Source organism: Lissotriton helveticus, chromosome 6 (assembly GCF_964261635.1).
Source record: "Lissotriton helveticus chromosome 6, aLisHel1.1, whole genome shotgun sequence".
NCBI classification, from domain to species: Eukaryota; Metazoa; Chordata; class Amphibia; order Caudata; family Salamandridae; genus Lissotriton; species Lissotriton helveticus.
In genome coordinates this window covers 491,204,858-492,358,290 of record NC_136067.1, presented here as the reverse complement: position 1 = coordinate 492,358,290, position 1,153,433 = coordinate 491,204,858, and the positions used below count along the sequence as shown (strand labels likewise).

Here is a 1,153,433-nt window from a genome sequence, read left to right as displayed (position 1 = left end):
GAGTAAATAGGTAGTCCCATTCGACAGAGTAGAAGGCCTTTGTGGCGTCTAAGAAGACCGTGCCAGTTGTGGGTCGACATTCTGCAAAATAGAAAAAAGTGTTCTGAGATTGTGGTAAGTCGCCCCACCGGGGATAATTCCGGCCTGGTCCGGCAAGACTCATTTCTCCATTCGGCGACTGAGGCGGTTGGCCAGTATTTTGACAAGAATTTTCTCCTCTGTATTGATGAGGGAGAGGAGCCGGTAGGAATCACAGCGGTCTGCAGGTTTGCAGGGTTTCAGAAAAGAGGTAATAAGTGCCTCTCTCATCGAGCCTGGAAGGATTTGTAGCTCCTGGGCCTCAATGTAAACTTCGTTCAACACTGGAAGTAATTGATCGAGGTATGTCATGTAAAAGTCTATGGGGAGCCCATCTGAGCTCAGAGCTTTCCCTGATTTCATCGGCATAATAGCTGCTCGAAGCTCATCATTTTCGAATGGTGCTGCTAAGAATTCCCTCTGATTGTCCCCTAGCCAACCTAGTGAAACATCTTCAAGATAATGAGAGACATCAGGGGGTTCAGTTTTACGAGTGCTGTAGAGGTCTGTGTATAATTCAGTGAACGTGTGCAAGACTGCAATATTATCTATGTGGCGTAACTCTGCACCATCTACCACATCTAAGACGTAATTAGAAAAGTGGGGCAGTCAAACTTCCGTCATCAGTGTCCTGCCGTCCCCCTCCCCATAGCGACAGGCAGTGAAGTACTTGCCCAGAAATCTTGCTTCCAGCTCAGCCGTGGTGGTATACTCAGTGAGCTTGTCCAGAAGTGTGGCACTCTGGGCTCCTGATGCCCCACACCACAGACCCTTTTCTAATTGCCTCAACTCACTTTCGCTTTGTCACAAGTTTGGCTGGATATCTCTGAGAACTCCGAAGCTTTTCAACATGCATTAACCACAAATTGTGAATTTAATACCTCCCAGATCGTGCGCAAGTGTGTGATCGAACCTTTATTTCCCATAAAAAATCAGCAATCTCCTCCCCAAGCTCTGCCTTGACGGTATCCAAAAGCCCCTCAGGCATAAGCCTCCAGCATCGTGGAGTGGCAATCAGGTTAGGGGGCTTGGTTGTCATACATACTGGGGCATGATCTGACTAAGTTCTGGCCATATGCACTGCCGAGATGATCCAAGGAACAACCCCACAGGAAACAATCCAGTAATCTAGCCGCAACCAGAAAGAGTGTGCTGTTGTGTAATAGGTGCCTTCTCTCTCACCCAGGTGCACAAGGCGCCACACATCTATGAGCCCATGGTCTGGAAGCAGCCGAGAAAGTGTATCCTGACTTTTAGTGTAATGATGTGGGAGGGGATTGGACCTATCGGCTGAGGGGCATAGGGTAGTGTTAAAATCTCACCCCCGGTGACATGGGTGGATCCCACCTTGATAATTTGTCCCCAGAGGGTGGCAAAGTAATCTGGATTATCAGTGTTTGGCCCGTAACAGCAAACAAGCGTAATCAACTGCGTGTCTAGTGTACCCAAGAGCATGCAGCTCCTGCATGAAGGGTCAACGAACGTGCCGCCTAAAATGAAGGGTGTGTTCTTTTTAACTAAGATCAAGGTAGCCCGTGAGTATGAAGAATAGGAGGAAAACATTCGGTAGGAGGCCCATTTGGTCCCAAAGCAAGAAGGACGGCGAGGGTCGGTGTGTGTCTCCTGAAGCATTGCAAAATGTGTTTTGTGCCTATCAAGGTATGTACGGATTTGCGTACGTTTGTGTGGATCACCCTGGCCTCTAATGTTCCAGGTGAGTAATTTTATTCGTAACTGATGCATCACATAGATAACATTAAAATTCAACAATCCCCAACAACCCCCACCCACCCACAGCAGCACCACAATCGTGCTGGTAGTGTATTGCCCACCCGAGATTAAAAAAACCCTTGTCATTACAATCCAGTTCAAGTAAGTACAACAAAACGTTAAAGAACAGAGGGGATTGCCCATATGGGAGTGTCGCTTGTGAGACACGGAAAAACCTCCCTGCTCTCTAAAACTGCCAGGCAGTTCCCCAATGGTATGGGAGAATAGAGGGGGGAGAAGGAAGGGTGCTTGGCATAGTCCAGTACAAAAATAGCTGCCTCATGTATAAAGCCCGCCGCTCCACGACACAGAGCTTTAATGGTGCATGTATCACTTATGTGACCATGACAACCTGTTTTTTCTTTTTGTTCTTTTCTTTTTATGTTTTTATCTGGGATCAAAAATCGCCAAAAAGGAGCGTAGTATTCATCACGCCACAAACAGGCTAAGGGGTACTCATCATCTCTGGACGTATGCAACAGCAAGTGATTCGAAGTATAAGAGTTACTGTGATTGAAGATCCAGAGTGTGATGTTTATCTGGGGGGTCAGTCTGTAGCAGGAGATGTCGATCTGGAGGCAAGGTAATCAGAGGCCCCACGTAGAGAACGCCGGTTGATGGACTTGAGGAAGTCCTCCGCCTGTTGCGGGTTCGGTGAAAATGGAATGTTTGCCTTGATATGTGACCCGCAGGCGTGCTGGGTACATGAGAGCATATTCAATTTGCGCCATCCGAAGTTTCCGCTTCACCATCAGGTATTTGTGCCATGCTTCCTGTACAGCAACGGTGAAGTCAGGATGGATGGTAAATACATTCCCATCATATTGCAGCGATTTGTTCTCACAGGCCATTTTAAGAGCCAAGTCCCGGTCTCTGTAATTGAGGAGACGGGCCACAATGGGAGGAAGTGCGCTGCCTGGAGGGGGTTTGGGACCTAAAGAGCGGTGTGCTCTCTCCACGATGAGCTGCGAGGAGCAGGCTTCCTCACCGAGAATAACCTTCTGGAGCCGCTCAACGAAGTCCTACAACTGGTGTTGGTGCTCTCAGGAATACCTATTATGCGAATGTTATTATGACGGCTGCGTGCTTTGAGATCTTCATTCTTAGCAGCAATAATTTTAAGAAGTTTATCCACCTGTTGCTGCAGCTGGGATGTTGTATCTTCGTTATCTGATATGCGACACCCGGCCTCTTTGATCTGCTCGTCGTGTTTATCCACCTTCTGGATCAAGAAATCTAAGCGACTATTCTTGGAGTCAATTTTCCTGGAAAGATCGGTAAGGCTATGCTACATAGCAAGCAGTAAGGTTTTGACCTCATCTCCTGGGGTAGAGGGTTGCGCCTGCGATGATTCACCACTGAGATGGTTAGAGACATCAGAGTTGGAATGTGTAGCTACTTTCTTGCCATCAAAGACAAGTTTAGGCTGGTGGCTATCTGGTTTCCAGATCGTAGCTGGAGGAGATAACAAGATGTGACACAACACTGATAGCAGCAAAAGATCTCTCCAACAGTAGCCCCTTTGGTCACAGGGTGCGAGGAGGGGTGATTGGCAAAAGACAAGAAGTAATCAGAGAAGGTTGCTGACCTCTCTGTTGCTAGTAGGTAGAAGTATTAGAGAATGCATAGCAGTGGAGAAAGACGAAAGCAGATGGCGAGTGAGGAGATAGCTCAGGATACGGGAACTAATGCCTACAGCGAGGCAAAGCCAATGGACTGTGACGCAGGGATTAGGCGACTTGATTCAATATACCCTGCTCCAAGGGGGCATGGAGGCTGCCAAGTCGTCGCAGCGTAGAGGTCAGACGAACCCCGCCAGCAACAAGGAATGGCAGAGGTAGAGGACAGGCCACCTTAGGGTCATCTATATGGCAAATTGTAGCTCCTTGGTTCATCCCCCTGTGGTAAAGATAGTGTGCCCTCGGCCAGTAGTATCTGTTATGGTGTCCACCAGCAACCACTGGGCCGGGCTGCTGCATGCCTGCGGGTATCCAGCGCTGTGTCGTGTGGGTCAAGTGTAGGCCCAGATCTAATTTGAGCGTAAACCGCAGCGCGACTCAGTGCAGAGGGTACCTCACAGCTTGCTAGTGCACTTTTATTCTGCTCATTTGTGGGTCGCGTTACTACTCCCAGTGCAGCAGAGAAAGTCGGGCCACAGCTAAGGATCGATGCGGGGTGCGAGGGCGGAGCACCCGTAGCCCACCGCTGCTACAATGGCGATGCACCTCCAGGGCCTTGGGTCGTATAGGCAAAGATCTGATGTAATGTGTTGATTTTTTGGAAGCGAAGGCGCCCCTGCCCCCAAACTCCACAGTTCTGCGGAAGGTAAGTCTCCGGGGGTAGCATGTATATGGAGAGGAGTCTGTCACTAGATTTGCAGCGCAGCCCTTGGGTCTATAGGAACCCCTCGCAGTTGGCCGGCACAGTCCCAAAGGGGCACGTCGTCCTTGGGGATGGCGCTTGTGTACCTCAGCTAATGCTGGCAGGCCGATGGCATTGTGCTGCACTCACCGCATCTCTGGGGTGGCCTCAATATCCGGTCTCTGCCTACGTCCGATATCGCCTTCGGAGGTGCTGCAGGTGGTCGTTGGGGGGGAGCAACCACTGGGGTCAGCCAGCCGCCGCCCGCCGAGCGACGCAGCCCAGCACCATGTGGGAGCAGCAGCCGTGCAAGACTCCAGATGCAATACTGCTTTCTCTTCGCCCAAAGCTCAATGAGGCACCAGAGTCTCTTGTTGAGGTCTGTGAGCTCCGATTTTACATGGGGATGTTTGGAGGGTTATTGCAGGATTATGCGGCCAAGCAGCCAGAGCCTCACAGGTGTGCGACCATCTTGGTTGTGCGCCACCTAGCGCCCGGGGCTCAACATATTGAATAATCTGGGGGCATCATAGAATCTAGAGACACACCACAAGTAAATGATCAGAAGTCAGAGTAGAATAGTGGCAGGAAGATCATCTGACAGTAGTCAGACATAAAGGAGTAGAACCAGCCCAAGGGTATAGGGGCCATATTATCAAGTAAGGGCGATACATTATCGCCGTTTTTATCGGCAGGAAACTGTAGCTAAAGCGGCAATAATGGGCTTGATAATATGCCCGTGTGAATTTCCATAGAAGCCCAGGTTAACACCAGAACCTGGGCTTATATGGGAATTCACAAGGGCATATTATCAAGCCCATTATCGCCGCTTTAGCGGCCGTTTCCTGCCGATAAAAGCGGCGATAATGTATTGCCCTTTCTTGATAATATGGCCCTAGGTTCCCAAACTCTGATAGGCAAGCAATTAATACAATGTGTTCACATTGCTGACATGTCCAAAAAGAAATTTCAGTGGCATCACCAACATAAGGTGTCCATTTTGGATCATTCAAAACTGACTTGCGAAGGATCTACATTTTCAGATAAGGGTAGAAAACGATCTGAAAAGTATTCAGATAACATGACAGCTTCAGGAAACCACCAAATTGAAGAGGTAACCATGGTTTTCTAAAATCTTAGCTGGAACTGATGAAAGGGAAATGGGACACAGATGAGTGGGAGAAGTCAGATTCAAGAATGTTTTTTTGCAACAAGGAGTTTTCACTTTTGAGTAAGAGAAGAGCACCATCAGATGATAAGACTAGATTGATCATCTGTAAAAAGAAGGTGTCAATACTGGGCCAAACAAAAATGCATGTTTACAGAACAGAGATCTAGAAGAGATTCACTTACCAAACTACAGATCAGACAGCTAATTTAATCAACAATTGTAGGGGCAAAACTGAAAAAAGCACAAGAGTCTGGTGAAGTCCGGTAAAGTATAGGTGTCAATAGAAAGCCACATATACTGATATTTAGTAGGAGGACCTCGTGGAGTTTCGCTCCACAGAATTCCCCAAAAACCTTTCAAGATTCAGCGGAAGACTGCGAATGGGCAGAAGAATGCTCGTCCACCCATTTGCGCTGCTTTTTAAAGGCAGTAGCACATTCCACGTGGAAAAATCAGCGCAAACTGCACCACTTAGTCCGCATGGGCACGGCCATTTTATTTTTACTGCTTTCTGTTCTCTGCATGGTGCTGGGCCTGATTTTTATATCCATTTAAAATCTATTCCAGTCCTTCCCATATCACTCATCCACCCCTCATTTACCTTTGTTTTTATCGGTGTGTATCTGTGTATTTTACGTTTATGTCTTTTCTTTTTACTTTTTCTGTGATTTTTAATACTTTTTTTGTTTTCCCTTTCTACTCCCTTTAGTTCTACCTTTTTGCTTCTTATTCTTACTCCTTACTTTTTCCATCCCAGCGTCATGTGAGAGGAGCAGCTGAACAGCAAGGTAGTGCCAGTGCTGCTGCTACAAGCCGCACACCTTGTGATCACCTGTGCCACCAAGAGGTGCTTCCTGCCCTATTACTTTTGAGGGGGAGGTAGGGCACTTGTATTTTATATGCAGCACATTCTCTCCTCCATGTTGGCAGCAGGCCGCATGCCTGAGAGGACTTACGCTGTGTGGGAGCATCGGCTACTGTGGGGGAGAATGCGCTGGTGTGTGCTGGAGCACTGAGGTTCAGCACACCATGCAACAGCTGATGCAACACTGGGCCGACCTGCTGGACATAGAACAGGACCTGCTCGGCCTGCCACATGTCAAGGTTGCGGGGCTCAGTGAATAGTTGTTTATTTTTTATGTTCCAAAATGCAAATATTTTTGTTTCTCAAGTAGCATGCTGCTCACACTCAGAGGTAAGGTAAGTTTATGTTTCGAATATTCTATGATCCAGCTTCAGCTAGCCAGGTGTTCGTACTGCTTGAAATCTTTTTGGTGTTTTACTATGCAGTGCTGCCTTTTAGGGCAGCCTGTTTTTCTAATATGCTTATCAAAGTGTATACCAGTTAGTTATGCAATATGTAGAAAGGTACCCCCTAGGATTCATTTATAGGTCAAGGAGCAAAAGGGAAAAGACAGCAGTGTAGATAAAAAAAAATCCAATGTGACTTGTATTCTTTCTTTGTTAGCTAAATAGAGCTCTATGGGCTGCCCATTACAGGAATTATCAATTCATGCAGATGATCATATTGTTATTTTATAAAATTTTTTAGACTTATTCATATTTTCTACATTTATCTTAATTATACAAAAGTTTAAAACATCTTACTGAACCCACAAGAAATTCATTAATGTAAACATACAATAGTTACACTTTTAAATACCTGTGACGATTAATCTAATGCAATGTTAAAATTTGCGAATGAAACATATATGTTGAAAAATTTAGTGTACCCACTAGAAAGACCACATTAACATTCTAACCTCACATGCAACAACACACTAATTCTCTCTCATCACATACATGAGCTCCCCTGCCACAATTACAAACACCGATGGTAATCACGGAGAGGACACTTCAAAAGATATCCGTAATCGTATTGTAAGATGGTATTTCACATCAACCCAGTCACTACATGGTTCAGTGGAGTTTTTAATTTATATCCACCTTCACAAGGACCACATGTATTTCAATGTGGAACCATTGTAAGTTTACATTAATGAATTTCTTGTGGTTTCAATAACATGTTTTTAACTTTTATTTAATTAAAATAAATTGAGAAAACATGAAAAAGTCTAACAATATAAGAAAATTACAAATAATAATATGATAATGTGCATGATTTGATAATTCCAGTAATGGGCAGCAGGGTTACTCAGAAGGAATATCCATTATAGGCAACTAGATTGAAAGAAAACACAGAGTTAGTGGGTTATATTTATATCAACACTTTACAAAGACTGAGACCACACTGCCTCCATGACTCAAAGACCTGATATTATATAAGAACGAGCAATAGTAATTTCTCCTGAGTAATGGGGAGCGAGTATTTAATTAAAACTAAACTTACGAAACTCTTTGAGTCAGGATTGGCTAGGGTTATGCAAGGCCTGACTAATGATGTTGATGAATGATATTATATATCTAAATTATGGATCCCTTTTATGTGTGAATAGGTAACTGGGGCTGGTGTTAGCTATTACGCAATCCTGCTGTAAGTCGGTGTCAATTTCACCACATCTGCCTCACCGAGCGTGTGATCTATTTATATTGTAAATTATGTCACACCTCAATAAATTACACAGCCGGGGGAAGAGGTACCCCCTCTAAAGGGGTTGATGAAAGGATGGGAAAGGGTAGTTGGGGAAAGGTGTGACAAATACACCCACGACCCCACAACAATATTGATCAGGGCGTTGAGCAGCACATCATCATCATCATCATCATCAAATCTGTTGTGGAAGAAAATGAAGGAATGACAGTTCAACTACATGCATTGCAAACAGTCCATCAGCCCCAGAGACCCAAATTATTATATAGCTAACTGTTCTGTCATCTAGGTTTGAAAAAGTAAAATTAAAAGAAAAATGATACTGAATATAAACACCATTTCGGCGGTGCATCTGCAGTCTTCTCTGAATGTCTGTCTTGGAGGTCTGGCTAAACCAGTCTCATAGGGTAAGCAGGAGCGTTATGGAGCGTTCACCTTTTGTGCAGGAGAAGAGAAGGCCTGCAGATTGTAAAACAGAAACAATATTATAGATTCAAGGAAAAGGACAAAAGGTAAGCTTCATGAGGAGTGTACCAAGACTCAGAGCAAGAGCATAGCCAGTTGCAATCTTTAATTATGACTCAAGTGTGATTAACTGAAAAATGAAAGCAATTTTACAACCAATCAAAGTCAAGTAGCTGGATCTCTTGTTCTGATAAATCTCAGAAGTGTCATCATAACATTTAGCTGAGCATGTGCATCATGTGATGATGTGACATCACATGCCTGTCTCCAGTTACAACAGGCCTGCAACCACAACCACATAATAGAGGAGTTTCACATTTGAGCCAGCACACACACTCAGCAGCATTTCTCAAATCAACACACCTCTCTCCAGTCCTCAGAGCTGAGTAGGCTTCTTACACTCATCATCGTGTTGGTTTCCCTTTGATGTCGATAACTTTCCCACTTCTGACTGCTGAGGTAGACCTGCCTTTCCATTCCCTTGGCTTCGAGTATTGAATCAATCTGACTCCGTCCTGACCGAAATGAGAGAGATAGATCTTTAGTGCACTGCTATGGATGAACAAGAAGAGAAAAATAATTTTAGTATTTTGTGTAGATTTCTGTTTGCTAACTAAAGTGACTGGTCTGGTCTCTGAAGAACAAGGAGGAAGGAGTGAACCCTGAAAGTAAATCATACTTAGTGTGAAAGGACAAATCACCTTCAGGAAAAATGATCATCCATCAGGCCCCAAACATTTCAAATTACCAAAATAAAGTTTACAAATTAGTTGAACAACCTCCTTCCCTGTCATCAATCATCACTCACAATCTCTCAAGTATATATTACTCATTGGTCCAATAGTTACCTGTTCCAATCCAAGCATGGCGGTACACAATTGTGCCTCCTCTTTGATGCAAACAACACATAGCCAGTCTCGTAAATCAAATGATCTTTACTGGAGCTGCCCTGCTAGGGGATGAAAAAAAGAAGGATAGGCATGGGACGGAAGCAGGCATTGTTTCCAATGTCCTTGAAGGGAATGGGGAGGCCCTTTCACTGCATGCTGGTCCAACTCCAATCCAGCCGTACATGTGTCTAAAATGGTTGGGGTTGCATAAGTCTTACACAAACAAAATATATAACGTTCCTCTAGCTATATCCCTATTTGGCAATAAATAATAAAAAAGTTTTATGGTGGCCTGCTCAGTCAGAGAAGTAGAGCTTGTCCTCAAACTCAGGTTGTTCACCCAGAAGTTGGTCTGCTAACACATTTGAGTCGGGCCTATCATCCTCCTCCTCCTGGGTTAATTCTGAATCAGTATAATTATGTGGTATGAAAGTTAGTTCATTTTGATCATGGTCAATTTCTCTACATTTTGAGGCAAGAGACTGTTTCTTCCCAATGTGACAACTTGGCCAACTGCACTGAACATACGCTCAGCAGACACACTGGCTACAGGTCAAGTCAAATATTTTGCTGACAGCCTACTGATCTCTGGCCATTGGCACATTTCCCTATACCAATAGGCCAATGGGTTTTGATCCTCGTACACCTCTTTTGGTTTATACGGATAGTCCTAGAACATACTCTGAATGGTCATTGTTACAGCCACTTGCTCGATCTCTTTTGTCTTCACCTCTGCACTAGAATAAACCCTGACACTTGAAACCAAGCCAATGTAGAGGATGGGTCCGATTCTTCTGTTCCTGTTGCTGTTTTTGCTGGTGTTGGTTGCTGTGAGACAACAGCACTGTCCTCTCTGGAAGTTTAAGGCTGCACCCCAAAACGTCTGCCCTGTACTCTAATTCCTAGTCATCCTTCTTCCAGGTCTCTCGCTTGGTCAACAATCCATGCCTTAATGAAAGATCCATTTCTGAAAAAGGAATTAAGGTGGGAAGTATTTTTTTGTACAGTGGTTGAAGTATTGTACCACAGATGTACTCTTTGGATGACATGATGTCTCTCTGCAGCCCTGGATTAACAGCCAAGCGAAGGACTAATCTCTAAACCCAGCCATTTGCTTCTCCATTGCTGTTCACACCTGTGAAACTTTGCAGCACCTTTGTAACTAGTCCAGTAGCAGATGCAAAAATGGGATAACTTGGCTCATCACACTGTCCTCCTTGCTGACTTCCTGTGTGAAAACCTCAAAAGGAAGTAGCTTCTGTATCGGCATTTGACTGGGCACAAACTGTCCACCTCCATGGTCATGCTTTTCCCAGTTGCATCCCCTTCTCTTTGAATGAGATGACATAGTCATTGATCAGTTTGTACTGCTCAAACAAACGTTGCAACAAGTAGTAGACTGAGTTCCAGCTTGTTGGGATCTCCTGTATGAGTGCTCTAACTGGTACTCTATTAGCACGCTCAATGATCCTCATCTGGTTCCAGGCTTTAAAAAAATGGCTGAAATGAGTGCAGATTCTTCTGCAGGTTGTCAGTATGTTGCTGACTATGTCTTCTTTTTTTAAGAAAGTCATGCACAATCAAGGTTGATGTAATGCGCCAAACACAGGGACCTTAAATAGACACCATCTGCCAGGGCCTTAACTATATTACTGCCATTGTCTGTGAAAACAAATCCAAGTTTGAGATCCCTGGGTTGAAGCCATTCAAACCGTTTGCTGTCAAAGTCCTCCAAGATGTTTGTTGCTGTATAGGATTTCTCCATGGCGTACATGACTACTGTTGCATGCCGCTGAACAGCCTTAAAAGTTCTTTCAACTACCAAAATGATCGGAGCTGATTTGCCTCTCTCATTGCCACCATCGCCTGCAGCAAAATAAATTTAAGGTGTGCCTCCCAGCAGTTTGCATGATTTTTTTTATTGGGTTTTTTCGTGCTCCAGTACCATAGTGTGAACTAGGCTTATCCCAGTGAACACACACATGGCAAATTGGACATATTGCAATATTATCCTCCCGCTTGATAATTGTAAAGAAGTCCCAAACTGGAGAGAAGAACTTTTTCAGTGGCTGACTGGTGCCACTGCCAATGCCCAAAGTGGTAGATGGTGGTAGAGGTGATGGTACCAGTGCCACAACCCTCAGAGCAGGTTGAATAGGAGGGTTAATGTTGGTGTCCTCTGATCCAGCTTCCATGATAATTCCTGGCTCGTCCTACTCATCACCTTCCAAAATTGTCAAGCTTTTAGAAAATTTCTTGTTCCCTTGCCTCTCCGGGTGTGTCTCAGACTCAGCCGGGGTCCAATCCATGTCCAGATCATCAGAAGGGGGCTTAGAGTAGATGGTGCCGTCTGCTTCCTTTTTCTTGTTGGAGATCTGGAAGCCAATGTTCTAGAAGAGGTACATTTTGCTCATCAGAAAGCTCAACCTCCTGTTCTGCTCCTACTTCAGGAGTTTACTATTGCTGGCTGTGGCTCCTGTTGTCCACTTTGCACAGTTTCCTGCGGCGATTGGGTACTGGTTTGCGGCTGAGACAAATCTAATTTAGACTCACCGCTCATCACCATGATTGTAGTGGCTGTCTCCTTGAGAGACGTGGTCTTGGGCTTAGGTTGGGGTGGTGCCAGTAATGCAGGAGTGCTGCTCCCGGTTTACTCCCCGGAATCCAGTACAGAAAGCACACATCTCCTAAAAAAGGTTTGAGGTGGCATGTCAGTGGTGGAAATCTGCTTCTTCTTCTCCTCTGCACGTGACCACTTTCGTGGCAGCACCTTTCCTTGGGGCCATCTTGAAGCTGTCAGTTGGCAATAGCACTTAGCTGCAGAAGTGGAAGAGGCTGAAGGATTCATATTATGTGCTGTGGTCACGTCACTTTGCACAGGCATTCTGTCTAGCAGTACAGTGAGCCATGTCTCTTGTACACCTAAAAGCAAACAAGCAAGAAAAATTGGGTAAAAGGTGGCATTTTTGCAGGTTGAATTATTTATAGCACAGACAACATAATTTAGTGTGGTAACTAAAGTTATTATCCTAAATAATTAATAGTATGGTGTATCAATTCCATGGTCAAACCACATTGCCATAGCATGATATTTCATTTTCAATTAAAATAACAACATACAGATGTGACTGTTTGCTTTATGTGCGTCTAAGGGAGACACCTGTGGCAGTCAGGGAGGTGCAGGGGAAAATGGTATAATCCTTAAACAGTGAATGCTGGTGTGCACCTATGGCAGGCAAAGGGATCCAGGGGAAAATAGAATCAACCTTAAAAATGAATTCCGGTGGGTGTGTGCACCTATGGCAGGCAGAGTTCCAGGGAAAAATTGAATAATACTTAAAAAATATATTCTGGTGTGCGGCTGTGCACATATGGGGGTCCAGAAGAAAATAATTAACGGCAATCCTTAAAAAATGGAATGATCACTAAGGAGGTCTTGCCCTCCAACTGTAATCTGAAACTAAGATGGGATGTGGTAAAATGTGAAGAGGGGAAAATTAACAGCATTAGGGAGCTAGTCACAGCAGAAACCGACAGCCTCTCAGCGGTGGAATCGGCAGATCCCCATTTTTCAGGGCCTAACTTGCTAGCCCAGTACAAAAACCTAACTGTTAAAATAGGAAAGTATTTTCTTAAAACCACCCAGGGGCCCACTCGAGTGGATCTCAGACCCCCGAAGGCTAATCCATGGTACACAGTGAACTGTAGAGAAAAGAGAAAGGCTATTGCACTGGCCATAAAATCGAAAGACCCTACAGCAGTGAGATTAGCTAGAAAGGAGTACCGCAGCACCATAACCTTAGCCAAGAAAAATTGGGAGGAGGAGCATTGGCAACAGCTCAAGGTCGCTGCCTGTGGAAAGAACTCAACTGTTTTTTGGAAATTAATCAATGTCTTAGATCGCAGGGGAGTTGACCCTATTTTAAACCATATTAATGAACAGCAACGGTATGCCCATTTCTTAAAACTGTATTGTGAGGATGGTGCCGAAGCTCCCTCAATACCACCATCCGTGGGTAATCAGAGTAACCCTAGATCGGATTTGGAAGAGTATGGCGGATTCATTTCCCTCTGCGAGAAGTTAGAGATGCCATCTTAAAAATTCTTCCAGGTAAGGCAGCCGGTCCAGACGGTCTGCCTGGGGACCTATTATTACACGATCCCAAAATTTGGGCTGATTATGTAGCATGTTTAATGAACCTAATCCAGCAAGGCCACCCCGTCCCGGAATCATGGAAAGGGGCGGAGGTGATCACGATACACAAAAAAGGTGATAGAGAGGACCCTGCCAACTACAGACCAATCAGTTTAATTGACACCATTCAAAAGGTAGTTGGCTGGGTCATTATAAATCGAGTAGAGACTTGGCTTATGGACGATGGTATTCTAACCCACTTCCAGGCCGGGTTTAGGCGGAATGTTGGGGCAGTGGATCAGGTCTTCCGGTTTTGTGCGGTCTATTGGAAGTCAGTATTAATTACCAAGGGCAGCCTTTACTTGGCTTTCATAGACCTGAAAACTGTGTTTGATGTTATTCCACGCGCCAAATTATGGGAGGTTCTATTGGCCTTGGGGTTTCCTAGTTATTTGCTGCAATTTGTTATCAAGCTCCATGAGAATAACTATGCAAGGATACGGTGAGGGAGTCAGGGCCAATTGACAGGGAGGGTACCAGTTAACAGAGGGGTGCGGCAGGGATATGTGATAGCCCGACACTGTTCTCCCTCTTTATAAATGGGGTGGTGGACCATTTGAGGGAGGACCCTGCGGATGCCCCAGTCCTCGCCGGGGAGAAAACCCCCACACTCCTCTTTGCGGACGATACCCTCTTGATGTCCAAGACCCCCCAGGGTCTCCAAAAACTGCTTGACTGTTTTTCCCTCTTCTGTAAAGATCGTGGGCTAACAGTAAATACTTCGAAAACAACGTTAATGGTTTTATCCACACATAGAAAGGTTAGGAAGGCTTATCTTACATTGTATGGGTCCCCTCTAGAGGTTGTGAGTGAATTTGACTAACTTGGGGTAAGGTTGTCCAACAATATGAGCTGGGATTCCCATATAACAAAGATGGTATTAAATCTCAAAAGGATCTCCGGAGCTATATTAAAGAACCAGCGTCTTTCCATTAGCAGACCGGTGGCCCCTGCGTTGGCAGTCTACGAAGGGAAGGCTTTAGCTTCGGCAGTCTACAGCTCCGAACTATGGGGTGCCGAAAACACCAAGACCCTAGCTACTGCGGAGAACAAGTTCATTAGGGACTTAGTCTCACTCCCAGTTTCAACCCCCTTGACACCACTATTTTTTGATATGGGTAAAAAAACAATTACAGATAAAATCCAACTAAGGCCGCTGTTATACTGGGTGCGCCTTAGAATGACACAAGAACTAGCACAATACGCTCGAGTGTTGGACTAGTTAATCTCCCTAAATGTCACAAATAAAATAAAGTGGTTAAATAACCTCAAAACGCTGGCAATATCCATAGGTTTGGGAGAGTTCTGGGTCTCACAATGCCCCCCGCCAAACAAGTTGTCAAAAAACTTTATTGGGATTGGGTTGAGGCTAAGGTCAACTCTAACTCAAACCAGGGAACCCTGAAGTCCAACTTTTTGGATCATAAACCTTCAAGGAAGCTAGAACCTTTCCTGGATTTTATCCAATTACCTAGAGATAGAACTTTGTTTTTGAAATTACGACATGGTACCCTGCCCCTTAAAAAATTCATGGAAGGGTGGAAGACCAAGGGAGGGCATGACTTGAACTGCCCTGGCTGCCCATGTCCAGAGGAAACCCTCGGCCACTTTATGTTTGCATGTACAGCCTATAAGCATGTTAGAGCTAAATGGTTGAAACCAGTATGCAGGGAATTAGGAGTGAAGGATCACAGATCAGCCCTGCGTATTATTACAACCAACACTGTTTCCATGTTTATTATTTGTGGGGTCGCCAAATATCTAGCGGGTGCCTGGCTAATTCGCTCAAGGTTGACGGGCAATGTACAACTCTTTTTATAGAAAGAATGTATTGTTTTTAACTTTGTTTTTACCCTTGTTCTGGATGGAATTGTAGTACTATTGGATGGATTGTTTTATGTATTTTTTTAAATGTTTGTACTTTTATGATATATATCTATCGAATAAAGTATTACAACAACAAGTTAAAAGACAGGAATAAACAAATAAAAAAAGACATTAAACAATGGATACTGGTACGCGGCAGGTGCCTATGGCAGGCAAAGGGTAGATGGAGTGAACATGTAAAAAAATGTTATTAAACAGTTGTTCTACATTTAAAAAAATAAATCAACAAAATTATGAAAAATTTATAAATAAATAAATACATAAAACAGATAAATAAAAAAGTAATTGCTGGTGTACTTGGTACTATGAAACACCCATTGGGAGGCAATGAGGTGCAAGGGAAAAACAAAAAAAATGCATATAATATGAAATACTACTCATATATACAAATACTGCAATGATACTCAAGCATATTAAACTGGTTTCAAGGGAAAGTAAAAAATAAATGAACAAAAACTAAAAGGAATCTCCAAATGGCTTTGAAAACTGGAAAAGGATTTACACAGTGGAAGGCTGCACAAAATGCAACCGGCCTCATGGTCAACCAACAACAAGAAGCAAGGAGGCATTTCTACAACAAAGAGCACATGAAGGCCTATAGCAAAAGCACATTGGCTAGCTATACAAAATGGCCAATTGCCACAAGGTGAAACAACAACAGCAAGCAAAGAGGCATGGCTACAACAAAGAACACATGCAGGCCTATGGCAAAGACACACTGGCTACACAAAATAGTCACAACCCACATGGTAAAACAACAACAGCAAGCAAGGCGGCATGGCCACCACAAAAAGCACATGCAGGCCTATGGACACTGACTACACCAAATGGCCCATGGTTACATGGTATTGAGAACAAAGACAAATGGTGGCCAATGGCAAACACACACACACTGGCCAGACAAAGCAGGCATGTCAATACTGAAAAAAACAGTACCATTAATTCTGCAATAACAAAAACGAAAATTAAGTGAGTTATAAACATTTTCCAATTACACACATCCTCCCAAAGCATGAAATATTGCCCCACCAGAATGCACATTTTGCAACAAAAAAAATGTGAATACAAACCAATCCCACATTTTTTATTTAATCTAATGCCACCCCTGCCCTAAATGATGTTTGAAAACAACATATACCACAGACACAGTTTATTCATGTACCCATTGCTAGTACTTGGGCCTATTGGCTGGATGGCCCATGGACAGACTAGAACACATTGTAAAATAAAGGAAAACTGCAAATTTAAAAAAACATGGAGAAAATGTACAGAGCTGTGCAAACGTTTTCCCTTAAAAAAGATTAAAAATGAAATGCACAAAAATATCTAGGGCCCTACTGAAATTCTAGGCCACCCTCCGCAATAACATTTAAAAATTGAAGAAAAATACTAATAAATACTGGTGCATGCCTTCTATCAAACAAACAACACCCTTATACAAAAGTTTTTAAACTTACTTGTGATAATACAAAATCAGAGGCAGACAAAGAGATAAATCTTTCCACATCGAAACCCAAATAATAAGTGACCAGGAAATTGTCAAAGCACTGAGAGGAGCCTGCTGGACAGGAAGTTGAAGTCTCTGGGGCACTTCCTTCTTGTTCAAATAAAACAAAATATTCTCGCACATAAAAACAACCTTTTGAGTAGAATATTAAGTCAAAAACTTCTTTTAGATGCTTACCGAGTAGAGCATCTGTTTGAGATGCAGCACGCCGCTCACACTCACCAGCGTCACCAAGGCCGACATTTAAAACACAAACATTCTCATAACTTGTAGGTGTGCAGAAAGTAATTTAATACTTTGAGCTGAAGGAACAATGGACCACTAGCATTTCTGCTGCAAATAGGTAATATATGGGCTGAGAGATAGCTTTAAAGGGGTGAGCTAATGAATTATGGTGCAATAGATCTCAAAAACACAACTGACATCATCAAATAAAGCAAAGTTACCACCGGAGGTGGCCTGGATAGGAGCGGTATCCAAATGGGGGGCGGCAGGGGAAGAGACCCTGAGAGAGGAGGAGGTAAAAGGTACACGCAAACACCCAATCTCAATGAAATGGGCACATCTTCTTATACAATTTAAGTTAGAGACATCCGGGGAGGACACCCCAGAGCAGACACAACTCCCGCCCTGCAGCCCCACTCGTAGCCCCGACCCATGACCCCCTCCCATCAATGATTGAATAGGGAAACTGCGGCGCAGCGAGTGACGATCCCCACTAGGGTGGCGACCTGTCAGAACCGGGAGCCCAATATATTCCCCCCTCTCCCTCTCTCTCCCCCTCTTCAGGGAATACGCACCAGCCCCCGCTGCCTGATGACCACTCTACATGCTGCTAGCATAGACTGATCGACCTTGTCCGCCGCGCTTCCACCCCCCCCCCCCAATACCTGCCCCCCCTTCTATTCCCTGGTTGATTTAATTTTGAGGGAGGTGGAGAACCGGGCCTTATGGGCCAAGCGGCGCAGGGCACGCCTAATATCTCCGGGTTCACCTGCCTTGTCGAACAGAGACACGAGACACTCTGTTGGGCGTAGAAAATCAGATTTATTATCTGCAGCCAAGTACAGTTGTCCTAGATGTTACAGAAGGTAGATTCTCAGGAGACTGCCACTTAATTCCGTGGCGCACAATCTTTTATAGGACATATGTTTACAATGCCCACTCCCAAAACATACAAAACTGACAAATAGGAATAGTTTGAAAACAAGCTATCGAATGTCTAAAACACACCCTCCTTTCAGACCCCGTGTGCTCTCCTCCTCTCAAGTTAATCAACACTAGTGCCCGTAATTCAACTTTCAAGTGGTATAACATGTTTGAATGCTTCAAAGGACAGTTTATGTAACAAGAGAATACACGAAGAGAATAGCGAAGGCCAGTCAAATAAGATAAAGTCAGGAAGAATAGTGAGAGCCAAACAGTCAGTCGAGACAGGGATCAATCAGCCTAGACCTGGTTTAGTGGACTTGGCCAGACCCTGACATCGGTTTCGTAAACAAGGGCAGGGGGTTTACTTGACACCAGAGACACGTAGGCAGCAGAAAATACAAAAAAACACTGTGTTCGCCGTGCTGCCTGAGTGAGGCAACACAAAATGGCGGCTAAGCACAAAATGGCGGCTAGATACGAAGCGGAGTCAAAAACTACGTAACCTCAGACCCTCCTTTTGCCATACTCAGGCAAAGCACAAAAGGACTCATGTTAGTCTGAGTCGATGTCAATGGTCAAGAGGTCATTGAGTTGTTGCTGTAACATCATTCTAATATTCTCTGTTTTCTGTGACACTGGTTTTGGAATGCATACAGTGGCACAAAGTCCACAGATGGCTGGGCCACACTGTAAACAGAGGCAACAAGAAAAGATGATCGCTAGAATTGAATTGAAAGTAAACTTATAAACGCGCAACTTTGCCCGAAGGCATCAAGGCGCCTACAAAGAAAATCAGAAAAAAAGAAGAAAAAAAGGCTAAACCCAAAGCTAAGGATATGCTCTGCCAAAGAGCCAAGTTTTTAGAGCCTTTCTAAAAGAAGGCATTGAAGGTAGGATCCTGATCTCCAGGGGAACTATATTCCACCATCTTGGAGCAAGATTGGAGAAAGCTCTGCCTCCCCATTTAGCTCTACGCACCAGAGGTACAGTAAGGAGCAATTTCGACGCGGAGCGAAGGTTCCTCTCAGGAGAGTACAACGAGAGGAGATTTTTTATACCTCCAGTCTCCTTCTTGTTTAAGGCGCCATACGCCAGGCATAACACTTTGAATGAGATCCTGGCATCAATGGGGAGCCAGTGCAGAGATTTCCTGGCAGCGGTCGCAGACGACCTCTTCGGAAGATCCAGGACAAACTTCGCCGCAGCATTTTGCACCGATTGGAGACCTCGCAACAGACCTTTATTGGCCCCTGCATATAAAGCATTGCAATAGTCGAGCCTAGATGTTATCAAAGCTACGACCGTCTGTTTTCGAGCTTGCACAGATAGATAGTATTTGATTTTGCGCAAGATTGCAATGATGCCCCAGCAGGTGGAGATGGTCCGCCTTACTTGAAGAGCCATGTCAAGGGAGGGATCGATCATGACCCCCAGATTTCGAGCTGCCCGCGTTGGAGCCGGACAGGCCCCCAGAGATTCAGGCCACCATTCCGCCGTCCTTCTCGCCGAATACGAGGATCTCTGTCTTTTCGCCATTTAGCCGCAGTGAATTATTAATCATCCAGAGGGCGACTGCCTCCATACCAAGTCTGAACTTGGAGGCAGAGGAGCTGACAGACTTGGCGAGAGACATTAAGATCTGCGTGTCATCGGCGTAAGACACTACCTCCATCCCAAAAGATCTAATAAGCCTGGCCAAGGGGGTCACATAGATATTAAACAGGGTTGGACTTAACGCCGACCCCTGTGGGACCCCCCAATTCAGTGGCAGGGATGGAGATAGGAACTCTCCCAGCTTCACTCTCTGTTCCCTCCGGTCCAGGAAAGAGGACAACAGGCTTAACGCCTGCCCCTCCACCCCTATCTCCCTCAGACGAGATGTTAGAACGAGGGGAGACAGGGTGTCAAAAGCAGCTGTGAGATCCAGAAGGATCAGCAACGTACTTCCGCCCCTATCAACCGTGGTGCGGATGTTATCAAGCACCACGGTAAGGGCGGATTCCGTGCTATGACCCCTCCGGAAGCCATGCTGCGAGTGATCGAGAAGACCGGCGGCATCCAGAAAGGAAGAAAGGTGCTGGTGTAGATGGATTTCCAGCATCTTGGCTGGGGCTGGGAGCAGCGAAATGGGGCGGACATTTTTCAACACTTCTGGGTCCAATGCCGGCTTCTTCAAGAGCGGTTTTACAACTGCTTTCTTCCATTGGGAAGGGAAAATACCCTCGCTTAAAGCCTTATTCATTATTTGAAGTAGCGGGGGCAGGAGGGTCTCCTTGCATTGTTTAAGGATGTGAAGAGGGCAGGGATCCAGGGGTGAGCCAGATTTGGTCTTAATCAAAAGGACTTCTAGTTCCTGTAAGGTCAGTGGAGTAAAACTAGATAGCGAGATCGAACTTGCATGTCCAACTGATTCAATACAAAGGGAGATCTGAGGTGCGAGAGGGGCAGATGGAGATACAGAGATCCTTTGGAGCTCAAGAGTCGCAACAATATCGTCAATTTTATCCTGAAAGAATTCAGCTATGTTATCACAGAGCTGCTGTGAATTAGTAACAGGATCAGGGGTCTTCAAAGTGATTAAAGAGTCAACGATGTTGAAAAGCTCTTTCGGTGAAGTGAGAGCCCCAGTGAGATTTGAAAAATATTCTTGTTTAATTCTAATAAGCTCCATTCTGTATTCCCTCAGGAGATTTTTATGAGATTCTCTATCCTGCATGTTCCCACTAGATCTCCAGCACCGTTCTCGCCTTCTACAGGCTTGTCTTAGTAGCCTTAGAGATTCAACATACCAGGGGGCCGAAGGCCTTTTTCTAGCACTGTAGCGCAAAGAGAGAGGTGCGAGCACATCCAGCGCTGCGGAGGTAACATCTTCGAACCTCTGCACCGCGGAGTCGATATCCTCAACTCTTGGAATTAGAAGGGTAGAAGTTAAAGGTGCCAAAGAGTCATTGGTCACCTTCCTCAGATTCCTCTTAAGTTCCATTTTGCTGGGGCCCGTTGGTATATTATTAATAGGGGTCATCTCCAATAACAGTGGGACGGCGAAATGATCTGACCAGGAAAGCAGCAAGGGTGCTTCCACTGACAGCCGTCTATCATTTGTAAAAACTCTGTCCAAGGTATGGCCTGCCTGGTGAGTGGCACCCTTGACTAGTTGCTGCAAACCACAGGCAGATAAAGTATCTAGGAGGCATTTGGTGTCATTTACCTTGAGATTTTCCAAGTGGAAATTCATGTCTCCCAGAACTGTAACTGACTCGGATCCAAAGTATGGTTCCAGAATATTGAGCAATTGATGAGTGAAATCCACTCTGGGCCCTGGGGGTCTATATATAAGCACCCCCTTGAACGGGATAGAATGAGGTGCATTGATGGTAAAGTGCATAGCCTCGATAACCTCACCCGGAACAGATAAAGGCATCGTATGACACGAATAAGAGTCCTTATGCAGGATACCAAGCCCTCCACCGACACGTCCCACTCTATCCAGCCTGACCAAGGTATAACCATCTGGGACCGCTTCCACGAGATCCGGCCCGAGGATTCTTTGGCACAAGTTTCCGTTATAAAGACCCAGGAGGGTTTTTTTACCTCAACAACATCTTTAAACGAAACATTATTCCTGATCAGCGATCTAGCGTTAATCAGATACCCAAGCTCTCTGGTAGTATCTAGGGAATGGTCCGCCAGTGGGGTTGGGTTGGAATATCTGCATGGGGGCCCGGCATCAATACAATGTAACCTCCAGCATCCACAGATGGAGGACGATCGTACAGCCTCAGGGGGAAACGTGTAGTGGCAGGGTAGTCGCACTGGTTTCAGATCTAACAATACCTGGAGAGGATACAAGAACCGCCTGGCGTGGCTCCTGGACCCGTTAGACGTCCCCGCGTCCAGCTCGTCCTTGGCGCGGACGGGCGCAGACGGGCTGGACTCTGGCGTGACTCCGGCATTACTGCGGCACACACGCCGTGCGCATGCGCCGTGCGCTAGCATCTCTGCTTTGATATAGGGCTCAGGCTAGTCAACCTGACTGCTGGAGCGCTAACCTGCACTGGCCTCAAGCGTCCCTTTCTGACCCCTAAGATGGCGGCAAGGGTGACGAGGAGCACACAAAAGACCCGCTAAGTCGCGGTGAGGACCCAGTTTAAATGCAAGTATGTGGGCAATAGTTTAAAAGCAAGGTTACTTTAAATAAAAATCAAAGTAAATACAAAAACGGGCATTTAAAATTTTATAGCGCTTTGAGCACAGCGGTAATACGCAGCAAAGAGTAGCCTTATCAAGCCCCGCTCCAAGGAAAGTAAATACTTTCCATCCCTATGTGGACAGTAGTCCCCAAAACCATCCCATCACAGACCAATCTCCAGTGTCCCGAGGAATGGACTCGGAAATGACATGTAGCTTAGAAATGGCTTGGTATACTGTAGGGGCATTATCGGGAACGTAAACGTAGCAACTAGACCCAATTAATTTACAGACTCCTCCTCTATCTGCAAGGACAATATCTAAAACCATTCGGTTTTGTAAAGTCATAAGACGATCCGCCTGAAGTTCAGCTGTCAAATTATTCAATGCTCCAGAAGTCACGTTTATGGTAGCATCGACCACACGGACTAGACATCTGATGTTTCTGCTATTAACTATTGGACCCCAAAAGGGAAGAAACCCTTTCAGAAAATATCCTCCCTCTTGTCCAGCTGTGTCTTCAGAATCAATAACCCTCTACCATATCTCTTTCTGTGATGATCTGCAGGAGTAGTATATGTCGGAGGAAGAAGAAAAGCTATATAACATGTTCCCGAGAAATATGTGGGGAGCCATGTATACGCTCTATCATGGCAAATAAATTATGCACCTTGAGATGGTACCAACGGTGAAGAAACCAAGGGTGTGTAAACGTATGTATGGGAACAATTACTCTTTTCCTGTTTGATTTTAGTGTTCTAGCCATTTATTTGCAAACACAAATTACCTTTATCAGATATAGTCCGAATCGGTGAAGATCTCTGTTTAACCTTGTCAGTGAGGCTAGTGATATAACGAGTCACATTCCACCCATCACATGCTTGCTTCTCATCCTTGGGAATTTTACTTATGTCAGCAATTTTTGCCATGGTTACTATTCCCTTTATCAAAGGACTGTGGCTAAAATCTACTCCACCATTATAGGACCCACCAGGAGGGTTTCGAAGTTGATTCTGGTATGCATTAGAAAACATAGCCAGATAAGCCCAAGCAGAACCTTCATATGAAAATGGGAGAACTAAGTACGGCATCCCTCTCTCTGTATTGTTGGGCATGAGCCCACAGACCCAACAGTCAGTGGTATTGACTACCAATTGATGTTGATGTAACAATTGGATAAATGAATTGTTGAGATATTCCATTCTCCTCATTTGCTCATGGTCTGGGAGTGCATAGAATTTGTGCGGAGAAGTAGTAGTAGAGGTAATCAAAGAGACAGAAGTAGGAGAAGGGGCTGGCTGCATAATGTGTGCAATCCATCCTACACATGCTAATAAACTACATAAACATATTAACATGCATAATGCTACGCCACAACGACTAAATGGTAACTTCTTATCATGGTTTCTTTTCATCATATTAATATCACCCCCTTCCATTTCGTTATCCATTACTCTAAAGGCGTTGCTCACGATAATCTTCCTTAATCACTTGGCTGTGATTGTTAGCCGTCCTATGACACTGCAAGTCCTGTTGACCTAGTCACTATTCAGGTCACAGCCTAAAACTCCTACCGTGACCCTGCAACTAGATGGATGATGGAAAGGAATGTTTTTAATAACAAACAAAATTATAAAACACAAAGTTCAATTGTCCTTAGACAACCTTGGTCGTAGATTGTACCGTGTCTTGCCAGGTATCGTTTGGTCCCTAAACAATGTTTCTGGATCTGATGTATTCAGTCGTAAGTGCGAAGGTACAGCTACCTGCAAAACGTCGTCGTCTTCTTTTTCACAACTTGTCCAGTCCAGGCGTGCACTACTGAATGGTACAAATCTGGGTACTTTCTCACATTCACTATCACCAACACCTTCTCGGACCCACTGGTCATAAGGTAAAGGTAATGGTACCCTTTTACAGTGCACGCCGTGGATCCAGTTTTTCTTCCCAACGACCTTCACTGCTATACGAGTTGTTAGCAAAACTTGTCTCGGCGGCTCCCAACGATGTTCCAGGTTCTTTTTCCTCTGGAAATTTTTCAGGCACACCCACTCCCCAGGTTGGATGGAGTGTCCTGGGTCTGAGGAGGCCTCTGGCAAAGCGTTTTGGACCTGTTGACGAATAACACATAATTTAGTGGTGAGGTCATGCAGATAGTCAACCAACAATGGATACGGAATGTCCGAGTATTTCTTGGGTCGAGGGACTCCCCAAACATTAGCTGGGCGTCCAAAAACAATCTCATATGGGCTAAGTCCCAAACGAGAATGGACTGTCATTCTTGTTGAGTGAAGTGCCAAAGGCAAGGCGTCAGGCCAAGAAAGGCCTGTGCTGGCCTGTATCTTTGCTAATTTAAGCTTGAGAGTGCCATTATAACACTCTACCAAACCAGCTGACTGAGGGTGGTTTGCCGCATGAAATTTCTGTCTAATACCAAGACCCACACACACCTTCTGCATAATTTGGCCTACAAATTCACTCCCATTGTCACTCCAGACAATGCGCGGCAAACCAAACCTCGGGAAAAATTCCTTCAAAAGGACTTTGGCAGTGGACAAAGTAGTATTGTCCTTCAGGGGGTAGGCCTCTATCCATCTGGAAAAGGCCCAAACCACCACCAGGACATACTTGAGGTTGTTAAAACGTTCCATGTGAATGTAATCTATTTGTAATACCTCAAAAGGATACGTAGGGGGAGCAAAATGACCTGCCGGAGTTGGTGTTCCCTTTCCTGGATTGTGCATCAAACAAACAATACAATGCTTCACCACATTTTCTGCACATTTGGGAATACCTTCATTCTGCCTTACTGGACCCAAAAGTTTACATATACCCCTTGCATTGATATGGGCTGGTCCATGCGCCATAGTAACTACAGGTAGTACATACGCGTCTGGTAACAACCACCGCTGATGCTCTGATAATTCCGTCCAACATCCCATCGTGTCCAACATTCCCGTACTCTCTCTCCACCTACTCAATTCTTTCTCAGTTGCTTCCTTCTGAATCATTTTCACGCTTTCTACTGTGTCTTCACACATACCTCCTTCTGCGACCCATCTTGCAGGGCCGGCAACATACATGTGACTTTCAACATCTTTCGCTGTTTCCTTCGCTACTTCATCCGCAAATGAATTCCCTCGACCCACATCATCAGTAATCCTCTTATGCACACTACACTTCACAATCGCTACTTGAACAGGCAAAGCAAGTGATTCAAGAAGGTCAGTTACCAACTGACCATGCTGTATTTTAGTGCCGTGGGAGGTAAAGAATCCTCTTTCCTTCCACAAACGGCCGAAACTATGAGCAACGCCAAAGGCATATTGGCTATCTGTATAAATGGTCACTCTCTTTCCTTTCGCCAACACGCATGCTCTCGTTAATGCAATTAAATCTGCAGCTTGCGCTGAATTCTGTGGAACGCGTGCAGTTTCTACTACTGTATGCAAAGTTCTAACAGCATAGGCTGCTGTTGTCTCGCCATTAGGAAGCTTAAAGCAAGACCCATCTACCCACAGGATTCCATCCGGATTCGCAAGTGGTGTATCTTTTAAATCAATTCGACCTTTAGTTTCTTCTTCTGTACGAAGAAAACAATCATGCTGGTCTTGTACATTTTTCTCATCTAAGACAGGTCACAATGTTGCTGGGTTCAAAACATTACATCTCTTGATATGTATGTGACTAGCTAAAAGCGTCAACTCATATCCAGACAAACGAGCACTCGTTAAATGTTGTGTCTTTGTTCTGTTCAAAAGGGTATCTACTGCATGTGGTACCATAACATTAAGAGGGTGATCTAACACTAGTCCAGCAGATTGACGAATGGAGATCGCCGCTGCTGCTGTTGCTTTGAGGCAACTAGGTAATGCCTTGGCTACTGGATCCAAAGTAGCCAAAAAATAGGCACATGGCCTTTGTTTGTCTACAAATTGTTGTGTCAAAACTGACAATGCACAACCTTCTCTCTCATGAATATAGAGTGTAAAAGGCTTACTATAATCTGGAGTACCCAACACAGGAGCAGAACACAAAGCAGTACGTAAATCAGAAAAACTCTTCTGACATTCATCAGTCCAAGGAAGAGGTTGGGGTGTATCTTTCAGAGTAAGTGCCAACAAATGTTTGGCCAGCAAGGAAAAATTTGGGATCCATTGTCTACAATAAGAGGTAATGCCTAAGAAAGCACGCACCTCTCTTGGTGTGGATGGCACAGACATTCGTGCAATTGCATGGATACGTTCTGGGGTCAATCGCCTTCCCTCCTTTGACAAGAGATGACCTAAATAGGTAACCTCTTGGCAACAATATTGTAACTTAGAAGGTGACACCTTATGGTGTAAATCAGATAAATGTTGCAAAGTAACACAGTCGCATTTTTACAAACATCTTCCGAATCGGCAGCTACTAGCAAATCATCCACATATTGGATAAGAGTAGCACCTGGAGGCAAAGAAAAAGTGTCAAGCTGAGATTTCAAAGCCTGACTATAGATGGAGGGACTCTCACAATAGCCTTGAGGTGCACGTTTAAATCGGAAGCTTCGGCCTCCGAGAGAGAAACCAAAGAGATCCCTACTCTCCTCAGCAATAGGAATGCTAAAGAAAGCATTTTTGAGATCAATAACCGAAAACCAGGCTGCCGAAGCAGGAATCATAGTGAGCAGAGCAGTAATGTCCGGGACAACAGGAAACTGAGGGACAACAATTTTGTTGACCTCTCGAAGATCAATCACAAAACGATACACAGGTGGCTGAGAAGGATCAGTACGTTTAAGAACAGGCAGAACAGGACTATTGCAAACATTTCCTCTGGTCTCTTCGACCACACCCTTCTGAACCAAGTCATAAACAATAGCTAGCAAAGCTCTCTCACCATCATTAGAGATTTTGTATTGAGGAATGCGTGGCAACTTAACATCAGGCTTAACAGTAATCACATAAGGCGGAATTTGAAGCAAACCAACATCCTTCGGACCTGTAGCCCAAAGCGTATCAGGAAGTGAACTCAGTTCAAGTGGCAGCTGGTCTTTAGATACATACATTGGAGAAGTCAATTTATCACCCAAAGTAAGATGTACACCAGAGGGGGAACAATACAATGTAGCATGCAAGCGTTTAAATAAATCCAAACCCAATAAATTCTCTCCGCAACCCGTCGTCAAAAGAAGTGGAGCTTCTAAATCATACGGACCAATGGAAAGAGGCAAAGGACAAGAAATAAGGGTTACTAACTGGGGCGCCAGAGAATCCTACGGAAACATTCGTTAAGCCAGACAAAGGTGCCCCAGGGAGTTTGCAATGCATAATAGAACTTCTCATTGCACCAGTATCCAAAAGAAATGGTTCTGTAACACCCAATGCTACAACATCGACATAAGGTACATTCTGATCCACTGGAACTGATACGACTCCCTTACTTTGTCTGTGGCTGTCCTAGCTAGTGTGGAAATCGGGACTTTCACTCTCTACATAATAATCATCATTGTAATATTGCGCAGACTGAGAATTTTGTTGGTCAAAATAATTCATAGTGTTCTGCGGGGGTAAGGAACGCTGTCCTTGAGGCAACGCACCTCGTCCTCTACCCCTAGGTGCTGACTGAACACCACCACTACCTCGTGGCACTGATTGTCCACCAGTACGTTGTAGTAAAACCGGACAATTAATCTTGAAATGACCTTCCTCTTTACAATAGGCGCATTGATTAGGACCCAACGGAGGTCGCGGAACAAAAGGTGTAGGTTTCTGCAACAATCTTTGAAACTGTGGAGGCTGTTGCGATTGGGGCTGATCAGAACGAGGGGGATAAGCCTGTTGCAAAAGAATCTTCGTTTTCAATTCTTTAGTCTTTTTCTCCGCTTTTTCCTTTTCTTCCTTATCCCTATTCTCATAATACTGAGCAGTAGCTAATATCTGGGAAGTCGATGAAACGGCCCATGAACTCTCTGATTGTTTCAATTTATGCGATAATTCTGGAAGCAAATTAAAGACAAATTTATCTACGAATAATCGCTGTCCACCTTCAGTACTCATATCTTGACCACTATGGTCGATGAAAGTTTCTTCGAAACGAGTAAAGAAATCGGAGACACTTTCATCCGTCTTTTGTTTGCACGCTGCCAACTTATCCCAGTTAACGCGTACAGCAGGCATCATTGTTTTCATAAGAGCTATTATTCTACTGGGTAATTCCGTGATCAAATCATCGGGTTTGGCACCACCTATTTGTCCATCATCTGCGGCTGTTATAGTAGCCCAATTTCCACCTAAAGATTGATCATGGTCTTCTTTACGAATCTTAGCCCATATAGCTTGTGGGACTACATTTCCCATCAGTAAATCAATATCTGCCAAATTCATTATACACGCATCAACAGTCTGGGACAACCCTTTATAATACCCAGCAGGATTCTTACGAGGGTCCGGTAAAGACTGTTTACGCGCCAACACTTCCGATCTTTTCCAAGGATCATGTACCCATATACGCTGAAAATGAGCTGGAATGGCTGGAACATTGCCTGCCTCTGCAACCGCATCTCTCCATATTGGAGGAACTTCTCGCATAGGATATTGTTTCATTTTACGACGAACCGCAGGATCAGGTTCAAGAGAAGTTTGAGAGAAAAAGGAAGACCGAAAAGTAACAAGCTTTTGAACAGCATGCTCTACATCAGGACCCACAATAAGGCCTTTATCAAATTGATCCTGTATCTCGAACAAACCCTGAGGAGGTAAATCCAGATCCATATCTCCCCACCCTTTAATAAGAGTGTTACACATAACGTTAAAGACATACCTCTACGTAGGCGCATTCCATTATAGAAAAGTGTCTAGAATATCACGCACGCTATACTGTGGACCACTCATGATCAAATTACGAGCGAGAGAATCTAGCCTAATCCGCTCTTCCGAACCTGGAATCTGGCTACGAGATTGCCTTCGAGATGAAGCAGGAGAAAAAGAAAGAGGCCCCAGAAAAGGTGACAAAAGACCAGAAACGGTGTCAACTAACCGTTGACGGGCTGTAGGGGAATCCGACACTAGAACAGGAGACAACGTATTCTGTAAAACAGGAGAAGAACTAGTAGCAAAAGAAACTGAAGATGAAGGAAACTGAAGCACAGAAGATTGAGGTACAGAAGTCGGTGGCAAAGGAGGTGGAAGTGGAATCACTGGAAGAGGCAAATGTGCAGGAACCGGAATAACTGGATTAGCAGCAGGTTGTAATGGGGGTGCATTAGCACCTAATACATAAGGTGGAGGTAATGTCAATAGATGGGACATGAAAGGACCTTCGTCAGGACCCTTACTCTTTGAGGAAGTAGGCAACACAGGATAACGTCTATCTATTGCCATACGATGCTGTCTTTCTGAAACTTCAATCATCTGATTAGTCTCATCATTTTTAAACAGTTGGGCAGCCTGTAAAATTGTCATATTTTTCTCCTTCTTATCTTTCTTCATTTGCTTAATTTTTTTCTGTTTGGCTTCCTTACGCCAGAGGCGGAAAGAGTCAAACATTGCGGGACGGGCTTTTCTCTTAAATAAAATTGCTTCCAAATTATTTAATATATCAGGCTCAAAGCTACCATTTTGTGGCCACTGTAGGACACCATCTTTCTTTGTGTATCGGATCCATGTTTCATTAAAAATAATAGGACCAAGACCATGTTTCGAAGAGAGCTCATAAGTGGGAGTTCCAACCGGAGGAATCGGACAAGGATCCTCTAGCCGGGAATCCCTAGAACAACCAAAGCAACAGAATTTCCTAAACTTACTAAATCCAGGCATTTCATAACGAACTGGATTTTTCAAACGTCAAGAGGTTTTTAAGACAATATAGTCACAGCACAAACGTACTTACCCCTCGGCTCGATAAGTGCACTGATCGAATAACAAAAACCAAAACAAAGAGTGGGCGCTACCTACGAATACTTAACTAAATGTTTTCTCACGCCAACAGATGTCCGTCTAACGTCTCGCAATACCAATCATCACCAAAGGGCCAAGGCAGGGCGACAGTCAGGGCAGCAGTTGTCAGCAGACGTCGGAAAGGAGTAGCCACGCTTCAAAAGACCTTCGGTCCACTTCGACATACAGGGGTCGCTCACGTGGTTCGCGAATCCTCCAGAATTTTCTTGCGAAGCTCCTCACGACCCTCGGGCTGAACCACTACCACTGAAGTCGCCCACACGTTGGGCCGCCAATTGGAGAACCGGGCCTTATAAGCCAAGCAGCGCAGGTAACGCCTAATATCTCCGGGTTCACCTGCCTTGTCAAACAGAGACACGAGACACGCTGTTGGGCGTAGAAAATCAGATTTATTAGCTGCAGCCAAGTACAGTTGTCCTAGAAGTTACAGAAGGTAGATTCTCAGGAGACTGCCACTTAATTCCGTGGCGCACAATCTTTTATAGGACATATGTTTACAATGCCCACTCCCAAAACATACAAAACTGACAAATAGGAATAGTTCGAAAACAAGCTATCGAATGTCTAAAACACACCCTCCTTTCAGACCCCATATGCTCTCCTCCCCTCAAGTTAATCAACACTAGTGCCCGTAATTCAATTTGCAGGTGGTAGAACATGTTTGAATGCTTCAAATGACAGTTTATGTAACAAGAGAATACACGAAGAGAATAGCGAAGTCCAGTCAAATAAGATAAAGTCAGGAAGAATAGTGAGAGCCAAACAGTCAGTCGAGACAGGGATCAATCAGCCTAGACATGGATTAGTGGACTCGGCCAGACCCTGACATCGGTTTCGTAAACAAGAGCAGGGGGTTTACTTGACACGAGAGACACGTAGGCAGCTGAAAATACAAAAAAACACTGTGTTCGCCGTGCTGCCTGAGTGAGACAACACAAAATGGCGGCTAAGCACAAAATGGCGGCTAGATATGAAGCGGAGTCAAAAACTACGTAACCTCAGACCCTCCTTTTGCCATACTCAGGCAAAGCACAAAAGGACTCATGTTAGTATGAGTAGATGTCAATGGTCATGAGGTCATTGAGTTGTTGCTGTAACATCATTCTAATATTCTCTGTTTTCTGTGACACTGGTTTTGGAACGCATACAGTGACACAAAGTCCACAGATGGCTGGGCCACACTGTAAACAGAGGCAACAAGAAAAGATGATCGCTAGTACCGCTCCAAGGAAAGTTAATACTTTCCATCCCCATGTGGACAGTAGTCCCCATGACCATCCCATCACAGACCAATCTCCAGTGTCCTGATGAATGGACTCGGAAATGACATGTAGCTTAGAAATGGCTTGGTATACTGTAGGGGCATTATCGGGAACGTAAATGCAGCAACTAGACCCAATTAATTTACAGACTCCTCCTCTATCTGCAAGGACAATATCTAAAACCATTCGGTTTTGTAAAGTCATAAGACGATCCGCCTGAAGTTCAGCTGTCAAATTATTCAATGCTCCAGAAGTCACGTTTTTGGTAGCATCGACCACACGGACTAGACGTCTGATGTTTCTGCTATTAACTATTGTACCCCAGAAGGGAAGAAACCCTTTCAGAAAATCTCCTCCCTCTTGTCCAGCTGTGTCTTCAGAATAATAACCCTTCAACCATATCTCTTTCTGTGATGATCTGCAGGAGCAGTATATGTCGGAGGAAGAAGAAAAGCTACATACCATGTTCCCGAGAAATATGTGGGGAGCCATGTATACGCTCTATCGTGGCAGCTAAAATATGTACCTTGAGATGGTACCAACGGTGAAGAAACCAAGGGTGTGTAAACGTATGTATGGGAACAATTACTCTTTTCCTGTTTGATTTTAGTGTTCTGGCCATTTATTTGCAAACACAAATTACCTTTATGAGGTATAGTCCAAATCGGTGAAGATCTCCGTTTAACCTTGTCAGTGAGGCTAGTGATATAACGAGTCACATTCCACCCATCATATGCTTGCTTCTCATCCTTGGGAATTTTACTAATGTCAGCAATTTTTGCCAATGGTTACTATTCCCTTTATCAAAGGACTGTGGCTAAAATCTACTCCACCATTATGGGACCCATCAGGAGGGTATCGAAGTTGATTCTGGTATGCATTAGAAAACATAGCCAGATAAGCCCAAGCAGAACCTTCATATGAAAATTGGAGAACTAAGTATGGCATCCCTCTCTCTGTATTGTGGGGCATGAGCTCACAGACCCAACAGTCAGTGGTATTGACTATCAATTGATGTTGATGTAACAATTGGATAAATGAATTGTTAAGATACTCCATTCTCCTCATTTGCTCATGGTCTGGGAGTGCATAGAATTTGTGCTGAGAAATAGTAGTAGAGGGAATCAAAGAGACAGAAGTAGAAGAAGGGGCTGGCTGCATAATGTGTACAATCCATCCTACACATGCTAATAAACTACATAAACATATTAACATGCATAATGCTACGCCACAACGACTAAACAGTAACTTCTTATAATGGTTTCTTTTCATCATTTTAATATCACCCCCTTCCATTTCGTTATCCATTACTCTAAAGGCGTTGCTCACGATAATCTTCCTTAATCACTTGGCTGTGATTGTTAGCCGTCCTATGACACTGCAAGTCCTGTTGACCTAGTCACTATTCAGGCCACAGCCTAAGACTCCTACCGTGACCCTGCAACTTGATGGATAATGGAAAGGAATGTTTTTAATGACAAACAAAATTATAAAACACAAAGTTCAATTGTCCTTAGACAACCTTGGTCGTAGGTTGTACCGTGTCTTGCCAGGTATCGTTTGATCCCTAAACAAAGTGTCTGGATCTGATGTATTCAGTCGTAAGTGCGAAGGTACAGCTCCCTGTAAAATGTCGTCGTCTTCTTTTTCACAACTTGTCCAGTCCAGGCGTGCACTACTGAATGGTACAAATCTGGGTACTTTCTCACATTCACTATCACCAACATCTTCTCGGACCCACTGGTCATAAGGTAAAGGTAATGGTACCCTTTTACAGTGCACGCCGTGGACCCAGTTTTTCTTCCCAACGACCTTCACTGCTGTACGAGTTGTTAACAAAACTTGTCTCGGCGGCCCCCAACGATGTTCCAGGTTCTTTTTCCTCTGGAAATTTTTCAGACACACCCAATCCCCAGGTTGGATGGAGTGTCCTGGGTCTGAGGAAGCCTCTGGCAAAGCGTTTTGGACCTGTTGACGAATAACACATAATTTAGTGGTGAGGTCATGCAGATAGTCAACCAACAATGGATACGGAATGTCCGAGTATTTTTTGGGTCGAGGGACTCCCCAAACATTAGCTGGGCATCCAAAAACAATCTCATATGGGCTGAGCCCCAAACGAGAATGGACTGTCGTTCTTGTTGAGAGAAGTGCCAAAGGCAAGGCGTCAGGCCAAGAAAGGCCTGTGCTGGCCTGTATCTTTGCTAATTTAAGCTTGAGAGTGCCATTATAACACTCTACCAAACCCGCTGAATGAGGGTGGTTTGCTGCTTGAAATTTCTGTCTAATACCAAGACCCACACACACCTTCTGTATAATTTGGCCTACGAATTCACTCCCATTGTTACTCCAGACAATGCGCGGCAAACCAAACCTCGGGAAAAATTCCTTCAAAAGGACTTTGCCAGTGGACAAAGTAGTATTGTCCTTCAGGGCGTAGGCCTCTATCCATCTGGAAAAGGCCCAAACCACCACCAGGACATACTTGAGGTTGTTAAAATGTTCCATGTGAATGTAATCTATTTGTAATTGCCTCAAAAGGATCCGTAGGGGGAGCAAAATGACCTGCCGGAGTTGGTGTTCCCTTTCCTGGATTGTGCATCAAACAAACAATACAATGCTTCACCACATTTTCTGCACATTTGGGAATACCTTCATTCTGCCTTACTGGAGCCAAAAGTTTACATTTACCCCTTGGATTGATATGGGCTGGTCCATGCGCCATAGTAACTACAGGTAGTACATACGCGTCTGGTAACAACCACCGCTGATGCTCTGATAATTCCGTCCAATATCCCATCGTGTCCAACATTCCCGTACTCTCTCTCCTCTTACTCAATTCTTTCTCAGCTGCTTCCTTCTGAATCATTTTCACGCTTTCTACTGTGTCTTCACACATACTTCCTTCTGCGACCCATCTTGCAGGGCCGGCAACATACATGTGACTTTCAACATCTTTCGCTGTTTCCTTCGCTACTTCATCCGCAAATGAATTCCCTCGACCCACATCATCAGTAATCCTCTTATGCGCACTGCACTTCACAATCGCTACTTGAACAGGCAAAGCAAGTGATTCAAGAAGGTCAGTTACCAACTAACCATGCTGTATTTTAGTGCCGTGGGAGGTAAAGAATCCTCTTTCCTTCCACAAACGGCCGAAACTATGAGCAACGCCAAAGGCATATTGGCTATCTGTATAAATGGTCACTCTCTTTCCTTTCGCCAACACGCATGCTCTCGTTAATGCAATTAACTCTGCAGCTTGCGCTGAATTCTGTGGAATGCGTGCAGTTTCTACTACTGTATGCAAAGTTCTAACAGCATAGGCTGCTGTCGTCTCGCCATTAGGAAGCATAAAGCAAGACCCATCTACCCACAGGATTCCATCCGGATTCGCAAGTGGTGTATCTTTTAAATCAATTCGACCTTTAGTTTCTTCTTCTGTACGAAGAAAACAATCATGCTGGTCTTGTACATTTTTCTCATCTAAGATAGGTCACAATGTTGCTGGGTTCAAAACATTACATCTCTTAATATGTATGTGACTAGCTAAAAGCGTCAACTCATATCCAGACAAACGAGCACTCGTTAAATGTTGTGTCTTTGTTCTGTTCAAAAGGGTATCTACTGCATGTGGCACCATAACATTAAGAGGGTGATCTAACACTAGTCCAGCAGTTTGACGAATGGAGATCGCCGCTGCTGCTGTTGCTCTGAGGCAACTATGTAATGCCTTGGCTACTGGATCCAAAGTAGCCAAAAAATAGGCACATGGCCTTTGTTTGTCTCCAAATTGTTGTGTCAAAACTGACAATGCACAACCTTCTCTCTCATGAACATAGAGTGTAAAAGGCTTACTATAATCTGGAGTACCCAACACAGGAGCAGAACACAAAGCAGTACGTAAATCAGAAAAACTCTTCTAACATTCATCAGTCCAAGGAAGAGGTTGGGGTGTATCTTTCAGAGTAAGTGCCAACAAAGGTTTGGCCAGCAAGGAAATATTTGGGATCCATTGTCTACAAGAAGAGGTAATGCCTAAGAAAGCACGCACCTCTCTTGGTGTGGATGGCACAGACATTCGTGCAATTGCATGGATACGTTCTGGGGTCAATCGCCTTCCCTCCTTTGACAAGAGATGACCTAAATAGGTAACCTCTTGGCAACAATATTGTAACTTAGAAGGTGACACCTTATGGTGTAAATCAGACAAATGTTGCAGAAGTAACACAGTTGCATTTTTACAAACATCGTCAGAATCGGCAGCTACTAGCAAATCATCCACATATTGGATAAGAGTAGCACCTGGAGGCAAAGAAAAAGTGTCAAGCTGAGATTTCAAAGCCTGACTATAGATGGAGGGACTCTCACAATAGCCTTGAGGTGCATGTTTAAATCGGAAGCTTCGGTCTCCGAGAGAGAAATCAAAGAGATCCCTACTCTCCTCAGCAATAGGAATGCTAAAGAAAGCATTTTTGAGATCAATAACCGAAAACCAGGCTGCCAAAGCAGGAATCATAGTGAGCAGAGCAGTACTGTCCGGGACAACAGGAAACTGAGGGACAACAATTTTGTTGACCTCTCGAAGATCAATCACAAAACGATACACAGGTGGCTGAGAAGGATCAGTACGTTTAAGAACAGGCAGAACAGGACTATTGCAAACATTTCCTCTGGTCTCTTCGACCACACCCTTCTGAACCAAGTCATAAACAATAGCTAGCAAAGCTCTCTCACCATCATTAGAGATTTTGTATTGAGGAATGCGTGGCAACTTAACATCAGGCTTAACAGTAATCACATAAGGCGGAATTTGAAGCAAACCAACATCATTCGGACCTGTAGCCCAAAGCGTATCAGGAAGTGAACTCAGTTCGAGTGGCAGCTGGTCTTTAGATACATACATCAGAGAAGTCAATTTATCACCCAAAGTAAGATGTACACCAGAGGGAGAACAATACAATGTGGCATGCAAGCGTTTTAATAAATCCAAACCCAATAAATTCTCTCCGCAACCCGTCGTCAAAAGAAGTGGAGCTTCTAAATCATACGGACCAATGGAAAGAGGCAAAGGACAAGAAATAAGGGTTACTAACTGGGGCGCCAGAGAATCCTACGGAAACATTCGTTAAGCCAGACAAAGGTGCCCCAGGGAGTTTGGAATGCATAATAGAACTTCTCATTGCACCAGTATCCAAAAGAAATGGTTCTGTAACACCCAATGCTACAACATCGACATAAGGTCCATTCTGATCCACTGGAACTGATACGACTCCCTTACTTTGTCTATGGCTGTCCTAGCTAGTGTGGAAATCGGGACTTTCACTCTCTACATAATAATCATCATTGTAATATTGCGCAGACTGAGAATTTTGTTGGTCAAAATAATTCATAGTGTTCTGCGGGGGTAAGGAACGCTGTCCTTGAGGCAACGCACCTCGTCCTCTACCCCTAGGTGCTGACTGAACACAACCACTACCTCGTGGCACTGATTGTCCACCAGTACGTTGTAGTAAAACCGGACAATTAATCTTGAAATGACCTTCCTCTTTACAATAGGCGCATTGATTAGGACCCAACGGAGGTCGCGGAACAAAAGGTGTAGGTTTCTGCAACAATCTTTGAAACTGTGGAGGCTGTTGCGATTGGGGCTGATCAGAACGAGGGGGATAAGCCTGTTGCAAAAAAATCTTCGTTTTCAATTCTTTAGTCTTTTTCTCTGCTTTTTCCTTTTCTTCCTTATCCCTATTCTCATAATACTGAGCAGTAGCTAATATCTGGGCAGTCGATGAAACGGCCCATGAACTCTCTGATTGTTTCAATGTATGCGATAATTCTGGAAGCAAATTAAAGACAAATTTATCTACAAATAAACTCTGTCCAACTTCAGTACTCATATCTTGACCACTATGGTCGATGAAAGTTTCTTCGAAACGAGTAAAGAAATCGGGGACACTTTCATCCGTCTTTTGTTTGCACGCTGCCAACTTATCCCAGTTAACGCGTACAGCAGGCATCATTGTTTTCATAAGAGCTATTATTCTACTGGGTAATTCCGTGATCAAATCATCGGGTTTGGCACCACCTATTTGTCCGTCATCTGCGGCTGTTATAGCAGCCCAATTTCCACCTAAAGCTTGATCATGGTCTTCTTTACGAATCTTAGCCCATATAGCTTGTAGAACTACAATTCCCATCAGTAAATCAATATCTGCCAAATTCATGATACACGCATCAACAGTCTTGGACAACTCTTTATAATACCCAGCAGGATTCTTACGAGGGTTCGGTAAAGACTGTTTAAGCGCCAACACTTCCGATCTTTTCCAACAATCATGTACCCATATACGTTGAAAATGAGCTGGAATGGCTGGAACATTGCCTGCCTCTGCAACCGCATCTCTCCATATTGGAGGAACTTCTCGCATAGGATATTGTTTCATTTTACGACGAACCGCAGGATCAGGTTCAAGAGAAGCTTGAGAGAAAAAGGAAGACCGAAAAGTAACAAGCTTTTGAACAGCATGCTCTACATCAGGACCCACAATAAGGCCTTTATCAAATTGATCCTGTATCTCGAACAAACCCTGAGGAGGTAAATCCAGATCCATATCTCCCCACCCTTTAATAAGAGTGTTACACATAACATTAAAGGCATACCTCTGCGTAGGCGCATTCCATTGTAGAAAAGTGTCTAGAATATCACGCACGCTATACTGTGGACCACTCATGATCCAATTACGAGCGAGAGAATCTAGCCTAATCCGCTCTTCCAAACCTGATATCTGGCTACGAGATTGCCTTCGAGATGAAGCAGGAGAAAAAGAAAGAGGCCCCAGAAAAGGTGACAAAAGACCAGAAACGGTGTCAACTAACCGTTGACGGGCTGTAGGGGAATCCGACACTAGAACAGGAGACAACGTATTCTGTAAAACAGGAGAAGAACTAGTAGCAAAAGAAACTGAAGATGAAGGAAACTGAAGCACATAAGATTGGGGTACAGAATTCGGTGGCAAAGGAGGCGGAAGTGGAATCACTGGAAGAGGCAAATGTGCAGGAACCAGAATAACTGGATTAGCAGCAGGTTGTAATGGGGGTGCATTAGCACCTAATGCATAAGGTGGAGGTAATGTCAATAGATGGGACATGAAAGGATCTTCGTCAGGACCCTTACTCTTTGAGGAAGTAGGCAACACAGGATAACGTCTATCTATTGCCATATGATGCTGTCTTTCTGAAACTTCAATCATCTGATTAGTCTCATCATTTTTAAACAGTTGGGCAGCCTGTAAAATTGTCATATTTTGCTCCTTCTTATCTTTCTTCATTTGCTTAATTTCTTTCAGTTTGGCTTCCTTACGCCAGAGGCAGAAAGAGTCAAACATTGTGGGACGGGCTTATTTCTTAAATAAAATCGCTTCCAAATTATTTATTATATCAGGCTCAAAGCTACCATTTTGTGGCCACTGTAGGACACCATCTTTCTTTGTGTATCGGATCCATGTTTCATTAAAAATAATAGGACCAAGACCATGTTTCGAATAGAGCTCATAAGTGGGAGTTCCAACCGGAGGAATCGGACAAGGATCCTCTAGCCAGGAATCCCTAGAACAACCAAAGCAACAGAATTTCCTAAACTTACTAAATCCAGGCATTTCATAACGAACTGGATTTTTCAAACGTCAAGAGGTTTTTAAGACAATATAGTTACAGCACAAACGTACTTACCCCTCGGCTCCGATAAGTGCACTGATCGAATAACAAAAACCAAAACATAGAGTGGGCGCTACCTACGAATACTTAACTAAATGTTTTCTCACGCCAACAGATGTTCGTCTAACGTCTCGCAATACCAATCATCACCAAAGGGCCAAGGCAGGGCGACAGTCAGGGCAGCAGTCGTCAGCAGCCGTCGGAAAGGAGTAGCCACGCTTCAAAAGACCTTCGGTCCACTTCGACATACAGGGGTCGCTCACGTGGTTCGCGAATCCTCCAGAATTTTCTTGCGAAGCTCCTCACGACCCTCGGGCTGAACCACTACCCCTGAAGTCACCCACACGTTGGGCCGCCAATTGGAGAACCGGGCCTTATAAGCCAAGCGGCGCAGGGCACGCCTAATATCTCCGGGTTCACCTGCCTTGTCGAACAGAGACACGAGACACGCTGTTGGGCGTAGAAAATCAGATTAATTAGCTGCAGCCAAGTACAGTTGTCCTAGAAGTTACAGAAGGTAGATTCTCAGGAGACTGCCACTTAATTCCGTGGCGCACAATCTTTTATAGGTCATATGTTTACAATGCCCACTCCCAAAACATACAAAACTGACAAATAGGAATAGTTCGAAAACAAGCTATCAAATGTCTAAAACACACCCTCCTTTCAGACCCCATATGCTCTCCTCCCCTCAAGTTAATCAACACTAGTTCCCGTAATTCAATTTGCAGGTGGTAGAACATGTTTGAATGCTTCAAAGGACAGTTTATGTAACAAGAGAATACACGAAGAGAATAGCGAAGTCCAGTCAAATAAGATAAAGTCAGGAAGAATAGTGAGAGCCAAACAGTCAGTCGAGACAGGGATCAATCAGCCTAGACATGGATTAGTGGACTCGGCCAGACCCTGACATCGGTTTTGTAAACAAGAGCAGGGGGTTTACTTGACACGAGAGACACGTAGGCAGCTGAAAATACAAAAAAACACTGTGTTCGCCGTGCTGCCTGAGTGAGACAACACAAAATGGCGGCTAAGCACAAAATGGCGGCTAGATACGAAGCGGAGTCAAAAACTACGTAACCTCAGCCCCTCCGTTTGCCATACTCAGGCAAAGCACAAAAGGAATCATGTTAGTCTGAGTCGATGTCAATAGTCATGAGGTCATTGAGTTGTTGCTGTAACATCATTCTAATATTCTCTGTTTTCTGTGACACTGGTTTTGGAACGCATACAGTGGCACAAAGTCCACAGATGGCTGGGCCACACTGTAAACAGAGGCAACAAGAAAAGATGATCGCTAGTACCGCTCCAAGGAAAGTTAATACTTTCCATCCCTATGTGGACAGTAGTCCCCAAAACCATCCCATCACAGACCAATCTCCAGTGTCCTGATGAATGGACTCGAAAATGACATGTAGCTTAGAAATGGCTTGGTATACTGTAGGGGCATTATCGGGAACATAAATGCAGCAACTAGACCCAATTAATTTACAGACTCCTCCTGTATCTGCAAGGACAATATCTAAAACCATTCGGTTTTGTAAAGTCATAAGACGATCCGCCTGAAGTTCAGCTGTCAAATTATTCAATGCTCCAGGAGTCACTTTTTGGTAGCATCGACCACACGGACTAGACGTCTGATGTTTCTGCTATTAACTATTGGACCCCAAAAGGGAAGAAACCCTTTCAGAAAATCTCCTCCCTCTTGTCCAGCTGTGTCTTCAGAATCAATAACCCCTCTACCATATCTCTTTCTGTGATGATCTGCAGGAGCAGTATATGTCGGAGGAAGAAGAAAAGCTATATACCATGTTCCCGAGAAATATGTGGGGAGCCATGTATATGCTCTATCGTGGCAGATAAAATATGTACCTTGAGATGGTACCAACGTTGAAGAAACCAAGGGTGTGTAAACGTATGTATGGGAACAATTACTCTTTTCCTGTTTGATTTTAGTGTTCTGGCCATTTATTTGCAAACACAAATTACCTTTATGAGGTATAGTCCAAATCGGTGAAGATCTCTGTTTAACCTTGTCAGTGAGGCTAGTGATATAACGAGTCACATTCCACCCATCATATGCTTGCTTCTCATCCTTGGGAATTTTACTAATGTCAGCAATTTTTGCCATGGTTACTATTCCCTTTATCAAAGGACCCTGGCTAAAATCTACTCCACCATTATAGGACCCACCAGGAGGGTATCGAAGTTGATTCTAGTATGCATTAGAAAACATAGCCAGATAAGCCCAAGCAGAACCTTCATATGAAAATGGGAGAACTAAGTACGGCATCCCTCTCTCTGTATTGTGGGGCATGAGCCCACAGACCCAACAGTCAGTGGTATTGACTACCAATTGATGTTGATGTAACAATTGGATAAATGAATTGTTGAGATACTCCATTCTCCTCATTTGCTCATGGTCTGGGAGTGCATAGAATTTGTGCGGAGAAGTAGTAGTAGAGGGAATCAAAGAGACAGAAGTAGGAGAAGGGGCTGGCTGCATAATGTGTACAATCCATCCTACACATGCTAATAAACTACATAAACACATGAACATGCATAATGCTACGCCACAACGACTAAACAGTAACTTCTTATAATGGTTTCTTTTCATCATTTTAATATCACCCCCTTCCATTTCGTTATCCATTACTCTAAAGGCGTTGCTCACGATAATCTTCCTTAATCACTTGGCTGTGATTGTTAGCCGTCCTATGACACTGCAAGTCCTGTTGACCTAGTCACTATTCAGGCCACAGCCTAAGACTCCTACCGTGACCCTGCAACTTGATGGATAATGGAAAGGAATGTTTTTAATAACAAACAATATTATAAAACACAAAGTTCATTGTCCTTAGACAACCTTGGTCGTAGGTTGTACCGTGTCTTGCCAGGTATCGTTTGGTCCCTAAACAAAGTTTCTGGATCTGATGTATTCAGTCGTAAGTGCGAAGGTACAGCTCCCTGCAAAACGTCGTCGTCTTCTTTTTCACAACTTGTCCAGTCCAGGCGTGCACTACTGAATGGTACAAATCTGGGTACTTTCTCACATTCACTATCACCAACACCTTCTCGGACCCACTGGTCATAAGGTAAAGGTAATGGTACCCTTTTACAGTGCATGCCGTGGACCCAGTTTTTCTTCCCAACGACCTTCACTGCTGTACGAGTTGTTAACAAAACTTGTCTCGGCGGCCCCCAACGATGTTCCAGGTTCTTTTTCCTCTGGAAATTTTTCAGACACACCCAATCCCCAGGTTGGATGGAGTGTCCTGGGTCTGAGGAGGCCTCTGGCAAAGCGTTTTGGACCTGTTGACGAATAACACATAATTTAGTGGTGAGGTCATGCAGATAGTCAACCAACAATGGATACGGAATGTCTGAGTAGTTTTTTGGGTCGAGGGACTCCCCAAACATTAGCTGGGCATCCAAAAACAATCTCATATGGGCTAAGCCCCAAACGAGAATAGACTGTCGTTCTTATTGAGAGAAGTGCCAAAGGCAAGGCGTCAGGCCAAGAAAGGCCTGTGCTGGCCTGTATCTTTGCTAATTTAAGCTTGAGAGTGCCATTATAACACTCTACCAAACCCGCTGACTGAGGGTGGTTTGCCGCATGAAATTTCTATCTAATACCAAGACCCACACACACCTTCTGCATAATTTGGCCTACGTATTCACTCCCATTGTCACTCCAGACAATGCGCGGCAAACCAAACCTCTGGAAAAATTCCTTCAAAAGGACTTTGGCAGTGGACAAAGTAGTATTGTCCTTCAGGGGGTAGGCCTCTATCCATCTGGAAAAAGCCCAAACCACCAACAGGACATACTTGAGGTTGTTAAAATGTTCCATGTGAATGTAATCTATTTGTAATACCTCAAAAGGATACGTAGGGGGAGCAAAATGACCTGCCGGAGTTGGTGTTCCCTTTCCTGGATTGTGCATCAAACAAAAATACAATGCTTCACCACATTTTCTGCACATTTGGGAATACCTTCATTCTGCCTTACTGGAGCCAAAAGTTTACATATACCCCTTGAATTGATATGGGCTGGTCCATGCGCCATAGTAACTACAGGTAGTACATACGCGTCTGGTAACAACCACCACTGATGCTCTGATAATTCTGTCCAACATCCCATCGTGTCCAACATTCCCATACTCTCTCTCCACTTACTCAATTCTTTCTCAGTTGCTTCCTTCTGAATCATTTTCATGCTTTCTACTGTGTCTTCACGCATACTTCCTTCTGCGACCCATCTTGCAGGGCCGGCAACATACATGTGATTTTCAACATCTTTCGCTGTTTCCTTCGCTACTTCACCTGCAAATGAATTCCCTCGACCCACATCATCAGTAATCCTCTTATGCGCACTGCACTTCACAATCGCTACTTGAACAGGCAAAGCAAGTGATTCAAGAAGGTCAGTTACCAACTGACCATGCTGTATTTTAGTGCCGTGGGAGGTAAAGAATCCTCTTCCCTTCCACAAACGGCCGAAACTATGAGCAACGCCAAAGGCATATTGGCTATCTGTATAAATGGTCACTCTCTTTCCTTTCGCCAACACGCATGCTCTCGTTAATGCAATTAACTCTGCAGCTTGCGCTGAATTCTGTGGAATGCGTGCAGTTTCTACTACTGTATGCAAAGTTGTAACAGCATAGGCTGCTGTCGTCTCGCCATTAAGAAGCTTAAAGCAAGACCCATCTACCCACAGGATTCCATCCGGATTCGCAAGTGGTGTATCTTTTAATTCAATTCGACCTTTAGTTTCTTCTTCTGTACGAAGAAAACAATCATGCTGGTCTTGTAAATTTTTCTCATCTAAGACAGGTCACAATGTTGCTGGGTTCAAAACATTACATCTCTTGATATGTATGTGACTAGCTAAAAGCGTCAACTCATATCCAGAAAAACGAGCACTCGTTAAATGTTGTGTCTTTGTTCTGTTCAAAAGGGTATCTACTGCATGTGGCACCATAACATTAAGAGGGTGATCTAACACTAGTCCAGCAGATTGACGAATGGAGATCGCCGCTGCTGCTGTTGCTCTGAGGCAACTAGGTAATGCCTTGGCTACTGGATCCAAAGTAGCCAAAAAATAGGCACATGGCCTTTGTTTGTCTCCAAATTGTTGTGTCAAAACTGACAATGCACAACCTTCTCTCTCATGAACATAGAGTGTAAAAGGCTTACTATAATCTGGAGTACCCAACACAGGAGCAGAACACAAAGCAGTACGTAAATCAGAAAAACTCTACTGACATTCATCAGTCCAAGGAAGAGGTTGGGGTGTATCTTTCAGAGTAAGTGCCAACAAAGGTTTGGCCAGCAAGGAAAAATTTGGGATCCATTGTCTACAATAAAAGGTAATGCCTAAGAAAGCACGCACCTCTCTTGGTGTGGATAGCACAGACATTCGTGCAATTGCATGGATACGTTCTGGGGTCAATCGCCTTCCCTCCTTTGACAAGAGATGACCTAAATAGGTAACCTCTTGACAACAATATTGTAACTTAGAAGGTGACACCTTATGGTGTAAATCAGACAAATGTTGCAGAAGTAACACAGTCGCATTTTTACAAACATCTTCCGAATCGGCAGCTGCTAGCAAATCATCCACATATTGGATAAGAGTAGCACCTAGAGGCAAAGGAAAAGTGTCAAGCTGAGATTTCAAAGCCTGACTATAGATGGAGGGACTCTCACAATAGCCTTGAGGTGCACGTTTAAATCGGAAGCTTCGGCCTCCGAGAGAGAAACCAAAGAGATCCCTACTCTCCTCAGCAATAGGAATGCTAAAGAAAGCATTTTTGAGATCAATAACCGAAAACCAGGCTGCCGAAGCAGGAATCATAGTGAGCAAAGCAGTAATGTCCGGGACAACAGGAAACTGAGGGACAACAATTTTGTTGACCTCTCGAAGATCAATCACAAAACGATACACAGGTGGCTGAGAAGGATCAGTACGTTTAAGAACAGGCAGAACAGGACTATTGCAAACATTTCCTCTGGTCTCTTCGACCACACCCTTCTAAACCAAGTCATAAACAATAGCTAGCAAAGCTCTCTCACCATCATTAGAGATTTTGTATTGAGGAATGCGTGGCAACTTAACCTCAGGCTTAACAGTAATCACATAAGGCGGAATTTAAAGCAAAACAATATCATTCGGACCTGTAGCCCAAAGCGTATCAGGAAGTAAACACAGTTCGAGTGGCAGCTGGTCTTTAGATACATACATCGGAGAAGTCAATTTATTACCCAAAGTGAGATGTACACCAGAGGGGGAACAATACAATGTGGCATGCAAGCGTTTTAATAAATCCAAACCCATTAAATTCTCTCCACAACCCGTCGTCAAAAGAAGTGGAGCTTCAAAATCATATGGACCAATGGAAAGAGGCAAAGGACAAGAAATAGGGTTACTAATTGGGGCGCCAGAGAATCCTACGGAAACATTTGTTAAGCCAGACAAAGTTGCCCCAGGGAGTTTGGAATGCATAATAGAACTTCTCATTGCAGCAGTATCCAAAAGAAATGGTTCTGTAACACCCAATGCTACAACATCGACATAAGGTCCATTCTGATCCACTGGAACTGATACGACTCCCTTACTTTGTCTATGGCTGTCCTAGCTAGTGTGGAAATCGGGACTTTTACTCTCTACATAATAATCATCATTGTAATATTGCGCAGACTGAGAATTTTGTTGGTCAAAATAATTCATAGTGTTCTGCGGGGGTAAGGAACGCTGTCCTTGAGGTAACGCACCTAGTCCTCTACCCCTAGGTGCTGACTGAACACCACCACGACCTTGTGGCACTGATTGTCCACCAGTACGTTGTAGTAAAACCGGACAATTAATCTTGAAATTACCTTCCTCTTTACAATAGGCGCATTGATTGGGACCCAACGGAGGTCGCGGAACAAAAGGTGTAGGTTTCTGAAACAATCTTTGAAACTGTGAAGGCTGTTGCGATTGGGGCTGATCAGAACAAGGGGGATAAGCCTGTTTCAAAAGAATCTTTGTTTTCAATTCTTTATTTTTTTTCTGCGCTTTTTCCTTTTCTTCCTTATCCCTATTCTCATAATACTGAGAAGTAGCTAATATCTGGGCAGTCGATGAAACGGCCCATGAACTCTCTGATTGTTTCAATTTATGCGATAATTCTGGAAGCAAATTAAAGACAAATTTAACTCCAAATAATCGCTGTCCACCTTCAGTACTCATATCTTGACCATTATGGTCGATGAAAGTTTCTTCGAAACGAGTAAAGAAATTGGAGACACTTTCATCCGTCTTTTGTTTACACGCTGCCAACTTATCCCAGTTAACGCGTACAGCAGGAATCATTGTTTTCATAAGAGCTATTATTCTACCGGGTAATTCCGTGATCAAATCATCGGGTTTGGCACCACCTATTTGTCCATCATCTGCGGCTGTTATAGCAGCCCAATTTCCACCTAAAGCTTGATCATGGTCTTCTTTACGAATCTTAGCCCATATAGCTTGTGGGACTACATTTCTCATCAGTAAATCAATATCTGACAAATTCATGATACACTCATCAACAGTCTGGGACAACTCTTTATAATACCCAGCAGGATTCTTACAAGGGTCCGGTAAAGACTGTTTAAGCGCCAACACTTCCAATCTTTTCCAAGGATCATGTACCCGTATACGCTGAAAATGAGCTGGAATGGCTGGAACATTGCCTGCCTCTGCAACCGCATCTCTCCATATTGGAGGAACTTCTCGCATAGGATATTGTTTCATTTTACGACAAACCGCAGGATCAGGTTCAAGAGAAGCTTGAGAAAAAAAGGAAGACCGAAAAGTAACAAGCTTTTGAACAGCATGCTCTACATCAGGACCCACAATAAGTCCTTTATCAAATTGATCCTGTATCTCGAACAAACCCTGAGGAGCTAAATATAGATCCATATCTCCCCTCCCTTTAATAAGAGTGTTACACATAACATTAAAGATATACCTCTGCGTAGGCGCATTCCATTGTAGAAAAGTGTCTAGAATATCACGCACGCTATACTGTGGACCACTCATGATCCAATTACGAGCGAGAGAATCTAGCCTAATCCGCTCTTCCGAACCTGGAATCTGGCTACGAGATTGCCTTCGAGATGAAGCAGGAGAAAAAGAAAGAGGCCCAAGAAAAGGTGACAAAAGACCAGAAACTGTGTCAACTAACCGTTGACGGGCTGTAGGGGAATCCGACACTAGAACAGGAGACAGCGTATTCTGTAAAACAGGAGAAGAACTAGTAGCAAAAGAAACTGAAGATGAAGGAAACTGAAGCACAGAAGATTGGGGGTACAGAAGTCGGTGGCAAAGGAGGCGGAAGTGGAATCACTGGAAGAGGCAAATGTGCAGGAAGCGGAATAACTGGATCAGCAGCAGGTTGTAATGGGGGTGCATTAGCACCTAATACATAAGGTGGAGGTAATGTCAATAGATGGGACATGAAAGGATCTTCGTCAGGACCCTTACTCTTTGAGGAAGTAGGCAACACAGGAAAACATCTATCTATTGCCATACGATGCTGTCTTTCTGAAACTTCAATCATCTGATTAGTTTAATCATTTTTAAACTGTTGGGCAGCCTGTAAAATTGTCATATTTTGCTCCTTCTTATCTTTCTTCATTTGCTTAATTTCTTTCTGTTTGGCTTCCTTACGCCAGAGGCGGAAAGAGTCAAACATTGCGGGCCGGGCTTTTCCCTTAAATAAAATCGCTTCCAAATTATTTAATATAACAGGCTCAAAGCTACCATTTTGTGGCCACTGTAGGACACCATCTTTCTTTGTGTATCGGACCCATGTTTCATTAAAAATATTAGGACTAAGACCATGTTTCGAACAGAGCTCATAAGTGGGAGTTCCAACCGGAGGAATCGGACAAGAATCCTCTAGCCGGGAATCCCTAGAACAACCAAAGCAACAGAATTTCCTAAACTTACTAAATCCAGGCATTTCGTAACGAACTGGATTTTTCAAACGTCAAGAGGTTTTTAAGACAATATAGTCACAGCACAAACGTACTTACCCCTCGGCTTCGATAAGTGCACTGAACGAATAACAAAAACCAAAACAAAGAGTGGGCGCTACCCACGAATACTTAACTAAATGTTTTCTCACGCCAACATATGTCCGTCTAACTTCTCGCAATACCAATCATCACCAAAGGGCCAAGGCAGGGCTACAGTCAGGGCAGCAGTCGTCAGCAGCCGTCGGAAAGGAGTAGCCGCGCTTCAAAAGACCTTCGGTCCACTTCGACATACAGGGGTCGCTCACGTGGTTCGCGAATCCTCCAGAATTTTCTTGCGAAGCTCCTCACAACCCTCGGGCTGAACCACTACCACTGAAGTCACCCACACGTTGGGCCGCAAATTGGAGAACCGGGCCCTATGGGCTAAGCGGCGCAGGGCACGCCTAATATCTCCGGGTTCACCTGCCTTGTCGAACAGAGACACGAGACACTCTGTTGGGCGTAGAAAATCAGTTTTATTAGCAGACCCTGACATCGGTTTCGTAAACAAGGGCAGGGGGTTTACTTGACACGAGAGACACGTAGGCAGCTGAAAATACAAAAAAACACCATGTTCGCCGTGCTGCCTGAGTGAGGCAACACAAATGGCGGCTAAGCACAAAATGGCGGCTAGATACGAAGCGGAGTCAAAAACTACGTAACCTCAGAGGTACCCCCCCTTCCATCGTTAGTAGCCTAGTTTCAGTCGGCAGTTCAAAGCCCGACTCAGTTACACGAGCATAGTACTGCATACATCTATTCAAGGGTACCACACTACCAGTGGGGGTACTAACCTCCCCCATCTCGACTCACTCACCATGTGAGTGACCAGGCCTACCTTAGACCGGCATGTACTGATGGGATGGTTTCCCACAATACACAGGAGACACGGTATAGATCCCTCTCTTTCTCACGCTTGCTGCACTCTACAAACTGGAGTTTGTTTACTGTTGTTGAGCCATGATCGCTGATACTGAGCATTGTTTATGTTTATGCTGATAGACCTGTGATTTGTTATGTTATGAATCATCTGTGAATCATCTGTATCAACTGGGATTGATGACTTCTTGGAAATAAAGAAGATGATATGGATCTGTTACTAATGACATTTGTATGCTCAGGATTAAGACTTACTTTTGCATTATTTTCCTGTGAACTACAGTCCGCAGGAATACTTGGAAGCGAGGGTGGCCGTATCCCCTTTTTCCTTAGAACAACTTATGGACTTATTTGATTGACATGTCACTTTGATGGTAATGCACAGACTCTGACCCAGCCATGCTTCTGTTGTCTCTCTGCAATTACGAGTTAGGCTCTTCGGAATGGGAATTAACGGTGAAGGCCCAGATTTACTGGACGGAATTTCACATTTGATTACCAATTATAGGAGATTTAATTAAGAAACGTAATGCCATCTTTGAGCAGGTGGTAAATTGTTTTTACCACCTGCTTTGAGGAGGTGGTAAATGTCTGCAAGCAGCTCTGGTTGAGCGTGGGGGGCTCAGGGAGGGATTTCGTGGGTGGTGGAGAGAAGGGGAGAATGTTACCTGGGGGGGGATTACAGGCTCTCTTGTTCCTTAGCAGAGTGTCAAGTGGTGCCTAGGAACTGAGTCTTGGCTGCATTGCGACCCTTTAAAATGGTAAAATTGGGTCTGGTGTTCCCACACCTGGGAAATCTATGTACAAGAAATCCAGCCTGCACATAATTGGTCTGAGCAGATTCCAGAGTGAACTTGTAATCGTGTCCTAAATGCAGACCATATTAAGATGCTGGCAGAAAAATATTCTCAAAGTTGAGCAAGATGTTTAATAGTCCATTGATGCGAGTTCTAAAGACAAAAAATAAAGCATCCTGTACTATGTTGCCACCAGTTCACAGACAGGTGCTGATAGGTTTACCTCATAAATACCTTCACAACTCCTCCAGAGATGACACACCCTAAGCCTGCTCAAACAGTTGTGTGGCAAGTGATACACACTCTTAGTGGATGTCCTTGTCATCGAAGCCCAGCCCAGTTAACCATTCGACTGCATGAAGACAGGAACTGGAGGCAAGAAGAGAATGCAAAACAAGATAATGACAGTAGTGATTGAAGCAACTTGGGTGTGCAAAGCACCTATTTGGAATAGAAATCAAACAAAAATATGCAATGGGAGAAACCAAAGAAAGATAACTACATTACAATAAAAAAGCATCTACTGAAAAGTAATGCATGAATAAAACAAAAAGGATGAATAAATGCCCTAGTGAGAGAGTATAACTATGTGCTATGAGTCAAGCCATGCTCTATTTCTCCCTTACTGAAATGTCCCATCCACCCAAAGCAAATGCGAGCTAATTCTCAAAATGTACTACTGCCGACAGGGTGAATACCATTAGCCTTGTCTCCCAAAAGTGTTATCCTTCTTTATGAAAATGTGGATTGCAAAGTTGTGTGCATGCAGAACCTGCAAATCTATATCATTTAATACTGCTACTACAAAACTCCTTCTACTCCTCTTATATGAACCCACCTCGTGCCCCATTCTGCCCCATCCACTCCATTAGTTCAGCAGAACCTTAAACTTACCACTCACATACAAGGAACATTTCTGTACTACACGTAAAGGGTTTAGATATATTATCTAGAATGACAAGAAAATGCTATGTTGCAGAAATGGAATCCTAATAATAGCAGACTCAGAAGGCAATGTGACAAGGAAAAGAACTTTAGATGCGGAGAGTGCTACAGAGTCAACGGGCACCTAACATGAATAAAAACGATACCTGCGAGTTCTCTTTTGTATTTGTATGGATGGATGCCTGTCTCTGCTGCTCAGAACCCTGACCAAGTTATTTGGATCAGAGGGGCATATTAGCAAGAACCTCATTAAAATTATTGCCGTTTTAGCGGCAGGAAACTGCCGCTAAAACGTCGATAATGGGCTTGCTAATATGCGTTATAGAATTCCAATAGAAGCCCAGGTTAGATGTGAAGGACATCTAATCAGGGCTTCTATTGGAATTCTATAACGCATATTAGCAAGACCATTATCGCCGTTTTAGCGGCAGTTTCCAGACGCTAAAACGGAGATAAATTTAATGAGGTTCTTGCTAATATGCCCCAAAGTTCGGTATCAATCCTATTTCTCAACAACTTTACTACCGGAGGAGAAAGGAAATCTGGGTTACCTGTATCATGGGTTTTGTTTTTCTCCTGATCTTTCTAACCATCTGGTCATCAGGAAACAATCCAAGATGTGGACCTGTGTGGGAGGCTCCATAGTTCTTGTCTGTGTGCTCACGTTCCACAGTAGCACTTACCACAGTATATCCAGGTTTACAGATGGCCATAATTGCCACATGAAAAGGGTCAGATGAACTGACAAAACTACACCACAGCAGCCGTAGTAAAACGTTATTATGGTGTGCATGCTCACATTCTGGCTATTAGACCAGCGCACACTTTTGAATCTTCATTTTTGTGTCTACAGTTAGCAGATAAATGTCTACTCTACTCACTAATCACGTACACAACATTGCTCCTTCCTCTATGTAATGACGCTAGTCTTAGGGGCGTATCACAGGTTTGAGCCAAACCCTTGTGAGAACCGCCTGCCGTATAATGAGCTTTTTAGTCACTGCCGGGGATTTCTGTGGCGTTCCCACGGTGGTGTCTATAAAATAGGCACTGCAATGGGAACGTCAAAGGAAGTTCCAGCACGGCATGGACTGAGAAGTCCATGCCGTGCTGGAGCTGTGGGTGCATGCACACTTGCCCCTGTGTGCATCCAGATGGAGTGAGGCACAAGGAAGCTTTTTTCATGGAGGAAAGCCCTCCATGAAATCAGTGGCAGTGAGGAATGTCTTAATATGCTTGGTGAGACTGCGGCAGTCCTGCCAAGCATATTGATGCCTCTTGACCGCCGTGCCACCATCAGGGAATGGGGGTTTCCTGGCAGAGTCAGCAGTCCCAAGGCGGCACGACCAACAAGGTCATAATGTGACAGCCGGAAGACCGCTAGCGCCACCCCACCACCAGTCACAGCCAGACTCGTAATTAGGCCCTTAATGTTAAATTGCTGTGTGATTGAGCTAGCAATCAGCTGTATAGCTCCATTACAATTCCTATGGTATTTATTGGTTTTCGAACCTCTTTGTTGGTAATTTTCAAAATTGATAGTAAAGGGTGATGATATCCTTACACTACTGCTGATGACCATATGTAATGACATCAAGTGGCTCTAAAGACTTTTTCTCAATCAAAAGCGACAATTATCAAAAGATTATTTTTATACATTTATCTTCCAAATTCGTATACGAGTAGTATTGTACTTCTTTTCTCAAAGAAAACATTTTTCAGAATATTCAGTTGAAGCTCATACATCAATACATTTCGGGAGCAATTTGCTTCTTCAAAGGACGATTAACTTATTAACATAGCTAATTGAAATTACAGGAACAGATAAAAGAATATACAAAATTAATTGTCAATATTAACCTTCACTCTATTTGTGCAAATATATATATATATATATATATATATATATATATATATATATATATATATATATATATATATATATATATATATATATATATATATTTCCTTTTTTCACTGAAAAAACCATAGGTTTCAGTCATGTTATAGTTAGGAATTAGCATTTAAAAAACCTTAGAAATTCACTAAAAAAACCATAGGTTTCACACATGTTATAGTTAGCTGGACATTTCACTCATACAAAACCATTGAAATTCCCCCGTTATAGTTAGTTCAGCTAACTATAACTCGCGCGCCCGCAATGCACTGCTGATGACATCACATATTACATCACTCATGACATGGTCAGTGGCATCACTAATGTCATCACTGATGACATCTCAAATGACATCACTGATCACGTTCCGGCTCCTCACCCACGCACACAAGTCTCTCCACGACCTTGGCCCCAAGTACCTCAACGACCGCCTGACCTTCTACACGCCCACCCGCCAGCTACGGTCCACCAGCCTCGCCCTCGCAGCCGTACCACGCATCCGAAGAGCCACCGCCGGAGGAAGTCCTTCTCTTACCTGGCTGCCAAGACTTGGAACTCCCTCCCCATCCACCTTCGGCTGACCCAGGACCATCTCGCCTTCAGGAAACAACTCAAGACCCGGCTGTTCGAGCAGTAGCATACCCCTCCCCCCAAGCGCCTTGAGACCCTCCCGGGTGAGTAGTGCGCTATACAAATGGCATGATTGATTGATTGATTGATCCTTGTGAAAGAGTGGCAGACCTCCTCTCACCCTAATATAACCTTTGATACACACATTCAAAAATAGAAACTACAATTTTCAAAAAAATGGAGATACCAATACCAATTACAGCAACCTATTAGGTAATTCCAACATCTACATACACATCCACTCATTCACCAACAGTTCAATATAGTCACTCATACATGTACTCACTCATCATATGTACTCATACACCTATACATCCTGTTACACACTGATACTCATCCATAGAGTTACTCACACACATACTCACACATGCAAATAAACTATCAAACCTCCATTTACTTGCATATACAGCTATACACACACCACTACACTTACTTCTACAGAAACATACACATACTTACTCTCTTAAACAATCACTTATGGAAACACATACTTATTTATACTAGAACTCTTCCAATCTCTCACCCTCACATGTACTCACTTATATCCATCAATACTCACATATACTAGTTTAAAACATATGTACTTACTCATAAAGACACTATTGAGACAGTTGTTCACTCACTAACACACCCATACACACACTCATCCACCCATACAGTCCTGCACACATGCTGTCTTTAAAACAGATACAAACAGTGAGTCACTCATTTATGCATCTATACGCTAAGTAATATCCCCCACCGAACCATACAGACACTCATACTGATACTCAAAAAACAAACTAATAACCCATATACACACTCATGTAGCTACTCACCAACCCATGCAGCCACTTATACACAAAGTGAGACACTGATACAGATATTTAAATATTAAAACATTACTCGTTAATACATGTATTCGCTAAGATACACTTAATAAGTCAGTATACAATCAATTTGACAAAAAAAACATCCATTTAGACACTTATTTACCCATTTATTCTTCCATCGACCTTTAGATATACATATATAAAAAATATTTATTTTTCAGAAAGACACACATTGTTATGTTATGTTATGTTAGGGGGTGTTTTGTATAGCACTCAGCTACTCCGAGGAGTGTCCCGGTGCTTGTTTTTTTACCTACAGCGGACAGGGCAGGAAGGTGCAGGGCGGGTCTACTGAACAAACAGCCAGGATTTCAGGTCTTTCCTGAAAGCCAGCAAGTTGGTATTCCTGCGAAGGGTGACCGGCAGGGTGTTCCACAGCTGAGTTGCAAGACGCTGAAAAGAATGGCCACCAATCCGAGCTCTTCTTATAACTGGGACCGAGGCGAGAGCCAGCGACTCTGACCTCAAAGATCTGGCAGGCTGATAGAGAGCCAGCCGCTTTTGAATGTATTTGGCCCCGGTCGCATATAGAGCCTTGTGGGTCAGAGTGAGAGCCTTAAAGACTATCCGTTTCCGAATGGGCAGCCAGTGGAGAGTCTGCAAAAGGTCAGAAGCCCTGGCTCGCCAATGAAGACCATAAATGGCCCGCACAGCCGAATTCTGAACCACTTGCAGACGTTGAAGAAGGTACTCAGGCAGACCGAAGTACAGGATGTTGGCATAATCAAGGCGCGACCCAATAAAGGCCTGCACAGTGATTTTCCTATGTGTCACCGAAAGCAAAGGGAGGAATTTGCGGAGCATCTTAAGGAGGCCAAAACACATTCCTACTAAACCAAGAACCTGGGGTTTCATTGACAAAACATTATCGATTTTTACTCCGAAGTTCTTGGCCGTCGTGGAGGAAGCCGCTGGAGGAGACATATTGACAGGCCACCAGGTCTGCCAACTGGGGTCAGACCGACAGCCGAAAAAGAGCACCTCAGATTTGTCCGGGTTACACTTGAGGCTGTTTTGCTGGAACCATTTAAAAACAGCCCCAAGGCAGCCTCTGATGCTCTCCCCGTCAAAATCAGACCCCTTCCCACAGGTGAAGAGGTGCTGGGTGTCGTCGGCATACGACACGATCTGGGCAGCAAATGACTCCGCCAGTGCCGCCAAAGGGGTCATGAAGAAGGTTGAAAAGAGTAGGGCTCAGAATGGAGCCCTGAGGGACTCGGACCTCCAGTGGCGGCACCACAGCAGAACAAGGGGGGGCCCAGACCGGTTGACACCGGCCCGCTAGGAAGGATCTGAACCAGCTAAGCACCGTCGCCCGCAGACCGATCTCACTGAGTCTGATGAGGAGACCCTCATGGGGGACGGTATCAAAGGCCGCTGACAGGTCGAGCATTACCAGCATGGCCTTGCCTCCTACATCCAATACCTCTTTGATTTCTTCCGTAACTTCCAGCAGCGCGGTTTTGGTGCTTAAGTTGGTACGGAAGCCGGGTTGCGTGGAATGAAGCAAATTATGATTTTCAAGGAAATTGGAGAGGGATATATGTACGTGTTTCTCCACGATTTTGGCAAAGGCTGGCAGGAGGGAGATAGGCCTATAATTAGCATTCACTGGATGATGTCATCAGTGATGTCATCAGTGATGTCATTTGAGATGTCATCAGTGATGTCATGAGTGATGTCACTGACCATGTCATGAGTGATGTAATATGTGACGTCATCAGCAGTGCATTGTGGGCGCGTGAGTTATAGTTAGCTGAACTAACTATAACAGGGGAATTTCAATGGTTTTGTATGAGTGAAATGTCCAGCTAACTATAACATGTGTGAAACCTATTGTTTTTTCAGTTAATTTCTAAGGTTTTTTAAATGCTAATTCCTAACTATAACGTGGCTGAAACCTATGGTTTTTTCAGTGAATTTCAAAGGTTTTGTAAATGATTATTGTTAAATGTATTCATTGTTAAATTTCTTTCTTTTTATACTTTTTTCTTAATTTTTTTAATAAATATTCACATTTTTTTAAATTTATATTTCATATTTTAATGTAAAATAATAACAAAACTAAATACACATTTCTTTTATTAATTATTATTTTTTTTCAAATATAAAAATTACATTCTATATAATTATTTTTTTGGGGGGGAGAATCGCACCGTACATGCACGGTAATCTCACCGTCCTTTGTACAGAAAGTCGTACTCAGCGTGTACGCGCGCATACGTCACGAATACGTTTTGACGTTACGCGGCGCATGAGTGCTTCCGTGTGACGTCATCTACGCTTGTAAGACGCACCGTGCACATACCCCACGAAAGTTTTATAATCTTTAAAACGCTATATATATGTATTTATTGTACATTTTAAAGGTAGGCATTATCTGGGATAATCATGAAAATAGTTTTTTTTAACTTTTAATAAGCGTATATTACTTTTTAAAGCAATTACGCACATCGCGACGGCACGTCGTACGTACTCGCTCCATAAGAGCAGTGTAAGCGCAGCGTAAGAGCTCCGTAAGCGCACCGTAAGAGTTCGCACAGTCGTGACTTTAAAAGAAGAGATTTCATTGGTTCATAACACTTCCTACTCCAACTGTTGAAAGACCCCTCCCATTTTGATCATTCTACTTGCAGGAGCAGGAGCAGGATCTTTTCTTGGGAGCTGAAGTCAATTAGAACAATTATCATAAATATGGCTGGTGTTCCTAAAACACCTTCTGACCATTCATCTGATGATAATGAATTTTTGAATGAACCTCCTTAGAAGAAGAGGAAAGTCACTTTTGGGCTTATACTGTATCAAAACCCTGCACCTGTTTGAAGCAGCTGTAAGGATTGACACAGCATTATGAGCATAGGGCCCAAAGAGCATTTATGGAGCTGCAATGCGCTTCCAATGCAAGTCAAGCAATGCACCATCTTCACAGCACAGATACATCACATATCTGTGCCATTTTTGCCTCATAGTGTACTACAGTGTAAATATGATGCATCCATGGTGGTGATGTCACAGTGCACAATAATTGTCATATCTCTGGGGATATACCACTTATTGTACAACTACTAATTACTGTTTTAATGTAGTGAATGCCTTACTACACACTGATCCTTGATTCACTAGAAAACTATACCAAGAGTAACAGAGTGTTTGGTGGAAGTGAAAAGATAAAAACTGCGAAATTCAACATAAATAAGGCAAATATGCAGGTACATAGAACACTATATGCACAGTCTGTAGGGGTTTAAAACACTCTATGCCATAAGGCCCACTTTGCACCATGAATACTTGACTACTCACATAGGCTTTATTTATGAGATTTGCCGTAGAAAAGTGCTTTCTCTTCACTTTTACAACACTGTATAGATAAGTACAGCAATGTCAGAGTGTTTGTTATAAATATAATGATATAGAGTGTGGAATTGAAGGTATAAAAAACAAGTGTGCAGGTGCACAGAAGACTGCATGCATATATGCAAGGAGGACTTAAATTAGTATCCTGGAACATAGCCGGTTTGTCAGCTAAGTTTGATAACCAAGAATGGAGGCAATATATTACAAGGTTCCAGATTATTTGTTTGCAGGAGACTTGGGCAGTAGACTGTAGTCCCTTCTATTTAGCTGGGTATAAACGTTTCTCGGTGCCCGCTCAGAACTCAGGGTCAGGGAGAGCCATGGGAGGACTTTCCATATTTGTTGATTTACACATGGTGGGAGTGTGGACTAACTTAAATTGGACCTCTAATAATATGCAGGCTCTTGGGTTTGCTAGAAATGGGTTGAACACTGATCAATCTGTATAATGCTGCCGTAACTAAGGGAAAAGAATCAATAATCCAAGAAGTAGACAATAACCTAAGTATTGAGTTAGCTAGGAGGAAGGGGGCAGTGGCCCCCTTTGTAGTATTAGCCGGCGATTTTAACTGCCACTTATGCCCGCATTTATTACCCCCAATTAAGATTGGTCTAGCGGCTCGATTGAGGAAGGCCCGCATTTCGAGCATACAAATGAAGGTTTGGAAATAGGCAATGTACTAAAAAGCCATACCCTAGAACACACTATTGATCTGATCACTATTGGTAGGGATGGGGCTGTCACTCCAACCTTTAAAGGTAGGGGATGTAGCTCGTACATAGACTTCATCATGGTATCAAGTTTATTCAAGGACTGGTTAATAAAGGTTGAGATCGAGTGGAACACATTTAGTGACCACAACCCCCTAGTACTCGAGATAAGGAATTTGCCCCCTAGGAAAGTTAGGAGGGGAGAGATGGCAGGCAGTATCGAGAAGGTAACGGACCAGGGAAGACGTCTGAGATGGTCTAAAGGTAATGGGGAGGCCTTCTATAAGACCCTAATGTAAACTGGGAAAGAACCTATTCGGGAGTGTCTAGACCTTTCGGTGGAGGGCCCGTCTCTGGTGAGGGCATTCGAGGAAGTGGCCCACCTGATAGACGGCCTGTTAAAGTCTACCACTCCTGGGAGGGTAAACGCTGTCCCGAGATGGTTCGATAAGGACTGCTCCCAAGCACAGAGGGATTTAAAAATCAGTCTCAAAAGCCATCCCCGGGACAAGATCAGAATTGCACAGTGTAGGAGCGCCTATAAAAAGGCGATTAAAATCAGGAAGACTTCCCTCCAACTCCAAGCCTGGGAAGATTTAAGGGATGCAGCAGAGAGAAGAGATATGACTGCTTTCTGGAAAACAATAAATAAACCTTGTTTCCAGCACAATAACACCCCAGAAATTGGCACTACGATCCTGCCCGAACAATGGTACAACCACTTTAAAGGCTTGCACAATCACTCAGAGGAAAACAATTCTAATACGGGGGGTGGTCAGTGGGTTTCCTCTGTAGAATTTTCTATGGGAGAAATTACAGTGGCCGTCCAGGGTCTAGCACGAAACAAAGCTCCGGGCCCAGATGGCATACCACCGGACCTTTTCCTTAGTAATGTGGAGTTATGGGCTGATAACTCGGCTGTTGCAACTGGCCTACAGCGTTCATGGTCGTCTGCTACAATAGTCCCTATTTTTAAGAAGGGGACCAGGGACAACCCCCAGTGCTACCGACCTATCTCATTGATAGATGTGACGGCCAAAATTCTGGGCAGAGTGATCTTAATGCGCCTTATAGACTGGGCGGAAGATAATCGAATTATTACCAACGTCCAGTACGGATTTAGATCAGGGAGATCAACAACGGACCAGTGTTTGAACCTCTATCTGTTGGTGGCAAAGTACACTATAGCCAGCAACGAAGCGGTATATCTAGGGTTCATGGACCTTACCGCAGCTTTTGACCACGTAAACAGAGAAAAGTTATGGAGAGCATTGCACTGGAACACCTCTGCCCATATGCGGTTTAATCTGGAAGGGGGCACTACAGAATCTTTTCCCTGCAATAGTGGGGTTAGACAGGGATGCATCCTGGCCCCCTTTTTGTTCTCGCTATATATAAATAACTGAGACCAGGCATTATGCAAACTAAAGGTGGATTCCCCAAGAGTAGGTACTCTACCCGTTCCGGTGCTGTTGTACGTGGATGACGCGGTACTGCTAGCCCGTACCCCCAAGGGACTTCAGTGTCTGATAGACGAGTTTGTTAGATTTATGGACACCCTAGATTTATCGGCCAATCTTTCTAAGTCCTTTGTTATGTTGGCTGGTACTAAACCATGCAAGACGTTTTGCTATAAGATAGGTGCACACAATATAGGACAGGTACAAACCTTTACCTATCTTGGCCTGCTATTTGATGGATTTTTAAATTTTAAGACATTAATTGTAGAGCGATGTTCCACATTAGTGGCCGCGACCGGGGCCATAATGAACTATGGGCGGAGGCTGGGGAGGTGGTCACCAGAGCAAATTATGAATCTGTATAGCTCAGTATGTTGCTCTAAAGCGACCTACGGGTCAGAAGTGTGGGGTTTTGTCAACACACAGCAACTACAGGTGGAGGAGAACAAATATTTGAGGAAGGTACTCCAAACCCCAAAAAGTACCTCGGCCCTGATCGTCCATGAGGAACTGGGCAGGCCTTACATTGGAGACCTGGTTAAGGTTAGACCCCTAATGGCCTGGCTGAAGATGTGGACAAATACTGAGGCTGACCTGAGTAGGCAAATTATTAGGGACTGTCTGGGTAGGGACAAGGGAATGAGAATCCCATGGCTAATGTACGTAAAAAAATCCTTTGAAAGAATTGGCTGTGAGGATCTTTTCACAAACCCAGTGGAAATCGTCCCCCAAGACAAATCCCGAGTTAAGCGAATATTCCTGGAGGACGTAGCCTCCCGTAGGGCAGCACTGGAAGGAGGCAAACCCACAGTCTGCGCTCATAGCCTGGTCCAAACAGGGGAGGGCATGGAACCTTATCTCACCCTTATGCCTAATGCCCAGGATAGATTTGTAATCACCCGTTTTAGGCTCAACCTTTTACACCACTTACTGGATGACCCGCCAGGCTTTACTCTAACTGTTGAGCAGAAGGGTGCCTGCGGCTGCGACAATCGGTCTCCGCAGGACACCCTTCATTTTGTATTATTATGTCCATTTTATGTACTACCTAGGCGTAGATTTTTAGTAGGTATTTTAAAACAGGCTAAGTTTAGACAAGCTAAGGTTGCCCTATTATTCTTGCAAAGGGCTAACGACCCCCTTTCGCTGATTTGTGTTATGAATTTTATCAAGGTTACTTTAAGGTTGAGAAACACAAGAGGGTTGTGCTGACTGAATTTCGTGTTCTCTTACTTTATTCTACAGTGGGCATGTGATGTTTATGAACTGTATATGTTATGGTGACTTTTTAATTGTGTAAATATGAACTTTTATGGTATTTTTTAAATACTGAATAAAGGATTATTGACTTGACTTGACTGCATGCATAGTCTATAGGAGTTTTAAACCACTCCATAGCCTAAGGCCTACTTTGCTCTATAATTACTTGGGTACTGACTGTATAATTACACTTCTGCAAAGAGACTGCATGATTGAATTTATAACAGCTTCATTTTTACCACAGCGCATACATAAGGACATTCCAATGAATACCTCAGTACAATACTAAAACAGCAATGACAGACTGTTTGCTGCAAGTGTAAAGAGAGAGACTAGGGAATTGAAGGTATAAAACACAAATTTGCCGGTACATAGAACAGTGCATGCATAGTCAAAAGGGGTTTGAAACAGTCCATACCCTAAGCCCACTTTACCTCATAAACACTTTCATAGACACTTTTGGGCTTATGCTGCATCAAAACCCTGCACCTGCTTGAAGCAAGTGTAAGAATTGACACAGCATAATGAGCATAGGGCCCCAACAGCATTGCTGGAGCTGCATTGCACTTGCAACACAAGTCAAGCAATGTGCCATCTTCACAGCTCAGATACATCAAATATCTGTACCGTTTTTGCCCCATAGTGCAACACATTGTAAATACGGTGCATCCATGGTAGTGATGTTACACTGCACAATAACTGGCATATCTATGGGGATCTACCACTTATTAAACATCTACTGATTAGTGTTTTAATGTAGTGAATACATTACTACACAATGATCAATGAGTCACTATGAAAGTATACAAAGATTGACAGAGTGTTTGGTAGCAGTGTAAGTATAGAGATTGTGGAATTCAACATATAAAAGGCAAATTTGCAGGTGCATAGAACAGTGTGCACATAGTCTATAGGGGTTTAAAGAACTCCTTGCCCTAATTGGGGCTCTGCACTTCCTTTTGTGGAATTTTTTTTGGTGTCTTCAAGTTGCAGAACAAAGCCTTAACCTTGGCCTCGGTGGCCTGCGCACAGCGAAGCCAGGGAATCCTCTTGCAGAGAAGCTGGATGTACAGTATGCATGTCAAGTTAAAATGTGTGTCCATACGTTCATAGTTTATCTTCACTTTTGGTGCACGCCAGAGCTATTCTGCATAGAACCATTAGAGAGACATTCCATGGCTGCTGTCTGAAAATTCAAGGCACGTTCTCTCTGCTTGCTCTCTCAGTTATTGATGGTAGAATATTCATGATGTGTTGTAAGTTAAAACTGTGCACAATTTAGCAAGAGTAAACCCTATTGAAGAACTGCTCTGCGTATGGATCAAGGCTAGGCTTTTCTTGTGTTAGTGGTCTCTACACGGCAGACATCTGCTCTTGCAAAGGGCTCTAGTAAATACCTTTCAGGGTAGAAACCAGTATTTATCTCAACTTCACTTGGGTTTAAGGGAGGGTTTCCTGCTGGAACAAAATTGCAAAACATGCTGGCTACCCCCTCTGTGACCTTGTAGCAACCTTGTAGCAACAGAGAGAGAGGGAGACAGAGAGAGTGGGTGACACAGACGGAGAGAGAGTAAGAGAGAGGTAGAGAGCAAGCAAGAGGAAGGTAAACAGAGAGAGAGACGAAGGGAGACAGAAAGAGACACAGAGAGAGCGAGGGAGAGAGAGAGAGAGAGAGGGAGTTAGAGATAAAGACAGAGACAGACAGACAGAACCAGAGACAAGGACAGGGGCAGAGAGATAGAGGCAGAGACAGACAGAGACAGAGAGACAGAGAGGGAGACAGAGAAAGGAAGACAGGGACAGACAGAGACGAAGATAGATGGTGACAGACAAAGGAAGGGTAACAGACAGAGAGAGGGAGACAGAGAAAGAGGGAAACCGTGGGAGACAAATAGAAAGGGAGAGTTAGGGAAACAGAGGGAGGGAGACAAAGGAAATAAAAGCTATAAAACACAACTTTGCTGGTGCATAGAAGAGTGCATACATAATCTATAGAGCTTTGAAGTAGTCCATGTCCTAAGGCCAACTTTGCACAATGAGTACTTGGATATTACCTGAATAATTATAATTCTACAAGAAGAGTCTGTCAAACTATTTTTTATTTTTATTCATAAATGTATTCCTGTAACATTTCATAGTTTAATAGAGCTTCTAACATCATTTCGTCTGAAATTTCATTTTCTTCATTATAACTTTCAAGTCTTTTCATGTAACTCGATGTCCTCTAAAGCTTCAATAAAATCCTCATCCATTGTTTTATCGAAGACATCACAGCTTATATCTCCAGCAATATTCCCATCTTCATTTTCACAATCAATAAAAGGTACATTTAACTCCTCTATCAAAGTGTTAGAAATTTCAATACTTTCTTCTGCATAGTTCTGCTCTTCTTCTAAAGTGATTTTTTTAAAGGTTGTTGTTCCTTGTAGTAAAACAAAAACACTTTATTTTATCGTTTTTCCTATTACTTAATACAAAACTAGCTTTATCAACTAATTTTCCCATTAAAAAATATTTTAGAAATACCATTGTCAACTACTTTATAAGACCATATTAATAAAATTGCTTATATGATTTTTTAGTTGTAAAATGTTATTACATTTTCAAACCAGTCACTCCTTATCACTATAAGAAAAAACTAAAGCTATAAAATGCAGTACTAAAAAAAGTAGAAAATATCTATTCACCTTACCAGTTCCAAAGTAGTTGATGTGTTGTAGTTAAATGCAAAGAATTCAGGTACACTTAGTATATATTTTATTACATTTATTCAAAAATGTTTAAAATATACAAACCGTCTTTACAAACTTATGTACACCATGGACATTCTCTTACTTCAGCTCTGTAGAAGTACATTCCATCGATCATTTTTGACAGTTACTTATACTTATACTTACCTTCAAAATAATAAATTTAAAAAATAATAAATATTATAAATTTAGCATCTGTAGAAGACAAAAAAATACAGTTACAATTTTTCTTTTACAACACAAAATCATTTGGAAAGCATTTCAGATGCATTTTTGCTGTTCTCAGAATATATTGAAATTCACTAGAAACAGTGAGTTCAATAGTACTCATCACATAACAGCGCGTAAAAAAAAGACAATCAAGAAGATTATCTAAAAAAAAAAAACAACAATCTCAATAAAAATATTCAATGTTTTTTTCTAAGACCAATTTCTTACGTAACTATGAGATATGGTAAACAATCTTGAAAAAACAAAACACCATCATTATTGTTCTTCCATTATAAATAATTTACAACAAAAAGTAATTAAGAGTTTCATCTACTTTTCCCCATGGCCAAATAGTATGTGTGAAATTCTTAGTTTAAAAGTTGTTCAATAGAAACTCTGAGCGTCTGCCTCCCAGCCTTCAGATTCAAAACCACTGACATCTTTTGCCCCGTCTTCCACTGCTCATTCTTCAGTCCAACGTTATTCAACATCTCCATGGCCACCCTTACACAAATGACCCACCAACTCAAACACAACATTATCTTCTACATCAACGACACCCAGCTCATCCTCTTCCTCACCAAGGAGCCACATACCACAAAAAACAACTTCCACGGCACAATTAAGGACGTCACCAAGTGGATAAGGAGTAGCTCTTTAAACATGAATTCACACAACATGAAGATACTCATCCTCAAACTCACCCCCTTAGCTTCAGATAACTCCTGCTGGTCAACTACACTGTGAACAGTACCAACACCTACTGACCATGTACACAACCTATGATTCATATTAAACTCCTCGCTCTACAAATGTAAACAAGTCTACAGAATTTCCCCATAGTGCTATAACACCCTCCACATTCTCCACAACATTTACAAATACATCCTAAAGAAAACAAGAAGAAACAGACTACACTGTGGCAACACACTCTACACAAGAATTACAGCCAAACACCTATAACGACTACAACCAATCCAAAGCACCTCCATGTGATTGATCTTCAATATCCCCTGTTACAGCCACATCACCCACGATATGATACACCTATTCTGCCTCAACATCAACAAGAGGATTACCTTCAAGCTCCTCACCCTGAGTTACAAAATACTCTACAACACCAGATGAATCTACCTTAACAGCAGTAATCGTGAAAGGCCAAATTTTGATCTTAAAATTTTGGCTTTAAAAATATTAGGTAAGAATTTTGTAACTCTTCAGGCAAACGTTGCTTAAAAACTAATTGAGTATCATTACAATGTATCCAACCTTTCAGACATTTTAAGTAAACAGTGTAATGTCCAGATGTTGTAGAAGGTCCATCATGAAAAATAATTGCAACAGCTACAAAAGTTCTTCCTGATATTGAAACTTGACCAGCTACAACAGTTTCTACAACGTTGCGGCATTAAAATAACATACAGTCCATATCTTTGTATAAATAATGTTGATGACATTTCTGATTTACATTGGCTACACTCCATGTTTTGACTAGCACCTCTAACTATATTGTTAAAAGACACTGATTCACAGTCTGGTAAAGTCAAATATATGAATCTTTCAGTGTCTATGTTAGTGCCACATGTAAACAAACAATTTTGACAGTCATGTTCCCATTTGTCAGAAAGGCCAAAAATATGTTCAATATCTATACCTTCATCTTCCAGTACACTAAGCATAAACATTAAAAATTCATGACAATCTTGCTGAATATTCTGTGTAAATTGAGTAGAACCAGAACATATGTCCAAAACATTTTCGAATATCAGAAACACTTTGTATTTTACTTTTATCACTACTACATTTATCATAAACAGAATACAACAATGAAGAGAATCTTTTGTCCCGATTTTCAACAATTTGCTGTTGCAAACTTTCAAAAAATAAAACAACATTAACTACTACATTAGCATAGCAGTTGACACCACAACTATTTTCAAACCGATAACCAACATTCTCTTCAACACTGTCTTTTTTCTTTTTGCTCGCAGGCGCAACTTCATCTTGTTTGTTTTCTTTCTCTACAGTTTCACTACAGATATTCTCAAATCTTCTTTTTCTACCTCCCACACACTTTTCAAATACTGGATATTGACCTAAATTGGGAGCATATTCTCTTCTTAATCTATTATACTCTTTCACACAATTTGTATCTGCACTAACCTTTGTCTCATCAAAATCAATCAAGTACAATCCAGATAAAGTTCTGACTCGGGACAAAGCAACATATGCCATACCCTCTTTAAACACGGTACTTCCAATATTCACTAAAGCACTATCTACACTTAAACCTTGAGATTTATGAATGGTCATCGCATATGCTAAACAAATAGGAAACTGTTTTCTGCGTACATACAAATCTTTTACAGGCAAGAACCGAGATGAACAACGACTAAATTGTTGTATTTCAGCAATTTCATCAAATTTGATCTTCAAAAATTCAAATCCATCTCTATTAACATAATTACCAAAATCAACAATTTTACCCATTGCTCCATTTACTAAACCTTTTTCCACATTCAAATTACGGCGTAAAATCACCCTACAGTTTACACATGCAAACAATTTTTTTTCTAACCCAGCAGTTTTACTTATCGACTTCTCCAAAGAATCCAATTTCCTCTTCAACTTTTCAGTCAAAATAATAGTGATTCCTTCATGCTCTATTTTATCAATAGTTTCTAATTTTATAATTTCTTCATTTTCCAACTTTAACATTTCTTCATTGAATACAGAACATTCACGCAGTGTTAGCATTAAGCAGATTACAGACTTGTTTTTTGCAATTTTCATATATATTTTCTCTGGAACAATATTTTCATTTGTAAACAAATTGGGAAGTAATCGTCTCAGTAAAGCTTGTTTGCCATGTTCTGTCACTTTTTCAATTCTTACATCTTGAAGAATTTTTCCATAATCTGCATCATTTGCCTGACGCATATTTGTAATAAGTTCCTTATACTCCAAATATGACCAAATATTAACATTTCCTATGCTCCCCAAAGACTTTCTGGTATCTTCATGTGCCAGTGTTTTAAACACTGGTTGTCCTTTTACAGGTGTAAGTTGTGGTAGATCTCCAAAAACTATGACATGTTTTCCTCCAAATAATACGTCATAGTCTGTTTTAAGAATTTGCAAACATTAAGGGGCCTATTGGGCCAGCGGCGTTCCCTCCCTCGGAATTAGGATGTGACCGCCACCCTGGCGGTTACATCCCGTATAGTTAACATTGCAGCGGGTGCTGCTTGAAGCAGCACCCGCCGCAATGTTAAATATGCATGTTTTCCCTTTGCATGCACAAAGCGGCAGGCACCGCGCGGTGCCTGCCGCTTTGTACATGCAAAGGCAGGGGGGTACCATAGGTACCCCCCATGTGCACCTCCCACCCCCCATCACCCCTGGGGGCCTGCAACACAAAAGACCACGTGCTTTTCTACGGCAGAAAATCGGCCGTGGAAAAGCATGTTTCCGCATGCATCCTAATATGGCACCATATTAGAGCTTTTCCACCACGGTCGGAAGGCGACCGCGGCGGAAAGGCGGCGGACGGTCTTCCCGTCCGCAGATGACCCCCCTGCCATCCTAATCTGGCGGGGGGTCTTTTCAATCACCGCATTGGTGAATCCGCATCCTCCGGGCCGGCGGTGGCTTCCGCCGGCCCTTAGGATGCGGATTCACCGCAATCCTAATCGGCCCTTTAGTTTGATACCATGCTTACCTCATCAATAATGAGAACTTTCATTTTCTTCAAGACTCTTGCAACTTCAAAACAAGCTTCTCCAGATAGCTTGTAGTATTCTAATTTGTTTTCATGCTCTACTGGTAGCATTAATAAACGATGTAAAGTAACTCCTTTAATATTGTGTGCCGCCAACCCAGTTGGAGCACTGACAACACAAGACAAATACGAGTCAGTTGTTTTGTGTAAATAAGTTGAAATTACTTTAATTAAAAAACTTTTTCCTGTTCCAGCTTGTCCACTTACATACAATCGGATAGGTTGAAATGATGAGCAAGAGCACTCTTTCTTTTCATGAAGTAATCCATGGTCAATCTGTTCTCTCACTTGCTCATATATTTGTTTCTGCTCAACATTTAGTTGTTCTTCCAAATTTCCTAAGTTTCTTACATCTTCTTGTTATGTGTTATGTTATTCTTGCTTGTATAGCACGCGAATCACCGGGGGCATCTCAGCGCTTTTTTCTCAGTCGCAGTCACAAAAGGCATAGCAGGACAACTAGAACTGGTACAAGTGGGCTTTAAGATATTTCCTGAAAGATTGGTAGGAGGGGATGTCTCGAAGGGTCACAGGGAGACTATTCCAATACTTAGGGGCCAGGTGAGAGAAGGCCCTACCCCCTGTCCTACTTCGTTTGAGGCGAGGGACATGCAGAAGATGCCGCGAACTAGACCTCAGTGGGCGGTTGGGCGTGTATTTTTTCAGCTTTAGTTGGAGATACAGTGGTCTGGCGAGCCGTGAAGGTCAGGCAGCAAACTTTAAAAAAGGATCTTTGCTTCACTGGAAGCCAGTGTAGGATTCTCAGTAGAGGCAAAGATGGAGTGCCCGCCGGTTGGTTCAGAACCAGCCTAGCCGCCGCATTCTGAAGAACCTGCAGTTTCCTTATGTGTGTTGCACCTACTTCAGCAAGCAGAGCGTTTCCATAATCCAGCCGGCTAATGATTGTTGCCTGAGTCAGCGTTCTGCGATGTGTCATGGGGATAAAAGGAAGGATCTTCCGTAATAATTTCAATCTATAGAAACACGCCCCGGCTACCGAGGAATTGTGATCTTGCATTGTAAGGGTGTGGTTTAATTTGATGCCCAGATTATTCACACTCTGAGATGGCAAGGGGGGCGAGCCTAGTTGTGCTGGCCACCAATCCAGGGACCAGGATTCCTCGGCTTTACCCAACAGCATGACTTCCGTCTTGCTCTGGTTCAATTGGAGGCAGTTATTGGCCATCCAATTTGCGATCTCCATCATACCAGTGCGAAAACGGAGTCTATCGGCTGCCACGTCTGGCCCGCAGTTGAACACTAGTTGGGTGTCATCGGCGTAAGACACCGTCTCAAACCCCAGGGCTTCCACCACACTCGCCAATGGAGCCAGATAAATATTAAAAAGGGTGGGGCTAAGGCAGGAGCCCTGGGGGACACCCTTGTCCAGCTGAGTTTTTTTTGGATCTATACGGGCCCATGGTGACCGTTTGGTATCTGTCCTGCAAAAAACTCTGCAGCCACTTGAGGGCTAAGCCCTGTATGCCTGCCGCTCTCAACCTCTATGCGAGCTTAACATGGGAGATGGTATCAAAAGCTGCGGAGAGGTCAAGCAGGACCAGGATTGCCGAGCCCCCAGCATCTATGGTCCTCCTTAGGGAGTCTGTTACCATCAGTAAAGCTGTTTCGGTGCTAAAACCCCGCCGAAACCCAGATTGAGAATGGTGCAAGATGGTGTTTGACTCTAGATACCTATTTAATTGCTGGTTTATAAAGCTCTCCAATATTTTCCCCAATAATGGTAGCAGGGAGATGGGGCGATAGTTACCTAAATCCTGAGGGTTTGCCGCGGGCTTTTTGAGTATGGGGCGGACAAAGGCTTCCTTCCAGGATTGTGGGACCACACCTTCCAAAATTGAAAGATTAAAGATCCTTTGAATGGTGGGGGCCACAATGTTAGAGAGCAGTGACATGACCGTAGGGGGGCAGAGATCTGCAGGTGAGCCTGATTTCCCCACCTCCAAGGCTCTTTGTGTCTCCAGGAGGTAGATCGGAGAAAAAGATTCCAGGGAGCAGTCTCGTTGCCCAAGGCGGTGTCCCGGCCTGCGATCCAGTAGTGGGGAACCCTGAGCTTGGGTAGGAAAATTGGCATAGATTTGATCAATTTTCTGTTGAAAAAAGTCAGCCAAGGAGTCACATAACTCTTGGGATTCGATGGGTGACGATTTACAAGCATCCGGGGTAGTGAAGCCCTTTACGATGTCAAAGAGGGCTTTCGAATAATTATCTGCCCTTTCGATCTGACTTACAATAAACTGACATCTAGCTGCCTTGAGATTATGATGATAAATCACCAGTGCAGCTTTAAATGACGCCTTTGACTGTAAAGACTTGTTTCGTCGCCATATTCTTTCCAGCTTCTTACAGGCAGCTTTTTCCTGCTTGAGTTCGGGCGAGTACCATTGGGCTGAGCGACGGCTTCGACTGGGTCTGGTCTGTCTATTTACAGGTAAGATGGTATCTAAAACATGTTCCAGGCCCTCCCTAAAGCCCTTCAGGGCCCTTGATGCATCTTGATCCTTCGGCGGGGGCAACACCAGGTATTCGGCTTCAAAACTCTGTAGCGATAGCTTATTCCACTGGCGCGGGAGGTGTTTCCCCCTCTCCAATGGGTGACCTAAGGGGCTCAGCCAACTAAGGGCCAGCGTGAACTTGATCATCGTGTGGTCTGTCCACGTGAGGGGAGCCGGGGGATCACAGCTAATAGAGTCGATGTTGGTAAAGACTAAGTCCAAGGTGTGACCACCATTGTGTGTAGCTCCCTGGACTCTCTGTGAGAGCCCCAGCTGTTCCAAGTCTGAAAAGAGCTTACTCACTTCCGGAGAGGAGAGTAGCTCACCGTGAAAGTTAAAATCACCCAAGAGTAGGAATTGATTTACAGCAAGGACATGTGTGGCAATCAAGTCCACAAGGCTGTTTACAAAGTCGGTCTTAGGACCCGGGGGCCGGTAAACTAGGGCCCCCGTCCAGCTCTCCGACGGGGAAAAATTAGCTTTAAAAATCCCTACTTCCATACTGTCGTCCATTAGCGTTTTGACCCAAGCAATATTTATATGGCTTTAACAAACAATCGCTATCCCTCCCCCTGATTTCCTCGTCCTGTCTAGATGGATAATTTTATAGTTCTCAGGAATGGCTATATTAATCAAAGGGAAATTGTAAGTGTTCAGCCACGTTTCCGTCAGAAAACAGATTTCTGGCGAATATGAACTGATCATATCCCATATCTCAAAGGAGTGTCCAGCCAAGGAGCGTACATTGCACAAAATGAAGGTGCGCTCTCCCGGAGGAGAGACGGATTCCTTGCCGGTAAGACCCGTCAGGTTAATCTGCATAGCCTCTTGAAACGCGCAGTGTTTGCATGCCACAGGGCCTTCTAGTTGGGGAGGGAAGTGATGAGAACAGTTTAACATGCCACCTCCCGGTTCCCTCGTTGTCTTTCGAATGTTCCACAGATCTGAGGAAGCGTAGACTATCCTAGGGGAAGAATTTTCAGGAGACGGACCAGGGGTTTTGGCCTCAGGGCTCGGACCGGCCCGGTGTCAGGATCCTTCCTAATGAACGGCCAGCAAGAGTTCTCAAAATGAGCCAACAGGACTGGAATCTGGCTCCTTCCTGGTCCAAGGCGTGGAATTCACGGAATTCCAAGATGGCGGGCGAGCAGGACAACTGCCAGCCTAAGCTGCCAGTCTAGTTTCCTGAACATTCTAGAACGGAGTTCAGGTGAGGCGCGAGCTCTATCAGAGCTGCGCACTTCACCAAGAATTCAGCCCGAGGCAGTTAGAGATTTCGAGTTAGAGTAGGAAACGTTTTTAAGGAAAGGTTATTTCCAGATTTCCAGAGCAGTTTAGGGATATATTCTTAGTAGCGACTCAGTACCATAGTTTCCCTGCAGAAATTGCCACGTTGGGGTCTAACAGAAGAATAGAGAAAAGAAACATTCTGAGAGACTTCGTCAAGAGAACGAGTGCCGCTTCAGGAGCAGAGCCAGCTGTCTTCACGTCACAGAAAACGGCTTTCACAGAGCTAAGTGATAATTAATTTAGACAGTATTTTGCAGAAAAAAGAATTGCGCTTTCAGCCTGTGACATTATAATCTAAGAGATAACAGTTGCGTTAGCAGCAGGTGTTTCGAGACACAGCAACAAGAAATTAAACTCGTCCCCCAGAGAAATGTAAATAGTTTGTTAAAAGGCAATTTCGACAATTACTTGAAGTAAATGGAAAGAAAAGGCTTACCTGAATCTAGTGAGGCGAGTAACTTGAGCAGGAAAGCAGCAGTCCGAAAAGAAGAAAGACAAGTACAGATCACATTAAAAGAATAGTGGAATGCAGCATTGATGAGGTATTCACAAGCCAAAATACAACACAAGAGGAAGAATAAAAGACACAGAGTTGCATAGCGTGGTAGGTCTGTAGTCTAGAAAAACACATATTCTAAGAGAAATAATAGAGTGGAATATTAACACAGTCATTTCATTTTAGTGAGTTTGAACACAAGGCAACTCCAGTTAAGAAAACACACAGTAGAAGGAAGAGCTGCAGGTCTATGCAGTCCCATGGGTATGTAGGATTAATTACCAATAGAAGCAGGTAGAACAGAGTTAAGATTTATAGGCTAAAAATATTTGTATGTTTTAGTATTCACAGGAACCTAGTTTGGCTGATAAAGTCAGAGGAGGATTCGCTGGAGTATCGAGGGACCGGACCAGTCTCTTCTGTGCCTTTCTTTTATTATGGTTATTTTCTCCACTTTTCCCCTTCCCTTCTTCTGATTGCTTGGAGTTATGATTTAAATCTGACTCCGACTGATTGGAGAGAGGGAGTTGGAAAGTAAGCATCTTCTGTTCCTGTGCAAGTCGACATAGAAGAAAAGGATTGGAAATTCGTGGAGCCCTGACAGAGTGAAGTGCCCACGTTGTAAATTTGCACCCGAACAGAATGGTTGAGGGGGTTAATTTGCAGACCTTAGGGGCGGTATTGGATGCCATCCAAAAAGAGTTAGTGACAGTTAAGGAAGAGAATCGGGGTTTGAGGCAGGAGGTGATAAATGCCAGAAAGGAAACAGCTGAGTTGGCGCAGAGGATTAGGCAGCCACCTCCAGGAAATAGGGAAACTCCCACCACATCAGCTGGGGATGTCAATAGGTTAACTACACAGGTGATACATTCTTTGTCACCAGTCATTCCCTTAGCTGCACCAGAGAGATTTAGTGGGGACCCACAGAAAGCTCAAGTTTTCATTACGCAATGCTCCCTGCATTTCATGTGTCGTCCTTCTATCTTCCCCGACGCACAATCTAAAGTGGCATTCATCTTGTCTTATTTGAGCGGAGATGCAGCAGCCTGGTCAATGCCCATAGTGACTCGAGATGACCCTCTCCTGCAGAATTATGATGAATTTAAAAAAGAATTCTTGCGCATATTTGATCGAAGGCGAATCTCTCAAGCTGTAGACAATGAGCTATTAGAATTAAAACAGGGGAATCGAGATTTGGTGGCGTATTTGGCCCACTTTAATAAGTTAATAATGGAAACAGATTGGCCGGAAAGCAAAAGAACAGCAATTTTTTATCGAGGCCTGAGGGATGAATTAAAGGACGGGTTGGCGCAGATTCCCAACCGACCCACAGAGATTTCAGCTCTCATAGATTTGGTCCTGGAGTTGGATTTCCGGCAAGGTGAAAGGCGAGGTGAAAGGAAGCGAGAATTTCGAAGCACCGTGCCCCGTTTTGACAGGGCAAGAACAGACGTAGGAAGAGTTGCGGAAGGGTCCAACAACCAAGAACCCATGCAGATAGGGGCAATAAGAGGTCCGCTTACCAAAGAAGAAAAGGAGAAGAGACGAGCCAGTAATTTATGTATGTATTGTGGTTCCGGCGGACATTTTGTGAGGAATTGCCCAAAGAAACCCAAGGGATCGTACAAGCCGAAGGAAAACTAGTTGCACCACCTGTAGAAGGAGTTGTACAGGTGGATGCGAGTCAAAATCCAACTCCACAAGAGCATCAACTGGCCAATACGCTGCAGTCATCCTCCCCGCATCTGATTCAATCCATGACAATTAAATTCCGTCAGGAGGTTAAGAAGGGAGTGACGGTGATGGTGGATTCAGGGGCAACAGGGAACTTTTGCGATCAAAAGTTTGCGGCCAAAATAGGATTGAAGGCAATACTCAAGGAAAAGAGTGAACCAGTTAGAGCCATCGATGGAACGAACCTATCTTCTGGGCCCATAGTGAGTCATACCGAAATGGTGCGGTTGATGAGAGAAGATGGACATCAGGAAGAAATCCAGTTTAATCTAATCGATGCTCCTCAATTCCAGCTAATCTTAGGACTTCCTTGGCTCACAGAGCATAACCCGACCATCGATTGGGCAGCAAGAACTATAGAAATGACTTCGGATTATTGCAAAAATCATTGCTTTGGAGACCAAAAGAAAAAAGATCAAGACAATCCAGCTCAGGCCCTGTGTTCAGCGAATGCAGTCGTGTGCGTAATCAACACACAGTCAATACCATCGCAATATCAAGATTTCGAAGATGTGTTTGATGAGCTGGAAGCTGAACAACTACCTCCCCATAGAGTATACGATTGTAAAATAGACTTTGAACCAGGAGCAAATATGCCATGTAGTCGAGTTTATGCTTTAACTGAGAAGGAGCATAATCATTTAAAGGAATACATTAACAAGTATTTGGCTAACGGATTCATTCGCCCCTCCCAATCTCCGGTATCTTCGCCTTTGTTTTTCGTGCCAAAGAAGGAAGAGGGCGAGTTAAGAACTTGCATAGACTATCGCGCAATCAATCGGATAACCAAGAAAAATAGGTACCCCCTCCCTCTCATCTCAGTTTTGTTGGACCAGGTGAAAGGAGCTCAGATATTCACCAAACTGGATTTGAGGGGGGCCTATCATCTCATTCGAGTAAGAGCCGACGACGAGTGGAAAACCGCCTTTAGAACTCGCTTTGGATTATTCGAATATCAAGTGATGCCTTATGGGTTGTGCAACGCCCCAGCTGCGTTCCAACATTTCATAAACAATGTCCTTAGTGAGTTTATCGATCAATGTGCTATAGTGTATATAGACGAAATCTTGATATACTCCGTCAACACCCAGGAACATCAGAGTCAAGTGAGAAGAATATTACAGAAGTTGAGAGAAAATAAGTTGTTCGTCAAACTAGAGAAGTGTGCCTTTGATGTGACAGAAGTGGAATTCTTGGGGTTTGTCATCTCGCCAGCTGGAATACTCATGGATCAGCGAAAAATTCAGGCCGTCTTGGAGTGGAAGTCTCCGACCAGTGTGAAGGAAGTACAGGCATTTATTGGCTTCGCCAATTTTTATCGAAGATTTATCAGCGAATTCTCTCGGCGAATTCTGCCTCTCACACAATTATTGACAAAGGGAGTAAAATTTCAGTGGACAGCAGATGCAGAGATGGCATTCAAGGCATTGAAGGAAGAATTCACGTCAGCTCCAATTCTTCTTCACGTAGACCCATCAGAACCCTTTTATGTGGAGACAGATGCCTCAGATTTGGCAGTGGGTGGAGTTCTGTCTCAGAGAAAGAAGGAGACAGGTCAATTGCATCCGGTTGCATATCGTTCAAGAAAGTTGTCACCAGCAGAAATCAATTACACAATTACGGAAAAAGAACTGTTGGCGATAAAGGATGCCTTCAAGGAATGGAGACATTATTTGATGGGAGCTCATCATATTGTAACGGTGTACACGGACCATCGAAACTTGAAATTCTTGAAGTCAGCTAGAACACTAACCCCGAGACAGCTTCGTTGGTCATTATACTTTGCCGACTATGACTTTGTCATCACATACAGGCCAGGAGCGCAGAATGGCAAGGCGGACGCCTTGTCCCGAATGGGAACCGGAGAAGAAAAAGATCAAATCAAGACACAAGCCATCATTCCAGATACCAAAATCATAGGCGTTGTTGAAACTCAGAGTGTGAAAGAACAGATATCTCGAGCCTTGTCACCAGCAGAGATGTTGGAGTGGACGCAGCAGGAAGACAATAGAGAAGTAGTAGATGGTCTACCGTATCACTCAGGAGCCTTGTATTTGCCTACTTCAACACTGCAGAACCAAGTCATGAAGGAATGTCATGATCATTTGTTGGCTGGGCACAAGGGAGAACAGAAGACGATGGATTTAGTAAAAAGAAGTTATTGGTGGCCACAAATGAACAAAGACATAGAGAGATATGTGAAAACTTGTGAGATATGTGCGCAGGGGAAGTCAGAACGACAGGCACCTAAAGGGCTTTTACAACCCATACCTACTCCTCCCTATCCTTGGCACACAATCACCTTAGACTTGATAACAGATCTCCCTTCCTGTCAAGGTTTCAATACTATTTTAGTAATAGTCGATGCATACACCAAAATGACACATTTTGTGGCTATGAAAGGAATCCCAACAGCAAAACAGTTAGCAACACATTTCAGTGCTCAGGTTGTGCGGTTGCATGGAATTCCTAAGGTTATTATATCAGACCGAGGAACCCAATTTGTTTCTCATTTCTGGAAAACCTTCATGAAGGCACTTGGAGTAGAGACACGTTTGTCCACCAGTTTCCATCCGGAAACGGATGGACAAACAGAACGAGTGAACCAGGAGGTAGAGCAGTATTTGAGGCTATATACCTTAAAACAGGGCGGGGAATGGTTGGACTATTTGTGGGCTGCTGAGTTCGCTCATAACAACGCCACAAATGTGTCCACAGGTTACTCCCCGTTTTATTTGAATTATGGCAAACATCCAAATGTTACCATGCTAGATGTTTCGCTTCCAGTTCCAGCAGTTCAGGATTTGGTGACACATTTGAGTCAGGTACATAATGCAGCATCAGAAAATCTAGAACAGGCAAAGATTAAGTATAAGAAATATGCAGATAGGAAGAGAAGAGATTCCCCTCACCTAGAGATAGGGGAGGAGGTTTGGTTAAACACCAAGAATTTGCGCTTGAAAGGAAATCGGAAGTTCCAGCCTCGATTCATTGGTCCCTACCCTGTTGAAGCACAAGTTAATCCAGTGACCTATAAACTGACACTACCCACGAAACTCAAGATTCACCCAGTCTTTCATGTTTCTTTTTATTAAAAAAGGCAGTTCCAGGATTAAGACGAGAGAGTGCTCCACCACCAGTTCAGTTAGAAGCTGGAGTGGAATTTGAGGTTAAGGATATTTTAGATTCCAAAAGAGTGAAGAGTAAGCCGTACTATTTGGTGGATTGGAAGGGCTATGGACCAGAGGAACGCTCTTGGGAGTTAGAGTCAGATGTACATGCACCTAGATTAGTAAGACTTTTCCATCAGCGAAACCCAACCAAACCCGGACCGGGAGGGCCTTCCTTGGTGGGGGGTACTGTCAGGATCCTTCCTAATGAACGGCCAGCAAGAGTTCTCAAAATGAGCCAACAGGACTGGAATCTGGCTCCTTCCTGGTCCAAGGCGTGGAATTCACGGAATTCCAAGATGGCGGGCGAGCAGGACAACTGCCAGCCTAAGCTGCCAGTCTAGTTTCCTGAACATTCTAGAACGGAGTTCAGGTGAGGCGCGCGCTCTATCAGAGCTGCGCACTTCACCAAGAATTCAGCCCAAGGCAGTTAGAGATTTCGAGTTAGAGTAGGAAACGTTTTTAAGGAAAGGTTATTTACAGATTTCCAGAGCAGTTTAGGGATATATTCTTAGTAGCGACTCAGTACCATAGTTTCCCTGCAGAAATTGCCACGTTGGGGTCTAACAGAAGAATAGAGAAAAGAAACATTCTGAGAGACTTCGTCAAGAGAACGAGTGCCGCTTCAGGAGCAGAGCCAGCTGTCTTCACGTCACAGAAAACGGCTTTCACAGAGCTAAGTGATATTTAATTTAGACAGTATTTTGCAGAAAAAAGAATTACGCTTTCAGCCTGTGACATTATCATCTAAGAGATAACAGTTGCGTTAGCAGCAGGTGTTTCGAGACACAGCAACAAGAAATTAAACTCGTCCCCCAGAGAAATGTAAATAGTTCGTTAAAAGGCAATTTCGACAATTACTTGAAGTAAATGGAAAGAAAAGGCTTACCTGAATCTAGTGAGGCGAGTAACTTGAGCAGGAAAGCAGCAGTCTGAAAAGAAGAAAGACAAGTACAGATCACATTAAAAGAATAGTGGAATGCAGCATTGATGAGGTATTCACAAGCCAAAATACAACACAAGAGGAAGAATAAAAGACACAGAGTTGCATAGCGTGGTAGGTCTGTAGTCTAGAAAAACACATATTCTAAGAGAAATAATAGAGTGGAATATTAACACAGTCATTTCATTTTAGTGAGTTTGAACACAAGGCAACTCCAGTTAAGAAAACACACAGTAGAAGGAAGAGCTGCAGGTCTATGCAGTCCCATGGGTATGTAGGATTAATTACCAATAGAAGCAGGTAGAACAGAGTTAAGATTTATAGGCTAAAAATATTTGTATGTTTTAGTATTCACAGGAACCTAGTTTGGCTGATAAAGTCAGAGGAGGATTCGCTGGAGTATCGAGGGACCGGACCAGTCTCTTCTGTGCCTTTCTTTTATTATGGTTATTTTCTCCACTTTTCCCCTTCCCTTCTTCTGATTGCTTGGAGTTATGATTTAAATCTGACTCCGACTGATTGGAGAGAGGGAGTTGGAAAGTAAGCATCTTCTGTTCCTGTGCAAGTCGACATAGAAGAAAAGGATTGGAAATTCGTGGAGCCCTGACACCCGGACGGGCACAGACGGGCCCACCTCTGGTGCACCTCCGGCGCGCACATGGCGCGCCCGCTGCTCGCGACCGCTGCGCGGTAGCAAGCCCATATTCTTTTAAGCAGCGGCAGGTCGCGTCACCGATCTAGTCCGCGCCCACCGCGTCCGCCTCCTAGGTGGGCGTAGAGGTTACCTGCGGCCACTCTGCGTGGGAGATGTCAATTCCGCACCTAATCGGCGGAACAGGCAAAGGCTTCCAACGTCTGGTAGGAGTATTTTATTCAGCAAACTACCTCTCAGTCGATGAGCGGCCAACAAAACAGAGAGCAATTAAAAACTGTAGCAGCGTGTGAGACCTGGCTCCCAGCTTTCCGCCTCAGGAGCAGCTAAATTAGTATTTTTAAAATGACACAAGTGCAATGAAGCAGAGTAAAACAGTACAAAGGTTTAAAACCAGCACTACTGCGTCCTAGCTCCCTGCTGAGCCTCAGGAGCAACTAAGAAGCTTGATACATTGTTGTTTCCACTTCTTCCATAGCAGTTGCTGCTTCATTTTGAATAATTGGTTCTCCTAATGGATCCTGACTTAACGGAGCAGAAGTTTGACCGTCTTGAGAACTGTCTCTAGCAATCTCAGCTGCAATTGTAGCTTCTTGTTCAATTTCATCGTTCAACATTTTCACATAATTAGCAAAAACAGGACATTCTATACTATCTTTAGTTGCATTGAAGGAATCTTCATAGCTCTCAAAATCTCCAAGTAATTCTAATTCTGAACGCCATGGCTTGAAAAGTTGCAAAAGAGCTAAATAGTAAAATTCCCTTTTGTCAGGTGTTTCACAACTCAGTTTAGGGTGATTAATCAAATGTCCTTTTCTTTGTTTCACCAGACATCCTTCAGAACCAATCACAGCATATGTACCATTATTGATGTTTTCTGTAATATTCCGTTTAAAAATATAGTTTTGCAACCCTTCATAGAGACAAATGTTCTCCAGATGATGACTTCTGTTTGGATAATATGTATCCAACATATTTGTTTTTACAATATCTGTACTTTCTGGCTCCTTTTCAGCTTAATATTCAATTTATTGTACAGATTTAAGTACTCGGTTTTGTGTTGCAGCAAGACCTAGACTCACCCAAATGATTCTTCTTGATTTGGAGTATAGACTTGCAGATGATAAGCGATCCGAGCATTCATACGCTCCAATTTCTCGATGAGATAACATCTTCAAACTGTAAGTATATCATTTCTTACTTAGACTCTTCTCGTGGGAAATCTCCTCCCACATTTCCTTTAAATCCGTCTTCTCTGATCTTGTTATGTACGATGTTACATATCGAGCAACAGCAATGGAATTGTCTGCAACATATTGAATATCCATGTTAGCATTCCACATGGACAAAATGACTGGGTTGTAGTCATTTATGTATTTTGAGTCTTTATTTCTTCTTAAATTGTAGGTATTTTTAGGAGACTTTCTTGTGATAGTAAGTCGCAAAGATGACATAAAACTGTTCACTCTTCCTTTCGATATTACTGGACGTCGAAATCCAACTTGGCATTTGGTGTAGAATTTGTCCTTGGATTTGTACTTTTGACGACAGTATTTCCCACAACGATGGCTTTGGAATCGTAAGACTTGAAGTTTTAAGTCATTATCCTGTGAACTTTTGGGTATATCACATGTAGCGTATTCTTCAATAAAAGACAACACTGTATCATCTGAGTCTGTTCCAAATTTGGGAGCATCTTTGATCCATATTAGCATGTGTATGTGAGGAGCACCTCTTTCTTGATACTTCTTTCTCCAATAGAAGTCCACAACCTCTCCAAGAGGAGGATTTTTTTTATTGGTGATAAAAGACATCATAGCTTCAAATCTATGATTGAAATACCTGCATACATTAACTAGATCCAAAGAGCCCAATTCTCCAGGTGTCTTGTTTTCAATATTTATTATATTTGGAGTTGCCTCTCGAAGAAATTGAAGTAAATCATCCCAAGCATATTCAGCACAGCTTAGAGTAAGGAACCATGTAGGAGTTCCTAAGTACCTTAGCATACATTTAAGTTCTCCATGACGACAGTGCCAGTACTCATTAGTACCACGCTGACATGCCATGAGATTAATTAGCTGAGATTCCAAAACATTATCTTTCTGGTGTGCTTTATCCATAAATTCCTTTGCCGAAACATTTTGCAGATGTACACCTGTTTACAATATATGGTTTACTGCATATGAAAGTCCAGACAAATCACTCTCAAACAAAAGATGAAACAAATACGGAATACATTGTCGAAATCTTGGATCTTCTGCATAAAATCTTAATGTCCGGTATTCAGATGCAGGAATCTGCACAGGTCGGTCATCATATCGCCCTCCTTTTCCTGTAGGAAACAAATGAGGGAAACAACGAGCTTCCAAGCTTTTTTCCCATACACTAATGGGACTTCCCTTTGCTTCTTTCATTTGGAATAACTCTATAGTATTCCCCATCACTTCTTTGGAATGCAGTGGATGAACACTGTAATGTTCGTATATTTCTTCAGTTCTACACACATCCACTTTTTCAATTTGTCCAAATGGCAAGTCACTATTTTCTTCTACAGTTATTTCTTCGTCACACATAAACACGTCTTTATAATATTGATTATTTTTTATCAGATACAACGTTGCCTTTTTCACTTTCCTAACATCCACTAATTCCTGCCAGATATTCTTACTCTTAGTAGGAACGCCATTAACAAGAATAACTAAAGGTTCATCTTCTACATTTTCTACACCAACTGTTTCAATATTTTTCTTTAAATCTAATGGCAAATTTCCCTGTCTTAGGCTCCATACGAGCAATAGCCTGAAAAGGATGCACACATTGATAGGAATAGACTCATAAGTATTTAAATCCACCAGTTCAGAAGGAATTTTTACCAACTCAAAATTATTATGCACAGCTCTAGCAGGCATTTTATTCTCGTCTAATTTGTTAAAACAATATTTACAGGAGGAGCCTAACCGACAACGATGATGGCCGCCTGATTCCTCGGCTCCGCCGACCCTCTCGCCTTTCTCCCGTTTTCCGCTTTATCCTGTTGCCTATCCTCCTATTGAGTAACGTCGGCGGAACCGGGAGGCGACCCCGGATCTATTGGTGTGTTTTCTTGCTTGATCCCGGCAGTGAGAATACTGGAACGTCTCCGCCTCCTCCAGGCGCTGCGCGGCTGTGGCCGGGTCTTTGTTCTCGGACTGGGGCCGGCCCTGCTCATCATAACAGCCACCATTACCGGTGGATCGGACACGGCGGCGTAGGGCTCGTCCTGCTCCCTGCAACCTGCTTCATCGCTTCACGGGCTCGCGCGCCACCGATGCGGGGAACACATTGTATCGTGTCCTTCACCCGGAGACGTCTTTGCTGGATACTTTGTCTCTCAACGAGCTGGGCTGGGCGCCATCTTACAGCCTGCTCTCCTTTCCTGGGACAGCGGACCCTGGGCTGCTACCGACGACCCTGCTGTCTGCCCACATCACGCTGATACTTTGTGCACATGGAGTGTGCTTCCCCTGTGCCTCGGGCCTGGTTGTGCCATGGCTCGTGTCTGCGCGGTGCCCAGCTGCCTGCGAAGGGTGATGGTGGACGGCTTATGGGACAGTGCTGCATTTGTTCGCCTTGCGTGCAGAAGACTGCTGAATCCTCTCTCCCCGATGCACCAGTGCTGATCGGTGACGTTTTTGGCGCCCTAGTTGCTCTGAGGGCGGCTATGTGTACTGCTGCCCGTGGGTTGGGCGACCGGCTAGATCTGATTTCACCTGCGACACCATTGCTTGATCATGGATGCCTCCGGGGGCAGGACACTCTGCCGCACTCTGCTTCTGCCTTCTGTTGTTCCTCCTCTCGGGCTGCTATCGGCACGCTGAGGGTGCGAGATCCTGCTATTTTTGAGGTGCCGGCTGTACTATCCTTGGGGCGAACTAAAGTTTCCGGAGATGCGATGTGGCTGGAGCCGCGCAGCCGGGCGCCATGTCTAGCTGCCCTTCCTGAGGTCCTGGGCACGACTTGCTTCCCCATCCTGACGCGGCTCCTATTGACTGGGCTTGTCGATTCTGGAGGATTTTTGTTGTGCACTGTTCCTTCTCGTGCCACTGATATCTACATGGCTGTGTATTGGATGGACTTTCCTGGTCGTCCCCCCACTCGGATCTGGATACGTGGCTCGCTCGCCTCCTTCAAGATGTCTACCATGAGGCTGGACTATGTCGCTGCTTCGCATCGCAGGGGGCAGGGTTGAGTGTGCCTCCCATCCTGTCAGGACTGTTCTCACTTGTACTGCTGGGACACTGATGGGCTGCCGGGGATATCGACCATGGGTATTGTATTGGTCGCGGGGTCTGGGATCGGGCGGCCGGAGTGATAAGTGATGGTAGTTTTGAGAATATCCGCTGGCCCTCCTCCGGTCTTCTGTGTATTATGTTTTTTCTTTTTCTTCTCTTCTTCCCTTTTCTGTTCTAAATTTCGGGTTCGGTTTGTGGGCGACAGGCACGTTGCTAGGGGGGGGTAGGCCGTAGCCTCTGCATACGTGCAGGGTGGGGGGTTGGGGGTAGGGATTTTGTTTAAGTTTCAGTTTCTATGGGCCTTATTTCTTTCGTCTTTTCTTGGTTCCTTTTTCTTTTTCTTCCTTTGGGTCAGTCAGGTGCTTCGGGGTAGTGATACCTATTCTCTCCGCTGTTGATACTGTCACTTTCGTGGATTTGGGTGTACTGAGTCCGTGGGGCGGGCGATGGCCAACATGTACTGTTTTATTGTGCAGCTATCCTGATGATTATTATCCTTTGTTGCTTTTAATTTCTCTCCCTCGTTTTGTTGCTAACTCGCTGGCTCGTTGCCTGCCATTTGCTTTCGGTGGATTGAATGCATCTGATCCTTCTTATTTACAAACCTTTTAAAAATTAACCTGATTCCTCCTGTTCCTAGCGGTCCCGTCTTATTTGAGTCACGTCTTGGACACTTATCGTATGGGTTTTCTTTGGGACTGCTGGGTTGATCTATTCTTACTTTTTGTGCTGCTGACTGCTTTCGAGGCCGGCCTGTATGGTTGTGGGCCCGTATTTGTGCGCTTACTATGCACAATAAAGGTTTTAAAAAAAAAAAAAAAAAACAATATTTACAAATACGCTGATCACAACCCAAATCAAAAGTATTCTCTACCAACAAATAAGTTACAAATTCCATCCACTCCTTATTATTTTCCTTTTCACATTTTAAATACACATCAACAGTCCTAGTCTGATTTTTATAATGAGTACGTCGACAACAAATACAAGAATATTTTGGTGTTTCCCCTGAAATCACCTTGAACTTTGTAATTTCTTGCTCAATTTTTTCTGTACTGCAATGTTGTACATTCTCTTCTACATTTCCTTCTACTAACGTATCAATTTCTGCACTCTCTTCTTCTGCATCAAAGTAACTAACCTGAATTTCATCACAAACGTTCTTTACATCTGACACAGATCCATGCAAAAGAGCACTGTTCAACTTCTTTAACATTAGAGCTGGACTTTTTGCATAATACAACGTTCTGACTAATTTCCTCATTTCAGTATGATGTACTGCCAACATCCTGAAATGGTAAAAAACACTTCTACATACTTTTTTAGAAAGACAAGCCAAAGAATGTCCTTGCAAACCAGTATTTTCTCTCACTCTGCAAGGGTCTAATCCTTGCAACATCTTAATCTTTTGTTTAACACTTTTCTTAGTATAGTTACATAAGAAATTGCGTAACAAATCATTAGATTCCTGCCTTACACTACAAATACTACTTCAATTCCAAATGTACACTGGAGCTTTAGGCCTTCTCCCTAATACTTCATCAGCTAACACCTCTTCTACATTTCTAGAAACAATTTTCTCTTTCTCAATAGGACAACCATTTTTAACCTCATAAGCACAACCTGTAGTGTCAACTGCATGCAACAACGCATTACTCTGAAAATAACTCTCCTCATTAAAAAAAGGCTCAGAACTTGAACTATGTTTCCATTCACCCAAAAAACTACAGAAAAATGACTTCCTATAATTACTCTTCTCCGTTTACTTTTAAAACGGACAGGATGGAGTATGAGAAGAAGCGGCTGTATGAACAAAGACAAATTAAAATAAAGAAATAAAGACAAAATATCAGAACAGAGGGAACACTATAGGCAGAGAGAGGCAGACTGTGAGAGAAACAGCGGAGATTATAAAAAAAGGAGCAAGTTTAAATCTTGAATTTTCACAGATGCACAGTGTGATTCTAGACAAAAAAATGTAAACCATACATTTCACCAAAACAAATTTACCATACTAAAACATTTTAGTGGCTAAACACATTCCATGTATATGACCACTACGTTTCAATAGACAATCCTAATTCATTTTGCAAATACATTTCCAATGTGCACCATTATTATTTTCCCAACATTACATCCAAAAATAAAACATAATAGAACAAGAAAGAGGCCCAAAGGGCTTGTAAATCTGCCCAAGAATGTATGCAGCAGTCTATGTATACTGACTGGAGAATTATTAAGAGAGACATATGATGAGAGAGAGAGGAATAAGAGGTCACAGGATACACTATAAAAAGAAGGGGGACTATTAGGAGACAGAAGGAGACAATAAGTACAGAGGGGGACTAAAAGGACAGGAGGGAGTATGAGAAGAAGTGGCACTGTGAAGAAAGACAAATTAGAATAAGGAAGTAAAGGAAAATATCAGAACAGAGGGAACACTATAAGCAGAGACAGGTAGACTATGAGAGAGACAGCAGAGATTATGGAAAAAGGTGCAAGTGTAATTCTCTAATTTACACAGACGCGCAGTGTGATTCTAGACAAAACAAATTTAAACCATACATTTCACCAAAACACATTTACCACACTAAAACATTTTAGTGACTAAACACAATCCATGTATATGACCACTACATATCAGTAGACAATCCTGACTTATTTTGCAAATACATTTCCAATTTGCACCATTATTTTTTTGCCAACATTAAATCCAAAAATGAGACACAATAGAAGAAGAAAGAGTTCCAATGGGCTTGTAAATCTGCGCAACAGTGTATGCAGCAGTCTATGTATACTGACTGGAAAATTATTAAGAAAGAGATATGATGAGAGAAGGAGGATTAAGAGGTCAGAGGAGAAACTATTATTAGGAGACAGAAGGACACAATAAGGACAGAGGGGGACTAAAAGGACAGGAGGGAGTATGAGAAGAAGTGGCACTATGAACAAAGACAAATTAAAATAAGGAAATAAAAGGAAAATATCAGAACAGAGGGAACACTGTAAGCAGAGAGAGGTAGACTGTGAGAGAGACAGCAGAGATTATGGAAAAAGGTGCAAGTGTAATTCTTTAATTTACACAGACGCTCAGTGTGATTCTAGACAAGAAAATGTAAACCATACATTTCACCAAAACACAATTACCACACTAAAACCTTTCAGTGACTAAACACATTCCATGTATATGACCACTACATTTCAGTAGACAATCCTGACTCATTTTGCAAATACATTTCCAATTTGCACCATTATTTTTTTGCCAACATTACATCCAAAAATGAGACACAATAAAACAAGAAAGAGGCCCGAGGGGCTTGTAAATCTGCCCAAGAGTGCATGCAGCAGTCTATGTATACTGACTACAAAATTGTAGATTTAGAACACAAGCCTAATTCTACAGAATCAACACTATTAAATATTCTACAACTAAAAAAGTGACTGCACACATTCTACATTTTTTAGTACTGCACTTTACTGCACAAAGGTGACTACCTAAACACATTAACTAACCAAATGATTTTATCACAATAGTTATCCAAATGCAGACAAACTCAGAATATGGTTCTACAAACTTTACAGGAATAAACACATTACTCTTACTAAAAATAAAATGCAACACATACAGTCCCTTACAAGTAATCAACTCACCTTTCAAACTGATTGGAAGATTAAGAAGAATGCCACTCACACAGCAGATAGCCGTACACAGAATCTCTCTCCTTCAGTGCGTACAGCAGAACCAAACAAATGGCACATTTTCCCTCTCAATTTACACATATATACACATTAATAACAAGTCAAATTCCTTTACACAATAATTCAAAACCAAATACACATTTCCATTGGTTCAACATTTCAAACCTTTCCAACTGACATAACTTTCCACCCTACCCCCAGCAGATCATTTAAAAGTTAACTGTCAACAGAGGTCAAAAGTTATGCACTCTATAAAACACTGCTGCTCAACAAGTTTAGACTATGCATAAGTACTTACATATAAGTACCAATAAATAGAAAAGGAATAATAAGAACCAACCAACATATAAACACATAAACTTGATAGATATTTGTAAAATATATTTTCTTATTTGAATTTTTCTTGCTGAGGTACGCTCACGGGGCGACTTATAGACTTTGCACCATACGCTCCCGCCCTACCATAGCAAACTGCTTTTCATCAGAGAGAGCAGCATGTTAGCTGCTCACTCTGATGAAAAGCAATGCTGGTTCCCCAAGGACTTGGGGAGCCGGCTGGGACCGTGGGGGTATTGGGGCTCCCCCCATGGTCCCCAACGTTGTATTTTAGCCCCAGGGGATGGGGTCCATGGGGATTATAAAAAATGAGTAATAGACGCTATTTTTTTTTAATATAGATTTACCGTACGCGTACCATGCACGTACGTACGACGTACGGTGCAAAGTCTGTAAGTCGTCCCATAAGCGTACCTAAGCAAGAATAATAAAAATATTTTTCACATATTTATGAAGTGTATGTGTTTAGATGTTGGGTGGCTCTAATAAGAGCCCTTGTGTTTATTGGGAGATTTTAGTACCTATAAGTAAGTACCGATGCAGAGTCTTAAGTTCAAGAGGAAGACTCTGTTCCCCTCATCTGTAAAATGTACACCATCTCTTCTGTAGATGCCATCCATATTGAAGCGCAGATTGTTATGGTAAATGGACCCCATTCTATAGTCTCGGAGAAAAGCAGAAACAGATTTATTCACATGTTTCCTAGCTTTCTCTATCTGTGGACAACATTGATTGGACCAGTTCCATTTCTGCCTTTGGCATATGTTAGAATAAACAAAGGCAGTTTGGGGGAAAAGTGACATCAATTCTCCAAAGGTGTCTTTCATAGCATTTCCAGACCTACCCCAGTCAAAGTGCCTAGGTTATTGCCACCACAGTGCACAATTATGAGGTCAGGGTGTTGGAGATGCAAAAAGGATTTCACCAATGGCATCAATTTGTGCCACGTTAACCCTCTCTGTCCAATCCATTTAATGACTACATTTGGTAAACCTAGGTCTTTGTGAATTCCTTTTTGTTGTGCGTACCTTTGGCTCCAGAAAATATAGCTGTGTCCCACAATCCACACTGTAAGCATTTTGAAGAGAGGTCTGGATGCACTCAGATGGTCTCTGTAAATGAAATGGCAGTTTGAAAACTAAGATTTTTCTAAAATGGTGGATTAGATGCAGTTTTGAAAAAAGAAAAGAAATGATTGGTTGTTTGAGAACATTCTACACTGAAACGTAGGGTGCATGTTTCTGTTTTTTAAAAGCCTGTTATTAATTGGTTAAGAAAAAGTGATAGAAAAGAACATTACTGAAGATAAGCTGGTTTATTGAGAAGTCAAGCACACTTGCTGTTTTCATTTGCAACAATGTATGATGAACTTTTCACCTGTGTGCTCAGTTAGGTGTTCCTGAAGTGTTTCTATGGTAACTGGCAGAATGTGGAATGGGGGAAGGGTTGAAAGTTTTGTGAGGTGGAAAGGGTTAAAAAGTTCAAGTAATAGAAAATTGTGTTTCATTTTGATTTAATGTGGGAATACATGTGATTTGTTATTTATTTGTATATGTGTGTAGATTGAGTGTGTAAATTGACAGGAAATGTTTACTGTATGCTATAGGACATCTTGACTCCCTAGGGTTGGTTAGGGAGTTTTATAATGACCTCCAATGTCAACATCTTTTTTTTTGTTGCTTAGGTACGTTTATGGGACAACTTACAGACTTTGCACCGTACGTCGTACGTAAGTGCATGGTACGCGCACAGTAAATATATCGTTAAAAAAAAAATAGCCTCTATGACTAATTTTTTATAATCCCCGGGGACCTCCACCCCAGAGGCTTTTTTTTTTAAAGTAGAGAAAAAAGGCATGTGTGGGGGGGCTCAAGCCCCCACACACGCCCCGGGGACCGCAACCTCCCCGGGGCATTAATATTTAAAACAGGGGGGTCCATGATGGACCCCCAGCCCCGGAGACCGCCACCCCCGAGGCTTTACAATGGTTGGGAGGGGGCAGCGTGACCCCCCTCCTGGAGCCCTCGATGGCCCTGGGGACCGCCCCCCTCCTGCAGTGTCCCGGGGTGCCTACACCCAGGACACTGCTGTTTGCTATGGTAGGGCGGGAGCCTCGCGGCTCCCACCCTACCACAGCAAACTGCTTTCCTATTTGAAAGAGAGAGCAGGAAACCTGCTCTCTCTTTCAAGTAGGAAAGCAGATTGCTTATTGTCAGAGGGAGCAGCATGTAAGCTGCTCTCCCTGACGAAAAGCAATGCCGGCTCCCGAAGGACGTGGGGAGTCAGCTGGGACCGTGGGGGCTTTGGGGCTCCCCCCACGGCCCCCAACGTAATATTTGAGCCCCGGGGGATGGGGTCCCCGGGGATTATAAAAAATTAGTAATAAAGGCTATTTTTTTTTACGGTAGATTGACCGTACTCGTACCATGCACGTACGTGCAACGTACGGTGCAAAGTCTGTAAGTTGTCCGATAAGCGTACCTAAGCAAGAAAAATTCAATTAAAAAATATTTCTCTTTATTAGTACTTATAAGTTAGTACTTATGCATAGTCTAAAGTTATTGAGGAGCAGTGTTTTATAGCGTGGTGAACTTTTGACCTCTGTTGACAGTTGACATTTGCATGATCTGTTGGGGGTAGGGTGGAAAGTTATGTCAGTTGGAAAGGTTTGAAATGTTGAACCAATAGAAATGTGTGTTTGATTTTGAATTATTGTGTGAAGGAATTTGATTTGTTCTTAATGTGTATATATGTGTAAATTGAAAGGGGAAATGTGCCATTTTTGGTTCTGCTGCAAGCACTGAAGCAGAGAGATTCTGTGTAAGACTATCTGCTGTGTGAGTGGTATTCTTCTTAATCTTCCAATCAGTTTGAAAGGTGAGTTGACAACTTGTAAGGGACTCTATGTGGTGCATTTTATTTTTAGTAAGAGTAATGTGTTTATCCTTGTATAGTTTGTAGAATCATATTCTGAGTTTGTCTACATTTGGGTTACTATTGTGATAAAATCATTTGGTAAGTTAATGTGTTTAGTTAGTCATCTTTGTGCAATAAAGTGCAGTACTAAAAAATGTAGAATGTGTGTAGTCACTTTTTTAGTTGTAGAGTAGTTAATAGTGTTGCTTGTTTAGAATTAGCCTTGTGTTCTAAATCTACAATTTTGTAGTCAGTATACATAGACTGCTGCATGCACTCTTGGGCATATTTACAAGCCTCTTGGGCCTCTTTCTTGTTCTATTGTGTCTCCTTTCTGGATGTAATGTTGGCAAAAAAAATAATGGTAATTCGTATGGTTTTAAATTTTTTGTCTAGAATCACACTGAGTGTCTGTGTAAATTAAGGAATTATACTTGCCCCTTTTTCAAAAATCTCTCCTGTCTCTCCTCACAGTCTACCTCTCTCTGCTTATACTGTCCCCTGTGTTGTGATATTTCCCCTCTTTCCTTATTTTCACTTGTCTTTTCTCAAAGTGCTGCTTGTTCTGATAGTTGCTCCTGTCCTCTTAGTCCTGCTCTGTCTTCATTGTCTCCTGTGTCTCCTAATAGTCCTCCTTCTTTTTATACTCCCTCCTCTGACCTCTTAATCCTTCCTTTCTCATCATACCTCCCTGTTAGCAATGCGCTAGTCAATATACATAGACTGCTGCATATACTCTTGGGCACATTTACAAGCCTCTTGGGCCTCTTTCTTGTTGTATTGTGTTTCCTTTTTGGATGTAATTTTGGCAAAAAAATAATGCTGGAAATTGGAAATGTGTTTGTAAAATGAGCCAGGACTGTCCAGTGAAATGTAGGTGTTATATACATGGAATGTGTTCAGTCAGTTAAAAGTTTTATTGTAGTAAATGTATTTTGGGTAAAATGTACGGTTTTAACATTTTTGTCTAGTATCACACTGAGTGTCTGTGTACATTAAGGAATTGTACTTGCTCCTTTTTCAAAAATCTCCCCTACCTCTCCTCACAGTCTACCTCTCTCTGTTTATACTGTTCCCTCTCTTCTGATATTCCCCCTCTTTCCTTATTTTCACTTGTCTTTCCTCATAGTGCTGCTTGTTCTGATTGTCGCTCCAGTCCTCTTAGTCCTGATGTGTCCTCATTGTCTCCTGTGTCTCCTAATAGTCCTCCTTCTTTTTAAACTTCCTCCTCTGACCTCTTAATCCTCCCTGTCTCATCATACCTCCCTGTTAACAATGCGCCAGTCAGTATACATAGACTGTTGCGTACACTCTTGGGCAGATTTACAAGCCTCTTGGGCCTCTTTCTTGTTGTATTGTGTCTCCTTTCTGGATGTAATGTTGGCAAAAAAAATAATGCAGGAAATTGGAAATGTATTTGCAAAATGAGTCAGGATTGTCCAGTGAAATGTAGGTGTTATATACATGGAATGTGTTCAGTCAGTTAAAAGTTTTAGTGTAGTAAATGTGTTTTGGTAAAATGTATGGTTTTACATTTTTTGTCTAGAAGCACACTGAATGTCTGTGTAAATTAAGGAATTATACTTGCCCCTTTTTCAAAAATCTCTCCTGTCTCTCTTCACAGTCTACCTCTCTCTGCTTATACTGTCCCCTGTGTTGTGATATTTCCCCTCTTTCCTTATTTTCACTTGTCTTTCCTCATAGTGCTGCTTGTTCTGATAGTCGCTCCTGTCCTCTTAGTCCTGCTCTGTCTTCATTGTCTCCTGTGTCTCCTAATAGTCCTCCTTCTTTTTATACTCCCTCCTCTGACCTCTTAATCCTTCCTGTCTCGTCATACCTCCCTGTTAGCAATGCGCCAGTCAGTAAACATAGACTGCTGCATATACTCTTGGGCAGATTTACAAGCCTCTTGGGCCTCTTTCTTGTTGTATTGTGTTTCCTTTTTGGATGTAATTTTGGCAAAAAAATAATGCAGGAAATTGGAAATGTATTTGTAAAATGAGTCAGGATTGTCCAGTGAAATGTAGGTGTTATATACATGGAATGTGTTCAGTCAGTTAAAAATTTTAGTGTGCTCGCCGTGTGCCTCACGATGTAGGGCAAAGTCTAATTTGCCCCCCTGCCTCGCATCAAAGCCACCCGCAGCTCCTGTACCGTCGCTCTACCCGCCAATAGTTGCGTCTTCTAAACGTCTGCATCCGCAAACCATCTGGCAGCCGGTAGCAGCTGCGCAGCATAATAATACAGATCAAAGTGTGGGGCCTCTAGGCCTCCCTCCTCATAGGAGCGCACCACTGCATGAAGGGCTACTCTACTACGCAGGTCCGCCCAGAGTAGGGACGTCAGGAGCATATTCAGAGTCCGAAAGACCCTAGGGGGAAGAGGACATAGCGTGTTATGAAGTATATAGAGTGTCCTAGGCAGCATCACCATCTTAGCGACGGCCAGCCGACCCATGAGAGATAATGGCAGGGTGTTCCAGAAGGACACAGAGCACTGCAGGGACTTAATCACCCTATCAATATTGCAGGCCAGTGATTGCGCCTCCGTTGAGGCCACATGGATACCTAAATAGCGAAAACTATCTGTTTCCCATCGCAGCCCGAGCTCCGGCAAATCTTCCCGGGACATCAATGCCAGCCCGGACAACGGATAAATCAGGGACTTGTGTCTATTAAGTCTCAGTCCCGACGCATCTCCGAACCTATCCAGCTGATGGAGCAACACTGGCAGCGCCTCCCTCGGGGCCATCAGATAAAACAAGGCATCATTTGCATGCATGGAGATAATATTGCAAGTGTCTCCCACTCGTATGCCCCACTGCGACAACTCCGAACGGATCTGGACGGCCAAAGGCTCTATAGCCAGGTCAAAGAGTAGTGGCGAGAGGGGACAACCCTGTTGTGTACCCTGTCCCAATTGCCACTCCTCCGAACGCGCTGTTCCCAGTCGTACCCTAGCCCGGGGCGAGTTATATAGGATACGGATCCAGCGGGAAAAGTTGGGGCCCAAACCCATCACTCGGAGGACTTCTTGCAAGTAACCCCTGTCCACTGTATTGAACGCCTTGGCGAGGTCAACGGACACGAGCACCGTCTGTTCTTCTGACCCCTGGACCTCATGTGCAATGTGATTCAAGTGCCGTAGGTTCATAGCGGTGTTACACCCCAGAATAAAGCCGCATTGGTCCGAATGGACCAACTGCGCCATATGCGGTGCCTGCCGGGTGGCCAATAACTTAGTCAAGATTTTCACATCAGTATTGATCATGGTGATTGGACGATATGCGGAAGGGTCGAGTTTGTCCCCCCCCCGGTTTAAGGATCATGCAAATCTCCCCACTGGACATGCTCTGCGGGAGAGACCCGTTCTCAAAGGCCTCGGCAAAGACCTGTACGAGGAGCCGCGACAATGTGTCTCCGAACTCGTGATAAAACTCCGGCGGGAATCCATCACTTCCCGGTGACTTCGCGCTTGGCAGGCAGGCCAGAGCTGCCTGCACCTCACCCAACGTTAGTGTCAGATCCAGGTCCTCCTGGTCCGCTGTGGAGAGGGATGGCAGGGTCAGTCCCTGCAGATAAGGGGAATAAGAAGTCGCGGATATGTCTGGGTCCGCAGTGTATACCTGCTGAAGGTGGGATCTGAGGGCCTCGAGAATAGCACGCTCCGAATGCAGCACGTCCTCATTGGAGTCTCGCAGGGCCACGATACGTTCCGGGGTCTGCTCTTTCCGAAGGATCCATGCCAAAAGCCGCCCCGACTTGTCCCCTTCCCTATGGAGCCGCTGCCTATATTGGCCTACTTTTCCAGTCGGTCCAGAATCTCATGGACCCTACGAAGGGCTGTGTGCTCCTCCTCCCTCTGCAGGTCATCAGAGGACGCCGCGGCTTGGACATTTACTAGTGTGTCCTCTGCCGCCTGCAGATCCTGTAGAAGCTGCTTCTGGACTCCGTGCGTGAGACCCATACAGGCTGCCTTCACCACCGCCTTCAGGGCCTCCCATTTGGTGGCCAGCAACAGGCCCCCCTCCTCCCAATTAAGGTCCACATAGTCCCCGAGGGCCAGCTCTACGTGCGCCTTCCCCACCTGGTCACGGAGGATATCCACCGGAAACCTCCAAGTACGTGGGCGGGAAACCGGGGTTCCCCATCGTACCAGACATGCCACCGGGGAGTGATCGGATAAAAAGCGTGCCTTGTGTTACGTCTATGGATATGTTAATCTCAGCATTAGCAACTAAAACCCTATCAAGGCGACTGTACGTGTTATGAGTGGGGGAAAAACAGGTGTAAACTTGCTGCGTTGGGTTTGTCTGACGCCAAATATCCACGGCCCCTATATTCTCCATGACCTCCTGAAGCTGGGCAGTCATTTGGTGTTTTGTGCCCTCCCGTGGTGGGGACCTACCGAGGACTGGGTCCAGAACACAATTGAAATCCCCCATCCAAAGAAATGGAGCCCCCAAATCGTAAATCAGGACGTCTTGGAGAGCCTGAAAAAAGCCTGGGTCATCCACATTAGGTGCATATGTATTCAAAAGGACAATGTTTCTACCATCTAATTTTGCCCTGAGAAGCAGGTATCTGCCCTGAAGGTCTACTTCTACATACTGGACTGCGAATGGGACCCTAGGCGCCACCCAAATCAACACCCCTCTAGCATATGTAGAAAAAGAGGAGTGGAATACCTGACCCCGCCACTTTTTACCCAGCTTCTGTGCCCCCTCGTCCGTAAGATGGGTCTCCTGAAGACATGCAATTGAGACCCCGTGCCTACGAAGCAAAGAAAGGACTCTATATCTTTTAGTGCAAGTGCCTAGCCCTCTCACATTCCAGCTCATAAACTTGTATCCCATTGTCGATGATGTATCCCGCCTCCCCATATAACGCCACCCTCAGTGTCCCTCCAACCCCGTGCCCGAAGTGTCATACATGTGCTGCCTACAACATTCCCATTCAACAACCCCAGCCCAACCCCCACACCCGCGAGCAATATACTAGCGACAACAAAACCAGCCGATATGCCCTTCCCATGCTGGTGCCAGGACATGCACAGCCTCCCCATCCGCCAAACCTGGCTAAACCTCCCAACAGAGAAAAGAAACAACTTCCCCCACCCCACTCAGCTCCCAGCAAGGCCGCTATCAGGTCATAAATGCAGTACTCAGGCCATTACAATGAAGGATTCCATCGTGTGTCCAAGCCTTCGCTCTCTATTACGCCACCCCAACCGCTGAAACATTTGACTGAATATAGCCTCCCTTTAAATAGTGGCCCCCTTACGGTCCGTCATCAGCCATCCATCAGGCCCAGAGTCCATCAAGGCATGCAGTACCAGTTCCGCTCCTCACGTTAGGGCTTCCGACACCTGCCCCTGTGCCCCAGCCATCTCCGGAATCATAGCACTGGTAGGGGAAATAATATCTGTGGTGGGCTGCAGCGTGTCCGGTACGAGAACTTCTCCCGGAGGGGGAGACTTTGATTTTGTTGGTAAGCAGTCAGACTCCATCAAATCCAGGCGGAGGGCTCCATCCTCCCCCACCGTGACTCGTCGTCCCTCCTCTCCCTCATTCGTGCGGGACCAACGCCGTCGTCTATTGGCACGCCTCCTCTGCGGTCTTGTCCCCCATGTGCTGCGGTTTCCTCCCCGTTCCCCCGGCCGGAGGGCATCCCCCCTAATCTCAAGCCACTCCCAGACTTCCTCCGGGGCTTCGAAGAAGTGCGCCTTTCCCTGGGAAATAACCTTAAGTTTAGCCGGGTAAAGCAGCATATACTGTAGGTGCAACTCCCGTAGTTTTTGTTTAACTGCAGAAAGGACTTCCGCTGCTCCTGGACCAATTGGGTGTAGTCCGGAAAAATTGAGACTTTTGTATTTTCAAACGTGAGATCCGCAGACTCCCTCGCCGCTCCAAGGATGCAGTCTCTATCGCAATAGTTGAGGATCTTGGCAATGAGGTCCCGTGGCAGAGCTCCGGGCCTCGGCGGCGGTACCAACGCTCTATGGGCTCGTTCAATCACGAATACGTCTGACAAAGCTGCAGGACACAATGCAGTTTGAATCCAGTGCTCCAGGAAGCGTTCAGGGTGGCCTGCCTCCGCCCGTTCCGGAATACTCAGTACCTTTATGTTACAGCGACGCGCTCTCCCCTCCGCATCCTCTGCTCTCCGCTCCAGCGCCTCCGTCGTGGCAGTAAGTTAAGAGACTGTTTTTTTGAGGGACGCCACCTTCCCTTGCAATTGGGTGATATTCCCCTCCGCATCTGTAACCTTGTCGGCCACTTTGTGAGGTCAGTTCGTAATAAATTCAGGTCGATGGATACTGTCTCAATTTGACGCTCCAGGGCAGAATGGGACCCCTGGAACGCCTTTAACAGTTCTGCCCAGAAGGTCTCTTCAGGAGCCGGGTCCACCTCATCCTGTCCCGACTGGCGGGTAATCCTCTGCGAGGGGAGTCGCTGCGTAGTATAATGCGTTATGGTGTTGGGCTGTGTAGCCCGGGGAGTTTTGTCTTTACGCATCGTGGACATCAGAAAGAAGTCCCCTCAAGGCTCCCTTAGTGGCAGAGGAAGCCCCACGAGTCCCACCCTACAACCCGTGCAGATGAAGGCGACACACGGACTATTCGCCAGACTCCAACTCACCCACTGACCGCATCAACCCACCACTGCGGTCCTCTCACGTCGCCAAGGCCCTTCTTGGAACGTCCACGAAGACAGCCCGTCTCCCACAACAGCCCCAGCTCCCTCCATAGGAATCAGGTGGCCTCAGGGGACTCCCTCCACGCCGGGGCCCCAGCTGACAGCGGGCCCCGGTCCGTCGCTGCTCGTCCGCCCCCGGGGGCCCCGATGGCAGTGGGCCCTCCTTGTCAGCCTACCCCTGTCTGGCAGGGAGCGGCCGCAGACCCCAGCTCCAAGTCACGGCCACTTCGCCTCAGCCCAGAACGGGCCTCTCTGTCCTCCGAGGCGGCAGCCACAGGCTAATCTCTCCTCCTCGGGGCCCCAGCCAGCAGCGGGCCCCAGTCCGCCGCAGTCGCTCTCCTCGCCGCCGGAGGCCCTGGTGGCAGTGGGCCTCCCAGCCGCCCTCAAATTGCATGTGTAGGCCGCAGACCCCGGCCTCAATTAACGGCGGCCCTGTCTCCAGACCGGCCAGGCCGCTCCCTCCTCAGCAGACCAGGCGGCCGCAGGCTACGCACCCCCCTGCGGGGCCCCAGCTGGCAGTGGGTCCCGGTCCGTCCCTGGCACACCACTCGCTGCGGGAGGCCCCAATGGCAGTGGGCCCTCCCGCGTCAGGATACCACCGTCGCACGGGGGTAGGCATCAGTCCCCGGCCTCGAGTACCTTCGGCCCCACCCCCGAACAGTCCAGGCCGTGTCCTCCGCTTTTCCGCCTGCCAGTAGCCTCAAAGTGGGTCAGGATATAGCCCACTACAGCCCGGGCTCGTGAACACCTTTATTTCCAGCCAATGAGCCCTGTAAGGATCTTTATTTCAGGATCAAAGTGGCGGCCTGCCGGGAGCCGATGGAACTCACGTCCTGTCGGCCATGCTGCTTGGCCTCGCCCTCATACTCCCGATTCTGTCCTGATATTCTACACTTTTTTTATTGTCATTTTCCTCTTATCATTCTCACCCCTGTCTTTATACTCTCTCCTGTTTTCATATTTTTCTCTCTTTTCTTTTACTTCTCCCCATCTCTTCATACTATTCTCTTTTACTTGTATTCTGTTTTGTCCTATACTCCTTCTCTTTGTGTTCGTCTTCTCCTGTCTCTCTTCATATTCTTTTTCTGTTTTCATTTTGTGTTGGCTCTCTTTATACTTCCCATTTCTGTTCATATTATATATAATAGTATATTATAATATAATAGTGTATTTCATATATTTATTTTTGTAAAGTGATATATATTTTTTATAATAGATTGTTTTGATCAACATTGAAAATACGTCATCATGCCTACAAAAACTTGAGAAGGCGAAAGAACGAAAGAAAGCAGTTTATTTAAAGAGAAGTCATCTACAAGATTTACCTGAAGAACAATGTGTTAATAAAAAGAAAAAAAGTCCAGGTAAGAAAACTAAGACTTTTCTGCGTAAATTGTTAAACACTAAGAGTAATGTGCACAAAGAGAAAAATGTTATTATTTCATCTGCAACTAAGAGGAAAGAGCAGAACCATGCAAAATTATCTTCTGAAAAAAACGTGTTCAGCAAAAGGAGGAAAAACCAATATATGGAAATAAGGAAGAAGATGTTCTATAATAGTGTATTCTGTAATTTGACTAAGGTAGTAAAGAATTGGAAAAGAAAATAGGTGTTTTATAAGAAAAAGAAATGTATTGAAAAAGTAGTTGAGGAAGCTTTTGATTTGAAAAAAAACTCTTCGTTTTAGTAATCAATAGAATTTGATCACTAGATAAGCCAATCGATTTAATGAAGGCCAAAAGTAAGTCGAAAAAAATAATGAATATAAGTAATTTTTCTGAGGTTTTTTTGGGTGAATGGAAACATAGTTCAAGTTCTGAGCCTTTTTTTAATGAAGAAAGTTATTTTCAGAGTAATGATTTGTTGCATGCAGTTGACACTACTGGTCGTGCTTATGAGGTTAAAAATGGTTGTCCTCTTGATAAAGAGAAAATTGTTCCTAGAAATGCAGAATAGGTGTTAGCTGATGAAGTTTTAGGGAGACGTCCTATAGCTCCAGTGTACACTTGGAATTGCAGTAGTATTTGTAGTATACGGCAGGAATCTATTGATTTTTACGCAATTTCTTATGTAACTATACTAAGAAAAATGTTAAACAGAAGATTAAGATGTTGCAAGGATTAGACCCTTGCAGAGTGAGAGAAAATTCTGGTTTGCAAGGTCATTCTCTGGCTTGTCTTTCTAACAAAGTATGTAGAAGTGTTTTTCACCATTTCAGGATGTTAGCAGTTCATCATACTCAGATGAGGAAATTAGTCAGAACATTGTATTACGCGAAAAGTCTAGCACTAATGTTAAAAAAGTTAAACAGTGGTCTTTTGGGTGGATCTGTAACAGATGTAACAAATGTTTGTGATGAAATTCAGCTTAGTTACTTTAGTCGTCAGAAAGACAGTGCAGAAACTGAGACATTAATAGAAGAAAATGTGGAAGAAAATGTACAACAGTGTACTCTAGAAAATTTTGAGCAAGAAATTACAAAGTTTGAGGTGGTTTCAGGTGAAAGGCCAAATTATTCTTGTATCTGTTGTCGACGAACTCATTATGAAAATCAGACCAGGACTGTTGATTTGTATTTAAAAAGTGAAATGGAATATAATAATGAGTGGAAGGATTTTGCAACTTATTTGTTGGTAGAGAATTGTTTTGATTTGGGTACTGATCAGCGTATTTGTAAGTATTGTTATAACAAACTAGATGAGAACAAAATGCCTGCTAGAGCTGTGCATAATATTCTTGAGTTGGTAAGTATTCCTTCTGAACTGAAAGATTTAAATACTTATGAGTCTATTCTGATTCAATGTGTGCATCCATTTCAGGCTATTGTTCGTATTGAGCCTAAGACAGGGAAATTGCCTCCTTCAGATTTACAGAGAAGATTAAAGGGAAGAGTTGTATATTTGCCTCTAGATTTAAAGAAAAATATTGAAACAATTGGTGTAGAAAATGTAGAAGATGAACCTTTGGTTATTCTTGTTAATGGCGTTCCTACAAAGAGTAAATAAATCTGGCAAGAATTAGTGGATGTTAGGAAAGTGAAAAAGGCAACGTTGTATCTGGTAAAAAAATAATCAGTACTATAAAAATGTGTATGTTAGAGAAGAAGAAATAAATGTAGAAGAAGATAGTGAGTCACAATCTGGACAAATTGAAAAAGTGGATGTGTCCAGAACTGAAGAAATATATGAACATTACAGTGTTCATCCACTTCATTCTAAAGAAGTTATGGGGAATACTATTGAGTTATTCCAAATGAAAGAAGCAAAGGGAAGTCCCATTAGTGTATGGGAAAAAAGCTTGGAAGCTCGTTGTTTCCCTGAGTTGTTTCCCACAGGAAAAGGAGGACGATATGATGACCGACCAGTGCAGATTCGTGCATCTGAATACCGGACATCAAGATTGTATGCTGAAGATACAAGATTTCGACAATGTATTCCGTATTTGTTTCATCTTTTGTTTGAGAGTGATTTGTCTGGACTTTCTTATGCAGTTAATCATATATTGAAAACAGATGTACATCTTCAAAAAAATTTGGCAAAGGAATTTATGGATAAAGTACACCAGAAAGATAATGTTTTGGAATCTCAGCTAATTAATCTCATGGCATGTCAGCGTGGTACTAATGAGTACTGGTACCGTCGTCATGGAGAACTTAAATGTATGCTAAGGAACTTACGAACTCCTACATGGTTCCTTACTCTAAGCTGTGCTGAATATGCTTGGGATGAATAACTTTAATTTCTTCGAGAGGCAAATCCAAATATACTAAATATTGAATACAAGACACCTGGAGAACTGTGCTCTTTGGATCCAGTTAATGTATGCAGATATTTCAATCATAGATTTGAAGCTATGATGTCTTTTATCACCAATAAAAAAATCCTCCTCTTGGACAGGTTCCGGACTTCTTTTGGAGAAAGGAGTATCAAGCAAGAGGTGCTCCTCACATACATATGCTATTATGGATCAAAGATGCTCCCAAATTTGGAACAGACTCAGATGATACTGTGTTGTCTTTTATTGAAGAGTATGCTACATGTGATGTACCCAAGATAAGGACTTAAGACAACAAGTTTTACGATTCCAAAGCCATCTTGGAGATTCTTGGAGATTTCGAGAGCTATGAAGATTCCTTCAATGCAAGTAAAGATACTATAGAATGTCCTGTTTTTTCGATTTATGTGAAAATGTTGAATAACACAATTGAGCAAGAAGCTACAATTGCAGCTGAGATTGCTAGAGACAGTTCTCAAGACAGTCAAACTTCTGCTCCATTAAGTCAGGATCCATTAGGAGAACCAATTATTCAAAATGAAGCAGCAATTGCTATGGAAGAAGTGGAAACAGCAATGTATCAAGCTCAAGAAGATGTAACAAACTTACGAAACTTGGATGAACAACTAAATGTTGAGCAGAATGAAATATATGAGCAAGTGAGAGAACAAATTAACCATGGATTAGTTCATGAGAAGAAAGAATGCTCTTGCTCATCATTTGAACCTATCCGAATGTACGTGAGTGGACAAGCTGGAACAGGAAAAAGATTTTTAATTAAAGTACTCACAACTTTTCTACTGAAAACAACTGAGTCGCATTTGTCTTGTGTTGTCACTGCTCCAAATGCATTAGCAGCCCACAATATTAAAGGAATTACTTTACATTGTTTATTAATGCTACCAGTAGAGCATGAAAACAAATTGGAGTACCACAAGCTATCTGGAGAAGCTTGTTGTGAAGTTTCAAGAGTCTTGAGGAAAATGAAACTTCTGATTATTGATGAGGTAAGCATGGTATCAAACTTAATGCTTGCCTTTGTGCATTTAAGAATGCAGCAAATTCTTAAAACAGAGTATGACGTAATATTTGGAGGAAAACACGTCATAGTTTTTGGAGATCTACTACAACTTACTCCTGTAAAAGGACAACCAGTGTTTAAAACACTGGCACATGATGATACCAGAAAGTCTTTGGGGAGTATTGGAAATGTTAACATTTGGTCATTTTTTCAATATAAGGAACTTATTACAAATATGCGTCAGGCAAATGATCCAGATTATGGAAATATTCTTCAAGATATAAGAGTTGGAAAAGTGACAGATCATGGCAAACAAGCTTTACAGAGACGATTACTTCCCAATTTGTTTAAAAATGAAAATATTGTTCCTGAGGAAGTATATAGGAGAATTGCAGAAAACAAATCTGTAATCTGCTTAATGCCAACACTGCGTGAATGTTCTATATTCAATGAAGAAATATTAAAGTTGGAAAATGAAGAAATTATAAAGCAATTGATAAAATAGAACATGAAGGAATCACCATTATTTTGACTGAAAAGTTGAAGAGGAAATTGGATTCTTTAGAGAAATCAATAAGTAAAACTGCTGGTTTAGAAAACAATTTGTATGTATGTGTAAACTGTAGGGTAATTTTATGTCGTAATTTGCATGTGGAAAAAGGTTTAGTAAATGGAGCAATGGGTAAAATTGTTGAATTTGTTAATTATGTAAATAGAGATGGGATTGAATTTTTGAAAATCAAATTTGATGAAATTGCTGAAGTATAACAATTTAGTCGTTGTTCAACTCGGTTTTTGCTTGTAAAAGATTTGTATGTACGCAGAAAACAGTTTCCTATTTGTTTGGCATATGCGGTGACTATTCATAAATCTCAAGGTTTAAGTGCAGATAATGCTTTAGTGAATATTGGAAGTACTGTGTTTAAAGAGGGTACGGCATGCATATTGTGTGAAAGAGTATAATAGGTTAAGAAAAAAATATGCACCCTATTTAGGTCCATATCCAGTATTTGAAAAGCGTATGGGAGGTAGAAAAAGAAGATTTGAGAATATCTGTAGTGAAACTGTAGAGAAAGGAAAAAAATAAGATGAAGTTGCACCTGCAAGTAAAAAGAAAAAGGACAGTGTTGAAGAGAATGTTGGTTATCGGTTTGAAAATAGTTGTGGTGTCAACTGCTATGCTAATGTAGTTGTAAATGTTGTTTTTTTCTTGAAAGTTTGCAACAGCAAATTGTTGAAAATCGGGACGAAAGATTCTGTTCATTGTTGTCTTCTGTTTATGAGAAATGTAGTAGTGATAAAAGTAAAATACAAAGTGTTTCTGATATTCAAAATGTTTTGGACATATGTTCTGGTTCTAATCAATTTACGCAGAATATTCAGCAAGATTGTCAGGAATTTTTAATGTTTATGCTTGGATTATTTGAAGATGAAGGTATAGATATTGAACATCTTTTTGGCCTTTCTTATAAATGACTGTGAAAATTGTTTGTTTACATGTACCACTAACATAGACACTGAAAGATTCATATATTAGACTTTATCTTATCAGACTGTGAATCAGTGTCTTTTAACAATCTAGTTAGGGGGGGCGTGGCTTGGATGGCAACGCAGGTGGTTGCCTAAGTTCGAGAGCTCCATGACCACGGGGGAAAGAACGGCGAGAAAAGCGGCGAAAGACCTCGGACTCCCACACAAAGCAGAGCATAGTGTGTGGGAACACACAGAGCAGCAGAAGAAGGAAGCCTGAGTGAACGAAACAACAAATAGAAGGCAGAAAAAGCCAAGATCCCAGAGATCGGGAGAACGAAGGAAGGCAGACCAAGATGGCGGAGCAATAAAAGTAAACAAAACAGCCGCAACGACTTTGGAAACAGACACCAGGCTCGTCCGGCACCAGGGGGAAACGCTGAAGATAAGAGCGAAGGTAGGACGGAGTCTGCAGAGTTCGCGGAGGGCAAACGCAGAGCAGGCGAGAGCAGGCGAGAGCAGGCGAGAGGTCAAACCACGCGAACAAAGGGAAAGGGACACGAAACCGAAAACGAAGCCAAACAAAGGTGGCCATCTTAATCGCCTCACTGCATGAACACACCAACAGAAGCGCAACTGCGAGGGGAAATACACGGGAGCATAGTGCAGTAAAGCGAAGCACTCGCCTGATGGACTAGCACCCGAAAATCAAGAAGCCAGCAGCCACACACTGAGAAGCGAAGCGAGGCAAGGCAAAAGCGCAAGGCAAAGCAGCGGGACAGCCACCTTAAGCAGAGCGGCGAGAACCGGGCAAAAAGAGGCCAAGCCGAGCGCACCAGGCAAGGAAGGCTGTGGAAAACGGAGCGCTGTTTGTTTTTTGCAAGTGCCGACCGCCACTCGAGCAAGCACCAAGGGAACCGCCCACAAAACAGAAAGGCGGCGTCCATCTTAGAACGGGGCAAACAAAACAGTGGCGGCCATCTTAGAGGGGGACAAATCGGCGGCGGCCATCATAGTGGAGGCAGCCCCATCGGCAAGTCAGCAGAGAAAGTGAAACGAGCAATCTCCCCTACCGGATCCCTACCGGACCCAGGCGGCGGCCGCCTAACAGCGGGTCAAGACGACGAAGGGGGCAAGGAACAAGAGGCAAAAACTGGTTCTTGCAAGTGCCAAGCACAGCGCGATCAAGCGCTCAAGCGCACAGAAGCCTCCTGTAAAAATAGCGCGGCAGCCATCTTAGAACGGTCATAGAAGCACCCTGTGGCGGCAGAAACCGATTGAGCGCCACCAGTCTCACGGAGAAACGGCGGAGTGTGCGAAACAAAACGAAACAAACATCAGGAAGGTCCTGAAAAGAGTGAACCCCCCCAACTGCCCCCACCAGACTACCAAAAAAGACTGGCGACGGCCCCACAGAAACATAAGGTGGCAGACACACTAAAAGGGGCTGACTGAGGGCGGGAGTTACCAGCACTTAAGCAGAAAGTGTGGCGGCAAAGTGTGGCGGCAAAGGAAACAACCTGCAGCACATAAGGAGGGAAAGCAGTAGGAAAGGGACAGCAATACAGAAGCCCCAAGAGCCTGTCAAAACGAAGCGATACAGGGAGCAAAAAGGGGACACCGAACACACCTAGAAAGAACACCCCCGCTCAGGGACAGAAGCCCTGGCGTCCGGTAAAACCAGAACAAGGACGATAAGGTGGCCTAGCAGGTTCACTTTCGGGGGCACCACAAAGACTAACAAAGACACGGACAACATAAACAACAGCCCACCTCAAGGAGCACAACAGGCGGACCAGCAGAAGAAGGAAAGGCTGTCCATATACCAAGAAAGAAGAGGCCTAGGTAGGATGACGACCAGTGACAACAAAAAAATTAGGAAAGACCTGGAATCACCAATCAAACTGAAAAACATGCAAAACACGGAGACAGCGATGTACCTGCTCGTCAAAAAAATAACTGAAGCCAATGACTTGGCCAAAGCCACAAAGATCTCCATGGACAATATCCAGCTAGAGCTTACAGCCATACGTGCAGACCAGAACAAAATAGCGAGCAGAGTAGGAGAGACGGAAAGAAGAATCAGTGAAATAGAAGACAAATCAGACACCATGGAAAGAGATGTACGCTACATTTCCAAGATATCTAGCGACATGCAGAGAACGCTCGCAGAACAAGAAGACAAAAACAGGAAAGGGAACATCAGGATCCTAGGAGTACCAGAAGACGAAGAAGAAGAGGCGGGCTCATGCGCAGCACTACTTGAAACACTGATACCCAAGCTGACTGGCCTAAACTTTGAAAGAACCTTCGAGATCGACAAAGCGTACAGGGTCCCAGCCACAAGACAACAGCACATGAAAGGCCCGAGAATGATCACCTGCAAACCACTGAGAACAAACCACACTGACGCCATCTTCGCCTTCGCAAGTAAAGGCCAAAGCCTCAACTGGAAGGGCAAAAAGGTAATCATCACCCAGGACTTCTCAAAGAGCACGGTAGAAACAAGGAAGGGATTCCTGGCACTAAGAGACACCATGAAGAGGGCCAAGATAACGTGCAGCTTTGTAGGACCGGCAAAAATGAAGATATCGGACAGGAAAGGCACACGCTTGTTCGAAGACCCGGCAGAGTTACGTAAATACCTTCAGGAGCCAGATCAGGAGGAGATGGAACAAAAGAGCCCAGGAACAGCAAAGAGAAGAGCCTCATCGGATGGTTCGGAGACAGGAGAAAAGGGAATAGCAGGTCGTCGATAAAAGACTCTGTCATGTCATGTGTCCACAGAGGAACGGATGGACATCTACCTCAAACGAACAACATCTACCTCAATTGGAAAACGACACCTACCTCACGATAAATGGAAAGAAGAACTAAGAGACTACAAGAACGACACCTACCTCATGGAAAACGGTATGAAGGACTAAAGGACTACCGGACAAATATTACAGAACTCTCAGAACATGATCACTGATGGGCTGGCCCAATGATCGGCAAAATATCCTTTTATCAACGCAAAGCACGGAAGGGAGCAGGGGAAGATTTAATGTACCCGGGGGGGCGGAGGGCGGAGAACCGTTGCTGTCGCAATTTACAGTACTTTGACAGGGGGGAGGGGGCTGGGGGGAGGGGGGAGGAGAGGGCTGGGGGGAGGCCATGCAGCACGGACAATCATAGCTTGGTGGGGCTATCTACTCTTTTTCTCTTTCTTTCTTCTACTCACACACACATCCCCATCCCTATCCACACCCCGGGGGGGGGGGCCCAAAGACTGGTGGCGAGCGGCAGGCATACACCGACTACAGAGGCTAAACACAGGACCCACCACAGTTAGCAGCGATCTAACAAAGACACCATGACCACACACGACACTCAGGGCCTAGCGCAGATAGCCGCAGACATTAAGATCGTATCACTTAACGTCAAAGGCCTCAACCACCCCGTCAAGCGACGGAAGACATTAGACTACCTAAACAGACTCAAAGCAGATGTATACATCCTCCAAGAAACCAGAGTGTCCATAGAGGACGCAAACAAGCTTAAGGCAAACTGGATAAGTGAGGTGGTATGCTCACCAGCAGTCAACAAAAAGGGAGGGGTGATCACCATCATCAGCAAGAAAGGGAAATTCAGGATTCAAGACAGCGTAGCAGACACGGAAGGTAGAAGGTTAGTCACATGCATCAAAAGAGGCGAGAAAACCATGCACATAGCAAACATCTACGGGCCGAACGCAACAGACAAAAAGTTCTGGGAGGAGGTAGAAAGCGAACTCAGCAAGATCCCACTGGGAGAACTGCTAATAACGGCAGGAGACATGAACCAGGCGATGGAAAACGCCATAGACAGGCACCCGCACAGGCCTAGCCACGCAACACAAGAACAGAACACACTCAAAAACCTATGCACCAAACTTGCATTATCAGACCAATGGAGACTACAACATCCCAGCGCCAGAGAATACACGTTCTACTCAAACCCTCATAACTCGTACAGCAGAATGGACTATATTCTCATGTCAAACACACACACACACATGACTGACAAAACAGAGATAGGACCCATAACAGTCTCAGACCACGCCCACATCTCCCTCTCCATAAGCGGGAAACACAATGAATCACCAAGCAGGAGATGGCGTCTCAACAGTGACATACTAGAACACCTCGCTAACATCACCGAAATAGAAGAGGCAATTAAAGAATATCTCCAATACAACGACACAGAAGACATAGAGGTAATGACACTATGGGATGCACTTAAAGCCACAATAAGAGGGAAACTCATAAGCATTAAAGCACGAATGAACAGAGGGAGGAACAAAAAAATTAGAGAGCTGGAGGAACAGATAAAGGAGCTAGAAAGCAACCATACTGCAAACATACAGGACAGAAACACACTTACAGCACTCACAAAGAAAAAGTACGAACTCAACAGTATACTAAGCGAAAGGGCCTCCACATGGATCAACAAATACCAATCCATAAACTTATGCTCAGCAAACAAAGCAGGAAGGGCCCTAGCAGGATACTTAAAAGCCAAACAGAGGCAACACTCAGTTGCGGCAATCACCGATACAGACAACATAACGCATACGGCAAACAAACATATCCTCAAAACTTTCAGGAGGTTCTACAAGGACTTATACACCGCAGACACAGCACTGGAGGCAGACGGGGGGGCTAGCCTTCCAGAGAAACTAGATATACCCAGACTAAGCAGCCAGCAAAGTGAGGCGCTAGACCAAAACATAACCAGAGCAGAAGTAGGGATGGCCATAGACTCGCTAAAACACAACAAAGCCCCGGGGCCAGACGGCTTCACAGCGACATTTTACAAAGAATTCCAACCGCTGCTCAAAGACATACTAGTCAGAGTCTTCCAGACATATGCAGAGAAGGGGAGCATGACAGACTCAATGGCGGAAGCAAACATTATTGTCATCCCCAAAGAAGGGAAGGACCCCCAGTTCCCATAAAACTACAGGCCAATCTCCCTAATAAACGTTCATTGCAAAATCTACGCAAAAGTAATGGCAACAAGAATAAATGCATACCTTCCCATTCTCATACACAAAACACAAGTGGGGTACCTGAAAAACAGACTCTCACAAGATAACACCAGACTGCTCTGCCACCTAATAAACCGCACGGCAAACAGCACGGAGAAGGCCGTAATGATCGCACTAGATGCGGAAAAAGCCTTCGATAGAGTCTCGTGGCCATTCCTAGACCAATGTATGCGCAAATTCGGACTAGGAGAAAGATACAGAGGCATGATTATGTCCCTGTACAAAAACCCCCGGGCTCGAGTGGTGGTCAACGCAGCCACATCAGAAACACTCACCCTAGGCAGAGGGACAAGACAAGGATGCCCTCTATCACCGGGGCTATTCCTGCTGGCACTAGAGCCTCTCCTCCACATGATCAGGACAAACCCGCGGATCACAGGGGTGCAAGTAGAGGGTCAAGCCTTCAAACTTGCGGCATACGCGGACGACATCCTGATCACCACAAGCAACCCACAAGAGTCAATAGAGGCACTCGTACAAACAATAGAGGAATACGCACAAGTCTCAGGGTATAAACTTAACAGGGAGAAATCTGAATGCAAACCGATGAACTGCCACACCACCAGAATAGTCCTGGGCACGTCAGGCTTGGCGTGGCAAACAAAACCCCTAAAATATCTGGGCCTTCTCTTCGGGAGGGACCTCAGATCAACCTTAGACCATAACGAGGAGGCGATGCTGAAAAAGATCAAGATGAAGCTAGACACATGGGGCCCCAAATTCGTTAGCTGGTGGGGCAGAATTGAGACAATCATGATGATGATCAACCCTATGATAAACTACTTGCTGTCCATGCTGCCACTTACTCTAACCACTGACTTCCATAAACACATGGACAAAGCCATTAACACGTTCTTTTGGGGAGGGAAAAAGCCAAGAATAAGCCTAGCGAAACTCAGGCTTAAAAGAGAGCAGGGCGGACTGAACCTCACAAACTACAAGGCCTTCCAAACGGCATGCCTTGCCAAGCTGGGACTACACTGGATAGCCCCCAAATGCCAGTATGGCTGGACCTGGAAAGGAGCATTCTAGGAGGTGCAGACCCGATCATGGCGCTCACGGCAAACAGACACCCAGAAGCCAAAAACGCAATACTACGCAATACAAAAACAGCGCTTCTAAGAGTAGACAGGGAACTAGAAGTAAGCATCAGAGGCACCAAATGGGAGTCAATATGGTACAACAGCAAAATCACATACAAAGGCAAGGCGCTAGACAGCAGGGAATGGCTCAGCAGGGGAATCACAACGCCGGCACAACTAGAAGCAGGAAACAATCCACTCACCTACAAGGCACTGCAACAGATAACCAGTCTACCAGACAAGGAATTCTACGAATTCCTAAGAATCAAAGCAGCCATCACCAAAGCAAACCTCTCCAAACTCAAACCCACCATCATACAGCATGCACAGAATCTAAACAAGATAGGCCACCAAACAGCGCAGATCTACAAATGAATCACGCCACGCACCACAACTCTTAATCACAAAACAATAGCCTTCTGGGAAGAGACCATACAGAGACCGCTAAATGAAGAGGAGAGGGCCAGATTATGGACATCGGCGTCCAAAAACAAGATCACACCACAGCTGGCACAAACAAAATACTGGATACTACACAGACTACACTGGACACCTGCGAAACTAGAAACAGTGGGGGCAAGCGGTAGCAGCACCTGCTGTAACTGCCACAAAGCAAGGGGGGATCTAGCCCACATGATATACGAATGTCCCAAAGTTAAAGTATTCTGGAACAAAGTATACAACCTCATAGACACAATCACGGGATGCCAGATACAACGAGGTCTAGCAGGGATTGCCACCAGCTTCCTTGAGACATAGCTTCAATCCAAAGAAGTACGCGATCTAGTCGACGTGCTGTTGACGGCTGCAGTGAAAACCATCCTGGGAAACTGGAGGAACACCAGCAAAGCCACCTTCAAACGCTGGTTCAACTGGGTAACATTCCTTCGAGGGGCAGACAACATTACCGCCAAACACAAGGCGGCAAACCACACAGCCAAAGAGGACATGTGGGAAGCCCTCGATGCCTATCTGAAGCAGTGACCCAGGAAATACCCCCCCCCCCTTCTCTCTTTTCTCTCTTTTCTCTCTCTCTGGCACCACTAGGCCAAAAGTACACATTATAAGAGCAGCCCAAGCAAGACTACTGTATGCTTTTGTATATGTAAAAATGTATTTTCAATAAAAATATTTGAAATAAAAAAAAAAAATCTAGTTAGAGGAGCAAGTCAAAACATGGAGTGTAGCCAATGTAAATCAAAAATGTCATCAACATTACTTATGCAAAGATATGGACAGTATGTAATTTTAATGCTGCAGCGTTGTAGAGCTGATGGAAGAAAATTGGAAACTTTAATTAAAAATGTTGTAGCTACTCAAGTATCAATATCAGGAAGAACCTTTGTAGCTGTTGCAATTATTTTTCATGATGGACCTTCTACAACATCTGGGCATTACACTATTTAAAATGTGTAAAAGGTTGGATACATTGTAATGATAGTCAATTAGTTTTTAAGCAACGTTTGCCTCAAGAGTTACCAAATTCTGACCTAATATTTTTAAAGCCAAATTTTTAAGAACAAAATTTGGCCTTTCAGGATTACTGTTGTTAAGGTAGATTCGTTTGGTGTTGTAGAGTATTTTGTGAGTGATGGTGAGGAGCTTGAAGGTGATTCTGTTGTTGATGTTAAGGCAGTGTAGGAGTATCAGGTCATGAGTGATGTAGCTGCAGCAGGGGACATTGAATATCAGTCAGGTGGAGGTGTTTTGTATTTGTTGTAGTTGTTGTAGGTGTTTGGCTGGAAATTTTCTATAGAGTGTGTTGCCATAGTGTAGTCTGCTGCTAATGAGAGCCTGTGTTACTGTTCTTCTTCTTTTGGTTAGGATCTACTCGTAAATGTTGCGGAGCATGTGGAGGGTGTTATAAAAGTATGAGGAAATGCTGTAGACTTGTTTACACATGTAGAGGGAGGAGTTGAGGATGAATCGTAGGTTGTGTACATGGTCAGTAGGTGTTGGTACTGTTTACAGTGTAGTTGGCCAGCAGGAGTCATCCGAGGTTGAGGGGGTGGGTCTGAGGATGATTACCTCCATGTTGTGCGAGTTCAGGTTTAGAGAAATACTCCTTATCCTGTTGGTGACATCCTTAATTACGTCGTGGACGTTGTTTTTTGTGGTATGTGGCTCCTTGGTGAGGAAGAGGATGACCTCGGTGTCATCGGTATAGGAGATGATGTTGAGGTTGTGATGGCGGGTCACTTGTGTGAGGGTGGTCATGGAGATGTTGAATAGCGTCAGGCTGAGGGATGAGCACTGGGGGACGGTGCAAATGATGTCAGTGGTTTTGGATCAGAAAGCTGGGAGACAGATGCTGAGAGTTATTATTGAACAACTTTTAAACTAAGAATTTCACACATACTATTTGGCCATGGGGAAAGTATGTGAAACCATTAAGGACTTTTTGTTGTAAATTTTGTAAGCATATATTTGTAAGTAACATTATTTATAATGGAAGAAAATCATTGATAGTGTTTTGTTATTTTAAGATTGTTTGACATACCTCATAGTTACGTAAGAAATTGGTCTTAGAAAAAAACATTTCACATATGTTTTATTTCTATTGTTTAGATTGTTATTGAGATTGTTGTTTTTTTTTAAGATAATCTTCTTGATTTGTCTTTTTTTTGCCCGCTGTTATGTGCTGAGTACTATTGAACTCACTGTTTCTAGTGAAATTCAATATATTCTGAGAACAGCAAAAAGGCAAATGAAATGCTTTACAAATTATTTTGTGTTGTAAAAGATGAATTGTAACTGTATTTTTTTTGTCTTCTACAGATGCTAATTTTTTAATAATAATTTTTATTTTATTTATTATTGTGAAGGTAAGTATAAGTAACTGTTAAAAATGAGATGTACTTCTACAGAGCTGGAGTAAGAGAACGTGGATGAACTACATAAGTATGTAAAGATGGTTTGTATCTTTTAAACATATTTGAAGAAAATAGGAATAATATATACTGAGTGTACCTGTATTCTTTGCATTTTACTACAACACATCTACTACTTTGGAACTGGTAAAGTGAAATGATATAATGTATTTTTTTAGTACTGCATTTTATTATAATAGCCTTAGTTTTTTCCTATAGTGATAAGGAGTGACTGGTTTGAAAATGTAAGAAAATGTTATAACTAAAAAGTCATATAAGCAATTTTATTAATATGGTCTTATAAAGTAGTTGAGACTGGTATTTGTAAAATATTTTTTAAAGGGAAAAATAGTTGATAAAGTGTTTATGTTTTTCTACAAGGAACAACAACCTTTCAAAAAATCACTATGGAAAAAGAGCAGAACTATGTAGAAGAAAGTGTTGAAATTTCTAACACTTTGATAGAAGAGTTGAATGTACCTTTTATTGATTGTGAAAATGAAGATGGAAATATTGCTGCAGATATAAGCTTCGATTTCTTTGATAAAACAATGGATGAGGGTTTCAATGAAGCATTAGAGTACATCGAGTTACATGAAATGACTTTTGAAATGTATAATGAAGAAAATGAAATTTCAGATGAAATTGTGTTGGAAGCTCTATTAAATTATGAAATGTTACAGGAATAAATTTATGATTTAAAATTAAAAATGGTTTGAGAGACTCTTCTTGCAGAATTGTAATCTTTCAGGTAGTATCCAAGTACTCATGGTGCAAAGTGGGCCTTAGGACATGGACTGCTTCAAACCTCTATAGATTATGTATGCACTCTTCTATGCACCAGCAAAGTTGTGTTTTATAGCTTTTATTTCCAGGTCTATATCATTTGACTTTCAGCAAACTCTCTGTGATTGCTGATTCAGTATTGTATTGAGCTATTCAGCAGAATGTTCCTATCTATGCACTGTGCTAAAAATGAACCTTTTAAATTCAGTCAGGCACTCTCCTTGGAGAGCTGTAATTATCCAGTCAGTATCCAAATATTCATGGAGGTAAGTAGGCCTCAGGCCACAGCTTCCTAAACTTTTCATGCTGGTGACACACTTTTTGGAGATGTATAATTTTGTGACATAGTAAGATAGTGTAGCGAGCGAGCCCTACTGTTTTTTCAGTGAATTTCCAAGGTTTTTTAAATGCTAATTCCTAACTATAACGAGGCTGAAACCTATGGTGTTTTCAGTGAATATATATATATATATATATATATATATATTACCTACTGGCGGTCGCCAGTAGGTATATATAGTTAGGATTTTTTCTCTATGGGATTTTTGAAAATTCTATGTCTAATAACTTTGGCGTTTGTGGACGGAATTGGCTGAAATTTTCAGCAAAATGGAACATTTTGTTTCTGAGCAGCCACTGGAAATTTGGGGGGAGTTGGTCCATGGGGGGCCGAGAAAAAAGGGGGGTCCCAAAACGTGTTTTTAACATTGAGTTTTCCATAGGGCGGTTAGCCTCACTTTTAGCCCGAACGGCTGAATGGATTTGCACGAAATTTGGCAAAATTGTAGGGACTGGTAGCCCGATGTGCCTTTTGTAGGTCTCAATATATGTGCTGCAGTGGATTTTGAGAAAATAACGTTCAAAAAAAGATATATATCTGTAAGCGCGGACCGGGCAGCGCCCCGGTACGCGTACTTGACGCGTAACGGAACTTCGCGTAGCGAAGTTGATTGGCTCTCCGGTGTCTGTCAACATTCTAAACAGTCCGGAGCGGCCGCCATCTTGTCTCTCGGTAGGATCGAGTGACAAGAGGAGGCCAAAACAAAGGGGGAATTGACCATAAGGGGGCATAGTAGATCCTCCCTGACCCCCTAGGTTTGATGTGGAGGCTTTAAAGGGGCCCCGCGAAGCAAAAAAAAAAAATTTTTTTTTGTTTTTTTTCGTGGTTAGCGCCCGGTACGCGAACCGGGAAGCGTTCTGGGGAGCGTACCACAATGAAAAATGAATGATAGACTTTTCAAATGCTGTATGTTAATTGATTGTTGGTTTTGTTGATTATTTATTTTTTTTTTTTAAGCTTTTTTTATTGTGTTTCATAATTTATTAAACTTTCTAACATTTCATTGTCAGAAATTTCATAATAATCATGGAATATAGATTGTAGTCTCTGAGGTTGTAAAATGTCCTCATTTGCAAGGAGGTTATCTACTGCTTGTACACATTGCAGTAGTTCTTGGTCCCAAGTTTCATCCATAAATTCAATCTCATTTGGATCAATGATTTCTGTGTTGGACTCTGGAAGGACAATTTCAAATGAAATGTTTTGTTCACTTTCCATTTTCCCTGAAATTTGCATAAAAAAAATATATATTAGTAGAGGTAGGGCACTGTTGGGATTAATTTTAGATAGGCAGTTTTTAACAGAGAATTTATCTTTGGGCAGTGTATAGTATCAGAGTGGAAGTAGGAATATAAAAAAGTGTATCTAAATTTATAAGTACTACAGAGGGATAGTATATAACTAACAGAAAAAGTTTGCCATATTAACTTAAAGTGCACAATATACTTCAGTTTTAAAAATAACAACTTACCTTTAAAAAGAAGTTGAAGTTATTAATGAAAATCCTATTGAAATGTACACCAGGAAGTAGTAGTCAAAATGGCTGTGTTTCCTTCTCTTCCTTTATATATATTCGGGTACATAACCAATCAAATGTGAGGTAAAAAAAGTAGAAAATGAAAGTAACATTTTAATTGGTTGTCAATTCCAACATTTCAGATGTGTTTTGTGAAGTAATTTACCTCACGGTATTTAGAGAGGTCTACAGGCTAAATGGCTAAATGGAATTCCAATCAAATTTGTGAAAATGGTAGGGATTGGTATGTAGTATGAGCTAATCTATATTTGGTGAAATTGTCTCCAGTGGCTTTTCTGTGAACTACTTTCCCACCTTTTTTGATGGTGCGCTTCCCAGGGAGCGACCCGGTACGCGAACCGTTGAGCGCCCCGGTTCGCGTACCTTAAGCGTTCCGGGAGTCCACCATTTTGTGTTTCGGTCGAATTAAGATACAAGATGGAGGGCAAATAATGTTCAGAATGGGTAGAAGGGGGCACGGTAGACTTATCTTGACCCCCTAGGTTTTCTGAGGGTGGCTGAGGAGGTTTATATGTGCGAAAAAAAAACATTTTTTTAAAAAATTTCGCGAGGTTAGCTCCCGGTACGCGTACCGGGTAGCGCCCCAGGGAGTGTACTTTGTTGAAAATTAGTGAAAAAAGTTAGAGTAAAATAATAATTGTGAGTGATTAGATGTAGGGTAGCTCTGAGAAGAGCTTTTGGGTTTATGGTACATTTTGGTACTTATAAGTAGGTACCAATGCACATTTTTAAATTCAGAGTGAAAACTCTGTTGCCCTCATCTGAGAAGTGAACTCCATCTCCTCTGTAGATATCTTGCATGTAGTAACGCAAGTTATTGTTGTACAGGGAGCCCATTCCATGGTCTCTCATGTAAGCTGAAACAGATTTGTTTACATGCTTCCTCGACTTCTCAATTTGTGGACAAAATTGGTTTGACCACCTCCATTTCTGTCTTTGGCATATATTTGAATATACCAAGGCAGTCTGAGGAAAAAGTGACATTAATTGCTCAAAGGTGTCCTTTAAAAGCATTTCCAGACCTACACCAGTCAAAGTGCCCAAGTCATTACCTCCACAGTGCACAATTAACAGGTCAGGTTTTGGCAAATGCATAAAGGTTTTCACCAATGGTATCAATTGGTGACATTTTAATCCTCTGTGGCCAAACCACTTAATTTCCACATCTTGTAAATTGAGGTTAGGTAAATTCCTGCTTTCAACGTACCTTTGAGCCCAGTGAATATAACTATGACCAACAATCCAGACAGAAAACATGGTGAGAGAAGGTTCTCCTGCAGTCAGATGAAGTGTGGCAATGAAATGGCAGTTGAAAAAATGAGAGTTTGAAATGAAAAAAACTGTGGAGTTTCTGTGTTCATGAAGTAGTAACAGTGATTGGTGGATTTTGATTGATGAAAACAGAAAGTTAGGGTGTACAGATGTGTTGTTTGAAAGATGTATTTTGAGTGGTCAATAAAAAATCATTAAATGAAAGAAAGCACTGGATATGCATGTGCACTGAGAGTTCAGAGTTCAATTGCAACATTGTTGTGTGAATTTGCAAACACCAGAGTTTCTCCAAGAGGTGGTTGCTATGGAAAATAGGCAGAAAGGGCAGAGGGGGAAGGGTTTTCATTTGAAAAAAAGTGAGGGAAGAGTTTTGATTGGGTGACATGAGAAATATGTGTGAAGAATTACACCATTTCTGTGCTTTTGATAGCTGCAGACTCTGGAGTGCATACCTTTTGCTCTGCTGAAGACAAATTGGTGTGTTTCTTAGACTGTTTTCAAACTCAAAGTATTTGCTAAGGTGAGAAAATATTTCTTTACTTTAGATAGAGAATAGTGTGCTTTAAGGAGAAAATTATGATTTATGTGGCGCAAATTGCTTGTAAATATGCTCTCACATGTGCATGGAAAATTTTGATTTTGAATGTTTGTGTTACATAGCCATGTTAAAAGTGACGCAACCATGCTGAAAAGCCAATCAAAAAATGATTTCATGTGTTTTAATGACATTTTAAGTCATTTTCTGATGTGCAGTGTTTAGAAATTATGATTTGAAAATCGTTTTTGTGGAAAAGGAATTGTTTTTAAATTCATGACAAGGATATAATGGTGTATGGTTCTTTATAAGGCAATTGACTGTCCTTGATGTTATTTTTCTCATTTTAGTGTAAGACCTTTCTCTGTAGCGCAAATTGCTTGTAAATATGCTCTCACATGTGCATGGAAAATTTAGATTTTGAATGTTTGTGTTAAATAGCCATGTTAAAAGTGACCAAACCATGCTGGGAAGGCAATCAAAAAACGCTTTCATGTGTTTTAATGACATTTTAAGTCATTTTCCCATGTGCAGTGTTTAGAAATTATGATTTTAAAATCGTTTTTGGGGAAAAGGAATTGTTTATAAAATCATGACAAGGACATAATGGTGTATGGTTCTTTATAAGGCAATTGACTGTTCCTGATGTTATTTTTCTCATTTTAGTGTAAGACCTTTCTCTGTGGCGCAAATTGCTTGTAAATATGCTCTTACATGTGCATGAAAATTTTAATTATCTATGTTTGTGTTACATAGCCATGATAAAAGTGAACCAACCATGCAGGAAAGCCAATCAAAAAACGCTTTCATGTGTTTCAATGACATTTTAAGTCATTTTCTCATGTGCAGTGTTTTGAAATTATGATTTGAAAATCGTTTTTGGGAAAAAGGAATTGTTTTTAAATTCATGAGAAGGACATAATGGTGTATGGTTCTTTATAAGGCAATTGACTGTCCCTGATGTTATTTTTCCCATTTTAATGTCAGACCTTTCTTTGTGGCGCAAATTGCTTGTAAATATGCTCCCACCTGTACATGGAAAATTTTGATTTTGAATGTTTATGTTACATAGCCATGTTAAAAGTGACCCTACCATGCAGGAAAGCCAATCAAAAAACGCTTTTATGTGTCTTAAGGACAATTTAAGTAATTTTCCCATGTGTAGTGTTTTGAAGTTATGATTTGAAAATCGTTTTTGAGGTAAAGGAATGTTGTTAAAATTTATGTGCGCCATATGCCCCCAAATTTCTTTTTCAGGGTTGCAGCAGGGTGTTCTTGAGACACCCCTGCACCTTTGGAATAAATTCCTAATTTGTGATGAGCAAATTGTTAATCGCAAATTGCACCTTCATTTATATGAGCCTCCTAGCCCATGGAAATGAATGGGTAATTTGCAATTAGCAATTTTCTCAAACAAATTTGGAATGGTAAAGAATCGCTATTTATTCCTTAAATTTCGCTTTTTTGGAAATGCAAAATAGTTATATGATACATATGGCGGTTGATGTCTAACAAGATAAGAAGCTTATGGATACATTTATGATGACTGGTGCAATGAAGTAGAAATCACTTACTTCATTGGTAGGCCTTTACAATAAATTATCTCCTCTGTATTCTTCATCAAGCGTAACTTTAATCTGCAATCCTGAGTAGGCCTCACCTTAAACAAACCTCTGGATAGGCCACATCTTATTGTCATCCTGATTTAATCATTTATAATGCTAGGGACAGATTTATGATAGGTGTATACCTCTTTTGTGCCACTTAGAAAACATTGTCCATGGGGAAATGACTTAAAATGTCATTAAGACACATGAATGTGTTTTTTTAAAACGTTTGCAATTTTTTTGGGTCACTTTCAACATGGCTATGTGTCTGAAACAGTCAAAATCTAAATTTGCAATGCACAGGTGGGAGCATATTTACAAGGAATGTGCTTCATGGGGAAAGGTCTTATAATGTAATATGGGAAAAATGACATTAGAGATACTGAAATGCCTTATAGAGAAGCATACACCATTATGTCCTTGTCATAAATTTGCAAACCATTACTTTTCCCCAAAAACGATTTTCAAATTATATTTTGAAAACACTGCACATGTGGAAATTACTTAAAATGTCAATAATTCAAAATTTGTGATTCCTTAAATGCAATGTATCAAAAAAAAATATGTAAAAAATGATATTAAGGATTTGGAAACTACCACCAACTTCTAGTTTGTGGTAATTTGCGAATTCTTTTCAAAAAGCATTTTTTTTTTAAAAAAAAAAAAGGTCCCATATGACGCCCATACATGCCATTAGGGCATGTAGGTGTGCCATGTGCTCCCAAATTTCTTTTTCAGGGGTGCAGCAGGGTGTTCTTGAGATACCCCTGCACGCTTGAAAAAAATCCTATTTTGTGATGAGCTAATTGCTAATCACAAATTGCAACATTAATTCCTATGAGCCTCCTAGCCTATGGAAATGAATGGGTAATTTGCAATTAGCAATTTGCTCATTGCAAATTAGGAATAGTAAAGAATCGCTATTTATTCCTTAAAATTCGCTATTTATAATATGTAAAATATTTTGATGATACATATGGCAGTTCATCTGTAACAAGATAAGAAGCTTAGGGATAGATTTATGATGAGTGGCGCATCACCAGGGATGTGACAGTCATCCTGCGCCACTGTTCCGCCACCCATGTTGTGCTGCATTTACAATGCGGCGCAGCATGGGGCAAAAACGGCACAGATGCGTGACGCATCTGTGCCGTAAAGGTGGCGCATTGCTGGAGTTGTATCGTAAGTGCGATGCAGCTCCAGCAAGGCTCAGGGGTGCCCCATCTCTACAATGCTGCGTCAAGACCTATGCCAGCTTCAAGCAGGCGCAGGGTTTTGAAGCAGCTTTCTCCTATCTGATTGTAAATGCGGCACACCATGGGTGGTAAAGCAGTGGTGCACATTAACTGGTGCATGCCTGGGGATGTGCCATTTAATATAAATCTGCACTTTAACATTTGAGTATGTGCAGGGGACACAGAGTCGTTGAGGCTTATCCAAGGTTAAGAACAGATGAGTCCTGTTCAGTGAAAAATTAGACATAGGCTTCACCTGCTCAGCATCGCTGGACATGGCTAAATAATAGCTGCAAAATGTTACTCTTGTTAAATAATTTTACTATTATAATCTGTGAGATTTGTCTCTTACTCTGCAACATCTCATTGTTGTTATCTTTCTTTAAAGATAAAGACAACCTCAACATGAGCGACAATCTGCAATCAGTTGATTTTGACCTCATAATTGAACTTGTAATTGAAACATCAGTGGATGTTGATCCATTGGATGATTTAAATCCTGAGGATGAAGAAGAGCGTGATGAGGATGCAGATTTGTCCGAATTATATGATATAGGATGGGAAGCTGACCTGCTTGAGCCTTTGGAATTATAAACATTTATTTTTAAAATTTATAATCAATAAAAAGTAAAAAGGTAAACCGTTTAATTTAAAAATAAAGACACCTTCAAAAACAGGTTATGTGTAGTGTCTTCAATAAAATATTAAAATATGCTCATAAAATTAGATCAGATTCACATATAAAATAGCATAGGTAACATAAATATAAATGTCATTTCTTTTCTGGTATTTCTGTATTGTAAAAATGGCAATGACTAAAAAATCTTCAAATTAAAATGTCAAGTAGTGTGTTATGTTTTTGATCACTATTACTGATTTACTGTTTGATAATAATGTTTAATAACATTTTTTATTATATTTTTCCTCAGATTCAACTGCAGATCATTTCAAGATTTCAATATGCCTACAAAAATAAGAGAGATAAAGGCTGCAAAACGTCAAAGACAGCAGGAGAAAAAAAAAACGCAGCAGTCCTCTAACAAAAAGATTTCTCAAGCCATGAAGAAAGCACCGGGTAAGAGCTCTAAATATTTCATAAGAAATATTTCTAATAAAAAAAATATTAGTACAGAAAATGTTTCAATCCATAACATGAGAAGTAAATCAAATGGAAAGAAAAGGACAAATGAAAATGTTACTGCTAGAGCAAGAGATAAATCTGTGCATGATAGTAGAAGGAAACAACAGTTTAGGGAGATTCGTAAACGAATGTTCCGTAACAGGATAATTGGCAATTTGTTAAAAAATATTAAGAAAGGTCAACAGAAATTAGTTTTTTATAGGAGAAAAAAAAAAGTTGAGAAAGTTATTGATCAGGCATTTGAAATTAAACGTAAGTTATTTATTTTGATAATCAATAGAATTAGGAAGCTAAACAAGGCAATTTTTGATTTCAAAAGAAATAGTAGATGGAAGAGAATAGTTAATCGTAGTAATTTTTGTGAAGTTTTTTCTGGAGAATGGATACATAGTTCAAGCTGTGAGGCATTTTTTAATGAAGAGAGTTATTTCCAGGATAATGATTTGGTGCATGCAGTTGACATCAGTGGTCGTGCTTATGAAGTGAAAGATGGTTGTCCAGTTGAAAAAGAAAAACTTGTGACAACAGAGGCAGAAGAGTTGTTAGGTAATGAGGTTTTAGGAAGACGTGCTAAGGGTCCTGTGTACACCTGGAAGTGTAGTAGTATTTGCAGTGTGCGACAGGATTCCATCAATTTGCTTTGTGATTTTGTACGGACATTTAACAAGAAAAGTTTGAAACAGAAAATAAGGTTGTTGCAAGAACTAGATCCTTGCAGAGTGAGAGAAGTGACAGGTTTGCATGGTCATTCACTGGCTTGTCTTTCCAGGAGAGTATGCCAGAGTGTTTTTCATCATTTCAGGATGCTAGCAGTGCATCATAACAAAGTGAGGAAGTTAGTTAGACTGTTGTATTATGCTAAGAGTCCAGCAATTATGCTGAAACAATTATGCGCTGCTCTTTTGCATGGTTCTGAAATAGATGTGAAGAATATATGTGAAGAAATTGAGTTTTGTTACTTTGGAAGTAAAGAGGAGAATGTTGAAATTGAGCAAGAAGTAGAGGGTCATTTGGAAGATAGTGTACATGTTTCCAGTACAGATAATTTCCAGAGGGAAATTGCGACGTTTGACATGAAATCAAGTGAGAGGCCTAATTTCACTTGTGTGTGTTGTAGACGCACTTATTATAAGAATCAGACTAAGTTAGTGGATTTATATGCAAAAAGTGAAAGGGAAAATAATAGTGAATGGAAGGATTTTGCAACATACTTGATGGTAGAAAATTGTTTTGATTTGGGATTGGATCAACGTGTGTGTACTTATTGTTGTAACAAATTAAAACAAAACCAGATGCCTGCTAGAGCAGTTCATAATAATCTGGAATTGGTTGAGATTCCTTCTGAATTGAAGGACTTAAATACTTATGAATCTATTTTGATTCAAAGTATCCATCCCTTTCAGGCTATTGTAAGAATGGAGCCAAAGACAGGGAAATTGCCTCCATCAGATTTACAGAGAGGATTAAAGGGAAGAGTTGTTTATTTGCCTCTAGATTTCAAGAAAAACATTAACACAATTGGAGTAGAAAAAGTGGAAGAGGAACCTCTGGTTATCTTAGTTAATGGGGTTCCGACAAAGAATAAGAAAATATGGCAAGATTTAGTAGATGTTAGGAAAGTTAAAAAGGCAACATTGTATTTGAAAAAAAATAATAAGTACTATAAGAATGTATATGTTGCAGAAGAGGAAGTAAGTGAGGAAGAGGATAGCTATTTGTGTGCTGGTCAAATTGAGAAAGTAGAACCCTCTACTAGTGAGGAAATATATGAACATTATAGTGTTCATCCTTTGCATTCAAAGGAAGTCATGGGGAATGCTATTGAGTTGTTTCAAATGAAACAAGCCAAAGGGAGTCCCATTAGTGTTTGGGAGGAAAGTTTGGAAGCTCGGTGTTTCCCACAGCTTTTTCCAACAGGTAAGGGAGGAAGATATGATGAGCGACCTCATCAAATTCCTGCTTCTGAATACCGGACTTTGCGATTGTATGCAGGAGATGCTAGGTTTCGACAATGCATTCCTTATTTGTTTCATCTCCTGTTTGAAAGCGATCTGTCTGGACTGTCATATGCAGTGAACCACATCTTGAAAAGTGGTATACACATGCAAAACATCTCGGCAAGTGATTTTATGGATAAAGTGAATGTCCAAGATAGTATTTTGGATTCTCACCTGATTAATCTCATGGCGTGTCAGCGTGGTACTAATGAGTACTGGTACCGTCGTCATGGTGATTTAAAATGTATGCTGAGGAACTTAGGTACTCCCACATGGTTCCTCACTCTGAGTTGTGCCGAGTATGGCTGGGAAGACTTACTTCAATTTCTACGAGAGGCAAATGCTAACGTAGAAAACATCGAATTCAAGACACCCGGAGAACTGTGCTCTTTGGATCCAGTCAATGTATGTAGGTACTTCAATCATAGATTTGAAGCTATGATGTCTTTCATCATGAATAAGAAGAATCCACCTCTTGGAGAGGTGTTGGATTTCTTCTGGAGAAAGGAGTACCAAGCAAGAGGTGCTCCTCATATACATATGTTGCTGTGGATCAAGGATGCACCTAAATTTGGAACGGATCCAGAAGACTCAGTGATGAGTTTCATCCAACAGTATTCTACGTGTGCTGTTCCAAACGCAAAGGAGAAGAAAAGCCTAAGAGAAAAAGTTCTGCGTTTCCAAAGCCATCGATGTGGAAAATACTGCCGTCGTAAATTCCGAAACAAAGACAAGTTCTACACCAAATGTCGTTTCGGCTTTCCACGACCGGTGATTTCTAAAGGAAGAGTAAACAGTTTGATGTCTTCGCTGCGACATAATGTGATGAAGAAATCACCTAAAAACACTTACAATTTGAAGAGGAACGAAGAGTCCAAGTACATCAACGACTACAACCCGGTGATTTTGTCCATGTGGAATGCTAACATGGATATACAGTTTGTGGCTGATAACTGTATGGCTGTGGCTCGGTATGTGACGTCTTACATCACCAAAAAAGAGAAGACAGAATTGAAGGATATGTGGGAGGACATTTCCCATGAAAAGAGCCTCAGCAAGAAGTTGTACAGTTTCAGTCTGAAGATGTTGTCGCATCGAGAAATCGGAGCGTACGAATGTTCTGACCGGTTGTCTTCAGCAAGTCTCTATGCCAAGTCCAGGAGTATCGTTTGGGCGAGTCTTGGTCTTGCTGCAACGCGTAATCGAGTTCTCAAACCTGTGCGGGAAATTGAGTATTTGGCGGAAAAGGAGCCAAACAGTACCGACATTTTGAAGACAAACATGTTGGATACATATTATCCAAATCGAAGCAGTCACCTAGAGAATGTTTGTCTGTATGAGGTTCTGCAAAATTACATGTTCAAGAGGAACATCAAAGAAGATACTGAGAAAGGAGTGTATGCTGTAATAGGAAGTGAGGGATGTCTGGTCAAGCAAAGAAAATGCCACTTGATAAACCATCGAAAATTGAGTGGCGAATCTCCTGAAAAAAAGGAGCTTTTCTATTTAGCACTTTTGCAACTTTTCAAGCCTTGGCGTGCAGAAGAGGAACTGCTTGGAGATTTCCTCTGTTACGAAGACTCTTTCAATGCCGCCAAGGAGACCATAGAATGTCCTGCTTTTCCCAAATATGTAGAAATGTTGAATGCGGAAATTGAGCAGGAAGCAACGATTGCAGCCGAGATTGCCAGAGACAGTTCTCAGGACAGTCAGAGTTCTGCTTCATTGAGTCAGGATCCACTAGGAGGACCTGTTATCGAAAATGAAGCTGCCACTGCTATGAATGAAGTGGAAAGAGCAATGGCACATGCTCAAGAGGATGCGGTTAACTTAGAAGAGTTGGAAAGGCAACTCAACGTTGAGCAGAGGAAAATATATGACGAAGTTACCATGCAAATTGATCATGGATTAAGTCATGATAAGAAAGAGTGCTCATGTACGTCGTTGAAGCCTGTCCGACTGTACGTGAGTGGAGAAGCGGGAACTGGAAAAAGTTTCCTCATTAAAGCAATTTCATGCTATTTGCAGGAAAGGACAGAGTCATCGCTGTCTTGTGTTGTCACTGCTCCAACTGGACTGGCAGCACATAATATTAAAGGGATTACTTTACATCGTTTACTGATGCTGCCAGTGGAGCATGACAACAAATTAGAATATCACAAGCTATCTGGAGATGCTTGTTTTGAAGTTTCAAGAATCTTGAGGAAAATGAAACTTCTTATCATTGACGAAGTAAGCATGGTTTCCAATGTCATGCTTGCCTTTGTGCATTTGAGGATGCAAGAAGTTCTCAAAACAGAGTATGATGTGTTATTTGGTGGCAAACACATCATTGTTTTCGGAGATCTTCTGCAGCTGACACCAGTGAAAGGGCAACCTGTGTTCAAAATGCTCACGCATGAAGATACCAGGAAGTGCCTAGGCAGCATTGGCAACGTCAATATATGGTTAAACTTCAATTATGCTGAACTGCATGAAAATATGCGTCAGGCAAAGGATGAAGTTTACAAGACTATTCTACAAGATGTTAGAATTGGAAAAGTGACCGAGCATGGGAAAGAAGCTTTACATGCACGATTACTGTCAAATTTATATCCAGAACAAGATGTTGTGCCTGAGAATATTTTTCAGAAAATTACTGATAAGAAATCTGGAATATGTTTGATGCCAACTCTTGCAGAATGTGCCAAATTTAACAACAAAATGTTGCATTTAGAAAAGCAAGAGATTGTGAAAGTGGAAGCTATTGATAGAGTAGAGCATATGGGATCAACAATTATTTTGTCTGAGAATCTGAAAACAAAATTGGATTCATTAGAGAAGAGTATATCTAAAACTGCAGGTTTTGAAAAGACTCTGAATGTGTGCTTGAACTGCCGTATAATTTTAAGAAGGAATTTACATGTTGAAAGAGGTCTGGTAAATGGATCAATGGGTAATGTTGTTGATTTTGTGAAATACAGAAATAGAGATGGAATTGAATTTTTAAAAATTAAATTTGATGGCATTGAGGAAGTACAGCTAATTGCTCGTTGTTCTGCTAGATTTTTGCTTGTAAAAGACTTATATGTTCGCCGTAAGCAGTTCCCTGTTTGCTTGGCATATGCGGTGACAATTCATAAATCGCAAGGTTTAAGTGTAGACACTGCATTGGTGAATATTGGCAGTTCTGTGTTCAAGGAGGGTATGGCATATGTGGCATTGTCACGAGTTAGAACTTTATCGGGATTGTACTTGATTGAGTGTGATGTCAGAAACATTTGTGCAGATCTAGATTGTGTTAAGGAATACAATAGGTTAAGAAGAGAGTATGCGCCACATTTGCCTCAGATTCCTTTGTTTGAGAAACGTCTGGTAGGCCGGAAACGAAGAAATGAGAACAATACTGGGGAGGTTGTAGCAAAAAGACAAAAAGTGAATGAACCTAAAATTACAAGCAGAAACAAAGAGGATTCTGTTGAAGATGTTGTTGGTTTTCAGTTTGAAAACAGTTCTGGTGTCAACTGCTATGCTAATGTAGTAATTAATGTTTTGTTTTCTCTAAAAAATGTAAAAGAAGAGATTGTGGTCAATTCTGATCAAAGATTTTGCAGTTTGTTAAATTCTGTGTTAGAGAAATGTACCACTGATAGAAGAAACATAGAAAGTGTGTCTGAAATTAGAAATCTGTTAGATAGATGTTCAGGCCAAACACAATTCTCTCAAAATATTCAGCAAGATTGTCAGGAGTTTTTAATGTATATGCTTGATGTATTACATGCTGAAGGTGTAGATGTAGATCAGCTGTTTGGGCTTTCTTATCAATGGCAGCATGACTGCGAGAACTGTATGGTATCAAGTACTACTAGTGTAGACTCAGAAAGATTTATATATTTAACTTTGCCAGACAGTAAATCAGTCTCCTTTAATAAGCTAGTAAAAGCTGCTAATCACAACATGGAGTGTAGCCAATGTAAATCTGAAATGATGTCCACATTATTTATACGAACATATGGCCAGTACGTCATTTTAATGTTCCAACGATGTAGGCCTGATGGAACAAAATTGACAACTTTAATAAAAAAATTTGTAGCTTCGCAGTTGTCAATATCAGGAAGGACTTTTGTAACTACAGCAATTATAGATCATGACGGACCTTCAATATCATCAGGACATTACACAGCTTATTTAAAGTCTAGAAATGGCTGGTCATTCTGCAATGATTCTGTTTTAATTTTAAAAAAAAAATTGCCGTATGACCTTAAAAACTCTTACCTGGTGTTTTTAAAACCAAAATTTTAGGAAAATAATCTCGGGATATGATCTGTGGAATTTCAAGAAGTTCTAATGGCTCCTACACAATTTGGCCTTGAGGATAAGTGTAGTTCAGAGACATAACTTCTAATCATAGGATTGGACATCATGGAGATGTATGTGCACTATGAATGAGTTCAGAAAAACTGTTTCTTTTCATAAGCTAATTGAAGCAGCCAATCAAAACATGGAGTAGAGGGAATGTAAGTCTGCAATGCTGTCTACTGTTTTACATTGCTTTGTGATTAAAAGTGATGTAGAGAATTAAATAATTGTAGTACTCATAGAGGTAGTGTAAGTCTGCTTCATATTAAGCAGTATCAGTGTCATAGGAAATGTAGAACATGACTGAGCAAGAAGGGGAAGATATTACTATTCCAGGATTGTGAAAATGATCTTCAACATTTTAATTCTGAAAGTTGCGGAAATGCCAAATGATGGGATTGGCTTACAAGAAATCCAAGAGTTATAAATATCTCTGACTAGATTTGGCCTTGTGGAAAATAGTGGTAGAGAGCAAGAAGTCATTTATTGCATGAAACGTGTTTTTAAAAACGATGTAGGTTTTCTTTCAGAAAGTGGCGGGCTGAAAGTAATAACAGCACAAAAGAGTGTAAGCTGTTCATAGGACATCCTTGGACGTCATGGAAAGTAAGTTAACTTTAAGGAGTTCTGAATTTTAATTTCTGATGTTGTATGGGTTTTTTAAACACAATCATTTTGATTGTGTTTTTTTTTCCCCGCTGTTACATGATGAATACCTTCAAGTCACTGTTTTTAGTGAATTTTGATACATTCTGAGAACAGCAAAAATAAACCATTTAACATGTATAATTAATTCTGTACTGTTTGCATTTATGATGTATATGTAGAACTGTGTAGGAGGCATGGAGAAGGTGAGTTTTCTGTAAGTGTTAAATTTATTGTATGCAGTGCTGCACTTCTACGTATTCTTTCATATGCTGGACTACATCTGCACAATGAGATACCTAAGCAAAGGAAACACAAGTGATGTGATTGTGAAATGAGCAAAATAAATTGCACATATTTCAATTACATCACCTGTGTTTCCTATCATTACGAATCACATTGTGCAGATCAAGTTTAGGTCTGTCCAGGGAAACATAGGAGGTTTCTACTTTGTTGAAGAGTGCAGTGGACATGACTCACTTCATTAGTAGACTTTCACAGATATTATCTCCTCTGTACACTTCAACAAGTGTAAATCTCATCTTGAACTCTGAGTAGGCCTCACCTCAAACAAATCTCTGGATAGGAGACATGTTATTGGCATACTGAAGCGACACTTTTCTGAAACAAGAGCAATGCAAAAGATGCACCATGTTTTAAGATAGGCCTCACTTCATCTGCATCAAGATACTGTTAGTTTAAAATGTATATCTTTAGGATTGTGTAGAGGACCTGTAGAAGCAGAAGCTTCTGTCAGTGTCAAAGTTGTTGAAAAACTATTTGTCCTTCAATATTTTCCCTTGTCTTTTGTAATTTTTAAATACATATTTTAAATTTTTTCAAATGTTGGTTCTCTCTTTCACAGATTGAAAGTATAGAAATAAAATGTGATTAATTTAACGGCAATTACAAGGTAAATAGTTGTACTCTTTTCGTTACATTTCTATCACATTCACCTACTATTAGATCCACTGCTTCACTTCTTTAATCCTCAGTTTCCTGCCTTTGCTACTTTCCTCATTCCTTTCTCTATTACCTATTTACTCAACTCCTTCCACTCTTTTTCTCAGTCCCTCTGTTCTCATAGTTCCTCAGTCTTGTTCACTCACTCCATCTCTATTACTCTTAGTGTCTGTGAATTACTTTCCCAACTTTTTTTTTTTTGGACCGCTTCCCGGGAAGTTGCCCGGTTCGCAAACGAGCAGCGTTATGGCAGTCCACCATTTTGTGTTTCGGTCGAATCAAGATACAAGATGGAGGGCAAATAATGTTCAGAATGGGTAGAAGGGGGCACGGTAGATGTATCTTGACCCCCTTGGTTTTCTGAGGGTGGCTGAGGAGGACCATAGTTCTTCACTCTTGTTCACTCTCTCTGTTTCTATTAATGTCACTGTTTATGACTGATCAAAAAAATGTTTTTTAAAAAAGAACAGTAACTATAAGGGAAGGAAATAGACAGTTATGTTAAAAGAAAGACAGCTATAGGGAGTAAACTAAGGATACTGTTACCTACAATCCTCTGCTGTTGATGTTACTGACCATGTCATGAATGATGTAATATGTGACATCATCAGCAGTGGATTGTAGGTAACAGTATCCTTAGTTTACTCCCTAGAGCTGTCTTTCTTTTAACATAACTGTCTGTTTGCTTACCTTATACTTACTGTTCTTTTTTTTTAAAAAAAATTTTTTTGGTTAGCTTCCGGTACGCGTACCGGGTAGCGCTCCGGGAGCGAACTAAGAGAAATAGAGGTTGGCAGAGTTTCAAATATTCTACCAATTTTTTTATAATGGGGAGTTAGTTCTGAAAAGAACTTTTTTTTTTATGTTTTTGTTGTTTTATATTTTTTTTAGTATTTTTTGAACATTTTTTTACTTTTTTTGTATTTTCTGAACGTTTTTAAATTTTTTTTGGTTTTTTTGGGGGGGGGGGAACAAAAACGATCCATTATAAAGGGCTCAACAGGAGCAAAAAAAAAAAAAAGAATTTATTTTTTGGTGCGTTTCGTACAAACATTAATATGATTTTGAATTGCTCGCAAAATCAAAGTGATGCTACTTTCTCTGTAGCAGATGAAAGTGCCACATTCCACGCACACTTGCTTTACGTGCCCAAACAACATTTGGATGTTTGCGATCATCTCCCTCGCCTCTGGTCCCGACACCTCTGGAACCACCGATCTTCTTGCCATTGGGAGGGGATTTTGTTGTTCGTCACGTAGCTGGGCAGCACTATAATTATTTGGGTGCCACCTACTCATATGCCGATGCATAGTATGATTGCCATAACTATATTTTTTATCAGTGCCCCTTGACAATCTATCACCGCATATACGGCAAAACACGTAGCATGCATTCACTTTCTTTTGCCCCTCAGGAATTCTGTAGAATTGCCAGATGTAATTCTCCTTTCGATTGTACCTCCTGGGCTCCTCTGGCAAAAACTCATGCTCTTCCTCCTCTTCCTCCTCTTCCTGTTCTTCCTCTTCTTGCAAAATTACTTCTGCAGGTGGTCCTCTCTTTCTTGGATTTGGTGGAGGTGGTGGGCTAGCACCAGCTGAAGCTACTAATGAAGCCATCTCAAAGTCTCAATAAAGGGTCTTTCTCTCACCAAGATGAAAGTCAGAGTGATGAAAGAAGGAGGGGTTTTCATCATTTGGGAAAAACAAAAGTTCTAAACCAATGAAAAGTGTTCATTTTAGATCACATGACCTTGTATTACATCATTAGGAAACCAAAAGTGAAATGAACCAATGAAAAGTGTTATTACCGAGTCACATGACCTGCTATGTTTACGTTACGCGGTCGGCGCCGCGCCGCGGATCGCTTCCGGTTCGCGTACCGCTGCGCTTCCGGGTACGCGAACGTAGCACGTAATATGACGTATTACGCGAGAACGCGAAACGTCATGCTGACGCGAAGCGTCACGATGTTGTTTTGTAACGCGAGAGGTGCGCAAAAGGAACGTTTACCGGTTCGCGTACCGGGTCGCGCCTCCGGATTGAGCTAACGGGAAGCTAACCGGTACGCGTACTGGGAGCGAAACAAAAAAAAATAAAAAAATAAATTGTATAAAAAACATGTAAAAAATATTTTTCTTTTTAAAGAATAATACATTGTAAAGGTTTTGATATTAGCTATTAAAAAACCAATGAAATTCACTGAAAAAACCATAGGTTATAGACCATATATAGTTAGGAATTAGCATTTACAAAACCTTAAAAATTCACTGACAAAAACCATAGGTTATACACCATATATAGTAAGGAATTAGCATTTAAAAAACCTTATTTTACTCACACAAAACCAATGAAATTCCATATATAGTTAGTTGTACTAACTATATATCACGCACCTGCAATCCACTGCTGATGATGTCACATATTACATCATTCATGACATGGTCAGTGACATCACTGATGACATCACTGATGACATCTCAAATGGCATCACTGATGACATCACTGATGACATCTCAAATGACATCACTGATGACATCACTGATGACATCTCAAATGACATTACTGATGACATCACTGATAAAATCATTCATGTGATAATACGATGAACCTCTTCAGACTCTAATATAACCTTAGATACACTCAGTGTAAACACAGACTCACAGATTGTCACTCATCCATGAAGTTACACACACACCTAGACAGTCATGCAAACAATCAATCACACCTCCATTTCCTTAACTATACAGTTAAACACACCTTACTTATTCAAACATATACTAAAACATATTTACTCACTTATACAATCCTGGATACAAGTTCACAATGATCCATACAGCCACTCACACATTCACTGGCTCTTATGCACAGTTATTTATATATGTCAACTCTCACATGTACTGTATTTTACATATGTACTTAATTTGACATGTAGCACTGAGATATCTATTCACTCACCAATACAGTCATGCACACAGTCAACCGCCCATACAGCTGTTTCCAACATGCACTTTTGAATCCATACATCTATGCACAGAGTCATACACTTCCCAGCCACCCACACACACACTCAGTCTCCCATACAAATGCTTGGGCAACCAATCAATAACCTATATAGTTACTCATATAGCTACTGATCAACACATGCAGCAGTTTACAGAACAACAGACATAATGATGCACAAATCAAGACAGTTTAGTCACTAACCCATGCACTCAGTGAGACACATTTAATCACTCACTCATACATTCAGTCATGCACCTACTAAATCCTTCGTCCAGACACTTATACATCGACTCATTCATAAATATGTAAGACATATTTTAACTTTACAGAAAAATACAGTCACTGGATGTTGTCATCAGTGATGTCATCAGTGATGTCATTTGAGATGTCATCAGTGATGTCATCAGTGATGTCATTTGAGATGTCATCAGTGATGTCATCAGTGATGTCACTGACCATGTCATGAATGATGTAATATGTGACATCATCAGCAGTGGATTGCGGGTGCGTGATATATAGTTAGTACAACTAACTATATATGGAATTTCATTGGTTTTGTGTGAGTAAAATAAGGTTTTTTAAATGCTAATTCCTAACTATATATGGTGTATAACCTATGGTTTTTGTCAGTGAATATATATATATATATATATATATATATATATATATATTACCTACTGGCGGTCGCCAGTATGATGGAAATCAAAAATCCCATCTCAGGGGTTTGCACTAACACCTGATCCTTTAAAGCAGCATGAAAAAATTGGCACAGAATCTGTAATCAAGAGAAACATATTTATTAAATTACAACAAGTGAGGCCATGTCACACAGAAGCCGCAGCACTCTGTATGAGATGGTCTGAGGACTGAAGGCCACAGTATCTCTTATATACCCTCACAGGGGCTAAAAAAGGGCAGTACAAGTGCACATAAGAAGAGTTACACACATAGATGGTCATACAGAAAATGCACAGTCGACAAGTAGGAGGAGCTAACAGTTTTGCCAATGCTAGCAAGCACATCCTGACAGTTACAGAATATTAGCAGCTGCAAGCACAACTGAGCATGTGCAAAGTAGGAGGAAGAGGCTAAATATACCGAGCAGAGAACAGCAAGATAGGACTGAGTACATGGTGAGCACATGGCCATCTAAAATGGCTGCCAAATACAAAATGGATTCCATAAAAAGACAAGATAGTCTCTAAATACAGGATGTCTTCTGCTAATGCTTAATCTAATCGCTGCTAAATTACGACAGACGACCCTTTCAGCATTAGCTGAAGACATTCCCATGATCCAGTAAGAACATAGAAAATATTTGTACATTAATTTCACAATTTATCAATATCCTAATTTATTGCTAGGGGAGCATTTTCCAGTCTAAACATTTCACTAAGGGTATCAGCAGGAATCCAAGAAAAACGGGCATTGGATCATAATAAACATAGACAGTAGGAGAAAGCAATGGCCACTATTATAAACAGAATTATCATTTTTCTTGGCCTAAGCTAAAGCAAATCCTAAAATCATCTAGTAGACATTTTCAGGGCTCCTATGCATTTCAGTGACTATTCATTTTAAATTTCAGAATAGCTAACAGCTCATATCTAATAAAAAACATTTTCCAATTGACTGTTACATTTTCCTTTTATGATGGCTAGAACATCAAGCATATTTGGGACCAGGAGGACCACACAGGGCCATAGGAATTAGGACCAAGAGCTGCAAAGGGCTGCTCTTCAAAAATGGGACAACTAAAGGGATACATTATTAACAAAAAGAGGAAGTCCTTGGGGAAATTGAAGCCGCTGTACAACCAACCAGAGGGGGAGTCTTCTCCCTGTGTCCGTTTGAGCCTCACAGGCAGGCTCTTGTTGTTTCCACGGTGGAACTGCACAACTCGCAACTCAAGAATCACAGTCCAGTTTTAAGGAAAAAAGTCTCTTCTTTCAGGATAGGGCAGTCACCCAACAGGCAAATGCTCTTAGCGATCCTGTCCAGTGTCTCAAACAGTGCACCACTTTTCTTCACTTCAATCTAACAGGCACCAGAGACACAGCACTTGAACCCTAATCTCAAGTCCTTCCCTATCTCCTATATTGCTCTGCTGGCGCACTGCTCATTCGTTGGGGCTACACATTTGCATCCAGTGTACCCAGGTATCTCTTGACCAACAAACAAAGGTGCAAACTTGTATTCACATAGGACCAGAAATCAGAGGCCTTATTCTAGGATCTCTGAAGCAACCCTTGTTTCAGAAGGGGTCACCTCAAGCAAAAGCCTCCTTGCCATTCTGGTCGGTCTGTGACTCTCAGCTGGGCATGATCCACGATTTCTCCTTTCTGATTTGTGACCCCGTCTTTCGCTCAAAACAGTGGCAGGGGTACACACTTAATCACAGGGCTTCCGCCTTCACTGAGGTCCTAGTTGCCAGCAATGCCTGTGCTGGTTACCTTCACTTTGGTTTCAAGCTGCACTGGTGCTGACGCTGACTCCCCAGGCTGAATCTGATGTCCGGGCCCCTCTGGTAGTGGTTTGTACAGCAGCAAATATCTATTGGTGGACAGAACAAATTGTCTTTAGACAAGGCACAGAAACAGTCTATCAACAGAGTGTTAGAAAATACTTCCTAGTCTTGGGATGCCCCATATATTAGCAAGGCACCCAAGAACCACTTCCATCTATCTATGTGAGAGTAAAGAAAAACACAGGCTGGACCTATTGGCAAGTATACAAAAAACAATTCATTGCAGGGGATTTGCAAGCAGGTGGCCTGCAATCTTCAAAGGAGTGGCCATACACCATGGGACTATAGTGATCTAAAACAAAATATTGTCATAGAGTACAAAGACAAAAGGTAGTAGGTAAAACAGCACCTCTAGCCTCTTCAATTGGGGTTCCATGTGAGAGCATACCCTCTACCATCTAAAGGAAAACAGCTACATACAAATTCTGTTTGAATGGATGTCTTCACACATAGTGGCATTGTCTAAGGGGGTAAGCAAACTTTCCTCAATTATTAAGTGCAGGTGTTCCTAAATTCCTTATCTAGAACACCTCAAAAAGAGAAATCACATAATACAGATTATCAGGGACATGTAGACTAATTGTGCGTCAGGTGGACTATACAATACAAAAGCTAATAGCAATGTAGAAACAACAGACAAGAACTAGAGTCCTGGTATTTCTATGATTAGGACACATCTGATCCCACCAAAAATTAAAGCAGCAGGGAAAAAGAACTAAAAACCAAATTAGAATAGGCATTTGAATTTGTCATACTAAATACACGTGAAAGTATCTCCTATTGAGGTAGACAACTGATCTTACTATAATCTATCACTACCCTAACAGTCAGACTAGAAAACATCAGAGTAGGCCTGAAGAAATTTTGAAAACCAGTTTGGTCATACAAAAGGGAATTACACATATTATAGAGGAACCTGATACATCACTGTAGTCTGGAAATGTAAACCTCTAAATGGTGAAAGAAAAACGAAAAAGAAAATAGGACTAGAACACAGCTAAAATCCCCAAAAACTAGGCACAATGTGACATCAATCAGGGGAGAAGCAGCAAAAGAAAAATCCATAGGAAGGACAAAAAATGACTTGGGTGATAATCAAGTTTGTGACATAATGCCAAGAGCATGGGTGATACAAAAAAGTCAAAAATAGTACACATATTATAACTCTACCGCTGGCCACTACACCATCTACGGTAATCTCAGCTAGTGATCCCATTCCTTCCTTTCTCGGGAAAAATGAAACCTGGTTTCCTTTTAAGACAGAACATCATTTAACTAATACTATATAGAAATTAGGTCACCTTGCATAAGAGTCACAGATCTATAATTGCTTCCTTAGGTCCAATCAAGGAAATATAAATGTGAGGCTGCCTTTTCCTTAAGGGAAAAGAGCAGTAACGACTAAAGGTGGCACACTTTGCTGTATATATTATAACCACATAGGCATGCACTTGGTGAAGTGCTGTCTGTTCTTGCTCACAATATAACAATATCATATATCATAATTTAGTATCAGCAAGTTTTACCACTTAACAAGTTTTAACCACTGTTGCTCAAAGGATATACATAGTCATGTCATCCCTTCACAACACAGCAAAACTTACAAAAGCACCAACATGGATCACAAACATACATAATATAGGACATGTCATGCCAAGCCATCAGATATACTTTGCTGTATACCTAAGCACAGAAAAACACAATAGCATGCAACACCATTTCATGCACTTTCTGCACAATAAACACTCCAATAACATAAAAAAAAAACCATTTGGGCCCATTTTAATTTTGTCAGACTTATACCTAAATAACACCTTCTTTTAATCCATCCTCACCCTTTTGACAGCAGATCAAGCAGTCAGTGAAGATCAGCTTGTCAAATATAACTTACTGTGTCGCGTCAGACACACAGGAAAAGCAGGGAAAATTCATGGAAGAAATGCAAAAAACATGAAAATGCACAAATAATTCATTTCAAAGAAGTCATGAAAACACATCTTTGTTTCATCATACAGCCAATACTTCACATATCACGCAAAATCTCAAGTAGAACCACCCAGTTTTTGTAACTGTACAAAATATCTTAAGCAAAAACTCTTTCACAGCCTCTGCGTGTCCCTTACACCAACCCCCCAGTTTAGGCCCTGCTGTTTATAAAAAGCCGTGTCAGGAATGCACTCTTCAAATGTCGACGTGAATGGCTCCTTTGCGTGACGCTTTTCCAAGCAATCATTTCACCATTTGTTGTCACATACTCCTAAGCCCCCACCACACTGACCTAAAGGTCAAAATCTGGCTGGAGCACCAAGCTTTCTTGTAACCTCCCTGTGAAACTGACAAAGACAATAAGTCTCTGCAAGTCTGTGCAATAATCAACCCTATTTAAAAAAGACATTTTAAATATATTACTTCTTTTAGAGAACTACAATTTATTTATTCTCAGAGCCTGTGAATAATTTATGGAACATAACACACCATACCAGCTTCAGAATAAATGTGTGTCACTATCCCATGCAATATTTTATCAACCTTAAATGAATGAATGGCTCAGTAGGCCCCGCTGAAGTCAAAAACTGTCAACCCTGATATTAAACATAAGCCTCTGCGCTGGGCACATTAACTCACTAAGCTATGAAAAAGCAAACGTGCACATTTGTATTATACTTGAATGTATGCATTCACTGAAGCCTAAGGCATTATAAAACTAGTTTAAATGGCAAGAAAGCCTTTTAAAATGGTCTATTTAACTCAATATCGTTTTTGCAATTTGAGGTACTTAAAAATAAATAACCTATAATTGTGTTACATATTAATCATCCTCAAAATGTTCTTTAGAGATTGCAGAAATCGGACTTAGACATATCTCATGTAAATCTTTAAAAAAAAATGACTTCTTACGCCTGCGCCAAGTGAAGGTCCCATACATAAATGTCCTCATTATGCAGTACTGCACAACTTAAATTAAATTATAATGCTAGGAGGTCACAGTATGAGTATTAAGCTTTATGAATATCAAAAAACGATTTTAAAAAGCACTTATTTTTTTTTCAAAATATTTTTTTTATGTCATAATTAAAAAATTACTCTCCATATTTCGTTTTTGTAATAATCCTATATTTAAAACCAAGCTGCATCCCTATTCTAAATCTGCCCCTTGCTTATGTTTTTAGAGCACCTATTCACAAGCCTAAGTACATAAGCTCAATTTTAAATATACGACAACTTCGCGCCACTTTTGTTTGAAAAGGACAAAGATTTTAGGAACAGAGCCATACATGCTAAAAGAGAAGGGAAATCGCAATTAAAATGTATGTCTCTGATTCAAATAATTAACCTTATTTTTGTAAACCTTGCTTTCAAAATAACACTCTGAAATGCAAAGTTGCACGTTTAACTTAAGGAAGAAGTCCTGGCTAAATAAACATGGCCTGCGAAAACAACAGCTGTGTCCTTGACGGCAGGCCCTACCCAGTGTTAAATTTCCTGGAGGCAGCCTTACTAAAAACAGACATTCCAAGCTTTGAAATGCGTGTTTAAGAATACACATTTTAAGTTCAGAAAAACTCACTCCAGCTAAACTGTTTTGTCCGTTAACATCTAATGCGATGTATAGGAGTAAACATGTTATGAGAGTGTCGTCTACAAAAACACACCATTTCATTTTTCTGCTGTAGGCCTTTAATATTCCTAGTGAATAAGAATTTTAAGTTTATCCCTTAAACATTTAACAAGTGTACATGTGCGCTATTCCTTACCCTATAACTTTAAAGAGCAACATATAGTTATGTTAGCACATCACATAGGTCACTCCTGAATTTCTATCGAATTTTTATCCAATATTAATTAATCTAACAGTATGTTGAACAGACTGAAAACATCAAAAATAACCACAAAAATACATATGAGCTCAGTTCAGACATAAACAGAAAGGGGTAAAACAGAAAAGACACACAATACAGCGCGCTTTAGCCATGTTTCGTAAATAGCGACGACGCAATGTACAAGCAAAAGTTACATGAATGGAAAAAACCCACAAACCAGCTAGACATTTAAACACACCTTTTAAACCATGGGTCAACACTAAAGCCAGAAACAAAAGACAGCCCGCAGACTGCATCCAAACCACCTATGTAAATTCCAGTTGTAAGTCATATTTACAAGGAAAAACCCTATTCTCAACAGTATTCTAAAAACTGAAGTAGAAATACTCTCAATTCACTAATTCAGGCTGGCAGAACACCAAAAACCGCTCTGCATATCTTCATACATAAAATTGCAGAGAACAAAGGATCCTCATGTGTATTATGGGCATATTTAAATTCCCTGGGGAAAAATTTCACCAAGGAAGAAATATGTTTTCATACCTAAAACCTATTTTAAGTTTTCCCTCTAGGGGAAGCCGGCTAATTCAATTCATATCTCACTATGGTACCTCTCATAAAACTACACATTTTACATGTGAGTTTGGAACAGGCATGCAAACAAACATAATGCAAAATATGCATTATCATAATCTAAAATGGCACTTAATCATTGCGCCGCTCATAACCATAAATGGAGAAACATCTCCACATTACCTGCCTACATGTGTTGCAACGCATATATCACATAATCCATATCATAAATATGATCGATCATCCATACATATCCATATCCATATCCATAAGCCACAGCAAGCGTATCCTAAAACTGCCTTGCGAGTCACTGGCTACCATAAGCTCACAGTAATTACCATAAAATGGTTCTTACCAAGCACGAGCGTCCAGGTTCTATCTGCCAAGTTTTGAATGACCTAACAGTCTTTTCTTTTAAAATATTCACGCCAGAAATGTTCTCAGTCAGGGGTGCCATCATGTGGAGGATCAAAAACCAGTAAGATCAGAAGTAGACTGGGCTACAGAGACTAAGAACCCCCAGAATTGGTACCTCCTTTAGTAGAATCCTGCCTTGTCTTCCTCAGTAAACTTCTGTCTCCTGACCGCTCCTTCAGATAGTCACCGCTCTGATGAGCCCCAAGTTGGCGCGCCAAATGATGGAAATCAAAAATCCCATCTCAGGGGTTTGCACTAACACCTGATCCTTTAAAGCAGCATGAAAAAATTGGCACAGAATCTGTAATCAAGAGAAACATATTTATTAAATTACAACAAGTGAGGCCATGTCACACAGAAGCCGCAGCACTCTGTATGAGATGGTCTGAGGACTGAAGGCCACAGTATCTCTTATATACCCTCACAGGGGCTAAAAAAGGGCAGTACAAGTGCACATAAGAAGAGTTACACACATAGATGGTCATACAGAAAATGCACAGTCGACAAGTAGGAGGAGCTAACAGTTTTGCCAATGCTAGCAAGCACATCCTGACAGTTACAGAATATTAGCAGCTGCAAGCACAACTGAGCATGTGCAAAGTAGGAGGAAGAGGCTAAATATACCGAGCAGAGAACAGCAAGATAGGACTGAGTACATGGTGAGCACATGGCCATCTAAAATGGCTGCCAAATACAAAATGGATTCCATAAAAAGACAAGATAGTCTCTAAATACAGGATGTCTTCTGCTAATGCTTAATCTAATCGCTGCTAAATTACGACAAGTAGGTATATATAGTTAGGATTTTTTCTCTATGGGATTTTTGAAAATTCTATGTCTAATAACTTTGGCGTTTGTGGACGGAATTGGCTGAAATTTTCAGGAAAATGGAACATTTTGTTTCTGAGCAGCCCCTGAAAATTTGGGGGGGTTTCGTCAAGGGGGGGCTGAGAAAAAAGGGGGGTCCCAAAACGCGTTTTTCCCATGTTAATTTCCATAGGGCGGTTGGCCTCATTTTTAGCTCGAACGGCTGAATGGATTTGCACGAAACTTGGCAAAATTGTAGGGACTGGTAGCCCGATGTGCCTTTGCTAGGTCTCAATATATGTGCTCCAGTGGATTTTGATAAATTAACATTCAAAAAAATATATATATCTGTAACAGCGCTCCGGGTAGCGCTCCGGTTCGCGTACTTGACGCGTAACGGAACTTCGCGAAGCGAAGCTGATTGGCTCTCCGGTGTCTGTCAACATTCTAAACAGTCCGGAGCGGCCGCCATCTTGTCTCTCGGTAGGATCGAGAGACAAGAGGAGGCCAAAACAAAGGGGGAAATGACCATAAGGGGGCATAGTAGATCCTCCCTGACCCACTAGGTTTGATGTGGAGGCTTTAAAAGTGGGGTTTTTTGCGTGGGGTGCGCCCGGTACGCGCACCGGACAGCGGTCCGGGGAGCGTACTATGAGGAAAAAAGAATGATAGACTTTTCAAATATTGTATGTTTAATGATTGTGTGTTTTGTTGTTTTTTTTTGTTTTTTTTATTGATTGTTCGTTTTGTTGTTTTTTTTTTGTTTTTTTTAATTTATTTATTTATTTTGGTTGTACTTCATGAATTAGATATAAAAATTAATAATGTCTCAAACAATTTTTAATTATTAAATAAAAATGTATTGGTCAGAATTTTCATAGTTCAATAAAACTTCCAGCATTACATGATCTGGAATCTCCTCAAACATGCATGTTTCTATGTCTTGTAAGCATTCAATAAATTGTTCATCCAAAGACTGATCCATAAAATCTTCATCTAAAAATTCTTCATTTAAAATCTCCTCAGATGTAATGTCGAAGAAAACATTGATATTTTCGTGCTCCCCTTCCATTTTTTTGCTGTAAATAGCATAAAAAATAACTATATCAGAAGAGTTAGGGCACTGTTGGGTTTAAGTTCAGACAAGTAGTTCTGATTTTTTAACAGTGAAGTTAACTTTGGGTAGTGTATGGTAACAGGCAGCAAGTAGAAATATAAAAAAGTGCCTGTGAAGAAGTGTAAGTAAATTCATAATTATAGCAGAGAAGCCTAAGTCAATCTATAAATATAAAAGAGGAGCCTATCTGTATCTATAACTATAGCAGGGGGACAGTAAATAATTATCAAAAAAGGTTTTTACAAATTAACTTAAAGTGCTCCTTACAAATTATCAACTTACTTTACAGAGAGGTGAAAATGCTCTTGAAATGTACTTCAGGAAGTAGTAGTCAAAATGGCTGTGTTTCTCTCTCTTTCTTTATATATATTCAGGTACATAACCATTCAAATGTCAGGTAAAAAAAGTAGAAAATGAAAGTAACATTTTAATTGGTTGTCAATTCCAACACTTCAGATGTGTTTTGTGAAGTAATTTACCTCAGGGAATTTAGAGAGGTCTGCAGGCTAAATGGTTAAATGGAATTCCAACCAAATTTGTGAAGATGGTAGGGATTGGTATGTAGTATGAGCTAATGTATATTTGGTGAAAGTGTCTCCAGTGGTTTTTCTGTAAATTACTTTCCCACCTTTTTTATGCGATCGCTTCTCACTGCGCGCCCCGGTACGCGAACCGGCAGTGTTACGGGAGTCCTCCATTTTGTGTTTCGGTAGAATTGAGATACAAGATGGAGGGCAAATAATGTTCAGAATGGGTAGAAGGGGGCATGGTAGACGTATCCTGACTCCCTAGGTTTTCTGAGGGTGGCTGAGGAGGCCCATATGTGCGAGAAAAAAAACATTTTTTTTCAATTTTTCGCACGGTTTGCGTCCGGTGCGCGTACCGGGTAGCGATCCGGAAAGCGTAAATTGTGAAAATTAGTAAAAAAAAATTACATTTAAAATTTGTTTATAGTGATCATAGTTAGGGTAGCTCTGAGAAGAGCTTTTGGGTCTGTGGTACATTTAGGTACTTATAAGTAGGTACCAATACATAGTCTTAAATTCAGGATGAAAACTCTGTTCCCCTCATCTGAGAAGTGAACTCCATCTCCTCTGTAGATATCTTGCATGTAGTAACGCAAGTTATTGTTGTAGATGCAGCCCATTCCATGGTCTCTAATGTAAGCTGAAACAGACTTATTTACATGCTTCCTCGATTTCTCAATTTGTGGACAAAATTGGTTCGACCACCTCCATTTCTGTCTTTGGCATATATTTGAATATACCAAGGCAGTTTGAGGAAAAAGTGCCATCAATTGGTCAAAGGTGTCCTTTAAAAGCATTTCCAGACCTACCCCAGTCAAAGTGCCCAAGTCATTTCCTCCACAGTGCACAATTAACAGGTCAGGTTTTGGCAAATGCAAAAAGGTTTTCACCAATGGTATCAATTGGTGACATTTTAATCCTCTGTGGCCAATCCACTTGATTTCCACATTTTGTAAATTGAGGTTAGGTAAATTTCTGTTATCAGCATACATTTGAGCCCAGTAGATGTAACTATGTCCAACAATCCAGACAGAAAACATGGTGAGAGAAGGTTCTGCTGCAGTTAGATGAAGTGTGGGAATGAAATGGCAGTTGAAAAAATAAGAGTTTATAATGAAAAAAACTGTGGAGTTTCTGTGCTAATGATTCAGTAGCAGTGATTGGTGGATTTTGATTGCTGAAAACAGAAAGTTAGGGTGCATGGATGAGTTCTTTGAAAGATGTAATTTGAATGGTGAAGAAAAAATCATTTTATGAAAGATTGCACTGGATACGCAGGTGCACTGAGAGTTCAGAGTTCAATTGAAACATTGTTGTGTGAACTTTCAAACACCAGAGGTCTTTCAGGAGGTGGTTGCTATGGAAAAAAGGCAGAAAGGGCAGAAGGGGGAAGGGTGTTGATTTGAAAAAAGTGAGGGAAGAGTTTTGATTGGGTGACATTAGAGATATGTGTGATGAATTACAGCATTTGTGTGCCATTGTTGGTTGCAATCTCTGGAGTGCATACCCTTTGCTCTTCTGAAGACAAATTGGTGTGTGTCTGAGACTGTTTTCAAACTCAAAAAGTATTTGCTAAGGTGAGAAAAGATTCATTTAATTTAAATAGAGAATAGTATGCTTTAGGGAGAAAATTAAGAAGAAAGTTGTGTATTTAAAATGTTGCTTTGTGTCAAGTGTTTTACAAATAGATTTTGATTCTTTGAGTTACATAGCCATGTTAAAAGTGACGCAAAAATGGTGCAAGGGCCTTAAAAAAACGCTTTCATGTGTCTTAGGGCATTTTAAGTCACTTCCCATGAATATGGTTGAATAATTGTTTTACATGATGGGTTTAAAAACGTTTTTTGAAATCAATTAGGTTTCTTAATATGTACTGCTAGAGTTTCATAGGTTGCTTGGGATATATTAACAAGCAATTGAGGGCCTGATGTAGGTCCGTCGGTAACGGCCGAAAATCGGTATTTTCGGCCGTTACCGACCGGTATTTGAGGTTTGGTATGTAGGGACACATATTTCACAGAATCGGTTTATTTACCGATCGGTAAATTTACCGATTCTGTAAAATACCGAATCGGTATTTCTACCGATTAGGTAAATTTGGTATGTAGGTGAGACTCTTCTGAGTCCCACAAGCCTTACCGATTCGGTATTTTAGCATCAAATTGAATTTGATGTTAAAATACCGATTCAGGTGTGCATGCACATGTGTGCATGCACACCTGTGCCATATGACAGGCAGACCTGCCCTTAGGGCAGGTATGCCTGCCACATGGCCCCTGAACCTTTTTTGGGGGTGCTAGAGGGTGTCAAAGTGACACCCCCTGCACCCTTGTCAAAATCTGTATTTACCGATTCGGTAAATACCGACCGGTAATGCCCCATTCATTCCTATGGGCTTCAAAGCCCATAGGAATGAATGGAGCATTACCGGTCGGTATTTACCGAATCGGTAAATACAGATATTTACCGATTCGGTAAATGGAACATCTGGATGTTCCTACATACCCCCCCTTCTTATTTAGGGATTCTTAATTACCGAATCGGTAAAATTCGGTAATTAAAAATCGATAAATAAGTCCTACCTACATCGGGCCCTCGAGTCCCTTTGATGTTATTTTTCCCATTTTAATTTAAGACATTTCCCCGTGGTGCAAGGTCCTTGTAAATACGCCCCCATGTGTGCTTGGCAAATTTAGATTTTGATTGTTTGAGTTACATAGCCATGTTAAAAGTGATGAAAAAAAGGTGCAAGGGCCTAAAAAAAACGCTTTCTTGAGTGTTAGGGCATTTTAAGTCACTTCCCCATGAATGTAGGTATATAATTGTTTTACATGATAGATTTAAAAACGTTTTTTAAAATCAATTAGGTTTCTTGATATGTACTGCTAGAGTTTCATAGGTTGCTTGGGGCATATTTACCAGGTCCTTGAGTCCCTTTGATGTTATTTTTCCCATTTTAATTTTAGACATTTCCCCGTGGTGCAAGGTCCTTGTAAATACACCCCCATGTGTGCTTGGCTAATTCAAGTACTGATAGGGTGTGCTTCTACATAGGACCTGTGTTGTGTATTCAAATTTAGACCAGAAAATCACATTTATGAGAAGGTCATATTGGTGTCTGCTTCTTCAAATAAATATTGAACTGAGAAGTATTAAACTGAGGCTAAATTTCATCTGCAACCCTGAGTAGTCCTCACCTCAAACAAACCTGTAGATAGTCCACACCTTATCGTCATCTTAAATCAATCATTTAAAGTGTTAGGTGCAGATTTATGATGGCCGTGCGCCTCTTTTGTGCTGCTGTTCCGTCACTTTTATAATGCAGCAGTGATTTACAAGATGTACCATGTTGCAAGATAGGCCTCACTTCATTGGTAGGCCTGCACATGTATTATTTCCTCTATATTCTTCAACAAGCCTAAATTTCATCAGCAACCCTGAGTAGGCCTCACCTCAAACTTTTGTGACGCAGCGGCGGAGCAAAAGATGCGCTATGTTGTGACATATTTACAACTTGAAGCATCAAGGAAGATGTGTCATGCTGTAAAGTCCTGCCCCACATGAAACGTGCGTCAGGTTTCATGTGGGCGTTTTGTTGCAGGGTGGGCAGTCATTTGCATGAAAGCCCTGTAAAACTAACACAGTAAAATTAAGAAGATTTCACTGAGTCACCTTTATGGCATTGCTGAATCAAATCTTTACGCCTGTTTGAAACAGGCATAAGGAGAGATGCACCATGCAATGTGTGGCTTGCCCCTGTGCATTGCAGTAGATATGTCGCGTTTATGACGTGATTCCTGCAATGCACCGTTTTTGTGGAACAGATGCGTGATGCATCTGTGCTGTTTTTGCTCAATGGTGCTCTGCATTGTAAATGCGGTACATCATGGGTGGCAGAGCAGTGGCGCACGTTAACTGGTGCATCCCTGGGGATGCGCCATTTAACATAAATCTGCTCCTTTAAATTTAAGTATTAGCAGGGGACACAGTGTTGGTGAGGTTATCCAAGGTTAAGAAGAGATGAGTCTTGTTCACTGAAAACTTGGACATAGGCCTCACCTCCTCAGCATCGCTGGACATGGTTAAATAATATCTGCAAAATGTTACTCTTGGTAAACAATTTTACTATTATAGTGTCTGAGATTTGTCTCTTACTCTGCAACATCTCATTGTTGTTCTCTTTCTTTAAAGATAACGTGAACATCAATCATGAGTGATAATGAGCAATCTGTTGATCTCGATCTTGTCATTGAAATGTCAGTGGAAGTAGATCCCTTGGATGATTTATATCCTGTGGATGATGAAGTAGTTGATGAGGATGCTGATTTGTCAGAATTGTATGACATAGGGTGGGCATCTGACCTGCTCGAGCCTTTTAACCTATAAAGACTTTTAAAAATAAATTTAAGTTACTCGAAATGAAAAGTAACCATGTAAACCGTTTTATTAAAAATTAAATACAACTTCAAAAACAAATTGTGTGAAGTGTCTTTAATGAAATAGTAAAATATACTAATAAAATTAGTTCAGATTCACATATAAAAGATCACAGGTCAAATGTAGAAGCATTCCATTTCTTTGCAACTATTTGTGAGTTTTAATTTTCATAATGCACTAAAAATTATTGTATGTAGAATTTATAACTAGTATGTTAATTTTTTGACGACTGTTATTGATTTACTGTTTGGTAATAGTGGTTAATAACATTTTTTATTATATTTTACTACAGATTCAACTGCAGATCATTTCGAAATTAGACAATGCCGTCTAAGGATAGAATCCGAAAGGTTACAAAACGTCAAAGACAGCAGATTAGTAAATGCTTGCAGCAGTCCTCTACAATAAAATCTCGTCAAGTCACCAAGAAAGCTCCGGGTAAGAGAACAAAATCATTCCTTAGAAACATTTGTAGAAACAAAAGTATACCTACAGAACAAGTTTTAGTCCAGAAAAAAAGAGCCAATTTAAACGGAAAGGAAAGGCCAAACAAAAATGTTACTGGTAGAGCAGAAGATAACTCTGTGCATGGTAGTAGAAGGAAAAATCAGTTTAGGGACATTCGTAGACGAATGTTCCGCAACAGGATAATTGGTAATTTGTTAAAAAATATTAAGAAAGGTCAACAGAAAGTGGTTTTTTATAAGAGAAAAAAAAAAGTGGAGAAAATTATTGATCAGGCTTTTGAAATTAAGCGAAAGTTATTTATTTTGATAATCAATAGAATTAGGAAACTAAACAAGGTAATTTATGATTTAAAAACAAATAGTAGATGGAAGAGAACAGTTAATCGTAGTCATTTTTTTGAAGTTTTTTCAGGAGAATGGATGCATAGTTCAAGTTCTGAGGCATTTTTTAATGAGGAGAGTTACTTTCAGGATAATGATTTGGTGCATGCAGTTGACACCAGTGGTCGAGCTTATGAGGTGAAAGATGGTAGTCCGGTTGAAAAAGAAAAACTTGTGACAACAGAGGCAGAAGAGGTGTTAGGTAATGAGGTTTTAGGAAGACGTCCTAAGGGACCTGTGTACACCTGGAAGTGTAGTAGTATTTGCAGTGTGCGACAGGATTCCATCAATTTGCTTTGTGATTTTGTACGGACATTTAATAAGAAAAGTTTGAAACAGAAAATGAAGATGTTGCAAGAATTAGATCCTTGCAGAGTGAGGGAAGTGACAGGTTTGCATGGTCATTCACTGGCTTGTCTTTCCAGGAGAGTATGCCTGAGTGTTTTTCATCATTTCAGGATGCTAGCAGTGCATCATAATAAAGTGAGGAAATTAGTTAGAATGTTGTATTATGCTAAGAGTCCAGCAATTATGCTTAAACAAATATGCACTGCTCTTTTGCATGGTTCTGAAGTAGATGTGAAGAATATTTGTGAAGAAATTGAGTTTTGTTACTTTACAAGTAAAGAGGAGAATGTTGAAATTGACCCAGAAGAAGAGGGTAATGTGGAAGATAGTGTACAGGTTTCCAGTATAGATAATTTTCAGAAGGAAATTGCCACGTTTCAGGTGAAATCAAGTGAGAGGCCTAATTTCACTTGTGTGTGTTGTCGACGCACTTATTATAAGAATCAGACTAAGTTAGTGGATTTATATGCGAAAAGTGAAAGGGAAAATAATAGTGAATGGAAGGATTTTGCAACATACTTGATGGTAGAAAATTCTTTTGATTTGGGATTGGATCAACGTGTGTGTACTTATTGTTGTAACAAATTAAATCAAAACCGGATGCCTGCAAGAGCGGTTCATAATAATCTGGAATTGGTTGAGATTCCTTCTGAATTGAAGGATTTAAATACTTATGAATCTATTTTGATTCAAAGTATCCATCCCTTTCAGGCTATTGTACGAATGGAGCCAAAGACAGGGAAATTGCCTCCATCAGATTTACAGAGAGGATTAAAGGGAAGAGTTGTTTATTTGCCTCTAGATTTGAAGAAAAACATTAATACAATTGGAGTAGAGAAATTGGAAGAGGAACCTCTGGTTATCTTAGTTAATGGGGTTCCGACAAAGAGTAAGAAAATATGGCAAGATTTAGTAGATGTTAGGAAAGTCAAAAAGGCAACATTGTATTTGAAGAAAAACAATAAGTACTACAAGAATGTATATGTTGCAGAAGAGGAAGTAAGTGAAGAAGAGGATAGCGATTTGTGTGCTGGTCAAATTGAGAAAGTAGAACCCTTTAAAAATGAAGAAATATATGAACATTATAGTGTTCATCGTTTGAATTCCAAGGAAGTCATGGGGAATGCTATTGAGTTGTTTCAAATGAAACAAGCCAAAGGGAGTCCCATTAGTGTTTGGGAGGAAAGTTTGGAAGCTCGGTGTTTCCCACAGCTATTTCCAACAGGTCAAGGAGGAAGATATGATGAGCGACCTGATCAAATTCCTGCTTCTGAATACCGGACTTTACGATTGTATGCAGAAGATCCTAGGTTTCGTCAATGCATTCCCTATTTGTTTCATCTCCTGTTTGAAAGCGATCTGTCTGGACTGTCATATGCAGTGAACCACATCTTGAAAAGTGGTGTACAGATGCAAAACATCTCGGCAAGTGACTTTATGGATAAAGTCAATGTGCAAGACAGTATTTTGGATTCTCACCTGATTAATCTCATGGCGTGTCAGCGTGGTACTAATGAGTACTGGTACCGTCGTCATGGTGATTTAAAATGTATGCTGAGGAACTTAGGAACTCCCACATGGTTCCTCACTCTCAGCTGTGCCGAGTATGGCTGGGAAGACTTATTTGAATTTCTACAAGAGGCAAATGGAAACATTGAAAATATCGAATTCAAGACACCCGGAGAACTGTGCTCTTTGGATCCACTGAATGTATGCAGGTACTTCAATCATAGATTTGAAGCTATGATGTCTTTCATCATGAACAAGAAAAATCCACCTCTTGGAGAGGTGTTGGATTTCTTCTGGAGGAAGGAGTACCAAGCAAGAGGTGCTCCTCATATACATATGCTGCTGTGGATCAAAGATGCACCCAAATTTGGAACAGATCCAGATGACTTAGTGATGAGTTTCATAGAACAGTATTCTACATGTGCTGTTCCAAAGGCAAAGGAAGACAAAAGCCTAAGAGAACAAGTTTTACGCTTCCAAAGCCATCGTTGCGGAAAGTACTGTCGTCGTAAATTCAGAAACAAGGACAAGTTCCACACCAAATGTCGTTTCGCCTTTCCACGACCGGTGATTTCTAAAGGAAGAGTGAACAGTTTGATGTCTTCGCTGCGACATAATGTAATGAAGAAATCACCCAAAAATACATACAATTTGAAAAGGAACGAAGAGTCCAAGTATATCAACGGCTACAACCCAGTGATTTTGTCCATGTGGAATGCTAACATGGATATACAGTTTGTGGCTGATAACTGTATGGCTGTGGCTCAGTATGTGACATCTTACATCACCAAAAAAGAAAAGACAGAATTGAAGGATATGTGGGAGGACATTTCCCATGAAAAGAGCCTCAGTAAGAAGTTGTACAGTTTCAGTCTGAAGATGTTGTCGCATCGAGAAATCGGAGCTTACGAATGTTCTGACCGGTTGTCTTCAGCAAGTCTCTATGCCAAATCAAGGAGTATCGTTTAGGCGAGTCTTGGTCTTGCTGCAACGCGTAATCGAGTTCTGAAACCTGTACGGGAAATTGAGTATTTGGCGGAAAAGGAGCCAAACAGTACAGATATTTTGAAGACCAACATGTTGGATACATATTATCCAAATAGAAGCAGTCACCTCGAGAATGTTTGTCTGTATGAGGTTCTATAAAATTACATATTCAAGAGGAACATCAAAGAAGATATTGATAAAGGAGTGTTTGCTGTAATTGGAAGTGAGGGATGTCTGGTCAAGCAAAGAAAATGTCAATTGGTAAATCATCGAAAATTGAGTGGTGAATCGCCTGAAAGAAAAGAGTTTTTCTATTTAGCTCTTTTGCAACTTTTCAAGCCTTGGCGTGCAGAAGAGGAACTGCTTGGAGATTTCCTCTCTTACGAAGACTCTTTCAATGCCGCCAAAGAGACCATAGAATGTCCTGTTTTTCCCAAATATCTAGAAATGTTGAATGCGGAAATCGAGCAGGAAGTAACGATTGCAGCCGAGATTGCTAGAGACAGTGCTCAGGACAGTCAGAGTTCTGTTTCATTGAGTCAGGATCCACTAGGAGGACCAGTTATCGAAAATGAAGCTGCCACTGCCATGATTGAAGTGAAAAGAGCCATGGCACATGCTCAGGAGGATGCGGTTAACTTAGAAGACTTGGAAAGACAACTGAACGTTGAGCAGAAGAAAATATATGACGAAGTTACCAACCAAATTGATCATGGATTAAGTCATGAGAAGAAAGAGTGCTCATGTACGTCGTTGAAGCCTGTCCGACTGTACGTGAGTGGAGAAGCGGGAACTGGAAAAAGTTTCCTCATTAAAGCAATTTCATGTTATTTGCAGAAAAGGACTGAGTCATCGCTGTCTTGTGTTGTCACCGCTCCAACTGGACTGGCAGCACATAACATTAAAGGTATTACTTTGCATCGTCTACTGATGCTGCCAGTGGAGCATGATAACAAATTACAATACCACAAGTTATCTGGAGATGCTTGTTGTGAAGTTTCAAGAGTGTTGAGGAAAATGAAACTTCTTATCATTGACGAAGTAAGCATGGTTTCCAATGTCATGCTTGCCTTTGTGCATTTGAGAATGCAAGAAGTTCTCAAAACAGAGTATGATGTGTTATTTGGTGGCAAACACATCATTGTTTTCGGTGATCTTCTGCAGCTGACACCAGTGAAAGGACAACCTGTGTTCAAAATGCTCACGCATGAAGATACCAGGAAGTGCCGAGGGAGCATTGGCAACGTCAATATATGGTTAAACTTCAATTATGCTGAACTGCGTGAAAATATGCGTCAGGCGAAGGATGAAGATTACAAGAATATTCTACAAGATGTTAGAATCGGAAAAGTGACCGAGCATGGGAAAGAAGCTTTACATGCACGATTACTGTCAAATTTGTATCCAGAACAAGACGTTGTGCCTGAGAATATTTTTCGGAAAATTACTGAGAAGAAATCTGGAATATGTTTGATGCCAACTCTTGCAGAATGTGCCATCTTCAACAACAAAATGTTGCATTTAGAAAACCAAGAGATTGTGAAACTGGAAGCTATTGACAGAGTAGAGCATATGGGATCAACAATTATTTTGTCTGAGAATTTGAAATCAAAATTGGATTCATTAGAGAAGACTATATCTAAAACTGCAGGTTTTGAAAAGACTCTGAATGTGTGCTTAAATTGCCGTATAATTTTAAGAAGGAATTTACATGTTGAAAGAGGTCTGGTAAATGGATCAATGGGTAATGTTGTTGATTTTGTGAAATACAGAAATAGAGATGGAATTGAATTTTTAAAAATTAAATTTGATGGCATTGAGGAAGTACAGCTAATTGGTCGTTGCTCTGCTAGGTTTTTGCTTGTAAAAGACTTATATGTTCGCCGTAAGTAGTTTCCTGTTTGCTTGGCATATGCGGTGACAATCCATAAATCGCAAAGTTTAAGTGTAGACAGTGCATTGGTGAATATTGGCAGTTCTGTGTTCAAGGAGGGTATGGCATATGTGGCATTGTCACGAGTCAGAACTTTATCGGGATTGTACTTGATTGAGTGTGATGTCACAAACATTTGTGCGGATCTAGATTGTGTTAAGGAATACAATAGGTTAAGAAGAGAGTATGCGCCACATTTGCCTCAATATCCTTTGTTTGAGAAACGTGTGGTAGGCCGGAAACGAAGAAATGTGACCAATAGTAGGGAGGTTCTAGCAAAAAGACGAAAAGTCGATGAACCTGAAATTATAAGTAGAAAGAAAAAGGATTCTGTTGAAGATGTTGTTGGTTTTCAATTTGAAAATAGTTCTGGTGTCAACTGCTATGCTAATGTAGTGGTTATTGTTGTCTTTTCTCTAGAAACTTTAAAACAACAGATTGTGATCAATTCGGATCAAAGTTTTTGCTGCTTGCTGAATTCTGTGTTAGAGAAATGTAGCACTGATAGAACAAAATTAGAAAGTGTGTCTGAAATTCGAAATCTGTTAGACAAATGTTCAGGTCAAACGCAATTCTCCCAAAATATTCAGCAAGATTGTCAGGAGTTTTTAATGTATATGCTTGATGTATTGCAAGATGAAGGTGTAGATGTAGATCACCTGTTTGGCCTTTCTTATCAATGGCAGCATGACTGCGAGAACTGTAGGGTATCAAGTACTAGTAGTGTAGACTCAGAAAGATTTATATATTTAACTTTGCCAGACAGTAAATCAGTGTCCTTTAATAGGCTAGTAAAATCAGCCGATCACAACATGGAGTGTAGCCAATGTAAGTCAGCAATGCTGTCCACATTATTTATACAAACATATGGCCAGTATGTCATTTTAATGTTCCAACGATGTAGGCCTGATGGAATAAAATTGACAACTTTAATTAAAAATGTTGTGGCTTCGCAGTTGTCAATATCAGGAAGGACTTTTGTAACTGCAGCAATTATATATCATGACGGTCCTTCAACAACATCAGGACATTACACAGCTTATTTAAAGTCTAGAAACGGCTGGTCATTCTGCAATGATTCTGTTTTAACTTTAAAAAAAAAATTGCCTTTTGACCTTAAAAATTCTTACCTGGTGTTTTTAAAACCACATTTTTAGGGAAAGAATCTCGGGATGTGCTCTGAGGAAATTCAAGAGGTTCTAATGGCTCCTACACTATTTGGCCTTGAGGATAAGTGTAGTACAGAGTCAAAAGTTAAATGTGGAAATGTGGAACATGAGTGAGCAAGAAGGGTGAGATATTACGAGTACAGGATTGTGAAAGTGATCTTGAACGTTTTCTTTCTAAAAGTTGCGGAAAAAGAAAATGACAGGATTTGCTTAGAAGAATTCCAAGTGTTATAAATGGCTCTTACACGATTTGGCCTTGAGGAAATGTGCGGTAGAGAGCGAGAAGTCATTTATTGTATGTAACATATTTGTCAAAATGATGGAGCTTTTCTTTCAGAAAGTGGCGGGCAGAATATAATAGCAGCACAACAGAGTATAAGCTGTTCATAGGACATCCTTCGACGTCATGGAAAGTAAGTTACTTTTGAGGAGTTCTGATTTCTGATTGGATATGTTATATGGATTTTTTAAACACAATCATTTTGATTGTGGTTTTTTTCCCCGCTGTTATATGATGAATACCTTCAACTCACTGTTTTTAGTGAAATTTGATACATTCTGAGAACAGCAAAAATAAACCATTTAACATGTATAATATTTCTGTACCTTTTTGTATTTATGATATTCATTTAGAACTGTGTAGGAGATTGTGGTCAATTCTGATCAAAGATTTTGCAGTTTGTTAAATTCTGTGTTAGAGAAATGTAGCACTGATAGAACAAACATAGAAAGTGTGTCTGAAATTCGAAATCTGTTAGACAGATGTTCAGGCCAAACACAATTCTCTCAAAATATTCAGCAAGATTGTCAGGAGTTTTTAATGTATATGCTTGATGTATTGCATGCTGAAGGTGTAGATGTAGATCAGCTGTTTGGGCTTTCTTATCAATGGCAGCATGACTGCGAGAACTGTATGGTATCAAGTACTACTAGTGTAGACTCAGAAAGATTTATATATTTAACTTTGCCAGACAGTAAATCAGTCTCCTTTAATAAGCTAGTAAAAGCAGCTGATCACAACATGGAGTGTAGCCAATGTAAATCTGAAATGATTTCCACATTATTTATACGAACATATGGCCAGTATGTCATTTTAATGTTCCAACGATGTAGGCCTGATGGAACAAAATTGACAACTTTAATAAAAAAAATTGTAGCTTCGCAGTTGTCAATATCAGGAAGGACTTTTGTAACTGCAGCAATTATATATCATGACGGCCCATCAATAACATCAGGACATTACACAGCTTATTTAAAGTCTAGAAATGGCTGGTCATTCTGCAATGATTCTGTTTTAATTTTCACAAAAAAATTGCCGTATGACCTTAAAAACTCTTACCTGGTGTTTTTAAAACCAAAATTTTAGGGAAATAATCTCGGGATGTGCTCTGTGGAATTTCAAGAAGTTCTAATGGCTCCTACACAATTTGGCCTTGAGGATAAGTGTAGTTCAGAGACATAACTTCTAACCATAAGACTGGACGTCATGGAGAAATAAGTGCACTTTGAATGAGTTCAGAAAAACTATTTCTTTTTATAAGCTAATTGAAGCAGCCAATCAAAACATTGAGTAGAGGGAATGTAAGTCTGCAATGCTGTCTACTGTTTTACATTGCTTTGTGATTAAAAGTGATGTAGAGAATTAAATAATTGTAGTACTCATAGAGGTAGTGTAAGTCTGCTTCATAGTAAGCAGTATCAGTGTCATAGGAAATGTAGAACATGACTGAGCAAGAAGGGGAAGATATTACTATTCCAGGATTGTGAAAATGATCTTCAACATTTTAATTCTGAAAGTTGCAGAAATGCCAAATGACGGGATTGGCTTACAAGAAATCCAAGAGTTGTAAATGGCTCTGACAAGATTTGGCCTTGTGGAAACTTGTGGTAGAGAGCAAGAAGTCATTTATTGCATGTAACATGTTTTTAAAAACGATGGAGATTTTCTTTCAGAAAGTGGCGGGCTGAAAGTAATAACAGCACAACAGAGTGTAAGCTGTTCATAGGACATCCTTTGACGTCATGGAAAGTAAGTTAACTTTAAGGAGTTCTGAATTCTGATTTGTTATGTTGTATGGGTTTTTTAAACACAATCATTTTGATTGTGTTTTTTTTTCCCCGCTGTTATATGATGAATACCTTCAAGTCACTGTTTTTAGTGAATTTTGATACATTCTGAGAACAGCAAAAATAAACCATTTAACATGTATAATTAATTCTGTACTGTTTGCATTTATGATGTATATGTAGAACTGTGTAGGAGGCATGGAGAAGGTGAGGCTTCTGTAAGTGTCAAAGTTGTTGCATGCAGTGCTGCACTTCTGCGTATTCTTTCATATGCTGGACTACATCTGCACAATGAGATACCTAAGCAAAGGAAACACAAGTGATGTGATTGTGAAATGAGCAAAATAAATTGCACGTATTTCATTTACATCATCTGTGTTTCCTATCATTACGAATCACATTGTGCAGATCAAGTTTAGGTCTGTCCAGGGAAACATAGGAGGTTTGGACTTTGTTCAAGAGTGCAGTGGACATGACTCACTTCATTGGTAGACCTTCACATGTATTATGTCCTCTATTCTCTTCAACAACTCGAAATTTCATCTGCAACCCTGAGTAGGCCTCACCTCAAACAAACCTCTGGATAGGACACATCTTATTGGCATCCTGAAGCAATCATTTAAAATTTTAGTGTCTTGCGGCACTTTTCTGAGACAACAGCAATGCAAAAGATGCACCATGTTTTAAGATAGGCCTCACTTCATCTGCATCAAGATACTGTTAGTTTAAAATGTATATCTTTAGGACTGTGTAGGGGGCCTGGAGAAGCAGAAGCTTCTGTAAGTGTCAAAGTTGTTGAAAAACTGTTTGTCCTTCAATTTTTTCTCTTGTCTTTTGTAATTTTTAAATACATGTTTTAATATTTTTCAAATGTTTGTTCTCTCTTTCACAGATTGAAAGTATAAAAACAAAAAGTGAGTAATTTAACGACAATTATAAGGTAAATGTTTTGTACTCTTTTCGTTACATTTCTATCACATTTAACTTCTATTAGTTCCACTGCTTCATTTCTTTAACCCTCAGTTTCCTGCCTTTGCTACTTCCCTCATTCCTTTCTCTATTACCTACTTACTCAACTCCTTCCACTTTTTTTCTCAGTCCCTCTCTTCTCATAGTTCCTCACTCTTGTTCACTCACTCCGTCTCTATTACTCTTAGTGTCTTTGACTGATCACTGTATCACTATTTGTTCATAATGCTTTCTCTGTGTAGTTGAAGCACACTAAGGGGCATATTATGAACACAGCCAATAAAATTATTGCTCTTTTTATTGGCAGAAAACTGGTGCAAAAGTGGTTTTAGCGGCAGTTTTCTGCCGCAAAAGCAGCTTTAGCGACACATTTCTGCCAATAAAAGCTGCAAAACTTGTATTGCCTATGTTGATGATATGGCTCTATGTTACTTACATTTCTTTGCTGTTTCAATTAATCTTTTTCTGTTATTTTTTGTTTTCTGTTTTCTATTTTTTCTCTCTGTTATTCCTCATGTTTTAATCTTATTTTGAACATTCACTCACATTCTCCAAGAAACTCTTCTTTGTTAATGTTATACTCTCTTTTTTTTTCTTTCACTTCGTTATCTATTTTGTTTTTCACAATTATACCCTCTTCCGTCTTTTCTTCGGTAAATAGATCTATTAAACAGTATCTCTTCTTTACTCCCTATAGCTGTCTTTCTTTTAACATCACTGTCTGTTTACTTTCCTTATACTTACTCTTTTTTTTTTTTTTTTTTTTTTTTTGGTTAGCTCCCGGTCCGCGTACCGGGAAGCTAACCGGGAAGCGAACCAAAAGAAATAGAGCTTGCCAGAGTGCTAAACATTCTAGCAATTTTTTTTGAAAGGGAAGGTAGTTCTGAAAAGAACTTTTTTTTAAATATTTTTGTTGTTTTATATTTTTTTTTATTTTTTGAACATTTTTTGGTTTTTTTGTATTTTTTGAACGATTTTATATTTTTTTGGGTTTTTTTGGGGGGGGGGAAACAACAAAAAACAGGCATTGAAAAGGGCTCAACAGGAGCAAAAAAAAAATTACTGGGGGCGGTTAGGGCAATTATGATGTTCATAAGCCAGGTTGATAGCATTTATACTCATATTGCCACATGCTATCAACGCACCACAGTGCATACAAGTGTGTTTCATGTGGCCAAAATTCTCTTGTATGTTTGGCACAGTTTCCCGTGCCTCTGCTGGTGTCAATGAAATTGTTGATCTTGATCTGGCCACAGGAGTTGATGTTGGATTTTCCTGCAAATCCCGTATTTCCGCCCGGCTGTAATTGAGTGGATGCTTCCTGGTCATATGCCTATGCATAGTATAGTTCCCATAACTATATTTCTTATCCGTCCCTCTGGATAATTTTTCTTTGCAGATGAGGCAGGTGACATACCTCGCATTCACTTTTTTTTGGCCAGGAGGGATTGAATAAAACTGCCAAATGAAACTGGCTTTCTTATGGGAAACCCGGGGCACCTCTTCCAAGAACTGTGGTTCTTCTCCCTCCTCTTCCTCCATTTCTTCCTCTTCCTCTTCTGTGTTGGTCATGACCTGGGGAGGTGGTCCTCTCTTCCCATGAGGAGGTGGAGGTGGTGGTGGGGGTGCACCAGCTGAAGCAACTACTGAAGCCATTTCTGAAGTAGTAATAAAGGTCTTCCTCTCACAATGATGAAAGTCAGAGTGAGGAAAGAAGGAGGGGTTTTCATCATTTGGGAAAAACAATAGTTCTCAACCAATGAAAAGTGTTATTTTTAGGTCACCTGACCTAGCCTTACATCATTATGAAACCAAAAGTGAAATGAACCAATGAAAAGTTTTATTAACAAGTCACATGACCTCTCACGCTCATGTTACGCGCTGCGGAACGCGCCCCGGTTAGCTTCCGGGTCGCTGCGCTTCGCGCCTCGGTCCGCGCCCCGGGGCACTTCCGGGTGCGCTAACGCGGTACGTCACAAGACGCATTACGCGGCAACGCGATACGTCGCGCTTTCGCGACGCGACGCGGATCGCTTCCGGGGAGCTTTGTTTCGCGCCTCGGTCCGCGCCCCGGAGCACTTCCGGGTGCGCTAACGCGGTACGTCATAAGACGCATTACGCGGCAACGCGATACCGTCACGATGTTGATTTCTTACCGGTTCGCGGACCGGGTCGCGGCATCAATTTGAGCTAACGGAAAGCTTTCCGGTTAGCGGACCGGGAGCAAAACAAAAAAAATATTAAAAAAAAAATATTAATAAACATATAAAATATATTTTTGGATTTAAAGAAGAATACATTTTACAGCTATAGATATTAGCTTTTAAAAAACCAATGAAATTCACTGAAAAAACCATAGGTTATAGACCATATATAGTTAGGAATTAGCATTTACAAAACCTTGAAAATTCACTGAAAAAACCATAGGTTATACACCATATATAGTTAGGAATTAGCATTTAAAAAACCTTATTTTACTCACACAAAACCAATGAAATTCCATATATAGTTAGTTGTACTAACTATATATCGCGCACCCGCAATCCACTGCTGATCATGTCACATATTACATCATTCATGACATGGTCAGTGACATCACTGATGACATCACTGATGACATCTCAAATGACATCACTGATGACATCACTGATGACATCTCAAATGACATCACTGATGACATCTCTGATGACATCTCATTTGACATTACTGATCACATCACTGATGACATCATTCATGTGATAATACGATGAACCTCTTCAGACTCTAATATAACCTTAGATACACTCAGTGTAAACAGACACTCACAGACTGTCACTCATCCATGGAGTTACTTACACACCTAGTCAGTCATGCAAAGAATCAATCACACCTCCATTTTCACAACTATACAGTTATACACACCTTACTTATTGAAACATATACTAACACATATTTACTCTCTTATACAATCCCTGATACAAGATCACAATGAATCATACAGCCACTCACACATTCACTGGCTCTTATGCATAGTTATTTATATATGTCAACTCTCACATGTACTGTGTTGTACATATGTACTTACTTTGACATGTAGCACTGAGATATCCATTCACTCACCAATACACTCATGCACACAGTCAACCGCCCATACAGATGTTTCCACATGCACTTTTGAACCCATACACCTAGTGAATCAACTGCTCACACATCTATGCAGAGAGTCATACATCTCCCAGCCACCCATACACACTCTCAGTCTCCCATACAAATACTTGGGCAACCAATCAATAACCCATATAGTTAATCATATAGCTAATGATTAACACATGCAGCAGTTTACAGAACAACAGACATAATGATGCACAAATTAAGACAGTTTAGTCACTAACCCATGCACTCAGTGAGACACATTTAACCACTCACTCATACAGTCAGTCATGCACCTACTAAATCCTTCATCCAGACACTTATACATCCACTCATTCTTAAATATGTAAGACATATTTTAACTTTACAGAAAAATACAGTCACTGGATGTTGTCATCAGTGATGTCATTTGAGATGTCATCAGTGATGTCATCAGTGATGTCATTTGAGATGTCATCAGTGATGTCACTGACCATGTCATGAATGATGTAATATGTGACATGATCAGCAGTGGATTGCGGGTGCGCGATATATAGTTAGTACAACTAACTATATATGGAATTTCATTGGTTTTGTGTGAGTAAAATAAGGTTTTTTAAATGCTAATTCCTAACTATATATGGTGTATAACCTTTTGTTTTTTTCAGTGAATATATATATATATATATATAAACTCATACTAACTCAGTTGAACCTTTCCTCAATTCCACCAGAAATGTAAATACGTTTTTTGCAAAATATAAATTTCAAATAAGCCTGTCAATAGTCTATCAATCAAATGTTATCGAGGGAAGAGTCTGCATGGATTTTTAGCATGTTAAATTCTTATGTAAAAAGCATCCAAAATGCATTCTGGTCGGTCCTTTATATGACCAGAATGCCAGCTTGAAAATCAAAAACGTGTGCATTTCCATAGCCAGATTCTCTGCTTCTTTCAATCAGAGAGAAAATGAACCCCTTTTTACATTGTCACTCCAATTCTTTTGCGGAATTTTGTTGCTGGTTGTTAGACTCTGCCCACAAGAGCACAGGTGTCCAAACATTTTAAATGCGTCTGCCCTATTTAACTTTCCTATAAGGCAATAACATTTAGTGTAGAAACTACACTCATGGCATGGTAAATTAAATTATGATATATCACATAAAGTACGCCCGGCTCTGTGCGGAAAGAAGGAGATAGAAAGATTGTGTAATATCAGAAGGTGAGAAGTACCTTCAGGAAGAGAACCCTCACTCACCGTAAGATGTCATGCTTTATCATATGGGTTCCCTCCTCACACCGAAGTGTAGGCTACAACTCCCCAAAGGGGAGGACCTCAGGTGTTTTGTTATGTTATGGTATGTTATACTGCATTTATAGCGCACGCGGATACTCTAGAGTGTCCCGGTGCAAAGTGCTAGTAGAAGGAAGCAAGGGAGGCTAAACATACCGGTAATTAATTAAAGAGCAGGGTTTTGAGATGTTTCTAAAACAGTCTGATATTGTGGATGTTGCGCGGTTCCGTCGGAAGGGAATTCCAGGCTTCAGCCGCCTTAAAAGATAAGGAGCTGCCGCCCATGCGAATGAGGCGGAAGCAGGGGATGACTGCCAGACGGTGAACAGCAGAGCGTAAATGTCTAAGTGGAACATAGAAGGTGAAGCGTCTCCTAAGGTAGAGTGGCCCCTCACCGTGTAAAGCTTTTTGCGCCAAAGTAAGAGGTTTAAACTGAACACGGCGGGCCACGGGAAGCCAATGAAGGTCCCGTATATGTTTCTTCATGCTTGACCTTCCTGAGATACTGAGCATAACCCTACCTGCCGCATTCTGTATGGTTTGCAGTCTTCTTAAATGGTAACTGGGCAGGCCAATTTATAAAGCATTGGCATAGTCAATATGTGACAGGATAAGATCATGAGTCACTATTTCCTTAGCTGGCCGGGGCAGCATGGGATAAAACTTTCTGAGGGATTTCAGCATACCAAAGCACACTCCTGCCAGTTTTTTGATCCGCATAGAAAACCTGAGGTCTTCACTGAACCAAACCCCTAAGTTCTTAACAGGGTTGCCGACAGAGTTGGGCGGGGGAGTATTCTGAAAGCCAGATTGCTTCCCTGAAATGCGGGGGAAAGTATCCGTACAGGAGAACCTCTGACTTGTCTTCATTGCACTTCAGCTGCGCCAGTGCGAGCCATTTAAAAGCAGGGGATAGGCAGTCTTTCACTTTGACGGGGTCAGGTAATTTTTCTTCCAGGTGAAGAGGAGCTGGGTATCATCGGCATAAGCTATAATCTTCACTCCCAGCTCCTCTGCTAGATACATCAGGGGTAAGATATATGTTAAAAAGCAGGGGACTCGAAGTAGACCCCTGCCGTACTCCCATAGTCACCTGTCTGGAAGCCGAGAAAAACAGGGGCTGCCATACCTGTTCAGTCCTGTCCTCTAGAAAGGATTTTAGCCACTCCCAGCCGTGGACAGAGATCCCAATACTTGAGAGGCGAACAAGTAATTGGTGATGGAGCACTGTGTCAAAGGCGGCAGATTGGTCCAATAAAATCAGAGCCGCTCTACCGCCTGCATCCAAGCATTCACTTACTGCCTCAGATATTTCATCTAAGGCCGTCTCCATGCTATAGGATGCCCTGAATCCAGATTGAGCTGACTGGAGGGCGCCAGAAGACTCAACAAAGGTGGATAGCTGTTTAAAAACTGCTTTCTCGCATACCTTTGCCATGGCCGGCAGGAGGGATATTGGTCTATAGCTAGCAAGTGGGCTCAAGGAGGGCTTTTTTAAAAGCGGTAGCAGTTTAGCCTGCTTCAATCCAGAGGGACTGTGGCAGTTTGGAGGGATACATTTAATATGGTATTCACCTCAGGGTTAACCATCTCCGCTCCCTCAGCGAGTAGCCTGGCCTGGCACGGGTCTTTCGGAGAACTTGATTTAAGTGATTTAAGAGTCCACAGTGTATCAGGTGGGGCAATAGGTGAAATCTCTGTCAGGAGGGAACCTGGTTGGGCGGAAGGAGAAATGATCGAGCTAACAAACCTAGCTTGCCCGTGCGAATTAGTACCCAGACTGTCCTGGATGGCCTGAATCTTCTCAATAAAAAAACTTGATAACTTCTCACACTATTCAGTGGAGGCAGGAAGGGAAGTAAGTTCAGCGAAGGGCATTAGATAACTCTGTACAATAGCAAAAGTTTCCTTTTTAGACTTGGCGATGCGTTCCATATAGAAGCAACTTTTTGCCTCCCTGATAGCAGCATAGTATACCCGCTGGGCCTTCTTTAGTGCTATTTTGGCCAACAGGCAGTAGGCCAGTCTCCAACTGCGTTTCAATGTTTTACAGGACTGTTTTAATTCCCAAAGCTTACTAGAATGCCAAGGTTTCGAAGGGGTGATTCTTGCTCGTCTGTTCTGATGGGGCGGGGTCAGAAACTCAATTGCCTGAGAGATCCAATTGGTGAAACTCTCCAACGCACTAGACAGATTAGTGGAGGGAGTGGGACGTCTGTCTGACAATACCTTGCAAAATGCAGCTGAATCAATCATACCTTGCAAAATGCAGCCAAATCAATTCTTGGTGATGGTCTGCCTTGAGGAGGTCCCTGAGATAAGGGAAAATGCGCAATGGTCCAGGAGAACTGTATCAAGAAATGATCAGACCAGGACACTTGTAAGGGTTGGGTAATAAATAGAGGAAAATTTGAACATACTGGGTCTAAAATGTGCCCTCCACTATGGGACGGAGAGTTAGTCCATTGAGTGAGTTGCGCCATATCAAGCGAGTCATAGAATTCCCTGGTATCATTAGCCTCTAAACAGTCCAAATGAATATTAAAATCACCGAGAAGCAGGAAGTTTGAAAAGCGGAGGGCCCTAGGGACAATCACCTTATCTAGGTTTTTCAAAAAGGCTTTGGGTGGACCGGGCGGTTTGTACACTGTGCCACCAAGTGTGAAGTGCGGGGATATAGCAATACTCCATCGCTGATGCCCATAGTGTCTTCACGAGTAAACGTCCACGTGTCCCTGAACACTACCGCAATTCCACCACCTTTTCCCTCTTTAAGATCGGCCCTCACTATTTTATATTACCTGGGAATAGCTAACTCAATCGCTGGTGAGGAGAATTCACTCAGCCATGTCTGAGTCACAAATAATATGTCGAGCTGCTCATCTGAGAGGAGCTCAAATATATACGGGGCATGTATAACAAATGAGTCGGAGTTAATTAGCCCTGCCTGTATGAGTTTGCTTTTCCGGGTGTTTGAAGGGAGACCTGCAGGAGGAGTACAGTCGCCCAGCTTGGTATGGAAGCTGAACTTACAGTTCTCACGCCTCCTGTACCAGTTATCAGGGGCCAGCTAGTGTTCTTCACAGACAGCGCATTAGGGGCCAGATGTAGGTAATTCATATTTACCGACTCTTAAGTACCAAATTTTACCGATTCGGTATTTAAGAGTCGGTAAATATGAAGGGGGGAGATGTAGGTATTACAGATTCTGTAAATACCGAATCTTTAAGATTCGGTATTTACCAAATCTGTAAATACCGAATCGGTATTGCCCATTGATTCCTATGGGCCTTGAAGCCCATAGGAATCAATGGGCAATACCGATTCTGTAATTACAGAATCGGTAAATACCGAATTTGGCAAGGGGGCAGGGGGTGTCACTTTGACATCCTCTGGCACCCCAAAAATAGGCATGTGCGCCATGTGGCACACAGACATGCCCTAAGGGCATGTCTGTCTGTCACATGGCTAGGTGTGCATGCACACCTGAATTCGGTATTTTAACACCCAATTGGATTGTGTGTTAAAATACCGAATGTGTAGGGCCTTTGGGACTCAGAAGAGTCCCACCTACATCTGGGAATTACCGAATCGGTAAAAATACCGATTCGGTATTTTACAGAATCGGTAAATTTACCGAATCGGTAAATTTACCGATTCTGTAAAAATATGCCCCTACATACCAATTCTTACATACCGGTCGGTAACGGCCAAAAATACAGATTTTTGGCTGTTACCGACCGACCTACATCTGGCCCTAGATGTTTAAAGCTAACAGGTCAGCTCGGCTATAAACTTGGTGACCACCCGGCAGCTCTGAAGGAGCACAGGTAGCGTTGCTGGAGCTGGCCGCTTCCTGGACGCTGACGGGTGCAGACGGGCTTGCCTGAGGTGCGCCAGCGGCGCGTCTGCGCAGCGAGCATGATTTATGCAGAATATTCCCCCAACGACTAGAGCGCGCCCTCGTCAAAATGGCGGCCTAGTCTGTACAACCGGGATTCCCCGTGATGCATGAAGAGTGGGGGTAAGCGATTGTTTCCAATTCAATTTTAAAAAGTGTGTCAAGCAGCAATCCAAATTAAAATAACAATAACAGCAGAATGGATCATTTTAAAAAGCAAGTAGCAGCACAATATCACGATTAAAATACTTTAGGCAACTAGGGAACGGTACAAGTGGAGGGAACAACATATTAGCACATCCTCGCTCGTATTAGCCTCAAGATGAGCGCTGGAAAGACGTGAATGAGGGGCAGAGTGCAAAAAAGTAGTGATTTAGAATTGTCTTTGTGGGTCCACTAAAACTTTATAGGGTGGCCTCTAGGACAACGTTAAAAACGAGAAGACTAGGGATCAAAACTATACATCCCTAATGTAGGTCAACATTTTTCTGCCATGTATCGGTCCCTAAGCGGCATTTGTCATGACCTTAGTATTAGCAGTCGCTCTGCATAAGTGAAAAAATATTTAAATATATTGACCACCACTGGAACAAGGTGGTCAGATGATCAACAACCCAAGTAACTTCAGAGGGTACGTTGGTTCTGTGGATTTAAATAGAAACAGTCATAACTCCATATTCTGACATTAATGAACTAACATGGACATATTGGGTGTGGGTTACGCTTACCTATTAAATGATGTACCAAAGACCCACTCTCCAAGCTCTGTGTATGTCGCTTTGTGCCCAGCTAAATGAAACAAATCACAGCACAGTTTCTGTATCATATAGACGACTAGACATGTATCTATAAACAATGTACCATCTATAAGTCACCAGGAGACCTCCAGAAATACATTATGATGTCTCCCTCTATTCCGTGTGTATCCCGTTCCATCAGACAATATACTTATTCGAATGGGCCAAGAACAACTTCAGATCCCTGTATAGATCAATCAAACCTTTCATGGTGCCTACAAGCTCTCTCTTGGCTAGGGAGAATATTCTCACTCAAAATGTTGATCCGCCTGAAAATCCTATATCTATTAAAGGCCTTCCACTTCTAAAAACCAAGAGCCTACAATCGGATGATCTTTATTGTAATTTAATAGGGAAGGGGAAAAAAAACCACTCACAAGAATGCTAATTACTCCTTAAGCGTATGTAATTAGCAAATAGAAGTTATTGGTCGCATGGGGGTGTGCACCTTAGAGGGCTCCTTGATGGGGCTATTCAGATGCCCCAAAACATCTAGTAGAATGACTGCAAGGGGAGACTGATAAAATCAGGTGCTTTATTGACCAGAACATGAAGGCCAGACCCTTGAGCGAGATATTATGGATCCCCAAAAAACAGAGATGTAGTAATCTCTACATCTTGCCTGTGATTTACATTAGAATCCTGGGAATACTTAGACTGCTATGAAGGGATTATAGCCCACCCCTTTCCACTGAGCCCAGTGCAGTTGAATATAGACTTTAATCTGGGCCTAGACAGATATCACTTCCAAACCTGGGTAATGCAGGGGTGCTATTGTTTAAGGAATGTCGTACGGTTCAAAACTGTGGGGGACTGTGTCCACTCATACTAAGAAAATATGTTGACCTAGTTCCTGGTAAGCTCACAGTGTTCAATCTGGACCCCTAAACCTTACAGGGTACCTAATGGTCTCTGCAACCTCAGAACATGATAACCTTAATTCCTCCAAGGAAATTGTGAAAACAGATCTACCCTTTCGATGTTAACTCATTCATGCCAAAGGGAGACACAAGAAATACAAGAGTTAGCAATTCAAAGTATTTATTGAAGCAATTGGATTCTTGCGTGCTCAATGATTAGTAGAAGAAGTAGAAAAAAAACAAGCATAGTAACCAGCATTAAAAGAATAGTGAAGGAGATGAATAATGTAACCATTATAATTGTTACATTAATTATATAAATACAAATATTTGAACTTCTACCTAGCACTACCTGTTTTAGAGAGCGTAGGGTGGATGTGATCCTGGCAGATACCTTAAAGTGGACTAACTCCCCATTTACCTGCATGCATGTGTCATCTAGTAGTAAGTCTGGTGTAGACCAGGTCGGCATCCATCTCAGGATAGAGATGAGATTCAGCCGATCATGTCACTCCAGATAAATGCTCCTCTGTCTAACAAAGGCTTGGTGCAGTTAATATAATAAAACTTTACCCTGAGATCTGATCTAGCTGTCAATGTTGGTTCCACCCACCCAGATCTGATACTTGTGTCAGGTTTCTGCTTCCTCTGGGGGCAGATCAGCCCTATTTTGAGGCTGATCTGCCCTGTGTATGTGTGGGGGCAGTCAACCCACTAGCACAAGGGATATGTATATATTTAAGTTTGGTGTGACCCCTTGGATAAGGATTGAATCAATAGGATGGGGCATTGGTTAGTTTTACTTTCGGTTGTTTTTCTGTCCCCCTTCATGACAGATTGGTACTTTGGGTAGTGACATAGTGTATTATAATGTTCATTGTTTTACTTCTTGTCATTTGCGATTGTAATTATTTAGTTCTCCTTTTTATTCTACTTCAAGGCTTTTGCTCTTTTGACTGATGTTTTAGGTTGCTGTTTTGTCACTGGTAGTTATGCAGTTTGTGTAGTTGCACGTATTTGGTGAGAAAACGGTTTTTGAACTATTCACTCTCAATGATTATCATTTCCCTGCATGAATGTGTTTTTGTAAATGGTGTAATAATAGCCGTATGTTAGGTTTCTGTTTTATTGTGTGTGAAAATCTTTTTGCATTTGTACTTGATGTGTATTTCGTTTTCTTGTGAGTAATTTGTGTTGCTTTTTCTTTCTAGCGGGATATTGTTGTTTATGTGGTGTCCCTGCAGAGTAGGCACTGGTAAGTTCAACTGTCTCTGGGAAGTGAATCGTATATTTTTTGAGTATATTGATCTTTGTGATAATGCCAAACTTTGTTTATTACCTATTTTGCACAGTGTTGGTTGTTGACTTGTTTGTAAAGTCTCCTTTCTTACTAAGGATTATGGTTAGCCGCAGGGTGACTGCACAGCAGGTTGTTGGTATGCTCTCAAAGTTATGTTATGTTATGTTATGTTATGTTATGTTATGTTAATGGCATTTGTAATGCGCGCAGCTGCTCCAGCGAAGGAGCGTCCCGGCGCCCGACAAGGAAGCCACACAACATAACGAAAGGACAGATTTATTTAAAAAATTTGAGTTTTAGCAGGGCTATGGAAACAAGAGAGTCTTAACAGCCCTGCAAAAGGAAAGCAGGTCGACAAGGGTCCGGATTTCACGAGGCAAAGCGTTCCACAGAGCGGCTGCCCGCACCTTGAAGGAACGACCCCCAGCTCGAATACGGTTAAAGCGTGAAACTACTGCCAGTTCGTGATCTGAGGAGCGGAGGGAACGGCCAGGGATATAGGGGCGCAAAAGGTTATGCAATATTGGAGCAGAGGGGCCTTTTAAGATCTTAAAGGCCAGACAAAGCACCTTGAAGTGAATCCGCTGCCTGACAGGCAGCCAGTGTAGAGCACGCAAGGTGCAAGAGACCGGGCAGAACCTAGGAAGGCCTACAACTGCTCTGGCTGCTGCGTTTTGCACTCGCTGGAGACGCGTCAGCTCGGCCTGATTTAACCCTATAAAAAGGGAGCTGGCATAGTCTAGCCGAGCCAATATCGTCGCCTGAACCACAAGTTGGCGGGTTGCGGCATCAAAATATTTGAGTGCAGGTCTCAGGTTACGCAGAATGCCAAAGCAGGAAGCCGCCATCCTTTTGGTATGGCCAACAAAACTGAGTAAGGGGTCCAACCACACCCCCAGATTTTTTGTCTCCGAAACCGGAGTGGGGGTGGGACCCAGCTCCGAAGGCCACCAAGTATCTACCCAGGGATCCGTCCGCTTGCCGAAGACCATCACCTCTGTTTTTTTGGCATTCAGTTGGAGACAGTTGGACGTCATCCAACTGGCCACCGCCCGAAGTCCGTCCCTGAATCTTGGGGCCTCCACCTCGGGATCCCCGCTGATCGTGACCACTAGCTTAGTATCATCTGCGTATGAAACCATAGTCAAACCGCAGAGCTTCATAACCTCAGCTAGCGGCCTCACGTAGAGATTGAACAACGTGGGACTCAGCGAGGAACCCTGCGGGACCCCAAGCGACAGAGGATGAAATTTGGACTGGTAGGGCGGGGCGGCCACACAGAAGGACCGATCCGCTAGAAACGAACGGAACCACTGGAGTGCAATGCCAGTCACACCTGCCTCCTCGAGGCGCTGTAGGAGGATCTCATGCGAGACAGTGTCAAAGGCGGCGCTCAGATCTAACAAAACAAGCGCCGCCGTTTGACCTGCATCAAGCACTGCCCTCAGATGCTCGACCATAAATAGGAGAGCTGTCTCCGTACTGTGACCAGCTCGAAAACCGTTCTGTGTATCATCCAGAACGTTGGTACGCGACAGATGGTCAGTGAGGGCGGTGTTAACATGCACCTCCGCGAGTTTGGCTGGCCACGGGAGAAGTGAGATGGGTCGATAGTTCTCCGATTTACTAGGGTCAAGAGATTGTTTCTTCAAAATGGGCATTACTACTGCCTGCTTCCACCTCGAAGGCACCCGGCCAGATGTGAGCGAGATGTTGATCAAATCGCAGACTGGGTGAGAGAGTGTCACATCTCTGGACATTACTGGCTTGAGCGGATCTGCCGGAGACCCGGATTTGACTTGGAGAGCCAGAATCTTAAAAGTCTCCGGGGTAAGACAGGGAAAAGAGTCTAACACCAACTGTCCAGGCACAGTAAGCGGCCCGGCGCCAGCCTGCGCAACAGTAGGGAAGGCTCTGTAGATGGTTTGAACCTTCTCCAGAAAAAAGGCCGCCAACGTTTCACAATGAGCGTTAGAGCGGATGGTGTTGGTAGCGGGCTTTTTTGCTACGAGGTCCTTGAGAGCCTTAAAGATGGTTTTAACCGGATTTAAGCTGTTGCGAAATTCCAGTGCATAAAATGCGGCCCGGGCTCCGCAGACAGCTCGATGATAAACCTTAACAGTAGCCATATAGAAGATTTTTTTGCTCTGATCGTACGCTCTCCGCCAGTCTCTCTCTGCACGTCTGCAGGCACTTTTCAGTGCACGCAGAGTACCATTATACCAGGGGCTGGGATCACGAGGTCCGCATTTACTCTGTATCATTGGGATAAGGGAGTCAAGGGCCCTGGTTACCCATTCGCAGAAATGGTCATAACCTGATTCCACATCCTCCACTAAGCCCAATGGATCTTCCGTAAGAAGGCGGTGAAAGTCTTCCAACTTTAATTTGCTCCAACACCGCCTGGGCACAGCTCGCAGCAAGGACTTAAAAGGAGCCTCTGATAGTGGGCAGTGAATCGTCACCAACGAGTGGTCTGTCCAAGGCATGGGAAGGGAGGGGGCCACCTTTACCCCTGCTAGATTTGAAAAGAAGGGGTCCAGAATATGTCCCCCAACATGGGTGGAATCCGAGACCAGTTGGACCAGTTGAAGGGCCTCAAGATCAGCCCCCAGCCTGGCCACTGAGGGTAGGGCCATGATGTCAAAGTGGAGATTCAAGTCTCCAATGATGGAAAAGTTGGCACACCCTACTGCCAGTGAACTGACAGCCTCAGGGAGAGCCTCTCGGAATGCCACATCGCTGCCCGGCGGACGGTAAATAAGCAACCCTGAGAAAGTAAAATGAGATGTAACCGAAACCTTAAACAGGGCGCTTTCACAGCCCGCGATGTTTTGAACTCTCCAGATACAAGGGTAGCAAGATTTTACAGCGAGCGCTACTCCTCCGCCCCTGGAAGAGCGATTAAGCGAGTAGGTGGAATACTCGGAGGGAAACGCCAAATTAAGGACAGCTGTGTCAGAGTCCTGAAGCCAGGTCTCTGTCATACAGAATATATCAGGAGGTTCGTTACCCATAAGGTCCGCTATGTCCTGATGGTGTTTTACTAACGACCTTACGTTCAAGTTCCAGATGGTAATATGGTCCAGAGGGCTGCTACTGCAAATAGCGGACTTTGCTCCAATAGCCCCCAGTAAGGAGGGTGCTTCAAGCAGCCACCTGCCGCACGCGCACCGATAAGGGCCACACAAGGGGTCGACACGGGCTCCGTCGCAAGACGGCAGACGGTGGCAGATAGACATAAGGGCTTCCCTGGTATAGGAGAGCATCGTGCATAGGTGGCAGAAAACAGAGTACCCGCCGGACCAGCGCGACCGAGCGCGGACGGGCGCAGACGGGCAGGACTCTGGCACGACTCAGGCTAAGCGAGGGCGCCACCGCTGCGCGTTACCGCATGTGCTAGGCGGGGAGCTTTAAATAACAGTCCCTCAGTAGCTCCTGCGCACTAGAGCGCTCGCCGGTAGTCTTCCTCTGCCAATGATTATGAGACTGACTCTCCATCTGAGGCAGAGAAGGGAGTGGACGATTCTGGCTGTGAATGTTCTGTCCGAGAGGAATGATCAGATGATAAAGTCACTCTCAATGCAGATGAAGGGCCTGTTTCAGAGGAGGAAATTGATGCACCAATAGTGCAGAAAAGGGCATCTGGACTTCAGCCTGGGGCTGCAGGGCTTCCCATTGGAAAAGCTGGTCTCTGGGTTGCCCTAGACATGGTGCAGCTGGCGTTTCCTGACTTTACCAGTGTCCCATATAGAAGAGTAGATAATAAAAACTTTTTGCCTATAATTTTTTTTCAGTTGTTTATGAACGATGTATGTTTGGAGGAGATTGTTGAGCAGACTAATTTGTATGCTGAACAGTATTTGAGGAACAACAGTACCAGACTTAAGCCCCACTCTAGAATTACCCAGTGGAATCTCATAAATCTGAAAGAGTTGAAAAAGTTCTTGGTTTTACCTTATTTGATGAGCTTGATAATGACGCCATTGATGTCTTCATATTGTTCTTCTAGTCCCTTGATTGCAACGGCTATATTTCCAACAATCATGAGTCGTCGTCATTACTTGCTTCTGCTTCGGATGCTGCATTTTTTTAATAATGGTTTAGCGTTGTCACAAGATCACCCTGATTGTGACCATTTTTTTAGGATTCAGCTTGTCCTTGATCACTTTTGTAGATTGATTTTCTGAGATCTATGCTCCAGGGAAAGAAGTATCTGTGATGAGTCTTTGGTCTTGTTCATGGGTTGCTTGGAGGTTAGTCGGTAATTCCTAGCAAGAGGACACGTTATGCAATTAAGATGTATATGCTGTGTGACAGAAGGACTGAATATGTCTCTAATTTCAGGGTGTACACAGGTAGGGGTTTCAGGAATGACTCCCCCATCGTTGTCCGTCCACTTTCGAAGTGAGTGAGAAAAGTGTATGGGAACTCGGTAGAGGAATTTTTAACAAAAGTCACAATTTATATGTAAATAACTTCCATACTGGTGTGCAGTTGTTCAGGGAATTGGTCAAAGTGGACACTGTTGCTTACGGCACAATCCGCTCTAGCCGTAAGGGTTTCCCAAAATAACTTGTTTGTTAGAGGTTTGAGCGGGGGCACAGTGCAGTGTGCTGCATAGTGAGGAATTGCTAGCTGTCAAGTTTGCAGACAGGAGAGATGTCTACATGCTGACTACCATCCATTATGAAAATACTTCACTTGTGACTCTTTGGGGTCAGGCTGCTAAAGTGCACAAACCTGTGTGCATTTTAGACTATAATAGGCACATGGGTGGTGTTGACAGAGTAGATCTTCGTAAGGCTTACATTTGGTATAAGAAGTTGGCTATCCATCTTTTCCACTTAAAAGCGTTTAATGCTCTTGGTGTGTTCAAGAATTGTTCTCCTAAGTCAAGGATGACTTTTGTTAAGTTTCAGGAGTTTGTGATAGGCAGCCTTGTTCTCGTAGAACAGTTCCTAGAAAAGATTGCTGATCACATTCCTCCCACGTCCACAAAACACTTTGCCAGTAGGAGATGTAGAGTCTGTTGGCGAAGAGGTGCACGGAAGGAGACTTGTATGTACTGATCTGAGTGTCCTTCTAAACCTGCACTGTGCGTGCCTGCTTATTTTAGAATGTGCCACACACAAAGTAATTTTTGGGAGAATCCATGAAGTCTGTATCTTTTTATATTTTTTTGTTCAGTTTCAAGGTTGGCTTAAGTGCGATGCATTTAGTTTCAAACTTTTGTGTTTGCAGTTTTCTATCTACTTACAATTTGTTTGTGTTTTCTTTCTTGTATAAAAAATAACAAAATGAGATGACGGCGTTTGTGGGCTGGCCCTTGGCTGGTGGTGTGTGTGGACTGGTGCTTGGCACAGTCTACACACAGGTCACCCCATCCTGGATTCCCCAGGATGTCTAGTTTTCGAAAATATACACGTTTTCTAAGTTTCCCCAGGTGCTGCCTGACCTAGTGTCCGAAATCCACAGCTAGGCACATTGCAAAAAATGGGTCAGTTTTCACTAGAAAAATTTGATGTGCCCACTTTGCGTTTTGGGCCATTACCTGTCGCAGGCACTAGGCCTACCCGCATAAGTGAGATCCAATTTTTATTCAGAGACTTGGGGGAATGCTGAGTGGGTGGAGGTTTGTGGCTCCCCACAGATTCCAGAACTTTCCTTCACAGAAATATGACGAAAATGTGTTTTTTTGACAAAGTTTGAGGTTTGCAAGGGATTTTGGGTAACAGAACCTGGTCATGACCAAACAAGTCACCCCATCTTGGATATCCCAGGATGTCTAGTTTTAAAAAATGTTCAGGTTTGCTAGGTTGCCAAGATCTCGACTGAGCTAGGTTTCAAAATCCACAGCTAGGCACATTGCGAAAAAAGGATCAGTTTTAACTGGAAAAATGTGAGGTGCCCAAGGTGCGTTTTGGGCCGTTTCCTGTCACGGGCACTAAGCCTACTCACACAAGTGAGGTACCATTTTTCTAGGGAGACTTGGTGGAATGCTGGGTGTGTGGAAGTTTGTGGCTACCCACAGATCCCAGAATGTTGCATCACAGAAATTTGAGGAAAATTCGTTTTTTTGACAAAGTTAGAGGTTTGCACAGGTTTCTGGGTAGCAGAACCTGGTGAAAGCCACACAGGTCACCCATGCTGAATTCCCCAGGATGTCTAGTTTTAAAAATTATACAGGTTTTCTAGGTGTCCCCAGGTGCCAGCTGAGCTAGGGTCCGAATTCCACATGGAGGCACATTGCGAAAAAAGGGTCTGTTTTCAGTAGAAAAATGTGGTGTGCCCATGTTGCGTTTTGGGCCATTTCCTGTCGCGTACACTAGGCCTACCCACACAAGTGAGGTACCATTTTTATCAAGAGACTTGGGGGAATTCTGGGTCAGTTTTAATTTGTGGCTCCCCGTAGATTCCAGAGCTTTCCATCACAGACATATGAGGAAAATGTGTTTTTGTTTCACAAAGTTTGAGGTTTGCAAGGGCTTCTGTGTAACAGAACCTGGTGAGAGCCACACAAGTGACCCCATACTGGATTTCCCAGGATGTCTAGTTAAAAAAAATGTTTTCTAGGTTTCCCCAGGTGCCGGCGGAGCTAGGGTCCAAAATCCACAGCTAGATACATTGCGAAATAGAGGTCAGTTTTCACTGGAAAAATGTGATGTGCCCACGTTGCATTTTGGGCTGTTTCTTGTCGTGAGCACTAGCCCTGCCCACACAAGTGAGGTACCATTTTTATTAGGAGAATTGGGGGTAAGCTGAGGGGGGGTAGAAGTTTGTGGCTTCCCGCAGATTCCAGAACTTTTCATCACACAAATAAGAGGAAAATGTGTTTTTTGGGTAAAGTTTGAGGTATCCAAGGGATTCTGGACACCATAACCTGGTGATAGCTACACAAGTCACCCCATCTCGGATTGCCCAGGATGTCTAGTATTGAAAAATGTACAAGTTTGATAGGTTTCTTGACGTGCCGGCTGAGTTAGGGTACAAAATCCACAGCTAGGCGCATTGCAAAAAAGGGTCAGTTTTCTTTGGGAAAATGGTTTTCACTGGAAAAATATGATGTGTCCACGATGCGTTTTGAGTCATTTCCTGTCACGGGCACTAAGATTAACCACACAAGTGAGGTACCATGTTTATCAGGAGACTTAGAGGAACACAGAATTGTAGAACACATGTTATTAACAATTGACTTTCTATTCATTACTGCCTTCCAATGTAAGACAATGTGTAAAACAGAAGTCATATTGAAAAATGTCTTCTAGTTCACATGGTAGTATTTCAGAACTGTGCAAATAACTACTGCTTCTAAACTCTATATTTTGTTCCCATTTTGGAAGCAGATAGGCGTCTTTGATATCTATTCTTCACTCTTTATATTTTACCAAATTAATTGCTATAAACCAGGTACACAATGAAAAAAAAAATTTCAAGGCGCAGCTCAGTTATCGACTCTGGGTACCTCGGGTTCTTGTGTCGTGTAGTTCCTACAAAAAGTATACAGGATCTGCGCGTTTAGACAACACACACTGTAGGATTGGTGTCAGACGAACTCTGAGCACCCCCACCTGGTGTGTTGGCCTTTTGTACCAACTAGCTCACAGTGCCACTAGAATCTCCTCTTGCAAAGGAGAGAATAGTTCCTGGCAACCATCGAACATGGCAACCCTGATCCCTCAGGACCGCGAAAACAATATACTACCTTTCACTCAGTCACTCGTGCGTACTTAGGGCCCGATTACGATTGCGGTGAATCCGCATTCTCCGGGCCGGCGGCAGACACCGCCGGCCCGGAGGATGCGGATTCACCGCTGCGGTGGCTACAAAGACCCCCCGACAGATTAGGATGGCGGTAGGATCAGCGGTGGACGGCAGGTCCGTCCGCCGCTGATCCGCGGGGTGTAGCCTGCAATTTGGTGGCGGTGTCTGCAAGACACCGTCAGCCAAATTAGGAAGCATGTGTAAACATGCTTTTCCGCAGCGGTTTTTCCGCCGTGGAAAAGCATGTGGACCTTTGCTTCTGGGGGGCCCTTGTGGGCCCCCAGGGTGAAGGGGGGGTGGGGGTGCACATGGGGGGTACCTATGGTACCCATTTGCATTCACAAAGCGGCAGGCACCGCGCGGTGCCTGCCGCTTTGTGCATGCAAATGCACTGCTTGCATTTTTAACATTGCGGCGGGTGCTGCTTCAAGCAGCACCCGCCGCAATGTTAAACATACAGGATGTGACCGCCAGGGTGGCGGTCACATGCTAATTTGCACGGAGGGACCGCCGCTTCCCCTGCGGACGGTCCCTCCACCTCTGGGGTGGCGGACGGACGCAGGTCCGTCCGCCATCCTAATAGGGCCCTTAGTCTGTCTCAGAGAAATACACAGAATAAACAGGCTGAGCATTTTCAATAAGAATTTATTGAACAGTTGTTATTCTGATGTACAATAGATGAGCTGCAACAACCGTGAGGCAGTATAAGATATAAATGATTAGCAGTACGATAAAGGTAAATGGATGGTATAGTACTACCATCTTACTATAATCATGAATACATACAAATATATAAAAGACATGATAAAAGATGCGTACTCCTATGATGCCACCCTAACTAGATGTACCTAAATGTAACTAGCATGTATGTAGATGTTAAGCCAAGAATCCCACTAAGATTTAGTCACCCCTATTACCTGAAGTGAGAGACTGTGGGACCCCGTCCTGGTCTTAAGTTGGACACCCCGAAAGGGATGTTTTAGACCACTGCAAGCTGGAATATCTGCATGCAGGAACCTCAGTGTCTCTGGTCAGTGTGTTGGCCGGGAAGTCTCATCTCCTCTGTCTTTTCTTAGCAAGATGTGATGCATATATACCCATAGGTCTCCCCAGGGGTCCTACATTACTGTATTACTGTGTTGGCCTAAGGATGACGTTGGGCATGAACTTTGTACATAGATTTTATACAGGAGATGGTAGTCCCTCTGTGCTTCCAAGAATCCTCATGCATAATGTATGAGATTTCGAACTAGGGAAAACCAGAGTTCTGAAAGTAGTGTAATATCTAGGTAAAAGGTCAGTCCCTGTAAACCGTGACAAGTGTAATGTCGGGAGAGAATATAGGTGAAGGATAATGAGATTAACGGGGCCTATATTATGATATGATACCTATATGGAAAATAACACCCACTCCTCTTCCGAATGGACGACATAGTTAAATTAGAAATGTACTTCTAGGCTGACTAGATACCGGTACGCAAATAGTAAAAAACATTAGTTTCTTTGTATGCTTAAAAACAATGTATTAAACATTGAAAAAGGTTCTAAAAAAAATCCTAAAGAGAGGAAAAAAATGGAAATTGATGCTCAAGCTATAGCTCTAACATGTCTGTAGGTATAGTTTGAACTACTACAAGCATTTGAAAGCCATGCATGCTCAAATGTTTTTATATGGAATTCCAATTTTCTGTTTGTTTTCCAAAAAGTCAAATTTTTTCCCAGCACACGACGAGCCAAATGAGTCAAATGTTTATGTGTCCTGGCTGGTAGACACAACATTCTTGTTGCCTGCCTCAGCAGTTGGCGATACCTGTAACACCTCGCATATTATGTCAATTGAGCACAAATGATCTTCTTTACCGTCCACAGCCGGTGCTGGGGCAGCCTGTGCGCCATCCAAGGCCTGGGTGTCAGAGGAGGAGCTAGTGTCCATACCAACAGGAGCAGATACTACCTGTGGTGGCTCTAGAAATGCCGTCAACAACATGGGAATACGCTGGAGACACTGCAGAACAAGGGCCATTATCGGGTCCGGTATATCATCAATGTCCGGTTGCGCACATGATGGGAGTGTCAGACAGAGATCCAACACGCATTCTTCTCCGCAAACAGGCATCGGAGGACAGGTAAGATGCAGTCCATCCAGACTGGTCTAAGTGACAAGAACCAAGAAGCACGTAGATCCCTTAGGCGAGGTGCGCCTAGAAGTTGTACCATGCGATCACTGTATTTTCTCTCCAGGAGTACTCTTTCCATCTCCTTGGTGACTGGGACGTCCATTGTGTAGCTGCTATTAGAAAGAGGATCAGCAGCAGCCCTCCAAATATTCTTCCAAATACGGAGTGTATAACGTTTGGTGTAACTCCGAGGACTGTCTGACAGGTGCCTAATAGTCCAGAACCTATGGTCTTAAATAGGTGGACAATGCCTGTCGTATCAGACATGTTAAAGATACGATTTACCATTTCTGCTAAATTGAAAGGGCAATTTGTACGTATAAGTGCCTGTATCTCTGCCAAATACCTTGCTACTTGAAGATTAAAACTCTCTTGTGCGGAGGTTAAGGGCACGGGTTTCTGTATAAGCATGGCTTTCATTCTGCTCAAAGTATCAAACCATATTAATGAAACATTTAGTGAAGGCCATAACAGTGCCTCCCTGACTGTATGTGTTGGTGGAAACAATACTTGCTTACAGCAAGTAACCCTGAAACTCACAGTTACCAGATATGCGATGCCCGTAAGCATCCCACAGCAACCTTGATCATTCAGCATCAAGTAACTCGCATTTGAAAGAAGCCTGAACACTGGAGTGACCGCGGCAGCTGGGGCACCCTTTAAGTGACAAGATAAGTTTGCTACGGAACCATTACAGGGCCCGTGAAGCATTATATCCTGGCATATAAGTGATTCACCCAAAGTACTCTCGGAGTTTGTACCACTTCGAAACAATTCTTTTTCCCCACTTCGGCATCAAAATCTGTACAGTAATTCCCAAGATTCCTTGATGAATTCCCTACCCATTTCTTCATATCTGCCTGCCTGCATTTGTTCAAGGCAATATTGAAATTGAAAAGTAGTGACTGGAAGAGTTATGTGGCCATGGATTAACCATTCTGTGGATGGTGACTCTGCCACTGTAAAAGACAATCTGTCCAGTTCTTCAATGCGCAGCATTGTATACTTTGCGCCCCTTTGTGCCATTTCTATCTGTTTTTCAGTCAGATTGTATGAGGAAAACAGAGACGTGCTGTTTATGAAACGTCAAGGCATATAGCCTGTGTGCAAAGATTTCAGCGCCCAGTTTAACAACATAATAGAACGCAATTGTGATTGCCCGTGTTGTAATATGGACAAATCTTGTTCTAGTACATCAATAGCAGATGATACAATGTTACCCAGTGAATGTATTCTGAAGGTTAGTATCATTAACCCATTGTCGTCCACTGCTAGAGCTTTCTCTAGGTTTATACGATCTATTTCTCGTAATCTTTCTGCGGCCTCTTGTGATATTTTCCAAATCTCATTGTAGACAGCACAATAGAAACGTTTGTGATGTGGCTTCCTAGGACCTAATAAAAAATCCCATAGGTCCATATCCTCTGAAAGTAAGGATAAGTGTTGTACCACCAGTGTGGGTTTTGAGGTCTTTAGCCAATCAAGGCATATCTTCCCAAAACTATATGATGTCACTACCCCTGGGTGTTGTCTCTGTACATAACGTGGAACTGGCCTATTGATGCTGAATCCTTTAGTTTTACCCAATAATCTATCCTGACAGTTATTGGTGTCTATGGGCCAAATCAACCATCCCTTACAATGGGGGTCTGATCTATTGTATTACATGATATCATCTAGTGTAACCTCTTCTTGCGATGTTATATTACCCTCAGTGTGTGACGGTGTGGGCATCCGGGGTGTATTCAAATCTTTAGTCTTTGCTAATCCACGGCAGGTCATTTGTTGTACTTTTCATTCAAAAACATTATTTGCTGCAGAATAAGGCATGCTCTAAATAGTGCTTCTGTTCCCTGTATCTGTCAATCCCTAGTACCCCAGACCGATTTTAAGTCTACAGTGTCTTTCCATATGTCGAAACCATGTTCAGACAATTGAGCAATAAAGGTATCAGAATAAATCTGTTTGGTGTTTGTTTGAACATATTTTTCCCTGCTGGTGTTGGTGCAACCTTATAATAGTATGAGGCTTGGTCTGATTTGTTAAACCCTATAAATATGGAAACTTTTGTACAAATGTTTTTAAACTGCTTTTCGGCGGTTTGGGCAATGTTCCCATTGGTGGTATGTGAAAACATTGCTGGGATTAGCAGATCTTTGCAGAAAGTGATTACCATAATGTTAATAGCAATACATTGTTTCAAAGTTTGATGTGCCCTCTAACATTTCGTTACTAGAAAAACCAGCAGATTTTTCTAAATCAGACAACATATTATTAACAGTTTCATAATCCCAATCATCGGAAAATGTACTGGAGGTAATGACATCACCTAACAAAATCTTAAATAAATGTGGTCTTTTTAAAAGTTCAGTCTGACTAAATATATTGTAATCAACCTTGTCCCATACTATACCTCAGGTATAGGAACTCTGTAATGTTTACTGATGATTGGTCACTTTTTTCACAATGTGATGATAGATGTAGTTTCAGAATTACATTCACTTTTTGTGCTGCAGAGCTTTCTCGAATATAAGTTTCATTAATATGCATACTAAAGACAGTTACTAGGCCAATCCAGAAAAGAAAGAAAAGTATTCCTGTAGATACCCAGAGTTCCACCCACGGTGATACTAGGTAAGTCTTTTTTAAGAAAGTTCATAAAATCTTTAAGTTGCTGTAGACGAGTTCTTTTTGCTGGCGTCATTTCATGTTCACTTGGATCCAGCGAAAACATGTAAAAGTCAATGAAATAGCCAGATGCAGTTCGATACATTTTCGGTAGTTCCGCAGGTTTTGTGGAAACTGTAGCTTGCTCTTGTTGGGGCATGTTGACGTAGATATCCGTGTTTGGTCGAATTGAAATTTGTCTTTGTGTTGAGTTCTCATTTTGAACTTCAATTTCGAGAGGAACGAGTTACATCGCTTTGTTGCTTAGTCCTTCATTCCCTGTAGGTGACCCTTCAAAGTGGATGAGTCTTTCTGTTTGGACTTCTTGTATAGTTGTGAGAGGAGGGTATCTGTTACTCCAGAGTCCACGTGGCCAGATAGTGTGGTATAATTAGGTCAATTGAGACTAATCTTTTCTCCTTATTACCGGAAAGAGGTGGTAGAAGTACTGTTCTTGTTCCTTCAACGGCCAGGACAGGTACAGGTTTTCTATATAATGCCCCAAATTATTTTCTCTCTGACCTGATCCCGGACTTCGGGGATCCAGACAGGTCTTGCTGGGACACTTTTTACTTCCCCAGTGGCGGTCCTTTTTGTCAGCACATTACTCTGTAGTGCCCTGGATTCATTTAAGCCCTGTAAAACAGCCAAACGTTTATGGATGTCAAAAGGTGTATCATCCATCACTGTGCCTTCACGATCAAGTTCAGGTACCCACATTCTCATCCCAAATAGGACCTCGTAAGGAGTGACCCCCCCCCCCCAGAGAGCTTCTTGGCTGATTATTTTATGCCCTTTGAACTCCATACAGATGTTTTACCCAATTTCCACCCAAGCCTAATACTCTAGCTGTTAAAGACTGCTTTAAGTCCAGTTTTTTTCCTCTCCACAACCAAATTTCCCTTGGGATGGTACTGAGAGGAGTACTGCAATGCTACACCCAAACTTCTCATGGCTTCCTTGTAAGCCCTAGAGCTAAACGCGGGGCCACGGTCAGAATGTAATGTGCCAATTGTGTGTGTCCCTATAAGGACTCGCAAATCTTTTATAACAGTTCGAGCTTCAGCCGAGCTCTGGGGCCACACCCATAGGAACCGGCCGTAGTGGTCCTAATAAACACACACAAGTGGTTTGTCGGATATTAGTAAAGGTGTCTGCGCTGGATGTGTTACGGTGGAGCCTTTCATGTGCTGGCAGATGTCGCATTTCAAGACGTAGTCCTTAGTCTGCTTTCTTAGTCCCGGTCACCAATAGCGTTGGTTCAATAAAGAAACTGTTGCAGAAACTCCTGCATGTGCAGAACCTATACCCTTGTGTGCTGCTAGAATTCATACTAACCTTCGATCCATATTTGGTATTACTCTATCCCCCACTCCAGGAATTTGAGCAAATAGAACATTGTTTGCATCTAACTTGTAGGAGTACTTGAGTGGAAATATTTTCGGTGCTGTTGAGTTATTGCGTGTAGCAATACTGGGAACCAATACTTAACTGTCTATCCTCATTTTTGAACGAGTGAATGCAGCTCCGGAAGCCGTGTGTACAGCCCCCTTTGTGGTTTCGTCAGCTCATGAATGCCCTTCAAAGTGATCGCCATCAATGTGTGTATCACCTGAGCCCTTGGTAGTTAATTTTTCATCTCCACTACCTGTTCCCATAGCATTTTGTGCTTAATTGTGACACCTTTTGCATATTTAAACCCATTCTGTCCCCAGTGATGTAAATATTCATTATATGATTGTACACAGTAAAAGGAATCTCACACGATTAGTGTGGGGAATTCTCGATCCATATTTACCAGTGTCAGAATAAGTGCTTTTAGTTCAGCCAGCTGGGCCGTACAGTTTCCTGGAGACTGTGTTTTTGTGAATTTCAGGAGAAACTTTCCATCCTGCATGCATCCTTTAACAATAGCACATGCAGTGATGTATTAATGTTTGCTCCCTATGGCTGGTTTTGCAGAACCGTTAGTGTAAATTATATATTCATACTGATCTAGAGGCATTATTTCATTAGGTAGAGGATTTTCTTGTTCATATTGCACAAATGTTTGTGCTTTTAGATTTGGGTCGCTCCTGTATTCTACATCTGTTGCAGTGAGAGAATTAGCCCATTGTATCCATCTTGGATGTAAGGCTTTAGAGTTGGGAATGATTGCCTTTGTTGTAGCCTCTAAGGCTGGAACCGGGGTAACTACTATTATACATTTCCCTTGAGCCAGTGATCCTTGTCTGCCTACAGCAGTCTGTACAGCTGTTAGATTTTTTTCAGTTGATGCAAAACGCATCTCAGCATTTGTGTGCAAATGTGATTTGTACGCTATTGGTACTGTCTTACCCTCATTATATGTTAGATAGGTGTATCCAGATTGACCCGCAATTATACGGATCACTAGGATGTGTACATTTACGTGTGTCTGTAAGTATTTTGAAGCTATCATGTCAACTTGTAAGGAAGAAAGAGTATCTGTATGTTCCTGTGCCAACATTCCAACTGAAAAGTCAGGTTTTATCAAATTGTAGAAAGGTTTTACTCTTTCTGCGTACTCTAAAATGTATGTACTGACAAAGATCAGGAATCCCAGGATTGATTATAAAATAATTTATGATTGTGGGGATGGGAGCAGCGCACATTTTTCTAAAAAGTTGGCTGCCAGAATTCATTGAACAGTTTTTATTCTGATGTCCAGAACCAGGCGGCCCGGTTGGTGTATGGCCTCCCACGCTATCACCATTCTACCCCCCTTCTCAGGGAGCTTCACTGGCTTCCCGTAAAAGAACGCTCCCTTTTTAAGACGGGCTGCATGGTCTTCCAGGCCCGTCAGGGCACTGCCCCCGTTTTTATTTCTTCCTTAATAAAACCCTATGTTCCCCCAAGAGAGCTCCGGTCCTCCTCTAAGTCCCTTCTTCAGATCCCCCGCTTCAAACGCAAAAAGTGGGGTGGGGCCAACTTCTCCACCTTGGCCCCAACATTCTGGAACTCCCTCCCTGACCATCTTCGCTCTGCTACTCAGTATCTCTCCTTTCGGAAAGATTTAAAAACCTTCCTTTTTAATCAGGCTTTCCCCGCTTAGCTCTTCACCCCTACCACTCCTGTCTTGACCCTCAGTTGCCAACCCTATTTACTAGCGCCAAGAAACCGCAAGGTGTACGCTGCGCTTTAGAAATGTTTTAAATTAGAAATTAGAAAATAAATGAGCTGTGTTAGAATCCGAGGTCTCTGGTTGGCTCAGGTTCGCACTTGCGACAAGCAGGGGCCTTTTCCTCCAGTCAGGGCAAGGTAACTACTCCTTCGAATAACCCCTGCTCACCCTCTAGGTAGTGTGGTGCGAGCAAACAAGGCTAATCCTCAGGGCGATAGTTAGTTAAGCATTTATGATCACGCACAGTAAACCCACTGACCCACCACAAATGGACACCAGTCGTAAGGTTGTATCAAAAATACATAGACTTTATATAAAAATACTTCAGTTGCAGAATTAACACAAGACCATATAACGTTTAGAGATTCGAGGCCACCAGATTTAAATAGGCAATCAGTCTTTAAATGTTTGTTGTTCAGCAAGGTACGATGACAGGGAAAACAGAACGTTGCGGACCCTGGATCCGATGTGAACTCAAGACGAAGTTCAAGTGTACCTTGCTTGTGGAAGTCCGAGGCTTTCAGGCGCGGCTTGGTGAGGGCGGACCCGGGACTAGGCCGACGGTTCTCCAGAGGATCTCTCCGGCTCGGGCCCCCTCGAGGAGTGAGGTGGTTGAGCAGGACTGTGGAGGGTTGTGGCAATCCGGGATCGATGCAGCTCACGGGGCGAGGCGCCGTTCAGGCCTGCAGGGCATACTACTTCTTACCACGCCAAGTCATACTCGTGGATCTGTGAGGGGCGTCGCGTTCTCGGGCAGACGGGTGCTGCACCAGGCTACCGGTACCAGCGTACGGGAGGCCTTTCTTGAGGTGCGGCACGAGCCTTGGTATGCAGGAGGGCAAAGCGAGACAGTCGGGTACGTTACGACGTACGGACCGTCCGAGGCTATGGAATGCGCTCCGTGCAGATTCCGGCTGGAGAAGATGAGAGGCGCACAACGCGCTCCGTTAGCGGCGAGGTGACAGGAGAGCGGGCGGCCCGGCACTGAAGCGAAGACCGACTCAGGGATGAGCGGGGCTCTCTGCGGCGGGGCGACCAGGTTCCGAGCTGTCACGACCTGGGAGGGGCGAAGGCACCTGAGTCACAACTCCGGCGAGGGAATAAGAACTAAGGCCTAACAGCAGACGGGCACAAGCAGAATAGAACCCAATGGTCCTGGGGTTCCATTCAGGGGGCAAGCTCGCAATCAAGCCCTTGGAGATCGTTTCAGGCACAAGTCTTCAAAGTCCTATCTGGTCCTTTCCTCTCCTTTCTCAGCAAGGCACCACTGCAGGCCAGTCTTACAGGATACAGACTGGTTTCCGTCCTTCAGTTTCTCTTAGTCCTTCTAGTCAGGCAGAGGTTCGTCGTGGTCAAAACTGGATCTGATTTGCAAGGAGCGGAGCTCCTATATTTATACTGAGATTCTTTTGTCTTTGCAGGCCAGGGGGCCTGAGCCTAGTTCAACCCGGTTTTGGAGTACTCTGTTTACAGGAAGCTGCCATCTTCTTTCAGAGTGTAGGGCAGGGATATCAGACGCTCCGCAGGAGGTGGAGCCAGCATTGTGGTGGTGGAGCACAACCCTATCCAGAGTCAAGGACTACTCCGCGCACCCATCCTGGGGTAGGCACCCCATTCACCACCTGGAGCCCCCAACTGTCCCCGGGAATTCCCCAGCCCTGTCACTCACACAAACCCAGACAACAGATACACATCCTTGCAAAGGCAAGCTGAAATAGTTAGGCTCAAGCAAAGGCTAACATTCTAAATGTAGCATTTGCAAACAAAGGATATCAAAATACACCTTACTAAAGGACGTATTTTATTATTCTGAGTTCAGGCATACTAAACTTGACATGCCACCGTGTTCCCTGAGCCTGCCGGGACTATAGCGTGTAATAATTCCGGCAGTTCATCTGGCCTAAGAGAACAGGTAGCCCTTCAACAGTGAAGAACGAAAAGGGCAGTAATTCACTATTAGGACATGCCACACTCTAGGCTTGTCCTGCCTTGTCCTTACAATGCACCCTGCCCGTAGGCCTACCCTAGGGGTGACTGATATGAAGTTAAGGGAAGGTTTAGGGACTGGCAAGCGTGGACACTTGCGCAGTCAGCATGACAGTACAAGACTGTACGCCGGGTCTGCAATGGCGGACCCGAGACACATGTTACGAGGCCGCTTCTGTGGGTGGCGCAACCAGCGCTGCAAGCCCACTAGCGGCATTTCTATCTACAAGCCCCGGCACTCCTCGTGCACGTTACTGGGGACTGACAGTAAACCAAATAAGCCAATCGTGGAAATCAATTATGGATACACTTTACATTGGGAGCACTTGCACTGCGGCACGGGTTGGCCGTGGTGCAGTGCCCTGAGCATTAAATACCAGCAAAACATCTGAGGCACATCAGCAAAAAAATGGAAGGGAGTCTCACGCCAAGGTGCCAAGTCTAACACGTGTCCCCTCCAGCTGAAATGTGGGGAGAACTACCCTTACCCAGGGAGTTCCTCATCACTAAGGCGGAAAAACCTTGACAGACCATCAGCATTGGCGTGGTCTATGCCAGGGCGGTGTTCCACCGTGAAGTCCATACTCTGTAGAGAAATGGAACACCTCAACAGTTTCGGGTTCTCACCCCTCATCTACATCAACCATCTGAGGGGCCTGTGGTCTGTCTGAACTCGGAAGTGAGACCCAAACAAGTAGGGTCTTAGCTTCTTCAGGGCCCAGACCACAGCAAAAGCTTCTCTCTCGATCGCACTCCACCTCTGTTCCCGTGGAAGTAACCTCCGACTGATGAAGGCCACAGGTCGGTCCCAGCCCTCCTCAGTCATCTGTGAAAGGACAGCCCCTATCCCATGCTCTGAAGCATCTGTATACACTAAATCAGGTGCCAGGAGCACGGGCGCTGTGCACATGGCCGTCTTCAGGGTGTCGAACACTTCCTGACAGGTGTCAGTCCAGATCACTTTCCGGGGCTGCTTCTTCGAAGTCAGCTCTGTCAAGGGGGCAACGATGCTGCCATATCCCTTGACAAACCTCCCGCAGTACCCGGTGAGTCCCAGGAAGGCCCTCACCTCCGTTTGGGTCTTGAGGGGTTCCCAAGCCAGGATGGTCTGAATTTTGGGCTAAAGGGGCGCCACCTGGCCGCTCCCAACTTGGTGTCCCAAATACACCACGGAACCCTGCCCGATCTGACACTTGCTTGCCTTGATCGTGAGGCCTGCCTTGCGCAGGGCCGCCAACACTTCCCAAAGGTGTCGCAAGTGCTCTTCCCACGTACCGCTGAACACTGCGATGTCGTCCAGGTAGGCGGCACTGAACGCGTCCAGTCCAACCAACACCTGGTTGACCAACCTCTGGAAGATGGCAGGGCCGTTTTTCATCCCGAATGGCATGACCCGGAATTGGTAATGCCCATCCGGTGTCGAAAACGCTGACCTCTCTTTGGCCCCGTCAGTTAAGGCGATCTGCCAGTATCCAGACGTTAAGTCAAACGTACTGAGAAACCGTGCAGGCCCTAACCGATCGATGAGCTCATCAGCTCTGGGAATGGGGTGCGCGTCGGTCTTCGTGACCGAATTGAGTCCTCGATAGTCCACACAGAATCGTAGTTCGGGTGTGGCTCCCGGTGTCGCAGCCTTCGGGACCAAGACCACTGGGCTGGCCCAAGGACTGCTGGAGGACTCAATCACCCCAAGAGCAAACATCTTGAGACTTCCTCCTTGATGCAGGCTCGTACCCTGTCAGTCACGCGGTAAGCCTTGTGCTTCACCGGCAAACTGTCTCCCGTGTCCAGATCATGGACGCACCACTCTGTGACACCAGGAACCAGGGAGAACAAGTCAGAGAATTGCCCCAGCAGTTGGCGGCAATCACTCTGCTGCTCAGGGGTCAGGGAGGGTGAGAGGTTAACTCCATCCACTGACCCGTCTCGCTCGGAGGCCACCAAGAGGTCCGGAAGAGGCTAGGTCTCCTCCTCCATTCCATCATCGGTTGCCAACAGCATGCCCACTTCGGACCTCTCCAAGTGGGGCTTAAGGCGGTTAACATGTAGGACCCTCAAAGGGTTCCTGGGAGTTTGCAAGTTCACCAGGTAGGTGACAGGACTCTTGCGCTCCACAACCTCGAATGGACCCGTCCACTTATCCTGAAGTGCACAGGGCTCCACTGGGGCCAAGACCCACACCTTTTGTCCAGGCTGAAGCTCCACCAGAGTGGCATTCTGGTCGTAGCACGGCTTCATCTCTTCCTGGCTGGCTTCCAGATTTGCCTCAGCAAGTTGTCTGAATCACCTGGTCTGGTTTCGGAAGGCCAGCATGTAACTATATACATTCTGTGGAGGTTTCCTAAGAGATTGCTCCCAGCCTTCCCTAACCAGACTCAGAGGTCCGCGGACCGGGTGGCCGTACAGAAGCTCGAAGGGACTGAACCCGAGCGACTTCTGAGGCACCTCTCGGTACACAAAGAGTAGACATGGTAAGAGGACGTCCCACTTGCGCCTCATCGGTCCTTCTAGGCCCATAATCATGCCTTTCAGGGTTCGGTTGAATCTTTCAACCAACCCGTTTCCTTGGGGATGGTAAGGGGTGGTGAACTTGTAGGTTACACCACACTCTTGCCAAAGGGACTTCATATATTTCGATATGAAATTGGTACATCTGTCAGACACCACCTCTAGAGGGAATCCTACTCGAGAGACAATTCCCATCAGTGCTCGTCCCACCACGGGGCCATCACTGTCCTCGGAGGGATGGCTTCAGGGTACCGGGTGGCATGGTCCACCAAGACCAGGATGAACCTGTTGCCCATGGCTGCCTTGGGGTCCAGAGGCCCCACAATGTCAATTCCCACTCGTTGGAATGGGGTACTGATGACGGGGAATGGTTGGAGGGGAGCCTTGTACTTCCCTCCACACTTACCACTTGCCTGGCAAGTCTGGCAGGTCCTACAGTGAGCATCTGAGCTCCTGTGCATTTGGGGCCAATAAAAGTGGGTAACAAGCCTGTCATAGGTCTTGTCCATCCCCAAATGTCCTGCTTATGGCACATCGTGAGCCAGCCCCAGTAGGAAGGCTCTGAACTTCTGGGGTACCACCAGCGCACGGGCTGACCCAGGTTCAGCAGCCTTAGGCTCTGAATACAGGAGACCGTTCTCCCAGTAGACCAAGTGTTTTCCGGACTGAATGCCATTGGCCTGGTCTGCAGCCTGCTGCCGCATACCCACGAGAGAAGGGCACTCTTTCTGCTCCTTGCAGAATTCCTCCCTGGAGGGGCCTCCTTCTTGCTGCCAATGGGTCAGCTCAGGCAGGTCCCCCAGTTCGGCGATCTGTTCCCCGGTAGGCTCCAGGGCATCCCCCTCGAGGTCTGCTTCATCCTGGGCCGTGGGAACTTCGGGGGCCGGCTGCCCGCGCCCCCTGCGCCCTCTCTCTAAGGCCGGTTCCTGGGCCTCTCCTTCAGGCTCCAGGACCTCTTCAACACCCCTACAGGCTGCCATGGACCGCGTGGTCACGCACGCCCAGTCGGGTAGACCCACCATCCGTAGATGGGTCGTTTTCTCCACCTTTCCCCAAGGGGAGTTCTCCAAATCGTTCCCTAGCAAACAATCTACAGGCATGGAGGTCCTTACAGCGACTTACAGAGTACCTGAGACCCCCCCACTCGAAGGGAACCTGAGCCATCGGACACTGGCTCTCAGAATTGTCTGCATTGACAGCCCTACAGTAGGCGTGTGGTACGACCTGCTCTGGAGACACCAGGTGCTGCCGGACGGCAGTCACACTGGCTCCTGTATCTCGAAGAGCCTCCGCTTTCTTTCCATTAATGGTCACTACCTGCCCATATTTCTTAGTGTTGCTGGGTAGGTAGTTTTCGGGGACCATTTGACTGTCTCCTAGCGAGACCAAGGTCATCTGGACGAGATCCCCACCCCCTTGGATTGCTATTTCCTCCCCAAAGTTAACAGTGGCTAGTTGCCTGGGGGGAGCACCAGTGGGTACGGGTTTTGCAAATAGGTGACACTTAGGATCAGAGGCAACGTGACCCTGGTCGCCACACCTAAAGTGATGGGCCCTCTGTGAACAGGTTTACCTGTCGGGGCCCCGGTCGGCTTCGGGGGTTGGGGAGGCTGAGAACCTTTCTCTTGGTTCCCTTGGGGATTACTTTGGGGGCCTTTGTAGAACCCTTTCTGTTTTCCCCTGTCCCCCCACTCTTCTGCTGGGGACCCTGCCCACCTTTGGCTGAGTCTTCCCCGAGACCCTTGTGGACCCTGGGGCTGAGCCAGCGGTCCGCTTCCTCAGCAAGCTTCCTCGGGTTGGACAGCTTGCTATCGATCAGGTGCTGGCGTAACTCAGGAAAACAATTAAGCGACAAGTGCTCCCAGGCCATTAAATCAAACAGCCCTTGGTAATCATTCACCTTACTGCCCTTCACCCAACCATCCAGTGCCATGCAGAAAAAGGTCACATACTCCACATACGTACCCCCTTGCTTCTTCACACAATTCCTAAACCGCTGTCGGTACATCTCAGGGGTTAACCCAAATCTGTTCATCAGGGCCTCTCTCATGTGCGGGTAGGAAGTGGATTCTTCAGCGGGGAGATCGAGCAGGGTATCCTGCCCCTCGGTCAGGAACCGTCCCCACAACCCCGCTCCCCAATCCTTCTCAGGGATCCGGCTACCTCGTAGGCCCGAAACCACTGCCCTATGTCATCCCCCTTAAAATACTCCTTAACCACTTCCTTCGGTACGTAGACCCTTGACTCTACCTGTGCTGGCGTTGTGCTGCCACCAGGAGCTGCGTACATCTCTTTCGCTTTCAGCTCCAATTCTTTGATCCGTAGTTCGTGCTCTAGCTGGAGTTTCTTCTCCGCCATCGCCATCTGTCCGTTCAACCTTGCCATCTCTACTTCATGCGCTCTGGTTGCGGCCCTTTCCGCCAGCTCTTCTGACGACAGGCCCCGGGGCACCTCGATAAGACTATCTGGTGGATCCACCACCAGCTGGTTTTCTGGCTCTCTTGACTCCTTCCAGGCTGTCAGTGCCTTGATGGTCTGGGTTTTGTTTTTGCACCCTGCGTGGGCGACTCGGAACTTTACTCAAAAACCTTTCAATTGCTTGGCTTTGTAACTTCCAAGATCTTCCCAGTTAACATCATCGAGTCCAGAGATAACAGAAGGTGCTCTCGCGGGGAGTGAACCAGGCATGGTTTAGCGATACGAGATCTCTTGGAAAGAAAATAAATCTGTGGCTTCGTTATCGGTCTGCTCTCACTACGTGGTGATCAGTAATTCACTGTACATGAATCATAAATGCAAATTCGGAATCCTCACCGCTGCCGACAATGTTAGAATCCGAGGTCTCTGGTTGGCGCAGGTTCGCACTTGCGACAAGCAGGGGCCTCTTCCTCCAGTCAGCGCAAGGGAACTACTCCTTCGAATAACCCCTGCTCACCCTCTAGGTAGTGTGGCGCAAGCAGACAAGGCTAATCCTCAGGGCGATAGTTAGTTAAGCATTATGATCACGCACAGTAAACCCACTGACCCACCACAAATGGACCCCAGTCATAAGGTTGTATCAAAAATACATATACTTTATATAAAAATACTTCAGTTGCAGAATTAACACAAGACCATATAATGTTTAGCTATTCGAGGCCACCAGATTTAAATAGGGAATTAGTCTTTAAATGTTCGTTGTTCAGCAAGGTACGATGACAGGGAAAACAGAACGTTGCGGACCCTGGATCCGATGTGAACTCAAGACGGAGTTCAAGTGTACCTTGCTTGTGGAAGTCCGAGGTGTTTCAGGCGCGGCTTGGTGAGGGCGGACCTGGGACGAGGCCGACGGTTCTCCAGAGGATCTCTCCGGCTCGGGGCCCCCTCGAGGAGCGAGGTGGTTGAGCAGGACTGTGGAGGGTTGTGGCGATCCACGATCGATGCACCTCACGGGGCGAGGCGCCGTTCAGGGCTGCGGGGCGTACTACTTCTTAGCACGCCAAGTCATTCTCGTGGATCTGTGAGGGGCGTTGCGTTCTCGGGCAGACGGGTGCAGCACCAGCGCTACCGGTACCAGCGTAAGTGAGGGCTTTCTTGAGGTGCGGCACGAGCCTTGGTATGCAGGAGGGCAAAGCGAGACAGTCGGGTACGTTACGACGTACGGACCGTCCGATGCTATGGAATGCGCTCCATGCAGATTCCGGCTGGAGAAGATGAGAGGCGCACAACGCGCTCCATTAGCGGCGAGGTGATAGGAGAGCGGGCGACCCGGCACTGAAGCGAAGAGCGACTCAGGGATGAGCGGGGGTCTCTGCGGCGGGGCGACCAGGCTCCGAGCTGTCACGACCTGGGAGGGGCGAAGGCACCCGAGTCACAACTCCGGCGAGAGAATAAGAACTAAGGCCCAACAGCAGACGGGCACAAGCAGAATAGAACTCAATGGTCCTGGGGTTCCGTTCAGGGGGCAGGCTCGCAATCAAGCCCTTAGAGATCGTTTCAGGCACAAGTCTTCAAAGTCCTATCTGGTCCTTTCCTCTTCTTTCTCAGCAGGGCATCACTGCAGGCCAGTCTTACAGGATACAGACCTTCAGCTTCTCTTGGTCCTTCTAGTCAGGCAGAAGTTCGTCGTGGTCAAAACTGGATCTGATTTGCAAGGAGCGGAGCTCCTATATTTATACTGAGATTCTTTTGTCTTTGCAGGCAAGGGGGCCTGAGCCTAGTTCAACCCGGTTTTGGAGTACTCTGTTTACAGGAAGCTGCCGTCTTCTTTCAGAGTGCAGGGCAGGGACATCAGACGCTCCGCAGGTGGTGGAGCCAGCATTGTGGTGGTGGAGCGCAACCCTATCCAGAGTCAAGGACTACTCCGCCCACCCATCCTGGGGTAAGCACCCCATTCACCACCTGGAGCCCCCGACTGTCCCCGGGAATTCCCCAGCCCTGTCACTCACACAAACCCAGACAACAGATACATATCCTTGCAGAGGCGGGCTGAAATAGTTAGGCGAGCAAAGGCTAACTTTCTAAAAGTAGCAATTGCAAACACAGGATATCAAAATACACCTTACTAAAGGACGTATTTAATTATTCTGAGTTCAGGCATACTAAACTTGACATGCCACCGTGTTCCCTGAGCCTGCCGGGACTATAGCGTGTAATAATTCCGACAGCTCATCTGGCCTAAGAGAACAGGTAGCCCTTCAACAGTGAAGAACGAAAAGGGCGGTAATTCACTATTAGGACATGCCACACTCTAGGCTTGTCCTACCTTGTCCTTACAATGCACCCTGCCCGTAGGCCTACCATAGGGGTGACTGATATGAAGTTAAGGGAAGGTTAGGGACTGGCAAGCGTGGACACTTGCGCAGTCAGCATGACAATACGCCGGGTCTGCAATGGCGGACCCGAGACACATGTTACGAGGCCGCTTCTGTGGGTGGCGCAACCAGCGCTGCAAGCCCTCTAGCGGCATTTGTATCTACAAGCCCTGGCACTCCTCGTGCACGTCACTGGGGACTGACAGTAAACCAAATAAGCCAATCGTGGAAATCAATTATGGATACACTTTACATTGGGAGCACTTGCTCTGCGGCACGGGTTTGCCGTGGCGCAGTGCCCTGAGCATCGAATACCAGCAAAACATCTGAGGCACATCAGCAAAAAAATGGAAGGGAGTCTCACGCCAAGGTGCCAGGTCTAACAAGCTGCAACAACTGCTAGCCAGTATAAGATATAAATGATTGGCAGTATACTAAAGATAAATGGATGGTATAGTTCTACCATATTATTATAATCATGAATATATATGAATATATACAACACATGATAAAATATGTGTACTCCTACGATGCCTCCCTAACTAGATGCACCTAAGTGTACCTAGCATGTAGGTAGATGTTAAGCCAAGAATCCCTCTAGGTTACGTAACCCCAAGCTTTTCAAGAATCTCATTAAGGACTATTTTATTGACAATGAAGGGTCGGTGTCTTCCCCCATGTCTCTTTGGGAAGCCTTTAAAACGGTCATTAGGGGCCAGGCACTGTCGCTGATAGCGGGAACAAAAAAGGAAAGGAATAGTGCGGTTGCTGATGCAGAAACTGAGATTGCTCGTTTGGAAGGGGAGCTGGAACAGGAGGTGACACAGGCTAAATTCCATCTTTTGAGCCTCAAGCAGTATGACTATAAAATGCTGGTCACTGACAGTGCTAGGGCTCTCGGTAGGGATCAACAGGGGAGGTTCTACGATCTCGGGGATAAGGCAGGGAAACTTATTGCCTGGTTGGACAAAAAGGACATGGCTGATCATGTAGTCCCAGAACTTTTTACAGATGGGGGAGTCGATTACGGATCCACAGAGTATCGTTGATAGCTTCGCGGCGCATTTTCAAACTGTATATACCTCGGTCTTTTGAACTAGACAGTATCACAGGATGGTAGTGGTGGTTTATACAAGTCGCACCTCAAATTCTACCTGACAGTACAAAATTGTATTCCTTTTTGTTTGAGATATGTAAGAATTACGGTGCCAATCAAGGTATCAAGGACATCCCACTACTAAGGATATCAAGTCATCAGGTAAAAAATGCCTGATGTAAAATGTCTTAAGGATTTGTTGTAACTCGGGACTCTACTGAATATCTTTACGCTATTCGCAATATACTTGTTTGTATCCAGACATATATATCTGATGGCCACTTTATGGTTAATCATGTAATACCAGACAAGCTTATTTATGAAAAAGCATCATAATTATTGTTGCAGAATCAAAAAGAGAACATTAAAGAAATTCAATATATAGTCTTGTTTTGTTTAATATCCTTTCAGTTCCAAACATTCTATGAAATCAATTACATTGAAAATCTGGGCATTATGCCAAGAGTTCAAAGACCAGACTGTGCATAAAGTTTTAGCAGTGCATATAGTACATGAAATGTTGGCAATACATGTGATGTTCACATTAAATTCACAGTTTACTGAATCTTTGAGCACTACAGAGCGACACGAAAGTGACGGCCACGTTGGGAGTCCTAGTCCTAGGACCCTCCAGATCGTGATGGTGGAAAAACAGCCGATGACAGCCGACACGTGTTTCGTTACTTATTATGTAACTTTCTCAAGGCTTTAAAGCAATAAATGGAAAGATGTAGTGCTTAACATACACTAGTTCATAATAGCTTCATTACATAAAGCTATTTTGCGAGTAGTAAAGATATAGAACAACTTGAGAGTCGCATATATATATGTTCCCTTATGGTGCACAGGAAGGAAGAAATGTCATATGGAAAAAAGGGGTGATCCCAAGAGACTAGATACTAGTATGGTGATATTCAAATTACGAGAGTGCTCAGCAAAGGAAAAGAAAGTGTAAGACGTAATCGTAGAGTTGAAAAAAAGGAGAACCTTAAATTCCCAAAGCAAAATTTCCAAGATGTGGAATAGACATGCACACCAAAATTCGTGGGGTGTTACGAGAGAATCAAGTTTATCTACCTCACTCTTGATGTATTGGCATTGTGAGTATATTATGTCACTGTATATTGGCTCTGTGCAATAACAACTGAAAAATACAGAGGAGGCATATTGAGAATATACAGCCAGATTCATCATCGCCATGTTTTGCGAGTCTGTAATAGCGAATAATAAGGAATAAGGAATCGCTATTACAGACTCGCAAAACGGGATTCATGTAGGAATCGCAATATTTATTGCGATTCCTACAGCTTCCTTATTTGCGATTAGCTAATTGCTAATCGCAAATAAGGAATAACTCCCCATTCATTCCTATGGGCCTATAGGCCCATAGGAATGAATGGGAAGACATATGAATGTGCGAATCGCTATTAGCGATTCGCATTTTGATTTTGCGATTTCAAGGGTGCAGGGGTGTCCAAAAGACACCCTGTGGCATCCCTGAAATGTAAATTTAGCCTGATGTTGCACACACACATGTCCAAAGGACATGTGTGTGTGTAACATAACACTTAGAAAAATGCACTAAAGTGCATTTTTCTAAGTTTTCGCTATTTACTACGAAGTCAGACTTCGCGGTAAATAGCGGCCAGAAATAGCGAATTGGCAGATAAAAAATGGTTAATGAATTGCATTTAAGGAATCTCAAATAGAGATTCCTTAAATGCAATTCCTCGCAAATATGCGATTTCGCTATTAGCGATTTTTGCATTTGGGATGATGAATCCCAAATGCAAAAATTGCGCTCGCAAAGGGCCAGATTCTTTGAATCTGGCCCTTTGCGAGCCCATTTTTCAATGATGAATCTAGCTGATAGTTTCATCTTTCATGGTTTTCAGTAGGTATTCTGAGGCTGTGACAGATAAATCCTACAATAATACCTGATAGATTGTAGGTCACTAAGACAGCTATCCTCAGGGTATATAAGATGCGTTGTGTAGTATGGCGTAGTTACATCAAAGCCGTCCAGTGACCTGAAGGCATGATATTAGAGACAAATATTTGACTTGGAATATGACAATAGTTTTTAGAAGGGGAGCAACCCTGTAAAGGACTGCAAAATCCTTCAAAATAATGCCACAAGAGTTAGGTTTGATAACGTCTAAAGGGAAATGGGGCATATACCTTGCGCAATAGTAATTTAGAATCCGCCCCGTGTTTGACTTCTAAACCACCTAGTAGAGGTGATTCATAACAGGAGACTCTCTGTCAAACAAAACACATAATATCATCAAAAAAGGAGCTTGGTGAACTGATGGATGTTATCGGTGTCATTAAATACAAAAAATGTGTTAAAATTAATCTACACGACCATTATAAATCGTAGATATTCAAATGGTGTCGGTTGGCGTGCAACAATTTATGTAGTATAAAGACATTTAAAATGTTGGCGATATAGTCAATAATAGCAAAACGAAGACATAACAAATGTCAGTTTAAGTTTGGTTTGGTCATCAAGTATTTACATATAGCCATATCAGCTTCAAATAAGGTTTGCCATAGATAGGAAAACATGGTTTAGTTATTTACTAAGTCAGATACGATCTAGGCTTTTAAAAAACAAGTCCGTAATCCTACCCGTTCTTCGAGTTCCAAAAAGTAGCGTCTATGGGGCAAGACAGAGAGATGGCAACGTGATATTATACAAAGCTAATCTAAGTCTAGTAACGACAAAAAGTTAAGAAAACGTATTTAGAAAAGGGGGATAACAACATACAGAAAGTAATCTGGTGTGCAGCAAAACAAGGACTATTATATGTCCCTAGAAAACGAATAAAAATAGAGTGAGTATAAGGGAATTTTTGGCTCTCAATAAAAAAGCATTCATTTTCAGTATTCGTGGATCTGAAATGAGTGAATGCTATATCTCACTTACTTGGTACAAGAAGAATAGTATTGGATAGTGTCCGTGGCAATCTGTCGATGTAAGCGGCAGCAGCCATCTTGTGCTCCTTTCTCCCTTTTTATGCAAAGTGATTAGTAAACAGAGAGAGAGGACTGAATCCATTTTTGTTGTGCGCCCGCATTTTGGAACAACAGTGAAAACAGTCTATTTTGTCAACCCCATGGTATTAAATCACCAATAATAATTAGTGGCGAAAATAGGGGGCATAGTACATATTTAAGTATGTCTTGAAATACTATATAGAAAAGAAAGGCAAACCGGCAGTATACGCCAGTGATAAATAATATCCACGATATTTTCAAAAAGATTCTGTAGACGCCAAAAGCATGGAATTTCGCACGAATTGCCATGTATAAAGCCCACCTCCATAGTACTGCTAGTTCTTAAGTAGTGAGATACATTGGAGGTTCGTATGTTATTCTATTTGAATGAGGCCACGGAGTTTGTCGGACAAATAGGATTTTTCATTGACCTTTTTCGATCAGTTTGTGTAATTATGTTTCTTAATGTCCAAGATGTGAGAAAAGTGAAAAAAGAGAAAGAAATAAAGATAGAAAGGGAAAATGTGACAGCTTATAAAATCACAGTTGCATAAAGTTAATGCCATTTTTTAGAAACATTCTTAGTGGGCACCTGACTTGCTATCATGACACAAAGTCTTTGTAAGGTTTATTTTATAGAATACAAATAATTGTAAACATAAGTCAATGATTTTCAGACATTGTTATGCATAACATCAAATACATATTCACATGATTGTATGGTAAGATGTCCTAACCCAACTATTTAATCCTTGAGAAAAACACGTAGTTCTTTGTCATAATTGATCCCCTGTTCTACCGCCCTAAGGCGTATGATCCATTGTGCTTCCAGTTTTCTCAAAGCGTGGGTGCGGTCCCCTCCCCTTGGGTTCTTATATGCCTGCGCTATCCCGTGAAACCTAATGTTTGTGATGGACATGTTAGGATGGGCTTTGTGGAAGTGGACTGTCATTGGGTAGCTGCTATCATTGTTGTGTATTGCACGCACATGTTCTTGTATTCTTTCTTTTAGGCCACGAATGGTGCTACCTATATAGATCAAGTTGCAGGGGCATCTAATGCAGTATACTATGAATTTGGACTCGCAGTTGATAAAGTCCTTGATAAGGTATTTGGTCAAGGTGTTATAGCTAGATTTCTTAATGGCATTTTCAGCCAAAGGGCACATGTTACATTGTGCACATTTGAAGAAGCCTTTTGGTTTGTTAGGTAACCACATACTATTGCTGATTTTCGCTGGATGGTAGCTTGTGCAGAGTACGTCTCTGAGTGTTCTGCTTCTTCTGTGTATTATTTTTGGTCTTTGTGTCAGGTGTTCACTCATTGATCTATCTAGTGTTAGGAGATGCCAGTGTTTGGATATGATTTTATAAATCGCATTGTTCTCGACATGAAAATCCATAATAAGGCCAGGTTTGTTAGCAATATCCTTATTCACATGTTTTGAATGCTTTTTTAGCAAGTTTTGTCTAGGTGTTTTGATGATTCTTTTTCTTGCCTGTGTGAGCATATCAATAGGATAGCCCTTACTGGTAAAGCGTGTTTGTAGATTGTCAAGTTCATGGTGGAAGACATCGTCATCACTGCAGTTTCTGCGTGTGCGTGTCATTTCACCCAGGGGGATCGCTTTGATTTGGGCTTTTGGATGGGCGCTAGTGGCGTGTAAAACAGAGTTACACACTGTCTTCTTTCTGAATAATCTGGACATGACTTTCGGGCCTTTAGTGTAGATTGTAATGTCTAGAAAATCTATCTCCCTTGTATTGAAATTTGATGTAAATCTCAAATTGAAATTGTTATTATTTAGATGTTCAGTTAAGCTCTCAAATTCCAGCTTGCTACCTGCCCAGATGACGAAAATATCGTCAATGTAATGACCCCAGTATACAATGTATGAAGTCCGGTTAGGGGGGCCGTCTGCCCAAAGATGTTTCCGTTCAAATGTACCCATATATAGGTTTGCTATTGATGGCGAAAATTTAGAGCCCATGGCTACTCCCATTGATTGCTGATACCAGGTGCCTTGATGGAGAAAGACATTATTCTCCAAAACAACTTTTGTCATGTCAAGAACCATCTCTGTATGCTCATATAGGGTGGCATCTCTCTGATAGAGTATGTCAGTCAGAGCTTGTAGACCCTGATCCCAGGGAATACTTGTATATAAGGCACACACATCTAGTGTGGCAAAGGAAAGTTCTGCAGTCCATTCTATGTCATCTAGTTTGTTTAAAAGATCCCCAGTATCCCTGAGGTATGAGGGAAGGTTAAGAACAAATGGCTGTAGGAAAATGTCAATATATTCAGATAGATGCTCTGTAGGAGAACCAATTCCCGATAGAATAGGTCTGCCAGGGGGAAATGCTGCTGTCTTGTGAATTTTTGGCAGGATATAGATACATGGTGCTTTAGGTGATGGTGTGTACAAGTATCTCACCTCTCCATCAGAGAGGAGCCCATGTTCCTGCCAGACTCTTAATTTAGATTGTATAGGATCCCTGATTCTTTTCAAGGGATTGGTGGTCAATTTACAGTAAGCTTGTTGGTCCTGTAATTGTCTATCTGTTTCCCTAACGTAGTCATCATCTTTCATCAATACTATATTTCCACCCTTATCGGCTTCCTTTATAATCAATTCTGGGTTTCTCGACAATGCTGTGAGCGCCAAATGTTCTTGTTTAGTAAGGTTGTATCTATTAGGTTTATGGCTGTCTCTAAGTTGGTCCTCCAAAATATATAGATCCTGTGTGACTGCTTTATGAAAAACAACTATCATGTTGTCAGAATGAAGATTAGGAACATAAACAGATTAGTTTGAGCCCGCTGTCTGTGTTCAAATCCGTTACCACCGCTAAGTCTTTAAGTGCATCAGACATAGTCAAAGAATCATCACTTATGGACAATAATACACGCATGTTCTGTACATCACTAATTGACTTATTGCTCAATGGTACAATAGAGTTAACAGGTCTATTAGGAGTCGGATTTTCTTCAAAGAATTTTTTTAATGTTGCTTTTCTCACAAATTTGAATACATCCACATGTATATTGACAAAATCTGTTCTTGTGCTAGAGCAGAAGCCAAGACCTTTAGTTAGAACTTTTTTGTCATTATCAGTAAGCACAACATTCGATAGATTAACAATATTGACATCATTTATACAAATAGCCACATTGTCATTGGTGTTTGGTTCAGTTTTGGAAATCTGACTCAGTTCCTTGCATTGCGGGACACTGATTTAGTGTTCGTAGCCCCTTCTCTGACGCCTGTTCCGCCTCCCACCCCTTCTGGTTTTCTTGGGGCGTCCTGCTTGTACGTATTCCTGGAACCTAGGCGGAAACGATTTATTTCGTCTAAAAAAGACGAAGAAGTGGCCAAATCTGGTTTGGCTACAGAAGTCAAGGGTTCTGCTTCTGTTGTAGTACTGTTGTCACTTTGGACACTGGAGAGATCTGATTCACTAGTAGATGTTGTCATAGTGGGTGGATTAGTTGTCACATTTTTAGCCATTTGTTTTGTCCTAACTTCATCAAATTTCTTTGCAAAGGTAAACACTCTCCCATTTCTATAGTCTGTCTCGTCACGTTTGAACGTCCTAATTTTTTTGTCCTTAATGTATAGCTGGTAGCCACTAAGGATGTCTTTTAGTATTGCATAATTTTTTTGGTTGGTTCAGGCATGTTTAGATTTGTTATCTCCAATTCAAGTTGTGCAATGTCACTTAACAACTTGGTTCTTTTTAGTTTTTTGTGACGGATTAGTAGGTCCATCATTTTGTATGAGGAAGTAAGTATTAATTCCTGCCATTCTTGCAGAAGGTCTGGGTCTAAATCCTCAAAAGAAGGAAATATTATAACCCTTAATCCCCTTGGTATTTGTCGAATGTCCAGATATCTCTTATGGGTGGTCGCGTCCCACCACCTGGACAATTCTTGTTTTTTAAGACGTTCTAATTTGTTGAACTTCTGCTTTAGTCCTTCCTGTTCACTACTTTTTTGTTGTACAGGAGGTTTATTAGTTACTCCAGTGAGTAGTTCAGAAAAGATTTTATCCCTCTCATCATCATAGGTGGCCATCTCAAGCTCAGACTGATGTTCCCAATTGGGAATATCAGTACACAACAGAGTTTAGTTTGTAAGGTCTACTACTGTGGGGTTAGTGTTAGCTTGCAATGCAAAGAACCGAGTGCTGAATGCCACTTGAACAAGACAATATCACAGGATGGTAGTGGTAGTTTATACAAGTTGCACCTCAAATTCAACCTGACAGTACAAAATTGTATTCCTTTTTGTTTGATATACGTAAAAATGACGGTGCCAATCAAGGTATCAAGGACATCCCACTACCAAGGATATCAAGTCATCAGGTAAAAAATACCTAACGTAAAATGTCTTCAGGATTTGTTGTACTTCGGCACTCTACTGAATATCTTTACGCTATTCGCAATATACTTGTTTGTATCCAGACATATATATCTGATGGCCACTTTATGGTTAATCATGTAATACCAGACAAGCTTATTTATGAAAAAGCATCATAATTATTGTTGCAGAATCAAAAAGAGAACATCAAGAAATTCAATATATAGTCTTGTTTTGTTTAATATCCCTTCAGTTTCAAACATTCAATGAAATCAATTACATTGAAAATCTGGGCATTATGCCAAGAGTTCAAAGACCAGACTGTGCATAAAGTATTAACAGTGCATATAGTACATGAAATGTTGGCAATACACGTGATGTTCACATTAAATTCACAGTTTACTGAATCTTTGAGCACTAGAGAGCGACACGAAAGTGACTGCCACGTTGGGAGTCCTAGTCCTAGGACCCTCCAGATCGTGATGGTGGAAAAACAGCCGATGACAGCCGACACGTGTTTCGTTACTTATTATGTAACTTTCTCAAGGCTTTAAAGCAATAAATGGAAAGATGTAGTGCTTAACATACACTAGTTCATAATAGCTTCATTACATAAAGCTATTTTGCGAGTAGTAAAGATATAGAACAACTTGAGAGTCGCATATATATATGTTCCCTTATGGTGCACAGGAAGGAAGAAATGTCATATGGAAAAAAGGGGTGATCCCAAGAGACTAGATACTAGTATGGTGATATTCAAATTACGAGAGTGCTCAGCAAAGGAAAAGAAAGTGTAAGACGTAATCGTAGAGTTGAAAAAAAGGAGAACCTTAAATTCCCAAAGCAAAATTTCCAAGATGTGGAATAGACATGCATACCAAAATTCATGGGGTGTTACGAGAGAATCAAGTTTATCTACCTCACTCTTGATGTATTGGCATTGTGAGTATATTATGTCACTGTATATTGGCTCTGTGCAATAACAACTGAAAAATACAGAGGAGGCATATTGAGAATATACAGCCAGATTCATCATCGCCATGTTTTGCGAGTCTGTAATAGCGAATAATAAGGAATAAGGAATCGCTATTACAGACTCGCAAAACGGGATTCATGTAGGAATCGCAATATTTATTGCGATTCCTACAGCTTCCTTATTTGCGATTAGCTAATTGCTAATCGCAAATAAGGAATAACTCCCCATTCATTCCTATGGGCCTATAGGCCCATAGGAATGAATGGGAAGACATATGAATGTGCGAATCGCTATTAGCGATTCGCATTTTGATTTTGCGATTTCAAGGGTGCAGGGGTGTCCAAAAGACACCCTGTGGCACCCCTGAAATGTAAATTTAGCCTGATGTTGCACACACACATGTCCAAAGGACATGTGTGTGTGTAACATAACACTTAGAAAAATGCACTAAAGTGCATTTTTCTAAGTTTTCGCTATTTACTACGAAGTCAGACTTTGCGGTAAATAGCGGCCAGAAATAGCGAATTGGCAGATAAAAAATGGTTAATGAATTGCATTTAAGGAATCTCAAATAGAGATTCCTTAAATGCAATTCCTCGCAAATATGCGATTTCGCTATTAGCGATTTTTGCATTTGGGATAATGAATCCCAAATGCAAAAATTGCGCTCGCAAAGGGCCAGATTCTTTGAATCTGGCCCTTTGCGAGCCCATTTTTCAATGATGAATCTAGCTGATAGTTTCATCTTTCATGGTTTTCAGTAGGTATTCTGAGGCTGTGACAGATAAATCCTACAATAATACCTGATAGATTGTAGGTCACTAAGACAGCTATCCTCAGGGTATATAAGATGCGTTATGTAGTATGGCGTAGTTACATCAAAGCCGTCCAGTGACCTGAAGGCATGATATTAGAGACAAATATTTGACTTGGAATATGACAATAGTTTTTAGAAGGGGAGCAACCCTGTAAAGGACTGCAAAATCCTTCAAAATAATGCCACAAGAGTTAGGTTTGATAACGTCTAAAGGGAAATGGGGCATATACCTTGTGCAATAGTAATTTAAAATCCGCCCCGTGTTTGACTTCTAAACCACCTAGTAGAGGTGATTCATAACAGGAGACTCTCTGTCAAACAAAGCACATAATATCATCAAAAAAGGAGCTTGGTGAACTGATGGATGTTATCGGTGTCATTAAATACAAAAAATGTGTTAAAATTAATCTACACGACCATTATAAATCGTAGATATTCAAATGGTGTCGGTTGGCGTGCAACGATTTATGTAGTATAAAGACATTTAAAATGTTGGCGATATAGTCAATAATAGCAAAACGAAGACATAAAAAATGTCCGTTTAAGTTTGGTTTGGTCATCAAGTATTTACGTATAGCCATATCAGCTTCAAATAAGGTTTGCCATAGATAGGAAAACATGGATTAGTTATTTACTAAGTCAGATACGATCTAGGCTTTTAAAAAACAAGTCCGTAATCCTACCCGTTCTTCGAGTTCCAAAAAGTAGCGTCTATGGGGCAAGACAGAGAGATGGCAACGTGATATTATACAAAGCTAATCTAAGTCTAGTAACGACAAAAAGTTAAGAAAACGTATTTAGAAAAGGGGGATAACAACATACAGAAAGTAATCTGGTGTGCAGCAAAACAAGGACTATTATATGTCCCTAGAAAACGAATAAAAATAGAGTGAGTATAAGGGAATTTTTGGCTCTCAATAAAAAAGCGTTCATTTTCAGCATTCGTGGATCTGAAATTAGTGAATGAATGCTATATCTCACTTACTTGGTACAAGAAGAATAGTATTGGATAGTGTCCGTGGCAATCTGTCGATGTAAGCGGCGGCAGCCATCTTGTGCTCCTTTCTCCCTTTTTATGCAAAGTGATTAGTAAACAGAGAGAGAGGACTGAATCCATTTTTGTTGTGCGCCCGCATTTTGGAACAACAGTGAAAACAGTCTATTTTGTCAACCCCATGGTATTAAATCACTAATAATAATTAGTGGCGAAAATAGGGGGCATAGTACATATTTAAGTATGTCTTGAAATACTATATAGAAAAGAAAGGCAAACCGGCAGTATACGCCAGTGATAAATAATATCCACGATATTTTCAAAAAGATTCTGTAGACGCCAAAAGCATGGAATTTCGCACGAATCGCCATGTATAAAGCCCACCTCCATAGTACTGCTAGTTCTTAAGTAGTGAGATACATTGGAGGTTCGTATGTTATTCTATTTGAATGAGGCCACGGAGTTTGTCGGACAAATAGGATTTTCCATTGACCTTTTTCGATCAGTTCGTGTAATTATGTTTCTTAATGTCCAAGATGTGAGAAAAGTGAAAAAAGAGAAAGAAATAAAGATAGAAAGGGAAAATGTGACAGCTTATAAAATCACAGTTGCATAAAGTTAATGCCATTTTTTAGAAACATTCTTAGTGGGCACCTGACTTGCTATCATGACACAAAGTCTTTGTAAGGTTTATTTTATAGAATACAAATAATTGTAAACATAAGTCAATCATTTTCAGACATTGTTATGCATAACACCAAATACATATTCACATGATTGTATGGTAAGATGTCCTAACCCAACTATTTAATCCTTGAGAAAAACATGTAGTTCTTTGTCATAATTGATCCCCTGTTCTACCGCCCTAAGGCGTATGATCCATTGTGCTTCCAGTTTTCTCAAAGCGTGGGTGCGGTCCCCTCCCCTTGGGTTCTTATATGCCTGCGCTATCCCGTGAAACCTAATGTTTGTAATGGACATGTTAGGATGGGCTTTGTGGAAGTGGACTGTCATTGGGTAGCTGCTATCATTGTTGCGTATTGCACGCACATGTTCTTGTATTCTTTCTTTTAGGCCACGAATGGTGCTACCTATATAGATCAAGTTGCAGGGGCATCTAATGCAGTATACTATGAATTTGGACTTGCAGTTGATAAAGTCCTTGATAAGGTATTTGGTCAAGGTGTTATAGCTAGATTTCTTAATGCCATTTTCAGCCAAAGGGCACATGTTACATTGTGCACATTTGAAGAAGCCTTTTGGTTTGTTAGGTAACCACATACTATTGCTGATTTTCGCTGGATGGTAGCTTGTGCAGAGTATGTCTCTGAGTGTTCTGCTTCTTCTGTGTATTATTTTTGGTCTTTGTGTCAGGTGTTCACTCATTGATCTATCTAGTGTTAGGAGATGCCAGTGTTTGGATATGATTTTATAAATCGCATTGTTCTCGACATGAAAATCCATAATAAGGCCAGGTTTGTTAGCAATATCCTTATTCACATGTTTTGAATGCTTTTTTAGCAAGTTTTGTCTAGGTGTTTTGATGATTCTTTTTCTTGCCTGTGTGAGCATATCAATAGGATAGCCCCTACTGGTAAAGCGTGTTTGTAGATTGTCAAGTTCATGGTGGAAGACATCGTCATCACTGCAGTTTCTGCGTGTGCGTGTCATTTCACCCAGGGGGATCGCTTTGATTTGGGCTTTTGGATGGGCGCTAGTGGCGTGTAAAACAGAGTTACACACTGTCTTCTTTCTGAATAATCTGGACATGACTTTCGGGCCTTTAGTGTAGATTGTAATGTCTAGAAAATCTATCTCCCTTGTATTGAAATTTGATGTAAATCTCAAATTGAAATTGTTATTATTTAGATGTTCAGTTAAGCTCTCAAATTCCAGCTTGCTACCTGCCCATATGACGAAAATATCGTCAATGTAATGACCCCAGTATACAATGTATGAAGTCCGGTTAGGGGGGCCGTCTGCCCAAAGATGTTTCCGTTCAAATTTACCCATATATAGGTTTGCTATTGATGGCGAAAATGTAGAGCCCATGGCTACTCCCATTGATTGCTGATACCAGGTGCCTTGATGGAGAAAGACATTATTCTCCAAAACAACTTTTGTCATGTCAAGAACCATCTCTGTATGCTCATATAGGGTGGCATCTCTCTGATAGAGTATGTCAGTCAGAGCTTGTAGACCCTGATCCCAGGGAATACTTGTATATAAGGCACACACATCTAGTGTGGCAAAGGAAAGTTCTGCAGTCCATTCTATGTCATCTAGTTTGTTTAAAAGATCCCCAGTATCCCTGAGGTATGAGGGAAGGTTAAGAACAAATGGCTGTAGGAAAATGTCAATATATTCAGATAGATGCTCTGTAGGAGAACCAATTCCCGATAGAATAGGTCTGCCAGGGGGAAATGCTGCTGTCTTGTGAATTTTTGGCAGGATATAGATACATGGTGCTTTAGGTGATGGTGTGTACAAGTATCTCACCTCTCCATCAGAGAGGAGCCCATGTTCCTGCCAGACTCTTAATTTAGATTGTATAGGATCGCTGATTCTTTTCAAGGGATTGGTGGTCAATTTACAGTAAGCTTGTTGGTCCTGTAATTGTCTATCTGTTTCCCTAACGTAGTCATCATCTTTCATCAATACTATATTTCCACCCTTATCGGCTTCCTTTATAATCAATTCTGGGTTTCTCGACAATGCTGTGAGCGCCAAATGTTCTTGTTTAGTAAGGTTGTATCTATAAGGTTTATGGCTGTCTCTAAGTTGGTCCTCCAAAATATATAGATCCTGTGTGACTGCTTTATGAAAAGCAACTATCATGTTGTCAGAATGAAGATTAGGAACATAAACAGATTAGTTTGAGCCCGCTGTCTGTGTTCAAATCCGTTACCACCGCTAAGTCTTTAAGTGTATCAGACATAGTCAAAGAATCATCACTTATGGACAATAATACACGCATGTTCTGTATATCACTAATTGACTTATTGCTCAATGGTACAATAGAGTTAACAGGTGTATTAGGAGTCGGATTTTCTTCAAAGAATTTTTTTAATTTTGCTTTTCTCACAAATTTGAATACATCCACATGTATATTGACAAAATCTGTTCTTGTGGTAGGGCAGAAGCCAAGACCTTTAGTTAGAACTTTTTTGTCATTATCAGTAAGCACAACATTCGATAGATTAACAATATTGACATCATTTATACAAATAACCACATTGTCATTGGTGTTTGGTTCAGTTTTGGAAATCTGACTCAGTTCCTTGCATTGCGGGCCACTGATTTAGTGTTCGTAGCCCCTTCTCTGACGCCTGTTCCGCCTCCCACCCCTTCTGGTTTTCTTGGGGCGTCCTGCTTGTACGTATTCCTGGAACCTAGGCGGAAACGATTTATTTCGTCTAAAAAAGACGAAGAAGTGGCCAAATCTGGTTTGGCTACAGAAGTCAAGGGTTCTGCTTCTGTTGTAGTACTGTTGTCACTTTGGACACTGGAGAGATCTGATTCACTAGTAGATGTTGTCATAGTGGGTGGATTAGTTGTCACATTTTTAGCCATTTGTTTTGTCCTAACTTCATCAAATTTCTTTGCAAAGGTAAACACTCTCCCATTTCTATAGTCTGTCTCGTCACGTTTGAACATCCTCATTTTTTTGTCCTTAATGTATAGCTGGTAGCCACTAAGGATGTCTTTTAGTATTGCATAATTTTTTTGGTTGGTTCAGGCATGTTTAGATTTTTTATCTCCAATTCAAGTTGTGCAATGTCACTTAACAACTTGGTTCTTTTTAGTTTTTTGTGACGGATTAGTAGGTCCATCATTTTGTATGAGGAAGTAAGTATTAATTCCTGCCATTCTTGCAGAAGGTCTGGGCCTAAATCCTCAAAAGAAGGAAATATTATAACCCTTAATCCCCTTGGTATTTGTCGAATGTCCAGATATCTCTTTAGGGTGGTCGCGTCCCACCACCTGGACAATTCTTGTTTTTTAAGACGTTCTAATTTGTTGAACTTCTGCTTTAGGCCTTCCTGTTCACTACTTTTTTGTTGCACAGGAGGTTTATTAGTTACTCCAGTGAGTAGTTCAGAAAAGATTTTATCCCTCTCATCATCATAGGTGGCCATCTCAAGCTCAGACTGATGTTCCCAATTGGGAATATCAGTACACAACAGAGTTTAGTTTGTAAGGTTTACTACTGTGGGGTTAGTGTTAGCTTGCAATGCAAAGAACCGAGTGCTGAATGCCACTTGAACAAGACAATATCACAGGATGGTAGTGGTAGTTTATACAAGTTGCACCTCAAATTCTACCTGACAGTACAAAATTGTATTCCTTTTTGTTTGAGATACGTAAAAATGACGGTGCCAATCAAGGTTTTAAGGACATCCCACTACCAAGGATATCAAGTCATCAGGTAAAAAATACCTAACGTAAAATGTCTTCAGGATTTGTTGTACTTCGGCACTCTACTGAATATCTTTACGCTATTCGCAATATACTTGTTTCTATCCAGACATATATATCTGATGGCCACTTTATGGTTAATCATGTAATACCAGACAAGCTTATTTATGAAAAAGCCTCATAATTATTGTTGCAGAATCAAAAAGAGAACATCAAGAAATTCAATATATAGTCTTGTTTTGTTTAATATCCCTTCAGTTTCAAACATTCAATGAAATCAATTACATTGAAAATCTGGGCATTATGCCAAGAGTTCAAAGACCAGACTGTGCATAAAGTATTAACAGTGCATATAGTACATGAAATTTGGCAATACACGTGATGTTCACATTAAATTCACAGTTTACTGAATCTTTGAGCACTAGAGAGCGACACGAAAGTGACTGCCACGTTGGGAGTCCTAGTCCTAGGAACCTCCAGATCGTGATGGTGGAAAAACAGCCGATGACAGCCGACACGTGTTTCGTTACTTATTATGTAACTTTCTCAAGGCTGTAAAGCAATACATGGAAAGATGTAGTGCTTAACATACACTAGTTCGTAATAGCTTCACTACATAAAGTTATTTTCTGTGTAGTAAAGATATAGAACAACTAGAAAGTCGCATATATAGATGTTACCTTATGGTGCACAGGAAGGAAGAAATGTCATATTGAAAAAGGGGGTGATCCCAAGAGATTAGATACTAGGATGGTGATATTCTATTTAGGAGAGTGCTTAGCAAAAGAAAAGAAAGTGTCAGAATTATTCGTAGAGTTGAAAAAAATTAGAACCTTAAATCCCCAAAGCAAAATTTCCAAGATGTGGAATAGACATGCATACCAAAATTCGTGGGGTGTTACGAGAGAATCAAGTTTATCTACCTCAATCTTGATGTATTGGCGTGGTGAGTACATTTTGTCACTGTATATTGGCTCTGTGCAATAAGAACTAAAAAATACAGAGGAGGCCTATTGAGAATATAGTCTCATCTTTCATGGTTTTCAGTAGGTATTCTGTGGCTGTGACAGATAAATCCTACAATAATAACTGATAGATTGTAGGTCACTAAGACAGCTATCCTCAGGGTATATAAGATGCGTTGTGTAGTATGGCGTAGTTACATCAAAGCCGTCCAGGGACCTGAAGGCATGATATTAGAGACAAATATTTGACAATAGTTTTTAGAAGGAGAGCAACCCTGTAAAGGACTGCAAAATCCTTCAAAATAATGCCACAAGAGTTAGGTTTGATAACGTCTAAAGGGAAATGGGGCGTATACCTTGTGCAATAGTAATTTAGAATCCGCCCCGTGTTTGACTTCTAAACCACCTAGTAGAGGTGATTCATAACAGGAGACTCTCTGTCAAACAAAACACATAATATCATCAAAAAAGGAGCTTGGTGAACTGATGGATTTTATCGGTGTCATTAAATACAAAAAATGTGTTAAAATTACTCTACACGACCATTATAAATCGTAGATATTCAAATGGTGTAGTTTGGCGTGCAACGATTTATGTAGTATAAAGACATTTAACATTTCTGCGATATTGTCAATAATAGCAAAACGAAGACATAAAAAATGTCCGTTTAAGTTTGGTTTAGTCATCAAGAATTTACATATAGCCATATCAGCTTCAAATAACGTTTGCCATAAATAGGAAAACATGGATTAGTTATGTACTAAGTCAGATACGATCTAGGCTTTTAAAAAAGAAGTCCGTAATCCTACCCGTTCTTCGAGTTCCAAAAAGTAGCGTCTATGGGGCAAGACAGAGAGATGGCAACGTGATATTATACAAATGCTAATCTAAGTCTAGTAACGACAAAAAGTTTAAGAAAACGTATTTAGAAAAGGGGGATAACAACTTACATAAAGTAATCTGGTGTGCAGCAAACAAGGACTATGATATGTCCCTAGAAAACTAATAAAAATAGAGTGAGTATAAGGGAATTTTTGGCTCTCAATAAAAAAGCGTTCATTTTCAGCATTCGTGGATCTGAAATTAGTGAATGCTATATCTCACTTACTTGGTACAAGAAGAATAGTATTGGATAGTGTCCGGGGCAATCTTTCGATGTAAACGGCGGCAGCCATCTCGTGTTCCTTTCTCCCTTTTCATACAAAGTGATTAGTAAACAGAGAGAGAGTACTGCATCCATTTTTGTTGTGCGCCCGCATTTTGGAACAACAGTGAAAACAGACTATTTTGTTAACCCCATTGTATTAAATCACTAATAATAATTAGTGGCAAAAATAGGGGGCATAGGACATATTAAAGTATGTCTTGAAATACTATATAGAAAAGAAAGGCAAACCTGCAGTATACGCCAGTGATAAATAATATCCAGGATATTTTCTAAAAAAGGCTGGAGACGGCAAAAGCATGGAATTTTGCATGAATCGCCATGTATAAAGCCCACCTCCATAGTACTGCTAGCTCTTAAGTAGTGAGCTATATTGGAGGTTTGTATGTTATTCTATTTGAATGCGGCCACGGAGTTTGTCGGACAAAAAGGATTTTTCATTGACCTTTTTCGATCAGTTCGTGTAATTATGTTTCTTAATGTCCAAGATGTGAGAAAAGTGAAAAAAGAGAAAGAAAGAAAGATAGAAAGAAATAAAGATAGAAAGGGGAAATGGACAGCTTATAAAATCACAGTTGCATAAAGTTAATGCCATTTTTTAGAAACATTCTTAGTGGGCACCTGACTTGCTATCATGACACAAAGTCTTTGTATGGTTTATTTTTATAGAATACAAATAATTGTAAACATAAGTCAATGATTTTCAGACATTCTTATGCATAACACCAAATACATATTCACATGATTGTATGGTAAGATGTCCTAACCCAACTATTTAATCCTTGAGAAAAACATGTAGTTCTTTCAGGGCCAGACTGGGAACCAAAACCGGCCCTGTCAAAGTGCTTGGCCGGCCCCCACCACCTCCCAGGTGGGGGGTTGGGGGTTTGACCGCGCTGTTTGCCAGGGCCGGTTTTCGGCCGATTTTCTTGCAGGGCCGTTTTTGCAGCAACGCTGTAAAAATGGCCCTGTAACAAAAACGGCCCCCAGGAGCCGAAAGCCGGCCCCCACCCTTGCGGCGCACCGGGGGAATGCCCGGTGCCCGCAACAGCCAGTCCGGGCCTGAGTTCTTTGTCATAATTGATCCCCTGTTCTACCGCCCGAAGGCGTATGATCCATTGTGCTTCCAGTTTTCTCAAAGCGTGGGTGAGGTCCCCTCCCCTTGGGTTCTTATATGCCTGCGCTATCCTGTGAAACCTAATGTTTGTGATGGACATGTTAGGATGGGCTTTGTGGAAGTGGACTGTCATTGGGTAGCTGCTATCATTGTTGCGTATTGCACGCACATATTCTTGTATTCTTTCTTTTAGGGCACGAATGGTGCTACCTATATAGATCAAGTTGCAGGGGCATCTAATGCAGTATACCATGAATTTGGACTCGCAGTTGATAAAGGTATTTGGTCGAGTTGTTATAGCTAAATTATTTAATGCCATTTTCAGCCAAAGGGCACATGTTACATTATGCACATTTGAAGAAGCCTTTTGGTTTCTTAGGTATCCACATACTATTGCTGGTTTTCGCTGGATGGTAGCTTGTGCAGAGTATGTCTCTGAGTGTTCTGCTTCTTCTGTGTATTATTTTTGGTGTTTGTGTCAGGTGTTCACTCAATGATCTATCTAGTGTTAGGAGATGCCAGTGTTTGGATATGATTTTATAAATCGCATTGTTCTCTACATGAAAATCCATAATAAGGCTAGGTTTGTTAGCAATATCCTTATTCACATGTTTTGAATGCTTTTTTAGCAAGTTTTGTCTAGGTGTTTTGATGATTCTTTTTCTTGCCTGTGTGAGCATATCAATAGGATAGCCCCTACTGGTAAAGCGTGTTTGTAGATTGTCAAGTTCATGGTGGAAGACATCATCATCACTGCAGTTTCTGCGTGTGCGTGTCATTTCACCGAGGGGGATCGCTTTGATTTGGGCTTTTGGATGGGCGCTAGTGGCGTGTAAGACAGAGTTACATGCTGTCTTTTTTCTGAATAATCTGGACATGATTTTCGGGCCTTTAGTGTAGATTGTAATGTCTAGAAAATCTATCTCCCTTGTATTGAAATTTGATGTAAATCTCAAATTGAAATTGTTATTATTTAGATGTTCAGTCAAGCTCTCAAATTCCAGCTTGCTACCTGCCCAGATGACGAAAATATCGTCAAGGTAACGATACCTCGGCCTCTGATCATCCGGAGGAGTACTCCCATCTGCTGCTCAGAGACATACAGCTCCCTCGTCTGTCTGGTGAGGACCGTGATTTTATGGACAGTGCCTTAACAACTGATGAAATTGCCCAGGCTGTTCGCTCCCTGAACTCGGGTAAGGCTCTGGGACCAAATGGGCTCCCAATTGAACTTTATAGACTCAGACCCGATAAATTGGCTCTTTACCTTAAAGGTTTGTTTGTTGAGGCCCGTGAGAAAGGGATCTTGCCCAAAGATCAGAGAATTGCGTCGGTGGTGGTGTTCCACAAAGAGGACTAGCTGTGCTTCTTATAGGCCTATTTCTTTGTTGAATGCAGAACCTTAAATTCTTGCCAAGCTTCTCTCTAATAGGTGGTGAAACTGGTTAGCGGACTGATCCACCCAGACCAATCGGGCTTTATCCCCCACAGAAATACAGCCCTGAATTTACGTAGGTTACACGGTGTGATAGCTAGGGCACATACTTTGCATGAGCCAGCTGTAATTGCGTCGCTGGATGCAACCATGACCTTTGATAATGTAGAATGGTCCTATCTGTGGGCGGTCCTGACTAAATTTTGGTTTGGCCCTGATTTTATTAGCTGGCTGCGCCTACTGTACACTGAACCACTCGCCCAAATCGTCGCTAATAACCGGGTCTCAGCTCCCATTGGTCTGGGTCGGGGCACTCGGCAGGGCTGCCCTCTCTCTCCCCTTCTTTTCTCATTGGCCCTGGAGCCTCTGGCGGCTTGATTGCACTGGGAATCATCAATCTGGTGCATTCGGTGGTCCCCTGATTTGGAGGACCGAATTTCCTTGCATACAGATGATATTTAACTGTATTTAACCTCTCCACGTAAGTCCCTCATTGTCGTGTGTGACGTTTTGGCTTTCTTCGGTAAGAACTCCGGGCTTTCCATTAATTGGAGGAAATCTGTGTTATTTGTACTTAAAGTGGAACCCTCGGTCCCTCCGCAAAACTGTCCCATTCAAATCAACGTGGTTGGGTTTAAATATTTGGGAATTTACATTTCACACGACCCATCGATTCGGTATGCGAAAAATCTCCTTCCCCCTTTGCAGAGACTTAGGAGTGACATTGCTAATTGGAGGAAATTCCCACTTTCTTTGTTGGGGCGAGCAGCCCTTTTTAAAATGATGTCTCTGCCTCGTTTCCTTTACGCCCTTCAGAATACCCTAGATGCAGTTCCGTCCGGTTATTTCAGTGACGTGGAAGGGTTGCAGCGTAGTTTGTTATGGGAAGGTAGACCCTGTATTGCTTTAGCTAAGCTGGCGCTCCCCTGGTATGATGGAGGTATTTCTACCAACAACAGAGTAGCATTAGGTCAATGTCTCCAAGAAAAATGAATACAGGGTGTGAAAGAGTTATTAACAGGAGTCGTTCACTGGGCACTCTCAGACCTACTGATAGTGTTCCCATCAGGCAACCGACCTGTACCGCCCTTCATCATTTGGAACAAACATCTTAAGGCTCACTGGAAGTCGCTCAGTGTACGAGCACGCACAATAGTGCTCTAGTCGTTTTTTTGTTCCCCAATGATTGGCTTAGTCAAGGAGTAGGTAACAGGGGTTGCTCACAAGCAGTGCAAAAAAGTGTGAAATTAAACAGATTAATTAGATATAAACGGTGGTGGTGCCATTAAAATAGGGTAAAGGAAGGAAAACAATTTAATAAGGACCTTCCCTTCCCAATATTAAAAACAGTGGAATAAAGGTAGCATCAACAAATAACTACCTTAACAGTTCTTTTGGTCGACATGTTTCTGCAGTGTTTAACTTGGGCCCAGAGGTCACCTACTGCTTCTTCAGGACCTATTCATTCTACTGCTTGTAGTGGAAATTTTACAAGTAAATAAAGTGTAAACAATATCACCTTCTGCTCTCCTGGACTGTAGAAATTCCGAGTTACAGAAAGTAACACACACACCAATATGCAAAAGAGATGGAGAAAGAAAACACATTAAGCTATTTTTTAAAAGCTATTTTTTCTCCAAAACACCACAGCTTTATCAAATAGCTGAGACTTACACCCTCCTAGTAATGTCCATAACCACATATCACTAGTTCGCATCTGCGATTCATGTAAGAGCTGCATGACTTCTGGTCACATACACTCACCTATTGTTAAGGAGAGTAGCGCCTCACCTCACCCGGCATCGGCGCAGGTAGCAAGGAGCCCCGCTCTGTGGGAAATAATACATGGATGAAAGCACGGGTAAAAAGGTCAGAGGAAGCCCCTACAATGCGAGGGCAACCATCGTGTAATTCGCTCTGATCGGCACTTACGAGGAAAATCCTCATCACAGTTTAGAAAAGCTTAAAGATTATTGCTCATTTGCATGGTACAAGCTTTTTTGAAGCGCCCCACACTTTCGATCTCGTAAAAGTTACCAGAACGACTTCAGTTCAATTTGCAGGCGTGCGCCGTCATTAAGTTACCGACAAGCGCGGCATCTGAATGAAAACGCTACACTCGCTGGGCGGTCACCCTTCTCCGGTCACTTACCTGCCCGTCGGTACTCCAGACGTCCTTCTGGGCTGTCTATGGGAGGTCCCGAACGGGCAGGAAGTCCCGCTATTTGCCACTATCGTCTTCCGTGATTCCTCCGTGTGGCGACGTGACGTCATCACAGGGCGTCAAGGAATCATGGGATTTGTAGTTTAAAGCCAGTGTAGTAGTTCAAAAGCCCGCATTAGTGAGAACTCATAGTGCCTGAACCGGAAATTTACAATACAATCCGCTCAGAGAGAAACTAGAGCATCACACTTTAAATTGGACATATCAAATTTTGAAACCCAACCTGAATTCCTCAGGTTAAAAAGAGTTTGGGAAACATTTTAACTCGCGATTTAGGCATAACTGGGTTAATCAGTCAACTACATCATCCTATTCAGGAAATTGACTCTACCAGATGGATCAGTAGATAGTCTCTAGATCTCCCTAAGTACACGCCTTAAATGCCGATTGGATGCAGTGTTATAAATCTCAGAATATTGTTATGATTATGAGACTTTTATAAGACTTTTATAATATTAGCAAGCCGAACACTCCATCAAGGCTCCTGGAGATTTTATAAAGACATCCATGGAATGTCTTCATTCAATCCATCTTTGTCCGTCCCAAGCTTATGCACCCATTTCTGTTCACGTCTGAACAAAAACTTTTTTGTGTCGGTAATATGTGTGGGAATCAGAGGTTGATCTAACACTGTCCAGTGTAGATCCTGCGGAGTGTGCTTTACTTGCAAGAAGTGATTCGTAAGTTTCGTTGACTGCCTGGAACACCGAATTGAACTCTTGTGCTCGGTGATACGTGTCCTCACTTTGCGAGTCGTCATGCCTACATACCTTTTCTGGCAAGGGCATGTGACCAGGTAAATGAGATTAGAGCTATTACACGTGGTAAATCTACGTTGCTCCCATGGGCGGTCTGTACCAATGTCTATGGTTAATGATCTTGTAGTGTTAGGACATACTGAACAGTTGCCGCAGGGATGATGCCCGGTGGCGGCAGGCATGTCCCACAGGGTACCCACTGCTCTTGGTAACTCATCCTTCGGCCGGGTATGCACAAGTCTGTCCTTAAGGTTTTGCCCCCTCTTAAACGCAAACAGAGGGATCTTAATGCCATCTGTCCCCGTGTTAAGAATACTCCAATGTTTTTTCACTATTTGTTGAATACTGTTGGACTGTGTCGTAAAAGTACTCACAAATGTCATGCGTTCTTGTTCAGATTTGGGTGGTAAGATCTCTAGTAACCCCTCACGGTTGTTGTTTGAGGCTCGTTTCTTACATCTCCGAACCAGGTGCCTGGGGTATTCTTTGTGCAGGAGATCTTGTTCCAGATTTCCCGCATGATGTTCAAAGCGCTCTCGTGAGGAACAATTCTTCTGAATCCGCAAAAATTGCCCGAACGGCAAGTTGTCCCTTAAGGATTTAGGGTGACAACTATTGTAATTCAATAGAGAATTACGTGCCATCGGTTTGCGGTAAAGTTCGGACGCCAAACCAGTGGACGTTGAGGTGATAAGTAGGTCCAAAAAGGGCAAATGTGTCCTATTGTATTCAACTGTGAATTTTAGGAACTGATTCCTGCCGTTCAACCATTCATGAAAAGCAGTAAGTTCAGCCTCACTCCCTCTCCATATCACCAGCACATCATCTATATACCGTTTCCACAGACGTAATTTGTCTGTGAACGGATTTGTTTCAGAGAAGATGTGGTCAGATTCAAATTTATGAACATATAGATTCGCCAGGGAAGGGGCAAAAATACTGCCCATGCTGGTCCCACTGATTTGCAGATATAGTGAGTCTTCGTAGCGGAAGAAATTCTCAGTCATTGCCAGCTTCGCCAATGTCATTATCAGCCTTACTGGAGTAATAGAGTCTATTTCTCTCTCTGTAAGAAGTGCTTCCACTACTTCTAGTGTTTCTAGCTGGGGAATCGAGGTGTAAAGACTCTCTACATCAAATGACACCAAGATGTCTGTGTTCTCATTGAAATCGATGTCGGGAAGGAGCCTCAGTACATCATTGGTGTCCTTGAGGTAAGTCGGCATTTCGCTCACCATAGGTTTCAAAAATACGTCCACAAATGTAGACAGTGGTTCTAAAAGCGAACCGATCCCTGAGATAATAGGGCGGCCTGGAGGTGGTCGTTGTGGCTTGTGTATCTTAGGTAGATGGTAAAAATAGGGAACCCTGGGGTTATCAGTACAAAGAAATTGTCCTTCCTTAGCTGTTATCCAGCCCTCACTAAGGGCTTCTTCCACAATACAACGTATCTCTCTAGTCAGTCTCTCAGTAGGGTCTCTTGACAATTTTCGATAGGCTCTGATGTTATTGAGTTGGCGAAGGCACTCTGTCTGATAGGCAACAGCATCCAATAGCACAATTGCCCCGCCTTTGTCCGCCGGTTTGATAAGTTAGTGATTACATCTTGTTCTTTTCTCGAAAGATTGTGGAAAGGTCTATGCTCTTTTTGAAAAAGTTTTTTTAGGTCAGCATCTACCGCTTCCTCAAAAGTAAGTACCTTCACAGGGAGCCCGATGGTTGTAGGGTTAAAAGTGGAGGGTCTGTGAAGACCTGTATTCACCACTCTTGTATTCGTCTCTTCAGGAAACTGTTGGTTCTGGGCGAAAAAGTAATGTAACCTGATTTTTCTATAGAGCTTCCCCATTTCAATCTGGGTGACAAAAGGGTCACTCTTGTTAGTAGAAACAAAACCGAGGCCTTTATTCAGTACCTCTTCTTCCACCTTTGAAAGATGGTAAGAGCTCAGGTTTATCACAGTGTTGGTCCTGTCGACGTCTCCGCCTGTTCTTGGCCGAGAACTTTCCCACTCCTCAGGCCCATTGCTTGGGGGGGAAGGTTCCAACGTACCTGGCCCTGTGGGGCTGTTCGTTGTCGACCTCGTGTCCACCGGCCAGACCCTAAAAAAGGCTGTTGGTTATATGTTTGAAGAGATTGATTTGGATCATAAAGTCCCATCGGTGGGTACTGTGGAAATGGTGGAGGTCCCCAGGGGGACGGTTGCCACCAAGGTGGAGGTACCATCGGCGGCCCATATTGTTGGCCATAACCTCTCCAGTTCCTCCTATTATTACCTCGCCCTCTACCTCTGGATTGTCCTGAGGGACCACCTTGAGTTGACGTGTCCGAATCGCTTGATCCAGTATCTGAACTAGAGGTGCCATAGTTGTAGCCTCCTTTGTGAGTGCTCTTATTAAAAACTGGTGGAGAATAGTCGTCGCTCGTGTATGGATAAATCTTGGTCATGCTGAAGTTTTCCAGATCTTTTTTAAATTTCTCTAACTTAGTAAACAAGATCGAGTCACGAAACTCTTTGCTCGTCTTGTTGCCTTCTTCTTGTTTCTTTGAGAATGCCTTACTTGTTGAGAGGGTGGCCTTAATTTGGCCTTCTAGAGTCTGGATTTCCACGAGAATATTATCCGCTGTCTTTTTTGCTGTCTTTATAATTAAGACCAACCAGTCGCGGGTACATCTCCACGCTATCAGGTACCAGTCTCTCAGAAAATCCTTGTCATCCAGAAACAGGCGTGGGGCATTGTTCACAATAAGCCCTGTTGGCGCACAATTCCCCCGTAGGTATTCTGCCATTATTGTCCCATGTACACAAACTCTAGCCTGGTTCTTTTTCAATACGAGGACTTTTGTCCATCCTTCATCAGTATTTACTGATGTAGTGGGAAGGAGGTCTACAATGCTGGGATTCTCTAACAGAATGCTCTGTATTTCATCCTCATCGAATGCTAGGCCAAAATTGGTTGCCATTGTGCCAAACTTGAAACTATTGGGCGTGGTTCCCCACCGCTGTTGTAATGCCTCTACTCCTAACTAATCTGCCTATGCTATCGAAAACCCATGTAACAAACAAAGAAAACAAGATAATACTTGTATTAGAAAGAAAATATTAAAAGACCCGTAGCCTGAACAGCTACTCTCATAACACTACATACAACAGGGGGGTCTGAGGGAATTTTACCAACCAAAATGCTACAGCCCTCTATCTTAACTTCTACCAACAACAGAGTAGCATTAGGTCAATGTCTCCAAGAAAAATGAATACAGGGTGTGAAAGAGTTATTAACAGGAGTCGTTCACTGGGCACTCTCAGACCTACTGATAGTGTTCCCATCAGGCAACCGACCTGTACCGCCCTTCATCATTTGGGACAAACATCTTAAGGCTCACTGGAAGTCGCTCAGTGTGCGAGCACTAGTCGTTTTTTTGTTCCCCAATGATTGGCTTAGTCAAGGAGTAGGTAACAGGGGTTGCTCACAAGCAGTGCAAAAAAGTGTGAAATTAAACAGATTAATTAGATATAAACGGTGGTGGTGCCATTAAAATAGGGTAAAGGAAGGAAAACAATTTAATAAGGACCTTCCCTTCCCAATATTAAAAACAGTGGAGTAAAGGTAGCATCAACAAATAACTACCTTAACAGTTCTTTTGGTCGACATGTTTCTGCAGTGTTTAACTTGGGCCCAGAGGTCACCTACTGCTTCTTCAGGACCTATTCATTCTACTGCTTGTAGTGGAAATTTTACAAGTAAATAAAGTGTAAACAATATCACCTTCTGCTCTCCTGGACTGTAGAAATTCCGAGTTACAGAAAGTAACACACACACCAATATGCAAAAGAGATGGAGAAAGAAAACACATTAAGCTATTTTTTAAAAGCTATTTTTTCTCCAAAACACCACAGCTTTATCAAATAGCTGAGACTTACACCCTCCTAGTAATGTCCATAACCACATATCACAAGTTCGCATCTGCGATTCATGTAAGAGCTGCGTGACTTCTGGTCACATACACTCACCTATTGTTAAGGAGAGTAGCGCCTCACCTCACCCGGCATCGGCGCAGGTAGCAAGGAGCCCCGCTCTGTGGCAAATAATACATGGATGAAAGCACGGGTAAAAAGGTCAGAGGAAGCCCCTACAATGCGAGGGCAACCATCGTGTAATTCGCTCTGATCGGCACTTACGAGGAAAATCCTCGTCACAGTTTAGAAAAGCTTAAAGATTATTGCTCATTTGCATGGTACAAGCTTTTTTGAAGCGCCCCACACGTTCGATCTCGTAAAAGTTACCAGAACGACTTCAGTTCAATTTGCAGGCGTGCGCCGTCATTAAGTTACCGACAAGCGCGGCATCTGAATGAAAACGCTACACTCGCTGGGCGGTCACCCTTCTCCGGTCACTTACCTGCCCGTCGGTACTCCAGACGTCCTTCTGGGCTGTCTATGGGAGGTCCCGAACGGGCAGGAAGTCCCGCTATTTGCCACTATCGTCTTCCGTGATTCCTCCGTGTGGCGACGTGACGTCATCACAGGGCGTCAAGGAATCATGGGATTTGTAGTTTAAAGCCAGTGTAGTAGTTCAAAAGCCCGCATTAGTGAGAACTCATAGTGCCTGAACCGGAAATTTACAATACTATCCGCTCAGAGAGAAACTAGAGCATCACACTTGAAATTGGACATATCAAATTTTGAAACCCAACCTGAATTCCTCAGGTTAAAAAGAGTTTGGGAAACATTTTAACTCGCGATTTAGGCATAACTGGGTCAATCAGTCAACTACATCATCCTATTCAGGAAATTGACTCTACCAGATGGATCAGTAGATAGTCTCTAGATCTCCCTAAGTACACGCCTTAAATGCCGATTGGATGCAGTGTTATAAATCTCAGAATATTGTTATGATTATGAGACTTTTATAAGACTTTTATAATATTAGCAAGCCGAACACTCCATCAAGGCTCCTGGAGATTTTATAAAGACATCCATGGAATGTCTTCATTCAATCCATCTTTGTCCGTCCCAAGCTTATGCACCCATTTCTGTTCACGTCTGAACAAAAACTTTTTTGTGTCGGTAATATGTGTGGGAATCAGAGGTTGATCTAACACTGTCCAGTGTAGATCCTGCGGAGTGTGCTTTACTTGCAAGAAGTGATTCGTAAGTTTCGTTGACTGCCTGGAACACCGAATTGAACTCTTGTGCTCGGTGATACGTGTCCTCACTTTGCGAGTCGTCATGCCTACATACCTTTTCTGGCAAGGGCATGTGACCAGGTAAATGAGATTAGAGCTATTACACGTGGTGAATCTACGTTGCTCCCATGGGCGGTCTGTACCAATGTCTATGGTTAATGATCTTGTAGTGTTAGGACATACTGAACAGTTGCCGCAGGGATGATGCCCGGTGGCGGCAGGCATGTCCCACAGGGTACCCACTGCTCTTGGTAACTCATCCTTCGGCCGGGTATGCACAAGTTTGTCCTTAAGGTTTTGCCCCCTCTTAAACGCAAACAGAGGGATCTTAATGCCATCTGTCCCCGTGTTAAGAATACTCCAATGTTTTTTCACTATTTGTTGGAATACTGTTGGACTGTGTCGTAAAAGTACTCACAAATGTCATGCGTTCTTGTTCAGATTTGGGTGGTAAGATCTCTAGTAACCCCTCACGGTTGTTGTTTGAGGCTCGTTTCTTACATCTCCGAACCAGGTGCCTGGGGTATTCTTTGTGCAGGAGATCTTGTTCCAGACTTCCCGCATGATGTTCAAAGCGCTCTCGTGAGGAACAATTCTTCTGAATCCGCAAAAATTGCCCGAACCGCAAGTTGTCCTAAGATACACAAGCCACAACGACCACCTCCAGGCCGCCCTATTATCTCAGGGATCGGTTCGCTTTTAGAACCACTGTCTACATTTGTGGACGTATTTTTGAAACCTATGGTGAGCGAAATGCCGACTTACCTCAAGGACACCAATGATGTACTGAGGCTCCTTCCCGACATCCATTTCAATGAGAACACAGACATCTTGGTGTCATTTGATGTAGAGAGTCTTTACACCTCGATTCCCCAGCTAGAAACACTAGAAGTAGTGGAAGCACTTCTTACAGAGAGAGAAATAGACTCTATTACTCCAGTAAGGCTGATAATGACATTGGCGAAGCTGGCAATGACTGAGAATTTCTTCCGCTACGAAGACTCACTATATCTGCAAATCAGTGGGACCAGCATGGGCAGTATTTTTGCCCCTTCCCTGGCGAATCTATATGTTCATAAATTTGAATCTGACCACATCTTCTCTGAAACAAATCCGTTCACAGACAAATTACGTCTGTGGAAACGGTATATAGATGATGTGCTGGTGATATGGAGAGGGAGTGAGGCTGAACTTACTGCTTTTCATGAATGGTTGAACGGCAGGAATAAGTTCCTAAAATTCACCGTTGAATACAATAGGACACATTTGCCCTTTTTGGACCTACTTATCACCTCAACGTCCACTGGTTTGGCGTCCGAACTTTACCGCAAACCGATGGCACGTAATTCTCTATTGAATTACAATAGTTGTCACCCTAAATCCTTAAGGGACAACTTGCCGTTCGGGCAATTTTTGCGGATTCAGAAGAATTGTTCCTCACGAGAGCGCTTTGAACATCATGCGGGAAGTCTGGAACAAGATCTCCTGCACAAAGAATACCCCAGGCACCTGGTTCGGAGATGTAAGAAACGAGCCTCAAACAACAACCGTGAGGGGTTACTAGAGATCTTACCACCCAAATCTGAACAAGAACGCATGACATTTGTGAGTACTTTTACGACACAGTCCAACAGTATTCAACAAATAGTGAAAAAACATTGGAGTATTCTTAACACGGGGACAGATGGCATTAAGATCCCTCTGTTTGCGTTTAAGAGGGGGCAAAACCTTAAGGACAGACTTGTGCATACCCGGCCAAAGGATGAGTTACCAAGAGCAGTGGGTACCCTGTGGGACATGCCTGCCGCCACCGGGCATCATCCCTGCGGCAACTGTTCAGTATGTCCTAACACTACAAGATCATTAACCATAGACATTGGTACAGACCGCCCATGGGAGCAACGTAGATTCACCACGTGTAATAGCTCTAATCTCATTTACCTGGTCACATGCCCTTGCCAGAAAAGGTATGTAGGCATGACGACTCACAAAGTGAGGACACGTATCACAGAGCACAAGAGTTCAATTCGGTGTTCCAGGCAGTCAACGAAACTTACGAATCACTTCTTGAAAGTAAAGCACACTCCGCAGGATCTACACTGGACAGTGTTAGATCAACCTCTGATTCCCACACATATTACCGACACAAAAAAGTTTTTGTTCAGACGTGAACAGAAATGGGTGCATAAGCTTGGGACGGACAAAGATGGATTGAATGAAGACATTCCATGGATGTCTTTATAAAATCTCCAGGAGCCTTGATGGAGTGTTCGGCTTGCTAATATTATAAAAGTCTTATAAAAGTCTCATAATCATAACAATATTCTGAGATTCATAACACTGCATCCAATCGGCATTTAAGGCGTGTACTTAGGGAGATCTAGAGACTATCTACTGATCCATCTGGTAGAGTCAATTTCCTGAATAGGATGATGTAGTTGACTGATTGACCCAGTTATGCCTAAATCGCGAGTTAAAATGTTTCCCAAACTCTTTTTAACCTGAGGAATTCAGGTTGGGTTTCAAAATTTGATATGTCCAATTTAAAGTGTGATGCTCTAGTTTCTCTCTGAGCGGATAGTATTGTAAATTTCCGGTTCAGGCACTATGAGTTCTCACTAATGCGGGCTTTTGAACTACTACACTGGCTTTAAACTACAAATCCCATGATTCCTTGACGCCCTGTGATGACGTCACGTCGCCACACGGAGGAATCACGGAAGACGATAGTGGCAAATAGCGGGACTTCCTGCCCGTTCGGGACCTCCCATAGACAGCCCAGAAGGACGTCTGGAGTACCGACGGGCAGGTAAGTGACCGGAGAAGGGTGACCGCCCAGCGAGTATAGCGTTTTCATTCAGATGCCGCGCTTGTCGGTAACTTAATGACGGCGCACGCCTGCAAATTGAACTGAAGTCGTTCTGGTAACTTTTACGAGATCGAACGTGTGGGGCGCTTCAAAAAAGCTTGTACCATGCAAATGAGCAATAATCTTTAAGCTTTTCTAAACTGTGACGAGGATTTTCCTCGTAAGTGCCGATCAGAGCGAATTGCACGATGGTTGCCCTCGCATTGTAGGGGCTTCCTCTGACCTTTTTACCCGTGCTTTCATCCATGTATTATTTCCCACAGAGCGGGGCTCCTTGCTACCTGCGCCGATGCCGGGTGAGGTGAGGCGCTACTCTCCTTAACAATAGGTGAGTGTATGTGACCAGAAGTCATGCAGCTCTTACATGAATCGCAGATGCGAACTTGTGATATGTGGTTATGGACATTACTAGGAGGGTGTAAGTCTCAGCTATTTGATAAAGCTGTGGTGTTTTGGAGAAAAAATAGCTTTTAAAAAATAGCTTAATGTGTTTTCTTTCTCCATCTCTTTTGCATATTGGTGTGTGTGTTACTTTCTGTAACTCGGAATTTCTACAGTCCAGGAGAGCAGAAGGTGATATTGTTTACACTTTATTTACTTGTAAAATTTCCACTACAAGCAGTAGAATGAATAGGTCCTGAAGAAGCAGTAGGTGACCTCTGGGCCCAAGTTAAACACTGCAGAAACATGTCGACCAAAAGAACTGTTAAGGTAGTTATTTGTTGATGCTACCTTTATTCCACTGTTTTTAATATTGGGAAGGGAAGGTCCTTATTAAATTGTTTTCCTTCCTTTACCCTATTTTAATGGCACCACCACCGTTTATATCTAATTAATCTGTTTAATTTCACACTTTTTTGCACTGCTTGTGAGCAACCCCTGTTACCTACTCCTTGACTAAGCCAATCATTGGGGAACAAAAAAACGACTAGAGCACTATTGTGCGTGCTCGCACACTGAGCGACTTCCAGTGAGCCTTAAGATGTTTGTCCCAAATGATGAAGGGCGGTACTGGTCGGTTGCCTGATGGGAACACTATCAGTAGGTCTGAGAGTGCCCAGTGAACGACTCCTGTTAATAACTCTTTCACACCCTGTATTCATTTTTCTTGGAGACATTGACCTAATGCTACTCTGTTGTTGGTAGAAGTTAAGATAGAGGGCTGTAGCATTTTGGTCGGTAAAATTCCCTCAGACCCCCCTGTTGTATGTAGTGTTATGAGAGTAGCTGTTCAGGCTACGGGTCTTTTAATATTTTCTTTCTAATACAAGTATTATCTTGTTTTCTTTGTTTGTTACATGGGTTTTCGATAGCATAGGCAGATTAGTTAGGAGTAGAGGCATTACAACAGCGGTGGGGAACCACGCCCAGGAGTTTCAAGTTTGGCACAATGGCAACCAATTTTGGCCTAGCATTCGATGAGGATGAAATACAGAGCATTCTGTTAGAGAATCCCAGCATTGTAGACCTCCTTCCCACTACATCAGTAAATACTGATGAAGGATGGACAAAAGTCCTCGTATTGAAAAAGAACCAGGCTAGAGTTTGTGTACATGGGACAATAATGGCAGAATACCTACGGGGGAATTGTGCGCCAACAGGGCTTATTGTGAACAATGCCCCACGCCTGTTTCTGGATGACAAGGATTTTCTGAGAGACTGGTACCTGATAGCGTGGAGATGTACCCGCGACTGGTTGGTCTTAATTATAAAGACAGCAAAAAAGACAGCGGATAATATTCTCGTGGAAATCCAGACTCTAGAAGGCCAAATTAAGGCCACCCTCTCAACAAGTAAGGCATTCTCAAAGAAACAAGAAGAAGGCAACAAGACGAGCAAAGAGTTTCGTGACTCGATCTTGTTTACTAAGTTAGAGAAATTTAAAAAAGATCTGGAAAACTTCAGCATGACCAAGATTTATCCATACACGAGCGACGACTATTCTCCACCAGTTTTTAATAAGAGCACTCACAAAGGAGGCTCAAACTATGGCACCTCTAGTTCAGATACTGGATCAAGCGATTCGGACACGTCAAATCAAGGTGGTCCCTCAGGACAATCCAGAGGTAGAGGGCGAGGTAATAATAGGAGGAACTGGAGAGGTTATGGCCAACAATATGGGCCGCCGATGGTACCTCCACCTTGGTGGCAACCGTCCCCCTGGGGACCTCCACCATTTCCACAGTACCCACCGATGGGACTTTATGATCCAAATCAATCTCTTCAAACATATAACCAACAGCCTTTTTTAGGGTCTGGCCGGAGGACACGGGGGCGACAACGAACAGCCCCACAGGGCCAGGTACGTTGGAACCTTCCCCCCCAAGCAATGGGCCTGAGGAGTGGGAAAGTTCTCGGCCAAGAACAGGCGGAGACGTCGACAGGACCAACACTGTGATAAACCTGAGCTCTTACCATCTTTCAAAGGTGGAAGAAGAGGTACTGAATAAAGGCCTCGGTTTTGTTTCTACTAACAAGAGTGACCCTTTTGTCACCCAGATTGAAATGGGGAAGCTCTATAGAAAAATCAGGTTACATTACTTTTTCGCCCAGAACCAACAGTTTCCTGAAGAGACGAATACAAGAGTGGTGAATACAGGTCTTCACAGACCCTCCACTTTTAACCCTACAACCATCGGGCTCCCTGTGAAGGTACTTACTTTTGAGGAAGCGGTAGATGCTGACCTAAAAAAACTTTTTCAAAAAGAGCATAGACCTTTCCACAATCTTTCGAGAAAAGAACAAGATGTAATCACTAACTTATCGAATAATCAGGCCGTAGTTATCAAACCGGAGGACAAAGGCGGGGCAATTGTGCTATTGGATGCTGTTGCCTATCAGACAGAGTGCCTTCGCCAACTCAATAACATCAGAGCCTATCGAAAATTGTCAAGAGACCCTACTGAGAGACTGACTAAAGAGATACGTTGTATTGTGGAAGAAGCCCTTAGTGAGGGCTGGATAACAGCTAAGGAAGGACAATTTCTTTGTACTGATAACCCCAGGGTTCCCTATTTTTACCATCTACCTAAGATACACAAGCCACAACGACCACCTCCAGGCCGCCCTATTATCTCAGGGATCGGTTCGCTTTTAGAACCACTGTCTACATTTGTGGACGTATTTTTGAAACCTATGGTGAGCGAAATGCCGACTTACCTCAAGGACACCAATGATGTACTGAGGCTCCTTCCCGACATCCATTTCAATGAGAACACAGACATCTTGGTGTCATTTGATGTAGAGAGTCTTTACACCTCGATTCCCCAGCTAGAAACACTAGAAGTAGTGGAAGCACTTCTTACAGAGAGAGAAATAGACTCTATTACACCAGTAAGGCTGATAATGACATTGGCGAAGCTGGCAATGACTGAGAATTTCTTCCGCTACGAAGACTCACTATATCTGCAAATCAGTGGGACCAGCATGGGCAGTATTTTTGCCCCTTCCCTGGCGAATCTATATGTTCATAAATTTGAATCTGACCACATCTTCTCTGAAACAAATCCGTTCACAGACAAATTACGTCTGTGGAAACGGTATATAGATGATGTGCTGGTGATATGGAGAGGGAGTGAGGCTGAACTTACTGCTTTTCATGAATGGTTGAACGGCAGGAATCAGTTCCTAAAATTCACTGTTGAATACAATAGGACACATTTGCCCTTTTTGGACCTACTTATCACCTCAACGTCCACTGGTTTGGCGTCCGAACTTTACCGCAAACCGATGGCACGTAATTCTCTATTGAATTACAATAGTTGTCACCCTAAATCCTTAAGGGACAACTTGCCGTTCGGGCAATTTTTGCGGATTCAGAAGAATTGTTCCTCACGAGAGCGCTTTGAACATCATGCGGGAAGTCTGGAACAAGATCTCCTGCACAAAGAATACCCCAGGCAACTGGTTCGGAGATGTAAGAAACGAGCCTCAAACAACAACCGTGAGGGGTTACTAGAGATCTTACCACCCAAATCTGAACAAGAACGCATGACATTTGTGAGTACTTTTACGACACAGTCCAACAGTATTCAACAAATAGTGAAAAAACATTGGAGTATTCTTAACACGGGGACAGATGGCATTAAGATCCCTCTGTTTGCGTTTAAGAGGGGGCAAAACCTTAAGGACAGACTTGTGCATACCCGGCCGAAGGATGAGTTACCAAGAGCAGTGGGTACCCTGTGGGACATGCCTGCCGCCACCGGGCATCATCCCTGCGGCAACTGTTCAGTATGTCCTAACACTACAAGATCATTAACCATAGACATTGGTACAGACCGCCCATGGGAGCAACGTAGATTCACCACGTGTAATAGCTCTAATCTCATTTACCTGGTCACATGCCCTTGCCAGAAAATGTATGTAGGCATGACGACTCGCAAAGTGAGGACACGTATCACCGAGCACAAGAGTTCAATTCGGTGTTCCAGGCAGTCAACGAAACTTACGAATCACTTCTTGCAAGTAAAGCACACTCCGCAGGATCTACACTGGACAGTGTTAGATCAACCTCTGATTCCCACACATATTACCGACACAAAAAAGTTTTTGTTCAGAAATGGGTGCATAAGCTTGGGACGGACAAAGATGGATTGAATGAAGACATTCCATGGATGTCTTTATAAAATCTCCAGGAGCCTTGATGGAGTGTTCGGCTTGCTAATATTATAAAAGTCTTATAAAAGTCTCATAATCATAACAATATTCTGAGATTTATAACACTGCATCCAATCGGCATTTAAGGCGTGTACTTAGGGAGATCTAGAGACTATCTACTGATCCATCTGGTAGAGTCAATTTCCTGAATAGGATGATGTAGTTGACTGATTGACCCAGTTATGCCTAAATCGCGAGTTAAAATGTTTCCCAAACTCTTTTTAACCTGAGGAATTCAGGTTGGGTTTCAAAATTTGATATGTCCAATTTAAAGTGTGATGCTCTAGTTTCTCTCTGAGCGGATAGTATTGTAAATTTCCGGTTCAGGCACTATGAGTTCTCACTAATGCGGGCTTTTGAACTACTACACTGGCTTTAAACTACAAATCCCATGATTCCTTGACGCCCTGTGATGACGTCACGTCGCCACACGGAGGAATCACGGAAGACGATAGTGGCAAATAGCGGGACTTCCTGCCCGTTCGGGACCTCCCATAGACAGCCCAGAAGGACGTCTGGAGTACCGACGGGCAGGTAAGTGACCGGAGAAGGGTGACCGCCCAGCGAGTGTAGCGTTTTCATTCAGATGCCGCGCTTGTCGGTAACTTAATGACGGCGCACGCCTGCAAATTGAACTGAAGTCGTTCTGGTAACTTTTACGAGATCGAACGTGTGGGGCGCTTCAAAAAAGCTTGTACCATGCAAATGAGCAATAATCTTTAAGCTTTTCTAAACTGTGACGAGGATTTTCCTCGTAAGTGCCGATCAGAGCGAATTACACGATGGTTGCCCTCGCATTGTAGGGGCTTCCTCTGACCTTTTTACCCGTGCTTTCATCCATGTATTATTTCCCACAGAGCGGGGCTCCTTGCTACCTGCGCCGATGCCGGGTGAGGTGAGGCGCTACTCTCCTTAACAATAGGTGAGTGTATGTGACCAGAAGTCATGCAGCTCTTACATGAATCGCAGATGCGAACTTGTGATATGTGGTTATGGACATTACTAGGAGGGTGTAAGTCTCAGCTATTTGATAAAGCTGTGGTGTTTTGGAGAAAAAATAGCTTTTAAAAAATAGCTTAATGTGTTTTCTTTCTCCATCTCTTTTGCATATTGGTGTGTGTGTTACTTTCTGTAACTCGGAATTTCTACAGTCCAGGAGAGCAGAAGGTGATATTGTTTACACTTTATTTACTAGTAAAATTTCCACTACAAGCAGTAGAATGAATAGGTCCTGAAGAAGCAGTAGGTGACCTCTGGGCCCAAGTTAAACACTGCAGAAACATGTCGACCAAAAGAACTGTTAAGGTAGTTATTTGTTGATGCTACCTTTATTCCACTGTTTTTAATATTGGGAAGGGAAGGTCCTTATTAAATTGTTTTCCTTCCTTTACCCTATTTTAATGGCACCACCACCGTTTATATCTAATTAATCTGTTTAATTTCACACTTTTTTGCACTGCTTGTGAGCAACCCCTGTTACCTACTCCTTGACTAAGCCAATCATTGGGGAACAAAAAAACGACTAGAGCACTATTGTGCGTGCTCGCACACTGAGCGACTTCCAGTGAGCCTTAAGATGTTTGTCCCAAATGATGAAGGGCGGTACAGGTCGGTTGCCTGATGGGAACACTATCAGTAGGTTTGAGAGTGCCCAGTGAACGACTCCTGTTAATAACTCTTTCACACCCTGTATTCATTTTTCTTGGAGACATTGACCTAATGCTACTCTGTTGTTGGTAGAAGTTAAGATAGAGGGCTGTAGCATTTTGGTCGGTAAAATTCCCTCAGACCCCCCTGTTGTATGTAGTATGATGGAGGTATTGCCCTCCCGGATATTAAACAATACTATTGGGCCTCTCAGCTAGCCGCGATCAATCATGGGACTTATGGCCCTGCTGCCGATCCGGGCTACGCTATGGATAAGTGGCTCCTTCCTGGAGGCAGTTATAACAGAGCGCTATATTCTAAGTCAATGAGGTTCGACTTGACTGGGCCGACTAAGCATGCTGTGTGGATCTGGCATGACGCAATTAGTTCTTTGGGATGGAGGGACAAACTAACACTAGCTACTCCGCTTTTTGATTCAGAGATGTTGGGTAAGCTTTGGAATTCGAGAAGATTTGATAAGTGGGATTTGATAGGGATCTCCAACATCAAGGACATCTGGGGTAAAGGGAGGATCAAATCCTTTGAGGAGATGCAGGCTGAATTTCAGTTGCAGAACTCTGAGTACTTTCGCTACGCCCAGATTCGGCACTCTCTGAAGACGCAGATCCACCGGAGGCCTCGCCTCTTGAGGATAGAATTTTGGACGGCCACCTCCCCGACAAAACGATTTCCCTGATCTACAAGAAAATAATTAATCACAGGGTGGATCTACTTAAGGAGTTAAGGGAAAAGTGGGTGCGAGACGGCATAGAACTGGATGATGAAGACTGGCAATCTGCTGTGTCCTCTCCAAAGGTGGTTGCCATTCCTGCGTGGCTGCGGCTGGTTCAGCTAAAAATACTACACAGGGTGTATGTCACGGGCCCCCCCTTGTACAGATGGGGCCGTGTGATTCTGGATTGTGCAGAAGGAAGTGTGGTATGGTGGGGACGTTCTTCCATGTCATCTGGGAATGTTGATATATCACAGAATATTGGCAAGGGATTCACAGTGCCATGCACGAGGTCCTGGGGGGGTCTCCTTGCTGCCAGAGGTGAGGAGATGCCTCCTTAACATTTGGGAACCTACGGACCTTAATTCTGCGCAGATGCAGTGGGCCACAATAAGTTTTATGTTAGCAAAAATTAATATTGCCCAGCAGTGGGGATCCGAACAGCCCACCACCCTTGAGAATTAGAAAAACAACTTAGATTGGAGTATGTTTCAGGAGAAGACTGTTTTTGTGGCAAGAGGCCACCCTCGAAAGTCGGCCTTGTAGTATTCTCTTTATATCTATCTTGGATTGGTTCCATGGATGCTAGAATGCTTAGGTGATGAGTATTCCTTTGTATTCAGTTGCTGCCTGGTAGCTGATGGTGAGGGTGTTAAGAATAAACCTTACTTGTTTCAACATCATACTTCTACGTGTATTTACAACTTTTCATTGGCGACGAGGACGGGATGCATTGAAAGGAAAGAGGAAGAACACCCTAACATCAAGCTAAGTAGTTTGACATGCTTGTTGAGCTATTTGTTTTTTTTTGTCTTTCTGGGAAGTTGGATTGAAAAATAAATTTTTATAAATCTACATAAAGAGTTTGGGTATCACGAAATACTTTATTGACATTCTTACTCAATCTGAGCTTCCCCGGCGGCAGTAAATTTAAATGAGGGAAAAAGGGTTTCCCCAGCGGCAGTTGGTTAATTCAGAGGAAGCGTTCTGAAAGAGATACGAAGGATTACATTAAATTAGTAGTGGAAAATAACCACATTCCTTCTCCAGCGGCTGTATAGTGCAAAAGAGAAGTTTGTAATTTAAAATTTCCTTCATATTTCTAAGTTTTACATTTTTAACTGAAATACGACTTCTCCAGCGGCAGTTTAAGGGATCTGGTCGGGAAGGAATGGAAGCGTAGCTGTGAAATTGCAGCGTTATACTAAAGAAGAAAATTGTGTTGAGTTGAAAGCACAAGAGACTTTGTTTTCTGTTACCGTTTTCTCCCTGGGATGAACGGCAAATCTACGGGACGAGCTCCTTCTTCGTCGGCGTTTTTTCAGTGTGATGACGTTGTAGAATGAGGAATGGGAGTTGGCGAAGGGCACGCATGAATCATCGAGAGAACTCGAGCGGCTGTGTGATCTCAAGCGCGAGTTCAAAGGGCACGCATCAGTCATTGTAAGAGCTGGAGCGGCGGTTTCTCTTCGTGCGTAAAAGGAAACTTCATCTTTGAACTGCCTGAACTCTTTTGTGAAATTAAACGTGTGTGCACTTTCATTTGTGTGGCAGTTTTACCGCATAATGTAACGAAGACAAATGGACTTGTTGAACCAAGGAAGAATTTGTGGTGGTAATTCAGAAAAAGGCAAAGGCTATGTTTTATTTTTGTTTTTTTATTACACTTACATTATATGTTTTAGACTTCTTTAAAGCTGAAGATATATGTCTATGTTATGTGTATTAGCGTGTAATATTTAACAACTGACTAAGGAAGATAAGAATTTTATTCTAGTTTAAAGGCATTTAGAAGGGAGAAGTTATTTGAAATTTTTACGTTGCGCATTTAAGTTCTAATCTGTTCAAATTTTAGGAATGCAGGATGTAACAACTCCTCCGTTTTTCTTGAGTGATCCTGGTGAGCCTAGGGTAAAATTGAGTAAATGGAAAAAGATTTTTGCGCATTATGCAAGAGTTTGTGGCGCAAATTTAAGTGCGGAAAGAAAATATTCTTTATTAATGCATTGTCTTGGTGGGGAAGGGCAAGAGGTTCTAGAAAATTTGCCTGCTTTGTCTCATCAGGAACAGAGGGGTTTGGATGAATACGAGGTTTGTTTGTTACAACTGGACTAGCATTATTTACCTCGTGTAAGTACCATAATGGAAAGATATCATTTTGGTTGAAGGGAGCAAGGTAAAGAAGAGTCAGTTGAGGAATATCTAACTGCTTTGAGAAAATTATCTTCTACTTGCAAGTTTGGTCCTGCAAACGAGGAACGTTTGAGGAATCAGCTAGTGTTGAAATGTAGAGAAGATAAAATTAGAGAAGAATTATGGCTCAAGGATGAACCACCTCTTGAGGAAGTTGTAAGTATAGCCAAGAGGGTAGAACACGTGATCAAATGTGTTGATGAATTAAAACATGACAAGGGGAAGTCAGAGGAAAAGGTAGAAAAGTTAGAGGTGAAGGAAAATGTTTCACAGGTTAAGGAGGTGAAAGAAAGCAAGGCCTCGGTAAATGAAAAAAGTAAAGAGGAGGCTTCTTCGTCAGCTGTAACTTGTTATAAATGTGGAAAATCTGGTCATAAGGCGAACTCAAGGTTCTGTCCTGCGATGAGCTTTCGCTGTCATGGGTGTGGGAAAAAGGGTCATTTTGTAAAGTTTTGTAAATCTAAGGAAAAAAAAATTGTAACTAAAGAAATCAAAGAAATTATATGTCAAGTGAAGGATAAAGAAGAAAAGGATTATCCAACTGATTTGGTTAAGATCGAAGGAATTGAACTAGAAATGAAATTTGACTCTTGTGCACGTATAACAATTGTATCTAAAGGGTTTTATGGGAAGTGTTTAAAGGAAAAAAACAAATTAATCAAAATGGATGTATGTGCAGGAGGATATGGTGGTGCACCTATAAGCATGATGGGATATTTCAATGCTACCATTTAATTCAGGGAAAGAATTATTGTTGGGAAGGTTTATGTTTCCAAAGTTGGTGATTGTTTAATTGGGTGGCCACATCAACGTATGTTGGGGGTCATACTTAATCCAAATGCTAATCCTCAGATCCAAATTCAGGAGGTTGTATCAAAAGATAACTCTTTTATGGAGGAGTTTCCCAAACTCTTTCAATCAAATTCAAATTCAAAGATGCTTTATTCGGTTTGTAAAAGAAAATACAACCATATAGCAGCATACATTTAAAAGAAATTTGACACAATACTAAATTAGGCTATCCAAAAGAAATAAAAAGGAATACAATCTTACATAATAGCACTCATAATGGGACATTTTAGCAGTATCAATAGAGCATAGTCATTGGGTCGTACCATTATTGGTTTAAGATTTTAGCAGTCCTACGACCGTTAATTATGTGCAATATGCGATTTAAAGTGCTAAATATTGTCTCTAGATTTAGTAAATGTGCAAATTGGCAATTCTAAAATGCATATGCGAATAGCAGCACATAGTTTGACCAGTAACTAAGACAATAATAAAATACATGTGATAAGCCAACCCTATGGAAAATATAATAGAAGCAGCAGTGAGTCGAACGGACATATGTGTGCAAAATACAAATACGTGATATAGCAGCATCGATTTTAAAGTGCATAATACATTTAGCAGCTAGAGGAACTCATATAATCATTGATTTTCTTGCAGAGATACATTTTAAAATATAAGTAGCCACATAAAAGCATACATCTGGGGACTCTAGATTAAACACTAGCGTCATTGCTGTTTGTAGATGATGCATATTATATTTTAAAAAGATGGGTTTCAAGTAATATTTCCTTAAAAAAGTATAAAAAGTACAAGACAGCATAAAGTGACACGTGCCCTGTTTGGATTTGCCATCACAAGGGCATACACAAGTTCCGGGTTTTTTAGGCTCAGGAAAAGCCACAAGGTGATGCACAATTCCTAGGCGGAGACGGGTTAAAACAAATCGATGAGAAGGAATACTAACTGTTGTGAAATGAGAATGAAAGCCTACATTCATATTATATTGCTGGTAAAAAATGAATGTACTCTGTTTATTATATTTTTCCATCCTGGTCTCTTCTGTATATTTCATAAACGAGACCTTCAGCTCCCGCTTTGTTAAAATGGGGTCCATTATTAATTCATTGTAAATGTCCAATCCATATAAAGTTTTATACCAGTGGTGTATATGCTTCAACCAGGGAATGTTCGAACGGCGATCAAGTTTGATACAGTCTGTTATTATGTCCTGCGTGAACTTGGTTTCCTCTTTTGCCCATATTGAGCGCCACAAGGATAGAGGACGAAGGGCAATTAGATCATTGATGTAGTACATATCTAATTCCTTGTGTATTAGCTCCGTTGAAGCCGTAACTGGAGCACTGATTAATCTTTTTAAAAACACATTCTCCCTCACCTGGATGGATCTGGTACACTGTGCATCATATCCCCATATTCCAGCTCCGTATATAGCTGAGGAGATGCATCTGGCTTTAAAAAGGGTTAACATTTCACGAATTCTGCGATCCCCTAACTTAGCAGCAAATCTAAAAATACAGTTTGTATTCCGGGCCATTTTAAAAAGGACACTATTTTGTTCATTAATCCATTTCCCATTTCCCGAAAAGGTAACTCCTAAATAACAAAAACTATTAACAGATTCTAGTTTCTGTCCTTCTAGGAAAAAGGATTTATTTTTCCTATTGTTCTTACCACAAACCATAGTAACAGTCTTTCCTTTATTAATTTTCAAGTTTCTGTTTTTAGTAAAAATATGGAATTGGTCAATTAATTGTTGTAGTCCATTATGTGTCCTAGAAAGGAGGACCGCGTCATCCGCGTATAAAAGAACGGGGACGGGGTTTCCATTTATAGTTGGTGCATCAGATTTAATCAATTTTAAAAATGTATCCACATGATTAATAAAAAGTGAAAATAGTAAAGGGGCAAGTACGCATCCTTGACGGATGCCTCTCTTCACTTCAAAAAAGGGGGTGCACTCACCATCTGTTCCAAACCTTACTTTGCATGATAAATTACTATACAAGCGAGCTAGCAGATGGATAATTTCAGTAGGGGCGCCCATTGATAGTAATATGGGCCAGAGCAGTGCGTGTTCCACCAGATCGAACGCGGAACTCAAGTCGGCAAAGCATAAAAAAAGGTTACCAGATTTGGCTTTAGTATACTTGCCGACTATGAGTTCCAGGTTCACGCACTGCTCCATTGTTCCCAGTCCCCTACGAAACCCATACTGCACTGGGGACAAAATGTTGTTCTCCTCGACCCAGGCTTCCAACCTCACTAAAAGGACTCGACTAAGGATTTTAACTGTCGAGTCCAAAAGAGAGATTGGACGATAATTCCTTGCCTCTGACCTTGATCCTTTTTTATAAAGGGGTATAATAATTGATTGGCCCCATGTCAGGGGTAGTTTATCTTCCACCGCAGCGTTAAAGTAACGAGTTAGGATTGGGGCCCATAATGTTATTTCATGCTTAAAAAAGTCCATGGGTACCCCATCGGGCCCGGGTGCTTTACCACCCTTACTATTTTTAATTGCATCTGTCACTTCATTTAAGGTTAAAAACAAGTGCATTTTCTTCCAATTAAAACATACCGTAAACCCATCAGATTTAAGATCTGAATTAAAAATCTCAGAAAAATGTGCAATCCATGTAAGACAGCTGACATGGGAACTGACCTCAGGGGTATTTTCATTCTTTAGGAATGGGCCATTAATAGTTTCCCAAAAGAGTTTATGGTTTTTAGTTACAGCGGCCATGTCAAGTTTATTCCAGGCCTCGTCCTGTAGCTCCCTTTTCCTACTTGCCAGGGCCAGTTTATAATTAGTACGTTCTTCTCTGACTCTTTCTTTGTTTCTTGGTTTAGTATTAAGTACACTTTTTAATTTATTCAGGGTCTCGGCACAATGTTTATCAAACCACGCAGTTTTGTTTCTTTTGCCACTTCTGTTTTTTCTTAACAGAGAATTTTCAACTGTGCATGTAATTTTCATAAAATTGGAGAGAACCTCAGGTGCTATCACATTAGGTGCAAGGCAGTATTCAACCTCTCTGGTACATTTACCAAGAATATCCTTTGTAAGTTTATTAGGGTCAATCTTAATCCACTTGATTCTTGTACCATTTGGTCTTTCGGCGGAAATCCCGTGAACTGCTTTGCCTTTCACAACACTTTTTTGACCCCATCCCATTAACTCCACAGAGATGCTATTATGATCACTCACAGGCTGCTCTATTACCCAGACATTTGTGAAAATGGAACCACTGGACACCAAGATGTGATCAATATTAGTATGAGCATCTCTCCCCCTAAAAGTTGGACAAATTTCATTATTGTTGTTTTTGGTACAATCGAGTAATTCCAGATTAAATTTGGCTATTAAATTATTCAGTGCGCTGCCATAGTTACTATGCGGAAAGTGATTGGCATAAATAATGCCACCCTCTTCATAATCCTCGTGGTGACCACATATCCCCTTCCGGGCATATCTGCAGGCTTGGATGTTAAAGTCGCCTGACCACAGAATTACAAAGTTATTCTTGGAGAGAATGATTGCAGCTTCAATAGCGCGTTCGACATCGGGGACAATCATATCACGTTTTGGGCCCACAATATTGTTATAGAAATTTACAACAATTAGATCCCTACCATGACTATGTTTTAAGCGCACAATAGATGCATGCTGACAAACTGTCGAATGCTCCCCAAGAGTAAATTCTGTCAGTTTAGTTGAAACCAAGGTCAGCAGACCTCCCTTAGCTCTACCAGCTTTGGAAGCTACTGCTGCCACATTATAGGAGGTGTAACCCTCAACTTCTATTAGACCAGTATGCCATGTCTCTTGGAGACATATTATGTCATAGCCACATATGATGAAATTATCCCAGAATGGGGTACATAATTTAGAGGCAATTCCGGCTATATTCCAACTATTAAGTACAATAGAATCAACATTATTATTTCCAATACTTTCTAGGTGATTAGACAAGATTGAAACCTCAGATATTCCAGTCGGAGTAACATTGACATTATCATTGGTTACAGTTGGTTCGTTATCTACAACATTGCCTATACACAGCGTGGTATGTGGTGAGGTTAATTGTGGTTCAATTATATTATTTGCACAACTTTCATCACCCAACTCTTTCTCTAAAGGTAATGTAACACCTATAACAGTATTTCCAGACCCCTGTGTCAAAGATGGATTACTCAGTCAGTCGTTCTCCTCAAGTGAGGTGAGCGGCTGGAATCTATTAAAAGTTGGGACCAAGAAGTTATCATACAGGTTAGGTAGTAGGGGGGGGACAAATAGGTACAACATTGGGATATTTAGTGGGGGCCACTCTTGGATGCTGGAAGTTAAGTGTAAAAATTTGTCTTCCTGACTGGTTCCTATAAAAATAGTCAAGTGGGAACAGCGTGATGTAGGATTCGTGATTCGATGGCATCGGTGCATGTAAAATCGAATCTCTCGCCCATTCTGTAGTCCTAAAATTTATAATTATACAGTCCCCATCTACCTCCTTTTTGTTAGGCCCAACCCAACCTACCCTTTGCGTAGTTATGATCTCTTCCGCACCTCGTAATGGAAACCCACAATTTTTCGCCAACCAATACAAGGTCTTATTTTTCAAGGTTTCTTGATTTTCAAATTGGTTAGGCAACAACTTGGGGACATTCGCAAGTATCGCTACAAATGGTCTGCAATTAGGCGGCAAATGTCATGGGTGTGGGAAAAAGGGTCATTTTGTAAAGTTTTGTAAATCTAAGGAAAAAAAAATTGTAACTAAAGAAATCAAAGAAATTATATGTCAAGTGAAGGATAAAGAAGAAAAGGATTATCCAACTGATTTGGTTAAGATCGAAGGAATTGAACTAGAAATGAAATTTGACTCTTGTGCACGTATAACAATTGTATCTAAAGGGTTTTATGGGAAGTGTTTAAAGGAAAAAAACAAATTAATCAAAATGGATGTATGTGCAGGAGGATATGGTGGTGCACCTATAAGCATGATGGGATATTTCAATGCTACCATTGAATTCAGGGAAAGAATTATTGTTGGGAAGGTTTATGTTTCCAAAGTTGGTGATTGTTTAATTGGGTGGCCACATCAACGTATGTTGGGGGTCATACTTAATCCAAATGCTAATCCTCAGATCCAAATTCAGGAGGTTGTATCAAAAGATAACTCTTTTATGGAGGAGTTTCCCAAACTCTTTCAATCTGTTTTGGGTTGTCTTAAAGGCTATAAACATTGTATAAGTTTAAGGAAGGATGCTGTTCCTGTGGTTGCTAAGGTTAGGAGGATTCCAATAGCAATTCAGGAAAAAGTTGAACATGAATTGAAAAAATTACAGGAACAGGATATAATTACTTCTGTTGAGGCAACTGAATGGTTGGCTCCAATTGTTGTCGCCAACAAACCCAATGGCGAAATAAGATTATGTTGTGATTTGAGGTCACTCAATAAGGAAGTTGTAGTGGATAAATTCCCTTTGCCCAATATTGATGAATTGTTATCATCTTTAGGTGATGCTAAGATTTTTACAACGCTTGATTTAACTCAGGCTTATCATCAAATTGAATTGACGCAGGATTCGCAAGATCTTACGGCATTTATCACTCCGATGGGTGCTTTCAAGTATAAGAGGATGCCGTTTGGTTTTGTGTCCGCTGCGTCGGTTTTTCAATGTGTTATGGCATCCATTTTGAAAGGTATAAAAAAAGTTAAATGCTATCAGGATGACTTGTTGATTTATGGTGTGAATCAAGAGGACCATGATAGAATTTTAAGGGCGGTTCTAAAAAGGTTAGAAAATGCTGGTTTGACCTTAAAATTTGAGAAATGTAAATTTTCATTCTCTGAGGTGAATTATTTAGGTCATTCTATATCAGCGGTTGGTATTTCACCTAAGAAAGAGTTGGTTGATACTATTAGAAACCTTGTATCACCAAAGAATAAGGAGGAGGTTGTTTCCTTTCTTGGAATGGTGGAATACTATGGAAAGTTCATCAGAAATTTAGCTAGTAAATCTGGAGGATTAAGAGATCTTTTGGGGAAAAACAAGGAATTTAAGTGGTCGGAAGTATGTCAAAGTGAGTTTGAGGACATCAAGAGGGATTTAGGTGCCGCTCCTGATTTGCAAGCATTTGTTCCTTTTGAAGAGACATTTGTTATCACTGATGCTAGTTCTAAAGGTTTGGGGGCAATTTTAAAACAAAGAAGGAATGGACAAGAGAAGCTTATTGCCTGTGCTTCAAGGAGTTTGAGAGGTGCAGAACTGAACTATTCGGTCATTGAGAAAGAAGCTTTGGCCATATTCTGGGCTTTAAATAAGTTCAGGAATTTTCTGTGGGGTCAGAAGTTTAAAGTTTGTTCTGATCATAAACCTCTAAGGGAGATTTTCATGGTTAAAGGTTTGGATTATGTTTCTTCAAAGATCAGAAGATGGGTGATTGGTCTTCAAGAGTTCTGTTTTGAAATTGACTATATACCTGGTGTGGAGAATGTATCTACAGATTGTCTTTCACGTCTTGTTGATGACTCTCATGAAGTCGTTTATGAGGAAATGGATTGTGAAAGTGAGGTAAATGTTTGTGAAATTACCTCAGGTGTAATACTTGAAGAAGAATGGTTGGAGGAATGCAGTAAAGATTGTGAGATTAATAGTGTAATTGCTTCTGTAACAAGCAATACTGATTTTGAAAAGGTTTTGTCTAAAGTGTGGCATTTGATCAAGAATGAGTTGTCTGTGGAGAATGGTGTTCTTTTAAGGGGCTCTAAGTTAATTCCGCCGAGTTCTTTGAGGAAAAGGTTGATTGAAGAGGCACATCAAGGACATATAGGAATTGTAAAAACAAAGGAAAGGATTCGTTGTTCTTTTTGGTGGCCAGGGATGGATTTGGAGATTGAAAGGGAGGTGAGGGAATGTTTGCATTGTAAAGTAAGTGATAAAATTTTAGTTTCTCGTACTGCTCCCATGATCTGTCGTGATCTACCATGTGGACTTTGGGAGGATATTGCCATTGATATTGTGGGGCCACTTTCAGGTGAGCATCGAACTCCTTATTTGATAGTTGTGATTGATCTCTATTCAAGGTGGGTTGAGATCTCTTCTGTTTCTGAGGTAACCTCTTCATCTGTCATTGATTTTCTAAAGGAAATTTTTAAAAGAGAGGGTTTTCCGAAATCTCTGTTGTCAGATAATGGTCCTCAGTTTTGCTCTAGTATGATGTCTGATTTTTTGTTGTCTTGTGGCATTAAACATAAAAGATCTTCTGTTTATCACCCAGAGACGAATGGAACTGTGGAAAGGTTTAATAGGGTGATAAAGGAGAATATTCAGCTTTCAAGGGTGAATGCGTTAGATTGGAAGGTAGAGTTGCAGAAGTGTATTCTGGTGCATAGGTTTTCACCACAGATGTCTACTATGAAAACTCCATTTGGGGACCGTGGAATAGATACAGGGGTGATATTTGTGTGCCTCCTAGAGCTGCTGTTTTTGATGTACCTTCCTCCCCATAAAGTTTCTGCTACGTATGTTCCCTGGTTTCCTATACCCCCAAAGGTGTTGTATTGACTGTGACATGACTTTACTGTAATGTGTTCTTATATCTAATGCTTTGTTTTAATAAAAAGAATTGTGGGGAAAAAAAGAATCCCTCTAGGATTTAGTCAACCCCATTAACTGAAGTGAGAGGCTGTGGGACCCTGTCCTGGTCTCGAGTTGGACACCCCACAAGGGATGTTTTAGACCACTGTGAGCTGGAGTGTCTGCGTGCAGGAACCTCAGCGTATCTGGTCAGTGTGTCAGCCGGGAAGTTTCGGTCTCCTCTGTCTTATCCTATCAAGATGTGATGCATATATACCCATAGTTCTCCCCTGGGGTCCTACCTCGCTGTATTACTATGTCGGCCTAAGGATGACGTTGGGCATGAACTTTGTACATAGATTTGATATAGAAGATGGTATCCCCGCTGTGCTTCCAAGAATCCTCATGCATAATGTATGAGATTTCAAACTAGGGAAAACCCGCATTCTGAATGCAGTGTAATATCTAGGTAAAAGGTCAGCTCTAAACTGTGACAAATGCAATGTAGGGAGAGATTATAGGTGAAGGGTAATGAGATTACGGGCGCCTATATTATGATACCTATATGGAATATAACACTTAGTGAACCTACAAGTCCTGAATATCACCACAACCAAAAGGGTTCAGCGGACATACCAGTACATTGCTTTAAAAATTCTGCCATACTTAGAAGTTACCAGTGAAAACGTTGGCTTAAATGGGTGTTTTTTTCAACTCAATTTCAATATTCTTTTACTACACTCTTAATTTCTATTGGAACACCTTGACAGATCGACACAAATGACACCTTGCTAAATTCAAAATGTTGTCTACTTTTCAGAAATGTATAGCTTTACGGGATTCATTATTGCTTTCACACCCATTTCTACCACTAACTGGATGGAGGTTGAAAGCACAATAAATAGGAAAAATAGGCTATGTCCCAGTAAAATGCCAAAACTGTGTAGAACATGTTGTTTTCTGACAAAAGTCTGCCTGTTCCTGAAAGCTGGTAAGATGGTGATTTTATCGCCACAAATCGTTTTCTGATACAATTTGCACAGACAAAAACAGACTATTTCTTCTGCAGCACTTTTTCCCCTTTAAAAAAAAAGAAAAGCTGCATTTTGGCTAATTTCTGGGTTCCCTCAAGGGGAATCCACAGACCCTGGGTACCTTTAGAATCCTTAGAGTGAGGAAAACTCAAATTAATCTCATCCTACACGCTCGAAAAGACTCAGCATTTATGAATCTCTGTGTAGGTCTATTCACCTGCATTGTTGTGTTTGCAGGTTGCATGTGTTGGTGCAGAAAAGAGTGAAGTTAACAAGGCACACTGTGTGCCATGCCTGCAACCCACTGTCTGGGGTCTAGGTAAATCACCCCTCTAGCAGGGTGCACCAGCCCCCAGGTGAGGGCATAGTTGCATGAGCACAGTACTCCTATCATGTCTAAGTCCATTCTTAGACATTCTAAGTGCAGTAGAACCATTAAGAGAATATGGTCTGGGAGTTAGTCATTACAAACTTCATAGCTCCATAATGGCTTTACTGTAACCTGGGAAGTTTGTTAGCAAACTTCTCAGCCAGTGTGGAATGTAATGTAAAATGCACTCAGAGAGTATCTCAGAGATGCCCCTTGAAAAAACCACCCGCTTGGTGTGGTTCCTGAATGGATGTGCTATATAAAACTCCACAAAACTAAACAAACAAAAAACTGCTTTGGCCCAAACCCTACTGGCCTGTCCCTACTCTGACCTGACTACAGCAGAATTCCAGGCACGCCCAGCATCCATCAGACCCCAGGGCCTGGCGTATCTGCCCTGCACTCATCTAAAAGACCCTGTCTCCTGTGAGCACTTGATTTTCTCAACAAAGACTCCAAACCAGAACCCGGAACCAGGCGGCTCTGTGGTTCTGCACCACTCTGCATCCGAAGCCCATTGCCCAACACCAGGAGGAGGTCTTCCCAGTGATCCTGACCTGGGATAGGATGATTCCTGACCCACCTCGGGCTTCAAGCTGATGTCCGACCTTAAGGGTCCCCCCCGACCACAACTGGAGCTGGTAAGAGGACCTAACACCAAAAGACACACCTGCACCCAACGCCCCATGGCCTTGGGTGGCCAACCAACAGTGTCCAGGCATCCCACAAGTATCCAACTTACCTCTACTGCTGTTGGTCACCTTCAGGGAAACTCTTTGCCTGAGCTTGCAGACTTTTCTTCAAACCGTAGATCTCCATTGTAAACCACAGGGCTCCCGCGTCTTCTTGGCACTCTACATCCGGCTGCCTCCATGCCACTGGTGGTGCAGTTCCTGTGCTGATTGTTGGCCCCTGCAGTGCTGGTCCTTACTCCAGGAGCTTCACTCTCACACCCGAGTGGCCTGCTCGTAAGCAGCCCCTGACTGAAGGCCCCTTTAGCCCCATTGGCTAACATTGGGCCCCTGCACTCTGCACCCGCCCTCCCTAGTGCCACTGGTGATGCAATTTGAGTGCCTGACTGAACCTTGGGAAACCTTGGTTCTAACCCCCAAAAACTATTTTCTAGGTCATTTGCTTACCTGCAACCGATAACCTTCTTTTTCCCATAGCAACCAATGTTACGAGTTTTTGTTCATAAAATGTTCTGTGTGGAACTGTCTTTTTATATGAAAACGATAGTAACTTTGCTTAAACCAAAATGTGTCTTACTTATCTTTGTATGGTAGGATCCATGGTGTTATAACTAGAGATATCACCCTGAGTAGTCGAAGTAATCCAAAAGTGACAAAAATGTCATCAAAATGAATTTCTATGCATTTTAAACAGTTTGAAAAGCAAATACAAGCCTGTAATGTTTGCAATTCTATTCACAACTGCATTTCCTTGTAAAGTGTTGCATTTGAAAGTACATTTTACCTACCTGTGCCAAGTACTGCTTGGTTCTAGAAATAAAACACAAGTATACCTTTTTTATACTTACCTAATGGGTCTGGATTCTGTGTCTTTCCCCAGCTTTGAGGTGGATCGCCCTAGTTGTTAGGCCACATCCTATCCCCTCTCTGAGTATGTGCATTCAGTCTTGATTGAGTGAATACAATAAATGCTTAACACACGCTCCTGATGAGCCCAGTAAGTAAAACATTTATAAAGCCCAGCAAATGCTGAGGCATCTGGGCTTAAAAGAAACCCCTGCTTCATGTAAGACAGAGGAAATATACTCGTATTTAATTGGGGGGGGGGGGCGGCAGGTTTTGAGCAGCTTCCTGAATGAGGAACAATTGGATTGGAATCTGATCGAAGTAGGCAGTGAATTCCAGATTTGCGCTGCCTGGTAACATAGGGTTCTGCCGCCCAGCCTGTCTCTCCTGACCCTGGGGTCTTTGACAAACCCTGCATTAGTGGATCTTAGGTCCCTCCGTGGGACATACCTGGCAACATATTTTTGGAGGTCATGAGGTCTGCCGCCCATAAAGTGCTTTGTGCACCTGACACATTGCTTTAAACGTAATCCTTTCTTGAACAGGTAGCCAATGGCGTTTACGAATGCTGTTGGATACGGGGTCGAATTTGGAGTTCTTCAGCAGCAACCTAGCTGCCGCATTTTGTAGAGACTGTAACTTCAATAGCTGTTGCTTTAATTAACTGCTCGACCACAGTACTGCAAAGAACGCTGATACTGATTTTCTAATGTAGCCTCTGGTATACTCCTGGGATCTCCTGGACTGCACTCTATACCTTACTTTGTATAGTATATACATATCCAGCCTCCTACAATGCTGTGCCCCCTTGTCTGCATCCCCATGCGGAGGAGGCACAGGGGACCCTGCAGGGCCCCTTTGTTTCCTCTCTACCATGGTGTTCATGGAGTAGGAACCTCCATGACACCGCTGGCGAAGAGGGAACTCGTAATATTCTTGGCGGTACCGCAGCAGTCCCACCAAGCAAATTGTGGCCCCCTGACCACCGCAACACCACCAGGGAACGGCGGTTCCTTGGCGGCTGTGGTGGGGCTATGGCGGTCTGACCACCCTCATAATAGGGCAGTAGGAAGACTGCTGCCTATGCGTCCCCACAAGTCTGGCGTTCCCTGGACCGGCAGACTCGAAATGGCCCCTAAGTGGTACTCATTCTCCAGTTCTCGTTCCAGAATAATAATCAGGATCTTTCTAATCCCAAATTCCTTTTTCAATTCTGCCATTGGCTGTAGAGGAATACATGTAAGTCATATGTATCTTTGCTATGCATTACTCCAGATGTCTTGAGTTTAGGCTTGAAAGCATAAATAAAAAATATTCCAGCTGTGACACAATTACTAGCTCGCATATTTTCAACTCATGTTATTTAGTTTTTGATGCACCAACTGTGCTTACATGCACTTATCTCCCCAAAGCACGCCCCTGCTATAGATGACATGTTACAACATGTATTACAATTTAAGAAGACTTGTTTACTGAGTTATTTAGGAAAAGGGGAGGGTCAGAAGAGTGGCCAATGACTTCCAATGAAAATGGATTAAAAGCAACAAAGCAATATCTTCTTGACATTCATAATTTGTCAAATTCATGTGAATAACATACATGAACGTGGTTACTGTATGCAGTATGTACATTGTTCGTAAGTAGAAGGGAGATGTATTGCGGAATGGCAAAAATGATTACGTTGTATACGTGTATGTAGAATTTAAGATTTGCGCACACTACTAAGTTTCATCGAACATTTTTTAATCTACCCTAAAATATAAGCAGTAAGGTCCCAGCTAATCTCTTTAGTCCGCCCACCTCCATGCACATTAAGCAACTCTTTAATATCATCATTAAATCAAACTGATTTTCGTTAAAAGAAATCCATATTATTGATTATATAGCAATGCTGATGCAGATCCCATTTCTTCAGAAGTGTGATTATTACTGCTACTTAGATTAGTACCGAGAATATGGAGAAAATACACACAATTATCGGCTAAATTAGAAGGAATTACATTATTATGTAGATATAAAATTACGTCTCTCCAGTGTTGTGTGATCTACCCTTTATTCAACAAACAAGTCCACGAATTATTGGCGTAAGAACAATATCCCGAATTAGTATATTCACCGTGATTACATAACATTTAGTAAAGTGAACCACAAAAAAATAGAGTCGTTCCATTGACTGGAGCAAAGCCGCAGGTGATTACATTGCTATTTCATTCTGACAGGTTATTTGCGACCTGTGCGTGATCTGCTGTCTCTGGTACAGCGGGTTCAAGGACAGAGAGACTCCGAGCCTTAATAATGGCTCTAAGTTTACTCGGAGCCTTAATAATGGCTCTGAGTAAACTTGTTAGAAGCTTTGTATCATCAATTCAAATAAATCTAGATTAGGCAAGAAGAATCCTGCCCGTTATGGTTCCATAGTTTTAACAGTGTTTGTTCTCAATGTCAGTGGATCATCCAAAGGCGAATTGTGAACAAAAGCGAGTTTTTGAAGTCTTCATTTTCTTAGCACACACATATACTACACTTTCCCACCATTTGGTTGATTTAGGCAGAGGAGCACAAAGAGATATGTCAGGCAGAAGGATATCTCGAATTATGACGACTGTAGTCAGGGTCAGGCAGGGAACCTAAATCAGCCCTGGCAAATTTGTAGGACCAGCCCCCGCTGGGAGGGGGGAGGGCGGAGGTGGTTAGGGTGCAAGTGTGAAGCACTGCTGCTTTTGCTACAGGGGGCTGATATTTCAAATATATAACAAAAAACATATATAACATATATAACAAAAAATAGCCCCCACCCCTCCAGAATCCTGGGGAAATGCCTGATGCCCCCTACGGCCCGTCCGGCCATGGCTGTAGTCTGCCAGGGAAACGGAGTACATCCCTCCACGGGCCTGGCAGACTCGAGTACACTGTGCCACGGGTTAAATAAACAACTTCATTTGTAAAGTTAGAAAAACAACACAAATGAATAAGCAATATAAACGATATTCCTGGTCTTAGATACAGAACTAAAACAACCATAAATCACATATTTTTTGTGCACAGTTAAGATTACTGTGGCAGAGTTAAAACAATAACGTATGGGTAAGTAGAGAAAGTGGATTATTAGTTGGAGGGATGGTAGTCCACCACAAGTAATAATGTCACGATTCTTGTTAGGTCCAGTAAAGGTTTTAGTAATTTAAACCTGAGCTCTAGCCCTCGTAGCTTTGGTACAGAGCTGACAAACAGACTTAACTTAAGAAAATGTAGAATTCATTTAAAAGTACAAAACAGTTCAAAATACTACTCCAATTTATAAAAATAGAGACCATTTTAATGAACTAAATGACACCAAAATGACAAAATTCCAATAAAGGGAACCAGACATGTGGATTTGTAAAGTTTTAATCAAAATACCACGAAAGCGCCAACCACAGTAATCTGGTTGTGCTTGGCTAATAGGTCTTGTCTCCGAAATTAAAGTCCAAAATTCTCAGCAGGCAAAGGAAGCAGGCTGTGGCTGAGAAGGGCTCTGTTGGAAGAGGTCACTGTAAAGTGGTTAGCTTTTGGCAGAAAAGCTCAGAGAGGGAGAAACTCAAAATTCAAGCCCCTTGCCGGACATATACTTTTTGCGCCTTCTCCTGGTGAGGATTTCTACCTTTGGACTTAGTCACTTTTTTGGAGCTCAGATTACTCCAGTGGAGCAAGGCTGAAAGCTGTCGCCGTACAGGACTCCACAAGGTCAAATACCCTCCCTGAGACATCCCATTGAAATGAATTTGCTGCTGCAAAAAAGCTCCAAGCTTGAGCATTCTGAATCTTTGGTCCAGTGGCAACGCACGTTCATGAGATTGGCTTGGCAGACTTGTCACTGTCCTCCGGAAAATCTTTAGAGTGAGAAAAGTCCCAGGTTTCTTAGGATAACATGTTAGGAGGAGTACACTTTGACAAAGCCCTGGATTCAAGGACCTAAGGAACAGCACTTGGGTGTCAGGACTCACTTCAACAGAGGCAAACAGCAGGGACCAGGGCAGGTAAAGTTGGAACTATTCAGCAGAGAAGTTGTAGGAGAGGCCTTTTGTAGCTTGTTGTATTCCTGTGTCTTAAACAGGAAGTCAACCTTATGACCCTTGGAGTCCACTTCTTTGTTCTGGGTACAAGAGAGCAGACCCAATCCTTCAGGGCTCATTCTCAGGTCTCAGATAACAGATTCAGTCCTCTTCTGATCTTTCTCAGGTCTCGTAGAATTTTCTGCAGGGTACTTGGAATGCTACATTTATGACTGGCCCCAGCTTGGGGGTGGGCTGACTCTTCACATTCCACATTTGCAGTACTTTTTGTGTGCCCTACTGCAAAAAGTCCCACAGTGGCTCGTTCTGCCTAAATCCAAGATGGTGAAACTCTTCTCCCCTTGTTCACAGTCTGTATGCCTACCCAGAGTTGTAGCCAGGGAAATGAGCAACCCCTCCTCTGTGGTTACTTGAAACAAGTTCTGGGGGCGGGACGGGGGCGGAGCTTGCTCGAATCGGCGATGGTCGCTTGATTCCGTGGCTCCGTCGAGCCGGCAATTTATCATTTATTATCCTGTGTACCCTAAGCCGTTAATTTCCTCCACGGCGGCTATGAAGGCTGGTGAGTGGGTCCGCCACCTGATATCCGACTGTGGAGGCTGCCGGAAGCGCGCACAAGTGGATTTCTGGTGGAGCGGGTCGGAGCCAGAGGGGGCCGCGGAGCACCGGCCTTGCGTGTATGGGAAGCCCCGACGACGTGACCGTGCGTGCGGCTGCAGCTGGATGGTGGGTCCGGTGCGGTCGCGACCTTTCCTGAATCCGGAGGTCGGTACCAAGGAGTAACTGATGCCTAGTTGTCCCAGGAAAAAGGGGCCTCGAGAGCAGCTGAGGAGTGGTGGCGTCCCTCTGGTGGCGGTGTACAGATCAGGCCACACGCAGACCTAAGACGGCGGAGGCTATATGGATCGCTACGGGGAGCAGAGGACACTGATCGGGTCAAGGGGCACAGGATCGCCTGAGGGGCAGTGCAGTAGTAGACAGGTTAGACAGGCCGGCTGTGAACGGCGGAGCTGCCCCTTTGCACCACCCACCCCCCCTGTGGAGAGTGACGGTCTGCAGAGGCTGGCTGGCATGCGGTAGGCACCCGGGCTGCTGCGTGGGGCTGACTATCCCCTGGGAACCCTGGAAAGCGCCGCAATTTTAGGATCAACGATGATGCAGGGGGGCATAACGACGAGGCGCCAATCTTAGAGGGGCCATGCAGAGAGAGTTGCGAGCTGTGGCCTGGCTGTGACGACGACGACGCTGAGACAGCGTGGGGACAACTGCCACCTTATACAGCTAAAGTGTGAAGTACGCGCGTTGTCCTGTTTCCCTCAGAGATTTGCTGGGATGGCGCTCTTGAGGGTGTGAGATCTGGGCGACGAACTTTACTCCTGCCTGGTGTTGGTGACATTGGTACCAGTGCTGTCTGTGGGGATACCCGTTGACATCCCTTGACCCCTCCCCCTCCCGGGCTGTGGTTGGAGTCCAGGACAGTTCGACTAGTCTGGTTGTGAGACAGGCAGCTCGTAACATCTGTGCCGTCGCTGAGTGCTTTGGACCGGCACTATGGGGAAGATGGATCGTGGGCAATCAAAGTTGCCCTTCACGCAGACGAGATCTAAATCGCAAGACGGAGGCACTGGGAGTGGGTCTGACCGTGGCGAGACACCGGAAGCAGAGCAAGACTTAAAGGGCATGCTGAAAACTATGCATAAAGGCCTGCAGGACGGCATCACTTCTCTGGGAGTGAAAATTGAGGCCCTAACGTATAGAATGGACAGAATGGCTGAACGGCTGGATAAACATTCTGAGCGACTTGACATGTCGGAGAGAAGGATAACGGAGGTCGAAGAGGCGCAGACGACCATAGACAGTCATCACAAACAACTTGGCAAGGTACTGCAAGTACTCCAAGATAAGACGGAGGATTTAGAGGCACGCTCACGTCGCTGCAACGTACGGATACTGGGTCTGCCGGAGACAGCGCAGACGGGTAGGATGGAGACATTCATTGAACAGATGATTGTTACCCTGCTGGGGGCGGAGGTCTTCTCTAACATGTTCGTTATTGAGAGAGCGCACCGGACATTGGCTCCCCGTCCGAAACCAGGAGCACCACCACCGCCCATCATAGCCAAGTTCCTTAACTATAGGGACAGACATGCGGCCTTGAGGGCTGTCAGGGACAAACAGAAACTGTAATTTGAGGGGTCGGACATTGCACTATTCCCTGACTTCACCGCGAAGGTCCAAGACGCGAGGAAACACTTTGTGCCGATGAAGCGCATACTACGTGAGCAGGGGCTGGATTACGCCATGCTGTATCCGGCTAAATTGAAAGTCACCAGGAATGGACACACTCACTTTTTTACAGAACCCAAGATGCTGCAGAAGGCGATCAAAGATTGGGCAAAGGAGCGGAGGACAACACCGGAGCGAGACCTATTCGACGAAGCAGCGGGGGGCGGACTGGACGACCAAGGATGAGGGCCGTTGTATACAGTACTTGTTCACGAGGTATACAACCTTTACCACGCAATTTTTACAACGACCTACCTTTACCACGCAATTTTTACAACGCAGGATCCATTACAACGAAGTACCATTACAACGCATGTTTTTACAACGCAGATACCTTTACAACGCATACCATTACAACGTAAGTATTGGTAAGTATATAATTTTATTAAAAATATTATAGGTTTGGGTTTTTGGGTAAAGGGGTATTTTTAGGGTTCAGGGCTAGGTTTGGGTTTTTGGGTAAAGGGGTATTTTTAGGGTTCAGGGCTAGGTTTGGGTTTTTGGGTAAAGGGGTATTTTTAGGGTTCAGGGCTAGGTTTGGGTTTTTGGGTAAAGGGGTATTTTTAGGGTTCAGGGCAAGGTTTGGGTTTTTGGGTAAAGGGGTATTTTTAGGGTTCAGGGCTAGGTTTGGGTTTTTGGGTAAAGGGGTATTTTTAGGGTTCAGGGCTAGGTTTGGGTTTTTGGGTAAAGGGGTATTTTTAGGGTTCAGGGCTAGGTTTGGGTTTTTGGGTAAAGGGGTATTTTTAGGGTTCAGGGCTAGGTTTGGGTTTTTGGGTAAAGGGGTATTTTTAGGGTTCAGGGCAAGGTTTGGGTTTTTGGGTAAAGGGGTATTTTTAGGGTTCAGGGCTAGGTTTGGGTTTTTGGGTAAAGGGGTATTTTTAGGGTTCAGGGCTAGTTTTGTGTTTTTGGGTAAAGGGGTATTTTTAGGGTTCAGGGCTAGGTTTGGGTTTTTGGGTAAAGGGGTATTTTTAGGGTTCAGGGCTAGGTTTGGGTTTTTGGGTAAAGGGGTATTTTTAGGGTTCAGGGCAAGGTTTGGGTTTTTGGGTAAAGGGGTATTTTTAGGGTTCAGGGCTAGGTTTGGGTTTTTGGGTAAAGGGGTATTTTTAGGGTTCAGGGCTAGGTTTGGGTTTTTGGGTAAAGGGGTATTTTTAGGGTTCAGGGCAAGGTTTGGGTTTTTGGGTAAGGGGTACAGGGTAAAAATTAAATTAAATTAAATTAAATTAAATTACATTAAATTAATTAAATTAAATTAAATTAAATTATATTAATTGTAATTAATTGACATTAAAAAAAATATTATATACTTACCAATACTTACGTTGTAATGGAATGCGTTGTAAAGGTATCTGTGATGTAAAAACATGCGTTGTAATGGTACTTCGTTGTAATGGATAATGCGTTGTAAAAATTGCGTGGTAAAGGTAGGCGTTGTAAAAGTATGCGTTCTAACGTCATACATCCGTTCACGATGGCTGCAAGGTTTAGGGGACACTTAAGAGCCGGCGGGTGGGCCGTGAAGGGCGGTAAACATTGTGTGATAATTTGAAGTTTTCTTGAATGGTTTGCAGCCACCTCCGCCCGCATGTGGCAACACCCAGCAGGTTATGTCTAGCTTTTTGTTTTGGGGGTGGGGGGGTGGGGAGAGGGGGGTCTACGAGAAGGAAGTTCGCGACCTAGTTGGGAGAGGCCCGCTGTGGGTGGGCACGTTGAGGGCCAGGGGGTGGGGAAGTTTCAGGTTTATGGCCAAAAGGTGTGAGTACAGATTTGTCGTAAGATGTAAAATTTTGCAGATGGTCGCTATGTGCAAGATGATGCCTGATTCAGCTTGCTATGGGTGATGGGCTGGACGTAACTTCTGGTGACACTGGGTTGGGGAACCTGAATGCTTTGACATGGAATGTGAGAGGGCTGAATGACCACAGAAAGCTTCGGAAGGTTCTGAATTACTTGGTCAGACAACAAATTGATTTAGCTTTACTACAGGAAACACACCTCTCTGAGAACAGCTCTAGGTTGCTGGCGAGGGGGTTGAGAAGGCAGATTGATTCACATGGGGTGCTGACATGGGTCAACCCTAAGGCGGATTACACGCTGAGCCCAGTGGCGACCGACCCGGAAGGCAGGTTTGTTATATCTAAACTGGCTGAGAAGGGGCTAGAGTTACTCATAGTTAATGTAAATGGACCAAACTATGACTACCCTGAGTTCTAAGTACATAAAATCTTTATTTGGATAAAAGAAAAATATCCTTAAAAGCATTACAAATTGAATCCACAAATTGGTACATTGTAATTAAAAAACTTCAAAACATATTTTTTCACAGTTGAACAGTAAAAATCTATCGACACCTGTTACTCGAGTTATATTACACCTTAAAAATTAAAACAATTGAGTATTAGACAGCGATAACACTTAGCAAAGAGCAGGGGGAATTGATGTGCAGGCGTTTAACAACTAAGACTCATACTTTTATACTTAAAACTAAAGGCTAAAAATGCAGCTTGGGTTGGGTCGCTGGGCGGGACAGCGCGTGGGATTGCTGCTCCTTACGCCTTTGCTGTAAAGATGCGATAAGCATCCCGAATATATGTTGTAATGGCGATATTCAGAGATATGTTTTCTGGGCACAGAGAGGTGATAATTGCCTGTCTACAGGTCCGAACACCCAACCTGTTCCACTCTACTCTGAGTTTACGTCTACGTTGGGACGTAAGTGCGGGGCATAAGCAAACCACGTGCTCTAGCGTTTCAGTTGTCATGCCGCACCCTCTGCAAGTTAAATCTTCCGTGGCACGCTGCCATGTAGGCAGATCTTTAAAAAAACGCCAAACTCCCAATCTAATGGCCAGAAAACTCCGCTTTAAATGCAATGAGTAAGTACAGGAGAGGTAAGTAGCCGGAGATATGCGCCCATAAGAGTTCATGACAGACCATGCATGACTGCGTCTGTATGTATGTATTGCGACTTATATAGCGCACGTATCACCCGAAGGCATCAAGGCGCTTGCTTAGGGAACCCGTCCTGGTATTCCCCTGTGAGATACCCCGGCAGGGTATCCACAAGGTGAAAGCCAGGCATCCCGCCGCGAGGGGCCGTAGTGGAGATTAAGCAAGCTATTGCCCAGAGTCGCAGAGTGTGACCCCGTGAGTCGAGTAGGCACCGCAGCGAGAATTGTCGAGTCCGTGGAATTTTTTTTTTAGCCCGAGTCCCGCCGAGGCGGGGAATCGAACCCTGGTCCACGGCCGATCTCAGCTTCCGGGTCTGCCGCCTCTAACCACTGAGCCACGCTTCTCCACATGCGGAGTAGCTGCGGAGTAGCTCTTTCTCCATAATAAGTGAGCACATTCTGACGCTCTTTTTGATACATATTTTAAATGCTGTCATGCTGGGGTTGAGAGCCCATAGATCACCCGCCGCCATTTCGCGGATAGAGTCTGTAAAAAGGCGGCCATACGAGCCCCCAGGGTTCTTCTGACTGATCTCCAACCAAACTAGAGACTCTAAAGTACCTATAGCTGCTTTTCTAAGTTTGTGACAAAAGTTTAGATTTGTCCGGTGTTGAAAGCCTCATGATTTAATAAGCCCAGTTCTAGCCTGATCTGGGCAGCAGAGTCAGATTTGGGCAAATGTAGCACTTTTTTGTAAATCTTGGTCACAAGTTGGTTCAGAGTTGTGTTTAGCTTACCCTGAGTTCTATGTGCAACTGGCCAAAATTGTCCTGGAGACTCCAAGTCGTGCTGTGTTGTGAGGCGGGGATTTTAACATGATCAGAAGCCCTGACTTGGATCGCTCTAGTGGCCCAGATAGACGCCCTGCAAAAGATGCTAGGTAATTAGACAGGATACTTATAAGTGAGGACGGGGCGGATGTTGGGCGCAGTCTGCACCCACTGCAGGGAGGGTACACTCATTATTCTGCCTTTCATAATATTCACACGCGACAAGATACGCGAAGCTCTCGGCGGGATGAAGGCGGGCAGTGCGCCAGGCATTGATGGCTTAACAGTCGAGTTCTATAAAACATACTTAGAGCTGTTGCTCCCACACCTCTCTGCGTTACTTACGGACATGATTGATTCTGGGCAGATGCCAAGGTCAATGAGGGAAGCGCTTATAGTTGCCATTCCTAAGCCAGATAATCCTGCTGATGAATGCAGCGCCTACAGACAACTGTCTCTCCTTAATGTCGACACAAAAATATATGCTAAAGTCCTGGCCACTCGTCTGGCTTTATTGACGCCGGATCTAGTTGCCCCGGAACAGGCGGGGTTCGTAGAGGGCATAAACCTTACCTACAATTTGCAGATGGTTTTCGGGGCTGTACAGCACACGAGGCCGGATGCGAAGGCTATGGCCATCTTCTTGGATATGGCGAAGGCCTTCGACTCCGTGGAATGGTCTTTCATGAGAGTGGTACTCCAGAGGCTGGGGCTTGGCCCAATCTTTATACAAATGATCTCGGTGCTGTATTATGGCCCGACTGCTCGTGTCAGGATTGGCAGCAATGTCACTGAACCTATCCCGATTGGAAGGGGTACCGGTCAAGGATGCCCTTTGTCTCCCACACTTTACGCTCTAGTCGCGGAACCTCTGGCGTGTGCTATGCGCGAATACCATGCACATCGTGGTCTCCGCTTTCCCACCTATAAACTAGTAATCACAACGTATGCGGGCGACACACTTCTTTACATCCGGGAACCTGAGGCGAATCTGGCTCCGCTGCTACACGAGGTGGTGCGGTTTGGGGCTCTCTCGGGTTTGACGGTGAATTGGGACAAGTCAATTGCGTTCCCTCTCACTGAAACCACAGAACACTTTGAGATGGAATACCCACTTAGGTGGACCACAGATCCCGTTCGGTATCTGGGTATCCACCTGCACACTGATGCTGCAATGGTATTTCGCGAGAACTATGGCAGGGCTATAGATAGATTAGAAGATTACGGCAATACTGGGGGGAGGTTTTTCATGAGATGATCAGTATCATTCAGGCCGAGATTGTCCCTACTTCGCTTCTAGCATTGTTGGGCTATTCAAAGCCGTTGCCTAGGGCACAGCGCAGGTTGGTTGATTTGGGGCTGCTCTTGGCGAAGAGGCGACTAGCGATGTGTTGGATGAGGGTACCCCTCCCAAAGAAAGAGCAGTGGCTTGGGGTTTAAACATTTTGTTGCACGCAATCGGAACATTACAGCGAACTACTACCCCCAAGAAGTAGGCCCAAGAACTTCTGGGGATTATACTTTGAATACAGAGATCGGCAGCAGATGGAGACCGCAGGGGACACAGAAGAGAGGGACACGGAGGAGGAGGTAGGGGACACGGATGCGGGCTAAATAGGTTCCCCTCCAAGGATACTGCGTACATATAAGGGACATGCAATGCATTACGGGGCTCAACTCTGGCTAGCTGTGTATCAGGATGGCTCAACAAGAGACATGTAGCGCAGGGACACTATCTGTAGGACGGGAAGACACCTTTGGTCTGTATTTGTTTTTTGTTTCTTTGATAAAAAGTGGTTGCATTTAGAAACATCACAAAATATGGAAACAGTAGGCGGATTACAGGGGTATTTGGTTGGAACCCCCGGCGCCGCTGGATGAGGATGGGGGGTTACGATGATGGGGTCATAGAGGCGAAGTCGTACACATTATGTTTTCTACAGACTATAGATTTTCTAGAGAATTGTCCAGACGTTGTGCAGGGGGGGAGGGGGGAGGACAGGAGCTATAGGGGTTGGGGAAGGGGGGCTGGGGGGTGGGGATTATGTATTAAATTGTTTTATGGATCATTGATTATGCTAAGATGTACTTGTGGCAACTCCTCCGGGGTACGGAGTGCTGTGTCTCATATCAGATCTATCAATAAAAAGAGTTTTGAAAAAAAAAAGTGGTTGCATTTCTTTTCCTAGTGTACGATGCAGGCTGATATCAGTTTTGTAAGTAGAAATATTTTATTGATACGCCGCCCGACCTCAGGGTTGTGGGCTGAACGGCTGTGTGTGGTTCTGCGATACGAACTCCCTTCTATTGGAGTTGCCTGCTAGTACACTGATACAAATTGATCTTGTGTTTTTGTATTCACCACAGTAAAATAAAATAAAAAATAAAAAAATAAAGTTCTGGGGACAGTAACCTCTCCACTGGGATTGGAGCCTGCCTAGCTGGGGGAACAAAGAAGGACTGTCCTGGTGTCATCTGACATCTTCATGTAACAGAGGTGACCCCTTTCAAATTAATTAGGTTCCAGGGAACTGCCCAAATGGTCATCCTGCCAGCGGAACAAAAACACTTATCCACACCCAGGTCTTTGTTTCTGATTTGGGAGCAGATTTCACACCTCATTTAGGGCTTAAGCACTTTGAGGGCTGCAAGTGAAGTTAACAAAAAATAGCATCCAGAGGCTTTAGGCAGGGAACATGTAACTTTCTAAAAACACCTTTCCCATAATATTTATTTCAAAACCGACTTCAACAGTGAATTGGGCTTTGTAATTCAAAGAGTAAAAGAATAACATTTCTATATGTTTCCCAACCGAAGATAGCAGTATTACTTTTAATATTTCATCCCAGTATTTCTCTATGGCCAGCATTGCTGCTACGAAAATAGCTTTTGGGAACTGGTCACTGTGTGGGCATGTATAACATAAGATTTCTCCATGCTTAACTTTTAAATACCATGCACCCTGCCTTATTGGCTTTAAGACCTACTTAGTGGTGACTTATTAATATTTAAAAAGTAGGTATAGCCCTGTCAACAGTGGTGTAGATCTAGTGCCACCCAGGACAGCCCCTACGTTTGCTGCACGGGGCAGGTAAGAGCAGGGGTGGCAGCCGAAGCACAACTTTTTTGGGGGGTGGCGGATGACTTGTTCTCGGGGGCGGGAGATGGTGGTAGTCGACAGACATGACTTTCTCCCCTCCATCGCCCCCAAAAAGAGTCCACACGGGCGGATTCCCCCAGCTACACCACTGCCTGTCAAAAGAGTATATTTAACAGCTCAAATTGCAGTTTAAAAGCTACTTTAGCCAGGCACAATGGTAGGCGTGAAGCCATGTTTACAAAGTAAATGTAGTGAAAGGCAAAATAGGTATGTGAGGAAGGACATTCCGACCCGACGCTGGGGACATGTTCATCGTCTCTCAACACAGCAAAACAGACCGGATCCACTAGTAGCGAGAAATCCATTCCACTGTTTTGTGTATTCACAGCGCGGACTCAACGGACACCCGGAAGCAGAAGAATCCGACCCCGGAAGGACTGTCATCGACCCAATGAAAGGAGACGATCAGGGAGAGGGGGGCGGAACAGTCGTCGAGCACGAGGGAACCAGGAAGGACGCCGGAGAGGACGACCGAGGAAGCCGAGCCGTACACGGAGGAAACCACAGAGCCCAAGATCGAAGACGTCGCGGAGGAGGACGTGGATCAGGAGTCGGGGGAGCGGTGGTGCGAGGACTGGTGGAGTCTGCCGGAGGATGCTGGAGAGCGGCCGTAACTCAGGAGAGTTATGGCGGAGCGGGTGAGTGACGGCGTTTGTGGGGAACAAGAGGGTGGTGGGAGGAACGGGGTGGAGGGGAAGAGGGTGGCGGGGCGGAGGAGGATACCGGTACCTTATACCCTAACCCTTGAAGACCTCTCCCTCCTTATTTGATGTTAGGTTGTTTTCTTTATTCCTTACCATGGCCTGTGCTGAAGAATAGCGTGATATCAGGTCTTTGCGTTACCCTGACTTTAACCGGGTTGAACAAACGATAAACAACATACCGAACCCCTATTACTTAACTTTCTTGGCTACTCCTTTTGTTTATCCCCTCCTAATTACCGTATACAGGAAAAAGACTTTGCGTTGTTTTCTCCCTCATACCAACCTATCACGACGGTTATACAAAACACTTTCCGGTGTGGTGAAGGGTACTTTCCTCTCAGAAGTAACAGCGAATATCCTACTGACGGCTCCTTTTCTTTTCCCTCTCTATGAGCCTCCGGGGTGAAGACCAACCTGAAGAGGAGCGGAAACCATTGCCATCTGCGGGACCTTCCAGCTCCACCAACCTTACATCAGAAGAAACAGAAAAAGACTCCCCTGTTGTCTCCCCCCCTGGTGTTACTTCTGACAATAAACAAAGATCTTTTGGAAAATACATACAGCCTCCTCGCCTGTATATCAAGCCTGCTCTCCCACAAGTGGTGTCAGAAGTGGGATTGAAAGGCATCATGGAGGCAGCTCTAGCCCGAATGGCAGAAAACCAGGAACATCTGGGAAAAGTCATGGAACGATTCTTGACCGTGGTAGAAGAAGACCGGGGAAAACTGCAACAAGCTATCACGGGACAAAACCAAACCCATGGTGCGGCCATGGATAAAATTACGGAAGCACTTGGACATCAAAGAGGACCTACTACACTTCCATCGGTGGTGTTGCAACGTTATGGGAGTGGAGAGGATCCTGATTTATTTTCAATAACTTCGAGAGAATGGCCACTGCAGCGTCATGGCCCGCCGATAAATGGGGACAGTACTTGGGACCCCTGCTGTCGGGGGACTTGCAGGCAGCCTATCAAGCTGCCACCATACAAGTAGGTCTTTCATATGGAGACATCAAAAGATGCATTATGGAAAGACTGGGAGTTGATGACGAAACCTATCGCTTAAAGTTGCGCCAGATGAAAGAAGGACCCCAAGAAACTCCCAGGGCCCTGTACTTCCGGGTCAAGGATATGGCTGACCGATGGTTGAAACCGGCAACAACAGATAAGGACGGGATCATGGCTAAGATATATTTAGAACAATACCTTACATCTTTACATCCCCCTATCCAGAAATGGGTTCGACAACAGGCCAACCTGACTTTAGAGACCGCTGTGGAAATCGCCAGCACCTATAACCATGCACAGGAAATGCAAAAAGGGCGAGAAGATTCAACATCCAAACCCGGAGGACCGGGAATACATCGACCTCCCAGACCCCCTTTGATAAAGAAACCAGAGCCTGTGACCATTGTACCAGGAGTACCTTTCAGTCGGCCACCAGTGATGGGTCCCCAATGCTTTCAATGTGGGGGTATAGGACACATTGCTAGGTTCTGCCCACAAAAAGAAGAACCTATGGAAATAGGCATGGCCAGGAATTATTATTGTTCTTCCTCCAAACAAATATCCCCTCCTTACCATTGTACCGTAACAATCAATGGACAACCAGTTACAGCCCTAGCTGACACAGGATGTTTGCACAGCGTGGTTCGACCTCAGGATTTGGGACCCCACTTAGGTCCCGTGAATGGAGCAGTAGCCATTCGATGTGTACATGGTGATACCAAACCCTATCCCACAGCCCAAGTACAGATACAACATCCCCGTGATTCAGGGACCACTCTCACGGTAGGGTTGATACCACGACTGCCGGAACAAGCAATATTGGGAAACGACTATCCAAAATTGTCTGAATTATTAAAGGAGCCTCAATCACAAGAAGATGAGTGGTGGTTACTGTGCCTTTTTCCAAGGACGATGAAAAAGAATGGCCTCCCACAAAAATTAGAAAAAGTAGGAAACAACGACGAATCCAGAAAGAAAAGAACCGACTGGTCTTGCCTGTCATACCCGAAGAGAATCCCTGGGAAACAGACAGAAACTTTCATGCAGCCCAGCGAGAAGATCCAGTTCTTCAAGAAGCTTGGAACAAAGCCTTAGAGGATGAAGACCCTTTACATGTAGGTCCTTATTTCTTCAAGAGAAATGGGTTGTTGTATAGAAAGGGGAATCCTGACCAAAAAGCGCAATTGTTGATCCCAGTGCCCTTTAGAGATAAAGTGTTATATCTTGCACATAGTCATCTATTAGGAGGACACTTTGGGTTGGATAAAACCGAGAAGCAAATCATGGAGAGGTTCTATTGGCCAGGAATATACCAACAGGTAAAAAGGTATTGCAGGGAATGTCCAGTGTGCCAAAGGAATAGCAGGTATCACCCTCCTAGAGTACCCCTACAGCCACTTCCCATTATAGAAGAGCCTTTTAGTAGAATAGGGATGGACATTATTGGGCCTTTGCTCCCTTCTCGCAGCGGGTGTAGATGAGTCCTTGTTTTAGTGGACTACGCCACTCGTTTCCCTGAAGCATTACCTTTGAGACGGCCGGATGCTACTAACATAGCGAAGGCCATGATTACTGTTTTCTCTAGGGTGGGATTCCCAAAAGAAATCTTAACCGACCAGGGCACCCCTTTTGTGTCTAAACTAATGGAACAGGTGTGCACACAATTGGGAGTTAAACAAATCCGTACATTGGCCGATCATCCCCAAACAGATGGGTTGGCCGAAAGATATAACGCCACCATAAAAACCACACTAAAGAAACTTTTAGCCCTGGAATCCCGTAAATAGGAAGACATGTTGCCCATAGCCTTGTTTGGTATTAGGTGCAAAGAGCAAAAAAGCACCGGGTACTCTCCTTTTGAGCTGTTATATGGCCACAAACCCTGTACACTGTTGGAAATGGCCCAAGAGAAATGGGAAGCCGAAGCACATAACACCAAACCTATAACGGAATAAGTATCTAACTTACGAACCCATCTTGGGATTAGAGCTATTGTGCTCAACAATCTAGAGAACGTGCAAATCGCCCAGAAGAATCAATATGATAAGGGGGCTAAAACTAGAACCCTACAAAAAGGAGATCCAGTGTTGTTGATGATGGCCTCCTCATACAACAAGCTATTGGGTCAATGGCAGGGCCCATGTACAGTTATTGAACAAGTAACTCCTGTTACCTACCGCATAGAAACAGACCCAGTCAGACACACCTCTCAAGTATATCACATCAATTTGCTAAAAAAATGGGAGGGTCCCCTGCCGACAGAGGTCCACCTGACAGAGGTACAAACACCTTTGTTTGACCAATGCGTAGACTCCGAGTTACCTTTACCACTCAAGAATAGCCTGTCACAGGTCCTACTACCCATACAGGATATTTCTACGACAGTCCCTGGCAGGACCACACTTATTGAACACGCTATTAAGACTCCTCCAGGGAAACGGGTATGTTTACGACCCTATCGTATCCCAGAGGCTCAAAGGCAAACTATCAGAGAGGAAATCAAAATGATGTTACAATTGCACATCATTGAACCCTCCAGTAGTGAGTGGAACTCGCCATTTGTACCTGTGCCCAAACCAGATGGGTCGGTGCGCTTTTACATCGACTTCAGAGAGGTGAACAAAATATCCGAGTTTGACACATACCCCCTTTCCCGGGTAGATGAGATGGTAGAAAGGATAGGCAGGGCAAAGTACATTAGTACTTTAGATCTCTGTAAAGGTTACTGGCAGATTCCCCTCAGAAAACAGGACAAGGAGAAAACGGCTTTTTCCACACCAGACGGGTTGTATCACTTTAAGGTGTTGCCTTTTGGGTTGCATGGGGCCCCTGCTACATTTCAGAGGGCCATGAACATAGTCTTACAACCCAATGAGCAATATGCTGGAGCTTATATAGATGATATAATCATTTATAGTGACACTTGGGAACAACATCTAAATCATTTATTCCAGGTAATACAAACATTGGGTCAATACGGGCTTAAAATCAATCCCGCAAAGAGCCATCTCGCGGCACAAACAGTTAAATACCTAGGGTATCTGTTAGGAGAGGAGTTATAAGACCACTAGCCTCAAAATTAAACGCCATCTCGCAGATTCCCCTACCTTGCTCAAAAAAAATCTCAGAGCATTTTGGGGTTATTGGGGTATTACCGTCGGTTTTTCCCTAGGTTCTCCCAAACTGCGGTCCCTTTGACTTACTTGTTACAAAAGAATGGGTAAACGGAAGAGAAACTGCGAGACCCGTCCCCTGAAGTCCTTCAGGCCTTTGAAACCTTGAAAAACTCATTGACATCAGACACAGTATTGATTAGTACAGACTATTTCCTCCCGTTCATTTTACAAACTGACGCCTCAGATCAGGGATTGGGAGCTGTGTTATCCCAGGACAAACCACAGGGAGAGAAGCCCATTTTGTACATTAGCCGTAAACTTTTTCCAAGGGAGAAGAACTATGCTACTATAGAAAAAGAGGCTTTAGCCATCAAGTGGGCCATAGACTCCTTGCAATATTATCTGGAGGGTAGAGAATTCACATTGTACACTGATCACGCACCACTGGAGTGGTTGGCCAAAAACAAGGGACATAATGAGAGAGTCCTCCGGTGGTTTCTATCATTACAACCATACCGATTTTAAACCAAACACAGAAAATGAAGAGAGCAAGGGAATGTGGACTATTTATCCAAATTTCCCCAGGAGGTGACCCTTAGTAGAAGGACAGCAAGGGAAAGAGGATGTGAGGAAGGACATACCGACCCAACGCTGGGGACATGTTCATCGTCTCTCGACACAGCAAACAGACCGGATCCACTAGTAGCGAGAAATCCATTCCACTGTTTTGTGTATTCACAGCGTGGACTCAAAGGACACCCGGAAGCAGAAGAATCCGACCCCGGAAGGACTGTCATCGACCCAATGAAAGGAGACGATCAGGGAGAGGGGCGGAACAGTCGTCGAGCACGAGGGAACCAGGAAGGATGCAGGAGAGGACGACCGAGGAAGCCGAGCCGTACCCGGAGTAAACCGCAGAGCCCAGGATCGAATACGTCGCTGAGGAGGACGTGGATCAGGAGTCGGGAGAGCGGTGGTGCGAGGACTGGTGGAGTCCGCCGGAGGATGCTGGAGAGCGGCCATAACTCAGGAGAGTTACGGCGGAGCGGGTGAGTGACAGCGTTTGTGTGGAACAAGAGGGTGGTGGGAGGAATGGGGTGGAGGGGAAGAGGGTGGCAGGGCGGTGGAGGAGGATACCGTTGTCTTATACCCTAACCCTTGAAGACCTCTGCCTCCTTATTTGACGTTAGGTTGTTTTCTTTATTCCTTACCATGGCCTGTGCTAAAGAATAGCGTGATATCAGGTCTTTGCGTTACCCTGACTTTAACCAGGTTGAACAAACGATAAACAACATACCGAACTCCTATTACTTAACTTTCTTGGCTACTCCTTTTGTTTATCCCCTCCTAATTACCGTATACAGGAAAAAGACTTTGCGTTGTTTTCTCCCTCATACCAACCTATCACGACGGTTATACAAAACACTTTCCGGTGTGGTGAAGGGTACTTTCCTCTCAGAAGTAACAGGGAACATCCTACTGACAGCTCCTTTTCTTTTCCCTCTCTATGAGCCTCCGGGGCCCTCCCACAAGGTACTACAGTTCACTTTTGACATTTAACTTACAGGCCTTGGGTCATTTTGTACCATATACTAGGGACTTATCAGTAAGTTGAATATGCCAATTAAGGGTGTACTATTTTCATCATGTTGAAAGGAGGGGCACAGGAACTTTACTGCTGATTACCAGGGGGTTACAGCCAGCAAAAACAAATAAAGGAAAAATATGATGGCAGTAGACCAACAAGAGGATTACCAAGGATAGTTGTAGCACAATTCAGTTTTTAAAATGAGTGAGACACAAGCTGACAAAATGCGGCCATTGGGATGCAAGGTTCTTTAAGGTAAAAACCTTGATGTACTACAGTTCCAAGATAGCCACTACATTCTAGTTCAAATTTGTTCTCATTTCACATGAGCACTTCATCATTATGTGGGTGCCATCTTAGTCTAAGAAAGATACACCAGAAGCTAATCAACTTAGCTTCCATCTTGAATGTTTAGAATGTTGCCTAAATCTGCATTTGATTTTAATGACAAGATATAATATTCTGAAAAACTATATGTATGGAACCATAAATGAGCGTATTGCCTGTGTATTTCTACTTTGATTGGCCCATGTGACAAATCCTCGTCTACTCTGACCACAAGTGATGCATACTGTGCTGAAGTTCCGTACATCATTCTGCTTTCACACAGTGGCATAGGCACCAGACCGAGGCTACCACAAAGACAGGAGGTGTTAGCTGTGTCCATCTTGTCACTCAACATGTGAGAACTGCTGTGTATTCATCGTTAAATTCCACCCATGCCTGGAGTAAAAGGAATAAGACACACTTAAGGGAAGTTGACAATGAGGACTTAAACATTTCTACCCACAGTAAACCAAGTGCAAGAACCTACGACTGAGTTGTGCTTCTCAGTCCCACTAGGCTAACAGTGATATAATATGTTCTTGCATCTTATTCATGCCTCTGCCTCTGCCTCTGCCACAGACACTTGGAGCTGTAGATCCTAGGGTTTCCTGGGTGGGGAGATGATCCTGGACTTGGATGGTGTACTGCTGCCTGAAAAATGCAAGTTGTTTCATTGTTCATTTCCGAGATATCACACCCCCACACTGCCCCCCTAAGATGGCTGTAACTGCTCACCCTGACTTCCCTGAGAGTCATAAATATGTTTAAGCACAGATGTAGATCTCTGCTCAAATTTGTATGAGTTTTGTCCTGAATACTCTAAATTACACCAAGTGTAGTACGGAAGCCACCTTTACCACATATACATTTGTGGGCTTCTCCATTCCCTCACCTTCGAAAGAGCATTTTGAAAAAATTGAGTCAAATAGCACATTTACATTTGCTAAAATGTCACAGGCTATAAAGGTAGATCGGAAGGGAAATACATAATTTCCCAGGTTTTTCAGGATGTTAGTAGGAGTACTCTTTGACACTACCAAGGGTTCCAGGACCTCATAAACTTGTGGGTCAAGTCTCACTCCAGAAGAAGCCACCAGCAGGGTCCGGCCCATCTGAAAGTGGTCAACTTGGCTCTTCGTGAAAGGAATTTTTAGCAGATTGATTTGTTTCTGTACATTTACAGGAGGTCAGCCAACTGAGTCCTGGAGTCTACTTATTTGCCCTGTGTGCAAGTAGGATAAAGTCCAGCCTTTCAGATCTTCTCACAGGTCCCAACAGCAGTTGCAGTCATTCTTCTGTCTCCCACAGGTCGAGCAGTGTTCTGAAGAGGGTTCCCTAACCAATATGGTAAAAGTAACTAGTGCTAAATCTATACACATTTGCAGCACTTCCTGTATGCCCTACTGTAAACAATCTCACAGTTTCTGAAAAAGCAGCTACAAGCGGGGTGCACCAGGTAATTAAGTCCAAGACACTTTTGTGATATCAAACGTCTTTGTTTCAACTTTATTGTTAACTTAAGTTAATAGCACATAAAGCTCAACCAACACATTTCATTCTCACAAGGAGAACTTCATCAGGGCTTAATAACACGAAAACTCAAAACACTTGTGCAGTGTAACTCCAAAGCCCAGGCTCAAGTGCATTTGGCTGGATGCAAGAGGAAATTCCCAGGTCTAAATAAAGCCCAAAAGCAGAGATCCATATCGTTTGAAGAGTGTTCTATCCAAGTCGGCCAATACACTGGAGCCTGGACTTTGCAGTTACACTTCACAAGTGTTTTGATTTTTAGCGTTATTAAGCCCTGTAGCTGTAGCTTGTAGCAGTTTTTTCAGGATCAGGAACACTCAGGTGCAGAGCCATAAGACTGTCATTGAAACTTTTTTTGGGGCTCTCACAGTGTCACTCTCCACCTACATCCAACATGGCAGGACCTTTCATCCCCTGTGCAGAGCTACTGTGCTCACCCTAGAGGTGTGGCAAGGGAAAATACTAATCTCTTCTCTGGGATTACCGAAAACTGGTTCTGGAGACAGCTCCTCTCCCACTGGGATTGGAGGTTGGCTGGATAGGAAGACAAAGATGAGGCAGGCCAGGGGTGGGGTACATCTGCAAGTGACAAGGGTAAGCATCCTTTGAAGATATGCAAGGGTCTTTGTTAGGCTGCCAGGCCATTTTGTCAAAGGAAGGTCTACCTCTCCCCACACCAAAGGCCCTTCGTTCAGCTCTGGGAGCGAGTTCACCCCTCATCAAGAGGCTACTCAGGTCCTGGGTGACAGTTGGAAACTCAAGGAAATGGGCTTCTAAAGGCTTTGGCAGATTAGAGGTAGCCTTTTAAAAGTAGCCTTTGCAGAATATTTAATACAAATCTGATTTTATCAATGAATACGGTTCGTAATAAATATTTTACAAAGTCTAAGAATTAACTTTTTACCTGGTTGCTAGAGAGAGATAACGTTTTAAGTAACTTTAATAATGTATCCCAAAGCTTGCCTATGGAACAGCTAACCCCACTACAGCGAAAATACTTTAAAGGCATAGTCAGGGGGGGCGTTGTCTGCCGTGCTGTGGAATTGCCGCTCTGTGAGTGAGCTCCACCTGCCGGGACGAAATCCTTTAAAATCCTTAAATTGGAGAGCTGCAGAGGCGCCTTCTAATGCCCCTCGGGTGGTGGAGATTCAGGGGACCCTGACACTGGTGCTACTGTGGCTCAAGCTTGTTCCGGGACCGAGTTGTGAGGCCGGCTACTACACCGCTCGCGGTCTGATGATCCTAACCCCCTGCCGCGGCTGGGCTGATCTGGAAATCAAGCCCGCGACTGCTGCCCGGCCCATACCCCAGAGGTGAAGCTGTGGTGACCCTGTTTGCATCGCCCCAGTGAATTCCCTGCAAAGTATTTTCCAACACGCTGATGACTCAGTCTATGAATTACAAGAGCTTGTGGCAAGAAGTCTTTAAGATGTGCTACTTTTCCCCAAAGTAGGTTAATCTTGATAGTGTTTCCTTTACAGTCTCTGAATCCATTCAAGCGCCAATAATTTAAATGTTCATTAAAAGACTGGACATAGTAATATGAATCACACACAATGAGTGTGGGGAATTCCGTATACTCTAGTATAAGATTTAAAGCTTTCAATAAAGCCAGCTGAGCAGTACAATCCCCGAGGGATTGCATAAATGTTTTTTAAGGATTGAATTCTCAACTCCTAATAACACCATGTACTGCTGCACATGCAGCGAGTATCATTGTTTAGTTCCAACAGCGGGCTTGGCTGAACCATCAGTGTATATGATACAATGGGTCAATAATTTACATCGTGGATTTTTGCTAGTTATTCTATGCCTTAATACTGCCCACTTTCTTGTGGCACACCCATGATAAGGCATTTTTGCTGCTAAGCTCCCTTTCTGTCCCTGTGATGGTTTGTTCGCACAGAGTAGTCTGGACTATATCCTCTTTTGCAAACATTATTCTACATTGAGGTCTGTGTACATTTTACCACTTCGGAGGCAGAAAAATTTAAGGGAGTGCAGCGCTGCTATGGAGTTCTTGCAGAAGGTATCTACTGTGAGGTTATGCTACTTGATTGCAATTTTTATACAGCGGGCCATACATTTATGCTCTTCACTTGTCTCATGAAATTGCACTTTCTCTGCTTGTGCCCCATGCCCCTGCTTCAAACACCTTTGACTTCATATGAAAATAGATTTTAATGATTGCGTTTACACATATATGTCTTATTGTATATTGTTTTTATAGATACTGGCCTTCCCGACAATAAATAATGCGAGAATTTCAAGTAAGATTTTTTTGAGAACAACACTTTTCACTCTTGCACTTTATGACATGTTTTTATGTCTTTGACTGCTCATAAAGGGTTAATTATCACAATCTGCAACATAGGGGGCCTATTGAGGTTTTTGATAACTGATGTGTTCTGTAACTAGTGAGCAATATTGTCCTACACTATACTGTTACTCTCCTCTCATTTAGCAAGCCATTCGATGGCTCAAGCTTCTCAGTAGCTTTTATATATGAAGTATTTCATTTTTATCTATACTTTTATGATTTGTATCCCAAATCTAATAAAGGATTAATTGACTGATTGATTCAATCAATCAATCAATCAATCAGTGCATTTCTAGAGCGCGCTACATACCCGTGAGGGTCTCAAGGCGCTGGGGGGGGAGAGGGGCCGCTACTGATCAAAGAGCCAGGTCTTGAGAAGTCTTCTGAAGGCCAGCAGGTCCTGAGTCTGTCGTAGGCTGGTAGGGAGAGCGTTCCAGGTCTTGGCGGCGAGGTAGGAGAAGGATCTGCCGCCGCCAGTGGTTTTCCGGATACGAGGAATTGTGGCGAGGGCGAGGTTGGCTGAACGAAGGCTTCGGGTGGGGATGTGGAAGCTGAGACGGATGTTGAGGTATGTAGGTCCGGTGTTGTGCATTGCTTTGTGTGCGTGGATGAGGAGTTTGAAGGTGATCCTCTTGTTGACGGGGAGCCAGTGCAGGCCTCTCAGGTGGGGTGTGATGTGGCTGCGTCGGGGGATGTCGCGGATCAGACGTGCCGAGGCATTCTGGATTCGTTGTAGTCGTCTCAGGAGCTTGGTTGTTGTTTCTGAGTAGAGGGCGTTCCCGTAGTCGAGTCTGCTGGTGACGAGGGCCTGGGTGACGTTTTTTCTCATGTCGGGAGGGATCCACTTGAAGATCCTACGGTGAATTCGGTGGGTGTTGAAGCAGGATGCAGAGACGGCGTTGACATGCCCGGTCATGGAGAGGGTGGAGTCGAGGATGACCCCCAGGTTGCGTGCGTGGTCTGTGGGTTCCGGGGCAGTGCCTAGCGATGTGGGCCACCAAGAGTCGTCCTGGCTGATGGGGTGGGTCCGAGAATGAGGACCTCCGCCTTGTCTGAATTCAGCTTCAGTCTGCGGTCCTTCATCCAGTCGGCTACGGCCTTCATTCCTCTGTGGAGGTTGGCTTTGGCGGTGTAGGAGATGATGTTGAGGTTGTGTTGACGAGCGACGTGGGTGAGCGGTGACATGTAGATATTGAACAGCGTCGGGCTGAGGGAGGATCCCTGTGGGACGCCGCAGATGATCTCGGTGGTTTTTGAGCAAAAAGATGGGAGGCGGACGCTCTGGGTTCTGCCGGAGAGGAAGGATGTGGTCCAGGCCAGGGCCTTCTCTTGAATTCCGGCGTCATGGAGGCGTGCTGATAGAGTGCGGTGGCAGACTGTGTCAAAGGTTGCTGATAGGTCCAGGAGGATGAGGGCGGCTGTTTCTCCTTTGTCCATTAGGGCCCTAATGTCGTCAGTGGCGGCGATGAGGGCGGTCTCGGTGCTGTGATTGCTGCGAAAACCAGATTGGGAAGGGTCCAGGATGTTGTTGTCTTCGAGGTAGCGGGTTAGCTGTTTGTTGACAATCTTTTCTGTCACTTTCGCCGGGAACGAGAGCAGCGAGATGGGCCGGAAGTTCTTGAGGTCCTTGGGGTCCGCCTTGGGTTTCTTCAGAAGGGCGTTGATCTCGGCGTGCTTCCAGCTTTCTGGGAAGGTTGCTGTCTCGAAGGAGCTGTTGATAGTTTTCCGGAGGTGGGGCGCGATGGTTGTGCTGGCTTTGTTGAAGATGTGGTGCGGGCAGGGGTCGGATGGGGATCCGGAGTGGATGGAGTTCATAGTTTTGATGGTGTCTTCGTCGCTGTCGTTGGACCAGGCGGTCAGGTGGCTGGTGCAGGTAGTGGTCGTGGGGGTGCTGGGCTCGATGGTGGGTGCGGGGGTCTCGGAGTTGAAGCTGTCGTGGATGTCGGTGATCTTGCGGTGAAAGAAGGTGGCCAGGGAGTCACACAGGTCTTGTGATGGTGGGATGTCGTTGGTGTTGGAGCTGGGGTTGGAGAGTTCTTTCACGATGCTGAAGAGCTCTTTGAAGTTGTTTGCGTTGTTGTCAAGGCGGTCCTTGAAGGCGGTCCTCTTGGTGGTCCTGATGAGTTGGTGGTGTTTGCGGGTGGCACTCTTGTGGGTTGTGTGGCTGTTTGGTTTTCGGTCGTGGAGCCATTTCTTTTCCAGCTTCCGACAGGTGCGCTTGGAGGTCCGGAGGTCTTCGGTGAACCAGGCGGCTTTCTTGTTGGTGTGGTTGGTTGCGGAGGTCTTGAGAGGGGCGAGGGTGTTGGCGCAGTTGTTGATACATTGTTTGAGGTTGGTTGCGGTGGTGTCGGGGTCGGTGGGGTCGGCGGGTGGTCTCAGAGCGAGGGTGGTAATCAGTTGGTCCTTGGTGACCTTGCCCCAGAAGCGGTGTGGCAGCTGTTGGGTGCGGTGGTGTGTGGTGGGTTTCCTGAAGGTGAAGTGGATGCATCTGTGGTCGGTCCAGTGGGGTTTGGTGGTGTTGTTGAAGGAGACATGGGGGCTTGTGGAGAAGATGGAGTCCAGCGTGTGTCCAGCGGCATGGGTGGGTGTCGTCACGAGCTGTTTGAGTGCAAAGTTGGCGAGGTTGTCTATCAGGGCGGTGGAGTTGGTGTTGTTGTTATTCTCGAGGTGGAAGTTCAAGTCCCCGAGGAGGATGTAGTCCGTGGAGGCGAGGGCGTGGGTGCTGACGAGGTCGGCGATGGTGTCGCTGAACTGTGATCTTGGTCCGGGTGGTCTGTAGATGAGCGTTCCTCGGAGGGTCGTTTTGGGGTCGGTGTGGATCTGGAAGTGCATGTGTTCGGCGGTGGTGAGGGTGTCGTCGGTGTTGGTCGAGACTCTGAGGGTGTCCTTGTGGATGATGGCGATTCCCCCTCCGACTCCTTTGGTGCGGTCTCTGCGGGAGATCTTGTAGCCCTGTGGGATGGCTATGGCGATGTCTGGTGCTGAGGTGGCGTTCAGCCAGGTGTCCGTGAGGAAGGCGATGTTCGGGGTGGCCCGGTAGCAGGGGTGGTCTCGTCCGGTGTTGAGTTCGTGGAGGGTGCTGGAGTCATAGTGCAGTCTGGCGTTGCATGGGGCGCAGTTGTTGATACATTGTTTGAGGTTGGTTGCGGTGGTGTCGGGGTCGGTGGGGTCGGCGGGTGGTCTCAGAGCGAGGGTGGTAATCAGTTGGTCCTTGGTGACCTTGCCCCAGAAGCGGTGTGGCAGCTGTTGGGTGCGGTGGTGTGTGGTGGGTTTCCTGAAGGTGAAGTGGATGCATCTGTGGTCGGTCCAGTGGGGTTTGGTGGTGTTGTTGAAGGAGACATGGGGGCTTGTGGAGAAGATGGAGTCCAGCGTGTGTCCAGCGGCATGGGTGGGTGTCGTCACGAGCTGTTTGAGTGCAAAGTTGGCGAGGTTGTCTATCAGGGCGGTGGAGTTGGTGTTGTTGTTATTCTCGAGGTGGAAGTTCAAGTCCCCGAGGAGGATGTAGTCCGTGGAGGCGAGGGCGTGGGTGCTGACGAGGTCGGCGATGGTGTCGCTGAACTGTGATCTTGGTCCGGGTGGTCTGTAGATGAGCGTTCCTCGGAGGGTCGTTTTGGGGTCGGTGTGGATCTGGAAGTGCATGTGTTCGGCGGTGGTGAGGGTGTCGTCGGTGTTGGTCGAGACTCTGAGGGTGTCCTTGTGGATGATGGCGATTCCCCCTCCGACTCCTTTGGTGCGGTCTCTGCGGGAGATCTTGTAGCCCTGTGGGATGGCTATGGCGATGTCTGGTGCTGAGGTGGCGTTCAGCCAGGTGTCCGTGAGGAAGGCGATGTTCGGGGTGGCCCGGTAGCAGGGGTGGTCTCGTCCGGTGTTGAGTTCGTGGAGGGTGCTGGAGTCATAGTGCAGTCTGGCGTTGCATGGGGCGCGGTCCAGGCACAGACGGGCGCAGACGGGCTTGCCTTTGGCACGCCAGCTGCGCACCTGCTGCGCGGCCTCCATAAGAGGTTTAGAGGGAGTCAGGAGCAGCTGGGAGGTGGGAGCGGGGTGGCCAATGGGGGACAGGAGGGCAGGGATGCAGCGGTGGGAAAACGGCAGGGGGACACGGAGGGTGGGGGAGAAGAGAGGGGGCACGGGGGCAGAATGGCCAAAGGGGAGCACAGGTAAAGGGCACTGGACCAAAACGAAGGGCACGGGAACAAAAGAAGAACAGGCTCAGAAGTGGTCACAGGTCACAGGCAGAAATGGGCACAAGGGAGCACAGGAAGGGCACTGGAACAACAAAGAGCAGGCTCAGTGGCGATCACAGCTCACAGGGGGCTGCGTGGCGGTGAGGGGAGCGACCTGTGTAAAATCTAAGGTCAAGGGACAAACGATATTTGCCCGGCGGTATCGCCTCTTTAACCCACGAATTATTAATCAATGAAGAGGCAGGCGCTGGAGACGGGAAGGCAGGAAACAAGGTTTATTCTCTCCGGAGGAGAACACATCAGTTCAAACAGCAGGTATCGTTCTGAGGTGCTCTAACCGCATCTCTGAGGCCTGGCCTCTTATACACAGTTAAATGAATTTTATTGCAGGTAACACAGTTTTGTAATGTTTTGAAGTATGAAAGGATATCCTCTGAATCTCCCCTACAGGCCCGTTCCCACACATATTTACAGTTGAAGTCCCCACCCCGGTCACAACAGGTGATGATTATCGCGCAGCTGGGCATTCCGCCGATTCATGGAATGTGGGGGTTTGGTCGGATCTCATAGGGTGAGGGCTTTGATCAACTCGGGGGTCCTTTGATGAGGGAAGCTTTCTACTGTACGGGGAGGGGCAAGGAACAGTATCGGCAGAGCTAGGTGTCGGCCTGGGAACGAGGAAGACAAACGGGCACACAGGAAAAGGGTTTTGTATCAAAAAGGGCCTGGGACCATAAAAGGAAGGAAGGGAGGTGTCGCGCTGGGGGCAGGATGGGGTTCTGAGGCAGAGCTGCGCTGAAGTGGGGTTTATGACCCAAGGCATGTGCGAGCGGGGGTTTGTCAGAGTGCGGGCTTTGTGAGGGAGGAGGGCTATGCCGGGGGCCAGTGGCATGCGAAAAGGGTTGTTCTAATCGAGGCACCTAAAATGGCGGGTGCGCACGACAAAAAGTGTGGCATCAGGGAAAAAGGCAAGATGGCGCAGATAATGTTTACCAGACCGTACTAATTTTCCACAGTCCTCCCTTTAACATATCCAAGACATCTTGCGGGCCTATTTCCAATTCATGTCGACTGTGGTGGTCATAGGAAAAGAAGTAGGTACCCAGGTGAAGGAGTTATAAACATTACATTTTAAAATCTTTCATCTTAGGAGGCGGGTCTATCGATAAACACTCGTTTGCAGGAAAGTCATAGTAATGCAATAACAGACAAAAATGATTCTGTAGTGAGAGCATTGAGTACATTTCATAGCTACTTATAGTCGTTTGGAATGCGAATTGATAGGTCATTACATATGTGAGTTCTGTTCATGTTGGGTTGGAGCATAATTAATACAATGGTGGCTGGGAGAGAAATGAGACGTAGTAGAAACGATAATTAAGGGTGTCAATGTTTGAAGTTAATGAGTTCTCAGCATTCTTTGTCGTCTTTTGTTGGCGCTGTGGAGCACCGGCGGTGGAGCTACGGGTCCAGCTCTATTCTAGGTCCCGCGTTGCAGGGCACGACCTTTTCCTCGCGTTTCTGGTCAAAAAGGTCCTTTTCGCCCTGTGTCCTTTGAGTTGATTGTCAAAAAGGTTCAGATGGAAGAAATGTGCGTGTGAGCAGTCCTTTAGGGTAGGTCGGAGAAAAAGGGGGGATGGAGCAGGGCCAGATCGGGAACAGACTAGGGGGACGGAAAATTTCAGGTAGGCGGACTCATGACCGAGTTTAGAGAGTGGGGACTTTTCGGCATACATTGGACATCGAGCAGGGGCATCAGGTCAGCCCTTTCCTCTTATTTTGTCGAAAACAGTGCCTCGTCCTGCAGCTCCTTACTGTCGCGGTCTTGCCTTGGCCAATGTCGCAGATGTTCCATAGTCTGTAGTCAGGCCACGTGCTCCCACATCCGGTCCTTCTTTCCTCCGACAGTCGTACCCTTAAATGAGTTGGAAAAGACAGTCTTTAGAGAATTGGCAGAGGAAGGTAATCACATAAGTCTATTTCTCTCCCAGCTCCAGATAAATGAGAATACAATGGTGTTTTCTGCCCGGTCATGGTACGAGATCTGGTACCTTTTATTGCATTACAGTTACGTCAGTTCTTCTGACGGAGACCCACCTTCCTTAGTACGAGCCTTACAAAGCTATGCCGTTCTCCTAGGCTTTATATTAAAAAACGCAATGTGCTATCACCATGGTCTGATAGGTATCTTTCTGAGAGATGAACATAGGCTAAACATTTTTCATTCTATCAATGCATCCTGCCTTTTCAGCTAAACATTTTACTTTCAACAGGGTTCATTGCAACGATTTCTTCACTTCGGTCTAATCTTAACTTTGTAAACATCATTCTGGTTCCTACATAGCCTCTTACAACCTGACTACTTAATTAAAAACCGGGGTCTTGTGGAAAACAACTAGGGACATAGAAAACTGTGGTAAGGGCGAAAATCGACCCATCTCTTACAACCGGGGGTGAGGGACAGTTTTAAAACTCTCGTCTGGGGCAGCTGATACGAAACTGGGGGTGTTCTGGGAAGATGGGGGATGTTTCGATCACCTTTACTGTTTGGGTATTGCGACAATTCGGGACGGGGAAGGTCGCGTTATCTGAGGCATCTTTTTATAACACAGGAGCCGCTGACATGTAGTTCCCTTATTTCGGGTCAGATTAGGGAACCTCAGTCGTCTTACCTGTCCTTTCCCTAATGGCCAAATCTCGGTTTCATCAATTTTCAGCAGAAAGGAGAGGTAGTGACACGGCGTCAGGGTGATTTTTATTTAGGATAAATTTTGAGCAAATACTTGTGGTATTTGGGGCCAATTGGTGGTGCACTAGGGGTGGCGGCTTGCCAATTTAGGTGCTAGTCGTTCGGAAGAGCGAGAGAGAGAGAGAGAGAGAGAGAGAGAGAGAGAGAGAGAGAGAGAGAGAGAGAGAGAGAGAGAGAGAGAGAGATGTACAACAACAGGCTAAATAGTACACGTGCGACATGGGGAGTGGCCGTGCATTAAGATAGGCTATTCAGCGCATTATACAACATAAGACATTACGGGTCCGTGTTAGAATTTTGAAAGCATGCAGTTTGGGATGGACGAGCATTAGGCCGGGTACAGGGGACATGCATCGAGTAAAAAGGGCACCTATTGTCGCATTTCTTGTATTCTCGGTCCTTTAACCAGTTAAGTCCACGCGTCAGTCATACACAAACATCATCTCATAGTTTCAGACATACGTGACAGGTGTCCATTCACGCAACACGGATCAAGGGTGATCGCTTTCATCATGTCATACAATTTATTGGCTCTTCTGATACAAGAGCAGTTTGTGGGTGTGTTTAGGTGCCACCAGGCAGTGTTAGTCCGCTTCGTGTATCAGACATGGCGAGGCTTCTGATCTTCACCATACCTTGGTCGTGATTCCGATGTGGCCTGCAGGGGGGGAAAAGGAGGGGAGGGGGACAACATTCGAGCATATCAAAAGCACGGGTACGAAAGTCTTTTACTTACCTCATACTCGTCTTATCTCCTCGGGATAGAATCCCTGGGGTTTTGGTTTCTGGAGTCAAGGGGGGGTGGGGGCAGTGTGTCCTTATAGGCTGTGAGTAGGGAAACGTTAGAGAATCAGAAGCACTTAGTGCGAGGTTTCTAGTTGGTAGGTGTATTTAGCTATCGGGGTCCTTAAACCTCTTTCAACGCTGTGATGTTCTAAGGTTTATCAGTTCTCCGGGCAACTCTGTTCCCTAGTACCTTTGAGTGTCGTATCTTTATAATATTCTATTCATTTACATCGTTTCACTTTACCCATCCTTTATATTCCATCTTTCACACCATTTCGCTTTTACCCATCCCCAGAAGTCGAGGTCTTTCTCCATGCGCGAGTCCCTGAGTCAGTCGCATATTTGACGGCAGAGTGTCGTGTTTCAGATTCGATCCTCCATCCGGGGCTGGGCAACCATCTTCTATTAACCTTAAAGAGAGAGCAGAGTAGGGTGCACAGAAAAGAACTCTCCCGCCGATCCCACATTTTAAATAAAGCATGCAATACCCGTTCATAGTTTCGAAAACCTTTATTTTCACATTCGTTCAGCATGTTGATAGGACAGTGTGATAGGGGTTGGCCGGATACGGCAATGGCTAAAGTGCGTACAGTAGGGGGGGGGCTATTTTGTAGGATTAAAAACATGTTTTAAAAGGTTCATTCATTCATTTGCAGGGAACTAAAAACGTCTATCGAATAGTTGAGGGACCAAGGGGCATTCATTTCATAATTGGAAACACAGTTGGACTAGTTGTAATCAAATTCCTATAGGTATACCATGGGAGTGTATCATAAGCGAGGTTACATGTCAGACATGATAATATCATAATGAATCGTACATTTGAAAAACATTTTTCACGCGGTCCTTTTATATGTTCGTCAAGTGAATCCTCCCTTTTTTTTTTCGTCAAGTGTACAAAGGATCATAACATATCTCGGAACATCGAGTCTTTTTAGCAAAAGAAAACACCACGAGGCGTTCGTAAGTTCCTATTGTTACCGGCGCCATTTTGGGCGGGGCCGGGTTGGTCCGGAAGTAGTATCAAGGAAAAAATGTTTCCTACAACCGGCAGTTGGACCAGAGTCCTTTTCGGCAGTTCGAGAATTCATGCTAACAGAAGGAGTGGCTATGTCATGCTTATTTCGTTAGCGATCAAGGCAGTTGTCCCTCACCGGAAACCTGCAGGGGCCGAGGGCTCCTGGGACTTTTGTAGAATCTTCAAGGCTGTGGGGGTGCTGTCGGAGGTGGGGGCTCGTGCCCCGGTGGGCAAGCGCCCGAGTTACATTGCTGTTCAAAGTTACTCTAGCGGCCGAGGCCCGCCTTCCAGCGGACCCAGACGCCATTTTGAGGCCTGCAGCAGCCCCCCTCGTCGAGTCTGCAAGAGTGGAAGAGACCTTTCTGGGGACAAATAGGGAATGGAACTCCGTGTTGTGGAAGCAGGACGTTCGGCTAGGGCGCAGCTGTGGTGCCCCCACCTGGGGGGCGAGGGAGATTCGTTTGCGTCGTCTCCCTCTCCCGGTGCAATCCATGCCGCTCTCTTTCATGGGCATGCACAATGGTCTCTCCACACCCTGTGCTCCACAAGTCCCATGCCCAGTGCTGCGGAAGTATGGCCACCTGCAGCGCATGTTCGGTGCTGCGCAAGTACTGGGGCGCCACCATGGTATGTTCGGTGCTACGCAGGTATTGGCACCACCGCCTGGCTGGAGGAGTTCGGCGCTGGGCCGGGGGCTGGGAAACCTCCTATCCGTGGAGGTGGGAGAGGCTCGTCTGCGTCGCCTCTCCCTCCCAGCCCGACCTGGACTAATTTTCGCGGAGGTATGTACAAGACATTCCGCCGCCCAGGGTTGTCGCGGCCATTGTTCATGACAGAAGTGGCGCCTGGCGTGTTGCTGCGGCCATTACGGAGGGGAAAAGAAAGAAGTGTCCCGTCCTTCTCTGGGCCGGGCTTCCGGTGGATGTCGGCCGGACGCCCCTGGCTTTGGCCCCATGAACGGGTCCCTTAGGTTATCGGCTGCAGCCGGATCCAGTTGGCCCCGGTCCCTGGCCATTGGTGGCCGGACCGGGAGGACATATGGCGGGACTGCCTGCAACTACCCAGGGCCGCTGCGGCCGGACTCTGCCGGCCCCTGTCTCTCCTCCGGCTCCACCCTATGTTATGATTTCCTGACCGACTGTTGGCAGCAGGACCTGCCTTATATGGGTTGCTGCCGGCTGGGCGTAGCCGTAACCCTGCCCTACTTTGGAAGGTTCCAGAATGGGGGGGGGCGAATGTTCTGCTGACTTTCATTTTCTAGTTTACCGTTCTTGTTTCAAACGTTTTCTGTTGTTAGGGCATGAATAGGTGTTATTATTACGTATTGTTATTTGTTTCTTGTTCGTTATGTTAAATAAAAGTTCAAGTTCATCAATGGCCTACGGATTTCGTTTTCCCACTCCTTTCTTTCCAGGTTGTTCCATGCTAAAGCTTCTGTTAACAGAAGTTTAAGTACCACGGTAACACAGGCAGAGGGATGACGCAGATTCATGCATCACGTACACACAAACTCAGACGGGGAGACAGTACAAATATTATATAAAAAGACCCAAGACAAACATAAAACAGTTATTGGCCATAATTATCTTATTTCTATATGCTGCGCATACCTTTTTTTTGTTAGAGCAATGGGGCAGGCTTTAGTTATATGCCTATAAGGATGCTGAAGAAAGGAGGTAGTAGGTTTTCAGACATTGGCAATATCCCTAGTCCTCTCGGCGAAGGATACTTGTGTAACCCTTTACCTCGAAATACCCTAAACTTTTCCCTACTTGGCTAAACGTAAGGATGCTTGATCATGTGTGTACATTATTCTTTCTGTTTTCTTCGGGGTTTGTCGTCTGTCAATTTAGAGCTACACTGGGTTTTCCCGTCTTATCGTTGTCGGATCTATGAGGACTCGAACATGTCGCTGAAATCGGCTTGGCGAAATCTGTGCCATCGGGCATAATCAAACGTGGTGGTTCTATCTGGCCTGTTCAAGTCAGTCTGATTCATCTTTGTCTCGCGCCTTTTCCCTTTCTGCCGGCCTGTTATTCCTGTCGGTCCTCTGCTCCTATTCACGTTCAGTAGAGTCGGGCATTGGGCTTTCCAGTGCCCGGCATATCTACAAAAAGCACATTGGTTTTGCCCTAAGTCTGGCCGTCCTGTGCGTAGTGTCGGGGGATTACTTTCGGGACGTTGTGTTCTGGGGTCGTCCTGTCGATATGTTCCTTTACCTGCTCTGTCCTCGTCTCTATTCTTTTGTTGTATTGCTTCTTTGCGCCACATACCGAGGCAGTCGAGCATAATAGGCGTTGTCTTATTATCACGAAGGGCTATTTCTAACGTTTCTATTTTATCAAGATCGAAGGATCCTATCAGTGGCCACTGTTTCTCTTGATTTTCTTTGGTATACCTGTGCCACAGTTTACTATAGGCTATGGTAACTAATCCATAGTTTACGAACATGTCTTTATTAGGGGTGCCTTCCAGCGGAGCTAGATGATCCACCTCTAATAAACGGTCCGGGCTGAACCAGCTATCGACCAGTGGGGAGAAGACAGACATGACAGCTCACTACGAGGGACAAAAAGTCAGCACTGCCTATCTTATCACTGCACGCAAAGACTAGACAGAATATTTCTATTCTGCGTTGTTTGCAGGCAGTGAATACCTCATGAACCAACCAATAAAAATAAAAAAACAATTCAGTGGGGAGAATAAGTAGATTCGCAAAAGGTCTGCTTCCTCTACCCTTTCACTATCTGCAAAGGGGAACCTGTTCTTTCCTGTTTGCAGACAGAGAATCTCCAGAAAACAATCCGCGAACAGTAGTTCGGGGTCAAAAACAGTTAATCAGTGTCCGTTAATAAATAATTAATCAGTGGGGGAGAAAGATAGGCACGACGGCTGCGTTTACCTATCCTTCACTGTTTGCAAAGAGAAAGAGCCTACTGTTTCTTCGTGTGCAGACAGTGAATCTCCAAATAGGTCAACAAAGAGTAATACTAGTATTTTCTGAACAATTAAACAATTATTTCGTGATTCGTCGTGTCTACACGACCTTACCCGGACCGTATGGACAGTTTCTTGTCTTCCGAATCCAGCGCCCGATCGTCCTCTTTTCTTTGTATTCCTTGCAGCACTCCTGATGGTTCCCAGTCAGGACCGTAGATCACTCGAGAGAGGTCTGTTCGGAACCAGTGAAGTTCGGATGATCGGCTGCCAGACGAGGGTCTATTGGGCAAGAACTCTCCCGATCGTTGCAGTCGTTCACTCTGTCGTCAGGACCTCTCCCACTGGATCCACGAGTCGCTGATGGGCCCTACGTTGGGCGCCAATTGTAAAATCTAAGGTCAAGGGACAAACGATATTTGCCCGGCGGTATCGCCTCTTTAACCCACGAATTATTAATCAATGAAGAGGCAGGCGCTGGAGACGGGAAGGCAGGAAACAAGGTTTATTCTCTCCGGAGGAGAACACATCAGTTCAAACAGCAGGTATCGTTCTGAGGTGCTCTAACCGCATCTCTGAGGCCTGGCCTCTTATACACAGTTAAATGAATTTTATTGCAGGTAACACAGTTTTGTAATGTTTTGAAGTATGAAAGGACATCCTCTGAATCTCCCCTACAGGCCCGTTCCCACACATATTTACAGTTGAAGTCCCCACCCCGGTCACAACAGGTGATGATTATCGCGCAGCTGGGCATTCCGCCGATTCATGGAATGTGGGGGTTTGGTCGGATCTCATAGGGTGAGGGCTTTGATCAACTCGGGGGTCCTTTGATGAGGGAAGCTTTCTACTGTACGGGGAGGGGCAAGGAACAGTATCGGCAGAGCTAGGTGTCGGCCTGGGAACGAGGAAGACAAACGGGCACACAGGAAAAGGGTTTTGTATCAAAAAGGGCCTGGGACCATAAAAGGAAGGAAGGGAGGTGTCGCGCTGGGGGCAGGATGGGGTTCTGAGGCAGAGCTGCGCTGAAGTGGGGTTTATGACCCAAGGCATGTGCGAGCGGGGGTTTGTCAGAGTGCGGGCTTTGTGAGGGAGGAGGGCTATGCCGGGGGCCAGTGGCATGCGAAAAGGGTTGTTCTAATCGAGGCACCTAAAATGGCGGGTGCGCACGACAAAAAGTGTGGCATCAGGGAAAAAGGCAAGATGGCGCAGATAATGTTTACCAGACCGTACTAATTTTCCACACCTGCCTGGTGACAGGGTCAAAGGTTGCTCTCTCTACCGCTGCGCGGCCTCCATATGAGGGTTAGAGGGAGGGAGGAGCAGCTGGGAGGTGGGAGCGGGGTGGCCAATGGGAGACAGGGGGGCGGGCCGCAGGGACGCAGCGGTGGGAAAACGGCAGGGGGACACGGAGCGCGGGGGAGAAGAGAGGGGGCACGGGGGCAGAACGGGCACAGGGGAGCACAGGTAAAGGGCACTGGACCAAAACGAACGGCACTGGAACAAAATAAGAACATGCTCAGAAGCGGTCACAGGTCACAGGCAGAAACGGGCACAAGGGAGCACAGGAAGGGCACTGGAACAACGAAGAGCAGGCTCAGTGGCGATCACAGCTCACAGGGGGCTGCATGGCGGTGAGGGGAGCGACCTGCCTGGTGACAAGGTCAAAGGTCGCTCTCTCTACCGCTGCACGGCCTCCATATGAGGGTTAGAGGGAGGGAGGAGCAGCTGGGAGGTGGGAGTGGGGTGGCCAATGTGGGACAGGGGGGCGGGGCTACAGGGACGCAGCGGCGGGAAAACGGCAGGGGGACACGGAGGGTGGGGGAGAAGAGAGGGGGCACGGTGGCAGACGGGCACAGGTGAGCACAGGTAAAGGGCACTGGACCAAAACAAAGGGCACTGGAACAAAAGAAGAACAGGCTCAGAAGCGGTCACAGGTCACAGGTCACAGGCAGAAACGAGCACAGGGGGCTGCATGGCGGTGAGGGGAGCGACCTGCCTGGTGACAGGGTCAAAGGTCGCTCATACTGATTAAGAGACAAATTGGAATTGGGCACAGGGTATTCTTGTTCATATTGGAGAAATTCTTGTGTGTGTAAAGTGGGGTCACAGTAATAGTCAACATCAGTAGCTGTTGAGGAGGTGGCCCACTGTATCCATCTTGGATATAAAGTGTTCGCCTTAGGAATACTTGCCTTGGTAATAGCCTCTAAGGCTGGAATGGGAGTACCCACAATTATGCATTTCCACTGACCTGTCTGAACTGCAGTCAATATTTATTCTGTGGATGCAACGCATTTCAGCATTTGAATATAAATGCAATTTATAAGCAATTGGTACAGTATCCCCCTCGTTAAAGATGACATATGCATGTTGTTGAACTGTATTTTAAAATGACCCACATAACTCAATTTTGTGTTGCCATGCTCTCGGCAACCTGGTGAAGAATTGCTTTCCACGTCCCTGTTGAAACTTGCCATACCCTCCCTGCTCCTTGTGGTCGAGCCGATTCCGAGAAGCTGCCTGTGTGCCTCACCCCCCCCAGTTTTACCAGAGACTCAGCCACATCCTATCCATTGTTGGTAACTCAGCCTGTCACGAGCAACTCTTGTGCCCCGTGACCACACCAACTGATCGAGGAAGCACGACACTGTGCCCTGTGACCACACCAAATGATAGAGGAAGCAGGAGGCTGTGCCCCATGCCCACACCAATCGGACAAGAAAGCACGAGGCTGTGTACATTGTGCAATCAGAGACGATGTCCCCTGGCCATGATTGTGCCACATAAAACTGACAAAGCACTTGTCTGATGAGGAACTTGTCAAAATGAGGAACTTTGTATTGTGCAAATGGGGGTGGCTAGCGCTATAAATATGTGTGCGCTGCGGAGTAAAGAAGCAGTCTCGGTAGAATCGTCTTTGTACAATTCTGGGACCCTGTCCTTAGCTCGAGCTAATAAATAACTTAGTTCCCTCCACGGCTAGTTGTCCTGGTCTCTTTGGTAATGTATGATTCAAGCAAGAAGAACCCGTAGATTCTAGGTGTCCCCTGCACCGCTGGCTTTGACTCTCCTAGTGGGGAGGGGGGCTTCAAAAGCCGGTTCTACAATTTGGCACCCAACTTGGGGCGTCTTCGGTGGTTGTCATCGAGCCTGGTGGTTGTGAGAAGTCTGTGATCCAATTCTAAGTTAGGCTCGCCACTACATTGGCTGAAAATTGTCTTTGTGGGCTCGAGGTCTCCGATTGCGTGATTCCTCCCTCCAGCGGGCTACCCGACTGACGCCCCAGTTCTGGTTCCTAGTTTTGGGAGATAGGGACCATTGTGACACCTGCTGTGTGATGGAAGATTAATGGTCAGGTAAGAGTGGGAGTGGCCCACTTCTTTGGTGAATTGTATTTTGGTTTTGGGTATTGTTCGACTTTTGCAAAAGCCGAAGCCAAAGGGTAAGTACAGTTGTATGCTGTAAACATTAGATTTTACCCTTTGATGTTTGGAACCAGGATACACGTCTAGAGATGCCTGGATTAAGTTTCGGAAATGGTGTTGTTGTTATTGTACACAGGACTCCACATTGGATCCGATTCCTCCTTTGGAGACCCCTAATCATGAAGTGTATGCTAAACATGGTGTTGGCCCGATTATGTTTTGCTCACTTTGGCATAAGTATACAAAGGGTAATGCTGAGTTACAATGGCCAATATATGGTAGTTTTGAACCTCCCGTACTAGATAATTTAGAGGAGAAGTTGTTTCAAAGAAAAGCTAGACCTGCGGTGTTTGATTCCTTTCGGGTTTGGCGCAAGGAATCCAAACGGAAAGAAATCAAACTCAAAAAGAGTGAAGCTAAAGTAATGCGTGTGATTCAGAAAGCCCAGGATCATGATAATCTGAGAATAGAAGAGGGTATAATAATATATGATAGATTATATCGAATGCAGGTAGATGGATGTCACATTACAAAGAAGGTTCCCGAAAATGCCCGAGACAAGGAGGATGACCCTCTCATGTCCTCCATGTTGAGCCACCTTATACCCCCGCCATGTATCCGGCCCTTGATCCTGCACAATTGACTCCTGCTACTGCTCCAGTTGTTGCCCCTGCCAATGCCCTGGTTTGTTCGATTCCTCAGCCACTTGTTCCCAACGCCCCGACTGTTCAGGCCACTGTACCAATGCAAGTCCACCCTTCCCTTCCCCTTGTTGCACCTTCCACTGGTCCTTTACCTCTCCAACCTAACATGCCTTCAACCCCCGTTGCAACCAATCCATTTCTTGTTGACAGTCATCCTACACCTCCCCCCAGTACAGGGTTATTAGCGAATGCTTGGTCAGTGGTCCGTGAATATATCCCTTATGTAACTCTGCATAGACCACCCACTCCCAGACGGCGCACTTTGCGCAGACTAATAGGTAATACACAGGAACAACTCGCTATGGGTCACAAAGCTCGTAGGTGGATGGAAAATAACACTATGTACACGGCTCAGGATATATGGATGACAATGGATCAGTGGACACGCATCCAACAGATTGACATTTTTGGTGAAATGTGTGACATACTGATCCAAATGTGGTAGAATTTTGTAGAATCAGGTCCACCCCCAGGTCTGTCTGACCTTCGCCATAAGGTTGAAAAAGGGTACATACAGGGCCCAGCACTATTATGCGATCTAATAACGCTGGTAGCCTACAGAGACTCCTTATCTGGTGTTACGTTAAATAAGGGTTTTCCAATGAGGGAGGTACAGCCTGTTTGGAGAGATCGCGTTGTTGGCATAGATGGCAACTCTGACACACCGACAGGTTTTAGACAAATGTGGGTCCACGTCCCTTGGAAAAGGTCTGACGTCCTCCAACTTAAAAGCCTATTGCCTGACCCGCGTAAAAATCCAGCAGGTTATTACAAGGAATTAACTCAGACACTCCAATCTTGCGTGATGACTTTAGCAGATATAGATATGTTAATGGGACAGGTAGTACCGACTGAAGTATGGTCTAAAATACGCCCTAATAATCAGGCAGAATTTGGCCATACGTGGAAAGAGTTTGAGGAAGCTGACAGGGCTCGAACTGGTGGTGAGAAACCTGATCCCATGATCTTAGCCCTTCCGGTCCAGATACTTACCGCCATGAAAAAGATGTTGACACCTCACCATATTAATTGGGACAGATTAGCTGCTTGCAGGCAAAAGAAAGATGAAAGTGTCTCCGACTTTTTCACACGATTCGAAAGCACATTCACCGACTATAGTGGACAGGACATGACTTCAGAAGGGGGACAGCGACTGTTTGTGGATACATTTGTGTCCAATCTATTACCAGAGCTTGGGACTAAGCTTAAAATGTCAGAAAGTGCATGGCCCATCTCCACCTTGTCTGGCATTATGACAATGACCCAGTACTATGAGAATAGGGAGAATGAAGAGCGAGATAGAATGGATAAAAAGACTAAAGACTTCAAGACAAAGGTCTTACTCCAACAAGCATACCTGACCCCGACCCAAAACAGAGGTGCCCCTAAGTTTCAACGAATAGCTCAGAGACCTGCCCCTGTGACTCCTCGCCCGCCGCTGGGACCCAACCAGTGCACTTATTGTCGCCAGGAGGGTCATTGGCGCGATGAGTGTCCCTTGTTGGCTCAGAACAACTCTGGCCCCTGCTGACTGCTTCACAGGCCAACGTCCCTCGAGAGGACGAGGGCAAGGCGGGCCTAGAACGCAGTTACAGGACAGGCGCCCCCTTATGCAAGAGAATAGATTTGATACTGCTAATTATGAAGACCGCAATTATTTTACTGAGGATTATGAGCCTGAAGAAGAGACGGGGTTCCTGTCCCACTAGGATTGCCAAAGATAAGAGAAGGGTCCCGTGCCTATTCCTGTTGACCAGAAGGGACCGTATGTCCATGTTACAAAACTGGGCTCTACGGAGAAATCTTTGGTCGACACTGGTGCAACCAAAAGTTCTATTCCTAGGTCTAAAGTCCCTGGGACCCCCTTGTCTGGCGCAAATAACATTTCTGTGGGATTTAGCCCCGTTTCACAACCACTGGAACTAACGATAGGACCCTACACAGTTGATTCCCCTTTGGTTTTGACTTCCACATGTGGTGAAAATTTGTTGGGTTTAGATCTGTTAAAAAGAATACATGCCACCATATACTGTTCTCCTGATGGGGTTTACATCACTATGGGTCCCCCTACCACACATCCAGTATATTTAGCCTCCTCTGATCCAATTCCCCAGGAACTTCTGAATGTCCCTCCTGCTCTTTGGGCCCAAGGTGATACTGATGTCGGCCTTTTGTCCATACCCCCCTTTTCTGTTACCCTGAAGGAAAATGCTCGCCCTCCCCGACTTCCCCAATACAAAATACCCAAAGAAGGGGAAAGGGCATTACTCCATATCATTTCTGAACTTGTCGACAAGGGTGTGGTTGAAGAGACAAGAGGAAATGTGTGCAATAGCCCAATTTTGCCTGTCCTAAAACACACTGATCCTTCCAAGCCCCCTGTTTATCGTTTTGTCATTGATTTGCGCGAGATAAACAAAATCGTAGTTCCCCAGTTTCCTGTGGTCCCAGATATCACCACCCTACTTACTATGGTTCCCGCGTCTGCATGTTTTTTCTCTGTCGTCGACTTAAAAAATGCCTTTTTTAGTATACCAGTCGATGAACAGAGTAGGGATCTTTTTGGATTCTCATTAGCAGGACGAAGATTCCGGGTCTGCAGAGCTCCACAAGGATATACAGAGAGCCCTTCCATTTATAGTCAGGCCCTCAAGGGCCAACTTGGTTCCCTGTCCCTACCCCAAGGTACCGCATTACTCCAGTACGTTGATGATTTGCTTATAGTGGCAGACACCGAGGAATTATGTAAAGAAGCCACAATTAAATTGCTCCTGCATCTAGCACAGTTCAATCACAAAGTTTCCCTCTCCAAACTCCAATATTGTCGACATGAGGTGACCTACTTAGGTCATCTCCTGTTGAAGGAGGGACGCCACCTCACCCCTGAATGAATACAAACAATCAGTAAAATGCCCCCACCAAAAACGCAGAAAGAGGCTTGTGCTTTTATTGGTATCACCTCCTACTGCCTCCAGTGGATAAAATCCAGTATTTGAAAAGCGCACAGCTACCCGTAGGCATCCCGGCGCTGGGGCCATAGGGAAGATTAAGTGAGCTATTGCCCAGAGTTACATGGTGCTGGGCAGACCCCTGCCATCGGTGCCAGGGATCGAACCGTGATCCCCAGCATCCGGCGTCAGTCGCCCTGGCCGCTGCACCACACCTCTTCCCACACCTCTACCCAATTTTTCTTTACTCACTAAACCTTTATTGACCCTCACACTTAAAGATGTTCCCCACCCACTCACTTGGACAAATGAGTGCCGGCATGAATTTGAAGAACTGAAAACAGCCTTGTGTTCGGCCCCGGTGCTAGGCACCACTAGTTATCAGAAGCCCTTCACTCTTTTTGTACACAAGCATAATGGTTGTGCATTATCAGTGCTAACACAGTGTTTTGGTGACAGACAACGCCCCTGTGCATATTTTTCTGCAGTTCTAGACCCCCTGGCCCGCGCACTGCCATATCCATTCGCCAATCTGCTGGCCTGGTCCTTGATACTGCACTTACAGTTATGGTTCCTCACGCAGTTGACACTTTATTAAATAGGACAAAAACTTAACATCTTACTAGTGCACGTTTATCCGGATATGAATTGACTCTCTTAGCCAGTCATATCACCATCCGCCACTGCACTACACTAAATCCAGCCACATTGTTACCCTTTGTTGATGGTGACACTAATTCTGATCCGCATGATTGTGTCCTCCGGATGGAGGAAGAGACTAAAGACTGTGTGGATTTGGCTGACACACCCCTCACTGACCCTGATGGTACCCTGTATGTGGATGGTTCTTGCTTCAAACTTCCTGATGGTAGCACAACTGCTGCCTATGCTATCACCACGTTACAAACAGTAGTGGAAAGTGAGAGAATACCTTAACAATCAGCACAGGCCACCGAGTTGGTAGCACTGATAAGAGCGTGTGAACTGAGTACGGGGATGGCCGTCAACATCTACACTGACAGCCAGTACGCCTTTGGCATGGCCCATAATTTTGGGCGACTTTGGGCTGAGAGGGGATTTTTTACTTCACACGGTACTAAAATACAGCATGGTCATCTGGTCATCTGGTCAGCAGGATGTTAGAAGCATTGACTCTTCCTTCAAAGATTGCTGTGGTCAAATGTAGCGCCCTATGTAGCTGGTCCCTCAAACTGGGTACCGGAGAAGGGGATGCATGAGGATACTATTGAGAATGTGAAGGAAATACAGGCAGAGGCGACTAGAGAGGAAAAGGCTCTCTGGGAAGAGCAAACAGGCCTATTAAATGAGAATGGCTGTTGGACGGATCTGTCTGAACAACAGCGATGATTGTTACCCGATGCCTATGTTTTGCCAGTGGTCACTATGGCTTATGGCCCAGCTCACATTAGTGCAAAAGGTATTTACAAATTGCTTGCTCCGGTATCCCACATCCCAAAATATGCTGAGAGGTTAGTCAGGAATTGCATGATTTGTTTGATGCATAACCCGGGAAAAGGCACACCAACACCTGCTGAGAATTTTGCACCCTATCTTACCCCTTCAAAGTGCTCCAAATAGATTACATACAGATAGAAAGATGCAACAATCTCCGATATGTCCTGGTAGTTGTGTGTGCCTTTAGTAAGTGGATCGAGGCCTACCCCCTTAAGGACAACACTGCTATAAGCACTGCTAAAATACTGTTGAAGGAATTTTTCCCCAAATTTGGGATGCCCAGAATTATCTGGAGTGACAACGGAAGCTACTTTACAGGAGAAATAATGAAAAAACGTGTGTGTAGGGATGGGGATCAGACAAAAATTCCATGCCGCCAATCACCCCTAGTCAGCGGGTTTGGTTGAGCGCCACAATGGAACACTGAAATTGAAGATGGCAAAAATCCAGGCTGACACAGGACTATCTTGGCTGGACGCCCTGCCCCTTGCCTTCCTATCAACTAGAGCCACGGCACATTCCCGTACCGGACTATCTCCGTATGAAATAGTGTTTGGTCGGCCAGCAAATGTTTGGGGAGTACCCCGCCCAAAGAAATATTCTGGTATTGAATACCCATTATTGATCGATTACTTACATGAATTGACCACTAACCTACGTCTCATTCATCGTCAGGTACAAGATATCCTGCCACCCAAACCCGAGGGCCCTGGTCACACCATCCAGCCAGGCGACTGGGTCTGCATCCGCAATTTACAGAGAACAAAGAACTTGGAGCCGAGGTGGAAGCCGCCCCAGCAAGTGTTGCTGGCTACCAGGTCTGCAGTGAAGGTGGCAGGAAGAAAAAACTGGGTTCACGGAGTGCACTGCAAGAAGGTGCCTCTACCACTACCATACGACCGATGGGTCAAGGAAGGCCTGGGAGACGATGAATCTGAGAAAGTCCCGTGCTTTGTACCCTTCAGTGACGCCAACCTTGCCTGGGCTTCATTTGAATGAGAGGACGATGACATCCTGCAATCTGCCGTTCCTCTGCATCTGAGGTTGCGGGACACTCCACAGCCAGAGCCTTTGTTTCCTGATCAAACAACGCCCAGGTCCACCCGGTACAACCTCCGACCCAGAAAAAAGGACTAAAGAGACAAAGGTTTCTGCCCTCTGCTTGACATGGTCCGACAAATGGCTGCAGGGCTGTGATACACCGGCGCATTTGACCAGAGCCGGTACAGCGAACCAGAGCGTGCCAATAGGACTGCTGGAATCACTGACCGGTGAAGCAACCACCAATCACAGGCAGCAAGTAGGGAAGACCAAATGAAGCAGACGGTGACCAAAATGAACGCTGAAAGCTTGAAGAGCAAAGAAATGAAAAACAAGAGTACATAAAGACAATACGTGGCCGGTACTCGATCTGTCTACTCGTACTCATGACTATTTCACTGGTACTGGCCTGCCTCGGGTGGGTAATACACACTGCCCTTGCAGCACCTGAGTCTCCTACCTCTACAGAATCACTTCATCAACATGTGTCATTACCCACCCATGAGAAAAACAGAAGGACAGGTTTCTTCAACAACACTTTCATTCAAATGTTACACCAGCACCAGCTTGTGGTGAACACAACAATCTGTTGGGTATGTGGGTTGCTGCCCCATACTGCAAGCACTGGGATGTCCCTGATTCCTGCTCCTTTTTCTCGAGCTGGCTCAGCCTACGGCTGGTAGACTGTGTTCTTTGACGCATTCTATTCAGGTGACACATCCACACGATCCCTGGGGAAGATCCGTAGCAGACAAGCATTCCACCACATCATGGCTGTGGAGTGGCCAAGTATGGATAAAGATTCAGCAGAAAAGAATGAATATGAGAACAATCATGGGTATTTTTATCCATCAAACATCTACAATGGTGGGGGAAAGAAAAGACTGCCACCTCTCAGCGATCTCCCTGTCTACCCACATCCTGGAAAATACTGCATGAAAAGCAATGGAACAGTATGGGTGGGGCAAAGTGAATGCGCCTACACGCTCCAGCTCAATGGTTCGACTCTCCCAGCTCTGGTGCCTCACTGAATACGTACTTTGTGTGTGGGAGCAAGGCCTACACCTGGCTGCCCAAGTCCTGGCACCTGTTACATTGCTTGGTTGCTCCCCCCCACCTACACCGCAGAAGCAACACACCACATCCAGAAGAGAGGTATGATTGACGCTGAAGACACAGCTGGCCAAGAGTTTGGGGACTTTGCTAAGGGGTTCCTCCCCTTTTTGGGCCCCATGGTCAATAGTCGCAGTCTGCGACATCTCACAAGGGTGGTAGAGGCCACCATCAACGCAACTCCCGGTGCCCTCAGTAACATCACTGCGGAACTTCAAGCAGACCGCCTCATGACTTTACAGAACAGAATGGCGCTTGACATAATACTGGCGGACCGTGGGGGAGTCTGCACATTGATCAGAACAAAATGCTGTATATACATATCTGATAATGCGCCAACAGTCTATCAAGCAATACAGACACTGCATAAAATTGCTTCCGACATCCATCAGGATGAGGGTTCATGGTCCCTAACCGGCTGGTTTTGGAGCATGGTATCTCAATGGGGATGGAAGATAATGATTTTCATTGCCATAATTGCAGCCGCATTGTTCTCTTGCTGCCTCTGTGTTCAATGCATGCCCGTGCTATGTGGGCTCTGTGGGACCTCTTTGACACCCAAACAAATGAAATTACACCATCACAATGCCATGATGATGATCGAGAGAGAGGTCCAAGAAATGATGGACATTGACCTAGACGACGATTGATTGTTGGCTCTACATGGCAAAAGGAGGGACTGTTGAACTGTATTTTAAGATGACCCACATGACTCCATTTTGTGTTGCCATACTCTTGGTGAAGAATTGCTTTCCACGTCCCTGTTGAAACTTGCACAACCCTCCCCGCTCCTTGTGGTCGAGCCGATTCCGAGAAGCTGCCTGTGTGCCTCACCCCCTCCAGTTGTGCCAGAGACTCAGCCACATCCTGTCCATTGTTGGTAACTCAGCCTGTCACGAGCAACTCCAGTGCCCCGTGACCACACCAACTGATCAAGGAATCACAAGGCTGTACCCCATGACCACACCAATTGGGCAAGGAAGCAGGAGGCTGTGTACATTGTGCAATCAGAGACAGATGTCCCCTGGCCACGATTGCGACACATAAGACTGACAAAGAACTTGTCTGATGAGGAACTTGTCAAAATGAGGAACATTGTATTGTGCAAATGGGCTTGGCTAGCGCTATAAATATGTGTGCGCTGAGAAGTAAAGCAGAAGTCTCCGTAGAATTGTCTTTGTACCATTCTGGGATCCTGTCCTTAGCTCGAGCTAATAAATAACTTACTTCCCTCCACGGCTGGTTGTCCTGGTCTCTTTGGTAATGTATGATTCAAGCGAGAAGAACCCGTAGATTCTAGGTGTCCCATGCACCGCTGGCTTTGACTCTCCTAGTGGGGAGGGGTCTCCAAAAAGCCGGTTCTACAATGTATAGTCAGCAGACTCCGCAATTATGCATATCACCAACATAGTTGTGTTGACACAAGTGTGTATGTGTCTGAATGCAAGCATGTCAGTTTGCAGTGTTCTCAGAATCTGAGTGAGCTCTGGTGTCCAATGTGTACTGGAAAAGTCAATATGAATGAATTCATTAAACGGTTTAACAGGTTGTGCATAGTCTGGTATGTATCTTCTATCAAATTTAAGATAGCCTAAAAGTGAGAGTAGCTTTTTAATGGTGTTTGGTGATTGTAAGAGGGCACATTTCTCCAAGAAAATGTGTTGCAAGGCTTTTGTCTGCATTAGACAGTTCGCAACCCAAGAATAGGATACTGGGAGAAGCAATTTTTGTTTTTGGGAAATTTAAATTGTTGCCATGTTCAGTTAATCCCAAAACAATGTGACCTACTCTGACTAAGTGTGTGTTTAAGTCATCGTGGTGGGTGCCTCTTGGGATTAGACCTGCGTTGCACGAGGAGAGACAGACTCCTGCTGCCTGTTGCCCAGCTTTTTCCTGCTACCTTTCGCGACACCCGCTCCGCGGGTGCCGCTCATTTGCTTTTTCTGACCCCGTCCTCCCTGGTGTGAGCGGCTCCATAGTCGGGCGAGAGCAAACGCGCTCCCAGGTCGAGCCTTCTAATAAGTGCACAGTGCGTGGAGCCTACCGGGGGACTGCGAGGACCAGCAGCCTCAGCTTCACACAGCTGGTGCCTCTTCCCCCGGCGGCCACGCCCCCAGCCTCCGTGATTATCAGCGCCTGGGTCCACCGGCTGAGTGGGTGCCTCTTGGGATTAGACCTGCGTTGCACGAGGAGAGACAGACTCCTGCTGCCTGTTGCCCAGCTTTTACCTGCTACCTTTCGCGACACCCGCACCGCGGGTGCCGCTCATTTGCTTTTTCTGACCCCGTCCTCCCTGGTGTGAGCGGCTCCATAGTCGGTGGAGAGCAAACGCGCTCCCAGGTCGAGCCTTCTGATAAGTGCACAGTGCGTGGAGCCTACCGGGGGACTGCGAGGACCAGCAGCCTCAGCTTCACACAGCTGGTGCCTCTTCCCCCGGCGGCCACGCCCCCAGCCTCCTTGTACTTAACTGGCCTCAGCTCTACCGCGACGCGGGACGCGCGCGGGACGGAGCACGGGGCGAAGCCCGGGCCAAGGGCGGGCCCGTTTAAGCCCGTTCAAGACTGGGCAAGACTGGACTGGGCCACCATATTAACTTCATCTCCCTCCCCTTTTTATTTTTATTTTTCCTTTTACTAAATTACTGTAATTGTATGTATTTTTAACTTCTTAACGTAGCTGACACGAGTTTGTAGTTAGTACCCCTAATACTGTCTTTGTTGTTACTGAGTACACTGCATAATGTCCCCGAGAAGCACTAGGAATGCTGTAAAAAAACAGGCCCAGGCTGCTGCTCAAGTTATCGGGCCGATAGATCAATTTATAACTAAGGCCAACGAGGCCATTGAGCAGGGCATCATCCTGTTGGATCGGAGAGTTTCTCAGGACCTGCTCATTGCCAGACGCTCTTCTTTGGGCTTACTGGCTACTGCAAAAACTCCCCAGCGTCCTGTAGAGCTTCCCCCCCCCATTGCTAGAACACATACAGTTCCTTGCACAGTGGATCTGTCCGCTTCCCTAGACCTTTCGCAATCACACTTGTTACAGTCATTAGAAAAATCTCCAGCCATTTTTGCAACTCAAACCGATGCTGCCCCACCTCTAACCGCAGAAAGGGGCTTACGGGAAGGTGCAATTCCCAAGAAAAAGAATAGGAGGAAAACCCATAAGCCTGATCATGCTGTCAACTCCCCTCCTACATTATTTCCCAGTATCCCTACTACGTCCCATCCCCCCACGCAGTCCATTGACCTCGTTCAAACTCCAAATCAACAATTACTCCCTTCCTCACTTGTTAACACAACTAACCTCACCACAGATAATTTTAATATTAGCTCTAGTAGCTCTAGTAGCGACGATAGTGAAGGTGATATGGTTGATGAAGGTAATCTAACTACTAATACCCGTAGCAACGATAATTTACTGCTTAGCAAAATCGGTGACTTAATTAGGTTTTATCTAAAACCTATAGAAAAGTCAGTCCAACAGGTTGAACTCCGACTATCCCAACTGTCCCTTGCCCTGAATACAAGTAAAGCTCCCTCCATAGATTCCATCTTAGCACAAGGGAGATCTATTAATCCGAAACCAAAAACAGCTAACTTAGACCCGTCTGCAGTGAACCCCCCTAGAACGATCCAGAAGGTCCCACAGGAACTACTACAAAAACAGCCACTACCAACTACAATTAAGGCCCAAGCTCCACCCAAATTACCTAATCCTTTATCGATCCAGCCGCCAACCAACTCCAAGAAACAGACGTCCACCCAACTAAAACCTCCTCCTGCTTTACCCACCTTGGCCCCTACCCTCCCTAACCACCCTGTTGAATCTAGTACCATTCCGCGAAATAGAAAGAGGAGGACCCATCCTATTCAATTACCGCCTGAGACATCCCCTTACGTAGTCATCATGACAGGCGTCCCGGAACTTTCACCTAACCAGGACGAACCGGTCTGGTCCTTAAAAAATAAAATAATATACTGGTTGTCCAACAATAAACCCTTACCCACTTATCTGGACAATAGAGTCACCACTGTGCGAAGAGTCCCCTGGGTAGGCACTGTGCCTAAAACTATCCAGGGTGATTGCGTCATAGTGAATTTCATGGACCACAACACAGTAGAGCACATTTGCTCTTGGGGAGACCATACAACTTCTGATGGGATAGCCACCCATGGTCTGTCATATTTCTACCCCCCGGCCCCACGACGAAATGCCGGTCCCCCCTGGACCTGGACAAAAGTGGGGAACTGGGGCGGGAATAGAGACCGAGGCCACTGGGCAGGCTACGGATTCAACAATCCAGCCCCCAGTCATTTTGCAGATTGGAGGGCCCACCACTAACTAATAGATATGAATGCCTGGATATGGTTGACTGACCATCAGTCCCCTTCATCAACGACAAAGTCAGTATTATTACCCAATCCCCCCCAATTCCCCCCAGCCTTCCTTCTAATCTTAATACTCTCTTGCCGGATCTACCTCACCATCCAACGATTCCTCTGGTTCAAGATCTTGGCCACGTTCACCCATCCCTCCCTGAAGCGCCTCACATGACACATCAGCATAACTCTTCAACTTCCTGTGATTTACAACCCCCTTCTCCTACCACTCTCCCAACTACCCAGACCGATGACTTATCAATTTCTGCACATCCACATCCACGGAACGCTAACCCCATACTACCAACAGCTTGGGATCTCACAGTCATTTATTGGAATGTGGCGGGCCTTAGATCTAAGATACATCTTCAGTCATGGATTAATGTAATTAACAAACACAATGTAGTTTGTCTCGAGGAAACCTGGGCTATCGACCCTATACACATTCAGGGATACAGAACTTTCCACATCCCTGCTAGTCCGTCCATCCATGGTAGACCAAAGGGTGGCCTAGCTATTTATCTTTCTAATCAAATTTCGTTTACAATGATAAAGGCACCCTTAGCGTCTCCATCTATCCAAATTTTAAAGATAGTCTTCGACAAATGTTCCGTGTATTATTTTATCAATATGTATAATAATCTTTCTCCTGCTGATTGTGCAAAGTCTTTGTCAGAAATCACTTCTTATCTGTATGAACAGAGAGATAAGAATCTGCAGCTGCAATCCTATGTTGTGTGGGGTGGGGACTTTAATACCTATTTGTGCAGCAACTATAAAAAAGGTATCTGTGGGCTCCAAGACGAACATGACTCCCCCATCACCCACTTTACATACTCCAGTACCGGGAGCCTGCTAAACGACTGTCTCTTTTCATTAGAACTTGAGTTTGCGAACAAAACAGTGTGTCCTGCTGTTGAGTTCAAGCCGACCTTTCATGGTAGAGGCTTGTCCACCACCATTGACTATATCCTGTGTTCGCAAATTCTAAAGAACCGTTTAAAACATTTCACAACAGGTACAGATCCTTCAAGTGATCACTATTCTAACAGTATCACTTTTACATTTAATACACTTTCTTTAACTAACAATAAGTCCAGTCTTTTAACCCAACAATCTCTGGCGATGGACAAAATCAACGGCTATACAGTTAAATGGTCAAAGATCAACCCCAAGGAGACCACTGATAAGATTATTCAAAAAATCCTTCCCTTAATATATATTTGTTTAGACGAGACCTCACCTCCTCATATGATTCTTTCTACTTTTGGAAAAATCTTAGAAGCTATTCGGCAGGAGCTTACTCGCCAATTTAAGGCACATGACAAGGATTCGCGGGGATGCTTTGACTCCTGCTGCCGCAAAGCCCTTAGCGCGCTAAAAAGAGCACTCCATAGTCAGGACAGGGACACGGTCCTAATAACCACATTAAGAAGAAACTATAAACAGGCCCTGACAACTCGTAAAAGGGAAATAAAAAACAACCTCTGGGCTCAACTCCACGAGAGCACAAGAAGTAAGGATAGCTCACTATTTTGGCGAACAGTTAAGTCCCCCTTTTTAGTGGACGCTACAGCTGCTCGCCACCTTGATGTGGCTGTACCCGCTGATAAATGGGTCGCTCACTACTCACAGATCTTCGGGGATCCCTCCTCTGTAGCCTCTGTAGCCTTGGCCTCTCGACCCGGTGAGGAGGTCTTTACTACGGAGAATATCTATCCTATCGACCTCCACTTCGATCTCACTGAGGTCACCGCTGCATTGACTTCCTCGAAGACCGGAAAAGCTCCTGGCCCTGACGGAGTCCCACTCGACATCTTCGTGAATAACCTAGATCTATGGTCCCCTATAGTCACTCAAGTTATGTCCGCAGTCGCACAGGCCGGCTTAATTGATTCCTGGTCCACATCTGTTCTCCTACCCATTTTTAAAAAGGGAGAACGCGATAACCCAGCCTGCTACAGACCCATTTCCCTCTTGGACTCGCTGGGCAAGGTCGCCGGGAGGCTAATCCTGGAGCGCCTCCAGGATTGGGCCAAAGAGAATAAGATCATAACCGACCTCCAGTTTGGGTTGCAGGAGGGATTGGGTACTGTAGAACAGGCCCTTAATTTGACACTACTTATGGGTAAATACGCTAGGGCCAAAGGCGGAAATCTCTACCTGGTCTATGTGGACCTAAGTTCCGCATTCGATTGCGTAATCCATTCCAAGTTATGGGAGATTTTGAGCAATCTGGGCGTAGACCCTCCACTCTTGAAATTTCTTCGAGAGCTTTACACGGATGCCAAAGCTTGTGTGAGGTATGGCATTAATGGAGAGTTATCAGATTCATTCAGCATTGCTAAAGGCGTCAGACAGGGGTGCGTCCTCGCTCCATTTTTATTTAATATCTATACAAATTGACTGGAGCAAGCTATGCTGGTAGGCGGCAAAGATCTCCCCTGCATAAACACTCGACCAATCCCAGCACTACTATACGCTGATGACTCTGTTATTCTAGCGAGAACTCCAAACCAGCTCCAACTCCAACTGGATAAGTATTGTCAATATATGCTTTCTCTTGGCTTAAAAGTTAATAAGTCCAAGACTTTTGTTATGCATATTGGCAAGAAAGCTCAGAAATGCAAACCTCTCTATATAGATAACACCAGATTAGAAAAAGCCAGGAAATACCTTTACTTGGGAATCCTTATCGATGATCAAAATTCCTGGAAACCTGCCATCACCAGTAAAAAAATGCAGTTTCAACGCACAAGAGCAGCGTTGACTTCTTTTTCCAGAAAGTTGGGTAAGCCTGCTCCTGCAGAGATACTTAAAATCTTCCAAGCCAAATGCTTAAGTGTGGCCACGTATGGTGCGGGCGTATGGGGACACATTCCTGCTGGAGAGCTCCAAGTTATCGAAAACGATTTTTTGAAATATGTATTAGCTCTCCCCCGAAGTGCTCCTAACTATGGTAGTCATATCGAGCTCGGTTTGGATTATCTATCTGACAACATTAGATCCCAACCGATTCTCCTTTGGCACCGTATATGGACCAAGGAGCAATGCCAACTTTCACGTTCACTAATAACCGACTGTTTGACTTTGACTCATTGGAAAAAGATTCCCTGGTTACTATATATTTTCAATTTCCTGAAAGATTTGAATTGTTTAGCTTTTTTCACCAACCCCTCCTTACTAATGGATATACCTAGAAAGACCTTGAAGAATCTTTGTGCTACCCATTTAAGAGACCTTCGTATGTGCTCAGAAATTGGTAAACAATCAAACATCCAACTAATGGCGATACAATCCTCTCCTGGCATACAACCTTATTTGACTTATTATTTGTCAAATTATGATAGATATATTTTAACAAGATTTCGTTTTGATTCTTTTTATCGTCTTGTCTCGTTCCCAGAGCTCTTAGACTGGCAACGTGGTTTAATTAGATGCCCTTGTGACAACTGTTCCCCCCAGTCTACATTGCACGTAATCCTGTTCTCTAGTTACTATGAGACCCCGCGTAAACGGTGGCTGGTTCCACTTCTTCGCCAATCAGGTCTCAGAAGATGTAGACCTGCTCTTTTGGCTTTACAGTTTTTAGACACTCAATTTGTTGCAAAATGTGTAGCTTGCTACTTAAAGGCATGTCTGAAAATTCGTTCTCAATTAGCGGTTTCTGCATTGTAAATTTTATGTGCAAAATTCTCGTGTATATAGCTTTCTGTTAATCATGGCATCATTGTATTGACGATTCTTTTTAAAGACTAATTTAATATTTTTTCTATGTATCAGTTATCATTGTATTCTTGAAAATTTTTATAAAATTGTTGCAATATTTTTTTTTTTATACTGTACTTTTATGATTGTAAAATCAATCGAAATAAAGTTTCTTTTGACTTTGACTTTGACTTTGAAGTCATCATGGGCGATATGTCATCAACATGGGACAATGCTTCAGAGTCAATTTCATGTAAAACTGATGTTACTCGCGGCAGAGAACAGACCTGGTCTGTTCTTATACACCTGAGGAAGTCAGCAGACTTTTCTCTGGACCACTAAAAGGGTGAACACTGTGAAGTCCCTGCTTTCAGGTGATATGTTTTGGCAGAAAAAATCATTGTAAATGTCCAAAGGGGTTTTGTATTTTTTGTGCACCATGTTGTTCATTAGTGCTGTGCTATGTGAATTTTGAATTGCAAAAATGCGTCTACAACTGTTTAATGTCTGTAGTCTATAGCTAAACTATAGGAATGATCTTGTTTAGCTACCAGAAACAATGGACTGTTTATTGGTGAGATGCAAGGTTCAAGTATGCCTTGATATTCTAGTTGTGTTCGAATTTCCCAAACTGAGCCTTTTGCTCCGTGTTTTATTAGATATAGTGGTTGCACTTGCTGGCTGGGCTGGAAGAAAATGCTACAAGTGTTGGTTAAATAAATGTTACCAGAATATTACTTTAATAGTATGCAGTATGTCGGGGGCGGAGCTTGCCGGCAGCTAATATGGCTGCTTGAACCCAGAGCTCCGCGCAGCACTGCCCATTATCCTCCACAATCCTGCCAAGTGCGATTATAAATACCCCAAATCCACCCCCCCTGAAGCGTGAGCCCACCAGGTCCCCAGTGACCCCAAAATTGCGGCAATTCGGTGTTCCGGTGCCTGGCTGAGACCGTGTGAGGAGCCCCGCAGACTAGGCCAAGAAGCCGCGACCTCCGGTAACAGTGACGCTGGCGTGCCCTTGCGTGCGGCAAGGGTGAGAGCGATTGACCCGACCGCGTGTGGAGGTGCCCCAGCGGCCGCTGTGCCCCTCCGCTGATAACGCCTGGACTGTCAGTGGGGCGTGGGGTGGACACTGAATTAATCGTGGGGATGACCTGCCTCCTAACAGCGCCCTTGAGATCCAATTCAGGGGAGAAAGAACAGCGCCGACTGCGTCACGCTGTGGCGACTCGAGGTGGCGGAGTCCCTGTGGCCTGGGCAGCGGGGGACCGGACTCCGAACATTGGTGGTCTCTGTGGGCGAGCAGGAGCCATCCTACGGGTACGTGGGGAGTACTCCCCCTCCCCCGGGGAAACGATTAAGACTTGCGACGCTGCAGCCCTGTGCACTAGCGGTGGAGCACACGAGACAACAGAGGTGTGGGGGACCCGGGGAAGTGGATTTGGAACCCGACTGCAGCCTTGTCGGAGTGGCACTGGTCCCGGACGGGAGAAGGGTCCCCCTTGAGTGCTTACCACCCTGCTGAGAATTGCCCGAGTGACTGTGCTGGGGCGGCCTTTGCGGGCTGTTGGAGGTGGCTCTCATAGCGCGGAGAGGGAGCATCACGGTGGCTGAGCTTGGCGGCGGAGTGGCCCTAGCGATACCGTCACCCCATCGCTCCTGTATGCTGGACACTTGCTGACGTGCAGCGGCGCTGGGGCAGACGTGTGTGGACCTCCGTGGACAGCCGGCGTTCTTTACAACTTCTCAAGCCGGGACTGCATAGGACCAACACTCTTTACCAGGATCCCCTGGTAACAACTTGGTGCTCTCTCCTGCTGTGGTGCGGCTGCACGGCTGCGACGATGGGGAAGGGGGACAAAACGTAAAGCAGACTCCCATTTGCGCATAGGCGAATACAAACGCAAAGCCCCCCAGTGGAGCACAGAGAGCCTACGCCACCCGTGGACGAGCGGGCGCCTGACAACGACATTAAGAGTATGCTGCGCTCCATGGAACAAAGCCTACAAACCAGCATATCAGCGCTGGGCGCTAAGATGGACGCCATGACCGACAGGATGGACCGGATGGCTGAGCGCCTAGATAAGCATGCTGAGAAACACTACATGGCCGAGAGGAGGATAACAGAAGTCGAGGAGGCGCAGACCGAGTTAGACACGGCGCACAGGAAAATCGAACACCTTATGCATACCCTTCAGGACAAGTCGGAGGACTTGGAAGCGCGCTCGCGATGCTGCAACCTTCGCATAACGGGGCTTCCGGAGACCACGCAAACAGGCAAGATGGAACTCTTCGTGGAAAAGTTACTCACTACACTTCTGGGAGATGGTGTGTTCTCTTCGCTGTTTGTGGTGGAGCGGGCGCATCGGTCCTTGGGCCCACGCCAGAAGCAGGGAGTGCCCCCCCCCCGCTCGATTATAGCTAAGTTGCTTAATTACCGGTATAGGGATACGGCCCTCAGGCTTGCCAGATCACAGGCTTCGCTTCAATTCGAAGGGTCGGCAATATCAATATACCCTGACTTTACGGCGAAGGTACAGGAAGCGTGCAAACACTTCCTCCCCCATAAGAAGAGACTCAGAGAACTAGGACTGGACTACGCCATGCTGTACCCTGCCAAGCTGCGAGTTAACAGGCAGGGTCCCTCACACATATTCACAGACCCGAAAGAACTTATGCAGGCAATGAAGCGATGGTCAAGGGACCAGAGAAACGAAGACGCGGATAAGCCGGCTGACGAGGAGACTAGCCACCTGGATGACCAGGAATGACTGGGTCGCTAATGCAATATGGGGCTCTACCCCTGTGACGTTGTTGGAAAGACTAAGAGCAGTTGCGCACGGATCGCTCGGAAGTGGTCGGTGCCCGGGCACGCTCTTGGACGGAGAAACACTGTAAAGATAAGTAGCGGGGGATGGTGGCGAAACATGGGGGACATTTGGTTGATATACCTGCACTTGCATGTCCACTGAAGCGGACTACGTCAACATATATATTGAACTAAATGTGATTGAGGGGTGCGGAGAGGGATAGCCGTACGATGGGGAAATAGTGTGGACATTATTGGACAGTCTAATGCACTGGTAGGATGCTCTATTTACATTTCCGGCGGTGCATGGCGGGGGGAGGGGGAAAGCACGACATAGTGCCTTGACAACATTGGAAGTCACAGGCTGTTGGTCAACCTCGACCCCCGTGCGCAATGTTCTACTGACGTTCTGCTTGCTAAGTTGAAGGAGTTGGTATTGGGGCGGCGAGGGTGGGAAAGGGATCTGCATGGCCGAGTTGGGGGGGTCAGCTGTGGGAGGGGGGTGGAGGGATGGGGAAGTGTTTGGAGATGTTATGGTTTGCTCTGCCTGATCGCTTTGTTTTCATTGGTCTTTGAAATTGCTACTGTGTTACACTGCATTACCCCATCACTACGATGGCTGACTCAGACAGTATAGCAGCGGATAGGGATGCTGGGACGCTTAATGCATTGACGTGGAATGTGCGGGGTCTGAATGATTATCGGAAACTCAGGAAAGTCCTGCATTATTTACAGCGACATAAAGTGGACCTGGCACTGATACAGGAGACGCATCTTCCGCTCACGAGTAAAATGCTTCTTAGCAGGGGTCTGGCGGGCAACTGCACCGCCGCTGGATTCACAACCCACTCCAGAGGGGTCTTGACTTGGGCTAACCCGAAGTCGAAACTGACACTGTCTTTGCTGAGGGCAGACCCCGAGGGCCGATTTCTAATCACAAGATGTGTGAGTAGGGGACACGATTTAATGGTGGTTAACGTTTATGGTCCCAACTACGATTCCCCAGAATTTTATGCCCTTGCACAGCACTGTCACGCATATTCTACTACACAATTAGTATGGGGAGGCGACTTGAATTTGGTGTTGGACCCAGAGCTAGATAGGTCTACAGGTCCTGCGCGCAGACCTACAGCGGCAGCGTTAAAAATACACTCAGAACTAATTAAACTAGACTTAGTAGACGTGTGGAGAAGTAGGCACACTGCTAGAGGGGGGTTCACGCATTATTCGGCTTTTTATGACATTCACACCAGAATCGACTACTGGTTGGCGTCATCCTCGGTTATGAGACACATAAAATCCTGTGTTGTGCTGCCACGTACCCTCTCAGATCACTCGCCGCTCCTCCTGGTCCTCGAGACGCCTGTGAAGCGGACTCCACCATTCACGTGGCGTTTCCCCCCGCACTCACTACTGGATGAGCACTTTCGGGGTGAAAATCGAACAATTCTTCGACACTAATGTGGGCTCAGTGGAAAGCTTCCAAACAGTGTGGGAAACCCTTAAGGTTTACATCCGAGGTATTGCTATGGCAAAGCACTCGAGTGTCCTCAAGGCTACACGCCAAAGGTTATTACATTTGGAGTCCAGACTAACTGAGCTGGAGAAATCCCAACTGGTGAGCTCCAGTTCCGCGGTGGCGGAAGACATTAAGAACCTCATAGCAGAATACAACGAGGAAGCTGACAGAGAAGTGCAGCACATGGGGAAGTATGCGACGGCCCGGTCGTATGGAGAGGGAGAACGCCCGGGCTCCCACCTGGCCCGATAATGCGTAACTCAAGACGCCCGCAAGTAATATCAGAGCTGGAGGCAACCGATGGTCACCTCCTCACGGAAGAATCAGAGATTGTAGAGGAGTTCAGGAACTATTACTCAGGGATCTACTCTTCACGCACCGTTAACAATGAGGAAGCTATGGATGATTACCTGGGCCATATACAGCTGCCCTTTTTAAAGAGCTCAGACCGGGAATTCTTGATGCAGCCCATACACAGGGATGAGTTGGCGGACGCACTTGCAACCATGCGATCGGCCAGTGCCCCCGGAGCGGACGGGCTCACAGTGGGCTTTTATAAGGCGTTTAAAGATCTATTGATTCCTCATTTATCCACTTTATTCGATGACATTTGTGTGGAGGGACGCATGCCACGGTCTATGCGGGAAGCCCTGATAGTAACTATTCTTAAACCAGTCAAACCAGCAAACGCTTGTAGCTCCTACAGACCGCTGTCTCTCCTAAACGTCGACGCCAAGATCTACGCCAAGGTCTTGGCGACGCGATTGGCGTTACTAGCCCCGGAGCTGGTGGCACCGGAGCAGGCTGGATTCATCCCCGACAGAAATCTCACCTATAATATTCGAACAGTATTAGGGACTATGCAACATGTCAGGCAGGACACCAAGGCCTTGACCGTCTTCCTAGACATGGAAAAAGCCTTCGATTCTGTTGAGTGGCCCTTTATGCTCCGTGTGCTGAGACGCCTGGGACTGGGCGAACCATTTTTACAACTGGTGGGAGCGCTCTATTATCATCCCACTGCCCGGATACGCGTAGGAGACCGGGTCTCTGAGTCCTTTGCGATTGGCAGAGGCACTAGGCAGGGCTGCCCACTTTCGCCACTGCTCTATGCTCTGGTGGCCGAACCGCTGGCATGTGCTCTTCGGGAGTATCATGGCAATGAGGGGGTGAACTTCCCTACGTACAAAATCGTCATATCAACGTACGCGGATGACACCTTGCTTTACGTCCGCGACCCTGAGACGAATCTCACCTCAGTATTACGGGAGGTGGTACGTTACGGCGCTCTTTCTGGTCTCCGAGTTAATTGGCCGAAATCTTTGGCCTTCCCCCTGACTCTGAAGACTACTCAGTTTGATATGGAGTACCCGTTGCATTGGACTACGGAGCCGATCAGGTATTTAGGGATTATGCTCCACTCTGACTCGGAACTCCTAATCCGTGAAAACTATTGAGTTGCGTACAGCAAGCTGGAGGATGACGTAGAAAAGTGGATCAACCTACCACTGTCCTTAATGGGACGTATAGCAATCATGAAGATGGTGATCCTACCTAGATTCTTGTTTCTCTTTAATAACATCCCGATTGTGCTTTCCAAGTCCTTTTTTAATAGCCTGACACAGCTCCCTATTAAACTCGCTTGGAGGGGTAAACAGCCGAGAGTGAAATGGACGACCCTAATACAGCCGTATGAAACGGGGGGATTGAACGCCCCAGACTTGGAAAAATACTTCAGAGTAGCGCAAGCGTCACATATGCACACGTGGATACACGGGAAAGTGGCGATACCACATGTCCGGTTGGAGCGACTATTCGCAGCTCCACTCCCGCTCCCCGCCACGGTGTTTTGCCCGACTGACCGCAGAATTGGCATACTGGACTCAATCAAGTCCACTAACCACGCCTGGAATATACTACTGCGAATGCAACAGGGTGCCTTGTTGTACTCCCCCCTAATGCCCATTGAATGGACACTATGGCTGTCCCCGATAGCGGAAAGAGGAGTGCTCCAGGCTTTACGAAAATTGGGTATCGTTAAGACGGGAGACCTCTTCCTGAACAGAGTAGCGAAAACCTGGGGGCAGGCTGCAGAGGCTCCGGCCGCGGCTACACTAATCACACGTTTTCAATATCTTAGGGTCCGTGACGCCTTGCAGGCTCTCCTGGATCCTGAGCTGGCGGAACCGACAGAAGTGCCGGAACTCACCTACGTTATTAAATCCCCCTCCCCCCGCAAGTTAGTCACAAACTTATATCGGATGAATAGAGAGTGCGACAAGCTATATCATTCCAAGGCTAGGACAGCCTGGCAAAATGACCTCCGCATTGCAATAGACAACGGCATGTGGACATATTGCTGTCAGAACACCAGAAAACTTTCATTGAACGGCAGACATAGACTGATCCATTTCAAATTTCTCCAGCGAGTATATTATACCCCGGAGAGGCTGCATAGGTATGGGCTCCGTAAGTCTGCCGAATGCAAACGCTGCCGTGCTCCAATTGCGGACTACATTCACTTGTCGTGGCGGTGCCCGGGAATCCAGCACTTCTGGGACGGGATATTTACTGCAATGAGCGGGATCCTAGGAATAGAGCTGCCGATCGACCCGGCCCTGACACTCTTAGGTCACTCCAGGGGCCTTCCTATTGCGGTACGGTGACTAACCGATATGGGTATGCTGATGGCTAGGCGAGTTGTAGCAATGTGCTGGATGAGAGGCCCACTGCCGACCACCGCGAGGTGGGAGCGGGACATGCAATATTGCTGCACGCAGACTGAATACTACAGTGAGTTGCTCCCTCCCACGAGTCGCCCAAAGAATTTCTGGAGCCTCTACCGAGATTACCTCAGGGTTAAGGACGCTGAAAACACATTGCCCACGGAGGTCCCGGAAAGACAGGAGAGTTTAAGTGACGAGACCCTTGAACTCGAAACGCCCTGAAGCACTGTGAGGGTAGGACGCTGTGATCTGGCACGAGGAGGTGCAGCGGTTCTGGATAGCGGATGCAGCACGCAGTGGCGGCACAGCAGGAGATACATGGGTCACTATGGGAGTGATGACTGGCCAGCCAGTAGAACAGTTGCAAGATCTAGAGCTTAGACACACACCATACTGCACTTCACCACAGATGTGGGAGGCGAACAGCGGAGCATAGAACCACTTTTTAGATAAGGTAGAGTAGGGGGGGGTTTGGAATAGGGGTAATGGGGTGTTGGGGAATTATGTTTGTTAGGAACCTTATAGACACCATAGCTGTACAGGTGGCGGCTGAGTGACCCTGGGGACGTGTGCAGTGGGGTGCGGATTACACTCCTACCTTCATGGTACAGCGCCTAGTGTGCGGTTAAACTTACACAGATGCCCAAAGGTGCGAACATGATATTGCTTACGGTGCCGCCGGACCCCCGGGTTGTCGGCTAACAGGCTGTGTATCATCGGTGTTGCAAGTGACCTCGCTCCTGTTCCCGCTGCTGGCCTCCGGGTTGTGGCTGCAAGCTGTGTATATCAACTCTGCAAAATAAAGGTTTTTCAAAACAAAAAAACAAAAAATAGTATGCAGTATGTCACCCTCTATTTGGATGTCCAAATCATAGTTTGTCAGAAGGGCTAACCCACTGACATGGTGTTTCAAATTAATTAAATTCATTAGTTGCTCTACAAACCCCAGAAACTCTTGAAGATTCTGGCAAACTATTGTGACCGCTGCTGCACTGTCTAGCAGTGTCAATGCCCTCGTCTTGTTCAGAAGTAACGTTCTCAATAATGTGGCATATTTAGTGGAAATACCTGCCACTTTCATCTTTTTGAATTTGGGTTTTTGTTGTGGAAGTTTCTCTTCCTTTTTACGGTAGAGCATCAGCGGTGACCTGTTGTATCTCTCTGTGTGGCTTTGGCAAACCCACCCATTGCTATTGGCTATTAGCTGCAGCATTCAGAAATACTGGTTTCCTATTGGTGCATTTCTATCAAAGTCCTCCTTTGTGTGTTTAGCTCTCTTTCTTTCAATTTCACTCAGAGAGCATTTTGGTCGACCATCACACAGTACAGCGTGTGATGGCCTCTCTTCCCTCCTCCCACCTGTTTTGTAGTTTTATATAGTGCGAAACCGAACCGAAGGTAATCAGTTAAGGACACATTCATTATTTAAAAGGCATGGGGAGATTAAGCAATTTGCCCAGAATTACAGTACAATCACTTTCGTGCTCAGCCCGACCGTAGCTCTGCAGTGCAGTGCTGCTCACACCCACAGCTGGTTTATTCAGTCACTGGTTTCTCTTATGGCTTCCTTGTCACTTAAATCAGTCAATCAGGAGTTTGTTAAGCGGGACTACTCACCCGTGAGGGTCTCAAGGCGCGGGGGGGGGGGTTAGCAGGCTCCAGTCCATCAAGGGGAAGGTCTGGGGGGCACTTAGCAATTGAAAGTAAGATGAATTTGTGCGATTTCTTCACCATGGTATGCTTTCTGTACAACCTAGGTCGGCCCACAGCGCCCATTGGAGGTGGGAGACCACGTGACTGAGAGGTCCAATGGTACTCTTTACCGGTGCCAAGACCCTGTCATTTTCTGAAATAAATATTGGGAAACAACAAAATACAAAAGGCAACCTACTACAACAATGCTGCAGTCTATTGTGAATACCACTACCAGGGAGTAAGTAGTTTTGCTTATAATGGCACTCAGCCGCAGTACCCCAGCCCGCGCCACTTGTGGAAAGCAAGTACCATCGGCCAGCCTGCAGTACCCCGGTAGCGCCCTGCCCCACCAGAAAGCCAATTACATCAGCAAGAGTTGTATGAGCAGCCCATCCTCATCCCGGACCCACAGGACCAGCACCAGCCCCCGCACCAGCCGGTGCCACAGGCCTCCGTGACCCCGCCACAGCATGCTAGGGGCAGCTCCACGTCCACCACCAAGGTCTCCCACCTCATCCAAGCAGATCTTCCCATTGATGAAGAAGTCTCTTCAGAACCCCAAACCGAAAACCGGCAGCTCCAAATCAGGTAAAGGCAGCTTATCTCTTAGTCATTCCCGCGCGCAAACAAATGGCCAGGGAAGCTTTCTGTACACTTTGAAGAATTGCACTTGCAGTCCCGTAAACAGTCATTCTATTTCCAAAATGCCATGATTGACTATCAAGTGCTGCATAACGAGAGGGTCAGTTTTTACAGGCCTGCACCTCAATGTCATAATCCTAACGGGAAAAACCAACTAATTCACAGATACACATTCAGTTTCACACACATCGTTTTACACACACGCACACATACAGTCCTCACACACACACGCAGGCTCACACACACAAAGTATAACCGCTCTACAGTTTTAAGAATTTTTTTATCAAATTTCAATTGATTTCGAAAAAATACATTTAGAAGTTTCACCACAATTGTAATCAACATGTATCCTGAGTAAATCTGATGAGCAATCACAATATATGTATTAATTTCGTAAAAACAAATGCTTTTCTGGCAGATGCATCAAGCAAAATACCTCCCGGTAAATTAGCGAATCGGTAAAAGAGGCCGATACCGAACGCTAAACCTGAAAATGCAATGCATCAACCCCATATCCTACAAAAATAAAGAATTGCTAAATAATCCCCTCAGAAAATTACCGAATTGCAAATTAGCCAATCGGTAATACCGAGAAAGAAATCAGCCTCCGGAAATACCGAATCGCTATTAAAGAATCGCAACGAAATGCATCAAAACTCGCAAATACCGAAAATGCCCAAAATCGCTATTTTGCATGAGCAAAATAAGGGGAATCACAAACTGGAGGTAAAGTTATTGGAAGGGAGAAAAAAAATTAAAACACAGGTGCAGACAATCAGAAACCCTTTAAATATGCCTCTGGAGACCCTGTATGTCTACCAAAATGGCTGCCCCCTACGTGCTTGCTAGGAGGAGGAGAATCAATGCTCTTGCACAGCGCAGGAGGATGATCCAGGACAGGGTCTTCAGGGTGCGCATCACATTGCTGGGCCAGACAGAGGAACTGATCTACGACAAGTACAGATTGAACCGGACTTTGATCATGCGCCTCATTGCTGAGCTGGAACCACTACTGCAGCACCAGACCAGTAGGACCAACGCCATCCCAGCCTATGTCCAGGTGCGATGCAACCTGCACCTGCTGGCGTCTGGAAGCTTCCAGGGGGTAATAGCAGAAGCTGGAGGCGTGTCGCAAAGCACACTATCCCGCTTCTTCCACAAATTCCTAGATGCCATGCTGACATTCATATTTGGCCACATCACCTTCCCCACAACCCCTCAGCAGTTGAACCGCACCAAACGGGAGTTCTACCAGGTGGCACAATTCCCCCATGTGATAAGATGTGTTGACTGCACGCATGTCCCCATCTGTCCTCCCTCAGCCAACCAACACATCTTCCGCAACCGGAAGTCCTATCATTCAATCAACGTGCAGGTCGTGTGCAATGCCAAGCACATCATAACGGTCATCGTAGCCCAATTCCCCGGAAGCACACACGACGCATACATATTCCGTCACAGTGCCATCCACAGGCGTCTGATCAACGGTAAATTTGGAGAGGGACACCTACTAGGTACATACTAATGCCTCATCAGTAACTCCATCCTCACATGTATAATTGCATTTATGCTGCTAACCCTTTGCTCCCCACCCTGCAGGTGACAGCGCCTACGCCTTGCGTGAGTATCTCCTCACTCCCTACCTCAACCCAGCAACACCTCAGGAGCAGCGCTACAACACAGCACACATCAGCACTAGGAATGTGGTGGAGCGAACCTTTGGCATCCTCAAGAGTCACTTCCGGATACTACACAAGACAGGAGGTGCCTTGCAGAATGACCCAGTGAGCTGCTGCCGGGTCATAGCGGTCTGTGCCATGCTGCACAACATTGCCACAAGAAGGGGGATACCAATAGAGGTGGACGGAGAGGACGACTTACGTGCACAGCAACCCCCAACACCAACAGGCACACGTACCTAACACAGCAGAAGACCAAAGGAGGCGGACATACATCACACGGCATCACTTCTGAGACAGGTAAGAACGAGCCATCACAACATGATCTTGTTTGCAAATTTTTAATGCTCATGAGCAGCTGTCAGGTGCAGATAAATGAGACGCCAACATGACGCAGAATAAAAAAAATATTGGGATACTTGTCCGTTGTCATCACAGGTGTATCATGTGGCAGTATAGTTGGCCCATGGTTACGTCACCATGGCGAGGGAGCCAATGGAACATGGCTATTTGCGCTTGCCACGTACCCCCAGCCTACTGTCTCGTGACTCCTCCACATCGCCGCGATGTGTGTCAGTGGCTGTGGCACTGCGCGCACTGCGCCTCCTCTCGCTGGCCTCCGGCACAGAGATGCTGCTCACGCTTGAAGCAGCCTCACTCCCCTCCTCCCCTCCCAAACTGCTGGCACTGAAAGTCCCAGACTGCAGATGCTCCACTGCAGTGGTCACTCTTTCTAAGGACTAAGCCACATCTCCACAATAATGCCCCAAGTCGACCTGCAGGGACACAGACCTGCGTGAAAGCACAGCTGTGCTGTTGCACAGCTTAGTGATGGCCCTAATGGAGGCATTGGAACGGAGCATGTTCTGCCGATGCCTCCGGCGCTCGCTCTGTTGGCCTGCAATGACAGCACATGTGAGTTCCTGCAGGCACTGTTTAATGTCTCTGTTGCCCTCAGCAACGGCTGAGGTCATCTCACGCACAGCGTCAGTCATGTTGCCAATTTTGTTTGACAATTTGGAAAGGTTAATGTTAATAGCACCCCTGTGTCTCGCCTGCAGGCACTGGACACGCGGCATCAGTGTCTCAACCACTCCGTACCCGTCTGTTGGATCCTCAGATCTCCCTGCAGCTCTACCCAGGGGCCTGGCCCGCTGTCGGACTCGCCCACGTGCTGGTGTTTGGGCGGTCGGAGTAACGGAACGGCTGTCTGCCGTGGAACAATTGTGGCTGCTGGCCTCTGCTCTGTCTCCATCACCTGCAGGGAGGGGAGATTGCGGCTTTGTGTAGGTGTCCGCGCTGGTGGTGGTGGTGTAGTTGTCCGCGCTGGTGGTGGTGGTGTAGTTGTCCGCCGTTGTGGTGGTGGTGGTGTTGGTGGTGATGGTTGTGGCGGTGGTGATGGTGGTGTTGTGGGTTCACGTCCCTGCGGGGTCTCAGCATCGGTCACCACTGGGGTTTCAGAGATGACGAGGCGGCCGCTGTCATCTGAATCAAAGGGTGATGCATCTGTGTGTGAAACAGTGCATTGTTATTATTTTGTCATGATGTATCTGTTTTGCATACTTTCATCTACATTAAGGACATATTTGCACTGACATTTGGCCCAGTGCGGCTGGTTTAATTTCATTCACATCAGGGGTCAGACATTCACTCTTTCATGATATGACTACAACTCCCATAATGCAACACTCTGGTGAGGGGATATGCGTTAGGCACGGCTACATATGCACTGTGTTTGGCCTGGGGGAATGCATCTTACCTTGTTCTCCTGCCGCAGCACCGGAAGTGTCCAATTGGGTGACCCCAACAACAGCTTCAGGCTCAATGGTAGCCTCAACGAGGTCCTCGAGGGCTGTGTTTGGTGTGACGTTCGATGTTCCCCCTGTTACAATGCCAATAGCTTAAACCTGCGTAAATGCAAGACCTGCTCAAGCATTTACGTGGTGTCAATACTACTGCCTAACCTTAAATATTGCTTAAAATATTTGTGGAAACTATGGCATTGCTGCTACTTAATTTCATCCCAACATCAAGGGCAGGGGCAACCCTGTATTCATTTTTAATCTGTATTAGCACTTCAGGCAAAACAGCAATAGCTTAGTGTACCCTGTGTTATGGTATAAATGGCAGCAAAGACTGTGGCCCAGGTGTCACAATCATCTACTGGGGTAACCATACCAAGTGGTAAGCAAATTGTGGGAATTCTATGTTTGTCTTGAAGTCCCCGATGGGTAAACACTGCTTCAAGCTGGTTTGTTTTTTGTACAAGCCAGAACAGAATTTATTCTCATCTGGTTGGAACTTTACCCATAATTGTGTTGATAATAACTGGACTAATTGCAGCAGTGCAGCTTAAACAGCCCTACCTGAAGATGCTGTTATTGTTTGCATAACAAACTGTCTAAAACATCTGTAAAGTCTAACTAGACCTCTGTAAAGAGTACAGAGGTCTGCAGCATTTAATGGTGTTAAATTTGTGTATGGTGTATAGGACTAGCCATGTTTCTCCCTCATTGTGGAGGGGACCCAGCCTTGCATTGTGTATGTGAGAGGGTACCTTGGAACCAATTTTGATAATCTGGATATGTTAACAGCATTCCTGAATCTTCATTATGCCTATATTGGCCTGGTAATGCAGCTGGAGTGTATGGGGGAATGTATTTGTATAGGCATCACCTGCAAAAAAAATAACCCAAGAATAGAATACCTGTGTTTTATATGCTTCATGGTCCTCAACCATCAAGGTAACGTCCTGTAAGAGGAAGTCCTTGTTGTAGCACAAGTGCTGTAACAGTACGGGTGGGCGGTAGGCTCCGCCAGCTGAGTTTGCAAAGTTTTTGGCACACCGCTCTCCACTTGGAATGCGGAGTTCAGCCAAAATTCGGCCTCTGCAATGTAGCAGAGTTGTGATGGTGCCCATCCCTTTCAGCATACTGATTATCACATTCACTTTGGTGTAGAAGAAGGGAGGATACCGGTGCGGAATCAAGTTTGCACATGCGCTTCCAGTTTGAGTGTGCGCAGGGCAATGTGAAGAAGACTGCAGTCAGGTGGTTGAAGACGTGTGGCAGACACGCCCCGTGCCCTACTGGGCCCCGCACAAGCAGGGTACAGCATCCATTCCTGCCTCCACTCCTTAAGGTCCTCTGGGACAGGTCTGGCTGGAGGAGAAAGGTGCCCCAACAGAGGTTGCCCAGGTCCATGCCAGGGGTCTGTGCTTCATGAAGAGGCTCTAAGACGTCGACCACAAGAGAGAGCATCCCCCCGAAAGCACACAAGTCACCACTCCAAGTCAACACTGTGCGGCTCCTCACCCTGCATGTCGAGTGCCACATGGTTGAGAGTCAAGACCGACAACAGGAATGCATCAACTCACTGCCGCATAGGCACACAAGTACTCGCTGCCTCATAGCACCACAAAAAAAGTTACGCTACCTGATTCGCAGTCGCCGCCTCACAGTCCGACAGGTAAGTGAAAATATGAAATTTGCAGGTTCTCTCAAAGCACTACTGAAGACTAGGATGCACTGTCCCAAGGTTTCTTCAGTTAAGTCCAGGTTTTTTCCCTCCCCTAACATTCCAAGATGGCGGCACGTTTGCAAAGCAGCCTTCAAGTTCAATCACGCCACAAAAACTTTTTTGTGGCGTTGACTTGGTGCCTGCGGCTGGGCATGAGTGTGATGACATCTTTCATTCCAGGATGAGAGGCAGAGCTGCGCGACTGTGGGACAAGCCGGAGGGAGTGGATTTCAGCATATGTAGTCGGTGAGTAAATCCATGTGCTGTTGCTGCCGTGGTGGTCCAGGGACCTAGAGGAGTTGTTGTGGTCGCTGGGGCAGTTGAGGCGGGAGGCACTGTTTCCTTGGTGTGCCCAACACCAGCTGGAGGTGCCTATATGACTGCAACCAGCCGTTTCAAGCAGAGTGTGTTTACTTTTTTTCATGTTTAAGTTGGTGCACCCTTTGTGTGAGTGTTGTGATAGGATATGCCTCCCTGGAGGGCCACTGCTGATGATCCTACCATCTTTTTTCTCTGTGCTTTGTGTGCTACCTCACTAATGTGAAGTACAGGTTGATGTGTGATTGTCTGCCCCCGGGGCTTGAATCCATACTGTAGAGCTGGCGCCTTCATTTCCATGACAAAGAATGCAGCCTACAGGACCTTTCTGATTGACCCAGTGGTACTCCGTCTGCATGCAGAACTGCACAGAATTTTTGGGAGTTTTCTGGTAGCTCCGCAGAATTCCGTAGAGTGCAACTCTGCTTGCTCTGCCCAGGGTTATGTAACAGCATGTCTATAATTAACAGGAATAATTTCTGCTAGTGCCATATTTAATTAATGGAATTCAAAGAAAAGAAAGTTCTATAGTGGGGTGATCCTTTTAAAGGTTCAAGCTCCAACAACCTTCAGACAAAACTAGGGTTACCTATTAAGCTGAGGAGGATTAGTCCCTAACACCACAGACGTCTCCGTATAAGGAGAAAAGGAGCCTTGAGCACACACAAGAACTACTCGGCAGACCCACTAATTAAGTACCTGACCTAGAAATAAGTAGGACTGTGTATCTGGACAGCCTAAACGTCAGAATATGAGGACTTAGTTCACATATATCATAAGAACATGTTAGTCCAGTTCCTGGCTAGCTCTCAGTGTCCCATCTGAACCCCTAACCTTACCAGGGTACGGGATGGTATCTTCACCCACGAACATGACCACTCTAATTCCCCAAGTAAATCGTGAAAACAGATACAACCTTTCGTTGTTTACTTTTGCATGCCCAAAGTAAACACTAGGAAGATACAAATTGTCTTTTCAAACATCTATTGAAATGATGGTATAGAAAGCATGAGCTGCAATTAGTGTAGGATAAAATAATGCATTGTAACCAGCATTACAAGAATGGAAAAGAAAAAAAACAGTTCAACTATTATAACAATATTAATTTATTATATGATTGTATAATTATACTTATTTCATACTACCTACACCTAAGAGCAAAGTGGGAGTACCCTCTGCCATTTAGACAGCCTAACCCCCATACCTGTATATGATGTGTCAGAGAGCCGATCTGGTGTAGAGCAGGCTAGGGTCCTTTGCAGGATGACGGTTAGAGTCAGCAGGGCTGCAACTCAGTCACAGTGCACAGGATTCCAGTAAGGTTGTATAATAAAAGCACTGTTCCAATCGCACTATGTCAAATATGCAGCACTGATGTGCTTGTTCAAATCAAATCAAAATTTCTTTATTCGACTGACAGAGGAGCAGTCATAAAAGCACATAATACAGTAATATACAGTTCAATCATAGAAGAGAATTATCTTCCATGACCACATATAAAAAAAGTAATAAGCAATTTTGCGAGAGAAAGACACAATACAGTGGACCCATATATTGTTACTTAATCAAGACGAACTTGAATCTATAGTGTAATTCAGTTTGGAGTCATCCTTCCATGCTTAATCTATACTTCAAGGCTGTTTTTAAAAACTTGCAGATAAAAAAAGTACTGTCTTCATGCAACATTTGAAGATATAGAAGTGCAGGCTTAATTTGTATAAAATTCATCTTTTTAAGCAACGGTTTTAAAAACATATTGCGTGGACTTGAATAATAAGAACATAGAAATAAAAAGTGAGCCAGGTCTTGCGGAGACATGTTGTCGCAGCCGCAAGCTGGCAACACTTGACCTCTATGGGCTCCACTTGGCACAGCTAAGAGTAGATGGTAGAGATCAAATCGAAATCTGCTCAGCAGGAAGCGTTCATATCTGGATATATTCCACGATAAATAAGGTTCAGAAAACACACAGGTCTTTGTTAGTGCGTGGCTCCTTACGCTGGACTTTTTAAACTCAGTTTCTTCCCTGTCGAGTTGTCGTTTCAGATAAAAAGTGTTTTTTACGAAATTGACATCTTGCTTAGTAGTATTCTGGGGTGTTACGTAAAGATCTAATCTGCCCAGATCTTTACAGCAATTTCGAATGTATTTCAGCCAGGGTAACTTGAGTTGTCCTTCCCAAGTAAGGGCTTCAGCTAGGATGTTATGAGTCAATGGAATAGATGTATTTCGCCAACAGCTTAACCAACAGAGCAAAGGATTTACAGCGATTTTATCAGCTAAATATGGGGTGCCCAGTTCCTCATGTACGGAGAAATTTGCGGTACTCTTTGGCAAGCTCATGACCTGTTTCAGAAAGTTATTTTCAAGAGTTACTAGGGTATCAACCGGTAAGAACCCCCACAGTTCACTTCCGTAACTTGCCACCGCAACACTTTTTGCCTGAAAGAGCTTCAATATGGCGGACACTGGAGTGTTACCCAATTTTCGAGCAAAATCCATTATACCAGAGTTGGTCCTCAATATTTCGCCTTTCTTTTTTGTTATGGCAGGGCCCCATCTGAGTTTGTGGTCAAACAGTACTCCCAAATACGAAAAAGTTTTTGTTAGTGGTATGTTTTCCCCATTAAGTGAGAAGGGGTATTGTTTTTTGGGAGTTAATCCAACCGTCATGATAAAAGATTTGGAATTGTTAATATTTAGGCCACGTGAGGACATGAATTGAAAAAAAGAAACCAGTAATTTTTGGAGTCCGAGTGCGGTTCTGGATAAAAGAACGGCGTCGTCCGCGTACAACAGGACCGGTACGCCTGTTTTCCCAATTCGAGGGTAATCCGTGTCTGTTTTTACCAGGTGATCTTCAAGTCCATTTATATATAAATTAAAAAGAAAAGGTGCTAAAATACAGCCCTGTCTGACCCCTCGGTTAACATTAAAATCTCTCGTTACTTTCATGTCTCTTGTAAAACGCACATTTGCACGGGTGTCGTTGTGTAAGTCAGCCAGAAAGTTGATCAAATTATTTTCTACGCCCATATTTTGCAGGACTTCCCATAATTTGCTCCTATCGACACAGTCAAACGCCGAGGAAAGGTCCATAAAGGCCATATACAAAGTTCCCTCTCTTGCTTGGGTGTATTTACCACTTATTAGATATAGATTCAGACACTGTGTAGTTGTTGCATGACCTGGTCGGAATCCATACTGTGCAGGGGTCATTATGTTGTGTTGTTTGGCCCATGCGTTCAGTCTCTTTAGTAGAATCCCACCCACTACCTTCACAACGGAGTTTATCAGGGAGATTGGTCTGTAGCAGGCCGCTTTTGTTCTGTCCCCCTTTTTGTAAACAGGGACGATAGTAGATGCTCCCCAAGATTTAGGAGCCCCCACTTCGACCCCGGCATTGATGACAGATGTGAGAATGGGAGCCCATAAGGTGATATTGGATTTGAATAGGTCAGGTGGAAGACCATCGGGGCCCGGGGCTTTGTTACTGGAGAGACCAAGTATCCCTAGTTCAATTTCTTTAGTTGAAAAGTGTAGCGGGCTGCTCTCAGGGAGATGAAATGGTTCTGAGGACTGTGGGGCTTCGCTCTTGAAGATAGCTCCAAAGTGAGTGATCCATTCATCCTCCGGTATAACTGTACCGAGACTCTCATCATTTGGGTCACCAAAAAGTGGTCTATTTATTATACTCCAGAATTTTGAACTGTTGCCCAAGGTAGAGGGGTCGAGCAAAGATTCCCATGTTTTAGTTTTAATTGACTTTTTGCGTGAGGCAAGGGCATTTTTGTAGTCTGCTCGAAGGGCCTTAATAAGTGCAGAGTCTCTCGGTTTGTTTTTAAGAGCAGCTTTTAATTTGCGGTTTGCAGAAGAACAAGCATGGTCAAACCAGCGGGGGTGTTGAGTAGTAGATCCCTTGGTTGTTACCGTCAATAGTTGTTCTATTCTTTTGGACACTACAGCAAAGGCGGATAAAATAGATTCTGGAGGTGCAGAATTTGTAGCACAGAGCTTAAGTTCATGTTCGCAGTGTAAAGCAACGGCCTCATTCAATTTGTCGCTGTTTACCAGGTTCCATTTTAAGCGGCGGTTATTATTAACCAGCTTAAGTGTCCCAGGGTCCTCAATATTTTTATGGAGCACTGAGGGGCCGCATTGCAGTTCAAGGAGCAAAGGATTGTGATCACTATAAATGCTTTCAAGAATGTCAAAGTTTAAAACCTGTTGGGCAACTCCAGCAGAAAGGAGAATATGATCTATAAAAGACCCTGACTCCGATCCTTTGTAGGTTGGATCTTTGAAGGAAAAGGAGTCGTCTTTTATAGATACTGCCATGGTCAAGTTCATAGTATCCGTTAGAGTATTTAGTTTGGTTCCACGGTGGCAATGTGTGAAGTGGGGACCTGTTCTGAGTCCACAGCCCAGGGATCCCAAAGTGGTTAAGAGAGGATTACCACAAATGTGTGTGTTAAAGTCACCAAGAAGAATTTTGTCCTGTGGTAGTTTTGAGCCAAATTCATTTAGGTAACTTTCCAGTCTGGTAAGGTTACAATCGTTCGAATTTGCGACAGAGTTATAAAAGTTAATTAGGGTTATAGCTTTCTTACCCCTACTAAGAGTCAGTATCTGCATGTTCCTGTTATCCAGCTGCACTTGGTTAATCTTCATTTTAAGAGACAGACTAGTGAATATTGCCAGGCCCCCCTTTGCTCTGCCGCTTGGGGAGGGTGATGCGGGGACGAAAAAACTTTGATATCCCTCAATGAAGGTGTTGTTTTCTATTAGCCATGTTTCTTGGAAGCACAGGATGGTGTAATTTTTAACAAAAACTTCCCACGACGGGTCAATAATTTTTTAGGCCAATCCTGCGACGTTCCAAGACAATATCTTGATTATATTAGGGACATAGTGTACTAAGTTTGAAGCAGGTGTTATAACAGATAGAGAGCACAGATCTAGATTGTCCCTTATCACAGGGTTCGTCCTTGGAGTTGCAGGTGATACATGAGGTTGGCAAACTGTTGGTAAGGGAAAGATGCCTGCCTCGTCCACTAAGAGGGGCTGGGCTTGATTTGCTTTAGGGCTGACTGAGTGTCTTGATTTCGTCGTGAAGATAGTATTGGATGGATTGTCCACTGGGGAATTAGATGTTTTAGGTGGGGTCCTCATATTTTCTACATGGCTGTTTGTTTTCACAGAAAGTGAGACGGGGAACAGGTCAGATGGCAGTCAGTCGACCTCTTCCAGTTGGTCGTGGCTGAGAAGAGCATCGTAACGATTAAATGTAGGAAACCCGTAGTCATTGTATTGTGAGGTGGCATGGTTAAAGGCTCGGTAGTGACCATGCCCATGACGTTCAGCTATTTCTATTGGTTGGTAGTTATGGACTTTATTTCCCCATGAATGAGAATATGGATGTTGGTCTAGGGCCATTGGTGTATCTGGGCGGGGTGGAACAAAGGCCAGCCAGGGTTGATTATTCTGCTGTGTCCTGTAAGATCCTTCTTGGGTATAATTGTAATTTAATTTGTTCCTGTGGGTATCTGAACGGACTGGATAGAAGTAGCTAAGTCCCATGGTTCGAATCAAGCTTTTTGTCCCAGTGGTTCTCCATCCTGCGATAAATTTCGCCGGTCCTAGGTATTTGAAGGTAACCACGATACAGTCACCCTCTGTGGATTTAAAGCGAGTGCCCACCCACTCTACTCTTTTGACCTGTTGGATGGTACCTATTATGTTTGGCGGGAGGGGCCTATGTATAGTAAGCCATTGCGTTACTTTGTTGCTCAGTTCCTCTCGTGTTTCTTCCCTGTTAACAACAATTTTTGGCACCCCAATCATCACTATTGTATAAAGGTTGGACTGTGGTGGCAAGTTAATATGTGTTAGTGAACGTGTTGTAATAGGTCTAGGAGGCTGTGTCCCTGTATCTTTGAGTTGAGTGTTACCTTTGGGAGGGGCCGTACGACTTTTATCCTCGGGTGTGCCTACGTTGGTACTAGTCATGTGACTCTCTGCCGCCCACTCCCTATCGTCCTCATCTATTTGAGTGTTAGGTGTGTTAAGCATAGGTGTGGTTATGTTCACAGTGGTAGTGGAAGCTAATTGTGAATTTGGTGTTTGAACAATTAAAGGTAGGCTCTGAAGTTGAGGATTGTTTGGCTTTCCTGTATTCTTTAAAGTGTTATCTACTTTTTTCAATGTTTTTGAATTTTTCACATTAAGGGTTGATGAAGATGGAACAAAGGTGGTAGGCGTGTTAGTTGTTTTGAGCAATCTGAGGATACTAGAGGATATATCATTTTGTGCCCTCTCAAATTTACTCAGCGCCCTTTCTATGTTATCAATCTGGTGGCTGATGGGTTGTAGAATTGTTTTAATTAAGGCTTCAATCTCTCTCATTGTTGGCAAGATTGCACTACTCTGCTTCTCGATATGCCCTGTTTCCTCATTGACTAGAGAGATACCAGTTTTGGGATTAATATTCCCACATGCATCGTAGACTAGTGGGGAAATTGATATGGGTCCATCCCGCATTATAACAGGGAGTTTCTCTAATCTATTCTTCTGCCACATGTCTTTGAGCGATCGCTTGGGTTTGCCTGATATGTGATGAACTTTCCTTTTAGGAAGTAAGAATCTGGGCTTTTTTCTCTTGGAATTTGAAGGGTTGCTTTGTTTAGATGGTTGGGTTTCAGTTATAGCAGTAGCTAATGGGGCAGTGTCCATGGTGTGAACTTCCAGTGCGGAAGCGAAATCCTTTTCTTGCTGGATGTTATTTGCACTACTAGTTAAAATCATAAGGCTGTTGTCCAGGGTGTTCGCTACTAGATCGATGGAAGATGAATTAGAAGGTTTTTCCTTGATGTGTGATCTTGGTAGTTCTGAAAATGATTGCATTAAAAGGGACTCCTGTGATGAGGCTGTGTCCTCCATATTTGGGTCTTCTGTACTGGTATGTGAGGACAAGTCTGGGAAACATAAGTTAGGCGTCAAAGAGAGCCTCCTCTCAGTATTCTGAATAGCATCCGCCACAACATTAATCGTTTTTTGGAGCATTATATCTATAGCAGTAATAGTGGGCAAAGGTGTACTCACTGTTTTTGATCTGCTGGTTGATCGTGTGGCCATCGGGGTTTTGCAGGTTTTAGTCATCTTTAAGCAGTGTTTACAGCCACTTTCCTCTGAATGTAGCGTAGGATTGACTTATGGCTTCCGTAGGGTGTACTTAGGGGGGTGGCCCGACCCGGCCACTTCGGGCCCCTAGAGGGCCACAGAGGGCCCGCCCTTTGCCCGGGCTTAGCCCGGGCGTCGACCCGCGCGCGTCCCGCTATGCGCATTATGGCCCCAGTTTAAGTAAATTAGGTGTAGGAAAAGGGCGGGGCACTGGGAGGGGGCGCGACTCACGCGGGAAGAGGGAACAGCTGGTGTTACTGACGCTGTCCCTCGCAGTCCCGGGGCCGCGCCTCTCGCCTCCTCTGCGGCCTCGCTCAGGGTCTCAGGCTGATTTAACAAATGAAGGCTGCTCCTGCAGCTCTGGCAAATAGGGCTTTAACAGCGCTGGCAAGTCTGTTCCAACAACAACCTCTATGGCGAGCGGCACCCGCGGAGCGGGGGCCGCGAGAGGTTTTCAACGCCTTGTGGGGGGCGGGGCACTGGGAGGGGGCGCGGCTCACGCGGGAAGAGGGAACAGCTGGTGTTACTGACGCTGTCCCTCGCAGTCCCGGGGCCGCGCCTCTCGCCTCCTCTGCGGCCTCGCTCAGGGTCTCAGGCTGATTTAACAAATGAAGGCTGCTCCTGCAGCTCTGGCAAATAGGGCTTTAACAGCGCTGGCAAGTCTGTTCCAACAACAACCTCTATGGCGAGCGGCACCCTCTGCTTGTTTGTCTGAAAGCTTAGAGCTGTCTCCAACCAGACAGCCAAATGCAAGGGCATCAAGTTTAATGTACTTAGCTTTGGACAGAGTGTACAGGCAACATGATAATAGGCTTACAAGAAATGAATGCAAATCGTATAAAAGGTCACCATTAAAATGGAAACTTAGCTCGAACCCTGTTGTACCTTACAATAAGAGGTATCCATTGAAATATTGATATCCTACTTTAGTTCATACAGGACCCTCCTCTCTGCTGTGGGGTTGTGAGAAAGTGTATTATTAGTTGGGGTATGTAAGAAATGTGTTTTTTGATTGAGGGGTAAAAACCCTTCTCAAGCAACAACCACAATCCTTGTCAAGATGAACCACAAAAGTCATTAAATTAACCTGTGTTTAACCCTCTAGCAGCTTGGCACAAAAGCAGTCAGGCTTAACTTAGAGGCACTATGTTAAGTATTTATGTAGCACACAAGCAGCAAAAAGTGAAAGAACAAGACAAGAGACATCCCACACCAATTTAGAAAAGTAGAGTAAAATTGAATAAATAAAATAAAACAAAAATGATACAAATCCAATTAGTAGAACAAGAGATACTGAATTTTCAAGAAAGTAAAAATTGTACCAAGAAGCAGAAAGAGCTAATGATGGGTGTCTGCTCGTGCTATTCTGGGACAAAGTCACAAGTTCAGGCTGACCATAATGGAGTACGGTCGCATACAGGAACCAGGTTAGTCCAGCTGAAAAAAAAGTTACCAACTCAAAGTCTGGTTCGCAGAGTTCAAAACGTTAGGATTTCACAGGAGGAGCTCATGTCAGTCAAGGATCCAGGACATGGGGAGAGACACACATTTTGAATTAAATGTTAGCACCAAAAAGCGCAAATCACCAACTGTGGGTAATGGGTCACACTTGACCGGAACTTGTAAGACTTAATGCCGACTACGATGGAGCATGGGTCAGATATAAGGCGCAAGCTTTACAATCTCTTTGAAATGGAAGTCAAAAAATCCACAGTGGGGAAAAGTAGCAGGCTGTGTACAAAAAGGGTTCCATGAGGCTGGGTAACCGTCTGACAAAATCCCAGTTAAGACATTGACTTCTGGCGAGATAGTTCAGAGGGGAGATATTCAAAATTTGCACTTAGTCACTCTTTTGGAGCTTGGATTCCTCCAGCAGCACAAGACTGCAGGCTGCAGCGAAACAGGACTCCACGTAGCGGAAAAATTTCAATGCAACGCCCTGCTGAATCTGATTTGCTGATCCGAAAAAGCTCTGAGTGGATGCAACTTGAATCTTTGGCCCAGCGACAATGCACATTTGTCAGTTTGACTTGGCAGGCTGGTCCTCTGTTGCTTTTCCAGGCAGAATATGTTAGTATGTATATCAATGCGCTTATCGATAAAAATTAACTATCGTCCTTATTAATAGAACCACACATCACGAACTTCAGATCTCAACACACGCGTATGTAGTCAGGCAGGCTTTGCAACCTAGGCCCGGGATTACTGATTGATGGGTCACAGGTAGGAAGGTGCATAGCCGGTAGGCAAACACGTGGGCAGGAAACTATTGATCAATCCCGCAGATAGGCACAGCGACATCACACTGGTTAGGGGAGATTGCTCCCAGTAAAGCACACATTTCCCTAGGGGGTACATGTGTTCGAAAAACACCATGAAGTTAGATACCACATGAGTTAGGAACACATTGCCAATCAGGACCTAGCACACATTCACCACTGAGTCTACACAAGGTCAAGACCCACCTGAGGTAACCATGTGACCATTCATTTATGACTCTAAGATAGCAACCAACATTCCTCACCATATATGGAACTCCGCACACTTATATTGCTTGTTGTAGTGCTGCATATAAGACTAACACAAGCCCAGTATAAATGAAGACAGTCCTCAGGCCTCGTGCCTGTAACTGTTCTGCCGGCGGAATTGCTTAATTAAACAAACTGTTCCTGTTATGCCAAACACCTCTTGTCTTCTGCTTTTACTAAGGAATTCGAGCCCGAGCTACATTTTGATGAACCAGCCAAAAGGGATTGCTACTTCGTACCAACTGCAGCTAAATGAAAGTGACCCTACTTGGACAGATTCACATTGCGCAATGATAAAGGTGGGCTGACACCGCCATTAATTGGCCAGTTCTGCTGAATCCGCGGGCTGGAGGTCTGTCCTGAAGCAGCCGTCACAGAGGGTAAGAGATTACATTTGAATCTGAAATGTTGTCTTTTTAAAGCATTTGGCGAATGGCAAACTAGGGAAAAGCGTAAAAAGATAACCTGAGAGCCCTGCCACTGACAGGGTCTGGCGTATTACCTATTTTATATGTCCTAACTGTATCAGTCATAAGGAAGATTCGGATGCGATCACTCAGATGTCACCTTTTTTCGATAGTCAGAACGCTAGGAAATGTGAATATTTACTTATAGCCCTTTATGGCTCCCAGGAAGCTATTTTTGAGATACAGCTATCCTGAATGGGTGGAGTTGGCACCTCAGTCTCATAGTTTTTTATTTAAAAAAGGTTTCTCATTGCTAAACAGGTTTCTCAACACAATTAGTAGCTGAAAGGAGTGAGAGATGTTGGTCGTTTAGACCTGTGGGTGTGACACAGAGTCTACACTTGACCCCAAGCTGTGACACTGAGTGTAAGTCGAACTTTAGAGTAAAATTGGACCCAGAAAACTGGGTGTAGCTTTTGTGGGTCCAAGAGAGGCCAGTGATTCCCAAGTTGCTACTCTTTGGTGTCTGTGACTACCACCTTTGTCTAGGAGCAGATAGTGACAGACTATCCAACTCACATAGGAAAGTGTTCCATGCTAGTCTTCTCTTGCTAGAAAATAAATTACAATGAACATTGCAGTTTTATTTTTGACAAAGTAATTTTTTTCTCTGTTGCTCAATGAGGACTTCATGTCTTCGTAGAAGTTTCTTTATTACCTCTTTTACTCCTTCACCGGAAAGATTTTTGATGTATTTGATAATCTTTTTGTTATCTGTTCTCCCAGTGCATCGATGACACTATCAAACATTTATATCCAGACAGTTCCATCTGTCTCCAATATTCTGCTTTTTAGCAGTGTCAAATGGAGGTGGTGGGTTCAGGAAGCCGGCGGCTGTATAACCATTTGTGGAACCTACTGACATTGAGAGTGGAGTTCTCTCCAGTACTTGCTGGCCTCTGGGTCGTTCCAGACAATTTCAGTTAATGTGACCTCTTTCTTTGTGGCCATGAAAGCCCTTCGATTTTTTCGAGACCTTTGGTGCTGTTGTGAACCTACATCCAGCAGCTTCGGAGGTGTGCAGCTTCAAAGATTGACCACTCTGTACGCACAACCCTTTGCTTCTGCTTGGGTTGCTATGCCTGTGATTTTGAAACGTTGGGATTTACTTCAATTAGAATCTGACTTTCAAGGCATCTTTACGGAACCTCCTATTTTTGCCTGCAAGAGATCTCAGAATTTGAGAGAGTTGCTTTCTAGACCAACTGTAGATGGAGGTATGTATGTATATGTATGTATAAACCATTTTATAGCGCGCTCCGTTACTTGAGAGTATCCTGGCGCGGGTACAGGAGAGGCAGACAGTAAGACAAAAAGAAGGCATCTTAGCTTACACTCTTGAACAGATGTGTTTTCAGGTGTTTTTTGAATTCAGCCACTGTAGGCATAGAGCGCAGATGGAGAGGGAGAGCATTCCAGGCCCGAGCCCCGATCACGGAGATCGATTGGCCACCGAGTCTTGCTCGTTTAAAACGGGGAAGATACAATTTAAACAGAGTGGAGGATCTGAGGGTGCGTACAGGAACATAGCTGGTGAATCTCTTCCTCAGATACAGGGGGCCTTGATCGTGAGAGGCACGAAACGCAAGCACCAGAGATTTAAACAAAATGCGTTGTGCAACAGGAAGCCAATGGAGCGTGCGTAGCTCTGTGCGAACACTCTTCCATCTAGGGATGTTAAATAAAAGACGGACAGCCGCATTCTGGATGATTTGGAGGCGTTTCACCAAATAGGCCGGAATGCCACTAAACAGTGCATTCGCATAATCCAGCCTTGCCAGTATGAGTGCTCTAGCAACCGTCTCCTTAGCATCCCTGGGGAGCAGGGGGAAGAATTTGCGGAGCATTCTCAGAGTGGCAAAGCAGGTGCCTGTAAGTTTCTTAATATGGACCTCGAATCTGAGATCCTCTGTGAACCAGATGCCAAGGTTTTTTGCAGGTCTCCCCATCTCTTTCGGGCTGGGAATGTTAGGAGGCCACAGTGTGTTTTTGCACGAGAGGGGGAAGGAACCATAGAAAAGCACTTCAGATTTTTCCTCGTTGCATTTCAACTGGGCCTGCGTTAGCCAGCGAAATACGGAGGACAAGCACAGATGAACTGCCGACGTATCCAAATTATCGTCCGGCCAAGTGAACAGCAGTTGGGTATCATCTGCATACCCTATGATCTTAGCCCCAAACTGTTCCGCCAAAAAAACCAGGGGGGTAATATAGACATTGAACAGCAAGGGGCTAAGAGTAGACCCCTGCGGAACCCCTGTAAGCAGTGGTTTAGGCTCAGAGGCGTGAGGAGGCATCCAGACCTGCTGAGTCCTGTCAGACAGAAAAGAGGACAGCCAGTCTAAAACAACCCCCCCAATACCAATGGCCGACAGCCGGCGGAGGAGGAGCTCATAGGGGACGGTATCGAACGCGGCAGAGAGGTCCAATAAAATAAGGACCGCTCTGCCACCTCCGTCTAGACAGTCCCGAATTGCCTCGGTCATCTCCACCAACGCCGTCTCAGTGCTATATGCAGCCCTGAAGCCTGATTGAGCGGGGTGGAGGGCATTGGAGGCTTCAACAAAGCTCTCCAGTTGTTGAAGAACAACCTTCTCACAGATTTTCGTGAGTGCCGGTAAAAGGGAGATGGGACGGTAGTTACCGGGAGCCGACGCATCCAGTCCAGGTTTCTTCAGAAGCGGCAGCAGCTTGGCCTGTTTCCAAACTGAAGGCACCTCGCCAGCGGCCAGGGAGAGATTAACTATCTGCGTGATCTCAGCGCTGACTGTTTCCGCCACTTCCGAGAGCACCCGGGCCGGGCACGGATCGGCTGGAGAGCCAGACTTCAGAGACTGGAGAAGAGGGAGAACAGTACACTCCGCAATTTGGGCAAAGTTCATAAGCTGCAGTCCCGGACATGGACATAATGGAGGGCCCAAGTCAGCTGCTAGGTAGTCGGCTGGAAGAGCCGCTAGAAGGTCCTGCTGAATCCTCGCTATTTTAGTAATGAAAAAGGTGGACAGCTCCTCGCACCATTGCGCAGAGGACGGGAGGGGAACAGCAGCAGCAACAGGTGACATAAAACTTTTAACAATAGCAAAGATCTCTCTGCTATTGTTATCCGCCCTGGCGATGCGCCCTGCATAGAAGTTCCCCTTAGCTACCTTAATGGCTGCATAATAGTCTTTCTGGGCGAGCCGTAGAGCGGATTTAGCCTCAGAGCTATATCCACATCTCCACGCTCGTTCTAGTTTTTTACACCCCAATTTCAACTCTCTCAGTTCAGGGGAGAACCAGGGTTGAGAGGGAGAGCGCCTGGCTCTAGACAACGTGGTTTGCTTAGTGGAGGCAGTAGCCGCCTGCCGTACCCACTCATTGAACTCAGAAACTGCAACGTCCAGAAGCGTCTTGAGTTTTGGGCGGGTTCTGGTCAAGGCCTGTCTAAACGCGGGTAGATTAATCTTTTGAGGATGACAGATGGGAGATGGGAAGCTGGGTTCTGACATTTCCCACGTAAACCTGACCAGATCGTGGTCGGACCAGGTTGTCTTTTCAACCGTCACGGACTGGATGGGGAAGTTGGAGCAAACCAAGTCGAGCAAGTGACCACCCGCATGCGTCGGGCCGGTTACCCATTGTTTGAGCTGAGCAAGCTCAAGAATTTCACCAAGCCTGCGGGCTTCAGGGGCATCAGGAACATCCATATGAATATTTAGGTCGCCGACCAGCAAAAATTTGGGGAAGCCTAAAGCCCGCGGCACTATGTATTCTTCTAAGGAGTCCAGAAAGTGATTAGCCTGGCCCGGGGGCCTGTAGATCAAAGATCCACCTAAGGTGAAATGGGGGGAAGTTTTTATAGAAAAATGAAGAACCTCAGCACCAAGTTCCGCAATCGGAGGCTCAGAAGCGAAGCTCCACCCATCCCTAAAAACAACTGCTAATCCACCCCCTCTACCCAGGGGTCGATCTACCCTAGCTATCTTAAAACCCCTGGGGACAGCAAGTTCCACACTGGGAGCGGAAGTACTCGTCATCCACGTCTCCGTGAGGAACAGTACCTCTAACTGGCCATCCACCAGTAGTTCATAAACATCAGCGGCATGCCTCACCGCAGATCTAGCATTGATCAATCCCGCCCTAATGTTGGTGACCGTGGCGTTATTGACTGAAAGTGGGGGAAGGGAGGGTTGGGGGTAAAAGCCACAGTTGGGGCATTTAGCCAGAGCACAGTCTGGAACCGCACGTGGGCAAGGCAAACCCTTAACGGGGGGAGCAAATCTCCAAAGATCGTTGCGCGAGTACTTGTGTTTGTCTAACATGTCTAACAGGTGTGGAACATAAAGGCATGAACCCATGCCACAACTGTTCTCATTGCAATAATACATTGGCTGGCAGTAGCATTACCCATCCGTGGTCAGGCAAACTCATTAAACTACGTTTCACTGATGACTGTAATAGCCAGCACATCATTTATGCAATTCATTGCCCTTGTGGCTTATATTACGTGGGCAAGACCGAAAGGAAACTGCGCACCCACATCAAGGAATACAAACCAAGACCTCAAGTTCACCATTGGCAGCACACTGGCATGAACATCATCACTGTATTGCTCAATTGTGGTTCACAATTCTTGAAGTGGTGAAGTTTCATGTGGACAAGGACATGTCAAGACTACTGTCACAATGTGAAACCTACTGGATACGTTTTCTTGACATCATTACACCAAGGGGTCTTAATGACAGAATTGAATTTTCATGTGTTCTGTAATACATGTAACACACATTTACTTTTCGTTGACTCCAGGTTGGATTACAAACCTGTTTTTTTAATGTTTCTTTATTTTAATGTTTGTTCTCATGCTAATGTTCCCTTTTTGATGGTGTAGGTTCCTTGGTCTCTCTCTTTTGGTCACTGTTGCTACCATTTAAACCTGTTGTTAACAGTATTGTGTGTACATTCTCCTCGAGTTCTTACAGGCTCTTGTTAGTCCATGGGGCTCAGTTTTACTTCAGCATTTTTTGCTAGTGCTGAAAAAAAACTTCCATATTCCGGCTCCAATTATGTGTATTTGGTATATCCATGCATGAAGGCATTTATTAATTATTTTGACCACTCTATTTGTCATTCATCGACTGCACATAAGTTATGTATTTTTTTTGTTTTTGCTACATTTTGTGTGTTATGTCACCCGTAATATGTTCTCAGTGACATGTCATTATCGAGTATTAGTGTTATGTTGACCTTAATACGTTCTCAGTTACATGTCATTACCTTATTTTCATTTTGTTACTATTTGTGTTTTTTTGTTGTGCTGTATAACCGGGTATTGTTCACAGGGCTTCCTTCTCTTAAGGGTTTTTCTCACTGTTTGTTCTATTGTGTCCACCCTGTTCACATCATTATTTCTGGTTCATTCACTAGAACGACTGGCCTGTCCGCTTTACACTTCAGGGTTAAGCTTGCTGCACGTCCACTCATCTGCGCACGCTTGACTTCGTTGATTACACATTTGGTCATTCACTTAAACTGGGAGGCTGTTTGCTCCATTTTTTGGTTCCCTCTATCCTTTAACGCCGCTCGGCTTTGACTTTGCTGGTAAGCTTTCGATTCAATACACAAAGTATTTTCTGGCACACACTTTATGCGCAGCACGAAGTTAGTGTCTGGACCTGCTTCGATTGTACTTCTTAATAGAACGCTTTCTTGTTGGGAGGTACGGATTTTCAGCTGACTTTCACTCGGTTTTTGGAGCTGGTTCAATTTTTTTATATTTACATGCATCGCATGTTAAACTCATTTAAGTATCAGTGGAATTGATAGGGCAGCATTTACCCACCACGTGGAGCCACTTGAGCATGAGTATACATAATACTGCACTTTACAGCATTTTTCTTTTTAATAGTGGCCTTTTTTCCCATTCTGGCAATCAGGGAACTTGGTGCTTTGCACGTGTTTTCACGCCAATTGTTTTTATGGTTTCTTGTTTCCTTTTCTACTAGTATTTGAACTAGCAACTGTCTACACTTTGTTTTGGTTGTTAATGATGAACTTTTTTTTTTTGACAAACAATTATATTGAGTTTTGAATTTGACAACAAACAGCACCATTAAGAGCTACATTGTTCATTGGCAGAATAGGGGGAAAAACACACATCGCAGTGACATCAAGACTACATACAGAAATTAAGAATAATGTATCCACGTGCACCTGAAGACCCCGACCCATTTCCCCCACATGCGATAAAATTTCTCGGGACACCCCCTGGATACGTATAAAGGCCGCTTCTGCGCAGAACACCAATCCATCCCCCGGCGCCAGCGCCCTAGAGTGGGAGGGGCAGTGTCCAGCCAGTGAGCAGCGATATCCCTCTTGGCAACCACCAACACAGTATTGAGGAAGAGCTTCTCAGCCCTGGAGCCGTCCAATCCGTCGGTGACGCCCAGCAGAACACGTATGGGATCAAGGGGCACCTCCCAGCCCAGGACCCCAGTCAGGTCTTGTGTTAACGATTCCCAATACCCCTGAATCGCAGTACATAACCACACCATATGATAAAAGTCAGAGTGGGGGTGGGAGCAGCGGGGGCAGTTAGCATCAGGCCGAAGCCCAGCGTGGTGGAGATGCATGTAAGATAGGCGGCGTGCAGAAAATAGGCTTGGACCAGGTGCAGTCTTGCTGATACTGGGATCGTCCTAGGGGCCATCAGGGCATCCCTCCAATTCTCATCCTCCAGAGCCCCAAGCCAGCCCTCCCACTTCTCTCGGAGCAGGGAAAGGGAGTTAGGGGTATTGTTGGTGAGTGAGCAGTAGATCCGAGAGACTCTACCCTTCCCCAAATCCCCGGTCAGGACTTGCGCCTCGGGCAGGCTATACTAGAGCAGGGACGTGCCATCTGGAAAGTAGGAGTTCAGGGCGTGGCGCAACTGTAAGAACATAAGATTTGAGAGGGACGGAGGGAGTGTCTAGCCTGTAAGTCTTGAAAGGATCGGATATGGGTTCCGCTCCAGAAGTCACCCAACAAGGTTACCCTGATGAGATCCCATTGCCGGAACCCTGACAGGGAGGCAAATTCACGAAGCCTGGTGCCACACCACATGGGAGTGTAGCGAGTCAGCCTGCCTGTCCTTTGAGTATGACGTAACGATGCATGCCAAGCTAGGAATACTACGCGTGTGACCTCAGGGAGAGCTCGAGGAACCGCAGTCCCATAAAGCATCCCCTGGATAGAAGAGAAGCCTCCAAGTGATACACCGGGACAGACCAGCCGCCATTAAACCAGCCGTGGATCGTCAGTAGACGAGTCGCTAAGTAGTAGAGGTTCGTAATTCTGTGACCTCCGTCAAAAGGTGGGATAAAAAAAAATATGTGGTCCATAAAAACAGTAAATTCAATTATCCAAAGGAAAATAACAGCAGACTATTTTTTTATGGCAGAAGACAGGGTTCCTACCCTGCTCTTCGCGGATGACACTCTCCTCTTGTCTAAACCTCTGGCTGGGCTCCAGAAGCTCTCAGATAGATTTAATCTCTTCTGTGAGTCCAGGGGGCTGGTTGTTAACACCTCCAAAACTAAGCTTATGGTGTTTAATCCCTACAGGCCATATAAAGGTAATTTTACACTAAATGGAACAAGCTTAGAGCGAGTCTCAACGTTCAATCAGTCATTTGTTAAGCGCACTACATACCCATGGGGGTCTCAAGGCGCTGGGGGGGGCGCTACTGATCGAACATCCAGGTCTTTAGTGTCCTCCTGAAGGTCAGCAGGTCTGGGTCTGTCGTAGGCTCAGTGGGAGGGTGTTCCATGTCTTGGCGGCGAGGTGGGAGAAGGATCTCCCGCCGGTGGTTGTTCATCGGATGCGCGGGACGTGGTGAGTGAGAGGTCGGCGGAGTGTAGCTGGCGGTTGGGGGTGGCTGGGCCGGTCTTGTGGAGTGCCTTGTGTGCGTGGATGAGGAGCTTGAAGGATATCCTCTTGTTGACGGGGAGCCAGTGCATGTTTCTCAGGTGTGGGGTGATGTGGCTGTTTCGTGGTACTTCGAGAATCAGTCGTGCCGAGGCATTTTGGATGCGTTGTAGTCGATTGATGAGCTTGGTTGGGGCTCCTGCTTAGAGGGCGTTTCCGTAGTCGAGTCTGCTGCTGACGAGGGCCTGGGTGACTGTCTTTCTTGTATCTGTCGGGATCCATCTGTAGATCTTGCTGAGCACGCAGAGGGTGTTGAAGCAGGAGGAGGAGACGGCGTTGACTTGCTTGGTCATTGAGAGCGTTGAGTCAAGGATGATTTCCAGGTTGCGTGCGTGGCCGGGGCTGCCCCCAGTGCTGTTGGCCACCAGGAGTCGTCCCAGGCTGACGGGTTGGAGCCGAGGATGAGGACCTCCGTCTTGTCCGAGTTCAGCTTCAGACAGCTGATCTTCATCCAGTCGGCGACGGCCTTCATTCGTTCATGGAGGTTGGCTTTGGCGGTGATGGGGTCCTTGGTGAGGGAAAGGATCAGTTGAGTGTCGTCGGCGTAGGAGATTATGTTGAGGTCGTGCTGTAGGGCAACGTGTGAAAGCGGGGCCATGTAAATGTTGAACAGTGTTGGGCTGAGGGAGGATCTTTGGGGTACACCGTAGATGATCTCGGAGGCTTCTGAACGGAACGGGGGAGGCGGACGCTCTAGGTTCTGCCGGAGAGGAAGGTGGTGGTCCTTTCCAGAGCCTTGTCTCGGATCCCTGCAGTGTGGAGGCGTGCGCGTAGTGTGCGGTGGCAGACGATGTCGAAGGCGACGGAGAGGTCTAGGAGGATGAGTGCTGCAGTCTCCCTTTTGTCTAGCAGGGTCCTGATGTCGTAGGTGGCGGTGATGAGGGCGTCTCGGTGCTATGGTTGCTGCGGAACCCTGACTGGGAAGGGTACAGGATTCTGTTCTCTTCGAGGTATCGGGTTAGCTGTCTGTTAACGATTTTCTTGATGACCTTGGCCGTGAAGGGGAGCAGGGAGATGGGTCGGAAGTTCTTGTGGTCTCTTGGGTCTGCCTTGGGTTTTTTGAGTAGGGCATTGATCTCGGCGTGTTCCAGCTCTCTGGGAAGGTCGTGGTCTCAAGGGAGAGATTGATGACGTTGCGTAGGTGGGGTGCGTTGGAGCTGCTTGCTTTGTTGAAGACGTGGTGCGGGAATGGGTCTGACGGAGAGCCGGAGTGGATTGTGCTCATGGTCTTGATGGTGTCATCGACGCTCACGCTGGTCCAGGCTAGTAAGGGGACATGGTCAATGGTGTGCGGAGGGTCTGTTATGTTGCTTTCTGTTGGGGCTGTCTGGGTGTTGAAGCTGTCGTGGATGTCTGCTATCTTACGGTGGAAGAAGGTGGAGAAGGGGTCGAACAGGGCTTGCGACGGCAGGATGTCATTGGTGTTGGAGCTGGGGTTAGAGAGTTCCTTCACGATGTTGAAGAGCTCCTTGCTGTCGTGTGCGTTATTGTCGAGGCGGTCTTTGAAGGAGGTCTTCTTGGCAGCCCTGATGAGGTGGTGGTGGTTGCGGATGGCGTCCTTGTGTGCTGCGTGGCTGTCCGGAGTTTGTTCACTGTGCCATTTCTTCTCTAGTTTCCGGCAGGCTTGCTTGGAATTTAGGAGTTCTGCGGTAAACCAGCTGGCCCTCTTGCTGGTGTCTCTTTGGGGGGTTTCTTCAGCAGAGCGAGCATGTTGGCGCAGTCCTCGATCCAGCGTCTGAGGTTGTGGGCAGCGACGTCGGTGTTGGAGGGTTCGGTGGGTGGGCTGAGAACGAGGTTTGCATGTAGTTGGTCTTCGGTGATTTTGCTGGAGTGGCAGCGGGGGATCTGTTGGGTGCGGTGGTGTGTGGTGGGTTTCTGGAAGGTGAAGTGGAGGCAGCGGTGGTCAGTCCAGAGGAGTTCGGTGGTGTGGCTGACGGAGATGTGCGGGCTTGAGGAGAAGACGGGGTCGAGCGTGTGGCTGGCCGGGTGGCAGAGAGACACGGGGGCCGCGAGGGGAGCAGAAGGAAAAACCGGGCAGAGAGTCACGGGGGCAGCGAGGGGAGCAGAAGGGAAACCGGGCAGAGAGACACGGGGGCAGCGAGGGGAACAGAGGGAGACAACAGGCACAGACCACGTACAGGCAGCGGGGGAGACAGACAACAGCAGTCACAGACACAACAATGAAAATGCAGTCCCTACAACGGGAGCAATGAAAGAAAATACAGGCAACACAATGGAGGATAAGCAAATCTACGGCCTACCACTGGCCACCAGGGATGAGGCGCAGGTGGTAGCCTGCGGGTGGAGGAGGGCCTCGAACTTCCTCAGCAGCGGCAGCTGGGGCATGGGCCACACAGGCGGTGCTGTGCGGAGGGGGAGCGACCTACCTGGAAGGGTCAAGGGTCGCTCCCACGTTCGAGTATTTGGGTATTCGGCGAGCTGAGAAAATGCATTGGCGGCATCACATCGATAAAATGCTTCTGAGCCACAAGCGTGTGGTAGGAAAACTACTCAGAGAACATCGCTCCTCGCAGAGCAGACCTGTGGCTCCTGCTCTTACGATCTATGCAGCCAAAGCAGTTAGCTCAGCCCTCTATGGTGCCGAACTATGGGGCTTCGACAATGTGGATGGAATTAGTAGATCTGAGCACAAATTCCTTAGAGATCTAGTGATGCTTCCCAGCAAGGTACCATTAAAACCTTTGATGAGCGACATGGGTAGGCGCTCTTTTAAAGATATAGCCAGGTTACGGCCCCTGTTATTCTGGGCTCGCCTGCGTCGGACCCCTGAGCTTGCTAGCTATGCCTCCGCGCTCATGGAACTGATGGTCCTGGTTGGCAATCAAAGAATTAGCGGGCTCCTTAATCTAAAAAAGTTAGTTTTAGCGCTCGGCTTGAAGGATTTGTGGGAAACCCAAACCCCACCTAGTAAGGCTGATCTTAAAAAGCGCTATTGGGCTTGGGTAGATAAACAAGAGCACAGTAATTCGAGATTTGCCACGAGACAGGGCACTTTATATTCAGTTTAGGGTAGGCACACTCCCGATACGAGAATTAACCTCAAAGTGGAGTGCCCCATATCAGTTAACAGCGGACTGCCCCTGATCTACGGCTCCAACTGAAAGCGTGGCTCATTTTATGTTTGCCTGCCCTGCCTACCAGAAGGCAAGAATGAGATGGCTAAAATCTATCTGTAGTCTACTGGGTACCTACGAACATAGTGTTGCCTTGCGCATTTTGAAAACGGATGCACGGATCCTCCTGGCCTATGGTGTGGCCAAGTACCTTGGCCGTGCATGGATAGTAAGGTTTAATTTTCTACGTGTTACACTCTAAATTAATTATTTTGTTTCTACATTTTTAACTGCTCTGTGCATTTTTTGCACTGTCACTTTATACTCTTTTAACCAAACAAGCTGGAATTGAATGACCTTATGGCTGCACAAAGTTTCTACATGAAATAGTCTGCTGTTATTTTCCTTTGGATATTTGAATTTACTGTTTTTATGGACTGCATATTTTTTAAATTATTCTTTCTATTTTAGATCATGGCTCATCTTATAACTCGTATTTTTATGTTGATTGTATGTATGTTGTTGCTTTTAACATACTTGTTATCGATTAAAGCTACTTATTGACTACTACATTGGGCCAGGGCCAGCCTGGACCATCGACCCCCCAGAAGGAATTTTGTGGCCATGCCATCCATATCCCGGAACCAAGATCTAGCAAAGGAGAGGTGTGTGTTCTGGAGCATGTACAAAAAACGGGGTAGGATCATCATTTTGTATAGGGCGATCCTGCCCAGAGAGTTCAGGGGCAGCGTGCGTCATTTAAGGAGGTCTGCGCGGATCCGCTTAACCAGCAGGGTGACATTGAGCTCCCATGCGAGGTCAGGGAGAAGGGAGATCCAAATCCCCAAGTACTTGAAAGACAGCTGCCGAAGTGGAATTGACGACTGCCACTCGAAGCACTCGCGTGATAGATGTAAGGGGACAAGGACTGACTTGGACGGGTTAAGTCGCAGGCCGGACGCTTCTTCAAAAATGGCCAGTTGCTTGAAGGCAGCGAGGTCCTGATCGGGCAGGGTCAGCCAAGAACAGCAGCACGTAGTCCGCATATAACGCAATTTTATCCTCCTCCGCTAGGCCGGGTCACCTCCAGCCAGTCAGGGAGTGGTCATTGCGGACAAGGCAAGCAAATGGCTCCATAGCTAAAAGGATCGGGGAAAGAGGGCAGCCCTGCCGTGTACCCCGTCCAATGGGGAAGGGGCGGGATAGTGTGCCATTAACAAGGACCTGCGCCCGGGGACGGTGATAAAGGAATCGCACCAGATTGTGAAAAAGAGTGCCAAAGCCCATCTGGTCCAGCACAGCATCCAAGTAGCTCCAGTCGACGGAGTTGAAAGCCTTCTCAAAATCAATAAGGAGAAGGGACAAGTAGGGAGTCAGCAGGTGTTGATTACCAAGGGCAAGGTTAATGCATCGGATACAGTGTCTAGTCCCTCGGAGAGGCATAAAGCCGCATTGGTCAGGGTGGACGATGATGAAATTTGAACAATATTAATTTGTTACCACATCATATAAGATTCATTGCTTTTCAAAATTCGAAAACTATTTGTTTTACATTGTTTTAACATTCGTTAGAGTGACTCCCCCGTAGTGCACCCTATGTCTAGGACAATTCCCTAGGTTTTTCTTCAATTGTGAATAAGGAGGTTTGTGCGGAACCTCCTCTGAAGGTGCACACAGCACGTTTTTACTTTTGTTTCATGTGGTTTACTTTGTTTACTGCTAATACCCAGAAGTGCATCTGGCTGTATCTCTTTGCTATTACACTTTTAGAAAGTAGGCATTTTCTTGTTTAACCATTCTGTGTGCTTCTGCCTGTTTGTGTATTGACTGTCTGGTTTTGGAGTGACAGGGCCTGGGGATGTGCATTCACTATAGACAGACACGGGGATAGGTGTGCCTGGCCCTTCCTGGATTACTCAGAGCTGAGATGAATAGACCTTGGCTGAATTTAGAGGAGTGGGAGGAGATTTCCTTGCACCTGAATAGGGCTTATCTCACTTGCACAATGTTGTCTCCACCCTCTGTGGTCATACTGCACCAGTAAGGGCAGAACAGGTTTGGACTGGGCTCAGAGACCCTTGCACAAAGAGAACAAAGATATTTTGGGGTATATGTATTAGACCTAATACCCCACAACTTTATATCACTTCTGGACTTAAGAGGAACCTTTGCCAAGGAGAAGAGCTGAAGAGCTGTGAGGAGGAGTACTGCCACTCTGCTGTGTGCTGTGGGGGATTGGCCGGCAGTTGCTGTTTCTGCCGAGGGTAGGACAAAGAGTGATACTTAAAAAAAAAAAAAAATAAATAAATTTTTATTGAAAAAGCATAGCATCAAGACACAATTTCCTTTGCACAAGCTTTACAAAGGCAAAGTTAGCATCTAAATCAACAAAACACTTTCAAATACTCAAGAGCACAGTCCATGTCAACAGCCCCAGCAGTTCCTCCGATAAAGAAAAATAAAAGGTATACATGGATTGGATTCATGAGAGAAGCGCCTATTCAAAGGTGGGCCACATCTACTCCTCGTGCCCTGTACATGGCCATGTCAACTGTGGGAGAACCACATAAGTCCCCGCGGTAAGCGTTCCATTTACCTAATTTCTTGTGCCATTTCTTAGGGCACCCTCTAAGTTTGTACACAGTTTTTTCGGTCACCATTGCTTTGTCCATTTCTGCCGTCCATACTACCACCATAGGGCAATCAGGGGACCCCCACTTTATTGCTTGATGAGGAGACAGCCGAGGGCCAGCCACTGACGCTCCAGCTCTTTTAGGTCTGTTGCCCCCCACACATTAAGGAGCCCACCCTTGTGGGTCAAAGGGATCTGTTTACCTAGCACCTCTGCCATTTTCTTACATGCCCTCGTCCAAAAAAGTTGAACAATTGGGCATTCCCACAAGGTATGATAAAAGGTACCCGGGAGTCCGCAGCCCCGTAGACATAAATCATTCGGGCGTCTACCTAGCCGAGCCAATAGAGGACCCGACATGTAAGCCCGATGGAGGATATTGAGTTGGATCAAGCGAAAGCGATGGCTTATGGCCGACTCACGGGGAGACGTAAGTGCCGTACGCCAGTCCTCCTTATCCATAGCTCCAATCTCCCATTCCCATTTCTCCCTTAGAGCCTGAAACGAATCCGGGATGTTATTGCAAAGCTTGCGATACGTGAAGGAGATGGCCTTAGTCAATAGGGGTTCAGATATTAGCCTATCTTCAAGGGGTGACGCCTCCAGGAGGGCTGAGAAGTCTGGTACTGTTGTTTGGGTGGCATGCGATATCTGTAAATACCAGAAAGCCTCTGTGTGTGTGAGTGCGTGTTTCTCCTGAAGTTCAACAAAAGAAAGTAGTCTGCCCCCTCGTAACATGTCCCCTATAGTGGATACGCCGATGGTATCCCACTTATCGAAACCTAGGTGGAAACACAGGGAGCCCAAGGCCTGAGACAACCAGAGGGGAGTAGCCTTGGTAAATTTGTCTGACCAACCCAAGCACTTCGTAGCCCGGTGCCACACGGCAGTCGTCTGGCGCATTGGTCCAATATATCTATTGCGATTCGATTGACCATATAGGGCCCCCAAATATCCCTCTCGACCTGTTTGGTACTTCTCCAGATGGAAGGCCGGATTTGTGGGTGTTCCGTAGATCCAGGAATTGACCGCCACGAGTTGGGACGCCCAATAATACAGGCACATATCAGGCAGGGCTATGCCTCCATCATACCAGCTCTTTGTGAGTTTACGGAGAGCTATACCGGGTGCCTTCCCATCCCAGAGTAATAAGCGCAACTCCCTTTCCAGCGTGGTGAAAAAGGAGTCTTTGATCGGAAACGGGCAGTTCTGAAACGCATACAAGAACCGCGAGAGGGCCAGCATTTTAAACAAAGCTGCCCTACGCGGGAGGGAGAGCGGCAAGGATCTCCAATGGATAATGTCGTCATGTAGCCTCTGCAGCGGGGCTCTGAGATTACGTTCATAAAACAGGTGAGGATCTGGTGTAACTTAGTTCCCCAGATATTGAAAACCTTCAGATGCTTTAGGGATTGAATATCCCCGCGGCAAAACGGGGGGTGGGGGGGTGAAGTGGAAACAGAACTGATTTCAACCAGTTTATCGCAAAACCAGAATATTTCCCGAAGTTGTCGACAACATGAAATAAGTAATGAATAGATTTAGTAGGGGATGCCATGTAAATCAAAATATCATCTGCATATAGCGAAATTTCATCTACGGCTTTGTCGTTCCATGTGAGGGCCCGTATTGAGATGTCAGATCGCACCCAATGGGCTAACGGCTCCAAAGTAAGGGCAAATAGCAGAGGCGACAGAGGACAACCCTACCTAGTACCTCTGTTTAAACAAAAGCTCCAGGAGGTGTGATTATTGACCCGCACTTGCCCTAAAGGTCAGTGTATAGCAGTCTGGCCCATTGCACGAACTTTGGGCCGAAACCAAATCTTTCCAAGACCGCAAAGAGGTAAGGCCACTCTATGGAATCGAATGCCATTGTGGCGTCAAGTAAGAGGATCGCGGCCGCCTCTTGGATATATGGCATTCTACCCATCACGTTATGAACCCGGCGGAGATTAAGAGCTGTATTCCGAGCAGGGAGGAAACCGGATTGGTCGTCATGTATCAACGACGGAAGAACCGTGAGGAGTCTGTTAGCTAGGAGTTTGGCCAAAACATTGGCTTCTGAGTTAATTAACGAGATTGGCCTATATGAGCCGCACTCTGTAGCCGGTTTACCCGGCTTCTGTATAACAGCTATAGAGGCAAGTCGCTGATCCAGTGGCAGGACGCCTCTCTCTCGGCTTTCCTCGAACATTTGCTTCATATTTGGGGTAATGCTCAGGACGGTGGCCTTTAGGAACTCAATAGGGACACCATTGAGACCCATGGCCTTACCGGAATTTATAGCGAAGATAGCAGAGTTAAGTTCATCCACCGAAATTTCCGCTTCTAGCATCTCCCTGTCTTCCTCTGATATAGTGGGCAATTGCATCTCGCCCAGAAGTTGTCGAGAGTCGTCACCAGAATATTGCGCCCTAGCTGTATAAACTAGCTCTAGATGCTCCGCAAACGCATCGGCTACATCTTGAGGATCTGTGACTCGGGTACCATCGGACCGTAGCAACAAGGGGACCCACCGCGATCCCTGATCCCGAAGTTCCAGCCACGCCAGCAATTTACCGGCCCTATCGCCAAGTTCATAAACCCTGTGACGGGTATGGAGAAGTCTAGCCTGTGTCAGTTCCCCCGCCAATGACTTAAACTCCTGCTGCTTCGTTAGAAGCTGGCGAGACGTATCTTCCGATGGAGCAGCATTATGGCCGGTCTCGAGTCGGAGCAGGTCAGTCTCCGCCTGGGGTACCTGGTCGTTGTATTTACGGATGTAGCCAAGTTTGAGAGATAGGGCCCTACCCTTGAGGACAACTTTAAAAGCTTCCCATATGGTTATTGCCGACGATACCGAGCCCACATTGTCGGAAAAATAGAGATTTGTCTGCTCAATAAGGTCGTCTCTGATATCTGGAACCGTCAGGATCCACGGGTTGATAATTATCGGGCCTCGGGCTGCTTGTCTGTGGAATGTGATGTCTACACTTAGGGGAGAGTGGTCAGATATTCCACGAGGAAGACTCCTCACATTTTGAAAGTAACCCATGTTGGCCTCAGGGCAAAACAAATAATCAATACGGGACATACTTTTGTGGGCGTTTGAGTAGTGTGTGTAAAATGGCGTAGTTGGATGATGTCTACGCCAAATATCTTCAAGACCCATCGCGTGAGTAAAGTCGAATAGGTCGGAATGTGTTTTACGGGAATGCTTCGGTGGGTGCCTGTCTAGCTGGTCATTCATCGTAAGATTGAAGTCCACTCTGACCACCAGTGTCCCATGAGGAAGTGCAAGTATGAGCTTACCCAGCGCTTTCAGTGACTCCTTCCCCAATGCCGGTGGGACGTATACGGAAACCACATTCACCTGTCTACCCTCCCAATGAGCCTGAAGGATCGCATATCTCCCCAATGGATCAGCCCACGAGTCGGTGAGTGTTAGGGCAAGGGATTTTTTGACCAGGATCCCTGTCCCCCGGGAGCCAGAGGTGAATCCTGCGTGTACCATCATTTTATATCCTCCACGCTGAAGTGCAAGACAACAGTTCCCCACTAGGTGCGTCTCCTGTAGGAGTACCAGATCAGGGACATGGCGCCTGATGAACTGAAGGACAACGCCTCGCTTCACTTTATTACCCAATCCATTAACATTCCAGGACATTAAAGTCAGTTTACGCTTCTGGTGGCCTGACATGGTGGTTATGAGGGTATTGTCAGAGTGGAGCGGCGGATCGTGCCCCACCCAGTCTCCCAGATACGTTTAGGAGTAACATTTTGAGGGAGCATCTGGAACTGTGCCAATAAAAACTACAATGTGTCTTGTGCAAAATCCAAAAAAGGAAAAGAACTACCAATAAACTACCCCCTTGCTGACCTCCCCTCCCCCTGCAACTCACCCCCCCACCCTGCTTCCCTGCCCGCAGATTTAAAACTATCTACGCTCCAACAAGGCAGCGTGCCTGTCGCCCACCCAACCATGATAGGGGTGCTTGAAGAGCCGGTCCGGCCCTCGCCTTCAAACTGTCATCAAACATACTGAAAACCAATATCCATATCAAAACATTCTAAGAGTGCATCTCAACTTGGAATTGAGCCGACGGCTCAGCTGGTTACATCAATTAAATCAGTACCAAAATAGCAAATACTAGACAATTGAAAGGGAAACATCTGGAGGCAGCCCGCAGCTCGTCTGTAGGGATAGGATCAAAAGGAGTCATCGTATACAATACCCCTCTCAAACAGTACCACAGATGATCAAGGTAGTGAACCCATCCTACTGTTCAGCAGGAGCACTGTCTATCAAGAGATCCTGACTCTCGGGTCGGAAGTCTTGAGGTGAGCGATCACTCGAGTCTCTACGATCTCTTTGGGATCTCCCTGTCTGTCGCCAGCCATCTAGCCACTCCCACACCTCGCCTGGGGACATGACAAACCAGGCCTTACCGTCCGACTCCACACGCAGCTTCGCGGGGAACAGCATGGAGTATTTGATGTGCTTTTCTCTTAAGGCCTTCTTCACCTCCAGGAAACTGCGCCTACGTGCCTGCACCTTCATCGTGAAATCCGGGAAAATTGTTATTCGAGCATTTTCCAGCAACGCCGCCTGAAGGATGGTGTCCCGATCCCTAAAGTTGAAGACCCTCGCAATGATAGGACGGGGAAGGGCCCCAGGTTTTGGTCTCCCCCCTGGGACTCTGTGCGTACGCTCAATTGAAAAATAGCTGGAGATGTTTTTGGGCTGAAGGTGCTTTAATACCAGATCTTTTACAAATAGGTCCACAGCTGGCTCCTCCAGTCTTTCCGGGACACCTAAAATACGGATGTTGTTCCTCCTCGCCCTCCCTTCGTAATCATCCAGGAGGTCACTCATTTGTTGCTGTTGTTTTTGAAGGAGGGCCACTTGCTGCTGGAGAGTAGACGTGTCGTCTATCAGGGCTGCAGTTTTAACTTCCACGTCTTTTACCTTGGTGTCTATTTTACAGAGGTCCGCCCATAATAGGGTAACCTCGATATTCACTGAATCAATGCGAGTCTCAAGGGAAGATCTGACCCCTGCAATTGCCTCCAGCACATCCTCCAGGGTGAGAGCTTTCGGGGCCGGCCCCAGAGATGTAAGTTTCGGATCCGTAGGCGGAACCGCCTCTTTGTTTTTGCCTTTGGAGCCCCAGGAGAGCTTGTTGATCTGCCTCTGGGTGGGCGTCTTAGTCCCTCTATTCGCCGCCATCGAGCTGATGAGCACGTGTCCCACTGCTCAGCCGTGCGGAACAATGAAGAACGTGATGCAGGCAAAATTAGCGACTCCGTGCACCCGTGCCGGCCCCCAGCCACTATTACCGGTTATTGAAGCAGTCTCAAAGTTCCTGCACGCTAAGGGTGGCCAGCCCCTGGGTCCACAACAATAAAAGCTCCTTTGTAAACTCCTGTCCCTTTGATCTCCACACCAAGTCTAGCACTACGGCACTCCAGTGGGGCAGCTAATACGCCAGTCTGTTAAGGGCACCAACCAAGTATGGATCAGAGTCAAGCACAGGGGGGGAGGGAAAGAGAAGGAGGACTCCTCACAACCTACCCCAGAGATGTCGAGAATATCAGGATCCAGGAGTCTTGCCGTGTGAGCTACCGCCGTCAATTAGGTAGTCCAAGCCCACTCCTCCCAATAGTGCAAAGGTCTCGTGGGTGCACTCACCTCTACCTTCAGTTCTCAGCGCATGGGGCAGGAGCACAATATGTCATTAGTAACAGCCCCCACCTGTATCCTTCATTGCGGGCAGCCCGGCTGTTGGTGTCACAAGAGGCCACTAACTCACACCTCCATCAGCGTGTAAATCCACCGCCTCCAGTGCAATATTTATCACCTCGCGCCTCCAATGGGGGGGTGGGGAGGGCTCCGTCTAGCAGTGAGTGGGCCGTGGGTCCAGACCGCGGACAACCAAAGAGAGAGCGCCCCTGATTTGCAGAGGGACCGCCGGATCACATCACTCGGCAGGTCCCTAGGCCCTAAAGCCGGGGTGTAGCGTAGGCGTCTCCCCGGGACCACCGGCCGGTGCCGCGTAGGTTCCGATGAAGCAGCAGGAGGTCTTCACGGGCTGCGATGTCCGTCTCGCAGCTTCGGAGGGTCTCCAGCACCACGCCGATGGAGGCAGGGGGCCCCGTAGTCTGTTCCACCGGGCCAGCACCAGCTCAGCCACTGCGGGGCTCACTCTGCGGTTTGGCGAACCTCGGATGTCGCCGCCATTTTCCCCATTCCGCGGGGGGAGAAGACTTCACTCGGCCTCCTCAGGGTGTCCGCAATTGGCGCACGCCGACAGATGCTCCCCAGATGCGCACCACCGGTTGTTGTATGGGATCCCCACGTCAGAAGGGGATCTCACGGTAATTGAGCGGATCTTCATAGCAGATATTCAGGTGAGGGCCGGGAGCCGCGGAATCAAGCGGCCATGTCCTCCGGCTGCTAGCCACCCCCCATTTTTTTAAATTTTAATTATTAGTTTTTTCCATTAAACCGTGTGGCCCGAGGCCTGTGGTGAGAGTTGGTGTGCTGGGAGGAGTTACGTTCTCTGCAGAGCGGAGCAGAACATGCAAGCAAGCAAGCAGAGCAAGCGTGTCGTGGCTGCCGCATCGCATCGCTGGTTTGCCACTGGTTGCCGCGAGGCCCCAAAGCAGGGCTGTTGGATTGTTGGATTGCTGAAGCGGACCTGAGCAGAGCCGGGGTGCCGTGGTTTCCGCGGTTCCAGCGTCGCTGGCTTCCCGAGGCAGAATTGTTGGATTGCCGGGCTACCAGGGAGCTGGAGGAGGAGTTTCGTCCTCTGCTGTGCGGAGCGGAGTGGAGCAGAGCCGAGGTGCCGTGAGTTACCGCGTTGCTGGTTTGCCACGTCTGCTGGCTTGAATTGCCCTTCTCATCCACCCTCCTGTACCCCAATCCACCTCCAATAGGGGGGAGGCACAATTTGGCATAAATTTGCAATATTTTGTCATAACGTTATTTTCAAGTTTGACACCATCCCAAACCCATGTAAAATTCCTATTGTGGGGGCAAACATTCTGAACATCTAAATACATTTACACATCTTTTGACGTATCGTACGTGCGAGCCAGTGTGATCCTGCGTTGCAGTGTTGCCTTGTTGCTGCCACGTCGATTGACAATCCCCCCCCGCCACAGCTGCCATTACCACCCCCGCTGCTGCGGTCTCTTCCGACTTTTCCCTGACGGCTGCTGCCGCTGACCCTGTGCTTGACTGCCACCGCCACGTTCCTGTATTCCATCATTGCACCTCCCCCACCATTCTATCTTTGCAGCTGGAGGTCTTGGCGGTCTCGGCGGCTTGCGGTGTCTTCAGAGCTCGGAGCTTGGCTTGGCTCGGTGCAGGACTTGGGGCAGACAGGCCTGGGAGGCCCGGAGGTGAGGTGCAGTGGTGAGGAGCTGGGTCTCTGTTCTTTGAGACCTATTTTCTTGGTGTAGCTTGAGGCGGGCAAAGGTGGTGGTGAAAGGCAGCCCTCGAGGTACAAGAGGGGGCAAAGACCATCAAAAAGCAACAAAGGAATAACGGGACCTTTTTTGGGAGGTGTGAGGATCTCTTAACTCTTTAATCCTTAATCATTCTTTAATCTTCACTTACTATGTTGTTAAAAACCCACTGAAGTTACATCAAGGTGCTGGTTAACGATGAGATCAGGGCTCCAACGCGGTGCTCCGCCGAAGATAAAACAGCGTCAGAGACTTGATGCTTCCACTAAAGCGGGGTCACAGTCAAAATCAGACGGGAAAGATGAGGGGGCTATTACATCAAGGGACTGCTTGACTGAATCAGCTGAGCTGAGTGTACCACCCTTATCCCCCGTAGTCCCTGGGAAGATGCAGAAGATTTCCAACGTCGACGTTCAACCGTCAATTAAGAGTTACTTTTTTAAGTACCATACCCAAAAGCAAAATAGAACTCAAATTAAGAAGGATAATGGCAACTCTGGCGTTGATTATAGATCATCTTCATTTACTTCTCTTGTATCGTCACCAGGTTTAAATAGTGCTCAACTGGGGGAAGACCTTGAGCCTAACTCTGCCTCGTCTCTACCAAGGCCCCGCGATGAGCCGGTCTCTCTGGTTTCGAACCTAATTGTTGGACATACATCTCCATTGAAAGACCCTAAAACTATTTTGGGGCAAATTAAGGCGTTGGAAGTGAGTAGCCCTAAGGAAAAGCTTCCAAAGCCGGTTAAAGACTCACAAGACCCAGCGCGTGACCCGTCGGAAAATTTACCAGTGTTCACCGGAAGGTTGCTGGCGCAGGCACAAATTCACTGTCATAATATGGTGGATCAGCAAAATGATCAGTCTACTGATCTAATTGTGGTGGAGAATCAACAAAATTTAGGAACGGTAGAGTCGAACAAAAGATCTATAGAGAGTGGATCTGTTGTCTGCTTGGTAATTGAAATCTCTTCGGGTTCAAATCATGTTAGTGATGTGGCCGTAGAGGCTGATTATAATGTGTTTAAGCCACTTATTAAGGGTGGTGGTGATGATTTAGTATTAAGCCCGATTGATCACGTTTCCCTAACTGGGGAGGCGTGTCCGATCAATCTGGATAAATCCAGTATAATTTTGGAAAATAGCTTTTGTATCAATAAGTCTGTACTGATCCCAGGTGCGGCTAGTAGGAGTAACAATGTTAAGTTGGATATTAATGAGCATTGTAATTCTTTTAACTCTGCAGATCTATCTTTTCTAACAAAGTTTCATGGAAATTTTCAGGTAAAACCAGACAACTTGGAAAATAATGTTAGTAATTCTGAGCATGGAGCATGGGATTGTTTGCTTAATACAATGGATTCTATAACAAAAGCTCTTAATTTCCGCTCTGATAAGTTAGACATTCAGGTAGATATTCTAAACACTCTAGCGACACACGTCATAGGAATTGACGCGAAGCTTCTTCAACTAACTAATTTGTTTTCTAAAGTTCAAGCTGATAAGGAAAATCAGTTAATATCCTGCACGTGTGCTCAATTGATTGATAAAATCTCTGATCTCCCATCAATTGTTGGTTCTATGGTCCATGAAGTAAAACTATTATCCGGTAGGGAAGATGGGAGGAGTGAAGTCTTAAGAAATACTGGAACTATAGAAAAAAATCCTCTGGTCTTTGTACCTTTAGAGACATCACACTCCCCTAAATTGAAGATAAATCGGGAGTCAAATAAGAGCAGCCCAATAGTAACTTTGGCCACTGAAGTAACAGGAGTACCTGAATTTTTAACAAAAAGGGCGAGAAAAAGATTGAGAAAAGCACATAATAAGGCAGCCCGGGACAAAAAAAATATTACCGGGGTAGCAAACAATAGCGGCCCAAACTTGAATTCTGGTCCAGTGGCTCTCTTCCCTATAAAGAGAAGCCAAGCCAATAAAAAGGTTAAGCCATGCAGTAAAGCTGGAAGTGAAGGGCCAAAGGAAGTGCCTATTTTTAATGTGGGGACTAAAATCCAGATACTGCCAATCCGAGAGAAAAGGCAAGTAGGGCAAGATAAGCCAATGCAAGATCCACACTCTTATCAGTTTAATGAAAACTTTTCCCAGAATGAGATTATCCCAGTTCAAGAATTCATAGGGTCCAATAATAATATACACACCTATTCAAAAGAAATAGTGTCCATTTGGTCTAGAGATGATGGAGTAGTCTCAAAAGGAGAGCAATATATGGCCATTGATACAATTGTAAACCCTTCCCTTACCCTTAAGGATCAAATTAGTCAGGGTGCACAGCCCTGTGTACAGGATCAGAAGCTGCCTCATGGAAAATTAGTAAATCCCTCCCCTTTGCATCCTAACAAGAATGATCAGGTTGAGGACCCCAGTATTCTGGCTCAACCCAAACCAGAGCAGCCTGATCGTTTAAATCGCCCGGATAATCCCCTGCTGGTGACCGCTGGGAATATGGATCGATCTGATTCAGGGCCTAGGAGTAATACTGATCGACTCGGTCCAGGGCTTAGGAGTAATATTGACTCCCCCAAACTGCAAGATAATCCCCTGTTGGTGACGGCTGGGAATACGGATCGATCGTATTCAGGGCTTAGGAGTAATACTGATTGATCCAGTCCAGAGCCTAGGAGTAATATTGAATCCCCTAAACTGCAGGTTGAAAATCGAAAAGTGGTTTTCTGCCCCCAATATTCGACCCGCGGTTTACATGATATTCTGAAAAGAGGGAACATTCTGAAATTGCTAAAAGCAACTCCTGATCTTAAGGATGTTGCAACCGAGGACCTGGATTCTGTAGAGTTTAAGTTAGATGGTGGTAATAGGGAGATAACCATCACAACGTGGTTAAAGGATGATATTGTAAAGAAAATATTAGCGAATTCTAACAACTTTGAAAGTTGGGGGATTAAAGTATGGAGACTCCACGGTCTGCAATATCCGACCCCACTAATACCCATAGTGAAGAAGGAGGCCCCAAAACAAACCGATGTTAATCAATTTAGAGTGTTGAAAGGCGCTTCAGGTCCATCTTCAGCCCTAAATAGGCTAGGTGGCATTAAAATCAAAAGCTGTCAGTCAGGTTCACGAGTGTGTGAGTAACTGAAAGGGATGCATGCGGCAGCGGATGATTGAAGTTCGCTCCCGGCTATTCTATCTGGAAAAAGTACAGCAAAGACCGATTGATGTTGGGGTACCTCATACAACGCACCAACAGCAGTTAGAATTTGCTCTTGGAATACAAATGGTTTTAACACTCTTGTAGAAGATGTAAATATTGTAGGTTTTTTAAAATTGTTTGATCTGTTACTTTTGCAAGAAACGTGGAATCGGACCGGTACTCCGCTGAACGGCTATTACGAATATTTGAATGCAGCATGCAGGGACGCTGCATATGGTCGACCTAGTGGGGGACTCTCAATTTATGTTTCTTTAAGTCTTAATGTTGAACACTATGAAATAGACCTTCAAGTTAAATGGATTCAATGTGTAAAATTAATAGCCAGTCAATCGTTGATCATTTTAAATGTTTATTTAAGTTCGGTAAAAAAGGTGCGATCACTTCAACTTATTCAGTTATGGGAAATGGTGAAAGTGTTATATTATGATCATAGGGATGCTCAGATGATTATTTCGGGAGATTTTAACACTCATCTTTTATCGTATAAAAAGCGGGCAACCCATTCAGATCTTTTATCCCAATGGTCTAATTGTGAATTTATTAAATACAATCTAACGGTGTTATATGATAGAGACCACATTCCAACATTTAATAAAGCTGACTGTCTTTCTATAATTGACAATACGATATTGTCAGCTAAACTCTTAGAACAAATCCAAAGTTATGAGGTTGTGCCAAGGATGGAGAGCGACCATAATCCGCAAGTTATTGCGATCAATTTATCCTTTGAGTATTTACCAGAGACTAAAATATTGGGAACGGCCCCGGTTTCTTTTAATTTAAAAAGGTTAATATGGAATGAGAAATCAGAGAACGATATCATTGAATTTCTCTCTCTTCTAATCCTTGATGCGCTGGCCAAATACTCTGATGGAACTCCAATGATTGCCCTATGGCCCACCTTATGCGACTCCCTATTGAATACATTTCCCAATAGGGAACCATCTGGGGGTGTAATTTTGAATCCTAGGAACCCAGGTTGGTTTTCCCATCACTTATTATATTTGAAACGGTCTCTCAACAAAACAATAAGATCAGTGTACAAAAAAGCAAAGGGATCTACCTACTTTTTAATGTCGCTTAAAATCCGAAATCTAAAGAGGGGTTATAAGAATGAAATCTGGAGGGCTAAACAATTGTATTATGAAGAGACTTGGGCCAAACTCCATTTCGCATGTAAGTCTAAGGATTTAAGAAAGTTTTGGAGTATAATTAATAACTTAGAAAATGGAAATCTTAGAAATACAAGCGCCAATATAGATGAATTAAGCTGGATACATTTTTTTAATAATAAATTAACTTCTCGAAACCAACTGGTAGAGAAACTTGAATGTCCTGACCCCAAATGTAAATTGGAGCCAGGTGAACGTGCGCCCCTCTTGGCACAAGGAAAACATCAGGCTCTACGAATATTAACATATGGTCTGTAGACAAAGTTAAAAAAGTTTTATTTAAAATTAGATCAAATGGAGCTCCTGGTCCTAATGGAATGCCGAACGCTATTTTTAAAGCTAAAATTGTGTATTGGCCAGAGTTATTAACGGCCCTCTTCAATGAAATTATTAAGACAGGCTGTATCCCGGATTCATGGAGGGGAAGTATAATACAGCCGATTTACAAAAGTGGGCCCCAGGAGAACCCTGCAAATTATCGATTAATTACCCTCACAGACGTAGATGCTAAAATATTCCCAAGTTGTCTGTTAGAGGAGTTAGAGTCTTGGGCGGAAAGAGAAGAATTGATCCCAATCTTTCAAACAGGATTTAGGAAGGGAGAATCGACTCTTACCAATTTGATTTTATTGTCTTTACTAGGAGAAAGAGCCATATCTAGGAAACAAAAATTGTACATTTGCTTTATTGATTGAAAAGCCGCATTTGATTCTGTACCCAGAAATATTCTTTGCAAAAAGCTAATGAATTGGGGTATATCAGAAACCCTAATAAAAATGATTAAATTATTGTACTCAAATACCTGGGTGCAGGTCAAAATTGGCGACGGTAGACATACTACCCGCCGCCTTGAAACAAATCTTGGCTTAAAACAAGGATGTGTGCTCGCTCCTTGTCTTTTTAATTTATTTATGTCTGATCTCCCAATCCATTTTAATGATGTAAATTCACATTCCCCTTCTGTAATGGGTAAAGAAATCAAATACTTACAGTATGCCGATGATACTATTTTACTTAGCCAAACTATGATAGGACTAAAAAGATTAATACATTCTTTTAATATATATGTAACCCAAAATGGTTTAACAATTAATATAAAAAAACAAAAATATTGTTAATAGGGAAAGGCAAACTTGGAGTAAAGGAATTGAATATCAATGGTTTGTCTGTTGACTGTGTAAAAACTTATAAATATTTGGGAATTACATTTGATGATCGACTATCATTTAGACAGCATTTTAATAATTTAGAGGCTAAAGGTACCTCACTTGCTTTCGCATTTCGTAAATTAAGAGATAAATTAGTATGCCCCAATTATGACCACTTACTTAAAGTCATGAAAGCAAAACTCATCCCCTCCTTGGACTATGGGTCCATTATTTTTAAGGGTAGAGACGTGAAAGTATTGGAGGCCATAGTTGCAAGGACATATAAATCAGTATTTAGGATTCCTAGGCAGATTTCACGTGCCAATTTAAGATTGGAATTTGACTTACGTCAACAGCTCTTGGTGCGTAAAGCTGTATTTGTTAAAACACTATTGGCATTATCTCGAGCCGAGGAGGGCACATTGGCCAATATGTGTTGGAGCGTGATTTCGACAAGCGAATATTCTAGAAGTTGGCAGGATTATTTAGCCGAGTGTCTCCTAAAATTTGAATGTCCCAAATTGGAAGACGAAACAAGGAGTAAAATGGTTTATAAAAAAATAATTAATTTGACCGTTGCCTTGTTGTCAGAAGTGTTGGATAAATATGAGTTGGGAAAAAAAAAAAACTTTTGGTCCATTGCCAATTGCTTCGACAAAATGATGGTCCAACCCTACTTACTTTTTCATCAAAAACCCTTTATTAAGAACAAATGTATGTTATTAAGGTTTGGAATCTATCCAACCAAAGATGGAACCCCCAAATGGAAGTCCAAATGGGCATCAAATATTTGTCGGCTATGTGGGCAATATGATGAAACCTTGCTGCATATGGTAACACTATGCCTAAAAATGATGAAGGAACGGAAAACAATTTTAAAACCTATTTTTATAGAAATGGGACTTAGGACTTGTAGATCGGCATTAATATTTTGCTTAAGTGGTGTCCACGTTCATACAATACACCAATTTGTAAAATGTATGCTTTCTGTGGAAATTAAATTATGTAAGGTTGACACCCAAAGTATATGTTAAATTTGTAACGGCTGTGAAATGAGGATGTTGTTGTTTTTAAGGAAATGATGAATTATTTCTATGGCTCTTTTTAATGTACTGATTGCTTGTTTTTACAGTACTACTTTTTAGATAATGTTCTATTTATTATGTTTATTATTTTTATCAAATGACATACGTGCACTTTATCCCTGATACATGCAAAGCCCTATAGACTGTTTTAAAAATGAAATAATAATTTTAAATTATCCCGAACTGGAAAAAGTTAATTGATTGTGGTCAACTTTATGCATTGTGTCCTGGAATATTTAATCTGGTAATGTGCTGTGTTTGTATTTATTTCAGTTTTTTGTTGTAATGGTTTTAATTAATCAACAAATCAATCAATCAATCAATCAATCAACCATTAAACCATGTTCAATTACAACATTTCAAGAGCATGTCACGGTCGGGTAAATTCACATTTTATGTATACATCATACAAAGGCACGTTTCCCCAAGTCGCAACAATAGTTCTGCCCATTATTTTGCAATTACTTTTGATGTTATCTTGCTCATAATACAGTCTTCTTTCAGAGTCTTTAGGCCAGAAGCCTGCAGGTGTTGGGCTTCTTTCCCACCGCTAATATACAATCCAAGCTTGTATCTAGACACTCCTCATTTTCCCGTAACGTTTGCAACATCTACAGTAGTATCTATAGGATGTGATGTTAAGTATTCTCTAGGGGTTCCAAATATCTTTGGGGCGGAACGTGGGTGGAAGTAGTTCATCATATATATTCAGTTGCTCTTGACAGAATAATAAATCCCGCAACCATTTCTTAATTTAGGTGCTCTCCCTACCCCCATCTGCAGGCAAGTCTGCACTTGGCCATAAGAAAACAAATGGAAATGTAGTTCCGATATCCTCTCTCCATTTGTTCAGTAAGTATATCCCAAAAGAGCTATAACTGGGGAGGGGTCTATCTTTAGTGATGTCATACTTTCCATTGTTCTGAACTCCTGCTGCCAGTATTACCACACCCTAGGGCAGTACCAGCAAGATGCAAAACATCTGCTCCCTCCATCCCACACCTGTCACATATATCACTGTCCCTTTATAAACGTGTACATTCTGGTGGGTGTATAATAAACACGGTGGAGGAATTTACAGTGTATAATACGTAGCAAGCTGCTCGCTGATGTTTGCCCTGTCTGCTTACAACAGTAAGACCATTGCGCATCTAGTCAGCTTGTAACCCAAGTCTTTATCCAATTGTCTCCTCATGGGGCAGGGGCTGTCTCCTTGACTGGTGCCTACACTATGATAAAGTACTGAGATAGCATGCATGGACGTTTCCGACTGTAGTATCAGTGGTAATGGCTGTAGTGATGGGGGCTCTAAGGGGTATGTTTGTGTATTTTCTTTCACTCCCTGCCACAATCTGATATATAAAAAAATCATCCATTGGGGTGGGTGTTACGTTAGGAAACATTTGATCTAATATGCGGAATTTCCCATATAAATATAAGTCTCCCCGACATTCTATATCCTCTTTTTCTTTACGTTTTTTAATGCGGTCTCTTGAAGCACCAGTATGCGAGGATGGTATACCAGTGGGAGCAAGGGAGAATATTTCCCTGGGGTCTGTAGTTTCCTTGCTATATAATGCAATACCTGTACTGTGCTTGCAACTGTTGTAGGTTCTTTCTCCCGAGGTTTAGGGGTACTGAGTATCGCTCCCTCCAGAGGAACAGGGTCTGCAAGCCATTGTTCCACCGCTATCTGTGGCGTGTATTTGGTAGGATGAAACCAGAAGTGTGCGTAGTGGGCCAGCGCGCAGTAGTAATACAACTCCAAATCAGGTATATCGAATCCTCCTTGGGAATAAGGTTTGGTGAGCATGTCCCACTTAATTCTCGGATGCCTGCCTACCCATGTCAGTCTAATCAACTCGGTGAAGAGCATTTAAAAAAAATAACTGCCTGGATGATATGGGATGTTTGTGAATAGATATAGTAGCTTGGATAGTATAACCATTTGTACCAAGGACGTTCTACCCGCCATCGACAGTGGTAACGCTAATCCAAGGCATGAAGCAAGCTGTGATGTGCTTTAAAGTTCTACCATAGTTGAGTCGCATCAACTCCGCAACATCTGATATAATATGAATTACCAGGTACTTTACCTCTGAGCGGCACCATTCTAGCAGGAAATCTAGAGGGAAAGGCCTTGCTGCCGGGGTAAGTGAAAAGATCTGCGACTTCCCCCAATTAATACGATTCCCCACCAATTCCCCAAATTTAAAGAATTCCCGTAAAATGGGATTGAGATTCTGCTGCGGATATCTGAGGTACAGCATAATGTCATCCGCCTAAAAATAGATGAGTATTTGACGCAGTTTGCACCTTAACGCTTCATCTTGATGGTGCTGTCTTAATCTTGCTGCTAGGTGCTCGATTTCTAACGCAAAAAGCAAGCGGGACAACGGGCACCCCTGCCTCGTGCCCCGCGTGATGGTGAAAGGGGGGGAAAGCTGCCCATTGATCAAGTCTTTGGCTGTCGGTTATTAGTAGAGCAGGTTAAACCATGACAAAAATCCCGGTGGCAACCCCATCCTTTGTAATATTCATCCCACATAGTCCGATTCCACTGATTCGAACGCTTTCGTGGCATCTAAAAAGACCGTCACAAGCACCAATTCGGGGTCCACGTTTTGCAGTACAGAGAACAAGGTGCACAAATTACGAGATGTAGCTCTCCATGGGATACACCCAGCTTGATCAGGTAGGACCAGTTTCTCCATCAACAGGCTTGGCCTGTTAGCCAGTATTTTAGCATTTATTTTTGTGTCATTATTAATCAGCGACAGTGGTCTGTATGAATTGCTTTGCTCTGCGGGATTCCCTGGTTTAGGCAATGATGTTATTTGAGCTTCCCTCATTGAAAGAGCAAGAATACAATTTTCTTGGGCCTCTACATAAACCTGTTTCAACATTGGTAGGAGCTGATCAATAAATATTTTGGAAAAGTCGATCTGGAGCCCATCCATACCTGGTGGTTTTCCCGACCTCACTTGCATTATTGCCGTGTGTATCTCATCATCCTGTAGGGGGGCTGCTAAAAATTCCCTTAGTGACTTTCCTAGCCATCCCAGCGCTATTTCATCCAAGTAAATGGTGAGTTCAAGCAGCTGTTTTCGCCCTGTGCAACATAACTTATCATAGTGTGTGGTGAATGCTTTAATGATATCCTCATTATCCCTGCATCTGGTGCCTCCTCCCTCCTCTATTTCTAGCATGTAGTTGGAAAAAAGGGGTTTGAGAATTTCATCCTATAGGGCTTTCCCCGGTCTTTCTCCCTTCCCATATCTGTGTGCCATAAAATATTTGCCTCTGAAGCAGGTCTCTCTTTCTGCGGTGTCTCTATATTCCGTCATCTCTTCCCTAAAGTCATTTTGAGTTTTACCCATCCTATCATCTTGCAGCACCCTTTCCAGTTGCTTCAGCTCTGCTTCGAGCTTATGCAGCGTCTGTTGGATATCGCGTAAAAACTCATGCACTTTTCGCTAACCAGAACCCCCGGATTGTGACCTTAAAGGCCTCCCACACTGTTCCAATACATGCACTGATCCCAGGTTGCGTTGGAAAAAATCATCAATTTCCTGCCCCAGCTCCGCCTGGAAGGCGGCATCCAACAATGTATGTGGCATAAGTCTCCAACTTCTATGCAGCATGCATAGCTCTAGAGAGGATAGGGTCAGCTGAACCGATGAGTGAGCCGAGTATGGACGTGCTAATTGTTTCACCGTGTCCATCCACGGATCCAGTCCTCTAGATAGCACCCAATAATCCAGTTGCGCCCACATCAAGTGCATACTAGTGTAATGTGTGCCTTCACGCTTTTCTGGTTGTATATTTCTCCAAACGTCTGGAAACCCATTAGCTGAGATAATGTTTTGCAGTAGCTTGTGTGTTTTAGTATAGTGGTGAGGAAGGGGGTTAGAGCAATCTCTTTCAGGGTCCAATGCAGTATTAAAATCCTCTCCCCAGAGGATATGTGTGGATTCTAATTCGGCAATACTTCCCCATAGCTCGGCATAAAAGCCAGGGTCATCTATGTTAAGGTCATAACAGCACACAAGCGTAATAGACTCAGCGCCTAATCTACGCCACATAATACTGTATCTTCCTATTTTATCAGATGCTATGCTACCCGGGGTATATGGAGAACCTTTTTTAATTAAGATTGCAGTCCCTCTGGAATAGAAGGAATACAAGGAAAATACCCTGTGTTCTGCTCATTTGATTGCAAATTAAAACGGTTTACGGGGGATCCAAGTTTGTTTCCTGAATCATAGCTGCCTCAATCTGATGCCTGTCCACATATGCTGTGACCTGACGGCCTTCGCGAAGGTTTCCCAGCCCTCTAACATTCCACGATAGCAATTGCAATTTTGGTACTACAGTGCCTTGAGCCATGTTATAAACAAACACATAATCCTTGTCTGCCCACGCCTTCAAGCAATCTTGTCCTGTGCATATTGTATTCACTACTGTGCACACTATTTGGTCCGGAAGAAAGCCCCAAGATCCTAAGAGGCTGAAACATGTTGACCACCAACAATGCAGTAGATTAGTAACTGGATCTGCACACGCACCACCTTGCTTTTAATTTTCCACACCGCCATGTTTTTCTAATCAATGTTCCTGATATGGTGGTGTAGGGAATTTTAACTCACTTCACTAAGAGCACCAACACTCATCTTTTCATCTCTCAACCCTACTGTAATACCAGTTTGTCTACCTCCTGGTGGAAGTCAGCATAACAAACTAAACCCTATGATGATGCTGTCACTGTACTGAAAGATGGAGAATCAAGATATACCGCCTGTGTACATGTATGAGGGTTTTTTAAAGAAGGATCCACAACTGAATAGACTGTGGTTACATGGACAAGTGATCCATTCCCCCCCTATTGATTTTTGTACTAACGATTGGAAGCCGAATGGCCCATTGCTTCTTTTTCCCTCCACCCTGATTGAATTGTACTTAAGCAGTAATCTTCAGTTACCGTGACTGACAGACTGCCTGTCAGTCCATCTTGAACTACAACCACAAATTGTGGCTGTATCTCTATCATTATCAATAAAACAACTAACTCAGAGGAAATGGCAGATAATCCAGGCTTGAGCTACACTGAGGAGGAAGTAAAAGCCATCCTTTCTTGACCTTCCTTATTGCAAGATAAAGAACTGGCACAAAAATTGATGCAAACAAATGAGTGGGAGGAACTGACTGAAACTAAAAAAGAACAGGTAAGAACTGCCATACATGGGATCCTTATGACAGAATATCTGTTGCAAATGCCGCCCCTAGAGGCCTATGGGTACACAATCAATCAATCAATCAATTTACTTATAAAGCGCACTATTTACCCCTGAGGGTCTCATGGCGCTGAGGGGGGTAGGGAGGGTGTTCCAGGTTTTGGCGGTGGGTAGGGAGGGTGTTCCAGGTTTTGGCGGTGGGTAGGGAGGGTGTTCCAGGTTTTGGCGGTGAGGAAGGAAAAGGATCTGCCGCCGGAGGTCGTTCGTTGGATGCGGGGGACAGTGGCGAGGTCGAAGCTGATGGAGCGGAGCTGGTGGGTGGGAGTGCAGAAGCTGAGTCTGCTGTTGAGGTAGGCTGGTCCGGTGTTGTGGAGTGCTTTGTGTGCGTGGGTGAGTAGCTTGAAGGTGATCTTCTTGTCGACGGGGAGCCAGTGTAGATCTCTCAGGTAGGGGGTGATGTGGCTGCGGCGAGGGACGTTGAAGATCAGTCGAGCGGAGGCGTTTTGGATGCGTTGAAGTTGTCACCGGTGTTTGGCCGGGATTCTTGCATAGAGTGCGTTGCCGTAGTCTAGCCTGCTGCTGACGAGGGCCTGAGTCACCGTTCTTCTTGTGTCAGTAGGGATCCACTTGTAGATCCTGCGGAGCATGCGGAGTGTGTTGTAGCAGGAGGAGGAGACAGCGCTGACCTGTTTCGACATGGAGAGGGAGGAGTCGAGGATGATTCCTAGGTTGCATGCGTGGTCGGTGGGTGTCAGTGCTGGTCCCAGCGTGGTCGGCCACCAGGAGTTGTCCCAGGCTGAGGGGGTGGGACCGAGGATGAGGACCTCCGTCTTGTCCGAGTTCAGCTTCAGTCGGCTGCTCCCCATCCATTCGGCAACGGCCTTCATTCCCAGGTGGAGGTTGGTTTTCGGGGTGTGCGGGTCCTTGGTGAGGGAGGGGATGAGCTGGGTGTCGTTGGCGTAGGAGATGATGTTGAGGTTGTGCTGGCGGGCGACATGTGCGAGGGGGGCCATGTAGGCGTTGAACAGCGTCGGGCTGAGGGATGAGCCCTGGGGTACGCCGCAGATGATGTTGTTGGCTTCAGAACGGAAGGGTGGGAGGCGGACGCTCTGGGTTCTGCCAGAGAGGAAGGATGAGGTCCAGTCCAGGGCCTTCTCTTGGATTCCAGCTTCTTGAAGGCAAGACTTTATTGTGCGGTGGCAGACCGTGTCGAAGGCGGCTGACAGGTCCAGGAGGATGAAGGCTGATGTTTCGCTGTTGTCTAGTTGGAGCCTGATGTCATCTGTGGCGGCGATGAGGGCTGTCTCGGTGCTGTGGTTCCTTCGGAATCCAGACTGGGACGGGTCTAGGATGTTGTTGTCCTTGAGGTAGAACAATGCCCCACGTATTTTCCTCCAGGATGCTGCCTTCCGAAAAGATTGGTTTTCAATATCATGGTAGTGCACTAGGGACTACTTGGTATTAATTATTAAATCCGCTACTAGGCTAGCGGAAGCATTAACCATCAAAATACAAGTGAGCGAGGCCAAACTGAAAACGACTGTCCATAAATCAGTATATATGAATAGGTTGGATGAGATCAACCGTGAAATGAACGAGACCAGAAATTATATTACTCAAAATAAAATTCAAAAATTGGGAAAACACCTAAAACGGTTCTCAATGGAAAAGATGCACCCATACTCCAGGGAGGACTACACCGCATCAGACCAACAAGGAGACGACGCGTCAACAGGGGATACCTCCAGCAATAAGACCGACTGAAGCAGTGATGAAGCAACAAACTCATGACGGGGCAGGGGGCAATCCAGACGATACCAACATTGGAGCCCAAACACCTGGCAAACACCAAGGTATTTTGACCAACCACAACCAGGATTTCAACCCAATATACCAGATTTCCATGGGTGGATGAACCCCTACTTCTAGGGACCACAGCCAATGGGACCCATGATGGGACCGAACAACATGCAACAACCGCCATTTTTAGGGAGAGTCTAAAATACCCAGAGAGGGAGGCGGAAAGGAGTCACCTGGAACGAACAGGAGAGACAGGTACACACACGCAGCACGTCCAAGGATCGACCCAGACTCAGCTCAATGAGTCATTGATTGTCAATCTGACCGACATTATCCTCACTGAAGACCAGGAGAGAGTATTAAATAAAGGACTGGGCTTTGTGCCAACAACTACATTAGACACTTTTAGATTATAATGCGAACTGGCTGAGTTCTGTAGGAAGATTAAATTAAAATCTTTCTTTCAGAACAAAGAGAACGAGACCCCGGATAGTGATACCAACTTAAGACCAAAGTCGTCCTTCTACCTACCCAACCATCTGGTACCTGTCCAAATACAAGCGTACAAACCGGCCATTATGAAGGAGGTGGAAAACATCAAAGCCACGGAAAAGAAACCCTACATTAACATTACGAAACCTGAACAAAAAGCAATTGATGACCTTTGCAAAAACGAGAACCTAATTATCAAACCCGCAGACAAAGGGGGAGGAATTGTCCTCCTGAGCAAGCAAGGTTATGACAGACAATGCCGTGATCTTCTCTTGGATGAGAGGTTCTACAAGAAGATATCCACTGACCCTACCAAGAGATTACAACGGACCATTGAACTGATGGTGGATGAAGCTGAGGTCAACCAGTGGATTTCCAAACATGAAGCTGATTTTCTTAAAACAAAAACACAGAGAGTACCATACTTTTTTTCGTTACCGAAGACCCACAAAAACAAGACACTACCTCCTGGACATCCAATAGTCTCAGGGTTAGGGCCTGTATTGGAGCCCTTTTCGCAATTTGCGGATCAATTCCTCAGACCTTTAGTACAGAGAACACCTACATACCTCAAGGATACACAAGATCTACTAAACCACCTGGAAGGACAACACTACAAGGAAGATAGCATGTACCTCGTTGGTCTCGATGTAGAGAGTCTCTATAAGAGCATGCCCCAACAGAAGACTCTGGAAACATTGGAGGATATCCTTTTTTCTGAGCAATGGGATTACAAGACAAGACACCAAGACACTACGTTCTAGAGTGCTGCAGGCTGGCTCTGACAGAAAATTACTTTGAATATGAAGGCACCCTGTATGAACAATGCCAAGGAACATCTATGTAATACACACAAAAGATAACCGGATGGTATCGTAACTAGAATGTGAATATGAATGTGCAAAAACAGGACTAAAAAGGGCATTTGCTTTTTAAAGATGAGAACCCTCACTCACCCTTGAGTGACATGCTTCATCATTGGGTTCCCTCTGGTACACAGTACCCGCAAGGTGCACAGTGTGGGCAACAACTCTCCCTTGGTACACTTTCCCCCTTTCAAGGAGCGTAGCTCTACAATGACTAACCTATTGCAGTTATTATTCTTTTTATTCTAATATAAGACATAAAGTCCGGAGGACCCCGGTGTACACAACTATACACCCTTAGATAAAAAGTCCCACTGTACAAATGTTTATTTTAACGAATCCTTAAAATCACTCCTTTTCACAATGCGGCATAATTAATTAGTGCTGTGACATCAGGCACAATTAAAAATAGAGAATAGCCCAAAAAAATTAAATAATGAGTCTTGAAATACTAACGGCATACCACGTAATATTACCATCTCGGCAGTCTATCTACCATTTTTATTGACTTCCTACAGATAACCGAGAACTCTATTCGGGCCCGCCTCACCCGGGGCACTGCATACAGAGCCAGCACTAGTTGCGACCAAGCTCGGACTAGTGAGTATGAACAACAAGACTATGTGGTCGAAGGAACCCATTTAGTAAGACGCAACTAATCTTTACTTTAATCCAACAGAAGCAGGTCCCCAGAGCTCACTGGGACCCAGAGGAAGAACGGATTAAGGACCATTGAGGTATTTATGGAGAATGTAACTAACAGTTGGCTATTGTCATCGTTTTAGACAAATACTTTTAAGAACGACCATGTCAGTTACTGTATTTGCCGACAGTTTAACATACAGCTATATTATTTCCCCCACTACGATGGAGTTAGTTTCACTCTATTCTAGCCGAAAACGCTAACAACAATTATTTAGAGTGACGAATGATTGATACTGCGCCTTTCAAAAAAACAAGCACTGATAATGGGTTTTCTCTTACCCACTAATTAGCACAAACGTGATTGTTAACTAAACTCTCTTCTAGCTACCTCGATATGAAACGCACAATTGTAGATGACATATTAACATTGTGCATTATGTAGATGCCATACCAACAGTGCAAATTTGCTACTTGAATCTCTGGCACCAATTGTAATGTTTAGTTACGAGCCATATGTGAGTACCCAATGAAACCTTTACCATGATTCAGTACTTTCACGTTAAAACCGATTACATTTAAGCGCCAGGTTTCTCCCCTCTGAGTTAACATTACCAGTGAGCCATTTGTTTACTTTAAAAATCATGCTAAACTATCGCATCCAATGTTGTGCATCGCCATTTTGGGTTTTTATAAAAAAACTTTTTCGGTAATGAAGTAAAACAAACAATTGCATTTTCTATTTTCAGTTACAGGTACCACAGACCTGACTCGACATTTTAGGAGTGGTAAGTTAACCACCATAGTAGCCGCCACAACATGCCGCTACACACTATTTGGTCCTGAAGAAAGCCTCAAGATCCTAAGAGGCTGAAACATGTCGACCACTGTTAGACCTGGCATCATTGGCGTGAGTCTCCCTTCCATTTTGACGGATTGCCTCCTCTGTTTTGATATGTTTTTGCTGGTTTTATGCTTTGGGCACTGTACCACTGCTAATCAGTGCCACAGTGCAAGTGGTCCCTATGTTAAATTGATGTACTAATTGGTTATTTCATGATTGGGTTATTTGATTTATCTACCAAACCCTAGTCCAGTGCACCATGTGTGCCCAGGGCTTGTAAGTCAAATGCTGCTAGTGGGCTTGCAGCACTGGTTGTGCCACCCACAGAAGCAGCTTTTAAAGAGTGGCTCAGGCCTGCCATAGCAAGGCCTATGTGCAGTCTAGCACTGCCATGTCGACTTGGCCAAGTGCACCCACTTTCCAGTCCCTAAACCTTCCCTTTGCTTCATGGTAGACACCCCTATGGTAGGCCCACGGGCAGGGTACATTGTAAGTATAAGGTACAACATGCTCTGATGTGCGTAGCATGTTCTAATAGTGAATTACAGCCATTTTTGTTTTACACTATTGAAGGCTACCTGTTCTCCATAGGTTAGAATGGGCAGGTAGAGTATTACATTCTTATAATCCTAACTGACTCAGGGAACATGGTAGAAATTCCAATTTAGTACTCAGAATAATAAAATACATATTTTAGTAAAGTTGGTGTCAATATTCTCTGTTTGAAAATACCCCTTTAGAAAGTAGGTATTTTCTTGCCTAACTATCCAGGCCGGCTTCTGCTGGGTTTTGTATTCCTTGTCTGGGTTTGTGAGTGACAGGGCTGGGGGATTCCAGGAGACAGGCTGGGGCAGCCCAGTGGTGAATAGAGAGACCCTCATCTAGATGGGAGGGAGGAGTTGCACCTGGGACCTGAATAGAGCTAGGCCTTCCCTCTACAATGCTGGCTCCACCTCCTGTGGCTTGTCTGATGTCTCTGCCCTGCACTGTGAAAAAAGAGAAGGAATCATGTCAACAGAGTGCTCCAGAGCTGTATCTTCCCTCCCCTGTGCTGGCTCCACCGCCTGTGTGGCGGCTGATGTGTCTGCCCTGCACAGTGAAAGGAAGAAGAGAGGCATGTAAACAAAGTGCTTAGGAACTGGTTTGGACTAGGCAGAGGCATCTCTGCCTTCAGAGAACAAAGGATTTTGGGGTATAAATATTGGGACCCTGATCCCAAGAAATTAGATCACTTCTGGACAAGAAACCTTTCTGCCAAGGAGAAGAACCAAGGAAGCTGCAGGAGTTGTACTGCCCCTCTGCCAGTGTGCTGTTTGCTGGGTTGGCCTGCAGTGGTTGCTTCATTGCCTAGGGAAAGGAGAAGGAACTTTGTAAGGACTTTCATCTACAGAATATTCTCCAAGGGCTTGAACTGTGCTTGCCTCCTGCTGAAGTCTCAGGGACAAAAGACTTCACCTCCAGCTCCCCACTGAATTTCCTTGCTGGGAGTCACGTGCCGCTGGGAGCTGGAAGCGCGACGCATCGAAAAGAAGCATGTCGCCGCCGCATCTGAAATCGCCGCACGCCAGAGAAGCGAGCCTTCGCCCCATCTCCCTGGAAGCGTGTGTTCATCGAAGCGGCCTGCTGTCGCATCACCAGAGAAGCGTGACGCCATCGTGAGAGTCGCCATCGCATCCCCAGGGAAGCGCGTCACAGGGCCTATCGCGGCTCCAAAGTACAGAATCGTCGCAAGGCTGCCAGGGCATCATCGCATCGTCATTGCATCGTCATTGCATCGCCTCATCAAGGGCGCCATCTACTCGCATCGTAACCTGATCATCGCATTGCATCCAGGCGCCATCTTGCGCACCGCAACGGGCCTGCAGGCCGGGAATCTACGCATCACCTCTGCACCGGTAAGGCTCACGACGAGTCACCTACTCTGCGCAAGCATTGAGGAAGGACACAACCGTTCCCCCAGGACACGGAACCGACGCATCTCCCCTTTTGTTCACTTTACGTTACGCATCCAGGTACTTTGTTGAGAACTTTGTCGCATTTACCAACAACTTGAACCACGAGACTTTAATAATTTTTTCAGTAATCTTAAGTGTAGTATTGTGGATTTTTGTGGTATGTGGTCTTGTGTTTAAGTCTATATAAAGAATACTTATTTTTATAAAACCTGTGTTGTGTCCATCTGTAGTGTTTTCACTGTATCACTGTGTATATTTACAAATGCTTAACACACTGCCTTTGAGATAAGCCTGTCTGCTCATGCCAAGCTACCAAGGGGGTGAGCAGGGGTTATTAAGGAGTGTAATCCCCTTATCCTGACTTAGAAGTAAGGGTCCCTATTTAGACAAAGGTGAATACCATTGCCAACTAGAGGCCCCCAGATCTAACAACCACCAACAGTGTGGTAGATTAGTAACTGGATCTGCGCACGCACCATTTTGCTCTTAATTTTCCACACCACCATGTTTCTCTAATAAATGTTCCTCATATGGCGGTGTAGGAAATTTTAACTCACTTCACTAAGAGTACCAACACTCATCTTTTCATATCTGGACCCTACTGTAATACCAGTTGGTCTACCTCCTGGTGGATGTCAGCATAACAAACTAAAACCTATGATGATGCTGTCACTGTACTGAAAGGTGGAGAATCAAGATATACCGCCTGACCCCTGTGTACATGTATGAGTTTTTTTTAAAGAAGGATCCACAACTGAATAGACCCTGGTTACACAGGACAAGTGGTCCATTCCCCCCTATTGATTTTTTGTACTAACGCTTGGAAGCCGAATGGACAATGGCTTCTTTTTCCCTCCACCCTGATTAAATTGTGCTGTATTCCTATCATCTGTACATTTCCATGCCTTGACTCATAACTATCAAACATCCCCCATCCCTCCCCCTCCCACATCAGCATCCCCAACTTGGTGGTAGAGCTATTATCCCCCTCCCGACACAGCCCCTTATACGTAACAGAACATTCTCTAAGTCCACAACAGGGAGATAACCCATGGGGGTACATCAGGGGGCTGGCACGATTCCTCCCTTCCCATCCCATGATGGCATCCGCCCGGTGTGCTGCAGGGGAAAAGGTATTGGTATAGGCCAGCCCATCAAGCGATCAGAATCAATCCGCCGTTGGAGATGTGGGCCGTGATCAGTTTTCATTGTTAGAGCGTGGGGTGCCATGTGTTTTGATTTGATTCAGAAATTCGACGACCTGTCGCACATTTGTGAAGAAAAATTGTTTGCTTTGATGCGTGACTCGTAATCTCACTGGATATAGTAGCACATAGTCTATTTGTGCATGTTGAAACTTCTGTTTTGATGGAATAAATTTCAGCCTTGCATCCTGAACCGTGGCTGTAAACTCTGGATGTATGGTGAATTTGTTTCCTTAGAACGTGAGCCGCTTCTTTTCCCAGGCCATTCTTAGAGCCATATCTCTCTCCTGGTAATTGAGCAACTGGGCGATAATAGGGCGGGGTGGACTTCCTGGAGGTGGTCTCTGGCCTAGAGAGTGATGTGCTCTTTCCACTACTAGTTGAGAGGAGAAAAAGTAATTTCCAATCGCCCCTCGTAGAAGCTGTTCAATATATTCATCCATTCCTCTCATGTGAGTGCTTTCTGGTATGCCAATGACACGTATGTTGTTTCATCTACTTCGTGCTTCTAAATCTTCATTTTTATCCGCAATGACTTTCAGGAGCTTGTCCATCTGCGCCACCTGCTTCTGTAGCAATGCCGCGGTATCTTCTGTGCCAGCGATCCACCGCTATGTCTCTTTAAGGCGTTCCTCGTATTTATCCAGCTTGTGTACTATGATCTCCATTCTGGTGTTCATAGAGTCCATCTTGCTTTCGATAGTGGCAAGGCTGCTCCGCATTGCCAGCAATAGCTCTTTAACCTCGTCTCCTGATGTTTGTGATGTCTTTTGCATGTGTTCCGCACTTTCCCGCTCAGTTTCTTCCTACTGGGTTCTGCCCGCTTTCTTCGTTTCAAATGATAGTTTTGTCTGTTTCCCATCGGCTTTGCCCATATTGGTGACCATGCTCATCTTCTCCGTGCGCTTTGTAGAGCAAACAGGATTCTCGCACTCTGCGATAGATCCTCTCATAGCAATGGTATACCTTCCCTGTTGTGTGGCTATACAAGGGCAGCAATGGCGCAGTCGTGTGTTTTTTATTGGCACTTCTGCAATATATTTCTTTTTGTCTCCAAAGTGCTTGCCTGTTACTGCCCACAGTATTTGTGACAGTAGTATGTCTGCAGCTGCTGTCCCGTCAATCCCTTCTCAGAATAGTGTCATCAGGAGCGTGCACCACTACATCAAGGAAAGACGTCTCGCCGAGGTCTGTCTCCCACTGTGATGCTTCACGTCGATAGGGGCCGTGCCTTCAATTTCAATGTTCCCAAAGAATGCAGCCATCTTGACTGTTAGCTGTCCATGCACTTACTTCTCACTTTGGGGCTTGACACACCTAAAGTGCAAGTCCAGTGTTACACCCCTCTCTTAGCGGTGCAGCTCCCGATGCTGTTTTCCAGCCTGAAAGTGGCCTGGGTGCAGGAATCCAAGCCCCTCTTTCTGTACAGTGGCCAAGGCACTGCCGTTCACTGCCACTAACGCACCTGAAGTCGTAACGGTGCCCTGCTGTTCTGCTATCACCACCTGCCATGCTGCAACTCACCGCCTATAGCGGGGGGAAGACCGCACACTCCGGGAGGGTGATCACCGGCACCTCAGCTTTAAAGGCGCCGCTTCTCGTAATCTTCTGCAGGGCAACTTCACCTCCACGTGTGCATCCCTGGCCTGGCTTAAATCGTGTCGCCGCCTCCAGCGCCCACGCTGTGTTCCTTCTTTCCTGCCCTTGAGCTGCAAACACTGTCACTTGCCAGTTTTTTTAAGCTCTGCGCTCCGCCGGGCCAGTGTCTCAGCGGGGTCAGCGTTCTTCCTCTTGGTCCTGATATATTCTTTCGCTTTTGGGACCTCTGGGCAGGATAATGAAACAGATTTATTTACCAAGCTGCAGGAGCCTCACTCCAGTGCAGCCATTACGCTCGTGCGCCACCGAGCGCCCCTAAAAACTGGAACTTTGCTTTGAACCTGCTTGAAGAAGATCTGTAAGGGACTGTGTGTGCTGGCCATCCTGTTCTAAAGTCTCAGAGACACAAATACTTCACCACCAGCTCCCCTGAACTCTGCTGCCAAACGTTCTGACATGCCAGGAAGTGCCTGTTCCAGTTCTGGGCCTCTGGAGGTTGTGCTTGCTGCTGGGAGCTGGAAGAAACCTAAAGAACTGAAGAAATCAACACATATCTCTTCTAGTGGCAGTTTTTCTGACGCAGCACTGATGTGCAAGAAGAATCTCCACGCATCGCCGTGAAGCTGCCGAAACCGATGCAGCGGCTGTCAATACTGCATAAACCGACGCAGCACCGCTCGACACCTCCGCATTGGTCTTCGATGCATCGTGGATTTCCACGCATCGTAACTGTGCAGCAAGTTTTCCCGACTCATCACCTGTGAACCAGAATCGTCTCGGGATTTACGCATCACTTCCCCCTACAGACCGGATTCGATGTGTCACTTCTCCTGCGTGCAGCAGAACTATCACATTGCACATCTCTTTGTTTTTCAACGCTTCCCAACTCTGCGGCTGTCTGGCCTTGTGAATTTTGACACACCTACAGGTACTTTGTGAGAAATCACACATCCATAGATTTCTATGGACCAAGTTGTTTGAAATCTTTCTAAAGTCATTTTCTTATTACATGATTGTTGGACTTTTGTCGTTTTTGGTCTTGTTCAGTTTAGCTAAAGATACTTTATATTTCTAAACTCGTGTGGTGTCCATTTGTGGTGTTATCACTGTATTACTATGTGTTTTGAGTACAGATACTTTACACATTAGCTTTGGGATAAGTCTGTTTGCTCGTGCCAAGCTAGCCAGGGGGTGAGCAGGGGTTATCTAAAATGTGTATCCCTCTTACCCTTACTAGAAGCAAGGGTTCCTATTTGGACAACGGTACCTACCTCTGCCAACTAGAGACCCCCATTTCTAACAACTGAGTTGCCTTTTTTTGCACTATGGCATATGAGAACACCTTCAAATATGTGAGTTCAGATACAGTTTAAATACCTGCATCGGGTGTACTATACCCGCTTCCGCCTCTGGAAGATGGGAGCTATTTAATCCCCCGCATGCCTCAGATGCCAGTCAGATGCCGGATCCTTTTTACACACGGTCTGGGGTTGTACAGTGTTACGTCATTTTTGGTCGGGGGTACTGTCCTGCCTGGGGCGGATACTGGGGTGGGACCTCCCAGAAGATCCACGCCTGACCCTCCTCCACAGTACTGAGGACATACATAGGGGGGAACATCTATAAGAGACATCTTCTTTTTCTGGGACTTACACTGTCTAAGCGTGACATAGTCCTGCAATGGAAGTCTTCTTCTCCCCCTGGGGTGGCGGCCTGGAAATCCGCATTAGATAAATGCATGTCTGCCGAGGTGGCGGTGTTTCAGGCCAGGGGTTGCCCGCAGAAGCACAGGAAAATCTAGACTGCATGGGCCAAGTATCGGGGCATTGATCTTTCTATCATTCCCACGTCCACGAATCAAGATCTCATAGACAGACTCACCATCACATGACTTTCCACTCTTACTCGTGGATTAGTCGGCGCGGAGATGCGATCATATGTATTTATGCCTGTTTAGTCTTTCAAGCGGGGTGGGCGGGGCAGGGATGGGGGGTATTGGGTGGCGGGGGTTGTTGGGTTTGGTGTTTTATTGATTCTCGAAGGATACCCTTGGCAGCAACTTGTATACCTCTGTTCATTGCTAAGTATGAATATGGTTTGTTGGGGGCTCACCCCTTTGGATGGGAAAATTCAACAAAATTTGTTGTAAAAAAAAAAAATGTGAGTTCAGCAGGTCTTCCAGATACACACCTCTTTTGTTTGATTTAAGAGACTAAACTTTTACCCCATGTATAATAACGACCTTGCCCCCAAATTAGAATGCACATAACATCAGACTTTCCTCTTATGTCATTAACAGCATTGTCATTAGGACGGGGGCTTGAATGTTTATCAGTTAATGTTTCACTTGTAGTATATTTTTAAAGCATGATGTTATAGCAGACTGTCAGATACAACAGCACATTTTCCATTAAAATGACCACAACCTTCTCACTGGCATGTAGTTCTACTGATAAAACTATTGTAGAAAGTACGGGTGTAGGCTGTAAATTGTTATCAGAACGATCTTTATTCTTAGGTGTAAGATATCACCCCATCCAGCTCCTTCACCTCCATGTGAATATAACTCCACGTAGGAGAGTACTATACACCTCCCCTTCTTAAAAACAGAACTATATATATTATACACAAATTTGACCAGGCTAAAATTATAATATTGAATATACATTGCCACATAGTATACCAAGGGTCTTCCTTAACACATTTTCACATCAATATGCTTGATCAAGTAAAGTATAATCGCTTGTGAGAAAATGGGGTTCTGTTGCAGTAACCCCGCCACGCACTTTTTTCCTGGTTGTTGATGCAACTTTTACTGTAAAGTACTGGATCCCTGCTATCCAGGTTCCCAGTACCATAGTTCTTTCCCTAAAACTGATCCAAAATTGGCCCTTCAGGCCCCCTGTAAGTCCCTGGTAAAAGATACATGGGTACCTAGGACATTGGGACTGAAGAGGGTCTTCTAGGAACCCCTCACCTAGTCCATGCAGAGTGCCACTGCAGCATGCATGGCCAGGTGCAGACAAAACAACAAAGTCGACATGTCACACTGCCTGTGTGCCATGCCACCTTGCACTGCCCAAGATATAAGCAAGTCACCCCTCTAGCAGGCCTTACCAATCCCTAAGGCAGGGTGCACTATATGACAGGTGTAGGCATATCTGCATGGGCAGATATGCACTTACAGTATTATGGTCTATTCCTTAATATTGTAAGTGACAGGGAACCATTAGAGAGTACATGGGCTGGGAACTTGACAACTTGAGTTCAACAGCACCATGATGGCTTCACTGAACCCAGGAGTGTTTTTGGTTCCAATCAAAACATTTTAATAAATCCACACAGATGCCAGTGTGAGATTTATTAAGCCATGTACTCAGAGGTAACCTCAGGTCTGGTCACTGACTGGCATTAGGCAGCCTGCCACAGACATGTTGCTGGAACCCTGAGTGGAGAGCCTCTGCTCTCTGGGACCAGACACAAAGCACATCCTGGTAGGAGGTATTACATCTCCTCCCTCGGGATGGGCCAGTGCTCGAAGGGGAAACTTCAAAGGCCTGCCGCCTTTGTAATGCGATCCCTAGCTTCTACGGCTAACAGCAGTTAGCAGCCCCCGGTTTACATCCCCACTTTGGGTATGAAAATTTCTACCAACTCCACCCATAAGGTGGGGGAGAAGAGGCGAAGCACATCTTCCAGTCCCAGTCTTCTTGAAGATGTGGAGATTTCTTAAATCAATGCTAGGTCTATGCCCCCTGCCACAGGAGGGTGGCATAATTTAGGGTGTAGTCATCCCAGTTAAGGGGCCCATTGGCCCTACCTGTTATTCCCCGAAAACACCTGTAAAGTTAGTATTTAGGTGGCTCCCCCAGACCTCAAAACTAGATCTGCATTGACGTCCGAAAAAAGAAGACATTCCAGGAACCGACCATGCCGAAAGCATGAAGACCACGACTGCCTTGGCCCCAGCCCTACAGGTCTGCCTCCAGCTTTTACGAGCCTGCAACCAAAAAGGGGACCTGTCTGTTAGCCAGCGACCTCTGAAAACCCTGGGAGAACTTCTGCTTTGGAAAAAGACTCCAAATTCCAGTGGACAGCGGATCTGTTGAGAAGAAATCACCCCCAAGAACTCGTGTCATCTGGTGCCGCAAGTCCTGCCCGCTAAGCACCTGATGGCCACGGCCTGACTCTGAATGGCTCACCTGTCCAGTGAAGTCTCCCCAGCAATCCTGACCTCGAATCGAGTATTGGATGACCCCTCATGACCTCTACGATGGCTCCTGCAGTACGAACCTGAAGGGTGCTGCCAACCACGACCGGCCCAGCAAGAAGAAAACCTACATCTAAAGGCACCCCTGCACCTGCAGCCCCAGGGCTGTGGGGAGCTGGTTCAGCGGTGCCTCTGTGGCCCCCACAATCCCAACTTACCTGTGCTGTTGCTGAGTTTGTACCTCCTCCCTTGAGTTCAACGCCTGCACCCTGTTTTCTCAAAAGAAGAATCTCCATTGAAACGCATTGGGCACCCAACGCTGAAACTGCACCCTGCCCCCGGCTGCCCCTGTGCCGCTGGCAGTGTATGTTTGGTGCTGCTTTGTGGCCCTCCCTTTACTGGTCCGAACCCCTAAAGCTTGGCCCCTGCACTGCCGTACTTACCTGCAAGCAGTGTGGCATCAAGCACCCCAGTCTCCAATGAAACGCATTGGGCCGAACTTCGATTTTGACCTCTGCACCCACCCTTCTCTGTGCCACTGCTGGTGCAATTTTGGTACTCACCTGACCCTTGCCCCTTACTGACCTTTGGTCCTGAAGACTGGAATTGTAAGTCTTGTACTTACTTGTTAAATCGCTTTATTGTTTTCCTCCATAGCATAACATTGAACTGTTCAGAAATTGCACTGTTGACTTTTTAATGTCAAAAGTATTTTTAGTTAAAAAAGTACTTTCCTTATTACGATGATCTTGGTTTTAAATAAAATACAAACAAAGCCTATTTTTATAAAATTGGTGTGGATTCCCTTTTTGAGTTCTGTGTCAGTTATTGGTCATTTGTGTGCAATAAATGTCTTACACTCCTCTGTTAGGCCTAAGGCTGCTCGCCCACACTACCACTACTAGAGCACTTTGGGTTTCCACACTACCACTACTAGAGCACTTTGGGTTTTACATTGAGCCCTGTACACTTTCGAGGAATCCCTGGACTCTGTCCACAGTAAAACCACCTAGTGGCATACCATATGCAGAGCCAGCTTCCATCAACGGTGGTACAACACTTGATCTTGTACCGCTCCACAAACTGTCATCAGTTTCGATGCTCTTCTGCTTAGTGGCACACTTCTCCTGTTTCAAGGCCTCACTTTCTGTGCAATTCATCATTGGGTAAGGCTACAACTCTATTCAAATTCCACACCCTGTGGTCCTCCACCTGGATCTCGTTCCTAAACAGTTTAATCACTCTCACTGGTTTGCTTAACTTCCTTAGAGCCTCTGGAACCCTGCTGGAAAATCTAACCTTCACCCAATCACCAACAATCACTTTAGCCGCACCCTCACGACTGTCAAACCCTTCTTTCATCTTTTGCATCCTCTCCATCACCCTTTCCTTCCAAGCATCAGCCTCCTTTCAATGCCATAATTTTTCATTCTCTTCATCCAACTGGGGCACATAGAATAACTTGGACTCCTTCCTCTAAATAACTCAAAAGGCGTCAGCCAGTGGTGGAACGAAGAGTGATCCTGTACACATCTACCTTGACACTCACTTCATCCTTCTACGATTTGCCACATGCCATTAAAACCTGTATAGTTTCCTTAAGTACTTTATTAAACCTCTCTATTATTCCATTGCACTCTGGATGAAACACTGCAGTATTTTTCTGCACAATACCCCTTTCCATAAGGAAACTTTCCATCTTTCTAAATGGTACCACCATTATCCGTCATGAGAACTACACTTCCCGATCGCCATCTCTGTTCACCTTGAGTAGATATCCATACAGCATATTAAGTAATAATCAATACTTGAGGTGAACTGGACCCAAAATGTCCAAGGTCATTTCCTCCCGCGAACCAGCAGATACATTTCTGGCAATCATGAGCTGGGTCATACACTTCAAAATTTTATCACTTTCAAGCCACTCAGCACACTCACTTACTTTCCTTACCACCATAGATTTCCACACCTGGAACAACAGAAGTCAGCCCGAATGCTCATTTTTGTCTTTGAGATACAGAGAGGACTCTCATGTGTTAACAAAATCACACTATCTCTCAAAATGACTAGAGGAATCAACTTATCAACTCTTAGAAGAAGACCATCTCGGACCTATAACTCATTACCCACCTCCAGTAGCCCTTCAAAACCTGATCATGATTCCCCATCCTTGAACAGCCAGGAGACAGCACTTAATTTAATCACCTGCTGCAACACTTGGTCCTTCTCCAATTCCTCTATCCACACACCTTCTAATATTGCTCCACTGGTAACCTCACACACCTTTAGTTCCTTCTCATATTTTACCACCAAAAGTATCCCCTTTCATGGGTTTGCTAAATTTCCTTTAGGTATGGACACAGTCTCAGACTGATCAAAGATTACATCGAACAATCTTTAGTTCCGCATGTGGTGTATGTAAATTTATGTAAATTAGAACACCACTAACAAGGTGGTAGAGAGGTCACTGGATCAGTCACATCAAATCTGTACAGTACTACAATTTTACTATTTTATCACAGTGCCATGTCGCATGTATAGCAGTTATTATGAAAACACAATTCTGCAATTATAAAGTTTTGTCCAGTGCCATGGCAGCAAAATATGCTTCAAAACTTACCTTACATCTAGCGGTCAAGGTGTGCAAATCACCGCAATAACAGTTGTTTTGCACCAATTATGTGTGCAAACCACCGTATTTCCAGATGTGTGAATTAACATCATATAATGAGACTCGCTTGCGAACCGTCACAGCTCCAACTTTTAAATAGGAAACTGTTCCCAATCATATTCAGCTTTAGGTATGTGAATCACTGTGATGCGACTCGCCAAACAAACTCCCCAAAAACCTTTACAGGTGTGTGTCACCATGGTAACCAGTTGGTGCGTAGCCCGTTGATCCAGTTACACACATACTGCTAAATGCCACACCAATGATGTCGGCTGCACGTTGGATACCGCACGCATCAATACGTTGCATGCAGAGCACACGTCATTAACCCAATTATATGAGGTGGCACTCGTGGAAGACTTCGCCCACACTTCGACTCGCGCCCTCTGGGTCACGCGCAGTGCAGCTTAGCCACTCATGCGCCAGAAAAACGGCACTTCCCAAAAGTGCTAAAGCCCTCCAAACAGCACAGAAATGAAAGGAAAGAACCTTCTACTCACACAGGCTACATTTTCTGGCGCAGGGTGATGAAAATGTTTTCTACCACCTGAGACACAAAGCAATTTCCCTGCAGGCTGTTAAGGTGATCACAGTAGTAAATAAGGTTTTACTGGGTTACTTCCGCATATTGCCAGTGTGGAAAGTACAATTATAAACTAATGGAGTTCTCCCAGACAGCGTCAAAGGACCTGGGAATAAATTCAGTCAAAACACCAATTGGTCCCGACGTTAGAAAAGTTAAGTTCAAACGGTCATAAAACAGATTATTCTGTACACAGAATAATATCACAGAGAGAAGGACCAAAGACAACAATATTTGATTAAAAAATCTTTGTTTACAGAATTTTTATGAACAAGCCATATTCAATAAGTCGTTTTTAGAGAGTAGAAAGTTGTCAAAAGGAAAGTGAAAAGAAAGTGCTCATATGCATTGTGACTGAAAAAAAAGGATAAGAGCGAAATCAGGTAAAGTGAGACGCGCAAGTACTCTAATTTACATATTGTATAGCACTGGTTGGAGTGAATTATTTAGTGGCCGAACCAGTGCTAACTATAAGCCTGTATACAGTGTCAATGAAATATCTTGTTCCTTAGATGACCTATTTTTAGAATTATACCACAATTTCAGAGATGCATCATCCTGAATACTAAGGGAGAGTCAATGAGTTGTATTACAGGCCACAAAAGTAAAATATTGACGTTTTGACCCGTCTTGCGCAATGAGGGTAATTTCTACCTCCGCATGGGGGTCTTCATTAGGACAAAAAGACAAAATAGACAAAGTAAAAAATAAAATTAAAATCTATCTCTCTGGAATACTCCTGTAGTGTAAACTTTAAAGATCAAAAGATCTGAAAACATTGACAACCGTAGTGTAGCCTGGACAGTCCATAATCTATATGTTGTCCAGGTTACAAGGATTCAATCATGTTCAAAGAACCTGTGGGGTGGTCTGCAACATTAATTGTATCTATATTAGAAACTCACCATAATTATTGTATTAAAGCTACATATTGTTGAAAATCATAAAAAAGACTTACCCCTAGAAGGGAGTGAGAGGGACCCCTTGTGTGTTTCCAAAAATTATTATTCCACAACTCAGTGTAGCGCCAAGCAAGATCCAGACTGAGTCAAATTGTAGGGATGAACCAGTGGAAGGCCAAGGTTTGGAAACTCGCTAAACTAAATTTTTCAATGGGCCCATATTCATTTATCCGAATATTTCATTCAAACTCCCTGGTCAATCCACCGGGGGTCAAGTTTTATATTTTACTTAAATTCTGATTAGTTAGTTCTCTGTGAAACATACTAATTTGAAAATAAAACTCAATACCTAACTAATCTTCTCAAATCAACACTCTTTCCTCTGGTTGATGGACCATTAGTTGAGTTAGTTGATGGTAATATTAACAACTATTTAACTAATCTTTAGATCTCAGTGAAATAACCAGACTCGGGGTAAGATTCATAAGCTTTATCTAAAATTTCGCACATAAATTTGAATTTTCATTTCACAGTGCAAACACCATCATTCTTATCATGGGAGAGGAAAAAAAATCATTTGGTAAGAACATTCATTAACGCAGGATTCATTCAACAAATTAGAAATGCAAAAGAGTGGATAGGTGTAGAGATAAAAGGCATATAGATAGAATACATTTGCAAAGAAATATGCAAATTTGAGACAAAATGATAATTACCTAAAGAAATACTGAAAACAACCCCTCTGGCCAAAAGGACTGGTGGGGGTCCCCTGAATAAGGATCAGGAGACAAAGCCTATATGACAGGATCAGGACAGGACAGATACTTACTAGACTTCTCTATAAACCTGATGCATCGGGACGCTTCCCTCTCTTACACTCTCTCTCTCCTCGATGTTCTTTCGGAATCTTCAATCTAATCAGGCTGTCATTTGGATCTGAATCTTCCCAGTCTGCTCTCTCTCTTTTTTCCCAGCAGCTCTCGCCCCTCTCATTCTCTCTCTCTCTCTCTCTCTTTCTCTCTCTCAGCATCGATGTCTCTCTTGCTAACTTAAGTCACTCTAGTTATAGTCTCTATTTCTACATGTCCCACCCTCAAAAGTTGCACATACTGAATATGATTGGACAGAGTAGGGGAGTCGTCGTCACACCATGCTGACATATTCATTTTTATTAATCCTTCTTTGTCTTGCAAACCCTTCCGCTTCAGCTCATTCATAAATGTTATTTCACTTATTTCCCATACATCTATTGTTGCCATTTTAATAAAAAATTTCCAATACAGTTCCACAGACGAGGGATACAAATCTTCTTCTTCTTTCACACGACTTTTGTCCTTGAATCTTCGCAGCCTTTCAGCTTCGCAGTCATCGCGTCACATTGTTACTTCACTGAGCATGCATTGCTTGCTTTTCTTTCGCCGCCATCTTCTCTCAATTACGTGCACTAGTAGGCCCAAATGTACACTATTAATAAAGGAATCATAAACAGATGTTCATTTCTCAAACATTTAGTTTTCACTGTTCACCACTGTTGGACTTGGCCCTTTTTGCAGGGTCATCCTTGAACATTTTGCCTTCCTCCTGTATTTTGTCTGACCTGTTTTCGATGGTTTTATGACTCTGGGCACTTTTTCACTGCTGATGAGTGCTAAAGTGCATATGCTCTCCCTATTATAAATTGATATATGGATTAGTGATTCCATGATTGGTTAGTTTAGTTTACTTGTCAGACCCTGGTACAGTGCCCAGGGCTTGCAAACTAAATGCTGATGGTGGGCTTGCAGCACTGGTTGTGCCACCCACAGAAGCAGCCTGTAAAAGTGTGTCTCAGGTCTGCCATTGCAGAGCCATGTTGACTGGGCAAGTGCACACACTTGCCAGTCCCTAAACCTTCCCTTTTCTGTATATTAGCCACCCGTATGGCAGGACCAAGGGCAGGGTGCATTGTAGGTAAAAGGTAGGACAAGCCCTGATGTGTGTGGAATGTCCTAATAGTGATTTACAGTCATTTTCGTTTTTCACTATTGCAAGGCTACCTGTTCCCCATAGGCCAGAATGGGCAGTTTGATTATTACATCTTATAATCCTAACTGACTCAGGGAACAAGGTACAAAGTTGAGTTTATTATGCCTGAACTCAGAATGATCAAATGCATCTTTTAGTGAAGTTGGTTTTAACATTCTGTGTTTGAAAATACCACTTTTAGAAAGTAAGTATTTTCTTGTCTAACCATCCAAGCCTGCCTCTGCTAGGTTGTGTATTCATTGTCTGGAGTTTGAGTGACAGGGGCTGGGGGATTCCAAGAGACAGGGTGAGTCAGCACAGGGCTGAATAGAGAGATCTGCTTGTAGATGGGAGGGAGGAGTTGCACCTGGGACCTGAATAGGGCTGTACCTTCCCTCCACAATGCTGGTCCCACCTCCTGTGGTGCGTCTGATGTCCCTGGCCTACAGTGTGAAAGGAAAGGACTCTTGTCAACAAAGTGCTCCAGAACTGACCAGAACTGGTTTGGACTAGGCAAAGGCCTCTCTGCCTTCAGAGAACAAAGATAAAATGAGCATAAAAGAGAGGGCCCAGGCCCCAGAACTTTAGATCACTTTTGGGAAACAAGAAGAAACCTTTGCTGAGGAGAGGAACCAGAGAGACTGAGGAGAGACTATCCCTAAGTGTGAGGGATTGGCCTTCAGTGGTTGCCTGACTGCCAAAGAGAGGAGAAAGGACGTTTTGCTACTTTCATTCAACTTGTGAAGTATCTCCAAGGGCTTGAGATAGAGCTTGCCTCCTGCTGAAGTCTCAGAGTCAACAGACTTCACCCACCAGCTCCCTAAGAGTTCTTTGGAAGTGTCTGCAGTTGTGTTGGGCTTTCTGAGGGATTGCGTGTCGCTAGGAGCTGGAAGCGCGACTCACAAAGAAGAAGTGTGTCGCCGCCGCTGCCGCTTCACAACGCGAAATCGCCTCGCATCGCCGGAGGAGAGGATCGACGTCGCACCAGACGCCGCCACATCATCGAGGAAGCGTGTCGCTGCGCTGTCGTCGCATCGCTGGGAAAGCGTGTCGCTACTGCAGCTGTTGCATCGTTGCCGAAGCACCTCGCATCGCCGGAGAAGAGGATTGAAGTCGCATCAGACGCAGCTGCATCACCGGGAAGTGTGTTGCAGGGCCTGTCGCGGCTCAGAAGAATCATTGAGTCGCTGCGTGGCTCTCAGGCGCGCACGCATCATGTCGCATCAGGAAGAAGACGCCTTTTTGTTCATTGCACCGGATCTTCATAGATGTTATGGAGCTTGCAGCTGTGCCCACTAGGGATGGCCACATAGAACCCACCTATAGAGGTAGGGGTTCTGCCTCTACTATTGATTACATTTTTATCACCGCTTGTCTAGTAAATTGTGTGTTAAAAGCGGAGGTATAATTCCTACACTTCAGGGGGCCCACAACCCGATTAATTTGACTCTGAGTCTCACGTCCAGACCAATTTATGACAATGTGCAGGGTGCCAGTGATCTGACCCCCACTACTGACAACCTTAGACTGGTTTGGCGCGGTATAGATAACAAAGTGGTATTTGATAGGATGGTATGATCTTTACCCTGATCTGATTAACACTTGCTTGACGTTCAGAGAATGTAACCCGGAGGTAGTTGGTGCTTTTTCAGAGCTTGTACCGGTATTAAATCCTTGTTGTCTAAGCCCAATAAGAAAACTCACTTAGAATCAGGTTGGTTTAATGCCGACTGCTCCTCAGCTAATAGAGCCCTACGAAGGGCGCTTGCCAATAAACCTAGAGACAGCTCTCTTATTAAAACACTTAGGCTGAGTTATAAGAGAGCTATCGCAATCAGAAAGGAGGAGATTACAAGAGAGCATTGGGATAACCTCGTCCGGGCCAACACTCTAAAAAATGGCAAGGACTTCTGGCTGGCTGTTAAAGGCATGAGGTCTCTGGGAAACTCTATGTCGTCAATCAGTTGCAATATTTCCAGTGAGTCTTGGGAGGCTCACTTCAGCAAGATCTCTGCTGCCCCGGCTCCCCGCTCTGTTATTACAGAGAATATACCAATTACTAGGGTCCCGATTGATTTATCGGAGGTAGAGGAGGCTATTGACCAGAGCCTGGGATGCAAAGCCCCCGGGCCTGATGGTTTGCCTACTGACCATACTAAAAGCAGCCACATTTTTGGGCGCCACTATTACTAAATGTCTTTAATAACTTAACTAATTCCCCTATACACCACACTTGGTCCTCCAGTAATATAGTGCCGTTCAAATCCGAGTTGCTACAGGCCGATCTCCCTGATCGATAATACTTTGAAAATCTTGGGGAGGGTATTGTACAATAAAATTAGGTCATGGGCCGAAGAATATCAGATTTTACATCCGTGTCAGTTGGGGTTTAGGAGTAACATCGGCACTGTGGAACAATGCCTTAACCTCAACTTGATTATTAGCAAATACAATATAGCCAAGAAAACACCTCATGGCATTCATGGACCTAACGTCGGCCTTTGATTTTGTTAAGAGATCTCGGCTGTGGGACACTCTTTTAAATTATGGATTGGAAGAGTCCCTCGTTTCTTTTTTAGCTTATTTGCACAAAGATCTACACGCCCGGGTGCGTATTAGCAGGGATGGTGAGGTTTCCAAAGCCATTGAGGTAGGCAGGGGGGTCAGGCAGGGTTGCGTCCTTGCCCCCCTCCTATTTATTTTATACATTAATGATTTAAATAAGTCTCTGGTAACACTAACTCAGGATGTCCCACTTATCAATGGTAATAAACTCCCTGCATTGTTATATGCCGACGATGCGGTGCTAATGGGGCGTACCCCAAAAGCTCTTCGCATCTTGGTCCGTGGTTTCGTAGAGTTTATGGCAGCCCTGGATCTATGCACGAATTAAAAAAAATCTTTTTTAATGGCGTATGGGTCTAAGAAGTATTTTAACTCATCTATAGTTTTAAATTGTTTACAGAGCACTCGCACTTTCCCATACCCTGGTTTGGTATTTGCATCTAATGAGTTGTGGACTGACCATGTGGCCTATTGTAGGAGGAAGTTCAAAATTCTATTAACACGATACTTGGGCTTCCTAAGCCGAGGAATATAGAGGTGGTGTCTGCAACTGTTAAGATCTTCAGACTCCAATGCATACCAGTTGCAACTTACAGTACTGAAGTCTGGGGGCATACTAACAGTGCTAGCATCCAGGGTGAAGAGAATAGATTTTGTCGTAAAATCCTGGGCGCACCCATCTCATCATCCAAATATGCTAGTCATTGTGAAATAAATCTGCCATACATTGAAGACTACATTAAGGCTCGTCCAAACCTATTTGGGGTGAGAATCTGGAAAAATCCCGCGGCTCAACTCACCAGAGAGATAATTTCAGATTGTCTGAAATACGACAGGGGGATGGATATACCATGGCTGGCTGCGGTTCACAAAAGTTTACTTAGTGTGAACCACGAATCCGTATTCCTAAATCCCTCAGACCTTGTTACCATTAGTAGTAAATCCCTCCAAAGAACCCTCCATGCATCATATAAAAGTGCTAGACTGGTCACAGAGCGTAAAACAAAGTCAGTCGCCAGATATATGCACATTGAGAACGTCTCTCCTGCGGTCTCCAGTTACCTGTTAAAACCATTGGCCGTTGGGAAAGGGGCTTACTCTTCCGGCTGAGGACTGACACTATGAAATTTATGCTCTCATTCCCCGTGGGTTTTATTCCTAATCTTGACCTTCTGCCTTGTCCATGCAGTAACCAACTCAAACAATCGATGCTGCACTTTTTATTTTTCTGCTCTTATTATTTAAATTTCACCAAAAGGTTTTTGATCCCTAATTTTAAAGTTTCACCTGAGATTGATTATAAGGCAGCTTATGGGATGGTCATTGCTCTAAATGATGATGAACTAACCTTTCGGGTTGGCACTTTTTTGAAGGCGACGGTGCGCACCCGTAACTATGCACCCCTGCTGAATTATAGCACTATATTTCATTGTTTTTAACCCGAATTGTCAAATGTTTTAAATCATTTGTTTAATTATTAGATTGTGCACTGTATTACTGGAGGTCCAATTTTTTTTTTTGATAATCAACTTTATTGGCATTTTTAAAACAGGGATAGAAAGGAAAGTTCATTGGTCGCAGCTCAAGAAGTAGCTGGTGTAGCAAGATAAAAACATCATTACATATGGGTATAAGTATATCAGTCCAGTCCGACATCATATTCAGCGTAGTAACAACGAAGACATTGTACATATCTGGGTTCACGATGGAAGCAAGTTAAACCATTTCCCCCATATTTTAGGGCACCCCGAGATTCAAAGAGGGCCTCCTCTTGGGCCCCACACCAGTCAACCCCCCTCCTCCACTCCCCCACCGTGGGGGCAGACTCTCGCAGCCAGTTGCGTGCTATGTCCCGTTTGGCCACCGCCACCGCCGTCCCCAACAGGCGTTTATCTGATCTATTGCCATCTAGGCCATCGAAGATACCCAACAAAAGCCGCAGTGGGTCGTGAGGGACCTCCCAGCCCAGGGCCTGTGAAAGTTCCCTCTCCACCCCCCTCCAAAACCTCGCAAGTCCCGGGCACATCCACACCATATGGTAGAAATCTGCTGGAGAGTGCCCACATCTAGGGCAGTCCAGGGAGGGGCGCAAGCGTGCTCGGAAAAGCCTCTCTGAAGTGAGGTAGGACGTGTGTAGGTAATGTTTGCACCAGCCGCAGCTTGAAGGATGTGGTAAGGGTACGTGGGGCCATCAGGGCGTCCCTCCAATCAGCCTCCTCCAGGGGTCCCATCCAGCCCTCCCAGCGGGTGCGCAGCTGGTCAAGAACCGAGGGGCTATTGTCGACCAGGGCCCGGTAAATTCGGGAGACCCCTCCCCTACCCAGGTCCCCCATCATCACTTGGGCTTCCAGTGGGCTAAACTCTGGAAGGGTGGTTGGCGTGGGGAGGTGTGCATACAGGGCTTGGCGCAGCTGCAAGTACCGGAAGTGCTGAGCGTGAGGAAGGGCGTGCCGCTGCTGTAGGTCGGCAAAAGCTCGCATGTGGTCCCCCAACCAAACGTCCCCGAGCACCGACACCCCAATGAGGTCCCAGCACCGGAGCCCTTCAAGGGATGAGACTTCCCGGAGCCAGTTCCTGTGCCAGAGTGGCGTCTGGCGGGTAAGTTTGCGGTCCCATCCTGTATGGCGTTGGGCAGTGCGCCAAGCCATCAAGACCGCTCTGGTAATTGGGGGGCCATAGTTTGCAGGACAGGGCAGCCGTAAAGGAGCGCTTGGAGCTGAGAAAAGTCGGTCTCTTCTAGTTCCACCCGGTACGCCGGGTTGGGCCAGCCGCCCGCGTACCAGTCGTAGATGACGATCAGCTTGGTGGCGAGGTAGTAGGGGTAAAGGTGAGTCACCCCTAGGCCCCCGTCAAAGGGGGGAATGCGGCTGTGCACGAGGGAGATACGCGACCGTCCACCACTCCAGAGGAACCTGGAGAGGGCTCCGTCCAGCTCCCGGAAACAGGAACGGGGAAGGGGGATGGAGGTATTCTGTAGAATGTATAGGAAACGGAGGAGGACCATCATTTTGAACAGTGCTGTCAGGGTTTTGCGAATTGCTGCCATATCAGGTGTCAAGTCAGCAAGGAGGGCAAAGACTGTTTCCAGACCTCATTGGGTAAATGTCTGGCACCCTTATCATTAGGAGAGATGCACAGTTCAATTGTACATAGTTTTCACATTTAACGCAAGTCTCTCCCTAAGATGGCTGCCGCTGTGGACATTAGAGTAAACTCAAAGCAGCGTCAGGTCTAGTCAGTGAGCCCCGAGCGCAGCTTTGAATCTGCGCACTTCAACTGTTTTGTTTCCTGAGGCGGCCGCTAAATTCCTTGCTCCGTGTCTGTATTCGTGACAGGAGTTTAGGAAGTAGAATAGCGGTTTCTTAGTTAAAGTAAGTTCTAGTGTAGTTAAGGTCTAGTATCGAGGAAGATTAGACTTTAGTGAGTATTTCATTCGTCCCCTCAGTAAGGACGGATTATCTTGACGACAACGGAGATTCAGCATTTCCAGTCAGCCCTTAGTTACAGATACTGAGTTGAAGCCAGAGTTCGTAAGAGGTGGCAAGCACGACGGAGAGTCAAGCCCTTCAGAGAATCCACCACGACGGAGAACACTAGCAGGAGAGCTCGAACATTCCCACGAGTAGTATCATGAAGAAAGTAGTAAGCAAATCTTAAAACTGAAAGTACAAACTTCTTGCTGCAAGTAAGACTAAGCAATCCCTCATTGCGCTTCCCCTAATTTCTCCTTCCCCCCCTTTTCCCTACCTGGTACCTTTTTGCTCGCTTCGGATTGGAAATACAGCCGGCAGCGAAGGCAAGATTTCTTACCAGCAGCTACCAACAGAATCCCTATAAAAGGCTTGCAGGATATTCTCAAGGTAACAGAAACTCCATTAGAGGGGAGGGGGGTAGTCATAGGTAGAGCAATAGTAATGTTGAGTCCTATTCTTTCAGATAAGAGAATCCTGCAGTCTATCTAATCTCCACAAGAAGAGGGGCAATAACTTGGGAAATTCTGGTAGGACAAGTTTGGTTATTACAATAAGAGAGTACAGTCATAAGGTGGGTTGTTGTTTATGTTCTCTCCCATTCTGTGTATTAGGCACCCGTGTACCACAGACGGCAAGACTTTCTACATAGCGCAGTCTGAAGGGGTGACAGAAGATTTCAAGTTGTCTCTTTTCTTATCCACTTCCCCTTTTCCCTTCTGCTGGTTACTTTGCCTGTTAGGCGGGGTCACTGGTGGAGGGGTGATTGGGTACAGCTTCTGGACTGCTCCTGTGAGAGAACTTCAGGCCTTCGTGACAAGTGCACTCCGTCCCAGGGGATTGAGGGGGAGGGATTGCCATTTCTTCAGGTCAGAACGCATTTGGGTTACTAGGGGTGCAACATTCAGGGACCATTCCAGCTCCGGCAATAGAGTCACCCATATCCCCAAGTATTTAACCGAGTGATGTCTAAGAGGGATGGATGACTGCCAGTCAAAGCATTCCCTGGAGGGGTGCAGCGGGATCAGGGTGGACTTTGCCGCGTTAAGCCGGAGGCCGGAGACTTGTTTGAAGTCCAGGAGGATCTGCAGACACCTGGGTCCCGAGGTCGCCGGGTCCGCCAAATATAGGAGCACGTCATCGGCGTAGAGGGCTATCTTGTCGATGTGACTCTCATTCCAGGCCCACCCCTGAACGAGGCGGTAGTGCCGGATGAGCGTCGCCAGGGGCTCCATCGCTAACACAACAGATGTGGAGAAAGGGGGCACCCCTGGCACGTACCTCTACGTATCGGGAATGCCTCTGAGAGCGTCCCATTGATCAGCACTCGGGCCCTGGGGCTCGCATAAAGGACCCCAACATAGCTGTGGAACAGCGGGCCGAAGCCCATCTCCTCCAGCACGTCTTGCAGGTAATCCCAGCCCACCGTATCGAATGCTTTCTCAAAGTCGAGAAAGAGGAGGGCCAGATAGGGCGAGAGGCGGGGGCGATGGGCCAGGGCCAGATGGAGGCGGCGGGTACCTTTGGCCGGCATGTAACCGCATTGGTCCGGAAGGACCAGGTCCTTCAGGAGGGGCTTGAGCCACTGGGCCAGTATGGTGGCGAAGAGCTTGATTTCGGTGTTTATAAGGGAGATAGGGCGGAAATCCACGCAGTTCACGCAGAGCGGATGGGTCTTGGGAATGACCACAATCGTGGCCAGGTCCGACTCGGGGGGAAAGGAACCCCTCTCCAGCACGTGGTGGAAGAGAGTCATCAGGTGGGGGCCAAAGTGTCTCGGAAGGTCGCATAGAACTCCTGAGGGAATCCGTCTGGACCGGGTGTCTTGCCACTGTGCAGCAGAGGGATAGCCTCTAGGACTTCCTCCTGTGTGAAGGGCTTCTCCAGGGCCTCCGAATCCTCTGGGGCAAGGGAGGGTAACCGGGCGCCGGCCCTGCCAAGGAGGGTGTTCAGGAGTGCGTCGGGTGGGTGCGCCGTATAGAGACGGGTGTAGAAGTCGGCTAAGGCTCCTGCTATAGCCCCGGAGGATGTCTGAAGGTTGCCGTCCGGCGTGCGGATCTCTGGGATAACGCGGTGAATCTGAGGGTAGGAGACCAAGTTGTGGAGCAGTTTACCATTTTTGTCCCCCCAGCCGTATATCCGCGCCACAGACGAGCGCCACAGCTGTTGGGCCGAGTCCAACGAGACTTGACGGAGCTCCTCCCGGATCAGCGCCAGCTGCCGGGTGGGGTCACCGAGACCCAGCGCAGCTTGCTCGACTTCAAGCCTGGAAGCCTGGGATTCCAGATCCGCAAGCCGGGCCAGCCGGTCCGCTCGTTCGGCATGTACAAGCCCTCTAGCCACTCCAGGAATCACTGCCTTACCGGCCTCCCATAGGGTCCCTGGCGACGGAACCGAGCCCTCGTTGGCAGTGAAGTAGAGGGTTAGTTCTTGCCTTAAATCGTCCACCGTCGCCTGGTCCTGTAGGAACCAGGCATTGAGGCGCCATACCGCACGCGGACCCCCAGGTGCGGAGCCCATGCAGAGGGAGACGGGGGAGTGGTCCGACAGTCCCCTCGGTAAGATAGTAACTCTAGAGACCAGATGACAATCTGTGGTCGGGAGCAGGAGGAGGTCAATACGGGAGTGGCTGTGGTGAGAGGCCGATGTATGAGTGTATTGTGTCTTGCGCGGGTTCCAGACCCGCCAAGTGTCGCATAGCCCCAAGGCCGAGGCCCAGCCCGATAGGGCCGCCGCAGAGGAGGAGCGGGTCACCGTGGGGGGAACGGTTGAATCTCGCCCCGGTTGCATCACGGCGTTGAAATCACCCCCTATAATTGTGAGGTCGAGCGGGAAGGTGGGAACGATCTGAGTGAGACACCGAAGCGTCGGGGACAGGAGGGCCGGCGGGGCATAGACATTCAGGATATTCAGGGGACAGCCCTCCATCACTAACCGAGACAGCTACGTAGCGCCCTAGTGGGTCATTGTGGGCCTTAAGCAGGGTGAAGGGGAGACCTCTCTGTATCAGTACCGCCACCCCTCGGGAACCTCGTTGGAACCCAGAGTGCCAGACCATCGCGAATCCGTAGCGGGCCAGGAAAGTCCCTAAAAGGTGGGTCTCCTGGAGAAGGAGCACGTCCGCCGAGTGGCGATGCGCCGCTCGAAGGACCGCAGCGCACTTGATGCGGTCGAGGAGACCATTGACGTTCCAGGAGAGGACGTGAAGGGGCCTAGTTAGAGTGGAAGCCATTCGGGGAGGAGGGGGACATGGGAGAGCGCGTAGGTCAGCTGGGGACGCACCTCGAGGGGAAGGTCCTACAGCACCACACCGGGTCAAGGGAGCAGGGCATTTGGAGCGGGCCAGCGGGACGCAGGCGCCCGGGGTGGGGTAGGAGACAGGGGGAGGGGGGCGGCCACCCTCAGTCCGCCCCCGTGGTAGACCGCCGGGACCCAGAGTGGCCAGGAGATCAGTGAGCCAGAGGTGTGTGTCGGACAAGGATGCACCCACAGTCGGATAGCAAGGTAGGGAGCTGCAACCAGCTGCTCATAAGCAGCACCAACAGAGGCCGAGGAGCGGCCGAGCCATGTTAAACCTGAAAGCAGCCCCTAGGCGGCTAAGAACAAAAAACATTTGGGAGACAACGGCCTCCTTCCCCCCAGTACCCCCCAACTCCCCCCACCCCACACTTCAGAACAGGAAGCATCTGTCGCCCTAAAGTAAAACACCCAAAGAACTAACCCTTCACTAGGGGACTGATACTAAACTTAAACGAGTAGTTGGGAGCAGTAGCACTAATCTAGAGCGAACAAAGGAGGACCCCCCTCCATAGTGCCGGATGGATGGCAACAGCAATAACCAGGTACGGTTAAGTGAAGACATGGTGCAGAGAAATAAATGTCCACGGAAGCACAAGGGACAGAAGAGTGCAGGATCAGAAGAGAGAGATGGAGAAGAAAAAAGGTTGGAAACGGAGAAGGGAAGACAAAGGTATGCATTGATTGGATTACAGTTCCTGGAAGGGACCCTCTTTAGGCGATTCGCCCTTCGGGCGTCTGACAGGGCCCGGGCGAGCGTCGCAGGGCAGTCCGGCCGGTCAGGGCGACTGTGAGTAGACAGACCTCAAGGAGCCAGAGCTCAGGCCTCCGTGTCCTGTGGTGAGTCCCGGATTACGGGGCTGCCGGACAAGTCCGAGTCCGATCTGGATTTGCGCAGACTCGTGCCCTAGTTAGGGGGCATGTCAATGGTGACCACCGATGAAGGCCCCGTCGCCGGAGGTGTCCCCTGGTCCGGGGGGAGGTGTCCGCCGTGCGTTACCCCTTGGTGAGCACGAGGCGTCTCGACGCGGGCGACCTCGCCTGCGGGAGCCAGTCCGGCGTCGCCTTGGCTTGGGTCCTTCGTGGGCAGGGCGGAGAGCGGGACCTTAGGTAGGGGAGCGCCTTCGCCCAGGTAGAAGGGGACGCTCCTCCGTGAGCCAGGTCCAGGCTGCCTGCGGGGAATCAAAGAAAAAGGACTTGCCCTGGAAAAGGACCTTGAACCGGGCGGGGAATAGGAGGCCATACCTCAGACCCAGCGCCCTGAGCTTTTGCTTGACTTCGTCGTAGGATCGCCTTTGGGACTGGACCTCCCTCGAGTAGTCCGGGAAGACCATGATTTTGGAATTCTCAAACAGCAGGGGGCCCAGGTCCGTGGCCGCTCCCAGGATGGCGTCCCGATCTCTGAAGTTGAAGATGCGGAGGATGAAGGGTCGGGCGGGGCCCCCGGGGGGAGGCCGGGGCGCCAAGGATCGATGGGCCCGCTCTATAGCGAACCAGGGGGAGAGCTTCTCAGCCGGCATCCAGGATCGGAACCAGGTTTCGAGGAATTCGGCCACCGGGCCCTTCTCCACCCCCTCCGGAAAACCCAGGAGGCGTAGGTTGTTCCTTCGGGCCCGGTTTTCGGCATCATCCACCCGATGGTGAAGATCCGACGTCAGTGTCTGGAGACGGGCCACTTGGGTCTTGAGTCAGGCCAGGTCGTCCTCTGCCGTGGATATGCGGGATTCGGCGATTCGCGCCGTGGCATTTCTGAGGTTTTGACGGATGAGGGCCACATCCACCACCCCAATTTTGGCCTCGACCGATGTTTGGGAGGCGCTAATCGCCGGAGGATCGTTGAGAGGTCCCCGAGGGAGGCGGGGGTTCGGCGCCAGCAGCATGGTCCATTTTGGCAAATTGGTCCATACGCAGCTGGGAGGAGGGGACCGGGGTTTGCGTGGTCTTTCCCCTGACCATGGCCTCACGCGGAGGCGGCGGGACCCGGCAGGTATTCCTCGGTGGGCGGCCTCCGCTTCGCGGCAGTTCAGGGAGTCCCAGGGGGCAGAGACACAATTGCGGAGGCAAGCCTGGACGTCAGGGAGTCTAAGGGGGCAGAGACACAATCGCAGAGGCAAGCCCGGACGGCCGCCGCATAGAACTCCCCCTACAGGCCCCCCGGGCCCCGGCAGGTAGGCGCCGCAGGTCACAGCGGGCCAGGGGGGGATCCCCGAGCCGCCGGCAAGGGCTCTCCTCTTGGCCACCAGGCCCGCCACAGCACCAGCAATCAGTCGGCCACAGGCAGGGGACCGGACGATTCAGCACCTCAGTAGGGCCAGGCAAATGGGTGCGGCAGGGGTCGCCTTCAGTCCCTGTCGCCCAGATAAGCCCCCGCAGGTCTCGCCGACTCCTCGGGGCACCCGGGGCCCGCGCCGCGCTTCTAGGCCAGGCCGGCGGGCACAGCGGCTCCGGGCGGTTTAGCAAGTTCGGTGGGGGCGTCTAGGTGCCGCGTCCCCGTTCGCCCGCTGGAGCCAGAAATTCAGTGGGGATGCGGGGGGGATCGCCGCCGCCGAGGGGGAGCCGGCCGCTGCAGAGATCATCAGGGGGCCGCCATCTTGCCGGCCTCGCGGCAGGGTGAGAGCAGGGCAGCGGAGGCGCTTGCAGACCTCCGGGAGATCCCAAACTACGCCAGGAGGTGCCCAACGGACAGCCAGCGCAGCGGTGCCAGGTGGGTCCAGTGATGTAGGCTGCTGCTGACGGATGCAGGGCGGATGACGGATACGGGGTCCAGAGCACTCTTAGAGTGCGACCGCCATCTTGACGCCCTAGGCCACGCCTCGAGGTCCAATTTTAATCTTAATGGATGCCCCAATTGTTTTTCTGGTTTTGTACTTTTATGGATATGTATTTTTATCCAAATAAAGTTTATATTGATTGATTGATTGATTATTGTGATATCAGTGCTACGTTCATGCAACATCACTTCCTGGGAAGATTCAGGGTCCAAGCTTATACACCACTTTGTGTACTACCATTAAGGTTAAAGGACATATGATGTCAGTTCTGCCACCCCAGGCATTTCAGTGAACTAACATCCATGGATGTTATGCGCTACTAAGAGAACTAAAATTAAAAACATCTCTTTTTCCTCAAGGATAAGTCAGAGGGGTTTTGGGTTGACCACGGCTATTCTTACCCAGCGCGGGGACACACTGGCATTAGTGTAACCATGGCGCTTTACAAGTGGACTTATTATTATTACTAATCAAAAATTAAGTAGTAGTGAGGCACACTGGGTTGAATCCAAAGTTACTGGTTTGTTAATAAATGTAAAGCTTCTTGGGTGCACGCGAGGTATCTCCCTCTGGCCGAAGGGAGAATGGGTACGTGAAGAATAAAGCACTAAGTCAACAATTCATAATGTTTCCAAAACCTTCAGAAGGTTCTCACCCTTAATTTTGACTTTGAATTGTTCATTCACAGGACACACAGTCCCCTGATGAAGGGTCCCCGACCCGAAATGCATTGGGATGGTTTACATAAAGTGTTGAGAAACCAAGAATATGTCTAAATAATGCACAGTCGTATATGAGAAATATCATAACGATGACAAACAAAAGAAATTAAACACATTATTATTTTGGAAACACTATGAATTGGTTGTGGAACTGTATTTAATTTAAAAAAGGTTATCCAATACCTATAACGGAGTGCAACAGAGGGACACTAAGTACTTTGACTTAGTGCTTTATTCTTCTACTAAGAGGACTGTCAGACCTAAAGCATGGAGCATCAGAACCACATGGCACACAGCCTTTCAGTAGGCCAGGACAACAGAAGTGGATTGGCTCGCAGAGGAGCCATTCCACAGCAAGTAATAAAAGGTAGACATACCATTACGATAGCTTTTAAGGTGACCTTTGTTTTTTTCAGCTAATTTAAGTTTTCTCTATTTTAAAATGTCCTCCACTCCAACGCGAGTCAAGTTGAATAACGAAATCTGTCCAAAGTGCACTTCAAAGAGTTTACATACTTATGTACTGTGTGCATTAGTCAGTGGTGCCTCGCTCTGTGGTGCAAGCAGGAAGCATCCAGCAGTGACGACAGGGGGCATTGGTGAATGTCGAAGACTCGCCCTCAAGTTGTTCGCCATGTGACTCGATCCGTCAGAAAATAACGGGCTATGGTAATTAAGGCCGAAGCCTCTTTTTGCTGGGCGCTAAAAGCTGGCCGAGGTGACAACATAAACTGAAAATGACAGTTCTTAATCTTGCACACTCTATTCACTTTCAAGGGCAAAGGCGGGAACGTTAGGTCCCTCTGCGTCGCACTTGTGCTCGCTCAGTTGGCTGCCGTATCTTCCAGCGTTTCCCCTTAAACAGTATTTTTGCTCCATCACGTACAACAGCTTCTAAGGAACGTCACGGCCACCGAGGTAACAAGAGAAGTCTACACCTCGAAATCTAACTCGCCTCGTTAGGCTTTCAGCCTCCCTTCGTTTCCTTCCAGAGTTTCGACCCCCACCGCCTCCACACTGAACACCCCACCTGACCTCAGCCAATCAACTCGAGGGCCAGCACTCACCCCGCGAGTCACGCGGCGACGCTACTGCGCCTCCTATTGGACAAAAGGCAAAGATGGTGGGAGGGGTCCTGCGAGACGATTGACAGGCGCACCGGCAGCTTTTCCTAGCTGCGGCCGGCAACTGCTTGAGAGGAGGAAGAGCTGTATTCAGAAGGGCGGTTATCTGTACACTGCTCTAACGGGACCGCTCCCTCCTCTCCGTCCCTGGGTCGTGCTTTTTTTCTTCTTATTTTTTCTTTACCTCCTGCCGCTCCTCGTGTCTCCTTTCTTTGCTGCTGTCTGGTAAGTGACATATTTATTTTTACTTGAAGGGGGTGTGGAGGACGCGGCCCTGGTGATGCTGAGCATGTGTGTCCCCTCTGCAAAGGATGCCAGTAGCGCCCCGTTGATGGGTGTCAGCCCAGGTCTGGCTCATCTTGCAGCTCTTATCCCAGTTATTTGTGTCCCTGTGTGTTCGAGGCCACATTTCCTCAGTAACAAGTGGGAATCTCCAACCCAAGGGCGTAGACAGTTTAAACCGCATCAAATATTAGCCACCGTATGTGCTGTCTGCACAAGACAAGTATCCTGAGATATTGGGTAATAGTGTTACCCCTCACTTGCCTTGTTGCTACCTACGGTTTACCTTAAAGATATCAGTTCTGAAATCTAATTTTGTCACTTGTTCCCACGCTCCCTGCACTCGCTACTCAGCACTTGCACTTTGACTCCTGAACTGGCTCGTGATGTTATTTGCGGCGATGCAAATAACTTGGTATTCCCATAGCTTGTCCAAATAAGTTGCCGTTAGAATTGACTGCCCCGACTACAGATGTTTGTCCTCTAATTAGATTAGTCTGGCCGTCCGCATGTCACTCAGTCGACTGCAACTGCAGGCCCGGCTCCAGAATTTGGGTTCTGGGTAGGCCAAGAAGAAGAATGGGTAGGCCATAAAGATAAACGGGGTTGTCCAGAGACCCACAGGTGTCTGTGAGCTGGGTCTGTGCATGTTGGATGGTCTTGTACGGTTGTGAGCTGCATACAGTACCTATTACCGGGTTCTGACTGCTAGTTTTGACTGAGCATTTCTAGAAGTTTAAACCTACAGGTTTGATCTCTTATGCTGTCTCTACCTCGCATTCCTTTCTCTCCGTGTCACTCCCTCTCTTCCAACTTCACCCTTCTTTCTCTCCATTTCACTTTGCTGTCCTGCTAACTCCACCCTCTACTTCATCCCACCCCACTCTCTTCTCTCCTTACATCATCCAAACTCTCTCTCCATCTTAGCCACCTGTTTCCGTACGTCCCATCACTTTCTCCACTTCCCTTTAATTTACCTCTCACCTCACCCTCCTCTCTTTCCACCTTGTCATACTTTCTCGCTCTCCTGACCTCGCGATCCTCTCACTGTGGCTCAAGTTACTCTGACAAGAATTCACACTTCTATTCCCACCTCACCCTTCTCTCTCCACCTCACCCTTCTCTCTCCACCTCACCCTTCTCTCTCCACTTAACCCATCTCTCTTTTCCTCACCCTTTTCTCTGTTCCTCGCCCTCCTCTCACTCTTCTCTGTCCAATTTGCCCTCCTCTCTCCCCATCAGTTATCCTTTTGTTCTCACTACCCTCCGTCTTGCCTCCTCCTTATTAACCCAATTACCCTCTCAACTCTCTGCTCCGCCATCACATCTCCCCACCTCACCCTTCTCTCTGTTATAAGTTTAGGACATAAAGAGCACAAGTACAATAATCAGACCTTCTGGAATTATGCAACAGTGGAGGAATAAATTATGCAGAGGGGTTGACTAAATTGTACAGTGTAATGCAGGGTAGTATTACTTCACTATTGTGTCATTTTTTGCACGTTATCCCTCTGTGTATAAATGTTTCTCCCCAGTAGTGACGAGTAAACCTATGTGAAGGGCCTTCCACTGTGCAACACATCACCACAATTTTAGTAACATTTGATCCTTTTATGAGTTTTTTTGTTAAAAATTTCAAATGATGCTGCAGAAGATGGATTATGTAGCTAATGTATCAAATCCATAAATATGTGGAAAATGCGGCTGCATAATCACATAAGTCCAGTGGCCCTGGTTGTAATCAATTTCTGTCTATTTATATGACAAAATGAGAGAATTTGTTGGTAGAGAATAAATGAAGTCACTAGTACCCCAACGTGGAGTATTTTCTTTAAGTTCCTTCTATTTATGTCGGAGAGTTCTGTAGTAAATACTATCTTCACTGTTCCTCTCTGGCTAGACAATACTATTATACTAATGATCATAGAATGCCAAGGAGTCTCTCTAGCTGACTGTACCTTTCTATTCCCTGTTGTGGCAGTTGGTCACCTGAGGCTGAGCTACCAACAGCGAGCTCCTGGTGGGGTTTCTCTCTGTCTACCTACAATCTTAACCTGTCTGTCTAACCTGGAAGGAACCTGCAATAAAGGATCTTAACCTATCAAGTGGACTCTGCAACATTCATTTATTACAAGTTCCACCTTCTGCGAGTACTTCGGGAGAATTAGAGTAGACAGAACAGTGGTAGCACATATTTCCCATGCTTTTCTTTAGACTATAGGCACTTGCACTGCTCCTTCCCATTCTGTATCTGTGTTGTATTAGTGAAACTTCACTTAATAGTAAAAACCTTGCCATTGTCACCATTTTATTGCTTAATATACTGCTGTAAGCAGGGCCACTGGAAATATGTGATTCTGAGGGTAAAGAATCTTCCGCATAATTAGAGATTTGCCTTATTTTTTCACATAATTCATCTGCTGCATACTTTGCTGATGCTAAGAGAAAAAATGTTTCTGGTTCAAACTGATCAAAAGTTAGTAAAACATGTGTTGCTTTGCAGTGGAGACCCTTCGCAGAGGCTGATGGTCAGTCACCTTTCAGTTGCCTATTGCTGCATTTTAGCGTTAAACTGGTACTAACGAGGTGTAACATTTGCCAAGACGGTGTTAACATGTAAAAAGAATGAAGTAATATTACAAAATGTACAACACTACACTGTGTAATTTGCTTTTTCTTGCCACATAATTTAGTCAACCCAACCGCATAATCTGGTTTTCTCAACCACATAAATAATTTCAGTGATCCCAGCTATAAGTAAGGAATTGCATCACAGCAGAAATAAAATAAAACACTACTAAGATGTATCATCTGATTCTAATGGCATTTTGACTTACTTTTCTTGCAATGGCAATATACTTCACACTGTTTCTGACATAAAACTTTTTTCATCTCTTAATTACTGCGTGACTGGAGCTTGCGGTCTCGACACAGTGGAGTTGTTTGAAGTATCCCTTCCGTTTACACATTCACAGTAATAGCAACCATCCCTTGTGACCTCATCCCTGCCCCGCACACTTAAAATAGCCCAAGGCATGGACGTTGTACATTAAAGTTACATAATTAGGGTTTGATTGCTCGGCTGCAGAGCACGTATGATTGTTTCCATCAAGTAAAAGCACAAAACATGTTTTATGCGTGTGAATGGGCCACGGGGCTAACTTGGGAGGGCCTGACCCACCCTTTAGAACCGGGGCTGCTGCAAATAAGATTTTTTTTTATCGACGTCTACATCTCACTCATTATATTTTATGTACTGCTGCGAAAGCACCATTGTCATTTCCTGTCCATCAACTTCAACCCCTTTATTTACTAATATTCGCCCTTTATTTACCACACAATAATAATATACACTCTTGGGCTTTCTTTGTTGGAGTAATGATAAGCAGCAATGCTAAGATGTACTTGTCAAGTTATGAATTACGTTTTTATTTAGTACTTTCGAGCACACAAGTTTATTCGATACTATAATCTTTATCCTGAGTAGTAAAATGGTTTGTCAAAGATCACACAACGTGTGCAAATGGTAATGCTGGAATTAACATGCGATATCCTGGTTCCTCTATGACTAATTTAGCATCCGTCTTTAAAATAAAGTCTAGACTTTCCGTTGTTGTGCTGAAGATTGGGCGTGATATTGCTGGCAAAAGTGCCCCTCCTTTGCCTGTTACCTGTGCTTTGGCCGTGGAGTCACCATTCCTCACTACATGGGGGAGGAGGGGAGTAGACAGGAAGAAAGATGATCAGAGGCGGGGGTACACCCGAGAGCATTCATCCTCTCCACTGTCCTTTTTGCAAGGGACACAGGGTACATGCAGTCTGGTGACTGACATACGGGCTCCTAAGCAGGTTCTTGTTTGATGTTGACTAAGCACACGCATCACAACACAAGCATGTGCCCTGATTACTAACATATGAATGACAAGATCAGATGTTACCTCTCGAATTGTATGTGCTGGTGTCATTATGAAGCAGGGCGTCACCGACACTTTTATTGTGTTTGATTATGTGCAGAGAATATGTTTGTTTGACAGACTTAGGATTTTTTCTGTGTTGTAGCTCTGCATTCTCTTTTTATGCTTACCGAATATTTACCTTTTTTCCATCTTCTCACAGATTTCAATAATGGAGGGCCTGAATAAAGCAATGAACAATTACATAGACGATTTGCTTGGACCAAGAGGTAATCCTTTTTTCAAGCTATATCCTCACCGTTAATGAATAAAATAATTCATTGTTTGGATCATCAGTGCTGACGATTTTAAGTTGAGCTAGTGAATTAAAATTTGCTCACTGGCTATTAATTAAAAGTGAACATTGTAATTCTTAACACACAGACTTTATTCAGCATATTGGACTCGGCTATTTACCAATATACTTATTTTTCAGATTTTGCCTCAGCGCATCCATGTGTAATGTAAACAAACATAAATATAATAACACGTAGCATGAGACTTTCTTTTGAAAGAACGTGTGCATTTGCCAACTCAGCAGGAACAGTCATCATTACTCCTGCTTACTTTAACTCACATTTTACTGAAACAAATCCACACCGAGTCAGTACGTAACCATAGCCCTGCAGTGTGCCTTAAGCACCAGCGGCCCTGGCCCTGTTTTCTTTCTCAACCCGAGACTGCTTCTGAGAGGACTAGAATAATGTGATGCAAAACAGCGCCAGCTCTTCAAACAGTAACATGAAAATTAGGTTAAAGGTACATGCAGTCCCTGGGCCCTTGCAGGAGTCGCGGTTTCCTCTCCAACTCTTCAGTTAATGCTCCTTCAGAACATATGAAACCCATCTCGAAGAAGGTGTTGTGGTGTTTTGTAAGAGAAAGTGAAGTATCAGTCGTCTTTTCACTGTGTATTTGCACATGAATAATGATTAGCATTTTACCTAGCAACAGCATTGTTAAATAAAGATCAGCAGAGTGCTACACACATAAAACGTATGTACTCCAGTGGCTCTTCAAGCCACCAACCCCTCCTTAAAAGCACACGTACCAATTACTGCAGGTTGACATGGTGTCCCCATGTTATATATTGTATACTCTGGCATAACCCTGACATACATTTAGTGGAAGCAGACCTGTATCAATGATCTTTCCAGATTCTGAGACTTTTCGACTTCTCAAAATTTGGCAAAATTTTCTGTGCGGTGCGAGCAGATGTGTTCAGCAGATCAGTGGTCAAAGTCTGCCTGACAGGGACAGAGAAACTTAAAGCAATACTTTGCCGGGATCTTGGTCCAGCACAGACCAGAAGGGGTGGGGAGGGGTGGGTGTGTGTTGCTGGGGTTGGACCACGTTTAATTCTGCTGCTCATAATTCACCATATCTCTACAGATTCTTTTGGAGATGCATGATTGCTGTCTAGTGGGTCAGATTCTGTGCTTTTTCACCCAAAGTTTCAGTGCTTTAAAGCATAACCTTCCACTTCAGCACTAAGGGGCCCATTATGATCGCGGACGGACTTGAGTCCGTCCGCGACCATAGAGGAGGAGGGAACCTCCGCATGGCCTGCGGAGTTCCCTCCTGTCCAATTAGGATGTGACCGCCACCCTGGCGGTCACATCCTCTATTTTTACCATTGCGGAGGGTGCGGCTTCAAGCTGCACCCGCCGCAATGGTAAAAATGCATACATTGCATTTGTATGCAGAAAACGGCAGGCACCGTGCAGTGCCTTCCGATTTCTGCAACAAATGCAGGGGGGTACCATAGGTACCCCCCATGTGCTCCCCCACCCCCCCTTAACCAAGGGGGCCCGCAACGGGCCCCCGCAGTGAAGTTCCACATGCTTTTCCACGGCGGAAAACCCGCCGCGGAAAAGCATTTTTTAAAGCCCATCCTAATATGGCTGGCGGTGTCTGAGAGACACCGCCACCATATTAGAGCTTTTCCGCCGCGGTTGTAAGCCAACCGCGGCGGAAAAGCTGCGGACAGAAACCATGACCCACCAGCCATCCTAATGTGGCGGTGGGTCTTTGGTGGGTCCGCTGCAGTTTTTCCGCATCCTCCGGGCCGGCGGTGGCTTCCGACGGCCCGGAGGATGCGGAAAAAACGTAATCTTAATAGGCTCCTAAATTTGCATAAATAGAAATGCAGTTCATTCGGACATCAAGTGACCATTTATGCTATTCCGGATTGCCTTAAATCAGGTCAGGTTACCCTGATCCTAAAGAAACCAAGTGAGGATCCCACTGACCTTCTTAACTTTCGACCAATCACTAACCTCCCCACCTTGGCAAAACTTTTGGAAAAATGTGTGCTCGCCCAACTTTGTCATCACATTGACCATTTCCAACTCCTGGACCAATGCCAATCTGGTTTCCTCCCAGGTCATAGCACAGAGTCGGCGCTAATACACATCGTGGATGATGCGCTTAGAATGCTGTATCACAGTGAGTCGTACATACTGATCCTTCTCGACCTTTCGTCAGCATTTCACACTGTCAAACATGATCACCTAATTGACCTAGAACACAGGATGGGGCTGTCTGGGCCGGTTTTCAGCTGGTTCTCTTCGTTCCTCAAGAAGAGATCCCAATGTTTCAAGGTGGGCCATTCCTTGTCCCTCCCTGCACCAGTCACCATGGGTGATCCACAAGTTTCAGCATTGTCCCCCATGCTCTTTAAACTGTTCATGGAGCCTCTGATGGAAATTTAAAAATCATCCATCATTCGCTATCATATGTATGCGGATGATACCCAACTATACCTGAAGATCACCTCCCCCGAAGGCATCCAGTCCCTCAAATCAGTCCTGCTGGAAACACAAAGCTGGCTGACACGCAATCACCTGAAGCTTCATGCTCTTAAAACGGAATTCCTACTGATCTCACCCCACAACCAATCCCTCATCATGGAACAATGGTTGACTCAGCTGACTGCTCTTAACTGCAGTCCACACCTCGTGGACTCGGCATCATATCTGGGTATCATTCTAGACAAAAGCCTGAACATGCAGAAGCACATCAGTTCCCCCACCTAAGGAGCGAACTTTCAACTCAGTTTTCTTAGGAAACTCAAACCCTTCCTCCTTGCTCATGACCTCAAGGTTGCAGTACAAGCATTAGTGATCTCAAAGCTTGACTATGGTAGTGCAATACTTTGTGGCCTGCCTAGAGTAAAGACTGCTCCTCTTAGGCCTACCCTCAGTTCCGCTGCTAGGCTTTTAACTGGTACAAAGAAATACTACCACATATCTCCGGACTTGCGGGAACTAATTTGGTTTCCTTATAAAGCTCGGATGTAGTTAAAAATTGCATGCATGTCTCACAAAGCCATCCACTTCAAGACCCCGCTGTACGTGTGCATTTGCAAACTCAGCAGGAGAATTCATCATTACCCCTCCTTACTTAAACTCACATTTTACTGAAACAAATCCACACTGAGTCAGTACGGAACCATAGCCCTGCAGTGTGCCTTAACCACCAGCGGCTCTGGCCCTGTTTTCTTTCTCAACTCGAGACTGCTTCTGAGAGGACTAGAATAATGTGATGCAAAACAGCGCCAGCTCTTCAAATAGTAACATGAAAATTAGGTTAAAGGTACATGCAGTCCCTGGGCACTTGCAGGAGTCGCAGTTTCCTCTCCAGCTCTTCAGTTAATGCTCCTTTCAGAACATATGAAACCCATCTCAAAGAAGGTGTTGTGGTGTTTTGTAAAAGAAAGTGAAGTATCAGTCGTCTTTTCACTGTGTATTTTCACATTAATAATGATTAGAATTTTACCTAGCAACAGCATTGTTAAATAAAGCTCAGCAGAGTACTATACACATAAAACGTATGTACTCCAGTGACTCTTCAAGCCACCAACCCCTCCTTAAAAGCACATGTACCAATTACTGCAGGCTGACATGGTGTCCCCATGTTATGTATTCTATACTCTGGCATAACCCTGACATACATTTAGTGGAAGCAGACATGTAACAATGATCTTTCCAGATTCTGAGACTTTTGAACTTCTTAAAATTTGGTAACATTTTCTGTTTGGGTGCGAGCAGATGTGTTCAGCAGATCAGTGGTCAAAGTCTGACTGGCAGGGACAGGGAAACTTAAAGCAATACTTTACAGGGATCTTGGTCCAGTACAGACCAGAAGGGGCGGGGTGGGTATGTGTTGCTGGGGTTGGACCACGTTTGCTTCTGCTGCTCATAATGCACCATATCTCTACAGATTCTTTTGGAGATGCACGATTGCTGTCTAGTGGGTCAGATTCTGTGCTTTTTAACCCAAAGTGGCAGTGCTTCAAAGCATAACCTTTCACTTCAGCACTAAATTTGCATAAATAGAAATGCAGTTCATTGGGACATCAAGTGACCATTTGTGCTATTCAGGATTGACTTAAATCAGGTCAGGTTACCCCGATCCTAAAGAAACCAAATGAGGATCCCACTAACCTTCTCAACTTTCGACCAATCACTAACATCCCCACCTTGGCAAAACGTTTGGAAAAATGTGTGCTCGCCCAACTTTGTCATCACATTGACCATTTCGAACTCCTGGACCAATGCCAATCTGGTTTCCTCCAAGGTCATAGCACAGAGTCGGCGCTAATACACATCGTGGATGATGCGCTTAGAATGCTGGATCACAGCGAGTCGTGCATACTGATCCTTCTCGACCTTTCGTCAGCATTTCACACTGTCAAACATGATCACCTAATTGACATAGAACACAGGATGGGGCTGTCCAGGCCGGTTTTCAGCTGGTTCTCTTCGTTCCTCAAGAAGAGATCCCAATGTTTCAAGGTGGGCCATTCCTTGTTCCTCCCTGCACCAGTCACCTTGGGTATTCCACAAGGTTCAGCATTGTCCCCATGCTCTTTAACCTGTTCATGGAGCCTCTGACGGAAATTTAAAAATCATCCATCATTTCCTATATTAGGCATGCGGATGAAACCCAACTATACCCGAAGATCACCTCCCCCCGAAGACGTCAAGTCCCTCAACTCAGTCCTGCTGGAAACACAAAGCTGGCTGACACGCAATCACCTGAAGCTTCATGCTCTTAAAACGGAATTCCTACTGATCTCACCCCACAACCAATCCCTCGTCATGGAACAATGGTTGAATCCGCTGACTGCTCTTAACTGCAGTCCACACCTCGTGGACTCTGTATCATCTCTGGGTAGCATTCTAGACAAAAGACTGAACATGCAGAAGCACATCACCAAAGGAGCGAACATTCAATTCAGTTTTCTTAGGAAACTCAAACCCTTCCTCCCTGCTCATCACCTCAAGGTTGCAGTACAAGCATTGGTGATCTCAAAGCTTGACTATGGTAGTGCAACACTTTGTGGCCTGCCTAGAGTGAAGACCGCTCCTCTTAGAGCTACCCTCAGTTCAGTTGCTAGGCTTTTAACTGGTACAAAGAAATACCACCACATATCTCTGGACTTGCGGGAACTGAATTGGCTTCCTTATGAAGCTCGGATACAGTTAAAAATTGCATGCATGGCTCACAAAGCCATCCACTTCAAGACCCTGCTGTAACTTGCGCAGAAACTGGAACTTTCTTGTGGTTCTAGAGCCTCCAGAAGCACCAACACGCTTTAGCTTAAACCTCAAAAAGTCAAGAAAAAAGGACCTGTAACCAAGTCTTCTCTGGGGTGGCTCAGAGGATCTGGAACTCCCTTCCCCCCGAAGTCAGGGTGAACCCTTCTACTGTCTTCTTCAAAAAAGAAGTCAAAGGGCTCCTGATGAAGACATTTCTGCCTTAGCATGGCTCCTGCATCTGATTCGGGGTCCATACCAGTTGTTTCTGGCTCAACCACCTGGTTCACAATTAGGTCGGACAATTCTAGACTGTGATTTTGCCTGTTGGTGTGTCTACTTTTTGTTTGTCAATTTTAGACTTTGATTCTGTCGATTTGTCTATTCTGTTTTGTATGTTTATACCCTTTGTTGCATAATCAGTAAAATACCCTTATGATGCATAATATGTAAAGCGCTCTGATATCCTCGGTGGTCATGTTCGCGCTATATAAAACTTTCAAAATAAATAAATAAAATAAATAAAATACATTTGTAGTGGAATCCCTGCCAGGCACTGTTTCCAAAAAATACTTTCTGTTCCCTGTGTATCTACAAACACTTTTACCCTCTTTCCACACCTTAATGCGCTGTGGTGATTAGGGATGCAAAAGTCAGGAACGCTAAGTGTTTGCAGCTCTGTAGTGCACATCACAGGGGATCGATAAAATTATAAACTTGCATGTGTTGTACATAAGGAGTATGTGCGATGTCTTCAGCATGTGTTCCCCGTTAAGGATTGTATGCATAGGAGGTAGAACATAGAATGTTGTAGATGAAGTGGTCTGAGTCAGTTGCTCCTGAGCTGTTGATGGATGAGGTGTTCTTCAATAAATGTTATTATTACATTATCTTACCATATCTCGTTATCTTACCTGATCCTTTACGAAGTGGACTACCTTTGAAAGCCACAATATCCTCATTTCTTCTTCAGAAAGGTGGAAGGGTGAGCCACTCCAAATTATGTGTATAAATGAAGATTGTCTGGGTTTAACGCCGCACTTACTCTACTTCAAGAATACTATGCAAGATTGTAAAGTAGGACTCTGGAAACCGGCGGTTGTATGAATTATTTATTAGGTACAAGACAACACACCATAAGCTTCTGTCGCCTGGAAGGGAACTCACTCAACTGACCAAACTGTTGTCAACTGTCACTATAGAACACACAGCTGTCAACATTCCAGCTCACACCTAACCAATAGCGCGCAGGGAAACAGCACGCGCAGGGGAGGGTGAGGGAAAGGAAGAAAGGGCTAAGTCCTAACACATCTCCTTCCCTAAAGAACATAAAGTTAAAAACTTACTACAAGTGAAGCTGTAATGAAACTAAAAGAGCTAATCACAAACAAAGTCTTTGTATTTGCTGGGTTTGCCGAGAATGCGGCCAAAGCTACTTGTGCTAGCCCTTGCTTCGCCAGCATCACTGATAGACATACTCCCTGGGTCTATCTGGGGCCATCACCAGAATATAAATAGTTTTTTGTCTCTTTTGATTTGAGATTACACTCCACATCCTCACTCTCCGATTTCTCTTGTTCATTTTCTGTAGTACTTGTGTCCAAATTGTCCTGTGATACAACGGATGCATCTGAGCTAAGATTCTTGTACTCGCCAATAGATTCAAAGAACTCACGGTTAGGCCCATACTGGTATCATAGTTCTCCAATGGTGTATCAGTGCAATTATCCTCCTGCTCAGACTCGTCTTCCTCATATTCCAACCATTTTGAGTTGTGTCCTTCGTTCACGGTTCTTTGTTCCATCCCTTTTTTTCTTTTACTTCTGATCCGTGACACACAGATATTTTAGAAGCGTGCCACACTCTTCCATCACTGAGTAAGGCCGAGTTACAAAAAACTTTAACGACATCTAAAGGTGCCGTAAACCTATTTTCCCCCTTGACAACATGACCACTTTTTTTAATTCTCACTTTGTCTCCAACTTTGATGCTGACCTCTTTGCAGCTTTTGCTTATGTCGTATTTTTCCTTGTATGCTGCTTGTGCTTCTTTGATCCTTTTCCTAATAGTTTCCACAGACCATTCCGTTACTCTCGCCGACTTGAGCCATCCAATATTGTCTTTTGAAATGGGGGTTCTCCCTCTCATAACTTCAAATGGGCTCACTAACGTTTTTTCACTGGGAGTAATTCTGTACCCCCAAATCATTTTGTTCACTTCTTTTCTCCAACATTTACCATTGTTGTTAGCTAATTGGATGGTTCCTTTTATCACCCTATTAAATCTTTCAACAGCTCCATTACCAGCCGGATGATAGACCGAGGTTGTTTTGTGGGTGATGCCATTCCTTTCCACAAACCTTTTAAATGTGTCCGAAGTGAATTGGCTACCATTATCGCTAACAATGGTTTTAGGGATTCCTTCCCTAGTGAATACATCCTCCATGAATGTCATTAGATCACTTGTTTCCACTTTCCTACATACTTTTATTTCTGGCCACTTTGAAAAGTGATCCACTAACACCAGTATATGGCTCATCCTGCCATTTTATTGGTCCAGTTATATCCACACCAACCCTTTCCCATGGCATGTTTGGGCAAGCCAATGGTTGCAGAGGTGGTCGGAGGGTTGTTTGTGTCTTATCCGAATTTTCACATTCGATGCAGTCTCTTACAGCTCTCTATATCGCAGCCTGGCCACCAATACCAACATTTTATTCTTTGTTTGGTTTTGTTTATGCCCAAATGTCCCTCATGGCATATTTTCTTTTAATTCTCTCTCTTAGCATCTTGGGTGGTATAACTTTCCCTTGTCTTAAAATGACGTTGTCTTCCACGGATAGCTCATTTCTCAATTCCCAAAATGTTCTTTATTCAGCTTCTTGACATTTCTTCCTTGGTCAACCCTTTACAATGAGTTCACATACTTTTTGTAATGTCTTGTCCTTAAGACAACCTTGGGTCCACTCATCTTTCAGAATAGTTGGGAATTCCTCGCTGATACTTGCAACACACAATTCTTCTTCCTTTACTTCTTTCTCCACATTTTGTAAAGGCAATCTACTAAGAAAATCTACCACCACGTTTTTAACTCCCGGCAAGTACTGTACTTCTTAGTTGTAATCTAAAAGCCTTATGGATAGGGGTGCCAACCTGGGTGACGCACTGTACAACCCTTTCACAGTTAGCACTTTAGTTAGAGGTTTGTGATCGCATCGCAGAATGATTTTCTTGCCCCAAATGTACTGACGGAAATGTTCAATTCCCCACACACATGCCAGTGCCTCCCGTTCAATTACAGAGTATCTTTCCTCTGTCGCTGTTAATGAACGAGAAGCAAATACCTCCTTACCTGAGCTTTTTATTTGCGTGAGTACAGCTCCAATTCCTTTCCCACTCGCATCAGTGGTGATTGCGAAACCCAGATTACCATCAAATCCTTGTAGGGGTGGTGCCTCGCAAATTTCTTTCTTCAGTCTTTTGAAACTCTTCTCGCACTCTTGTGTCCACTCGAATTTGCTTTTGTTTTTCAAAAGTGTTCTAATATTGTATGTCTTTGCTGAAAAGTCTTTTACAAATTTAGAGTAGGACTCTACCAGACCTAAGAGTGCTCTAAGTTCCTCTTTGTTTACAGGTACAGGTGCGTCTTTACTCTATTTTTACTGAATTTGCATTTTTTGTATTCAGCAGTCATACCACATTTCTCCAATTTCTTTAGTACCTGTAAAAATCTGTTATCATGGTCTGTCTGATCTTTACCCATCACCAAGATGTCATCCTGGAAGATGAGTATGTTCCTGACTCCTTTAAAAAGTTCCTGTATTAGTCTTTGAAATAACGCTGCAGCAGACGCTGAAACACCCAAAAGGCGAGATGAACGTTGTGAGGTGTCTGCTTTCCATATTTAATGGTACCTGATGGTATGCTGCGGCCAGATCAATTGTAGAGAACACACTCATTCCCTTGGTGAGGGACAACATTTTCCCAATTCTAGGGTGGGGGGTATTGGTCTACAACTATATTTTTATTTAGGTCTCGCAAGTCCATGCACAGTCTCAGTTTGCCATTGGTCCTCCTTGCGACCACCAAACGTGTGACCCACTCTGCAGATTCCGTTGGCTCAATAATGTCAGCTTCCAGTAATTTGTTGATCTCTTCCCTAACCTCCTCCCTTAGTGTTAAGGGTATGTGCCTGACTTTATGTAAACAAGGGATGGCATCCTCTTTTAGTTTTATTTTGTGTTGAAAGCCCTTCAACTTACCGATCTTACCATTAAATACACTTGGGAATCTTTCCATAAGGTCTCTATCAAGTAAAGTGTCCTGTTGCATTACAAGAACTGGCTCTGAGCTGTTAGGGTTAAGGGTAATGCTGAGCTTTCCCTGATCTTTCCATCCTAATACAGACGGACCAGTGGCTGCGACATATAATTTGCTGTTCATTTCTCTTTCCTTAAATGTGAAAGTTAGTTCCCTGAAACCGACCAGTTCAATTGGTTCGCCAGTGAAAGTTTTCAATGTTATGTCAGGTTTCTCCCATTTTTTTCCCAATACACTAAGAAATTTATTTTTCCACAGTTCACGGTTAACAATGGTGCACGGAGAACCAGAGTCAGCAATTATCTCAATCTTTACTCCCCCTGTTTCCACCTTGCGCACAGGTTTCTTCTTATTGTTATTATCTTCTTTCTTATTTTCAGTTACTTCTGTTACATTTAGTACACATATTGTATTCAGACTCATCAGAAGAGTTTGTCTCCTCCTCCTTTTCTTCCTGAACATACTTTACATTAGCTTTACCTCTTCTTCTGCAAGCCTTTTGGAAATGTCCAATCAGACCACCTTTGCCACAGTTGTTATTCCTAGCCGGACAATTCCAGTTGTTAGCCAAATGCTTGTTGCTGCTGCAACGATAACATCTTAATTCTTCATATGTTCTCCCTTTACTGCTGGGTCTTTGACTTTCCATTCCTTTGCTCTTGTAATTTGTAACCTTTTTCCTTGTTCCACTTACTTTTGCTACCTCATTTGTTTCATCATTTTTATTTTTGTTTTCATGGATAACTTCCTTTGCACATCGTCCAGTTAGCTCTGCTTTTTTGACAATATCTATAACCTGTTGTAGAAGTTTCCCACCTTTTGCCCACAGAGCATCTTGTATGTTAGGATTTGCAGCACACATGACAATTTGGTCCCTTATGAGATCATCATGCATATTTTCAAATTTGAATGATAGTGCCAAGTTTTTTAATGCAGCCACATAATCATCTATGCTTTCATCCTTACCCTGTTTCCTTCTGTAGATTTTGTATCTATGGACTACAACACACACCGTTGGTTTATAATAACAATCCAAATCCTCCATAGCATCATCATATACATTCCTATCAACCCCATCATGTGTTTTGTTTGTAATGTTATTGTACACCTTTAATCCTCCAGCACCAAGGCAGTGCAATAAAATCTTTTTCTTTTCTTCAGGTTTCATTGGTTCATCCTCCTTCTCAAATGTGGTTATGTAATTGCTAAAATACTCTTTCCACTCTTTCCATTTTATTGCTGGAGCACCAGCATCCTTTATAAATGGTTCTGGTGGTTGCAGATTGTAAGCGTTGCCAGTTGCCATGTTCTCTTGCTACCAACAGTGCCTGCTATAAAGTAGTTGTTAGACCTGACACCTTTTGGCGTGATTCTTCCCCCATATTTTGCCTCTGACTCATGTGTTTTGATGCTGTGCTGGATTTCGTTTTTGCTGATTTAGATGTTTTGGACACTCTGCCACTGCTGATCAGTGTCAGAGTGTAAGTGCTCCTTCTGTAAATTGTGATATTGATTGAGTATACCTAATTGGCATATTTGTATCACCACGAAGTCCCTAGTAGAGGGCACTGTGTGTGCCAGGGCTGGTGATGACAAATGCTACTAGTGGGCCTGCAGCGCAGATTGTGCCACCCACATGAGTAGCTTTAAAATGGTGACTCAGGCCTGCCAGCGCAGAGCCTGTGTGCAGTCAGTGACTGCCATGTCAGCCTGGCCAGTGTCCCCACTGGCTAGGCCTAATCCTTCCCTGTCTGTGCACATCAGTCACCCCTATGGAAGGCTCAAGGTACCCCCCTGGGCAGGGTGCAGTGTATGGATAAGGTAGAGCATGTGCTAGTGCAGGTACTATGCTCTGGTAGTGGGCTGCAGCCATTTTGTGTGCTCACTGCTGTAAGGCTATCTTGCTCCATAGAGTAACATGGAGGGGGGCTGGGCCCATGTGATACCAGCCTATCTCCCCATAGGAACAAGATGGGACATAAGTGAAAGATATCGCTGGACTCAGAATTTAATGACACATCTTTTAGTGAAGGGTGTTTTTGAATCCTGTGTTGGAGAATAGCACTTTTAGAAAGTGGCTGTTCTCTTGTCTAAACCTTTCTGTGTGCCTGGGTTTGTGGAATGTCTGCCTGGTCTGGATGTGACAGGGAGGGGCTGCAGAGCCCCAGAGGAGAGGGTCGGAGCCATCCCGGGGATGAAAGGGCACATCTGCCTGCCTGGGAGGAGGGAGGAAGGAATGCCAGATAAGTGCTGGGCTGCGCCTGCCTACCTCCCCCCACATTAGCTCTCTCCTGGTGGTCAACTGACACCACTGGCCCTGAAGCTGACAGGAAGAAGAAAACCAGAGACACCTCAGTGCTCCGCAACCCCCAGAACTGGTTTGGACTGGACCCAGGGCCTCCATGCACAAAGAACTTCAAAGACATTGGGGGTATAAGGACAGGACCCCTGTCTGCAGAGAGTTAGATTCTGATATTCTGCAACCAAGAAGGAACCTCGGCTGGAAGGAGGACAGCTAGGGAACAAAAGGAAGACTGCCTTGCTGTGTGCTCTAAGGGCTGACCTGTTCTACTGTCTACCTGGAAGCTGAGGAGAAGAAAAGGGACTTTGCTGTGTGCTGTGACCCTGCCTACTTGAAACTGCCAAGACTCTGCTGTGTGCTGTGTCTACAACTGAATCTCCAAGGGCCTGAGAAGAGCTGGCCTCCTGTTGGGAACCCAGGACTAAAGGTTCCTAAAGCTATCCCAGAAAACGGCTGGAAAATCGTGCTGTTGGGACCCGAGACGCGTGGTGCTAAACTGCGGAGCGTGAGGAAGGGATCGGTGTGCTCATCGGCACATTAACCGTGAGGGTTGGAGGCTTGTGGAGCCTCCCCTCGTGAAATCTGCTCCCAGGTGGTGGCAAGGTCGAGAGGGGGGTCTAGTCGGGACCAGCGCCCTTGAAAACCCTTTGCCGCCAAATCACCACCGCGGCCCGGGGCCAGGAAAACCCCCCCGCGACTTGCTCCGAGGTCCAGGAGCTGCCGCGGCGAAGAACGAAGCCGCCGCGACCCCATTGGCTGAGGGAGCCGAGCCCCCTCACTAACGCCGCGACGGGATTGGCCCGCGCGGCGCAGCGTCATCAGCTGTGGTGTGCCGTGATTGGCTGCCTCCGCTGAAGCTGCGGGAGGTGCCGAAGATTTGCCCAAAATCACCGCCGGGACCGGGGAAGAGCTCTGACCCCGCCGAGGGACCTGGAAGCGTCCCGCACCCCTGGCCAGCCGTCCCTCCATCAGGTGAGCTTCACCGCCTCCCCCGCCGCTCGTTGGATTGTCGAGAGCGGGCGGGAGAGAAAAGGGGACCGGCCGGGGCGGGGACGCGTGCAGTCTGCACGGCTGGTGCGCAGTGGTGCGCCTGAGTCCCAGGAAGACGCGAGGCTGCCCCGGGGACGAGAAAGAGTCCCTGGGCCTCGCGAGGGAGTTTAAACAGCGCATGAAGCCCACAGATACAAGTACACGTGGGCCTTGTTTTCTTTGCTCATGTTGAGAGCCTCACAGTTATAAATCAGTGGCCATATTTTCTTAAGAGCTGATTTAAGGGACTAGAGACCATTTTATGATTTGGAACCTGAGACTATTGTTTTGAATGACCAGAACTGCCTATTTACAAGTACCATCCAAGAGAATTACGTGCAACCTTTACGCTAGAAATGCTATGTGTTCTAAAGAAGTGATTATCATGCAACTGCTTCCTTTACATGCTGAAACTAGATAAAGTTATATTTTATATATACTTACCTGTGTGGTCTCAGTTTGTGGTGGATTGGGAATTACTGTTGTGTTAAGTGCAAATGTTATCCACATTGCCTCCGAGTTTAGCCTAGACTGCTCGCGCCATGCTACCTAGAGGGTGAGCAGGGGTTATCTCAGAGGGTTATTCCATCGCCCTGACCGGAACTAGGGGTCCCTACTTGGGCCAAGGTACTTACCTTTGCCAACCAGAGACTCCCGGTTCTAACATTGGTGGCTCGCGGTGGGATTTTGAACTAATAATTGCACTTGACCTGCAGTGATTTCTTGTACATCACTAGTCTAGTTTAGCGGAACAGGTTGCGCAGGATTTTTTTGCTTTTTGGTGAAACCTTTTTAGTTGAAAAAGGGTAGGAGGTACCATGTCTCAGAACGCGCAAAGCATGAACGCAGAAGGGGAAGTGGAATTTGAAATCCAGGAGTTGCTCACCTATAACAAGGGGCAACTGAGAAAATTCTGCAGACAGCTTGAATGCCCAGTAAGGGGCGGCGCAAACAAGGAAGAGCTACGGACAGCTCTGAGGGCCTGGTGGGAGGCCAAACATGGTGACCCAGAAGCTACTATTGAAGAGGGTGGCGCACAGGAGATTGGGTTTTTGCCCAGTGAATTGCCAGTGGCGAAGCCAGCGTCTAGGGCCGGCAGCACCCACTCCAGTAGGATGATTTCTCCAGAGGAGTTGGAGGAGAATCAGAGAGCTAGGGCCCATGAGATTGAGCTTTTGAAGCTCAAAGCGGAAGCCGAAGAGAAGAGACTGCGCCTAGAAGTTGAGAAAGAGGCGCAGGAGAGAGCGGCGCAGGAGAGAAGGCAGGCGCTCGCTCAAGAGGAGAAGAAGCTCCAATTGGCTCATGAGAGGAGCATGAAGGAATTGGATTTCAAATATAAAGAGAGGGGGTCCAGTTCTAATGGTGGCAGCGCACAACCAGTACAGGCGGGTAAGGTATACATACCAAAGGATCTGGTACAGAATTATCAGAGGGGTGAGGATATTTATGCGTGGTTCAGAGCGTATGAACTTGCCTTAAAGATGAATGAGGTGCCTGAGAAGAATTGGGGAGCAGGATTGTGGAAGCATTTTGAGGCCTCTGGGAGGGATGTTTTGGCACCCTTAGAAGCAAAGGATGCTTTGTCCTACTCCGCCATGAAGGAGGCTTTGTGCCTCAGGTATGGGCTCACTGCTGAACAGTACCGCCAGAAGTTTAGGAACTTCAAGAAGCTTGATTCAAGTACTTGGGTGGAGTGTGTGAGTATGTACACGCGTGCACTGGAAGGTTGGATGAAGGGCAGCAAAGTTACTGATTATGTGGGGTTGTGTCACTTGATTAGTAGGGAGCACTTAAGTAGTTTGTGTGTCCCAGAGCTGCGCCAGCATCTTTAGGATAGTAAGTTAACTGATCCCAGTGAGCTTGCTAAAGAGGCGGACCGGTGGACTAGCACCAGGGTCCACAAGGGGGTGGTAAGTACCCCAGCCAAAGGTGGACAGGGTCCCCAGCAGAAGAGTGGGGGGGACACGGGTAATCAAAAGGAGTCTTCTAAAGGGCCCCAAAGTAGTTCCCAAGAGAAGGTGTCTCAACCCCCCAAGTCTAAGAAGTCCTGGCCCCATAAGGGCCCGCAGGACAAGAAGACCCTCACTTGCTATGCATGTAGGGAGGTGGGGCACATTGCTCCAAACTGTCCAAAGAAGAAATCTGCACCCACTGGTGCTCCAGCTCCAGCTCCGGCGATAGCCAGTGTAGCTTTGGGAGGGGATTTGATTTCTAGTGGGGAGGAGGGGTTAGCATTGATGACCCTTGTCTCTCTAGGAGACCAAGAGATGGTCCAGGAAACCTTGCTGCCCCAAAATACTAAGAAATACGGGCAGAAGGTGACCATCAATGGACAGGTGGTGGAGGCTCTGAGAGACACAGGGGCCAGCGTGACATCGGTTAGGTGTCAGTGGGTGTCTGAAGAGCAAATTGTTCCCCAGGTACTCCGGCCTGTGGTGGCAGCTGACAGTTCAGTGCGCTACTGCAGGCTGGCGAAAGTTCCATTTGAATGGGGAGGAGTCTCCGGTATTTTGGAGATTGTTGTAAGTGATGCCTTGCCTGTAGATTGTCTATTAGGTAATGACCTGGAGAGCTCCCCATGGAACGAGGTGGAGCACAGGACTCACTTGGAGATGTTGGGTTTGCCTGCGTGGATCTGTGTGTCCACCCGTGCAATGACAGCAAGAGAGGGCGGTCTAACAGAGCTGGAGCCTGGAACAATGGCCCAGGGACCTGCCAAGAGAGGAAGGGGTAGAGGGTGCGGGAAACCGGCCCCCACTGTTCCCACGGTCCAGGAGGAGGCAGACCCGGAAGGGGATGCCCTGGAACCTACAGGGGAGCAGGTGGCCGAACTAGGGGAATTGCCTGAGCTGTCCCAGTGGCAGCAAGAGGGTGGTCCCTCCAGGGAGGAATTCTGCCAGGCTCAGAAGGAGTGCCCTTCTCTCATTGGCGTGCGGCAGCAGGCTGCAGACCCGGCCGCCGGCCTGGGGTCCAAGGAGCATTTGATCTATTGGGAGGATGACTTACTTTATAGTGAGCCTAAGTTCGCTGAGCCCGGCGCAGCCCGTGTGCTGGTGGTACCGGAGCGCTTCAGGAACTTCCTACTGGGTCTGGCTCATGACGTGCCTCTCGCAGGACATCTGGGGCAAGACAAGGCCTATCACAGGCTTGTCACCCATTTCTACTGGCCCCAGATGAAGACGCACGTCTCTGCCTTTTGTAAGTCTTGTCAGACTTGTCAGGCCAGTGGCAAGAGTGGAGGGAAGCGCGTGGCACCCCTCCAACCCTTTCCCGTGGTGAGCACCCCTTTTGAGCGGGTGGGCATTGACATCGTGGGGCCCCTGGATCACAGGACAGCCCTAGGCAACAGGTTTATCCTGGTCTTGGTGGACCATGCCACTCGGTACCCGGAAGCCCTTCCGCTCAGGACAGTCACCGCCCCAGTGGTGGGCCGTGCCCTGATGGGGATCTTTTCCCGGGTGGGATTTCCGAAGGAGGTCGTTTCGGACCGCGGGACAAACTTCATTTCTAAATATATGAAGTCCCTGTGGAGTGAGTGTGGGGTGACATACAAATTCACCACTCCTTACCACCCTCAAGGAAATGGTTTGGTTGAGAGATTCAACCGCACATTGAAGGGCATGATCATGGGCCTGGAGGAGCCCATGAGGCGGAAATGGGATGTCTTGTTGCCATGCCTGTTGTTTGCCTACAGGGAGGTGCCTCAGAAATCCTTAGGGTTCAGTCCCTTTGAGTTGCTGTATGGCCACCCTGTCAGAGGGCCTCTGGCTCTGGTGAAGGAGGGGTGGGAGAAATCCCGTGGGAAAACCCCTCAGGATGTGTTCAGCTATGTGCTGGCCATCCGCAACCAGACCAAGCGCTTCCGGAAGCTCGCTCAAGAGAACCTGGAGGCTAGCCAGGAGGAAATGAAGAGGTGGTATGACCAGAACACTTCTCTGGTTGAGTTCCAACCTGGTCAGAAGGTGTGGGTGATGGCGCCAGTGGAGCCTTGTGCGCTCCGTGACAAGTGGTCTGGCCCATATGAGGTGGTGGAGCGCAAGAGCGAGGTTACCTATTTGGTTAACCTGAAGACTCCCAGGCAGCCACTGAGAGTGCTACATGTGAACCGCCTCAAACCCCACTTTGAAAGAACTGAAGTGACTATGCTCATGGCTACAGATGTTGGAGGGGAGGAGGATAGTGATCCTCTCCCTGACCTCCTGGCAGTCAAGGAGCAAGATGGGTCAGTGGATGGTGTGGTCCTCTCCCCCACCCTGACCCCAGAACAGCAGGAGGACTGTCGCCAAGTCTTGGGTCAGTTCGCCCCACTGTTCTCCGTGACCCCAGGTGTCACCAAGTGGTGCGTCCACGACGTGGACACTGGAGACAGCATGCCTGTGAAACAGAAGTTTTACAGGGTGGCTGACAAGGTCAGAGCTAGCATCAAGGAAGAAGTTTCCAAGATGTTGGCGCTTGGGGTTATTGAGCCCTCCAGCAGCCCCTGGGCTAGCCCAGTGGTCTTAGTGCCTAAGAAAGCTGCTACCCCCGGTGGCCCCCCAGAACTTCGGTTCTGCGTGGACTACCGTGGGCTCAATGCGGTCACGAAGACTGACGCGCACCCCATCCCCAGAGCTGATGAGCTGGTGGATCGGTTGGGAGCTGCCCAGTACCTGAGTACTTTTGATTTGACTTCAGGGTACTGGCAGATTGCCTTAACTGACGGGGCAAAGGAGAGGTCAGCATTTTCAACGCCAGAAGGACACTTCCAGTTTCGTGTCATGCCCTTTGGGTTGAAAAATGCCCCCGCCACATTTCAGAGATTGGTCAACCAGGTACTGGCAGGGCTGGAGCAATTCAGCGCAGCCTACCTGGATGACATTGCGGTGTTCAGCTCCACTTGGGAGGAACACCTGCAACACCTCACTGAAGTGTTGAAGGCTCTGCAGAAGGCAGGCCTCACTATCAAGGCCAGTAAATGCCAGATAGGGCAGGGATCTGTGGTGTACCTGGGACACCAGGTGGGGAGCGGCAAGGTGGCGCCCCTACAGGCAAAAATTGATACCATTCTGGCTTGGGAACCCCCCAAGACCCAGACTGAGGTGAGAGCCTTTTTGGGTCTCACCGGGTATTACAGACGGTTTGTCAAAGGCTATGGCACCATTGTGGCCCCTTTGACAGAGCTGACATCTAGAAATCAGCCCAGGAAAGTGAATTGGACTGAGGCCTGTCAAATTGCTTTTGACACCCTCAAAACTGCCATGTGCACAGCACCGGTGCTTAAGGCACCTGACTTTTCCAGTGAGTTCATTGTGCAAACTGACGCTTCAGAGCAAGGCGTGGGAGCAGTAATCTCACAGATCAATGATGAGGGAGGAGACCAACCTGTGGCTTTCATTAGCCGGAGGCTAATCCCCAGGGAACAAAAATGGAGTGCCATTGAAAGAGAAGCTTTCGCTGTGGTCTGGGCTCTGAAGAAGCTGAGGCCCTACCTGTTTGGGACTCACTTCCGTGTTCAGACCGACCACAGGCCCCTCAGATGGTTAATGCAGATGAGGGGTGAGAATCCAAAATTGTTGAGGTGGTCCATTTCCCTACAGGGGATGGATTTTACGGTAGAGCACCGCCCTGGTACAGAACACGCCAATGCTGACGGTCTGTCCAGATTCTTCCGCCTTAGTGATGAGGACTCCCAAGAGGTTGGGTAGTTCTCCCCACTTTCAGCTGGAGGGGACACGTGTTAGACCTGACACCTTTTGGCGTGATTCTTCCCCCATATTTTGCCTCTGACTCATGTGTTTTGATGCTGTGCTGGATTTCGTTTTTGCTGATTTAGATGTTTTGGACACTCTGCCACTGCTGATCAGTGTCAGAGTGTAAGTGCTCCTTCTGTAAATTGTGATATTGATTGAGTATACCTAATTGGCATATTTGTATCACCACGAAGTCCCTAGTAGAGGGCACTGTGTGTGCCAGGGCTGGTGATGACAAATGCTACTAGTGGGCCTGCAGCGCAGATTGCGCCACCCACATGAGTAGCTTTAAAATGGTGACTCAGGCCTGCCAGCGCAGAGCCTGTGTGCAGTCAGTGACTGCCATGTCAGCCTGGCCAGTGTCCCCACTGGCTAGGCCTAATCCTTCCCTGTCTGTGCACATCAGTCACCCCTATGGAAGGCTCAAGGTACCCCCCTGGGCAGGGTGCAGTGTATGGATAAGGTAGAGCATGTGCTAGTGCAGGTACTATGCTCTGGTAGTGGGCTGCAGCCATTTTGTGTGCTCACTGCTGTAAGGCTATCTTGCTCCATAGAGTAACATGGAGGGGGGCTGGGCCCATGTGATACCAGCCTATCTCCCCATAGGAACAAGATGGGACATAAGTGAAAGATATCCCTGGACTCAGAATTTAATGACACATCTTTTAGTGAAGGGTGTTTTTGAATCCTGTGTTGGAGAATAGCACTTTTAGAAAGTGGCTGTTCTCTTGTCTAAACCTTTCTGTGTGCCTGGGTTTGTGGAATGTCTGCCTGGTCTGGATGTGACAGGGAGGGGCTGCAGAGCCCCAGAGGAGAGGGTCGGAGCCATCCCGGGGATGAAAGGGCACATCTGCCTGCCTGGGAGGAGGGAGGAAGGAATGCCAGATAAGTGCTGGGCTGCGCCTGCCTACCTCCCCCCACATTAGCTCTCTCCTGGTGGTCAACTGACACCACTGGCCCTGAAGCTGACAGGAAGAAGAAAACCAGAGACACCTCAGTGCTCCGCAACCCCCAGAACTGGTTTAGACTGGACCCAGGGCCTCCATGCACAAAGAACTTCAAAGACATTGGGGGGTATAAGGACAGGACCCCTGTCTGCAGAGTTAGATTCTGAAATTCTGCAACCAAGAAGGAACCTCGGCTGGAAGGAGGACAGCTAGGGAACAAAAGGAAGACTGCCTTGCTGTGTGCTCTAAGGGCTGACCTGTTCTACTGTCTACCTGGAAGCTGAGGAGAAGAAAAGGGACTTTGCTGTGTGCTGTGACCCTGCCTACTTGAAACTGCCAAGACTCTGCTGTGTGCTGTGTCTACAACTGAATCTCCAAGGGCCTGAGAAGAGCTGGCCTCCTGTTGGGAACCCAGGACTAAAGGTTCCTAAAGCTATCCCAGAAAACGGCTGGAAAATCGTGCTGTTGGGACCCGAGACGCGTGGTGCTAAACTGCGGAGCGTGAGGAAGGGATCGGTGTGCTCATCGGCACATTAACCGTGAGGGTTGGAGGCTTGTGGAGCCTCCCCTCGTGAAATCTGCTCCCAGGTGGTGGCAAGGTCGAGAGGGGGGTCTAGTCGGGACCAGCGCCCTTGAAAACCCTTTGCCGCCAAATCACCACCGCGGCCCGGGGCCAGGAAAACCCCCCCGCGACTTGCTCCAAGGTCCAGGAGCTGCCGCGGCGAAGAACGAAGCCGCCGCGACCCCATTGGCTGAGGGAGCCGAGCCCCCTCACTAACGCCGCGACGGGATTGGCCCGCGCGGCGCAGCGTCATCAGCTGTGGTGTGCTGTGATTGGCTGCCTCCGCTGAAGCTGCGGGAGGTGCCGAAGATTTGCCCAAAATCACCGCCGGGACCGGGGAAGAGCTCTGACCCCGCCGAGGGACCTGGAAGCGTCCCGCACCCCTGGCCAGCCGTCCCTCCATCAGGTGAGCTTCACCGCCTCCCCCGCCGCTCGTTGGATTGTCGAGAGCGGGCGGGAGAGGAAAGGGGACCGGCCGGGGCGGGGACGCGTGCAGTCTGCACGGCTGGTGCGCAGTGGTGCGCCTGAGTCCCAGGAAGACGCGAGGCTGCCCCGGGGACGAGAAAGAGTCCCTGGGCCTCGCGAGGGAGTTTAAACAGCGCATGAAGCCCACAGATACAAGTACACGTGGGCCTTGTTTCCTTTGCTCATGTTGAGAGCCTCACAGTTATAAATCAGTGGCCATATTTTCTTAAGAGCTGATTTAAGGGACTAGAGACCATTTTATGATTTGGAACCTGAGACTATTGTTTTGAATGACCAGAACTGCCTATTTACAAGTACCATCCTAGAGAATTACGTGCAACCTTTACGCTAGAAATGCTATGTGTTCTAAAGAAGTGATTATCATGCAACTGCTTCCTTTACATGCTGAAACTAGATAAAGTTATATTTTATATATACTTACCTGTGTGGTCTCAGTTTGTGGTGGATTGGGAATTACTGTTGTGTTAAGTGCAAATGTTATCCACATTGCCTCCGAGTTTAGCCTAGACTGCTCGCGCCATGCTACCTAGAGGGTGAGCAGGGGTTATCTCAGAGGGTTATTCCGTCGCCCTGACCGGAACTAGGGGTCCCTACTTGGGCCAAGGTACTTACCAGTTAGCTCTGCTTTTTTGACAATATCTATAACCTGTTGTAGAAGTTTCCCACCTTTTGCCCACAGAGCATCTTGTATGTTAGGATTTGCAGCACACATGACAATTTGGTCCCTTATGAGATCATCATGCATATTTTCAAATTTGAATGATAGTGCCAAGTTTTTTAATGCAGCCACATAATCATCTATGCTTTCATCCTTACCCTGTTTCCTTCTGTAGATTTTGTATCTATGGACTACAACACACACCGTTGGTTTATAATAACAATCCAAATCCTCCATAGCATCATCATATACATTCCTATCAACCCCATCATGTGTTTTGTTTGTAATGTTATTGTACACCTTTAATCCTCCAGCACCAAGGCAGTGCAATAAAATCTTTTTCTTTTCTTCAGGTTTCATTGGTTCATCCTCCTTCTCAAATGTGGTTATGTAATTGCTAAAATACTCTTTCCACTCTTTCCATTTTATTGCTGGAGCACCAGCATCCTTTATAAATGGTTCTGGTGGTTGCAGATTGTAAGCGTTGCCAGTTGCCATGTTCTCTTGCTACCAACAGTGCCTGCTATAAAGTAGTCCTTACTTAACTAGACTGTTGTATCAATGTTATTTAGTCTTTTTAATGATCATACAGTATTGTGGTGTTACACAGTTCATATATTTATTGTTTCGATGCTTTCACAATTTCTCCGATAAATCTTCGTTTGTATTAATCGTCCATCGTTTGTTTTTATTTTACATTCCACTAAAAAGGCTTCCTTTTCGCGTTGCACGCAAGCTATAAGTGCGAGTACAAAAGAACTAGACCGGTCAATTTCCCCTCTCAAAGTGGCGTCGTAAGCGTCACGTAACGTACCGCGACTGCGCACCACGCCTGAGGAGACTCTTCTCACAGTTCCTCAGGCCGGCTCCTCACGAGGATTCTCTCGTCAAAAGTTGCAGATAATTCATTCCACACATATATTTTCCAAGCGGTTCGCTCACCCCGCCTTTGGAGCTCCTCTCGATGAGTTTTCCTTTTAAGCTGTGCCTCGCATTTGCACTTGAGGCGATCCTCACAATCTCTGCCCACGGAGCCACTTCCACCGGCGATATCTCGACGATTAACCGCTCCGTCACAGTTTCACTTTCCGCACAAGTTCACCAACCTTCTTCCATCAAGCACTTAAGCTTCAGGTTAGTGCTTTCCCTTCACGTACGCTTAAGCAGCACCAGTTTAACATTTCTTCTGATAAACTGCTTGCTCAAAACGCTTAAAGTATACTGCTTCTTTCTCACAGTACTTCCAAGCAACTTGCTTTCAATTTCCCGTATATCTTCTTTTTTTTTTCCACTTCTTACCGGGAAATTTTCTTCTCATGAATGTACTTAAGCTTCCTCTTACGTAGGTTCTTTGGTGTGTTGTCAGTCGTCCTCGTCACCAAATTGTAAAGTAGGACTCTGGAAACCGGCGGTTGTATGAATTATTTATTAGGTGCAAGACAACACACCATAAGCTTATGTCGCCTGGAAGGGAACTCACTCAACTGACCAAACTGTTGTCAACTGTCACTTTAGAACATACAGCTGTCAACATTCCAGCTGACACCTAACCAATAGCGCGCAGGGAAACAGCACGCTTAGGGGAGGGTAAGGGAAAGGAAGAAAGGGCTAAGTCCTAAGTCCTAAGAGAGATTGCACAGGCTGCTTTACACATTTGTACCTGGCTTGAAGGGCAGTTGCATAACACATACATTCTTAGCGGTGCCGTGTAATATTAGAACAGTTTGAATATATTTAATCCGGCTGAAATTCTAACTTGTTGAAACCTGTTCTAGAGAAAATCCTTTAGCCAACATTTTCCTAATTTTTGTTTCAAAATGAATATGAATGACGAATAACAAGTTATTGAATCTACTTGGCCAATGTCTTTTATTTAGGACATGGTTTAGTAGCCTTTTTCAAGACCTATACATTATATGGCACTAACTTATCTTTATAGTTTAATCGACAGAAACACTTTTTTTTTAATGCTCATGTATGGTGAAGTTTCCCCCCTCCCCTCTGTACATCCGTTTTCTCACCTCTACCTGTTGGCCTTTTTCCCCTTTATCTCTCCCTCATTATTCTTGTTTGTCATGCCATTGTATTTTTAGCTAAACATTAGGTTTAAAGAATTTTTATTGGTGCAACACAAATGAACACACATACAAAGTGTATGAGGTATTAGGTCACTGCAGCTAGGGCCACACTCTTGACGTTGCATCTACAAAAGGACAATCCGGCCGCATACCAGTCTGCAGCGACATCTAAGAGCATTTAACGTTGCTATAATAGAACAGGTTTCTCTTGTCGAACTCCCGCCCCCCCCGACCCCAACTCCCGGATCCCACCCCCCTCCTCCCCCCCCTCGTCCAGTGCACTGGTCCATCCCCTGTTGTCCACCTAGGATGCTGTCGGCTGAGGAGATAGATCTTGTGTCTATTCAAGTGGTTGGTTCTGCAGGTGATGTGGGCCGCAGGAGGCGGAGGTATTTGGGACAGGTGAGTTCCCTGAACTCAGTGACCAACAAGTACTGAAACGGCTGCCAGAGATCGTCAAACTGCTCTATGTCCACCGCCACTGTGAGCGATAGTTTTTCCATGCCCAAGATATGCCACAATCGATGGAGCCAGCCCGTGATAGAGGGAAGTGTGGTAGTGCGCCAAAATTGCAAAATGTTTTGAACCGCTGAGCCTAATGCTATGGCTATCTGTCTGCCTCTGCGGGATTTGAGTGGATACATCAGCCTGTTCGGGAGTCCCAATAGGATGTATGCTGGGAAGCGCGGCAGTTCAGTGTCGAAATGGGAGTCTACCTCATCTAGCATTTCCTTCCAATAAGATTCTAACAGTGGGCAGTCCCATAGAATGTGTGTCAGTGTGCCTACTTGCTTGCATCCCCTCCAGCAATCGCCGTCCTTACTCCGGTCCATTTCATGTACCCGTTCTGGCGTATAGTACCAGTATGTAGAGACCTTCGTTAGTGTTTCGTTGAGTCCCATATGATAAGCCGAATGCCTTGCTCTGTAATATATCTGATCCCATTCTTTATGGCTCAATGTCCTGCCCAGCTCCCGTTCCCAATTCTCCCTCCCAGGATTGTAAAAGTGTGAGGAAGGTGGTTGCAATAGCTTATAGAGGTCCGTAACCAATTTCGTATCTGTATTGCGTGTCATGAGCCACCTTTCATACGGGAGTAGCTGCCTGTCAGCCGCGTCCCGCATCTGCGGGTGTAGTCCCCAATGGTGAACCTGCATGAAGCGGAGTCTTTCAGATTCTGGGAGTGAGTATACCTGTCGGAAATGCGGAAAGGGAATGACCCCTTCTGGGCCATACAGATGGCACAGGGCCCGGCACCCGGCCGCTCGCCAGTGGGTAAAGGCGCCCCTCTCCATCCCTGTAGTAAACTCCGGGTTGTCAACAAGTGGCGTAAGCGGGGACGGGAACGTGGTAAGATTGTAAGCGGTGTTGGTGGCATCCCAGACTCGCAGGGGTACCCTGGTGACGAAAGAGGCGTATAAATTCGCAGGGCGATGAGGTCTGCCCAGAAACGGCACCTCCTGCAGGGGGCGGCCCGCCACCGCCTGGTCCTGGAAAAGCCAGTGCTTATCCGATTCCCACTTGCTCCATTCTATGAGATATCGCAACTGAGCCGCTTGGAAATATTTGCGAAGATCCGGGATTCCAAGCCCTCCAGCCTCAGGGGCCAGCATAGAGAGCGTCCTACGCATTCTGGGCTTACTTCCCTGCCAGATAAAACGCGAAAGGTCTGCCTGTGTCTGTTGGATCCACCCCGTGGGTGGTTGAAGTGGTAGAGCCCTGAACAGGTACAGAACCTGGGGCAGGATCGTCATTTTCACCGCCTCTATTCTGCCCAACCAGGAAAGGGTGCTACGATTCCACCTCCCCAGCTCCTCCCGGATCTTTTTGCCCAGCACGGTGTAGTTGGCCGTTAACAATGGCTGGCAAGGTGGGAGCCAGCTGGATCCCCAATAGGGTACCAAATCCGATGACCAGAGCATTGGAAACATGCCTTGCAGGTAGGATCTAGTGGCCGGTGCAAGGGAGACGTCCAGGGCAACCGATTTCCCCATGTTCATTCTAAAGCCTGCGACCGCAGCAAAGGAGTCCAGCTCCTCAATGACGCCGGGAGAGCAGACCGGGGGTCATCCAACGACAATATAATATCGTCCGCGTAGAGGCTTATGGTGTGAGTAAAACCTCCGAACCTAACCCCCGTCACCGCCCGGTTGGTACGTAACCGTTGGGCGAGGGGCTCCATATCGAGGGCGAAGAGTAGGGGGGAAAGCAGACACCCCTGTCTAGTACCCCTCTCAATGTCGAAGCTCCGTGAATTGTACCCATTCACCCGTACCACTGCGGTCGGGAACTTATAGCAATTGAGGATCATAGATCGGAATTTCTCCCCTATACCCACCTTCATTAACACTTGTTCAAGATAGGGCCAGTGGACCCGGTCGAACGCCTTTTCAGCGTCAACCGCTAGCATCATTCTCTCGCCAGGGATTCGGGAGGCTTTCTCTATGAGGTGGACAATTCTTTTGGTATTATCCACCGTCTGGCGTCCAGGGACGAATCCCGCCTGGTATGGGTCTATAAGCCCCGGTAGGTGGGGGGCTAGTCGGGCCGCGAGGATCCCGGTGTGCAGCTTGAGATCGACATTTAAGAGAGATATCGGTCTGTAGGAGCCGCAGAGTGATCGGTCCTTCCCCGGTTTGGGAATGACCATGACAGAGGCCCTCAGAAGGTCAGGCGGGATAGCCCCCGGGGTGGCGAATGAGTTAAATAGGCGGGTGAGTAGTGGTGCCAGTGACACGCAGAATGTTTTATAAAAGAGAGATGTATACCCGTCCGGTCCCGGAGCCTTGCCATGTTTAAGTCTGGCGATGGCGGAGATCACCTCCTCAATCCGAATGTCTCTTTCCATGTGTTCTGCCTGTGGAGGGGTAAGGGACGGAAGGGTGACCGAGGCCAGATATGCCGATGTCGCAGACTCATCCGGAGGATCCCCGGTGTAGAGATCCGCATAAAATCCGTGAAAAGTTTCGGCAATTTGGGTGTCTTCCGTGACCATTGACCCTGTGGGATCAGAGATCTCCTTCACCATCTGACGCTGGTGCGTTACTCGGAGCCTGTTGGCTATTAGTCGGCCACAGCGGTCCCCCTCGTGTAGTAAGCATGGCGCAAACGAAGAGCAGCATACTCCGCTCGGTCCATGTCTAGGGCCGTTAGGAGTTTCCTTGCCTCTTTAAGCTGCTTCCAAATCCGGGGGGCCCCTGTCCGGCGGTGTATCTGCTTGAGCTCGCGGACTCTTCGGGTGAGTTCCTCCCTCTTGTCCTGTCGTTCTTTATTCTCGGCTGAGGAGATGGCCAGAAACTCTCCCCTGAGGACCGCCTTCAGGGCCGCCCACTGTGTTGCCAGGGAGGTATCGGGGTTATCATTGTGTGATAGGTAATCCCGGATCGCATCTTCTATACGCTTAACCACCACCTTCTTATGCAGTAGGGTATCCCGAAGGCGCCAGACTCTGGGAGGGTAGGACACCGGCGGCAGACAGAGCGTGGCGATGACCGGGGCATGATCCGATAAGGATATCACTCCCAGTTCGGATGAGGAGACTAGAGCACGTACCGGGGTCGTGACCAGAAGATGATCTAGCCTCGCGTATGTTTTATGTGCGTGGGAGTAGTAAGAATACCCCGGATCAGCGGGATGCATGGAGCGCCAGAGATCGTGGAGGTCCACTTCCGATAACAGTGCCTTACTCCCGGCTGAGAACTCCCCGACCTGCGGGGAGCGTTGGGCGGATCTATCTAGGGTCGAGTCGAAGACCACGTTGAAGTCTCCCCCCCCACAATAATGTGCCTATCTGGTAAAGCGGTAACGTCTACCATAGCTGATCGTAAGAAGCGGTCTTGCTGGTCATTCGGGCTGTACAGGGACCCAATCGTAAAAGGAACCCCCCGATCCTAAACCGACAGACCAATAGCCTGCCTTTGTGTTCTGCATGTTTGTGAAGGACTTCTCGGCTGAAGTGTCGTGCCACCAGGATTGCTACCCCCGCTGTCTTAGTAGTGCTAGAGGAAAACAATTGTGTCTGGAATTTATGGGAGCGCAGTCTATGAGAGTCGCAGGCCAGCAAGTGGGTCTCCTGAAGAAGACAGATATCTGCGTGGGTGCTCTCGGGGACAGACAACACCGCTCGTCTCTTGTCCGGATTGTTTAGGCCCCTGACATTGAGGGTTACCACCTTAATAGTTGTGGGAGGCATGAGACATAATGGAAGTGAAGGCGTAGAATCTCCCCCTGAGTGGAGCGAGGAGCATAGACGCCGCCGGAATGAGTACAACCTTCATGGTGCACTGGACGACCCACCCTCCCCTCCCAGATCTGTTACCCGGCATAGCACACTGGACGACCCGCGCTCTCCTCCCGGTTCCCCTCCTCCCAACCAGAACTCCCCCCAACCCCTCCCTTCAACCACCCCCCCCCCCCGCAACCCCAACTCGAAATCCCCCCAACTACCCCCCTCCCCTCCATCCCGCCCCTTCAACTGATCCCCAAACCCCATTGTCCAAGTCCAGTCCTCAGCGGACAAGTCTGTGGCAAGTTACTTAAGTGGACGTTCAGCCACTACACACCCATCCAACACCCCCCTCCCCCAGGACCCCCGAACCTGCATTGTTGAGAAAGCTGTGTTGGTCTCCCCCCGGAGTTCTCTCAGGCCGTCAGGACAATATCACTAGATGCCGTGTCTCTGGCCACCTCCTGGACCGCGTTGGCCATTTCCGCTCGGATAGTGGGTGAGTCTGGTCGTGCGGAAGATGCAGAGGATCGCCGTGCAGGGACTGTTTGCCAGCCGTCTCTGGTAGTGCGTCGTTGGCGAGGAGTGGGCGCATCTTCATCCGTCGCGGTGATTCCAAGCACTCCGCAGGTATCCTGGAGAGAGCGAAGTTGATGTAGAGTCCCGTTCTACCTGAAGATGAGGCGGAAAGTATGCGCTCTGTCAATTCTGATAGGGAAATCATCCGGCTCACCCAGTATCTCCCTGAACAGGTCTCTTAGATACCCAGCAACGTCCTCACCTTCTTCTTTAGATGGAATTCCCCGGACCCGGATGTTGTTACGTCTGGACCGGTTCTCGAGGTCCTCATTGTGCGCTTGAAGGTCAAGTTGTTGATCCCTTAATCGTAGCACCTCCTGTTGCAGCTGTGCAATCTCCTCATCCCGAGTGTGTCCAGCTTCCCCCACAGTAGCCACCCTCTCGCCCAGGGTATCGACCTCTCTCCGCACCTCCCTAACCTCTCCGGCCACTTCTTGCTTCAGCGCGTGGAAATCCTCCCTAAGTGAACTGAAGAGAGACTCCAAGAAAGATCTGGTGACTGGAGGTTCCCCCCGTTCGCCCCCTGGGAGCTGCTCGAGGTGCCCGGTGAGTGCTGTCCCTTATCTTGTTTCGTAGGGCCTCTACTCAACATTTCGGGTAATGTCCGCTCTCCTTTCTTACCCCCTCTGTTGCCAGCCGTTCTAAATGCGGGGGTTTCACACCAATTGGCCTACTGCGCAGTTGGGCCACCACGCTGAGCAATACAGTTCCGGGGTCACCACCTGTCCGGTGAGCCGACCTCTTTCGGCGCCCGGGTCCGGCTTAATACTCCCAAGTGTCCCAGTGGTCCGCTCACCTCCGCTTCTGGACCCCTGTGCGCTCCTGGTTCTCAGATGTAGGGAGGCGGATGGCGCCAACCCCCAGGGCTGCCACAGTAAGAGTCCCCCAATGAGCGCACCATCGTCTTCTCAACACGCGCCGGGTTCGCCGTCACTTCGGGCATCTGGTGCTTCATGCGCCTACTACTGGTGGGCAGACCCGTCTCCGGCTCTCGAGTGCTCCCCTTGCCAGCCGCAGTTGTCCCCAGGCCGCTCCCGTCATCAACAGACCCCTAGGTCTCTTGGCCCAGTGGGGACGGTGCGCCGCCACCTCTGACGTCTGTAGTGCTCGAAACCCAGGCTTCAGGCTCTGCTGGGGAGGCGTCTCCACGCTCAGCGTCTATCAGATTTCTCCGCCAGTAATGGTGAGGCTCGGTTCCCCCCCCTGGTTCTCTGCCTCGGCGATCGGCCGTCTCTAGGCCGATTATTGCGGGACCGGGTTTGCCCAGTGCAGTCAATCCGGGCCCGCTGCGTCTGCCTGGAGGTGGACTGTGTGGTGCCCGAGGCCTGTCCGCTCTCTGTAGGCCTCCTCGTCCCGGCTGTGTGCCCCCACCGACACCCCCAGCGAGGTACACCGCCTTCCGGCCGCGTTCTGGGGCCGGGGCCGCACTGCCAGTAGGCCTCGTCCTCGGCCTTGTGCGTGGGATCAACACTGGGGCCTGTGCTTTGTTCAGCCGTTCCTCGCCCTCTGCTGATCGCTCACCACAGAAGCTACCATGTGCAGCGGCAGGGTCACGTTCTCGCTGCAGGGCTATCTGCTCCGCCCCAGGCCTCGATGTACCTCTTTCCGCCAAATCTCGGCCTCACCGCAGCGTCGCCACCACTCTCAGCTGCCCTCTCGGGGTACCGCCACTGTGGGTCAAGTGTCTCCAGATGCGATGGGCGTTCTGTCCGGTGCTCCCGCTCCCCTGACGTCGAGCAGCGGCAGGCAGGGGAAAGTTTGTGTAGCCGGGGGCCCACTGATAGGCCGCGTCCCCGGCCTTGCGTAGTAGCCTGCGCCGAGACCCTCGTTCCGATTCTTCCGCTTTCGGGCACCGGGCGTTCCCACACCGCCGGGTCTCGCTGGAGCCCCGAGAGGGGTTCGCCCTCCACCGCAGGTCGGGCTGCCCCTCTTCAAGACGCCTCCGACTCGTTTCTCTGTCACCGCAACCTTTGCGGGCTTCGGTTCCTGGCCGTCTCACCGTGCCGCCTCTGCCTCCGGCCTCACTCCCGGGGCTCCTCCGCTGCGGCCACGGGAGCTATCAGCACTCCGGACAAGGTTGCTGGATGCTCCTCAACTTCCGACGCAGATCTCCAGCCGCTTTGGGGGGAGATCTGCAGAGGTTGGCGGTTCAGGGGTCCGGGTTCACGGCAGCTCGCGGAGAGTGCGACCGCTCACTCCGCCATCTTGGCCACGCCCCTTTAGCTAAACATTAAACTACCCTCCTTTCAAACTGTAGCTCACTTTCGCCCCTTGTGCTCCGACATCCTCCTTTAACTTAACCCTCAAGATTCTTTTTTCATATTTACTCCTTTTTTGTTTTCTATTTACAACTCCTTATCCACATCTGCCTCCTCTCATTTCTCTAACTCCTTATTTGCCTTTGTCCACATCTCCTAAGCTTCTTTTCTTCCATGGCTCAGCGCTCTCCACTGTTTCTGCTTACCTAGCTGTGGGAGAAAGACAAGAAAGAGTACTGTAGCCATTTTATACATCATGTTTTCCTTGATATGGCTTTTCTTTTAAGTCTATCTTTTCTAGCTCCTCTATTAGGAATTATAATAAGTTTTTTTTCTGTTTGACTTCAGATCTATAGTTTTCTACTAGGTACGGTGCATTTTCTTGACAAAACTCGTCATATTTACGCCCAAAACCTTCATCATGTTACATTGGCCATTTTGTGGTACCAGACCAGTCCTATCCAATTTGTTTTTTCTCTTCAAAATCAAATTCACCCAGAGATCTGTGATGCAAATCTTGGCCATATGACTAAATTACCTAGAGTTTGGGAATTCGTGTATAAAATATACACACATTCGAATTTGTGGAAGCAAACATCCATGTCTCTCTCATTTAGAAATAGGGGTACCCCAGGATCTACATGAGTGCTCGTACTATTCACCAGAATGTGTGTAATGTGAGCAGGGGTGCAACTAGACCTGAACTTCGGGGGATCTAATACACAGAGCAATGGGGCAGGGCTAACACTCCAACAGATGAGGTGGAGCTAACATGCCAAGCAATGGTGCAGGGCCATGTACATTGCCAATCTGATTGCCTTGCGAGCAGACAAATACTAAAAAAAGAAAAATACAAAAGAATTTTAAAGAGGTGGTATAGGAAACAAGCTTTGGCATAGCCAATATGTCTCGCCTTTGCACATAATCAATCTGAAAACTCGGTAGCTGTGCTCTGTACCAGAATCACAACGTACATCCTCGCCATGTAACTCATTTACTGTAATGAGGTGTACAGGTTGTGTTTTCAGAGCCAAAGAGTATTCAGTTGGTCACAGCAAGAGTGCGAATAGAGGGGTGGCGCAGAGTAGAAGACGTGCACAGACGGCTATGTGGTTCGGTCCGCATAACAATTGTTAATCACCCGGCGATCGCGTGTAGTCATTTTTCTGTGTTCAGCCATTCTCTCCCCACCCTGTTGTCATGAAGACACATTCGTAAATCCACCATTTTGCGCCTCATTGCGACAGTCGAAGAGGCATGAGCGGAGCGGAGTGTGCTTACGGCAGCCGTTGCAACCAAAGCCTTTCTATGCAATGTGCTACAGGCTCTACAGTCAAGCACTGTCTGAATGAGTCACACGTGGCACAGGCCTCTGTGCTGCGTAAATGGGATTGTTTCCTACCTATCGGAAAACAGGAGCACAGTGCGGCCGTATTTCCTATTAATACAGTTTGCTCTTGTGCAAAGATAGTGCACATAATAAATGCACTATTTTTTTCTGCTTGTCTGATGTAAAATGGGTAAATTTGGTTTTGCTGATCAAGTGATACATTCAAAGAATTTGCTTCCAAGTAAAAACGGAGTGAAATGCTGTTGCACTATTTTCTTGCAACAAACGCAGTAACTTTTTTCATGCTTGATAAATAGATTTATGTTTGATTTACATCCTGAAATCAAAAAGTAGATATACTGCAGGATAGAGGCAACGTAGACAGTCTTGTTTAGGAGGCGGGGCTTTTGGTCTGGTTGGTGTGGGGGAGAAACAGACACATTGGCGATGGAGCGAGATTAAGCAGCATCGGGGTGGCTGAAGGATTGAGATAATGCTGGGCGCCCGCATTATTTAATTTTTTTTTATTATTAGTTTTTTTCTTTTGAATTTGTTTTGTTCCCTTAGACATGTCATGAATACAAAATAAACATGGAAATATTACTGCTATTATAACTGAAACCTAGGGCAACGCGGATCTGTGAAAAAAAGTAAGAATATAAATGACCATACAGCGGAAAATACAGTAGACAATTATACCAATGATTGTACCATTCGGTAAGATATGCAGTCCTATTAGGCCGTCAAACCTAATTAAGTAGCTACAAAGAAGAGAGCGTATCCCTAAATGCAAATCAGAACATTTTGAAGAGAGTTAACTAATTCATTCTTTTCCTTGATCCATTTCATTGAGAGAGAAAAGCAAAAAAAACCAACAACAAATATTATAGAAAAAAAGGGCAGCAAGAAGATTAAGATATCCCTCCTAGTTATTTTACTCGACTAGGTCCGTGACTGGGGCCCAAATTCGCTGTCCTAGTGCTTTCTTTTTACGACCTTTAAGTTTATAAATTGAAGATTCCATATTAAATGTAGCAAATAGCCTTGCACGCCAATTAGCGAAAGTTGGAGGATCAGCACTGATCCATTGGGAAGTGATACACAAGCGGGCGGTAGCCATAGCTATAAACAGAAAACCTGTCTTGAGTCCAATCCTACTGCCCGCTTCCGTATTATTCCCTACTCCCAAAATGAGAATAGCTGGTGTAATAGCAATTAATGTCCTCAGAGCCTTAGTTACAAATATTTTTATATCAAGTAAAAAAGCAGCAAGTTTTGGACAAGAATAGAACATATTTACAGTGTCCGCTGCCTGGAGATCACATCTATTACATTTCCCTCCCCCTGTTCTTCTCCACTTGGCTACCTTCGCGGGGGTATAGTACAGGTGAAAGATTGACATAAAATGTTGGCTCCTGAGGCTTCCCGTAATCAGAATCTGGCTCGCCAGGAGTAGGGAGTCCTCAATATCAATTGCTTCCACCCAACACTTGCTTGCCCATTTATCTGAATATATTGCTAAATCATCAGGGAACTAGTCAATCAGGATATAATAGTTCTTTCCACGCAGGAGTTCTTTTGGACAGCTTCCACCAAAGGTATCTTTTCAAAATTTGACGACACCAATGCGCATATTTTTCCCCAAGAAGCTCCGAACCTGCAGATATTTAAAAAAATCCGCCCTACAAAGACCGTATTCTTCCTGCAGTTTTGCAAATGTTACAAATCGTCCTTCTCTAAAAAAATCCCCCAGGAAATATATACCTATTATTAGCCCACCCAAAGGCAACTCGATCCTGGAAGATTGACAGCAACATACCTGTGGTTACAAATGGAGTGTATGCATTCAAATTAGAAATCTTAATTTTCCGCCGGATCTGTTTCCACAACTTATAGGCTGCTCTCAGGATCTTAAATTGGCTCTTTTTATAATAGCTAGGTTCGAGAACCGAGACCAAACAGCCCTTAGCTTGGTTCCCCAGCCCCAATTCATAGATGGACGGACTACATGCCTTTGAGATATTAGCCTTAGCCCCAACTAACAGTAGCATAGCAGCCAATAATAAAGCAAAAAAGAGGGATAGCCATACCCCAACGTTGTCTTGGGAGATTCATCCACTTGGCTGCTCGTCTGGGCTTGCGATAGCCCCTGAGAAACCTTTAGCAAATCCTATCTAGCTTTATAAAACCAGAGGAAGCGAGCTCCAGAGGGATGGTCCTAAAAAGATACAAAAATGTGGGTAGGATTGACATCTTAAGAACATTGCTTCGCCCGAAAAGAGAGGTGTAAGTGAGCCAGTCTCCAATTTCTTATTAACAGTTTCAATTATTGGGTTAATATTTAAGTCAGGTATTTTTTCGACCGTAGCTATGATTGTAATACCCAAAGAAGTTGCCTCTGAAACTACTGGGAAGTCCGAGGGGCAGATCATACCTGAACAGAGAATTTGGGTCTTATCCACATTCAGCTTGTATCCCGAAATCCTCGACCTCCCCAATCCCAACCGCTTTAATGAGGGTACTTAGCTCAAGTTTCTTTATATACAAAGCGAAAAGCAGGGGTGAACAGGGGCACCCCTGCCTCGGGCCTCTGCTAATGGTAAAAGGCTTGGAGTCTTGCCCTGAAATCCGAATCACCGCCTCTGGAGATAAATACATTGCCTTGACTGCTTGTATAAAGCCCCGATTCAACCCCTTCCAGCATAGGACAGACCACAGGAACTGCCAGAAGACTCTATTGAACTCTTTCTCGGCATCCAAGAGCGTCCAGCTGTGATCCCGTGGCCTGTGCCCAATTAAGAAGGGCTATTACCCGCCGAACATGATCCGCCGAATCCCTTCCCGGGATGAACCCGTGCTGTCGCAAAGAAACCAGAGGGGTGATTACCTTTCCAAGTCTGGCTGCTAGGATTTCCGAATAGATTTTACTATCAGAATTGATCAATGTTATAGGCCTGTAGGAGGCTGGGCTAGGTTCTGGCTTGTCTTTTTTCTTAGACAATAATAGTTGTCTTCCGCCAAGAATCAGGGATATAATTTTTCCGCAAGCTTGTTCAAATAGGAGCAACATATCTTGCTTGAGTGCTTGACGAAATGTTCTATAAAATTCCAGAGATATACCATCTGGACCTACCGCCTTCCCCATGGCTAGAGAGGTTATTGCAAGGTCTATTTCTTCCCATGTAAGCTGGGCTTCCAATGCCTCATTTTGTTCCTGAGATACCTTCATTGTTTCCATACCATTAAAAAAGTCCCCTTCCAGAGAATCTATCCCTATTGGGGTAGGTACCTCAGCATAAAGTTGACTATAAAAATTCTGGTAAACACTCAGAATTCCTGGCAAGAAATCCTGGACCTGCCCTGTCTGGTCTTTGATTTTGCAAACACGATTAGCTACTTTCCGCTGGTGCAGCCGCTTTGCTAAAACCCTGCATGTGTTCTCCCCAGTTCGTATGACTCGGCCCTCCGCTGCATATAGTTAGCTGCAACCTCCATGCCCAAATTTCGATGAATTTTAGATTTTATAATGACAATACGTTGTTGGCATTCCTCTATATTTATACCCCCTGAATCTTACTCATTAGTTCGTATTCAGCTGACCTTAATTGTTCCACCCAATTTTTGATTTCTTCCTGTACTGATTTTTGACGGGCTATGGAAAAACTCAGGGTTTCCCACGGACACCTTTTAAAAGTATCCCACACGATACCTACTGAGGCTGCATTGCGGTTAAAAGAAAAAAAATCCTAAATCCATTTGGCCATATGAGTACAGTATACCTCATCAAGTAAATGTTTTTTTCAAAGGTCCATGATCTCTGAACTTTTGACATGTCTCAACGTAATCTGTATTGTTATGGGATTGTGATCAGAAATGATTCTCGGAAAGATCTCAATCCTACTTGTCTCAATCAATTGACTGGAAAGAAAAAATAGTCCAGCCAAACTTAGCTTATTGTGGGGGGCTAAATAAAACGTGAATCCAGGATCGGGTGACTTGAGTTTATGCCAACTATCAACTAGCCCATATTCCTTTACCAATCCTCGAAGAGCTTTAAAAACCCTAACTTTCCTATCTTGATATGGAAAATCATCCCATATATCAAACTTACTATCAAAGTGAATATTAAAATCTCTACATAGTATTAAAGGGTGGGGCCATAGGGCAAGTTCAATACTTAAAAAGTTTAGGATATTTGGATCATCTAAGTTAGATCCATAGATTGAGCAGAGTGACATGGGGGTATTATTTACTCTGATTTCAGCAATCGCCCAGCGGCCCAAATTGTCTACTTTGACTTGCTTACATAAACCCACCCCGCACCTGGCTAAGATTGCCACCCCCTTAATTGTTGTACCTTGACAGGTACAAGCCAACACTTCGAGCCCAAGATCCCTCAGCCACCATTGTTCACACCATGGTATATGGCTTTCCTGAAGGCATAGCAAACTAATCTGCATATAGCGGAGTTGTTTGGCTAGCATGCCACGCTTTCTTCTGTTGTTAAGACCACATATGTTACGTGAGCAAATACGTAAGCTACCCATCATACTTGAGGTTTATAAACTCAGGGACGCACATTGCCCAAGAAAATCACAAAGCATTAAACATAATAATAGAACACATTCCTAGCTTCCTTATACAGATAGCAGCATAGATACAGAACCAAAGAGAATAGAACAAAACCCCCCACAACCCTCCCCTCCCACCCCTCTCCAACCCACCCACCTGCACCCCTCCCTTCCACCCACCTCATGAGGCGTAAGGACCATTGTTCCTGTGTGATGAAGAGCTGTCTAAGACCCCCTCTCTCCCAAACTCCCACCCCCCACCTATGAAAGGAAAAAATAAGGGAATCTTAAGATCATAGTCAAGAAAAAAGAAAAAAACAAAGAAAAAAGAGGCTATCTTTAAGCCCTTATAAATCCGCACAAATCATTAATATATACTTAGAAAAGGCATGATACTCCCCCTACCTGTTATATAGTGTATGCAAAAATTATTTAGCTGAAATTTCAGAGAGAATTCTTTTGCCTCCCCCTTAAAAAAAACTTTTAACTTGGCAGGGTTGAGCAGGAACACTTGAGCCCCTTTTTCCTGAAATCTTGGGATTAATTGGCAAAATTGGCATCTCTTCTCAACTGTTACCTGGCAATAATCAGGTCTCACAAAGAAATCACAGCCCTTCCCCCACCCTCTTCCTATCTGGTCTAGCTAGATCATACAGTGCCTCTCTGGCCAAAAAGTTGTTTAGACGGATCAAAATAGCACAAGGTTTTTCAGCAGCTTGACCAGGCTTTTTACGTTGTTTGAAGGGGACCCGGTGGGCCCTTTGAATTTCGATTTTCCAATCCCATTGCTTCAGATCCGCGAATGCTTCGGAAAAAAGTTCACCAACGAACTGGCGAACATCAGTGCCTTCCTTGCCTTCTGGAATACCTAATATCCGTAAATTCTTTCATCTTGACCGATTCTCGAGGTCGGTCAGTTTCCATAATGTATCTGACTTCTGGACTTCCAGAGAGTGGGTTAGGGCCTTTTGTACTACCAGTTCATCCTCCAATGTGGAGATTCTTGCTTCTGCTTTTCCAAATCTAGCGGCAAAGTCAGAGCAGGTCTTAGCCACCCTGCGTATTGAGTTCTGCAATTTACGATAGGCCCCCTGGGTATGTGAGTTTTCCACCCGGGTCTCCTCCCTGTGAGCCAGAATGCTCTGATAGATAGTAGAGAGGGTAATTTCACTGGGCATGGTTTGGTCTAGGCTCCTAAAGTTGTCACCGTCGGTTGCACCATTTCCATCCAATTTAGGAGAGCAAGAGTAGTCTCAAACCATTGAACCTGCTGAGCCTGAAATCTTGTCAAAAACAAGGGTGCCAAGTTCCTTTTTGAGGACAGTTGCGGAGATAGGAGGAGAATTTCCTCCAACCTCTCCCTCCCCCAACTGTAGGCTACTTGCATCACTGTCATCTTCCGCCCAGTCCCCCCCAGGGCTTTCGTCCCTTGAGGATAGAGATGGGTCAGACATGGAGTAGAATTTATCACCCGAGTCCCCCTCTTTTACTGGTCCCAGAGCACAGATTTCCACATCTTGGAGGTCTGAAGGAGGTTTCCTTGCCGTTAATTCTGAGCTAAACGCGTTCAGCGCGCTTTCCAGGCCCTTGCTGGAGGAATCTACATTACCCATAATACATTGTTCTTGCCTTCTAGCAATTTTCCCACCTTCATTTGTTCCTGACTCCAGGGTCATAATTAATCCATCCTGGATTACTTCGTGGGTGACATCTTCAATTTCATAGCACACCCTGCCTCGCCACCCCTTCGATATTGCCTGCAGCAAGATCGCTGGAATCTATCCCAAAAGGATTCACAGTACCTTGATTTAATGCATCACCTGGTAGCCCAAGAGCCCCGGATTCCACCAGTAATGCAGTGGTCGTTGCTTGTGTCAGCGAGGTTTTTCCTCCGATTTCTCCAGTTGCTGCATCTTTGGCGTTTTTGCTTTTCTGGTTGTGTGCTTTGAACATTGAGGAGACTGTTTGCCGAGCACGACCAGAGGTGCCTCCTCGACCCGCTGCCCGATCTGCAGATCCTCCTACTCCCGCTCCCAGCCTAGTAACAGCTGCCCCTGTTACCGACCGGCCTGTCTCGGCGTCCCCATCGATTTTGCCAGGACTTCCAGAACTTGCGGGTGGCCCCCGGGTCTTGGAGCCCCTTGGTCTTGGAGCCCCTTGCTGTCGTCTTTAGGGTCATCGGGGTTATCCGGCAGGACCAGGTCGAAGAAACTGCGGTCCAAAAGAGACGGTTTCCACACACCAAACGTGAAGGCGCCGGCAATTCCAAGTGCCAAAGCAACGAGCGCCATATCATGCCCCAGAGAGCGATAATTCCTTTCCTTCCTCAGCAACACACCGCCTCAAACCGCATACATGGAGGGGGAGAGTGCTGCTTGGGAGAGCACAAAAAGTCAGCTCACTCAGCCGGCGTTGAGGCCGCCATCTTGCCCCAGGGGCGCCCGCGTTAAAGAGAAAGCAGGCACCATGTTGTTATTGAAAGCGGGCGCCTGTGTTACAGTGAAAGCGGGCACCCATGTTAAAGTGAAAGTGGGCGCACATGTTAAGGAGAAAGTGGGCGCCTGTGTTGTTATTAACAGTGGGCACCAATGTGATTGAAAGCGGCCGCCAGGGTTATTGAAAGTGGTCGCCCGTGTTAAGGAGAAAGCGGGCGCCTATGTTGTTAATTTAAATAATCACAAAATAAGATAAACCACAGCCGTGCTGCTAAAAAAACACAAGCGGTCCCAGCTGAAGCAGGGCATGTCTTGCCAGCAGTAAGAGAAACTCAATAAAGAAAATAGTGCTTACAGACTAAATAACACGTACTGTGTAACAACCGAAATAAAAGGGAGAGTCGCCATGGGAGGTTACAAATGAAGACAAGGCGGTTCTAAGGAGGAACTAACAAGCCTATATACAAATCAGAAGCCAGCATTTACGAAGGACAATGACACAAGCCAATGACAAATATGAGCGGGGCTTCAAGTGAATAATCTAATTCTGCAAGTCTTGCAGAGCAGCGCATGTACGATGACTCTAGTCTCAACCTAAAAAAGGAGCACTGATAGACTGGCCTAAGAATGTAGCACTGAAGCACACTCGTTTTCTGGCAGTGTGCACATTTGCTAAGGAAAACATCCATCACTCAAATAGTAATAAAGCCACCAGCAGAAATTGATTTCCCCATTTCCCCATGCAGTATGCGGTCATGGGGAGAGTTAGAATGTGAATGCCACTTGAACAGACAGTAGAGGGCTTACGCAAAAGACCTTTATGTATGTATGTATGTATGTATGTATGTAGAGTCTGTTATTACAATGGCCTAGCAGACTACATCAGCTATGTCCCCTTTAGAAGGTCTAGCAGGGATTATCACTGCGCAAATCTTCAACCCACAGGCTTTGTTTAAAGAAGCAACCAACAACAAAATGCTTGCTTATTACAGTAATCTGGAGGTTCAGTATAACAAAAAAAACTGTGGGCAGCTTTTAACACAATGTAATAAGAATCCACCCTGAAATGCCTAATGTCTTTAACATGTGATTGACACAGTATGTCAGGTCCATAGAAGGGGGGTCCCAGTATACAATGTATTTAGGAAAGGAGACTAAGACAAAATTAATGTACAACAAAAATCCTTACATTTTAGAAGGTACACTGTTGTTTAATCATAGTGTTCCTACAAGTGCAATGCATCATACACACCTATCATCATAAATTCAAAAAACATTGGTGCCCCAAAGAAAGTGAAGGAGAAGCAAGGGAGTGTGTGAAGGAGTTCGTGCAAAGATTCAGGAAGGGTTAAAAAGTGCTAGTCGCAAGATCCAATCTTCAAAAACACCAGACACTGGCTTCGTCCTAGAGCCAGATGAAAATAATATATGTATTTTAAGTGTAAAACAAGACAATGCTTGAGGCGCCTATGTGTCCTCAGAAAGGGCGCAAGCTGGTGCAGGGGTAAGTTGTTGATGTTTACCCATATGTAATGCTAGGTATCCGTGGACCTTGGAGGGGGGTCTTCATCAGGACTGTGGTGGTGTGGTGGTGCAGGGTTACCATGAAAAATAGATGGATGGTTGGGCCAGCTGGCTCCATTCCAGAGAGAACGACAGGATGTGAACCTAGAAGAAGACTTTGTTCACTTTACAAAAGAAGCCGCTGTGTAGGTCAGCCGAATTGTAGACCTAGAAGAATCAGAGGCCACCCTGTTCTACTGGAAGAACCAAACTGAATCCCTGCCAGACGTCGGCATCGACCGTGCCCTCAGAAGTTGGCTGACCTACGCGGCGACTTTATTTGTAAAGTGAACAGGGTGGCCTCTGATTCTTCTAGGTCTACAATTCGGCTGACCTACGCGGCGACTTTATTTGTAAAGTGAACAAAGTCACAATACCTTAACATATGCAGTTTTCAATAAATCATTCAGACCTACTGTTTTTGTAGTACCTCAAGAATAAACTGACCAGACCTATAATTTTTTCCATAATATTTCACAATGAAACAATCAAGCCCATAGCCTTTATCACTGGCTTCTCACCATACACAACTCTGGCCCATTGTATTGAGCATAAATGCACTATCCCACAAAGCAATCATCAGCCACACAGTCATAAAAGTAAAAATATGTACAAAATTAGAAAAGGTAAAACAATATTCTGAGATTCCATGTAAAAATATAACTGAAATTCCTATCTACAGGTTTTAACACTGTGTAAAACAAATCCTCCCATAAGGGCTTATTGGATTTATTATATGGCTTGACAGTAAATACTTTAGGCCTATTGACTGCCTAACATTTCATAATAAACAGATTAGACCTATAGTCTTCAACATAGCTTTCCAATTACCCAATCTATCTGTATTTTAAAGTGTTGTTAACAATTTATCCTCAGGTGTTGTCCACCCCTCTGCTCCCCAAGGTACTGCTTCTCTCTTGCACTGGTGATATCATGCCTCCCAAGGTATGCTGGTCCTCTCTCCTCATTGTACTGATCAGTTACTTTCTCCTCACTATACTACCCACACTTTCTCTCATGGCATACTTCTCTTTGCACTGAGGCCTGCGCCACGGGACTACACCTCCCGACCTGCACTGCGGCTCCAGGTGTTCACTGAGACCTGCGCCACGGAGGAGGGGGGGGGGGTGGTGGGGGGAAGAGAGGTAATACACTTCCCGGCGTGCACAGCGGCTCCAGGCTTGCACTGAGGCCTCCGTCACAGGCCTACTACACCTCCCGGCCTGCTCTGCGGCGCCAGGCCTGCGCCACGGGAAGACTACATTTCCCGACGTGCACAGCTGCTCCAGGCTTGCACTGTGGCCTGCGCAAAGGAAGTACTACACTTCCCGGCGTGCACTGTGGCTCCAGGCCTACACTCCCCGGCCTGCACTGCAGCATAGCTGCCAAGGTTTCAGATTGCTTTGTGTGACATTTTTCTCCTTCTATCCCCTTCACTCCCCCGTGATTCTGTGACATTTTTCTCCTTCTGTGCCCTTCGCTGCCCCCGTGATTCTGTGCCTTTTTCTCCTTCTGTCCCCTTGCTTCTGTCCCGCCGCTGAGTTCCCCCCGACCCCACCCCCCTGACTGCCCATTTGCTTCCCCCGCCTCCCAGCTGCTCCTCCCTCCCACCTACCCATATACAGGCGCGGTGCATCCATTGGGGCGTAGCCCCCCCGCCCGCAGCTCCCTCGGCGTCTCTGAACTTAAGTAAACTGAATCAGTTTACTTTAGTTCAAAGACGCTGAGGGAGAACTGACAATCATGTCAGTAAGCATGACGTCGGACCGCCCACTCCCTTCATCTGAAGGGGGTGGGCGGTGCAGCATCATGTTGACGGACATGATTGTCAGAGTCAGATCAGGGGGCAGGCAACAGGCAGCAGCACAAGTGTGCATGTGTGGGGACAGAGGGCACATTTTTGCTCTGTGCCCACTCATGCGCACTAGTGTCTGCTCTGCTGGCGCATGCCCATTAGGAGAGCGAGGGATGAGCAAAGGCTCAAACCTCGGGCTCCTAATGGGCAGGTGGGCGAGTAGTAACCGTGCCCTAAGCCAATCGTGGCGCTACCAGCAGCGCCAAGATTGGCTGAGAGGGGCTGCTTCTCCACTCAAGTGCCGTTCGTGAAGGCGCCAAGGAGAGCAGAGGTGGCGCCGACCCGGACCGGCTGTGAGGTAAGTTTTTTGTTTTATAATTTAATTTCCCTGCACCCCCCTCTAACTGTAATTTATAGTCCGTGCAGTGTAAATAAGCTTCATCGTCTGGATCAGTGAGTCACTGGTTCTGTGCACTGACTGACTGATGTTTGCACTTTGTCCTTACTGTAGTGATTCATCATCCTGGGGCCGGTTGCTCGACCCCGGTCTGGCAGTACGAGGAGTGGTGCATACAGGGGGAATAATTGAGTCGGGGCCAGGTGGCCAATGGCCCCGTCGGGCGCACAGGCTCCTGCCGGTGTTTGCTTTCGTCGCAGGGTGCAGACACTTACAGTAACCCCGACTCCCTCCCGGCCCTCTGCTGAGTAACTCGTCTTGGCAGCTGCTACGGGGCATGAGTTCCTGATTCCTCTCCTCACACTCGAACAGGCACACAACAGTTCATTCAATGGCCCGCTATGCTTCTTTGTCCACCCCGCCCCCTGAACATGCTGTCCAGGACAGCTTTGCGGCTTCACCCAGTTCAGAGTTACTGCAGGGGTTGTCGTGTTGCATGGTTAAGACATATGATGGCATCGGGTTAGCTGCGGTAAGTGCGGGCCATATACCGTCCCTCTATAACACAGTGGCTCCCATCCAGTGGCTGCCCGTGCGAGGGGCCTTGGGTTGTCCTGCGTGCCTTGGCCTGGACTGTGACGTGCCGGGGTATATATTGTTCAGGTCGAGCTCCCTTGAGCATTACCATGAGGTATTAAATAATTTTGTTTACGCAAAAGCAACGTAGACCTCGGTCATTGCTTGCTTGTGAATTATTGCCCACTTGACACGCTGTTCAGAGCACGGGCCTCGATTTAAAGCTTGCATTTCCTACCGGCCCAGGAGGGGAACATTTGGCCTTCTGCGGCCAAGGGCCGGTGTCCCGTCGTTTTCCACTCCATGTCTGTTGGAGCTCCCCCCTCAGTGACGGATTCAGTAACAAATAGAAGAGAATTGTGGGGACTTCTGTAGGACAGGAATGCAATTCTGAAGCTATGTTCTGTATATCTGTGCTTAACAATCATTGGACGTGATGATGAATACATTTCAGCAGTGCTATGTGCGCATAAAAATTCAATCACTAAAGTCATTTACAAAAGTAAACTATAAAGTCAGTACAAACGTAGAAATCTACTACTGTTTTAAAGGGACGTGATCTCACAAACAGAAAAGTAATCCAAATTAATTGTGCTATTTGGTGCATTTTTGCTGTTAAAGGCTACAACTGAGGGTGAGTTTTTTGCACTTTTGACCTAGACATAAGTAGCCTTTTGAGGTCAGCATAGGTTGAAAAATAATTATAAACTAGCATTCTCCCCCTTCCAAATGATGTACTTTCTTTCTCAAATAATTCTGAAATACAAGCCCCTGATACATAAACGGCTTCCGAGGCGAAATGTTCCCAATCAGTATATGGAATTGAAAGATGTCTTGTCATTGGCAACGAGACATAACCGAATGATTGTGAACAGTTGCCGTACACTTTTTGCTGTGTGCTGTAAAATACGTTTGGAGTGTGATATACAGTGACAGTGAACATACATACAAAGGGAGAATATAGTTTAAAAAAACAAGTTGTGCACCGGAACTCTGTAAAGCACAGTTCTGGAGGTAATTGGTGTTGTCCTGTACAGTGTTCCTGTGGAACTTATTTATAAAGGGTCTACCTTGGGCACAGGTACAACATTCGGAATTCAGGGAACTCTGTGGCACAGTAGTTGCTTTATGACTTGTTTCTGACACCTCATGAGCTGTCTGTGGTACAGGAACACACTGGGGCACAGACATGCTCGCTGGGTGCACAGGGGTCTCCAAAGATGCTGCCTGGGAGCTGTTAGGAGCTTTGAGGGGCAGAGAAGCAGCTACCTGAGGCTTAAGTTCCATGTGCCTATTATGATGGTCGGCCTCGCTCCCAACTCTCGCTCGCCATAGGAACTCAAACTTTTACGCCCCTCCACTTTCAAATGTCACCAGCTGCCCCTGCCCATATATGGCGGCTGCTGCGCTTCCGCGCCGCTGGCGCGCCAAAGACGTGCCTAAGGCAAGCCTGTCTGCGCCTGTCCGTGCCTGGACCGCGCCCAGCGCCAGAACCCCTGGCCCCCGCGCCCGCCACGACGACCACCGCAGCTACGATGCCAGCGCACTGCACGTCTTCAACCCCGGACGGACCCACACCTGCTTCAAGGTCACCCCGAAACGCACACACAGCCCCTTCACCTGCCGGAACTGCAGTTACACAAGCCTCAGAGCCGCCGAACCACCCGCCAAGAAAAACCTCAACCACCTCCGATGCATCCTACTGAACAGCCACTCCGCACGCAAGCACGCCGTTGACCTCTGGGACCTGCTCGACACATCATCCCCGGACGTCGCCTTCCTGACAGAGACCTGGATGAACGACTCCTCTGCACCCAACATCGCCATAGCCATCCCATACGGCTACAAGATCACCCGCAGAGACCGCACCAACGGAGTCGGAGGAGGAATCGCCATCGTACTCAAGAACAGGTCAGGGTCTCGACCAACACCACCGACACTCTCAGCACCGCCGAACACATGCACTTCCAGATCCACACAGACCCCAACACCACCCTCAGAGGTACCCTTATCTACAGACCCCCCGGATCCCGACACCAATTCAGCGACTCCATCGCTGACTTCATCAGCATGCACGCCCTGACCTCCACCGACAACATCCTCCTCGGAGACCTGAACTTTCACCTTGAGAACAACAACGACAGCAACTCCACCACCCTGATCGAAAACCTTGCACTGAGGCAGCTCGTCACAACGCCTACCCATTCGGCCGGCCACACGCTCCACCCTGTCTTCTCCTCAAGCTCCCATGTCTCCTTCAGCCACACCACCGAACTCCTCTGGACCGACCACCGCTGCATCCACTTCACCTTCCAGAAACCCACCACACACCACCGCACCCAACAGATCCCTCGCCGCTGCTGTAGCAAAGTCACCAAAGACCAACTACACGCAAACCTCGCTCTCAGCCCACCCACCGACACCTCCAACATCAACGACGCCACCAGCAAACTCAGACGCTGGCTCAACAACTGCGCCAACACCCTCGCCCCGCTGAAGAAACCCCCCCACAGAAACAACAGCAAGAGAGCTAGCTGGTTCACCCCAGAACTCCTAGCCTCCAAGCGAACCTGCCGGAAACTAGAGAAGAAACGGCACAATGAAAAGACACCGGACAGCCTTGCAGCCCACAAAGACGCCATCCGCAAACACCATAAGTCATAAAGTCATAAGTCATAAAATTTATATAGCGCACTACATACCCAGAGGGTTTCAAGGCGCTTAGGAAGGGGGGGAGGATTATTTGTCAAATATCCACGTTTTAAGCTGCTTTCTGAACGCTAGGTGATTCTGGGTGAGGCGAAGGTAAGCGGGGAGTGAGTTCCATGTCTTGGCAGCCAGGTATGAGAAGGATCTGCCTCCCATGGTGGTCTTGTTGATGCGAGGTACAGTGGCGAAGGCTTGACTGGAAGAACGTAGTTGGCGGGAGGGGGTGTAGAAGGACAGTCGAGAGTTGAGGCAATCTGGTCCGATGTCGTAGAGTGATTTGTGTGCGTGGGTAAGCAGTCGGAAAGTGATCCTCTTATTGACGGGTAGCCAGTGGAGGTCTTTAAGGTGACCAGAGATGTGTTCGTTGCGTGGGATGTCTAATATGAGCCTGGCTGAGGCGTTTTGGATTCGTTGTAGTTTTTTCTGGAGTTTAGCGGTGGTACCTGCGTAGAGGGTGTTTCCGTAGTCCAGTCGGCTCGTGACTAGAGCGTGGGTGACTGTTTTCCTTGTTTCGGTGGGGATCCAGCGAAATGTTTTTCTGAGCATGCGAAGAGTGTTAAAGCAGGAAGAGGATACGGCGCTGACTTGTCTGTTCATTGAGAGTGAAGAATCCAGGATGACGCCCAGGTTCCGTGCGTGGTCTGTCGGGATGGGTGCATTTCCGAGGGCTTCTGGCCACCAGGAGTCGTCCCATGCAGAGGGGGAATTACCTAAGATGAGGACTTCTGTTTTGTCTGAGTTCAGTTTCAGACGGCTTTGTTTCATCCAGTTGGCGACTTCTTTCATTCCTTCGTGTAGGTTAGTTTTGGCGGTGCTGGGGTCCTTGGTGAGAGATAGGATCAGTTGAGTGTCATCCGCGTAAGAGATGATGTTGAGGTTGTGTTGGCGGGCGATGGCCGCGAGGGGGCTCATGTATACGTTGAAGAGGGTGGGACTGAGTGAGGATCCTTGTGGTACGCCGCAGATGATTTCAGAGGCCTCGGACTTGAATGGTGGGAGGCGGACTCTCTGGGTTCTTCCGGTGAGGAACGAGGTGATCCATTCCAGTGCCTTTCCTTGGATTCCGATGTTTCTGAGGCGTTGTAAAAGGGTGCTGTGGCAGACTGTGTCGAAGGCTGCAGAGAGGTCGAGGAGGATGAGGGCGACTGTGTCTCCATTGTCCAGTAGAGTTCGAATGTCGTCTGTTGCTGCGATGAGGGCGGTCTCAGTGCTGTGTTTGGCTCGGAATCCAGATTGTGAGGGGTCGAGGGATTTGTTGGCTTCGAGGAAAGCGGCGAGCTGGTTGTTGACAGCTTTCTCGATGACTTTGGCCGGGAATGGAAGAAGCGAGATGGGGCGGTAGTTTTTGAGTTCGGTGGGGTCTGCTGTTGGTTTTTTCAGAAGGGCGGTGAGTTCAGCGTGTTTCCAGTCTTCTGGGAAGGTAGCGGAGTTGAAGGAGCAGTTGATGACGTCTCGGAGGTGCGGGGCTATGACGGAGTCTGCTTTGTTGAAGATGTGGTGAGGGCATGGGTCTGTGGGGGATCCAGAGTGGATGGAATTCATCAGGCGGATGGTGTCCTCAGTGGAGATTGGGTTCCAGTCGTTAAGGGTGTTAACGGGGGGAAGATGGTCAGCTGATGGTAAGGTGGGTTGGCTTCCGGGTTGGTTGTCAAAGCTGTTGTGGATGTCAGCAATTTTGTTGTGGAAAAAAGAGGCTAGGGAATCGCAGAGGGTTTGAGAGGGGGTGATGTCGTTGGAGTTGGCCGAGGGGTTGGAAAACTCCTTGACGATGTTGAAAAGTTCCTTGCTGTTGTGGGCGTTGTTGTCAAGTCGATCCTTGAATGCTGTTTTCTTGGCTTTTCGGATCAGTTGGTGGTGAGTGCGGGTGGCGCTTTTGAAGGCGTCCTTGGTGCTGGTGGTTGGGTCTTTTTTCCAGGCCTTTTCAAGGGAGCGGCACAGTTTCTTGGACTTCTTGAGGTCATCGTTGAACCATGAGGCCTTCTTGATGGCAAGTTTGTGTTGACGTTTTTTCAGTGGTGCTAAGGTGTCGGCGGTGTTGGATAGCCAAAGGGTGAGGTTGGAGGCGGCTTCGTTGGCGTTAGAAGAGAGGGCTGGGGAGGTTTGAAGGAGCGATGTGGAGATCTGCTCCGTGGTGATTTTGTTCCAGTTTCTTTGTAGAGTTGGTTGGAGGTGGATGATGGGTTTCGGCTTGTTGTAGGTGAAGTGAACGCAGCTGTGGTCAGTCCAGAGGAGATCTGTAGTGTGGCTGAAGGAGACATGATTGCTGGAGGTGAAGATGGGGTCGAGTGTGTGACCTGCGATGTGGGTGGGGGAAGTGACCAGTTGTTTAAGTCCGAGGTTGGCTAGGTTGTCCAGGAGGGTGGCGGTGTTGCGGTCGTTGATTTTTTCAAGGTGGAAGTTGAGGTCTCCCAGAAGGATGTAGTCTTTGGAGGGGAGTGCGTGTGGGGTGATGAAGTCTGTGATGTCTTCACTGAATTTAGCGCGGGGACCTGGTGGTCTGTAGAGGAGGGTGCCTCTGAGAGTGGTCTTGGGGTCGATGTGAATCTGGAAGTTAAGGTGTTCGGAGTTAGCGAGGTTGGCGTCAGAGCTGGTTGAGATGCGGATTGATTTCTTATGGACGATAGCGATTCCACCTCCTGTATGATCGGTGCGGTCCTTGCGTGTGATCTTATAGTCATCAGGGATCGCGATGGCGATGTCAGGGGCGGAGGAAGCGTTCATCCATGTTTCCGTTAGGAAGGCGACGTCAGGAGAGATGGTGTCTAGTAGGTTCCAAAGGTCAATGGTGTGCCTGTGGACCGAGCGGGTGTTGAGAAGGATGCATTCTAGGTGGTTGGGGTCGGGAGTCTGTTGAGTGGTCGTAGCAGAGATGTTGTCGGTGCCGCTAAATTTGCAGGAGAGGCAGGAGAACGGTCCATGGGTGCGTCCAGGAGTGGCTTGGACGCAGTTGGGTGGGCGACCAGGGTTAAGGGTGGCAGCATCGTAGGTAACGCGGGGGGGCTGGGCAGCGCGAGGGGCAGGGGGTCTGGCGCTGGGCGCGGTCCAGGCGCGGACGGGCGTAGACGGGCTTACCTTTACCATCACCTCATCAAGTCTGCCAAGAGGACCTCCTTCAAAGACCGCCTCGACAACAATGCACACAACAGCAAGGAGCTCTTCAACATCGTAAAGGAACTCTCCAACCCCAGCTCCAACACCAACGACATCCCGCCGTCGCATGCCCTGTGCGACTCCCTCGCCACCTGCCTCCACCGCAAGATTGTTGACATCCACGACAGCTTCAACGCCCAGACAGCCCCAACAGACAGCAACACAACCAACCCTCCGCACACCATCGACCACGACCCCCTGCCAGCCTGGGCCAACGTGAACATAGATGACACCATCAAGTCCATGAGCACAATCCACTCCGGCTCATCGTCAGACCCACTCCTGCACCACATCTTCAACAAAGCCAGCAGCTCCATCGCACCCCACCTGTGCAACGTCATCAATCTCTCCTTCGAGACCGCAACCTTCCCAGAGAACTGGAAACACGCTGGGGTCAACGCCCTACTCAAAAAATCCAAGGCGGACCCGCAAGACCTCAAGAACTTCCAGCCCATCTCCCTACTTCTGTTCCCAGCCAAGGTCATTCGAGAAGATCGTCAACAGATAGCTAACCCGATACTTTGAAGAAAACAGCATCCTGGACCCATCCCAGTCAGGGTTCTGCAGCAACCACAGCACCGAGACTGCCCTCATCGCCGCCACCGACGACACCAGGACGCTGCTAGACAACCGTGAGACCGCAGCCCTCATCCTCCTGGACCTCTCCACCGCCTTCGACACAGTCTGCCGCCGCACATTACGCACACACCTCCTCAACGCAGGAATCCGAGACAAGGTCCTTGAATGGACCACCGCCTTCCTCTCCGTCAGAACCCAGAGCGTCCGCCTCCCCCACTCCGATCCGAAGCCTCCAAGATCATCTGCGGCGTACCCCAGGGATCATCCCTCAGCCTGACACTGTTCAACATCTACATGGCCCCGCTCGCACAAGTCGCCCGACAGCACAACGTCGACATAATATCCTACGCCCACGACACTTACCTGATCTTCTCCCTCACTAAGGACCCCCTCACCGCCAAATCCAACCTCCACGAAGGAATGAAGGCCGTGGCCGACTGGATGAAGATCAGCCAACTGAAGCTGAACTCGGAAAAGACGGAGGTCCTCATCCTCGGCTCCAACCCTTCAGCCTGGGATGACTCCTGGTGGCCTACGGCACTGGGAGCAGCCCGACACCCACCGACCACGCACGCAACCTGGGAGTCATCCTCGACTCAACACTCTCCATGACCAAGCAAGTCAATGCAGTCTCCTCCTCCTGCTTCAACAACCTCCGCATGCTCCGCAAGATCTACAGGTGGATCCCGACAGATACAAGAAGAACAGTCACCCAGGCCCTCGTCAGTAGCAGACTCGACTATGGAAACGCCTTCTACGCGGGAGCCCCGGCCAAGCTCATCAAACGACTACAACGCATTCAAAACGCCTCTCCCCGCCTTATCCTCGATGTACCACTCCACAGCCACATCACCCCCCACCTGAGAAACCTGGACTGGCTCCCCGTCAACAAGAGGATTTCCTTCAAGCTCCTCATCCACGCACACAAGGCACTCCACAAGACCGGCCCAGCCTACCTCAACAGACGACTCTTCTTCTACATCCCGAACCGTCAGCTCCGTTCCGCCGACCTCTCCCTCGCCACCGTCCCTCGCATCCGAAGAACAACCACCGGCGGCAGATCCTTCTCCCACCTCGCCGCCAGACCTAGAACACCCTCCCACTGAGCCTACGACAGACCCAAGATCTGCTGACCTTCAGGAGGCTACTCAAGACTTGGCTTTTCGACCAGTAGCGCCCCCCCCTTTTTTTTCCCCCAGCGCCTTAAGACCCCCACGGGTAAGTAGTGCACTCTACAGATTCTTGATTGATTGATTAGTGTGCTGTTTTTTTCTCTCTCTTGCTGCAGACTACTAATTCTAGGAGTTTCCTCTGTTGGGGTGATGCTCTCTTGTTTTCAGAAAGTGCTTTCCTGTCACTCTTACGGTGGAACTCTCTCTTAGGGTGATGCTTTCTATAAAGTGCTATTGCCTGCTCTCTGGCTGGCACATCCACCTCCTCATCAGCGTGGCATTCTCTCCTTTCCAGGTACTATCTTGCCATTCTGAGCACGCTACTACCTATTTGGCTACTCCCTTCTCTGAGGTGGTGTATACTGCTCTGTATTCCCCACTGTCCTGCACGAAAATACACACGTTTGGAGTGCTGTTCCCACTGTAAGTTCTGGTGAATGCCTCCCTGGCACTGCCCCACATATGAAGGCTCTCTCATGGTACTACCTTTCATGGGGTAATGATCCCTCGTGAGAAACCTTCGCAGGTTGCTACTTTCTTAGTTTATTTATTGTGCTTCTGTCTCTTAGGTGCTATTTCCTTCATGTGAAACCCCTCTTTAAGTGCAGAATTTCTTTTTATCTCTTCCCGGTTTATTGGTCATACTTCTAGTACTGCTCTCATTCTGGTGCCATCTCTTAAGCACTGACCCTTTTCTGTGAAACCCCTGTCAGAGTAATGTTCCCTCTACCTTCTCAGATGCTGCAGTCTATGATACTGCCCTCTTCAGGGGTCCATTCTGCCACTACTGCCTCTCAAACTGCTCTCCCTTCAATTGCCTTCCCCTTAAAATACTGCTCCGTCTTTCTCTCAATGTGCTGTTTTTCTCAGGATGCAGTCACATCCCTGAAAATATCCTCTTTAGGTGCAGCTTTCTCTAAGTAGGCAATTCCATAACCAAGAGCCTTCTCAATGCACTATTGTCCCTTTGAGATGCTGATGAAGACTTCATGTGATGCCCTTCTCTGGGCACTGCTGAGGGTTCCAGCCTAGGAAAGTTCTCTCTGTGTGCCCCCACCCTCTCCTACACTATATTTATAGTGCTCTCACCTCTCTGAAAACTGTCGGACTACTACCCTGGCTTCTCCTTCTGGGTGCTGTCTTCTGTCAGGGTACTGCCCCCTTCTTGTAAAAAACCTCTCTAGAAGCAGCTTTCTTTTAGGAGCTTCTTCATCCTAGGAACAGTCCTTAGTGCAAGATAATAAGATTCACACAAAAATATTTAGAAAGCCTACTGCATGAAATTCTGTAGTCCATGCACGTAGCGTCTATCCAACAAAATTGAAAAACAGCATCCCCTATGCAAAGAATCTCCAAAAGAAACACAACTGTAGTGATGTGAATACACTAGAGGGGAAACAGGGGGAGCTCAATGAGAGATTCCGAGCGCGAGGATATAGCAAAAAAGTTTTGGATGTAGCGAAGGAGAAAGCAAATTCGAAAGCGAGATGATGTGTTGTTCAAAACAAGGAAAACTAAGTCAGCTGAAGTAGGTATGGGTTAAATGAGGATAAGAGGATACTCAGTCCGCCACCAGAGACTTAGGTCAAAAGTGACCCATTCATTGGTTAAATTGCACCTTAAAATCCCCAAGTAACATTTAGACAGGCAAAATCTATGCGTAATGAATTAGTAGTAAGTAGCCCAGAAAAAAATCAAGAGGAATCATGGTTGACGGGAAGTCCTGGTTTCCAATGATGCCACAGATGTAAAGCCTGTCGCTATGGGCTGAACACCAGGGAGATTGAGACACCTCTTTTAAATACTCCAACGACTGTTCGTAAAGCCTACAATTGTAGGAGTAATTTTGAAGTTTATGTATTACAATGTGGGAAGCACAATTTGCAAGGTTCAAGTTAGAATATTTGAGCACCTACGAGCCATAGCAATTGAGGACAAGAGCTACCCAGTAGCCTGTCATATCCATGAGATTTATAGGGGCAATGCTCTGGAATTAGTCTATTATGTCATAGATTTAAGTCCAAGGAATTCCAGAGGAGGAAATTGGGAGCGCCAGCTTAGGAGACTGGACTCTCGATATATAGTAATCCTCAACCGTAAAATTCTAAATGGTCTGAATTCGGATAAAGATCTATTTGTTCATCTGTAAACATTTGTCTGTGCTATCTCCAAGGTTTTTTTTAACAGTAGCCATTAGCAGACTGCCAGATATGAAATAATGAAACTTTGCCATGTAGAAACACTTTGAATAGAATTTTTCTACGTTTTTTTTAATTTTCTTGCATATTTAACTTTTTTTAATAATAATTTTCACTATGCTTACTGCCTTGGTAGTATAGACTCTCAAACTTATCCAAGGTTAACTTTGAAGGTAGACTTTTCAATAATATGTTGTTTTTTTATGAATAATGAGGGGTTTTTAGAATTTGCAAATTTGAACTCTTATAGTTTTTCAAAGGCTAAAGTATGTAGTGGATGCCTTTTTAGTGATTATTTGAATAGAATAGGAGGAATTAATACCAAATGATGCATTGCTGATTTACCCACTTGGGGACTGTGACATTGCATATAAGGAAACCGCATGGAATCCTCTCCAATCAACGTACAGAATATGCTGTATAATGGAAAGGTATTTTATGGCTTTTTTTGTGAGAACCTGATCACTTGGGAGTTTATTCGAAAAATTTGGGATTGAAATGTATATGTACAAATACGTTGCAAATTGTTTTAAAAAAAAAAGACCTAATTCTAAAAAGATACAATTGTAACAAAACCCAAACATAAAATGAATTAAGCCAGCTTTTGTACAAATGTTAAAAAGATGAGGTTACTTAAATGGCATGTTTTTATTAATTTATTCATGTATTTATGTGTTGAAGATTTGAGATGCACAAAAGCACTTTATAATTAATGTTTTCTCTCGTCTGAGGAAAGAGAGTTAAGAAAACTTGAGTGTTTCTTTTATGTCCACACCATCGTGCGTGGTAACCATGGCAAATTTAAAATGCAAGTGCAATGCTGTCTCTTGTATGTGAGCAATCCGGATGATTCTGCTGAAACATGTCAGAGCCTTCTGAAAATAAACGTAACAAATCGGATCCCAGCTCTGTCGGTGCCTGTCCTATGTACAGTGGAGCAGGAGTAATAGTGTGTGTGTCTGTGTGCGTGTGCGCGTGCGTGTGTGTGTGTGTGCGCGCGCGCGTGTGTGTGTGTGTATATGTATATGTATATATATATATATATATGTGTATGTATATATATATGTGTGTATGTGTATATATATGTGTATATATGGTATATATAGTTAGGATTGTTTTCCATAGGGAAATCGCAACATTCTATTGGGAATAACTTTGGCGCCGGTTGAGGAATCTTCCTGAAATTTTCCTTAACTTTGCCTCGCGGCGCTCCGCTCCTTCCCTGAAAGTTTGGGGGGGGATTCGTCAAGCGGGGGCCGAGATAAAAGGGGGGTTCCAAAACGTGTTTTCCCCATGTTAATTTCCATAGGGCGGTTGGACTCACTTTTAGCACGAATGGCTGAATGGTTTTCCACCAAACTTGGCAAAATTGTAGGGACTGGTAGCCCGATGTGCCTTTGCTATGTCTCAAGATATGTGCTCCAGTGGTTTTTACGAAAATTAACTTTGAAAAAATATATATTGGGCTACATTGGGCTATATATATGTTAGAGCCCAAATGTAGCCCAATGTAGCCCAATGTAGCCCAAAGATGGCCACCAGAGAAAAAAAAAAACAAATGTAGCCCACATATCAGCCAGATGTAGCCCAACTATAGCCCAATGACAGAATGTCCCAGAGTGTTCTAAAGGACAACTAGAGCGCTAACAGTCTTACCTATGACAAAAGTATGGCACACCTGAAGACATCTTGATTGGAATAAAGTGTTAACACTTAAAACATTTAATTTGCAAAGGAACAAAATGAGGGGGTTCATTTTGCCATAGAAATTATGATTAGTGCTGAAGAAAGAAAAATTAGGGCACATTTTGAGTGACTTCTCAAATCCTCTTATATTTCATTAAAAAAATTCTGATATGCAGTCTCCCAAGATGGCCACCAGAGACAAAAGAGCCCAAATGTAGCCCAAATATAAGCCAGATGTAGCCCAACTATAGCACAATGACAGAATGTCTCAGAGTGTTCTAAAGAACAACTAGAACGCTAACAGTCTTACTTATGACAAAAGTATGGCACACCTGAAGTCATCTTGATTGGAATAAAGTGGTAACACTTAATACATTTAATTTGAAAAGGAACAAAATGAGGGGTTTCATTTTGCCATAGAAATTTTATATTTATATATATTCACTGATAAAAACATAGGTTACACACCAGTTATAGTTAGGAATTAGCATTTAAAAAACCTTTGAAATTCACTGAAAAAACCATAGGTTTCACACCAGTTATAGTTAGCTGGAAATTTTACTCGCATAAAACCATTGAAATTCCCACGTTATAGTTAGTTGGACTCACTATAACTTGCACGTATGCAATGCACTGCTGATGACGTCACATATTACATCACTCATGCATATATTTAAATATTTAAACATTACTCGCTAATATATGTATTCACTAAGATACACTTAATAAGCCAGTTAACCAATCAATTTTTTTTTAAAAAACACTGAAAAAACCATAGGTTTCAGGCCTTATATAGTTAGGAATTAGCATTTAAAAAACCTTTGAAATTCACTGAAAAAACCCTAGGTTTCAGGCCTTATATAGTTAGGAATTAGCATTTAAAAAACCTTTAAAATTCAGTGAAAAAGCCATAGGTTTCAGGCCTTATATAGTTAGGAATCAGCATTTAAAAACCCTTTGAAATTCACTGAAAAAACCATAGGTTTCAGGCCTTATATAGTTAGGAATTAGCATTTAAAAAAAAACTTTGAAATTCACTGAAAAAACCATAGGTTTCAGGAGTTATATAGTTAGGAATTAGTTTTTAAAAAACCTTTGAAATTCACTCAAAAAACTATAAGTTTTAGTGGTGTTATAGTTAGCTGGACATTTTACTCATACAAAACCAATGAAATTGCTCCTATATAGTTAGTTGTACTAACTATATTTCGCGCACCCGCAATCCACTGCTGATGATGTCACATATTAGATCATTCATGACATGGTCAGTGACATCACTGATGACATCTCAAATGCCATCACTGATGACATCACTGATGACATCATCCACGTGACAATCACATACACCTTTTCATACACTATTACAATTTTTCATCACTGTTTGTAAAATACAGAGTATCATATTTAAATCCATTGTCACAGCAATACAAGTATCTAAAAATCCACTCAGTGATTCATAGATGTATACACACATCTAATCATTTAACTATGGATTCACTCATACATGCTGTCAATGAACTATAGAACACTATCAAAAATACTTATACATCTATATCGACATTAAACAACAGCACGCATCCTATTCACATATGAAGTCATCCTACTCACTTATGCAAACAATGGATCATACTTACATATTTACTTAGCAAAACACTTATACAAACACCACTTCTTCTATTCATTTAGATAGTAAGTCATACTTAGTGAATTATAAAATCATTATTACAAGTATACAGTTATCCATACAGTCACTCACACAATCATTGTGTCTTATGTATACTTATTTATATACAACAACTGACACATACTCTGCCTTTTATTTTTCTAGTTTGTTGGACCTGTACCTTTGAGAAATATATTTGCTCATCACCACACCGATAAAGAGATTCCCTCACCCAAACTGTTAGAACATGTAGTTTTAACTTCATATATCTACTGAATCAACTATTCACACATCTTTGGACAGTCACACACGCCCCACCGAACCACACACACTTTCACACTCCCATACAAATACTCAGTTAACTAATCAATAACTAATATAGACTTTCAAATAGCTAGTAACCAACTGTAGAATCAGTTTACACAACAACTGACAAAGTGATACAAATATTCACACAGTTTAGTCACTATCCACTATATTTAGTGAGACATTATAAATTGGTCAAGTAAACAGTCAATTACACTACTACTAAATCCTCCATCCAAATATTTATTTATATATATCCACTCATTCTTCAATGTAAATTGCTATATATATAATGCATATTTAAATAACGAAGCAAACCACATTCACTGGATGATGTCATCAGTGATGTTATTTGAGGTGTCATCAGTGATGTCACTGACCATGTCATGAATGATCTAATATGTGACATCATCAGCAGTGGATTGCGGGTGCGCGAAATATAGTTAGTACAACTAACTATATAGGAGCAATTTCATTGGTTTTGTATGAGTAAAATGTCCAGCTAACTATAACACCACTAAAACTTATAGTTTTTTGAGTGAATTTCAAAGGTTTTTTAAAAACGAATTCCTAACTATATAACTCCTGAAACCTATGGTTTTTTTTCAGTGAATGTGTATATATATATATATATATATATATATATATATATATATATATATATATATATATATATATATATATTACACATACATACACAGAGGTGCATTCAATGTCAGATTTAATCATTTTAAGGAAATATAAGCGAGCATTTACACATGTGCACACACTGTTTACAATAGTCCGCCAGTTTTATCTGTACCTACCCCCTAAATATCACTTTTAGTGATGCCACAGGATATGCCAAATTGGAGCAGAAAATGTCTTTCGTCCCTTGCAAAGTTTTATGGTTGCGGAAGACATTTTCTACTGGAGCCAGTTGGAGGGGGGACGGGGTGTTAGCAAAAAAGATGTAATACCCATTCAGAAAAAGTTGTCCTGAACCTAGCCGGCTCATGTTCCAACCAAGCCAGCATTATGTGCATGTAAAATCAAGTACAGCGATCATCAGGGCTCCATTTGGAAGCTACTGCTCCCTGGAGAGAAATGTTTTGATGTAACTTTTCTTTTTTATATAACGGGAACTTGATAGAAGGTAATGGAACACATGGACACCAGGACATATTCATTTTTTTGTGGGCATGGGGAGATAAAGTTATTTGCCCAGAATCTCACAATGTTGACTCAAACCTGATTCCCCAGTTCCAAAGATGGCAGCTCTAGCATTTTTCATGTGCTTAATGGATACATGTTTTTACTGTATGTAAGAATGTTTTCTAGTCATACATGTATTTACAGATTACATTAGCCCAGGTAATTCTTTTTGTTCAATATGTCCAGGCAGACACGTGCTCAGTCTTGCATAAGTCTGGTTTCATACAATGGAGAGTAATAGGCCTGTGTCTGTCGTAGAACACATTCCAATTACTCCAGGGATCATTAAATCCCTATAGAAACAAGCACTGGGCTCCTTTAAAAACTAGAAATGTCAGGCTCTAAATGTTGGCATTCCAATCGACAATTCGAATATGTGATCCAAATGTATGTATTGAGCCAAAGGTTTGAATTCTGATTGACCAATTCCATTGCCTATTTCCGAATGTGTAAATTGCAATTGAATATCCTGAATTCTGAACGCCTATTTGAGACTTCAAGTCCACAAATGTAAAAATCTCCACATATTTAAATCTATCCAACTATTATTGTTTGTCATTTTCACATTTCAAATTTGCGTACACCTAGTGCACAATTTTATTTGAGGTGAGTTCCTTGGCATTTATTAATGAAAGCTGGCCCGCAAATCCTGGTTGATCCTTGAAACCAGAATTATAAAATGATTAAGTTATTTCACCTCAGAAGGATGGAAGTCTGAGTCGGCTCATATAGCTGCTTATTTAGGAGTGAAAGGTTGAATATAGATGTCTGCGTTGAGTACATGTATCATTCAGGGTACCTTAAATGAAGAAATCATAAACCTTTTCGTTAGCAAATCCCTTTAATTGAAAAACAAAGTTCACATTGGCAGGAACCCGCCAAATGGTCCCGTGCCAGGTGTGCGTGGCTGGCCCAGGACTGCAAGTACCAGAATGCACAGCGTGGAAGAGCTACTCACAACTGACATGGCATGCCTCGAGATTTGAGTGTTGCATGTCTCGGACATTCCTGCACCCAAAGAACTTGGTGACTGGGGTCTGGTACCGATTGGTCTATGACTTAAAGCATCCTGATAAGCGGGAGAAGGGAGATGTCAGACAAAAATTTAAAAAAATGAGCATGGGCAAAGCAGAAATGCTAGTGGTCAACGCCTGACCAACTGGCTTTGATAGTGCTTGTTATTAATATTGCATATATATGAGAGGTGGAGAGACAGTTTATAAAATCAGCTGTAGAGACAGACAAGTACAGACACCCAGCCCTGCGTTCCATGCACAACATACAGGACATACAAAATGCATCAGACGCCAGAGTTGCTATCAGAGGGGAAAGTGTTGTAGCAATGAGCCTATAAAATAGTATCCAGCAGCTCAGACTGATAACCAGATGCCTGTTTTCCATTAGCAACAGGAGCCCACGCAAGTGTCACTTGTGGGAAAATGCGCATTACTGGGGCTACTCCTCCTATTATTCCTTCTGAAATTAATACAATATAAATGCGCCAGATCTGCAAGGATGTACATCCGTCGTCTCCAGGTTGGGTTTGATGATGTAATGTTTACCAGCACTTCATTCGAAAGAAAATAGATATGCTAATCTGCAAAGATTGAGTTGCAGACACGCAGCATCAATCCTTCGATTTGACAGTATTTTAGGGGCTTATGCAGCCTTCGCCTGCCGTGAGTTGTACATCAGAAGGGCTGTCTCAGAACATATGCAGGTGTATTCACTCTTAAGCTTGTTCTAGCACACTGCTCTGCAATATTAAACTGACCTAGGTCAACCATGTCCAGACACCGACGATAAGTTTTGGTAGAATACAACAGATCGAGAGGAGACCGCGCAAGTGCTGTCTAGGCTTAACCTAAAAGCACTACATAAATGACAATTCTCATTAACTACTTGCGAGAAACCGGTCCTTATAGGGGACTGCCAAGTGTTGGTTTGCCCATGTATTTCAGCTTTGTTCTGTCTGTGTAATCCTTTTATGGTTGTCTCTACTTCCTCCTTCCCTAACAGCTTTCTCACATTCAGTGTTTACTTCTCTATTAAGAAAATCACTTAATTTCCCATTGCTTAAAAGTGAACGTGACATTTGTGCTATAACTGGTGCGCTCTATAGAAACAAGGCCCACGTAAACAACGGGACCAATGCTTCTGGAAAACGCTTGAAACATGTACCAGCCCAAATTAGGACTTCAGTTGATTTCTGAATGTAATCATGAGTAAATTACATGGAAAAGAACTGCACATGACAGGAGGTATGGCAACACTAGTCAGAAGATAAATAAGTGTTCGAGGCATATGGACTGCAGATGGTACATTTATGAATAGATCGCCATCTGGTGTTGGGCTCGGATGATTGCACTTGTTTTTCTCTTGGAGAAGTCTTTTGTCGTCACAAGACCGATGACTCCTCCTTTGGGTGCTAGTGCGCATGGGCATCGGCTCCATCCTTAGATTGTTTTTTTCCGCCATCGGGTTCGGATGAGGATCGAAGCGCTCCGGATCGACTTCAAGAAAAAAGCTATATTTCGGCGCGTATTCCCTTTCCAATTCGACGGTATTGTTATCGAGCGCGAGTACATTTCCATTTCGACGCGCTTCGACGTCAACAACAAAATCTCCAACTTCTACGTCGACGAGACCGGGAGGCCTATCTCGACGTAGTCTAGCCTGGAGTCCATGGAAAGGACTCCTTTCAAAATATGTCCAACGTGTGGTGCTAAGTTCCCACACAAGAACCTACACGAGGTGTGCAACCTCTGTTTATCACCTGAACACGAATCCAGGGACTATGAAGCCTGCGCGGCATTCTCCTCCAAGTCGACGATTAGAAACCGTCGAGCCCGAAGACACGAGGCGTTGAGAATGCAGTCAGAGGCAATCCCGGAGCTGTTCGAGGCCCAGCACCCCGAAGAGGAAGAAGAAGATGAGGACGAGTCGGGGTCGGAAGCGGACGAGTCTGACGTCGAAGAAATCGATGTTCATCAAACCGTGAGTGACGACGTCCCTTTACCAAAAAAACGACCCCGTTTGGTGTTAACCCCGCCTTCGAGCCCGGTCAGACAACCGAAAAAAGTTTCCGACGCCCCGCCTTCGGGCTCGGCAACGAAACCGAAACACTCGGCCTCCCACCATGTTGGATCCGAGAAGCGGTCGACCTCGACATCGACACCGAAGCTCCATACCAAGGAAAGCTCGAAGTCGAAACATTCCATGTCGAAACCGAAACATGCTTCCACGTCGAAGACTTCCTCGACACCGAAAATATCGGATTCGAGCGAACTCTCGGTGCCGAAAACACAAACTGACAGTCAGAAGCAAAAGCACCTTTCGGAACCAAAAACTTCGGTACCGACACAGGAGCATCAGACAGATCCAAAACAAAAGACTTTGTTAATTGTTCCGCAAACTGGCAAGGTGGTGACAAAACTGCCTAAAAGAGGAAGAATAAACAGTTTGACGACACAGCTCCTCCTCCTAAAAAGAGAACAATGGGGACGAATACAACTCCTCCCCTCTCTCCACAACCTAAAGACACACCCTCTTCTCCTCTTCCTCACACTCCACGGCCATCTACACCTCAAACAGATGTAGAAAGTGACACAGGGGAGGGGGAACTTCCTCGGGATGATGACGACACTGTCCCAGAAGATGCAGACCCATGGGAAGATTATAACGCAGTGTCAGATAATGATAATGACCCTGAACTGTATCCCTCAAAAGCCTCACCACCTGATGATAATACAGGTTTTGCACAATTAATTAATAGGGCAGCAAAATACCACAAGGTAGACTTACATGCGGAACCTCAATAGAGGATTTCCTTTTACAAACACTACCTGCTGCACAAAGAACATCAGGAACACTACCAATGCTTAAGGGTCTCCTCAATCACACATCAGAAATATTCAAAGACCCTGTGAGGACTAGGGTATTAAACCCAAGAATTGATAAAAAAATATAAGGCAGCCCCAAAGGACCCAATATTTATCAAGGGACAAATACCTTTAGACTCGCTAGTCGTCACAAATGCTCGTAAGAGAGCAAACTCATTAACTACAGGAGAAGCTCCTCCTCCTGACAAAGAGTCCAAGTTAAGATGCCTCTGGCAAAAGAGTTGCATCCCAAGCGGCAAACAGCTGGCGCATAGCTAATACGCAAGCGCTACTTGCACGTTATGATAGAGCTCATTATGATGAGTTAGAAAAACTCATTACACATCTCCCTAAGGAACATCAAAAAAGGGCAGATCAGCTCATACAAGAAGGGAAGATAATAACTAACACTTCCATTAAGTGCGCCTTAGACGCAGCAGACACTACAGCAAGATCCATAAACACCAGTATCATGTTAAGAAGACATGCATGGCTCAGAGTCACTGGGTTCAAACAAGAGGTACAAACATCCTTTTTGAACCAGCCTTTTGATGGGAAAACACTGTTCGGCTCAGGTACAGATGAGGCGTTAGAAAAGATGAAAAAAAGATACAGAAACGGCTAAGTCAATGGGAGCATTGCAACAGCCAACTCAAAGGGGTTCCTTTCGTAGGTCCACCTATAGAGGCGGATCAAAGAATACAGGCACAATCCAGCAATCAACCTCTTTTACACCAACATCACCCAAAGGTAATTCTAGAGGCAGTTACAGAGGTAACAACAACAAAGGTAGAGGTCGTGGAAAGAACAACAACCGCAACTCTCCTACCCCAAAACAGTGACTTCATACAGCCCCCTCAGATCATATAACACCGGTCGGGGGACGCCTATCAAAGTTCCTACCTGTCAGGGAAAACATCACATCAGACAGGTGGGTGAGATAAATTATCCAACATGGTTATTGCCTAGAACTCACAGCTACCCCACCAAACATCCCCCCCAAACAGTGTCCAATGAGTCAAGATCATCTAACATTGTTAAAACAGGAAGTACTATCACTACTACAAAAGCATGCCATAGAGAAAGTTCCACAACATCAACAGGGAACAGGAGTATACTCTCTATACTTCCTAATTCCCAAAAAAGACGGGTTTCTAAGGCCAATACTAGACCTCAGACCACTCAATGCATACATAAATTCGGAACATTTCCACATGGTCACGCTCCAACAAGTACTTCCTTTACTGAAGAAAGGGGACTTTCTTTCTACACTGGATCTAAAAGACGCTTACTTTCATATCCCAATTCACAAAGCCCACAGGAAATACCTCAGGTTTGTTGTAGAAGGACAACATTATCAGTTCAAAGTCCTTCCGTTTGGGGTCACAACAGCACCACGGGTGTTCACAAAATGCCTAGCAGTGGTTGCAGCTCACCTAAGAAGACAACAAATCATGTCTTCCCTTACTTGGACGACTGTCTAATAAAGTCACAAGAAGAATGTCTTCAAAACACACAAAAGACAATTCAGTTGCTGCACCAGCTAGGGTTTACGGTGAACTACACAAAATCCCACCTCCAACCAAACAAGGTTCAACAATATCTAGGGGCTACTATAGACACAGAAACAGCCAAAGTATACCCCAAACCAGTCAGGATTCAAACAATGCTTACATTGATTCAAAGATTTCAACAACAACACTCACTAACAGCGCGAGTGTTCATGCAGCATTTAGGGATGATGTCCTCTTGCATACTGCTAATACCATATGCCGGACTAAAAATGCGTCCGCTGCAAGAATGTTTAGCAACACAGTGGAATCAGGCTCAAGGTCAGATTACAGATCTGGTGTTGGTAGACGACTGCACACATCGCTCTCTGGAGTGGTGGAACACAACAAACATTTCCAAGGGGCGGTCGTTCCTAGAACCAATTCCACAAGTGATACTAACAGCGGATGCATTGCTCACCGGATGGGGAGCGCATATGGAAAAATATACAGTACAGGGAAGATGGAGTGTACAGCAAAAAAGACTGCACATCAATCATCTAGAACTACTAGCAGTGTTTCTAGCATTAACAGCCTTTCAAATGCAGATTCTCAACAAAGCAGTCCTGATCAGAACAGACAACATGACAGCAATGTATTATATTCAAAAACAGGGGGGAACGCACTCTCTCCAACTATCCAGACTAGCGCAGGAAATTTGGAGATGGGCCATTCCTCAAAACATCTATCTGTTAGCCGAACACCTACCAGGAGTTCAAAATCAGATAGCAGACATCTTAAGCAGAGAGTCAGAACAAATACACGAATGGGAACTGCACAACCAAATACTGAAGCCATTCTTCCAAAGATGGGGACAACCAGAGATAGATCTCTTTGCCACTCATCAGAACGCAAAATGCCAAAGCTTCGCATCCAGGTACCCACACCACCTGTCGCAGGGCAATGCATTATGGATAAATTGGTCCCAACAAATTTGCATACGCTTGTCCCCCTCTCCCACTAATTCCATTAGTGGTTCGAAAACTGCAACAACATTCAATGACCATGATACTAGTAGCACCCACGTGGGCACGACAGCCGTGGTTCACCACGCTACTGCAACTCTCACAGGTGCCAAAAATTAAGAATCTTACCCATGCACCTTACACAGAACCATGGAGAAATAATGCACCCAGATCCCAAACAACTGAACCTAGCGATCTGGCTCCTGAGGTCTTAGAATTTGGATACTTAAATTTACCTCCAAACTGTATGGAGATCATTAAGCAAGCGAGACGTCCCACCACCAGAGCATGCTATGCAGCAAAGTGGAAAAGGTTTGCTGTATACAGTAACAGTAAAAACATCAACCCTCTGGACGCATCAACAAAAAATATTATTTGCTACTTACTACACTTACAGCAATGTAACCTTGCTTACACCTCCATTAGAGTACATCTTGCAGCTAAAGCAGCGTACCTGCAAAACAGGCAACATCAATCCCTGTTTAGAGTGCCAGCAATTAAAGCCTACATGGAAGGCCTCAAAAGAGTCATTCCACCAAGACTACCACCTTCCCCGGTCTGGAATCTCAACATAGTACTCACCAGACTAATGGGACCACCTTTCGAACCTATGCATAGGTGTGAAATACAATTCCTTACATGGAAGGTGGCCTTCCTTATAGCCATTACCTCCCTCAGGAGAGTGAGTGAATTACAGGCATTGACAATACAAGCACCATTCCTACAGCTACACCAGAATAAGGTGGTTCTTAGAACAAATCCAAAATTCTTGCCTAAAGTAATTTCAGCATTCCACATCAATCAACCAGTGGAACTACCAGTCTTTTTCCCAAAACCACAGACGGTAGCAGAGAGGGCCCTACATACATTAGATGTCAAAAGGGCAATATTGTATTACATTGAGAGAACACAAACTTTCAGGAAAACCAAACAACTATTTGTAGCGTTTTCCCCAACACATAAGGGCAATCCTATCTCTAAAGCAGGCATTGCCAGGTGGATTGTAAAATGTATACAAATATGTTACATAAAAGCAAAGAGAACATTAACTGTTCCTCCTAGAGCTCATTCTACACGTAACCTAGGGGCATCTATGGCATTCTTAGGAAACATTCCCCTAGATGACATATGCAAAGCAGCAACTTGGTCTACACCACATACCTTCACAAAACATTACTGTGTTGATGTGCAGGCAACACAACAAGCTAGAGTGGGCCAAGCTGTACTAAAAACTTTATTTCAAACTGTTGCAACAGACACTGGTGACCACCGCTAGGGAGGTAACTGCTGTATAATCTATTCATAAATGTACCATCTGCAGCCCATAAGCCTCGAACGGAATATGCTACTTACCAGTATGCATCTGTTCTTGGCATAGACGGCTGCAGAGTGGTACATGCCCTCCCTGCCTCCCAGGAAACCTGTGTCTGTTCCAACACTATCTTATTTAGATACACTTACATGGGCATCTCTTTCTGTATTCTATTATACTACTCCATCTAACCCTACTATGGCAAAACAATCTAAGGATGGAGCCGCTGCCCATGCGCACTAGCACCCAAAGGAGGAGTCATCGGTCTCGTGACGACAAAAGACTTCTCCAAGAGAAAAACAAGTGCAATCATCCGAGCCCAACACCAGATGGCGATCTATTCATAAATGTACCACTCTGCAGCCCTCTATGCCAAGAACAGATGCATACTGGTAAGTAGCATATTCCAACCAAGCAGTCCGATTTCCAGATGAGGCATTAAGAAAGAAAACCAGCAATTTTTGGAGAGAGGATGTGGCGTGACATGGTGAGCTTCGAGCCGTCTGCGTCAGTTCTCCCCATGCAAGCAAATGGGAAAAAAAGTGCAACAGAAATAGACAAACAAGCAATAATACATGTAACAGGGACAGTCTCTAGGGGCAAAAACCACCCACAGGAATGAGGTACAAAGGTGAACAATTAGCCACATAAAGGAAAGGAATTTTGAAAAGCACAAACGGGAACACATGGCAAGCAAGGGGAGTGCTTAAAACCCACAGAGGAGTTAATGCATGTTTCGAAGAGACCGCGCATGCACTGCCTGTGCGAGACCTAAATAAGTATGCTTATCTTCCTTGAAGAGAAGAAAATAGTGCTGGTGCATCTCACCATTTAAATAGTGCTAAGTGCTGTGAATGTGTTTTGAGGGCCATACATTCTGGGCTACTGCAGCAGCAGGAATAGTGGAAAAAGAAACTGGTTCCCAGTATCCCTCACTTTCGCCATTCCTTGACCCAGTGTTGTTTTCCCACTGTCATCATCTTCCCACTCCTTGCACTTGTTGCACAGTGCCCAAATTGAGGTCAAATTTGTCCCCTCAAGGAGAAGTTGTAGCTGGTCATATTCAGCTCAGTCTGAGAAAGACAATGGGAGGGGGGGGGAGGGCTGAAGAACTTTTAGCCCAATGGGCGTTGCATGCTTTAATGCCTAGGGAACCCCTTCAATGGTGTGCTGAGTGAAGACTGCACACATTTCAACATTGTGCCATTGCCTCCTGTCCTCACCGGTGTCCTGGATCTGAACATGCTCTGCTTGTCTCGATACAAGTGACAGTACATTGCCATTTCATTTTCTGTAGAGCTCCTTCCATCACCTTTGTTTAGGTTGTGAGATCGGCATTAGTTTTTAGTTTACATTAGCTTTGGGTCATGTGTCTCCAAAATATTATGAGGCACTTCCTTTTGAGTTTGCTTATCTAGCATCACACAGGTACTTTTCTGTCACTCGTGCTCACAGAATACGTTTGCAAAATGAGTGCGTAAACAGAAAATATTGTCACTGCTAATGCATCATCCGCTAGCAGTTTATCAAACTTAAGCAGACTACTGAGATTTTATGACTAATCTGATTTCCCTTTGCAGATTTAGGAAATTGGAAGTCAATGGACTAAAACCGCACACCACAACACTATTCCACAATTAAATTGTGTGCTTGTCATGGGTTTAGTAAATGTTCAGTTGCTTTGTTTTGTTTGCTAAGTAACAAATAGCATTTTGCTGAGGTTTTTGAATAAAATACAAACTGAGAAGAATGCAATTTTTGTAATCAATGTGTCAATATTAGAACTTCTCAGAAAATGTCACCTGTTCATTGTTTATGATTTTATTCTGCCCTCATGTCAAACACCGGCTGTATGCATTCTTTATTGTGTTTTCAGATCCTAGGGTTAAAGGATGGCTATTTTTGGACAACTACATCCCCACATTTGTCTTCACTGTCTTGTACCTGTTAATCGTTTGGCTCGGACCAAAGTACATGAAGAATAAACAACCAGTTGCTTGCAGGGGCATTCTAGTGGTGTACAATACTGCCCTTACTTTGCTGTCGCTGTACATGTTCTATGAGGTATGAAAAGCATGATTCCTTGAAATTAGTGACTGTATCTTTCTCTCTCTCTCCCAGGCCATTTCTCTTTCTACATCTATTTGTCTAGCTAGGGCCTATAATGGTTGTCCTGATGTACTGAATTATATTACGTATCTCTTGGTGAGGGAAAGAGATGTGTGCAAAACCACCCTGAGCTAACATATTCACTGCTGTTGGAAATAACCCTTATAGGAGGGTCACCAACAGATGTTATGCCTTTCTCCTTCCCTTTTTACTGAATTCGTTTTCTATTGGCTTTGGGATACTGGACACTTTACCAATGATAACCAGTGCTAAAGAGCACGTGCTCTTTCCCTAACAAGTGGTTACATTGGCTTATCCACAATTTGCATATCTTATTTACTTACAATTCCCTAGTAAAGTGCACCACATGTGCCTATGGCCTGTAAATTAAATGCTACTAGTGGCCCTGCAGCATTTAAGTAGCCCTTCAAACATGTCTCAGGCCTGCCATTACAGAGCTTGTATATGCAGCGATGAACTGCCATGTTGACCTAGCAAGCTAATCTTTTTGCCAGGCCCAAACCTTCTTTTGTTAATACATAAAAGTCACCCCTAGGGAAGGCACTGGGCAGCTCAAGGGCAGGGTGCTGCATATTTAAAAAGTAGGACATGTACTTTTAAGTTTTACATGTCCTAGTAGTGAAAAACTCCCAAGTTAGTTTTTCACTACTGCAAGGACTAACTCTTCCATAGGATTACACATGTTTTAAATATAATTCCCCATTGTGAAGAGATGGACTTTTCAAGTTTGGTGTCTCTGGGCTCGCAATTTAAAACCAACATTTATGATGAAGTCGGATTTTAAATTGCAGTTCTGAAAATGCCACTTTTAGAAAGTTGACTTTTTCTTAATTTAGCCATTTTGTGCCTGCTGTCTGTTTCTGAATACATGTCTGGGGTGGGTGACTGCTGGGCTTTGTGCATTCCTTCTAGAAAGCGACGCACAAAGGGTGCTTAGATGTGAATTAATTGGCCATCCACATCCTGATGGGCCATCCTGGGCAGGATGGGAGGGAGAGCTGGGCACCGCCTCACACTACACCTTAATATGCTGTGTCCTGTCCCCACACACAGGCCTGCACACCTCCCTGTATTGAGTCTGGAGCCAGTGTAGGTACTTTGTGCACTTCACAGGCCTTTCTTTAAAGCCTCCCCACTTCAGAGGCACAACTGGGTATATGTACTGGCCCTCTGACACCACCACTTCAGTACATTTTTGGACCTGTGAAGAATCTACCAGGAAGAAGAATTGCTGTACTGCTGAAGGACTGCCATGCTGCTTGAGTCCAGCTGCTTTGTTGGACTCCTGCCTTGTTGTGCTGTCCTCCTGCCTTGCTCTGCTGCCCTCCTGCCTACTGTTCCCCTGCCTGGGTGAGAAGGACTCGACCTACATCACTTGAACCCAGAGTTACTCTACGGGCTTGCTACCTTGCCTACTGATCTGAAGTGTCAGGGACATAAAAGACTTCCAACTTACCTGCATCTGCACCTGGACTCTACCATATGTGAGTCTGCCCTGCCAAGTGGTGCCTTCCCAGTCCTGGACCCTTGGAAGTGAGGCCTAAGGTGCTTCTTCAGCCAACCCACGCATCCTCATCCGAACCGACGCATCTTTGCCTTTGCGGGGATCAGAACTTGCGCAACTTCGCCTTTGTGTGGATAGAAACTGGCGCATCCTCATCCTTGCGTGGATCGGACCTGCCGCATCACTTTCAGAACCTGCGCATCACTCGCAGAATCAACGCATCCTGTGCTACAGGAGTACAGCCGATGCATCACATTCAGTATGAGAGATTCCCCTCTGAACCGATGCATCAACGACTTTGCTTGGAGAAAACTATGCATGTCTTTTGGTTGCGAGATCAGCACCGACGCATCGCCTCGGCCACGCCCTGCATCTTCCTCGACGTTGACTCAAACCAGGCTCAAGGTACTTTTGTTAAGCGGGCCTTAGTGGCCCTTGCTCCATCGCGGTCTGCCTGAAATTTTGACTTTAATCCGTTCCAGCCCGACCAGATTTCTCCAATAGATGCTTATTTCATCTAAGTGCTATTTTACTGTTCATTCTTTAAAAATTCTTATCTCAAGGTCTACTTATTGGATTTATGTCACTGTGATCTTGTTTTATTTATTAATTTAAGCTCCCTTTTTCTAACCTGGTGTCTAATTTTTTTGTGGTGTGTTTTGACTGTTTGACTGTTTGAAGTGTTGCACAAATACAAAGGTTAATTTAGGGTTTGCTTTACACTTACCCTGACTAGAATTGAGGTTGCTTCCTGACTTGGGCTCATACCCAGTCAACTAACAACCCAATTTCCAAAATTGGTTATTAGCGGTGGGTATGAGACTTGTGCTTGTGCAGTGCCAAACGGTGACTTGATATACGCTACTATTCCATATCTAAAACCATTACTAGTTTTAACTTCTTCTGTTTTTTCTCAGTTGGTTATCTTTCTAAATTTGACTCCTGCTTCATCTTCGAGCTCTTGGAACTCTTGGAGTCTGAGGAGGAGGACCCCTTTGCAGCTCTAGGACTAGAGAATGTAGAACCCTAGTTATGCCTGGACACTCCACCACTGCCACCAATATTAGAAATTGGGTTGGCTCTGAGGCCCCAGCTGACAGTGCAAGGCTCTACCTAAGCACATTACAGTAACATCACACATCCCTGTTGCTCAGTAGCAACACTCCCACACACGTACATATGCACCCCAACACCTTCACTCCGTATATTTTCAAAATCCACAACACAGACAGCCATGCACACAAGTGATACAAAGCCAATACACAGAGCAAACGTTTTCCAAGATATACTGTGTATTGACCTCCACAGAAGTGACATGTGAAAAAGGAGATGCTCAGAATGCATCAGTATTCAACCTCACTTTCACTCACTTGCTCAAGTCATCGTGTCACCTGGGAGACCTCACGTCTTCAGGGTATACAGAAGACTTAATCATACTTCACTTCCGCAGGTGTACTTCCCCCATATGCCACCCTTCAGGTTCTAACTTCACCTAGTGGTACTTTGCTTCCACGGCGTACACCACAGTCATACCCATACTTTGATTATACAAGTACACTACTGACATACTCATATTACACTTTGTAGGATACTCCCGAGGCATACCCAGACTTCATTTACATACCCATATTACACTTACACAGTGTATTGCGCAATCTTCTCCATTCACCTTTCCGTAAATGCACATTTCAATTTCTATCTCAAATATATGTCAACATAGTATGATTTGGTGACAGAAGAATAGTGGGAACAACTCCAAACATTAGCTTTTGTATTAAGGTGATAAAAATTACACCTTACTTGCCAAACATCTGATGGTGTACAGCACTACTATGCCGCTCTGCATCAAAATAGTTAGCACGCGCATTAATAGACAATGGTTATTATTTTTGCAGAACAGTGTAACAACAATACCCACCACTACTGGTCCTTCCACTGTTCTCATCCATTAAATTCCTTAGTTTTTCTGGTATTCCTTAACCCTTTTCCTGTTTTGAAAACATGCTTTACTTAAATACCAATATCCTCATTACAGTCAGTTTCAGTGGTGTCTTCATAATACCCTATGACTCTCAAAGTGATCGATACACAGGACATCATAAACTAGAACAGTGATGACTCTCCTTTGTTTTTTTATCTGCTGTTCAGAAAGAAGGGTATATTGCCGACCAAACACATTTATTTTCCAGTTTCAAGCCAGAACAAGGTTTGACTCCACAGATGAGGCCTTCTTGTGATAAATCACATCAAGCCCTGAACACATAGACATTGTTCTTAGGTGATGTCTTTGCATGTCAGCTTGTTAGAGTAGCAATTGCACAAGAGTCAGTCAGTGGGCACATGTATATTAATGACAACTACACCATTTTGCTTAGGAATAATGCATGCACTCAAAATATGACTCCTCACCTAAAGACCTTGCACTCAAACATTGCGTAATACTTTTGCCACATTCTTTGTATTTTGAGCATTCTCAACACATAGCAGCTCCACACCACTTATGCTACGACAGTTGATATTGTCTCACCCAGTCCTTGCCCCTCTGTCTGATCAAGGACCAGCAGCACTGATGAGAGAGGAAAACTTGCTTCTGTTCAGCTTGACACTTACGAACATGCCTCCTCCCTGTCTACTCATTCTAAACCAACGCCAACCATTCGCCAACCTCAAACCCCAGCGGAACTCCACCCCCCTTCACACCATAGAGCCCCCAAGCACCCACTACCACTATCCCGAAGACACCACCGCCCTCGCTAGCAATCTCTCCACCTCTCAGATGAAGACACCCTACCTCTCGTCCTCTCCTACAATTCTACACTTGACACCCCAAGCCTGATAGACCTCACTGAAGAGGAAATCCTTGCCATCCTCCCTGACTACAACTGTACCCCAGCTACCCTTTGTCCTCTAGACATGAGTAACGAACATGCCATCAATATGGTCACTATCAACCCCAACAGATCGACTACCCTCTGCAACAGAAGTGTAGTCAAAAGCAACCTAGCACCAGTTCTCCTGTCCGCTCTGTCCCCCAACACTCCCGCCGATCCCTCTCTATCTGGTCTCCTAATCAATTGCCGATCGGCCTTTAAGTACGCCACCGATATTGCTGATCTCATCCTGCACAAAAACTTTGACTTAGTAATTCTAACAGATTCCTGGCTCAGTGATTCCTCATCTCTGTGCCTGGACCTCTTAGTCCCTCCCAACTACAACATTGTAAGACTGGACAGGCAATCTAACAAAAAAGGAGGAGGCATCACATACATCTACTGCTCTAACCTCCTTGTCACTGAACTTCTGGAGGATTCCACCAACTCCTGTGAATACCTCGCCCTTTCCAATTGCAGAAACTCCACCCAACTGTGCAACTTGCACATCTTTTACCACCCCCCATGCACGAACGACTCCTTTACCGGCCACCTTATGGAACTCATTACAGCTAAGACCTCATCCAGCTCTAAAGATATTTTCCTTGGTGATTTCAACCTGCACTAGAACAACCCCAAGGATCCTCATGTCAACACCATCAAAGACCTCTTGGCCGATCAAGCCCTGAGCCAAGCCTGCTCACCCCCAACCCATTCGAAAGTGGCCATCCTTGACTGGATCATCTCTAAGGAATCAACAGTCAAGCTTATCTCTATAGACCCTTGCAACTGATCTGACCACCACGCCATCGCCTTCCTACTACCTGGCACCCGCAAGTCAAGGGCAACGCAACTAGTGATTCCTAAACGCTGGGTCAGAGACACTAAAACTCTGAACCACAGGGAATTGGAGGTTCGCTGCAAATCAGACCCCACCCCTCACATATCACAACGGTCAGTGACCTCAACGATCACTACTCTACAACTATATCGAACATTCTGGATGACTTAGCCCCACTAAAACTAAAGAGAACCCAAATCAAAGACAGGAACCCCTGGTTCACTGGATCCCTCAACAATGAGAACAGAGCCCTCCGACAATCCAAAAGACTCTGGAGGCAGCACCCCTCTGTAGCACATCTAAAAATTCTCCACCAGGCCAGAAATGCCTACAACCGGAACATCATCAACTCAAAAAAAGAAATCTTCAGATACGAATTGGGGAACGCCAAGAACAGACCCAGCAAGCTCTTCAAACTGGTCAAACACCAATTAAAATAAACTGACCAAAACCACGAAAGAAACCCCCAAGTCTTTAAAATCATCCGAGGAATTCCCCACCTTCTTCGCTGACAAAGCCACAGCCTTCGGAAATTAATTTAGTGCTGCCACACCCTCTCTAGTCCTTCCAAACCTGCCTCCTCCTCCGGTGCTTCCCCCACTGACTTCACCTAAAAATCAAGCAATCTGGACCGATTTCAAACTCTTTAACGAAGACTCTGTTGCAAAAATCCTATCAACGTTAAACCTGATCAACCATTTTAATGACACTCCCCCCCCCCCCCCCCCCAACTGCCTAGAGGCTGCCGCCCAGTCTAGTATTCCTAGCTGGATCGCAATAATTAACGCCTCTCTGCAGCAGAGATCCAATCCTGACTCTCTCAAAGCCAGCCAAGTCTTCCCCATTTTGGAAAAGCAGTTGCTTGATCCAGCCTCCCACGACTACTTCAGACCTATCTCCAACATACCCCTCTTAGCTAAAGTGTTGGAGAAATGTGTACAACAGCAACTAAGTCAACACATCAACAACTTCCACCTACTTGATGACTTCCAATCTGGATTTAGACCGGGGCACATCACCGAAACAACCATGCTCCACATCTTTGACGATGCCATTCAAGCCTTTGACCAAGTGAAAACCTGCCTCCAAATCCTTCTAGACCGATCTTCGGCCTTCGACAAGGTCAACCATGTAAAACTACTCGAACGCCTCAATCTCAGAATGGTATTGGGTGGCTCCATTCTTGAATGGTTCAGATCCTTCCTTCAAAACCGATCACAAAGCATCCTAATCAATGGCAACCTATCGGCTCCCGCTCCGGTCATGGTTGGAGTCCCTCAAGGATCAACCCTGTCCCCTACCCTCTTCAACCTCTACCTTGAACCTCTTGCCAAAGTCCTACGCTCAGCGAATATCTCCTACCATATGTATGCGGACGACATTCAGATCTACATCAAAACCTCATCCCTCGAGGAGATTCTCTCCCTGAACAAGGCCCTGAAAGAGACTGTCCAATGGCTCGCCTCCAATCAACTCAAACTCAACACAAAGAAGACATAATTTCTCCAAATTTACCCCCCAAAAACCAATCCCGAGATGCAGACATGGATTAAGGCTATCACAACCTTAGATTGCCCACCGACCATCTGGGAATTACCCTGGACAGAAATTTGAACATGCGGGACAACATCAACGTGATGGGCAAATCAGCCAGATTCCACCTGGGCTACCTCAGGAAACTGAAGCCCTTCCTCAACACTGTCGTCCTAAAAATGGCAGTCCAAGCTCTTGTCATCTCCAGACTGGAATACGGCTGGCCTACCCTCTCTGGTTTACCTAAGGTCTCCCTGGCACCTCTAAAAGCCTGCCTCAACACTGCGGCCAGACTTCTTACCAACTCAAGAAAATTCGACCACATTTCTCCACACCTGAAAGCTTTTGACCTGGCTTCCTTTTGAGGCTAGAATACAGCTTAAACTGGCATGCATCACACACAAGGCCTTATACTCAAACTCCCCTGCTTATCTTGCACAGAAATTGGTGGTATCCAGAGGAATCAGAAACTCCCATTTCAACCTGCACGCTGCACGCTTCCGGAAAAGTAAAACCGCCCCAAGAATATGGAACTCTCTCCCACGCCCCATCAGAAGAATGCCTTCTCCGGCATGCTTCAAGAAGGAGGCCAAAACCGTCCTTATGGGTAAATTCCTCAGTTAAATGTTGCCCTCTACCAGCACAGAGACCCTGATCAACTCCTGACTAGTGCCTCCCCTCGGATTACCTAGTCACCGCTCCAAGAAACCTGGGGACTTGTTCTCGAGTAACTATAATATGCAAACTGTACATACGTGTCCGCTATCCTTTATATATCCTGCACCCTGCCCCTCTTTATCTTTTGTATAGTATCGGGATTCCAAGCGTATTGTACAGTGTTATGATTCCTATAAAGCGCTCTGATACCCTAACGGGTCAAGTTTGCGCTCTATAAAACACAAAATAAAATAAAGACTTTCTACAAGTCCTCCCCCTACAGCACCCTTCCTCTTGCTGCTTGACTATTCTTTGGCAGGAGATCCATAGTTCTTTCCTGCAGTATGGAAAGACCCTGGTGTTGTGTACATATAACAACATGCTCCTCTCCTCATTTTACCATTGTGGGGTACCCAATGAGTTTTGATGTAAAGTAGACCTGTGTTATGAGAATCCTGACAAGTGCTCTACAGTGATTGTGTATGGTACTCATCAATAGAGCGCATGATTCTGATGAGTGACAAAGGTGCACTGAATAATGGTATTCATCTTGGCATGGGTGCCTACCGACCACATGACTAGGCTACTGAACTTCAAATGCCTTCTGGAAGCTGATTATAGTAGTGAAGTGCAGACTTTTTTTACTAGAACCACAGTGAAGTGATTGCTTACTGGATTGTCCTGCTGAAGTAATGTATTTGATGGACAGAATGCAGAACAATTTCATACATTCACCCCAGTACAGAGATCTGGACCTAGATCCATTGTTTGTTTTGGTAAACATCACTTACAACGAAACTTTTACAACACACTACCATTACAACGCGGTCATTACAACGCAAACTATTACAACGCATTGCTCTGGGGGGCGCTCTAGGATAGGGAATAGGTTAATTTACTATCCAATAACCTTCCCTAGTGTCCACGGGGACTGGAGTTGGAATAGTAAATTAAACTATTCACTATCCAGCACCCAAAAGCGCTATGCGTTGTAATGGTATGCGATGTAAAAACCGCGTTGTAAAGGCAGGCGTTGTAATAGCCTGCGTTGTAACGTCATACATCCTTTGTTTTGCTCACCATGCTATTCCTGTTTGAACCCAGCCATATGCAAATCAGTCTTGACCCAGTGCCCAATGAGAACAGTCCAGCCCGAACAGCCAGGCCAGGTCTTCCCTGGACTGGAAACAAGCATCCTAGGGCCGTTTATGGGTGTTTCACCGCTCATCAGCCAGGATAGCTAGACTCCAGTGGCATGGAGAGCACGGAACCCACATCTGAGCATACCCGTCCCTCTCTGGGTGACAAAAATTGCAAAAAAAACAATTGATGGGCAGAATGCAGAACAATGCAGAACAATGTCATACCCCAGTACAGAGATTTGGACCTAAATCTATAGTTTTATTTTGCCCACCATGCCATTCCAGTTTGAACCCAGCCATATGCAAATCTGTCTTGAGCCTGGCTGATGAAGGGTGATGCCCTGAAACCAGTCCCAAGATGCTTGTTTCCGGTCCAGGGAGGACCTAGCGTAGTAGTTCGGGCTGGACTGTTCCCATAAAGAACAGTTTCAAGACTGATTTGCATATGGCTGGGTCCAAACTGGGGTGGTGTGGTGAGCAAAATAATTATGGATTAAACCCAGATCCCTGTGCCTCGGGGTGAATAATTGCATTTTCTAGCATTCCGTCCATCAACTCTTTCATTTGCATATGTCACCCTAAGTAGGAAGGGTATGTCCAGACGTGGGTCCCGCGCTCACTACACCACTGGATTCAAGCTATCCTGGCTGATGAACGGTGTTGCCCTGAAACCATTCCCAGGATGCTTGTTTCCAGTCCAGGGAGGTCCAGGCTTGGCAGTTCGTGCTGGACAGTTACCATATGGAACAGGGTCAAGACTGATTTGCATATCGCTGGATCCAAACTGGGGTGGTGTGGTGAGCAAAAAAATTATGGATTAAACACAGATCATTGTGACTGGCGGTGACTGTTTGTATTGTCCAGCATCCCGTCCATCAATTGTTTCTTTTGCCTATGTCGCCCTAAGTGGGAAGGGTATTCCCAGATGTGGGTCCCGTGTTCACTACACCTCTGGATTCAATTTAGCCTGGCTGACAAAGGTTGATTCCCTGAAACTGGTCCCAGGATGCTTGTTTCCGGACCAGGGAGGACCTGTCTTGGCAGTTTGGGCTGGACTATTCCCATAAGGATTTGCATATGACTGGGTCCAAACTCGGGTGGTGTGGTGAGCAAAAGAATGATGGATTAAACCCAGATCCTTGTGACTGGGGGTGAATGTTTGCATTGTCCAGCATTCAGTGCATCAAATGTTTCTTTTGCATATGTCACCCTAATTGGGAAGTGTTAGATTTGGGGGTCTCTAGTTGGAAGAGGTATGTACCTTTGACCAAATAGGGACCCTTGCGTCAGGGTAAGGGGGTACACTCCCAAAATAACCCCTGCTCACCCCCTTGGTAGCTTGGCACAAGCAGGCAGACTTATCTCAGACGCAGTGTGCAAAGCATTTGTGAACACATACAATAACCCAGTGACAACACTACAGATGGACACCACACAAGGTATATAAATAAGTATTTTTATATAGACTTAACACAAGACCACAAACTACAAAAATCCACAATACTGAACTTTAGAATGGTCGAATTATCTTAGTTCTCTTTAGATGTAAAATGCGACACTTTAAGTTCAATGTACCTTTGGTTGCATAACTCTATACAATGAAAGTGTTGCAGGGAAAGTGATGCATCGGTTCCTTACACGCAAGAACGGTGATGCGTCGGGTCCCTACTGCTGTATAGGGATGCGTCGGTTCTTCTCGGCGTGGGGAGGTAATGCGTCGGTTTCTTACTGCACTTCTGTGGCGATGCAACCAGCAGCGCATGATGCAATGAAGATCCGGTGCAATGAAACACAAATGGTGTCTTCTTCTTGATGCGACAACGATGCGTGCACGCCCGACGGCCGTGCGGCGACTCAACGATTCTCCTGAGTCGCGACAGGCCCTGCGACACGCTTCTCTGGTGATGCGACGGCATCTGCTGCGACGGCGACACTCTGCTCCGGTGATGCGATGCGCTTTGGGTGATGCTATGGCGACAGCGGTGGCCCGCTTCTCCAGTGATGCGACGACATCGACGGCGACACTCTTCTCCGGTGATGCAACGACAACGTCTACTGCGGCGACACGCTTCTTCGTCTTGAGTCACGCTCCCAGCGACACACAGTCTCTCAGAAGCCCAGCTCAACAGCAGGCACTTCAATTCCCAGCAAGGGAAGGCAGTGGAGCTGGTTGGTGAAGTTTGTTGTCCCTGAGACTTCAGCAGGAGGCAAGCTCTATCTCAAGCCCTTGAGATCCTTAACAAGTTGATTTGAAAGTAGCACACAGTCCTTTCTCCTTTCTTTGGAAGTCAGGCAACCACTGCAGGTCAATCCCCCAAACAGCACTCAGCGTAGGGATCGTCTCCTCCTCAGTTTCCTCTCCTCATCAAAGGTTCTTGTTTCCAAAAAGTGATCTAAAGTTCTTTGGTCTGGGCCCCAATATTTATACTAGTAAATCCTTTGTGCTCTGAAGGCAGAGGGTCCTATACCCAGTCTAAACCAGTTCTGTGCAGTCCTGGAGCACTTTCTTGACAAGACTCCTTCTTTCCTTTGACAGTGTGGGCCAGGGACATCAGACGCACCACAGGAGGTGGAGCCAGCGTTGTGGAAGGCAGGCACAGCCCTATTCAGGTCCCAGGTGCAACTCCTCCCACCCATCTACATGCAGATAACTCTAGTCAGCCCTGTGCTGACTCACCCTGTCTCCTGGAATCTTCCAGCCCCTGTCACTCAAACTCCAGACAAGTAATACACAACCTAGAAGAGGCAGGCTTGGATAGTTAGGCAAGAAAATACCCACTTTCTAAAAGTGGTATTTTCAAACACAGAATGTCAAAACCAACTTCACTAAAAAATGTAATTTACCATTCTGAATTCAGGCATACTAAACTCGAATTTCTACCTTGTTCCCTGAGTCAGTTAGGATTATAAGATGCTATAATCAAACTGCCCATTCTGGCCTATGGACAACATGCAGCCTTGCAATAGTGAAAAACAAAAATGGCTGTAATTCAAAATTAGGACATGCCACACACACATGGGCATGTCCTACCTTTTACCTACAATGCACCCCGCCCTTGAGCCTACCATATGGGTGGCTAATATGCAGAAAAGGGAAGGTTTAGGGACTGGTAAGTGGGTGCACTTGCCCAGCCAACATGGCAGTACCAGACTGCACACAGGCTCTGCAATAGCAGACTTGAGACACACTTTACAGGCTGCTTATGTGGGTGGCACCACCAGTGAGGCAAGCCCACCAGCACACTCAGTGCACTGTACTAAGGTCTGACAAGTAAACCAAGCCAGCCAATCATGGAGTTACTAATCCATATATCAATTTACCATAGGGAGCACTTGCACTGTGGCACTGAATAGCAGTGGCACAGTGCCCAAAGTATCTATAACCAGCAAAAACACATGAGGCAACAGCAAAAAATGGATGGGAGACCCCCTCCAGCAGTGCCAGGTCTAACAGGAAGGGTATACCCAGAAGTGGGTCCCATGTTCACTACACCACTGGATTCAAGATAGCCTGGCTGACGAAGGGTGATGCCCTGAAACAGGTCCCAGGATGCTTGTTTCCAGTCCAGGGAGGACCTGGCTTGGCAGTTCGGGCTGGACTGTTCCAATAAGGAACATTGTCAAGACTGATTTGAATGTGACTGGGTCCAAACTGGGGTGGTGTGGTGAGCAAAAGAATGATGGATTAAACCAAGATCCTTGTGACAGGGGGTGAATGTTTGCATTGTCCTGCATTCCGTCCATCAATTGTTTATTTTGCATATGACACCCTAAGTGGGAAGGGTATACCCAGACGTGGGTCCCTTGCTCACCACACCACTAGGTTCAAGCTAGCCTGGCTGACGAAAGGTGATGCCCTGAAACCGGTCCCAGGATACTTGTTTCCGTTCTAGGGAGCACCTGGCTTGGCAGTTAGAGCTGGACTGTTCCCATAAGGAACAGGGTCAAGACTGATTTGTATATGGCTGGGTCTGAACTGGGGTGGTGTGGTGAGTAAAAGAATGATGGATTAAACTCAGTTTCTTGTGACTTGAGGTGAATATTTGCATTGTGCTGCACACCGTCCATCAATTGTTTCTTTTACCTATGTCGCCCTAAGTTGGAAGGGTATGCCCAGACATGCGTCCCGTGCTCACTACACCACTGGAGTCAAGCTAGCCTGGCTGATGAAAGGTGACGCCCTGAAACCGGTCCCAGGATGCTTGTGTCTGGCCCAGGGAGAATCTTGCTTGGCAGTTCGGACTGGACTGTTCCCATAAGGAACAGGGTCAAGATTAAGTTGAATATGGTTAGGTCCAAACTGGGGTGGTGTGGTGAGGAAAGAATGATGGATTAAACCCAGATCATTGTGACTGGGGTTGAATGTTTGCCTTGTCCAGTATTCCGTCCATTAATTGTTTCTTTTGCATATGTTGTCCTAAGTGGGAAGGGTTTGCCCAGACGTGGGTCCCGTGTTCACTACACCACTGGAGTCAAGCTAGCCTGGCTGAGGAAGGGTGACGCCTTGAAACAGGTCCCAGGATGCTTGTGTCTGGCCAAGGGAGGATCTTGCTTGGCAGTTCGGGCTGGACTGTTCCCATAAGGAACAGGGTCCAGATTAATTTGAATATGGCTGGGTCCAAACTGGGGTGGTGTGGTGAGGAAAGAATGATGGATTAAACCCAGATCATTTTGACTGGGGGTGAATGTTTGCATTGTCCAGTATTCTGTCCATCAATTGTTACTTTTTCCACTTAGGGCAACATATGCAAAAGAATGCCCAGACGTGGGTCCCGTGCTTACTACACCACTGGATTCAAGTTAGTCTGGCTGATGAAGGATGATGCCCTGAAACCTGTCCCAGGATGCTTGCTTCTGGCCCAGGGAGGACCTTACTTGGCAGTTCGGGCTGGATTGTTTCCTTAAGGAACAAGGTCAAGACTGATATGCATATGGCTGGGTCCAAACTGGGGTGGTGTGGTGAGCTAAAGAATGATGGATTAAACCAAGATCCTTGTGACAGGGGGTGAATGTTTGCATTGTCCTGCATTCCGTCCATCAATTGTTTCTTTTGCTGCTGAATTAATGTATCACGATTAAGACTCTTGGCTTACCCTGATTGTATATTGTGTGTATGCCAGTTCTTAGGTATGAGGTGTGAGATTCCCTTATTTTTGCCTGCCCCATCTACCCCCGGATTTATATCACCCCTTAAAGTTGTGGGGTGCTCCATAGTGTTTACTGCTAGCTAGTGCTCGTGTCTCCTATTCTCTCCGACAGATCCCCAGTCTATCCAGCATTGCTCCTCTGATTTGCACCTCCCTTTAGAATTAATTGTGAAACTAAGTGCATCTGTTTGACTTTGTATACACACAATGAATGAAGCAGCAATGCCAGCAGCTTAAACACGCGAAAGTGCGAGACCTATTGCATTACAAATGCTTTTTTTTTGGTAGGCATGGGGTGATTTAGTGATTTGCCCAGATTCACAGGAAGCTGAGCCAACGTCAAAGCTCGAACCTGGTTCCCCAGCTCCAAAGTCTGCAGCAAATTCTCTGAATCTCTCATTTCAAACAACTCTCTCTGATTATTTTTATCCAGATTTATATAGCGCGAACTCAACCCTTAGGTATCGGATCGCTTTACATGAGCACCAGCTAGCTCCGGGTCCAGTTTGCGCTATATCATTTTATGTTCGAGGCATGTGGGCTGCTGAATTCATATCTGTGCATAGATCGCCGCCTAGTGTTGGGTCCGGATGATTGCACTTTGTTGTCCTGGAAGAGTCTTCGAAGTATCACGAGGTAGGTGACTCCTCCCCTGGACTACAGTGCGCATTGGCATCCTTTCCATGCTCAGATTGTTTTTTTTCCGCCATTGGGTTCGGATGCAAACTCCTATACTCCAACTCGAAATCGAAACAAAACTTTTCTAAAGGCCTTCGACTACGTCGGTATTGTTAAGTTCGGTACCTCTCTTCTCTATACAACCTTCCATCTCGAATCGGTCGTCGACGCGGGCCGTTGGGCCTTTTCGACGCCACTTGAGCCGACCGTCGATGGAAAGAAGGCCTTTCAAAAGGTGCCCCCAATGCAACTCATACTTCCCCCATACTGATAAACACTCAGTATGCAACAGGTGCCTTTCCCCAGACCATAGGGAAGAGACCTGCCCGGCCTGCTCCCAGTTCCGATCGAAAAAAACTATACGGATCCGAAGGGCCGCTAGGCAAGAAATGCAGCGACAGGCACCGGAACCCGACAACATCTTCGATGATGACCAGGATCTACCGGACGCTCAACACTCGGACCTAGAGATCGTCACAGTCGAGGACTACTCCGACTCTGACGACGAACTACCGTCGGGCCAAATCGTGAGTACACTGCCCCCGACACCAATTGACCCCTCGCCAAAGGCTCCGGTCGAGGCATCGCCAACAGGCCTTAGCCAAGATCAAAAAAGACTTTCGACAGCCCCGCCTTCCGGCTCGGCTCCGAAACCGAAACCTTCAGAAACCCCAGGGCCTAGTACCATCGCCCGAAGAAGGTTCCAGAGCCAAAAAAGGTCACCGACCCAAAGGGCGTCGATCCAAAAAAGGCCGCACAGGCAAAGACTGTCGAGCCAAAAAAGACTGTCGACCCCGCAAAGGCCGCTCAACCAAAAGCCGTCGACCCCAGAAGATCGGTCGACCCGAACAAGGGCACGCAACCAAAGGGCGTCGAACCGAGGAAGGTCGCCGACCCGACCAAGCCTGCGGTTCCGAAAACCGTCGACCCGGCATCCGGTGCCTTACCGAAGCCATCGAGGCCGGACAAACCTGTCGACCCAAAAGTAACCGCTCCGAAGGCACCGGTCGAGCCGAAGAAGAACGTCGATCCGGTGAAAGATTCACACCCAAAAAAGCCTACGGAGCACAAACAACGTGTCGACCCAAAACAACGAGTCGAGCCCAAATCAGGGCCCGAGCCGAAAAAATCAAGCAAAACACCAAAGGTCGTCAACAAACCTGCCTCTGTCGACCCGAAAAGGCCCAAGCCTAAGCCCAGGACTGTAGAGGAAGAACTATTCCACCCAGATCCATCCGAGGACCAAGCAAAGATTTACATTAACGCAGACACTGGTAAAGTTACCATCCTGCATAGGAAAAAGACACCTTTGGACTTTGCACCTGATTCACATATCCCACTCAAGAAAAAGGACTTTGGCACTTCTCCCACTAGGCCCTCACTCCTTTTTCAACCTATCATGCCCTCCACACCACTTGCACCTACCTCACCTTCTAACCACGATGACGATCAATCAATCAATCAATCAAAGCATTTATATAGCGCACTACTCACCCGGAGGGTCTCAAGGCTCTGGGGGGAGGGGGTCCGCTAGTGCTCGAACAGCCAGGTCTTGAGCTGCTTCCTGAAGGCGAGGTGGTCTTGGGTCAGGCGGAGGTGGGTCGGAAGGGAGTTCCAAGTCTTGGCTGCCAGGTAGGAGAAGGACCTTCCTCCCGTGGTGGCTCTTCGGATGCGGGGGACGGCGGCGAGGGCGTGGCTAGTCGATCGAAGCTGGCGATTGGGAGCGTAGAAGTTGAGGCGGCTGTTGAGGTATCCTGGGCCTTGGTTGTGTAGGGCTTTGTGTGCGTGGGTGAGGAGCCGGAAGGTGATTCTCTTGTTGACCGGGAGCCAGTGCAGGTCTTTCAGGTGTCCGGAGATGTGTCTGCGGCGGGGGATGTCCAGGATGAGTCGTGCTGAGGTGTTCTGGATCCGCTGGAGTCTCTTCTGGAGTTTGGCGGTGGTTCCGGCGTAGAGGGAGTTGCCGTAGTCCAGACGGCTGGTGACGAGGGCCTGGGTGACCGTCTTCCTGGTCTCGGTGGGGATCCATCGGAAGATCTTACGTAGCATGCGCAGGATGTTGAAGCACGACGAGGAGACGGTGTTGACTTGTCTGGTCATGGAGAGGGAGGAGTCCAGGATGAAGCCCAGGTTGCGTGCGTGGTCCGTGGGTTTGGGTGCGCTGCCCAGGGCGGGGGGCCACCAGGAGTTGTCCCAGGCGGAGGGTGATGATCCCAGGATGAGGACTTCCGTCTTGTCCGAGTTGAGTTTCAGGCGGCTGTTCGACATCCATTTGGCTACGTCTGTCATCCCTTCGTGCAGGTTGGCTCTGGCGGTGGCGGGGTCGTTGGTGAGGGAGAGGATCAGCTGGGTGTCGTCGGCGTAGGAGATGATGTTGAGGTTGTGCTGGCGTGCGATGGCTGCGAGGGGGCTCATGTAGACGTTGAAGAGTGTTGGGCTGAGCGAGGAGCCTTGAGGAACGCCGCAGATGACTTTGGTGGCCTCCGATCTGAACGGGGGGAGGCGGACTCTCTGTGTCCTTCCGGCGAGGAAGGAGATGATCCACTCCAGTGCCTTCTCCTGGATTCCGACGTTGCTCAGGCGCTGTACTAGGGTACGGTGGCAGACAGTGTCGAAGGCCGCGGAGAGGTCCAGGAGGATGAGGGCCGCTGTTTCTCCGTTGTCGAGCAGGGCTCGGATGTCGTCGGTGGCTGCGATCAGGGCGGTCTCGGTGCTGTGGTTGGCCCGGAAGCCAGACTGCGAGAGGTCGAGGGAACCGTTCGTCTCGAGGAAGGCGGCCAGTTGCTTGTTGACGGTCTTCTCGATGACGATGACAATGAGGGGGACACAGGGTATGAACCACAGCCCCTATATGACTTTCCTCAGGATCCAGATCAACAGGAACCCTGGGAGGAGCCAACAGACCCTTATGATACACATCCTATCCCTGATGTGCCCACTTACCCTACGAACCCATCACCCACTGATGACACAGTAGTATTTAACCAACTCATAGACAGGGCAGCACAGTTCCACAACGTGGACATGCACAGTGACCCTGTAGAAGAGGACTTCCTCTTTGACACCTTCACTACTGCAGAGAAGAGTGTCAAAACACTTCCAATGTTAAAGGGCGTTCTAAAACATGCACCTGACATATTCAAGGACACAGCCAGGGCACGGTAATCAATCCCAGAATAGAAAAAAAGTATAGACAGGCTCCTACAGACCCCACATATATCAAGGGTCAGCTGCTACTAGACTCCCTAGTGGTTGCTAACGTACGAAAAAGAGCCAACTCCCAGACTACAGGGGAAGCACCTCCCCCTGATAAGGAGTCCAAAATCCTAGAGGCTTCGGGCAAAAGGGTAGCGGCACAGGCATCCAATTCTTGGAGAATCGCTAACACACAGGCACTACTGGCTCGTTACGATAGAGCACATTACGATCAGCTCGAAAGCCTTATGCAACATTTGCCCGAGCCGTTTAAAGCACAAGCAAACGATCTCATCCAGGAGGGAAAGTTCATCTCCAACGCCTCCATTAAATGTGCACTGGACGCTGCAGACACCGCAGCTAGGTCCATTAATACTAGTGTCCTCCTCCGCAGACATGCATGGCTGAGGGTTTCCGGCTTCAAGAATGAAGTCCAGTCCACCATTCTAAACCAACCAGTTAACCCAGACTTTTTATTTGGTCCTGCGGTAGACACCATCTTGGACAAAATGAAAAAGGACACAAAAACAGCAAAATCCATGGGTGCACTGCAATTTCTGCAACATAGGGGCTCCTTTCGGCTCTCCTCATACAGAGCAAATACACGAGGAAATGCTTCCCAAACATCTACCTCCTACAAAAAGAACACTAACAGGGGTGGTTACGGAGGTAACAACCCTAAGGGAAGGGGGCGGGGAGGCAATAACACCAGAGCCTCCGCCTCCGCCTCCACAAAACAGTGACTTCCTTACGCTGCCTCCAGAACACTTAACACCAGTCGGAGGCAGACTACAACAGTTCCTACCTGTCTGGCACACTATCACCACAGACAGGTGAGTGAGAGAAATTATCCAGTCTGGTTATTGCCTAGAACTGACTTCTACGCCACCAAACATACCACCCAGACATCGTCCATAGAACACATCACCCTACTTCAACAGGAGGTCAAAAGCATGCTGGAGAAGGGGGCCATAGAGCCAGTCCCTTTCCACCAGCAAGGGACAGGAGTATACTCCCTATACTTCCTTATCCCCAAAAAGGACGGTTCCCTCAGACCAATACTGGACCTCAGACCCCTAAATCAATACATACTGTCGGAGCACTTCCATATGATCACACTACAACAAGTGCTCCCGTTGCTACAACAAGGAGACTTCCTAGCAACGCTGGACCTCAAGGATGCGTACTTCCACATACCCATCCATCCAGCCCACAGAAAATACCTCAGGTTCACAATAGAAGGGCAACACTACCAATTCAAGGTTTTGCTTTTCGGGGTTACCACGGCTCCAAGAGTCTTTACGAAATGCTTAGCCACAGTAGCAGCGCATCTCAGAAGGCAACACGTCCATGTGTACCCTTATCTGGACAATTGCCTAATACAAGCAAAGTCGTACCAAGAGTGTGCAACACACACGTCCCAAACTATCCAGTTGTTGCACAGCCTAGGCTTTTCAGTCAACCACACAAAATCGCATCTGCAACCTTCCCACGTACAGCAATACCTGGGAGCCACTATCAATACCTCAGTGGCAAAGGCATATCCAAACACAGCACAAATAGCCAGCATGCAGACACTCATTCGCAAATTCCAGCCAGAACACTCCCTGCCAGCTCAAGTCTTCATGCAGCTCAAAGGCATGATGGCCTCCTGCATATTCATTGTCCCCCATGCCAGACTTCAGATGCGCCCATTACAGGAATGCCTAGCAAGGCAATGGAACCAGGCTCGTGGACAACTAAAAGACCTAGTGTTGGTGGACAGTCGCGCTCACAACTCCCTGCAGTGGTGGAACCCACAAATCCTTTCCAAAGGGCGACTGTTCCAAGAGCCAGTTCCACAACTAGTACTAACAGCGGACGCATCACTGACAGGCTGGGGAGCCCATCTCCTCCAATACACGGTACAAGGGCTCTGGACAACTAAACAGAAAAAATGGCATATCAACCAACTAGAGTTGCTAGCGATATTCCTAGCCCTAAAAGCCTTTCAAAAATACGTGTACAACAAGACGGTGTTGATCCGGACGGACAACATGACCGCAATGTACTATATCCAAAAACAGGGGGGGACGCACTCTCCACAGCTGTCCCAGCTGGCGCAGAGCATATGGAAGTGGGCGATCCCAAAAAACATCTTTCTCCTAGCAGAACACCTTCCAGGGAAGGACAATCAGATTGCCGACCTGCTCAGCAGGCACAGCCAACAAATACACGAATGGGAGATTCACCCCCAGGTTCTCCAGCCATTCTTCGAGGAATGAGGTCACCCAGAGGTAGACCTGTTTGCCACAAAAGAAAACTCCAAATGCCAGTACTTTGCCGCCAGGTTCCCACATCCGCAGTCACTGGGCAATGCGATATGGATGAACTGGTCAGGCAGATTTGCGTACGCTTTTCCCCCAGCACCGCTGATTCCGCTGGTGGCACGGAAACTGCGGCAACACTCGCTCACCCTAATCCTAGTTGCTCCCACATGGGCGAGACAACCATGGTACACAACGTTCCTAGAACTTTCAGTAGTTCCTCATCAAAGACTGTGCCTAGGACCCCATCTTCTGACTCAGAACCATGGAGAAATGACACCCAGATCCCAATCAGATGAACCTAGCGATCTGGTTCCTGAGGTCCCAGAGTTCGGATACCTTAACTTGCCCCTAGACTGCATGAACATCATTCGGGAAGCAAGGAAACCTACCACGCGCGCGTGCTATGCAGCCAAATGGGAAAGATTTGTTATTTACTGCAACAATAACCAAATCAACCCATTAGACGCTTCCATACAAAACATTATGTACTACCTGTTGCATTTACAAAGATGTAGCTTAGCATACTCTTCCATAAGACTACACCTCGCTTCTATAGCAGCGTACCTTCAGAACAGGCAACACCTTTCACTCTTCAGAGTACCAGCTATTAAAGCATTTATGGAGGGCTTAAAAATAGTGATCCCTCCAAGACACCCTCCTTCCCCAGTCTGGAATCTAAATATAGTGCTTACGAGACTCATGGGACCCCCTTTCAAACCCCTACACTCATGCGAATTGCAATTCCTAATGTGGAAAGTCGCATTCTTAGTTGCCATCACCTCACTCAGAAGAGTGAGCGAATTGCAAGCACTGACAATCGAAGAGCCATTCATGCAGGTACATACTAACAGGGTAGTTCTTCGAACAAACCCTAAATTCATGCCTAAAATCGTATCCAACTTCCATATTAATCAAGCAATTGAACTGCCAGTATTCTTTCAGAATCCACAATCAGTAGCTGAAAGAGCCCTGCATACGCTAGATGTCCGGAGAGCTCTACTATACTATGTGGACAGAACTAAATCATTTAGGAAGACAAAACAACTGTTCGTTGCTTTTGCACCACAACACAAGGGAAATCCTATTTCAAAGTCAGGAATAGCCAGATGGATAGTTAAGTGCATTCAAATATGGTATCTAAAAGCTAAACACACTTTAACAGTCCCCCCTAGAGCACACTCTACACGGAAAATGGGGGCGTCCATGGCTTTCCTAGGAAATATTCCCCTCTAAGACATCTGTAAGGCAGCCACATGGTCCACCATACACACTTTCACTAAACACTACTATGTAGACGTGCAAGCAAAACAGCAAGCTGCTGTAGGCCAGGCTGTCCTCAAAACTCTTTTCCAAACTGCTGCAGCTGGCACAGGTGGCCACCGCTAGAGGAGATACTGCTATTCAGTCTATGCACAGATATGAATTCAGCAGCCCACATGCCTCAAACGGAATATGCTACTTACCAGTATGCATCTGTTCTTGGCATGTAGGGCTGCTGACATTCATATCACCCGCCCTCCTCCCCGGCGACTGTCGCAGCTGCAGCATTATCTCTAGCATGGACATCTCTTACTTTCCTATCTCCACCTCTGCCACAATGGCGAAAAACAATCTGAGCATGGAAAGGATGCCCATGCGCACTGTAGTCCAGGGGAGGAGTCACCTACCTCGTGATACTTCGAAGACTCTTCCAGGACAACAAAGTGCAATCATCCGGACCCAACACTAGGCAGCGATCTATGCACAGATATGAATGTCAGCAGCCCTACATGCCAAGAAAAGATGCATACTAGTAAGTAGCATATTCCTTTTTTTTAAAACAGGAGTATTAGCTTTGTCACGGGTTGTAAATTACATTACATAAATAAGAAACAACTATGAATTTGTCGTATATCATTTTGAAAATGTTTCAGTTCTAGTTCGTGAGGTTGTGGCGTAAGTCTAGAACTGCTAAATTTGAGCTCAAGAGAGCAGGATCAAGCCTGACGTTGTCTCAACAGCCAGTGATTCAAAATATGAATATGTCATTGTGTCATGTACCTGGTGCTCATTTTAAGCGCTCCACCTTTGCGCTACATAAAACTTAAAAACGAGTTTCTTTGAAGTTGCACCAAAAACAGTCACGGATTGTACTTTTGCAGTTAAGTTATCTATTGGCAGGCTTGCACCAAAAACAGTGGCAGATTGTACTTTTGCAGAGTTAAGTTATCTGTAGGCAGGCTTACAGATAATGGTGACACCCTAGCACTGACTCGAGGACACACACAGGGACAAACAAAACACAGGCAAGACAAAGTGTCCCTGCAAAAAAGACACAATATTTGCTGACAAAGCTACAGTGCACACAAACATATGTGATGCCTCACACATGTAACCTGTAAGCACACAAACATGCAGGACACACAGCGATGTCCCCATGCACACCGAATACCCTTATTGCAAACCACAATGAAGGTTCATCTCAGCACCCTTTCTTCATATGCTCACCTCCACTCACGTCTCAGCACACTCTTTGCTTGAGGTTGCCTCCACCTCTTTCACTTCTGTTCCAAGAAAGCCTCGGACATTGGCAAATAAAGAACTGGATAAGAGGAGTGAGGGGGTCTACAGAGGGGCCTCTCTAGCAACGGACTGCCAGAACTGCACAGGAGATATTCGCCCATTGCCAGGTTTCTAGTGGTGCTCGTAGGAGTTCGAGGGGGGAGGAAGCACAGTGCAACAGGAGGCATCCTATGAAACTACGACAGACAAAAAAGTTGCACTTCCCTGCATTAATGTATAATGACAGCGTGTGCTGCTAATGCGTTGCAGGGGGTGCTGGCGTTCAAATGTACCTGCCTGTTTTTTTGCTGTGGCAGCTTGTGTGTGGAAGCAGGTGGGGGATGCACACAAAGGGTTGGTCGGACACTACCACGCCCCTTAAGATTTGTACGCCTTTTAAAAAAATGTAATAATGCTCCTTTTGGTTTTTTTAAACTATCTTTATTTGGTTTTACAGCAAGCATATATTTTGCCTCCCCCCTCCCCCCTCTAGGACAGGCAAGATTAATATAAAATTAGAAGGTAAAAAGAGAAGGAAGAGATATTTTTGTAAAAGAAAGAGAAAAGGAAAACTAAGAAATTATACTCTTCAATTAAGGTATACATAATTATTTAAACATATAATTCAATTCTAAAGATACAACAGTTTTTTCTGATATATAAGCTGTGATGTTACTAAGTGCTATTTTGGCGTTGAGACCATTCCCTTAAAGGCAGCCAGATTTTGAGCCCCTTTATCCGTCGGTTCCTGCCTTTTGTCTTGTAAATAGCCATCTCTAAGTTAAATATGGCTAGCAGCCTTGAAAACCATTGTTGGAATGATGGGGCAATGAGGTCAAGCCAGGCAGAGGCTATGCAGATTCTTAGAACAACCATTACTATAAAAATTAATTCGCGCCCGCTTATTGGATTAGTGAGATTCGTTACACCCAAAATGACTGTTTCATTGGGGAGGGTAATTACTGCATTTAAAACCAGTGATAAAAAGCGTTCAATACTTGATTTCAAAGAGGTTAAACATGCACAAGCAGAAAATATATGTATACAGTCAGCACTTGGTAAATTACACCTAAAACAACATGTGCCTCTCCCACTTGGCTATTTTGTCCGGAGTATAGTACATGAAAAAACATATCTTGTAAAATTGAGTCTGTAATTTTGTTGACATTAGAACGGACTGTGAAAGGCCAAATGCAAGTTTAAATTCTTCTGATGTAATATTAAGGTTATTCTGCCACTTTTGCGTAATTTTCTGTAGATCATCCGCAAAGTGAGACAATAAGACAGCATCCAGCCTGATTTTTTTCCGAGGTTTACTTAATATATTAGCAATGTCTATTTCACAAGATAATGTGTTTCCCCTGTTATGTTGTAGTATAAAGTCTCGAATTTGGAGGTACTTGAAAAAGTCTCTCCATTCCAAGTGAAACTTTTCTCGTAAATCCTCAAAAGAGTATAACCCTTCCAAGGAGAACATACATCCTATGTGGGTGATTCCCGCAGCCTTCCATCTGTTCATGCATACCCCACTAAATATTTCAGGTAAGACAGCGTTATTTTGAAGAGGGGAGTAGAAAGATATACGTCCTATACCAAGTAGTTTTCTCACAGCTTTCCATACTTTGAAAGATCCCCAGAGTGTTTTTAACCTGACTTTTTTATGGTAGCTGTCAAAAAGATGTCTCCATAGATAGCCTGTACTTTTGTGACCCAAGATTAGTTGGTAAATAGACGGGCAGCTGTTGCCCATTGATGTTTCTATCCCATCGAGATGAAGGAGCTCTTGACTGTATAACAAGACTGTTGCCCAGTAATATACCCTTAAGTTCGGGAGGGCGAGTCCTCCTTTTTCTTTTGGGAGCGTCAAAGATTTATAAGCGCGGCGGGGCTGGGTGTAGGACCAGAGAAACTTGAGAAGGTGCGCTCCATTGTTTTAAACCATTGGTCTGAGATTTCCAAATTTATAGCTCTGAACATGTACAGGATTTTTGGGAAATAAACCATTTTTAGCGCGTTTACCCGACCGATCAACGATAGGTGTAAGTTATTGATACGGCGGAGGTCTTTTTGCATTGTATCTACTAAGGGCTTCAGGTTTAAGTCCACTAGGTTTTCTAATTTGGATGTGATAGTTACCCCAAGATAAGTAGCTTTATCTGTTACCCGAGGGTCTCTCAGATCACACTTGCTATTTAATACGATTTGTGTCTTCCCTTGGTTCAATGCATATCCTGCGACTTTCTCAAAAGTTTTTGCCTCTGTTTCAATAATGGACATGGCCGAATTTGGATCAGCGGTCACTATGGCGATGTCGTCGGCATAGGCTAGTGTTTTTGTTAGATATCCTTGTGTTGAAATGGGGGCTATGTCCCCATTGCTTTCCAATCGTCGGATAAAGGGATCTATGTAGATTGCGAATAGCAACAGGGAACAGGGGCATCCCTGCCTAGTGCCTCTTGTGATTATCAGTTCTTTGGAGAGGTTACCGTTAACCATAACCGAGGCACGGGGGTTAATATACAATTTCTGGACAGCCCCTATGAACCCTTGTTTAAATCCCGCCTGGGACATTGCCTGCCACAAGAAAGGCCTGGAGACCCTATCAAATGCCTTCTCGGCGTCGAGAAGTACTAGCGCCATAGGGTCTCCTGCCACCTCAGTGTTGTCGAACAGGCTGATTACTCGCCGGGTGTGATTTGTGGTTTCCCTCCCGGGAACAAAGCCGTGCTGGGATTCAGATATGATTTTATGGATAATAGGTGAGATGCGGTTAGCTAATAATTTAGAGTACATTTTTGAGTCAACATTTATTAAGGTGATAGGGCGATATGACCCCATCAGATCCGTCAGTTTTTGATTTTTGGGAAAGATGACAATTTTCGCCCTGGACCATGAAATGGGGGGCTGCCCTCCTCTAAATATGTGTATACACAGATCTAATAATATATTTTTAAGTTGGTCCAGGAATACTGTATAAAATTCCAGTGGAATAGCGTCTAGCCCAGCTGCTTTCCCCCGGGGGAGATCCTTCACAGTTTTTATGACTTCGTCTATATTAGGGGCTGCCTCCAAGTTTCCTTGATCAGCTGAATTAAGTTTGTTAAAAGTATCCATTTCCAAATATTCATTAATCTTTCCTGGTTCTACTTCACCTTCTTCTTTATATAGTACACTATAAAAGCGCCAAAATGCCTCTCTGATCTTTTCAGGGTCGGTTATCCTGCCCTCTGCTGGGTCCTGTATCTCCCTTATGACATTCTGAGATGTCTGTTGTCTCATCCAAATAGCCAGCTGGTGGCCGACTAGCTCATTAATTTCATATACCTTTTCACGGTGGGCAGTAGCTTTTTGAACCGCTTTGGTAGTATAAATATTTGTTATTGCCGCTTTGGCAATTGCCACCTGGTTTTGAACATTAGTTATTTCTTCTATAGTAGAAGAGCCTCTTGTTACATTTATCAGGTTTTCCTCAGCCCCCTTTAGAGTTTCTTGTAGTACATTTAGTGACTCTCTCGCTTTCTTATTAGATCTTGGAGAATATTGGATTGTTTCTCCCCTAATTCCTGCTTTCAAGGCATCCCACACATAGTCTACTGTTGTGCTCCCATTGTTATCTTCCAGAAAATTGGCAATCCAGTTTCTCATGTGTTTACAATATTCAGTCTCAAGTAGCAACGATCTCTCGAAAGTCCATTTCTTTGTCCCTGGTGTGCTAGGGCTAAATCTACTGAGTATAACAGAGGATTATGATCTGAGAGTACCCGGGTTCATTTTTTTAAAACTGATGTGGATCTTAATGAATTTGAAATTCAAAAGTAATCTAGCCTTGCACGTGTATGGTGTGGGTTTGAGAAGAATGTGTATCCTGGGTCATTGGGGTTGGGGTTGGATGATTGCCATCCATCCACAAGTCCATGTGTAAGACATAGCTGCTTAAAGGCCCTGAATACTTTTGGTTTCCGACCACGGTACTGCCAGTCATTCCCAGCTGACCAATCATGAGAGAGATTTATGTTGAAGTCTCCACAGATTATTAGTGGTAGAGGCCAGTGAGTAAGTTCATTTGATACCTGATGTATAGCTGAGTGGTCATCAGTATTATTCCCATAAATAGAGTAGATGGTTATTGGCTGGGATTTTCCAGGTTTATATTCTGTGAGCACCCATCTCCCGTATTTGTCCCGTTTAGTTCTAGTAAAGTTATTCCCTACAACTGCACCTTTAGCCAGAATTGCTACCCCTCTTACCCGAGCACCCTGTGTGGTGGCACCTATCACATTGTAGCCCAATAATTTTAGCATATGCCATTGAGAGCCCTCAATATGGGTCTCTTGAAGGCAAACTATATTAGCACCTATAGATTGTAAGCCAACTGTTACCAGTTGCCTTTTTTTCACATCGTTTAATCCACATACATTTAGTGACAACATTTTTAACACCCCCATTTTATCATTCTATGTGTCTCTATGTATCTTTTCGAAGAGAAGGCCGTAGAATGGCTAGAAGTTTCCTTTTTTTTAAGAGCAGAAGAGATATGCCTGACCTGGCCCTGGTTCCCCCGCCCACCACCCCCGCCACCACCCCCGCCACCTATGAAGGTTACCTGGCTCAGGTCGAGCCAGGGGTGTGACATCCGGCGTGCAGGACCCGGTGAGCCCACCTGGGCCCCCCCGAACTATTCAAATATCCGGTTAGACATGAATTGACAAAGTAATACTCATAAGAGAAAAAAAGGGAAAGAGAGAAAAAGAAAGAAAGGAAAGAAGGAAAGTGGTCTATAAGTGAATCTCTAAGCTTTGAGTAGCCATTATTTTTGTCCAGAGATTTCATCTAAGTAGGTTTTAGCCTGTATCTCAGACACAAAGCTACGAGTATGCCCTTTGTGCACAATTTTCAATCTTGCAGGGTTTTGAAGAAAAACCGTTGCACCCAGCTTCTGGAAAGGATCAAAGAGTTGCCGCAGGCGCCATCTTCACTCCACTGTAGCGTTTGCAAAGTCTGGCCTGGTGAAGACTGATATACCATCCAAGGTTCTTTTGCTGGTAGGTCTAGCAAGGTCATAGAAAGCTTGTCGAAGCAGGAAATTCCCAAAGAACACTAGAATTGCTCTAGGATGTTGTTGAGTAGCTGCGTTACGATTTTTAATCATCAGAGGAAACCGATGGGCTCTTTGAATTTCCCTGCCCAGATCCCAAGCTTGCAGTTCAGGAAAAGCTTTTTGCAGGAAAGTGATCATGAATTTCCTCGGATCCTCTTTCTCGATGCCCTCGGGTATTCCTAGGAAGCGAAGATTGTTTCGTCGCTGACGATTTTCCTGCTCTTCTAGCTTCCACATGATGTCCTTGACCGCGGCTTCATGTTCCTCAGTTTTGGTTTGAAGTGAAGTAACATCTTTCTCCAACTGCTCCGTTCTGTCCTCGACTGCTGTCATTCTATCAGCGATCTCCGCGCAGGTCTTGCCAACTTTCCTGACCGCCCCTTGAAGTTTTTTGGCAGCCAGACGGGATCTGCGGTTATCAGATTTGGCCTCTGCTTGAAAGTTTTTGATGGATTGTAGGATGTCGACCAGACTAGGCTCTTTTGGCCTCTCCCCGAGTGGTTCTTTTGTCTCAACTTCCACACTTATGATAGTTTGATTTCCCCCAGATGCATTTATGGAGTCGGGACAAAACAAAAGTGGAGGTGTCCCGTTGTAATCCCATTTTAGCTCAGGGATGCTCTCTTTATCCGATGAAATGTGTACATTTCTGTGGCAGTCTCTGTCTTTCTTTTTCTGGAGTTTTTTGGAGAGAGGCTGATGTTTCTGTGAGTCAGGGTTGGCGCTATTATACCAATTGCCGCCCTCCTCCTCACTAGACAAGGAAATGCTAACATCAGACATTAATGATTCATCTGTGAGAGAATAGTACAAATCTACATTGTCTGGGGTGTTAGGTATGTCCTCCTGCGGCCCTTTAGCCAACAGTCCTTGTATAGGATCCATTCCTTCAGCGCCCAACAAGCGGCCTGGAGATGACGGAAGAGAGGGACCGGCAATATTGCTCTCAGAGTCGAGAAGAGATGGTAAATCCTGCTCATTCACTGGATCCTCGGGTAGTACCCCCTCCTCGGTTAATGCCGTGTGACTTGCATTATTTTTAAACGGGTCAGTCAGTGCCCCAAAGCTGGCTGTTATCAGAGGTTGACCTACATCTGTATCTTTTTTTCTATCAGTTTCCTTTTCTGTGTGGCCCGGGCCCTCTTTGCCGCTATAACTATTCCCGGTGTTAGAGTCAATTAGAGGTCTTAATGTGCCATCTTTTCTCCCCATTACTTTTTCGATGGCCTTGTTCTCAACTGGCTGTGATGTTTCTGATTTTGGTGCCTTCTGTCGGGTAAGTGCTGAAGCAGAGCCCTGCTGCGCGCTAATGGTTATACTACAGTTGCCTTTCGGCTTAGTAACGCGGTTTCCCTTACCCGACATGTCGTCTTCCTCTTCGGTGATGTAGACGGCAACTTGCGTGGCACTCCTCTTCTCCTGGGCTCTAGCCGGTTTACTTTTTGCGCAGCTGCTGTAAAGCGATCTCCTCGTGGTCGGTTTCTGTGCGTGTCTGTACTTTGCAGCGCTTCCACTGAGTGATCCGCTGAGTGATGCGCTGCTCGGACGAACAGCCGAGGGCTTTCCCAGGTCGAACGCGATCCAGGATACCAGAGCGTGAAAGAGCTCTCTGATGCGTGATCGTAGAGAGAAATCCCGGCTGTCTGACCAGCGTGTGCAGGTGAGTGATAAGGACAGCTGCCTTTTCTGCTGGGAGCCAGGCATACCGTTTTTTCCAAGCTTTGATCGGTTTTCCTACTCGTTTGCCATCTGCTCTTTCTCTCCCGTGTTTCCGACGTCTTTCATGCCATTACTCTTTGTCATATAGTTACTGCTTACCTATATACCGTGTTAAGTTAGCATGAGCGTATTAAATGTTTAAACGCCATTTTTCCTTTTTGCTGCTTTTGCACACAACACATAATTGTTGTTTTAGCTTTCAGCCTAGAAGAGCGTTGTGATTTACATGAGAATAATATGTTATTGCTCTGATATCAGCTTTGCTTGGTAAACTATGTCTGTACAGTGAGTGCTGAAGCTTCAAGGATAACTCGACACAGTATTGTTGTGAGGTCTGATCTTCGCACCTTCATAGACATAACATAAGTGCAGCTCCTGCCAAATTCTGGCTTTAGGCGCGTTTTATATTGCTTTGCTTGGAGCACACTACACACACTTGATGCGGTTCGCATGCAGAGAGCTGGTGGAAAATGATGTGATCCCTTCACACTAGGATCTTGAGGTATGGGGCCGCCCTGCTAAAACCCAAAGAGACCTTCTTAGATATTAATATAATATGCTAGTTAGTTAGGGAGGGTGAGAATTAGGTGTTGTTAACCCTTATTCATTACAGCATTTTAGCATGCTGTCACCTTTTGCTTTCTATGGACTAGTAACTATGCTGATAACTTTGCTTCTGATAATATGTTTCCTTGTATTATCTAAGATACTGCGTTTGAGAAAACGGCATTAGTAAATAAATCTTTCAAATGTGCACGTGTCCTCATTTACTCCACGTTCTGGTATGAAATGATTGTATAACGAAAGAGTGCTCATGTGTTCCACGTGACCTGAGGTATTGTAAGTTCTTGTTCTGGTTTGTCTAAACATTGGGAGTTTGTTATAACCAATGAGACACTGTAGCTAGCTCGGTAAGGGGATTTTGGGTACTGAGGTGAGTTTTGGGCCACCCTAATTCACTGAGGTTCCAAATCTCTATGCACAGTTCTGTAGGAGAACGGAATCCCTGCTACATGGCGCCCGATCGTTGGTGGTCTTATATCATGACACTCGAGTAGTATATCATTCAATCCTTAACCCCTTCACTGTCGTTTCCGGAAAACGGTGGTGTTGGACAAAACCTACCTATTTTTGAAATACGTCTTTTCAAGCTTGAATCTTTCTAAAACGGTTTCCTTGAATTACTACCCAGTTGTGCTACAAAGTTTACTTTGTTTTTCTACGTTCCTGTGCTGTCATGGCCCAGCCAGTGGACATTCCGCAGCATAGTCGCATTGCGGTGCGCAATCATTTGCTGACTTATAATGTACCCGCGGAAGGCTTGGCTGTGATATTGGTGGTGAGTGCGGAAGCTGCTTACCCGTACGAACTCTTTTATTCGTGGGTGACGTTTCCGGGTGTTTACGCTAATTCTGGTGTGTTCCACACTTACACTCCCTCACCTGTGCCGGCTGAATATACTCCGTACAGGGCTCAGGAGGTACCTATTGATACTTGGCAGCATCGCGTTTGGTTTGGTGGCGCCCTCCCCCATTCTTTAACAGCTCCGAGGTTAGGTCCTTTGTCCATTGCAGGCGCTAATTGGCCTGTTTTGGCTGGATTTACTCCTCACCGTCAACACGGCAATTGTACTCTTGCTGAAATATGTAGACCCCATGTAGTCTCTATTGCCGTGAATCGAGCTTTAGTGCAATACATAGCCCGTAATCTTCTGGGTGGGCCCCCGGGGGGTGCGGCGCTTCCGGCCGGACAGGGCGGTTTGAAGCTCAGTCCCGTGATGGTCAATGCTGTAATGGGCAAGCGTCCCCAGGAAAAGGATGATTTTCCTTTCTGGCTTGCCGAGAAGTTTGACCAGCTGGAAGCAGTATTTCCTAATACGACTCCTGGTGAAAAACACAGGATTCTGACACTTAGTTTGCCAAAAGATTTGGCCCCTGAACTCGGTGACTGTGAAACCTGGGGTAGAACATTTGCGGCGGTCTATGCAAGGTGTTACGGCACTCCGTCAATGGCTGTCCTGCCTACAGTCCTTAAACGTGTTCAGGATGATCACGGACCAGAGGCTGCAGTTGAATTGGGTAGGCGCCTGTGTGGCACCTTTGATGTGGTTTGCAATCTCATTCTTGCTAATGTCAAGGGGGATGCAGTGAGCTTTCAGGTGGCTAATGCTTTGGCGGCGATTCCCGATGCCGAGAAACCCCGACAGTTAGCGAGGATTATTGTGGCGGCTTATAAGACCGTGGGTCGCAATAGTAGGGGTCTCTTGCCTTTTTCTGTTAAAGAGAAAAAGCAATCCCAAGGGCAGACTTCAGAAACAGAAGTTCAGCCCAAGTCCAAGAAACAAAATTGGCCTAAAAAACAGAAACAGGGTAAGCAACAGCAACAACAGAAGACACAAGAATCTCGTCCAGCGTCTCCGATGCCTGCGCAAACAGAACGTTTTTATGACTTGCGCGATCGCGCTACGATTAAATCACCTGATTGATTTCAGGTTTCTGATCAACGCTCTCCTCGTTCCTTTCAGGACTCATCGGCCCCGAAGACCGGTGTTGGAGGAGGCGGAAGGGGTAGGGGTGGTCTGCAAAGACGTGACCAGCCCCGCCAGACAGACGGTACGGGAAAGCAGCACGGCTCAACGCCGAAGAGACCGCAGTTTGCCAAAAATAAAGTCGCGGCTTTAACAGCTCATCGATATGCCACAGATAGTGAGAACGCGGCTTCGGAATCTGACATGGGCTCTGTGGACAGCGCGGCGGAGATTACCATTGTGAGAGAGGCCCTGCGTCCACTACTGAAGGTGACAGTGACTGATATTTATGTTGTGATAGAAACAGCCGATACAAGAGTTGCTCCCCCTGATAGACTATATGATATTGTCCTGTTAATCGAAGGTGACATACAACGTACCATAAAAGGGTTATTTTGGGAAAATCTTTCATCTATGTATGACATTTTGTTTTCGGAGGCTAACTGGCCTCCACCTTTTGTGCTCGCAGCACCGCGAGGGGAGGAGGTAATCCTCCCGAGTTTCGCGAACACAGTCTCGAAAGAGGATGCACTGCATTTTGCAGAAGAGTGGGCTAAGGCTCTAGCGCCGGCTCTGTACCGCAACCAATGTGGTTGGGATAAATTGTCCCCATGCCACGAGATTCCTTTACGGTCTCAGCCACAGCCTCAACCTCAATATCCCATACAGTGTGAAGCCAAGGCTTCCGTCGAGGCAATCCTTGAACAATTGGAATATCAGGGAGTAATTGAAACATGTGTGTCACCGATGAATAACCCTCTTTTTACTGTGACCAAGCCTGACGGTTCATATCGTTTGGTATTGGATTACCGGCATTTAAACTCGCATTGCCGTAACTGTGCAGTACAGAATACTCACGGCTCTGCCCTAGTGGATAGTCTTGTGCGTAAGCGTTTTAAGACCACGCTTGACATTTCCAACGGTTTTTATGCCCATCGTTTGGATGGTCTAAGTTCCCAATGGACCTCCTTTACTTGCGGCGGTGTCCAAAAACAATTTCGGCGTTTGCCTATGGGCTATAAGAATAGCCCTGGGATTTTTACCGCCCGCATAGTCTCTCTTTTGGAGAGAATCGACCCAGATGCATGCTCGTATGTGGATGACATATATCTCACAGACGACGAAATTTGGGAGCATCTGTGTCGAGTAAACAGCATAATTTGTAACTTTGCAGACATGGGTTACAAATGTAACTTTGCGAAATCGCACATTGCGGTGTTCACAGTGTTGTTCCTGGGCTATGAGCTCAACAACGAAGGCAGAGGTTTGACTCCTCACTTCCTGGAGAAATGCGCACAGTTGCGCGCTCTGACAACACTGAAAAAATTACAGTCTTTGCTGGGTTTCTTAAATTTCGGCAGAACTTACATTCCCGAATATGCCCAGCGTATCACGCCTTTGTATGCTTTGATACAACCAACTTTTTCCAAATCATGCTGGCTGCCTGAGCACTCAGCCATCTTGCAATCCTTGCAGGCTGATCTGCTTGCTTCTAAATTCTTACTGACTCGTGATAACCACACTAACCTGGTGATAAGAATCATTCCTGGGACGGTGGGTTTCACGTACCTCACATTCAATGAAGGAGACACAGTACCCATTGCTTACAAGTCACACTTGTACACTTCGGCTGAAATGCGGTTTTCCACTGTGGAGAAAGTTTTGACCGCAGTACAGATGGCGATTCTTAAGGAACGTGCTCTGTCACAGGGAAAACGCATGTTGGTTGTTACCCCCTGCCCTCATTTGGAGGCAGTTACAAAAGCCAGTGTACCGAATTCTAAAGCTTTGCACCCTGGGTGGATTCAATGGGCTGATCCTTGACGTCCACGGATGTCACGTTTATTTTTGATGCCTCATTACGGTCGCAGGAGTACTTGCAGTATGAATTCGTTCATCCTGCTCCTCTATGTATGCGACCTTTGGAGGACTTCCATTGCATCATTTACACTGATGGTTCGGCGCAGGTTGCGCATGGATCTAAACACGCCTACGTTTCCGCATGCGCTATTGTAGTCGGTGCCATGGTGAACGATGAGTTCAAGTCCAGAGTAGTGCACACGCAGACTCTAGGGGACTGCACCGCACAATTGGCAGAGCTTCGTGCTCTTTTACTCGCGTTGGAGTACGCTGATCCTAGTGTGACTAATCTTATTGTGAGTGATTCGTTTTACTGCGTCATCTTACAATGAAAACTTGTTCTTTTGGATTCAGAATGACGTTCGTGATTCCAAGGGTAGCACAATAACACATAAAATGATCTGGGTTCGAGTGGCTGAGCTCAAAGCGCAGTTGCCACTCGTGTTTGTGATTCATACTCTCGGCCATCAGCGTGTAGGAGTTCACGCTGTTGGTAACTCGCTTGCTGATGAAGCGGCGAAATCAGCGGTATCTACATATTTAGTTGCAGCAGTTACATGGTCCAAAAGTAGGATTGATGATGACATCTTGGCGGCTGTTGCTGCCACTGAGAAGGGAGGTAAACATCCAACGGGGTTCCCTTCGAAGTACAAATACCACTTAAGTCCCGAAAAGGTTCCTTTTGTGACAATTCCTGAAGTTGGAGAACGTTTGATTCCCAACTCGGATCGCAGAGCTAGCTTGATTACAGCGGCGCATGAAGGTGTGGCGTCTGCGCATGCGGGCGTCTCGGCCACTGTAGCTCAATTGCAACAACGTTTCTGGTGGCGGGGACTGTACAAACAGGCGCGAGACTATGTCCTTCAATGTGACATTTGCCAGCAGATTAAACCTTCGACTGCTGCGAGTCCGCCACAGACACAGTTGTAGATATCTAATAAACCGCTAGGTTGTGTTTATTTAGATCACTGCAGTCCTTTTTCCTCTGATACTGCATATAAGTACATCTTAATAGCAGTTGATTCATGCACACGCTTTGTGTGGGTATGGCCCCATCGCAGCGCTGATTCACGGACTGTCATAAGAGATTTGCGTGTCTTTGTAGGGATTTTTGCCTGTGGTACCTTCCATTCGGATCAGGGTCCGGCTTTCGCCTCTAAGGCGTATAAGGATGCCATGACTTTGATGGGGGTCCAAGTCAAGTTTTCGTCACCCTACAGACCTGAGGGTAATAGTGTAGTGGAGCGAATGAACCGTGACTTAAAGCAATCTTTGACAGTTCGAGTTATAAGCACTGGCAGAAATTGGCTGGCCCACCTCAATGGCGTGCAGCGTGCTCTTAATAATTTCCCTAGAAGGTCTCTGGGTGGGCGGACCCCATGCGAAATGCTCTTTGGCATCAAGATGTTCGTCCCTGACCTTGATGGTCTAGACTGCGTGGCTCGCGCCACAACCTTTGACGTAGAGGAACATTGCAATGTTTTACAGGATCTACAAAAGACCAGAGACAGTCTTGCAAAAGAACATTTGCCCTCCACATCGGATGATGCGTTGCAGATCCCGGTAGTTGGCTGGCTACCCCAAGTTGGAGAACTGGTTCGAGAGAAGATCGATAACAAGAAAGAATTTGGTCCTTCCTACCGAGCTCCGGTTCCAGTCCTTGGAGTGAAGGGCACAAGAACAGTCATTTTACCACCGCTTCCAGGTCGTAAGGAAAACAGGTTTATCTCCATTGACAATGTCAAGATACAGAGAGTGGCCGATTCTTCTTAGTATGACACCGGCAGTTTCCTGTCCATCCATTGTGAGAAATTCTGTTTTGGCCACTGCTTCTAATACTGAACCAGAAGTGGCCATCGAGTTGCCTGCAATTTCCAGTCCTTTATTGAGTACTTTGCCTGGTACAGACCATGATGAAATTGATTATACTTACCCCACTGACTTATCTATGCCTGATCTGCAGACACGTTTGGCCACAGAATCCAGATTTTCTTTTGACTCTGTTTCCAGTGCCTCAAAGAAGCCCTCATGGTTTGCAGTTTATGCCACTTTGTTTAAAAAACATTTTTTGATTCCCCCTTGGACATATATTTGGCTGGTGCTTTTTTCAATTGACCTTTTTATGTCAATTGGTTTTGTGTTTTATTTTTTCCGACTTGTTAATGGACACTATGTCGAGGAAAGAACATGCATTCGACATCTCAATGGAACTTTGGCCTCCCTTTCCTCGTCGCATTCTGCACACAGACTGAAGAGAGACTTAACATTTGTTAACATCACTGCTTGACCTGTCCTTGATGGGATTGTGTGGGATGCTGTTAGATTTCAGATCCATGGCCCTACTGAGGTTGTAATTTCCCTAATGTGCTTAGAGTTAACATGGGGGATGTAGTGAAACAATACATACGTTCTGATGATTGGGATGTTCAGGCCGTAGAGACTTTGTTTTCTGATTTGAAATACTATGCTGCCTTTGATGCTGAGGATTTGTACTTAGAATCTGCTAATTATGGTGATTTGTTTTGCTTTCAACATTTTGGCAATCACTTCTTACATAAAACCACTTCCAGAAGGAATACTGTAAATTATACGCAATGGGAGCATTGCCCAGCTCCTATACAAGGCAGTTCGAGTACTTTTGTGAAAAAGTACACTTATTTCACCGACTTCAATCAGTCTAATCCCGAGTCCTTATATTTTAGAATGACACAGAAGCCAATGTCCAAGGTTAGACTTACCGTTACCAAATTATTGTACTCGAAGTCCTTTCTTGATCAGCTGGCTGTTGGCGGCTACGAATTGTGGAATGAAACTATTGACCTTAAATCTGTTTGGGGTTCTAAAAGCTGGCAGGTACAAGGCATGCCTCATCCCAAATCATATGTTGTTTTTAAATTCTTCTATTTCACAGACAACATGCTTTGGATTGGCTACTTCTAAAAAATTTAAATACACCTACCATCCCTGAGTTAGAAGAATATTCTGGCTGGAGTAATTTTACTCAGTTTTCCATTAGGGAATTGCAGACCTTATTGCATAATTCTTCCTTTAACATATCCAGTATGGATCCAAAAGGTTGGCTGATGTGGCACAGGAGTCCTGATTCATGCCAGCATCGTTTTCTGGGTTTATCTGATGGCTTTACACAGGTCAGACCTGATCCACGTTTTGAAACTGACCATTCTGTCACGACTTATTCGGTGGGTAAATTATGTCAAAATTGGCTGAAACATTCTACCTTGACTGCGGTTAAACTGCATCTTTCCAAGCTGAATGATGATGTAGACCTAAATGATTTCATAAAAGGCCCGGCTAGTGGTAGATCAAAAAGATGGATATATGCGATTTACAATGAAATATGGAAGACATCACAGATTGAGGCGGCGACACGCCTTAGAGCTATTGATCAAGCTAATCTAGAAAAAGTGCTTGCAGTGGTAGATAATAGTATTAACATGCTTTCTTCCCGCATTTACACGTTAGATAATATTGTGTCCTCTGTGGTGGGTATTGTACAGGATGAAGTGTCTGTGTTGTATCATGGTCAAAATCAGTTGCGTTCTATTATACAATTTGCGTGGACCCTGCAGACGCTGAAGGCTGGCAAGGTGCCATGGACCTACATGAATGTGTCCTCCCTCTTTGCCCCTTTTAATTTGACTGACAAGCAGCGCTTGCTTTCCATGCGTGATGCGTCTTTTTCCATGTTACATATTGAAAGGTTGGAATCCTTACCTTTCTCTGTGGCAGAAGCCACTGCTGCGACGTGGCTTATCTACGGATTAATAACGTTACCATTTGCTTTATATAAATTTACAAATTGTATGCGATATGTTGCTATAGGTCGCTTTGAACCATTGGGTAATGCTTTTCTACATGAAGTTTGGTCCCTCCCATTTACTTATAGATGTTTAAAAGACGGACAAGAAGTGTATCTGAATGGGGACAGAGACACCAGATCACTCTTTAATGTGTAGACACATTCAATTGCACGGTTCTTGCAACCAGAAACGGCCTAATTTAGCCTGTGTTTTGAAAGGCACACCAGTTCCCGCAATCATCCCCACTTTTACATTACTGCCAAATGGCAGTTATTTACTTTTGAAAAATGAGGATTGTTGTGGGTTCATTAAAGGTGACTGTATCTGAACGTGTAGTTTGCTGCATCTGGCCGCGCATCCCAACCTTGACGGCAGAGTTCAATGGCATGAGTAGAATAAGAGCTCTTTTGTCCCAAAAAGAAATGGCCTAGTTCGGCTCGGGAAACATTTGTGCTTCACATAGCGAACACCCGCACAGAGGTTCAGGCCCTTTTAAATACTGATTTGCCGTTGCATTTCAGCGAGCTGATTCATTCAATCTTTAATGCGTCCTCCACGACTAGGCTCGCGCACTTTTTTAAGATAGTTAGCAGTGGTCTCGTGACTTCATTTGAAAAAATATTTGGGGTCATTCCTGCTTTCTTCCATTCTATTTTTTCAAGTCTGTTTGGTGGATTCCCGGTTTTGCTGGCACTGGCGGCAGGCGTTCTGGTGATTTTTTGCTTTATTAAAAATGGATACCCTTCCTGTGCTAGACGCCGCACAGCCCCTCCTGGCACTGTTTCGCAACAGGATGCTTGAATACTATGGCACACTGCCGCTTGCGACTTTAAGCACAGCATTTGGATTATCGTTTCGCTTTTCCTATTTTACATGTGTCCAGCCTGTGTTTCATTGCCTGAGCTGCGATTTCGACTGGGCCCTTGATTTGTGTCTCGCAAGACGGTGTCTCCTGACTTCGATTTTAATCATCTAATGGGTCCCGTAGTGACTCACGAGTTGGTTTATTCTGGCGAAAGGATTATGGCCTTGGCAGCGTTGCATGGCCTAATGGGTGATTGGAACATACTCGCAGCAGCGCAAGATTTCTTGGCACAGAGCGTTCTTGAGAACCCACCGAGTTGTCCTCTGATGGTGATAGAGGCTCCGGTATTGAAAGAGCACGTTTGTTCTTTCCCGCTATTGAATTGGATGGCTGAACTGTTTTCGGATGATGACAGTGACTTTATGTTGGAGGCTGTTGCTGCATATTTTGCGTATTCAGTCTTGTCTTAAAGACTTTCAGGTTTTTGATGATAACCCATTTTTTTCCTTACAAAATTTTTGGGCGGATTGTGTATACATTTTTCATCGCCCAGGCCTATCGACTTGAGTGAAAGTGAACACTGGATCGGCAAGTTTTTTTTTTTTTTTTTTTTTAAATTGACTTAAGAGAAATATTTTTCGACAATTTTTAAATTTTGACATGGATCATCGTTCTTGAACTCTGCTTTCATGATATGCCACTTGCCTTATCTTATCTTATCCGTGCTCGGATCATGGGGGGGTGTCATATAGTTACTGCTTACCTATATACCGTGTTAAGTTAGCATGAGCTTATTAAATGTTTAAACGCCATTTTTCCTTTTTGCTGCTTTTGCACCCGACACATAATTGTTGTTTTAGCTTTCAGCCTAGAAGAGCGTTGTGATTTACATTAGAATAATATGTTATTGCTCTGATATCAGCTTTGCTTGGTAAACTATGTCTGTACAGTGAGTGCTGAAGCTTCAAGGATAACTCGACACAGTATTGTTGTGAGGTCTGATCTTCGCACCTTCATAGACCTAACATAAGTGCAGCTCCTGCCAAATTCTGGCATTAGGCGCGTTTTATATTGCTTTGCTTGGAGCACACGACACACACTTGATGCGGTTTGCATGCAGAGAGCTGGTGGAAAATGATGTGATCCCTTCACACTAGGATCTTGAGGTATGGGGCCGCCCTGCTAAAACCAAAAGAGACCTTCTTAGATATTAATATAATATGCTAGTTAGGGAGGGTGAGAATTAGGTGTTGTTAACTCTTATTCATTACAGCATTTTAGCATGCTGTCACCTTTTGCTTTCTATGGACTAGTAACTATGCTGATAACTTTGCTTCTGATAATATGTTTCCTTGTATTATCTAAGATACTGCGTTTGAGAAAACGGCATTAGTAAATAAATCTTTCAAATGTGCACGTGTCCTCATTTACTCCACGTTCTGGTTTGAAATGATTGTATAACGAAAGAGTGCTCATGTGTTCCACGTGACCTGAGGTATTGTAAGTTCATGTTCTGGTTTGTCTAAACATTGGGAGTTTGTTATAACCAATGAGACACTGTAGCTAGCTCGGTAAGGGGATTTTGGGTACTGAGGTGAGTTTTGGGCCACCCTAATTCACTGAGGTTCCAAATCTCTATGCACAGTTCTGTAGGAGAACGGAATCCCTGCTACATCTTAGTTAAAGCAGGATTTTTCGGGGGGAGCTCGGCGGAGCTCCGCCAGGGAGATGTCAGTCGGACGCCATCTTCCTTCAGGAATCCGCCTCATTTTCTCAGTGCTCAATAATGCTCCTTTTTTGTAGCGCTTCTTACTGCACTGCTCATGTTTTTTAAGTTCTACATTTCCAACATGCCCTTGTCCTCCATAGCAGTACTCCTGAGCTAGTATACATGAAGCGCAAAGGCTTCTGTGTGGGAGAATCGTCTGAAAAGGATATGCTTCACCAAACACAGGAATGCAAAACACGCATGTTTCCGAGACGCACACACAGGCAGGTCATCCAGTCCAGTACGTTTTTAGTTTCCATTTGGGCGTGTTTATGGGCTTGCAGAAGTGTCGGCGAGCCTCAGCTCAGAAGCATGTGATGTTTTTTTTTTGTCTTTCTAACCGAAAGACAAGCGCCGTACTGAAAGAAAGCGCAGCGCCCGTGTTTATAAAACCAATGCGCATGGCGGCCCCTGAAGCGGCCGCTATGGTATTAAATAAGTAGTCCCCAGACAAACACATGAACACCTACAGTGTAAGAAAACTGTAGTTGATCAGTGCTGCTGGACTGAAAACGTAAGTGATGATTCAGAGTATCAACCAATCAGAACCCAGTTAACAAGAACAATGGAGGACGGAACAAATGGCAACCAGCAGGCGGGATAACTCTCCGAATAGGGATTCCTACAGGTCTTGCAGACAGCGCATGCGCGCTTCCTAGGCTCGACCTAAAAATGACATGAGAAATGCTTGGCCAAGACTCTGTAACTGATATATGAAGTATGAAAGATGGTATAGGAAAGATGGGCTACCTTCCTAACCTTCACATCCTGTGCATTGTCCTACTGGAGAGAGAAGAGACCCGCATTTGCTGGAGTGTTATCTCATAGCTAACAGACAAAATAATAGATTTGACATTTGCAAGGCATGCTTTTGGCTTTGTCAAAGTGTGTTTGTGTCCTGGGGTGAGTGCAGAGAACAGCATTTGATAAGTAAATGCAACAGAAAATAAAAGAATACTTTATTTTGTAGCTTCCCTTTTACAGGTTCTTGTGTCAGTTCCTTGTCTTAGTGCTAGCAGACTACTTGCTGAGTGTACTATAGTCTCTCATGCATTCCATTGGAGGTGGAAGGACACACCCAAGCAGCCAGTCGAAAGTAGACTGAAAATCTCCATTGGGCTAATCCGAGATGTAATTTTCAATGCCTCAGGCCAAGGGCTGAAGGTTACAGATAAAAATAATCCAATAGCAGAAAGTGACTGACCCATATCCCTTTTAAATAAGTATTGAATACAGTATGTTTGACATAAGTGGCACAAGTGCCACAAACGTCAAACATAATTGGCTTGTTTCCCTGGAACTGAATCATTTATCTATCTCTGCACCAGGAATGTTCCCAAAATAGATTACATACATGGCTACAACATTGGGATTAGCCCTATAATTCCATTCTGAGTTAAGTGCATGTTGGCATAAGGCACATGCAATTTAAAAAGTAACATAGCTACACATTAATAGGAATTGTTGATGCCATACAATTTCTTGAAGTTCATGAGGCTATTACCTTAATAATAATAAAAGTTCATACATTTTATATAATGCCAACTGCTTGGGCATCATATTTATTGGGATTGATAACTTGTGGGGGCGCAGAAACTTTTACCTGCAGCTGCGGGTGGCCGGGCTTGGCTCCGCTGAGCGCTGTTGGCCGGGCTTGGCTCCGCCATTCCTCTTTTCCTTGCGGTGGGTGCTCCCGGCCGGGCTTGGCTCCGCCGGGGGTTCTGACAAACTACAACCCCCAGCAGCCCCATCGCGGCAAGGACGCCGCCGCCCTCACAACCAGGGAGCGCCGGAAGGCGCATAAAGGAGAACACGCCTCCTCGTCCCGCGGGACGCGCGCGGGCGTGCGCCGGGCTAAGCCCGGGCAAAGGGCGGGCCCTCTGTGGCCCTCTGTGGCCCTCAGGGGACCGAAGGAGACTGGACTGGGCCTGGACCCTTATATTTCCCTTTCGGACCAATCTCGCGCCTGGAGCGTGTAAGACATCTGATTAACTTTTAATTTTGTGTTTTATAGGTTGTTTTAGTATAGAGTGCTTAGATTGAAGGGTACCTGTCTGCAAGTATTAGTTCCATTTATATTTACAATGTCAAAACCCAAAAATGACAAGGTGCCGGTGGGCCCTGCTACTCTTGATAATTTCCTGGTTAGGAAAGTAAGCCAGATAAATAACAACAGACGTGCATCATTGGGGAAAAGGACTGTGGTAGGGGAAACGTCACTGGAAAACTCCCCTATCAGTTTGTTACAAGGATGTGCAATTAACTCGACTGATGTCATTTCCATTGACCCTCCAGTGTCCATCTTAGTTAATGTGGAGGCTCATTCTGACCCTCAGGTGCTGTCATGTCCTGATACTAGTTCTGATACTATTGTGTTACATGAGCCCCAACCAGAAACCAGGGCCATAAGAACTTGTAGAACACTGTCTCAAAAGGTAAATGGGAAGCAAGATAAGTCACAAAAAAAAAGGGATGGTAAGGCTATTTTTAGCCCTGTAATACCAACCCCTTTTGTTTTTACGGGCACTAATAATGATGGTAATGATAATGGTGTAAGCATAACCCCTGATTTTTTAGCTTCGCTTATAAAAAATCTAGAAGCTTCTTTGACAACTAAATTGGAGGAGCTTATTAAACCATTAACGAGTAAGATAGATAACCTAGCAAAGGAAGTGACAAGGCTGGGTGGTCTGCTATCAGCAAAGAATAGTGTTACATCTAGTGGAAGTGTACACTCTGGGAGGAAAGGTAAAGAACCTGCCGATATCAACGACATATGTAATAAGGCAAGGGAGATGCTGCTGTTGCAGTAGCCACTGGTTCTGAAACCCCTACTCGTCCAGACATCCCTGTGGCAGCGGCTCCTTTGATACCATCTACAAAGCAAATAAACAGTAGAGCGCCCAGACCCCCGAGGTACAATCGATATCTTAATTTACCACCAGATTGTGCTCCGTTTGTGGCTGTATTAACTAATGTGCCCCCCTGCGGGACACATCCAGCATCTCCTTTTGATGAATCCCAATCCTCTTTGAAAAATAAGACTGTGTCTTGGCTTAACAAAAATTGTGGGTTCCCTGTGTCATACTCGGAACAAATTATGACAGTAAGACGTGTAAATTGGGTAGGGCCATCTAAAAAGACTGGGATAGGGGACTGTATAGTCGTAAATTTTAAACACCCCCAGCACGTGGCAACTATCCTTTTGAGAGCTTCTGCATTGGTATATAACACGAATAGTATTTGTGTACGTCCCTTGGGTTATTTTTATGCGCATCTGTGTAAACCTACATCACAACAGAATTTAACCAGGCGGGGGCTTGAACCTTATACTCCTGTGCAGGAGTCTCAGTTTTTCTATAATGTTACTAATTCTTGTGGGTCAGGTGGGCCCATTAGAACCCATAACAGGAGTCCAAGTAACGGCCATTATCATTATGGGTCGAATGTAAATACACAGAATAGATTCGAAATGTTATCCGGTCTTGAGCAGTGTGACTGACTGGGGGCACCTGCGGCTCAGATTACTAGGGCTTCAGGTGAAACTACAAATTCTTTGAATCCGGTGGGTAGAACTTCAGGAATCCTTGTTGTCTCCTGGAATATTGCTGGTCTTGCGGCCAAAATGTCTGATGTAAACTGGGTTACTTACATCAAGCAGTTTTCTATCATTTGTCTCCAAGAGACCTGGGAGCTGGGCTGTAATCTGTTTTTAGAAGGGTATAGGGCCTTCTTTGTGCCGGCCTTGCCTTCAGTGCGGGGAAGGCCCAAGGGGGGTCTTGCAGTCTTTGTCTCCATACTGATACCGTGTGAAGTACGGAGATTGGAAGCTCAGCACACAGGGGTCATGGGACTAATTCTATCTGGTGGTAATGTTCTTGTGGGACTGGTGAATTTTTACAATGCTGCTCTTGATAGTGCAGGTCCGAAACATATCCATGTTCTTAATTCCTTTGTCTCTAATTTTATGGAAAAAGTGGGCCATAACCTCATGATTTTGGGGGATTTTAATCTGCATTCATGTGTCGATCCATTGCACAAGTGTTTACCAGAAATGATCTGTCCGCGTGCAGATTGTCTGCATATGGAGCACACCTTAGAGGGGGAAATGTGTAATGATTTAATGAATGACCTTGACCTCTCTTTGGCTATGTCTTTAAAGGACCCTTCATACTGTTTTGATATCCCTACTTTTAAGGGACATGGTAGGGGTACCTTCATTGACCATATACTTGTCTCGAGGACTATGCAAACTTTTTTAGATTCTTTTTGTATCCTCCCTAGTGAATTTAGTGACCATAATCCTGTTACAATCTGTCTGAACTGTCCATGGGGGAAATTTTGTCCTAAAAATACTGTCCAAGGAAGTCTGGGCACAACAGATGGGAGGAGGCGGTTAAAATGGTCAATTGACTCTGCGGATGCACTCTATAAAAACATCTCTGAAGGGTGTGCAGAGGACATTGACGTTTGTATTAACGGGGGAGGTGAACCTAAATTGGTTCTAGAGGCTTATCAAAACATAGCGGAGAAGGTGTCAGCGTTCCTATCTGTTCCTAATAAAACCCACACAAAAGTAGGACCGAGATGGTTTAGCCATGATTGCACTGTAGCTGCTCGCAAGCTGAGGCTTGCTTTGTCAGCTTCCCCGAGGGATCGGGAGGTTGTAAAACTTTGTAGAAAGGAATATAAGGCTATTACTATCTCCCGTAAGGAGCTACTGAAGAAAGAGGCGTGGGAGGAATTGCTTGACCCCTCTACTTTGAATAGCAGCACCAAATTCTGGGCTTTGGTTAAGAAACCTTTCTTGACCGAGGACCCTGGTGACGGAATTGCTTGCTGTATAACCAAAGAGGAATGGGAAGGCCACTTTAAAAGTTTATATTATTCTGAAAATGCTGGATCTATGACTGATGCCCCCTGTGACAGGGTTAGCCCTATTATCTTTTACGAAAGTGAGGTTTTGGCAGCCATAATGGGCCTCACTGCTAATAAAGCGCCAGGGCCTGACGGAATACCCCCTGATCTTTACAAGTCTGATCCAGCTTTTTGGGCTCCCATTCTGGTCGCCGTATTTAATGCTGCGGCCACTGTGGGTTGTCCAGAATCTTGGGGACTATCAACTATAGTCCCTGTATTCAAGAAGGGAGATAGGGGAAGTGCACTTTGCTATCGACCCATATCCCTAATTGATTCAATGGTTAAGATCATGGGGAGAGTTATACTTCAACGCCTAATAAGTTGGTCGAATGAGAACCACATTTTGACAATCTCTCAATATGGCTTCTGTGAGGGGCGCTCAACCATAACGCAGTGTCTCAATCTGTTCCTTATTCTGAATAAATATACTGTCGTTCAGAAGGGAGCAATTCATCTTGCCTTCATGGATCTCTCCTCAGCCTTTGACTGCGTTAACAGGGGGAGGCTGTGGAGGACCATGAAGGACAAGGGAATAGATGGGGGTATTGTGGAGTTCCTTGCAGATCTGCATAATGAAACATGAGCCAACGTGAGGTATTCTTCGACTGGGGAAACCACGGGTTGTTTTCCAATTAATAAAGGTGTACGTCAGGGGTGCATTATGGCCCCTTTCCTTTTTAATTTTTATATAAATGACTTGGAGGCTGAATTACAGGAGATAAAATCTGATTGTCCTAGGGCGGGTGCGAGGGGTATTCCTCTGCTTTTATATGCCGATGATGCGGTCTTAATTTCACGAACAGAATTAGGTCTTCAGGCACTTTTGAATGGTTTTAATAAATTTATGTCTGATAGGGACCTCACGGTCAACAATTCAAAATCTTTTATAATGCATGTTGGCCGTCAACCTAAGAAGAAGTTCAATTTTAAACTGAATGATGTTCCGATACCCATCACCCAGTCGTTTTCCTACCTGGGTGTTTTATTTGATACGAAGATGTGCTGGGCCCCACATTTGGCCAAGAAGAAGGGGAAAATGTCCAGGGTAAATGCTTCTATCTTCAACTTTGCCTCTAAATTGGGGAAAAAGCCAATTGTGGCTATGATGAAACTATATAACGCTAAATCCATAGCCACTGCAGTATACGGAAGCGAGATATGGGGCTACACAAACGATGACCAACTTCAAATAGTTGAAAATAAATTTTTAAAGCGTCTGTTGTGTGTCCCTGGGAGCACACCGAATTTAGCTGCTCATGAAGAACTTGGCTGTTTGCATTTATCGGGCATTGTTGGACTGAAACCGTTGTGCTGGGTAAAACTATGGTTAAGTGATGCAATCCCTCTGACCCACCTGATAGTGGAGGATCTCTTATCGCTTGACCACGCAATGCGTGTACCCTGGCTTAAATATTTGAAGTCCCAATTTTTGAAGCTTGGCCGCCTGAACCTGTTTGATAACCCGGGGGATATAGTTAAGGGTGATGTTGCTGCAATTAAGAGAGCTTTTTTCATGAACCGTAATGCTGTAAGAGATGAAGTAGAGCTCTTGAAACCTAATGTTAGAATGTATATTATGTTGAGTACTTGTAATTCAATGGAATTGTATCTAACATGCTCCTTCTCCACCCATGAAAAATTTTTGCTGACCCGTTTCAGGTTTAACATCTTTCATCAGCTTTTAATTAGACCCAAGTCGGACATTTTTAAGAAACCTGCAGCTCCCTGTGGCTGCGACGGGAAGTCTCCACAGGATATGCTGCATTTTATATTTTTATGTACATTTTATGAATATCCCCGAAAGCGGTATCTGGTTACTCTTTTAAAGAAATTAAATTTTAACCAAATTAGACCCGCCCTTATGTACTTACAGTTGCTGCATCCTGACAGTGTCCTCCAGGTGTTAGAATTTTTAAAAATGACCATGAGACTAAGAAATTGTTTGGATGAGTAAATGTGCATTAATTGCAGTTTATGGCACTATCGCACTTTATTTCGTATATTTCGTATATTCTGTATATGGACCTTGCTTGCATTTTTTTATTCTGATTCTGTCAATGCACTCTTTTTTATGATACATTTGAGTTGTATGTAATTTAAGATTGACTTTGTGATCACTGTGATGTTTTATTATGAATTGTCTATTGTGTGTACTTTTATGGATTGCAATATATCCGAAATAAAGTCAATTTGAATTTGAACAGAAAATAAAAGAATACTTTATTTTGTAGCTTCCCTTTTTCAGGTTCTTGTGTCAGTTCCTTGTCTTAGTGCTAGCAGACTACTTGCTGAGTGTACTATAGTCTCTCATGCATTCCATTGGAGGTGGAAGGACACACCCAAGCAGCCAGTCGAAAGTAGACTGAAAATCTCCATTGGGCTAATCCGAGATGTAATTTTCAATGCCTCAGGCCAAGGGCTGAAGGTTACAGATAAAAATAATCCAATAGCAGAAAGTGACTGACCCATATCCCTTTTAAATAAGTATTGAATACAGTATGTTTGACATAAGTGGCACAAGTGCCACAAACGTCAAACATAATTGGCTTGTTTCCCTGGAACTGAATCATTTATCTATCTCTGCACCAGGAATGTTCCCAAAATAGATTACATACATGGCTACAACATTGGGATTAGCCCTATAATTCCATTCTGAGTTAAGTGCATGTTGGCATAAGGCACATGCAATTTAAAAAGTAACATAGCTACACATTAATAGGAATTGTTGATGCCATACAATTTCTTGAAGTTCATGAGGCTATTACCTTAATAATAATAAAAGTTCATACATTTTATATAATGCCAACTGCTTGGGCATCATATTTATTGGGATTGATAACTTGTGATTTCTGCACTATACATTCAACCCACCCGTATCTCCAATAATAACTGTAGACTGCTTGACTTTGCTACTCCCTGAATGTCAAAACCTAAAAAGAATGTACTTCGCAGTTCAGTTTGCTCTCAGGAGCTCCTGGTTCTACGTGTTTCTAACTACAGTAGCAAAACTGGCATCCTAATGTTTATTTAGAATACTGTGGATGTCACATACTCATTGTGTTTGCATATATAAAATAGTCTGTACATTTTATTCATGGAGTACCTCATGCTGTGTTTCGAGAGGCCCGAGTAAAGAGTCATCCTCTTCTGAAGGTTCTATGTTCTTTAGCTCCAGTAATGGCTGCAAGTGGCCAGTTACTAGTGACAATGTAATTGTTTGCACTTTGTGCTCCTCTACGTTTTGTCATAAACTAAATTGTACTCAATACTTTTTCTACCTTCATCTGCTCCTTGGCTATCTCACGACAGCACTGTTCCATTAAGGTCCTTACTGATAGACTCTTGGACCCTTGTATGCATCTTTCACAAGTGCCTCAACACAGTCTGATCCATCATTCGACTAAACTGTGAGTCATACATTGTAATAATAATAATAACATAATATAAACATTTTAATAATAATATTACCTAAGTGTGAGTGATGTCAATGTCAAAAACAAAGGTGAGCTACAAATTATGTAAAGAACCGAAGATTAAAAAATAATAAAAAAGTACTTTTACAGTTTGGATCTCTTTCAAAGACGAGGCTCAGAGCACTTGGCAGCAAAAAGTACTTGTGCTTTTGAACAAGCTCATGTTTATCTTTTGTTCTTGTTCTGCAAGCACAGAGCATGCAGGACATAGTCACAGCACTTTAACGTAGCGCAAATATGGGAGTGTGTTTCAATAATAGTCCACAGGCTGTATTTGTGCACATGTAACTACAGGGAAAGTCTAAAACAAATACAAACTTTGCAGTGGACTACTTCACACAGAAATGCAACACACAGTAGAAGAAGGAATCTGGAGAACTTATGAATGACACCACAACCCCCCCATCTTTATGCAGCGGAAGAGCACTTGATTGTAGGTTATGTGAATTTAATGTTATGTGAATTTGTTGAGCGCAGCTCATCACATGCGAAGGTATCCAGGCTCTGAGTAGGGCAGGCCTGAGGGGGGAGGAGGAGATCATGCCTGTGTTGAGAGGACATGGGCTGGGATTGCGATGTAGAGAGCGCTTCCTTGATCAATTCTACGTGTGATAAGAGCCTGGGTGACTGCTCTTCTGGTGTTCAATGGGATCCAGTTGAAAATCTTGCTTAGCATTCACGGGATTTGGAAGCACGATGAGTAGAAGACGTTGATCTGCAGGGGTGTGGAATTTAATAAAATATCTACTTGTCCATGGGACAGGTATCTTCATAAATCTACTTGTCCTGTAACAAAATCTACTTGCCCCTTTGGTGCCATGTGGTGCAGTGACAAATAATTGCAGCAATCTCATTTTATAAGAGCTCTGATAATAGCCTCTCTGTTTATACCAGGGTTCATATTATAAAAGGGTTTGAATACTAGCAATTTCTTTATTTTGACACAGTTCTGCAGAACTACATACTGGGGCTAGAGGTAGTGGTAAGCAATGGCTCCAAGGTTGAAATGCCTTTTTGAGTCTGTGCAAACCTACTAACTTGTACGTTTTAGTGGTTTTTACGAGCTCTTCTCTTCTCCAATCTTTTCCCTCATTGACAAAGTTTAGAAATGTACCTACCGACAATGGCAGAGAAAATTTCTTCCTGGGCTGGGAAAAATGTGGTTGGAGGAGAAGTGAACTTGTAAACGCTCAACAGATTTTTGCAGGAGCCAAACTATGCATTCATATTTGGTAGTGCTAAAATGCAGTTCACAATTATTTTCCAGGAGTACGATTTCCTGGCCTTCATGTGAATACATGAAAGCTGTAAATCTGCAATTGTGCAAGAAAATATACCACGGGTGAACTTTCGTGACTTTCTTTAAGAATTGAGGTCCTAATTAGGTCTGGTGTTAAGCAAGACCGCTGCTATTTTGAAAATTCAATCTATCAATTGGCTTCACCGTGAGGGACGGAATTCTGCTCTTTTACAAGCAGCATATTGAAACACATATTAGTTTTGTTCAATGCCAGAAAATACTGTGGCAATGTGTGCTTTGAGACCAAAAAATATTTTTCCAATAGTTGTTGTAATAGTTAGGACCCAGCAGCTCCAGCAACAATAAGGTTTTACATAAACCATGTAAAAACAAGACACTCATTGACAAACCAAAAGGTTGACCAGCAAAGTCAGACCTTTTGCCGTTGCCAGTGCTTGCTTATTTTCATATTTCCCATACTCTTGTTGAAACTGGTTACAATAATTTTACATTATGAATATTTTTTGTAACTAGCATGCATCCACACATTTTAATAAATGATGCTTCACATAAATGATACCTAAAATTTCACAGTAGCAAAACATAGGGAAGGGTTTTAGAGGTGGCTTGAGCCGGTTACTGTCTTAATTAAGAAGGAGTGTTTCTACAGAGGGTACCTTTGTGATTTCTGCCGTAAAGAACATAGCATCAGTGCACTTTCACATTGTTTTACTCTCTCTCCTGAGAAGTTTACACTGTTAGCTGTTCCTGGCTTTAGTAGTTTCCAGCGGTACCTTCTCCATGTATTCACTTGCTCTGCATGTGATTTCTTTCCAGCAGAAAAAAAACTGTCTTCCTAGTGGTAAAAGTCTCAGCAATGTGCTTTGATGTAACTAATGTTCAACCCAATTGCAAGGTGTAGCTGTTGTAGAGAATCCGAAGCTCCAGAAGAGAAAACAAATATAACACAAAGGACTGACTCATGGGTCTCTGCAAATATTTGGACCCAGAAAACAATACATCTTATTGAAGTCAAGGAGCGGGAAGCCCCATCAATCTATCCATCCCAAACAGTAGGAGTAGGATTTCTTTAGACCAGTTTATCCTAAGGTCTCAACATCTTTCGCTTTCCTGTGTCAATTGTAAAGGTGCCTATTTGTATACATTGCATATACACATACGCTCCGTCTACCCATAGTAGCTCCTCTAACTAGTCACCTCTGCCAGTACATTGTAGGTAACCATTCCATATTTTGCCTAGTACCAGCACACCATTCACCTAGCTCTTGAGGAAATGTGGCTCAAATATAATCGGCCAAACGAGGGCACTGAACCTCCAACCTTGACTCACTTTCAGTAAACCTCATTGTGTTATCCTGGGCAAGTGTTTTATTTACTTGGTCTTCCGTTTCTTAATCTACTAACATTTGTGGTACTTGGATAAAGGTTAACCCGTTTTAAACACTACCTAAAACAAGTGTATCTTGCTAAACGGCACAGGAGCACTGGGTTTAACCAAAACTTAAATAGTTTTTGCAGCAGTGATGAAGAGTTTTCAATGCATAATTATTGCTGTAAATTAGATAAAGGTGCAGCATATTGGGAAACTCTCGGTTGCTTCATGGATGAGTTTGACGGTACATTCTCAATCAATGAGAACTGAGCTAACCCTTTTGTAGCCCCTTTGTAAGCCTCAAGTCACCTATCTTATTGCAGATTTGGTCTTGTGCCGTGGCACTTGAAGAGATCACCCTCTATTTAGCACCCCAAGTTTCATTAAAGCCATGCTTGGCAGTGCACAGAAAAGTATATAAATTCCCTCAGTTCAAAGACAAGGCTTTGGTAACATCAGGTGATTGAAATTAAGATTTACATTGAGTGTCTTTCGTACACACATCACAGCACAAGTCGGGGTGGAAGAGGGTGGACTGAGTCCCCTCACTAATCAGAGGGGACACGGTTGTGTTTTGCCCAAGGCAGAAAGAAGCTCAGGTATGTCCCTTTTACAACTGTATGAACACCCATGCACTTACCTAGCATTTTCATTACTGTTTCCAATCGCTTGTGTTAACTTACAATGTGGATCATGGTATTTGTGTCACTAGACAGCATCTTCCTTCTCCTCCAGAGGAGCCCATGATGGAGGAACTGTCCACCTCTGAGACATTAATTTCGTAACAATGTTGGGAGTGTGGTGTTTTGCAGTTTTATGGTGTTACGAATTACAGCATGATCGAAACAGAGCATCTGACAATTTGCTCTGTACAAAATATATATGAAACACCTTTTATGTACTCACTAAAAACTGCCGTTTTTTACAGTAACTAAGAAGGGTTTCTAAAAATGTCACTTTGCGTACCCCTTTGTGTTTGGAAAAACAAATGATTTAAAAGAAGTAAAAACGAATATAAAACCTAGTTCAGCATTTCACTGCATAATTATATTTGTTGTTTATGTAATGCACTTATACAATCAGGGGACCATTTCGGAGGGCTGACAAAGCCTAACAATATAAAAAAAAAATTATGCAAAATGATGCATTTTTAATGCATCGCACAAGATTGTAACATTACTTGCTGTGACATCAGTTTGTGTGATGTCTCTGTCCATCGCCTATGCTAAATAGTCCGGGGGGTTCTGTTTTCTTTTCCCCTCTTCGCATTCCTGATGTCAGTGAAGATACAAATGCAGAGCACCTGGTGGTCTAGGAACAAAGAGCTGGCAAGCAGCACTGCCCCCACCAAATACACCTGAGGCACGAGGGGCCAAGTGAAAGGACAGAAATGGGGGTGGGCCAGAGGCCCATATGAAAGCGAAAGTCCCGTGGGTAAAGTAAGGAGCTTTAATGTAGCCCTTGATAAGATAAGACATGAGAATCCAAGGGCTGTCTCAGAGGGGGTGAGAAGGGCAGGAGCAGGCACCGGATGAGACATAGGGTGCATGAAGGAAGGGAAGGAGCTCGAGCTGCTTGAGAAGGGCAAGCAGGACACTATCCTGTAGGCCCAGGAGGCGAGAGTGATAAGGGATATTGGGGCAGTATGAGGCCCCAGGGTGGAACAAAGAATAAAAGACAGAGTAGTGGCCTAGAAGCAGATAAACCAGCCTCTTGCATGTCAGTGCTGTAGGTGTTCTGGAGCTGCTGAAGCGCGATCTTTACTTTGTGCTCGAAGTGAATGAAAGGACGATGGGAGGGCCGAAAGCCACACACGAGCCTCGAGGAGCACGTACAATGCCTTTTACCTGGCAATGTTGTGGGTGTGCCACATGGAGCTGCAACTACGAGTTCCATTCTAACGTTGGTCTTCTGTCCCGGGCAAATGAAAGCGCAGGCCCCAGCTTTTGCACAGACCCTTTCACTGCTAATTAACTGCTTAAAGCCCAGCCCTGACTAGGAGCCACTAACAGAAAGGAAAGGTGTACTAGTGGGGCCAGATAAGCCCCCCTCTCATCCCAAGCCAGTCGTGACTGTACTGCATGCCCACAGTGCAATCACAGGCCACTACACTTCAGCACGTAGTGGCACGTACTTCATTCAGATTTATTGACTGGCATTGAGCTGTGTATCGGATTACAGTAAGTCTTTGTCGGCTTGTCCTTGGGACAAAATAAACATTAAAACTTCTTGCCCTTGAGAGAAATCTTGATGTCTCGGGCGTCGGGAGATACGAATTCCCCACCCCTGATCTGTCTGCTTATGGAGAGGATGGTGCCCATGATGATCCCGAGGTTCTTGGCATGGTTAGCCAGGGTTGGGAAGGGTTCCAAGTTTGGAGAGCCACCAAGAGGCGCCCCAGGGGGAGTGGTTGTTGCCGAAGATAACGACTTTGGTTTTGTCTGTGTTGAGCTGGAGGCAGTTGTTTTTTATCCATGCAGTGACGCTTCTCCTGCATTTGGCGAACTTTGCTTTAGTGGGGCTGGTTGAGTCAGTAAGGGAGGGTGTGAGCTGTGTGTCGTAGGCGTATGATACTATGCTGATGCCTTGGGCTCTGATGAGGTCTGTGTGGGGCGTCATGTAGACGTTGAAGAGCGTATGACTGAGCTACGACCCTTGAGGGGACTCCGCAGATTCATTTTTGTGGTTCTGAGGTGTGGTGAGGGTTTAGGGGGTGAAGCCTACCTCTTTGAGTTTTGTCCGTGAGAAAGGAGATATCTACTTGAGGGTCAGTCTACAGATACACACATGCTGAAGTTTTCTGGTGAGTGACTTGTGGGAGATGGTATCGAAAGTTGCGGTGGATAAGTGCGGCAATTTCTCCTTGATCGAGGATGCTTTTGATGTCATTGGTGGCTGCAATAAGAGCTGACTCAGTGATGTGGTTGGTTTGAAAGACTGATTGAAAGCTGTTAGGAGTTGATGGACTTCTAGGAGTTCTGTGAGTTGGGTATTCATGGCTTACTCAATGACTTAAGCTGGAAAAGGCTGGAGCGAGATGGGTCTGTAGCTGCTAAGGGTGTTTTGGTCCGCTGTTGGTTTCTTCAGTAGGGCGTTGACTTCTTCATTTTTCCAGCAAGATGGGGAAGTGGCAGTGGTTATGGAGGTGTTGATGATAGCAGTGAGTCCAGGGTAGATGATGGTTCTTTCAAGGTTGTATACGTAGTGCAGGGGTCTGAGGGGCTGCTTATTGGATTGTATTTATATGGGTGATAGTTCTTCTTAGTGAGTATCTAAGGGGATGAAGGATAACACACTAATTGAATTGTTTGAATTGCATAAGTACAAAGTGAATGAAATAAAGGCCAGCGTGTGCCGAATACCTTCAGATATGGACTTTACAGTGAATGTGTCTCCTTAGATACTCACTAAGGGGAACTTAAATTGCTACAAATCAAGACGAATTTGATACAAGCCACCAAGGTAAGTCACACGCTGAATAGCTGCTTGTTCCGATTTTTCTCTTCTCTGTATTAAACCCATGAGTTCATGGGTGGTTTGTTATTCCTCCTCTATGCTTCACTCTAAAGAGGTAGGCCATGTGATTTAACAAAAAGCATTTTTAATGCCAATTTTTAAATGCCAAACTTTTGCACAACTTTAAAATCCCACTTTTATCCCCTAGATACCAACCATCAAAGTGGTTTCTCTACCCAAAAACAGTTTGCAGTAAGTCCATGTACTACCGCTCTCGTTCACAAAGTCACTTCTTGGACATTGCTATACGGTGAGTGTGCTCCCTACCATGGAGCTCACTATGCATACATTAGTCATGATTGGTTTCAATCCACTATTGACCCCTATTCTTTATCCCACAGCCTTGAATTTGTATCTACCTTCTAACACTCACCCTGTCGTGGGTGTTGTTAGTTTGAATTGGAATTGGTGAGTCGGTCAAGCCATATGGCCAGATTATTAATTAAATATTCACTTATCTCAGTGGTGGAGCACAAGTGAAGCATATATGATTTATTCACACCCCCACCACAGGATGTCTTGTTTTGTTATCTATTCGTCCTGAGGAAGACCCGCGTGAAGCTTACCTAGTTGCGCACAGTATAGGGTCGAAACGTCGACATTTACTCTAGTCTATGTCCACCAGGTCTCCAGGCCCTGAGAATTTAAAAGCCTATTTAAGGGTCACCAGAGACCATGTGTTAAAAATTGAAAAGGACAAACATCATTTCAGTCTCTTTGTATACTGTGTATATAATTGTATGTCTTTTATCACATATGTATAATTTCACTTAGTCACGTATATCACCTTGTTGCACTTCATTCATTTTTTTACATGTTATTGATGTCATTTGATGATTATTGAATTTGACGGCCTTACATGATTCAAAGAGTAAATAACTACTTTACAAAAAAACATTTTCTTTTATGAGTGTTCCATCTTGCAGTCTATAAAGAAATGTATTAGACTATTTTTTGTATGATGAATACAGCATAGGTTCCAAGCAGTTCTACCTGACAGAACCAATTGTAGTTTATCGTATGCATGCATGTTTTTTTGCACAGCTCAAGCTTTGGGGCTCAACCTACATAGCATAATTCTCCATAAATTGGAATAAAATTAATTAAGCCCCCGAAAAGCTACAAATGTTTCCCTATTTAACAACACATTGCTCAATACTTAAAGTCTCCTGGCCCTCTTCTTACTGCCGCATGGTAGCAAGTAATGAACTGTTATGCAAAGTTGGTAGGATCCATTTATAAAGTGAAGGGATGTGCGCATTAACATTGCAAGATTTGGGGAGATGTTGAAACCATTATAATTTGGTCTCTGGATAATGTGATGTGACATGTTGTATTGTTCTTTTGGATGAATTAATTTCATTGTGACTGCACTGTTTACTATCCTCATATTATGAAAACAATACAATTTGGTTATAAAATAAATCTTCTTGGTCTCCTTTGTAGCTTTTACATGGCTCCACTTGGGTTCAATATCTACACTACCAATCAGATGCCATAGATACTTATTCAATTTCAACAATAATACTTTAGCTTGTAGAGTTCTTAACACATTATGCAAATTTTGATCATGTTCTTCCACTGTCTTTTCGGAAACTAGGATATTGTCTTAAAATACTACCGCCCCTTGTACAACTTCAAATGGTTCCTTCATTAGGTGCTGAAACATAGATGCCGCACTGGCCAACCCAAACGGCATGCTAAAATAACTAAATATACTGCTTGAGCCACAAAAGTTCTAAGATACTTAGAGTCTTCTTCATGTGCCACCTGATGGTACACAGTTGCCAGAGCTAGGACTGACAAGACAGTTGCGCTAACAAGTGACAATGCTGTTTCGTGCAATATAGATGAAGTGTGGCTGTCTATTCACATGGAATCGTTTAAGCTGCATAAGTCAATGCATACCCCTAATTCCCTAGATATGGTCCTAGATATCACCACAGGTGATGCGCATGGAGAGGATTCCCTGGGCTCAATGATGCCCTTCCTGCAGATGTCAGTGAGAAGATGTTTGAGTTTATCTCTATATTTAATTGCAGACAGGAATTGCATCACCTTTCAAAATTCAGTTAAATCATTTCAGTTCTCCTCTGCCTTGTTGAAAACAGACCCATAGTTGCTTTTCAATACAATCATGAACTCATCAACACTCTGCTTATCATCGGTCCGTGAATCACTATTCACATTCTCCACAATGTGCCCCTGAGGATCCGCTCTGGAATAAAGCTTGATCCGCACCTCTTCTTAGAATGGCCATCCCAACAACAATTGTCTACGGTCAGCCACATGCACTTTGCTCCTAGTACAACTTCAACCAAAATCTAAATCCTTCCAAAAGTACGCCAACCGATCCATTATATGTAGCTCCCCGACATTCATCAGGAGAGTTTAGCCATCCCCACTCCACATTTTGTAAACAAACCTACCTCCCAAGAATAGTATACCAAGCACATGAAACCTTCAAAGACTGTGACTGGTTTACCATCAGTGCATATTTCAGAAACTGTATGACATCTTCCTTGCACTGGGGTCACCTACACTTAGAATGAGATTGGAATCCTGTTCAAAATCACCCTCATCTTCATTTTCCACTACTAGATTCACCTTCCTTGAACCCATTGTTTAACAAATTCCAGCAAAATGTCCTTCTTTATTGCATTTGGAAAACATGTTTTATACAAAGGAGGACACGTTTTATTTATTTTCTTTTTTTTTCTTTTCAACAATACTGAAGATATTTTATTGTCAAGAAATAGAATCTATTTTATGGAGGAGCCAGGCATAGCCTCCCTATTTGAAAACAGTATAATTATATTGGTTAGGAAGTACTCTGGTCTCACTAACTTGTCCAGTAAAAAATGAAATTCCAGAATGGTACCATTCACTGCAGTTATTCACCTTTTTACTTCACTAAAACCTTTTTTTTTTATTTAAAAAAAAAAATCTTTTTATTGAAAAATTGAACAAGGCATCAACAACATACAAAGGTGCGTGGACAGTACCAGGGTCGTGGAATATATCAGTAGACTTGACATTAGAGAATATCTTAGAGGGGCAGGGGGCGGGAAACACAGCAGGTACATCATCAACATGAAAGCAATCCAAATCCACAGTGGGTCAGGGGGAAAGCGGAACATCAAGGGCTACTGTCACTGGCGGCACACAGATATCCCCTCTATATCGATTCCACGGATCCCAAACTTTATGCCATTTTCGGGGGCGACCTCGGGCCAGATACACGGAGAGGACACGTTTTTGAGTTTCTCAAATGAAATTCTCTTCCACATATGTAACATTATGGTACTCCATTCCTGCTCTCTTCCTTGATGTTGACAAACTTCTTAAACCGGTCATCACTATTCTTCCCAGAATAAACATTCCCATTTAATACCCCCTTAATCTCCGATTCGAAAAGTACATAGTATTTAATCATCTTTGCTGTCATTGGCAGCAATTGATCACATTGGCAGTAACTCACTAACAGTCCTGAACATTTTAAAATATTTGTTTTCATGAAAATGTTATTGCATAAAACCTACCCAGAGTTTTTGTGCTCAAAGTCACAGCTAATGCCCTTAAAGTAAATAGATACCTCTCTGTAGTTTCCCCCGAACCCTGCTTCCAGAAGTAAAATGTATACCTCTCCATATTTGTGCTTGTTTTCTTCTCCTAGTGTAATTTTGTCTGTTTGGAAGCATAATGTTTGTCATCAATGTTCCCTGGCCTATCAAAAAGGGTACTTTTTAAAATGATTATATTCCAAACCCATGAAGGCAGTGTTTCAAATGTGAAAACGTCTGTTCACCAGTGCATCCTTTATCCTCCAGTATCTCCACGTAATCTTGCCATAGCTCTTAATTTACTGGTGGTTCTCCTGGCAGTAATAGGAGAGGAGGAGGTGGAAAAATTCTAGACATTGTACATTAATTAAGAAAGCAAACTAAAATACATAAAGTAGTCAGCATTGTCTTTCCAGGCTCACTGGAGATCTAAAACAATAAATGTGGTCCCTATCGTCAAGGCTATATTCTTACTTTGACTTGTGAAGAAAAGTGCAGGCATGGCAAAATGGAATAAACCACGCACTAGAGAAGTCAAATACTCAATCAAAATTCTTTATTCAGCACAAGTAATGGTACCATAAAAGATCATAAAATAGATCACCAATAAATATAACATTTAAAAGCAATACAAATTAAAACAGTCAAATCATTCCTAAAAATATGTTACGAAGCAATTAATTTCTTAAGATGTATATCACTCCAAATATAAAGTGCAGTACTAAAGCATACAAATGGATACTCAACTGCAAATATTTGACATGCCGCAGTTTTAAAACCTCTGATATTTTGTGCAAGAAAAATAGGTTTTAAGTAACATTTCCTCAAACCTACATAAACACTGCAGAATAAGATAAAGTGCTGCATGCTTTGTGTCGATATACCATCACAGGGACAGGGGGTCATAATTGTTGGACATTTATTCATATCTGGAAAGGCAACCAGGTGATGAACAGCGCGCAACCGCAATCTGGTTAGGACAAAGCGGTGTTGCCCATTGGTTACCCAGATAAGATATGATTGGCTACCGTATGGTAGATCACTCGATAAATATGTCAAATCTGTTTACTTCCTGGATTCTTCCTGCATACTTCGCTCCAGACTATAATTCTCAAAGGAGACCTTGATTACACTCTTCTCAATGAAGAGGCTATCTTCAGGGTGCCTCAGAACAGATAAATCAACAATAATAGAGAAGTCCACTTCGAACACAGAACTGTATTACAATAGTTTCAAGTAAAAAAAGATTTCTGGAAGTTATAGTAACCCAGATTTCCTCACATGAAACATTCTTTCAAATCGGCTCTTCCTGGATATGTAAGCAATCGTCAGCAAATGAATGATGCCCGATACACCACTTTCTACTTCTAGAATGGCGGCATGCAGCCTAATGCCAGCCTAATGAACAAATGGTTCCCTCATTAGGTGTAGCAGTGCATGCATTATTCTATATGTGATAGAGTTCGCACATGCGCTTTCAGGACACCATATTGCGTGCCAGCAGCAGCTAACAAAAAAGTAGGTAAAAAAATGTCATGGCTTTGCTGGGCAATATTGCACTGTTCCCATGCAGCAACAGTACTTTAGATTTTCCTCAAAATAATCCCATTAAATGTGTCAATTTCAATGCACTTCACATTGATGGTGCTCCCATGCAACTACTTCACCATGTTCTCTCCAGTGTTGGGAGGCACAAAGAAAAGTAAGCTGAGAAAATGCCTCCTACTATATATTTCAGGTAAAGAGGTTTGTTACAGGAACAAGGAACACTATTCAAAGTCTATTTTATTTGCCCCCGAACAAACTTGTCTTCGGTGTTCTCTATTTGCACTGGTAATTAAAACTCTGTAAGTAGTGATATATGTTATTGAATCAACTAAAAATAAAATGCAAAGGGGGCGTGGCTTGGATGGCAGAGCCGACGGCTGCCTGATCAGGTCTCTGTGTCTAATACGGAGATGGCATGCTTAGATTCCAGAGTTCATGGGACCGACTATAGACCAAAACCTCAGGCTTTGGTTCCTGATAGAGCGCTGCTCCAGTGGGGGCCATCGATGATTGATGTAAGGCGCTGGATGAAGCATAATCACCACCTGTACCATCACCATCCGAAGTAACACCACAAACCAAAATGGCGAATGACGGGAAACATTAGCAGCCAACATAGTAGGCACAGAAACAAACCGGATTGCCCTCCTGAGCACCCGTTTCATGAGGATTTGAACGGCCTCACCTTTCGATAAGGTATAAAAACCTTGATCTTTGACTAATGCTGCCTGACCCTAAGATGGCGGCTGATTGATGAGTAAGGGAGCGTTTTACCTTCCCCTGCGGAGCAGAGCTGCAAAATGTTGGCAATTTGGGCAATTATTATTAAGGCTGTGTCCGTTGGCTATAAGGAGTGCTTCTGCACAAGAACTATCTCATCAGCACAGCGATCTTCCTTTGAGCGAGCCTTACCCTAAGATGGCGCCTGTGACTTCATTTTCGGCACATTCAATCAGCACTATAGCCATCTGACATTGCGGCAAGGTAGAGTTCATTTCAACCCTTCTTTGTTACACCAAGCCGGGGGGCACTCTGACGACACTATCAGCCTTTTATCAGCTTGTCCCGCAATGTGCCGGTGCCCTTTTCAACTTTCATGGAGCTCATCTTTTAATGAGCTGCATGTCCCCCGGGCGCTGGTGTTGGTCTGTTGGATGGCTTGTTTTTTCAGACATGTCACAATGTTTCTGCTGGATGGGGCAGGTTTCCACACCTCAGCTTGTTTCTCCGGGACTGAAGTGGCTTTCGGGTCAGGGTGGCAGAGAGAGCCATTATCGCTTGTTTAAGAGGGGCATAAAGGGATGCTAGGCTTGAAACTAGGGAATTATAGAGCAAGTGACCGTTGCTTCGCTCAGGATAGGCAGGCGTGGGTAACATTGGCAGCAGCCAGCTTTGTGCAGCATTTCCTCGTAGAGTAGGCATTTTTTTAAGGATGTAGCAGGCCCCATACTAGACTTTAAGGCTACAATCACATAGGCATATGTCTACAGTGCCCAAAAAAAACCACAAAAAAAAAACTTAATTCGGGAGGGTTTGAGCACTGCTGCTGTGGGTCAGTCCTTGCTTTAAAAAGTTGGAAGCGTTATGACTATTGCAGCCCTATTGGGACTGCTTTTTCACAGTGTCATATGACGGCACACACCAATACACAGCATGTTTGGCACTTATATATACAGGCTTCTTGGTTAAGAGCCACAGGCTCATCTTCTATGGGGGAGTCAGAGATCGGAAGGGCCATTTCAAGCAGCATGTGTACCTTTTAGGTTAAAACATCGTCCCTCAGCATAACCGGGTTGTGCTCCAGTACAGCTAGGCATCATCAGTCATAACCCTTAGTCGGATGGGGATTGGAGTCTGTTCAGTCTGTCGTGTATTTCTATAGGTTCTGAATCGATCCCCCTATTCCTGACCCTATTCTGGTTAAACTTACTAGCTAGTTAACTAACAGTCAGCCCATGAGGCAAGAAATCCCCCATGATGCAGATACCGTTATCTGACGCAGTCACACTACGGCACAGGAACGTGTTATCTGATTAGGTCATAACGCTTGAGATCTAATTAGACAAGCGACATTCCTCCAGCCCCTGATAAGGCATACGACGTTCTCATAACAAATCAAACCTATGACAACCTGGATAATCCGTGCGGCCATTGTTTTGATTTCACAGAGAACTCTAGTAAAGAATGTGCTAACGAGCAAGTCGTATGACATCTTTATTGACGTACCTATGTCCATCCTTACGTCAATCCCGGCACCTTTAAGGTATAAATATTGCCGACCTTGCCCTATGCAAACACACGCGTGGTGACAAGACGGAGCAGCCATACTTGCCGAAGCAGAGAGCAGAAGCAGACCCCGCAGGCAGCAGCCCCGCCTTCCTGACGCGCTGAGAGACGCGCTGCTATCTCAAGCCGAGAGACCCAGCACCGGCGCTTCCGGGTAGCCCTCGCAGGCAGCCTGGAATATCGAGAGCAGAGAAAGAGATACCATTCCTCATTCATCCTAAATTCCAGGTACAGAACTGAATAACCCCTCCTAGAGAATTCTTTAGTTATTCACTTGGCAAAAACAAACTTAACTTAAACTGTAACTTTCTATTCCCGCCCACGCATTAGACTTAGGTCAGGTACACGGGGTAGGCGTATTTAGAAACACCAGTTGAGTGCGTTTAGTCAAATGTATATGTGTATGTAAATATATTTTAATCATTTTAAAACATCATATGGCTCAGAAACCATATCAATGTTTTTACAGTATTATTTTGTACTATTGCTTTTAACGTATGCACTTTACTTAACTATAAGTATTGCAATAATATCGATCCATTTCTCTTGTACGAGAAAAGAGACTGATCAATAAATAACATCTTTTATTGAACACGCCCGTCTCTTCCTTTTCTCTACATTCTGATGAGACTAAGAATGCACGTACTGACTGAGTAAAATAATTGCCTTGTGCTCACACGACTCTTGAGATTGACTCTTGATTAGGGGAGAGCAAAGTTGTCATGTTCTATGGTTGTCAGAAACTAAATCCCTTCTTGTCTAATCAGGGGAGTTAATCCTTCCTTGAACATTCGAGAAAGTTTCTAGCGAACTCTGAGCTTAGCTGGCAAACCCAAAAATTAAGTCTAGCATCGACAGTAGTAGACCTAGTTAACGTCTGGCCTAGGCCTTTACTGCTGTAGGTACTATTCCAATGCGCAGAGCCTATTGGGAAAATAGGAGCTACACTACATGGCGCCCAACGTGTTTGGAAAGGGCGATAAAACTAACGTAAGACATTTAGAGTAACTCAGTCGTGCTTTCTCACTCAGACCCCTTTTCCCAAATACTCCAAAGACGTCTGGAGTGGGTGAAAGGTTATAATATCCTCCAAAACCTCGCAGGAGGGAACTCCTATGTATGGTTCTTGGTCTAGTCAACGTTGAAGGATAAAACAGTCCCAAAATATTGTGCATCTAATCTCTGTTTCCATAAAGAAACCTGATCTGCAAATAAACATAATACCATCCTGTCAGCAAAATGGACAGCGATGAAGAACGAGAGGTTACTAGATTAGCTACTGAAATAGCAGATGCTGATGCTACCATGCAAGCAGCAGACGCGGATATAATACTCATTCCGGTCGCCAAAAGGAGATCTATAACCTTAAAACTTATAGAAAATGGACTGACACCTAGAGGTGGCACAGTCATATTCGTAATCGAGGCACACGAATATCGGCAGACAGAGGTATACTATACATGGATACATTTTCCAGCAGCTAATACTATAACAAAGTACTTCCACTATTACAAAGTAGAGGAACCTCCTAATGAGTACACTCCTTTCGAGGAAGTGGAAGTACCACTCAAATTCCAAGAGCATTTGCTCTTATTTGATGGCGCCCTAAAACATAATAATCACATTACAAGGCTCGGTCCTTTAGGAAGACCAGGAGCAACGTGGCCGGTCTTAGCCGGATACACACCATATCCAGACATCGAAAGAATGCCTGCAGCAGAGCTGTTAATACAGCTAAAACAACTACTAAAAATTCACAGACAATTAGTTCAGTATGTAATGCGGACTTCAACAATTCAGCCAGCGATTAAACTTCCACAGCTGACCCCTCACCAGGGGAACACAAATAAAATTACACCACAGAACATCCAATCCTGCCTAGGTAAAGTTCCAGCTAAACGGGAACAGATACCATTCTGGTTGGCACAGAAAATTACCCAAATAGAGGCGGTGTTTCCTGACACCACCCCATTAGAAAAACACAGAATTCTGACTATATGTCTCCCAATGGGAATCGCACCACACATTGAGGACTGTGACACTTGGGGTACAGTCTTTGCTTCCATCTACACAAAAACGCACGGTGTTCCATCCATTTCGGTAATACCAGATGTGCTAAAACAAATTCAAGATGAATATGGTCCAGAACCTGCTTTAACTCTTGGTATGAAATTACTAAAAGACTTCAAGCAGGTCTCGGCTATATTACTAGCCAACATAAAGGGTGAAGCAGCAAACGTGGCGATCCGCCAGAGGTTAAAAGAGACAGATATAGCAGACCAACCAGCTGAAATTGCCAGAATCATAGAAAAATCCTATGAAGAACTAGGCAGAGATAGTCTAGGTGGAATACCAGTAAAACCGCAACTGACTACAAGTCCAGAAAAAATGTTTTTTAATAATAATAATAATTCACCAAAAAAGAACTGGGATGGAAACAAACAATCCAATCCAAAAGAAAAGAAATTCCAGTCCAGAGGAAGGTCTCCTAGGCGAAGAGAGAAATCTCCAAACCCGAGACAAAGGTCACCTCAGAGTGAACCCTCTGGGAATAGATATAACCTTAGAAATAGGGATAATATTAAAAAACCTGATAGATATCAAGACATTGATACACGTCCCTCTCAATCTTTTCAGAATTCCTCGCAGAAATCGGAAAGAAGAGGACGATCAGAAGAGCACGCCAAGTCCAAAGACAAGGAACCTGCTCAACTGAAAAAGAAATCACAATTTCCAAAAAAGAAGGTAGCCAGTATCAAGGTAGTTAACAATGCCGAGAATACTGAGGACACAACTGAAAAACGGAGAATGGGCTCAGACAATGCTAGACAGCGCAGCAGAGGTGAGCATAGCTCGCAAAGTCCTTATGGATCATCTGGAGACAGTGGACACGAATGAATACCTTCAAGTGGAAACTGCAGATACCAGAGTTAGCAAGCCCCACAAAATATACGAGATAACATTACGTATAGAGGGAGATAAGACTAGGAAAATAAGGGGACTATTTTGGGATAACCTATCCAAAGGCTATGACATCCTTCTAGCTGAAAAAGACTGGCCACCAGAGTTTGTCAGGGAGTGCCCTCATGGCGAAGAAGTAATTATGCCTGCCTTCTCGAATCAAATACCGATTCATAAAAAATATACACTTGCTAGAAAGTGGGCAGTGGCCTTAGCACCTGCTTTATATAAAAATCATGTAGGATGGGATGAGGATTCTCCTCCTCACAAAATCCAGTTAAAATCACAACCTACTGCACAAAGGCAGTACCCAATTAAGCAAGAAGCTAAAAAACAAGTAAATGAAATACTAGATCAGCTAGAATACCAGGGGGTGATTGAAACTTGCACCTCACAAATGAACAATCCTTTGTTTCCGGTCTCCAAACCAGACAACTCATATCGTCTAGTTTTGGATTACCGACACCTTAACACATGTTGCAAAACCTTTGCAGTGCAAAACTCACACAGTGCTGCACTAATGAATAACATAGTGCGCAAAAAATACAAAACAACCTTGGACATCTCCAATGGATTCTTTTGTCAACACATAGCACCAGAGAGCAGATATTTAACTGCATTCTCAGTAAATGGCACTCAAAAACAATTCTGTCGGTTAGCCCAGGGGTACAAGAACAGCCCGGGGGTATTCTCAGCGAGAGTAACAGAATTACTACAACTATATGATGATGAAGCATTATCTTATGTCGATGACATTTACTTAACAGATGATGACTTGGAGACTCACTTGAAAAGAGTGAACACCATAATACTTGGTTTCGCTGCAGAGGGTTACAAATTCAACTTCAAAAAGTCCAGAATTGCCCATCTGACGGTCCTATTCTTAGGATATGAGTTATCAAGTGAAGGCAAAAGCCTGGCAGACAATTTCCTAGAGAAATGTGCCGTAATCCAAGCTCCTAAAACACTAAAAAACCTACAGTCAATCCTAGGCTTCCTAAATTTCGGAAGAACATATATTGCAAATTACGCAGAAAGGGTCAAACCCCTTTATGATCTAATTAAACCAGACTTTAAAAGATCCAGTTGGACTCAAGCACACACAGAAATTTTGAGATCCTTACAGACAGACATGCTAATTAAAACAAAATTAGAAACCCGTGATAATACACGCAACCTTGTGATCCGAGTCATCCCAGGGAGATGCGGATTCACATACCTAACCTCTAATGAGGGAGATAAGGTACCAATTGCATTTAAATCGCACTTGTACACTAAGGCTGAAATGAAATTTAGCCCAACGGAAAAAATTCTTACAGCAACACAGACAGCTATAGCAAAAGAACGAGCCCTGGCACAAGGTAAACGAATAATAATCGTGACACCAATACCAGCCTTAGAGGCGGTAACAAAGGCAAGCATTCCAAATGCGAAAGCACTCCATCCGAGATGGATACAATGGGCTAACTCTCTTGCTGCAACAGACGTGGTGTACGAATTTGATCCTTACTTAAAAACACAAGAATTTCTACAATATGAATTCGAATGTCCTCTGCCAACCGAAATTCTGCCTCTAGACCAATACGGCTGTATAATATATACAGACGGATCAGCACAACCCGCAGTAGGGGGTAAACAAGCTTACAGTGCTGCGTGCGCGATTGTTAAAGGTCGTTGGCACGAAGGGAAATTTAAACCAACCCTAACTAAGACCCAATCTCTAGGAGATTGCACAGCTCAGCGAGCTGAATTACTAGCATTCAAGATGGCGCTTGAAAATACCGATCGAGAATTCCCCACACTCATAGTGTGCGATTCGTATTATTGCGTTCAGTCTTACAATGAATACTTGCAGATCTGGCTTCAAAATGGTTTCAAGGATGCGAAAGGAGGCACAATCAAGCATAAAATGCTATGGGAACAAGTAGCTCTTTTACAAAAAGAACTACCAAAGACTCACGTGATACATACACTGAGTCATCAACGTGATGGCGTTCACGTTGCAGGGAATTCATTGGCTGATGAGGCCGCGAAGGCAGCTGTGCAAACGGCTTCCGTAGCTGCCATCACCCGGTCAAAAACAAAAATAGACAGCGAAATATTACAAGCTGTCAGCGCTTCTGAAAAGGATTCGATAGAACCACTCCCTAAAGGCTTTCCATTAAAGTACTCATACATAACAGATGAAAACAATGTTCCTTTTGCTCAAATCCCTGGAGTGGGGGATAGGGCAATTCCAAACATGGAACACAGATTAGGACTAATAATAGCGGCACACGAAGGGCTTGCTTCTACCCATGCTGGCGTCTCAGCCACAGTATCATTATTAAAACAGAGATACTGGTGGCCGCAAATGAGAAGACAAACAAGGAACTATGTTCTAGCATGTGAAATATGTCAAAAAATGAAAGTATCAACTGTGAGACGTCCAGCACAGACGCCCCTTCTAATCTCGGATAAACCATTAGCCTGTGTTTATCTAGACCACTGTGGTCCCTTACAAAGGGACGGTAACTATAAATATATCTTGGTCGCAGTGGACTCATGCACGAGATTCATATGGATGTGGCCCCAGCGAACGGCTGACGCCAGAACTGTTATAAAAGATTTGCGGGTCTTTATCGGCACATACGCAATTGGCATTCTGCATTCGGACAATGGTCCTGCTTTTAGCTCTCGGGCTTATAAGGAGGCCATGGTCAGCATGGGCGTGCAATTGCGGTACTCTTGTCCATTTCACCCTGAGGGGAACGGAATTGTTGAAAGAAAAAACCGTGACATAAAGCAATCTATAACGGCAAAGGTATTAGGTTCGGGAGCTGGGTGGGTCAAACATCTAATAAGTGTCCAACGTAGTCTAAATAACTTGCCAAGAAATTCTCTGAAGGGATTCAGTCCGTACGAATTATTATTCGGAACTAGGATGTTGATCTCTGACCTTGATAGTCAGACTTCAGTGGTAACAGAAAAAAGCTTTGATGTCAAAGACCGTTTGGCTATTTTGCAGGACTTAAACAAAACAAGAAAAGACCTGAGCAACATACAGTTGAAAGAACAGCCAACGACCACTGAAGATTCACCACCTGTCCCAGCAAGACCTGTCTGGATTCCAAAAGTCGGGGATCTAGTCAGGGAGAAGATCGCGGTAAAGAAGGAATTTGGGCCTTCTTACAGAAAAGCAGTTCCTGTCTTGTCTGTCAATGGGACAAGATCAGTTGTACTACCGCCACTTGCTGGAAAAAAGGAGAACCGAGTTGTATCCATCGACCTGGTAAAACCACAACATGTGGCCGATAACCAACGGTAGGCCAAGTGGACTCCCAATAAGTAGCAGAACACCAAGGTTTGCTACCAGTACAGAGGTCCTATCAAAGAGGCTCATCACATTCGAAACGCCTACAGAAGAACAACAAGGACTATGCAACAATGCAATAGAACTAAGACCTCTGAAAACCCAAATAAAGACATTTAGCAGAGACACACCAATCTATACAGAAGTACCAAGTGAAAATGCAAGAAAGAAAAATCCTGAACCAATTGGAACAATTGACAGAACTGCATCCGGTTACTTCATCAACTTCGATGATTCCTCTGACGGTTTCAGCGAACAAAAGACACAGCCATCATCAAAATCCTTTAAAGACAAAGCGAAGGAACTTTTGAAACAACTAAAAGAAACATATCTGATTTCTCCATGGATTGAATTTGGGGTGTGTTTTGGTGCATTTATCCTCATACTTTGGCTCATCATGGTATTTACCTTGGGACGCTTCATTGAGGGAAAATATGCTAAAATGGACACAGCAAGTCAGAACATCAACTTGGTCCTCAAACCACACACATCTTCACACGTCGAGAAACGAGAACTTTCTTCAGAACTTTCTTCAGCCAACTTCACAGCAATTCCAATACCTGGTGGGGTAGCCTGGGACAACACTGACTATGAAATTTATGGTCCGGTCGAGATCCTGAAATATCCACACCAAATCAAGATCTCCTTGAGTGACTTTGCAAAACCAAACTCATTTGCTGATGATTGGGACTTTGAAAGTATTAACAATATGATGTCTGACTTAGTAATGTCTGCTAAATTTACAAAACATGATTATTTGCAGGGTTCTACAAATTATGACAGCATGTACTGCTATAACCATTATGGTAACCATTTCTTGCATAAATCTGCACAACCTAGAAATGTTTTAAATTTTAATCAATGGGAACATTGTGCTACACCTCCAAAAGGGAGCTCAAGAACCGTGTATGGCAAATATTCATATTTTTCAGGTTTTAACACAAGTAATGCGGAAACATTTTATTTTAAATTGTCAAACAAGACAGGGACCAAAACCATGATAACCAACACAAAATTGATTTATTCTGACTTATTCTTTGAACAAATGAATACTTTTGGATTTAATTATTGGGACAAAAATGTTGATTTGAAAAGTGTTTGGGGTACAAAAGAATGGCAAGTACAGGGTATAGAAGCTTTGTTTAGAGCCTGCATGATCCCAGAACAAATGATATTTTTAAATGACACTGTTCAACAAACTACCTGTCTTGGCTTAGCCAAAATCAAAGATTTAAATAACCTGTCTATTCCAAAGCCAACAATGTTTAGCAATAACTCTGATACAGATGAAGAAATAGACATAAACTATATACTTAACCAAAACAGAACACATCCTGATTGGAAACAATGGTTGATCTGGCCCACAGATACAAATAACTGTCAAGATAGATTCCTGAATAAAACACAGGGTTTCAAAATGACCAGGCCAGACCCTAGATATCCCCAAAGACATCACCCAGGGATAATAACAACCTACAGTGTGGGCAAATTATGCCTTCAATGGCTACAAACTTCCACACTGCCTGAAATTAAGCAACACCTAACTTTACTTACTGATGGTGCTGACTTGCGTGATTTCATACTGGGACCACGCAAACAGCGTCATAAGCGTTTCATAGCAGCCTCTGTATATGCAGCATACAATGAGGCCTGGAAGGTTACTCAAATTGAGACAGCAGAAAGAATACGGGAAATTGACCGTATTAATTTGGAAAAATCACTTTCTGTAGTGGACAATGGGTTAATGACTCTGTCCTCCAGAATTTTTTCATTGGACAGCATTGTGTCTTCAGCAATCGATATATTATCGCAAGACTTACTGTTATTACAACATGGTCAGTCACAATTGCGTTCTATTGTACAACTTGGCTGGACGTTACAAAATCTGCGTTCAGGCTACGTGCCTTGGCGTTTAATCAACACAACGTCACTATTCCAAATCTTTAACCTTACTGATAGACAAATCGGTATGGCGCAGAAGGGTGCTGATTATACAATCTTGAGCATTGAAAAACTAGAAAGATTACCAATGACAATGTCAGAACGACCTGTCAGTGAATGGATAATCCACGGAATCATAAATATTCCAATCTCAACCTTCAGGTTTCAATACTGCCAAAAATATATACAGGCTGGCATGTACGAGAAATTGGGAAAGGGGTACCTTAAAACAACTTGGAACCTGCCCTATTCACATGCATGTGTCAGTAACAAAGGACAGAAAGTGTTTCTTAGTGGCAACAATTGTGCTATGTCACTAAGCGGCACGCTTCTGTGTAACGGTATTAGTTTGCACGGAGCCTGTGAAGGGAATTCATACAACCTTTCATGTCACCAGCAAGGCGCACCTGCAACTGAAATAGAACCATTCTTTCAAAGACTCTATAATGGGAGTTACATTCTTATTGTAGACCGCAGATGTTGTAGTCTTATGCCCGGGACTCCTTATCTCGTCACTACGACGGCGAAGGTCAAGTGCTGTGGACGTTCTTTGTTCCCCAGCTCCTTTCCAGACAGGGAGGCAAGGGCATGGCCCGGTCTGAAAATTACTTCTATTCGAATAGACACTTTAAGCAGAATGAAAACAGTGCTTCTTCAGACGCCTACAAGGCTCACGTCATCAAAAGAAACGTATGATCTACAAGTCGCAAGGACGACTGCAGAGATACATACATTATTATCAACTAATTCCCCCGTACATTTCGCAGAAATCCTGAGCGAAATCTTAAATATTTCTGATACCACTGGGGTCTCAAAGGTATTTAAGACAGTATTTTCGATGGCATTAACACCATTCAAAGCCATACTGGGTATTTTTCCAGATTTCGTCCATTCGATTTTTGGCGGACTTCCCTTGATCCTGGGACTAATTGCAGGAATCCTATTCCTAGTCCTTATTTTTCGTTATGGCAACCCATGTCACAGAACAAAATCTCACGACAATGGAAGATACGATCCTAGCCATTGGATACCGGGACCGGATATCAAAAATCCTGGGACTCTCCCGGCTTAGAGACCTAAACATGACTTGGTTTCTATCATTTCGACCAATGTGGCAAAGGTGTGTTTTACCTGTACTAAGGTGTCTGCTATGCGGAGAAGAATGCGTGTTAGACACCTGTCTGACGCTACAATCGGATGCGCCGGTGGATGCAGATACACTGTTGGTTCCTACCAAGGTTCACGCACTGTGCTGCCCTCAAAGGCTGCCAATTCTGATGACGGCATTCCTGGAATCTTCACCACTGCGATTGAAGAGTAGTGAAGTTCAAGATGAAAGCAGCATCGAACAGGTACGACCTTCTGTCAGCAATGCAAATCAGAATGTCAATGGAGACAATCATGCGCACGAATGCATGGTTACCCCTATTTCCGACTTAGAGGAACTTTCCCATGAAGCTGTTGACAGTTTTTTCGAAAGCCTGAATGATATGATGTTCTCTCCGGAACAGAAATAGAGACTTTTGAGTAAACTCGCACACGGCGTTCCCTGAATTCGGCCTTCAACTTTAAAAATAAAGTCACATGAACAATTACAATCCAGTTCACGGACAGCAACTTTTTTCAGCAAGCCCCTAAAATATTTTTCTATATAATTTTTTCCCGGGACACTGATCTTCTGCTTAAAGTAAGAAACTATTCCTAGAGAACTAAGATTTCTATTTTTTTAGATACTTTATAGACTTTATATAGACTTTAGCTGCCCGCTGGTTTGTTCACAATATATTTTATGTGATGAAATGGTTTCGACTTTTTTTCTGTATAGCCATATTAAGAGCCATTTCATGTGTATTTCTCATATACCAACAAGCAATAATGCATAAAATGCGTGTTTACTTTTGCATTTAATTCATAGCTTAAGTGCATACAATATATATGACTGCAATTTTTCAGTATATTTGAAAATTTCAAAATGCATTTATGTATTTTGGGGTGGTAAGGTATACACTATACTCTATAGTATGTTGTACTATGTTATACTATGCATAGATTAGTAGATATGACCATAGTTAGCGTGGAGTGGGTGTCGTGTATTTCTATAGGTTCTGAATCGATCCCCCTATTCCTGACCCTATTCTGGTTAAACTTACTAGCTAGTTAACTAACAGTCAGCCCATGAGGCAAGAAATCCCCCATGATGCAGATACCGTTATCTGACGCAGTCACACTACGGCACAGGAACGTGTTATCTGATTAGGTCATAACGCTTGAGATCTAATTAGACAAGCGACATTCCTCCAGCCCCTGATAAGGCATACGACGTTCTCATAACAAATCAAACCTATGACAACCTGGATAATCCGTGCGGCCATTGTTTTGATTTCACAGAGAACTCTAGTAAAGAATGTGCTAACGAGCAAGTCGTATGACATCTTTATTGACGTACCTATGTCCATCCTTACGTCAATCCCGGCACCTTTAAGGTATAAATATTGCCGACCTTGCCCTATGCAAACACACGCGTGGTGACAAGACGGAGCAGCCATACTTGCCGAAGCAGAGAGCAGAAGCAGACCCCGCAGGCAGCAGCCCCGCCTTCCTGACGCGCTGAGAGACGCGCTGCTATCTCAAGCCGAGAGACCCAGCACCGGCGCTTCCGGGTAGCCCTCGCAGGCAGCCTGGAATATCGAGAGCAGAGAAAGAGATACCATTCCTCATTCATCCTAAATTCCAGGTACAGAACTGAATAACCCCTCCTAGAGAATTCTTTAGTTATTCACTTGGCAAAAACAAACTTAACTTAAACTGTAACTTTCTATTCCCGCCCACGCATTAGACTTAGGTCAGGTACACGGGGTAGGCGTATTTAGAAACACCAGTTGAGTGCGTTTAGTCAAATGTATATGTGTATGTAAATATATTTTAATCATTTTAAAACATCATATGGCTCAGAAACCATATCAATGTTTTTACAGTATTATTTTGTACTATTGCTTTTAACGTATGCACTTTACTTAACTATAAGTATTGCAATAATATCGATCCATTTCTCTTGTACGAGAAAAGAGACTGATCAATAAATAACATCTTTTATTGAACACGCCCGTCTCTTCCTTTTCTCTACATTCTGATGAGACTAAGAATGCACGTACTGACTGAGTAAAATAATTGCCTTGTGCTCACACGACTCTTGAGATTGACTCTTGATTAGGGGAGAGCAAAGTTGTCATGTTCTATGGTTGTCAGAAACTAAATCCCTTCTTGTCTAATCAGGGGAGTTAATCCTTCCTTGAACATTCGAGAAAGTTTCTAGCGAACTCTGAGCTTAGCTGGCAAACCCAAAAATTAAGTCTAGCATCGACAGTAGTAGACCTAGTTAACGTCTGGCCTAGGCCTTTACTGCTGTAGGTACTATTCCAATGCGCAGAGCCTATTGGGAAAATAGGAGCTACACTACAAGTCTGTCCACCTGTTCTCACTATCCCCTTGCCGGCTTCCTGGTATACACTAACGGAGGTAGCGTGCAATCGCCATGTTAGGACGTGGCAAGTTAACAGGGATGCCCCTCAACATAAGCAGTGGGTTCAACAGGACACTTCACTTAGGGTTATGAGACTGCCTGCCCCAGAGTTGGCCCAGCCAGATGGGTAGGAGTGGTTGCCCTTAGATGGGGGGGACAAGGTCTCAGGGTGTGGGATACACTGGTTGGAGGTCTCTAAATTATAACGTGTATTAGAGCTCCTACATCTCCTCTCCTGCATCCCAGCAACATCCCAATCTGGGGGCTGGGTAATCTACACCAGGGTGGGTACACCGGGACGGCTACACAACATCCGAAATAGTTCGCTGTCAGACTGGGGGGAATTCATTTCAAACTGTCCTCCCGTTCTCACCATCCACTTGTCTGTTTCCTGCGTTACAGGAACAGAAGTTCGGCACAGGGCCACTCAAGCCAGGGTGAGGACAGTAGCATGGTGACTCAGCATCTGTAGATTGCTGGCAGACGGTGATGGACTTGCAGGCAATAGAAAAAGAAGGGGCAGGCAAGTTCTGCATATGATTTACTGCAGGGCTCCACTAGCCAAGAGCACTGGCCCCGGGTACACACTTGACTCTCGTGGGGGAGAGGGATCTGTTACAAGAGATGAAGTCCTCCATGTGTAAGTTAGGCAACCACTGGGGGCATGGGAGTGATGCTTTTGCTTGTCTAGTCCACACTGTGCTTGAAGAAGATTGGGCTTCAGCTGCTAAAAGTGGCCTGGACTTGTTGGCTGGACCAGGGAGAGGCCCTGGTATCAGCTGGATATAAGTAAAGATGCCTACCCCTGTCCAGACGTGGCATGGACAGGTTTGCTGGACCTGGAGAGGGGCTTGAGCAAGCAGTATGTAGGTAAATGACTTCGGTACAAACTGGAGTGTATAGAAGGGTGTGCAGTGCTCAATTAAGGGTGTTAAACAACCCAGCATTTCTTTATTTTGCCTTGATCTATGGTTGGATATATGGCCTTTTGTGCGTCTTCAGGGTGGCACAAGGGGCGTAATGCAGGAATCGGAGAGTGGTGTTGTTTCCACCACTGAGTTAATTTGGTTGGGGGCATAGGCTGGCACTGGAACAGCTTGCTGAAGATAGCTGCGGCACAGACCGGTGGGGGGGTGTCTCCCCTCCTTACAGTGGGACATACTCTTAAGAGGCAATGAGTTGGAAGGCACTGCTGTAAGAAATGAAGTCCTCCATGCGTACAATAGCATCTATGGAGGGACATGTGAGATAGAGGTCAAGGATAACCCCTTGCTTAGTGAAGCAAGGAGCCCGGTCAAGGGAGGCCAGGAAGCCTCATGCCATGCGTAAATTCTCTGAACACAGTAGACATTATTTGGCTAGCATACCCAGGCATGCGCTGGACCTGCTTGCTCTAGAAGCTGCAGCAGAGTTTTGGGGGGGGGTGGTTGCGAGGGGATTCTTCCTTCTAATGTGCTGGTCATACTCCTGCGAGGGAATAATCTGGCATCTCTGGGGAGAAGGGCACTGATTCAAGCATTGACGGTCACCATGTGTAAGTTGAGCAACCAGCTGGGAACCTGTGAGATACGGTGGTCTGAGAACGCTCCAGCGTGTGTGGCAGGGTGCACAATCCAGCCATGGAGGTCTCGCAGGAAGGTTAACAGCGCCATGAGGAAATTCACTGAGCAAAGGGGGTTTGGCTTCATCCATCATGGGTTACTGCACACTAAGGCTACAGGGTGTTTTGATGAAGATGGGGTACACCTGTCCAGAGTGGGTATGGACCAGTTCTTACTTGCTCTGGGGGAGGCCTGGGAGACAGCAGGGGGTAAGTAATGGAGGCTATGTTGGGGGGCTCTGGGGTGACGGTGGCCACACCCAGAGCTGTGGCGGAGTTACAGGGCGATCCAGAGGCTGTAAGGTACATACGGGTACCATCTGCAGAAGCACAACAAGGGTGCAAAGGCCAAATATCCACAGGGAGGTCCTCGCGTGGGACCCTGGAGCAGCGATGGCGCCCCGTTAGTCCTACGGGCGGTTGTGGACCTGAGCAGCCGGGGGTTGCCTGGCAGGCTCCGCCCCCTTATGTGGCGTGAGCAAAGGGATGGGCTGGTGGCCCACCGGTGGGAGGGGTCTTCCCCCTCCTCCAAAATATGGCACTCACCGTTTGGGAAGGCCACGGTGTAATTTGGCTCATCAGGCGGCGAGGGGCGGGCTGCCTGCCTGCCTTGGGATCGCCCGTAAGATAACCCACCAATGTTGGCATATTTGTAATGCTAATAAACCTGCAGCAATTTTGTCCACAAAAAAGGTGTCTTGTCTGGTTATTGCTCTAGGAGAATGCTGTATGGGGGAGGGTGAGTGTTTGCCGATATTGGCACTATGCAGGCTGCCCGGGGTCTACGAAGGAGACCCACTAAAAGGGCGGCCTATTTATTGCCAAAAGAGGCACAGGAGGCAGCCTCCCAGTGTTTGGGATCCTCAGGGGTCCAGGTGGGCCGCGTCACTTCCGGGAAGAGGGGGGTGGGGGATGAGGTACATATACCTCTCCCCGCCCTCTGGGCACCCTCTTTGCCCACTACCCCGACGCCGTTTCCCTCCCTACCGCATACCCGGCGTTCAAGCGGGGGGTGTGGGGGTTTGTCTAATGTATTCTTTTGTGTTGCAGGTGGAGTTACAGGGCGGTCCAGAGGCTGTAAGGTACATACGGGTACCATCTGCAGAAGCACAACAAGGGTGCAAAGGCCAAATATCCACATTGAGGTCCTCGCGTGGGACCCTGGAGGAGCGACGGCACCCCAATAGTCCTGCGGGCGGTTGTGGACCTGAGCAATCGGGGGTTGCCTGGCAGGCTCTGCCCCCTTATGGGGCGGGAGCAAAGGGATGGGCTGGTGGGCCACCGGTGGGAGGGGTCTTCCCCTCCCCCAAAATATGACACACACCGTTGGGGAAGGCCACGGTGTAATTTGGCTCATCAGGTGGCAGGCGGCGAGGGGCTGCCTGCCTTGGGATCGCCTGTAAGATAACCCACCAATGTTGGCATATTTGTAATGCTAATAAACCTGCAGCAATTTTGTCCACAAAAAAGGTGTCTTGTCTGGTTATTGCTCTAGGAGAATGCTGTATGGGGGAGGGTGAGTGTTTGCCGATATTGGCACTATGCAGGCTGCCCGGGGTCTACGAAGGAGACCCACTAAAAGGGCGGCCTATTTATTGCCAAAAGAGGCACAGGAGGCAGCCTCCCAGTGTTTGGGATCCTCAGGGGTCCAGGAGGGCCGCGTCACTTCCGGGAAGAGGGGGGTGGGGGATGAGGTACATATACCTCTCCCCGCCCTCTGGGCACCCTCTTTGCCCACTACCCCGACGCCGTTTCCCCTCCCTACCGCATACCCGGCGTTCAAGCGGGGGGTGTGGGGGTTTGTCTAATGTATTCTTTTGTGTTGCAGGTGGAGTTACAGGGCGGTCCAGAGGCTGTAAGGTACATACGGGTACCATCTGCAGAAGCACAACAAGGGTGCAAAGGCCAAATATCCACATTGAGGTCCTCGCGTGGGACCCTGGAGGAGCGACGGCACCCCAATAGTCCTGCGGGCGGTTGTGGACCTGAGCAACCGGGGGTTGCCTGGCAGGCTCTGCCCCCTTATGGGGCGGGAGCAAAGGGATGGGCTGGTGGGCCACCGGTGGGAGGGGTCTTCCCCTCCCCCAAAATATGACACACACCGTTGGGGAAGGCCACGGTGTAATTTGGCTCATCAGGTGGCAGGCGGCGAGGGGCTGCCTGCCTTGGGATCGCCTGTAAGATAACCCACCAATGTTGGCATATTTGTAATGCTAATAAACCTGCAGCAATTTTCTCCACAAAAAAGGTGTCTTGTCTGGTTATTACTCTAGGAGAATGCTGTATGGGGGAGGGTGAGTGTTTGCCGATATTGGCACTAAGCAGTCAGTCATGGAACAGGACACGGGGCTGCCATCATGCGACGTGTTTACGTCGCCAGCAAGTGATGCAAAGAGGTGTCTTATTTAGAAGCCGCGGCAAGAACACTCTGGGGTTAGGAACTGTAATTATCGTCGGGGAAGACAAATTAGATCGGATAAAAATGTGTGTGGGATTTGTAAATATGTTGAATGGATGCGAATGGCTGGGGACATGCTACAGCGGTGAACAATATGACTGTCTTTTGCTTCTCACCAATAACGTTGACTTCCGTGTGCTGTGCATTAATTAGACCGTTGATATTTTAGGATTGCACTGGGGTAGGGGGTTTATCTCCTGGGCTGAGATTAAGCATTTTATCTCATGAACAATTACCCGCTTCTCACTGATGTCAGCAGCGAGCCTTTTATGAGCTGAGAACATTACAATGCTCTTTTTTTTGCGACATTGAACAAGATACTTCCCAAAACCGGAAAATCAGCTCACAGGTCGGTTCAGGATAGTTTTTGCTGCACGCTCACTTTTGGAACGCAGAAAGGCAATTAGTCAAAGATCACACATCGCCCAATTTCCACTTAATGAAAGCAGGCATGTTTTCATGTCCATAGCAAACTCCAATCAATGTCTTTAGCCCCTCGCTGACATTGCTTGTATACACTGCGCCATCCCTCTGTTTCCCATGTCACAAGCAACCTCGAGTTTCACTGCGGCTTTGTAACCTGCTGGCACCCCCGCCTCCATAAAGCTAAACTCAGCTGGTACACATCAACAAGCCTTTATCAATGAGCTGATTTTTTCATGTAAGTGCCCATCCAGGGACTTGTTACGGAAGCTTTCCACCAGGGCAAATCTGTTCTGCTGCTTATGCAGCATAAACCTACCAAATGGCAAGGTTGCTCAGTGAGTTAATACTTCTGGAAAACAGGACATCGCACCCATGTCTGTAAAATGTTTATTATTAAATGTTATTTTCAGCACTTTGGAATCATTACCATCTGCAAACAGGAACAGACTGCTCGGTTCAATAGCTCCCAAACGTGAACAAACGCTTCTCTCCAAAGCTATTCAAGTGGGATAGTATTCATGAAGGACACTTAGTAAAGTGCAAGGTCGGGGAATAACTTTTCTCTTCCGCTATCTTTTATGAAACTCGTCATAGCATGTCCTTTATTGCACCTTGACTGATTATATCAACTGCTGTTGCAAATCCATCTCGGACTAAAATTTAGTCAACAGCAACTATGTTTTCATTTATGATTTGTATTATGCTACATTATACAATAAAGCATGCACTTGTGTAAAAATACATGAAAATTGCACAAGCTGGGTCTACAGTTGTAAATGCAAAACTCTTCAATATGTGGGGAAAAATTGTCACAAAGCCTAAATTAGTAAAGCACTGCCCGTCGTTTATTTAAAACAATATATCGAACATTCTGTATTATTACTATCCTATTTTCATAATACACTCAAGTGCGAATCTCACCATAAAATGGCTGCCTCATTGGTTTTTCTTTTTAGAGATCAGTACAGCCTGTTAACCAAGAAAGGAACCACAAAGTCTCGTGAGATCAACAACAGAGATTAGGCCATCACAATGTCAAAGGGAAAACACACCAAGTACCATGTTCTCTGTTTGCACAAGACTCGTTAACTATTCAGCTATACAGAGGTGCCGCTCTGCACTGGTCAATGGCGTCACTAGGAGGGTGCGGGGGGTGCGGACCGCACCGGGTGTCACCCCATCATGGGATGACACCAATCTGGTTACGTACGCTGGCTGACTGCTCGCTCTGCACTGCAGACAGACAGTGCAACTGCAGCCTCACCTTAGTCAGTGCTTTTATTATAGTGCAAGCACGGTGCGCACCTGCTGCGCCTTACAAATTAAAATACTGCAGTGTCAGTCAGTGCAGTGAGTGCAGGCTGCAGCAGCACGACGTCGCCACGCACGCACCACCTATAGTGGCTGGTGTCGTGATGTGATGATGATGGTGCGTGCGATGCGGATGCGCGGCAACGGCGTACGCAGTTTGTGGGTCCCAGGGCTGTCAATCTTTAGCGCTACCAATGACGGCCCTGGGACAGCCCCCGCGCGCCGCGCTGTGCTCCTCTGACGCGTCGCGGCGGTCCTGCCCGCGCGCCAGCACCACGTCTGTGGGAGGAGACGCAGTCTCGGCAGCGCAGGGGAGTACGTACGGCGGGTGCACTGCTAGAATAAAAGAATTAATATATATGTCACCTGAAGACGTTCTTTGATATCGCGATTCGCGAGGAACGCCGTCGTCTCCTCCCCTCCCCTTCAAATTTGGGACTGACTTGGGTCCGGACTTGGAGGCCGAGGTGAGAGTTTACTCAGTCGAGAAATATTATTTATATGAAGGAAGTAATGTATTGTTGAAGTTAGAAATGTGGCACTCTCATAAGGGTCAGGTGCATTGCAAACCAATGCCCATTCTGGTACTAAGCAGAGTTTTTTTTTTACTATCTTGTTTTTTGTTTCATGATGATGTCCATCTTCTCAGATTTGCACAGCGACACCCTCACCCACCAGAGTGAACTTCTAGCGGTCCGGTCTCCTAATACCTCACACCATAGGCAGGGTCGCTGAATTATGCGGCAGGGCCAGGGGAGCACCAAACTTTGCGGCAGGGTTGACAAAATTATGCGAAAGAAAATGCTAATTATGCTGCATAATATGTCACTTTTTAATTTTTACAGAAGGTAGTAATGTCTGGTTAAATATGTTACCGAATTACTACATGTTTAACATCCAAATACAGAAACAAGCAACTGAAAGTTGACCAGTTATCTGTTGTGAAGGGCCTTCCGCGATGCACCAGAACGTCCGCACGTTTTTACCAACGTTTGACCTGTTTAAACTAGAAAAATGTTTTTGTTTGTTAAAATCTGCAGATTATGCAGTAGATGATGGATTATGTGGCAAATGCAGCATATCCATAATTTGACAAAAAAAGCCTCTGCTGGAGAATCGCATATTTCCAGTGTTCCTGACCATAGAAGTGAGAAACAATAAACGCGGAGGTAAAATATGCCCACACACACAGACTACTAAGTAGGCCCACACATTTTGGATGGACAGTCCTAACTGCCTCTATGCAAGACTATCTCTCCTTAAGGAGCCTGGCATGTCTTTCTGACAGATTAAAATATCTCTGTCAGTCTTTAACGGCGGATATTAAAAGCTCTTTCTGTTAGCTCAGGTTTATACTCACTGTGCACGTGAGCAGGTGACAATCCGATAAGGCTTATCACATTTTACTGATAATATCCTGTCTTCTCAGAAGTCTAGACCACATGGCCTGGAAGGGTTTCAATTAAGAGGCTCTGGGCCATATTATCAAGCCTGGGCGATAAAATTATCGCCGCTTTATCGACAGGAAACTGCCGCTAAAGTGGGGATAATGGGCTTGATAATATGCTCTATGGAATTCCAATCGAAGCCCATGTTAGATGTGAAAGACATTTAACATGAGCTTCGATTGGAATTCCATAGAGCCTATTAATGTTAAATAAATGTTGTAAAATGTGTGCCTAAAAACTGTGTTCCAGGAACTGTAGAAAAATGGAAACAACAAATGTAGGTGCTTCAAAATATAAAGGAAATGTATGTAAACTTCTCAAAAATGATTCATGGAAATTTCAAGTGACAGTCATAATAATTTTACATCAGAAGATTTCTTGTAAGGCTCTACGGCAGTTCTGTTCAGGTTTGGAGTTCTGCAGAAATACTCCTAAGTAATGTATGATGTAATGTTTGATGTAATATACCAATTTTCTGAAACGTTTCACTGCTGTTGTCCAAACACTATGGACAGCGCAAAGGTATGAAAGGCAAACGTCCTATTGGTGTTAAGAGAAATAAAGAAATTACAGTACTTAACCTAAAGTAATACTAACTCCCAAATCTGTTGATAGACCTACACATTTGCAATGGACTCAACAAAATGTAGGATTTCAGACAGGGAGCCATGAGCCCAATGCTGAAGTGGCACAGCAATTGAGAAACTAAGCTTACAAGCATTTTGTGCATTGTTTCTACATCTCTGGGAACAAAACCACATAATCTTGTCGCTGTGTTGAACTCAGACTTTCAAAATCGTTAAAGATTTCAAGAGTTATGAAATAAAGCAATAGTATGTATATTCGTCTAGCATGAGGATTAACTCCAACTTTTTAGCCTTGCAAAACAGTTTAAATTTTTTTTTTGAGGCTTCAACTTACCTATCTCTGTGTGAGAATGTCTGAGGGTATGTTTAAGGATTATGATCAACTCAACCACCACTGAGTCCCTGCCATTACTCTGCACCTCAGCAGACAGGCACCCTGTTACCAAAATTCAAATCTTTTTCCATAGGGAGGGTCCATAAAAGGAAATTCCCAGCCCCCCTTGTACTTGTTTGCCTCATTGAATCATAACCAATGCCCTTTTCAAGCCAGAGCCCTCATTTTCTAGATTATTAAAGCTAGGCCCAGGGACATCAGTGGCCCTTGCTGGGCTTTAATTATCTGGGGCAGGCTACTGTCGTGGAGCTCTCAGGCCCGACCATTGCCTAGGCCCATGTTGCGCAGGGTCATGAATTACTTGCCATCAGGGCTGTTTTGGGTGTTGAGGTTCTCTGCTCTGGGGAAGCTGATTCCACATACAGTTCTCAAATCCGATCTCCTCACGAAAAACTTTAAGCCACTTATAATGCTATGAAACAGACCCTACTACAGTATTACACTATCTTTACCACAGCATACCATCCACCTTAGTCATGTAAATGAAGTCAAACCTGAAAAAACAAGCAATGTATCACAGCTTCTATTTAGTGGTACCAAGAATTGAAATCTGAAACGGCAATGGTGCGAGTTCAAGACTCCAGTATATAAACCAGTTACAAGAGACAACAGAGAGGCTACCAAAGAGCAGTTACCTAAAAGGTGTACTTCACCAAACAGGTTAACGAAGCACCCAGTCATAATAAACCAATCTTCAACATGTATCATGAACAAGCCATTTTTTATGTCTACAAACAGAGCTGGGCCCTGTGCAAGATGGCCATGGAAATGAGGGTTTTGAGTTTTAGATTAGAATGTATTTCTGTGTTCTAACCCTCTGGCAGTAGTGTAAAACATTCAGACAGGCAGGTTGAACAGAAGTAAGTATCAATTCGGTGGGTAAAAGCTTTAGTGGAAGATGGCAGAGTAGTTCTTTCAATGCTGAAATTCCTCTCCAAAACCAAAGGGGATGATGGACGGAGTGTTGAACATTGCAAGCACTCACCCCCCAGTCAACTGATCTGGGTTTAATCCATCATCATTCTTTAGCTCACTCCGCCACCCTAGTTCAGACCTGGCCATATGACCTGGCCGTTTGACCTGGGTCCCTTGCTCACTTTGCCACTGGATTCAAGCTAGCCTGGCTGATGACGGCTGATTAGCCAGAAACCGGTCCCAGGATGCTTGTTTCCGGTGCAGGGAAGACATGCCTTGGCTTGGCAGTTCAACACTCATCCCCTTTGGCTTTTTGGGAATTTCTCTCCAGTCATTCTCTTGGTCTTTGAGGGGAAAGAGAGAAAGGGCGGGACAAAAGGGAATTATTTCAGAGGAATGCCTTCTTTCAGGAGTGGTTGGGAAAATTCTTTGTGTCTTTTTTTTTACTGCTCCTTCCCCATCAGTGATCCACAGCCAGAACAGCTTTCAATAATCCTAAATTCTCTTATTTTTTTCCCCTTGAAATCTATATATTGCTTTCTTTTTAAATGGTTACAGTTACAGAGGGAAGGATGATTACAGGACCAGTGTACAAATATGACATCAGTTCACAATTGTATATCATTACCTTACAATAGCTGCAGCAACTTGAGAAGGTACATTGTTGAGGCAAGATTTACTGGCATCTGAATGGATATGGTCGCTCAGAATACCTGTGTTAGTGATAGAAGACTGGTGGTAGGAGTTTTTCTATGATGATTATAGGAAGCGATACAGCAATTGGTTACAACGTACATTGAGTGAGCGTTTCCTGTACGCAGCAAGCAGTTATACACAATGACAGAGATAAACTGTTGAGGCTCTCAACCAAACAACAAGAATGCATGTGAAGAAAACAAAAACATAAAAAGAATCAAGAGAAGAACCTTATTAACAGCTGTCATGTCATCTCCCGTCCCCCACCTACAAACTTCGCCCCATGTCTATTTGCTAAGCGAATTACTCATTCCTGTCAACAGAAATTCCATCAATGGGGTTATTGTCCAACCAGAGGCACACGTTATTAATGTCGAGCTCATCAAGGGATTCGGCTTTAGGGGGCAGCAACGCGTGCGCATCAACTCCAGATTCATCGCCGCTGGATAGCTGGACGTCAGACGACGGGAGCATCTGAGGCATCTGCATGAAGGCCTGCCATGACCAAGTCCCAGCTACTGGCCAGTGTATATTTGCGGAGCCCCATGGCATCCACCCTGTGTAATGTAACGCTCTCTGCTAGTTAAAGTTGGTAGGCAACCGCATCCAGGCAGCAGTATAGAGAGGATCAGGTGACTTCCACCTACATGTGATAAATCGTCTGGCTAGGCTTAGACCCAGATCTATAAAGCGAGAAGTGACTTTGTGTTTTTTACCTCGCTTGTATAGGCTGAGTATGCATGCCTCCCTGGTATGTGGGAGTTCCCTCTCAGTGCAGTCGACCAGGGACCTCACGCCAATAGCACTACAGTTGTATATGCTCTATATGTGTGATGTCTACATTCACCAGACCACCGTGGGAGCAGGAGATGTGAGCATAGTTGAAATGTTTGTTAATGTTGGCTTGAGTAAGGTAGTCCCTGTGTACAATGTATAACTGAATCAGAGGAAAGCGGGCGCTGAGAAATATGTAGGTAGAGATCTCCAATACAGTGGACCATTCTTTATCCGTGCAGGGATGGGAAAGGTCAGCCTCCTACTGTGGCCGTAGGGATGTCACTGTTGGAGCCATAAGCGAGCTCAAAGAGACTGCGAGTCAACACACCAAGTATCTGCCCAGGCCCATGACAAGCATGTATTGTATAGTTAGGTGCATGATCAGCTCTTGGGCCATAGCCGCCTCACCGCCCCCATCAGCAAAGCATGAAGAAGGAACTGACCGGGAGGGAGATCCTCCTCCTCCACCAGTAGTTCGCAGGTCAGTAGCTCACGTCTCTATATAGATATCCCAGCGACTAGATCCCCGCTGCAATCCAAGCATTCAGCTCTTGCTTAATGGTGTAGTGGTTACCCCACAGCATACCCAAGAGTGGCAAGGCTGGTACGTATGGCATAATTGCTGCATAATCTGCTGGAAGCAGCGATGTCTCACTAACAGAAGTGCTGGTCTTGGCAGTAGTGGTCGGGCGCAAGAGTGGGATAGCTGGACAACACCTGCCAGAGTCCACGGCGGCAGCAGGTGACAGTGTCTACCAATTGAAAAGCAGCAAGCCACCTCAACACCAATTGAAGTTGGGACGCTAAGTAGTATTACTCAAAGGTAGGGACCGCCAGTCCGCCTGAGGTTGGGATATTTAAAGTTTAGAGAGTGCTACTCACCACCTGGAGGTGTTTCAAATGAAGGCTCTATCTTCTTTCTCAAAGGAACGGAAAAAGGAGGTGTATATGTATAAGAGCAGGCTGGCGAAGTATTACAGGAGTTGTGGGGAGTTCGACCATCTTGAGCAAAGCTACTCTACCCACTACGGATAAAGGCAGAGTCCGCCAGAATTTCATCTGGGTCCGCAATGAGGCGACAGCGTGCATCAGCTTACTGTCGAGATCAGCAGATGAGTAGTAAATTTGAATGCCCAGATAACAAAATGTGTTGGCTTGCCAGATGAGAGGTGTAGCGAACAATTTGATATTTGGACCAAGGGTGGTCGGAGAAAGTGGAAAAATGCAAGATTTATCCCAGTTGACTTTTAGGCCTGAAAGTTGAGCAAACTGTCAGAGTGTGCCAGCGATCCCATCAGTGATAACAGTGATGTCCCTCATGTAGATGAGAAGATCATCTGCATAAAGGTAGACCAAGTGTAGACTGTCACCTGGGGTATACCCCACTTTACTCCCTTTGTGCCCAGGTGAGTCGCCAGTGGCCCCACTGCTAGGGAGAAGAGCAGTGGGGCGTGTCCCTGCCTACGAGGATGGGGTCGGATTTGGGGTAGCCTTTCTTCACCCGAGCCAACAGCAATGTGTATAGTAACTGGACGAGTTGCAGGAACCTGTCTCCAAGACCATACAGGGGTAGCACTGTGAATAAAAAGGGGCTCTCTAAGGGGTCGAAAGCCCTCTCTAAGTCAAGCGCCAGACAACCTGCATGGAGCCTCATGAGAGGGGCATACTCCATAATACAGAAGAGGCACAGCAAGTTGAATGAGTTTATGGGTGCCGGAACAAAGCCATTTTGGTCTGGGTGTACCAGATGTGGAACCAACGGAGCCAAGCGGTCCGCTAAAATTTTCTCCAGGATGTTGTAGTCCGTGTTTAATAGTCCCAGCGGGCGGTACAACCCCAAGGCCTCTGGGTCAGGGCCTGGCTTGGGCAGGGAGATAAGGAGCACTTCTTGGAGAGAGGCTGGGAGGCATTAAGTCTCTAACACCTCTGCATATAGAGTTTGTAAATGGGGGGTCAATTGCGAGGCATAGGCTCTATGCTGGCAGCCCGTCTGGGTCAGGGGTCCTGCCGGTCGCTAATGCTCGTACCACTTCATATAATCTCAAACTGTGAGATAGGGTCGTCCAATTCCACCCTTTGTTCAGGTGTGATGCAGGGCATGGACACAACAGCAAGGAACGAATTAATATCGTCTTAGGGAACTGCGGTAGTTGGTTGATCTCGTGGATTAGACACGCAAGAAGCAAACCTGTCTTGTCAGATGCTACATGGATCTTGGCCGAGCACGCAGCATAGTTGTGGCATCTTAAATGCTCCAACGTTCATGCTGCGTCCTGGCCAGTCTACAGACGTCAGTTGGGTTTGTTACTTGCACATTTTCTAGGCTGAGCTCTACATGCAGAATGCCAGTGTCTAGCTGTCGGCGAATGTTCCACTGGATCCCCATACAGGGTCCCCTCGATGTCACTTTGAAGGCATCCCACTCAGTAGATCTTGCAGGAACCGATTCTGCATTTAGGTCAAAGTAATCGTCAATGATTGTGGCAGCATAGATTGGAAGAGGGGATCCTGTAGCACCGCCGGCTGCAGTCTCCACGTGGGGATTGGGGGTGCCAGAGTCCCACGCAATAGGCTGATATTGGGGGTTGTGATCAGAGTGGGTGCGGCCTAAGTAGTCAATGTGTGTGGCAAAAAGGGCCAGGCTTAGTGTGCCAATTAGCCTCTCCATCCTCACCTGTAATGCTTGAGTTGCGAAGTAAAAGCAATACACTGGTAGTCTTTTTGCGGCTGTGCCACAAGTTCACTAATCCCCAACTCTGCAACCAGTCTTTGAGTGCCTAGGTGTTCGAGGAGGTATTCGTACGTGGCATCAGAGGGAATGAGTGGTATAGGGCAACATTAATTAAAGTCGCCGCCTAATAGCCCCAGGACTCCACCCCAACGTGACAGAACCCCAGAGAGCGTACACAGGAATTGTATGTGGTCGGTGCAGAACCCCAGGGAGCGTACACAGGAATTGTATGTGGTCGGTGTTGGGGGAGCAGATGCTCCAGAGTAAGATATGTCGACCATCTAATCTGCCCCTCACAAGAACATTTCTGCCCTCCGAGTTAGTGATCCTCTCGTCCGGTTTAAAGAACGTCCCCGGGCTCACTCAGATCAAGACCACTTGGGCATCGGTGGAGAAATCAGTAGCAAACATTTGACGACACCAGTGGTGCAGTAGCTTTGTCACTACTGGGTGAGTCAAATAGGATTCTTTCAGTAGAGCGACATGGATTGAGTGGCGCTTAAGGCATGAGTAAATGGCATATCAATGCGGAAGGGAATGTATTCCACAGACATTCCACGTAGTACTTTAATGGACAACATGTGTGCTTATGTGTGCGATGAAGGGGCAAGCAGGGGCTGGGTGTGAAACATTGTGAGTGGGTAGCAGGGACAGCCTGCCAGCAGGAAGGGAAAGTGTCAGGAGACCAATCAGCATATGTAAAACTGAAATAAGAAAACTCCAGCGTGCATCCTATCCTCAGCAGTACCGGATCTGATGCATCAGTGACATGAGGGGCGTAGGCTTCCAGCCAGTGCCAGGCCTCATCAGGCGAGTCAAAGAAAATGCATGATGCCGTGCTCGGCAACCCTTAGATGCGCCGGGAACAGCTTTGAGTATTTCAGCTCTAGCTCACGGAGACGTTGCTTCATTGCCAGAAAAGTGCTGTGTTGCTGCTATTGGAATGTGATTGTGTAGTTGGGAAAGATCATTATTTGTGCGTTGTCCACTTTTGTCTCAGTGAGTTTTTTGGGACTTGAGCAGCATGAAGTCGCGGTCCATCAGTGTCTGCATTGATTAATGTGCACGTTACGCTTATGTTTGTAAGACAGCAATATTGTGTTCCACTGTGTCCACAAGCTTTTGGTGATCTGCGTGTAGCAACTTGAGATCCGTAGCCCTGGTGGCTATTTGAGCCTCCAATAATGTGAGGGAGCGCTCAATGCCCACCTCAGTTGCCGCTTGCATATTTTCTAGTTTGTTTTCCAGCAATGCAGCGCAGTCCAAGGGCCCTGCCGGCAACTCTGGTAGTCAGGGATGGAGCCGCTGCCGGCCACGACTGGTTGTCCTGAGTGGCTGAGTGAAGGCGGCCCATTCTCTGTGTGAAAGGGGAGAATGCAAGAGGTCAGTGAGGCAAGTTCAGGAGTTGTCCCACAGAATCAGGGTTTGCGAAGCGGGCAGGCCAGCCCAAGACTGACTACCGGGGGGCCAAGGTATGGCCACAATGGCTAGGGTCCAGGCGCTACTCCCTCTTGTTTTATCCAACTCTCACAGCAGGAGCAGCTGCTCAGTGACGGCCAGGAGCCGGGGCGCCAGCCTGCCAGTGCATGCAAGTGCGAGTGTCTGGTACCGCCCCCGCCCTCATCAGCGGCAGCCACAGCAACACACCAACGTCTGAAACTGGGCATCCGTAGTCCACTATGCGCTAGCCTTCCGCCGAGGCCACAGGGGGAGCCAAATGCAACGCAGGGGCACTCCTCAACTGCCCAAGGAGTGTATATTCACAGATTACTGCTGGACTCTTCCCCCAGCCGGCAATCCGAGTATCGAAATGGCCCGAGCCTGCAGCAGTAGTGGCAAAAAAATCACCACATTAGAGGGCCAGGCCTGACCCCATCCACTTGAGTACGTCTAAATGCGCAGCAGCAGGATCCTGAATGGCACAGGGACAGCAGCACAGTTGCTACGTGTGCAGGCCTCCAGACAACAGCGCTGGGGTGCTACAGGAGTCAGGACCACTATCGGGGCCCAGGAATGAGTAAAGGCATATACTCCACCCCTCTTGGCTAGACCCAGCCCCAATTGTCTTCCGGGCACCTCATCACCACCACAGTCAGTGGCAAGGGTGGAAGAAGGGGAGGAGAGGGTGGAAAAGAGAGTAGAAGAGAAAGGCAGGCAGCAGGTCGGAAGTCCCCAGGCTCGCTCGTCCTATTGGGGTCACCTAGATGGTGGCCCTCTCTGTATTCAACATAGCCACTATTTGCTAAGGCTCCAGTAGTTTCTGCTTGGCCCACAGGTGAAGTTTGAGCCCAGGACCGGTATGTCCCATGTGTCTGCGACCTGATCTTGCCCCAGTGCCTCCACCCTCAGTTATTCTGGTGAGCCCAGGTTTATGGCTCCCAGGCCTGAGGCAACAGTGGCAGTCAGGGAGAAGGCAAGCGTGACTCCTCTCATTAGCATAAGCTAGTGCCCGATCTGGCCCCCGTACCCCTGCCCCCAGCTACGCCAGGGAGCCCAGGTCTGGTATGGCACACTGGCTCGTTGCTGCAACAGCAGTCAGGGAGAAGGCAAGGATGGATCCCCCAGTTACAGAGGCTTGGGTCCGATATAGCTCCATTGCCTTCACCCCCAGCGATGCTGATGCGAAGTAGGCAGAGCAGCCAGAGCAGCGCAAAGCTATCCGCTCCCCGCTCCCACATTCTCGACAAAAAACTCAATCTAACCCCCCACATCAATTCCATTGCAAAGTCTGCTCGATACCATCTGCGCCTTCTTTGGGGAATCCGTCGCTTCTTCCCTGAGCAGGACCTTATAACCCTGGTGCAATCGCTGGTCCTCTCCAGACTTGACTACTGCAATTCTCTTCTTACTGGCCTCCCCAAATCCCACCTGTCCCCCTTAAATCTGTTTTCCATTCAGCAGTTCGTTTCATTTATGGGGCCAAAAGAAGCGACCACATCACACCGATGTTATCCACCCTCCGCTGGCTTCCAATCGAGGCTAGAGCTATATACAAGACTGCTTGTATCACCCACAAAGCCTTGCACTCCTCCTCTCCTCGCTACCTGGCCAATAAACTGAAACTCTCTGGAGGCTCTAGACCATCTCGTAATGCGGAAAATATTCTGCTTGAACCTCCCACTTTCAAGAAGGAAAGAACGATGGCACAATCCTTTTCAGGCAACGCGGTGAGAATCTGGAACTCCCTTCCGCCGCAGCTCCGGACCACCACCTCTTCCCAGGCCTTCAAAACTAACCTCAAAGTTCTCCTCCTTCAAAGTCACTTCCAAATGTAATCCATGCCCTCTCTATTATCTGAAGGAAGCCCTTCCATTATAGAAAATTCTACTGTACATGACTATGGAAGTGTCTTCCCAGTGTGTTCTTGTGGTTTGAGAGTCTGCCATTTATTGCGGTATTATCTTTCTACCTGTGTTTGGTACTCGTGTGTAACATGCACCCGTCACTTTCTCTTGTAACACACTGTTTTCTACCTCTTACATGTGTTTATTTTCGATACCTGCACATGTGCCACCATGGCCTACCTAATGTTTGTTCTTGTGCTTGAGGGCCCCCATATATTGCAGTATCATACCTCTATGTTTACTTTGTATGCTTTTGTAACCTGCACACGTCACTTTTTCCTCCTGTAATGCACGTTTGCTACCTCTTGTATTATGTTGGCTCACGATTGTCATTATTGCTTCATTTAATGTAACGTTTGCTTTTGTATTTTGTTCACTTGTAATGTTCTCATGTATCAGTTCTGTTCCTACTGTGAAGCGCTCTGACACCTTCGGGTAAAGTCCGCGCTATATAAAAACGCACAAATAAATAAATAAATAAATAATAAACTCCCCCTCCCCTCCCCATACCATGGCAAGCCGGCCCCCGGGTGTCACGTCTATGCCCCAGTCAGCAGGGCAGAGAGGATAGAGCAGGAATAGGGCATGTGGGTGACCATTATTCACCACAAGTCGACAGCTCTCACCTCCGTGTCATTCACGGCCCAACTTTTGGCCCGCCAAGTGCGGTGTCAGCCACAGGGCACAATTCATCTGCTAACTTCTCGTGTTCAACCAGTTCCAGCATTTTGTTGTTCAACCACTCCAGCACTGCCGCAGGTTCTTGCTCTGGGCAGAGGGGGCGGCCAGGAGCATTTGTCAGGGTATCGTAGTCTCCGGAGCATCCGATCGCACAACCCTCACCAGCTCATTGCCATGCGGTTGGGCGCAGGTCGCAATCGATCCACACAACAGGGAGGCGGCTCACAGGGTGTGAAGTTTGAAGTTTATTTTATTATGCTTGATTAATTAAAATCATTGCATACAAAAGATAAAATATCTCACAGTTTTCAATAGAATCATTATATAACAAAAAGATTTTACATCACGTTAAAAAAGTGCTCAAATTATTAAAACATTCTGCACGTTAGCTGTGTTGACTATCAATATTATTTCGACTGTGGCTGTTCTTGTAAAGTTCCAATCGTTTCTTTTAATGAATAATCTTTTTGCCGCTCGGTCCGGTGCTTCATTCTTTTTGCGATTATGTCGAGGAATTTAATTAGCCGGCCATTTAACTTGACCAACTCAGGGTTAAAGCACAGGGTGTGAGTCGTGTGATGGTGGGATGCTGTGACGGGGCGCACAGGGGCTCAGATAAGGCAGGTCAGGGCATTGGACGACTTTTGTCGGTTAGGATAGTGGCCGTAAATGGGGAAGAGTCCCGGACCCTCTTCAAAACGTGTCCTCTATCTTGGCTCTCATATGGCTAACTCATTCAGGTAATCTAATCTCAATGCATTGGCAACCTAGGTCTTCATTCTGCCTCCTAACCATCTAGACCTTCTTTCGCAGACGAGCTTTGTGTTTCATACTTTCTTCAATCATTGAGTTTGACTGATTAGTGCCAGAGGTCATAATCCACTGACTATTCAGATGAAAATATAATAGTGTCTGAGGCTGCAAGAAGCCTTACCTGAGGAACCATTACAAGAGCATGTGACAGTACTTTGATACTAGGCCGTCGATTAGAATATGGACCCTAGGTCTGGTTTCCAGACATACTGCTGTCCTTCCTATTTATCAATTCAGCCACTCTGTGCACTCCAGTAGGTTATAATAGTCTGCGAGTGATACTTGTGGAAATTACAAAGAGCTTGTTTTCTCTTTTCTGAAGGAAGTTGAGAAAAGGTTTCACCAGACTACTCGTCCAACATCTCCCAGTTGCAGACCCGATTCTATAGAGGATTTGAATGTAATTTGTGCAGCGCTTGCTCCTAATCTATTTCAACCATGGCTTTCAGTGACATTTAAATGTTATTCTTGTCGGCTGTTAGTGTTAGCCACCTATAGAATTTCAAAAGTGACCTTTTAATGGATCTTACCAGTGTTCCATAATGATTTTCAAACCAAATTGTGTCTACAATCATAATAGATTCTGATATAAATCAAAAGATCTTTCTCCTGAGCTTCTTTTGGAATCTTTCATCATTTAATTTTTCAGGAGTAGTTAATTTATGGTTTGAGTGAAATAAAGTGTACCTCTGACAGCTGCTTATTTACCTGCAGCGGTCTAATGTATTAAAGTGGGCTTCCATTCACTAAATGGCCACTGTCTTGCAGGACAGAATGTTATACTGGACTGCTTCTTTCTCACCTGAGGCATGCTCATGCTGTTGGGGCAAAAGCAATGTCAATGACTTTCAAAAGGCATGCTGCTGAAGAAGTGATATACACTGCATTCACTTTAACTACTACACATACATTAAATTAAAACATGGCATTGGTTGTTTGGGCTGGAAGGAGTGCCTTATTTGTTCATATTATGCTGAAAACATCTGTTGGTGATCTGTATGACTTTTGTCTCAGCTTCCATTTGGTTTCTGGTTACGCTTTCTAATCATAATGTTGCATAAGAGGAAGGGTATCTTGGCTTTAAGGGTGGGCATAATCTACTCACTAAGTGACATCTTTACTATTAATCATAGTGCACTGTTTTAAGTATCACTGCAGCCACGGGTATTGCTACCATCCCAACTTAAAAGCACTTTTATTGATTTCAGAATAAAAAGAATTCCCTCGATGTCAACACAATACATTTTTCGTTGACTGTTAAATCAGTTAGCATAGCTGAGTACCTGCTGACATGGGAGCCCTGCGCCTATGATGATGTGTCCAACTGCAAATATTGACATTACATTTTCTTCTGCTAGACTTGAGAATGTTTTCAAACAGCAACGTGGAGATGGAGCAGACCGGAAAAGAATTTGGTTTTCATGGGAGTTCCACTTAAGTCTGTTAATGAACTTCCCTGTTTTACAATGACCTCTGACTGAACGAATCAAGTTTTTTCAGCAGGTGCACCCTGATGGGTGTGGCACTAGACACGGTGGTCAAAACGTTTGTGGGCCCAGAACCTTCTGGAGGAAGACTGATGCACAACTTGGAATATATCTAGAAAAAAAATAATTAGACGCTGCTGACGAAACCCAGTGCAGATTGCACATGAGGGGATACCACACGGTGGTGCAGAGTACAGGGGTTACCCATTATGACACAAATTCATGAAGCATCAAGCCAAATCAGCAAAATGTTCAAAATCATTAAAGAAGTGACTGCATTGGAAGTAAATAAAAAAAGTGTCACCCAGACACCCTAATTCTTTTCCTTCGTGGTAAAGCTAAAAGAAATGCAAGACTATCTCACTAAAACCAATTAATGGCGTTCTATTTCCCCATCACCTCCCCTCCCCAAGATCTAGCTATCTAATTCCCTTCACAACAATGAGCTCCCACAAGTCCAGCTTACAAGACGAAAGATTAAATTACCCTGACACCTCGCTGATCTTTGGCCTTGATGATTAATACTTCCTTAGCACCATGGACCCATATATATTTGAGATGATAAATACAGAGGTCCCACAAAGGTTCTTTTCAAAGAGCCTCAAATACATCATAATAACTTATATTTTGTCCCAAAAATTCATAATCATGGAGAGCATGGTGAGATAGCAGCTTTAGATCCATGTGGAATTGTTATGTTATGTCCACTTGTAGCGCGCACGGATACTGATGAGTGTCCCGGCGCGATGCCTGAGGCATACAAGAGGAAATTAACAAACAAAGAGGTGAGTCTTGAGTTTCCTTTTGAATATGACAGGATTCTGAATAGACCTCAAGGAGAGGGGGAGGGCATTCCAGGCTGCGCTGGCCTTCACCGCAAAGGAACTGCCACCCATCCTCTGAAGCTTAATGCGAGGAATCCAAGCAAAACACTGAGTCACAGATCGAAGAACACGCGCCGGGACATAGAAGGAAAACCGCTTCTGAAGATAGAGGGGACCAAGGCCATGGAGAGCACGATGGGCCAAAACTAGAGATTTGAACCTGACCCTATCAGCAACAGGAAGCCAGTGAAGAGAGCGTAATTGAGAGGTCACGCTATTCCTTGCCGAGATGCCCAATAGCAATCGAGCGGCCGCGTTCTGGACTACCTGAAGCTTTTTAAGCAGATATCCAGGGGACCCAGCAAAGAGAGCATTGGCGTAATCCAAGCGAGAAAGAATCAGGGCACAGGTGACAGTTTCTCTAGTCGCTTGAGGGAGAAGCCGGAAAAAGGTCCGCAGAGTCTAAAGGAGGCCAAAGCAGCAACTTGCCAGTTTCTTAATATGGGCTGAAAAGGAGAGACTCTTGTCAAAGCAGACTCTCAGGTTTTTTGCAGGCTGTCCCGACACAGGGGGGAGCGGGGAGTCGGGGGCCACAGCTGCTCACGAAAATCAGCGGGAAACTTGCCATACAGCAAGATCTCGGATTTTTGTTCATTGCATTTTAGCTGTGCATCAGCCAGCCATTCAAAGATGGAGACTAGGCACTGTTGAGCTGCTAAGACGGAGCTGGAAGTCTTATCCCAGGTGAACAGCAACTGCGTATCGTCAGCATAGGCCATCACCTTAGCCCCAAGCTCCTCTGCCGGATATATAAGTGGCGTAACATAAATGTTAACGAGGAGCGGGCTGAGGGGAGAGCCCTGAGGGACTCCAGTGGTGACCAGCTGGGGGGAGGAAGAGAAAGTGGGAGCCAAATCTGCTCAACCCGCTCTTCCAGAAAGGACCTCAGCCAACCCCAAGCCGCTCCCGATACCCCAATCTACGCCAGTCGGGCCAGAAGGAGAGCATGGGGGACCGCATCGAACGCGGCTGAGAGGTCAAGCAAAATTAATGCTGCCCTCCCGCCCGCGTCCGGGGCAGGATGGCATTGAATGATATTATAGCCTGCCATACATCGCGAGCTGAACCGCCCATTAAAGGCCCACTCCAGCGTTCAGGGCCAGAGCCGAAGGCTTCTATTGTGCCCAAATAAAATTGAAAAGTTTTGGATCAATCTGTGCTTTTCTTTTTAGCAGCATATCTCGGCCATCACGAAGAGCATCAGTTTTCAGCTTATGATGCAGAGAAGAGCTCACCTTCCCTAAATAGTGGTTCATGCTCAACAGGGCTATTGCATTGTCCTACCAGTATCTCGTTTAGAATTCTGCAGAGGTAGATGCTCCAGTGTATACGAAACACGACAGCTATAAGATGGCTCAACTTAATGAATGAAGTTCAAATTTACGTGCCCCGTCTTTAGAACTGTTTGGGGTAATGCCTTCCACAGTTTGCAGAAGCTGGTTCCCACGAGTAGCCCTGCCTGTAAACCTGAGAAGGGGCACTGCCAAACTAATTGAGGAGGCCAAATACAACCATGCAATATGTCAATAATATCAAAGTGCATTGTCTGCCGCTCCAGGGTTAAAGTAACACACACTCAAAACTTCCCAGCCTTCCTTCTTTGAAGAAGACAAGTGTTTAATAAGGCATTTGACACCCTTGATGTTGTCATCAGTCCTTCACATTCAAGAAGAGACTATGAATCTGAAAAAACCCAAGCCCTGAGATAAACAGCACCCGCAAGACTTAACTGCAGCACACTACTTCCACCATTTAAATTAGATTTCAATGTTATTACTCTGCTCTGCGAAATAATAACCTGTTGCATACATGGCAGAAAGAAACTGTCTACACGGGACATAAAATCTAACTCACCATTTCATATTTATGTACAGAATTTCTGGTTTCAGGTGTGCCCTCTTGCTGAATGTCTGGGCTGTAGCTATCTATTGCTGTAGAGCAATTTTTGATCTGGGATATTCTTTAGTAGAGGGAATTGTAAAAGTGACCATCTAAAATCTCTTCATTCAGTACCACATCTTAATATGAATGCCGACTGAGCGATAATTATTTCGGCCATTACCGACTGGAATAAGAGCTTCGAGATGTATGTGGAAAAAAAGTGTCCGAATCGGTAAAAACCAGTTGGTAAAATACCGATTCGGTATTTCACGAATCGGAAAATACCGAATTCTTATTTACCGAGTCGGTAAATAAGAAATGGGTATTTTCCGAATCGGAATATACCGAATTCTTATTTACCGAATCGGTAAATAAGAAATGGTAAAAATGGCATATCGAGATGTAGGAAACCCAAAAAATACCGAATACCATGAAAATCGGTATTTAAGAGTCGGTATTTACCACGGAATGAAAGCAGGTGGAAACCATGTGCAGGATATAAAAGAAGGCCCCAAAATGCAACAGTGCAACCACAATGGCGGCTTTCTACATAATGACAAGGCGGCTACGGATACAGGCAGCAGGAGAGAGGGTCTGGCCAAGGGAGGAGCAGGTGTATAGGCAGAGGATCACCCTTTTCCAACTGACTGAACCAGAGATCCTGCAAAGGTACAGGCTGTACCCCAGAACCATCATGGACTTGATCAGGGACCTCCATCCATATCTGGAACACCCAACCCCAAGAGCACACGCCATCCCACCCCATGTGCAGGTGCTGTGCTGCCTACACCTTCTTGCTTCTGGGAGCTACCAGAGTGTGATTGCTGTGGCAGGTGGGGTGTCCCAGAGCTGCCTGTCACGTTTCTTCAGGAAATTCCTTGACGCCATGATGCAGAGAATGGGACACTACATTGAGTTCCCTGACACACCTGCTGAACTAGCAAAGACCAAAACCAATTTCTACCAACTTTCACACTTCCCGCACATCATAGGCTGTATCGATGGCGCCCACATCCCACTATGCCCACCTGCAGCAACAGAACACATTTATAGAAACCGGAAGTCTACGCATTCAATCAATGTGCAGGTGATCTGCAACGCTGCCAACATCATTACCGACATTGTTGCCAAATTTCCAGGGAGTACCCACGACTCCTACATCTTCCAGAATAATGGGATATACACACGCCTTGTTGCTGGTGATTTTGAGGATGATACCTGCTAGGTAAATAACTGTGAGACACCCTGATAGTCAATGCAGAAGGATCAATCATGAGTATGTGACTAATCATTATTTATTTTTCCACCCAGGTGACAGTGCATATGCCCTGCGTTCATTTGTCCTCACCCCCTACCTGAATCCATCCACCAGGAGTGAAAGGCGTTACAACGTGGCACACAGAACAACACGTTGCGTGGTGGAACACACTTTTGGACTGCTTAAAAGCAGATTTCGCTGCCTCCATAAGAGTGGAGGTGCACGGCAGTACACGCCAATGATCTGTTGCAAAATTATTGCGACCTGCGCCATGCTGCACAATCTTGCCACCAAGGAGCGCACAGTGGTAGAAATCACATATCATGGGGACATAGATGATGGGACAGAGCAAGCCGATCACAATGCAGCAGGAGCAGCGCCAGCAACAGATGGCAGACTGAGACGCGCAGAAATCACAACCAGATATTTCTAATAGAGTGAGGAGACACAGGCATGTTTAGTTCCTGAAGCACTCAGTTTAATATGCACTACTGCACTACACATATACCAGACCACATGAATCCAACAACATCCGCATTTCACACTGGGTGGCCAAAGTTCACATCACTGTGACCTGTCCTGTGTTCAGGATTATTTGTTAATGCCTGCGCTTACGCAATATGGTGTGTGAGCTACGGGGCAGGGGGTCAACTTGCGCAGTGGTGCTGGATCCACTCCTGCTTGAGGACTCCTCTGTGTCCCCGACACACGTGTTACCAGCAGTGGCTGTCTGCTGTGTCAGCAGTACCTCCATAGCAGAGGTCACTTTCCCCATCCCCCTGGACAAGTCACTGCAGCAGTGCACAATGCCAGTCTGCATGTTCACTGACCAGCGGCATAGCAGGGTGGTTGCAGTTGCCAGCCGGTTGATGGCCTTATTCTGCTGCTTAAGTACGTGCCTATTCCTGCGCCTTTCTGTCTGGTCACTCTCAAGCATGTCACAGAGGGAACCCATGCGCACACCCATTTCCCTCACCCCCTCTGCCATGGACTACATTCCTTTTGCCATGGACTCCATTCCTAGGGCCATGGAGCATATCCCCCGATCAATGTTTGACATCCTACTGTTCAGGATGCGCACCTGTCTGTGCACTGCCATGATCCCTTTGGCCTGCATGCGCTGGATCTTCACCATAGTGGTTTCCAAACCAGCAAAGACCCTCTAGATATCCTGCCCCTCGTCTCGCCCACGTGCCCTACGACCACGGACACTTGCATGCACAGATCCTGATGACCCCTGTTGCCCTGCGTTGCCAGCCAGTGGTGGAGTGCTAGGTGTGTGGACCTCCACCTCTTCTTCATCAGAGCTTTCTAGGATCCTGAGTGGTGGAACATCCTGCCTCCTTGGCCTCACATGCACAGAGGACCCTGAGGTTGGTGTTGTGGCAACTGCAGGTGCTTCCGGAGTCTGTGTCACAAACAGCAGGGGTGACAGTGGCTGTGCTGTGGTGTCTTCCTCCAATGCTGTGGGTGCCTGCGCTGTGGAAGTGTCCTCAGGGACAGTGCTGGGTCCTGATGTGTCTGAAGGCTTCTCCCTCGCAGCCGTTGCTGGTGCACTTGTCTCCCCTCCCTGCGCTGCACTACGCAATGACTCTCCTGTGGGCAGACATGGACTATGATCACCTGTGTGTCTTCATTAAACACATTCCTATCACACAATTCCCTAAGCCTCAACTGCTTGTGTATGGGGAGTGTGGCATGGCATGCTGAATTCTGTGTTGGCTGCTTTGATGTATGTTGCTATGACTACGACTACCATGATGCATTGATGGTGAGTACTGACATGTGTTCTGGATTGTGATTCAGTCACCCACATTGGGGAAGGGGCCAGGGAATGGGTGAGGATTCATGCCCATGCATCTTACCTTTCTTTCTTGCAGCTCTGGCTGAGCTGTCAGCATCCCCAATTCCGGTTGGTATGCGACGTTTACGACGCAACCTTTACAACGCCGTTCCATTACGACGCGGTCATAACAACGAAAGTTGTTACAACGAATTGCGCTGGGGGGCGCTCAAGGATAGTAAATCATTTAATTTACTATCTCAACACCTTCCCTACTATCCACGGGGACTGGTGTTGGAATAGTAAAAGATTTCTTTTTAATTTGCGCCCCCCAACGCAAGTCGTTGTAACGACTTGTGTTGTTACAACCGCGTTGTAATGGTACGCGTTGTAAAAGTGTGCGTCGTAATGACGTACATCCATTCCGGCTCCATGGTGGATTCCACCAGCTGCTCCAGTTCAATGAGGCTTGGTGCACGGCCCTTCCCTCCACCTGTGGCTGAGGATTCTTTCCTCTGGGTTGCAATTTTCTTTTTGGTGGTGATCCTCAGATCATACCATCTTTTTTTGATATCTTCAATTTCCCGATGTGTGACCCCTAGGGCATTTACTTTGCTCTGGATCTGCAGCCAGGTGTTTCTTTTGACAGACTCTGCTACTTGCAGGGACTGTCTCCCAAAGCTGGCTGTAATGCTGCACTACCTCCTCCGCCAGCACCTGGAGCTCAGTTGTGCTGAATTTTAGCTTCCTTTTTCTATCACCTCCATCCTTCTGGCCTTCCTGGGACTCCATGGTGATGCTCTACCGGGCTCAGTGCAGCCTGCTCCTCTGTCTCCCCTGTGGCTCTCCAAACAGTTCTGTAGCTGTGCACCTGCATGGGTGTGGCCACCTCCAGGTACTGGGGTGTGGTACTTGCATCTGAGCCACCTCCAGGTACTGGGGTGTGGTACTTGCATCTGATTGGTTGATTTCTCAGTTGCTTTGTTGTGGGGAGTGGGGGGTGTCCCTGATTGGTTAACTGGCTCACATGTCTTCTATTCGAATTTTAGAGATCGGATTTTACCGATTCGGCAAATACCGATTCGGTAATCTCCGAATCGGTAATATCCGATTCGGTATCTCCCATGGAGGCCCATAGGGTTGAATGGGTGATACCGATTCAGATATTACCGATTCGGAGATTACCGAATCGGCATTTACCGAGTGTGGACAGGGCCGGACTGGCTACCGGGCAGTTGTGTGTGCTGCCGAGCTTGGGGCTAATTTCTCGAATTTCGTTTTGCACACGCAGGTCCCCATCAACGAAATAAGCCCCCAGCACGGCAGCACACACAACTGCCCGGTAGCCAGTCCGGCCCCGAGTGTGGATTCCGATTGTTACCGATTCCGTATTTTTTACCGATTTTTTTTTTTTTTAGCTACATTCAGTTTTCTGATTAATAAATACCGATTCGGTATGAATCGGTATTTAAGATCCGGAAAAATGAACTTACCTACATCGGGCCCTATGTTTTTAATTTTGCTAGCATAAAATAAAAAGACAAAAAAATTGAACATACATTTTTTTTACATCTGTTTTTTTTTAATTGTAATCAGTTTTACTTAGTGGATACAGCCCAACAGAGTACATTTTGTGAGATTTCAGCTGTTTTGTGATGGTTGAAGGTAGTCCTTCATTGACATTATATAGAGTTGTTCGTGCACGGCTGAAGCCTTTGAAGTACAGACTAATAAAACAGTTAAATTCTAAAACAACATACTTTGAAACCATTAAATAAATGTGTGTGTGTATACGAAAAAGCCGGCCTTTTGTAGCAGCCATTTAATATAGAGGCAGAACGTTCGATGGTTTATTGTTCGAGCACCTTGTTGAAAGTTAACTTTCTTCACAATTGTGCTTTATCATAATTATAACCAAAAAAACAATCCTGTACCAGCCGGGTCATAGTAATTAAGCTGAGAATGAATACAACCCTATCCACATTTGCTTGTAGATCTATGTGTGACAGGAACCTAATCATAACTTTTCATAACCCTGTATGTTATCTGCACTATTATAGCTGCTGTGGGATAAAAATAGAGTAGCGTGCTGGCAGGAGCAAAATCAATGCATGCTGGAACAGGTTGAAGGGAAACTTTGACTCTTGCTTGACATCCACCACGTGTGTGCTGGCAGCGCACTAAGCCGCTTCTTTTTCATGAACGCAGCCATATGCATTCCCTACTCGGCTGCTTTTGAGATGCAGTTCGCCCCCAGTTGCCACACTTTATGCTCCTCCAACCTCTCTTTACTTAACATGCGCAGGGCCGATTGTGTTCAGAGAGTTGCCAAATTGCTTCCAACCACATGCGCACCTGGTTGTTCCACTTTGCCTGACAAATCTCTGCTACCACACACTAGACCAAACGATACTGAGCAGCTGTACAAGGGAACGATTTCAGTGCTTCGATTGTGCCTTCTGTATTTTTAAATTACTATAAGTATGCACTATTTTTAGGACCTGTTGAGCAGGGCGTGTCATCAGAGCCCCACAGGCACCATTCAATTATGGAGTTTTCCCCATAGAGTTGCAACAGATTACGTTTGGAACAGAATCGTGCGGCGTTCACTTTTTAGAATATGAAATCGTAATAGTTGTTGGTGGGAAGATTGTGGGAAATGCTGCAAGTATGATTTGTCGTGTTGACACTTGCATAATACTATATGTACATATGTAAATGTGTATAAATATAAAAATCACAGTTCAGGTACTATTATGATTCCAAATTAAAACTGAAAAAACACTGATATTCGCCAGTTATGATTGCCTCAGCAATCTATACCTTGCACAACAGCCTTACAAATATTTACTTGCATAACAAATGCCATGCTCATGATCTAACTCTTAAAGTGGCAGATGCAATAACGTCATAAATGATGTTGTTACTTGTCATTACTTATCACATTGCAATTAACACTAGAATTGAAACAACCGTGAATGTACTATTATGTATTTGTTTGCATATGTGTTTTTATGTAATGACTTGAGCTATTAGATGTTACTTATTTATATAAGAATTGTGAGGTCATGCATTGGCTACTTTTTCATTTTGTTAGGATATATCTAGCATAGAAAATAGGACAAACATTTGTTTCTATAATTAGATGCAACCTTCCCCTATCATAAAGCCCTCTCACACCGTATCTGCTCTCTATAACTCGACAAAAGTTAATGTATTCAGTAGGCACTAGGGTGGTTTGTAGATCGAGAGATAGAGAATAGCTGAACCTATATAAAGAGTGCTAAATGGTTGCCCTGCCTACATTACCCACCTTTCCTCTCCCTCCCTCACTGCCGCTGCTCTTGCTTGTTGTTATTGCAGTGTAGCACAGAGGAGTTGTGGCAGTGTCTGTTAGCATCTCTTAAGAGTGAGTACCTGTTAGGGTACTTCCAGGTACTGTGATCTTGGCCAGCAGCACCGTGGGAACAGCAGTTCTATAACCAACTATGCTCTGCTTCTATTGATTTTTAGGTGCCAAGTAATAGAGTCAATGTCCTGCACATACCTAATTGTGGTTCTTTGTCTCGCTCACTGTGTTATGCCACTTACCTAACTATCCCCCTAAGATATGTACAATTACCTCCCATGCTATTATGTCTACGTACAATTACCTCCCATGCTATTGTGTCTTCTACCTTTACCTGTACCTTAAGATTGTCTCCCTACATTTATTATTGATTTTAATATTACCTCAAGGTCCTCTTTTCTTTGTCACGTTTGTTTGTCACCAATGCTAAACCCTGGGGAGAGGATGTGGCCTTACGGCTAGAGTGGTCAACCTCAAAGCTGGGGATCCGGGTTTGAGTCATGGCAGGGACGCTCAACGTCCTGTGATTCTGGGCAAATCACTTAATCTCCCCGTGCCCGACAAAAGTGAAAGTGTCCGTCTGTATAACGCAACTGGTGCTCATGTAAAGCGCTCTGATACCTTCGATTCAAGTTTGCGCTATATAAACCTTTCCCCCCTAAAAAAAACCTTATTACTCATTGTGAGAAATTGGCTTGTTGGTTGAGGAGGTGTGAGCCCTTCTCAAGCAACAGCCACAATCCTCATCAGGGTGAAGCACAGAGGTCACAAAATTAACCTGTGAATAACCCTCAGGTAGCTTGGCATAAAACTAGTCAGTGTTAACTTTGATGCAATGCGTAAAGTTTTTATGCAGCACACAAACAGTAGTAAAGTGAGAACACAACATAAGAAAAATCCCACACCAATTAAAAAATATATATAGTAGAATTTAATAATTATTTGACACCAAATCGCTCTGCGTCGGTTACAATGGGGACCTGCGAGAACTGTGATGCGAGGTCTTGATTCAAGTTGTGCTGCACGGCTTTAAATTGCGTTGCGCTACGTCAGTTCTGACAGAAACTTCAGTTCTGCCAGAATGAGTTCCCTCTGATGCCATTCAAGGGTCCAGGACCTGCAGGCACCTTTTGAGGATCAACACTTACTCGATGAGCAGAGTACAGATAGGTCCTGTTAAGTCTGGACAGCTGGGCAGATGCAGAGAGATCTCTGGTGTTTGTTATATCCCTGTATCTCAGAACAGGAGGAAAGGCAGCTAACCCTTGGAGTCATTCACTCTAGTGGTTCTGGGTTGAAGGAGCAGGACCAGGCTTCCTTCCTCATACAGCAAGGGCAGTTCTTTCAGCTGGGCAGTCCTTCCAGCAGCAGGACAGCAGAGCAGTCTTTTTCTGAGTCATCCTCAGATCCATAAGTGATCTTAAGAGTGGATCTGAAGGCCCCCCTTTTTCCTGGTGCCCCTTTTGAAGTAGAGGAAGCTTCTGAAGTTTCCCCCACAGAAGTGTCTCAAATGTCCTGCCTCCCTGCACTGGTCCCAGACTGTCTGGTGCACAATAGGCTGGTGTGAAGTCCTTTGTGTGTGAGCTGAGCAGTGTCTTTTGACGTGCAAGCATGTCAGACGACAGCTCCATCCCTCTCATGCAGTCATGATGGCCCATCCTGCCAAAAACCTAATCTTTTATTGTGTGGTTGCCTTGGAGGCATATACAAAGGCCAGCTGACAACTACATTTAGTCATGAGACCCCGGATACAGGCTGCATGTACCAAATGTTTAGGACAAGAAAATGCCCGCTTTCTAAAAGTGGAATTACCTGAATTGACTTATAATCTAACCTTATCATTAAAGAGGGTTTTAAATTTCAATTCCTCAGACACCAAACATGATATTCCTATGTCCTCCCAAACAAAAGGTACCAGTTATTAAATGTAATAAGGTAACCCTATGTCATTTTATAGAAAAGATGGGCCTTGCAAAAGTGAAAAATGAATTTGAGAGATTTTCACTACTAGGACACGTAAAACATAAAAGTAAATTTCCAGCGTTTTAAATACAATGCACCCTGCCCTATGGGCTGTTCAGGGCCTACCTTAGGGGTAACACATGTGTTAAAAAGTAAGATTTAGGCCTGGCAAAATGTTTATTGTGCCAGGTCAAAATGGCAGTTTAAAACTGCACACACACACACACACACGCGCGCGCGTGCGCGCACACACACACGCTGCCATGATAGCTTTTAAGGTTCTACTTCATTGGGTAACACTAAGAGCTGCAGGCCCACTAGTATCACTCAACTTACAGTCACTCGGTACATGTAGTATCACATTACTAGGGACTTTCAAGTAAATTAAATGTTCCAATTGGGTGTTAGCCAATTGTACCATGTTTAACCCCTACCGCGCTACCGCGTTTTCCCGCTGTGCGCTGAAGAAAAAAAATGGCTTGTTTATGAAAAAGCCAGCTCGTCATCCGCGTAGGGCAGGTAACGCCCATGACGAGCTGGCTTTGTCATCAGCACTGAAGGGGTTAAAGGAGAGGGCATTAGCACTGCAAGCAGTGGTACCCTGCACAGAGTATTAAAGGCAACAAAAACGAGTTCAGCAAAAAGAGGGGCGAAGGCAAAAGGTTTGGGGGTGACCCTGCAGAGAAGGTCAGGTCCAGTACTCATCAGTTATATATTTTCTTGTATTTTTTAGTATTAATTGAAATTGAGGTATATTATGTAAATTGATTTAAAATAAGACAACTATTGTACTCCTGCCCTAATCCGCTTTTACAAATAAAAATATTATATTTTCATTAATTGAGTGAATTTAAATTAAATTCAAATGCATTAGGCATTAATACCCTAATGCTAACCAAGCTTAAATCTTTATTTAAATTACCTCAGATTTATAGACTATATGAGATCCTTACCAAACCTTAATGACAGAGTGCAGTGTATGAAAAAGGTAGGACATATACTGGTATGTCTTACATGCCCTGAAAGTGAAATACTGCCAATTTCTTTTTCACTGTTGCAAGAACTATCACTTCCATAGGTTATCATTGGAGCTGCCTTGTAACACCTTACAAGTGTAACTTTCAATTGGGATGAGATAGAGATTTGCAGTTTGGGTTCCCTGGAGTCAGAATTTAAAGCACATCTTTCTGTGAAGGTGGTTTTTAAATTGTGTGTTTGAAAATTCTACTTTTAGAAAGTGGGCATTTTCTTGCTTTACCAACTTGTTCCTCTGCCTGCTTGTGGAATCCACGTCTGGTTTAGATTGACAGTTAGGCTGTTTGTGCATTCACTCTAGACAGTCACACAAAGGGAGCTGAGGTGTGCCCTGCATATCGTATATCCTGATTGCCCATCACCAGGCTGATGGACCTTCCTGAGCTACAGTTGTGGGATGAGTTGTCCCTGACACCTGAATAGGGCTGTGCCTGTTCTCTCTCCATGCTGGCTCAACCCCCGTGTAGTGTGCCTAGAGCCAGGACAGGGCAAGGTAGGATCTGTGCACTACAAAGACTATGCTTTCACGGACTGAAAGGGGTATAATGATTGGACCTGTGACCCCATATTTTTGGAACACTTCTGGATCAAGAGGAGATTTTGCCTTGAGGAAGAGCTGTAGAAGCTGTGGGAGATGAACTGCCACTCTGCTCGTTGCTGTGTTGGGCTGGCCTACTGCTTGCTGCTTCTGTCTTGGGCAGTGGAAGGACTGGACTTTACTTTCTTAGCCTGCTTGTCAATGTACTCCAAGGTCTTGTGTGTGATTGCCTCCTGTTGGAAGCCCCGAGCCATCAAAGACTTCACCTGCAACACCCCTGAACTCCTCTGCTGGGAGATCTGACCCGTAAATAGTGCCCACCCCAGTTCTGGACCCTTAGAGGTGGTTATGCTGCTTCAAGCTCTGGAAATCCACGCATTGGCTGCAGCAACAGTTTTTCTGGCGCATCCTCGGTGAAGCGAAGAAGAAGCAGCGACGCAGAGACTGTTTGTGGCAGAAGAATCGATGCAGCACCTGCCGAGCAGCCAACAAATCACCGTAGCCTGAGCCCCAAGCACCGTGGCTCTGATGTCCGAGACACCCGCTCTGACTCTGACTCAGGTCCAACTGGGCGGCTGAAAATTACACACATCACCCGCTCGTGGCTGGGAATGTCGATGCTGCGCCTGTTCCAACTCCGCTGCATCAATTCAGCACGCTTGAATTTTCCAAGCTTCGAACCTGTTCTTCGAGTCATCGTCAAAGGAGCCCCGCAGTAAGGAACCAAGGCTAATTGGTTGAAATTTGATGCATCGCTTCCCCTCGCAGTAAGGATTTGACGCAACACTTCCCCTGGGACTAAGGAATCAACACATCACTCGTGTTTTCTGACACTTCCATCCTCTGTAGCTGTTTATAGTTTTGGGTTTTGATGCATCAAAGGTACTTTGTGCTAAAGTCAACGCATTCATAGAGTTCTATGGACAAACTTGCTTAATCCTTTAAAAAGTGAGATTGGCTTGTGTATATTGGATTTGTGTCTTGTTTGGTTTAGATAAATATTGGTTATTTTTCTAAACTGGTGTGGTGTCCATTTATAGTGCTTTCACTGTGGTACTCTGTGTTTTATGTACAAATACTTTACACATTGCCTCTGAAATAGGCCTGACTCCTCGTGCCAAGCTAGCTAGGGGCTGAGCAGGTGTTATCTTTGGTGTGTAATCCCCTCACGCTGACTAGAAGGAAGGACCCCTACTAGGACAGGGTGCAAGCCAATGACAACTAGAGACCCCCATTTCTAACAACAGTATTCTCCATAGCACCAATCACTGTTTAATCTGATATTGTATTATTTAAATGAAAATAATCAACTTAATGTAAATTGTTTTAATTTTTTGGAAAGGATATATTTTTCACCCCCTCCACCAGTCTTCTACACCACTTTAAAATTATTTCAAGATTTGTCAAGGTTCTTCCAGCGGGTAAAAAGTCAAACCTGCAAATGCACTTTTGAATAATATTCAAAAATACTTTTGTGATATGAAATGTTTGTCCAAGTTTAAGAAGTTGAGCAAAAATGACGTTTATTTAAGAAAGGTCTGATCACGGAAAGAGAGCAAGGGGTACCTGTTGATTCTGGTTGGTTTGTTACAGCTATTGTAGTTTGATGTATGTATCTATTTACATGGTATTTCATTGGCACAATCCTAGCCAAAAGGCAGAGAAGGGCTGAATATGGTTAAAGACAAAACGTATTAACAGAGGAAAATGAGTTTTGGATGGTAAATGCATTGTGATGTAGTGTTCTTTAAAGCGGTGAGTATTCAACTCTTTACCAATTTGGAGCTGTGTTGAGGGCGGTCCAGATGGGTGCAAGGGTGCTGTTCGAGATCATGGGTGCATACATGGAAAAGGCCTGTTGTCTTGTGTTTTTTTTATAACATTTCGTACTTTTCAGTCTGATAGTGTCCTGTATGACTGTGCTGAGAACCACCATAGATGGTGAGCTTGGTTGCAAGATAATCAGGGTTGCAGGTTGTGATAGCTTTGTAAAATGATACAGCTGCTTTTCAAGATGTTGCGAGCTGTCAAGGGGAGCTAGTTGAGTTCCAGCAGGATGGGGGGTTCGTGATCTTATTTCTTCAGTACCAGTATGAGAGTCTGGGAGTTCATGGAGTACGGCATTACCAGTTTCCAGAATAGAGAGTTATAGAGCCTGTATTCAGTTTCGAAGTCCATTTCTTGAAGAAATTGTTTAACTTTAGAAGAAAGAGCTGGTACCAGGCCAGCTTTGTTTTTTGTGCAATGTGTTTCCATGAGACTAAGGTTGGTGTCCAGGGAGAATGCAAGAGATCTGGTGTCCAAAGTTGTCAAGGTTCATGTCATTGAGCTAAGTTTGTACAGTATCTTTTTTTGTTCTTAGTAAATAACAGGTATTATCTCTTGAGTTGATAGGGCTTCAGGTAGGAGCAGGACATCTACGTCTAGATGATGTGCAAGCAGTGTTTGATGCGTTGGAAGTCTGATCACAACATATTGGCGAAATGCAGTGCTGAGTAGAGCATTAAGGGACTCCATGTATAGGTTGCAGTAAACCGTGTGGAGTCCTGGGGGACTCCACAGGTGATAGGGGTCTTTTGTGACTTGGAAGTGCCCATGTGAACAAACAATTGTCAGTTGCAACGGTAGGAAAAGAACTAGTGAAGGCCATTGGGGTATACAGTTTGAGACTTCTTAATGCATATGTGGGTGGAAACTGTGTTGAAGGCAGATGGGAAATCCAACAGTTTCAGAAGGCAGGTGTCATCTTCAGCTGTGGTAAAGAAGGCATCATTTACAATGTGTAAGATAGCTGTTTCTGTGCTGAGGTGTGATCTGAGGCCAGAGTGATTTTCATGTATGAGCTGGTTACCATTGATGTGAACTTGGAATTGAACGTAGACAGCTTTTGCAATAATTTTGATAATGAATGGTAGGTGAGTAATGGGCCAGGAGTTGACGAAGTGATCATGGTAAAGTGTAGGTATCTTTAGGAGTGGGAGGATCTGGGTTGTCTTGAGAGCATCTGAGAAGATGCCTTGAGTGAGGGGAGGATAGGTGGTGGTAAGTGAGCGTAAAGGACCATACTTATAGAGAGCTTTGATGTAGGACGATGGTGAGACATCATCTTCGTACAAAATGGCTTCAGGAGAGTTGTGCATGTCAGCTAGATCTAAGAGAGATTAGGCTCTGAATGCAAAAAGGCAGGTGTGAGAATTGAAACAGACTTGGCACCTTCAATGGGTTGGTAGATCTTCTGTATTTTTTTTTTACTGAAGAAGAGGATGATAGCATTGCACCTTTCTGTGAAGTTAGGAATAGATGGGTCCAGTAGGGGGTTGATACAGTGTTTAATTGTCTTGAACAGTGTTCTACTTTTGTTGGTGGCTTCATTCATGGTGTTGATGTAGTACTTTACTTTGGCTGACGTGATAAGCTGTCTGTGTGTTGCATGCAGGGACTTGAGTATCAAGAGGTGGTTTTGTATTTTTTTATCACATGGTATTGTATTCTGTTTTACACATTGATTTTATTGGTGACGATGGAATTATATTGCTGCCTTTAAGTTGTGTTTTAATAGAGTAAGCAGGTGTGGTCAGCAAATTGTTGGTGGATTTACAAAACAGTACAGAAAAATTACTGTCATCATCAAGTATAACAATGATGTGCATGGGCAATAATTAACTTATAGATTACAGTAAAAAAAAATAACATTACTAGCAATATGTGACTAGATTTCCTGCCTGCCTCTTTCGAATCTCTGTTAGCCTTTTTCTCTCTTTCCTGAACTTTTTTTAACAGTTTGTGATGGAGTTGATAATTTCATGCCGCAACAATCACTGGCCCTTAATAAATGAGTCTATCATCCCAAGTTTCTTGATTCTGTCAGTTTCATTAATTATATATAGAGTCTAGGATTTCACCTCTTTTCCAATGGCCACACTCCTAGTCAGGTCATTATATTGATCCTAATTTTCTCACAGTAATATTATTCTGGTTGATGAGTCTCGCCCTGTGTTTCGCCTGGACAAAATTAGTTTTTAATTCACACGTCTATCCTTTTAGGCGCAAATGTCTCTAGACTGTATCTATTACCAGTAAGGCCTTGAAAAATGTACAAGGTCTGATTCACAAAGGGCCTCTGCACTCACGGCAGAGGCCACACACTTGTTGGAGAGTCTCCCCACTCGGGGGAGAATCTCCACAATGAGAATTCCTTAAATGAAATGAATAGAAGAGTGCACAAAGTAGAACGCATTTTGACATGGTCACCCCCACTTTTTGCCTGGTATTTGATGCAATGCTGACAAAGGTGTAAATGTAAATGTAATGTAAATGTATAGGCATTTATATAGCGCACTACTTACCTGTAGGGTCCCAAGGCGCTTCGACCGCTGCGAAACCCTTCCTGGCTTCCCTGAGAGATGGTCCCTCTACCCAGGTCCCCAGTGCCGGTGCTCTTTCCCTAAAATACGACAACTGTTCTCCAATTGGCAAGTCCTTTAGCACCCCTATAATTCCCAAGTTATCTAGGGCATGGGTTCTAAAGAGGGCTGCTCCCTGTATTGTGCCACCCTAAGAAACCCACCACCTAACTCATGCAGACTGCTATTGCAGGCTGCGTGAAATGGTGCTAACAAATGTGAAAACACGACGTGGCACACACCCTTGTTGCTGACAACTCATTGGCGCATTGCGAGGAGAATACCTGTTTGCTAATTTCTTTTTAATCAATGTACTCGGGTCACTTGCTGCACTCGTTGTAAAAATATTGCCAAAATTGCGAAAATTGTTTAAAAACCTTTTAAAATTGTCCTTTTGTTTTATTTAGCGTTACTCTTACCTGCACACTAAAATCGAACTCGGCCACCCCACTGCTTTAGTGGGAATAGAGTAGTGGGCGTCTTTCTTGAGCGCCATCTTGGGTGAGGGAATTGGGCTCGACGGCATTTCAGGGGCTGCACTCTAGTGGTCAGGCACTTGCTTCCCTACTTAAGAACTGGCAATGCAAGTCCGCGCTCGCAGCTGGCGCGCCAGAGGCAAGCCTGTCTGCGCCCGTCCGCGCTTCGGCCGCGCACAGCGCTAGCCATGCTGCCCGCCGCAGCCCTCACCAGGATAGAATACAATACACCAGGGAACACTACTTACTATAGGTAAAAGGGACAAAGGAGGGGCTCCTCCGCCACCCACTGGTTTGGATCAATGTAAGAATACACTTAAGTGTGGTTTGTTTAACTGTAGATCCTTGCGCAAACACTACCACAAGGTCTCCACCATGTTAGAAACCATGAAGCTGGATGCCCTCTTCCTAACTGAAACCGGGACCACCTCAGATTCGCTGGTGCACCTGGGTTTTACCTGCCCTGCTGGCTACAAAATTTTTCATAAGCCGCGGACATCGGGAAGAGGAGGAGGGGTTGGGGTAATTTTTAAGGAGGAATGGGATTTTGCACCTCTACAGATAGATGAGGTTGTGGGGATCGAAAGACTGGGCTTCTCACTCCAGGAGACTAAAGGCAGAATACTGACAGGTATACTTTGCTATAGACCCCCGGGGGCGGATACCCAGTACCAGGCTTTACTCAACTCCATCACCAATCTGAGTCTAACCCATGCACGTATGTTGGTACTGGGAGATTTTAACCTATGGGATAATGGAAGCCTAGATAGCCACCTAAGGGATTTAAGGCACACCTGTGAGAATCTTGGGATTCACCAAATGGTAATGCAACTATCTCATACAGGAGGACATATTTTGGACCTCCTGTTTGCGAATCAGGCAGAGACGAAGGTGGTCGACATTGTTCCTCAGAGCTGGACTGACCACTTCCTGATTCACTTTTTAATTAAGCTACCTAGCTCAGTGGATAAAAACAACCAGTCATCGATCTTTTGGAAGGGTAGGGAATGGAACAAGGTGGTAAAAAATTGGGCCCAAATGTCGTTTCAGGGTCAGTTGTCATTCTCCTCCTCCTCCTCGGTAGATGAAGACTATCAGATCTACTGTAAGGCGGTGGGGGAAACTCTTGATGCAGTGGCCCCATTAAGACGTTTAAAACTTAGGAAAAAAATCTCGGCTCCCTGGTACAATGATGAACTGAAACAGCTGCGGGGAGCATGTAAAAGAGCAGAGAGAAAATGGAGGAGGACCTACTGGGATTCTGATAAAGAAGCGCTGAAACAGGCTCAGACCCAATATAAGGAATCGATTGCCAGGGCTAAAGCAGACTATAATGCTGAAACCATTCTTCAAGCCCCCAATAGCACCAAAGCCCTCTTTAAGATCGTCAGGGAGCTTTCAAGCCCAGCCTCTGCAAGCAATAAGGTAGTGGCATCACAGGAACTCTGTGGTGAAATTGCTTCCTTTTTTAGGGACAAAATAACCAACATTGTCGGTAAACTCCAACCTGATGGCCCAGATGGCACGGCTCGGATGCCTGACATCGTCTCCCAGAGTACCACCTCACTGGACATCTTTAATGCCCCTTCGGAGGATTAATTTATCCAGCTCGCCTTGAGTGTAGTGTCAGGCTCCCCCTTAGACCCGTTTCCTCATAAAATCTGGAAGATCCTGGGCAAAGAAACCTTCCATGGGCTATGGAGGATTTGCTGTCAGTCACTGGAGGAAGGGGTGGTTTCTGAGGTCTGGAAACAAGCAGTTGTAACACCCTTGTTGAAAAAACCATCCCTGGACTCCACTTATCCAGCAAATTTTAGACCCATCTCCCTATTGCCCTACCCGGTTAAAATCCTGGAGAAGGTTGTCAGCAAAAGTCTGTCATGCTATCTTGAGGACAACTTCTTGCTGGATAGGGATCAATTTGGCTTCCGCCCGGGACATGGGACAGAGATGGCGCTGGTAACGGCAACGGACAATATGCGAATGCGCGCTAACAATGGTAACTCCTCGGTCCTTGTATTATTGGACATATCAGCCGCATTTGATACGGTGAGCCGGTTGAGAGACTGGAAAGCATGGGGATTAAAGGTCGAGCCTTGCAGTGGCTACGATCGTACTTGTCAGGAAGACAACAAGCTGTCTCTTTAACACCGTTTATCGCTGACATGTCCCCAGTACACCACAGGGTGCCACAGGGCTCGGCAATAAGCCCAATTCTGTTTAACATCTATCTTCGCCCTCTTTTCCCCCTTATTAAGTCCTTTGGGGTAGACCTGGTCAACTATGCGGATGACACTCAACTGATATTCTCCCTGGAGAGGAAACGAGCAGTGTCTATGGACAACTTCCAGGAGTGTATGTGTCAAACTGCAAGTTGGCTCAGGAAAAACTCCCTACACCTGAATGGGGGAAAGACTGAGGTGGTGTACTGTCCAGCTACCAGAGTGTCCTGACATCTGCCGATAGAATTTAAACTCACTCCGGAGAATGAACCTTTGGTTCCAGCTAGAGTGGTACGTAACCTGGGAGTTATGGTTGATGAAAATCTTCAAATGGATACACAAGCCGACAAAACTGCCAGTGTGTGCTTTTCTCTGCTACCTGTATTGCTTAAGATCCTTCCTCTACTCCCAGAAGACTCTCGACGGCTCGTAGTGAGAGGTGTAATACTGAGCAGGCTGGATTATTGTAACTCCCTATATTTGGGAGCACCACTATACATTGTACAAAGGCTACAGAGGGTGCAGGCAGTGGCAGCAAAGCTGGCGCTAAAAAGACAACGTGGGTCCTCTACGACATTGGCGTTAGATCTCCACTGGCTGCCCATTAAGGAGACAATTTATTTTAAATCTCCCTGCATCGTGTATAGGGCAGCACATGGACAGGGTTCCATCCCTGTGCAAGAAATGTTTACTTGGTATAACCCAGGGAGGCAGCTCCGATCGTCAAATTCAAATCTGATTACAACCACCAGATTTAAGAACTCCCGGAAGGGGGGCAGAGCTTTCGGAACACTTGCCTCACACATCTGGAATGGGCTGCCTCTGAAGCTTAGGCAGGAAAGTTCACTGACAGGGTTTAGGAAGAGCCTGAAAACCTGGCTCTTTCCAAGAAATACCTGTTAGCTCTCCGGACATTGACAATTGAGTTTGCTGTCTTGACGTTATTTCTAACCAAGCGCCAGGATACCCGAAGGGTGGCAGTTTTGCGCTATATAAATTCTCATTCTATTGTATGCAATATATGGAAATTCACCCCTGCAGCAGACCTTACAGCCCTAAGGCAGGGTAAATTATATTACATGTGAAGACATTTCTGCATGAGCAGATATGCCCCGTGCTGTCTAGTTCAAGTACAAGATAGTAAAAGTGAGCAGGGAAGCCATCTTAAGGACATGCAAAGAGCACTGGTCATTAGGAGTTCCCCAGCTACATGACGGCTTCACTGAATCCTATAGTGGTTTTTTTTGGTTTTGGAGGGGACGTAGATGGGTAATTTTTTTTTGTGTTGATTTTTCAAAAATCTTTATTGAACAAAATTGCACATCAAGGTTACAAAATTGCACTTCACCAAGACAGTATATAAGAGCAGGGGGACCCCAAATGGAGGGGAAAAGGGACCCCAAATGGAGGGAAAACCACATTCAATAATATGCAACAGAGGTTACTGATACAGAGAGGAAAATTCTGAGGTGGCTTACGGGAGAGGCCTGGCACATGTGGGAGAGGAGCTAGGGGAGCAGAGGGGTGTGTAAACGGGGAGACAGCACCTTACTGGCCAACACCGGCGGCTGCCGCAGGCAGAATGCCGGCAGGGAGCTCAGGGGAGGTTGCAGGATGCAGGGAGTTTTGGCTCGAGAGATAAGATACGAGGGGACCCCATATGTCAATTGAGCGGGAGGTGGCCGGCATCAGGTCCCAGAATTTGGACAAGAGTGTCTGACAGCGTGAAAGGTCCTAGAGCCAAGTGCTAACCTTGGGTACAGGGCTTCGACCCCAGCACATGGAGACCCTGCGGCTCGCAAGAACAAGAAGCATCGCAGTCAGGCGGCGTGTAGCATCAGAGCAGAATTTCATGAAGCCTAGAAGGCAAAGGAAAGTGTCCAGCTGGACCGGTGACAAGGTGATCTCAGAGATAACTCCACACACCTCACATCAGTATGCTGAGATCTGAGGGCACAGCAAGGCAAGGTGGGAGAAGTCTGCTGCGGGAGCTGAACATCGCAAACATCTATTGCTGAGGATGAGGCTCATTTTGTGCAGCTGAGGGTTTGATAAAGTGTATGCAGATACTCAACGTGAATGAGGCGCAGGCGGCAGTATGGGGGCAAATGTTTAGTCTCATTGCAACAGTAAAGTCAGACCTCTTGAGAGAGTTCGATGCCGAGCTCCTCCCTCCACGCGCCCGCGGTCTGTTGAGATGGGAGATGCCGCAAGCGCGTAGATCTTGGTGACCAGCTTTCGGGGAGAGGGGGATGTGTACAGAAAGTTAAGGGTGGCCATCGAAGGGGGAGGAAATGTGGGATGAAGATCCCTGCAGATAGCCCTTAGTTGATAGTAGAGCAGATTGCCCATGGGGCTGGAATCTGCGGCGAGGGGGAAGAAAGTGTCTCCTACCTGGCGGCCAAGACCTGGAACTCCCTCCCCACCCACCTTCGGCGAACCCAGGACCATCTCAAGACCTGGCTATCCGAGCAGTAACTTACCCCCCCCAGCGCCTTGAGACCCTCCCGGGTGAGTAGCGCGCTCTACAAATGCATTGATTGATTGATTGATTGATGTCCAACACCGTGGAGAGCCCCTGGCTGGTCGTGTGTTTAGCCATACCGGCCGACTGTAACGGGGGGGGGGGATGCCGGGTGATGGGCGATAGGTATGGCATTTGCAGAGAGCTTGCTAGAGCCAGAGAGTTTCCGGAGCCCGTCCCAGGACCATCGCAAAGTTTCAACCGTGTCGATCTCTGTGCGTTGAAGTTTTGCCGGGGCGAATAAAGCGGTTGGGAGCGGCCAGGGGAGCAGCGAGGTTAGCCTCCACTGCGACATGCGGCTGAAAGGGAGTTGGGTGGAGCCAAAAATGGAGAAAACTGCCCTGGACGCTGAGGACGTATAATTTAAAATCGGTGGCACCAAGACCTCCATGTGACACCGGGAGGGTGAGGATATTATATGCGATTCTAGGCTGTCGACCATCCCAGCCCAGAGTGATTATTAGCGAGCTCAATCTGCGAAAGAAGTGGGCAGTGAGAGGGATGGGAATATTTACAAATAAATACAAAAAACTTCGGGAGCACCACCATCTTGGCGATTGCTATGCGGCCGCTTGGGACAGGGGTAATCGCCGCCAGAGGGGAATCTTGGACTCGAGCCAGTCCACAGTGCGGCCGAAGTTGGCCCTCCAAAGTTCGTCCATGTCCCTACTAAACCAGATACCTAAGTATCTGGTCGGACCCTGCGCCCATACGAAAGGGTAGTCAGGAGTAAAGGGGACCGTAGCATCTTTGAGGGGGAAAAGAACAGACTTACTCCAGTTGACCTGGATGCCAGAGTAGCCCCTGAACCGTATCACCTCCCGGACCAATGAGCTGAGATTCTCCTTAGGCTTGTGGATATAGAGTGTAATGTTGTCCGCATACATGGAAACTACAAGGGCACTAGCCGCGAATCTGAGACCCCTCTGGGTGTGATGTTGTCGGAGCCTGGCGGCCAGGGGCTCCATGGCGATGGCGAAGAGCATGGGTGAGAGCGGGCACCCCTGCCTTGTGCCCCTCCCGATAGGAATAGGCTCCAAGATTTGGCCATTGATCCGAAGGCGGGCTGTGGGGAGGGTGTAAAGAAGCTGGAGAATCCTGTGGTGTTTGATATCAAACACCTTGTCTTAATAAATACCTACTGATGCCAGTAGTGGATTTATTAAAACATGCACCCATTGGGCACCTTAGAGGTGCCCCCTGAAAACTTACAAGCCTCTTAGTGTGTTGGCTGGCTGGTATCGCCTAGCCTGCCACTGCAAACATGTTTCTGACACTCTGCAGGTGACAGGCCGTGCTCTATGAGGCCAGAAACAATGCTTGCTTAGGAGGAAGGTGTTCACACCTCCTCCTGCAGGATGGCTAGTGAATCTGCGTACCAAGACCAGGGACTTCAAAGCCTTCCACCTTTGTCATGCTAGTTCAACTTCCCCCAGACCTGGGAGGTGCCATCACCTGAGGCCCATTTGGCACCAGGACAGGCATGAAATTAGCTATGGTAGGAGGCGTGGTGAACTCCCTGGCCAGTCTCACACCTAAGGGAAGCTGTCTGATGTGCCACACGAAAGAAGGATTCCACCATCTCGATTTTGGTGGAAACTGGAACTCTCGGACAGGGTTATGTAGGGGGCATAGTGACCCAAAGGGTAAGTATCCTATTGGCTACTACGCTCCACTCCCCTTAATGCCCCTACATTCAGTATTTAGGTGGCCACTGACACCAGGACCTAAGATTCGTCTGACTGAATAAAGAAGAGGCCAAAGAAGAAAGAACTGCGGACTGCTGCAGGACTTCGGCAACAAACCCTGCCTGCCTAGCTGCTCCCGTCCCGACGATTTTGACAATCCATTTCATCCTGCAGCTGTGCATCCTCCAAATGCCTTGGAGGACCTCTAGCACCTCGCCAAGCCGCCAGCATCTCCCTTGAAGTTGAAGAGCCACTTGCCTGCAGGCATCAACCGCAACGTCTGGTTTACCATTCTCCTGTTCACCGGGACCACTGCTGCAGCAGCTGTCCAGGAGGAAGTCACTGCGCTTCTAGAGGTCAAATTCGTCTTCCCGCTAAGTGATAAGATACCAAGACCAACCAGATCCGCCCTACACCAATACCCGCGGTACCAGACCCCTTGCAGAAACCAAAGCTTGTTTGAGTCCAATCTGGATTCCACGCCGCAAAGCCCGAGGAGCCGACGAGGGAGGTCAGCCCTGCAGAGGTCAACACCTACAATGGCCCAGCTGTGCTATTTTGTTCTCCTTTGTAGGTCTAATTCAGATCAGTGGGTGCCTTTGACGCACAGGCACCAGCCTACCAAAGCCCTCTGCACCCTAATTCCCCGGCTATGGTCCAACTCAATCAATGCTGCTCCCAGGCCCCCACAAACCAAGCCCCTCTTTGGGAGCTCCTGGACTTGTCATACTCTTCAGATTGTTTCTAGGTGGCCCTCCTCTTTGCCTACTGTGTTGCACACAAGGCTACCAACACGTCTAGCACCTCTGCACCTGGACACTCCAGGGCAGGTAAACATGATCTGCTTGTGGTACTTTGGACCTTGGCCCCCTAACATCTTGAGTCCTTAAGGTGACCCCTGATAATTTTAAATACCTGAATGCAGTATATGTCCCTTTTTTTCATAGGAGAGAATTACTGCATCAAAACGTATTTGAGTGAACATTTTTACTTGTGTGCAAAAAACGATAAACTGAAAAGTACTTACCCCATAACGAAATTCTTGGTGTTAAAATAGATATAAAAAATACTTGTTATTTTTCTAAATTAGTCTTGAGTTTCTTCTTGTGTACCTCTCATTTATTGACTGTGTGTTCAACAAATGTATTTACACTACCCTTTGATAAGCCTAAACTGGTTGCCCACACTACCACAAAAGAGAGCATTTGATATTATTAATTTAGGCTCTGTAAACCAATATGGGTCTTCTGGACGTTTTTACAAAGTAGACCTCTTTTTTTGGTATGCTTCATAAAAAGCCAGCTTCCTACTACAAATTATTGGTAAAAATTCAATTTGAGATCCTACTCAGTACAACTTCGGCCGACTTCCAACCATTAATGCAGTAATCCCTTAGGAACCTTTTCTCCAGTTATGCACAATCTTAAATTGTTAACCTCTTAATTGACATAACAATCTTACAGATTATATCCGTTAGAAAAAAATGCAGATGGTCATAATAACCTGCCAATTAACTCACTCGTTTCAAATATTGAAGTATACATCTACTCTTTGGATGTTGCTGTATACTGTTTTTAATCTCATGTTCTTTATGAAATGTCTGTTTTTTTCTTTCGGAAGTTGAAAAATCTGTCCTAACCTTCAGCAGCTTCTCTTCCCTCCCCAATGGCATATATGTCCTAGGATCATCGTCAATAGGTAGTATTGTTTTTGCTGGAATCACCTGTAACAGGTGCTGCAAAATTGTTACATATTGCCAAATCTTCCTTTCTCTCCAAATCTGTTCTCTAGTCCCTGGGAAGGGTGGTTGTAGCCCCTACTATAAATGTGTTGTTAGCACCAGCCAACTGTAGACAGATGTGAATCTTTTGTTTATATCAGAAATCATTTATTGTGCTGTCCCAAAGTAACTGCCGCGTTTTCTAAGTTCCAGTATTCTGTGGGACTCCTAAAAGCCAGACTGTAGATCCTGAATATACGCACTGAATAAATGCTTGTGGTAATCCTGGATGACCTGTTTTTATCTTTTACTGCAGATTGTGAATGGGTTTACTCCTGTATTTTTTTTGTCTAAACAGCTGCAATTGATACCATAATCCACAAAGTACTTTTCAGCTATCTGTCTTTTTGGTTGCCGTTTCATAGTTGACAAAATGCAAGCTAAATGTTGAAAAGTGTAATCTCACATGTAGTGTAATGCAGGGTTATTTCTTGACCTCTTTTTATGCACATATTCTCCGTTTGGCGCTTGTACCTTTTAATGTGTATTTTTTATGTGTATTTCATATGTTCGATGATAACATTACAATATTGTTTGGTTTGGACAAAGCCCTTCTATTTTCTCAACTCAGATGCATTTCCCCATGCTATTTAGCTATGGAAGACCAACATTTTTAAGTTTACCCCATTGGAAACAGGGGATACTTTCAGAGCTCAATCAGCCTACATTATCAAAGCTTTCTGGCTCCCCTCTATGGGATCCTGCCCTATTTCATAGCTGATTGAAAATAAATTATTGATTGAGAGCCACATTTCATCTATTTCTCAGCTAGGATGTGTTGTCCGCATCAGCTTTTGTTTCTCTCGGGTTTTTGGTTCTAAGATATATATTTTTTTTCTCTCCTATTTAGTTTGCATCATAAAGCATTTATGCCTGCTAGAGCTAGCATAAGAGTCTCTTTTTGGCCTGCCAGCTTATGTCATTCTCCTGCAGCCTCCAGCTTGTCTAGGTACCAAAGCCATAAGAGTGAAAGTTCAAATGTCACACCCTCGTCTGTCGCTCGGTTGTCAATAGACAGATGAGTGTCATTTAATGTATTGTGTATTGTGCACAGAGCCATATGTGTTAACCCCTTAATTGCTGCCGTCGGCCAACGGTCGTCACGGCCACTACCTCCCCAGTGCTGCGCACGACCGTTGGACGTCCATTCAGCACTAGTTCCAATGGACAGCGCAGCACTGGGGAGGTCTATTTACAACGCTTTAAAGGGGTTAAAGGTCAACCATTTCTTAAAGCAAGCATTGAAATCAAATTGGTCTGGTGTTGTCCGCTAGCGTTTTGGCAATTCTTGTTTTGTTTTATCATAGTATTTGCAGAACGTTATTGCTCGGGCAGCTGCTGGACCCTCATCAATGTAAACAAAAACATTGGCTAAAGGCAAAAACATTGTTTTGGTCTCAAAGAAGCACACATTGCCAAAGTACTCCCTAGCACCGAATTGAACTACTTTGCGTGATGACGTGCTCCTTGTGAAAGGGTAGCAAGCCATAAATCATGGTGACATCAGCCAATGGCTGAAGTGAGTTGGTACATTGCCCCTTGATGCATGCCGGAGTGGGTGGAAAAAAATGAGAATGACAGAACCACAGAATAATATGCAAGTCTGGCTGAAATTCCCTGTAGGTAACTATGTTTTAAACATCATTTTAGTAAAATCAAAAGGTCTTGGCTAACATAGACTAAAAAAGGCCAGTCTGTCTGGCATTGGCTACCAGCCTCTTACCTTTGGGAAAGAAAAAAAGAAAGAAAGGGAGGAAGGGAGGGAGGAAGAAAGGAAAAATGAAAGAAAGTAAAACGAAGGCAAATAAAGAAGGCAAGAAAGAAGCAAAGATGTCAGAGAAAACAAGAAAAAAGAGGGAAAGGGAAAGAAGAAAGGACGAAGGAAAGATAGGAAAGGGGAAAAGACAAGAAAGAATAAGGGGAAAAGACAAGAAAGAGAAAAAGGAAAACAACAAGACAGAAAAAAGAAAGCGAGAGAAAGAAAAAGAAAGAAGTTAAGTAAGAAGGAAAAAGTGATAATGAAATGAAAGAAGGAATGAACGACAGGCACGGTCTACAAAGATAGAGCACCATCACAAGCTTATATTCACAGGTCTTGTGAGCTGCTTGTATAGGTTGAAAAAGCAGGAGTTCGATAACCAAAGGCCACTTTTTCGTAAAATCAAAAGATCTTGGCTAATGCCAGGCCTAAAAATTACATATCCAAGATCCTCCCTCTTGTACTCAATCAACCGCTTTGAACAACCATCCTGTAATACAATACCATCACAGAATCAGACAGGGCAATCATGATTTTCAGTACAGGTTTCACATTTTGTGTACTAGTGAACAGCCTACATTAGAGCATTAAGGTAACCCCCTATTTAGTTTAGGCCTAAGAGGAGGGGGAAGGAAATAAATACAAAGAAAAACCTCTTATCTGGCCTAAATTACTATTGAAATTTTAATGACTCTACACAAAGAATATTACAGCATAGACATTATACACAGAAATTAGACTCATGTTGAGATTTGTTTATTTATCAAAAAATATATATTTATATATTCGTTTTTTATATATATTTATAAACATTTATATTTTTTTTCACATTTTCTTTGTTATTTCTTGTGAACATAGTGATACACCAACATAGTTTTCATTGTTCTAACAAATTGGACAAAAACATATTTACATTTTACAAAACAATGTTTTGTGTTCCGACAGACTCCAAATTTATCTACATCATTCTTCCATTCTCACCTATCATTCTGCTCATTCATCCCCACTATCATACTACACAAGCTAAATCACAATAAAAAACACATCTGATTGGACAAATCCTACTCTTCATCCCTCTTTGTTCTTTTTCATGAAGTTCCAAAATTCAAAAAATGCAGGTAAGTTCCTCAATTTGGTATTAACTATTTCTTCTTTTAGGTTTGATCCTTGAGTAGGACTTTCAGATGCGTATCTCTGGCCCACGTACGTTTCGGTGAAGCATAAAATCACCTTCCTCAGGGCCAAAGTGTTACAAAATTCATCCATAGGATTTGTCTGGGGGAATATCTGTAATCATACAATATTCTATGTGAGAGTAAAGTTATATGCTGTACATATTTCCAATACATTAAACTTATTTACATTTAATAGTTTGCCTCCATACATGTGCACAGTGACTCATCTCTCCTGACAGACACCAACTCCCGTGTTGAAATTAGAAAAATAGTGAAAAGTATTAGTGTGAAAAATGTTTGAAGAAATGAAAAACACATATCAGAAGCTTGAGAGTAGTGCTACTAAATGATGATATCATAATGAAAAACACTTGATAGAAATGTGGTAAGGATCCCTTTCCCCACGTGAGTTTAGAAAGCATAAGCATATTATTACTAGTTTAACCTACATGTCTTTTCGGGGGCTGTGGGTATTGGTGTTTACGACTTATTATCCAATCCTCACAGCTAGTAGATGCAAAAAGAAATCTGTTAATGGGGCAAAAGACAAGAAGAATCTTTTAGTTTTTATGCTTCATGATTTCATAGTAAAGAGAACTGGAAGCTAAAACTAGCCAGCTTACCAGTTATATGTTTGTTTTCCTTCTGGACACTGGAAACATTCCAGTGTCCAGATCTTTATTTGCTCATATGTATCTATTTGGGGGTCACATAAAGGATATTAATTCCATTATATCGGATTCGTGTGGATGAGTTGAAGGTTCAAATATTGGCAGTGCATAGATGTGTTAGATCATGCAAGGCTATGAGGTAAAGGTTAGCACGTATTTTTATTAGAGGTTGCTGCATGATCACAGAGGGCCTTGTTACGATTTTGGCAGTCCGACCGCCCGAACAGCGCATCCACGAGTAGCCCACAGAACTGTTGGTCTTGAGACCGCCTGTTAGAAGCGGCTGTCTCTAGTTGGCAGAGGTATACACTTCTGACAAATAGGGACACACCTTTTCTAGTCAGGGCCAGGAGATCACACACTTAGATAACCCCTGCTCACCCCCTTGGTAGCTTGGCAAAGCAGACAGGCTTATCTCAGAGGCAGTGCGTTAAGCATTTATGACCACATACAGTAATAAAGTGAATACACTACAAATGGACACGACACAGTAGTATTATAAAAATAAGTATTTTTATATAAGGTTTAGCACAAGACCAAATAACGACAAAAATATACCACAGTCTTAATAAATACTCTTGGAAGGAAAAATAATAGTTCAAGCACGGTTTCTTCTTAGCACAAAGTCTTTAGTATCAAAAGCAACTCTTCTTCTCTAAAACACAGTTCTTGGCAACAATGTAACCCACACGGGAGTCACACGACGTCGAGGCAAAGTTAATCCAAAGGTTCGGCGTCGACCGCGAGGAGCGCTACGTCGAGCCCGGAGTCGCACTGACCCCAACAACACAGTACCTTGGAAAAGTGAAGCACTCGATGATCAGCGGCGTCGAGATGTCCGGCGTCGCGTCTTCGGCGTCGATCGGGCCTCGGAGTCGGGGCGATCTGCAGCGGCGTCGACCGAAGTCAGGCGGGAGCAGCGCTCACGGGATGAAGCAGGATACGGCGTCGTCGATGTCGATGTTGCAAGAGTGAGCAGCGCTCACGGCGTCGAGAGGGCTCGAAGTCGATGCGATCAGCAGCGGTGCAGACACGGGGTCACTTGGAGCTGGAGCCGAACTCACTACTCACTGGCGTTGCTGCTGGCGTCGATCGGGCCCGGCGGCCGGCGTCGAGGAAGCGGGACACTGGAGCCGTTACTCACGATGTCGAGCTGGATTCGGCGGCGTCCGTCGGCGTCGAGATTGCTGGATTCTTTCAGAGGTGCTGGATTCACAAACTCCAGCAAATAGCACTTTCAGCAGATGAAGTCCTTTAGCCCTGTGACTTCAACAGGAGACTGGCACTCTTCCAGCCCTTGGAGATTTTCTCAGCAAAGAGTGAGAGTACACACACAGTTCCTCTCTCCTGGTTCCTTGGCAAAAATAAAGAAGCAATGCAGGATTCCCCCAACAAACAGCACTCTGGCAGAAGGGGTAGGCAGTCCTTAGATCAGCAGGCTTCTTGTCCTTGGTTCAGGTTTCCTTGTCAGAAGTGATCTGAATTCTTGGTTCAGGGGTCCTTCTCTTATACCCCTTTTTGGCTTTGATCCCTTTGTCCATGCAGGGGAATTTCCCCCCATCCTGGGTTTGTTGTGGGTGTTGCCAGGCCAGAGCACCTGGCCTATTCACTGGGCAGGGCAGAGTCCTCAGCCGCTCAGCAGGAGCGGAGCCAGCATTGTCACTGGCAGGGGCAGGGCCATCAGCTGCCCGGCAGGAGGCGGGCCAGGAAAGTCCCAGGCAAGCACAGAGTCATCAGTCGCCTGGCAGGGGGGCGGAGCCAACATTGTATCAGGCAGGGCAGGCTATCAAGAGCTACTCTCCCCTACTCTCAATGCAAATGCCCCACTCATCCCACACTGACTCATTCAGACTCTCTGGAGCCACCCAGCTCCTGTCACACGCACACCAGAACCAGCAGAGACCGGTAGACAGTTAGACAAGAAAATAGCTACTTTCTAAAAGTGCTATTTTCAAACACAGAGTCCAAAAACCATCCACACAAACGGATGCGTTATTAAACCCTGAGTTCAGGGATACCAAACTCGACATTGCACCATGCTCCCCGAGCCCGCTAGGATTATAGCATTAATAATCCTGGCAGCCCATTCTAACTGATGGAGAGCAGGTTACCTTACAATAGTGAAAGACGACTATGGCTGTAATTCACTATTAGGACATGCCAACCTTGTCAGGCTTGTCCTACCTTATGCTTACAATGCACCCTGCCCGTGGGCCTACTATAGGGGTGACTAACATGAAGTTAAGGGAAGGTTTAGGGACTGGCAAGTAGGTGTACTTGCGCAGTCCTCGTGACAGTCAGACTGCACGTGGTCTGGCAATGGCAGACCTTCAGACATACTTTTACTAGGCCGCTCTTGTGGGTGGCACAACACGTGCTGCAAGCCCACTAGCAGCATTTGTATTTACAAGCCCTGGCACTCCTGGTGCACTCTACTAGGGACTGATAGTAAACCAAATAAGCCAAACATGGAAGTAAATCAATACAGCAATTTCACATAGGGAGCACTTGCACTGCGACACTGATCAGCAGTGGCACAGTGCCCAAAGCATATACCAGCAAAAACATCGTAAACAGAGGAGGCAAACAGAAAAAATGGAGGAGAGACTCATGCCAATGATGCCAGGTCTAACACGTGTCCCCTCCAGCTGAAATGTGGGGAGAACTACCCTTACCCTAGGGAGTCCTCATCACTAAGGCGGAAAAATCTGGACAGACCATCAGCATTGGCGTGATCTGTGCCAGGGCGGTGCTCCACCGTGAAGTCCATCCCCTGTAGGGAAATGGACCACCTCAACAGCTTTGGATTCTCACCCCTCATCTGCATCAACCATCTGAGGGGCCTGTGGTCTGTCTGCACTCGGAAGTGAGTCCCAAACAGGTAGGGTCTCAGCTTTTTCAGTGCCCAGACCACAGCAAATGCTTCTCTTTCTATCGCACTCCACCTCTGTTCCCTGGGAAGTAACCTCCTGCTGATGAAGGCTACAGGTAAGTCTCGGCCCTCTTCATTCACCTGAGCTAGAACAGCCCCCACGCCATGCTCTGAAGCGTCCGTCTGGACAACAAATTCTTTCGAAAAGTCGGGTGCCTGGAGTATGGGTGCTGTGCACATTGCAGTTTTCAGGGTGTCAAAGGCCGTCTGACAGGCGTCAGTCCAGTTCACCAGTCGGGGCTGCTTCCTGGAAGTCAGCGAAGTCAAGGGGTGCACAATGTTACCATAATCCTTGACAAACCTCCTGTAATAACCCGTGAGACCCAAGAAGGCTCTCACCTGAGTCTGGGTTTTGGGCGGTGCCCATGCCAGGATGGTATCAATCTTGGGTTGCAGGGGGGCCACCTTGCCGCTCCCTACTTGGTGCCCCAAGTACACCACTGAACCCTGCCCAATCTGGCACTTACTGGCTTTGATTGTGAGGCCTGCTCTGCGCAGGGCCAACAACACTTCCTGGAGGTGGCACAAGTGTTCCTCCCAGCTGGCGCTGAACACTGCGATGTCGTCCAGGTAGGCGGCACTGAAATCCTCCAGTCCAGCCAAGACCTGGTTGACCAACCTCTGGAAGGTGGCAGGGGCATTCTTCATCCCAAAGGGCATAACCCGGAACTGGTAGTGCCCATCTGGTGTGGAGAATGCTGACCTCTCTTTTGCCCCATCGGTCAAGGCGATCTGCCAGTACCCAGACGTTAGATCAAACGTACTAAGGTACTGGGCAGCCCCTAACCGATCGATGAGCTCATCAGCTCTGGGGATGGGGTGCGCGTCAGTCTTGGTGACTGAGTTGAGTCCTCGGTAATCCACACAGAACCGAAGTTCCGGTGAAGCACCAGGCGCTGCAGCCTTTGGAACCAAGACCACGGGGCTGGCCCAAGGACTGCTAGAGGACTCAACCACCCCTAGGGCAAACATCTTGGAGACCTCCTCCTTGATGTATGCTCTGACCTTGTCAGTCACTCTGTAAGCCTTGTGCTTGACAGGAGTGCTGTCCCCGGTGTCTACATCATGGACACACCACTGAGTAACACCAGGAATCAAGGAAAACAGATCAGGGAATTGCCCCAACAAATGGCGACAATCCTGCTGCTGTTCAGGGGTCAGTGTGTCAGAGAGGACAACACCATCCACTGACCCATCTTGCTCTTTTGCATACAGGAGGTCAGGAAGAGGCTCACTCTCCTCCTCCATTCCAGCATCTGTAGCTAGGAGCATGCCCACTTCGGACCTTTCTAAGTGGGGCTTCAAACGGTTGACATGCAGGACCCGCAAGGGGTTCCTGGGAGACTTTAAATCCACCAGGTAGGTGACATCGCTCTTCTTCTCCACAACCTCAAATGGTCCAGTCCACCTGTCCTTGAGCGCACAAGGTTCCACAGGGGACATGACCCAAACTTTCTGTCCAGGCTGAAGCTCTACCAGAGTGGCCTTCTGGTCGTACCACCGCTTCATCTCCTCCTGGCTGGCCTCCAGATTTGCCCGAGCAAGATCTCTGAAGCGCCTAGTCTGGTTCCTAAAGGCCAGCATGTAACTGTATACATCCTGGGGAGGTTTCCTGGGAGATTGCTCCCAGCCTTCTTTGACCAGACTTAAAGGTCCTCTTACCGGGTGACCATACAAAAGCTCAAAGGGGCTGAACCCTAGAGACTTCTGTGGCACCTCACGGTAAGCAAACAACAGGCATGGCAAGAGGACGTCCCATTTACGCCTCATTGGTTCTTCAAGACCCATGATCATGCCTTTAAGGGTACGGTTGAATCTTTCAACCAACCCATTACCTTGAGGGTGGTAAGGAGTGGTGAACTTATAAGTTACCCCACACTCCTTCCACAGAGACTTCATATAGTTGGAAATGAAGTTGGTGCCCCGGTCTGACACCACCTCTCTGGGGAACCCCATTCGGGAGAAAACACCCATCAGCGCCCGTCCCACCACGGGGGCAGTCACTGTTCTGAGAGGGATGGCTTCCGGGTACCGTGTGGCATGGTCCACCAAGACCAGGATGAACCTGTTGCCCAGGGCTGTCTTGGGGTCCAGTGGCCCAACAATGTCAATCCCCACCCGGTCAAAGGGGGTACTGACCACGGGAAAAGGTTGGAGGGGAGCCTTCTGCTTCCGCCCGCTCTTCCCACTTGCCTGGCAAGTCTGACAGGTCTTGCACTGGATGTCTACATCCCTTCGCATCTGAGGCCAATAGAAATGGGTGACAAGCCTGTCATAGGTCTTGTCCTGCCCCAGATGTCCAGCTAACGGAACGTCATGAGCCAAACCCAGTAGGAAGGCTCTGAAGCGCTGGGGAACCACCAGCACACGGGCTGACCCAGGCTCAGCAGCCTTAGGCTCGCTATACAGGAGGTCGTTCTCCCAGTACACAAAATGTGACCCTGACTGATCACCTGAGGTTTGGGCTGAGGCCTGCTGCCTCATACCCACAAGAGAAGGGCACACTTTCTGTTCTGCACAGAATTCCTCCCTGGAGGGACCACCATCCTGCTGCCAATGGGTCAGCTCGGGCAGGTCTCCCAGTTCGGCAACTTGTTCACCTGTGGGTTCCAGGGCATCCCCCTCGAGGTCTGCCTCCTCCTGGACCACGGGAACTACGGGGGACGGTTTCCCGCGCCCCCTGCCTCTTCTCTTCACAGCTGGGTCCTGGGCCATACTTTCAGGCTCCAGAACCCCATCAACACCCTTACTTGCTGTCATGGATCGAGTGGTTGCACACACCCACTCTGGCACACCCAACATTTTCAAATGTGTCTCCCTCTCCACCTTAGCCCAAGGGGAGTCTTCTAAATCGTTGCCCAGGAGACAATCAACAGGCATGGCGGGCCTCACAGCAACCTGAAGAGTACCTGAAACTCCCCCCCATTCAAAGGAAACTTGAGCTACCTCACACTCTTTCTGGGAGTTGTCAGCAGCTATCACAGGGTAGAATGCGTGGGGAACAACCTGCTCTCTGGACACCAAGTGACACTTGACAGCTGTCACACTCGCTCCGGTGTCTCTGAGAGCTTCCACTCTATGGCCATTAATGGTCACCCACTGCCTATATTTTTTAGTGTTACTAGGCAGAGGGGGTGGCGGGACCAATTCCATGTCTCCTAGAGAGACCAGGGACATCTCTGCGGGACCCTCCCCACCATGGGCAACCATCTCCTCCCCTCCCAGAGCTACACTAGCCAACTGACGGGGTGGTGCACTGGGTAGTGCACCAGACTTCTTCAAGGGACACTGAGGGTCATAAAAACGGTGTCCTACCTGCTTACAAACGAAGCAGGTCAGTGGGCCCCTATGACCAGGTTTACCTGGCGGGGCCTCTGATTTCTTCACAGGGGGAGGCTGGGAACCTTTCCCTTGGTTCCCTTGGGGATTACTTTGGGGCCCTTTCTGGGACTCCTTCTGTTTACCCTTGTCCCCCCCACTCTTCTGCTGGGGACCCTGCCCACCTTTGGCTGAGTCTCCCACTGGACCCTTGTGGACCCTGGTACTGACCCAGCGGTCCGCCTCTTCAGCAAGTTTTCTAGGGTTAGATATCTTGCTATCAATAAGGTGCTGGCGCAGCTCTGGAAAACAGTTATTAGACAAGTGCTCCCAAGCAAACAAATCATAAAGAGCATCATAACTTTCCACTTTGCTGCCCTTTACCCAACCATCCATGGCTCTGCAAAAATATGACACATACTCCACCCACGTGGTACCAGGCAACTTCTTACATTCTCTAAAGGCCTGTCTGTACTTTTCTGGGGTTAGGCCATATCTTAACATTAAAGCATCTTTCATATGAGCATAAGACGTCCTATTCTCAACAGGCATGTCTAACAGGGTATCTCTTCCCTCATTCACAAAGCGACCCCACAACCCCGCTCCCCAATCCTTCTCAGGGACCCGGTGGGCCAACAATGCTAACTCATATGCTTTAAACCACTGACCAATATCCTCATTCTTCTGAAAATCTTTGATCACATCTTTGGGAAAATAAAACCTACTTTCTGCAGGCACAGATGGGACGCTGCCACCAGAGGGATTCAATTCTAACTTTTTAGCTTGGAGCTCCAACTCCCTCAACTTGGTATCACGCTCAAAAGCTAACTTCTCTCTTTCAAACTTTAATCTTTTGATCTCCAAATCAGCTTCTCTCCTGCCTCTTGCATTCTCTAATTCCAACTGCCCATTTATCTTAAGTTTTTCCATTTCCATGTTGTATGCTCGCTCCTTCGCCCTTTCTTCTCTTTCTTCAGGGGAAAGACCTTTGGAGGAAACACTGCTGCCAGGAGGGGATACAGGCCCAGTCACGGGCACTTCCTCCTCCCCTTCCTCTGTCGGTACCACCACCGGGGCAGAGGGGTCTCTGGCCGCTAACCAGGCCTCCAATGCTTTGGAATAGTCTCCTTTCCGGGAGATGCCTTTGGTAGGAACTTTAAACTGCTTGCAAAAGTATTGCAGTTGCTTCTTTTCGTATGTCCCTATCTTGGCTCTATCAAATTCCTCCTCAGCAACAACAAGGGGAGTGACTCCGGTATCACTCATGGTTAAAACTGGCAGTTTCAAAAATCAAGCTTCAGGAAAAGCGGAGAACAAAAGTAGAATATCCAACCAAAACAGATTGTGGCTGCGCTATGGTCTGCTTTCACTATGTAGCGCACACTAATCACTGCACATGGGTCATAAATGCAAAGTTCAAAATCCCACCGCTGACCCACCAATGTTAGAAGCGGCTGTCTCTAGTTGGCAGAGGTATACACTTCTGACAAATAGGGACACACCTTTTCTAGTCAGGGCCAGGAGATCACACACTTAGATAACCCCTGCTCACCCCCTTGGTAGCTTGGCAAAGCAGACAGGCTTATCTCAGAGGCAGTGCGTTAAGCATTTATGACCACATACAGTAATAAAGTGAATACACTACAAATGGACACGACACAGTAGTATTATAAAAATAAGTATTTTTATATAAGGTTTAGCACAAGACCAAATAACGACAAAAATATACCACAGTCTTAATAAATACTCTTGGAAGGAAAAATAATAGTTCAAGCACGGTTTCTTCTTAGCACAAAGTCTTTAGTATCAAAAGCAACTCTTCTTCTCTAAAACACAGTTCTTGGCAACAATGTAACCCACACGGGAGTCACACGACGTCGAGGCAAAGTTAATCCAAAGGTTCGGCGTCGACCGCGAGGAGCGCTACGTCGAGCCCGGAGTCGCACTGACCCCAACAACACAGTACCTTGGAAAAGTGAAGCACTCGATGATCAGCGGCGTCGAGATGTCCGGCGTCGCGTCTTCGGCGTCGATCGGGCCTCGGAGTCGGGGCGATCTGCAGCGGCGTCGACCGAAGTCAGGCGGGAGCAGCGCTCACGGGATGAAGCAGGATACGGCGTCGTCGATGTCGATGTTGCAAGAGTGAGCAGCGCTCACGGCGTCGAGAGGGCTCGAAGTCGATGCGATCAGCAGCGGTGCAGACACGGGGTCACTTGGAGCTGGAGCCGAACTCACTACTCACTGGCGTTGCTGCTGGCGTCGATCGGGCCCGGCGGCCGGCGTCGAGGAAGCGGGACACTGGAGCCGTTACTCACGATGTCGAGCTGGATTCGGCGGCGTCCGTCGGCGTCGAGATTGCTGGATTCTTTCAGAGGTGCTGGATTCACAAACTCCAGCAAATAGCACTTTCAGCAGATGAAGTCCTTTAGCCCTGTGACTTCAACAGGAGACTGGCACTCTTCCAGCCCTTGGAGATTTTCTCAGCAAAGAGTGAGAGTACACACACAGTTCCTCTCTCCTGGTTCCTTGGCAAAAATAAAGAAGCAATGCAGGATTCCCCCAACAAACAGCACTCTGGCAGAAGGGGTAGGCAGTCCTTAGATCAGCAGGCTTCTTGTCCTTGGTTCAGGTTTCCTTGTCAGAAGTGATCTGAATTCTTGGTTCAGGGGTCCTTCTCTTATACCCCTTTTTGGCTTTGATCCCTTTGTCCATGCAGGGGAATTTCCCCCCATCCTGGGTTTGTTGTGGGTGTTGCCAGGCCAGAGCACCTGGCCTATTCACTGGGCAGGGCAGAGTCCTCAGCCGCTCAGCAGGAGCGGAGCCAGCATTGTCACTGGCAGGGGCAGGGCCATCAGCTGCCCGGCAGGAGGCGGGCCAGGAAAGTCCCAGGCAAGCACAGAGTCATCAGTCGCCTGGCAGGGGGGCGGAGCCAACATTGTATCAGGCAGGGCAGGCTATCAAGAGCTACTCTCCCCTACTCTCAATGCAAATGCCCCACTCATCCCACACTGACTCATTCAGACTCTCTGGAGCCACCCAGCTCCTGTCACACGCACACCAGAACCAGCAGAGACCGGTAGACAGTTAGACAAGAAAATAGCTACTTTCTAAAAGTGCTATTTTCAAACACAGAGTCCAAAAACCATCCACACAAACGGATGCGTTATTAAACCCTGAGTTCAGGGATACCAAACTCGACATTGCACCATGCTCCCCGAGCCCGCTAGGATTATAGCATTAATAATCCTGGCAGCCCATTCTAACTGATGGAGAGCAGGTTACCTTACAATAGTGAAAGACGACTATGGCTGTAATTCACTATTAGGACATGCCAACCTTGTCAGGCTTGTCCTACCTTATGCTTACAATGCACCCTGCCCGTGGGCCTACTATAGGGGTGACTAACATGAAGTTAAGGGAAGGTTTAGGGACTGGCAAGTAGGTGTACTTGCGCAGTCCTCGTGACAGTCAGACTGCACGTGGTCTGGCAATGGCAGACCTTCAGACATACTTTTACTAGGCCGCTCTTGTGGGTGGCACAACACGTGCTGCAAGCCCACTAGCAGCATTTGTATTTACAAGCCCTGGCACTCCTGGTGCACTCTACTAGGGACTGATAGTAAACCAAATAAGCCAAACATGGAAGTAAATCAATACAGCAATTTCACATAGGGAGCACTTGCACTGCGACACTGATCAGCAGTGGCACAGTGCCCAAAGCATATACCAGCAAAAACATCGTAAACAGAGGAGGCAAACAGAAAAAATGGAGGAGAGACTCATGCCAATGATGCCAGGTCTAACACCGCCATATCCCAATTTTACCACGGGGTCTGCAGTGTTGCTGCGGCATTGGGCAATGGTGTTCCATATCTATCGACACATGCCTACATTTCGGCTGCAAATGTGTCGAATGTACACATATGCATAATATGTGTTTCTCCGAACAAATAAAAGGCAAGAATTTTCCTACCTGTGCGGACCTCTCATTAGCAGGCAACTCTTCGTTGGATGATAAAGCGGCCTAGCCTAAGCCGCGAGAGGGCCTCGCTGTGCTGGTGTATAGTTTGGCTGCGGCGTCAATCTACGCTGCGGCATACAAACAGGTATGCTGTTTGGAGGATTTTAAGACAGAGCCACACTGCTGCAGATCGTCGCAACCCACTGGGGATTTTAATTAATGAAATAATAAGACGATGTACATGGCTCCTCACTGCAGGAACACGCGTTGCAACAACGAGATCCAGAAGTCTATGCGAATAGACACGCCCATGAGGCAGGGACTCAGTAATTAAATTGCATGCAACGAACAATGCTGTGACTTCGTGCTTTTGAATGCCCCTGATGAAGTAACCTTACGAAACGCGTTGGGCAAGGCATGTATTACAGCGAGAGTACAGCTTTGATGTGATGACTGTGTTTCTCCGAACAAATAAAAGGCAAGAATTTTTCTACCTGTGTGAGCCTCTCATTAGCAGGCAACTCGTCGTTGGATGATAAAGCAGCCTAGCCTAAGCCGCGAGAGGGCCCCGCTGTGCTGGTGTACAGTTTGGCTGTGGCGTCAATCTACGCTGCGGCATACAAACAGGTATGCTGTTTGGAGGATTTTAAGACAGAGCCACACTGCTGCGGATCGTCGCAACCCACTGGGGATTTTAATAAATGAAATAAGACGACGTACACGCCTCCTCACTGCAGGAACACGCGTTGCAACTACGAGATCCAGAAGTCTATGCGAATAGGCACGCCCATGAGGCGGGGACTCAGTAATTAAATTGCATGCAACGAACAATGCTGTGACTTCGTGCTTTTGAATGCCCCTGATGAAGTAACCTTACACAACGCGTTGGGCAAGGCATGTATTACAGCGAGACTACAGCTTTACTGTGATGACTGTGTTTCTCCGAACAAATAAAAGGCAAGAATTTTCCTACCTGTGCGGGCCTCTGATTAGCAGGCAACTCTTCGTTGAATGATAAAGCGGCCTAGCCTAAGCCACGAGAGGACCCCGCTGTGCTGGTGTACAGTTTGGCTGCGGCGTCAATCTACGCTGCGGCATACAAACAGGTAAGCTGTTTGGAGGATTTTAAGACAGAGCCACACTGCTGCGGGGCGTCGCAACCCACTGGGGATTTTAATTAATAAAATAATAAGACATGTACACGGCTCCTCACTGCAGGAACACGCGTTGTAACTACGAGATCCAGAAGTCTATGCATATAGGCACGCCCATGAGGCGGGGACTCAGTAATTAAATTGCATGCAACGAACAATGCTGTGACTTCGTGCTTTTGAATGCCCCTGATGAAGTAACCTTACGAAACGCGTTGAGCAAAGCATGTATTACAGCGAGATTACAGCTTTGATGTGATGACTGTGTTTCTCCGAACAAATAAAAGGCAAGAATTTTCCTACCTGTACGGGCCAATATATATATACCAAAGACTCGAATCCTGCTTTCCGGTAATCCTTCGTACTCAAGGACACCACCGTAAAAGAGACGAGAGCCGACCCGGAAAATGCAGGTGAGAATTATTTTATTGTGATTTCAGCAACCTGCCAGCATAACGTTTCGGCCTACCCAGAGGCCTTGGTCACACAACGCCATAGGAGGAGCAGGAAAGATTTAAAGTGCAAAGTGCAAACAGAACTGCAACATGATTAGTTGACACAATGCCAAATACATGGACACTGAAAAAATACTTAGAAGTTAAAAGCACAAGTTTGAAACATCATTATAAGTATATATTGCGCATCAATAAATACGTCATTTGTAAAAAAGAGAGCAGTTAAAGCAATCCTTAAAAACTATTAAATAACGTATAAAAGTAAGTATTGAATAAATTCATTATAAAATACATTTCTAATATGTGCAAAGTAAATGCAACTGTGCAAAAAATATACAACCGCATGCATATATGATAAAACCCAAGTGGGTAAACTATGACAACAACCTTAATGCTTAAAGTTGGAGACAAACATGTCCATGAGGCAATTTAGTTCAATCAAAGAGCGCAGTGTATGTACAACAAGTGCAAAGTGAAAGAATGTGAAAGAGCAAAACTCTTATTGGTTTAAAAATCCATGCAAGCAGATAATTAAAAACACTCTGTAATGTGCGAGAGATTCAGTGGAACACCATCACCCCATCCCTAATCAAGATGTCATAATGATAGGGAAGTTTATCAATAAAGTTTGTTCAGCTCTCAATGGTGCTACCGTGAACGGAGGTTATTAGGATTAGAGGCAGGTATAAAAATCCTCGCTAGCATTGAGGCCCAGAGGAGACTTGCAATCTAATTCCACAATATACCTTGTTTCTAGAGCTCGTAAGATGGCTTCACGATTTCCTCCCCTTCTAAGGGGTGAGACTGCATCTATAACAAAGTATTGTAACAAGTGACTTGTTTTCATGAAAGTCCTTGAAATGATGTGCGACTGGGTAGGCGGTGTCACTTGTGTTGATGGCCCTAATGTGCTGGAGTATCGGTTTGTGGACCTGCAACTTGGTGCTACCAACATATTGCAGGCCACACGGACACTCCAGCACATACACTGTGAACTCGGTCTTACAAGCCAACTGTTTGTGGATGGTCCGGGGGGTATCAGAGAAAGGTGTGGTATACTCTGTCCTACTCACCCTGTGTTTGCAAGCTTTGCAGGAAGAGCATTTCCTGAATCCCTTGCTAGCCTGCAACCACGTTGTATTGGTTGCCACCTCCGTACTAGAGTTGACCAGAGCATCGCTCATAGAGCGTGCTTTTCTGAAAGAAATTTCAGGTTTAACTGACATAGAACAACCGATGATGGGGTCATAACACACCAAGTTCCAATTTCTATTGAGGATCTTACGGAGCGCTTGGTGCTGTCTATTATAAGTCAGTATGAGCCTCACAGGTTGTCTGGTCATCTTAGGGTCTTCTACCACAGTTTTTTTATATAGCAGAGCCTCCTTTCTAGGGATGGAATTTGCCTTCCGAATAGCTGTATCAATTGATGGGGCTGTATACCTCCTGTCCAAGAATCGCCTTTTGCTGGCCTCCTGAGCTAGCTTACACTGGTATTCAGTACTGCAAATGCGTCTGATGTGCAGCATCTCCCCATAGGGGATACTGCGTATCAGATGCGCCGGATGGTGACTTTTGGCATGCAACACTGTATTACCAGCTGTGGGTTTTCTATAGAGTACCGTCTCTAAATTGTTATTGCTGACAACAGTCTCCACATCCAAAAAACTAATGTTGTCCTGGCTGATACGTGAAGTGAAAACCAGATTCAAAGCATTGTTATTGATCATATCAATGAAATCAATCGCCTGCTGTTTGGTACCCTGCCATATTAAAAATGTCATCAATATAACGGTACCAATGTACCACATGTGCCACAAAGATGTCGTGGTATTATGTGCCATGGAGGACCTGCTCCTCCCAGTAGCCCATATGCAAACAGGCATAACTGGGAGAAAAGCAGGCCCCCATAGCAACACCCCTAATCTGCTGAAAATACTGATTGTTGAACATGAAAAAGTTGTTATATAGGCAATACGAGATCATAGCATCTTATTATGTGCAAACATTTGGATTGGTCTACTTCCCAAATGGAATCGAATAGCCCTCAACCCATCAATGTGCTGGATGCTGGTGTATAGGGCTGATACATCCAGTGTAGTTAACCAACATTCAGAGTCCCATAGAACACCATCTAGTTTCCTCAAGAAGTCACCAGAGTCCTGTACATAGGAAGGCAACGCTTTAACAAATTCTTGGAGGAAAGAGTCAATGTATACGGTTGTATTCTCCAACAGTCCACTGCGTGCAGAGATGATAGGTCTGCCTGGGGGTTTATCAAGATTGTTGGGGATTTTGGGGATCAAATAGAAGACGGGCATGACTGGATGATTTTTTTAGGGAATCTAAACTCATCCAGACTCAGCAATCCCGCACTCTTCCACCCTAACAGTAATAATTGGAATTCCGCCTGTGCTTTTCCCACTGTGCAAATACCACACCGTTTATAGCAGAGTATATCATTTAACTGAAGGTAAGCCTCTTCCAGGTAGAGAGAACGAGGCCAAAGAACGACATTACCCCCTTTGTCGGACTGGCGGATTATGATGTATTTATCCGCCGAGTCATTTTTTTGACCAATTTAGCATAGTTGTTATTCTGTGCTGAGTATTTACATTTCTCTCTTAATGTTGTCTTGTAGAGTTTCTTAATCCCCGAAATAAACAATTCATGGAAAATATCAATGTTGTCATGTAACATTAGTGGGGTGAAGGTAGATTTGGGTTTGAAATTGGTGTAACCCGCCCTATTCAAAGTCAAATGTTCCTCTGAAGATCCTGGGCATGAAGATTCATTGCGTAATGCTGTCAAATCTTGTAACAGTTCTAAATCGTTAACAATTAGGTCAGGTGACAAGTTGAAGGAAGGAGTCCAATGTGCTTTTGGCTGATATTTGCTGGCCAAAAAATGTTTCTGCAACTTCAGTTTGCGAGTATACTTGTAAAGATCAATTCTGGTCTTCGCATAATTGAAGTTACTCGCTGGACTGTATGTTAGTCCCAGCGAAAGAGTTGTCAAATCGGCCTGATTGAGAACAGTATTGGTGAGATTAATAACAAATGTGTATATATATATATATATATATATATATATATATATATATATATATATATATATATATATATATATATATGTGTGTATCAGATGATGAGACTCATCCTGTATGTATGAACATCCTCGGCTGCTGTGGTAATGTTCCCACATCCACCTTATGCAGTAATTGAAGCAGATGTTGGCATTGATGTTAAGCTTATTCGCATCATGTTGCTTTCCGCTTACCAGCACACATTTCTAGATGTGTCTTGGCACTGTTTCCTGTTCACATGGGAATAAGTGGAAAATGACCGTGGATGTTGGGTGAGCAGGGCGACTTGTGGTACCCTGTAACATTTAGGGTTCATTTGGGAGCCAAGATTGCCTTGTCCATACAGATAAATGGTGCTTAGAGAATATGGAGGTGCAGCACCCCATTTCATTCAAAGCGAGGATGTTGTAGCGCTCATTTTCTTATAGGTTTCTTTTGCTTCTAAACATGTGTAGAAAAGTTGCACATGTAGGTCATAAAACAGTACCATCTCTCCACGTTGATTACTCAAATTTTTATTTTGAGTGACCATACAGTAAATGAGTATATGCATTCCATTTTAGTGTACAATGATGCTGAATGGAAACTTTGGGGTACAAAATGCTTTTGTATTGGGACACTTTGTATCTTTGTCTGCTTAAGAAGTTTGAACTAAAATCAAAATATTTTTTTATAAGGAATATGCTTGAGGACAAAATTAACTCTGTGGCAAAGCTATTAGTCAAAAGTATTCAAACACTAATATGCTCATAGCGAGAAAGAAAGGCACCTTTTTAAGCTTAATGTACACCATGTTGGCACTCCATAAATGAAAAATGAGATTACACCAGAAAATAAGGAAGCATATTGAAACCCATCAAAAAACACATGTGTTTTTTTACCTTTTGCGAAACATGTAATGATCAGAGACATGCTTCACGGTTACATGGAGAAGGCTCCAAGATTTCCCAGCTATCACTGAAAATGCCATACACCTAAAGGTAGTTTTGCTCTTGAAAACCAATGACAAGGTTTTTGAGGTGGAGTAGGGGCTTACTCCGGATATATGTCTTGATATGAATCTTGGAAGTTGAAGCCCCCTCTCCCTGTAGGGCCTTATGAACCAAGCAGAGTGTCTCAAATTATATACTTTGTTTTACCAGAAATCAGTATAGTTTATGCCCTGCCTCTGTAATATGATCAAACGTATGCATAGCACAGGCTAACCACACATCGGTCTTCTGAATAATTTGAAAACGGAATGGACAAGCCCTTTTTGAGGTTTTCAGGTCATCGGACCTGGCCAAAACCTTCCAAGAAAGGAGCGCAAACAAATGAAACTAGTTTTAGGAAACCCCTCACCCACCTACCTAGTAGGTGGCATGCTTCATCATCGGGCCCAGCTGGATCACCTAGTGCAATCCAGCTGTGCTTCAAGGCCTGAGTTACAGCGGAGCAGGTTGTGTGAGAAAAGTGAAGTGCTATGTAAAGTGCATCTATGTGTAAAAATGCCTCTAGGAATAACCCTTAAAAAGTTTTAATAAAAGGGTCCTAGGACATAGGTAAACACATTGTTGGGATCTTCATGAGGTTTTTGAATGTACCTTTGTGTCTCTTCAGATATTTAGGTCTACTAGTTTCAGCCTTTAAATTTGTTCTGGAGGCTTTCGCCAGGACCAAAATAAAGTGTGTGACCAAAAAAGGAAAGAGTGGTCACAGTGGATTAAAATATCAGCACACACCCTAAAGTGTGCTGTGAGTGTGGTGGATTTAGTTACTTACAAATCCTCGGTATGGAGAACCTGTAAAGGTAAGAATTAGTAAATGCAGGTACACACACTTTATTTTGGTCCTGATGAAAGCCTCCAGAACTCATTTAAAGGCTGAAACTAGTAGACCTAAATCTCTGAAGGGACACAGAGGTACATTCAAAAACTCTCATGCAATCGAAATTGCATTAAGATTCTGGAACCTATCAACTCAAACCCTTGAATTTACCTAAATATAATTAAGTAAGAAGTGCAACATGCTATATTGTGCCGTATTATCATGGGGTGTTATCATGGCTTCTGTAAGTGTCTTGGCTGATCTTCCGCATCAGCCTTTGCAAATATCACCAAGCGTATGAGGCATGAAAGGGCTTTGTACTTTTTACTAAACTCAGAACACGGTAGTGCCATAACTACAAAACCACTGGCAATGTGGATTTCAGATAAGAAATTATAGGTTCCAAATCCTTCTGTAGAGTCACGAATTAACTGAACATGAGGTGCTTTTAAAGGGTCCTACTTTGTGGAAACCAGAAAAGAACCATAATAGGTTTAGATCTCTAAATAATTGCAGTGAGCAATCTCTTTTCTCATTTGTTTCTTGTTTGGGACAGCACATAAAATATTTCTTGAGGTGATGACCATTAAAATCTGAAGTTAGGCTGCTTAAAATAGGACCACGGGAACAGTGTCCAGGTCCAAGTAAAGTGGTGCTTGTTCTGCTTCTGAGTCAATGCACACATCTGTTTACTGATTACAAAATATCATATAAATGCATAAGTCTTGAATAAAGAACCTCTCTCATCAAAACCACTAAACTTCATAATTAATCTATAAGGTTCCTAGGTAGAGAGCAAACCTTTTAAGTTCCAGTTAACACTGCTGCCCAGCAGATCTATGTGACAGGTAGGGGAGACTTCTAAGCATCAGTTCTGCTTATATATAGTATACCCCCAGGTGCCAGATATCGGAGAACTTCATGTCTGCGTATAATACAGCATGCAACACCATGTCCAGTGCAAGAGATTATTTTTCTTCTTTTGGAAACATGGTGGTTCCTAGTAGATATATGGTTTTTATCTATAGCGTTCATTTGTATTTGCTGCCATTGAAAGCATATTCCCCACAAACTCCTTTTAAAGCTTCTTATCCATGAGATGCAGAATTATCACAAATTAGACCAAAATAAATTTAAATTCATATTACCAGTCCTAACAACGAGGTAATTGCTGTTAGACTGTTTTAAATTTCGCCAGACAGGCAGTAGTGGCTTATTGGAGGAAATAAAACTGTGGGTTGTGGTCTTACAAAACTCTCAGAAGTAGCCGAGTCATACTAAGCGTTTACACGAGCCTTGGCAACTCCCAACAATTCCAGCCTATAAATAAAAGGGCCTCTTCAGTCTCTGATGGGTTTAGGCACTCTAAGTCATTGTGTATTCAGTCCGTCACTCACCCTTGCCTCTATTTATCCAGTTATTAACTCATTCCTGCATTAACCCACTTGCATAACCACAATAAAGCACGCACACACAAACTCCACATAAAATGCAAGATAAATTAAAAGAATAAAAGTAGAAAATATGCTGCCCCTCAACATGGCAAGCATGTCCTTGCAATAACAAGTAAGATTAAGAGTAGCAGCGGGTGCATCATTTTTGTAAAATTCCAATATGGCTACCAAATTTAAAACCATTGTGTTCCCCTTCTTAGAATGGTGGTATGTAAACTGTACCAAGCAAATTATACTAGGTGGAACTTTACAATGCCGGTAAGTACCACACAGTTCCCTTTTTGGCCTGTTTACAGCATGTTGCTTTATGACACAGTCAAGTATTTCTATGACATATTTTTAATACCACTTTAAAAAGTTGGTTAAGGATTGGGATTTTAGGGTTCAGGAGCTGTAGAAGGATGGCTTATATGGTGCACATTTATTTAAGTGATGCTCCTTTCTCTATTCTAGACAACGCCTATGGTGATTTTAGTGGTCTTTGATAACCTTTGAAAGCTCTCAAAGTGGTATCTGTGGATTGCAGCTTTCAGGCTTATCTTGAAGGAGTGTAAAGCAGCTTGTTTCACCAACTTTAATCAGTAGCGTAGGCTAGATGAAAAGAAACCATGCAGTGTTTATAAAATAGATCTTATTTATTACGCACACTATCACAAACACGTTGGTATATCTCCTACCCGGAGATATTAACACAATACACTAGAATACTTTGGAAACAATCAGGTAAGTAGCACAAAACCCAGTGGTCTCCAGGGGGAGACTAAACCATATACTAATAAAATGGAACGCCAACTGCAAAGGAGAATGGGATTTGGACCAAAAGACCCAGAGGAGCCGGGGACACAAGGAACCACCCAAGGCAAGTACCAGGAACCTCAAGGAGGCTGTGTAGTGAGTGGAAATACAGCTGCGTGTCCAGTAGAATACAATGGAGAAATCGTGCTCGCAGTTTTAAAGCAGAAGGACCCTTACCTGAGGACCCTGAAGAAACCCTTTTGAAGACAGAAGGTTGATGACCCACCCCACCTGTGGATTCCCTAGGATCCAGGTTACCAACACCAGGGAAGCCGGGTGCATATGGGTGAAGTGACATCAGAACCTGTCGTAGACAGCAATTGAAGACTTTTAAGAAGATGCCTCTGGAGAAGACTGCTAATGATTCTGGGGGAATCCAAGGGTGGATTCTGGAAGTGAAGTACCTGCAAGAAGAGGGGACAGGGTATATGCCACTCGGGTGACCGGGAGGCATGAAGAGACAACGGTGACCTTGTCGCTGCAGCTGTGAGGGCCAGTCGAAGCTGAAGAAGACCAGGAGCTATTCACAAGCTGTCCCATGTCGGATGTCGGTGTTGAGGCGGTCAGTGTCCTTTTGGAACACCAATAAGCCGCAACTGGTATAACAAAAAGGAGCAAACTTTGGGACCAGCAAGGTCCCTGGGGCTTACCAAGTACTGGAGAGTCAGAGCTGGCCCCAAGAAAGCAGGGAGCCCACTGAAGCAAGAGAAGACCCTTTAACCTCATGGATGCTGAAGACCTCCCTCTCCTGTGCTGGGCCATAATATTAATGGGTGTGGTCATGACGAACTCAGCTCGTCATGAGCACCCTAGAGGTATATGCCATGACGAGCTGAGCTCGTCATGAGCATCGAAAAGGCTAGAGAACCCACGGAGCAAAGGCACCGGAGTCGCAAGAGGACCTCAAATAGCTCCCCGAAGATGTAGACCCTCGGTACAGAGGATGCAGTGAGGACACTGTTCTTCAGAAGGGGAGGTCCTGGAGACTGGAGCTTCTTGTAGCCTGAAAATTTCTTGAGTGCAGAGCCAACAAGCCTTGGCAACGGCAAGTCGACGTGGTGCACAGGGATTTGATCTTAGCAGTTCCGGTGAGTGATACTGGTCTCAAAATTGCAGAGAGAACAGATCACGCCCCCCAGTACATGGGGTTATACCTCCAATATCAGAATCTGTGTTGGGGGATGACCAAACATGCTAGGGTTCAGTGCAGCCACTATGTAGTTAGACATCTCGTAATGACTGTTGTCCACTATATGTCTTAAAATGTCTGACCACGCTTGGAGATTCGACTCTAGGGTTTGTAGGGGTGTCCTGCTCATGCAGGGGCACCCTCACACTGGTAATAAAGCACCCTGCCCTCAGGACTTGGGAGCCTGCCATAGGGGTGACTTGTAGGTTTTAAGTGCATAACCTCAGATAAAAGGAAACGTATATCTGTCGTGAGAGGTGCAAGCTAAATCTCACACAGGCTGCAATGGCAGGCCTGTTGCCACAGGGTTAAGCAAACTCCCATGGGTGGCACAATACAGGCTGCAACCCATGGGAGAAAACTGGTGTACCTATGTCCTGGGTACCCTAGCACCATATACTAGGGACTTATAAGGGTACACCAGTAGCCAATTGTGGAGGTACCAAAGTACTTACCATGTCAATTCAGGGGAGAAAGTAAGTTTGCTGGGGTCCTGATTAGCAGGATCCCAGTAGAATAGGTCAATAAACACAATGACCCAAAGCAAAAAGTGGGGGTAACCATGAAAGCAGATCCTACTTTCCTATAAGAGATGTAAGGATTTTATAGGTATCACGGGCGGGCAAGAGGTAAATGCTGGTAAAGGTTTTATAGGGTTTGGGGTGGATAGAGGTAAAGGGACGTAAGGTTTTTTAACAGTCTGTGACAGGTAGAGGTAAATAGTGATAAGAGGTTTTTATTAGGGTTCAGAGACAGGTAGATGTGAAGAGAAGTAATGGTTTTTGTTAGGAATCAGTGGGGGACTTTATAATTCAGGAATGGGTAAAAGTAAAGGTTTTGTTTTAGGGTTCAAGGGAGGACTGTTCCCCCAATCAGACAAAAAAAGCGCTGCAGGGATCCCACCCCAAAAGATATATATATATATATATATATATATACATATATATATATATATACATATATACACACATATACATATTGAGATGACTGAAATGGCAATAAAGCACTTTCATTGAATTTGCACACTGGTGGTCCGTAACTGTGTTTGTGTTACCAGACAAAGAGGTAATCCAGGATTCCTTGGTTTTATATTTATATATATATATATATATATATATATATATATGTACAATTGTATAGTATACATTTCCAGTAATCATGTGACTAAGGGCTATCTCAACTTGTGATGATTGACGATGTATATACAGAATGGACATTAACATGATTAGTCTTATTTATAAGAAAATCAGATATTCGGTGATTAATTGTTTGACACTTTATTTGCTATTTTTGCACATAGGCGTATTTTGCACAAACAATATTATAGGAATAATAATTCCTGAAGGTTTGAAATTTGCACTAATGCGTATTTTGCCCATGTATATTAAGCACTAGCACTTTAGTTCTATCAACATGAATTATGAATAGGCAAACTATTATTATCTATATTTTATTGCCATGTCAAACTGTGTAAACCGAATATATACACGTATATGCAGAATCTACAGGTATTTTACCGTGATTTGTATTTTTTCCAATCAGCCCTAACAGTGATGTTCGAGGCATGTGGGCTGCTGAATTCATATCTATAGCATAGATCGCCGCCTAGTGTTGGGTCCGGATGATTGCACATTGTTGTCCTGGAAGAGTCTTCGAAGTATAACGAGATAGGTGGCTCCTCCCCTGGACTACAGTGCGCATGGGCATCGACTCCATCCTCAGATTGTTTTTTTCCGCCATTGGGTTTGGATGTGATTTCGTTAACTCCGGTTCGGAATCGATCAAAACTAACTTTTTGCAGGCCAAAAGGCCTTTTTCGAACCGTCGATATTGTTTGCGTTCGGTGCCCGACTTACTCCAACTCTTCGAGTCAGAGATCCGGGGAGTCGCGTGACTCTTCGGGGATCGAGGCCCAGTCGACGCGGCAAGACTTCGACGGCATGGAGCGGAGTCCGTTCAAGCACTGTCCCGTGTGTGGCTCCAAGTATCCACACATCGACGTCCACCCAGTCTGCAATAAATGCCTGTCGCCGGACCACGACGAGGCCAACTGTATGGCCTGTTCCAAGTTTCGATCTAAGAAAACCATCAGGCTCCGGAGCGCGGCGCGCCTCGAGGCCCAGCGATCGGCTCCAGCACCGGTGGACATCTTCGTCAACGAAGAAGCGGACGAGCAACAGGTTCACCTTCAAGTTTCACCTCCAACAGTGGTCGTAGAGTCCGACTACGAGGCGGACGCTGAAGGCCAAGACGTGGAGGAAGTCGTCGACGAGGTAGGGGACGACGACGAGGCCATGGAAAATAGCTCAGAGGAAGAGCTATACCCCGTTCGTACTTTAACTATGGCTCGGGTCGAGCGATCGCCACATGGCCTTACCCACGACCTTCCACCAGGATCCACGGCCCCGCCTTCCGGCCCGGCTACGGACACTTCGGCGGAGCCGCTATTGTCTAAATCAAAACCGAAACTGAAACCACCGGTGTCGACAAAGACTAAAATGGCCGACACGCCATCGAAACCGAAGACGTCTGCTCCCCCATCGACGCCGTCGTCTTCTGAGGCCTCAAAGCCGAAGAAAGTTGTCGGACCGTCCACGGCGCCGACGGTGGGCAAGGAGCCCAACCCTCGTAAGGCCGGCCAATCGGTGTCGAGCAAGCCAGTCGACCCGAAGCCCACGAAGGCACTCGGGACCGCTCCAGACAAGGCCGCCAAGCCGAAAGCCATAAGGCCTGTCGACACTACGTCTGCCAAGGGCGCGGAGTCGAAGTCTGCGACCCCGACGCCAAAGGTCAAGGCTGCCGATCCGAAGCCATCGGCGTCCGCATCAGCGGCAGTGGTCAAAGATCTCGGCGCACCAGTGAGAGATGCTCCTGCGCCTTGATCGGAGAAACAGAAGGCGTCCACGCTCGGATCTTCTCCTGGACGCGGACCGAAGACACAGGTCGGGTTGACGAAACCATCCGCTTCCTTTACGAAGCAGGTCTCGGACTCCCTCAAACGACTTAAAGACAAGGCTTCTGCGTCGGAACCGAAGACACATTCCGCTCCGAAGCAAGCTGTCCAAACGCCTCAGGCTTCCACGCCGCTCCTCTTCACGCTACCGCCTAAGGTGGCGCCGAAGGCCTTTGCTCCAATGTCGGTGCCCACGGACTTGGTGGTGTCGAAACCAACTCCCCCGGCTGGGGGCCAGCAGCATCGGCCACACTCTTCATCGGAGCACTCAGAGCAGTTTATCGATGCCGACACCGGAAGGCTGTCCCTTTACAAAAGGAAGATTACGGCATCACAGCCTTTGGAGTCCTTTAGGATTCCACTAAAGCGCAAAAAGCCTGCAGAGGACACACCTGTCTTGACTGAGCCAGTTGTTCCACGGACACTAAGAAGTGCAACACCATCGCCCACCTATTCACATGGAGAGGATGAGGCAGAGCAGGATGAGGAGTACAATTTTTCCCACAACCACGGAGCCTGATGAGCTACAGGACTCGTGGGTAGAGACAGGTGATCAAGGAGATCAGCAGGCGGCCCTTGACCCACAGGTGTTCAACGTCAAAATGTCTCCCACTGAAGATTCAACAGCGTTTCATGCTTTGATCGAGAGGGCAGCCAAAAACCATAATGTTGATATGATTGCTGACCCTGTGGAGGCTGACTTCCTTTTTGACACTTTCTCCACTGCTGAAAAAACTGTGAAAACTCTTCCCATGCTAAAAGGGGTCCTCAGGCATGCTGCGGACATTTTTAAGGAGCCCACAAGGTCACGGGTTGTTAACCCTCGGATTGAGAAGAAATACAGGCTGGCACCTGGCGATCCAACATACATACGGGGCCAGTTGCCGTTGGACTCTTTGGTGGTCTCTAATGCACGCAAACGGGCGAACTCCCAAATCACGGGTGAAGCTCCTCCCCCAGACAAAGAGTCAAAAGTGCTGGAGGCATCAGGGAAGAGAGTAGCAGCTCAGGCAGCCAACATCTAGCCTATCTCAAACACGCAGGCACTATTGGCCAGATACGACAGGGCACACTATGACACCCTAGAGACCCTGTTGCAACACCTGCCAGACCAGTTCAAGGAGGGAACTGAGATGCTTGTCCAAGAGGGAAAGCTCATTTCCAACGCTGCTATAAAGTGTGCACTAGACGTTGCAGATACAGCAGCACGGGCAATCAACACTAGCGTGATGTTGAGGCGTCAGGCTTGGCTCCGAATTTCCGGGTTCAAGCCTGAGATACAGACTACCATCCTCAACCAGCCGGTGAACCCAGACAGGTTATTTGGTCCAGAGGTAGATACCACCCTGGAAAAGATTAAAAAAGATACTGAGACTGCCAAGTCCATGGGGGCTCTCCAGTCCCAGCAGTTTCGAGGGAACACTTTTCGTCGCTCAGGCAATCGAGGTGTTACCAGAGGCCAGTTGTCACAGCAGACGCAGTTCAACAAAGGTGGGGCGCAATCATCGTACCCCAAGCAGAGTAGAGGAGGATACCGGGGAAACAGCTCCAAGGGCAGAGACAGAGGCAACAACAGTTCCCGTTCCTCTGCCACCAACAAACAGTGACTCCCTGTCACTGCCCCCCGACCATCCAACACCTGTCGGGGGGAGACTCCAGCGGTTCCTGTCAGTGTGGAAGTCCATCACCACAGACAGGTGGGTCAGGCAACTTATCCAGTTCGGCTACTGTTTAGAGCTAACAGCCAGTCCTCCCAATATGCCCCCAAAACACCGTCCTATGTCACAAGAGCATTTGCACTTATTGCAGCAGGAGGTTCTTGCCATGCTGCAAAAAGGCACGATAGAGCTCGTGCCAGTGGAAGAAGGGGGCACAGGACTATATTCCCTGTACTTCTTAATCCCCAAAAAGGACGGGTCACTCAGACCGATTCTAGACCTGCGGCCCCTGAACCAGTACATTCTTTCAGAACACTTCCACATGATAACACTGCAACAGGTTCTTCCATTGCTAAACAAGGGAGACTTCCTCGCAACCTTAGACCTCAAGGATGCTTACTTTCACATCCCACTCCACCGCTCCCACAGGAAATACCTCAGGTTCACCATCCAAAACAGGCATTACCAATTCAAGGTCCTCCTTTCGGGGTGACCACAGCCCCCAGAGTGTTCACGAAATGTCTGGCGACAGTGGCGGCGCACCTCAGGAGACAGAACGTCCATGTGTACCCTTACCTGGACGACTGGCTTGTTCAAGCAAAGTCCGCCCAGCAGTGCGCGACCGACATGTCCCACACCATTCACCTTCTTCACAGTCTGGGGTTTTCACTAAACTATCCGAAGTCGCACCTCCAGCCAGCCCACGTGCGGCAGTATTTGGGCGCGACGATAGACACTTTGGCGGCTACAGCTCAGCCAAACCCAGTGCGGATAGGCAACATCCAGTCGCTAATCCTAAAGTTCAGACCACAACACTCACTTCCTGCGAGAGTGTTCATGCAGTTGATAGGCATGATGGCCTCCTGCATCTTCATAGTCCCGCACGCGAGACTGCATATGCGTCCGCTCCAAGAGTGCTTGGCACGTCAGTGGACACAGGCTCAAGGGCAATTGAAAGACCTAGTGTTGGTGACCGGTCGGGCATACAGCTCTCTGCATTGGTGGACTCCACACAACCTTTGCAAGGGCCAACCGTTTCAAGAGCCTGTGCCACAGATTATCCTGACGACGGACGCATCTCTCCAGGGGTGGGGAGCTCATGTGCTCCACTACACGGTGCAGGGACTATGGTCAACGCAGCAAAAGAAGATGCACATCAACTACCTAGAACTGATGGCAATCTTCATGGCACTCAAATCATTCAAAGTACATCTGTGCAACAAAGTCGTGTTGATCCGGACGGACAACATGACAGCCATGTACTACATCCAGAAGCAGGGAGGTACACACTCTCCACAGTTGTCTCATTTGGCTCAGAGCATGTGGAAGTGGGCCATTCAGAGGAACATCTTCCTCATGGCGGAACACCTCCCAGGCAAGGACAATCTGATGGCGGATCTGCTCAGCAGGTACAGCCATCAGATGCACGAGTGGGAGTTACATCCATCAGTACTCCGCCCGTACTTCCAACAGTGGGGTCATCCAGAGATAGACCTGTTTGCCACAAAGGAAAACGCAAAATGCCAAAGCTTTGCCGCCAGGTTCCCTCACCCACAATCGCAGGGCAATGCGATATGGATGAACTGGTCAGGCAGATTTGCGTACGCTTTTCCACCAGCACCTCTCATCCCGCTGGTGGCAAGAAAGCTCAAGCAACACTCAATGACTCTCATCCTAGTTGCTCCAACGTGGGCACGCCAACCATGGTACACCACGTTTCTAGAACTCTCCGTGGTGCCGCATCAAAGGCTGCGCATCACACCCAGGCTCTTGACGCAGAACCATGGCGACATTCAGCATCCAGATCCGCAACAGCTCAATCTGGCGATCTGGCTCCTGAGGTCTTAGAGTTTGGCTACCTTAATCTGCCTCCTGAATGCATGGACATCATCCGGGAGGCCAGAAAGCCCACTACCCGAGCTTGCTATGCAGCAAAATGGAAGCGGTTTGCCATTTACTGTACTGAACACAATATCAACCCGCTAGATGCATCCATTCCTTATATCATCTGCTATTTGTTACATCTTTACAAATGGAATCTAGCATATGCTTCCATTCGGATACACTTATCCGCCATAGCGGCTTATCTTCAAAACAGGCAGCATCTCTCTGTTTTCAGAGTGCCTGCCATTAAAGCCTTCCTGGAAGGGCTGAAGCGCATCATCCCTCCCAGGACCCCGCCAGCTCCTGTGTGGAACCTCAACGTGGTCCTCACCAGGTTGATGGGCCCACCTTTTGAGCCTCTCCATTCCTGTGAGATTCAATTCTTAACATGGAAAGTAGCCTTTCTCATTGCCATTACTTCTCTACGGCGTGTTAGTGAGCTGCAGGCACTCACTGTACAAGAGCCATTTATTCAAATTCATTCCAACAGGGTAGTGCTGCGCACTAACCCTAAGTTTCTTCCGAAGGTAGTGTCGCAGTTTCATGTTAACCAAACCATAGAACTGCCCGCATTCTTTCCAAACCCTGAAACAGTAGCCGAAAGAATGCTCCACACACTTGATGTCAAAAGGGCGTTAATGTACTACATTGACAGGACGAAAGATTTCAGAAAGACACAACAGCTCTTTGTTGCCTTCTCAGCCCAGCACAAAGGCAACCCCATTTCCAAAGCAGGAATAGCCAGGTGGATAGTTAAGTGCATTCAGATTTGCTATCACAAAGCTAAGCGCACTTTAACGGTCCCCCCAGGGCCCACTCCACACGCAAGTTGGGGGCCTCCATGGCGTTCCTAGGCAATATTCCTTTGGAAGACATTTGTAGAGCAGCCACATGGTCTACACCACATACGTTCACTAAACATTACTGTGTAGATGTGCATTCCAAACAGCAGGCAGCTGTAGGACAGGCTGTTCTCAGAACACTTTTTCAAACTTCTGCAACTGGCACGGGCAGCCGCCGTTAGTGGAGGGACTGCTATGTATTCTATGCTATAGATATGAATTCAGCAGCCCACATGCCTCGAACTGAATATGCTACTTACCAGTATGCATCTGTTCTTGGCATGTAGGGCTGCTGACATTCATATCGCCCGCCCTCCTCCCCGGCGCCCGTAGCGGTTGCAGACTTCTTCTTCTTACACTTACTCTTAGGCATGGTCATCGTTTACACTTTTGCACTCCATCTTTGCCGCAATGGCTAAAAACAATCTGAGGATGGAGTCGATGCCCATGCGCACTGTAGTCCAGGGGAGGAGCCACCTATCTCGTTATACTTCGAAGACTCTTCCAGGACAACAATGTGCAAACATCCGGACCCAACACTAGGCGGCGATCTATGCTATAGATGTGAATGTCAGCAGCCCTACATGCCAAGACAGATGCATACTGGTAAGTAGCATATTCAATATGTTTTTATTGCATTTAAACTAAGAATGTAATCTTGATTGTTTTTTACTGGAAGTAAGTTAAACGTTATTGCACGATATAAAGACCCTAGTATATCTACCATGTCTATTTTTAGCCCTTACACGTGACCAGGCAAGAACCAATTACTGGCACCTTAAAAGAAATCGTCATAATTGTGATCACTGTCATGTGAACAAGGCTCCTTTGAGCCGAAACGTCATGCTGCTAACTTGCACTAAATAAATAAGTTTAGCACTTAACTGGTCCGTGTCTGCGTGATCCCTTGCTTGGAGGATTCCTGGGCGTGTGGAGAAAAACGCTGTTACTTGGATATATATATATATATATATATATATATATATATATATATATATTCTTTTCCAAAATTGCTCCGTCTGACTGCAGATGGCCCCGTGGGAGGTGGCGCGCACTCCGGCCGAGCACGCCGGTAATTCAATTCCAAAATTAGTTCCAAATAGCAACGCTCTGAGAAACCAACACGCCACGCCAGAATTCAAAGTCCAAGGGTGTTTATTCACACCTACAACATGTTTCGGCTTGAGACAAGGCTTGTCTCAAGCCGAAACATGTTGTAGGTGTGAATAAACACCCTTGGACTTTGAATTCTGGCGTGGCGTGTTGGTTTCTGAGAGCGTTGCTATTTGGAACTAATTTTGGAATATATATATATATATATATATATATATATATATATATATATCCCAGAAGCCGCTTGAGGGAATCGGATGCTGCGCGTTGTCCTCCAGCATGCAACGAAAAGCAGACACGAACCCAGATTAAGTGCAGAAAGTAGCGTTTATTTCTCGCTAGTCAGCCATAACGCGTTTCACCACAGGAGTGGCTTGATCACATGACAACGTTCAAACATTGAATGGACCATTAAGACAGCTAGCACCCTATGCACGTGACTGTGATAGTGATAGACATAAAGAAAACAGTGAAATACAACTATGTTTCTTCCTTCGAGAAAAATATATATATAAAATATATAGAGACTAGGTTAGCAAAAACTAAGAATATTGAAAGCAAAGCATTCACCATCTGATACATATTTTTTGACGTAACTCAGAAAAGGATTACATATGATTAACTTGTGGTATTGACCAACATATTTTACCAAAATATAAGGAACCTTTAACTTAAATGCACAAATAACAATATAAATATTTTGAATAATTGCGCAACATTGATTTTTAGAAAAAGTGCAACGTGCAAATCGACATATATCAATACATGTTTATATATATCATACAAAAATTAATCTGTATAAAAACTTTTCTCATTTCATATATATACACAAATGTTTTACCCAGAGGTAAAAATCAGTTGGTCATAACATGATTTATAGCATAATGCTTAATAGTAATGAATCTGAGTATACCAGTAGTTGTAGAAGAAACCCCTCATGGGTAAATAATTGTTCGAAGTCAGTGACAGATGGTAATCGAAGGACAGTATTTAGTTGAAAAAGTCATTGAGTGCATAAAGTGAGTAAAGTGCATGAATTTGAAAAACCTCAATATGAGGGTTTTATAAGTAACAAGAAGAAAATGGCAGCCAACAGGGACAAAGTCCAAAAACTGTGTAGTTCTAATAACATATTTTTATGCCACTTAGCAAGACGATATAATTAAAAAGTTAAAGTTAAATCTATGAACAGTAAGTTTCAAAGAAAACAAGAAGGATAGGGACACAAGGGACAGATTCTCTGTGCAGTTTAGGATCAGGGGAAAGGAAGTGAAATAGAATTAAATGTAATTAAATTAAATTAAATTGTCACTTCCATGGGGGTTCAATGAAGTATTTACAATCATAAACAAGTGTGTAAATCTTCGGTATTGTTTAACCCTCCGGGGCTCTTGCTGTTGAAGTTCAAGATGTACCTCGTCTCCAACTTACGCATTTGATGTTCACGGTCACCTCCCTGTTTAGTTTTAGGAATAGTGTCGATGACATAATACTTGAGATCCATTAAGTTGTTGTTATGGATCTCCCGAAAATGTCTCGCCACTGGGTAGGTGGGGTCAGAGTTGGTAATTGCCCTAATATGCTGCAATATCCTTACACTAGCTGGTAGTTTGGTACTTCCCACGTACCGTAAGGGACATGTACATTCTAAGATGTAAATGGCGTACTCAGTTTTGCAGTGGAGGGATTTTGAGATTTTAATGTCTTTACTGCTAAAAGCTGTAGGTAACTGGTTTTGTTAATACCATAGGTACATGCTTTGCATGAATGACATCTAGTGAACCCCGTGAGTTTTTCAGCCAATCTTTGGAGGGAGTCACTTCAGGACAATTGGATACCAGACTATTGTGGAGGGAAGTAGCCCTTTTATAGGTGATACTGGGCTTGGTTGGCATGGTTTGACCTATTACAGGATCAGAGCGAATAAGGGCCCAATTTTGATTGATGATTTTGTTTATCGCACCTTTTTGGGCACTGTAGGGCACAATAAGTCTGACCGTACTGGAATCTAATGATTTACTGGATTCAGATATAGATAGTTTGTTTGTCTTTGGGACAAGGAGAAGATTTCTATCCTGTTCCACAGTTTTATTGATGGCTGTTTGAATGATGTGTATAGGATAGCCTCTAGCGAGGAGTCTATCCCTGCATTCATTTTGTGCCATCATCAAATCAGTCGGATTACTGCAAATCCTTTTTATTCGCAACATTTCCCCGTAGGGGATGCTGCGAATAAGATGTTTGGGATGGAAGCTGGTATAATGTAGAATGGAATTACCCGCTGTCTCCTTTCTATATAGCTTGGTTTCCAGTATATTGTCACGGGTGTATATTTCTATGTCTAGAAAATGAATGTTGGTATGACTCATGGTACAGGTGAAATTCAGATTGATATTGTTGGTATTCAAGAGGTTAACCCACTCCTGGGCCTCTTCCCTAGTACCATTCCAGACAAAAATAAGATCATCAATATACCTGTAATACATTTTGACATGACTGTGGTAATGTTCGCCTAGAGTACCCTTTAGGACCAGCTCCTCCCACCAGCCCATAAAAATGCAGGCATAGCTGGGGGAGAAGCTGGCCCCCATTGCCACCCCCCTCATTTGTTGGTAGAAAGTTTGATTGAAGGTGAACATATTATGATGTAAACAAAAGGTCACCATATCTAACAGCATTTTGCTATGTTCGGGGGAGGTGGGTCTGTTTTTGGTAAGAAAGTAACTCAAAGCTCTTATACCATCCTTGTGATCTATACAAGTATAAAGGGATGATACATCCAAAGTAAGTCATAAATATCCAGGGTCCCAAACAAAGTTCTTGATTTTGTCGAGAAAGTCACTGGTATCTCTCAGGTAAGAAGATAATCCAGTTACACAGTCCTGTAGGAAAAAGTCAATATAGTTTGAGGTGTGTTCCAACAAACTGTTCCTACCGGAAATAATGGGCCTTCCGGGGGGGTGCACAGAGTCCTTATGAACTTTAGGAATGAAGTAGATGTTGGGAATGGCGGGATAATCTTTTTTCATGTACAGATATTCCTCTTTTGTAATTAAACCAGCACTTTTCCAAGCTAAAAGTTTCAGATAAAATGAGTTAGAGGTCTCTTTAATTACTGACGCACTGCTGATTTTGTAACATTTGCGATCATTCAGTTGAGACATTGCTTCAGTCATATATTGATTTCTGTCCCATAGTACCACGTTGCCTCCTTTGTCCGAGTTTCTGATGACAATCTGATTGTTTTGTTGTATTTTGGCTACCAGGTTGTCATACATATATATATATATATATATATATATATATACATACATACATACACACATACATCATTTGTATGTGTGGGGTGATATATATATATGACACACATATATGTATATATACACACACACATAAATAAATGTATTTGTGTGTACATACACATATATACATAATATTCAATGGCTTCATATATGTGTGTGTGTGTATACACAAAAACAATACATACATGGGCCTACACACACACACACACACACACGCATATTTAAAATATCAGTTGTTGCAGTGCATAATATGTAGTCGGATACCACACTGTAAAGCAACGTGTTGTAAACATCTGAATGCATTGTAAACTACATGCATTGTAACAACTAATATTCTAGAAAGGTAAAATACCATTTCATGATTGTTACCTGGTTTTAAAGGAGTGACTGAGTTTAGAGGTAGTGTTCTACATATCTGCCTCTGCTTCTACATTTACCAAAGTGTAAGTGATTGTAGTTACAATCGATTTGAGTATAATTTGACCAATCATGATTCTGTGTGCAAGAAAATGGGGTTTACTTTCGTAAAATCATTTGTGAATTGAATTAGAGCACTTTATTCTGTGAGTGCTCAAAATCTTTCTCTGTCATACTACCCTGTGAGATCAAACGTGTATTGCCCATTTTTGGAATTTAGAAACAAAATAATCATTGGATATTACTATGTGACTGGAACACATGTTGGATATTTCACATTTCTCACTAAGCATTCAATTCCTCCTAAACATGTTCGGTATCAGTTAAAAGCCTATGTGCTTGTAATAAATGATATTTTATTTATTCTTTGTCATATATTGATGCTTACTAAATCACATTGTGCTAGTAACTATCGCAAATACTGATGTCTACTATAGTCCCTTTTTCAACAGAATCATTTTGTTGAAGCCAGTTTTTTTTTGAAGAGCGGAATTTAATATCAATTAAGGCACATTATTTTTATTGATCGATTCTCTTTTTCTCTTTTATCATCCCACAGTTAGTCACAGGAGTATGGGAAGGCGGATACAACGTGATCTGTCAGGACACACACAGTGGAGGGGACGCAGATATGAAGGTAACATTTATGCCATCTTGATGTCAGCATATGTGTCCTCCAGACCAATAGCATTTTTAGAAATGTATCCTTTATTTTCAGAAGCCCAGGGCCCTTCCTCCTAAGGAAAGCCTTATTGTTATTGAGGACTCCAAAGGTATAATACTACAGAAAAGATATACAGGATTCGATAGTGATTTTCGACCTTTAGAAAGGTTTATAGAAAAATTAGGAACACCAATTCGTTTTTAGGCCTTGGATCTCTTGTGTTCAATCCACGGTGCTGCCACGGAAAGGCATGCAGATTTTGCTGTCGGGGCCCGTTACGGGCCCCCAGGGTATTGGGGTGGTGGGGGGTGCACATGGGGGGTACCTATGGTACCCCCCTACATTGTCATGGACAAGGTGGCAGGCACCGGCGGTGCCTGTCACCTTGTGCATGACAATGCACACAGTGCCTTCCCAGCGTTGTGGCGGATGGTACTGTGAGTACCGCTCACCACAATGCTGGGAATAGAGCATGCCACCGCCACGGTGGCATCCTAATTGCAGGTGCGGGACTGCCGCACCACTGGCGGCTGGTCCCAGTACCGCCAGGGTGGCGGGCGGACGAAAGTCCTCCCACCGTCCTAATCGGCCCCTAAGAGTTTTAGTAATGTGAAGTCATCTCTTTGCTCAAGAAGGTTCACTGATAGAATATCGATGTAACAAACACTGATGTTCTAAATATAGAAAAAAAATAGACTGCAAAAATATCGACTCCAATACCTTAACAAGTAAAAACACAAAAATCAAATACAAAACATCGTTTTTTATATACATTTTATCTAAATATAACAAATACTGTTTAATCGAAAAATAATGTATTAATTATTATCTTTATTTAATTTTTAAACTTTAAAATTATATAAACTATATATATGAATAATTTTAAATAAAATAAACATTCTATAATAAATTAAATCATTAAACTGTTAAAAAAAATACAAACTTACATTTCCCAGTACAATAAGTGCAACAGTAGGGAAACTGTTAGATAGCGGAACAATTACATTTACTATTCCCACTCCAGCAGGTGCAACAGTAGGGAAAATGTTGGATAGCAGTGGGGTAAAGATTACTATTCCAACTCCAGTGAGTACAACAGTAGGGAAAGTGTTGGATAGCGGAGGGGCAAAAATTACTATTCCCACTCTAGTGTGTGCAACAGTAGGGAAAGTGCTGGATAGCAGAGAAATAAAAATTACTAATAACACTTAAACAATTGAAAAAAAGAAATATTGCAACATTTTACAATTACAAATATAAAATTCAATATATTAAACATATAAAAAGACCACATATTACATTAATTACATATAAGAAAAACCTACAAATGATATATAAAATAAATAAATTAATAGATACATTTATAAACAATAATTATTTAAAAGTAGCAAATATTAACAAACAAAAATATTATTTAAAACATAAATGTATCTATTGTATTTCCTACCCTATAACACCACACCAATAACAGAACACTTCAACATTTTTAATTAAACATATTTCCATAACTAATCAGCAATTAAAAAAATCTTAATAATAAAATAAAATAATAAACATTCATTGAATACACATGCTTTAACACTATAATATCCACAACATACACCTAAATTAAACGATAAAATAATAAAACACAATTAAATATTTTTAAAAGAAAAACTATTACTATTAACTAATAATTAAATATGTATTTAATACCCACCTTGTACCCCTTTAAAAGTAAAAACAACACACAAAAATAAACAATTACACACAATAAATATCAAATAATTAACATTAACAACTATATAATTAATTAAACACAAAATACTTATCACTCTTTATTCCTATAAACACCACAACACACACCTAAAATTAATTACACAATTACCATAATTAATTACTAATTAATTAATTAGAATTAATTAGCAACTAATTATTAATTCATCAATTTAAAATACATTACTTCCTACCCTTCCCACCCATTACATATATAAACACCACAACACACACCTAACATTAATTACACAATTTCCATAATTAATTACCAATTAACTAATTAAAATTAACAACCAATGTTTTATGAATTCATAATAAATTACTTTACACGTATAACGCTGTAACATCTCAATTAAACAAATAATAATAAAAAATATCCAATACAGTTAACATAATTAAATTACTTCCCACCCTGTTCCCCTATAAATCCACAACCCGCTGTGGAACTAAAAACAAAAATTCAAATAAAAAAATATGAATAACTAGGAGGTGCGCCAGAGGTAAGCCCGTTTGCGCCTGTTCGCGCACAGGATGCGCCGGGTGCCGGAAACTTTGCCTCTCTGCATCGAGCCGCATTATCGTATTCCCATGACTAACTTGTAAGTTTGAATCACGGCACCATCCCTAGTTGTAAGCCTAATACCATCTGTAAGCACCCAGACTCTTTGTCCTGTGGCCTTCTGAACGTGAGATCTCTCAGCAAGCACTGTGAAGAAATTGCGCTACTCATTGAGTCTCACGATCTAGACGTACTCTTCATGACAGAGACCTGGACCAGAGCGAACAGTTCGGTGGAACTGGGAACAGCCTGCCCCCCCGGCTTTAAAATAATACACAATCCTCGGGTGGGGGCTAGAGGAGGTGGAGTCGGGCTAATCTTTAGGGAGACTTTAGATTTCTCCCAGTTTAACATCAAGGCTTTTTCTGGATGTGAACTGCTGGGCTTTTCCCTTAAGGGTCAGGGAGGTGTATTACACACTGGGCTGCTATGTTACAGACCCCCGGCTAACACGCTATCTGCTGTGTCCGAGCTTATAGACCTAATTTATGATCTATCCCATTCTCACACTAGGCAGATGGTGTTAGGGGATTTCAATCTATGGCCGGAAGGACCGACGAACTCGGCTTTCGTAGAGCTGGTCCAGGCCTGCCGCAACATCGAGTTACAGCAGCTCGTACTATCTCAAACCCACTCAAAGGGTCATACCCTGGATCTGCTCTTCGCCGACGTATGTCATACGACTCTGCGGGAAGTCCTACCTCAGTGCTGGACGGACCATGCGCTCGTCCTTTTCTCTCTCTCACTTACAGCTGCTATAGTAAAGAAAGGTAGTGCTGGAGTCACTAAGATGGGTAGACAATGGTCTAAACTCCTTAAACAATCTACCCTACCTACTTTGCTTTTGGACGGCTTCATCTTGGGAGACAGTGTGGACGTGAGCTATGAGATCCTTTGTCAGCGAATTCTGGCTTCTCTGGACTCTTTGGCCCCGTTGCGTAAAATTAGAGTTAGGACTAATCTGGCTATGCCATGGTACTCAGGAGAACTTCGGCAGCTCAAGCTCCAGTGCAAACAGGCGGAGCGCACCTGGAGGAAGCAGTACCTGGAATCAGACAGAGTCCTCTTTAAACAGGCATTGGCGACCTATAAAGTCCAGATTAAGCTGGCCAAACCAGTTTCCTAGAAGAATCGCTGAAGGCAGCTGCAAACAAGTCTCAGGCCTTATTTAAGATCGTTAAAGACCTGGCCCACCCAGCCTGCACTATAAAGGACATCCCGGCCTCTCAAGCTCTTTGCGACTCACTGGCACAGGCCTTTGAGGACAAGATCGCCACCATCTTAAACAATCTTGCCTTGTCATCTAGCCCTGTCCCTCAATCCGCGCATTATCCCATTTTGACTGAGACCATGAAGGGTGGTACCAAGCTAGCCGGGTTGAACAACTTCCCCCTGCCGTCTTTTGAGGACTTCTGTGGGCTGGCTGACGGGGTGTCCTCGGGCTCGCCGCTTGATCCTCTTCCACCTAAATTCTGGAAACTGTTCCGGGAAGAGCTTTTTCCCCCGCTTTTTTCCATTTGCTGTCAGTCCCTCAGGTCAGCACGGGTCCCGGACTGCTGGAAACTGGCTGTGGTCTCCCCACTGCTAAAGAAGGAAAACCTGGATCCCGTTTGCCCAGCTAACTATAGGCCTATTTCCCTGTTGCCATTTCCAATTAAAATTCTTGAGAAACTGACCACAAAACATCTTTCCAACTTCTTTGAGACCACTGATTGCTTGGATGTGGTTCAGTTTGGCTTTAGACCAGCCCATGGGACAGAATCGGCACTGGTGACTGTTCTTGATGACCTTCGGACGCGTGCCGACCAGGGTCGAGCGGCCTTTTTAGTGCTGCTCGATATGTCGGCCGCGTTCGATACGGTCAGCCATGCGATCCTGATCAGGAGACTGGCGGAGGTTGGGGTATCGGGCCTGGCCCTTGATTGGCTGGTGTCTTATCTTGACAACAGGCACCAGGTAGTAGCCCTGCCACCCTTTAAATCGAACATCAGGAGGGTTGGACAGGGCGTACCTCAAGGGTCGGCCATTAGCCCCATCCTATTCAATCTCTACCTCCGCCCCCTGATCAAGCTGATAAAATCTTTTGGCATAGCAGTCACCAATTATGCCGACGACACCCAACCAAACTTATCTTCTCGTTTGAGGGTAAGGAGGCTGTGTCACAGGAGGTCTTCCACCGCTGTATGAGCACCACGGCAGAATGGCTGGGTAACAAATCCCTGTAATTTAACAGCTCCAAAACCGAGGTGCTACATTGTTCCTTGGACCGTACCCCTAGACCTCTTCCACAGGATTTTTGACCGCCTGACTTTCAAGGTACCAGTTTGCCTGCTGAATCCGTTCGAAACCTGGGGGTGATGTTCAGTTCCAGCCTGCAGCTGGATGTATCAGTAAATAAAACGGTGGCCACTTGTATGGCATTTCTCTGCTCGCTGCGAAAGATCTTACCCATGCTCCCTGTACAGGCTAGACCAGAGGTAGTGCGGAGCATAATTTTATGTAGGCTTGACTACTGTAACGCACTACTTCTGGGGGCGCCTGCTACTTTGGTGGGAAAATTGCAGTGCGTACAGAATTTCGCCGCCAAACTTGCACTTTCGCGCCGACGCTTGGACTCTTCTGCCACGGCACTTAGGGACCTTCACTGGCTGCCAGTCCCTCAGAGGATTGACTTTAAAGCTTTGTGTTTGGTATTTAGGGCTCTTCACGGACAAGGTCCGTCCCCTCTGCAGGATCTATTCTTTTGGTACACCCTGTCCAGATCACTCCGTTCGGCCTCGGCCTACTTGGTAGTAGTGCCCAAGATTTTGAGGTTCCGGATGGGTGGTCGATCTTTTAGGTTCACCGCAGCAAGACTGTGGAATTCCCTTCCGCTAGGTCTGAGGGGTTTGGAAGACTTCTCTTCCTTTAAGAAAGCCTTAAAAACACACTTGTTTCCTAGAATAATGTAAATGGTTCAGTTGCCAGAAACATCATGTATGTGTCATAACAGTCTAAGCGCCAGGATGCCCGTCGGGTGACAGTTTTTGCGCTATACAAGTATGCCAATAAATACATACATACATACTAAAAATAATCAATTTATTTTATATAATTAAATTACTTCCCACGCTGTTCCCCTAAAAACCCACCACCCACTACTGAACTAAAAAAGCAAAAATTAATTAAAATTAAAATAAAAACTACTAAAAATGTAACACATATATTAAAAATACAAACAAATCTTTTACAAACATACATCACATACATATAAAATATATACTAAAATACATAACATTAATAAAAAATTGATATTTTTTACAACTATATTTTTGCAAACGATATTTTACACTTCAATATTTTTAACATTGATATTACTTACCTTAAATCAATATTCTTGACCACGAGAATTTGTCTGTCGATATTTCTGTCCCACAATATGTTTAACTCAATATTTGTATAATTCGATATTTCTGATTCTATATTCTGTCTCTACACCCTCCAGAAACAAGACAAGACACTCTGCTCTATAGAGGCAAATGTTTATTGGAAGCAGAACCAATTTGGAAAGGATGGCTAGAATACAAATATGTGATAATAGTAGAGACAACACTACTGTCCTGAAATCCTCCACCAGCATTAATGGTTTGTCATTGTGAAGGTGATAGAGAAATGGATTTCACTTCACAATTTCTCAATATACGTTTGCGTTAGCAGCACAAATCCTAGGGATCTGGCTGGGGGATAATTTGGATAAACCATCAAACAGCTTGATGAAATTGAGTCAGTAGGATTGGGTAACTAGAGTGTATGAGGTGGAATTCTGCCTTTGGACGATTCATTTTTACCTGAAATGTAAGCCATCAAGTTTTCTAGCATGTCCAGAAAGTCATGCAGATCCACCATCTACATAATCTTCCAACCCAAACCTCAATGCATCCATAACTACAGCCGCTTAATGCGTCCAGGAGGTTGAATGAGTCGATGTGTTTGTCCAACTGGAGCAGGGCGCATTTTTCCATGGCCTTAGATAGGAAAGGAAGGGTAGAAATAGAGCGCAGATTATTTAAATCATTGGGGTCAGCCGTAGCGTTTTTGATCGTGGGGGTTTGTCCTAGTTGGAGGGAAGCAGGGACACTACTGGTGGCTAGGGAGGAGTTGATAATAGTGGTCCAATATGCGGCGATGATGTGTTTTAGGTCTTGAACCAGATAGGCTGGGAGGGGATCTCTGGTATGCAAGGAAGGTTTAAGCTTGGTGATGATGTTGAGGACATCCCGTTCTGAAACTGGACAAAAGTTATTCCAGGATGCATTGTTTTTTAGTTGGGGGATCATGTAGTAGGGCTCAGCAGGGGTGTCAAGGGGGGGAAGTTGGGAAGAGCCCCGGGGGAGGGGTAAGGGTGGGTGGAGACTTAGAGGGAATGTTAAGGAGGGGTGGTTGGCTATGTGGGAGAGGAGTTAGAACGAAGGATTGATCAATCTCATTGATTTTATCCGAGAAAAAGCTGGCAATTTCTTCACATCTCTCGACCGTAGCCATTAGTTTGGGGGGGGGGGGCTGAGGCAGTTTGGCTTTTGGCAATGCTAAATAATTCCCTAGGTCGGTTTCTTGCCCGGTCAATTTGTGAGCGGAAGAAGGAAGGCTTTTCATTAAAGAAGTGTTTTATGTAGTTGGCTCTTGCGACTCTGAGGAGGACAAGATTTGAGGAGGTAGGCTGTTGCCTCGAAGTGCGTTCAGTCTGCCTAAGCTCACGTCTCTCACTGTTGAGGTGCTATTGAACCAGGAACCCATTTCTCTGCTATTCTTATAATGGAGCTGCAAAAGGTTCTGTTTCTCACATCTGGGGGTGGTTGAGCATATCCGTACAAGATGTGGTACTACTGTCACTTAGTAGCCGGGTCTGGGGAATGACCCTCTTTGGATCTGACAGTGTTCAGGAAGAACTTTCAACTCCTCTCCTGCTCACTGCTGTTGGCTCTGTACCAGCTCTATAGTACTATCATGGTCCCGGTTAGGCCAACATCTGGCAGAGGGCACCTGGGGGTCACTCTACCTCACCTTGGTACTGACTGGTCATCACCCGGGAGCCTGCAGCATGCCTATTTTATAGAAAAGGCTTGAATCCCTAGATTCTTGGTATCCACCATCTTGTAATACCAAGGATCACTCATTGGAAAGTTTGTCCAACAGGTCTCCGAGTCTCACTGGGGGTTCTAGAATTCAGGGAATTAGTATTGCAAGATCAAAACCTAGCAGCTATTCCCCTTGCACCCCTTCTTTGTATGTTCCACCCCTGTCAGAACCCAGTTCAGAGGGCCACGGGCAAGCAGGAACTATATGGCCCAACTGTGGGTGTTCAGGCCTTTTACTCCTGATGTCTCAAGGCAGGGTCTACTGTGGACTCTGAGCAACTGGGCCAAGTGCCCCTTCAGTAGTTGATTCTTAGTGGTAGTGCGGGTAAAGCAGTCTAAAGATTCTTGGGGGGTAGGGAGCGATAGCCATGGGGATCAACACCGGCTCACAAGACAAAACAAGTGAAATAATTAGAAAAGTAAAAAGTGTTCCAGTCCTGAAGTGCTATCTGGTAGACAAGTTCCCCCGGGGCCTTCTGGACATGCGCTTAGTCTTATCTGCACCTGGAGGGATTGTCTGACCACAGCCTCCGAGAGCGTCTCTCTCGTAAACTCTTTTGCTATAGCGGCTGCCTCTAATTAGTATCACAGATGCCACTCTGCAGGGGCCACGGCAGGGTGCCCTCGGCGCTCCTCTCATGGGAATGCATGTTTCCTTTAGTCTTTCCCTCATTTAGGGGAATTGTTCCTGGTTCCGATCCTCAGTTGGGGCTCTGACCTGCACGGGTCGCCATAGCTGAGCTCTCCTCACGACGGTGGCATCAGTGAAGTTATGATCCTTGTTTTTGTCCTGCGGGCCCTGCTCTGCCATGCGGTGTCACCACACCTGCTCCTCACTTGAGCGACAGCCTGATCAGCACCACAGTTAGTCTGTCTTCACAGTGACCCCTCTGGGAACGAGGTCTCCGACTGACACATTGCGCACAGACTATAGCCTGATCAGCACGCCAAACCTCACAACAGTTCCCCTCTGGCATACGGATTACCTGACTTACACACTGCACATGGGCAATGGCCTATTCGTCATGACAAACTTCACGGCAGCTCCACATGGCATACAGAGTCTCCGACTTACACACTCCGCATGGGTGATTGGCTAATCAACACAGCAAACTTTACAGTGGCCCCCGCTGGCATACAGCGTCGCTGGCTTACACATCACACATAAGCGACCGCCCGATTGGCCCTGCAGTGATGATGATGATGACCATGTCTAACTTTGCGGCAGCCCCCACTGTTATATGGGGTTACAGACTAGAACCTGCACATGGTCAATGAGCCGATCGGTGTAGTAGCCTTTCCTCGCACGTCGCCACAGGGATCTATTCACCAGGATCCCCCACTGGACCTTGCTCCCTCCAGCGCTCTCCTCTTCCTCACAGGGCTCACTGATTTTGACAAGCACGCAGGCACCGGTGCTCCAGGCTCCTGCAGCAGGTGGTCTTGGATGTCCCTGGGTGATACGAGACTGGCAGGCCTTAGCCTCAAGCTCGGGTCACAGACAGAACTCTTGCAAAGCTTCACCTCTTCGCACAGCCCATCTGGCTGCTTGACAGTTGACAAGTTTTGCAGCCTCAACCACCCTACTTATAGTCCATTTCCAGACACCAATTGTGGTTTAGGGTCTTAGTCTTTGAAGTTTATGTTGGGTGTCTGCTTCCTTTTTAAGTACCCTCTCTTCTGCCAAGCCCTCGCTCCACAAAGTAGTTTGTAACATCAGGAGCTACTCCACATCTAATAACCCCACAACACAGGCCTTAGGAGTTACTAGAGGTTGACACCCCGATGAAAGCGACAGTGATCTGTATATCAAATGGTTTTCCCAGGACCTCGGAACTGCTCTTCTACGAACCTGAACAATGGAGGATCGAGCCTACTGATGAAGATGGATAAGTGAATCCACTTACTCATTGAGTGACCTGAAAGTAAGCCACTCTCACACAGGTCCTGAAGAAGGCTCCCCTGACCTGTAAGGGCAAGCTAGGGCCAAAACATGTCGACCTACCATGACCAAACACCAGGTGCTGTGAATCATTAACATATTCACCTAAACACCTCCTACAATTTTTAACATTACCCCTTCCCTGTCTAATAAAAGACTAGACATATAAACACCTTTTCTTGAAACTAATCACCTTTAATTCATGAATGTCCTGAAACCAGATGGTCTCCCTCCAGGTGGAGGAACATAGATCACCTGGAGAACTGAAAACTCAAGTGATATAGACCCAATGAAAATGCTATTCACCTAACTGACAGAGCGGAGAATCAACATATACCGCACCCTGGGTTAATATGAAGGAGGGTATCCAGTCCAGAAATCGTAAGACCCTAGAATATGTAGACATGTGATTCATTCTCCTCTGCTTATGATCGAAGAAGAGCTTAAACAGTTTGTTTTTGGCATATTATAATTTTGCTCTGGCTCAAGCCATGCTGGGTTTCAAATTGTCTTGCGTACAGAATGCTTTGTCACCAATGAGGGTAGAAAGAAAATAACTGCAATGTTCAATTTACTGATTATATATTTATACACTTTGCTCAATGTTTGCCTGTGGGATTAACTGATGATCGATCTAAAGGATGAAACACGGAGGTAGATCACTGGGTGTGCAGTGACCGAGACTCTGGAACGCCCTGAACCCGCATTGAGAACAGAGCCCAGCTGGACACTTTTTTTTTTGTAAACCTTTTTATTGGATTTCAATATTATACATGTCATACATGAAACAAAGCGTACTCGTCTGTTACAGCATTACAATCACACTTATCATTGTCATGACAAATAGCATCGTGGGCATTCCTCGAGTAGGCATGGAGGTAAATTGTCTCTGTGGTGCAATCTCCCACCATCTCCAAGGGGGATGCTGAGAGTCAGCGAGGGTGCGGTCGCTGGCAAGGTTGCCGCCGTTCCCCACCTGTATGACAGTCTCTAGACCATAGTCCCCTGCGATGAGTAACGGTAAGTAGAAATCCATAATCATAACTGAACTTTGCGATTTGAACCCAGGGAAGTGACGGAGTCATGCGGGGTGGGGTTGGGGGGGGTGCGGGGCGCATACGGTGAGGGCAAATGCAGTGGAGCTTTGTAATCTGCGATCCAACGCATGCAGACTATGCTAGTGTGTGCATTAGTGCATGTTCCTTGGGAGAGGATGGGGGGGGGGTACACTGGTGTAGCCGGGGAGGGGAGAGTGAACAGGCGTCTCAGGGTGCGCTTGGTCTGGGCATCGCTTGTGTGTCCTGTGGGGGTTCCGCGCCATCAGTTTGTGTTTGCTTAAAGTCGTGTAGGAGCATCGCCAATTCTAAGGAGATAGCACGCTTTCGTATGCCTCGAACTTTATGCTGGCGAATAATGTCTCCTTCCGCCGCTGCCCACTTCTTTACCGCCCTCCACCAGGCCGTTATTGGTGGACCCTCTGCTGCGCACCAGTGCATTGCAATACTCCGTTTTGCTAGCAGGATGGCCAACAGGGCAAATTTGGTCTCTACCTTCTTGCGCTTCTGGCGCCTAAAAATGCCTAAGGCACATGCCTCCCATGTGTGGAAGTCAGTGAGGCCTGTGACTGTTTGAAGTGTGGTGTGTACCGTCACCCATAGGGATTGTATTACCGGGCACGTTCAGAACATGTGTATAAAGGAAGCGTCCGGCGTGCGACAACGGGGGCATTCAAAGTGGGAGGTCGGGAAAAAACGCTTAAGCAGCGCTGGCGTGAGATACGCGCGATGTAGCACATTAAACTGGACCTTTTTAAATCGTTGGTTGCGGGACACCTTTTTGTGATGCTCTAAGGCCCGCGACCACTCTCTGTCATGGAGGTCGCGGCCAAAGTCCTCCTCCGAGTGGAGCCGTAAGCGCGTCAGTGGTACGTGTGTTAGTTCCATAATGGATTTGAAGATCCACGTGATATTGTGTCTGCCCGCCCCCATATGTAGCAGTGTGTGAAGTAACGGATGAGTCTTGGGTTCCCTATCCCCTAGGTTCCAGGTCCGTCTGCAGTCCGCCACCAACTGCCGGTGTAAGAGGAATTGACCGGCTGGAAGCCTGCTTCCCTCGGTCAAGCCTGCGAATGAGAACAATTGACCATCGGAGAGCAGAGCCTCTGTTTCAGTGAGCTGGTGTTCAGTCCAGATCCTGAGGTCTCCCGCTGAGTAGAACACGCGACCTTTAGGGAGTCCCACCAGTGGCAATAATGGGGATACACGTCCTGGCCGTTTTGACCAGTAATCAATCAATCAATCAATCATAACACTTGTATAGCGCGCTACTCACCCGGAAGGGTCTCAAGGCGCTTGGGGAAGGGGTCCGCTACTGCTCGAACAGCCAGGTCTTGAGTTGTCTTCTGAAGGCGAGGTGGTCCTGGAGCAGCCGAAGGTGGATGGGGAGGGAGTTCCATGTCTTGGCCGCCAGGTAGGAGAAGGATCTGCCTCCGGCGGTGGCTCTTCGGATGCGTGGTACGGTGGCGAGGGCGAGGCTGGTAGACCGTAGCCGGCGGGTGGGCGTGTAGAAGGTCAGGCGGTCGTTGAGGTACTTGGGGCCCAGGTCGTGGAGAGACTTGTGTGCTTGGGTGAGGAGCCTGAACGTGATCCTCTTGTTGACGGGGAGCCAGTGCAGGTCCCTCAGGTGGCCGGAGATGTGGCTATGTCGGGGGATGTCCAGGATGAGTCGGGCGGAGGCGTTCTGGATGCGTTGGAGTCTTTTCTGTAGCTTGGCTGTGGTTCCGGCGTAGAGGGTGTTTCCGTAGTCCAGTCGGCTGGTGACGAGGGCCTGGGTGACCGTCCTCCTGGTTTCGGTCGGGATCCATCGGAAGATCTTGCGAAGCATACGAAGGGTGTGAAAGCATGATGAGGAGACGGCGTTGACTTGTCTGGTCATCGAGAGGGAGGAGTCCAGGATGAAGCCCAGGTTGCGTGCGTGGTCTGTTGGCTTGGGGGCGGTGCCCAGGGCTGGGGGCCACCAGGAGTCGTCCCAGGCGGAGGGTGATGGTCCCAGGATGAGGACTTCCGTCTTGTCTGAGTTCAGTTTCAGACGGCTGTTCTTCATCCACTCGGCGACGTCTTTCATCCCTTCGTGGAGGCTGGTTTTGGCGGTGTCGGGGTCTCTGGTGAGGGAGAGGATCAGCTGGGTGTCATCGGCGTAGGAGATGATGTTGAGGTTGTGTTGGCGTGCGATGGTAGCGAGAGGTCTCATGTAGACGTTGAAGAGGGTGGGGCTGAGTGATGATCCTTGCGGGACGCCGCAGATGACTTCGGTGGCCTCGGATCGAAACGGGGGGAGGCGGACTCTCTGTGTTCTTCCGGCGAGGAACGAGATGATCCACTTCAGTGCCTTCTCTTGGATGCCGGTGTTGCTTAGGCGTTGGACTAGGTTGCGGTGGCAGGCAGTGTCGAATGCTGCGGAGAGGTCCAGGAGGATGCGTGCCGCTGTTTCCCCGTTGTCGAGCAGGGTTCGGGTGTCGTCGGTGGCTGCGATGAGGGCGGTCTCGGTGCTTTGGTTGGCTCTGAACCCGGACTGCGAGGGGTCGAGGGAACCGTTCGTCTCGAGGAAGGCGGCCAGCTGTCTGTTGACGATCTTAAGGGGTGAGTCGGGTTGGGGGTGGAACCTGGAAGGAGCATTCGTGTCAGCTCCGGGACTGTTAACTGTCCTTCTTGGGCTTCTCTTTCCCCGAGGTTCCGGTGTGCCGTCCAGCATGACATCCACTGCAGCTGTGCCGCTAAGAAATAGGCCTCAAAGGACTGGGCGCCCATCCCTCCTTTATCCCGAGGCAGTTGCAAGGCCGATAGGGCCACCCTGCAACTGCCCTTCACCCAGATCAGGGAGATTAGTAATGAGTTAAGCTCTTGAAAAAAAGACTGTGGTGGCCGCACCGGAATATTAGTGAAGTAGTGAAGCAGACGGGGCACCATTATCATTTTGGAGAAGGCCACCCTCTCGATGGGAGCCAAAGGTAGGGTCCGCCAGAAACTAACTTGGCTTTTAAGTCCACGGAGGGCTCGGTAGTGGTTGCCTTCCAGGAGGTTCTGGGGTTAATGATAGAGTCTGATACCCAAGTACCGAGGGGCGTTGCCCGTCCATGCCAGACTCTCCGATTCTAATTTCTCGGTGTGGGGAATTCGGGTGCAAGGGATAGATAGAGGATTTTCCTCAATTCACACTCCACCCTGCGGCCCTCTCGAAATCTGTGAGTGTGGACCAGAGGGAGGAGAGGTTGGCCGTAATATCTCTAACATAGATGAGAAGATCATGCGCATAAAGGGAGACGCTATGGGTTCGACCTCCCAGTGGGATGCCCCAATGTACACCCACCTCCCGTAGCCGCACCACCACCGGTTCCATTGCGATGGCAAAAGATAACCGGGAACAGGGGGCACCCTGGCTCGTGCCGTGCATGATCGTGATGGGAGAGGATATTTAGCGGCTTATTCTAACCCTTGTGGAAATGTTGGTGTATAATAGCCGAGTATATGCTATAAATTGGGGTCCAATGCCCACCCGTCGAGGCGTCTCAAAGAGGTACTACCACGCTAGGGTATCAAATGCGTTCCCCAAATCCAGAACGAGGCATGCCACACAAGGGATTCTGTCCCAGACCCCGTCCTGGACCTGAAACAGGCGGTGTATATTTTGGGAGGTGTTTCTCCTGGGGACAAACCCACTCTGATCCATGTGTACGAGTCTGGGCAGCATCTCTGTGAGCCTATCTGCCAGAATCCTCCCTAGAATTTTGCAGTCCGACGCCAGGGGGATGATGGGGCGGTAGGAGGATCGGAGTAGAGGATCTCGATCTGGTTTTGGAAACGTTACCAGCACGGATTCACACATGGATTGGGGGAGTTGTCCCACCTGCACCGCCTCCCGAAAGATTATGTCCAGCTGCGGAACAAGCTGCTGAGAGAATGCGGAATATAGTTCTATTGGGAACCAGTTATGTCCTGGCGCATTGTTTTTGGCTAGGTGGTGAATGGCAGATTTGAGTCCCGCCGGTGTGAGAGGATCATCCAATGTCTTGCGTTCCTCTTCCGTAATTTAGACTATGGCGTCCGTGGCTAACATGTGCTGGATGTGTTCCCCCCGGTCCTTGGTCGGTTCCTTGTAAAGCTCGGAGTAATAGTCAGGGAAGGCCTGCACGTATACCACTCCCCCCAAGGCGTTGCGAATGCCTGTAATCGATTGCGTTTGTGTTTCTTGGCGAATGAGCCAAGCTTGTAGGGTGCCAGCTCGATTCCCTTACTTGTGAGCTCTAGTGGTGTATGTGCGAACATTATAGCGCTGAAGATCAGCACATGCCTCCTTGTACATGGTTTTGACCTCCGCCAGCTGCGCGGGGGGAAGCTCCTGCTGATTCTCCTCTTTAGACAACTGTGCTATTTGTTGTTCTGCCCTCAATACCGCCCTCTCTAGTGTTTGTTTCACTCCAGTAATTTGCCGTATGCACACCCCTCGTAAGACCACTATAAAAGCGTCCCATTCTAGGAACCTCGTGGGTGTAGTGCCTGTGTTTTCAGAAAAGTAATTTTGAATAGTGTTTGATTGCTCGCGGTGGAACACTGGGTCCAATAGGCAGTCCCTGGGGAGGCGCCAAGTGGGGACCGGTGGGACGGGCGGCCGCCATGTGAGGGAAACCATGTGTGCGTCGTGATCTGAGATGACCCTGTCCAGGTAGTCCGAGTGTCTGCTGCATGGAAGGAGAGATTGTGTGCACATGAAGCGATCCAAACGGACCCGTAAGTTGTGTGGGATCGAGTGGAAGGAGTAGAGTTTGGTGGTCGTATGTGTGTGCCGCCACACGTCCGCTAGGGACCAGTGGGCTGTCCAGGCGCGGAATGCGGCCCTGTGCGTGTGGGCTGGGGAGTGGGTGGTGGGAGGGTGGGACCTATCCAATGCAAGGTCTAGTGCGCAATTATAGTCTCCTCCAAGTATCCAGGGGGAGTTTGTGAATCCTGCCAATTTATTCGTTAGTGTTTCCCAAAATGGTGCCTGGACTACGTTAGGGGCGTAGATGCTGCCTATGAGGATTGGCTGCCCATCCAATAGCCTCTCCAGGAACGCATAACGACCCTCTGAGTCGACACCCCTACCGGTATCGCTGAAGGGCACTCCAAGCCGGATCCAAATCAGTGCTACCCTCGCGCATGCCGACTAGGTCGTGGCGCAAAAGTGGCCGCGCCATTTTTTCTGAGGTTTGCCTAATTCCTCCTTAGTGAGGTGGGTCTCTTGAAGGTATATAATTTGTCCCTGCTGCCTCTTAATATATGCATAGATCGCATAATGTTTCCTGGCTGTGTGCATCCCCCAAGCATTTAGGGTTAAAAATTGAAAGTCTGCATGTGCCATACTGGATGCGACATTATGTCCTAACCGCTCTGGGACCCTGGGGGGGTGGCTCCCCCCACCTTGAGCTGGTGGATACTGTGTGCAAAGCTGTATGGAATCGGCAGTGTGCACCTCTGCCCTGAAGATGGGAGACTTTATTTTCTATTTGTATCTGTTTCATTTATACAGCACCCGGCATGTCGGAAACGAATCAGCTTTGTGGCGCTTAAAACACCCCAAAACAGTACTGTTTAAAAGAACACAATTAAAATTGCGGTACAGCCTGAAAAGCTTAAACCTAAACCAAAAACATATAAACAGCCATGGCTAAAATAGCCAGATAAACTGGTGTAGTCATGCCCCCATTTCTATCCAAATCCCGTATGTTTCTTGGAACCTTACAACACTGTACACTTGACTGTTGCCAAAATCAATGCTTCATTTGCTGAGTTGTGAAATGGCTTTCTGTGAGTCTGCTATTGGCATTGAATGTTCAGACGCTAGTTGCATCTTTGTACACATTTAAATTGATGGGCTTATCCATTTTCTTAGGTGGGCATACATTGTGCGATTGTACTGGGTAATGATATTTCCTGTTGACAAACACCATGTGTAATGTGGTTCAACATAACTGGCCGCTTTGTTTTAAATAGAGAGTTTTTTGAGGATCGCATAAAATAACATTTGAAGTTTCTCTCTTTGTGACAACTTGAAGTATAAGTATTTTGCCAGGATACAGATTAATTAAGCAAAGAAGAGAGTCTAATGCATTTCCGTACAATATTCTCTACCTATTCTGAAAGTTTGCATAGAAATTACTTTCTTGATTTTCAGAATTTGTCTCCCTAAATGTTTGGGTTTTTGGGTGTCTTGCTAATGTATGAGCTGAGTTCCATTCTCCTGACAACAGTGCTAAACCAGTCTGAGCTATCTGTTACCTCGCAATCTATTGGGTGCTGTTGTGACTGGTTTCAATTGCTATTTTGGTAAGAATAGATTTAATCCAATAAAACTTTGTGGTACTCATTTAAAAAAATACATTTTATTAGTTTTATTAAATGAAATAGGTCAGCATCTAGATATTTACCATTCAACAGTTGACTAGCGCATTATGCATGTCATTGATTACATATTAACAAGTGCACAATACTGCATCTTAATCTCACAGTCTGACCAAACAACGAAATCCCTCCCACCTCCCCACAGCAACCTTCTATTCCCTCCCTCACCCTATCCCGGCTCTCTTCTGTAGCAACACATCTTATATAGTTTTGGTCACACATAAAAGACATAAAAAAACAAATTAGAAAGCTGCAACGTACCTGGCTCAAAGCAAACACCAAACAAGACAAACTTCACCTACAGAAAATTAACAGATTATACACGTTAGCTTTGAAAAAAGCTAAGAAAAGATACTATTCAGACAGAATTCAAAATGCTAAATGTGCAAATAAAACATTCTATAAAATACTCAATGAATTTCACAAACCAAATTGCCTAGAAGGACCTCATCCTGTTATTCAAGATTTCACAGACAAACTGGCAAATCATTACAATGACAGAGCAGACACGTTGCACCAGCACTAAACCTTTGACAAAACAACAATCCAAGAATACTCAAACCAAGCCTCTCCGTTCCTTCCAACTCATCTCACAAGATGAATTTATGGACCTGGTCAAAGCAAGCAGGCCTGCTGGAGCCCTTCTGACCCGTGTCCACCACAAACTTTCAAGACCATTCTTTTAGCAACCTCTGCTGCCACTCCAGTGAGAAGAATCACCAACGATTCATTAACTACCGGATTATTTCCAGAAGAACTCAAAAAGTCACACATACGCCCTTTACGGAAGAAGACAAACTTGGACCCGCTGAACCCTGACAACTACAGACCCGTTACAAATGGACCTTTCCTGGGCAGACTGTTAGAAAGAGCAGCGTTCGGCCAGATGTCACAGTTCATTGAAGAAAATGACATACTTTCAGACTTCCAAACAGGTTTCCGTCCCGTAAGAGGCACATAATGTGCCCTCCTTGCTATATGGGATGATCTGAAGAACACAGTTGACCACAACGGGGTTGCTGCGCTACTCCTCGCGGACCGATCGGCTGCCTTTGACACGGATGACCATGACGCTCCGCTACAACGACTCTTCAAAGCCTGCATGGAGGGGACTGCTTTAGACTGGATCACCTCCTACTTCTGAAACAGAACTAATGTCATCCGTACCCCACTTTTTTCATCCAAACCATGCTCCACAAAAGCAGGGGTCCCTCAAGGCTCTATCATCTCATCCATGCTTTTCAACATCTACATGAAGCCATTACCAGTACTGATCAATCAATTTCACCTCAAGTGCTATAACTATGCAGATGACCCACAAATATCGAAGGAAGTAAGAAACCTCGGAATGAACATGGACTCCGAGCTGTTGATGAATGCCCAAGTGGACAAATTAGCAAGATCAAGCTTTGTCACTATAAAAACGCTGCAACAAATTTTCCCTCATTTGGGATTTCCACACCAGGTCAAGCTACCATCTCCCTTGTTCTGTCCAAACTCGATTACGCTAATAGCCTCTACCACGGATCACCTTTAACAACCATGAAAAGACTACAACGGATTCAGAACGCGGCTGCCAGGCTACTTTTGTATATCAAACCTCGAGATCACATCTCACCTGCCTTGAAAGCCCTACCGGTTGCCAGAAGATCAACGTCCAAGCTGCTTTGTATCACCCACATAGCAATACATGGAATGGGACTGCTCTTCATCAGGAATAAAATCACCAAACCCATTCAACAAAGGAACCACCGCTCTAAAATGGCACCTCGCCTCAAAATCCCAAGATACAAGAAAAAAACCATTGGTGGCACATCCTTCTGTGTTCAAGCAGCCAAAGTATGGAACTCTTTACCCCCCAACGTAAGATCCATGGACAGCCACCTTATCTTCAGAAAACTACTCAAGAATGAAAAATTTCCTAGCTAACGTAACAGAAAGTTGCAATTCTATTAAGGACTCGGAGGCGAGGATTATGCCATTCTTTCTTCACTTTATTGAACTGCAGCCATTCAAAGTTAAACAAACCACTATTCCCATAAACCATAGGGAATAACAGCACACAAAAACAATAGAGTGTCCATGGATAGATAGTCCTCATCCAATGCACCAATCACAGGACTCCTAGGAGTAGGTAGTCCTCTGTCCCTCTTCAGTCTCCCTCTTTCGTCGCTCTAAGACAGCAAGCCCAAAATCCTCACAAGTCTTGTTTGCCGGCATCATCTGCGGAAGCAAAGCACAATGTAAGCGACAGCAGTGGCTAAGGAATAAACCTGCCAGGGAGTGAATAGCACAGCATATACTCAAGGCACATATTACATAAACACAGAACCGGAAATCAGTTACTTACCCCAGTACGAGAGCGGGAAAGATCACTGCGAAACCGATGCCCTGGGTGGGATGATCCTCTTCTCCGAGTCCTTAATAGAATTGAAACTTTCTGTTACGTTAGCTAGGACATTTTTCATTCTATGTCAGGACCGGAGGTGAGGATTATGCTAGTTTAAAGCTTGTTCACCACCAAGTGTGCCATATCTAGCACTGGTTTAAAATAAAACCGCTTAAAGGTGGAGTCGGAAGACCAGTCTGCTGCATTGAGAATGTCTTCCAGACGAGCTCCCAGGGCAAACGCTTTAGAGGCCATGGCCCCTCTGGCAGAATGGGTGCCATAAACCCACCGATCAATACCGGCCTCATGCATCATCCAACAAACCCAGCGGGCAATCGTGGGAGACGAGACCGCCTTGTGAGGTTTCTTGAGGGCGATAAGCAACTGCCGCTCACCTGGAGGACGGAACTCCTCCGACATTTCTTCATGTGCCTTAAGGCAGGCCACAACGCACAGCTTAGGGAAGTCTGGGAAGGCCTGGTACGATATAGAAGTCGTCCCGCACTTTGTCCGCCTCCGGACCGTGAATGTAACCCCGGAAGGAGAAAAAATCCTGCCCGAAACATCCAGGGCTCGAACATCTGAAACCCACCGGCAGGATATGAGACAGAGCAGTATAGCCAGCTTGGCAGACAGCTTCTTTCTGGACAAAAACCTGTTTGGCTGCCAGGACAAAAACAAATTGAGAACCTGATTGATGACCCACAACTGGGAGTAGTGAGGCTCAGGACGCAATGAGAGGCAGATGCCTCAAAGGGCAAACCAAGACGTGTTTACCCACCGGGGAGCCAGACACCAAGAAATCTGCTGCAGAAATGACGGATCGGAAGGTATTAATGGTTCCATAAGCCAAACCTTCCTCCGCCAAGGCAGCCAAGAAATTCAGTATAGCAGTTACATCTGCTGCCACGGGATCGAAACCCCTTTGCATACACCAGCGTACCCATTGTATCCATGTTGAGCAGTACTGCTTGAGTGTACTTTTGGCCCAGGCCTTAGACATGAACTTCTCAGCCGCTCCCGAAAGGCCTGGGACCGCCCAACGTCCCCTGTAATCGGCCACGCCATCAGCATCAGGGAGCCCTGAGCGATGAGCGGGTGGGGCACCCCGTCGGGACTGAGCAGAAGAGTTGGAAACCGGGGAGTGGGATTGGAGAATCCCAAGAAAGTTCCAAATCGGTGATATCAGCACCACGTCCACCCTCTGGCAACGAACTTGTGCTGAGACCCTCATTAACATGGTGAACGAGGGAAAGGCATACCCCGTCTCCGCTGCCCAATCCTGCATGAGCGCATCTGTGGCAGTCACCAGAGGGTAATGCAGAGGGCCCGGGAAGATCGCCTGGATGGAGGCCGAAAGAAGTCCCACGATCTGGGCAAGTTGCCGGAGAGACAGGCGAGACTGCGTCAGGGCTCTCCTGATCTCGTGACGGATCTTTGTCAGTTTCCGGGATGGAAGGCTGAGGGTGGACTCCACTCAGTCGATCACGAACCCTAAAAACACCACCTTCTGAGCCGGTACGAGGGTGGACTTTGCCTCGTAGACCACGAAGCCCAGGCTCTGAAGGAGGTTGACTGTTGCCCAATTCTGTATGAACTTATCCGTGGCAGTCGCCAGAGGGTCCGGCCTCCAGCTGAAGAACCGGGGAATCTGGAAGTCCAAGCGGGAAGCGAAAATGTCCACAGAGAACGGGCCCCAGAGGCTCTGAAGGTCCGCAAAGACTCCAGAATGAAGCTTCCACAGTCTCATGTCGTGAAAATGGCGTGAGTGGAAATCCGCCACTTGGTTGTCCGGACCCGGAAAATACTCCGCGGTCACCGAGACATGATGATCCAGGCCGTACTGCCAGAAGTTCACTGCTAGCTCCGATAGAGCCCGCGACTGTGTGCTCCCAAGATGGTTGATGTACCGGACGGCCAAAATATTGTCCATCTTGAGGAGAACACAGGATCTGACCGAATCCCTGGTCCAGCATCTGATCGCGAAAGAGCCAGCCAGAAGCTCCAAACAATTGATGTGCAGTTGCTACTCCTGTGGAGACCAAACACCTCCAGTAGTGAACTCTCCACACCGTGCGCCCCAGCCGGATCTGCTGCCGTCTGATTCAATAACCAAATTGGGCGCGGAACCGAAGATCGCCCGTCCATTCCAGGCTTCCATGTTGTCAACCCACCACTGGAGCTCCCCTCTGCCGTCAGCGGAGAGTCTTACCTTCTGAGAGTAGGACAGACCCTTGCACAGATGGCAGGCCTTGAGACGCTGGAGGGCCCTGTAATGCAGAGGGCACGGGAAGATCGCCTGGATGGAGGCTGAAAGAAGCCCCATGATCTGGGCAAGTTGCCATAGAGACAGGCGAGACTGCGTCAGGGCTCTCCTGATCTTGGACGGATCTTCGTCAGTTTCCGGGATGGAAGGCTGAGGGTGGACTCCACTGAGTCGATCACGAACCCTAAAAACACCACCTTCTGAGCCGGTACGAGGGTGGACTTTACCTCGTAGACCACGTAGCCCAGGCTCTGAAGGAGGTTGACCGCCGTCTGAAGCTGCTGCGATCAGGCCCGGGGACACTGAGCCATCAACAGGATGTCGTCCAGGTAAACAATTAAACGCATACCGGACAATCGCAGGCGTTCGATCATCGTCCGGAGCACCTTGGTGAAACACCAAGGTGCGGAAGACAGGCCGAAAGGGAGAGTGGTGAACTCGTATACCTTGGCCCGTCAGGGGAACTGTAGGAAACGCATGTGAGGAGGGAAAATGGGAATCGTAAGGTAGGCATCTTTCAAATCGAGGCGCGCAATCCAGTCGTTGGGTCTGAGAAGGTCGCGCAGAAGATGGATCCCTTCCATATTGAAGTGGCGGTACACGAGCCACCCATAGAATTCCCTCAGATTCATGACCGGACGCTGGGACCCGTCCGCTTTGTCCACTAAAAAGAGGTTGATGAGGAAACCTCTGGGATGCGGGAGGGACTCCACAATCGCCCCTTTGTCTAGAAGAGATGCAACCTCTTGGTCGACCGAGAAAGATAGAGGGCGCGGAGGGACCGGTTGCAAAGGTTCCCCATGAAACTCTATGTGAAACCCCTGGACAGTCTCCAGAACCCAAGCGTCCCCTGTGACAGAAGTCCAGGCCTGGAAAAAAAACTTTTAGAAGGGAAGAATGGAGAACACTCACCGGAACTGTTGGAGGCTCCATCGCCTCGACCGCCGCGGTGCTTTCCTCGACCTCCCCTGGTCGGGTAAAAGTTGCTGAATCTGGCCTGGTCCTGATAGTGCCCATTGCTGGAGCCTTGCCCCCTGTCCTGATTAGGATGGCCGGACAAGCGGCCCCTGCCTCATCCGGCCCCCCGGAAAATCCGAGGGCGGAAGACGTTGCGGATGGAAGATTGGGCCCTGTCTAGGGATGTGAATGTATTGACAAATCTGCCCAATTCTTTAATAAAAGGCTCCCCGAAGAGACCGCCGTGGGCAACGGGGCCAGCCTCAGAGTCGGCCAAATCCCCCAGCTTGGGATCAGCCTTAATGAGTAAGCTCCTGCGCCTTTCAATAGAAATCGTGCAGTTGGCGTTCCCCAGGAAGACCACCACGCGTTGGGCCCAGGCTGATAGATTCTCAGGAGATATAAGGGACCCGGACTGTTTGGCCTCCTCAGCCATGTCCAATATCTATGTAGCGTGGCCTAGGACATCAAGGAGCTTGTCCTGGCAAGCACACCAGGATCTGTCAATACCCCTCTTGGAATCCTTAACAAATTTTGGGAGAAAGGTGGCCATGCGTGGATCTATCTCTGGGGCAGCTGCCACTTTCCCCTCCAATGAAGGCCGGGGACACTCCGCCCTTAGACAGTTCCTGACTGTGGCCTCTAACGGTCGGCGGATCCTGCTGGTCACATACTGGGCGACTTTCTTGGAAGGAGACCAGTCATATGACCGGGGATGAAGAATATCGCCCGGGTCAAGCATGTCAGAGCAGAGATTCTGTGGGTCCGAAGCTAGGTCAGGACGGGCCGGGCGCCATGGACGGGAGGGACCGGCTTCCTCGTCCGCATCGTCTGTCGCGTTATACCCTGTGGCTGCCTTGCTTGCTAAAAACGCCTCCTTAAGGCGGCTGAAAGTGTCCAGGTCCACCCCAGACTCCTTGGGACGCTTAGCAGGCGGGGGCTGGTCGAAGGAGCGGGAAGGTTTTGGGACACCCTGGCTAACTTCTCAGAAGCCTGATCAATGCGGCGAGAAAAGCGGTCCTCTAAGGGCGCCATGGCCTGCTCCACCGCCTTATGTATGGAATCATCCACAGCATTGTAAAAATCCTCGTTCCACTGGAGGGAAGTGGGGGAATCCTCCTCCCTCTGACCATCCTGGTAGGACTCATCCTGATACAAGGAACACACTAGGACAGAGGGGTGAGCGGATCAGGTCTCTCTTCGACCTCCCGCTCAGACTTTAATCACAAAAAGAAGAGAGAAAATAAATATAGTGATAATAAGTGTTGATGAGTGAGTGACGGGGAAATGCACCAACATTTTAAAACTGCCCTCAAACAGCAAGCTGTGTCATGCTTCATCGTAGGGCTGCTAACACACCTCCATGTTTACCCAACACTGGTGGTGGATCAATAGGGAGGGGAAGACAATACAACATACAGTGTGAAATTAAGGGTGAGAAATGGTGCAGAAAAAGTGATGCGAAAACTGGTCTTAGGGGATCCTTATTACAGTTTTAATATTAGGTCCCCTGTCCAAAATTAAAAATGGAAACATTTGTGGATGCTAGGTAGGGGAGCTTATAATGAGACTCCACCTGCTCCACTCTGCATGGGTGTCGACATGTTTCAGCCGGCAATTGACGAAGGTTCTATGCGGCTTGCCGGGAGAGCTCCGAAGGATCACATCGAAAAATCCTCTGGGGTGAAGATATATCGGCAGGGGGCACTGCCGATAAATTACATAATCCCTGCATCCTTGCTGAGAGAGTTCGAGGAATGCCGCCATCATACTCTTTACGTACTTGTGATTTACTGATTCTATCTTGACAGAACTGCCATATTGAGAATCTGTGTACCTGTACCTTGATGAGGAGGCATGAACTGTAGGATACCACAATTGCAATGACAATGCATGCTGGAATGGACAGGTTGGACTTGAGCAGAGACAAGCACAGATAGATACCTTTCTAATCACAAGTCTGTGCTTCCTTTAAAGTGCAGTCTATGGATGGGACCATGATGCAGTCATGTCCTCGTTGTCTATGACCAACAAGATAATAGGACCATTGATGATTTGGATTGAGAGAAGCTGTGCATTTCTTATGTGAATCAGCTGGAGAGATTAATTGTTTATTTAGAAGCTGAGCACACTAGACATGCAGTTATGAAATTATACCACAGCAAAACGACGGAAGATACTTAAACTTCACATGTAAAATTCAATTGCATTTCCAAAAGAAGGGCTAGGCAAATACATAACAAGGCTCTGAGATCAAAGGAAAGGCTTTAAAAGCGGGTGAACGTTTATGTCATTGCACACAATTGGCAAGGCCTGCAGGATGAAATCAGTGAAATGTTTGTGATGTCATGAATATTTGCCTAATGCACCCTCAGTAGTTTGTTCAGCTGAGACACTAATCGCATGTAGTTCAAAACATTTGGTGTAAAAACAAAGTAGTGCTTTTACAACATCCCTAAACTAAAGTAGTTCATAGTACTAAAACAAAATCCTGAGTTTGAATTGCAGGCAGTACAAACCCAGATGTTTTAGTGAGAGAAGTAAATGGAGGAACAGACAATGTTTTATTGCATTGTAGAATTGTTATAGCAAATCATACTTGTGATGAAGCCAACATTTCTTTTTCCTTTTCTTTTTTTATCCCAACCCCCATCCCACCCTTCCTCCCCTGAGGATCCACATCACCCCACCCACCCACCCTGACACCCTCCCATATGAGACAAAGGGACTGCAAAGTCCCCATAGGTGATGGAGAGAGAAGCTAACTGCCCCCCCAACGATCGCCCCCACCTTCAAAAAACTAAAAAGAGAAAAGAAAAAACATAAGCATAAAGATAGTCATAAGTATAGCCATAAGTATAAGAGAAAAGCTTATTAGGCTATCCCACCTAAAAAATCTCTGGGAGACAAAAAAGGATGTTTTCTCTTTGTAAACAACCTTTAGCTTGGAAGGGTTAAATGGAAATGCTAGGGCACCCTTAGCTTGAAACTGGGGAATTAGTTGTCGAAAATGCCATCTCTGTTGAACTGTGGCCTGGCAATAGTCAGGCCGGACAAAAAATTCTATACCCTTCCCCTTCCTTTTACGATCTGGCCTTGCTAAATCATATAAACTATCTTGTAATAAGAAAATATTTAGACAGATCAAAATTGCTCTAGGTTTAACATCCATAGAACTGCTACCAGAGCGTTTGTGGAAGGGGAATCTGTGAACTCTTTGCAGTTCTTGCTCCCATCGCCATTGAGTTAGATCAGGAAAGGCCTCTGAGAATAGCTCTTGAACAAACTGTCGAATATTGCTCCCTTCGGAGCCTTCAGGAAAGCCTAGAATTCGCAAATTATTTCTTCTTGCTCTTTTCTCCATGTCGATCAGTTTCCAATTGACATCATCTCTGAGAGCAGACAGAGCAGCAACTTCCGACTTTTGTTGCACCATTTCATCTTCGACTGTGGAGATTCTAGCTTCCATCTCAGCTACCCGTACAGTCAGTTCATTGGTTGATTTAATGACCCGACGTACTGTATTCTGCAACTTACGGACAGCCCCCTGTGTACTCAGAGCTTCTGCCCTGGTTTCCTCACGATGCAGTGTAATTGCTTGGAGAATCGTGGCCAAGGTGATTTCGGATTCAGTGTGGGACGTAGACTTATTCCCCTGATGAGCATCAGTATTGGAAGAAGCATTGTCAAAAGATCTCTCAGGGTCATCAGAGACTGATGTTAAACCACCTGGCCCAGAGAGCCCAGATTCCAAATGAGGGGGGCCAACAAAGGAGACCCGTTGTTTCCAACATGCTCAATGGAAGGTACTCGTGTCTCAGGCATGAATGTTGAAGGAGATGCCCTACGAACAGTATTACCTTCCATAAAGCTTCCCTCCTCCTCCTCCAATGGCACAGAGCTCGTCAGACTCCTGTCATAAGCCCAGTCAATTTCATTTTCATTTTCATTTCTCTCAGTGCCTGATAGATTCGAAAGATCCGACATTGAGTAAACCTGGCCAGCGGAATCGCCTGAGTCAGCGTCAGAGATGATTTTTTGCGGAGTCCCAAACCCAGTAGTAGCCATGCCCAACTGTGGTAATGTTTTACCCCCCTTACTAACTACAGCCTCCATCATATTCTGTTGTAAAGTCACAGACTGTTGGGGTTGGGGTTGGGGTTGTGGGTCGGCAATTGTAGGTTTAACTGTTCCTGGTATAGGATTTTTAGTTTTAGTATGTATTTTCTTTTTAAACATGCCAGGGATCTTAGGATTCGTAATATCAGCTTTACTGGGAGTTTTTGCTGGGTTGCCCAGGTTCGGGCGAGAGAGCTAGTTCTGTGCGCCGCGCTATCGGACACCAAAACGTCGCTGACAGCAAAAGCACTTACTTCAATTTTGGCAGTGCCCATAGCGCCACCAGCTAGACCCTGTTCACTGACCGATGCCGCCGATGCCGTAGTGGAGACGGTAGCTGCTGTTGCTGTAGTGGCGCGTGTACACGGTCCCTTCCCCTTTGCCGCCGCACCGTCACCGGGGTTCTTAGGAGCCATTGAGACTGTTGGTGGGAAGACAAGTGAGGAATCTGCAATCCGGCGCGGGTTTTCCGGGTCTTCCGAGAGCCCTGCAGTGCCTGCCCGGGATACAGCAAAAAGTTGGTTGTAGTTGCAGTTGTAGGCGAAAGCAGGGATCGGAGACCGATGCGGCGTCTCAGAGTCTGCAAACAATCGGCAGTCCGGAACAGGACGGTGTACCAAACAAAAGTAAAGTTGTTGTATCCGTCTAAACCGGTTGTACTTAAGCAATTCGCTTAACATCACTTAGTATTTTCAAAAAGGCAGTCCGATTCTTGCAATTCTTCCAAGGAAAAGACAACCAAAATGCAGGGGGAAATTTATCGGTGAGGAGCAACATAGAGCCTGTCTCACTCGGACATCATTGCGTCCGCCATCGAAGCCAACATTTCTAATGTTCTTCTTCAGTGGAAAAGCGTATGACATCTGTTGAATCTCCACCAGGTGACGCAGGGGTGAAATCGACACCACTAGTAAACAGAGTAATTCAAACTTTGAATGGGGGCTTCTTTTCGGTCTGTCAAGAGAGTATAACAAACTGCTAACATTTTAACCGTTTTTAACCCAGTGTAGTTGGGTGGTTACCTCACTCAAGTCCAGACTATGAGCTGCACTATACAGGAAATTACAGGGTTCTCAATCACTGATCCAGGCAGTAATTTCACCCCTGCTCAGGATTAGTCCCGGAAATGTCACACACACATGAGGTACTGGAATTACGGTCGAAATTAGCATGTGGATTTCACAGGCTGAATTTTCCAGCTGATAAAATCAGGCTCAGTTATCCTACAACTGTTAAATCCGGGTGTGGAAACACCATTTCTGTTGTGATCGGGTGGATCAGTTGTAGCTTTTTTTAATGGAAATGTAACTAAATATGTATTTTTGCTAAATTAATTTTTAGCATGCCTATGTTAAACGAAAGCTGAAGTAGTTAAATAAAAAATGCATCCAATATGTTGCCTGTAAACAAGGCTTTTGCACAAAACTGCCACATAATAATCTACTGAATAACCACAATCAGACTTCGAGCTCGGGTTAAACGAGGTCAAGACCTGTTTCTCCTAGATTACACCTCATGAGTTGTGGATCTGCAGCTGAAACAGCCAAACGCTCCTTAAACAGGTTTCAGCTGATATCAAGCCCACACACAAATATACTGAAGCAGTAATTTTAAAACTGCTTCTGTCATGCCCAGTAATTCACAGAAGCTCTAAGTACTATAGGAAAATAAATTCTTACAATTTATACGGAATGATTCACAAAAACATTTATGAGTACTGAAAGTAATGCTACATGGGACTCTACCTGAATATTCCCTAAATATTCCCATTCTGTTCCCATTTTTAGATTTCACCTACAGAGCATATGTGATGTCCCTGTGAGACATGTTGTTTACACACAGTGGGCTTACAGCCCACCCATAGCTTACCATTTGTTAGCTTCAGTGTCATTAGAGTGTCAGTGTCACTCTAATGTCCTTTGCCCACGTTGTCCACCGTTGTCACAGCAAGCGAGCATTGTGTCTTCTTGTGTTTGGTCCTCCCCTGGAGCATGCCCCAAGTACTTGTGTACATCCATTGCTCCCGTTTTGGGAGCTACTTTTTTTCTTTGTGTTCAAGCACTCCATATTCTATTCACTCCTACCCATTTTCTTTCCATGTACCTTCTTTTTCCTCCCACCCCTACATTGCACTCTACACCACTGGACTCTACTTTGCACCACTGTAAACAAGGCCACAGCACTCTGTTTGACTCTACTCTACACCTAGTACTCTATGCCACTGCACTCTACTCTGCCACGGTGCTCTGCACCACTGCATTGTACACTTCTGCACTCTACACCACAGCACTATATTCTACGCCACTGCTCCTAATGCCAGTGCACTCTAGTATGCACCACTCTACAAGACTGCACTCTTTCCTGAACCACTTTACATCACTGCAATTTATGCCACTCTACTCTACGTTACTGCATTCTGTGCCACTGTACTCAATGCCACTACACGTTGTTCACCATTATACTTTATGCCACTGCACTCTGCCCTGTGCCACTGCACTCTACTGTATGGCACTAAACTCTACACCACAGTATTAGCCTACGCCACTGCACTCTATTCTGCACCACATGCCACTCTACGCCACTGCAATCTATGCCACTCTACTCCTCCCTGCACCACTCTTCTTTATTCCGCTGCACTGTATACCACTGCACTCTGCTCTGTGCTACTGCACTCTATGCCACTGTACTCTATTCTACACCACTGCACTCTATTCTACATCACTGCAGTATACGCCACTGCACTCTGCGCTACTGCATTCTACTCTGCACTATTCTTCCCCACACTTCACTCTACACTCCATGCCACTGCACTCCATACCACTGCATTCCCTGCCACTCTACTCTGCACCACGACACTCTACGCCACCCTAATCTACTCTGCAACACTCTACTTCATGTCACTGCACTTTACTCCACTCTGCTCTGCACCACTCTACGCGGCTGTACTCTATGCCAGTGCACTCTTCTTTGCACCACTCTACTCTGTACCACTGTACTCTACTCTGCACCATTCTCCTCTACACCACTGCACTCAACACCATTCTACTCTATTCCACTATAAAGCTTTCTACACCACCCCAACCCAGTCTATGCCACAACTGTACTCTACTTCACTCCACGCTGCTATACAACATGCCGAAAAGACATTGGCCAATAGCTCTCGCTGGCACAACCTATTGGCTTTGCCAGTGCTTGTTGATGTTTGGGGCAAAGTCACAAAGGCATATGTGGAGAAGTGTGGCTCACTGGTTAGAGGCGGCAGACCCTGAAGCAGAGGTCAGACCTGGGACCAGGGTTCAATTCCCGACGCGGCAGGGTCTTGAGCCCAAATATCCACGGACTCGATAATTCTCGTTTCGGTGCCTACTCGAGTCACAGGTTCACACTCTGCAGCTCTGGGCATTAGCTTGCTTAATCTCCACTACGGCCCCCCGCGGCGGGATGCCTGGCTTTCACCTTGGGGATGCCCAGTACGGGTATCTCACAGGGAAAAACCAGGACGGGTTCCCAAGGCAAGCGCCGAGATGCCTACGGGTAATCGAGCGCTATATAAGAACGCTTAACAATAATAATAATAATAATAATAATATTATGAGAACTACTTTAAGTACTAGAGAATGTCTTTGGGAGTAGGCCTTTTAGCATTTAGGTTGCACAAAACGCAATACAGCTTTTTACTTGTACCTCTTAAAGGAGAAGCAGTGGCAAAACCAGAATGTTTATATTAGGAACGGCCTGAAAGTCGTAACGGGAATATAGAGACACGTTGGCTTCGGGAAGCTGTGCCCCTTAATAATAGCTGTATCTCAAAGTGTCCTACCAAACAGCAGATGGGAATAGCTACACTTCTGACCAAAGTGTGTGTATTAAGAACATAACCTGTGGATACAACAATGTGCAAAGTGTACACACGCCTAGTCCTTGGTAAAATGTCCCTTGTGTGTGGAATACAGTCGACTAATCTTTTTCTTCTAAATAATTATCTTGTCCTTCCAGAAAACATCAGGGCATAATTTAAAGCGGTTATGAAGCCCAATCACTCTTTGGAAACCCCAAATAAAGTAACATAATGTTGTCTTACAGGAGTCAATCAGGTATGTCCTTGACCGAGAAAACACTTCAGATGAACAATATCTCACTGGTCTGTCAGTATATTTCCATCATCGGTGTTCTCCTCTCAGCAAAGACAAGATCAAATTCCATTCTAAAAGCTAAATAACCAAGTTCTTTAAAGCTTTTGGCGCCGTAGGCTCTAGAGCATACACCTGGATGTTCTGCTGCACCTCTTTTCTTTTTGTGTTTACAAAGATGGGTTTAGGAATCCTATACCTTCCCAACGTAACTTTTGTTCTGTTCTCAATGGATGCACACCTTTGAAGTGCTCCATTGTGTACCAATATTTGTGTTACTCGTGAGAATATTGCCGGCCTATAAATATATAACTTTTAAAAATGTTATGGACATATTCTTCAACTTACGCTTGAACAAATCGAATTTAGATAGATACTATTTGAAAGTGAATTATAGTGTGCATAGACCTCTTCATAAAAATGCATTTCTCACATCCGATTACAGCAGTGAGAGTTTTTAAAGCTGCAACCTTTTCATCGGTACAATTCTGTTGTTTGTTTTTTTTTCTTTTTGTTCTGGCACTCGCATTATGATTCTCCTGACTCATATACTACATTTCTAGGGAGCTACCCTCTGCTTGCATCAAGTACATGAGCTCCCTGCTACCTTTTGTCTGGGAGAGTGTGTTCAAGCACATTTTAAAACAATTTGACATGCTTCTAATACGGCTATATTACAATATATCACCCGGGAACCATTGGTTTCTCTATCTTTTAAGGCAGGCTTGATGGTTTTGAAACGTTCTTGCCTTTACCAACGATAATAACTAGAGCCAAAAGAATGAGATGTGACTCTTGTCTGAAAATGTTTTAGGGTCCAGTGATTTTCAGCACAATATAGTATTACATGCATGACAGTAGTGCACCCCTCTGGGTTAGCCATATATTTCCCTAACCTGAATAAAGTAGTCAGTTGATTGTGAACAGGAAAACATTCTTTATATGCGCTTTTGTAAGTGGGACATACATTTGTTTTGATTGTTCTGTACCATACCTTCATGGTATCACATTGATAATACAAAGGATGAGTTTGCCTGGCCCCTATTCTTTTGGATAGAACCTCCTACCGATCAATTACAACGCCCCCCTGAACATGCAGGTGGGGCTGGATGAACTGCCTATCCTAATGTGACATCTCTGTAAGCGTCATAATTGACTGTCAAAATAAATGCTGGCTCATCTATCAATTTTCTGTGTTGTGTTATCACCAAATTGAGTGTCAGGTCTTCTGCACCGAAACATTGGCAACCCCAACAACCAGAATTTAGGTGGCTGCTTCTGTAAGGTGTGGTGGGGTGAGCTGGGGAGAAGGATAGGCCTGTCACTTATACATGCTGTTTTAGACACCTTCTTCTATGTTCATTTATCCAGCTAATAAGAGTAGTGTGCACAGGTATGCACAGAGTGGAGGAGTTTTTGTCATCATTCACTGACTGATTGATGTCTTTAATGTCACCTGCTTTGGACATAAATAATCTTAATGGTTCCTTTTTGCAATCAAATCTGAATATTTATTTCCACATTTGTGCTTTAGTTTGATACAAAGACCATCTAAAATGTGGACATACTTCCATATGGAGCCTACAGTAGATTGACTCCATTTAACTAAGCGACATTTATAAATGAGAACATGTTATTTTGAAAAGGAGGTGACAGATTTCCTCGCCTCACCTGTATGTTTTCAATGTGCTCAGGCTACAAATATTATTGTATAAGTGGTTGATTGTACTTCATAGTAACCATTCCCTGTACTGTTATTCATCTTCCGCTATACATTTTCTCCTGCTTAGATCACTCGTGTTTTGTGGTGGTACTACTTCTCCAAGCTCATCGAATTCATGGATACGTTCTTCTTCATACTGCGCAAAAACAACCACCAGATCACAATTCTCCATGTCTACCACCATGCATCCATGCTGAACATCTGGTGGTTTGTTATGAATTGGGTGCCTTGTGGTCACTGTAAGTACCAGAGAGACTCGTACAGCATATGATTACTGATGTTGTTTTATTATACAGTTGTATAAGCTGACAGTTATCTTTTCCTGGAAAAGTATTTACTTGTTGTTAGCTTATGATCTGAAATGAGGAGGCATACATGTTTACCGTGCATGTTTAACATCAAGGCACATTTATTATTATCACTATCATCACAACTTTAAAACACAAATAGCATTGCTCCCACTGGGGTATAAAATCAATTTTTCAGGAAACAATAAAAACATCTTGCTATCCATTGCAATTTCTGTTAATTAAGAGGCGGGCAAATCTAGGTATCCTATCAAACACATGATAAAATCCGACATTGACCATACCCATCGATCACTGGGCACCTGTAAAGCCTAAGTGAGGTGAGAGTACCTTTTTGCCTGATTCAAACGTTGTCAGCCAGGAAGGAAGATAGCAGAAGTGTTGCTTTGGTTATAGCTAGTTTATAGGTGGCGGTATGACTTGACTGTCAGAAACAGCGTGCCATGCCAACTTCATGTATGGTTGGAGGTAGTGCCTCTACTCTAGCATAATTGAGGACCGATGAAACCAGTTTTATTTTAAGAAATAAACCTATTATCACAAGATGAGTGTAACTGCCCTACGAAAAGGAGTCCAGTACCTTCAGACGGACCTTAAAGAAGTGTGGCAACTCAAGGATGCATGGATAATCTTTGATGCCTGGAAACACCTTGAATTTTGATTTCATCTTACTGATTGGTTGTCTATTTTCAGAAATGTTCAGCGCACAAATGACCAAGTTATTGCATCCTTAGCCATGCAGGTTCCAATGCGTATCACAGTGTATTGTGCCTAAAGCGGCCACATTTTGAAATCACTTGAAAGCTTTGTTTTTTCTGTGTTGCTTTTTTCCAGCACACAAGTCGACTTTTCCATGTATTTTCGTAAATCTTTCATAATAAGCCATGGGACTTTTGTTCCAGGCCAGTGAGGACCAAGCAGTGTAACCTTTGTTATGTGACACAGATGTATAGTTCAACAAAAGGTATGGAGGAGCTATCAGGGCTGATGAATGAGGTATTCAAGGGTTCCCTACAACATGTTGCATTTCAGGAAGAAGATGGAGAAAGAACCTCAAACTCCCTAGATAATCACATCCTATTGGAACAGCAAATACTTTTTGGGACTGTCAAATACAAACTAGAAATTTCACAGTTCTGAAAGAGGATTCAGGTCAACCGATGCGCAGCATTTGCGGATTTGCTCACCAAGGCGATTTAGCGGGGCCAAAGGAACCCCAATTTTTAGAGTTTGGTAGCAATTTGCTGTAAACTTTAAATTGTTTCCTCCTTGACGACCTTAAAAACCTGCTGAAAAAGTCCTTCGGAGACATCTTTCTGGTGGCAAATCATGAACACCCATACCTGTTTGTGGATCTCATTTTTCATGATTAGTGCGCTATATAAATCGAAACACACACACACACACACACACACACACGAAGAGGGCATTCCAGTTGATGGTGGGGGTTTCCACACCACCAGCCGCATATTAATATCAGGTCTATGCCCAAACAACTTGGAGGCTTTGGAAACTGATGTCCCCACTTCTATTGACAGCTAAAATGCTGCTGGCGAGAATGTGGAAGCTGTAAATTGAACCCCCAGCAGACAATTCGGGATTGTATGGCAACTTCTAAAAGATGTCTCACCAAATAATCAAAGTTCATTTATAAAGCTCTGGTCTCTAGCTTTGAACTACTTAAACACAAAGCGTGGGGTGTCATGCACATCCAGGCTAGGAACTATTCATTTGTTTGACTAACACTCATAAGAACAACCAGATATATCAGACCGCTTCATGTACAAGTTTCCTGAAGCATTCGCCACCAGTCAGTGAACCCAACTGGCACTTCAAGAAGAAGTTGATAGGGCAGGGAAGGTCACACATAGGAAAGGTTTTAAGAGGAACATTTGTATTAAAAGGTCGGACCGAACAGGGGACTTAGCCAAACGTGTGTATCTATAACGTTGATTTATCAAGCTGTAAGTGGGAATTAAGCTAAAGGACCACATGTAAAAATGTTTCAAAGAAAAATATCTTGGCCCAAAAAAAGAATGCTTTGATCTGGGAGAGAATCACCATCTCTATGACCTTCTCTAGGTGTCTAATGTGCACCACTGGTCTGTCTATTGACGAATACTAACAAATAGAACATCAAATTAGGCTAATGATGTAAAACCGAGAGATTAAGTAAAAGCATTTGTGACTAGCAACAGAGAGAAACATTTGGGATGCCAGAGTAACATCAGCGACGTCTGCACTTCCTAGATACAATGAAAGCTGTTTAGGTTCCACCGTCATGGCTTCATTGTTACAAGTTACTTCAGGGTGAACATAGGCAGGACAGCAAGCCAACTGGAGCAGTGATGATAGTACAAAAGAGGAGCTACTCCGGCTGTCTAGCTGAGAGCAGAGGGTCATGGAACACTGAAATCAAATGACATTGATCACTCAAATATCATATCAGAACAAAGGACCCCACAGACATTCAGTCAGCTCTCGTACATCCATATGCAGTTGTGGTAAATAAATAAATAATACCCTATTTTTGACTAGACTTATAGCATAACAGATAGCTCAATAAATAAGAGTCAAGATTCGAGGTAGTAGGAGTTTCTGCAGGTTTATTACAGCATAAGGACAGGATCAGGACAACCTGCATAGGAACAGAGGTGACAGGGCCCAGCAGGACAACTGGGACCCAGCAGGGGAAAAGAGGCCCAGCAGCTGCTGGGGCTAGGTCTGGGATGAGCGCGCTAACATTCAATAACAAAACACAGGCATATATACATAGCGCGAACACATAGCATTACATTGCAGTAGGCGTAGCAGTGGGCGGAGCAGAAGGCGTGACGTGTAGCAGTCGCGAAAGATAACAGTAAAAAGAGGTGTAACTGGGCGTATACATAGACATGTGGTGCAAACGTAACAGAATATGTCATGAATGGGCGGAAACATAGGAGGGGGCTACCTAAGGAGCCGGGACCTCTAACCTAATGGTGCGCGAAAACTGGCAATGACGTGTTACTAGGAGAAGCTGGGGGCTACGAACTCTGTGCTAGGAGCAGAGACTAGAGTCTGGAGGGTCGGAGCGACATGTACCTAAACCCTATCTGGTATCTGATGTTTAGGGAACATGTTGATATAAACTAGAAGTCATGAGGGGAAAAGCTAACTTGACTCTAAGACTGGACCATGCATTATTCTACATGTAGTGCGTGATGAGGAATACTAAATGACCATTAAATACAGTATTTCTCTAACGTGGAGCCGAGTAGGCTAGACAATGACGGAAACTATTGATGCAGTTCAGTAGCTCAGGAATGCAGAGAAGGAGGACTGAACTGATAGCTGGAACTATAACATACTTTTGGCAGACTCAGAGGCAGAGCCAAGCTGCACCGGGCACTGCGAGGCAGGAAGTAAGTGAAGGGTCGAGGATACAGGTGGGGGCTGTATCGCTCCTCAGCGAGGCTTTCAGGAGACAGGAGCTGAATCTGATGTCCGGGCCCTTTTGAGGCCTGGAAACGGGGACTTTATAATGGAATAACGTGCACACTGGGAAACGTGGCAACATTACTTTACATAGGCCTGATATTCGTAGTATTCACGAGGACTGGAAAATGACATACCAGAGGTGGACACAACTGTAATTGCGTCATTAATCGGACATGGGGAATAACATATGCATATTAGTCATGCACACATAACATATGATGGATGAGGCGTAGGGACACAGAACATGGCAAAATTTACTTTTCCACATTCCCTCCTTGTCACTACGTTTCCATCAGGAAACATCAATTTTCATGATACCATCTATCATTTCATACAGTACCATTTGCTCGTCTCGAATTATCCTGGAACGGGATTTAGAACGGGGCTTGGGACTAGGAATACAAGAGGTAGCACACATACTGCAAATCGCAGGGCCACATTGTATACAGAGGCAGCAGCTAAATATGATCGCTACTGCTATACCTAGAAAGGACAGGACTTTCCATCCCCAGGCGGAAATTATATTCCAGAACCAACCGGACCATGTCCAGGTGCCTGGATCTTGATGTAACAGATGGGCAATTTTATGGAGTCTGGTTATAGCTGAATAAACAGACGGCGCGTTATTTGGAATGAAAATGCAGCAACTAGATCCGATGACTCTACAGGCCCCGCCCCTATCGGCCAGTATGACGTCAAGGACGAGACGATTTTGCAAAACAACAAATCTCATAGCAGATTGTTCTTCGGTTAAGTTACCTAGAGCAGAGGCAGTCTCGTTTACTACAGCTTCAAGGGTTCTTGTTAACCTACGGATCAGTTTACTATTCTGGACAGGTCCTACAAAAAAGAAGAAACCTTTATTGAAATCTGTATACTGTTCTAGAGTAGTTTCAGTATAATCGACAATTGGGGACTCCCTTCTATGTCTAATGTGTACTAGATGTGTGTTTCTGTGATAATCAGATGGGGCTAGGAAAACAGGTGGCAGTAGGAAGGCAATGTAACAGGTTCCCTCCCAATCGAGGGGCAGACGGACATATGCAGTTTGACCACAAATAAAATAAGAATGACGTGAAGCTTTGAAAACAGATTTCCCACTGTCACTATACTTGATAACAGTAGTACATTCACTATGTCCTACGTGTACAGAACCATAATTACGGACACATAATTCGCCTTTGACAGGTAGTACTGAAATAGCAGGTAAGTCTGGAGTAGTATCAGACTGAACATTCAGGACCATGAAATTCGACGAATAATTACCTAAATTATACACTTCATTTTCTAGATCTAAACCTGTTCTGTGGGGAAGACCTTGCTTGTCTGGAAAACATGTACTGTTAAGAAAAGACATATCTGTTGAGGATGACGTTAACGTGGACCATGCTCCACACGAACCATTGTGTGAGAATGGATAAGGAAAGAGTGGCAGAACTCCCTTCGGTGTCTGGAAAGGGGGGAGTCGACCACACACCCAACAATTAGTGGCATTGCTGGTCTGGTGTGAATAATGTAACATACGGATAAATGTGTTGTTGCGCATAGCGAGGCGGTAAGAATATTCGTGAGGAGGCAGATCACTAAACGTGTGCTCTACTGTAGCATTAGCAGACATATTTACATGAGGAACTGGTAAATACAGATAGAACGCATAGCTGGTGCAGGAAATCATTATGCTGAGAAACAATATGAAACTTAGAAAAACGATACATTGAAGTGAACTTCGACTGACTCTCTCACTATGGGGGTCTATTTTATACATGTCAGAAACAATCTAACCGTTTCACCTAGGGGAGGACTTATACAATCAAACTGACTGACTTATTTTACTAGACCTTAATTTGAGCTTATACTCCTGTTGCGGAGTTTTCTCTAACAAGGGAGGGGTTGTAATAATGTCTTGTGCGGGACAGTCCTTTAAAACAATGTTCTGGCAATCTTTCGAATCCTGGAAATCCTTGGAAATGTTTTTGGAGACTGATTTCAATCCATTGAAAAGTTTTACATGAGAAAGGTGGACCCACCCCTTCCTGCCTTCCAACTTGACGGCAGTTCGGGTGGTCAAGAGGACCTGACGTGGCTCCTTCCAACGTGGTTCCAGCGGACTTGATCTGTCGAAATTCCGGACCATCACAAGGGAGCCTGGAACGATCTCGTGCGGTGCCACCTCGGTATTGTCGTGAAAGGCGGCAGCAACCTGTGAACGACATGAGTTGAGGGCAGACATCAAGGAAGCTAGGTAATCTGTCAGCATATTACATGAAACATCGGTAATACTTCGGGGTCTAGGAGTACCCCACATGTTAGGGGGGCGGCCGAATACGACCTCATACGGGGACAGACCTGATCTGGAATGTGCGACCATGCGCATATAAAACAAAGCGACTGGCAGAGCTATTAACCAGTCCACACCTTTGTCTTTACAGACTTTTGCAATACGGATTTTCAGAGTCTGATTATGTCTCTCTACGAGACCGGCTGCTTCAGGATGGCGTACACAATGAAACTTCCACTGGTACCCTAACAACAGGGAAACGTGTTTCATGAGTTCAGATGAAAATGGCTGGCCGTTATCAGAATATACGACTCTAGGGAGTCCATATCTAGGGAAAAATTCACGAACCAACTGCTTGGCAGTGGTCGCGGCTGTGTAATCTGGGACTGGATATGCTTCTGTCCACCTGGACAAAGCGCATACAACTACAAGGACATACTTGAAACCTCGACATCGCTCCATCTGAATATAATCCATCTGGAGGACCTCAAAAGGGTGGTCAGGGGGCTGGAAACCACCTTGTTCCACCGGGACACTTTTACCTGGATTAAACTGACAACATATCATACAGGTACGGACTTTCTGCTTGGCTGCAGCTCGTAAATGCTTGTTAAACCAAATGTTCTGGATACTGTCTAACATAGCTTTTTCTCCTAAATGTGCTGGACTATGTGCGGTATTGATAATGACTTGAACCATAGAATCGGGGAGAAACCATGTGGCTCTACCCTTCGTTAACCATCCTTGATCTGTCTGGACCCCTCCTTGTTCAGACCATTTCTTGATTTCATCGGGGGTAGCATGTAACTGTATATCTATGACATCTTGTGTAGGGTCCTTAACTGTCATGCATGTAATCGGATCTGGAGTATGTGTCTGATTAACTGGAATGTCTGGAGTCTGTGCTGTAAGCTTAGCTGTGCGGTCTGCTAGATCATTACCTTGGGAAATAATGTCTGTAACTTTCGTATGTGCTTTACATTTCATGATAGCAATAGATGTCGGTAAATGTATGGCATCTAACAGGGCTTGAATAAGGAGACCATGCTGAATCTTGGTTCCATGAGAAGTCATGAAACCTCTCTCCTGCCAGAGCACTCCGAAGTCGTGTACAACTCCGAATGCGTAACGTGAATCTGTGTAAACATTAACTTTCAGGTTCTTGGCATGTATACAGGCTTGTGTCAGAGCGACTAGCTCTGCTGCTTGAGCGGACAGGGTATCCATACGGTGTGTCTTGATAACTTCAGTGTCAGTAGTCACTGCATACGCGGCGACTAGTTCTCCTGTACTAGTTCTCATACATGAACCATCCACATAAAGTGTCAGGTCAGGATCTGGTAACGGAATGTCTGTCAGGTCTTGTCTTGGCTTTGTCGTAATGTTAACTACTTCCACACAGTCATGTGGGTCTGGATTTGAATTAACTGATGGTAACAGTGTAGCAGGATTCAGAACGTTGCAGCGTCTAATTTCTATGTGTGGCTGAAACAGTGTCAATTCATAACCTGTTAAACGTGCAATTGTCAAGTGCTGAGTTTGTGTTCGGTTTAAAAGAACTTCTACTGAATGTGGAACTTGTACGGTCAGGGAATGCCCTAAAACTATGGAATCACTTTGTCTGATAGCTAGTGCTGTGGCTGCAACTGACTTGAGGCACGCAGGCAACGCCTGGGCGACTGGATCTAGTGTGCTCGAAAAATAAGCACAGGGCTTGTATTGACCTGCTTGATCTTGTGTAAGAACAGATAATGCTGTACCTTCGCGTTCAGTAACGAAAAGTGTAAAAGGCTTACTGTAGTTCGGTGTAGCTAGAACTGGAGCTTGACATAGGGCTTTCTTTAACTCGTTGAAACTAAGTGTATGTTCAGATGTCCAAGGGAGGACAGTCGATACGGCTGCCTCCTGTGTCGTTAACTGTATCAGTGGCTTGGCTAGAAATGCATACTGGGGAATCCATTGTCTACAATAAGAAGTAAGGCCGATAAAGGCACGTACCTCCTTCTGGGTTCTGGGCTGGGGAAGACTCGCTATTAACTGGATACGGTCGGGTGTCAACTGCCTACCCCTCTTGGACAGCAAGTGTCCTAAGTATACCACTTGCTGGACACAGAATTGAAGCTTCGAAGGTGACACTTTGTGCCCCATCTCGGCAAGGAAATACAAAACTGTAAGTGATGCACGCTCGCAGGCACATTCAGAACGGGCAGTGATCAGTAGATCATCGACATACTGGAGCAGGGCAGTGTCAGTTGGCATGTGAATATTGTCTAGCTGTCTCTTGAGTGCTTGACTGTAAATACTAAGGCTTTCTGTGAAACCTTGAGGAGCGCGTGTAAACATATAGCTCCTTCCATTTAAACAAAATCCGAAAAGAAACTGGCTGTCTGGATGAATCGGAACACTAAAAAATGCATTCTTGAGGTCAATGACAGTGAAAAACATGGCTTCGGAATCAATGGCTGTTAACAGGGAAGAAATGTCTGGGACAACTGGGTACTGAGGAATAATACATTTATTAAGCTCTCGTAAATCAATCACTAATCGATATACTGGGGGTGCATTCGGATCAGTACGTTTCATGACTGGAATGATCGGAGAATTGCATACATTGGAGTCAGTTTCTACAACTACTCCTTGAGCCATGAGCTCGTCAATAATTTTGGATAAGGCTGCTACAGCCTCAGGTGGCAATCTGTACTGTCTGATTCGGGGTAACACTACACCTGGTTTGAGAGTCACACGATGGGGTGTGATTTGCATGTAACCTACATCAGTTGGACCTTGCGCCCATAAATGCTGTGGAACATTAGACAATCTTGAATCAAAATCTCGTAATACATAGTGACCCTTAAAGTCACGTAGGAACAGACGTATTCCCTCTGGGGAACAGCAAATAACTGCACCTAATTCTTTCAGTGTCTTAATACCTAATAGGTTTTCTGGACATGACTTAGTAAGTAACAGATCAGTAGTACGGGACAATGGACCTACTTCTAGAGTGACTGGCTTTGATATCTCGTTAACGATGGGTTTTCCTGAAAATCCAAGGGAAACATTTCTTGAGCCTGAGAGCGGAGCCCCTGGAACTTCGGCGTGACTAATTGTGGTCCTACTTGCCCCTGTATCGATCAAAAACTTTCTGTCTTTCCCTAATACTTGACTGTGAACATAGGGACCTTCTTGATCTACAGGTATCTCGATGAGAGGCAAGCCTACCTCCCTCTCTAGGCTGTTTCATGAATATGGCTGGTACTCTGGATACTCTGTCTGAGCATACTGGTACATCTGTGATGTAACGTGCTGTGTTGCAGCAATAGGCTGCGGTACTGTAACTGTCTGTTGTGCATTCTGTGACTGAGGAGTCTGTGAAACTTGTTCTTGTCTCGGCGGACGTGGTCTTTCTTTAGTCTTACCAGTAGCTATGTTGTGTTTCAGAACTGCACACTCGTTTATAAAATGACCTGGCTGTTTACAATAATTGCAGTTCCCTTTAACGGGAGCTGCAGGATGACTGGCTTGATTCGGACCCCTCTTCTGACTGTCTTGAGGAATAGATTGTGCAACTAGCACTTTCATTTTCGTATCTTTCATACGTTTTCTCTCGTGTTCTTGCTCTTCCCTGATTCTATTCTGGTGGTACTGGAGCATCTGGAGCATCTGGGACGGAGTATTTGCTTGCCAGGTGCTTTCGACTTTCAAAACTCGATTTTTAATTTGTGGACTTGAATTCTCGACTAATTTAGTAACAAAAAGGTGAGGGTATGACTCACTACTTGTCTTGAGACCACTGTTGATACTGAAACATTTCTCAAATCTAGAATAAAAATCACTAATATCTTCATCTTGTTTCTGTTTACAGGCTGAGATTGCATCCCAGTCTTCCTTCCTTGTTGTCAATAATCTGGGTAAAACTTGAATCAGTAATTCTGGTAATTCTTTACATTTATCTCCAAGACCGGTACCTGGTACTCGTGCCTTGTCTTCAGCTTCTAGAGCTGCCCAATCGATCTTTTTCTCTCCCACCTCCCATTCTTTTTCCTTTAACTTTTCATACACCCCTGCGGGTAACAGGACCTTTAACATTTTAATGATATCTGGGTAAGTGTATTCTCCCATACGGAGCATGTCTTTTAATTCTCTATGGAACCCTGCTGGATCTTTGTCATGACAGGGAATTAATTTCTTCATTTCAAGAAGTTCCATCTTTGAAATTGGAGTGTATACAAACACTCGTTGCATTACGCCACCCGCCCCTTGGACTGGGTGGACTTCTCGTAACGGATTCTGTCTGTCTATGTAGAATGGCTTACTTTCTGGGGGTGAGACATGAACAAAATGCGGGTTCAAGAACGTTCTATATTTGTGACGCTGTTCTAGAATTACACTAATTAAATCGGTACCTAGACCTCTCCATCTATACTGGAGTAACTCGTTCAGGATATCGTGTAACGGGCCTGGATCAGAATGTTGACCCTCATACAGAGTAATGAGGTGCTGGATCATATACATACCCACCAGTCGTTGCTCGGCTGGGGGCAGTTTCAGAAACATTTGTGCCACTATTTCGTCTGGAAAAGTGGTAGAATCAGTAATCCATCGGACTGCTGATCGGGCTAGTTCTTGTTCATGCATGGTACTTAATTCACTGTAACCGACTCGTGATTTCAGAATGTGATCGGTAGCTTGAAATACTTGTTCTAGAGAACCTTGTTCTGGTGCTGGATGATGAAAAACAGACTTGGGTTCTAGGCGTAAATGGCGATCTGGAAATCTGGATTTTCCTACATACGCTATTCTGGCGGGATTCTCGTCTTCCTCTTCAGGATCAGAGATACTTTCTTTCTCGCTTACTTGTGCTGCTTTACGCTGTTCGTGTAACCTTATTATTTCTTTACGAATTTTCTTGTACATACTCTCCATGGCACTGACGGTCTTGTGCTTACCCTCGGCTATATTATCACTCCACCTTGTCAGGATTCTCATTTCGGCGGGATCTTTAGACGGGTAATCTTGTTCTCTTATTAGACAATTGATCAGGAACTTTAATATCATGAGCTGGATCTCGGCTTTCCTTTGAGACATAATCTCGCCAATACTTTCTGGATCATCCCCTGTACGGATGAAACGATATATTCTGTCTAGATCTTCTTTCATATTCGGTAAGGTGACTAGATACTCGGTCACTCTCCTTACACGTAAGGAATATAAAACCATAGTATATTCGCCTGGAACTGGATCATAGACACATTCGTTAAGGGCTTGCCTGATTTCTGTGACAGACTTATTACTTTTAGGAGTACGCTGTGATGCTTGAGCATGTAATTCGAGTGCTGATAAACGCTTGTGTGGCGGCGGGGTTTGAGGAGGACCTCCTCCTGCGGCCCCTAGACTAGAATCGTCGACTGACATTCTTCGTCCTGGCAGGGTCGGTAATTGTACTTGTATGGCAGACTGGGCCGGGGGAGCTGTTAAGGGCACCCCGGTGTCTGGAGGAACAGGAAGTGCCTGGTTTACAGGGACTGGCGGAGCGCGGACAGGATTTGCATATTCGGGGACTGTGTCGTCCAGATAGGACGAAATAAAAATATCAGCTGCGGTCGGTTTGTGACGTAGCTTGGTCGGAACTAATGGTGGCGGGAAATTACTGGATGCCTCTGGGGTCGCTTTTGGCACACCTTCGGCAAGAAGGGGATACATACCCTTAATGAGGGCATGCCTCTGTCTGTCTGACTGTTCGGTTTTGACTTGTTCACCTATCTCGATTAATTCTCTTTCATGGGCTCGTTCCTGGGATTCTCTACTTAACTCCGACTTTCTGACTTCCTTTTCCGTTCTTCTATGAGCTTCTTTACGCCATAACTCGATGGCATCTTTCTGTGACTGTCTGGCTTTCTTTTTCCATAATGCTTCTTCTACTCGCATGATACATTCGGCATCCCATGTACCCGATACGGGCCATCTATACTTTTCTTCTAACTGTTTGGTATACTCTACCCATAAATCTAAATACAATATGGCGCTTATGCCATGTTTCTGATACATAAAGTGACCTGGACTGTCCCTAGGCGGAACAGGAACCGCTTCCTCTAACAGACCCTTTCTAGTTTTTATCTGACGTAACTTGGAAAAGAGCGGCATGACTGAACTGTAATCTGGACACAATACACTACACAATGAAAACACGAAATCACATCGCACTCATACCACGACAGTAAAATACATGAAGAACATTATAAATAACAGTTCGAACAGAATATTACCTGGAATACTGAGAACAGAAATAGAACAGATTTTCTCGAGAACGGAACAGACTAGAGTTACTGGATGCACTGCTGTAACAGTACGGAACATACCGGTCCCATAAAGGGACGCATCAAGACCCGTATCCACCTAGGTGAACACTTCGTTTGTGAGTCTGGGCACCACCAACCCACGGACCAGGAGTCAATTTAGATTGGTCCTGTCTAGATACTACCCCAGCAATGGTACTCACCGGGCAGCACGGAACGGAAGGCCTCGGGACTGGACTGGACGACGGACGACGAACTTCGGACTTCGGACTTCAGTTACAGGTGGGCCTCCGGATACCTCGGACCTTGGACTCTCGGCTTGGGCTCTGGTCGGGACTCGCCGCGTTCCTCCACCGTCTCGTTCGGATGCTGGACCGCCTCCTCCGTCTCCTCCGTGGGCCTGAGGGATACTTGAGCAGAAATATCTGCCACTGCGCAGAAGAGTTCCGTCACGACTGCAGAGGGTCAGGGGGTCGGCGTGGCTTCACCGACGCGTGGGGAAAGGGCAAGTCCCTATTCGGGCGCCATTATGTGGTAAATAAATAAATAATACCCTATTTTTGACTAGACTTATAGCATAACAGATAGCTCAATAAATAAGAGTCAAGATTCGAGGTAGTAGGAGTTTCTGCAGGTTTATTACAGCATAAGGACAGGATCAGGACAACCTGCATAGGAACAGAGGTGACAGGGCCCAGCAGGACAACTGGGACCCAGCAGGGGAAAAGAGGCCCAGCAGCTGCTGGGGCTAGGTCTGGGATGAGCGCGCTAACATTCAATAACAAAACACAGGCATATATACATAGCGCGAACACATAGCATTACATTGCAGTAGGCGTAGCAGTGGGCGGAGCAGAAGGCGTGACGTGTAGCAGTCGCGAAAGATAACAGTAAAAAGAGGTGTAACTGGGCGTATACATAGACATGTGGTGCAAACGTAACAGAATATGTCATGAATGGGCGGAAACATAGGAGGGGGCTACCTAAGGAGCCGGGACCTCTAACCTAATGGTGCGCGAAAACTGGCAATGACGTGTTACTAGGAGAAGCTGGGGGCTACGAACTCTGTGCTAGGAGCAGAGACTAGAGTCTGGAGGGTCGGAGCGACATGTACCTAAACCCTATCTGGTATCTGATGTTTAGGGAACATGTTGATATAAACTAGAAGTCATGAGGGGAAAAGCTAACTTGACTCTAAGACTGGACCATGCATTATTCTACATGTAGTGCGTGATGAGGAATACTAAATGACCATTAAATACAGTATTTCTCTAACGTGGAGCCGAGTAGGCTAGACAATGACGGAAACTATTGATGCAGTTCAGTAGCTCAGGAATGCAGAGAAGGAGGACTGAACTGATAGCTGGAACTATAACATACTTTTGGCAGACTCAGAGGCAGAGCCAAGCTGCACCGGGCACTGCGAGGCAGGAAGTAAGTGAAGGGTCGAGGATACAGGTGGGGGCTGTATCGCTCCTCAGCGAGGCTTTCAGGAGACAGGAGCTGAATCTGATGTCCGGGCCCTTTTGAGGCCTGGAAACGGGGACTTTATAATGGAATAACGTGCACACTGGGAAACGTGGCAACATTACTTTACATAGGCCTGATATTCGTAGTATTCACGAGGACTGGAAAATGACATACCAGAGGTGGACACAACTGTAATTGCGTCATTAATCGGACATGGGGAATAACATATGCATATTAGTCATGCACACATAACATATGATGGATGAGGCGTAGGGACACAGAACATGGCAAAATTTACTTTTCCACACAGTGGTCATAACAAAATAGAATACAGCGTGTTTACCTTTACCACCAAAGCCACAACACCATTGCAAAACGGAGTGTCGACACTGGACACATTACACCTTCCACACAAGACCCAACAACAATGCAACATCAAATGAACAGCCACTTAAAATGCATTTTCCCAAAACACTCGGACCACCTAGCAACGTGTCTGTTGGCTCTCAAACACCTGTCCCTTGTATTATGCACATGGTTAACTGGCGGTCTGTGGGCACCTTGTATCACGCAAAGTGGGTGTCTGGAAACCACTAGACCTTTTGTAACTTGCTGCACGGACATCTTGCCTTCTGTCCTGTACATGGGTGTCTGGCAACCCCTAGACTTCATTTATCTCGCATCATGGGGGTCTGGAACCCCCCCTGCACTTTGTATTCAACAGTACAGGTGTCTGAAAAACCCGCCACCCCTTTATAATTTTTAGTTTTTCAGCAGGGCAATCAGTGGGATCCTACTTTGCAATATATGCATCTAATAACTGCTAAACCCTTTGTATTCAACTAGTTGGGCGTATGGATACCACAGAATGGGTGCCTTCTAACTTAATCAGCAACACAGTCTTTGTGATCTTAAATAAACAGCTTGCACATCTGCATGTAGGCCACACTAACTGACTATGGCATGGATCCAGCAGCAGCCATCAGTGAACGCAGAATCTGTACATGCACCTTAACACACACAAATCACTGTCTGATACACACACACAAATGCAGCAGTTCTTAACAGTGAAATAAGATTATCCCGTAGATGAACAAACACAGACTAAGAGCAAAAGACAAACAAGTGTCCAATTTTAACTTAGCATTCCCCTTTACCAATTGAATAAAACAGTAAATTTTACCAGGGAAACATGCATTACACACAGTTCACACTTTTGTAAAATGGCTGTGATTAAAGATCGAGCACAAAAATACATAAGTACAAAAATATGGTGGTAAAAACACAGAAGACAAAAATATCAATATTATATACTCAAAGTAAAATACAAAAATCCGTCCAAAAGTATTGTTATCCAAAATATCAACATTACATTGCGGAGCATTTTTATTTATTTGTTATTAACATTACTGTAATCTAAAATTAAAGTAAATTACTATTTATGAGATTAATGTATTTAAAAATAAATCTGGCAGGAAAAGTAACATAGGCACTGACTTATTAAAAGTTTTATTATTAAACGATGCATTACGATAAATTATAGACCAAAATTGCCTACTAAATAAAAATACATTATAAATGTTATTTATATACTAGAATAATGAAATAATGAAGAAGCACATTAACATATAAGTACTAATCATTTAAATGTATTCAGCCACTATAATAATATACCAAATTGAATATTTTAATATTTTCCCCAAAATGTAAATTCTTGTAAATAATAAAGATTAAACACAAAAGAAATGTAATCTACAAAATCAAATATAAAAAAAAATGTGTATATGTTCATAATATATTAACAAATTTCACGTGGAGTATATATAGTATCCTACCTCCAATCTAAAATTATTAATAAAAATAATCCAATAAAAATCTATACAAATGCACTACTTTAACTCAAAACCTACCCAAAATGAAAAATATGTATACATGTGGAATTTGCAATGGACTAGTCTAACTCCGGCTTTGTTCTGAAAATGTCTGTTCTTCCCCCATCCAGGCTCTAAGTTGTCTGGGGTCACAATGGGCTGGTGTCGTGTGTGTGTGTGTGTGTGTGTGTGTGTGTGTATGTATGTGCTCCACTCTTAATCATCCTGGCAGGATGGCTGATCTTGCCAAAAACTATTCCTGCTTTGTCCCACTGTTTGGGAGGACTACATGAAGGCCAACTACACCTCGTCATGTTACCCAGGATACAGGCAGCAGGCACCAAGTGGTTAGAACAAGAAAATGTAAATAAATTGCATTAAATGTGCAAGTTAGGTGTAGGCCAATTTTCCCAGGTTTTAGGGAGAGGACTCAAGCACTTTAACAGTGGTTAGCGGTGGTAAAGTCCTAATGCCAACCGTAACAAATATAGAAAAGCAAGGTGGGTAATGCAAACGTTTGGGGGGAGACCACACCAAGAATGCCAGGTCTAACAAACACAAAATATGGGAAAAGATAACAAGGACACTGTGTTCTACACAAAGTATATGTTAGTAAAGTAGACCACTCATGTAATAAGAATACCACCTTACATCATGGTAAAATTAAACAAAAAAGGTGAACACAGATCCCAGAGATTAACTTAAAACTGAATCTGAGGCTACGTAATGAGAAAAAGAAATGGACGACTTAACAAAAGGTAGGGAGAAGGAAACTTGAATAAAACGATATACAGTTATATAACATGAACTAGGGATACTACTTATGTACTTAGATGAGTTAGGGCACAGAGAAATAGAGAGAAGATCTTTAATACACCCCCAGGGAAATGCGGTCAGTGGAGTATTTACATTGAGGAGCAAGGGCCCTCCCACCAAACTTGCCTCATTATCAGGCAGCTCCTCCTTGGGCTGGCGCTGCAGTTCTCAATGGGCCCCTTAGGTGGGCTTTTTGCCAGAGTTCTTTTGATTAGTTCGCTATAGCACGCTTGTAGTGTGGGTGCTAGTGTGGTGTAGACTGGAGTGGAAATGAGTGAAATACCAAAATTAATTAAGGGCCTCCATGTCACTATTTTATTATAGTGATGGTCCTTGTTACGGTATAAAAACAATGTTAAGCTAGAAGGAAAATAATGTTCCTTCCTATTCTCATAATAAAGTTAGGATCAATAGCTAGTCATCATGTTTCCTGCCATAAAGAGATTCGAGATGATCTGTGGCATTTCGTTAGGTCCTATTGGTATCCTAATTAACACTAGATTGGGACCCAACTCTATGACCCACCTACAGGTTGTGGGAAAACTAGTATCTCCTACTCCTAATGGAGATACTCTCATGAAGAAAAAGATATTATCCGCATGCGCGCTGCGGCGATTTTCGCCCTACGCGGCTTTTTTCAAAAAGCCGCGTTACATGACGAGCTGAGCTCGTCATCAGCGTGCGAGCGGCACAACTCATGACAAGCTCAGCTCGTCATGCGCGCCGAAGGGGTTAAAAGCCTCCGATCTATAGAATAAATTAAAGAAGAGAAGCATTCATTGTTGGGTATCTCTGTTGATATCTCTATTGATATGGCTTGACAAGTTCATTATGCAAACTAAGTAGAGTAGCACAAGCGCGGACTAATATCAAAGTGAGCACAGTAAACACCTGTGTGTATGATGCCATAAGTAATGACTGAAGTGTAACACACACCCTACATGGTAAAACACCTCACACACAGTCCTTAATTTGAGTTGGTGGTGTCCGGTGCTCAGCATGGGCACTAAATTGACATCACTTGTACCTATGACAGTCCGCCACATGGTGGCGCTGTTTTTAGAAATCAGAGACAAGGACAACAACATCTGTTTATTAATTCAATATACATAAAGAATGACTAATACCTGCCAATAATGCCAAAGCCATTCTTTTAACTTTGGGGTCTTGAAATGGTTGGAATTGTAACACTTTCTAGGAGTGTGACTTATTAGTTACGCTGTTACTGTAATTGACAGCGGCAGTGGGCAGTGAAAGTGGCCTGCTGACTAGAGCCCTGGAACGTATGTTTTTTTTTTACAAATTAAGCATCGCCCACGCAGTGAAATGAAATGAAATGAAATGAAGAAGTTTCTTGATAAAGCGCACTGCGACCAAACGGCTTCCTGGCGCTAAGGAAGAGGGCTGAGGAGGATGGAGTGTGCCAAAAGTGCTCAGCAGGAGTACGCAATAGAAAACAAGTGGGTCTTAAGGGCCTTGCGGAACTGTGAGTAGATGGAGATGGATCTGATCGACAGAGGAAGGCTATTTCAAAAAGAGGGGCCTAATACGGAAAATCTAGTGCCTCCCGTTTTGGATTTACGGAACCGCGGTACACTGGAGAGAAATTGATTGGAGGAGCGAAGGGGGCGGTTGGGAGTGTAGGGAGTGATGAGAGAGTTGATGAAAACTGGGCCGATACGAGCCTGAGCCATAAAGGCCAGGCAGCCCATCTTAAAGAGAGATCTCTGAGAGATAGGGAGCCAATGAAGGAATTTCAAAACAGGAGTGATGTGGGAGGACTTGGGAGGTGCTGAATGAGGCGGGCGGCCTGATTCTGAACAGCCTGTAGGCGGCGAAGTTTGTAAGCCTGAATGCCCACGTACAGGCTGTTCCCGTAATCAAGACTGGAAAGAATCATTGCCAAAATAATGAGTTTAAGGGCGTCAGGGGAAAAAAAGCGGGACACTTTTCGGATAATCCGGAGAGAAAGGAAACAGGAGGAAACAACCGAGCTGATCTGGGCATGCATAGTGAGGTCCCGGCTGACTTTAATACCCAAGGTCTTTGCAGAGGCCGCTGGTACGGGCGGGGGGCCGAAAATGGGAGGCCAAAAGGCGGCCGACCAAGGGGAGGTGGCAGGGCCGGTCAGAACCAACTCCGTCTTGTCCAGATTGAGCTTGAGTTGATTCCGGTTCATCCACTCTGAGATGAAAACTAGAGTGGAGTGGAATTTAGGTAGGGAGTGCAGGGGAGAAGAAAGATCAAAAACTAGCTGGAGGTCGTCCGCATAATTATACACGGAGACCCCCATATCAAGAAGGGAAAGAATAAGGGGGCGAATATAAAGGTTGAAGAGGAGAGGGGACAAGGAGGAACCTTGGGGGACCCCACAGGGAACCAAGCGGGTGGGGGCGGTATAGCAAGAGAGATGCACCGCCTGAGTCCGATCTTTAAGGAAGGAGGCGAGCCAAGAGAGGGCGGTGCCCCGAACGCCCGCTGCGCAGACACGGTCGAGAAGGATGGAGTGGTCGACCGTGTCAAACGCAGCGGACAAATCAAGGAGCACCAAGGCTTGGGGCAGGTTGGAGTCTGCCTTGCTCTTTAGCTCGTCTAGGACGGACAGGACCACTGACTCGGTGGAGTGAGCCGGACGGAAACCCGTTTGGTGGGAGGCTAAGAGATGGTTGTGCTCGATGAATGAGGAGAGACAGGAGGTAATATAGCTCTCCAAGATCTTCCCATGGTAAGGGAGAAGGGAAATGGGTCTAAAGTTATAGGAAAGTGAAGGGTCTGAACCAGTTTTTTTTAAAATGGGACGAACTATGGCGGACTTGAAGAGTTTTGGGACTAGGCCAGAAGAAATTGAGGCATTGAGAAGGGAAAGAGGGGGGTCGGGGCAATGGGTAAAGAGCACTTTCAGAATGCGAGCTGGCGCACAGTCAGCTGGGGAGCCGGACTTCACCCTCTGAAGAAGAGCCAAGAAAGAGTCCAAAGAGATAAGGGGAAACTGATCAAGAGGAGAAAAGAGGAGAGGGGGGCGGGGGAAGGGGGGGAAGGAGATACCAAAGGGATGTTGGATTTGATCTTGGCGATCTTCTCCAGAAAGAAGTCGTTCAAAGACAGGCGGAGGTCTTGGGAAGGGATGAGATTTGGGTTGGCTCTGTCAGAAGCAACAAGATTGCAAACTATCGAGAAAATCTCCTTGGGCTCATTAGCTGACAAGGAGATTCTCTCCGAAAAGTAAATGGTTTTGGCTAGGAGAATGGCCTTCTTGTAGCTAGCCAAAAGAAGCTTATATTTGGCTCGCAAGACAGGGCAATAATTGCGTCGACAATGGCGTTCAGAACGCCTAAGGTCCAGTTTGAGAATTTTTAGCTCATCTGTAAACCATTTTTGGGCGTCATGGGGGCGGCAGGTCTTGACTTTCCTAAAGGGGGCAACCAGATCGCAGGAGGAGGACAGCCAGGAATTCACGGCGTCTACTTGGTGGTCAATGGAGAGATTGCATAGGTCAGGGGGAGAGGAGGCAAGAGAGGCACAGAGAGAATCAAGGTCCACCCGATTCCAATTACGGGCCATAACGTTTTTGGGTAAGGGGGGCTTCTCTTGCACTCCAAGCTCAATGGAAAAAGAAATCAAAGAGTGATCGGACCAGGTGCATGGGAGAACAATGGGGGAAAGAATAGTACAGCTAACTGACCATATTTGGTCCAAAATATGACCGTGGGGGGCGTGGCCAAGATGGCGGAGTGAACGGACGTGTTCCTCCCGAGCTCCCGCGCCCGGCTAGGCCCTGAGCCCTGATATATTGCTGTTCTCCCCCCTAGCTAGCCTGGAAGACCGGGCGCGGCTGGGAGAGCTCCTTTGCTCGGCTGCGATTGAGCCCCGGTTCTCCCGCTGGCCGCAGAGTTAAGGCGGTGAGCCCGGCCCCGGTTACCCCGAGCAGCAGTGGAGAGGCGGGCCGGATCTGAGGCCCTGCCGGAGGTGGCGCAGGCCCGGGAGCTCCTGGAGGGAGGCCCCGCGATGCGCAGAGGTACACCGGCTGCCCAGCGGAGCTGATTGCCTGGGACCGAAGAGCGCTGGCCGGAGCTTGGGCGGCGCGGTGAGCCCCGGACCAGCACCGGAAACTAATCGAGGCCGCGGCTGCGGCCTGGCCGGAGAAGAGCGGAGGCCCGGACAGCAGACGAGCCAGCGCCGGCGGAGAGGCGAATCTCGGCGAGGTTGACCCCAGGCACCCCGCACAGGACACTCGGGGGTTGGATCGGTGCAGATCCCGAAAGCCGGGGCTGAGCAGAGACAGAGCTGGGCCCTAGACGCACCCCCCCCCCCCCCGGTTTCGGCAGAGGAGGTGAGGTGAGAGCTGGCGGGGTATGGGGCGACACGGAGCTCCAAGGGGCTCGGCCCAGCACGGAGCGAGAGCCTGTAGCGCACCACACCGGGGACATTTGGAAGCCACGGCGGTGCCTGGCCTGTGGCGCCTGACCGGTAAGGGGAAGTGGCCCCTGGGGGCAGAGACTGTGCAAGGGAAGGCGCCCCTTGAGTGCGTGGACACCGGAGGCTCAGCGGGATTCACCGGATGGCGCAGTAGACTTCGGGGAGGCGGTGAGTTGGTCCTGGACCACAGCGGTGACCCCGCACCGGCTGTGGTGGGGAGCTGCTTGACCTGGGGCGGAGAGGCGCCTGCGGAGCGCGAAGAGGCGGAGGCGGCTGCTGGTGCGGAGGGGCACCCGACTAGCTGTCTGTCCGGACGGCTGGAAGGCCCGGATCTGTGTTGCTGTGAGCGCCTGGGGCTATCAGCGGACGGGTATGCTCCCGGGGTCGGATACAGGCGCTCGGGGTTTGGAATTGAGAGTCGGATCGACTAGTATTGAGGTGCATAGCGCACGTGCTGTCGGGGCACAGGACAGATGGCCGGTCAGAGGGGTGGCAAGGGGTGTAATCGCACACTCCCAGAGATGCTTAATAAACCCCAGGGAAAAGGGGACAAGAATTCGACACCGCCGGGAGGTGCAAGCGGCTCCCACGTGGTGGACAGTGGAGAGCCCCCGGTCACCAGATCCTTTTTGGAAGCACTTTTTGGGACACTGAGAGAAGACTTTCAAGCGCTAAAGCAAGACGTGGCCGGCGAAGTGCGTGAAATACGTAGAGAAGTGGACGGACTCGGGGAGAGGGTGGCCACGGTCGAAAGCTCCACGCAGAGGCAGGACGAGGAAATCACGCACCTGCAGCAGGAGGTGCTCCGCCTCAGAGAACAGCACATAGATCTACAACTGCATAATGAGGACTTGGAGAACAGATCCCGGCGAAACAACGTAAGGGTTCGGGGAGTGCCGTCCTCGGAAGAGAACTCAGGCATAATGGACTACTTGCAGGGGCTGTTCCGTGACATCCTGGGCGAGTCAGCTGACTTCCCCATTAGGATAGATAGAGCCCACAGAGTTGGTCCGCAACGACGAGCGACAGGGCCTCCCCCGGACGTTCTGGCTTTCCTTCCGGATTTCCCGCTGAAGGAGCGGATCATGACCGAGGCAAGGAGGAAGCAGACGATCACCTTCAGGGGTCATCCGGTGGCGCTGTATCAGGACCTGTCCGCGACCACTCTCCAGAAGCGGAGAGCGTTTAAGATTGCGACGGACTTCCTGAGGCAGCACGACACGCCCTACTCATGGGGGCACCCTTTTCGCCTCATCTTCCGATGGAATGGGGAATCACACCAACTACGGTCTCTCCTGGATGTATGCGAAGTGCTGGGGATCACTGCGGAAGAGGAGGAATCATCCACGCCAAGGAGAGGTGATCCTGCTAACAGTGGCTGGCGGAGAGTTTCGAGACGCAGGCCGTCCACCGCTCCACGGAGGCCGGGCTCGCCCATCATTAGAGCAGAGATGGAGGACGCTATTCGAAATGTTTCCAGGTCTGCAGTGGTCGGGACGGAAGCGGCACTGACCGCATAACATGGCTCCGGGGGGAGTATGACTACGCATTACTGTCGGAGCAGGCTCGGGGATAGGAAGGGGTGCGGGGGCGGAGGAGGGATGCTGGTGGCAGGTCGCCCACGAAGGTAATTTACCACAGACTTGTCCGGTAAGGGCAGGACTGGGACATTCAGGAATGAGGATCAAGGGAGGGTTGGGGGGGAGGGGTGGATGGGGTGAGTTTGGGGTTCGAGTTGAGGCACGGGGGGTGGGTGAGTTGGGGAGTTGGGAGTTGGGGTCCGGGGGAACTGGGTGGGGGGAGTTGGGGTCAGCTCTGTCCGGTGCTGTTGTTCTGCTCACTCAGCATGGCTGGAGTGCGCAGGCCCATTCGATCGATGGTTTGGTGTTCATTGCTACAGGCTGGCCGCTGATACGAGGTGCCTCTGAGTTGGTATGGCGGGAATGAAAGTAGTGACCCTGAATATTAAAGGATTGAACAATCCTACGAAACGTAGAGCAATTCTCTCCTTACTGGAAGGTTCTCAGGCGGACATTTGTCTGCTTCAAGAAACGCACCTGCTGGCCGGGGACTGCCATAGGTTACGGTCCCGCTCCTTCCCCACACAGTTCTTTTCCTCCAACACCACAAAAACGGCTGGAGTTGCTATCCTAGTGTCTAAATCCTTTAGAGGGGAAGTCATACACAAACTGGTGGAGCAGAAGGGGAGGCTGCTGGTCTATAGGTTTAAATTGGGCCCCCTTCAGTTTACAATAGGGTCAGTGTATAGCCCGAACGAACACCAGGACCGATTCCTCCACTCTGCATTGGTGGATGTCACGGCGTCACCAGATAGACACATCATACTGGGAGGGGATTTAAACTTAGTGTTCGATTCCTCCTTGGATAGGTCAGCGCAGCGTTACCCACAGACGGGGGCATTGTCGAACACGGTTAGGACACAATTAGCTGATTTGGATTTGCATGACCTCTGGCGGGGGTTTCATCCTTTGGACAGGGACTACTCATATTATTCACACGCACATAAGACGTATGCTCGGTTGGACTATCTGCTGGTCTCAGGCCCGGTTCGGGACATGGCAACTGCTTCCGAGATAGGGGTCATCTCTCTTTCGGATCACGCGCCGGTCTCGGGGACCTTCCTCCCTCCGTCGACCCCGGTACATCGTGGGGTCTGGGACTGCGAGACACTCTCCTACACAAGAAGACTGTGGTGCAGCGCATAACCGAATCGGTGCAGGAATTTCAACTGCATAACTCCAACCCGATACTACGTTGGCGACCCAATGGGGAGCACTCAAGGCGGTTTTGAGGGGAAATTTCATAGCAATTTCTTCAGCTGAAAACAAAGAGAGAAAGGCTAAGCGGGAGGAAATTACGCAGAAGGTCAGGGAACTAGAGCTGGTTCATCGCCGCACTGGGGCCCCCAGGATTTGGAGGCAGCTGAAAGCGGCTAGGAAACTCCTTTCAGCTTTAGATTTAGACAGGGCTGAATATGCGGCACTGCGTCTCAAACACGCTTATTACACAGGAGGGGATCGCTGTGGCCGATTACTGGCAGCTAAGCTCAGAGTTGCGCACCAGTGTCGCCGAGTAAAGGAAATTGCGGGGACGGGGGGGGCAGGCAGTCACCGAAGACATCGAGATAGCTGAGAGTTTTTGCCAATTCTATTCTGAGCTTTACACTGCAGATGCCTCGATGATAGGTGAGCCCGATGAGTATCTGGACTCGGTGGCTCTCCAGTCCCTGGCTCCGGCGCAGGCCGATCACCTAGAACGTGAGATCCGGATTGAGGAGGTTGTTGCTGCGATTTCCAGGCTGAAACACGGGAAGGCACCGGGCCCAGATGGCTACACCTCCCTTTTCTACAGAACGTTCTGCACGATCTTAGCGCCCATACTGACCAAGCTGTTCAATTCCTTTGCCTCCCCCGGGGCGATCTCGCCAGATCTCCTGCAAGCGACTGTATCAGTTATACCTAAACCGGGGAAGGACAAGACTCAGTGTAGCTCGTATAGACCAATCTCCCTTCTAAATGTCGATCTCAAGATCTATACGGGGATCTTGGCTGCGAGATTGGCACGGTATCTCCCTGGGCTGATTGACCCGGACCAATCCGGCTTTGTCCCTGGCAGGCAAACTGTAGATAATACTAAGAGGTTAGTGCATGTACTGGAGAAAGCCTCACGGATCCCAGGAGAGAGGATGCTACTTTCGGTCGACGCCGAGAAGGCGTTCGATCGGGTGCACTGGCCGTACCTGGAACGGGTGATGGCACGGATGGGTATGGGGGAGAAATTTAGGTGCATGGTCTTTAACTGCTACAGGTTCCCTTCGGCTACGGTACGTGTCAATGGCTGTGGCTCGAGGCGCTTTAATATTGAACGTGGCACGAGACAGGGGTGCCCATTATCCCCTCTTCTTTTTGCTCTCTACATGGAGCCCTTCGCCCAGAGAGTGCGGCAGAACCCAGGCGCGAGCGGGGTGCGGATGGGAGGGTACACTCACACAGTTAGCCTATATGCGGGCGATGTAATTTTCACACTAGAGGACCCGAGGCGGGCCTTACCCGCATGTATGGAGGAGCTTGAGGCTTTCGCGGAAACAGCTGGGTTTCGGATGAATGTGGGGAAATCTACCGCATTGGATGTCTCCCTGATGCCTGCGACGAGACAGGACTTGGAGAGGCGTTTCCCGCTTCAATGGTCACGGGACCACGTGCAGTACCTAGGTATCCTCTTGGCTCCCACGTTACCGGCGATGGTGACGGCTAATTATGAGGTACTGAGCAAGAAAGTGAAGGAGGAGCTAGGGAGATGGAGCAAGGGGACGATATCCTGGCTAGGTAGAATAGCAGCAATTAAGATGACAGTATTACCCCAGATTCTGTATTTATTCCGTGCGCTTCCGCTGCAGCCCCCTCGGGGATGGATACGGCAGATGCAGACGGATTTGTCTCGATTTGTTTGGCAGGGCCGCAAACCCCAAATGAAAAGGGCATTGACGACGTTGGCGCCGGAGGCAGGGGGACTGGGGGTCCCTGATCTTCAAAAGTATTTCCAAGCGTCACAGCTCAGGTACTTGGTGGAATGGAGCAGGTGGGAGTCAGACAAGCACTGGCTCTTCCAGGATCAAGCGGTGGCGGGCCGGCCCCTGCAGGAAATACCGTTCCTGCGCAGACCGCACCGCCCCCCGAACCTTTACGCGTCCTTCATCACGAGGGTGCCGCTGAGGATTTGGGATGCTACTCACAGGCCTTTTGGCCTCACCACATTCCCTTCTCCGTTCACACCCATTGTGGACAACCCGGACTTCACGCCAGGGACAGAACTGGGAGCCTACGCGCACTGGCGGGGGGGGGGGTGCAGAGCACTCTTTCATGTATATGGTGAGGACGGGGTCCTCCCCTTTGAGGATCTCAAGGAGAATTACCAACTGACCGAGGCGGATAGGATGAGGTATTGGCAGGTTCGACACTGGGCCCTGCAGCCACAGGTGCGGGAGTCAGCAGACAGGAACCTGTTGCCTTATGAACGGTGGCTTGCGACGCGTACTTCGGACGCTAAACTAATATCTGACCTGTATAGAATGCTGCAACCGCCACCCTCTCATCTGTATAACCCCGGTAGGGAGAGGTGGGACAGAGAACTGGGGAGAACACTTAGCCACAAGGACTGGGAGCAAATCTCGTATAGAGCACGACACTCTGCATATCATGTAGGACTCACTAAAACCTTCACCAAGGTTTCCACATATTGGTACCACACCCCGGAGCGCCTACATGAGATGAACCGCCTCCTAGACACTGCATGTTGGCGTCATTGCGGGCAGGTTGGCACACTGACACATATTTTATGGGCTTGCCCACTGCTACAGGATTACTGGACGGAGGTGATCAACGAGGTAGATGCATGCTTTGGTATCGAGTTGCCCCGCTTCCCGGCCTATACCCTGCTGGGTCTCCCCAATGCCTTAATGTATCCATTGAAATCTCGGAGGGGGAGGCACATCGCTATTGCGCTAGGCTCAGCGATACAGAACATTTTAATACACTGGCGCACACCCACCATCCCCTCCATTACGGGTTGGCTACATAGGCTGTGGCATGTTCTGGGAATGGAAAAGATATCACTTACACTGGCTGGAGAAGTAGATCAATTCCAGGAGCTGTGGCTCCCCTTCCACACACTACTAGCCTCTGAATTTAAGATGATTACTTGCCCGAGGTACCTGAGGCTGCTGAGACTCACACCGCCGATACCGTGAGAGGTCAAGGTGGAGAGGGGTGAACCTTACAAGTGACAGGGGAGCTTATGCCAGCAGGAGCTGCGAATGTCCGCTTTTTACCAGGCACGGCATCGGACGGGAGGGGGATGGGAAGGGGGGAGGGGTGGGTAAAAGGGGTTGTTGGGGTGGTTTGTTCAGTTGAAAGAGAGGTACAGCGGGGTTATTATAAGCTTACAGTCCCATGCTCGAGTGAGATGCACAGGCGGGCCACCTGGGGCGGCCCTGACAATGCTGGGACTGTTGAACTCTATAGGTGGCAGCGAGCCCTGGAGAAAGCATTGCTTTATTTTCGTCATTGATTGTTCTTTATTGCCTTTTCATGTATATCTCCGCTGCTGTGCTGTACTTAATAAAAATACTTTAAACCAAAATATGACCGTGAACATGGGTAGGGGAGTGAAGGTGCGGGAGGAAATTAAGACACTGAAGAGTGGCAGAAAAATCCTTGGAGGACAGGTCTTCCCTGGGGTCGCCCGGCCAATAATTAAAGTCCCCTAAAAGAAGCACAGAAGAATTATTGACAACGAGCGTAGCCAATAGTTCTTGCAAGGCAGATACAAAGGAGGAAATGTACTGCGGAGGGCGATACATAAGGACTATTGTAAGGGGGGCCCGAAGATTAACTGAACGGGCAACTATAAAGTCGACACCAAGTATGGGAGGATGAGAGAGAGACTGAAACTGAAGGTTAGAGCGAATAATCATCGCCACACCCCCACCGACTTTACCAGCGGGACGATCCGCCCGAAGAGCATAGTAAGAGTCGGGGAGGGCGGTTAGAAGATCAGGGAGGGAGTCAGCAGAGAACCAAGTCTCTGTAAGAAAAAGAAAATCAGGGGCGTCTGTGTCTAGTAAGTTAAAGATCTCAAGCTGATGTTTGCCTGCCGATCTAGTGTTAAGGAGATAGGAAGTGGCCGTAGTGGAATGAATTCAGGTGATAGGCAGTAATGCTTATCCATGCCTTACCCTTGATGGAAAAAATATCAGGCCCCTTTGGTGTTGTAGAATTCATGCGACCACTCAATGTGCGATTTCTGAAAGTGAAGGCGCATATTGTTGCCATAGTTAGCCACTTGCAAGGGATTTCAAGTGGTGCTGCGAATGAGGTATACTCATGACTTAGGGTACTAGCTGGTAGACCTACTACCTCACTACAATCCTGGAGGTGACAGGGTGGGGGGAGCAGCAGCTTAACTTGCATCTGTACTCGCCCCTCAGACATGCTGTACCGTTATCATGTTGTGACGTGTGTGTGGCACATCAGTGGGAAAGGAACAAACATGTAAATGGAACCAATGCCGCACCATCTTAGATGTAGATGGTAAAAACGTCCCAAAAAAGATCCTTGCTGTCAATACTATATATTGGTCAATTATCTGAGAGAATTATGTATGGAGAACAGCACAGAGTAATGATAAGCTCTGTCATAGAGCAGTTGAAGCGGGTACCAAAAATCATTTATAGTCGGTTGCCTTGAATGGTTGCTAGAGGAAAAACGGAACAATGGTTGATAGACACTGCTTATTATTGACATTTGGGAAACATAAGGGAAAGGGTGGGCTCATTAGAGGCCGAGTATATGATCTACTACAAGACAATCGAACCCTACATATGGAATTCTGAATAGAGTTATAAACTTTGTTAAAGATTATCACAGGGAGATGTTATATTGTGTAAGTTAGAAGGCACCGCTAAAGGGTAGGAGAGATCCTTTATAGCAGTCAATGTTGTAGGAGTTCGCTTCACTGGATATCATCAATAAGTCCCTTAATGTGAGTGTGGAGACTGGACACCCAGTAGTAGACAGAGTGGTCACTTGAATTCTGCAATACCTAAGGGGCAAGGGTAAATATTTCTGCCTATCACCTGAATGCATTTCACTACTGTGTGAGGTGTTTTATGATGTACGGTGCTAGTTGTATTTCTGTCGTTACCCATGGCATCATACACACAAGTGTTTGCTGTGCTAACTTTGATATTAGTCTGTACTTTTTCTACTCCACCTTTTTTGTATAGTTAATTTGTCAAGCCAGATCAATGGAAATGCTGAACGATGTATGCTACTCTTCTTTCATTTATTCTACAGGTTAGAGGCTATTAATATTTTTTTTCTTCATGGCAGTATCTCCATAATGAGTGAGAGATACTAGTTTTCCCACATCTTGTAGGTCGGCTATAGGGTTGGGCACTTCACCACTTTATACTCATTTCCCACTTCAGTGTAGATTAGGATACCAATAGGTCCTGATGAATGGCAAGAAATATTTTGCTTAGAAATTGATCCTAACTTTATTATGGGATTAAAAAGTAACATTATTTCCCTTCCAGCTTCACCTTGTTTTTATCCCTTAACAAGGACCACCACCATAGTAAACTTGTGACGTGGAGGCCCTTAGTTCATTTTTATTTTAGTATTTCACTCACTTCCATTCCAGTCTACACCACTCCAGCACCCTCAATACAGGCTTGCTACGGTGAACTAGTCAAAAGAACTCTGACAAAGAGCCTCTCTGAGGGGCATGTTGGGCATTCCAGCGCCAGCCCAACGAGGAACAGCCCGATGAGAAATCATTCCATCAAGTTTGGTCGGTGAGGGTCCTTGCTCCTGAATGTAAATACTCAATTGAATGCATTTCTCACAGGGGTTACACTAATGGTGCCTCACCCAGTGATAATTTTAGTAACTGCATACTCCTTATTTATTAGATAATCTATAAATGGAAAAAGACTAATATCTTGAATCCTTTTTGACAAGAAAATTACATTTTAGGTCATGAGAGAGGAAGCGGGGGGGGGGTTTGAGTGAGAGATAGAAAAAAACATGCACTAAATTGTGGATTGTGACTTCTGTTTTATATAAAATTTGACAGAATTGGACATAGTTTGGTATGTTAGTAATCAAGAACCATACGCTGACAATGTATATTGATTTCTCTCTCTTCAATGTTTCTTCTTTCACTAGCCATTATTTTGCATTTAAATACATGGTAGATGTTATTGTTTCATAGTGAAATTGTGTTGTTAAAATAAAATCAATAAACAATTGTTGCAAGAAAAGACATAAATAACTTTGCATGGTTGATACACTATTCTTATTATCAATGTAAATATATTTTACTTAAACACTACCAACCCAAACCCCAAATAAGCCATACAACTCAAAATTCACATTAATTACATAATTTAAAACTCTGTTAAACATGTGAACTAGAAATGTTAAAAATAGTAAATAATTAAAAAAAACTACTACCTACCCAAACCCACCAATAAACCTTACAACCTGAAATAAAAATGAAATAAACAATGTAAAATGTATTAAACATAAATGAGTAAATAAGAAATAAGTTTTCACATTAATCAATTACATTTAATACATACTAACAAGAAAACCCACCCAATGCCTTGATAAATCCAACTTGAATTTTCTTTGCTTTACTATCATTTTATTAAAAGAAAAAAAAAGTAAATTTCACGATAACATGAATACTGAAATAAAGGCATAATACAATATAATAAAACACCAGAAAAATCATTACTATGTTCAAGTATATCTTTTTCTTTTAACCTCTATTTTATTTTTTGCATAAAGACTACTACAAACAAAATGCCACCAGGTCAAGAACACCAAACCATCATATGACCCTCTGCGGGCGCAGATCAAATAGAGGCAAACACTGCCACAGACTCCCTCCCCACCCGGTACTCACACCCCCCATCCCCTGTCTGGGCCATATTACCCAACTACTAGCTGATAGGGGTAATCTCCACTGAGTTCACAGGGAGGAGTTGGGGTTCACAGTTCAGTTGTCATATCTCACTGGGGAAGCAGTCTGTGATGCCCCACTATCCCACATCAAACCATGGTATTGTCTCCAGCTTCCCCATATTCAGTCTTACCTTTTGGAGTAGCCCTTCAACCTCTCTCAACCTCCATTTAGTGGGGTCATTCATGTTTCTCACAAGTCTCTCATGAGGGCCAGTGGGTTCCCCCAGCGCCTCGCTATGTCTCGTTTGGCCAAGGCAAATCCCAGCAAGCAGAACAGCTTCCTCCTCGGCAGGTCCACATCTCCCGGGATACTCGACAGGGCAAACTGTGGGGTCTCCGGGATGGTTACTCGCAGGATTTCAGACCCGAGAGCAGTTAGAGGGCTTTCCCATTCTGTGGCGACTGCTTCTGTTGTAGAAAACTCTTTGAAATATTTTTAACTGAACAAGCCTCAGATTCGCCTTGATTGCCACCTCGCTCGGTTGCATCAGTGCTGCCTCCCAATCTACATCTTCCATGTCTCGTATTTCTCGTTTCCCATGCTGCCTTAGGGACTGTAGAGTGTCTGGTCTGTTATTGTTAAGCGTCCGGTACATTAGCTAGATCACCCTTGCTACCATTTTGTTTCCCAGTATCCTGCTGTCTATGGAGCTACTGTCACTCACATCTTCCCAGCCTATTGATTCTACTTTTAGGGCATGTAGTAGTTGGTAGTAGTGTACCTCCCGGGCGAGGTTGACGTCTTATTCCTCCTGTACACTGCTGAAGGGGTATAGGCCTTCTGCGCCCACCATATCTCCCAAGTTGGAGATGCCTATTAAGTCTAATTTCTTACCCCCTCCAGATTCTTCACCTTTTTCACCACCTTGCGCCCTAGGTAATGAAATCCTTCTTTCGAAACTTGTATGTTTGGCAGCCTTGGTATGATGTCGTTCCACTCCCCTTGGCAGAATAGGATCGACCTATTCCAGTTAATTTTGTAGAACATTCAAAGTTAGAGAAGATTTTTTTTTTATAAATCTGTTTATTGCACAGAATAGCAATCCAGTCGGTACATACAATTGCGATAATGTGAACATAGAGAGGCAATGAGCAGTAATCAAACATAAGTGGAGTACATCACTGTGGGATTGCAGACTATCAAGATGACATAATACGATAGTACAGTTTTACCATTGTTTGCGAAACGAGAAAGAAAAAGGAAAATCATAATATAACTAAGGGAAAAGTGGTCATAACCGTACAAAAAGATGATACAAGACAAGAATGTCGCGAGCACAATTAAGCAAGCCAGTCAGCCCAAAATTCAGAGTCACCAATCGTAGAGTAATGTGAGAACGGGGTACCAAATCTTATAAGTGCAGACCAGTCGTCTGTCAATCTCAACAGAGGAGATTACGGAACCCCACAGTGAGAAAGGCAACAACACTCAACGTGGCAGCAGAGAAATATCCAGCAAGTGCCCAGGGCAGCAAATCTCGTGCCCCGGCAATATCTGCAACGCGCACACCAAGTTAACCCACCCCCGCGGGGTCAAAGGAGTTAATCGATTGGGATTGTGCCTCCTGTGTCAGCTTCGCAATGTACGTCCGTAATGGCCCCCATATATCCAGCGGTCTGGAGGCACTAGGGACCATTTCGGAGTATTCAGCGCTGTTGGCATTACAGTGAGCCATACTACGAAGCCAAGCGCGGACCGTTGGAACTCACCTAGCACACCAGAGCAGAGCCACTTCACGCTTAGCTAAAAGGAGGCCAAGGGATGCCAGTTTTCTAAGCTGACGTGGAAAGTTGGCGACATAGCTAAGCAGAGCAATTTCTGGGGTTGGAAGTAGGTCAATGCCGAGTATTAACCCCAAAACCTGGTGTACTTGCAGCCAATAAGTGTGCAGTTTCGGGCAGGTCCAGGAAAGATGGGCAAATTCAGCCTGTGGGCCGTTGCATTTAGGGCAATTGTGCGGTCTGCTGGGGTCAATTCTGTGGGCAAGCGCGGGAGTGTGGTACGCCCTCCTGAGGAACTTAAAATGTATTAGTTTATGTCTGGTGTTAATGGAAACATCCCTTGTGGTGGCACAACATGCAGCCCATTGGTCATCCGTGATAGGGGTACCCAGGTCGCCCTCCCAAGCAGCGCGCACTTTAGCGTCCAGTGAAGGAACCGAGGCCAGGCACAGCTTGTATAGCTTGGATACGACGTGCGCCCCAGTTTGGTTCTGTATTATGAATGTAAGTGCGGTGGAGTCATCAGGAGGGAGCGGGAACGTGGGGAATTCAGCCCTAAGCATAGAGTGAAGTCTAGTCAGTGTGAATGAGTCCATGAAAGTCCTGTCTGTGAAGCGGTGATCTTCTGTGAGTGAAAAAGCATGGCCTTCCGGGAAAAGGTCTCCTACAGTGTGTATACGATACTTGGACAGCGTGCGCTGCACTACCGATTCACCAGTGATGGGGAGCCAATGGGGGTTGGGCAACGGCAGTGCAGGAGAATATAGTTTGTCGAGGAGTGAGAGGCGTCTAAGTTTGTCCCAAGCCCAACAAGTAGTGGACAAAGGCTGTATGTCTTGCGGATCTCGGGGGAGACCCCTGGGAAGGACGGAAGAGAGGGCCACCGGGAGCGCCAAGTCAGCCTCTGGTCTCAAATGAGGAATCCTGGCATCCGGGTGAAACCAAGGGTGTGCGTAAGAGCTCTGGGCAACCAAGTAATAGAGAAAAAAGTCTGGTACTCCGAAGCCGCCCCGTTCATAAGGGAGTTCCAAAGTTCGCCAGGAGACACGTGGGCTCTTACCTCCCCATATCAGACGCAGAAGTGCGGAGCGAAGTTGGGGAAAATACAAGAAACGGGGGAGGACAATCATTTTAACGATGGCAATCCTCCCAGCCATGGACAACGGAAGGAGAATCCAACGTTCCATGTTATCCTCCAAAAAATCAAGGGCATGGCTGTAATTCAAACGGACAATGGATACCGTGTCAAGATGAACGTGGACACCAAGATATTTCCCGGAGTCCTCGCTCCATTCCAGAGGGAACGAGCAGGTCCACTGTACGGTAGAGGGGGTGAGCGGGGAAATTACTGACTTATGCCAATTTATTTTAAGGCCCGAGTAGTTTCCAAAGCGGGAAATCTCAGTCAACAGAGGCTCCAGGTTGGACTGAGGTGTCCGTACATACAAAACAGTGTCATCGGCATATAACGAAACCAGCAGCGGCCCGGTGCGAAACTGGAGCCCTCAGTGAAGATGTTTCTCCTGAAAGTGTCGCACCAGGGGGTCCATCGCAATTATGAACAGGAGCGGGGATAATGGACACCCCTGACGGGTGCCTCGCGAAAGTGTGAAGTTGTCAGTAATGGTGCCGTTTAGCCGTATCCGGGCGGTGGGAGCTGAGTACAGCAACTCTACCGTCGCCACAAACATAGCAGGCATCCCCATTCTCCGCATGATTGACAAAAAGAAAGGCCATTCAGGGTGTCGAACGCTTTTTCCGCGTCCAAGAACACCGCTGCAGCCGGTGTGGAGGGCGCTATTCTGTGTAAAACAGAAAACAGCGTTCGAAGATTTAGAGAAGTGGATCTATGTCGGACAAATCCGGACTGGGCCGGCGAGATTAAAGTGTCCACGAGGAGCGCTAGCCGAATTGCAAGGACTTTGGCCAGAATTTTGTAGTCCAAGTTTAGGAGGGACAGGGGTCTATAAGAGCTGCACAAAGTGGGGTCACGACCTTGCTTGGGTAATAAGACAATAACCGCTTCCCGGAGCGTAGGTGGAAGAACGCCTGCTTCCAGTGCCTCCGCGTATACCTCGACCAGTCTAGGGACAAGTTCCTCCTTGTACTTTTTGTAAAAGTTGGCCGTGAAGCCGTCTAGGCCAGGAGCGGAAGAGCTCCGCAAGGAGTCGATCGCCTCTATTATAAAATCCGGTGTAATGGGCATGGCCAAAAATTCCTGCATGTTTTTTTCTAGGTATACCATGGCTATTTCATCCAAATACGGTCCCGGGTGGCGGTGTTCCCCCGTGAGTGTGGAAGTGTAAAGGGTTTTATAGTATGATAGAAAGGTGTTGGAGATATCAGGAGTGGAATGCCGTCGCGTGCCCTGGGCGTCAATTACCTCGGTAATGTAAGCAGCTTGGTGTGGAGGTCGAAGCATTTGCGCTAGTAGTTTACCTGGCCTATCACCCTCGCCGTACCGTCGCGCTGTGTAGTATTTTCCCATGAACCTCACTTCTCTATCCGCCGCATCTCGAAATTCTGAAAGTAGCTCAAGGCGTTTAGCCTCGCGATCCACCGATGGATCCTCAAGGGTCTCCTTCTCTAGCGTAGAGATATCGGTTTCGAGTCGGGTCAAGGTGGAGCGGATCTCGCGCAGGGACCCAATTCGCTTGGTGATGCAAACCCCGCGTAATGTAGCCTTGAAGCCTTCCCACAGCGTGGACCAGGAGGTAACTGAGCCTGTGTTTATGTCAAAGTAGTCAACTATGGCGGTGCGTATGTCTTCTGTAAAGGTCGGGTCTAGCAGAGCCCTACCAGGAAATCGCCACTGCGTTTCCTACCCTCCCAGTCTGGGGACCGCTAGTGTCAAAACAATGGGAGAGTGGTCTGACAGGGTGCGAGGTAACGTGGAAAGGCCATCAACCCATCCCGCAATGCCCGGGGAGAGGAGCCAATAATCAATTCTAGTGCTGGTGTTGTGGAAGCTAGAGTGATGCGTGTAATCAGGCGTGTGGTGGTGCAGTCTAGCCTCTATGTCCACAAGTGAAAAGTGGGAGCAGATTTCCGCCAACACTGCGCAGGACCTAGGCTTGCAGTCAGGGGAGGGAGAGGTGCTGTCTCTATCAGGGTCCATCAACATGTTAAAGTCACCCCCTAAACCTTCAAATCAATATCGGAGAGAAGCAGCGTCAGCTGTAGGTCCTGGAAAAAGGCAGGGGAATCTACGTTGGGGCCATAGACCCCTACCAGTGCGATCTTGTGTCCAAACAGCACTCCCTCAATGAGCGCATATCTGCCCTCCTCATCCGTTCTGCTGCCGATCATTACAAACGGGACACGTTTGTGCACAAGAATCGCTGCACCCCTAGCATATCTACTATAGCAGGAAAACACATTATGCGATCCCCAACTTCTGGCCACTGAGGCACATCCCGCTGCATCAAATTAGTCTCTTGCAGAAAGAGGACATACACCCCATGTCGCGCCGCGTAAGCCAGCACTTGTTTGCGTTTCTTAGTGGTGTTTAAACCACGCACGTTCCAAGACATCAAGGTCAGTCTGGAAGGACCAGTCTGTAAACCTATCCTGGCCATAGCTCCACAGTCAAGAAGGTCCGCAGAAAGAGTGCCGAAGACGGACTGCTCCAACAATACTCGCAACTAATGTCTAACGTACATGACCACAAAAACAAAGCAAAACTCCTTTCCCACCCACCACCCAGCCTCCCAGAATCCCACGAGAGGCAGTCCCCGAACCATTGCTGAACAATAGTGCAAAATACAAAAGTCAAGAACCATGCAAGAAAACAGAATAACTGCAAACAAAAATATGTGAATGCCCCAGAAAATAGAAACAACATGGCCTGCGCCATCGGGGGTAGCAACGCCACTCCAGGCGGGCTTCCCACCAAGCGGCCCCAGAATCAGAAACCAGACAGTGCATGTTGGAAGAACCACATCCAATTAACAACATAGTGAGAAGGGAGCGACAGTAAACAATGCTGAGAGGTCAGCCACGGCCAGTGTCAGCAAAAAGGTCGGCACTGAATTGGGTGTCATTGTGAGGTGGAGAGTTCGGTGGTGAACCTGTCGCTGCCGATGAGCCCCGCTTCTTGTAAGTATGGCAAAAGTCTTGCGCTTCTGCGGGGGAGTCAAAAATGCGGAATCTGCCATTCACGTCAACCTTCAATCTTGCTGGGTACAGCATACCATACTTTAGGCCCAAGTTCCGGAGTGTGGATTTAACACCGGTATATTTGCGACGTGCCTCCTGGACCATCAGCGTGAAATCCAGGAAAAATGATAGCTTACTGCCCTGCCACTGTATCTCCCCAGCCTCGCGTGCCGTCCGCAGCGCAGCGTCACGGTTGCAGAAGTTCATGATTCTGGCGATAATGGGTTGTGGTGGTTGGCCTGGGCGAGGTGTAGGCCCAAGAGACCTATGAGCGCGCTCAACAACAAAGCCCGCAGTGAAGGTGTCCCTGCCAAAGAGCTCGATCAGAAGACTTTCAACAAAGGTGTCCAACCTGCCTGTGGCCGTCGTCTCCGCCACGCCAAGAATGCGGATGTTGTTGCGCCTGCTGCGCGCTTCCAAGTCTTCGTTTTTGATGGCCACATCCTTAAGTATTTTCTCCACCCGCTCTAGTCTCTTTAGCGATTTCGAGGCGCCATCTTCTATGTCTGATATCCGCGATTCTGTCAGATCGAAAGTTAGAGAAGATTAACAGGACACCCAACAGTGACGTCACAGGGTCAGACAAATATAGCAACACATTGGGGAAGCCCACTACGTTCCCTTGTATTATCACCCAGGATGCCAGGGGTTCTATCCAGAGGGTAAACATCAAAGGAGACAGTGGGAACTTCTGGGATAGAACTCCATTTACCTTCACCCTCCCGTGTGGCTTGCAGTAGAGCAGTTGCACACACCTGCAGAACTTTGGGCCAAAACCCAGTCTCCGGAGTACCTGAAACAAGTATACCCAGCATCTAGTGAAAGTAGAGCTCTGGGTTTCCAGACTTTCTCTAGCCAACTATGTAGACCTCGAAGATTCTGTCTATTCGCCATTGAGATCATAAAGCACATGTATTCCCTGTGAATTAAGAAAGATATGACCTTCACAAGCTGAAGAGCCAAGATCTTTGTCAGTATCTTAACTTTAGTGTTCAAAAGAGAGCAAACCCTGGGTTCTGTGGTTTCAGGATTACCCCAATCATTGCCTGTCACAAGTCAGGGGGTAGCTCACCCACTTCCTGCGCTACATTGAACATGGCTAGCAGGTTGGGACACAGGGCACTGGAATCTCATTGGGCCTGGGGTCTTCACGGGTTGCATGATTCTCACTGCCTCAGAGAACTCCTGTATGGAGATCTCCGTTCCTGGTCAGGGTAATCCCAGTCGACCAAGTCAAGCTCTGGCAGTGGGATTTTCTCCTGGAAGGCCACCACGTCTGCCTCAGTGGCAGTGTGCCTTGTCTCATACAGCATTCAATAGTATGATGGGAAGCCATTAGTAATCCCTTCGTTGGTCATAATGTAGGTCCCCTCGGGATCCTGGATTTTTCCACCCATCTTGCCGCCTCTTCTGGTCTGCCGATCTTCGCCAATAGGCGCACTGCTTAATCCCAAACTTCAGACAGCTTTCGCAGTGAAACGCGATAGTGCTTCTTAGCTTTCTCATGCATTACCGCGTGGTATGCCTTTTGTAACTCCTCCAGGTGAAGCAGCATCACAAGGTTTCAAGCTACGTGGTGCGCTTGTTCTGCCTCTCGCATGGCAGCCTCCAGCTGTGTCAATTCGACCTGTCTCTGTGCTTTCTTCTTGGCTATTATGTTTTGAGGCATGTTACGAAGGACAGTCTTGTACGCCACCCAGAGTCACAGGGGAGGGCACTGAAACTTTATTTTCCTCAAAGTATTTGATGGATGCAGACCGTAGATCTTGCTCCATTTCAGCATCCCAACTGCTAAGTCGCCACCCTCCCCTCTTGGTGTCAAGTCCTTGTCTCCAACACCACCATGAATGAGCCCGCCGGGATGAAGACATAGTCTAGTCGAGAGAAATTCTTGTTTGGCCGCAAAAACTAAGGAATAATGTCTGCCTTCCGGGAGTGAGGCTCTCTTCACATCTAAGAGACCTAATGCTCTGAAAATAAGCATCTGATGGGTCTCCGCTGGGAGTCCAGCCGCGCCTTAGTGGAATATATCCAGGTTCTTGTCCATTACCTCATTGAAGTCTCCCCCCATCACGTGTATATCTGCTTCCATCTCCAATACATGGGACTCAACTGCTTCCAGGGCAGACTGTAGTAGTGTGGTGGTGCGCGGACACCTGAGGCGATCACACAGGTGCATCCTCTAGTGCCCTGGATCCCAGTAAATTGTCCCCGTAGGTCATGCCAGGTCTTAGTTATGTGAAAAGGGGTTTTTATTTCTCACCATGATCGCCACCTCTTTGAACTTTCAGGTAAACCCCAAGTGGGCAAGCCGCTGTTAAGACATTCGATTTTGTTCCCTGCTAGATGTGTCTCTTGGAGAAGTATGAGGTCTGGGCATTGCCTCTTAAAGAACTGGGTCACCACTCCTCGTTTGACCTTGCTATGGAGGCCATTAACGTATCATGACAAGAACTTCAGCTGATGTGTTCCGCCTCCCAGAGTGTTTTGTCTTGGTCATCTTTCTCCATGTGCTGTTTTTCATGTTATCGTGTGTGTCCCTGATTAGAAATAAGGGTCTCAATCCTATCTCTCTGTTATGTGTCCTGTTGCCCTCCCTCCCTGTTGCGTGGGTTGTGTATGTCAACTAAGGGCCTGGTGGACTTTGGACAAAAACTACCCAAGTGTGTGGCAGCCGTGGCTGTCCCATGAGGGAACCCTTCAGTCAGTTGCCCCTGCCTCCAGCTGCATCCAGGGGAAGATCATAACTGGTCTCTATATTTTTTGCCATTACTGGGGGGGGGGGGGGTGGTTCCGGCTCTCCAATGTCCCATCCCCAGAACAGGAAACAACGTTTACATTGCTTGTGCTACAACGCATGCAATTACAACGCAAGCCATCAAATCGCAAGTTCTTTCTATGACTTGCTGTAGGTGGCGCGCTAATCTAAGGAATAGTATAATTTACTATTCCAATACCTTCCCTACTGTTGCACACGCTGGAGTTAGAATAGTAAATTATACTATTCCTAAGTCCAGCGCACCCCCTACAGCAAGTCGTAGAAACGACTTGAGATGTAATGGCGTATGTTGTAACAAGGTGGATGTTGTAACGACCGCGTTGTAATCACATGCATTGTAGCGCATGAGATGTAAAATTGCATATTCCGCAGAATTAGCCTGGTTGTTTGGCTACTGGTTATGTGCCTCTCTGTCAACAAGCAATTGGCAGGAACCCAGTTATCAAACGTGATTGTGAGAAGTTGGCCTGGCATATGCTGTCCACTAGTTATAGTGGGCACCTTGCAGCAGTCCAAACAACCCCTTAGAGGTGATAGGTTAAAGACAACCTTTATTGAAAGCTATCCTAGTGGTAGCTATGGAGAGCAGTCTTCAGGCTAAGTCTTGGAGGAATGTAAAGCAGTTGTTTTACCAGTCTATAATCTCTTGAATGACCAAATGAAAGGAGAACCACACCAGGTATATATATATAAAATATATGTATTTATTCTAAACACACTCTACTAGTCTCTTTATGAGGCTAGAGGTAGAATCACATACGTTACACTTAATATCACACAGTAAATTAGCACAATATAAGTTGAGCCCTAGTGGCGTACCAAACCATATATTAAGAAAGTGGTATAAGAACCACGACTTGACTAGACACAAGGTCTAGAGCGTGTAGAATCGCTAGGCCCACAAGGAACCACCCAAGGTACTGACACAGGGGACCCACGGGGGATGTGTGCAGTGTGTGAACACAGCCGCGAATCACAGTTAGCTTCTATGGGGAAAGTCGTGGTTGGAAATTTAAAGATTAAGGACACTTGGAAGAGGACTTTGAGCAAACCCCTTTAGACTTAAAGAGTTCTAGGGCCAACACCCACGGGAGCACCGGAGTACTAGAGTTACCTCACCCAGGGAAGCCGGGTGCATAGGTGTCTTTTGGTGTCGGGAATCGTCGTCGTTTTCAGGGGCGATCTGCTGCAAAGTGCTGCTGCTGCCGTCGTAGAGGAAAGTGTCCGGTGTGATTCAAGCCTGGATCAAAGATGAGAAGAACATGAAAGCAGAGGGGACAGAGTCTGGGTCACTAGCCAGTGACCGGGGGCACGATAGTTGAATGCCCACCGATGTCGGGTGATTTCAGGTGAAAGAGGTGAAGCTTGACTCTTCAGCCACGAGGACCAGGAGGTGTCGACGACGACCAGGAGCTGGAATCGAGCTGTCCCGTGAAGGATGTCGAGTGCTGCGGCGTCGGCGACCGGATTGGACCCAATAAGCCTGGGCAACAGCAACCCACGCAGAAAGTAGAAATGCTTCGGTGTGGACCAGCAAGGCCCGAGGGACTCACCACGCGGTGGAGAGTCAGGGCACGTCTGGAGCAACCAGGGAAGCCCAAGGAAAATCAGAGTTGCCTTCACAAGGACCCACCAGTCGACAGACAAGGGATCGCGAAGGAGCCTCGTGCTGAAATGCAAGAAGCGGGCTCACGGAACACTCGTGGAGTGTAGGCCCACAATCTTGGGTGCAAAAGGTGCTCGGGGCTTGGGCTACACAAAACCCAAGCACAGCCTCAAAGAACGATGAGAAGCTGATGCACTTGCAAATGTGCACGGTGTCCAGGAGTTCCGGTCCCACGTCACTCGTGAGGGCTGCGGGTCTTAGCTTTGCTGGGGACTTGGGTAGACCTCTGAGAAGTCGGGAAATCCTCTTCCTGGGCTGCAATACTTCGGAGTCCGGCGGGAGCTTCGGAGATGCAGACCGGCAAATGCTTTGTTGGTGCCTGCCAAGCAGGGGAGTCACTCCTTGACCACAAGGGAGATTCTTCCGTCCTCTAGTCTTGAGTAGAGAGTCGAAGTTCCAGGAATCAGTTTCAGAGTTTCGTCCAGGTGTAATCTAAAGTCCTGTAGCCAGGGGTTCCTTTCTTATACCCAAGGAAGGGGTTGGACAAACTCTGGGGACCCACCTATGGGAGGGTCTGGAAAGAGGGTGGCTACACCCATTTCCTTTATCCAGTTTCTCGCCAGAGCAGGGTCTGGTAGCCCCTGCAACCGGTTTGAACTGGACTATGCACAGGGACATCAAATGTGCCCCCAGTGTAGACTTCAAAGAAACTCTCGGAGTGCACCTACCCAGCCCCAATACACTAAAGCTTGTCTGGGAGGTGGTTACACCTCCCTGTGACAGGAAACCTATTGTCCAGGCCTCCCCTGCCGGAGTTTCGGTCAGCAGCTTAAGGCCAGACTCGTGTCTGTGGCTGCAGGGTCCATTTTGTGATGGCAAGGCTCTTTAAAACTGGTACCGGGTATAACGGTGTGTACATGTCTCTCCCTCTAGAAGGTTGGAATTCTACCCCCGCCGCCAGGACCAGCGGGGGGGAGGGGGATGGTTAGGATTCCAAAGTGTTTGACACCAAACACAAGATGTTTCCGTGCAGCCATTCCAAAGTTAGCATTTACCACAAGGTTATAATACACTTAAGAGTATATGGTCTGGCTACATCACTGAACAGCCCCAGAGAATAGGTTCCGAAGGCTGCAGAGGGGCCCTGCTCATGCATGGGCACCCTCTCACACAAAACCAAGCACCCTGACTTCAGGATTGATGAGGCCTGTCATAGGGGTGACTGATAGGTATCTATATGCAGTGATTTAAGGTAGATATAGGTAACCTATATCTTAGTAAGGGGTGCATGCACCACCTTACACAGGCTGCAGTAGCAGTCCTGTGGTGTCATTTTGGAAGGCTTTCCAGGGGTGGCATAATACATGCTGCAGCCCCTGTTAGGCCTCTGGGGTACCTTTGCCCTTCGTACCTGGTGTACCATATACTAGGGACTCACAAGGGTACCCCAGTAACCAAACTAGAGTGTACCTAAAGTACTTGCAATCAATTTAGCGAGGAAGCAGCTAGGCTGGGGTCCAGGTTAGCAGGGCCCCAGCCAAACTAAAGTCGAAAAACAGTAAAACATCAGTAAAAAGTGAGGGTAACCATAGTAAGCAGATCCTACTCTCCTACAGTGATTATTCCCTGCCTGCTAATGACGTCCCCCGGCCATGCTTGGGTGGCAGATCCACCCTCCATTTATCCATCTCCTGTTTAAATCGATCGTTCCCGGGGATCTTCAATAGCGGCTTCTCCTCCGCCCATTAACAGGCCTCTTCCGTGGTGTCAAAAAAATGAGTATTTCCCTGTTGGATAGCCTTGATTCCGCCCAGATAGAGGAACATGTATTTGATTTGCAATGCTCAGAGCTTAGCTTTACCTTCCATAAACGTGCAGCGATGCTGCTGAACTCTGAGAATGTAGTCTGGTAATATCATGATCAGCACAGACTCCTGTGAGACCATGTGGGCTTTCCTTACTGTCCTAAGGACGGCATCTCAGTCTGAGTAATTAAGTAGATGCAGGATGGCTGGTTTGGGTGGCGCTCCCGGAGGGTGTGGGGGAGAGGGGTAAGAGCTCAGTGGGCCCACTCTCTTATAAAACAGGAAGAAAGTACTTGAGCTGGGAACCAGGACTAAAACTATTGCATAAAGTAATGCTGCAGGCATGGCCCCTTAAGTCCTTCTGGGACACCCGCCAGCCACAGGTTGTTCCATCGGGATCTTCCCTCTGTGTCCTCGCCCGTTTCTCAAGCTGCAGAGTCACTTTTCTCAGCTTCGCAAAGTCTTGTCTGAGAGCGTATACTTCATCTCTTTCTGGTCTCCATCTCTGTCATGCGATCTGATACCTTACTAAAGTCATGTAAGGAGGGAAACTACAGTGGTTACTTTATCAATCTGCCATTCCAGGGCCTTGCATGCATCTGTCATAGCTTGTAATGTGGTAGTCCCTTGTATGTTGCATGTACTTTTTGACATATTGGGGCAACCATAACATATGAGGGGCACCCATGATAAAATCCTGCTCCTGGCACAAAGGGGGTAATTTTTTACATATAGGGGCACCCACTGGGGAGCATCAGGCTTCATTGGCTAGGCATGATATGAGAGGCCTTGAATATTTAATAACAAGCATTTCAAAGCCTATTAGGAAATGTATGTGCTTTATAATGCACTACTTGACCTCATTTAAAAGATGAAAAACAAAAAAGCTCTAACAGCGGATAAAAGAAGGTGACTCATCACTGCGGAGTGAATGTAATTGCTTCAATTTATATAGTAGTGAAGTTTTATGGGGCAACAGCAAACAAGGGAAACTGCCTATTCATCACAACAACCATCACAATGACTGTTAGGTTCTAGAATGGCCAGTGCGAGTGATTAAGATACAGTCATCCATAATCAAAATACAAATAAAAAGAAAACACAAAAGAAACAAACTACAATGAATTAAATAAATACTAATAGCAAACTAAATGCTAATACAGTGAAATACATACACAGGAAAAAGATTCCAAACCATACATTTATAAAATAGTAAATTACTTTTAACAGCATCTTGTCTGTCTTTGTGTTTTTTAAGTGAATCAAAACATTTAATGGCTTCTGCAAGCAATATATCACAATGAATTTCTACCAACCCAACTGGGATTGATACAAAGTAACAACATCATCCAAAAACTCCTTAATTTGACGAGAAGTAAATTGTACATCATTGTCAGACAGTATTTCTGAAGGAGGGCATTCTCTTTAGAAAATATCACCCCTCTGATTTCAGTTTCTCTTGCAAATCTTGCCCTAACTATTTGGACCCATAATGCACCAAAACTATCACATATCTCTGGAGGTAATACTTAAAATGGGCCAAGAAAATCAATGCTCAGCCGCTCCCACACATCATTGCGGCCTCCAACATTTCCCATGGGAGGATTCCTGCACTGCAAACTCTTGTCATTAGTGTTACATACTACACATGTATAACCCAGCTCTCTTTGTCTTTACCTACGCCTTGGCTAATTCAGCAATGGTAATCATCTATGAATTTTGCATAAAGCTCACACATACCCATAAATGCCAACAACTGTTCATGATTGAATGGTAAACTGCATTCTTAACTGCGGCTGGGTTTGTTTCTACAACCAGTAATCACATGCCCTAGATACTAAACAGATTTCACACCAAAAATACACTCCTCTTTCTTGAAGCTTACTCCCCTGTATTTAAAAGGATTAAGAATGCTTCCTAATCTCTCCAGATGTTCCGTGTCATCCTTACCAAATATCAAAACATCATTCTGAAATGCCAAAACTACACCGTTCCCATGCAAAATTTGTCCCATGAGTCATTGTAAGACAACCGCCGCCGATGCCATACAAAATGGCACCCTGTGGAACTGGAAAACCCCATCAGGAGTCACAAATACTGTCAAATGTCTGTAATTCTCTGCAAACACTACTTGATAAGGTGATCGCACATCTAACTTTGAAAAGACATTTGTGCCAGACAGCATTGTTACCATTTCATCAAGTTTGGTACAAATGATGTCCATCAACCAATAATACTTTGTTAAGGCTGCGCAAATCAATAGACAGTCTCAACTCCTTGTTCTTTTTGAAAGGCACTACAATAGGCGAAAGCTACATAGATGATTCAGTGGGTTCTATAGCACATCCTTTCCAAATAATTTGACAGCTCTTCTTCTACACTTAATGGGACACACCTCAACTTGTGTTTAACTGGTTCATACTCTTCCTTCACCTTGATTACATGCTCAAAGCCATTCAACTCCCCCCAATTGTTCCTGAAAATTCTCTGCATTGAATTCTAAATATTAGTGATAGCTTGTAGATTCAAAGAATTAAACAGCACATGGACAGTATACTCTATAGCTTACAGAGTATGTTTGTGAAAAGTTGCTGCACAGCACGCTGTATCATCATATATACTTTAAGATAAAATAACGTTATATTTTGTGCCTGTTACTAACAATTTCATAAGTAAAGATATGCCTGTCTGAGTCTCACCTTCAGTAATTACACCAATAAGTAATTAAACGGTCAACATTGTTCTACAAATAACTGATGAGCCTTGTCTTATAGGAAAATGTCCCCTCTCTAAAATGGCTGCCAATGTAACACATCTTGTTTCTCTGGCAGATGGCAGTAGTGGTGGGCTTTGTCCTTGCAGGGAAATTTTCCCAATGGCTGCCGATGTAACACATCTTGTTTCTATGGCAGATGGAAGTATTACTGTGCCATTGCTGAAACACATGTTTTACTGATAAGATGCTGCCAGCGTCCTCTGAAGCATTTGTCTATAGTCAGTTTCCTATGGAACATGAATAGAAACGGTACAGTAAGAGCAAACTTGACAGTTACCCCATAGCGTTAAAATGTACTGTTGCGCCGCGAGGAGAGTGCAGCAATCTTCTTCCAAACCATGGAGAATGCTGCAAACCGCTTCTAAAAATTAGTCTGAACCTGCTCATCACCAGTCTAATAGCAGGGGAAAGAAGATGAATCATAGCTGTGGAGTAAAGGTAATTGTTTCGGTTTACTATCACTGACTCTATCTACAGCAAACAAGGGAAAACGCCCCCTCATCGATGACCTTCTTGCCAACCGTTAACTGCAGCTCCTCGTTCTAGAACCCCCTGTCCCACACACAGAGTTCTAGAATGACCAGGGTGAGCTGATTAAGATACTACAAAAACGAACCATTGAAGAGTAAGTCGGGCTCACTCACTGGAATTCAGGGAAATTAATGGTCCCACCACTTACAAAGATCAACAGCTGCCATTGCTCAATTGCAGCCATTTTGGATGCTGGTACTGTTCTGTTTACAGGGAAACGGCTATACCTTAACTTTCATTCCAAATCATTTCTTTAAAAAGAAAACATTTGCTGAAAGTCTCCTGTAATCACAAACGTTGTCCTAACTTTTTATGTGCGGATCCTCCAAAGTCGCAAAGTAAACGCTAGTAAAATACCTTTGTGAATAACAAAAAATCCTAAACTTACACAAAAATGTAAGTTTTCCTTTGTGAATCAGGCGCTACCTGTTTATTGTGTATTAATACAAGGATGTTGATAAGTCTCCATAGAACAACAGAGTATTTTTCTCTTTATCTTAATCAGTTGCTAAGCAAATAATTGTTTTAGTTCTAATGACATTGTGGCATAAGTTGGCTTGATGACGGCTTTTGTTGTACATTCCCACTTTCCATACAAGGTGGCTAACTTGCACTTATGGTATTCTCAAACTTATTGGGTCCTGCGGTGTTCTGTATGTTATAATCTAAGACTGCTTCTTATTAGTTCACTCATTGTTCTTCATTAGAATATGCATTGTTTAGGCTTAAAATTGTAATGATAGTCTGTATGTTTCCTAGGCCTTTTGTAGCTAGCTTCTACTTTTTTCCTTGACTACTCACTAAAACTACATTTCGATCAAACCTCACTGCTTGTGGAAACCTACCATAAACAAAAAGGTAGTGATGGTTAAACAGAATTGCACATCAGCTATAAACAGCAAGTTATTTTGATTCTAAGGATAGCTACTAGTATTGATGTCCCTCAAGGTAACAAGAAGACATCCCACTACCACAGATGCCACCACACAGGGGTTCCTAGGAACTACCGTGCACGACTTGACAAAAACCACCGTACCTCGGTACTCTTCCACAAATTTAACAATTGTCATATAATGCGACACAGTTATAATCCACCAATAATGTAATTACTCACAGGAAATAAATCTGTGCAAATAGTTATTTAATGTTCAATCATAAAGAATTATACAAATGTGTACAACCAATAGCCAAGATGTAATTCAAGACACAAATATATCTTACTTTACAGAGATTTTGTTGTCATTCAGAAGTCCACGGAGGTCGAGATCAAACGCCCTCTCCGTTGGCAAAGATGGAAAACAGCCGACACGTGTTTTGTTACAGAGTAACTTTTTCTAGGCTTTTCAATGTTTCAACATCTGGAGGACTCTCCTCTCCTTGGGGACTTTTACAGGTGCTTTACTCTCTTGGCTGGAAGCTAAACACTGGTCACTACCATAAACATCTTTATACTTGAGGCCACTTTACATGAATGGCCAGAAGACCCAATACGTTTTTTTAAGGTCCTTTCATTCCGTTTTTCTATAAGAAAAAGATAACAGTTATATACGGATTTATCCACATTTTCAAGGACCTACGAATATAAACATTGAAAAGCCTTGAAAAAGTTACTCTGTAACGAAACACGTGTAGGCTGTTTTCCATCTTTGCCAACGGAGAGGTTTGCTCGACCTCCATGGAAATTCTTTAATATATTTCAGCCACCTAATATCTAGGGCTCGTTCTAACTTCAGGGTGTCACTTAGGACATTCTGGTTAAATGTTGTTTTTGGTGAGGTCCAAATTCGGTGCCACAGTAAAACTGGTTGCACCCTTATTATATCTGTGATATATTGTAACCCCAGCTCAGTATGGCAAATATAAGTTGACGTGAAACAAGGGACGGCCAGTAAATAACGCAAGAAGGCATTCTCCACTCTCTGTATTATGGCTACATTACAGTATCCCCAATTCCCATCCCCATATATTGCTGTACTGACACACTTAGCTTGATAGATTTTAATCAGATCTGTTGGGGGCCTCTTACCAGGGCTGTTGTAGTTCTCATAAAGAGAGGTTTCCTAGCCTTTATGGCCTGTTGACACGTTCCATTAATATTTAATAGAATGCCTAAATAAGAATTGATCTTTGTATTTTTGTCTTTCTGTTCTCGACAAAAATAGCCCTCTGATTACTACCACCCCTCCCACAATTCATTATAAAAGTTTTGGTGACAATAATTTTTAGGTCTAGGCTTTTCATGTACTCATTTTATCTGTTAAGGGCCCTTTGGAGCTCTAATGGTGTTTGGGCAATAATCACAGCATCGTCTTCATAGAGTAGGGCGGGTATGGATCGTTTTTGTATCTGCGGTAAGTCCTGGCACCCTTGGAGCATGACTCCTTCCAATACATTGGAATACAAGGTAAACAAGAAGGGTGACAGGACACAGCCCTGTCTGACCCCCCTCTCCACTGGAAATGGTGCTGTATATTCTCCAGTCAGTCCATACCCTAGCTCTTGCGTTCGAATAGAGTTTCTCTTATAAGTTGGATTAAGGGAGGGTCGACCCCCATTGCTGCTAGAATATTCAATAGTTTATCGTGGCATACACAGTCAAATGCAGTGGAGAGGTCTACAAAAGCCAGGTACAGTTTTCCTTTTTTCACTTTAGTATATTTCCCCATTAGAGCTGTTAGATTGAGGCCCTGTTCTATAATTCCTAGGCCCTCCCTAAAACCAAATTGTAAGTCCGATATTATGTTATTGTCTTCAGCCCATTGCTGGAGACGGTTTAATATAATGCGGCCTGCCACTTTTCCCACCGAATTCAGCAGGGAAATTGGACGATAACATGTTGGATTCTGTCTATCACCTTTTTTGAAGATTGGTACCATAAGTGACTTAGACCAAGTTCCCATGAGTCCAACTTTATAAGAGGCTGCGAGCACTTGTTTTATTAATGGGCCCCATAGTTCTATATTTTGTTTAAAAATGTCTACAGGTACCTCATATGGGTCCGGAGCCTTTCCACCCTTGCTAGCGTTCAGAGCAGATTGTACCTCTTCTAAGGTAACTTCTAGATTGATTTCCTGTTCTTCTTTGTGGGGTTTTTAGGTCGAGCCTGAGCCAGCACGCAAGCGCTGCTCTGGCAACGATCTGTTATAGAGTTCAGTACGCGAGAGAAGCCCACCCACTCCTCCGCCCATATTTTTCATTGGCTTGTGTCCTTTGTGAATACTGCCGTCTGATTCCTTAATAGGCTTGTTAGTCCCTCCTTAGTACGGCCATGTCATCATTTGTAACCTCTGGCCACTAGCCACTTTACTTGGTTGTTACACTGTATGTGTACTATTTCCTTTATTGAGTTTTTCCTATGTTCGGCACAACAACAGGCTTTGCTTTGATTCGACGTGACATGCCCACTTTCACTTTCACAGCAGCCGTGGACAATGGCGGCAGCCCTTGCACAGGTGTCCCCCCGCCTTTCCGTTTGCAGTGCGATGCGAGTCTTCGGCATTCCTTCCTTTCATGTAGTGTGCACTTACAGTGCCCCTAGGGCACAAGCAGGGACCGACTAGAGTGCCCCGGTATCAGAACACATTCTACAATCTCCCCGGGGCACAAGCAGGCATCCACTCCAGCATGCCTTTGTTGTTGGGAAATCTGAGTGCTGAGGGGTTTCCCAGAGATAGGTTTGTTTTCCAAGGACTAGCTCTGCACGTACCACCCCGGAGAGCTGCTCTTCAATGCAGGTCAAGGACAGGTGCCACATATTGATAATGCCTCCCATGGGATTAATGCAAGACATCAGGGGAGAGCCCAAAGATGGCAATAACGAGGGTCTTTTCAGTTTTTGGCAAGGCAAACATGTAGTTAAGGAATTCGCTGCAGCAGCTAATAAGATGGCCTACTTGAAATATGACTGTCATTTGCCGGTGAAACATGTTATAATTTGCTTTCCTTACCATGGAGAGCATGCCATTCATTTTAATGAAATTGTACATTTGTACTTCCAGAATAGCTGAAAAGGGCGTGAGGCATAAAAGAGAGGGCAGAAAGACCTAGTAAGCGAGAGAAAGAAAAGTTGGAGAACTCGTGCAGGAGAGTGAACATAAAAACGCACGAAAAAAAGCTATGCAAAGAGTGCAAGTGAGAGAAAGTGATAGAGACCTTTTCCCTTTAGGGGACCCCCAATTCAGCAGAAAGCCAATGAACATCAGTGAATTACTGATTCTAAGGGACACCTTGTTGCATTCTGCGGGCGGGGGGTGAGTGGTCACTACATTTGGCAGGGAAGGAATAGGGCATCATCTTGGGTTATGCCACTGTAAGGGTCAATGGAGAAAGGGGCAGGAGAGAAACAAAGAAGGTAGTGAGAGAGACTGCAGAAAGCACGTACCCACAGCTCCTTAACTAATGGAAATCCCCATTGCGAGCTTGTGGCTGGAGGTTATGTGCTACAAAGCCACAATTAATGGACTTGCTGTGCACATAGATATTAAGCGGCGTGTGTCGCTGCGAATTGCAGGCCTGTAGTACCACTGAGAAACGTTGGTCACACGAGGCTGAAGGTAAAAAGTTCATTAATGTCACCGGAACCCCCCCAAAGCGGCATTGCAGCTAGTGTAATGAACCGTAATCGCCCCCTTATTTTTATATTACGTATTTACGTTTGCTAAAACAGACACACAAATATCTCTTGTGCTCCAGCAATTCCGTTTCAAGTGACTTACTGACAGAGGGTACTGTTACATTAAAAGACTCAGTGACGAGTATGAAGGTATTCACACAAAGTTTTATTGCTAGTTCATTTATGATCAAAAGTATGGTATGCCTACCTCCCAGATCCCTTTTTTTTTTTTTTTCAAAACCGTATTTATTAAGAGTTCATGCATGAATCAATACAGCCCTCCACAGTCAGGAGGAGACTGCCAACGACAGACACAGAAAAGGCATAGCAGTGAACCCAGAGTTATAGAAAACATACCCCAATCCCCTCCCAGACCACCCAACCCCAACAGCGCCCTGCAACACCCCCCCCTACTACCCACCCCTTATCCCACCCGAACCCAGTGCACGTGTTCACAGCGTAGCAACATAAGATGAAAAACAAAGGTGGAGTCAGCCAACAGTCTAAGGTACGGGGTCCACATCCAGAGCCAACACATCATCAAGATCAGCGGGGGGGTCGAGGTGCAGACCCCTGTAGTCCGCCCATCTTTTCCAAATTTTGTAGTGTTTCCGGGGACACCCTCTGGCCTCAAAAACAGGTAATTCCAGGCCCATAAGGAAGTCCAGTCCCGCTTTCCATGCACCAAGTGGGGGGGGCACGAACGCTTTTCCAGGCTTGGGCCAGATCCCGCTTGGCCACCACCAGTCCCAAAAGCAGCAAGTGACGTTTGTAAGCGTTACCTCCAACATTTTCCAGGATATGAAGGAGACCCAGCCTAGGGGTACGGGGCAGGTCCCACCCCAGCACCTCCGAAAGACAGTCTCAAACCCCCGCCCAGAATCTGGTCAGCCTCCCACAGGACCACACAGTATGGAGAAGCGTCCCTCTCTCATCACCGCACCTCAGACACTCCGGGGCGGCTATAAGGCCCGCCCGCCACAGCCGTTCCCTAGTATAGTAGGCCCTGTGGAGGTATTTGAACTGAATAAATCTAAGACGGACAGCTATAGCAGCTCCCCGGGGGGATTCAAGGGCCTCGCGCCAGTCATCATCATCCAAGGGGCCAATATCAATCTCCCAGGAGGCCTTCAACGACGAGAGGGAGGGGGAACAGTGTGTAACCAAGGAGCGATATATCTGAGAGACCTTTTTGTCGCCTAGGTCACCCATAAATAGTTTGGCCTCGATGGGACTGAAATCGGGGAGTTGCTCCAAGCCCACCAGACTCGGGCCAAGGGCATGGCGGAACTGGAGGTACCGGAAGAATTGGGACTTAGGCATATTGAATTCAGAGCTAAGGTCCTGAAAGGACTTAAGCGTAGTACCAGAGAGAACATGACCAAGGGACGAAATCCCGATCGCGTCCCAACCGCCAAACCCGGATAGGGAAGCCAGCGCCGGGAGCAGGCCATTACGCCACAACGGCGTCTCAGCCGTCAGTCTGCCCCACCACCCCACACGATGCAAAGCTTGCCGCCAGACCGCAAAGACCACCTGAGTGACCCTCGGCAATACCCTCCTCCGTCTGGCCGAGTACAGCAATGTGTGGAGCGTGGCACCGCCCATCAACGAGTGCTCCAGAGCATAAGCCGGATCACTACGGTCCCCATACCACCACTCATTGAGCACGAGGAGGTGGGAGGCCTGGTAATAAGACAGGAGGTCCGTGGACGCCAAGCCGCCACAGTATGTAGAGAGAAAGCAGGTACGTAGCGCGACCCGAGAGGCGCCCCCGGCCCACAAAAACCTACCCAGCACCGAGTTGACACTCCGGAACCATTGTGGGTCGATTCTATAGGGATGATTCTGCAGTTGGTAGAGGAGCCGAGGCAGGGCGACCATCTTAAAAATTGCCGACCGACCATAGATGTTAAGGGGCATACGTGTCTAGGCCTTAACGTCCATCTGGACCCTATCCCACACCGGCCGAATGTTCCGATCCCACGCCACCGCGGCCGAGGCCGAGAGGAAGACGCCCAAGTATTTCATGCCCTCAACCACCACCCGAAGGGACGCAGCCCACGGGCAGTGCACCGTGTCACTCCCCAGCACCCACAGGGTCGACTTGCGTGGGTTAAGAAAAAGCCCCGACGCCAGACCAAACTCATGCATGATCTCAAGAACGCGAGGGCCCGTACGATGCAAATCAGTCATAAAGAAGAGCACATCATCCGCATATAAGGCAACGCGGTCCGAGTGGTCCGCCCCCCATACAAAGCCCCGATAAAGCGCGTCCTGGCGCACCCGGGCGGCCATAGGTTCCATAGCCAGCGCGAAGAGGTACGGGGAGAGGGGACATCCCTGTCGGGTGCCCCTGGCCACAGGAAACCGCGTGGAGACCGCCCCAGAAACACGTACCGAAGCGGTGACATCCGTATAGAGCAGTTTTACATAGGAGACAAAAACCGGTCCCAAGTTCAGTAGTGGTAGGAGGGCAAAGAGATAGGTCCAGCTGACCGAGTCAAAGGCGCTATCAATGTCTGCCAACAACAGCGCCGCTTGATCCCCGGTGGTCCCGATCGCGTCCAGCGCGGCCTGAGCCTGCCGAATGTTGTGCCGCGTCGCCCGGTGTGGCATAAAGCCCGCCTGATCCGGGTGGACAAGGGTTGAGATATGCGGGAGGAGGCGGTTTGCAAGCGCCTTAGCCAGGAGCTTGGCTTCAAAATTAATAAGGGATATGGGACGGTACGACTCATGGCGCTCGGGGGGTCTGCCCGGCTTTTGAAAGACCACAATTTCGGCATGCCGCCAGTCCGGGGGGAGGGTGCCACGCTCCCGCGCCAGTTCCAACGCCCGCCTGTAATGTGGCCCGAGCTGCAGGTGGAATTTCCGATAGAATTCGCTGGGGAACCCGCTCGGCCCCGGTGCCTTACCCGCGTTTAGTTGGCCCAGTGCGTCGCCTAATTCCTCCGCCGTCAGGGGGAGCTCCAGAGCGTCACGCACATCATCGGAGACCGCCCGCGGATGGACCGCTGCGAGGTATTCCTCAATGCCATCAGAGGAAAGGCTCTCCCGGGGGGCATACTGATGTTCATAATGGCGCGCAAAGCTCGCCGCAAGGATCACGGGGTCTGTAATCGCCACCCCTGCGTCGTCAACAAGCCCCGGCAAGGTGATTGGCTGCAAAGTCTGCTGACAAAGCCTATGGAGCATGGTGCAAGACTTGTCACCCCACTGATATACCCTACTACGCGTAGCCAGCCACGCCTGGCGTGCCTCATCTAATAAGACCGAGGAGTAAGACTGTTGCGCCTGTAAAAGCAGCCGCAGTGTCACATCATCGGCCGCCGCCCTGTGCCGCGCCTCCAGCGCCTCCACCTGCACCGCGGCAGCAGTAATACTGTTCTGGCGAGTCCGACGAGCCGTTGCGCACCAGGCTATATCCACACCCCTCAAGGCGGGCTTCATGGCCTCCCACACTGTGATTGCATCCATCCCCACCGTAAGGTTGTCCCGCCAGTAGTGGGCGATTGCACCGCGCAGATGCTGGGAGTAATCTGGTCGCTGCAGGTGCCACGTAGACATCCGCCACCGAAACGGCTGGCGCGCCTTACAGAGATCTATCTGCACCGCCACAGGGGAGTGGTCCGAGAGCCCGCGAGGCCGGATCGCCGCCCCCTGCACCCTGTCAAGGAAGGCCCCCGGTACAAACACACAATCGAGGCGCGAGAGAGAGCCATGCACAGCAGAGACATACGTGTATTCCCGCCTCCCCGCATGCAAATGTCTCCACACATCTACCCATCCAAGACCATCAATCATGGCACTCAGCCGAGTAGGGGAGGCTACAGTCTCGGCCCCTCGTCCCCTCTGTCTTCTAAGGTCATGTCCACTACATCATTCCAGTCGCCTCCAATCACAGCCAGGGAACGGGGAAGCTCGGCCCATAAGGCAAACAGTCGCTCCGCAAGGGCCCACTGCAGCGGGGGAGGGGCATACACACAACCGAACACCACAGGCTCCACACCAACCCTACCCTGCACAAACACAAACCGGCCCTGAGGATCAAGCCATTGACGCTCATGAGTATAAGCCAGCCGTCTGTGAACAAGAATGGCCACGCCCCTCGACCCCCTAGTGAAGCCAGCATGAAACACCTGGTGGAAGCCAAACCTCTGCAGACTCAGTGCCCTAGTACCCAACATGTGTGTTTCCTGAAGAAAGAGCACATCTGCCAAGTCCCTTTTCGCCCAGCGAAGCACAGCCCCCCGTTTGATCTTGTCTAGGAGCCCCCGGACGTTCCAGCTCAGTACACGCATGGAAGTGCCAGGAGACACGAGCCGTGGAGCTTCAGCCATTGTCACGATGAGCCAGTTCCCGCCCACCCCAGTACCCGACCCAGGCCCACAACACCCCGGTTGCCAACATCATAAGAAACATGTGCACCCCCCAGAACACAGCCCTAAACCCCACTACCCCCGGCCCAACCCACAAGCAACCAAACACCCCAAGACCCCCCACCCCCACCCCCATACCTCAATGAACGATGAAGTATCTGTCGCGGTATACGGTACTTCAGGCCCAAAACACAGCGCCCAAAGCCAGCCATACCAAGGGATCCCAACTAGTCCCCCCCCGAACTAACCAGACACACTCCCTGAACCACCCCCCAGTCCCAACAGGAGGAGGCAGCCCATAGTACAGGCCCCGAACCCCAACAAACATACATTCGAGTCATAAACAAAGCACCATAGAAAAGTACCAGACCAGGATGGCCCCGGTATTCGCCAAAAAGAAGTCAATACTGCACCAGCCAATGTCTGTCCCACCGACCACAGCTCAGCATCCGCAACATATATTTTGACATAGGAAAGGCAACCAGCAGATAGTCTCTGTGAATGGTGATCAGGAGCCTTGTTCAGATTGATCCGTATCGGGCTGTGTGTCCCCCAAAAGAGGGTCCCGGGACAGGGACCTCCGCCGGGAGCGGGACTTGCGGTGACGTTTCCCTCTGCCTGACGGGTTGCCCCGGTCCTGAGACGAGCCACGCGACGACCCAGAGTGCAGCCCTGGTTGGACATGAGGTCGAATTCTGACCGTCTCATCGGTCCAGTTGAAGACGGCCTCCGGCGTATCGAAAAAGAGGGTCTTGGAGTTGAAGATCACCCGGAGGCGGGCCGGGTAGAGCAGTGAGTATTGGATTTTCAAGCCACGCAGCTTGGCCTTGGCTTCCAGGAAGGAGTGCCTCTGCTGGTGGACCAGTTTGGTATAGTCCGGGAATATCATAATTTTATTATTGTCATAGAGCAGGGTGTCCTTAAGCCGAGCCTCCCGGAGAATGACGTCCCTGTCGTGGAAGTTGAGGAGCCTGGCGATGATCGGGTGAGGCCGCTCCCCGGCCGGCGGCTTCTGTGTCAAGGCGCGGTGAGCACTCTCCACCACGAAGCATCGCGACAGGGAGTCCGGGGGTAGCCAGCTCTCCAGCCACCGGGACAGAAAAACGTCCATGGGCCCATTCTCGCAGTCCTCCGGAAAGCCAACAAAGCGCAGGTTGTTCCGCCTCGCCCGCCCTTCGGCATCCTCCACACGGAGCACCAGGCCCCGCTGAGTCTGTTCCATGTCGGCAATCTTCTTCTTAAGGGCACCAACATCTCCCTCCACTGCTGTGACCCTGGTCTCGGTTTCAGTAATGCGGGCGACCGCATTACGAAGATCTTGCCGCAGCAGCATCACGTCGGCACCCACCGCGCCAATCTTCGCATCCAGCATGTCGCGGGACTGTGTAATGGCTGTCAGCAATGCCGCGTTGTCTGGTCCAGCAGTTTGGCCCCCGCCAGCCGCACCAGCTCCTCCACCAGGGCCGGTGAACTTATCGATGGGTCCAGTCTTAGTGGCGGCCGAGCCCCGAGTCATGGCGGCCGCAGAGATGGCAGATCAGTAACACGCACCTGTAGCGAGGCCGCACCTCACGATAGTCCACCAACCAAGCCTCGGCCGGGGCGTCCAGAGCACACCAGGCCACACGGGATCCTCATGCCACCGGCCCACAGATCGGGCAGGCCCCCAGGAAACGCCGCCTCACCAGGGCGTAGTAGGTCGTCCCCGCGCCCACTGGCACGGCGCAGATATGGGCCACTCTAGCCTAGTCCACGAGTCTTCCGGCCGCCGCCCCGGCGACCACAGGGGCAGGGAAGGGCAAGTATCCGGGCCAGGCGCCCGACTGACACCCCAGCCCCCGGGGGCTCCCACCCGGCCGAAGGATCTAGGCCGGCGACTCCGGGCGGGGACCACCAAACTCGAGGGCCCGTCTCCACCAAGGCCAGGCAGGCCGCAGGTCTTCCAAGGCCCCTCCAGGCACCGGCCCCCACCGCAGATATGGCGAGGAAAGGCAGGGGATTCCGCAGCTGGTCGCCGGCAGCAGGCAGCCCCGGATCACGGCCAAAGAGCAGCGCCTCAGGCCCCGGATCAAGTCCACTGGTCCGGGCCCGCCTAAAGTGAGGCCCCGGCCCGGTCAACCGGCCCCAGGCCGTCCACCGCTCCAAACTGCCTCACCTCAAGAAAGGGCACTGCACGTCCGTCTTGGCACCGGTCAATGGAGCTGGGCCGGTGACTCCGGGCGGGGACCACCAGACTCGAGGTCCCGGCTCCACCAAGGCTAGGTAGGCCGCAGGAGCAGGGAAGGGCAAGCATCCGGGCCAGGTGCCCGACCGACACCCCAGCCCCCGGGGGCTCTCACCCGGCCGAAGGATCAGGGCCGACGACTCCGGGCGGGGACCACCAAACTCGAGGTCCCGGCCCCACCAAGGCCAGGTAGGCCGCAGGTCTTCCGAGGCCCCCCCAGGCACCAGCCCCCACCGCTGATGTGGCGAGGAGAGGCAGGGGGTCCCGCAGCAGGTCGCCGGCAGCCAGCAGCCCAGGATTGTGGCCAAAGGGTAGCGCCGCAGGCCCCGGATCGAGACCTCCAGTCCGGGTGTGCCAAAAGTGAGGCCCCGGCTCGCTCAACCGGCACCAGGCCGCCCACTGCTCCGAGCCGCCCCACCGCCGAGAGAGGTCTCAGCGCGTCCTTTCCAGCACCGGAGGACTCCCTGCGCCGTCCGCCACCGTTGCCCCAGATGTGGTGCACAATTCGGGTCCGGGGGCCAGGAGAAATCACAGGATAATTATCGGGCCGGCGGGATCTCTAGCAAGCCACGTCCGCCATGATCGCCCGCTAAGCCACGCCCCCCCCAGATCCCTTTTAACAGACTGATAAAATATCCTTCTTTGTACCAGAGAATAGTAGAATATTTTGAACATCACAGTAATTGAAATTGAAAACCAAATCTCAAAGGGTATTTCAGGCCCAGAGCCATGACACACTTTTCCAAAGGGCAGGGCTGCGGACAGCAGAACAGCACAGGCTAGCCTCCGCCTATATCCTGAAGCAGTAGGGCAAGTCTGCAATGCTCCCTACTAAGTGGCTGAAGCTCCTCTGCATCCCCACCGTGCCACCACCAGATGCTCTCTCTCGTCGTCCCAATCTAGCAATAATTTACATGGATAATTTTGAGCAACGGAACATCTTCACAGAAACTAACCCCTTCAAAACCAATCTGACCCTATGGGTCAGATATATTGATGACGTCCTCTGCATTTGGGAAGGGAATGCAGAGCATTTGAAGGTTTTCCATGACTGGCTTAACTCTCGCAACCAGCACATACAATTCACCATGGAATCCAGCAATGTAAGCATACCATTTCTGGACATCTCCATTTATGTTGAAGAAGATCATTTACAAACAACGTTGTTCAGGAAGCCGACTGAACGCAATTCTCTACTACAATATCAGAGCCATCACCCGAGGGGCCTTAAGGATAATTTACCCGTCGGACAATTCCTCCGGATCAGGAGGAATTGTTCCACGAGAGCTAACTACCTGAAGGAGTCCGAAGTCCTAACAGAACGCCTAATCACACGAGGATATCCATCCAGGATGGTGAAAAGAGCAAGAAAACGGGCATGGTATAACCCACGCGAGACTCTACTCAATCCGGAGAGTTTACCAAGGATCGCCCAAAACCGCATAATTTGTGTCACAACTTTTTCAACACGCAGTAATGAGATCAAAAAAATTATCAATCAAAACTGGCCCCTGGTCGCAGATGTTATTCAACAAACTGAACTGCCACTACACTCCTTTAAGAGAGCCAAGAACATAAGGGACATGGTGGTCCATTCGTATCTAGAGTCACAAAGTCCTGCCACCTTAGTTTCCCTCTGGAACCTTCCCCCAGTAATTGGCCACTATCGGTGTGGGGCTTGCACTGCTTGCGAGACGACTGTCCAGACGAAAACATTTGCCCATGGTGGTAGAATTTACAATCTGAAACATCACACGAACTGCAATTCTTCTGGGGTTATTTATATCATCCGGTGCCCATGTAGCCAGGTATACGTGGGACAAACCCAACAGAAAATAAAATCCAGGATCTCGTCCCATTCCAGCCGACTAAGATGTAAAGTAGCAGGGGCGCCTCTGGTAGACCATTGGCAGCAAGCAGGACACGTTGTGTCAGACCTCCGATGGTTCGTCATAGAAAAGGTCTCTCTGGGCAGAAGGGGTGGTAATCTCCCCCTGGCACTGAACACACGAGAATCCAAATGGATGTCCCTTCTGGACTCCATTAAGAACGGTTTAAATGAACAGGACAGCAGCTTTGCCCAATTGGCAGCACTGGGCTGAAATTAATTGTGTGACAATGAATGAGTCAACACGCAAGCTTTATTTCAGTCAATGTCATTGTGAAATAGCCATCTGTGATATTTTTAGATAGGTTTCAACCTCCTGCGTGAGAGTTGCACCTTCTGAGTTATAAATATTTGTTTTGAGAGAAACACCTAGGATAATTGCACAATGAAAAATTTACATTTTCTATGGGGTGCTTATTTGTAATGCATATTTATATTTAGATCCATACTGACATCATTACGATATAACTGTATGTAATGTGGTTTCAACCTACTGTGTTAGAGTTGCACCATCTACTTTAAATGTAATTTTCAGAATCCTCACTTTCAGAAATCCGTTCTTTAGAAAACTTAAAAGAGGCACGGCATAATGTGAAGCCTGGCCTCGTGAGTCTGTCTTCTAATTGTAACACCTTTCCTTGTCTACCTACCCGAGACATAATCTGGCTCCGCCCTCAAACTCCGTGTTGCTGCCGCGGAGTGTTCCGTGAGAACCAGAGCAGACGTTGGCTGCCCGTGTTGATCTTGTTCCGTGAGTAACTTGTAATGCCGGTTTCTTTTTCAGCAGACCGCGCATTCAGCACACCTCTTTGACTTTCCCTTTGTACTCTCCAGCTCGTAGAAATCGCAAGAGTTGGTAAACGACTTCCCGACTGGAGTTGGAATACCCACAGACAAAACATTGCTGGTCCCTGAGCGAACACTCCGTTCTGCGGTCACGGCGTTTTCCAAGTGTAGATTGGTGGTTACACGACGTGCCAACTGGCTATCTGTGTGAGTAACTGCTAAAGCGGACGTTTTGTGAAAAGCGTGTCCCTGTGATAAATCACTGATCTTTGCCCTTCTTTCTTCTTTTTTTTAAAAACAGATAAAAATATTATCCCACACTGGGGGCGTTGATGCGTATACCTGCCGCGCTAACCAGTTGCTGAGGCTTTTAAATTCATTTTCAAGTAGATGCGGTTCTTGTCCCGCTTTATGTAAGTGTCTGACATTTTGAAGCGTGCACTTCCGTTTGGGAGTACGACTTGCCCTGTATCAACTGATAATATTTTTCCTTAATAATTCCCCTCCATGTCTTTACCATAGGAGAGTTAACATCCAGCCTGAGATTGATCTCTGGTTTTGCCGCTGTTGTGTATTCCCTCTGACCCCAAGCGGTTGTTTAAAGTCCCTGGATCACTGACGCTTGGCACATTATTGGCATAGAGGTACCTCAATAAATTCATGTTGGGTTGTTAAGGGTGGGATATACCGCCACGATTGATCACGTTGTGATCTTACTGGCACTGAAGCCCAGAATTTGGGCATAGCAATTCCAACAGTTAGAGTATGTAATAGGTTGTCAACCCTGATTGATTATCTTGTCTCCTCCTTATTTTGAGATATCCACTCCATTCGGACTGACCGCGACGAACCGCGTGGCACGTCTTCCGATGTACAGAGCCCGGCTGGGCCGTACTCCATGGTAATTGATTTTGTAAAATATTCTTCTGTCTTATGTCATTTAAATGAACACAAACTAAAACTTATTTTCCTAAAACCTTTTTAGAAAAAACTGCCCCACCACCCCTTCCTCTTTTGTGACGTCCTGATGAAGACCCCGTGAAAGGACTTCATTTGGCCTAATTGTAGGGGTCGAAACGTCGACGTGTTCCCTTTGTTGAAATTCCGGCACACCCAAGATTCATCTATGTAATAGATGTGACCGTCGAATTTCATTCTTATGAATAATTTTGTATTTTGCCTTTATTTTGGCTTGTGTTTTATATCTGTTCTGACCTATGTTTATTAACTGGTATTACAGTGGTTATTTCTTTGATACTGTGTCACTATCTTCTAAAACTCACACTTCACTGAGCACTTCTACCCTTCCCCTTTCTCCCCTTGGGGCTTGACCATTTATGAATTAATGTGATTTATTTTTGTCTTCTGGCAATCACTGAGCATTGGTTAATAAATAAGATTACCAATCGCATAAAGGTTTTTGTATTTGTTTGTATAAATACAGTGTATGTTGTTTACAATACACCTTCCTCTCTTACGGGGACCCCCTATATATGTACCACTGAGCACCCAGGTCCCCGTGACTATATGGGTTTAACCCCCCTTTCTGTAACGTCCTCTGAGCAGGTGCTGACCTGCGAGGTTACCTTCCTCATCTAATTTGTTTATACCATGGTGGAATCTGAATTACTCTCGTATACTGAGGAGTACATTAATCAACTAACCAAGGATTTGTCAACCACTTTCTTATCTACAACTGTCCCCACCATTGATATTACTCTTAACGATAAGATCTCACGTCTGGAAAGACTAGAGAAAAAACTTATTAGAACCCGGCTACATGGGCACCTTTTCACAAGATATTTGCATGAAAATATAATTCCGGTGGGTCTCCAAATTAAAATTGAACCTGTGATTTTTGTAGACGTACCGAAGTTCAAAGAGGGCTCTAGCTACGTGGCCAATAACTGCTCCCGGCACTGGATGGTGCTGGGAGTGGAGACAGCAGCTGAACAGGTAGTATCCTTGAGCAAGGAAATTGCTGATCTTAAGGCTGAGATCTTGGGAGATCAAACACTAACTAAAGCAAAGGAGGCAGTGGAAAATCTGGAAGCTACGATTAAAGACTTCGATACCACGGCCCAAACGAAAAAACTTGAAAAGTTAGCAAGAGACCTAAGACTTTTTGATAAAAAACTAGTTTACCCGTACCTACAACCAGACTATTACCAACAGGACACACAGGGACGGTTTACCAACCGTGGACGTGGTGGATATAGAGGACGTCGGAATTTTACTACCTTCTAGGACTCCTCTTATAGTTCTGCAAGCGACGGTGAGGCAGGACCCAGCACACCATACTTCTATCCACCTTACCCTCCACAAGACCAAGGCTACCCTCAGTTCCCTCCACAGTTCCCACCTCATTTTTTAGACCAAGGTCGGGGCTCATGGCGCCCTCCACGAGGACGTGGCAACAATTTTCCCAGAGGCCAGGCAAGAGGACAACAACAAAACCAGACAGGATGGGACAGTGGCAGAGGCAAGCAGCAGAAACGGGTGACCTTTCGCCCGGAGGTGCACGGGGAGATCTCGACCCGGAGGAACACATACAGGTGGTAGATGAACTCACCACACCTGGAGTTATTCCATCAAGCACCAATGCATCCAACCTGAGTCCTGTGATCAATATCTCTAAATACAACCTGCATGAGAATGAACTAAAGGTCCTGAGCCGAGGCCTTTCCTATGTTCCGACTGCGTCGGTGAACAAATTCCTGCTAAAAACAGAACTGTATAGTTTCTTCAGGAAGATAAGATTGCGCTACTATTTTCGGAATCAGACAACTAGACAACAGAGTTCGGTCACAGGCCTCAGAGTGCCCTCAACTTTCTTCCCACCGACCTATGCCATGAACAGCAGGATTCTTGCTTTTGAGGAAGTTGTGACATCTTCAGTGGAACGATCACTACAACGTCCAAAATTTTCTAGACTCAATCTGAGTAAGATGGAGAAAAAAGCTCTGACAGACTTGTGTAATAACAAAGAAGTAGTCATTAAGCCTGCGGACAAAGGCGGTGCGATTGTGGTGCAGGATCTCCTGGATTATAATGCGGAAGTTTACAGACAGCTGTCAGACGGGATCAGCTATCGCCTCTTACCCAATGATCCTTCGCAGGAGTTGGCTTCCAAAGTTCTGAATATTACACAACAAGGCCTTGATGCAGGTTTCCTGAGCAAACAGGAATTCGATTTTCTTAATCAAAAATTCCCAAGAACAGCGACCATATACACATTACCGAAGGTGCACAAGAATCTCAATGCACCCCCAGGACGCCCTATTGTGTCCGGATGCGGTTCATTGCTGGAGCCTCTGTGTCAATATGTGGACTTTTTCCTTAAACCGATCGCCCTCAACACCAGGGCCTACCTGCGAGACACGACCCAGGTCATCAACATGATGGATGAGAGACCATTTAACCCAGGACATGCACTATTGGTTACATGCGATATAGTATCGCTTTATACAAGCATCCCCCAACTAGATGCCCTGGAAGTAATGAAAGAAGCCCTTGAAAAGAGAACAGCGCCAGTCCAGGTGCCTACAGATTTCATAATCGAGTTACTTAAGATTGCCATGATGCACAATTTCTTTATTTTTCAAGATGAGTTTTATTTGCAGACAAAAGGCGTAGCGATGGGGGCTACCTTCGCTCCCAATCTAGCAATAATTTACATGGATAATTTTGAGCAACGGAACATCTTCACAGAAACTAACCCCTTCAAAACCAATCTGACCCTATGGGTCAGATATATTGATGACGTCCTCTGCATTTAGGAAGGGAATGCAGAGCATTTGAAGGTTTTCCATGACTGGCTTAACTCTCGCAACCAGCACATACAATTCACCATGGAATCCAGCAATGTAAGCATACCATTTCTGGACATCTCCATTTATGTTGAAGAAGATCATTTACAAACAACGTTGTTCAGGAAGCCGACTGAACGCAATTCTCTACTACAATATCAGAGCCATCACCCGAGGGGCCTTAAGGATAATTTACCCGTCGGACAATTCCTCCGGATCAGGAGGAATTGTTCCACGAGAGCTAACTACCTGAAGGAGTCCGAAGTCCTAACAGAACGCCTAATCACACGAGGATATCCATCCAGGATGGTGAAAAGAGCAAGAAAACGGGCATGATATAACCCACGCGAGACTCTACTCAATCCGGAGAGTTTACCAAGGATCGCCCAAAACCGCATAATTTGTGTCACAACTTTTTCAACACGCAGTAATGAGATCAAAAAAATTATCAATCAAAACTGGCCCCTGGTCGCAGATGTTATTCAACAAACTGAACTGCCACTACACTCCTTTAAGAGAGCCAAGAACATAAGGGACATGGTGGTCCATTCGTATCTAGAGTCACAAAGTCCTGCCACCTTAGTTTCCCTCTGGAACCTTCCCCCAGTAATTGGCCACTATCGGTGTGGGGCTTGCACTGCTTGCGAGACGACTGTCCAGACGAAAACATTTGCCCATGGTGGTAGAATTTACAATCTGAAACATCACACGAACTGCAATTCTTCTGGGGTTATTTATATCATCCGGTGCCCATGTAGCCAGGTATACGTGGGACAAACCCAACAGAAAATAAAATCCAGGATCTCGTCCCATTCCAGCCGACTAAGATGTAAAGTAGCAGGGGCGCCTCTGGTAGACCATTGGCAGCAAGCAGGACACGTTGTGTCAGACCTCCGATGGTTCGTCATAGAAAAGGTCTCTCTGGGCAGAAGGGGTGGTAATCTCCCCCTGGCACTGAACACACGAGAATCCAAATGGATGTCCCTTCTGGACTCCATTAAGAACGGTTTAAATGAACAGGACAGCAGCTTTGCCCAATTGGCAGCACTGGGCTGAAATTAATTGTGTGACAATGAATGAGTCAACACGCAAGCTTTATTTCAGTCAATGTCATTGTGAAATAGCCATCTGTGATATTTTTAGATAGGTTTCAACCTCCAGCGTGAGAGTTGCACCTTCTGAGTTATAAATATTTGTTTTGAGAGAAACACCTAGGATAATTGCACAATGAAAAATTTACATTTTCTATGGGGTGCTTATTTGTAATGCATATTTATATTTAGATCCATACTGACATCATTACGATATAACTGTATGTAATGTGGTTTCAACCTACTGTGTTAGAGTTGCACCATCTACTTTAAATGTAATTTTCAGAATCCTCACTTTCAGAAATCCGTTCTTTAGAAAACTTAAAAGAGGCACGGCATAATGTGAAGCCTGGCCTCGTGAGTCTGTCTTCTAATTGTAACACCTTTCCTTGTCTACCTACCCGAGACATAATCTGGCTCCGCCCCCAAACTCCGTGTTGCTGCCGCGGAGTGTTCCGTGAGAACCAGAGCAGACGTTGGCTGCCCGTGTTGATCTTGTTCCGTGAGTAACTTGTAATGCCGGTTTCTTTTTCAGCAGACCGCGCATTCAGCACACCTCTTTGACTTTCCCTTTGTACTCTCCAGCTCGTAGAAATCGCAAGAGTTGGTAAACGACTTCCCGACTGGAGTTGGAATACCCACAGACAAAACATTGCTGGTCCCTGAGCGAACACTCCGTTCTGCGGTCACGGCGTTTTCCAAGTGTAGATTGGTGGTTACACGACGTGCCAACTGGCTATCTGTGTGAGTAACTGCTAAAGCGGACGTTTTGTGAAAAGCGTGTCCCTGTGATAAATCACTGATCTTTGCCCTTCTTTCTTCTTTTTTTTAAAAACAGATAAAAATATTATCCCACACTGGGGGCGTTGATGCGTATACCTGCCGCGCTAACCAGTTGCTGAGGCTTTTAAATTCATTTTCAAGTAGATGCGGTTCTTGTCCCGCTTTATGTAAGTGTCTGACATTTTGAAGCGTGCACTTCCGTTTGGGAGTACGACTTGCCCTGTATCAACTGATAATATTTTTCCTTAATAATTCCCCTCCATGTCTTTACCATAGGAGAGTTAACATCCAGCCTGAGATTGATCTCTGGTTTTGCCGCTGTTGTGTATTCCCTCTGACCCCAAGCGGTTGTTTAAAGTCCCTGGATCACTGACGCTTGGCACATTATTGGCATAGAGGTACCTCAATAAATTCATGTTGGGTTGTTAAGGGTGGGATATACCGCCACGATTGATCACGTTGTGATCTTACTGGCACTGAAGCCCAGAATTTGGGAATAGCAATTCCAACAGTTAGAGTATGTAATAGGTTGTCAACCCTGATTGATTATCTTGTCTCCTCCTTATTTTGAGATATCCACTCCATTCGGACTGACCGCGACGAACCGCGTGGCACGTCTTCCGATGTACAGAGCCCGGCTGGGCCGTACTCCATGGTAATTGATTTTGTAAAATATTCTTCTGTCTTATGTCATTTAAATGAACACAAACTAAAACTTATTTTCCTAAAACCTTTTTAGAAAAAACTGCCCCACCACCCCTTCCTCTTTTGTGACGTCCTGATGAAGACCCCGTGAAAGGACTTCATTTGGCCTAATTGTAGGGGTCGAAACGTCGACGTGTTCCCTTTGTTGAAATTCCGGCACACCCAAGATTCATCTATGTAATAGATGTGACCGTCGAATTTCATTCTTATGAATAATTTTGTATTTTGCCTTTATTTTGGCTTGTGTTTTATCTGTTCTGACCTATGTTTATTAACTGGTATTACAGTGGTTATTTCTTCGATACTGTGTCACTATCTTCTAAAACTCACACTTCACTGAGCACTTCTACCCTTCCCCTTTCTCCCCTTGGGGCTTGACCATTTATGAATTAATGTGATTTATTTTTGTCTTCTGGCAATCACTGAGCATTGGTTAATAAATAAGATTACCAATCGCATAAAGGTTTTTGTATTTGTTTGTATAAATACAGTGTATGTTGTTTACAATACACCTTCCTCTCTTACGGGGACCCCCTATATATGTACCTCTCGTCTGAGCAGGCAGAAAAATGACAGTGGTTTTCTCTCCAGAATTGTGGGGAATCATCCCAGAAAAGGACATAATATTTCCAGATCTATACAGTTATTCTTTATTCAGGAGGGAAATATTGCATCACCGGAAATTGATGCAGGTATACTGCGCAGGATAGGATGTTTCAGGCCCCCGGTATAACTGAACCAAATTCCTGCACACTGGTAAATATAACTATTTAACATAATTTGTGTAGAACAAATATCTAAGGTTGTATCACTTTATTCATTTATCCTGTTCATTCTCAAAATATGGAACATATATCAAACCAGTGACTTAACCTCTTCCTCTTCCACCTATCGGGCGGTAAAGATAGAGAACTGGATGGGATAATCCTCGCCTCTATATCCTTCATAGAATTAAAACTTTCCTTCACGAGCTAGGAATTTTTATATTCTGTGTCAGGACCGGAGGCAAGCATTATTTATGCATGTTCTAGGCAAACCACTAGAAGGAGTAATAGATGTTTTTCTTTTTTAGGTTTCGCCTGCACAGAACTTGCACTGTCCTTGTAAATTCTCTTGTATTTATTACATTTTAAAAGGGGTCTCTTATCAGTTCCCATGGGCGAATAACTGTGTTCATTTGCTTTTGTGTGGAACTTTTTTTTTTGTTAACTTCCCCTGGCTGCTCTCATTAACGATATTTCTACTAAAGCTGTTCACACTGTTTAAGTGCCACTCACTGTCAAGATAAGATTGTTTCCCACTGAAAAGGCAAACAGCTTCTACCAGTGTGCTGGAATGCTTACTTTGTATTACTTAGTTGTTTAAAGCAGGTGCTTTAGCCTTAGAACGTTTGTGGCATTTCCTATTCATACCTCAGTGCCTTTCATTGCACTTTGTAGGCATTATTGATTGAATTTTTTCAACTCAATCTATTTGGTCAGTATGATCAAATTCTAAATGTAGTAATAAACATTGCACATTAAAAACAAAGTTAATATACAAGAGCCATGCTATATTTTACTACTAAACAGGCAGCCACAAGTGCAGTAACCTTGCAGTCAAAAGGGTAATGATTTGAATGGTGCAGCAGGTGCAGTAGCACCAGGCCCAAAAGCTGTCAGACCTCCTCTAAATACATAATATTGCTGTATTTGAGTACTAAATAGGCAGGCACAATTGCAGTTACCTTGCAGTTAAGGGACTTGATTTGAATGATGCAGCAGGTGCAGTGGTGGCACCAATGCCAAAAGCTCTAGGGACCCCACTAAACCCAGATTATTGCACAAATGTAAAACGAAATAAGTGCAGTTACATTGCAGACAACATGGTCATGATTTCAGTGGTGCAGCAGGTGTAGTGACACCAGGACCAAAAGCTCTAGGCACCCCACTAAACACCTAAAATTGCTATATTTTACTGCTAAACAGACAGTCACAGGTGCAGTTATCTAGCAAGGGCTAGGGTAATGACTTCAATAATGCAGCAGAGGCACCGGGACCCATAGCTCCAGACACCCCATAAAACACTGATTATTGCTATATTTTGTAACTAAACAGGCAGTCGCAATTGCAGTTACCTTGCAGTTAAAAGGGGCTTGATTTAAATGGTGCAGGCGGTGCAATGACATCCGGCCCAAAAGTTGTCAGAACTCCTCTAAAACCTAATATTGCTATATGTTACAACTTAACAGGCAGTCATAGGTTCAGTTATCTAGCAAGCCCTAGGATCATGATTCCAATAGTGTAGCAGGTGCAATGGCACTGGGACCAAAAGGTCCAGGCCCCCACTAAACACCTAATATTGCTATATTTTACTCCTAAACAGGCAACCACAAGTTCAGTTACCATGCAGTTAAAAGGGACTTGATTTGAATGGTGCAGCAGGTGCAGTAGCACCTGGGCCAAAAGCTCTAGGGATCCCACTAAACCCAGATTACCGCTAAAATGTAAAACTAAACAGGCAGTTACCTTGCAGACAACAGGGTCATGAGTTCAATGATACAGCAGGTGCAGTGACACCAGGACCAAATGCTCTGGGCACCCCACTAAACACCTAAAATTGCTATATTTGACTACTAAACAGGCAATCGCAATTGCAGTTACTTTGCATTTAAAAGGGACTTGATTTGAATGGTGGTGCAGTGCTGTGGCACTGGAGCCAAAAGTTCTAGGTACCCCACTAAACCCAGATTATTGCTAAATTTGACTGTGAAATAAGACAGTCACAAGTGCATTTATCTAGCAGGCAATAGGATCATGATTTGAATGGCGCAGCAGGTTCAGTGGCACTGGGCCCAAAATTTGCCATGACCTCCTCAAAACACCTAATGTTGCCATATTTTACTACTATACAGGCAGGCACAATTGCAGATATCTTGCAGTTATAATGCTTGATTTGAATGGTGCAGCAGGTACAGTGGCACCTAAGGTCAAACTACCCACTAAACACAGATTACTGCAAAACGTTACTTCTGAACAGGCAGTCCCAAGTGCAGTTATCTAGCAGGCACTAGGGCCATGATTTTAATGATGCTGCAGGTGCAGTGTCACCAGGGCCATAAGTTGTCCGACTCCTCTAAACACCAACTATTACTATATCCGCTAAATAAGTAGACACAAATGTAGTTACCTTGCAGGCACTAGGGTCCTGGTTTCAGTGGTGCAGCAGATGCGGTGATGTCAGGGACCAAAGCTAGGCAGGCACACATGCAGTTACCTTAAAAGAGTTGATTTGAATGATGCCGCAGGTTCACTGGCACCTGGGCCAAAGTTGTCATAATTCCTCTAAACGCTAAATATTGCTATATTTTACTACTAAACAAGCAGTCACAAATGTAGCTACCTTGCAGGCACTAGGGGCATGGTTTGAGTGGTGCAGCAGGTGCAGTGGCACCAGGCCCAAAAGTTGTAAGATCTCCTGTAAACCCATAATATTGCTATCACATGAATTAGGTATATTATTTTCCTCTTTCATTTCATTTTTCAAAATGTTTATTTATTCAGTGTTTTGTGTAGCGCAAAATTACCCCCATAGGGTATCAGAGCGCTTCACAGTAAAAACGTGAATACTTTTTTCTTTAGTACATTACTCTGGAAAGCATTTTAACACATTAAAGTCCAATTCAAAATCGTAACAGTAACTTTACTCAGAAACAAAGACTTTTCCACATTCACAGAGTGTAAGTCTAGAGGAACCATAGCACAAAAGAATGCAAGAACCTATACAAAACAGGTGAAATTAGACCTTAGCAAGAGATGCTTGTGAGTCTTTATGGGAGAGGTTTTAGGGGAATCTTGCAAGGTTGTTTGTTAATGGTTATGGTAGGAATTTGCTTAATAGAAATATATTGCTTTCTTTCTTGAATCTCCTAGAGTTAGGTAACCTTCTGATGCTTAGAGGTATTCGAATTTCAGATTCTCGGTGCAGCATCTGAGAACGCTCTGTCATATGTTTATTTCTTCCGGAAAATAGCTTGGCTTCAGCACTAGTTCTCTGGCACTCCTGGAATGTCTGCTTCCACCAGAAAACTCAAATTTGTTTTGCTATATACTTTGGTGAATTGAAGTGTAACGCTTTGTGTTTGCTACACGCCATTTTGAGTTTAATTTTGGCTTCGTAAGTTAGCCAATTCAGCACTTTCTGGTGAGAAAAGATGTTAAAGCCTTGTTTCTGCAGTGAGACCGGCTTTTAAAGGAGCTGTGCGATCTTTGGAATCTCTGAAAGTGTTGTGCATCCATATTCCATCCTCGAGATTACTAATGCCTGGACTGCAATTTTGAGGTCTGCTGTTTCGATGAATGGTTTCAGTTCCTTAATATAGCTCGGGAGAAATTGCACATTCCTATCGAACGAGTTGATGTGTGATTGCATGTTCAGGCTCAGATTTAGTGTGATTCCTAGTGATTTGGTGGATTCCACAATGCTCGGGTGCAGTTAAGTGCGATGATCACATTGGACCATTGTTTTATAATGGGCGAGCTTTTGGTGGGGTATATTAGGAGGAATTCTGTTTTTTGCGTGTTTAGTTTAAGCTGATTGTCGCCCTTCCTGCCTCATTCTTTGTTTTGATCTCCTCCAAAGAAGAAATCTTAATGTAAATCTGAGGTTCATCAGCGTACATGTGGAAAGAGATGTTGGCAAAGCGTAGTATATCGGTTAGTGGTTCCACATATAGGTTGAATAGTGAAGGGGAGAGGGTTGAGCCTTGTGGAACTCTGATCTGAATGGGGGAACATGCTGATAGATTTTTATTTGTGTTCTGTTCCTCAAGTAGGATAGGACTTGAACCATTCTAGAATGTTCCTCGAAAAACCCATCCTGTTTTCCAGACGTTCTAGCAACATATCGTTGTTAAATGTGTGGATGATAAGTCAAGAAGAATTAAAAGACATGTTTTGTTCTGGTCCAGAGCGAGTAATGCGTCATCTACTATGTGCAGTATTGCCGTTTCTGTATTATGACTTGGTCTAAACCCCTATTGGCAATCGTTTAGTAGTTTAAATTTAGAGATGTGTTGGCTTAGTTGTTGATGGACACACTTTTCTATCACATTCGCTAATAGGGGAATGTTGGATACTGGACGAAAATTCTTAGGGTTTGCAGGATTCTCTGTCAGTTTTTTTATGATGGGAATAACTTGGCCCATTTTTAGGCAGTCTGGAAAGGATCCTTGAGGCAGGGAAGCCTTGACTATCGATGTCCAACTGGGCATAGTGGCCTGGTCAATGGATGGCACAAATTTTGCTGGGAGTGGATCGTTGTAGTGGTTCTTTGGCTTAATGGCTGATATGGTTTTGAAGATATCGTTGTAGTCATATAATTTGTAAGTAGACCATGAAGCTTAGTTTTTGTTGGGTACTGACTGATGGAGTAGTGTTGAATCGCTTGGTTGTGTAGCCTCCAATGTAGAAGCTACTGTCCTGAGCTCACATTCCATGGACTTGGCCTTAGATGTAAAGAAATTCAAGAATTATTCACAGCTAATTTGAGATTTTGTTGTTTCTAGCGCGAATTTGGCAGTTTTGTTCGATTGTTGTTTTACCAGTTCGAAGAGTTTCCAAGGTCTGTTTTTCGCATCCTTCTGTTCCAGCCTGAAAAAGTCTGTTTTTGATTTGAGAATATTTTTGTTGTAGGCGCTTCTGGTTTTTCTTAGCAGTTTTAGCTGTGGAGATGACGGTAGTTGTCTCCATTTCCGTTCTGCTAGTCTCAGCTTACGCCTTTCTTCATTTAGTGCTCAGCTGAACCAGGGATTTTTAGTTTTGTCCGTAGTTTGTTTTAGTTTTAACTGAGCTATTGAGTCCATTATCTCTGACAACTACACATTGTTGTGCTCCTTAAATTCGCTAACGTTTGTCATATTTCTGGGAGCGAGATGATCCTTCCTACACAGCGATGCTAGCCTCTCGTTGTCCACGCTCTTTGTGTCCCTTACCCATTGTTTTGGTTTGATTGGTTAAGTGGGTTTTTTCTTTATTACTCCTGGAATTTGGAAAGTTATTATGTGATGATCTGACCAGTCGCAAGGCACGATTGAGGTTATGTTCACAGCTTTTTCTTTGGAGATGATCCAGTCTAGCATGGAGCCTTTCATGTGAGTTGGAAGCATGCGGGCTTGGACGAGGTTTTGATCTGCTAGGAAGTCTTTAATAATGTTGACCTGGATGTCGCTAGGATCGTTTCAGTGGAGGTTGATGTCCTCTAGGAATATGTCCTGGGAGTGTGGGAAGGAGTTTGCTGTGATGATCTCCATTAGGTGGTTGTTGATAAAAGGTTAATTCTTGCCGGGTGGGTGAAAGAATGTATGGACCTTGCATATCTGTTTCACTGTGTTTATTATGGAAAGTGCGAGATATTCACATGAGCCAAGCGGATCGGAAGGTAATCGAGTAACCAAGAGCTACGAGCGATGAATGAATGCACAATGCTTCTTTTGTTTGGTCAGAAGCCTGTCCTAGGGTGCATTTTTGGGTTCCTAATTTCCTAGCTGCAATCTTTTACAACATCTATGCAGGGAGAGTTGTAACTTTGAAAAATAAACACAAAAGATGATAAGAAGAATGCTTGCAACTTGTCTAACCATTTGCAATCACTCAAAGTCGCATATTATGTAGGAGGTGGTGATGTATCTCTTCAAACTTCTTAGTGGTTGTACTACTGTTAGTAAAAACAATAAAGTCGGATATAAAAAATTAAAAAGAAAGTGGGCTCCAAATTTAAAAATCTGACCCTGTGTCTAGCGAACAGGGCAATAGCTTGGAAATGCCCCACAGCACCCCTGGTACCAATATTAATGAGATTGGGCCTTGTTATATTCTAATCCCAGAACCACGTTCGTACAGGCAAGATTTTTTCAGGTTCATGGTAGGTGGAAAACATGGGTACGGAAATGGGCTGAGGCCGAAAACATAGCCTTACGCTGGGAGGAAACTGAAAGTAAGGGAGTACGTAAAAGTACAATAGCATATTTGTGGGATGAGATGCTGCTCTCATTCGTGTCAGACAGACCTGCTCTGGTGCTGTGTCTCATTTGGACTGCCACACCCATTGCAATTTGAGCCGTAGCCCCTAACAAATTCTCCTTCCCATTCTTGATCTGAATCAAAAGAGCCCCCAACCCTTTTGAGCTGGCATCACAAACAACTCTGGTGTCACACCCTCAAACTTATTGCTACTTTGTGCCTCCCATGCAAAATCCACATTTTTCTTCAACAGTTTTCTCATTGAAAACGTTTTGCTGGCAAAGTCTCTAATGAACATGCTGTAGTACTCACCATACCGATGAAGGATACTAACTCTTCTCTTGTCTTAGGAGCTGCCAAAGATTTGATAGTTTCAACAAGTTCCAGACGTTGTCCGATTCCCATTTCTGAAATTTTGTACCCCAGTTTACTGACCTCTGAGACCCCTAATTTGCACTTTTCTGCCTTGAGCGTCAAACCAGCATCTTTCAACCTATTCAGAACATCCCTAACTCTTTGCTCACGTTCAACAAGAGATGCACCAAAAATGAGAATACCGTCTTGGTAACATTTCACACCAGGTAACCCCTTCAAAATCCTTCCCATAATCCTCTGAAAAACAGCTGCCGCCAAAACCAAACGAAATGGCATTCATTTAAATCGATACGTGCCAAAAGGAGTTACGAAGGCTGTGAAATCTTGTGACTCTTCATGAAGTTCAATTTGGTGATAGGCTGAAACCAAATCTAAAGTGGTGAAAATCCTGGCACCAGCAGAAGTTGATACCATCTCCTCAAAATTTGTTTGTTAACGGTAATTTGTCCTCAATGTCTTCCTTATTGAGGGCATGCAAATCCACACAAAGACGGATATCCCCATTCCCTTTGCGTGCCACCTCTATGGGGGGCAACCACTCAGTGGCCTCCACTGCTTCCATAGCCCCACAGTCACACAATCTGCCTAATTCAATCCTTAGCCCTGCCTGCATATGCAGAGGTATTCTACGGACCTTGGCCACAGTTGGGCAAGCATTCACTCTGAGCTTGATTGTATGCTTGTATCCTAGTAACTTTCCCAGTTTGAATTGAAAGAGAGTCTTAAACTCTTTTATAAATTTGTCTTTACCAACACATACTTCATCCACTTGGACCTGAGGAATTTTGTTGGGATGTAAACTCACCCCAACTCACTCTGATGAACCCACCCCAACAAATTGTCGCCTTGACAAGATACATAAATCTTACCCACAGTATCTTTGCTACCTAACTTTATGTCAGATACAAAATATCCAAGCATCTCAATCTTCGCTCCACCCTAACCTCCTGGCTGGATATCTAAGGGTAACAATTATTTTCCACCTGCGAATATTTCTTGAAAGGTCATATTTGAAATGATGGTAATGCGAGAACAAGAGTAAAACATAATTGAAACCCGCTTCCCATCTAATACAACTACTTCAGAGGGAAATAATGTGTCCCCACCTGTGGCACTACTTCCTGACAAATTTCCTGAGTCTTAGTTCTAAACCCTCTTTTATTCTTGTTGTGACAATACCTGATAAAATGAACCTTTATACCACAAAAATTGTAGTTCTGTGACAAGGCAGGACAAGATTTATTATTGGCCTTTTGAACTCAGGATCTGCTTTCTTTTGACTTTGATCTTCAAATTCTACCTTCTTCCTACCTTTCTGTAACCTAACTTCACACACTTCAGTAACCTCCTCCTTTCCTGTGACATTTTACGTTTTTTCAGTCTTGAACTCACCCACACACTTCAACATGCATTCTACATATTTAGCAACAATAAGAACTTCCTCTAAAGGTGGTTCATCTTTCATCCAGAGCTCTTCACATACTTTGTCACTGTTACATCTAAGTAAAAATTGATCTTTTAATCTATCTTCTAATGCCGCCCCAAATTTGCAATTGGAAGCAAGCTCCCTCAGACTTGTGACAAATTCTTCAACAGACTCATCATGACCTTGACCTTGTAACCCAAAATGGTACCTTTCTAAAATGTTACTAACTTTTTACAGATAATGACGATCTAACCTAGATACAGCCTTTTCAAATTCATTCAAATCATGAGCTTCTGCTTGAGGTAACTCTGGAAGATCCTCCAAAACGTCCTGACCTTCAGCTTTCAAGCAATGTCATAGCAACGCATGCTTTCTTTCAGCACTTAGATTGGTCCCACACACTTATGCATAATTTAAAAAAACTTTTTTCCATTTCGCCCATTTAATTACAGGCTCACCAGGTGACAATAGAAAGAAAGGTGGCGCAGTTACGTTTTGCATATTGCAATTAAGGGCTGGACACTACCTTTTCCCTTTAAAAAAAAAAAAAAAACTGAGTGTCAGTGAAAATGAAAATGTATGTACACCAAGTACCCTAATATGCAATTTCAATTGTGCAGGGAAACAGTGTTTATAGAAACCGGTATACTACAATGTTGGTGCGAAATTAAAGGAAAACAGTCACTAGAAATCACACTCTCTTTTCCAAAAGTAACATGCAGATGAGAATTCTAGAATGAAGAAAGAGCAGAACGTTTGCTCCTTGAATCAACACTTCATCGTGCATGAGACACGTGCGCAGTACCTTGCGTCCTTTCTAATTAATGTTCTCTGCACACTAAATGCTGAAGAGATGCGAAAGTTGTGATCGGAAAAGGGCGAATGTGCCGTTCCTCTGAGCTCTGATAAAAAAATGAACCAGACACCTGTGAGGCTACAAGCCAAGAAAGAAAAGCGGTAGATGCACCTGGAGCTGGAGGGAGAAACTGATGTTGCTCTGAGCTCCGTAACAGAAAAGGCAGCGCATACCTCGACAGGCTGAATTGATGATAGATAGTAATGAGATCCGCATCGATCTTTGCAAACACGTCGAATCAAGAGTTGAGACAACGATGTCCCGGACTACGGTGCACAGCTGACTCTTCACCTCATCCGTCCAACTCCTCTCGCGTCTCCTTGTGTAAAAAGCATCTGGCCTTCTTGAGGTGTTAGTTCACCAGCATACACCACTCAATCCCACCCTCGTCGCCAAAAAGCATCTGGCCTTCTTGAGGTGTTAGTTCACCAGCATACACCACTCAATCCCACCCTCGTCGCCAAATTGCAATGTTCAAAGAAGACATGCAGGCATCACGTAAACAGGTAAGTAGAGGTTTATTATAAGCACCTCATCCAACTGCCTCGGAATTCCAAATGCCGCTCTGACCAAACCCCGCTTATGACATTCTTGGTGACGTGACTGACCTCATAATGCTAGAGGTTCTATGCCACTGTAAGTAAGTTGAATCTGGTTTAGAACTTGCAAGTTGCACAGAACAGGTACATCTGTTAGCGGCTACTGATTATGTGGAAATTCAAACCCTGATCTGTCACTCAGAATTAATGGTTTTCTTTTGATTTTTATATAATGTTCGGCTGCAACTAAAAAAGAATGAAGCTGTTTGTATCACAATTTGCTTTTATCCTGAGAAATGCAGAAGCTGTGTTAAACTATGACGTACATACGAAACCTGTCATGATCTTATAGTAATGTACTTTAATGTTACCCCAAGAAAGCACACCCCTTAGAGATAAGAAGTACTGAGGCAGAATTTTGTTTTATCATCTTCGGTTAAGGATACGTATAACGAATGTAGACCAGTAAAAAAGTTCTATTTGTGTGAACGATAAAATGCCAATAAAGCTAGATTTAAAGAACCGCTTTGCAGAGGTGCCTGTGTTTATTGTTTCTGATCTTTAGTATAAATAGAATGGGCAACTAAAATATAAGCAGTTGTTTGATTTTTTTTTTCGATTTGCCTGCCATTTTAATGATGCATTTGTTTAAAATATAGATAACAGGTGAGTTTAGTGTGTAAATAATCTGATTATAGTCTAGCTTTAATGTTGATGTTTCTATCTATACTAAATGTTTATTTTCCCACTTCTTTTTAGCCTACTTTGGTGCCACCCTTAATAGCTTTATCCATGTCCTCATGTACTCTTACTATGGACTGTCTGCTGTTCCTGCACTTCGCCCATATCTCTGGTGGAAGAAGTACATCACTCAGTGCCAACTGGTGAGTTATTCCTTCTCCAAGCCCTAAGCCAGGCAGATATGCCTTGCTGTTGAGAGGCAGCTTGTTATCTGCTCTTTGATAAAGGGGATGCTTGACTAAATGTTGCGACAACGTAACCATAGAGAGACATTATTTTCAATGGTGTCGCTAGGCCTCATGCCGCCCGTGGCGTCCCCTGCGTTTGCTGCTCGTGGCCATATGTAAGGGGGGAGGACGTTGTTGGAGATTGCTGACTTTACTTAGACATCCCGCAACGGCCACAGGTCACGGCCTCCAAAATTTGTGCCGTTCGGGCATCAACCCCTTGCTTCTCCACTGATTCTTTTAGATCTTGCATCATTTTTACTTTTCTTTTAGTCTCTTAATCATTGCGGTCTGTTTAAAAAAATAGTATACCCACATTGCATGTCTACCATAAAGAAGTCAATTTCCAACTCTTGAAATATCCTGGAAAGGGATTGTGGTCTGGGGAATGAAATAGATATAAGCAGAGAGATTATTTTGGCTAACTGCGGTTGTAAAAGCAATGCAAGCAATGAGTTGAAAGAAAGGCGACCTGAAGAGAACAAGGAACCCCCTTTCTAGAAAGCTCAGTGTCTGCCTTGGAAATCAGTACAATAAATGATGCCACGCTGATGTCTGTGAACAGAATGAGGCCATTAGAAGCTTGTCAAGCATGGCAAGAGCACAAACTGGAGTGGTTGTAAAGGCAATGCGCGAAAGGCAGACAAGCAAAGCACACAAGCGGTATGAAGCAATTTCGCATATTCAGAGGAAAATAATAAAAAAAAAACGAGGATTAAGCTTAGCCTAAGAATCATACCTGTGCAGGCATGTTTTCTGAAGTTATTTTCTCAGCTACATGATTAGACTTAAAAAAGAAACTAAAAAGAGTGCAAACTTTGCACAATCAGGCAAACCGATAACTAAAGTGGAGTGAGGGCAAGCCAAATAATGCAGAAACGTAACAAGGGAGTAAGGGTACGACCTGCAAAATAGCACATTGCAAATTGCGAGTCATTTGCGACTTGCAATTTGCAAGACGCTATTTTGCATGTACAACAGTGTGTTTAACACTGTTTGTGATTCCCAATGGGGTCAGAAATTGCAAGGATCATGAATATTAATGAGCCTCTCGCAATTTGCGAGCCCATTGGGAATGACAGGCCCTCCCAGGAATGGTGGCCTGCTGGGCTCAGCAGACCACCATGTCTGGGACTGCTTTTTTAATAAATCAGGTTTTTAATGCATTTAAAAAGAAAAATTCAACTTTTCAGTTTCATTTTTTTAAGGGCAGGCAGTAGTTTCTGAGACCACGGTCTGCTCTTAAAAAATATTTTCCAACATACTCACAAAGGGGAAGGGGTCCTCTGGGGACCCATTCCCCAGTGCAAGTGGGTTACCACCTACTTGAAGTAGGTGGTAAACTGCGAGTGTTTTGCGGCTGCAAATGCAGTCGCAAAACACTAGTACATAGCATGTTGACTCGCTATTAGGAAGGGACGCCACTTCCCAATAGTGAGAGTCGCAAATGTCAAGTCAAATATAGCTTTATTCGATTGTTAAAGCAATCATAAAAGCATACATAATAAAAGTTAATCACATTACAATTCATTTTACAAAATCACCATATTATAAAAAAGAACATATAAAAATATGTACACAGCAATTCATTAGTGGGAAATTTCCCTTCAGGGCAGCCTTACTATAATTAAAGTGCACTACATAATCATAGTTTTTCTGCAATATATCACTTTTCTCAAAAAGACTGTGATTGTTGCAACACTTTGTTCGTTATTCAAATAGTGAATACTTAACAGGGCCAGACGACATTGGCGCAGACCCATCTGTCTCAATAAAGGCAGTAAGATACAGCGCCTAATGAATCTATAAAATTCGCAAAATAAAAGGACGTGCATGGTACTTTGTGGCGACACATCGTCACTGGGACAAGGCTGTAGATCACGTGACCAGTCATTTGTGGTTGGGAAACTAACCAATCTATGAAAGGTTCCAAATCTAAAGCGGGATAGTAAAAATCTGTCATAATTGCCAGGAACACAAACCAAATAGTGTTGAATATTAAAAGTAGTTAATAACAATTGATGTTGCGGGACAGTTGGTTTTAGAACCTCTGTTGTTGTTCTTAAGGTATCCATCAAAGACAAGCCCTCCTTCCTCAAATCTTTTCTTGAAACGGCTGAAATAGTGAGGGGATTTAAAAAGTATTCCGGTTTTCCCATATCAGTGAAAAACTTAAACACATAGTTCGGCCATGGTATCCTCATTACTCCTTCCAATTTCAAAATATCTGACACAATATCCCTATTCAGCTTGGTTGCTTCTTTAGTCCACAGCCTGTGCCATAAAAGCACAGGCTCAAGCATGATCAGGTCAGATATGAATAGAAGTCCTATTTCTGCGTGGCAGTTATAATTAGAGGTGCTATTGGGTACAGCGAAGATATATTTCAGGAAAGAGTTTTCAGCTACCTAAATAGGCGTAGGGTCAGCAAAGCCCCATACCCCACTCTCATAGATAGCGGCAGATGCACATTTTGCTTTGTAGATATTAATTAGCTCAACAGGCGGTTTTGTGCCCAGTTTTTTGGCAAAAGTCTTAAGGGCAGTAGTAGAACGTACCATCGCCAATTTTTTAACTGCTACTGCCTGAACCCATGACTCGAGCAAATAATATGCCTAAATAGGAAAATTGCTTGGTTGCCTCAAGCTTCTGTCCTGCAATAAAAATGTCCCTTTTAGTCTTACAATCCTTGCCACCGCGCATGATGAATGTTTTAAACAAATTTACCCTTAACCCCAGATCTTTTATGAAAAGGGCAAAACTATCCACCACGCGCTGAAGGCCCACTTGAGTACGAGACATTAACACAGCATCGTCTGCGTACAAAAGTGCCGGAATCGGTCGGCCGGCTACGTATGGGGAATCTAAGCTATTTCTGCACAAGGCTCCCTCCAAACCATTTATATACATGTTAAAAAGGATTGGACCCAGGACACACCCCTGCCTGACTCCGCTCCTGATTGGGATTTTGGCCGTGCGTTTCCCTTTCAGGCCATAACGGACGCGGGCTGACGCGTCACTATAAAAACGTTTAAGAAAATAAATAATATTTTCATCAACCCCTAATTGTCCTAGCAGAATCCACAATTTAGAATGAACCACACAATCAAATGCGGCCGAGAGGTCCACAAAGGCCAGGAAAAGGTTCCCCTTCTTGGCCCTTGTGTACTTTCCCACCAGCATTAAAAGATTTAAGCCCTGCTCCACTGTTCCTAGGCCAGACCGAAAGCCATATTGCAAATCCAATAAAATAGAGTTGTCATCGGCTCAAACCAAAAGACGGTCCAAGATTATCCGACCGGCTATCTTCGTGAAAGAGTCCAACAGGAAGATGGGTCTATAGCATCCCGGATCGTTCCTATCCCCCTTTTTGAAGATAGGCACGAGTATGGACTCCACCAGGTAGACAGAAATCCTGTAGTACAACTTGCATTGAGCACCTGGACCAGAAGGGGAGCCCACAGAGGTATAATAGCTTTAAAGATGTCTATGGGGACACCGTCCGGGCCAGGAGCCTTACCACCCTGACTGGCGTGAAGTGCTTTTTCAACCTCATCCAAAGTGAACATCAAATTCCTTGAAATGGGATAAGAGTAGGAGAACAAGGAGAAGTTGATAATACCTCTCCCTCATATACCTGGGCAAAATGCCCAATCCAATCTGCTTCTGGGATTGCTATCTCTATTTTGGGGCCGGTTTCTTCCACTAAAAAGGGGGTTCTAATAATCTTCCAGAAACCCGCACTATCATTGTTTACAGAAGCTACATGCAAGGCTTCCCATGCTTCTGCTTTTAACATAATCTTCCTATCTTTTACAGCAAGTTTATACTCTTTTCTGAGTCTCCTCACCTCCATAACACTTCTTGGATTTTTGTGAAGTTCTTTCTTTAGAAGTGTGTGAGCTTGAGTGCAGTTAGAATTAAACCATCCTCCCTTTTCTTTATTATTTCTACGCTGTCTCGTAAGGGAATTCCTAATTTCATTTGTGATGGTTAAAAAGGATGCAAGGAGAATTTCAGGGGTGGAGTCTTCCCCCAAGCAAATCGCAAGCTCAGACGTACATTTGCCGATTACTATATTAAGTATTTTAGTATGATCGACCATGGCCCATCGTAGCGAGTACCCGTTTGTACTACCAATAGACAAATTTTCACCCACTCTATCTTTTTCAGTAATACTCCTTGGAAGGTTCTTCATTGGCATTAAGATAGCCAAGCAAAGTGGAAAGTGATCGCTTAATGCGTTGTCTAAAACTTTAAAAGAGTAAATTCTGTCGGCATGATTATTGGTTACAAAAGCACAATCGATAGTAGAGCAACAGCCCCTACCATTAAATGTTGGGGGCAAAGAGGATGGTAGCACACATACTTCGTTCACAAATCCCAGGTCAAATTTACTAAGTACTTCATTTAACGTTGGTTAAGACTACCCTTCCCTTTAGAGTTTTTTGCAGTCAGTTCATCCTTATTTATCTGCTTTTGTTTACTTTTCGCTTTTTGCCCTCTAATTGTAACACGCAGGGTTACGTTATTCGACCTTCACAAGGATTCAGAAATGGGGCTTAAAGGAAGATCACCCCCGCCTGCCCAGGAGAGACATCAATTAAAAGGTGGGGCTCAACAGTTACATCCGGTGGCAATATTGTAGGTGTCAAGGAGAGTCTAGTGGGCAAGGGGAGCGGTTCAAATGACAAATTATGCTGTATGGACACATTCTCATGATTCAGAAGGATTGGCTGAGCGCTTGGCAGCCCAACAAAAGAAGACGCTAACATTGAATCAGGGGAATTTACCGTAAGCACAGATACGTTCACAGATGACAAAGGGGTAGCATACCAGTTGGGAGATAGAGACGCCTTTCTGTGTTCTCAATAGCAGACGCAACCACCCCTATAGTTTTTTGCAGCATTTTATCTATTGCTGTTAAACTCTGGAGTGGAGTAGTTAAGGGTGCTTTTTGTTTGGTAAGAGGCTGCGGAGGAATATTTTTCCCCACATTCCTCAACACAGAAGACTAAGTGGTCTACGTTAACAACGGTTCAATATGATTGTCCCAACAGAGGTTGAAATATACAATTTGGAAAAGGAATAGTCATTCATTAAAAGCTAGTAAAGACCTGAGGGATAAAATCAAATGTCATTAGGAACTGTCACTTTCAGCAGCAAACATTTGAATAATTACCGCCAGTTAGGAGGTTGAATCAATCGCTAACCGTCCAGCCAATGGGGGTGGCCCAGCCCGGCCCCGGACGGCCACAGACGGCCCGCCCTTTTCCGGGGCTTCGCCCGCGCGCGTCACGCGCCGCGGGGGCCCTCGAGAGTTCTTGTAGCGCCTCCTGGCGCTACCGTGATGACGCAGTGCACAGCGACAGCTGTGTGCTGCTGGGGCATGTAGTTTTCACCTGATGTTATCTGGCGCGTCCCGCAGGAGATGAAAGGAAACGTACCAGCCCTCCCCCAGGGCTGATAAACAAACAAATGAGCTGCACTGGCAAACGGTAAAGGGCAAAAGCGGGTGGCAACAGAGTTCCCGGGCGTCCCGCGCCGCGGGGGCCCTCGAGAGTTCTTGTAGCGCCTCCTGGCACTACCGTGATGACGCGGTGCACAGCGACAGCTGTGTGCTGCTGGGGCATGTAGTTTTCCCCTGATGTTATCTGGCGCATCCCGCAGGAGATGAAAGGAAACGCTGCAGCCCTCCCCCGGGGCTGATAAACAAATTAGCTGTACTGGCAAACGGTAAAGGGCAACAGCGGGTGGCAACAGAGTTCCCGGGAGTGGCAAATGCTATTTTGCGAGTCAGTGACTCGCAAAATAGCATTTGTTCATGCTATTACCCTTTTTTGCAGCTGGAAACAGGAGACTCTCCTGTTTGCGGCCGCAAAAAAGGGACGTACATCTGCCCCTAAAGGTTTCTACACACAAAAGAACAGCAAGAAAAAGTGGGGCAAAATACAATAAAAAAATGCTTACAATTGACATGCAAAGTTCTTGTTCAACAAATGAAAAATGTAGTGTTCAGTTAACAAAGAAAAGCAACTATGGGGAGCAAACATGAAAATGATTCAATATATTAGGAGTGGTTATAAAACAAATACAAATCTAGCTCCTGGCCCACTCTTGACTGCATGTCTCAGGCTCATCTTAAGCTCAACTCAAGTAATGCCTCTGTTTTCATTCTGAAATAGCAGGGCAATTGGGCAGAACCGCACTGTAAGAGTAGCAGGGCAACTGCACAATATCCAGTGGGTAGACATAAATTAATACAAGTTGTATTGCTCTTTAAGCGGCATAAGGAGTAGATTAGGAAGGCCTTCTTACCCTCCCTCGTTCATCAGTGATTATGTTAAGTGTATTGACATCATGAAGGCTGGCCCTAACAAGAAACCAATGTCTTGTACGTTTTCCAGATGGCAGACATAAAGACTTGAAGAAGATGGCCAGTTCTGCTCACATAACCAAATGATAAAGATTTCTATCTTATAGAGACTTCTAGCCGCAGATTCCTTACTTTACAATTACCCCCAGGCGTAAAACTGGATACAGAAGGTTTTCTTGTGCAGTACCCCTGTGCGCTAATAGGTGGCATCGATCAGCTCCACATGGCGTCGGCAGCGCCAGAATTGACGTGTGCGGTGCCTATCTTGGCGCTATCCCAGCACAGTGACATAAGTTTTTTTCTTTCCGTGCTAGTAGGGGCAAATCTGGAGAGAGCTACTCCTTTGACATTTCTTTGACAAATACTTTTTCTACTTTAGCTGAAGTGTTTTCTGAGGTTTTCTCCTTTTGTGGCATGGATGTCATCCCGGAAGGTTCGCTTCAAGCCCTGCTCTCCTGTTGCCGACCGATGTCAGTGATGGACCCACATCTTGTTTGCCTTTGGTGCTTTGAGTGCAACCACGATCCGAAGGCCTGCTCCGATTGCTGCGCCCTGAACCCGAAGGTTTTGAAGGCGCTATCCCTCAAACTCCTGGTGGCTCATCGTATGACGCCCTCAATCGAAGGATGGTCCTGAGAATGGTTGAGGAGCCAGAAATCTTTGTTGCACTTGAAGCCGTTAGGTCACTCAGTTAAGTCCCATTATAAGAAGATGAGCAAGAAGTCAAAGAGTTCTTCAACTTCACCTTGTCAGTCTACCGACGAGACGAGGGGGCATCCGCAATCGAGACTTGGCTCCGTGGTTGTGCCAGCACCTGGTTTGGTTCAGCTTTTCTGTGAGTTTCTAGAACCTGTGTGACCCTCGCTCAACTTCAAGAGTTTTATGAGGCCTTGGTCCTCATATTTGAGCGGCCCACTTTTGCCAGTGCTTCTTCGGGCCCCGCCGGTGCAAGAGTGACTCCTGCTGGATCCACGCTTTCGGCTCCAGCACCAGGGGGCCTCCTTGGATCCACAGGTGGATCCGCACCAGCAGCAGTCAAGCCACCATGACCTTACTAGACACCAGTCCCGAAGTCGACGCTCTGGGTGCCGCTAACGCCATGCCCATTCTGATCTCTTACTTCGACACGAAGCTGGCTAGCTATCGCCGTCTGGAACCATGCCTTCCAGGCTGAAGCCTGAGCCCGATTCCAGTAGGCTAGGACTCGGGTATGATTGGTAGCGCTGGGGGCGGTTTTATCGACAGTGGCCTTGCGGTGCCATGCTTGATTAAGGATGACTGGCTTTTCCGGGGATGTCCAAGCATTGCTTATGGACATTCCCTATGATGGCTCCTTTCTCTTTCGGAGACAAGGTGGATTCAGTGCGGGAGTGCTTTGAGGTTTGCTGTGTATGACAATTCCATAGCCCCTCCTCACCCCCAATTCGCCTTTCACTCCTTTCATGGCCACGAAATGGGCTTCCAGCCGCATCTCTGCCCACCCAACTATTGCAGCAAGCAATCACCTGCACCACTTTCGGTCTATCACTTCGGACCAGTGGGTTTTGCACATTGCCTGGATGATTTACTCCCTCTCTTTCGAGACGTCCCCTCCATCCATTACCCCTTGCTTACGACAGGCTGACCTAGGACCATCTTTGTCTGCTCCATCAGAAAGTGACAGCTCTCTTGGCCAAGGGGGCCATAGAGAGGGTGCCGGTGCCAGAAGTATGTCATGGTTGCTATTCCCACTGCTTTCTAGTATCGAAGAAGGACAATGCCTTCGTCCTATCCTGGACCTGTGCCTTCAGTTCCTTCCTCAAGAAGGAGAAGTTCAAAATGCTCACACTGGCTCAGGCCTTGCCTGCCATGGGCCCGGGAGACTGGATAGTAGTTCTGGACTTGCAAGACGCATATTCCCACATTCCCATCCTGCCTGCCCACAGGTGTTACCTGCGGTTCACAGTGAGCCAAAAGCTCTTCAGTTCGCTAGCTCCCTTTTGACCTCACCGGTGCCCCTCGTTTGTTCACCAAGGTGATGATGGGGATTGCAGCTCATCTACGTAGATCAGAGGTGCCAGTCTTCCCCTGTCTCGACGACTGCTGTCGAAGGCGGGCTCACCCCAGGCTGTTGTCTCTCTCCAGACTACAGCGGACCTCTTGTATTCACTGGAGTTCAACTTGCTGAAGTCACATCTGATGCTCCCTTTCATCTGAACTGTCCTGGACACTGTGCAGTTTCGGGCCTGTCCTCCAGAATGACAAGTCCAGGATATTCAGGCAATGATACAGATGTTTTAACCTCTATCCTGGATTTTGGTGAGACTGACTCTGAGGCTGCTGGGCCTCATGGCCTCCTACATCTTGCTTGTGAAACATGCCCACTAGCATATGTGAGCTCTGCATTGGGACCTGAAGTTCCACTGTGTGGAGCATTAGGAAAAGCTCTTCGACATGATCCAGATCTCAGAGGGAACCGCAGAAGATTTGCAGTGGTGGTTAATGAATCAAGGATGGGTCCAAGGCAGACCCCACTCCCTTCCGCAAACAGATCTGACAGTAGTCACTTCTTAGATGGGGGCGGCCATCTGGGAGAAGTCAGAGGCTTCTGGGCCCTGGCGGAATCTGGACTCCACATCACCCTTCTAAATCTTCCGGTGATCAGGCTGGCACTAAAAACGTTTCTCGCCTCCATCAACGGAAGGCTGGTGCAGGTGTTCATAGACAACTCCACCGCCATGTGGTACTGCAATAAACAGGGGGCGGGGGGTGACATGGCTAAACAGCAGGGTGTCTCTGGACATGGCTAAACAGCAGGGGATTTACCTGGTGGTTCAATACTTCATAGGCTCTTTGAACACCAGGATGGACAAATTCAGCAGAATATGCCTAGTGGATCACAAATGGCATCTCCATCCGGATATGGTACACGGTCTCTTTCAGCATTGGGGGGAGCCTTGCTTAGTTCTGTACACCCCCACAGAGGATGTACAATGTCAGCAGTTCTGCGTGTTTCCGATGACGATCCCGCTCTGAAACACTTTTCATCTCAAGTGGAGCTCATGCCTCCTGTATGCCTTTCCGCTCATACCTCTCCTGCTCAGTGTTCTTAAGAAGATCAAGAACGACTGGGCCCAAGCTATCCTTGTGGCTCTGGACTCGGCTTTGAGAGTCTTGTATCCTGAGCTGTTGAGCATGTCATCTGTCCTCCAATCAGGCTGCCCCTTCGGGTGAATCTTCTGTCGCAGCAGCGAGAGGGGGTCTCCACCCATACCTGTCAACACTTCACCTTCTTGCGTAGAGCCTTCGACTTTCCACCCAAAGTCTGCAATGTTATTCTGGCAGCCAGGTGTCCCTCCACCAAAACGCTATACATCCCTCAGTGCCTGGGGCTAGTTTTTGGCATGGTATTCAGAAAAGCAGGTTGGCCCCCTGTTAAGATTAAAAGAAAGATCCGTAGTCCAAGTGATGTAGTTCAGGATCACAGCTTTATTCTTCAAATCAGATCCATATTCAGAGATATATATTCTACAACCCAAGTTATAGACCCCCACCAGGAGCAGCACTTCACTGCTCAGCCCTTGACATCAACTGATTCTTACTACAATCAAACCCTCTCAACATTCCGATGACATCATGTAGGCCAAGCAGTAGAGCAGGGGGCAACCATAGGGAGGATGCATAAACACTTGCTAGATTACAACACATCCCCCCTTCACCAAAATTGCAAAAGAAACATGTGAATTATAATGCACACATACAATATAATCCACATTAAGTAGATATGCAAATACGTACATATGCATAAAGAGAAAATTTCATAAGCAACATTTGAGTCAAAATGCATACATACAATATGACCAACAATAAGTAAAAGTGCAGAGAAGAAGTAGCACAAAAAGAAGGTCAAGAAGCTTCAGAAATAAAATAAAGCTCCAATAACATCAATATTTAACCTTCAAAATCCTCAATCTTCAAAAATTCAAAACCCATTTATGAAAAGTTCCACAACACTTGGACACACACAAAGGTCCTATGGTATATCCCAAAAATGTCAGGCACTAGATTTTTTTTTTACCCGACAATAAGAAAACACATACTCTCAATACAACCATAAAAGTAAGACATTGCTTACGGGGTGACTGATCTATGTCAATCCACAACCGGGTGAGAGAACAATACTCTCAAAACAACCACAGGGGTAAAGTCAGACATTGCCTACGGGGCGACTAACCTATGTCAACCCACAACCAGATGAGAGAAAGATACTCTCAAAACAACCACAGGGGTAAGGCAGACATTGCCTACGGGCGACTAACCTATGTCAACCCACAACCAGATGAGAGAAACATACTCTCAAAACAACCACAGGGGTAAGGCAGACATTGCCTACGGGGCGACAGACTAGAGTCAACCCACAACCAAACGAGAGATATATACTCTCCAAACAACCACAAGGGTAAAGGCAGACATTGCCAACGGGGTGACAGGCTTGAGTCAACCCACAACCAAGCGAGAGAATCATACTCTCAAAACAACCACAAAAAAGATAAAAGCAGATATTACCTACGGGGTGACTAACCTATGTCAACCCACAACCAGATGAGAGATATATATTCTCCAAACAACCACAAGGGTAAAGGCAGACATTGCCAACGGGGTGACAGACTTGAGTCAACCCACAACCAAGCGAGAAAACAGTACTCTCTAACAATCACAAAAGAGTGGAGTAACAGTACTCTCTAACAATCACAGAAGAGTGGAGACATACACTCACACAACAATAGACCATACCTCCTATTCTGCGCAACCAAAAAAAGAAAACAATACTCTCAAAACCACCACAGAAAAGTAGTCATACACTCACACAACAATATCTCCTATTCCTCACACAGCACTTAACAATAAGTTCTGCAAGACTTGAGAAATCACACACTCAATCCGTCCTACAGCATACCATTATACCACTGATGTAATACTAACGATGACCTTCACACACACTCAACACATGGTAATGCTTCACATGGCCTGAAAACAATAAAAACATTAAGGCGCAAACATAGATGTAACATCCGAAGAAATTGTCAAAACAGTTTAAGGTGATCAACATTACATGCAAGTCTCACCAGTTCCCTTTAATGACACAAAAAGGAAAAGGCAAGTTCCCAAGTGTCTCTGGTTGTTCTTAGTAACGTGGACACTGAATGTTGCTCCAATGAAACTCTAAATTAGTTCTGCCATAACGCTGCCGCTGGAAAGATGCCACCGATAAACTTGAGAAAAGTGCGATGTCCCAGAGACTAACGTAGCAGCGCATCTTGAAAACGGAGAATCGTACAGACAATCCAGCAATCCAATCGAAAATGGTGGCACATAAGTGACGGTGCATCGGGTGGCTCTTGGCATATTACTGCATGCAGGTTACGTAGCAAAGCGCACCGCCTCGCGCACAGTCTTGAATGTCTCGAGGATCCATGGAGAGACAGGTTAGTGCGCGCGCTATGCACTTCAATTCAAAACTCCCTACAACGGTTAACAGTCACCGTAACGAAATTGAGAAAGTTATTCAAAGTCACACCGTCGTGTCCCAGAGTGTGAAATAACAAAAGTATATCTGATTTCAGGCGCTGTTAACGAAATATGTCAGGCGCTGCAAACCAAACACTTGACTAGTTTTACTTTTCTTTCCGAATTGGACCGAGAGCCAAACAGTCAATTGTGCCTACCAATCAACAGGCGCTGCAACCCAAACACTTGACTTGTTTTACTTTTTTCTTCTGACTTGGACAGAGTGAAACAGTCGATTGTGTCTTCCAACCACAGCCCGCAGACCTGGCATAGCGATGCAGGCCAAAATACCAAGACTTGTTGTTGTTGTTTTCTCTTCTCTAGATTTGTACAGAGAGTCAACACCGGATTCGATCTGTGCCTCCCAAACAACAGTTTGTAGTAGATTACAGCAGACTAATGTTGTTAAATAAAGTCAGGGAAACAGAAACTGGCACTTACAGGAAAGGGCAACCTATGATGTGGTCACTGGTGTGGCCTTTGAGGTGCCAGGTTTCTTCAAATCCACATTTACTTGAGGTTCCTTTAGACCAAAGTCCATTTTCCATAGAAAATTGCACACAGGTTCTTAAAAAATCATCACCAGTGTTAAGGTTAAAAGAAAGATCCGTAGTCCAAGTGATGTAGTTCAGGATCATAGCTTTTTCTTCAGATCTGATCTATATTCAGAGATATATTATAGACCCAAGTTATAGACCCCACCAGGAGCAGCACTTCACTGCTCAGCCCTTGACACCAACTGATTCTTACTACAATCAAACCCTCTCAACATTCCGATGACATCATGTAGGCCAAGCAGTAGAGCAGGGGGGCAACCATAGGGAGGATGCATAAACACTTGCTAGATTACAACACCCGCTCGATGAATTGTCTGCTACACATTGGCCAAGAAGCAACCCCCTGAGGGTTTGCATGCTCATTCCACCAGAGCCAAGGCTGCGACCACTGCTTTAGCAGGTATTGCTTGGGAATCTATTCTAAGGTAAGGAATCTGCGACTGGAAGTTTCTATTAGATAGACAAGTTACTTGCGTTCGGTAACGCCTTTTCTGGTAGGGACTCTGTCTTGCTGCAGATTCCTTACCGACCCACCCATCATCTCCACTCTGCGAATGGATTTCTAGGGTTATGGTTTTCCCCTTTGTGGACCCTAGTTTTCAACACCAGTGGTCAGTATGCTTCATGACTCCTGGCGTGGAAAGTCGCAAAAGTAACTGACATCAGCGTACTGGGTTGGCGCCTAAATAGGCACCTCGCACGTCACTTTCGTTATGGACGACGCCGAGATCGCCATGTGGAGCCGATCGGTGCCACCTAACGGGGAGCAAGGGTACTGCTCTCAAAAAATTTCCAGATTCAGTCTTACGCCTGGGCATAATTCTATATAAGGAAAATTTAGCTAGATAGACTCTACCAAATAAGGGGTTACCGGAGGTAAATACCTTGTCCGATTGTACCACTGCTCCACACAGCTAGCAGATGCATGCAGCAAAAAAGTCACCCCAACAGTAGGGTGGTGGGCATCTGTTTTTAGGTCTCGCCTAGCGTTGCAGCGCGCATGCGCTGCTCGCTCTGGCGAGATAATATTGTAGCTGAGGGGTTTTCAGAAGGGGACTTGAAACCCTGCCCCTAAATTTCATTGGCTGGGGTAATCGTTTATTTAAAACGCTGGCCTCGGATTTGAACTAAGTCTTTTTTGTTGCCGCCTTTTCCTCCGGCCACCCGGACTTGATCGTCTGCTTCACGGCTGTTGTGAAACAATTTCTTCTCTTAAGGGGGCCATCTGTTTTCACTCAGCCGCGTGTTTATTTTTGCATCGCGCTTTCACATAAAGTGAAAGCGCGATGCAAATATAAACAAGTGGCTGCCTTCCCGCAATGGTGATCGCTTGTTTATTTCCTTGCTGTATAATTCCCTGCATCTATGCGTGCTAAAAAAGCGCTTTGTCGAACCGCTGTTCCGCTTAAACTACTATCAGACTCTCAAACACTTTAGCTATATGACAGCATAGTCCAGATAATTGTTAATCACTCCAGCAACTTCAATGACATCCCCTTTTGAACAGCAAGAGATAACCAAAAAATATTAGACCGAATACATAAATATACTGATGCAACTAATGGTCAGCAGATGGCGCCCTTTGCACAATAATCCTGTGCCGTCCGGCTGCAGCCTAGTCTAGTGCTGCTTTTGTTTCTCCCACAGCGCATTGCATTCTGGACCTTGTAGTTATGTTCTTTAAGCAATGGTTAGCAGAACTTGGTAAAGTTATCTGTATCAGAGTAGTCTCAGGATGTACAAACACGTGAAAATATTAAAGGTTAAGCCAAGCTCAGGGGTTGCAGGTACTCAAACTATTGAACAGTTTGGGTTTCACCAACACAGACCGGTGTTTATTTCACAAACGAGCATGTTTAGGAAAATGTGAATGTACTTTTATCCAACAAGCACATGTGTAAGACATTTATTATTTCAGCACAAAAACACAGCCTGGGGAAGTTAACAAGGACAGTTGCTAGTTGGCAGTGACATGGTAGCTCGTCGGGTTAACCACAGCCGCAGGACACGGTCACTGGATAATTACGCTGTTGAGTTTGACCTGCTTGCAGATGAGATCGCTTGGTGCAGACACAGGCAACAATGACGGTGTATGTAGATGGCAGATCATGGGGTCACTGGGTGAAGAGGGTTACACAAAAAGAAGCGGTTACATATGTACAATGCTCGTTATATGGTGCTGATCACGTCTCCTGGTGTGACTGTAGCAGGTTAAGCAAAGCCTGGACACAGCTTGCAGCCACACCTGTGTCACTTTTGTACCGGGGTTTTGCACATCAGCTTGTCGCGTCATCTGCCTGGAGTACAAGCTAATATCCTGGGGACACAGCAGGGGGTCGGCCGGTAGCTTCAGGCCAAGTAAAGTAAAACAAGCATTTGCCATGCAATAGGTCTCGCAATTACGCGAGTTTGAGCTCTTTGCATTCTAAACGACAATGCCTTTTTTGTTTTGTTTTGCTTATCTGAAAGACACGTTAGTGATAGATTCCTTACCTTAGAATATCCCCAGGCGTCAGACTGGATCCGGAAATTTTTGCGTAGCAGTACCCTTGCGCGTCGGTAGGCGTCGTCTGCGGCTCTGCGTCCGTCGTCGGCGTCGTGGGTGCCGTGATTATGTCTTCGGAGTACTTAGACGCCGCCTCCGCGTGCTGACGTCAGTTCTCCTTTTTTCCGTGCCAGCAGCGCAGATCCGGGAAAAGTGGTACCTTAGTCTTTTTTGACTAAACTTTTTAGATCTCTTTTGATCATTCTTTTTCGAGTCTTCGACTCCGAACGGTGCCGGTAGGGATGCCAGGTTTTAAGCCCTGTGAGGATTGCGACCGACTGATGTCGGTAACCGACCCTCACCGTCGGTGTCGACCACGACGACAAGACCTGTTCCGATTGCCGGGCCCTGACTTCGAAAGCTAGGTGGGAGCGGTCCCGCAAGCGACTCGAACTTCGGCAATCGGCCCCGTGCCAGGAACGGTTCCGGTCCAGATGGAGGTCGAGGGACCGGTCGCGGGAGAGGAGCCATCGGAGCCCCGGGTGTCGACATCACTCCTCAGGGTCGAAGTAGTCAGGTAAGCACAAGAAGTTGAAGAGGCGTCATCGCTCTTCCGACTCCCCCCGACGCTCGCGCAACGCGGCCGGGGGTTCAGGTGGCACCACCCACGTGGCTCCGTCGGAGTTGCAGGCGTCGCGTCCGGCCCCATACCCTTCGGTCCCTGGGCCGCGCGCGACACCGGAGGAGATCGAGTGGTTCCTCATGGCCATGAGGTCCCTCACTCCCCTGACGGGCTCTGCGGCGCCTTCGGGCCTAGCGGGCCCCCACTGGATCCGGTTCCGGATCCGGGTCGTCACCAGTGGACTTGACGGCCTCCCCGGCGCCAGTACCTCAGGTGTCACCGAAGACGGCGCCATCCCCGATGCCTCCCTCGATCCGGTTCCGGCGCCGCTTTCGACGCCGTTCGGAGAGTTCACTTTCCATGAACCGGCCCCATCATTTGATCCCCCTGAGTACCAGGAGATGGGTGATGAGGAGATTGGGAGGGGTCTGAGGACCCTCTGACACGGGAGTGTCAGTCCCAGGAGGACTGGACAGGTGGACTTGGGGATGCCAGTGATCTGGACACTTCGTCAGTCACTTGTTTTGTCTCCCCTCCTACCGTGGCTACGGAGGAGGGTGCTACCTACAGTGTGGTGCTGACGCTGGCGGCCAAGGCCTTGGGCCTTGAACTCCCCGTCGCGGCCTTGAGGACTAACCTCCTCACTGAGGTCCTTAAACCGCAGTCAAGCTCGGCTGAGCCTCTGCTGCCGTTTAATGAGGCCTTGACGGACGTTCTTGTGGGCACTTGGTCCAGGCCCGCTACAGGTTCGCCTGTAGATAGGAACGTGGCCAGACGCCACCTCCTGGCCCCGGGCGACCCTTGTTTCCTGTCCACCCACCCCACCCCTGAGAGCCTGGTGATCCAGGCCTCCAATTCCCAGACCGCATTCCCGTCGGCTCCGCCTGACAGGGAATCCAAGAGGTATGAGCAGTACGGCAAGAAGGTATTCTCCTCCCTCAGTCTGGGACTGCGGTCTTCCAACACCGCATGCCTCTTGGGCCGCTACACCCACTCTCTGTGGGATACGGTCGCGGACGTGCTGCCAGAATGCCCGTTGGAGTTACGGGCTAAACTCGGCCACGCCCTTGTGGAAGGCCGAGATGCGGCACGTTATTCTATCCGGTGTGGACTGGATACCACCAACTCACTGGGCAGAGCGATGGCAACGACGGTGGCGATTCGTCGCCACGCCTGGTTGAGGTCCGCCAACTTCTCGACTGATGTCCAGAACACACTCATGGACATGCAGTTTGATGGCCGTCGCCTTTTATGCGACAAGGCAGACCATGCGCTTGAGCGTTTTAAGGATTCCAGGGCTACGGCCAAGTCCTTGGGCCTCTCGGCCCCGCGCCAGCAATCGGCTGCCTTTCACTCCTTTCGTGGCCAAGGAAGGGGTGTACCCACACGTGCTGCCAGCCACGCACCGCAGGGTAATACCCAACGCGGTGGCGGCCGTGGAAACCGCCGTGGCGGCGGTCGGGGACAACGGCAAGGTCAGTCCACACCTTCCCCCGCAGCATTCGCCTCCAAACCCTCCTAGTCCGTGCTTTCAGGCCCATGTGTCGCCAGTGGGGGGCAGGGTTCGCCATCACCTCCTCCACTAGCGCACTGTCACGTCGGACAGGTGGGTGCTGCAAATCGTCCGAAGGGGCTACTCCCTCCCCTTCGAGGCGACTCCTCCAGCCATGCCACCACAATACCACCGTGTATCGGGGGATCATTTGCGACTTCTGCAGGAGGAAGTTACGGCCCTCTTGGCCAAGGGGGCCATCGAGCGCGTTCCGGGGCCAGAAGTAGGGTGTGGTTGCTACTCCCACTACTTTCTGGTACCCAAGAAGGGCAAAGGGGGCCTATGCCCTATCTTGGACCTCCGGAACGTCAATGGCTTCCTCCGGAAGGAGAAGTTCAAAATGCTGACACTGGCTCAGGTCTTAGCTGCCCTGGACCCCGGAGACTGGATGGTAGCGTTGGACTTGCAGGACGCTTATTTCCACATCCCCGTTCAGCCGGCCCACCGGCACTAACGGCGGTTCACGGTTGGCCACGAGCACTTTCAGTTTACCGTGCTCCCCTTCGGCCTTACCAGCGCCCCACGGGTGTTCACAAGGGTGATGGCGGAGGTCGCAGCTCATCTGCGCCAGTTAGAGGTTTCAGTCTTCCCCTACCTCGACGACTGGTTGTTGAAGGCGGCTCGCCCCAGACAGTCGTCAGCCACCTCCAGACAACGGCAGACCTCCTGCACCAGCTGGGGTTCTCCATCAATGTGCCGAAGTCACACCTGTGCCCCTCTCAGAAGCTCCTCTTCATCGGAGCGGTTCTCGACTCGGCGCAGTTTCGGGTTTATCCACCCGAACAGCGGGTTCGGGATAGTCAGGCTCTGATTCCACTCTTTCAGCCTTCATCCCGGGTCTAGGTCAGGTTGATGCTGCGGCTTCTGGGGCTGATGGCCTCCTGCATCCTTCTGGTGCATCACGCCCGGTGGCGGATGCGGGATCTGCAGTGGGACCTGGAGTTTCAGTGGGCCCAGCATCAGGGCAACCTCTCCCACCATGTCCTGATCTCGGAGGGCACTGCGAGACCGCTGCAGTGGTGGCTCACAGACCGCGATTGGGTCAGCGGCAGATCCCTCTCCCTTCCCCAACCGGAGCATGTAGTTGTGACGGACGCGTCCCTCCAGGGCTGGGGAGGCCACATGGGAGAGGCGGAGATCAGAGGCCTCTGGTCTCCGGCGGTGTCCCGGCTCCATATCAACCTTTTGGAGCTGCAGGCGATTTGTCTAGCACTGAAGGCATTCCTCCCCTCTGTCCGGGGGAGTGTAGTGCAGGTGTTCACGGACAACACCACCGCCATGTGGTACTGCAACAAACAGGGCGGGGTGGGGTCGTGGACCCTTTGCCAGGAGGCTCTGCGCCGCTGGCAGTGGCTGGAACATCAGGGCTTGACCCTGGTGGTTCAACACCTGGCAGGTTCTCTGAACGCCAGGGCGGACGAACTCAGCCGTCGGTGCATGATGGATCACGAATAGCATCTGCACTCGGACGTGGCGCAAGGCCTCTTTCAGCAGTGGGGAGAGCCTTGGTTAGATCTATTCGCCACCGAAGAGAACGCGCAATGTCATCAGTTCTGCGCGTTGGAATTTCCAAGGCGGCACTCGCTCGGCTACGCTTTTGGTCGCGGGTGGAGTTGCAGTCTGTTGTACGCCTTTCCGCCTATACCACTTCTGCCCAGAGTGCTGAAGATCAAGCGCGACCATGCACAAGTCATCCTTGTGGCTCCGGACTGGGCACGAAGGTACTGGTATCCCGAGCTACTCAGTATGTCAGTCGATTCCCCGGTTCGTCTGCCTCTTCAGGAGGACCTTCTGTCGCAGCAGCAGGGGACGGTCCTCCACCCGAACCTGTCCAGTCTCCACCTCCATGCTTGGAGATTGAGCGGCGACAGTTGAGGCCATTTGACTTGCCTCCTGAAGTCTGTAATGTCATTCTGGCAGCCAGGCGTCCCTCCACAAAATCGGTATACGCCTGCAGGTGGAATAAATTTGTGGCATGGTGCACAGCAAAGGCTGTGGATCCACTTTCTGCCCCTCTTTCTGAGGTTCTTCTCTTCCTTCTTTCTCTTGCCCAGCAGGGCTCTGCTCTGGGCACTATCAAGGGCTACCTTTCTGCCCTTTCAGCCTTTCTGAGGCTGCCTGATCAACCTTCTTTGTTCAAGTCCCCAATTGTAAATAGGTTTTTGAAGAGCATCACACACACGTTCCCTCCTGTTCCGTTTGTGATGCCTCAGTGGGACTTGGGGTTGTGTTGCGTACTAAGCCATCTTTCCTGCCCAAGGTTGTCACGGCCTTCCATATCGGGCAGTCCATCATCTTGCCCACCTTCTTTCCGCCACCGCACCCCTCTAAAGAGGAAGAGCGGCTCCACCGTCTGGATCCAAAATGTGCGCTTTCATTCTACTTGGATCGCACATGCCAGTTCTGGGTGGATGACCAACTCTTTGTTGGTTACGTGGGCGCTAAGAAGGGGAAAGCGGTGCACAAGCGGACCATCTCTTGGTGGATCATCTTGTGTATCCAGGCATGTTACTCCTTGGCTAAAAAGGAGCCCCCTGTTGGATTGCGGGCTCATTCCACCCGGGCCACGGCAACTACAACTGCCCTGGGCCAGGGAGTGCCCTTGCAGGACATTTGCCAGGCGGCTACGTGGGAATCGCTGCGCACGTTTGCAAGACACTACTGCCTGGACAGTCAAGTCCGGAGGGATGGCTTCTTTGACCGTTCTGTCCTCCAGGACTTTCTGGTGTGATTATTGGTTCGCAGACCCACCACCGGGGTTGGTATTGCTGGGGTATCTATTCTAAGGTAAGGAATTTATCACTAACGTGTCTCTTTCAGATGCACAAGTTACTACTTGTGTAACGATATATCTGTAAGAGACATTAGTTAGTGATAGATTCCTTACCGACCCACCCATCCTCCCCGTTCTGCGAACCGATATCTAGGGTTAAGGTCATCCCCTTTCAGGGCCCTAGTTTCAATGGCACCAGTGTTGGTTTTTAACATGGCTCAGCGCTTCTGGCGCGGAAAAGCTGTGTCTAAGAACGGACGTCAGCACGCGGAGGCGGCGTCTAAGTACTCCGACGACATCATCACGGCGCCCACGACGGACGCGGAGCTGCAGACGACGCCTACCGACGCGCAAGGGTACTGCTACGCAAAAAATTCCGGATCCAGTCTGACTCCTGGGGATATTCTAAGGTAAGGAATCTATCACTAACTAATGTCTCTTACAGATATATCGTTACACAAGTAGTAACTTGTGCTTTAAAAACATAAATAAAAGGCATTGTCATTTACAATGCTAACAGCTTAAACTCCACAAATGCGAGACCGGTTGCATTGCAAATGCTTGTTGATCGTATTGTGCTTTGGTGTACTTCTGCCCAGGAAATAAATGTAGGCTTGTACAATATGAACTCCACTCTCTTCTTTTCCTTGAACACGAAACCAATGTTGATGGTGGTATCCACAGAGTTTGTAATAATGAATTCAAGTTGTGTTCAAATGGGTATTATGCGACCTAGCAACATTTTTGCCTTATTTATACCAATTACCAGATACATATTCGTTTTTCTTACCATGTCTAGTGGCTTAAAGTTCTTGTGAATGAATGAAAAGCAATTTATATTGCGCGACTAAAACCCGAAGGCATCAAGGCGCCTACCAAAACAGATCAGGAAAAATAAGGCAAAGCACAACTACAAATATGTCCGCACAAAAAGACGAGTTTTCAGGGCATTTCTAAATAACTGAAGGGTGGGAAGAGACCTTAGTTCCAGTGGGAGGGCATTCCACCACTTAGGTGCCAGGATGGAAAAGGCTTTACCACCCCATTTGGTTCTCCGAATGCGTGGGACTGATAGAAGGAGTCTGTTAGAGGAACGAAGGTTCCTAGAGGGACTATAACGGGACAAAATGGATCCAATTCCTGTAGGGCTACTTTTTGCTAAGGCCCTGTAGGTCATGCACATGGTCTTAAAAAGTATGCGGTCCTCTATGGGAAGCCAGTGAAGCAATTTTCTGGCAGAGGTAGCCGAAGTGCGCCAGGGTAGATCCAAAATAAACCTGGCCGCTGCAATCTGGACCACCTGCAAGCGCTGCAGCAGACTTTTATTCAGTCCCGCATACAGCTCATTGCAGTAGTCCAGACGAGAGCCGATGAGGGCAACGGCAAGTTGTTTCCTTGCCTGCTGTGGAAGATAATGCCTAATCTTCCTCAGTATGTGAATAATACCCCAACAGGTAGATACAGTTCTGTTAACCTGTTGACACATACTGAGGGTGGAATCGATCACGACCCCAAGATTTTTGGCAGAAGGGGCAGGAACAGGACAAGCTCCCAATGAGTCCGGCCACCAGTCGGCTGACCATACCTCCTCCTTTCCTCCAAACACCATCATCTCCGTCTTCTCCCCATTCAGTTTCAATGAATTATAGATCATCCATTGACCGACTGCCTCCATACAAGATCTGAAATTGGGGGCAGTCGAAGTAACTGACTGGGAGAGAGAGACGAGGATCTGCGTGTCATCCGCATAGGAGACTACCTCCATCCCAAAAGATCTAATCAGTCTGGCAAGTGGGGTCACATATATGTTAAACAGGGTCGGGCTTAACGCCGACCCCTGAGGGACCCCACATTGCACAGACAGGGATGGAGATAGGAATTTACCCAGCTTCACTCTTTGCTCTCGTTGATCGAGGAAAGAGGTGAGTAGCCCCAGAGTCGCCCCCTGGACCCCGATCTCCCTCAGACGAGATGTTAAAACTGAGGGAGAAAGGGTGTCGAAGGCAGCCGTAAGGTCTTAAAGGATCAGGAGGGAGGTCTGTCCCCCATCAACTCGCGTGCGGATATTATCCAGCACTATGGTGAGGGCCGACTCGGTGCTATGTTCCCTCCTGAAACCATGCTGGGAGTGGTCCAGACAGCCCGAGCTTTCTACGAAGGCAGCAAGATGTTTATTCAAGTGTGTTTCTAACATCTTCGCAGGAGCCGGGAGCAGTGAGATGGGGCGGAAGTTCTTTAATACCCCAGGGTCAAGATAGGATTTCTTGAGTAGAGGTTTTACTACCGCATTTTTCCATTGAGGAGGAAAAATACCCTCCCTCATGGCCCTGTTCATGATATCAACAAGGGGGGGCAGGAGGGATTCTCTACACTGCTTAAGGATCTTGAGCGGGCAAGCATCCAGAGGGGAGCCGGATTTGGTCGTGTCAAGGAGAATCTCCAAGTCCTGCAAGGAGAGAGGAGGGAAGGACTCCAAACATCCTGGCGAGAATTTCTCCATAAGAATGGGATCCAAATCCACAGGGACTGGGGGCTCACTGGTGAGAGATCTCTGCAACTCCAAGGCGGAATAAATATCCGAGATTTTTGTCTGGAAAAAGGAGGCTATACCATTACAGAGCTCCTGTGAGGCAATGACAGGATCCGGGGTCTGGAGGTTTATAAGTGAATCCACTATCCTGAAAAGCTCTTTTGGAGAGGAGAGTGAGGTGGTGAGGGCCGTGAAATATTCTTGTTTAACCCTTATTACTTCCATCTTATATTTCCTTATCAAGATCTTGTGGGCTTCCCTGTCCCTTAGATCCCAGCTGGTGTGCCATAGACGCTCCCGTCTCCTAACTTCCTGTCTAAGGAGTCTTAGATGCTCCGAAAACCACGGGGCTGATGGCCTTTTCCTAGCTGAATAGCACGACCGAATGGGAGCCAGTTCTTCCAGTGCCTCGGTAACGGTCTTTTCGTACTGTAAGACCGCCAGCTGGACGCTGTCCTCCTGGGATATGGACAAGCTAGATGACCAGGGGACGAAGGAACTTTGTGATATTCTAAAAATTCCTACGTAATTCTATTTTACTCAAAAAAATTTCAGTCCTATCAAAGGTCGGAAAGGACACATCGAATGGAACGGCCAAGTGATCTGACCATGAGAGGAAAAAAGGATCTTTTACCATCAGCCTCTCATCATAAGAAAAGATCCCATCGAGCGTATGACCCGCTCGATGGGTGGCCCCTCTCACCAATTGAGTAAATCCGCATGCTGACATAACCTCCAGCAGGGAGAGAGTATCATTGGCCTCCAGAAACTCCAGATGATAATTAAAATCTCCCAAAACAGTTAGGTTTTCGCGACCAAAATATGGTTCCAGGACGTGGAGCAACTGTTGTCCAAAATCCACTCTAGGGCCTGGTGGACGATAGACCAGGATCCCATTGAATGAGGTCTTGTAGACGCCTGTTAGAGAAAAGCACAAGGCCTGGAAAACGTCCTTGGGATCCGAGACTGGTATAGTGTGGCAGTGGAAGCTGTCCCTATAGAGAATCGCTAACCCTCCTCCGACACGGCCAATTCTGTCCTGCCGGGCCAGGCAGTACCCTTCGGGGACTGCTTCAACAAGGTCTGGACCAGAGGAGTCCTTTGCCCACGTTTCCGTAACAAAGACCCACGACGGTTTCCTGTCGAGTACAAGTTCCTTGAAAGCAATATTGTTCTTAATCAACGAACGAGCATTGATGAGAATACAATCTTCTCTCAACGCGCTGACTCCTGAGTCAATATGGTGTTCTCGTGAATGAGTAGGTGGGGGAAAGCCAGAGCCCCCTGGACCTGCCGAAGAGCATCCACAGCATAGAGATACTGAAAAATCGTCCGGGGAACTTTTGTGAGAACACGAAAGTCCAGGAGGTTTAAGCCTCAACAACTCCTGTAACGAGTAGCTAAAGGAGGGAGGGTCAACCTCACCAAAGCCAGACGTCCTGCCGTCCCGCCCGTCCTCAGCGCGGACGGGCGCAGACGGGCTGGACTCTGGCGGGACTCCGGCGTCACTGCGGCGCACACGCAGCGCGCACACGCTGCACGCCATGGTGTCCGATTCAAATAGGGCTCTAGCGAGTCCACCTGACTGCTAGAGCGCGGAGTAGTGCAACGCTTCCCTAACACCCACCCAAGATGGCGCCCACCAATTCCAGAGCGCGAGGGTCAGGGCCACCCAAATAGCGGTGAAGGCACAATTAGAGTGCGGCAATGCAGGCGGTGAATAAGAGCAGGGGAGAACTGTGAGCTAAAATAAAACCAAAATAAAAGACAAAACGGGTAAGTTAAAAACACTAATGCGTCTTGATGCGAGCGCAATGCGCAGTTGTAGAGAGCCTGAAAATGTGCAGGAGTTAGGTATAATTCCAGGTCTTTAACACATTGTGTACCTCCAACAGCATTTTATTACGTGCAGCGAACCCAACCATAAACATTTGCCCCAGGGTCTTAAATTTATTTCTGTCCCCCATTTTGTGTATTTGATTCAGCCTTGGACTGAGGAAGCTGTTGCTTGGTTCCGGTTTCTTTTCCCTTCCCCCGTTTGCCGTGCCTGACGACAGAGGACCACATGCACACGGGGATTTGACCGCTGCTGACGGGGACGGGACTGCGAGACCCAGGGTGCACAGCGCTCCGCCATCATAGCGCACCTGGTGTCTCTTCCCGCCCCCAGCTCCCAATCAGTTTGACCAGCTTGATAAGGCTCACAGCCCCCGCTCCGCGGGAGCCGCTCGCAGCCTTGGACTGAGGAAGCTGTTGCTGGGTTCCTGTTTCTTTTCCCTTCCCCGGTTTGCCGTGCCTGACGACGGAGGACCACCTACACACGGGGATTTGACCGCTGCTGACGGGGACGGGACTGCGAGACCCAGGGTGCACAGCGCTCCACCATCATAGCGCACCTGGCGCCCCCAACTCCCTCTTATAAGGCACTATTATCCCCGCGCACGTGGGACGCGTGCGAGACGCACGCGGGACGCGTGCCGGACTGAGCCCGGGGCTAAGCCCGGGCAAAGGGCGGGCCGTTTGAGGCCGTTCGAGGACCGGAGAGACCGGAGAGACCGGGACCGGGCTTCCCCCCTTGATCTGGTACCCTCGTCTCGTGGGCCTCTCGCCTCCTAAAGTCTGATTTACAAACTGCCTCAGGATGACTACAAGGGAAACCCGCAGTAAAAGCAACTCTGCGGCAGCGGGAGCAGCTAAAGGTACGCTTGAAAATTACTTTGCAAAGGCGGGCTCCCAATTGATTGACGAGATGACGGTATTAAAAAGGCGTATCTCACAAGAACTAGATTGGGCAAGAAGATCTTCTATGGGACCACTGGCGCACGCTAAGTCCCCTGTTCCCAGAGACCCCAACATATCACCCACTCCTAACACTGACCCCGACACCGAGACACCCGGTGCTACAAATTCCCCAGTGAATCCAGATACACTAAACTCGACCTCACTTAGCATTACAAAGGATCTCATTGAAATTGCGGACATGAGCATGTTACACCTCCCAACGATACAACCACAGCCTAGTCCACAAACTACCACACCCCAAGTTCAACAGGTAATTATTGACAACGATACAGCCAATAACTCACTGCAGGGGGCAAGAGAGGGGGCAATTCCCAAATGGAAACCTAACGCCAAAAAAGAGGGGGGGAAAAAAGACAAAAACTCCCAAATTAAATCCCATTCCCTAAGTCAACAGATCGGGTACAGCCACTACACAGATTAGGCCCATAGAGGCAATAGACATAACAGCCCCCGATGCTCTGCTCACAGAGACCATAGAGCACTCTATTAATTACTCTAGCGAGGATATTACTTTGGGAGACATAGGTACTCTCATTAGATCCCTACTAAGTCCTCTTGAAGCACACCTAATTAAAATGGAAGCTAGGCTTCTAACTATAGAAAAATCGACAGTCCAACTAGCTGACAGTTTAAAAGTAGATAGTGTTGGTGGTAGGGGGGCTCCAGAGACTAAAAACAAAAGGGAACCACTAATAAACTCTAGAAAAGATAAGGGAGTAGTTCCTCTGGCGCAAAAGGCAAAACTAACCCCTTCAACAAATACGCCTTCTTTACCCCAGATCAAGGCACATAATCCCAGTTCAACTGCAACTCAACAACCATTACACCCCCTTCCACAGGCTAACACCAAAGATAATAATAACAACAATAACAAGCAAGCCCCCAACGACTCGCAGTTACAAACTCCATTAGCAGTCAAGGCACCTGGGAATGCCAGAAAACCTAGAGCGGTCCACTTACCCCCGGAGGCCAGCCCATATACAGTAATTTTAGTAGGGGTACCAGAGCTGAAAACCCCCTTCAGAGAAACAACCGCCTCCCTGAAGAATAAGGTGATCAGCTCGCTATCCATGTATAGACCTCTACCACGGGGCGCAACTGGTGATGTCCTGATGGTTAGAAGGGTCCCATGGGTAGGCAACTCAAAGAAAACCATCCAGGGGGACTGTGTGTTGATAAATTTCCGAGACCCCAGGGCGGTCACCCTTATCTGTGGTTGGCACCCGGATGACCAAGAAACTACTATTAAGCCATTACCCCTCTCCTTCTTTTATCCGCCATTGATCTATGAAGGGGATGCAGAGAGATGGAGCATTCCTATCGAGAGGGGGGACGAGTGGGATCATCCCGGGAGAATAAACCCCAACTACCATAGAACCCAACATCATGTGTTCCCCACACCAATCTGGGAGGAGGAGGGCTGGGAAACGTATCATGGGAGGGAGGCGGTTGGGGGTAAAGAAATAGAAAAGAATATCGCCCCAGATTCCATCACCCAACATACTTCCCAATATCTAACAGATACAGTGGCCTAGAAATGGTGGATTGACTGGTGAGGCCGAATGGCAAGGAGTTTTTCCATTGCCTTAGAGAGGGCTCAGATAGATCCATCACACCCAGCCCCACTCAACAGACAATAGTAAAGACAGACCAGAAAAGAGAAGTGACTAACACAAGTGACCTTAAAATGCTCACTAGTGATCATCTTGATAGCCATAGGGAAATAAGAGAACTTAGAATAGACGAAAATATACCATCCAACCCTACACCAAAGGTAGAGGATCATGCTCCCCCCTATTACTATCAGTAAACGACAAGTCGCACTTCCTGAAAATACTTTCGTGGAACGTGGCAGGTCTGGGAAACAAGTGGGACCAACCGGAATGGTTACCATTCATCGATTCCAAAGATATATGTCTCCTCCAAGAAACTTGGGCGAGGGAAGACCACCACCCCCAAGGTTTCGCATCATTCTATATTCCAGCTAAATGGGGGGGTAGAGGCCGCCCTTCTGGAGGCCTTGCAATATGGGTAGCAACTCATTTGGGATGCAAAGCTATGCGTCTCATGCTGACCTCAGAAGATATCCTAGCGGTGCAGCTCGATTGGCCGAACTCTTGTAGACTGGTCTTGATAAATGTCTATTCCAGGCCAGTAAACGTAGCGCGAGAATCGACCACTATCGAAGAACTTTCAGATTTCTTAAATGAATTGCCATCAGGGATTCCAATCGTCGTGGGTGGGGATTTTAATTCACATTTCGAGCCTCTTGAAGGTCTCCTAGACGGCTCTTCACTAGAAGAGGATGCAAGATGGTTAGTCCCCCCAACGGTAGCCCCTCCGCCTAGAGCATGGACTGCACTTGCATTACAGATCACCGCCTTAAACCTGAAACATGGAATTAGGGCGTGCAATGGTCATACCAAATCTGACAATCCCAGCAAACATACCTTTAACAAATTAGGAAGGGAATCAAGAATAGATTACGTTTTAGTTCAACTGCCTTCATGGCACCACATAGTTGATTTTAGAGTGCTACCAAGAACTGATAGTGATGACAACGCCCTGGAATTGGACTTTGTGAACCCTGGAATGGAGGGGAGGGATCATGCACTTGGGGCGTTAAACCCCAACCCAAGCTTACGCCTTGAGAATAATAGAAAGAGAATCAGATGGGAAAAATTGGCCACCAATAGGGATAAACTATCAACCCTCTATATAAGAGTAATCCCAACACTAGAAAAAGTTGGATGCCTTAATTGGGAATCATCCACTCGGGAAACACACACAACAATGTGCTCCCTACATGAGGAACTAACTAGGAATCTGGCTACAGTTCTCTCTTCCAAGCCCCATAATAGAGGAGCTGGCCATCATCAGCCCACATGGTATAATGCTAGTTGTCGTAAGTTAAAGGGGGACCTTCATTCTGCTATCAAAGAGGGTAAAAGTAGACCAGAGATACAGTCCAGAAGAGGGGCTTACAAGATAATGGTCAATAGTGCCAAGATGGAATGGGATCAGAACAAATGGGAGGAACTCTCCACCTCCCTAGCTTCAAAGGACTCCCGGAAATTTTGGCGTATAGTAAATAGGGGCTGTGGAGATCTAGCTCCGGCAATAGAACCAAACATTGCCCCAAGTGCTTGGCAAGTACATTTCCAGTCGCTCTATACAGAGGAAAATGGGGCCAGAAGCTATTCTCCCCCTCCAGTTCCTAATCAACAAAGAGCGGAACTTTTCACAGGAAAGGAGGTCAGAGCAGTGATCACAGGCCTACTATCGGGCAAAGCCCCAGGTTTGGATGGTCTTCCTGGTGACCTGTTCAAACAGGAGCCTGAAGTATGGACCCCCTATCTACAGGTACTATTCAATGCTGTTCTGAGGGGCATGGATGTGCCTCCTACTTGGCTGGGAGCGGAGGTGGTCCCGATATTCAAAAAGGGTTCCCCTCTCCTCCCAGATAACTACAGGCCCATCAGCCTCATAGACGTCACCCAGAAACTCTTCGGGAGGCTCATATTAGATCGGCTCCAGAGTTGGCTCGAGGAGCATGCTATTTTGAGCCCATATCAGGCAGGTTTTAGAACAGGGATATCAACAACTGACCAAATATTTCGTCTCAACCTCATCTACTGGAAGACCGCATTAGTTGAGAGGAGCAGCTTGTATACTGTGTTTGTGGATCTGAGAGCTGCCTTCGACTTGGTCCCCAGATCAAAATTATGGAGAGTCCTGGCTGATATGGGTGTTCCGGCAGAAATCCTATCCATCTTAATTAAACTCCACCAGAATAATTTTGCACGTGTCAGGTGTGGAAGGAATGGGGACCTTACAGACAGACTCCCCGTTGACAGAGGGGTTAGACAGGGTTGTGTGCTTGCACCGACCCTGTTCTGCCTCTTTGTGAACGGAGTGATTGCTCATCTGGCCAGGATTCCAGACATTGATGCTCCTAAGTTGGATGGCAGCAGGGTGCCCGCCATTATGTTTGCGAATGACACCCTGCTGCTATCTAAATCCCCCACGGGAATCCAAAGGGTATTGGATGGATTTCTTGATTTCTGCACAGAAAGGGGACTTGAGATTAACGCCCAAAAAACAAAATACATGGTCTTAAATCCCATTCAATCAACACGCCCAAATCCCCTGCTCGGCTCGGTCCGCCTGGAGAGGGTCAATACCTTTGAGTACTTGGGGGTAACCATAAATGAAAAAATGACCTGGGACACACACATAACCAAATCTAACTTGAAATTGGTGCAGATAGTGGGAGGCATATCAAGGATGGTCAAGAACTCGATATACCGCCCACTGAGTCCAATCATCCAAATTTATAAAGCACAGGCCCGGGGGGCAGTTACATATGGGGGCGAACTCTGGGGTCACACCACTCCCCAGAAACTGATGCTTACTGAAAACAAATTCATCAGACAGTTGGCAGCTCTCCCCGCAAGTACACCTCTGCTCCCCCTGAGATTGGACTTGAACATCAGGCCTATCGAGGACGAATTGGGACTCAAGCCATTAACATTTTGGCAAAGACTATGGAGTAGCATCGAACTTATCAAATACAGGACAGAGCTCCAGGAGTTTTTAAACACACCAAAAGCTAACTCCATTCCCTGGTTATCCTACATAAAAAGATCATTGGAGATACTTGGTTTACCAGAGTTATGGAATGACCCGCTAAATGCATGCACTAGGATTACACGGCAAGAACTTTCAAAGGTTTACTACATCTCAAAATTGACAATGGCCGTTAACAACATGCGGGTGGTTCTCTAACCAATCTATTCACTCAAAGCAAAGACTTTTACTTCTTCGAGCGTGCTTTGGACGGAATGACCCCACCGCTTGCGAGGAAACTTTTTATGCAGTGGAGGTATGGAACCCTCCCTCTAAGGTCATTCACGAGCTCATGGGCCTCGCCCCCGACCACCGAGCGATGCCCGGGCTGTGATCACCATCGAGAAAATGACTCACATGTGGTATTCTTTTGCCAATCCTATCGAAAAATTAGGAAATATTGGCTTATTCCCCTCCTCAAAAATATGGGCTTCAGAACTTTTTTACCTGCATATAGAATTATGAAAACTGATTCCTCTCCACAAACTGTTTTTGCAATGGCAAAATTCCTAACGGCAATGTGGCACGCACGTTCTCGCATTATTAAGCTGAATGTTGACTTTTAATTATGTATTACCAAATTTTACTTAACAATTTATAACTTGATTTATTCATCTAAAGACCAACTTTTAATTCTCATTGTGCAAGTGTATATATTTTGCTGTTTATAATGAGTGTTTATCTTTTATGATCTAATTGGTCGAAATAAAGATTTTTGAATGAATGATTCTGATGATGTGACTTAACGCCTGTCATTTAGTAAATTGTGATAGTCTGGTCAGGGTGTTAAACAATACACATAAGACAGGTGGAGAAGGTTCTTAACTGTGGTCTGATATGCGTTAGCCTGCGTATGCCTCTGGTAGCTGAATTACATTTTGACGATCTTCTGCACTTATTTTTTCAGACTCAGTTCGTGCTGACAATGACTCAAACAAGCTGTGCGATGTGGTGGCCTTGTAAATTCCCTATGGGCTGGTTGTATTTCCAGAACTGTTATATGATTACTTTAATTATCCTCTTCGCAAACTTCTACATTCAGGTAAAAAAATGTTTTTTATAACGTGTCTCTTTTCTTCAAATTGAACATACCCGCAAAAAGAATACCCAAAACGAATGAATCTCTGTACCTTTTCTGCATTTCTTGGTTGTAATGCCTGAATTACCAGAAAGGAGAAAACGCCTTTTCAGGTGCCTAGGAAACAAAGGCCATCCAGTGACCATTTCTGCCCGATGGTTACAGTTCCTTCAGTATTCATTTTCGTTCACTCAAACATCTAAGATACATCGAGTGAGTGAATGCCGTACCCCGCCTTTTACTTTGGTTTCTTCTCTATCTGAGTGTTTCTGTTGGAGATTGTGGAAAGAGTTGCTTGTGTCTAGCAAAGCTTTTTCAGTGAGTAGATGTGTTTTACTACAGGCTTAGGTGTGAGTTACACCTCTACACACAGAAGAAGAGTAGTGAGTTGGGTCCTTGGTCTTCGGATAGCTTTGATCAATTTAGGGTGCGTTTCTGCTACTAGTGATCTGGCGTGGCTGTCGTGTGATGCAGGATGCTTGGGGTGCCGCGATTTCTTTTGTACTGTGTATAATGTCTTTTGCTTGCCTGAATTATACTTTTTCTGTTTAAGTATAGTTTGCCTTGACTTTTGACTCTGCCAAATCTGCCAATGCGACCTCTTTGGATGTAGTGTAGTTTTCCACCTTTAAAATTAATGTAGGATGGAAAAACTTTGAATGAGCAATAATACTTTACTGCAGTAAGGCTTCCTGTGACGGTGAGGATGTACGATCCTTTTAATGTCCTTGTTCATTTCTCCCAACAAACAAACAAGGGCCATTAATCTCCTCTCCAAGGAACACAGCACGCACTGTATAAATTAGCTTACTCTAAACAAAAACAAGGTCTGCTGATTACACGAGAACGATAAGATGCAGACAAATGCCCGAAATAACTCAGGAAGGCAGGTGGCATCAGAAGGGGAATGTGGAGAGGCACCCGACCCTCCAATGCATCAAAGTCCATGAGATAAAAGACCATCTTTAGTTGTCTTGTGTGAAATAGTATGGTTTGAAAAAGTTATCGTTTATTTTTAGTGAGTGTTTTGAGTATTTGTGTGACTCGTGCTTGACATCATTGCATCACACGGTACAGCTAAATCACTTGCTCATATACCCTACTATTGAAAAATAAAGTATCGTCAGTTACTCTCTCTTGTTTCATGTGAGAAAGCTGAACTGGATAGGGTAAGTTTAGCGGACATAACACCCTCTGCAGAGATCTGTGCTTATCCTGCAGCTCATAAATCTAAATTCCGAAAAAAGCAGATTGTGCGTTCATGCTTGGCAAAATGAATAACATTGCAATTAGTAGCAGAAACATTATCTAAGCTCTGTATGCGGTTATAGACAATTCAGTTTTGGTTGTGCTTACTATACTCTTCATACCCACATTTTTTGTCAAGAATTTAGCAGCTAAATAAGAGACTTGCTATTGATTGCAAACATTACAAAAGTTGTCAAGAAAGCCTTCGCCATCCAGCTCCTTAACTATATCAAGGACTGTTATACAGACCTACCGGTATGGCTCCAGTCCATCTTATAGCAAGGAAACCAAGCATCCAATTAGTGGACACTCTGCTGCAGATCACATCCATAACAACCAGACCTCTCTACAGCATTCAGCGATGTTTATCCCCAAACCCTTCTAGACAGCTAGCAAAAAGAATGAGCTTCTAAATCACAGCAGTAAAGTAAGACTAAAGAAGAGAGCACAAATACTGCTCCAGGTCGAGGTAAGAGCCCATCCCAAAGGCATGTGGGTTCCTAGAATGCTTTCAGTCTCTACAGGGAGTGCCAAAAAGTGCTGCTGGCAGACATAGACATCATTATAAACAAATTTTAGACGACATCAAACTGCATTTAAGGGTCACATCAGGAAGTGACCTCACTTAGCTGATGACCTATTCCATATCCCACCCAGCTTGTCTGTAGAGATATCTCAAGCTGATTCCACCTAAGACCAAGTGAGTCCTTATCGCCAAACCAGCACATAGCACCATGTTCAGGGATGGGTGGATGAAAGAAACAGTAGCTGAGGACGTTAGCCCACAAGTTGTTAGCAGTGCCAAGCCACACGCATCATGCACAAGCCATGGTAACCTGGCAAAACTAAAGTAAAATATTGACTTAATAATAGCTATTCAAACAATGGTTCTGTGTCTACTTGAAGAATGCAATGTTTACTCAGTAGAATACATGACACCCAACTGATTCCCCGAAGAGAGCCCTTCATGCAGCAGCATTCTTTATTAAAAGTGTACAGAGGTTTTTTTCAGGATAACACCAATGCTCAAAGATCCCCAGTACCTCCTGCTATATCACCACTAAGGTAGTCAGTGACGGCTAACCACATCCAGGATCAAGCCATATGTAGGGCTTCTTGTAAATCATACCAATAGCATCACAAGACTGTGGATCAGAAAATGCAGACAGGAAGTGACCAGACACCTTGCCTTCTCCCACCACATCATAAGGTTGTATCTGTAACCCTTATCCCACCTGTTTCAGGAAAGAACTTAAATCCCTGCTCTTCATGCTAAACCTCATCAAGTAAGACTGTATCTGCAAACCTACTTGAAGAACTGTCCCGCCCCTGTTCTTTATAGCCCTCTTCCTTCTCATTTGTGTCCTCTCCACCACCTGCTATTGTTACTCCATGTCCTAAAGCTCCTCTACATTTCTCCTACCTATTCTGTTTCCACCTGTCACCCTCACTTGTAATGTATCCCTATTGTTAGAAACGGGGTTCCCCGGTAGGCTAGGGCAAGCGCCAAAGCCAGGCAGAAACTCCCGTTCTAGTCAGGGTGAGGGAGCTACACCCTGAGGATAACCCCTGCTCACCCCCTTGGTAGCTTGGCACGAGCAGCCAGGCGTATCCCAGAGGCAATGTGTAAAGTGTTTGCGCAACACGCGCACACACAGCAGCGACACACTACAAAAGAGACTCCACACAAGGTTATGTTAAAAAAGCCTTTGTATTATAAAAACACATTAGATTGCAAATCACATACATATATACACTGTGCCAACTGGCACCAGGTAGCAATTTACAGGGGATTATGTCCAGGGCAGCGCCAATCGGGTCGCTGCCAGAACCATCACAGAGCATCAACAGTAAATGCAAAACCACCAGTCATAAATGTATAACAGCCAGTAGCTACGGGTGAATAATGAACTTAGCATCATCACATTAGGGTTAGGCATACATCTGGAGTAGTGTGGCTCACTGGTTAGAGGCGGCAGGCCTGAGAGCAGAAGTCAGCCTGGGACCAGGGTTCAATTCCCGACGCGGCAGGGTCGTGGGCCTTGGTCAGCGGACTCGATAATTCTCGCTTCGGTGCTTACTCTAATCAGGGGTTCCACTCGGCAACTCTGGGCATTAGCTTGCCTAATCTCCACAACGGCCCCACCAATTCCGGGGATGCCTGGCTCCACCTTGGGGACTCCCAGCAAGGGACCATCCCACAGGGAAAGCCAGGACGGGTTCCCCAGAGTTATACAGCGCTGGGACGCCCCGTTGCTGGGGCAGCTGTGCGCTTTACAAGTATACTACATTTACATTTACATTTACATCTCATGTGCACTAGGCATCATCCTAAGACATCCTAGCATGACATTAGGCCAAAAAACATGATGCATCTCATTAGGCGTAAACCACATTAGATTAGGCATAAGCCACCTTAGATCAGGTATAAGCACATTATGCAGAAAACCAGCAATGTAAGCATTAGGAGAAAAACATTAGGCCTCAACCATAGGCATATAAACACATAATGCATCATATCAGCATAAGTCACATTGGGCATAAACACATTAGCATGCGTTATAACCCCAGCACATCATGGCATGACATTAGGCATCATGACATTAGGCATTCCCTTAGGCATAAATGCATTACACACAAAATCAGCAGGGCAAACCTGGTGACCCCAACCATGCACAGATTGGAGCCCCACTCTGGGACACCACAATACAGAATTGCCCAAACGTTGCAGCTGCCCACTGTCCTGCGGGGCAGCTGTTCGGAGGACAACCAGTACCGGTAAAGTTGGGGTCCCCTCTAACTCTGAAATCAAAAAGTAATGTTGCCCACAATGTTGCAGCTGCCCGTTGCTGTGGCGCAGCTGTGCGAAATGAGGCAGACCAGACTCTGGCACTAGCAATATGCTGGTTGAAGCCCCACTCCGGGACTCCTAAACTCAAAATGCCTCCTACGTTGCAGCTGCCCACTGTCAGGCGGGGCAGCTGTGAAGGGAAAAAAACCAACCACGACTTGGCAACACTGTGCCGTCGGAGCCTTACGCGGAGAAGGAATGAAGGGCAGCTGCCCGCTGCCACCCAGGGCCTCTGCCTGGCAAGTACAGTGAATGCCGTCGCGGCCCCTCCCTGTGCCCCGGGGGCCTTAGGCACCAACAATGTGCCTCGGCCGGCCCTGACAGTCTGCACACGCAGCCCCACTCACCAGGATTCCTGCCGCACGGCCGACTCTTCTGGGCAGGGGGGTGGCACCGGCAACTTCCCCACTCGCCGGTACTCTTCTTTGGTTGCTCCCGCCTTCTTGGGGGCATCAGTGCTGGGGCCGTCTCCTCTCCTGACTTTATCTGGGCCCCCTCCAGGGACCCACGACTTCAATGGGGAGCCCGCAAGGCTCTGGATGGCTTCCCTCAAGGCAGGGGGGAGGCGGGAATTGAGCCAGCGAGGCTCCCATCAGCTACTTTGCAGGCCCCGCCCACCGTCAGGCTCGGCCGCCGGTCTTCCATTTTCTTTTCTTCTGCGCTCTTCTATCCGGCTACCGAAGTGCTCCTGCCTTTGGTTTAAAAGTGATATAATATGGGGTGGGCACCCGCCGAATCTCTTGGCAGAAGGCAGCCTAACCGCGGCGGTGAAGTCGGGCTAACAGCACTTTCCTTCCTGAAGCGCGCTCACGTCCCCGGGCCGGCAGTGGTGCAATACAGCCACACAACGCTTTCCTTTGGACACGGGCCGGCGGCGGTAACCTCCACATTAGAACACGGAGTGGGCGCCTGCCAGAATTAAAATAAAGCACCAGCGGGGTGGGCACCCGCAATTAAGATCCAAAAAAGCGGGAAATGCGGGGTGGGCACCAGCCCAAAATCAGCAATGAGGGGGATTCCCTCAAAAATCATGTGCAGCTCGACGCTGCAGAGCTCCAGCGCTCCTCTGGGGGAAATTAAGATGTATTGCCCACGAGGTGCTAGAAGGCTGGCGAAGCTCCAGCATGTGGAGGCAAGGCTGGGCAAGGTCAGCAGACCGGAGGACAGCACACTGGGCAGAGCAGCAATTCCTGGGAACAGTCAGGCACCACAAAGAGGCAATCCTTCCAGCGCAGCAGCCTTTACTCCTACAAAGTCTCTTCCTGGGTCCTGCAGAAGGTAGAGGGTCAGAGTGGGGCACAGGGGCCAGCACGCATGGTCCCACGGTGGTTCCTCCTGGCAGAGTGTCCCCTCCACGTCAGCACAAGCACACCAACCATATGGGGTCACAGCCCCTGTATTTATACACCTTTCTTCCCTGCGTCTCAAAGGGGGCAGAAGCTTCTGGAAGGGTCCTGGAAGTTCTAGTTCCAACTGGCACTGGGAGGGGTGTTAGTAGAGGGCTGAGCTAGCATTGTACAGGGCAGGCATAGGCCAATTCAGGGACAGGGATTTTCTCCTCCCACTACTCCAATTGCAGGTCCCCCATTCAGCCTGACCCTGCCCTCCCTGGAGCCACCCACTCCTCACCAGCCCCGGTCACTTCTAGAAAAAGACATGCAGGCAGGCACACAGCACACAGAAAGGCCAACTTCTAAAAGTGGAATTCCTAAAATAGTAAAAATAAATCAGCGCACACCTTTGCGCAGCATTTATCATTTCCATTCTACACATACCAAACATGCCATACTTATTTTGTTTTATTTAGGCGTTATCCCATAAGGGGAGAGTTCCCAATGTTAGCCTATGGAGGGCAGAGAGCACACGCACTCTGCACTGCTAACCAGTGCTAAATTGCCCAGAGTCCTAAAACCACCAACACCATGTAAGAAAAAAGGCTAGGAGGAAGGCAAAAAGTTTAGGGATGACCCTGCTAAAAGGGCCAAGTCCAACACAACCCCCTTCCAGCCAAAAGCCAGGGGAGACCAATCAATACCTTGATGGACTTCCCTGCTTGGGGCGTTAGAACACGGACGCAGGCCCACAACTGCAGGGGCACTGGCCAGTTCTATGCCACTCTGAACCCAGGTGGTTCTCTCTGTCAGAGCTTCCTGCACCAACTAAGCCACCCCTAGCTGTCCTCGGCCAGGAACAGGTCCTAGGATACCCAGATGTCTCTGGTCCTTGCCGTCTCACAGAGTGGGGGGCAGTAATTCCAGGCACATAGTACCCATTTACCACTCTACCTCTCATCAGGGCAGTTCTAAACAGCCACTGATCCTCCAGCCTAGGGTCCGAAACCCTCAGGCTGACCAGAAGTCATGGGTGAGGCTTTCGTCCCCCTACCTCTCCTTCTGGGGTCCGCACTCTCTCCTACGAGAGGCACCCTCAGAACAGAACTTCCTCACCAGTCCAGGACCTTGACCCTGTAGCTGGTCCGCCAACCTAACGTCTAAACCCTTAGGTTAAACCTGTGCCAGAGGCGAGTCCTCCCTCCCTCTGCACCCCCTTCCAGAGTTCCACCCCCCCCCACCTGGAGAAGTACCCCTGGAAGATAAACCAGGGGGGACATTGATTACAGATGTCCCTCCCTCCAGGTCAGACAGGTACCTGAACCCGGCCTCCCAACCCAGGATCTAGACCCTGTGGCTGAGCCGCAGCCAGAGGCGAGTCCTTCCGCCCTCTGATCCCCCTTCCAGAGTTCTGAACCCTCCCACCTGGAGAAGTACCTCTGGAAGACAAACCTGGTGCCAGAGGTGGGGACTCCACCCCTCTGCACTCCCTTTCAGAGTTCCACACCCTCCCACCTGGAGAAGTACCCCTGGAAGACAAATCAGGAGGGACACTGATTACAGATGTCCCTCCCTCCAGGTCAGGCAGTACCTGAACCTGGCCTCCCAACCCAGGGACTGTACCCTGCAGTTGAGCCGGTGCCAGAGGCGAGTCCTTCCGCCCTCTGCACCCCCTTCCAGAGTTCTGAACCCTCCCACCTGGAGAAGTACCCCTGGAAGACAAACCTGGTGCCAGAGGTGGGGACTCCACCCCTCTGCACTCCCTTTCAGAGTTCCGCACCCTCCCACCTGGAGTGGTACCCCTGGAAGACACAGGTTCTCCTGGCACTAGAGATCCTCCTCAATGGACAGCCCATCAGGACAGCCTAGGCTCCCCACCTGCTGTTCCCTTATGGAACCCTTCAGGCTATGGGACTGCGGTTGGGGCACCTCGGGACACCTCCCCGACTCACTCCTTCTCCTTGGAGACCGGACATGAGGCATACAACCCTCCCACTTCACCGGGACCTAGCTGGGCTACTCTGACCCTCTCCCACCACTCTGGGTTGAAAGATACCTGAGCCACTCCCTTCAGGATCACTCCCCAATGCCTTTCCAGGCCCTCTGGCACTTACCCAGAGGTCTGCCTCCCGTGCAAGTTCCCTGGGATCAGAGAACCCACACTCCAACAGGTGTTGGCACAACCCCAGAAAACAATTACTGAGCATGTGCTCCCTGATAGTCAGATGGAACAGCCCTTCAAAATCGTTTGCCATGCTACACACCACCCAATCCTCCAGTGCATTACAACACACATCCACAAACTCCCCCCAGGACTGGCCAGACAGTTTTCTACTGCCCCTAAACTTCAACCTGTACCCCTCTTCCTGGGAACTAGGTACCATCTTCTGGGCTCTGGGAGTGGGACTTCCTACACTGGAATCACTTCTGCTGCCACCACTGGACCCCACCCTCCCTGGTGAGTCCAGACTCCTGAAACCACTCTCAGGGGACAACCTACCCTCTAAAGTCAGTTTCTCCCTGGTGAAGGCCCTCTCTGCCTCCGCCATCCTTTCTTGCGCTAGGACCCTTTCGGTCTCTAGCCTCCTCTCTTTTAAACTCAGCTGCGCTAACTCCACTCTGAGCCTTTGCAACGCTAGCTGATGCTCCCAAATGTCATCCTCCTCACAGACTAACCCCATCTTGGTGAGATACACCACCCACAGGGGAACACAATTCAAAAATGACACTTTTAGGGCGAAACAAAATCAAGAAAACTAATCCCCAAATCTGTGATTTTCTAAGTGCTGAGTTTGTAGTGCAACCAGTTGTTGCTGTGGTACTGCGTGAACACAAGTCCTATCCCACCGCTGCCACCAATGTTAGAAATGGGGTTTACCGGTAGGCTAAAGCAAGCGCCAAAGCCAGGCAGAAACACCTGTTCTAGTCAGGGCGAGGCAGCTACACCCTGAGGATAACCCCTGCTCACCCCCTTGGTAGCTTGGCACGAGCAGCCAGCCATATCCCAGAGGCAATGTGTAAAGTGTTTGCGCGACACGCTCGGCACTAGAACGCAATCAATGACATATATTCAATGTGCCAACTGGCACCAGGTGAGCAATTTACAGGGGATTATGTACAGGGCAGCACCAATCGGGTCGCTGCCAGAACCATCATAGAGCATCAACAGTAATTGCAAAACCATCAGTCATAAATGTATAACATCCATTAGCTATGGGTGATTATCTCCCTGCTCAAACCAGGCAAGACTGCGGATAAATGTGAGGCCTAGCGACCTTTATCCTTAAACAGCTTTGACACGAAAATACTGGCTGCAGTCATAGCCAACTGCCTCTCCCTGCTTATGGAGGGCTTAGTTCTACCAGATCAGGCAGGATTTGTCTCGGGCAGAGCCACCTCCCACAGTTTGCGCACCATTTTGCGCTTCTTCATGATATCGACCCGAACTGCGCGATAGCAGCGATTTTTTTTAGATGCCACAAAGGTATTTGATTCCTTGGAGTGGGATTACATGCTGGCCATACTGGGCAGAATGGGTCTCCTGCACCCTTATTTTGCTTGGATTCACTTACTTTACTCTAAACCAGAGGCGGTCCAGATTAACGGACTATATTCTGACCCAATTTCTATTAAGCGGGGCACTCGCCAGGGATGCCTGTTATCCCCGCTGCTTTTTGCCCTGGCCCTTGAGCCCCTTGCAGCCAAAATTAGGTAGCACCACAGAGAATACCCCATAATCTATCCCTCCCGTCAAATCCTCATATCGCTGTATGCGGATGACATTACCCTACACCTCCGAGACCCCAGCGTAAGTCTCAATCCCATTCTGAGGGAGTTTATCAGGTTTGTTCATCTATATGGGATAAAACTGAATTGGAGCAAGTCGCAGATCTTCCTACTCCCCTCCAGTACTCCTCGAATTACCGCTGATTATCTGCTAAATTGGTGTGAAAACGAAATCAAATACCTGTGAGTCGTCATTACTAGGAACCCTGAAGAGACGATTATATCTAACTATGGGACTGCGATAGACACGATTACCACATGGATTGACCGATGGATCACCCTCCCACTCTCCTTAGCGGGCAGAGTGGCCCTGATGAAAATGAACATCCTCCCCAAGCTACTCTATTTCTTAATATACCCTATTACCCAGGGCGCAACTTTTTTAACATGATTCAATCATTGCTCATCAGGCTGGTCTGGGGTGGGAGGCAACCCCGACTGAGCTGGAAACATCTGACGCAGCCATTCTCCAGGGGTTGCTTTGAAGTTCCGGACATGGAACTGTACTATCTCTGCGCCCAGGCCCACTCCGCAATATACTGGCTACACCCGCCACCCTTCATGCCACACTTGGCCATTGAGCAAGTCTACATGTCACCTACATCACTTGCATCCCTGCTGGGTACACAGGTCCCAGGCGAGAAAGTAGCACACCACACAGTCTCCTGCACCAATAGCTCTTGGCAACGCTTGACGAAAGGTAATGGATAAGGCCCTGCTCTATTCCCCACTAGTACCGTTGCCATACCTTCCATACGCCCCAGTCACACAGGAAGCAGTATGTTGTGACATGCTGCGCAAGAGGGGGTTGCATACATGGGGTGACCTGTACCACGAGGGAAGGTTTCAAGACCAAAGAGAGCTACTGACAAGGGACAGAGTTAACGTAACCCTTGGAGGTGTTCCTAAACATTAGACTCAAACAAGAAATGCAGGCAAATACACTAAGATTCCCGCATGAGCCTACCGCCCTGAAGGTCCTTCACACTACATTAAAGACGTCCGACCCCTCACATGCTTTGTCTCGCATCTATCAAGCGGCTCTGCTGGAAAGGCCGGCGGTGCTGTCAGGTGCCAGATGCGCATGGGATTGAGACCTGGAATCCCCCTTAACAGATGTACAATGAGATTACTACTGCGCGCAGACCGCAGAAATCACAGCTAGCTGCAGACTGCGCATAATTCACTTTAAAATTTTGCATAGAATTTACTACACGCCGCTGCGTACATACAAGATCTAGGCAGGTGACCAATGTATGCGCTGCCATCAAGAGGGGGCCGACTTCCTGCATTTGGCGTGGTCCTGTGCTCAAGTACAGGTTTACTGGCGGGAGATGTTGGAGGCACTAGCTGAAATAATTACACTACCCTTACCACTATCCCCCCTACTGGCGCTACTGGGATAAACAGTGGACATCCCTAAGGAGCGAAGAAAGTTCACTGCATTGGCCCTGGGAGAGCTCCCAAATTCAAAGAGTGGTTACACAACCTAGGGCCAGATGTAGGAGCCTAAATACCGGTCGGTAACGGCCGATTTCGGCCATTACCGACCGGTATTTAGGAATTGGCATGTAGGGGGCCAATTTTACTGATTCGGTAAATTTACCGAATCGGTAAATTTATCGAATCGGTAAAATACCGAATCGGTATTTTTACCGATTCGGTAACTTCCAGATGTAGGTGGGACTCTTCTGAGTCCCAAAGGCCTTTCAGATTCGGTATTTTACCACCCAATCCAATTGGGTGGTAAAATACCGAATCCAGGTGTGCATGCACATGTGTGCATGCACACCTATGCCATGTGACAGACAGACATGCCCTTAGGGCATGTCTGTGTGCCACATGGCACACATGCCTGTATTCGGGGTGCTAGAGGGTGTTAAAGTGACACCCCCTGCACCCTTGCTGGATTCGGTATTTACCGAATCGGTAAATACCGATTCGGTATTGCCCATTGATTCCTATGGGCTTCAAGGCCCAAAGGAATCAATGGGCAATACCGAATCGGTATTTACCGATTCGGTAAATACTGAGTTTTACAGAATCGGTAATTCAATTAACGATTTTACCTAAATCTCCCTCCTTCTATTTTACCGATTCATAAATACCGATTCGGTAAAATTCTGTATTTATGAATCGCTAAAATAGAATTACCTACATCTGGCCCCTAATCTATAGTAAAGACCAACTAACATCCAGAGCTACTGCCAACTACATCCCACCCCAAAGATATTTGGGGACCACTAATATCATACCTTCAGGAACACAGTGAGGATGTTCCATTGCTGATCACTCAGGGGGAGCCATCCGAAGTATAGCACAGTAGATTGGTGTATAACATGGGCATATTGCAAACATTATGTATGGTTGATCTGCAGTTGGACCATGTGAGTAATCGGTCCCTCTTACTCTTTAGGTCTCGCCTGAGCAAGCGCATGTGCTGCTCTGGCGAGACGTTTAGTAAGTGTGCTTCAGAAAGCTCACCACACACTTTTTGTGTGGCCTACAGCGTGCGGTTACGCGCAGTTACGAGCATAGGCGCCACCTGGCTTTCCTCTCTCATCACGGCTCATTCACTCTGGTCGGGTGCCCTTACAGGACGCGATCCCTTTCACGGCTGCACGGCCAATGATCTTTGAACTTTCCATTTTGGGTGCTTGCTTATTTTAAATGCTTCGGCGCTAACCTTCGTTCCTGAATGCTTTTTCCAAACTTCACGTGTGAAATGTGCTAACCCCCGGTGCGTTCTGAGAATCGGTTCTTGTTTATTTCAAATGCTTCTATGTTAACCCTCAATCCCTTGATGAGTTGTGAAAATGCTTTTTTGTGGTTTTTAAAACAATTTCATTTGATTTGAGTTCTCCCGATGCGGTGTGCAAATACTGAACAATAAACACGTCAGAAAAGCCGTTTGTTAATGCGTTTGCGCTAACTCCCGATGCAGTCTTAAAATCCTTTGTTGCACTAACTACAGTAAACATTCTACTATGGGCATGGAGAATGGCAAACTGAATAATGTCATGGTTAGAAACGCCCTATTAGTGCTTCATTTTTAAACAAATTAAGGGCGGTGAATCACATTTTGCAGTTTTAAGGGGCACTTTTATTTCCTTCTTCTAACAAACAAAATGACATCACTTAGAAATGTTAAGTGTTAATTAAACACTGTAGGCAGCTCCCAGGCTCCTCTTGGAATGGAGAGAAATTTGCATTAAATGTTGTGCTTTCACTCTTTCATTTTACGTTTCTTATTAGGCGTAGATGGAAAAGACCAGCTGTTGTGCTTTGTACGGAGCTGCAGCGACCGGGGTGCTTTGCTGCTCCGTGTGTCTTTCTTTTTTTTACAGGCCATTTACATTTGTAAGAACCCTTTGAAGGGATAAAAACTGTGTTTTAATTTGAAACAACTTTTCTTGTTTACTCGCTTTTCTCCTACCAGTGCTTTTACAGTGACACTTCCCCATCCCAGCCCTCCTTTGCACCACCCCAGCCGTCCTCCTTGGATTTCCTCCCTGTTTGCAGGTCCCGCTCCCACCCATTTACAGCTCTCTAAAGCACTGTCCATTAAAGCATACTAAAGGTGGCCATGTAAATCTGAGCCCAGCGCATTTCATAAATTCCATCTGGTTTCTAGGTTTCCTTATTCTGTCCTTGTTTAGGTTAATTGTGAATTATGCCTTCCTGCTTTTATAACGGCTCCTTGTGGCACGTGGGCAGCCCATCCCCAAGGCTGCTCATTTACGGAGCAATCTGTCTCTGCTTGTAACTTTTCCCTTTTTTGTTAACATGACAAAGTGTTATTACAACACAGGCGACATGTGCTTGCGCCTGCATAGAAACAGTATTGTCAAACAGATGGGAAATGGTGCTACCATATGTTATGAGTATAGCACAGCCTAGTCATGATTTGCCAGTGCTTTTACATAAAAAGTGTATAAGTAAAAGTGCTTCGATATTCTGAATATAACATCTCCACTTATCTATCCTATTTAAAGACACGCTTTCTTCTACCACTTCACTAACATTTTTTCTTAAAACTCTCTTTATTATACAGTTAGACCACTACACTATGCCTACCTAATCTACATTCACCTCACTACACTTCAGTCCACTCTCCTAAACAAAACTCTACTTTACTCCACAACATTCTCCTTTAATCCACTCTATTCAACACTGCTCAACTTTACTACACTCCACTCTTCATAACTCTGTTATACTCCTTTACTCCTCTAGACTTTACTCTACTCACATTTACTCCGCTCTATTCTACAACAATTCAACACCACTTAGCTTTTCTCAATACCATGCTGCTTTACTCCACTCCACTACCCTACCACCACTACACTCACATCCCTACACTTAAAAACACTCTCATTTACTACTCTCTAATTTATTCAACTCCACTCAAATCAACACCACTCTACTTTAATCTATACAACCATTCTCTACATTACTCCACACTACTCTACTTTACTCCACAACACTATACTTTACTGCACTCCACAAAAAAATACTTTACTACACTTCGATTTTATACCCTCACTTACTTCCACTCCATTATATTCCAGTCCACTCTACTTTACTAATCTTTCCTTTACTCCAATCAACAACACAGTACTCCACTTTATTTGACTTTACTACACTCAATTCAAATCTCATTCACTCCATTACACTCTACTCCACTTTCTTCGACTCAATAACACTCAATTTTAATAAAACCCACTCTACTTTCCTCTACAACACTCTACTTTACTCCATGCCAATACAAACAGCTTTACTATAATCAACTCTCATTTAATCTACTCAACTGTACTCCATTCTATTTTACTTCATTCTCCTATACTCTACTCTAATGTACTCCATTCTACTATAGCCAACCACACTATTCTTTATTCCACTCCCCTCAATACCGATAACATTTTTGACACTATGCTTTACTACACACCACTCTGCTTTACACCACTCCACCCACCACAACTCTAAATTACTCCACTAAACTATACAATACTCAATGCCACTCTCTTAATACACGCAACACTACTTTACTCCAAACCACAGCACTCACCTACATTCCACTCTCCTCCACTACGCTCTCCTCCACTCCTCTCCTCCACTCCACTCTCCTCCACTCCGCCCCCTCCACTCCGCTCTCCTACAATCCCTCTTCTACACTCTACTCCACGCTACTCTAGTTTATTTAACTCCACTATACTTTACTCCATTCAACACAACTCTACTATAATCCACTCACATTTATTACACTCCACTTTTCTTTACTCCAATACACTCTACTCGACTGTATAACATTCTACTTTTCTACATTCTATTTTACTATACTCCGCTCTATTGCAATATCCTTTACTCAACTCTAGTCTTTACTTCACTCCACTCTACTTTACTCCTCTGTACTCCACTCAATACAACTATTTTACTACAACACACTCATCTTTACTACCCACAACGCTACTTTTCTCTACAACACTTTGCTTCACTTCACGCCAATACATTCTACTTTACTCTTACCAACTCTACTTTATACCACTCCACTCCACTTCACTCCACTCCACTCCACTCCACTCTACTCAACACCAATCTACTTTACTCAACAACACTCATTTACAATACAATAAGTCTTGCATTTGCAAAAGTACCAGCTATTGGCATTAGAAATAACAATGCCTTTTATTTAGGTGATTTGAAAAACAGCAACCAATACAAAAAAACGCATTTTGTACTTATAATGGTTGCATACAAAATGCAAAATGGCAATATCTGAGCCACTTTTAATGCCATCCTTACTCATAGTAAGCATACTATATTTATGCAAAACTTGCCAGTTTTCAAAAAGCATAAATAAAAGGCATAATCATTTACAATGCCAATAGCTCAAACTCTTGCAAATGCGAGACCTATGCATTGCACATGCTTGTTTTGACTTTAGAGTGACCTATTGGTATTCCCTGGACGGGCTGAATGTTGAGGGGGGAGGGTCAGTTATATCATGGAACTGTGCAACTAAATGTAAATCCAATGTATGAAATGTTTATCTGATGTACTTGCATACCATGTAAAGAATGCTCTGAGTTGATACTGTGACGTTTTTGACTTTTGTCCGAAAATGATAAATAAAGTTTACAGAAATAAATAAATTGACTAACTTGGTAATATTACATTTTAAAAGCCTGGTTATGATCGCGTAGATTCCAGACACTTTAAAATGAATCGGCGCTACAAAGAAATAAACGCCTGTAGTTTTCCATTTGTGATGGTGATAAAACTGCTTGCTCTACTGTTTAAAGAGCACATGTGAGCTTGGGAGTAACAGTGGCTGGCCCTATACATGCATTCTGTTTAGAGACTGACTATTTTGTATATATTCACAAACTTTTAAAAGAATCTGTAAATAAAGAATAATGGAATAGTTAAATAGCATTACAAAGAAACCCAAATAATGAAAAATGAAATTAACACTAAAATCTCAACGGTGAAGAAAATTCAATAAACACTTTCATGGTGAAAATGCTGTTAAACATTCCTTCCCCATACTAACCATAACTATTATCCGTACCTTATCCCTAACCTTATTACTTAGTCTAACCTTAGTCTAACTTGAACAAGGACAAGAGCCCCAGGGGATGATTTGAGACTGTCTGCAATGTCACTACTTCCATTACTTTTCATGGGTATTCAGCTCGCATGTGGGCCCTCTATGTTTCCGTTCTCCATGCAGTGCCTCTTCTCTGGCCTTGCTTTGCGGCTGCCCTTGGGTGCCTGGCGGCTCAGGGCTGTGCTTGGGGTGCCCTGATTGCCAGTGGGCCGGTTTTGGCTGTTGTCCTGGCGTTTTGGCGTGCCTGAGCTAGCTGGTTGGGCTAGCTGGTTGGGCTAGCTGGTGGGGCTGGCTGGTGAGGCGGTTTGTGGAGCAGGCGGTGATATTGGTGGTTTGTCTGCTCCGGCGTTTGTGCTGCGTAGCGGTTTTATTTAATCCTTTTCTGCTGTGTGCTGCTTTAGGCAATGGCCTGTGGTGTTTGGTGGGCTGTGAAGTCCCTGACTTCTGTTGCACGGACCCCTGTTTTCAGTGGTGTGGTCTTGGCCTGTTGTGTAACTGGCCCCTCTGTGGCCAGGTTCTGGTCCCTGCTGTGATGGCGGGTCTTGACGTTTTTCCACCTGTGGCCTGGTCTTGCGGTTTGGGCTAGGTTCGTTGGGGTTCCGGTCCGCTTTCCTGTTTGTTTTCCCTGTGCGGGTGTTGTGGCTCAGGTGCAGGGTTTGGGCCCGTGGTTCTGATCTGATTGGGGGGGCTTTTGGCTTCTGCCTCTGTTTTTTGTGGTCTCACTGGCTGGCCTCTGCCGGTTGGGTTTCTGGATTGCGGCTGTTTGGCACTGTGCTGATCTTTCCAGATCTGTGGGGGCACAGTGTTGGTTGCCTCCTGTCTCTGCTGGTGGGTCTGTGTTTCTGGCTGCCGGCTTCTCAGGTGCGTGTTGGGACGTTGGCGGGGTTGGGCTGTGGGCTGCCCTGTTTGCCTCTCCTGTTTTGGTGGCCATGGCTTGGTGCTTGTTTTCCTGCTGGTATGCTGACTCACTTGTGTTGGTCCCTTGGTGTTGTCCTTTGCCCTCCGGGCTAGTTGGTCGGTTGGTTGTTTGGTTGGGGGGGTTCCTCTCTTCCGGTTTCCTGGGTGACTCTGTTCCGTGGCCCTTGTCGAGACTGTTGGTTCTGGAGTGTCTTGTGGATGTTCGCTGGGTGGGGTCTTCCCTGTTGTGCCTGTTTGTTCTTTGGGTTGCCCTGGTCTTGGTGACCTTGGGGGGCTGTCTCGCCCCCTCTTGGTGCTCTGGTTGCTGTGTCCTGGTTCTGTGCAGTCCGGTCCAGGGTCTGGTGGTGTCCGCCCCTTGACTTTCCTTGGGTGGGGCCCTGTTGATGACCTTGTTCCTGGTAGGGTGGTGTGTACCTTTTTTCCTGTCTGGTTGAGGTATGTGTTTCTGGTTGCCTGGTCCTTCTGGTTCGTCTTCAGGTGCCTGGAGTTCTGGTGCTTGTTGGACCGGCTTCCTTTGCCTTTGTTGAGCTGGGTTCTGGGGGGTGGTGGCCCAATGTCCCCTGCATTCATTTTGGGTGCCTCAGTCTGGGCCTATTGGTCTATTTCTATGCCCCGGCTCCGACTCCCTTTCCCGGTGTAGGTGCTGTGGCTGGCATCATGTGTCGGCGCTGGTAGTTGGTGCTGGATGTTCCTGCTCTGGGGTTTGGTCCTCCTCTGGGGGTTTCAGGGGCAGTGCCCTCTGGGCTCTCTGGTGGCCTGATCTGTCGGGTTGGTGGGGGCTTGCTCTTTGTCGATGTTTCCTCCCTTCCTGATTTTGTCTGTTTGGCCATGCCCTTGGTTGGTCCTCTGGGTCTGTGCCCTGGCCCTGTTGGCTTGCCCCCTCCTCTTTTGGGCTGGTCTGCTGTGGGGCACCCCGGTTATGTTAGGGTTTGTCCCGATGTTGGCTCTGTCGCCCCTCATTTCCTGGTTTGGTCTGAGGGTTGTTGGGTCTTCCCTTGCCTCTCCTTGGCTGTCTTTGAGAGATGCTTGGGTGTTTTTTTGGCTTTGTAGGGCGTTCCTTCTGGTGTCTGCATAGTCACACTCTCTGTTGCGTTTGCTGCCAGGTCTGTGGCTCCGCTTGGAAGTGCTGGGCGTGGCGGACTGGTGGCCCGGTGGGCTCCCTTACGGGTTGGTCCTCCTTGTGGTGGGTCTTTCTGGTGGTGTGGGGTGGTGCGGCCCTATTGTTTGGTTGGGAGTTTTGTGGGCTGTGTGCTCCTGCCTCTTTTTCCTGTGGTTCTCCCTTTTGCTTCGCTTGGGATGCTGTTTTCGGTGTGGTGTCCACGGTGTGCTTGGGAATTCGGAAGGTCAGGTTTCGAGCTTTGGTATGCTCCATTAGTAATGAATGGGACGAGGACTGAAGGGACCTGCGGTAATGCCCTATTACTTACCGGTAATCTTCATTACTTGTGGTCCTGTTGTCCTCATCCCATTCATTACGCCCTTACCTCCTGGGCGTCTGACCTTCCTGTTGGTGGCTTGGTAGTTCAGGCGCAATGCTGGGGGAGTACTGGTTAAGTACTACCAGTGGGAGGGGATGGGGAAGGGATCCCAGCATTCCTCTGTTCTTTTTTCTGTCTGGGAGATGGTTATCTCCATTAGTATTGAATGGGACAAGGACAGCGGGACCAGGAGTAATGAAGATTACCAGTAGGTATTAGGGCATTAGTTCCTAGGCCAGGCATGCAGAGGAGCCGTTGATGTAGTGTGATGTATTTCGTCGAAGAGGATGCAGGCCTGGAGGGGAGCAAACGTAATTATTTCAATACTTGTGTGATGTGGTTAAAGCATTTAAAGAGGTGTGCTATGGTGTGGAAGATATATTTCAGGGCTGCTTATGATATGTTAGGGAGGAATAAACATCAGAATGTCAGATAGGAAGGATTTAATTATTTTTTGCGGGGAGTTACCCAATACTATGCTATTTTGGATTTAGTGGCTACATGTTCCTTCAAGGAGAGGTCCTGTCAAGAAGGGTAAACCCAAACGATTATGTATTGTTAGCTGAGGCGTGAAGCTGTTTTAACCCGATACCTAATTTTAACTGATTTTTATGTTACATTTGTTTTTTATTTATAACAAAACACTTCATTCATTCAGCTTCATATTTTTTAAGTGCAGCAACTTAACAACTTAAAATAAATATTTATAGTGGCAACGTTTCTATAAGTTCTTTAGTTATTCATACTTCCTGTCTGCAGGTTTCTAAGTAGTGATATAAACCGATTTTAAATTCCTGAAGAAAATACAAATTTCATTTCAACTGAAAATAACTTGGAATTAATCCTGCATTTTTTACTGAGCCTTCTGTTTGGTTTACCTCCCCCACTCAACTGATGTGTTGGTCTGCCAGATAGTTTAGGCCTTACGATTTACTTATACAACAACCCACATCGGACCTCATGGAACATTTCTAGCCCTAATAACAACTGCTGTAGCATTAATGAGCCCACAAAACAAAGTTGTCCTTTCTTTCTTCCTGTCAAATATTATTTAGCACTCTCTTGGTCCTCTGATGGACTCTGTTTTGTGCTGAGAGGGGTTGGAATCCAATAGTCATCCAATGAGGACCAGGAATTGGATAACTAGACTACAAACTGGAAATCAAATTACGTTCAATACAATGCTATAAAGGCAAAGGATTACTACGCCAAGCCCAAGTCTCCTGAAGAAACAAATTGGACCCAAAATCATACACACCAAAAGCTTGGTTAAAGCTATGCAGAATAATGACATTAGTATTTGGTGCTCTGAGATCTCTCTAATATGGTCTTTCCTGGTTTTTCCCCGTTTTTTTTGTAAACAAACTTTATTCAGTTTTCACTTTCCATTCATATGAACTTTCTCGTTTCTACGACATTGTACACTTAGTTATACATTGATGTATACATTAAGGATACATTATGTCACATTCGCGGACCAGTCCATTCCGCCCAGGTCTTCCTCACTGCCATCTTCATTAGCGGTGTCCACAGAATGTATTTGTCTAAGCCGTTACAACCTCTAACGCTATCACAGACGTCGAGTCCACGCTGTCGTAGGCCTGTTCATCCTCTAACTCCAACAAAAAATCAAATTAGGGAGTGAAGAGGTAGTGCTAGAAAGCACTAAGGTGGACGCACCCTCCTCCAGTCAATGGTATATATAAACAATAAGATCCACCTCTAAGAGGTTTCCTGTGAGCCAAGGTATGACAGACATACACAGTATTTGTTAAAATACCCCTCACACACCAAAAGGACCCTTGGTGTCATGCTTCATCATCGGGGTCTTTCCGCCCCGCTGCGGGACGGGCGTGCTACGACTAGCGACTACACTGGAGCACTTAGATATTGTAAGTGCTATGTGAGGTGTATTTGAGTGAGTGTAAGTAGGGTCAGGAGTAATTGGAAAAGTGAGGTTGAAAAATACCTGGCCTTATGAAAACAAAAATTCTTTATTGGTCATAGGCTGGTATCGTTAAAATGAGTGTGGCGGAGAAGCCAAAGCTTAACAATGAGCTAGTTCTCCTGGTGATGTCAACATGTTTCAAGGCTGCCTGCCTCTTCGTCAGGACGGGGTCAGATTCCTCTGTCACTCACTAACGTTGCCATCAATATGTGCAATGTATATATACAAGTGAAAAATGAGAATATAATACCTATGTGGTATGAGATTAAATTACAGTTACAGCCCTATCAGTATTTCTGAATCGTGAGCTTGAATAAGTAGGAGTCAATGCCCCATGAGCCGATCTGGAAGAGGGGTAAAATGTAACTGCCATTACTTGTCGAGAAATCCTCGCATCCTCCCTCGTCCGCGGCTTCTGTGTCTGCCTGTCATACCTTGGCTCACAGGAAACCTCTTAGAGGTGGATCTTATTGTTTATATATACCATCCTCTAACTCCTCCCCACCTCTGTGAAAGCAACAAAAAACAATAACTCCCCCTTTCCCCCTTCCACCGCCCATCCCTTCCCCCCCTTACTTCAGACATGTCGCTCTCCCTCGTACCTCCCATATCGCACAGCATACACTCCTACCATCCAATTGAATTCATTATGTCAATAATGAAGGACCCATCTAGGGGGATGCTCTCCCACCAGTCGCCTCACCCATCACCGTCCCACTTACTCAACAGAGGTAACGTTTCAGAGCTGAAATAGTTGTGTCCCCCCCCCTTCAGAAGATCAGTCGTCATCGTCAGTCGGACTCTTGAGCGGGTCTACCATTGCTACCCAGGCCCTAGCCATTTCCAGCAGTTTGTCATTATTGGTTCTCCGGGCCATTTGTAGTCTGAAAATCCCTTCACAATCCACCCACTTTATAAATTCCCGCACCCATTGCGCTGTATTAGGTGTAGTGACCGACTTCCAATAACTAGTAATCTCCCTTTTAGCTTGGACTAATCCTAAATCTATGAATTTACTGGTGATCTTATTTCGGGCAATGTGGGGAAACCAGTGTAGCAGACAAACACCTGGAGTCAGCTGTAGATCCCGATCTGTCACCTCCTTTAGCCTGGTCAGGACCTCCCCTCAAAACCCTTGTAACAGTGGACACTCCCAGAGCATGTGCACAAATGCAGCAGTTTCCAGTTTGCACCGCAGGCAGGCAGTGGGGGACCCAAAAAACGAATTAATTTTGAGAGGAGTGAGGTATGCCCGATGGAACACATAAAATTGTATTAGTTAAAATCTCGCGCTCCAAGAGCATTTCCAAGCCCGCTTCATCAACATCTCCCATGGCTTTTCCTCATACAGGTGTCCCCAGATCCGCTTCCCATTTAATACGCAGCTCCTGTAAAGGAGTTCTGGACCCCTGCGTAATTCTCCTATAGAGACAGGTAACCGACTTGACCTTCCCCGCTGAAGTGACCACATACTGACAGGGAAGGAAAGTCTGTGGCTCCTTCACTCCTTTCTGCCAATGTTTACGAATGGCTTCCGTCAATGCCGCATGCAAGAGAAAGTCCTGGGCGGGCATTTCATATCTTTCCATCAAGTCTTGAAACGGTATGAGGACACCATCGTCATAGAGGTCGCCAGTAGTAGAGATCCCCAGGTCCTCCCAGTCCTGTAACCTCTGCCAATCCCTTCCATGCGGTAACGCCTCACAGAGCCATACTGGTATCTCCGGCGCGTACGCAGGCCCCACCTTAATTCTCCTATTGGCGCTATTCCAGCATTGTCGCATGACCCGCAGATCCCTCGGCACCTCTCTTTCACGCAACAGCAGCTGGAGAAGAATCCTTGCGAGTTGGCGAAGACCCAGGTTCATACCCCTCTGGTCCGCCGCTACTCTCAGCCTCCCCGCCATCCATTGCGCAAACCATTGAAATTGGGCCGCGTGGTAATATGCCTCATAATCAGGGGCTGCCAAGCCTCCCTCCTGCCTAGGGCGCATCATAGTGGTCAGCGCCATTCTACGCCTTCCTGAGCCCCACAAAAAACCCGTAACCATAGTCTTTAGTTGGGCAAAATACTTTCCAGGTACCCAAAGTGGCAGCGCTCCAAAATAGTAAAGTAGACGAGGCAGGGTTATCATCTTTAGCAACGCCACTCTCCCCGCCACTGACAAAGGCAGGGTCCCCCAAAAATCTAAATTACTCCTGGCAGCTCTCAATGCACATCCTATGTTGCCCTCACATAGGTCAGAGAAGGCTCATGATAAATTCTGACTCCTAAATAAGACGAGCAGCTGCTTTCACACCGCACATCCAGTCCATCAGGTGGTTCAGCTCTACCCCCTCGTACCGGAAAAAGACACATTTTATTCCAGTTATCTTTTAGCCCCACCATCTGCCCCAGTCTAGCCAGCAATTCTCGGGAACCTCAGCAGCATTGGCGAGAAACATTAAAAGATCGTCTGCAAATAGAGCAATATATTGTGCCTGACCCATTCCATCCAAACCCCTGTAATACTGCCCGCATGGACAGCTATGGGCTCTATTGCCAGGGCAAACAGGAGGGGAGACAGTGGGCATCCCTGTGTTGTCCCCCTGCCCACAATGGAGGCTTCGGAAATCACGCCCCCGTCCTGACCCTGGCAGTTGAGTTGCTATACAGAATCTTCGTCCAGGCCAGAAATCCCTCTCCCAGGCCAAATGCCCTCAAGACCCTAAACAGATATGGCCACTCCAGACTATCGAAGGCCTTTTCAATGTCAACCAATAGTACACACGCCTCTCCCACTGAACCGTATACCAGTTGGCACAGCCTTCGTATATTCATGGCCGTATTCCGGGAAGGAATAAACCCAGCCTGGTCTCCATGCACAAGGGTTGTCATATGCACCATCAGTCGGCTGGCCAAAACACTGCTCAAAATCTTATAATCGAGATTAAGCATTGCGAAAGGGCGATAGGCTGTGCGGTCCCACGCCGGCTTGACCGGCTTGAGGAGGGGTATAATTACTGCTTCCCTCGTTGCGCTGGGCAGGTAGCCATCCTGCATTGACTGGTTGTAGAGGGTTAACAGCTGACGAGCCAGCAGGTCCACATACGTGGCATAAAACGCGGATGGTAACCCGTCAGTGCCCGGGGTTTTGTTCTTGGCTATCCGTTTTATGGCTCCCCTGATCTTTCCCTGCTCCACTGGCCGCCCTAAGCTCTCTGCCTCCTCCACCTCAATCTGTGGCAGCTCAATGTCTAGGAAACCCCCCTCCAGGACCCTGGGATCTAGCGACTGTGATATAGAGTAGTGTAGTATTCCAGGAATTGCGTGTTGATAGCCTGTTGTCCATAGTATACTGCACCACCCTCGCCATGCAGCTCTAAAATCGGTGTCCCTCCGCGCGCTGGGTTGGCCAACCAAGCCAGAAGTGCCCCAGATTTATCCCTCTCAGCATGCGCCCTTGCAGCATATGCTTTGTAATCGAAACACCTTAGCCTCTCTATTTGTGCCGCCATCCCTTCTCTAGCCCCCAAAAGCTCCCTCCTGTCTTTTAGAAAGGCCTTGAAAACGCATTTGTTTGCTAAATCCTGCTGATCTACCCTGAGCCTGCGCTAGCCATTTTTATCTTCAAGCGCTGCGAGGCCTCAGGGTAGTTACGCGCTATACAAATGCAATTTTTCATTTCATTTCATTTATCCTCTCGTTCAGGTCTTTCCTTTTCTATATCTCTAATCCGTTGCTCCGCCTGTACATCATTCAGTAAAGTTTTACGAACTCCCACCGCTTCCCCAATACAACGACCTTGTATCACTACTTTAAATGCATCCCACTCAATATGTAGGTTTGTGGATGTGTTGGTATTGTGTTGAAAGGATTCCTCAATAGTATTTCCTATAGTGGTGCGAAAGACCTGGTCTTCCAGTGTTTCCGGGCGGAGGTGCCAGCTAGGAATAGCGGATCTAGGTCGAACCCAATTTAAGGCCACCAGTAACGGGTTGTGATCAGATGTCGTCCTAGTTAAGTACTCGCTCAACGTGATCGTCATATGCACATCAGGAGAGCAAAGTATAGCATCCAACCTGACATGCAGCTCATGTATAGCCGAAAAATAAGAGGTGTTCCGTTCCCCTGGGTGATAGGCCCGCCAAGTGTCCGTCAGACCCCAGTGCTTTTGCCAATCCCGCCGGGCTACTGCAATCCTATGAGCGGAAGTGTCAGGAAGCGGAAGGTGAGAGCGTTCCAGGTCTATGTCAGTAATGCAATTGAAATCTCCCCCCAGGAGTATAGGGCCCGTCAATACCATCGACAGTTTTTGGGATAATTGTGCAAAGAAAGTGGATTGTTCTATATTTGGGGCATATATGCTCCCTAACGTAATGTCCCGGCCATCAAGCCGTCCTGTTACTACCATGAATCAGCCTTCAGTATCAACAATCTGCCTAACACATTGAAATGGAACCCCTGCCCGCACCCACACCAAGGGGTGAATATGTGGTGTGAAACATCTGTCTTCTCCAATGACGCTGTAACGCCTCCCCCTCTGCCTTCGTCAAGTGTGTTTCTTGTAGCAGTGCAATTTGCACCCCTCTCCGCACTAGGTAGGCATGAATCTTGTGCCGCCGGCCCATAGGCTGCATCCCCCTTACATTCCAAGACATGACTTTGATTCCTACGGAGGTACCCATGCCTCTAGGTCTAGGTCCCAACCCCTGGTAGCCCCCCTAGCGACATGTCTGACCCCCCTATCCGCCCCCAGCTTCAAACTTAACTCAACTACCACTCTCCAGGACAGGTACACTAGAACAGCCCCCCATCCAAACAAGGTATTCATACAAAGAAACAAAGAAAGAAGGTGGCGTATGACTCGCATCCGATGTCTCCAGAACCGCTCCTGGCCCCCCCAGTATAACTAAGTCATCCATAAGGGCCCCATAATTCTTGTAGATTCTCCCTTCAGCACATCTGTCGATTCCCTAGGCCCCAGGATCCCTACTGGTAGCCTATCATCTTGTGCCTCCTAACCCCTGCAGCCTGTTCACCCAAACAACCCATCCGCTGTCTGTGGAGTAACATCCGGAAGTTCAGTATCAGAAAGTACCAGCGCACTGCTCGATCCTGAGCTCTCCACCCCAGCTCTCTCATTATCCGTGCTAGTGCTAGTCGGACTGACTGCACCTTGTCTAATGGTCGCCACTGTACGGACCGCCCTGTCCCGTTCCTGTTGGCGCTCAACAGGGGAGATGGGCCTCTGCAACAGTGGCGATTTGGTCAAATGAGCCCGTGGAGAAGTTGTTCTCGGTGTGCGTGCTCCTACATCACCCCGGGTTTCCAACCAGTCCCATGCAGCTTGCGGAGTGAGAAAGAAGTGCACTTTTGAGTCTACAGTTACCCTGAGGTGGGCCAGGAACAGCATAGCGTAAGAAAGATGAAGCTGTCTTAACTTTTGCTTGACTCCCATGAAGGAAGCCCTCTGCCGCTGCACTTCCAGTGTGTAATTTGGAAATATCATCACCTTGCTACTCCCAATCTGTAAGTTCTGGCATTCTCGAGCTCTCTGCAATATGAAGTCTCGATCTCTGTAATGCAGCAGTCTTACCACCAAAGGGCGGGGCGGAGCCCAAGGTTTAGGCGCGCAAGCCGGGACCCTGTGAGCTCATTCCAACGCATAAATGGAGAATAAGCCCTCCGGCGCCACCTCTGTTTTCATCAAGTTTCCATAAACTGGACTGCATCAGGCCCCTCCTCACACTCCGGAACTCCCACGATACAGACATTATTGCGCCGTGAGCGCGTCTCGCTGTCCTCAGCCCTCATCTCCAGCACTTTGACCCTATTCACCACCTCTTTTAGCAAGTCTCGAAGACTGGCTACCGTGTCCGGCACATCTTTCATGTTAATTTCATTGGTCGCCACTCTCTCTTTGAGATTTCGGTGGTCATCCTTCAATAGGGTGAGGTCCGAGCCGATGGCGGCCATCCTTGCCTCCAGCGCCTCCCGCGAAGCTACAATGGCCTGCATAATAACTCCCAACGACGGGTCTCCGGCTTGTCCATGTCCTCGCCCCCCAGTGGCAGCGTCATCGCCAGCTGTGTGCTGTTCTGCCTCCTGCAACCGCAGAACCTCAAATCCCTTTCTTTTGGACACTCTTCCCATCTTGAGGTCCGTAGGCAGCTTAGGTTAACAATGTAAAAGGGGGTTACAAACCCCCCCTTTCCAAATAGACGGCGTAGTGTCCCCACCCCCACCAAAGTAGTGCCACCCAGCTCCCACCAGAAGCCCAGAGGAATAGCACAGTGAAAGGCCGGACCCGTCTTCTCTACGTGTGGCCAGGACCCCTCGCTTGACCCAACGGCGCGATGTATGCTCAGGCACACCATCAGAATGCTCCCATGTTCTGGAGATGTTTTCCCCCCTCCCAAGCAGCGGACAGTCCCAGCTCTCCACGCTCCAAGCACAACTAAGCTTCGGTCCACTCTTCCCCTGGTCACGCGGCCCAGAGGGGTTCAAGGGCGGTCTACTCACTGTCTACCAGCAGCCCCCGATGACGTGCCACACAACCCTCACTGGGCTCTACCGGTCCTCAGGCGCTCTCCTCACTGGGTCCACAACGCAGCCTCGGGCCTCCTGCCTGATCCACCAGGGCTGCTCACCAGTCTCCAGCCCTTTTGCGGGCTTTGCACTCCCGCTTCTCTGCATAGCCCAGGGGCGCACAATCAACCACGGCGGCTCTCACCTGGCATCCCCTCCGCTCCTCAGTCACAATGCCACCAGGTAGCGCTCACCAGGATGCACTGTTCCGCGACCGCCTCTATTCAGCTTGGTGGGCTCTGCACCCCTCTGGTCCCAAAGACGGGCTGCCTCATCTCAGCGTGGACGATGTCCCGCACGTACGACCTCTCCTGCTGCTCTCTGCTGTCACCACTCCGCAATCGCCCAGGTAATGCACTTCTACCTCGCGGGTAATAGCGCAAGCGGGTAGATACAGTCCCAGTGCGCTTACAGTCTGCGGCCGCCGGTCTCCCCGCCAAGCTTCTGCTCTTCCATGCGTGCCGCCATTTTAGGTCGCATCCAGGCGGCCACCAGTGAGAGGGAAAATATTATGTTTCTCTCCCTCCTTCCTCGGCACCGGCCCCAACTTGTTCCCAATCAGGCACCAACCGTTCCGGGAGCGATTGCCGTAGCGGGGCATCTCATTAACCAGCAGGATCAATGGATTCAGAGGGCGGCCGCGAAGGAGCTCCGAGGACTGCTGCTGTTCACATCAGTGATTAAGCCACGCCCCCCCTAATATGGTCTTTCCTGATCATTGATAAAGCCAAATTAAGAATGAGCATTCACTTTGAATAGAAATAATCATGATACCTGAATCGATATGGACGTGTAGTATCGGTTATCAATGATTTTAGGTAAAACAAATGAATCTGTACATTTGCATCAGGTAATTCTGCCAACTTCTAAATAGATTTACCAAAGTTCAAGAGTTCAGTATGGGGCATGAACATGCCATTTCAAGCAGTCTCCTAAAAAGGAAGAGACCACTAACGCGCATGTGCGTCAGTTCGAAAAGGAAGATCTGAAAAAGACTATTAGCTATGGATTACTTACCTTAGAACTACCCCAAGGCGTCAGACTGAATCAGGAGAATTTTTCTTCAGCACTACTCTTGCACGTCAGTAGGTGGCGTCGGTTGACTCCGCGTTTGTCGTGAGCGCTGGAATGCCGTTGCGGTATCTACTTACACACCACCCCTGCGCGCTGATGTCATTTTTGTCTTTTTCCGCACCAGCCAGCGCAGATCCACATAGAGCTGTACCCTTAGACTTTTTTGACTAGAGTTTTTTTCAACGTCTTTTTTCAAGTCGTTTGACTCCTGGTGTAAGGGATGTCACATTGATGGACCGGTTTAAAACCTTGTGACTCCTGTCACAAGTTGATGTCAGTCACGAACCCACATCTTGTGTGCCTCTGGTGTTTGGAGCGCGACCAGGACCCAAAGTCATCATCCGACTGCCGGGCCATGAACCCGAAGTCTTTGCGGGAGCAGTCCCGAAAGCTTCTCGAGGCTCAGCAGTCAGCTCCGCACCACTCAAGGTCCTGGTCGCGAGGGCGGTTGTGGGACCGGTGGCGTAGTAACCATCATCACTCCTCTTCGAAGTCTTCGGGTAAGTCGAAGCACAAGAAGGCGAAGAAGCACCGTTGCTCTTCGCCTTCTCCCAGTCCGTCCACCGGGCCGACACGACGTGGGATGCAGAAGGTAGTCGTCTGGCTCCCCCTGCGGAGCCGTGGAAACCCCTGCCCAACTTCATAGCTTTTATGAAGCCCTCAACTCCATCTTTGGGCAGCCCGACTCAGCGGGCGCGCCTTCGGACCCGCGGACTCGGCTGGGGGTTCTAGGCCTTCGATGCCGGCGGCTCTGGCGCCGCAGGGCTCCAGGCTTAGATCCAGATTGTGCCGGTCGACCCTACGACACCTCCTCCGGCGCCAAATCCATTGGCGACACCTCTGCCCCTTCCAACGCCAGTTGTATCGCCAGCTGGCGTCGACCCCGGCCTCCCCCTCGACATGGACACGGAGCTGGACCGGCGTCGGCCGACATCGGTACTTTTGTACCTCTGTTCTATCCTTATCGCCCTGAGTGGCAAACAGGTATATATATATATATATATATATATATATATATATATATATATATATATACATATATATATATTTGGTCGGGGTCATGCCCAAATTACCCTCATATACCTAGCCAATAAACATCAATGATGTAGAGTCAAAGAAAAAAGGTATAAAGGGATCAATCAAAACATTTATTTACAACCAGAGTACAATTAATTACCCTGCTAGTCCCAAATCTTATTTATAACAAATTAATTTCTACTATTCCAACTTGTGTACATGTCAGGTGACGGGACAAAACCCAATATGATCACAACAAACTAACACATATAAAGTTTCCATATATACACCTCATTTCATAAACATTTAAATCACGCTCATATATATGATACACAACATATATACAATACATACAACATGTACAACGTATATCAAACATATAGAAATATCACAAACAAGTAGATCAATAATTAATTCCCCTACTGAGAACAAAACAATCAGTGTGTACGCTCTTAATTCAGAGCAATACACTGTAAGGTAGTCCCTATTGCGCCTGAGGAATAACACCTCAAAACTTATAAAGTGGCGCTTTCCTTCGTTTACACAACTCTAAGTGATGGGACTCCTATACAAATGTCGACGCAGGCGCGGTCGCGTTTCAGCCAGAAATTCCTTTAGGCTTCATCAGGACAGGGGGTTCAAAATCTCTGAAAGGAATGTGCGCTCTCTTGGGCAAACACGGCTGTCAGGGACCTATCCTGCTGCCACCTGGCCCCAATGGCCAATGAACCCTTGTGAGGCTGTATTCCACTCGTATAATGAAACGTCAGAGGTCCACTTAAATTAAAGTTGAAAAAGTACGCAGGCACTTAATTCCTGCACAAACGGGATCCCGTCACGGACACAAGATTTCAATACACTCGGAGCAGCAAGTTTCCAAACAGCCAGAGCAGGGTGAGGAGGACTGGGAGGGGTCTATTGACCCCCTAGCAGACCAGCTGGAAGAGCCAGACTGACAGAGGAACTGGGTGAGACCAGTCAGCTGGATACATCCCCTGACCTTGGAATGCTTTCTCCCCCTACCATGGCTATGGAGGAGGGAGCCTCCTACTCTGTGGTGTTGCTTAAGGGGGCTGAGACCTTGTGCCTGAGCTATCTATGGTGGCAGTCAGGACTAACCTCCTGAGTGAGGTGCTTCAAACAGCAGTAGCCTCTTCGGAGCCCCTTCTGCCATTTAAGTGAGGCCCTCACAGACATCCTTCTGGGCATCCTGGTCCAAGCCCAGCACAGGGGCTCCTGTGGATAGGAGGATTGCCCAACGCCACTGCCTGGCGACCCCATTTTCCTCTCCCGACACCCTACCCCTGAGAGCTTGATGGTCCAAGCCTCAGCGTCCAAAGGCGCATTCCCAGCTGCTCCCCCAGATAGGGAATCCAAGAAACTGGATCATTTTGGGAAGGAGATGTTTTCTTCCGCCAGCTCAGGACTGCGGTTGGTGAACACCACATGGGCAATTACACCCACTCTGTGTGGGACACGGTTGCGCTGGTGCTGCCACAGTACCCGGAAGAGGCCCGGGTCGTACTCTCCCGTGCGGTCGCTGAAGGGAGGGATGCAGCAAAGTTCGCCATTCGCTGTGGGCTGGACACCGCGACTTGCTAGGCAGGATGATTTCACCGTCGGTAGCCCTGAGAATCTATGCCTGGTTGAGGTCCACTGGCTTCTCGAGCGATGTCCGATCGACTCTTTTGGACATGCCCTTTGATGGCTGTCGCTTGTTTGGCGACAAGGCGGACAATGCGCTCTACTTTCTGGTGACCAAGAAGGACAAAAGCCTGGATCCTACCTTAGACCTCAGGGACGTCAATCACTTCCTCCGGAAGGAGAAATTCAAAATGTTGACACTGGCTCAGGTCCTGTCTTCCCTCGACCCTGGAGACTGGATGGTAGAGTTGGACTTGCAGGACACTTATTTTCACATCCCTGTCCTGCCGGCCCACAGGCGTAACTTGCAGTTCACGGTAGGCCACAAGCATTTTCAGTTTACTGTGCTCCCCTTTGGCCTTACCAGCGCCCCTAGGGTGTTCACAAAAGTGATGGCGGTGGTCGCAGCTCACTTGTGCAGACCAGGTGTTCCAGTCTTCCCCTATCTCGACGACTGGTTGTTGAAGGCGAGCTCGCCCCAGACTGTCATCGCCCACCTCCAGACTACGCCGGACCTCCTGCACTCGCTGGGGTTCACAGTCAATGTGCCAAAGTCGCACCTGAACCCTTCTCAGAAGCTCCTTTTCATCATAGCAGTTCTGGACACATCGCAGTTTCGGACCTGTCTCCCGAACAGCAAGTCTGGGATAATCGGGCTATGATACCGATGTTCCACCCTTCATCCCGGATTTCGGTGAGAATGACCCTGAAGCTGCTGGGCCTTATGGCCTCCTGCATCCAGTTGATGGATCATCGGTCTAGGTCCACTCTCTCCCCGCAGCTCCGCTGTGCCGTCTCTTGCCTCCATACCCGACCTCCTCCTTGGGAGGTTCAAGGCTGCTGCCGGCTCCTGCGCCTGCTGCTCACTCCAACTGGGACAAGACTGCCTGTAACCACTGTAACCTTTCTCAGACGTTTTTTTCTTAATTTTTTCCCTGTTGTGCCACTGTTATTGTGCCCATCTGCGTCTTGCTCTACTTCCACCACTGTTTTATTTTCTCGTACCTGTCTGATCCTTTCGCCTTTTGCTGCTGCTGCCCCTGCAGCCCCTCTACCCCGGGATTCCCCTCCCCCCCCCTTCCCCGGGAATACCTGCCTCCCAGCCTCTCCTCCCTTCCACCTCCCCTACTTAATGGTGGCCGCTGCACGGTCGCGCAGCGGGCGTGCCAAAGGCCAGCCTGTCTACGCCCGTCCGCGGCCAGCCACCCTCCTCGCACTCAACCCTGGAAGACTTAGAGAATGCCAACAAGCATCGCCGAACACAACCCACAGCCAGTTCTCCCGCCTCCACTGCCGCCAGACACTCACCCCCAACCAGGTCTCCAACACCGCTGACGCCAGCACCGGCGACACTCTAAAATGCATCCTCCTCAACGTACGCTCCATACACAAACACGCCATGGAAACCTGGAATCTACTCGACTCTCTCTCTCCCGACATCACCTTCTTCACAGAGACATGGACCAAAGCATCCTCCGCCCCCGACATCAGAATCGTCACCCCAGATGGATACAAGATCCAGAGGGAAGACCGCCCGACCACCCAGGGTGGGGCCTCACCATGCCCCACAAGAGCACCCTTCGCCTCACCACCTCCAGCGAAACCTTCCCCTCCGCCGAACACCTGCACTTCCAGATCCAGACCACCCCCAAAGCCACACTCTGAGGAACCCTCGCCTACAGATGCTCCCGTCCCCGAACACCCTTCGCCCCCATCACCGACTTCATCACACCCCACTCCATCGCCTCAACAAACTACATGCTCATTGGAGACCTAAACTTCTACCTCGACAACCCCAGTGACCCCTACTCCACTATCCTTTGTTACAACCTCGCTAGCATCGGACTTCAACAACGCTTCAACACACGACCCACAGAGCAGGACACACCCTCGACCCCATCTTCGCGGCAGAAAACAGCGTCCAATTCAGCCACACAACGCAGCCGCCATGGATCAATCACCACTGCTCACACTTCGCCCTCAACAAACCCAAGGCACCCAAACCAACCCCATGCCCACCAGGAACTGGAGCAAGGTTACTGACAAGCAACTTAACTCCCCCCTCACCAAGACAACCACACCTGGGCACCCAACTCAAACGACGTAGCCAGAGAACTCCACTTCCGGATCTCCAACTGCGCAGACGAGCTTCCCCCGCTACGCAACCCCAACAGACAACGCCCCAGGAAAGCCACCTGGTTCACCACCGCTCTCCAAGGAGCCAGACGCACCTGGAGAAGAACTGGAGAAACACCAAGACAACCGAAAACCACACCACCTACAAGCACGCAATGACGGACTACCACAACCAGATCAGAGCCACCAAGAGGAACTTCATCCACAACAAAATCCTGGCCAACTCCAAGGAACTTTTAAGTGTCATTCAAGATTTCACCAACACATGCAGTGAAGCCACAGACATCACCCCATCCCAAGACCTCTTCGACAAGCTTGGAACCTATTTCCACCTCAAGATCAAAAACCTCTACGACAACTTCATCGACCATCCACCAGGCGCCACATACTGCCCCCCAGAAACACCAGCCAGCTCACAATCTCCAACTGGACACTGATCACGGCTAAAGACACCACCTCAACCCTGAAAAGCATCCACTCGGGTGCCCCACCAACCCCTGCCCCCCTCACATCTACCACAGAGCCACAACCACCATTGCACCCAAACTACAACGCACCATCAACACCACCTTCAAAACAGGCACCTTCCCAGACGACTGGAAGCGCACAGAAGTCAGACCCCTGCTCAAGAAGCCCACAGCTGACCCCACCGATTTCAAGAACTATCTGCCCATCTCGCTCCTCCTCTTCGCAGCCAAAGTTGCAGAGAAAACAGTCAACAGGAAACTGACACGATTCATTGAAGAGAACGCCGTCCTCAACCCGTCCCAATCCGGATTCCGAAGCAACCACAGCACAGAGAGCGCCCTACTCGCCTCCACAGATGACATCCGCACCCTCCTGGACCAAGGCCACGCCGCAGCCCTCATCCTTTTCAACCTATCAGCGGCCTTCTACACCGTCTCCCACCGCACAGTAGTCACCAGACTACACTACGCAGGCATACAAGGAACAGCCCTGGACTGAATCCGATCATTCCTCACCGGAAGCCAAAGAATCAGACTCCCACACTTCCTCTCCCACAAAATCACCTCCAGAGTGCCACAGGGTGTATCACTGAGCACCACCCTCTTCAACATCTACATGGCCCTGCTGGCAGCCATCGTCCGACAACACGGCCTCAACATCGTATCCTACGCCGACGACATCCAGCTCATCCTCTCCCTCACCAAAGACCCCGCCACTGCCAAACTCAACTTACAGAAAGGAATGCAAGAAGTCGCAGTCTGGATGACCAACAGCTGCCTAAAGCTCAACGTCGAGAAGACAGAAGTCCTCGTCCTCGGTACCCCCCTTCTGCATGGGACAGCACATGGTGGCCGACCGCCCTCGGAAGCCCACCTACCCCCTCAGACCAAACCAAGAACCTCAGCATCGTACTCAGCTCATCACTCACCATGAACCGACAGGTCAATGCCGTCACCTCCAGCTGCTTTAACCCTCCACATCCTCCATAAGACCTTCAAGTGGGTCCCACCTGAGTCAAGGAAAACAGTCACCCACGCACTCATCACCAGCAGACTGGACTATGGAATCGCCCTCTACGCCGGCATCAACAAGTCCCTACTCCGCAAACTCCAGACAATACAGAACACCGCCGCCAGTCACATCAGCCAACACCCACGAAGTCTCCACTGACTCCCCGTGGAGAAAAGAGTCACTTTCAAAATCCTCACTTACGCCTACAAATACCTACACAACAACAGACCCAAATATCTCAACGACAGAATCAACTTCCACATACCCTAAAGAAACCTCCGATCTTCCAACCTCGCAGTGGCCGAAATCCTGCGCATCCACGGAGCCAGAGAAGGCGGAAGATCCTTCTCTCACTTTGCAGCCAAGACCTGGAACAAACTATTGGCAGACATCAGAAGCGCCCCCTCCCTGAACACCTTCAGGAAGACACTCAAGACCTGACTCTTTGGCTAAACAGATCTGCGGACCCCCCTCCCCTCTCAGCGCCTTCAGACACTCACAGGTGAGTAGCGCGCTTACAATTCTCCGATTGATTGATTGATTGATGCCAGATAGCATATGCGGGCTCTGCAGTGGGACCTGAAGTTCGAGTAAGCTCAGCATCAGAGGAATCTTTCCAATGTCGTCTGAATCTCGGCTGAGACTGCACACCAGTAAGCCTTTCCGCCTATACCACTTCTGGCCAGAGTGCTGAAAAAGATCAGCGCGACCGGGCCCAAGTTATCCTTGTGGCTCCAAACTGGGCTCGAAGAGTATGGTAACCTGGTCTCTGCAGCAGGGGAGGATTCTCCACCCGAACCTGTCCAGCCTCTACCTCTTTGCGTGGAGATTGAGCGGCGGCAGTTGACGTCTTTCGACCTGCCCCCGAAGTCTGTAATGTTATCTTGACAGCCAGGTATCCCTCCACTAAAACGGTATACGCATGCAGGTGGAATAAGTTCGTGGCATGGTGCACAGCCAAGTCTGTGTATCCCCTTTCTGCCCCTCTTTCAGAGGTCCTTCTTTTTCTTCTATCTTTGGCCCAGCCGGGCTCTGCTCTGGGCACTATCAAGGGCTATCTCTCTGCCATTTCATCCTTTTTACGGCTTCCAGGTCAGCCTTCCCTTTTCAAGTCCCCTGTTGTAAATAGATTCTTGAAAGGCATCACGCACATGTTCCCTCCTGTCCCCTTCGTGATGCCTCAGCGGGACTTGAATCTAGTTCTGACTTATCTGATGTGTGCTCTCTTTCAGCCACTTCACAACTGCCCTCTTCGTCTTCTCGTTCTAAAGACTGCTTTCCTGGTTGCCATCACCTCTGCCAGAAGAGTGAGTGAGCTCCAGGCTCTTTCTTCTAAACCTCCTTTTCTCTCTGTCCATCTGGACAAAGTTGTTCTAAGGACTCGTCCTTCTTTTCTGCTAAAGGTTGTCACTACCTTTCACATCGGGCGGACCATCACTTTGCCCACCTTCTTTCCGCCTCCGCATCCCTCAAAAGAGGAGGGGAGGCTCCACCGTGTTGACCCAAAATGTGCGCTCTCATACTACCTGAATCGCATACAACAGTTCCGGGTGGATGACCAGCTCTTTGTTGGCTACGTGGGCGCCAAGAAAGATCGGGCTTGGCACAAGCAGACTATCTCTCGGTGGGTCTTTCTGTGCTAAAAGGCATGTTACTCCTTGGCTAAAAAAGAGCCTCCGGTGTGGCTGCTTGCCCATTCTACCAGGGCAACGGCAGACACTACTGCTCTGGGACAGGGAGTTCACTTGCATGACTTCTGTTCGGCAGCTACGTGGTTCTCGCTGCACACGTTTACTAAGCATTACTGCCTGGACAATCAAGTCCGGAGAGACAGCTTCTTTGGCTGTTCTGTTCTGTTCTCCAGGACTTTCTGGTGTAATCTTGGTGTTCGAGGCATGTGGGCTGCTGAATTCATATCTGTGCATAGATCGCCGCCTTTACATTTGCAGAGTGCCGCAGCGTGCAGGGGTTGTATTGCCTGCCATCAGTGAGGAGAAACGGTTGCTGGTTGTGGACTCGTGGTCCCAGGAGCCTAAGCATCACCTGTGCAGGGAGAAGCAACGCCTATTGTTGTCTTAAAATTCCCTCTTTCATCTACCCCAGTCTTCCCTGACCCGGCCTAGCCACACAGTAAGCTTTATTTATATTGCTGTTTTTGTAATACCTATAGTGAAATGTCTGGTCGGGAAAGTCGGAGCAAGGCTCTTACTTCGGGCAGTTATGTAACTGGGACATTGGACAACTTCATCATTAGAGCCAACTCCCTGCTGGGGCATGAAATAACTTTGATGGAGCGTCGACTTTCATTGGATATTGCCGCAGCCAAAAGATCCTCATTGGGACACATAGCTAATGTACGCTCACCTGAACAAATATCAAGTACGATAGCTATTGATGTCCCCGATGCACTGGGTACTTTACAATGTGTTGATGCTCAGCTGGACTGTGGCATGCCACCATTGACCAGTGTGCCACTTTTACAAACCGTTATAGTCTAGTCCTGTTTCAACCCAGGGTAATATGTCGGTTGTTGATAGCCCATTAAGGCCTGATACATGTCAGACACGGGGGAACCGGGAGGGGGCAGTTCCCAAGAGAAAACGTGGCACCCAAAAGGGCAGTGGAAGGCAGCCAAAGCTTCCCAAACATTCAAATAATAGCGATTGTACTGGCCCGGGCAAGGTCCGGGGGTTCTCAAGATACTAGCCCATTAGTAATTCCACCTCTATCTAACACAAGAGATGAGACTACCCCCGTAGCAACATCAGCTAGGGAGGACTCACTAATTCAAGCAATGGCGGAGCTCCTTAGGTCCATTCTCCACCCTCTCGAGACTAGACTCTCTCAGATAGAGCTTAGGCTGACAAAAATTGAGAATGCAACTACAGCTACAGCTAACAGGTTAAAAACCACCACTTTCGTGACGGAGGGCGTGATGACAAATTGACAAATAGCACCCAGGGAGGCTTACCGCTACAAAAATCAGCCAGTTCCAGCTCCCCCGCCTTCCCCAGCAGTGACCGCTAGACGGGATTCATGTCTTCCTCTTACTCACAACAGCGGAGTTTTGACCAACAATGTCAAATCCCATGAGCCACAACAACCCCTACAGGGCCTGGCCACGGCCAATAAAATCAGAATTGATCTACCCCCGGACTCAAGCCCTTATGTAGTGGTTCTTACTGGGGTTCGTGAGACAAAAGACCTGAATGGGGAATCTTTTGCTTCCCTTAAAAATAAAGTTGCTGACTGGTTAAACAAAAACAGACCGCTTCCACCTTACGTCAGTAGTGAGATTATTATGGTGCGCAGGGTCTCCTGGGTGGGCAGTAGTCCAAAAACTATTGTCATATAGCTACTATATATCTTTATAATGCGTTAAGTTAGCATAGGCACATTACATGTTTAAACGCCATTTTTCCTTTTGCTACTTCTGCACACGACACTTAATTGTTGATTTAGCTTTCAACCTAGTAGTTTGTTGTGATTTACATGAGAATAATATGTTATTACTCTGATATCAGCTTTGCTCAATAAACTATGTCTGTACAGAGAGTGCTGAAGCTTCAGGAACAACAAGATACTGAATTGTTATGAGGTCTGATCTTCGCGCCTTCATAGACATAAGTGCAGCTTCTGCCAACTTTGGCTTTAAGGCGGGTTTTATATTGCTTTGCTTGAGGCTCACATAACACACTTGATGCTGTTCGCATGCAGAGAGAGCTGGTGTATGCTGATGTGATCCCTTCATTCTAGGATCCTGAGGTATGGGCCCGCCCTAATATAAACCCAAAGAGACCTTCTTAGCTATTAATATAATGTGTGTTAGGGAGGGTGAGAAATAAGTGTTGTTAACTCTTATTCATTACAGCATGTTAACATGCTGTCACCATTTGCTTTCTATGGACTAGTAACTATGCTGATAACTTTGCTTTTGATAATATGTTTCCTTGTATTATCTAAGATACTGCGCCTGAGAAGACGGCATTAGTAAATAAATATTTCAAATGTTCACGTGTTCTTCTTGACTCCACGTTCTGGTTTGAAATGATTGTATAACGAAAGAGTGCTCATGTGTTCCACGTAACCTGAGGTATTGTAAGCTCATGTTCTGGTTTGTCTAAACATTGGGAGTTTGTTATGACCAATGAGACACTGTAGCTAGCTCGGTAAGGGGTTTGTTGGGTACTAAGGTGAGTTTTGGGTCACCCTAATTCGCTGAGGTTCCAATCCTCTGTGCACAGTTCTGTGGGAGAACAGAAACCCTGCTACATGGCGCCCGTACGTTGGTGGTCTTATATCATGACACTCGAGTAGTATATCGTTCAAACCTTAACCCCTTCACTATCGTGTCCGGAAAACGGTGGTGTCGGTGAAACCTACCTATTTTTTGAATTAGGTCTTTTCAAGCTTGAATCTATCTAAAACGGTTTCCTTGACTTACTACCCAGTTGTGCTACAAAGTTTTCTTTGTTATTCAGTAGTTCCAGTGATATCATGGCTGTGGCCATTGCGCAGCATAGTCACATTGCGGTGCGCAACCATTTACAAACTTACCAAGTCCCTTTGGAAGGCATGGCTATGATTTTGGTGGTGTGTGCAGATCCGGCGTACCCTTTCGAGCTGTTTTACTCGTGGGTCACATTTACGGAAGTGGACGCGAATTCTCAAGTGTTCCTCCACTACACACCCTCCCCTGTACCGGCTGAATATACACCGTACAGGGCACTGGAAATACCTATTGATCATTGGCAGCATCGCGTTTGGTTTGATGGCGCCCTCCCCCACTCTTTGTCAGCTGCGAGGTTAGGTCCACTTTCCATTCCAGGTACAAATTGGCCTGCTTTGGGTGGATTCACCCCGCACCCGAATCACGGCGCTTCTCCCCTTGCTGATATTCGCAGACTACACGTTGTCTCGATTGCTGTGATTCCTGCATTAGTGCAATACATAGGTCGTCATCTCCCGGGTGGTACCCCCGGGGGTGCGGCCGTTCAAACGGAACGTGGCGGTTTACGCCTAAATCCGGTTATGGTAAATTCGGTTTTTGGTCAGCATCCCGTTGATAACGATGACTTCCCTTTCTGGCTTGCCGAGAAGTTTGACCAACTGGAGGCTGTGTTTCCGAATTCTACTCCTGCTGATAAACATAGAATGTTGACGATCACTTTACCTAAGGATTTAACTCCTGAGCTCTTTGACTGTGAAAGCTGGGGAAAAACTTTTGCGGCTGTTTATACGAGGTGTTTCGGCACCCCGTCTATGACCGCACTGCCTGAGATCGTTAAACGTGTTCAGGATGATCACGGACCGGAGGCATCGGTTGAATTGGGTATGCGCCTGTGTGGTTCGTTTGTGATAGTAAGTGATCTCATACTCTCCAATATTAAAGGAGATGCGGTGAACTTTCAGGTGTCGAATGCTTTGGCTGCTCTGCCCGATGCCGATAAACCCCGACAGTTAGCGAAGATAGTTGTGGCCGCCTATAAGACGATTGGCCGCACAAGTAGGGGTCTGAAATATTTTCCTGTCAAGGAGAAAAAACAACCACAAGGACAGTCTGCTGCGGCAGATATCCAGCCCAAGTCCAAAAAACAAAATTGGCCTAAAAAACAGACACAGGGGAAGCAACAAAAGCAGACTCAGGATTCTTATCCTGCAACACAAGTTCCTGCGCCGACTGAAAAAGTTTATGATTTAAATCTGTCTTCTACGTATGATATTTTGCTTTCGGAGGCTGACTGGCCCCCACCTTTTGTGCTCGCGGCGCCGCAAGGGGAGGAGGTAATCCTCACCAGTTTCGCGAACACTGTCTCGAAAGAGCATGCGCAGCATTTTGCAGAAGAGTGGTCTCGGGCTCTCGCACCGGCTCTGTACCGTAACCAATGTGGTTGGGACAGATTGTCCCCTTGCCACGAAATTCCGTTGCGGTCTCAGCCTCAGCCTCAACCTCAATATCCCATTCGGCGTGAAGCCAAAGCTTCCGTCGCGGAAATCCTTGAACAATTAGAATATCAGGGAGTTATTGAAACGTGTGTGTCACCGATGAATAATCCTCTTTTTACTGTGACCAAGCCTGACGGATCATATAGTTTGGTATTGGATTACCGGCATTTGAACTCGCATTGCCGTAACTGTGCAGTACAGAATACTCACGGCTCTGCCCTTGTGGATAGTCTCGTGCGTAAGCGTTTTAAGACAACGCTTGACATATCCAACGGTTTCTATGCCCACAGATTGGACAGCTTTAGCTCCCAATGGACCAGTTTTACATGCGCTGGGGTCCAAAAACAATTCCGGCGTCTCCCAATGGGCTATAAGAATAGTCCTGGTATATTTACCGCACGCATTGTCTCTATTCTGGAGGCACTCGACCCAGATGCTTGTTCGTATGTGGATGACATATATCTCACAGACGACGATATTTGGGAGCATCTGTGTCGTGTAAATTCTGTTATTTGTAACTTTGCAGACATGGGTTACAAATTTAACTTTGCAAAATCGCACATTGCTGAGCACACAGTGTTGTTTTTGGACTATGAGCTCAACAATGAAGGTAGAGGTTTGGCTCCTCACTTCTTGGAGAAATGCGCACAGTTGCGCGCTCCAACTACACTGAAAAAATTACAGTCTTTGCTGGGCTTTTTAAATTTCGGGAGGACATACATTCCGGAATATGCCCAGCGTATCAAGCCTTTGTATGCTTTGATACAACCAAATTTTTCAAAATCATGCTGGCTGCCTGAGCATTCAGCCATTTTGCAATCCTTGCAGGCTGATCTGCTTGCTTCTAAGTTCTTACTGACTCGTGACAACCATACCAACCTGGTGATAAGAATAATACCAGGGACGGTGGGTTTCACGTACCTCACTTTTAATGAAGGAGACACAGTTCCTATTGCTTACAAGTCACACTTGTACACTTCGGCTGTGATTCGGTTTCCCTCTGTGGAAAAGGTTTTAACAGCTGTGCAGATGGCTATTCTTAAGGAACGAGCTCTGTCACAGGGGAAATGCATGTTGGTTGTAACACCCTGTCCTCATTTGGAGGCAGTCACGAAAGCCAGTGTACCAAATTCAAAAGCTTTGCACCCTCGGTGGATTCAGTGGGCTGCATCCTTGACGTCCACGGATGTCACGTTAATTTTTGACGCCTCGTTGCGGTCGCAGGAGTACTTGCAGTATGAGTTTGTTCACCCTGCTCCTCTAGCTATGCGACCTTTGGAGGACTTCCATTGCATCATTTACACTGATGGTTCGGCGCAGGTTGCGCATGGCTCTAAACATGCCTACGTTTCCGCATGCGCCATTGTGGTAGGTGCTATGTTGAACGATGAGTTCATATCCAGGGAAGTGCACACGTTGCCACTTGGAGATTGCACCGCACAATTGGCAGAGCTTCGTGCTCTCTTACTAGCGTTGGAGTACGCAGATCCTAGTGTTACTACTCTTAATGTAAGTGATTCTTTCTACTGTGTCCAGTCTTACAATGAAAACTTGTTCTTTTGGATTCAGAATGACTTTCGTGATTCCAAGGGTAGCACAATAAAACATAAAATGATCTGGGTTTGAGTGGCAGAGCTTAAGGCTTCGTTGCCGCTCGTTTTTGTAATTCATACTCTTGGCCACCAGCGTGTGGGAGTTCACGCTGTCGGTAACTCGCTTGCTGATGAAGCAGCGAAATCAGCAGTGTCTACATACTTAGTTGCAGCAGTTACACGGTCCAAAAGTAAGATTGATAGTGACATCTTGGCAGCTGTTGCTGCCACTGAGAAGGGAGGTAAACATCCTTCGGGGTTCCCTTCGAAGTACACATACCACTTAAGTACCGATAAGGTTCCTTTTGTGAAAATTCCTGATGTTGGTGAACGTTTGATTCCCAACTCGGATCGCAGGGCAGACTTGATTACAGCCGCTCATGAAGGTGTGGCGTCTGCGCATGCGGGCGTCTCAGCCACTGTAACTCAATTACAACAACGTTTCTGGTGGCGGGGACTGTACAAACAGACGCGTGATTATGTCCTTCTTTGTGACATATGTCAGCAGATTAAACCTTCGACTGCTGCGCGTCCGCCACAGACTCAGTTGTACATTTCTAATAAACCACTAGGTTGTGTTTATTTAGATCACTGCGGTCCTTTTTCATCTGATACTGCGTATAAGTATATCTTAGTTGCAGTTGATTCATGCACACGCTTTGTGTGGGTCTGGCCCCATCGCAGCGCTGATTCACGGACTGTCATTAGAGATTTGCGCATCTTTGTAGGGATTTTTGCCTGTGGTACCTTCCATTCGGATCAGGGTCCGGCTTTCGCCTCTAAGGCGTATAAGGATGCCATGAATTCGATGGGGGTCCAAGTCAAGTTTTCGTCTCCCTACAGACCTGAGGGTAACAGTGTAGTGGAGCGAATGAACCGTGATTTAAAGCAATCTTTGACAGCTCTAGTTATAGGCACTGGCAGAAACTGGCTAGCCCACCTCTATGGCGTGCAGCGTGCTCTTAATAATCTCCCTAGAAGGTCTCTGGGTGGGCGGACCCCATACGAAATGCTCTTTGGCATCAAGATGTTCGTCCCTGACCTTGACGGTCTAGACTGCGTGGCTCGCGCCACGACCTTTGACGTAGATGAACATTGTACTGTTTTACAGAATCTACAAAAGACCAGAGACAGTCTTGCAAAGGAACATTTGCCCTCCACGTCGGATGTTGCGTTGCAGATCCCGGTAGTCGGCTGGCTACCCCAAGTTGGAGAACTGGTTCGAGAGAAGATCGACAACAAGAAAGAATTTGGTCCTTCCTATCGAGCTCCGGTTCCAGTCCTTGGAGTGAAGGGCACAAGAACAGTAATTTTACCACCACTTCCTGGTCGTAAGGAAAACAGGTTTATCTCAATTGACAATGTCAAGATACACAGAGTGGCCGATTCTTCTTGGCATGACACCGGCTGTTTCCTGTCCTTCCATTGTGAGAAATTCAGTTTTGCCCACGGCTTCTAATCATGAAACTGAAGTATCAATCAAGTTGCCTGCTATTTCCAGTCCTTTATTAAGTACTTTGCCCGGTACAGACCTTGCTGAAATAGACTATACTTACCCCACTGACTTGTCCATGCCTGACCTGAATCCAGATTTTCATTTGACTCTGTTTCCATTGCCTCGAAGAAACACTAACGTTTTGCAGTTTATGCAAGCTTGTTTAAAAAACATATTTTAATTCCGCCTTGGACATATATTTGATTTTCATTTGACTCTGTTTCCATTGCCTCGAAGAAACACTCACGTTTTGCAGTTTATGCAAGCTTGTTTAAAAAACATTTTTTAATTCCGCCTTGGACATATATTTGGCTGGTGCTTGTTTCGATTTACCTTTTTATGTCAGTTGGGTTTATTTTTTATTTTTTCCGACTTATGAATGGACACTATGTCGAAGAAAGAACATGCATTCGACATCTAAATGGAACTTTGGCCCCCCTTTCTTCATCGCATTCTGCACACAGATTGAAAAGAGACTTGACATTTGTTAACATCACTGCTTGGCCTGTCCTTGATGGGATAGTGTGGGATGCCGTTAGGTTTCAAATTCATGGCCCTACCGAGGTTGTTAATGTCCCCAATGTGCTTAGAGTTAACATGGGGGATGTGGTGAAACAAAACATACGTTCTGATGATTGGGATGTTCAGGCCGTAGAGTCTTTGTTTTCTGATTTGAAATACTATGCTGCCTTTGATGCGGAAGATTTGTACTTAGAATCTGCTAATTATGGTGATTTGTTTTGCTTTCAACATTTTGGCAATCACTTCTTACATAAAACAGCTTCCAGAAGGAATACTGTAAATTATACACAATGGGAGCATTGCCCAGCTCCTAAACAAGGCAGTTCGAGTACTTTTTTGAAAAAGTACACTTATTTTACTGACTTCAATCAGTCTAATCCCGAGTCATTTTATTTTAAAATGACACAGAAGCCTATGTCCAAGGTTAGACTTACCGATACCAAATTATTGTATTCGAAGTCCTTTCTTGATCAGCTGGCTGTTGGAGGCTATGAATTGTGGAAGGATACTATTGACCTAAAATCAGTTTGGGGTACTAAAATCTGGCAGGTACAAGGCACTGAGGCTTTGCACCGTGCTTGTCTCATCCCGAATCAGATGTTATTTTTGAACTCTTCTATTTCACAGACAACTTGCTTTGGTTTGGCTACATCTAAAAAATTAAATTCTCCGACCATCCCAGAGTTGGAAGAATATTCTGGCTGGAGTAATTATACTCAGTTTTCGATTAGGGACTTACAAACCCTATTGCTGAATTCATCATTTAACATATCCAGTATGGATCCTAAAGGTTGGCTGGTGTGGCACAGAAGTGCTGATTTATGCCAGCACCGTTTTCTGGGTTTATCTGATGGCTTTACACAGGTCAGACCTGATCCACGTTTTGAAACTGACCATTCTGTCACAACTTACTCTGTGGGCAAATTGTGTCAAAATTGGCTGAAACATTCAACATTGTCCACAGTTAAATTACATCTTGCAAAGCTGAATAATGATATAGATTTAAATGATTTCATAAAGGGCCCGGCTAGTGGTAGATCAAAACGATGGATTTATGCTGTTTACAATGAAATCTGGAAGACATCACAGATTGAGGCTGCGACACGCCTTAGAGCTATAGATCAGGCAAATTTAGAAAAGGTGCTTGCTGTGGTAGATAATAGTATTAACATGCTTTCTTCCCGCATTTACACTTTGGATAATATTGTGTCTTCTGTAGTGGATATTGTGCATGATGACGTGTCTGTGTTGTTCCATGGTCAGAATCAATTACGTTCTGTCATGCAATTTGCATGGACACTTCAAACGTTAAAGGCTGGCAAGGTGCCATGGACCTACATGAATGTTTCTTCTCTCTTTGCTCCCTTTAATTTGACTGACAAGCAGCGCTTGCTTTCCATGCGAGATGCTTCATTTTCTATGTTACATATTGAGAAATTGGACTCCTTGCCTTTCTCTGTGGCAGAGGCCAACGATGCAACGTGGCTTAGCCACGGTTTAATAACTTTGCCTTTTGCACTGTATGAATTTACAAATTGTATGCGATATGTTGCCATAGGTCGCTATGAGCCCTTAGGTAGTGCATTTCTCCATGAAGTCTGGTTCCTTCCTTTCACTTATAGATGTTTGAAAGACGGCCAGGAAGTTTATCTAAATGGGGAGGAGTGTACAGAAACGCCAGATCATTCGCTAATGTGTAGGCATATACAATTGCACGGTTCCTGTAACCAAGACCGGCCGAACTTGGCCTGTGTTTTAAAAGGGACTCCAGTTCCTGCAATCTCCCCGACTTTTACCTTACTAGGGAACGGAAGTTATTTACTTTTAAATAATGAAGTTTATTGCGGGTTATTTAAAGGTGTAGCTTATGTGGTAACTGTAACTGAACGTGTCGTTTGCTGCAGGAATGTCCTGTACCCACCCACACATGAGAATAGGGAGGTTTCCATTTGGCCACGCATCCCAACCTTGAGAGCAGAATTCAGCGGCATGAGCAGAATAAGGGCGCTATTGTCCCAGAAAGAAGTGGCCTTGAGTTCGGCTAGGGAGACTTTCGTTCTTCACATAGCTAACACCCGGACTGAGGTTCAGGCCCTTTTAAATACTGATTTACCATTGCATTTCAGCGAAATGGTACATTCTATCTTTAACGCGTCCTCCACAAATGGGCTGGCGCATTTTTTTAAATCTGTTAGCAGTGGTCTTGTAACTTCATTTGAAAAAATCTTTGGAGTCATCCCTGCTTTCTTCCATTCCATTTTTTCGAGTTTGTTTGGTGGATTCCCGGTTATCCTGGCACTAGCGGCAGCCGTTCTAGTGGTTGTTTGCTTCCTTAAATATGGATGCCCCACATGTGAAAGGAGCCGCCCAGCCCCTCCTAGCACTGTTTCGTGATCGAATGCTTGAATATTATGGCACGCTGCCGCTTGCGATTTTAAGCACGGCATATGGATTATCGTTTCGATTTTCCTACTTCACCTGTGCCCAGCCTGTATTTCACTGCCTAAGCTGTGACTTCAATTGGGCCATTGATTTGTGTCTCTGCGGACCGGTTTCTCCTGAAGTCGACTTTAATCAGCTGATGAGTCCCATCGTTATTCATGAGTTGGTTTGCACTGGCGACAGGATTATGGCCTTAGCAGCGATGCATGGACTAATGGGTCCTTGGAACGTTCTTACAGCAGCGCAGGATTTCTTGGCAATGAGCTTTCTTGAAAACCCTCCGAGTTGTCCTCTGATGGTAATAGAGGCTCCAGTGTTGGGAGAACACGTTTGCTCTTTTCCTCTCTTGAATTGGATGGCTGAACTGTTTTCGGATGAAGACGGTGTTTTCCTGTTGGAGGCTGTAGCTGCATATTTTGCATATTCGGTCCTGCCTTGAAAAGACTTCCTGGTTTATGATGATGCCTCATTTTTCTTTTGCATTTTTTCACCTCACAGTCCTATTGGCTTGAGTGCTTGTGACTTTTTTAAATTTTGATTTGGTTGCTGCAGTTTTTCATACTTATAAGGTTGTTCATGGTTGTTGAACTCTGCTTTCATGAAGTTGCCCTTATCTTATCTTATCCGTCCTCGGATCATGGGGGGGTGTCATATAGCTACTATATATCTTTATAATGCGTTAAGTTAGCATAGGCACATTACATGTTTAAACGCCATTTTTCCTTTTGCTACTTCTGCACACGACACTTAATTGTTGATTTAGCTTTCAACCCAGTAGTTCGTTGTGATTTACATGAGAATAATATGTTATTACTCTGATATCAGCTTTGCTCAATAAACTATGTCTGTACAGAGAGTGCTGAAGCTTCAGGAACAACAAGATACTGAATTGTTATGAGGTCTGATCTTCGCGCCTTCATAGACATAAGTGCAGCTTCTGCCAACTTTGGCTTTAAGGCGGGTTTTATATTGCTTTGCTTGAGGCTCACATAACACACTTGATGCTGTTCGCATGCAGAGAGAGCTGGTGTATGCTGATGTGATCCCTTCATTCTAGGATCCTGAGGTATGGGCCCGCCCTAATATAAACCCAAAGAGACCTTCTTAGCTATTAATATAATATGTGTGTTAGGGAGGGTGAGAAATAAGTGTTGTTATCTCTTATTCATTACAGCATGTTAACATGCTGTCACCATTTGCTTTCTATGGACTAGTAACTATGCTGATAACTTTGCTTTTGATAATATGTTTCCTTGTATTATCTAAGATACTGCGCCTGAGAAGACGGCATTAGTAAATAAATATTTAAAATGTTCACGTGTTCATCTTGACTCCACGTTCTGGTTTGAAATGATTGTATAACGAAAGAGTGCTCATGTGTTCCACGTAACCTGAGGTATTGTAAGCTCATGTTCTGGTTTGTCTAAACATTGGGAGTTTGTTATGACCAATGAGACACTGTGGCTAGCTCGGTAAGGGGTTTGTTGGGTACTAAGGTGAGTTTTGGGTCACCCTAATTCGCTGAGGTTCCAATCCTCTGTGCACAGTTCTGTGTGAGAACAGAAACCCTGCTACACTATCAGTGGCGACTGTATTCTGGTAAATTTTAGGGACCCCCGTACAATGCGATTGGTCCCATAGTGACACTGGTACAGCCATACAAACATTTCCCCTGACCTATTTTTATCCTTCTATTTTCCCCTGCCATACCTCTGGGATGGAATCAGACTGGACGAGAGTGGCACATAGAGGGACGGGTAGGACCAATAGGGCTAGGTTTATCAAACCCCATACACTTACTCACATTCCGACCTACAATCGTTACAACTGTCTGGATATGGTCGATTGACTACAGCGCAATCAAGGGGCTACACTGGGGTTTGGGCACAAAACCGTAGAGACTATACCATCAACCTCACCCTCACCTACAGGTTGCTCATCACATAACCCAGCAGGTAGTTCTATGGGCCATACTATGGATACTATGGACAGTACAATTCACATAGTCCCGCAAGCTCTTCCCCCCGTAGCTAATAGGGACATTAGTGAACCGTCCCCAGCTGCCAACTTGATAGTTGATCCAAATGACATTCTAGTAGGATCAAGTTTGACCCAAGGGAGCAGTAGGGAAGGGGAAGGGACTGTGAGTCCCTTTGGGGATGCTAAACGACCTATACTAAGAATACTCTCCTGGAACGTAGCGGGACAGCCTAAGAAAATGATATGCCCGGAATGGGGATCTTTTATAGACAAAAACGATGTATGTCTCTTCCAGGATACATGGGCCTGAGATGACCAGTCTCGCGGGGGCTATGCATCGTTCAATGTGCCGGCGCGATGGGGCGGGAAGGGACGCCCATCAGGGGAACTTACTATTTGGGTGGGCTCTCACCTGGGCTGCAGGGCTAAGATACTGACCACCCATTCAGAAGACGTGCAATGCATTGTTCTCAAATGGCCTAATCTCTGCAAGCTTGCATTGGTTAATGTATACTCTCGACCGGTTAGTGCAGCCAATGAATCTTCAACAATTGAGGAGCTGTCTTCCTTCCTACATACCATCCCAAGTGACGTATACCTTGTGTTGGGGGGTGATCTGAATTGCCACTACGAGCCTTTGGCTGGCCTGAGGGACGGCGTCTCCATGGCAGAGGATGACCACTGGGCAATTCCATTCCCCCAGGCCCCTGTGTCGGGGACATTGTCCCCCCTAGCAATTCAAATTACATCTCTAACTTTAAACCACTCGTTAAGGGCTTGCAATGGTCGCTTGCCTTCGGATATGCCAGCAAAGTGCACATTCAACAAAGTGGGTCATGAGTCACGCCTGGATTATATCATGGTAGAAACAAGGTTATGGCCCAGGGTCATCGACTTTTGGGTTATCCCAAGAGTTGAGAGCGACCACAATGCCTTAATCCTGGAGCTGAGCTCAATTGGACTTACAAACGACACTCTGATGAGTCCTGAGGAACCAGACACCAGGATTATTATTTCTAACAACAGGCGAAGAGTTAGGTGGGAAAAATTGGTAGCACACCCGGAAGAATTGTCTAATCTATATTCCGGGATAGTTCCCGTATTTGACGAGGTGTGTGCTTTAATTGACCAGCCAATCACCACCGACTACCATCATAAGCTACAGACACTTCATACCGCCCTAGTAAACACTTTGGATGAAGCGTTTAACCCCCCCGGTGCCCATTAGGACCAAGAGGCCCTTTCCGACCTCTTTATAATGCATCTTGTAGAAAGGCTAAAACCGAGTTAATACAGGTACTCAAATTGAATAACAACAAACCCCAAATAAAGGCCAGGAGACTTGAATACAGACGGTTAATTGAGCTTGCCAAGGCAGAGCGGGACTATGATAAGTGGACAAATTTAACAGCCGCCCTAGCGTCCAGAAATTCTCGGGAATTCTGGTCCATTGTTAACACTGGCTCTGGTGAGCCTGTGTCGCCAATTCAACCAAACATAGCCGCAGAGGTTTGGGAGGAGCACTTTCGTACCCTGTATAGCGTAGCTGAGGGTGCAGAAACTGGGGGTATTGACAGGACGTTGTTTACATCCACCTCGCATCCCGAGGTCTTTCAGTTCACCTTGGAAGAAGTCCGTGCGGCAATTGGTAAAGTTATCCCAGGCAAGGCCCCGGGCCTGGATAAACTCCCGGGAGATCTCTTTAAACACGAACCAAAGATTTGGGCCCCATATTTATCTATCCTGTTCAATGCAGTCCTGTGAGGCATGGAGGTGCCCTGTACTTGGCTGGGCGCAGAGATAGTCACTATATTTAAGAAGGGTTGTCCTCTGCTCCCAGCCAACTACAGGCCCATCAGCCTCATTGATGTCCCGCAAAAGATCTTTGCGAGGCTAATTCCAAATCATCTGCAGGACTGTATAGAAGAGTACTCGGTCATGAGCCCTTATCAGGCGGGGTTTAGGAAAAACACGTCCACCATGGACCAAATCTTCCGTTTATCCCTCCTCTTCTAGAAGACGGTCACGTTAGATGGTGGCAGCCTCTATACGGTGTTCGTGGACCTACGTGCTGCCTTCGACTTGGTTCCACGACAGAAAATATGGTCTGTGCTTCTCGAGTTGGGCATATCGCACCATCTCCTGAACATGCTGATGAGGCTCCATGAAGCGAATTTTGCCCGGGTTAGGTGTGGGAGGAGTGGAGCTTTGTCATCAAGATTTCCCGTTGACAGGGGGGTACGGCAGGGGTACGTTTTGGCACCGACCCTGTTCTGCCTCTACGTCAACGGGGTGATCACCTACCTGAATGGGGTTCGAAACACCGATGCCCCAAAGCTGGCGGGAAATAGGGTCCCTGCAATCATGTTTGCAGTTGACACCCTACTGCTATCAAAATCCCCAATGGGGATCCAACGTATTTTGGATGGATTTGAGTCATTCTGTAGCGAGCGTGGGTTGGAGATAAATGCACTAAAAACGAAATTTATGATTTTTAACCCCCCTGCTACTACTCGCCCTAACCCAACTATAGACACTGCTAGACTGGAGAGGGTCCATATCTTTGACTCTGGGGGTAACTATCAATGAGGCCATGTTGTGGGCCCCCCAGCAAACCAAGTCCCAATTGAAACTGGCTCAACTGGCTGGGGGTATTCTTAAGCTTTCCAATAAGTTGGAGATTTATAAAATACAAGCCAGGGGGGCGGTGATGTATGGGGGTGAACTGTGGGGCTATGCATGCAAGTCTGACATCAGCATGACAGAAAATAAATTTTTAAGACAATTACTGGCGCTCCCACCTAGTACTCCACTCCTCCCACTAAGGCTAGATTTGGGCATGAGACCAATTGCCCAAGAGCTTGGCCTCAAACCCCTAAGGTTCTGGCGAAGGCTATGGGTAACACCTGAGTTATCAAATTATAGGCTGGAACTGGTAGAAATATTAAGCATGCCTAAGATAAGGAAAATACCCTGGCTTATGTATATCAAGAACGAATGTAGAAGGCTGGGCATACCAGCCTTATGGGATAATCCCGAGAGCAGTTGCAACCTGATTTCTCGGAAACACCTTTTGACACTGTTTTATGATAGTAAACTGGATTCTGCTGTCCAAAATCATCGTGCGGGTATTTTAACGGATTCTTTTTTAAAGATCAAAGATGCATATAACTTTTAGCACTTCCTGGATGACATCCACCCCATTCTAGCCAGGAAATTGTATCTGCAATGGAGATACAGCACTTTACCGCTAAGAGCCTTCACGAGTAGTTGGTCTACTTCCGCTCCAAAAAACTGCCCTGGTTGTAATTGCGATATTGAAAATGATCTTCATGTCTTATTTTTTTGTCCGGCATATCGCAAGCCCAGGAGGTACTGGCTCGTACCCATATGTAATAATCTGGGGTTTGTCCATTGCATGCATGCGTTCCGAATACTCAAAACAGATGTTACAAGACCTATTGTATTCGCTGTATCGAAATTCCTGGCAGCCATGTGGCATAAGCGACGATTTTTATTGACCATTGTATACATTTTTAACCTGGAGGAACAGTTTTAAGTTGCTACAAGTTTTTTGAGTTTCAATAACCAGTCTCTGGGTATACTTTTTAATCTGTTTTTAACATCATAATGAGTTCCCCGGAACACTTTTTAATTGCTTCTTGTAATGCCACTTTCAGATTATGGATGTAAAAATGAAATTATGTCATCTACGTATGTTTTAAACATGTCTGTCTTTCTTTTATGGCTATAATGCCAAAATAAAGATTTACAACAACAATTTGCAGATTAACGAGTTGCACACACCGGGCCTGATTCACAGAATGAACTTAAGACTCAATCCTAAACTTACTACTATTTTGGTATTCACAGAATGCACTTACTATTTTTGGCGTTCACAGAATGCACTTACTACTTTTGGTATTCACAGAATGAACTTACTACTTTTGGCATTCACAGAAGTTAGGATTTTGTCTTAAGTCTGTCTTAAGACAAATTTAAGACAGACTTAAGACAGACTTAAGACAAAATCCTAACTTCTGTGAATACCAAAAGTAGTAAGTTCATTCTGTGAATACCAAAAGTAGTAAGTGCATTCTGTGAATGCCAAAAGTAGTAAGTGCATTCTGTGAATACCAAAATAGTAGTAAGTTTAGGATTGAGTCTTAAGTCCATTCTGTGAATCGGGCCCCATCTTTCATACAGCAGTAAGAAACATTAGTAGTGATGGATTCCTTACCGCCCCATCCATCCTCTCCGTTCTGCGAACTGATTTCTAGGGTTAAGGTCATCCCTTGCAGGGCCCTAGTTTCATAGCACCAGTCGTCAGTTTCTTGCATGGCTCTGCGTTCCTGGCGCGGAAAGTCGTGTACAGAACTGACGTCAGTGCACGTGGGCGCGTCTAAGTAGCTCCAGCGACATCTTCCCGGCGCCAACGACGCACTTGGAGCCGCACGATGACGCCTACCGACGTGCAGGGGCACTACTAATGTTTCTTACAGATATATTATTACCGAAGGTAAGTAACTTGTTCTTATCAATACCGTCAGTGGTGCCATTATTTTAGGGCTTGCTTTCTCATCGACCATTTCCTTCTTCCTCCCCGCCTTGTACTGGTTACTTGTCTATCCAGCCCTACACTACCCCTCCTCCTATTGTAAAATGGATTAATCTGCACTTGTGTGGGCTGGTTGACAGCGCTTTAAATTCCTGGGCAGCGCATGCACGAAGTTGTTAATAACAAGCTGGAGAGCCGGCAGTGGAAAGCTTTTTTCTTCCTATCTCTACTGTGTGATCCTGTCCTGCAGCAATGTCGATCAAAATACAGGTTGTTGTAGTATAGCGGTCTAGTCCTGGCGGGCACGTGATGACGTGGCACGCAAGGACGAGATCGTGTCAGGGTGTGCGCCTGCGCGAGGAGCGGCCAAGGGCAAATGCCGGCGATCGGAGCGCGATTGAGTGAGACGCCCGGCGCTCCTTATGCGATTCCAAACATATAAATAAATATTAACCCTGCCAAGTATCCTCTGTGTCTGCCTCATCATCTGGGGTAAAAAACCAACATGACAGTGGCGACGAGGATGAGATCCCCCCACAAGAAGCCCACACGGCATCCAAAAGAACAAATAAAAGACTACAAGACACACAGAGGATTAAGGGACATTGGAAGACCACTGCTCAGTACCAGTCAGGGGACAAGGAAAAGAAATACAGTGGCAGAGATTCGCAGGAGGAGCGTGGCAGAGGCGCAAGCAAGTTAGACGCTTTCACCACGTGCACCAGGGCCAGGAACTGAGGCGAACATGGTCAGGAAGCACGGTAGGAGGGTAGCTACACCCCACTGAGGCCCTGGCGGAACTAGGACAGAACAGAGAAGGGGGAGAAGGAGAGCCCCAACCCTACGCAGCACAAGGAGGGAACGCAAGTGCGCCAGTTAGCCCTAGAAGTCAAGAAGGAGAACTGGAAGAACAGGCCAGGATGAGAACACAAGCATGTTCCCTTACGGCACCGATTCCGTTCCTGCCCGAACCAGGTGAACCCCAGATGAAATGGGAAGACTGGAGGGAATATTTCAAGAACTATCTAGAAGCTTTAGAAGATGAAAATGGGGAACCCTTCCCCAGTGCGAGGAGAAGAAGGATACTCTTACATAATCTAGGTCCGGAAGGGATAGAAGTGTTCACAAACCTAGTGCCCACGACTAGACCAGCGGCTGATGATGACGTCTTCCAGCATGCTGTAGAAGATCTAGATAATCACTACCGGTGTGCGTCTCCATTGATCGCTTCAACTTCCAGCAGAGGAAGCAAGAAGCGGGAGAATCCATTGACGACTACGTTGCGGCGTTGAGAAGGTTGGCGATTACATGCAAGGATAAGTTGTGGGCGCATGGAGAGGCGACGCTAAAAGAAGTAATAGCAATGGTGAAGAAAGCGGAACTGTCGAAGCGCTGCGCCGACGCAGCTAAAAGGGAGAACGCACAGAGACCCATGGTGAACAAGGTGGACTATGCAGAGCATACAGGACGAAACAGAATGACGGCCGGGGACAATAAAGGAACCATCAGATGGTCAGGAAAGTCAGGTCAAACGTGGAAACCCTCCTCGGAGAACAAAGCCACGTGTTACAGGTGCGGAAGTACGAACCACACGGCCCAAGATAAACGTTGCCCAGCATTCCGGGCGAAATGCATGTTCTGTGGTCTAATAGGTCACTATGAGAAGGTATGTCGCAGGAAGGGCAAGAAGACGGTCGTGAAATACGTGACACAAGACCGGCCGGATGGAGAAGAAGAAGAACTGGAAGAAGCAGACCAGGTGCTGTGCATTGAGGAACAAGTGCTTGGAATAGACAACAAACGCTCGAGTAAACCACGGGCTGACATGTTGATAGGAGGAGTGAAGATCAAGATTGCGATAGACTCAGGCTCCCCATACACCATAGTCCAAAGATCTGTATGGGAGGAAGAATTCAGACCCAGCCTAGGTCCCAATTTGGAACCACCAGACATTCGGCCGGTGTCATATACCGACACCCCGATCCCCATGGTGGGCTACCGGATCCTGAAGTTTGAATTCAGGGGAAGAACGGCAGACTGCAAACTGTATGTGGCAGAGAAGGGCCCGTCGGTGTTGGGATGGAGAGATCAAGGAGACCTAGGGATTAAGCTGGACCCGGGAGGCAGAGAGCAAGTACTGCTGACAGACTGTGAGTGCTGGCCGAATCTGGAGAAAATGAGGAGAGAATTCCCAACAGTATTCGGAGGAAAAGTCTGGAAGCTTGAGAAGTTTACGCACAAGATACTGCTCAAAGAAAACTCTCGCCCAGTGTCACACAAGGTCCGGAATGTGCTCATAGCGGCAAGGGAAGCGGTACAACAAGAACTACGCAGACTGGAAGAACGAGGGATAATTGAGCCCATAGACAGTTCGGAATGGCTATCTCCCTCAGTCGTGGCACGAAAACCCAACGGCAAGGTACGTTTGTGTGTGGACCTGCGAGAGCTAAATAAATTCCTGATTGTGGAGAAATTCCCGTAGCCCAGGATTGAAGAAATGCTAGCCAGAACAAGGGGAGTGAAGTGGTTCTCCACCATTGACCTCGCATCCGCCTATCATCAGATAGACTTGCATCCATCTAGCCGAAAATTCACGTCCTTCATAACACCGTTTGGATGCTATCAGTTTCGCAGAATGCCCTTAGGGCTGGCATCGGCTGCGGCGGTGTTTTGCAAAAGCTGATGCACCGTCTGTTCAAGGACGTAGACGGCATCCAATATTTCCAAGACGACATCTTGGTAATGGGAACGGACCGTGAAGACCACGACAGGAAACTGAACAAAGTACTGAGCATGCTACAGGAGAAGGGCCTGACAGCTGAATGGAACAAATGTAGACTAGGAATGACATCTGTCACCTACCTAGGTCACGAAATTGGAGGACAAGGGATCACCCCTAAGAGAGAAAACGTGAAGGCAATCTGTGATGCCAGAGCCCCCGTCAGCAAGGAGGAAGTGAGATCCTTCCTAGGGATGGCCGAATACTATAGTAAATTCGTGCAGCACTTTGCAACAAAAACACATCTATTGAGACGGCTCATAAGAGACAAGACGGCATTCCACTGGGATGAAGAAGCACAGAGGGAATTTGAAGTGTTAAAGAAGGACATAAGCCAGGCGGTGCCCTTGCATGGACATGATCCTCTTGGACAGACCATACTGACCACTGATGCCAGCGAAAAGGGCCTAGGGGCAGTTCTTGCACAAGAGAGAGAAGATGGTGCTGTGGAGACCCTCAGCTTCGCATCCAGAGCGTTATCCCCCACAGAACAAAAGTTTAGTGTGATTGAGAAGGAAATGCTGGCGGTGGTATGGGCCATGGGGAAGTTCAGGCAGTTCCTGTGGGGCACGAGGTTTCATCTGCAAACGGACCACAAACCGCTGGTCAAGGTACTCACCTCGAGTGGACATGCAACTGCCACCCCACGCATAGCCAAGATGACGCTGAAGCTGTTGGAGTATAGGTATGATGTGGAGTACATACCAGGGACACGCAACAAAGTGGCTGACTACCTTAGTCGAGCCTCGGCCATGGAGGAAGCGCCAAATTCGTCGTGGGAGAATGAAGAGATGATAGCTGTGATGGAGGACTCAGAAAGAGTGATCAGCAGGCAAGAATGGGCGCAGGCATATGAGGAGGACGAAGACATGAAGGAGGTCAAAGAATGCGTGCTCAGTGGTTGGCCAAAGAAAAGGAGGTTGAAGGAAGTTCTCCGGAAATTCTACAAAGTAAGGGAAGAACTGTCGATGAGCGACTCCGGAACCTTCTTATATCGAGGTGACAAAGTGGTGCCCCCCACGAAACTGATCCCGCTCCTGCTGCGCCAGCTACATGAAGGACATCTCGGCATCGTGAAAACCAAACTACGAGTGAAGCAAATGTATTGGTGGCCGAGAATGGACAGTCAAGTAGAAAGGCATGTGAGAGACTGTGACCAGTGCCAAGGAGCAGACAAAGTGTTGAAGCCATTGAGACCTGCGTTGGGAAGGTTCGACCAACCGCGCAACCCTTGGAGGATGTGTCGGGTGACATTTTGGGACCCGTTTTGGATAGCCAAAGTGTGCCGAAATACTTATGTGTTTTGGTGGACAAGTATTCCAAGTGGCCAGAAATACATGTGCAGGAAGAGATTGACACGGACACAACCATCAAGTTTCTCACCTCAGTGTTCCTGAGAGAAGGGATCCCGAGGACGATCCTTAGTGACAATGGTCCACAGTTCACATCTGAGAAGTGGCACAAGTATGCAGAAAGGAATGGAATCAAAACAAAACACACTTCAGTGTACCACGCATCGAGCAATGGACAGGTGGAGAGATTTAATCGAGTCATCATGGGATCCATACAAGCGGCCATCATGAAGGGCAAGGATTGGGAGAAGGAAATCCAAAGCATGATATGGGCATATAGGATTACCCCCACCTCTACAGGGTACAGCCCCTTCCAGATCCTAAGAGGCAGGCACCCGTTCACGAAGGACAATGTGGTCTGGAGAGAGAAGACCGTCACCAGCAAATGGTCACCTGCCGTGGTGCAGCACAATCTCGAAAAGGCTCAAAGGGTGTATACTGAATAATATGACAGGAGAAGAAACGTGAAAGAAACAGCTTTGGAAAAAGGAGAATGGGTGAGAGTCAAGTTGGCCGTGCTGAAAAGGAAAGGAAAAAGCAAGTACAGCCCACCCATGCAAGTGGCGGAAGTTTACGACAGGGCTGCGTTGCTTAGTGATGGAAATGTGTGGTCCTATGACCGCATGGCTAAATGTAACAAGATTCTACAGTGGCCTGGGGAAAAAGAGAAAGGTCAACAAGATACAGGACTGAGTGGCAGAGAGGAGAGAATAACGGAGGAAGGTAAAAGCCCAGCGGAAGGACATTTGCACGTAGAGGGAGAAGATCTGGAAGCTCCGAGGGGAGAGGAAGAGAGCGTCGAAAGGGACGTGACACCTCAGAGAAATGGACAGAGTCAAGTGAGGAGCGGAATGTTGAGCCCTGTGGGAGAGGGTGTCCGAGAAGACTCTACCCCGGTAAGACGTACACGTGCAGGGAGAGCGGTGGTCTTACCCGCTCGTTTCAGAGACTTTGAAATGGGAGAATGTTAAAACAGTGAACTCATAGCTTGCTTTGTTTGTGTATAAAAAAGGGGAGATATGTAGCATAGCGGTCTAGTCCTGGCGGGCACGTGATGACGTGGCACGCAAGGACAAGATCGCGTCAGGGTGTGCGCCTGCGCGAGGAGCGGCCAAGGGCAAATGCCGGCGATCGGAGCGCGATTGAGTGAGACACCCGGCGCTCCTTATGTGATTCCAAACATATAAATAAATATTAACCCTTCCAAGTTCCTCTGGGTCTGCCTCATCATTTGGGGTAAAACACCAACATAACAGTTGTCTACAGGTAAGACAGCGTGAAATGCTTCACTTAATTCGAGAGTACTACTTGCAGTGGCACATGTAGGCAACGAACACCTGCCCAGTGCCTCTACATTTTATAACAATTCGAATGCACAGGGTCCTGCGTTTGGTGCGTGCAACAGTTTTGTAGAACTTTGAGAGTATTATTTGCCTCTCTGGCTTCCGGATCTAGATTATTCTTTGCCTTGTAAAGCTGACTTTTAATCAACTGTCGAACTGCCTTGAATCAAATATGAGGACGTTGATCCTCCGTACAAAGGGGGTGAGATAAAATGCGTGGCTAAAAATAACAAATTGTTCTGTAAAATTGTTAGTTTTTTCACATTCAGATAACTGCACATAAAATAGCACACACTGTACATGAAAAATCAATGCTAGTTAAACTAATTAATACGAAATGCACTATTTTAAGTTATGTTGTTTAATGCGATCACTTCAGCTGTCTGTGTCTGTAACCAGAGAGCCAAATAATTAAATCCTTGTTGGTGCAGTGGGCTAGTGGCTTGTGTATTTTTAGGGCTACAAGGTTCCAGCCCGTGACAGGAGACACTCTTAATACGTAAGTTATTATTTTAAACTTTCATTGCACACCGTTGAAGATGTGCTGCCACAAAAAAAAAAAAGATCTACGTTTAAGATTTTTTTTAAAGTGCTTTAAAAATTTAGACTGCAGTGATACGCAATTAGATTGTATCTAGTGGGGAAAAATATGTGTTCATTAAAATCACACACTCCATTGCTCAGCTGGTAACACCCTTACAATTTCTCTGAAAAAATAATACATATTTGTGATTACTAGCTTCAAGTGACTCAGTTAAAGCTAATTCTGGCTTCTAAGCAGCCTTTTCATTTGCAGATTAACCAGTTGCACACACTTGCATTTCTTTCAGACAGCAGGCACCCTGCCAAGAAGGCATGTTCCCTGTTTAGCGGTCAGCCCCTCCTTCTGCTCCACAGCACAGGACACTTCTTCCTGTGTGTGACATGTCCTGAGAGTGAAATACTGTCAATTTTGTTTTTCACCTCTGAAAGGCTATCTGTCCCATAGACTAGAATGGGAAATACTTTATAACATCTTACACGTATAAAAACTTCCCATTGGGACAAGATAGAGAAATAAAGTTTAGGCTCTCTGAACTCAGAATTTAATAACACATCTTTTAGTAAATATGGTATTATAAATTGTGTGTTTGAAAATGCCACTTTTAGAAAGTAGGTATTTTCTTTTGCCTCTACCTATTTGTGTATTGACTGTCTGGTTTTTGGAATGACAGGGGTTGGAATGACAGGGGCTGGGGATGTACATTCACTGTAGACATTCACTGGGAGGAAGGGCTACTGGCTTGCCCCTTCCTGGACGACTCAGAACCGAGCTGAAGCGGGCTTGGCTGCATTTAGAGTAGAGGGAGGAGATTTCCTTTCACTTGACTAGGGCCTGAATCCCTTGCACAATGCTGTCTCCACCTTCTGTGGTCATACTGCACCAGTGAGGACAGAACTCGTTTGGACTGGGCTCAGAGACCCTTGCACTAAGAGAAAAATAAATTTTGGGTTATAAGTATTAGACCAAAAACCACAGAACTTTAGATGACTTCTGGACTCAAGAGGAACCTTTGCCAAGGAGAAGAGCTGAAGAATTGTGAGGAGGAGTACTGCCCCTTTGCTGTGTTGGGGTTGGCCTGCAGATGCTGTTTCTGCCAAGGAGAGGAAAAGCGTGATGATGACACATCTTTGAGTGCATGGCTCGACGACAACACATCACCTACGAATTCTAAGGATTGGAACCAACGCATTGCCTGCCTGCTCCTCGCATCTCACCATTGACGTCGGGGCATCCTCCAACCAAAGTAAATTTTCATTGGAACAGTGTTGGTCCCTCTATCCGACCTGTCCGCCATTGCGGTCGACCTGAACTTTTATATTTCCCCTGGTCAAGCACGACCAGATAGCGCCTGTTAGCGCTCTATGATTTTAAGCACTATATTTGCAGATATTCTTTAAATATTCAAAACCGGTTCTACTTATTGGATTTTTGTTTTGTTTTGTTAATTAAATTAAGCTCTATTATTCTAACCTGATAGGAATATTTTATGATATTTTCATTGTGTTACACTTTATGTGTTGCACAAATACTTTACGCATTGCCTCCTTACTTAAGTCTGCCTGGTCTAAGCCAAGCTGCCAGAGGGTGAGCACAGGTTAATTTATGTTGTTTATCTGTCTTACCCTGGCTAGGATTGTGGTCCCTACTTGGATAGGGTGCATGCCATTCCCATTTAACCCCCTGACCGCGGCGAAAATGTCGCCGCGGTGCGGGTGATTTATGGCATGGGCGTGGTTCGGATGGCCCCCGGCCGTCCTCCGCACACGCCCACCGTGACGTCGGCCGGCCGTCCGACGCACGCAAGGGGTTAAAGACCCAATCTTTAACAAGGGACTTGAATGTGGAATCCTAGAGGCTGGTTAAACTAAGATTAGGTCCCAATGAAAGACTGGAGAATGGAAAGATTTCTTTAGGCAAACTAGAAGCTCGGTCAGAAATTAAAAGGGCCTCCATTCCTCTGAAAGCTTTAATTGGTGCTCACTGACTTTAAAGTGTGGAAACTGATAACCCCATCAAAAAGCCATTCAGAAGGAAATTTATACAGGGGTGCAAGAGGCAGCCTGTAGATTGCTCCTCTGAAACCAGAAAACCCCAAAACAGCAGTGCCTTCAATAAACTTTAGGAGTTTCCGGTCTACAAGATTGCTGGATGCAGAGGGCAATTTCAGAAGGACAACCTTTAGATTTTAATGCTATTCTCTCAAGAGCCAAACCCCCAAAGACATCTGGCAGTCAACACAGAGAAAATGGGCCCTCTAATGGGAGATCTGAATTTTGAGAAGTCACTTGAATAAGAATTGGTTCTGAGTGCTGATCTTAATAGAAGATTGCGCTTCTCTTCCTGAAACATACTCAGCCCTCACATTTCAATCTTGTTTTATTCTCTGGCAATTTGAGGGTCTCAATGTTTGTAGCACCTCATACCTCCAGATTTTCAGAGGGTGTGAGAAACCATGAGAAGTGATGGGCTGGTAGTCCATCAGAGATGCACATTTTTTGTTGTTGAGAGTGCATGTGCATTAGTGGGAGTGAACACTGTATCCCATAAAGTAAGCGTTGAAAAGCTAGTTTAAGACATCTACCACCTTTTTGAACTGGCTGATTTTTTAAATAGTTGAAGAGCTGAATCAGCACTATTTTGTCGCCTTAGACAGTGGTAAATGTTTGCTTTTCACAGGAACTTTAAAGTCATGTGCAGCCTTTTACTGGTAATGTATTAGCATTTGTTGACATACCTAAAGTAAACAACGGAACATAACACAATAGCATTATGAATCAACAGAACTACACAAATAAAAGACAACAGAGCACACTTTCAGCAGTCCGAACGGAACACAACACAGCAGCTGCAGTACAATACAACACCATCACATTAAAAAAATGCAGTGCAAAAACCCAGCAGCACAAAAAACAACAGAATAAATCACTACCATAACAAAATGCAGCACACCAAATATACACACATATTTTCATGCATTACTACCTCTAGAAAACTGCTTTTATACCACAAACCGGTAAAAGGTGAAAGAACCAAATACTGCTCTGACTTACCACCAAGGATATGAAATAATGCCAATCGAAAATATTTTGTTATCAGGCCCATAAGGCCTTAAGCTGACATCAATGATCCAAAGCCAGTGACAGAACCTGCATCACACTTGCAGTTTGTTTGACAGCATAAGCAACATGAAAACTGGTTCACTCTGAAAGAACCTTTGCTATAAGTCAAACTGCTAATAGGTGTGCAGGGCTTCCCATGCAGCAAGAGCTGAGCAGAGGAGCACAAGTAAGTGAAGTAAACATGTGTGTGATGTTGTGTTGTTGCCCTGTGTATAATGTTGGGCCTGGCATGATCGTGGTAATTCTCCAGTTTTGAATCTTTTATGGATGCACATGCTTGAATCATTCCCTGTTGTAGAAGTGGGAGTCCCACGGTCTCATAATAAAGCAGTATGTAGCACTATCATAGGCTATAATGGGAATGAAAAAGTCAGTTTAATAGCCTATTTATGTCCTTTTTAAAAAAAGGACCAAACTTGAACTGTAACTAGTCAAGTGACAGCACCCTCTTGAAACACTCCCAACAGAGGCTGATTCCCTCAGATTTTCAAGTGCAAGGGGGAATACATAATCCCCAGCAATAGGGGGAGCCTCTACAGGGAGGAGGGTGAGTCGCTTATGAATCTATCAAAGATGCCAATACTGGAAAACTACAGTTACAGGTAAACAACTTATTTTCTTCTCCAGTGTTGAATCTTTCATAGAGTCACATACTTGAATCAGAATAGGTGGGTAGAAAATTTACACATAAAATAATCATATACTTTATGTATTCCTTGGATTCCTCTCGTCCCTTTTCTTTGACGGAAATCACGGCACCACAGCAGTAGTTTAAGTAAGTTTGCTTTATTAAATTAAAACACCATGTGCAAAGTGCAAAAGTAGGACGGCCTACGCGTTTCGACTACAATAATCCCCAGCAATAGGGGGAGCCTCTATAGGGAGGAGGGTGAGTCGCTTATGAATCTATGAAAGATGCCAATACTGGAAAACTGCAGTTACAGGTGAACAACTTATTTTCTTCTCCAGTGTTGAATCTTTCATAGTCACATACTTGAATCAGAATAGGTGGGTAGAAAATTTACACATAACATAATCATATACTATATATATATATATATATATATATATATATATATATATATATATATATATATATATATATATATATATATATATATATATATATATATATATATATATATATATATATATAATGTATTCACAAAAAAAACATAGGTTTCAGGGGCGTTATAGTTAGTTGGGCATTTCACTCGTACAAAACCATAGAATTCTCCCGTTATAATTAGTTCGGCTAACTATAACTCGAGCGCCCGCAATGCACTGCTGATGATGTCACATATTACATCACTCATGACATGGTCAGTGACATCACTCATGACATCTCAAATGACATCACTGATGACATCATCCAGTGAATGTGTGTTTTTTTCTGAAAAATAAATGTTTTATATATATATATATAAATCTCAAGGTCGATGAAGAATAAATGGGTATATAAGTGTCTAAATGGATGATTTGTTTTGTAAAATTGATTGTATGACTGATTGTGTATCTTAGTGAATACATGGGTTAGTGAGTAATGTTTAAAGATGTAAATATCTGTATCAGTCTCACTTTGTGTATACGTGGCTGCATGTATTGGTGAGTAGCTACATGAGTGTCTAAATGGGTTATTAGTTGGTTTGAGTATCAGTATGAGTGTCTGAGTGTCTGTATGGTTCGGTGGAGGGTATTACTTAGTGCATAGATGCATGAATACGTGACTCACTGTTTGTATGTGTTGAAGACAGCATGGGCCAGATGCATCAAGCTAAAAACCGGTCGCAAAGGGGCAGATTCTCAGAATCTGCCCCTTTGCGACCGGTATTTTTGCATTTGGGATGCATCATCCCAAATGCAAAAATCGCTAATAGAGAATTCGCTAAATTGCGATTGTTTGCATTTAAGGAATCTCAAATTGAGATTCCTTAAATGCAATGCATGAAAGTTTCAAAAATAGCGAATTCGCTAATAGGGCATGCAAATTACCACGAAGTACAACTTCGTGGTAATTTGCAAAAACTTAGAAAAATGCACTTTTGTGCATATTTTAAAGTTTCATGTTGTGCACACACATGCCCTAAGGGCATGTGTGTGCGCAACATATGTGCACAGATCAAAATCAGGGGTGCAACAGGGTGTCCTTTGGACACCCCTGCTCCCTTGAACTCGCAATCTCAATTTGCGAATCGCTAATTGCGATTCGCAAATTGAGATTGTCTTCCCATTCATTCCTATGGGCCTCTGGGCCCATAGGAATGAATGGGGAGGTATTCATTAATTGCGACTCGCAATTTGCGAGTCGCAATTAAGGAATTCTAAGGAATCGCTATTTATGTAGTTATTGCTTGATGCATTCCATTTTGCTATTCCTTATTAGCGATTCCTTATTTTTCGCTAATAAGGAATCGCAAAATGGATGCATGATGCATCTGGCCCCATGTGTGCAGGACTGTATGTGTGGATGAGTGTGTGCATGGGTGTGTTAGTGAGTGAATGACTGTCTCAATAGTGTCTTTATGAGTACATATGTTTTAAACTAGTAGATGTGAGTATTGGTGTATATAGGTGAGTATATGTGAGAGTGAGAGATTGTAAGAGTTCCTGTATAAATAAGTATGTGTTTCTATAAGTGATTGTTTAAGAGTGTAAGTATGTGTTCGTCTCTTTGGAAGTAAGTGTGGTGGTGTGTGTATAACTGTATACATAACTAAATGGATGTTTGATACTTTGCGTGCATGTGTGACTGTGTGTGAGTAACTCTATGCATGAGTGTCAGTGTGTAACAGGATGTATAGGTGTATGAGTACATATGATGAGTGAGTGCATGTATGAGTGACTGTATGGAACTATTGGTGATTGAGTGGATGTGTGTAGATCTTGTATTTACTGAATAGGTGTGTTGTTACTGGTATTGGTATCTCCATTGTTTTGAAAATGTTAGTTTCTATTTTTGAGTGTGGGTATCAAAGGTTATATTAGGGTGAGAGGAGGTCTGCCACTCTATCACAAAGATGATGTCATCAGTGATGTCATTTGAGATGTCATGAGTGATGTCACTGACCATGTCATGAGTGATGTAATATGTGATGTCATCAGCAGTGCATTGCGGGCACGCAAGTTATAGGTTTTTTAAATGCTAATTTGTAACTATAACACGCCTTTTCAGTTCATTTGAAAGGTTATTTAAATGCTAGTTTCTAACTATGCCTACAAAGGTAGGACATGTAAAGAAAGAAGAAAAAACACAGAAAGAAGAAAAAGAAATGCAGAAAGAAGCAACAGAAGTCCTCAAAGACAAAGAAAAGTGCAGGAAGAAGGAAGACGTGCAGAAAGAACAAACAGAGGAGCAGAAAGAGGCTTGTTGCAAAATCATCCTGTACCCTCAACTTTTTCAGATGGGTACTCGTGGTAACTGACTCTGACTAACCAGTCCTAGAGCCAGTGCTATGCTAAAAGACACTTAGGATACAGTAAAAACACCTATGTACACTAGGGAACACTATGTGTTGGGGTACCCCTGTTATTAGCATGACCTCCTCTGTAAGCCCCTAGTATAGAATCGGGCAGGGGGATTAAAACTCCCTCCTAAAACGCACCACAGGGCGCCTTTGCACACTGGTGAAGGGAAGGGGGGGCTGAGCTGACATTTGCAAACATGCTCTGTGGCCGTTTTAATGTGGTGTCCCTTGGGTACAAGTAGCCCACCAGGTATCTCCAGTTAGCGCCACAGATCTGCGTTGCGTAGAGGTGTAAAAAGGGGCATGGCCTGGACCACCTCTCTACAACGCAGCGCAGTGTCACTTACTGGAAGCACCTGGAGGGCTAGTTGGCCCCCAAGGGCCCTCTGGATTGAAGGGGAATTATTTCCCCAACTTAAAACACACGTTTGCACACGTCACCTCAGGCCCCGTCCCCTCCCTTGGCGCCTGTGTAAACGCGCCCTGTGTCCGTTTTAAGTTGGGAGATTAAGTCCCCTTCAAACCGGAGGATCCCTAGGGTCAAACTAGCCCACTAGTTAACTCCTGTAAGCGCCACAGAGCTGCATGCAGAGAGGTGTAAAAAGGGGCACGGCCTCTGAACACCTCTCTGCAACGCAGCACCCTGGCGCATACTGGAGGTACCTGGTGGGCTAGTTGGCCCTCAGGCACCCTCAGTATTGAAGAGGAATTAATTCCCCAACTTACAACTCTCCAGGGGGCGCGTTTGCACAATGGTGAAGGAAGGTGGCGGGTCCTGAGGTCACATGTCAGCTACACACCCTGTGGCTCATTTTAAGTTGGAGAATTAAATCCGCCTCAATCCTAAGGGTCCCTAGGGGCCAACTAGCCCACCAGGTACCTCCAGTATGCGCCAGAGAGCTGCGTTGCAGAGAGGTGTTCAGAGACCACGCCCCTTTTTACAACACACTGCAGCGCAGCTCCGTGACGCTTACTGGAGGTACCTGGTAGGCTAGTTAGCCCCCAGGGACCCTTGGGTTTGAAGAGGAATTAAATCCTCAACTTAAAACGCGCCTCGGGGCATGTTTGCACACATATCACCTCAGGCCCCACCCCCTCCCTTCACCACTGTGCAAACGCGCCCCGTGGTGCGTTTTAAGTTGGGGGATTAACTCCCCTTGAATCCTGAGGGTCCCTGTGCTGCAACTAGCCCACCAGGGACCTCCATTAAGCGCCACAGAGCTGAGTTGCAGAGAGGTGTAAAAAGGGGCGTGGCCTCAGAACACCTCTCTGCAACGCAGCCCCCTGGCGCATACTGGAGGTTCCTGGTGGGCTAGTTGGCCCCCAGTATTCAAGGATAATTTGTTCCCCATTTGCAAATGCGCCAGGGGGCGCATTTACTTAGTGCTGCTGCGAGGGGGCTGGGCCTCTGCACGATGCCGGGTTTTTTTTCAAATTTTTTTTAAGAAGGGGGACTGTGTGGCCCCCTCTTCTTTTCCTATTTTTTGGGCCCTGGGGACCCCATCCTCTAGGGCCTGACCCCTTTTTTATAAAAATTAATTTGGAAGGGGACTGCATGGCCCCCCTCCCCCGGGTCATGGCCTTTATTTTTTTCTTAATCTTTTGTAGGGGGGATGCGTTGCCCCCTCCTCAGGTCACTTATGACCCTGGGGACCCCATTCCCCGGGGCCTGGCGTGTCGTCAGGAACCGTGGGGGGTCTCCAATCCCCCCCACTGTCCCAGCCGGCACCCCGCCTCCTGCTAAGATGCAGCTCCCCGTGTGGAAAAGCAATTTGGTTTGCATTTTTAAAGAGAGATCAGGTTTCCCTGCTCTCTTTCAAAATGCAAACTGCCATAGCAAACTACAGTGTCCCCGCGGCGGGCACCCCGGGACACTGCAGGTCTCCAGGACCTCAAAAAGGCTCCAGGAGGGGGGCCGCGCGGCCCCCCTCCCAACATTTTCAAAGCCCCGGGGTTGGTGGTCCCCGGGGCTTAGGAGTCCATAACGGACCCCCCAATTTAAACTCTTGGTGCCCCAGGGAGGTGTCAGTCTCAAGCCCCCCCCCCACACACACACAAACACACACAGGTTTTTTGTTTTTTTTAAAGCCCCGGGGTGTGGCGGTCCCCGGGGCTGTGGGAGGGGCCCCCCACACATAAATGTATAAAGCCCTGGGGGTGGCAGGTTCGGATTTTGCCGATTTTAACTAAAAAAAACATTTTTGGGGGGCCTTGTGGGTCCTTGTTGGACCCCCTAAGCAGGCCTAGGGGGCCAGGATGTTTCTACCCTACCCCCTTTTTGCATTTTGCGCATTTTTTTCTCAGCTTTCTTGTGCCTCGGTTCTACAAAGGCACAAGATGGCTGCCAACACTTCCTGGTTTGGAGTGTTGACAGCCAATTAGCATACAGCTTGTCATCTGGAGGGTGCGCGGATCCTGCGCGGCCATATATTTGATTTTACTTTTGATTTTCTCAGCAACTACTGAACGGATTTACACCATTTAACATAAAGGCACGAGTCTGAACCAAGGGCTACCTCTTTGTCAGATTTGGTATAATTCCGTTCAGCAGTTCGGGCTGTAGCTGCGGCTAAAGGTTCCTATGGGAAATTGCAGGGGGAAAACACGTTTTGGGACCCCCCTTTTTTCTCGGCGCCCGCTTGCTGAATCACCGTGAAACTTTCTAATAGGAGCAGACCAGAGCGGGCCATACGTTTTGAAAAGTTCGTGAAGATTCGTCACTCAGCGCCAAAGTTATTGGGAATAGAATGTTGCGGATTTCCTATGGAAAAGAGGTCCTAACTATAACTATCTACTGGCGACCGCCAGTAGGTAATATATATATATATCACTGCTTTCCTCACTTTTCTTCGAGAATCTCTCCTCTAACAACGGACACGGACCAAAAAGTTGGTGTAATTATTTCTTTATTCTCGCAATGTCGCCATAACGTTTCGGCTCGCCCATGCCTTGTTCACACGACATTGTACTGGTATTCGACTTCACAATTTAAAGAGACAAGTGCTAATTTCATTGGATCACATGAGTGTTGCTCTAATAGACATGGAAGGGTTTTCAATTCATCAACATTTGTTATACTACATTTTATAATAAATAAATAATGACAGTTTGCGTATAAACTAAAATCTATGTTTAAATACAGGTTATTAAATAGGTTAAAATAGTGGTTCAATCACCGATCATTGAAGATATTCATCAAAACAATACTGGCCTAATGCTGAGATTGTATTAGCTGATCTTTGTTTAAATGCCCATTAAATGTATATGGAACCACTTTGTATAAAACCCATGTTAGCCTGTTCCAAGAATACTCAATCTAAAATATTCTGGACACTGAACCCGTATTTTACTCCCAAGTGATCATTGCTGTTGGCTGGATTTTGTATGCATGTTGGATATTGCTATTGTAGTACAGTTTTGCAATGTCAGGGTTAAATCCCCTATCCCATATTGCATATAAATCATATCCTTCCTAGATGTCTATGGAGCTACTACATGTGAGTGTGATAACTATTAAGTGTGATGGGCTTGACCTAATAAGTGAATCTGTTAAAAAAACTTGATATTTACTTAACGATAGTTACGTGCGAAATTAATCATGTTAAAGCGTCACAGAGTCTTGCGGTAGTTAAGTTTCATTTTGTCCATTCTAGGTGATCCCATGGAGGATTGTAATATTCTGTTGAATACTGTCTGTGTTTATGAGCTAAACTTGTTACCATGCTTTTTTTATGCTCTGTATACAGTCCCCCGATATCTATCCTCAGTATGTCTCCTCTTTTCTCCTTTGCCATATAATGTGGGATCATATTATGCAAATAAATAAATAAATACATACAAACATTAGAATACACCCCCTTATATGAATACATAAATAAGTATAAATATATAAATACATTATAAGTAAAAACCAAGCATATATTATCTTTACCCCAATATTTGATAAATACATGTATATAACTAGAAAAGAAGGCAAGAGGTTAAAAAGCGAGGATTAAAAGGAGCCCTAATGTTATGTATAATAAAAAACGAATGTAATCATTTAGCCTAGAAATGTGTGTAAATCCTCTGTTGCATTTAATCCACCTAGGGCTTTGGAATCAAACTGTAAGATATATCTCATCTCTAATCTACGCAGTTTAGATTCTCTGTCACCCCCCCCCCTCCTGCTGGGTGGAATTGCATCCACCACAAAGTATTTAAGACCTGCATTGTTGCTGTTGTGTAACTCCCTGAAATGTCATGCAACCGGATAGGTGTTGTCTTGGATGGATATAGCTCGAAGTTGCTACCCACGTACTGAAGATCACATGGACATTTCAGTTCGTAAATTGCGGTCCGTTTTGCACGTCAGGAGTTTTTGAATCTTATGTTCCTTGTAACTGAAGGGGGTTTTGTAGATTTTGGTATTGACTCCATGGAGGCAAGCCTTGCAGGTCTTACATTTGAAAACTCCTTTGTTAATCTGTAGCCAGTTTGTCTTGCTTATTTTTTCCGGGCTGGTGTTTCCCAATGAGTCTCTCATTGGAGGGGTCTTGCTATGTGTGATGGACACCCTGCGTGGTAAAGTGGGTCCAATCACAGGGTCACTTAAAACTAAGGGCCAGTTTTTGTTAATGATTTTATGAAGGCTGCTGTGTTGCCGACTGTATCTCAGGATGACTCTAAAGTGATTGGTGTCACCCCCACCTCCTCCTGTGTTAATCACCTTATCTTGAGATACTGTATGTTTTACCTCTCTTTTGTCTTTTAAAAGGTCTTCCCTACTGTGCACCATTGATTTTGTAATAGCTCTATTGATGATGTTGTCCGAGTATCCCCTCTCACAGAATCTCTGTTTGCTACATTCCTGTGCCTCCCTAAGATCTTGTTCCTTACTACAGATTCTTCTGAGGCGCAACATCTCACAATAAAGAATACTATTTATGAGATGTGATGGATGTGCGCTGCTTGCATGTAGGGTAGAGATTCCAGAGGTTTCCTTTCTATAGAGCCTGATTTTGATTTGGTTGTTATGTACCAAGACCTCAGTGCCTAAGAAATGCATAGATGTTTTACTCATAGTTACAGTAAAGTGAAGATCTAAAAGAAACAGGTTAGTATTAGATTCCTTACCTTAGAATATCCCCAGGCGTTAGACTGGATCCGGAAACTTTTGCTTAGCAGTACCCTTTGGCTTCGGTAGGCGTCGTCTGCGGCTCCGCGTCCGTCGTCTGCGTCGGTGGCGCTGGGATGAAGTCGCCGGAGTACTTAGATGCCGCCCTCGCACGCTGACGTCAGTTCTTCTTTTTTCCGCGCCAGCAAGCGCCGATCCGGAAAAAGTTGTACCCTAGTCAATGTTTGACTAACTTTTTCGATCCCTTTTGATCGACTTTCGAAGTTTCTCGACTCCGACGGTGCCGGTAGGGATGCCCGGGTTCAAACCCTGCGTCGATTGCAGCCGACTGATGTCGGTTACCGACCCCCATCGCCGATGCCTTCACTGTCTGGGCCCCGACCACGACGACAAGTCCTGCTCCGACTGCCGGGCCCGGACGTCCAAAGCTAGACGGGAGCGGTCCCGCAAGCGACTCGAGCTCCGGCAGTCAGCCCCGTGCCGCTCGAAGTCCCAGTCCGGAAGGAGGTCGAGGGACCGGTTGCGGGGCCGGAGTCACCACAGTTCCGGGAGTCGTCATCAGTCTTCGGGCTCGAAGTACTCGGGTAAGAGGCACAAGAAGTCGAAGAGGCGCCATCGCTCTTCTGACTCCCCCCAACGCTCGCACAACGCGGCCGGGGGTTCGGACGACTCTGCCGGAGCCGCAGACGTCGCGGCCTGCTCCATACCCGCCGGTCCCTGGGCAGGATGCGACGCCGGAGGAGATCGAGTCCTTCCTCCGGGCCATGAGGTCGCTCGCTCCTCCGTCGGGTTCCGCGGTGCCTTCGGGCCAAGCGGCCCCGACTGGGTCCCCACGCGGGCCGGGTGCTCGCCGGTCGACCTCTCGACCTCGCCGGCCCCTAGGGTGTCGCTCCTGGCGCCGATCCAGGACGACGCCGTCCCCAGTCCTACCCTCGATTCGGGTCCGGCGTCGGAGCGGCACCGCTCTCGACGCCGATGGGAGACTTTTACTTCTATGACCCGGCCTCATCCTTTGAACCGGAGTACCAGGTGATGGGTGACGAGGAGAATTGGGAGGGGTCCGAGGACCCTCTGGCACATGAGTGTCAGTCTACTCAGGACTGGACAGGTGAGCTTGGGGAGGCCAGTGTTCTGGACACTTCACCCAACACTGGTTTTGTCTCCCCCCCTACCGTGGCTATAGTGTGGTGCTGAGGCGGGCTGCGAAGGCCTTGGGCCTTGAGCTCCCCGTCGCGGCCGGGAGGACTAACCTCCTCACTGAGGTCCTTAAACCGCAGGCAAGCCGAGCCTCTGCTGCATTTTAATGAGGCCTTGTCAGACGTTCTTCTGGGCACTTGGTCCAAGCCCGCTACTGGTCCGCCTGTAGATAGGAACGTGGCCAGGCGCCACCGCCCGGCTCCGGGCGACCCTTGCTTCCTGTCCACGCACCCCACCCCCGAGAGGCTGGTCATCCAGGCCTCTAACTCCCAGACCGCATTCCCGACGGCTCCCCCGATCGGGAATCCAAGAGGTATGAGCAATACGGAAAAAAGGTATTTTCCTCCCTGAGTTTGGGGTTGCGGTCAGTCAACACCGCATGCCTCTTGGGCCGTTACACCCACTCTTTGTGGGACACGGTCGCGGACGTGCTGCCACAATGTCCGGAGGAGGCCCGGACTAAACTCGCCCAAGCCCTTGCGGAGGGTCGAGATGCGGCACGGTATTCCATCCGGTGTGGGCTGGATACCACGGACTCACTGGGCAGAGCGATGGCAACGACGGTGGCAATTCGTCGCCACGCCTGGTTGAGGTCCGCCAACTTTTCGGCTGATGTCCAAAACACCCTTATGGACATGCCGTTTGATGGCTGTCGCCTCTTTGGCGACAAGGCAGACCATGCGCTTGAGCGCTTTAAGGACTCCAGGGCTACGGCCAAGTCCTTGGGCTTCTCGACCCCATGCCAGCAAACAACTGCCTTTCGCCCCTTTCGTGGCCAAGGAAGGGACGCCCCCACACGTCCTGCCAGCCACGGGCCGCAGACTACTATCCAGCGCGGTGGCGAACGTGGAAACCGCCGTGGCGGCCGTCGGGGACAACGGCGAGGCCAGTCCACACCTACCCCTGCAGCATCCGCCTCAAAACCCTCCTAGTCCGAGCTTTCAGGCCCATGTGACGCCAGTGGGGGGCAGGGTTCGCCATCACCACCTCCACTGGCGCACTGTCACATCGGACAGGTGGGTGCTGAAAATCGTCCGAAGGGGCTACTCCCTCCCCTTCGAGGCGTCCCCTCCAGCCATGCCACCGCAGTTCCACCGCGTGTCGGGAGATCGCTTGAAACTTCTACAAGATGAAGTTACGGCCCTCTTGGCCAAGGAGGCCATCAAGCGCATTCCTGGGCCAGAAGTAGGGTGTGGTTGTTACTCCCACTACTTTCTGGTACCCAAGAAGGGCAAAGGGGGCCTACGCCCTATCTTGGACCTGCGGAACGTCAACGGCTTCCTCCGGAAGGAGAAGTTCAAGATGCTGACACTGGCTCAGGTCTTAGCCGCCCTGGACCCGGGAGACTGGATGGTAGTGTTGGACTTGCAGGACGCTTATTTTCACATCCCCGTCCTGCCGGCCCACCGGCGTTACCTGCGGTTCACGGTAGGCCATGAGCACTTTCAGTTTACCGTGCTCCCCTTCGGCCTTACCAGCGCCCCACGGGTGTTCACGAAAGTGAAGGTCGGTGGTCACAGCTCATCTGCGCAGGTTAGGGGTTTCAGTCTTCCCCTACCTCGACGGCTGGTTGTTGAAGGCGGGCTCGCCCCAGACAGTCCTCAGCCACCTACAGACTACGGCCGACCTCCTGCACCTGCTGGGGTTCTCCATCAATGTGCCGAAGTCACACCTGTGTCCCTCTCATAAGCGCCTCTTCATCGGAGCGGTTCTAGACTCGACGCAGTTTCGGGTTTATCCTCCCGAACAGCGGGTTTGGGATATTCAGGCTCTGATTCCGATCTTTCAGCCGTTATCCCGGTTCTCGGTCAGGTTGATGCTGCGGCTTCTGGGACTGATGGCCTCCAGCATCCTTCTGGTGCATCACGCCCAGTGGCGGATGCGGGCTCTGCAGTGGGACCTGAAGTTTCAGTGGGCCCAGCATCAGGGCAACTTGTCCAACCATGTCTTGATCTCGGAGGGCACTGCAAGACATGGTGGCTCACGGACCGCGATTGGGTCAGCGGCAGATCCCTCTCCCTAACCCAACCGGAGCACATAATTGTGACGGACGCGTCCCTCCAGGGCTTGGGGGGCCACATGGGAGAGGCGGAGATCAGAGGCCTCTGGTCTCCGGTGGAGTCCCAGCTCCATATCAACCTTCTGGAGCTACGGGCGATCCGGCTTGCACTGAAGGCATTCCTCCCCTCTGTCCGGGGGAGTGTAGTGCAGGTGTTCACGGACAGCACCACCGCCATGTGGTACTGCAACAAACAGGGCGGGGTGGGGTCGTGTACCCTATGCCAGGAGGCTCTGCGCCTCTGGCAGTGGCTGGAACATCAGAGCGTGACCCTGGTGGTTCAACACCTGGCAGGTTCCCTGAATGCCAGGGCGGACGAACTCAGCTGTCGGTGCATGGTGGATCACGAATGGCGTCTGAACTCGGACGTGGCGCAAGGCCTCTTTCAGCAGTGGGGAGAGCCTTGGTTAGATCTATTCGCCACAGAAGAGAACGCGCAATGTCTTCAGTTCTGCGCGTTGGAATTTCCAAGGCGGCACTCGCTCGGAGACGCTTTTCGTCGCGAGTGGAGCTGCGGTCTGTTGTACGCCTCTCCGCCTATACCACTTCTGCCCAGAGTGCTGAAGAAGATCAGACACGACTGGGCCCAAGTTATCCTTGTGGCTCCGGACTGGGCACGAAGATATTGGTATCCAGAGCTACTCTGCATGTCTGTCGATCCCCCGATTCGTTTGCCTCTTCAGGAGGACCTTCTGTCGCAGCAGCAGGGGACGGTCCTCCACCCGAACCTGTCCAGTCTCCACCTCCATGCTTGGAGATTGAGCGGCGACAGTTGAGGCCATTTGACTTGCCTCCTGAAGTTTGTAATGTGATTCTGGCAGCCAGGCGTCCCTCCACAAAGTTGGTATACGCCTGCAGGTGGAACAGATTTGTGGCATGGTGCACAGCAAAGGCTGTGGATCCACTCTCTGCCCCCCTTTCTGAGGTTCTCCTCTTCCTTCTTTCTCTTGCTAAAGTGCTCTGGGCACTATCAAGGGCTACCTTTCTGCCCTTTCCGCCTTCTTGAGGCTACCTGATCAGCCTTCTTTGTTCAAGTCCCCGATTGTTAACAGATTCTTGAAGGGCATCACTCATATGTTTCCCCCTGTTCCTTTCGTTAATGTCCGAGTGGGACTTGAACCTAGTTCTGACTTACCTGATGTGCGCTCCTTTTGAGCTGCTTCATAACTGTCCTCTCCGTCTTCTTACACTTAAGACTGCTTTCCTGGTTGCCATCACCCCTGCCAGGAGAGTGAGTGAGCTCCAGGCTCTTTCCTCTAAACCTCCTTTCCTTTCTGTCCATCCGGACAAGGTTGTGTTGCGGACAAGACCCTCTTTCCTGCCCAAGGTAGTCACAGCCTTCCACATCGGGCAGTCCATCACCTTGCCCACCTTCTTTCCGCCTCCGCATCCCTCTAAAGAGGAAGAGCGGCTCCACCGTCTGGACCCAAAACGTGCGCTGTCATACTATCTGGATCCCACACGCCAGTTCCAGGTGGATGACCAACTTTTTGTTGGTTACGTGGGCGCTAAGAAGGGGCGGGCGGTGCACAAACGGACCATCTCTCGGTGGGTCGTCTTGTGCATCAAGGCATGCTACTCTTTGGCTAAGAAGGAACCTCCTGTTGGGCTGAGGGCCCATTCCACTCGGGCCACGGCGGCTACTACTGCCCTGGGCCGGGGAGTCCCCTTGCAGGACATCTGTCAGGCTGCTACGTGGGCCTCGATGCACACGTTCGCAAGACACTAGTGCCTGGACAGCCAGGACCGGAGGGATGGCTTCTTTGGCCGTTCTGTCCTCCTGGACTTTCTGGTGTGATCATTGGTTCGCAGACCCACCACCGGGGTTGGTATTGCTGGGGTATCTATTCTAAGGTAAGGAATCTAATACTAACCTGTTTATTTCAGATGCACAAGTTACTTATTTATTTATTTATTTATTTAGAGAGTTTTATATAGCGCGAACAAGATCTTTGCAGATAACAGAGCGCTTTACAAAGGCAGGTGGAGGGTAGGGGAACAAGGGGGCATAGTAGGGAGGTAGATCAACATGATCATGTACATAGCACCAATATAGTATATAACATAGTACCAATATAACGTATAGTACAGGTATGAGGTAGCAGGCATAGTTGGAGCGTAGGTCATCAACAAGTTCATGTACATAGCACCAATATAGTATATAACATAGTACCCATATAACGTATAGTACAGGTATGAGGTAGCAGGCAAAATTGGAGCGTAGGCCATCCACACGCTGTAAATAATACAGAGTAATATTATTATACAAAATAGTATGTATAGTACGCATAGTACAGGTATGAGGTAGCAGTGCATAGTTGGAGCGACGGCCATCAAAACGCTGTAAAAATAAAGAAGGACTAAAATACGTCAAAGCACACGTGCATAGGAATATATAGGCAATATCATAACACAATACTGGTAATACTGTTCTTAATGTAAATCAAGCGAAATTGTTCAAGTGTATTTAGCCATAAGGATACTTTTGACTTCTTTCTTAAAAAGAAGGGAGGAAGAGATGAGCCTCGTTTCAAGAGGAAGTGCGTTCCAGATCCTGGGCGCCATACCAGAGAAGGAGTTACCTTCGGTAACGATATATTTGTAAGAAACAGTAGTTAGTATTAAATTCCTTACCGCCCCACCCATCCTCCCCGTTCTGCGAACCAATATCTAGGGTTAAGGTCATCCCCTTTCAGGGCCCTAGTTTTTATGGCACCAGTGTTGATTTTTATCATGGCTCTGCGTTTTTGGTGCGGAAAAGCTGTGTATAAGAACTGACGTCAGCGAGCGAGGGCGGCGTCTTAGTACTCCGGCGACATCATCCCGACACCGACGACAGACGCGCAGCCGCAGAGACGCCTACCAACGCGCAAGGGTACTGCTACGCAAAAGTTTCCGGATCCAGTCTGATGCCTGGGGATATTCTAAGGTAAGGAATCTAATACTAACTACTGTTTCTTACAGATATATCGTTACCAAAGGTAAGTAACTTGTGTGTTAAGATAATGTTCATGGATTTCTTTCACAAATTCATCTGCCTGCTGCTTCGTTCCGTTCCACAATACAAACAAATCATCTCTGTAGCGCAGCCATATAATTACATTATCCTTAAGAATTTTGTCGAAATTGCGTTTGAGGACCAGTTCCTCCCAGCTACCCATGTGAAGACAGGCGTAGCTGGGAGGAAAAACTGGCCCCCATAGCCACAACCCTTATCGGCTGGTATATAAGATTGTTGTACATAAAATTGTTGTTCTTTAAACAATAGTCCAGCATTTCAATCAACATTTCATTGTTGTCTTTGTATTGTGGTGGTCGTTTGGAGAGATAATATTGTGTAGCTTGTTTCCCATCACAATGTCTGATTCTGGTATAGAGGGATGTCACATCCAGTGCCAACATCCAATAATTGTCATTTCATCTCACATCCTTGATTTTACGTAAAAAATCCCCTGTATCACGTACATATGACAGTAGTGATTTCAAGAAACTTCCTGTAGGAAGTTATCAATGTATATAGATGTATTATCCAAAAGCCCATCTCTGGCAGATATAATTGGCCTGCCAGGCGGTTTGTTGGTGTCCTTATGGATTTTTGGGATGAAATATATGGATGGAGTTATCGAGTTGTCCTTTTTCAAATATTTATACTCATCCTCTGAAATCAATTGTTTGTTTTTCCAAATCATCAGTTTTCTGTGGTATTCTTTTTGCGTTTCCTTCATAGCAGCTGGTATGTTGCGTATATAGCATTCCCTGTCATTAAGTTGTGAATAGGCCTCTTTGTCATATTCGTCTTGTGTCCAAAGCACAATATTGCCCCCTTTGTCACTGCTTCTTATGACTATGCTTTTTCCGTTTTAAATTTCTTGATTAGGGCCTCATATTGTTGATTTTTTCTGTTGTACTTGTGACGCCTTGTTTGAGTTTCTTTATTCAATTTTTTGATTTGCGCCGTAATATTCTCATGAAAAATATCCAATGAATCACGAGGTTTAATTGGATTAAAGGTGGACACTGGTTTAAAAGGGTGTTGGTTGCCTAGTCTCTCCTGGGCTTATATTGTTCGCCCCATGATGGTTATGTCAGTCATATCCTGCGCCCTCTGTCTCCCATAGTTCTTGTATCTCCATGAGTATAGGTACAACAGATTGTATTTGACCGGTGTCTTGTCTTAAGCCAGATAGCTTGGTATGTTTTTTGTTAAGCGCATGATATTTCCTTAAATTTTACTTTCTATTTGATTTGTAAATGTCGAGTCTAGTTGAAGCGTATTCAAAATCAGCTCCCGGTGAGAACGATAAGCCCAGTCTCAGGATGTTTTCCTCTTCAATAGTTAATTTCAACTTTGTTAGGTTTACAATGGTTTTGCTTGTACTTGCCTTGTTGTTTATTTCTTTGACCACTGTCCCCTCCCCCTCTTTTTGTTGTAATTCTGTGTACCTCCTACTGGCTTTGTGCCTCTGCCTCCGCTTGTAGTTGGCATACTTGCGCTGTTCTCTCTTTGAGGTCTGGGGCGGAGGGTTTGCCTCCTTTCATGGCATAAAACACTCTCCTGGTGATGGTTTGGGTACGTGTCTGCTTCTACCTGGGTTTTGCATATCAGATTCTGATTCGCTCCCTCCTGACGAGCTTATGTCCGACTGGGAAGTTTCCGCAGTTGTCTTATTTTTGTTGGAGATTTTAGTGTTTTCAGTTGCTCTGTACTTGGAAACTCATAGTGCGTCATATTTTTTAGCAAAGGTAAAAATTTGCCCTAGACCATAGTCATTGCGGTCTCTTTGGAATTTATACGTTTTTCTTTCCATGATCTTTTCCTCCTCTTTTTTAAGTCCGAGTATCATATCACTCCTCAGTATGATTTTTTCTTCAGTTTCATTAAATGTATCGAGGTCTTCATTGATTTCATCTATTTCTTTTAGTATCTGGGCACGATCGATATCGGCTTATTTGATGAGAATTAACACCCGCCTGCGGGATGACTCGAGGTTACTCTCCGCCCATTCTTTTATTAAATCTGGGATAGGATTCTCAGAACTTGGGGTCGTCAATATTCTCAATCCCATTGGGATCCGATTCACATCGATGTATCTCTGAAGAGATCTCGACTCCCACCACTTACTCGGTTTGCTGCGCATCTTTTTTTCAAGTGTTTTATATTTTTCTTTTAATGTACTATTGTTCTTATAAGTGTCCGTGTTACTTTTGCCACAAATATTGAGTGGTAATAAGAGGCTGTCAGAAAACATTGTCATGCCTGCTGCCTCCCTGTCTCGTACAATATCAGCCGACATGTTTGCGAAATTTAGACCGTTCCTTCTGGATACGTTTGTGGTTATTATCTATATTCGAACCACATTCCTGTGTGCACTCCTCTCCACCCCTGAATACCTGGTAATTTCTGCCCGGGTTCGTCTCTGTGTCCTCCGACTCTGAATAGCAGGTCCTCCTCCACTTTCGGCGTTTCTTGCGGGTTCAGGGGGTCAAACACTTCTTCCTGGAATCGACAACGTCCGGGAAAACCTGGAACCAGTTTCACCTTACGCGTTGTCCTGAATGGAAAGGGGTCCAGTGTGTAGCCGCGTGAAACTAAAGGTGAAATATATCACTACTTTCCGCGTTTTTCTTCGAGAATCTCTCCTCTAACAACCGACATAGACCAAAAAGGTGGTGCAATTATTTCTTTATTCTCGCAATGTCGCCATAACGTTTCGGCTCGTTCACATGACATTATATGGGTATTCGACTTTTCAATTTAAAGTGACAAGTGCTAATTTCATCGGATCACGTGAGTGTTGCTCCAATAGACATGGAAACGTTTTCAATTCATCAACATTTGTTATACTGCATTTTATAATAAATAAATAATGACAGTTTGCCTATAAACTAAAATCTAAGTTTAAATACAGGTAATTAAATAGGTTAAAATAGTGGTTCAGTCAACGATCAATGAAGATATTCAAGCAAAACAATACTGACCTAGTGCTGATATTGTATTCGCTGATCTTTGTTTAAATATCCATTAAATGTATACGGAACCACTTTGTATAAAACCTATGTTAGCCTGTTCCAAGAATACTCAATCTAAAATATTCTGTACATTGAACCCGTATTTTACTCCCAAATGATCATTGCTGTTGGCTGGATTTTGTATGCATGTTGTATATTGCTATTGTAGTATAGTGTTGCAATGCCAGGGTTAAACCCCCTATCCCATATTGCATATAAATCATATCCTTCCTAGATGTCTATGGAGCTACTACTTATATATGGCTTCTGTAGGCAAACAGCCGTCGCGAGCACTACCTTCGTAGTGTTGCGTACGTCCGTTGGCCACCGCGGCCAGCCCACTCCACTAAACCGCCACGGCGGAATTGCTGCAGCGGTTAAGCGGATATATATATATATATATATCATACATTAAATTTGCATAAATACATAAGCAAACACATGGAACCAAAAGAGCACCCATCATTAAAATAAGTGGTGTAGTAAAACCTGTCCAACCACTGCATCACTGCGCTGTTCCGATTCCATGTAATAATGCTGCATGAATTCCATCTTCCAAGTTGCAGCACAGTATATCTTCTGCAGATGCACTTCCGCAAACAAATTAGTTCAGGTGAAAACTGCCCTAGTTGAGTGCCCCCTGTTTTTTTTCTGTGAGTGGCTTGCCAGCCTTTGAGTGGCAGAACTGGATTGCAGCTGAAATATAACGAGCGATGGTTGCCATCGTGACTGGAATACCCTTACGAGTGCGTCCATCTGAGTCCAACAGTTTATCAGTTCTCGTTATTTGTTTAACGCAATGTAAGTATAATTTTAGATATAATTTGATACCTTGCATATGAAGAGACCTCTCAGCTGGTGATATTGGATTTGGGAAAAAAGTCCGAAACATTATAGGTTTATTGAGGCAAAATCCAAAGGAACCTTGGAAATAAATATTTGGATTCGTTCTGAGATGTACTAAATTGCCTGTGAGGCGCAAGAAGGTTATTGAGTTGAGAAATCCTGTATCTCCTCTACCCTCCTGGTCTTCAGGCTGTACGTGTTGGTGTAGAACTGGACATCCCCTGTGTCGGTAAACAGAAATCAACTGAGCTGAAATACCTGCTTGCAGTGAACTTGCAGTGTCAGCTGAGTGCTCCTCTCCCTAAACAAGAATGTGGTTCCATTTATTTAATAAACATTATCATGTGACCATGTCGCAAACTCTGCTTGGCCACAGTTTATTCTAGTTGAATAGCATCGTCTTCTACCGATCAATAAAAATACAGAAATCTGCACAGTGAACTTTATCCTTTGTACTGAATATTCATGGTGTTGTGATATTGAACCTACAAAGTTGAAATACAAGCAATGCCCACTTGGAGAATGTTATGTAGCATTGTCACACACGCAAATGTATGTCAAAAGTAATTGTGTGTAAAGAGAAGGTATCTTAAGAAACATGAGCCTGTAAATGGTGGAGTTCTGTACCAGGCCTATCCTGACCACGTGACACCCTCTCCTTGGATGTGAGTCGATAAAAGCTACCCCTAGACAAATGCTAAAATATAAGGGTCAATAGTATGAGAAAAAATATTAAATCTAAAAAAGCATCCCCCTTCCTTAATAGGAAAGAGCATAGTTGAAGCAACTTAATAATCAATAAAAAGCTTAAAAACTGTAGTAAAACAAGCTTTTAAAAACTATTTTATGTAGAACGAAAACCTAATTTTAAAACAGTCGCTCAACTTAAAACTGCCAGAATGTTTATGTGGTCCGAGAGGTAGATGAAACATTGCTGTTCCCTGCAACCGCAGATAATGTTCCCACAGGCACCCATCGTATCAAATCCATGGAGCAAACATGTTCCCATCCATCCCCCTCAGTAGACGCCGAAGGAGGAACAGCCAGTGCGAGATCCACAGAAGCCGAGCCAAGTTCCAGATCACCAGGAGCAGAAATTTCCCTGGAGGTGTCATAAAATGAGTTCAGAAGCGACAGCAAGCGCTAGGGACCACAGTCAAAGTGGGCCGTGAACGGGCTCTCCAGTAGGTCAATGTCCGGAGACCAAATCATTTGCCTTACTAGGCATAAGTCCAGGGCACAATCGAAAGTGTACAGAAGACAGCGGAATGCCGGCCGCACGCAGTGTAGCCAAACAGGCGATAGGACAAGAAGCAGTGTTCATTCAGTTTCTGAAGAAAGGATGCGCCAAAGCACTGTATCATGCGTTCACGACACAGGAGCACATGTGGAGGTGCCAGTTCCATTTGGCCTCTTGATGGGACATCAATTGCAGAGCAAAAAAAGTAAAAGCAGAGTCCGACAATCAGGAAGAGGACCAGCGGAAGATCTCCAAAAATGTTTCCCAGCACAGAGTGTATGAATGATGGAATAACTCAGAAGACTGTCTGGAAGGTACCAGCCACGCCAGAGCCTATTTTCTTAAAAAAGTGTGTCATTCCACTGGTGCTAGACATGTTAAAAATGCAGTGCTCAAGTTCCCCAAAATGTAACTGGAAATTAGTGCTAATTAGCGGTTGTATCTCAGAGGGGAGAAACTTGAAGATCAAACGTCTCCTTTGCAGATGTTAAGGTCACATCCTTCTGAAACAGTAAGGCTTTTAGTCTGTTCAGAGCATCAAAGTGCACATTTGAAAGCTTTATCAAAGGCCAAAGCGTCGCCGCCCTAAGTGTGAGGGCAGGTAGAAACAGTACTTGTATGCAACAGGTCACAACTGCAGAAACTGCCTGGTTTTATATGCAGCAGCTCTGATCGTTCTATATCATATAACTCCCATTCATGAGTAATCTGAAAGCCATACAGATCATTGCAGCTAAGAAACCCTTCAGAAAGCAGGACAAATTTGCCCTGGGCATATTACATGCACCATTAAGCGAAACCTTCCTACACACTAAGAAAGGCCCTAAAGTATTCTCGCAGTCAGCCCCGCTAAGAAAGACTTCAGTTTCACCATACAGCGATATCTAAAAGTTAAAATCCATGACTTGTACACATATCTTTCTCCTAGTGCTTTATATCTGCCTACTTGATGGTGTTGTAAACAGTGGAATGCCGCAATTGGCAGAGATAAATGTGTGGATTATTTAATTTGCAGAAGGTATTTTTGCAACAGCAAATGGTAGTTTCTCCAAATTCTTAATGAGTAACAAAGTGTATTTCGCGGCTTTTCTCACCATGATGGTTTGCTGTTTTGTGAGATCGTATGGTAAAAACAAGCTAGTGGCATTAAGGTTTCGCCATGGTATTCGACTAGCACAAAGTGTCTGAAGAGTCCAGCTTAGTAACATTATTGATCTAATCTGTGATTGCTCATGTTGTAAAGAAGCAAAAAGAGAAATTAATGGACGGAATGCTGAACAGTGTCATACATTCAACCCAGTACAGAAATCTGGGCCTAAATCCATTGTTTCTTTTTTGCTCCCCATGCCATTCCAGTTAAGACACGGCTGCAAATCAGTCTTGACCCTGTTCCCTATGGGAACATTACAACTTCAACCGCCAGGCCAGGTACCACCTGGACTGGAAACAAGCATCCTAGGACCTTCATCAGCCAGGCTAGCTTGACTCCAGTGCGATGTAGAGCCCTTCTGGGCATACCCGTCCCACTCGGGTGACAAATGTCTTTATCTTTCACGCCCTAAGTGCGCCAGGTATGCCCAGACGTGGATCCCGGGCTCACTGTGCCACTGGATTCAAGCTAGCCTGGTTGATGAGGGGTGAAACCCTGAACCCGGTCCTAGGATGTTTGTTTCCTGTTCTGGCTTGGCAGTTCAGGCTTGACTGTTCCCATGAGAAACTTGGTCAAGACTGATTTGCATATGGCTGGGTCTAAACTGGGGTGGCCTGGTGAGCAAAAAAATGATGCATTTAACCTAGATCTCTTGACTGGGGGTGAATGTTTTGATTTGTTCTGCATTCCGTCCATCACTTGTGTGTCTTTTGCTTTCTCGCCCTAAGTGCTCCAGGTATGCCCAGACGTAGGTCTCGGGCTCACTTTGCCACTGGATTCAAGCTAGCCTGGCTGAGTTGGGGTGAGACCCTGAAACCGGTCACGGGATGCTTGTTTCCGTTCCAGGAAGGACCTGGCTTGGCAGTTAAGGCTTGACTGTTCCCATGAGGAACTTGGTCAAGACTGATTTGCATATGGCTGGGTCTAAACTGTGTTCTCTTGACTGGGGGTGAATGTTTTGATTTGTTCTGCATTCCGTCTATCACTTGTGTGTCTTTTGCATGTTGTAAAGAAGGCATGTCACTCTGTAGGATGTCTGTTGCAGATGACACAATGTTCACCTAGAGACTAACTCCTAGTGGACAAGGTGGTCATACCATTATCAACTACTGCGAGATATTTTGTGCAGTCTCTTAGCCGCCTTTCGGGGAAACTTTCCGCACTTCATTGTATATTGCATACAAGAACCGCTTTTGATGTGATTTTCGAGGACCAAGTCTGATGCTCTTAAACCCTTCTCTGTTACCCAGGAAACATGCATGACACCCACTAGTGTCCAACAGCCACACTAACCATCCCCCCTGATTATCCCCTGAAGAATTGCATGATCCATTGCGAAGCAAGGTCTCTAATATTTCCTCCTTGTAATTTGTGAAATGTTGCCAGTTCGGAATGTTTGCTGTATTTAAATCTTTTATCTTAGCCAGACCAAGACAGGATGTCTGCTGTAGTTTTATTCGGGAAAATTGACAGCATTGATAGTCACCATGATCTCCATTTCCCCTCGTACTGGAACGAATAATCGCAGCATCAGCAGCAATTTGCACTGTTGCTTTTACGGCTTTGTCAGTCATGAAGTTCCCTGCAACGTGTATTCCGACATTTTGATGACTTAAGGCGTGAATCACATGAGTCCATTGCAAGCAGTCTTTCAGCTTAGCCACTTGCCCCCAAAGCATTTAATGCTTTATTGTGCACCCTTTGAAATCTCTGAATCCATTCTAGCTCCAGTATTATAAATACTCGTTGGAAGACTGGACACAATAAGACGAATCACACACTATCAGTGTTGGTAATCTGAGCAGATGTAATTTTGGCGCTACCTACCACTGACAGTTATGGGTCATATTGCCTTGTTGAAAATGGTGGTGCTGCCCAGGTTCTTACACTCCTTCGCAAATTTGCAGATCTGTATCTGCTCCCAGTGTTTCGCTCCTTCGAGAGCATGATTCGCAAGTTCATATGGAATGGCTGTCGCTGCCGGGTCGCACTATCCAAGTTTTACCAACCGGTAGACCAGGGAGGTCTTGCAGTACCTCACACAGAACACTACTACTTAGCGGCGCAGCTTCAGTGGGTCGCCAGATGAATGAGTGGGCAGCACACACTTGGGCAGAGGAGGGTGAGCGCCATTTTGGAGCGTCCCAGGTCAGCAGGGACGCGGAGAGCACGCTATTTAGGGCGAGCATCACGAGGAGAATACCTGGAAAGGTATCCTGAGGCTGAGATTCACGTCAGCACCTCGCTGTTGGTCGCGCTGGTCGCGTTTTCTTGAGCTCCGCTCTTTGTACTTTTAATGACCCGTTTTTTGGATTTATTTTATTTTTAATTTTCATTATCCCCTGTTCTTAGCCTCCCGCTTGCCCCCTACCTTGCACCATAATTTTGGCAAAAACCCACCGCTGTTTGGCGGGCCCGGTTCTGGGGAGGTTGTGGTGACGGCGGACATCTTGCCTTGGGCAGAGGAGGGTGAGCGCCATTTTGGAGCGTCCCAGGTCAGCAGGGACGCGGAGAGCACGCTATTTAATGCTCGCTTGGCTCGCGCAGCGGAGACGCGCAGCGGTGGCGCCTTCCCTGCGCCTGAGTCGTGCCAGAGTCCTGCCCGTCTGCGCCCGTCCGCGTCTCGGTCGCGGGGAGGTAGGACTCTGTCACACTCTTTTTTTGTTGTTGTGTACACTATTATTGTTCATTGTTTCTGGGATGATTGTCTACGGCTTTGCTGAGCTGTTCGCCTTGCGTCACCCCTCTCCGCTGTGCCCTTGTTTACCTCCGGGTAGGCGGGTTTTGAGGAAAGGTTGTTTGACCTGTGGCTGGCGGCCAGCTGTCTCATCGGAACTATCGACACCACCCCCTTCCCAATACTGCCAATGCGCTCTTTTGAACACCAGGTCGCTTGGTAGGCATTCCACGGACATCTGGGATCTGCTTTCCAACTCTCAACTTTCATGTCTGTTTCTAACAGAGACATGGCTCGGGGAAGGCTCAGGCCAGGATGTGGCAAAAGCACTACCCCCGAATTATACCATCCTCAGAAGTGATAGAGTTGAGGGGAGAGGAGGAGGTGTAGCGCTTATTGTGAAAAAGGACCTAATCTGTTCCTCTTTTGTGATAGACAATATATCTGGGTGTGAAGCCATTGGCTTCAAGTTGTCACTTTCATCTCGTCAGACATGCACCGGACTGCTTGTCTACAGACCACCCGGTCCTATTGGTACTTTTTTTGAAGATATACAAGCCGCGCTCTCCATTCCTTGTATGCGCTCGGCGCATTGTCTTTTGTTAGGGGATTTTAATTTTCATATGGATCTAGTAATGGATCCAAATGCTGTTAAAATCCAAGATGTCGCGGCATTGCTTGGTCTTGTCCCTTATATTAAGAGCCCCACCCATAGTAAAGGGCATTTTTTGGATCAAATCTTCTCTACCAAACTGATTGAAGTATCATCCCCACTCCCAGTGCTGTGGTCTGATCACTTTTTGATAAATTTTGAAATTCCTTTTCACACTACTATAGGGCAGAGAGGACAGAGTAATGGGTTCCGACGATCTAGAGCCTTCCACCGTATTTCGGTGGAAGCAATGACTGAAGCTTTCCGCCTTCATCCTTGCGAGTTCACTGATGATCTGGAGGCAAACCTGGAGGTGGTGCAAAAGTGGCTAACTGATAGACTCGATGAATTGGCCCCTGTGAAGACAGTTAATTCAGCCTGTCACTTGGCCTCTGCTCCATGGTTTACCCCCTCATTAAGATTAATACGCCAAGAGTGTAAAAAAACTGAAAGGCTCTGGCGACGAAAATATGACTGTGAGGATAAACAAAGATATAAGGATATGATCAAAACGTATCATAAACAGATTGCCGAGAGTAAGCAAAGCTATCTGGAACATAGAATAGACGAAGCCAGCAATACTAGTAAAGAGCTTTTTAAAATAGTTAGAGAGTTCACTTCACCGGCTGCCTGTTCTTCTGCCCACTCACACTCTGAAGAGTGGATAAAACAGCTTGCAGTCTTTTTTGCTAAAAAAATTAAGACTATTCAGGAGTCTTTCCCTGTTGTAGACCCCACATTGCCAGTATATAGCTCTACTTTTACCTCCTTGAGTGAGGATACCATGCCCTTCCTTTCGACATTTCCTCAAATGACCTGTTTAACCTTGTTTGATCTTTTATCTCGACTGCAGTCAGGTTCTCCTATGGACCCCTGTCCGGCTAAATTCTTGGGCAGAGTAGCTGCAGCTGTTAATAGTTTGTTGAACCCTCTGATGAACATGTCTTTGTCTACGGGAGTGGTTCCCTTGGCATGGAAGCATGCACTGATTTTGCCTCTAATCAAAAAGCCAAATTTAGATCCCTTGACGCATGCTAATTACAGACCGATATCCCTTCTCCCTGCTCTAGCTAAGGTTGTTGAAAAACACGTGCAGCTCTCGATTACCAACTATATCGAGAGCAACAACCTTCTTCATGACACACAGTCGGGGTTTCGTGCTAACTATAGCACAGAGACAGCCCTTCTGGAGGTCACTGAAGCTATCAGGGAGACGCTCGATCTTGGAGGTAAGGCTGTACTAGTCATGCTGGATCTGTCGGCGGCTTTCGACACCGTCCCGCATGACGGTCTCCTTTTAAGACTCCAGGAGATCGGGTTCCGCGGGACGGTGTTGGACTGGTTTAGATCTTTTTTATCTGACCGCCGACAGGTGATCTGGGCACCACCGTTCTCCGCTGAAATGCCGTCGCTAGGGGTGGGGGTTCCTCAAGGATCCATTCTGAGCCCCATCCTTTTTAATATCTATATGGCCCCTCTGGCGGCGGTGGCGGAGGCTTTTGGTGCCCAGGTCATATCCTACGCTGACGACACCCAGCTCCTGTTTACTTGCAGGAAGGGAGAGGCGTTTGATGGGGCAAGAATCAGGGACTGCCTTGGCTCCGTTTTTTCGTGGTTCCAACAACATAGCCTTAAATGCAACTCAGACAAGTCTGAGTTGCTTTTTTTTGGCTGTGCTCCGGACCCATGCTGGAAATCCTGGTGGCCTCGAGACATGTTTCCTCCAGAAGCGGTGTCAATGCCGGCCAAAAATCTGGGTGTGATCTGTGACGTTGATCTGTCATTTAGATCCCAGATTAATGCACTATCAGGGAAATGTTTTAGCATCCTGCGGATGCTCAGAAATTTTTTACCGTTGCTGTCACTGCAATATAAGAAAATTGTTGTGCAGGCATTAGTTGGATCACGTTTTGACTATGCTAATGCACTCTATGCGGGCCTGCCGAAATATTTGGTGGCAAGATTGCAGATAGTCCAAAACTCTGCTGCAAGGGCAATTTTTAGCCTTCCACGCAGAGCCAGAGCCTCTGGTTTGCTTAAAGAGTTACATTGGTTACCGATTTCTAAAAGAGTTATTTTTAAAACTCTGACTCTGGCTTTTAAAGCCCTGCATTCTGTAGGCCCTATGTACATCAAGAAGAGACTGGCCTTTTATGTTCCAAGGAGGGTGCTGCGATCAGCTTCATCTGCCACGATTGTGGTCCCGTCTATTAAACGTGCTCGGATGGGTGGTCGGTCCTTCCGCTATCTAGCGGCCCTCCATTGGAATGGGCTTCCGATCTCTTTACGGAAAGCCAATAGTCTCCTGACGTTTAGAAAGGAGCTAAAGACGTGGCTCTTTTCTGCGTGATCGCCATGACTTTCTGAGCTGCGGTCTGGATTTACTGGTCTCTGATCTCTTTGCTAAAGCGCCGGGACACCCGTCTGGGTAGCCGTGCGCTATAAAAGAGTAGGTACATAACATAACATAACATAACATAACACAAGACACAGCTGCGCATCACCAGACCTGGTTGAGCCCATCCATTCTCTGATTATTTCACCCTGGAAGCTCGGACAAGACCCCAAAGCAATGCTGGCAGTGGCCCATAGGTGCTTTAGGCTCGCTTTATTACTAAAGACTATATCCCATACGTGCCTGAGAGGCCAAAGCTACGTCATGAGCCTTGAAGACAGCGGGATTACAAACATTGGGCAACCTTTACAGAGACGGACAGCTGATACCCTTCATGACGCTTGTGTCATACGACAGACTCTCTCAAGGACAGTTCCTGTTCCATGCCTCCCTACTCACGGATGTGAGGACCCGCTGGTGCGACGTGTCGCAAGAACTGACATTACATCACACTATTCAATACATTTATACCATGGGCACAGGGAGGCAGCTTATTAAATAGTTTGCTGACTCATTGCGCATACACACAGCACATCGTCTACTTTCGCATAGAAATCACTGGGACACAGCCCTACAAAACCCCAGTACTGACAAAGAATGGGAGGCCATCCTGCAAGGACCAGTTCATATACCCAGAAATTCAAGGTTCCGCCTCATGCAACATGACATGAAGGGTACTTTCACCGCACAGATGCCCAATGCCCCCATTGCCAACTGATGAATGGTGACCTGATTCATATGCTTTGGGGCTGCCCTACTCTGGTCACTTACTGGTGAACAGTCACTGCTGTTCTCACGGATCGTACTGAACGTACAGTGGCAAACACCTGGGAAACTTGCATCCTGGGACTGTACCGCACATCCAAACAAAATAAAGCATCCTCACGCTCCATAAATCTGGACCTGATCACTGCCAAACGCCTGATCACCAGGCATTGAAAAAATGCAGAATCCCCTTATTGGGAGGCATGCCACTGCTCTTTCCTTAACTGGGCACAAGCTGAGTGTGGCGCTGCGACAGGAAGAGGCTTTGGGCTGGCAATAGATTCTGTTGGCGACGGGCTGGTATGCCATGCTCATGGACTTACCAAAACCCTGTCAGGAGCCCCGCACCCCCGTCCCGGAAATGCAGGCTGTACCAGAAGCAATCAAGGTTGATAACACTTAGGGCCAGATGTAGGTAATTCCTATTTACCGACTCTTAAATACCGACTCATACCGAATCGGTATTTAAGAGTCGGTAAATAGGAAGGAGGCAGATGTAGGTAAAAAAATTACCGATTCTGTAAGAGTCTGTATTTACCGAATCTGTAAATACCGATTCGGTATTTCACATTGATTCCTATGGGCCCTGAAACCCATAGGAATCAATGTGAAATACCGATTTGGTATTTACAGATTCGGTAAATACCGAATCCTGCAAGGGTGCAGGGAGTGTCACTTTGACACCCTCTAGCACCCCAAGTACAGGCATGTGTGCCATGTGGCACACAGACATGCCCAAAGGGCATGTCTGTGTGCCACATGGCACAGATGTGCATGCACACCTGGATTCGGTATTTTACCACCCAATAGGATTGGGTGGTAAAATACCGACTCTTAAGGGCCTGCGGCACTCTTAGGAGTGTCACCTACATATGGATTTACAGACTCTGTATATTTACCGATTCGGTAAAATAGCAAGGTGGTAAATTTACCGAATTGGTAAATATACCGATTCTGTAAATTCTGACCCACCTACATCTCAAAAGCCAAATACTGGTCGGTAACGGCCGAAATCGGCCGTTACCGACCGGTATTTAGCGACCTACATCTGGCCCTTAGACATTAACTACTAACACTCCTAACTGGCGTGACCACCTGCACCCCTTACACTCACATTCCCATCACTCATTAACCCCATGGCTGCTCAGCATATTCCCTTGCTGTGCTGAGAAATCAGAAATCCCACACAAGATGACGAGCTGGGCTCGTCATGAGCGTGCGAGGAGGCTACTTCATGACGAGCCCAGCTCGTCATGAGTGTGGAAGGGGTTAATACGCGCATTCCTCAACTGTATGGATTGCTGGCCGCCAGAATTCTAGAAGCAGGCACAAACTGTTCTTGAATAGCTTGGGCATACAGTTTGATACCTTTGAAGAATCTACGTCCCCAGTTAATACCCCCAACCACAAGCGCATTTGAGTTACTTTGAGGCCGCTAAGATAAGTAGTCTTGGCCGGTCACTGTATGCATTGACTCCCTTAACCATGATTACTACACTACTTCTCCGCTACTTTTCTGCATAGTAGATTGGTAGTAATGTAACTTATGCCTTCGATCTGCTGTTGACTCAACATTGTAATTCACACCTTGAACTTGGATCTTGATTGCATGTGTTCTACCCCCTGTTTATTCCATAAAATGTGAATAAAAAAACGTAAACAAAATAAATAGTGTGGGGAATCTGGGATATTCTCAAGTGCCAGGATTAGAGCTCTAAGTTCAGCCAACTGTGTTATGCAGTCACCAAGTCTCCAAGAGACTGTGTGTACGTTTTTTCAGGGTGGAATTCTCCATCCTGCATGCAACCCTTTACTGCGGCGCAAGCTGCCGAGTATTGGTGCTTTGTCCCTGCGGCAGGCTGAGCAGAACCATCTGTATTGATGATGTAATCATACTGATATTCATTTTCGTGCTGCAGGTATGCTTGTGTTTATAGTGTAGAGTCAAATCTGTAGTCTACATCTGTTGCGGTGAGGGAGTTGGCCCACTGTATCCATCACAGATGTAATGCTTTGATATTTGGAACGTGGGCTTACGTGACAACCTCTAAGGCTGGCACTGGAATCAGAACAATTATTTGTTTCCCTTGAGTCAATGGTCGTTCCTTCACCACAACAATCTGTACCACTGTTAGAATATTTTCTGTTGGTGCAAATTGCATCTCAGCATTGGTGCATAAGTTTGATTTACATGCAATTGGTACAGTGTCACATTCATTGGGTGTTACATAAGTGTACCCTGATGCCCCTGCGAATATTCGGATCACCAGGTTTGTTGTGTGTACACATGTATGTCAATGTTTTGAAGTTAGCAAGTCAGCTTTTACTGAACATAAAATGTGTGTGTTCAGTTGTCCAATGTGTGCTTGAAAAGTCTGGGCATATTAAGTTGTATAACTGTTTAACCCTTTCTGCGTAATCTGGAATGTAAGTTCTGCCAAAATTTTGGAATCCTTATATTGATTGAAGTTCCTTCAACGTGTTTGATGGTTGCAAGAGCGCACATTGCTCTAAGAAGTGCGTCACCAGGCTTTTGCCTTCACTTGACAGCTAATATCTCAAAAATAGGACATTGAAGTGGGCTATCTTTTAACTTAAATTTGTAGCCCATATGAGCAAATCCCAGAACTATGCGATCTACTCTTGCCAAGTATGTAGAAAGTTATTATCCATCAAATATATGTCATTGACATAGTACAATGCCTGAGCATCAAATTCTTGCAAAAGTTCTGTGACCCGTGCTGAAAACAACCCTGGTCTGTTCGAATACCCCTGGGGCAGACGACACAACTGCCGCTGAGAAACCAGCGTGCTAAATGTGGTCAAATGCCTGGTTTCAAGTGCTATGTTTTTGGCAGACAAATCCATTCCAGATATCTGGTGTTTTGTATTTTTTCCGCACTATATTGTTCATTAGTGCCACGTTGTGTGTTTTTTGTGCAGCGAATGTGTAAGTATCAGTGTTTAGGTGTCTGTATTCTAATACTATACCAAATATGAATGTTCGTGTTTCATTACTAGAAACAAAGGATTATCTATACGGGAAGTGCAACCTTCTGTTACACTTTGGTATTGAAGATGTGTGAAAATCTCTCTAACATGTTTCTTAGCCTCATTTTTAATGGGGTATTGTCTTTGAGGTTGTGGGGTTGACGTCACTGGTATTACATGATCAGGGAAACCATTATTCCGCCCCACATGGTTACGGTATAACGCAGGAGCTTGCGCTAAAGTCCACTCCTTGGCATATAAATGTTTAACTGAGTCCGGAACAAGGTCTGAAAAAGTGAATAAAATTTCAGTTTCTCCCTCTGGGCAGTCCATCGCAAATTCAGGTGGCCAATCCTTCTCAGATAAGTGAATATCGTAGCAGAATGACAAGTTCTCCCGAAAGAGAACATTAATGTATATCTGTATGTCCCCCTACAGTTGGAGTTGCCTTTTCTATTAACAATGCAGGAGACTAATCCTCTTATCTGGTGTTTCCACCTGGATATAGTCACTCAATGCTACTGCCACCAGACAATCCATCAGGTTACGACAGAGCATCGTACCTTCTTCTGCACTGTCCAGCATGGTCAGAGACCATTCCCCCGCTCAGTAGTATTGTCCTCAATATCCGTGGCATGCTTGAATTTGAGTCCAGCTACCTTCTTCTTTTTGAATTGAGGTTTTGACTGTTTAGGTTTAGCTTCCTTTTTGTATTATGTAGTCAGAAGAGCGTTGCAAGTCCTTCTTCAGTTTCACATACTCCTCTGAGCTGCGCTCTGACTGTCCTCCTCTCTTCAAGCATTTTTCGGATGACTCCTGAAAGGAACGAAATGAATGTGTGTCAGTATCCTGATACCGGTCTGGCATCTTAATATTTTCCCTGTTGCACAAAATCTATTGCTTCTTGGTAGTTTTCTGTTAAGGAGATACACTCCGTGATTTAGCTTTCTCTTTATTTTTCTTATTATTCCACTTCTTTGTGGAAGAGTTGGGTGCTTGCTTTGAGTTATCCTTTTCAGAATTACTCTTAATTTGTGGTTTACTGGGTCTGGCTCCCAAATTATCTTTACCCACCGTTACATAGGTTTTTTCAACAATATAGCCAATGTTTCTACTTCCCCTTTAATGTTACTCCATTACATGTAATGGGGTGACCCTGTAACCCTCAGAACTTGGGTGGGTAATGAAACTATTAATAATGGTTCTGTAGGAACGAAATACACAATGATATAGTATTTCTTATTGCTTTACTTAAAGAATCCGTCCCTGCACGGGTACCAGGATAGTGGTATCAATACACACAAAGCACACTAACCACAAGAGGGAAATGAAGTTTTAGTCATATATTTCCATCATATCTGAATCATGTTAAAAACATTAATTTTGCTGTCCAACAAAAACATATAAGACATATACACTGCATAGACTTTGTGCAGAATTGATATACATTTAAAAACTAACATACATTGATGTCAAATCACACGGTTCTTTAACAAGGTCAACTACAATTGCAATAAACCAATAGGTATGGGTCCTAGTGGGTTTTTGTATAGCTGATTCATGGAAAGAAGAAATGCGTCTACGTTTCGACCCTGGGGGGGCGATGCGCTGGTTGTGCGCATCAAGGGCGGGTCTTCATCAGGACTGTGCAAGGTGGGACAGCCTTCAATGAACCTCGGCTCCTCTTGGAAACCTGGTCCTTTATGATTGGAGTTGCTGGTCAGCCGACTCAGTCAACACGGTTGTCCTTCAACCTCAGTGGTGGTTAATCTACCGGCTTGTGCAGATGAAAAGGTTATGGTTTCCTTGATTTAGAAAACAGGTGCCAGCCTCTGTCTCCTTCTGTGCTGGTCACGCGAATGCCTCATGATGACTTACTGCCACATGCATCAAAATTAGGATTTGCGATTCCTAAATAGCGATTTTTAAGGAAACGCTATTTGGAACCGCAAATCCTTCTGCATGTAGGAATCGCAAAATACATTCCTTAACATTACCAATTAGCGATTCGTAAATTGTGAAAAACTATTAGGTAATGTCACTTATAGGCCCATAGGAATGAATGGCAATGCATTTGCAAATTGCGATTACCAAATTGGAAATCGCAAATTGCGAACACACTTCCAAGGGGGCCTAAGCCCCCCCTGATGCACCCCCCAAAAAGGTAAGTGTGCACATGTGGAGGACACATGTGCTCTAAGGACATGTGTGACATGTCACTTTGAAAAATGCAGTTTTGTGCATTTTTCAAAGAATGCTCAAATTACCATCAACTTGATGTTGATGGTAATCAGCGTTTCCTAAATACTCAAGTTTGCATTTAGGAAAGGCTTGATGCATCGCCTTTAGGGTTCGCAAATTGGGATTCCCTAAATGCATTCGCAGCTTAGCGAGTGGAAATTGGTTCATGCATCAGAAAAGGGCTTTTCCCAGTCACAAAGGGCAGATTCTGCGAATCGGCCCGTTTGCCACCGGAAAAAAGCTTGATGCATGTGGCCCATGGTTTTTCCGTTAGCTCAATAGTAACATTTTCTCTCAGGATGAGAGTATTAATTAATGAGGCCTTAGAGGAAGAACATAATCCAAAACACTATATGTTGTAGAATTTGAGAGAGGCGGTCTCACATTCCTAGTCTTTGTTATAGGAAGTAGACTATTTTAGCTAGACTTTGTCAGTGGAAAGCGCCAAACTGAAAAAGGTCTGGTAAGGGCATTCAAAATGACAACTTGCCTTTTTAATAGAGGTCGCTTTTAGTCCTTCAAGGATGTAGCCAAATATTATGATACATTTGTAGAAAAAACCTCCAACAAAGCATAGACAATAAATTACATTACTTATTCAGAGGAAAGTGGTTTGTGTGTACTGACTAGCAAATGACGGTATTCAAGGTATCGGACTGTATCATAAGTGTTAAATTTGGAAGAAAATTGACGTCATTAAAATGATTTAAATTATTCTGAATGCCATTATTATAGCGTTCAGTAATCCTCAGACTACAATCATCGCATGTTCCAATATAGCGGCACGCAGCGTTATGACATCTTAACAATGTGTGCTGTATGGGCAGCATTGCGCTGGGATTTGCCCAATTCATTATGGTGGCACCCACAGTATAACTTTGCATGCACTGTGGCCACCCATCTTAAAATGGCTGTATGCATTGCGATACGTGAGTTAGTAACAGGAGATGCACACAGCAAGAAGCAGAACCCGTTCCACCTCTCTCAAATAAAGATGCATTTTGTAAATAGACTGAATAGAGATGACTCACAATCAAGGAGGGGCTGCGGTTCACACGAGATCGGAGGCCACACAATCCCGATGTCATAGCTGCCAAGGTTTCAGGTCAGTATGTGTGACATTTTCATAATTTAAGTGCAATTAGGAGTGACATTTGTGCCATTATGAGTGACACTTTCTCGCATTCAAAAACAAGCATTAAAGATTAGGGAAGCATATAATGATCCGAAAATACTCATTTCGACAACGAGAAACTTTAAGAGGATCTTAAAATAACTGCACAGCACAGTCAGCACTAGAAATGAAAGTGCACCACTAACCAAGTACACTACTCGGGTGGGGGTGGCAAGTGGTAACTAGTTTACTTACAGTCAGTCACTCACGGCTCTGACTGGTGTGCGGTGCGTTGGCCAAAGTAAGTACTATAGCAACACTTACTTATTGACGAGTTGAGACTGCTCTCTCTGTATTGGCGTCCCGGTCTGTCCGGCGGCTGCGGCATGAACCGCACAGGGACCCGCGGCCGCACAGCAGTTGCACCACACTGCATGATGATTCACTCTGCAGCAGTCTTCTTCTCCAAGACACGGAGTGCAGACTCACTGACTCGTCACCCGCCTGGCCGCACTAGTTTGCGCCCGCGATCATCACCGATGCCTCTGATGCGCAGCGCGGGCAGCCCTCAGTGTCCACAGTCCTGTCGGTCAGTCAGTGACAGAAATTATTCAGTCACTCTCTGGTCTCGATCTGGCCTCGGCTCCCCGCCGGTCTGCAACGTGAACGCCGGGGGTTTAATATTGCGGCGATGCGCACTGCAGACAGACCGTCAGCAGTGCATTGACTCAACTCAGACTGAATCCCCCGCCGCATCTGACCCATCTACCTCACTTCCTCATCCTCCGGACGTGAGGAGGCACTACGGTCACATCCTATCCCAGGCCCCCCGTGGTGTAGCAACCACTGAGGGCAGGCCCGACCCAGTGTCTAATTAGTGTCAAAGCCGCCCGGCGCCGCAGGTAATATGCAGCCAGGCAAGACAGGAGGCCGCTGGCCTGGGCAGAACATTGTAGGAGTCACTCGAGCTAAGAGCAGGCAAACCAATAACTATTAACTTGCTGAGCCCATCAGCTTCTGGGCAGCACGTCTTGGAGAAGCACTGAGAGACGGTGCACAGGCGCCGGCGGCACGCTGGCACCTGGGTAGCCAGAGTTTCAGACTGTGACATTAATGGGTGATAATGCATTTATTTCAGTGCGGTGATGCAGAACACCACACAGAAATGTGTTAGTGTCACACCTGATTCGTGATACTTGGCAGACATGCAATGTACCGCTTCTGACCTGAAGCAAAAGATGCCGGCAGGCTAAATCATGGTAGTGGGTTTGTCGGCTTTGTTGAAGCTCATCCCCAAATTGTAAGGGGAGATGTAATGCTCTGTTCTTATCTGCTCTTGTCTCTTTCTTCTATTTAAAAATAATAATAATAAAACCATTTATTAAGCGCCTGGTTACACTAACAGTGTGTCCCCGCGCTATAGAACCACCTCACAAAACCCTCAAACCAGCCAGAGCAGTGAAATCTCCAACACAACATAGATCATTAATCAGTAGGAAAAAGATGCGTCTTAAGTTTCATGCGGAATCTCCTCTCGGAAGGTTCCATCCGCAATTCAAGAGGCAGTCTATTCCAGTAGGAGGCTGCTAAATAGCAAAATGAGCGGCCGCCCATTTTAGCTTTGAAAATGCGAGGGACTGAAAACAGCATGCTGCCCAGTGATCTTAAATGACGTTTCGGGCGGTAGATGTTAAGAAGCTTGTTCAGATAGGGAGGACCTTTCCCTTGTGCAATTCGATGGGAAATGCACATGGCCTTAAAGAGTATACGCTCCTTTATAGGGAGCCAGTGCAGTTTAGATAAAGCATCTTTCCCTGATGCTCTACGGGGGAGGTTGAGGACTAGGCGGGCAGCCATATTCTGGACTCTTTGGAGTTGTCTCAAGCCTTTTTGGCTCAGCCCTATAAGAAGGGCATTGCCGTAGTCCAGATGGGGGGTGACTAAGGCATGTACAAGAGTTTTCCTAGAGCTCATCGGTACTAGGTCCAGAACTTTACGCAGGATTTTAAGAACAGCATAACATTTGCCCGTAACCTTTTCAATATGCTTCACATACGAAAGATTGGTATCCAGTAACATTCCTAAATTTCTGGCTGAGTTCGTAGGGACAGGGGTCTGGCCAAGTTCTGCAGGCCACCAGTCTGATGACCACACTGAATGAACCTTCCCAACGAGTAACACTTCGGTCTTGTCTCCATTAAGACGCAGACAATTACCATTCATCCAGCTCGCTACAGCTGAAAGACAAGCTGAAAAGTTGGTTGCTGTCTCTTCACCGTCTTGACTGAGTGTAATCATTAGTTGCGTATCGTCGGCGTAAGTTATAATATTAACACCAAAGGACTCAACTATGCGTGCAAGGGGTTCCATATACAGATTGAACAAAGTAGGGCTCAGACTTGAGCCCTGTGGAACCCCGTGCTTCAGCTGTCTGGGAGTGGACTTGAATGGCGGACAGTGGATCTGGAAATTTCTGTTTTCCAGAAATGACTTTAGCCACTCATATGCGTCTCCTTCAACTCCGATCTCAGATAGACGTGACAGCAGCGTGGAATGTGACACAGTATCAAAAGCTGCGCTTAAGTCGAGTAACACAAGCGCTGCTGTCTGGCCTTTGTCGGCTATTTGCCTTAGTAGTTCAGTAGAGTAAAGGACTGCCGATTCAGTGGAATATTGAGCTCTGAAGCCTGATTGAGTAGGGTGAAGGAATTGGCCTTGCTCCAGATAATCCATGAGCTGCATGTTCACAATTTTTTCTGCCACTTTCATACAGAATGGCAACAGAGAAATTGGACGTAGGTTCTGCAGTTGAGACATATTCAGGTTAGCTTTCTTTTTCAATGGAATCACCTGAGCTCTTTTCCAAGGTTCAGGTACTAGCTTTTCAAGGAAGGAGAGAGAGATAAGATGACTTATGTGCCCTAATAATACATCTGTGATGTCGGTAAAGCATTTAGGGGGAGCAGCATCATTCGGTGAGCCTGATTTCACACTATTGACAATGCGAAGCATTGACTGACGGTCAGGCACCGCAAAACTATTTAATCGCATAGTTCTTTCCGGGCAATTGTCTATCATGTTCCCCTGTATAGGACACACAGGTGTTTTATTGAATGAAGCATGTATTGTGTCTACTTTGTTTATGAAATGATCTGCGATGGAGTTACATAGTTCATCGGACAGCGTATCGTGGGCCAATAGTCTATTAGGGACCGTTATTTCTTTGTATATGGCAAAGAGTTCTTTAGCAGGATTATTTGCATTCGAAATTCTGTCGTTGAGACATTTACTCTTTGCTGATCTGATCAATTTGGAATATTTACTTGATTCAGTTTTGTAAAGTTGTTTACTCTCTGTATTATATTCTCTTCTCCAGAGGCGTTCCAACCTTTTGCAAGTGGCTTTGGCCCTTTTTAGTTCGACAGTGAACCAAGGAGCCGTTTTATTACTTCTGACTGGAATTTTCGTAGTCCAAGGAGCAACTTTATCCAATGCCTTTTCCGTCCATTCTTCATAATCCGCCCAACTTTTAGACAAATTGTCATACAGGGGAGGGGGATTTTCCAGTAGGGCCAACTTATAAGCTTCTTGCGTAAATCTCTTCCAGTTCCTGCGCCTATAAGGCAGGAATGAAGGAGATTTCGTAGTGTTAAGGACGTGAGAGATTTCAAAGAGAATAAGCTTATGGTCTGACCAAGGAATTGTGATAGGAGGAGCGGTTTGAATGGAATTCCAGTTAGCAAAGAGAGGGTCGAGTAGGTGGCCTGATTGATGTGTAGGTAACATAGATTGGGGTTCTAACATCAGGGATTTGAGTGCCCCTAGGAGAGTTTGTGCTTCTGTGCACTCTATTTCTATCCTTATTCTTTCTTTCACCTTATTCTAGAATCTCTTGATTCATTCTTCTACTCTCCTTTGACTGCGCTAGTGCTCTCTGCTGTGGGTCCGTTACTACTTCATACTCAATAAACTTATTTAAATTGAGAGCATGAGTCTTACGGCAATCCTTTCCTCTGGTACATAATTTGGTACCAGGAGTGGGGTAAAGAAGAAACAGGTATCCCTACTTCGCTTCTTGTGTACTTTGAGGATTTTTTATACAGCCGACGTTGGGAAGCCGTCAAGAAGGATCGTCACTTCAAGCGCTTTCAGAGCCGTCAAAAAGGATCGTCGCTTCAAGTGCTTTCAGACGTCTTTGTGAAATTCCTTCCTGTGCTTCCGACAAGCTGTTCCACTGATACAAACAAGATACATTCTTGCATCGGACCCACAGCGTAAGATTCCGCTCACTGGCAGTTTGTCTTCGGATCAGGTCTGTTTTACAGATTCATTTTACTATTTTAATAGCGCGTTATCTTCTGCGCTTCAGTTTTGAGGTGTTCTTCATGTTTTGACAGCGCTAAGTCTAATTTAACTATTCAACTGCCAACTGAAAGTCGAGCCAGCGCGAGTCTCCTTTCAACTTTCGAGCGTGACTCAGCGCAAGCCTCTTTCCAGCTTTCACGTGCTGTTTAAACTTTCATTTAAACGCTTCATTGTTATTGCGTCACATTTTGTCTTCAGTTCACATGCGCCTAGCAACCAGAGCACATTCCATAGAGTGTTTTATACGCATTTAGCTTCCAAGCAGATCGTTCTACACGCAATTGACTGGCAGCTTTGAGTTTCCTTGTATTCTTTTGGAACTTTACACGCTCATTCCAGAATTATTGCAGGACTCTGATGTGGAATCTTAATTCTGTCTTCAAACAAAGGGAGTTACCTTCATTTACATTCGATCAACTTCAGGAACTTTAAGAGCGTGCCTGATGACATCATAATTCTTTACTACAAAAGGCATTATTTTCTTCATTCCACATATCTGCCTGACTGTCAACATTCTTCATATTGTTCCTTTATTCCACTTATTTCTGGAACTTCATGATTATATTTTGTGACATCATAATTTGACTCAAGTTGTACTATTATTTTACCATGTCCTCTTCAGAAAGTGCTCTACACCCTCCACCGTTCCTTCAGAAACCAGGCAAGCCTGAAATTGTTTGGAAACAATGGATCAACATTTTTGAGAACTATCTTGTTTCTATCGATGGAGTGTATTTTTCAGCTCAAAGGAAAAATGCTCTGCTTTACAATCATTTGGGTGTTGCGGCACAGACATTTTTTTAATAATTTACCACCTTTTCCTAGACCTTCTGGTGATGGCACATGGAATGTATATATTGAATCCAAAGCTAAACATAAAAAACAATTTTCTGATGAGCCAAATGTTATGTTGGAAAGACATAGCTTCTTCAAGAGGAAACAAGGGAGTGATGAATCTGTTGAAGAGTATATTGGTGCTCTCCAAGTTTTTGCTTCAACTTGCGAATTTGATAATTATACTAACACTTCTATAAGAGATCAGTTTGTTTTTAATTGTTTTAAACAAAAAAATGCAGGAACGACTATTGACTCGTCGCAATACCTCTCTTTCGAGAGGCTATTGGCATTGGGAAAAGCATTGAGCGATCAATAATTTCATCTCAAGCTTTAGCTGGACATGAAGGCCATTCACCTATTTCATATATTTCTGAGAATGCGGAGTTCTCCATTTCGGCCATTAAGGTTAATAAGGATTCCAAAGTGCCTTTTGCTTTAGGTGTGGTTCCAAAAATCATCTTGCCAATTTTCCTTCATGTCCTGCCTTAGGAAAAAAATGTGGTAAATGCAAAAGGTCAGGTCATTTTCAGGAATTTTGTAGATCTCGTCGCTCTTTCCAAAGTGCTAATCAAAATGGTAGAACACATAATGTTGAATTACAGTCTCCTTCAACACATAGTGTTGAATTACAGTCTCCTTCACAGTCTTCTGCCTACCCAATTTCTTTGTGTTCTGTTCCTGAGTGCACTAACATGTTTTCCAATATGCTTTTGTCTATTGATGAACCATCTAATTTTGAAAACCCATTATGTCAAGCCCTTATAAATGATAAATCCTTGCAGGTTATGGCCGATTCGGGTGCTCCCATTACTGTATTGGCTGATACTACCTTTTTCAATGTTTGGGGTCATTCCACACCCTGACAAGCACCTGATATTTCTCCAAAAGCCTTTGAAGAAAAGGACATTGATCTGCTTGGTTTCTTCCTTGGGTCCCTTAAAATCCTTGGTAGATCTACTGAAACCAAGATTTATGTTGCACTCAAAGGCAGAGATTTGATTGGTTGGAGAGATTTGGGCAAACTGGATATTACTTTAAAGCCTGGTCACAAAAATCCGATTGTTCTAGGAGACCTTCCTATTCTGTCTATTGACAACGGGTCTTTTTTGATTGATTCACTTAAGAAAGAATTTCCTTCTGTCTTTAGTGATAAAATTGGTACTATAAAAGGTTTTGAGCATGTTATCAGGTTAAAATCTAATGCTACACCAGTCACTCAAAGTCTGACCTGTTCCGATCAGTGTCAGGAATGATCTTTCAGTTAGAGAAACTCACCGTAGATGGTGTCATCATCCCTACTGATTACTCTCAGTGGGTTTCTCCCATTGTTCTTGCAAAGAAAAATAATGGAGATCTTCAGCTTTGTGTGGACCTCAGGTCTCTTATTCGCAACATCATTGTTGACTGTCATCCCCTTCCACATATACAACAAATGCTTGCTAACATTGGTCATGCTAAATATTTTTCTAGCATCGACCTTCGTTCTGCATATCACCAGATATCTCTTAATAATGATTCTCAAGAATTCACCACATTTGTTACTCCTTTTGGAGCTTACAAATTTTTTAGGCTGCCATTTGGCTTAGCTTCGGCAGCCACGGTTTTTCAAAAGGTCATGGATGTTCTTTTTAGAGATGTTGAAAATGTTCAAGCATCTCAAGATGACATTCTTGTTTTTACCGAGACAAAGGAGGCACATTTGGACACATTACATAAGGTTTTCTCTATTTTAAGTTCAAGAGGTGTTACGGTTCAACCTGGGAAATGTAAATTTTTAGTTGAACAAATTGATTATTTAGGTCATACTATCACGCCAGAAGGTATCAAACCTATATTTTGCAATGTTGAGGCTATTCTTCAAGCTCCGCCTCCCAGTGATAAAGATACTCCTAGATCTTTTTTAGGTCTTTGCGAGTACTATGCTCGTTTTGTACCTGAATATTCCACTTGTGTCCAACCTTTAAGGACTCTTCTAAAAAAAAGTTACTAATTTTGTTTGGTCCAATGATGCTAGTACTGCTTTTGAAAATATCAAAAAGTCAGTGGTCAATGCCCCTGCGCTCAGTACATTTGTTCATGGTCATCATTGCACAGTCACTGTTGATGCCAGTCTAAATGGACTTGGTGCAGTTTTCGGTCAACAAAATTTGGGTAAAGATCACACAATTTCTTTTGCTTCAAGATCTTTGTCTGATGCCGAGTCCAAATTCTCAACAATTGAAAGAGAGGCTTTAGCCTGCGTTTGGGCTGTCTCTAAATTCAAAACTTATCTTTGGGGTAATGCTTTTACCTTATACACGGATCATAAACTACTTGTTTATCTTTTGCAGGGAGATGGTTTAGGCAAAGCTTCCGCTCGCCTTGTACGTATTCTATCCAAATTGCAAAAACAATTTTACCATCAAATATATACAAGGTGGTAAGAATTTCAGGGCGGATTACCTCTCTCGGCTTCCTTTACCTTCAACTGATGACATCATCGATGAGTTTGACTGTGTAGTAACTTCCATCGATGCTTTTTCTCCATCTAATGGTGCTATATCTGAAAGAGATTGGCTTGATGCAACTTCTACAGATCATGATTTAATGAAAATTTCTAATTTTATTGTCAAGAGTTGGCCTCCCATTCGCAGTGTTACACAAAATTTAAATCTTTTGCTCAGATTTCTTCGGAATTATCCCTAGAGAATGGCATTTGCACTAGGAATGGTTTTGCTGGACCTTTCAATCTCTTACCAACTTGGTCGAGATTTTTATTGTTCTTGATTGATTATTTCTCTAAATGGATATATTTTTCTTTTGTTGAATCAGCCTCGACCAATTCTGTTTTGCAGTTTCTCAAAAATGTTTTTTCTTGTGAAGGTCCTCCATGAGAACTTGTTACGGATAACGGTACTCATTTTGTATCAAATGCCATGCAAGATTTCTTGAAATCCATGAACATTAAACATGTTCAGGTAGCTTTATACAGTCCTGCTACCAATGGAGTTGTTGAAAGAGCGAACCGTTTTCTTAAAGAAGGGGTTCACACTGCTCTATCCTCTGGTCTTGATGTTAATCTCTTTCTTAAAAACAAAGTAAATGCATATCACAACTCACCTCACTCTTCAACTAATTTTACTCCTTTTGAGTTGTTAGGAGGCAGAAAATGTCGCTCCTTACTTCTTCCTTCATGGTTGGAGCGTCCTTCTTTCTCTTCAGGATATGTTGTCAATGCTTATAAAGATGCTATTTTACGTAAATCTGTTGCTTTAGCGCAGAGTAGACAAAATTTCATTTTGACACTCGCAAAAGTGTTCAATCCACAGAATTTAAGTCTGGTTCATATGTTCTTATCAAAAAACCTTTTTTTTGTCAAAAAAGGAGAATCCTCTTTCTCTTCTCCTTACAAAATTTCTAAAGTTGGTCCAAGTTCTTGTTTGCTTCAGGATGGGAGATAGTGGAACAAGAATAGACTTGTTCCTATTTCTAATGAACAAGCTGCAATTCATGTCAAAACTGCTGTTACTCATGATTCGGATGATTATGTTTTATTTGAAGGTTCTTGATCATCCTCAGACGTTGCATGTTCATCTTCAGACACTGCATCATCTTCTTTGCATGATAATGTTGTCACTTCTACACCTTCTACTTCGCAAGGAAATGTTGGTATCACCAAGTCTTCAGATAAGATTGTCAATTCTCCTTGTATTGTTTCCAATTTGCCTTCAAAAAGAATTTGTAGGTTACCTGTGCATTTTAAGAATTTTGTTTTATCTTAAAAAATATATATATATTTATATATGTTTCATTATTAAGGAGAATACATTGTATCAGTTTTCTTATGTCATGTAGTTTAATTTAACTTTGAGATGTTTTGTTTTCTTTCTTTGAAAAGAGGAAGATGTGTAATGTTCTGTTCTTATCTGTTCTTGTCTCTTTCTATCCTTATTCTTTCTTTCTCCTTATTCTAGAATCTCTTGATTCATTCTTCTACTCTCCTTTGACTGCGCTAGTGCTCTCTGCTGTGGGTCCGTTACTACTTCATACTCAATAAACTCTTATTTAAATTGAGAGCATCAGTCTTACAGCAATCCTTTCCTCTGGTACAGGAGATGACCAAACGTGGTTATAAAGTTGAGTCTTGTTTATTAACACAGCCATGCCTCCTTTGTAGCTCACATTTACACTGTACCGTCTGACATCACATTCCATGGAAGGTTGAAGTGGCAACAGTGATAAAGGAAAAATTGTTCTGAGTGCCAAGGGCTGCCTTTTCGGCTCACCAGTTCACTACTTTTCCTGTGATGGGTGTTGCATCGTTTCACGCAACTAGTTAATCAAGGCTACTCCAGAATGGTGCCATGCTGGTTGAAAGAAAGGCCTTAAAGTTTTGGAAGGTGTGAGGTAAAAGACAAAGAAAAGAAATAAGGTTTCACAGATAAACTCTTGTGACCGGTCCAAAATCAGACTGGGTTGGAGAAAAGATGTTGATCCAAATATTTTGTTCTGTTTTTGGGAAAATAATTAAGATTCCACTGTGGGACATTTTCTGATAGACTGATGTGTGTTAATAAGTGGTGGCTAGCTGTGAATGAAAGAAAGGGTAATGTGGTGTTGAAAGAGTGAAGGTGGACTGTGAAATGAGCATTGAAGAATCTTCTCTGGTTTAGTGTGTGAGTTGTAAGAGCTAATGTGAGGAATGGTAAGCATCACACTAATTGTTCTTGGTGTATAGAACAATGTTATGATATGGTGCCTTTCATGATTGTGAATGATTATGGGGCATCCCATTCCATTCTGTTGTTCCAGTTCATTACCATTTTCAATTGGTTGCTTGGCGAACTGACAGTCTGTGCTTGTAGCGATGTAGAACAAACTACTTTGTATTGTATTGCAGCATTTATATGACGCTTACGACCGCTGTGTATGATATTAAATTACTTAGGTACATGGGCATCAAGCTATGCCATGTAGAGTGTGTGGGTGGAAGGGTGTTGGCTTTGCTTTGTGATCCTGTGTTGAAAGTATTTTTCTGTTGTGCGTGGTGACCACGAGGTGCGGTTATCTCGTTATGGGGCACAGTGTGGTGGATGATGAGGTATGAGAGACAGGCATGTAGAGTATGAATTTTAGATCTGATAGAGAAATCTAGCTTCAGATTCCTTAACTTAGAATATCCTCCAGGCGCAAGTCTGGATCTGTAGATTTTTCAGCAGCAGGGGACGGCGGCTCATGGCTCTGCTCTCACATCGTCCACAGATGTGACATCAGTGGAGCGATATAAGTCCCTCCTGGAGTGCTGACGTCAGTTTTCTTATTTTCTGCTTTGCGACGCGGGTCCAGGGGAAGCGGTTCTTCTGGCCTGTTTTGGTTTTTGGCCTTACTGACTGACGCCTTTTCAGGTCCAGGAACAGTGTGCTGATGCCTTTGGGCTTTAAATCGTGTGAGACCTGTACATTGCAGATGTCAGCAATGGATCAGCATGTGATTTGTATGTGGTACTTGGACGGGCACCACGACTCCAAGAAGTGCAACGCTTGTCGGCAGCTGAAGCCAAAGTCCCTGCAGGAGCGTAGGAGGAAATTGTTGTTCTGCCCGGATGTCTTGTTCAGAGTCCGAGCGCCGTCGGTCTCCTTTTCGAGGTGGGACTCCTGTTCGGGGGTGGTCACAAGGTCGTTTCCGAGGACATCGCTTGCCTTCCTCAGTTAAGCACAAGAAGAAGTAACGAAGGCCGTCGGCCTCACATAGTCGTGATGTCGGGCCCCTGGTTACCCGTCTTTACCGGACACGGCCCCTCAGCAGTCGACCACCGCCTTCCCACCATTTCCTGGTGTTGGGGTGATAGAGCCCAGATGGAAGCCGAATAAAAGGCTTTGCAGGCCATCTTTGAGCCAACCGCTCTCCCTGGTGCGCCTTCGAGCCCCACAGAGGTGGTAGGGACTCAGATTGAGAGATCGCCGGCAGGTTCGCCCTCTGCGCCAATTGAGTACCCTGACTCCGGAGTCGCGTCGAAGTCAGTGGGGCCTCATACAAACGTCAGACCACAGTCCACCTCCAGCATCAACAGGGGACAGCCCGGTGAGGTTCCCTGGGATTACGTCTGATGTGGCCGTCGCAGGGGACTGGTCTCCAAGTCAATGCCGCCCCACACCGCAGTCTCCCATCGCGGTGGATATCGAGTCAACGCCGTCCCGATGCCTGTCTATGGAGCCTCCTTCGACGTTCGTTGGCGTCGCTGCGGTGCCGCCTCAACATTGTTCAATGCCATAGATGTCCCTTACTACTCTTTCTCAAATAGAGGATGAGGCCCTTGGGGGTTCACCTCCCAGCGTTGCTTGAGAGTTCTCGGAACATGTTGATAACGAGCATTTGCAGTTCCTTGGACATCCTAGGACTGAAGGGCCTAAGGTTTTTGGTGGACATGTTAGCCTGCAACCGTCCCCTAACTATGATTTGGTGTCGCCCCCTAGAATGGCGATGGAGGCTAATACTGAGTTTCCAACAGTTGTTTGCAAAGCTGCAAACGTTTTACAGTTACAGCCTCCTTCTATCTCTCTGCCCTCCGATCCCTTGTTAGATCTGCTCCACCAGGGCAACACAGCTGTCGAGCCCTTGCTACCTTTTGGTGAGTTGTTGTACGACATTCTTTCTAGGCACTTGGGCGAGGCCCTCCTCTGGGGACCCGCTGAAATGTGCTATTGCACATCGTCACCGCCCGGCTCAAGATGACCCAGTTGGTTTGTCCCTATACCCTAGGGCTCAAGGGCTAGTTGTCCAGACAGCCTCAGCTTCGTGGCCTTTGTCGTCTACCCAGATGTTTCCACGCACTAGGGAATCTCGATGGTTGGAGGCAAGTGGTAGGCAAATGTTCGCGTCCATGAGCTTGGCCCTCTGGTTCTTGAACACGTCCTCCGTGTTTGCACTGGCTACTTTTGCTCTCTGGGACTCCATTGAGCACTTCCTTACCTCCCTTCCGGAAGACCCTCGGGCTCACCTGGCTCTGATACTCAAGGATGGTCAAGGATGTTCATAAGCTGGCAAAATGTTCAATTCGATCAGCCATTGACACCACTAATTCTGTGGCCAGGTCAGTTGCTCTGCGTCGCCATGCTTGGCTGCATGATGGCAGTTTTCCTAAAAATGTTCATGAGTGTTTTCGGGACTTGCCCTTTGATGGGGTCCATCTTTTTGACAGTCATGCCAATGTTTTCAGTGAATGGCATTCTTTCTAGTCCCTTGTTGCGAACTTCTTGTTTTGTTTGCATTGGTTGCAGTATTGCTACTGTTTTTCTCTAGTGTCAGTCTCTGGGTTCAATCTGTTATTTCCCAGACAGACTGTACAGCGACGCAGCTGTTTCTATTATTATTTTCAATTCATCTGTATAAGAGCTAGTCTCAAGAGGTGTTCCCTTGCATTCTCTAGGGATGTAACATACCCGTATACGTTGGTTAGTGAATAGCCATTCTGGCTTGCCACAGGAAGTGTCTTCCTGGGTGGTGTGAGCATGATGCTTCAGGAAATGTTCTTCCTAGGTGGTGAAGGTCCTTACTGAGGATCCGGCGAGGTCCTCTTAGGATTGTTATCTATCTCCTATCTGGGGAGGTTTACTATAGTTCATGCTATAGACTTACAGCGATATGTTTTTTGCTTCTTCACGCTCCACCTCCTGTTGTAGGACTTATCCTCTAAACAAGCCCACAAGGGTAGCATAGCTCTCTTGGAAGTTTACATGTTCGTACTTTACGATTGGTCCGTAGTTCCCTCCTGCCTCTGAGGATGCAGACCTCTACACAATATTGTTGGGTTTGCGCCACATCTCTGTTGCCCCAGCATATTCACCTATACTCCTTTTCTTTCCTGACTGTCTTTTCAAGCGTTTTGCTGCGCTTTCGCCATTTTGCCTATGTTGGGCGTCTTTGCCAAAAGCCAGTGTCTGTCTCTTGGGAGCATGTTGTTCTGTTCCACTTCAGAGACAGTTTTTATTCTGAATCCAGTTGTGGCATGGTATGTTACCACACACTGGGCACGTTCCCAGGCACTGGCTACCTGCTGGTCCAAATTACACCACAGCGTTGGCTATGTTTGGTAGTATTGTCTACTCGTTACTCTTTGGTGCTAGGAAGTGCTTCTGTCCTTGGTCTTCCCTCGGGTCTCAGACCCTGTCTGGTTTCTTCCTTTTCAGCAGTTGGTTCTACGACAGATGTGTTGCAATTTTAATGTCCTAATTTTGCCAACTCTCTTGTTGGGACTCCTCCTATCTCTCTATTCCTAGTGTGAAGACAATTAGAGAGAGGAGGAGATACCCTGTAAGAAGAATGCTATTTCCACTCCCATCTCCTTTCCCTCCAGGGGCTATAGGGGAATTTCTGGAGAGACCAGGTCCGACAGCATATTTGGCTTAATCATTGGATCCACTTGTCTTCACTCTCCAATAAATCAGTAAAGTTCAAATCGTATCTCTACTTCCTGGATCACTAGCCACATCAGATTTACTTGTTTGTATGATTGATTTTCTTTAAACACTCAGAAAAAGATTTCCACATCCTACAGATCTCACGCCTTGCCAACACTATCACATAAAAAATGAACTTAGAACCAAACTTAGAACCAACCTCCATACCCAGCTCTTCATCTTGCATAAGCCCGAAAAATATCAAGTGAGGGCTTACCTTAATCTGTTTACCCAGTAGTTCTCCCAGAAAATTACAAACCGCAGTCAGTATGGCGTGATTTTTGGGCACTCCAAGAACATGTGCAGGTCATCTGCTTCTGTATGCATACATCTTGGGCAGTTATATATATTGCCTGTGACCTTTGACAACTTCAATAGAGACCAATAGACTCTGTGGACAGTGAATAGATGGTTACACTTAAGCAATGCTGGTTTTACTACTGTTCATAGCATATCAAATGAGTCGACCAGCAGAGTCTTTATTTCTTCATCGCCAAACTCTTTACCCCATCAGGTTAGTTACCTCGGTTTCTATATTATCTTCTGCCTCCACAAAGGCCCAATACCAGAAAGAGATTTCCTTTTTCCACTTATCTGTTCTCATTACCTGATCTAGCTTGGAGTCTTTCTCCTTCCATGCCCAGTTTTGTGTTGCCCACCGCGAACCTAACTGATAACATTTAAAACTTGTAAATTTTTCAATGGTAAGGTTACTAAGCACTTCCCAACTCACTAAACTAGAATATTTCGTAAGGTCTGCCCAATAACATATGCCTCCAATTTTTAATGGTTGCCTAAGTTGATCTTTCAAGCATTCAAGGGTGCCCGGGGATTCCAAAATGGGTGCCGGTGATGAATAGTAAGGGATTCACAGTGGTTTCCGTATATACATCCATGTTCTTAATGCGTAACTTAGAATCTTCAACCTCATCTTTTTTTTAAACTTTGGGTCCCCATTTTAAACAGAAAATAATGCTGACCATGGTAGACTTCACCAAGCATAGCTACATATAGTAAGCCCATTGATGACCTATCTGGCTTGTTGGCTAGCATACGGATATTTTTAAAGTGGAAAGCATAACAATAGACAAGCAAGTCCGGTAGTGCCATCCTCCTGCCCCCAGTCTCCTTCTCAACTTTTTCCAAGCTATCCTTGGACCTTTTGACGCCCAAATAAAACTACCAATTTTCCCCTGTAGCTTGGCAATATCCTCCTTCCGAAAAGTTAGCAGGATGAATTTAAAAAGAAAAGTGATTTTTGGAAGAATAATCATCTTTATGAGGTTTACCCGACAATAGATATTTAATGGTAAATTTGCCAATTTTACCAAAAGACAGACGCAGTATCTCCTGGCTCACTTTCTTCCAGTTCACTTTGGAATGTCCTCCAACTTCTGTGTGATTAGCACCCCCAAATAACGCATTTGGGGTTTGGCTCCCTGAGTTTTCATCCTCTGATTCCACTCCATAATCTCAGACAGACACTTTTCATATGCACTTCCCAAGCAGGGGCTCTGGTCGCTCTGCTCTGTGCTTCTGCCAGATGTCATCCTTAGCTGCTCTTTGTCCTTCATACACTTGCATAAGGTTGTATGTATGTACATGTACGTATATTATCGTACTTCACCAAAAAAGCTTTTCCAGTAAGCAGATGAACACGCGGACCCAGAAAGTTCTTTGTGCCAGTTTTATTTTCAAACACCCTACATCAAAGCCGCCATGACGCGTTTCGGTCCCACCTGGACCTTGATCACATGACGGGTTACGTTGGATAAAACGCCCTTTTAAAGTGCTAGTGTTATTGCCAACAGCTGTGTCAAGTCAAATAGAGCCATAAAAGACAGACTATACACATTGAATCTCGGCAAAAAGTGCACAGTGAATAATACATTCGATTCTTTCATTTCGACATGATAACAGCCTAAATAAATACTCACATTTGCCAATAATTTGATATTTACAATAAATAACCATGGTAAATGGATATAAATTCATAAATACATAGCAATGTTTAAAAACATAAATATTTCAATAACAATATTTATAGAATTAGTAAACAAATTCACACAATCCACCAGTAGATGGCGGCAAAAATGGGCGAAATTTGGCATATATATATATATATATATATATATATATATAAAAACCCCAAATCCATATATCCATGTATTAAAGGGGTTTTAATGCCGTAGACGTCCGTTGATAATGGCGTCCTTCAATAGATCCCCATTTACTCACTTCATACCATGATTATAATAATATCAAGTGTAAGTGCAGAGAGGCTTCCATATCTGATTGTGTGTATAGTCACCCCTATCACAGGGTTTCCCAATATAGCCCAAGTGGGCAAACACAGCTGGCCAAGAATGATTTAGCAAAAAGGGCAATGGCCAAACTACTAGCAAAAAAATTCCCCTAACCGCTTAAGCAATCGGAGGTTTTTGCTGAAGAAATGAGTGTATCCTAAACAATCTATATGTGCCACCCAAGTGAATTGCAAAATTTTAAAACCATCAAATAAGGTAATACAGTGCACAGATTCTTTAAAGTTTCTGAGTGGAGAACAAAGTCAACGCGGTCAAAATTCATAAGAGCTAAGATTATTATAAATACACATAATTCATAAACATGTGTATAAATCTTCCGTCGCATTCAAACCGAAAGGAGACTTAGTATTTAGCTCTAAAATATATTTGGTCTCTAATGTGCGAAGTGCACTCTCCCGATTGCCCCCTCTACGGGACAATGGTATGCAATCAATGGCAAAGTAATTCATCAGGGTCGGGTTGCTATTATGGACTGCCTCGAAATGCCTCGCAACTGGATATGCCTGATCTTTATTCACAATTGCACGTATATGTTGAAGAACTCTTCTGTGCACGGGCAATTTTGTACTGCCCACATAGCGTAGTGCACATGGACATTCTAAAACATATACAACATATTCCATTTTGCAGGTGATTCTTTTAGTGATTTTGACAGGTCTAGGTAAAAACGGGGTGTTGTACGTTTTTACATTCTTTGCATGGTTACATGCCTTGCAAATTAGACATTTGAAAAAACCCTTTTGTTTTGATAACCAGTTGGAAGGTGATTTAATCTCAGGGTTGCTTTTTACAAGACAATTCCCCATCGACCTTGATTTTCTAAAGGTAAGTTGTGGCAACCGATTATGCTGAGTTAAATCCTCCCCAATTATAGGGTCCCTTAGGAGTAAACCCCAATGCCGCTTAAATATTTGTCTAATAGCGCCATGTTGTTTACTGAAGGCCAAGATGGTTCTGACCTTAGACGACTGAGGTTCTACCCTGCTTGGAATCATTTCCCCTGGGGTTAATGCCTGTTCCCTGCTTAGGTTTTTGGTTTTATTGATGGCCTTATCTACAATAGATGCACCATAACCTCATAAGAAATCTCTTTTTGCAAGCGTTCTGGGCAAGCTTGCATTCATCTTCACTGCTGCTCAGGACCTCAAGTGAACAGTACTACACAGTGAAAATAAAAGTAAAAGTAAAAGGAGTCAATACAACCTCTCTGGGTCTGTAAGGGTGCAGGCCTAGTGGTTCTGCAGTATAGGGATGACCTAAAAAAGATGTAAGATAGTAGGGCAAGCGTTTTGTAATGGCATTATGGCTTCATTAAGCAGTCGGTCATCCTTGCTCTCCAAAGGAATTCACACACTCATAGGAATATTAAAACACAGGGCATATCAGCAGAATAATCCCGTAGACACTTTGGCACGTAACAACGATTAAAAACACAACACATGAATGAAGGCCTAGGCTGATGCTTACCCTAAAAGTGTCCCTAAATAGCCTCGCAGTCTGTTCCCGTGGGGCAGCACAAAAAGGTGTAATAACCTAGGGAAACAGAAATATGTACACACACCCGATACCAGGTTAGAGTAGGTATGGGGATTAAGCCAATGGAGAGATCATGGCTGTGAGAGTGCCATGATATCAGGAGTCTTAGGCAAGTCATTGACAGCACCAGAGCCCGATATCAGGAACACACCGAGCCGGAACCGGCACCCCAGGACCCCCCGTCCGGCCGGCGTGCAGTGTGGCCCCAAGATGTAAGCAAGTGGGCACTGCGCACACCACACATGGCATGTATGCTCAAAGATCTGGCCATCCATACCCCCGAGTGATGCAGGCAGGAAGCGAAGCCGCACAATGGGTTCGCTACTACAGTATTCCCTGAGAGAGAAAGAGATACAGAGTACAACGGTCTTCCTTTCATATGCATGTGTATATATATCTAGCATCTAATTATTTACACAGTTATGACCATGATACGATCTCTATGTTGCATTCATACATGGCCCCTTGAAATGTTTGTTGCAATCTTGGGGTTTAACCGATATGCAAGAGACACCCCTTCAAGATGGCCGCCACACTCCCACGAACTCACTCCACGATATGGCACTAGAACAGCGCACTCTGCCTACGCATGCGCAGACAGTCTTCCTTTGAGACCACGCCCTCCCGCACGGCCTTTGACGTTGAGACGCGGACAGCTCATAACCTCGACGCACCGGGACTTCCGGTACCAGCTGTTCCGCGCTACTGCGGGAGCGCCTAGCGCTCTTCTTCTGCTATACAGAGCTCATTGATATCACTGGCTCTGGCCGCATTTTTATTGGCGGTACTTAGACCGCGATGTCTAACGGTCCGCTCGAGCCTGTTGTCCGGCCTCGCTGGTCCCCTCTAAGATTGGTGGGCGGGGCGTGTGGCCTCGGTGAGGTAGTGTGATTCGGCAAGCACTCTGCTACGTAGCGAACCCATTGTCCGGCTTCGCTTCCTGCCTGCATCACTCGGGGGTATGGATGGCCAGATCTTTGAGCATACATGCCATGTGTGGTGTGCGCAGTGCCCACCTGCTTACATCTTGGGGCCACACTGCACGCCGGCCGGACGGGGGGTCCTGGGGGGCCGGTTCCGGCTCGGTGTGTTCCTGATATCGGGCTCTGGTGCTGTCAATGACTTGCCTAAGACTCCTGATATCGTGGCACTCTCACAGCCATAATCTCTCCATTGGCTTAATCCCCATACCTACTCTAACCTGGTATCGGGTATGTGTACATATTTCTGTTTCCCTAGGTTATTACACCTTTTTGTGCTGCCCCACGGGAACAGACTGCGAGGCCCTTTAGGGACACCTTTAGGGTAAGCATCAGCCTAGGCCTTCATTCATGTGTTGTGTTTTTAATCGTTGTTACGTGCCAAAGTGTCTACGGGCTTATTCTGCTGATATGCCCTGCGTTTTAATATTCCTATGAGTGTGTGAATTCCTTTGGAGAGCAAGGATGACGGACTGCTTAATGAAGCCATAATGCCATTACAAAACGCTTGGCTTACTATCTTACATCTTTTTTAGGTCATCCCTATACTGCAGAACCACTAGGCCTGCACCCTTACAGACCCAGAGAGGTTGTATTGACTCCTTTTACTTTTACTTTTATTTTCACTGTGTAGTACTGTTCACTTGAGGTCCTGAGGAATTGCTAATCAAGGAAGAAACATGTCTACCTGATCAGAGGGCTGAGGTAGTTCCACTGTGCCCCTTACAGCCTCTACCTCCCCTCCCACCTTTTAACCAAGGGAATCAGTCTCGTGAATAAATGTCCTTGTGAATTGATTCACCTTTTTTAATATCACTATCCCCACACGACTACACCTCCACCTTACCCCTCACACGCACACAACCATTGGCTGGAACAAAAGAACTCCGACAGAGAGCGCCTCTTAGGCGCCCGTCAGACATTGCAGCGCCAGTCTGACGAGGAGCAAGAGGCCAATGATGAAGCTTGACATTTAGCTCGCTGGCTGTGTGAGGCCTCTCAGTTCCAACAAGGGAGCTCGCTGCTCCCTGCCTCAACTCTTCTAAATACACTATTTCACACACTCTCCCTCTTATGTTCTCGGGGAACTTTGTACCTCCTGTATTTCATGATTGATTGGACATGTACACTGGACCCCGTTAAAAATTGTCCAGAACTGGTTCCCTCTACTTGTACCGAATGTCACTGACCATGTCATGAATGATGTAATATGTGACATCATAAGCAGTGCATTGCAGGGGCGCAAGTTATAGTTAGCTGAACTAACTATAACGGTGGAATTTCTATGGTTTTGTACAGCTAACTATAACACTCCTGAAACCTATATTTTTTCAGTGAATTTCTAAGGTTTTTTTAAATGCAAATTTTTAACTATAACGTCCCTGAAACCTATGGTTTTTTCAGTGAATTTCAATGTTTTTTTAAATGCTAATTTTTAAGTATAATAGTTGTTATACCTATGTTTTCTACTGAATTTCTAGAGTTTTTAACTGTTAATTTGTAAATGTAATATTTATTAAACAATATTATATACTTTTCTAAAAATTGCAATTTAAAAAAATAAATTTAAAAGTGTAATATTCTATAATTATTTTGTTTTATTTTATAATTATGTAATGTCCCTTTTTTAAAAATTATATATATTTTTCCAAACACTTTTGGGAGTCTTGCACCCAAAGCGCACCTAACATGGCGGGTGCGCGTATTCTAGCCGCCCTATTGGAAAAGTCATGGAGGATCCGCGTACGGTGTGCGACAGGTGCGTGGCTTCCAGTTACATCATATACGTATAATATCACGTGGTGTGCGCAAATGGTATGCGACCGGTGCACGGCTCCTTCTCCCGCATATTCGCAACACATGCGCATTACGGTACGTGACGTTTGTAGATTCCGGGGTCACGACTCCAAAATTTTCATTTAAAAAAACGGCTTCTACCAGTAATTTATATGTGCCCCAGGGACCCCATCCCCCGGGGACTATCCACTTCGATGGGGACCGTGGGGTGAGCCCCAATGCCCCCACGGTCCCACCAACTCCCCGCGTCAGCCAGCATTGCTTTTCCACATGGGGAGCTGCTGACATGCACCTCCCCATGTGGAAAAGCAATTCTGCTTTGGATTTTCGAAGAGAGAGCAGGTTTCCCTGCTCTTTCTCCCAAAATCCAAACCAGTTTGCTACGGTAGCAAACAGCAGTGTCCCTGGGGTGGGCACCCCAGGACACTGCAGGAGCCGGCCCTGGGGGGTGGCGGTCCCCAGGGCCATCGAAGGCTCCAGCAAGGGGGGCAAGCAGCCTCCCTCAAAACTTTTGCAAAGCCCCGGGGAGGTGGTGGTTCCCGGGTCTCAGGGGTCCAAATTGGACTTCCGCATTTTAACAGTTAGTGCCCCGGGAGGTGGTGGTCCTCGGGGCATGTGGGGGGCTCGAACGCCCCATACATAATTATTTTATTTAAAAAACAGAGCGTTATATTTCCCAAATCCCCCAGGACCTGACCCTCCTGGGGGGTTAAAAATAACAAAGCGAGGAAGCCCTTGCTTCATTTTTAAAAAAAAATGTGTCCGGATCCGCACGCCCAGTGTGCATTCCGCTGTTATTAAAAAGAAAAATGCCTTTTTTGGCCCTGAGGGTCCTTCTGGGACCCCCTGAGAAAGCTTAGGGGGTCAGGGTGTTTCTACCTTGCCCCCTTTTCTTTTTTTTTACCTTAGTTTCTCGGTTTTCTTCTGACTAGCTTCTACCAAGTCACAAGATGGCTGCCAACACTTCCTGGTTTGGAGTGTTGACAGCCAATTAGAATAAAGCTTGTGATCGGGAGGGTGATCGGATCCACCGCACCTCTATATATCGAAACTTTTATTTTTTGATTTTCTCAGCAACTACTGAACAGATGTACTCCATTTACAAAAAGGTCTCTTTCTGAACCAAGGGCTACCTTTTTGCCAAATTTGGTGTAATTCCGTTCAGCAGTTCAATCTGTAACCGTGTCTAATGTTTCTTATGGGAAATTAATTTTCCGACCTCTATTTTTTGGTCTGTTGTACGCCTTTCCGCCTATACCACTTCTGCCCAGAGTGCTGAAGAAGATCAGGCGAGACCGGGCCCAAGTCATCCTTGTGGCTCCGGACTGGGCATGAAGATACTGGTATCCCGAGCTACTAAGCATGTCAGTCGATCCCCCGATTTGTCTGCCTCTTCAGGAGGACCTTCTGTCGCAATTCATGTGATTCTGCGCAAAGCGCTTAATTTCCCAGGACTTAAAAATTGCGTAACGTAGTCTAGTGCTGCTGTAAAGCATTCTAATGCCTTGGCCAAGTTCGCCTATAAAAAAAACTGCTGAATAAAAGCTACTGTGTATTTTACAATATTTTCCTTGAAAGCTTGAATAAATGGTCAGTTTATTCCCTGGAAAATTTGATTTACGTATCTAAATTGAGGTCATATTTATTTTTTCTATGAATCATCGCAGCTGAAGTAGAGCTGTTTGTCGGAAGCGTGCACGTGACTTCGCATGCGCCAGGATTCTGGGTTTAAATCGCAAATAAATTGATGCATCTAAGATGCGTGATGTCAGCTGACTGTGTGTTTGGCCACAATTTTCTTGTGCTTTTCTTAACAGTCAAGTGTTTTGATATTTTCATGTCGCACCGAATTGCATGGCACTTGAGTTATGTTCAGTCTTTGGCAGCAGGGGGTTAGTAATGTTCTGGGCAGTGCCCCTCTCTGTGGTGAACGCAATATTCTCAGCAGGTCCAGCCTTTATTACTCCGAAGACGCTTGCATGCCAGACCCAGAGGGAAAGGACTCTTGCTGGTGTGCAGATGTCATGCAGTTTTTGCAATGCACCATGGGTCAACAGACATGTCTTGGCAGGACTTCTACATCACCCAATAGGAAGCAAAACCAAAAGGTGACGTTCAAAGGGGTAAAAATCCGGCTACTTTTGGCAAACGTCTTAAAACAGGGGCACCTTGAACCATGGGGAATGTCTAGTCTACTTATACAAACATTTGCTGTGCTCTAGATGTAATTGATAGGGATGGGTGAAATTATATTTTTTAAGATCAAGTTTCATGAAGGAAAGTAAATAACTTTGCAACTTTCTGCAAAACTTTGTCTGCTGTTGAACCTGCTCGTGGGGCTTTCTCTTTGCAGTGTGGCTCCATCAAATTCTTTGCCAACCGTTAACCTGCTCCTCTAACTGCCAGTGTATTGCCCTATGTTGCAGATGTATTGCCACTTATCCATTTGAATCCTGAGTGACCCATCCAACCTGGTAGAATGGGCTTGTCTTTGGTATCCACTCTGTGATGCCCCATTGGGGTTGCCCACTAGGAACCTGCCAGAAGCTGGAAGATATAGATTGAGGTTCAGCAGGAAACCGGGCCAATCATACTGCAGCAGCGCGCGGTTCGAGTAAAGAATCATGTGAGGCCTGTGATGCTCTTCAGCCCAAACATGCCAGGTTGAACTGGCATTTTATTGCGGCGTATGCATCTGATTAGGATTGTACAGCGTCTGTTCCAGATTGGTACACCATGGCATGACTCTGTCAGCTCTCCACAGTCCCCAGATGAGATCATAATGTACCGTCTTCCTTTTTTCATCCCAACACTCTCCAGTGCCCTTTACCACTGACCTTTTTGGATCCTCTGAATCGCAGTGGCAAGCTGGTGACACAAATAGAAAAACAAGCATTGGCATAGCCAATAGGTCTCGCCTTTGGGACCTTATAAGTGTTTAGTCATGCAACAGTTGATGTTGTTGCACCAATGATATTTTGCTGTATAACTAAATACTTATAAGGTCCCAAAAGCGAGAACTATTGGCTATGCCAATGCTTGTTGAAATTTGTAAAACAAAATCGACCAATTCGATTTTTTTTTAAACTAAAGGCAAATTTTGTATTTTCCGTAAAAACACAAGGTGGCTGGGTAAAAAGTAATGATATGCATGACTACAATCGGCTTTACAATTTATTGATGAAAGAGCATCTTTTAAGTAATTTTTATCAAGAGAATTTCCATCAGTCTCTGGTAGACCTAGGCTACTTTCTCCTCACGAGTTGGAGAGGACGGCAGACCACTGGATTAAAACAAGAGTTACCAAAAGGCCACTGGTGGTAGAGACCATAAAAAAGAGGTCTAAAAGCCCCCGCCCTCTCCTCTGGGAAAAGGGTAATCATGCAAAAGATAAAAACAAAGAGTATTCTCAAGGCCCACAAAAAGGCTTGGTGTCCTGATTTTAGAGCTCTTGGAGACCGAACTACTGGCCCTAAGTGAGTGGTGGATCTGGGTTGAATCCATCATCATTCTTTAGCTCAGTTCATTGTCTGCTTTGCAATGATTTGGAGTCCTCAACATGGGCTGAGGTAGAAAGAAAAACCCATGCAGCAATGCAAGGTATAACAGAACGGGTGTGCGTAAAAAACAGAGCACAAAGGTAGGGTGAACAAGAAGTGTTGGAGCCTGAGATAATGGATCAATCTTCCAAGAGAATAGTCAAGAAGACTAGTAAACCAGCTTCTAAACAGATACCATATCAGGCTCCCTCTCCTCAGGGAGAAGAACTGTCAGCCTCAAAGGGAACTGAGCCCCAATAGCTTGAGCTTCACACGACAGAGCTCCTTGGCTCAGGGGGACCCTCTGTGGAAGATATGTGCCTGGGGCAGAGGACCTGTCCCACTCTTGAAAGCCTGAGACAGCAAGCTGCTAATCAGGAGATGTCAGTGGCTCCCACAGGACCAATTGGGAAGAGGAACTCCTTTACACTGAGGCCAGAGACCCCAAATCTGGTGCCGCTAGGCATGTGATAGTGCCTCAGCAGTTTTGAAAATCCCTTCTCACATTGGACCATGACATCCCCCTAGAAGGGCATCTTGGCCAGACCAAAACTTTGAGTAAGTTGGTGAACCACTTCAATTTGGCAGGTATGTTCCAGAAGGTGAAGTAGTTTTGTAACTCTTGTGCAACCTGTCAAGCAAGTGGCACGACAGGTGGCTAACTAAAAGCCCCCTTAGTAGTTGTTGTGGTTCCCTTTTAGAGGGTCGGGGGTCTACATTGTTGGTCCCCTTGAACCTCCAACAGCCTCAGGAAATAAATTCATTCTGGTAGTGGTGGATCATGCTACCAGGAATCCTGAAGCAATTACCCAAAGGACTACTACTGCTCCTGCAGTAGCTAGGTCCCTTATTGGTATCTTTACTAGAGTGGGCTCTCCAAAGGAGGTGGTCTCAGACAGAGGTATCAGAGGTTCATGTCGGGTACCTAAAACACATGGGCAGAATGTGGAGCGACTACCCCTTACCGCCCACAAACCAATGGTCTTGTTGAGAGATTCAACAAGACTATGAAAAGTATGATGGGTGGACTCCCTAAAAAACTCAGAAGAAGATGGGATTTCTTACTACTATGCCTGTTTTTCGCCTACAGGGAAGTACCATAGAAGGGAGTGGGGTTTTTTCCCTTTGAACTTCTGTTTGGTCATCCTGTGAGGGGACCATTGTGTCTTGTGAAGGTAGGATGGGAGAGGCCTCTCAAAGAGCCTACACAGGACATTGTGGATTATGAGCTTGGCCTTTGTTCCAGAGTGGCTGAGTACATGACAAAAGCAACTGCAAATCTTGAGGCCAGCCAAGAGCTCCAGAAGCTGAGCTATTGCCAAAAGGCTGCACTGGTGGAGTTCCAACCAGGGCAGACGGTGTAGATTTGGAGCCAGTGGCTCCTAGGGCTTTCCAGGACAAATGGAGTGGGCCCTATCCCATATTTCAAAGAAAAAGGGAGGTCACCCAGTTGCACCACACCCTAACCTTTCTATGTTCTAAACCATTTGCGTCTACAGTCAGCAGAGCGCCCTACCATTTCCCTGACTAAAAAAACTCTTCCGCAAGTACATTACCTAAATGGTGGACCTTGGCAGTTGCAGGAACCCCAGTAGGATCATCTGTCAACCCTATCATGGCAGGGCTGAAGTGACAATGCTCTTGGTCAAACCAACAGCTGTGCTGTGCACATGATGTGGACACTGAAGGCAGGCTGTCCTGTCAAAAACAAAATTTCCAGGCAGTCTGACCATGTCAACGAGATCAAAGCTGAAGTAAGCAAGATACTGGAATTGGGAATCGTTGAACCCTCCGAGAGCCCCTGGGTCAGTCCAGTTGTCTTAGTCCACAAACCTCCCACCCATGGTAAAAAGAAAGAGCTGAGGTTTTGTGTAGACTATAGGGGCCTAAATTCTGTTACCAAGACTGATGCACGCCCAATTCCTAAAACTGACAAATTAATTGACAGATTAGGTGCAGCCCCATATCTCAGTACCTTTGATCTGACATCAGGTACTGGTAGATGGGTCTGAGCCCTGGAGAAAAATAAAAATCAGCATTCTTGACACCAGCTAGGCATTATCAGTTCACTGTTATTCCCATTGGATTAAAGAATGCCCCTGCCACCTTCCAAAGGTTGGTGAATAAAGTCCTTGCTGGGTTGAAATCCTTTAGTGCAGCTTATCTTGATGATATTGCTGTCTATGGCTCCACCTGGCAGGATCACCAGATCCAACTTGGCAACGTCTTTGAGGCTTTGCACAGTTCAGGCCTCACTATCAAGGCAAGTAAGTGCCAGATAGTGCAGGGCTTGGTTGTATAGTTGGGCCTCCTTGTAGGTGGAGGCCAAGTTCAACCCCTACAACCCAAGAGCCAGACAATTCTGGACTGGGTAGATCCAACCACCCAGATTCAAGTCAGGGCCTTCCTTCGCTTGACTGGGTACTATAGGAGTTTTATGAGGGGGTATGGGTCCATGTGGCCCCCTCGCCATATTAACATAAAAGAAGATGCCCAAGAAAGTTAACTGGACAGTGACCTGTCAAATGGCTTTTGACACTCTGAAAGAAGCAATGTGCTCAGGAACCATTCTAAAAGCTCCAGATTAAACCAAGCTGTTCATAGTGCAGACAAAGGCCTTTGAACATGAGATAGGAGTGGTCCTACCCCAAACCTACGAAGATAGCCATGACCAACCTGTTGCTTTCATTAGCTGGAGGTTGCTCCACTGAGAGCAACTTTGGAGTGCCATTGAGAGGGTAGCATTTCCTGTGGGTTGGTCCCTGAAGAAGCTGAGACCATACTTGTTTGGCTCTCACTTCCTTGTTCAAACTGACCACAGGTCTCTCAGATGGCTGATGCACACGAAAGGTGAACATCTCAAACTGTTGAGGTGGTCCATATCCCTACAGAGAATGGACTTTACAGTGGAATGCCATCCTGGGACTGACCATGCCAACGCAGTTGGCCTTTCCAGTTTCTTCCACTCAGATGATGAAGACTGTCTTGGGAACGGTTAGTTTTAATCCCCTTTCATTTGGGGGAGGTTGTGTAGGAAAGTGCCCCTTTTTTACAAACTTAGCCCAGCAAGCGGTGGCCCATCGCTCCCCTCAGCTCTTCCCCTACTTCATTGCCTACTCCACAGCCTTCGATGGGGTAGTCCGTAGCATCCTTTGGCAGAAAGTGGCACGGTGGAACATCTGTTCGACATTACTACGAGCAGTTAGATCTCTGTATTCTTAAACCTGGTAAAGGATTAAACTTTCCAGGGAGTCAGCCCCAGAGAAAATTGCCACAGACCAGGGGCTAAAGCAGGGATGCGTCCTGGCACCGATGCTTTTGAATTTGTACTCCGCCGACGTGCGCTGAGCACTGCATGGAGCATCTCTAGCTACTCCTAAGATTAGCTACACAAAGATCCAGCTGATGCAATACGCCAATGACCTCCTTCTTTTGGACCACACCAAAAAAGGCCTCCAAAAAGCACTCCCTCCTTGTCTGAATACAATGCCGAAAACAAGCTGGTTGCCAATCCAAGCAAGTCCCAAAAATGTGGAGGCTGGGCCCCCTGATTTTGGACTGTGTACAAACTTACTACTAGCTTGGGGCCTGGCTTAGCGAGACGGGCCGCCCACGGGTCCACCTACAAAAATGGTGTCCGAAAGGGAAAATGGTCAGACATGCTCTCTGCAAATTTATCAAGTAAAGTTTATGGGACCCCCTCTAGAACAATCACTTTTGGGTCAGGGAGAAGAGGGGAAAGAAAACTAAAAACACTATGAAACAACTCCCTCGTGACCTCCTAATTTTTCTGGATTTACCTCCAATTACATGGGCATAACCATACTACAATAACACATTTGTTTTACTTTTTCATTTTTTTATTGAAATTATTTTTTCTTCAGAACACTTATTTTCATATCATTATTTTCCGTTTAAAAAAATCTTTTTCACCACAAAATACATTGTTATCATCAATAAGTCATAATATAAAATTAATTGTTCCTATACTAATACACATATAAATACACATATCACCAGGTAGAGAACTAAACCAAACACAACACTCTTTCTCACTCATACACAATCACAACCTCGTATATCTGGGCATGTTAACACTTTTATTGATGTTTTATCTATTACCCAATATATAATCACTGTAGTCAGTGGGATTTTAAAAGGACTTGGTCAACGCGTTTCGGTGGAAGGTAACAGTGATAGAAATCACCTTCATCAGGACCCGCCAGATATGTCAATCTAGGTTCTCTATACCCTGGAATAATTAATAGTCGGATCTTCCATTTTACGTTTATGACCCTCCAAAGATTTCTCCAGATTATAGTGCTGCAACAACCACAAATGTGTTGCCTTAGATCTCTTGTAAGGGAGGGGAATAAGCTTCAATCCTATCCTGATTTAGCCACCTTGGTTCTTTCCGTATTTACACTTCAGTGTTTTGGTTAGGGCGGAGACGTCTTAGATCCTGTCTTTTTTTGTGTTGGCCCGTGTGAGTAGCTCTCAGTCTCTCAAATAGTGTTTGAACCTGTTTCCTCCTACATTCGTCTCCAGCAGCGTCATGCACCATACATCGCAACTTCACTGCCACTTTAGACAGCCCAACAACCACGACAATTCAAAGTGTATTGAGGGCCAAATTACTACCATTAATCAATTATGCGCAACAGGCATTTCCGGGAATGTTCGCACAGGACTTGGAAAAAATACATTGTACAGCGTACAAAAAGATATTTCACTTCCCAGCCTGTACAAGAAACACCTTGATTCTTCTTGAATTTGACCTCAACCAACAAAAATTAGAAGAGCTGGCTGCCTTGACAAAATATTTCTATTTAGTGGCGCCTGTAATTTCATGGGCCATCATGAAATCCATCTTTTCACAACCAAGTAACCCTTGGTCTACCAGTCTCGCTACAGCCAAAAGTCTTCTGCAATTAGCAACAGAGAATTGGGATCCCAATATAATCAACTATGCTACAATTAAAACAATAATAAAAAGGCACCTATGCTTACGCTCTCGCAGTCTGGACATGGAATCCTTGGCAGCCAGACACTTTCATGAAACCCTATGTCTCCCTCACATTTGCTCACTCATAAGCCCCACCTTATGCAGACCGTAGGGAGACAAGCATTACATCGGAGTTTAGCAGCAAGACTACATCTGCTCCCCTTGAAAGAACTATATTCATCTTGGAAAGCAGGTCTGTGCATTATTGAGTGTTGTATTTGCAATTATAAAAGAGAGTCCCTGGGGGTGTGGCCAAGCCGAGCAGCAAGATGGCCACACAGTAAGGTGGCTCTGCCGGGAGAGCACATAATCCGCATATTATCCAAGGCCTGGCGTACAAACTCAGTGAAAAAATCAGAAGGGCTACAAGACTTACCTCCATACCGAAGTTTGCAGGGCTCCGAGAGGTGAAATCCAGTGGAGAACCGTGACACTGCCTACCCAGGGCCTACAGATCACAGCGAAGGCCCGCAGCAGGTGAAATAGGCGGCAAAGTGTAACTAAGTCCCCCGGAACACCGCCAGTCCGGCCGCCCACATCATGACTGCCCGAAACGCGGAGGATCAAGCCGGGCGCGCTGGAGAGAGACGAGAACCAAAATGAAGCCCCACTGATGCTGGAGACTTGCACTGGTGCACGCATGAGCTGAGGACACTGCGAATACACATCAGCTGCGGTGAGTCTTGCTGGCCGGCGCATCTCCCCCTCGCCTCAGTCGGCTAACCAGAAAACAGCCCAAGAAGGACAGGAGCGGGCTGGTGCGTGTGGCAGGTGCTGCCTGGTGGGGGGAAGGGGGCGTAAGGGCGGGGGACCATCGCCGGAGAGAGCAGCCCCTCATGTACAACGAGCTAGAGGAGCACCAGCGCTAACACGATCCCTGGACACTGGGGGAAGCCGACTCCTACCAAGGTCCCGAAGAACCTCCGCTCTACACCCCCCTGTGTTTACTGCAGACAGAACCTGCGCCCACAGGCCTCTACACACTGATAAGATCCGTTAGGCCGCCGCATTCCAAGATCCTGCAGGGGTAGTTGAGCTAGCCCAGCCTGGCTATATTGAATAACAGAGACTTGTGCAACAGGAGGGAAAGAGCCCTCCCCCCGATACCCATGTAAAGCGAAAGGGGAACATAACCCGCAGAGGCCCCAGAAAGATCAGCTGCTTTAGGCACCACCCAACTGTAAAACAGCATTGGAAACGTGAAGAGAGAAGTAAACAATTGTGAATTTCCCGGAAAGAGTAATAGCTCAGAAGTCGATAGATGAGGAACGGGCTAGGGAATGGTCACCGAAAGGCAAATAACAGACCGCAAAAACTGCATTAAGAGCCCCCCGGGAAGGAAGCAAAAACAGTACAAGTAGCTGTTCTCTGATGCCAACAGTGGATAACTAACGAAAAAGCTGCCGCGCAGTGAGACGCCTGCTAGACTTTCTAGAAATAGCAGAATACCAGCAAGCCCTGTTTAGCCCCGGATACACTTCACAATTGTCCTTCCATTGATATTCAGGCTGAGTTCGTCATAGTGAAATAAACAGGGGATATACTGCAAGCGGTGTGACACCACAGCCTCAGACTATAGCATAACCTATCCACAATTGCAGCCAACCCACGACACAATAGCGGAAACAAAATGTGGCCCTCACAAAGCCAAGAGCTGCGGTGGTAGAAGAACCAACTATCAACATGGGGAAGGCAGATTACAAGCAACCGAAAGTCCACATTAAGAAACGGTCAACACGCCTCCAAGAGCCTCTCACAGCTTCGCTCACTGTAGTCCCCGAGACCCAAATGGACTCCGATCCAAAAGATGACATCCGAGCAATGATGCGTGAGGTACGAGGCAGCCTGGAAGCCATCGACGCCAAGTTAGACAACATGGCGAAACAAATGGACCACATGTCCCAAAAGATTGATAAGCACGAAAGTCGGATAGACACACTGGAACAACGAGTCTCGGACTCGGAGGATTGTCAGGAAACATCACGGGGCAGCATACTCCGTATGGAGAGAGTCCTTGAAGTGATCAGGGCCCGCAACAAGTATTTGGAGGCCAGGTCCAGAAGGAATAACATCTGTATCACGGGGATACCAGAATCGACCAACATCCAAAATATGGAAAGATACGTAGAAGACCTACTCCGAGACCTCTGTACGAACTATCTCACCCCGATGTTCCTGACCGATTATAGCTTGCCTACTCAACTATAGGGACAGAGACACTGTGTTGAGAGCAGCCAGGGATAAAGGAGACATTCAATATCAAGGAAATAGGATTGCGTTTTATCCGGACTTCAGCCAAGCAGTCCATTCAGCGAGACGAGAATTCATACTGGCCAAAAAACTGCTCCAACAGACTGGCACGAAATACACAATGATGTCCCCGGCCAAACTGCGAGTCCACAACGGAGGAAAGCCTCTGTTTTTTACAGATGCTAGCGCTGCCTTGAAGTTTGCGAAACAGAATGCCAAGAAGCACCGACAGCAGGAAACCGAGGCCTCACATGATCCAAGCAATCAGATGAGTGACAATGACTGATGATGTATATAGCACGAGGAAATGTATTTTACAGTACCGGGGAGGGCAATGATGATAACGATGTACGCCTGAGCCGCCCATATACGCTCTGCCACCCTGTCTAAGAGCGACAGGGCAGTTAGCAGGCAACCCCACGACCTCCTGTTACACAAAGTTCCAAGGGTTCCCTCACGAGGGAAGTTGTTCAGTACTGGATGTACAACCTGATTGGGGAGTTGGTGTGGGTGTGGGGTGGAGGGAGGAAGTTGAGGTTTGTTGTTATTTGACGCAAGACAGTACAGCCATGGACTTATGTGATTTCACTTACAGACAGCTACGACTAGCCAAAACATTGTGCAGACTTACACATACAACACAACGTAGACCTTATGCGTGGACAAGGGTAAAGTGGGGAGAGAAAACAGACAAGGACATAACTAAACTCGCGTCGAAGTTGTCATCACAACTGCCTGTCTAAAGTCAATTGCCTTACTTGGAATGTGTGAGGTCTAAACGACCACCGCAAATCCAGGTTTGTACAATCTTACCTGTATAGACTCTAAGTAGATATTTGCCTCCTACAGGAGACTCACCTCCTAGGGATGACAAGCACGAGACTGTCCACTACTCGCTGGAGCGAGATCCATAGTTCAAGCTACTCTAGTTACTCCAGAGGGGTGGCAACTCTCATTCAAAAAGGGGTCCCCTGGTAGACACACCAATCGATTAAAGATCCAGAGGGGCGATTTCTTCTCCTGAAAGGAACACAATATCACCGTCCACTGATTATAGCTAATGTCTATGGGCCCAATATAGACGACCTCACATGTTTCCATTACCTCTGGCACAAGATCCAGTCTATGGAAGACTCTGCAATACTCTGGGGCGGGGATTTCAACATCACGCTCTCCCCTCTCATGGATGGGGAAGGAATGGCGCGTGCCCATCACCCTCACTCAACAGCAACACTACACAGTACTATACAAGACTATGATTTGTCTGACCCTTGGCGAGCACTCCACCATACGATGCGGGAGGGTTCCTTCATCACACAACACAGACAAGCCGGGTCCAGAATAGATTTTTGGCTATTAACCAGAGACTTACAGATCTGGGTGCAGGAAGCCAACCACCGTGCGAGAACGTTGTCAAATCACGCCCCTGTGGCCTTAGCACTACAGATCCCGCAACCTTATTGACAGCCATTCTCATGGCGCCTTCCCTCCAATGCTTTATTAGATTCAGCATTTCGCAAAAATATTCGAACAATTTATCCAAGATTACTTTGAACACAATCCTGGCTCGGTGACGACTGAGTGCAATTTATGGGTGGCTGTTAAAGTAGTGATCCGGGGACATTGTATAGCAGGGCAATCTGAGGTCCTCCGTGATATAAGGAATAGTCTGAGCTGAATCGAAAAGGAACTGCACGAACTAGAAGCAAAATACTGCACAACACCAACAGCCTTTATATTGGCTAAGATACGCAACACGCTCACATCCTATCAGGAGGGGGCTGAAAGGGAAGTCAAATTCCTACACAAACAGGCCACCGCGCGTAGATACGGAGAAGGGGATAGACCGAGTAAAACAATGGCCAATCTCCTACATAGACCATGGGGCTCCCCCTTAATCAAAGAATTGTCCACCACGGAAGGGGAAATAGTCCGCTCTCCACCAGCCATCCTTTCCAAGATGCGCAGTTTCTACGCACAACTGTATAAATCCGATATAGTCCTGACAGAGGACTTACTGAGTGAATATTTTGATTCCACAGCACTAGTGTGGTTTGAAAGAGCCCACCGGGAGTACATGGAGATGCCTTTTACAGTAGAGGATATCAACAGACCATAAGCGGAATCCCAGCAGACAATGCCTCTGGCCCTGATGGCCTGACAGCCAAATTCTATAAGGAGTATGCTGATATTCTAGCTCCTCGCCTTCTGGCGGTGTATCATGAAGCTGTGGAAATGGGTCATCTGCCCCCTTCAATGAGAGAAGCCATTATCATAACGGTTTTAAAACCAGACAAAGACCCCACCCACTGCGATTCCTATTGCCCAATTTCACTAATAAATATAGACGTAAAGATTTTCTCAAAACATTTAGCTACCCGAATGAAACCTCTGCTTACCCGAATAATTTTACCAGACCAGTCCGGTTTTATACCGGGACGGTCTACGTCCCACAATCTCCAGACAATGTTTGCTTTAATACACTATCTGGCACTCAATGCCACTAAGGCATTCGACTCCCTGGAGTGGAGCTTCGTTTTCCCGTTGCTACACCGAATAGGTCTCAGCCCCATCTTCATCAAACAGATACAATTATTATACACAATGCCCACAGCGCGCGTGCGGGTTAACGGACTGGTCTCTGAGCCGTTCAATATAACCAGGAGGGCAAGACAAGAATGCCCCCTTTCGCCCCTGCTCTTTGCCATTTCAACTGAGCCACTGACATCACGTATCAGACAACACCATACACACAGCAGCATAGGATTTACAGCACACGGCATGTCAATCTCACTATACGCAGACGACATCACACTTTCCATGACCGACCCCAGGGAAAATCTGGCACCCATGACGAGGGAGTTGATCCGTTACAGGGAACTCTCCGGGGTACAAATAAACTAGAGCACATCTGTTATCTTCCCCTTGACCTGCGGCACTCAACCCTTCGACACGGAATACCCCATCACCTGGGCGACAGGACCAACACGGTATCTGGGAATTTGGCTAAGCAATGATCCTAATGAATTGTGGTCCGAAAACTATGGCAGGGCAATTGACTGGATCACAGAGAGGTTACACCAGTGGAAGACACTGCCCCTCTCACTGATGGGACGCATTGCACTGGCCAAAATGATCATACTGCCCAAGCTATTATACCTTTTTGTTAACATCCCCATCCCTCTAAAGACACACTTTTTCAAAACACTGCACTCCCTTATGATCTAATTGGTAGGGGCCGGGAAACAGCCCAGGATAGAATGGGAGATACTTACCCTACCCCAATCCCAAGGGGGACTGGCTGCACCGGATTTTATACTGTATGCTTACAGCGCACAGGCGCTCACTCACTTCCTACACTATTGAGTACACCCTACACCCTTTCAGCCACATGTAGCCATAGAAATGGATAGAACAGCATCACTGCTACTTGCCACCGCCATTTTTCAAGCATTTAAGAGATCACAAGATGAAGTTAACACAGTGGAGGCGCTACGATGGGCTTGGACAGGACTGCGTAAGAGAGCAAAGCTAGACACGCTATACGCCCCCTCGATGCAATTAGTGAATCATCCACAGATACCCCCACTGGGAAATCACAGGACACGAGAGAGAGCGACACAGCTTAAGGTATGCAAGGGAAAGGACCTATTTCCCACAAACACTTTCTTGACTATGGAACAGACTCCTCCGGCCACGCCCTCCGGCCACGCCCACTTTCTGGCCACGCCCCCTCCGGGGCTGCTACTTACTTAGGAGCTGATTACGAGCTCGCTTCCTCATTAGGATCGCTCCCCTGCCATCCGCGGGAGCTCTTAGCCACAATCTGTTTGTTTTATTTTATTTTCACCTCGCAGCGCCTCAGCGCGCTTTTTAACGCACTGTCCCCTTACCTGTCTCTGGGACCTCGCCCTCATTCCTCCCTCCCGCGCAGCCGAGCTTGACGCTGCCGCGGCTTACCTCTGACCTGCCTGCCGCCTCCAGCGGACGCTCCTCCGACCACGCCCACTTTCTGGACACGCCCCCTTTGGCCACTCCCACTTTCTGGACACGCCCCCTTTGGCCACTCCCACTTTCTGCCCACGCCCCCTTTGGCCACGCCCACTTTCTGCCCACGCCCCCTTTGCTCACCTATAAACCATGTGCCTCTACCGTTCGCGCAGCGGACGGGCGCAGCGGGCGCGCCGTTTGCGCGCCGAAGGCGCGCCTAAGGCAAGCCCGTCTGCGCCCGTCCGCGACCGGCCGGGACCAGGGGCCATAGACCCTGCCCGCCCTCTGATGTATTCTTCTGCCCAACTTACTTCGTTTTCTGCTTCCACCCCCCCCTCCCCATCCACAGTTAATCTCTTATCCTTGCATGGTATCTATCTTCCCCCTCCTATTGGCCCAGTCTTGCCCATTCCCCCCCCTTTAACATCTTCCCCGCCTTCCTCTACTCGCATCTCCCCTGGTTTCTCAGCTGCTTCCGCCCTTCTTCTCAACACCCGTTCCGCTGTGAAAAATCAATCTGCTCTTTTCAATCTTTTGGACACTGATGCCCCGGACTTTCTGTTTCTTACAGAAACTTGGTTCTCCTCGGATTCCCTTCCTGATCTACTGGCCATTCTTCCTGACACCCACTATGCTCTTCGTGCCGACCGCCCTGATGGTAAAATTGGAGGTGGAGTGGCTATGATAGTTCACCGCTCCCTCCAATTCCAGCTCTTGCCGCACCCTGGTATTTCGGGTGTGGATTTTTTGGTGGCCCGCTCGCTCAACCTCCCGGTTCCCCTGACGGTGATTCTTCTCTACCGTCCCCCTCAAAATATGCCGTCATTTGTGCCCACCCTGCAGGACCTCCTGGCCACTCTGGCTGTAAACAATTCCTCGTTGCTTCTGCTCGGGGACTTTAATTTCTGGCCGGGTGACCCGCGGGAGGATTCCTCCTCCAAAGATTTGTCCGCCACCCTTCGCTGTCTCAACTTTCTTCCCCTTGTTTCGGCCCCCACCCATACCCATGGTCATACTTTGGACCAGATCTGGTCCCTACGCTGTAACTCCTCGGTTACCTCGATCTCCCCTTGCGTCTGGTCCGATCATTTTCTGATCTCTTTTTCCATCAGCCTAGGTCAACCCGAGAAAGTCTCTCCTCCCAAAAACATCTGGGCCCGGAGCTGGAACAAGACGGACCTTAGTGCTCTTTCTTCTTCTCTACTTTCATCGGCTCCCACCCTGACCAATCTCCCTGTGGAGAATCAGGCGGTGGTCATTAACAACTGGCTCTCCTCGGCTTGCGACCGGGCTGCCCCACTCAAAAAGATCAGATCAGCCCGCCCCCATGAAGCACACAAGTGGTTTTCCAGCGAGCTCAAATCGCTGAAATTAGAACTTAGGCGCTCTGAGCGCCGCTGGCGCCGCAACTATTGCCCTGATCTTCGCCTTACCTATAAAGTGCTTCTGAACAGCTACAAATCAGCCATTTTAGCGGCAAAATCCAAGTATTTCTCGGAGCGCGTAGCCCTTTCGGCCAACAAATCGCGTGAGATTTTCTCACTGGTGCGTAGCCTTGCTACCTCCGACCGTGCTAGCTTGTCCCCTGCCCCTTCTTTATCTCTTTGTCACTCCCTTAATGATTATTTTATCAATAAAATAATCACCATTAAGTCCAACATTCCCATTGTACCTGAACCCAACTTCCCGGATCACTCTTTCCGCTGTTCCTCTGTTTTTGATCACTTCCAACCCATCTCACCTGAGCTCTTCCGCGACCTTCTTGTTAAGGTCAAGTCCGGTTCTCCGGCCGATTGTGCTCCGGCTCGGATTCTTAGATCCCTCTACACTTCCTGTCCCACCCCTCCTTTAACTCTTCTTAATTCTTGTTTGGTTTCGGGTTCTGTTCCCTCTCTCTTTAAAGCTGCCATTGTGCTCCCCATCCTGAAGAAGGTTGGTCTGGATCCTTCTCTTCCTTCGAACTTCAGGCCTATCTCCCTCCTTCCCTACCTTGGGAAGATCCTCGAGAGCTATGTGACCTCTTGCCTCTCAAGCTTCATCGAGGAGAACAACATCTTGGCCCCTCGCCAGGCGGGTTTCCGACCTGGCCACTCCACTGAGAGTGTGGTCCTCGCGGTCCTGGATGAACTGAAGGGGAAGGCTGACAGCAACCTCCCCCAGGCCCTAGTTCTCTTGGATTTGTCCGCTGCGTTTGACACGGTCGATCATGCCATCCTCCTCGACCGTGTCGGCGCAGCGGGCATCCAGGGCACTGCCCTCTCCTGGGTCGCGTCCTTTCTTCAGGGCAGATCACAGGCAGTCCACCTCTCTGACTTTTCTGCTCCCTCTCTCCCGGTTACTTGTGGGGTACCCCAAGGCTCTTCTCTTTCCCCTCTTCTTTTCAACCTTTATATCCGCCCTCTTATCTTCTCCCTCCTTGAGCTGGGGGTCTCTGTGTACAATTACGCAGATGACCTCCAGCTCGTTTTTGACCTATCCTCTCCTACTCACTCTCTTTCCAAGTTCAGTTCTACCCTACTCTTTATTTCCCAATGGATGAGCTTTAATCATTTAAAGCTCAATCCTGACAAGACTGAGCTTGTCCTCACTGGTGGTCCCTCTAACCCCTGGTGTTCTGTTCACTGGCCCCTCTCTTTTGGTTCCCCCCCCTCCCCAGTCTCCTCCGTCCGGACTTTGGGCATCAAGATCAGCAATGATCTTTCTATGCATGCGCACATCAGCGCCGTCGTCTCCGCTTGTTTTCTTTCCCTCCGCCTCATCCGCAAAATTTCCCGGTTTTTCTCTGTTGATGCCCTTAAAACTATTATTTCTGCCCTTATTTCTTCTCGCCTGGATTATGGCAATGGCCTGTTCGTAGGCATTCCGGCCTACGAAACTCGCCGCCTCCAGGCCATCCAGAACCAGGCAGCCCGTCTTGTTTTTCGTCTTCCCAAGTTTTCCCACATCACTCCTGCCCTTAAATCCCTTCATTGGCTCCCTGTTCACCTCAGATCTCATTTTAAACTTGCCTCCTTGGCTTTCCGGGCTCATGCCCGATCTGCTCCTCTCTTTATCAATTCTTTAGTTTCCTCTCATGCCCCTTGTCGTTCTCTTCGCTCGTCCTCCCTTTCTCTTCTTCACGTCCCCCGCTTCCGTAAATCCCGCACCGCAGGCACTCGTTTCTCGGTGCGGGCTCCCCAGATCTGGAACTCTCTTCCCCTCTCGATTCGTTCGATTCCCATTTTTTCACATTTCCGTAAAGCTCTTAAAACTTTCCTCTTTCTTCAGGCCTTTCCTGTCTAACTTCCCCCGGTTCCCTAGCAAATTGTGGCTGTGATCCTCAGCGCCAGGAAGCCGCTTAGCCGCAGTGCGCTCTTATAAATATTTGTTTCATTTCATTTCATGTGCGAACAGACGCCCCCCACAGCCGCGGACACGCTCCTGTATTACCAGATAAGCTCTTCCTGCAGAAGTAGGTTCCGCACATTTCCACCCCCCCTCGACACTGGCTGCACTAGCAAACATACTTGCGATTGAGCACGGCCGCTAGCTGATCACCCGCACTATGCAGCGAGAATCCCCACTAATCATCCCTGAGGCTGAAGCAGGGTGGGAGGCAGAGATCGGGACGAACATTTCGGACGCCCATTGGTAGTTGGTCTGCGGACAGTTAAGACTGTTGTCCTCTAATTATCGGCTAAGATTAATCGACTTCAAATAAATACACCGCCTGTATCGGACCCCGACGCAATTGGACCGAATGGGCCTGCGCCCTGATAATCGCTTCTGGCGATGCGGGGACATGCAGGCCAACTTCCTGCACATGGCATGGCATTGCCGGCTGGTGGCTAATTTCTAGATACCCACATTGCAACACATACAGGCCATTACTTGTCATAAGCTACCCTGCACGCCGCTGGCGACGTTGCTGGGAGACAATACTGATAATCCCACCCAAACATAAGAAGCTGACTGCGATGCTGTTAATCATGGCAAAACGCCAAATCGTTATTCATTGGAGAGCGACTAGGCCACGACCACAAAAAATTGGATCATTAGCGTCACACACTGTAAAACGCAACTGGAGACATATTGGGAACAGCTGCCAGTGCGATCCCGCCCCCGGGGTTTTTGGGAGCCATTTGTATACTGGCTAAACACTGTGAACTTAGACAACCTTTAACATACATACCAGGTACTTATACCCTCTCCGACATCAGAGTCCGAGATACCACTGTATATTACTGGACATGGGACACCATTTGTTAACCACTGTCATCATACTGTAATGTACTGCTATTGATCTTATCTGATATACGCTGTATATGACATGGTAGGTCATAACACCTGTAGACCGCATACTGCTTGCTGATTGTCTTGCTGAATGAAATTGCAAGTTTTTTGTGTTACAAATGCCAATAAAAAAAAAGTAAGAGTTCCTGGCACACATATTACTATGTTGTCCAGCCTTGCGGCAAGTCCGCAGGATTTACCTCAGACCTATTATTTTTCAACTGGGCACCCGCACAGCAAAGAAGGCCCTTTAACAGCTCTATACGTTGGGCATTGTGAGGAAAATGACCAACTTTGGCAAATTTGTACACCATACTCGCACACTTTTGTAGGACAAGTCTGCACAGGCAGAGTGTGACGAACAGCCGGGTGCTCCACAGCATCAGGGTCAACTTCCCGGATGTCTGTCCACCACTGAACAGTTGATCCGTTATGGGGTCCTTCGAGCTTTCATCCCGTCCGGTTGTTCTATTTTTTTAAAACATTATGAGTACACCGCCTGTGCACACATCACATTGATGGTCCGGTCTCAAATATTATGAGTTTCTCTTTTTTTTTTAAATCGCATTTTAATAATGACTTGCACCTTTTTTTTGCTACAAGTTTTAATGTTGTATACTGTAATGGTTTTAAGTAACCACACAATTTCATTCATACATTCATTATTGATATTTAGCACCTTCTGCAGTGGGCAAGATTATAGTCGTCCGATTGACCAGCAGTGTGTGACAAATATCTTCCATTATTCCTTGCATGTTCATTTGGTGATAGTTTGTTAATTGGCTGCACAATACTGGTGATTGACAACTCCCATTGCAGATATGTCTTATGTGAATGTAAGAGGTGTAAGTCAGAGTTTGCTGCTGACTACTGAGCATTATGGGTATTAGTAATATTGTGGGCCAGAGATGTTATGTATGAAATTACATAACTATTTAATAACCCAGTGAACCATATCTCAGCTCTTCTTAGATTAATTGAATATTGAAACTAGTTAGCTGATTGGGTTGTTTCCAATATGTTTGTAAGCTGAAGATTTAACTTGAAGATGCAACGGTCTTTCCGGATTCTGTCACCGGGACTTGCGTGGTGCTGTTATCTTGGAAATTGCCATTCTTTTTGTTCTTTTCTGAAGTGTATATGCTCTTCAATGCTCTAATGTTGGCTGGTCGTGAGTTCCTGAGAAAGGAGTCTCTTCTACAGATTTCTTATAGTAAGGTGGTATGATGCTTAGTGGTGCAAGCCCAGAGCTCAGTGTCCTGATGTGTTTCTGTTGCTTGAATTTACCTTGTAGATATAGCAGTCCTTTTCCTTGGTAGACTATATGGACAATGCAGAATGCATTTAACATTGCCCTTGTAACTACAGTTAGTGATTGCAAAACTGGAGTTATGCGTTAGTTTGGGTAAAGGCAGAGAAGAACTCTTGCTGCAGCATTTCGGGTGAGTTATATGTTGCGTGTGATTAATCCAGTTGCCCCAAGGTATAGCTGTTGAACGCCCAGCAGAGAGAACCAAAATGTATGTTAAATGGTTGTTTAAGTAATTGAAGATCACCCTCTTTTTAAAGCATTGAAATTGACCATAAAAACCGTCAGCATTGATGGCAGGAGAGAGAGCTGCTCAATGCAGAATAAACAATTACCAAAGCAGCTTCAACTTAAGCTGGCCTGCACTGCATCATCTATCTCTATCTGCTTGCTATACTTTGGATGAGGCCTACTGGTAAAAAAAATGTATTCAACTGTTGTTGAGGAGCTTGGTGGAGCAGTTATCCCCCTCAAACGACTTTACTGTCCTTCTATCTGTGGCCATGAATAAGACTGTCTTCTGCAGTTAGTTTAGAGGATAGGGCACTTGTGTACCTACAATATAAAACCATTAGTTCTGACTCCATTCAGTCAGTCAGTCAGATATCTTTATTCGGTTTATGTGCAAACCATAAAAGCATTCTAAAAAACAGATTATGAAAGCAACTGAAAATGCCTAATATGTAAAACACAATCTAAGCTCATAAATACATATAAGATCAGTAGATGAAAATAATACAAACTAATTTCATTTTAGCACAATGATAAGAAATATACATGATTCTAAAATATTAAGTTAATTTCCTCAGGGTTCTCACAGCTGCAGATAAAAAATTAGCAATATTAAAAGTTTCCCATACATCTGTCAACATTTGCAAATAGAGAAGGGCAGATCTCACTTGCATAAAACCTTTGTTAGTTAAAATAGGAAAAATAAAACGTTTCCTAATGACAGTAAGGTGCTCACAGAAAAATAAGAAGTGTATGATATCCTGTTCCGAAAAACTGTCGCAGGTACAGGGCCCAAGATTATTTTTTTTTTTTATAACAAATTTTTATAAAATTTTGTCACAAACATACAGCTATTGGATCAATTCCCCTCTCCTCCCCACCTTACTAGGATTAGTCCGTTACGCTGGAATCTCGGTACTGGCCTCGAATGCGACCTTGTCCGGCAGGTTGCCGCCCCGTGAAGGCTTCCTTGTCCAATCCGCCGTATCCTTGGCGCTTAAAATAATACATATTAAATTTAACTTCCCCCCCCCTACAGGGCCCAAGATCATCTACCTTCTTCCAGCCCTTCTGTTCACCAAGAAGAAAATGAAATTGATTTAATCTGAATCGGGTCAATAAGAAACGGTGATTGTTATTTGTGACATAGCCTAAATATGGTTCCATGGATAGTGTTGTTTTACATAGCTGGTGGGCCCTTACTGTCACCTTTACCAGCTCTCTCTCTTCTCTGTCCATGGTGGCTAGACGTAGGTATGTTTCCTTGGACCATTTTATATCTCCATTCTTTAATGTTTCTGGGGAGTTGTATAATTCTGGTCTACCTAGCTTAGCTGATAACTTCTGAAAATATTTGAGCCAGGGTATAGACAGCCCATGGTCGAGTGACATGCAATCTTTCAAGATGTCGTGATTTACCACTAAATCAGGGTTTAACCAGGTTGCTATCCATTTCTGTAAGGGTGCCACGGCAATTGCATCTTCAACAAAGCCAATTTCACATTCCTGATGGACAATATAATTGGCTGTTGTTTTAGGGACAATTAGAAGGTTCTTTAAAAACCTATCTTCGATGATCTGTATAGCCTTCGTGTTTTTAATGCCCCACAAATCGGCCCCATACATGGCTAGTGATATGCACTTTGCTCTATATATTTGAGTTAGGGCCCTCATTGGCCTGGCTCCTAATTTCCTGGCGAAACCCAACACGGCAGATGTGGCTCTGGTCAAGGCAGTTTTTTTCGCTGTAATTTGGGTTTCCCAGGATCCTTGGTTGTCAAATAATACTCCTAAGTATGGGAACGATGAAACCCTGGTTAGTAAATGTCCCTCACAATAAAGGGTTTTGACCTTTAGCGATTTCTGACCAAAGGCCATTATGTGTGATTTAGAGAAGTTTACACTTAAGTCTAATGACTTCATAAAGGCCGTAAAAGAATAATAATGACTGTAGTACCACTGCCGTTCTCGCTAAGAGGGCGGCGTCATCCGCATGTAAAAGTGCGGGAATCATGCGTTTCCCTGCACGGGGGATATCTTTACAGGAGGCATTTAGGGTTGGATCCAGGTTGTCAATGTATAGTGTAAAAAGTAGGGGAGCCAAAATGCACCCCTGCCTGACTCCATTTGAAATGGGAATACCTTCCGTACAATTACCCCGCTGATCATACCTCACTGTTGCAGATAAATCCCTTAGCAGGTCCGCTAAAAAGTAGACGATGTTTTTGTCTACGCCTATGGTTAGAAGATTGGACCACAGCTTTGACCTGTTTACTCGGTCAAAGGCCGAGGACAGGTCCATGAAGGCCAAAAATAGTGCTCCCTTCTTTGCCACCGTGTATTTGCCTATCAATAGTTGCAGATTTAGGCATTGATCTATCGTGCCATCCCTTTTCTGAAGCCGTACTGGGCTACAGAAAGCGTTCCCGTTTCCTCAAGCCAACTAGTCAGTTGGCTTAAAACCACCCTGCCAAGTACTTTTACTGAGGAGTCAATTAAGGATATCGGGCGATAGCAACCCGGATCACCTCTATTCCCTTAGTTATATATTGGTATAATGACAGATCTTGCCCATGGAGGAGGCAAGCCCAAATGACAGGCGTTGACAAAGACATTGTACAATATCTTTGCCCAGGTCTTTACATCTGCCTTAAAAAGGTCTGCCGGGACTCCATCTGGTCCCGGAGCCTTATTACTCATCATTTGCATTATGGCTTGCGTTACCTCTAGCTCTGTAAATGACAGTGTATAATTTTCCATATTTAGGACTGCACCTGCCCGCATCCCTTCCCCATCATAGACATGTTTAAAATGACTGTACCATTCTTGTTCCTGAATACCACAATCGAGCTCACTGTTGCAATTGTCCTGGAAAAAAGGCTTGTTAACGACGGACCAAAATTTGGCGCTATTTTTGATTACGTAGATTGATAAAAGCTCATTCCAGGCCTCCTCCCTGATTTCATTTTTCCGCTTTTTTGTGCCAATTTATATGAATTCCTGAGCACCAGCGGAAGGACCAAAATTTGGCGCTATTTTTGATTGCGTAGATTGATAAAAGCTCATTCCAGGCCTCCTCCCTGATTTCATTTTTCCGCTTTTTTGTGCCAATTTCTATGAATTCCTGAGCACAGCTACTTCCGCTTTGTCAGGAGGGTTAGATTTCAACGCTACCATCAGGTTACGATGGGCTATTGAACTATTGTTGTCAAACCATTTCTCCCCATTACTAGATTGCCCCTTAAATACTTTTTTAAGATCACTATCGATCTGGGTGCAAATTCTACTATAGGCCATAAGGACTTCTTCACCGACTATGCCATCAGTTAAACAGGTAGACATATCTTGCCCAACCTTTGCCAATAAATTGTCCGCAAAATCCTTAGGCACCACTCGGCACCATTTCAGACGTCGAGCTTGGTCGGTGGGTCTTAAATATAACATTCCAGCTGTCAGGTTAATTTTATCTTTTTTCTTTAGGTCAACCATCAAAATCAGACTTACAGGGTTGTGATCGCCATATGAGGACCAAGAAACAGTATACTGATAAACCCGGTTTGCCACATTTAGGCTCACAAAGATATAATCAATAGTTGACCCAGAGTCTTTGCCTTTAAAACTTGGAACGTCCCCTCTACTTTGGGTAGGGTAAATCAGGTTGTTTCCAGCCACCAATTCTTCTAGATACGATCCCTGCGGGGAATGCTCAAAGTGAATATTATCTTGGTTAACTGGTCCCTAACAGTCCCAGACGTAACAATTACCATTGCAACAGTGAACATTAAAATCTCCAAGCACTATAACCGAATAACAATTTGTGCTATTTGCATTATACAATTCTAAGAAATCATATAGACTGACTAGATGTTCATTAAAAAAGGCCTTATCAAAGGAGTTATAAAAGTTAACAATAAGCCAGTTACCGGTGGTTTTGGTTGAAATTTCCACAGCCAAGCAGTAGGGTGAACCTGTCTCCACTTTGGTATAAGTGCTCTCAAGTTTTAGTGAAATAAGGGTTAAGAGTCCACCCTTCGCCCTCCCCATAGGGGAAGCAGCTGCTGGCGACCAAAAATCCGCAAACCCGTCCAAAAGAAAGGTATTCTTTGTGTCCCAAGTTTCCTGGAGCCGATGATGTCATAATCAGTAAGACAGTCCCTCCACTTAGCATCATTTGCCTTACTATTTAATCCGGCAATGTTCCAGCTAAGGAACCTGGTTCCTGGACAAGGGACCTTAGCTGCCACCATGCCATCACTGCAGCCACCTTGTACAATTCCAAAAAGTCTGTAGTATTAGGATTATCACCCCCACATACATTCATTAAGTTTCTTGCTTCTCCGGCCTCCAGCTCCACAACCGGTAAACAGACTTCTACAGCAGGTGGAGAATGGACCCGGCCAAGTTCGAGTCAATCATTTGAGTCTAAACCACTCAGGGGTTGGTAGCGGTTGGATGTGACAACCCCATAGCCAGTGGCCCCATCAATGCTATTACCTCTGCCCCTGAAAGAATTATTTAGGGGCTGCTGGGTTAAATGCCTGTAAAAGTATCCCAGTGGTCGAAGTGTAATACCCTGCTCGTTATGGGATAGAGAGGTGGCTCTTAACAGTGCAGTATTTGCAAGATGTGGATTTCTAAAATTAATAATCACACAGTCGCCACTAATATTCCTATGAGATCTGCCTATCCAGGAGACTCTTCTAGTAGTTAAAATCTGGTGTGATAAAGCCGCTGGAAACCCACACTCACGGTTAAGCCATGACACAGTTTTGTTCTTCAGGGATTCGTGAGATTCTGGCTTATTTGAGTGGCCGGTCTCATTTACAGGTGAAACATTAGTTAAGACTGCCACAAATGGTGCGCATTCCGATGGTAAATCTGGTTTTGAGTTAACCAGGCAACTATTCTGCACTTCTGCTCTTCCTAGCTTTCTCTCTGGGCCTGTTGCTGGCAATGGGTTTTTACGCATGGTTTCCGGGACTACAGATACTGCTGGTTCTACTGTACGAGATCCCCCATTGGGAAGCTTAAAAGTCTCATTGTTAACCCCCGGACCCTTTTCAGCAGCTTTATCACTTCCAGTTATATCAATGTGGGGTCCTAGAAGGCCTCCTAATCTCACTACTTCCGCTGAGATCAGGTCAAGTTTGGCCATTTTTGCATCTATAATGCCAATCAGGAGATCTAGTTGCTCCGTGTCTATTTTAACTGTGACATTGTTGACTGCTGACTCGGTGTCACTTCCATCACTAATGGGTGGCGATTCTGCTCTTTTATTGTTACGGCCCCCACCCCGTTTAATTTGTGTATTCTTACGTGATCTCAATACTCTCTGTGTTCTTGGGGTCGGGGAGCGCTGTGATGGAGAATCATGAGAAACACCCAGTTTGTCCTGATTAAATGGTGGTTCTATAGATGGAAGGGCTGGGTCTTCCAAGTTTAATAAGACAGGTTGATCGGGATCGCAACTATCATCCGGTGGGGAAACTGACAGTGAAATAGGTGATGTGGGCGTTAAGACAGAGGGAGTCCCCCGGCCTAACTATTTACGCCGTTCAATATTAATTTTGTTCACAACTTTCACAAGATAGTTGTCTAACGTGGCTGATGCAGGGGGTATTTTAACAGCTTTAGCTTTCGACATTGTTAGTACTGACAATTTTTCTAAGGTGTTCGGTTATGGATGCAGGAACCGGCACAAAGACCAAACTACAGTAATGAAGTAGTGATGGGCTTAATGTAACTCCTTGTCCTATGACCTTATAGTTCAAACACTAACACAAACATACATGGAATAATTAAAAAGTCTCACTTTGTCGAGGATGATGGAGCTCAGCTACAATGTTCAGAAAGCAAGGTCCATGGCCCAGCCCAACCTCGTCCTGCCCCGGACGGCCGCAGATGGCCCGCCCTTTGCTCGGGCTTAGCCCGGCGAGTCCCACCGGCGTCCCGCGATGCGGAGGGAGCCTCTCCTCTTTAATAGCGCATCCAGGCGCGATGGTGGCGAAAACCGGAAGTGACCGCTAAGCTATCTGGGATCTGTAGTCTCCGGCCGCGAGGTGGAGGGAAGCGGCGGCAGTGAGACACAGAGCGTTGGCCCCCCAGATGCAGCAGGCCAAGTCACCGGACCAGCAGGTAGGTACACGCACCAGTTGACGTGTAGAAATGCCCCCCCTGACTCCATTCAATAACTCCCTGTGAGTGATGTTACAAGTCCATCTTTCTCCTGTCCAGAAAAAAGGTGAATGCCACCATTGATTTATATATGGGTTAAAGTACCCCCTGCCGTACATTATAAGGCTATTGCAAGTCACCGAAGAGTTCCATAACCATAAAGAGGAACAAGGCTGAAAGATGAGTTCCTTTATAAGTTCATGAAACATGAGGGTGTCTTGCAGTATCCTTTTAATGTACAACAGGGGTTATGTTATTCCTTATAATATATGGATCACCCTCCCCACATATGGCTGAAATCCTTAGTGTCTTGCTGTTATGTATTCATAGTAAACACAAGGAATTAGGGCAAAAGCAGTACTGCAAGTCAAACATACTAAAAGAAAGTTAGTAATTTTTTACCAAAGTATATTGGGGTCGGTTTCATGTATGTCAGATTTTTAAAATACTTTGTTGAAGCATGCACAGTTTCTATCTTTTCTGTAAGGACCTATAGCTTGGGGGATTATATTGTTGCCATAACAACTTTTCATTTGAGAAAACCGTACCATAAGACTTAAAATGCAGTTCCCCCTTTATAGGTCTCGTGGCGTTAACCGCGCGAAAGCGCGGTCTCGCCAGAGACCTATTGTTACCGACGCAGCTTTCCAGGAGACAGGACCTGGCCAAGCGCATGGCGATCGGAGCGGGCCACGCGCGCGCGCACGCTGTGGCCGTGTCCGGTCTCCTGGAAAGCTCCAACACACACGCATACGCACACACAGAGACACATGCACGAACGCACGCACACACACATACACACACACAGAGACACACCTCCCCCCGTCGCACACATACACACACACACACACACACACACCAGTGCACCGACCTCCCCCCCCGCCGCACACATACACACACGCGCACACATACACACACGCGTGCACACACACGCGCACACACACACACACACACACATGCACCAAGACCCCCTCCTACAACTAAGGCCCACTTACCGCCACTCCGGACTTCAGCCGCCACCGCGGGGCTCTCCCTGGGGCATGGGAGCCCCGCGTCTCCACTGCTCCTCTCCTGGCCAGGCACTCCTTGGGCTTCCCAAGACGGAAGTCCCGCCCCACGACAGGTTTCGTTTTCGCTCATTGTCCAGTGCGCGCGGAGAGGGAACAGTGATTAACGAAGAGACGCAGCTTTAAACCCCGGCTCATCCCTGTGGTTTAGTCTGAGAAGACTTCACAGCGCAGCGGCGCTAATCCGGGCTTCGAGGCTACAATTATAATTATGAGGATGTTAATAATAATAATAATAATACGATAATGAAAATAATATTATTATTATGAAAGTCGTTATAAATGTACAATATTGCCTTCCCCATGATCGGATACTGAATTAAGTTTGTCGTAGAACTACAGCAGACCTCCCTCATAGGATGATGGTAGAGAGAGCATGGATATTTATTGAATTACCAAACTGTGAGGGGCAGTGGAAATGACCCAGTCACTTTGAACCCAGTGACAGTCATTGGTTGACCCTCCTGTTGCACTTATGGGCCCTCAACAGGCTTCTAGTTGCTGCAGAGGGACTGTGGGAGATGCTGGAAGTGGAAAGTAAACCAGACTCAAACAGGGTGTCTTTGCTCCTAGATTTAAGGCCCCTGAAACCAAAGCAGGGAGTCAAAGACAGGGACACCGAAGCAAAACAGCTCCAGCAGATGCTACTACTCCCTGCACCTACTTGACGCTCTGACCCCGAGGTGTGAGCTGCCACTGTTTATACGCCAAATGCAAAAACAACAGTTAATGGACAGAATGCAGAACAATGTCATACATTCACCCCAGTACAGAGATCTGGGCCTAAATCCATTGGTTATTTGCTCCCCATGCCATTCCAGTTTGAACCCAGCCATATGCAAATCAGTCTTGACCCTGTGCCCCATGGGAACAGTCCAGCCCGAACTGCCAAGCCAGGTCCTCCCTGGACTGGAAACAAACATCCTAGGACCGGTTTCGGACTTTCAGCCCTCATCAGACAGGATAGCTTGATTCCAGTGGCATGGAGATGTTTATACGCCAGCATAATGTCAGACTGTGCCAATGCTGATAGAAAGAGGCCACTTGGATGCAGGCATGTGCCAACCAAACACGTGTGCATCGACTCATTTCTATGTCACAGAATGGCCACACCGGACCTCTCTGTGGCAGTGTTCAGCCGCAGACAGAACAGGAGTGACACATTTCACCTATGGGTTTTGAACCTCTGCTGGGTTGCAATGACAGCAGCCAAACATTTACTACACGTTTGTGTAAATACGGAAATAGTGAAAAATAATCCGCAGAGGACAGTACCAATGGCAAAATGTATTTAGAGTCAGGGCTTTAAGTGGGGCTGGTCCGTCCGGGCCTCAGATCCAATAGTAATTAAAACCAGACATTGAACCTTTCATTCATGTCCTTAACTTTTCAGTCACAAACCCTGATCAATTTCTGAAGAATGAATTTAAAAAAAGTGAAGGTAATCCACGCTGTTCCTGTTTATATCTAACATGCTTTACTTAATCTTGTGTTTCATAAATATGTTTGCTATTTGAAGGGTGATAAGTTTCTTTATTTTTTGTCACGTAGCATATTACTCTTGTATAGTGCATACTTTGAAATGAGTCACCTCCATGGTATTTTTAAAACGCCACGATTGAGAGCTCTGGAGTTGAGGCTGAATTAAGGCAGTTTGAGTTTCTGACATTGCCTGTCTGTCGGTCAGAATGGTGGTCAGAATAGATGATCATCCAATCCTTGGCCTCTCTGCAAAGCGCACAGCGCAATGATCACATATTCTGGTTGCACTTTTGATTCTGTGCCAATGTGTGTGAAGGAGGTACACAGTTATCAGAATACTGACAAGTTGAAAGTAAAATAAAATGCAGTGCTTACAGGGGAGTGGATGCACTGTTTGGGGGGTGAATTGAAGGAAATGTGAGGAAGTGCATTTAGGAGAGTGAAAAAAATGGTGCTGGAGAGGAAAGAGATGAGGTGCAACATGGATGGACTGGAGGATATGTGCAAACAAAGGATGTAGGATGCAAGTGCCTCTATGGGTGCTAACAAATAATGGGGTTATGAGCAAATGCGCGTTGACAGGGCTGTGAGGAGAAAGACTCCAACAGCCTCTAATGTACCAGGCAGCAATCCCATTAGTGGACGCTGATTGGATCTCTCTCCTGCCCCTCAGCATCAGGCTGAGAGGCCCGGCAGGTACTAACAGGTGATCAATAGGTGTCAGATCATGGGCTGCAAATACCCATCTGGGATGAGGCCTGATTACATTATGGAACGCGCACGTGGCCCTTTGCGGCTGGATCGAACAGGCTTCTGTTTTTCTGTAGCTTTTTGTACCACGTGTTTGAAGTGGCGAGTCCGACGCACTCTGTGATAGAACATGGGATTCTAATGGTAGTGTGCATTTAAACACCAGTGTACCGTGCTTCAGTAGACAAAAGATGGCGGGCCCAAAGGTTTTCTTAGGAACTCACTGCTACCGCCAAATGCTGTGTTCCGGAATACCGAGATTGACGAATATTGATTCTACCGCATGCCTCTTTCTTCCACCACCTTCAGCAACAACTAACATCTACCAAAAAATCTTCCTAAAGCAATACAGACTTTCATAACAAATTTATGCAACACATTGTTATATACAATGCCAATAGCTCAAATTTTAATGCTGCGAGACCTATTGCATTGCAAATGCTTGTCTTTGTTTAAACTGTGGCTATAATTATGCTCTATGACGTCAGAACTCAAATGGAATAACTTATTGCAGTTTAAAAGCTGTATAATTTCTTTATTACATGCCAGTAGATGCATCACATCTTGCCTGTAATAAGGAAATTACAGAGAGGTTTTTTTCTACAGGCATTGCAAGCTCCAGTGTATTATAGTTCATTTAATGCAAAAGGTTTATAGGTACACTCAAGATATTACTGTTTGAATGGAGGTAAGCATTTCGCGAATATCCATAATGTATTTTCATCGCTTTGCCAATCCTACTGAAACATGTTATTTAAAATCCCATGTACCTTTATCTGTTCCAGACATACATGAAAAAGACGTCCTCAAAAAGGAAAGAGTATCAGAATGGGTCCACAAGTTCTGTGAATGGGTACACCAAAAACGGCTCTTCCCTGGACAACAATGTGAAGCAAAGGAAACAAAGAAGGGATTGAAAACCAAATAGACGCTATTTTGCTATCTTATACGATTGAAAACATTCGATTGTAAGCCAATAAAGTTGTGCACAATACTTTTACAGCTACAGTCACTATCCCTAGCTAGAATAACGCGATTTATGTAGGATTTAACCAGTGCAGCCATGTCTAAATATTGAAACTACACAAATAGATTTGATGTTCTGTAACTATGGGATGGTAGAAGCCCCGCTCCTTAGACTGTGGAAGAAAGTATTATTGTAGTAAAATACACTGCTGTTGCCTTATTAGTAAATCCAATAGGTGCTGAATAGTGATTCTTGATTTGATAGCACTGTATTCCAAAATTCATATTTTGTGTACTTGCCATTGTGCTTGTAATGTAGCTGTAACTTGCAAGATGCTTTTTTAGTAGCTAGACATATGCCTTAAACAACATTTTTTACATGCCAGTCCCAATGATCCTTGCAATGCAATATATTCCAGAGAATGGAAAATAGAGAATGCTTCAGCTTTTAAGTTGATTCATTATCCTGAGGTTAAAAACTATTTGGAAAATATCTTTACATCTGTGGAGGACATTGATGAGTGACTGCTTCATAATAAGCTGTAATAGTTAGCCAACCGTTTTATTTAAGAGAATACAGATATGCAGTCACAGTCCTGTAAGACGCACTTATCTTTTTATCATAGCTCTTTATTCTGTACTTGCAACTAATATGTAATATTAGTGTGCCACAAATGTGTGGGCAGTTCTTCATGTGTATGTTCATTACTGTATGTTTAAGACTTGAGTGTGGAGGTGTTCAGTTAAGAAACTTATGTGACCTACAAGACAGGTTCCAATGGAAGAATGGTGCTGTAGCATGGAAGCCACCGGTATGTTTGTATATATAATTACAGTCACACCATACCCAGGACTTTAAGTAGCATCGAAATTCGAAGGGCAGTTTTGAACTTTAAACTGACTTCAGAAGTAAAGCAGCTTGTGAACCTTTTTTTTAAATTATGCACTGACGAAATAATGTATTATATGTGTTTCAAACGTGCCTGGTATGACAGACAGAAAATGAGAACTCTAGAAAGTAAAACCCGTCTAACCAATCATGAAAGATCGGAAGTTGGGTGTTTTCAGTTAAGTATGTTTGTTGGATGTATGTTCAGACAGTGGACCACTTTGCTAGGGAAGGTACTGGTTAGATAACGTGAATATTAGCACGAAGTGAAGTACACAATAATTACGTGTTTTCACTTTCATCATTTACTATTTTGAATTACTTTATGGTTTTAATCCTCGAAAAGTAGGCGGGTATTGCATTCCATGTAGCTGCAAGGAGTCGGGACACAACATGCCTTCATTATTTTCTAGGGATGAGAAAAAAAAACAGGTACCTCCTATTACTCAATAAATCAACTTTCTTGTTCTGTTCACATTTGTGAAGAACTGCCATTGTGCCATTTTGGTTATATTGCAGTGCCTGTACATAGGTTGGTGAGGTTTTGAAGCACAGCAGCTAAGTGGATTTTTCTCTCGTGTGGCTGGAAAGATGGCAAGGCAGGGAAGGGTGACAGTATATTAAAAAAAAAAAAAAACACTTGTGGCCTTTAATAAATGCAGATGTTTTCTTCTTCCTCTGTCAAGAATGTTCCTGTTGCACTCTTTGGGCTTTGTGACTCAAAGGTATGAGGAACAGAGGCAGTTGGGTCGATGCCGTAGATAAAAAAGCCTTCCTGAAACAGAACACATAAGAGTAGGGTCCATATTTTGAGGCGATCAAGTCTGCATACTTGAAGTACGTTTTGAACTCCACCTGAGTTGTAGATTAATATGGTTTATCGCCATTTTTGTTAAAAATGTTTTCTGCACCTTACTCGTTCAAAGAAAAATGCAAAATAATATAGTAAAAAATAAAGTTCCAAGTTTTGAAAAAAATATTAAAAACCCCTATAACAGACGAGGTAAAAACAGTTAAACAATGTAAGTCATCAATGGGGCTCAGAGCTGGCACAAAAAACCTTGTTTCAGTGTGCACATTCCTTTTTCATTCTACTGGCACTGTACACAGAGGGTTTCCATTTAACCTTGACTGCTTAATACCCTTCAGATGTGTTTGGCCAGTCATGCAATATATAGTACAGGGTTGTCAGCTTCAAAAGTTTTATTATTTTGTTTTATATTTATAAAGTTGGATATCAGTTTACTTTGTTGAAATTTTGCACATCATTTTCAGGGGATTAACCAGCTGTCATGTTGGCCTTGTGGACTTGTTTAATGTCCGTTTAAAAGGAGGCACGTTTCTGTTTATCGAGAGTCTTACTGTTTATTCATTTGTAGCATTGGTTTACAAAGTCTTTGCATTCTTCTTGCAACTGAAATCCTATTTAAAATAGTGCTGTGGACAGTAAATGTTTTAGACAACAAATCCCGTGAGCTTATTTTGGTATACCTACATTGTTAAATAATATCATCCATTAACCAATAAAACATTTTTGATTTACATTGTGCCTTGATATTGAAGTGTTTTTTGTGCCTTACATTGTTTAGATTTTTTTTTCTCAGAAATTTCGGGTAACATTTCAGCACTTTATTTTTAGGGATAAGAAAATAAATTTGTACCAAGAAAACTAACAATTGAATTCGACAAATGTCATAGTCGGTACAGCTGTTAAGACAAAAGTTGGAATGACCAGTAGAGTGTGGAGGAAAGCAAGAGCATAAACGAATTGGTGTAGGTCCATTCCAGGTGGCTGCAAACATCCATGAAGTAGGCCAAACATAAAGTGACTCCAAAACACAACATTCCATGAAATATAGAACACGTGGGCTCCATGGAAAACTACGTAGGCATCTATGTAGCTGAACATAGCATATCGATAGCAAATGGAAGCCCCAAACTCATCTGAGGAGGGCCTCAATGTTCATCAGTTACCCCTATCCTCTTCTACGCATACATGATCTCTCTGGACAATGTTGTCTGCGCAGACAAGATCAACATCCTCATCCACGTCGACAACACACAACTTATACTCGCCCTCTTTGACAAGACCTCCAACACAAAAAGCAAGTTCACCACCTGCATGACTGAAGTCGCTATCTGGATGAAATACAGATATCTGATGCTCAGCAAACAGGGAGAGGATGTGGTGTAATGGCCAGAGTTGCCGACTTTAGAGCTGGGAACCAGGTTTGACTCTCGATGTGGGCTCAAAATCCTTTGATTCTGGGCAAATCACTTTATCTCCCAGTGTCTACCAAAAATGGATGAGTCCTTGTGCGATGTAACTGGTGTTCATGTAAAATGCTCCAATACCTTCGGACCGAATGTGAGCTGAATTACAAAATAGAAACTGCAAAAAAAGAAATATATCAACAAGATTGTTGTAGTGATCTTCGGCAAGAACAACTCACCATGGGACTCCGACTGGCGGCTGACAGAGCACAAACCCACACCCATAACCCGTGCCAGGAACCTTGGAATAACCATTGACAGCAAACTGGATATGACCGCACAAGTCAAAGCCATAACTGCATCCTGCTTCCACAGCCTGAAGATGCTGAGAAAGATCCTCAAATGTTTCTCAGGCAACACTAGAAAACTGTCACTCATTCCTTAGTCACCAGCAAGTTGTACTATAGGAACACCCTCTATGCCGGGTTCACAAAGCAACTCACTAGAGGGCTACAAACCATCCACAACTCGGCAGCCAGGCTCATCTGCAACATCCCACACAGAACTCACATCACACAACATCTTAGGGAGCTCCACTCATTCCCGATCCAGAAAATGTGCTTATCTCAAACTCCTTAAAGTAAACTTCCTATCTTAATTTGCAGATTGCTGAAAATAATTGACAGAACACTCTGGGTGCAACGAGGTAAACGCACCGAATCCTTTCCCGGGCCCACGGAAGAGATACTGAAACCCTTACCATATGGTGAGTGTAGCGGCTAGCGCATAGACAAAACAATGAGACCGGCACCAACTTAAAATCCGCTAGATGCTGAACACTATGTATTAGCATTGATTCACCCGAATTTTAATCTACAGATCGTTAGAAGTAACTGATAGACGATCTGAACAAAACGAGGAAAACGCACCGAATAAAAAGATTGAATCAAGCCAACCACCGGAGGCAAGACTCTGCACTCATTTGGTGAGTTGGAATTCATACTATACCCAGGGTTTAATTAAAACTCAAGACAGAGCCCAATTGTCATATCCCTGACAACTCTATTGTGTCATTCAGATTTGTCCACCCAGAAGATGAGACCTCAGCCAAGATAATAATTCCATGGTATCTGACTTATGAGGGGACCAAAGGTGAGTTTCTCATTATCCGGTAACTCACGGAATTCCGTATTTTTAACCCCATAGCCAATTTTTATCCTTTTAAAATGGAAGTCTTGTGCAAAATCCAAACCTGATGGTTTTTAATTTAACCAACAGGCGCAATATCACCTTCCCTGCCCCCGTCCTGAAGAAGACCCGCCAGAGACCCACAACTAAGGCGTCGATAGGGTCGAAACGTCGACAAAAATACCACGAGGACCAGTCAACCGAGTCCAGCATACCACAGCCAACTAATATGGCGCGTTGGATTTGAGAACCACTCAACCAGAGACTGGCTTTCTAAATCTTTAAATCCCTTCGCCCCCCTCAGCATTCCCCATTCACGTGTATATAGATCACTAATTGTTATATCACTTAGTCACAATTTTTCACTTTATGTCACATTTTCACTGACTTGAATTGATGCGCTGTGTTTATAAGTAATTTCCATGCATACTTTAGGTGTCAGTTATAAACAAAAAACAAATCATGAATGAAAAATAATTTGATGATTAAAACATTTACTGACCCCTCTTTCTGTTTGGTTTTGCACTTAATGATTGAATCTAGATGTCATAATTAGTAGTACAATTATGTCGAAATATATTTTGAGAGATATGTACAGAATTTGAAGCAATTTGGTTCACACCCAACAGGACCATTGTTGATATTATTATTATCTCAAACTCCTTGCACACACAAACAAGGCCCCACCTTCCTGAACAGTCGCATCTCCCTCCATCACCTACCCAGACACCTGGGCTCTGCAGGACTAATATTTGTATACATTCTTCACATACAGAGAACCAGATCAGGAAGACTGGCATTTTCTTAAGTTACTCCTAAAGAATGGAACGGCCTCCCACTCCACATCAGAGTCTCCTCCTTTCCTTGAATTCCACAAGAATTCAGGACCTGGCTGTTCAAGTAACCAACCTACCATATGCATGGCTAGGTGCACAGATCTGTTCAGCCCCAGGATACCCTTGTAGGGATAGCGCTATTTTTAGGTTCTGGAAAGTTAAATGTCATGTGTGTGCTGCAGTTATTTATAAAGTTTTATATAGCGCGAACGTGACCCACGAGGGTATCGGAGCGCTTTACAGTATAAGAACATAAATGGTTGCGGAGGTATACACACATTCAAATGTAACAATTTGTGCACTGAAATATAAATCTATGAATAATAAACATAGAGGACCATGATTCTGCAGGAGATTGTACAATAGTCAGTTAATGAACATTCAGTGAATATGCTAGCAGACCTACATATAATAACTTCTAACGATTCACAGTGGATATAAGTCTTACATACAGTAGAATCAACCGATCCATCTGAGATAGGCAGTGGTAATAGGATCTTAAAGATGACTCTGTGATATCCTATAATTAAAATTAGGACATGAATTTGTTCATTAGTAGTTTAACTGCATTTTTTAATGCAGTAAAGGAAGTAATTCCACGCACTAGTGGAGGTAACGAGTTCCAAATCCTTGGTGCAATCCCAGAGAAAGCTCTACAACCAGTTCTTTTTTTATGAAAGGATTGAGGTTTCAGAAGGAAAGTGCTCGCACTTCGTAGTGGTCTGCAGTGTATTGTTGTGAATTGCTTTGTGCGTCATGCAGGCCACTTTAGGGTGTATTCTTGCCTCGTAAGGCAACCAATTCAGTGCTTTCAAGGTTGGTGAGATGTGACTATTTCTTTTGGTTCCTGATACCAATCTAGCCGCAGCATTCAGTGCTGCTCTCAGCTGAGCCAACTTGTATTTGGGGAACCCACAGAGGGTGGTACTTCCGTAGTCTAGTCTTGGTAGCACTAGGGCTTGTACTGCCATTTTTAGATCTGCCTGAGGGAGGAAGGGTTTGAGTTTCCTTAATATACTCATCTTGTGATTAGCCCCCTTGGTGGCCATAGCGATGTGCGACTGCATGTTTAGGTGTTTGTCTATGGAGATTCCTAGGGATTTAGCTGAGTCAATGATGAGGGGGCCACAGTCAAAGGAGGTTAGGTGTTTTAACCATAAGTCTAGCTTTGGAGTGTGGCTTGGTGGAGAGATGAGAATGAATTCAGTTTTTCTGGTATTCAACATGAGGTGGTTGTTAGTGAGCCAGCTTTGCGTGTTCAGTAGAATAATGTTGAGGGCAATGAAGTCATCAGGCGAAGATATTTTCAGATACAACTGGGTATTATCCACGGTGATATAGAATGTTCTCTGATTTCAGTGCATTCGCCTGAGGCTTCATTAGGAGGTTGAATAGAATGGGTGATAGGGCTGATCCCTGAGGTACACCAAGTGTGACCATAGAGGGTTGCGAGAATGAAGTCTTCATCTTGATTCTTTGGGATCTGTTATTCAGAGAGGAGGAGAACCATTGCAACACTGTGCCCGAGAGGCCCATCCTACATTCCAATATGGACAGAAGGTTTTCATGCTTGACCGTATCGAAGGCGGCGGACAGATCAAGAAGTATCAATAGGCATGATTCATTGCGGTCAAGCATTTTTAGTATATCATCCATAATGTCTGTGAGAGCAGATTCTGTGCTGTGTCCTCGGCGGAAGCCTGATTGTTGACTGTCTAAGAGGTTGTTATGATCAGTGTGGTTGCCTAATTAAATTTGAACACATTTCTCCAATAGTTTCGCCAAAGTGGGGATGTTGGTTATAGGACGGTAGTTGTTTAGATCAGAGGCATCAGCTTTCTTTAGAATAGGTGTGACCTGCCCTATTTTAACCCCTTGAATGCTGGTGACGGAACCACTCCGTCACCAGCCACGGGTGGGCTGTGCTAATGACGGAGTGGTTCTGTCACAGCCCGGCCGCCGCGCCTGCGTGGCATTAATTTTGCGCCTGTGCGGCGCGTTCTATTAGGCGGGCGGGGCCGTGACGGAACCACTCCGTCATTAGCACGGCCCACCCGTGGCTGGTGACGGAGTGGTTCCGTCACCAGCTTGGCAGCGCCACGCGGCCACCCCCCCCAGCGCCGCGGCGGAATTACCGCCGCGGCCAAGGTGTTAAGACAATCCGGACTGATGCCTTGACTCAGGGAGGCGTTTACAATTTTTGCCCATAATGATAGGATAGATGCTTTCAAAATTTTGAACAGGGCAGGAGGCAGGGGGTCAGAGAAATGATTGGAGGGGTTGATTGCTTGAAGAGTGTTGTCGGTAATTTGTTGCGAGATTGTCGAGAAGGTGTGCCAAGAGGCATAGTTTTTTGGAACTTCCACTGGATTATTAAAATGTACTTCGAATAGAGCGCCCAAATTAGGATCTTGGACCATGGTTTGTGCGAGGGCCATCTTGGATTGGATGTCTAGCTCGATAGTCTGAGTATTTTCGTGGAAGAAGTTGGCAAGCACGTCACAGGTAGGCGTGGCCAGGTCATTTAATTGCCTAGAATTAGTTGTATTGCATGATTGATGCTTGACGATTTCAAAGAGTTTTTTAGCCGGTTGATAGCTTGGTTCAGCTGAGTTCTTAAAAAGTCTGCCTTTGCCTTAAGAATATTCCTAATTGTAAGAATTCCTTAACCTTCCGAGGTGCTCAAGGTTATTAGTGTTAGGAGCCAATTTCCATAGACGCTCTGCAATTCTTTAAATGTCTACGATCCGAGTTCAGGTCATCATTAAACCAAGGCTTGCCAGCCCGATTGGGTTGTAGGCGGCTTGCTGTGTATAACTACGATTTCTATATGCTGCATACCCTGCCCTCTGATGTACTCGCGCCCTAGCTCTACTGAACTGATCGACAGGTGTTCGTGATTGTTGATGCCTGAAATGTGTTGAATTCTTCAATAAAAACATTTACTACTAAACCAATGCTTGGAAATCTTAGAGGAGACGTTTTTTTCTTGGAGGGGCGCTGTAGAGTCCAGAATTTCGAGTAGCGTGGCATTGTAGAAGGTTGTGAGGTTATGTACATAAGTCATGTCTGTCATGAGGGTCATAGCAGAGTTGCAACTGTTTACCAAGGAGATGGGGTTGATATTTTTTAAGTTCTGTTTCCATTGCCTTGATTTTGAGAGTTGGTCTCTTTTATGAGTAACTTAGATATTGATGGAGAAGAAGATGCAATAATGATCAGACCAATCGCATGGAGTGATGGATTCTATTAGGACGATGTTTGATTTTGCAATGATGAGGTCCAAAGTCTCTCCCTTTTTATGCATTGGGCTGTCACAGTATTAAGATAGCTCCTGTTCAGACAGAAAATCTTTAAGACAGCCTACAATATGATCATTTGCGTTGTTCCAGTGGAGGTTGAAGTCACCCAAGAAAATATGACTAACTAGTGAGTTGGCTTTGGATGCCATGATCTCCATAATCTCATTGATACAAGTCAAATTATCGCCAGGGGGGGTGGTAGAAAATGTGTAGCTTGCTGGCGATGCTCCTAGTATCAGAGATATTGATGCATAGATAATCACAGGAGGATAACCCGATGGAGTCCGCTTGCTTGACTGATATTGAGTTACGATAAATGCAGGCTACCCCTCCCCCTTTTTTCCCGATTCTATCAAGTCGGATTAGGTCATGGGAAGGAGGAACCAGTAAGTCGAGAATGGGTGAGGACGAGCTATTTAGCCAGGTTTCAGTGAGTACCATAATGTCTAAATCATTCTCTAGAATGAGATTGAATATATCAGTAGCATGTTTGCTAGCAGATCTGAAATTAATGAGCCCACACTTCAACTTGTTAATCGAGTGGTTTAAGGTAATCTGTTCTAAGTTGATATTTGTGAGGTTATCTCTATTTACCGATCTGTTATTGGGAGTCGGTTCTCTGAGGGGATTGGTAACAATGGTTTGAATAGTGTCACAATGGGACTCACTATTGTCAGTATCCTGGGTGTAGGATGTGAGGAGGTCGTCTATGTCTCTGTCAGATAGTTCATCGTTTGACCTCCTAGGCCTCGGAGGAGAGGTTAAGCTTAGTGTTTAAGGGGAGTGTGAACTTGGACATGCATCTACTAGACTGGACGTTGATTTGGTTAGGCTGACTAGAGTAGTTAGTGTGAGCATTCATAGGGATGTAGTTTCTCGTTTGGAGACTGATTTGATTCACGGTGTCGTTGGTGGCTTTGTGTAAGATAAGAAGATTTTTCGTGATAATAGAAAGGTTGTGCATTTCAACCTTAATATGGGATAGGCTAATGGCTAACTCATTGAGTTGATTGATCCAGACGGGATTGGGGGAGTAGGTAGGAGGAGTAGGCGTATGATCGGTTAGGGAAGGCGATCCGCCTGTAGAGTCATTATGCATGATCTCCAATTGCTTGGGGGTATTTACAATAGGTATGGGCGTGTGATCCATTATGGGGGGTGATCCACCTGTTTGTTCAGTAAGCAAGATCATGTTCTCCATTCATTTGCTTGGCAGTAACTTCAGAAGTGGTCAATTCAAGATGCTGAGCCGGAAGGAATGGTGTGGGATCCACGTCCATTAGTGGAGTGGTATAGAAGCTTGGCAAACGGTTGGAGGGCGATCCTCCGGTCTGATCTATATGCAAGTACACTTTCTCTGGTTGCTTGGGTATAACTTCAGTAGGGGTCAATGCATAGGGCTGACCCAGGAAATGTAATGAGGGATCTGTGTCCATGGGTGGAGTGGCATAGAGGCTAGGCAACCTGATGGGGGCATTCTCATGAGGTTGGGGAAAGGACACTGAGTTCTGTGAATGGATGGGCGGCATGAATGTAGTGGTGTAAGGGTTCCCTCAGATATTGAGGAGGACAGTGAAAGAGGGTGAACTAATCAATCAGCTTTGTATGAAGGAGGGGAGAGGAGGGCGGTGTTGGTGGCATCACGTTTGGTGCCATCACACGAGGAGGGCCAGGATAACCGTGGTACGTCGGACGTGATGAAATCGGTAGCAGAGACTAACCTTGTCTCTTCCGGTCTGGGGGAATCCAGGAGTGGACTCTACGCAACTCACTAGGTGGTAGGGATTACAGGTAGTTGCAGCTCTATTGAGGATAGTGGCTGGGTACAAACCTATGAGGCCTGGACCTGGGGACCCTTGTATATTTGTATCAGACATGTCTGGGGAGCTGTGTATATTTATACCACCCACATGTGTGACAAAAAGATTCCAGCCTAGGTAGGCTGGAGTTTAAATGCTCAGTAGTGACACACGGCAGGTGAAACTGCCTTTGCTATGTAGCAAAAGCCTATATTTATATAATAATATGTCACCCCCTGAAGTGCAGGTGCCAATATATAAAAATACACCACACTACATATTCAGGGTTAGTGTGCCTTCACAGCAAACTAAAAGCCAAAAGGTATTTCACTCTGACTTTTCTCTAATAGACCTAGGTTGGATTACAATCTTTATTGTCCACCTCGATTTAAGAACTAGAAAAATGCTTCAACGTTATTTCCTGCATAGTGTTCAAAATCTGACTTAATATTGAAATCAGATTTTTGATACCTTAAGCAGAAAAGTAACTTAGTGAAATGTACATCTACTAGAGACAACTTTCCGCAGATTCCCCAGGAGTCAGACTGGATCCACAAAACTTTTCGTGAACAGTACCCCTGCGGGCCAGTAGGTTGCATCGATCAGCTCCGGATCCATTGCTCGCAGCAGAAGTGACGTTGCGGTACATATATAGGCGCCACACAGGGCGGTTACATCACTTCTTTTCTTTCTGTGCCAACTAGCGCTGATCCGGAGAACAACTACCCCTCTGTCACTTTTTGACAGCTTTTGACATTTTGTAGAGTTCTTTTGAGGTTTACCTTCTGGTGTGATGAATATGTCCTTGCGCAAGTCAGATTCTAAGACCAGGGGTGCCTGTCATCGGTCATTGACGGACCTGCACCTCGTTTGCCGGTGGTGTCTGGAGTGCGCCCACAACACCAAGGCATGCTCCGATTGCCGGATCATGGCTCTGAACGCTTTGAGTGAGAAGTCCCTGAGGCGGCTAGCGGGTCAGCATGCATGGGACATTCAGGTAGGAGGCATAAGAAGGAGAGTCATAAATCTAAGCATTCTTCAACTGCTCCTCATTCGTCGGCTAACTAGATGAGGGAGCCTCAGTGTTCTAGGTCTCGTTCCTTGAAACCTGCGCTGGGGCTGACTCCATGCCTTCCAGAATTTCCCAGAATTCTGTGAGGCTATGCGCCTCATTTTTGGGTGGTCTGACAATGACAACATGCCTTCCGGCCCACGGGGGTCCGAAGGCACCCCCTCTGGTTCCATGCCAGAGGTTCCAGCCACAGTTCTAGTGGAGCCCCACGGATCCATTACTGGATTTGGATCGGTGCAGTTTGAGCCATTTCAACCTTTCCTGGCACCAGTCTCGACACTGATGCTCCCAGGGCCGTCATCTCCCTCATCCTCTCCAACTCGACACGGAGCCAGAGGGGCATCTCCCAACTCCGGTGGTAGCTGTGCCTCCAAGATTGGAGCCTGAGCCTTATGTTCACTGGCTAGGCCTCGGGGAAGAATGGGAGGGCTCACTGGACCCTTTGAAATACCAGTCCTATGATAAACAGAACGCAGGCTGGTGTGAGAACCTGGGTGAGCCAGAGGCCTAGACACTTCTTCGGCTGCTACAGCCAGATTCATGAAGCCAAATTGCGCTCGTAATTGCTGCGAATTCGCATTTGCGAGCACAATTTGAAGAAAAGGAATTCTTGATAGTGAAAACTCTATATTTGCAAAATCGCTAAAGAAAAAATGCGAGGTCGCTAATAAATTTGCAGAATCCAGGAAGAAGCCCTTTAGCGATTCGGAATTTGAGAACTACCATGGATTCTGCGAAACAATTTGTGAATTCGCAAAATAATCGCAATCGCTATTCAAGAAAAATCGCAAAATGCGAAAAACCCAAAAATCGATATTTGCGAGGCGCAATTTAAGGAGAACCCAAACCAGGTGGTAACCATGAAGGAAAAAAAAAATAATAATAAAATAACTTCACCATACTACCAACAGGTGCAGCTCTGACCAAACACACTTAAGGGGACGCAGCTGGAGCATGAGGACTCTCACAATGCCAAGACTCTACATGGTGGTCAGGCGGCGAAGGCTACAGCGAGCAGCACAGAACAGACGCAGGATCCAGGAGCGAATTTTCCCCCTGATGCAGCACCCAACAAGGAGGACCAATGCAGTGCCCACCCATTTCCAGGTATTGTGCAGCCTGCACCTACTGGCCTCCGGAAGCTATCCAGGGGATAGTCGCTGTTGCAGGGGGGATATCCCAGCCCACCATGTCCCGCTGCCTAAGGAGTTTCCTGGATGCAATGCTGACCCGGCTACACCACTACATCTCATTCCCCACCACCCAACAGGACTTGAATGACACCAAGCTTCATTTCTACAACATTGCACAATTCCCACATGTAATTGGATGCATTGACTGTACCCACATCCACATCTGCCCACCAGCCCAAACGGAATACATGTACCGCAACCGCAAGTCCTACCACTCCCTCAATATCCAGATGGTGTGCAACGCCAACACTATCATCACGGACATAGTGGCACAATATCCGGGGAGCACACATGACTCCTTCATCTTCCGGCACAGCGGCATGCACACACGACTGGCCAGGGGAGACTTTGGCGAAGTACACCTACTAGGTAAGTACACATGCCCCCAAATAGTACACTGTGATCATGTATCTGCGCAGAACAGGCACTCACCCTGTGTTTCTTACCTTCAGGTGACAGCATCTACAGTCTACGTGAGTACCTCCTCACCCCATACCTCAACCCTGCCACACCACAGCAACGGCGTTACAATGCTGCACACATACGCACAAGAAATTGCATTGAGAGGACATTTGGCCTATTGAAGAGCCGTTTCCGCATACTTCACAAGACTGGTGGGGCCATCAAATACACACCTGAGGTCTGCTGCCGCATCGTGGCCGTGTGTGCAATACTCCACAACATTGCTACCAAGCGCAGGATACCAGTGGAGATATCTGGCAGTGAGTCGGAAGGGGACAACCGCCCACCTCCACATGTGCGTCATGCACGCGGGGAAAATCCTGCTGAAGGACACAGGCGCCGCAACCACATCACTATTAACGAATGTATGACGTTACAACGCATGCTTTTACCACACATGCTGTTACAACGCAGGTTTTACTACGCATACCATTACAACGCATTACACTTGGGGGTGCTGGATAGTGAATAGTTTAATTTACTATTCCAACTCCAGTCCCCGTGGACACTAGGGAAGGTGTTGGATAGTAAATTAAACTTATTCCCTATCCTAGAGCGCCCCCCAGTGTAATGCGTTGTAATGGTATGCGTAGTAAAACCTGCGTTGTAACAGCACTGCGTGGTAAAAGTTGCGTTGTAATGGTTGTAAACCCTATTAACTGTTTCTAGTGCACCCATACCCCTCACAAAACACAGCACTCATGCATGACAAATGTAATAATGACATGAGTTTGATTCAAGTCAGACCATAAATCTTCATTGTTAATGCACAATAAAGTGGCCTTTTGTTTCTTTGGTGTCACATGAGGACAGTATTTCTTCATACCTCCCCATGCAGGGGTAGAGGGCTTGCAGGGGTGTCCAGCATGGCCCTACCGACAGTGTCCAAGTTCTCACTGGCGGCTGCAAAGAGACGCACCAAGTCGTCTCTCTGGGTCCTGAGGGACGGGGTTGGCCAGAGTTGATGCTGTGGGCCTGCTGCTGCGGCGACGCACAGGCGGCAAGGATGTGCTGCTGTTTGTCGACGCAACCTCGCTCACATCGTCAGGCCCCCCTGGTTCTCCATGGGCAGTGGGCTGGCTGCTGAGCACTGCTGCTGTTAGCAGATCAAGTGACCTGGCCACATCCTGGCAACACTGTACCATCTGGCCCTGCATGGCAAGTGACCTGCGTGCCAGCTGTGCCGTCGCATTACCAACAATGTGGTTCGACCTGGTGTAGGCCGACGGGCGGGCCAGTAGTTGGCGGTGGCGGCGGCGGGTCATGTCCTGCTGGGCTACTAGCAGCTGGCTGTTCTCCCTGACAGCAGCGGTCATCTGGGCGATATTTTGGCCAGTCGCCTGCAGCTGTGTGTGGATTGCTGCCAGGTGACGCGCCTGGGTACGGTGCACCGCCAGCATGCGGCGTTCAATGGCCAGGCCAGGATCAGGAAGAAGGAGTGCCCTGCCCGTGCCTGTTGAGGCCTGACGCTGCTGTCGCCTCAGTGCGCTGGAGTGTGTTCTTGCTCCAGCTGTGCGCCTCGTCTGCCTCCTAGGCGCTGGTGGTGTGGCCTGTACCACTGCTGTGGGTGTCTGTTGGGTTGTTGGCTGGACACCTGTGGCTGCAGGGGTGGACCTGTCCACACGGGGTGGTGGTGGTGGAAGCACTGCAGGTGGCTGTGATGGACCGGGTTGTTGGTTGGACTGGCCCTCACCCTCAGTGTCCTCCTGGGTCTCCTCGATGTGCAAGGCCTCGCTATCAGTGCTGGGTTGGTCGACAGCACCTGTGATGTAAAAGGGTGCATGATTAATGTTATGTCTCTTGCACATGAGATGTTGATGCATGCATGTAGGCTTGCTTTCCCTGACTGGCTTTTGGAATTACTTTGATTTGACAGGTCTGGCTGTGTTGAGCTATCTGGGGAATTATGATTTCACTACAACTACCACAATGCAATGGGGCATTTCAGGTGTGAATGGCCTGCATTACTGGGGATGTCATATTGCTAGCTCAGGAGTCATGGGCATTGTTGGGGGACAGGGTCGCAGTCGCATGGCACTTACCTTCTGATTGTTGGCTGGGTCGGGACGAGTCCAGCTGGATTACCCCCACGCAGGCTTCTGGTGCGAGGGTGTCCTCTATGAGGTCCTCCAATGGAGTGTTTGGTGTGGCAATAGGATCCCCTCCACCGGTGGCCAGTCGCTCCCCAAGCCTCTCGGCAATACGCTCCTTTGAACGACCTCTCAGGTCGTACCAGCGCTTCTTGAGGTCATCAATTGACCGCTGGGTCACCCCGACCGAATTTACATTAGCGCGGATGCGCTGCCAGATCCGGCGCTTGTCTGCCTCTGGCACCCTCCGGGAGTCTTTGCCGAAGAGGCGTGCATGGTCCTTGGAGACCCCCTCAATCAAATGCTCTAGTTCTAGTTCAGAGAACTTGATTTTTCTCTTCCTCCCTTGCCCACTGCTCCCTGCTGCTTCCTGGGACATGTTGAGGATTTGTGTCCTGCTGGGGTGCTGCACAATCAGATGTTTGGAGCTTTTCAGAATGCTGCTTCCACTGTCTGGCTCAGTGTTCTGTTTGTGGGTGGGAAAAGCCTACTTCCTGGTTGTGATGTCATCAATGGGCTCGAAATGCGACTTCCCGTTTTTGCGATCTCGCAGTTAGCGAGATCGCAAAATGCGATTTCGCTAATGCAAGATCGCAATTTCTACATGGAAAAATGCCGATTCTGCGAAATTTAAGCGATTGTGGCAAAATCGCAATTGGCAATTGCGGCCGATTGCGATTCGCTTTTTTCTATCGCATTTCTACATGAATGCCATTCTGCGAATTTCAAATTGCGATTCGCTATTTCTCGCAAATTGCTATTCGCAGAATGGCACTTTCATGAATCTGGGTGCTAGTCTTCTCTCCCCTACCGTGTTTACGGAGGCGGCAGCATCATACGCAATGGTGGTGCGTAGGGCGGTTGAGGACCTTGACCTTCAGTTGCCGACGGTGGCAGGCAAGACAAATCTCTTGACAGAGGTGATGCAACCGGGCCGGACCATCAGAACCCTTGCTCCCATCAATGACGCCTTCAGTGGCTTCCTTTTGGGTACCTGGTCCAAATCAAACTCAGGGGCTCCTGTGAACAGGATGATTGCCCGCTGCCATCGCCCTGCACCCGGGCACCCAAATGTTGTCATCTACCACTCTACCCCTCAGAGCTTGGCGATCCAGGCCTCCAACTCCCAATGCGCCTTCCCTGTCGCTCCGCTGGACAGGGAATCCAAGAAGTTGGACTCATTTGGGAAGATTATGTTTTCTTTCACCAGCCTGGCATTGCGTTCTATGAACACTGTATACCTTTTGAGCAGTTATTCCCCCTCTCTGTGAGATATGGTTGCACAAGTGCTGCCTCAGCTCTTGGAGGAGGCCCAGGCTGCACTCTCCCAAGCTGTTACTGGCTGAAGAGACATAGCAAAGTTCACGATTCGCTGCAGACTTGACACAACCAATTCCCTGGGAAGAGCAGTTTCAACGATAATGGCCCTTCAGCGCAACGCCTGGCTGCGAATGACTGGCTTCTCCGGGGATGTCCAGGCTTCACTAATGGACAAGCACTTTGATGTCACCCGTCTCTTGGGAGACAAGGGAGATTTGGCTCTCGAGTGCTTTATGGATTTTCATGCTACGGCCAGGTCCTTAGGCTTCTCAGCGCCCTACCCCCTCCGTCTACCCCAATCTGCCTTTCGCAGCTTTCGTGGCTTTGGAAGGGTCTTCCAGCCTCGACAGTTTCAGCCCAGCCACCACATCACACAGTCTACAAACACCTGCATGGCCAAGGGCACATATCCACAGACCTGGTGGGTAAGGTGGCAGTCTGGTCAGTCCGCCACTCCCCCACCCCCTCCCCCACTGCAACCACTTCGAAGTCCTCCTAGTATGCCCCAATACCACCATGGGCACCCAGTTGGCGACAGGATCGCCATCATCTAACTGTCTTGCTGCCCCTAACATCAGACAGGCGAGTTTTGCAGATTGTCCGAAGGGGCTACTCTCCCCCTTTGAGACTGCCCTTACACCCATACCACCATTTGACGACCAGCTGACGGAGGATCATCTATCTGTTCTCAGCAAAGAGGTCCTGGCTCTCTTGGCCAAGGGAGCCATAGGAAGGGTTCCGGTGCCAGATGTAGGATGTGGTTGTTATTCATACTTTCTGGTCCCCAAGAAGGATCTCCAAACTCAGAATCTCTTCTTTAAGAAGGAGAAATTCAGAATGCTCACATTGGCTCAAGTCTTGTCTGCCCTGGACCTTGGAGACTGGATGGTAGCATTTGACTTGCAGGATGCCTATTTTCATATACCTATCCTGCCTGCCGGACTGCGCTAACTGCTTTTTACGGTAGGCCACAAGCATTTTCAGTTCCCCGTGCTCTCTTTTGGCCTTTCCAGCGCCCCTCGGATGTTCACCAAGGTGATGGCGGTTGTTGCAGCTCATATGCGGAGATCTGGGGTGCCAGTCTTACCCTATCTCGACAACTGGCTGTTGTAGGTGGGCTCGTCCCAGGCTGTCGTCTCCCACCTCCACACTACGCAAACCTCCTGCACTCACTGGTGCTCACTATCAATCATACCTGACTCCCTCTCAGACATTCCCTTTTATTGTAGCTGTTCTGGACACCGAGCAATTTTGGGCTTTTCCTCCAGAGCGACTAGCCCAGGTTGTTCAGACTATGATACCAATATTTCTGCCTCTATTCTGGGTTTCAGTGAGACTAACTCTGAGGCTGCTGGGCCTCATGGCCTCCTGTATCCTGCTGGTGACACATGCCAGATGGAGTATGAGGGCTTTGCAGTGGGACTTGAAATTCCAATGGGTGCAGCATCAGGGGAATCTCTCCTACCTGGTGCAGATCTCAGAGGGAACTGCGAGCTGTCTGCAGTGGTGGGTCACAAACTGCAATTGTGTCAGAGGCAGACCCTTCTCTCTTCCCCAACCAGATCTCACAGCAGTGACATGCGCCACTATTGTGATGGTGCAGCCACCTGGGAGAGGTGGAGATCAGAGGACTCTGGTCTCTGGCAGAATCCGGACCGCACATGAACCTGTTGGTAGAGCGATCCGACTAGCATTGAAAGCCTTTCTTCCCTCCATCAAGGGAAGGCTGATGCAAGTGTTCACAGACAACACAATGTATTACTGCAACAAACAGGGCGGGTGGGGTCGGGACCCTTTGTCAAGAGGCCCTGCATTTCTGGACGTGGCTAAATGCCAGGGCATTTCTCTTGTGGTTCAACATATGGCCAGTTCTCTGAACGCTAGAGCGGACAAATTCAGCCAAAGATGCCTAGTGGATCATGAATGGAGTCTCCATCTTGAGGTGGTGCAAGGTCTCTTACAGCAGTGGGGAGAGCCTTGGTTAGATCTGTATGCCACCGCCAAGAACGCACAATATCACCAGTATTGTGCGCTGAAGTTTCCAAGACAGTATTCTCTCCAAGGCGCTTTTCGTCTCGAGTGGAGCTCAGGCCTGTCCACTATCTGCGTTCTTGAGTGTAGATTGAGCAGTGACAGTTTACAGCATTTGACCTTCCTCCCGAAGTCTGTACCGTTTTCTTGGCAGCCATGCGGTGTACGCTTGCTGTTGGAAGAAATTTGTAGCATGGTGTGCAGAAAAATCTGTTGATCCCCTTTCTGCCCCTCTTTTTTTCTTTGTCTCTTGCCCAAGCAGGGCTCTGCTCTGGGCACTATTAAGGGCTATCTGTTTGCCATTTCTACTTTCTTAAGGTTGCCTGATCAACCTTCTTTGTTTAAGTCTCCTATTGTACATAAGTTCCTTAAGTGTCTTACTCATCTCTTCCCTCCTTTGCCATTCATTATGCCTCAGTGGAACCTTAATTTTGTTTTGGCTTTTTGCTGTGCGCTCCTTTCTAACCTCAAACACAATTGTCCCTTCAGGCTTATCACCTTGTAAACAGCTTCCGTGTGGCAATGGGGTATGTTGGTGCAAAGAAAGGTCAAGCAGTGCAGAAGCATACCTCTATCTCCAGACGGGTCATTCTTTGCATCAGAATCTGCTATTCACTGGCCAAGAAGCAACCTCCTGAAGGCTTTTGGTCTCATTCCAGCATAGCTAGAGCTGCGACCACTGCATGAGCATGCAGAGTTCCAGTCCTGGACATCTGCCAAGCTCCAACGTGGGCATCTGCCTACGGTTACCAAACACTAAAGCCTGGAGAATCAGTTCCGCACGATGGGCACTTTGCCCATTCGGTCCTACAGGATTTTCTCATCTGAAATTAGTTTGCAGACCCTCCTCAGGGGATAGTATTTCCTGGGTATCTATTCTAAGGTAAGGAATCTGCAGCTAGAAGTCTCTGTCAGATGACTAAGGACTAGATGTAGGTAATTGTAAATTACCGATTTGAAAATACCGAATTTTACCGATTCGGTATTTTTCGAATCGGTAATTGCTATGTAGATAAAAATTCGGTAAAAAATAGGCCCATAGGAATGAATGTCAATTACCGAATCGGTAAATACCGATTCGGTAAAATAGGGAAATAGTCAAGGGTGGCAGGGTGTCACTTTGACAGAATAGAGCTGGTGTGCACATGTGGCATACATACATGCCCTAAGGGCATGTATGTCTGTCACATGGCACAGGAGTAAACGCACAGATTTGCATTTACTGAGGAATTCCTTATTTACCACCAACCAATAGTTGGTGGTAAATAACGAATCATTAAAGCACAAAAGCAGTGCTTCCTACATCTCATTTACATGATGATTCGGTAAATACCGATTCGTTATTTACCAAATCGGTAAATATACCACCTACATAGGAAACGCCTATTACCGGTCGGTAGCGGCCGATTTCGGCCGTTACCGACCGGTAATAGCCTACCTACCTCTGGCCCTAAGTTACTTGAATGTATGAATGAATGAATGACTACACATTTATATAGCGCATGGTTACCCGGAGGCATCCCAGCGCTTAAGTGGTCCATTCCTCTCTGATGTATTAGAGGAAAAGAAAGGTTTTCAACATTTTTCTAAACCTGAGGTGGTTCTCCTCCAAACGGATAGCATCAGGGAGGTTGTTCCAAAGTTTTGCAGCCTGTAAAGCGAAGCGCCTACCACCCATGCGGTTTCTCCTAATCCTTGGGATTATTAGTAAATTCTTATTACTGGATCTTAGGGTCCTGCATGTTTGATAGGGGCGAAACCGAGGTAGGAGGAGATCTGGTCCAGAGTTAGACAGGGCTTTATGCACAATAGTCATTGCCTTAAATCTTAAATTCAATCCTTTGTTGTACAGGCAGCCAGTGGAGTTGCCTCAGCCCTGATTTGGCTGAGGTTCTTCGTGGTATGTCCAGTAACATCCGGGCTGCACAATTCTGGATAGTCTGTAAGATCTTAAGTGTCCCCTTAGGGGCCCCTAGATAAACTGCGTTGGAGTAGTCCAGGCGTGATCAAATCAACGCCTATACTAAAATCCTCCTAGCCTCAAATGGGAGTAGCCCTATGATTTTTCTAAGTGATCTGATCAGGGCATAGCTACCTTCCGAGCGTGTACCAGAAAATTGAGAGCTGGGTCCAGCCAAACTCCCAAGCTCTTAATTTGATCTTTTGGGAGCGGGGGCTGGCCCAGAGAGTCCGGCCACCATTCCTTTACAGACGTGGGTGCATTATGTCCCAGCATCATGACCTCTGTTTTAGCTCCATTCAGCTTCAAGAAGGACTCATTCATCCACTCATAAACTCTGCTGAGGCAGGAGGATAAGTTGTTATAAGTCGACTCCTGCCCAGACAGAGTGATGATAAGCTGAGTATTATCAGCGTAGGTCACCAGTTGCACCCCCCAGGGCAACACCACCTCAGCCAATGGTCTCATATAGATGTTAAATAAAGTAGGGCTGAGGGATGAACCCTGGGGAACACCACATTGTAGATGCATTGATGGGGATATAGCATCAGCCTAAAACACTGAAAAGGTCCGATCGGAAAGGAAGGATTGAAGCCACCTCAGTGCGGTCCCAGTGATATCTACATTACTCAATCTTTGAGTCAGAATAGTATGGTTAACAGTATCAAAGGCCGCACTGAGGTCTAATAGTAGTATGGCAGCACACTTCCCTTCATCTACAATCTTCCTTGTTTCCTCCACTACTGCAATAAGGGCAGTTTCGGTGCCCTGTTTGCACCTAAACCCAGTCTGGGTGGGATCGAATAGATTGTTAGTTTCGATGAAGGTGGATAACAGGGAGTTAACGTATTTTTCGGCAATCTTACTAATAGTAGGCAACAAAGAGATAGGGCGATAATTAGCCCAATCATCAGGGTTGAGATTGGGTTTTTTTAATAGCGCCCTTACTCTTGCCTGTTTCCACGCGGGTGGAACTGATCCAGCTGCCAAGGAGGTATTAATCACATCCTGTATCACCGGAGCCACCGTGTCTGAGACCAGATTAAGGACAGTTGGTGGAGCTACATCGATTGGTGAGCCTGATTTCAAGTTCCCCAAGAGCACTTGGACCTTTGCACAATCGAGGGGAGTGAATTCCTTGAGCAGGATCAAGTCTTGGGCATGGGGGAGGAATGGACCTACAGGGGTCACCTGGAATGACGAATAAATGTTTGCTACCTTTGCAGCAAAAATGTTTGCCAACTCCCTGCAACGAGGGTAAGCCAAAGGCGGATCGTTAGTAGGGGTAGGGGGAGTGACTAGAGACTTAAACATTTTAAAAATTTCCCTGGAGGAACTAGCGGCGGACGAAGTTTTCTCCCGGTAGTAGTTGGACTGGGTAACTTTAATAGCCCGTTTATAGTTGCGTAAAGCTAACCTATAGATATTTTTACTATCTTCACAGTAGTCTTTCCTCCACCTCCTCTCCTTGTGCTTACATATCTGCTTAAGGGCTCTCAGCTCTGGGGTGTACCAAGCTTTTTTATTCGCCCCCCTGCGATGAGAGAGTTCGTCTTTGGGGAGGTCCAGGTCTAATGATACCTCCAACCACTGATTGAGGCGGGCATTCGCTTCTATGGGATCATTGCTGGGCTCGGGCTTAGTTTTCCTAAGGTCAGCAATCCATTTGTCCATAGGCAGTTTATACCAAACTCGACTTATTTTTTTAGAAAGGTTAGCCTGGTCTGGCTGCTCATGGTGAGTAAGGGAGAAGGACAAGAGGGCATGATCAGACCAAGGGACCAATTCAGTAACACCTTATCTGGTAGAGACTATATCTAGCTGCAGATTCCTTACCGACCCATGCATCCTCCCTGCTCTGCTAACAGATTTCTAAGGACAGGGATGACCTGTTCCAAGGCCCTAGATTTGACACACCAGTGGTCAGTTTTCTTCATGGATCCACTTCTCTGGCGTGGAAAGTCGTGAAAAAATATATAGGTCAACGTCACTGATGACGACAGAGCCGATCAATGCCACCTACCAACACGTAGGAGTACTGCTCACGAAAAATCTTCCTGATCCAGTCTGACGGTTTGGGAAATGCTAAGGTAAGGAATCTGCCGGCTAGGTATAAGCTCTACCGGATAAGGAGTTACCGAAGATGAGTAACTTGTTCTTTAGGTTGCCTGAGTCAGAATTGGCTTAAAACTAGCTCTACCACTTAACAACAACTCATGATCTGGAAGATCTTTCACTTTGATAGTGAACAACTCTGGCTCAGAGAACAATAACTTGCCTCCAGCCCCAGGAAAGGTTAATGAGTGTTAACTGCTGACCATTTAGCAGGTATTAGCTACATCGAGTGAACAGGAGCCATTGCTTCAGCACTACCTATTTTAACTTGGAGGCACCCAATAGGGCTTCGGCAATTCAGTTCCAGGACCCTCACAAGCAGCCAGTCTAGTGTCGCAGTAGGAGGGAAAACTAGTTCTGCTACCTGCCACACCTCCAGAGTTGGAATACACACCCTTGGCTGGAAGGCTTAACAGTTCTGGCGTAGAGAACAGTGACTTTCCTCTAGGCCCAGGAAAGACCAATGAGCGTTAGCTGTTCACCACTAAGGGGGAATTAGCTGTCTGAGAGACGATAGAACCATCTGGCAAAACAAAGGGCAGCTTTAGCAATACCTCTTTTGACTATTAGATGCCAGAGTGGGATTCTCCTATTAATCCCCAGGACTCCACTAGACAGTGGGGCTACTTCTACAGTAAGAGGGAAAAACAGTTTTGACTCTATGTAGGGGTATTGCCAAGAAGCTGAAGATAGGACTGCCTTGTGGCAGCTGGGCCCTGATAACTTGACATAGGGCTCCTGGTTAATTTTTCAGTAAGGCAAAGAGGAAGTGCTTTAAAAGGACGTGGGAGCTGGGACAAAAGTGTTAGATTTGGACTGTAGAATTTCTGCATCCCTGGCTAGTATTCAGGATAAATCTGGCACCTCCACCACCACCTGCTTCAGGGTCCCAAACAGCAGAAGGACTCCTAACTCCAAGAAGGCCCAGATGACAAACCCTACAATAGAATTTGCTGGAGAGCGACCCAGTGTCCATGGAATTAGGCCGAGAAAATGCACCAGTGCATACAATCAGACGTCCCATGTGGATAACAGTGTGACCTTCAATCCCCATGTATGACTTTAAAAGCATGGAGGAAGCAAGCACCTGTCAAAAGGAACTATTTCTGACATATGGAGAAGTCTACTTTTTGCATTAACTAGTTCACCCCTGAGAAGAACCTAGGAGCCCATAAGCCACTGGTGAATAATGTAAAATGTGAGACACCCAATTTTTAGATTGAGGATCGAATTGAAAGTGCCAAGTCTGCTTAGGAATAAATGGCACATTTTTCATTAGTAGGCCTTGGTATGGGCAAACATACTCTGTGCACTGTTGCAATAATTATCAAATGCCTAGTTGACTGGGGACACTGAATTGTTGATAGGTTTGGCAGAGTGAATATTTTCGCAAGACCCCTTTCCTGCAGTGACAATAATTCTCCAAGTCTGCTGATTAGATCTAAAATAAACTTCTAGGAAAGACTAAGGGCCTTGACCTGCCTCCCAAAGCGAATTTTGTTTTGATTTTGAATAACACAAAACTAAAGACTCCCCCACACCATCGTAGTTTTCTCCCATGGTTTGGGACATTTAAACATTTTTACTCTCCCTTACTGCCAGGTTTTTCACAGTGGTAAAGGATAGTAAAAACTGACCAATTCCACCTCCCACCCTATTTCGGCAGGCGGTGGAATGGCCAAACCGCCAACAGCCATTGCTCCACCAGTCATTGGAGGGCAAGGTTCAGTTACTCACATACTTTAAGTCCCCCTCAAGGTAAATCAGACGTGTGGACTTTCAGTTTGGTGGAGAGCGTGCTCCTTTGCTATTGGTACAGGTTACTGTCACCGACAAACTCTAAATCAGCCCCTCTGTCTTGAAATTATCTTTTACCATTGATCGAGGTGCATCCGCAATAGCTGTCCCCAAACTTGCCTTCAACGGCACCCCCTTCCTTGAGATTTCATGTCCCAATTATTCACCGACAATTGGAAGCACACCGAAGTCAACACCCTCCTGAAAAAACCCTCAGCAGACCCGATGGACCTCAAGAACTTCAGGCCCATCTAACTGCTTCCATTTGTAGCCAAAGTAATTGAAAAGGCCGTCAACATCCAACTAGCAAATTTCAACGAAGCCAATAACATCCTGGACTCTTCCCAATCCGGATTCCGCAGCAACCACAATACGAGGCCACCCAACTCGCTGCCATCGACGACATCCACACCCTCCTCGACCAAGGCCAAATGGCCGCCTTCATCCTCCTGGACCTCTCAGCTGCCTTCAATACCATCTCCCATTGCACCCTAGCCACCAGACTCGCTCTGGCCACCATGCCTTGCATCTACAAGACCAGAATGGGGGAAAGGTCCTTCTCCTACCTCACAGCCAAGACCTGGAATGACCTCCTCCTGCACCTCCGGCAAAGCCGTACACTGATCCAGTTCAGGAGAGATCTCAAGACTTGGCTTTTCTGGCGACCAGAGCGCACCCTACGGATCCGCCCCCCCTCCCAGCGCCGTGGAACCTCATGGGTAAGTAGTTGTGCTATAGAAACCCCTGATTAATTGATTGACCACACAAATCAAAAAAGAGTGAACCACACCACTCTTGATACCAGAGTATCACAAGGATTGTCTTGAAAACCTTCAACCACTATTTACAACCAATGTTCTATATAATCTCCACTAGAGTGATATAGTGGGCAGCATCATCATCGGGTCTCCCACCTTGGTACTAAATTCTCCAGGTGAGCAACTCCTCCACCAGGAGGTAGAGTGTCTGGATGAAGATAATGGTGGGATCTGTACAAAAGAATACAACTACCTCCTATACCTGTGTAAGTGATTTTCGTGTGAATGCTGGGATAAGGGTACAATTAAAAACAAAGCGATATTGTTTGGACTTATTACCAATCCATTGCATGTAGAAATCTGGTCTACATGTTTCGGCCATAGGAGCCTCTGTGGGTCAGTTGGTCTTCACCTGGACCTCGTGAATCAAGTCCCTGTATTTGTTGCTGCTGATGAGGTACTCGGGTAAGTTTATTAACTTATTGGTCTTTGTTACAAGCTGAAGCTTTAAGAAAGGACAAACAGGCTTGCAGAAGGCAAGAAACGATTTGGCGTAAAAATTATGAGCCACTAGAAAAAAATCTATATAAATCCATGCGCTCAGATTTTAAAAAAAATATGATTGGGGAGAAAACTCTCTACTATACAGCACAGATAGAAAAAGCCGGTAGTTCCAGTAAAGAACTATTGAAAAATGTGACCACAAAACATGATTCCGTTAAATATAATCAAGAATTTTGTGATGCTCTGGCTCTCTCCTTTAGAACAAAGGTAGATCAAATCTATGATCAGTTCACCCACTCCACGCCAAATGGCAAAATCCTTGAACAAGAAATTGGTAGGAAAGTCTCTTTTTAATTTCTCTCTGACTTCTATGCCAATCATCAAACTTGTCTCCATGGTCAAGGCAGGCACTCCGGAACACCCTTGCCCCCCTAAGATCCTACAAAATATCTGCCATTTTATTGGACTGTATCTATCTAAGATATTTAATCAGATGATAGAGCAAGGATCCAGGCGTGCATCTTGCCTCTTCTAAAAAAAAGTAATTTGGATTCAACTGACACAGCCAACTATCGGCCCATTGCGAGAATCCCACTTCCAGCCAAGATAATTGAGAAAACCATGAATGCGAAACTCTCCACTTTTATTGCATCCAATCAGATTCTAGACCACATCAAGTTTGGCTTCAGAGCTAACCATAGTACAGAGTCAGCTCTGATTAAGACTACAGAAGAAATCGGTTCTTCACTAGGCAGCGGTGGGTCAGCAGCCTTGGTGCTGTTTGACCTATCCGCTGCATTTGATATGGTTGACATACTCTTCTGGTTCATCGTCTACAATCAATTGGGATAGGAGGTAAAGTCCTCTCCCTGTTTACATCGTTTTTATCAGAAAGGACTCAAACTGTTCATTTGGGCAAATTTAAGTCGGCACTTTTCACCCTTCCATGTGGTGTTCCGCAGGGCTCATCGTTGAGCCCCACACTATTTAATATTTATGTAGCGGATTTAGCACCACTGATAAGAAGTTTTTATTTGATTCTCACTTCTTATGCCAACGACACCCAACTGGTGATCTCGACAGTAGATAAGGACATCAACCACTCATTAAAACTCCATGATTGTATGCTCACCCTAAGTCATTGGATGAGCACTCATTGCTTGAAACTCAACTCAAGCAAAACAGAGGTGATTATGTTCGGAAACGTCTTTCCACCTTGGTCCCCAGCTTGGTGGCCAGATAATCTTGCCCTCCACCCTGTGGATAAATCTAAAAACCTTGGGGTTATCATTGACGAGAAACTTATCTTTAAAGCTCAAGTCTCCAAGGTTGTGTCCTCTTCGTTCTTCATGATTAAGAATAAAAGAAAACCTCTGCCTTTTATTCCAAAATCCTCCAGAAAGTTGGCTGTAACTTCCTTAGTCTTGTCCAAATTTGACTACTGTAATGGACTATACATCAATGTGCAATCTACCCTTCTCAGGAAGTTACAGGCAGTACAAAATGCTGCCGTAAGACTGATTCTGGACACACCTTAATAGCAGTCTGTCAGATCAGCAATGCAAGACCTTCACTGGCTGCCAGTCGGCCAGCGGATAAAGTTTAAGGCACTCTGCATTGCCCATAAGGCACTGCACAAAGAAGGGCCAACATTTCTAGAGGACCTTTTTAGATGGTATTCCCCAAATAGACCTTTGCGTTTGGCTAATGCCAATCTGATGCCAGTGGTCAGGATTAAAAAGATGAACTGGGGGGAGGAGTTTCAGCTACAATACCATCAAGGAATGGAACTCCCTTCCACTATATCTCAGAAAAACTCCCTCCCTTCTTGAGTTCAGAAAACAACTGAAGACCTGGCTCTTTTAGTAGCAGTAGCCCTTAGCACAGTATGTTGCACTGGAAGCGCCAGGACACCTGAGGGCATTTGTGCGCTGTATAAATTTAATTAACATAACATAACAAGCGTGATTGTTGTCTATAGCCTGAAGCAGACGAGCAAATCTATATATGGAAATACTTTGACACGTCATAGTTTACCTGTGATTACCTCCTTCTGAACCTTATGTGTGGTTACTTTAAGTGCACCTACAACCAGACAGTGCAGGTTAAGTGATGAATACACTTCAGAGTCATTTTAATCTATTTTTAAAACATATATATATTTTTATTTCATCACTAGCATTCATTATACACAAATTATGAGGTTTTTCCACGGATGGAGACAATAAATATACAATATTGAATAATAAAATATCAATAATAAATGTGATAAACCTGTGATTTAAAAAGAACACTTTGTTATCCGATTGGGTTAAAAAAGTACCTTTATACCTGCATTTGCAGCTAGGTTATCAGCTACGGTCTAGTGCCGCATCTTTCCTCCTTCCAACTATAGATCGGGCCCAGATATATTTCCCAATCTTTTTGCTCTTCAGCCCTGGTTTTCATACACCCTCTTTTCTAGGTTGAAAATAGCTATAGCCTCCCTAAGCATTGCTGAAAAGTAGGGACCAGGGGGTCCCAACATGCCGTTTATATACAAATTCTGACCACTGCCATAGCCACGAATAGAAAACATTGATATTCCTCAGGTGTTTCATTATTACTAACCCCTAGTAGCATTAGTTCTGAAGTTAGATTTATCTTTATTTTCAGCGATTGGTTTAGAAACATTTCTATTTCCCTTATCAGGGTTTCTAGCCTGGGACACATTGCAAACATATGTACTTGGTTGGCTTCAGTGCTGCTACAGCGGGGGCAGATGATCTCAAATAGTTCCACCCGCTCCTCCATTGAGCTATTTTTGCCCGGGGTGTAGTATAATGTAAACAGCGTTTTGTAGTGCTGTGCTTGTAATCCGGCCGAGCACAAAATGGTCCTTGCAAGTTCTAGGGAGTCTAAGAAGCTACCATGAGCTTTACCTAGTTTTTGTTCCAATTTTGCACCTTGCTGCTCAAGATCGTCTTGGCTGAACTGGGACAATTCCGAATAAATACGCCTAATGGCACATCCTATGTTGTCCCTAACCACCTCCATGACACTGTTTTGGCTGAAGCCCTTTAACCCTCCTTTTTTTCTTACTTAGAAAGCTTCCTATTTGCATGGTTTTAAAAAAATCTCTCCTATGAATTCAAAATTTGATTTGCATATCACTAAATGGCTGAAACCCATTTTATTCCATAAGATCCCCTACCTCCTAAATACCTGGGTCCTCCCATCTTGCCATAATGTTATCCTGGAAAATTCCTGGGAGCATTGAGTTTCTAAAAAGTCGAGTGTAAAAGTTAATTCTGCCAAGCCCCAATTTTCTTTTAAATGCAACCCATATCTGAAAAGCTGTTAATAAGGTTTTAAATCTAACTTTTTTGTAGTAGCTAGTCTTACTATAGTTCAAGAAGTAGCCCTGGGCCTTGTTTCTTAGTAGTGGTTTGTAAACATCTGGTGACCCAGTTTGACTCCACCGATCTTTTGCCTTCCTTTCCATCAACTCCTGCATGTATTGTAAAGCTGCAACCCAATAATAAAGTCTAAGATGTGGCACCCCCACCCTCCTCTCTCTCTCTTAGGTGTCAGAAATTGTAATGCTCTCCTAGTCTTCCCGTGTGCCCAGATACACTTATTAAATGTATTCTCCAACCCCTTGAACCAATGCTTTCCAAATTCCAGGGGTATGACCCTGAAGAGTAATAAAATCTTGGGCAAAAAATCATCTTAATTATATTGCACCGGCCAACAAAAGAAAGATGAATATTGTGCAACCTGTCAAAGTCCTTTTTTCCTTTCCAGATGACTGAAGCTATATTTACCTCTACCATTTGACGAAGCTCTGAAGTGATATTTATCCCTAAATAGGTGGCTACCTGGTCACCCGTTGATCCTCCAGATCAGTTGAGTTGTTTATAACTATCTGTCTTTACTGCTGATTGAGAAAATACCCTGAGATCTTCCAGAATACTAGAGCTTCCTCCCCTATTGCCCCAATTGCTATTTGAGGATCAGGTGTGATGACTGCCAAATCATCGGCACATGCAAGGATTTTTGTTTCTCGTTCCTGAAATCTCATAGGTTTGATACTTCTGTTTGCATCAATCTTACGAATCTGGGGGTTGATAAATAACGCAAAGAGAAGGAGGGAACACGGGCACCCATGCCTAGTCTCCCTTGTAATCCATATTGGGTCTGTGTTCCCTACATTCACTCTTAATCGGCCCACTGGGGACCGATATAAGCCCTGAATTGCCTTAATAAAGCTCTTCCCAATCCCAAACCGTTTGAGGACGCCCCACAGAAAATCCCAGCAGACCCTATCAAACGCCTTCTCTGCATCAAGTAGAATCAGTGCCATACGGTCTCCTGAGACAGCTGCAGCATCCAGCAGCGTTATCACCCTTCGGATATGTTCTGTGGTAACCCTGCCAGGTATAAACCCATGCTGTCGAGGATGGATCTCCTTACCAATGATTAAACCTAGTTGTGATGCTAGTGCCTTTAGGAATACTTTCACATCGCTGTTCATGAGGGTAATTGGTCTTTTAGAACCCTGCTTCCCGAAAAGGCGGCTTACCTTTGACTACAATTACAGTCTGGGCCCATGACTCTGGAACAGAATTCCCTATCCAAGCCTGTCTAAATGTTTTATTCACATTGGGCCCTAAAACAGTGAAAATGTTTTTTATGGAACTCAAGGGGGGATCTGCTCAGGTCCCACTGCCTTGCCAGAAGGGAGGACTTTCAGTGAGCTACATAATTCTTTCATAAACTCCTTAATCCAACTGTTCATGTGTGAAATATATCTTGGATCCTTCCATAAACCTCTCTCAAGAGTCCAGGTTCTCTCTTTCCTTTCCACCCCTGTGAAGTTGACAGTCAATACCAGGTGGTTATGGTCCGACATAACTCGGGGGTACTTTTCTATGCTGCAGCTTGGGATCAACTGACGTGAGGTAAGAAAGTAGTCTAGCTGTGCTACTGCTTTATGTGGGCCAGAGAAATACATACTCCAAGAATCAGTGGGTTTCAGCAAAGGCCATATGTCAACTAGCCGGTTATCTTGAGTTAATGATATAAGGGCTCTATAGACCTTGCATTTTCGGCCTTCATATTTACCAATATTCGCCCCCAGTACCCCATGCAGACCATTAATGTTCAGGTCACCACATAGTATACCTGATGATGGCCATAATGCTAGTTCAGCATTCAGAAATTCCAAAACCTCAAGGTCATCACCAGTAGGTCCATACTCTGAACATATAGTAAAGGTATGTTTGTGGTAGCAAAACTCTGCTAGCACCCAGTGCCCAGGCTTATCGGACTGACATTTCTTGAATATTATGTCCCTCCTCCGAGATAAAATAGCAACCTCTCTCGTCCTGGCTCCCTGTGTGGTATCAATAACAAGATTGTACCCAAGCTGTTCAAATAGTTTACTCCTTATGCCCGCAATCAAGCAATCAATCAGAGTACTTGTAAAGCGCGCTACTTACCCGTGAGGGTCTCAAGGCGCTATGGGGAGGGGGTGCCGCTACTGCTCGAAGAGCCATGTCTTGAGGAGTCTTCTGAAGGTGAGTAGGTCTTGGGTCTGCCGTAGGTGGATAGGGAGGGTGTTCCAGGTCTTGCCGGTCAGGTAGGAGAAGGATCTGCCGCCGGAGGTTGTTCGTTGGATGCGGGGGACAGCGGCGAGGCTGGCGGAGTGGAGCTGGCGGGTGGGGGTGTAGAAGCGGAGTCTGCTGTTCAGGTAGGCTGGTCTGGCGTTGTGGAGTGCTTTGTGTGCGTGGGTGAGGAGCTTGAAGGTGATCCTCTTGTTGACGTGGAGCCAGTGTAGGTCTCTCAGGTGGGGGGTGATGTGGCTGCGGCGGGGGACGTTGACGATCAGTCGGGCGGAGGCGTTTTGGATGGGTTGTAGTCGTCGTAGGTGTTTTGCTGGGATTCCTGCATAGAGTGCGTTGCCATAGTCCAGTCTGCTGCTGACGAGGGCCTGTATCACCGTTCTTCTTGTTTCGGTCGGGATCCACTTGTAGATCTGCAGAGCATGCGGAGGGTGTTGTAGCAGGAGGAGGAGACGACGTTTACCTTTTTAGACAGGGAGAGGGAGGAGTCTAGGATGAATCCTAGGTTGCGTGCATTGTCGGTGGGTGTCGGTGCTGTTCCCAGTGTGGTCGGCCAGCAGAAGTCATCCCAGTCTGAGGGGGTGGGTCCAAGGATGAGTACATCCATCTTGTCCGAGTTCAGCTTCAGACAGCTGTTCCTCATCCAGTCGGCGACGGCCCTCATTCCCTCGTGGAGATTGGTTTTGGCAGTGTGCGGGTCATTGGTGAGGGAGAGGATGAGCTGGGTGTCGTCAGCGTAGGAGATGATATTGAGGTTGTGTTGGCAGGCCACTTGTGCGAGGGGGGCCATGTAGACGTTGAACAGCGTCGGGCTGAGGGATGAGCCCTGGGGAACGCCGCAGATGATGTCGGTGGCCTCGGATCGGAAGGGCGGAAGGCGGACGCTCTGGGTTATGCCGGAGAGTAAGAACGTTGTCCAGTCAAGGGCCTTCTCTTGGATTCCAGCTTCTAGGAGGCGTGTCTTTAGTGTTTGCGATGGCAGACCGTGTCGAAGGTGGCTGACAGGTCCAGGAGGATAAGGGCTGATGTTTCGCCGTTGTCTAGTTGGCACCTGATGTCGTCTGTGGCAGCGATGAGGGCTGTCTCGGTGCTCTGGATTCGTCTGAACCCGGACTGGGACGGGTCCAAGATGTTGTTGTCTTCCAGGTGGCGGCCCAGTTGCATGTTGACAATTTTCTCGATGACCTTCGCTGGGAACGGGAGCAGGGAGATGGGCCGGAAGTTCTTGAGGTCCTTGGGGTCCGCCTTGGGCTTCTTGAGAATGTGAGTCTCTTGAAGAAATACAATATCAGCCTGAAGCACTTTCAGAAGTATTGCTACTTTTTGCCTTTTGCTTCGATCATTCAGACTGCAGATATTTACTATTGCAATTCAAATGCTCACCATCAATAGTTTTTAAGAGATATTAATATAGACATAACCAACACAGATTGTGTATTACCCCAGTTTCCTACTACAGTAATTATGTTCGCCTTACATTTCCAATTTCCGTGGTGCACCTCATGTACTGTGTTAACCATGTTTACCCCCTCCCTTTCCTGCCCCCAAAGTACCCGCTACCCAACCCTACCCCTCCTTCCCCCTTGCTCCCTCCTCTCCCCGCCTCACTCCCACCATATGCGAACAAATAGGTCACCATTGACCTATGTGATGCCGCCTGCTCCATCCGCATCGAGATAGCCCTGTGTCCTGGCCCCTAAGCAAAAAAGTAGGCAAACACCCGGCCCCCCCAGTGACTATTAACAAAAAAATCATTATTTAGAATCTATATTATGACCTCGGGGCATAATAATCCCCATTTCTCTGACCCTCATTTTCCCACTCTCTCCCACATCAATGTGACCATAGTCCTGCTTGCTCCTGCTCGTTCATTAAGTTAGGGTCCTCTCTGTTACTATCTTGTTGGAGCAGCACCGTCTTTTGTTTCCTGGAGCTCCTTCAGAAAGTCTTGGGCCTTAATTTCTAAAGATAACATCCGCACCCTTCCGTTGCGTATAACTTTAAGTCGCACTGGATTCGAAAGATACACTTCACAACCTAGCGCCTGGAATGGTGATATTAGCTGGAGTAGTCTTAACCTCCTTTCTACTGTAGTATGGCAGAAATCCAGTCATGCGGTCATGCGAAAAAGGTATGGCCGTCAAAGGAGCGTTTAGCATCTGGCCTTGCTTTGTCTGTTTTAGCCGGCCGAAGGAGAAAGTTCCTTAAGAAGACTAAAACCACCCTGGAACATTCAGATTGTCCTGCCATGTTGTTTTTCTTTTGAATCAATGGGAAATGATGCGCTCGTACCTCGACATCCCAATTCCAGTGTGATAGTGCAGGGAAAGTGGAGTGGTGTGGCTCACTGGTTAGAGGCGGCAGACCCGGGAGCAGAGGTCGGCCTGGGACCAGGGTTCAATTCCCGACACGGCAGGGTCGTGGACCAGGGTCAGCGGACTCGACAATTCTCGCCTCGGTGCCTACTCTAACCTGGGGTCCCACTCGGCAACTCTGGGCATTAGCTTGCCTAATCGCCACAACGGCCCCATCAACGCCGGGGATGCCTGGCTCCACCTTGGGGACTCCCAGTAGGGACCATCCCACAGGGAAAGCCAGGACGGGTTTCCCAGTGGTATACAGCGCCGGGACGCCCCTTTGCTGGGGCAGCTGTGCGCTTTACAAGTATACGACATTTAACATTCAAAGCACTCTTTAAAAGGCCTACCATAATTGCTCTTATATCGTTGCCTTCAATGTTCTCAGCTAACCCCAAGAATTTGAGACTATTTCGGCGTTGCCAATTTTCAAAGTCTTCAAGCTTCCACATTACGTCCGCCACCTGTTTGTCCTGCAGCTCCTTGTGTACCTGTAGTTTTTCAACTTCACCTTCTAGAGCTACTGTCCTTTCCTCGAAAAGGGTCACCCTTTCTTTAACTTCCGAGCAGATTTTGCTCACCTTTTGGATCGACCCTTGCAGTTTTTTGGTGGCCTGGTGTGCTCTGTGATTTTTTTGTCAAGCTTCCTCTTGCATCTGTTTAAGTGTGGCATATACTAGATCTTTCGAGGGCGAGGCTTTCTGATCAATAAGATCATTCTGAGTTGTAATTTGATAATCCATCTCCTCATCATAGACCTGACTGATAGCAGAGTAGTCCCATTTGAGCCTTTTTTTAAAAAAAAACTTTTTATTCGTGACTGTGACAAGTATGACATGTTACATTCAATCATAGTCGGTTCTATCAGTCTTTTCCTTTTTTCCTTGTCAGCTATAAACTGTGGCGTAACATTCTTCGAATTCAACTGTCCATTGTATCATACATTTCCTCGGATATCAATCAAGTGCAGTGTTTAAAATCTACACTCAAATTACAATATCGCCCGTATGTAAACTATCCCTCAACCCCTTCCCTCCCCCTCCCTGTCTCCTGGCTATTTCCTTGTACATACACTGTCTTTTGGGTACATTAGCTTTCAGTTTTCACAGAGAGTGTTTTAGTCATCAGGCTTGGTTATCCGGTGCAACTTGCATATACAATCGTCCGCACTGGCAGTCTACATATCATGTGTATGGTCAGATGGTATGTTCCTACAGCAGTTCTAGGTCCATATTCCCCAGCTCTATCAACATTCCATCCCATTCTAGCGCTATAGGGTATTTACGCAGTTCTTTCTCTTCTTCCCTACGCAGTGTCTCAGCTTCCGCTTTACCCCATTTCAGCAAGTCAGATCGCCATATATCTACATTTGGGGGTCTGGGCGATTTCCACCTCATAGTGAGAAACCTGAGTGCCAACAAGAGGGCCAAATCTATAATTTTCAGTTGTGCCTTACAGGTCTTGGATCTCTTCCTGTGTCCTATCAAGCAGGGTAGTGCCCCCTCAGGGATCTGTAGGGCAGTTACAGTGTGCAATATGTTTCTGATCGTCGCCCAGTAATGGCATATCCTCTGGCATGTCCACAGCATGTGAAGGATACATGCTTCATCCTCCTGACATCTAGGGCAATTGTGGGGGGTGGCAGGGAACATCCTGTGGAGCCTCTGGGGGTGAGATATGCCCTATGTAAAATCATGGCCTGTATGAATTTGAATTTAACGTTTCTGGAAACCCTCCTATGTTGACCCAGGATAGTCTTCCATTCCCCGTCTGTTATGGCCTCCCCTGTGTCCGTAGTCCAAGCCTCCCTGAGTGTGGTGAGGGGCAAAGCTGCATGTTCTCTAATGCCTACATAGAGCCACTTTACTAGATGTCCACCTGTCCCCATATAGTGGAGGAGATGAACCAGCTCGTGTTGGTCTGGCTTGGTACGTTGTGGGGCCCATATGCGTCGTATATAGTGGGTCACCGAGGCGTGCAGAAGGTACAGTCGTGGCGGGGCACCTGTAGATTGTGCAAAGGAGGCGTGATCCAGTAGGGTGTCGTCCCCAAACAGGTCCCCCACTCAGTCCACTCCAACATCCGTCCAAGGTTGTAACCTACGTTGTGTCAGGTTCCCTTGTGGCGTTGGGAATCCCAGGAGGGGGATGTTGTCTGCGTAGGGACTGGTCCCAGCTGTGTAAGTCAGTGCCTTTCTCCAACATCTCAAAGCTACATGTAATAGGGGTGGCAGTCTCTGGGGATCTTGGCAGCGGGCAGTAGAAGGGAGTGTAGGTCTCCGCGTGCCAGTTTGTCTGCTGTATAAGCAATCTCATGTAGGTTTCTACCCGCCACCCAGCGTGTTAGCCATTGGAGTTGGCTTGCATAATAGTAGCTACGTAGGTCGGGCACGCCTAGGCCTCCCTGTCGGGTGTTCAGCTGTAGTTTCTTGAGGCTTAGTCTCCTTCTTCCCGATCCCCATATAAGGGTGATTAATAATGTATTTAGTGTGGTAAAAATTTGCTGCGGAAGTAGCACTGGCAAGTTTACGAAGTAGTACAGGATCTGGGGAAGTAGGACCATCTTTGAGATCGCCACCCAGCCAATCACAGACAGGGGCAGGGACGTCCAGAAATTCACACTACTGCGAAGGCCATTGATTGCCCGCCGTACATTACCCTCAATCTGATCTTCCGGATTCCGGGACACGTTGATACCGAGGTATTTGAATGTAGTTGGTGCTACCTGGATCTCATAAGTGCCAAACCGTATATGGGTAGGCCGCTGTCCTTCCTGGAAAAAGAAGCCCAGGGACTTTCCCGGGTTTATGGCCAGGCCAGAGATGGTCTCAAACCGTTCAAAGATGGTCGCTAGATGTGAATGATCACCCTGCAGATTCCGGAGGAACACCAGTATATCGTCGGCATATATGGAGACCAAATTATGGATGTCTCCAACTGGTATGCCCGCCTCCTCCGCCCGAGCTCGGAGTGCAATCGTTAGGGGTTCCAGTGTAAGTACGAACAGTAATGGCGACAGCGGGCATCCCTGTCGGGTGCCCCGGTGGACGTCATAACTGTCCGAGGTGTGTCCGCCTATGCCTGCTCTAGCCGTTGGATTTGTATACAGCAACCGAATCCATTTTATCAGGGCATCCGGGAAACCGAATCGTTTTAGGACTTCGAACATGAAGTCCCACACCAGGGAGTTAAACGCTTGTCGGAGATCCAGGGCTATGCAGCCAGCATGCGGCAGATCGTGTGGGGTGGTCGCCATTAGGGCGTGGATTCGCCTCTGGGAGAAAGCCACATTGGTCAGTGTGAATCAGATCAGGGAGATGGGCTTGTATTCGTAAGGCGATAGCTTTGCTAAGGATTTTATACTCCGTGGAGAGCATGGAGAGGGGTCTATAGTTGTTCACATCAAGGGCGTCCCTGCCAGGTTTCGGAATGGAAATTACCAAGGCCTGCATAGTCGTGGCTGGTAGGTGGCCGGCCTCATAAGCAGTTTTGTATATTTTCTCCAAGGCGGGTGTCAGTGATTCAGAGTAAGTTTGGTAAAACTCCCCAGGCAGTCCATCCATGCCCGGAGTCTTACCCCGGTTAAGTGTGTGTATAGCTACTTTTATTTCCTGCTGTGTTATGGGTCCGGCCAGGGCCGTCTGAACCTCTTGGGTCAGGGCTGGAATCGTCAGTTCTCCTAGGAAGTCCAACATGGCATCCCCAGCATCCGCGGGGGGAGGAGCATAGAGTCTCTCTAGGTGGGTCTTAAATACAGTGTTAATTTCTAGTTGTGTATTTACCTGCCTGCCTGTCTCATCACGGATACTCACAATTATTGGGATCTCAGGGGTATCTCGGATCAAACGTACCAGCAGTGCACCGGGTCTATCCGCCTCCGCCTGCTGGTGTCTCAAATAGTCCCTATAGTCCATAACTCTCAAGGTTTCCAGGAGTTCTGCGTGCTCAATGTTACACAATTGTAAGTCGCCTTTGCACTCAGGGTCTGTTCCTACCTCAGTCTCAAGCTCCTTCAGACGGTTCTCCACTCCGCAGAGTTTGTCATGGAGTTCTTGCCTGGCTCCCACCAACCGCCCAATCGCAGCCCCCCTTATCATAGCCTTCATTGCATCCCACACTACCAGGTTCGAGGACGTGGAGTCCCAGTTTTCCCTGAAGTAATTGGCTAACGTGTCGGCAAGGTGTGTGCGGAACGGGCCATCTTCAAGTAGTGAGGGATTGAGCCTCCAGGTGGGGACTGGTGAGGGTATCTTTCCCCAGTGTAGGTCTAGTGTGAGCGGCCTATGATCCGAAAATGTTTTGGCAAGATAGTCTGAGGACGTAAACTTGGCCGTTAAGGAGTTGGTGCATAGAAATCGGTCTAGGCGGGTATGTAGGTTATGCAATGGGGAGTAATATGAATATTCTTTGTGTGTTGGATGTAGTGCACTCCATACATCTGTCATTCCCCATCCCTGAAGCCACGTCCCAAATGAGTCAGACAGCTTGTGAACCCCTGTCGCCTGGAGGGGAGGGTGCGATCTGTCTAGGTCCACGTCTAGTACCATGTTCCAGTCTCTCCCTAAGACCCAGGGGACGTCTATCCAATCTGCTAAAGCTCTCCCCACGGTTGCAAGGAAGCTGACCTGATCAATGTTCGGGGCATAGATGCTGCCCAGGACCACCATTGTACCGTCTAGTGTGCCCTTCACCAGTATGTAGCGCCCTTGGTCATCCACCCTCCTCTCCAGTTCCACGAAAGGGGTACCATACCGCACCCATATCGTGGCCCCTTTGGAGAAGGCAGAGTACTTAGTGGAAAATATGGTTCCTCTCAATTTTTTCTGTAGTGTGTGCGCCTCAGACTGTGTTAGGTGTGATTCCTGTAGGAATACTATGTGCGCACGCTGGCGAATCAAGAAGGCGTGCACTCTATGTCGCTTTTGCACTGCCCCAAGCCCTCGCACCTTCCAGGTAACCAGCCTATATTTCCCTTTCTTGTCAGCCATACCCAAATACAGGCGCCATAGTGGACAGCTTTTCATAATACAATATGTACATTATCAGTGCTAGCCAGGAGACGGTTCCCTCCCCTTCCATAACACAAACTCTGGAGGCGCAGCCTCGGAACTCTGCTGTGCCAAACATGAAACTGTAAAACATAATCAAACAATCTGCGGTGCATACGCTCTTGGGGGGGGTCGGCTAAGCATGGGCCGTGTCCGAAGAGCCATACTTGTTTGAGCTGTCGGCTCAACGGTACCGCCGGGAGAGTTATCATATAACCGTCCCTTACCGGCAGCCGCTTTTAGGGAGGGGGGGACATTTCCTGCATATACAGTGTTATGTTCCTATGTTTCACAGAAGTGTGGGGTGTGTGAGAGTCTTTGTCCCAGAGACAATACATAGAAAACGCAAGTTGGCACCCTCAAGTTTCATCACAGCAATAGATAAACACAATCATGCACCCTATCAGTAGATCTCCTTCCCTCCCCATGTTGTGGCTGTTAAATCAGTTTATACCAAAAGGATACTACTTTGACCTGAGGACCCAGGTCTCATCCGTGCGAGGAGTTATTCCTGGGCATTGTCTAGAAGTTCATCTGCCGCTCTAGGCGTTACAGTCGGGAACAGCACCATACTATTTTCCGAGTCCGAATGTACAATGCTGTCTTCAGTGTCCGTATTGATTGTCCCTCGCTCCTCCCTGAAGGAGCCCACCAGTGCGATAGCGTCGTCCCGTCCTTGTTTCTGTTGGTGATCAGTAGGTTTACGTCGATTTGGTTTCGCACTTCGTGCACTCGATCTATCCTCCGCACGATCCAGGCCGGTCTTTGATCCGTTGGCTGATGATCCCTGGGTTGGGTCCGGGTTCTCTTCAATATCCATCACTTCCAGCCACTCTTCCACGTCCGTGGGGCTTTCAAAGAAGTGAGTTTTGTTGTCGTGGATCACCTTGAGGCGTGCAGAAAACAGCAGGGCATAGCGGAGTTTGGCTCTCTGGAGTCTCTGTTTTACCGCGTAGTAGGAGGATCGCTGCTTCTGCACCAGATTGGTGTAGTCTGGGTAGAGTGAAATATGTGTGTTCTCATACTCTATGATGGATTTCATTCGGGCCCGTCTAAGCAGCTCGTCCCTATCTCGGTAATTAAGAATCTTAACAATCAGAGGCCAGGGCAATTGGCCCGATTTCGGCCTACCTGCGGGGATCCTGTGCGCTCTCTCCACACAGAAGAACGGGGACAGACCCTCTGCAGCTACGTTATCTCGGAACCACTGCTCCATGAATTCCGTCGCATGAAGCCCCTCACTACGTTCCGGAAGTCCAATGACGCGGATGTTATTCCGTCGATTGCGACCTTCTGCATCCTCCACTCGTTCCATATGAGTTTTTACTTGGTGTTGGATTTGTTGGATGGAAACGGCGTGGTCTGCCACCGTCGGGGTGAGGTCTGTCAGCGTCAGCCCTTGGTCTTTAACTTTATCCGCCAGCTTATCGTGATCGGCTTTAAGCAGTGAGAGATTAGTGGTCAGGGTGCCCATTTGCGACTCCATTGCGGCCCTGGCGTCTCTGATTTCCTTAAGTATCAGATCCAGTTTGTCCCCTTGTTGCTCCTCCGAGAGGGTAGAGTTCAGCGTTAGAGGTGTGGGGCCTCCCAGGCCCGCATCCGGAGTAGGTCCCGTAGAAGTCCCTTCCTTGCCATCCGTGGCCTTAGCACCTTTCCGCACCATGGTTGTCGTCTGGGGGCCCACACCAGGCTGGGTCTACGTCGCAGGGCAGGCACCTACCGCACCCCGTCTTCCTCCCACTCGGGTTCCCGTCTCAGCCCTGCGACCTCTCAAGTCTTTGAAAGGCGATCGATCCCTCGACAGGGTTCTAGTTAGGTCACTATTACTCCAGGATGCACAGGCCGCACCCACCTCTCTCCAACGCAATGGGGCAGCAGGGATCAGCTCACAGGGTGGGCGAGTTGGCACCCTCCACCCAGGGTAACAATGTTGGTCTTCTTCGCACCCTCACTCGTCACTTGGGCCCGTTCCCGCGTCTCCGCTGGATTAGGCGGCAACCGTCCATTGCCCCGCACCGTCGGCGTAGCGCGACTCTAGGTCTGCGGCTCCCCTCCGCCTGCCTCCCCCTCCTCGTTCAGGGTAGTAGCGGTGATTCTCTTCGCGTCCCTGGTCCCGGTCCAGGCCGACGGCACTTGTGGATTCTCGCCGTCCTGGCCCTCCAGCAGCGGCAACGTCAGTGGGGAGAAGGGGGGGGGGGAGTGGGGGAAGGCAGACAGGGCCGGCCCCGCACCTCCCACGGCGTCTTAGTGTTTCCCCCACTCGCTGGCAGTAACCGGGGTCTCCGGCCAGGGGCGCCGGCACGTCGCGGTTCCCGGGCTTCCCGCAGGCGGGGCTCACCTCCGTGCGCCAGTTCTTTTCACCAGGTGGTCGCGTCCAGGCTCCCAGAATCCTGTACCTAGGGTGTTAGGGGGGGAACCTCAGCTCATTCCCCCACGGCGTCGTTAGTAGTCGGGCAGTTGGTCAGGCAATCGTGTCCGGGCAGGCCCCGACACCACAGCAGACAGCATCCAATGCCCCGGGTAGGGCTCGCACTCGAGGTCCCGGCTTGCGGCGTGGGACTAGGCCGCAGACCTCCTCTTGCAGTCCGCCCGGTATCCGCGGCTCCCGGAATCCTCAAACTTCCGTCGGGGCGAGCGGGGCACCTCAGCGGCAGATTCCAACCGTTGGTGGCGCAGGACGGCCTCCCGTTACGGCTAGCAGGATGTGTTTTTCTCCCGTCGGCACCGGAGCTCTAACAGCCTCCGTCCGCCATGCTGGCTTGCTAGTCACGCCCCCCTCCCATTTGAGCCTTCGGGCCATTTTCCCATCACTATCTAGCCGTTGACCACTTGCTTTAGATCTAGTCTTGCATTTTTGGGTCATGATTTTGTCCCTCCCCATGTTTTGGCTGTTAAATCAGTTTATACCAAAACGATACTACTTTGACCTGAGGACCCAGGTCTCATCCGTGCGAGGAGTTATTCCTGGGCATTGTCTAGAAGTTCATCTGCCGCTCTAGGCGTTACAGTCGGGAACAGCACCATACTATTTTCCGAGTCCGAATGTACAATGCTGTCTTCAGTGTCCGTATTGATTGTCCCTCGCTCCTCCCTGAAGGAGCCCACCAGTGCGATAGCGTCGTCCCGTCCTTGTTTCTGTTGGTGATCAGTAGGTTTACGTCGATTTGGTTTCGCACTTCGTGCACTCGATCTATCCTCCGCACGATCCAGGCCGGTCTTTGATCCGTTGGCTGATGATCCCTGGGTTGGGTCCGGGTTCTCTTCAATATCCATCACTTCCAGCCACTCTTCCACGTCCGTGGGGCTTTCAAAGAAGTGAGTTTTGTTGTCGTGGATCACCTTGAGGCGTGCAGAAAACAGCAGGGCATAGCGGAGTTTGGCTCTCTGGAGTCTCTGTTTTACCGCGTAGTAGGAGGATCGCTGCTTCTGCACCAGATTGGTGTAGTCTGGGTAGAGTGAAATATGTGTGTTCTCATACTCTATGATGGATTTCATTCGGGCCCGTCTAAGCAGCTCGTCCCTATCTCGGTAATTAAGAATCTTAACAATCAGCGGCCAGGGCAATTGGCCCGATTTCGGCCTACCTGCGGGGATCCTGTGCGCTCTCTCCACACAGAAGAACGGGGACAGACCCTCTGCAGCTACGTTATCTCGGAACCACTGCTCCATGAATTCCGTCGCATGAAGCCCCTCACTACGTTCCGGAAGTCCAATGACGCGGATGTTATTCCGTCGATTGCGACCTTCTGCATCCTCCACTCGTTCCATATGAGTTTTTACTTGGTGTTGGATTTGTTGGATGGAAACGGCGTGGTCTGCCACCGTCGGGGTGAGGTCTGTCAGCGTCAGCCCTTGGTCTTTAACTTTATCCGCCAGCTTATCGTGATCGGCTTTAAGCAGTGACAGATTAGTGTTCAGGGTGCCCATTTGCGACTCCATTGCGGCCCTGGCGTCTCTGATTTCCTTAAGTATCAGATCCAGTTTGTCCCCTTGTTGCTCCTCCGAGAGGGTAGAGTTCAGCGTTAGAGGTGTGGGGCCTCCCAGGCCCGCATCCGGAGTAGGTCCGGTAGAAGTCCCTTCCTTGCCATCCGTGGCCTTAGCACCTTTCCGCACCATGGTTGTCGTCTGGGGGCCCACACCAGGCTGGGTCTACGTCGCAGGGCAGGCACCTACCGCACCCCGTCTTCCTCCCACTCGGGTTCCCGTCTCAGCCCTGCGACCTCTCAAGTCTTTGAAAGGCGATCGATCCCTCGACAGGGTTCTAGTTAGGTCACTATTACTCCAGGATGCACAGGCCGCACCCACCTCTCTCCAACGCAATGGGGCAGCAGGGATCAGCTCACAGGGTGGGCGAGTTGGCACCCTCCACCCAGGGTAACAATGTTGGTCTTCTTCGCACCCTCACTCGTCACTTGGGCCCGTTCCCGCGTCTCCGCTGGATTAGGCGGCAACCATCCATTGCCCCGCACCGTCGGCGTAGCGCGACTCTAGGTCTGCGGCTCCCCTCCGCCTGCCTCCCCCTCCTCGTTCAGGGTAGTAGCGGTGATTCTCTTCGCGTCCCTGGTCCCGGTCCAGGCCGACGGCACTTGTGGATTCTCGCCGTCCTGGCCCTCCAGCAGCGGCAACGTCAGTGGGGAGAAGGGAGGGGGGGGGGTGGGGGAAGGCAGACAGGGCCGGCCCCGCACCTCCCACGGCGTCTTAGTGTTTCCCCCACTCGCTGGCAGTAACCGGGGTCTCCGGCCAGGGGCGCCGGCACGTCGCGGTTCCCGGGCTTCCCGCAGGCGGGGCTCACCTCCGTGCGCCAGTTCTTTTCACCAGGCGGTCGCGTCCAGGCTCCCAGAATCCTGTACCTAGGGTGTTAGGGGGGGAACCTCAGCTCATTCCCCCACGGCGTCGTTAGTAGTCGGGCAGTTGGTCAGGCAATCGTGTCCGGGCAGGCCCCGACACCACAGCAGACAGCATCCAATGCCCCGGGTAGGGCTCGCACTCGAGGTCCCGGCTTGCGGCGTGGGACTAGGCCGCAGACCTCCTCTTGCAGTCCTCCCGGTATCCGCGGCTCCCGGAATCCTCAAACTTCCGTCGGGGCGAGCGGGGCACCTCAGCGGCAGATTCCAACCGTTGGTGGCGCAGGACGGCCTCCCGTTACGGCTAGCAGGATGTGTTTTTCTCCCGTCGGCACCGGAGCTCTAACAGCCTCCGTCCGCCATGCTGGCTTGCTAGTCACGCCCCCCTCCCATTTGAGCCTTCGGGCCATTTTCCCATCACTATCTAGCCGTTGACCACTTGCTTTAGATCTAGTCTTGCATTTTTGGGTCATGATTTTGTCATGGTCACTACTGGCAAGAGAGTCCTCTGACCCTGACTCGACTGAAATGGAAACCAATTCCCCCGCCCTTAGATTTGGAGAGCCCATTGGATTATTTAGCCAGGGTCCGGGTAATACCAACTGCGTTGCTGCACCAACCAAAGGAGTATTTATAGATGCATTTGTTAAAAGATTATTATTTCTTAGCAGTGACTTTTCGGAAGGCTCCAATTCTGTCAGTCCCTGGGGTCTAGAGAGTCCGGAGTTGCCAATACCCTCATCTGCTAGATTAGGCATCAGTGACACTGGCTGCTGGTGTTCTGACTGGATTAGATCCTCACTGCCTGAAGTATGCACAGAGAGTTGCTGTAGCCCGGTATCCAAGGGCTGAGCGTGCTGAACAGGCTGGGTGGGCGGAGCGAGTGACTGGGCTCCGCCAGAACCCCCATCCAAGCGAAGACAGATGAAGCTGGGGAAGCACTCTCTGCCATGGGTCCACTCGGCAGAGGCGGAGACTCAGCAACAGCAGCAGCATGGGAAAAGGCCTCCATGATGAGCCTCTGCCTTACTTCGCCACGATCAGCGGCCGTCCCGCGCTGCCCACCACAGTTCTCTGTCCAGCTCTCATTGACTGCGCAGATGTCAGTCTCCTCTGTCCTTCTAGTAGAGTTGCCACACCGAGGATTGCCCGTCCCTCGTCCCACCGCAGCTCCTGGTGCGGCTCCCAGCACTGCTGCCTCTCTGAAGGCGTCTTTCAGTGCTCTACATACCTTGGGGGCCATTATCGCGGAATGCAGCAGCCTACCACGAATCGTGCCAACCACAGCAGCGGCCTTAAGGAGGGCAACAAAAGTCCACAATTCAAGCCACTGCAAGCATTTCTGCCACCATGAATCCAAAGAGCTCATGAGCTACGGGCTTTTTTTTACCATACTATAGCCTAATATTCTTCCTTTGAAACATATGCCTCGGGCTGAACTCAGGGGCAACTATTTCGTAGCAGTCAGTCAGCCACCATATTTGCTCCGTATTTTAACCTGTTTTCAAATGTGTTAATCAGACTCTTATTTAGAAACGCTAAAGCATGATAAATGAGAAGTTGTGTGGTGGTTTTTGTCACCAGTTAGAAATTTAGGGTGAGTTTAAAAACAGGTTAAAACTTTCTTTAAAAACAGAGAAATCACAGTCTCTTAAGTGTATGTTCCCACTACTAATGTCTAAGGCATGGTGAGAAGCTGCATCATGTCGCCATGTCAGTATTCGTCTTGTGTCAACAAAAGGAGGGGGGACCAGGAGCTTGTTTCAGTCCAGTGCCCGTGCTCCACAAATGACCGCTAAATCATAAGGGACACTGTTCCGTGTAAAGGGTGCAGCATGTCACCTAATCTCAAAAAAGGAAAGATATAGAGTAGGAAAGATCTAGAAGAGGAGGTTGAAAAAGAGAGAGGCAAAGGTTCATTCCCAGTATCAAGGATCCAATCCCGGAGGGGAGGGCCAATACTTGCCTCTTACTTGCCCTCACACACCCCGAAGGATGTCATGCTTCATCATCGGGCCTTTGCTACTCGTCGGGCCGACGCCGCAATGCCCAACAGGCCCCCGAAGGGTCACTTTGATGGAGATCTTTTAAGAGAAATGCCGTTTGGTGAGTGTGGGTGTGTGGGGTGGATCCGGTGAGAGAGGCAGTGAGGTGCATGCAGGGGTAGATAAAATTACCCCTTGCCGAGGGTGGTGGGTTTCCACTGATGGATTCTTTAATAATGTGGTACCCCTGGTAGGTTAAAAAATCATTAGGTTAGTGAGTTACGATGAGGCCTAATGTGCCTGTGTAACTTAACAAAAGGTCAACATGTTTCACGCCTACGCAGTCCGAATGATCTATTGTCTTTCTTCAGGACCTAGCTAATGTGGAGTTTGTGCACGACAGAGAAGAGAAGGGTTCCAGGGTGGTAACCCACTCGTGTGTGAGGTGTCATGAGGTAGGCCGCAGGGAGAATGTCCCTATAGTATGGTCTGCAATCTCAACTCGTAGATGCACCCAAGCATGGAAAGTTTCCTATATCGGATGAAAAGAAGAGGGGAAACAAAAAGGCTCATGCGTCAGGCGCATCATGGCAAACGTGTGTATTAAACCTTTGCACATACTGTAAGTTAGCGTCAATGGTAGCATGACCTGACTAAAAACAGACAAACACTCAAAAGAACATTAAAAGTGGGACATAGTTCCAGGAGAGGTGACGCTGTGTCACGTGTATGGGTCACCGAACGTGAACACGGTACACCGCCAGTCCACCGATGGTTGTATCTGTGGGAGTATGCCCTGCCGGTAGTCAGGGGTGCAGCAGGGTGCGTGAGGAGCGCTGCCAAGTGCGCACCTCGCCCAGAGTGTTGACAGGTGTAGAGCTCCCTCAACTAGGCATGTCGTCCTGGCCATGCGGCAACATCACTGCACCCTGCAATCATCCCAATATCATACATGCCAACATTTCAGGAAAGCAAAGTGGGAGGTTTAAAAAAAATTAAAAAATCGGGAGAATGGGGCTTTGAATCGGGTTACTGGCATGTATTGGCTTGTGTGCTTCTATAGGATCGGACATTTGAAACGCAAATGCACGTTTTTTTTTCTTACCTTTCAGAAGCATGGAGCATAATGGCAGGCAGAGAGGGTGATACAAGTGTTGGGCACTGGCCTGGCAGGTTGTTGGCAGTGCATGCACCCCCCACCCCCCACCCCCCCTGTGGCAGCCCGGGCTGAAACAGTCCCCCCCCCCTACTTCGCAGGTCATTAAAAGACGATTCCTTTGTTAATGACGCTTTGTTGATTTTTCACACCTTCGAGAGCCCCTGCATCGCCACTCTTTGCTGGAAGAATTAGCACTTTACACAATACCAAGCCCTGTCAGCTGAAACCCCCAGGAATCGGGTTTTTGCTTTTAGGAATCGGGAGGCGGGAGACTAGCCTTCAAATCGGTAGTCTCACGCCTGAATCGGGAGGGTTGGCATGTCTGCAATATATCGGGAAGGTGCCAGTGCAACAGTAGCGAACATACATATAGAGCATCATTAATGGTTTTACAGGTGATGGCTGTGCCTTGCTTACCCTCACAAGGCAGGGGTGTGGTGTCCCACGGCTAATCACCGCTGGATGCCCGCTCCCTATTTGCTACACATGGGGAAGAAAAAGCGTGCAGCTTTGTAATGAAAACTAGCTTTGGTAATGCGGGGCGGCTGTAATCAGCCTAGTGCTCACTGTATGGTTATCGCATATCCCCCACTGTCACGGTGCTCAGTACTCACGGTTGCCGGCTCCTAAGCACCTAGCCACTTCCAGCGACTGCCTATAGTGAGGATTTTTGGGGCATACGTCTAGTATTCATAGCTAACCGGGCTGGAGAGGAAGGCGTCTCCTTCTATTTCTTGTGTACGTATTGTGCCTCGTCACGCGTCTGGGCCTATTGCGCTTGTCTGAACGTGAGTGTCTCAAAGGAAGTTTATCAAGGTGGATGTGCGCATGCTCGGTAAAGGGGCTACTGGTATGTATGTGTTAGCGGAGCAGTAGCCCCGGGTCAAGTGGTTTGATACTGATTAATGTTCCACACAAAATGCCGCGTACTGGTAAGGTATGGATGTCCTTTGAGTCTATGCATGTCACGTGACGATACAATCGCTCCTTATGGTGATAAGCATTTCTGCGAGGCATAGAGGTTCAGTTTGAGATACTTATGGAGAGCTCAGTGGGAGGGGGGGGGGATATCCTCACCATTTGAGTGTCGTAATATCTCAGGGTTTTTTTGGGACAATGCAGGTGTATCACAATGAAGCCTGAAACTTTATGAGAGATAAAGGCAGCGTTACTTACTCCCCTAAGTCTAATGTGAAACTGATAGGGGTGTGGAACAGATAAGGGTCTGGGGTGCCATGGTGAATAATCCTCCCCCAGGCCGGGTATTATTGGGGGGCTCATGGTGGATTAAACCGCCGCTGGTCGTTCTTACCGGATTTGATGTAATATTGTTTGTATAGATGTTCAGAGTGTGGGGTCCAAGTTCATAGTTTCACCCATGGTATATCATCATTCAGTCCGTGGGTTTGTGTCTGTTTTTCGGAACACCCAACGTAGTTCCTGACATAGGAGGGCCTGTGTATTCCAGGTAGGGTCTTGATTCCAAAACTGTCCATGTCAGTTGATCACAGTTGTGACCCACCTCTAGATAGTGGTTGGTCAGTTATGTGGCTGTCCTTCCCCGTCGTATGGTGCTTTTGTGCTGGCTTATTCGTATCCTGACTTGGCGTGACATCATGCCGATGTACCTTAAACAACAGGAGCATGTAATGAGGTGCACGCAGTTCCTGGTTTTGCAATTGGGGTGCCCCCGTTGTTCCCACGTGAAATGGCCCAGAGTAAGAGTCTTTGTCTGGGTTGTGGTGGGCAGGTGTTACAATTACTACACTGATAGTGTCCTGAAACTGGTGGTAAGTTCCAGAGGGTGGCATTCTGAGCTCTCCTCTTTTTGTTCAGTGGGTGCGTATTCACCAGGGTGTCCCAGAGGTTGGATGTCCTCTTAAACGCAAAGCGTGGTTTTTCAAGATTCAGGGTGTCAATATTCAAGGTTTTCCAATTACGTCTGATAATGTTCTTCACTTTGTTAGATAGAGGTGTGAAGGTGGTGACACATGTGAGGATTTTACTAGGTTATTTCTCTTTGGTTTCGAGTAGGGCCTGGTTGTTGTTGTTCCTTGCATGCTTCCTAGCCTTTTCTACAACCCTCTTTGGGTAATGCCTGCTCATGAGGTTCTCCTCAAGGTGGTTGGCCTCTGCTTCAAAATCCTGGGGAGTAGTGCAGTTACGTCGTATCCGCAGGAACTGGCAATCTGGGAGATTTTCACGTAGGGCCTTGGGATGATGGGTCCGGTCTAGCAGGGTGTTACAGTCTGTGATCTTCCTGTGCAGCGTCGTTCTGAGTATGCCCTCGTCAAGGATGATCTTAAGGTCCAAGAATAAGATGGTAGACTCACTTATTGTACCTGTGAACCAGAGGTGTTCATTGAGTCCATAGATCCAGTCCAAGAAGGAGTCGCAGGTCGTCCTGGGTCCTCTCCACAGCACCAAGACGTCGTCTATGTACCTCATCCATGTGATGAGGTTGTCCTTGAACGGGTTGTCACTAGAGAATATGTTCCTGGTCTCAAAAGATGCCATGTACAAGCCTGCCAGGCTCGTCCCGAAAGTGCTGCCCATGCTGGTGCCTTGTATCTGATGGAAGATCAATCTTTTGTAGATGTAGATGACTATTGAATCTCCTGTTGTATTGTCAGCACTGTGTCTCAAATCCCCGGCTGTGATCGTAGGCAGTGGCTTTCTGTGTCCTATCTGGATTGAACAAGGAAATCAAATAATCAGGGAACTGTGAAGCGCACTACTCACCCGTGAGGGTCTCAAGGCGCTGGGGGTGGGGGTGGGGGGTGCAGTTCCAAGTCAGCCGAAGAGCCAGGTCTTGGGGCTCTTCCTGAAGGTGTGCAGAGTGGGGGGCGTCTGATGTTAATCGGGAGCTCGTTCCAGGTCTTTGCTGCGATTTAGGAGAGGCTCTTCCACCCGCTGTGGCTCTGTGGATGCACGGGGTTTCGGCGAGGTCAGCGGAGCAGAGGTTTCTCTTGGGTACGTGGAAGGAGACTCTTTCATTGAGGTATTTGGGTCTGGTATTGTGGAGGGATTTGTAGGAATGGATGAGTAGCTTGAAGGTTACTCTCATCTCAGCGAGGAGACAGTGGAGGTCTTGTAGGTGTCCAGTGATGTGTTCATGTCGTGGGATGCCGAGGATGAGTCTGGCCACGGTGTTCTGGATGGTCTGGAGTTTGTGTTACAGGGATTTTTTGATTCCGGGGTAGAGAGTGTTTCTGTAGTCCAGTCTGCTTGTAATGAGTGCGTGGGTGACTGTCTTTCTGGATTCGGAGGGGATCCATTTGAAGATTTTGCGAAGGGTGCTGAGGGTGTTGAAGTAGGTGAAGGCGACAGCGTTGATCTGTAGGGTCGTGGTGAGGGAGAAGTAGAGAATGATGCTGAGGTTCTGGGTGTGGTCCGTGGGGGTGGGTGGGTTGCCGAGGGTGGTGGGCCACCACGTGTTGTCCCATGCTGAGAGGGTGGGCCAAAGGGCACGGACTTCTGTCTTCTCCAAGTTGAGCTTCAAACAGCTGCTGCTCATCCAGGATGGAATGTCTTTCATTCCTTCCTGGAAGCTGAGTCTGGTGGTGTCGGAATCCTTTGTGAGGGAGAGGATGAGCTGGGTGTCGTCGGCGTAGGATACTGTGCTGAGTCTATGCTGTCTGACAATGGCGGCGAGGGGGGCCATTTAGATGTTGAAGAGCGTGGGACTGAGCGATGATCCTTGGGGTACTCTGCAGTTGTGGGTTCGGAGAGGAGGGAGGGAGTCTGATTCTTTGGGTTCTGGCGGTGAGGAAGGAGCGGAACCAGTCGAGGGCGGTTCCTTGTATGACAGCATAGTGGAGTCTAGCGGTGAGAGTGCGGTGGAAGACGGTGTTGAAGGCTGCGGAGAGGTCTAGTAGGACGAGGGCAGCTGTGTGGCTTTGGTCGAGGAGCATGCGGATGTAATCTGTGGTGGCGTGGAGGGCAATCTCCGTGCTGTGGTTGCTACGGAATCCAGATTGGGAAGGGTCGAGGATGGAGTTCTCTTCAATGAAGTTCGTCAGCTGGTCGTTGACGATATTCTCAGTGACTTTGGCCGCAAAGGGGAGGAGAGAGATGGGTTGGTAGTTTTTTAGGTCCGTCAAGTCTGCAAAGGGTTTGGTGAGGAGTGACTTGACTGCTGCACATTTCCCGTTGTCGGGGAATGTGTCGGATTCAAAGGTGGCGTTGATGGTGCATGGTAGCTATGGCGACGGCGGCTCTGTGGAAGATGTGCGGCGGGCAGGGGTCCATGGGGCTCCTCAGTGAATGCTTTTCATGGTTGTGGAGGTGTCTTTGGTGGCTACCGGGGTCCAGGTGGAGATGGTAGGCTGGCTGTCATTGCTGGAGGAAGGAGAGGTTTCTGTGTCTGGTGTCTGTTTGTTGAAGTTGTCGTAGAGGGACTTGATTTTCATATGCAAGTAGGAGCTGAGCTTGATGTAGAGGTCCTTGCAGGGTGTGACGTCCATGGCTTCGCTGGGGAGTTTGGTGAATTCCTGGATGATGCTGAAGAGTCCCTTTGAGTTGCTGGAGTTAGCGAGGATTTTGTTCCGATGAAGGTCCTTTTGGTGGATCTGATGAGTTGGTGGTACATGGCGTTCTTGTAGGTGGTCTGGTCTTCCGCGGTTTTGCTGTTTCCCTTCGCTTCTTGATACGTCTGCAGGTGCGTCTGGATTCTTGGAGGTCGGTGATTAACCAGGTGGCCTTCATGGGGCACTGTGTGTCGGGGTTGCGTAGGGGGCCTAGCTTGTCTGCGCAGTTGGTGATCCATCTGTGTAGTTCTTTGGCTGCAGAGTTGGCGTTGGTCGAGGTGGGGGGATCCTGGTTGAAGCTGGAGTTGAGGTACTCCTCTGTGACCTTGCTCCAGTTCCTTTGCAGAGGGCGTGGTGTGGGTTTGTGAGTGGTGGCTTTGTCGAAAGAGTACTGTACTCAGTGGTGGTCCGTCCAGGGGGGTTGTGTGGTGTGGCTGAAGTGGATGTTGTTACCTCCTATGAAGATGGGGTAGAGGGGGTGTCCTGCCTTGTGGGTGGGTGTGGTGACGAGCTGTTTCAGTCCGATGTTGGCAAGGTTGTCCCGGAGGGGTGAGGAGTTGGGGTCTCTGAGTTTGTTGCGGTGAAAGTTGAGGTCTCTGAGCAGTATTCAGTCCATTGAGGGGATGGCGTGGGGTGCAATGAGGTCAGTGATGCTTGTGGTGAACGTGGTTCGAGGTCTGGGAGGTCTGTAGGTGAGGGTGTCACATAGGGTCGCTTTGGGGTGGTCTGGATCTGGGAATGGAGGTGTTCCATGGGGGACGAGGAGTCATTCGTACTGGAGGTGGTGTCGGAGGAAGTTATTATGCGCAATGGCGAGTCCACCTCCAGGGTGTTTGGGGCGGTCCTTCCTCTAAATATTGTATCCGTCGGGGATGACGGCAGCAATGTCGGGGGCGGAGGTTGGATTGGTCCAGGTTTCTGTGAAGAAGACGACAGCGTGGCTGTGCAGGAAGCGCACGTTGCGTAGGATGCCCCTCAGGGCTTCGGGTCTTCTGGTGTCTGGCGGGAGGGAGGTGGCCGTGGGGGTGCCGAGGTTGGTGAAGGATTGTTGGCAGGGTCGGTAGGAGAATTGGCCATGGGTGGTGTTCACGCAGACAGCTGGCAGTTGTTCCTTCTGGGGTTGGGTGCGTGGAGGGCAGCTGAGTCGTGGTGGTGGATGGTTGGAGAACCAGGGTACCTGGTACTGGTCGCTGTCCGGTCATGGACGGGCTCAGGCAGACTTGCCTTTGGTGTGCCCGTTGCATGCCATTAAATAGGGAATGGGGAGGGAAACGCAGCTGAGAGGCAGGAACCGGCAGGACGGAGCGGCCGGGCCTCGGGGCCAGCAGCGGTAGGAAAAGGGCAGTGAAACAGGCATAGACAAATGGAGGATACAACAAAGGCACAAAATACAAAACCCAGAAAAAACATGCACAGTAACAGTGACAACATAAAAGACAGAAAAAAGACAGTAAACAGAAATAAATACAGACAAAAAGACAGCCAAGAGACAAGGCTGGCTAGCAGAAGAGCAAGGCTCACCCACTGGACCACCAGGGATGAGGCACAGGCAGGAGCCTGCGGGTGGAGGAGGGCCTCGAACACCTACCTGAGCAGAGAGGTGTAGGGGGCAGCGGTGCAAAGACGGAGCTGCTGGGGCAGAGAGCAGAGTTCCCTGACCAGGAGGTCATAGGTCTTGCCCAGTGAGGGAAGTAGGTAGCTGCTAGCAGCACAACATTGTTATAATAATCTTATGCCCCAAGAGCAGGTCCGTTACCTGAACCTTTATTCATCTTATCCATAAATAGTTTTTAAACATACAAAACAGAAGGCGTGTTAGAATGAGGTTTTTTAGAGGGTGTTTGGACTTCTAGTAGTAGATTTGTGTGAAAATATAAATATTGATGTTAAATACCTCTGAGCAGGTTCCAAACTGCTCTATAGGATGCAGGTAGAGGCAAATGGTCTCATCCTAAACGACTGATAAATTGTGTAGAGGTAAACAGTTACAATGAGATATATGTGGTATTTACAGGTAATGGCTTATTGCAAGTTAAACCACATTTCCTCTATGCCCCCCACTTACTTCCTGATGGAGACCTGGATGAACCCGATGTTGCCATAGCCAACGCGGATGGCTACAACAAACTGGTAGGAGGAATCGCCATTGTCCACAGGAATACCCTCAGAATCTCGAAGACACCCTCAGCACCGCCGAACACCTGCACTTCCAGATCCACACCCATCACAACACCACCCTCAGAGGAACCCTCGTCTACAAACCCCCCGGACCCTGGCCACAGTTCAGCGACTCCATCACAGACATCGTCCGCTCGCATGCCTTGGCCTCCAGAGACTACATCCTCCTCGGAGACCTGAACTTCCACCTCGAGAACACCAATGACAGCAACGCCACCACCCTGTTCGACAACCTCGGCAACCTCGGACTCAAACAGCTCGTCACAACACCCACCCACTCTGCCAGACACAAGCTCGACCCCATCTTTACCGCCAGCAACCCCGTCACCTTCAACCACACCACGAACTCCACTGGACTGATCACTGCTGCATCCACTTCTCCTTTGAGAAAAACACTTCACAAACCACCGCAACAAATCCCCCACCGCAGCTGGAACAAAGTCAACGAAGACCAGCTAATCACCACCCTCGCCCGAGACCCACCAACCGACCACATCGACACCGACACAGCCGCCCGCAACCTCAGGCAACGGATTGACAACTGCGCCTACACTCTTGCACCGATCAAGAAACCCTCAAACAGGCGCACCAACAGAAGGACCATCTGGTTCACCACTTACTTCCAGGCATCCAAGCAGACCTGCCGAATACTCGAGAAGAAGTGGCGCCATGAACAGACACCGGACAGCCACGCAGCCCTCAAGAATGCCAGCCACAGGCACCAACAACTCATTTGAACCGCCAAAAGGACCTCCTTCAAGGAACGCATCGACAACAACGCACACAACAGCAAAGAGCTCTTCAACATCGTGAAGGAACTTGCCATCCCCAGCTCCAGCTCAAACGACCTTCTTCCACCGCAAGATCATAGACATCCATGACAGTGTATACACTCTTTCGGATGCTAGAGCGATTTTGGGAGCGGGTTCTAAATGACATTGAAGAAACATTTGACACAGAGATACCTCGCTTCCCGGCCTATACACTACTAGGGTTATTGAACCCCCTCACCTTCCCATTGCGGTCACTGCATGGCAGACAAATGGCATTGGTTCTCCTTGCAGCGTGACTGGCAATCCTAGTACACTGGGGTACTGCTAAGGTTCTGTATCACGCGGCATGGCTCCATAGGCTCTGGGTGACCCTGACAATGGAGCGACTCTCGCTGATCCAAAACCAGAAAGGCGAGAAATATGCAGAACTTTGGGCTCCTTTTATAGCATTGTTATCAAAAGATCTCTGTGAGGTCACTTGCCCCAAACTCCTACAAGTACCACATTTGATACCTCCAACTACGGACTGAGTTGGGGCCCAGATAGGCGAGCCGGTGGGAATGGGAACGGGTGGGTTTGGAGCGTGGGGTCACTATGCAGCTCTTGATATCTAGATATGGGTTCCCCTTTTTCTGTATGCTCTTCGTTCATCGGGGGGTGGGTGGCTGGGAGGGATATATTTTCCTAATGTTGTTACCCCCTTTAGGTGGACTCTCATTTTGGACCGAAATGGTCCTTTGAATATACAGATGTCGGCCTTATCAAGGCAAACTATGTACACTCTTAATGCATTGTATCTAGCCACCAGCCCCTGTGGTTGTAAGCAATCAGCTGTGTGCCACTAAGGAGTCACCTACCAAAACACCTAATAAACAGACTTGTTCCAGAAAATGGTAGACCCAGTGTTGCTCTTTTTGAAAGAGAATTCTGTGTTCTTGTCAGTGTGGCCTAATACCTCCAGGAAGACCCATTCCAGCTCATTTGCCGTGTGTTTAGCTGGGATGGGTGGTTGCTCGTGCATGTTCTTATTTTTTTCACCTGATATTGCTGACATTTACTCCTATGCGGGTTTTGATCTTCCTACATCATCCCTTTATATATGAGGTGGCAGAGTCATGTAGATTACATGTGTCATATTGTCGTTGGCATGCCTTCTCAAGGTCCATTTTAGATTCACGTCAAGATATAGGACTTTGCTTGCCTTTGTTGAGTGGCACACTGAGCATGAGCCATAGGGGTAATGATCTACAACATGTTGTAAGCCCCAAACAGATGGTTCTGCATTGTTAGTTTCTCAAATTCTTGATGGTCGAGTGTGGACTAAGTAGTCTGAAATGTTTTTTTCCCTCATTTGTGGGCAAATCTGAGTTTTAGACATTTTAGGGTTCCTGAGTTAATGATGTTCCAGTGCTTGTTGATTACCTTTTTTACACTATTGGAAACTGTGCAGTATGTGGTGACACACATAAGGATATCACTCTTGGGGATCTTGTCTGGTTTTTCTAAAAGGCGTTCTCTATTTTGGTTCTTGGCATGTTTGCACCACTTTTGTATTGTGTGCTCTGGATAATCCCTGTTTCTCAATTGTTTTGTAAGAGCCCATGCCTGATTATTGTAGTCTTGTATGTTGCTAATGTTTTGATGGATTCTCAGGAATTGGCAATAGGGAAGGTTTTCCCTCAGATGGCATGGATGAAAGCTATTAAATGACAGTAAGCTGTTTCTATCTGTATGTGTGTAGTAAGTCTTGGTTCTGAGTCCTGTGCCTTCTGAGAAAATGGTGACAACCCGAAACATCAGTGTGGTGTGCTGAGCACATGAATTTGACAAAATTGTTTCGTCTATTTAACCAGCATACGCTGTAGGGTCTTCAGTCAAACGTCTGTAGTAGGTTATATCTGAAAGTAACATGGTACATTGAGTGTAATAATCAGCTTTTTTTTAGTAGGACGATCCAGCCGCCTTTATCCACTGGTTTTATCACCAGATCTTGATTGTCTGTAAGTTTCTTTAGTGCTAGATGTTGTTTCTTGGTGATATTGCTAAAGGGTTTGAAATGGAAGTTGTCTATGGTTTTAATTTCCTTGAATAGGGCCTGTTCGAAGGCTAAAACTTCCACAGGTACCATTGCTTTGGAGGTGCAAAACAGGGAATTGTTCCTCAGGTTGGTGTCTCCCTCGTTAAAAGGGTGTTCTTTGTTTGATTCTCCTGTAGAACTGTGACACCCCAGTGTGTAGTTGGAACTTATAGAGGGTAGGAGTGGGGACAAAACCATGTCCTTTTTTTAGGATGGATTATTGGTCTTCTGTTAAGGATGTGTCAGTCAGGTTGAATACTAATCATTGATGGTGTTGGTTCCTGGTGTTTGATCCCTTGTCCGACTCCTGGTCTGTATGCCTTGTTTTGTATTTTCTCATCTTACTTCTTTTTTCTTTCTTCCTCTTTGGGTGTTCTGAAAGCCTGAACATGGAAGGGAATCTTGGTGGGTGTCCCGTCAAATAATGGTTCACCCACCCTCCAAATTGAGGTGAAAAAGGTTGAAAAACTGGGCTTGTTTGCGCTTCATAGTTTGGTCCTTGCCAGAATGGTTGCTAGCCACAACCCCTTCCTCTGCCTCTGCATTTATTTCTATTCTCATCACCACTTCTCCATCCTGTGGAGTCCATAGAACTGCCTCCAGAGGAGTCATAATCAGACTGTCCTGGTCCTTCAGTCGACTGTAATCACTTTTCGTGTATAGATAGACTTTTTCATGTTAGAATGGTTTTAGATCTTTACTAAGTTTCTGTATTTTGGAATGGGTCACAAAATCTGCCATTTCCTTCTTTATTTATTCAAGTTGTTTCTTAAAAACCGTCACACGGAACATCGTCTTTAGTTTCGTCTCACTGATTTATATTTCTCTTGTCATTGCTTCTGAGAGTCTAGTGGAAGGTTTTATTATTAGTGCGAGCCAGTCTTGTGTACAGCTCCATGAAATAGAGGCCCAGTCTTTCCTAAAAATGATGTCTTGAAGACATTTTTGTGCGGCATTGTTGACCCAGAGGCCTCTGGGTGCAGAATTCGCCCTAAGGTATTCTGTCATCATTAGCCCAATGTATGATGTTCTTAGTTTGTTCTTTCTTTAGTTCTCTAGAAACTCCCAATCGTTGGTTAGGGACTTGGTTTGGGTGATGTTGCTATTTCTCAAGAGTGGAGGACAAGAGAGGATCGAATTGATTTCTTCAACCGTAAATGTTAACCCTAGATTTTTTTACCATGGTGTATTATACATTGTAGTTGGGGTTTTAGTGGACCCAATGTGTGGGTTGCGAATGAAGTAATCAGACTATTAAAAGGTAAGTGCTCTGATTGAAATAACGGTGAGTAGACTGTTGTAAAAACTGGTTGCGAAAAAACAATCACAGGGCAGTGATTGGGCATAGAATGTTGCTCAATTAATTACAATGATGGTACTGGGTATTAGGTATTCCCATACCTAGGAATTCTACCAGTAATACGTAGAAACTCCCACAGCTGTGTGCTGCTATTGTTTGTAAATTAAAAAGGCGGAAACAGAAGCGTAAAAGGGGTTCACTCAGTTTCCAAATATAATACTACACAAATAAAAAAAAGTGAACCACGCCAGTCTTGGTACCAGAGTCTTGCATTGATTGTCTTAGAAATCTTCAACCACTACTTAGAACCCACAGAGAGACTGAAATGTTGGTCTTATGTTATTTTTTTTTAGAGCGCATCATTTATTTAGGCTTCTTGATGCTCTAGAGTAAAAGAACATATCTGCCGAAAGGCAAAGTAAAACTTTTGTGACTGGCGATAACATAGTGAATAGCCAGCTTTTTGGAACGTTTTCTACATCTTGGTGTGTCTTTGGACTGAAAGTGAGTCCTAGATTTTAGCTTCGGACATCAAGAGTGCCTTATCACCAAATCTCACATATTAATTTACATTATGTTGTGATGGCTAAATTAGCGGATGTACCAGGAAGACTTGAGTGCAATGACGCCTGAAGAATTTACGCAATGATTGTCATAGCTTTTAAAGTTACCTGGTAATGGACTGAAAGCCAGTAAAGTGGTTGAAGAGTGGAGAAAGTATGCTCCTTTCTTGAAAGACTTGTTATCAGGCAGGCATCAGCATTTTGCTCCAGTTGTCGATACAAAATGTTCTCTGAAAGTACCATGTATGTTTTGAACTGAACTACCACATAGCAAAGTTGCAAAGTTGAGGAGAGATTTAATAGGAGCATGGACTTCTGGGATGTGCTAATGTTTGCTTGGCAAACAGTATACTTCTGTTTAGCACTTTCAGTTGAAAGGTACAGTGCTACTATTGTGGAGGCTAGTGCATCTTTAAAAAGAAAGATTTTGGTCAATGTGGATGCTCAGGTGAATTGAGTTGGAAGGAGAAAGGCATTGGCACATAAAAGTGCTATTTACATTTATTCTTACAGTCTGCACTAAAGGTGGGCTTTAACATACCAATAAAGCCTTTTAAACCAACAGAGTGAATTTCTTCTGTGTATGCATCGTTCTGGAAAAGGTATAGTAACCCACATCTAAATAAAATGCATCCTTTTCAGTTTTCGGCGTGATGGGAGATAAGTAAGTCACAGTCTGTCTGTGTCAGGAACTTGAGACTAAGGGCCTTATTTATATGTTGGTGGTATGTATACTCCCTCGCAACAGTGATGAGCATACACGCCCCCAACATAATGGTCCAGCCGCCCAATTTAATTGCAGGCGGACCTTAAGTTTGACTATGCCAGTGACTACTCTATCACTGCCATAACCAATTTTCTCCCAAAAGCCCAACGGAGTAAGGGCCATCGGGGGAATGGCTATATGTCTGCTCTGCCAATCAGGATGGGCGAACATGAAGCAATTTTTTACTGTCACTCACGGCCAGACAAACCCTCCCCCGACAACGGAGATGACTTGTGAGGAGAGCATTACCATTTTCATTAAAAAGAAAAAAATCCTGTTTCAGGGGTTTCTTTTTTTAAATAAAAAGATATAACAGTTTGGTGTAGGTTTGCTTCATGCTGACGCAGCCCGGCACCAAACAGCGATATGCCGGGCCCCGGGGGAAGCACAGTCGCAGACTAGTCTTCCCCCGGGGTCTTTCGCGCATGATAGGACAGGCAGGGGAAGGGGAGGAGTTAGGGGGTGGGTATATAGGCGCAGGGGAGGAAGAGAACTTCCTCTTCCTGCGCCTGGCACCATCGGGAGGGAAAAGAAAGGAGAGGTTAGTGTAGGGATAGTGTTAGGGTGCTTTGTGCAGTAGAGTAGTGGCCTGGGCCTGTTGCTGTTGCGTCGGGTGGCTGTCTCACGGCAGCCGGTTTCCAGTTCACGCCGGAAGCGTGAGGTTTGGCACGATGTCAGGGGTCTCGGCCGACGAGGTCCGGACGGCCTTGCTGTTGCTGGCCAGGGCCGGCCGTGAGGACTTGCTCCAGCCTGGTGTGCTGGGTCAGGCTTGGGTGGGGGCTATGAGGGGTACACGTGCTGCCTCGGCGGGGGTCAGCGCGGCGGTACTAGCGTGTCAGGACGACGAGCCTGACACGCGGGAGCACGAGCTGGAGCGGAGGGGGGGCGGATCGCCCAGAGACTCTGCGAGGGGCGGGAAACGTAAGAGCCTGCCCCCGCGAGCCTTCCCTCCCCTCAAATTCGTGCCGGGGGCCTCGGGAGCTGCTATGGGGGGTGCAGGCCCCTCGGGCCATGTGCTCACACGGTGTGTAGTGACGGAGGGGGAGGAAGGGGGGGGGTAGGCCAGGGTGAGAGGCAGGTTTTGGCGCCTGGGTTGTCTGGGGATGCCGGTGGGGTGCCCGGGGTCACAGGGGAAGGCGGTCAGCCGGAGGACCTCTCGGCCGGGAGGGCCTGCGGGGAGGGGGCGGTGTCGGCGGCTGGGAAACAGGGGGATGATGCCCCCCTCGACCTGTCCGTCAGTTCCAGGGCGCCCACTCCTGCCTTGGTTGGGCGTGGGTCGGCTGGGGCCCCTGAGGGCCCGGGTGAGTCGGTGGTGCCCGTTCCCCTGGGCGATGGGAGGGGCTGGTCCCTGGGTCCGGTCCAGGTGGGTTTTGCCCCCCAGGGCGCCGACATTTTTGGCTACTGCCCGCCCCCGCCCCCGCCCCCTATGATCTGGGGCCCTATGTCATGGGAGGACAGGGCCAGACAGGAGCGGGTTATGGAGCAGATCCGGGAGGCGAGGTGGGCGGAGCAGTCTGGGGCAGGGGGGGTGTGGAGCCATGAGATTGAAGGGCCCCCTACCCCGACCTCTGAGGAGGAAAGGGAGGTGGAACAGGAGGAAGAGCAGAGGCGAGTCAGGGCCAAGTCGGCGGTGGTGGCCTCTTCCACCCCCCGAGGAGTGCCGGCAGGTGTAGGGACGGCCAGGATGGCTTTGAGGCCCGATGGTGCTGGGGCCCGCTCAGGTTGGAGCGACCTGAGGGGCGGGTGGGGATCCAAGCCGGTGGCTGTCGGCAGAGCCCGGGGGTGCCTGGCGGGGCGCAAGACGGTTCCAAAACGCAGGACTGAAGCAGCAGGGCAGTCTGCAGCGGCTGTCCCTCCACCGAGGGCTCGGGCTCCTGCGGCACGTGGTGTGCCTGGAGTGCGTGGCCGGGGGGGGTGCAGAAGGGTGTGAAGAGGGTGGTGAAAGAGGTGGAGAGTGTGCGTCTGGATCCGGAACCGGTGCTTGAGCTGGACTATGGTGATGAGAGTGACGAGTTGGAAGATGGGGAGGTGCGGGATGACGCAGCGGGCTTTGGGGGCACTGCAGACAACGGCGACATTGGTGTTTTACAGGCCTCGGTGGTGACGAAGACCAAAGTTGGGACGGCGGCGGTCCAGGTGGCGGCGCGCCGAGGACGGCCGAGGGAACGGACTTCAGCACTCACAGGTGAGGGTTCCTGGTGGGCTGCTTGGGAGGACGTTTCCCGGGGGGGAGGGGCGTAAGAGGACCTGCATGCAGGTCGGTGGGAGTGGGTGACGGGTCGGTCAGGGAGCCAGCGATGCCATCGGGCGGTCCACTTGAGGATGGTGAGAAGGTGGACGGTAAGTCGGTGACTACGGGTGTGCAGACGGATAAGGGGGACGGTAAGGAAGAGAAAGGGGTGAAGGTCCAGAAGAAAATGCCGTACATGGGGTTGGCGATGCCATTGGGCTCACATCTCTCCGAGAAACTCAGGGCACGGATTTGGAGGCACGAATTTGTGGATGTGTTTAACTTGCTCCATAGGGAGGTGCAGGCTAAGGAGGGATCGAAGGAAGAAGAGTGGGAGCTGACTAGATGCCCCAGGGTACCTGTGACAATGGAGAACTAGACTTCAGCATTCTTGATTTATGCTAGTATCTACTGTGAAAAGTATCTGGACAGGGCGATTGCGTTGTTCAAGTACATGGACATCATTCGCAAGGCTCAGATGCAGTTTGGGGGATTTGCTTGGCTGAGTTATGACGAAGAGTTTAGGGCCAGGGTCAGTGCGAATCCGGAGAAGAGCTGGGGGGAGGTGGATCAGGAACTCTGGGTGCAGTGGATGGCGTCCACGCACTCCACTGCATCCACACACACGGCTAGCGGCTTACCGGTGGTGTATCGGTCCTTTCCGCCGCGTCCCGCCCACGGTGGGGTGGGGGGTGGCGCAGTGCCCAGCACCATCGTTTCGGGTCAACAGACTAAGCCGGGAGGATATTCCACAGGGGCATTTTGGAGCTACAATAAGGGGTACTGTTCCAGGTACCCCTGTAAGTTCAAGCATGAGTGCTCGAAATGCGGCGGAAAACATGCTCTCACTCAGTGTCTCACACTTGCCACGCCGTCGGAACAGTGGAGGAACGCCCGAGGGCGGGGCCACCCTGGTCAGAAGGGCGCCTACACCGGTTAGGGTGGAGGGGATGGCCCCGTGGCTCTCGTGCTACCCGGATCAGGAGGCGGCGGCGCGACTTTTCTGGGGTTTCACAGAGGGTTTCCGGGTGGGCTATCAGGGCCCCAGGGAGCGACGTTGGGCTGACAACTTGCGCTCTGCAAAGGAGTTGCCTGATGTGGTGGGCGCTAAGCTGAGGAAGGAGGTTGAGGAAGGAAGGGTGGCTGGCCCGTTTACTGACTGGCCTTTGGACGATCTGATCATCTCTCCGTTGGGTGTGGTGCCGAAGAAGGAGGAAGGGGAGTTTAGGATGATACACCATTTGTCGTGGCCGGAGGGGCAGTCAGTGAACGATTTCATTGCAGAGGAAGATTCTAGGGTGCTCTATGCGTCGGTGGACGATGCGATCCGTCTGGTGAGGGTGTGTGGTGCTGGAGCTGAGTTGGCGAAATGTGACATCAAGTCAGCCTTCCGCCTGCTGCCCATTCATCCGGCGGATTTCTCGCTCTTAGGAATGCAGTTCGGAGGGGCCATCTACGTGGACAAAGTTTTGCCCATGGGGTGCGCCATCTCCTGTGCGCTGTTTGAACTATTTAGCACTTTCCTGCAGTGGGCCATGGTGAGAGTCAGTGGGTGCCGTGAGGTTACCCACTACTTGGATGATTTCCTCTTCCTGGGGAGGGCGGCTTCCGGGGATTGCGGCAGGGCCCTGTCGCGATTCCAAGAACTGGCCCTTCATTTCGGTGTGCCTCTGGCACCGGAGAAGACGGCTGGTCCCAGCTGTTGTTTGACATTCCTGGGGATCGAGCTGGACTCAGTGCAGTGGCTAGCGCGCCTTCCCGCGGCCAAAGTGGCGGAAATCCTGGCTTGTTTGGAATGGGCGGTTGAGGAAAAGCGGATCCCTTTGAGGGCGGTTCAGAAACTCCTTGGTTTCCTTAACTTTGCTTGTAGAGTGGTGAGAGCAGGGCGGACGTTCTGTAGCCGGCTCGGCATGGCCATGTCGGGGGCAGTACTCCCACATCACAGGGTCAGGGTTTCCATGGGAGCGCGCGCTGATCTAAGGACCTGGATTGCATTCCTGAAGGAGTTCAATGGTGTGCCACTGGAATTTGACGAGGAGAGGGCGGTCTGGCAATGCCAAATTTTCTCTGATGCGGCTGGGTCAGCGGGGTTTGGTGTTTTCTGGGACGGGAGGTGGTGCGCGGAGAGCTGGCCGGCTCACTGGCTCAAACAGGGACGGAGCATTGCTTTCTTGGAATTTTTTCCTCTGCTGGTGGCCTTGGAGGTGTGGGGGGGGGATTCAGGAACAGATCTGTGCTTTTCCATGTGGACAACATGCCGGTGGTGGACCTGGTGAATCGTCAGAGGGCGAGGGACCTGAGAGTGCTGCGTCTGTTGCGGAGGTTCATGTTGGCTTGTCTGCGGTTGAATGTGGTGTTTCGGGCGAAGCATGTCCCTGGGGCGAATAATGACATTGCGGATGCTTTGTCTCGTTCACAGTGGCAGCGGTTCCGGCACCTGGCGCCAGGAGCGGATGCGTGCAAGACCGAGCTGCCGGCCGGCATCTGGGCCTTGGGGGAGTGAGGAGGATTGGCCTGGTGGAGGGGTCTGTTGCAGACACGACAAGGAGGACGTATCGCTTGGCATGGTCTGAATTCAGTGTTTTCATGGGTTGGGGGCAGGATGCTGTTGTTTGTGTGGAGTCTGTGGTGGAACAGGGACTGAGACATTTTGTGCTGGACTGTATTGACAGGGGCTTGACTGCGGCTACGATTTCTGGTAAATTGGCGGGGATATCCTTTTACTGTGCCTTGTTTCTGGGTTTTGACCCGACCAAAGATGTGATTGTGAGCAGGATGTTGCGGGGTTGGGGTAGGGAATGCAGGAGTGGGGGGGGGGGTAGGCTGCGGGAGGCGGTTACTTTTGAGTTGTTGGTTCGGCTGGTTGGGGTGTTGCCGGACTGTTGTTATGACCTGTTTGAGGTTGGCCTTTTCCGTTTGTGCATGGTGTGGATGTTTTTTGGGGCGTTTAGGGTGTCTGAGCTGCTGGGTACGAGGGGCATGGCTGGCAGGTTGTTTGAGGACATCCGGGTGGACGGTGGTCGCCTGGGTATTTGGTTGCGGTGCTCGAAGACTGATCAGTTGGGCAGAGGTAAGTGGGTATGGTTGAATGAGACGGAGGGCGGGCCAGTGTGCCCTGTGTTTGAATGGCGGACTTTCCTGGGGACGGCGAGTGTGGCACGTGGGGAGATCTTTTGTCACGCTTCAGGCGCGAGGTTGACGGCGGGCCAATTGTTGGCGGTGTTGCGCAAGGCTTTGCGGCGATTGGGGCTGGATGCGTCTGGTTTCGGGACTCACTCCTTTAGAATTGGGGCTGCGACAGTTGGGGTGGTCTTGGGACAGGATTCGGCGGATTGGGTGCTGGAAGTCCCGTTGTTGTGAGAGGTATGTGAGGAAATGAGATGGTCCCAGGTAGGGTGTTGGTTGTTTCATGGTTGGTGTTCTTGTTCTAACATCTTTTTCTTCGTAGGTTGCGTGGGTGGACCGGGAAAAAAGACGGTGACTTGGATTGTTGGGCACTCCTTCGTGCATTGGGCGTCCAAATATGCTGAGCGACAGGTTTACGGCCGTAACCTGGGACTGAAAGGACACTTGCACGAGGTACAATGGTGGGGCAAGGGCGGCATGCGATGGGGGGCACTACTGCCCTGGCTCGCGAAGATGGTCCCGCAGAGGGGATGCCCTGATTTGCTGATAATACATCTTGGCGAAAATGATCTGGTGCAGCTGTCTGGTTTGGCGCTTTTACAGCTCATGCAGAGGGATTTGGAGGTGCTGAAATCTAGGCTTGCGGGGACCTGCATGGCCTGGACTGAGTTAGTCCCCAGGAAAGTGTGGAGAGGGGCGATGAAACATGGGGCGATCGAAAAGGCACGACGGAAGCTCAACAGGGCAATGAGACTATACTGTACTGACAAGGACATTAAAGTGATTGCTCATGGAGGGATTCGACTGGAGGAACCTTTGGCTTTTAGGGACGACGGAGTGCACTTGTCACAGCTGGGCAATGCTTGATACATAATGGAGATGCGTGACGTTGTGAGCAAATTGTGGAATGAGAATATCTGGTGTGGCAGGGAATGATTGCGGATGTGATGGTGCGGGCGGCCTAACCTAGGTCGGGGGGGGGGGGACAGGGAACTGCCCTACAGGGGGTTCCCTGGTTGGCGGTACTTGGAAGGGACAGGGGGGTCAAGAGCGGGCACACCCATCCCTTGGGGGGGGAGTTCGAAGGGCGGATAGAGGCATGACTGGAAGGACGCAAGGAGCGGGCTGGATGACAAGTGACTGATGGGCAGGAATAAGGTATGATGGAGCTTGTAGGGCTTTGTGATGAGGTGGAACGGGTGAAACGAATGAGGGGGAGTATGAGTGGGGGGTTTGATGTTATTTACTTGTTGATGTTTAGGGTTTGTACAGATTACGCAGCCTGGTCTAATAAATGGCCTTTTACGCTTACACACTGCGTGGTCTGTTTATTGCGCGATGCCGGGCCCCGGGGGAAGCACAGTCGCAGACTAGTCTTCCCCCGGGGTCTTTCGCGCATGATAGGACAGGCAGGGGAAGGGGAGGAGTTAGGGGGTGGGTATATAGGTGCAGGGGAGGAAGGGAACTTCCTCTTCCTGCGCCTGGCACCATCGGGAGGGAAAAGAAAGGCCACCCACCCACCCGGCAGTTGGAGGTGCGGTTTTGGGTAGGTCCTAGGCGTTGCCAGTTTAGGCCAGAGCTGCTTTAGGCGGTACTTGGAAGGGACAGGGGGGTCAAGAGCGGGCACACCCATCCCTTGGGGGGGGGAGTTCGAAGGGCGGATAGAGGCATGACTGGAAGGACGCAAGGAGCGGGCTGGATGACAAGTGACTGATGGGCAGGAATAAGGTATGATGGAGATTGTAGGGCTTTGTGATGAGGTGGAACGGGTGAAACAAATGAGGGGGGAGTATGAGTGGGGGGTTTGATGTTATTTACTTGTTGATGTTTATGGTTTGTGCAGATTACGCAGCCTGGTCTAATAAATGGCCTTTTACGCTTACACACTGCGTGGTCTGTTTATTGCGCGATGCATTGACAGGAACTGGCGTGACAGCGATTTCTGTCAATACATTATAAATGAACCCATATTTGGTGGTTATAAATTTGAGGGGTGGTCCCTCTGCCATGGGGATGGAGTAATTTACTCTGTTCCCATGGCAGAACTGCGGGCCGTCCCTGAAAAATGAAATCAGGCCCTAAAGCTGGTAAATAAGACAAGGCTAACTAAACAGCAGAACACAGCTGGGAAACAAATTCCAGAATGGAGCATGTGGAGAATGTTCATACTGGAACTGAGAAGACTGAGGACAGAAAACAGGAGGAGGGGTCAGGTCCTTAGTGAGTGTCGTCTAATCGACAGGAGTGCTGGAGGAGCAGGGTCAGCACTTCCGGGTTACACAAAGTATTGCCAGTTGGATGCCTGGGAGTGTGGGAGGGTGGCTTGCTACTGGGAACGGGTAGTGCAGCATGTAAAAGAAATGTCCAGTACGGAAATTCCGTGTACACGTTTGGTCCGCCTTCTAAGCTATGTCCCTCATGTAAAGGGTGTCCTGGGGAAAGTTGTACAAATTGCTCTACTTATGGCTAAGCGGGGAGTTCCTTAATGTGGGACAGTAGATGGGCACCAAGTATTGCAAAGTGGATTGCAGATATAGTCTATTGCAAAGAGACGCTGGAACTTTATGCAGAGGAACTGCCGATCTCTTCAAAGCCCAGAGACATTTGGGAGCCACAACGTATATATCTGCAACAACGGATCAGTGCAGACGTACAGAGCGAGGGGGACTATACCCAGGGTACATGAGAGTCTCACCCGACTTGTGGATCCGTGATTTTGGAAATCTGATGTGTCTTATTTCCTTTTTAGTGATGTATATTCAACTCTTGTTATACTTGGCTGTGCTGCAGTAATAATAGTCTGTAATACAATAATGGTACTGTTTATATTTTTGAACTGCAAATAAAAAGATGTAAAAAAAAATGTTAAAAAAAAAAGTATTGCCAGTTGGATAAAAGAAGTTGTTAGAAATTGGGTCTCCTGTTGGCAGGAGTATGCACCCCGTCAAAGTAGGGACCACAATTCTAGTCAAGGTAAGTAAACCACACACTTAAATTAACGTGTGCTCATTCTCTGGTGGGTTGGCTCAGAGCAGTCAGGCTTAGCGTAAGAGGCAATGTGTAAAGTATTTTGCACACTTAAGGTACAGTAACATAGTGTAAACACCACCACAAGACTCCACACTGAATTACAAAAATATTGTATTCTTTACTGAATAAAAAGAAGACAAAAACAACAAAAATGCAATCAATACTTCTCAAGTTAAGAACCCTTAAAGAATGTATAGAATTACAGGGCTTGCGGTTTTTAGTAGGTTGTTTATAGTCGCACTGAGGGAATCTCATTTATTTATTTCACTTATTCTAATAGGGCATCAAAAGATTTTTGAGAAGTCGTCTTACCCTCAACTTATTTAGGCATGTCTCATCATTTGACGACCTCTCACACCGAGGTAAGGATGATGCTACCCTGGTGGACTCGACCAAGGGAAGATAGTCTGTCCCTGGGAGTTCCTATCAATCTGAATTCAATGATAGAGACCTCAGACCTGTAAAGGCTCTTAGAATGGTCAAAACATGTTGGTAATTAGGACTTCTAGGTCTAGTGATCCATTGTAAATCACTATGAGACTCCTACTGTTTTAAGTTCCCTTTTAGGGAGGTGTAGCTTCGCCCGGGCTCTCATTTAGATCTACTTCCTAACAAAATCTGGAAAAAGTTTGGTCAAGAAACTTTTCCCTGGCTATGGAAGATCTGTTGCCAGTCGCTGGTGGAGGGAAAGGTACCAGAGGTATGGAAGTAAGCAGTGGTGACTCCTTTGCTAAAAAAAAAATCCCTAGACAATACTAACCCAGCGAACTTCAGACCAATCTCCCGATTGCCATATCCTATTAAAATCTTAGAGAAGGTAGTTAGTAAAAATCTATTGTGCTACCTGGAAGATAATTCTCTGCTGGACATTGATCAATATGGCTCCCGCCCGGGACACGGTACCGAGACGGCTTTGGCAACCGTAATGAACAATCTACGTATGTGCGCTGACAGTGGGAACTCCTCTGTCCTAGTGTTTTTGGACATGTCAGCCGCATTCGATACGGTGAGCCATACCGTGTTAGTGGAGAGACTGAAAGGTATATGGGTGAAAGGATGGGCCCTGCAGTGGTTAAAATCTTACCTGTCAGAAGACAACAGGCTGTGTCTCTGACGCCGTTCACCTCAGGCATGTCCCCAGTACATCATGGGGTGCCACAGGGCTCGGCGATTAGCTCAATTCATTTCAATATCTACCTGCGCCCTCTATTCCCCATTATTAAATCTTATGGGTTAGATCTGGTCAACTATGCAGATGATACCCAACTGGTGTTCTCCCTGGAGGGGAAACAAGCGGAATCTATGGACACCTTCCAGAAGTGTATGCGCCAGACCGCTGGTTGGCTTAGGAAAAATTCCATACAGTTTAATGGGGGGAAAACAGAGGTGGTGTATTGTCCTGCCACTAGAATGTCTCGTCATATATCGGTGGAGTTCAAACTTACTCCCAAGGATGAACCCCTGATCCCGGCTAATGTGGTGCGTAATCTGGGAGTTATGGTCAATGGAAATCTCCAAATGGACTCACAAGCCAATAAAACGGCCAGCGTTTGCCTCACCCTGCTTCATATGTTACGGAAAGTTCTTCTGCTACTTCCAAAGGTCACTTGTTCTCTGGTAGTGAGGAGTGTAATTCTGAGTAGGCTGGACTACTGCAATTCCCTGTACCTGGGGATGCCACAATATAATGTGCAGGTATTGCGGAGAGTCCAGTCTATGGCAGCAAAGATGGTGCTAAATAGACAGCACAGGTCCTCTACGACTTTGGCTCTGAGAGATCTTCATTGGCTCCCCATCAAAGAGAGAATTTGTTTTAAATCTCTCTGCATTGTATACAGGGCAGCACATGGTCAGGGTCCTGTCCTCCTGTAGGAGATGCTTGCCTGGTATAATCCTGGGAGGCAGCTCCGCTCTTCAAATCTAAATCTGATAACAACCACCAGATTTAAGAGATCTTGGATGGGGAGGCAGAGCCTTTGGTGTGACTGCCTCGCGTGTATGGAATGAGTTACCTCTGGAACTCTGGAAGAGCCTGAAAACTTGGCTATTTCCAAAAGGTGATCTTTAGATCGTCTCATCGACAATTGACTCTGCTTTGTGGTGTCTACCCGACATCCAAGCACCAGGATACCTGTAGGGTGGCAGTTTTGCGCTATATAAGTATTTAATTCAATTCAATTCAAGATGGCTGCAATGTAGGCGAGCTCTGCCCGCTGAGCTCATAATCGTACATGTTCCACTTGCAATAGTGCCCATCTGACCCTGCCTCCATGACTATGACATCTTTCGGGCCGGCACTGCTGGGGAGGCAGTGATAATACCGAAGCCGATGCCGTCCTGGGCATAACCACCGGTGCGAGGTGGCTGGGAGGCAACTGAGGCCTGAACCGGCTTTCTGGCTTTTGAGGAGGCACACAGGCTGCGGGGCTGAGCCCTGGCGCTGAGGCAGATGGAGGAGGCCAGGGCTGCTGGCGCGACACTGGAGACAACCGTACGGCCCTCGGATGGTGCCAGTGCTGGGACTCTGCGGAGCTGTGCCAGAGCTGCAGCTGGCTGGACTGCAGCCCGTGCCTGGCCTGTCTCCGGGGGGCGAAGTGAAGACTGACGCTATGTGCGCCACCCGCGGAGGAGCACGCCTGAGGGCTAGCCGGACGGGTCTGGACCGGGTGGGCGGTGAGTGTAGTTAGCCCAGCAAGCTTGGCGGGGGGGTTTGGACAAACTCCCACCCCCCAGCACCCTGATCGATTCTGTGCCATTACACTCCAGCCTGTGAGACATCCTGTTACTGGCTAGACCTTGGCTGTATGTTGAGCCCAGCAGCCCTGCCTCACTATTGCTGCTGCCCGGTGCCCCAGGTAAGTCTGCGGCCTTGGGGACTAGTAATCACCGCACTGAACCATTTGGCATGAGGCTCATCGTTTGTGGCTGTAGCTTGCCCCGCTGCCCCAGTTTTTGGGCCAGACATCCCTGCATCCATCAAAGAGCCCACGGCTGCCTCGATCGGAGGAGGCGGCTTGCGACTGCGGCTGAGATGCTGGGGGACTCACTGCTGGTTGGTCTGAGGGCCACAACATCCACTACATTCGAGCCTCGCCAGCCGACCGAGCCTCAGGTCCCCCGCCTCATGTGGCCATGGGCAAGCCGGAAGGCAAGCAGTACAAGCTATCTTTCAGAAAAAAACGCAGCGCCAGGCAAACCGACCCAAAGCAGAAAAGGAGCTGCCTCACACCTCCCAGATTATGCCGTCATCGAAGAGCAAGACTTGGACCTGAAAGGAATATTATTAGAGGTGAAATCCAGCTTGAAGAATATTGATGCCAAGCTGGACCTACTTACCTCCCTCCTGGATAAGGTTAAGGATAATGTGGAAAAGTAAATTCTGCCATGTTCCGTGTCCCTACGCGTCCTCCATCATATGTTATGTGTGCATGATTAATATGCATATGTATTCCCCATGTTCGATTAAAGACGCAATTATAGTTGTGTCCATCTCTAGTATGCCAGTTTCCAGTTCTCGTGAATACTATGAATATCAGGCCACGTTTCTCAGTGTGCACGTTATTTCATTGTAAAGTCCCCGTTTCTAGGCCTCAAGACGGCCCGGACACCAGATTTCAGCTTCTGTCTCCTGAGCCCTCGCTGAGGAGCGATACAGCCCCCACCTGTGTTCCTGACCCTTCACTTACTCCCTGCCTTGCAGTGCCCGGCTCAGCCTGGCTCTGCCTCTGAGTCTGCCAAGAGTATGTTATGATTCTAGTTATCAGTTCAGCCCGTCTTCTCTGCATTCCTAAAGCTACTGAACTGCATCAATAGTTTCCGTCATTGTCTAGCCTTTACGTCTCCATGTAAGAGAAATACTGTATTAATGGTCCTTTAATATTCTTCATCACGCACTACATGTAGAATAATGCATGCTCCAGTCTTAGAGTCTGTTAGCCTTTCCCCTCCTGATTCTTAGTTTATAACAACATGTTCTCTAAACATCAGATACTAGATACTGCTTAGGTACATGTCGCCCTGACTCTCCAGACTTCAGTCTCTGCTCCTAGCACAGAGTTCATAGCCCCCAGCTTCTCCTAGTAACACGTCATTGCCAGTTTGCGCGCACCACCAGGTTAGAGGTCCCGGCTCCTTAGGTAGCCCCCTCCATGTTTCCGCCCCATTCATGACATATTCTGTTACGTTTGCATCACATGTCTATGTATACGCCTCTGTTACACCTACTTTCACCCTTATCTTTCGCGACTGCTATTGACCACACCCACTGCTCCGCCCATTATATGTACTGTAATGCAACTGTTTTAGTATATATGTTCGTGTATTGTTATTAAAAGCTAGCGCGCTCATTCCAGATCCTCTCTCGGGCAGCTGCCCGGCCTTGCCATCCTATTCCTGTGCAGGTTGTCCTGTTCCTGTCCTTTATGCTGTAATAAACCTGCAAACTCCTACTACCTCGAATCTTGACTCTTATTTATTGAGCTATCTGTTATTACTATGCCTAGACAAAAATAGATCCGGTATTATTTATTTATATACCACATAATGGCGCCCGAACAGGGACTTGCCCTTTCCCCACGCGTCGGTGAAGCCACGCCGACCCCCTGACCCTCTGCAGTCGTGACGGAACTCTTCTGCGCACCGGCAGATATTTCTGCTTCAAGTATCCCTCAGGCCCACGGAGGAGACGGAGGAGGCGGTCCAGCATCCAGACGAGACGGTGGAGGAACGCGGCGAGTCCCGACCAGAGCCCAAGCCGAGAGTCCAAGGTCCGAGGTATCCGGAGGCCCACCCGTAACAGAAGTCCGAAGTTCGTCCGTCCGGCGTCGAAGCAGTCCAGTCCAGTCCGAGGCCTTCCGTTCTTGCTGCCCGGTGAGTACCGTTGCTGGGGTAGTATCTAGACAGGGTCACTTTAATTGACTCTGGTCCGTGGGGTTTTGGTGGTACACATATCCCAAACGAAGTGTCCACTTCGGTGGATGCGGGTCCTGACGTGCCTCTTTATGAGACCGGTAAGTTTCGTACTGTCTCAGCAGTGCATCTAGTTTCTGTTCTAGTCAGTTCTGTTCTCGAGAAAATTCATGTATTCTGTTTTCCGTATTCCAGGTAGTATTCTGCTCGAACTGTTATTTTAAATGTTATTCATGTATTTTAATGTCGTGGTATGAGTGTGAAGTAATTATCGTGTTTATTGTGTATTGTATTGTGTCCAGATTATAGTTCAGTCATGCCGCTCTTTTCAAAACTGCGTCAGTTAAAAACCAGAAAAGGTCTGCTGGAAGCAGCAGTTCCTGTCCCTCCTAGGGACAGTCCAGGTCATTTTATGTATCAGAAGCATGGCATAAGCGCCATATTGTATCTAGATTTGTGGGTAGAGTATACCAAGGAGTTAGAAGAAAAGTATAGATGGCCCGTATCAGGTACGTGGGATGCCGAGTGCATCATGAGAGTAGAAGAGGCATTATGGAAAAAGAAAGCCAGACAGTCACAGAAAGATGCCATCGAGTTATGGCGCAAAGAATCTCATAAAAGAACCGAAAAAGAAATCAGAAAGTCTGAATTAGGTAGAGAATCCTTAGAACGAGCACAAGAAAAAGAATTAATCGAGATAGGTGAACGAGTTAAAACCGAACAGTCAGACAGACAGAGGAACGCCCTCATTAAGGGTATGTATCCTCTTCTTGCCGAGGGCTTGCCAAAAGCGACCCCGGAGGCATCCAGTAACTTTCCGCCACCATTAGTTCCGACTAAGCTACGTCACAAACCGACCGCAGCTGATATTTTCATTTCGTCCTATTTGGACGACACAGTCCCGGAATATGCAAATCCTGTTCCTGCTCCGCCAGTCCCTGTAAATCAGGCACTTCCCGCTCCTCCAGATACTGCAGTACCTGCTACGGCACCCCCGGTCCAGCCCGTCCTACAAGTTCAGCCCGCATTTCAATTTGCCACTCTGCCAGCACGAAGAGTATCAGTCGACGATTCTAGTTTAGGGGCCGCAGGGGGAGGTCCTCCAGGAACCCCGCCGCCACAGAAGCGTTTACCGTTAGCCGAATTACATGCACAAGCGTCACAGCGTACGCCCAGATATCAGTCTGTTGCAGAAATAAGAAAAGCCCTTACCGAATGTGGCTATGATCCAGTCCCAGGCGAGGATAATATGGTTTTATATTCATTACGCGTAAGAAAGGTGACCGAGTATCTAGTCACCCTACCAGATATGAAAGAAGATCTAGACAGAATATATCGTTTTATCCGTACAGGGAATGATCCAGAAAGTATTAGTGACGTCATGTCTCAAAGGAAAGCTGAAATTCAGCTCATGCTATTAAAGTTTCTGATTAATTGTCTAATAAGGGAACAAGATTATCCGACCAAAGATCAAGCCGAAATGAAAGTCCTGACAAGGTGGAGTGATAATATAGCCGAGGGTAAGCATAAGACCATCAGTAGTATAGAGAGTATGTACAAGAAGATTCGTAAAGAAATAATAAGGATACACGAACAACGTAAAGAAGCACGAGTAAGCGAGAAAGAAAGTAACTCTGATACTGAAGAGGTAGACGACGAGAATCCCGCCAGAATAGCGTATGTAGGAAAATCTAGATTTCCAGATCGCCATTTACGTCTAGAACACAAGTCAACTTTCCATCATCCCGCGCCAGAACAAGGTTCTCTAGAACAAGTATTCCAAGCTACCGATCATATTCTGAAATCACGAATCGGTTATAGCGAGTTAAGTACCATGCATGAACAAGAACTAGTCTGATCAGCAGTCCGATGGATTACTGATTCTACCACTTTTCCAGACGAAATAGTGGCACAAATGTTTCTGAAATTGCCCCCAGCCGAGCAGCGACTGGTGGGTATGTATATGATCCAGCACCTCATTACATTGTATGAGGGTCAACATTCTGATCCAGGTCCGTTACACGATGTCCTGAACGAGTTACTCCAGTATAAATGGAAAGGTTTAGGTACCGATTTAATTAGTGTCATTCTAGAACAGCGCCACAAATATAGAACGTTCTTGAACCCGCATTTTGTTCATGTCTCACCCCCAGAAAGTAAACCCTTTTACATAGACAGACAAAATCCGTTACGAGAAGTGCATCCAATTAAGACAGACGGTGGTGAAATGCAACGAGTGTTTGTTTACACCCCGATTACAAAGATGGAACTCTTAGAGATGAAAAAGTTAATTCCCTGTCATGATAAAGATCCAGCAGGGTTCCACCGAGAATTAAAAGACATGCTCCGTATGGGAGAATACACGTATCCAGATATTATTAAAATGCTAAAGGTCCTGTTGCCCGCAGGGGTATATGAGAAACTCAAAGAAAAAGATTGGGAGGTGGGAGAGAAAAAGATCGATTGGACAGTTCTAGAAGCCGAAGATAAGGCACGAGTACCAGGTACCGGTCTTGGAGATAAATGTAAAGAATTACCTGAATTATTGATTCAAGTTTTACCCAGATTATTAACAACTAAAAAGGAAGACTGGGATGCAATCTCAGCCTGTAAACAGAAACAAGATGAAGATATTAGTGATTTTTATTCTAGATTTGAGAAATGTTTTAGCATCAACAGTGGCCTCAAGACAAGTAGTGAATCATACCCTCATCTTTTTGTTACTAAATTAGTCGAGAATTCAAGTCCACAAATTAAAAACCGAGTTTTGAAAGTCGAAAGTACCTGGCAAGCTAATACCCCGTCCCAAATGCTCCAGATGCTTCAATATCACCAGAATAGAATTAGAGAAGAACAAGAACATGAAAGGAGACGTATGAAAGACACGAAAATGAAAGTGCTAGTTGCACAATCCGTTCCTCAAGACAGTCAGAAGAGGGGTCCGAATCAAGCCAGTCATCCTGCAGCTCCCGTTAAAGGAAACTGCAATTATTGTAAACAGCCAGGTCATTTTATAAACGAGTGTGCAGTTCTGAAACACAACATAGCTACCGGTAAGACTAAAGAAAGACCACGTCCGCCTAGACAAGAGCAAGTTTCACAGACTCCTCAGCCACAGAATGCACAACAGACAGTTACTGTACCGCAGCCCATCGCTGCAACACAGCATGTTACACAGCAGATGTACCAGTATGCTCAGTCAGAGTATCCAGAGTATCAACCGTATTCATGAAACAGCCTAGAGAGGGAGGTAGGCTTGCCTCTCATCGAGATACCTGTAGATCAAGAAGGTCCCTATGTTCACAGTCAAGTATTAGGGAAAGATAGAAAGTTTCTGATTGATACAGGGGCAAGTAGGACCACTATAAGTCACGCCGAAGTTCCAGGGGCTCCGCTCTCAGGCTCTAGAAATGTTTCCCTTGGATTTTCAGGAAAGCCTATTGTAAATGAAATATCAAAGCCAGTTACTCTAGAAGTAGGTCCATTGTCCCGCACTACTGATCTGTTACTTACTAAGTCATGTCCAGAAAACCTATTAGGCATTAAGACACTGAAAGAGTTAGGTGCAGTTATATGTTGTTCCCCAGAAGGAATACGATTGTTCCTACGTGACTTCAAGGGTCACTATGTATTACGAGATTTTGATCCTAGATTGTCTAATGTTCCGCAGCATCTATGGGCGCAGGGTCCAACTGATGTTGGCTATATGCATATCACACCTCATCGTGTGACTCTCAAACCAGGTGTAGTCCTGCCACGTATCAGACAGTACAGATTGCCACCTGAGGCTGTAGCAGCCTTATCCAAAATTATTGACGAGCTCATCGCTCAAGGAGTAGTTGTAGAAACTGACTCCAATGTATGCAATTCTCCGATCATTCCTGTCATGAAACGTACTGATCCGAATGCACCCCCAGTATATCGATTAGTGATTGACTTACGAGAACTCAATAAATGTATTATTCCCCAGTACCCAGTTGTCCCAGATATCTCTTCCCTATTGACAGCCATTGATTCCGAAGCTTCATTTTTTACAGTCATAGACCTCAAGAACGCGTTTTTCAGTGTCCCCATTCATCCAGACAGCCAGTTTCTTTTCGGATTTTGTTTAAATGGAAGGAGCTATATGTTCACACGCGCTCCTCAAGGTTTCACAGAAAGTCCTAGTATTTACAGTCAAGCACTCAAGAGACAACTAGACAACATTCACATGCCAACTGACACTGCCCTACTCCAGTATGTCGATGATCTACTGATCACAGCCCGTTCTGAACGTGCTTGCGAGCGAGCATCCCTTACAGTCTTGTATTTCCTAGCCGAGATGGGGCACAAGGTGTCCCCTTCTAAGCTTCAATTCTGTGTCCAGCAAGTGATCTATTTAGGCCACTTGCTGTCCAAGAGGGGTAGGCAGTTGACACCAGACCGTATCCAGTTAATAGCGAGTCTTCCTCAGCCCAAGACCCAGAAGGAGGTACGTGCTTTTATCGGCCTTACTTCTTATTGCAGACAATGGATTCCTCAGTATGCATTTCTAGCTAAACCACTGATACAGTTAACGACACAGGAGGCAGCCGTATCGACTGTCCTCCCTTGGACATCTGAACATACACTTAGTTTCAATGAGTTAAAGAAAGCTTTATGCCAAGCTCCAGTTCTAGCTACACCGAACTACAGTAAGCCTTTTACACTTTTTGTCACTGAACGCGAAGGTACAGCATTATCTGTTCTTACACAAGATCAAGCAGGACAATACAAGCCCTGTGCTTATTTTTCGAGCACATTAGATCCTGTAGCCCAGGCTCTGCCTGCGTGCCTCAAGTCAGTTGCAGCCACAGCACTAGCTATCAGACAAAGTGATTCCATAGTATTAGGACATTCCTTGACAGTACAAGTTCCACACTCCGTGGAAGTTCTTTTGAACCGAACACAAACTCAACACTTGACAATTGCACGTTTAACAGGTTATGAATTGACACTGTTCCAGCCACACATAGAAATCAGACGCTGCAACGTTCTAAATCCTGCTACACTGTTACCGTCAGTTAATTCGAATCCTGCCACACACGACTGTGTGGAAGTTGTTAACATTATGACTAAGCCAAGACAAGATCTGACAGATATTCCATTACCAGATCCAGACCTGACACTTTATGTGGATGGTTCATGTATGAGAACGAGTACAGGAGAACTAGTAGCCGCGTATGCAGTGACTACTGACACTGAAGTTATTGAAACACACCGCATTGACACTCTGTCCGCTCAAGCAGCAGAGCTAGTTGCTCTGACACAAGCCTGCATACACGCTAAGGACCTGAAGGTTAATGTTTACACAGATTCACGCTACGCATTCGGAGTCGTACACGACTTCGGAGTGCTCTGGCAGGAGAGAGGTTTCATGACTTCTCATGGAACCAAGATTCAGCATGGTCTCCTTATTCAGGCTCTGTTAGATGCTATACATTTACCGGCATCTATTGCTATCATGAAGTGCAAAGCACATACGAAAGTCACAGACATCATTTCTCAAGGTAATGATCTAGCAGATCGCACAGCCAAGCTTACAGCACAGACACCAGACATTCCAGTTAATAAGACACCGACATACACTCCAGATCTGACTACCTGTATGACAGTTAAGGACCCCACTCAAGATGTCATAGATATCCAGTTACATGCTACTCCCGATGAAATCAAGAAATGGTCCGAACAAGGAGGGGTCCAGACAGATCAGGGATGGGTAACGAAGGGTAGAGCCACATGGTTTCTCCCCGACTCTATGGTTCAAGTCATTATCAATACCGCACATAGTCCAGCACATTTAGGAGAAAAAGCTATGTTAGATAGTATCCAGAACATTTGGTTTAACAAGCATTTACGAGCTGCAGCCAAGCAGAAAGTCCGTATCTGTATGATATGTTGCCAGTTCAATCCAGGTAAAAGTGTCCCGGTGGAACAAGGTGGATTCCAGCCGCCTGACCACCCTTTTGAAGTCCTCCAAATGGATTATATTCAGATGGAGCGATGTCGAGGTTTCAAGTATGTCCTTGTAGTTGTATGCGCTTTGTCCAGGTGGACAGAAGCATATCCAGTCCCAGATTACACAGCCGCGACTACTGCCAAGCAGTTGGTTCGTGAGTTCTTCCCCCGTTATGGACTCCCTAGAGTCGTATATTCTGACAACGGCCAACCATTCTCATCTGAACTCATGAAACACGTTTCCCTATTGTTAGGATACCAGTGGAAGTTCCATTGCGTACGCCATCCTGAAGCAGCCGGTCTCGTAGAGAGACATAATCAGACCCTGAAAATTCGAATTGCAAAGGTTTGTCAAGAGAAAGGTGTGGACTGGCTAGTAGCTCTACCAGTTGCTTTATTCTATATGCGCATGGTCGCACATTCCAGATCAGGTCTGTCCCCGTATGAGGTCGTATTCGGCCGCCCCCCTAACATGTGGGGTACACCTAGACCTCGAAGTATTACCGATGTTTCAAGTAATATGCTGACAGATTACCTAGCTTCCTTGATGTCTGCCCTCAACTCTTGTCGTTCACAGGTTGCCGCCGCATTTCCAGACAATACCGAGGTGGCACCGCATGAAATCGTTCCCGGATCCATGGTCCTAGTGCGAAATTTCGATCGTTCAAGTCCGCTGGAGCCTCGCTGGAAGGAGCCCCGACAGGTCCTCCTCGCCACCCGTACAGCCGTGAAGTTGGAGGGACGCAAAGGCTGGGTGCATCTTTCGCATATCAAAAAATTTTATGGATTGAAGCCCGTTTCAAAGAACATTTCTGAGCATTTTAAGGACTGCCAAAGTACTATTCTTAAGGACTGTCCCGCAAAGAACAATGATACTGCACCCTCCCTGTTAGAGAAAACTCCGCAACAGGAGTATAAATTAAAACTAAGGTCTAGTAAAATAAGTCAGCCAGTTTGATTGTCTAAGTCCTCCCCTAGGTGAAACGGTTAGACCGGTTTCTGACATGTATAAAATAGACCCCCATAGTGAGAGAGTTAGTCAAAACTCAATCCGATGTATCGTTTTTCTATGTTTCATATTATTTCTCAGTGTTATGATTTCCTGCACTAGTTACGCATTTTACCTGTATTTTCCAGTTTCTCATGTAAATAATTCTTCTAATGTTACAGTAGAGCACACGTTTAGTGATCTGCCTCCTCATGAACTCTCTTACCGCCTCGCTATGCGTAACAATTCTTTTATCCGCATGTTACATTATTCACACCAGACCAGCAATGCCACTAATTGTTGGGTGTGTGGTCGACTCCCCCCTTTCCAGACACCGAAGGGAGTTCTGCCACTCTTTCCTTATCCATTTTCACATAATGGTTCGTGTGGAGCATGGTCCACGTTAACGTCATCCTCAACAGATATGTCTTTTCTTAACAGTACATGTTTCCCAGACAAGCAAGGTCTCCCCCACAGAACAGGGTTAGATCTAGAAAATGAAGTTTACAATTTAGGTAATTATTCTTCGAATTTCATGGTCCTGAATGTTCAGTCTGATTCCACTCCAGACTTACCTGCTATTTCAGTACTACCAGTCAAAGGCGAATTATGTGTCCGAAATTATGGTTCCGTACATGTAGGACATAGTGATTGTACTACTATTGTCAAGTATAGTGACAGTGGGAAATCTATTTTCAAAGCTTCACGTCATTCTTATTTTATTTGTGGTCAAACCGCATATGTCCGTCTGCCCCTCGATTGGGAGGGAACCTGTTACATTGCCTTCCTACTGCCGCCAGTTTTCTTAGCCCCATCTGATTATCATAGAAACACACATCTAGTACACATTAGACATAGAAGGGAGGTCGAGTCCCCCATTGTCGATTATACTGAAACTGCTCTAGAACAATATACAGATTTTAATAAAGGTTTCTTCTTCTTTATAGGACCTGTTCAGAATAGTAAGCTAATCCGTAGGTTAACCAGAACCCTTGAAGCTGTAGTAAATGAGACTGCCTCTGCTCTAGGTAACTTAACCGAAGAGCAATCTGCTATGAGATTTGTCGTTTTACAGAATCGTCTCGTCCTTGACGTCATACTGGCCGATAGGGGCGGGGCATGTAGAGTCATCGGATCTAGTTGCTGCATTTTCATTCCAAATAACGCGCCGTCTGTTTATTCAGCTATAACCAGACTTCATAAAATTGCCCATCTGTTACACCAAGATCCAGGCACCTGGACATGGTCCGGTTGGTTCTGGAATATAATTTCCGCCTGGGGATGGAAAGTCTTGTCCTTTCTGGGTATTGCAGTAGCGATCATATTCAGCTGCTGCCTCTGTTTACAATGTGGCCCTGCGATTTGCGGCATTTGTGCTACCTCTTGTATTCCTAGTCCCAAGTCCCGTTCTAAATCCCGTTCCAAGAAAATTCGAGACGAGCAAATGATACTGTATGAAATGATAGATGGTATCATGAATATTGATGTTTCCTGATGGAAACGTAGTGACAAGGAGGGAATGTGGAAAAGTAAATTCTGCCATGTTCCGTGTCCCTACGCGTCCTCCATCATATGTTATGTGTGCATGATTAATATGCATATGTATTCCCCATGTTCGATTAAAGACGCAATTATAGTTGTGTCCATCTCTAGTATGCCAGTTTCCAGTTCTCGTGAATACTATGAATATCAGGCCACGTTTCTCAGTGTGCACGTTATTTCATTGTAAAGTCCCCGTTTCTAGGCCTCAAGAGGGCCCGGACACCAGATTTCAGCTTCTGTCTCCTGAGCCCTCGCTGAGGAGCGATACAGCCCCCACCTGTGTTCCTGACCCTTCACTTACTCCCTGCCTTGCAGTGCCCGGCTCAGCCTGGCTCTGCCTCTGAGTCTGCCAAGAGTATGTTATGATTCTAGTTATCAGTTCAGCCCTTCTTCTCTGCATTCCTAAAGCTACTGAACTGCATCAATAGTTTCCGTCATTGTCTAGCCTTTACGTCTCCATGTAAGAGAAATACTGTATTAATGGTCCTTTAATATTCTTCATCACGCACTACATGTAGAATAATGCATGCTCCAGTCTTAGAGTCTGTTAGCCTTTCCCCTCCTGATTCTTAGTTTATAACAACATGTTCTCTAAACATCAGATACTAGATACTGCTTAGGTACATGTCGCCCTGACTCTCCAGACTTCAGTCTCTGCTCCTAGCACAGAGTTCATAGCCCCCAGCTTCTCCTAGTAACACGTCATTGCCAGTTTGCGCGCACCACCAGGTTAGAGGTCCCGGCTCCTTAGGTAGCCCCCTCCATGTTTCCGCCCCATTCATGACATATTCTGTTACGTTTGCATCACATGTCTATGTATACGCCTCTGTTACACCTACTTTCACCCTTATCTTTCGCGACTGCTATTGACCACACCCACTGCTCCGCCCATTATATGTACTGTAATGCAACTGTTTTAGTATATATGTTCGTGTATTGTTATTAAAAGCTAGCGCGCTCATTCCAGATCCTCTCTCGGGCAGCTGCCCGGCCTTGCCATCCTATTCCTGTGCAGGTTGTCCTGTTCCTGTCCTTTATGCTGTAATAAACCTGCAAACTCCTACTACCTCGAATCTTGACTCTTATTTATTGAGCTATCTGTTATTACTATGCCTAGACAAAAATAGATCCGGTATTATTTATTTATATACCACAATAGGGTCGATGCTCACGATTCCCGGCTTGATCATTTGGAGACCAGAGTATCTGAAACAGACGACAAACAAGCCACCACTTCTGAACGCCTCCTACAAATGGACAAAATACTAGACCTTATCAAACAAAAAAATGAAGATCTCGAGGCGCAACAACCTCCGCATGGTGGGCGTGCCCGAGTCTACCACGATCTCTAAGATGAAGGATTTCATAGAAACTCTGCTGCAAGATCTCTTTGGTGCAGACCTGTCACCCGTCTTTAGTTTTAAAAGACCCACCGATCGTTGGCACCAAACCCCCTCCGTGGGCCCCCCTCGTCCAGTTGTGGCCAGCCTGTTTAACTACACAGACAGCAACACGATCCACCGGCTTGCCAGGTAGCAGGGCCAAACTCAATGCAAATGGGACACTCTATCCTTTTTCCTGGACTTCATCATGGCAGTGAAGGCAGTACGCCACAAATTCATACCAACCAAACGTCTCCTACAGCAAGTCCACATCAAGTATGCCATGTTGTACCCTGCCAAACTCAAGATAACCCAGGACGGAAAAACGCTCTATTTAATGCATCCGAAACTGGCCTTCAAGTTTGCCAAACAACAGGTTAAGACTGGCTGCTTCTGGGGAAATCATGCGGGTTTCTCCTGACTTAAGTACTGATCTTCTGAGCAAATGCAGGCTACCCCCTCTCACATGTTTGATCTTAGACTATGTTCACCGACTATGCCAGGCTCAGTTGTTAACTGTGTTATTGCAGCTTGACCCTGGGCGGGGCAGGATGTGATCTTGTCTCTATACCTACGCTCAGCCACCCAGCCTCACGGCGGGTAGCTCCCGCAGAGGCTCGGCTACCCTCTGGGATGATTCCTGGATGTTTCAGTTATGGGGGGGATACCTCAACCTAATTGGGGGGTTGGAGTGGGTAGGGGGAGGATTGAGATGGACGGAATCATTGAGGGTTAGTTCTTTAAGTCCTGTTTATTGCATTAAAAGAATGTTGGCATATTGGCACACACATGTACATTCCCTGCAACAGCCGGCACAGCCATACTTACATATCCTGCTCCTCCTTCTATAGATGAATAAAGTTGCCTCGATTAATCTAATCACATGGAATGTAAGGGGACTAAACGATGGCAGGAAGATACGCTTAGTACACGCCTACCTGAACAGACATGCCATAGACGAATATATGATGTTACAATGCATGCAATTACAACGCATGCTTTTACAACATAGTCTTCACATCACAACTACCATTACATTGCATGATTTTACAACACATGCCATTACAACAATTTTTTTTAAACTACCGTTACAACACATACCATTACAACGGTATAACATTACAAAGCATAATACTTTTAGGGCAACAATAGGGTAAGTGTTGGATAGTGTAGGGGTAAAAATTACTATTCCCATGTACCCCAAAACCCAAACCCACCTTAATACTAAAAGAAATCTCCATTACTTACCCTATAATGCGTTGTAGTGACATGCGTTGTAATGGCATGCATGGTAATGGCACACGATGTAAAGGCAGTTGGGTTGTAACAGTTGCGTTGTAAAGGTAGGTGGTTGTAATGACTGCGTTGAAATGGATGTTTCCTGCCATAGACATCTGCCTACCTCAAGAAACCCACCTCGTTGGTAACAATCTCCCACCCCTGATCACCACATACTCCAACTATGCAATGGGGGTCTGTGTCCTCATACGAAAGGGTCTGGCCTGGGCCACTGACCACTGCATCTGAGACGACGAAGGGTGATATGTCGTTTTGACCGGTAAACTCCACAAGTATCCCATCACCCCAGCCACCGTCTACGGTCCGAACATAGACTACCCGACCTTCTTTGCTAAGGTTTGCTATTTTATTGCTGGCTCTAATCCGCAGACTGTGCTTTGGTGAGGCGACTTTAATGTCCCATTGCAGTAGACAGGACAGGTAGCTCCAGATGTCCCCACCCACAAGCTGCCCCTACACTCACCTCGATCATTACAGACAACTACTTCATATACGTTTGGCGCAACACACACCACAGCACACGCGAGGGCACATGCTATTCCATGCAACATGGGCATGGCCCAGAATCAACTACTGGCTGGCATCCAGGGATGTGCTCCGCTGGCGGCCTGAAGATTCACACTTGCCGCTCACCCTTTCAGACCAAGCCCCGGTTCAATGTGTCGTTTGACCTTCCCAGGTACTTCCAAACGCGTTCTCTTGGCGGCTACCCCCGAACTAACTCAGAGACCAAGTCTCTTGGGAAGAGGTACGAACAGCCATTCAGGACTACTTCGAGCACAATAACGGCTTGGTTAGCTCCCGTGCTGAATTCTGGGACGCCTTCAAAGTGGTCATCCTTGGTGTTTGTATAGCCAAACAGCATGGTGTTCTCAAATCTATCCAAGAGATGATTTTGGAACTTGAAGCTGACATCTCCGCAGTCCAAGCTCAGTTCCATCGCTCTAATGACATGCCAAGAGGAGGAAATGAGAGAAGTCATTTTCCTGGGCAAGGAGACCCAGGCGCGCAAATATCGCGAGAGAGGCCGCCCTGGCAGAACATTAGCCAGGATGCCCCAGAAACCATTCGCTACTTCCTATATCTCTGGTCTCGTCGACTCTGAGGGTCGCCATAATTCCTCCAATCCTGCTATGCACCATGGTCGACTTCTTTGCCCGCCTGTACTCCACCTCCCAGCCAGCTCTCCTCCCAGACCTGCAGGCCTATTTCGATACCATCGAGTTGGTATGGCTTTTAGACTCCCACCAGGAATTTTTAGACTGCCCCATGACCGCCAAAGAGGTGCGTCAGGCGATTGCTGGCCTCCCTCCGGACAAGGCTCCTGGCACGGATGGGCCGACAGCGGTCTTTTATAAAGAATATTCTGACATTTTAATTCCCCAACTGCAGGACGTCTACCACTATGCACTGGAAGTGGACCCCCTCCCCCCTGTCAACGCTGGAAGCTGTGCTCTTTAAGATCCTCAAGCCTGACAAGCCAGCTGACCAATGCGACTCCTTCAGACCACTGTAACTCATCAATATAAATAATAAAATATTCACGAAGGTACTAGCAAACAGGCTGCAACTTCTGCTACCTCTAATGATCAGGCCTGATCAATCCGGTTTCATACCAGGCCACTCTACAGCACACAACCTTCGGACAATGTTGGCAGTTATGCATTATTTACATCCTCACACTACAGCACTGGCGGCCTTGCTTAATACGACCAAGACCTTCTACACATAGAGTGGGGAATTTTATTCCCGCTACTGAACAGAATGGGCCTCGGTTCCACTTTTCTTGCACAGATAAGCCTCCTCTATACCTTGCCCACCGCCCAGGTATGCCTAAACGGGCAGATATTGGAACCCTTTTTGGTTAGCAGGGGCACTCTGCAGAGGTGTCCGCTCTCTCCCATGCTTTTCGCCATTGTGAAGGAACCCCCTGGCCATGCAAATTCAGCAACATCATGAGAATCAGGGAGTGGGTTTTACAACCCGCGCTCTCACCGTGTCCCTATACGCGGACGACATTACTACCTATGTGAGCAAGCCAGAACAGAACCTCTGCCCACTAATTCGAGAAATTATACACTCCGGGGGCCTATCCGGAGTTCAAATTAACTTGGCCAAATCAGTGCTTCTCCCATTAACAGAAACCACAATCCCATTTCCTACGGAACACCTACTCCAGTGGGCCACCGGACGTGTCAAATACATAGGGATCTACGTCAGCAGAGATAACGCGGAGCTCCGGAAGACCAATTTCGGCAGAGCAATGACGTGGTTTGAGGATCGAATTCCCCTATGGTCCAAGGTCCTGCTGTTGTTGGTGGGCCAAAAAATGGTTGTGTTACCAAAATTCCTTTATTTATTCATAAATATTCCCATCCTTATCATACAGGCCTTTTCTAAACGGCTTTGCTCCAATCTCATTACGCTGGTATGGACAGACCAACAACTTTGGGCAAAATACGAACTGTTGAACTTGCAGCAAATCCAAGGCGTCACAGTACCGGATTTAGCTGACTGACGCATCTTTTCTGAACATACACGCTGAGCTCTGTCCCGCTTTTCTAATCATTTATTCAGAGAAATTCTCAGTGCATTGTCACTGCTCACCTAAAAAAAGGGATTCTCCAACGCTACAGCTGTAGCGTAAGATTAATTGAGCCTTCCTGGCCTACCTACATACACTATTGGATTGACAACCTTTCCTCACATTGAGTACCCGGATGGGTCCTCATGTGAGTAAACCTTTTTTCTTCTATTCTTGAGGCATGGCACATCATTTTCACGAGGCTGCGCAGTCATAATTTCAGCTGTCCCTTCATCAATATTCCAGAAGAGACCCCACATTGTTTTGAGGGTCGAAACGCCGTCAACAAACAGAAGAAGCGAACCATTTTCCCAGTGCATATCACTGTATATAGCTGCTGTTCACATGGAATTATTTTGATAATAGTCGACTTGTACAAACTGTGGAAACCTTGTATATAATATTCACATTGTCACTTAGATTTAGGTTCCCGTTTTCACTTGGGACACTATGCACAAGTGTTGTTTTGATTTACAATGTTTACTTCTAATTTTATTTAAAAATCCATAAAATATGCTACACTGAAATCGTTGTGTTAGTGGTTCCTTCGCCCTCTGCCATAACTTAACCCTCCATATTGCGATTGTGCTTGTGTATCATAACTTCATAATATATTATTCCGCAGGAACCACTGTCTTTCCTATATAGCAAACCCAAGGCGGACAGGGTGCATCAGATTCACACCTCTAACCACTATGCGCCCAGGCACACTTTCTGCACTACTGGACACACCCTACACCTTTCCAATCACATGTTACAGTGGAGACAGATGTGGTTTCTCCATGGCCACTCTCGACAGCCCTGTTTCTTCCATACAAATGCCCCACTTCCGAAATAGACACTTCACAATGTATGTTGTGTGCATGGGCTGGGTTGGCCCGCAGCACGGGTGTCTCTCTCCTTTATGCTCCATCAATTCCGGTGGTGAGGCACACCCTGCTGCCCCCCCCCCCGCATGATGGGAGCGTGTGCAGCCGGGCTAGCAGGCTCAACATTCACACTTTTGCAAACCTCTACCTGGATGATCGATTCCATGGCCCTCTGACCCAGCAAGCTGCCCCTGGGTACCCTTCAATATTATCAACTATGGGCAACGTGCCGAGCGCTATTCGGCAAGTTCCCAGCCCCCCGAAAACAAATCACATCCCTATACAAACACATACAGCACACCGCACCCGCATTACTTACACCTGCCCGAGATACTTGGAGAAAGGATCTTGCCCTCCCCCTCACTAATGCACAATGGACCTTCTGCTGTGGCCAACTTCATTTGCTTTCTCCAAACTACAGGTTCGGCTTAGCCATTTACATTTTCTACATTGCACCTATCAAACCCCAATGTTAATACATCGAATGGGCCTGTCCCCAGACTCCCACTGCCCAAGCTGTCATGCCACTTTAGATTTGATCCATCTTTCCTGGCAGTGCCCCGCCATTGCCGCATACTGGGTGGTGGTCTTTCGTGTAATAGAGAAAGTCATAACGCACCGCTGCCCCCTTCCCCCCTGATCAGGCTGCTGGGCTAAATGGCAGAGGTGGCCAGCGGCTCCCGGAAACTCACTGCTCTAATGCTCCTCCTTGCCAAACGCAGGATTGCAATGTGCTGGGGCAGCACGCAGTCACCAAAAACCTGAGACTGGATCAAAGACATTTCTACTGTCATGAACAATGATCTAATTTCTGGGACCTAATGCATCCCAAGATACCGCCCTCAGGACACATGGGAGCCTTTTATCAGTTACATTTACCAACAGGAGCCTCCCCCTTGTCCATGAGACATCCTGTTGATTGGGTTACGCCATATGATACCGTTATATTTCATATCAGTACCCTGTTATAGGTCCAGGGAACATTGTACACTTTCCCTACATCATATCCCTTTTAGTTCATATGAACGAGCCTTATAAGGACATAACTCCTAATAGGGACAGAATGCCTTATAGGGATATAACGCCTTATAAGGATTGACTGCTTTTATGGACTTAACCTTTCACCTAGTGCCATGCAGAGGTTTTTTTTCCCCAATCGATATTGCTAGGACTTCATCCTTAGCACATATGAATAATTTATGAGAACACTACCCGGGGGTATACTTCACAGTGGTCTGAACATCCCTTGCGGGGTGAAACCAGGACGAGGTCCCTCATTTTCATTATTCAGGTAATGGGGTTTGACTAAATCCTAGCAAGATTCTTGGCTCTTAGGCTTATTAGCTCTTTCACACCTACTCACATGCTAGGTACACTTAGGTACATCAATACAGGCATCTTAGGAGTATGCACTTTATTTCATAAATGCATTTTATATTCATGTATATGTTCATGACTATTGTAAGAAGGTAGAACTTTACTATTCCTTTTTATTCACTGTACTGCTGATCCTATATCTCTGCTACTGTGTAACAGTTATAGCAGCGCATATATTTTACACAAGAAGATCAACAGTGCAATAAATTCTTATTGTAAACATGCTCAACTGCTTTCTTCCATGTATTTCTCCGAGACAAAATAAGCAAGCACGAGTGACTGGGTGAAAAGTAGTATATTGTTTCCACGAGTCTGAGGAATCAGGGTTTGTTGTTTTCTGAGGTTGCCAAAAACTAATCTCTCTGATAAAAAGAGATTCTAGTGGCACTGTGAGCTAGCTAATGCAAAACAAGGCTAACATACGCGGTGGGGGTGCTCAGAGTCAGTCTAGCACCTGGCCCACAGTGTTTGTTGTTCAAAAGCGCAGGTCCTGCATAGGGGTACTATAGGAACTACACTACATGGCACCACCAAAGTTTGGTTTGATACTTATTTAACAGTTGAATCTGAGTAGCTCAGTCGTGCTTATTCTCAGAGACCCCTACTCACAAAAACCAGAGACGTCGGGAGTGAGTGGGAAAAAACTCTGCCACAGCTGAGTAGAAGAGATATCCTATTTATTGGCTGTTAGTTAATCAAGCTTGAAGGACATTTTTCCCAAAATTGTGCATAAAACCTTATCATAATTTCTTTGGAAAGGTAGTCTGTGTTCTATGCACAATGACTACACCAGCCTTAAACCCATTAGAAATGCCTTTGCCTCCGTCAGATGAGGAGGAAGATGCAGATGCAATATAGATTGCAGCCAATGTAAGACATTCTCTGACAGTTAAACTCGTCAAACATGGGTTACCACCCAGAGGAGGTGTAGTACTACTCGCGATAGAGGCACATGAAGATTTCCAAACAGAGGTATTCTATTCCCAGCAGCAAATGCTGTGACAAACATTTTCATTATTACTTACATGAAGAGACTTTAGCGGTCTACACTTCGTTTGAGGAGATTGAAATTCCGCTTACCTACCAGGAACATATTTTCTGGTTTAATGGTGCCCTACCCCATTCAAGAAAAAGAACAAGTCTTGGTTCTTTAGGAACACCAGGAGCAACATGGCCGATTTTAGCAACCTAAGCACCACATCCTGACATTGACACAATGCCACGTGATGAACTGCTTGTTCAACAAAAAGAGTTGATAAAACTTTACAGAAACATGACACACTTCGTCTTGAGGACACTAGCGGTCCAACCAACAGTAATTACACCAAATGCAGCTCCTACACAGAGCGCAGCTACTAAACTTACTCCACAGACATTACACGCAGTAATGGGTAAATTGCCCACAAAACATGAACAAATTCCTTTCTGGGTAGCTCAGAAAATAACCCAGTTAGAAGCAGTATTCCTAAATACAACACCATTCGGAAAACACAGAATGATAACAATCTGCTTGCCCATGGGGATTACACCACAGTTAGAGGATTGTAACTTTTGGGGTACAGTCTTTGCTGCCATATATACCAGAACACATGGTATTCCTTTATTAGCAGTAATACCAGATGTATTAAGACAAATACAAAATGAGTACGGAGCATAGCCTGCCCTAAACTTAGGGATGAAGTTATTAAATAACTACAACCAGTTATCAGCCATAATACTAGCTAACATTAAATGGGAAGCAGCATCAGTGTCAATCTGCCAACGCCTATGGGAGTTCTCTACACTAGAACAGGTGAATGAACTACCCAAAATACTTGAAACTGCGTATGCAGAATTAGGCAGGGATAGTTTGGGGGAAAAGCTTTAAAACCTCAACTAAATGGGCAGTCCTGAAAAGGACACTTCTAGAAATAGGGATAATCTAAAGAAACCTGAAAGATATCAAGATATTGATACACGTCCCTCTCGATCTTTTCAGACTTCCTCACAGAAATCGGAAAGAAGAGGACGGTCAGAACACAAGGAAGAGCACGTCAAGTCCAAAGACAAGGAACCTGCTCACCAAAGTAAAAAATTACAATATCCAAAGAAGAAGGTAGCTAGTATTAAAATAATAAAACATGCCGAGGATACTGAGGACACAGCTGAAAAACGGAGAGTGGGCCCAGACAGTGCTAGACAGCGCCGCAGAAGTGACCATAGCTCGCAAGATCCTGATGAATCATCTGGAGACAGTGGACACAAATGAATACATTCAAGTGGAAACTGCAGACAGCAGAGTTAGCAAACCTCATAAAATATACGAGATAACATTACGTATAGAGGGAGATAAGACTAGGAAAATAAGGGGTCTATTTTGGGATATCCTTGTAGCTGAAAAGGACTGGCCACCAGAGTTTGTCAGGGAGTGCCCTCGTGGCGAAGAAATGATTATGCCTGCCTTCTCAAATCACATTCCAATTCATAAAAAATATACACTTGCAAGAAAGTGGGCAGTAGCCCAAGCTCCTGCATTATATAAAAATCATGTAGGATGGGATGAGGACTCTCCTCCTCACAAAATCCAATTAAAATCTCAACCAACTGCACAAAGGCAGTACCCAATTAAGCAAGAATCTAAAAAACAGGTCAGGGAGATCTTAGATCAACTTGAATACCAGGGGGTGATTGAAACATGCACCTCACAAATGAACAATCCTTTGTTTCCTGTCTCCAAGCCAGACGATTCATATGTCTAGTTTTGGACTACAGACACCTTAACTCATGTTGCAAGACATTTGCAGTACAAAACTCACACAGTGCAGCACTAATGAATAACATTGTGCGCAAAAAATACAAAATAACATTAGACATCTCTAATGGATTCTTTTGTCAAAACATTGCACCTGAAAGCAGGTATTTGACCGCTTTTTCAATAATGGGCTCGCAGTATAATTTCTGTCGACTCCCACAGGGGTTCAAGAATAGCCCAGGATTATTCTCAGCCAGAGTAAAGAGTTACTACAAATGTATGATGATGAGGCATTATCTTATGTCGATGACATCTATCTAACAGATGATGACTTGGATACTCACTTGAAAAGAGTGAACACCATAATACTTGGGTTTGCTGCAGAGGGTTACAAATTCAACTTAAAAAGTCACGAATTGCCCATCTGACTGTCCTGTTTTTAGGATATGAATTATCAAGTGAAGGCAAAAGCCTAGCAGACAATTTTTTAGAGAAGTGTGCTGTACTCCAAGCACCAAAAACACTGAGGAACTTACAATCAATACTAGGTTTCCTGAATTTCGGAAGAACATACATTCTAAATTATGCAGAGAGGGTTAAACCTCTCTATGAATTAATAAAACCTGATTTTAAACCAATCAATTGGACTCAAAAACACACAGAAATTTTGAGATCATTGCAAACAGACATGTTAGCAAAAACAAAATTGCAAACTCGCGATAACACTCGCAACCTTGTAATCCGAGTCATCCCAGGAAGATGCGGATTCACATACCTGACCTCTAATGAGGGAGAAAAGGTACCAATAGCATACAAATCACACTTGTACTCACAAGCTGAAAAAACATTCAGTCTTGTGAAAAATGTAGTAAATGCGGTTCAAACAGCTGTAGCAAAAGAAAGAGCCCAGGCCCAAGGCAGACGGATTACTGTTTTAACAGCAGAATCAGCCTTCGAGGCATTAACAAGCCCATGTAACTTAACTACTGTGGCATTAGATCCAAAATGGATACAATGGGAAAATTCTCTTGCTACAGAAAAAGTGAAATACTATTTTGACTCGGAAATGAAAAAATTGAAATATCTAACATAGGAAAAAGAATATCCTCTGCCTAACGACATTCTGCTGATACAACTTTACGCCTGCGTAATATACACAAACAGTTACGCAGAACCCTTAGTTTGGGGAAAACAAGCTTATAGCGCTACGTGCGAGGTTGTCAAATGCCGGTGGCGCGGACGTAAATTGATGCCACTGGTAACAATGCCACAATCTGTAAAAGACAATTCAGGTCAACAGACTGAATTAATAGCTTTAAATATGGCGCTCGACATTGCCGATCGCGAATTCCCGACACTAATAGTGTGCGATTCGCATTCCTGCGTCAAATCATACAATGAAGGCTTGCAGAAATGGGTTGAAAACGGTTACAAAAATGACACAGGTGCCACAATTAAGCAAAAATCGCTTTGAGAACAAGTAGTTCTTGTAAAGAAAGAACTACAGAAGACTCACGTGATACATACACTGAGTCATCAGCGTGATGGCGTTCACGCTGCAGGGAATTCATTGGCTGAGACAGCCACAGCGGAAGCAACTAAACCGGCTTCCGTAGCCACAAAAAAGCGTTCAGAAAAATACATAGACAGGGAAACCATGCTGGCGGTAAAAATGTCTTTAAAAAGCGACTGTGCAGCATTACCCGTGAACTATCCACTCAAGTATACATACATAATCAATGCAAACTCCGTTCCTTTTGCTCGAATCCCTGGAGTGGGGGATAGAGTAATTCCAAACACGAACAGGAGAGTCTAGCAGACGCACACATGGGTGAAGGTCTAGGGCAACGAAGGATCAAGGAATCTCTGACATAATTACAATCAGAATACTGGTGGCCGGGAATGAGTGTGGATAATCACAAATTTGCTAAAAATTGTGAAAACTGCAACAGAGATCGCAGTGGCGAACCGGCCGAAGTAGTGCCAGAACACCTAATAGAAAGCATAAGGCTATCTATACGCATGATTAAACAGGAAACATGCGTCCCTATGTATGTTATTTAAGACTAGATTCACTTAAAATGTAGACCCCAACGCTCGACTAACGCCAGAACTGTTATAAAAGATTTGCGAGTCTATATCGGCACATACGCAATTGGCATGCTACATTCTGACCAGGGTCCTGCTTTTAGCTCTCGAGCTTATAAGGAGGCCATGACCAGCATGGGCATTGCACTGCGGTATTCTTGTCCCTTCCATCCTGAGGGAAACGGGATTGTGGAAAGAAAAAACCGAGACATAAAGCAATCTATAACGGCGAGGGTATTAGGTACGGGTACTGGGTGGGTCCAACATTTAACAAGTGTCCAACGTAGTCTTAACAATCTGCCAAGAAATTCTCTAAAAGGTTTCAGTCCGTATGAACTATTGTTCGGTACTAGAATGCATATTCAGGACTTAGATAGTCAGACTTCAGTGGTAGAAGAAAAATGCTTTGATATCAAAGATCGTTTGGCTATTTTACAGAACTTAAATGAAACAAGAAAAGACCTGAGCAACGTAAAGCTAAAACAGCAGCTTTACGTTGCTCAGGTCTTTTCTTGTTTCATTTAAGTTCTGTAAAATAAATAAAGCTAAAACAGCAGCCTCGGCTACGAGGAACATGGCGGCCGCTAGCTGAGCGGCCGTAGTCACCTTCCTCCATCAATGGAGCAACTAATTCGCCCTGCATAAGATGAGTAATTTTGACCCATGTGTTATATACGTTATATACGTGTGAAAAGATAAGCAATTAGTGAGCCTGTCCGCATTGGGCTTTATCGCTTTATCGCACTGGGCTTTACCGTGGCTGCTGAGTATGTCCCCGAATGTTTGCTTCTGCCAGTCGAGTGAGACCGGCAAGGTCGTGGCTGAGAACCGGCACTGCAGGGAGAGCGGCTGTAATTCACCTGGGAGCTGTGACGATGTATCCGGGATCCGACGTTGGATGTGGGAGGAGGCAGCCAGATTGAGTAGGAGGCGAGACTCTGCATTGCTGGCGTTCCGGGTCGGCGGCGGCGGTGCAGGCAGAAGTGTATGCGGAACGGAGGCTGTGAGGAGATTCGATCAGAGAACCGCAAGTAGCTGTGTGTGCAATGCTCTGAAAGACGTGGTGACGGAGGCAGTGGGAGAGGGGGTGAGAAAAGACAGCGAGGGCGATATTTGGGCCAGCAAACACCAAATAACAAATCAAGAAATAACTCACCATCTATACAGCATTGTTATCAACACGAGTGTTTCGACAAGGTGCATGGATGTAGAGGGAGGTTGTGACAAGGACAAGGGCAAAAGAGCCAAAGAGAGCTTAGGGAGGGCCAGTAGCACTGAGGAAAATCATTCTCCGGAGAGAAAGAACAGATATGCACTAAGAGCTAGGACAGTGTTTAACGCATCTAGAGGAAACTCTGGTTATACACCTCGCATCTCACCCCCTATTTTGGCAGTGAAAGAGCGGGCAAGAAAGGTGAAAACTAAACTAAACACCTCTGAACAATATTTAAGCCCCAAAACTATCAAAAGCAGGGGGAAAAAGAAAGGGGGCCAAGGGGCAGAGGTAAATATAAAAGTTACCCCCTCACTCAAATCCTACTACAAAGTAATGTCCAACACCACTACCACAACCACAACTTCTACCTCTAGTACCCAGCCCGTGCAGAACAGTAAGGGTACGCACCCCGCTCAGCTATCTAAGTCCATCCCGGCTATCCCGGAGGTAAATTCAGAGATTAATACTGCTCCAGAAGAGGTAATAGTACATGCCGATATTGGCCTGAGTAATCGATATTCGGCTTTAGAGGGGGAAAGTCAAAAGGACACACAAACATCGGCTGGAAGCGCAGATATGTTGAACACTGCGCAAGATGTATCAAAAGGTCAGCTCGACCCCACTGATAGTTCAGGTATGGGTGTTACACTTCTTGTAAATAAACCAGATGCAAGTGCAGGTTCGCTGGCAGATATTCTATTGGCCATGAAGGAAGAAATCACAAGCAGGTTTAAAGTCTCTGAAACTAATCAAGCTGAGATGGCAAATAGATTTAATGTCTCGGAGGCCAACCAAGCAGCAATAAAGGCTTCATGTGAGGAGTTGACAAAGAGGGTGGATGAAGTCACTCTTAGGACAGAAGTAATGGAGCTGGAACTTCCCAAGATAAAGGAGTCAGTGAGATCTACTGAGGCAGAGGTTACAAAGCTTTACGCACAGAATAAAGAACTAAAGGAAGATATTGAACGTTTGGAAAATTATTCACGTCGGAATAATTTGAGAATTCTTAATGTGCCAGAATCTATGGAGGGGGCAGATATCAAGGGGTTTGTTATCGCGCTGCTGAGGGGGACAGTGTTGAAAGATATGGCAGAGGTGGACTTGTTGCGGGATATACAGAGAGTTCACCGTGACCCCTACAAGAGAAATCCTACAAAGCAGAAACCCAGAAAAATCTTGGTTAACTTTTTGACATACTCTATAAAAGAACAGATTCTCTCCAATGCATTGAAGGTAGGTCCCATCCACTTCAATAGCTCTAACCCCTTTACATTTTATATAAGATCTGATATTTCACATATCACTGCTGCAAGGCAGTGGGAGTTGGGGAAAAGACTAGAGGTGTTAAACAGTTTAGGAGCCAAGGCACAGTTGAAGTTTCCGGCACAGTTGAGAGTTATGTGGAATAACCATATGCACCTGATTAAGTCTGGGGAAGAAGCGGATGCCCTCATAGCTAAGATTAGAGATCAAAAATAGGGGTAGGGAGCGATAAAGATTTAGATAGATTAATTGGGTCTTTTACTAAAATAATGTGTAATAGGTAGGGATTTTTTTTTATAAACAATAATTGTGATCTTATAGTTGCTTCATGGAGGGGGAAGATGGCTAAATAGGCTTTCGCCTATTAGCAGGGAGGGTTCCTCATGGGCAGAGAGGGCAGAGAGGTCACGGGGTTAGGGGAGGGGGGGGTTGGTAGGGAGGGTGCACGTGGTGGGGGAGCAGTGGGAAAAAATGGAAAAAAAAATCAACCTCATCTAAACCTTTTAAGTAATGTGTTAAGTCTAGCCTCAAAAAAAGGGTCGACACTCATGGGTAGGAAAAGAGGAGGATGGCTACTGTGACCTCAAGGAGTAGTGGGGCAATTTTCATCTCGTGGAACGTTAATGGCTTAAGATGCCCTCGGAGGCAGAGGCTTATATTCAAGCATTTAGAATTGTCAACTGCACAAATATGCTTGTTACAGGAGACACACTTGAGCCATGAAGAGAGCATAGCAACTTTCTCAAAAATCACTTGGGTTAAGAGCTTTGGTGCATCAACACAAACAGCCCAAAATAGAGGGGTAGCCATACTAATCAAAAAAGGGACACCCTGCAATATTAAAAAAGTACAGTCAGATTGTTCCGGTAGATGGTTGATCGCTACTTTAGCATTTGAAAATCGCGATATGGTCTGTGCCTCTTTCTACGGCCCGAACTCAGACGACCCCGACTATATCTATAAATTGCAATCAAGATTGATGTTGGAGCCACCACCATATGTGATAGGGGGGGATTTTAATGTTTTGATTGACCCTCTTAAAGATAGATCTAATGTAAGTCATTATAAAGGTGCAGTGAAGGTACGTAGGGCGTTAGTTAACATGATCCACGATATGGATCTAGTAGATCTATGGAGGGAAATAAAAGGAAATGAGAAGGGCTTTACTTTTTTTAGCAAAAAGTATTGTCATTCCTCCAGGATTGATTATATCTTCCTTGATAGAGGCTCATTAGCTAGCATAGAAGAGATTTTAGTCCTCCCGGGTCATCTATCCGATCATGCACCTTTACGTATTGTGTATCAGTTCAGGGAAACTCTGCGACGGGCATTAAGGTGGACCCTTAATAGGACCAAGCTGCAGGACCCTGATGTGATTACCGCTGTACAGGCCTCAACCTCTGAGTTTTTTGTGTTGAACTCCGACTCAACAACCCCAGATGTTGTCTGGGACGCCTATAAAGCCTGGCTCAGAGGGAAACTCCATGGAGTCATCTGTTATAAAAACAAGATCGAAGCCAGGGTATTAAAGGGTATCGAAGAGAGGATAGGTGGCCTGGAGAGAGACAGGGATGGGGCTAGTAATGGGGATCAGGAACAACTTACTCAAATCTTGGGAAAGTTAGAAGAGGCAAGATCAGAATATAGAGGGAAACTAGAAGCTAAATGTAGAGCACAGTGGGAAATTGGTAAGATGCAGAATTATGAGTATGGAGAGAGGGCCGGTGCTTTATTAGCATGGAAAGCTAGAGCCGATCGGGCCAGGAATGACATAAAAGAACTTAAAATAAACGCCGGCGGGGAAATCTCAAATAAGATAGATGACATACAGACATGTCTTCTCTCCATGTTCTCAGATCTGTATAGGGAAGATCTGACTCCCCGATCAGGTGTGATTCAGTCATTTATCAGAAACAAACAACTTCCAGTTCTCACAGAAGAAGGTAAAAACAACTTAGATGCTCCCTTTACATCAGATGAGATCATGGCTCAGATAAATAAATCTAAGAATAAAAAGGCTGCAGGATCAGACGCGCTCCCGAGTGAAATATATAAACATCTTAAAGAGGAGCTCGTCAAACCCTTGGAAAACACCTTTAACTCAATTTATGGTCTGGATGGAAAGGTCCCTAATACTTGGAAAGAAGCAATAATAGTTCTGATATTGAAACCGGGTAAGGACCCAAAAAAGGCAGACTCTTACCGCCCAATCTCCCTGCTGAATGCTGATTATAAGATCTTTATGGGCATATTAGCAGGGAGATTGGCCAAACTGATACCTGGGTTAATACATCCAGATCAGAAAGGGTTTGTCGCAGGTAGACATATACAGGAACAAACACAGCTTCTTATAGGCAACATTGATTTGGCTATCAAGAAGACAGAACCCTTGGCCGTTATCGCAGTAGATGCGGCCAAGGCGTTCGATAGGGTCTGCTGGGCATACCTATGGGAGGTCTTGAGGGCTATGGGTTTTGGTCCTATTTTTATTCAGACCCTGCAGAATTGTTATCAGGGTGCTTCTGCCCGAATACTCTTGAACGGGTTCCTCACCGCGAGTTTTAAAATTCAGAGAGGAACGAGGCAAGGGTGTCCGATTTCACCCCTTTTGTTTAATTTATATATGGAGCCGTTGGCACAGACGATTAGATTGGATGAGTCAATCTATCCATTCAGATCAGAACATTATAGCTCAAAAATAGCTCTGTACGCTGACGATCTGGTTCTGTATACAAGCGACCCGGATACAGCTATTATAAGGGTGGAAGAGCGTATGCGCGAGTTTGGAGCAATTTCTGGGTTTCTTGTAAATAAAACCAAGACGGAGGTGATGTGTTGGAACTTGGAGTGGACAGGGACAGAAAGTGAAGAGATGAGATACTTGGGGATCTATGTAGTGAAGGAAATTGAAAAGATCCCTGAGTTAAATTTAAAAAGGGTGGTAAAGGAAATTGACAGCTTATTCAGCAGATGGAAAAATCTACCTCTGACTATATATGGAAAAACCAACTTAGTAAAGATGGTCATCCTTCCTAAACTGTCATACCTCTTTTCTTCAATTCCTTTGACATTTTCAAGTAAAAGCCTGAGTAAAGTACAGAGTAAGATCAACAGTTTCATTTGGGGCAATAAAGGGGTTCGACTAGCGTGGAAAAAACTTAGACGTAGATTAAAAAAAGGAGGGCTGGCGCTTCCAGACGTAAGACTATATGCAGATGCGTTCCAGTTTAAAAGCATACGAATGCTGTTAGTTAAGCCAGGGGAATCAGCTTGGGGGAGGCTATTAGGTGAAATGGTGCGGGTAGAAGGGGGAGGCAACGGAGAAGCATTTCTGTACAAATTTGGATCCCCTAGGTTCTTCAAGAGGGTACGTCTGAAGGTTCTAAGGACAGCTTTGGAGACTTGGTGTAGGCTCAGGCATGGATGGGGCATTGGATACTATTCTGATTATGCCCCTATATGGGACGGCCCAGGGACCCCGGGCTGCTTGCAGGACGGCTTGGCACTGCCGATAAAGAGGGCCAGTGTCAAAATCTGGTCTGAGTTGTTGGACAGTGGGGGGATACTCCCCTGGGATTATCTGAGAGCTAAGATTGGCACCGGGCTCTCAAGATTTAAATACATACAGTTAACATCATGGTATGAGGCGGAAAAGCGGGAGATAAGCGGAAACTGGGAGATTGAAGACTTGTTGCAAGAGACAAGCCCACTGAATAAGGAAATATCTATTTGGTATAACAGCCTGCTAGATGCCGAAGACCATAAGACCCCCGCTTCTGTAGCAGTGTGGACAGGATCCCCACTTGGACCATCAGCAGACCTTTTGTATGAACCCTCACTGAAGACCCTGTACAGATCAGTTAAACCTGCCTGCCTAAAGAAAAATCACTTTTTTGTTATTAATAGACTCTATTACACCCCGGCAAAAATTGCAAAGTTTGCTCCCTCTCCCGTTCCTAAATGCCCTAGATGCGCAGAACCCTTAGCAAATGACTTACATATTTTCTATGAGTGCCCAGCACTCACAAGATACTGGGCTGAGGTAGGGGACAACTTACTGGGCATATTTAATACCAACATTGAGATCAATATACAACTGGTATTTTTTGGAGACGATGGTCAACTCAGCCAGAACCTTTCGCAGAAAGACAGGGGCCTATTACTGAATTTGATACTGCTGGCAAGAAGGGAAGTGTGTAAGAGGTGGAAGGATGCCCTACCCCCGCAAAGGGAGGAATGGCTCAAAGCTGCATTTGCTATGGCGCGACTAGAGTACGATGGAGCGGAAGATAAAATCTTGAATATCTGGCACCCCTTGGTGAGCTGGGGCAAGGACTTAAGATTATTGTAACATCATTGGTCTTATGATTACACCAGGGTCCCATACAAAACAATGGGACTGGTCGGATGACCCAAGCGAGTGCGGTAAGCCGTAGGGGCGACCAGTAACGAAGGCGGCTTCATAAGACCCGCAGAGGCTTGTCAGGTGAGATGAGGACCAAAAAAAAAAAAAAAAAAAAAAAAAAAAAAAAAAAAAAAGCTAAAACAGCAGCCAACAGCCACTGAAGAGAAACCACCTGTCCCAGCAAGGCCTGTCTGGATTCCAAAGATTGGGGATCTGGTCAGAGAGAAGATCGCGGTGAAGAAGGAATTTGGGCCTTCTTACAGAAAAGCAGTACCTGTCTTAGCTGTGAACGGAACAAGATCAGTTGTACTACCGCCCCTTGCTGGTAAAAAGGAGAACCGAGTTGTATCAATCGACCTGGTAAAACCACAATCATGTGGCCGATAATAAGTAGTAGGCCCAGTGGACTCCCAAGATGTAGCAGAAGACCAAATCTTGCTACAATCCAAGAGGTTCAAACCGAGAGACTAATCACATTTGATAAACCTACAGTGATTAAAAAAGGACTATGCAATAATGCCATGGAACTTGTGCCTCTTGAAGCCCAAATTGAAACAGTTCATCAAGAAACACCTGTCTACAAGGATGTAGCCACAGACTATGCTAATGAAACAAAGAAAATTCCAAAAGCAAATAAAAATCCGGAAGCGGTTCCAACAATTGATAGAACTACATCTGGCTACTTCATCAATTTCGATGACTTTTCTGAGGATCCAAGCGAACCTGAAGAACAGCCAACAACAAAATCTTCCAAAGACAAAGCAAAAGAACTCTTACATGAACTCAAAGAAACCTATCTGATTTCTCCATGGATTGAATTTTGGATTGTGTTAGGTGTACTTTTCCTCCTGCTTTGGCTCATCATGGTACTTTGTTTGGGAAATTTCATTGAGGGAAAATACAGTACAATGGACACAGCAAGTCAGAACATCAACTTGGTCCTAAAGCCACACAAGTCATCTCACATCGAGAAAAGAGAACTATCATCCGTGAATGTCACAGCCAATCCAATACCCGGTGGGGTAGCTTGGGACAAAACAGATTACGATATTTATGGCCCGGTCGAGCTCTTGAAGTATCCACACCAGTTTAAGATTTCATTGAGTGACTTTGTAAAGCCGAGCACATTCTCTGATGATTGGGACTTTGAAAGCATTAATGATATGATGTCAGATTTAGTAATGTCAGCAAAATTTACAGAACATGATTACTTGCAGGGTTCATCTAATTATGAAGAATTGTACTGCTACAACCACTATGCGCATCAGTATTTGCATATATCTGCTCAACCTAGAAATGTTTTAAACTTTAATCAATGGGAACATTGTGCAACTCCACCAAAAGGTAGCTCAAAAACATTTTATGAGAAACTCCCATACTTCTCAGGGTTTAACACAAGTGAAGCAGAAACTTTTTATTTCAAAATGTTAAATAAGACAGGAATGAAAACATTGCTGACAAACACTAAATTAATCTATTCTGAAGCATTTTATGAACAAATGACTACATTTGGTTTTGATTTTTGGAAAAACAATATTGAAACAAAAACCATCTGGGGTACCAAAGATTGGCAGGTCCAAGGTATAGAATCATTATTTAGAGCCTGCATGATCCCAGAACAAATTATATTCTTGAATGATACCATTCAACAGACAACCTGTCTTGGCCTAGCCAAAATTAAAGACTTGAACAAACCGTCTATTCCAAAGCCAACACCTGACAGTAATAGCACTACAGATGTTGAGATAGACGTATCCCATATTTTTAACCAAAACAGAACACATCCTGATTGGAAAAAATGGTTGATCTGGCCCACAGACACAAATAACTGTCAAGATAGATTCCTGAACAAAATACAGGGGTTCAAATTGACCAGGCCAGACCCTAGATACTCCCAGAGACAACATCCAGGGATAGTTACAACATACAGTGTAGGAAAACTCTGCCTCGAATGGCTACACACATCCACACTGGCAGAAATTAAGCAACACTTGACTTTACTTAAAGACGGTGCTGACTTACGTGATTTCATAATGGGACCACGCAAACAGTGTCAAAAACGTTTCATAGCGGCCAGTATATATGCAGCTTAAACCGAAGCTTGGAAAATAATGCAAATTGAAACAGCAGAAAAAATACAGGAAATTGACCGTATCAATTTGGAAAAATCACTTTCTGTTATGGACAATGGGTAATGACTCTGTCTTCCAGAATATATTCACTGGACAGCATTGTATCATCTGCTATAGATATAATAGAACAGGACTTGTTAATGTTACAACATGGTCAGTCCCAATTACGTTCTATTGTACAGCTTGGCTGGACGTTACAAAATCTGCGTTCAGGCTACGTGCCTTGGCGTTTAATCAACACAATGTCATTATTCTCTATCTTTAACCTTACTGCTACACAAATCAGCTCGGCACAGAAAGGAGCAGAATATACAATTCTGAGCATTGAAAAACTAGAGAGATTACCATTGACAATGTCAGAACGACCTGTCATTGAATGGATAATACACGGAATAATAACTATTCCGATAACAACTTTCAAATTTAAATTCTGTCAAGAATATATACCAGCAGCCAGTATGAAAGGTTGGGTAAAGGGTACATTAAGTCATCATGGAAATTACCTTACACACACACATGTTATAGTGAAAAGGAACACGATGTATTTCTTAGTGGTAATAATTGTAAAAGATCACTAAGTGGTATACTTCTGTGTCAAGGTATTAACCTGCATGGGGCCTGTGAGGGGACTTCAAATAACCTTTCATGTCACCAGCATGGCACACCTGCAACTCGAATAGAGCCATTCTTTAGACGGCTTTCTAACGGGAGTTACATTCTAATAGTGGACCACAGATGTTGTGGCATGGTGCCAGGAAAAGCTTATCTAGTTAGCGTTAGTTCCATGGTCACTTGCTGTATGCAAGTATTGTTTCCAAACAGCACTCCAGACAGGGAGGCAATTATTTGGCCATTTTTGAATATCTCTTCTATTCGAATTGATACTTTAAGCAGAATAAAGTCTGTCCTTTTGCAGACAACTGTGCCCTTGACGTCATCAAAAGAAACGTATGATCTGCAAGTCGCAAGTTGACTGATTGCTAGTGTGTGTGTTATGGTAAACTGAGCGCTGTTGTTTGTTTTAAAAACTGCTATTTGCACAAACTGTTTTTTGCACTCGAGAAAATCGTTTTTAATAATTAGACAGTGTCCTGAGGCGGAAAGCCGGGACCTGTATTTAAACATTGCTTGCTATTTTAAAACTGATTACTATGTTTTAAAAGGAAATTGCACTCTGTTTTACCTGATTACAGCCGAGTAGAGGCTGGTTGGGGCCGCCATTTTGGGTGAGGAAAGGGAGGAAGAGCTAGCATACTAGCGCTAAGCCCCTCCCGCCCTCCCGCCCTTTTCTAGATAAAATGGCACCCTTATACAGGAGGCGCAGCGGACGGGCGCAGCGGGGGCGCCGACGGGGCGCCGAAGGCGCGCCAAAGGCAAGCCCGTCTGCGCCCGTCCGCGACAGGCCGGGACTAGGGACCACACCCCATGCCCAATTACCCACAGAAGATATTAACTGCACTATCTCGTACTCCAGCGCTGAGCTTAGGAGTTTGAACAAAGTAGGGGCAAGAAATACAACACATTGTGCTCGACTGGGACAATATGATGCTATGGGCCCTTTTTGCTGTCGGCACTGTCAATGGGGAAGTGATGTAGGGACAGAAGTCTGTATAAAAAATACCCCAACTCTGGCCCTTAAATGCATCTATCTCAACGCAAGATCCCTACCCAAACATGCGATAGAGCTATGGGACTTATTGACAGAAATCAGACCAGACTTAGTTTTTATTACTGAGACCTGGCTCGATACCCACAGCACCCCAGACATCGCGACAGCCCTTCCAGCGGAATATAAAATACTCAATCTTAATAGAGTGAAGAAAAGAGGCGGAGGGGTAGCCCTGCTATTTAGGGAATCCCTTACCTGTAGACAAGAACCGATCACACAGTCCAACAGCCATGAAGCAATGGCATTTTCAGTATCCGTAAACACTAATATTATATTTGGGGGAGTGATAGTTTATGACCCCCTGCAAGCACTTTAGATTTTAGTGCCCAACTTTTTACCCAAATACTACCGGTTTGTCTCAAAAACAAGAATATCCTTGTGATAGGAGATTTTAACGTACACTTTGATAGCTGCAGCAACCCATTAACCAAACAGTTAGTGGAGGACATGGATATCCTTCAGCTGACACAAATAATTAATCAGCCAACACATAGGGCTGGACATATTTTAGATCTCATCTTCTCCAATATAGGAGCCATTGACATCAATGCAATTAAACCATTGATATGGACTGACCACTCTATGATTTTGTTCACTATTAAAGTACCTACCAAACTCTCTAAATCCATGCCCCCATCAACAGCATCAGCTAGGAGCTGGAAAAAAATGTCTGTGGAAAAATTCCAGAATCATTTTTCACAGGTATCCATAGGAAACACCAATATTAATAATGAAATAGAAGAGCTCCAGAATAATATCAAGTGTGCGCTGGAACACTGCTCAGCTCCGCTCTCTAAACATAAACGGAGAGGCACAGTTTCAGAGAAGTGGTATGGACCTGAACTAAAATCTTTAAAAAGGAAATGTACATCTTGCGAACACAATTGGAGGCTCAATAAAACCCTAGAAACAGGAGCCATATACAAAAGGGAACTTGCGCTCTACAACAAAGCTATTAGGAAAGCAAAGAAAGACTATTTCTCACGGAGGATAACAGAAAGCAAAAATTCGTCAAAAGAACTATTCAAAATAGTCAAAGAGTTATGCAGCCCAGTTAATTTATCAGTGGATCTTACCCCCTCGCAGGAAGGCTGCAATAAAATTAATGATTATTTCTGTGAAAAAATTGATACGATCTATGCCTCTTTTTCCAACATCGAATCAAAGCAACCACAACCTTGTGTAACATCCCCAGTTCTGGCTAGCTGTCCTAGATTCGGCCCTTACTCAGAGGAGGAAGTGGGCAAAGCTATGTTGGAAGTAAAATCAGGCTCTCCACTGGACCCATGCCCGCATCATATTTTCTCACAATTAACATCAACAATCTGCCCAGCTGTAACCAAAGTCTTCAATCTATCATTGAACTCTGCTGAATTCCCGAAGTATTGGAAAAACGCCATAGTTACTCCCTTACTAAAAAAAGCAGGATCTGATATTCATAACCCGGCAAACTATCGGCCCATTTCCCAACTTCCTTATTTGTCTAAGGTGCTGGAGAAATTGGTCAACAGGCAGCTCTCCAAATTCTTAGAGACCTATGATCTATTGGATAGTTCCCAGACAGGGTTCCGGGCTAACAATTGCACTGAGACAACACTCCTGGCAGTGTCCGACAATATCAGAACCAAGGTAGATCAGGGAAAGACAGTCCCCTTGATTCTACTAGACCTCTCGGCGGCATTTGACACCGTCCCACACCACCGACTCCTGGAAATCCTAGCAGCCAAGGGTATCCGGGATAAGGCATTAGGATGGTTGCAGTCCTTCATGCAAGACAGAACACAGTCAGTACGAATGGGTGATTTTGTTTCCCCTCCCCTGAACATCAAGTATGGGGTCCCACAAGGGGCCTCATTGAGCCCAACCCTATTCAATGTGTTTGTCTCCTCACTAGCCGATATAGGGAGAAAGTGGGGTGTTGGGATCTGCTCTTACGCAGACGACACCCAACTAATGATTTCATTAGATGAAGAAGACGACCCTAAGAATAGGCTACTGAACTGCCTGACCGAACTAGCCAACTGGATGCATAGCCATTGTCTCAAACTAAACGCAGACAAATCTGAGATTCTGCTGTTTAGTAGACATACACACCTATGGGATAACAGCTGGTGGCCCTCAACTCTGGGCACCGCCCCTATCCCAGCATCAACGGCCAAAAATTTAGGTGTGACTCTAGATAATACCCTGAGTATGAAAACCCATGTATCCACAATCTGTGGCAAAGGCTTTGCAATACTCAAGATGCTCCGGCGAGTTTTTCCATGGATCCCCACTGAATGTAGGAAAATACTTGTCCAGTCTTTATTAATGAGTAGGCTTGATTACGGAAATTGCCTGTTTATGGGAATGGCGGACTATCTGTTCACGAAACTACAAGTCGTACTGAACGCTGCAGCAAAGGCAATTTGCAATAAAAGGAAGTATGACCCAGCCAAAAGCTGCCTGCGTGAGCTTCACTGGCTACCAATGAGACAGAGAGCTATCTTCAAGCTAATGTGCATAACACATAAAGCATTGCACAATACGGGCCCTCGCATCCTAAAAAATAAAATCAGATTCTATGCTCCAACGAGGAACCTGCGTTCCTGTACGGCTGCTAGAGCAAGCAACACTCGTGTGAAAACAGCTAGGATGGGTGGACGGGCGTTCTCCCACCTTGCGCCAAATAACTGGAACAAGCTGCCGCAGGAACTCAGACTAACAGACTGTTATTTGTCCTTCAGGAAGCAACTAAAAACATTTCTTTTTCCAAAATCTGACTAAACACAATCCCCACTCTGTTATCTGTTAACTATTCACTACTGTCAGGATAGCGCCGTGATATCCCATTGGGGATGATTGTTTGCGCTCTATAAATACCATAAATACAAATACAAATGCAAGGACAACGGCAGAGATACATAGCCTTTTATCAGCAAATTGCCCCCTACATTTGGAAGAAATGTTAAGCCAGATCCTAAATATGTCCAATACTGGCGGTATCCCGCATGTATTTAAGACAATTTTTTCGGGACTGTTAACACCCTTCACAACAGTTCTGGGCATTTTTCCTAATTTTGTCCATTCTGTCTTTGGTGGCCTACCACTCCTGTTGGGACTCGTAGCAGGCATTTTATTTTTGATTCTCCTGCTTCGTTATAGCAAGCCAAAACGCAGACAAGACTCCTGCAACAATGGAAGAAACGATCCTAGCTATACGCTATCGGGACCGCATAACTAAAGTCCTTGGATTAGCCCGGCTAAGAGATCTGAATATGACCTGGTTTCTTTCATTCAGACCCATCTGGCAGAATTGTATCTTACCTGTGCTTCGATGTATGCTATGCGGAGAAGAATGCGTGTTGGACGTCTGTCTTACACTACAATCAGAAGTACCATTGGATACAGATACTTTGCTAAGTCCTGTAACGGCTCATGCATCGTGTTGTCCCCAGCGGTTACCCATCCTGATGACGGCATTCGTTGAGACTTCACCACTGCGACTAAAGAGTAGTGAAGTGCGAGATGAGAGCAACATCACCCAGGTACGACCTTCTGTGAGTACTGCTGATCCTGTCATCGATGATAGCAATCATGCTCACGACTGCACAGTTGCGGCATTTTCCAACTTGGTCGAACTTTCACCTGAAGCGGTAAACCACTTTTTTGAAAGTCTGTCGGAAATGATGTTTTCCCCCGAACAAAAAACATAACTTTAAAGCAAACTAGTACACAGCGTTCCCTGAACTCTGAATTCGGCCTTCGGCTTTGATAAACAAAAGCTACTGAACATATTTGGAACTATATATTTTTTTTCTCTCTCCCCTGAAAGCGAAATTATTTTTTTTCCCGATTCCAAAAGTGAAATAGCTGTCTATTGTTTTCACACGACTCTAGAGATACACTCTTATTCAGGGAGAGCAAAGTTGTCATGTTGTACGGTTGTCAGAAGCTAATCCCTTCTTGTCTATCCAGGGAGGTTAAACTCCTCCTCGTTTATTCGAGAAAGTTTCTAGTGACCTCTGAGCTAGCTGGCAAACCTTAAGTCTAATATAGTCAGTAGAGACCTAGATAACCTCAGTCCTACGTCTACACTGCTGAATATATTATTCCAATGCGCAGAGCCTATTGGGAATATAGGAACTACACTACAACACATTGTACTGTTACCAATATTATGGTCATCATGTCCTGCACAAATCCATTTCACCTAGGAATGTTTTTGAGTACCATCAGTGGGAACATTGCCCAACACCACCAAAAATAGTTCAGAAGCGTTTGCACAGAAATGTGTATACTTTTTAGGGTTTAACACAACAGATCCAGCCTCATATTATTATATGGTTGCACCAACATCAGCACTGAAAATGGACCATTTAGATTTTGATGCTGGAGTGGGGATCGAGAAGTGTTTTTTAGTGGTACAAACTGCAAGAACGCTTTAAGTGGTTCTCTCGTGTGCCAACATATAGTTTTGCATGAAGCCTGTAATGGTTCAATAGCGAATCTGTCTTGCCACATAAAAGGAACTCCAGCTGCCGTGATCACGCCAGCGTTAGAGTTACTTTCGAATGGGAGTTACTTGATGCTGAATGATCAAGGTTGCTGTGGTATGCTTCCAGGCATCGCCTATCTGGTCACCGTGAACTCCAGGGTTACTTGCTATATGCAAGTATTGTTTCCACAGACGAATACAGTCAGGGAGGCGCCGCTATGGCCTTCACTGAATGTTTCTTTTATACAGTTTGATGCTTGGAGCAGAATGAAAGCCATGCTTTTACAGCAGACCGTATCCTTAACCTCCGCTTGAGGAACCTTTGAACTTCAAATCGCAAGGACCTCGACTGAGATACAAGCACTTATTCGTACCAACTGCCCTATACATTTAGCAGAATTTGTGGGTCATATCTTTAATATGTAAGATACTAGTGGTATTGTACACCTATTTAAGACCATAGGGTCAGGATTCCTTCACACCTGTCAGACAATCTTCAGAGTTATTCCTAACTTTATACACTCCGTACTTGGAAGCATTTTCGGGGGTCTACCTCTGATCCTGCTCGCAATAGCTGGAATCCTGATTGTTGTTTACCTGCTACTCAATCGATGGACCAACCACCCGCGAGATTGCAAAAGCTCTCCTGGAGAGATATTAACGTGAGCGCATGGTACAACATCTGGGTGCACCTGCCTTTGAGAACTAAGTGCTACTTGGTTCCTATCATTCAGACCAGTCTTTGAGACTGCATCGTACCTGTTTTCCGATGGCTGTTTTGCGGAGGAGAATGCGAGCTGGACATCTGTTTGACACCTCTAATGGAGACGCCAGCAGACTTAGACTCCAGGCTGGAAGCACTGCGGTCCCATGCTCGACTCTGTCCTCAGCGTATTCCCATCTTGACAAATGCATTCCTCACGGTTCCACAGGTGTCCTTTTCAACTGAGTTGAATTTCAGCTCCACCATTGGCAACGAGGTATCGACTACAGCACTGGCTGTTTCTCCAACAACTGTTGGCAACGCTGAATTTCATCTATGCACTCTTGACATGCTATGCGTGGTACTACAATGTTTGTCCCCTATGGCAGCAAGCAGGGATAATCTAAATCTGGCTCACCGTGTGCTGGCAACGAATTCAGATTTTTCTTTTCCTTTTCTTCAAACAACTTTTTCAAATTGACACTTTCCATAACAAAGCATGGCCTTCTAAGTACGCTTGCAGTAGTTCAACTTGTGTGATCGAACTCATTTAGAAATGTGATTTGAATAACTTTAACACAAAAAGAGAAAAATGGTCTCTCATCGTTTTTTAAACTGTTTTTAAATTATTTTTTAACGTTTGTAGAAACATTTAAATGACTTGTTGATAATTTTATGCACCAACACCGTTATAAATGTGTATCTCGAATTGTGTATTATTATTGTTGAGTATTAGGAGGAGTGGGTGTTATATTTCATATTGGTACCCTAGTATAGGTCCTGGAAACATCATACACTTTCCCTACGTCATCTTCCCTTCATTTCATATGAACGAGCCTTATAAGGACATAACTCCTAATAAGGACAGAATGCCTTATAGGGACATAACCCCTCATAAGGACTGATGCCTTTTATGGACTAAACCTTTCACCTAGTTCCATGCAGAGGGTTGTTTTTCCCAATCGATATTGCTCAGACATCCTTAGCACATACGAATAATTTATGAGAACACTACCAAGGGGGTATACTTCACCTCTCCTATCTAAGCACAAGGGTAAATCCCCAACTTCATCCTCATACTGAACAATGGCTAACACACGCACAAGGACTGTATAAATACAGCACCTTTTGCTATCAGTAGGTAGGGGGGAACCGAGACTTAAAGGCCTACACACTGACCAGAGACGCTGAGACTCCTGCATGCAGTCACTCTTGAGACCAGGATGAGGTCCCACACTCTCATTTTTCAGGTAATGGGGTTCGAAGTAAATCCTAGCGGGATTCTTGACTCTTAGGCTTATTAGCTCTTTCACACCTACTCACATGCTAGGTACACTTAGGTACATCTAGACAGGTATCTTAGGAGTATGTGCTTTATTTTATAAATGCATTTTATATTCATGTATATGTTCACGACTATTGCAAAATGGTAGAACTGTACTATTCCTTTTTATTCACTGAACTGCTGATCCTATATCTCTGCGGTAGCAGCGCATATATTTTACGCAAGAAGAAGAACAGTACAATAAATTCTTATTGTAAACACGCTCAACTGTTTTTTTCCATGTATCTTTCTGAGACAAAATGAGCAAGCACGAGTGACTGGGTGAAAAGTAGTATATTGTTTCTACGAGTCTGATGAATCAAGGTTTGTTGTGTTCTGAGGTTACCAAAAACTAATCTCTCTGATAAAAGGAGAATCTAGTGGCACTGTGAGCTAGCTAATGCAAAACAAGGCTAACAGGTGGGGGTGCTCAGAGTCAGTCTACCACCCGACCCACTTGGTATGTTGTCCAACAGCGCAGGTCCTGCATAAGGAACTACACTACAATACACTCCCCTACACGGACCAACTGTGGTACGCTGACCACTGTCTGCGGTCCTCCTGAAAGACTCTGCAATGACAGGGATGTACTGTATCACTGGGGAGGGTGATGGGGGGACGGAGGGAGACGGTTGAGCAGTAAGGGAAAGGGAGCGACTGTTCCTCATGTATATCTGACGCTGCTCTTTAGGATATCAAATCCGGTATGCCATTGCTGCAACTGCCATGCCATTTGAAACAACCTGTATCCATGTGTATTGATTGCCAACAGTTATAAATAAAATGAAAAAATAAAAAGGTATACTTTTAAACATATAAATGGTACGCGTTGAATAAAGGTTTGTCTTGAGTATACCACTATATATATTTTATATAGAAAACAATCCCTCAAAAGTAATTGGCCTGAATTCAGATTTATAAGAACTCCAAGGGACAGACTAGTTTCCCTTGGTCGAGTCTGCCTGGGTAGTATCATCCTTACCCAGGTGTGAGAGATTGTCAAATGATGAAGCATGCCTTGATAAGTTGAGGGTGAAACGACTTTTCAAAAATCTTTTGATGCCTTACTATTAGAATAAGTCAAATAAATAAATGTGATTTGACTAGAGTACCCTCAAGTACTTATTCATGTGTTATATTTCCTGGAGGATATACTTGAGGATGAAACCTCCCACTAACTCTCTTTAGGCATTTATCGCACTGGGGGAATGCCAGCGATCCCAGCCAGGTATCGGAATATTGTCTTTCTCCCAGTGTCAGCGCAAAACGAGTGCTTCAAAAGTTAATAGAGACAGAAAGTCTGATCAGGGTATGGGAGACTGATTAAACTGCTCTGAGCTGGCTGCCCGCAAGAGTGCAGGTAGGCGACAGGGACCTTGCAAGTTCTGGAGTACACAGTACTTTCTCTGGGGCTGCAGCAATGCAGTCGGGATCAGGACCCGCAATACTGTAGCCTCTCTTTGCTGGATATAATGCTGTGACAAGTCGTGCTGAAGTCAGGCATGGTGGTCGGAGTCTCCCTCAGTCGGCCTTTCTTTTCTTGTTTAGGGTGGTGTGCCCGGAGGCATGCTGAACCGGCTTTGTGCAATGTGGCTTCAGCGGAGCAGGCAAACGTAAAGGCCTGCAATCGGGAAGGCAGACATACCGCTTCTTGATCAGTGCGTATCGCTGGTGTGGGCAGAAGCCGGAAAACGACTGCAGTCACTCTGCAGAGAACTCAGGACTGGTGGAGGGCAAATAAGGCAGACTCAGACTCCAGAGTGGCAGTCTTGCAGCAGTTGTTGTGCGAATTGCATCTTTGATGGCCCTGGAACTTCCTGAACAGGGCGCAAGTCAAGAAGCCCTTGGAGTTACTTAGATTGTAAGAGGTTGGAGAGAACAAATCCAGTCCTTCTCACTGACCAGGCAAGAGGCAGCAGGCCAAAACAACAGAGCTAGTAGCAAAGCTGCAATCCCTCCTGCAGCACAGCAATCAGCAGGCAAAGTTGACCAACACAGAAAAGCAGTTAGCAAAGTGGCAGTCCCTCCTGACAGCACAGCTCCTCGTGGCAGAGTCTCCCCAGGAACCAAAAGTGTACACTGTGTCAGAGACCTAGTGCTTATACCCATTTTAGTCTTTGAAGTGAGCAGACTTCATAAAGACCTTTGAACCTCTCAGGTCCCTGCACTTCCTTCCCTGGCTCCAGACACACTACAGGGAAGTAGGCAGCTCTTTGTGTAGGGGTTGGCATAGCCCCATTTAAGTGCAAGTGGCTGCTCCTTCCTCTAACTCTAGCTTGGCGGACCCATCAGCCTGGTGGTGGGCCATGAGCTCCTCTTGTGTCACTGTTTAGTGGAAATGCACAAGGCCTAGCTGTCACCCAACCCAGACGTCAATTCAAAGACAGGCAGGGGCACAGATCGTTTTAGTAAGAAAATCCCAAATTTCGAAAAAGTGGCATTTTCAGACCGTCAACTTGAAATCCAACTTCACCATAAGTTGGGATTTTAAATTGGGAGTCCAGGGACACCAAACTCCAAATTTGTATCTCTTTTCAATTAGATATTTCACTTAAAAGATGTTTAAAGCAATCCCAATGTTAACCTATTTAAGAGATAGGCCTTCCAGTACTAATGTCCTATCTTTAGATACACTGCACCCTGCCCATGGGGCTGTCTAAGGCATGCCTTAGGGGTGACGCACATGTAATACAAAGGAAAGTTTGGTCCTGGCAAGCAGCATGAATTGCTATGTCAAAATGGCAGTTTAAAATTGTACACACAAGCTCTTCAATGGTAGCCCTGATCCATGTTTAAAGGGCTACCGATTGAATAGCACAATAATCAGTGCTGCAGGTCCACTACTGGCATTTAATTTACAGGCCTTGGGCACATATAGTGCACTTTACTAGGGACTTTGAAGTAAATCAAATATGTTAATTATGTATAAGCCAATGTTGTAATTTTTTGAGTTCAGAGCAGAAAAACGAATTCAGCAAAAAGGGGAGGAGGAAGATAAAAAGGTTCAGTGTGACACTGCAGAAAAAGGGCCATTACCCACAAAAGTTGTCTCACAAGTTCATCTTTGTAGGGCCTTCCATTGTAGAAAAGTTAATTCACCATTAGGGTCCCTTTCCACTGCTATCCAAAGTTGCCTTTGATAATAATCTACCTGTTATTTTCTGTTGGCATTCTGCATGTTTATCCACTTCTGATGCTCTCGAGTTCGGTGAGTTTTCCTGGAACTCTCCGGGGTCGTGAACTGCCTGGTTGTTGGAGCATCAGGTAAGTGTGCATTGTTACAGAGTGGTTTCCAATAAGCGTGAATATTTCTGATAATATTATAATATATATATTCCGTGTTTTTGTTTGAGTCGTACTCATGAAAAGCCACGGTAAAACCCTTGGAGGAGGAGATTAGATGTCTACCTTTACAAGACCATAAGACAGAGGAGTAAGGATCTGATGCATCTATTAAAGCAGTTAGAAGCATGATGGACTGACGAATCTGCAGCAACCGCCTTTTATAATGGCTTAAAGGAGAAAATTAAAGATGCAATGTCCGTAGTCAACTGTCAACAGCTTGTGACTTGCTAATTGATTTCGTATTACTAGTGGAGGAACATGAGAGGACCAGAAAGAATGAGACGCTGGCCTAATAGACCCGTCATATCGACATCTACCACAGAAACTAGTAAAACCAAAACTTGTATAGAAGAACCAATGCTGATACGTTGTTTAAGAAAGACATTAACAAGAGAAGAAAGAGAGTGGTCAAATAAGAAAGCATTGGCCTGCATTATAAACAAGCATTTGCAATGCAATAGGTCTCGCATTAGGAAAGTTTGAGGTAGTGGTATTGTAAATGACAAATTTTGTATTTATGTGTTGGTTTTGAAAATAGCGAAATTAATAGCTTTGTCATTTACAATGCCAAAAGTTATAACTTCCGCAAATGTGACACCTATAGCATTTGTAATGCAATATGTGTTGTATTTACGTGACATAGATGTATTGATATTTCAAATAACAATGGCTTTTAATTTTTTTAAATAATTAATACTTAAATAAAAGTTATTGTAATTTATAATGGCAATAGCTGAAACTTTTAACTTTTGTGAAGATTATTTTCAGTGTATTTTATTGTGACGAAAATCGAAGAACAGAAGTTCAATATTAACATCTTTTTGTGACATTTGTAATAAAGCTTGAAACATTGAGAGAACATATTTGAACCAGTTGTTGTTGAATGGTTGCACAGATTGTTGCTGTGGTGGCGCTGAGTGATGTTGTGGTGGCAACGAGTGATGCTGTGGCGTTCAGTGATGCTGTGGTAGAGCATAGTGATGTTGTGGTGATGCTGTGGTGATGCGATTGATAGATAGAGTGAGTGCGATAGATAGATAGATAGAGTGAGGGTGATAGATAGATAGAGGGAGGGCGATAGATAGATAGAGGGAGGGCGATAGATAGATAGATAGATAGATAGAGGGCGATAGATAGATAGATAGACAGACAGATAGATAGACAGACAGACAGATAGATAGATAGATAGATAGATAGATAGATAGATAGATAGATAGATAGATAGATAGATAGATAGATAGATGGGGATCGATAGATAGATAGAGTGATAGCAATAGATAGAGTGAGTGCGATAGACAGATAGATAGAGTGAGTGCGATAGATAGATAGACAGATAGATAGAGTGAGGGCAATAGAAAGATAGATAGATAGATAGATAGATAGATAGATAGATAGATAGATAGATAGATAGATAGATAGATAGATAGATAGATAGATAGATAGATAGATAGATAGATAGAAAGACAGACAGATAGATAGAGTGAGGGAGATAGATAGATAGATAGATAGATAGATAGATAGATAGATAGATAGATAGATAGATAGATAGATAGAGTGAGGGCGAGAGATAGATAGAGTGAGGGAGATAGATAGATAGATAGAGTGAGGGCGATAGATGGATGGATAGATAGTGTCAGGGCGATAGATAGAGTGAGGGCGATAGATAGATAGAAAGAATGAGGGCGATAGATAGATAGATTGATAGAGTGAGGGGCGATAGAGTAAGGGCAATAGATAGATAGAGTGAGGGTGATAGATGGATAGATAGATAGATAGATGATAGATAGATAGATAGATAGATAGATAGATAGTGTGAGGACGATAGATAGAGTGAGGGGGATAGATAGATAGATAGATAGATAGATAGATAGATAGATAGATAGATAGATAGATAGATAGATAGATAGATAGATCGAGTGAGGGCGATAGATAGATAGAGTAAGGGCGACAGATAGATCGAGTGAGGGCGATAGATAGAGTGAGGGCGACAGATAGATAGAGTGAGGGCGACAGATAGATAGACTGAGGGCGACAGATAGATAGAGTGAGGGCGACAGATAGATAGTGAGGGCGACAGATAGATAGAGTGAGGGCGACAGATAGATAGAGTGAGGGCGACAGATAGATAGAGTGAGGGCGACAGATAGATAGAGTGAGGGCGACAGATAGATAGACTGAGGGCGACAGATAGATAGAGTGAGGGCGACAGATAGATAGAGTGAGGGCGACAGATAGATAGAGTGAGGGAGATAGATAGATAGAGTGAGGGCGATAGATAGATAGATAGATAGATAGAGTGAGGGCGAAAGATAGATAGAGTGAGGACGATAGATAGATAGACAGATAGATAGATAGAGTGAGGGCGAAAGATAGATAGATAGAATGATGGTGATAGAGTGAGGGCGTTGTGTGTGTGTGGTTGTTGTGTGGTTGTGTGTGGGGTTGTGTGTGTGTGTGGGGTTGTGTGTGTGGGGGTGTGTGTGGGGGGTTGTGTGTGTGTGTGGGGGGTTGTGTGTGTGTGGGGTTGTGTGTGGGGGGGTTGTGGGTGTGTGGGGGTGTTGTGTGTGTGTGTGTGGGGTTGTGTGTGTGGGGGGTTGTGTGTGTTGTGTGTGTGTTTGGTTGTGTGTGTGTGTGTGACCTGGGATACCTACTGGCCAAAAGATAAATTGTGCGGAAATGGGGAAATACTGACAGACCAAGCGTGTACGGCTGGGCGAAGGAAATGTAGAGGTGTCGAGCCCTGAAAAAATGGTGTACAAAGGCTGGGGATGTCCCAAGAATTTGTGAAGATATGGGATGTCTGGGGCACGGTGGAATGCCAGTGAACGCAGCTGAGGGGTGTGCTGACCAAGAAGGGATGGGGGGGCGAACACGCAGACGACCAGAGATGTGAGCTGGGGAAAGATAGTGCACAGTTAGTGCCAGACAGGCAGGGGGTGTTAATTAAGTCCCTTGTGAGGAAGAGCCTCTTGAGGTCACTAAGTGTGGCATCCCATGGGAGGGAAGAAAACACAGGAACATTATTGATTGCAACTAACCCCCTCCCCCGTTCTGCATGTCCCCTCCACAATCTCTCCCTGCCCCCCTGTGGCTTCTGCTTCACAAAAGAAGAAAGATAAAAGCAAGAGTGTGGGAGGGGGCAAGGGGTGAGCTTTACAGATGGGTGCAGTAAAGGGTGAGCGCTCGGAATAAGTGAACGAGAAGGGAATCAGATGAGAAAGGGGGGACACAGGAGGGGCACAAGAAACAGAACTAGAAAATGGGATTTAAAGTGTGAAACGGTATAAAATAAAGGAAGGGAAAGAGAAACACAGTAGTAAGCAAACAGATAAACTGACATAGAACGAAATAGAATGAGAGAATGGATGAAGTCAGGTGACAAGAAATATAAATAGTTGGAGAGAAACACAGAGGAGGAAAAAATGTCAAGAGAAGTAGAGACGGGGGAAGGAACAGAAGGAGATCGACTGAAAACGAGAACGCTACGAGCAAAACAGTTTAAGTAAATATCTTAAAAGAAATGTAAATCAGAGTGCGACTATACACATAGCAAATAGGACGACGAGCGGGGGGTGTGAGGGTATGTAGACGGCGCACACGAGTGAGGGCGCAGGACATGGCTGACATCTATTATATCAAGTAAAACCTCCAACAACATTTTTATGAAAATGTGCAAAGGGATGTATTGATTAAGTGCCATGCAGAGGGTTGATAATCATAGAAGACATTAAAAATTAAGTGTAGTCCATAATACCTATGTACAATGTTGAACATTCACTTGTATATTTCCTTTAATATTAGGCCAATTTGGCGTTCAGTGGAATTTCTGTTTGCAGAGAACTTCAACCAAGCCTTGCTGTGTTGTGAATGCATGTAGCCTGTGATGTAATGTATATACCAGAGTTTGCACCCACCCCCCCACTCCCCCTCCTCCACACGCTAAGCATGCTTGCCTATTGGAATGGGAAAAAATCGGGAAATCAGAGAGGAATAGTATAAAGTATGTCTATATCGATTTAGGACGGTATAGTGATAACTTTTGTGCTTCACCGGATGGAAGACAATTACTGAAATGCCTTACAACCTAGAATGTAGTAACTAGGGCAGGGATGCATGGGAGGCAGAGGTTCATGGGAGAGAAAAGACACAGCATAGATGCACAGGAGACAGGTGGAAGAAAGAGATGCACAGCAGACAGATGGAATAGAAACACGGGAGACAGAGACAGATCGATGAAGGAAAGAGAAATAGAGTGAGGGCGATAGATAGATAGAGTGAGGGCGATAGATAGAGTGAGTGCGATAGATAGACAGATAGAGTAAGGGCGATAGATAGATAGACAGATAGATAAAGTGTATTTATGTTGCATTGAGTAGAGTGTAAGTATGAGGTGTGTAATTATACGGCACTGAGTGTTATTATGTGGAGTGTATTTACGTTGCATTGAGAAGAGTGTAATTATGTAGCACTGAGTGGTAATATGGGGAGTGTATGTTGTATTCAGTAGAGTTTAATTTTGTGGCGTGTAATCATGTGGCACTGAGTGGTATTTGGAGTGATGGTTGCATTGAGTGCAGTGTAATTATGTTGCATATAATTATATGGCACTGAGTGGTATTGTTTGGAGTCTATGTTGCATTGTGTGCAGTGTAATTATGTAGCATATAATTATGTGGCACTGACTGGTATTGTGTGGAGTGTGTGTTGCTTTCAGTAGAGTGTAATTATGTGGTGTGTAATTATCTGGCACTGAGTGGTATTATGAGGAGTGTATGTTGTATTCAGTAGAGTGTAATTGTGTGGCGTCTAATTATGTGGCACTGAGTGGTATTGTTTGGAGTGTATGTTGCAATGAGTGCAGTGTAATTATGTAGCATAAAATTATGTGGCCCTGAGTGGTATTGTGTGGAGTGTGTGTTGCATTCAGTAGAGTGTAATTATGTGGTGTGTAATTATGTGGCACTGAGTGGTATTTGGAGTGTATGTTGCATTGAGTGCTGTGTAAATATGTGGCGTGTAATTATGTGGCACTGAGTGGGATTTGGAATGTATGTTGCATTGAGTGCAGTGTAATTATGTGGTGTGTATTTATGTGGCACTGGGTGTTATTTGGAGTCTATGTTGCATTGAGTGCAGTGTAATTATGTGGCGTGTATTTATGTGACACTGAGTGGTATTTGGAATGTATGTTGCATTGATTGCAGTGTAATTATGTGTTGTGTAATTATGTGGCACTGACTGGTATTTGGAGTGTATGTGACATTGAGTGCAGTGTAATTATGTGTCGTGTAATTATGTGGCACTGAGTGGTATTTGGAGTTTATGTTGCATTGGGTGCTGTGTAATTATGTGGCGTGTAATTATGTGGCACTGAGTGGGATTTGGCGTGTATGTTGCATTGAGTGCAGTGTAATTATGTTTCATGTAATTATGTGGCACTGAGTGGTATTTGGAGTCTATGTTGCATTGAGTGCAGTGTAATTATGTGGCGTGTAATTATGTGGCACTGAGTGGTATTTGGAGTGTATGTTGCATTGAGTGCTGTGTAATTATGTGGCGTGCAATTATGTGGCACTGAGTGGGATTTGGAGTTTATGTTGCATTGAGTGCAGTGTAATTATGTGGCGTGCAATTATGTATGTGGCACTGAGTGGTTTTTGGAGTGTATGTTGCATTGAGTGCAGTGCAATTATGTGGCGTGCAATTATGTGGCACTGAGTGCTATTTGGAGTGTATGTGGCATTGAGTGCAGTGTAATTATGTGGCGTGTAATTATGTGGCACTGAGTGGTATTTGGAGTGTATGTTGCATTGAGTGCTGTGTAATCATGTGGCGTGCAATTATGTGTCACTGAGTGGGATGTGGAGTGTATGTTGCATTGAGTGCAGTGTAATTATGTGGCGTGCAATTATGTGGCACTTAGTGGTATTTGGAGTGTATGTTGCAATGAGTGCAGTGTAATTATGTAGCATAAAATTATGTGGCACTGAGTGGTATTGTGTGGAGTGTGTGTTGCATTGAGTGCTGTGTAATTATGTGGCGTGCAATTATGTGTCACTGAGTGGGATGTGGAGTGTATGTGGCATTGAGTGCAGTGTAATTATGTGGTGTGTAATTATGTGGCACTGAGTGGTATTTGGAGTGTATGTTGCAATGAGTGCAGTGTAATTATGTGGTGTGTAATTATGTGGCACTGAGTGGTATTTGGAGTGTATGTTGCATTGAGTGCTGTGTAATCATGTGGCGTGCAATTATGTGTCACTGAGTGGGATGTGGAGTGTATGTTGCATTGAGTGCAGTGTAATTATGTGGCGTGCAATTATGTGGCACTTAGTGGTATTTGGAGTGTATGTTGCAATGAGTGCAGTGTAATTATGTAGCATAAAATTATGTGGCACTGAGTGGTATTGTGTGGAGTGTGTGTTGCATTGAGTGCTGTGTAATTATGTGGCGTGCAATTATGTGTCACTGAGTGGGATGTGGAGTGTATGTGGCATTGAGTGCAGTGTAATTATGTGGTGTGTAATTATGTGGCACTGAGTGGTATTTGGAGTGTATGTTGCAATGAGTGCAGTGTAATTATGTGGTGTGTAATTATGTGGCACTGAGTGGTATTTGGAGTGTATGTTGCATTGAGTGCTGTGTAATTATTTGGCGTGTAATTATGTGGCACTGCGTGGGATTTGGAATGTATGTTGCATTGAGTGCAGTGTAATTATGTGTCGTGTAATTATGTGGCACTGAGTGGTATTTGGAGTGTATGTTGCATTGGGTGCTGTGTAATTATGTGGCGTGCAATTATGTGGCACTGAGTGGTATTTGGAGTGTATGTTGCATTGAGTGCTGTGTAATTATGTGGCGTGTAATTATGTGGCACTAAGTGGGATTTGGAGTGTATGTTGCATTGAGTGCAGTGTAATTATGTGGCATGTAATTATGTGGCACTGAGTGGTATTTGGAGTCTATGTTGCATTGAGTGCAGTGTAATTATGTGGCGTGTAATTATGTGGCACTGAGTGGTATTTGGAGTGTATGTTGCATTGAGTGCTGTGTAATTATGTGGCGTGCAATTATGTGGCACTGAGTCGGATTTGGAGTGTATGTTGCATTGAGTGCAGTGTAATTATGTGGCGTGCAATTATGTGGCACTGAGTGGTTTTGGAGTGTATGTTGCATTGAGTGCAGTGCAATTATGTGGCGTGTAATTATGTGGCACTGAGTGCTATTTGGAGTGTATGTGGCATTGAGTGCAGTGTATTTATGTGGCGTGTAATTATGTGGCACTGAGTGGTATTTGGAGTGTATGTTGCATTGAGTGCTGTGTAATTATGTGGCGTGCAATTATGTGTCACTGAGTGGGATGTGGAGTGTTTGTTGCATTGAGTGCAGTGTAATTATGTGGCGTGCAATTATGTGGCACTGAGTGGTTTTTGGAGTGTATGTTGCATTGAGTGCAGTGCAATTATGTGGCGTGTAATTATGTGGCAGTGAGTGGTATTTGGAATGTATGTTGCATTGAGTGCAGTGCAATTATGTGAAGTGTAATTATGTGGCACTGAGTGGTATTTGGAGTGTATGTTGCATTGAGTGCAGTGTAATTATGTGGCATGTGATTATATGGCACTGAGTGGTATCCTATCAGTATTTATCCATATTTGTTTTGTGAATAAATGAAATTGTAATTTGTATATTTCCGCACTTATTTATTCAATAAATGTGCACTTATACTTTGCTGCATGCCGGGTTTAGCTTCTTACAAAGCCCCAAAAAATAACACCCACATGAAAATATTAGTATTATAGCATAGGTTTCTATTAAAGCATGCAAAAATTTAAGGAAATCACATACTTTTTTTTTTACTTCCCCATGCTGTCAAACCGAATAGCTAATGACATAGAATTAGTGAATGACAGCATGGGAGTCAATCCAAAGATACACAATTTTCTGTATTTTTCCACTTTAAAAAAAAATACAGATAGGAACCACAATGATTTTTGTCAGTATTTTACGGTAAAAATGAGTAAAAATGGAAAACTGGGAGCCCTTTGCATAACGATGCGCACCGTGATAGCATTGCAAAAGTGAAAGTGGAAATGCGTGTCGAGCTATATGCCATCAAGCTTTTTAGTGTGTTGTTCAAGCTGTCATTAGCGTTTGCTGTTAATATCCTCATTCAAGATGGTGGCCTTTTTTAAACTGTTTCAACGGAGTGCTTCCACAAATGTCTTCCAACTAAAGTACGGTAATACTTCCATCTCAGTAAGGGAACTCAGCCCGTTCCAAGATGGCCCCATTTGGCAAGACTGGCGGCTGTGACCTGAGCATTGAAACGGTCACTGAGCGAGTGCAAGGGCATCTGAATAGTGCTTTCGGGATTATTTGCTGAGCGCGTGCCACCTGTGCAGCTACGTTCGAGTCATGGATGTATTCTCTGTGTATGAAGGACTTTTCTTGTAGTGTTACAACTTGATGGAAACCGGAACCTTTGTTTCCGGGGAGTTGTTGTGTGAGTCGCACTGTTTCCTGTCCAAGCAACCACATGTGTTAGGACGGGAGAAGGCAACCGTTTTGAGTGCTCATTAAGGAATAAAAGTCTACTTTTGTCAGTAAGCGGTGACCATTTGGAACGCCTTGTTGGTGCCATGGCAAAACAAGCTCTCGGCATTGCGTGGCGGGGGGGGTGGGTAGCAGTATGGGTGCTTGTTGCGGGTCGTGTTAGGAACAAGCTCTCTGCATTGCGTGGCGAGGGGGTGCGTAGCGGTATGGGTGCTTGTTGCAGGTCACGTTAGGAACAAGCTCTTGGCATTGCGTTGCAGGGGAGTAGGTAGCGGTATGGGTGCTTGTTGCGGGTCACGTTATGAACAAGCTCTCGGCTTTGCATGGCGGGGGGTGGGTAGCGGTATGGGTGCTTGTTCACGAGAGCGAGGCCAGCAAGTTCGGGAGCGCATTCCTTTGAAGTCTGATGGGGAACGGTGGGAGGGAACGAGCAGACCTGCAGAGCGCGTGAATGGGAAGAGCGGCCGTGGGAGATGAGAGGGTAAGTAGGAGAGTGGTGGTGTGCGATGTGCAGGCGGGGTAGCGGCAGCCTTTGAAGTGTGATTGGGGGTGGGAGCGGCAGCCTTTGAAGTCTGATGCGAGGCACAGACAAATGGTGGTGTGTGACATGGCGGCCTCGTGCACGCGCCTGTCTCAAATGAACTGTGTCTAATCCACCGTTTTGGTAGACTGTTCTTTTGCTCTTACTATAATCTCACCATTAATGAGCAAGCGCATTGGCAGGCAAGACCTAAAAAACTGGAAGGGTTGCCTTTGCTTGGCCAACCCCTAGCAAGCCTTCACTTGCGTTTCGTGTTTGCCTTTAAGAGAAGTCATTTTGATGAATATGACTCGTTATTTCGCATGCAATTAGTTTGCATTCTAATACTACCGTAACTACGTAAGTTTTTAGTTCGCATACCATTACATTGAAAGTGTTAATGTGTGCAAACTAAAAACTTGCTTGGTCAAAAAAAAAAACAACACTACATACAAATACACTGCACTACACATCCAAAAGTTAAAAACACTACCAAAACCCTCAAAAAGTACACTCCCCTACACTACTAAAACACCACTACACTACCCTAAACCCTAAATCACTACCCACTGCACCACACTTCCCCTAGCCCAGTCCTGTCCCCACTCCCAAACACTACCCAGCACAACCCCCAACACTACCCTGAACCATAAAACACTACCCAACACTCCACAAACTCCACAACAGTACCCTAACCCCTAGAACACTACCCCCAGCACGACCGTGCCCCTAGCCCCAGTCCTGTCCCCACTCCCAAACACTACCCTGCACGACCCCACCAACACTACCCTAAGCCCGAAAACACTACCCTACACTACACAAACTCCACAACACTACCCTAACCCCTAAAACACTACACGCAGCACGACCCTGCCCCTAGCCCCAGTCCTGTCCCTACTCGCAAACACTACCCTGTACGACCCCGACACTACCCTAAACCCTAAAACACTACCCTACACTACACAAACTCCACAACACTACCCTAACCCCTAAAACATTACCCCCTGCACGACCCTGCCGCTAGCCCCAGTTCTGTCTCTACTCCCAAACACTACCCTGCATGACCCCCGACACTACCCTAAACCCTAAAACACTACCCCCAGCACGACCCTGCCGCTAGCTCCAGTCATGTCCCTACTCCCAAACACTACCCTGCATGACCCCCTAAAACTACCCTGAACCCTAAAACACTACCCTACACTACAATAACATCAGAACACTACCCTAAACCCTAAAACACTACCCCCAGCACGACCCTGCTCCTAGCCCCAGTCCTGTCCCTACTCCCAAAGACTACCCTGCACGACCCCCTGACACGGATGTATGACGGTACAACGCGTACCGTTACGACGCACGTTTTACAACGGAAGTCGTTACAACGACTTGCATTGGGGGGCCCTGGATAGCGAATAGTTTAATTTACTACTCCAACTCCAGTCCCCGTGGATAGTAGGGAAGGTGTTGGATAGTAAATTTAACTATTCCCTATCCTAGAGCGCCCTCCAGCGAAGTAAATCCTGCGTTGTAACGGTACCGCGTTGTAACGGTTCCGTTGTAAAGAATGTTCCCCCCTGACACTACCCTAAACCCTAAAATACTACCCAACACTACACAAACTCCACAACCCTACCCTAACCCTTAAAACACTACCCCAGCACAACCCTGCCCCTAGCCCCAGTCCTGTCCCTACTCCCAAACACTACCCTGCACGACCCCCTCAACACTACCCTAAGCCTGAAAACACTACCCTACACTAACACCACAACACTGCCCTAAACCCTAAAACACTACCCCAGCACGACCCAGCCCCTAGCCCCTGTCCTATCCCTACTCCCAAACACTATCCTGCACGACCCCCTGACACTACCCTAAACCCTAAAACACTACCCTACACTACACAAACTCCACAACACTACCCTAACCCCTAAAACACTACCCCAGCACAACCCTGCCCCTAGCCCAGTCCTGTCCCTACTCCCAAACACTACCCTGCATGAACCCCTGACACTACCCTAACCCCTAAAACACTACCCTATACAAACTCCACAACACTACCCTTACCCATAAAACACTACCCACAGCACGACCCTGCCCCTGGCCCAGTTCTCTCCCTACTCCCAAACATTACCGTGCACGACCCCACACACTACCCTGAACCCTAAAACACTACCCTACACTACACTAACATCAGAACACTACCCTTAACCATAAAACACTACCCCCAGCACGACCCTGTCCCCAACCCCCACCCTGTCCCTACTCCCAAACACTACCCTGCACGACCCCCCAACACTACCCTAAACCCTAAAACACTACCCTACCCTACACTAACACCAGAACACTACCCTAAACCCTAAAACACTACCCCCAGCACAACACTGCCCCAAGCCCCAGTCCTATACCAACTCCCAAACACTACCCTGCACGACCCCCCGACACTACCCTAAACCCTAAAACAGTACCCTACACTACACTAACACCAGAACACTACCCTAAACCCTAAAACACTACCCCCAGCATGACCCTTCCCCTCCCTCAATCCTGTCCCTACTCCAAACACTACCCTGCATGACCCCCACCACTAGCCTACACTACACAAACACAAGTACACAACCCTGCACGATCCTACACAGCCCCTACATGACCCTACACAGCCCCTCTTACCTCTCTCTCCTCGTGGTTCCTCTCCACTTCCACTCTTGGTTCCAATCTTCTCCCCCTTCCTGCTTCCTCCTGCTTCCTCCGTCGTGGACAGGCAGAATAAGGAGTCCCGAGGGCAGGCGTGCGCCCCCCTCACCAACTTGCGCACGGAGCAGACCCTCTTCATGAAAATGGATGCCCCCTCACCGACTACACATGCGTTGTAACAATGCATGCAATATAACAACTTGCGTACTAAAGGCTACGCGTTGTTACATCGCATGCGTTGTAACGCTTGCATAGTAATGGTATGCGGACTACTCCGACTTAAAAATATGAGCCCTCCAATGGGCGACTCAAATGAGTCTGCGTTGGTTTGTGGGTCTTGTAGTGTGTGTCTCAGTTATGTTCCGCTGTCTGAGACGTTTCAAGCCCAGGTATGCGTTAAGCTGGATCCGCCCGCCGATCCAGATCTGTCCATGAAGAGCCCTTTCTTCCCTGACCTGAGGCCCCAAAGGTCACAAAAAAAGAATCCCTATTAAGGAATGGTCTATCAATGTATATAATCAATGCTCTTTTATATCCAAAAAGAGCAATCTTTCATACTCGGGAGAGGAGAAAGACATACAACTTGTAGAATCCTTTCCTGATATCTGTTAATAGTTGATGGTTCAAGGAAAAAGCCTGAATTCGATCTCAAGACTACTCTGTCTTCCAAAATCATCACTCTTTTTGCAGAGGTTATAGCCACCAAAAATACAGCCTTCATCAATGGTTTCTAGTTGCTCATAGCGGTGTTCCTGTACGGCTTTCAACAGTAGAGGCAAATCCCGAGGAGGAGTTCTCACTCTTTTATTTGGGTGTTCAGAAGAAATTCTTTTGCTCTTCACCCAAATTCCTCCCTGGGTCTATAAAACATTTAATGGACGCCCATTGAGTTCTCAAACTTAACAGAGCAATATTGTTTTTGTAACCTTCCCACAGAAACTGCTTTATAGAAGGAAGTTGATACATGCCTACCTGCACATAAACAATCATTCCACCCAACATAGGCTCCCTTGCACCATGGTTCAAGGATGCCTAAGTTAACGCTAGGCAGATTAATTTAGCACCAGCTCTAGGGGAAATGCAGGGGTGCACCACATCATTGTAAATACAGCGCATCCCTGCATTTTTAACTGACAGAGCGCAGCGTTAGGAATTTTGGAACTAACCTGCTCTCCGCCAGTTTATTGTGCATATGCCCCCAATTGTTATTGCTCATTGTTCTTCATCAGTGGAAATCCTAGCTTATGTTTCTTCTGAAGTATGTAAAATGCTCCACACATACCCTAGTAGAGCCCACATGACTGGGCCCACTGGCTTATCAACACAAATATTCCTTTGGCGGGTATGGCTCACAGGCATGAAGATGGTAATTTCTCTTCTCAAAGTACAGATAAGGTTATATATACTTTGTGCCTAGATTGGTTGAATGGTAAGTATGGCATGTCAATCCCTTTCTGGGTGTGACCACTAAGGACCCGATTATGAGATTGGTGGTGTGGGTGCGGACCGCCACACCACGCTGGCTGCCATATCTGTGATCGCATTGTGCTCCAGATTACTTGCTTTGGCGGGTCTCACAGCAGTTCTGCTGAAAATGGGCACACAATGGGAACGCTGAAAAAAGTTCCTGCCCGCCATGGATTTTAAAGACCATGCTGTGCAGAAACTGGGGTGCATGCACACAGGGGGGCACATGTTGCCCACCCTGCATGCCTCCCAATGCACATGGGCAACAGGGGGCCCTGTAGTGCCCCCTTTGTTTCAGGACCACCAGACTTTTCATAGAGAACAGACCTTCATGACAACGCTGGTGGTTCTGAAACTCGTAATATGTATGGCGTGCCACTGGGGCACCACCAGCATATTACTGAGGATTTGAACGCCACACCACCACCAGGGAATGCTGGTTCCCTGGTGGCTGTGGCAGAGCAATGCCAGTCAAACCGCCAACTAGTAATTGGGCGATCTGACTGACATTGCGGTGGTGGCTGGACCGCCACCGGTACGCCCAGTGAGTCTGTTGGTCCTAAGAAGCCAGACTATTAATTAGGCCCTTAGTAACCAGTTTATGGTTGAGAGCGTGTCATTTGTAATTTTTTTATTGAGTTTTCATGCATTTCAACAGGCTTCAATGCTGAGCATATGCCTACATATATTTACAATGCAGATGTTAAATCAAGCACATTTTGTCTATTTTACATTCTGAATAATACTTTGCATGGAACATGTGGGATGTCAAGCATAACAGTGCATTGATGCTTAAAAATGGGGTATGATGGGGTAAAGTCTTGTTAATACAACTTGGTAAGATAGCAGCTTTCGCCTGTGTTAGCGTATCGCCTTAGCAATGATGCACACGCCATCTCTGTCTCTGTTTGCTTTTAACACATTATGGTTATATACTGTCTGCCTTTGCTGGTTATGTAGGCACGTGTTGACTTGGATATACACATGGGTAGCCCACGTTTGATGGCTTTATAATTACCCTGGACTCATTTCCAGACTTTATTCTGTGTTGCGAAAGTCTAGGAGTATCGTATCCCATGCTGATGCCATTGGTATTTTGCATATCCCCATAATATATTCATGTCTAAGGGCTACACTCACCGCCTGATCCCAGCACACAATGGAGTGGAATCAGGCTTGTACTGCTGGAGGTTCAGGGGATTTCCACCTCCTGGTGATGAAGCGTTTGGCTACTGTGAGTCCCAGATCTATGAATCAGGTTGTCACCCTATATTTTTTGGGTCTCTCGTATAGGCCCAAGAGGCATACCTCCCAAGACTATTCCAGCGCAGGCTGGTGCATTGTGCCAAGTGCGTTGTGACTGTCTCCCAGTAGGGGGTCAGTGCAGTGCAGGCCCATAGGATATGTTGGAAGTCCTCCCCAACAAGCCTGCAACTAGGGCATTGGGCATCATCTCGACCAAAGAGTTGATTAATCTTAGCTGGTATCATGTAAGGACTCTGGGTTATATAATATTGTATGAGCCAGAATCCTGCATTCCCCTGGATAAGGGTGGGACCCTCTAATATGGCTACCCGTTCCCGTTCAGTGTTTTGCCGCTGTATGTCTGCGTCCCAGTGGCATTTAAGTGACGTCAGCAGGGTTGCTGCATGCGTCCGTAGTGAGTCTGTTAGCCATCTTGTGAGATGTCATCCTGTGCCCATTGTGTGCAGGTACTGAATTGTGTGGTGCATTGTGGGCTCTTGTGTTTTGTTGCCCCAGATTGCCCGCAGCACCCTTGTCAATGCAGCGTGCAGCAAGAACTGGCTCTGCGGTAGGTCGCATCCTTCTGCGAGCACGTCAAATGGCATTAGCTGCCCGTCCTGGTGCAAATCCCCCAGTGTTTTGATTCCTGCTTCCTCCCATGAACGGAGCTCTGCCACAGTGTTTGCTTGTTGCTGCCTGGGGGTGCCTAGTACAGTCACGTAGTATGTGGTGACGGCCTTCATAAGGTATGGACTTTGGCTTAAACAGACGCCAGTCACTTTCATCATAAGTTGGGTAGGCACTGCTCCCTTCCTTTTAGGATGAAATAATGACATAATCTGTGGGTGAGTGTGGCCCAGCTGTAGTGTAGCAGTGTCAGCGTATTGTAGGCCACTAAGCCATTGGACCACCCATTGCATCTGCACTGCTAGGTAATAATATTCCATATTGGGTACGGCTAACCCGCCACAGATGGTTGGAAGATAAAGCTTGGCCAGTGCCACCCTGTTGCGGGTACCACGCCAGATGAACTGCCGCATATCACGCTCAAACATGCCGGTCTACTATATAAAGGAAAGTTTATAAAATAATAGAGGAGCCTTGGGAGCACCACCATTTTGAGGAGCGCTATTCTTCCCATGGTGGCTAGTTGGAGTGTGTTCCAAAATGACATCTGTGACCTGACTGCTGATATAGCACGTGTTTAGTTACTCTCTAGGAGGTCCATTGGTTCCTGGTAGATGCGTATTCCCAGGTAACGGAATGCCGTCTGTTGCCAGTGCACTGGTGTGTCGTTAACCGACAACACAGGATCAGGGGTTGACTCATTGAACGAGTACAGGCACGGTTTCCCCCAGTTTATACGAAGTCCCGATAGGGAAGCTAATTCTGATAACGCTTCTTCTATTGCTCCGCATGGCTCTCTACCATCTCATAGATATATTGGTAAATCACCAGCCTGGTTGAGAGCACTTGATGATCCGTTATTGTTCTCAGTCGCTTAGTGACTTGTTCCTGTTACTGGGGAAGGTGGTAAGGCAAACATTTACCATGGAGAGTTCGTATAGGGGATCATCATGAAAGATGTTGGTGAAATGTGCAAATGTGCATTGCAAATTAACAAATATGACACATACCCACTGCGCCTGCTTAGAAAATGAAATCCAAAAACAACACAATTAGATTTCAGAAACACAGTTCAAGCAATTGTCTTCAAACACCTAGATGGAGGTGATGCAGTCCTCGAAAGCCTCTGCAAATCCTCTCCTGCTCCTCTCAGAGCTATACTACATGCGGCAACCAAACCTGTTACACATGCCAAAACGTTGGACCACATCATTGCCATCCTAGAACAAGTCAGGTCTCTCCTCGAAGCGAGCATCAACTTCAATGTTGCATGTATAACTCACAAAATCATCCATAATAGGGTACCCTCATATTTAAGAGACAAACTACACAAGAAATAAACAAATTCTCAACATTCTGAAATGTAGAAAAGAGAAATCTAAGAACACACCTTTTTATTCCTCTCTGCTAAATTATGGGACACTGTTCCGAAATTCATCAGTATAAACATGAACCTACAGGCTTGTTAATTATTAAAAGTACATCTCTCCATACTATCCCTCCCTGACTAATGCCTCCGCCCATTTACTCCCAAATCCTTTGCCTCTATTTCAATGTTTGTTTTGTTACATGAAATATGCTATAGATAATGCTTTAACATTGTTATTTGTAATGTGTTCTGATGTTCCTGTGGCTAGATATGCTGTACAGAAACGCTACTACTTAAAAAATACAATTATTATAATTATTGTGGTTATGTGCTATCTGCCTATATACTTCTCAGTAAGAAAACATTGTTTCAGGGGTCGAACCCTTCAATGCTTCCACAATGCATGGTTATATAATTCTCTGGTGTGCTGGTTCTGAGTATGTGATGGTGTCTAAAGTGGTGAAAGTAATACATTGATATATGATTTTCAGCATTTAGATAGGTGTTCTCATTGTCTAAATAGTGTATGCCTATAAATCTTTCAACTTTTTTTAACTGTGTTTATGTCCCATTAATCTGAAGAGGAACCAGGTATTATCATGCAATCAAGAGTACAATTCTAAATATAAGGGATTTGTAACAGTTCAGTAAGCCCCATGATCTGATAAGGAACCTTTTCCCAAACTACACTGCATGGTGCCTGCCACATAGTGTAGGGGTATGCAAAAAGTATATTTTTTGCACTGCGCCATGCGCTTCATCCCACAGCACATGCCGCAATACAAAAAATACACTTTGCGAATGCCTTGAAGGCGGTCGCATTGTAATTACCATGGCGGGACCACTGACAGCTAATCAGACGGGCCTGTCCTTGATATGAGTCTGACCGCCATCATAATGAGGCCCTAAGTTCTATACTTAACACCTAGCGGTCAAGGCTTGCTTAAGTGCACCATTGTCATGCTCTATTAACCCATTGCTCTCTGCTTTAAATGAGTGTGAGTATTGCAGACATGCTCCCACAGCAGATTCAAAAAGAACAATTGATGTACAGAATGCTGAACAATGCAAAACATTCATCCCAGTACAGAGATCTGGGCTTAAATCCATTGTTTTATTTGCTCCCTATGCCATTCCAGTTTAAACCCAGCCATATACAAATCAGTCAGTAGACACTGCATCCTTGAATGTCTTTTCAGCAAATGTAGGAAATTTTCCTGAATGAAAGATAGGAACTGCACCCATTACTACTAAGCACTGCAAGTCTTTTATGATCAGGTATGGAAGCTAATAGAGTGTTATCTTGATTGAGGGTGTATGAGTATTTGCAGGGAAAGATATTAGGAGGCTTTTTACACTTTGCTGTTACTTGAACCGCTACCAAAATGGCTGTGTTGATTTTGCTTTGAGACCTGCATACTGCTGATACTTTAAAAAGTATGAATCACCGCCTTTGCAGATAAGCCAGCTATACAGTTCCCTCCAGTGTAAATGCCTTCATTTTTATGGGCCAAGGAATGTTGAACATGGACCAAAGGAAGGTTGTCTTGGAAGACAGCTATCTTTCCCCAGAGTGGTTTATATGTTATCGTTTCCCTTTTGAATCTCTGAATTTATTTGTTCAATTGCCAATGGGCTAATGTGCATTGTACCCTTGTACACAGAAGGACACATCTGATGCTGTTAGTGTGGGAATCGATGGATCAGCCTTCTGTACTGCAAATAACAAAGCAAGCTGTTCAGTGCAACCTTCTAATCCTTTGGTGTGTGTATACAGAGATTTAAATTCAACGTTTTAAAAAATTCCCAGCACTGAAGCACAAGCTCCAGAGTATTTTCTCTTGGTACCAACTGCAGGCTATGCAGAATCTTCCATATAGAGCACACTCTTACAATACTCAATGGGATAATAGGAGTGTGTGGTATATCTCATGTGTATTGTTGAAACTCTTGCTTACAGAAAGTATTGTACTCAAATTTTACATTAACTGCACTTAATGATGTAGAGCATGAGCATTAGGGATGTTTGCTTTTGTCACTGCTTCTAGTGTAGGAATAGAAGAGACTATGATGATTAGTTTCCCCTGTGCCAATGAGTGCTCTTTCAAAATGGTCTTCTGCACTTCAGTAGTGAATTTTCTCTATGGGGGAGAAGCGTGCATTAACTGTGGAATACAAATGAGCTTTGTAAGCAATAGGAACATCTGTTCCTCTTTGTAAACTATGCATGTGTAGCCTGAGGAACTGGCAACAATTTCAATAACTAGGTACATTCCAAGTCTATAAATATCTAGTCTCTAATGTTTGCTTTTAGTCTATGCAAGATAGCTGTGTGTTTTGCCGCCCAATGTTTTTCAGGAAACATGGAAAAAATAAGGGCGTACAAGTCTTCACTCACTCTGCATAGTATGGCAAGTAAGTCCTTATGAAGTTGAGAAATATTACTGGGGCTTGTAACTTTCTAAATTATTTGGAGACTGTAACGTGACACACGACTGTTATAAGTCCATTGCCTGACCCCCTACCCTCACTGGATGATTTGTATAAAAGGAATATCACATTCAATTAAGCCACTTTAGTTTTTTTAAAGGTTAATTTTGTAACTCTGTGTGCTCAATAGTATCACAATCTAGCCCACCAGAGCCAACTGTTGTCCTAAGTGATGTAAATGTTGTAAATACAGGATAGTGCCTTAGATCTTCCTGTAAGCCTTCCATAAGCATGCTGCAAATAAATCAGGACTATTCTTACAGCCCGTTGAATTTTGTCATTTAAAACTGAATTGAAATCCATTGAATGAGAAAGACATTAAATATTCACTTTCGAGCGCTATGTTTTGACTGAAAAACTCATTAGAAATGTCCAGGGTTGTATTACATTTTTTCCTCTTCAGATTCGTCATGAATCCTCTGCTATGATCATTTTGCACAGCATTGCTGCAAGTGTGTGAATTTAAGTTGCTATAATCTAAAACTATTCTATATGATCCATCAAGTCTTAAGACTCGGAAAAGAGCGGTGTTCATTGTAGAACAACAAGGTGCTATATTGACTAGATATTGTAGCTAATTTAAGTTAGCTTTTATTTCGTATTTTGCTTCTGGATTCAGAGGATATTGAGGCTGTATGTGGGGTTCACTTGTAAAGGAAAGACTTGTGGAATATAATTCTTATCCACACATGCTTGGTTTCTATATAATGCTGGAGTTTGTTTTAAAGCCCACTCACGTGCATATATTTTTGAGGGTTTCAAGTATGAACTAACATTATTACTATCTCCACTCAGAAGCATCCCTTATAAAGACTGGAGTCCAATAATTCTCTGCATTAATAATGTCGTAGGCATCTGATAAATATGGCCAGGATATTGCTTTAATTGTATTTTACATTATAAACCCTGTCAGGAGGGTCCATCTGGAGCTTCAAGCTGCATACATTCTTCAGTCTGATTAATCACCCGAAGCCTTCAGAGAGTCTGGTGCACTATTGTCACTTTTGCCGCGCTGCCCAAAACCTTTGTCACTCAAGTCCCTTTCTGCAGAAGTATCCGTAGTTTACAGGGCTTGTATTTTTTAGCTAGTGAGACAACTTTTTTTCTTTTCAAAGTGAGTCTTGGATTCCAAAACTTTCTCTTCCTTTACACTAACCTCAACTTCACACCCTAATTCAACTTTCTTTTTGGCATACTTGTCTTTTCTGCGGTGCTTGATTTGTCCACTCATGTATGCCCTTTTACCGCCAGAGTTCTGAAAAGAACAGGAAGAACAGCTATCAGAATACTAAAACTAATCCAGCTTTTAATTTTATCACATTTCCTTAAATTGTAACCACCTCAGGTGGACTACTGAGTTGACAGAGACACAAACCTTTTCTGCTGTTTTACTCACTTTTGAGTTTCTGGCATGGCTTTTTCCTTACCAGTACCCTGTCAAACCTGCCATCTCACTATTGTTTTTATGTTTAGGGAGCTGAAAGAAAACATTAAACCTTCCACTTCTATTCAGTCTCACCTAATTTTACTCACTTTACTAATTATTTCACTTGCACTGCTTTTCAGTTGTAACATCATACTGACACCACTCATTAGATAAAGCGTAGAGTCTTCTTACTCTCACAGTCTCACAGGGACTGCGTTTGCTCCAACTCCTGGGTAAGGAGAACCCAAATGATGTAAATATGGTGGTACAGTTCGACAACTGATGGGAAAATTTTCACCTTGGATATATGTTGCACGTGCATTTGTTTACATGGTATCACGTGTTGTCTTATTTCAATCTAACTACATTTAGTTCACAATCTCTCCCCCTTTTTTTCATGCCAACGGTTGTCTGTGATTAGAGTGTGTTTTTGACTCCTGGATACTTTCTGTGTGAATTAGGTTATTGTGAGGGGCATGTATCGAGTGTGGAGTCGTTAAACTAGCCCTTGGACCCTCTTCTAAGTAGTGTGTGTTATAGTGCTGAGTGCAGCCGTGGGTCCTGATACAACTGGTAACCAATGAACTTTTCTTGGTTTCCCCTCTGTTTGCATTAATTTCATTTTTTGTTCTAGCATTCGACTCCCAGTGAGCCCTGTAGGGATATAATCATTTCTCATTTGATCTTTTAACTATTACATTTGTTGTTTTATTACTAAAATGGCCACAAACTGTGGTTTAGCTTTTGAAGATTCTGAAGTGCAGAATATTCTTGAAGAAAACGATAGTTTATTGGACTGTATCCCCATTGCAGTAAACAATAACGATGATGGGTGGAACAAAATCTTGTTGTTAAAAAAATCACATTCTAGAACCATGGTCCACGGTATCACTATGGCAGAGTACTTACGCGGTAACTGTGCACCATCAGGACTAATTGTGACCAATGCACCAAGACTTTTCTTGGATGATAAGGAGTTCCTCAAAGATTGGTCAATGATTGCCTGGCGGTGCACAAGGGACTGGCTAGTCCTTATTATAAAAACCGCTAAACGTGTTGCCGATAAAATACTGGTGGAAATACAGTTACTCGAAGGAAAAATAAAAGCCACCATAAAATCGACACTTTAAAACTGGACAAGACGAAAACAACAAAAAGAACAATGAATTCAAGGAATCGATTCTGTTCTCTAAATTAGCGAAATTGAAAAAAGATTTAGCTAAATTCTCTATTGAAAGGGTCTACCCTTACACTAGTGACTCTTATGTGGCTCCATCATTTAATCATAACGGACGCCGAGGAGGTTCCACCTATGCCACCTTGAGCTCCGATGACAACTCAAGTGACTCTGATACGTCACAACATGGCAATGGTATCAACTCGTTTAGGGGACGTGGTAACAGAAGAGGACGAAGGGGAAATTCCTATAACTTCAGTCAAAATCAATTTCAACCGTTCTGGCAACCAGGCCCATGGATGTATGGCCCTAATTTCCCTCCTCAAATGGGCCCCCCCTGTTTTCCTCACCAAATGCAACAAGCACAGGGAGTCCAGCCTTTTTTAGGGTTTGGCTCCAGGACAAACAGAGGCAGGAGAAGACAAGGGCAGGGACCTCAGGTCCCCAGGACAACACCAATACAGCAACCTACAATGGACCTGAGGAATGGCAAAAAGATACCGCAGGACAATGCGGGAACTGTCAGGGCTAGGGTGGCTTGCGGTCTAGGGCCCGCCCCACTCTGTAGCGTGCCCTTGTGTGGCAAGATGCATCTGGCAACATTGGGTGGGCGTTGGTGGCTGATGTGTGCAAAACCTGCTGCAAAACACTGTTAGCCCCCATTGTAGAACTGTCATTCAGTGTTTAAGTGTTCCTGTGTGTTTAAACCTGTGTTTTCTCCCTCTCCGCCTAATGCGTGAGGTTTTGCACCCTGAAAGCGTCCGCGTAATGCGTGAGCTTTCCCTGTCAGGTCGCATGCGTGAGCTCGCGCTTGGGCGTTGTCACGTTATCTTACGCGACCGCGCCCAAGCTGCCGTGCTCACTATTCCTGGCGTTTCAGAGAGGAAGCAGGGGGTTCTTGTTTCTCCGCTGCGTTGTTTATCTTTTGGCCTTCCAGGAGCTGATTTCTATCGGAGGCTTCAGAGAGGTTCCAGGGGGCGTGGCAGCATGCAGTTTCTTCGGCGATCGTTCTGCTGAGTTGAAGAGAACGCCGAGGGTATTCAGAAGCTTGCCTGATCTCCATTTCAGTAGAGTAGGTCGTACTCTACAGGTAGGGGAAAGAACTTGAAGCTAATTAGCCATATTACTGTGGATTTACAAATAAGGAAGTAATTAATCTAAACCCAATTTGCATATTGAATGTCACAAGTCTCTGATTCATTTTGTGTATTATCTTTGCGCAATACTACGCTCCCCATCTGAAAACTGAGTAAAATCTTTTGAACTGTTTATTCTTTGATCATTACAACGCGCTATTGTATTGCTAATTTATGGAACAGTTTTGGCGCAATTCATAAGAATCTTCATCAAGAGATTTCTCATGTGAATGTGTGAATACTTTGTTTTGATTGTGTTCTGAGTAGGAAACTCAGCAAATTGTCAGCACCAATATATGCCCATGGTAAAGAAATCTATTTACTGGAAAGGCGTATTATTTCGTTTCATTGAAGAGGAATTTCTGTCGCTATTTACAACAAAAAGTCGCAATTTACAAACTATAAGGAAAAGGCTTGTACTAGTGATTGTGAACTAGTGGCAATGGCCCAGAATACAGTTAGTCTCTGTTAATTGCAGGGATTTTGGAATCCTTTTTGTTGCTGAGGCTTGAGTTAGGAAAACTCTCAGTTTTGATTTAAAGGTTCATAGTCTGGTATTAGGCTTGAAAGTATTTGTTGTTTAACTTTTCCTTTTCAGATCTCCTTCCCTGCTGTTCCCTTCCTAATTCCCTTTTCCCCCCCGCTTGATCACTCCAAGATTCTGTGTAATTATTACATTCGGAATTGGAGGTATCGAGAGGTGGGTCCTTATAACTTCACGACAGACCCCGAGGAAGACTTCGTCTGACAGAATAGTGAGCCCACAAATTATTTTCCTCCCGGTCTGATCGTGAAGTCATAATGGCTACAATCAATGATTTAATGTCGGCCATTGTGCGTATGCAAGCAGATTTAAAAGAGACTATGAATGCAACCACTGTATTAGCTGCTAAAGTAGATAATATTCAACTGCAAAGAACCCCTCTTCCAGAAGATGTTCAAGACACTGGTGCTGGTAGGGCAGCTACAAACATTGCCGTTACTGTTCCACCCCAGATCCCTTTAGCAGCTCCCGAGCGTTTTTCTGGGGATTCTTCCAAGGTACAGATCTTCTTGACTCAAATAGAACTACACTTTGCTTGCAGACCAGCTGCGTTTCCAACCCCTCAGTCCAGAATAGCATTTCTAATTTCTTATTTAATTGGAGATGCAGCAAACTGGGCAGTTCCTTTGGTTAGACAAGATGATACCTTGTTATATAATTGGAAACGCTTTGTTGAAGAATTTGAAAAAGTTTTTGATCGACGTACTGTGACCTTATCTGCTGATCGAGAACTACTCCAATTAAAACAAGGAAACAGGGATCTGGTTGCTTACTTGTCACATTTTAACAGATTAATAGCTGAAACTTCTTGGCCAGAAGAAAAGAGAGCGGCTCTTTTCTATCAAGGGTTAAAAGACGATCTAAAAGATGTTCTGGCGCAAATTGACCCACAACCAACAGTGTGTTCTGAATTGATCAATCTAACCCTACGTTTAGATCATAGACTCTCTGAACGAAGATCAGATAGGAAAAGAGTTGATAAACCTACTTGGAGAACGGAAACTAAATCCAGACCTCAATTTGCGCATTCTGAATCTAGTGCTGAGCCAATGGAAATCGGGACCCTTAGACAACCTTTATCTAAAGAAGAAAAAGACAATAGGCGCAAGAATGGACAATGCCTTTATTGTGGTCGCAAGGGTCATTTTGTGAAGGATTGTTTGACGAAACCAAAAGGCAAGTTTTCAAATTTCAGTAAGACAGCAGCAATAGAAAAAACCGATCAGAAGTCGGAAAACTAACTTGCCCAAGATGTTTTAAGGGAGATCTCTTGGGAACCATTGCCTTCCCTTCAGTCAATTCATGTGTGTCCAATTACAAAGCACATTTCAGATTAGCTGTCCAAATTCGGTTAACTCATGAAACGTGCCAAATGGAGGTTCTAATTGATTCTGGAGCAACAGGTAATTTTGTAGATTTAGAAACTGCTCAACGCCTGCGAATAATCTGTGAACAAAAGGAAACTCCGGAGATTGTTCAAGCAGTTGATGGGAAAATACTTGCTGGAGGTCCAGTAACCATGCAAACTACTAAAGTGACTATGTACTGTGAAGATGTTAAGCAACAGTTGCATAAGGAAGAGATACAGTTTGATGTTATTCAAGCACCTCAATATGGCTTTATCCTCGGGATGCCTTGGCTTTGTTTACATAATCCGTTTATTGATTGGCAAAAGAGAGAACTGAACTTCCTGTCTGAATACTGCCATTCTACTTGTTTAAAAACTTCTAAACCAACCATAAGTCAATTGGCCACTGCTGAAGAAAAAGAGACAGTCCTACCTAAAATTTATAAGGAGTATGCAGAGGTTTTTAGTGAAGAAAAGGCAGCCATCCTTCCACCACATCGTAGCTACGACTGTCAAATTGATCTCGTGCCTGGTTCTAGTGTCCCAAATTGTCGAATCTATGCTTTGTCAGAAAAAGAGAATCAACATTTAAGAAAATATCTTGATCAGTATTTAGAAAATGGCTTCATCCGCCCTTCCAAGTCCCCGGCAGCATCTCCGTTATTCTTCATTCCTAAGGCAAACGGAGAATTAAGAACTTGCATTGACTTTAGGGCCTTGAATAAAATCACAATCAAAAATAAATATCCTTTGCCGCTCATTCCCGTTCTATTGGACCAAGTCAAGAGGGCAGTGATCTACACGAAACTGGACCTAAGGGGAGCCTACCATTTGGTGCGCATTAGAAACGGTGATGAGTGGAAGACTGCATTTAAGACTCGTTATGGTTTATTCGAGTATTTGGTAATGCCATTTGGTCTGTGCAATGCACCAGCAGCTTTTCAGTTTTTCTTAAATGATGCCTTAAAGGAATTTTTAGACCTTTTCGTTATCGTCTATATAGACGATATCTTGATTTACTCTGATTCAGTAGCAGAACATGAAGAGCACGTCAAAAAGGTGTTGAGCACTCTCCAGTCGCACAACTTATATTGCAAGCTATCTAAATGCGATTTCCACGTTAGAGAAGTAGAATTTCTTGGGGTTCTCCTTACACCAACTGGCATGAAAATGACTGACAGAAAAATTAAGGCGGTAGCTGAATGGCCTACTCCAAGATCAGTCCGAGACATACAATGTTTCCTGGGATTTGCAAACTTTTATCGTCGCTTTATTGATCATTTCTCCTCTGTGGTAGCTCCCATCACACGGTTATTGAGGAAAAAGGTGAAATTCGATTGGACTCCTGAAGCTGAAAAAGCCTTCCAGACCCTGAAGAAAGCTTTTACGGAAGCACCAATTCTAATGCATCCCAATGTCGAGGAACCTTTCATTGTAGAAGCTGATGCCTCTGATGTAGCCATTGCAGCCATCTTATCTCAAAGGCACCGCACTACCGGACAAATGCACCCAGTCGCCTATATGTCTCGAAAATTAAATCCAGCTGAACAAAATTACATTATAGCTGAAAAAGAACTATTAGCTATTCTTGAAGCTTTTAAAGAATGGAGACATTATGTAATGAGTGCAAGATTTACCGTGACGGTGTATACAGATCATAGAAATTTGCAGTTCATGAGTTCTGCCAGAATGTTAACTCCTCGACAACTGAGATGGATGATGTTTTTTGCTGAATATGATTTTATCGTGACTTATCGTCCTGGTCAAGACAATAAAAAAGCTGATGCTTTATCCAGAAAAGACTCTTCTTTGCATAGATTTGAAGGAACACCGCAATCAATAATTGACCCTGACAAAGTAATCTGTGTACTATCTGCAGATCAATTTTTGGAGAATATTCACGAAAGTTTTCCTCCTTCTCAGTGGAAACAATGGTTGAACCCAAGTTGTAATCAGACAATCAAAGAAGGGATACCTTTTCATGGAAAACAGGTTTATTTGCCTTCCAAAGAATTGCAAGAAACTGTGTTCAATTGGTTACATTCGCACCCCATGGCTGGGCATCCTGGTTCCAAAAAATCTGTGGAAAAAATACAAAATTTATTTTGGTGGCCAACTCTACAAAAAGATGTGCTTAAGATGTCTCAAGACTGTGAAACCTGTGCTAGATTCAAAACCGATCACACTAAACCAAAAGGTTTGTTACAAGCACTGCCAACGCCATCTGAACCATGGAAACACATTTCTTTGGACTTCATTACCGATCTGCCCTCTGTCAATCAACATTCAGTGATTCTAGTGGTCGTTGATAGTTTAACGAAGTATGCACATTTTATTGCTTGTAAACGACTGCCCACTGCTGGTCAATTGGCTCAACTGTTTCTGCAAAATGTGGTACGATTACATGGCTTGCCTTCAGTTTTACTTTCAGACCGTGGTTCACAGTTCTCCTCAAAGTTTTGGCAACAATGGTGTCGAAGTTTGCAGATTACCTCTAACATGTCCACCAGTTATCACCCACAAACTGATGGGCAAACCGAAAGATTGAATCAGACATTAAAACAGTACTTAAGATGTTATGTTGCGGATTCCAAGAGATCTTGGTTGGATTTACTTTGGATTGCAGAAATTGCATACAATACTTCACCCCATTCTTCCACGGGATCTTCTCCTTTTGAGGCTCTTTATGGATATGTACCTAATACTATTCCTTTGACTCTGCCTAAAGATATGAGTGATACACCAGCAGTAAGAGACACTGTGCAACTCATGCAGACAATACATCAACAGATTCACAAACGCTTATTGCACAGCAAAGAGAAGTACAAAGAACAGTATGATAAAAGACATCGTCCAGGTCCGACGTACGTTCCTGGGGATAAGGTCTGGCTGTCCACAAAAAACTTGCACTTTAAGCATAAAAGAATGTTTCAACCCAAATTCATTGGTCCATATCCAGTGCTTCGTCAGGTCAACCCTGTGACTTTTAAGTTGTTGCTACCTAGATCTTTGCGGATCCATCCTGTGTTTCATACTTCCCTTCTGAAACCTGCTGGTCAAAACTTGGCTCCTCGGCCAGCTCCGGTTTTGGTTCATGGTGCGTGGGAGTTTGAAGTGCAAAACATACTGGATTCCAAGCGTAGGGGCTCCAAGTTATGGTATCTTGTTTCATGGAAAGGATATGGTTCTGAGAACGATTCTTGGGAGCCTGCTGAGAATATACATGCCTCTCGCCTGTTGCGACGTTTCCACCTCCTTCATCCTTCGAAGCCGGGCCCTAGACCGCTCCTGGGAGGGGGGAATACTGTCAGGGCTAGGGTGGCTTGCGGTCTAGGGCCCGCCCCACTCTGTAGCGTGCCCTTGTGTGGCAAGATGCATCTGGCAACATTGGGTGGGCGTTGGTGGCTGATGTGTGCAAAACCTGCTGCAAAACACTGTTAGCCCCCATTGTAGAACTGTCATTCAGTGTTTAAGTGTTCCTGTGTGTTTAAACCTGTGTTTTCTCCCTCTCCGCCTAATGCGTGAGGTTTTGCACCCTGAAAGCGTCCGCGTAATGCGTGAGCTTTCCCTGTCAGGTCGCATGCGTGAGCTCGCGCTTGGGCGTTGTCACGTTATCTTACGCGACCGCGCCCAAGCTGCCGTGCTCACTATTCCTGGCGTTTCAGAGAGGAAGCAGGGGGTTCTTGTTTCTCCGCTGCGTTGTTTATCTTTTGGCCTTCCAGGAGCTGATTTCTATCGGAGGCTTCAGAGAGGTTCCAGGGGGCGTGGCAGCATGCAGTTTCTTCGGCGATCGTTCTGCTGAGTTGAAGAGAACGCCGAGGGTATTCAGAAGCTTGCCTGATCTCCATTTCAGTAGAGTAGGTCGTACTCTACAGGTAGGGGAAAGAACTTGAAGCTAATTAGCCATATTACTGTGGATTTACAAATAAGGAAGTAATTAATCTAAACCCAATTTGCATATTGAATGTCACAAGTCTCTGATTCATTTTGTGTATTATCTTTGCGCAATACTACGCTCCCCATCTGAAAACTGAGTAAAATCTTTTGAACTGTTTATTCTTTGATCATTACAACGCGCTATTGTATTGCTAATTTATGGAACCGTTTTGGCGCAATTCATAAGAATCTTCATCAAGAGATTTCTCATGTGAATGTGTGAATACTTTGTTTTGATTGTGTTCTGAGTAGGAAACTCAGCAAATTGTCAGCACCAATATATGCCCATGGTAAAGAAATCTATTTACTGGAAAGGCGTATTATTTCGTTTCATTGAAGAGGAATTTCTGTCGCTATTTACAACAAAAAGTCGCAATTTACAAACTATAAGGAAAAGGCTTGTACTAGTGATTGTGAACTAGTGGCAATGGCCCAGAATACAGTTAGTCTCTGTTAATTGCAGGGATTTTGGAATCCTTTTTGTTGCTGAGGCTTGAGTTAGGAAAACTCTCAGTTTTGATTTAAAGGTTCATAGTCTGGTATTAGGCTTGAAAGTATTTGTTGTTTAACTTTTCCTTTTCAGATCTCCTTCCCTGCTGTTCCCTTCCTAATTCCCTTTTCCCCCCCGCTTGATCACTCCAAGATTCTGTGTAATTATTACATTCGGAATTGGAGGTATCGAGAGGTGGGTCCTTATAACTTCACGACAGACCCCGAGGAAGACTTCGTCTGACAGGGAACGAGCAGCGGGACCAACCAACCAGTCTCGTGATCAATCTAAGTTCTCACTCCTTATCGGAAGATGAAGAAAGCCTTCTGAACCGAGGATTAGGCTTTGTAGCCACAAATAATGGTGACCATTTCACAACACAAGTTGAACTTGCTAAGTTCTTCAGGAAGATCAGGTTACATTATTTTTTCGCTAAACAAAATTCTACTGATATTGCACAACCAGATACTAACACTGGTTTAAAAAAAACATCGACTTTTAATCCGACAACCATTGGACTACCTGCACGAGTCCAGACTTTTGAAGAGGCAGTTGAGAATGACATCACCACACTCTTCAAGACCAAGTCATGCAGTCCCTATGTGAATCTACCCAACTGAGAGAAATTAGCTTTACACTCTTTGACATCTAATGAGGCAATCACAATTAAGCCCGCAGACAAAGGCGGTGCGATTGTCATTCTTGACACAGAGACTTACAGAACAGAATGCCTAAGGCAACTCCAGGATCGAAAATCATATCTTCCATTAAAAGAATACCCTACAGAGAAATTGAAGATCAGGATCTGTCAACTGGTAGAAGAGGCCACATCGGAAGGGTGGATCACTCCACAGGAAGGCCAATATTTGTGCACTTCACATCCATCTATCCCTTACTTCTACTGCCTCCCGAAGGTCCATAAAAACAGAGACCACCTCCTGGGAGACCCATAATTTCTGGAATTGGGTCAGTTTTAGAGCCCTTATCCACATTCGTGGATCATTTCCTGAACCCAAAAGTAAAAGAAATGCCCACGTATCTGAAGGATACTAAGGACATGCTACGGCTCCTTCCGGATATTGACTTTGACATCGCAACTGATCTACTCGTCTCATTCGATGTAAAATCCCTCTATACATCGATTCCCCAAACAGAGACTTTGGAGGTGATTGGCACCATATTACAAGAGAGGGACCTTCAATCTATAACACCAGTCCCCTTCATCATGAACTTAGCTGAACTGGCAATGAAAGAGAAATATTTTAAATTCGAAGACAGTACCTACCTCCAAACATCTGGTACGAGCATGGGTAGTGTCTTCGCTCCTAGTTTAGCTAACCTTTATGTTCATGTATTTGAACAGACCAAGGTGCCCAACCATGACAACCCCCACTATGTATCGCTTTGAGTCTGGAAGCGATACCTAGATGACATTTTTGTGGTCTGGAGAGGCTCGGAGACGGACCTCATAGATTTTCATAAATGGTTGAATTCATGTAACATCTATTTAAGATTTACGGTCGAATACAGTAAGACTCAGTTACCATTCTTAGATCTGATGATAACAGCCACACCAGAAGGCCTTACCACAGAACTGTATAAAAAGCCCATGGCAAGGAATGCGCTCCTCAATTATGAGAGCTGTCACCCAAGAGCGCTCAGGACACTTTACCCTTACCACTCTTTGCCTTTAAGAGGGGACAAAATATAAAGGATCAGCTGGTACATACTAGACCTAGAAACAGACTGACAAGACAGGTTGGGACCTTATGGGATCTCCGACCTGTACAAGGACACCATCCCTGTGGAAACTGCTCTGTGTGTCCACAAACAACCAAGTCTACTGTGGTTGATATAGGGACAGCCCGTCCAAGGCAACAGCGAAAATTCACAAATTGCAACAGTGAGAATACCATCTATCTCATTACTTGTCCATGCCCAAAGAGATATGTGGGAATGACGACAAGGAAAACAAGAACTTGCATATGTGAACATAAAAGCACAGTCCGATGTCGCAAACAGTCGACGCGTCTAACAGCCCACTTCTTAGAAGTGGGACACGGTCCGAATGATTTTACATGGACTGTGTTAGAACAGCCAACCATCCCAGACCATTGCCCGGATGTAAGCAAATTTATGTTTAAAATAGAACAAAAATGGGTCTATAAGCTTAACAGCGACAAGGAGGGCCTGAATGAGCCGATACCCTGGATGTCGCTATAATGGAACTCTGTTATCACTTAGGCAAAACCTTCTGACTTATAACATCTGACCAGAAGAGTTTTAATCATCATTTACTGTAATGGCGATTGAATTAAGCACATGATAAAAATAGAAGAGCTATAAACAGGCCTTGTCACAGTGTTCATGACACACTTCTATCCTTGAATTCAACTATAATCCTGTCTCCAACTATGCACTGACACCCCTCTGTTCATGTTAAGAAATCAATGGGAGATCGAGGGTATGCGGGGTGTGTCCTGTCCCCAGATGCGTAATATGTTGAAACAATGTGGACTGGCCCACTATGTGTATGTAATTATTTTAGTCACTGTTTTGTGACCTGAATTTAGGGCCCATTAGGTGCTATTAAAAGACCCCTCACACACCAACCTGGTTGGTGTCATGCTTCATCAACGGGGTCCCAACCAGGCGGCCGAGTGCCACCTGGGGGTGCTACGATGCCTGATTACAGCGGAGCGGGTGTGGGTGCAACAATGTGAAGTGATGTGAATGAAATACAGTTAAAAATTCATCTGGGAATCCACCTCTGCGTGATTAACAGGGCTTTCTTCAGGACCAAGAGGTGGAAAGTGAGTGGCGAAAGGTGAAAGTTGCCACGTGAAGACAAAAACAGTGTTTTCCCTACACACTCGCTAAGGTGTGTGGTAAAGAAAAGAGGAAAAAAGTGTTGGCATACTTACAGACACTTTAGAGTAGCAAACAAATTCAATGCTACAGAGTTTTAAGGCAGTATTCGGGGCTCGGGGAAGAGGCACAATCAATGTCCAATTTGGTTGAAGTATGTCCTCTGCATCAAACCTATCTGTGGTCCCTCGTCGTCCCTGCTGGTGACGACGAGGGACCACAGATAGGTTTGATGCAGAGGACACACTTCATCCAAATTGGACATTGATTGGTCCTGAAGAAAGCCCTGTTAATCACTCAGAGAGGGCTGAAACATGTAGACCGCCACACATAAGCCAACTCATAGGAAAATTACTCCGTTAGTAGTTGCACTACACATATTTTTAAACGATACCCTGGGCCGCCAACATTAAAATACAAAGGTAAGGATTCCCAGAGGTGTTTTTAACTGTATTTCATTCACATCACATCACATTGTTGCACCCACACCCGCTCCGCTGTAAATAGTGAAGCATTTGAGATATATTACAGGTTTAAAGCTCAAATAGCAGTTATATCTTATAAAAAAAGAAGTATTTGTTTATGTGTAGGAAAGAAGGGTGTAGTACTGGTTGTGAACTCCACCCAAGCGGAAGTTGGGTTTTTAGACCTCACTGACTGGCCAGACTGTAAAGGTAGCATCCAAGTTGTGCCCAACCGTGTGTATAGTGACATGTTGATAACACTGTAAATATTCTATAGTGGATATTATGTTTGTAGTGCAAGGGTAATCTTTCATGAGGTATTTCAAAGAAGAACAACCTGAAACCTTGACATTACATGAGAAAGTGCCCACAAATTCCAGGAAACAATAATGATCAGTTTTGAACAGCAACCAAACACTGAACTATGAGATGAATGCTGTGAGTAGCTCTACAATTTTATCACAACCCTTTTTCAGATCAAAGAAGGTATCCTTTGTTACAACTTGACTATAGTAACTTGTAACCTGTCCATGCTCTTAACCAGAATTGCTCTTTTCCGAGACAGGGTAAGAAGCATCCTTGGTTAAATGTTGCAACATTGGTTGTTCAGTAAAAACTGTGTGTAAACATTAGATATTTCACAATGTCATGTGCTCTCACTCCCATGAGTTCACTTCTGCACCTGCTTGTACGATAGTGAAACTTCAGACATATGACATGGAAGCCTCTGTGTTGTCTTGTCTTTAGGATTGTCACATCACCACCTATGCTTGCAGAACCCACTTACTCTTTTATTCTGTGATTCAGTCTTATACTAATAATTACATTGTCATACTGAATCAAAATCAAAAGCCACAGTTTTCTTCTACACCTTCTTCCCCTATCTACTGGGCCTGTGGCTTTATTGAGCCCTGCTAGATCTGGAAAATCCAGTTGTCTAATAAATGTAATATTTTCCATTGATCATTGTCCGACTCCGGTAGGGGAACTGCAGGACAGACAGGCTACTAGGTCACAACCATGGAGATTGAGGTTATTTGTCTCTAGTGTCCTGGGCTCGTTCCTACTATGGTTCTGCAAACCTGACTTTCACAGTTGACTTTTAGGGTAGACAGGGTGATCAGTCAGTAGGATTCTTAGATAGGTAGTGCAGGTAGCAAGATATTGGAACTCAACAGTCAGGCACATTTCAGACGTTGCAACAGCAGGGCCTTCTAATTTCCATGGTATGGACAAGGCCAGTTTTTAATGGAATGTCCGAGACATAAGAATAATTGTCCATGCCCTAAACAAAGACAACTAATTATGCATTCCTTACCTTGTTCCCTTGCACATGCTTCAGACATGTTTCTACCCATCTGAGTAAAGGAATTGCTTAGCCCATGAGGCCTAGCACACGACCATCTTGTGTGGCGGCTTGCTATAAAAGGCTTCCCCAGCCCTAGGCTCATTGCACCTTTTCCCAAGTCATCCATATAGGTGTCAAGCTCTGATCAAGCTCCAGTTGGTTTCAAAGGAAGATTTTCAGTGGAATTGAGAGACAGGTTGAAAAGGTGCAGAGGGGAGGCAAGATGGCGGCCGCTTAGGAGGCCGACAGCGGTGCTAGCTGCCTGTGGTGGAGTATGGGCATGAACGGCTTGATTTGAGATCCACCTAGACCTGGCGTGCTAGCTGCCTGTGGTGGAGTATGGGCATGAACGGCTTGATTTGAGATCCACCTAGACCTGGCTGACCACCCAAATCTGCTTTCCCCCCTGGACCCCCCCATACCACCACCCGATGCAGCAACCCCGCAGTGAAGAAAGGACAAAGCACTCCGGAGCTGAGATGCAGTAAATCAGGCGATTCATCGAAGAATACCTGCTACGGCTGCTGCAGCGGCTGGTGGCTCCGAAATTGGTGGCGAATTCCGCTAAGGCGGCGGCAGCAGCTCGAAAAGCTTGCGGTGAAAGCACGGTGGATTCGGCGGTGCATGAGGGCTCTCCTGGCCGTCCGTAACAGATTCTCTCTCCTGATCCGCCAGCGCTCAGGAGAGTAAGGGGCGGGGTAACCGGCAAATATCACCCAGCAGGTCCTTCAGTAGAGGAGCTGCTCCTACGGACGAAGGACACACAAATGGGAACAGAGGCTGCAGAGGTGGTGTTAAGTGTTGGTATTGACACAGGGAGAAATTAGAAGAATGGGGCCCGCTGCCACGACAAAGAGGTGAGTCTGGCGGTTACCCGGGAGGAGTCCCAGGGTGGCCCAGACGCTGGTAGCTTAAAGTGCAATAATAAGAGCAATATTAATCAAACTCTGCCACAGGGAGGCACCATTGAAGCTCCCCCGCACTGGTTGGATGTTCCAGGTGAGAAGGGAGTCGAAATTGACTTAGCTGCACCTTCGGAGGAAATAAGCACTGTGGAAGTAGGCAAAATCCCCCTGCTGGAGGACTTGTCTGTCGTTGAAGTGTCTGAAAGTAGCAAAATTGGTAGCAAGAATATTAATGGCAGCAGCAAAACAGTGAACGGTAAGAATAAAGCGGACAGACCAGAAGTGGATCACAAAAGAAGTGAATCTAATTAGTAGCCAGCCCATGTGCTCAGCTCCTGAAGTAAATAATGGGATTTTATTAACTGCTTCTTTAATGGACAAAAGTAGGAGTGACTTAGACAAAGATCCCAGTGACTGTTTCTTTTCCGTCTCAGAGGGTGCAGAGTGGTCAGACGATGTCCTGAGCACATCCCCGGGGGGCAGCAGCCTAGAATCTGATCCTGAGGATAGTGATGTAAATCTTCCCTCGACGACTACAAAAACAGCTATACAGAGTGGTATTCAGAACAGGGAGAGGAAGGATTTGAGATGGGATTATTCATCGGCTTTACCACTCTCAGGTTCGCTCTCAGGTAAATCTCCATTGGTGGTACCCGATGGAACCCCCCTACATTGGATACAATACATCAAGCTATACTTGTGCATAGAGCAGAGAAACGACAAGACAGCAGGAAAACCCAGGCGGGGATGAGGAAGATGCAGGGGGTTATTAGGAAACTGTCTAAAGTGTGCTCAAGTATTGGAGAGAGAGCGACGAATCTCGAAGCAAGAATCGTGGCGACTGAATCAGATGCAACAAATGCCATAGCCCAGGTTGAGGAACAAGGGTCGCAAATAAAAGACAATCAATGGAAACTTGAAGAGTTCGAAAATAGACAGAGAAGAAATAACCTTAGGGTGTTGGGGTCCAGGAGGGGTTGGAAGGGTCCGACACCAGGTCATATATAATCGATCTCTTCAAGGAAGCTTTTCCGGAATTGTCTGGATGGAATTGGGCATCAGAGATACAGAGAGCCCATTGCATCCATTTAAACTAGGAACACCAGCAAAAGAGGGCGATAGACCACGGGCTATATTCTAGTGTGTTTCGGGAATTTCCTCTTGCGTCAAACAATCTCTGATAAAGCAAGGCTGGATGCTAAAAGAGCAAGCAGAGGAGTCTCATTCTTTGTACTGCCCGACTTCTGCCTCTCTGCGGTGGAAAGGCGTTGGAGGCTGAGGCAACTTATTAAGCCTTTTCAAGATAAAGGTGTTCAAGCTTACCTTATTAACCCGGCTCAGCTCAAGATCATTAACCAAGGGAATCCGCGCTACTTTGTGTCAGAGATAAAAGCAAAAGAGTACTTGGACTCTCTTGTTAAATGAAGCTGTTGTTGTCTTCTCTAAATGGGGGGGTGATGAAAGATGAAATGTATTTAATTGAGGACATGACGGGGGATGCGGGAGGGGGTCATGGGGGAAGGTGTTATAGCATGGCACAGTTGGGTGGCTAGGAGGGAGGGGGTTTGCTCTTGTTTTTATTTTTTTTTGATCTGTTAGGATAGCTACATGGATGTTCTAAAATGTACCTATAGTGTGTTTGAAAAGGATACCCAACCTCTAGCACTGCGTACATCACATCCATAGACTAAGGTCTGAGCGCCTCGTTGGGGTTCATGGGGGTGTAGGGTGGGTTGGGAGGGGGTGGGGTGTATATCACTTGGAAGGGAAGAAAAGGAAAAAAGGAAACTACCTGGTACTATATCATTTTCATATGGATTCAAGGGTTTTGGTTGAGTTATTTGAACTGGCAGAGACAAAGGATAGGGGATAAACTAGCAGAAAATAATGGGGAAGCTTAAGATTTGCTCAACTAATATTGGGGTCCTGAATGATTGGGCTAAGAGACAGAGGTTGGGGCAATTTATTAGATCGAATCAGATTGATGCGGTCTGCCTACGGGAGTCACACCTACCCTGGGCTAAAAAACATTTGCTAGGTATTAGAGGATATGACATGCTGGCCTGCTCCACACAGACATTTAATATCAGAGGGTGGCTATATTGGCTAAGTCAAGTTTGGGAGGGGCCAGACGTCATTTGGCAGATACACTGGGTAGGTGGGTACTTGTGGAATTTGAGCTGGGTTTTATACTCTGTAAAATATATAGTTCCAACTAGGATGAACCTGAAGTTTTTGACAACCTGGAAGTAGAACTGTTGAATTGGCCAAGCCCCCTCGTAGTTTGCGGGAATTTCAATATCACTGCAGATCTCACAGATGTTGGTATGAATGCCTCTTATACAGGCCGTAAGCCTAAGGTATTTCGACCCTTGAGCTCACTGATTAAATCCCATGGGTTGTTGAATATTTGGGGGGATAAAGAGCCTAATAACCCGGGGTTCATGTATTTCTCATGCCCTTTTAAAAAGTACACCAAATTGGACTACTTTCTTATTTCATCTACAGTAGCGAATAGAGTAGGAATTACAAAATTCCCAAAAGTAATTTCCTACCACAGTCCACTAATTCTATAATATGATATTGATACTCTAACCAGCCCTTATCTAAGGTGGACTTTTGAGAGGAGATTGCTAGCGGACACTAAATTCACATGTAAATTTTGGGCCCAAAGCTTCTTTGATATGAATCGGTATAGTGCATCCCGAAATATGGTATGGGATTCACTCAAAGCAGCCTTGACAGAGGAGACGATCAGCTACTCTTCCACGCTGAAGAATGAGGCTTCGGGCTCAGAATGAGAACCTCCTGGGCCAACTGGCAGAGGCAGAGGAACTGCATGTGAAGGATATTGTTTGTGGGCGAGAGGCTGCGGGAAGCCAGCAGAAGATCCTTGTTATTAAAGCTGAGCTAAATAAACAGGTAGCCCAAAGAGCCGCTGATTAGTATCAGATGCACAGGGGCAAGATGTATGACACTGGGGCGCAGGCGGGCAAACTGTTAGCGCTAAGGATCAGACAGGTATGCAGCAGGAATGTAATAAAGAGTATTCGTGAAGGGGATCAGGAGTACTCAGAACCAGATGATGTCCGTAATTCTTTTAAGAATTTTTACCAAAATCTATACAAGGAGGAGGCCAGAGCAGATCTTTCTAGTTTGACATTTGATGATTTAGACCCTAAACTGAGTGAGCAGGATAGACTGGCACTGGATGAAGATTTATTATTGGAGGAAGTAGTGGAAGCACTGCAGGGTCTTGCGTCAGGGAAGGCTGCAGGACCAGATGGTATCCCACTGGAACTATATAAATGTCTTTTTAAATACTCAATCAGTTGACTATCTGGTGTCAGCACTAATTTTGGTCTTATTGCAGATATAGTTTGAGCGATTTGCCAATATAACAGCCAATGATTTCCAGGGATCCCAAATCTCCGCTGTAGTTCATTGAAGCTGATTATATCTTTGCCCAACATGATATCACCCAAACATCTTATCCCCTGTATCCTCCATATAGAACAGTTCTCATTCTGGCCTAGATGAGCGAATAGGCTCGATTTCCACAGGCTGGTGTTAGCATTAATTTTAGGGATTCCCAAGGTTTTACAAATGGTTTTCCACGTCCCCCAAACTCCTTCAATAATCTTATATCTTGTCCTACTATAGAATCTCCGTTCCACTTCGCACTGCAATAATCCGCATGCCTTTCTGCCCAACAGTAGCTTAAAAATAGAGGGGGGGGATCTTCATTCTCATTGGATCCTACCGCTGGCAGAGGTTCGGGCTGGAACAATATATTCATTTGTGTAAGGAGGCATGCCAGATGGTAAAAATTTATGTTCGGCAGCGGCAGCGACAAACCACCTCTATCCGCCGGTTGTGATAGATAGTTAATAGAGCGCCTAATTTTACCATACTGCCACACAAACCTAACAAATGTGGATTCTATTTTCTTGATCATTGTTTCCCCTAAAAATAGGGGAATAGCCCTGAAAAGATATAGTATTTTGGGGAACATGGTCATTTTTAGGGCATTCACCCTACCTATCAGGGATAAATGCAACACATCTATTCTTCTTAGTTCTGTTTCAATTGAGCCCAGCAGTGGAAGATAGTTCTCTTCAACCATCTTCTCGACGGATGAATTAATTTTGACCCTGAGATATACGGCACACTCTACAAACCTTTGATCACTCTTCCTGATGTTTTTAGTACAGATGATCTGAGTTTTCCCCTCATTCAGCTTATACCCGGAGCAGCTGACAAATTCATTAGCCAATTGTACTATCTCCGACATTGCTTGATGGGGGTCCACAGTTATTATTGCCAGATCGTCTGCGTAGGCTAACAGTTTGGTGGTGAATCCGTTAACCACTACCGGGCTTATTTGTCGTGAGGCCAGGATTCTTTGTATAAAGGGGTCTATGTACATAGAAAACAGAATCGGGGAGCAGGGGCACCCCTGGCGCGTCCCCCTCTTAATTGTTATTTTGTCCGATTGATGCCCCATAACTGAAACTTTAGCCCCCGGATTACGGTACATAGCTTTAACTGCCCTCAAAAAATTGCTACCAAACCCTCTACCTACCAAAATGCCCCAAAGATAGTCCCAGACCACACGGTCAAAGGCTTTTTCCGTGTCGAGGAGGATCATAACCATCTCCTCCCCCGCGGCACCCTGGTCATCAAACAAAGCTGTTGCCCTTCTGATATGGTCCGTGGTGCCCCTCCCTGGCATGAACCCATGCTGCCACGGGGATACGAGCTGGCCAATGATCCCCCCAACCTACTCGCCCATATCTTTGAGTATAGCTTTGTATCTGAATTAATGAGTGATATGGGACGGTATGATCCTGGTAGTTCCTTGGGTTTCCCCTTCTTATGGAAGATAATGATTTTCGTCTCTTTCCAAGATTCTGGTACATTCCCTGTGTGTAAAATCCCGTTAAATAGATCAAGCAAAATAGGGGCAATCTGTTTTTCTAAGCACACATATACCTCGAGGGGAATCCCATCGGGACCTGCAGCCTTACCCGCAGCTAACTCATTAAGGGCCTTTATTACCTCTGTAATCTGTAGATCTTTTTCCAATTCTTCCCGATCCTGCACATTTAATCTAGGACCGCTGTCCGCATAACCCGGGCTTTGCTCGCCTGTCTTCTCCTCTTCGTCGTATAGTTTTTGATAGAAATCGTGAAATACTCTCAATATCTCTAGTCTTGAGGCTCTTTAAACTCGATACCCTCTTCCTGTATGCACGCGATTAGATTTTTTTGTCCTTTCCTGTCTTATCTGCAGAGCCAAAGCTCTTCCTGCCTGCTCCCCTGTCTCGTAACGTCTGGCCCTTGATACCTGATAGCTTCTAGCCTCCTTCTCCATAACAACCTTCTGGAGGTTAGCTTTGATATTTGTGATTCTTGTCAGGCTTCCATGGCCGTCCTGCCCTAAACTTATTTCCCTAATATGCTGTTTTTCAGCCATAGCAAGCCCATCCATCAACTTCTCAACCTCTCTCCTATCTTCCCTCCTAAGCCTAGCCGAGCAGCTAATTGTTTCTCCCCTCAGAGAGGCCTTGAAGGCCTCCCACACCAAATTCCTGGATGAGCTATACCGGTTGGCCTCATAAAACTCCTCTGCCCATTTTCTGAGGTGTTCTACAAATCTGGTATCTAACAATAACTTGCGCTCAAAAGACCAGCTGGTTTGTTTCCTCTCTATACTAGGTATTTTACAGGTCATAATTAGAGGATTGTGGTCTGAGATTGATTTAGGGAGTTTCCTGATGTCAACCTTATTTGTTTCCACGGAGGAGATCAAAAAGTAATCTAGCTTGGTATATTTTGCATTAGGGAAAGAGAAATAGGTGTAGCCTGGATCAAGAGGCTCCTTATACCCCCAGACGTCCGTAAGCCCATGGGAATTCCTAAGGGAGTCTAGGGCTCGGAACACCCTTGGTTTCCGCCCCGAATAGCCCACCGGATCGTTCCAATCCACCGATACATTTAAGTCCCCACAGACTATTATAGGTGTTGGCCAATTAGCTAGCTCTCCCTCCAGAAAATCAAAAACTTCTGGGTCGTCTTGGTTTGACCCATAGACCGCACAAAGAGTGTACCCAAGGTTGAGTTCTACTATCGCCCATCTACCGGAGCTATCGGCTTGATGTCTTTTAGCCCCCCCCCCAGATAAGGTTTAGCCAATATGGCGACCCCTCTTATGTTTGATGTTTGTGTGGAGCAGGATAGAATTTCATACCCCCTCATTTTCATCATATTTCGTTTAGCCCAAGGGAGATGGGTCTCCTGCATACAGAGGATATCAATGTTATTATACTTTACAAAATATTCCACATTATTTCGCTTTCTCACATCATTCAGGCCGCCTACATTAGCTGTGCAAATATTAATTCTTGCCATGCTTGCTATGTTTACCATACTTTTGATCAAGTTCACCCTGTAGAGCCTGGGTTGTGATTATCTTCCACAAAAAGCTATTAGCTCTGATACTATCTTCTTCCAAACTCCTTATCTCCATTTTTTTTTGCTTTCTCCCCTGCCATCCCTCCCCCTCCCCCCTTCCCTTTCCCCGCACCCCCCTACCCAAACACATCCCCACCTTTGCTCTTGAGGCGCTCAGACCTGGTCTGTGCATGTGATGGATGCAGTGAGAGCAGTAAAGCACTTCCAAAAAAAAAAAACAATACTTTGCCCATCCTAACTCCCCTTACCACCCTCTACATTGCTATATCCTACCAACCGGTGACCCTTTGCTTATATTTATACTTCAGAGCTACTACCATGACCAGCCGGCCTTATTGGGACCCCGAGTCTGCTGATTTACTTCCCTTGAGAGTCCAGAAACTCTTTAGCTTTAATTTCGGATGAGAAATAAATCGTTCTCCCCTCATTGATAATTTTAAGTTGTGCCGGGTTTATCAGGTAAGCTTGCATCTTCTTCTCGATGAACGGTTTAATCAATTGTCTGAGTCGCCAGCGTCTCTCCACTGTGGCGTGGCAAAAGTCCGGACGAACAAAGAAGCAAATCCCGTCCACATTCCTCTTGGCGTCTGGTCTTGCCTTCACCGAAATTGCCTGTCTGAGCAAAAAGTTACTCACAAAGATAAGAATTGCTCTGGGTTTATCATCCCCCTTTGCCCCCCTTTTGATTTTGAACGGGAAGCGGTGTGCTCGTTGAATTTCTGCGGCCCAATCCCAGCTAGAGAGCTCGGGGAATGCCTGCCCGAATAGTTTGATGACATAGGTCCTTGTATCGGACCCTTCCATTTCTTCGGGTATCCCAAGGATCCGGAGGTTGTTACGCCTAAGCCGATTCTCCATGTCCTCCAGCTTCCACTGGATGTCTGTTATTTGGGAACTTTGAGCTTCAAACTTATTGGTTGCCGCTGCGGCCTCCACCTCTGTCGAGACCACTCTGTCTTCGAGGTTGGTCACTCGATCCCCCAAGTTAATGCAGGCCTTGGATAGCTTCCTTACTACACCCTGCATTTTCTTTACTGCCGATCTAGACTTTCGACTGTCCTGCCGGGCTTCCTCCCTGTGGGCCAGTATCTCTTTATGGATAGTCTCCAGAAGCGACATCTGGGCCGCCGCTCTCCCCGGACTACCCTGCAGGGGCATAGCCGATGAATGGTCCCAGCTTAGCTCGCCTTGAGAGTGCTCTCGAACTTTATGTGAATTCACTGTCGTCACCGGTAAGTCCAGCTCATGATCGCTTTCTGAGTCCAAATCTGGTTGGAGCTATCCTCCTCCTCCTCTGACCATTCGCCCCCTTCCGACACCGAGAAGAAGCATTCACTCGGGACCTTTTCGTTCTCTTTACATTTTTTTTTCTTCAGGGTGAGCTCCCGGATGCTCCTGGCATACTTTTGGCGCCTCGGCCTGACCGTCTACTATGTGTTCAGCCTCGTTCTTATCAGCCCGATTCGCTTGATTCACTTGACTTATATCACCTTGCGGTCCAGCATTTATATCTACTACCTCACCTTCAATCATCTCAATCGTTTTGTTGCTGTTAGTGGCATCACTCTCTGCACTCTCATAAACGTTAGACTTTAATACCTTGGTAATTATGACTTCCCCAGGTTTCACTTGTTCTGGTCCACCTTGAAGCACAGGGGCCACATCCTGATCGCTTGGTATTAGTGCGTCTACTTTCTCAGCTATCGATAGGTCATTCCCCCCCCTTTCTGTTGCTGACGGGGTATTTTTTTATCCCTTTTCCTTAACCACCTTTGTGAAAAAGTCAACAATAGGGGCAGTGGGGGCTGCAGCCATAGCTTGTTTTGTTCTAGACGCAATTTGCTTCTTTACCTGAGGGGATTGCATTTTCAGCTCTGCTTCTGCTGGTGTAGTTGGCACTGTCTCACCCCCTGTCTTCTTTTTCTTTTCTGTGGCTGTTTTGTTCCCCGTATTCACTTTGGGAGCCATTGCCTTAATTATGCTGTCTGCTCCGTAGTTCTTTTTATTTTTCTCTGTCACAGCTCCCCTCGCGTTCCTCTCCACTCCTGACTCCGCCGATTCTGCTGCTTCAGAGTCAGCTCCTGAATCAGCTGCTGACTCCGCCTTCGCTGACTCACTACGCGGAGCTTCACCCTTGACCCGCCTCCTCCTCCTCCACCGAAGCCGAAACACAGTGAGGGCCGACCGCGTCGACACCAGGCCGCTCCCTCCAGTCCTGCCCGAGTCAGCTTTCCCGGCCCACCACCTTGTCTCCGACTCTGTAAAGCTCCGCGGTGTCTCACCGGCAGCCCGACCACAAGCACAGCACGATCCACCACAGGGGCTCGGATCAGCTCGCGGATCAACGAGGGGGAAGGATGATTGGTACCGCCTATAATTTTTTGGTGTCTGGGCTCCCAAATGATTTAGATAAAACGGAGGTGGCGTGGTCGCATAAGTTGGGGGACCCGGATGGGGGACCCGGATGTAGATATAGACCTCGCCCTAATTTTAAGTAATAAAATACTCCGAGCCTCAAATTTGAGGGCCCAACATTACAAGACGGTGTTTAACCTTTATTATACACCCGCGAAACTGTATGGATGGGGGCTAAGGGAAGATGATAAGTGCCCAAGATGCAACGCAGGTCCAGCAGATTTGGTGCATATGTTTCATGGTTGCCCCAGTCTGGCCCTAATTCGTATTGAGATAACAATGTTTTTGAGGGGGCTGCTAGGTAATAATATCAACCTATCCCCCACCCTGGTTCTTTTAGGTTCAGACGCCAAACTTAAGGTTGGAAAACACGCACAAGCATTGTTATTTATAGCTGTTGCAGTACTTCGAATGCTGATATCTGCTGGGTGGAAAGATCCTAATGCCCCTACGTTTCAGATGTGGCTGTCTAGGTTGTTGGCTATTCATAATCTGGAAGCATGCCTATATGAATTTAAGGGAAGAAGGAAGCAGGAGTTTGGTAGGAATATATGGGCACCAGTGAAGAACTGGAGGAATTCAGATTCATGAGCCATGCTGGGATAACACATTTTTATAAACCATGATCGTATGTTATTAACTTTTGTACAGCTATGATTGATTTTACTGCATACTATGAATTTTTATATTTATATTTCTAAATATGTATGGTATTATCAATGAATAATGATTACTAATTTATAGCATATTATGAATGATATATTAATATATGTCTGTATATGTATAACTGCCTTATCTCTTAATAAAAAATAAAAAAAAGGAACTATATAAATGTCTACAGGATGTTAGAGCCCCCATGTTGCTGGATCTATTTAACGGGTTAATTTGTACGAAGGGTATTCCAGATTCTTGGAAAGAAACAAACATTATTGTTTTTCATAAAAAAGGTAAGCCCAAGGAAAATCCTTGTGCATATCGTACAATTTCTGGGGGGGGGTCATCGGCGGTCTGGTCTCCCGGTGGCAGCATGGGTTTATCCCAGGTCGAGGGACAACAGACCATATTAGGCAAGCCATCACGTTATTCGATGTGCAGGCTGCCGTGGTGGGACGGATGGGGATGATCCTTCTGGACAGGGAAAAGGCCTTTGATCGTGTAACGTGGAAGTATTTATGGGGGATATTGGAATGAAGGGGCTTCGGCCCTAAGCTAAGGAGAGCGATTAAAGCTATGTATGCTGATCCTAGGGCCAAAATTCAGTTGATGGGGGGCAGATAAGAAGAAATTGTTATTTCTCGTGGGACACGACGGGCTGCCCCTGCTCACCGATCCTGTTTGCCCTCTATATTGATCCATTGATACGTAGGATATTAAGCTGCGAGGATATTAAGCCAGTAGTGTGTAAAGGGTTTGAGACAAAGTTATTGGCTTATGCTGATGAGCTGGCTATAACTACTACTGCGGCTATGATAGCTCTCACAGGGATAGCCACGGAATTTGGGTGCTGTTCAGGGTACCTTCTGAACGAAAGTAAAACTCAGGTAATATGCACCAACAATATAGCAAGACAGGATGGAAGATACGTTGATTCGGCAACTTATTTAGGGGTAAGGATAAGTCCTGTAATGAACACAATTATTGAAGAGAACTTTGTCCCACTGGTGGCGTCTATTGCGGAAGAGTTCAAAAGAATAGACACCATTCATCTGTCTATAATAGGTCGAGCCAATGTACTTAAGATGACTATGCTCCCTAAAATATTATATCTTTTTCGCTCTATCCCTCTTATGGTAGAGGAGGACTGGATAAAACCCATAGAATCAGTATTTATGAACTTTATCTGGCAATATGGTAAAGTTAGAAGATCAATGAGATATCTATCTCTACCACAAGAAACGGGAGGGCTGGCAGTTCCCAACATTAGATTTTATCATTGGGCCTGTTTAGTAAGTCAGATGGCAATACTATTTGACCCTGCCGTTAATCCATCTGACTCCCTCTTTGAATTGCTATTGGGTAGAGAAGCTTATGGCCTTTTGCAACGCAGGACGGATAGACACTACTATAGTAAAACACCATATAAGGTGCTGGATGGTGTCTGGAGAGTCTAGAAAGCTGTACAGAAAACAATGGCAATTCCGAAAATTAACTATCACATGCCTCTCTGGAACTCTAGCATCTTCCCGCAATTTAGCAATGATAGGATGGGAAGCAATGATAGGATGGGAAGAGTGTGGGAGCAACAAGGAGTCAGACGTATAGGGGATATTTTTGATGCAGATAACCTGATGAGTTTTGATGGTATTCAACGAAAATTTGAAGTCCCGGCCAATCATGGGTTTAAATATCTACAAATCTACCAAACGCTTATGGGTATTAGACCGCGCATCCACCCAGGGGGCAGAATAAATATGATTGATTACTTACTAGGAGGTGGAACTAAAATTAAAATGATATATAGGTCACTAATGGAATTAATTCATGATGATATGGATAAATGTGAGACTTCGTGCATGGCGAAACTAGGGGATCCGGATGTCGATTTAGACAAAGCAGTACAACTAGCGGGCAAGCTGTTTCGCTCCACGAAATTAAGAGCGAAACATTATAAAACCCTTTTTAATCTGTATTATACACCTGCCAAGTTATTTCAATGGGGTAAAAGGGAGAATGACAAATGGCCAACGTGTCAGGAAGGGCCGGCCAACTTGCTGCATAGGTTTTGTCACTGTGAAAAATTAAGGGGACTTTGTGCTGAGATTGAGAAGTTCTAGGAGGGGCTGCTAGGTAGTAAGATCAACCTATCCCCTACCCTTATGATAACTGGAATTGACAGTTATTTGGGCTTTAATAAGGAGGAAGAAGCCTTTGTGTTTATATGTGTGGCAGTCCTATGGATTTTGCTGGCAGCAGGATGGAAGGATAGCTTATCACCTTCTTTCCAGTTATGGTTAGCCAAGCTCCTGGGAATTCATAACATCGAATCCTCTCTGTATATTTGGAGAGGCAGGAGGATGAGGGAGCTGGGTCTGAATATTTGGGCCCCTCTTAAGGATTGGAGGGAGTCTCGTCTTTAGCCTACTCCATTGTATATATATGAATTTTTCCCTTGATTTTAGTACAAAAAGCCAGCTTTTTTAACATGTATTTCGACTGATTTTATACTGCCTAAATATGTGTATAATGTATTTACTAATTGAATGAATTACTATTGTATTGATTTGTGTATTGTACCAGGTATAAATACAAATATTTTTTTTTAAAAGGAATTGAGAGACAGGTCCATCCAGGAATGAGCGCTCCTTGCTACCTTTCTCTTACAAATTCTGAGGATTATTCAACCCATGGCACATTTAATCTGAAAACTAAAGCAATTCTTTCAGTGCTATGTATGGAAGTGATGTTCCTGAAAGACTTTGTATTTGCAGACAGCAACTGATAAAACTAAGGCTCTAGTTTGACACTAATTAGCGTGAGTACAGAAAATAATTGTTCAAGATTTAATTTAAGGTTTTGTTAATTAAAAAAGGAACATTGTGTAAAACGTATCTGAAAAAAAGGTCTCCAGAGCAAGATTCTAATAACTTCAGCAGAGGTCACTGTGAGGTTAGTTTCTGCAGAGAGTCTGAATAAAGACAAAAAAATACAGCAAAATACATTTTCCTTTTGATTTTTAGGAGGTCAAAGGTCCCAACCTTGTTGTGAATTTGAACTGAGCAAAGGACAAAAAAGAAATAGAACTCAAGAGAATTTCGTTATAATGTATTGAAGATTGAAAGACCTTACTCTGTTGCGAACTATGACACTCCTTGGAACAGTCTTTGTGGTATGTCTACATAAATTATTTAAAAAATATTAATATTTTAAAAGAATATAACTGTGTACAAAAGACTGATTAAATAAGAAAATATTTATATTATAGATGTAGACCATGGTGCTCTTAACTGTAGATGTGATTGGAATTAAGAAGAGAGCCAACTAGCCGCCTTCTTTTTAAAGGTGAAAATCATTCCAGGTAAAGATATGAAAAGTGGGTTGGTTTTAAAAAAAAGATAAAATTTCTTCTTTCTGTATTATTTTCTTTACAGGTTACCTTCCGTGCTGTCTGTCCCCTTCCTAATCCACTTCCCTCACCTGGCTACACCAATGATCTGAGTTGTAATAGCATACAGACATGGTGCTACGTGGAGGTGGACATTTTGAGTATCGCTCAGACCCTGACGATTCAAGTACCATGAAGGCAAAATACCATAATGCCCAGCCCTGTGTTTATCGTAGTTTAAAAAGAAAACACTTTAATGTTACAGCAAAACGAAATGCTGTACACTCCAAGGATGGAGCACTCACAGGGTTGTGACTTCACTTACCTATTCTAGTAAGTACTATACTCCTTACGGTGCCCTCCGCTTCCCCTCTGGGAAGTTCCCACGGTCAATGGTAACTTAGGCAAATGTATGGACAAAGGCAGCATTGATTAGACATAGGTGCAAATCACTGTCAATTACCCAAACACATAGGGCCTCATTTATGTGTTTTTGCCGTAGGACATCGCAGCAGGCCTTCCTGCTGCTCTTCCCTACGGCAAAAGAAAGGGCAGGAATGCGCCGTATCTATAGGATACGGCGCATTCCTGTCCTTTTCACCTGTGCCGGCGCACAATGTGCTGGTGGGCGCAGACGCATGCACCTTTGCTCCATGGTGCAAGGGTGCCTGCGTTGAGGGGATGATTGTTTTTGTGCAGGAAGGGAAACTTTCCTGCACAAAAACAATCACAAGAGGCTTTTTCCGTTTTTCTATGTGTGCTGCAAAATGCAGAAAAAAACGTAGAAAAATGAAATCAAGGAGAAATAAAGATATTTCTCCTCATTGTGTCTCCCTTACGCCTCTCCTTGGGAGGAGTACGATTTTGGCGCTGCCTCAGATTTATGATTTCTCATAAATCTGAGGCAGTGTCAAAATGCACTGGATATGGCTGGGAACACACCCAGTAACACCCATCGCACACCCCTTTAATGCAGAAAACTGTGTTAAAGGGGACAATATTTACGAGGCAGCGTTAAGCTAATAAAAGTGGCTTAGTGCTGCCTTTGTAAATATGGAAAAGGCTCCTGCACCACGGAATGTCACAAAAAGTGACGTTCCGATGGCCAAAGGGGGCCTCATAAATGAGGCCCATAGTTCACAGGTTAGTTCAGTAGTCTCTATATAATAACAGAGTTTGTACTGGTAAATGTTAGTATTTTATCAGTAGGTTTCACCTTCGCACGAATTGGAGACAGTCTCCCAGTGTATGCGAGTTCAGCCCTCCGTCCGCTCCTCAAGAGCATTGTGGATCAGTGGCACTGACTGGATGTTGCACGGTGGAATATTAGGTGGTATGGCTTTGAGGCCTTACCGTACAATATTCTCACAATACACAGAGATGGATCTTGGTTTCAACAACAGTCAATTTTAGCTCAGTCCTGGTATTGTGGCAAAGAGCAGTCCGGCATTACTGGAGGAACCTGTGTTAAGCATTTTACAGTATCATTATGGTGCACAAGCTATTGAGAAGACTCGAAAGAAATCAAACACCATTTTATAGAACTAAGCTTATTTTTATATAAATATAGAAACCGAAACAAACTTGGGCAGGAAGGGAAACTTTCCTGCACAAAATCAATCACAAGAGGCTTTTTCCTATTTCTATGTGTGCTGCAAAATGCAGAAAAAACTTTTTCTATAAAAAGGAAAACGAGGAGAATTAAAGATATTTCTCCTCATTGTGTCTCCCTTACGCCTCGCCTTGGGAGGAGTACGTTTTTGGCCCTGCCTCAGATTTATGATTTCTCGTAAATCTGAGGCAGTGTCAAAATGCACTGGATATGGCTGGGAACGCACCCAGTAACACCCATCGCACACCCCTTTAATGGAGAAAACTGTGTTAAAGGGGACAATATTTACGAGGCAGCGTTAAGCCAAAAAAAGTGGCTTAGTGCTGCCTCGTAAATATGGAAAAGGCTCCTGCACCACGGAATGTCACAAAAAGTGACGTTCCGATGGCCAAAGGGGGCCTCATAAATGAGGCCCATAGTTCACAGGTTAGTTCAGTAGTCTCTATATAATAACAGAGTTTGTACTGGTAAATGTTAGTATTTTATCAGTAGGTTTCACCTTCGCACGAATTGGAGACAGTCTCCCAGTGTATGCGAGTTCAGCCCTCCGTCCGCTCCTCAAGAGCATTGTGAATCAGTGGCACTGACTGGATGTTGCACGGTGGAATATTAGGTGGTATGGCTTTGAGGTCTTACCGTACAATATTCTCACAATACACAGAGATGGATCTTGGTTTCAACAACAGTCAATTTTAGCTCAGTCCTGGTATTGTGGCAAAGAGCAGTCAGGCATTACTGGAGGAACATGTGTTAAGCATTTTACAGTATCATTATGGTGCACAAGCTATTGAGAAGACTCGAAAGAAATCCAACACCATTTTATAGAACTAAAGCTTATTTTTATATAAATATATACATCGAAACAAACTGTGTATCAAACATACAAGTTGTGGATTTTTGAAGTGTTAAAAATAAATGCAGTAAATCAGTCCCGCTTGTCCCATTGAGATGAATGAGGGGAAAAAAAGGTGAAACTCGGTCACTTGCAGGGAGAGTTCAAATGAACAGGGTCATGCGGGTCACTAGACCAAATTCCAACAGTAGTTACATCATTACCTTGCCCAGGGAGTCTGGGTGCAGGGATGACTTTGCTGTCCTTGGTACTGGACGGGATTCACGGGACCCGTCAAACTTGCAGCATTTGACATACCTCACTTAGAGATGGAGTTCCACTCTACCCACAGAGAGTAGAGGTCTTTGGTGTCCCACATCCTGGGTTCAATAGCTGAATTTCTTCTACTTGCTCAGTGGCTCAGGGTGCAGATGGAGCTGGCAGCTGTCAACCACTGGGTCATGTTGTGCCAAAGATGCTTTACCACACACTCAACTACTCCAACTTCAGGATGCAGGTACACAGCAGCAGGGTCATTGTCGATGTTGGTCACTATGAGGTGCTCTCGGGCTGGAGATGTCGTTCAAGGGGTCGATCACCCGACTGGCAATCACCAAGCCTTGGCTGTGGCAGATGTAGTCCACACTTACTTTGGCGGATGGAAGTCAACAGGAGTGGAGTAGCAGCTTGAAACTTGGCAAAAGCTTAGCTACCACTACCGGCTTGCAAGACACCACTTCTCGTCAGGCTCACGCTAAACAGGCACAGTGGGGGGTCACAATTTAATCCCTGCACTCTTGTGCCCACCACCAGGGGGGGCGCATAGTGTGACTTCTAGTGTTCTAAATAGCTTCCAGATGCATGCATGCATATCCTGACTTCCAGCCATTTGAATGCTTCTTGGAAATTGCCAAAACAGAACCCGAACACTCGGAGCGGTCCGTAACCAGCGAGTCAATACCCTGAGCGGAACCAGCTCACGGTCCTATGAACGAAGCAGCCCGGACTGCACAGAAACCAGTGGGCGCTTTTCAAAGGCACATGAAGAATGTCCTGATCGCAGAGAGAATTCAGGTCACCTGTGGCTGTCTGTTGCTAGCCTGCTCACACCTGATGCATGTGGTTACTGTGAGCTCTTTTAGGCCCCAGCTCCCTGCAGTCCAGGGTTGGTCATTGTAGCTCCGTACCGGTGAGACCAACCCTTGTTTACTGAGCATTTTTTTTTTTTTTTTTTTCCAAAAACCTTTATTAAAGAGTTTCAAATCAGGTACAGTACACTGAGCAGCAGGTAAATGTAAAGCAATACATTAGGAGCCAGTTCAAGCATAGAACAGAAAATGCAGCAGTCACCCACGTGGGAACACAAGCACAAGGGCGTGTTACAAAGACATCATACAATGTAAAAGAGGCTCACCACGCAGGGGAGGCACCTCCGCCACTTCTTTGTTAAATATGAGAGACATGTAAGGGGGGGCCTAATGTAGAGGGGGGAAGGGCGGGCACCGAACATCACCGGCAGCTGCCGTGGGCGGGGAGCCGGCAGGGAGCGCGGGAGAGGCAGTGCCGCTGGGGTGGGAGCGGGAATTAAGGTAGGTCACCAGGGGACCCCAAATGTCAGCTGGCCGGGAATTGGAGGGCATTAAGTCCCAAAACTCCGATAGCAGAATCTGACATTGTGAGGTGTCCTCCAGCCAAATGTTAACCAAGGGAGCAGGCCTGCGGCCGCAGCACAGGGCACCCCTGTGATGCGCCAGGACAAGCAGTATAGCAATTAGGCGGCGGGAGGCATCAGGGCAGTGTTTTACGAAGCCAAGTAGGCATAGGGTGGGATCGGGGAAGACTGAGGTGCGAGTGATTGCCGAAATTGTGGAACACACGCTTTTCCAGAATTGATAGACCTTGGGGCACAGCCATGCCAGATGCGTGAAGTCTGCAGCAGGGGCGCCGCAGCGCATACAGGTGTCATGATGTATGAGCCCTAGCTTTTGATGCTGGGCAGGGGTGCGGTATATCCTATGCAGAAACTTAAAGTGTATCAGACGAAGCTGGTAGTTAGGTGACAGCTTCTTCATCTGGTTGCAGCAATAGAGCCAGTCTGCCTGCGCTATGTCAATGCCGAGGTCGGCACCCCAAGTCTCACGCGCTCAGTCAGTGGAAACAGATGTTGCCATTAGTGTGACAGCGTACAATTTGGTGAACAATTTGTGTGGGGACGGGGATGTGTACACTAGGTCGAGGGACAGCATGGTAGGAGGAGGCTGGGGGAAAGTGGGGTATAGTGTCCAGCAAATGCAGTGCAGCTGGTAGAAAAGTAACATATCCAGTGGGCCGGATGACTCTGGGAGGGAATAGAAGGTGTCCTCAGGGTAAAGGTCAGCAATCGTCCGTAAACCCAGCTGCGTAGTGTGCTTGGACATGCCGAAAGGCTGAATGGGGGGAAATCAGGGTGGTTAACTATTGGCACAGCGTTTGCAGAGAGCAAGGGGAGGCCTGAGAGCCGGCAGAGTCCAGACCAAGCCCAGCGCAGCGTCTCACCTGTATCCACCTCTGCCCGAGGACGGGTCGCTGGCGCAAATAGAAAATGGAAAAGCAGGCGTGAACGGGGCAGTGGCATCAGTCAGCAGAAACAAGATTGACTTGCTCCAGTTTATGCCAGACAGACCGCTGAATCATATGATTTCCCTGACCAAGGAACTAAGGTTGTCCTGGGGGTGACGGACATACAAAGTAATGTCGCCAGCATATATGGAGACAAGAAGGGAGCGGGAAGACAAACCTATTCCCCTATGCTTATGGGGCTGTGGGAGCCTGGCAGCCAGGGGCTCCATTGAGATGGCAAAAAGCATAGGTGACAGTGGACACCCCTGCCTTGTGCCACGATTAATACTGATGGAGTCGGTGACCTGGCCGTTAATGCTTGAGCGGGCCGATAGGGCGGTATAGAGGAGCCGGATTTTTCGTAAGTAACTGTCACTGAAGCCCATACGGGGTAAAAGGTAAAACAGAAACGGCCACTCCAGGGTGTCAAACGCCTTTGTTGCGTCCAGCAGGGAAGCTACGGACAGAAGTTTGGGATTGATATGATGTAGGACAGAGAAGATTGTGCGAAGGTTATGTGAAGTTGCCCTCCCGGGGATGAAGCTAGATTGATCCGGGAGAGCAATAAGTGGCATGAGGAGAAAGAGGCGAGAGGCGATGAGCTTGGAAAAAATGTTATTGTCAATGTTTATAAGGGAGAGGGGGCGATAGGAATCGCGACGGTCCACGGGCTTATCGGGTTTGAGGAGGAGAGTAATCAAGACCTCACGAAGGGACTGAGGAAAAAGATCGTTTTCAAAAGATTCATTATACATTGGCGCCAAGTGCGGCTCTAGGAGGTCAGCATACATTTTATAAAAGGAGGCCAGAAGACCATCGAGGCCCGGGGCTTTGTTCCCAGGTAAGCCACTAATAGCTGCAAGTATTTCCTCCCTAGTGAAAGGTGTATCTAAGAATTCCCGTTGGTAGTCCTCCAACCAGACTAATGCGATGGAGTCGAAATATTGATCGAAGGCCTTGCGCGACGGGGGGGGGGAGGCGGCTGAGTATAGTTGCAAGTAGAAGTCTAGAAATCGGGATGTGATCTCTTTCGGGGCGTCGGTTCTAGTGGGGCCGCCATCCTCCAGGGCCGTAATGTAGGAGGCTGCGCGTGGAGGGCGGAGGAGGTTGGCTAACGTACAGCCCGGACAATCACCCTCACCGTAACGCCGCGCCCGGCTCTCGTGGCCTAAAAAGGAGACCTCACGGTCTGCCGCTTCAGAAAACTCAGTATGTTTTTGACGTATGCGTGCCAAGTTATCAGGGCTGGGGTGCGCAACCTGGGCACATCCAGCTCTTAAATCTCTTTTTTGAGCGAAGCCAAAGTGGACGGAGGGAGCGAAGCACGCTGGCCTGTTTGGATATACATTCACCCCGGATTACTGCCTTGAAACCCTTCCAAAGTACGGAAGCCGAGTCCACGGAGCCTGTATTAAGTTTGAAATAGTTAACGATAGCAGTGTGGATGTCTACGCAGAAAACAGCATCCCGTAAGGCGTTTGGTGGAAGTTGCCTGGAGAAGGCACGTTGTGGGGAGTGGCGAAGGTGAAGGCAGATCTGAACCAGCGAATGGTTGGAGAAAGTGCGCGCCATGTGTGTTGCATCGGTAAGCCAGAGCAGGGCATCAGGGGAGGTCAACCAATAATGATTGCGCGACCAACAGCCCCTCACGCCGGACATACAGGTGCCCTCACGGGAATCGGGCCGGAGTTGACGCCAGGCATCGTAGAGGGAATTTTCAAGTAGAATGGAGGCAAGAGCCGAGGTGGCGCGGGGGTGGAACGAATCGAGCGTGGCGGATAAAGTGACATTAAAGTCCCCACCTCAGACGACTGCCGAAGGGCCACAGGAGATGAGGTGCCATACTTAATTAAAAAAGACCGGGTCGTCAGCGTTGGGACCATAAACCGCGGCAAGTGTCATGGGCTGGGCCAAAAGAGTACCGTGCATGATTACATACCTGCCCTCAGGATCTGTAAGGGTTTGGATAGTGCGCCAAGGGAGACCCCTGCGTATTAGAATAGAAACTCCCCTAGCATAGGAGAAGTAGGAGGAGGAGTAGGTGGAGGAGTGGATTTCAGCCCAATAACGCGCCTTGAGTCGGGGGAGAGAGCAGGGCAACAGGTGCGTCTCCTGTAACAAACATATGTCAACCTGGTGCCTCTGTAGGTGTGAGTGTACCAACCTTGCCTTATGGTAGTTGTTTAGGCCACGGACATCCATGTCCAGCAGATGGCGTCAGACATGGGAAGGAGGCAGTAAGTGGGGTGTGAAGTATCGCAGATAGGGAGCGCCGCGGCAGGGGGTCCACGGAGCAGTGAGGAAGGCGACCAAAAGGACCCAAAGTATGGATCGCATAATCTCCTCAGCGGCGGATTGTAAGCCCAGAGACAGGGTCAGTTGTGGGGTGGATAAATGGCCCTGCACGTCCGGGTCCCACATGAGCACCAGGAGCGCTTGAGGTGGTGCTGCAGGAATGGTGCAAACATATGGCAAGGAGAACATGAGGCTTGATGCATCTGAAAAAGTTAGGCACAGTGCGGTGTTGTGGTCATAGCAAGGAGAAACAATATCAAACACAAAAACAACATCAGGGAGCAAACACATCCCCTGTAACCGAGGAGGCCGGCAGAAACTCTCTCCTGTTAGCCTGGACTGTAAGGGTATAGTCCGGATAAAAGGAGAAGGTGTTTCCCTGGTGCTTGATGATGCCCCTGTCGCGTGCTGCTCGAAGGATGGCATCACGATCCCGGAAGTTCAGGATTTTGCCACTATGGGGCGGGGTGGTACACCAGGGCCGGGATGTGGGCCAAGAGAATGGTGAGCACATTCCACGACAAAAACCGGGAATAGGACGTCCCTGAAAAGTTCTTTGATTAGTTGTTCAATTAAGTCTTCCAATTTGGAGATGTTGGTGGACTCTGGAAGGCCCTTAATGCGAAGATTGCTCCGGCAGGAGCGGGCTTCTAAATTCTCGTTCTTCTCCCGAATTACAGCCAGGATCGTGTCCATCTAGAGCAGTTTCTGTCTGTCCAGGGTCGCCGCATCTTCAGCGTCTGACACCCTGGTCTGGTACATGGAGAAGCCGATTGTCATGGGAGTCTACGCGGGTCTTCACAGAGTCGAGGCGAGCAGAAAGTTGGTCCACTGGGACGCGATTCCAGTAACGGTAGTCTTCACGTCCAACATGATCGCCTTGAGGTCGTCATCCCGGCCTGGGGAGGAGTCTGCATTGCCAGCAGAGTTGGCGCCGTCAGAACCAGCACCATCCTGACGGGAGGATTTAAGCAGCCCAAAGGCAATCTTGGGCTGTTTGGGGTCTGATTTCCCCATGGCGAGGATCAAACTAAGCGTGCACAGGTCCACACGGGGCGGGGGAAGGATTAGCGAGGAGAGCGATCCGCCTTCCTACTGCAGTCGTTGATGTGGAGCCAGGGAGGGAAGCCAGATCGGAGCCTCAATGCCGGGCTGCCGTCGCAGGTCAGGGACGCGTCCCCACCAGACAACGCTGAGGGCTGCCGGCAGCCGGAGGTGGGAGGACAAAGCAGCCACTACGTTCCCAGCCCAGCAGTCCAGGGCAGGCAGTAAAGACAGAAGGGCAGGTCACAAGTTTGTGTCGCCAACACCAGAAGCAGGCAGCGTGCTAGTGGCGTCGAGGGTCCAGCAAAGCCCGGATCAGCAGGTCCGTAGTAGGCGGGTATATGGCACAGCAGTCAAATAAACTAATTGGAGGCAGGGGGAACACTACAATGATGGAGGCGCAAGAGTGAAGCAGGACTTGGGCGCAAGGTGAGTAGAGCGCAACCCCTTCAGGAGGCCCGAGGAAAACCTAGGCAGCAGCACACAGTTATCCAGCTCAGGATAGAGCGCGGGGGAGGTGGTGACTTGAGGAACGCCTCACCGGGCAGCCAGCGACCAAGTGACCAGGCAGAGGCATGGAGTGAGGGGAACAGCACAGCTCTGCGTCTGGTCCCACGAAGCTTCCAGACGAAGACGGAGGCAGGAAACAGCTACAGGTGCATCAGGCCCAAAGAGTATGCCCAACCAAGGGCTGGGCGCCGATCCCAGGAGTCCTATGGAGCCAGGTTAGATGCTGCCAGGGATGGCCGGGACCGCACCCGTCCCGGCCCGAGGGGATCAGGAGACGTGCCCGGTCGCGCCCCCAGGGGCGTACTGTCGAGCTAATAGTAGGAGCTCCGAGCCGGCAGCAGCGCGAGACAGGTGTGGCAGGCTGCACCGGGGCAAGGAGGAGAAAAGGGCCGGACCACACAGCCTCATCCAGCGGGACGGCAGCAGAGCCAGCGGAGAGCACGCAACAGAGCAGAGAGGAATGTCGACAGGGGAGGGAGTGGCGGCGGGTCCGCCACTCCATTAGCCGGGCCCGGGAGCCGCAGCACCAATCTGGAGAGGAGCTATGGCGTGAGGCAGCGTCTAGGTCACGGCGCACACAGGACCATGCCGTGCAGATAGTTCCCCCAACCCTGCCTACGACCACCCCGGAGAAGCGTCACTTACTGCCCCCAACAGCGCCGGTAGCAGGAGACTCAGCCGTCCCCCAGACGGGGTGCCCTGGGACCACGCAGCTTCGAAGTTGGCAGGAGCGGCCCACCGAGGCTGATGCGGGTGGGTGCTCAGCGCCGGCCACAAGACGCAGAACTCCGGCTGGGAAGCAGGCAGAGGGCCAGGAGTAGAGGTGAGTGGTAACCACTGCAATCAGGAGTCCAGAAATCCCACGTTAGTGCGGAAGGAATGTAGAAGCCAGCAGGATGATGCAGGATTAAAGAGCTTGGCCGGCAGAGCCCACTAGAGTGTGGCCATCTTGCAGCCGGCCAAGCCACGCCCCCCCTTGCTTACTGAGCCTTTGATATCCTTGTTTCCAATGTTTCCTTAGCTATAGTTATTCTTTGTTCCTGAGTTGCAGCTATTCCTTGTTCTTGATTAGCACTGCTTGCGGTACTCTCTTCATTCCTGAGCTGTAGATATTCCTTGTTCCTGAATAGCACTCCTTGCAGTGCTCTCTGAGCTACAGCTATTCTTGTTCCTGAACTAGCACTGCCTTCAGTGTTTCCTTGATTCCAGTTTCTGAGCTACAACTTTCCTTGTTCCCGAATTTGCACTGTCTTCAGTGCTACCTTGACTTCTGATCATTAGCTATTCCTCGTTTCTTTGATTCCTGAGCTAGTACCATTTAATGCACCATTGAATACTCTCTCCTGTATTTCCTTTGTCCCAGTTCCTACTTTTCTTCCCATTACCTCTGTTTCAGTCCTTAGTTATTATCTTCCTGTTCCACTGTTGTGCTTCTGGTTTCCTTGTATGTTTGTTACTTGTTTTCCGCCTAGTGTGCCCTGTGATTTCCTTCCTTTCCTGTTAAGCACTCCTCCCTGCTAGTTCCTTATCTATTGTGCTTTTGTTTAGTTCTACAGCCTTGCTGTTACCGCCTTGTGTGTTCCTGTTTGATTGACAGGATCAATGGGCACAGCAGAGTACCTAAATTATGTTTCTTGTCTACTGTAACTATTGTCTTTGGGTTACTTTTATAACATCACCATAGGTATCAGCTGAACAGACCCAATCTTTGCATTTATATCCTATATGTGGGTATTTGCAGTCAGAATCTGTAACAGCAATTGTGGGTAGGGAACTTTCTGAGCTTCAGTCTTACCGCGTGGAGCTCCCAAGTGCTTTGCAACACAGTCCCTTTATTGTTAATGTTGCATGTGTGTATATATTTGTCTTGCACTTCCTTCCTGGGTGTAGTTATTCTGAATGCTAAATTGCCTCTTGAGTGCTCATCCTTTCTGAATCTTAGCCAGCTTGTTCATTTGTGCAGGCTTCCCCTTTGGATCCCATTTCTCCTCTGACTTCCTGTGTGATCCTGGGCAGTGCTGTCCTCCTCTTTCTGCTTACATTTTCTACCCAGTCCTAAGTTCTTGCCCAAGTCCCTGACTGTGTTCCAGACTTAGTCCCGGACAGCCCCTGACATCAGGGTGCAATTCTTGCCACGCAGCACATCGATTTCCCTGCAGCTTGCATGGGACTGTCCTATCAATCTAAGGGAGTCTGCTTCGGTTTCTGTCGTCCACTGGAGTCCCTCTTGCTGGGAGCAATGAGCTTTCACCACAGACACACATCGAACACACGGTTCCTGAATATGGTCTCTTCAGGGCACTTAAGTATCCTATCTTCGCAAGGCGACAGAATCCAAAGTTCTATTTTCAGTGATTGCATCTTCTTTGTGCCTCTTTGGGGTGTTAAGGGTGTGAGGAACAGTGGCCAATGGACTACTGGTCCCTGTGGCTAACCCTTCCCTGAAGTTACAACATCCTGTGGGTTTACATCACCTTTCTACCCAGAGTCCTCTAATTTAGAATCTTCCAACATGGCAGACCTCTTTTCTGGCTGTACAGACCTCCTAGCCGACCCTAAAGGTGTAGCTAGCCTTTTGGAGGTGTACACTTCCTGTAAGACAAATTTTCCCACCTGTCGGGCTGGTCAGGGTGGGAAGAGCTTTGTTCTTGAATGGGGTACAAGAAATTACACCTTACGGGCGGGGAAAGCCATCTTGTTCACTTGTGCAGGCTTCCCCTTTGGATCCCATTTCTCCTCTGACTTTCTGTGTGATCCTGGGCAGTGCTGTCCTCCTCTTTCAGCTTACGTTTTCTACCCAGTCGTAAGTTCTTGCCCAAGTCCCTGATTGTGTTCCAGACATAGTCCCAGACAGCCCCTGACATCAGGGTGCAATTCTTGCCACACAGCACATCGATTTCCCTGCATCTTGCATGGGACTGTCCTACCAATCTAAGGGAGTCTGCTTCAGTTTCTGTCGTCCACTGGAGTCTCTCTTGCTGGGAGCAATGAGCTTTCACCGCAGACACATATCGAACACACGGTTCCAGAATATGGTCTCTCCAGGGCACTTAAGTGTCCTATCTTTGCAAGGCGGAAGAGTCCAAAGTTCTGTTGTCAGCGATTGCATCTTCTTTGTGCCTCTTCTTAGATTCAAAGTCAGAAATGAGATTCTGGTCCTAATTTAGGGGGCGTTAAGGGCGTGAGGAACAGTGGCCAATGGACTACTGGTCACTGTGGATAACCCTCCCCTGAAGTTACAACATACCGTTGGTGTACATCACCTTTCTACCCAGAGTCCTCTAATTTAGGGTCTTCCAACATTGCAGACCTCTTCCCTGGCTTTGCAGACCTCCTATACCTAAAGGTGTGGCTAGCCTTTTGGAGGTGTACACCTCCTGGTCAGGGTGGGAAGAGCTTTGCCCTTGAATGGGGTGCTAGAAATTACACCTGAAGGGCATGGAAAGACTTGTAGGCTCACCGCCTTGATGACTGTAAACACTAGCCATCCTGGAAGCGAGGAGGTGTGACCTCCTTCCTGTCAAAGCTCTTTGTCTCCATCCTGTGAAAGAGCTAACATATCCCACCAGGAGGTCAGACTCTTGTCTTAGCGGGAAACAGCTTGGGAAACCCGCCAAGGCACTGGGTCACTGTATCCTAGGGGGAGAACTCATTCAGGGTGGAACCCCTGTGCATGCCTTCCCACCCTCCTCCTGAAAACGCACAATGTTTGACACCAAACACAACACAATTTGGTTGTTCCATAATGGAGCTGCTGACTAGCTTGAGTTTCCTCTATAGCCAGCCCATATTATTTTGAGGACCACAGGACACTTACAATAACACCTTGCTTTACAGGGTTACTGTAGGGATATACAAGTTCAAGTTTATTTATTTTATGATAACGGAACTCCATTGAGGTCCACATAATTACAAACAAATGATAAAAACAAAACCATAGAAGAAAAAAAAAAAAAGAAAAAATACATGTATCAATCTGTCAATATAACTGCAGAAAACATTTAAGATAATAGAACAATTTAAAACAGAACATTTCATTTGGCGGGTTAAGCATTGCTTCAATAAAATCAGAGGCTGTAAGGATACCCATTTGGAAACATATTGGTCTTAGCCATTTACGTCTATATGCCATAAGTGCAGGACAAACAAATATGACATGATACACGTCCTGGGAATTAGAATTACAGAAATCACAAATGTCGGAACGGCCATACCATTTAGACAAAAGACAATTTAAAGGAAGTAAATTAAGCCTTAACAAGAGGGTAAATCGCCGAACTCCATGAGGGAGATTCCATAGTATATATGGCTGAGGTTTTTTCATTTGGGAAAAACTACTAATAGGGATTCCTCTCATTAATTTACATGCCCCACTATCTACTCTATATCCCAGCTCCCAAGAAGCCGACTTTAGAACCGACTTTAGTTGGGCCGCGGATAGTGAAAAAAGACCTAATTCATCCAACTCTAATAATGTAACCGATTGTCGAAAATTCTTTACAATTGAGGAATAAGCATTAAAAGTACCCAACAGCTCATTTTTTATGAGATGCCTCAGCGTACCCGGCGTTCCTTTAGCTATATTGAAAACCCAACGCACCACACTCGCAACTGCCTGAGCCCAGGAATTACACAAACCGAATTCCTGTCTCAGAGACGACGTGGAATTTGCAGTGCTTACCGATGTTAGGTTACGTAATATTTTTCCTTCAGTGGAATCCAAAAATTTCCAACTTGACATATCTACTGTTTCTAGACCATACATAAGGGATGCGGGAATTTTTGCTCGAAATACCTCGAGCAATATGGAAAAATGCCTTCTACCTGTTGCCTTGTAAAGAGAGACAAGGCTCTTCCCTTGAACCAGAGCTTTCCTGCTATTGTTCTCAATATGAGCAGTGTCACTTAGGCTACTCGTGACAATCTTTCCGAGGAAGGAATAAGATTTGACTACCTCTAGCCTTTCGCCCCCAACAGACCAGTAGTAATTGTCATATTTGGATTTTTTCCTTCCCCGGAAACATATTATTTTGCTTTTAGAAATATTTATTTTTAAATAATGGGCCTCGGCATAGGTGTACAGGGTGTGTAGGCGACCATTCAAACCTTTTGGGGTGAGGTCCAAAATTAAAATATCATCCGCATACATTAGGCACACTATTGAAGTTCCCCCTAAAACTGGAGCAATGCCGTTGCTAGATGATAATAGAGCCTGGGGGAGATCAGCTATGTATAAAGAGAACAGCAGAGGAGCCAGTAAGCAACCCTGTCCATTAGTCGAGGGAATAACCCTAGATAGTCCTCTCTCACCCCCCATTAATACTCTGCACCAAGTATCTGTATGTAAGGCAATAACTAACCTTAATAAACTAGGGGGCACCCCTAGATCACATAATTTATTCCACAACAAAGATCTGTCCACCTTATCAAAAGCCGTGGAGAAGTCGATAAAAGTACCGTATATACCTCCTCCACGGACTAAGACATATTTTTCTGTCAAAACCTGGAGAGCAGTGAGATTGTCTAGAGTACCATGTTGTTTCCTAAAGCCGGTCTGATCGAGTGGAAGTATTTCTGTCAAAGATACCCAGTCATTTAAATAATTTAGTAGGCATTTGGTAAAAACCTTACCAATGGCATCTAGGAGGGCAATTTGTCGGTAATTTTGAGGTAAATCTCTTGCCCCCTTTTTAAAGAGAGGAACCAATATACTCCCTTTCCAGGAATACGGGACAATGCTTTGGTAAAGCAAAATTTAAAAACTGGATATAAAATTTTTCCCCATAAAATACAGTGAGATTTTAACACAGAAATAGGAACTTCATCTGGGCCCATTGCACCAGATGTGCGTAGACCCTTAATGGCGGAAACAATTTCCAATTCAGATGGGGGACCATAAGGTAACAAATCCTCCTGTAGCTTACCGGAATCAAACATCACATCATTGCCACTATATAAATGCTGAATGAAATCGACCCAGGACTGCTCTTTAATCGATATCGGTAAGGGTCTAGATCTTTGCCCGCATCCCTCTCCAATTAATGACCAAAAGGTTTTAGCCTGCCCACTTCTGGATGCCTCTCGGAGTTTAACCCATAGGGCGTCTTCTTTCTCCCGTTTTAATCTGGCCTTTATGCTATTTCTCCTTCTTCTCAAAAGAGCTATCCTATGATTGCTTTCGGGGATAAAGAGAAGGTACTGAGCCCTAACCAGTTTATTTATTACTATATTTAAGTAATAGAGGTCAGAAGGGATTTTTGGGGTTATCTTCCTAGGGGTAGACTTTTTTGCTTTTGATTGTAAGGTCTGTAAAAAGGAAGCAAAACACTGTAGCTCACTCCCTTCCCAGAGGTGTAAGTTCTCTACTGTGTGTTCCAATATACTGAGCAACCTTTTATTAACTCCTGGGTTCCAATAACATTTCCCTTGGTTAATATTAAAATTCAATAGGTCATCCCCGATATTCCATGCTTCCCTTTGGAATGGTGTTACATTTAATTTAACAGACAAAGCATTATGGTCACTAAGATCAGAGATGAGTACGGACAAATCCATCAGAGAACTAAAAAAAGAGCTATCAACTATCATATAATCAAGGATCGAACCACCATTCCTTGATTTATGAGTATAATGAGCAGGACTATCAGAAGGAAGCCTACCATTAACTATAATGCAATCTACTTCGGATAAACTCTCCAAGATTAGTTTCCCTCTTTTGTTAGTTTTAATGTTCTCTGGAAATATGGCTTCAGGTATCTGGAGAGTTTCCTCCTTTAACTTATTCCTGAATAAGTCCAGGGCACTATTGGATATTTTACCATTTAAATCTCCTAGTAAAGGAATGTGAGGGGGAGACAAAGATTCCTGAAGATTCTGTATAAAGGAACAGATCGTCTTTATACCAGCATTATAACCTGTATCTGGAGGAATGTAGGCATTTATTAGTACGAGTGAATTCTGATGAGCGTCCATAGCTAGATTCGTCAAAGTTATTGCCTGAAATAATTTATTCGGATCCAGATAATGGGAATAATTCCAATTAATTTTATTGGATAATAGACAGGCTAATCCTCCCTTCGCACGCCCTCTCGTGGAAGGGGTGGCACTACCTTCTAATATATAAAAATCTTTTCCCACCGGGAATTTTCCCGCCAACCAAGTTTCCTGCAAACAGAACACATCTACCTCTAAGGATTGCAAAAATTGTATATTTTCTGGACTCTGGGATATACATGTATAAGCATATATTCACAACTTTAATATAATTCCCTCTACCTCCTGGTGGGCTTAGGAGGATAATCTTAAGAGTGACTTACTAATATTAAGGCAGTGGTGTGGCTCTGCAGCACATGGTATATGCTGAGTCACTCTCAAACAGATAGGCTGCTAGTGCCGGGCTGCAATAACACACCTGCAGACACACTTGTACTCGGGTCACACAGGGTGGCACAACCAATGCTGCAGCGCTGGTGACACATTTACCACCCTTGCCCTGGGTACCACTGGTACCATATACTAGGGACTTATAAGGGGCAAAGTACCTTGACAATTGGGTGTGCCAATTCACATCACTTTTTAGGGGAAAGAGTACTGGCACTGAGGCCTGGTTAGCAGGACTCAGTGCACTATCAGAGTAAAAAAAAATATTAAGCAGTCTAAAATGGGGCAAAAAGTGGGGGGCATCTGAAAAGAAGCCCAGTTTACAACACTGGAGCATTTATCTTCTGGACACTGGCGGGTTCAGCATTGGCAAAGTAGGACAGTGGAATGTGACCCCACTCCTCCCAAGGCCACCCGTGTTGAACAGAGCACCAGGGCTGCTTGGCAGCCTGTCATCTTTGACAGTTGCAGCCTCTGGGGCGGGGCAGGTAGGTGCTCGCTTTTGGCAGTTGCATCTCTCTGGTCACTGTAGATGTGCACTTTTTTTTGGCATGTGTGCCCTTCAGGCCGGTGCTTACAGTTTCTCGTTTTTGGCATTTGAGCCCTCCAGACCATTGTAAATGGGTGTTTATCCTTAACAGGCCTCCAGGTTGTGCAGGTAGCCCCTCAGCAGTAATACCTAAGGCAGGCAGCAGGAACAGCAAACATTTGAGTCTACTGGGAGTCACAATTACATAATTGATAGCCTCTTCACATCTTCACATAGTTCACTACAGAAAGTACACAGGAATACAAGGGGGTCCCACACAACTCAGGTTGACACTGGCTTCATTCCTTGAGCTCATTCAACTACTTCTAGGTATTCCACACATAAGGAACCTACTCCTCCTGCACAGTCTTTCCTTTTGCATGGACAGACAGTCTCCTTTCCTATGTGAGCAGGCTGGCAGGCCCTTAGGATTTAGGCAGACGCTCAGCTTCTCCAGGCGGTTACAGACTTCAGTTGATGTCATGTCACTGCTGGGAGCCTTGCTGCCATGCAGACTCCAGCCCTGGTCACACAACATTCCTTTTGAGTACTTTCCAGAACACTCCCTCCTTTGGTCAAGAAGAACTTGGATCTTGAACAAAGTAGAGTGATTTAGATCCCACTTTAATGCTAATTTTCCAGAAAGGGGCTGTGGATCAACTGTCTAAGGCTTTAGAACCCATTTGGGTTTGTCACTTTCAAATAACATTTTCTGTCTGTTCCTTGGACACAGCCTTTGTACAAGGTGTTTTCTCTTACAAAATGTATTAATGATGATGGCTTCAAACAGGAGTATCCAAAACGGGCACAATTAAGTGTGAAATCTAAGCACCTGGCTGGCAACAGCCTTCCAAAAGCAGTAGTCAAGGACAGACAAAAGGACTCTCCCTCACCTTGAACAGAAATTTCAGTACACCATCACTTGTACCATCTCCTAATTGTCAGTGCTCAGAAAGTAATAATTAGCAGCCCTTTGCTAACAAAGACCTGATTTAGGGCCGGTCGGTAACGCCGAAATTTGGTAAATTTCAGCGTTACCGACCGGTATTTAGTCATTCCTAATTTAGGTAAGGAATCGGTAAATACCGATTCCTTATTGCTCTTGCATTTAAGTAATCGGTAATACCGATTCCTTAAATGCAATGTAGGAAGTACATTAAAGAGTGCTTTTGAGCCTTAAGAAATCGGTAATTACCACCAACTTCAAGTTGGTGGTAATTACCAATTTCCTTTAAAAAACCACTTCTTTGTTTTTTGTTAAGTGCCATGTCGCACACATTCATGCCCTTAGGGCATGTATGTGCGCCACATGTGCACACATGCACCTTTCAGTGGTGCAACAGGGTGTCCTTTTGACACCCTGGCACCCTTGAAAGTGCTCCCGCTATTAGCGATTCAGTAATACCGAATCGCTAATAGTGAATGTCTTCACATTCCTTCCTATGGGCCTCCAAGCACATAGAAATGAATGGGTAGGTATTCCTTATTACCGAATCTCAATTACCGATTCGGTAATGAGGAATATTAAGGATTCAGTATTTTTTACCGAATCTTTACCTACATAGGAAATACCGATTTCTTAATAGCAAATCGGTAAAATTTGCTATTAAGAAATTTCTAAGGGTAACCCTGTGTCACACTCAGTCCTAGCATGGAGATTTACTGAGAATACCGGCTTTCCCAGCATCTCATTGAAAGTATTGAGAACTCAAATTACTTGCTAGAGGAAGAAGAGCAATAGCAGTTTGAACTGTAGCTGTGACCTCAGAGGGTACATTGTAATGTAATGTAAAAAATATTTGTAAAGCGTAACTAACACCTGGCGGTTTCTTGGCGCTCGAGCATGGGGAGACAGACAGTCCGCAGGGCGAAGAGCGTTAATTGTAAGCATTACAGAACAAATGAGTTTTAAGGAGGGACCTGAAACGAGTGTAGGGGGAAGCAAGTCTTATGCCTAAAGGGAGTGTATTCCAGAGGGAAGGAGCAAGGAATGAGAATCTCAGTCCTCCCTGTTTCTTACGTTTAAAAACCGGGACCTTAAGTAGGGTCAGGTGGGAGGAACGGAGGTTGCGGGAGGGGACATATGGGTGCAGTAGTGAGGAAATGAAAGACGAGCCCATACCGGCCAGGGACTTAAAAATAGTACAGCCTAATTTGAATTTACAGCGCTCAGAGACGGGAAGCCAGTGGAGGGATTTTAACAAAGGACGGACGTGTTGGTGCTTATGTTGATGGTAGATAAGACGTGCGGCCTGATTCTGGACAAGTTGCAGCCTCTTCAGTTGGTAGGCCGGAATGCCAGCACAGAGGGAATTGGCGTAGTCTATCCTAGAGATGACTAAAGCTAGCAAGATCAAGGTAAGAGCCTCAGTGGTCAGGAAACGAGCAATCTTTCGAATTTTCCGTAACTGAAAGAAACTGGAGGAGACTACAGCATTGATCTGGGGTTTCATCGTGAGGTCGTTAATGATGATAACCCCCAGACTTTTTGCTGAGTGGACTGGACTGGGGGGAAGGCCCAACCTCGCGGGCCAAAAGATGGATTTCCATGGGTTGGCAGCTCCCCCGACAAGGACCAACTCTGTCTTGTCGGGGTTAAGTTTGAGGTGGTTCACCCCCATCCAGTCACTGATGTGACAGAGGGTAGACTGAAAATTGTCAATGGACTGGTCCGAGGAGTTGATATCGAAGACCAGCTGGATGTCATCCGCGTAATTAAACGCGGTGACATAGCTACCTCGCAAGGATCGAATAAGGGGGGTCAGGTATAAATTAAAAAGGAGAGGGGATAAGGAGGAGCCCTGCGGGACGCCACATGTCAGCCCGACCCTATCAGCAGAAAACTGAGAAAGCCGGACCGCCTGGTGGCGGTTGCTCAGAAAGGGGCGAACCCAGTCAAGGGCGGTACCCCGAATGCCAGCCTCCCTGACACGGTCGACCAGAATATTATGCTCGACCGTGTCAAAGGTGGCCGACAGATCCAGGAGCACCAAAGCCTGACTGATGTTAGAGTCCGCCCCTCTCCGCAGTTCCTCCATGACTGAAAGTATAACTGACTCCGTAGAATGGGCGGGTCTAAAACCGGCCTGTTGGGAGTCGAGGAATTGTGAATGTTCAATGAATGAGCTCAAGATGTTAGTGACATGAGACTCAAGAACTTTGCTGAGGTAGGGGAGGAGGGAAATGGGACGAAAATTACTCATGACCGTAGGGTCTGCCGTGGGTTTTTTAAGAATGGGCACAACCTCAGCAACTTTAAATGCGCTGGGAACCAGGCCAGAGGCCAAGAGCGCCAAAGGGGGGGTAGGACAGGCTGTGAAAGCCTCGCGGAGGATCATGGGGGGGACATCAATCAGTGGGGGATCCAGAGGCGACCTTATTTAAGAGAGCTAGGAACTCCTCCTCCGAGATTGGAGGGACCTGAGTCAGCCGCTGAGGGTTAGGAGAAGGCAAGGAGGAATCAAACCTAGGGGAATTGGGCGGGGCCAAGGATGAAATGCTATTTTTAATATTAGCAATTTTATCCACAAAAAACTGGTTGAGGGAATCGCAAAGCGCACGGGCAGGGAGAGGTTTAATGGTAACCCTGTCTGGGTGTGACAGCTCCTCCACAATGGAGAAGATATCTTTGGTTTTGGTGGCCGAGACGACAATCTATTTAGAGAAATAGGAGGTCTTTGCTTGTAAGACCACTGATTTATACTCTTTAAGCAGGGTCATAAACCGCAGCTACGTGTCAGGAGCATAGCCTCGTCGCCAACGGCGCTCGGCCTGCCTAAGTCCAAGCTTTAGGACTTTAAGGTCCTCAGTGAACCACCTTTGTGCGTCGTGAAGGCGCTTAAGTTTAATCTGTCTAAAAGGGGCAACGACGTGACTGGCTGATTCAAGCCAGCACGTTAGGGCAGAGGCTTAGGTGTCAATAGAATCGGAATTAGGGGGGGTGGAAGTTCTGAGTAGGGTGACAAATTTGCTAAGGTCGGCCCTGTTCCAATTCCGGGCCGAGAGGTTACCCTCCAAAGCCCTACTAGGGCAGGAGGTAACCGTAAAAGAAAAGGAGATTATGGAGTGATCTGACAATAGGCAGGGAGAAAGGAGGGGAACAGAAATATCCAGATTGGAAGTCCAGACCTGGTCCAGGACGTGACCTTTAATATGAGTTGCTGAGTTTATATGTTGAAGGCAATTCATGCCAGATAAAAGATCAGAAAATGTAACAGAACAGGCACTCTCCTTCTCATCGAAGGGCCAGTAATTGAAATCTCCTAGGACTAAGATTTTTGAATTATTAATAACTAATTGATAGAGCATGTCACCGAACATCGTCGGGAAATTGGGCATGGACTGAGGGGGGCGGTAGGCTAGGACACAAATGAGAGGTGTCGCTGGGGATTCCAATCTCAGCACAAGGTAGTCGACCAAGGGGATACTAACGGTAGTCAGGGCGGAAAATCTAATAGGATGTTTAACAATAGCTGCTACCCCGCCTCCTGGCCTACCGGAGGCTCTATTCGCTTGAAGGATATAGTAGCCAGGGGGGATAGCAGCAAAAATATCTGGAGAAGACTCCTCGTTAAGCCAGGTCTCAGTCAACAGCAATATATCAGGTTTTTCGGAGTCTAAAAAATTGAAGATTTCCAACTGGTGTTTTACCAGTGAGCGAGTATTAAGATAGCTCACAGTAAGTTTAGAGTGTAAAGACCCTTTGATGGGGAGGGGGTTGATAGCTGAGAAAGGCAGTGTGGCCGGAAGGGGGGCTGAGGCCAGGAGGGAATCTATCTCAGGAAAGGTCTCTCTAACACAGAGTAACCCCAATGGCTCAAGTCTCGACAAGGTAATAGGAGGAAGGGGCCAGTGAGCATGCAGTCGAGTTAAGTCTGAGGACGAGTATCTGAAAAAGCGGGCAGAGGGACATGCCCCGTGCCCCGACCGGCCACGGACGGGCACAGACGGGCTTACCTTAGGCGCACCTTCGGCGCACCATCGTCGCGTCCGCTGCGCTTCCGGGGGGCCATTGCAATTTAAGTCTAAACCCCACCCCCAGCTAGACCGCAGCACGTGACACCGCCGGGATCCAGGTCCTCACCTAAGATGGCGCCTGCCCTCCACAGCAATCGGCACGTCAGCCGTGATGGACCGGGGCAGGGAGGCACACCCTACTGAGGAAACGGGTATTAAATCACCCCCTGTCTGGCCCGGATAAAATCAGGTAAGAACAGTAAGGGGGTTTGATTTAATAAAAAGATGTCGGACGATAAAAGCTAGTTTTAAAAATAACAAGGCGCGATGGGGAACGGGTGACAGAGGAGCTCCATGCTGCTTCTCTAGCTCGCAATCTGCCCCCAGAGCTCAGCGTACCTTCAAGAGTGCTGCCACCACACCTTCTAGCACCGCGAGGCACATTGTAGAAGTTCTGAATAAGTAAGGTATAAGTCAACAGGTCAGAGCAAAAATAATTAAGAAATAGGAGTTGGTACAGAAGAGAAAAGAAGAACCCACAATCAGAGTGAATAGCTTACCCTGATCCAGGGCAGTACTGATCCAGGGAAGTGCTGAATGAGATAAAATTTCGACCAGGATCCCAACTTTAATCAACAGGATGCAAAGGTACAGGAATCTCCAGCACAGGAGCAGAATAGCAGTCGAGCAACTTATAAACAAGACAAGGCAGTAACTCTAAAGGGAAAGGGGGAGAAAAATCCATGGGGAACTTGGAAACAGGAAAACAACAAAGGAGATAGGACGCAAAGTCCACTAAATAAACTGAGCAAAAACAGGAAGCCAATACAACCATGTAATATTGCCAGGCAAGGAGGAATGTGCTCTGTGTGGTTAAGTACTGATTCTAATACTGTTAACCTGGATGTGAACCTATGGCCCAGGAAATTCCCACTCCTATAGTGGTTAGCAGTCAAGTGTTTCCTAGATTCGATTGTCCCCACTTCTATAGTCACCACTACCTTATCTGTCTGATTTGTATGATTCGATAAGTGAAGCCAAAAGTTATATGGTGCTGTTGTAATTGCATACCACAGATGTGAGCAGATATTATAGTGCATAAATGTCTTTGTGACCCTATCCCAGCTTGCTCCTGACCTGAAATCCTGACACCCTGTCTTCTACCTCCTTCACTTTAGTGTTGGTTGCTGCCGCCTCCAATCACAGGATAGCAGTCAATACAGTTCCACTGTTGGGGGGAGCTGTAGCCACCCTCCATCTTGTGCTGTGCTAAACCAGGGGCCATTCTAAAATGAACCCACAGGTCCCACCACTCAGACTCTCATCGCACGAAGAATCCTACCACCACAAGTGCTGTGCATACACTGCACATACTCACACACTCCACACACACACACACTGAATTTTATGGGAAATGTCTGGGGTTTACACTGAATGGTACTTTACGGGACTCGGATCAGTGGACCGTACTCTCATCTAAAACAGAAAAAAGGCTGGTCATTACTAATGATTTGCAATCACCGGTTTATGTGACTAACCCAAAGAATGGACAGGAGATGTATTTCAGTTCCGAGGGCACACATGGTGCCTCTCTACATGCCACCGACAATGTGCTAGGCCTTGTATTACCATCAAGAGGCCTAGGCCACTGTGCACAACATACTCTATATTACAGGGCCATACGAAAATCCAGGATACCAATTTCACATGCAGCCAGTCACTCAGGGCAGGGGTGCACGCACATTTACCACGCAGGAGACATTCTTCTCCCAACAAATACTCCTGCAGGCATGAAGAACTGGCATCCCCTTGAAGGACATAAAGAATCCTGAAATGATAACTCATCTACATATGGTGATATTAGATAGTTATGGAACAACTTCACATGCTGCTAATTATTGCTTTGGAACAATTGATAGGTCCATGAAAGATCCACGGTAGTGCATTGAAAGATAGCGGAAGAGGGCTCCACAGCATAGTACAGCTGATTCCCTTACATTCCTCTTCGAGGGCATGTCCTCAACCATGCATTATTTATAAGTCACTAAATCCGGGTACCCCAGAACATCAGATGCAAAGCTGACTGTCTTTGGTGGGAGCATTCCCATAAAAGCAACATTGCTCACAGGGGCTGCAGGCTAGCTCTTTGAAGTTGCCTCTTTGGTCTGACAATCAGGCAGTGTTGGGATGGATTGAATGTGGGACATTTGAATGTGGGACAGCTTACTTTCAGATAGTCCTTTGCTTACAAAGAAGGTACGTGGTTATACTGTGGATAATCCAAAGGTGTAACATGCATCCCCTGAATGGAAATGAATGGCAGCTGCCCTCTCTTGATTTCAGTTGAGGTTCCGTGATTTTCGACTTCGCTTCGTAGTCAGACGCCATTTTGTGACAGCCGCCATTTTGTGTTGCCCTCACTCAGGCGACACGGCGAATATAGTGTTTTTGCCTTTTCAGCTGCTCGCCTCTCCTGTTAAAAAGTAACCCTTTGTCCTTGTTTATGAAACTGGTGTCAGGGACTGGCCGAGTTAGTTAATCCATGTCTAGACTGATTGATCCTTGTCTTAGTTTACTGTTTGGGTCCCACCATTCTTCCTTTACTTTATCTTGTTTAACTGGCCTTCACTATTCTCGCCGTGTATTCTCTTGTTACACAACTGTCCTTTGAGGCTCGCAAATACGTCCTGCCACCTGCAAATTGAATTACATGCACTAGCATTGATTAACTTGAGGGGAGGGGAGAACACGGGGTCTGAAAGAAGGGCGTACACGAGATACTCGATAGCTTGTTTTCGAACTTTTCTCATTTGTCAGTTTTGTATGTTTTGGGAGTGGGTATTGTAAATATGTATGGTATAAAAGACTGTTCGCCACGGAATGAAGTGGCAGTCTCCTGAGAACCTACCGTTAGTGTACTTCTTGGACAACTGTGCTTAGCTGCAGCTAATAAACCTGATTTTCTACGCCTAACGGAGTGTCTCGTGTCTCTGTCTGATAAGGCAGGTGAACCCGGAGATCTCAGGCGTGCCCTGCCCCGCTCGGCCCATAAGGCCCGGTTCACCAATTGGCGTCCCAACGTGGGGCGACTTCAGTGGTAGCGGTTCAGCCCGAAGGTCGTGAGGAGCCTCGCAAGAAAATTCTGGAGGATTCGCGAACCACGTCAAGCGACCCCTGTATGTCGAAAGTGGACCGAAGGTCTTTTTCAGTGCGGCTACTCCTTTCCGACGGCTGCAGATGACTGCTGCCCTGACTGTCACCCTGCCTTGGCCCTCTGGTGATGATTGGTATCGCGAGACGTTAGACGGACACCTGTTGGCGTGAGAAAATATTTAGTTAAGTATACGTGGGTAGCGCCCACTCTTTTGTTTGGGTTTTTATTCGACAAATGCATTGGTCGAAGCCAAGGGGTAAGTACGTTTGTGCTGTGATAGTTGCCTTAAACCCCTTGAAGTTTGAGAATAGTCCAGTTCGTTATGAAATGCCTGGACTTGGTAAGTTTAAGAAATGTTGCTGTTTTAATTGTAATATGGATTCCCAGCTAGAGGACTCTTGTCCAATTCCTCCGGTTGGAACTACCACTTATGAGCTCAATTCAAAACATGGTCTTGGTCCTATTATTTTTAATGACACATGGACTCGATATACGAAGAAAGATGGTGTTCTGCAGTGGCCACAAAATGGTAGCTTTGAGCCTGACATATTAGACAATTTAGAAGCAATTTTATTTAGGCGAAAAGCCCGGCCGGCAATGTTTGACTCTTTCCGCCTCTGGCGTAAGGAAGCCAAACAGAAAGATATTAAACAAGCGAAAAAAGATAAGAAAGCACAGGATATGACGATCCTACAGGCTGCTCAACAGTTTAAGAATAATGAAAATGATCAAATAATTGACATTTCAGACCGACAGCATCGTAAGGCAATAGATAGATGTTATCCGGTGTTGCTTCCTCCCACAAAGAGTAGAGATCTTGACAACGATCCTTTAATGTCTCATCTATTGCGATTACCTCCGTCCTATGTATTAGGTGCTAATGCACCTCCATTACAACATGTTGTTCAGCAACATGTTATCCAACCAGTTATTCCGGTTCCTCCACAATTGCCTCTTCCAGTAATTCCACCCCCACCTCCTTTGCCACCGACTTCTGTACCTCAGTCTCCTTCACCGTCAGTTTCTTTTACCACTGACAGTTCTTCTCCTGCTGTGTTTAACACGTTGTCGCCAGTCTTACTGTCTGATTCTCCTACGGCTCGTCAACGATTAGTTGATACCGTTTCCGGTCTTTTGTTGCCTTTCTTTGGATCTCTTAATTTGACTCCTGCTTCGTCCCGAAGACAATCCCGTAGTCAAATTCCCGATACTGACGAACGAATTAGGTTGGACTCTCTCGCTCACAATTGGATCATGAGTGGTCCACAGTATAATGTGCGCGATATCTGGGATACTTTTCTTCAGTGGAATGCACCTACGCAGAGATATGTTTTTAATGTTATGTGTAATACTCTAATTAAAGGATGGGGTGATATGGATTTGGATTTACCTCCTCAGGGTTTGTTTCATATACAGGCTAAATTTGATAAGGGTCTTATTGTGGGTTCTTATGTCGAGGATGCTGTTCGTACACTTATCACTTTTCGGTCTTCCTTTTTCTCTCAAGCTTCTCTTGATCCGGACCCTGCGGTAAGGCATAAAGTGAAACACTATCCTATGCGAGAAGTACCTCCGATATGGAGGGAAGGGGATCAGGCTGCTAATCCGCCTATTCCTGCTCATTTCCAACGTATATGGGTACATGTCCCCTGGAAACGTTCTAAAGTTTTGGCGCTTAAACAGCCTCTACCGGACCCTCGTAAGAATCCTGCTGGGTATTACAAAGAATTGTCCCAGACTGTTGATGCGTGCGTTTTGAATTTGGCAGATATTGATTTATTGATGGGCAATGTAGTCCCTCAAGCATTATGGGCTCGGATTCGTAAGGAAGATCACGATCAAGCTTTGGGTGGTAATTGGGCTGCTTTAACTGCTGCAGATGCGCAACAAGTAGGTGGTGCTAAACCCGATGCTTTGATCACTGAATTGCCTGGTAGAATAATAGCTCTAATGAAAACGATGATGCCTGCCCTCCGAGTTAATTGGGATAAGTTAGCTGCGTGTAAACAGAAGAAAGATGAGAGTGTCTCTGACTTCTTTACTCGTTTCGAAGAGATGTTCATCGACCACAGTGGTCAAGATATGAGTACGAAGGGTGGACAGCGATTATTTGTGGATACATTTGTATTTAATTTACTTCCCGAATTATCGCATAAATTGAAAGACTCCGAAAGTTCGGGGGCTGTTTCTTCATCTGCACAGATATTAGCCACTGCTCAGTATTACGAGAATAGGGATAAGGAAGAAAAGGATAAAGTGGAGAAAAAGACGAAAGAGTTGAAGACGAAGGTTCTTTTGCAACAAGCCTATCCCCCTCGTTCTGCTCAGCGTCAATTGCAACAGCCTCCACAGTTTCAGAGATTGTTACAGAGACCTGCACCTTTTGTTCCGCGACCTGCATTGGGTCCTAATCAATGTGCCTATTGTAAAGAGGAAGGTCATTTCAAGAGTAGTTGTCCGGTTTTATTGCAGCGTAATGGTGGGCTATCAGGGCCACGAGGCCGTGGTGGTTTTCAGTCAGCACCTAGGGGTAGAGGGCGAGGTGCGCAGTCTCAAGGACAACGTTCCTTACCCCCTCAGAATACTATGTATTATTTTGATCAGCAGAATTCTCAGTCTGCACAATATTACAATGACGATTATTGTATTGAGAACGAAAATTCTGACTTTTCTACTAGCTAGGACAGCCGTAGACAAAGCAAGGGAGTGGTATCAGTTCCAGTGGATCAGAATGGGCCTTATGTTAACGTTATTGCATTGGGTGTTTCAGAGCCGTTTCTTTTGGATACTGGTGCGATGAGAAGTTCTATTATTCACTCCAAACTCCCTGGGGCACCTTTGTGTGGCTTAACGAATGTTTCTGTAGGATTCTCTGGCGCCCCAGTTAGCAACCCAGTTTCATGTCCTTTACCCATCTCTATTGGTCCTTATGATTTGGAAGCCCCGCTCATTTTAACGACTGGTTGCGGTGAGAATTTGTTGGGTTTGGATTTATTGAAACGTCTACACGCAACGTTGTATTGTTCCCCCTCTGGTGTACATCTTACGTTGGGAGATAAATTGATTTCTCCTATGTATTTGTCTAAAGATCAACTACCACTTGAATTGCGTTCACTTCCTGATACGCTTTGGGCCACTGGTCCGAATGATGTTGGGTTGCTCAAAATTCCACCTTACGTGATCACTGTCAAGCCAGATGTTCAGTTGCCACGTATTCCTCAATACAAGATTTCTAGCGAAGGTGAAAGAGCTCTGTTGGCTATTGTGTATGATTTAGTTCAGAAAGGTGTTGTCGAAGAAACAAGAGGAAATGTTTGCAATAGTCCTGTTTTGCCTGTTCTTAAAGGTACGGATCCCTCTAAACCACCTGTGTATTGTTTTGTGATTGATCTTCGAGAGGTGAACAAAATTGTTGTCCCTCAGTTTCCTGTTGTCCCAGATATTACTGCTTTGCTCACAATGATACCTGCTTCGGCTGCTTGGTTCTCAGTTATCGATCTCAAGAATGCTTTCTTTAGCATTCCTATTGCTGAGGAAAGTAGGGATCTCTTTGGTTTCTCTCTCGGAGGCCGAAGCTTTAGATTTCAACGTGCACCTCAAGGCTATTGTGAAAGTCCCTCCATTTATAGCCAAGCTTTGAAATCCCAACTGGATGCTTTCTCTTTGCCTCCCGGTGCTACTCTTATTCAGTATGTGGATGATTTGTTAGTGGCTGCTGATTCAGAAGATGTCTGTAAAAATGCGACTGTTTTGCTTTTGCGACATTTGTCTGATTTACAGCATAAGGTGTCACCTTCTAAGTTACAATATTGCTGCCAAGAGGTTACCTATTTAGGTCATCTCTTGTCGAAGGAGGGAAGGCGATTGACCCCAGAATGTATTCATGCAATTTCACGAATGTCTGTACCATCCACGCAAAAGGAAGTGCGTGCCTTTTTGGGCATTACCTCTTATTGCAGACAGTGGATTCCGAATTTTTCTTTGTTGGCTAAACCTCTGTTGGCACTTACTCTGAAAGACACACCCAACCTCTTCCTTGGACTGACGAATGTCAGAAGAGTTTTTCTGATCTACGTACTGCTTTGTGTTCTGCTCCTGTGTTGGGTACTCCAGATTACAGTAAGCCTTTTACACTCTACGTGCATGAACGAGAAGGTTGTGCATTGTCAGTTTTAACACAACAATTTGGAGACAAACAAAGGCCATGTGCCTATTTTTCGGCTACTTTGGATCCAGTAGCCAAGGCATTGCCTAGTTGTCTCAGAGCAACAGCAGCAGCGGCGATCTCTATTCATCAATCTGCTGGATTGGTATTAGATCACACTCTTGTTGTTATGGTATCACATGCAGTAGATACTCTTTTGAACAGAACGAAAACGCAACATCTCACGAGTGCTCGCTTGTCTGGGTATGAGTTGACGCTTTTAGCAAGCCACATACACATCAAACGATGCAATGTTTTGAATCCAGCAACGTTGTTACCTACTCCAGAAGAGGAGGGTACACAAGATCAGCATGATTGTTTTCTTCGTACAGAGGAAGAAACTAAAGGCAGAATAGATCTAAAAGATACACCGCTCGTGGATCCGGATGGGATCCTATGGGTAGACGACTCGTGTTTTAAGCTTCCTAATGGTGATACGACTGCAGCCTATGCTGTTACCACTTTGCATAAAGTAGTAGAAATTGCATGTATTACACACAATTCAGCACAAGCAGCTGAGTTGATCGCACTGACGAGAGCATGTGTGTTAGCGAAAGGAAAGAGAGTGACTGTTTACACTGATAGCTAATACGCCTTTGGCGTGGCTCACAGTTTCGGTCGCTTGTGGAAGGAAAGAGGATTCTTTACTTCCCATGGGACTAAAATACAGCATGGTCAGTTGGTTACTGACCTTCTTGAATCACTTGCCTTGCCTACCCAAATAGCGATTGTGAAATGCAGTGCGCATAAAAGGATCACTGATGATGTGGGTCGTGGGAATGCATTTGCAGACGAAGTAGCGAAAGAAACAGCGAGAAATGTTAAGAGCCATATATATGTTGCAGGCCCTGCAAACTGGGTCAGAGAAGGAGGTATGTGTGAGGACACAGTGGAAAGTGTGAAAATGATTCAAGCAGAAGCAACTGAGAATTAAGCAAGTGGAGAGAAAGTACGGGAATGTTGGATGAGACAGGATGTTGGACGGAATTGTCGGAACACCAACGATGGTTGTTACCGGATGCCTATGTACTACCTGTAGTTACTATGGCGCATGGTCCAGCTCATATCAGTGCGAAAGGAATATGCAAGCTTCTGGCTCCAGTATGGCAGAATGAAGGTATTCCTAAATGTGCGGAAAATGTGGTGAAGCATTGTATTGTTTGTTTAATGCATAATCCAGGAAAGGGAACGCCAACTCCAGCAGGTAATTTTTCTCCCCCTACGTATCCTTTTGAGGTTTTACAAATAGATTATATCCATATGGAACGTTCCAACAACCTCAAGTATGTCCTTGTGGTGGTTTGTGCCTTTTCCAGATGGATAGAGGCTTACCCCCTAAAGGATAATACTGCCTTGTCTACTGCCAGAGACCTTTTGAAAGAATTTTTTCCAAGGTTCGGTTTGCCGCACATTGTCTGGAGTGACAATGGAAGTGAATTTGTGGGTCAAATTATGCAGAAGGTGTGTGCGGGTCTTGGGATTAGACAGATATTCCATGCGGCAAACCATCCTCAGTCAGCGGGTTTGGTAGAGTGCTATAATGGCACTCTCAAGCTCAAATTAGCAAAGATTCAGGCCAGCACGGGCCTCGCTTGGCCTGACGCTTTACCTTTGGCACTTCTCTCTACGAGAACAACTGTGCATTTTCGTTTAGGACTTAGTCCTTATGAGGTCGTTTTCGGACGCCCAGCCAATGTTTGGGGAGTCCCTCGACCGAAAGGATACTCTGATATTCCATATCCATTGTTGGTTGACTACTAGCATGACCTCACCACTAAATTACGTGTTATTCATCAACAGGTCCAAAACGCTTTGGTGATAGTGAATGTGAGAAAGTACCCCGATTTGTACCCTTTAGTAGTGCACGCCTGGACTGGACAAATTCTGAGAAAGAAGATGATGACGTACTGCAAGAAGCTGTACCACCACATCTAAGACTGGACACGACTAACCCAGAGACTTTGTTTAGGGACCAAACGATACCTGGCAAGACCCGGTACAACCCAAGGTCCAGGTTGTCTAAAGACAATTGAATACTAATCGAACACTTTTTTTTCCTTTTCTTCTTTGATTACTTTTTTGAAAGACATTTAATTTCCACTATCCATCAAGTTGCAGGGTCACGATAGGAGTCTTAGGCTGTGACCTGAATAGTGACTAGGTCAACAGGACTTGCATTGTCATAGGACGGCTAATAATCACACCTAAGTGATCTGGGAAGATTACCGTGAGCAACGCCTTTAGAGAAATGGATACTGAGATGGAAGGGAATGATGTTATGATTGTAAAAAGAAATAAGTACAAGAAACTGTTGTTTAGTCGATGTGGCGTAGCATTATGTACTATAGTGTGTTTATGTAGTTTATTAGCTTGTGTGGGATGGGTTATCCACACTATGCAGCAAGCACCTGTTCCAACTTCTATTCCTTTGCTCTCTTCTTCTACTAACTCTCCGCATAAGTTCTACACACTCCCAGACCATGAACAAGTTAGGAGACCAGAATATTTTAACAATTCATTCATCCAGTTGTTACACCAGCATCAACTGGTAGTTAACACTACTGACTGTTGGGTCTGCGGGCTCATGCCCCATAACGCTGAGAAAGGGATGCCATATTTAGTTCTCCCGTTTTCATATGAAGGTTCTGCTTGGGCTTATTTGGCTATGTTTTCCAATGCATATCAGAACCAACTTCGATATCCTCCTGGTGATATATATACTGGTGGATCAGACTATAGTCATAGTCCTTTGATAAAGGGAATAGTGACTATGGCTAAAATTGCCGACATTAGTAAGATTCCCGTGGATGAGAAACGAGCATATGATGGTTGGAATGTGACTCGTTACATTACTAGCCTCACTGACAGGGCTAAAGAAAGAAGATCCTTACCAATTTGGACTGTACCTCATAAAGGTATTCTATGTTTGCAAATAAACGGTCAGAATAATAAGAATAAACAGGAAAAGAGTGTTTGTTCTCATACCTATATCTATTCCCCCTTGATTTCTTCTCCGTTAGTACCATCTCAAGGTACATATTTTGTTTGTCACGATAGGGCCTATACATGGCTTCCTGCCTATTTTTCAGGAACATGCTATATAGCTTTTCTTCTTCCCCCTACATACACTGCTCCTTCAGGACATCACAGGAAAAGATATGGTAGGAGGGTTATTGATCCTGGAGACACAGCTGGACAAGAGGGAGGAGACTTTATTAAAGGGTTTCTTCCCTTTTGGGGCCCAATGGTCAATAGCAGAAACATTAGACAGTTGGTTCGTGTTGTCGAGGCTACTATAAATGTAACTTCCGGAGCCTTGAGTAACTTGACAGCTGACCTTCAGGCGGATCGTCTCATGACTTTACAAAACCAAATGGTTTTGGACATCGTCCTTGCTGATAGAGGAGGAGTTTGTAAACTGATTGGGTCTAGTTGCTGCATTTAGAGTGCAGCAACTAGAGTGAGGTGATCGACTGCGGGCGGATTTGAAAGCACGGTGAGCCCCGTAACGGTGTTTAGTGACGCAGGGTCCTGATTGTAGTCCTGGCGATACACACGTCTGCACGTCCTGCTGAGGGGTGGTGCTCGGCTCAGGGGTACCGCGACGCCCACCCCGGGCGCTACGAGTGGCAGTAACCGTGGACTGAGTTCCGCTGGAAGGGTCCGTTGCCTCAGTAACATCTGCAGCACTCCTCAATGATGCCAGTGCTCCTTTGACAGCTATATAACACAAACCTAAAAGTGTGGCCGCCATCTAGTTGTCATGCTCATGGGAGCCCCCTGTTGTGAAAGAAATGAAGCGGTATAACATTTGGAGGATGTAAGTTTATTCCTTTTGAAGCCAGAGCAAAGGAGCCCACATCCAACCAGATCCTGGTGCGAGCCGCTAATCCCGTTTTTTAGGGAGAGTTGTCCGTGATCAGAACTCGGTTGGAACATGGAACCAGGATAGAAGTCAAACACTAGGGCACAGTACACCTTCCCCATGCCAGATAGACAGGACACTGGGGACAGACAGGGCAGGCTCTAAGTGGGTGCGACCGGTGCCGCCACACCGGGCACTGACTTCGGGGAGAATGTGGTGATGTGTATTCAAATATATCAGGGTTATAAAAGCACCTGCTGCTACCTTCCTTACCTGCAGCAATTTTCAAGCAGCAATAAAAATGTCAAGATAACTCTGGTGATTAACCCCTTCCACGCGGGGCTAATCCCCCTTGGTGCGGGAGGGACCGTGCGCGGCACCACGGTGCTCGTGACGAGCCAAGCTCGTCATGCTGCACAGTGGAGTTGTGCTTATGACGAGGTGAGCTTGTCACGACTCTGCCCACTCCCGTAGAACGCCCGCACAGGCGGGAATTAGCCCCGCGTGGGCTGTCCACGGCCGTTATGACGAGCTCAGCTCATCATGAGCACAGCTCCACTGTGCCTCATGACGAGCTGAGCTTGTCATAAGCATGCAAGGGGTTAATGGACCTGCTGCAGAGAGCTCGAGTTTTTTCTAGTGGAAGTTTTGACTCAGCATAATGTAGGGCTGAGAGTTAAACTGTCTGCTCCAAAGCACGTGTACCAAGCAAGTTTCAAGTTTCAAGTTTATTTGATTTCGTTCTCCACTGAGAACCACAAATATTCCATACATAATATACAATTTTAAACCGTTTTGTTGAAAGAAAGATTTTCATTCTAATACAAAGTTAAAAAAGGATTTAAAAATTTGTAAAAATTGTAGCAGACAAACTCGTTTGGCGGATGCTTACATAGTATGATCAATTCCTGTGCAGAGTAAATTCTACATTTGATATAGATTGGTTGTAAAAACCTTTTTCTTGCCTTTACCACTGTCGCGTTTGGACAAATGAACAACAAATGTTCCAAGTCCTGCTCTCCACCATTACACAGATTACAGATAAAACTTGATTTTTCTTTTGGGTGCCACCTATATGTAACTGTGTTTACAGGAAGTATCCCAAATCGGAGCAGCACAATCGATCTCCTGACCCCATGCTTTAAATTAAAATTAATATACTGTTGTGTTTTCTTAAAAACTATAGATTCTGCGACATTTTTATATAAAGGCAATTTAGTGCAGTGCTGAAAGTCAAGGTCAAAACTGAGTCTTGGAGTAAAGTGTTTTTAAAAAAGCTTCAGCTGAGCAGGTGTCCATGATTGCAACAAATTAATATTAACATTGAATATCTTAAAAGCAGTTAAAACATTCCTTGAGAATATATGTTTTGACGATTCTTTTTCAAATGTGTCTATTTTAAGTAGAGATCGAAGCGTTCCTTCTTCCGCATGGAGGAGGTTGTATGCCCACCTGATGATATTGGCAATTCCTTTGGCATAGGAGCTGGTTAATGAGAACTCGAGGCGGAGAGCTTGTACCGGTACAGCCTGAGACAGTTTTGTTAGTTTCCGTAGGATCTTCCCTTCTTTTAGGTCTAGAAAGCTCCATTGGATTATTGGTTCATATTGAAGAGCGTATGAAAGCACTGGTGGAATCTTGGCGCTGTATACCTGAAGCAGAGAAGAAAAGTGTCTTTGTCCAGTTGCAGCATATAACCGTGAAAGTGCCCCCATATGAACATCAGATTTACGGGTCAAATTTTGAATATGGAGCCTATTTTGTAGAGACTTGGGGCCAGATGTAGGCCGTCAAATACCGGTCGGTAACGGCACCGACCGGTATTTGCCAATGGAGATGTAGGGGCCTCAAAACATACAGAATCTGTATATTTACAGATTCGGTGAATTTACCAATTCTGTAAAATACCGAATCGGTAAATTTACAGAATCGGTAAATACAGATGTAGGTGGCACTGAAAACAGTGCCACAGGCCATTACCGATTAGTTATTTACCATGTACTACTATTCCATGGTAAATAACGAATTCTAGTGTACATGCACATCGGTGCATGTACACTTGTGCCATGTGGCACACATACATGCCCTAAGGTCATGTATGTGTGTCACATGGCACACAAGCCAGAAACAGGGGTCAAAGTGACACCCTGTCCCCCTTGTCAAATCGGTAATTTTACCGATTCGGTAATTACCGAATCGGTATTTGTCATTGATTCCTATGGCCTTCAAGGCCCATAGGAAACAATGACAAATACCGATTCTGTAATTACAGAATCGGTAAATACCGAATCCTACCGATTCAGTATTTGATACAGAATAATTACCTACATTAGATTTACAGATTCATGAATACCGAATCGGTAAAATTCGGTATTTATGAATCGGTAAATCGAATTTACCTACATCGGGCCCTAGGTGAAGATTCGACCTAAATAGGTGTATTCATTTGCCACTTCCACCATTTTTCCCCCTAGAGACCAGTTGAATTTGGTACTCTGTTTCCTTCCTGAAAACTGAACTATTTTTGTTTTCGCGATGTTCGGTATTAAATAGTTTTCCTCCGTATAGTTGTGAAGTGCTTCGAGGCTTCTTTGCAGACCAAATGGTGTTAGGTCTAAAATGATTACATCGTCTGCATACATCAAGGTGTGGATTTTGTGGAAGGCAACTTTAGGTGGAAAGTTGCATATCTGTTTAAAACATTCAGGCATATCACTAAGGTAAAGGGAAAACAATAGGGTGTTGTGTTTCTATCTAGGACCCTAATTCGATATTCCCGATTTATGCCCTTATATGGATCTAATAATTAATATCCTTATAAAGGCATAAGAATCATATCCATATTAAGTAATAGCCCATGCAGCCCAAATACGGCATGGCTACTCCCCCAGACTCCTAGAAAGTACAACGCGTTCTTTAAACAAACCAAGCCTCCAGCAGCCAGGGAAATCCCCCTGCTCTTGTTTTGATTTGCACAAGAACTCCTAAAGTCAGAAAGAACTGTTAGTTCTTGGTGACGTCTTATGTCCAACCTTACGTCAAACCCGGCACCTTTCAGGTATAAATATACCAACGTTGCCTTAAGCAAACACACGGTGGTTTGGAGCAGAGCGGCTATCTACTTGCCCGGAAGCCCAGCTGATGCGAGGAGCCGAAGGACGCCGCCCCTCCCTTTTGATGCACTGAGAAAGACGCTGTCTTTTTCCCCTGCCGAGAAAATCCAGCTCCGGTGTTTCCAGCCACCCTTGCGGGTTGCTGGGATATCGAGTCCTGAGAGAGAGATACAAGACCTCCTACATTCTATTACCAAGGTACGGAGCTGACTAAACCCTTAAAGAGAATTCTTGATTCAGATCCTTGGCAAAACCAACTTAACTTAAACTGCAACTTACTTACTCCTTCCCATGTTTAGGCTTAGGTCAGGTACACCGGGGTAGGCGTAGATTAGAAGCACCAGTTGAGTACGTTAGTCAATGTATTTATGTATGTATATATTTTATCAATTTTAAAGTATCATATGGCTACGAAACCATATCAATGCTTTTACAGTATTATTTTATAATACTCCTTTTACGGTACGCACTTTACTTCATGATAAGTATTGCAATTGTGGCAATTCATTTCTCTTGCATGAGAAAGAAGACTGCTCAATAACTAACACCTTTTTATTGAAAACGCCTGTCTCTCTATTTCTCTGCATGCTGGTGAAACTAAGTATGCACGATTGACTGAGCGAAATAGTTGTCTTTTGTTTTCACACGACTCTAGAGATACACTCTTTATTCTGAGGGAGCAAACTTGTCATGTTATATGGTTGTCAGAAGTTAATCCCTTCTTGTCTAAATCAGGAGAGTTAACTCTTTCCTGAACATTCGAGAAAGTTTCTAGTGACCTCTGAGCTAGCTGGCAAAACTAATTAAGTCTAATATAGTCAGTAAAGACCTAGTCGACCTCAGTCCTACGTCTACACTACTGAATATATTATTCCAATGCGCAGAGCCTATTGGGAATATAGGAACTACACTACAAGGGGAGCAAGAAGGCATCCTTGCCTAAGGCCGTTTGGACTCGGGATAGGGTTAGTGAGACCCTTTTCCCTCCCCATTTGAACCTGACACCAAGTATCGGAGTGTAATGATGTTAATATATGAAGTAATTTGTCCGGGATACCCATTTTGCTGAGTTTTCTCCACAGTGTTCCTCTATCCACTCTATCGAATGCGGTGGTAAAGTCGATAAAAGCAGCATACACAACCTGGGATTTTATAGTCACATATTTATCTAAGATGGTTTGCAACACAGCAATATTGACCGAGTACTTTGGTCTGAATCCAGCCTGATATAGGGGGATTAGTCCAGATGAAAAGGCCCAGTCCTTAAGATGGTCTAATACTGCTGCTGTGAAAATCTTTCCTGTTGCATCTAAAAGGGCTATCTGCCTGTAGTTGCCAGGATGCGGGCTCGTACCCTTTTTTTGTATGGGTATTACAATGCTCCCCTTCCAAGATTTGGGGATTTCCCCAGTGATAAAAATATGGTTAAAAAGGGGAGATAACATCTTGCTCCATTCTTTGGGGTTGTATTGGAGGACCTTGATCGGAATTTGGTCAGGACCCATTGCTCCTGTCGTTCTCGCCTTTTTTATAAGTAGCTCAATTGACAAAGGGCTAAATGCTCCGATATTTGAGAATTTTATTTCTGGATTTCTAGCAAAATTATGAATCATTTCTGAATTAGTATTTAATTTATGTAGATTGGCAAGGTATAATTCCCATTCTGACGGAGGCACCGTGATAGCTTTTAATGCTTTTTTTGTGCCCGTTTCTTTAGCGATTATATTCCACGTTGGTTATTTTGTTTTGCTGCTATCTGCATATCTACCCAGTTTTTATCCTGGGTTATTCTCTTATTTCTTTTCTTTTTCTCTCCTACGTTGGTTTTTCAATTTGTTCATTTCTAGCTGTTTAGATACTGAATTTTCTCGAAACTTAGATCTTATCAATTTATTTAATTGTTTTGTATTAGTAGCTAATTTTGTTTTTTTGTTTTGATTCTTTGTTGTTCTCCATTGAATCAACTTTTCCTGTAGTTTTTGTATGAACTTTTTGATAGCCATTTCGAAGTTTAATATCGGATTTGTGGAGTGAATTCCTTGCAATAATTGCATTGAATCGATTATGGTAATAATTTTGTTGAGTGTAGCTGAATTCCAATGGATCCGCCTTTGGCCCTGATTTACCAAAACTGCGCTATGACTATACATAATGTGACTTGACAAGGAAAGTTGTGTCTTCCACTCTGTATTTGCTTGTAGGATAGCATGGTCACTGCCATGAACAAAATTAATTTTGAGTTGTAAAACTGTTCCACACAAATCAAAGCTACAGATTATGTAGTCCAAGAGTGAGGAACTACAGATTCCTTGTCTTGTATTTGAGGCAGGAATGTCTCCTTCTACATTACCATTTAGTATTATTCCACTTAACATTGGGAGTGATGCTACTAGGATTTTTCCTCTTTTATCCGCTTTGTTTTCTTTAGGAAATAATGGAATGGAGATTCACAGAGCCTCTTCTTTGTGCCAGTTTGCCCATTTTAGAAGTACTTCATTTGATATTTTCACATTGAAGTCACCCATAATAAAAAGCGATGGATAGCCTTGTTTTTCTACAGTTTTTTCGATGTCTTCTAGAATTTCTACAGCAAGTACATCCATTTTTGCTCCAGGGGGGAATATAAACATTACAGATTAATAGATCTTTTAGTGCTTCTAGAGGATTTATACTGAACTTAATCTTGATATATTGATGATTCCTTGAGTTAGTTGGAATTATTTCTTGGGCTCATTTGTAATCTTCATTAAGCAAAATCGCTATCCCACCTTTCGCATGTCCCCGATCAACCTGCTCTGCGGGAATATCATATACATAGTATTTTTCCTGATCCAAATTTAGTATAGACCAACTTTCTTGCAGGGCCACTATTGCTGGACAATTTTTTGTTATTTCAGCCATCTTTTCTTGAGTTTTCCCTGCAATATTCCAAGAGGAGATCGCCAAGCCTGTGCTAAACGGAAGATTTGTTGTCTTTAATTTGTTTGTTACTGTTCAGGGTCTCCGAGATCCAAGCCCATGAATGATCCCTCTTTGTTGTTTCCCTGTTAGGAGTATTTTTTCTCCAAATTTCTCTTTCGTCATTCTTTATGGAAACAAATATGTTTTCTGCGTCTTGGTGTGGGGGGTTGTTAATTTGGTGTGGGGGGGTTAAAAATTTGATTCAGTCGCTGCATCTTGCGAGATTCTTCTATTATTTGTATCTTTTGGACTTCATGATTCAATACTGGAGTCAAATCATAGTCGTATTCGTGGAGAATCTCACTCTCCTTTAATATATTTCCTGGTATCACTGGAGACCAGAATTCTACAATCGCTGTTGTTGTTTTAGTTTTTTCCGGGAACGTAACTAATTTTATTTTGTTTCTCGCTAAGGATTGTAATGGCTGAATCTTTTGAAACAGACTATTAATTCGGTCTCAATTAAGTGGAGCTTCACCTGAAGGGTATAATTCTGTGATTTTCAGATGGGTAGGCCTGATGTCCTCTACTTGTGGGTACTTTTTCTGGATAGGAAAAGTTCTTTTTGGGATATCTCTTAATGCCGGGATCGTAGGTCCGTGACCTACTAATAAGAAATGTGTTGCCTTTGGATTAAGTTTGTTAAGTTGGTTGGAATTGACTGTTTGGATTTTCACCGGCGACTTCTGCTCTTTTACCTTCGGGTTCTGGGGCATTTCTGCCCTTTCCTCTTTATTTAGTAGTCCGATTGGTGAAGGGGGAATGTTCTGGAATCTTGTTTTACGGGCTTTCTTTTTCTCAATTCTTCATAACGCCTTTCTTCTTTTCAATTTAGTCTTCTTTTGTTTTCTTTTGCTATTTGTACTTTCTGGGCCCTGTGTGCCATTTTTAGATAACACAGTGTCAGCAGTTGCTTTAAAATGTGATATTCTGGGACTGCTCAAAGTCAATTTGGGTTTGCTTTTTGTAAAAATTGGATAATATGCTACAAGCGGTTGGTGTGTCTCTGATTTGTTTTCCTACTTGAAACGTTTTCTGAGTGAATATATCTGGTTATAATCCTGTTTGTCCTTAGATTCCTTAAATAATTTCTTTCCGGTTTGGGTTGCAGTTTCTTTCTTCAGTGGGGAAAGAGCTTTTATTATTTCAACTTTTGGATTGGGAGAATTTTCCCCTTTACATTTACCACTAGCTCCTGCTATTAGTGTTGATTTTAATTATTCTTTCTTCCTTTTTTTCCTACTAGATATTTTAGCATTCCTAATTGAGTTTCAAGCATTTGATCTGAGTTTTCCAATATGTTCCCTAAATGAGTGAGAACTGATTCCAGGATTGATTGCAGAGTGAACAGAGATTTGGATACTGGGGCGAAATTGTTCGAGAGTCCTGTATTTCTAAAAAGAGAAATCTGGTGATTTTTCAAGGAATCCCTCTAGATCGGATGGTTTTTGTGGAGTACTATTCTGAATATTCTGTGTCTCCTTTTGGGATCCCATGTGAAATATCAGATCTTAGATGTTATTATCTGGACAGGTGATGTTATACTCTTGAGATTGTTGTATTTTGAATGATTCCGGTAATATTGATTCCAATACAGTAGAGTTCGGAATTGACTCCTCCAGGTCTATTAAGGTCCTTTTTTGGGGACCTCTGGTGTTCTTTGATTTTGGATTTGGGTTTGATTGATGGTTTGTATTCCATCCTTTCCAGCCTTGTTATTCCCTTTTTTGCTGGATTATCTGATGGTCTTTTTGTAATTGCCCCTGTTCATCTAGGTTTATTTTTGCAAAGTACTTTTTAATTCCAGGGCTTGCTACAGGCTTTCCGTCTCTTATCGTCTTACTGGTGCTCTTTCTAATTGCCTCTTCTGTTCTAATCCTCTTCATAAAGATGGTTCTTGATCTTCATTTTTTATAGGCCAATAGAGTGCAAAAAGATCACTAAGTATTAATTTAGTTGACATTTCAGTTGTCCTGGTTATGCCAAAGAGGTATTACCTGGTGGATCGTGGCCAGCTGTGCACTAATCTGCTGACCCCTGCTGCCCCCTACGTTTGATCCAGCATTAGGAAAGATACCCTTGTCCAATTCCAGTCAGCACAGCCAGGGAGGTTAAACTCCAAAGCGCCAGTACGCCGGTGCGCCGCTTATGCAACACCGAACCTAGCGCCAAGTTCCCGCTCCCTAACTCCCAGTTTCCTATGCAATTGTACAAATCCCACAGACATCAGACATTAGTTACCAATCATTAATTAGTTGATTATTGTACTACTAATACCGCTGGTTATTCCTGCTGTTGAGAGATCCTGTTAATTTAAAGCCTGTTTCCAAATAAGACTTATAAGGCACAACCCGGGCCTTGAAAGACACTATAGTAAATACAGATGGCCACTGAGATGAGATTATAGGGAGTTGCCAGTGTTAGGGTTCATCCACCGCCACCCTTTCTTCACAATGACCATCAGCTCTTGTACTCACAAACTCCTTTCAGATCCCACGCAGCTCCCCATAGCGTCTTCACGGGATCCTTGCTCTGCTCTGCTGCACGACTATTATCAAAATGTATTGCAGCTCCACTGAGGGTAAAGGGTCACTAACAATCATGTTTTTGTTGTCAGCTTACACAGGAGGAAGTAGCACTTGTGGCCTTTACCGTGGACAAGACCTCCTGCCGTAATTTGGGGTCCCTCGTGGCTTCGGCCGCACACCAGGCACCACTCGTGGGTCCTGCCGCGTTCTAAGGTCCCTCGAGGCTTCGGCCGCACACCAGGCACCACTCGCGGCTCCTGCCTCGTCTGGAGAGCCCTCGAGGCTTCGGCCGCAAACCCGGGCACCACTCACGGGTCCCGCCGCGTTCTGGGGACGTTTGCGGCTTCGGCCGCTCACCAGACACCACTCGCGGCTCCTACCGCCTCCGGGGAGCCCGCGCGGCTTCGGCCGCAAACCTGACACCACTTGCAGGTCCCTCGATGTTGTGGGGACCTTCACGACTTCGGCCGCTCACCAGACACCACTCGCGGCTCCTACCACGTCCGGGGAGCCCTCGCCGCTTCAGCCGCAAACCCTTTTCTGAATCGTCAGCCGCAAACCCGGCACCACTCGTGGGTCCCGCCGCGTTCTGGGGACCTTCGCGGCCTCGGCCGCTCACCAGACACCACTCGCGGCTCCTACCGCGTCCGCGGAGCCCTTGCGGCTTACACCGCAAACCCGGCACCACTAGCGGGTCCCACCGCGTTCAGAAACAAACTGTTGCACCTGCAGCTGCAGCGTCAGCGCTGAGTCAGCGTTCAGTGTTCAGGCGGTTCTGCAGTTCTATCCTGCAGGAGAATCTCAAGCAGATCACGAAGTGTATATAATGTAAATAGTTTAGTGGGTTACTGCTTTTGTCTGAGAGATTCTTTTGTTACTTTCAGTTTATAAATTTAAATCCTCATATATAACAGTGACCTACTAACTGTCACCAAAGAGCTGCATGCAAAATGCAAAGGACAGATTAGGGCGATATGATTTTTCCCCCTGATCTTTCGTTATCCTAATGTTGTCATAGGGTTCATTTGGGTAGAAATCAATTCCTATTAGTAAAGACAGCACCCAACCATGTGTTTCTCCAGAGCATATGCTCTTAAACTAAACTGTCTACCAGTGTGACTTCCACACCTCACGGTCCTCTGTCTTTGCAACATTTCCTATACACTGATTTGCACACTGATTCATTTTCTCCAATGTAATGTTTGTGATGTAAAGTGCTGACACCCTATACTGGTATGCATGGTGCTACAAAACAAAAGATAGGCATGTGAGAGAGAGCGGTTATGGAGACTTGAGGGGCACTGTTAAGCGTGGTAGTGAGGGAATCCATGGGGAAGGAGGTCATTGTTGGGCGCCAACAAACATTGTCACACGGGGTGTTGCCAGTGCTAAAGCTGGCCCTGGGGGAAGATGGGAAAAAAGTCACAACAGAGGGCCTTGGGATGCCTGATGACAGGAGCAGCTAAAATTGGACACTTGTGGAATTACACAAAGTAGACACTCCAGTTGCAGCCCTAGTTACCAAATACTATCAATGGTTAGCGAGTTAGGCCTAACAAATGGTGCTGAGGATAGATGCCCCAAAGACAGACCAACTCGAGGATACTTCCATTTCACCTGATCAATTAAAGAGGATTATTACCCAGTTTGGTATTATGCTTACGATAAATAAATGTTGAAATTGCTGTGCCCCACCTGAGAGTGGGTTATGTATATTGAAAATGTAAATTCTTTCACCTGTCCAACTCTGGCACCAGTATGCTTTATACTTTCTTAAAAGAAAGAATAGAGGCCCTCATTTACGAGTGTCACTTCTTATGACGATCCGGTGTTGTAGGCCTCTCAATCATATCTATGGGGTTCCATTTAGTTAGCATTTCGTCACTTACACAGGAGTAAGAGGTACTTGTATTTGTCCATGGTCAATCTGTTCCCAGGTGCCTTTCCCTGGGTTTGTAACATTATTTTGCTACAGTTCTGTCAAATATATTTCTAGTGAGAAGTGAGTCCATTACTAGCTAGAACAGAAGTGAAAATTTACAGAAAGTTCTCATAGGGCTCAGGTGACTGTCTCATATTTTAGAAACTGTACAAAACCTGTAGAACTCAACATAAACTCTGTCACACCACCTGAGTGAAGTAAAACACAAGAATATATCATGGAAACCACAAGATTTTGTTACATTATCTCATGTGTAACAGGACATGGGCCAGGCCAAAATATTCCGACAGGTGGTGAAGAAACATATTATGCTCAGAAATTTACAATACAATGTTACAAGAATAGATCTGGAATCTGCCTAACGTGTACGTGACAAAAGTCCCTCATGTCTAAAGTCAGACAGTTTAACAGTTACATTACTCCCAAGTCCCAGCAATAGGAGCCTGCTTCTGTTTTTTCTTCACCTCGCTGCAGTTTGGTGCATCGCCTGGACCTAACTAACCCTGGTGGAACTGTAGTTCCAGGGTTCTCCATTGCCAGCTGCTGCCCGTGTCAGCCCAAACACAGATTACCCCGGTGGGGGACTACCAGTCCCAGGGTGCAACACCCCTTTAAATCGGTGCCGCTAGCGAGGAAGAGGTGTCTGAGTCAACTTTGCACGTAAAGTGAAACCTCAACCCTGCGGCGCGGGATCCTGCTGCTGTTTTTTTTTCACCTTGCTGCAGTTTGGGGGCATCGCCTGGACCTAGCTAACCCTGGTGAGACCGTAGTCCCAGGGTTCTTCATTGTCAGCTGCTGCCCATATCAGCCCAAACACACATTACCCTGCTGGGGACTACCAGTCCCCGGGTGCAACGCTCCTTTAACTCGGTGCTGCTAGCGAGGGGGGAAGCGTCTAAGTCAACTTCACGCATGAAGCACTGCCTTACCCCCACGGCGCGGTGCGCGCCTTGGCAAAGCCAGGGCCAAGGGCGGGCCTATCCTTGCCCGTCATTGACAGGAAGAGGTAGGGCAGGGCTACCCCTCTTTCAATCCATCTGGCGCTAGGACTCGAATTTGACTTGGGTAAGAAGTTTAATTCTATTCCTTATCCTTAAAAGTAACTTTTTGTGCCTTCTTAAAACCAATAAAGAACTTTTCGGGACAATAACTATTCCAATGACATTTTGACTGAAGGCTGTGGTCAAGCATCAAACTGTGCCGCCCAGGGATCTATCTTGTGTTGTGATTATTGTTCTATGGTTATTAAGGTTAAGGTCATAAGGAGGTTTAATGGTGTAAATCAACATACTGTAGGCACAACCCAGGATAAAAAGCATTGTATTTTTATTGTAAAGTAGTTTTTTTCTCTTTTCTTTTGTTTCTATCAGTGTCTTTGACCTGGTAAACCCTGTTCTAGTACTATTAACAGGCTAAATACAGGAGTAATTTTTAAGAGCTGATATTGCTAGACCATCAGGAAAGGGAATTGGGAATGGGACGCTTACACCGACACACATTACTTAATTCAATAATTGTAATGGGAAAGAAAAAGGCAAATCCTCAGAAATAAGAAAGAGTGCAGCAGAAAACTGCTCCAAAGACGAAATTGATAAGTTGATTGAGGTCGAATCAATGCTAAATATCAAATGTACCTCAATTAATAGGAAAAAGGAAAATATTACTGCCTTCTATAACAAATGTTCTACAAATCCCCAGGCAGGGAGTACCATCATAAAGAGCCAGATAAATGTTTATTGACCATCAGCCTGGTACTACAGAGACTATCAACTTACAACAAAAGATCACCAGCCAGAGTTATTATACTCTCCACCATGAGCTGGACAATCGTTTGCTGGCTGAGATTAAAGAAATCGAGAAAGGTGCGGAGTCCCTGACTCCGGTTGTGTGCTCAAATAGATATTCTCCGCTAGCCTCAATGCAAGGGTCAGATATATAGAAATTGTTGACTTATTACCAATACCCCCCAAGAGAAACACGCAACCACAACACACTAACCTCATACATGGAACACCTAGGAAATCGCAAGGCCTCTTAAAGGGACCTGTAATACAGGCAAATAGTCCCCCAATTAATCAAAGTTCACAATAAATAGAAGATCTTTTGGTCAGAGTAGACTTGCTAACCAAAGAAGTCACCAACCTTAAGATATTCATATGTAATGTATCCATCTCCAGTGACACACGTAGGTTGGTTGAACCCTGTTTGGGCTGTGCAAAAAAAATCAGTCTTTACCTTCTTCTATGGAAAAAACAAACAGAGACCCCATGATCCAACAAAGGTAGGGAGGAAACTAAAAGAACTAAGAGCGGGCAATCATAAAGAAGGTCCAAAATCTGTCCCACTATCAAAGATCAATGGAGATGCCTATGGGTGTGAAAATAGATCGTTTCACACTTCCACCAGAGGGGTTAGACCAGAGAACGAGACCACATGGAGGTAGGGAGGCCAGAGGAATACCATTTATAAAAATGCACATAGTAACAGCAGTGGAGGGGGGGGTTGCAAATTGGCAAAGCATATGTAGGACTAAAAGAGCTTGGGACCAGGATTACCAAGCCTCACCCTACATGAGTAACACAACCACTGACCAGGCGTAACACAGGTTTTTTAATACCACACACATGAAAACTGTGTTTATGACTAATATTCCAAAACTCACTCTTTTCTCATATAGCGATTGATGAAGAGTTATTGAAAAATAAAGTTATACAATGGATTTGACACAAACGTGATTGTTTGTTGGTAATACACTCAGACCTACTGGAGGTGGAACGTTTATGAAGTGAAAACTCACCCTATGACACTATATTACTTACACTAAGAACAAAAGATATAGCTGGTGGGCTAATCGCACTTGAACAGAGAACAGGACCATATCACTCTAGCCTGGTGAGATTTAGATTACATAACGCTAGTGAAATACTAAATAGGAGCCACCATAACCATGTTAACTGAAGACAACACCCTAACTCCGATGCCTCACACAAAAACCTGGAGACAGTCGATTGACAGCCAATGCCACCCATCTTACTTAATCAAAGAGAGGGACCACCTTCCTTTCAAAGGATAAATCCATCAATATCCCCTCGTAATCCCATGTACCCAGATATGGGAGAAAGAGGGGCTAACTTTGATGAAGGTGACACCCAGCCGCAGAGAGATTTGGTACAGCTTTCCTAACTACGATTGGTATCCTGGAACATATCATGCCTGAAACAGAAATTAAAAGATTTAGAATGGCAGGAGTATATTAACTCCAGTAAAATCTGCCTGTTACACGAAACATGGCTACTTGAAACCCCACACAAACTTGGGTACAAAACATTTAGCACTTGTGCTATACCTTCTGTTAGAGGTAGACCCTCTGGTGGTCTTGTCACATTGATTAAAATCACTCTAGAAGTAGAAACATCAAGGTTGTTACATCCCCTCACAAGATATATTAGGGATAAAGGTATTAACCAAAGACAAAACAGAAATATACATATTGAACATCTATAACAGACCAAGTCCCTCTAGCAAGAAATCCCTAGTGATAGAGCAGATTGAAATGTTTCTAAGCACAATTGATCCAGGGGCCATAATATTAGTAGGAGGTGATTTTAACAGGAAATTTGAACCCGTAGTACGATTGGGTAATATTATCCTTGAAGAAGAGGATATGGCAAACAATATTCCATTGCTAGAGGTTGGATCTGCAGTGCCTTGCACAGTGGCCACCTCACAGCCTATCCGACTAGTTGCTGGATAGGGATTAAGGGCCAGCAATGGCAGGTTGCCTTTTGACTGACCGAGTGCTCCTACTTTCATCAGGAGGTCTATTAAGAATAGTATTGACTACATACTGGTATCAGTTAATTCCTCGTCCTGCATGTACAATATAAAAATTGAAGTCCGAGACGACAGTGACCATCTCCCGTTATATCTAACAATAGAAGGCACTCTTTTCTAACCCTCAACCCATTATTAGTAACAATCGAAGATCCCTGAAATGGCTATCAATAGTGGGCAAAGTAGAGACAATGGCAAAAATATACAACACCTTTACAGAAGTTATTCTTCCTTATATCGAATTGCCCTGGGCAGAAATCCCCTTAGTGAATATACACCAAACCAAGATAGATACATTAAAATTGTTCATGACAAAAACACTAAGAAACAAGATGGGGAAAACAGAGACAACCACTTGTTCTAATCAGTGGTAAAACACAAATGGCGCAAAGCTAAGACAGAGCTGCTAGTAGCAGCAAAATCTAATAATACTGAGGCACCAAGAGAAAAAAGGGCAAGGTACAAAAGGTTAATAACCCGAACCAAGAGAAATTGGGATGACAGTATGTGGTCCGAGTTGATTATAGCAGCTAAAACTAAAGATCCCGTGGGCTTTTGAAACCTAATAGCTAAAAGAAATAAAACAGGAAAAAGCAGTTTGGATCTTTTTTTGGATCCAAATACTTGGGTGAATCATTTCACGAAACTCTATGCTGAGGTTACTAGTGAAACAGCTATTACTTATCATAGAACCACGCAAAGCACGCCTATATTCCCCATAATGGCACAAAATCCTACTCTTATTTTTAGTCTAGATGAAACGCTAGCAGCAATAGATGCTGTCAAGCCCGGGAAAGCATCGGGCCCTGATAAAATTCCAGGCGATCTGCTGAAACATGATAAAGCTGTTTGGGGGCCGTACATCAATCGTCTTTGTAACGCTGTGGTGGCTGGAGCCCCACTACCAGAGTCCTGGAAGGGGGCTGAAAATATTCCAATTTTTAAAAAGTGGAGGGGGGCATCAAGATTCGATAAATTACCTCCCCATAAGCCTTATTGACACCCTACAAAAGATCTATACAAGACAGCTCTTATTAAAACGTAATGATTGGTTAGAGGGGAACAATATTTTATCACAATATCATGCTGGGTTCAGAGCTAGAACTAGCACAATCAATCAGGTTTTTAGACTTCTTTGTATGGGCTGGAAATATACAGTTTTAAAGAAAGGGCACCTGTACATAGCTTTTATAGATTTGAAGGCTGCCTTCAACCTTATTCCCAGATTTTTGCTTTGGAACTCTTTAAAAACACACGGTGTTCCTGAGGATCCTCTTAACCAGATAATAAGATTACATGAAGAGAATTGTGCAAAAGTAAGGTAGGGACCAAGGGGAGAATTAACTGAAGCAATCCCCGTAAGCAGGGGCGTAAAACACGGTTGTGTGATGGCCCCCACCCTCTTTTCACTATTTGTGAAGGACGCCCCAGAATATCTCTTGGGGTGCGGCCACAATTCTCCAAAGTTGGGTGGGATGCCTGTGCCAGCCCTGTTATTTGCCGATGATACTATTTTAATCTCACAAACCCCGAAGGGACTTCAAAATCTATTGCATTCATTTAGTGACTATTGTGCTACAAAAGGCTTGGAAATCAACTTCAATAAAACAAAATACATGACAGTCAAACCGCACAAATTGTTTAAGAAAAACTTTACCATCCTGGAAAAGAGGATAGAGTACGTGCCGAATTTCAATTATTTGGGTATTATATTAGATACCAAACTGATGTGGTCTCCACATCTCCAGAAAAGCAGGACCATTTTGATCCAGAACTCTGTACCAATACTAAAATAAACATAAGAATAGTATTACTAAAGCTGTAACTCCCGCACTCGAAGTATACAAATATAGGGTACAATTGGTGACCCTGTATGGTGCAGAACTCTGGGGGGGCCTCGTGCAGGAACACATTTGCGGGGGAAGAAAATAAGGTTTTGAGGATGTTATTACACCTCCCTGTAAGAACTCCCATGATCCCTATTATTATAGATTTGAACTCAAAGCGCTTAGACCACCAAGCAATCTTAAAACCCGTATTATTCTGGGTGCGCAAATGATGCACCCCAGAATTAGCTAGGTACAGAGAAGGATTAGAAGAGATCCTAAGATTTGCTTAATCCGTCTGTTTTATGTAGGTCAAACATGTAAGCCTATGGTTCTACAACCATCTTTGGGAAACCCCTGCTTTAATTACACAATCCGCAAAAAAGATATTGAAAGGTACATTTTGGGCATTCATGCAAAATAGTGTTTTTCATAGTTCTGTAACTGATTGACACACCAGTTTCTTACATAAAAGTCTTGTCCGCTCTTTGAGCCATATCTGGACGAAGTCCAACGCCAACTTGCAAAAACGTTATATATGAAGTTCCGTTATGTTATCTTACAAGTGCATTCCAACACAACCAAATGGGGTTGTAAAGATGGTGAGTCTTTAGTGATAATGGCTATTGTTTGTGCCAATCCAACACACCAGAAAATGACTCCCACATACTAATATTTTTTGTCCAGCATATGATACTCCAAGGCGAAAATGGATTAAGCAAATTTGTCGGAACTTAGGGATCAGATCATGCTCTGATGCAACAAGAGACTGACACTACTCAGAAAATAGTTTTTAGTGTCAGTAGGTTTCCATTTGCAGTTAATTTAGTAAGAACATTTTAATGTAATATCCTGACGTGAGATTCACTATTTGCACCCCATGAGCTTTGATCGTTTATACCCTAGCTGAACATAAGCTATACTGGAATAATTAAGATTTATATCTATCTCTGACATGTTATATCACTTCCATCTCCATATTGCAGACAGAGATTATATACTTTTTTTCTCAGGAGATACATGCATTGATTTAAAGGGAAACATTTTAGCTACTGTATCTAGGTGCACCTAGATAGCCCTTAGTTGGCACCTTTATCTGTTTAGAGGCTACCTTGGAGCAACTAGAAATTATACATACTCTAGCACTTTATAGTATTTGCACTTTTCTCTTCTCATGGATTATGAGATTGTTCCAGGAGTTACATGAAGCTCAGCACCTTCTAGGACTTGCACTTTATTCATATCTAAAACTCTTGTAATGAACAGATATTTTTGTTCGCACCAAAATAAATATTCTAGCAATTGTGAACTGTATTCCTCGCCTGGAAGTTTTAAATCCTCGGTTTTAATTGAATAGACCTGAAAATACCCAATCTCTTAAAAGTATTTTAATTGTTTTAACTTCGTCTGGTTTTTAAACTGAATGATAGCTGGAAATGAATTTTAATGATTGTTTAAAGAAGGGATTACTGGTATTTTAGAATGAGTTAGAATGCTTATCTGTTGTTTTTTTTGGTATCTTCTATGGTTTTTTAAAGCGAATAAAGATTATTAAATGAATGGCTGAAAGAAATAGATGCTGGCTCAGAATGGCCAACATTATCTTTGTGTGTCTGGCGCTCCCGACTTTAGATTGTATGTGCTCTGTGCCCAAGCCAGTTTCCTCCACTTTTGGCTGCACCCCACCCCCTTTCAACCGCATGCTGCTGTCAAGGCTGACCTTGCTTCTCCATGGCCTCTCCAGACAATGCTTTTCATAGCACCTAAGACTCCTCGATGCGAGGTGGATACGGTGGAATGCCTGCTTTGGGCCTGGGACGTTCTCCAAAAGTGATCGGGCAGCTCCATACTTTACGCCACGTCCATGCACCTGGCTTGCAATCCGGTGTTTCCCCCCTACAGACCCCTAGCATGGCTAAGCGTGCTGCGCCCTTAGGCCTTACCACTTTCGCCGATATCTATCCTGGTGACTCCTTCTTTCCTCTTCCCTGGGATGCGGTGCCGCTGGATCGGCTTCTTTATTAACAGATTTGTGCGACTTGTATATACACCCCCACTTTCCCTGAGGCCCCCCCCCAGTGCTGACTGCCCTAGAGGTAGTCCATACCGCTTGCTCATTTTACAAAATGGTCACCCACCTCTATGCTTTATCGCTTGCCGCTTCCCCTGCCAACACTGACAGGGCTCGCACCTCTTGGACGCAGACCTTGGCCGTGACGTACCCCGGGATGTTTGGTTGTATTGCTGCAATCAAATCAATCGTTTGTCTCCGATCTATCGCCTCCGGCTCATACATTTCAAATATATGCATAGGTTATACCGCACTCCTGTTTCACTCCATATAATCTGGCTCCTTGACAGTGACCCTTAACCCTGCCCGCAGGTCGGGTCGCTCCCCACGCCGCAAGGCTACTCCTGTGCACTCGTGTCCCTGGCCCCACTGCCGCCGCTGACGTGAGTTCGCCACTGGTGTGCTCTCTTGTGCTGCCTGCATTGTGGTTCTGACTGTTGGTTTGTTTATTTAATTTTCTGCTTTGTTTGTATTCCTTGGTTGCTCTTAGCGCTCCTTGCCTCTCTGTACCCCCCCGCACCCTGCTTCCCGCTGCTACCCCCCTGCGGCCCAGCCCCCTTTTGCCTTCTTTGTCCCGCCCATTGCCCGCCCCGCTCCCGCCTCCCAGCTGCTCCACACTCCCATTTCGCCTTTTATGGAGAACACCGTCAAAACCCCTGGACCCCGCACACCCCGCAACGCCAGACTCCGTTACGACGCCAACACCCTCCTCGCTCTCAACACCGGCCGAGACCACCACTGCTTTCAGGCTGCCCCGAAGCGCACCCACGGACCCTTCTCCTGCCACACCTGCAGCTTCACCTGCGACAGAACCACTAAACCTCCAAGGACCGGACCCAACCACCTTTGCTGCATACTCCTCAACACCTGCTCCGCACGCAAACATGCCATCGAGCTGTGGGACCTTCTCGACACAACGGAACCAGATGTAGCATTCCTGACCGAGACCTGGTGGAACGACTCCTCGGCACCAGACATCCCAGATGGATGCAAGATATCCTGCAGAGACGGCACCCGCGAAATCGGAGGAGGAATAGCCATCGTCCACAAATCCACACTCCAGGGCCACACCCTCACAGGCGACTCTTCAACTCCGCCGAATACCTCCACTTCCGGATCCACACCGACCCCAACACCACTCTCAGAGGAACACTCGTCTACAGACCTCCCGGACCCCGGACCCTGTTCAGCAACTCCATCGCCGACCTCACCAGCACCCATGCACTCTCCTCCACAGACTACATCCTCCTCAGGGACCTGAACTACCACCTCGAGTACAACAACGTCACCAACTCCGCCACCCTGATCGACAACCTCGCCAACCTCGGATTCCGACAACTCGTCAATGTACCCACCCACGCCGCCAGCCACACGCTCAACCCCATCTTCTCCACAAGCACCCACATCGCCTTCAACCACACCACCGAACTCCACTGGACCGACCACCGATGCATCCACTTCACATTCAAGAAGGAAATCACGCACCACCGCACCCAACAGCTGCCTCGTCGCTGCAGGGTCACAGTCACCGAGGACCATCTGACATCCGCCATCGCCCTGAACTCTCCTAGCGACCCCACCGGCCCAGACACCGCCGCCCGGAACCTCAGACAGGGGATCGAAGACTGCGCCAACACTCTCGCCCCGCTAAAGAAACCCTCCATCACCCACCCAGCAAGAAGACTGCCTGGTTCACCGAAGAACTCCAGACCTCCAAAAACACATGTCGGAAGCTAGAGAAGAAATGGCTCCAAGACCGCACATCAGACAACCACGCTGCCCTCAAGGACGCCACCCGCAGACATCACCAACTCATGTAAATGTAAATGCGTTTGTATTTATATAGCGCACTTCTACCCAGAGGTCTCGTAGCGCTGTATTCATACTGCTGTGGAACCCATCCTGGCTTTCCTGTGAAATGTCCACTCCTGGGCACCCCCAAGGTGAAGCCAGGCATCCAAGCGCTGCTGGGGCTGTTGTGGAGATTAAGCAAGCTATTGCCCAGAGTCATAGAGTGGGACCCATGATTAGACTAGGCACCGAGGCGAGAATTATAAGTTCTGGGAAATTGAGTCCAAGAGCTGCCGAGGCGGGAATTGAACCCTGGTCCCAGGCCAGACCTCTGCATCAGGGTCTGCCGCTCTAACGATTGAGCCACGCTTCTCCACTAGAACAACCAAGAGATCCTCCTTCAAAACCCGCCTTGACAACAATGCACACGATTGCAAAGAACTCTTCAGCATCATGAAGGAACTCTTCAACCCCAGCGCCAACCCCAACAACATCCCGCCCTCGCAAGAACTGTGCGACTCACTGGCCACCTTCTTCCACAGTAAGATCGTCGACATCCATGACAGCTTCAACGTCCCGCCCGCTCCGACCACGACAGACCCCACCCCGAACGACACCAACCTACTGACCTCCTGGGCCCACGTCAACGACGACAAAACACGCAAGATCATGAACTCAATTCACTCAGGATAACCAGCAGACCCCTGCCCACACCACGTGTTCAACAAAACAGACTCTACCATCGCACCCCAACTGCGAAAGGTCATCAACATCTCCTTCGACTCAGCGACGTTCCCGGAAAGCTGGAAGCATGCCGAAATCAACGCCCTCCTCAAAAAACCCAAGGCAGAGCCCAAGGACCTCAAGAATTTCCGGCCCATCTCCCTGCTCCCCTTCCCGGCGAAGGTGATTGAGAAGATCGCCAACATACAGCTAACTCGCCACCTCGAGGACAACAGCATCCTAGACCCATCGCAATCCGGATTCAGACGGAACCACAGCACCGAGCCAGCCCTCATCGCCGCCACAGACGACAACCGACGCCAACTAGACAACGGCAAAACCTCTGCCCTCATTCTCCTGGACCTGTCAGCTGCCTTCGACACGGTCTGCCACCGCACACTAAGAACACGCCTCCAAGAAGCCGGAATGCGGGATAAAGCCCTGGACTGGACCACTTCCTTCCTCTCTGGCAGAACCCAGAGAGTCCGCATCTCACCCTACCGAGCCGAAGCAACCGACCTCATCTGCGGTGTACCCCAGGGCTCATCCCTCAGCCTGACGCTGTTCAACATCTACATGGCCCCCCTCGCACAAGTGGCCCGCCAACACGACCTAAACATCATCTCCTATGCTGACGACACCCAGCTCATCCTCTCCCTTACCAAGGACCCGCACACCGCCAAAACCAACCTCCATGAGGGTATGAAGGCCGTCGCTGAGTGGATGAGGAACAGCCGCCTGAAGCTGAACACGGACAAGACGGAAGTCCTCATCCTCAGCCCTACCCCGTCTGCCTGGGACGACTCCTGGTGGCCGAAAACACAAGGTACAGCACCGACACCCACGGACCATGCTCGCAACTTGGGATTCATCCTTGACTCCTCCCTCTCCATGTCCAAGCAGGTCAACGCCGTCTCCTCCTCCTGCTTCAACACCCTCCGAATGCTTCGCAGGATCTACAAGTGGATCCCGATCAAAACCAGAAGAACGGTGACCCAAGCCCTCGTCAGCAGCTGGCTGGACTACGGCAACGCACTCTACGCTGGAATCCCGACCAAACACCTACAGCGACTACAACGCATCCAGAACGCCTCGGCCCGCCTGATCCTCAAACTCCCCCGTCGCAGCCACATCACCCCCCACCTAGGAGACCTGCACTGGCTCCCCGTCGACAAGGTCCTCACCCACGCACACAAAGCACTCCACAACTCCGGACCAGCCTACCTGAACAGCACACTCAACTTCTACACCCCCACCCGCCAGCTCCGTTCCCCCAATCTCACCCTCGCCGCCGTCCCTCGAATCCAACGGACTACTTCTGGAGGCAGATCCTTCTCCTTCCTCGCTGCCAAGACCTGGAACACCCTCCCCACCCACCTACGGCAGACCCAGGACCTGCTCACCTTCAGGAAGCTCCTCAAGACCTGGCTCTTCGAGCAGCAGCACCCCCCCCCCTCAGCACCTTGAGTAGTGCGCTCTATAAATACAGTGATTGATTGATTGATTGATTGACAGATGCGTACGCTGCTCTGCCCCCGCAGCTGATTTCTCACATTTGGCCTGGCTGTGTCCCAAGGTCTCTGCCTACTGGCTGGCTGTGTGTGAGACCATCGGAGACATTACGCTAGAGTGCCTCGATACGGATCCGTTGGTGTGTCTCCTTGGTTATGTCAAGCAAGGTCTAACGCCAACTGTAAACACACTGCCATGCTTCTGGTCCTTGCCAGGCGCAGAGTGTCTCTCCACTGGGGACGCAAACCGGCGCCCAAAGTCACTGGTTGGCTGGACGATGCTGCCCATTGTCAAACGCTTCTGGGCAAATTCTGGGACTTAATGCCTGCAGGTAGCCATCCTCCTGACATTTGAACGCCCCTTGTCTCTTATCATCATAGTAAGCGGGCCACTGACTTCACCCGGCTCTCCCTTTGGAGATTCTTCAATCCCAAACAGTGTCGTTGTTACTGAGCCTCCCCACCATCCGCGCTTTCCAGCCCTATGACCGTCACACTTTAATTTCTTAGGGTATTTTGAATTATGAAGGTGCCTTGCTTTGATACGTGCTTTTTCTTCCCTAGGTTCTGTTGAGCAGGAATGATGTAACTCCAGTGACATGTGCCATTATCTTATTATCTATTATGTCATGTTGCCATTTGTTTTATGCAGTGCTCTTTTTCTATGGAAAAATCAATAAACAAAGTTTAAAAAAAAACTTTGTGTGTCTGGATATACTTTTGAAGCCTACAGGGCCTGTTGCTAAGGCAAGCAGGCAGAATGCAGTAACATGGACGTGTACTCTCGTGCAAATGCCTTGCAGCTTACTGGCAGGCAAAGTGCAAGCTGTCTATCAGTACTGCCACATGAGCTGAAGCAATAATTATAGATTTGTCAACAATTTCCATCATTATTGAATTATCACAATATCAAGTTGCACATAATGGATGCCACCATTGTTATCTAAACTTAGGTTCCACATTCCCGCCCCTTTGATAAACAATGATGATGGCATACTAAAGCATTCATAAATTCTCTTTTTCAACATTTTGCTCACCAACAGACGTTGGTAGATATGTGCAGACATAACAATTGAATATATAAATTTAATCTGCGTATAAATTTACCATTTGAACATATTTGTTCTCTGCATAATTTTCTCAATTCACTCTATTGTTCCATTTCCCCACCCTCTTCGATGTCTAATTCTTCATCTTGGTACAGCACTTCTGTACCACTGTCATTATCTCAAGGCGAGGGCTAAGTATAGCAAAGTGTTCAGAATACACTATAAGGAGTGTAGTTATTATAATGGCAAAAATCGGGTTGCAGATTGCCAGTAACACCCATGGCCATTTCCTTTCACTGTTCTGTACATTTTGGGGGCATTGTTCTAGTCATTGGTATGGGTGGCTAGTGTGGCTAGTGGGAAGAATTTCTTACTGTCTGCTGTACTATCACACTTGCAAAAAATCTGCTGAGGAAGTGTAGTGTAGTTCCTATTATCCCAATAGGCTCTGCGCATTGGAATAATACCTTCAATAGTATAGGCCTAGACCAGACGTTAACTAGGTCTTCTACTGTCGATATTAGACTTAAAGTTTTGGGTTTGCCAGCTAGCTCAGAGTTCACTAGAAACTTTCTCGAATAGGCAAGGAGGAGTTGAACCTCCCTGGATAGACAAGAAGGGATTTAGTTTCTGACAACCATAGAACATGACAACTTTGCTCTCCCCTAATCAAGAGTGTATCTCTAGAGTCGTGTGAAAACAAAAGACAACTTATTTTACTCAGTCAGTACGTGCATTCTTAGTCTCACCAGATTGTAGAGAAAAGGAAGAGACGGGCGTGTTCAATAAAAGATGTTATTTATTGATCAGTCTCTTTTCTCGTACAAGAGAAATGGATCGATATTATCGCAATACTTATGGTTAAGTAAAGTGCATACAATAAAAGCAGAAGTATAAAATAATACTGTAAAAACATTTATATGGTTTCTAAGCCATATGTAGGTTTAAAATGGATAAAATAGATATATACATATACATTTGACTAATCGTACTCAACTGGTGTTTCTAACTACGCCTACCCCGGTGTACCTGACCTAAGCCTAATACGTGGGCGGGAATAGAAAGTAGCAGTTTAAGTTAAGTTTGTTTTGCCAAGTGACTGACTCAAGAATTCTCTGCGAGGGGTTATTCAGTTCTGTACCTGGAATTTAGGATGAATGAGGGATGGTATCTCTCGTCTCTGGTCTCGATATTCCAGGCTGCCTGCGAGGGCTACCCGGAAGCGCCGGAGCTGGATTTCTCGGCAGGAGAAAGCAGCGTCTCGTTCTCAGCGCGTCAGGAAGGCGGGGCTGCGCCAGCGGGGTCTGCTCTGCTCTGGGCTTCGGCAAGTCTGGCTGCTCCGATCTCGTCACCACCGCGTGTGTTTGCTTAAGGCAATACCGGTAATATTTATACCTGTAAGGTGCCGAGATTGACGTAAGGATGGACATAGATACGTCAATAAGGATGTCATACGACTTGGTCTTTAGCACATTCTTTTGCTGAAGTTCTCGATGAAATCAAAACAATGGCCGCAGGGTTTTTCCCGGGGTGTCATAGGTTTGATTTGTTTTGAGAACTCCGTATGCCTTATCAGGGGCTGGAGGAATATCGCTTGTCTAATTAGATGGCAAGCGTTATGACATAATCAGATAACACGTTCCTGTGCCGTGGTGTGGCTTAATCAGATAACGGTTTCTGCATCATGGGATGGCTGCTAGTTAACTTGTTAACCAGAACAGGGTCAGGAATAGGGGGATCGATACAGAACCTATAGGAATACATCACACCCACTCCACGCTAACTATGGCCATGTTTACGAATCTAGGCATAGTAAAACATACTCTAGAGTATTGTGTATACCTTACCACCCCAAAATACATATAATGCATTTCGAATTTATCTAATATACGAAAAAATAGTCACATGTATTATATGCACTCAAGCTGTAGAATAATGCCAAAGTAATCAAGCATATGTATACATTATTACTAATCGAATATGAGAATTACACATGAAATGGCTCTTAATACAGAAGAAAAAGTTCGAGACCATTCCATCACAGAATAAAATAATTATGAACATACCAGCGGGCAGCTAATGTCTATAAAGCATCTAAAAATAGAAATTTTAGTTCTCTAAGAATAGTTCTTACTTTAAGCAGAAGATAAGTGTCCCGAAAAAATCGTAAAAATATTTTGGGGCTGCTGAAAAAATTGCTGTCCGTGAACTGGAGGGAAAATTGTTCATGGTATTCTGTTATTAAAGTTGAAGGCCAAATTCAGGGAACGCCGTGTGCTAGCTTGCTCAAAAGTCTCTATTTCTGCTCTGGAGAGAACATCATATCATTTAGACTGTCGAAAAAGCTGTCAACAGCTTCCTGTGAGAGTTCCACTAACTCGGAAAAGGATGTAACCATGCATTCATGGGCATGATTGTCTCCATTGACGTTTTGATTAATATTGCTGACAGACGGTCGTACCTGATCGATGCTGCTTTCATCTTGAACTTCACTACCCCTTAATCGTAGCGGTGAAGTCTCCACGAATGCCGTCATCAGGATTGGCAGCCGTTGAGGGCAGCACAAAGCATGAGCCTTTATTGGGCTCAACAATGTTTCTGCATCCATTGGCGCATCCGATTGTAGCGTCAGACAGGTGTCCAACACGCATTCTTCTCCGCACAGCATGCACCTTAATACAGGTAAAACACATCGATGCCACATTGGTCGAAATGAAAGAAACCAAGTCATGTTCAGGTCTCTAAGCCGGGTTAGTCCCAGGATTTTTGATATCCGGTCCCGGTATCCAATGGCTCGGATTGTTTCTTCCCTTGTCGCAGGTGTTTTGTCTGTGACACGGTTTGCCATAACGAAATATAAGGACTAAGAATAGAATTCCTGCAATTAGTCCCAAAATGAGGGGAAGTCCGACAAAAATCGAATGGACGAAGTCTGGAAAAATACCCAGTATGGCTTTGAATGGTGTTAATGCCATCGAAAATACTGTCTTAAATACTTTTGAGACTCCACTGGTATCAGAAATATTTAAGATTTCATTCAGGATTTCTGCGAAATGTATGGGGGAATTAGTTGATAACAATGAGTGAATCTCTGCAGTCGTCCTTGCGACTAGGAGATCATACGTTTCTTTTGATGACGTGAGCCTGGTTGGCGTCTGAAGAAGCACTGTTTTCATTCTGCTTAAAGTGTCTATTCGAATAGAAGTAATTTTCAAGTTGGGCCATGCCCTTGCCTCCCTGTCTGGAAAGGAGCTGGGGAACAATAAGCGTCCACAGCACTTGACCTTCGCAGTCGTAGTTATGAGATAAGGAGTCCCGGGCATAAGACTACAGCATCTGCGGTCCACAATTAGAATGTAACTCCCATTATAGAGTCTTTGAAAAAAACGGTTCTATCTCTGTTGCAGGTGTGCCTAGCTGGTGACATGAAAGGTTATTTGAGTTCCCTTCACAGGCTCCATGCAAACTAATTCCATTACACAGAAGTGTACCGCTTAGTGACATCGCACAATTATTGCCACTAAGAAACACTTTCTGTCCTTTATTACTGACACATGCATGTGAATAGGGCAAGTTCCATGTTGTCTTAATGTACCCTTTTCCCAATTTTTCGTACATGCCAGCCTGTATATATTTTTGGCAGTATTGAAACCTGAAGGTTGATATTGGAATATTAATTATCCCATGTATTATCCATTCACTGACAGGTCGTTCTGACATTGTCACTGGTAATCTCTCGAGTTTCTCAATGCTCAGGATTGTATAATCAGCACCCTTTTGTGCCATACTGATTTGTTTATCAGTAAGGTTAAAGATATTGAATAGTGACGTTGTGTTGATTAAACGCCAAGGCACATAGCCTGAACGCAGATTTTGTAACGTCCAGCCAAGCTGTACAATAGAACGCAATTGAGACTGACCGTGTTGTAACAACAGTAAGTCTTGCGATAAAATGTCGATTGCTGAAGACACAATGCTGTCCAAAGAAAAAATTCTGGAGGACAGAGTCATTAACCCATTGTCCACTACAGAAAGTGATTTTTCCAAATTAATACGGTCAATTTCCCGTATACTTTCTGCTGTCTCAATTTGAGTCACCTTCCAGGCCTCGTTGTAAGCTGCATATACAGAGGCTGCTATGAAACGTTTCTGACGCTGTTTGCGCGGTCCCATAATGAAATCACGCAAGTCAGCACCATCAGTAAGTAAAGTTAGGTGTTGCTTAATTTCTGTCAGTGTGGAAGTTTGTAGCCATTGAAGGCATAATTTACCCACACTGTAGGTGGTTATTATCCCTGGGTGTTGTCTTTGGGAATATCTAGGGTCTGGCCTGGTCAATGTGAACCCCTGTGTTTTGTTCAGGAATCTATCTTGACAGTTATTAGTATCTGTGGGCCAGATCAACCATTGTTTCCAATCAGGATGTGTTCTGTTTTGGTTTAATACATAGTTTACGTCTATCTCTTTATCTGTAGAGCTATTGCTGTCCATTGTTGGCTTTGGAATAGACGGTTTATTTAAGTCTTTGATTTTGGCTAAGCCAAGACAGGTGGTTTGTTGAACAGTGTCATTCAAAAATATAATTTGTTCTGGGATCATGCAGGCTCTAAACAATGATCCTATACCTTGTACTTGCCATTCTTTTGTACCCCAAACACTTTTTACTTCAACATTTTTGTCCCAATAATCAAAACCAAAAGTATTCATTTGTTCAAAAAATGAGTCTGAATATATCAATTTCGTGTTTGTTAGCATGATCTTTGTCCCTGTCTTATTTGACAATTTGAAATAAAAAGTTTCAGCATTACTTGTGTTGAACCCTGAAAAGTATGAATATTTGTCGTAAAAGGTTCTTGAGCTTCCTTTTGGAGGGGTCGCACAATGTTCCCATTGATTATAATTTAAAACATTTCTAGGTTGTGCAGATTTATGTAGAAAAATGGTTACCATAGTGGTTGTAACAGTACATACTATCATAATTAGTCGAACCCTGCAAATAATCATGTTTGGTAAATTTAGCAGACATCACTAAGTCAGACATCATATCATTTATGTTTTCAAAGTCCCAATCATCAGCAAATGAGCTTGGTTTTACAAAGTCACTTAACGAGATCTTAATTTGGTGTGGATATTTCAGGATTTCAACCGGACCATAAATTTCGTAGTCAGTATTGTCCCATGCTACCCCACCTGGTATAGGATTGGCTGTGAAGTTGACTGAAGAAAGTTCTCTTTTCTCGACGTGTGAAGATGTGTGTGGCTTGAGGATCAAGTTGATTTTCTGACTTGCTGTGTCCATTTTAGCATATTTTCCCTCAATGAAGCGTCCCAAAGTTAGTATCATGATGAGCCAAAGTATGAGGATAAATGCACCAAAGCCCACCCAGAATTCAATCCATGGAGAAATTAGATATGTTTCTTTCAGTTGTTTCAAAAGTTCTGTAGCTTTATCTTTAAAGGTTTTTGATGGAGGAATCATCGAAGTTTATGAAGTAGCCGAATGCAGTTCTGTCAATTGTTCTAATTGCTTCAAGATTACTGTTTCTTGCATATTCGTTTGTTAATTCATTGTAGGTTGGTGTGTCTCTGCTAAATGTTTTTATTTGGGTTGTTAGAGGTCTGAGTTCCAATGCATTGTTGCATAGTCCTTGTTGTTGTTCTGTAGGCGTTTCGAATGTGATTAGCCTTTTAGTTTGGACCTCTGTATTTGTAGCAAACCTTGGTGTTCTGCTACTTATCGGGAGTCCACTTGGCCTACTGTTTGTTATCGGCCACATGATTGTGGTTTTACCAGGTCGATGGATACGACTCGGTTCTCCTTTTTACCAGCAAGCGGCAGTAGTACAACTGATCTTGTCCCGTTGATAGACAAGACAGGAACTGCTTTTCTGTAAGAAGGCCCAAATTCCTTCTTTACCGCGATCTTTTCTCTGACTAGATCCCCGACTTTTGGAATCCAGACAGGTCTTGCTGGGACAGGTGGTGGTTCTTCAGTGGTTGTTGGCTGCTGTTTCAACTTTATGTTGCTCAGGTCTTTTCTTGTTTTATTTAAGTCCTGTAAAATAGCCAAACGATCTTTGATATCAAAGCTTTTTTCCTTCACCACTGAAGTCTGACTGTCAAGATCTAAGACTAACATCCTAGTTCCAAACAATAATTTGTACGGACTGAATCCCTTCAGAGAATTTCTTGGCAAGTTATTTAGACTACGTTGGACACTTATTAGATGTTTGACCCACCCAGCTCCCGAACCTAATACCTTAGCTGTTATAGATTGCTTTATGTCACGGTTTTTTCTTTCTACAATTCCGTTCCCCTCAGGGTGAAATGGACAAGAGTACCGCAATGTAACGCCCATGCTGACCATGGCCTCCTTATAAGCTCTAGAGCTAAAAGCAGGACCCTGGTCCGAATGCAGCATGCCAATTGCGTATGTGCCGATAAAGACTCGCAAATCTTTTATAACAGTTCTGGCGTCAGCCGTTCGCTGGGGCCACATCCATATGAATCTCGTGCATGAATCCACTGCGACCAAGATATATTTATAGTTACCATCCCTTTGTAAGGGACCACAGTGGTCCAGATAAACACAGGCTAATGGTTTATCTGAGATTAGAAGGGGCGTCTGCGCTGGTCGTCTCACCGTTGATACTTTCATTCTTTGACATATTTCACATTCTAAAACATAGTTCCTTGTTTGTCTTCTCATTTGTGGCCACCAGTATCTCTGTTTTAACAATGATACTGTGGCTGAGACGCCAGCATGTACAGAAGCGAGCCCTTCGTGTGCCGCTATTATTAGTCCTAACCTATGTTCCATGTTTGGAATTGCCCTATCCCCCACTCCAGGGATTCGAGCAAACGGAACATTATTTGCATCAGTTATGTATGAGTATTTTACTGGAAAGCCTTTCGGGAGTGTTTCTATCGAATCCTTTTCTGTAGCGCTGACAGCTTGTAATATCTCGCTGTCTATTTTTGTTTTCGACCGTGTGATGGCAGCTACGGAAGCCGTTTGCACAGCTGCCTTCGCGGCCTCATCAGCCAATGAATTCCCTGCAACGTGAATGCCATCACGTTGATGACTCAGTGTATGTATCACGTGAGTCTTTGGTAGTTCTTTCTGTAAAAGAACTACTTGTTCCCAGAGCATTTTATGCTTGATTGTGCCTCCTTTTGCATCCTTAAAACCATTCTGAAGCCAGATCTGTAAGTATTCATTGTAAGACTGAACGCAATATTACGAATCGCACACTATGAGTGTGGGGAATTCTCGATCGGTATTTTCAAGCGCCATCTTGAATGCCAATAGTTCAGCTCGCTGAGCTGTACAATCTCCCAGAGATTGTGTTTTGGTGATGGCTGGTTTAAATTTCCCTTCGTGCCAGTGACCTTTAACATTCGCGCACACAGCACTGTAAGCTTGTTTACCCCCCACTGCGGGTTGTGCTGATCCGTCTGTATATATTATACAGCCGTAATGATCTAGAGGCAGAATTTCGGTCGGCAGAGGACATTCGAATTCGTATTGGAGAAATTCTTGTGTTTTTAAATTGGGATCAAATTCGTATACCACGTCTGTTGCAGCAAGAGAATTAGCCCACTGTATCCACTTTGGATGTAGTGCTTTAGCATTCGGAATGCTTGCCTTTGTTACCACCTCCAGGGCTGGTATCGGTGTCACGATTATTATTCGTATACCCTGTGCCAGGGCTCGTTCTTTTGCTATAGCTGTCTGTGTTGCAGTAAGAATTTTTTCCGTTGGGCTAAATTTCATTTCAGCTTTAGTGTACAAGTGTGATTTGAACGCAATTGGTACCTTTTCTCCCTCATTAGAGGTCAGGTATGTGAATCCGCATCTTCCTGGGATGACTCGAATCACAAGATTGCGTGTGTTATCACGTGTTTCTAATTTTGTTTTAATTAACATATCTGTTTGTAAGGATCTCAGAATTTCTGTGTGTATTTGAGTCCAATTGGTTCTTTTAAAATCTGGTTTTATTAGATCATAAAGGGGTTTGACCCTTTCTGCGTAATTTGCAATGTATGTTCTTCCGAAATTTAGGAAGCCTAGAATTGACTGTAGGTTTTTTAGTGTTCTCGGTGCTTGGAGTACGGCACATTTCTCTAGGAAATTGTCAGCCAGGCATTTGCCTTCACTTGATAATTCATATCCTAAGAACAGGACTGTTAGATGGGCAATTCTGGATTTTTTGAAGTTGAATTTGTAACCCTCTGCTGCGAACCCAAGTATTATGGTGTTCACTCTCTTCAAGTGAGTATCCAAGTCATCATCTGTTAGGTATATGTCGTCGACATAAGATAATGCCTCTTCGTCATATGTTTGTAATAATTCTGTTACTCTCGCTGAGAATAATCCTGGGCTGTTCTTGAACCCTTGGGGTAACCGACAGAATTGTTTTTGAGCGCCATTTATTGAGAACGCAGACAAGTATCTGCTCTCTGGTGCTATATTTTGACAGAAGAATGCATTAGAGATGTCTAATGTTGTTTTGTATTTTTTGCGCACTATGTTATTCATTAGTGCTGCACTATGCGAGTTTTGTACTGCAAAAGTTTTGCAACATGAGTTAAGGTGTCTGTAATCCAAAACTAGACGATATGAATTGTCAGGTTTGGAGACAGGAAACAAAGGGTTGTTCATTTGTTAGGTGCACGTTTCAATCACCCCCTGGTATTCTAATTGGTCTAGGATTTCTTTTACCTGTTTTTTAGCTTCTTGCTTAATTGGGTACTGTCTTTGTGCAGTAGGTTGTGATTTTAACTGGATTTTGTGAGGAGGAGAATCCTCATCCCATCCTACATGATTTTTATATAAAGCAGGAGCTTGAGCTACTGCCCACTTTCTAGCAAGTGTATATTTTTTATGAATTGGGATATGATTTGAGAAGGCAGGCATAATTTTTTTTCGCCATGAGGGCACTCCCTGACAAACTCGGGTGGCCAGTCTTTTTCAGCTAGAAGGATGTCATAGCCTTTGGAGAGATTATCCCAAAATAGTCCCCTTATTTTTCTAATCTTATCCCCCTCTATACGTAATGTTATTTCATATATTTTGTGAGGTTTGCTAACTCTGGTGTCTGCAGTTTCTACTTGAAGGTATTCATTCGTGTCCACTGTCTCCAGATGATTCATAAGGACTTTGCGAGCTATGCTCACTTCTGCTGCGCTGTCTAGCATTGTCTGAGCCCACTCTCCGTTTTTCAGCTGTGTCCTCAGTATTCTCGGCATTGTTGAATACTTTAATACTGGCTACCTTCTTTTTGGGAAATTGTAATTTCTTATTTGGATGAGCAGGCTCCTTGTCTTTGGACTTGACGTGCCCTTCCCTGGGTTCCGATCGTCCTCTTCTTTCCGATTTCTGCGAGGAAGTCTGAAAAGATTGAGAGGGACGTGTATCAAAATCTTGATATCTATCCGGTTTCTTTATATTATCCCTATTTCTAAGGTTGTATTTTTTCCCAGAGGGCTCACTTTGGGGAGACCTGTGTCCTTGGTTTGGAGATTTTTCTCTCCGCCGAGGAGACCTTCCTCTGGACTGGAATCTCTTTTCTTTCGGATTGGATTGTTTGTTTCCATCCCAGTTCTTCTTTTGTGATGTTAAATTATTTTTAATAAATATTTTTTCAGGACTTTCAATCAGTTGGGGTTTTACTGGTATTTCACCTAAACTATCTCTACCTAGTTCCTCATAGGATTATTCTATGATTCTGGCTATTTCAGCTGGTTGGTCTGCTATATCTGTTTCTTTTAACCTTTGGCGGATCGCCACGTTTGCTGCTTCTCCCTTTATATTGGCTAGTAATATAGCCGAGACCTGCTTGAAGTCTTTCAGTAATTTCATACCAAGAGTTAAAGCGGGTTCTGGACCGTATTCGTCTTGAATTTGTTTTAGCACATCTGGTATTACCGAGATGGATGGAACACCATGCGTTTTTGTGTAGATGGAAGCAAAGACTGTACCCCAAGTGTCACAGTCCTCCACGTGTGGTGCGATTCCCATTGGAAGACAGATAGTCAGAATCCTGTGTTTATCCACAGGAGTGGTGTCTGGAAACACCGCCTCTATTTGGGTGATTTTTTGTGCTAACCAGAATGGTATTTGTTCCCTTTTAGCTGGTACCTTACCTAGGCAGGACTGTATGTTCTGTGGTGTAATTTTATTTGTGTTCCCCTGATGAGGGGTCAGCTGTGGAATTTTAATTGCTGGTTGGATTGTTGAAGTCCGCATTACATATTGGACAAATTGTCTATGTATTTTTATTAATTGTTTTAATTGTATTAAAAGATTTGCTGCAGACATCCCATCGATGTCTGGATGTGGTGTGTATCCGGCTAGGACCGGCCACGTTGCTCCTGGTCTACCTAATGGACCGAGCCTGGTGATGTGATTGTTGTGTTTTAGGGCGCCATTAAACAAGAGCAGGTGCTCTTGAAATTTAAGTGGTACTTCCACCTCCTCGAAAGGAGTGTATTCTTCAGGAGGTTCCCCTGTTTTGTAATGGTGGAAGACCTTTGTTACAGCGTTTGCTGCAGGAAAGTGTATCCATGAATAGAACACCTCTGTCTGCCGATATTCGTGTCCCTCTATTACGAATATGACTGTGACACCTCTAGGTGTCAGTCCATTTTCTATAAGTTTTAAAGTTATAGATTTCCTTGTGTTGACCGGGATGAGTATTAAATCCGGGTCTGCTTCTTGCATAGTATTATCAGCTTCTACGAGTTCAGCTGCTACTCTAGCTATCTCTCTTTCTTCTTCAGTCTCTGACATTCTACTGTCAGGAAGGTTATTTTGTTTGTTTGCAGATCAGGTTTTTTATGGAAACAGAGATTAGATGCACAATATTTTGGAACAGTGTATCCTTCAACATTGACTAAACCAAGAACCATACATAGGAGTTTCCTCCTGCGAGGTTTGGCGGATATGACCTTTCACCCACTCCAGACGTCTTTGGAGTATTATGGGAAAAAAAGGGTCTGAGTGAAAAAGCACGACTGAGTTACTCTAAAGTCTTGCATTAGTTTTATCGCCTTTCCAAACGTTGGGCGCCATGTAGTGTAGTTCCTATTATCCCAATAGGCTCTGCGCATTGGAATAATACCTTCAATAGTATAGGCCTAGACCAGACGTTAACTAGGTCTTCTACTGTCGATATTAGACTTAAAGTTTTGGGTTTGCCAGCTAGCTCAGAGTTCACTAGAAACTTTCTCGAATAGGCAAGGAGGAGTTGAACCTCCCTGGATAGACAAGAAGGGATTTAGTTTCTGACAACCATAGAACATGACAACTTTGCTCTCCCCTAATCAAGAGTGTATCTCTAGAGTCGTGTGAAAACAAAAGACAACTTATTTTACTCAGTCAGTACGTGCATTCTTAGTCTCACCAGATTGTAGAGAAAAGGAAGAGACGGGCGTGTTCAATAAAAGATGTTATTTATTGATCAGTCTCTTTTCTCGTACAAGAGAAATGGATCGATATTATCGCAATACTTATGGTTAAGTAAAGTGCATACAATAAAAGCAGAAGTATAAAATAATACTTTAAAAACATTTATATGGTTTCTAAGCCATATGTAGGTTTAAAATGGATAAAATAGATATATACATATACATTTGACTAATCGTACTCAACTGGTGTTTCTAACTACGCCTACCCCGGTGTACCTGACCTAAGCCTAATACGTGGGCGGGAATAGAAAGTAGCAGTTTAAGTTAAGTTTGTTTTGCCAAGTGACTGACTCAAGAATTCTCTGCGAGGGGTTATTCAGTTCTGTACCTGGAATTTAGGATGAATGAGGGATGGTATCTCTCGTCTCTGGTCTCGATATTCCAGGCTGCCTGCGAGGGCTACCCGGAAGCGCCGGAGCTGGATTTCTCGGCAGGAGAAAGCAGCGTCTCGTTCTCAGCGCGTCAGGAAGGCGGGGCTGCGCCAGCGGGGTCTGCTCTGCTCTGGGCTTCGGCAAGTCTGGCTGCTCCGATCTCGTCACCACCGCGTGTGTTTGCTTAAGGCAATACCGGTAATATTTATACCTGTAAGGTGCCGAGATTGACGTAAGGATGGACATAGATACGTCAATAAGGATGTCATACGACTTGGTCGTTAGCACATTCTTTTGCTGAAGTTCTCGATGAAATCAAAACAATGGCCGCAGGGTTTTTCCCGGGGTGTCATAGGTTTGATTTGTTTTGAGAACTCCGTATGCCTTATCAGGGGCTGGAGGAATATCGCTTGTCTAATTAGATGGCAAGCGTTATGACATAATCAGATAACACGTTCCTGTGCCGTGGTGTGGCTTAATCAGATAACGGTTTCTGCATCATGGGATGGCTGCTAGTTAACTTGTTAACCAGAACAGGGTCAGGAATAGGGGGATCGATACAGAACCTATAGGAATACATCACAGAAGGATGCAGATCCACAGTGTTAATACCTATAAACAGAAGAAGTAACCGTTGGTACCTGTCTCCAAGTAATTCGAGAGGTTGACCAGCACTTTGATTACTTAGGCACTTTAATGTGAAGGAAACTAAGTGATGAGAAATAAAATAATGATGTCTCATTGTCACAGCTTGTAGACTGAGGGGTTGGGGCTTTGATGTTCCAGATGTCGTTTGTTGATGCTTCTTTGGGCCCGCTTACACACTCTTCCTTTCTCTGCTGTGCCTAGCACGCGCAACCCTTCAGGATAAACTGATGGTACTCTTCTCACTGAGTACTTTTAAGTAGAATGCATATTGTAACAATGTTGCTCTTGTTGTGGTGCAGAGGAAGGCACTGGAGGCTCTTGTGATGTCGGTGATGTCACTGCTTTCTTTGTGTGAGAGCTATGGATCCAGGATGTCAGGCCCTCATACTTGAACGCTGTTGCTGTTGTCAAAAGGACCTGATGTCCTTTACACTAAAGTTGAAGACAGTGCCGTCTGGTGTGGGCCTGGATCCACATCCAATCACCTGGCTGGAGGCCTTGGGCAGCTGGTGTCTTTGCTTCAGGAAGGGCCTGCAGCACCTGACCATGTTAGTCTTTTGCAGTATTGAAGAAGCAGATCATCAGATATGGACAGAGAGACAATAGTCATGTGGCCTGGAATGTTCATTGGTCGTCCAAACACTATTTCATGTGGGCTGAGCTTTGTAACTCTGTTTGGGGTGCTTCTTATGGACAACAGAACAAGTGGCAGTGCATCAATCCAGACCAGTTCAGTGGATGCCCAAATCCTCCCTATTTTGTTTTTCAGGACCCCGTTCTTTCTCTCAACAGTGCCCGCTACTGGCAGGTGATGGGCACAATGTAGTTTCTGTGTAGCTCCTAGCCCCTTGCACAACCCCTCAATCACATGTGAGATGAACGCTGGTCCATTGTCAGAACTTAAAAGTAAAGGCACTTCAAAGCGTGGAATGAACTCTTTCAGGAAGCATTTGGCAACAGTCTGTGCACCACAGTTCTTGGATGGGTATGCCTCCGTCCATTTGAGAAACATGCACACAATAACCAACACATACTTGTACTTGTGAGTGGGGGGCATATCGATGAAGTCCATCTGCAGGCTCCCAAAGTGTCCATTAGGGGGAGGGAAGTGGCCTGGGACAGCGGAAGTACCTTCCAACATTATATCATGCGCAAACAGTAAATTTTTTACATAAGTGTTCAGCCTGTTGGCAAAATGTTGCAATATACAAGCATTGGAAAAACAATCAGATCATTCCATGACGTCCTACATGTGATGGTCCATGGAAAAGTCGAGCCATGGGAGAAAGCATTGTCATTGGCATACATATTTTTCCATTTGGACCTGTCCATATTCCCTCTTCGGTTTGTCTACATGCTCCCCTTTTCCATTCTTCCTTCTTTTCCACCCCCTCCCTTTTCTGAATATAATTTGGATCATGGTACATATCATCAACTTTTATCCTGGTATCATGTGGAGCAGATGCAATCTGAACCATTGCATTCTCACAACCTGTTAGTGCCATTCTTTTTGCTTCTGCATTAATAAATGCATTGTCCCGGATACAGAGGCAATAGCTGTGCTATTAATGGTGCATGTTGTATTTGTTGGCCAGCGGAGGTGAAAAATCCCCTCATAGCCCACAGCTGGCCAAAATCATGGGCCACCCCAAAGGTATATTAGCAGTCTGTGTAAATGTTCACTGTTCTTCCTTCAGCCAGCTTACATGCTTTTGCTAATGACACAAGTTCTGCAAATTTAGTGCTTTTTGGAGGTGGTCGGTCTTGCCCCTTCCAGTACATTTTTAGCCGTGCCCACTGTGTAAGAGGCATGCATTGAGCCTGTGTTATCCCTAATGCACGAACCATCAACAAACAGATCTCCATCTTCAGGTGGGGAAGGTGTGTCTCTTAGATCAGGTCGAACCTTTGGTGAGCACACATGGTCTATTCTCCACCAAACACTGCCTGTCTATCTATGACCCATTGCTAGGTGCAAAAGCAGTAGTGGCGCAATGTGTGGGCAAAATTAGCAGAAATATAGAACACATTTGCACCAGTGGACCTTCGTAACCAGATATGAGAAGGTGAAAACTTTACTTTTGAGCACATGCAGGCAAACATTTTAAAAACAGGAAACTTAGTACACAGAGACCAAGGCAAGAACCTAAAGTCGATAATGTCGTCCCAGTACAAGACTTCACAACATCCATTATCTCCACAAGCAAGGGAGAATTAAAACATTGTACTATAGCTTGTCCCAGTGACAAACACAGATGATATAACTCTGACACAGTAACATCCTTTGAACTAAAAAAATCTCATAGTTATCAAACTCTTCCAATCCCTTATACCTGGAAAAATGTATGCAATCACCCCCAAAGACTGCACCTGTACACTAAAAGGCATTTTCAATCTGTACACGTTGTATCCTGAAAACAGTATAATATGAAGCACAGTTATTCAATGTACACTGTCCTTTTGTATTGACATACTCATTACTAAGGGTCAATATATATATAGATAGTAGTGCCACTTATTATCCTATCCTTTTTTAGACCTTGGCACATGCACTGCACCAGAATGCATTTTTTTTATTTTATTTTTATTGCGTTTTCTTATAAACGTACATGACAGTCTTAATTTCCAGGACAGTCCATTTAGGGATAATGCAATACAAAGTACTTTCAATCACACATCCCTACAACACACAGTCAAGCATTCTACATCGCTGTAGCATCATATTTACAAAGCAAGAGTTAAATCAGCAGCTGGCTTGAAGTAAGTCAGGGTGATCACGGAGGTATGTTGTAAGTGGCTCCCAAATGTCTGATGGTTTTAACGCGGTCGGCAGTTCCTCAGCATATATCAAAAAATTGTCTCTGCAATATACAGCTTCTTGTATCCAGTTTGAGAGGGTGGGGGTTTGCTTACTATCCCAGTGCATCGCCACACTGCGTTTTGCCAAGAGCAACATTATGGCAGTTAATTACTTTTTCATCGATTTCAGAGATATATGCAATCCTAATAAACATAATTGTGGTGTGGGCATCAGAATGCTTTTTAGTGCATTCCCCTTACAATCGAAGCCTTTAGAATAATAACCTGTGTGTGTTTCCTGCTTTCTCATTTCACCAAATTGTGTGATACTTGACAAAATGCAAACAGACACGCATGGAAACAAACAAAGATCTCCTCTCTGATGTACCTTCACTGGGAAATAAAATATTATGAAAGAAAACACACCCAAAATATAATTAAAGTTTAATATGTGCATTTATACTTTATTGCATATATTGTATAATAATGTTTATCTAAACTATACATTTTAACATAACCCAGAACTCTTGGATGATGTATTTGTGCTCTGTTCCTAACCCCAGGACACTGTTGTAGTGTGTTGTTCAGTCTTTTCTCAATGTCCAGAGTCTGCGGCCAGCCAGAAGCATTATTTCAAAGGTGGCCCAGAATATATTTTTTTCTTAAACCATTCAACATATCATAATATCAAAAAGACCCTGCTGTGCAGAACATTTCTCAGTAATTATTTGTAAAGTTTGCCCCTAACCTTTCACTCTACGGAATTATCGGTGGTGTTAGAGGTCTCACCAGATATGAATGCTTGCATTTGCAACCGGAATACGTTGCCATTAAGTCCCTGAAAAGGCTTTCTAAATATTTGTGTTTTTGGTTACGACTTCTCTCATTTTACGGATTATTTTTGTTGAGTCCTAATTGTACATTTTGCTGTCATTAGACTAGAGGACCAGGTACCACAAAAGATGTTAACAGGGCAAATACGAGGAGTGCTAAATGAGGACAGGGACACAGAGACGCTGCTTCAGAAAGAGGAAATTAAACAAAAGAATATCAATGAAAGTATAGACTGTGCAGTTTCAATTATGCAGGACTCCCCGTCTACATTACATTACAGTTGTATGTGCCAAGTAGACAAAGAGTACATTCGACAAAAACACAGTAAACAACCTGTAATTTCATCACTATATATTTGTCTATGATCGTCTGTAGAACCGCAATATTGTCTATTACAGAGTTTGTTGGGCAAAAACCTGCCTGTGTCATAGGGATAACTCCTCTAGTAAATCCCAATGCTTCAAATGGTCCAGGACACAAGCTGTAAAGATCTTCCCGGTGGTATCCAGCAGGGCAATTTGTTGGTAGTTGTTGGGAATTGACCTGGAGACTTTTTCAAGAGAGGAACCACCACGATTTTGGAATTTTACCGGTAGCAAAACGGTGGAAATATAGGGGGGCTAAAAATTTGCTCCACTCTTCGGGGTTACTGTGGAGAACTTTAATCTGGATTGTATCTGGTCCTATAGCTGCAGAAGTTCTAGTGGCCTTTATATAATGGACTATTTTCTAAGCTGTTGGGGCTAAAATGTCTTGATTCTTCTTTTCCTTCCTGTGGATAAGTTGACTTGATTGTTCCGAATTCTGTGGGTTTGGTTTGTATACTCATATATGTATTTTTCCCAGTTAGATGATGATACTGGAGCTGCTTGTAGGGATTTCCTTGTCCCCATTTCTTTAGCTACTGCACTCCAAAGTGCCTTGCTATTTTTGTGATTTACTGCTATTTGGATATCAGCCCAGTTTTGATCTTTTTGATCTTGGTGTTTTTTCTCTTTTTTTTCATTGTCAGACTTTTTTCAACTTTGTAATTTCTTTCTGTCTGATCCCAGAGTAGTTTTGAAATTGCAATCTTCTCAGTCTATTTATTTTTGATGTTTTGTAATCTATACACTCTGCTTTTGGATATCTTGTGCACTTACCGTGCCCAATTCATAATTCCTGAAGGGTATCCACAACAGTGGTAACAGTATCCTCATAGGTTTTTTGTGATGTATTACATTTTCTTTAACTTCAACAACGTCAAATCCGTTTTTATGGAGGATGTCACTCTCTTTTAGGATAATGGAAGGGATCACATTCGGCCAGATCTCAACAGTTGCTACCGTGAGTTGGAATTTGTTCGGAAAGGCTACTAATTTTATTCCTGATGTTGTGAGTGAGTGAAGTGAATGGGTCTTAAGCAATACATTTACTGTTCTTCTACAGTTCAGAGAATGTATTCCTACAGGGAATAAATCCGTTATTTCTAAAATACAAAAGTCAGTCTGCTCCCTCTTTCCATTTGAATTCCCTGAGGAAGATTGAATTTCTTTTTCTGGGTTGATCGTGAGCTGATGTTCTTTTATATGTTTTATTGAGAAATTTGGCGCCAAAGGATTTAGTTGTTTCTAATCTTCTTTGAATTCATGTGGTGGTAAATCTGATCTATATTTTGAATAGATTCTTGGGACTTCGAGATTTTCCATTCCAAAGATATGGACTATGGAAGTTTTTCTTGTCGTTCGTTTCGAGAATCTATGTTTTGCTCTTTTTTTGTTAATTTTCCCCTTAGTATTGTTTTTCTTTTCCTTTTGCTTTGGCCTGAACCCTGACTCCCTTATAGTCGGAGTTCCAGGGATAACCATTTCTTCTTTTTTAACTAGTTGGTTTAATGGCTCTTGATATCTTTTCTGATCAAAAATTGGAAAAATTGAAATAAGTCTTGTGTATTACTTTCACTTTTGGGATCATTGAATAATTTGCGAAGGTAGTACATGTTAGCATTATAAGAACTCTTATTTTTTTATTTTTTCGGGGAGGTTCTACCTGTTTGAGTCGATATTTGTATCTTAACTGGAGGATGATTTTGAAATAATGATGAAAGTTTAACACTCTGATCTTTCTCTCCCTATATTTTTAAAGATTTTTTTGTTGGAGTTTGAAGATTTTGCTTAAGTTGTTTTTTACTCTTTGTGTCAACTAAGTATTGGTGTAATCCCATTTGCATTTCTAGAATCTGATCAGAATTTCGCATGTAATTTTCTAAACGAGCCAGTATTGATTCCAAAATCCTCTGTAATGTAAATAAAGCATTAGATACAGGACCTTGCCTATTGGGGGTTTCATAACGGAAATTCTGGAGACTGCAAGAAGATTTCCACTAGATCAGAGATATTACTTGGTATACTATTAAATAATTGAAGTGTCTCCTTTGTTGTTAAATACAGCCCGCTACAGAGAGGAGCTTATCCATTTACAGAGAGGACTAGCACACGCTTCTTGGCACAATGCGCTCTCAGTAAAGTGAACCATTTTCTGTAATGCGTGATACACATACCCGTTTGACATGTCATCCATTCTCGGTCATTTTACATTTCTCACGCTCATCCATTACATCTACTACACCTCTATCTTTCACTCTAGACACCATCGTTATACCATATACATCCCCAGTTTAAATCTATCAAGCGCACACAAGCAATCCGCCATTTGGCTACTTAGATCTACACTGCCATGAGCGTCACTAGCAGCAATATACGCGAGCTCATTACCACATTGCCCCCTTTTCTCATAATAGCCAAGTAGTCTGTTGTTCACATCTACTATGGCACACAGAACAACAGATGAGATCGGTGCACCAGATGGCGCAGCCCTGTCTGCTTCACCACCAATTGGCGGGAACGGATTCTTTATCTACCGCTAGTCATCCATCATCTCGCTGTCATCGTACCGAACAGGGAGACGGATGCTCCTCTGTTCCTGCAGCACTCGGGGAGCATACAAATCGCTATTACACTAAGATCAAGGTACAGCTATTTAACAACTCTTTGCCCTTAGATACGTGACACAGCAAACGCGCATTTCTTTTCAATAAGCGCCTACCATTTTTAGGTCTCGGCCTGCGTAGGCTGCGCTTGCGCAGTCTCGCCGGCGAGATCTTATGTCTCTTAGTGTGGGGCTTGAACCCGTCCCTCTTCTCCATTGGCTGGCTTCCTAAACGGAGGCCAGCCATTGGAGAAGAGGGGCGTCTGTCAGTTTAAGTCCCGTCATTTTGGTATTCGGGGGCGTGTTTTTTCATGTTCTTTCTCTCCTCTTCCCATTGGCTGGAATTTTACATTCCAGCCAATGAGAAGAGGAGAGAATGAAAAACAAGCCCCCCAGTCCGAAAATGTGGGGGCTTTTCGGAGGAGAGCTATTTCTGCTGGGCAGCCGCCGGAAGAAGTAGAGAAGCTGCTGAGTCCTCAGCCCCAGCCGGTGAGTGCTTGCTTTTCTTGCCTCTGTTCCCTGATTGTGCACGTTTTCTTGCCTCTTCTTGCCTCTGTTCCCTCGCTGTGCTTGCTTTTCTGCCCCCCCTGTTCCCTCGTTGTGCTTGCTTATCTGCCCCCCCTGTTCCCTCGTTGTGCTTGCTTTACTGCCCCCCCTGTTCCCTCGTTGTGCTTGCTTTTCTGCCCCCCTGTTCCCTTGTTGTGCTTGCTTTTCTGCCCCCGTTCCCTCATTGTGCTTGCTTTTCTGCCCCCCCTGTTCCCTCGTTGTGCTTGCTTTTCTGCCCCCCGTTCCCTTGTTGTGCTTGCTTTCCTGCCACCTGTTCCCTCGTTTTGCTTGCTTTTCTGCCACCCCTGTTCCCTCGTTGTGCTTGCTTTTCTGCCCACCCTGATCCCTCATTGTGCTTGCTTTTCTGCGCCCCCTGGTCCCTCGTTGTTCTTGCTTTTCTGCCCCCTTTCCCTCGTTGTGCTTGCTTTTCTGCACCCCGTTCCCTCGTTGTGCTTGCTTTTCTGCCCCCCCTGTTCCCTCGTTGTGCTTGCTTTTCTGCCCCCCTGTTCCCTCGTTGCGCTTGCTTCTCTGCCCCCCGTTCCCTCGTCTGCTTGCTTTTCTGCCCCCCCTGTTCCCTCATTGTGCTTGCCTTTCTGCCCCCCCTGTTCCCTCGCTGTGCTTGCTTTTCTGCCCCCGTTCCCTCGTTGTGCTTGCTTTTCTTCCCCCCCTGTTCTCTCGTTGTGCTTGCTTTTCTGCCCCCTGTTCCCTTGTTGTGCTTGCTTTTCTGCCACCCCTGTTCCCTCGTTGTGCTTGCTTTTCTGCCCACCCTGATCCCTCATTGTGCTTGCTTTTCTGCGCCCCCTGGTCCCTCGTTGTTCTTGCTTTTCTGCCCCCTTTCCCTCGTTGTGCTTGCTTTTCTGCCCCCTTTCCCTCGTTGTGCTTGCTTTTCTGCACCCCGTTCCCTCGTTGTGCTTGCTTTTCTGCCCCCCCTGTTCCCTCGTTGTGCTTGCTTCTCTGCCCCCGTTCCCTCGTCTGCTTGCTTTTCTGCCCCCCCTGTTCCCTCATTGTGCTTGCCTTTCTGCCCCCCCTGTTCCCTCGCTGTGCTTGCTTTTCTGCCCCCGTTCCCTCGTTGTGCTTGCTTTTCTTCCCCCCCTGTTCTCTCGTTGTGCTTGCTTTTCTGCCCCCTGTTCCTTTGTTGTGCTTGCTTTTCTGCCCCCAGTTCCCTCGTTTTGCTTGCTTTTCTGCCCCCCTGTTTCCTCGTTATGCTTGCTTTTCTGCCCCCCGTTCCCTCGTTGTGCTTGCTTTTCTACCCCCCTGTTCCCTTGTTGTGCTTGCTTTTCTGCCCCCGCTGTTCTCTCGTGCTTGCTTTTCTGCCCCCCTGTTCCCTCGTTGTGCTTGCTTTTCTGCCCCCCTGTTCCCTCGTTGTGCTTGCTTTTCTGGCCCCGTTCCCTCATTGTGCTTTCTTTTCTGCCCCACTGTTCCCTCGTTTTGCTTGCTTTTCTGCCACCCCTGTTCCCTCGTTGTGCTTGCTTTTCTGCCCCCCCTGCCCCCTCGTTGTGCTTGCTTTTCTGCCCCCCCGTTCCCTCGTTGTTCTTGCTTTTCTGCCCCGTTCCCTCGTTGTGCTTGCTTTTCTGCCCCCCGTTCCCTCGTTGTGCTTGCTTTTCTGCCCCCCTGCTCCCTCCTTATGCTTGCTTTTCTGCCCCTCTGTTCCCTCGTTGTGCTTGCTTTTCTGCCCCCCGTTCTCTCGTTGTGCTTGCTTTTCTGCACCCCCTGTTCCCTCATTGTGCTTGCTTTTCTGCCCCCCCTGTTCCCTCGTGGTGCTTGCTTTTCTGCCCCCCCCTGTTCCCTCGTTGTGCTTGCTTTTCTTACCTCTTCTTGCCTCTGTTCCCTCGTTGTGATTGTTTTTCTGCCCCCCCTGTTCCCTCCTTGTGCTTGCTTTTCTGCCCCCCTGTTCCCTCGTTGTGCTTGCTTTTCTACCCCCCTGTTCCCTCTTTGTGCTTGCTTTTCTGCCCCGGTTCCCTCGTTGTGCTTGCTCTTCTGCCCCCCCGTTCCCTCGTTGTGCTTGCTTTTCTGCCCCCCGTTCCCTCGTTGTGCTTGCTTTTCTGCCCCCCATGTTCCCTAATTGTGCTTGCTTTTCTGCCACCCCGTTCCCTCGTTGTGCTTGCTTTTCTGCCCCCCCTGTTCCCTCGTTTTGCTTGCTTTTCTGACCCCCTGTTCCCTCGTTGTGCTTGCTTTTCTGCCCCCATTCGCTCGTTGTGCTTGCTTTTCTGCCCCCCTGTTCGCTCGTTGTGCTTGCTTTTCTGCCCCCATTGCCTCGTTGTGCTTGCTTTTCTGCCCACCGTTCCCTCGTTGTGCTTGCCTTTCTGCCCCCGTTCCCTCGTTGTGCTTGCTTTTCTGCCCCCGTTCCCTCGTTGTGCTTGCTTTTCTGCCCCCTGTTCCCTTGTTATGCTTGCTTTTCTGCCCCCCGTTCCCTCGTTGTGCTTGCTTTTCTGCCCCCCCTGTTCCCTCGTTGTGCTTGGTTTTCTGACCCCCCTGTTCCCTCGTTGTGCTTGCTTTTCTAGCCCCCGGTCCCTCATTGTGCCTGTTCCCTCGTTGTGCTTGCTTTTCTGCCCCCCGTTCCCTCATTGTGCTTGCTTTTCTGCCCCGGTCCCTCGTTGTGCTTGCCTTTCTACCCCCGTTCCCTCGTTGTGCTTGCTTTTCTGCCCCCCTGTTCCCTCGTTGTGCTTGCTTTTCTGCCCCCCTGTTCCCTCGTTGTGCTTGCTTTTCTGCCCTCCCTGTTCCCTCGTTGTGCTTGCTTTTCTGCCCCCCCCCGTTACCTCGTTGTGCTTGCTTTTCTGCCCCCCGTTCCCTCGTTGTGCTTGCTTTTCTGCCCCCCGTTCCCTTGTTGTGCTTGCTTTTCTGCCCCCCCTGTTCCCTCGTACTTGCTTTTCTGCCCCCCTGTTCCCTCGTTGTGCTTGCTTTTCTGCCCCCCCTGTTCCCTCGTTGTGCTTGCTTTTCTGCCCCCCTGTTCCCTCGTTGTGCTTGCTTTTCTGCCCACCCTGATCCCTCATTGTGCTTGCTTTTCTGCGCCCCCTGGTCCCTCGTTGTTCTTGCTTTTCTGCCCCCTTTCCCTCGTTGTGCTTGCTTTTCTGCCCCCTTTCCCTCGTTGTGCTTGCTTTTCTGCACCCCGTTCCCTCGTTGTGCTTGCTTTTCTGCCCCCCCTGTTCCCTCGTTGTGCTTGCTTCTCTGCCCCCGTTCCCTCGTCTGCTTGCTTTTCTGCCCCCCCTGTTCCCTCATTGTGCTTGCCTTTCTGCCCCCCCTGTTCCCTCGCTGTGCTTGCTTTTCTGCCCCCGTCCCCTCGTTGTGCTTGCTTTTCTTCCCCCCCTGTTCTCTCGTTGTGCTTGCTTTTCTGCCCCCTGTTCCCTTGTTGTGCTTGCTTTTCTGCCCCCAGTTCCCTCGTTTTGCTTGCTTTTCTGCCCCCCTGTTTCCTCGTTATGCTTGCTTTTCTGCCCCCCGTTCCCTCGTTGTGCTTGCTTTTCTACCCCCCTGTTCCCTTGTTGTGCTTGCTTTTCTGCCCCCGCTGTTCTCTCGTGCTTGCTTTTCTGCCCCCCTGTTCCCTCGTTGTGCTTGCTTTTCTGCCCCCCTGTTCCCTCGTTGTGCTTGCTTTTCTGGCCCCGTTCCCTCATTGTGCTTTCTTTTCTGCCCCACTGTTCCCTCGTTTTGCTTGCTTTTCTGCCACCCCTGTTCCCTCGTTGTGCTTGCTTTTCTGCCCCCCCTGCCCCCTCGTTGTGCTTGCTTTTCTGCCCCCCCCTGTTCCCTCGTTGTTCTTGCTTTTCTGCCCCGTTCCCTCGTTGTGCTTGCTTTTCTGCCCCCCGTTCCCTCGTTGTGCTTGCTTTTCTGCCCCCCTGCTCCCTCCTTATGCTTGCTTTTCTGCCCCTCTGTTCCCTCGTTGTGCTTGCTTTTCTGCCCCCGTTCTCTCGTTGTGCTTGCTTTTCTGCACCCCCTGTTCCCTCATTGTGCTTGCTTTTCTGCCCCCCCTGTTCCCTCGCGGTGCTTGCTTTTCTGCCCCCCCCTGTTCCCTCGTTGTGCTTGCTTTTCTTACCTCTTCTTGCCTCTGTTCCCTCGTTGTGATTGTTTTTCTGCCCCCCCTGTTCCCTCCTTGTGCTTGCTTTTCTGCCCCCCTGTTCCCTCGTTGTGCTTGCTTTTCTACCCCCTGTTCCCTCTTTGTGCTTGCTTTTCTGCCCCGGTTCCCTCGTTGTGCTTGCTTTTCTGCCCCCCCTGTTCCCTCGTTGTGCTTGCTTTTCTGCCCCCCGTTCCCTCGTTGTGCTTGCTTTTCTGCCCCCCATGTTCCCTAATTGTGCTTGCTTTTCTGCCACCCCGTTCCCTCGTTGTGCTTGCTTTTCTGCCCCCCCTGTTCCCTCGTTTTGCTTGCTTTTCTGCCCCCCCCTGTTCCCTCGTTGTGCTTGCTTTTCTGCCCCCATTCGCTCGTTGTGCTTGCTTCTCTGCCCCCCTGTTCGCTCGTTGTGCTTGCTTTTCTGCCCCCATTGCCTCGTTGTGCTTGCTTTTCTGCCCACCGTTCCCTCGTTGTGCTTGCCTTTCTGCCCCCGTTCCCTTGTTGTGCTTGCTTTTCTGCCCCCGTTCCCTCGTTGTGCTTGCTTTTCTGCCCCCTGTTCCCTTGTTATGCTTGCTTTTCTGCCCCCCGTTCCCTCGTTGTGCTTGCTTTTCTGCCCCCCCTGTTCCCTCGTTGTGCTTGCTTTTCTGCCCCCCCTGTTCCCTCGTTGTGCTTGCTTATCTAGCCCCCGGTCCCTCATTGTGCCTGTTCCCTCGTTGTGCTTGCTTTTCTGCCCCCCGTTCCCTCATTGTGCTTGCTTTTCTGCCCCGGTCCCTCGTTGTGCTTGCCTTTCTGCCCCCGTTCCCTCGTTGTGCTTGCTTTTCTGCCCCCCTGTTCCCTCGTTGTGCTTGCTTTTCTGCCCTCCCTGTTCCCTCGTTGTGCTTGCTTTTCTGCCCCCCCGTTACCTCGTTGTGCTTGCTTTTCTGCCCCCCGTTCCCTCGTTGTGCTTGCTTTTCTGCCCCCCGTTCCCTTGTTGTGCTTGCTTTTCTGCCCCCCCTGTTCCCTCGTACTTGCTTTTCTGCCCCCCTGTTCCCTCGTTGTGCTTGCTTTTCTGCCCCCCCTGTTCCCTCATTGTGCTTGCTTTTCTGCCCCCCTGTTCCCTCGTTGTGCTTGCTTTTCTGCCCACCCTGATCCCTCATTGTGCTTGCTTTTCTGCGCCCCCTGGTCCCTCGTTGTTCTTGCTTTTCTGCCCCCTTTCCCTCGTTGTGCTTGCTTTTCTGCCCCCTTTCCCTCGTTGTGCTTGCTTTTCTGCCCCCCTGCTCCCTCCTTATGCTTGCTTTTCTGCCCCTCTGTTCCCTCGTTGTGCTTGCTTTTCTGCCCCCCGGTCTCTCATTGTGCTTGCTTTTCTGCACCCCCTGTTCCCTCATTGTGCTTGCTTTTCTGCCCCCCCTGTTCCCTCGTGGTGCTTGCTTTTCTGCCCCCCCCTGTTCCCTCGTTGTGCTTGCTTTTCTTACCTCTTCTTGCCTCTGTTCCCTCGTTGTCATTGTTTTTCTGCCCCCCCTGTTCCCTCCTTGTGCTTGCTTTTCTGCCCCCCTGTTCCCTCGTTGTGCTTGCTTTTCTACCCCCCTGTTCCCTCTTTGTGCTTGCTTTTCTGCCCCGGTTCCCTCGTTGTGCTTGCTTTTCTGCCCCCCCTGTTCCCTCGTTGTGCTTGCTTTTCTGCCCCCCGTTCCCTCGTTGTGCTTGCTTTTCTGCCCCCCATGTTCCCTAATTGTGCTTGCTTTTCTGCCACCCCGTTCCCTCGTTGTGCTTGCTTTTCTGCCCCCCATGTTCCCTCGTTTTGCTTGCTTTTCTGCCCCCCCTGTTCCCTCGTTGTGCTTGCTTTTCTGCCCCCATTCGCTCGTTGTGCTTGCTTTTCTGCCCCCCTGTTCGCTCGTTGTGCTTGCTTTTCTGCCCCCATTGCCTCGTTGTGCTTGCTTTTCTGCCCACCCTGATCCCTCATTGTGCTTGCTTTTCTGCGCCCCCTGGTCCCTCGTTGTTCTTGCTTTTCTGCCCCCTTTCCCTCGTTGTGCTTGCTTTTCTGCCCCCTTTCCCTCGTTGTGCTTGCTTTTCTGCACCCCGTTCCCTCGTTGTGCTTGCTTTTCTGCCCCCCCTGTTCCCTCGTTGTGCTTGCTTCTCTGCCCCCGTTCCCTCGTCTGCTTGCTTTTCTGCCCCCCCTGTTCCCTCATTGTGCTTGCCTTTCTGCCCCCCCTGTTCCCTCGCTGTGCTTGCTTTTCTGCCCCCGTCCCCTCGTTGTGCTTGCTTTTCTTCCCCCCCTGTTCTCTCGTTGTGCTTGCTTTTCTGCCCCCTGTTCCTTTGTTGTGCTTGCTTTTCTGCCCCCAGTTCCCTCGTTTTGCTTGCTTTTCTGCCCCCCTGTTTCCTCATTATGCTTGCTTTTCTGCCCCCCGTTCCCTCGTTGTGCTTGCTTTTCTACCCCCCTGTTCCCTTGTTGTGCTTGCTTTTCTGCCCCCGCTGATCTCTCGTGCTTGCTTTTCTGCCCCCCTGTTCCCTCGTTGTGCTTGCTTTTCTGCCCCCCTGTTCCCTCGTTGTGCTTGCTTTTCTGGCCCCGTTCCCTCATTGTGCTTTCTTTTCTGCCCCACTGTTCCCTCGTTTTGCTTGCTTTTCTGCCACCCCTGTTCCCTCGTTGTGCTTGCTTTTCTGCCCCCCCTGCCCCCTCGTTGTGCTTGCTTTTCTGCCCCCCCCTGTTCCCTCGTTGTTCTTGCTTTTCTGCCCCGTTCCCTCATTGTGCTTGCTTTTCTGCCCCCCGTTCCCTCGTTGTGCTTGCTTTTCTGCCCCCCTGCTCCCTCCTTATGCTTGCTTTTCTGCCCCTCTGTTCCCTCGTTGTGCTTGCTTTTCTGCCCCCCGTTCTCTCGTTGTGCTTGCTTTTCTGCACCCCCTGTTCCCTCATTGTGCTTGCTTTTCTGCCCCCCCTGTTCCCTCGCGGTGCTTGCTTTTCTGCCCCCCCCTGTTCCCTCGTTGTGCTTGCTTTTCTTACCTCTTCTTGCCTCTGTTCCCTCGTTGTGATTGTTTTTCTGCCCCCCCCTGTTCCCTCCTTGTGCTTGCTTTTCTGCCCCCCTGTTCCCTCGTTGTGCTTGCTTTTCTACCCCCCTGTTCCCTCTTTGTGCTTGCTTTTCTGCCCCGGTTCCCTCGTTTTGCTTGCTTTTCTGCCCCCCCCTGTTCCCTCGTTGTGCTTGCTTTTCTGCCCCCATTCGCTCGTTGTGCTTGCTTCTCTGCCCCCCTGTTCGCTCGTTGTGCTTGCTTTTCTGCCCCCATTGCCTCGTTGTGCTTGCTTTTCTGCCCACCGTTCCCTCGTTGTGCTTGCCTTTCTGCCCCCGTTCCCTCGTTGTGCTTGCTTTTCTGCCCCCGTTCCCTCGTTGTGCTTGCTTTTCTGCCCCCTGTTCCCTTGTTATGCTTGCTTTTCTGCCCCCCGTTCCCTCGTTGTGCTTGCTTTTCTGCCCCCCCTGTTCCCTCGTTGTGCTTGCTTTTCTGCCCCCCCCTGTTCCCTCGTTGTGCTTGCTTTTCTAGCCCCCGGTCCCTCATTGTGCCTGTTCCCTCGTTGTGCTTGCTTTTCTGCCCCCCGTTCCCTCATTGTGCTTGCTTTTCTGCCCCGGTCCCTCGTTGTGCTTGCCTTTCTGCCCCCGTTCCCTCGTTGTGCTTGCTTTTCTGCCCCCCTGTTCCCTCGTTGTGCTTGCTTTTCTGCCCTCCCTGTTCCCTCGTTGTGCTTACTTTTCTGCCCCCCCGTTACCTCGTTGTGCTTGCTTTTCTGCCCCCCGTTCCCTCGTTGTGCTTGCTTTTCTGCCCCCCGTTCCCTTGTTGTGCTTGCTTTTCTGCCCCCCCTGTTCCCTCGTACTTGCTTTTCTGCCCCCCTGTTCCCTCGTTGTGCTTGCTTTTCTGCCCCCCTGTTCCCTCGTTGTGCTTGCTTTTCTGCCCCCCTGTTCCCTCGTTGTGCTTGCTTTTCTGCCCACCCTGATCCCTCATTGTGCTTGCTTTTCTGCGCCCCCTGGTCCCTCGTTGTTCTTGCTTTTCTGCCCCCTTTCCCTCGTTGTGCTTGCTTTTCTGCCCCCTTTCCCTCGTTGTGCTTGCTTTTCTGCACCCCGTTCCCTCGTTGTGCTTGCTTTTCTGCCCCCCCTGTTCCCTCGTTGCGCTTGCTTCTCTGCCCCCCGTTCCCTCGTCTGCTTGCTTTTCTGCCCCCCCTGTTCCCTCATTGTGCTTGCCTTTCTGCCCCCCCTGTTCCCTCGCTGTGCTTGCTTTTCTGCCCCCGTCCCCTCGTTGTGCTTGCTTTTCTTCCCCCCCTGTTCTCTCGTTGTGCTTGCTTTTCTGCCCCCTGTTCCCTTGTTGTGCTTGCTTTTCTGCCCCCAGTTCCCTCGTTTTGCTTGCTTTTCTGCCCCCCTGTTTCCTCGTTATGCTTGCTTTTCTGCCCCCCGTTCCCTCGTTGTGCTTGCTTTTCTACCCCCCTGTTCCCTTGTTGTGCTTGCTTTTCTGCCCCCGCTGTTCTCTCGTGCTTGCTTTTCTGCCCCCCTGTCCCCTCGTTGTGCTTGCTTTTCTGCCCCCCTGTTCCCTCGTTGTGCTTGCTTTTCTGGCCCCGTTCCCTCATTGTGCTTTCTTTTCTGCCCCACTGTTCCCTCGTTTTGCTTGCTTTTCTGCCACCCCTGTTCCCTCGTTGTGCTTGCTTTTCTGCCCCCCCTGCCCCCTCGTTGTGCTTGCTTTTCTGCCCCCCCTGTTCCCTCGTTGTTCTTGCTTTTCTGCCCCGTTCCCTCGTTGTGCTTGCTTTTCTGCCCCCCGTTCCCTCGTTGTGCTTGCTTTTCTGCCCCCCTGCTCCCTCCTTATGCTTGCTTTTCTGCCCCTCTGTTCCCTCGTTGTGCTTGCTTTTCTGCCCCCCGTTCTCTCGTTGTGCTTGCTTTTCTGCACCCCCTGTTCCCTCATTGTGCTTGCTTTTCTGCCCCCCCTGTTCCCTCGTGGTGCTTGCTTTTCTGCCCCCCCCTGTTCCCTCGTTGTGCTTGCTTTTCTTACCTCTTCTTGCCTCTGTTCCCTCGTTGTGATTGTTTTTCTGCCCCCCCTGTTCCCTCCTTGTGCTTGCTTTTCTGCCCCCCTGTTCCCTCGTTGTGCTTGCTTTTCTACCCCCCTGTTCCCTCTTTTTGCTTGCTTTTCTGCCCCGGTTCCCTCGTTGTGCTTGCTTTTCTGCCCCCCCTGTTCCCTCGTTGTGCTTGCTTTTCTGCCCCCCGTTCCCTCGTTGTGCTTGCTTTTCTGCCCCCCATGTTCCCTAATTGTGCTTGCTTTTCTGCCACCCCGTTCCCTCGTTGTGCTTGCTTTTCTGCCCCCCCTGTTCCCTCGTTTTGCTTGCTTTTCTGCCCCCCCTGTTCCCTCGTTGTGCTTGCTTTTCTGCCCCCATTCGCTCGTTGTGCTTGCTTTTCTGCCCCCCTGTTCGCTCGTTGTGCTTGCTTTTCTGCCCCCATTGCCTCGTTGTGCTTGCTTTTCTGCCCACCGTTCCCTCGTTGTGCTTGCCTTTCTGCCCCCGTTCCCTCGTTGTGCTTGCTTTTCTGCCCCCGTTCCCTCGTTGTGCTTGCTTTTCTGCCCCCTGTTCCCTTGTTATGCTTGCTTTTCTGCCCCCGTTCCCTCGTTGTGCTTGCTTTTCTGCCCCCCCTGTTCCCTCGTTGTGCTTGGTTTTCTGACCCCCCTGTTCCCTCGTTGTGCTTGCTTTTCTAGCCCCCGGTCCCTCATTGTGCCTGTTCCCTCGTTGTGCTTGCTTTTCTGCCCCCCGTTCCCTCATTGTGCTTGCTTTTCTGCCCCCCTGTTCGCTCGTTGTGCTTGCTTTTCTGCCCCCATTGCCTCGTTGTGCTTGCTTTTCTGCCCACCCTGATCCCTCATTGTGCTTGCTTTTCTGCGCCCCCTGGTCCCTCGTTGTTCTTGCTTTTCTGCCCCCTTTCCCTCGTTGTGATTGCTTTTCTGCCCCCTTTCCCTCGTTGTGCTTGCTTTTCTGCACCCCGTTCCCTCGTTGTGCTTGCTTTTCTGCCCCCCCTGTTCCCTCGTTGTGCTTGCTTCTCTGCCCCCCGTTCCCTCGTCTGCTTGCTTTTCTGCCCCCCCTGTTCCCTCATTGTGCTTGCCTTTCTGCCCCCCCTGTTCCCTCGCTGTGCTTGCTTTTCTGCCCCAGTCCCCTCGTTGTGCTTGCTTTTCTTCCCCCCCTGTTCTCTCGTTGTGCTTGCTTTTCTGCCCCCTGTTCCTTTGTTGTGCTTGCTTTTCTGCCCCCAGTTCCCTCGTTTTGCTTGCTTTTCTGCCCCCCTGTTTCCTCATTATGCTTGCTTTTCTGCCCCCCGTTCCCTCGTTGTGCTTGCTTTTCTACCCCCCTGTTCCCTTGTTGTGCTTGCTTTTCTGCCCCCGCTGTTCTCTCGTGCTTGCTTTTCTGCCCCCCTGTTCCCTCGTTGTGCTTGCTTTTCTGCCCCCCTGTTCCCTCGTTGTGCTTGCTTTTCTGGCCCCGTTCCCTCATTGTGCTTTCTTTTCTGCCCCACTGTTCCCTCGTTTTGCTTGCTTTTCTGCCACCCCTGTTCCCTCGTTGTGCTTGCTTTTCTGCCCCCCCTGCCCCCTCGTTGTGCTTGCTTTTCTGCCCCCCCTGTTCCCTCGTTGTTCTTGCTTTTCTGCCCCGTTCCCTCATTGTGCTTGCTTTTCTGCCCCCCGTTCCCTCGTTGTGCTTGCTTTTCTGCCCCCCTGCTCCCTCCTTATGCTTGCTTTTCTGCCCCTCTGTTCCCTCGTTGTGCTTGCTTTTCTGCCCCCCGTTCTCTCGTTGTGCTTGCTTTTCTGCACCCCCTGTTCCCTCATTGTGCTTGCTTTTCTGCCCCCCCTGTTCCCTCGCGGTGCTTGCTTTTCTGCCCCCCCCTGTTCCCTCGTTGTGCTTGCTTTTCTTACCTCTTCTTGCCTCTGTTCCCTCGTTGTGATTGTTTTTCTGCCCCCCCTGTTCCCTCCTTGTGCTTGCTTTTCTGCCCCCCTGTTCCCTCGTTGTGCTTGCTTTTCTACCCCCCTGTTCCCTCTTTGTGCTTGCTTTTCTGCCCCGGTTCCCTCGTTGTGCTTGCTTTTCTGCCCCCCCTGTTCCCTCGTTGTGCTTGCTTTTCTGCCCCCCGTTCACTCGTTGTGCTTGCTTTTCTGCCCCCCATGTTCCCTAATTGTGCTTGCTTTTCTGCCACCCCGTTCCCTCGTTGTGCTTGCTTTTCTGCCCCCCCTGTTCCCTCGTTTTGCTTGCTTTTCTGCCCCCCCTGTTCCCTCGTTGTGCTTGCTTTTCTGCCCCCATTGCCTCGTTGTGCTTGCTTTTCTGCCCACCGTTCCCTCGTTGTGCTTGCCTTTCTGCCCCCGTTCCCTCGTTGTGCTTGCTTTTCTGCCCCCGTTCCCTCGTTGTGCTTGCTTTTCTGCCCCCTGTTCCCTTGTTATGCTTGCTTTTCTGCCCCCCGTTCCCTCGTTGTGCTTGCTTTTCTGCCCCCCCTGTTCCCTCGTTGTGCTTGCTTTTCTGCCCCCCCTGTTCCCTCGTTGTGCTTGCTTTTCTAGCCCCCGGTCCCTCATTGTGCCTGTTCCCTCGTTGTGCTTGCTTTTCTGCCCCCGTTCCCTCATTGTG

At 45.7% G+C, this 1,153,433-nt stretch overlaps 1 protein-coding gene and 1 pseudogene across 1 annotated transcript; both read left to right on the top strand.

Moving 5' to 3' along the window:
* Positions 1–389,437: 389,437 nt before the first annotated feature.
* ELOVL5 (ELOVL fatty acid elongase 5) lies at positions 389,438–907,386 on the top strand. The gene is made up of 8 exons (XM_078647945.1): positions 389,438–389,681; positions 393,855–393,921; positions 461,312–461,499; positions 617,221–617,298; positions 649,780–649,951; positions 726,806–726,930; positions 757,795–757,929; positions 904,773–907,386. The coding sequence occupies exons 2-8, from the start codon at positions 393,864–393,866 to the stop codon at positions 904,902–904,904; spliced, it is 888 nt and encodes a 295-aa protein (XP_078504071.1). The 5' UTR covers positions 389,438–389,681; positions 393,855–393,863; the 3' UTR covers positions 904,905–907,386.
* A 61,541-nt stretch (positions 907,387–968,927) lies between these two features.
* LOC144762363 (uncharacterized) lies at positions 968,928–969,959 on the top strand (annotated as a pseudogene).
* Positions 969,960–1,153,433: the final 183,474 nt, after the last annotated feature.

What these genes read in the sequence shown, in the direction of transcription:
- ELOVL5 (XM_078647945.1), top strand. Translation starts at nt 393,864, where the DNA reads ATGGAGGGCCTGAATAAAGCAATGAACAATTACATAGACGATTTGCTT. An exon ending in CGATTTGCTTGGACCAAGAG is followed by an intron (nt 393,922 to 461,311) that starts GTAATCCTTTTT and finishes TTGTGTTTTCAG; the next exon opens with ATCCTAGGGTTAAAGGATGG. An exon ending in CGCTGTACATGTTCTATGAG is followed by an intron (nt 461,500 to 617,220) that starts GTATGAAAAGCA and finishes ATCATCCCACAG; the next exon opens with TTAGTCACAGGAGTATGGGA.